Source organism: Cyprinus carpio, chromosome A21 (assembly GCF_018340385.1).
Source record: "Cyprinus carpio isolate SPL01 chromosome A21, ASM1834038v1, whole genome shotgun sequence".
Taxonomy (NCBI): Eukaryota; Metazoa; Chordata; class Actinopteri; order Cypriniformes; family Cyprinidae; genus Cyprinus; species Cyprinus carpio.
Genome location: NC_056592.1, coordinates 14,983,422 through 16,136,854, shown reverse-complemented (window position 1 = coordinate 16,136,854; position 1,153,433 = coordinate 14,983,422). Strand labels below are relative to the sequence as shown.

General features: G+C 36.6%; 46 protein-coding genes, 3 long non-coding RNA genes and 8 other non-coding genes across 69 annotated transcripts in view; 40 read left to right on the top strand and 17 right to left on the bottom strand.

The window, feature by feature from the left end:
• Positions 1-4,280, top strand: part of rbm22 (RNA binding motif protein 22) — a 5,908-nt gene extending 1,628 nt beyond the window's left edge. Inside the window, exons 5-12 of the mRNA XM_042711055.1 lie at positions 103-203; positions 1,167-1,339; positions 1,595-1,795; positions 2,503-2,694; positions 2,779-2,841; positions 3,422-3,552; positions 3,646-3,822; positions 3,870-4,280. Of these exons, the coding sequence (XP_042566989.1) occupies positions 103-203; positions 1,167-1,339; positions 1,595-1,795; positions 2,503-2,694; positions 2,779-2,841; positions 3,422-3,552; positions 3,646-3,794 (1,010 nt within the window). The 3' untranslated portion in view covers positions 3,795-3,822; positions 3,870-4,280. The remainder of the gene's footprint in view (positions 1-102; positions 204-1,166; positions 1,340-1,594; positions 1,796-2,502; positions 2,695-2,778; positions 2,842-3,421; positions 3,553-3,645; positions 3,823-3,869) is intronic.
• Positions 4,281-4,442: 162 nt separating this feature from the next.
• LOC109105768 (myozenin-3) lies at positions 4,443-13,332 on the bottom strand. The gene is given in 6 exon segments (XM_042711503.1): positions 4,443-4,638; positions 5,878-6,106; positions 6,209-6,371; positions 11,465-11,561; positions 12,406-12,586; positions 13,233-13,332. Coding segments are annotated over 6 exon segments (933 nt in total). The 5' UTR covers positions 13,300-13,332.
• A 1,463-nt stretch (positions 13,333-14,795) lies between these two features.
• On the bottom strand, positions 14,796-19,845 carry arl3l1 (ADP ribosylation factor like GTPase 3, like 1). Its single transcript, XM_042711054.1, has 7 exons — positions 19,482-19,845; positions 19,180-19,323; positions 16,622-16,738; positions 16,433-16,477; positions 15,721-15,726; positions 15,410-15,595; positions 14,796-15,247 (listed from the first exon to the last, which is right to left on the bottom strand). Exons 1-7 carry the CDS (start codon positions 19,497-19,499, stop codon positions 15,200-15,202), a joined length of 564 nt encoding a protein of 187 aa, XP_042566988.1. The 5' UTR covers positions 19,500-19,845; the 3' UTR covers positions 14,796-15,199.
• A 10,611-nt stretch (positions 19,846-30,456) lies between these two features.
• On the top strand, positions 30,457-45,903 carry rgs14b (regulator of G protein signaling 14b). Its single transcript, XM_042711053.1, is given in 15 exon segments — positions 30,457-30,594; positions 31,191-31,212; positions 36,344-36,512; positions 37,594-37,682; positions 37,766-37,914; positions 41,369-41,560; positions 41,638-41,755; positions 41,845-41,888; positions 41,970-42,161; positions 42,380-42,456; positions 43,310-43,436; positions 43,992-44,067; positions 44,833-44,885; positions 44,980-45,082; positions 45,166-45,903. Coding segments are annotated over 15 exon segments (1,722 nt in total). The 5' UTR covers positions 30,457-30,549; the 3' UTR covers positions 45,432-45,903.
• A 5,704-nt stretch (positions 45,904-51,607) lies between these two features.
• On the top strand, positions 51,608-60,619 carry LOC109045291. 2 transcript variants are annotated; one of them, XR_006153038.1, is made up of 6 exons: positions 51,608-51,643; positions 51,732-51,800; positions 55,802-55,885; positions 56,003-56,080; positions 60,131-60,187; positions 60,374-60,619. It is a non-coding gene; the product is annotated as an uncharacterized LOC109045291 (long non-coding RNA). The 2 variants fall into 2 exon arrangements; XR_006153037.1 differs by having other exon boundaries at positions 51,624-51,643; positions 51,707-51,800.
• Positions 60,620-62,929: 2,310 nt separating this feature from the next.
• On the top strand, positions 62,930-75,230 carry slc34a1b (solute carrier family 34 member 1b). Its single transcript, XM_042711052.1, has 11 exons — positions 62,930-63,062; positions 63,601-63,752; positions 63,941-64,081; positions 65,238-65,349; positions 65,447-65,642; positions 66,637-66,729; positions 66,804-66,882; positions 67,680-67,844; positions 70,657-70,773; positions 72,900-73,026; positions 74,337-75,230. Exons 2-11 carry the CDS (start codon positions 63,632-63,634, stop codon positions 74,899-74,901), a joined length of 1,716 nt encoding a protein of 571 aa, XP_042566986.1. The 5' UTR covers positions 62,930-63,062; positions 63,601-63,631; the 3' UTR covers positions 74,902-75,230.
• Positions 75,231-122,354: 47,124 nt separating this feature from the next.
• Positions 122,355-124,371, bottom strand: adra2db (adrenergic, alpha-2D-, receptor b). The gene has a single exon (XM_042711051.1). It carries the CDS (start codon positions 124,070-124,072, stop codon positions 122,693-122,695), a length of 1,380 nt encoding a protein of 459 aa, XP_042566985.1. The 5' UTR covers positions 124,073-124,371; the 3' UTR covers positions 122,355-122,692.
• A 9,588-nt stretch (positions 124,372-133,959) lies between these two features.
• On the top strand, positions 133,960-135,728 carry LOC122134690. The gene is made up of 2 exons (XR_006153036.1): positions 133,960-134,127; positions 135,607-135,728. It is a non-coding gene; the product is annotated as an uncharacterized LOC122134690 (long non-coding RNA).
• Positions 135,729-136,229: 501 nt separating this feature from the next.
• On the top strand, positions 136,230-139,958 carry cnot6a (CCR4-NOT transcription complex, subunit 6a). Its single transcript, XM_042711501.1, is given in 12 exon segments — positions 136,230-136,273; positions 136,526-136,550; positions 137,688-137,790; positions 138,078-138,110; positions 138,113-138,145; positions 138,507-138,565; positions 138,567-138,632; positions 138,634-138,666; positions 138,837-138,894; positions 138,897-139,017; positions 139,116-139,269; positions 139,941-139,958. Coding segments are annotated over 12 exon segments (747 nt in total).
• Positions 139,959-161,018: 21,060 nt separating this feature from the next.
• On the top strand, positions 161,019-163,050 carry LOC122134765 (A disintegrin and metalloproteinase with thrombospondin motifs 2-like). The gene is made up of 2 exons (XM_042711500.1): positions 161,019-161,225; positions 162,569-163,050. Exons 1-2 carry the CDS (start codon positions 161,141-161,143, stop codon positions 163,048-163,050), a joined length of 567 nt encoding a protein of 188 aa, XP_042567434.1. The 5' UTR covers positions 161,019-161,140.
• A 37,802-nt stretch (positions 163,051-200,852) lies between these two features.
• adamts2a (ADAM metallopeptidase with thrombospondin type 1 motif, 2a) lies at positions 200,853-230,538 on the top strand (the record flags this gene model as incomplete). Its single annotated transcript, XM_042711499.1, is given in 21 exon segments — positions 200,853-200,993; positions 205,129-205,212; positions 205,874-206,030; positions 206,256-206,406; positions 206,970-207,077; positions 207,187-207,319; positions 208,901-209,014; positions 209,111-209,256; positions 209,348-209,513; positions 209,515-209,545; positions 216,593-216,620; positions 216,622-216,676; positions 217,612-217,735; positions 217,877-217,957; positions 218,285-218,448; positions 219,594-219,753; positions 223,891-224,023; positions 224,371-224,578; positions 226,661-226,790; positions 226,889-226,963; positions 229,500-230,538. Coding segments are annotated over 21 exon segments (3,234 nt in total), but the record flags the coding sequence as incomplete, so codon positions are not given.
• Positions 230,539-253,790: 23,252 nt separating this feature from the next.
• On the top strand, positions 253,791-259,688 carry si:dkeyp-72g9.4. 3 transcript variants are annotated; one of them, XM_019093563.2, is made up of 3 exons: positions 253,791-253,949; positions 254,902-255,028; positions 257,585-259,688. In XM_019093563.2, the coding sequence occupies exon 3, from the start codon at positions 257,587-257,589 to the stop codon at positions 258,400-258,402; it is 816 nt and encodes a 271-aa protein (XP_018949108.1). In that variant the 5' UTR covers positions 253,791-253,949; positions 254,902-255,028; positions 257,585-257,586; the 3' UTR covers positions 258,403-259,688. The 3 variants fall into 3 exon arrangements, with proteins under 3 accessions (XP_018949108.1, XP_018949109.1, XP_018949110.1); XM_019093564.2 differs by having other exon boundaries at positions 253,792-253,949; positions 254,905-255,028; XM_019093565.2 differs by lacking the exon at positions 254,902-255,028 and having other exon boundaries at positions 253,797-253,949.
• Positions 259,689-261,053: 1,365 nt separating this feature from the next.
• Positions 261,054-269,010, top strand: kiaa1191 (KIAA1191 ortholog). Its single transcript, XM_042711498.1, is given in 10 exon segments — positions 261,054-261,262; positions 261,784-261,905; positions 263,315-263,426; positions 263,646-263,839; positions 264,057-264,081; positions 264,084-264,131; positions 265,662-265,759; positions 265,935-266,014; positions 266,109-266,290; positions 268,014-269,010. Coding segments are annotated over 8 exon segments (864 nt in total). The 5' UTR covers positions 261,054-261,262; positions 261,784-261,905; positions 263,315-263,401; the 3' UTR covers positions 268,226-269,010.
• Positions 269,011-275,747: 6,737 nt separating this feature from the next.
• On the top strand, positions 275,748-296,689 carry gfpt2 (glutamine-fructose-6-phosphate transaminase 2). Its single transcript, XM_042711049.1, has 19 exons — positions 275,748-275,903; positions 277,477-277,584; positions 277,866-277,961; positions 278,053-278,178; positions 279,337-279,395; positions 280,333-280,467; positions 283,002-283,063; positions 285,238-285,317; positions 286,770-286,887; positions 287,141-287,304; positions 288,314-288,409; positions 288,867-288,964; positions 289,307-289,427; positions 289,781-289,938; positions 290,950-291,064; positions 291,165-291,292; positions 291,392-291,559; positions 292,072-292,233; positions 295,585-296,689. Exons 1-19 carry the CDS (start codon positions 275,897-275,899, stop codon positions 295,627-295,629), a joined length of 2,046 nt encoding a protein of 681 aa, XP_042566983.1. The 5' UTR covers positions 275,748-275,896; the 3' UTR covers positions 295,630-296,689.
• Positions 296,690-305,201: 8,512 nt separating this feature from the next.
• Positions 305,202-323,044, top strand: mapk9 (mitogen-activated protein kinase 9). 2 transcript variants are annotated; one of them, XM_042711048.1, is made up of 12 exons: positions 305,202-305,468; positions 311,113-311,264; positions 311,690-311,819; positions 312,501-312,559; positions 312,985-313,123; positions 315,332-315,497; positions 315,589-315,660; positions 317,314-317,496; positions 317,774-317,898; positions 318,033-318,096; positions 318,374-318,449; positions 322,646-323,044. In XM_042711048.1, the coding sequence occupies exons 2-12, from the start codon at positions 311,149-311,151 to the stop codon at positions 322,791-322,793; spliced, it is 1,278 nt and encodes a 425-aa protein (XP_042566982.1). In that variant the 5' UTR covers positions 305,202-305,468; positions 311,113-311,148; the 3' UTR covers positions 322,794-323,044. The 2 variants fall into 2 exon arrangements, with proteins under 2 accessions (XP_042566982.1, XP_042566981.1); XM_042711047.1 differs by lacking the exon at positions 322,646-323,044 and having other exon boundaries at positions 305,203-305,469; positions 311,111-311,264; positions 318,374-318,520.
• Positions 323,045-325,663: 2,619 nt separating this feature from the next.
• si:ch211-247j9.1 (rho GTPase-activating protein 24) lies at positions 325,664-337,371 on the bottom strand. The gene is given in 8 exon segments (XM_042711046.1): positions 325,664-326,616; positions 327,190-328,201; positions 328,383-328,504; positions 328,667-328,742; positions 328,877-329,007; positions 330,332-330,557; positions 334,762-334,878; positions 336,712-337,371. Coding segments are annotated over 8 exon segments (1,974 nt in total). The 5' UTR covers positions 336,764-337,371; the 3' UTR covers positions 325,664-326,378.
• Positions 336,788-358,070, top strand: clk4b (CDC-like kinase 4b). The gene is made up of 14 exons (XM_042711497.1): positions 336,788-336,945; positions 350,924-351,106; positions 352,665-352,884; positions 353,337-353,427; positions 353,725-353,791; positions 353,961-353,974; positions 355,747-355,849; positions 355,936-356,102; positions 356,206-356,300; positions 356,628-356,757; positions 356,852-356,934; positions 357,027-357,106; positions 357,238-357,328; positions 357,744-358,070. The coding sequence occupies exons 1-14, from the start codon at positions 336,788-336,790 to the stop codon at positions 357,888-357,890; spliced, it is 1,629 nt and encodes a 542-aa protein (XP_042567431.1). The 3' UTR covers positions 357,891-358,070.
• Positions 358,071-359,892: 1,822 nt separating this feature from the next.
• On the top strand, positions 359,893-446,673 carry LOC109059450 (collagen alpha-1(XXIII) chain). The gene is made up of 31 exons (XM_042711496.1): positions 359,893-359,932; positions 363,067-363,284; positions 363,647-363,716; positions 417,231-417,266; positions 426,274-426,281; positions 426,971-426,997; positions 429,718-429,744; positions 429,880-429,906; positions 432,238-432,327; positions 432,951-433,055; positions 434,280-434,339; positions 435,080-435,196; positions 437,336-437,362; positions 437,518-437,544; positions 438,289-438,342; positions 438,421-438,483; positions 438,625-438,651; positions 438,741-438,806; positions 438,888-438,923; positions 439,013-439,057; positions 439,132-439,221; positions 439,306-439,359; positions 439,450-439,506; positions 439,628-439,654; positions 439,743-439,811; positions 439,889-439,951; positions 440,051-440,077; positions 440,158-440,211; positions 440,651-440,737; positions 445,766-445,804; positions 445,945-446,673. The coding sequence occupies exons 1-31, from the start codon at positions 359,893-359,895 to the stop codon at positions 445,945-445,947; spliced, it is 1,740 nt and encodes a 579-aa protein (XP_042567430.1). The 3' UTR covers positions 445,948-446,673.
• On the top strand, positions 403,006-403,169 carry LOC122134806. Its single transcript, XR_006153103.1, has one exon. It is a non-coding gene; the product is annotated as a U1 spliceosomal RNA (small nuclear RNA).
• An 853-nt stretch (positions 446,674-447,526) lies between the features above and the next one.
• On the top strand, positions 447,527-447,599 carry trnav-cac. Its single transcript has one exon. It is a non-coding gene; the product is annotated as a tRNA-Val (tRNA).
• Positions 447,600-448,158: 559 nt separating this feature from the next.
• On the top strand, positions 448,159-448,231 carry trnav-aac. Its single transcript has one exon. It is a non-coding gene; the product is annotated as a tRNA-Val (tRNA).
• A 312-nt stretch (positions 448,232-448,543) lies between these two features.
• mat2b (methionine adenosyltransferase II, beta) lies at positions 448,544-454,620 on the top strand. Of its 4 annotated transcripts, none has more exons than XM_042711044.1 (7): positions 448,544-448,690; positions 451,431-451,625; positions 451,760-451,874; positions 451,955-452,101; positions 453,362-453,555; positions 453,741-453,854; positions 454,112-454,620. In XM_042711044.1, exons 1-7 carry the CDS (start codon positions 448,661-448,663, stop codon positions 454,286-454,288), a joined length of 972 nt encoding a protein of 323 aa, XP_042566978.1. In that variant the 5' UTR covers positions 448,544-448,660; the 3' UTR covers positions 454,289-454,620. The 4 variants fall into 4 exon arrangements, with proteins under 4 accessions (XP_042566978.1, XP_042566977.1, XP_042566975.1 ...); XM_042711043.1 differs by having other exon boundaries at positions 453,359-453,555; XM_042711041.1 differs by lacking the exon at positions 448,544-448,690 and adding an exon at positions 449,190-449,461 and having other exon boundaries at positions 453,359-453,555.
• An 835-nt stretch (positions 454,621-455,455) lies between these two features.
• zgc:165573 (cysteine-rich and transmembrane domain-containing protein 1) lies at positions 455,456-459,685 on the top strand. Its single transcript, XM_019072211.2, has 3 exons — positions 455,456-455,669; positions 458,297-458,602; positions 459,134-459,685. The coding sequence occupies exons 2-3, from the start codon at positions 458,323-458,325 to the stop codon at positions 459,238-459,240; spliced, it is 387 nt and encodes a 128-aa protein (XP_018927756.1). The 5' UTR covers positions 455,456-455,669; positions 458,297-458,322; the 3' UTR covers positions 459,241-459,685.
• A 1,989-nt stretch (positions 459,686-461,674) lies between these two features.
• On the bottom strand, positions 461,675-720,644 carry tenm2b (teneurin transmembrane protein 2b). Its single transcript, XM_042711040.1, is given in 31 exon segments — positions 461,675-463,253; positions 463,799-463,927; positions 464,039-465,659; positions 465,763-466,059; positions 466,306-466,541; positions 468,071-468,246; positions 469,247-470,121; positions 471,223-471,380; positions 472,191-472,423; positions 472,713-472,732; position 473,010; positions 473,286-473,538; positions 474,575-474,718; positions 475,069-475,336; positions 475,687-475,948; positions 476,042-476,161; positions 476,243-476,453; positions 481,367-481,513; positions 482,232-482,417; positions 485,488-485,688; positions 486,049-486,243; positions 490,567-490,668; positions 493,770-493,965; positions 495,751-495,956; positions 499,829-499,951; positions 514,747-514,985; positions 525,298-525,523; positions 652,573-652,848; positions 654,231-654,275; positions 664,440-664,700; positions 720,324-720,644. Coding segments are annotated over 30 exon segments (8,112 nt in total). The 5' UTR covers positions 664,666-664,700; positions 720,324-720,644; the 3' UTR covers positions 461,675-462,513.
• On the top strand, positions 510,336-512,641 carry LOC122134689. Its single transcript, XR_006153035.1, has 3 exons — positions 510,336-510,467; positions 510,543-510,545; positions 512,279-512,641. It is a non-coding gene; the product is annotated as an uncharacterized LOC122134689 (long non-coding RNA).
• A 61,319-nt stretch (positions 720,645-781,963) lies between the features above and the next one.
• ca4c (carbonic anhydrase IV c) lies at positions 781,964-788,824 on the top strand. Its single transcript, XM_042711494.1, has 8 exons — positions 781,964-782,110; positions 785,364-785,411; positions 785,559-785,723; positions 786,339-786,484; positions 786,598-786,678; positions 787,372-787,438; positions 787,556-787,716; positions 787,919-788,824. The coding sequence occupies exons 1-8, from the start codon at positions 782,056-782,058 to the stop codon at positions 788,111-788,113; spliced, it is 918 nt and encodes a 305-aa protein (XP_042567428.1). The 5' UTR covers positions 781,964-782,055; the 3' UTR covers positions 788,114-788,824.
• A 424-nt stretch (positions 788,825-789,248) lies between these two features.
• asl (argininosuccinate lyase) lies at positions 789,249-796,950 on the bottom strand. Its single transcript, XM_042711039.1, has 17 exons — positions 796,872-796,950; positions 796,716-796,778; positions 796,346-796,540; positions 794,615-794,698; positions 794,418-794,474; positions 794,235-794,332; positions 794,069-794,146; positions 793,843-793,915; positions 793,258-793,315; positions 793,041-793,103; positions 792,546-792,660; positions 791,267-791,351; positions 790,317-790,376; positions 790,148-790,231; positions 789,824-789,904; positions 789,626-789,732; positions 789,249-789,528 (listed from the first exon to the last, which is right to left on the bottom strand). Exons 2-17 carry the CDS (start codon positions 796,728-796,730, stop codon positions 789,378-789,380), a joined length of 1,404 nt encoding a protein of 467 aa, XP_042566973.1. The 5' UTR covers positions 796,731-796,778; positions 796,872-796,950; the 3' UTR covers positions 789,249-789,377.
• An 839-nt stretch (positions 796,951-797,789) lies between these two features.
• Positions 797,790-804,567, top strand: LOC109067773 (calcitonin gene-related peptide-receptor component protein). The gene is made up of 6 exons (XM_042711037.1): positions 797,790-797,975; positions 801,979-802,015; positions 802,197-802,325; positions 802,430-802,503; positions 802,850-802,907; positions 804,180-804,567. Exons 1-6 carry the CDS (start codon positions 797,968-797,970, stop codon positions 804,315-804,317), a joined length of 444 nt encoding a protein of 147 aa, XP_042566971.1. The 5' UTR covers positions 797,790-797,967; the 3' UTR covers positions 804,318-804,567.
• Positions 804,568-807,571: 3,004 nt separating this feature from the next.
• On the top strand, positions 807,572-810,858 carry tpst1l (tyrosylprotein sulfotransferase 1, like). Its single transcript, XM_042711036.1, has 2 exons — positions 807,572-808,408; positions 810,375-810,858. Exons 1-2 carry the CDS (start codon positions 807,572-807,574, stop codon positions 810,570-810,572), a joined length of 1,035 nt encoding a protein of 344 aa, XP_042566970.1. The 3' UTR covers positions 810,573-810,858.
• A 645-nt stretch (positions 810,859-811,503) lies between these two features.
• Positions 811,504-811,575, bottom strand: trnaw-cca. The gene has a single exon. It is a non-coding gene; the product is annotated as a tRNA-Trp (tRNA).
• Positions 811,576-812,133: 558 nt separating this feature from the next.
• trnae-cuc lies at positions 812,134-812,205 on the top strand. Its single transcript has one exon. It is a non-coding gene; the product is annotated as a tRNA-Glu (tRNA).
• Positions 812,206-818,225: 6,020 nt separating this feature from the next.
• Positions 818,226-824,731, top strand: zgc:152891 (uncharacterized protein LOC767741 homolog). Its single transcript, XM_042711493.1, is given in 15 exon segments — positions 818,226-818,401; positions 819,643-819,856; positions 819,967-820,039; positions 820,122-820,214; positions 820,329-820,444; positions 820,645-820,681; positions 820,683-820,791; positions 820,890-821,033; positions 821,163-821,419; positions 822,429-822,462; positions 822,576-822,745; positions 822,830-822,951; positions 823,981-824,081; positions 824,201-824,371; positions 824,478-824,731. Coding segments are annotated over 15 exon segments (1,959 nt in total). The 5' UTR covers positions 818,226-818,263; the 3' UTR covers positions 824,658-824,731.
• Positions 824,732-832,705: 7,974 nt separating this feature from the next.
• trnad-guc lies at positions 832,706-832,777 on the top strand. The gene has a single exon. It is a non-coding gene; the product is annotated as a tRNA-Asp (tRNA).
• An 8,285-nt stretch (positions 832,778-841,062) lies between these two features.
• On the top strand, positions 841,063-841,136 carry trnav-uac. Its single transcript has one exon. It is a non-coding gene; the product is annotated as a tRNA-Val (tRNA).
• Positions 841,137-841,584: 448 nt separating this feature from the next.
• Positions 841,585-841,656, bottom strand: trnaa-cgc. Its single transcript has one exon. It is a non-coding gene; the product is annotated as a tRNA-Ala (tRNA).
• A 34,611-nt stretch (positions 841,657-876,267) lies between these two features.
• On the top strand, positions 876,268-891,247 carry rap1gap2b (RAP1 GTPase activating protein 2b). The gene is given in 23 exon segments (XM_042711035.1): positions 876,268-876,555; positions 878,365-878,449; positions 879,413-879,448; positions 880,440-880,472; positions 880,599-880,811; positions 881,063-881,166; positions 881,264-881,342; positions 881,988-882,041; positions 885,231-885,314; positions 885,537-885,637; positions 886,020-886,149; positions 886,244-886,399; positions 886,494-886,566; positions 887,087-887,172; positions 888,658-888,798; positions 888,888-889,037; positions 889,220-889,239; positions 889,241-889,333; positions 890,389-890,493; positions 890,582-890,699; positions 890,778-890,880; positions 890,953-891,110; positions 891,143-891,247. Coding segments are annotated over 22 exon segments (2,220 nt in total). The 5' UTR covers positions 876,268-876,424; the 3' UTR covers positions 891,078-891,110; positions 891,143-891,247.
• A 3,482-nt stretch (positions 891,248-894,729) lies between these two features.
• Positions 894,730-902,361, top strand: ncbp3 (nuclear cap binding subunit 3). Its single transcript, XM_042711033.1, has 13 exons — positions 894,730-895,014; positions 895,447-895,512; positions 895,597-895,702; positions 896,449-896,574; positions 896,708-896,839; positions 896,949-897,148; positions 897,261-897,345; positions 898,682-898,781; positions 899,385-899,494; positions 899,789-900,101; positions 900,273-900,457; positions 901,083-901,265; positions 901,351-902,361. Exons 1-13 carry the CDS (start codon positions 894,832-894,834, stop codon positions 901,638-901,640), a joined length of 2,079 nt encoding a protein of 692 aa, XP_042566967.1. The 5' UTR covers positions 894,730-894,831; the 3' UTR covers positions 901,641-902,361.
• A 149-nt stretch (positions 902,362-902,510) lies between these two features.
• On the top strand, positions 902,511-909,780 carry pgap2 (post-GPI attachment to proteins 2). Its single transcript, XM_042711034.1, is given in 5 exon segments — positions 902,511-902,915; positions 905,413-905,662; positions 906,846-906,952; positions 908,059-908,167; positions 909,326-909,780. Coding segments are annotated over 5 exon segments (765 nt in total). The 5' UTR covers positions 902,511-902,747; the 3' UTR covers positions 909,457-909,780.
• Positions 909,781-915,599: 5,819 nt separating this feature from the next.
• rhogb (ras homolog family member Gb) lies at positions 915,600-921,078 on the bottom strand. Of its 2 annotated transcripts, XM_019089428.2 has the most exons (2): positions 920,874-921,078; positions 915,600-916,421 (listed from the first exon to the last, which is right to left on the bottom strand). In XM_019089428.2, exon 2 carries the CDS (start codon positions 916,389-916,391, stop codon positions 915,816-915,818), a length of 576 nt encoding a protein of 191 aa, XP_018944973.2. In that variant the 5' UTR covers positions 916,392-916,421; positions 920,874-921,078; the 3' UTR covers positions 915,600-915,815. The 2 variants fall into 2 exon arrangements, with proteins under 2 accessions (XP_018944973.2, XP_042566966.1); XM_042711032.1 differs by lacking the exon at positions 920,874-921,078 and having other exon boundaries at positions 915,600-916,503.
• An 841-nt stretch (positions 921,079-921,919) lies between these two features.
• On the top strand, positions 921,920-947,479 carry stim1b (stromal interaction molecule 1b). Its single transcript, XM_042711492.1, has 14 exons — positions 921,920-922,373; positions 923,527-923,648; positions 931,865-931,995; positions 933,716-933,830; positions 934,076-934,187; positions 934,288-934,400; positions 937,046-937,224; positions 939,819-939,950; positions 942,222-942,389; positions 942,504-942,604; positions 942,954-943,189; positions 943,412-943,498; positions 946,122-946,185; positions 946,876-947,479. Exons 2-14 carry the CDS (start codon positions 923,528-923,530, stop codon positions 947,294-947,296), a joined length of 1,980 nt encoding a protein of 659 aa, XP_042567426.1. The 5' UTR covers positions 921,920-922,373; position 923,527; the 3' UTR covers positions 947,297-947,479.
• Positions 947,480-949,608: 2,129 nt separating this feature from the next.
• Positions 949,609-960,726, bottom strand: slc6a7 (solute carrier family 6 member 7). Its single transcript, XM_042711031.1, has 15 exons — positions 960,616-960,726; positions 959,420-959,645; positions 957,788-957,919; positions 957,414-957,562; positions 957,236-957,279; positions 955,723-955,861; positions 954,818-954,952; positions 954,611-954,714; positions 954,390-954,514; positions 954,100-954,212; positions 952,502-952,639; positions 952,195-952,294; positions 950,866-950,984; positions 950,368-950,541; positions 949,609-949,835 (listed from the first exon to the last, which is right to left on the bottom strand). The coding sequence occupies exons 1-15, from the start codon at positions 960,682-960,684 to the stop codon at positions 949,668-949,670; spliced, it is 1,935 nt and encodes a 644-aa protein (XP_042566965.1). The 5' UTR covers positions 960,685-960,726; the 3' UTR covers positions 949,609-949,667.
• Positions 960,727-979,035: 18,309 nt separating this feature from the next.
• On the top strand, positions 979,036-982,197 carry LOC122134764. The gene is made up of 4 exons (XM_042711491.1): positions 979,036-980,034; positions 980,552-980,707; positions 981,400-981,492; positions 981,910-982,197. Exons 1-4 carry the CDS (start codon positions 979,036-979,038, stop codon positions 982,195-982,197), a joined length of 1,536 nt encoding a protein of 511 aa, XP_042567425.1.
• A 5,737-nt stretch (positions 982,198-987,934) lies between these two features.
• Positions 987,935-996,379, top strand: rrm1 (ribonucleotide reductase M1 polypeptide). Its single transcript, XM_042711490.1, has 19 exons — positions 987,935-988,115; positions 988,761-988,849; positions 990,035-990,212; positions 990,333-990,433; positions 990,546-990,605; positions 990,704-990,743; positions 990,947-991,109; positions 991,277-991,418; positions 991,596-991,679; positions 991,761-991,922; positions 994,077-994,156; positions 994,250-994,451; positions 994,564-994,713; positions 994,798-995,019; positions 995,148-995,178; positions 995,607-995,626; positions 995,716-995,811; positions 995,900-996,088; positions 996,174-996,379. Exons 1-19 carry the CDS (start codon positions 988,097-988,099, stop codon positions 996,363-996,365), a joined length of 2,220 nt encoding a protein of 739 aa, XP_042567424.1. The 5' UTR covers positions 987,935-988,096; the 3' UTR covers positions 996,366-996,379.
• A 5,045-nt stretch (positions 996,380-1,001,424) lies between these two features.
• On the bottom strand, positions 1,001,425-1,014,541 carry trpc2b (transient receptor potential cation channel subfamily C member 2b). The gene is made up of 16 exons (XM_042711489.1): positions 1,014,157-1,014,541; positions 1,013,750-1,014,041; positions 1,012,759-1,013,218; positions 1,010,942-1,011,631; positions 1,010,454-1,010,663; positions 1,010,202-1,010,366; positions 1,009,729-1,009,903; positions 1,009,373-1,009,573; positions 1,009,119-1,009,281; positions 1,008,944-1,009,036; positions 1,008,643-1,008,835; positions 1,008,429-1,008,556; positions 1,008,039-1,008,114; positions 1,007,753-1,007,867; positions 1,006,296-1,007,035; positions 1,001,425-1,001,580 (listed from the first exon to the last, which is right to left on the bottom strand). Exons 3-16 carry the CDS (start codon positions 1,012,774-1,012,776, stop codon positions 1,001,425-1,001,427), a joined length of 3,123 nt encoding a protein of 1,040 aa, XP_042567423.1. The 5' UTR covers positions 1,012,777-1,013,218; positions 1,013,750-1,014,041; positions 1,014,157-1,014,541.
• A 3,942-nt stretch (positions 1,014,542-1,018,483) lies between these two features.
• On the top strand, positions 1,018,484-1,024,561 carry tnfsf10l3 (tumor necrosis factor (ligand) superfamily, member 10 like 3). The gene is made up of 5 exons (XM_042711030.1): positions 1,018,484-1,019,143; positions 1,020,571-1,020,720; positions 1,021,562-1,021,598; positions 1,021,774-1,021,866; positions 1,023,561-1,024,561. The coding sequence occupies exons 1-5, from the start codon at positions 1,018,889-1,018,891 to the stop codon at positions 1,024,016-1,024,018; spliced, it is 993 nt and encodes a 330-aa protein (XP_042566964.1). The 5' UTR covers positions 1,018,484-1,018,888; the 3' UTR covers positions 1,024,019-1,024,561.
• Positions 1,024,562-1,026,598: 2,037 nt separating this feature from the next.
• LOC109059238 (H(+)/Cl(-) exchange transporter 5-like) lies at positions 1,026,599-1,033,229 on the bottom strand. 3 transcript variants are annotated; one of them, XM_042711029.1, is made up of 10 exons: positions 1,033,045-1,033,229; positions 1,032,832-1,032,931; positions 1,031,713-1,032,023; positions 1,031,388-1,031,594; positions 1,030,345-1,030,425; positions 1,029,697-1,030,242; positions 1,028,263-1,028,449; positions 1,027,805-1,028,172; positions 1,027,091-1,027,338; positions 1,026,599-1,026,940 (listed from the first exon to the last, which is right to left on the bottom strand). In XM_042711029.1, exons 1-10 carry the CDS (start codon positions 1,033,147-1,033,149, stop codon positions 1,026,850-1,026,852), a joined length of 2,244 nt encoding a protein of 747 aa, XP_042566963.1. In that variant the 5' UTR covers positions 1,033,150-1,033,229; the 3' UTR covers positions 1,026,599-1,026,849. The 3 variants fall into 3 exon arrangements, with proteins under 3 accessions (XP_042566963.1, XP_042566962.1, XP_042566960.1); XM_042711028.1 differs by having other exon boundaries at positions 1,027,091-1,027,353; positions 1,033,045-1,033,215; XM_042711026.1 differs by having other exon boundaries at positions 1,027,091-1,027,309; positions 1,027,776-1,028,172; positions 1,033,045-1,033,196.
• A 1,545-nt stretch (positions 1,033,230-1,034,774) lies between these two features.
• On the bottom strand, positions 1,034,775-1,035,868 carry LOC122134763 (H(+)/Cl(-) exchange transporter 5-like). The gene is made up of 2 exons (XM_042711488.1): positions 1,035,832-1,035,868; positions 1,034,775-1,034,929 (listed from the first exon to the last, which is right to left on the bottom strand). Exon 2 carries the CDS (start codon positions 1,034,886-1,034,888, stop codon positions 1,034,775-1,034,777), a length of 114 nt encoding a protein of 37 aa, XP_042567422.1. The 5' UTR covers positions 1,034,889-1,034,929; positions 1,035,832-1,035,868.
• A 2,240-nt stretch (positions 1,035,869-1,038,108) lies between these two features.
• Positions 1,038,109-1,039,857, top strand: si:dkey-22f5.9 (liver-expressed antimicrobial peptide 2-like). The gene is made up of 3 exons (XM_019107503.2): positions 1,038,109-1,038,296; positions 1,038,735-1,038,898; positions 1,038,986-1,039,857. The coding sequence occupies exons 1-3, from the start codon at positions 1,038,225-1,038,227 to the stop codon at positions 1,039,023-1,039,025; spliced, it is 276 nt and encodes a 91-aa protein (XP_018963048.2). The 5' UTR covers positions 1,038,109-1,038,224; the 3' UTR covers positions 1,039,026-1,039,857.
• Positions 1,039,858-1,040,533: 676 nt separating this feature from the next.
• phka1b (phosphorylase kinase, alpha 1b (muscle)) lies at positions 1,040,534-1,053,952 on the top strand. The gene is given in 31 exon segments (XM_042711025.1): positions 1,040,534-1,040,729; positions 1,042,019-1,042,177; positions 1,042,438-1,042,485; positions 1,042,597-1,042,765; positions 1,042,883-1,042,965; positions 1,043,047-1,043,127; positions 1,043,238-1,043,336; positions 1,043,450-1,043,596; positions 1,045,105-1,045,158; positions 1,045,255-1,045,377; positions 1,045,458-1,045,553; positions 1,045,708-1,045,815; positions 1,046,707-1,046,785; positions 1,046,915-1,047,022; positions 1,047,808-1,047,917; positions 1,048,013-1,048,157; positions 1,048,247-1,048,325; positions 1,048,407-1,048,477; positions 1,049,395-1,049,556; positions 1,049,642-1,049,718; positions 1,050,285-1,050,430; positions 1,050,554-1,050,707; positions 1,050,794-1,050,873; positions 1,050,940-1,051,018; positions 1,051,096-1,051,225; positions 1,052,001-1,052,102; positions 1,052,188-1,052,303; positions 1,052,388-1,052,432; positions 1,052,522-1,052,706; positions 1,052,879-1,053,083; positions 1,053,762-1,053,952. Coding segments are annotated over 31 exon segments (3,492 nt in total). The 5' UTR covers positions 1,040,534-1,040,651; the 3' UTR covers positions 1,053,936-1,053,952.
• Positions 1,053,953-1,055,609: 1,657 nt separating this feature from the next.
• Positions 1,055,610-1,071,386, bottom strand: LOC109113759 (phosphatidylinositol-binding clathrin assembly protein-like). 3 transcript variants are annotated; one of them, XM_042711024.1, is made up of 19 exons: positions 1,070,584-1,071,380; positions 1,067,481-1,067,623; positions 1,067,163-1,067,238; positions 1,066,942-1,067,044; positions 1,066,703-1,066,796; positions 1,066,143-1,066,254; positions 1,065,851-1,065,957; positions 1,064,807-1,064,848; positions 1,062,202-1,062,287; positions 1,061,164-1,061,191; positions 1,060,839-1,060,981; positions 1,060,545-1,060,642; positions 1,059,089-1,059,205; positions 1,058,958-1,058,988; positions 1,058,707-1,058,839; positions 1,058,446-1,058,488; positions 1,058,350-1,058,387; positions 1,057,268-1,057,384; positions 1,055,610-1,056,301 (listed from the first exon to the last, which is right to left on the bottom strand). In XM_042711024.1, exons 1-19 carry the CDS (start codon positions 1,070,711-1,070,713, stop codon positions 1,056,287-1,056,289), a joined length of 1,656 nt encoding a protein of 551 aa, XP_042566958.1. In that variant the 5' UTR covers positions 1,070,714-1,071,380; the 3' UTR covers positions 1,055,610-1,056,286. The 3 variants fall into 3 exon arrangements, with proteins under 3 accessions (XP_042566958.1, XP_042566956.1, XP_042566957.1); XM_042711022.1 differs by lacking the exons at positions 1,055,610-1,056,301; positions 1,057,268-1,057,384; positions 1,058,350-1,058,387 and having other exon boundaries at positions 1,058,399-1,058,488; positions 1,064,807-1,064,893; positions 1,070,584-1,071,386; XM_042711023.1 differs by lacking the exons at positions 1,055,610-1,056,301; positions 1,057,268-1,057,384; positions 1,058,350-1,058,387; positions 1,064,807-1,064,848 and having other exon boundaries at positions 1,058,444-1,058,488; positions 1,070,584-1,071,381.
• A 189-nt stretch (positions 1,071,387-1,071,575) lies between these two features.
• On the bottom strand, positions 1,071,576-1,074,878 carry rab38c (RAB38c, member of RAS oncogene family). Its single transcript, XM_019074489.2, has 3 exons — positions 1,074,386-1,074,878; positions 1,073,586-1,073,866; positions 1,071,576-1,072,253 (listed from the first exon to the last, which is right to left on the bottom strand). The coding sequence occupies exons 1-3, from the start codon at positions 1,074,576-1,074,578 to the stop codon at positions 1,072,086-1,072,088; spliced, it is 642 nt and encodes a 213-aa protein (XP_018930034.2). The 5' UTR covers positions 1,074,579-1,074,878; the 3' UTR covers positions 1,071,576-1,072,085.
• A 1,119-nt stretch (positions 1,074,879-1,075,997) lies between these two features.
• Positions 1,075,998-1,079,305, top strand: rab39ba (RAB39B, member RAS oncogene family a). The gene is made up of 3 exons (XM_019074488.2): positions 1,075,998-1,076,314; positions 1,077,003-1,077,229; positions 1,078,446-1,079,305. Exons 2-3 carry the CDS (start codon positions 1,077,015-1,077,017, stop codon positions 1,078,870-1,078,872), a joined length of 642 nt encoding a protein of 213 aa, XP_018930033.2. The 5' UTR covers positions 1,075,998-1,076,314; positions 1,077,003-1,077,014; the 3' UTR covers positions 1,078,873-1,079,305.
• Positions 1,079,306-1,081,833: 2,528 nt separating this feature from the next.
• slc7a3a (solute carrier family 7 member 3a) lies at positions 1,081,834-1,096,037 on the bottom strand. The gene is made up of 12 exons (XM_042711020.1): positions 1,095,968-1,096,037; positions 1,088,739-1,089,185; positions 1,088,481-1,088,642; positions 1,087,973-1,088,144; positions 1,087,723-1,087,841; positions 1,087,365-1,087,587; positions 1,087,143-1,087,282; positions 1,086,715-1,086,817; positions 1,085,852-1,086,078; positions 1,084,179-1,084,345; positions 1,082,950-1,083,058; positions 1,081,834-1,082,852 (listed from the first exon to the last, which is right to left on the bottom strand). Exons 2-12 carry the CDS (start codon positions 1,089,103-1,089,105, stop codon positions 1,082,707-1,082,709), a joined length of 1,935 nt encoding a protein of 644 aa, XP_042566954.1. The 5' UTR covers positions 1,089,106-1,089,185; positions 1,095,968-1,096,037; the 3' UTR covers positions 1,081,834-1,082,706.
• Positions 1,096,038-1,099,345: 3,308 nt separating this feature from the next.
• On the bottom strand, positions 1,099,346-1,107,663 carry snx12 (sorting nexin 12). Its single transcript, XM_042711019.1, is given in 7 exon segments — positions 1,099,346-1,100,268; positions 1,103,609-1,103,619; positions 1,105,484-1,105,607; positions 1,105,801-1,105,925; positions 1,106,702-1,106,771; positions 1,106,773-1,106,795; positions 1,107,284-1,107,663. Coding segments are annotated over 5 exon segments (486 nt in total). The 5' UTR covers positions 1,107,449-1,107,663; the 3' UTR covers positions 1,099,346-1,100,268; positions 1,103,609-1,103,619; positions 1,105,484-1,105,504.
• On the top strand, positions 1,107,537-1,130,996 carry afap1l1b (actin filament associated protein 1-like 1b). Its single transcript, XM_042711487.1, has 19 exons — positions 1,107,537-1,107,662; positions 1,109,174-1,109,377; positions 1,118,586-1,118,711; positions 1,119,000-1,119,083; positions 1,119,335-1,119,423; positions 1,119,664-1,119,775; positions 1,119,856-1,119,954; positions 1,120,042-1,120,253; positions 1,120,346-1,120,525; positions 1,126,230-1,126,322; positions 1,126,446-1,126,524; positions 1,127,588-1,127,743; positions 1,127,847-1,128,058; positions 1,128,143-1,128,288; positions 1,128,469-1,128,475; positions 1,129,520-1,129,601; positions 1,129,749-1,129,916; positions 1,130,558-1,130,727; positions 1,130,841-1,130,996. Exons 2-19 carry the CDS (start codon positions 1,109,356-1,109,358, stop codon positions 1,130,979-1,130,981), a joined length of 2,178 nt encoding a protein of 725 aa, XP_042567421.1. The 5' UTR covers positions 1,107,537-1,107,662; positions 1,109,174-1,109,355; the 3' UTR covers positions 1,130,982-1,130,996.
• Positions 1,130,997-1,132,625: 1,629 nt separating this feature from the next.
• On the top strand, positions 1,132,626-1,139,293 carry grpel2 (GrpE-like 2, mitochondrial). Its single transcript, XM_019074487.2, has 4 exons — positions 1,132,626-1,132,749; positions 1,134,529-1,134,688; positions 1,137,808-1,137,889; positions 1,137,979-1,139,293. The coding sequence occupies exons 1-4, from the start codon at positions 1,132,673-1,132,675 to the stop codon at positions 1,138,302-1,138,304; spliced, it is 645 nt and encodes a 214-aa protein (XP_018930032.2). The 5' UTR covers positions 1,132,626-1,132,672; the 3' UTR covers positions 1,138,305-1,139,293.
• Positions 1,139,294-1,139,603: 310 nt separating this feature from the next.
• On the top strand, positions 1,139,604-1,140,565 carry nhp2 (NHP2 ribonucleoprotein homolog (yeast)). The gene is made up of 4 exons (XM_019074502.2): positions 1,139,604-1,139,872; positions 1,140,042-1,140,111; positions 1,140,215-1,140,320; positions 1,140,416-1,140,565. The coding sequence occupies exons 1-4, from the start codon at positions 1,139,722-1,139,724 to the stop codon at positions 1,140,539-1,140,541; spliced, it is 453 nt and encodes a 150-aa protein (XP_018930047.2). The 5' UTR covers positions 1,139,604-1,139,721; the 3' UTR covers positions 1,140,542-1,140,565.
• Positions 1,140,566-1,153,433: the final 12,868 nt, after the last annotated feature.

Here is a 1,153,433-nt window from a genome sequence, read left to right as displayed (position 1 = left end):
ATTCTCATAGGATAATTTGAATAAATATATAATATGTTCCTTAATAAGAATATTTCAGCGTTGTTGTAAAGATTACTAAATAATATGTATTTTTTTGCACAGGTTTGCCCATTCAGGTTCGTGACACTGGGCTGTCTGTTAAAGATGAAGTACCGAGATCAGACGTGAATAAGGAATATTACACTCAGAATATGGAGAGAGAGGTAATTTGTCTGTACATTACACATTTATTCTTGTTTTATGATGTCTTCATTTGCAAAAAGAAACCTTTCAATGATTTCCACATGGTAACATGGCATAGTGAATGTAAATACTAAACTGCTTTGAAGGGGACATCGGATGCCCATTTTCTACAAGTTGGTGTGATTCTTTAGGGTCTTCATGAAAAGTCTATAACATACTTCGATTAATTTCTCAATGGTTGTGTAAAACAATACCCTTTTTACCTTGTCAAAAACAGCTCTGTTCACAGCAACTAGTTTCAGAGCATGTCTCTTTAAATGGTAATGAGCTCAGCTCACCCCGCCCCTCTCTTCCGCGGAAGAAGGGAGATTTCTAAATAATTATATGAAATATAAACTGTGAGATTTGCTTTTTCTGGAGGTGCAGCTGGATTACGAACAGTGGGCACTGATCCATCCTCAAGTTTGAATTTTTAGCAAAAATGCCTTGAATTGTTCAGAAAGCAGTCTGTTGTAAAATGTTTTGCTCATTTAGGTAGATCGGGGGGCGCATTCCCTTCAAAAACAAAGGTAATCCACTGCATCTTTAGCAGCAAAGATGTCGGGAGTAAATGATGACTGCTATGTTCATTGTTACATCCAACAACAGAACATCTCAATTGCTTAAGAGTCATTCTTGTCTACACCTGCTGCAGCGTTGAAACATTGGCGGACTGTTTATAGCTCAGTCAGGGCCGGTCTATGCTAAAAAGGCAATGTCCGTCAAACAGTCGTGGGAGGGGCTTGATCTGAGAAAGTGCTTATGATTTGTAGGGATTTAAAAACAAGTACTGGGTGGATTTTTATCATTATAGGGTGGTTGTGTACACTGCCAACACACATTTAAGTTCAAACATCATGTAAAAGAGAATTTTGCATCCCATGTCCCCTTTAAGTAATACGTAAAAGTATCTGTGGGTCAAATACTTATGTTTTGGCCTGTAGATCGCTAACTCTGATGGCACGAGACCCGTGGGGCTGCTTGGGAAGGCACCGAGCAGCAGCGATATGCTGCTGAAACTGGCTCGTACCACACCGTATTACAAGAGGAACAGACCACACATCTGTTCCTTCTGGGTGAAGGGAGAGTGCAAGAGAGGGGAAGAGTGTCCATACAGGTGAGCAACACCTCAAGAATATTTTATGGGTGTAAAATCATGACTCATGATTCTTAATTTTACACTGTGTTGTGTCAGAAAACACCCTGTGTTTGTTGTCATGATTTTCATTTTGCTGCTTGTCTTGCATCGAGTTGCTTGCTTAATAAACCTTATGCATTTTTAATAAAATATGCTCAAGGTTTGAATTATGTATGAGTGATTATGAATTTTGATTACATTTTTGACATTAAATGTGTTGCTTTAATATCACAGGCATGAGAAGCCCACGGATCCAGATGACCCGTTGGCTGATCAGAACATTAAGGACCGTTTCTATGGCATTAATGATCCTGTGGCTGACAAACTCCTGAATCGGGCAACCACCATGCCCAGACTGGACATACCAGAGGACAAGTCTATCACCACACTCTATATCGGAGGGCTGGGAGAAGATGTTACAGACTCTGAGCTCAGGTAAACGCTCTTCAGAGTTCATAAAGCTAAAACTATTTAAAATATTTTTGTCAAAACAAAGCTAGAAATATTGCCTTGGCAACTGACTGCAATAAGAAAAATTGCTAACTGGAAATAAATATTTGTAAACATTTGTAAACTTTTCATTTTTAAAGGAAAAGGGTATATATATATATTTTTTTTTTATATATATTTTATATTTTTTTTTAAAAGTGTTTTTGGTATGATTTTGGGGGGGATATCAACATGTTATTTACTTGATTATGTCTATATATATATATAGATATATATATATATATATATATGCTAAATATAATAATTATATATTTCATTACTTGATAAAAATATATAATGCTTTATATATTAATTATAAAATATTAGAAAGATATGGCTATAGATATATATGGCATATAGAAATTGCGTGTAGATATGGAAATTACAAATAGTATTGATATACCTGCAATTGGTCACCTTTTTAAGTTTTAAAGTATTTTGCCTTTACTGGTTAAATATTTCAAATACAGTCACTCAATTGATATGAAGTCTAAAGCTATATTGTTATGTTCTAAAAAAAAAAAATAGCAAAATGCCACTTATGTAGGTAAAGACTGCTAAGTGTATTACTTTGTTAAATTATATTGCAAATGTTGTTTTCCCTTTTTGTGTCGTTTCTTGATTAAAGATTACTGTTTACTTTTTCCACAAAGGAATCACTTCTACCAGTTTGGGGAGATTCGTACCATCACCATTGTTCAAAGGCAGCAGTGTGCTTTCATCCAGTTTGCTACACGGCAGGCTGCAGAGACGGCTGCAGAGAAGTCTTTTAATAAACTCATCATTAATGGACGTCGACTTAATGTTAAATGGGGCAGGTTGGTGTCTAATCGTGCAAGAAAAAAACTGAACTTCAAATGGTACCGAAATTGAAAATCAAACAGTAGCATTTGTGTGGTGGCAGTTCTGATGGTTGTTGTGTGTGGTTGAGAGAATGATGGGGTGACGGAGAGTGGAATCAGGCTGGAGCCGGTGCCTGGCCTCCCTGGTGGTATGTGACAGTCTCTCACACATGGGCATGTTTTATATAATAAAGTAATATGAATGTGAATTGTATGGGTTGCTTTTATACTTTGATTGGGTGGTGGTATGTGACAGTCTCTCACACATGGGAGTGTTTTTCATAATACATTAACATAATAAAATGATGAAATGTAATGCCTATGTATTATTTTTTTGTAAATGATTTAATTATTAATTAAGAATTTTGTTTTTTTAGTTTTTTGCTTTTATTTATTTGATTAACATTTTTTTTTCTTTTAGCTTGAACTTTGAGTGTGGCACTAGTTATTTATTGCTATTATTACTATTTATTTATTTTTGGACCTTGATCCTGTCACACTAGTAAAATACATTTACAATGATAAGTTAAGTGATAATTTAAGATAAAAAATGAACTGACAATTATAATTTATTTATATTGTTAATTTAAGTGATAATTTAAGATAAAAAATGAACTGTATGTTGTTTTATTTAATATAAATGTTTGAAATATTTGTACTTATATTATTATTTAATATAAAATGTAAGCTTATATTAGTATTTTTTTTTTTATACTGCTTTTACAATGGATTTGCCCCCACCCCCTCTGTCTGATGAAGATGCCTCCACCAACTACTTCAACCTGGCTCCCACCAACTCCCCTGTTGTCATGAACCTGGGACTTCCTCCTCCACCTGGGGTTGCCATGCCACCACCACCTGGTGAGTTTCACCCCACTCACTTCCTCCTTCCCCTTTTTTGTAAGCTATGATAATGTGCTTCACTATCCCGTTAATCTTATCTGTTCTTTCCAGGTTTTGGTCCTCCTATGTTCCACACCATGGACCCCATGGCCCCGCCGATGCCCCCTCCAATGGCCATGAGGCCCCCCGGACAGGTCCACTACCCATCCCAGGATCCTCAGCGGATGGGCGCCCATGCAAGTCGCCATGGAGGCCCTTAGATAGTTATACAGCTACCTCACTGTTGAGGTACCTTTGAACAACCCAGAGTGAACCTATTTCATTTTTATGTTGAGGTATGAACAAGGAAAATATTGGAAAAATACCAGCATCTTAGAATTTAAACCATGGCAAAAAGGTTTCTTTTTAAGCTTTTGATTTATAATAACCCTTAATGGTTTCTGTTATCTTTTTGTCAGTTTTTATGTTTTGTATGTAATGATGTGAAAGGTATATCATGCCTTTTTTAGGCCCGAATGGCAAAGAATTAGTTGCAGTGACCAACAATTACCAAGTGGGGGCACTGTTGACTATTTCATGCACCAGAAGTCTTTATTTGTTTGACATTTTATTGTCCTGCACCTCTAGAATATTCCAGGATTCATATCGTGTCATATTCGTGTTGTCCTGAATTGTTTTTAAGACTTTTTTTTTTATGTACCGCTGTCTAGTTTGTGGTTACATTAAAGAAGCATCACATTTTGAAATATTGTGTGAACGAGTATGTAAACAAGTTAAAGACATTGTGTGTAAACTTTAAATTGGTATATGATGGTTCATAATGGCTCAGCTCACAATTCACAGTAGCAATTTAGGCATCTCTCAGAAATCCAGTGTTCAGTTGTAGTTTGGTAAAATAGTTGCGTATGCTAGCTTGAGTGTTCTGGATTCTCTGATGAGTAGTGTATGCAGCGTACTTGTTGATTAAGATTGAAATTGGGCCGATGGCACATCCTGTCCCAGGTCAGGTGTGGCTCTGTGTGAGCCTGCAGCATCTCAAAGCCAGGCAGCGGCAGAGTCCTCACAGTGCCTGCTGTCCCACCAAACGGCGTAGGAGCTCTGTGAAGAAAAACAATGATTGTTGTTCATGTCCCTAAAAATAGTCTGACTTTCCCTAACAGTTGAGTGGAACAAGTCTTGTCTTTTTTACTTGACATACTGATACATGAGCCTGGACCAGCGTAAGGTTTCAAGACACCAATTCTGTTTTAAGGCCTGACCTTAAAACCAACAATTTTTTGGCAGGCAGCCTTACCACGCCAGACATGCTAAGAAGTCTTTTATGTGTAATGTTACCAGTAGTGGCTGATGTCCTTCCTTAATCCAACCACCATTTTGAGGGACTTTTGCTACTTAGTTTATCTACTAATTTATTTGAAAGGGAAGTGGAATTGTGACATTTAAGAAACCTTTTTCTTATGTGAGCACCAAAGCTTGAGGACGTGTACTAGTTGTCAATAGAGTGCAACTGTTTCCTGAATAAATAATAATAATAATTATAGATAATCTTGTTTACCAGTGGAGGACGTGTACTAGTTGTCAATAGATTGATAATCTTGTTTACCAGTGAAAAAACTTTGGGGGGAAAATCAAGGAAATTGCACCAAAAGAACCCTTAAGCACTGCAAATGATGTAATAATATGGGATGAAATAAGACTCAAAATGATTAATAGATGCACGCAAAATTATCCATGTACTGCATACATTTTTGAATACAGGCAAATCCTACTAACCACAACAAATGCCTTTCAATTTTGAGTCTGTGGAATTCGGATTAAAACGATCTGTGCAGCGATTTGTACAAATACAGACATGTTTGCGAATACAAAATGTTCTGTTCTGCATTAATATATCATAAATTGCTCCTCAATCATGGAATTCGGGATCAAATCGCTGCACAATCATTTAATCCCAAATTCCATAGACTCAAATTGAAAGGCATTTGTTTGTGGTTAGTAAGATATATTTTATAGGCTATAAAATTTACGCAGTACATGGATAATTTTGCGTATATCTATTATTTTGAGTCTAATTTCATCCCATATAATCAAGTCTCCCTACACTGTCATACTTAAATATTTGCCATTTGCAACCCATTTTACTTCAAAAACCTAAATTATGTCCAAGGATTTTCAATGGAAAGACATGTAGGTAGCTAAACAGCTATTTGTTAACATTAATCAATAACCCGTGTGGCCCATGTAACATCAGTACAAAAGGAATCAACAAATCATTCACAATAAGACCAAAAACATGCCTTTACAAAGTAACAATTAATTTGGTTTCAAGTTTTCAGTATTTGCTTAATGCTAATATGGGTGAGGGTGTATGTTTTTGTTGTGATGTGTATGTTTTGGAGTTTTTGTTTTTGTGTGGTGTGTTTTTGTGGTGTGTCTGGGGGATGGGTGCTGATGCTAGCCAACATCGTCTCATTGTCAATGGGTTTTTCCTCCCAGGGTGATTGGTAAGACTTTGGGATCACAGTGACATTGAACTTTTCTGGAGGAACCTCTTTTAGAGGCCCCCCATAACCTGTGTGAGAGAATTGAGTGACCTTTAGGATTTCCTTTGACTTTGAGAACAACAGAAACCTAAATGAACCAGAATTAAAGATTCACATAGTGCTGTATTTACCAGGTGCAAGCACACTTGGGATTCCTTTCTTAGCAACCGTGTGCTTTAGTGTGGTGACTAGGCTGTTCTTTCCAGGATGTTTGATGTAGATTTCAGAGGTGAAGCAATCACTTCCTTTCTCTCCTTGCATGGCATTCTGGCCTTGAAGTGTTTCCTCTAAGTGCTAGACAGTGTTTTTAAGATGTTAAGTTATTGCTTAATTTATATACTTGAATGTAATTGTGGAATTAAAGTTTTTGTGAACAGTTCTTAAATGAACTTTTTTTTTCTCATAGTGTGAAGAATATTTTAATAATCTAAAGAAACTTTTGTGCAATGGACAAGCAACTATGAATGCTAAAGGTTCTTCATGGAACCATACTAAACCAGAACCAGTACTGCATGGGGTTAATACTTATTTCAGGGTTGTCCAATCCTGCTCCTGGAGGGCCTGCTGGGTTTAGCACCAACCAGCTGCCTGGAGGTTTCTAGTGGTCATGAAGACGTGATGTTGATGGTTTGATTTGTGTTTGTTTAGGTGTGTTTAATTTGGTGGAGGGTGTTTGTTGGGGTGTGTTATTGTAAGGTGTATGATGGGTCAAGTATATTTTATCTATTAGATTCTTTAATTTTGCTTAGGGGTATCCAGTCCTGCTTCTAGAGGGCCTTCTGGCAGAGTTCAGCCTTAATGATAATTAAACACCAAACTCATCAGGGTGACTAGAAACTTCTAGGCAGCTGGATGGAGCTAAACTCCTCAGGAAGTTGGCCCTCCAGAAGGAATGGACACCTGTGGTTTCACATTCAAACAGCTTCCACAACCCATTTTACTTTTGTAAAATAAAAGTATTGCAACTATTAGTAAAACAGGATATTAAATGAGAATAAAATAGGGTGGGACTTGATTTTATCCAACAGGGATTGATTGGATCATGAAAAGTAGGTGTTCCAAAATAGAACCGGACCTGAATGTGAGAACTTTTGAGGAAGCTTTTTGACATGGAGGCAGAAGGGCAAATTCACCCTGAAGATGATTTCAGCACTTCTCAAAGGTAAATGTTTTTATTCAGACATATTATTTGTTATTATTGCCACAATATTAAAATTAACCCACATAGAATTGTCTTGCCCATTGACATTACCCTAAAACAATAGAATAGCTATTACAAGAACCAGAAGCAGTGCTACACGGGTGTCTTTATATAGCCACTGGTGCTCGTTGGATGTGATGGAGGTAAAAATCTAATTATGAAAGTGAAAGTTGTGACATTTGCCAAGTATGGTAACACATACTCGGAATTGGTGCTCTGCGTTTAACCCATCCAAGTGCACACACACACAGCAGAGAGAAGTGAACACACACACGGAGCAGCGGGCAGCTATATCCAGCAACTCCCCCCCAACCCCAACCTACAACTACTGCCAGCACCGAGACTCGAACCTGTGACCTTCAGGTTACAAGTCCAACTCTCTAACCATTAGGCCACAGCTGCCCCCAAAATATTATGTAGACGAAATACTTCCAAGGCACTCATGTGGTAAGATAAAAAGCCTTTAATGAACTGGGCTTAAATCATTACAACTGGTTAAAAGTAGATCTATGCGTTTCGGCAAAACAGCCTTATTCAGGACACATCAATTGCTCAAACAAGTATTCTTGGGCTAGTATTAATAAATCATCAAAGACAGCTCGTTAATATGTGGGTGTGGCTAAGACTAGCCTCTTAGTACAAAGAGAGAGAAAAAATAAATATATAACAGTGTAGATATAAAATTGTACATAAATAGTGCAAATTACAAAAATGGTAAAAAATCAATTTCTTCATTAACTCCTGAAGACTTACTCGCCCGGGGCGTATGAATCCAAAAAGTCTCTCGGTGTAGAAGCTGTTTTTTCCACCTCTTATTGAACATGGGATAGATTCAATTCCAATCACTTTAAAGGGGTCATATGATGCGATTTCACATTTTCCTTTCTCTTTGGAGTGTTTCAAGCTGTTTGTGAATAGATAAGATCCCTAAAGTTGCAAAGACTAAAGTCTCAAACCCAAAGAGATATTCTTTATAAAACTTAAGACACGTCCACGCCCTCCTAAAACGCCTCGTTCAAACATGCCCCCACATGTCTATGTGACGATGTGGGAAGATTTGCATAACGCTGCCCAAATGTTCACGCAAAGAAAGAAGGAGTAACTTTGATTCCCGCTCTTGCAGCCAGCGCCATGTTGTGAAGACACTGGTTCATTGTGAAAGCGAAAATACTTTGGCCTTCCGAAAGAGGACACAACTAGAAATCAGTGATTAAGTTGTATTTACAACACTGTTCCAGAACAGTTCAACCCAAATATTCAGATGTGTGCAGCACATTTAATGGAGGACTGTTTCCTGATCCTGGGAGATTAGACTACAATGCCTACTGTTTTGATTCAAAGTCTGTAAGTACGTTTACATATGTAAAGGATTTGCCACTGATGATTCAAACGTGAGTTTTGAGCAGTGTAGAGTAGCGTTTGTTGTTTGTCATTTTCCAATCGCAAATGCAGAAATGGTTTTATGTTTACATGATGCATGGCATGATGCAACGCAACATGTAAAAAGACAATATAAGTCATTATAATCCGTAATTATGTCCCCACTGGATGCAACAAATGGCTCTTTTGTAATGGGTTTTATTGTTTTTGTCTTGTCGCACAGGTGTTCTGAACAGGACACGCATCACAGTATGGCAAGGGGCCTAACATTTCCATCACACACTTGAGCCATTCGGCCAATCACAAAGCACTGGATAGCTGGCCAATCAGAGCACACCTCGGTTTTCAGAACAATGAGCTTTGTAAAAAAACGACACGTTTCTGAAAGGTGGGGCATAGAGGAGCAACAATAATGTACATTAATAATGTGTTTTTTTAACCTTAAAATGCATAAACACATTTAATTACACCAAATACACATTATAATGTTCTTTTTAGCAACATCATATGACCCCTTTAAGGGAATTCTCAGTGAAATGACCTCATTATAATGCCTCGCCATAGGATACAATATATTTTTCACACGAATAGCATATTTGTGCTTAGCCACTCTTAGACGCAATTTCCTCTTTTTTTGACCCACATAAAAATTTCCACACACACATTTCTAGAGTATAGACTATGTACGAGAAACTGCAATTAATAAAAGACTTAATTGGATGAACTTTCCCAGAAGACACATCAGTAAAAATATTAGTTCTCACCATATTATCACAATGTTTATACCACCTGCATCTAAAATTTTCTACTAAAAAGCCAAGCCACGTTATCTTCTCAGGTGCACGAAGATGTGTACTACCTTATTTCATATAGTTGGTGAATGTCTATAACTGACCATTGGTTTTTCTCAAAAAATTGCCCTAAGGGTGCTGTCACTTTCGATAATGTTCCAATTGGAATTTATTATATGCTTAATTTGTGTTGCTTCACGGCTGTAAGTTGTTGACAAGAACACCCGATTAAAATCAGTAGAGCATTGTTTCACTTTTTTCTTTCTTACACAATAGTTGTTTCCTATCTATTGATTTAACTTTCTGTGGCCCTGGTTAAAACTTTAGAGTCATAACCCCTCTGTCGAAATCTGCTGGCCATGTCCTGTAATTGAATTTCATAATCGTCTTCTTGATCACAAACGTTTCAGTCTTTGAAATTGGCCATGAGGTATTGGCCAGGGTGGATAAAAAAACTGTTAGGTCTAAGAATCGTATTTCGATCAGTTGGTTTCCTAAAGATCGAAGTATGTAGCTTACCATTGGCCTACTTAGTTATTTTTCAGATCAAGAAAATAGATTTTAGCCACTGAATATTCAAGGCTCAATTTCAAATTTCTATTTATGCCATTAATAAACTGGTGAAACCTGTGCAATTTTGATTTTGAACCAGACCAAATTATCCGGACATCATCAATGTATCTACCCAACATAACAATTTTATCTGAAAAGGAATTATGAATCAAATAAATTTATCTTTCTTCCCGCAGTCCTGAAAATATATTGGCATAATTGGGAGCGAGACAAGCACCCAATGCCGTACCTTTCATTAATGGCTTCTACATTTGAAATAAAAGTACATTGTTTTAAAGGGTCCACTCCATCAATTCCAAACTAAAAGTAGTAGGTGGTACACTTTCTGGAGATCTATCACTCAAAAAATTTTCAACAGCTTCAAGTCCCTCCATATGATCAATATTAGTGTCAGGGATTCAACATCCATGGTCACTTACAAAGATTCACCTGCATTTTTTATGTCATTAGCACATGAGTACTATCTTAAATATAAGACAACAGCATACATACATAAGGTTTTATAAAAAAAAGTCCACACACTGTGATAACGGTTCTGTCATTGATCCATTCCCACTAATTATGGGCCTACCTGGCGGAGTCTCTAAATTCTTGTGAATCTTTGGCAACATGTAAAACGATGGATCACAAGGGTCTTTGCAAAGTAAGAAGTCATATTCCTTTTGGGATATCCAATTATATTCCTTTGCTGTAGAAGATCTGTCAGTTGAATCGTCATGGACTCCAGAGGATTAGCAGTTAAGGCTAGATAATATTTAGGATTGGCAAGTTGTCAAAGTCCTTCCTGAATATATTGCTCTCTCCCCCAAACAACAACAGCGCCTTCTTTATCCGCCAGTTTCACAGTGATTTCCTTGTTTTCAGATAACCACTTAAATGCTGTAGATTCATTCTCGGTGAGCTTATGATTTTTTGGTTTTCTCTGATTAGCAAACAGACAGTCAACTTCATATTAACTTTATTGATATACGACGTGTTTTTTTTATTAGTTATAATTGGTAGGAAAGGTGGTGTTGTTTTTTTTAAATCTTTTTAATGTTTTGTCCATAGCATGATGGTTGTTATAATACCATGTTTTAAGGTGTACGTTTCTATAAAAGCAAAACAAATTCACTTTAGTTTGGAATTCATTTGCAGAGTAGGTTGGGGCAAACGTAAGGCCCTTCGAAAGAACAATTATGCATTTAGGTGAAAGAGCAATATTTAATATGTTAATCACGGTCTCAGTCTCCCTCGATTCCTGGTTTGGATGCCTTCTTGAGCTGTTCGATGATCTTTGCATATGTCCGCTCCTTGTCCTCCGCTGCCTCTGAAGCCTCTTCTGTTTACTTGAGAGTCCACCTTGTATCCGGAATCTAAAAAAAACTTGTGTACCAGAGGGTGCCAATGTAGAAAACGAACCTCCATCATCATCACTACTGTGTAAATTGAATGAAACTGACCTCACTCTTTGGGTCTGGTACAATGGACTTCATCTCTCCAATTATAAACTTTACCTTCTTGATAATCTCTCTGTTCATGTTTGAACTTGGACCACTTCTTTTATGAAGTCAGATAACCTATTCAAATCATCTTTCAATTTCATTTCTAAAGGAAGTCTGTGTTCAAGCGAGTATTCTTCAGAGCATTTTAGTTTAATTCTCAATCTCTTTTTGTGTTTCAGATTTTTGCTTTTTAGCTTCCTCAGTGAGGAGAAGGATGAGATCTAGGGAGCATTTATTTAAAATTGCTTTCGACTAGTTTGAAAAGTCCAAATTATCAGCTCCAAAAGATGGAAACTTCTTAATTCAAACCTGGCAGAATCACTTCTTGTCCCCAATAATCTGATCAAGTGATGATGTGGAGTTGCAATTTCAAATCTTTCTCTGATAACTTCTTGAGTTCAAAAAACTATTTCTTGATATCTGAATTCATTACTCTTGTACCTTCATAGTTTAACAGTATGTCTTGTATGATGATGTTCTTGCCCTTCTCATTTGTGTAGGAAAAGGATGTAGTCGGCATTGTGCAAACGTCCCCAAAAGTTATTATTCTTTTTTTTCCTCTTTGTACTAAGTGGCTAGTCTTAGCCACACCCACATAATAACAGCTGTCTTTGTTGATTCATTAATTAACACTAGTTCAAGATTACCTTTTGAGCAATTGATGTGTGTCCTGAAGAAGGCTGTTTTGCCAAAACGTGTAGATCTACTTTTAACCAGTTGTAATGATTTAAGCCCAGTTCATTAAAGGCTTTTTAATCTTACCACGTGAGTGCCTTGGACATATTTTGTCTGCACAATAAAAAAGCTATTTGGCTACTGGTTAACATTGAGGCCAAATTTATAATTATATTGAACCCATAAGTAAATTGGGTCAATTCTTATTTCATGTTGACTTTAACCCGGTGAACACAGTATGATGTCTTACATTGAGTTGTTTCTTTGATATGTTCTCTAAGGTGAACCTCTCCACTCTTTTGAGTCTCTCGTGGAACATTATAGATCCTCTATTGGACATCAAATTGAGCTCCTCCATCATCAGATCCTGAGGAACACTGATCTTCTTCCCCAGGTTCAAACATGCTGATTTACATGTACAGATATGTTGAAATACATTGATATTAATCATAGAACAACTATCCTTTGACATAACATTACAATGTCATAAACTAGTAATAACAGTACTATAAACTAGTAATTACATGCCATTCTTCTGAAAATTGATGAAAAACTATTTTTATAGACATTTGCAGGTTTTCATTAAGTGTATGATCATTCATAATTAATGTCAGCAAAAGCATGTCTAACATTGTCATTTTGGCTCTCCAATCTTGCACAATATGCACGACTGAGATTAAATTATTAAATTTGACACAGGCTTCTGGGTGTAACCTCAGCCTGCTGTTTGTTCAGTAATGTTTGAGAGGGTTCAGATCTTTCCCAATCAGGCGAGGATGAGTCATGGTCTCCTGGAGCAAAGCATTTGGTCTCCATCTGTCATATTACATTACAAATACTCTTACTGTTTTGGAAGCGGAGTCAAAGCAGTTGAGACATGCCAGAGCAGAAAGTGAAAATTTGGCTCTCTGTTTTCCCTTTTCAGACTTTTTTTTCCCCCACATGTCACAGTGCTGTTGCGTTCAAGCTGATTTCAAAGCTGATTTAATTGAATGAGATGGTGTGTTGTTTAAAGAAACTGAGTTTTTTTCCTGCTTCTAATGTGTCTTACCTCCATCTGTGTCCGAGCACAGCTACCGTTGCTCTTTCTTGGGTATGTCAGTGTATGGCACAGGCATGTTGATATTAATAGTGTCCAGCCTTCAATAAAACTGGTCCAATAAGATTAATTTATTTTTATACTTTTTTCCCCACTAAATGAATCTGATTTGACCCTTTCTTTGTGATAGATATATATGTAGTCCTTTGATCTCAAATCAGGCCTGAAAACACTTGTTTAAACTGAGTCGCATAGATCACAGAACAAACAAATCCTTTGATTACAGCAAAACTTACCAATTTAAAATCCCGTGTTTGCCTTTATGCCAGTCTAGATGATGTATCCTGTCCAGAGGTAGAAATGCTTATGTGAGCCCACATCAGACTCACTGTGGACCCTTTTTTTGCCCTGGTTAGATCAATGTCTTATTATAGCAAGTGCGGTGTGTATCTAATGGGCTTGGATTTGCACAGTGGAGCTTCAGCATCCACACTAATGAAAATTTGATCCACTGGCCATAATACTAAGTGTGCAGACTGGTGACCGGGGAGGAAGGCAAGACTCATAGCCAAGTATGTCTGCCTCTGAGGTTCAATACCTTTTGCTGTAGACATGCCAGGGGTCTGAGAAGGGGCTACATTTTTTTTTCTTTTTTTCAGTATTTGGCTAAATAGAGTGCTGCAGGGATAACCTATTTGTGTAGGCCAAACCTGAAAATGAGCATTTCATCACTTCTGGTTTAATTTGCCTTAAAGGTTTTTTTGAATTGGTTTTTGGTTAAATACTTGAAATTAAGTCTGTGGTTAACACAAGCTCAAGATATATTCACCTTTTACCCTTACATCATAAAATACATCAGTAATACACCATTTGTGATTTAAAGCTTTTTTCTTGTCTTGAAAAAGGCGGCTGCTAACAAGTGGCTAAATGGTACTGCAGAGATTGTTTTTGTACGTTAAACGTCATAACGCCATTTCACAACCTCTTTGTGTTTATAATCACGCTATTGCAAAATGTTGTAACTTAAACTTTAATGGAAAATTATTTTTAAAATAAAAACTGAAAGAGTTGTCAGACGCTTAATGGTGGTGATGTTATAGTCATGTGACCTTGGCTTAGTTTGTTTGTAGTCCAAGTTTTACTTTGTGCTATTTTTTTTAGTGATAGATTGTTTTGGTTAGTGTATTTTTAATTTGTTTAGATTATTTTGTTTTTAATTGTATTTTTGTTTCAAATTTAGTTTATTTTATGAAATAATCAATGGAAGACAATGGAAAGACAATGGAAAAATTCTGTCCGTTTTTTTTTTTTTTTTTTTTTTTGTCAAGGGTCAACCAGGTTGATCCTAACTGTTGGCCTACAAAAATACATATGTGAATTATTTGGAACAACAGCATTTCTTATATCGCTTAAATATGTTTTTTTTTTTTTTTTTTTTTATAAAAAAAATGTTGGAAAAAAATTTTTTTTTTTTTTTTTTTGGAAAAATGTTGGAAAACTTGGTAAAAGAAAACTAGCATAACTAGTCTAGGAACTTGTTCGAAACTAGAGAAAATTTAATTTCACATAATCATACACAAGATGTCCACACAGGATATTCATAGAAACTACCAAATACATTCATACTGAGACCAAAAAAAAACACAACAAAAAAAAAGCCTTACACAAAGTGCAAGAGTTTTTCTCTGTTAAAGATATTTCTTAGGTGTGACAACTATCAAAACTGCTTAAGAAGACTATATATTTGTGATAGACGGGTGCATCTTCCTTATTTTAGGCTGCAAATCTTGCTTGTGTGCATTATTTATGCCCTGGTATGTCATATTTCTCAGAAACCTGACAGCGAAATTTACAAACAGGAAGAAATATCATAAATATAATTACAAAAAGAGTTTTCTGAAGTAAATATTTTATATGTGGATTACAGTAACAGAATAATAAGAGAAATTTTACAAAATAACACTTGGAAATGAGCAGATTCATTTTTTCTTATTTACAATATTGTTACTGATCCAGTTCATGCCATCCTGAAAGAAAAAAAAATATTGTAAACCATTTCCATGATGGTGTTATTGAAATAATGAAAGAAAATATTGTTGTATTAAACTGTTCCTATAAGGGTAAAATACACACACACACACACACACACACACACACACACACACACACACACACACACACACACAAACCTGTACACCCTCCCCAGATATGGCAGAACAGGCCTGGATCTGCCACTCTCTGTCCCGGTATGTGTGCAGGTTGAGGCCTTCGGCAATCTCATTGGCCGGAGAGGCTGTGGCCAGGTCCTGTTTATTGGCAAAGATGAGCAATGGCACACCCTTCAGGTTCTCTTCATCGATGAGCTCTGAGAGCTCCTGAGGAAGACGGTCAACACAGAGGAGTCAAAAAGAGTGTAATCAGCACCACACAGAGTTTAGCAATTCATGTACTATTTGGCCTATGGTTGTATAATGTGTATACTAAGGATTGAACCCAAGACTATGCCCTTAAAAATGTTATTGGGTACCAGCAACTGTTTAGTTACCCACATTCTTAAAAATATCACCTTTTGTGTTTAGCAGAAGAAAGAACTTTATAAAGGTTTGACACAACTTGAGATGACAGAATTTAAATTTTTGAAATGAATCCTTTAAAAATAGGAATTCTTCCAACTGTATTTAATATACATTAATAAAGTTATCTTAAAATTCATGCTTGAATCTTCAAACTCTCATTTTGTTGGCCTGATGGAAATGTCTTTCGCACCCTGTCACTTATCATGTATTTATAGACGGAACGTTCTAAATTTTGTTACGGGACAAGTCCTTAAAAATGTAACTCGGGTAAATAACTAGCATTTCAACACTCTTCAAATTAAGGAACTAATTAATGATGCACAATAAAAAGTTTAAAGCTATTAAAATGTATCCTTTAAAACCAGAAAGGTTATTTTGAAAACATTTTCCATTAAAATCATCTAATATCCCTAAAATCACCCATAGATACATAGAATGAGATCTCCTTTGATCTGTGCTGGCTGCAGTTTCATTCTTGAGACAAAAGCTATCCAGCCTGTGCACATTACAAGTGAAAGAAATTAGGGGCAGATTGCCTGACATATTATTATTTTATATAATATGATTTTTTTGAAGAAAAAGAGGTGAAGGTGTGGCTTTTATTGTATTGGTTTTGTTTTGTGTTGTCTGTCCTGCTGTTTCTTCAAATCTCTTTTTGTCTGCACTGTCAATCACATAAATCTAAAAAAGGGAGAGAGAAAATGGACTATTAAAGAGTAAAAAGCTTTTTGACTGATAAACAAAACCAAAATGCAATTACATATGTGACTGTAAATACTCTCACAACATGGTCAATGTCATTGAGAAAGTTAACTGCTGTCATACCAATAAATCTGTGTTCTCCAGGTACTTCTTCCAGAATGGGCGAATCTTCCTCTGTCCTCCAATGTCCCACACATTCAGCTTCATGGCATCACAGGTCACACTTTTAATGTTGAAACCCTGAAAGAACAAAATTAGCACATGATATAGCTGTGATCCAAAAAAAAAAAAAAAAAAAAAGGTAAGCTTATGCAGTTTAATTAGTAAATCTCCATCAAATTGAATTGAATAACCTTAACATATTTTAACTGAACAATCCTTAATTAATTAATCAATTAAAATTACATAAGGATTATTTAATTCAATTTGATGAAATTTTATTATTAATAAAATTGTGTAAATCTTAAATCGCTCTTTATATTGCTTTTGATTTATATTTGTTGAATTGTGTCTTGAAGTTTTGTATTTGTATCTTTTTGTAGCTTTACTTTATCATTGTGGGTTTAATTGTTATAACTGTAACTTTAATTCTCATAATTTTAACTTTCATACTATCATACTCGTGACTTTAAATCTCACAGTTGTGACTCTGTCCAGAATTGTAACTTAAATCTCCCACGTGACTTTAAATGTCATGATTGTGACTATATATCACAGTTGTGAATTTAGAAACTTGCAACTGTGACTTGATCTTGTAACAGTGACTTCATGTCTCACAATTTCAACCTCTCACAGTGTGACTTTAAATCTCACAACTGTAACTATATCTCACACCTATGACTTTAAATCTCACAGTGTGTCTCACAATTGTGAGATTTAACTTGATTGTGACTTGATATCTCATAACAGTGCCTAAATCTCAGTTTCGACTTCATATTATCTATCTTACAATGTGATTTTAATCTCACAACCTGATTTTAATCTCACAATTGTGACAATATATCACCTCTGTAATTCATTTCACAGTTGTGACTTGATATCTCACAACAGTGACTTTAAATCTCACACTTTTGACTTTATATCATGATGTGACTTCTCTCACACTGTGACAAATCTCACAATTGTGACTTTGTATCTCACAAGACTTTAAATCCCAATATTGTGACTCTATATCACAGTTGTAAATTTAATTCTCACAACTGTGACTTTGTCTCACAGTTATGACTTGATATCTCATAACAGTGATTTTAAACCTCACAGTGTGACTTTATGTTTCACATTGACTTAAACCTCCCAGTGTTACTTTATATATCCCAACTGTGACTTCAATCACATAATGCATCTGTATATCTCATAGTTGAAACTATATATATCTCATAGTGCGACGACTTCTTATATTAAGTATTTCTTATTTTAAACTTCATCTCATAGTTACCTCCTTAGTTTTTTTTTTTTTTTTACTATGAAGCAGAAACAGGCTTCCATAATGAAGGCTTGATTATAGATCACAATCCTAACAACACCACAGACAGACGCACAATGTATTTAAACTCTCCTAGTCTAAATTTATCCTGCCCCTGACCAGCCTCCAACTACTGAGACTTTATGGTTAAGTAATCTTTAACCGTGGGATTAAAGACACTGTTGTGGTGCTATTCTTAGAGAGGATCTTCTCTTCCTTCAGGTCCTCAGCTCTTTACAGCTTTAACTGGCTGCAGCATATAATGTCTGTTAACAAAACACATGATAAATAGCAAATACTGTAGTCTCACTTTACATATAGGTCCCAGGATATTTTAAGTAATGAAGTAATGGTTTACCAACATCTTAACTAGTAGCAAGATGTGTGTAGCAGAGTCCAAAAGAATTCATGCTAAATATTATGTTAACAGCCATCAATTGCAGCCACTCTACAAATTTTGAATATACTGTCAATTAATGATACATGAAATTCAGACATTTATAAATTGAAATTAGAGACTTTTTTGTCATATGTGTTGTCTCTATGGCTGACTTCATGCTAATAAGTAGCACTAATACACACAGTGATGGCGTGCTCTATCACTGACCACTCAACAGTGCAACCAGACTGACCACATTTGATCCTATTAACTTTCTTGGAAGATTGAGATGTTATCATGTCTATTTATACCATTTATTTTTTTTGGATGGTAAATCCCATCAAGTGGTTAGCAGTGATTGTAGTCTCATGGTTTGTAGGTGAAACTCAACATTTAGTGTTATTCAAGATGCAACTAAAGAAACACATTGGTTTCATGCCAAAGAATGATTTACTGCAATCATTTCCAATTCTGTATGGTATCTAAACTGAAGTGTAACTGAAACTTAACTGAAGTGTCAAAGGAGAATATTTGAGAATATTTCTACTGAATTTGTTAAACAGTAGAAAAGCGTAAGAAATGTGTTAACATTCCACACAAGCTAATGACTTCACACCTTTCAACAGCCTCAGCAAATTAGACTGAATTATTCATGAGACATGTTTTTGCCATTCATAACACATGATTAAAAAGTAAATGTACATTCTGGAATGGCAAAGGGCTGTGCTGGTTTCATAACCACATGTGTCCTGGTTGTCAAAGTAATACTTTTTTTAACAAGCATATTAAGTAAGTGCAAGAGCAAACTGGCAGCTAGCCCCTAGCAGCTGCTCTTCTCACCTGAGTTGGAGTGATGGTGTTCACATCTTCCGAGGCGAGTTGTTTTAACAAAGTGGTTTTTCCAGCATTATCAAGGCCAAGAAGGACTATCCGCAGCTCTTGCTCTGTAGTGCCTTTTAGCTTCTCAATGACTGAAAACAAACCCTTGAAAACAAACATTTGTGCCTAAAAGGTCTAATTAAAATTTAATTTTAAGTTCCGGGTACATCCACAAAATCTCCAGTCCATCACAATGATGTGTATAACATGAATAAACAATTCTTTGATCCAAATAGGCCCCTCAAGCAGCTTGTAACACGTACCTTTTGGACTTCTCCCATGGTGCTGTGAATTTTGTGGTAGGAAGAGGATGTGGAGAGAGATAAAAAGGCGCAGCTACATTCTATATGGGATATATCCAAGTAGCGTTTGGTTTTCTTACTGTCCACTGTTTCTGTTTGGATCCTCTTCCCTCAAAATACTTGTTCTTCACTTCACAGGGTGCAGTGCCTTTCCTTCTATATGTGCCTGGCCTTCCTCATATGTGACATAGAGGAGGATGTGGAGGTGGGTGAAAGTGGGGGAGGGGTTGGATTAGTAGGCCACAATTAGCAATCTCTCCACCCGCCTCCCCTCCACTCGTCTCCTCCAGCACATCTCCAGCATTAAAGACTTACCTGGATTATCCTTAACAACCACCTGCTTCAGGACAGGCCTCTGAGACTCTCTCTCTCTCTCTCTCTGTGCTCTCTTCTAGTCTTCACCAGGTTGTCTTCCTCCTTTCCTCTAAGCTTGATTGGCCCTCACATCTCACTTGTTGTTTTCTGAAGCAACAAGTTACAAGAACAAACAAACTAAAAAAGATCTCATGCCATTTTCAATACTTCTAGTTATTTAAGTGAATGCAGTTAATGCAGCTTCACAATACCTCTCCTAAGCAGCAGAGGGCAGTAGTGTTTATATTTGAAATTTGGGTTCTTCAGGGTGTCATGTGAGGTAAGGGAACAGTGTTAGGGTGGGGATCAAGGGATTTGGGTTGTCTAATAGATTGCTACAGGGATGACATACTTTTGTAGGTTAAAACACAAAAACACAGAAATGAGTTAGAATTTAAGCACTTCCGGTTTCATTGTCCTGTTCATTGTCCTTTTATTTTTTGGTTAAATGCCTGAAATTCTATATATATATATAGAAACCCGATTCCAAAAAAAGTTGGGACACTGTACAAATTGTGAGTAAAAAAGCAATGTAATAATTTTAAAATCTCATAAACTTATATTTTATTCACAATAGAATATAGATAACATATCAAATGTTGAAAGTGAGACATTTTGAAATGTCATGCTGTAGCGTATCAGGCCTGAACCAGACAAATTAAAGATTTGATCGTGAGCATGGTTGAAACAAGAGAAGCCGAATTCCTTGGAAAGGCAACAGGATGTTGTAAATCAACTCCTAGCACCACAGCTAGATAACCAACCAGCTCTTTCACAGAACAGCTTTCAGCATTAACACCATTAGAACAATTATTGACAATTTCAATTCGAAGAAGAGATTGTCAAATTTGGGGCAAGTAATCAAAGAGATGCACAGCGTTACCATCACATGTAAACCCAAGATAGTTATCATGATCACAAGCTCTTTGGATTGACTTCCCCCACCTCGAAGGAAACCAGACTGAAATTCCTAAGGAGACCTGTTAACCTCTCTGGTCTTCACAGGACATATCCTTACTCCACATAATGGCAAAGAGAATGCCTTCCAATGCATATGTGCACCAAAATGAACTAAAAAAAGACTTCTAAATGGATATCAGTCCATTGCTTAACTCCATATCATACATGTAACCCACACATTTGACTATAATGTTTCTAATCACTTATTGTGTATGTCTTTTTTAAATAACTCTTGAATAGCTTAAGGGATCATATTCATGTTTAGTATGTGTGTGTTCGAATCTTCTTGCTTGAAACGTTTCTGACCATCAGTTATTTGTTAAATGTATCATATTCTTGTTATAGGAATCATGTCCAAATTATACCCTGCAAGAGCGGGAACATTCGGACCACGTGCTTGATAAGATAACATATGATTTATTAATGGGTGGGACAAACATCGCAACACCCCGAGAAAAGACAATATCTAATTGGTCAAGACAACATTTGAGGTGTGGCCAAAAGGCCAGTTTAAATACTCAGGACACCATCAAATTTTGCTTTTAGCCTTTGCTTTTAGCTTTTAGCTTTTAGCTTTTAGCATTTAGCTTTTAGCTTGCGTTTAGCTTTTGCTATCAGTCATGCCGGCTTTTAGCCTGCTTTTAGCTTTTGCTTGTAGTTTAAGCTTTTAGACATGCTTTTTGTCATCACTTTTAGCATTCTTCGAGCGGCATTCCAGCGTGCTTCGGCCTGCACACCTGCTACTTAGCCACGATGAGAAGAAACACCACCTAGTCTCGTCAAACTTTACTTCTGTTCTTTTACTTTAGTTTCTTTTCTTTTCCGTTGAGAGTTCGTGTTCTGAGTTAAGTTTTGTAACGCCGTGTCTCCGAGTCTGACCTCGCGTGCCCGTCTGAAACTTCAACCAGCCCACAACTCTGCATCGTCAGCCTACGCCCAACCACGGGCTCCCAAGATGTCACTTCAACGACTACTGAACTTCCAGCCAATCAGCAACCTCGGGAAACCCCTTTTCAGCGACAACAAAGGGAACCCCGTTACACAGGCAACACAAGTAGTGTACCTCCAGACTCTGATCTGTACTGGTGTTATCTAATATAATTTTAACCTAATTGATGAACTCAATGCAAGGGTTAATTTAAGTGATTAATGGTTGTTCATGTCTATGCAATTTCACGTATTGCTGTAAACTTGGGATTTCACATTTTCATTCTCTTAAACTCATTCTTTCCTAACGTTCTATCTTCCTGCAACTTGTGTGAATGTGTGAGTGTGTGTGCTTATGTGTTAGATTAGTTTATATGTCTTAGATTTATCTAATAAAGCCTTATACATATTGAAAAGAGAAGTATCTTGTGTTTTGTGCTTACAAGTTAATGTCTTAAACTGCCGATCTTGTTACTGTGCTAATTAATAGTGTTTTCACTATACTTTGGATATTAATATCCAGCGCAGATTTGATGTTAAATAGCTCGTTCAGTGAATCGCTGGCCGTTTCAGTGATCAGCCGTGAAACAGTGATTCTGTTCAAATTCCCTTTAAAATCTTAAATGATTCCCTTTGAGCTAAATTGACCTGTTTCCCTTACAATGCCAAATATTGGCTCATTTTGTATTTCATGAGAGCTACACATTCCAAAAAAGTTGGGACAGGTAGCAATAAGAGGCCGGAAAAGTTAAATGTACATATAAGGAACAGCTCGAGGACCAATTTGCAACTTATTAGGTCAATTGGCAACATGATTGAGTATAAAAAGAGCCTCTCAGAGTGGCAGTGTCTCTCAGAAGTCAAGATGGGAAGAGGATCACCAATTCCCCCAATGCTGCGGCAAAAAATAGTTGAGCAATATCAGAAAGGAGTTTCTCAGAGAAAAATTGCAAAGAGTTTGAAGTTATCATCATCTACAGTGCATAATATCATCCAAAGATTCAGAGAATCTGGAACAATCTCTGTGCGTAAGGGTCAAGGCCGGGAAAACCATACTGGATGCCCGTGATCTTCGGGCCCTTAGACGGCACTGCATCACATACAGGAATGCTACTGTAATGGAAGTCACAACATGGGCTCAGGAATACTTCCAGAAAACATTGTCGGTGAACACAATCCACCGTGCCATTCGCCGTTGCCAGCTAAAACTCTATAGGTCAAAAAGAAGCCATATCTAAACATGATCCAGAAGCGCAGGCGTTTTCTCTGAGCCAAGGCTCATTTAAAATGGACTGTGGCAAAGTGGAAAACTGTTCTGTGGTCAGACGAATCAAAATGTGAAGTTCTTTTTGGAAAACTGGGACGCCATGTTATCCGGACTAAAGAGGACAAGGACAACCCAAGTTGTTATCAGCGCTCAGTTCAGAAGCCTGCATCTCTGATGATATGGGGTTGCATGAATGAGTGTGGCATGGGCAGCTTACACATCTGGAAAGGCACCATCAATGCTGAAAGGTATATCCAAGTTCTAGAATAACATATGCTCCCATCCAGATGTCGTCTCTTTCAGGGAAGACCTTGGATTTTCCAACATGATAATGCCAGACCACAAACAGCATCAATTACAACATCATGGCTGCGTAGAAGAAGGATCCGGGTACTGAAATGGCCAGACTGCAGTCCAGAACTTTCACCCATAGAAAACATTTGGTGCATCATAAAGAGGAAGATGCGACAAAGAAGACCTAAGACAGTTGAGCAACTAGAAGCCTGTATTAGACAAGAATTTAAATGCTTATTAGTTAAAAAAAGATCAATTTTTTATATTTTAATTGTATTATTTTTATATTTTAATAACAATAGGCTGTAAGAAAAAAAGGGGATACATAATATGAATACTAAAAATATAAATCTAAAATCTTTAAAATTGTAAACCTTCACCTTCAAAAAGTTTCATTGACGTTTCATGTGACTACAGAATGTTACATGACATTAAAAGCTTGGGTGAATGGCTTGCCATTCTTACCAAAACACTAGTGAAAAAGTTATTTTATATCATTTTTGTGTCTGTAGTTTTCTGGTTAACTGTCAAATAATAATTCTTAATTGAGGTAAACCAACAAACCTCTATAATTATTCCACTATTGTTACAGTGTCAAGAACAGTTATCATCCCTGTATATTTAGTTCTCTTACAGTGCTTGAAATAGAAAATCTTTATTCCAAGATCCCACTTCACATCAAATCTTTAAAGGCTTCATGAACTACATTTTTTATTATTATTATTTTATAATGTTCTCTGAGTTTCACTTATAATGGTTTTGTGATTTTACATTAAAAAAATCATAATTTAGAAGCTTTTATAACCTGTTTTTGAGCCTCTCTGCAGAATGGTCTGTTTTTATAGACAGGCCACATTCATACTTAGCTACACTATTACATCATAAAGTGGCACATTCTAAAAAGTTGTTTCTTGGGTTGGTTTCAATAAAAGCTGTTTTTAAACTAACAAAAAAAAAAAAAAAAATGAGTTTTGAAACTTACAGGATGTTTTTATAGTACATTGACCTGATATTTGTCAAAAGATCAAGGGAAATTTAATTTCTCAGTTCATGACCCCTTTAAAGCTACTTTCACTTACTACATAAGACCTCAGTAGATGCAGGCAGATATTGATTAGGATTTTTTTGATTTGGGGTGTAATATAGGGCTTCAGATCTGTTTCGGTAGCAGTTTGAAGGAACACTTCCCTGTGATTAGAAACGGTCCTTCCATCCCATTGTATTATTCCAAAGAGCCAAAATGTTCCATTCTCCCTTTTAATGAATGCAATAGGGAGCCTCTCCATCCACAGAGCAGTTAGAATCCAGACTCACAATGGAGAAGTTCCCTGGTGCACCCCGAAGACGCTTATCACTGCTCTGCAGACGTACTGCATTCTATTGTTGGCTGTTTGCTCTTGTAGGGATTCCATAATATTCTGAGGGATAACCAGTTGCCCAGCTAGAAATTTTATTGCTCTAAGAATGTTCTGAGAATGCAATGTTCTGGTAATATTTTCAGTGGCAAATTTTATTTTAGTTCCCAGAATATTCTCCTAAAATGTATGATAACATAATCTAAAAACATTCTAAAAAGGTTTATTGAAAACATTGTTCTAACATTATTCCCTAACATTCTAATAAAGATTTTAGACTGAAGTTTCCCATTTGGCATTGGATGTGGATTCAAATGTTGCTCAGATGTCACGTTTTGATTGAAAGTAAAAACCAAACCTTTTTTTGACGATGCTCCAACTTCATTAAATAACTTCAAAAACAGTATTTCCAGCTTCACTTATTATAAACTAGATTGACTTTATTTCTTTAGACTTTAGATGTACAAAAGGTCTTATTGAGATTAACAGAGGTTTAGTTGTTGATGTCTGTTTGAAAGTAATAGTTTGGTTTGATGTCACCATTATGGTGATCAGTGTTTGCTTTAGTTGGGCAGTTTTGACTTTCGACTTTTCAATGTTTTCCTGTGGCTTCTGTAACTATGTTTGTCATGGCAAAAACAGCAACAGAAAGTGTGATCAGATGATGCTTGCTACTTGCTGATGATAGAGATAATCATCATGTAGTGGTCTGATTATCTGATTTCATCCAGTTTGATCTATGCTTTTAATTGCACATTATTTATTGTAGCAACTCTGTTTTTCTACAGGCCGAGCAATGTTTTAGTCAGGTACACATCATCAAGTATGTTTATTACAATCATAAGGCATACATTTTTTGTTGGCAGTATGGTTCTGTTCTGGGCTAAACTCCTCACGCCTGTCCATGCAGCCATGCTTGGGCAGAGCGAGGAGAGAAGCAAGTCAACCACCCTGAGTCACAGAACAGATCCAGTATATGCATGCATAATTACAATTCACAATTTACATGAGTTTTGAAAAATACAAAATACATTATAGAGAATGCTTTCAAAATAGTGAACTGTACATGAACACGATAGAGAGAAAAAAAAAAGAAGAGAGAAAAAAAATCAGATTGTGAGTTGGAGGAGGGAGTTAATCTGTGAGCAGCGATGTGGAAAAGTAAATGTAAAATGTAGTCAGGAAAAGCTGACTACATGCTTCATGCTGCAATGCATTCTGGGTGCATCATAGAAAACCCATCCATGGCTCCCAGAATGCATTGCGGCATGAAGCATGTCACCATTGTTGAGATTCCTTTGTTGATTCTTAATGTTTCTGAGTGTCTAAGCATTCAGTAGTTCAAAAGGATTCACATACAATGTGTTTCTAAAATTCTACAGATTATCTGATTGGATCTCATGCTGGATCTCATGCTGCAGAAACATTACTACAATCACTAATATGAAGGTAATAACATAGATTATACTCTGCATGAAATCAGTTGATCAGATCACTAACAAGCAGCCAAAATCATCTAATCACATTTCTCTTGCTGTTTTTGCCATAGCAAACACAGCCTAGTTATAGCAGCCAAATAAAAACTAACATTGTAAAATTGAGTCAAACTGCCCAAATAATGATCACCATAATGGTGACTTCAACAATGTTCCTAACAACGTTGTCAAACATTTTTAGAATGTTTTTAGAGAATGTTATCTTACCTTTTAGCAGAACAATCTGGGAACAAAAATAAAACTTGTGGCTGAAAACATTCTCAGAGCATAAAAAATTCTAGCTGTGCAATTACTGAAAAACCATTTATCTCCTCCAAAGATGTTAACCAAGCATGGAGCAGCATCTCTTTTGCTGCTTCTACTGCCCATCATCTTTATAGCATGAGTTAACTTTGAAAGTTATTACTCATTATATGATGATAGTTAGTGACATTTCCAACAGTCTAGCATGTAAATTATTGCAACAAAATAAGCAATAATTATAATAATTTCAGTCTGATTCAGTCATGATTACTTTAGCCTACTATAGTCAAATGTGTTGACTTACTGAAATTAATTGATCCTTTAGGAAAATATAAAATCACAAATGAGATCTCATTAATATAATTTCTCTCCAACAGCACAGAGATTAGAGTCAATAAAAAATTAGATGTCTTTTATATTGTTTCTGTGAAGAGGTTTATTTTTTTGAGTGAAGTTTTGTTGTTTTTTTTACTGACTGTATGTATTTTTACACTCTGAGGCTGGAAGGAGGTGCTATGAAGCATGTGTAAATGTTAAAGCAAAAAATAGTTTCAATCATCACTTTTATTCAGCGATGACACATGCGATTTATCTGAAGTGACATTTATAACGATAGAAAATATTTATATTTCAAAAAAATATGAAAACATTAAGCAGCACAAATATTTTTAACTTTGATAATAAGAATAAGTGTTTCTTGAGCAGCAAATCAGCATATTAGAATGATTTCTGAAAGAACATGTGATATTAGAGATATTAGAGACTGGAGCAATGATGCTAAAAATTCAGCTTTACCATCATAGGAATAAATTACATTTTAAAATATATTAAAATGGAAAACAACAGAAAAATAAGAACAAATATAAAAAAACATTTTTGACTGTGAAAATTGGCATAATTTAAAATGATTACTACTTCATTCTGTTTTCTTCAGTTTAAAGTGATGAAATCAGTTATTTAATTCAACTGGCATTCATAGTTTTATGTTTAGTAATTTAACAGTAATTATTCTTTAATCTTCTTAACAGTACTTGAATGGGGGATTTTTTAAAAAAAGGATACACTGTCAATTTATCAACAAGAAAACATCAAGTATTATAGAGATATTATTTTACACATATAATATGTTTAGTTTTTAACAGTATTAACAGGTCTTTCTACTTACAAACAAATAGCAGGCTCTATATTTTATTTTTCGCAAGGGGAATCATAATATTTGGGGATCCATTACCTCAGAAAGTTTGCAAACTCTTGTAACAAGATAACAAACAAAATTTATATTATTCCCATTTTTATAGCTGTACACTGTAAACACTGTAAACAATTTTCCTCATTTGTGCCTTTACTGTTGTTTCTCTGTGCTAATTCTTCATATAAACATAACTGTGATTTCCACTAATTCCCAAGCTCGTAATGTGACTGTATCCTATTTAAGAGTGTCTCTGTTCATGACACACCACTTTTATTTTAAAACAATACACTTTCACTCATTATTCAGTGTTTCTTATGATGAGTTGTGACAACCAAATCTGTTAGTCCAAGTCTCTAAATGTGAACATCACAACAAACTCTTTCTTTCGGTTTTGTTAAGGGTCATTAATTACCACATTTGCTTTCTTCTCAAACATTCAGGAACACAAATGCCTTTGTTGCTGGCTGAGCTCATCTCTCCAGCTGTGAGAGAGATGGAGAGTGTGAGGGTCAACAGGCTTATGGCCACACGGACTGCTGCACTGATGAATTGAGAGTAACAGGTGTCAGCCATAGCTGAACAGAAGGAGCTTTGGTGACGCAAAACAGAACTGGTTCTGGATGGTTTTCTGGTCTGGACCTGCTTTGGGCAGTTTGGATGTTTCTGGTTCTGGATGGTTTTCTGGTCTGGACCTGCTTTGGGCAGTTTGGACGATTGGCAATAAACCTTTGAACGTCTATAAGACTGATCATGCTCTAATTACTGTTAGTATCATTATACAAGAAGAAGGTTTCTATTTAGGAGCTGCTATACTTAAAAAGGCCCATCAGGGACCATAAAAAACATCACAATAATCCACAAGTTACTCCACACGATTCCAGTAGATCAATTAACATTTTGTGAGGCAACAAGCTATGAGTTTATAAGAAAAAAATCCATCATTAAAGCATTTTAACTTTAAGCATTCATCTCTGGCCAAAATCCATAATAACGTTTCCTTCAGTGAAGTCCATCCCCTGTTATCCTCTCATATCAAAATCCACTAACACATTTTTTTTTTAGAACTGTTTTGGACTGTTGCTTGGAAACAGTGCCTAATCTGCATATTTCAACTTTTGAGTCAACTTTTTCACTAGAGAAAGAATATTATGGATAGAGGACTCATATTTTAGCTGAATGCAATGGTTTTAAGATAAAAATCTGTTGATGGATTTACCATGCATTGCCATTGTTTGTAAAAGAGTACATTTTGATATCTATTTTCCACAGGCAAAAAGTCCTGGATTATTGTGCTTCGCATTGCATGAGGTTAAAGATGATGACAAAATTTCAACAAAGCACCCGTGGAAAGTGTGTTTCAGATAGATTGACCAAATGTAGACATGCAAACATTTGAGACAAACACTTTTTTACGATAACTGTGCATTTGATTTGTGTCTGCTGTATTGACGGATAGTCAGTCATGCCCAGGTTTCTCTTGATGATTGTTGGCTGAATGTGCATCAGTGTGTTTTCCTTCTCAGTGACTTTTATACCCAGCAGCGTTGTGTTTTATGGTTGTTTGCACAGTGACACGTTTTTTCTGTGAGCCCAGAAGTTCTAGCGCAGATTTTGTTTTACCTCACTGGTCTCCAGCACACAGCCAGCTTCATCATGGAGATCTCTCTGTCTCACCACCAACAGAAACCATCTGTCCAGTCCAAGGAAAAGGTACCAAATTTCTCTTTCACTACTTACCTGTGTTATACATCTAGTGGGCTGGAAACATCTGGGTCATGATACAATAATATTGTGTTTCTTCATGTTTAGTGTATAGTTATTTATAATTGTGAATACCCACCTGTTTCTTTTTCATCTTAATTGGATTTTTGCTTTTCGCAACAATATTTATAGCTAGTTCTGAGTTTGGATGTGGGCCAAATTGAAATAACTGAGTGTGAAACTGTATGGTGGACTTGGTAATAATATATATATTTTTTTTCATTTTATATTTTGGGCAATATTTTTGATGTCTAATGACATGTAAAATGTCACATTTTTTATATTTAAATTGTGTATATATATCTGTATAGTAATGATTTTTTTTTAAATCGAATATCTGTATATATAATTATATTTGTATATATGCATTTATATGATAATTGTACATCACTTCTCAATGCCAAAAAGTGTCCATGTTTACCTGAATTCAACCCATATGATGATATTTTGTTTTGTGTGAATTTTGATTCAGAGGATCTTGAGTTTCAATGAAATCACTAGAGGGTTCTCAATTCTTCCTCGACGCAACTCTTTTCGAAGGACTCTTGGGAGACACAACACCCTGTCAGACAGTCACCCACGCACCCTTAACAAGGTAAAACCTTTGAGTAATTTCAGAAGAGCCCTCATTTCCTCATCTCTCTACTGTTGCTAAGCACATGGAGTTCCTGCCATGCTAGCCATTAGCAGAAATTCCAGTAATGACTTTCAAATGTTGGGTTGAATCATCTCAAAATGACAGACTTGACTGTGTTCGATAGCAACTTGATTGACATTCACAAACAGAAGTGCAGTGGTATTTTGGTGATGATTGCTTGAGCGATAATGTTTTATCTAATCTAAATATGCTCTTTCAGAATATGATATATAAATAATAATACAACAAATGTTAAATGTCACAAATAGCCAATCATTTCTTTTTAATTTTGTTTTTATGTTATTATTAATTAATTAATTATTTAATTGTGTAAGGATTGAAGAAATGGTTTCATTGTTTAAATTTAAAAAAGTTAGATATGTATGTATGTTTGAAACACTTCCTCTTGCGGCATGTTACCATGGTAAGACTTCCTGTTCAAGCAGGAAGTTATGTTTTGTTCAGAGCACATCTCATACGCACATCAGAAACAGCTCACTCATGCACTCATTATTTATCTAAAGTACGTGTGAATCAAAGGATATGTCTCTGAAAGGGAACAACATTGGGATATCCAATGGACTTAAGGTATGTTCAGAGGGTGTGACACTGTAAAGGTGTGTGTGTGTGTGTTTGTGTGCGCAAATAGAGACCTGCCACAAACTATGAATATGAAAATGCGCCTGGTAACAATGAGTTGAGTATTTTTTAACCATATCAGGCCAGGTTATAAGGCTAAAAGTGGACTTGAACAAATCAATGTAGAGTTGCAGCTACTTTCTTTTCTTCAGGATGAAAAATAATAGTTTTAAAAAGTGTTTTTTTGCACTTCTGTTTGATTCTTTCCTGCAGATCATTGAAGATATAAGCTCTACTACATTGCCCTCTGTGAATGAGGAGATCAGAGTACAATAATATCAGTTAATATGCAATTTGGAGGGGAGGAGGAGGGGTGGGGGGAGAGCAGCCATTTTATCTCTGACTCCAATTGTGTCACATTTTGTTACTTTCGAGCGGAGAGTGTCTCATTCGCCCATAGGCATTGAATCAAACTACATTCATTTCCAAAGAAATGTGCTTCAACTGAGTTTCACAGATGACTGGACGCTTGATCCAACATATATATTTTTGATTAGTCTACATTATTACAACTCTGTTCAATATCATTTCATTTTCTCCCACAGACCCTTGCTGTTTCAGATGGAGGTGAGTAATGCATTAATAATGTTTTTATTTTATTTTTAGAGGAGACGGAGGATGAACGATATATCCCCCTCCATTATGTGTCTTCAGAGGCATCAGGGGAAAACTGTGTTTTCATACTTTATCCATGTTGCTGGTGAACAGCACTAATGCAGTCATACATCTGAGTTTAGCACTTTACCATTGACCTGTTTACATCCGGTTTTGGGGAGCAGGTGTAACCACATCAGTTTCCTCTCTCTGTTCAAGTGTCATAATGAGACCGGGAGAGAAAAAACAGGTAGGCAGGCTGACAGACAGACAGAGGTATAGAAAGTCATGTGACTGTCTGGAAGTGAGGACAATCATCGGTAGAACCAGTATTATCATTAAGCGCCTGATGCTAGTCATCAGTGTGACTCTAAAGCATGCTTGGGAAATTCCTCGACTGCATTTCAGTGCCACAAAAACAAGTGACGAGTGATGTGCCGGAATAACGGAAGAGAGCTGTAAAAAGTGTCATTAACAGTTTTTTTTTCGGCAGCATTGCCATTTACCCCAGCAAGACAGGAAAAAGAAGTGTCAGATTGACGAGCTAATTCTTTAGCATGTCTCACACATTCCTGCAGCCTCAAGAAGACAAAATAGAACTAAATCAGCTCATGCGCCCATTGACAAAAAGATTGATATTCACTGACTGGCATGTTTGTACATTGGGTTTCATTTTCACTGTAGTATGCACAGTGTTTTTGATCTGACATGTTCAAGTGGAAAACGTCAGTTATTACAGACTAAAATAAGATGAACAGCAAATATTAGCATGTTTTTCAACACTGATAAAAGCTTTTGACTCACAGCCTTTTTGTAATAACAAAACCCAGTTTTGCTTTATTTTGATGGTCCCTTTAACACATTCAGTTGACTATAAGTACGTTGCACCTACATGTCTGCTAATTCTCATTAGAGTATTAGTAGACTGGTAGGGTTAGGGTTAGAATAAGTTGACATTTACAAAGTAACTTATAGTCAATAGAATGTCTGTTGGGAGACCACGACAACAGAATGTTAAAAGGGACCATCAAAATAAAGTGTTCCCCAAACCCCTCTTAAAAGTGAACATATCAAAAAAACAATATTTGATGTAATAATTTTTCAGATAAAGTGGGACAGATCTACAGCAAAAATCAGTTTTTTTTTGGTGATTTCAAGTTTATAGCATATATGTAAAATTTAATATTTAAAACCTTATTCTTCTATGAAAAGTAACAAAGTTCAAACAGGTCAAATTTTGTTCATTTTTGTCCATTAGAAAACTCTTTAATATTGGCTGAATCAAGATTTTATGTGTTTGTAAGATCATAGCTGGGTAGTTACTTGTCCCATAGTCAGCTTGATCAAGGCCTACCAGGTTAATCAGCAGCTAGTAGTCCATCTGATCCACCATTCATTGACCTTATCCATCTAATGACAAAAAATGGCTAGTCAAGTCAAGTAAACTTTATTTATATAGCGCTTTTAACAATACAAATTGTGTCAAAGCAACTTTACAGCATCAAACAGGAAAATAGTGTGTCAATGTAAAAGGACAATAGAAAACATTTAATTTTCAGTTAAAGGCAGTTCATCCTTGAATTCATTGATGTCATCATCCTGCTTAGTTCAGTTTAAATAGTGTCTGTGCAATTAAGTCGACGATATCGCTGGAAATTAAGTGTACCCAACTAAGCAAGCCAGAGGTGACAGTGGCAAGGAACCAAACTCCATCGGTGACAGAATGGAGAAAAAAAAACTTCAGGCTCAGTTGGTGGGCCAGTTCTCCTCTGGCCAGACAAATCAGTAGGTTGATCCATGCTGCAGCAAAGTTAGATTGTGCAGAGGGCTCATCTGGTTCTGTGGTCTTGTCCCGATGGCCATCTAGGTGACAAGGTATTCACTGGGGATCTGTCTCTGGGGCTGTAGAGGCCGTCTCTAGGTGCTGATCCACCATCTGGGCTGGATACAGACTGGATCTGGTGGCTACGGTGACCTCAGACCTCAGTTGATTTTGATATTCTAGTTATAATCAAATTGCTAGAGTTTTGAGAGAGCAGCAGACATGGAGGACTATAATATGATAAGAGCTTGCTCAAGTACTGAGGTGCTAAACCATTTAGGGCTTTATTGATAGTTAGCAGGATTTTAAAATCTATACAATGTTTAATAGGTAGCCAGTGCAGAGTTGACAGAACCAGGCTAATATGGTCATACTTCCTGGTTCTAGTAAGAACTCTAGCTGATGCATTTTGGACCAGCTGGAGTTTGTTTATTAAGTGTGCAGCACAACCACCCAAAAAAGCATTACAATAATCTAACCTTGAGGTCATGAACGCATGAATTAACGTTTCTGCATTTGACATTGAAAGTATAGGTTGCAATTTAGATATATTTTTGAGATGTCAAAATGCAGTTTTACAAATGCTAGAAACGTGGCTTTTGAAGGAAAGATTGCTATCAAATAGCACACCTAAGTTATTAACTGATGACAAAGAATTGAGAGAGCAGCCATCAAGTGTAAAACTGTGATCTAGGTAATTACATGTGGAGGTTTTAGAGGTTTTAGGTACGATGATTATCACCTCTGTTTTTTTTTTCAGAATTTAGCAGTAAGAAATTACTCGTCATCCAGTTTTTTAAATCGACTATGCATTTCTTTAGTTTTCCAAATGGGTATGTTTTGCTGGGTCACAAAGAAATATAGAGCTGAGTGTCATCAGCATAACAGTGAAAGCTAACACTGTGTTTCCTGATAATATCTCCCAAGGGTAACATGTAAAGCATGAAAAGTAACGGTCCTAGTACTAAGCCTTGAGGAACTCCATACTGCACTTGTGATCAATATGATACCTCTTCATTCACTGCTACGAATTGATGGCGGTCAGATAAGTACGATTTGAACCATGTTAATGCACTTCCACTAATGGCAACAAAGTCTAGTCTATTCAAAATAATGTTGTGGTCGATAGTGTTACGAATTAATAATAGTCAGAAGAGGATCTATGACTTCTGGAAGAACCTCTTTTAGAAGCTTAGATAGAATAGGATGCATGTTGTTGGTTTAGATGATTTAACAAGTTTATAAAATTCTTCCTTTCCTATTGTAGAGAATGAGTGGAATTTTTCCTCAGGGGATCTATGTCACTATCTAATGCAATACTATAGCTGACGGCTGCATGGTTACAATTTTATCTCCAATAGTATTGATCTTGGAAATAAAGTAGTTCATTACTGCTGTGCTGTTGGGAAATGTCAATGCCTGATGGTGCTTTATTTTTCGTTAATTTAGCCAGTGTATTGAATAAATACCCGGGATTATGTTTGTTTTCTTCTAAAAGAGATGAAAAGTAATCAGATCTAGCAGTTTTTAATGCTTTTATGTAGGATTGGGTACTTTCCTGCCATGCAACATGCAACATGAAATAGCTTCTTTTTCCGGGCTGCTCTCTTTAGCACGCGAGTGTACTCATTATACCATGGTGTCAAACTGTTTTCCTTAGTCTTCCTTAAGCATAAAGGAGCAACTGTATCTGCTAGAAAAGAGAGAGTCCATAGTTTTTGTTACATCATCAAGTTTTTCTGAGCTATTGGATATGCTGAGGAATTGAGATAAAAACCACTCTTTTGTGGTAGAAGTGATGGTTCTACCATAATTGTAACAAGGAGCAGAATTTACAGTTTTAGCTATCTGGAGTTTACACAAGGCTAGATAATGATCTGAGATGTCATCGCTTTGCTGCAGAATTTCAACACCTGTAACATCAATTCCATGTGACAGTATTAAATCTAGAGTATGATTTCGACAATGAGTAGGACCTGACATGTGTTGTCTAGAAATGCTGATCCCAATGCATTTTTATCATTATCAACATGGATTTTAAAATCACCAACAATTAAGACTTTATCTGCAGCCAGCACTAAATCTGATAGAAAATCAGCTATTCTTTAATAAAGTCTGTATGGTGCCCTGGTGGCCTGTATACAGTAGCCAGTACAAACATCACAGGGAATTTATCATTAACACTTGTTTTTTTTGTTTGTTTTTTTTTTTATTTAAAAACAACTACCATAAGAAGAAACACACAGGCCATGTGTGCTATACACTCTCGGAAAAAAAGAGCAAAAAGACCATTTATGGATAAATACCCTTGTAAAAAAGTCCAATATAGCATACATTTAAGCAGAGTGAATATTGCAAATAAAAAATAAAAAATAAAAAATGCTTTAGTGTAAATGTAATGTGATGTTTTTAGACACTTAACTGATTGTTAATTGCAATTAAGTGAAAAAAAGTATTATCATTTAAATTATATTATAGTTTATTATGCTTTTTGAACAACTTAAGTAGGCCTACATCATGATATGTAATTTCATAATTTATTCTGTTGTCTTTGAAATGTGTTTCAAGGGTACTGCCTAACATTTATGGTAAAGTAAAATATACTCTAATGTAATTTCATTTGAAGCTTGTATGCCATGGATTTAGATATATTTGTAATTACACACTTAATAATGTAGTTGCAATTTAGTACATTTAAAATATTAACTTTACATTTAATATTGAACAACACACTACAGTTAAAATTATTATTAAAGTACTTTAAATCTGCTTTAGTATATTAATTAACATCCAAAAAAAAAAAAAAACTTTTTGAAGCATGACAAAAAATATTAAAACATAATGATTTAAATTTACCTTTAAAGTAAAATTTTAATTTGACAAGATTATAAAGTACACTTAAAGGTGTATTTAAGTGGCTTTTTATTCCATTTATATTTAATATTATATTTTCTGCAACTTCACACACACACACACACACACACACACACACACACACACACACACACACACACACACACACACACACACACACACACACACACACATATTATTATTAATTATGTATCCATACTCTTACTGTTGAATGGTGTAGTTCATATTCACACAGATACCATCAGAACAGTTAAAAAAACCTCCCACATTACCTGAAAGTTTCATACTTTATTTAACATGTCAAGGTAAAGTGATATCATACTTAAAACAGACTCTCACAAAATATACAAACGTTTTGAGTTCACCTGCCAGTGCTCTTTAACATCCTCTTTGTCTTATGGGTGATAGAACTGAATGTACTGGAAACAGATGATTGGTCAGTATCACAGTACTCCAGCAGTAACAGCAGTCTGCCCACCGTGCCCAGTGAGGGGAGCAGAGGGGTGGGTCAGGTGGCCAGCTGGGCCGTCAGCTTTGAGAGGCTCCTGGAGGACCCAACAGGCGTACGCTACTTCACAGTGAGTAAAACAGCCACTATTTGAATAGCCACAGCAGTAAGAATGAATATTTATCGACACATCAGTGGAATTTAGGGGTAGATATTGATTTGTTTACTGTGAAGGTTTATTTCACAAATGGCTCTTCTAATAGCACTTGAGTTTACTGGGCTGGAAGGTTGAATAAACTATGTATAACATCTAAGACTGTCAGTTTTAGGCATTAATTTAGTCCTATTTAATATTTAAAAAAAAAAAAAAAAACTGTTTAAATGTGGCCAAAAAGCAACCGAAGCAATTCAATGTTGAAGTAGGATTTTAAACTGCTGCTACAGGCAACTCAGCAAATCTTTCAATTAATCTGATTATTATTATTAATCAAATGACAGCCCCCCCTCCACCCCCCCCCCAAAAAAAAAAAAAACCTGGCTGATTTTAAAGAATATCAAAATTCAAAACATTGCTTGGTGCTTTTCCAAGATTTATTACAAACAGCAAGTGCTGTTACAGGCAATTTAGCAAATCTTGCAATTAATTTAATTAATATTGTTGTTTGGTTCTAGTTTCTAAGTGTACACGTCATATAGTTCTGTACTTAAATCTTAATAAACAGAGCGCTGCTAAGAGCTGCTGCCATGTTGCTCGGCACTCTCATTTGTTTACCAACCACGCAGAGCAAGTAATTTAACCCCAATTCATTGTGAAATGTGTAAAATCTGAAAAAAAGGAGGTGAGGAGGAAAACAGCCCACGGTTTGAGTCACTGTAATTATAGGGAAATGAGGAGGTGTGGAGAATGTTTCAGAGGGAGGGCTGGAAGAGAGTTTGTGGGGGAAAGGAAACATTCAGGCGTTTAGGAGAGAATGCTCTGAGATGGATAAACCTCTGTGAAATCTTCATTTGGTGGCCAACAGAGATGCCAGCCAGAACCAGAAGTTAAATTGCCTTGTTAATAATACAGGTGATGGTTATTATAATGTGAATATGACCACCAACACATGCAGTTCATCTAGACTTGAGGCATATTCTTGGCATTAAAGAAACAGTGTGTGCATATTTTTAGAATTTTGTTTGTATTAATAATTTGTATTTATTAAATATGGGGTTTTTTGTGATATGATGTTGTTGTTGATGGCATGTTGTTATTTTTGGAATGTGAAAAGTTTCGCAAGTTAGCTGGTAAATATCAGTATTTTTTATCTCTCCACTATTTTATCATTGTTTCTTTTTATTAACTAATACAAATAACATAAATATTATGTATGTTTTCTTACCCTAGCTTAAGAAAGAGGCATCCTCAATTTATAACACTTTCCTGTCCAGCGATGCAACATCTCCCATCAACATAGATGACAGGGTGCGAGTCGAGGAGAAAGATGTACAAAATCCTCATCCTGACATCTTTCAAAAAGCCCAACAACAGGTATGTAATTCCATATACTAATGCAGGGTTCCCAACCACTGTTTCCAGATAGAAAGGGAAAAATATTTTCCAAAGATATTTTCATACACACACACTGTTGCTGGCATGAGTGAAAGCTTACTGTTGAAACATGCTCAGAATGACAGAAATTAGGATACATGCTGCTGCAGCTGCAAGGTACAGTAGAGAGAACCCAGCAGAAAATGTAGACAGGTGGTGCTATGGAGGGAGAGGGCTAAAGAAAATTGTCACTGCACACAATACTGTTCTGGATCACATTGGGATGCAAATAAATAATGTAAACAGGAAGGAGAAATTGACTTTGTTGCCGGCTTAAACCAGTCAGCTACACAAAATAGTTTCATGACCTGAACTATTTTGTTGCTTTGCAGTCTGAAATGAAGACGGACACAGTTTTTTGTTTTGTTTTGTTTTTTATCCAGCTGTGTTTACTCAGTGCAACTTATTACATCCAAGTAAAATATATAACACCAACATGTCAGAAAAGAATAAAATAAACAGAATCACTGACTTGTAAACTCAATCAGGTGTAGCTAATCACCTTCTCAATGGCGCACAAAGCAATATGACTTTTAACTTTGATCAGATGTGGTCATTTTGATTAGCTCAACATGAAAAGAGCTATCCAGAGGCCTGTTTCAGAAAAGAGGTAAAGTGAAAACTCTGAGTATGTTAACCCTGAAATGAGGGAAACTCTGGGTTTTCTGTTCCAGAATGGGAAGTATGTTAAACCTGAGAAAGCAGGGTAAGTCAAGCCCGTTTCTGTAAGAGAGCCAGTTACCATGGTAATTTACTCTGTGAACCTAACCTGGTCGGGAGCAGGTTTTCTTCATTAAACCCAGAGTTTCTTTAGGTCTCCTCCCTTTTTTAAAGCGTAAGCTATGTTTAAATACCTCATTCATTCATTCACGCTGCAAAAAATGCATTTCTAAGTTAGTATTTTCGAATCTAAATTAAGAGCATTTTACTTAGAACAAGAGAAAATAATCTAATGCAAATGGAAACAAGATTATTTTTCTTACCCCATTGCCAGATAATTTGCAAAATAAGAAAAATACACTTAAAACACTAAATACCTTACGTCATTTTCTTATGTAGAAAATGCATATTGATTTAAGAGTCTTTAGACATTTTGACTGGAAACAACAGGACACAAATACTAAGTAAGAAAATAATTTTTTAGATTCATTCATTGCACATATCTTCATCATGTAGACACTGTGAAAGTGACAAAAACGGCATGTCCTTTTATACAGAATCCTGTAGATGAGGAGGCTGTATAAATTCATAGAGAGTTACATTTACATCAGGATTATTTAGATTCTTTTGTCATATCCACATGCATATTTATTTGAACGGTACCATTTTTAAACGGTAGCTTTCTATATAACATCAGGGATGCAGACCACATTAGTAAGGCTGTTGTATGCAGAGCGGTAAGGAAAGCGTCTCGCTCTCACACTCTTTATTAATTTTTTTGTGTAGTTTCCTGAGCACAAACCCATGGAAAATGAAGCTCATTACTTTATGGAATGGAAGGATGTCAGTTGGAAGGGTGGTTTGAGATATATGCCGTAACCACCACCACAGCTGTTAAATTTATTTGGTCATCTTTATTTCCTACAAATACAAAAGCAAGAGTTAGCCTATTCTTTTTACTGTTGGATTTTAATATTCTTCTAATACTTGGTAATGGGGCCATCTCCTGTTCATCTGTTCTTCATTATTTTGCAAGCCTTCTTGCTGTTGGCTGAGTAGAAGTCAAATGTTAATTTCATTACTATAATTTAGAAATGCAACGGGTTGGATTAGAGAACATTTAATTATGTGAAAAGAGCATTAGACTATGTGGAAAAAGCACATTGAAATAGACACTGAATGATATTTATTTAATATGTCAAATGCTTGTAAAGTCATGTAGCCTATACACCCATGAAAGTTTTACGCATTAAAACTTGACCTGCTTTAATTATGTTTTTATACTTGATGTTTAGATGCTTTTTTTCTTTTTTTCCTTTCCCTGTGGGATACCGTGAAAATTAATATTAGTTCAATAAGTTCTGCCAGTTTTACCTTTGAAATTATAACAGTGATTAAGAATTAAACTTGCATGTTGAATCGGAAGTAAGCAGATATGTGCTGTTGCCATAGTGAATCATAATTTTACAGCCTACTCATAGTCGATTGAACTAACTCAATTAAGCCATTCTGAACCCGAAAACTCAGAGTTTCCTATCTTAGGGTAAGTCAACTCAGAGTTCAAGTTTCAACTCAGATTTGGTTGAACTTCCTAATTGAAATGGGCCCAATAAGCATTTCATTCCTTAGAAGTGCAACTGATGCAAACAGCTATGCGCTTGTGTACTGTGTTCATCTTCATTTCAGGCTGCAAAGCAACACAATGTGATTATATATATAATCCAAAATCTTCTATAATATCCTGAGCTCTCTCTCTCTCTCTCTCTCTCTCTCTCTCTCTCTCTCTCTCTCTCTCTCTACATATCTATATATACTATATATATATATATATATAATATATATATATATATATATATATATATATATATATATATATATATATATATATATATATATTGAGCTCAGGATATTATAGAAGATTTGGATAATGCTCTATTTTTGTTAAGATATGAAAAGGAAAACGTAGATTCTTTGCAACATAGGTCTATTAAATGTTAATTGTGTATAATTGCCCATTTTATTTTCACAGCTCTCATATTGAATATTGGTATAAAAATGTGCAATATTGGTTTTGAATTGCATTCAAGGTATACATTTTTTTTAAATTGGTTATGTTATAGTTAAGTTGTATCACCAAATCCCTAATTTCCTCATAAGTTATTATTATTTATTTAAATACATTATTATATAATATAAAAAATAAATAAAATGAGGAGCCACTGCTCATAATAGTGCATCCCAATTTCAAATGTTCCATGTACATGACATAATAAAAAAAAAATTAATTCCCAGTATAATCAACAAAGTTGTCTTCACTGAAAGCAGACACCATCTTAGGTATCTTTTTCAATAAATTTCAAATGCTTTCAGCCTTGACAACAAGACAACAAAACAGTAGAGATTTTCGCATGGCTCAAACAAGTGAAACATGTCTGTGAAAAAACCATATGACACTGGATAATATTGTAGTTTACCCTTTTGTGAGGCTTAATAAAGAAGATGTGTGTCATAATGAATATATTTTTCCCTTATATAATAAAAAGTGACAGACATTTTTGTTGTGTCATATGGGGTGAGTCAAACCACTTTAGTTTAAGAACAGACGGCAATCATGATTCAATTATCCAAAGCTACTAAAAGCAATCAAATCAAGATCCTACTGTCCTTTTGACTCCCTCTTGAACAGAAGTGTCCTTACCTATCCTATCCTCTCTTTTCCCTCTCCCCCTTCCAGATCTTCAAACTGATGAAGTTTGACAGCTATTCTCGTTTTGTGCGCTCACAGCTCTATCAGAGCTGCATGCTAGCGAATGTGGAGGGCAGGCCTCTGCCAGGGCTGGACCCTCGTGGCAAACCCCTCACAACAACAAAACCCACGAGCAGCAATTCACCCAAAGAGCAAGTCAAATTCGATAGAACTAAGGAGGTATGAATTTTTCAAAATATGCAAATTAGAAATGTTTTATCCTAATAAGAGATTCATATGAGTTTGTTGTTTTCCAGAGGTTAAAGGTGAAGCCTGGAACAGTAGATGGTGATGATGTGGTAGAGAGGAGGAAGGTCAATTTGCAAGGCATGATGGGAAAGGACAAGCGCAAAGAGAAGAGAGGGTCCTGGGGAGGTGATTTTATGATGTCAATATGGGACAAACTGAACTAAGAAGAGGCCTTTAGATGATCTAATAAATTCTCTGTTCTCTGCCATTTCCAGAATCACCTATCAGCTTCAAGACTGGACTTGTGAAGAGTTCGGAGGTAACTTGCCACAAAGTCTACTAAGACCAGTATTATATCATGCCATATCAGTACCAGATCATATCATATCTGTTGTTGCAGGTTGAGAAATTAGTGGCACGCTCTGCAGACGGAAGGGTAGATAAGTACTGCTGTGTCTTCCTGCCTGATGGTACGGCTTCTCTGACCCCAGCCCGACCTGGTGTCACCATCCGCAACATGCTCACCAGCTTGTGTGAAAAAAGAGGCCTTCCTCTGTCAGACATCATTATCTATCTACATGGCAAAGACAAAGTAAGAAGTGTGATACATTTACATGTGCATTACCGGTCAGAATATGGACACATCTTACTGAATTTTGTTTCTCATGAACCTAAAAACCTTTTTATATAATGTTTTTATGGAAAAATAAAAATTATGCCTATATATGAATTTCTTTACAAATTTAAAACTGAGATTTTATGTTATGCATTTTTTTTTCATTGTGATCTCTCATTGGGTGTTATTTATAGCAACCACTGTCACTGGACCAGGACAGCTCTGTGCTGAAGGACCAGCAGGTGTTTTTGGAACTGAGGGTCACTTTTGCGTGAGTGCTGGAGAAAAAAATAAATAAGTACATTTTTTAATAGAAATATACTTTTGTGTACTAAAACCTGTTAAATGGATAGTCCACCCAAAAATGAAAATTGCCATCATTTACTCACCCTCATGTTGTTCTAAACCTGTATGACGACTTCTGCTGCAGGCAAAAGAATGTATTTTGAAGAATGTTTCAGATTCCTGTTGACTTCCATTGAATATTTTGTCCATACAATTGAAGTCAATGTGAACAGAAACTGTTTAGTTACCAATATTCTTCAAAATGCCTTCTTTTGTGATTCACAGAGCACAAAGTAGAGTAAGTCAGATTTGGAACAAGATGATGACAGAAGATACCTTTTTTTTTTGGCTAGACCCTTTAAATGCAAACAATCTTGGTCCCACTATATATTAAGTGGCCTTAACTACTTTGTACTTACATTTTTAATTAATCATTTGATACAATGCACTTATTGTGTACATACATGTTTTACATTGTATTTATTGCATGTAATTACATCTGTAACTAATTTCTGTAATTGAATTTAAAATTACACTGTTGACCCATCCCTTACACCTTAACCCACCCTTAAACCTACCCATAACACCAAACCTGTCCCTAACCTTACCCATATTTCACCAGCAAAAGTGTTTTGCAATACAATATGAACACAAAAAGTACATTGTACTTATTTTTTGATGTAAGTACATAGTAGTTAAGGCCACTTAATATAATGTGGGACCACAATCTGTTATGTGCACGTGTTTGTGTTGTGGTTCTTGCACAGAGTTGCACACTTAATATAATGTGGGACCACAATCTGTTATGTGCACGTGTTTGTGTTGTGGTTCTTGCACAGAGTGAAGGTAGCCTTCACAGGAAAGACGGTGGCCATTGTGGTGAAGTCTAATAAGACCCTGCAGGATGCCCTGGCGGCAATGCTTCAGAAATACCGCCTCAGGTCACAGGATGCCACTGTCACCATGGTGAGGGGAGGCCTAAATTGACTGGAACTAGCATTTTGTTCTTTGTTGAAAGTTAATAGTCTGACCTTTTTTTTTTTTAAAGACTACAAACTTACAGGGAGACATTCACAGATTTTCCTGTTTCTCTAGCTATTAAACTGCAGCTGCAAAAGTAGGACAGAGCCAGTACTGAACAAATCATTTAATGTTTTTTTTTTTTATACTGCAGATGCAAAAGTAGGAAGGAGCCAGTGATGAATAAATATTTTATTTTTTATTCGTTATAATGATGTTAAGCAACTTCAGTTCAAAACAATTATTTTCATAATATGCATTTTTATAAAGCAATGTTAAAGAGAACAGAGCCTGCACACCCCAGTGAGCAAACGGAAGGCTTTCACTCGAACATGCTATTCAGATGTAACAAATGCTAAGTAACCTAATTATTTCTGATAACTCTAATTTAATTCTGTATAATAAATACTATCATAAATTACATTGATCTGTTTGATTTAGCCAATATGTCAGTCATTTGCTCACGTTATTTATTTTTTTAATTCTGTTCTCTGTTTTCAGAGTGGAACTGGACAGATAATAAGTATGAACACTGTAGTCACCTCTCTGGCCAATAAGAAACTAATTCTAGATAAAGGTATGTAAAAATTATATTTTAAATTCTACATTTTTCAGAAAGATCAATGAAATAGATAGATAGACAGATAGATAGATAGATAGATAGATAGATAGATAGATAGATAGATAGATAGATAGATAGATAGATAGATAGATAGATAGATAGATAGACGGAAGGACCGACAGACAGACCGACAGACAGACAGACAGACAGACAGACAGATAGATAGATAGATAGATAGATAGATAGATAGATAGATAGATAGATAGAGAGAGAGACAGAGGGACAGACAGATAGATAGATAGATAGATAGATAGATAGATAGATAGATAGATAGATAGATAGATAGATAGATAGATAGATAGATAGATAGATAGATAGACGGAAGGACCGACAGACAGACAGACAGATAGATAGATAGATAGATAGATAGATAGATAGATAGATACACTGAGGGACCGACCGACCGACAGACAGACAGATAGACAGATAGATAGATAGATAGATAGATAGATAGATAGATAGATAGATAGAGAGACAGAGGGACAGATAGATAGATAGATAGATAGATAGATAGATAGATAGATAGATAGATAGATAGATAGATAGATAGATAGATAGATAGATAGATAGATAGACCTGATTACATGTTTGGGTTTTAAATGTGATATATAGATGGAATTTATCGATATTTCTACTATGGGAGATTGATTTTTTTTGTTCTTCCCTGGAATCATTCTTGAACAGTTCGGTCTAAGATAAAACTTCTAATCTATCTAGCAGGTGTAGATCAGGCCAGCAGTTCAAAAGGGAACTTCTCGCCACCTTCATTACAAGTGAGTCTATTCTACTTTAGGACAGCAGAACTCAATATCTTGATTTTCTTCAGTCCTTTCTTTGTGGTCTAACATCTTATGCATCGGTCACCAGGATCGGAGAGGTGCTGTGGATGCAAACATGTTCCCTCCAGGGATTTCCAGATCAGCTGCCCGGCAGAAAAACCCTGGATTGAGGAGAACCTATGACATGGAGGGTAAATGATGATTATCTAATTTCTCTTCACTGGTCTTCATAGTAGAACCCAACTTCCTTATCTAAATGTGTTGGGACTTTCAGGTTTGGTGGAGTTGTTAAACCGAGCTCAGTGCTGCAGTGCTGATGATCAACGAGGCCTCCTGAAGAAAGAACATCTAATGCTGCCTCAGTTCCTCCAGTTACCCTTGGAAGAAGTGGAGGAATCTGAGACAAACAGATCACTGGAGGAGCCTTGCTCTAGTATGGAGTCTTTCGAAGTGGATTCTCCTGCAGTACAATCAGACACATTAGGGAAGGAACAATCAAAGAATGAGTGCTCAAACCCAGCTAGAGAAACTGTGGTGTGAGCTAAATGGACTTGTTACATATTTTGCTTTAATGATCTGTCACACTGGAGCATGACGAATAGAGAATAATGTTTAAGGAATGTGAACATGGTGGTCTTTAATGATGGACAATTGTCATTGGGATTTTTTTTTAATTTTTTTTATAAAAGCAATGATATGAAATATTGTTTACAGTAGATGTAATTCTGCACATGTTAATGTCCCGCTGCTTGTATTTATTTCAAAATGATTTACATAACAAAAATACATTCTATCTGTTTTCATAAAGTCATTGCATATTGGCTTAAAGGTTCCACTGCAATCATTGGAAATTGGTTTTGATAAAAATTTATTGTGTATAATTTACTGTATGTTAACATTAGTAAATGCGTTAGTTATCATGAGCAAACAGTTATTAATCTAGATTCATTTTAATTTATAAATGTATAAATTTGCCTTTAATATTAAAAACATTCGTTTATGGAAAAATTTACATTAATATTTCAAGTGTTTAATGACTTTAACAGTTTTCTTAATGTACAGTATTGTTTATGGGTGAAACAGGATATTTTTAAAAACAAAGGACAGGACATTTTTTTTCTTTTTTTTTCTCTGTTGTGATTTTTTTTCCTTGATCGGATCATGAAAAGTAGGGTTTCATTGAGTGATTCCATACAAGAATGAGTGAGATTTGGAGGCTCAAGTTCACCCTTGAGTGTGTCTAATGTACCAATGGTTCTTTTTAAAATTGTAATTAGGGGCCAAGCACCGAAAATGATATAAGTTTCTGTTTGTTTTCTTATTATTCCTCCCAAATGGGAGTCAATAGCAGCTCTATGAACAGTACATAAGAAAATTATGGAAAATGGCACAATCCTTGGGCACCGCAGTGCAAATGGCTGCCCACCGCTCCGGGTGTGTGTTCACGGTGTGTGTGTGTGTGTGTGTGTGTCTGTTCACTACTCACTGCTGTGTGTGTACACTTGGATGGGATAAATGCAGAGCACAAGTATGGTGTCCCATACTCAGCTACACTTCATGTCACTTTCACTTTCATTTTTCACTTTCACAATTATAGTGATGGTAATGAATAGTAATATGGCCAACTTTGGGGTCTCTAGGACATACTCTATAGTGCCACCACCAGTTAAAAAATTTAATTTTCCAATGGTTATAAGTTTTGAAGCCTTTGTTCTAGAAATAGTTTTTTGGTACACCTGATTACTCTCCTCAAGATGATCAAATTCACTATCTTACATAAAGACTCTGCCATTTTAAAATGTACTGTACTGTACTGTTTTTTATTTTATTTTTTTACACTTCTTAAAATTTGGTCGAATTCTCAATAGATGATCATTAGACAGAGCCACAGTGAACTGAATTTTGATATTACTTTTTGTTAAAAAGTTATGATGATTTGTTAATGAATTAGATGCTGTATCTCTGCAAAACTTTGACCTATCGAAACAAAACTCTTCACATTTCATTAGCATCGTGATCTGAGGGTCATACGATCAAAAAATGGCTATTTCTGTTCATAACTTTTAAAATGTTTGTCAGAAAATTATAAGCTTTGGTAGGGTCATTGACGGCATGTCCTGAAGGTACCAGAGATATTTACAGACCGTGCCACCTAGCCTTCAGAAGATATAAGGCTTTTTACAAAAACTTTTGAAAACTTTGTACAAAATGTAATTTGTGACATTACATTTCTTGAATTATGATTCCATTGATCTCTAACATGCCATTTTCAAACATTTTACTGGTCCACTGTTTTTAGGTATACAGTATGAATTTTTTTTCTACTCCTACAAATCTTTCCACTTTTGTCTAAAATCAGTTCCTGTTTGGTGACGTTTCAGACAGTTCTGAGCATAAAATAACAGTCTTGCTTTGCATTTCTATTCTATTGTGCCTTTGAAATGAACACTGCAGTTCTTCAGATTATTTCCTGTGACATGCTTGCTGTGCTTACTGTAATTTCCGTGCTAGCTGTATTTGTCGTATCTGCTGTGCTTTCAGTGCCTGGCCCCGAATTGCTGCTTGCAGCTATATTCTCCTTTTATTACTGTAACTTTTACAACAATAAATTTATCATATTTTTATGCATTGGTGTGCAGAATATAATCTCACTTCCTTAACTATATAATGGCATTAACTGTCCCGAGATATAACAGCAATTTTTGTGACAGCTTTAGCCTCTGTAAATGGTACCGTGGGCAGCGGTCATGCTTTGTTTAGCTCTGGGATGTCCAAACCTGATCCTGGAGGGCTACTGTCCTGGCGAGTTTAGCTTCCACCCTTATTAAACACACATGAACCAGCTAATCAAGGACCTTCATTAGAAACATGTGAATTGGAGCTGGTCGGAGCTAAAATCTGTAGTATGTTGGTCCTCCGTGAGCGATTATTTTGCGTCACTGCGAAAGGATGACACGCAAATCCGTGAAGCGCTCCATCTTTTTTTTTTTTTTTTTTGGAGGAGATGACGACAGCCTTCACGTGGCCCCCTCCGTGAGTAGCAAGAAATGGTGCAAGACCAGCTTGCGAAACTAATGTCGCCAACCAGTCATTATCTAGCTGGCAGACCGAGGTACAAGAGACCGAAGGGACATGGTGCGTCCATGTCAGGACGAGTGACCATCCCGACCATTGAGTACCAAGGTCTGTCGGTGTTCCAACTTAATGTAGAGGGCCTTACCACCGCCAAAATGGAAGTCATCTACCACCTCGCTGACTCCCACAAAGTAGCAGCCGTCCTCCTCCAGGAGACACACCGTGACAGTGATAACATCCTCAAGCTGCCCGGTTTCCAGCTTGCTGGGTCTACCCACAGCAAACAGCACGGACTTGCAACCTTTGTAAGGAACAACCTTAGTTGGACAGCCACTGGCCAATCTCCACCAGGCTCGAGTATCGAATGGCTGTCCACTAAGGTGCAGACCACAACGGTTGTCAATGTCTACAAGCCCCCACCATCAATGCTGACCATGGCATCACTTCCACCGGCACCTGCACCCCGCCATCTATGCAGGGGACTTTAACTGCCAACACATAGATTGGGGTTACAGCCATACTACACCAAATGGAGAGATATTAAGCCAATGGGCCTCCAGTGCCAATGCGTTGCTGCTGTTCGACCCCAAAGAACCTCCAAGCTTCTTTTCAGCACGCTGGAATACCCACACCAACCCGGACCTGGCTTTCGTTGTGTGGCACACGGCTCAAAAGCCAGAGAGACGTGTCCTGGATAGATTCCCCCGCTCACACCACCGACCGTCCATCATAAAGGTCCCATCCCTGGTGCAGCCAGTTGTAGGGAAACCCGTCAGGAGATGGAACTTTCGTAAGGCAAATTGGCAGTCATTCACTGAGGAGACAGAAAAAGGCATCATTCTGTCTCCCAGATCCAGACAACGCTGATGTGGATGCTGGGTATGCAGCTTACTGCAGAGTACTCCTTGGGGCAGCAAGGAAAACCATCCCCCGTGGCTTTAACACAAATTACATCCCGGGCTGGGATGGAGAATGCAGCCACCTCCTGCATGTCCACCAGCAGGCAAGCTCCAGGGAGGAAGTTGAAGAATCTGCAACGGTACTTCTGCAGAAGCTAGATGCCACCCGTAGGTCAAGGTGGATAGAAGTAGTTCAGTCAATTGACTTCACCCACTCCAGCCGTAAGGCGTGGCGGACAATAAACCAGCTGACAGGTAGAACACCATCGACCTCCCGGTGCCCAATAACAGCAAATGCCATCGCATCCCAGCTCCTTAAGAACAGCTGTTTCCCTGATGCTGATAAGAACTTTGCCCGCACAATATCACACCAGGTGACTTCCCTGTATAGAGCAGCTAGTGTGGACGCCAACTTGTCAGGGGAATTTACAACAGCTGAACTCCAGACTGCCTTGAGTAAGACCAAACAAGGGAAAGCACCAGGCCATGATTACATCCACTCTGAGTTTGTGACTCACCAGAGTGTAAGAACATCTGTATGGCTCTGCTCATTCTACTCGACATGCCTTCGGAGGTCCAAGCTCCCGAAGATATGGCGCCGCGCTGCTGTTATAGCCCTTCCAAAACCAAACAAGCCTGCGGAAGACCCCAAATCCTACCGACCCATCTCACTGCTCTGTGTTCCATTTAAAACCCTGGAGAGGCTGATCTATAATCGTATCGAGCCAATAGTGGACCCTCAACTCCCACGGGAACAAGCTGGCTTCCGGCGCGCGGTCGGTCAACGGTTGACCAGGTGACACTGCTCACCCAAGACATTGAGGACAGCTTTCAGGAAAAACAGAAGGCTGGAGTAGTGCTGCTTGATCTTACAGCCGCTTACGATACCGTTTGGCACCGCGGACTCCACCTAAAGCTACTAAAGATCATTCCCGACCGGCACATGGTGAAGTTCATCATTGAGATGGTGACGAACCGCAGCTTCACCTTAAAGACAAGTGACGGTCAATACAGCAGGCTTAGAAGGCTGAGGAATGGTGTTCCGCAGGGATCTGTCCTTGCACCGATGTTATTCAATATCTACATCCATGACTTACCGGAAACAACATCCCGGAAATATGGTTACGCTGACGACCTGGCCATTATGATGAGACAACAAACATGGGAGCAGATACAGGCCAGCCTAAACCAGGACATGGACACCTTGGCAGCCTACCTGCGTGAGTGGCGTTTACAGCTCAGCATCGGCAAGACAGTTGTAGCAGCTTACCACCTGAACAACAGTGAGGCCAGACGGGAACTGGACATATTCGTTAATAACAAGCGTCTTGAGTTCCAGCAAGCCCCACGGTACCTTGGCGTACGCCTGGATAGATCTCTAACATTCAAACAACACCTTGAAGAAGTGACGGCCAAAGTGTCATCAAGGGTGGCAATAATTCGACGTCTCGCTGGTACTAGCTGGGGTGCAACTGCCAAGGTGCTTCGAATATCAACAGTAGCTCTCGTCTTCTCCACAGCTGAATACTGTGCCCCAGCCTGGTGCAGAAGTCCACACGCCAGGAAAGTCGACACTGCCATAAAAACACCGCCCTTCGGACTATAACTGGCTGCCTGAATTCTACCCCTGTCTACCATCTGCCAACACTAGCAGGAATTGCCCCGGCCGGCCTCCGACGAGAGGCTGCTACCCTCGCTCTTGCAAGGAAAGCCCAAAGATGCAACTGGCATATCCTGCACAATACCACCACAACAGCACTGCCTCCTCATAGACTAAAGTCCCGCCACCCGTACAAACAAGGCGGCACAAGACCTGCTCAGGTCCATCCCTGAGGACCTGTCTACAGAGGAATGGCTCGCGGCAGCTTGGAAGCAGGAGTGGGAGTCAGCAGGACCCTCATGAATCCACCGTTACATCTTTGACCCTGGAGGCGGTCTTGAAGGAGAGGATCTGCCACGTCGGCAATGGACTCTGCTAAAACCGCCTGCGAACTGGGGTGGGACGTTACAAAGCATCGATGAGGAAGTGGGGCCTGGAGGACAGAGCAGTGTGTGAGTGTGGGGAGCCAGAGCAGACCGCTGAGCACATAATCACCACCTGTCCACTGTATAAACCACCTTCGGAGGCCGGCCTCTTCGACGTGGGACCTGAGATGAGAACGTGGCTGAGTTCTACTGAGCTGGACATTTGATGACGACACACGAAAGAAGAAGAAGAAGCGTCACAGTAACGTCTACTGATGAACTGTCCACAATAAGATCATGAACCTGAATTAAACATGATTAGTTTTAATTTTTATGGCTTAAAAGATTTATAATGGCTGGGCTTCTGCAAGGACATCTCAATGTTTGTTGGGTTCCACTCACTCATGGGGTCTTCCAAAGACATGCAGCTGCCTTGGGTTGAATTGAAAGAGAATGACAGAAATGGAAGGAGGTGAAACAGAGGCAGGGAGGGAGAAGGAGCTAATGCATGGTGTGTACTCAGCTAGTAAACTTGATGCTGATGGTTCCCTAGGCTTTAATAACACACATACACAAATCAAACACACACACACACGTTTTCCCCTAGTGCACCTTGTCCTCAGGAAAGTCTTCATCAGGGACATTATTTTTATGGTCTCTGAATGGACAGTGAGTAGTAATCAGATGACCAACTCCCAAGCTGAGGCACAGATAGAAAGAAAGAGAAAGGGAGAGAGAGAATGAGAGAAGAGAAGGGATGGGAGGGCAGAGAGAGTGAAATTAGACTGAAGGGGAGGGAGGCGAATCTGTGAGGTGAGGATTCTGCCTTACAACACTGAGCATGTCTTTGTGAGGATACGATTATACTGTTCTAAGGTCTGTTTTGTGTTGTTTCAAGCAGAACAGTGCTGCACAACTGCGTGTCTGTCCTCAGTGAGTGTACACTGAAATAACAACAGGTTTTTTCAAGGTAAGACCACTTTAACAAACTCTAGTTCTTTTATTAAAATTTTTGTTATGGCAATTACAGCATATGCACCAGATTTCTATTTTTATTTTAATATTTATTTATTTAAAAATGTAATTATTATTCTTTTTTAGTCTAGGGTGTTGATGTCATCTTAACCCTCTGTGTGTGTCAGAAGCAGAACAGGGACAGTGTATCTAGCCAGTCACCACAATGTCACCCAAACACACCACAGCTGCACTCCACTTCCCACAGTGCTCATTCAGATTAGCCAAATTAATCATACAGTGTGTATACATTATTAAAGAATTTATGTAAATTTGCTTGTTAAAATGTACTTGGTGTTTTTAATTTTTTCTCAAATATGAAATGCTATATATATATATATATATATATATATATATATATATATATATATATATATATATGTATGTATGTATAATGATGAATTGTTCACAGTAAGATCTATAACATGCATTTATAAAATAGGACAGTTTTCAATTAATGCTGACTTTAAAAATGACTTAACATGTACGAAATCTGTAACTTGTATGTGTATAGTGCTGTCCCACAGTTCTATGAATTATTTAAAAATATTTAAAATATCAAATGGAAATTTACAACTCTAAAGTTATAACACTAACTATAATCTATTTTGCAAATTTCTAGATGAATTTTTCATAGTGCCTCACAAAAAACTGATTTCCTGTGATGTATTGTATTAGATTGAGATGACAATCCTTCTTGCTCTTCCCTTTTTAAAAGATTTTTTTTAATCTGTTCACAACATTTCAGAGTTTGTGCACAACATGTCAAAACTGATCTGAGATGAATCATTAGATTTAGTTGGCTTGGTTTATGGAACATAATTGTCTTGACTCATCTGCCAGTTAATTGTTCATGACAGAGATGTAAAGTACACAATAAAGACTATTTTAAACAACATGAATGATTCGGTGTAATTTAAAGGTGAGGTCAGGCAACTTAAATGAGTCAAGCTAATAATTTTCTATTACTGATTTGAATAAACTCAAACAGCATTGTTGCAACCATTCTATAGAACACTCTGCACAGGCACGAAGTTTACCTTGGTCTGTTTTGAAAGATGAAAAATCACATTTTGAGACAGGGGTCCCTGTAATGTTAACCCACCCTGGAGGGACACAGCCTGTCACATTCATTCCTTCATCTGTCAGGCTCCTGGTACCGGCTTGTTGCCATGGTAATACCGTCTGGTGGTGCAGTCGGAAGAGCTATAGAGTCCTAATTGGCCTCAGTCCTGGGTGAGATTTTGAATAGCTGCTTCCGTGCCACTATCTTGTTTAGAATAACTATTGAATACTGATTAAGGTTTCTGTTTTAAGGACATATAACACAAAATACTGAACTGAGATGCAGGATGAATAAGGAGGCAATTTTCTTTACTCTAGCTCAATATTTGCATCTCATTTTAAAACACTCTTGCCCTCTCTATTTATCGATCTATATCTCTGTTTCGCCCTCGTAGTCTCTCTCCTGCCAGCAAATACACATGCATCCAACAGGTCTGATGGTTTGAGTCACCATCTGCTGTCTTCTAAGAGTTGACATTTGCACTAATCGCATGTTTGAGGTCAGACTCACTTCGCTAGTGGCCTTTTTCCAGTTGATGTTACATTTCAAGTGTCCTGCGGGGTGACAATTAATATGGTTACTCTAAAACTCTTTTTGTCTTATAATGATTATAATTATTATTATCATTATTATTTACAGTATATACATGTATAATATTAATTAATTTATAAAATAATATAAATAATAAAAATAGGTCCTTTAAATGCAAGCTGCTACAATTTGCTAACAATCACATCATTTACTACACAAGTTGATTGGCCTCTGCTGATTCTACAGCCAATGAGAGTAACAACATTTAAATAGTTTGGTTAAGTGTTTGCTGTAAGCTGGTCCTGCAGCATGCTATTTAGAGTTCTTCTGAAACCCTCCACCTTCCCCAGCTCCACCTGTCTGGAGCTGCTATTGGATTTATGTATGCCTATTCATGTGGAAACAGCATATCTTATGGTCACGTCTGTGTATCTATTGGTGGTAGCCAATCCATACTTGCAACAGCATTCATAGCAGATATAGTCTGCCAAGGCCTAATACACTGACATTGTAAGATCTATTAATATGCTAAAACTATTTGAGAATTGTCATTATTGGTTTAAATTAACCCTAACTTAAATTATCATAAAAAGACAAATGCCTGTGTTATGTGCCAACTACCCACAAAAAAGTATTTTTTTATTTTTTTTTTCATGTGCATACTTTAAAAGACTGTGCTGTTTTATAAACTGCTTGTGTTTGACTTTGATTAATCATATTGTATTGTACTTCCACTGGTTTGATTCAAAGCTCTGTCTATTGTTTGGTCAATATATGAGCTACAATGTGTTTGCAGCTGAAGAGGTTTGATAAGTGTTGGTTTGTTATATGAGTTTTGGTAAAGACTAAGCACACAGTAAACAGAGGCTGTCTAGGTTTAGTCTGCCAAAGCCTGAGATTATTAAAGGCATTTATGCAGTCAATGTTCTGATCAGTCAATAACAATGGAGGTTCAAATCATCTCTTATAAACAGAACGAGGCCAGAGAATATTTATTTGAAGCCGAGTTGGCATTCATAAATGCATTTAGCAGACATCAGTATTTCTAGACAAGCAGTTTAAGTTATGATGTGTGCAGAAAGAAAAATACCTAAGCCAGTCACAAGCTTATTTCTGCTTCAAAAGCTTGACAGAGCATTCACTTCACTGTTCTGCTCCAGATTCTGGGTTGTATAGCACAAATAGAGCAATGGTTTCTTAAAATCTTTACTACAATAATATAGTGAGCAATAGAGAATAATCTATAATAAAGCCAAGAAGCATTTGGATGGCAAAGATAAAAAAAAAAATAATGTAGGCACCAGTCATTTTGTTTTTCATAAATATAGCCATTCAAAATAATTTACCTGGCGAACAAAAAAGAGGTGAAAAACTGGGTCAGAAATGAACTTTTCCATTTAAGGGAACATTTGCCTGTGGGAAGTGATTTCCTGGGTAATTTTTTACCTTTGTAAGGGCAATTTTATTTACATAATAGCGATGTAATATTACTGGTAAAATCGTTATTGTCGATTACTGTCCTTGATATTGGAATAATGATCAGTAATATACATTACTATACAAATGTTTTTGGGTGTGGAAAAATGACATAGGCCTATTCTTTTAGGCTACACAGGCAAAACAAACTGAGAACTGTTTATGAATAAGTTTACTGCTTTTTGATGCATTACAAAATCAAGACTTCATGTTGGAAAACTAAACAATTATTTAAAAAAGAGCAAAGAATGTTCCACATTATTGAAGTGGTCAATGAGTTCATGGCAAGCTCACTGAGTTCAGCACTCTCACAAGAATTTGGGGGGAATTTTTACTTATTTTGGTGGCTGTTTTCCTCCAAGCCCTTGTTATTTTCTGACACTGGTGAAAAATCCTTTAGGGAGCAATATATCATAAATGACTTGTGGTAACCACCTAAATGTCCTAATAACTACTCACAACACCTTTGGCAACTGCATAGCTATGTGCCAGCACAACATAGATCAACATGACAACAGTCTTTAGAAAATGTCAAATGTTTTGTTTTGGTATATTAAAATTCAGGCTTCTGTTGACGTGCTTTCGAGGGTGCCTTTCCTGCTTCACTTTACCTCACAAATGTCTTATTCTCAGCTACGCCTACAGTACCTTGCCATGGGATTCCCGCCAGAAGCGATTTGGAATTGGTTTGCTCGGTGACAAATATTCCACAGAGACTTGGTACAAAAAGTTGTGAAAGTGAGCCGGGCTTCTCATAAAGTATGTGGAATAATTTCTGTTGTCATTTTATAGTTGAAATGATTTAAATTCAGAGATGAAGACTGTTCTTTGTGAAGTATTATCACGGCTAATGTTGTTATTCTCTGTCTCTTTCATATTTTCAGATAACCAATAGCGTTGACTACGTTTTCTAGAGACACCGCTGATTTCCCTCCGAAAGTCGAGACATGGAAAGAAGAGAGAATAAAGTGAGTGGATACTGAACCAAATGCTGAGAGTATCACAGAATACAAAGGAAACTGTCTTAATAGAAAACACAGATATTCCAAAATGGCTTTAACCCATTTTATTTTTATTCCCCCAAGGTGTCCAACGTCTCCCCACAAAAACAGACAGTGAAAAATAGATCCAAGTCCACAGAGGAGGTACAGCAAGCCAAAAAGGTAGTGGCTCTACAGAATGCTAATGTCACACACATTTCAATTTAAGTGAACCTCATCTTTAATGTGACTTTTGTGCATGTAGATGACAGCGTGGCATTGGTGCATCAAATGAGATGATGATTAAATGGGCGGGGGACTGTGTGTCAATTTTCAGCTTCTAATTTTAAAATCCTTTATTGACCACACTGTTTTACACACAGTACAGCCCACACTAAAAACTGTGTATTGTACAAGCAGCGCGTCACTCTACTAAAGATTTCAGCAGCTGTCCAGCACCATCTAGTGATGTGGTCGAATAATCTCTGAGTGTGAGTGAGTGAGTGTGTGTGTGTGTGTGTGTGTGTGTATTTACTCAGGGAAAAGGTGTCTCTATCTTTCTTTGAATGCACAGTGAATAAGGAATTTGGAAAAATAAGAGCACTTATCAGCACAAAAGGTTGTGGGTTCGATTCCCAGGGAACACATGTTAGGTAAAAAATGTTAGCCTGAATGCACTGTAAGTCGCTTTAGCGTCTGTTAAAATGCATGTATTCACAAATGTGTTATTATTATATATTACTACTACTACTACTAAAACAATAATTATTTTATATTTTATTTATTTTGTAATAGAAAAAATATCTCTATTCCAATAAATAATAGTAATAATAATAAAGTAACATTTTTAAAATCGTTCCTCTGACTTGTTACTGGGTCAATTGTCAGCAAATCCAAATTTTCTCTTTTATTTAAAAACTTTATTAATGCAAATCATATCTTTATTAGTATCTATGTGTACTAATATGCATCCTCTAAGGGCAGATAAGTTGTAAAGATGTGCTCTACCTTTGAGAATTTTTCCTCAATCGCAAGAAAAAAAAAAATATTTAGGGGTTCAAGCGTGTAGCGCTGAAACCGTATTGTAATTGTTATTGGCCAAACCGTAAGTCATAGAGACTTGAAACTTGGAGGAATGCTATACTCAGACTGTCTACAATGTCACCAAGGCTTACCCCAATCGGCATGATGGTGGAGCTACAGCGATCAAAAGTACCTACAAAATCGTGAGCCGTGGTCACACTAGACCAGGGATCCTCAAATCTGGCCCACAAGATCCACTTTCCTGCAGAGTTTAGATTTAACCCTAATCAAACACACCTGAGCATGCTAATCAATGTCTTCAGGATCATTAAAAAATCACAGGTAGGTGAGTTTGATCAGGGTTGAAGCTAAACTCTGCAGCACATTGGCCCTCCAGGGTAAGATTTGAGGAACCCTTCACTAGACTTTTCGTTCTATTGACTTCCATTCATACGGATGTGAATGCGTCAGACTGGAAACGCAAGCCTGTGCTAAGATATTTTGCATTTCGCTGCATAGCAAAGTTCAAGTTTGCTGAAGAGAATGGGAATGTGTCGTCACAGTGGCAATGCATTCTGGGAATTTAGGTCACGGGAGATACAGCGGAGACTGGAGAATATAGTGAATGTAGATGTTTGATATTATTTAATGTTTATTTTATTCTACTTAAAATCACGTTGGAGTGGTTAAAGGATAGTTCACCAAAAAATGAAAATTTTATGTTTTTCTGCTTACCCCCAGGGCATCCAAGATGTAGGTAAATTGGTTTCTTCAGTAGAACACAAACGAAGATTTTTAACTTCAGGCGCTGTAGTCTCTCAGCCGTACAATGCATGGCAATGGTAACAGAATCTATGAGAGTAAAAAAAAAAACATGCACAGAAAAATCCAAATTAAACCCTGCGGCTCATGACGATACACTGATGTCTAGAGGGTGAATAAGGTTGGCGTTTTGGTGAATGCGTGTTGTATTTTTATCGTTTTTTTTTGTTTTTTGTTTTTTTTATTCTTATTCACGCAATGTCCGAACTGTTAGAACTCTTGTAGTCTCAGCCTCAGACATCACGCCCACAGACCGTTGGCTATACGTCTGATGCATATGGCACACAAAAGTGGAAACACTTCAGGAGTGTCGAAGTTGTCATCGGATTGGTTGAATTCTACAGGAATTCTACAGAGACGTGTGTGGCTCGTTCTTTAATGTTCCACCTGAAAACAAAGATACCATGGCACCAAACACCCCTCACCAAAGAAGAAAGCCATTGTGTTTACTACTGTGACGACGGGCACTTATCAGGATCAACTAAACGCTGGATTCTTAAAAGTATGTGAAATATTTAAAGTTTGCGGCATAGAATCTTTAAAATATGTCCGGAGTTTTACACACCGGTCTGTTATTGTGGCGACATTTCCACGCCTCGAAACATGATGATTAAAGGATTGAACTGTTGTTGGTTGTTTGACTGTAATTATGGCAACATTTCCACACCTCGCTTGGCCAATGAAAGCTGCCATAGATTCCAGACCTTCAGTCTGAAGGTCTGGCTACATGAGCCTAGAACTCTTGTGAACGTGCTTCACAGCAACAAGAAGAAGATAATGCAGGCTGCTGTGAAGCACGTTCACAAGAGTTCTAACAGTTCAGACATTGCGTTAATCAGAGGTAAAAAAAACCCATATAAATACTGTTCAGTTTCTTGCACAGACGGATCGTTTTGTGTCTTTACTCATCAATGTATCGTCACGAGCCGCAGGGTTTAATCTGGATTTTTCTGTGCATTTTTTTTTCTCTCATTGATTCTGTTACAATTGCCAAGCATTGTACAACTGAGAGACTGCAACGCTTGAAGCTAAAAATTCATAATTTGTGTTCTACTGAAGAAACAAAGTCACCTACATCTTGGATGCCCTGGGGGTAAGCAGATAAACATCAAATTTTCATTTTTGGGTGAACTATCACTTTAAGACTCACTTTACATCATTTGCCATAGCCCTTTGCATGGCCGGTGTGAAAAGCATCCTTTTTTTAGCGTTAGAAAGCTGAAAAAGGAGAGTTTTTTTCTGCAGACATTGATAAGGGCTATGCCCTGCCCCTTTTTGCAGCACCGTCCAAAAGGATGTTAAACCTTTAAGCCATGGTCACACTAGACTTTGAACATGCGAAATTCATTCGGGCGGTGCTGCAAAAAGGGGCGGGAGCAGGATATGACATCACGCGCCAAAATATCTTCACTAGTCATATTTTTTTCTATTTAAGTGATTACAATCAGTCACAAGTATAGTTAATCAAGTACACGCACGCACACATACAAATCCCATGTAATAAAAAAAACATAAAATTACACGTTTCACTGTTCAAACATATCATCCGCTCCTGTTTCTTTTGCCACCGCAAACCAAGCCACTTCTCTTTTTATGTGATTTTTGTAATTTTTTAAAATTGTGTTTTTAAACAGGATGATGTGACACTGCTAAAATTAGTGATTCCTCCATTTCTGTACCAAGAGGTCACTTTGTGACGTTTTGATCTTCTACTGGTCTCACGTATTCACGTGATGCGAATTAGCAAGTCAGAGTTCAGCAAACTTCACACTGGCTTGCATTTCCGGTCTGATGCATTCACATGTGTATGAATGGAAGTCAATGGAACGAAAAGTCTAGTAGGACTGCGGCTTTAGTCGCTGGCTCAAGTGCTTAAGTGTCCGGGAAAAAGGGCACGTATGGTCTTCCTAGTTTTGCAACAACTTTTTTCACATTTCCGGGTTTCTCAGCAGTGTAAGTCGTCATAGTTGGGTTAACTTGAAGCAAATAGCAAAAGAAAAACTCTGAAAAACTGATAGTGTTTTCATGACTTTCAATAAAAGAAAAAAATTGAGAGAGACTTATAACGGCAGTCAGAAGAGAGAACAATGTCAAATTTACCATCCCTCCCATATAATAGGTTAATAGGTTAATCATTTAATTTCTATGTGTGTGTGTGTGTGAGGGTATTTTCCATCATGGATGTGTTTTAGTGTCAGCCATACATTTTGGGTAGGCCAAGACCCTAAAGCATAGAACATTTAAATCGCTTGAACCCCGGTAATCATTGCTTGCAGCTATATTTTGCACATTTTTGGAGAGTGCTCTCATTAAACATGTTCAGAGATGTGTGTTCAGAAATCCTCTTACTGTTTTCTAAAGTCTTTCGTTTTTGCCCTCCTGCCACAGGCCTTTCATACACCACAAAAATCTCTTCCGGCTAAACCAGAAACCGAACAACTAGAGGTAAACATGAAATGATGAATTATGGGCTGTTTTAGAGCTTGACTTTGAAAAAAAAAAATAGATCAAAGATTAGACCAAAGACCAGTCAGTGCTGCTTGTGCTGTCAGAGCTGCTTTATTATGTGCTTCATGTTTGTGTTTGATGTCCTCGATTACATTGTGTCTAATGTGTTAATATATTTTACAGGAAACCTCAGAACTGAGTGCCTCATCAGAGGAGTTAAAATGATTGTTGGATTCAAACTTCGGGGCTTTGAGATTTAGACAGATCAACCGGAATTATGGGTAATAACAAGAGGATGATTCAGTGTCTTTACTGAATTCAGTGTTTTACTTTGTTTAGTTCATATAGAAGAAAACCAACAATAATCATGTGTAGCTTCTTGAATTTGTATGAGTCTGTTTTGTTTGTGAAATAAATGGATATCACAGTGAATTGTGTATGTGATTCATATTAATAGGTTCATACAGTACATATGTAGTTGTAGTAAATCATCAGTAAAACTTGAATTAAATATTTTAATAAAAAGTAACATTTATTGTACATTTTAAATGCAATGAAAAAGATAATTTTCGTAATCTTATTTTTTTTTCTTGTATTCAAATGAAAGCATCTAAATTATTCAAATAACTAAATATCCAATACAGTAAATATATATATATATATATATTTGCTTTAAATTTGTGTAATATAATGCAGCTTCAGATAATATATCTTGAATAATATTTATATCTTAAATTAAGCATAAACCTCACTATTGTAACATTTATAGGTAAAACTAGATAAATAAATAAACTTTAAGATATATTCAGTGCAAAAGAAAATCTTAAGTACAGTAGTATCAAAATTGATTTTGTTACTTTAAATTTGTGTAATATAATCTAGCTTCAGATAACATTTTGAATTATGTTTGCATCTTGAATTAAGCACAATCCTCATTCAGTCTTATTTTTTAAGTACATTCAGACACAACAAATTAAGAACATAATTTTTGCAGTGTGAGGGGGAAACATAACATAAATAATGATGCTGGGGATTTAATGACTTAATTAAACCAATTACACTAAAGTCTGGATTTCTGTTCTAAGCTCCAAATATGTTGTCAGCTTTATATTTCCAAATGTATCCACTGCATTCAAAAGGCTACTAGCTCCTATCTGTTGCTAACAACCATGCCAGTGTCCCCTGACTGATAACAGACAGATGCTGGGTGTTCACATCATGAGCTTTCACCCACTCTAAATTATTTCTGCTTATTTGGCACTGAAAATTACTGTGGTCCAGATCATTAGTGCTGTTGCTTCATTGTCACATCACCACAGTCAGCTCACCGCAGGAGTACGGATTGATGGTGGAGGCCGGCTTACCTACAGATCCAGCCCCGGAGTAGAGTGCAAGTACCAGGGTTAGAGAATCAGAGTTTCAGGAAATAATGTGCTCACAGTGACACTTTATTAGAAAATAAATCAATTCTGTCAAGCTCTCATTTCTTTGTTTGCAGGTGTCCATGACTGCCAGCTGGCCAATTAGATCAATGTCTATTTTTACTGAACTCAACACTGATGCTAGTTTGGTTGTTGTGAATGTCTGACTATTTCTTGGGAAAACAAATAATAGACAAAATAAAATTAAAACAACATGAGCATCTTGAGAGATTGAATGAGAATTATAAAGTTAATTATTATGTATAAAACAAGGAAATAATTTCTTGTCAGTTTAGATTTTTAAACAAAGCAAAGAATTTACACATAATTTATATCTTCCTTTGATGCCATTTATGCGAGATAACATTGGGATAATAGGGGTCTTGTGAGGTCATTTCATTTTACAATTGACTACATCCCTATCATTGTGGAGCTCACGAGAGGTTGAAAGAAGGTTATTCATTCATGCATCTTGCAGTTAGCAGTGAATTATAGTGTTACTGATTATCAGATTCTTAAAGGAATAGTTCACCCTGACACTATCCAAGATGTAGATTAATTTGTTTGTTCATTGGAACAGATTTGGAGAAGTTTAGCATTATATCACTTGCTTACCATTGGATACTCTGCACTGAATGGGTGCCGTCAGATTGAGAGTTTAAAGAGCTAATAAAAACATCACAATAATCATGTAATCATTACAATAATACATCTTGTGAAGCAAATAGTTGTGTGTTTGTAATAATCCAGGACATTTACACTTCAAACTATTGCTTCCAGCTATAACTATCCATAATATTTTCTCCAGTGAAAAAGTCATATTATCTGAATCAATAGAGAAATGCACAGATATTTTTTTTTTTTTTTTTTTTTTTGAGGATCTATTTGGTGAGCATGTGATGTAATGTTCAGATGGAAAACAAACTCATCTACATCTTGGATTACCTTAAGGTGGGGGAAAAAAATCACATTTTTCATTTCATTTTGGGTGAACTCTTACTTTACTTCTACACTCTATCTTCTATAAATCTGAAAAATCAGTAATTTATGCATTATGCACAAGTCATGCATTTTGCTATCTGCAATCAGGCAATGTAATTGAAAAGCAGAGCAGGTCTGTAGGTATACAAACTATTCATCAATGTCTTGAAAAAATCTCACCACTTGGTGTCCCACTGTCCATTCTCTGGCCCCTCAGAGCGGCATGAACAACTATTGAGCTATGATGCTCTGTCACAGCTAAAGCATTGTGAATAAAATCAATTAAGGTTGTGGGTAGTTTAAGTAAATAAACAGCTTTAATTTCCTCATGTTTTTCCATTTAAATTTTAACTATGCACTGCATAATGAGTGACTTTGTCCCCCAAACTGAGATGGCAGGTATAAATGATGGTTGATAAATGCATACACAGACAGCCAGACAGATGAGCAGTGCATCATTCTACGACGAGGTACGTACTGATCGTAATGTTTTCTCATAATCTCATGTCTTGTGTTTAATTGCTTCATGATTAAGACTGTGATTGTCAATAAAATCAAAAGGAGGATGGAGAAAGAAAAAAGGAGTGGAATGAATTCACTCAGAAATGTTTTTCATAAAGAGACATTGAATGAAATGGTGGTAAAATGCCTCAGAATTGTAATAAAGCAAAAACTAGACATTGAAAACTAACTTTCTTATAATGATGTTTAACCGTTTTATTATTATGTTGTTTTATTAACTATGCAAACTGAATCAAAAGTGTTTCTCTTTTCTGAGTCCTGGATAAGTCAAAATGGATCTCATAGAGTGGGGTGAAAATAAAGCTAATTAAAACTTTCATTTAATTCACAAATCACGTTGTAATGACTCTGGAGCCAACTGTATGTTTTAAGAACTTAATCAGCTCTGTCAACTTAAAAGGAAACAATTATTGGAAACGATTTCTATTTGAATTTGTTTTATGTGTGTGTGTGTGTGTGTGTGTGTGTGTGTGTGTGCACGTGTAGTATATATGGTCTTTTTAGCCAGGACCATATAATGAGGACAATGGGAAAACAAATCTTCATCAATATTTGCAAGATACCACTTCTTCTTCTATTTCTGTACATGTTCATCTGTTCGCTGGACATCCTAAGCTCAGCCTTTCAGTTAGCTGGAGGTAACCTTTAACACCCTTTTGCTCGACATTTTCCACTGTTCTCTGATTCAGTAACTATTGTAAATATCCTGTTTCCAAAAGAAATGTAAAAAGCTGGTTACTTTGTGACCACTAACTACTAATCTCAATATCACATCCTTAGTGTGGAAATAAAAGCTTTGAGTGGACCGTGTTGTGTCTTTGGATAGGTAAGGTTGCAGGGGACATATTTAAGGACAATGCTGTCCTCTCTAACCCTGTGGCGGGACTGGTGGTGGGAATACTGCTGGTTACTGTCCTGGTCCAAAGTTCCAGCACTTCCATTGTTGTCAGCTTGGTCTCCTCTGGATGTAAGTCAAACACAGCCATTACAAACACAGTATTGCTCTGCCAAACCTAAAAAAAAAAACATTTATATTAGTATATTTTAATTCTTAAACATTTTTACACAGCACTCTGGAATACTCAATTCTGATTGGTCATCACTGCCATCTAGTGACTGATATTTTCTAATATTCAGTTTGTGTGTTTGATTATTCTTACTTCACTTATATGAAGTAGGTGAAAAGCAGTATGTGGAATAAACATGTTCAAGTTCATATTATTCATGAAACAGTAGGCAAAAGTACCCATATGACCTACTATTTCTGCAGAGATTCTGAAATGTGTATCCAATGGACATTTTACTATCCCATGAGGCCATAGGAAAAGAGTTGTGAACGGCAAGAACAAACCACGCCCCTATAATTTATGCCTATTACAAGTTACGCTCTCCTATAAAGAAACAACCAGTGCCATCAGACATTTCATGCATAAAACATAAAATAAATGTACTTGAGTAGATTGCTTCATGATATCCTATCATCCTATTTTTTTTTTGTGGAAAACATAACATGTAGTTTGTACTTTTAGCTTGTTATTAGGTTGTACTTTTAGGATGCAGGTAGACCCTTCTTGAAGTATTCCTGAATTTCTTTCATACTACACACACTCATATAGAACATACTTTTTAAATGGTGACAAAGTTTGTTTTTTATCAAATGTAGTACCTACTCAGAAAGTATGCAGTAGTGTTCTGGCAAGGTTATTTCAAAGTGAGCAAAAATGAACAAACGTTCTTCCAGTAACTTAACATTAGTTCTATAGGAAATGTTATCAAAATGTATTTTTCTAGGTAACAAACTACGCTACTTTAATGTATTTTGTAGCAAACTGCATACAAACGCAAATTGCACCATCTTATTTATGTGTCTCATTTTTGAGAAGTTTTAATATTATTATAGTAATGTTCTCTTTGTTGTTATGGTGTTATTTTATATTGTAATGGGCCATATTTCTGTTTAGCCATCTAATAGTGATTTTCAGAGAAAGAATTTCCAGAGAATGAATTTTGGAGATGATAGGAGCCCTTGTGTTTTTTCATAACTGGCTAAGGAGGATTGTTCTACTTAATGAAACGTGACTCACATCTATCGATTGGGTTTCTACATTCTATCTTTCATGTAGTGTTAGATGTTGGATCCGCCATTCCTATCATCATGGGCTCAAACATTGGCACATCTGTCACTAACACCATCGTGGCTCTGATGCAGGCAGGGGAGAGAGAGGAGTTCAAACGGTAGAGAGAGCATACAGTACCTCATACTGTCAGCATTCAACTATCAATAGAAAGTTTGGAATTCTTCAGTGACACTTTCTGTGTGGGTCTGTTTCAGAGCCTTTGCGGGTGCCACAGTGCACGATTGCTTTAACTGGCTGTCAGTGTTGGTGTTGCTGCCGCTGGAAGCCATCACTGGCGTGATGAGGCTCATGTCGGGGGCGGTGGTTGAAAGTTTCAACATCGTGACCGGAGAGAATGGACCAGAGCTCCTGAAAGTCATCACAGAACCCCTCACCAAACGTATTATACAGGTACAGTATTATTCTGTTTTGAAGTCTAATTGATAAGAATATGTTCCAGGATAATCAAGGACGCCTTTCATTCTTCTGTGGAAAAGAGAAAAAAGACTTTTGGTAAATAGTTCATAGGCTGCCAATATTAAAAAAAAGACAAAAGGTACGATAAAAGTATAATAAATGTGGTCCACATGACTCATGCTCTATATTAAAAGTGTTCTCAAGCTACACAATGCATTTTAAGTGAAAAATGTTTTACATTTTGGTCAGTTTCTCACATAAAGGTGGCTTTAAGTTTAAAGTCCTGTTCATACCAAAAGCTATAATGATGACTATAACTATAAAGTCCACAGTTGAAACAAAGTTGTTCAATTATGTAGGCAAAATCCAGTCATTTCAATAGGAATTTACACAATCTGGATATTTTGTGTGAGGGTGAAAGTTTTTTCCACACAAAGAATTTCCTGTGGATTCAAATTGGTTGGATGGATTTCCCGTGTTGACCAACAGAAAGCTGCTTGGTTTGAAAGTGACTTCTGTGTGAGTTCAATCGTCGCTACACTATTGACAACAGACAATGGTATTTTTTACTTGTGAAATTTGACCAAAATGTGACCACACCTTTAGAATGTAGCACATAAGTCTTTCTTTTATGTTGCTTTTGGACCTTTCTGGGGCTTCATATCCCTTCATAACCATCCACTTTTACTGTATTCAAAAAAGGAGCCTGAACACCCTTCAAAACTTCTCCTTTTGTGGTTCACGACATAACATGATGATGAATAAGCAATATTTTGGATGATTTATTCCTTTAAGTATGCAGCCTGTTGGGTGTCATTATAAATAAAAAGAAAACTGGTCATTAGTTTTCTTGTTAAATGCTTTGGAGTTTGTTAAAACATGTGTAGCCTAATTAAATATCACACTGTTTGCCCTTCAGTACTCTTCTGTCTCTCATTAATATGGGTTTAGAGTTAAAAGGAAATTTTATTTCTTTTTTCCTTTTCAGCTGGATAAGGCAGTAATCGTAGGTATAGCAACAGGGCAAGAGGTGCTACGCAATAAGAGCCTGATAAAAGTCTGGTGCCAGACACGAATCATGGTGAGCGACATCTCTGTTTGCTTACAGATGAAAATCTTTCATCTACTGACATTATCTACATTTATTATCCCCAGATCCAAGAAAATGTTTCTATAATGCCTTCAGAAAACTCAACAGTGCAAACCACATCACTACACATGCATTCTGAAAAATGTAAGTCGAAACTCTATCAGATTTCAAAGGAATAGAGAATGAAATGGACAAAGACACAGCAAAGGCCGTCCTTTGATTGATCAGCCTTTAAATAACAAAATTTTGTTCTCCATTTTATCTGGCTTCAAACTTTTTTAATACAGAGAAATGCTTTTTTAAATTAATGAATATTTTTTTGTGTTATGTATAGTTTTTTTTTTGTAGATTTTTTAGTGTGTTTGGATTTTTTTATTTTAATAATGGATCCTTTTGGTCTTGTAGATATAATTTATTCTGTATTAGTACATCCTGTGATAGAAACAGCCACTGAGTCATATGCTTGTTTAAAAGACTAACTACACATTCGACATCAACAACAGTAACAAACATCTTTCAGGCTGTATTAGGAAGCAAGATGTTTTTAAACTTTGAATGACCTTTTGAGTCATCCTGGCTCATATAATGACTTTGAGGCAATAAGCTGCATATTTTTATTTTTATATTTTTATCATATTTCAAACACAAGAGCCATCAAATTGAGAAAAAAAGTAATAATTCCATATTTGTCAGGGGACAGTCAATGGCTAAAAGCCCTCAATTATAACCATGGGCCTCATTTTTAGAAACCATTTTGTCATGATTCATAAATGATTTGCAAAATTCTGAAAGAATCTAAAATCCGCTTTCTTCTAACACACGATAATCAGCAGGTGATGGGCTAATCGCTGATAGTATGAATATATGCCTGTCAATGCATGAGTGACGGGCAGATTTCCACAGGAGACTGGAGATGTAAATGCATGTGTGTGTTGGAGCAGGCACTCATCTATTTGTGGAGACGGGATTGTCTGATGGCGTGGGGTTGATTCTGCTGGCTTCCTCACTGCTGGTTCTTTGCACCTGTCTCCTGCTGCTGGTTAAGTTTCTCAACTCCCTTCTCCATGGACAAGTGGCCAAAGCCATCCAGAAAATCATCAACGCAGGTGGGAACTATCTATTTACACAGTTTCTGTGATTGTGAGGGTCCATGGCAAATGTAAATGTTTATTTTTTTTTCTTATCCACAGATATATCACATGATTCTGCTTTTATTAATCTTGACGGGCCGATCAGAACATCAACATTTATGAAATTGATTCTGAACAGTTAATTAATCAATGATCTCATTTAATCTTATTTAATATTGATTATAATCCATTGACTTATTTGCCATCTGGAATTTCTTCATTGAACTTAATTGAATGGAATTGCTGCGCAACTCATTTCAACTTAAATGATATTGAACTGACTTTATAAATCAAGTTGTGTAACTTTAAAATTAAAAAATACTATATTATAATATATTATATTATATTATATTATATTATATTATATTATATCAGTCTATAGAGTGCATATATTGCAGTTTTTACAGTGCATATGTTGGCATGACTGATCATATCAGGTTTTTTTTTAGTATATATATATATATATATACAGAAGATTCCCAGACAAATACACACACACACATACACACACACACACACACACACACACACACACACACACACACACACACACACACACACACACACACACACACACACACACACACACACATATATATGTGTGTGTATTTGTCTGGGAATCTTCTGTCATTATTCACTGTCAAAATGCATAAATTTACTTTGTATGTTTGATTTAGTGTTTTACATTAATGACATCTTGTTTTTATGAATGATTGAAAAATTATATATTATATTATATGATGTATTTAAAAAAAAAAACGGCAAAGAGTTGGAGTCTGCATAATCAGCTTGTACATACTAAACTCATCTCTAAATAATGAGTAACACTTTAGTTTAGGGAGCAGTTCTCACTATTACAGTAACTAGTTTCTTATTAGCATGCATAATACTAGCATATTGGCTGTTTATTACTTATAAAGCACATATGTTTTATTCTGCATAACCATATTTAGATCCCTTAATCCTACCCCATACCTAAACTTAACAACCTTACCAACTATTAATAAGCAGCAAAGTAGGAGTTTATTGAGGCAAAAGTTGTACTTAATAGTTAATTAACAGTGAGAATTGGTTCCCAAACTAAAGTGTGACCAAATACAACCCCAATTCCAGAAATATTCCAGTTTTGTAAAATGCAATATAATCATGAATCTGTAATTTGTTAATTCTCTTTAACTTTTTTTTAATTGACAAAAGTACAAAGTAAAGATTTCCACATTTTTCACTGATCGACTTAAATTGGTTTTGAAAATATAAACAAATTTTGATTTCTATGGCTGCAACACACTCCAAAAAAGTTGGGACAGAGGCTAAATAAAAGTGAAAATATTATAGAATATCCAAATCAAACTGTTTTGAAACGGTTCACAATAAGCAGGTGAACTGGTAAGGGGTGACGGGATCATGTTTGGGTCTTTGCGAGCAAAGCTGGATCATGGCTCATCCCTTTGTGCCAAATTTCAAGTGTCAAAAAAAAATACAATAAAATAAAAAAAAGGAACTAGAAATTTTTCTAAGAATAATTTCAATTTTTTAAGTAGATGATATTGTGAAAAAAATTCAGAGAAAATCTCAGTCTCAGTTGAATGTGTGTGAGCCATCATGCTGCGCTGTTAAATATAGCCACATGGGCTCAGGAGTTCTTCAGAAAACAACTGTCACTTAACACAGTCTGCTGTTGCATCAATAAATGCAACTTGAATCTCTTACTCTAGGAGAAAGCTATACATCAATTCTATGCAGTGATGCCGCTGGGTTCTCTGGGCCCAAGCTCATCTCAAATAATCAAAAAGACAGTGGAAATGTGTGCTGTGGTCAGATGAGTCCACATTTCAGCTTGTTTCTGGGAAAAATGGATGTGGAGTTCCAAGTCCCAAATACCAAAGGACCATCCAGACTTTCATCAGGACCGATGAAAAAGCAAATGTCTGTCATGGTATGGGGGCACAACAGAGCAGACAGCATGGGTGCACTGGAATATGTGTGAAGGTATCATTGGCATGGAGCCATATATTGGGATTGTTCAGAGATATATACTGCCATCAAGATAAAGTCTTTTATGGGAAGTCCATGGTTATTAGATCAAGACGATGCCAGGTCTCATTCTGCATATGCTACCAACAGTGGGGTTTCATAGGCACAGAGTGAATGTGCTAGACTGGCCTGCGGTCCAGATCTGTCTCCTATTGAAAATGTTTGACCAGTCATGAAAAGTGGGGTTTGATAGGCACAGAGTGAATGTGCTAGACTGGTGTGGTGTTGTGTTATGCGAGATTGAACAAAAATTTCAATTCCTCAATTCCCAAACAATTAAACATTATAACTAAATCAAAATCAAAATTTGTTTATATTTACAAAATAAAGTTGGCCAGTGAAAACGTTGGATTTTTTTTGTTTTTTATTCAGTTAAATAATGGTTAAAGAGAATGAGCAAATAAAATATTCTTGATGTTAGGGCATATCACAAAACATCCCAACTTTTCTAGATTTGGGGTTGTATGTTATTATTTATAATTAAACACGCACGGTTCATAAAGAGGCATCCTTGCCTATTTTAAGTGTTCTATTGAAACATTAATAGCTGGAACTCCTCTGATAGTCTTTTGAGTTTTTGCAGGAACCTATAAGCTCCAATAAACACTTTATCAGTTTCTAGAGTGCTGCCCTTTTGGAAAGTGTGCTAAGAATTTCATCCAGTTTTACAGTCTGAGTACCCCAAAGGGAGACTCAAGTATCTTGTCATTTTTACAGAATTTTCAATAGATATAAACAAAACACTTTCCTGCAGACTTTCCTTTCCCGTTTGGCTGGTTGACTGGCTACCTGGCTATTCTGGTTGGTGCTGGCATGGCCTTTGTTGTTCAGAGGAGTTCGGTGTTCACTTCTGCCATCACTCCTTTGATAGGTGAGTCCTTCCTCTCTTAGATGAACAGGTTGAACATATGGGCAAGAATGTCAGTAAAGTGTCTGAATTTCTCCTGTATAATTTAGCTGTGCTCCCAGATGACCTGAGAAATTCATTACAGCTAAGAGCACCTCTGAGTATTGTACTAATATTTGCATTTAATCACAACTAAGCCTCAGAGGAGTTAATCTTTAGCCCTCAGAGAGTTGACTGTTGACTTCAACTCATTCGTATTCACTTGTCTGTGAGCTTTGTGCTCTGAGAATCAATGGTCTTTTCTGGCCTGTGAATAATGTGAAGGTTTTACTCAATACGGTAACTCATGCACTTGATTTCCCAGTGAAATGACAGATATAAGTTGTTATGCATCAACAAATAAGAGGTATTTTGTGGGATGTGGATTATGTGAAGGTTTAACCAGTGCCAAGAGTAACTCGATGTACACTTGATGCTCTCAACCCTTTCTAATCCACCTGCCCTTCTGACAGATAGAGGAGTGATGGTCTAACATTGCTCCTGGATTTATTGTAATAGCTACACAGTGATTAGACTTTCTAGTGAGGCATGACAGCTAGATTAAGGATCCACAGCATCCTTATTACACTGCCAGAGAGACCACTAATCCCAAAGAGTTTTAGAGCTGCCACGGAAGATGTAATTTGTGTAGATTATATTTTTTAAACATTATTTTTTCCTCTGAAAGGCAAACACACAGTTAGCCTTTTCAAACAGATGTAGGTCCTGTTGAAAATGGTAAAAAATTCCCTTTTGTTAGTGACAAATGAGAGTGTCCACTTTAAAGAAAGAGAAAAAAATCTGAAAAATCTAGTTTAAAATGCATGTGGCAATTACGTTGAAACATATTTGAAAAACTTCAATATCAAAAAAATTTACTTAAACTTTCAAATATACATATTTATAATATTATACATATAGAAAGTTCAAAAGAACACTTATTTAAAATCTTTTGTAACATTTTATATTTATATTATTATAGATATTTAAAGTTGAAAAGTTATTTTATTCTTTTGTAACATTTTAACATTTTATTCACTTTTGACTATACCTGCTGAATAAAACTATTAATTTATTTTTTTTTAAATGCTAAACTAGTTAAAGTTTGTTACAAATGACTTATATAATAATTATTTTAAAGACACATATACAGACACTTCATTTTAAATGGTATTTTATTATTTTGATTGCATTTAATATATTATACTTTCAAGAAAGCATTTGCATTGGGTTTTTGAAAGCTGTTTTTATGCATGTTTTAGCCTGAGTTGTTTTTTGCATTTACAGTTTTGACCAGCAGGCGTCACAAAAATGTGTGGTGATTTGAGCACTTCAAAACAGTTAATCATTTTGCGGAGCAATTGGTTCAAAGCTTAGAAACGGTTTGTTTCTCCCATCAAGTCTGAGTCAAACAGAGTAATCCAGAAAACAGGCAGAATAACAAGACCAGGAACCAACATACAAGGCTTACAATTGCAGAAATTACACATAGAAGTCTTAACAAAAAATGACAGTGAGAACCGGGCTTATATAGGGTGAGCTAATCATGCTAATGAGACACAGGTGCAAACAATGAATGCTGAGACCGGGGAAAGGATTATGGGGAATGAAGTCCTTGATAGTGGCAAATGTCTGGGATGGAGTGGACAAACAGGGCACTACAGTCGGTGATAGTGACAATTAGGATATTAGTAAATTTTTTGAAATTAAAAAATAAAGAGTTGCATAAAAGTCATTGTATCCATGAATTGCATTTTTATGTATTTTTGAATAAATTAATACATCAAGACCAAAAAATTTGTGTCATGTCATTGACATAAAAATGCCCACTTTGTAGCCACTGTGTGCCCTCTGTGTACCCTTTTACCTAATCCATGTTAGGACACAGCAGATTATTTCCCCAAAATTCATGCAGCATAATATAGACTCTGATACATATGAGTATATAATTTGGTACAGGGTAATTTTGATTATGTGGGTTGAGTTTGCCGTTTTGGTCATGGATGTTTTTATAATTTGCTCTTAATAAGGCTGGATTCACCTTATTAGAAGGTCTCATTAGAAACAGAATCATCTGCTCTGTTGAACTCTCATGTTCATTGTGTTTTCAGGTATTGGTGTGATAAGTATTGAGCGGGCCTACCCTCTGACCTTGGGGTCCAATATCGGAACAACTACTACAGCCATCTTAGCCGCATTAGCTAGCCCAGGAGACAAGCTTGCTGCGGCCTTTCAGGTGATCCCATTTGAAACATGAACTTTCTCACTTAATTAAACAGTGGACTCTAGTCAGAGGACTCTAGGAATGGTGAATTGATCTTAGAATATTGATGCTTCTTGTTAATTTGATGTTTGGATATGGTTGGTGGTCTCTTGGAATTGTGTATTTATATTTGTATATTGATGCTTCTATATATATATATATATATTATATTTTTTTTTTTTTTTTACTTGTGATTTTTTTTATTTAAATCAAATTATTTAAAAAAAGACATTTTAATTATTTAAATTATTTCTACTATTGTAAAAATAACAACAAGTGTGAATCATAATTTACGAATCATAAGAGCTTCTAAGTGAAAAAAAAAATTTATAACTTTGAGGATTTAGTTTTTGAGGATAGGACCAATTTCTCCTGCTCATTTTAACACACAGAAATGTTGAAACATATCGCAAATATAATTTAATGTTATATTAAACTAAATAATGATTTAATGATTATTATAATTAATGCATTTGTGATGTTTATTATATTTATTTAAATTAATATTTACCATGTTTATTAGTTATAAAGTCACCATGAAATCAAAATTGTGTTCATAAAATCCTAATGAATGATAGCTTTCCAATTGAATGTTAAATGGCTAAAATAATTTTTCTAATTTTATTTTCTTGAAATTAAATAAACATCAAAATTAAATAGACAAAATGTATTTAAAAACTGACTGCAAACATAAATCATATAAGTTAGTTCTAATATGCTGACTGCAAACATAAATCATATAAGTTAGTTCTAATATGCTAATTTGGTGTTCAAGAAACAGGGTTAGGAATAAACATCAAAATTAAACAGACAAAATGTATATAAAAAACTGTCACCTTTGAATAATTTAGTTCATCCCGCCATTAAACAAAAGTCTGATAGTTTGCAGTTGAAGCCTATTTAATTTTCATAATGAACGATGGCTTTCAGATTTTATGTTTGTTGAGTGAGTGTAATTTTTTTTTTTATTTTTTTATTATAGTAATAAAATTAAACAGTTAAATTGTGTTTAAAAAATGAGAACTAGCTTACAAATGTATCTCTCTGTTAATAAATTGTTAATTTTATTCATTCTATCCATAAAAAGTTGCAAAAAGATTGAATTTAATAGAGATATTGATATATCGGTATCAAAATATAAGTATAAGTTTTGGTAAGAGAATGAAAATAAGTCTCTCATCCCTCATTCCTAGAAGACTCATAGCACAGACCCATTACACAGTTTGTAAAGTAAATTAATCCATGTTCTGTCCCTCATGATGATGTGCACATCATTTCTCTCAGGTGCCATGTGTCATTTCATCTTCAATGTTCTTGGCATATTACTTTGGTACCCAGTTCCTCTTAGCCGTCTACCCATCCGCATGGCACGATTTTTGGGTGAGCAGACAGCAAAATACCGGTGGTTTGCTGTGCTGTACCTGATTCTTTGCTTCCTCCTTCTGCCATCCATTGTCTTTGCACTCTCAATGGCTGGATGGCAGGTTGTGGTGGGTTTCTGTGTTCCATGTGTTGCTGTCCTCCTCTGCATTGTTGTTGTGAATAGACTGCAATTACAAAAGCCTCACCTCTTGCCTTGGTGGCTGCAAACCTGGGACCACCTGCCTCTCTGGATGCACTCCCTCAAGCCAATGGATAAAATCATCACAAGAGTCACATTGTGCTGCAGGGAAACCCGGAACAATGATCACAGCCGCACGTCTCCTGAGGATCTTCCACAGCTGTCAGAATGTGAAGCTGAGAAAAATCTTGCGCCTTTAGCACAAAATGGTCCAGCTTTGATTTATAGTTTTGAGACTGAGACTGGGGCTGTTTTTGACTCATTGAATGGCAAGAGCAGTAGGCTGTAGACGATATACAGTATGTGACCCTGAACCACAAAACCATTTTTGTAAATGGTAAGTTCACCCAAAACTGTAAATTAGTCTGCGTTCAGAATAAAGTGATTATTACATTTTGAATATGGATATTTTTCTTACAAAAATGCATCAATTCGCTAAAGGAGGCCTTTGTTCACCCCCGGAACCATGTGAGACTTTTTCTTATGGATGGGCGTTTTTTATTTAACTTCTTTTGCACTGAAGCAATGCAACACCCGCTGACTGCAATGATAGAGCTTGAAAGATCAAAGACAAATTTTAATATAACTCTGACTGGATTCATCTAAAACATGAAAGTTATATACACCTAGGATGCCACGGGGGTGAGTAAAATGCAGCCTAATTTTTAGGTGAACATATATATATTGTATGGGTCAAAATTATGACCCATTATATTTCTTTTATGCCAAAAATCATTAGGATGTTAAGTAAGATCTTTTGTAAATTCCCCTGCCGTAAATAAATCGAGACCTAATTTTTGATTAGTAATATGCATTTTATCAGTATTTTGATTTGTTTGCACCCTCATATTCCAGATCTTCAAACAGTTGTATCTCGGCCAAATATTGTCCTATCCTAACAAACCATACATCAAAGGAAAGCTTATTTATTCAGCTTTCAGATGATGTATACATTTCAATTTCGAGAAATTGACCCTTATGACTGGTTTTGTGGGCCAGGGTCACATATGTGGTCCATTAAATGCTTTTTGATCCTTAGAATCTTTTCATATTGTGATTAAACAGGTATCCTCTCTTCACTTTTTGTGAGTATGAGTGCTAAACTACACAGCTGCAGAAATTCAGTAATACAATGGGGTAGAAATTTGGACATCTTCAATTTTTTTTTTCTTTTTTCTTTGGTCAGTGAGAGGAGGGGCTTTAGCTTAAAAAAAATGATCATCAGTGTGGATGTGTCAGACTCTGGTCCATTTTGTGTTTGTTTTGCTCCTCATGTGCCTTCCTGTGTTTCCTTATTTGGTCATGTCCCTTTTCTCGTTTAGTTTGATTTAGTTTGACCTGTGTTTATTAATTATCCATTGTATATAAGTCTGTGCTTTTGCGTTCTATTTCTGGTGGGTCTACTCGTTATATGGATGTGTTTCCGATTGTCTCCAGTGTTTATGTACTTTGTGTCTCATGGATTAAAGACTGTTTGTATATTCCTCCTTTCCTTGTTCCGTGTGTGTGTACAAGATGTATTATATAAGCTGATTCTATTCATTTTATATATTTTTTTTCAGCCTTCTGATGATGTCTAAGGAGTTTAACATCATGGTTTTTGTGATGTTTTTTTTAAGTTCATTTATTTATAAGGATTAAACACCAAATTTAAGAATAAAATAAAATTTGTGCGCCACCCCTAAAAAGATTATATTTAAAAAATGATATTTAAATACCTTTGCATTCTCTCGCAAAACTTTTGCATACTCCCGAGAAGTGCCGTAATGTGAATAATATGAAGTGGGAGGAAAAAACGTGGTAACAGGGTGTAGCCTACATTAAACGTGGGAAGCAACTGAATATTGTATTTTTTTTTAATATGTCAAGCCAAAATGTTGACATGTTGGCAGATAGACATTTGATTTGTTCACTATTAGTTTACAACTACAATTTAAAGCTATTTCCCATGCTAAGTTAATATTATGCTGGCAAATATTTGACATAAAAGGTATCCAATAATTCTCATAACAAAAAATGTATAATGTGTCATAACAAGAAAAGAATGGGACAACAGAGTAGCATATTCTCACAAGTGCCTCATTGGTAAAACATGGCTGAAGTAATGGTCTGTCATAAATTCATGAAGGTTTTGTTTTTCAGTCAAGCTCAGTCCATTTTAAAATGTGATCAGTTTTAATTTCATTTATTTTAGTGGATATTGTTGGCTGTATTGTTAAAGCACACTTTTAAAAATGGGAAGGGTCAGCGTTACATGAAATTAAACTGACCAAGTTTTCTTTGAATTCAACTTGACATACAGGTAGCCTGGAAGTATTTTCCTATTAAGTATATTTAAATAATTTTTATTCTCATTATTTTATTATTTTTTTTTATAGAAAAAGTGATGCCTGTGCACATTAATAATCTGAAGTTGACCTGCCTAATAATTTTTATGTAAAAAAATCTATATGGAACAAGGCCTGCCAGACACTAATTGATTTAATTACTGTCATTAACAGTTCTCATTGATAGTGCTGCTCAAGATTTGAATGGAAGATAGGCCTACTGTACATACTGTACTTACTGAACTTGTGTATCCGACACGTTCCGCAGTGTGACCAATAATTCCAGAAACATCAAGTATGTGGGCTTTGAGGACCACCCACACAAACAAGATGCTGTAAAAATCCTTTTAAACTACTTGGTGGTGGTGCAATTAAATTTTGATTGAGGACCTCTGTATATTTTTCTTAAATGTTAATTAAGAGGTTGCTGAAGGCCAGTGCTTTTACAACATGATTTTGATAAATTTTCGCCCCAGCTTTACTCTCATAAGGCTATTTAACTGAAATACATTTAAACAAATAGGAAATAAACCTAGTCTATACTTCTTTTTAATAAGTAATTACTTTTAAACAGTTAAAAAAATATGTTTATATACTGTAGTATGGATGTCAGTAGTATGAATTTAATTTGGACGTACTATCCGCCATGTTGTCATTATCATGTGACCTACCAGCACCAGTTATGTTGCTTCACTACCATTAACAAATCCTCTCACATGGCCTCATGGGATAGTAAAGTCTACTGTTGTATGAATACTGTACATTTGAACATACTGCTATTTTCACATCTTTTTTTCACCTACTATATAGTAGGGAAATATTTTGGATGCAGCAACTGTATTTATGGTGAGTCATTGAATCATTCACTGAACAGATTTGTCAATAAAAATGATTTGTCAACAATGAAAAAAGTGTTGATGTGTCAGTGATCAATTATTTGAAATTGTTCTTTTGAGTCATCTTTTGTTTTCAGTCAGCTGGCCAAAAAGGGTTTGTAAAATGGTCCGAATCGATTTACATTTGTTCAGAGCACTCAGTCAGTAAAAAAGGCAGTATCAACTTGGTTAGATGGTTATTTTTGTTTTAAATGCTCATCCCCATTGACTTCCATAGTACGAAAAAAAAAAAAAAACACACTGTGCAAGTCAAAAGGGACCAGCAACTGAAGGTGAACTATCTCTTTAAGAATGAGTGTTTTTGTGTCTGTCTGTACTGCTGTTTTCCAATTGGTATCCTAACATGTGCTAGATGGATGTCTTTGACCGTTTCATTGATCCATTGCATTTTTGTGTTTTAAAAGCCTCAAGCCTACCGGTTTTCATTCAAAATATCTTAAATTGTGCACCGAAGACGAACAAAGCTTTTAGGGGTTTGGAACGACATGGGGGTAAGTGATAAATGACAAAATTTTCATTTTGCAGTGGAGTAACCCTTTAATGAACAACATGCTCTAGTTAGTCAACGACCTAGAGTACATTAGATCCTTCCCTTCTGTTAGAAAATCCATTCCTGCATCTTAGTAATATACTGCTGTCCTCATGACAGAGAATTGACTGATGGAGTCACCTACACAGTTAAATGAGCTGCACTCGTAGTCAGCTCCCCCTCACTTTTATGTAAAGTGCAGCGTGTGTTCCAGCCACCTACACTTGAGTATGTTAGCAGCAGGCCCATAGGGAAAGAAATAAACTGCTCCACATCACACAACATTATGGCTTTGATGCATTGAGCTTGGGCAGAAACATTTGCAAGTTAGATCCACTTCATTCAATGCTATGAATCTTATGTTATATATACTGTATATATATATTGCAAGTTAGATATATATATATATATATATATATATATATATATATATATATATATATATATATTACTGTATATGAATCTTATGTTTCATATACTGGATTTTGAAAAGCATTTGTCAAATTGTAAATGCCAGTTTCCTTCAGAGCTACTTATATGCAAAACTGAGTTTCTGCTGTGTTATTTAAAGTGATTTCGTTAGAGGATGTGTTTCCGTTTTTAACTTCATTTTGAACAGGTGGAATGCAAGGCGTGTAATAGACCCAGAAACTGTTTCAGCCTACTCAGTGTAATCTGCTCCCTGTGATACTAAACAAACTAACTTGCTCACACATTTATAATTCACCCACACCTGAAATTGTCGATAAACCCTGAGAAACTGAAATCTATATAGAAAATGTCACATTTCTTTGCTTGTATCCATTTGAATTTCATTAGAAGGCCTGGTTGCTGATTGTTGAGAATATGGAAATGTTTTGCCACACTGGCAGGATTATGAATTGCACTTTAAGCCTCTTTTTCACTGGTTTTAGAAACAGTCTGAATGGCATTCCCTAGACATGTGGTGGTAACATTAATTAGACAGTAATTTGTTTTAAAACCCCCCCGGGGTTCGGATTGTTAAGCAGGGTATATTCATAAGTATGAGAATGTCAGTGTTTAAAGAGTAATTATTTAGTTTTACATCATGCCTTTTACACATCAATTAGCCCTTCTTGTTGAGACGCTGGCAAAAAAATAAAGGGAAATTTGACCTACAAATGACAGTTCTGTCATGATGTACTCAGCTTCAAGACTTCTTGATTTTGGTTCGTAGAAAGGATATGTGTTTTGTTTTTTGTATTTGTTTGGAGTTAAAATTAAAAATTGAAGATGAATATAATTATAATTAAAATTGTATTTGTATGTGTATATGATTGTGATTGTATTATAGCTTTATATGGCAAACTGATAAAACATGACACCTGATGATCCTTGCACTTCTGTTCAGTGGGGCGTTATTACTTTGAGCCTGACTTAAATCTGGCATGTTTTCCTCCTTTCATGAATTCTTTCCCTTAGAGAGAAAAAAAAAAAAAATTAGACACCTACTGCACATAATATTATTAAAGATTAAATGATCACAGTTTGACAAACCTGCTAGGTTAAGAACACATGATGTAATGCTGTACAAACACGTTTCTGCTTGAAGGATAAATAAAGTAAAATAAAAATGAAAAAAAATAAATAAAATCTTGTCATGCACATCTTGCTGCGTTGTAATCAGCATGCACCTGTTCCATTTTATTCGCCTTCCATTTAGCCTAGATTGTGATTTCAGAGGTGTTATGAAAAACCCACAATGTAGCAGCTGAGCGCTTTTCACAGTAAAATGTGCCCATTGTTATGACTCTGAATCAAAAACACAGACTTTGTTTAATGTTATGTGTGCTGCAGTACTAGCAGCCTGATCATGCTTTCTTTTGCTAATTCTATGTAAAGCCTAAACACTCAAATTGTATATAGTCAATTATATAAGCCGATATGGAGTTTACTACAAGGATTAGATTTAATGAACTTCAAGTTAGCTTTCTGTGATCCAGGCAGGCTGAGCCTGAGCTAACAACAGGCAGACTACGTCACTTCGGTTATTTCAGGTATTTGATATGATAAATGATAACAATCATTGTTTTTGGTGTGTTTGTGGGGGGTGCAGGGAGAGCTTTGGTTTTTTGTTATATGTGTGAGAGCTCTGAGAGCGCTGTGAAAGCAAACATCACACACAAAAGAAAAACTATTGATTAAGTTCAAAACACATCTCACAGGATAGAAGAGAGGTTTTATTGAATATGTTCAAAATTTTTTTGTCATGATAGAAAAGTGTTATGATAAAAATAGATTTTTTTAATTAGTGAATGGGTGCTTATAACTGGCATTGCTTTTGACTATTTGCATTATGAATGTTTTTTTCTGTGCCTACAGCAATGCATTCTGGGATTTGTAAGAAGGATATGTCATGCTGCCATAGATTTTGGTCAAAGTAAGGTATCTCAAAGCACTGCCTAACTTTTGGACGTCTTTTCTGTTCCAAATTCTAGTAATCTGCACAGCTAGACTGCATGATTTAAAGGGACGATTCACCTAAAATTAAAATTCTGTCATCATTTTCTCACCCTCATCGTCGTTCAAACCCTTGAGACCTTCGTTCGTCTTTGAAACACAAATGGAGATATTAATGAAACCTGACAGATTTCTGTCTCTCCAATAAAAGTCCATTCCACCAAACTTGGAGCTTCAGAAAGTTCATAAAGAGATGGTAAAAGTAATCTACATGAATCTAGCTGCTTAATCCAAGTCTTCTGAAGAGACAAAATCACTTTATATGATGAACAGATATAATTTAGGCTTTTATTCACATATAAACATTAATAAGTGAACATAACACTTGATTCATATGGATTATTTTTGCAATGCTTATGAACTGTTTGAATCATGAAAATTTTGGTTACCTTTCAATAGAGGGACAGAAATTTCTCTGGTTTCATTTATAATATCTTCATTTGTGTTTCAAAGATTAATGGAAGTTTTATGGGTTTGGAATGACATTATGGTGAGTAAATTTTCATTTTATGTGAATTATCCCTTTAAATGTCTATGCAGCTTACTCAAATTTGGAACAGCGTTAAGGACTGAAATAAAACTATATAAAACTAAAACTATATAAAACTAATCAGTTAAGATAAATATGAATAAAAATAATATATATATATATATATATATATATATATATATATATATATATATATATATATATATATATATATATATATATATATATATTTAAGTTAAACAATAAAATAAAGGACAAAATCGCTTTATCACAATGGCTGTTCACCCTGACAAAAATCTGAATCAGTAAAATACAATAGCTCAGAACCTGGAAGCAGTGAACTATGATCTATGATGTGGTTTATTCACATGCCTTGGAGAATAATCAAGTAGCAATATCAATAGAATATTGGCAGATTACTCACTTAATATAGTTGGGTTAAAAATTACCCAACAGATAACCCAATGGTGGGTTACTATAGGTAGGGTACCTACCTAATGTTGGGTTATTTTAACCCAATTGATTGGGTAATAAGTTAGTAACCCAATGCACTGGGTTATAAAATAACTAATTTGTTGGGTTATTTAGCCAAAATGTTGCTTAAACCATCCAGTTATTATTATTATTAGTAGTAGTAGTAGTAGTAGTAGTAGTAGTATTGCTATGTAAATAAATAATAATATACAGCATACAAATATTTTGAAAACACTTTATTTCTATTACATTTAAAGTTGCAAAAACCTCTATTAAATTAAATAACTGGTTGAAATTGTCTTATTAATCACTTCATTATCACATTAGGTTGCTTGCAATTGTTTTAGTTTACAAGATAAATATAAATTCACAAATAAACAAACAAACAGAACAAAGCTAGTACAGACAATGTAATTACAGCTGAAACAGGCTTTGGATATGTAATGTTCAAAATGTAAAATAATCTAAACCATGTATCAACTGCTTGTAAAAAGATGGTCTTGCTTCAGTGCCATATCTCCCACAACAATGAAGGATGGATTTTATCCCAAAACTGCAGGACATGAGGGTATCGCCCTTGTTGCTCCATCTCCTCCTTCAAATGCAGAATGAAATTTGTTCCAACCTTTAAACAGAAATTTAAAATGGCTTATATGCATACATACATTGGATCAAATATTACCCAAAAATGTATTGTCAATAAGATGCACTTAACCACTTTTTATGGCAATGGAGGAGGATGTCAGGGTTTTAATGCAACTTTAATGCAATCTCCAAGACCATCTTAAATAGAAAGAACAATGGATTAATCACTGAACAAGAATTGGGGGGAGGGGAAAGCCATTGTAGCAGTGTTTCATTTGACTTCTTACTGTTGTGATAATGGATTAATGTCTGTTATATTAGTCGAGTGTTACAAGAGTGTTTATTTGAATCATTATAGACAGGTGTGGGGATTTTTGAACTCTTTCTGCATGTTACATTGTTATGCTAGTGGGTGGTAATGTCAGTGTATCAGTGACATATAGAATGAAATTTAAGTTATGTAAAAACTATATATCACTCTAGTAATTATGCTGGCTGTATCAGCAGGCTGTGGTAATCTGTGGTCTCATACCTGATCTATATTGATCTAGAGTCAATATTTACATTAAAAAGATGGCACAGACGCACTTGTGAAAGTAGCTATTATGTGTCTTTACATACTGTTTAATGCTGCAATGCTATATAGAGAATTTTGAGCAGGCACAAGCAGCCTTAACTCAGCTATTTAAAGACACCTTCACAGTACTCTTGTTTGTGTGATTTTTCTCAAAGTGATAGTTCACCCAAAAATTTAACTTTTGTCATCATTTACTCACCCTCAAGTTGTTCCAAACTAGTATGAGTTTCTTTCTTCTGATGAACACAAAAGAAGATTTTGAAGAATGTGTATTTATTCATACTATGAAAGTAAAATATATTGTGTACAGCAGAGAAACAAACAAACAAAAAAAAAAAATGATGTGGAATAACGAGTAATAAATGATAAAAAAGTTTCTTTTTTTATTATCCATTTCAGATGCAAAATTTATGGGAGGAGAGAATTCAAATAAATCACACAACGTGTTTTACTAACGTTTGAACCCGTCAAATTACTGCCATTTGTGCCATTATTTATTCCCCCCAGAAAACATGTCTTAAATGGATAGTCCACCCCAAAAAATTTAATTCTGTCATTAATTACTCAACCTTGTGTCGTTTCAAACCCGTAAGACCTTCTTTCATTTTCGGAACACAATTTAGGATATTTTTGATGAAATCTGAGGGCTTTCTGTCCCTCCCATAGACAGCAAGGGAACTACCACGGTCAGAGTAAATCCTAGTAAATAAGGCATCATTGATGCTATATCATTGATATCGTGATATGACACTTTTTTATCATGTAAAAATGTATACAGGTGTTATCGTGGACAGTATGATATGGCACACCCCTATGCAGTCGAAAATGTGGAATAAGTTGATTTTTTTTGTTTTTTTTGTTTTTTTTTGTATTTTTGTAGCTTTATGATTTTATGATTGATGTAATGTTGTATAATTTGTTGATTTTTTTGTTATTTTGGTACTTTTGTGTGCCTTGACCATGGTAGTTCCCTTTGCTGTCTATGGGAGGAACTGCACAACATTTTTTGGCCTCCAGTTCTTTTCAATGTAGCCTACTGTGGCTTATTTATATCTTTATTCTTTATTTGCGACTACGCTAATTTGCGCTGCACTTGGTATATTGCATTAGTTGATATGTAAATTAGATGTTGTGTCTGTGTTCTTTAATTTGCGTGTTGTTAGTAAATTACCCACAGAAATTTCCACGCCCATCGGCGCTGTTTTGAAATTGCGCTCTTGTGCTAATTTGCCCTGTTTAGTAAAACTAGCCCTAAGTGTGTGTTGGTGTGCTTGTCAGTCCATAATGTAAAGTTTTCCAATTTGGCATGAAAACACAGAACAGAATTTTCTCACCAGAAAAAATATCTGGAAGATCCTAGGCTCTCTTCTTTGTCTTGCAATATGCAATTATCTGTTGAGACCCATGCCCTTTAGAGCTCAAAGTCTATCCATCCCTGACATGTTGGTATAATCCACCTTAGTCCAGATCAATCTAAAATTAACAAAGAATTGGAACAATTAAATTCAAACATAAGACAACATTTTCTAATTCAGTGTTCAAAATTTAATTAAAATCTCACTTCTTATTATTTTTCAATTGAAACAGATTGAGCAGAGACATACTTTTTTATGGTTTTGTGGGTTTCATATATTATTCTAATTAACTAACTAGTTTTAATACAGTACACCAAAAATCACACTATAAAAAATATTAAACATAAATCATTCCAAATAGCAAACAAATCAAAACAGTACTACATTATAATAAGATTATGACTTCACTTTATTTTTTGTACAAAAAATAAATTAAAACTACTTAAATATTTTAAATGCATTTTTAGTATCCTTAATATTTTAATTTTCAAAAACTGTTACGTACAGTGTATTTACAATACAATTTTTTTTTTTTTTTTTTTTACTTTTCAAATGTGATAATATGTTTGTGTTTTTGGAAATGGATATTTAATTGAAACCGATAATGATAATGTTTTTTGATAACTGATGATAATAATGTTCCACTCTCTTCCATGTTTAGTTCTTCGTGGCTGAAGTAGCGGCACATTTAATAATCAGTGTAGCTTTCAGCGGCCTCTGTTGGTAAAAAATAATCACTTCATGACTGCTCTGGTGATAACCAGCACATTTCCAGAGATAAAACGTTTAATTTCTGTGTGTTTCGTAGTGTTTTAATTTTACACTGTAGTTTCCAGATGAAAGGACATGTAGTTTTGAATAAAAAGGCGACATACCTTCACTCAGAGTGGATCTGACACCGGATGAAAGAGGCTCTGGTGGGTCTTCAAGAATAGCGTAGTGTTTTAATTTTAAGAGGATATGGTGTGTGTTAAAGGTTACTTTTATAGGTTTTAAATTGATTGGCTTCAAAGCGCTTGTGTCAAGTCAAGAGTGCAGATAATGGATTTTTAATGGATTAAAATATCAGTCAACAGGGGAGATGTTAACATACTCGTAGGAAAAACAGCAATATTACTGTGTCAGTGCTTAAAGGCACTTTGTAACAAAAAATAACATAACACACACGTATTAATTTACCACTGTTTCATCTGTCGCAGTTGCAGTGGTCGACCATTGGAATTTAAAATTTTAACCCAACTGGTTGTGTTGTTATAGAAATAACCCAATAAACATAGGAATAACCCCAAAAAACGACCCAACATGTTTAACCCAGATATTGGTTACAGTAAATAACCCAACATTTTTTAGAGTGTAGAGGGAAAATGACTAGTGAAGATGAAAAACAGAGAGGTGCCTGATAAACAAGAATGGAAGCTTATTAGCATGAGTTTCTAATTTGAGATTTGTAGGTCCTTCATCTTATGTCCATACTGTGCATCTTCTCTGTTGGTTATGGTTTATGAGAAACCTAAACTTCCCGTTGTGCTTCCCACTCATTTCTTTTGTTCTGTTGAATATGACAGTTAAATCACAGTGCCGCAAATAGTGGCGGCTAAATAACTGGTTTTACTTTTTGAGAGTGCACCAGGTGATGAGTGAAAAACCGGAACATAGAGTGATGGTTATAAAGTAAACTTTGTGAAAGAACCTTCTGACTGATGGAAAACTTTTTTCTGATAGTCCTATTTAATCAAATGAAAAGTAACATCAAACAGGTTTGAGAGCACTTCCTGGAGTTGACACCCTACAATTTGCATTCCATTTATTAACAGTTCATGCTAATAAATAGATCACGATGTTCATAAACAGCAGATCACATGCATTCCCCAGGGTTTCTCAACTTTATGAACAATTTGTCAAGCGTACAGGAATTTTGGGTGTGTTATTGAGGTTTGGAATGTTTGTAAGGTTTTTTTTAAGTTTATTTATGTTAGTAGCATGTCAGCTGCACTGCAATGTTTCCGCAACAGCAGGCTAACTTTGTGCTTTCATGCTGGAAATGAAAGGACAGTCTATAAAGTAAACAATGATATTCCATTTTTAAGCTACAGTATGTTGCCTTTGGGTTTCACTGCTAAATTTTTTTTTTTATTGTTTTTTTTTTATTATTATTATTTTTTTTAATATTTATTTTTTAGTATTTTTTAACATTGTTTTACTGAAAATTGAGAAAACGTTGCCATATAATATGATTCTGTAACATGGAAAAATTACTTTGATGCCACATGGCAACTACACTGTAAAGAATGCCCTAAAAATTTAATGGTAAAAGACTGTAAAAATGCTACAGTAAAAACCTGTTAAATGGTTAATGGTAAATTGACATTCCCAGAATTCCCTGTGTAACATTTAAAATGTTATGTTTGTTTATTGAAATAACTATGTGTCTTCTATTTTTTTCTTATCAGTTTTGTATATTAGGGTTGTGTGTTACACCTAATGTTGTTAAATGAATGTTTATTGCATTATTTCAGTTTCATGTGTGTTACCATGATGGTGTTTAGTGTTTGTGTGAATGACACTGTGCACCTTCTTTATATGTTATTATTTAAAAACTGCTTGTGATGGGCTTTGGATCATCATGTGACTTTCTCATTGCCACCTGCATTTGGAGGTTATCAGTGTATTACAAAGGTACAAAACAGATTTCAGTACTTCAGTAGCATGGTATATTAACATTATATCAGTTAATAAAATTGGAAGTGTTTATTATTATATAATTGCATTTATGCATTAATAACACTATGATGATTTGTATTAGTTATTTTCAGACAAAATTAACACAAGAATGTTTTGTGGAAATGGAACTGAAATTTTTATTATTATCATTATTATTATTATGTTTTTATAAACAATACTGACAAACTCTTAAAAATGATTCATTAAATTTTAGTTTGTAGAAACTCCATGTGTTTTAATAATACACTTCAAGAAATGAAAGAAATATCAATTTCATCCAACATTTATTGATATATTTATTATTTTTATTAGAGAAATTTTATTTCAAAATTAAATTGAAAAATATTTCAGTTTAGTTGATGTTTAAATTTGTGTTTGTTTATATTTTTGTTATTATTTTATGGATTTATTTATATTGTACAGCACTGTGGTCGACATTGTTGTATTAATATATGCTTTATAAATAAACTGGATTTGGAATTGAAAAAAATATTGCAATGTTACAATGTAATACACACCCTTAAGGGATAAAATGTTTAGTGGGAATGGACTGTTGAAAATGATTATTGATTGCACATGCTGTACAGTGTAAAACAAGCCTAATAGTCTGAGGGATTTAGACTTTTATAACCAAAACTGACATTTACCATGCTTGTGATAATGTAAGCAGTGTTTCCATGTGTAAAAGTCACTCTTGCTGTGCTTTAAGGTCTCATGAGTGGTTGCCAGGGCATTGCTATGCGGTTGCTAAGGCATTCTGGTTGATTTTTTTTTCTATGGTTACTAGGGCTATGCTTACTAGACCAAGTCAAAAGAACAGATCCTCAAATCTCTAGGTTATTCAGGTCTCTATGCAGGTCTCAGATCCATCCTTTAATGATTTTTTCTGACAGTTTCATCGTCCAGGAAATAAGATCAGTCATCTGGAAAAGTGATACACTTCTCCTCAGCAAACTATATGATTTCAGATGTCATTCCATAGCACAAATGAGTTATGAATCAAAGTATAACATTCTTCGTTAATGGTATGAGCAACAGATTTCAGATTTTATTCTGCAAAAGGCTGAGAAATGTTTATAATTATTAGATATATGCACTTCCATAGACTGGAATTACATTAAAGGTTGTGTGTGCTCTTCCTTTTTCATGTTAAGACGTTGATTCCTCCAGTGAAACCAGACGCTCCTATCTCCTCATGCAAACACACCTGGGCCGGCTTTCCCGATAACGATTGATCTTAGTGCTTAAGAGTGTTTTCTACGAGTAATTTTACGATCGTTCTTTTGTTGCATGTGCGTTTCCCAACAATGCACATAAAGCAATTGCACGTAGCTGTGCTTTAAGTGCTACTTAGGAGTCGCTATCCATTTGTCAAGTGCTGAAATGTCACCTTATAGAATGTCTCTTAATTGTAGTACACGATCGTTTATTGACGTTGACCTAATGCTGTGTTCCAGATAGACAACTTGGATATAATAACTATAATACAATACAATATAATATTATATTATAGTGTATAATATTATACTTTACATAATAATATATAATGTACTTTATATACAGTATAGAGAGAGAGAGAGAGAGAGAGAGAGAGAGACGTTATTTCCGGGTCTAATACATAGCTGGTTTTCGTGGACTTCGTGCAAGTCATTGACATATTTTTACCCCCAGTCTTTGAAGCATTTTCTACATTACTTCTTTTATTATTATTTTTTTTCAGTCATTTAATTTAGATGTGTATTTCTAGTTTTTCTGCCCCTTTTAATTATTTCATTTATAAATTAATAAAAAAATAAAGAAAACAAGTCATAAAGTGTACAATAAGGCACAATCAAATCCAAACTTAGGCTTATGAAGCTTTTGGGAAACTCAGCCCTGGTCCTTCACTTGCAAGATGTCCCATTAAATACTAAAATGAAAAGCAAGCATGCATGGCATACAGTACATACAAAATTAAGGATCCTCATGATCTTTTTATCATTTTATAAAGGATTTTTATCAGCTTTTTAGGTTCCCAGGACGTAATTTTTCCATCAGAGAGACCAAAAACTTCTGATGAACTGTAAAATGTTGATTACACTTGACAGACAGAATAACACTTGTGAGACTCTTGTGAGTTTTATACTGGGCTGTGTAATTACTCTTGTAACACTGATAATTAGAAAGTGGGACAGAAAAAAGCAAGACAGCGTGTAAATAAAGCACTCATGTGAGGATGTTTGGTGAGGATGGTCTTGAGTGTCCACTGCTGCTGCTAAGCTGTAATTTTTCTGGAATTCTTTGCTGAAATCATAGTCTGTTGAAGCAGCCTCTCTCCGAAATTCCTCTCAAGTGGGAGCACCTATATTTCATGGTCATTCTTCTTACTAAAGGATGAATGCTTCGTTTTCTCAAAGGATAGTGTTTTTAATCATTTTTTAATTTTTTTGTGAGTTTTGTTGTTTATCTCCTCCTGTTGGATTAAGTGTTGGAGGAATGCATATTACATAAATGAGACTTAATTACATCATATTATGACATCTCAAACACTAAACCGAGAACAGAATGTAGCCTTCTTGAATAGTTGTTCAAAATTCAGAATTTAAGAATAGGCTTTCACTTCAATTTTCTGTTCAGAGTTTGCCTGAATCCAAAGAAATTCACTTATTAGTCCAATACAAATGTTGCAACAAATCACAAATAATTACATCAGTATTAATGTTAATATTAACAGTTTTGACATGGGGTGAATTCAGATTAATTGGGACAATTTTTGCCATTGCGATGAAAAATAAATAAATAAATTAATTAATTAATAATAATAATGTCTCAATTAATCTGAATTAATAATGAATAAACTTTATATTTATTTATATAAAAATGAATAATGACATCAAAATTACATTTATTGTATTATATATTGAGCTATGCACATAATGATTCTGGAAAGTGATGTACAGTATGCATCCACCATTGTCCATAAAGTTAAATCAAAATGAAAAGTTATTTATTAAATATAATGAATTATGTCTATTATATATTGAGCTATGCACATAATGCTTTTTCAAATGATTAATCACGATTAATCACATCCATTAAATAAAAGTTTTGTTTACATAATAGTGTGTGTATACCTGTTACATAATTGTTTATAGTATATGACTAAAATTTCCCCACACACAGCTCTTGTATTTATATTTAAGAAGAATATGTTATGTTTATATATTAAATTTATTTATATATAATATAAAATATCAAGAATTAGCAGGAAATATATAAATGTATATACATGTGGAGCAATATTTTCTAAATATATAATTTACTGTGTGTGTATTTATATATACATTAAATGTATTGCCCTGTACACATACATAATCTGCACATACATATATTATGTAAACAAAACTTTTATTTTGGATGTGATTATTCGTGATTAATCATTTGACAGCCCTAGTCTATATTAAATAAAACATTCTATAATTGCTATTTTAAACATGAATATTAATATATAATCTTCTAATGTTTCTGGACATACTTCATATGTCAAGTTTTGAGTAATTTATGTACCCTTAAAGTGGAGTCAAAATTTGGTTCTACTGGTGGACAAATTTCAAACACATGAAAGAATTTGTATTTATGTGTGGAAATGTATACAGATTTAAATTAATTTAATTTTTATTAAAATTTTACTTTCACTGAAATTATCATTTCAAATCCATAAGATATCTTTTTTTTTTTTTTATCATTGAGAATTTTTTTTTGATGTGTATGTCATAGTGTTATATAAAAATTTTGTTTTTTATCTTTGTGATTTTTTTTTAACTTTGGGACAGCTCTTTGTTTTTTTCTAGCTTTGCCCTTTGGCTCTTCACATTTCTCTAGTGTTTTTAAGAGGTCAGGGCCGATAAATTTTCAAATGTCATGTGTTGAGTTCCACAGTCTGTCAGGCTCACAACATAACATTGCTGGAGCATGGTATGCTGGAAGATATGTCAACACATTTCTCGACTCCCAGATCCCCTTCTGCTCCCAGCAGCCAATAAATGACCCCACAGGAGAAGTAATTCCTCTGATGTGTTGCAAGGGGTTATACACCGTCATGCTATAATCTGGATGTTACACACAGTGTTCTCAGAGTTAATGAACCTCTTAATAAAAGCCTCCAAAGACACATTAAGGTCGTAGTTTGATATATGCCAGAGCTTACAGTTGACAGACGCCTCATATGTAAACACATCATGCATGCTTTTATGCCCTTGCATATTGCTCAATTGGATTTACACAAAAGAGCTGCAAAGCATTTTTTTTTTTTTTTTGGTCTATTTATTTCATTATTTTCCAGTCAGCATGTTAGAGCATACATGTGTCACCATGTGCTTTGTAGAACATCTTGAGGAATAGAACAATGCTTATTGATTTGCTTCCAGCATTGCTCTTTGTTCAATCTCAAGATGTCTTAACAGTCAATATTTAAGCCCCGAAACTATTTGATTGTACAAGAAAAAAGTGTTAAAGCCCTGAAGATTATTAAAATCCTGAACCCTTTAGAACATGTTAAACCCTAAAGAATGAATAGGTAATTTAGAAAGCAACTGGAAAACTCTATCTGATGAACTTTTCATAAAAGATAAGAACAAAGTCAAATTACTTTCCTCTCAGTAAGACTTTCGTTCTCAAAAAGGCTTCCATTCATTACGTAAAATCATGATGTATGTAAAGGAAGCTGCTCTCTGATCTAAACGCAGGCTGGGACACGGAAGGCGGCAGTTTCCATGGTCACCAGCAAAATCATATCCATCAGGAACGCCGCCTAATCCATCCTGTCTGAAAGGAGGACTCTTTTTCTTTGCGCTGGACCACTCTGTTGATTTATATGTCTATTTCATACCCTGACTTGCGTATAAAAAATTAGTGGGCAATATGTATGCAAGTGACTGTGTGAAGCAGGCGTTGAACTTCTGGTAAAGTATTCTTATCATCTCCACAGATCAAGAGGCTGCGTTTTTGGCATTCTAGAGAGCAGAGCGAGTTCCTCTTAGTGAACTATCAGAATACACATCTAAATGGATGGGCTTCTGCCTGCTTTGGCTCTAAGCAGGATCCATCTTACTGTCAGTTGCTAGATGATACGCTCTGTTACTTTTCGAGAGGGATGCGATCCAATCTGCAAGATGTCTTGGAGATGACATTTAGTGCATCTTAATGCAACTACTGTCTTTCTTTTCATGCCATTTGTGGTTTTATTTGAACAAGTTTATCTGTTTGGCGCCAAGTAGACTTTTTTTTTTTTGTTTTTTGTTGTTTTTCTGTTTGGCTTTAAGTTTATTTGTAGTGGCAATAAGGGCAAAATTTCACTTTTGAGTTTCCTTCAAGTCATCAGTAAGGAAATGATGTCACACAACAAGCTGTGGTTCTTCAGATAAAGAACTTTTGGTAATGGATATGAGCAGTTTTATGGTTCTAATGACCATTTAGCATAATATAATAATGTCTGTTAATGTTAATGATGGTTATTATAACAGGATGTATATAGGTCCCTTTTGAATGATAGACAAAATACTGTAGTGTATTTGCTTTCACCAACCTAAGGAGGCAAAATAATGTAGTGATGGGTACTCACATCACCAGTGACGTTATGATTTTTGTCACGTTATGACGTGTTACTTAAGGTGCGGTTATGAGTACATCAAATAAGAAAGACTGGTGGGATATCTAATCTGTAGAACCTCTATCAACACAAGGAAGACACAAATGTAATAAAATACATTTTAAACAAAAGATGGTTACACTTTATAATAATTTTCATTAATAAATCATCTGTTAAACAGGTCATTAGTTAATATATATTCAAATAGCTAGAAATTTGAGATAATGTTCTTGTTAATGTTTACTAATGAACTTAATAAACATTATCCAATGATTAACATATGATTATTTAATGTAAATTGAAATGCATACAAATGTCAGTAAACTTGTCAATTCATATGATCTTCATTTGTTGGTCTTTGTATGTTGTGTAGACCTCTATTTACACATCTTAACAAATAATCTATTCATTATTTGGTAATGTTTTTGCAGTACCCAATCTAAAGTGGAAACTATTCATCATTTGCAAATGTTCATAAATGTTTACTAATCATTAGTACCTTTATGAGCAGTCATCTCAACGGCACAAAGTGTCCAGAAAGTCCTGAATTAACCTATTTACATATCTTTACTAATAATTTATTAATCATTTGTTCATGTTTTTACAGTAGCCAATCTAAAGTTGAAACTATACATCATTTGTAAATGTTTATAAATGTTACTAATCATTTAATATCTATAAGGGCATTGGGCTTTTAGCTAATGTAACAAGGTTTGTGTAAAGGTTGGCTGGCTAAATGCTTGCTAAAGACATAACAGATAGTAATTTTGATGCAAAAAAAGGCTTACTTTAAAAAAAGCCTTTAAAAAAGTGTCAATAAAAGTTTTACCAATGCATTATTCACTTTCCAAACATTTGAACATTAAGTCCAAACAAGATGGAAAAAGATTGAACTGTCATGCATGCATACATTTGTCCATTTGCAGGTGAGTTCGTATAAGATGTTGAACTATACATAGCTGTCACTGAGAATACTTATTTCTCTGAAGAAGTATAAAATGGTTGTGTTCTAGTTTGCATCAGTTTTAAGGTTTGAAATCACACTTATGAATGGATTTGTATGGATCTGTGTGATCTCTCTTTGTTTCCCCCACTGCTGCTGCATCCTGGAGGTCCTAAAGAATTTTTATGGCAGTCACAGGCCAAACTTTAGGAATGTTGTAAATGTTGTAAATGTTGTTGGGTGAAGGGCAGAAACTGCATTTTAACCAATGAGACGTCCTGTCCTTTCCAGGCTTAGTACCAGGGGTGGTCTTTTTGCCCTTTAAGAGGTGTCTGGCTGTTGTCCTAGCATCTTTATCTGATGCCGTTGGACAGTTTGCTTATGTTAGTCCACCAAGATCCAATCGAAATGTAGCAAATCTTTGTCCACTATTGTGGTCAGAGAGGGGCTCCGCCATAAACTGGGCCCTGGAATGAGCTGTCCAATACATTTAAAAAAATATATATTATTTCGTTTTTGAATCAGGCTGAAATAAGGCTGGATTAAAACATAAAAATTAGATCATCATTTACTCACCTTCATGTCTTTCCAAACCTGTATGACTTTTTTTCTTCTGTGGAACATAAAAGATGTTTAAAAAAAATGTCTTGTGTTGTTTTGGATATCATTGACTTTTGTCATTGAATTGAATTATGTTGACAAAAGCATATTCTTTGTGTTCAAAGCAAGAAAAAAAAGTCATTAGTTCAGAACAACATTAGGGTGAGTAAATGATGACAGATTTTTTTTTTTTTTTTTTTTTGAGTGAACTATCTTTTAAATGTACAAAGCAACAATTCTAAACATTGATAACTGCTGTATGTATTACACATTGAAAATATAATTTGAATTTGGTCAAGACTGCAAGATTTGTATTGGCATATTATTTCATAAAGTTCCAATACACACTGTAGATAATCAGTTATACTGTTTTTGTCAGTGCATTTGCACTTTGAATCAATCATTTGTGACTTGAGGGTTTGCGGGATGCTTTAAGATATGTAAATCTACCAACAGCAGCCACAGAGCATTCGCTTGTATTAAAGCAGAGACGGGCATGATGAAACCGGGTCTGTGAACTTGAATTTTTACTGATGGAAAGCTCATATCTTCTTCAGCAATCTTTTAAAAATGAACAGTTTAAATCTCCCACGCTCCACTTTTTTGGTCATTTTTAACTCAGTTTGAATCAAGCGCTAATGCAAAACGGTTCTTTTCAAGGGTGCCAAAAGAACCCGAAAGCATCTCCTTGAGCATCTGTTTGTAAACAGTAATTTAATGTAGACTTAAACAATGTGTCTGGCTGCATGGAGTCAGTTTGTGTAGGATGCTGATTCCCAATGGCTGATAACACGAGGGACTGTAAACCTAGTTATACAGCCTACAATATATATGAATATTTCCTTTGCATGTACACACTGAGGCCATTAATGAGTTGATAGATGTAAAGAAAGGTTGCTGTAGAGTCAGAATACATAGATAAGAGGTCATTCTCAACATAATTCAACAACCTTGACACATAACATATTGTGGAGAAGCAATTATAATGCTATCTATAACTGCAGCATGCAAGAGGCTTCATGGGAATTAGCCTCTTAGTTTCTTAGTTTCTTAGCTTGTCCTGTCAACATGACAACTCTGTGAATAAGGTGATTTGCTTGATGTGATTCCTGCTAGAATGTATCAGTAGGCTAAACGTCACAGAGTCTTTAATGGCAGGTCGCTCAATGACAATAATATTTTAAGATATTACTGACCTTGACACAGTCAGGATCTGCAGATGTTGTTTGTGAAATCATTTCCTGTTTTTATGATTATGATTTTATGTATAATTCTGCATATTAGTTAGACCGCATGAGTTTGACTTGTAGTTTAAAGGTTTTTAAAATATTAATAAGCCTTTTTACGTATTATTATTAAACAAGAAACACACACACACATGCACGCACACACACACACACACACACACACACACACACACACACACACACACACACACACACACACACACACACACACACACAGTTAGCAGTTTTATCCATGTTTGAGTGTTTTGCTATTGAAAATATTTTAAAATTATTTAATTCAATTAAAAACATGTTCATCATAGAATTCAAGTATCAAAGTATTCAAGTCATCGTATTTATGAATTTTATTCATTTTTGTTCATTTACTGAACAGAAAAAAATGTAGTAACTGTTAATTGCAATTAACAAAAATTCTGTTTGACATTCTGATTAAACAAGGGAAATATACTATACAGATCCACAATAGGCCAATAAGGATATTTAAAAACAAACAGAATATCAAATCAGATTTGTATTATAGATACATAAGTTTAAATATGAATTGCAATTTTAATGTATTTAAATAATTTAATAGATACACACTGAAGAATGTGCGTCATATCATTGGACCAAGTATGTTTTTATAAGACTCCAGATGCAGACTGATAAAGACTTATTTATTTTCAAGTGATTCATACAGTAGGAAGGAGGGCACACCTCTAACCACCGACTTGTCAGTCTGTTTGTGTTGATTTTCTGTCTTGTGTTGATTTTTTGTTTTGTACTTGTAGTTTGATAGTTTTTAAGTCACTGTTGTATGTATGTTGATTTTGATTGTGTTGGTTATGTTTTTTTTCATGTGCGTTTATCCTGCAGGCTGATGTCTTGTGATCTGTTGTCTGTTTATGTGGAGGTTTAATGACAGCTTACATCAGTTGATAAAAAATAAATCTGTGTTAAAAGACATCAGTATCTGCCAACAGGATATTGAAAACCAACCCAGCAATGAAGCATTCTCATAGCCGTCTGTTTTTTTTTATTATTGAAATGAGTATGATTTCTCTCAGAGAATTGAAAATGCTCACCAATCATCTGCTCTCAAACAAAGACATTTACTTAGTCAATTTGTATGAAAAAGAAAGAGAGTGTCAGAGAGCTTTCAAGATCACAATTCACTGGCAGTATTATCAGAAATAGATCTTCAAACATACATTGGCAGTTATTAACTTACAACAGTTTATGCCCTCCTAAAATAATAGCTTGCATTAAATGATATTAATCTAAATGCATTTACACTTATTTAAAGATTTCCTTCTTCCTTTTTTCGTCAAGTACCTGTCCTTTAAGGTTTTTGATGATAAATTATGTGATTTTAAGAAATTGCTTGTTTGCAAAATTAACAACAAAACAAAAAAACTCAACAAAAAAGTGTATTTTTTTCATTTTGTAATGTTCTTGTGCATGATTTTCATTGAAAAAAACCCAGAAAACAAATAATTTGATCTATTAATTTATTGATTTTGGTCCATTCAGTCTTGCATTTTGAGATATTGAACCCTCTTCATTTTTTTTTCTTTGAGAATTTGTCACTGATTTAATATCCCTTTATTTTTTTTAAATAAACATTCAGAAACATCAGGTAGTCCTTTATGATTACTGAAATTAATTTTGATCGTCAGAAAATCTACTTTTTTTTTTCTAAAATTACAAATTGCCTCAATTTTTGTAATTCCTATAGGAGAAACATCTGATTGAGCTGATACTTTTATGATACAAATAAGGAACTTGTTATGAAAGGACAACCTGTGATCAATAACATTCTCCTCTGGTAAGTCACTGAGTGAGTTTCTCATTGTGATTCAGTGAACCTCCTCTCACAGTGTCTCCTGTGTGTCTTAATGAAATCCCTGTCCAAGCAATACATTAATTTCTTTCGAGCCTTCCATCTCCTGTTGGTACATACATACGAAATTACATGTGTTCACTCTCCCATCTTTGTACTAATGATACCTATTTGTATGCCCCACTCGTAGGTCTGTAACCGCAGGATTCATTCTCAAATTCCCTGTCCCCTCACTTCAGTTCAGTGTCAAAATGCTTCTAACCCTAAGCACACACACACACACACACACACACACACACACACACACACACACACACACACACACACACACACACACACAAACACACACCTACCTATGTCCCAGAGGGTATTTGTGAGAATGTGTGTTTGTGTGAATGTGCAAGTGATTTCTCTGCCTTAATGGATGCTTAAATGATTCAATTATTCCAGAATTAATTTACTGGTAAAATGCAGAGACATTTAGCCTCAGCCCAGTGTTTGCACTTTTTGCCCTTTTGCTAATGACAGTGTTTGTTCGACCCGTTAATGAATATTTGGAGTTGAAAATTGAAATTCAAGAAATATACTGACAATGCCTGAATAGAATAAATAAAACAGAGAATCAATTGATAAGTAAAATGTTTGATCACATTATTTGCAATTAATTGAATATAATTGCATGTATTTGCTAATAGTCTCTGGTTGCCTTGGGCACCTGCAGATTCTTCAATGGAATTCAACATTGTTTTCAACAGAAGAAAAAAGGTTATACTGGCTTGGAACAACATAAGGATGAGTAAATGTTTTCTTTTGGGTGGGTGTGGGGTGTGGGGGGGGGCTATTCCTATTTCTTTAGCATGTTCATAATAGAAGTGTGACAATTAATACAAAAAGTAAAACATTTTTATTCTTTACTTGGGACATAAGTTGTTGAATTGCATCGCACTGACACAAGCTTGGATATAAACCCTTCAAATTCTATTCAGTTATAAATAGACCTAGATTTTCTTAAAGCTCTGTGGTTTTGTGTGAATTTCAAGCCATAAACTCACAACTCTGAATCAAATCTCACTTCGGAAGCACAGTGAGAACCAAGACAACAGATGCCAAATGCAGCCATTAATATTTCATATGGCTGGTAAAATCACTGTAAAATATTCTCTAGTTGACTTGGGCTTTTCTGAGTCAAGCCCCTTTGTGGGAGATTCAGCAGGTATGAAAAAGCTAAAAGCTGTCAGAGATAAGGGTATGAACTCCACTGAGAATGCTACTAGTGGAAAAAAGTATATTATAAATTCTCGGAAAAGTCAGGAATCACACTTTAAGTCCATGGACACATCGATTTTTATTCATTAAAATTGTACCTGAATTCCTTTGGTACTCTGCTAACATGTCAAATGTTCTTTTAGTGTCTGAAAACAATGACTGTCTGTTTGGAGACATTTTCCTCTCATTGTACTGATATCTCTTAACAATCAATTTTCCCTTTTTGTATTAATAGTTGAATTTAGTACTTTGAAATCGCTTTCAAAGATTTGAAGATATTAACGCTAATTAAAAATGTTGAGATTGTAAAGATGCCTTTAGACTAGATGGAAGGTTGATATTTTGGGTTTACTTCCTGCTATATTTACTATGCTTGACAGTACAGTATATAAGATGCAGTTACTGAAAATGGAAAGAACAACTCAGCTCAGCTTGCTTTTAATCCAGCCAGAAACCAATGTATCAAAACTTGCCACTGAATAACCATCCAGAGGTTTTGAAAGCTGACAGTCATAATAGGAGCTCTTCACACTTCTCTGCTGAAGTTTCTCCACTTCTCCAAGTTTCTGTTATGGCATGCAGCAGTTATGGAAGTGAGATAAAATAGTTAGTCAAGATATTTGCAATTGATAATAGTTAGGTTAATTTAATAGCTTAATAGTAAGTTTAGTAGTTTAATTGTTAGTTTTTGACTGTTTATTCATTTTATAAATTCAGTGCCCTCCATTAATTTTGGCACCCTTGGTAAATATGAGCAAAGGCGGCTGTGAAAATAAATCTGCATCAATTTTTTTCTTTTTTTTAATCTTTCATTCAAAAAATTCTAACCTATCACTGAAGTAAAAGAACTCAAAGTGGAGGCAAACTCACATAATAAAATAAGTATTTTTCTCCAATGCATGTTGACCACAATTACTGGCACCCCGAGAAATTTTTAATGAGTAAAATATTTATTTGTTTGGGTGACTAGGAGCATGAAATTGTTCAGCCATGACTTTCTGTTCCACAGTATTATAAATATGAAGAACACAAAGGCCAAATTCCCTTAATCATCTATCACAAGGAGTAAAAACAAGAATATAGTTCGGATGTGCAGAACAAGACTGTGATGTTGAGCTTCATAAAATAGAAAGTGCCTGTAAGAAAATAGGTAGAGCATTAAAAAATTCCCATTTCCACCATCAGAGCACTAATTAAGTTCCGATCAACTAAAGATGCCACAAATCTTCTTGGAAGAGGATGTGTGTCTATATCATCCTAATGCACGATGAGGAAGAGAGTTTGAGTGGCCAAGACTCTCCAAGGAGACTCTCCAGATTTGATGCAAACAAGGATAAAAAGTACTCAATGCCCACGGTTAAAAATACTGCTGGATGTTTAATATTGTGGGCCTATTTTTCTGCCAGCGGTCCTGGACGTCTTGTTCAGGTACATGGCATCATGGTATCTATTAAATACCAACAGATAAGAAATCTAAACCTGACTGCCTCTGTAAGAACTCTTATAATGGGCCCTGGTTGGATCTTCCATCAGGACAATGACCCAAAACAAACTTCAGAATCAATGTGTCAAATACAGACCCGGTGCTTCTTAAATTAGTGAGGGTGCTCTCTCTCCCTAACATTATCTATCTATCTATCTATCTATCTATCTATCTATCTATCTATCTATCTATCTATCTATCTATCTATCTATATAAAATTAAATAAAATCAAATCTTTTTATTGTAGCACATTGTGTACACAAGTGTAATAATGGTGAAATTCTTGGGTACAAGACTTACTTGCAAGTGCCATGGCAGTACAAGCAACAAGATATGAAAAATTAACAGTATACATACATAACAATGTACACATTTATACAATATAAACATTTTTCACAATATACAATTGTACACAATAAACAATATACACATTTCCATAATATACACATAGTACACAGTATACTCAAGAGACTTATAAATGTATAGCTTTTATACATGACTTACAGTGATGTATACTGTAGTGTTTTATTGTGAAGTTCAGTGCAGCAGTTTGTTAGTGCAGAAGAGAAGATGGAGCTGCGTGTGTTCTATGCTATGCAGTGCAAGACATGCTACCGTGCTGTCAGAGTCAGTGTGGCTGGTGTGTAGATGGAATCCAGTGTGAAGGGTAGGAGTAGGTGGGTGATTGTCATTTTGCTATCAGGAGTTCAGTAGTCTGATGACCTGTGAAATAGAAGCTGTCTCACGTTCTGCTGGTTTGGGGCCTGATGCTGTGGTACCGTCTATCTGATGGTAGCAGTGAGAAGAAATCGTGGCTCGGGTGGCAGGAATCTGGAGGGAGGGAAGCTCACCTCCGACGATGTGCTGGGCTTTCTGAACTATTCTCTGCAGGGCTTTCCGGTTGAAATCGGTGCAGTTGCCATACCAGGTGGTGATGCAGCCAGTCAGGATGCTCTCCACAGTGCAACTGTAGAACTGTCTGAGGATTTTTGAGCTCAGACCAAATTTCTTCAGTCACCTGAGGAAGAAGAGACACTGGTAGGCCTTTCTCACTACTGACTGTGTATGAGTAGTCCAGGTGAGGTCCTCTGTGATGTGAATGATGTTCTTGATGATTCTTGATGTTCAGAGAGAGGTTGTTGTTGTGGCACCAGTTAGTCAGGGTGCACATCTCTTCTCTGTAGGCTGATTCATCATCGTCGGTGATCAGGCCTACCACCTTTGTGTCATCCACGAATTTGATGATGACATTGGAGCTATGGGTGGCTACACAGACATGGATGTACAGGGAGTACAGGAGAGGACTGAGAACGCAGCCCTGTGGGGCTCCAGTGTTGAGGGTAAGCGGGGAGGAGACATTGCTGCCAACTCTGACCACCTGCAAGCTGCAGTGGGTAGAGTGATGCTGGTAATACAGAGCAGATGTGATCTCTGATAAGCTTCTCAAAGCACTTACTGATGATGGGAGTCAGAGCAACAGGGCGCCAGTCATACAAGCAAGAAGCTTTGGGTGTCTTTTGTATTGGTACAATGGTGGATGATTTGAAACATTGGGGGACAACAGATAGGGAAAGAGAGAGGTTAAAAATGTCTGTGAAGACTCCAGCTAGTTGGTGAGTACATGTTTTAAGGACTCAGGCAGGAATGCCATCTGGACCTGCGGCTTTGTAGATATTCATGGGCCGGAGCGATCGGGTAACATCCGCTACAGACATGGAGAGTGGACGAGCCTCAGCAGTCTCGGCCAAAGGAGCGCTCTGTGTGGGAAATCAGGGTATTTGCGATCCTTGTAGTCTGTGATATTGTGGAGTCCTTGCCACATGTTTCTGTAGTTGGAAGTGGTGAACTGTGCTTCAATGTTATCTTTGTATTGGCGTTTTGTGGGCTTGATGGTTTTGCAGAGGGCATAGCTGGCTTGCTTATAATCATCCACATTACCGGAATTAAAGGCAGAGGTTCGAATGCTGAGAGCTGCGTGAAAATTAGCGTTAATCCACAGTTTGTGATTTGGGTAGGTTCTGATTGTTTTGGTCAGTACAACGTCTTCTATGCACTTCCTTATGAAGCACGTGACTGTGTCTGTGTAAACATCGATGTCGTCATCAGATGCAGCCCGGAGCATATTCCAGTTGACGTAATCAAAACAGTCCTTAAACATAGAATCTGACTGGTCCGAACAAAGCTGAATCGTCCTGAAGGTGGGTGTTTCCCATTTCAACTTGTGCCTGTTTTCAGGCAGGAGCAGAACGGAAGAGTGATCTAAATTGTCTAGACGTGGGTGAGGGAGAGATTTGTAAGTTTTCCGGAAGGGGTACAGAATCCAATCTCCATGTGTGTTACATGATATGTGCTGGAAGAATTTTGGTTCAATCCTCCTAAAATTGGCTTTGTTGAAATCCCTGGTTATAATAAACGTAGTGTCAGGGTGCACTGTCTCCTGCTGGAAAGAAATCTGCGCTCTCAGTTCACAGAGTTTATTGTCCATGGACTGGACGTTAGACAGTAGTATACTTGGAAGTGGTGGTCTGTCTGCACGGCGTCTTAATCTGACGAGGACGCCAGCTCTCTTTCCTCTACTCCGGCTCCATTTTCGATGTCGCAGTCAGGCGGCCCAAATATAAAGGGCTCCGCAGTGTTGTTTGTAAACAACGGGTTGGTGTTGAGGAATTTAAAGTCCAGTTTCTGGTGAGTAATTTTAGAACCATTATCCAGGAGTTTGTGTGAACGGGACTAATAGATCGGTAGGAGTGTTGATGCTAATCCACCACGGGACTCAGTTAAGAAGTGTGACAGGAGACATGGCACTGTTCAACCTTATATCTGAAGTATTTAACTGTTCACAGCAGATGGCACAACATTGCTCCAATTGGATTGGATATTGTACAACTTATGGCCACAAAGTGTTAAATGTGGTCTTTCTGAATTAAACAGAATAAAACAAGCATCTGTTTTCATCTGCTAAATGTAAATAGACATATAATTAACAACTTGCTACTGTCATGTTATACATGAATCAACATGAGAGGATTAACAGTAGCGAGCATACACATTTGAATCAGGGTACATCTTAAATATAACAACATTATAAACAATGTAAGGTTCGATTACACAAGATGAAAATTTAAACAAAAACAACAAAATAAACATTGGTGACTGATAATCAGGAATAATTAAAAAAACTTACATTCAATCACACACATTAACACCTGAAGAAATGGCGGAGCAAGTAAGTAAATTTTATTTATATAGCACATTTAAACACAGCATAGCTGACCAAATTGCTGAACAGAGTATTAAAAAAATAAAATAAAAATAAAAATAAAATAAGAATAAAACAACATGCAAGCGACTGGTGAAAGTAAAAGTAAAGCGGAATAGCGAAACTCACGTCAACTGGCAGCACACATTCATATTAAAAGTCCTTTCACTATAAAGATACATAGGGAATTTAGAACAGTTTGGCTGTTGTAAACAATTAGGGAGACAACATCCAGAACAAGAAACATCCAAATTACATACAAAACAAACAAAAAGCTGCCAGTTTGGGTCGGAGTTTGCAACATGGCGGCCATACTCGGCTCCATCTTACAATATTTTTTTCAATATATTTGTGCTGTCCATTATAAGGCGCAAGAGCGTTCCCTTTACAATCACTAAAAGCTGTCACCCATCTTAGTTCATCTCTTATTTACATTGCGTCTACACTTTGTTGTAATGAGATGATTTGTGCTGAACACAACACCTGAACAAAAACTGTGGCAATTTAAGCAGTGAATGGATTCTAACTTAAACGCCTCTGATTGGCTGTTGGGTTCAAGAAATTAACAGATATGTCTGTGATTGGCTGCAATAAATTGACATTAATACATCATTGACTGAGGGTGCTTAGCACCCTCTAGCACCCCGTAGAACCGGGCCTGGTCAAATGTGTCACTGAGAACAAAATGTAGCTTCTGCAATGGCCATCCCAGTTCCCTGTCCTGAAACGTATAGAAAATGAGTGGGGTGACCTGAAGAGAAGAAGCACCAACATGGAGCTGGGAATCTGAAGGATCTGGAGAGAATCTGAATGGTCTCAGATCTCTTGTTAGGTGTTCTCCAAACTCATCAGGCATTATAGGAGAATACTCAGAGCTGTTATCTTGGGAAAAGGATGTTAGAATAATTGAGTGCAAATAATTGTGGCCAACGTTATCTAGAGAAAAAAAATATCATAAAGATATTTTCCCCCACTTTCCATTGTTTTACTTCAATGAAAGGTTAGAATTTTATGAGATCAAAAGACAAAAGATGCAGATTTGTTTTCACAGAACCACAAGAATGCAACTTTAGCACGCATCTGATCGATTGTGATGCTGTGCTCAATGACATGCTTGTGCACGAATCACAGTCATGCACACGCTCAAAAGAATTGTAAGATCTACTGCATAATAATAATAATTTAAAAAAGCGATTAAATAAGTAAATAAGAATTCTAAAATAGATTTGTAGTTATTTATGAAGAGGTCAGGTGCAGAAGCCTCTAAGTGCCATCTAAAAAGTGAAATTTTCTCAGGCTCCTATGTTTATGTTCTGTTATTTTACTTTAATGGGAAAGAAAATAAACTACTCATTGCCATTAAAGTGAAATTACTGAACATACACATAGGCGCCTGATAAAAATGCTGATTTTAGAAGAAAATTTCAAACAGCACTTAGAGGCTTCTGCATCTGAACTCTTCATATGAAGTAGTAATCAATTTACACTATTTGAAAATAATATTTTATTTGAAAATATACACATTCACTCTCATTCGTATGTCTAATAGTCGAAAATGCAAACGTCTCTTGTCACATTCATTTATGATTTACATGAATCATAATTGCATATTTTCAATTCAAAACGGCGAAATTTCATAGAAAGTTGAGTAGTTTGCATTACTGTAGAGATAGTATATTACTGCCGGTAACTGAACATTTATATCGTAAAACAGTTTTCTAATACAGTTCTATTTACATCTTTCCTCAAACTCTTGTTGCATTGTGACAGTGACAGTAAGACCCGCCTTCTTCGATTTAAATTAGCCATCTCGATCATTTTGACATATATGAGCGCTGTTGGACCACTGAGGCAGACCAGCCTAAAATCATCCTAACACCAAAAGCTTTACTCATTCTTATACACAGAGTCTTATACTGTCTATCAGCTATGACTATTTTAATCTTTCAAAGGACAAAATGGGTGTAAAAACAGTAATAAGAATTAGACATAAATGACATAAAATGACATTGTTTAATGGCACAGCCCTTGCTAGGATACTGTATACATACATACATACATACATACATACATTTTAAAACAACATTACTTAACTGTTTCTATATTTTAAAGAAATTATAAATAAATATTGTGTCAAACTACTGAAAAAATAATAAAGAAGTTAAAAAATATAAAAACATTACAGCATTTATATAAGACTCCTTTTTCTCTATCTCTTCATTATGATTTCTGGATGGTTTAATAATATTGACTTTATACCCCTTAAAACATTACGACAAATTATTTGGGAATTGAAAACTTCATTATAGAAGATTATATTAAAGGGGTCATATGATGTTGCTAAAAAGAACATTATTTTGTGCATTTGGTGTAATGAAATGTGTTTATGCGGTTTAAGGTAAAAAAAAAACACATTATTTTCCAGATAATGTACATTATTGTTTCTCCTTTATGCCCCGCCTTCTGAAAGCATTGTTTTTTACAAAGCTCATCGGTCTGAAAAGTGAGGTGTGCTCTGATTGGCCAGCTATCCAGGGCATTGTGATTGGTCAAATGTTTCAAGTGTCTTATGGAAATGTTTCGCCCCTCAACATATACTGTTATGGCATGTCCCGGTTAGAACACCGGTATGACAGGACAAAAACAATAAAACCCATTACAAACGAGGCAGTTGTTGCATCCAGTGGGGACATAATTACTAATTATAATTACTTATACTGTCTTTTTACACATTGAGTTGCATATCACGCCGCGTAAACATAAAACCATGTCTGCATTTGTGATCGGAGAAACGACAAACAACAAGTGCTACTCTACATTGCTCAAAATTCGCGTTTGAATCTGTTACGTCTAGTGACAGGAAAAAGGCAGAGAATCCAATAGCTAGTTAAACAACTGATGTTTATTATACTCAAGTTCTCAAAAGTAGTGAAAGACAGTTCGCTGGACAAAGCACAGGCGAGTGAAGCAGGACTGAAGCAGGCAAGGCAGGCTGAAGAGACCACCACTCAGGACAGCGACGCAGGGATGCAATGGGTGAACCAGCCCGGCGGGATCCAGGAATCCAGAATGAAGAGCCAAGACCAGGACACACACGAACAGACGAAACCACCAGACACACTGCAACAATCTGACAACAAGGCTGGGTGAGACACAGGTTTAAATAGCCCCGGTGATGAGTGCAGCAGGTGACAATGATCAGAGTGATAGGTAATCAGTAACCACGCCTCCAACACAACCACACACACAGAGAAGGTGAGACAGTGAATTCATGAACCGTGACAGAATCATCAGTGGCAAATCCTTTACATATGTAAACCTACTTACATACCGTGAGTCAGAAGCGCCAGACTGTCCTTGCAAAGAGTGACGAATGGCCAGTGGCTTGAGTGAGGAACAGCCAGGGGTTTGAGTAAGGAATGGCCCACGGCTTGAGTGAGCCACAATCAGCGGCTATAACGAGGAACGGCCGACAGATTTGACGAAGGAGCGGCCAGGGGTTGCGGCAACCACATGTGACGACCCTGGGCTGGACTCCGCTTCGTCGACGGTGAGCATGAAATTGATGTATTTCCTCAGCAACCAGCACAGATCAGCTCTAGGCATGATGAAGTGGATATTGTGCTCTTTTGGAAGGCCAGACAAAGTAGTTTTACTTTCACAATGAAACACACAGCTTCTGTCACGACCGGGGCTAGAACTCAGAATGTGTTGCTGGTAACCCAATGTTCTAGCCACTACTCCACAGAGCAGTGTAGACCCAATTTGCAGAGAACCACACAAGGCAGGATTGGAGAAAAACAAACTGTCTTTACTTAGTGTCCTTCTTGAATAAACATAAAAAATTAACATCAGAAGCAGGGCTGAAGAAGGTACAGATCCACAAGGCAAAAGGTCCAAAAAAAACAAAGTAAAGCTTCCAAATAAGCAGGTCAAAGTTCTGAGTAAAAAGTCTCTCAAAGAAATCCAAACATAAGCCAAAGGATCCGTCTGAACAAAAGAACTTCAAGACTGAGCAAGGATACAAATAAATGCAGGTCTTATATGCACACACAAACAAGCCAGGCACAGGTGATATCATTGAGCTAATAATGAACAGGAAATCAGGAGGAAGTTGTGGAAGGTCTTGTGCTCTCTGTTTCCCTCTGCTGGACAGACCGTGGTGTGACAGCTTCTCCATGAAATGGCGCCGGCAGCAACAGTGAGAATAAAAGGTATGCCTTCTTTCTTTGCGTGAACATTTGGTTGGCGTTATGCAAATCTTCCCACATAGTGACATAGATATGTGGGGGCGTGTTAGAACAAGCCGTTTTAGTGGGGCGTGGACAATTCTTAACTTTTATAAAGAATACTGGTACTCAAAAAATCTAAAAAAAAAATAATAATAATTAATATCATGGAAAAGTTCTTTATTTTTTGTAATTTAATTCAAAAAAGCAAACTTTCTTATATTCTAGGTTCATTGCACACAAACTGAAATATTTCAAGAGTTTTATGTTTTAATTCTGATGGTTACAACTTACAGCTTAGGAAAATTAAAAATTTAGTATCTCAAAAAATTTGAATATTCCGTTTTGAGCTTGATTAGTTTGATTAATTTTTAGTATAAATAATGGGTACCTCCTGGGCTAGTTTAGAACATGCAACCACAATTATGGGAAAGACTACTGACTTGACAGTTGTCCAGAAGACGATCATCGACACAAGGAGGTTAAGCCACAGAAGGTCATTGCTGAAAGGTCTGGCTGTCCACAGAGTGCTGTATTGAAATATATTCATGAGAAAGTTGACTGGAAGGAAAAAGTGTGGTAAAAAAGGTGCACAAGCAACAGGGATGACAACAGCCTTGGGAAGATGGTAAGGAAAAGCTGATTCAAGAACTTGGGAGACCTTCACAAGGAGTGGACATAAAAAGCATTCCACCTGGAGTAAGGAGAAAAAGAAATGGACTGTTGCTCAGTGGTCCACAGTCCTCTTTTCAGATGAAAGTAAATTTTGCATTTCATTTGGAAATCAAGGTCTGGAGTCTGGAGGAAGACAGGAGAGGCACAGAATCCAAAGTCCAGTGTGAAGTTTCTGAAGTCAGTGATGATTCGGGGTGCCGTGACGTCTGCTGGTGTTGGTTTATTGTGTTTCATCAAGTCCAAAGTCAATGCAGCCATCTACCATGAGATTTTGGAGCAGTTTATGCTTCCATCTGTTGACAAGCTTTATGGAGATGCTGATTTCATTTTGCAGCAGGACTTTAGCACCTGCCAACATTGCCAAAACCACTTCCAAGTGGTTTGCTGACCATTATATTACTGTGCTTTATTGTGGAGTTGACTACAGTGACCTGAACCTCACAGAGAATCTATAGGGTATTGTGAAGAGGAAGATAAGTAACATCTGACAAACAATACAGAGGAGCTGAAGGCCGCTATCAAAGAAACCTGGGCTTTGAAGCAGTAATTTGTGCAAAAGGAGCCCCAACCAAGTATTGAGTGCATAATTAAAACTACTTTGGAGATCTTGGACATTTCTGTTTTGTAAATCTTTTTTTGATTGATCTTTGAGAAAATATTACAATTTTTTGAGATACTGAATTTTTAATTTTCCTAAGCTGTAAGTCATAACCATCATGATATTCCATGATATTATAATTTTTTAAGATGTACCTGTATCTCTTTGGATTTGAGACTTTAGTCTTTGCAACTTTATATGTCTTCTTTTTGCACCAAGAGCTTGTAACACTCCAAAGAGAAAGGAAAAATTTAAATCGCATCACATGATCCCTTTAAAGTCATGAATTGCATTTCCAGGGCATTTCTAACTAAATGTATAAATCCAAACACAAAATAATGAGCATTACATATCTGACCCATTTACAAATGGCTTATTTACTGGTACTGCTCTGAAGCCTGCATTGATACAACACCTTCGGTTGATGATAGCATGGATGCACTGTTCTCAGTCATGTTGCCCTCATATTAAATAAGCTTGTTGTTTGTATGTATTTTTTTTTCTCATGTTAACACAGTGAGCTCATCTCATTTAGCCATAAATGACTCAGCATCAAAATTAAAATGCACCCACAGAAACTGCTATTTTTTTATTTTATTTATTTATATTTTTGCTGAGGCAAAAGCAGTTTTCCGCAGGCTATGACTCAAGTAATCTTCTCCAACTTTGCAGTGACAGTCTTTATGAGCATTGTTCTTTGGAAATACATTTAATCTAGAGCATTTCTTCCCTACTCAAAATAGCAGTGAGGGGGTGAGAGGCGCAAATGGATTGGATGTGCTCGTGTTTAAATAGTGTGGTTAAGAGAATATCTGAGTTGTTGTGGGGAGTTGGACAAAAATGAAAATGTTTTCTGGAGATTCATCTGATTCAAGGTGTTTTAGTGATTGATGGCCAGAAGGTACATCATTGCTGTCAGTTATGCCTAGATTTTGAAAACATATATGACCGGCCAGGTTCAGGTTTTTTTTTTTTTTTTTTTTTTAAGTGATCCACGTCACTTCCTAAGAATCACAATGACTCAATAACTTGAATGTACAGGTTTAGTTTTTTTTTGATTGAGTTGTTGATGTCTGTTTTTTTGTATTATTTATCTTGTATTGTGATGTCTGACTAAACCAACTTTGAGTGTTAATATTGTCACACCCCTGAACTGTTTACATTCCTCATGTTCTCTGTGTGACCTAGTTTCTGTCTTGTGTTGATTGTGTCATTATGTTCAGGTTTGTCTTGTCATTACACTCATTAACGTTCCCCTTATAAGTTGCATTCTGTTCAGTGTTTGGTTATCCGATCTCGTTGTTGTGTACATGTGTTTCTGCCTTCTCCCTATGGATTACCCCATATGGATTATTAAAGACTTTGTATCATCATCTTCCTCGTTTACGTGCTTCTCTCCCACACCACACTGTGACAGAAGACCGGACCTTGAAAAAGTAAAGCAGCATGTTTCCCCACGTTTCGTTTTTTCCTTTTTGCCAGTTTTTGTTTTATTTTATGGTTGATCCTGTCGTCTTCCTCCTCCTGCTGGAGTAAAGGAGCCTTTCCTTTGAAGATCATACAAAACGTTTTAGGTTACTTATGTAACCATGGTTCCCTGAGTAGGGGACGAGACACTGCGTCCTCTAGGGATTGCTATGGGGAACGTCTCGTCGTGACCTGTGTCTGAAGCATACATTGATTAACACCAACAACACGTTGGCCAGTGACAGTCCATGACGTCACTACCGGTGCGACTATAGTATAAATAGGTGCTGGGAGAACACGTCATCCACTTCTTCGTCTGAAGCTTGTATCTGAAGCATGGCAGGAAGCTAGAGGACACAGTGTCTCGTTCCCTACTCAGGGAACCATGGTTACATAAGTAACCTGAGACATTCCCTTTCAAGGGAACTTCAAACTGTGTCTTCAGGTGGTCGCTATGGGGAACGGTATACCCACGCCACCATGCTGAGGGAACTGCAGGCCAGAACCATGGCGAGCACTAAGTATCAACTTTATCAGCATCAACATTTTCATGGGAGTTTCCCCTGGGACGTTAGACAGCTGTCCGGGACATTATATATTACGGCCAAAGGCCTAGGCTACATACCCAAACTTAGCTGTTAGGGCCAGACTCCTGGGCCTGGGGTAGAGCTGAAGGCTTGGAATCAAGAATAGATTCCTTTAAAGGGATACGACCAAGAGCCTAGCGTCATACTAAGTCTTGGACTGTCACACAGGGGCTACCGCTTGCTCTTGCACAAGCTTGCCGAATTAACTGTCTCAACAGATCCCTAGTAGCAACACTCTGTTTTAATAGGTATCCTGAGGATACATACTGTAGGTGGAGTGGCGCCCAAGATGAACGGGGCTTTTACCAGCTCAAGAAAGGGCACGAAGCAACCGCGTGAAGCCCTCACCATATATGATTTTAGGAAAGAACGCAGAGTACTAGCGTGTGAACTTACCACAGTGTGGATTTTAGAAAGTGCGCAGACTTCACATGCACACTTACCATAACATGGATTGTAGATACTGTTCTAAGGGGCTCTCGTGTCACTCTGAAAGAGCAGGCTCCTGGTGCATCCTTAAACCAATATGTTTGAGAGTCATCAACTCTCGATCTATGGTATATTGCTGGAGTGGCTAGCAGTAAATATCTAAGGGCGAGGGTAGCACTGCCTGAGACAGCATTACACAAGAAGGTTTTCGCAAATGCCACCTATACTTTCCACTCAGCAAGAAGGGATATCCTGGTGACCAGGAAGCCCATCAGGGCGACCTAGCCGGACATCCAGGATATTTTGCAGTGCCGTGCCAGGGGCCCGCTCCCGCAGAAGCCTATGACCTGGCCGCATTATCCAGGAAGCATGAAGCTGGAACCAGGGGTATCATATATATATATATATATATATATATATATATTATATATATATATATATATATATATATATATATATATATATATATAGAATGGATCATACTCACCCACCATGGTTCCCATGCTGGAGCCCCTCCAAAGAAGCCTCCAGTCCAGACCGTCAGTAAGGTGGTTACTATGAAGCCATAGAACCAACCAAACATCATAGGTCCAATATAGGAGACTAATGCAGGAAGTTCCTACCTAACCATGGTCAGGTGGAGATATGGTGGTTAAAGGGGAATTAGGAAGGGGAAGATGAGGCAGATGTTAAACCCCCCAAGGGAAATGAGTAGATATTCAAGTATCACTCTAATCCAGATAAAAGCGCTGACGCCACATCTGGATCACATCTCTTATCTTGCCTACCTCCTTTGACCCGCGATTCCTTCTAGCCCTACCCGCAGGCGGGGAAGGGACATGAGCTGTGACAGTAGCCTTCTGTGTGCATTTGGATTCTCTCTCTGCCTCGTCTCTTCAAACGCATAACAAATATCAAATGTGACAACAGGGTTTTGAGGAAGGTATATTTGTCTATGTCTTAAAATCTTTGTAAGAATTTGAGATCAAACAATGACAATATTTTTTTTTTAATAATGAACCACAATTAATCTCATAATTTTTCTGTAAATTCACTAAATGGCTATGCCACTTTAGCATGCAATATGTCAACATATGTATGTTTAAGTAAAAAGAGGTAAACTGCATTACTCAAAGAGTTCTGCTGGTAAACCCCTGTGTGTAAATGTTCGTCAAAAGCTAAATGGAATTCTCAGACAGATGAATCTACCTTCTGTTTCTGATCCCATCAAAGACCCACAAGCACTTCTGACCCCATTGATTGTGCTGGGTATATGTTTCTAATATTGTTGGCTGCTTCTTTTTGCTGTCATCAGATATTATCGGTGCAACTAAATATCCTGTTACACCTCAGTGTGAACATATTTCAGTCAGCCATTCCCACAGATCACTGCAAGTTCATGTTTTTGCCACTATTTAGATTTGTCATCAAAGATGCCATTTTTTATAATCCTATTGTTGCTTTCCTTGATTACACTCTACCTAAATTACAGAAGTAACTATAAAAATGTTTCTAATTTTAAAAACTGTGTGAAAACGTTTTAGTTGGTTAAGTTGCCTTACCATATACAGTGGAAAAAGTAAATGGTGTAATCTTATTATATGTAATTTTAATGTAAAATATTGTCAAATTTTGAAATTTTTGAAAAAAAACAACCTTTTCATCCATCCATTTTCCAAACCGCTTGTCTTATGTAGGGTTGTGGAGTTACTATTCCAGTGTTTCAGGCTGTATACGCAGGGAAACACCTTGGATGGATGGCCAGTGAATTAAATGTTTTCATTTAAGTTAACTAATCCTATCAGTTTTACAGAGGCACTAAGGGGGTAGAGGTTGCATTTAGAAGCCACTCTTACATCAAAGGCATTTTAATAAGTGTCTTGCATATGCCGCCAAATCATTGTGTTGTCTAAATTTTTTCCCTTCTGTTCATTCAAACACAGGTGTGCAGGTCTTCATCAAAAGCAGTTTGAGGTTTCATCGGAGATGTGTTGTCCTGCAAGACAAATATATTATTTATGTTACTGATGAGACTTTCAGATGCTTAGAGGCAGTGCTGAGTTTTTCCTCTTTCAATGCACATACAGAAGAGAAATTCAGTCTCTCTCCTTTTCTTTGCTTCTGTCTCTTTTCTCACATCTCTGGTTTTGTTTCAAAACATACTATTGCCTATATAGACAGCTGTCTTTTGTGTGAGTATCCTAACTGAAATTAAATCTTATGAGTGAGTGATTTGAAATGCATAGCAACACAAAGCATCAAACAAATAAGTCTTCTTCAAGTATTGACAATGACAGCGGCAGAGGAACAATGTAATAATATAATTATCATAAATATGCTTAGTGCACAGATTAAAATTATTAATAGAATTGTAAAATTATTTACATGTATTGTAAATTGTAATTTATTTAATGTTTACATTTCATCAACATCAGTACTGAATTAATATTAGTTATAAATAACATTTCTTGCACTTTGCCATCTTGAATGTATTTTTACATTATCACAATGCATTCTGGGATTTTGCATTCTCCACAAAGGAAAAATACGATGGCTGGCTTATAATTTTGCCAAAATAATGCTGCACAATTTTTGGAACAGCATTTGCATCTATGACTAAAAATCAATCAATCAATCAATCAATCAATCAATCAATCAATCAATCAATCAATCAATCAATCAAACTGCTTATGCTAGGTTTTGGAACAGAGCATCTCTATTTGTCTGTCTGTCTGTCTGTGTCCTTTTGTTGACTCTCTTTGTGTGCTTTTAAAATCATGTTGCATTTGCCTCTTCTGTTGTGTCCCACTGGGCTGTTCTGATTTTCTCTGTGTGCCAGCTGTGCCCCAAAAATATGATTTAAATGACGACCAGTAGAGATTACTTCCAGACATACTGATATGTTTTCACGGTTGTGTTAGTTTCTACTTTTGGGGTATAAAACAGTGGTACTCAGCTGGATATGTTTTGATTGATTACAGGTATAGTTTTATTTTTTAAATGAAAAAAACACAAAAAATAAAAAAATACAACAACAATGACAAATGCAAACTGACTTCCATACTATTAAAAAAATACTATGGAAGTCAATGGTTGCCAGCAACTATATGGTTGCCAGCATTCTTCAAAATATCTTCTTTGTGTTCAACAGAAGAAAGAAATTCATACAGGTTTGGAACTTAATTTTTGTAAGTTTGCCCCCACTTACAAAGAAATGAAGGGTCTGTCATTTTTTTATGGTAGTTTATTTTAACGTATAGAGAAAGAATACTAACCAAAAAGTCCAGAAAAAAAAAAAAACACATTATATAAAGGTAATGCAAATCAATTTCAGTAACCTTATATAATGTGTTGTTTTTCTGGATTTTTTGGTTAGTATTCTGTCTCTACCTGTTAAAATAAATCTACCATAAAAATTACAGATCCTTCAGTTTCTTTGTAAGTGGGCAAACTTACAAAATATTTTGAGGGGATCAAATAAATATTTTCCCCAATGGTATATATACATATAGTAGAATTTATAATTTTATGTTTAATATATAATTCAGTTATAATTAGAATTTATATGTATAAGTTATACAAGGCATACTTGTTATAACCAAATAGGTCATTTTGACATCTGATTTGATGTTTGGTTGTTTTTAAGAAACACGCCAGTGGTTTTTTTTTATAAGTTCAAACATTTCTTTTTTAATTTATTTTGTCTTTGATTAAGACTTGTAAGCATCATTACATGTTGTCAAGCAGCGCTATTAAAGCAGTCACTTCCTGTGCATACATTATGCCGTCTTGCATAACTCGACAGCCACTGTATTCATTCCTTACATCTGTGTCACAAAGCTTGAGGATATCAGAGAAACTCCAATCTTATCTTGACACATCCTCAGAAATCTTAAAGGACAAGAACAGAGGAATAACTCAAGATGAGAATTTGCGGATGCCTGATTCTTTTAAAGAATGAAACAAGAGGACTGAGAAAAGAAACTTTCTCTTTTAATAAGGTTCCATGTGCTCCTGTGCATAGGTTATCTCCAGCAGATGGTATTTCTTCACCTAACTCATTCCCCAGTGATGGATCTGAGGCTGAGAAGAGCTCCGAGACTTTAGAAGCTTCCCCAGCTACTCAAAATACCTTATTACCAGAGAGCAGAATATGAAATATATGCTGCTGGAAAATATTTGAAACTGAAGCTGATTCTATTTATTATGTTGTTTAGGTTATTTTGTTAATTATTTTAAGTTGTTGTTTTTTTATGTGTTTTGGGTTTTAATGATAATTTTTTTGAGTTTTTGTTTATTTAATGTTTATCATTTTTGTTTTTTATTTTAAAAAAAATCACAAAAATTATCCTTTGATTGGAAATAAAGATGAATTTCTGGAGGGGCCAATTTCATTATGAAATTAAGTTTTTCTCAAAGCTAAGGTGGTCACAATTATTGGCCCCCCTGAAATTCTTATGGGGCAAACCGCAGGGGTCTCTCCCAGTACATTATTCACAATGAATGAGCACTCCAGCATGATTATCAAATGCAAATCATCCAGCTCTGGCTTCCTGTTTCACAGAAGTATAAAGAGGAGGGAAAACAATTGATTCACTTAATCATGCATCCAATGAGAAAATCCTGAGGAATATATTTGCCTGTGCAGCAAAAGATAACTGAGCTTCACAAATTGGTGAAGTGGCTTCAGGTACAGCTAGAGCAGTGAAAATTCCCATTTCCACCATCAGGGCAATAACCTGAATTTCCAACCAACAGAAAATTTACAAAACTGCCTGGAAGAGGACGTGTGTCTATATCGTCCTAATGTGCGGTGAGAAGGAGAGTTTGAGTGGCTAAAGACCTCCAAGGGTCACAGCTGGAAACTTTGCAGAAAAAGTTGAGTCTCTGGTTCAAAAACCTTTTAAAAAAATTCAAACATCACCTCCATTTACTCATGTTGAACTTCATATTACAAGAAAATTCTCCTAGAAGATTCATAAAGAAAAAAGCATATCATGCTATCTGCCATGAATGGTTTCAAATCCGCAATGGTTTATATGATCAGACGAAACTAAAAAAGCTTAGCTTTTTAGCAGCAATGTACTCAACGATGGGTTTTGGTGAACACAGATAACAAAAGTGACCCCCATGCAAATATACTACTGTATTTTTAATGTTATGGGCCTATGATTTCTGCTTCAGGTCCTGGACATTAAGACCTGTTAAACTGGCAAATGGAGGTTTCAAAAGTATGGAATAAAAGTCGGCTATTTAATTGTGGCCAATGTGTATTTAGAGAAAAACATTTATTTCATAATGAAACTGCCCCCCTTTTTAAACTCTTGTGACAGTTATGAAATTATACATTTTGTGTGAATGTTTTTTAATAAAAATGAAATTTGGACTGAATTTGAGATGTTGTCACTGTTTTTTGATCATATTTACCATGGGTTTTTCAATCGCTTCACTGCCATTAGACTGTCCCGAGTATTTTTTAAGATAGTAAGAGCCTTCCTAATACTCCAAGATGATTTGCACATCTTGGCCACTTGAGAGTGAGTGCAAGCAACAGGAAGTGTGCAAGGCTTTCAAAGTTCAGTGCTCATATTTGCATACTTATTGGACACTTTATATTGATTGCAGTTCAAAGCTCAGTACCCCTAATTGCACACTAAGTCCACACCATCTCTCACTCAGAGTGGTAGAAATTGCTTTTAATCTCAAAGAAATAAATTAAATATGTAATGAGTCAATATGTAAGTGTTGTACCGTTTTATTGGTATGGGTATCTAAGATGATTTTAAATTGGGAGTTATTTAAGTTTGTTTTAAAGTTGAATTTTTTTACGTTTTTGTAAAACGTAAATTGTTGTACGTTTTGTCATTACTTGGCGTGGCCGCCATGTTGATGGCCTTCTTTACTGCTACTCGGACTACTGCGCAGTGTTTTAGACATACTCCCCTCTCTCGCCAGTCGTGTGCCTTAATTTGATGAATTAAACATCGGTTTCAACCATGGTAAACCGTTGCTGTATTGTGGGGTGTAATAGCGCAACACATATTCGCCATGGGAAAAAAAAAAGAAAATGGATTAACTTTCCACCGCTTTCCTGCTTGGAGGCGCGACCACGGAGACCAAGTGAGGTATAATATCTGAATATTAATTTAATATAGCTTAAGTAAACACTGAAAATAAGGGAAATTTCCTGGGTTACTCATCCAAAAGACGGGAAAATTTCTACATTCATCTTTCTGTTGCTATCCCTCTGCTGACAGCAAAAATTCGTACTACAAAACTGCTGCATTAACTAAGCGAGATTGTGAAGCTATGTCTAACGTGACTTTGCTTACATTGGTGTGAAATCGTGCTCTCACAACAACCACGCTGTTATCTTAAAAAGGCCAATATCACGCTAAGGTTGCTTTCAAGTAACGTTAAGCAAAACAATGGTTTAAAATATCTGTTTTGCTGGAAGGGCAACTGTGTAGAGCAACAGGACAACAGCAAAGAGACTGACAGGTCCGATGGAAGGGCTAAACGGGATATTTTACAGGAAAAACTACTACACGGGAAGACACGAAGTCTCAAACGGGATATTTTACAGGAAAAAGCTCAAATACATGGAGAACCCCGAAAAAAAATGGGAGGGTTGACAGCTACTAACTAAACTTTTTGAAACACATAAGTTAGTTAAAAGTACATGTCTGGGAATGGTTTGTTAGCACTAACGGTTAGTAAACTAGCAACTAGGCGGAGTGCAGTTTACTTTTGTCCGGATTACTGTATACTGTTTGCCGGCTTTATGATCTGGAGCTCCCCTAACCCATCCATTTGTGAACTGCACATGAGACTCCAATGACTTGGAGCTTCGGAACTGTTCTGAAGTGCAGGCGCTCACAAAACAAACAAGGTAGCCGAAGATATCTGTAATGCGAAAGTGCGGTAGCAACTCGTCGTCGGTGCTCCACTCTTTGTTGGGATTTTCATATTGATCCAAACCGTTAATAGTGCCGATTTTGTCCACATACCGATCCCTGGCATCTACTTAGCGTAACCCTGTAAATCCCACAACCTTTTCGCGATTTTAACATATTTTTTCTTTCTCCCAACTCTGTTTCTTCTCGTTCGACTTGCTGTATGTTTACATTCACGAAGCCATCAACATGGCCTCCACATCCCAGAAATGCAACGCGGTGCCCAAGCCCGGCTGCCTTTATCACTTAATTAAAAGCACCAACAATTCAATTGTGCCATGTATAGGGACTACTGAACAGGAATTAAGAAATGTATTTTAAAGTGTGAAATATTTTTACAACAGTATGTTTTAAATAACTCCCATTGGATCATGGAAAGTTCTACACACTCCACTGAACATTTTGGCCAAAAACAGGGAATACGTCATAGACAAGTAGACAAGTGGTCAAGTGCAAAGATTGCAAGTGTGGGTGTTGTTGGGGGAGGAGAAGTGTTGTTTGTTGTAAGTGGTTAGTATTATTATTTTTTTTTTGTTGTTTTTTTATTAGTATGAATCAGGAATTTCGTTCCAATATCTTTTAATTTATTTATTTATATATTTTTTTGCCTACTATAAAGTAGGGAGCTAGGTATATTTGGACGCAGAGACTGTCTTTATGACCATTCTAAATAAGGTTCCATTTGTTAACATTACTTAACATGAACCAACAATGAAAAAATACTTATGTTAGTTAACACATTAACTAACATTTATTAATTGGACCGTACTACACATAAGGTGTTATGCAACTTTTCTTTATTTATAATTTTTCAAAATCCAGGAAACTTCTTAAGTAAGATTTTAAATAGGTTTTAAATGTGATCTCAGACTTTAGACTCCACCATACATAATGGAATTATTTCTTTAAGCCTAACACTTTGTTGTCATATGACGAAAATGCTAAAGCATCTGTTCTGTCTAATTGTCTAATTAGTTGTTTTGCTCTGAGGTCGCACACATTCCAGTGAGGACTGAGCGCTTCATCTTCATCACTTCCTTCTGTGCTGTGGTACACAATGCTGCCCCTCATCAGATTAGCGTGTGATGGAGCTGCTGCCACCCGCCCCTGACTTCCCCCGATCTGACCCCATTCTATCTCTCACAGGGAAAGCAGGACTCTCATGTGATTTCTTTCTCTCATTTTCCTAACAGTCATCAATGTGTATGCAAAGTGGACGCCTCCCTGCTTTTAGTGACTTTACCATGAGCTCTGTTCATTTTTTCTTTTTTCTTTTTAGCCTGGACAACAACTGACTGCAATTACGGTTCTCTGAAAAATGTATTAAGCTTCTCGCTTGAGTCCTGATGGGGAACGCTGCCAAATGCAGTTTCTAAGCATGGCCCGAAGCAAGATATTATATATGTTTTGATGGTTTAAACATCCAAAAGTGACAAGAACATCTAACACTGCCGTTTAAAAGCCTGTAAACAGTGTGTCCACCACAACATCACACTATGTGTTGTGAAACTGCTGCGTCCTTTATGTTGGGTGGGTCAAGAGCAGAACATAGAATACATGATGGGCAAAAATTTCCTCCGAGGTAATCCGTCCTCGCTTTTTGCTATTCTCTTTTATTCTCTTTGATGTGTGTCTCTGTTCATTGGACACTATGTATCTGTTCTCAGAAGCCGATTTCAGAGATGGAAGTTTTTCAATAGCTTTCAAGTAGGAGAGCGAGATTGCCTTAGATATGACTGTGTACCAGTTTTGTCAGCTCTCTTATTAGGGCTCTTGGTTTCAGAAAAGAACTCAGAATTACTGCCCCCTCCCAGGGGCCCGAAGCAGCGGGGCACCCTCTGTTCTGTTTGTACAGTGCATCCATAAAAACTGGAGCTGAATGTGTAATGTGGCCCCTGAACTTGAACAATTGTTGTTTCATAATCATGCACAGTATGCATCAGATAACTGAAACAAAACACAACAGGATCATTTTGTCACTTTTTGTCACATTTTTCACACATCCTCCAACATGGGGGTCTATTACCGTACACTGTTGCTAACATCAGCCTTAACATGCTCTCATACTGTGATAAGATGACTAAGCAAATGCTTATTTATTTTTGTTGATTATTAATTCTTTTTCTTAATAGTTTTCAATTTTGAAAATATCCCTAAAACACCCTGTCGTTTGTGTCACAGACCCCTGTTGTCCATTGATCCAGCCCTAAACTGAGATGTTGCATGAGTGCATAATAAATAGAATACTGAATTTATTTTATTAACATCATGGGGAGTTATGGTGAGTAACATCACAACACTGTTAAGATCTGGAACAACAAAGATTTGATTATAAGCCAAAAAAGAACAAACAAACAAAATAACACATGAATCATTCTTATTTGGCTCAGACTTGCCAGCTGATAGAATGAGATCTATCATATAATCTATGATTTTAAAGATGATTTGAATAAGTTGCTCTGTGTAACTGTTCAGTTCAGCTGAGATTTAAATGCTATGGACATTTTATTATATTATTATAGTGGCATTAACATATAAATGACATTTAAATGAGGGTAATCAAATTTAGACTTTAAACCTAGTTATTCTTGCCATCTTATGCAGCCTTTGACTGATCTAGTTAATTTAACATTATCATATTGGGAGGAAAGGAAAAATGAATATTGCATGTGTTTAAAGCCTTTGGATGACACAAATTCACTAGCAGGTTTCCTTTGAAGCCCATCAGGACCAAGGACAGCGGCAAGGATTCAGGTCTGCAGTGTTGTCACATGACTGGAAAACATGTGCTTCTAATGAGCCAGAAGTTGCAATTTTCTTTCTGTTAACTGATTATAAAATATTCTGAGATGCTAACAGTTAATGTTTGTTTCATAAACACCGGTCAGATCAAAAACTTTATTACAATTTCTCACGTGAATGTCTTTGTACACTGAAGCAATTTAGTGAAAGTCTCTGTCATATCTAAACTGTTTTGATCCAGTTTTGAAATATTTTGAACATGTACTCATATAAAGAATAGATAATTAAAGTGGACTGCCACATCATGTGTGGTTTTTGAAGGAGCTTTCACATTTGACCAGGTAACCTGCCCATGTTTATCTGAGGAAATAAAGATTCTGCATATTTCAAGTTAAAATCTCTAATAGGAATACACTACAGTCCAAAATATGTGCACAAGCAATAGAAATGCTTAGAGATCCCATAAAACTATTTACAGAGCACACAGACAAACTCATACACAGGTAAACAAGATGTTTACATGCTCACACATGCCAACACATATATTATATATGGGTCAATGATATGACACTAATTTTGTCAGGATCTGTTAAATTATTCAAGTCACATTCATGTGGGGAAAATTGAAAAGAAAAAAAAAATGTCAAAGGTGTAATCAGCTGGAGAATAAAATAAATGAAAAAAAAATCTTAAAATAACTGCTTAAATTCTAGAAAAAAAGATAAGTTGCCACTACAAAGTTGCATTCACTACAAAACAAGAATGGAAGCAGTATTTTTTAAGCAGACCAAATCAAAGTCATTGTGGTGTGACCAACATGCTGAAAGATATTTTGTTTTCATGTGACAAGAAACCGTAAAACTCTTATTACTGTGTGACAAGATGATTTGTTAAGGTCAAATGGGGTCAGCCTAAAACTTGATATTCATAAAAGTGAAGTTTTTTTTCCCTACAATTATTCAACATACAAGAAAATAAATTAGTAGCTTTTATTTAATGTTTACAGCGCTTGGCATTTTTAAGGCAGATGTGTGTATATATTATACACTGAAAAAAAAGGTAAAAATGTGCTTCTCATGGTAACACCTATACTAATAAATAAAAAAAATGTTAATTAAAAAAAAAATATTATATATATATCTGCATCAAATAAATTAGCTTTCCATTGATGTATGGTTTGTTAGGATAGGACAATATTTGGCCGAGATACAACTATTTGAAAATCTAGAATCAGAGGGAGCAATACATTTAAATACTGAGAAAATTGCCTTTAAGTCTGTCCAAATGAAGTCCTTAGCAATGCATATTACTTATCAAAAATTAAGTTTTGATATATTTACGGTAGGGAAATTACAAAATATCTTCATATAACATGATCTTGACTTAATATCCTAATGATTTTTGGCATAAAAAATCAATAATTGTGACCCTTACGATGTATTTTTGGCTATTGCTACAAATATACCTGTGCTACTTATGACTGGTTTTGTGGTCCATAGTCACATATCAGGTTACACCAAGAAAACTAAATTTAAGGGTAAGATCAGGCAGAAATCGCACTTTAATGTAATAATTGCAGGTTACATCCCCCCCCCCCCCCTTTTTTTTTACAGTGTATTATATTATATTTTCAAAAGATTCCCCCTCTTTATCACCTCTTGACACTCTATGACACCCTTTTATTTGTCATTGACCCATATACATATGTGTGTGCATTTACGTGCGTGTAGAATGATGACACATTATCTTTTTGAAAGCTTTCCTAAAGTCTCTATTGAAAATGGTATAAATGATGGGGTTCACAGAGCTGTTGCAGTAACCAATCCAGAAAAAGAGATTGAATAGAGAATCCGGTATTGTGCAACTTTCTCGGCATATGGCATGAAGGCTGTACGTGAAGAAAAAGGGAAACCAGCAGAGCACGAACACCCCCATAACTACTGCCAGCACGAAGGTGAAGCGCTTCTCTCGCATCTGTGCCAGTTTTGACTTGGACAAAGACAGATGACGCGCATTCGGTTCCTGATCGAGCTCCGACGCGCGGCTACATGCCCATGACAGCCGTCCATTTTGCTTTGGACACGCTTGTGCCCCTTCCACTTTCCTGCTCTTGGAGAAGCGCGAGTTTCTTTGTTTGTTGGAGACGCTGCTCTCCTCTAGATCGATGTCGTCGAGTTCGCCTTTGCGCTCTCGGCTGCCTGAGCTGTGACTGCTGGGGCTCTCCATCTCTGACTTGCCTTTACGCACGAAGCAGGTCTCGGATTGCGATGGTTGTCGCTCCATCCCGTTCTTAGCCACGAACACGGTGGACGCGCGCTGTTTAGCCACCCTATAGATCTTGCAGTACACCAAAATCATGATGAGACCAGGCGCAAAAAACGATACCATGCAGGAGGAGAGGATGTACCAGGTCTCGTTGTTCAGCAAACACTCTAGCTCGTCGTGTTTGGTCATGAGAAGCGGTGGGAAGGAAATCACAGCCGAAATGACCCACACCACCGTGATCATGAACTTTATTCTCCGCGGGGTTCTCTTTAGGTTGTAGCTGACCGCTTTGGTGACCGACCAGTAGCGGTCCAAACTTATGGCGCAGAGGTGCACAATGGATGACGTGCAGAAGAGCACGTCCAAAGCCAGGTAGAAGGCACACCAGGTGCTTCCAAAGTACCAGTAGCCCATCACTTCATTGGCTAGGGAGAATGGAATAACCAAAGTGGCCACCAAAATATCAGCAGACGCCAAAGAGACCAGAAAGAGGTTCTGTGGCGCACGCAGCGCGCGGCTGGTGAAAACGGCCACCACCACTAATACGTTCCCCACAATGGTCACCAAGATGATCACGGTAACCACGAGAATGATGAGCACCGCCGCGCACTGTGAATGCGGCGGGGGTCTCGGCGCGCTTGTGCCATTAGTATCCGCGGATGAGTTCAGCGAGGGGAATGGGACAGTAGTTAAATCCATTCTGGGTACCTTTGACGCTGATCCCCCATTTCCAGGTGTATTCTCATCCAAAAAGCGCTTCGACTTCAAACTTGTAGCATCCAGTCTGAAGCAATGCGTGATCCGCCAAACACTCCACGCCAAACGTATCATACCAAAGATGGTGTGCTAACTTTTAAAACTCCCTGATGATCTGAATATCTTTCATCAATTTCAGCTGCCGTTTTGATGGGGCAGTGGTGAGCCACACAGAGCCAAGACATGTTTTGTTTCCTATAGAAGCGCGGCAGGGAATGTCTGGTGTTGAGCTTGAATCTTCGGTGCGCTCCAGATTGTCGCGCTAAACAAATATGGGAGTGTTTGTGCCCGTTTCTCTCCTCCTTTTTTTTCTCTCTCTCTCTTTACCAGACGGGGGTGGACTGCTTGCGCTGTCAAACTACACAAGCTCTCGAAATGTGATTAATTAGCAATAAAGCGTTGTAAAATCGACGGGGGTGGACTGCTTGCGCTGTCAAACTACACAAGCATGAATGTACATGGAATATATTAATCAAAGTTTCAGTTCAATACCCAGTAATCTTTTTAAGAAATTATATAATGCTATTTTTATAATACAGCTAGTTACTAAACACTTTCAACAGTGCATCTTATAAATTGCCAAACAAAAAATTTGTATATAATGTAAATAACGAGATAAACACATTTGTAATAAACACCAACAACTTTTATTTCCTGTTCACAGAAATTATGATTACAGGGGCAGGTTACTGATTAGAAAATACTTATTTTTGCTGGTTCCTTGCACAATTTAAATCTTAATTTTAAAATTTAAATATTACATTTTATTTTATTTTACAATATTTTACATGAAAATTACAAATGTTGTAATGTAACCTACAGTTTACCAATTATCAGGTTTTTATTGTAGAATACATTCATTTAAAGTAATAATTACTAGAATTTTCACAATATGTAATCTTGTGACAGTTCCTTCTGAAGGCAATTAGTCACTAATATAATTTCCAGTGTGAACTGATTAATGCCATATAAAATATGCTACATGCTGGAGCTTTGGGGTAATTTGGATTCTTCATTTTGCTCCACATGCTTAAGGATCAAATATCCTTATTTATTTTTAGAGAAGAGATTGTTAACTTGCTGTGTAATTATTGTTAATTTGATTTTTAATTATTTGGATTTTGTTTTTGGTGAATATATTCATTGACTACTATCTGAAAATTGCAAATTTTGTATATTTTAGTGTGTAATTAGCCAACTAATTGTACCTCTGGACTTTTACTTTTAAAAGTCAAACTAAAATGAAAGTGTTTTTATATATAACATTGGTTTTTTTTAGTTTGTGTAAAAACAGAATTTATGAATTAGTTAAAGCTGCTGAACTATTCGTATAGTTACTCTACAAGAATGACCTGTGATGTTGAAAACAATGCATAATAATGACCCGTTATGTTGAATAATTCTGAAATTCAGTTGGCTTTTGGTATTTGTGTTTTTTTGTATTGTAATAATTGATAAATCACAGTTGATTAAAATAGGAAATACTATTGTGCTATATATAAATATTGAGATTCAAAACAGTAATGTGCATTCATTTTACTATAAAACAACTTTTTTGGTGAAGTATGGTTAAGTGAGTAGAAGAATTGGTGACTGGTAGAAGAGTTGGGTCATAGATATGTATTCATTTTATGTCACATGTTAAATACATTTTTCAATATCCCATTATAAATTGATTTTGATCTTATATTTTTCTTTATTTTGTGTCTAATAAGTGGTGGAGAATATTATTTATTTTTTCTTTTTTTGTTGTATCATAAATTTTTTGTTTAATCCAGTAGAGAGAAAAAAAAAAATGCTATCGAAGTATTGCATTGAGGAGCTTATGACAATAGTGTGTTTTCTACACCTAAGGAGGTGCTATAAGGGCATGCATTCTAAATGTAAATGGTAAATAATGAAAACTGAACGTTTGTTGAAGGAAAGAAACAGTAGGAGGACATTGTTTTTCATTTATGTGCATGTTATTGAAAATGACACCAAATCTATGTTCCAAACATACAGTCCACTGCTTACTGCTTTCTGATGTCGAACTCTTTACATACACAAAAACGACTTTGAAACAACATGAGGGTGAGTAATTAATGACAGAATATTTGGGTTGACGTTCACTTGACGTTCAATTGTTGTAAGCATAAAAATAAACAAATCTGAAAATAATAAGTTGCATTAATATTAAGAATTATGATAATAATATGTTTAATTTTTAATTTTTGTTTTAATTTTATGTTAAAATTTTGTATATTTATTGTTAACATTTCTCACCTTTATAAACCATGTCTCAGTTGGGGGGCCAGTTCTCCTCTGACCAGATGAAATCAGCATTCAATTCCAGGCTGCAGCAAAGTCAGGTTGTGCAGAAGAATCATCTGTTTCCTGTGGTCTTGTCCCGGTGGTCGTCTGAGACAAGGTCTTTACAGGGGATCTGTCTCTGGGGCTCTAGTCCCTGGTCTCCGCTGTCTTTCAGGGCTGTAGAGGTCCTTTCTAGGTGCTAATCCACCATCTGGGCTGGATACATACTGGACCCGGGTGACTGCAGTGACCATCTGACTTGGATACAGATGATGGATCTGGTGGCCACGGTGACCTCGGAATAAGAGAGAAAAAGACTAATATGAGCGTAGATGCCATTCTTCTTACGATGTAGCAAGTACATTGGGTGTTATGGGAAGTGTTCCCGGTTCCGGTTTACCTAATTAATGCAGCCTAAAAATCCTTTAACGGATTTGGATATTAGAAGTGTATTAGTATGTTATGTGTAAGCCAGGTTAAAGAGATGGGTCTTTAATCTAGATTTAAACTGCAAGAGTGTGTCTGCCTCCCGAACAATGTTAGGTCGGGGGCTAGGTTATTCCAGAGTTTGGGCGCTAAATAGGAGAAGGATCTGCCGCCCGCAGTTGACTTTGATATTCTAGGTATTATCAAAATTGCCAGAGTTTTGAGAACGGAGCGGACGTGGGAGGACTATAATGTAACAAGAGCTCGTTCAAATACTGAGGTGCCTAAACCATTCAGGCTTTTCTAAGTAATAAGCAAGTTTTTAAAAATCTATACGATGTTGGATAGGGTAATATGATCATACTTCCTGGTTCTAGTAAGAACTCTAGCTGCTGCATTTTGGACTAACTGGAGTTTGTTTACTCAAGCGTGCAGAACCAACCACGCCCAATAAAGCATTACAATAATCTAACCTTGAGGTCATAAACGCATGGATTAACGTTTCTGCATTTGACATTGAGAGCATAGGCCGTAATTTAGATATAGTTTTGAGATGGAAAAATGCAGTTTTACAGAACATGTCATGTCACAATGTATTCTAAAGAATGTATATAATGCTGCCTTTGAATTTGGCTATAAGATAACTTAACACTGCAAAGCGTGACTCATAAAATAACAGTCAGAAATATATTTAAAAGTTGTTGTTGTTGTTGATCAGGCATTCATGACTCATATAATGTCATCAAGAATATGGGGCTTATACTCGAGAAGGAAAAAAACACCTCAATTTTACTCAGAGGTCCAAACTGAGCAAAAATAGGCATCTTTATGTATACAGTATAGCAGACTGCTTACAGAAAAAGCACGCAAATATCAGTTTTGTTGCTCTATAGCTATGATATTTAAATGCTTAAGCTCATGTATCCAAAGCTCTGAGGTTTTTATTGTGAGGAGCAAAACATATAATGAAGTGATATGATAAATGAGAGATGTACACAAACATTTCTGAAAAGCTTGATGTATTTGATACATTTCAACATGATTTTTATTAAAAAAGATAATAAATTTCATAATATTGCTAATAATATAAAAGTTATTTACTTTATAAAAATCAGTAAAAGCACGTCATAAAAAAGACTATCTTCAACAGCCTGAAGGTGGACATTTTTACAATTATACTAAAAGGCCATTTACTTGCAAAAAAATTGTAAACTATCAGTTAGTTGACTCAATGCATGCAGTAGATTGTGTACAATATGTTGTTCATAATGTGCATTTCAATCATGATACAATAGGCTTTATAGGGTTAAAGGGAACATTCAACAAAAAAAGAAAAAGAAAATTCTGATTTCAGCCCCATGTTGGTCCAAACCTGTCTGACAGTCTGTGTTCTGTGGAACACAAACAAATAAATAAATAACCACTGAGATATTTCTCGAAATATCTTCTTTTATGTTCCACAGAAGAAATAGAGTCATACAGGAACAACATGAGGGTGAGTAAATGATGACAGAACTTCCATATTTGTATGGATTGGCCCTTCAACAACATGTTTTTAACAACAGATTTGCAATATCTCTGATGCCCAAAATGAGGGTGCCTCTGTAGGCAGCTCACTAGAGCATGAGAAAGACACTGTGATGCTTTGAATGCTGCATTAATAATATGAGCAATGAACTCACACAAGGTGTTTGCTAGGTAATCAACTGTTCTCTCTTTATGGCCCATTTAGGGCAAATGCTCTGGCTTCAAAGTGCTGATTGATGTAATTACAAATTCAGTTAAGCCCTCTTAATTGTAATTCAGTGAGAAGGTCAATATTAAGAAATATTACAATATACTTTGTGCTTGAATACTCAGAAATGAACACTGGAGGTTTGCCGTTTAATGAGTGGAGTGTGCTGGGTTCTGTTGTTCTCATTTGGTTGCTTTGTTCACAGGAGTCAGCGCCAGAGCTTATATCTCAGCTCGCAGATGTGTCATTCCTGCTGCTTTCTGTGACAAGCTCAGATATGTGGCAACTGTGCATATTTCTTGCTCTTTGTCAGTATACTGGCTCACATGCATGCAATCATACAGGCAAACATACAGTTTTCAGCAGAATATCGCTATGGGCGGCGGGATATGAAGTTTTATCAACTCAGGGATGCTGAACTCACTTAGTGTGTGTAATGACTTGGTGGGTTTACCAGCACCCCAGCTGTACATTTACATTTATGCATTTAGCAGAGACTTTTATCCAAATCGACTTACAGTACATTCAGGCTATACTTTTTAAAAAAAAAAAATTTACCAGTATGTGTGTTCCCTGGGAAAATGATTTCGAACCCACAGCCTTTTGCGCTGCTAACCCAATGCTCTATCACTGAGCCACAGTGTGTGTGTATTTTACAGGAGTCTGGAGAAAAAAAACAAAACAAGGTTTTGTGCCTTGAACACTGCCTTGAACTGTTTTCTGCTCCAGCCTCCTTTGGTTTTTGCCCTTTAGCTAATGAGGCTCCTTATTTATAGATTCAAAGGGGGAGGGGAAAAATCGAATATATAGCAGTTTTGTCAAACCATGATTTAGTGGTTAATTTGCGTTAATTGTCATCACCTGTAGTGTTGTTGGGATTGATCACTGTCTTCATTTCATTTCTGTCTTCATTTTTTTTCATTGAATAATATATTGAAGAGACTTAAAATGTACTTGAGAAAGACACATTTGGTATAATATTAAGACATATTTTCAGAGAATAATTTTATAATTAAGCTTATTTTTCTTTCAAATATTTTATCTGTACCTGTAGTGTATTATATAAGAAATATAAATATAAGAAATATTCTCTGAAAATATATCATTACATTTTTTTAAGGAAAAACAAATATTTTACTGATAGGACAAAAATACCGAAAAAGTAAATGATTAGGGTGATTATTAAAACTTCTAATTAAGACAAATGCATTTCATGGAAGCACTTGATGGATGATGAATAACATTTAAGTTTGTACTTGATGTTTCTATGAGCTATATCTCTCCTGACCATGTTGAAATGCTACATGAGTGTCTATCAATAGATTTCCACTGAAAGAGGTCGGAAAAGCCACCTTAAAGTTATAGCACAAATGATAAAACAAAGGCCTTTTAAAATTTCAGTTCATGAGAAAAAGTATTTTCTAAAGGTGAGCTGAGCTGGTATGTGAAAGTGTAAGTAATTGCTATTTGAGTTGAAGCAGGACCTGTCCTTTCAGTCTCAATGATTTGAGGGTCTTGGCCATGTGATGGTACAAGATGATGTAAACCCATGGCAATAATCATGCCCCCAGAATGCATTAAATGCTCAGGTAGCCCATGTTTAAATCAACTATGTATCCATGTGGCATCTTGTCTGTGCAAGTCTGTCACTCACTCATTTGCCCGACAAGGTCCAGAAGATGAGTAATGGGGCATGTTGGTTAGGATATTTCAAGGTGTGGAGCTTTAGGGGAACATCATGGGGGTAGCAGGGCCATGTTATCATGGTATATCTGTCCACTCATGATGGGGCAACTGGACACATAGGCAGACGGTGAATAAACTGCAATTCCACATATCATGAGATACCCTACAGATGCTGGAAAAGGCTAAATGCAACTTCTAATATTTTCTGTGCTTCTCTAAGGTAATAGATTTAATGACCCAGGCTGTTTCTCTGCCCAATGTCGCTTGCATTCCAAAATATAGCTTGTAGACGTACTTGGCCATTCACTTTGTTATGCAAAGAGGTAAATGTAATTATAACATTGCTCTTATTGCTAGAGACGTGCTCACTGGTTTATGTATTGTTTTTTTTGTGATTTTGTGAATTGGAGGTGGGGATGTGGGGGTGTGATTGTGAGAATTGATGTTTGAGTTAAATTATTAAGTGAGATGAAGAAAATGTTTTCTTGACGATCAGTGCTGTGACAGCTTCATGTCAAAGGTCAAAGGTCAAAACGAAGCCCTTGTGACAAATTCTCAGCTTGAAAGGATCCCCCAGGGCCCTCTCTGTTCATGATTCAGATCCACAGGCGGTTTCTATGTTTGCATTTGACTTACACATCCAGCTTCTTTGTTTTAAAAGAGAAACTGAGAGAAGGCAAAAAGAAAAACAAACCCTGAGCAAACTTGACCAAACAACATTCTCAGTTGCATTGTTGTAATAAAATTTGTTAAAATCTTCAAATAAAGTAACAAAAATATTGTCCTGACACGCAAAGTTAATAACATTGTTAAATTTGTCCTCACCATAATTATTTAATTATTTTTTTTATATTATGAATTTATTATAAAATTTGTCATAAATAAAAACTTATAATACTTGAGCACCAAAATCAGTATTGACAGCACTGACCAAATACAGTATTTGAAAATGGAAGTACGCCACAAAGCTCAATGTAAGTAGTCCGTTTGTTACCATCACCATCCCTTTACAATTCTTTTTGAAGTTGTCAGGTGTATTTAAACAAGTCCTCTCTATAACTCAATTACACGTCAAAACTGTCATCCATCGATGAATATGAATCAAAAGTGAATACTAAATGTGATATTGCTGTAAGACTAGGTGAATAAAGAGAATGGAACCTATATGCCAAACCATGAGTATCACTGCAAGCACATGATAAGATTTCCTTCTTTTTTCTATTACAACCTTTAGTTTTTCCCTTGACCTTTAGCCCCTGCTCATTAAAGATGAGAAATGATGACATTACCAGACTCCTTTCCTACTGCGCTGAGATAATTATCAAGTGTTTGATTTATATAACCCGAGGCGTTCGATTTCTTGAAAGCGCTAATAATGCTGACACTTGCATGCTATTGAAAGCCATTCAATAGCTTTTGGCAGGGATAGTCATTTAAATGAATCCTACAGTTCAAAGCGTTAACTCCCTGCATTGGAGAGCTTTCTGGCGCACATCTGCACAGTCAGCGGAAGTGGGAGCGAGATGATTGAGAAACACAAGATGATAGAACATTTGACAAGCACAACCCTTGCAATGCTCAGATAAGTGAATGCGGCAAAAGCATCTGTCAGATTTCAATGTGCAAGCTGCTAAATGAGGATGATCCTTAAAATGATGCTTTGGAAATTATGTAGGTGCTAATTGGATGATGTGGATTCAATTAGGCACATGTGGATGATAAAGAAATGTTTATATCTCTGATTTGTTTTGAATTATAGAACTGTAATAGATGTGGCTTAGTAAAATATACAATACAAAGTAAAATACAGAGCTTATATTAGATCAGTTATTGCCTGGAATTGTGGATGATTTACTTATAAATCACATTATTGCCTATTGAAACAGTGTTTCTTGCACTTTTTGTTATATAAAAATCACATTAAAACTGTCTTATGTCATGATCATAGCTTCAAAAGGTAAACAACATGAAAAATTCTGCACACACACTCCACAAGAAATCATATGCAAAAAGTTTACTGAAATAAACAAGGCAAACGTTTCAGTCACATGTTGACCATAATTTTGTCATTTCTTCACACTGATCACTTTTTGAAGTGTACTTGGTTGAGGAGACAACCATGTCAGTGAAGATGAATGTGAGAAGGAAACCCAAGGTTAATATCACTTGAACCAAATTATATTGTGCTTCATTTCCAATCAAGCTATACATTTGTCAAATTATGCAAAGAGCGTGAAAACATTGTTTAATTGTGTGTATTTGTAATGCATTAAATGCTAGCTTTGAAATTACCCTCAGCACGACTAAGGAGCGGAGTTTTATGGGGTTTGAGATGTGGTGGAAATTAGACTTTCAGACAAAAAAATGGCGTAATGTATAAGAATCAGAAAAGACTTTAATCTAAGGATAGAATTTAAGATGTTTGGTTTATAAAAGTATTGAATCAAGGAGGTAATGATTGCATATTCATTTTGTTTTGAATGCTTTGTTGTCTTTAATATCCTGAAAGTGATTTCTGCAAACAAAAGGTCTGATTAAAATCAAGGTATCTTTAAGGCCACAGACTGGCCTCAAACTCTCAGACCTATTGATGTTCTATCATGAAAGGTTTAGCCCTTGTTAAGTGAATCATGATGTGGAAGATGTCAGGGATGAAACTATATTTAGCCCTCAGCGGGTGGGAGTGTGTTTGTGCTTGTGGCAGGATTATCGCTTGACAGTTTCAGTGTTGTCACCAAATCTTTACATCCCACATTTCAAGCACAGTTTATTGAAAAGGCGTGTTCCTTTACATGTCAGTGCCAAAGCTGTTTTTATTTTAATTGTTTGTGGTGTATTGTGTTGTATTTATTATGTATGTTAGTGGTGAATTGGGTTAGATATTATGTAAATTCATTAGCACATATATCATTATATATATATATATATATATATATATTATATATATATGTGTGTGTGGGTGTGTGTAAAAAGATGTGTCTGGCAAACCTGTAGTTATTCTATTATCAATATGTAGTTTTTATGTAAGTTTTTTTTTCTTCTTTTTTTTTTTCTATGTTTGTGGTTTATGAGTTCATTAATTATAGAAAATTTCACTTAAGTTGTTTTTTTCCTTATCATCTGTTGGGTTTATGATTTATGAAATTAAGAAAACAATCCAATCCACATCACAGCTTGAAAAACATAATAAAAACATCAAATAAACTGTAATTTTACTCAATTTCACTATCATACCACATCAAAAGTCTAAGGACAAAAGCAATGCAAATGTACTATATCCATAGAATAGCTACAGTATATAATAGCCTGTTTTATCGTCTACTGTTTCAGCTAGGTTTACTTAAAATAAATAATAAATAACGGGTAGTATACAGTGTATACAGTACGAGGTATTCAGTAAGCCGGGTATTGAATTTTGGTTTATTCTGTTAGTTAGTTTTAAATAGTGAGTTTTTGTGTGAATGTATGTGTGTATGTTGAGATCTATGTTGTCTTGTATTTATTTTTTACGGTAATCTAGTACTCAGTTTTAAACAGAGCCCAGATGTGAGACTTATTGCTTGAATATTCCAAGAGCAAACTGAAAGTACAGTTTTCTTCACACATTATTCTATGTGTTTGATATAATCTATTGGAAGTGAAGCGCCTCATATCAGTTATAAAAAAAATAATGATTCAAGTATATTGTATGTCGTATGATTTTCAAGTTCAAAGAAACACCCGAATCAATAAAAAGGAAAGCCTGTATCTCAACTCCGCAAAAATTGTTTGTTTTACTCTACTCGTCAACATCCGCAAAATTGACCTATTTTTGTGACACAGAAGAACCAATCAGGTCGCTCGTTTCTGGAGCAGCCAATGAGGGGGGCGCTTCTTATCGCGCCTTGAAACTCTCACGGCCGCCATGATGCTTGTTTGCCATCAGAAAGAGCAGCGGATCAGAAACAAAAGAAACGCGCACTCGTCTTTGTGAACTGGTATGAGCTTACAGGTAAACCTTATACGGGTTTGAGGCATTTCCAAATGTATCTAGTGGTATGCGAGCAACGGATTATGTTTTCTGTCATGTGGTTTTGCGGTGCTTTTGGTGTTGGTCTAGTTTTGTTAATGTATAATCGCATGTTAGCCAGTTAGCCCATGAGCTAATTAGCTCAATCTTAACAGAGAGGAAATGATGAATCGATAAGATTGGGATCCTTTCATTTGTATTAGCTGCGTGCGTGGGCGCTTTAAAATCTATGATAGATTGATAAATTTAGCAACCAAGCGATTTTGAACGTTGAGATCTATGTTGTCGGTTATGTAAGCAGCCTGCTGTGTCCGTAGGGAAGCTACATAGGCTACCACCAAAGGCTACATAGGCTACCACCAAAGGCTTCTTCTATATATTTATTAACATCATAAAACTTCATGGATTACTTCTGTTGGTTCCAGGCGATTAACATCGCACAAATAAACTTGCAAAGTAAATCCTTCCAGCAAACGTTTAACGCTCACATTGTAGGGGGTAACTTACGATCAAACTAATTCACTTCAGTAGTTAGACAGCAAATATGTGGCAAGTACATATTACGATCTAAAGCCAATTAATTTCCTAATTACTTGTTGTTAATTGACTCGTTAAGACGTCTTGCAGGTTGCCTTTTTCTCAGTGAATTTGACTCGCACAGCTAACTTAGCACTCCTAGCTCTGTAACGTGGCTCTGGGAGACAAACACGAGGTGGTGGTGTTTTTGTTTGGGTTCCGTTGCACAGCGATGATGAAAGACAAAAAATGAACCGCATCTGACCCGTTGGTTAACTGCTTGATTAGCGATTATCACTGCAGTTATGTACGTTAATGGAAATGTACTGGCAGCGTGTTTATTTGGAGTGCAGTTTGCAAGGACTCCAGCTGCACCTTTGTGTCTTGGGATTAGTAATATGACCCAGCTTTCTGTTTGTGCCGTGACTAACAAATTTAGAAGTGGTTTTAAATGAAATTTTAAAAAGCCATTCGCCTAAAATGCCAGCTAACGTTACTCGAGAACGCTGGAAGCTTGCTACCGCTAGTTGGTAATTTCTTAGAAAACTTCCACAAGTTATCATCTTGTGCCTTTCCTCTTTATCGAGTGCTAATTTGTCATTTACGGTTTTAAACCCTTATGGTTTGTTTTAATTGAAAGCAGCTTTATGTAAATTTGAGAAGCGCGGTGACGTTGAGCTGCGCGCGAGGATCTCTTTGTCATACGCGTAATGGAAAAATCCCCTCAGCTATTGATCCTGGAATTGCTTTTGTGTGTTCTCACTGCTGCTCATTTGCACTCTCTGAGCGTTTTCAATGTTTTTTTTTTTTTCCTAGGTATCTCATCTGTTCTTTGCACCCAATCTGTTTCCTGTAATATAAACCCACGTCACGTGTATAAAGTGCATGTGCTGTACATTTCCTGCAATAGTGTTCTAGTTAAAGTGATTGTTGTTTGTGTTTCAGTATTACAGGGATGCCCAAGGAAAAATATGACCCGCCTGACCCAAGGCGGATGTATACTATAATGTCCAGTGAGGAGGCGGCCAATGGGAAGAAGTCATATTGGGGAGAGCTGGAGATTGTTGGTAATGTTCGGGGTCTCAGAGGGGGTCAACATGTTAGTGAACTCAAAACAGAATGCACTCTGTTTATTAAGTTGGCATGAAATGAAAATTCACTTTTTTTTCAAAATGCATGTTATAGATTTGAACAGTGAATCTGTGCTTTTTTTTTTATTTTATTTTTTTTGACCACAGTTTTTAAGCATAACTGGAGACTTCTTTCTGGTGACGTATACAGGAATTCTCCAATCATTTAGTCTGTTTAAAACCATCCCCACAAGATCACGTTCACCTGCCTCCAATTTTGAGCGTGACGCCCACATCTCAAAATCCAAACAACAGCTGATGAATAGAAACAAGTGTCTTTCATTTTTTTCCATTACACTCGGATATTTGTCACAATATGGAAGAAAGGCTGCGTTGTTGATTGTTTCATCATGACTTTCAGTTATTTTTCACTATGTTGTTTGTAGGATTATTTGTTGATTGTTTCGTTGTTGATTTTTTTGTTATGTCTTAGGCAACATGGTTATCTCTCAGGGAGAAGCTTTAGTTGGCTTGAAACTCAGGTGAGAAGCTAATTTTATGTTTATTTAAGTTTTTTTTTTTTTTGTAAGGCAGATGAATGAGACTATTGTGGTAGCATGTAGAGACTTTAACCCCATGCTTGCTTTGAATGAGTCGTTTAGTTTTTTTTTTTTTAATTAGGTCCTATATTCTTCAGAAGTGATGTTTGCCTCCAGGGGCTGTTCTGATAACACCACCATTCTTATATGTGGGTGACACAGTGGTTTGCTCTGAATCAATTTCATTTGTCATAGGTTGAAATATGTTGCCACTTCTCTGGTAGTGTGATTACTGCTGCTTGAGATGGTTATAAATCATGTTCTGAGAGCAGCTGAAATGCTACTGTGTTCGGTACCTTTGAAAGTGGTTGGGATTTCATCCAGCTGCTGAAATGCACCAGGCTACAATAGGTTTTGTGCAGCGTGGATCATGTTCTGAGAGCAGCTGAAATGCTACTGTGTCCTTCAGTTTTTTTGTAGCATTTGGCTTTTCGTGCAATAGTTGATCTTCTTTAAAAAACAACCCTGTATACTCTTTTTGTGCTTATTGCTGTATGATTATCACTGTTTTTATGGCATGCAAATTTTTGTTTGTGTGTTTGTTTCACAGGGAACTGCTTTTTTGAAATAACAAAATCCAGTTACGAGTCCTGCCTTTTGAGCTTGGACAAACTCTTTCTCAGTTGGCAAACCGCTGGGGTTTGAAAGGTACTACTTCCTTTTATAACCCATTAAACTTTAGTTTTGCAGGCCCAGATGGACTTTGATGGAAGTTTTTTGCTTTTCTGTGCTGGTTTTAGAATTTAGAATGTGGTAGTGAGGCAAAGGTTTGAAACTAGCCGGTGTGTACTAAGCACTTATTAGTAGCAGAAAATAATAATCAAATTCATTTCTCAAAATTATATAAAACACTCAAGGGCCAGAGGAATGTGTGCAGAGCCCTTTCTACAGGTGTGGATTCTGTGTGAGCATAGTAGTCGTTGCGCTACAGTACACAATTGCTGTGAGTGAGTGGTCATTCTTGTAGGAATTGGAATGATATTTATTTATTTTATTATTTTAAAATTTGTTTGTGATCTGCTATTAATTACTTGAGTCTATAAATATTTAAAATAGATTGTTGTTTCAAAGGACTCTGTAAAAATAATTTCTCTATTTTATTCTTGTTTGGCAAAATGTTAACCATTGGAATTAAGATGTGTTACACTATTTTGCATTTATTCTAGATAATATATGATTTTTTTTTTTTTTGGGACTTCTTTCCCCTTTGGGTTCCAATTAAGTGAGGTAGGATCCAGGGATGGAATTTGAGAAAATCAGATGTAAACGTAATTCTACAGTGATGTATGTACTGGTTCTGTAATTATACTTGTTTCTGTGACAGGTCACGTTTCATGTTTTTTGTTGTGTTCTGTAGGGAACCCACGTTGCACAAGAAATCTTGAACCTCTACCAAGAGCCTGATGGGACACGTCGGCTCCTCAACTACCTGCTGGACAATCTCGCAGGCACCAAACGTGGTGAGTCAACCATTGTACAGCAGCCCTTCTTGTGTGGCGAGCAGACTGATGGGACACGTCGGCTCCTCAACTACCTGCTGGACAATTTCATGCAATGAAATGAGTCATGGACTTGTGTGGTTCTGATTGAACATTTTCTTTTGCGGCTGAATTACTGTGGAGATAATTACTATGCTCTTGCATGGCAGTGCGGCGGTCGGACCATATCCATTGAGTCATTGCTCGGTTTTTATTGAAAGGTTCACTCGCTGAGTGTAGTGTTTTTATTTTTTGGGGCCGTAGATTAGTATTAGAGAAACAGCAACCACCTCGCTCGAGGATCCACTGCAGGAGCCTGAAAGAACACGGACACAGTGAGACACTTTCACTTCAGTTCACATGGTCACAAGGCTGCACCATTTCATTTTCACTGTCTTTTACCCAGGTGCAGCAATTTAGAGAATTCTTTCGAATAAAAAAACAAGAGAGGGCAAGGGCATCTCAAGGCATTAACCCAGAGGGCTGTTTTTACTTCATGAGAGGACAAGGGCTGCACTGGTGTCAGTAGTAGCACTGATTTTAGGAGAGGGAATGCTGTGATAAGTTTATAATTTTTCCTTGAGTTATGGGGTATTTATCCAATGTGTCGTAAATGAGTTCATAGAAGTATTTTAAAATAAGAAAGCAAATGAAAATAAGTGAAACAATGTCACTGCTACTAATTTTTGTATAATACCACTTTTTCTCTGTAATGTGCTACAATGTGCTGTTGACAAGTACGCCAACACGCCAGCTCTCGCGGCGACTGTCCCGCCTGGTCCCTCAACTGGGCCGACAGGAAGAAGTCCATCATGCAGGAGATTTCTCACCCTGAATGCGGATATCATCAGCCTACAGGTTTGTCAGCCGTTCACATAACTCAAGATGTAGAACTGTGCTTTCAAGCGTATTGCAAAAAAGTCGCCTACAGGTTTGTTAGCCATTTAGATAGGTTATGATGTATTGTTGTGTTTTGTGGGTTTTCATTTACACCCAGTCATAAATTATACCTCTTTTGTGCACAATAGGAAGTGGAAACGGAGCAGTACTACAACTATTTCCTGGTGGAGCTGAAGGACCTGGTTTATAAGGATTCTTCAGTCCTAAGTCCCGAGCCAGGACCATGTCTGAATCCGACCGCAAACATGTGTGACGGGCTGCGCACTCTTCTATAAAAAAAACAGAAAAGTGCGTCTATAAAACAGAGAAGTGAGTCCACCATAAGCAGACTGAAAGACTTTATATAAAACAGAGAAGTGAGTCCTATTTGCATGTGTCGTTCTGACCTCACTGTTTCTGTCGAGCAGGTTCAGTCTGGTGCAGAAACACACAGTGGAGTTCAACCAGCTGGCTATGGCAAAATTCAGAAGGTTCATGAGGCCATGTGTGAACAGGGTGATGACAAAGGACAACATCGAGTGATGGATACTAGAGCTGCGGAAGAGGATGAGGAGCAGTCTGGTCTGTTTCCTTTTCGCCCTTTTTTTGCCAAACTACAGTTGCACTCTTGGTGGATGTTGCTCGTCCTGGTGTGATTTCACACTAAATCTATATGATTAACTGTGAAAATATAAAATCACCAGTACCTAAAAATATTGATATTTTCATTGTATTGTGATATTTGGGTTAATGTGATCGATCCGCCTGCTTCATAGTGTGAAACACACAAACTGAACTTTCTGTTGTACATGTGTGTGGCTTAAATCTAGTAAGTTCTGAAACACACAAACTGAACTTTCTGTTGTACATGTGTGTGGCTTAAATCTAGTAAGATAAATGATGATGATGATTTTATTTGTTTTTTAAAGTTTAGTTATGTTCATTTTTTAGTTTGGTTTTTTTGGGGTTGGATTAATTGAGTATTGCTTTTCATAAAACGGTTAATACACTTACCTGGCAAGGTTTCGTAAAAAAATCAAAAATGTATGTTTTATGAAATAACACTTCTGTCAATTACTTTAGTTTTTCAGCGACATTTAGCAAAAAGGGTGGAAAGCATGCTTGATGCAGTAAAACTGATGTAATGAGGTTGCAGATGTTTACACCTAAGCTTTGAACAAGACTCGAATCATATTTAAGGACTGGACTGTTTTATAGTTGTACATGCTCTTTTCTCCTATTTCTGCATTTAGATCATCTTTGTCATTTAATGCTTACTTAATTCCTTTGTTTAAAACACAAATTTAAAAACAATGTTAAGTGTAATTTTAGCAAATGTATAATCCATTTTCATACTAAACAATGCCACAAACAATATTAAAAATTAACCAATTATTATGCTTTAACTAAAACCTTAAGAAGGCATATTCGATCGGTAGTTGCATGTAATGTTTATAGCACTTTTCCAATAGATATTGATATATGAGCTTCACATTATTAAATAGGGGAAGTAACACCATCCCCAATGAGGAAACTTGGACATGAGACAAATCCAAAACTGCTGTTTAAAGCAGCTGTCGCAAGACAATAGGTATCTTCAGCTCCAGGTGTTCAGGTTGGTCGCTAGCTGTGTAAAAGTTCCTTCATCATACAAAATGAGTTCAGTCAGTGATAAGGCAGCTCAGCTGAAGACCGTAGTGTGTTGATTCAGCTTGAGTCAGTTTCAATGTTTGATTCAATAACAGTTTAATGAATGTTTGACTTATTTTACATTTTATGAATAGCTAGTTTTACACTGAGCAGAAGACTTCTTAAGTCTCAGAGCAATAATCTAAGGAGTGTCGCCTCCCGTCTTTCTGGCTCCATAGCGGGAAAGCCTCTTGTTGGGGCAATTGGCATAGGAGAGAGATAACAGCTCCTCCTTGTTGGCCAATGCTCATATTGCACTGGGACCCTGAGTACTCGGATGTTAGCTTGTCCAGACCATTATGTTTTTATGGCTCTGAAAGTGAAAGACAATTGTGGAGAACGAGACATCCCGTCCCTCGAGCCAGGTCGGTCGCAAGGACTCATCCTCCATCTCAGGAGAAGAAAACCCCTGCATATCCCTCCTCGTCCCCTGTGGCGCGGACACTCAACTCTCTCTCCCTGACTTCAGGTATGTATGCCCGAAACATAGTGTTTAGAGATTGGTGATTTTCATCTGCAGTTATGTTGATGGATTTTTCCTGCTCGCACAGGTTTCTGTGGTGGGTACTGAGCACATGGTGGTGTGGACCAGCACCCAAAAGGACTTCAAAGAGCTGCGATATATTGACAGATTGACCAACATTAACTGCAACGGGCCAAGAACGGCCTCCAGCACCAGGATAACAACGGTTCAGCGAACGAAGAGTTGCCTATGAGAACGGCCTGCTGCCTTTCACAACTACACTTTGACTTTAAGGGTGGTTTTATCTATAGCAATGCTTGTATCGTCTCTTCTGTTTAGATATTCGATTTTTGCTATTTCAAAAACATGATAAAGGCGGAGTAGGGTGCACTATAACTTTTTACCTAACAATTATTGTGGCCAAAATAATTTACTAACTACTTATTGTTTTCTTTATAAACTTACTGTACGGTAAATAAGAAATACATTTACATTTGTTTGAACTGGCCATGAATCACACTTAAATGGAAATTAAGGGAGGAAAGTGTGGCCATAACAAGTACAACCGCATCAAACTAAAAAAAAAAAAAAAGAAACGGTGACAACGTATCTAACACTGATGACTTATAGAAGGTTCACTGAGGTACAGCCCGCGGTTGATTTTGCCCACTTTTTTTCCTCAATCTTTAAAATTTCTGGGAGAAACTATCCCTTTTAAGGTTCAAGTACCAACACCTGTAATTTCGAGGTGGGAGGAAAAAATGTATTTTTACGATGCATCGTGATCTCCTTCAACGGATTCTGACTCGTTCTGAACATTTCAGACTCGATTCTGAGGATTCTGTATTTCTATCCCGCATATATGGCCCGTGTGGCGTGCTAGAGACGGATGGGCGGGCTTCACTGCAACAGCATTTGCGATGTAAGACACGTTGCACCTTGAGTGACAGTCTGTGCTTACACCCGGCGTGCTGTTTTATTTTTAGGATAGCTCTCATTTTTACCGTTGGGTATAAGAGTAATATTAAGAGGCAAGAAACTCTTGTGCACTGACGACTTTCAAGTGCGCTTTTGTGTTTGTTGTCCTGAAGCTATGAGCTGGCGGTTTTAAAATGCACTTGCATTTGCGAATAACTCTAGTCCGACAATTGATGTACAAACAGTCAGTTATGTTTTTCAGAGCCGGGATAAAACAGATGCTATCGAAAATAGATCTGTGCGTTAGGTGGGAATGCCGCCTGTTAAACGCTGCAATTGTCTATGATCTCATCAGTAATCAACAGGAAAAAAGAAATGATCCGCAAAAACTATTGTCTGTAAAACTTTCGTCACACTTATTGGAACAATATTTTAAAAAATAAAAAAAACCATTTAAAAAAAAAAAAAAAAAAATAAAAAAAAAAAAAAAAAAAAAAAAAATAATAAGTTTTTAAAATGCTCTTGTTTTTACGGGTTGAAAAAAAGAGCATGCGGCTGCTTCTCTAATAAAAAAGGTAATTTGGCACACAACGAAATTGATATTATCACAAATTTATATGAAAAATGTAGCCATGTGCGGTAATATTGAAACTGAGAATGTGACGCATCATGATATTGAGTTGGTAATGATAATTTAATTGAATCGTGAACACCAGTGAAAGGAAGATTCATACCCTGTTTTTAAGATGGAAGTAAAGACATACATAGATTCCAAACTATAAAAAAAAAGCAGCATAAATACAATTTTGTTTATGATGTTAAGTTTTTAAAGATGTATTTGTACAGCAGAAGAAGGAATTGGGGAAAAAATTATGAATTCGGTTCATAAAGTGCTTGAAGATTCCCACCCCTAATAGATGTACAGGATGTATGACAACATTGTGATGCATCGTTAATCGTAATCGAATCGTGGGCCTCTGAATCATAATCGAATCGTGAGATACCCATAGATTCCCACCCCTAATTATAGTGTCAACCTGAGCACTGCTGCTGGATTATTTATGATATTATCTTGTGTAGTATTACCATGCATTTCATTTCTTAACATAATTTTTATTTCTTAGAACACCCCTAATCTCTAGTCATTGTAGTGTTAATTTTGTCCGCTATTTTCAATCTTAGTCTTAGTCCTGTTAAATGTCCTTGTTAGTTTTTATCATATTTAGTCAACTTTATCCCTATTTAGTTTTAGTCGACTAAAAAGTCTTAACATTTTAGTCTAGTTTTAGACAATGAAAACTTGACATTTAGCAATAAGATTATTATTAATTAACCATATAGCAGTATTCATTTTGGGCAGCCAGTTTTTTTTTAGTCTTTGTCAATCAAAATGTCCATTTAGTTATCATAGTTAGTCAACTTGTTCCTATTTTTTGTAAAACTAATGAAAAAATCTTCTAAGAGAAGAGTGAATTCCAAGTAGTTCCAACTATAATTTCCACTTCGCAATTAGGGGGGGGGGCCCCCCATGTCTCTATTGAAATAAAAACACGGGTGAGTACGTGCATTTATTCAACAAAAAATCAAAATATGAACACAATTATCGTGCGAAAGCTCTTGACAAAAACACAGACCGTGAGTGATGGACTTTCATTTAGACGCTAAACTCCAGCTTGATTGTCAGTGTTTTCAGATCATTGGCGGCGCTTCCGCAATGAGAGCCAGCGCATGCGCATGGTTGCCAGATTGCTTAAAATAAGCAAAAAACACCGGGCAGAACTTTTGCTATCTGGCAACCGCACTCATGAAAGTTTGCCTAGTAGATGCATGTAGAGCAGTCTGCAATAACATTTTGGCTCATTTTTTGACGAAAATAAACTGCTATCAACGGCATTCATCTGCCTGTTCGCAGGTAGTTCTCAGAGCCAGCAGGGGGAGGTGGGGAGAGGGTGTTGTTTTGGCTGTTGTGTATAAATCTGAATCCATTAAGAGGAGATGGGGTATGGCAAACTTTTATTCCCACAGATTTTAACTGAAGCAGACGTTAATGTCAATCTTATCTCTACCACCTCCCACCCACTTTTTCTTTCTTTTTTTTTTGTTTTGTTTTGTTTCATATTTCCTTTTCTACCCTCTGTTTCTGGGCACAATTAATGTTCTGTACTTGTTTTCAAAACCCTAAGGGCCCTGAGTGATCATGTAAGTTTTACCTAAATACAGAAAAAAAAGCTTTTTTTATATAAAAGAAAAACTAATAACTGAATGGCAATATCTTTTGAAACTCATGCAGGGAGTCCAGATCAAGCTATCATGAAATGCATAATTTGGATCATGGTACTATGAGGCCAGTTTAGAGCAAGCAGCTGAATTTGATGATTAAAAAAAAAAATTTGAATTTCACCAGCTTAGGTCAGATAGTCCGATCTCCAAGAGCAACCCTTTTAAAAAGGGCTTTTAACATGTAAAGAGAGCTGGCCGAACTCTTACATTTGCACTCAGTGGTGCTGAGGCCTCTCCACGGATGCTCTAGCTGTTCACCAGTGACGGGTTTGCACGGCCTGCCATCACCACCTGGCGGGCCTTGTCCGTCTTGTAATTAAGTCCATTGGATGCCAGTGCAATTGCACCTTTTTTTTTTTTTTATTCATGCTTTTAAGAAAGCAACATTTCAAGAGCCAAAATGGCCGACTTATGGAGTTGTCTAGCTTCATGTGCCATAGAGCCCTCCTTGAACTGAGGTGCCCGCTGATCTGGTGCGTACGGCTGAGAAAAGGTTTAAGCGAAGAGAAATCATCTGGAATGGCCAGCTTTGTGTTAGCGTATGCCAGTAGCTTTGCATCTGAGGAAGTTTGGCAGGAAGTCATGTTAAGATTTGCTAGAACAGGCAAAGACAAGCACATCCCACTCATAGACAGTTCAATTAAACTCTCAATGTGACCAGTAGACGCCTCGCCCAGCAGGGAAAGCTGCTTCAGGACAATACCAGCACTTCGAATCTGACACTGCTATGCCCATATGAGAGTTTAATGTGATGGTATAATGCTTTTTTTTTTTTTTTTTTTTTTTTTGTACGTACACTTACATTTGGATGAAAAATGATTGTATTGTAAATGCAAGCTAAATTCCTATCCGTTTTAGATCCTAATGAACATTCAAAAGACCAGCGTGTGTAAAATAATTCTTTTCAGGTTTCTGCTGTATAAAGTTGCACTTGTCCAGGTTCCCGTTTTTACCCAGTGCACATTTTTCTCTCTCTTTTCATTATTATTTTGGACATAATTCCACTGAGGCAGATATCTGGTGACGTGGTCCCGTTACCCGCTTTGATATTCAAGAACATATGACATTGTGCCTCACTGATTTGTTTCTCTAAGCTCACTGCCAGTGCTATCAGTGAACACCTGAACAGCCTCAATCTCTCTGTACATCTTTACCATCCTTATACGATCTCCTCATTTTTTTTTTTTATTCTCTATCAAATCTTATTCTTCTGATCTTTTTGGGTGTCTTCAAAGTCGAGTAAAGTGAGTAAAGAGTTCTCGTGATTTGGAGAACTCTTATTGGTCTCCTGTAGTTCCTCCCTTTGTTTTTTTTTTTTTTTTTGTTTATTTTTTTTCTCTCTGTTTGAATTCTCTATTCACTGCCACTTCCTCCCTCTCGACTCAGGCAATTCTCTTTAACCGTATATTTTGCTTGTGTATTTCTTTGTTTGGATCTCGTTCTGTATTACACTTCCTGCTAGATCACGGTTATCTCCTCGTGTCGTGCCATCTAATGCGTTCTGCCACAAGGCCAAGTGTAAAGTTCGATTTACTACTGTAAAGCCTGATGAAAACAAGGCCAGAGTACTGTTACTGTAGCGCGGTCTGATTTTTAACTTCGTCTACGGTGGCATCGTCGTTTATTGCCGCGTGCTCGCGAAGCCAATTTGTTTTCCGTTTTCCCCATCCCTCTTGAGTTTGTCATGTTTTAAAAATCGTATGAATTGACAAGCACTTAATGTAGATCACTGGTGCAGCTACTCACTTGCTTTTTTTAAAATGAAAACATACTTTTGCCATGAGGCAGAGTTCAATTTTAATGACTTTTATTAAGCAAGAGTAAATAGATGAACTGGGGAGGACCATCTTATAGTTCCCCTTTTGGTGTCCCTTTTAATTCCTCACATTATCTCAGTCAGTTTTGTTTTTCTTCTGGTTGTTTTTAATTGAAAGCAACTTGTCTGGTTATATTGGATTGCTGATGGTGTTGTAGTAAAAAGATTTTTGTAAAGTGTGAATAAATAATGTATCACGTTTCCTTTCTTTGACATGAATTGTGTTGATGTGTGTATTATATCTAATAGTTTTTGTCATTTTGCTTTTGTTTTGTAATACTCAAAACCAAATTTTTTGTAAAAATGTTGGCACACTGAATTATAGATTTATATTGTTGCTAACCTTCACTTCGAGATACTTTTGAGAAAAAAGAAAAAAACGTCAATGAAATCGTAGAGTCTCACAGAGAAATAAAGCTGTCATTTTGTCACCAAACAATTTCAACTTTGACCCTGAGCTTTATGTGGCGTTTTCACCTTGTTTAAGAGCCAGTTAGTTTAAAGCGTACAAGCATAGCAGACACTTCTTTTCTTTTACTTCTCTCTCCTGTTTTCCCTACTTTTCTTGCTATTGATCTCCAGAAGAAAGTAAGGTTAAGGGTGGATGAGATGAAGAGACATCTTTTATATTAGCAAGTGTTCTTGTTCTCCTTCCTTGTGTTCTGTGCATTTTCAGTGTCACCGACCAATGAAAAAATTATTTCTAATAAATTGTGCATGTTTAGTATTGTTGCCATCACCATATCGTTGTTTAGAGGCATTTATGTTTCCTTTGGGTCAAAAAGACAATGGTTTCAGGTGGTGTCTTGTGCACGACAAGCAAAAACAGCGTAATGCTAATCATGTCAACATGCTCAACTTGGCAATAATGACTCGCAGCCATTCACTCCACCTCCCCCCCCCCCCCTTCAGATCCACTTGAGCAGATGTTTCTGGCTTTACCATAGAATTTATTTTCAATTCCTTTTCCTGTTTCATAGTCGACTTTTCTCTGTCAGTAGGGGTAGTAGTTCAATGGTCAGGATTGTGGTTGAATCAACTGAGAGTCAATAAGTATTTAGGTAATGTAACTATATAATGCACTGGACCAACTCTTGTTTACCATTTATGGAATACCAGCATCACACTTGCACAATGTTAAAAAAATATAGTATATAGTATATATAATATAGTGTATATATATATATATATATTATATATATGGGAAAATAATATGTATGTGTGTGTGTGTATATATATATATATATATATCTTATGTGTGTGTGTGATATATATATATATATATATATATATATATATATATACAAAAACAATCAGATCATGGCAGCTGTTTTTAAATTCAATATTAAGTGTTGGGGATAAAAACCTAATGGTAAACAAGGTGTTTTGGATTTCACTGTTTCTCCAGTTCTCTTGGTTCTCTAAGTAGTGATGTGTTTATAACAGGGTCAGCTTTTTTCCTTTACACCTATGTATTTTTATTTTTTTTTTCCTACTCATGGTTAAATAAATTCTATATCTGTTTCAGTTTTGGTGTTCTGTGTTCATTCTTAGTTTTGTTTCAAATGTTAATGCACTTTATGTAGGCTCATGTAGTTGATTTCTTCAGTGTCCCACAAATGTTATGTTATATTTTTAACGGCCTGTTTTAACTGCGCATCTGCCATTGTTTGAATGAACAGATAGCTACGCCCCCAAACTCATGTCATTGGTTGAGCTTCCAATGCTATGTGTGCCTGGATGCACAAACTGCAATATTTTGGTAGTACGCGGTAATTATTGTTTGTGCAGTTTTAAGGGAAATCAACCTACAAATGTCTCTTACAGTTGTCTCTTCAGGAGAGATGGTGAAATGACATGCTTCAGCTGTTTCTTAACCTATACTTGTTTTTCCCCAGACTGCTAGTTTTGTCTGCCCTGATGTGGTTCACCCAGTAGATGGAGTGCATGTTTCACAGCACTGATCATGGATTTTTTTTTTTCTTTCTTTCTTTCTCAGTTATGAACTCATCTCTTTTTTCCGTCTGTAATCTTGGCAAGAATTCTTTATGAATGTAACAAAGCTCTAGGTATGAAAGCACAACCACATGACAGAGGAAGGACAAAATTACCCTATGAGATTTCAAACTTTTGTGAGATTCCAGTGCGTTTTTGCCAAACACAGATGAATATGTATTACATTGTCTACAAAACCCTCAAATTTGACAGTCTGTATGAATGTGTAAACAGACATTTCCCTGCAGTTCCATTGTGATTTAATGCAATTTCCATGGAGACAAACCCTCCTGCAAAACGATCATCACAGGGAGCATAAACAGTCAGTCTTGGGTAGCAATGCGGCAAACATCTGCAGCACGGAGATGAATAAGTCATGTCAGTCATAATTTGTTTAAACTTTGTCAATAAGACAGAATTATGTTTATCTTATAACTTGGGATATGTGATTCATAATCATAACCATATGGTGGATGTTGTAAATGTTGTATCTTTTCTTGACCTGTCTCTGGAGTGGAAAATATCAAAGCTGTATCTTCTCTTGACCTGTCTCTGGACAGTTGGATGAAAAAGTTACACATGGAATATACATGAGTGTTTATTGATGGTTATGTTTTTGTTTATTGTTTCAAGTAAAGTTGATGGTGGTGTTTCTACTGTGTATTTACTCTGGATGAAAAGAAAAATACAGGTTGGGTTGATCCTTGGATAGATTCATTAGGTTTGAAGTTCATTTCAAGGTTTTGGTCCATAGGGATCTTGGTAAATTTCTCTGTAAGCACTTGGTTATAACGACCCACAGTAGACTGTGCACTAATGTACATTTTCAGACTGCCTTACGGCTGAAGTTGTTTCAACATTTTCAGACATTATATTTTGGTTGGGTTTATTTTTAGGTTCTTAATGCTTAGAATTCGCTTGGCTTTACACTGAGGTTCTTAATGCTGATCCTAAAACCACATTTTAAATTATCTGGGCAAACCTGGGCTTGTCGATCCCCAAAGAGGTCAATAATTTGAAGCTTCATTAGTTTTGAAGTTTCATTTCAAGGTTTGGGCCATAGGGAATCTTTCTAAATTCTCTCTGTAAGTCTGTATCTTGGTTATAACGACCCAAAGCAATGATTGCTGCTAAAAACATTTTCAGACACACTCTCTTGGGACGGCCACTTTTTGAGCTATAATCGCTTTAGAATTCGCTTGGCTTTACACTGAGGTTCTTAATGCTGATCCTAAAACCACATTTTAAATTATCTGGTCCGCTGGCTGGCAGAGGTGATTTTTTTTTTAAAATATACGTGTATGTGTGTGGTTTTGTATCATAAAGAGGAGGTCAATAATTCAAAATTTCATCAGGTTTTGTAATGATGCAGTGAGCTCCATCTGCTTCTTCGGCCCTATGCTATTAGGGGAAAAAAATTACTCATGCTTATATTAGGCTTATCAGTCTGATAGGTTTAGTAGATATGCTATAGAACCATCAATACTCTGATCAGCAGTCCTGTGATGTTTTAACCAATAGAAAAGTTAACTAAAGGCCAATTTCAACTACAGTAAATGCAGCTGATCCACTAAGTTAACGCTTCTTTGAAAACACAAGGTAAAAATCCAAGTCTCAAATTTTAATAAATAGTATGCAAAAAAGAATTTTACTTCTTGAAAGGTGTCACTGAAATACCATTGAAAGACCACTCTAGCCTCTCTAAACAATATAAAAGTGGACGTGGGCCAGTCAGATTAACCAATCAGAAGCGGCTTTTATCCTGTCAATCATTTTGCACGTTTGCAGCAGGCAGTCCATATATGGAATTTGGAAGAGATATATTAACTTGAAGCATTCTGTGATAAATGTTTGCAATTTCCTATCTATCGACGCCGGTATACACAGCCAAACGTTTTAAAAGGAATAGAAAGAGGAAAATGAGACCAAAAAGCGAGAGTATGAGAGTAAACACTGGCAAAGATCGCTGGAGGGAGCTGAGAGTTTTAAAGTGTATAAAAATGGATGCCAAGCTCGCTTTGCTTCTGCTTGACAGGTAAAAATACCAAAGGGCAGACAGGTCATGTCTGGTTCTGGTGGAAGTTTGTTATTTACAGTTCTTTCATAGAGATTATTACGCAAAGATGTTTGTGAGTAAGCAGTAATAGTCAATTTAAGAAAAAAAAATGGATAAATTGAATTCAAGATATATTCTGAGAAAACAAGAGTGTCATTTTTTTTTCTTTGTGCATTTTATTGTGATTTTCTTTACAATAAGACAAAATGATTGAATTCAAGATATATTCTGAGAAAACAAGAGTGTCATTTTTTTTTCTTTTGAAATTCAGGTTTATGCTGGTTAAAAATGATTTTCCGTTGTAGTTTGTATGATTTTTTATATTATTTGGTATACTATTATACACAGAGACTTTTATGTGCTTTTTTTATTAAAATGTTAACAAATTATAACAGATTATGCATGAAGTACACTTAAGGCAGAACTGTACTGGTTAATATTTTGACCGTAGGAACAGTAAATGTTGTAGGCCACTAGGTACAACATCTGGTGTCAAGTTTATGTGCTGCTCAACAAGCATGATGTCCATCCTAATGTGAAGCAATTGGCCTGAAGAAGGGAAAAAAAAAAAATTTTGACCGTAGGACGTTGTGGATTTGGCATTTATAAGGGTTAAGAAATAGATTTATTTTTTATATGGAGATTTTGTGGATTATTTTTTATGACATTTTTATTGTTAGGTTTACAATCTTGTTTTCTCAAAAAGACATTTGATGCCTGCGGTTGGTTAAGTAATTAAAATGGTTGAACACTTGTATAATATTATAAATGTAGTTTGAAGCAGGTTTATAGCCCAAAATAGGTTGGGTTCCATGGAAAATGGAAGCTCATGGTCTTCTGCTTTTCGTCCTCTTGGGCTCATAAATTGTTCAGTGGGTTTCGTAAATTAATAAATCAAGTATCCTGAGGTTCTGAATGTGTTGCCGGTAATACATGTGCATCTTTGCATTTCAGGATTTCATATTTTAACAACAGATTTCAGATGTTGTTTGACGTTCAAAGACATGCTGGTTATCAAACACATGTGGAAACATTTATGCAATGATTTTTGTTGGCTTCCTTGTGCTTTAAATTACTGGCCAAATCAATTCAGTGTTGGCATGGCGAGTTATCAGTTTGGGCCTTTGAGGTCTGGAGTGTATGATAGCCCAGGTTTTCTTTGACCAGTGGCCTTGGCGGGGCAGCTAGGGGTCAATATCATTGGGTTGGGGGGTTGTTAGCTCATTTTCCTTTGACAATAATCCCAGAGATTCTACGCTTGGACCTTGGTTTCCAATGAATCAAAACTGGCTCAACGCATCTGGAAAAGAGGACTTGGATACAACCACTGGGGCAACATGTCCAGTTCTTCTTCTCCTGGGGTAGTGCCAAAGTAAGCTGCCTCTGACGTTATGTTTGTAGTTCAGGACTGGCTCTTAACAAGAGGAATTAATACGACAACTGTAGCCAATTTCCTTGACACGGCTGTAAATGTGGTGGCTCTTCGAATGCCATTGACCCCAGCCCAGTCCCTTCCTTTGAAGTTCACCTCAAATTCCTGAATCTATTTTGCTTGCCCAATCCTCCATTAAGGCTCTGCGGGTTTCTACATGGGTGTTGACACGGGGCATATTTTCATTCGACATTTTATATCCTTCCACTCCAGCTTTACGGTTAGCAGTGGTCGTGGACATATTGCAGCGGACGTCTGGTTGACGCCAGCTTCTTATTGCCAATGAATGTTTGTGGCTGGCACCCCCTTGTGAAGGGTGTCACAAGCCCGTTTCACGCCTGCAACTTTGGACCCAGAAATAATTGCCAGGTGAACACGGTGTGCCGGGTCGCCTTGCTGTTGTATAACGCATAACAATGTTCCTGGGAATTGAGTCCAGGAATGTGATCCCGGTTCGGGGCCATAGTAATGTTGGCGGCGGGGTTTTTCCACGCCGACTTCTAGTTGAGGTTGGAAGATGGCACACTGTAATTATTCACATGTATGACTATATGGCGTAGAACAGTACTACTGTATCTAGTAGTCTACAGGTAGACATCAAGAGCAAGATGATTTTTTAAGATTTAGTTTATCATTAATGTTAGATAATTCTGCATGTGCTAAAAATATTTGTTAAAGCTTCTATGAATATTACTGATTATAAGAGAACGTTAGAAAATTGCTCAGCTTCTAATGAAAGAAGAGAACCACTTATAAATATTCTCAGCTTGGGAACATTATTCCATTTCTGTGAAAATTGAATTGAAGTTGTTGTGGTTTATTTTTACAACTGGAGGCTGCACAATGTTGTGGCATGTTGGAAATCTCATTGGATTTTATAGTGAGTGACGACAGCATTTGAAATGTTGACCATGGCGAATGTGTTGATGTGTCTGGAGCAGTTGAATGAGGTATCACTGGAGGATGGAATAGTGACCCGAAAATTAAAATCTGCTGTTAATTTACCCTCAGGACATCCAAGATGTAGGTGACTTTTTTTCTTCAGTAGAACAATAAAGATTTTACCTGAAACCATAGTGCTTGGTGATTCATAAAATGCAAGTCCATATGGCTGCCGTCACTCAGAGTCAAAAAAAGCATTTACAGACACCACAAAATTAAAACCTGTGGCTCCTGATGATATGTTGAGCTCTTATGAAGCCAAAAGAGTCATTATGCAACAGGAAGTCTTGTGAAAGCATTCAGGACGGTTTACCTGAGGCTATGGATTATAATGTTGTAAATAATGCTCAGTTTGTTGCACAGACCAATCATTTAGTTTCATAAGACCTAAATATATCGTCAGAAGCCACGAGCATTAATTTTGTGGTGCCTGTATATGCGTCTTTGACTCTCAAAGTAGCAGTGGACTTGCATTTTATAAATCACCATGGACAATGAATTCAGTTAAAAATATAAAAATAAATAAATAAATAAAAAGTCATACATTTTGGATGGCCTGAGGGTAAGTTAACAGCAGTTTTTAATTTCTGGGTGAACCTCTATCGCTTTATTGCTCACAGAGATGGATTAAAAGCACCACGATTCTTATTTTGATTACATAGGTTGTTAAACTCCTCACAGAGAAATTCACTGTCTTTTATCCCAGTCGCAGATTACATTGTTATTTTCAGTGTTAGTGCAAATATCAGTGCTCCAAGAGAAGTGCACTTACAGATGGGTCCTGACTGCAGCCATAGTGAGGTTGATTTGACGTAAATGTCTGCAGACAGCTCCCAAATGCATCCTTTACACTTCCCCGAGTTGTGCTCTGCTCACAATGTCACCTGCTTTCTTTTCCTTTTTTGCTAAAAGCAGAAAAGTTCATTTCGCAGAAAACCCCCCAATCGCTCTTTAGCTAACAAACCCGATTGATTACTTGTCACCCCGTGGGTTGCTTCCTTACTTTTGTCACTTCAAATTCTCCCCATCATCCATCTGAGGCACACAAGGACCCGCGCTACGTCAAAGAGTTATTTAAGTGAACCCCCTCAAATTGAGTTGTTGATGAAGCCACGCTCTGAGGTGAGAGATTTAGAGGACTGAAGCTAAACTGCAGCATCTAGAGCCAGGGAGAGGCGTTTGTCTCTGCCACAGTGTTGGCGGGACATCAAGGACACTGATGTTTGTTAGCGGGGGAGCAAGGCTCAGCTGGAGGTGCAGGTACAGGTAGGATAAGGAGATGCAGGGTGACAGCCGTCCCAGGTAGCTGCCAATGCTGAAGCCGTGATGAAATGCTGAGCTCAGCAGTCTGAAGTGAAGTTAACATAACAGGCAGCTTGCAAAAGTGCAGGGAGGAGTGTGAGGTGAGAAGGCACAGCAAACATGACTGAGCAGACGGGAATTTCTTATTGTTTACCAGAATCTGTTCATAAGGGAACGTGCTTTGGTTATGAAAGAGCTTTTTTTTTTTTTTTTTTTAGCTTGAGCTCAAAATTTTAAATATGGAAAAATCAGTGCATTACCTCAATTCATTACACTCTCTTGAGAGGAAAGGCAGAGTTTTTACTATATTTGCATGTGGCGACTTGTTTGTAATATTCTTAATCCAGCTAAATGTTTGTCCAGAGCCTTTGTAGGAGCTTTGATGTCTGTGACACACACCCTTAAGCAATTTTGCATGCTTTTTGTCCATCTGGAGAAATAAAAGGTGGAGAGTTTTGCTTTCCTGCCCATATATTAGGCTTGCAAAGTTTGGCCCTTGATTGTCCACGCCATCAGGGTGCAGTGAAATAGGTCACCATAAAAAGAGCTTCTCTCGGAGGTAATTAAAGTAATAAGGAAGAAAACACATTTTGAGTGGGTGATTTTTTAAGTTCATTGTTTACATGGAGTTTACGGGGAACATGTTGTTGTCAAGCCCAATTTAAGAATAAGCTCTTGGAAAGACAATTTGATGAAACCAAGAACCTGAAAGCTGTGAACTAGAAATTATCATCAAAATAAGGTATTAAAATAAGGAATCAGTTTCTTTATACTTTATGTGCATTTGAAGGGCCTGTCAGCAAGCTGTCCTGTGATTTAATACATCAGTGAAGACTTTTGATTTCTTTTATTGGACAAAAAACGAGACAGTAATTTATGTTGTGGCGCTGAGCATTGTGGAGAGGCTCACTAGATTTACCAACAGGACGAGCAGTCAAAAACAAACTGTTCCTAAAACACCAGGGGATTTCAATTCTTAAGTCATTTTTTGGAAGATTTCCCCTCCATTCCATTCCATTTCTTTCCTGTCCAAAGTTTCAATGCCTTTGATCATGGAATTGAAAGCAGAAGATGTGGTGCACATTGTGGAGAGAGCCAGCAATAGAGGCTGCTTCTGGTTAAACAGAGGGATTAAACCTCTGTTATTCAGTTCATATTCACATTGTGGAGATGTTACAAAGGAAAGGAAAGGCTTTTTACAAGTCTATTGCTTTCGCCACGTTTCAGAAGGATGTAATTCTTGGCGCATTCTGTGAATAGGGTATGAAATAGGGCCTAAAACTCTTAGAAACTTTATATTTTAGATTATTGGATTTATGATGGCAATCTACATGTAATTGTACCTGAAACGTTGTTTGGGTGATGTAACCAAACATTAAATTATCTTGAAATTGAATGTATTGTTTGCCCATCAAAGAAAATAAAAAGTATGAATAATAAAAAAGAAACTTAATATTTTAAATTACTTAAAATATTTGCAAATGGTCAATGAGAACCAAACCTTTATAAAATGCTATTCGTCCACCTAAATATTATATGAACTGTTATTTTTTTTTTTGCAAGAGTTTTGCAATTTATGAGCCCTGTTGTCTTTTTTTTTTTTTTTGCAAGAGTTTTGCTATTTATGAGCCCTGTTGTCAATAAGAAAATACTATTTTTATAATAAAGTATGTTTACTTCCCGCTTCTTTGTAATTATTTGTGAAGCTTACTAACAGCAATTTCTAAGTTTTATTTTTTTTTTTTTTTTTTTTTTTACCATATTCAAAAAAGAGCACTTTACTTTTGATCATCATTGTGCAAAAGCAAATCTGTTGTATTCTAATCGGAATCCTTTTCCTATTTCCTCTGTGCTGTGAGTGCACATTATGACAGTCGATTTAGAGGAGGACGCTTTTCCTGCAGGAGACACCTTGTCTATGAAACACCCTCTAATGAGGAGCGCCTGTGTCGCTGTGTGTAACCACGGTGACAGTCTTCCTGATCCAATTTCGAGGCAGATTCCGCTGGCTGCTGTCACAGGCATGTCTCATACAGCCCACTCATGCTTTAGCCCCACAGTTCTGTATAAGTCAGTGCAGGAGAAGATCCAGAAGACCTTGAGGTCCTCCCGGACCGTAGTGTGCACTGCTGATCTGGCATATGGCTGCTCAGTGGGTTTATTGTGTGCTTCAGCAGGGAGCTCTCCCAATCTTCCTCCATTAAACAGCAGAAAGGAATAACCTTCACCTGAACCCACTCGGGATATCACGATCGAGGTGCAGTCGACTCTTCGTCTCCATTGCTTGAGAGAATAATGTACCTACTAATACGTGAGATGCATTCCTTGAAAATCCCTCGCCATTCATAATAGTCAACTCAGCCGTGTGATCTCACAAAGTGATGACACAGATAAAATTGGTTTATTTGGTTTGCATATAAGATTGTATTGAGACATTTGTTTTCTGCTTGTTAAAACGTGTACTCATTATATATATATATCTATATATATATATATATATATTATATATATTATATATATATATATAGTTTAAACACTTGATGTAAATTGAAAATGTAAAAATGAACGGTCCATATGAGTAGTCTAATAAACACTGTTTTATTTTACACAGAGAGGGTCGCCTGATGTGGGCACGCCATTTTGAGATCACATGATGAGTCGAATATCATTCGGTTTTTTAAATCCTATTATTGGTCACTTTTGCTAACATAAATTAATCATGTTCGTCTGTAAAAAGGTGAGTGGCTTTTCATTCGCTAAGGTTTGTGTTTGTGGGATGCTGCATCCACACCATTAGGTGTCAGTATGTATCCAAGAAAATTATCAACACAACAAATAACAGACTATTGAGAATACTGAAGGCGCCTTAGAGAGTAAGAAAATGTGCATCGAAACGGGCTTATAGCTTTGTATGTGTGTACAAGATTGTGTGTTTATTTCAGAAAACTGAACATCAGCTTTCATAACAGTGCCAGACTGCTCCCTTTACTACTCCTTTCTGTTTTTTCTGGTCTTGTAAATGTCATTCATAAATCAAGCAGCCCAGAGATGCTGCTCTTGACTTCTTGAAGGTCTCCAACCAAAACTTTCCTATAAAGTCTTCTTGTTGGGTTGAGCCATAGTATAAAATCATGACTCCTTCAACAAAGTGAAAGCAAAACAAGTTTGCCGTGGAAAAATACACTGTTGAGGTATAAAACTCTCATGAGAGTTGTAAGAAATGCGTGGTGATGTAATTTTTTCTTCATATGCAAATGTCTATCCACCAAAACAGGGGTTTGTGCTTCAGCTGAAAGGCATGGTGTTGAGGTGTAAAATATGTTAGATGTAATTTTTTCTTCATATGCAATTTTCAGTGGTTTTTCATAATATATTCATTGGACTCCTTAAAAGGAATAATTCACCTAATAGTTGCCTCACCTAAAAAAAAAAAAAAAGCAAACATCACAAATTATTCTTTAAAAAATAAAAATCTAATTATCTGTGAAATCTTTATCTGTTTTTATTTCTGCTGTTTGCCCACATTTTGGCAACACGTGATTTTCAAGCAGTAAACAAGTAGGTAAATACAAATATTACATCAATATTACAATAATAATATTATTAGCAATATACAGTAAACATTATACATTTATATAATAAAAATATGATAACATTCAAATCAAAAATCACTCATGCTGTTTACTGCCTGAGGGATTTTGACGACATATGTTTTATAAATAGTATTAAGTGTAAGCAATTTCGTTAATTTATTTTCTAATAATAATAAATTATGCCAAAATACTTAAGGTTTTCTTTTGAGGCTTTTTTATTCAAACCAGAACAGATGTATCCATTACTTGACTTTATGCCCCCAAAAAGAGCCCTGGTTCATTTGTATTCCATGAATGAGCGCAGCCATGAACATTCTTCATAACACCTTTTTTGTTTTCCACAGAAGAATGGCTGGAGAATGACATGAGGGTGAATAAATGTTGACAGATGTTTATTTTTTTTGACAGAAGGTACATTTTTGGGTGAACTATGAGTACTTGTATTTCTGCGCTTGTATGCCTCTAAGTGTATGTTCATGTGTCTGTTCAGCAGCAGCCGTTTAACCAAGCAGGTCACGTGACGTGAGTTTGTGCAGAAGGAGTTTCAGGAGGAGAGGGGTGAGAGGGAGCAGAGGAACAAATGTGAAACACACGTCCTGGCGGGACACACTGGCTCAGCCGTGGTTCTTTGAGAGCCAGCAGCGATGGCAACATAGATCCAACTCTCTTTTACAGCCTCTTAACAGTAACAAGTCCCTCTAGGGCTTACAACTGCTAGCTGTGGGCCCTATCCACAGTGTTTCATATGAGAGCCAGCAGTGGCTGACTACGACAGCATCTCTGTCAGCTTGCTGAAGTGTCCTCCTCTTCCTGGATCAACATGAGTGAATCATATGGTGGACTTGGCCGGGTGCACCGGAACAGGAGAGAAATTCAAACAGTGTGATCCATGCATTAGAACATGTTTTTGCACATGTGGTGTGTGATAATATCATCTGTCGTAATGTGAATTAAGCGTCTCAGGGACTTTGGATGGTTCATGGCTGAACGTGTTTAGACTTTAGGTTGTATGTGAAGCCAGCTGCAGTATGTATCTGTTTGTTTGTTTTTTTAATGTTTGTGTTTTGTTTAGGTGTGGTTTTATTGTATTTTTTTTTCCATGCTGTATTTATTGAATTTTGTTTGCTCATCTTTTTGTCCACAGTGGTCAGTAAATGGGTAGGAATAGCAATAGTGTATTGTTGCATAGCAATATTGTGTTTGCGAATCAAATTTTCAATTTAAAAATGTATTTTGTGTTGCATTTGTTGTTTGTATGAAATGCATTTAAATTATATATGCATTATATATAATTATATATATATATATATATATATATATACATACATAATTATATGTAATGAAGAGTGTTTGCAAAACATATTTATTTCATTAATTTAATTTAATTTAATTCAATTTGTGCTAGTTATTCCGTGGTATTTCAATTCTAATATGCTTTGAGAAAACATTCCTTTATCAGATTGTATAATTGCTTTGAGAAAATATCAGGATTAATATACATGACCATCTGCTTTCACATTCACTCTTTTGCAACTTCTTTCAGTTCAGTGAACTAAAACTCAAGTAGCCTTTCCTCATCTGACCCCATCATACAAGTTCAAATGACAAAACTCTCAACTATTTCCAGGATATGACCTTCCCCATATAAACTGCACTTTTAACAGCTTTAAACAGTCTTTGGCTATAATAAGGGTTACTATTCAGTTTTTACATCCAGTTATCTTTAAAACATATACTCTCTGTACCTAGTTTACATTTTGGATGCCAACTACAAGATAGGTGGTAAATTGATCGCCTTGCATAAAGCAAGATAGCACGACCCATCTGGCTGAGGAATGGAGCTGGAATGAAGAGGTTCGATTAAACCATCGTCTGCCTTAGCCACAGCGACAACCTCAATCTTTTACTTCAGTCAGCGAAGCATAAGAAATGGATGGTGTCCCAGCTGCCCTAGTGTCGTCCCTCTCAGAAACCATGTCTTCCGCTCTACACTTAAAATCCCACAATCTGAGGTCTCTGCAGTTATGTCATAAAGTTAACCACAGCTGACTTTTGCTAACTGAGCTTATAGTTTCTTAGTGTGCTGTTTTTGTGAAGTTATGTGATTTTTTTTAACTGAGCTTATTTTTTCTTAGTGTGCTTTTTGTTTCTTAGTGTGCTGTTTAACTCTCTATTATTTTTTTTTCAATATAAAATTATATTGTGAATTGATTTTGTTTTTTTTTTTTAGATTTAAGTTTGTATTGTTAGTGCAGGTGGTATAAAGTGAATGAATTCATATTTTCATTTGATAGCTTTTGAAGTTGAGTGTCTGCTTTTGTGTGTTCCACAAAAAGAAACAAAATGGGGATAGATAAATAATTAGTTTTAATATTTAAATAATAATATTTTTGGTAACTAGGGGCATCTCTGTAATAAAAGGAAAATGATAGGAAAAATCAGGTTTTAAATGGTTACCGATATCAGGTTGTTTGCACTCCATAGAGTAAAGCTCTATGGGTTCTTGTATGTTATCATCAGTGCACAATATTCTGTAAAATACACTGAAGTACTTTGTACTTTTAGAGCCTTCACATCACAGAGGTAGTTGGAGAAGTAAAGGTGCTGACAGATAGATGGCACATGATGCATTTCCTCCTGCGCCACAGAGATGCATTAGATATTCTTTTTCCAAGAACCCAGCATCCAATCTCACCAGGTGATTTATTTCAATAATCCACTAATTTCATAACAGAGCAGGATTTCTTTTTCAATGGCTGTGTGGTCCTGTAGAAGAATATAATTTATGATATTAAAAATACTATGACATATGTACTTATTTTAATTACAACAAATAGAAAGGGGAAAATGAGGAATAATTTCTACAAGATGACATCCAAAAAAGAAGCCACAAACAAAGCATGCAAGTGCCAAATGCTAGTACTCACCGTCTCATTCTGAAATTTCTTCTCATTCTGTGAATTTTTATGATATTTTTCTCATTTTGATATTTTTTTTTAGGAAATGAACATCTTAATTATTTATTTTCCTTCTGAAAAGCTAAACAAATCAATGGGAGTTGAAAAAAAAGCTGTAGAAAAAAAACCATTGTTGAATCACTTGCAAAATATGAATATGAATCGAATATTTTATTATATTGATGCTTTCTTAGTGCCTAAATCTCTTAAAATCATGAAACAATATATATTTACCTGTATGCTTAGAACAGTCAGTGTGAAGGATTTGTTTGGGTTGTTTAGATGTAAGCTAAGTTTATGCATATGATTTGTAGTAAAAGGTAATTAATTAATTATTCTTATTATTTAAACGTATTATTTTCTGTAGCATGGCTGGTCATGTGATGCAAAATGGTGGTGCCCATGAGGGGGCGACCCGCTCCGTGTACAATAAAACCAACTATTTTTTTATTTCTTTTCTCAATAAAAAAACTATTTCAAGGCAGATATGATTGCCTTCTACTTTAGGCAACTTTAGGGAAAAATATTTTTTAATACAATACTCAAATAATACACTATTTATTTTTCTTTTTATATAGCCTACCGTAGCTATACACCCCCATATTATTTACCTCGTATCTCTCCTGTCTGCTACGTGGTTATTGGATGCGTCTATTGAACTTTTTAGACAAATAAACTTGATTCTGACTCTGAAGTGCGAGTATAGCGGTTTTCATATAGCAGTGCATCACAAGAACAATGAGACTGGTGTTCCCTGATTATGCTGATGAGAAAAGAAGATCACGCTGGTGGTCTTCTGTTGTCATGAGAGGATCTGCATTCACGCTTAGTGTGGACTATGGAAGAGGAGAGGGAGGGTGAGAATGAGAGCCTAGCTTCCCCAGTGCACTTTGCAGTCAGTCTGGAAGGGGAGGGGGGAAAGAGGGGGCAGGGTTCGCTGCTGGATCGCTTATCTGAGATCTCAAAGTCCGCCTTTCGCCCGTGCGCTCTCCCCTCTCCGCGGACCTGCCATGGATGTTACTCCTGGATGTGCATTCTTCCTTATTTTCCTTCACTTTCAGCACGCGAATACTCTTTACATCACCAACAGTATAGGTACGTGGAGATGTTTTTATTGTCAGTTCTGGTCAGTTTTATTTTATGCAGGGGTTGCATTTATGCAGGGGATGTTAGGATTTTTGGAGTTGTGATTCAGTTTATTTGTTTTATCAACTTATACTTTTAATAGAGATGAATGAGTTTTTAAGAGTAAACGATTTTTACTGTCAACGACGTTTTCATTGAATTTGAGACAGTGTCTGGAAGTTTTCATGGCATCTAAACTGAAAGATCTCTAACTTTTGTTACAATAAAAAGAACGTCATTATACAGTAGCCTATATACATTATTATATTATATTTACGCTGATCGTGTTGATTGTGAAACTAAGAGGAAGCGCAAAAATCCATGCGACATGGCAATAATGTAAAACAGCTGATGGATCTAGTGTCTCCTGCTTGAAATAACTGCAAAATGCCGACATTACTGTCAAGATGAGTACACAGAAGAGTAAATTATACAGAAGCACCATGCACATTATTTTACTGTCAAATTAGATCAGACAAATCATATTATAATGTTTACTTTACTGTAAGCTGTTCTTTCCTGATGATGTGAAGGACATATAGGATGCATAAACAGAGCAGCCAAATGTGTTGCTGCTTCTCTCATCAGTATGATAGGAATGCATGACATATTGTCTGGGAGAATTGGGTGAAATGCTTCTCTCATCTTTATGTTAGGAATGAATGAAATGTTGTTTTGGAGTGTTGGTTGAAATGTCTTAATCTAAAAATAAATTTACATTTTTTTGTACTAAGCCCTTTTTATTTATTTATTTTGCATGTCAAAATGAATGTTCTATATGGCAGGTGTACTCTCAAGGAAATTTATGCATATCTAAAAAACATATACATTTTGGATAATGGCCAATTTAACTTTTATTATTATTATTATTATTTATTTATTTATTTTTTTTGTTGTTGTTGTAGAAACTATTTTCCTCTGTCCGTCCCTATGTTATAGGTGATAGAAGACATCCTGAAATATAGTTAAATATATTAGTTTTACACGCGTCTCATTTCTCTTTGCCTAGAGGACAATTTAAGCAAAAGGTGACACAACTTACCCCCTTCTGTTCAATGCAATGTTTTTATAGATTTTTCTTACTTTTAATAAAAAAAAAGTCTTTCAGTTTTAAAGATGTTATTTTAAATATTGGCTTGTTTGGACAGCTGTACTGTCCGCATAATGTAAGTCTTGCAGCTGATTTAGAGATTGGTGGAGTTTCGACTGTTGCTGGAAGCTTCTGGTGTGCACTGTGAAATCTATTGACTTTGTGTTTGCGTGCATGTGTGTGCACATTTGAATGCGTGTAACTGTGTGTGTGCCCCTGGCAGATTCCCTGCAGCATGTCCTGAGGGAGTACGGGCTAGTGAGGCCGGTGAGCGTGGATGCAGACGGACGCTTCCTCTCCCACGCCGTCTCTGCCAGCCGGTTGAGTGGGCAGGGGTCCCACCGGCGCAGGAGGAGGCAGGCCAACCATCATGGAGAGACCAATGAGGAGACGAACTCAGAACAGGACCACCTGAGGCACAAGGAGACACTCTTTTATAACGTCACTGTTTTCGGACAGGAGTTTCATCTTCGCCTCAGGCTAAATTCCAGGCTTGTGGCCCCTGGAGCCAAAGTGGAGTGGCTTGAGGACGATAACCAAACCCACTCTGAGCCCTTGTTGCCCAGTGACTGTTTATATGTGGGTTATGTTACCAATGTGCAGGATACGTCAGTGGCTCTCAGCAATTGCAATGGCCTGGTAAGTTATTTGCTCTCTTATATAAAGCATCACTGCATGATGTTTATCCAGTGCATTGTGGGTTAATGATATGATGGTAATTTTTTTAAAACATTAAAATACGCTTCACTCTTTTATGTATATATACATATACACAAACGTGTAAAATGTATTTAAAGGTATGAATTGCATTTTTAATTTTTCCAATATATGTCAAGAGTAGGCTCTCGTAGAATATTGCATAATTTGAGTTTTTTATGATTAGTTAGGGTTAGTTCAGCTTATAGAATGTAGTGTGTTGTGTGTGGTGTGAATCATATTATTAATTTGTTTATGAATTTGTTTTTTTTATAAATTAATAATTCATGATATAATAATTAATGAAAATCTTAAATTTAAAAATATTTAAACGCATATCTGAAAATATACATTAGGATTATACTAACATGTATTCAAGAAAAAATGCAACAACATTACATTTTTTAGAGTCTAAAATTTAATTGAAAATGACGGTTTTATCAAAACCAGTATGAATACAATGAGTACTTTTTTTTATCATGGACATCCCTGAATTGCTCTTGTACAAACAGAGTGCTTTGTTTTAAGTAAAGGCTTCAAGGTAATAATGATTCAGATCAGTTGTATGCTGTCTTAACTGCTGTGTTGAAAGGCGATTTAGCAACTTGCTACTGGATGTAAGAACTGCTTTTATGTTGGATGTCCGCCAGAGGTCCTTACTGCCAGGATTCTGTGCAAGCTTGAGTGCTGACTGGCATGGATAAGGCTATTGAAAGAAGGCTGCACATTGCAGGTGTTTGCTGTACATTGTATTTATATACCAAGTAACACAGAGGGACGATGTAAGTTTGCTACCATTCTCCACCGTCAAACAGTTCTCCTCACAAATTGCCCTTGAAAAAGCTATTTGGCCTTGGCAGATGTCCATGAATTAGAGATTAACATAGATATTATTCATGTGTTTATATCTTGGATGAAATTGAAAGAATTTTCATGCCCTTTGGTGGTTTGAATGTGGTAAAGACGGTTTGAAAAGTGATTCTTTATTCAAGCGTAGTTCAGCTTGGGTTCTTAAACATGGCAATGTTACCAGGAAGAAAGGAAGAATTTGTGGGGTCCAATGCTGTTTTGCACCCCATTTCCACGGTATTAAATAATTTTTTTGAAGCTGTAAATAAAGCAAAGATTATTAGAGCATTTTTTTTTTCAAGAAAATACTATTTCAGTTTTTGTACATCAATGTGTTACTTGCTGAAATTTACTAGCAATTTATCAGTGAAAATGGTTTCTAAACCCATTTTTTTTTTAGCGCACTTTCATTTTATAGACAAAAACATTTCAAAATATCTTCTGTGTTCCAGAGAAGAAAGTAATACAGGTTTGGAACCTCATTACCCTATTTTTTGGGTGGAATATCCCATTAAGTATTTTATGGACACAGAAAATTCTGAAATTAACAAAAAGATGGTAGATTGAATGGAAACTGGCTTTCCGAATATAGGGAGCAGCTTATTTCTGTTGCTTTTAGGCCTCGGCCTCAGTGATGGATAGACTAGCCCTCCGCTGTTTGTACTTGTAACTTTGTAGCGTTCTTCATGCGGAGAGTGTTACATTTCTGCACCTGGAGCACGTGGAGTTTAGAGCATGTCTGGGCAGCATCAGAAAACACTCTGTACAAGCCCCTGCTCCTCCGTCACTGCAGGCCGAGAGGCGGGGTAACAGTAGCCCTGCAGTGAACTCACAGACACGTATAGCACCACAGGAGAGCAGGGCCTGGCTTTTAGTCGATGAGAGTGGATTTCTGGATTATTCCATTTGACCCACAGGGTTGTCACTCGCTAGACAGAATCTTAAGGGAAACAGTCACCTTTTTAGACTCCTCATAAAAGAGTAAAAAGAATTTAATGTTGCATTTGGGGAGAACTTCCCTTCCGTTAAGCTTAATGTAGTCTAATTCAGCAGATCCGCTTTTCACTGGTAATTGTTTTACTCATACACTATTTGCGCTTTTAAGGGGAGATTTCACTGAAGTTTTGCCAATTTTGACTATGTTATTTCAGCACAAAATCTTTCTGTTTATGAAGCTAAGCAGTATTTGCCATGTGTGGTTAAAGGGATACTCCACCCCAAAATGATAATTTTGTCATTAATCACTTACCCCCATGTCGTTCCAAACCCGTAAAAGCTCAGTTCGTCTATGGAACACAATTTAAGATATTTTGGATGAAAACCTGGAGGCCTGAGAATGTCCCATAGACTGCCAAATAAATAACAGTGTCAAGGTCCATAAAAGGTATGAAAGTCATCGTCAGAATACTCCATCTGCCATCAGACGTGCAATCTGGGATATATGAAGTGACGGGAACACTTTTTGTAATCAAAGAAAACAAAAATAACGACTTTATTCAATAATTCCTTTGTCAACGGTCTCCTCTGTGTCTCTCCATTTCACCGTATGCTCTTTTGTCTGTGGTTTTCCAAAATATCTTAAATTGTTTTCCGAAGACGAACGTAGCTTTTATGGGTTTGGTACGACAATGGGAAAGTGATTAATGACAAAATTTTCATTTTGGGGTGGAGTATCTCTTTAACACTGCCCTGTTATTGCCAGAGAAAATTAGGCAGCAAGCAGAATTTTATTAAAAGAAGATGTCATTGTGTCCATTTTCCATTGATCATGGCAGCAGTTAAAAAATGGAGAACAGCAATATAAATAATCAAATGGTATAGTCAAGCACATTTTCATCATATAGAAGAGTTGATTCAGGTGTCTGAATCACAGGTTTTAAGGTTGTAAAATTCATTTAATCTTTTTAAGGTTTCAGTTGTGTTATGTGTATTCCGCAACCAAGCTGCAGGATGGGGAATTGCGTTGTGTAAATTGCGTTGGACAGTAAACTGGATCTTAATTGCATAATTGCTTTATTAATCAAGTGTTAAATCTATGCCAAATGCAAATAAGTGCAACTAAATGACGCTATCAGTAGGCATCATTCTTTGTCATTCTTTCATCATATTGAACAGCCAATGCAAAATCGTTGTTATAATATAACACTTAATGACACATTCAAAGCACGTGACCACACAACCTAACTGCTTTTGATGCAGACTGCATATTCAGTTCCATTCATATTTAATGTCTGTATCCTCCAGATGCACACGCACAAACACACATGCCTAATTCTTACATAATAAGAGTTTCTGGAAGAACAGAATTATGTAATTCCAAGAGCTAGATTAGATTTTATGGAGATAATGTAAGTCCAGGGGCTAAAACTAATTTGTATGGATATTTGTGTTATACAAGTCCAAATTCTCCCTTCATTTATAATTGTGGTAGACCTAAGTCAAGAACAAAGGATGACCTTACTTTTGTACTCGGGGCAAAGATTTGACAGTGTTTTTTTTAAGAACCATTTAATTTTATATTGAAATTTAAATCAAAAATACTTCTTACCAGCCATTAAAATGTTTTTCCTAATTTTCTACTTAAAATATTTCATTTTGTCCTCATGAAAACAAAATGATTTTACCATGTGCATGTCATTTTGTCACTTGCAGCATCATTATTAAGGTTGATAGCATAAATGTATCATGAGTTTCTGTATTATTCACCCCTAAACTCGGCCTATTGTCAGGAGGGCTCCATCCTGATCCTGGAAATCTACATTACTGCTGAATTTAGTCTTTACCAATCTAACACCTGCCTACAATTTTTAAGCAAGACCATCGGGTGTGTTTGTTTAGAGTTGAAACTCTGCAGGAAGTGATCACTTCCTGTGACCACACCCCTTTTGCCCCTGAGCAAAACACTTAACCTCTGTCTGCTGGGGGTGCAGGGTCAAAACTTTATGCAGTTGGCATTGTAAGACCATTCCTTCAGACTCTTCATTAGCATTCTTTCTAGAACTAAATATTCTAAACAGCTGTAAGGAGGCTGTTGTATTTTTATTTGCACTAGCATGATTCCACAAACCGTTTGTAACAGTCTAGAATTGGACCAAACATTGGTATTGGCATTGGTGACAGTGATTCATTTTTTTTATTTGCGCTCTATATTAACCCTTTTTTTTACACAAGGCCATCTATGAATGCAAAAAAAGGATTTGGTTCAAATGCCTTATAGGATATTACAGACAGGGAGTAATACATACATACTGTATATGCCGCTGTCAAAAATGTCTTCCAGTCAGATGTTACGCAAAAAAACTTCAGATATGGATGTTGATTGATGGCCTTTTTGCTGTGTTGGTTTATAGTATGTCTTCCAGTCAGTTGTTATTCAGATGGTCCATAAACATAATGACCATTTGGCTTTGTTTTTCATGTGTTACAATTAGAACCAGGGTATCTGAATAGCTGAACGTTGACGTGTGTAACCGCTATGGCAACGAACAGATTTGCAATTTTCTTAAGGGCCGTTCACACAAAGAACTATAACCACATCTATAAAGATAAAGACGCAGAGGAACTATATTTTTGACACTTTCTGAATGCATTTATTTTTTTTTTTTAGCTGACGAACTATAAGAAACAATGACTTTAAAGAGCTTGAATATTTAAAGAGGCTGACAATATAACTGTGCCTCACACAATGTTATCGCCCATTAGTGTGGATACTAATATAGTTATCGTTATGGTTGTCTTTATAGTTACAGAACGTAATGTGGCCTTAAAGTCTGCATGAAATCAAAACTGACCCCATTGACTGTTTGCACTCATTACCAGTCTTATGTTGAACAAATATTCCCTGCAAGTTAATCCAAAAGGAAAAAAAAAATGTCTTCATAATAGTCAAACTCTGAAAATTTGCTTCCCCACTAGAATGCTGTTCCTTCTCTGATGACATCAGTTTGACGGCTTGGGTAGAACACCCTTATCCACTCCCCTCCAACTGTCAGTCTGCTATGAGATAGAGATGTCTAGGAGGTGCGCTAAAATAAAACCCCACCCTAATATTCCATTTCACTCTGAAATACATCACAATACTGAAATAAAGTATGTGGCAACTTCCGTTTTACACAGAATTGACCAGGCTTCCCAAACAAAAGTAGTCAAACCCCGAATTCGAGTTGTCTCTGAAAATTAAAACAAATGTCCCTCCATTAAACGTGGGGAAAAGTGCTGGATTAGAATATTTAGAAGGTTCATAAAGGGTTTTTTGGAGTAATCATTTTTTTTGTTATAAGGTTTTTTAAGTGTTGTGATGAATTTTTATAATGGGCAGATTTAATTTAAGCTTTTATTTACATCTAAACAAACGACACATACATAGAGCACATCACAAGCTCAAATGTGAGTGTGTGATGCACAAAAACCAATAAGGTTTGTTCTAGCGTTTGTTCTAGCGTGTGATGCACACACAGGTTTCATGTTTATTATATGTATGTAATCTGTGTATGTTTTACTTAAAATCTTAAATCTGTTCATCGTATAAAGACATCATGTCTCTTCATAAGACTTGAATTAAACTGCTTGATTTAAATGGATTACTTTAGTAGCAACTTTATGAACTTTTTTTGGATCTTCTATGTTTTGGTTACCTGGACTTTGAATAAATGATGACAGAATTAAAATTTTTGGGTAAACTACCTCTTTAAACCCAGTTTCTGTTTGTAACTATAATCTGAACATGGAGAGGAACATATAAACCACACAGTGCCCTCACGATCACATTCATGTTCTTCCTACTGCAAAGGATGGAGCCCAGGGCTCATTGGTGCATAGGCTGTTGTGGAGCTCAGTGGGGCAGTTGTGCGCTGTGAGGTCTGAACCCCTCCTAAGTGTGAATTGAGTGGGAGGTTCACCGTGAGCTTGAGCCTCAGTTCTCCAGCAGGGGCACAAGCTGTTGCTGCAGCTAAAGCTAGTTTATAGCAGGAAGCCTGAAATTAGCAGGATACTCCTACTCAATGAGGCTAAGTGCAATATACAAGGAGATTATTTGGGCTTGTGGATAACTAAGTTGTGTCTTTAAAGGTGAAGCATGTTATTTTAATATTCTTTCTCCTATCCCAGATTAAGGTGCTATAAGTAAGCCTTTGAAGGGCTGATTTTCCCTAAAAAGTGGAAACACTGTTACTCTGCATTGCTATCAAAACATTGCTTTGTTTGTTTGAGTCTTGTTTGTTTGATCTGCCCAGGCTGACATAGCAACATCAACTCATCCAATGGTGTGTGTTTGGGGGTAGGACTACTTGTCTGGTTGACCAATGACGTATGGGGTGTGTTCTGGGAAACCTGTTGGTAACGATAATTATTTTTGCAGTTCACGCAGTTGCCTCTGAAATCACACAATGGACATTTCAATCTCAGCAGTCATAGTTAGGGGAAGCCTCATGAATTGTTGTTTTACAAATTTATTCCACTCCTGAGATATGAGATGGCTTTTATCATTCTTTTGTAATGATGACATTATTAGTCCAGCTAATGACTCACCATTATACAGAAACATCTGGAAAACTGAATGGAAATGAAAAAGGTATTTTATGTAAACAAACCTCCATTTTCTCATTAGTCATATTGCTGCTTGTTTGGCTTCTTGACTCAAGTCACCCACACATGCATGGATGTTTGTGTTACTCTTTGTTAGAAATAGGTCAAGATGGTCGACAGTTCAACAGCTGACTAATGTGATCAACAAGGTAATCTAGATTTCTTATTATTACAGTGTGTATTTTTTAGTTTTAATATTTTTAGCCATGAGGTATTAATTAGTGTTCTGACTTGCACTGTAAAATCCTGTTGAATTTAAGGTTAAATAAATAAATAAATAAATAAATACATTTTTGTGTTTGCCAGATATTCACTGTAAAAAATACAGGGACAGTGTTTCCGGTATTACAGAATGACATATTGGTGTCTGTGTATCTTACAATTTATAACCATATTTCCTTAAGCTATATAATGTCAATATACCTAGCTACTTTAACTACCCAAATCTGCATTTTACCTTAAAAATGGCCGATAACCACCATAATAATACAGGTGACATAACAGAAAGCCACATGATGAATCAGAGTTCATCATAAATGGCCTGTTCACAAAACATAAAATGTATAGATGGTGAACAGGATTATAGGTACAATACAAAAGAAGACAAAATACTATTAGAATAACACACATGGCACTAAAAGAATACAATAAACATTAATTAAATAACCTGAAACACAAAAATGTTACACAAAACTCCCTGATGATATTATTGGTAACAAAAAAACTAAATAAACTTTATTTATTTTTATTTTTTTAATAATGTATATATTTTTTTTCATTGTCATTTATGTAATTCATAGTTTTTACATTCAAAACCCATAAATTGTATGGTATTTTATACAGTAAAATTACATTAATTCAATGTTAAACCATTTAAAGTTTTCGCCATAAAGTATATGGTAAGGTAAGTCTTTTTTGGTAAAAATGTTTTACAGTTTCGGTTAAACAGTACAGGAAACTCTCCTGGTAAAATTTTATGTTTAAATTAATCACTACTACAGCTGTACAAATTCACTCTTTTGCCATTGTGTTGTACTTCAACTTTCAAACCTTTTCATGTCTTTGCATTCCTTTGTTGAATGCAAAAACATGTAATTAAATTCTTTCTTATTAACCAGTCAAATACAGCACAACAGTCAGATTGTGGAAGTAAAAATCCCACTGACGTTCTCTTCAGAGAAAAAATAAATAAATCAATAAATAATCTTCCAAGACAGATCTACCATGAGATCTGATGTGAAGTGATGATATATTGCTCAGCTTAAATATGTGTATAACAGACACATTTCTGATAAAGAACAGTGCCTTAAATCCTCCAATCAAAAGTTGTTGTAACCATAGAAACCCTGCAAAACTCCCACACCCATTAAGTACACAGAATGAAGAAATCCAATCTCCCTAATTTCTCAAACAACATATAATTGTGTAAATTAGACTTTTTCAATAAACTTTATACTCATAATCCAATTCTGTAACTCAGTATTTTGTCCATTGTATTGTATAATATTTTATATTTAGATCTTAAAAACAGTACATTAAAAAACATACAAAAAATGTAACATTATTATTCTCAGTTCTTCATGAACAGCAGAGTTCATTGTTGCATTCTATTGCACATGGCTTTCTTAACACTGACTTCTTTAACGGGACTCCAGCAGTCATCCTCTGTGCCGATACAATCCTTTCTCTCCACCTTTGATGAAACTAAGTGTACATTACTCTGATTCAGGATCCGACCGATAGCCTTTAATCTTCTGAACACTCTCTTTTGTTGTTAGGTTTGTTCAGTGTGGGGTTCAAGCTTAGAGCCGAGAGTCTCAAGTGACCTCTGAGCTATCTCAAATGAATTGAAAATGTTTCAAATGAGATACTGTGCGCTGTTTTTTTTTTTTTGGGGGGGGGGGGGGGCTTATATGTCAGACTTAAGCAGCAGGCCTTGGTGGCACTTTGCGCCATTTTATGTGTGTGTCATCGTACCATGGCGGAGGATGAAAGGGGAGCACTAGTCAGGTGGGGTTGCTCCAGAAATCTCCTGGCACCTGTCACCTGGGAATCTTTCAGAGTGCTTTGATGATGTCATTAACATTCCACCAGCAACGCTCTCCAAAACATAAAGTGCCAGAGAAAGAAATAAACAGTTTGCAAATTCCAGACCGCACAGCTCAGTGTGCTAAAGTAACAGAGCGATTTAGAGGTACAAATGAAATCACTCTAGAGTTTTGGGCATGGGATTGACTGGGAGTTGCCTTCCAGATGGATGACAGCTCTCAGTTCTGGAATGGCCTCTGCGTTTTCATTGTGAACATCGACTTAAGAGTCTTGTGATGTGGCAGCTGTGAAAGAGAGAGCAGGAGAGTGGTCTGGCCTGCTTCAGAGTAGTCTCCTGATACCTTAAACACACTCCTCTCCTTCCTGTGGATGGAGTAACAGAGACTGGCCTGACACACATGTGTTCCTCCCTATGGCTGTACTTACTTGAACTCACTGTGAGAAGCTCATATCTGAATTCTACAAATTATTGGATGACATCGAGATTTGGGTTTGTTGGTTCATGGAGATAAAGAGGTGTTTCCCTTATTGCTCTGTTTCTTGCTCTCCCTTTGGCCCAGTTGTGCTGAATGTGTGCTACAGTTCTGTTTTAAAGTGATATTTCTTGTCAGAGTTTCCAGTCGAGTGAACTGGCTTAGAACAGCACTGCAAAAATCATTTTCTTCATCAGTATTTTTTCTTTGTTTTAAAGTTACTTTTACTTGAAAATCAAAATTTTTGAGATAATAGCACATCTATTTTCTTATCCCATTTCCAATTTTTTTTTCTTGTTTTAAAGGAATAGTTCACCAAAAATGTACAATTCTTTTGTGCGCAAACAGAATGGACCGTTGTAGTTATGTGTTTTTTTTTAAATAAATAAATAAAATCAATTTCAACTCAATTAAATGAGCCATACCAAAACCTCAATGGACTGAAGAATGTCTCAAGGTTAAGTATGTAACCCTAGTTCCCAGAGGGAACGAGATGCTGCATTGAATGCTTTTGGGAACGCATTCAGTGTGACAATGCTCTGAATCGTGTGTATTAATCAGACCAATGGATGGGCGCGACGTCATAGACAGGGTGACGTGTGACCAGGAAGCTATAAAAAAGCATGTGAGGTGGAGACAGCAGCAACTTCTGGAGAATGAGGGAAGCACTTGCATGGATGCCAGAAGTATGGCAGGAGATGCAGCGTCTCGTTCCCTCTGGGAACTAGGTTTACATACGTAACCATGAGACATTCCCTTTCAGGAACTCAAGCTGAGTCGAACGCTTTAGGAATGAGATGCCCACGCCGCCCGACTTTCAAGTCCCTGTGTAGTGTGTATGAACTTTTGCACAACTATGGCAAGAGGACGGAGGAACCAGGAGCAGTACGAATATCGAGGTCGTAGAACCTGACGAACGTGAGCGGCGTAGACCAACCCTCAGCATTACATATATCCTGCATAGCCACACCCGACAGGAAGGCCTTGGAGTCCGCCACACATCAACGACAGAGTTGAGAGGAGAGGAGGACATAATGCCTAAAGTACGACGGGCCATAGTACTGAGCAGGGCACTTAGGGATGTACCCTGGCCTGAAAGGCTTTGGCCAAGTCAGGCTGCAAATCTCCGACTCTTTTCAGAGAAGTAATGGCTAAGGGAAGGGATGACTAAAGGAATCAGTCTCTCGAGACTGACCTCCGGTTGTAAAAGGAGACCTCCTAAGAGGTAGCAAGCTTCCAAGATCTGCAATGTTTTGTGGCGGATACTGAGACTTGTGCTCGCTGGAGGCCGCTGTGCCCTGAAGCACTAGCAGTGGCAGAGTTAACAGCTCGGCCTCCTGAGGACACTGAAGAGAGCCGGGCACTGTGTAATGAGGTGTACACCGCTCTTCCCCAGCTGAGGCTGCCCTCAGAAGCCCTAGGACAGATACGTCAGGGCTTCTTGGCCGAAGACTTCTTAGCCAGAAGGACGGTCCTCAGATCAGCCTTCGGCTTCAAAGCCTTCGACCATGAGCGTCGCTCCCCTCGGGTTCCCCATTGACGTGGGGGTGTACGAGTACTCACTTTCTGCGCCTCTCTGTATGAGGAGCAGGCACACAGCTGGGGCTACTCCCATCCAGCAGCTCCATTAGCCAGAGAGCGGCGAGGCAGAACCATTGAAACCGCTTGTTTTCGAGCCTCCTGAAACCTGTCAACGACGGAATTGACAGCGTCGCAGAATAGGCCAGAAGGCGCAAGCGGTGAGGAGTCAAGGAGGAAGACCCTGTCCTTCTCTTTAATTTCAGACAGAATCAACCAAAGATGCCTCTCCGCGGCAACTAGGGCTGCCATAGACTGCCCGATTGCTTTGGCGGTCTCCTTTGTGGTGGGAGAGACGCAAATCAGTGGTTCTATGAAGTTCTTGAATATCTTCTGATTTAACTTCCTCGCTCTCATCCCAGCTCTTTCAGCAGGTCTGCCTGGGTAGCTTGCAAAACTGCCATCGTATGAAGGCAAGCACCAGCCTGACTTGCTGCCATGTACCCTTTGCCCACCAGCGCTGATGTAGTGCGAAGCAGCATGGTGGGCAGTGAGAGACGATGCCACACCGGGAGAAAGATAACCTGCGAGTGTCTTTTCAGAGCTGACTTAACGTGCTTCGCTCCCAGACAAACAACAAAGGCTGTGTGTATCCCAGGCAGGAACACAAAACCTAAACTGCTGTTTGCCTTTATCACCCCCTTTATTTGTCTTGTGCTTTGACTTTGGCATTGCTTTTTCGTTAGCAAAAGTGACAGACAACAGTAAATAGGACATAGGGCTGGTCAGGATCATTTTAATAATTCGTTTAATAATTCATAATATTTTGACTGCCCAAAGGGCGGCAGGTCTACATTTCCAAGTGCCAACATTTTCATTGTCCGTTCGGCACAGGTACATTAAAGGGGTCATAGGATGCCCATTTTTCACAAGTTGATATGATTCTTTTGGGTCTTAATGGAAAAGTTCTGTAACATAGTTTGATTAACATTCTCTATCGTTAGTGTAAAAACACCTATTTTACCCTGTCAAAAAAAAAACAGCTCTTTTCAGAGCACGCCGTTGTGTAGCATTTTCCTTTAAATGTTAATGAGCTCTGCTGACCCCGCACCTCTTTCCGAGCTGCTCTCTGAGGGACCGTTTACTTAAGCCGCTTTCATCGTGAAAACTGGCTAATTATCACATTATTAGGAAAGGAGGTTTGCAAAGATTCATTAAAAAAACCTTACACATACTTCTACTGTAGGTGAAGCTGGATCACGAATGATTCGTGCGAACATAGAAGCATTTATGTAGATCGGGGGCACATTCTCTTCAAAAACAAATGTAATCCACTGCGTCTTCAGCGGCTCAGATGTCGGGAGTAAATGACGACTGCTATGTTTATTATTACATCCAACAAACAGAACACCTCAATCGCTTAGGAGTCATTCTTGTCTACATCTGCTCCAGAGGTGAAACAATGGAAGACTGATGACAGCTCACTTAGGGCAGGTCTAAGGTAAGATGCCAGATCAGTCTGTGCTCAAACTATCGTGGGAGGGGCCTGTTTTTGTGACGTCACACAGACTGTCATCTGAGATCAGCTCAATTTGAGAAAGGGGTAAAAGATTTGAGCAGATTAAAAAAAAAAAAACACTGGGTGTATTTTTATCACTTTTAGGGTGGGTGTACACACACCCGCCAACACACATTTCAGTTCAAACAACTTGTAAAAGTGCATGTAAGCATCATATGACCCCTTTAAAGAACCAATTATGAAGAAAAAAAAGTGTGTCGGTATAGGTGCATTGGATTGTATTGGGAATATACTAAAGTAATAAACCTTCTGATCAAGTTCATGAATTTCTTTCACATCACCATTTCAAATCCATGACAATATGTCCAAAAACCCAAAGACTTAAACTACTTCAGTCTGTGTGCAATGAATTTATTTAATACACCGAGTTTCACAATTTGAGTTGAATTACTGAAATAAATTAACTTTTCCATGACATTCTAATTTATTAAGATGCACCTGTATTTTCAGTTAGTATAGACATGTCATTCTATACTTATCATGAAAAAATAAATATTTTAAATACAATTAAGTATATTTATTTTTCACTTGTGTTTAAGAAAGTGAAAGGGAAAAGACAATTAATTCTCATGGCGTCAGTTTAACCACAGGCCCATTGATAGAAAAGGTTTCCAGTGAGAACTGACACTGAAAAGTTTTGAAAATTACAGAACTGTGTGAAAAAGGAAGCTTTTCATTTTTAAATAAGTTATTAGCTATTTGGCTAGATGTACTAATTCTCTTAGGGAAGCAATGCTGGAATGGAAAGTGCAGATTTTTGAGACTCAACGACTTTGGTTTGTCCAGACCTCTGACAGGAAAAAATGTGCGTGTGTGTGAGGTCTGGGTTGATTCATATACAGCATGTGTGTGCAGATGTGTGTAAATACTTTCCAGTACTTAGCATCCACCGTCATTGCTTCATCTCATCAACATTCCTACTAAACTCTTTGCCATAATTGGGGAATTCTGGCTCTTTTTTTTCATCATCTGTCATTCTTTACTAGTTCCAAAACCAAAAATCTGTGAAGTCGTCCAGAGCTTTTCCTCTGTCAGTTGTTTAGAGAGGAGAAGAGACGTCTGTATGAAATACAGGCCAGCCATTGGATGGGCTGTGGAAAAGCAGTAAGTTTGGCTCGGGGAACGTGGTTGTCTTTGCCCGGCTCAGAAGATAAATGATCAGAAGGATCATGTAAGGCTGTGTCTCTTTCTGTGGAATTGCTATTCCACTTAACTGTATATCCGATCACACATACTCAGGTTTCTTCTTTTAATTCACGATTCAATAATCCTTGAGTAACCTGACCTGAATCATTGGACTGGTGTTATTTGCCACATGGGTAACACAGACTAAAATTCACATTCACAACATATGCAAGGTGACAGCATTTATTTATTTTGAATAAAGGAATGGTTCACTTCAAAATAAAAATTCTGTCATTCAAAACCTGCATGACTTTCTTACTTCTAAAAGGAAAGAAAATTAAAAGATGATAGGTTTTTCATTTTTGGGAGAACTGTAGACACTGTTATTCTTTATCAGATAATATTAATGATTTTTTAAGATTTTAATTGATCGTTGTTGTATATACAGGGGTTGGACAAAATAGTGTGAACAACCTTTATTATAGGGGTCAATATAATTTGTGTAGAGAAAAACAAACATTGCGATTATGTTCAATTATTTTGTTGTCTATACTCACTAAGTTTTATATCAGTAGTATAAACTGTGTTCGGCTGTGTTTAGTACAAGCAGCCTGTGAAATGGGTGACTTATCAAACTTTCAAAAAGGGCAAATCAAGGAACAGCCCAATTGTTTAGTGTTTTAAGACAGTCTTTATGACTGTGATTGTGTCCACACAAAGCATGGCAAGACTTCATCAGCAAAGAAGAATGTGGGTAAAAAAAAACTCAAGTGAATGATAGTGACCATCAAACACTAAGAAGGACTGTGTCCACACAACACAGAACTACTACTGCAAAGTGACATCAAATCTCAATATACACCTTGAAGACCGTTTCCACAAAAACTGACCATAAAGAACTTTACAAAACCAACATCCAAAGAGCTGCAATTGCTAAAACTTTAATAATAGGCACCAGTGCTAAAATAAAAGAAGTAGAAAAAATGGTGTCATGATTACAAAACCTGGACAGTTGGAGCACTTCCAACATCTGGCCATCATTTCAATCATCTGAATGTGACCCCTTTCTCAAATCGAACCAATCTCAGATGCCTGTCTTTGTGATGTCACACAAACGGGCCCCTCCCACTATTGTTTGATTGACAGTAGGGTTTCAGCACAGACTGGACTGGCGTCTTAACTTAGACCAGCCCAGAGTGAGTGTCATCAGTCCGCCATTGTTTCACTACCGGAGCAGATTTAGACAAGAATGACTCCTATGTGATTGAGGTATTCTGTTGTTGGATGTAATAATGAACATAGCAGTCGTCATTGACTCCCGACATCTGAAGACGCAGTTGATTACATTTGTTTCTGAAGGGAATGCACCCTCGATCTACCTAAATGTGTCTATCTTCGCGCAAATCATTCGTGATACAACTTCATCTACAGAAGAAGTAATAATGTGCAGAATGTCCTAATAATGTGCTAATTAGCAAGTTTTATCAAAAATTTGTTTTTTACACTGCCATTGAGTAATTTTAACCATACTATTTTACTGACTTTTAATTAAGACCCTAAGAATCATATCAACTCGTGGAAAATGGGCATCTGGTGACCCGTTTAAGATATTAGAACTTAAAAAGACTGCCATATTCAATATAGATAAAGGAGACAGATCACAGGCACGCACAATTGGCTGTGTTGTCCCAACAAAAACACACATGAGGAAGCTCATCATCACTGATCTTGAGTCTTCAGTTGCATAAACACACTCAAAGACCTCATATGTGCCTTGGCTTTGCTTAAAACGAAATTAATGAAAACACTGCAAATGTTCTGTGTGAATGAAAACACGAGTCACTGCTTTGTACAGCAGATCTCCTTACAGTTCTTAGTGAAGCAAATCTTGTTTAAAAACAAGGTTAATATCTAATTTTCTTATAACCAGGTCCTGTTTGGAAACCATCCAAATCCGATCTTGATTGAAACCTAAACCTTAGCTGCTCTTCTTTCTCCCAAGGCTAGTATTGAATAACAGTCATCAGGAACTACGGAAAAACTGCTCTCATCTGGGATCCAGAAGAGCAGAAGCGTACACCGCTGGTCTTCTATGTACTATATTCCATGACTGACAGTCTAGTTCATCACATGCTACTCGTTCAAAGAGTTCTAATATACCTGGAGAGAGCTATCAGTTAGCATTTCCATTCATCTCAATAGCATTTGCTCGGCTAGAGGTACTTGGATGCTGCCATCAGACAAGGACAAACACAATTTATTATTATTGTAATTATTTTTGTGTGATTTGTATTTCACTTTAATGCATCCAGTTTCAGAATACTTGGCCACCTTTAAATGGATGTTAGTTGAATTTTTTTTTTTTGTCTGCATATTGCTGACGTTACACCAGCAGGGGCTAATGGTGTGTACAAGTTCACCTGAGAATTTCATATTTACAAGTTGGTCAGTTGTAATTATGATGTTAGGTACAATGGTACCATTTTTGCTGAGGCAGTTTTTTTTTTTTAAAGGAGTAGTTCAACTATCAGGGGTAGTTAATTATGGCTATTCCCTATAATGAGCTTTTCCATTAACATCTTGTTTATTTTATCATAGTCCACACTCTGACAATATCCCAGTGACGGATTGGACAGGACAGGACAGTATGTTAAGTGTAGCAATCTGTCCGTCGTCATTAGTGTCACTGCACTCAACCACCCACATGCTTCTCTTTCATCCGATGTAACTCTTTTTTACACTATATAAACAGCTTCCTAATAGCCTCCTGTGTTATGTCAGAGTCTGGCCTCTCATGGGCCTCATGCTGGAGAAGCACTGCACTTCCTCCCTGTCTCTTGAGTTCAGCTCTGACTGTAATACTTTGTCTTTCTTTCTCTCAGTCTTTCCCTGTGTGTGAGTTCTCTGTCTTACACACAAACACTTTGTCTCGACTTCATTGCTGTTAGTAAGAATGTTAGTTGAATGTTAGTGACTATTCCAAGAGAATGGCGAATATAATTATTTTTTTTGGCCTTTTAAGAAATTTCTAAATCTGGTGTTTCAGAAGGGAAGAAAAGAATAATTAATATTTTAAACTGGAGTTAGTTTAGAGTTCTGAATCTTGTAGTTTTTAGTGTAGCAAAATTTATATGTGTAAATATCAAGAACCTTTGATTCTGCATTTCATGACCCCTTTACACATTCACTTTTAAATGGTGCAAAAAATTTACTTGCAAACAATATAATATTAATTAAATTAAGGGCGTCGGCACCAATAGACTCGCCATTGCACTATGGGCATCCCGAGTTCAATTTGCAGCTAGAGGACCTTTTCTGATCCCGCTTTCTCACTCAAACATTGCTTGCTGTCTCACCTACTCTGTCCTATAACAACAAAGGCAAAACAAAATAAATAAAATAAATAAAAGGCTAAGTAAGTGTACTTAAAAGAGAGTACACTTTAATGACTATATTTCTTAAAGGGGTCATATGATGCTTTTTTAAAGATCATTATTTTGTGTATTTGGTTTAACAGAATATGTTTACATGCTTTTTTGTTAATAATGCACATTATTTTTCAAATACTGTACACTATTGTAGGTCCTCTATGCCCCGCCTTTCTCAAACGTGTCGTTTTCTACAAAGTCCCTCCTTCTGACAAGCGCAGTCTGCTCTGATTGGCCAACTGACCCAGTGCATTGTGATTGGCCGAACATCGCAAGTACTCATCAGAAATGTAAGTTTTGAGTGACTCTTGAAGGACCAGCACCAAATACTTAAACTAATAACAAAACATACTTACAGTAGCTGATTCAGAAGCACCAGATTGTCATAGCAAAGTCAGAAGAGGTCATCCACGGTGTTCTTTTGTAAGTAATCTTAAAGTTTCCTAAATGCATCTACTTTCGGAAGGCCAAATAAAGTGATTTTGCTTTCGCCTAGAAACACAGCATCTCCCTGATATGGCTGCTTCAACACTAACTGCAGTTACTGAAACCATGCCTTCTTTCTTTGCATGAACATTTGGGTGGCATTATGCAAATATTTCCACATAGTGACGTAGACATGTGGGGGCGTGTTTGAATGAGCTGTTTTAGGAGGGTGTGGCAGAGTCTTAACTTTGATAAAGAATATCACTTTTGATTTGAGACTTTAGTCTTTGCAATTTTACAGATCTTCTTTATGCACCAAGAGCTTGCAACACTCCAAAGAGAAAGAAAAAAATTTAATTGCATCATATGACCCCTTTAACAAACTTAAAAATTAAAAATAGCACTTTTTAATAATGTCAATGTTTTACAATGCTTTACTTTTTTTGGCCATGCTTTAAAGAAGTACACTTAAAACTTAACATAAAGCATGTGTAATGTACTTGATTATAATTTTAACTGTAGTGTGATATTCAATATAACATTTAATGTCATTTTAGGTATACTACATTACAACTTTATCTCTAGCATCGGTAATTACAAATAAGTTTGTGTAATTTAGTTTACCATAAATGTTTGTTAGTATATTTGACAGTACACTATAACCATATTTCAAAGATATCAGAAGTAATTATGAATTTACATGTAATTAATTCTTAATTATCTACAAAAAAAAAAAAAAAAAACTCTTAAGCATTTTGCATTTAATATAAATGTAAAAATAAAAAATCAATTTAATTGCCAGTTGGAATTAGCATGCAATTACTTGTCTAGAATTTCCATAATAAGCCCTCTTTCTTAAAAAGTATGCTAAAATATGCTTCTTTTACACAAGTTGTAGGGCGCAAGACAGCTTGCTAAGTTCGGAGTAGAGCTTTTGTCTTATAATATGTTATGATGTTGAAGCAGTGTTTTTTTTTGTTGTTGTTGTTGTTGTTGTTGTTTTTCCACACTGTGATACTTCAGTTCAAATGGGAACTTCTAAATTGACATTGACTGTATTTTCTCCTAGGTGTGGATTGGGTGTAAATGAAAAATATTTCTCACTCTTTGAAGTGGAGACAGTAATTTGCTAGGCGGCGGGACATTGAAAAAAAATACCTTGCATCTTGGCTATCAATTCCTGTTAAATCTGACAACAAGAAAAGTTATGTTAGAACCAAACTGGCCACCTGGAGCCAAGAAAACTTGAAGCGGTAGTGACAATTGAATAGATACATTGCTCATTGTTTATTATCTGTCAGAATCTAACAAATATCAGCTTTACGAGCAATCACACACATATAGAGTTACCACAGAGGGTTGTGGATTTCTTATTAGACAGGGAGGTTGGCCGGTTTCCACACATTAAAGCGCACACAAACACAGATAATGCATCTGAATGTGCTCATGAACTCTCCCTTGAATATTTTGGCAGATAGTTACACTCCAGATCAGCTGAAGTCTGCCTAACCACAATCTCGCTGATATGGAGGTCTTAGATGAAGTTGGATGGTGCAGCTGGACCGCCTTGTTCTGTTGGAGGTTTTGTGCTGTGTTTCTGTGCTTCAACTGTAACAAAACAGAACATTTTAATATAGACTGCCCATACGAGGCTATTAGAGCCTAACTGTGTGTGCTTGAAAGGGCCAAAAGATAGGCATTAGCCATAGTTTTTCCATGAGGAAAGAGGGGCTTTGATTTTGATGATGGGTTCCATTTCAGATTACGGGATCTGGAGATGTCCCAAAGGACTCCAAATGGAAAGAATTTGAAATGCAGACGTGGTCGATTGTCCAGTAAAACCCCAGTTGTCTAGTTTTTCCAAGTAGTCACTCAGCCTCAGTTCCTTGCATAAATCATGAAAATGTATTTTCGGTAAAATGTCATTGGAAACAATGGTTTGTTCCCAGTCTCTGAACAGGAATCCGAGTTATTCTGCACTTCAGAAGTGCTCTGGTTTTTCTTTAACACTTTAACAGGAATTACCTAATCTGACCGATGTGAATGACTGTATTTTTTTTTAGGTTAGTGTAAATTATACCACAGTCATAGGCTGTTATTCAGCAGCTTATAAAAATGATCTTGTCAGTACTGTTCAGTGTTTGAAAAGATACTGCGCTCTGCCTTTGTAGGGCAGTGTTTCAGTCTTGATAATTTCATTTTATCACAGAAATTACAAACTATTTTATAGCTGCAGTCCATAAATTTTTTGGTTAAAAATTATCCGAAATCAATATTTGAGCAAGTATATAACCAGCCAGTGTTCAAAACTATCGCCTTACTTTAGCCCATTTCTTAACGGTTAGTTTATAATGTTTTCTAATTTGAGTGGTATGGGTAGGTTTTTGCGGGAAATTCGAGCATGGCACTTCGTCATTACATCACGTCTATAAACATAAAGAAGTTGTCCCAGCTACTAGGCTATTGCATGTGAGGATCCTGCAGGTGGTGGATCGTTTATAGCCTTTTCTCACAGCAGCTAGAATAATGAAATGTATCATTTTGATGGCGAATTGTAGAGCTGTGAATCTTTGGGTAGACAGCGAATTCGATACACGACCCATAAGTTTTCGTTTCGATTCAAGAACTATTTTGGCAAATTCAAAACGATTTGATTCAAGACGATTCACAATTAAATTCGATTCGATTTGATTTGATTCGATTCAATTAACAATTTGATTCTGCATTCTTTAAGTTCATTCACAGGATTATTTAAATGTGTAGTCAGAGGGCAAATTACACGGCAACCTTTATGGAGTCAGAGAAAAAAAAAAACACTTTTATCCATTGTTAGATGTTAGTTTAATGATGCTGTGGCATGACACAGCATATTATGTAGAAATTGATGTAAACCAAGATTTTTAAGAATTAGGTATAGGCTAACATTTTGTCACACCAGGGGCATAGCCATCATTTCAGAAGTGACAGAAATGTCAAATAAAATATTTTTAAATTTTTTTCAAAGAAATTTCTTATCTTATCTTTCTTTTCTTATCTCTTACTTTGAATTTGCTATAAGAAATCAAATACACTGCTGGACAATAATCAATCATTTGCAATCTATTATTTTTCCTAATGGCAATTTTATCATTGGTTTACTACAAACAATTATTTGGATTTTCTACACAGAATAAGGTAGAAAATATTCTTTATAGTTTCTGTACTATAATAAATGATATGTCAATTAGCACCGCATCATTCACAGACTTTATTTATTTATTGTGTTTATTGTCTTAACGTTTCATCAGTTCATTCTGCTTTTTATTCAGCTTAGCTGCAGCGATAGATGCCTTTGTCCGCATGGCTCGTCTTAAGTTCTATGAGTGTGAGATGTCTTTTCTTTTTGTTTGTTCACTTTTTTATCTCATTTTCATTAAAAAAAAATGCTATATTTAACTTTTCCTTTCTTAAGTTCTATGAGTGTGAGAAAAGAAAACGCGCCCCATGTCTGTTTGCTATAGCAATGAATGCTACTTTTATGCATTTGATTAACAGATAAAACTCATGCTCTTATTTCAAGGTTGTTGTTAGTGCTGTGGTTATTTTAACAGTTTCCTTCATACACTCGGTTCAACAACATTGTTAAAACACATGTATCATTCAATGGAACTGTGCGTATGCTTCAGACACTTACAATTTTGATTCATTCATGCAATAAATGTGCAGCCTTGACTGCTCAGGTAATGTTGTCAGTATGACTGAGAGCCATTGAAAAACAACAGAAAAGTAAAACTACTGTACTTTAGCAGTACTGACCACAAGTCATTATTTTCCATATAATGTACATTATTGTATCTCATCTATGCCCCCCTTTCTGAAACGCGTCATTTTTTACAAAGCTCATCAGTCTGAAAAGCGAGGTGTGCTCTGATTGGCCAGCTATCCAGTGCGTTGTGATTGGCCTCAGAATCATCAGTGGCAAATCCTTTACATATGTAAACGTACTTACAGACTGTGAGTCAGAACAGCCGGCATTGTAGTCTTCTCTCCCAGGATCAGGAAAAAGTCCTTCATATAATGTGCTGCACACACTCGAATATTTGGGTTGAACTGTTCTGGAACAGTGTTGTAAATGCAACTTAACCACTGATTTCTAGTTGTGTCCTCTTTTGGAAGGCAAAACAAAGTACCTTCACAACGAAACAGCGTTTCCATAACATGGCGCCGGCAGCAACAGCGAGAATAAAAAGTTACATCTTCTTTCTTTTCGTGAACATTTGGGCGGCGTTATGCAAATCTTCCCACATCGTGATGTAGACATGTGGGGACGTGTTTAAACGAGGCATTTTAGGAGGGCGTGGATGAGTCTTAACTTTTATAAAGAATATCTTTGCAACTTTACAGATCTTCTTTATGCACCAAGAGCTTGTAACACTCCAAAGAGAAAGAAAAAGTTGAAATCGCATCATATGACCCCTTTAAATACATGCATGTGTGTGTATATCTCTTTTCAGATCTTCTTTATGCACCAAGAGCACATATATTATATAAACAAAAACTTTTATTTTGAATGCGATTAATCGCATACTTTTTTCCCCTTACCAAAACTTGAAAACCCGAAATATGTAGAAATTACATTTTAAGGAATTAGTTATTTTAAGTTATATTTAAAATATAATTTTTCACATCATATGACCCCTTTAAATACATGCATGTGTGTGCATGTGTGTGTTGTAATATTATTTAACAATAATCATGTTTTCTTCTTTTAAAAGGTTTTAATGGTATTACCTTTGTTATGGGGAACATCCTACACCTATGTCCTCATAAAACTTGAAGACCATGTGTTGGTGTGTGTATCCTTTATCTTAATATCCGGTGCAATTTTGCTTCTTAAGTAAATTGATACTGTTTTAAAGATGTTTTACTGGTAAACAGAGCAAAAATACTTACTTTGCAGAGTGTATAATGTAAGAAGCCTGTTACATCATGCAGAGGTGCATTATCCTATTAATCAATTGCTTTTTCCCAGATGTAGGATGTCTGGTAGACCCAATCAGGTCAATAAGAAACGAAAAGCATATTTGATCTCTGGTGACACTGTCATTTTCGTTTGCAATAGAGATGACATAGAGTGGATTTTGGGAGAGGACAAAAGTAAACGTTAGACTGTTTTGTTTTTACATCAGCACTTTCAGTCCATGTTGTCCACGTGCGACGACAGCCCTTCATGCAGTGGTGTCGATTTATGCAGTGCGCGGGCATTTCCTTCGTAATGAACTCTCGGGGGAAGCAGGAGGGAGTGAGGGAGGTGGCGGGATCGCTCGATGTGTAATATTTCCTGGGAGACCAAGCTAAACGACTAGCTCAGCGGCCTGCGCTCTGCCGGGCTTCAATTTTGTGATGACTGAGGGGGCTCCGGCATGACTTTAACGGCCCTGTTTGAGGTTCACATTTGATATTCCACCACATCAGAGAAGAGGTCTAACCTTGCCATTGATTGGTTGAGGTTCACATTTGATATTCCACCACATCAGAGAAGTGTTATCTTGCCATCGATTGGCCATGGGAAAAGCCAATAAGTCGTAGGGACTGCAACGTGTCCTACAATCGATTAGCCCCGTGTGTCTAAAGCCTTGTAGATTCTCTCTCTATCGCTCTCGTTACGTTCACTGTGCCCCTGGCAGTGGACATGAACCTTCACTCAAAGCCAACAAATCTCAACTAGATACAGCGAGAATGGAACATGAGCTGTCAAGTTTATCTGTCAGTGAGTTTGTTCACTCTGGCAGAGAGATTCATATTGATCTTCGCTCGTGGTTTGGATTTCCCTCTTTGCCCTCATAGACTATTCTCTCACTGTCGTCTTTAAATTGTATAAACAAGACGATCTCATATTTGCTCCCTAGAAATGTTCGGAAACATTAGCGAGAGTTTGTTTATGCTTATGACAGGCAATGTCACAGAGTTTAAGAGATAGTCGGGCCCGAACACATGAGTTAGAAAGAGGATGGATCGATTAAGAGATCAGGTTGCCCGAGGGTTTCTTCCAAAGCTGATGAAAACATGATATAGCAGGCTTACAAAAATAGCCCTTATAGCTGATTCGCTTAATGGACTTGATGTGCAAGCTTTGTGCTGTACCTAACTTTGAAAAACCTAATCTCTACTTATTTTTCTCTCTTTTGAACCTGTGGCTTACAAAAATAGCCCTTATAGCTGATTAGCTGCAAGCAGCAAAATGGGCACAAGCCCCCAGTGAACTTAGGAAAAACACTGTACAATGGCAATAAACCTTTATTACCTTCTGACAGTTAGTTGTTGATTTACAGCAAACGAAAGGGTTACTCTAGAATAGCAATAGTGTGTAAACAATATCGAACACACAGACAGAGAATGATTATATTAAATATTGTAATGATCTGAAGTTTTTTTCATGATTTTATTAATCTATAAATCATGTTGAAAAATATTTTTATAGAACTATATTGCCCATACAGTATGTAGCAATGGATTATATGCATTTTATTTGTGATCCTAACTGATAGAAATTGACAAAGTGGATCAGGGCTTTATTATTTCTTTTCCTATGACTCCATCTAGTGGACAATCTTAGTATTACAGCCTTATTCTGTCAGCTGAAATTCTGAAAACGTTCAAGTTTAGGGTTCCTCAGTGTTTTTGGCATCATGTCAGACAAAGTTTTTCGGGGTAAATCATATGACCGCAATCAGAGGAGTATACAGAAGAAAAAAATAATGTTTGAAGTGTTGCCAGGCAACACAGTATTTAAGATATCAAAGAATCCCTTTGCAGTTGTAAATCTGATGTTGTCTTGGCATTATCCTGATGAAGTTTGAAGCAAATCGGGTTAAAAATAAGAGGCTGATTTTGTCAAAGCAGCATTTTGAAAATGACACACTTCCTGCTGCACGTTTGGTTGGCACTATAACCTTGACGCATAGTAGTCACAGCTTTGTGATTAGCTCCGTCAATGAAACAAACTGCTGAAGTTTGATCAAAATCAGCCAATGTATAATGAAGTTGATAACAAACTTCCTGTTTCTCTTTTTTTTCAACATAAATTCATCAATCATCTCGCCACAAGCCAAACCATTCAAGATACTTGAAATCCCTTTGCCTTAAAAAAATAAAATCATATTGACTGAAGTTTGGTGGGGATCGGGCTGAAAACCCTAAGACGAGAGTACATCAAATGTCCAGAGCATGCATTTTCAAACAGTCATACAATAGCTGTCCCTTCCTGGTTGGGTGGAAGCACTGATTGTCAGCACAAATCTATATATGTTAGAATTTTTGGTGACTTATAGGTGTGAAATGGTGTGGGCTGCAGAGCCACTCTTGAATATGGATCTTATAAAAGTCTGTGCCACGGCCCCCCCTTGACCCCCAAGGGTCTTTTTCTTTGGGGAGAGATGAACCGGCTAAGATAAAATATTTGGCATGAGTGTCAAAATGATGTGTGAAGCTCATAAAATTTTAAAGCATGTTTAATGTAACCTCTTAGCAAAAGCATGCAGTCTTTGCACATACTATCCAGTCCATTTAAACTAGATTTAAAGCAGAGCTTCAATGTCTATCAAAGCTAAAGCCATGTATCATAGTGTTAAAGAAATAGTTAATTCAAAAATTTGGGTGAGTGAATAATGACATCTTTTTTTTTTTCTTTTTTGAACTGTTCCTTACTAAATGGACCTGAGGCAGGATACATGGATAAAGTGAGAAAAGTTCTCCAGGGCTGAGTCATTGCCCAGGCTGTTCATCCCCCTCCACCCCCAGCTCTGTCTCTCTCAGCATCCCGTGTGAGACGTGTGAGGAGAGGAGCTGCAGAGTGACTAGATAAAGTCATAAACTTCTCTAAAAAGGATTCACATGTCACTTTTAGTTTCAGCGGTCGAGTTCAGCCAGGGGATATGGAGAGCCTCGACATGCGTCACAGTCCCTTGCTTTTTCATTTTTCTTCTCAGCCTGGTTGTTTTATAGGGCTGCATGAATTGCTTAACTGCAGTACTGTCAAACCCTATTTGACAGAAATACAAAAATTATTGCTGATCCTTTTAAAAGGACTGTGGCATTAGCATTGTAATCAATACCAGAGTTGGGCAATGCTGCTTTTAAAAGTAAAATCAATTTACTCACTTTACTTTTAAAAGTGATGTTACAATCTTGCTTTTACACATCATTAAAAGTAAGTGTGCTAATTCTAAGTGTGCACTGCAATTCTCACAGTGCGTGAAGTCGGATGCATTTTTATTGGTTATCAGTATCAACAGAAACAAAAGTGCTTCTTTGTATAATTTTTGTTATGGGCTGTTTGGTGGTTATGATTACCATTATAAGTAAAACAAGCCTTAAAGGGATAGTTCACCCAAAAAAAAAAAATGAAAATTTCCCCATGATTTACTCACCCCTCATAAACCATCCTAGATGTATTACTACTGTATGTATGACTTTCTTCTTTTCAGACGAATGCAGGTCTAAAAAAAAAAAAAAAAAAAAAATGTCCTGGCTTTTCCAGTTTTATAATGGCAGTGAATGGAGGTCAAGACACTTTTGAAGCCCAAAAAAGTGCATCCATCCCTCATAAAAAGTACTCTACACAGCTCAGGAGGTTAATAAGGCCTTCTGAAGCGGAGTGATGCATTTGTGTAAGAAAAATTATTCATCATTAAAATTTATAAACTGTAATCTCTAGCTTCTACTAACTGTTGTACACACATTCCACAAGAGATTGGCGTGCCAGTGGATAACGTAAGACATAGACGCAGAACATAGGCAGTTTATAAAAGTTTTTAAATATGGGTATTTTTGAATATATTTAAAAATATAATTTATATCCCTGTGGGGAGGAAAGCTGAATTTTCAGCAGCTATTAGTAAAACTATCCTTATTAATATCAGTGTTGAAAACAGCTGTGCTGCTTTATATTTTTTTGTAACCATGATTTTTTATTTTAGATTAATGGAAAGTTCGAAAGAACAGCATTTATTTGAACTAAAAATCTTCTGTATCATTAACATAGATGTCTCTAAACTTGACTCTAAACTTTTGAACAGTAGCATAATTTGCTTGCAATAATGAAAACCTGTGTTTCCATTTTTTTTTTAAACACAGGACAAATGTATTTAAACAAGAATATATTTCTACCAAATTGCCTTGATATCCATTTTAAGAATTAAAGTGTTACGTTTTAATTATGGTTAAAATTAAGATTCTTTTTGGTTGTGGTTAAAATTTGTGGTTTTAATTGTGGTTAAAATTGAATGTAAAAGTGAATTTTGTATTGTAATTTTTATGGTTGGTATGATTTTTTTGGTGTTTTTTACTTTTATATCTCAGACCATCAAATTAAAGTCATGAATCTGTCCATATCTCTTGTAACGTGTCTGTTTATCAGAAAGCAATATTCAGCTTTTAATGAGTGGAAAGGTTACACATGTGGCAGTAGGCTTGATGTTGTATTGCGTTGTGGAAGTGCAGGTTTGCCCAAGCCGTTACTAAAAATAACAGGACAATATACAGTATCTGTAAGTGAATCTCTATGTTTTTGAGCGAGCAGGTCTTTGGCGACATCAGCTGGAGTGTGTGTGTGTGTTAGAGTAGCTGCAGCTCTCAGTGAATTCCAGCAGAGACATGCTGGACTCAGACAGCCAGTGTCTACGTGGCAAGGCTTGATGAGAGTTGAAGTGTAGTGAAGTGTACAACACTGAGAATTACTGCAAAAGCGCTGGTAGGAGAGAAGGGTGAGAGGTTTTTTCCTCAGAAAATGGCCTGCAACATTAGGTTTCATAATAAGACTTGCTGGAAAAATCCTCTGCTCTGTTTATATAATTTCTTTGTACTGTTTTTTTGGTTTAGATAACTGCGTGAGAGAGTTGTTTTTTGAATTACCATGCACATGTATTGGCCAAAGTTGACCTTGATGAGACTTTGATATAAAGATGAATGACAATGGTGAACAGCTAACATGCTACAAGGTATGCTAACAAGGATGTGTCTGCTAGTGTCAAGCATTATATATGATTTTCGATACTGTTTGCAGCTCTCATTCTGTTTCACTCACACAATCATAAAATGACTTCTTGTTACTGTAACCTGAGAAAGAGGGCTAGCCTTCACAATACTGAATCATCAATATTCTGTGCTTTCTCTTCAAACATGGCTTTTGGTATTTTGTTCACTGACCTATCAGAATAATAAAGGTGAAGCCAGAGTTTCTCTCCTCTGTGGATTGTTTGTCATTTGAGGATGGTTGTTTTTCCAAAGGAGGATATGCTAATTATAAGCCTGTTTAAATCCAAATTGCAAATTTAATTTAGTACCATTCTAATACAAATACGGCACTGACAATTATATTCATTATTTAATTTTCACCAATACAAAGCTGATATTTAAATTTATATATTTGACTAAATAAATGTAAAAATAAAGCATCACAGTTTCAACATTTATTCCATAAATTACAGTAAATAGCATTGAATTTTTCCATCGTAGTTTATATGCATACCTTCTCTTACAGAAGAAAAACAAAATTGCCCACCACAAGCAAGTGTATATGTTTTTATGTTCAACTGGTAAATTTTATTTTATAAACATTATAATAAAATAAATAACATGTAATATTTTATATTGTAATTATGTTATTATAATATCTTTTCCATCCCTCATTATTGTGCGAAAGTGCAGAATATGTGGATGTAAATCTGTGTATTGAAAACAAAATGTTTCAGAACAAATATAATTGGACATGACCTTACATATGCAGTTTGGAAAACCTGAGCCTGATTTTGTTTCCTGGAATGTCACTGCATTTGAGAAGAATGTCGTTTCTGCACTTTTGTCGGTTTCTCTTCACCTCAGTCGCCCCGACATTTCAGCCCACACATATCACACCGCAGCAAACCAGATGTGCCGTAATACCTCCAGCTAGCCATCGGAGATCATATAGGTTTGCACGTGTGGCTATATGTGTTTATGTGTGTGTGTTCATGGCTGTAGAAAATGTGTGACTGCATGTGTTTTTCATTTAACGTTTTCCCATCCCTGAAACAACAACATTCTGGTTGTTCCATTGACTAATCTTACATTAAGGAGGAGCATTAGTTTAGCTTCCTACTGTGCTGCAAATATTTTGTTTTGTGCTGGGTTTTTTGGATTGCTAGTGTGGTGAGTATCTTAAAGAAGGAGGCCTGCAGCATTTTGTCTGGAGAGCTAATGAAGATTGATCTTTCCATGCCCTGGGTTTATGGATATGTGAGGATCTTTCTGTGTATTAGTGTTGTGTTTATTTGTGATGAGTTGGTTAAAAGATATTAACTTACAGATTACAGGGTTCACTTGGCTCTTGTTTTAAGATTGATGGCCAAGGTAAAGATGTGATTAAGAGCTCCTGACAAATGACTTTAAAAAACGAGGTCAAAATTTTTGTTAGCTGACATCTTCTTTGGAGAGACTTCAGGTTTACACTTCTGTCCTGTTTGTTTACATTTGCTTGTATGTTTGCGCTGGTGTCAACCAACAGATGTGAATGGTCTACTAGTTTCACCAGGGCCGTGCACCAGACATTTTGAGGGGGCAGTGGCCCAAACCAAAAATAGGGGGCACAAGGAGGGTGGGTGCTTGTTAATACAATTTATCCAGTTGTTACAAATATACAATTAAAAGAGAAGACAGCACAATCTGTAATAATTGACTTTATGTTTTTGATAATAGTGGGCTCTCCCTCACTCTCTGAACCTGCTTCTGCCTCATCTTCAATGGAAGTAGGGGAGAGTCGGGTAAGTTGAGCCAGTGGGTAAATTGACCCACCCCCTGTATCTTGGCAACTGTACACTTTTACTGTCATGTGATGGTGTATTTTGGAACCACCCATCATTTCTGCCAGACTGCGAAAAACTGTTTTTGGCTTGTCTAAGTAAAATTTTAGCATAACAGATGTAATGGTTGTTACATCAAAGCAAATTTTTCCAGGTCTAAAAATATTTATGATACATACAGGTGATTTAGCAACATATAAATCCATGCAAATCATTTAGTTAAATATTAGCCTGAACTGGTAAGCTACAGTAGCTATTTTTTTTTCCAGAATGGCAGCTATGGTGCAAAGTGAGCCAAATGCTGTGGGGTAAATTGTGTCAGCATTTTAACTTACCCCACCATAAGGCACTGTAGTTAAGATAAATCTCTGAATTATAAAATGGTATTTTAATGTGATATATTACTGGTTTAGTTTATCATTTATAATTTTTTTTTTTTTTTTTTGCTGTTTATTTGATAGGGACGGTGTACAAGTGCACCAAATCCTTCTCTGATAAGTACCAGAAAATCCTTTTTATCACATTATAATCAGATATATTTTTCCACCTGTAGTCACTAATGGCCAACAAACTCTCTGTTTATTCTGTTTTTAGGAAGGCTACAACTTTGGGGTTCAACATATTGGGCCTTTTTTTAACGATTTTAAGCACATGGTCTAAAGTGCACGGCGCAGGTGCACTCAGGGCATGTCCGAATCCACTTTTGCTAGTTTATGGATGGGGAAAACACGTGGCGCGCCTGAGCGCATGGTCTAAAAGGGTTGTCCCTATTCTCTTAATGAGTATTGGGTGTTTTTTGGGCATAACGTGCAAATAAACCAATCAGAGTGTCATCTCCCATTCCCTTTAAGAGAGTGTTGCGCTCGTGCCATGTCGGATTTGCCATTTACACAACGCAAAATAGCAACGTTCCAATTTGATTAGAATTTCTACCAACTAATTACTAATTTAGTGGATCAACCACTGACTAATGGTGGATTGTAATGCATCTACCTGGTAATGGAATGACCTTCGGGAACTGTGGTCTCCACTTTCCAGAGAGCGGCACACAGATTGTGAGTGATGCTGCGGGTAGTGCCAGGAAATACAGGGAGCAGATTAGCGGATCTTTAAGTGGAGCTGTAACAGACAGCTTTGAGCTGGTGTGATGTGGGCAGCTGATGTGGGCAAAGGGGCAGTGGCTCTATCCACCGGGGCCACACACTGTACACGGCCCTGAGTTTCACCCAAGACCATGGTAGTCCTACAGCTAGACCAGCACTAATCCAGCACTTACCTTAACAAACCAGCTGAAACCAGCATGGAAATTGATGGTGGTCTAAAGTCTTTTCAGTAGGGTAGTCATCCAGATTTAAAGTCTACTAATTGGTGAATTAAAGGGGTCATATGATTGTGATTTCAATTTTTCCTCTCTCTTTGGAGTGTTACAAGCTCTTGGTGCATAAAGAAGATCTGGAAATTTGCAAAAGACAAAAGTCTCAGATTCAAAGAGATATTCTTTATAAAAGTTAAGAGTCAACCATGCCCTCCTAAAATGGCTCATTCTAACATGCCCCCACAAGTCATGATGTGGGAAGATTTGCATAACGCCGCCCCAAATGTTCACGCAAAGAAAGAAGGTGTAACTTTTATTCTCACTGTGGCCAGCGCTGCCATGTTGTGGAGACACTGTGTATTTAGTTGTGAAAGCGAAGCTACTTTGTTTGGCCTTTCAAAAGAGGACACAACTAGAAATCAGTGGTTAAGTTGTATTTACAACACTGTTCCAGAACAGTTCAACCCAAATATTCAGATGTGTGGAGTGCATTTTGTGGAGGACGAGGACTGTCTCCTGTGAGAGTAGCCTACAATGCCGGTGTCTGTTTCTATAAAGTGGGGCAGTTCCAACTTTGCAAGGACAGTCTGGCGCTTCTGACACATAGTCTGCACATTTTCATATTTAAAGAATTTGCCACTGATGATTCAAACGCAAGTTTTGAGCAGTGTAGAGTAGCGCTTGTTGGTCTCCAGACATGGTTTTATGTTTACAAAGTGCGATACACAACATAACGCGTAAAAATACAGTATAAGTCATTATAATCACTTCTTATGTCCCCACTGGATGCAACAAATGCCTTGTTTGTAATGGGTTTTATTGTTTTTGTCTTGTCACGCTGGGACACGGCATCACAGTATGGTAAGGCGTAACATTTCTGTCACACGCTTGAGGCATTCAGCCAATCACAATGCACTGAATAACTGGCCAATCAGCATACACCTCACTTTTCAGACGATGAGCTTTATAAAAATCGATGCGTTTCAGAAAGACAGGGCATGGAGGAGAAACAATAATGTACATTATGTGGAAAATAATGTTTTTTTAACCTTAAACCTCATAAACACATTGCATTACACCAAATACATAAAATAATATTCTTTTTAGCAACGTCATATGACCCCTTTAAGTGTTTAACTGTGTGAATTTCACTTTTTGCCATTGAGATGACTAAGGGAAAAATGGCCCAATTATCCCGAATTAACTGTAAATTAGTCACCAGATTGGAAATCAGCTTTCTAATAAAGGGATAGTTCACCTTCAGTTGTTTTTTTTTTTCTTTTTCATACTATGGAAGCCAATAGGGACCAGCAACTGAAGGTGAACTATCCCTTTAAGGTACAGTCACATTTACCATTGTTCAACAAATTTTATATCATACATCATACATTGTCGCATTATTGACAATGGACAATGGAGCTTTGTTGTCTGCTCGCAAATTTTGTTAATGTATCTACACCTTAAAGAAAAGGATGCAAAATGAGATCACATAATTCCATATTTAATTGACCATTGCATTAATACAAAGAAAATAACTTCAAGCATAGCGTTAGTTCTGGCAGGTTACGTCAGTCAAGCTTGCATCAAGCTGATCCACTTCTACCTATAGAGATACAACAGCATCCCGATATAAGGTCCTTCAGTATTATCAGCAGCTTTCACATTAGCTCAATAGCTAATTAAATGATGAATTTGGCAGGCAAACCCCCATCATCTCACTAGGAATTGTGCGATCAGGAATTAAGCAAGTTTCCCCTCATGAACAGTAAAAATGCTTGTGCTAGTCTTATGCGATCATATTGACAATATGCATTATTATCTGTTTTCATTGGCAACATGCTTGTTGCTGCAACATACTATGTGTTAATGTATCAAATATGGTCTCCTTCATTTATAATAGTATAGAGCACAGATTCTGGCAGCTATGCGGTGATAGAGAGGAAATAACGACCACGGTGCGGGCAGAATCATATTTGCTTAGGCGCAGCTCCGGGGAGAAAATTGTAAGCGGGCGTTGTTCGGTAAGGTCGGTTCAACATTGATTCTGTTTGATTATCGGACAGGATTGTTCTATCTAGTTAGGTATCACTTTATAATAAGTTTCAGTTATAATTCATTTATAAAATATTAGTTAATGATGAACTAATCATTTGCCAAACATGACTCTATGTTCATAAATGATTATTAAGTGGTATGCTAACGATTTACAAATGTGTTGTAAGTTATCTTAAAAAAAATTATTATTAAAATAAATCAAACAGATTATTAGTAGATGGTTTATAAGTTATTAGTTGATACATTATTTATCAATTATAAATCAAGAATTTATGTCAAAATTGTTTTGTATCATTATCTCAATAAACAATTGTTAATCATGAACAAATGATGAAACAAACCATTAGTAAATGATCATTATATGATTTATTTATTTACAAAGAAGTTGTAAGCTGGTCTGTGTTCAAAAGCACAAACATGCAGGTATGCTAAAGCACTAAAGCACTATATACTAAGAAGAGTAATTCATTTGTTTTGAAGTGGATAAACATTTATAAATGCCTTAATCAGGTGATTCCAGTGGGTTGTGTTAAATCCTTTCACTTATCAGCACAGACTTGTGTTTTGTGTGGAGTGTGTGGGATCTAGTGATGAAGTGAACCTCTCAACGGTTTTACCTTCCACTGAAGCTCACATCAGGTGCACAGAGTTAAAGACTCCATATGTGTCATAGAAGACAGCTGTCTATACCCTCACCAGTCAGCCCTTACACTGCAGTACACACTACAAAGTGTTCAACACCTGTTATAGATTATGTGTAATACATGAATTAATCATTTACAAAGCTTTCTGCATCCCCTAATCTAAAGTGCAAACTATTCATCACTTGTAAATGTTATTTACATATCATTTGTAGACCTTTCTTACCTGTTACAATTTTTTTGTGTATATGTATACAAGTCATTTATAACACTTTCTGCATCCCCTAATCTATTTATCATTTGCAGATCTTTATAAATTATGTACAAACTGCAATTTGTAAATTTACCATGTATTTGCCATATGCAAAGATTCTGGTATACCTTTCAGTTACAGGATATACAAATCTATACGAATCCCTTATATTATATTTAAATTATAAATATTTTTTATGCAAATATATTTTACTATTATATAGATCTTCGAGCCCCTAACTCATCCCTTATACATGACTTTTTAGCCACTTCACAAAAATAAAAACACAATGTAGATATATTGACAATTACTGTAATCTTAGTTAATATACTGTTGTTTAAAAATTATACCTTTAAGCTCCCTACTCCACCCTATAATCTTAAGCATAATTTCAAATTCAAATAATACAGTTATATCGGCTTTATATCGGCCATCGGCCACCCTGCTTTCCAAGATATCGGCATCGGCATTAGCTGTCAAAAAATCAATATCGGTCTACCACTAGTTATCATCTCTATTGGACTACCGTGTTTGACCCTGGACTTTTTTCTCATTTTTGGATTCTTCGCTGCCTGCCTTTTAACTCTCTTGCCCTGTTTTTTGGACTGTTGTTCACTCTGCTTGCTGCCAGCCCCTATCTCTCGCTTGTCTCATTACTCTGCCTTTGTCTCGTCTCTGATAACCCTGTTGCTGTTTATCGACCATTGCCTGTACGACTGTATTTACTTTTATTAAAAGCTGCAAATGGATCCTCACTCTGTTGACTCTTCATTACAGTCACCAGGTATAGGATTAGTGCAACTGAAGTGATTTAGGGTGTTGCTAAAATTTATGGGGTCTGATATAATTTTTATAATCATTATTCAAATTCATTATTCACGTCATAAGGGGGTGTTTAGAGATTCACAGATAAGAAATAAAAAAATTAATAAATAAGAATGAATGAATGAATAAATAAATAAATAACCATATTTGACATTACTACTGTTTTATTCTGATTGGAAATAAATATGTTTTTGTTTTATGATAGATTTAGTCTTGCGTTTCTCTTCAGAAACATTATAAAGAAAGTAAATCTTTTCCAGATTATGTTTCCCATGTTTATGATATTCTTTTTTTCACAGTATAATTTTCAGTCACTCACAAGGACAATATGTCCTATAAATTATTCACGAATAGTTAACACAGACCCAACTAGTTAGTCAGTCACTCACACCTCTATTACAACTCCTTACCTCTCCTTGTTGTAATAGAGGAAGAAGGATTCAGGATGAGGAAGAAGGATGCATTCATAGCCAACCGAAATTTGTGCTACATTCATAACCATGTCTTTATTTTATCCATGTAATACATGTTTCAGGTTTAACATCAATGTGACAATGTGTTTGTTTTACATTTCAAAATGTGTATCTTACAGTTTCATTTACGTTGACTTAGCACATCTCAATTTTTTCTATGTTTATTTTTTTCATTTTATTTTTTTTTCAATAATTTTTCCAGTCACATATGCCAGCACTGATTTAAAAGCCAAGCTGTGTATTTGTTTTGCATGGAAATTAGTTTTGATTAACTTTACCATCAGGAATTTTAAAAAGAAACAGTGTCTCTAAAGTGCATTTATACAAACATTCAAAGAGGATTTCTCCAGTTGTTAACAGATCTGAATGTCTTTGATTTCATTTTCAAAGCAAAGGTTTTACTTGAAAGCTTCTAAAAGAGTCGGTTTTCAATTTATTATTATCCCATTTCCTGAATACAAATAACACTTGTGAGCCTGATATGTCAAAACTGACAAGCCCAGCACTCATTGATTTGAATAATTATGATAATTGGCAACAGTTATTGACTGCGCGGCCTTCATCAGCATCGTTCCTTGCAGACGGGCATTGGAAACCCCAGCTACAGTTGAAATGGCTGTGACTTCAGGTCAGGGGATAAATTGGAGTTGAAGTGGCTTTTATGGGTGGTAAATTGGGTGCAGGATTGTTGTTTTGTAGTTTTATATATATTTTAAGTGGCAAAGATATAAAATAAATTAGACGTTGGCACAAAGCTGTTACATTTGAAATACGATGACTGTGGAATTAATTTGGTTTCAGCTGACATTGTGATACTCGTTTGACTGTAACAATGAGAGTATGGTAGCATAGTAGTGCTACTTTACTGTCACTTCATGGTTTTACCTTAATCTACACAAGCTACAAACAAAAAAATAGCATATTATATTTTAGTTACATGTAAGGGCCAATATGTTTATATAAATAAAATACATTTAAAAAAATCCAATAATTTATCAATTAAACTTCATTAATCCATATTTTATTTCTGGTACAAACACAATAAACGGTTTTGAATACATTTCAGTTATGGTGACAGTATTAAATGTGAACAGGTAAATGTATATTAAATACAATAAAAACATACCTAAGATACAGTCAAGTAGAAATTTAGCTGTTTGTAGCTACAGTAGGTGCTCCTCACACTCAGTGCTGATTCTCCTTTAAAAATAATTTTCATTCTAAGCTAATACTTAACCTTTTCCATGACTCTGGCCTTTTGTGTTGATGTCCTGGTAATTGTCTCAATCCATGGTACCAGCACTGAAGGTACATTCACATGTCACCTTGACTTGCTAGTCCTTGTTTTTCAAAGACTAATATGACTCCATGCAGAAAACTCCAATATGAGTGACACAGACCAGGTTTGGTTTTCCACTAGTTTATTTCTAGTGAAATGTGCTTCTAAAAACACAGTGTGATGAATGGAAAGCGCAAAACAGATGCCTGTTACACAAAGCCCATGACCCAATTTTATGTAAATTTGTCAGGTTTAAGCTAATAAAGATGATTGTATATTTTGCTCTAAATTTTAGTTTTTATAGAATTTATCTTGTCTTTGATTTATTTATTTTTTTTGTTGTTTTTATTTTGTTTTGTTTTGGTTTTTTTAGAATTATGTTTGGCAGTAAACATTACTGATTTTTATGGTGCATTTGTTTGACTTCCCATTTGGTTTATTTATCAGGGTGTCTGTGCTTGTTTAGAAAGATGTTTATCAAATTCTATTTTATTATCAAACATAAACGAGAAGTTTTTGAGAATATGCACACTGCTTTGCCTCTTCCAAAACTAGGAACATTCGTCAAGATCCATCGATTCGGAACCATATTAATAGACTGTATTTACATATGTTACACTACAAGTGTTATACTTGGGAAATAAAATCTGAAAGAAACTGAAGAAGAGCATTTGTTTGAATTACACTTTACACAAACAGTGTACACTAGACTGCACATGAACAATTCTGTTGGTATATTGATCTGAAAATCCAGAATTGCTGAGCCTGAAAAAAGTAAGTTTCTGGTATTTATTTAATTTGTTTTCACCCAAAAGTTTGGATATTTTTATGGGATAACACAACACAAAAATGTTGGATCACTGTTGAAGTTGGGCTGGTAGTGTAATGGTTAGGAATCAAGGCTGCTTATTTGTTTTTTTTTCTCTTTAGGGATTAAAAAGTTCTTGAATAAAACTAACCAACAGTGAAAACGTTTGATTTGAAGAGAAAAACCTATTTCGAAATTGGAAAAAAAAGTCACAGGTTCAACACTGTGTATGTGATGTCTTTTATAAGGCACTGAACTACGCATCCCAAGATGGACTGTGAATGGCGTAACTGAATCTGATACAACAGTACAATCTAAAACTTTAAGTAATTAAATATAGTATAAAATACCATATATTTGAAGTTTTTTTGCAAAATATTCAAGTATATGCGAGTTGTGTGAGAGTGTTGGGAAAATCAGTTATGTCATTCGATTTAAACGTACACAAGTTGTGTGAGAGTGTGAGGTTTTTTTCTGGGATTCTGGTTTCCATAGTAACAGCGACTTCTCTGATTGGTGAATCGCCATTCAGGATCATCTCATAAATTAAGAAATTAAAATAGAACATTAAATGGCATTTAAAATTTTTAATCATAATCACCTTGTATCATTTATCACCTTGAAAAGAAACATCAAATTCTCTCAAAACACACAGACTGAAGTCAGCAGGCACATAGCACTGACTTGAATGTTTACCAATACCATGGTAAATAAATATGATAGCCTAATTGTGCTTTTTAGTAAGGGAGTCAAAGGCAAGATATCACTGAATTGGTACAGTAATGTTTTTCTGCCTGACATCCATTTTAGTTCTCTCTCACTTCACGCTGTCCCTCGCTTGAGCAGTTTTGGCACAGACAGAGCCTGAGAGACATGCCTCAGTGGCACCCAGTCTGAACATGAAAGCTTTTGGAGTTGTGAGGGTGTTTGTGCTGTGTATTAGGTGACAAGAGAGAGAGAACCTGCTGAATGAAATGAGAAACATACTGCCACTGTTTTTGTTTATCATTGTGCAGCTATTTTCATATTAAGTAATGGGCTGAAAAATGTGTTTCATGATGTTACATTTAAAGGAGAAATATCATACTATTTTTCTTATTTAATATTTTTTCCCCTCTGCAATCAGCTTCTGGTTCTGAAATTTACAGTATGTGTTTATAGTACTCAAAATTTCAAGAAAAAAAAATCATTATGATTTGACCTCTTTAATGACATTTAATCATTTGTGCACATTGTTTGCTGCATGTTTTGCAGGTTCCCCTCTGGGTTTTCAAGCTGGATTGGAGTATTTTATTAAATATTTTTTTTGAATTGTAATAAGCAACTCGCGAACTCGCAGAGAGACATATGAAGATGAGATCTTTAACATCGAGGTTCTGTTGGGTGTGGACTGCTCTGTGGTGATGTTTCATGGCAGAGAGCACATCCAGAAGTACCTCCTGACCCTCATGAACATTGTAAGTTTTCCAAACCCCATTAGAAAGAATTTAAGCTTGAGGTGGTAGCTAATGGTTATGGTACTGAGATGACCTTCATGGCCTATTATCTTATGCACATGTCATAGGCATCATATCATAACACACAAATCATATATTTGTTCCATGCTTTTAAAAAAATACAGGTTCTTTATTGGCGTCTATTTTTTGATGCATAATCTTATTTATATATGGGTTCTCTGCATTGCACAAAAGGTTCTGGAAAAATGGGTTATTATAATGTTCTTCACACATAAAAGTGCCAAAAGAAGGTTTTTGTAGCAATGCAGTAGAAAATGCAATAGGTTCCCCAAAGAACCTTACTGTGAACAGTTCTTAAAAGAACCATTTCCTTCTATTTTAATAATCTGAATAAACAATTCCATTTTAAAGAACCTTTTGTGCAATGGATTACGTGGATATAAAAGGTTTTTCATGGAACAATCAATGTCAATCAAGAATCCTTATTTTTAAGAGTGTATGAAAAAAAAACTTCATGGAAACATGGTTTTAATATTTCATAGCTGCTAAAACCTTTACTTTTAAGATTGTTGGGAAAGTGTCCTCCTACTCTAAGTTACATTGTATAAAAGAAATTAGCCAAATTGCATTTTCTAAATGATGCATTAGCTACAGTAAATGACCAGTAATTTCACCTCAGGAACTCTCTGCCTAATATAAATACAATCAACATTTATCAATGGTTTTTTGTTTTATGTAAATTTTCAGAATCTGGTTTTTTAAATAGTGATTTTATGATTCATTTACTTAATTGTTTTTAAACTCAAACAGAGAAATTAGCATTACTTGTGTATGTTAGGGCTTGACGCTTGGATGTTGATCCAAACCTCCATCCATCTCCTTGACAACTGCTCTGAGTCAAGAAATTACATCCACATCCCTGACAAGGTTTCCTACCTGAAAGATTGATGTACTTGAGTTCCTTAAAAAAGACCAGACTCGCAAGGAACTTGCTTTCAAACATGCACAACAAAACATTTTATGCCTTTCCCTCTGTTTTTTCTTTTTCATTTGACTAATCTTTGCCAGAAATTTGACAAAAAAAACATACCCCAATGTTCAACGATGTCCCATGAGCAATGTCAAATGGTCTGTTTGAAAATACGTAATAATTTTTTTGAATTGATTTGATTGTTGGTAACATAATTATTAATTTTAATTATTAACTAGATGTTTGTTTGTTTTGTTTTTTGGTAACTAACCATATACAGTACATATTATCTATATACAAGATAGCATGAAGCACAAATAAAGCTACCGAAGAAAAACACTTACTCTAATATACATTTTAGTGCCCCTTGTGGCGATGTTCAAAATGTTCATATTGGCATTGCGTTATGAACTGCGGTCTGACATTTTGAAACGTAACAACATACAAAATTGAATTTGTGTAGCTAGAGCAGTTGTCATTCTTATAGTTATATGTGACATTTAAGTCAAGTCAAGTCATCTTTATTTATATAGCGCTTTAAACAAAAAAGATTGCGTCAAAGCAACTGAACAACATTAATTAGGAAAACAGTGTCAAGTGTCAACAGTGTCAAGTGACTGTATAGCAGTTCCAAAGATCGTACAACTTACATTCCTCCATCCTCGTAGTCACAGTTCACTTTTGACTGCACGGCGGTCCTGTTGCTAAGCAGAAGACAAGCTGCAATGGAAGACCTTGCTGCATTATTAATTTAGTCCTAATGATTTTCTGGCACTTTGGCCTCTTACTCGTCAATTAGCTACCTGCCAGCTACAAGCAGAGATCTAGACTAATAAAATACCGACAGGGTCCTGGAGAGGGCCAAAGACAGCCAGTGCTAATGAGAGACTTGCTGCTGAGGTGATTAGTACGGTGTGTATGTTTGTGTGTGTGGGAGAGAAGAGAATAAAAACAAGAGAGTATGTGCTGATAATAGTCATTTATGTGCCAGGTTACAGAGCTGTCATTACTGAGTGCCTGAGTAGATACATGGTTTCAGGTGGGAACAGGGTTACCTGGCACTGTTTCTCAGAGACTAATATTTCAACTGTTTTCGTGCTTAGCAACAATGATAATGAACTGTTTAACAACAGGGACACATCAATTTGTGTCCCTGTTGTTAAAGCATAAAAAAACATTAAAACTAACAGTTTATTTACTGTAAAATAAAATGACATTTTCTTTTTAATTTTAAATTTTTTTGATACTCACAATCAAAAGGTTTTCCAAAAACAGATATTTTCCATATTTCTATATATGTGAATACAATTACGCATAATTAGTCCATCCTGTTAAAGTTATCATATGTGTAAATGAACGCACACACATGCATTTATATCTAAATTCCTGTTAGTCAATGCTGATTTTACAATATTCTCATTACACTGCTTATTAGCATGCACATTAACTTATTTTTGCTGTTATTAGTACTTCACTTTTATGTTTAAGTCTGCTTTGCACTATTAACTAGTTGTAATGTGAAAAGTGCCTATTATATCAATAAACGTTTATCGAATTGATATTGGCTGTTTATTAGTAGGCTACTTATAAAGCACTTATTATATATAGCCTTTTTCTGCATGACCATATTCTAGATCCCTTAATCCTAAACCTAACAACTACCTTATTACCTATTAATAAGCAGCAAAGTTGGAGTTTATTGAAGCAAAAATCATAGTTAATAATTAGTTATTAGTGAGAATTGGTCTGTAAACTAAAGTGTGGTCATTTAGTTTTATTGACAAAACAAGTGGTATTATGAGGAATAGGCATCTAATTGTATCTTTTTGTATTCTGGGGAGGGTTTGAGTGTTTTAGGGGAAACTATAGCTAGAATTTCTTTCTTTTGCTAAGTGTCTGCTCTCCATAATCAGACTCAGATTTTTAAACAGCCTCTAGTCGAGCTGTCATCCATCTGTCACTGTCTTTGTGTATGAGTGTGTGTGTGTTTCTGGTACTGTGTTTCTTTTCTTTCTCAACACTAGGATCTAGTCGAGCTGTCATCCATCTGTCTGTGTTTTTGTGTGTGTGTGTGTGTTTTTTTGTTTTAGTTTTTTTTTTTTTTATGCATGGTAAAATTATCAAATATGTGTGTTTTTTATGAAAGGATGCAGATATGCAAAGATACATTTATAATAAACCCTCCACCTCCCCCAGCTCCACCTGTCTAGTTTTGCTAGAGAATTTATGTATGTTTATTTCCCCTGCAACAGCATATCTAACATGCTCACAGCAGCATGTCTATGTATCTGGTGGCAGTAGCAAGTCCACACTTGAGTGTCAGCATGCATAACAAATCTTATATGTTATATGGTATTGTGTTGTGTGGCCTTAAATTTGAACGTGAAGTGTTGGTGTGAAGTGTAAGTATTCAAAGGCCTAATTAATATTCAGAAATGTCATAATTGAATTTTTTATTACCTGCAAATATTTAGCTACAATTATGTATTTTTTTTATTATTATATATTCAGAAATGTCTTAATTTTTTTTTTTATGCATGTATTTATTTAGATTTAATTATGTTTTTTATTAATATATAAATATCTGAACACATGTCCAGGCACCAGTAAGTAATGACTCAGCCCTTATGAAAATTAACCATGCTTTTATAATAGTAAAAGTGTAGTAACCATTGTTATGTTTATTTTATTTTTTTGGCATAATGATTACAATTTGTATAACCACAGTTTTACTACAAATACAGTACCATGGTTAAACTATGGGTAGCACAGCAAAACCATGGTTAATTTGTGATTACCGTGGTTAAACTATAGTAACCATGGTTTTTTGGTTTTATTTGTACTGTAGTAAAATCATGGTTCATTTTTGTAAGGGAGGGTTCAGGGTTCATCTTTAAATCCTTCTCAAGGTGACTGTAAGGGTAAGTGCTGTGCATTTTTCAGCTCACAGGCAGTAAACTCTGCTTTTTCCTGTTAAACTCCCTAACTTCTCAAAATGCCTCTGGCACTGTGACAGTTTTTCCTGCCTACATAATTTTTGTAGCCATGTTATTGTCCAGGCGAATTACACATCCATTCATCAAGTCCAGGCTCTCTGTAGTAACTGTATGTTTGTGTTACATTTCTACTTGTTTATCCTTTGTTTTCTTATGAATTGTTCCACAGGTGAATGAAATTTATCAGGACAGCTCCCTGGGTGCCCATATTAATGTTGTCCTGGTTAGAATCATGATGCTGTGCTCCTCCAAGGTAAGACGGCATCAGCTAGTTTCCTTCTGAAACTTTGTTGGATGACTGTGGTTGTATCAACAGCACTTCAAAGTATGAAAATATCTGATCTATGAAAAAATATCTAGTGTATGACTTCAGTAGCTGTCCAACAGAGACTGTATTGAAGTATAATTCTGGTATCTTGTGGTTTCACCACTGTAGCCAAAGTAGATTCAAAGTTGGGTTTTTGGATTTATTTTGTAATGGATGCAAATGACTTGAATTTCTAAGAAACTTAAAATTAAAAACTGAGAACACTGTTTAAAAAATAAACAGCATACTAAAATTGAAAAAGCTTGATTATTGACTTTTAGTTACAAAGTGGTGCCAAAGTCCTGTCCAGCATGTTTAGGTTTATTCCTTGGTCCACTTTGCATTTAATTACTGAATGAATAAATAAATTAATAAATAAACTCTGAGATCTCATGTAGAACTCTAACATCAAACTGTAGAAAATTACAGTTTTCTCTTGAAATCATCTGCAAAATGATACCAAAAATTGGTTAGTAATGTATAAATGTTATAGCATTAACAGATTTGGCTTAAGCATTCTAATACTGAAATGTTAAAATTTCTGAAACTAAATTGTTTCAGTGAACAGTGTCCGGTATTAACCTATGATTTGTGTTGGTATTGTCAGTCCATGGGTTTGATTGAGCTGGGCAACGCTTCTCAGAGTCTGGAGAATGTCTGCCGCTGGGCCTACCTACAGCAAAAAGAGGACAAGAATGATTCAGAATACCACGATCATGCCATTTTCCTCACCAGACAAGAGTTTGGGCCTACTGGCATGCAAGGTAATACTTTTGGATTCCATGAACTTACATTTAAACATGACGTGATGCATGTACATTACATCAAGAATGACAGATATGCAGATTAATTAAAATTCACGTAACTGGGAGAATGAACGGTAACCTTACCATACATTTTATTTATTTATTTATTTTTCAGAGAGACTTGACAACTTGAGCCACCATAAACAGACCAGTGATGACAATTTATCTTCCTTCTCTTTGCAGGTTATGCTCCTGTGACAGGAATGTGTCACCCTGTGAGAAGTTGCACTCTGAACCATGAGGATGGCTTCTCGTCTGCTTTTGTTGTGGCCCATGAGACAGGACATGTGTGAGAATCTGCTTTTGTTGTGGCCCATGAGACAGGACATGTGTGAGAAAAACTTGATAAGAAAACTAAATATGAAAAAGTCGAGCCCCAAGGTTAATCATAATTTAAAGTTCAACTACTAATTATTTAAAATTCAAGCCACTAATAAGTTCACTATATTGAAGCTATTGGGTGGACAGTAATATCTTTGAATATCAAGCTATTGGGTGGACAGTAATATCTTTGAATTTTTTAAATCAGAGAAGTCATTGTCATTTATATTTCTAAATATTTCATAAAATGTTGTATATCACTGTACACAAAGATGATGTGTATAGATATTATATAGATATTATATAATATAGTTACATTATACATTATATATTACATCGGATAAAAATATATATAATATATTATTTGTTACATATATCCATTCTCTCGCCCATATTTCCATTCAATACAGAAGATAACTGCATAGAGTTATATATTTATATATATATATATATATATATATATATATATATATATATATATTTTTTTTTTTTTTTTTTTTTTTTTTTTTTTTGTATAATTTTTTTTTTTTTTTTTTTTTTTTTTTGTATAATGTGTAATTATGTTTGTATTGCATCTGATTTTGTATCCAAAATGGGCAGTATAATGGCTCCTCTGGTACAAGCAGCCTTCCATCGCTTTCATTGGTCCCGATGCAGTCAACAGGAGCTCAGGCGATACCTCAAGTGAGTTACTTGGTTTTGGTGGCTTCCTGCTTCGTAACATATGAATATATTCTATTATTCATCCGGTTCCTTGATTACAAATTCTAAGATAGTACTATAACTCATGCAGTACATATGACTGTCTCCGTGACGACCCCTTTGATCATGAGTGGCCCAGTCTGCCCCAGCTGCCTGGTCTGCATTACTCTATGAACGACCAGTGCCGCTTTGACTTCGGCATGGGCTACATGATGTGCACTGCGGTGAGTGAAAGAGAGACTTTGTCACACCAACTAACCTGACATGCCACTAATTTGACATCATATAATATTTAGTTTTATAGTTAGTAAATCTGGCAATGCAGTATACTGGGTTGAGGCTTTGTCACACAGATAATACTAAAAAGTTCATCAGTTTTCATATAAATTTTTTTAAACATTTTTACCATTTCAAACAGAGAAAATACATTTCATCAACTTACAGAGATGCAGATATTAGCTTAGAGGTTTAGAGCCAGTCACTGCGTTGTTCTTCCACTGGAGCTGCTCCCTTTAGTTTTTTTGTTCTATGTGTGACTCAAATGCTCACAGCTCGATTGTGACACTTTGTCATGTCAAAAAGAGAAATAAACTTTTCAGTTTTATATAGACGTCGCCATCTTTTGATGTTACTTTGGTCATTGTTGTTATGGTCACTGTTAGGGAATACAGACTTGACTCCCATTGCACATTCATACATCAAAACGCTATTGTATGTTGTTTTGTGGATGTGTGATTGGAAGATTAAAAGATTCAAGTATGTGTGTTTGTGTGTTTGTAAGTCTGAACAGTGTGAACATAGCTTTAATAAAATTATGAATATTAAAAATTTTGCACTGCATCTGTAGGTGACTAATCACATGTAATCAAATTATTACATTGATAATGTTACTATTTGTAGAGACAATCATATGTTCTTACTTCCTTTGAAACAAATATGCTCTTTGGATTATTCTTAAATCAGTGCTAAATTTCAGTTTCTTTTTTTTAATCTAAAATTGTTATGGTAATTGTAAAATTTGTTATAAAAATCTATAATTTTTAAATTAATAAATATATGTATGTGTGTAATATATATATATACTATATATATATATATATATATATATATATATATTATATATATATATATATATATATATATATATATATATATATAATTTGTATTTTGTATTCATTATTTATTTTTACGGTTTTTTATTTTATGTTAAATGTTATTTTTTTTTTTTTGTTTTTTTTTTAATCATTTTTCTTTTAAATTTAAATCAGTATCTGTCTGATTTACATACAGTTTTTATGTATTAACGATTAACGTTTTAGGTTATTAACGATCCTCGTAGATGCATGCATTTCTCATGTACAGCTGTTTCAGTTCACATTTGTAATTTCAGTATTCTTAAGGATTGTATACTTGCAACTAATTTCTGACACATGAAATAAAAAATTTTGCCCCATTGTTATCAATGGTTTCCTGTTATGATACAGTAAAATAAAGATTTTGTTTAAAATGTGATAAATGAAAAAAAAATAATGCAAAAATATTAAAAAAAATCTGGACTGCTGGACTCCACTTTTTTACATTCAGCATGTTCTATAATAAGAAATTATGGTTGTTTAAGCAGGTGCAAGCAGGTATTCATCTGTACAACAAGAAAGGCAAAAATAAAATCTCTGAAAACAATATAAAAACACTTTAAAAAACAAGACTTCTTCCACTTTCCCATTTCTCTGCCAGCATACGGCCATGTAATCTGGGCTAGTCACATGGTCTGTGTATATGAATGCGAGCATGACTGTTTCTTTTAGTACAGCACCTACGATCCTTGCAAGCAGCTGTGGTGCAGCCACCCCGAGAACCCTTTCTTCTGCAAGACCAAGAAGGGCCCTCCTATCGATGGGACCAAGTGTGCAACAGGAAAGGTTAGACCTTATACTCAGAACCTGAGCATATACCCAAAACCAGAATACCAGATACCATTTTCATATTCTTTTCTCCCTCTCTCTTTATTTCTCCAGCACTGTTTTAAGGGTCACTGTATCAAGCTGACGCCAGACATTCTTAGGCAGGATGGCCACTGGGGTCAGTGGACCAAGTTTGGCTCCTGTTCTCGTACCTGTGGTGGTGGAGTACAGTTCCGAACTCGAGAGTGTAACAACCCAATGTGAGTGCCTTCAAATTTGGCTCCTTTTCTCGTACCTGTGGTGGTGGAGTACAGTTCCGAACTCGAGAGCAAATCTGTTCTATGTTTGTAGTCCCTCCCCCCCCCAAACGGGGGGCGCACTTGTTATGGAAACAACTAGAGTTTTCCAGATCTGTAACATGGAAAAAGAGTGCGACCCAAAGGCCCTAGCTGACTTTAGAGAGGAGCAGTGCAAGATGTGGAACCCTCACTTTGAGCATGAGGGCACCAAACACCATTTGGCTGCCCTACGAGCACCTGAAAGTTGAACGTGAGAGATGACCTGATTTATTTAGTTCCTTATTCATTTCCACATCATTTTCACATTTGTGCAGTCAGTCTCATGGTTTATGCTGGTGAAAAAGACATTGGCACCGGTCACATGGTATTATGATTCCTACTGATTATTTTCAATGCTTGATTATCCATTTTTATTTGCTGTAGCTGTGTTGCTTACATCATGCTACAAATATTTATCTGAAACAATAGCCAAACACACAAGAGTGGCCAGGTGTTAATTTGTACATTAACAGTCAAAGTCTTACAGTACTAAGTGGCATACTTAATGTAGTGTACTGAAAAATAGCTAAATAAACCAGCAGACAATGCATTTACAGAAAAAAATATTATTTTAACAAAATAAATTATTAAACACTGCAGCAAGTCATCTGTACACCTAAAACAACAACTCTTAATCTGTAACTAATTGAGGCATAATGATATTGGGATAGAATAGCAGAGACCCTATAAGCTAATGTAAATAATGTCAAGCTGATTGTCGCACACTAAGTTAACAATACTAAGTTTATTTAAAAGAAGATTATTTTATATATATATATATATATATATATTTAAAAAAAAGTTTTACTACAGAGACGAACCAAAAACTTCCTTCTAATAATTATATCAGTTTTTGTAACCTCATTGACTGTGATCAGAATATAGGATTATTATATCACTTTATAATAATTAACAAGTTTGTGGTCATATCTTTTAAATAAAAAGAGGAAAAACTAAATTGAAAAGTCATACAATCTATGGAAGATGATACATGATGGATTATGTTAAAAATTATTTTAATATTTGCGTTTTATGTATTATTTACCACATATGTCCATTGATCCAAATATTTCACTATTACAATAATATATATATGATTATATATAGATACTAATATAATATATATATATATATATATATATATATAGTATATCAAGCTGATCATTTCATGTACTCTCGGAAGGCCCTAAGCACAGAGCTTAGCTTTCTCTTTGCATGTGTTTTTGGATTGTGCCATTTTCTCTTTCAAAAGGAATACTAATGAATACAATACGTCTAACAGCATTTCTTGAATTTGAGTTAATGTTAAGTCTCAGCATTTACCAGTACATTTGGTGGAAGATCAAAAGTGGTATCTAACATTAATTAATAGCATGAACATTTACTACACAAAAGTTTAATAAATATTGTACAAAATATAATTTAGTGTGCTTGTTAGTTTCAAGGTAGTATTAACTAAAACATTAACAAATTAGACCTTATTCATGACCATATCAGACCGCATTTATACAAATTAGACCAAAGGTGTTACCGAGATATATGTTATATTTGTGAAGCTTGTGGTGTTAAAAAAAAAATCAATAGTAGATAAATAAAAAAATTCATCAAGGCTAATTATGACTTTTTAAATCTCCTTATCTCCATCAATTTTTATTTTATAACTCTCACAATTTTTCGATTCAGTTCAGACTTCTAGCAAATTACCTCAGTTTGTGTTTTTTGTTTTTTGTGTTTCTGATGTGTTGTAACTCTTGTATTCTGAGTTTACATGTTTTTTGCATTTTCAAACCAATTCGGTTTGTTTTGTTTTCAACGGAATACAAATACAAATAAACAATTCTTGTCATGAAACTCTGGAATGGCACAGGCTAATGGTTCGTGACTATAAGTGCTGATATAATCATCATTTATTTCACTATAGTGCAGATGACTTTGGAAGCATTGCTGCTGCTCAAACATTCAAATATTGCTGGTAGCAGATGCATGGTACGTTTTCAAAATAACCCATACCACCTTCCCCAGCTCCACCTGTGTAGAGTTCTTTGGGGTAATTTCAGTGCTACAGTATGTTATACATGGAGGTAATTTCTCATAGACATTATATGTGGCAATTAAAGCACAGTAGTTATCTTACAGGTTACCACAGACGCATGTCTGTGGATTGTACTGGCGCTTGGTAGCAAGGCTCTGTGGTACTGCTCTGGCCACAAGAAGCAGCGCAGCGTAGTCAAATCTACTTTCCGCCAAGACCAAACACATTAACATTGCCATGTATTATTACCATGCTTAAATACTCTCAAAGAGGTTATCATGACATAAGAAAGTTAGTGGTGAAGTTTTTGTATCTCACTCGTTGCTGATCTTGTTTTCTGCTATCGGACTTGGTGAGTTTAGTCTGTCCGTCATTTTGGAATATGATTTTTAAATTTTTTCTAAGAATTGGGAGATAAAAAAATTTGCAATTCCTGAGCAAAATTGGTCAGAAGGGGGGGTCAGTAAATGAGCTGACCATCTATCCAATTCTTACTTCATGACAATATACTCATGATTCGAATATATGTTCTTAAACAATTCTCTGAGAAAAAAAAAGTTGAGTAATTGTGGTAGGAATTTGGTGGGGGAAAATAAAGTTACTTCTTTTTATTTTTTACCTATGGAATGAAAAGAAACAAGCTTTTATAGTTTTATGTGCGCAATCCATCAAAAACCTTAATGCAGGGCCAACAAAGATGGGGATGGAACCTTAAATTCATGAAAAGGATTGAAACCAAAACATTCCTGGAAACGGGTGGATCATGGTATCATTATTTATAATATCTGTCTATTTGGTAACTTTCATCGTTTTATAAGGGGTCATATGGAGTTGCGTGATTTTAAATTTTTCCTTCTCTTTGGGACATCTTTGGTGCATAAAGAAGATCGGCAAGTTGCAATCTAAAGTAAAAGTATCAAGACCCAAAAGATATTCTTATATATAAAGTTTTAATGAGTGTTCAAACCATTCCCTCCTAAAATGCCCTCGTTCCAACAGTAGCGCCCCAAGCATGGTCACATGCACGTCACGATTGTGGATCATATTTGCATTAACGCCGCCCAAATAGTTAATCGAAAATAGAAGATAAGCCTAAACTGTTTATTCTCCGCTGTTGCTGGTCTGGCGCCATGTCATGGAGAGGATATCGCGAGCGTGTTTTTGTTTTTTCAATTGTGAAAGTGAAGTTACTGTTTGGTTTGGGCCTTCCAAAATATGTGTTTACAGTTGTATTTTTCAAACACTGTTCCAGAACAGTTCGCGCCCAAATATTCACTTATTATACAGTGTAACCGCATTTTACATGGAGGACGCAGGACTGTTTCCTGAACCAGTTAGCCTACTGCAATGGTGTGTACTGTGCGTTCTATAAAGTGGGGGCAGCAATTCCAAGCTTTGCAAGGACAGTCTGCTGCGCTTTTTGTACCCACGCGTTCCTGTAATAACGTCTAGTCATATGTTAAAGGATTTGCCACTAGATTGATTCAACAAAGAGTTTTGAGTAGTGTAGAGTTTAGCGCTTGTTGGTTTTGTCGTTTCTACCGATCACAAATGCAGCCATAGTTGTTATGTATTTATTGCAGGCAACGATATTGCAAGGTATTTAACACTGGTAAGAAGGACAGTAAAAGTCATTGTATAAATCAGTAATTATGTCAACCCCTGGATGGCAAACAAATGCCCCTTGGTTTTGTAATTGGTTGTATTGGTGATTGGATTGGATCTCATATCGTGTCGGGATTCTCGACCTCGGAGCACGGCATGTACAGTCTGGGTAAAGGGGCGTAGCCAATTTCCACCACAACCTTGAGGCATCACAGCTCAATCCACAACGCACTTGGATATCCTGGGCCAATCAGCGTATACCTTCGGCTTTTACAGAACGATACGTTTTTTTTAAAAACTCGGAACAGGTGTTTCAGAAAGGCCGGGGCTCACGAGGAGGGAACACAATATGTACAGCAGTGGTTCCCAATCCTGGCCTGAGACTCACCCCCGAGACCTCTCACTGCAATGATCATTTAGATGTTATTCCCCTGTTTCAAACACCACCTAATATTCAACTCATCAGCTCATTAGTGCAAGACTCGCAAGAGCCTCATCAATGTGTGGTTCAGATACGATGAGAACACCAGAAACGTGTAGTCTGTTGGGGGTTTTCCAGGATCACAGGATTGGGAAACCACTGATGTGTCAGCAAAATGTGGAAAAAAAAAAAAATGGTTTTTTTAAACCTCAAACACACACACCCCCACATATAACAACATTACACCAAATACACAAAATAATGCTCTGTTTATCAACCGTCATTATGACCCCCTTTTAGATTCAGCACAAAAAGACGAAATAGGGTTGTTTCAGTCAATCTGTAGAGATGCTACTTCAAACATTCACCAAAATGTTTGTGGCCCAGATCATTTGAAAAGGGCGAGCCAGCCAAGAGAGGGATCAGCAGCAGGTTGGAAGAAAGGCCGACATGGAAATGTGATTAAGCAGCACATGGCATCTCCAGTTCATCTCATTGGGGCCGAATTAATTACTGCTACAGTAGCAAGGAATTGCAGGTAGCGCAGTCTAAATCACTCAAAACATCTCCCCCACTACTGTGCTAGATAGTAAGTAAACAGTCTTCATTTCAAGTGCACATTTCACAGTAAGAAAATGGGGTGCATAGTGGAGACAGTTATGGTACATTTTTGTATCTTTTGTTGAATCGACTTTTATTAAATTTTTTTATGTAGCATACACCTTCTTGTAGCTCTCAAAATTAATTAGCATTACGACGCACAAATCTGATATCAGGTGGCATATCTTATTAACATCTATCCATATGAAATTTTTCTAAGAAGTAGCAATGTGGTCTCATTAGTGGTTTACAGGTATTTTGTATGTAAATTGTGGTTGGTGCTTTAAGATTATTATTTGAGTAAGGAACAGACAGGAAGCTAAAGCTGAGGTGTCCACGGGAAGCCAGAGCTTTTTCCCAATATACGAATCTTTTTTTTTTTCCTCAATCTCATGAAAATATCTGCGTCACACATGAAACCCACATAAACTGACTCAAAAACGATGTTTAGTATTCATGCCAGACCAGTATGTTGGCGCTGTAATTCTGCCACAGAGAGACACTAATAATGGAGCACATATAGAAACGAACAACTTATGAACATTGAACAATACATTTAGTAATCTGTTTGTAATGTAGTAATAATATAACGACAATCGTAACATTGGTTGTTCATGTTTTTGTTTTTGTTACGTGAGGTCATGCGGTGGTCTGACTAGGCGGCGTGACGTGGGCTGATTGACGTCATCATTGTCAGATTAACTATACGGATTTCGCTTGTCCTTCAAGAAAACGCAAGGGGTTGTGTTTTGCAGATTTATCCACTGCTCATGGAACCCGGTTGTCAAAAAAATATCGGGTTCACCTCTCCCCACAAACACTGTATCCGTGTGATAACAAAATGTATGCTATATACAGCTAATAGGTCGTTCTCCGTGTGGACCGTACCTGACGTGGGAGAGAGGAGAGGGGGATGAAAAATATGGGGAATAGTAAGGTCCTCAAGCCAGGGACTCAAAATCAGTGATTCACCAAAGCAAATAATGGACACTTATTGCCTTCATATTTTAGTGGATTACTTTCTTCATTGTATAGGGAAAAGCTCGATAAAGAACAATAATTTTATTTGATAAAATCTTTGTGTTAACTATGTTAACATCTTTACTGTCCTCTTTTGAACAATTTAATGCATCCTGCCAATATAAATTGTAAGTTATATTTATTTATTTTTTCTGAACGGTTAGTATGTGATGCTGAATCGCTAACATAGGAATGATGCTAATACATGTTTTTACAGACTTTGAACCTCATTAAAAATGTGATGACATGCATTTCCGTGTGTAATACGTGTACCCCGATTCCAATACTTTTCTAAATAAATTTCTATAGTTCCCTGTTGGTCACTACAACTGCTCGTATCAGTATATGCATAGACATTATGGCGGTGCTTACTGGGGGAGCTCAGTCTCTCTCTAGAGTTAACCAAAAACAAAACACACAATAGAGTTTGAATCAGTTCGACTTGCGATGGTATTCTTTGCAATATTAGCCGATGTATATCTAGGTAGTAGATACTTTTTGAGCCGAAGATGGCTGCATGCATCCACTCATCTCAGACTTTTTGCTTTGGATGAAAGTAAGTTCACGGCCAATTCACCACATCTTCTTTTGGCATGATTTTGGCGTAACAGCGCCATTCCACTGTGTCCCCCTCTCAGCAGTGGTGTCTCTCCACTGGGAGACTTACATTTCACAAAAGAGCAGTTTTGTATGAGACGGTAAGCCCTATGACCCTGAGAGCTTGCCGTGGGCTTTGGATGAATTGGTTTTTTTCGGCAACAGGGTGTGGATGCTCAACCGCAGTTTTCAGCCCTGGTGCCTTTTCTTCTCGGAGGTGCATGAGGAAGTCGCAAAGTCGTGGAAGGCCCCTTTTTAAGGCACCGAAGCCACCTGTTGACTTCTCTGCCGATTCCTCACTACCCTCTCGATGGCTGTGGGCCAAATTAGGGGGAAACATTGACATTCCCTAGGCGATTGGCGTGCACCTGTGCTCAAAAAAGCTGCCACCTGGAGGAATCATCAGTGCACTCCTGTCCAAGGCCTATAAGCCTGACGTCCAGCCTGGCTGCCAAAGGCTTACAGCGCTGCAGGCCAACAGCCGCCCTATCTGAACCTGCATGCCATGGCAATGTGTTAGCATCATGACCCGGGACTCAGGTCAGCCCCTTTACTGGGCTAGGTGCCCATCTGGATGGTTCGCTAGTTAAACCCCTGCTTCCCTTGAATAAATTCCACCTGTCCATCTTTTGTTGTAGTAATTATCCACCCTACTCTCACGGCAGAACCCTACCTCAGAGACCTCTGTCATTTCCCTATTCGTATCTTCCACACAGCACCTCTTCCCTTTGGGTAGGATGTGGTCCTCCGTAGCGCCTTATCCCTTGGACTTATCCCCCAACGTTTCCATCTAGCCTCGTCTTGAACAAGAACGAAAAAGGCGTAAAGATCTAAAGCAAGTTTTTTCAAAAGTAGAAAATTCCCTTCTGTTAAAGAATTTCTGTGGCTGGAACAGCCAATAGCCTTCTCCAGCAGTGATGTCAAATATGAATTGCTATGAATTGTATGAATTTGTCTGTGGTCTGTTTTTTGCACAGCTGAAGAGAGATGTCAACTATACTGCCAGTCAAAGCACACATTGTTCCTACAAAGACCCTTACAGCGTGTGTGTGCGTGGGGAGTGTGAGGTAAAGGTTATTCAAACACACCCACGTAAACCATCCATCACTGAAGTTCATCCTCCAAAATGCCATAGAATGAATAATATCAGGCCTAATCAGCCTTCTGAGGCCTTTCCACTTCTCACTGCCTGGTAAACTGTTGATTTGCTAGAACAGGACGTTGTCTTCAATGGTCTGTGTTTAGCTAGTTCTGTTATTGGTGGAATACATGACTGCAAATCCTGATTGATAAAATACATGCTTAGATCTCAGTGTTTTGCTAGTGGAATTAAAAGATGAAGTGCATTCCAAAATGTATTGCTTTATAATCTGAAAGGGATATGAATGTCTGGAAAAAGCTGGGTTTGAATGTGCACCAGCACTGGCACTCACCTATGGAAAGATGGGATCTGTGATTGTTTCCATGCAGTTGTGTGCTCAAGAGAGTTTCCTACCTTTTACTGATTTTATAGGCAAACAGTGGTTCTGTTAGAATTAAGATTAAGTTTAGAATAAATTTACCATCCATGCATACATTTTCATGTAAAATTGCTGGTCAATAGCACTGTTGTCTTTGCCTTACATGCATTGCACACAAAAGCAGTTACAGATCCAGTTGGAGAAATGCTGTTTAGTTTTCTTCATCAGTTTTGTTGTCTTGTTTTCCAGTAAAAATGTAAACATACTTCACAACAGATATAAGTATGAATAATAAGTATGGTTTTTAATTTTTTTTTTTTTTTCAACAAATTGCCAAAGGACTAAGAAAAATAAATTTGCTCTGAAGACAAGGCTTAAATATCTTTTTCAATTTTGTAAATATTTTTTAGAATTGTTATTGTATAAAAAATGTATACTCTTTATTTTGAAGATCTTTTACTGGAAAAACTACAAAACTGTACTTTTTTTCTTCTTATGTCTCTATATATTCTTTGTTCTCTTAAACCCTGCTCTCTGCACAGAAAGTGGGCTGTGACAATGTTATAGCCTCGGAGCTAGAGGAAGATAAGTGTGGTGTGTGTGGAGGAGACAACTCTACCTGCAAGATTGTCAAAGGAAATTTTACCCGCAGCACAAGGAAACCAGGTGAGCGTCTTCCCTCACTGCAGACTCCATGAGCAGGTTCACTCAGTTTATCCAACCCAGATTTATTTTAAAATTTCACCACAATCAGGAAATTCTTCATTTCTTAAATCTCATTTTTATTTTTGTGAATTGTATTCCTAGGTTTTCTAAAGATCCTGGAGATTCCTAGAGGAGCACGCCACATACAGATCCGTGAATTCAAAGGAACTCCACATATTCTAGGTAGAAGCTCCTTCTCAGCAAATGCCTCTGTGATTAATAACTCCAACACTGGCCTTCATAATTCAAGTGTCTGGCCTCCCACTGTTTGTTATTGATGAAGAGGTTTGGACTCCTCCTGGCACTGAGAACATTAGGAACTCCAGCTCAGTGGCCGTGAAGCACCTTAGCTGCTTAGAAGTAATGACTTCCAATACTGTGATTTATAGGTACAAGAAATGCATATAAAATCAGCTTGATGAAGACTGATCCTTGTTTTTGTCTCACTCAGTGCATAAATTTGACTGCATGGAGTTAAGACTGTCCTAATGTTAAATTTTCCTCTGCTAGCGGTAAAGAACCAGGCCACAGATCATATCTTCATGAACGGCGAGGATGATTTTCCTGAGTCACGTACAGTAATTGAGAAAGGTGTGGCGTGGGAGTATACTAACAATGATGACATGGAGACGGTCCAGACCACCGGGCCACTGAAATATGGAGTTCTCATTATGGTAAGAATGAGCATTATATCAGCCAAAATTACCAGAAGAAGTGGACAACTGTCAATCCAGAACTAAACCTAAAGAGCTTTCAGGGTTAATAAGGGCAGTACCTCTAGTAATGGATAGGAATAGTTTACCAAAAATTAAAATTTCAGTTGTACTCACCCTGGTGTTGTTCCAATGGCATTGGCCCTTCTTTCTTTTTCAGACTATGAAAGGAGAAATTTTAAAAAAATGACCTGCCCTGCTCACGCAAAAGATGCAAAAGTATCACAGAATGGTCCCATGTAACACGTGTCATACATTTCAAATGTTCTGAGGGTATAGGATAGGGTTAGGTGAAAAACAAAGCAACATTTATTTATTTATTATTTAAAATCCTGACCTTAGCCATTGGTCTTTTGTGCATGGCTGTGTTCATGAGACTCTGTTAAGTGCACCATTGTGAGAAATTAAAATTAATAAAAGCACAACTTTGGGAAAAAATGTGTCATTGTACTTTTTTCAGTAAGTTAAAAACTTTCAGACAGGAATGGTTTGTCAGGTGGCAGTCAGAATGACAGTTGATAGATGTGAACACAACATATACATTCAGCTCAGAGAAGAAAGTACATGGATTGTATTTTATTTTACATTTTTAGTAATCTAGATTTCTCACAACATGTGATTTTCCTGGGTGAGTGGAAATGAACTGTGGCGCTAAAGAAAGCACAGTTGTGTACAGACCAATGGCCTAGGTAAGATTATTTTAAATAATACATTACATTTTAGTTTGTGTTTTTCAAAAAACCCTATTGTATACACCCAGAACACTTACATGACATGTGTCACATGGGACCATTCAGTGAAGCCTTTGTGGCTTTTTTATTTATTTTTTATTTAAGATTTGTTTGATTTTTTTGATTTTGGTCTGTTTTTTTTTGGATTTTGTGGTCAAGCATGAGTAGTAAATTTTCAAAAGAAAAATTAATATTTTTTGGCCCAAAAAGAAATACAGCATTAGAATAATACCAGGGCGAGTAAACAATTACTTAATTTTCATCTTTGGGTAAACTATTAACAGTTACATTAAATCACATGATACCAATAAATCTAGTCAACAGAATGTACTTTAAAAAGTAACATGCTTCACCAATTTCAAACATCATCTCCAGGTCCAGTCTCAGAGCATTTCTAAAGTCACGCTTTCATACAAATACATCCTGCCAGAAGATCCGCTCTCATCAATGGAGAACACCCTGCCTCAGGATGACACAATTTACTTCGAGTGGGCTCTCAGGAAGTGGTCGCACTGCTCAAAGCCATGTGGCGGAGGTACACAGCAATATATAAGAATTGGCTACTTTTCAATTTTCTTTCAATAGAGAATTGGCTACTTTTCAATTTTCTTTCAATAGAGATAGAATTTTAAATTGAATTGGCAATGTCCAATATTATGCATGATTATTAACCTTATTAACTTTAGTTCCAAACATCTATTGTATGTACCTCAAAACATTTATGTACAAAACAGTTCAAATGTTTTTTTTTCAGTTTGTTTGTTTGTTTTTGAGATTTTGAAAGTCTCTTATGTAAAATACCAATTTAAAAGATTTGGTTTTCACTTTTAATAAATAATGTAATTTATTCCTGTAAAGGAAAACATCTTGGTTACATATGGTAACTCTCATTCCCTGATGGAGGGAATGGAAACTTTGTGTCAAAGTCCAACACTAGGTGTCGCACTTGAGAGACCAGATGGTGGAGGGTATTGGTTATTTGTGTTAACTCTCATTCAGTGAAATAAAGGCCAATAAAATTTGGGCTGGCCACACTTCGGATATTCAGGTATAAATATGCCAGCATGGCATTTGCTCACTGATTTTGTTCTGGAGAGTCAAAAAGTGTCTAAACTCACTCAGAACCAGTTCAGAGGGACACGATGTCTCTGTTCGCTCCATAAGGGAACAAGAGTTACCATACATAACTGAGACGTTCCATTTTAGTCTGTCACTTTGACGTAGTGTCGAAGTCCAACACTAGGGGTCTGTATACTAAATGTCACAGCCACTGAACTGTTACGAATCCACAGGGGTGCAGGTTTTGACAAGCCCAGTGTGTCACAACCAAATGCACCTCTCCTCCTCATAACCTTACAATGCCCAAGACTTATGACCTTACTCTCCAACATCTGGGAGAGCTGCCATATAAGGCAAATGTCACCTCCAACTGAAGACTTTTCTATATAAATAAGAATAAAATAGCGTCTGAAAAGTCATGGTTGTTAATATTGGGGAAGCGTTCATTTCACCAAGTGGGGAAAGAGCCCGTCCTATCTATGGATGAACTGGCATTACTACTGAGATAGGGGAGGTAGACGTGCCAGATACTATCCAAAACTCAGCTGTTGTCTATAAAATTGCAGTCCATAGTAGAGTGGGATTACATAGGGATGGAGACAACTGTGGAGCTCCTCCGCTGTCTCCATGAGGGATACCTACAGAACTAGCTGCATCAGCAGACACAATTCAGCTTGTCTGTTTACAAAAGGGTACTTAATGGATGCACAGGGAGTACCTTATTAGGAAAAGGGTAATATGCTAGATTTTTCTTACCTTGAAAGAATACTTCAGGGTTACACAAGTTGGTCCATAAGGGGCAAACCTTTGGCCAGGATCCATCCGGTGTCCCAGCTCAGAGAAAATGCATCCATTAGGACTAGTGGAGGCTGTTTGGAGACAACTTTCAGAGCACTATGGAGGGATCCATTTCAAGCAATGAGGGCAGAAAGTTCTCGCCGAACTCAGGAATGCCAGTGAAAAGGCAAAGGCCAGGGAAATGGAACTCTGGACCTCAAGAGTGACATTACCTTTAGAGAGGCGGAACTACTAATCACTCCACCTTATAGTCACCGTAAAGATGAATCACCTTGAGGATATGGGCGAGTGCCATGACTCCAAAGTGGGCACAACGGATCAGGTGCCCCCCACCATAGAAAATTGCCCTTCCAACTAGTGGGAAGAGGCTGTTTTGGAGGACTTTCTTCTTCCGCTGTCGTCCAGGCAGACAACTAACAAAACTCTTGTCAATGGTCTCAGGTGCAACAGTAATACTAGATTTTCTTTGAAATGTAACCAGGGTTACCACTTGGTCCTCAGGGGTTGGCCTGAAGGAGGGGTTGAATATATTGCATGGTTGACGATTGAGTCCTTAGGGGGGGAAATTGGGATAGGGCAAAGATGAGGGGGTCTCAGAGTGATGCAATGGATGGAATTGTGTGCTGGGTTAATATTTGTTTTATTTGATCAATAACTACATAAATTGAGTGGCCAAGAGGAACATGATGAGGAGACAGGAATGAATAGGCTGTAGGGAGTACATGATGAGAAAGGAGGAAAGGCTGTAGGGAGTCCAGACTTCTTGTCAATGATTTTTGTGAGTGGTGTTTGTTGAAGTATTTTTTGTGTATGTGAGGCAGGGTTCCTGCAGCGTTGTGGAGCAAGGCTCACAATGGAAGAGGACGTTCGAAGCACTCGGTGATAGTGATGCTCTGTTTCAGAGCACTCGGTGATAGGTGCGCAGGATGTGTGTTTTAGAATATGTGAGGGGGTAGAATTTTCTTTTTGAAATTGATTTATTGTTGACTTTCAGCGTGGTGGCAGATTCTGCAGTGTGGATGATAGCATAGGTTTTCAGCCTCCACCTATGTAGGTATGGATTGTTTGTGTTTCTGGTTGTTCAAGTAGAGCTGGTTGGTCAGTTGGTAATTGAAACTTCTTAAGGCTACTTCTCCTCAACCTGAGAATGAGCTGGTGTTGCCACCTTGCTGCCAAAAGATTGCCTTCGGTCGGGCTTAACCACCAGCCCAGGCTGATGCAGGGTCAGTGCAGTTCTCACAGGACGTCCCCAGCAACAAGCAGGCAGAGATTGCCACATCAGGGGCCAAGACAGAATACCTTTGCCAGTTTGCTGACTGTTGAGAAATGGCGGTGGCACCAAAAAGAACAAACTGGGAAATGTGGGAGTAAAGAAAGTGCACTTTCTCAGTGACCCGCATTCCCATCAGGTTGAGCTACATGTGGTGCTTCTGGGACACTGATGTACAGTGATGATGTACACTGATGACATGCCCTCCCCAGAGCCTGCTGCGTGACCTTCATAGCCCGGAGGGCATAGTCAGTCGTAGAGCACAGTTCTGCGGTTGGGTCCACCCTCTGGCAGACCCTGGCCTAAACAACAGCAGGACAGTCATGGGGTGCAGAGTGGATGCAGCTTGTCCAGAAGCAGTATAAGCTCTCACAACAAGGTAAGAGGAAACTTATATGCTCTGGACGGGAGTTTCAGACTGCCCCTCCAGATGGCAGCGTTTTGCGTTCTGCATTTTGCTTGATCGGTCTCTCCACCTGGGGGACCCCCATATATTCCTTTGCTGGACTGCTGTCAAGGGTAATGAGAAAAGAGAAAAAACGGTGCATCGTATTAGAGCACTTGTGGTTGGAGGAACAAGAGGTCTGCAGGAATTCTTCCTCCGGAACTGCTCCCGCAACATCTCCTTGCTCCCCTTCAGTGTACATCATCCAGGCCTTGTACCCAGAAGTAGAAGTGCCAGGACAGGATGCAGATGAGGTGACTCGTGCTGATAGCAGTGTATTTACTAACAAGGGGAATTAACAACATCAAAAGATGCTGTTATTAGGAGGTTTTTTGTTATAGATAGATGTTGGTTGTGGTCAGCAGTACTTATCTGTGTATGGGCAGTAGAGAAACCAGTGCTTTTACCATAGATCCTATGACAAAGAGATTGATAGCTGAATGAAAAAAAAAGATGCTGCATCGGCTCCGAAGAACAGAACGATTGAACAAATGCCACACTGGCCTATTCATACACGGATATGCAGGGCGTGGCCAGCTGTGCAAATTTTGCTTGCCAACATCATTGTCCTTTTTTCAATGATGTCAGAGGTGTCTGGGCTCCGAAGTCTGACCCCTAGTGATCATTGTCCTTAAAGTGACAAATTGAATTTTAACTCAATCTTCAAATCCAAGCTCAAGATTGCTATTTAATATGAAAGACATAGAAATCTTTGTTTACATTAACATTAATGACTTTACTGTCACTTTTTAATCAATTTAATCCGCTCTTGCTAAATAACAGTATTAATTTCTATTTTAAAAAATCTAATATTAGTGACCCCAAACTTTTAGAAGGTAATGTATGTTTATGTGTAATTCATAATAAAAAGTACAAGTATTGTTTTGTTTGTTGGTTGTTGGTTTTTTTTTTTTTGGTTATTTATGTTTATGTTTTGTTTTCCATATTCTGTTGATTTATTTTTTTTTTTGTATTTAATTCTTAATTCAACTCTGAATGGTGCACAACCCTGACAGACAAGAGCTTTGAGTGAAACTTGGATCAGTGGTAGGAGACAACAGCTTGTATTGTGGCATTTTGTCTGTTTGTCTGGCTTATAGGGAAACAGTACACACGTTTTGGATGCCGGAGGAAGTCGGATGGCAAAATGGTACACCGCACACTCTGTGCCAACATACCCAAACCTCGCGCCATCAGTCGAGCCTGCAACCAGAAGGAGTGCTCAGAACCAATGTAAGCAAATGAGGTTCACCATGTGGTAGTTTTCAAACCATATCATACAGTTGAACTGTTGTACCATCTAAATGAGTGATGGATGAAGGTGTAAGGCAGGGATCACCAAACTTGGTCCTGGAGGGCCGGTGTCCTGCACAGTTTAATTCCAACTTGCCTCAATACACCTGCCTGGAAGTTTCAAGTATTCCTAGTAAGACTTTGATTAGCTGCTTCAGGTGTGTTTAATTAGGGTTGGAGCTAAACTCTGCAGGACACTGACCCTCCAGGACTGAGTCTGGTGACCCCTGGTGTAATGGAATCTAAGGGTTAGTGGAAATTCTTTCAAGGTGTGTTGTGTATTTCAGCTGGGTGACAGAAGAATGGGAGGAGTGCAGTAAATCATGTGGTAAGACTGGTTCTCAGACTCGACCAGTGCGCTGTGTGAGACCTGAACTGGAAGGTTCATACAAAGCCATCAACGCTAAGTATTGCAATGATGACCGGCCTGAAGGGCGACGACCCTGTAATCGTCACCTATGCCCTGCACAATGGAGAACTGGACCTTGGTCTCAGGTCAGTATGAGTAAGATTGAGAGTTTGAGAGTTGGATGTTTCATTTTTTGTGCACATTTTTACATTTAGATTACCTTTATCTAACACTCAAAGTTAATCTTTAAAAACACTTGGATTAGCGTGTCCTATTTAATAACACTGTTAGAACACAAAATGGATATCCATTTTTCATACTATACATTAAGATATTATAATAATATGGCTACATTCAAAATGAATTATTAATGTTATTGTTCACTGCTTTATTTTTAATTTATTAAATACTAATAAAAATAATAAGTAATATTTGTGATTATTGGCCATAACATGAAAATTATTATCAAACATATCATTCAGAATATCAGTGATATTCTAAAAGAAAGAATTTTGTATCAGCATCTGTATCAGTTGCTGTATTTTAGCATCAGTGATGCTATAATAAAGGACCATCATTATGTTAAAGCAACAGTTCACCCAAAATGGTATTCTCAAAATATTACTACTTTAATGTAACAACCTTATTCTCAAAACATTATGCCATTATTTAAGTAACGTCACGACTTATTCACAAAGTCTTAAGGCAGTGCAAAGTTACACTACTTGCAGGGCTACATTAATGCACAGGCTTACCAGATCCCCATACTTTTTACTTTTGTGTGTGTTTTTTTTTCCCGGCAAGAAATGCAATTCAGGGCTCTTGCACTGTTTTCTACTGTGTGTTTTTTTTTAGGCTTTACAGGGTGGTTTAATTAAGAACCGTTAACATATAAAGAAGCTTTCTGTTTCACTAAAGGTTCTTTGTGGCGAAAGAAGGTTCTTCAGATTATAAAAAGTTGAGAAAGAAATGGTTCTTTAAAGAACCTTTGACTGAATGCTTCTTTGTGGAAGCAAAAATGGTTCTTCTATGGCATCGCTGTCAAGAACCTTTTGAAGCACCTTTATTTTTAAGAGTGTATGTGCGCTCAGAACACACAAAATGGAGCTCTCTCCCGTGTCTGCTTGAATGCTTTAAACCCTCTTGAATGTTTACATTTCGTGACAAATCCGTCATCTGTCCCAAGCGTCATTCCTGCTGGCATGGGCAGTCCTTATTGTCAAGCCGGTGGTTTCAATAATTAATGTTTATTAGCCTAGTTATTGCATTAGCTGTCAAGAATAACTATCGTGATTAGCAGTATTTCACATCTTCTCTTTCTTTTGGTTAATGTTATTAAATGATTTCACTATCCTTAAGGTAAATTAGTGACTTAAAAAACTGCATGTGTATAGTAAGATTAGTGAAAATGTAAATGAACTTACCAGCCTGTTACAAAGATCCACAAGCAGTTAAACATATTTGTGAAGGTGTAACTCAAAGTGCAGAACGTTTTGTAAAGGTGTACATTTACCTTCAATAATTGACCTTCCTCAGTTCTTCAAATGTTAGTTCATATTGCATTTAACCAACATTGACACATGCAATTTAATGCTACACGTTTTTATATAGATATCTGTGTAAAATATGTCCAGCTATGTGCAGGTTTATTTCATGTAGTGATATTTGTGTATATTTTATATGACATACATGTCTGGTCTTTTGTTAATGACATAGCTGCTAAATAAAAGGCTGACAACTTAAGCTTTAAGTATTATAAAGATTGTGTGAATGTAGGCTGTAGTTCTCGTTGATGAAGGGCCCCTCAAAAGGTAAAGCCCAGGGACCCCTTACAGTCTTAATGCGGCCCTGACTAGTGGCACACTATGAATGTAAAATAAAATATAATTCATTCCTGCAACAAAAAAATAATTTTTGATAATAACTGGGCACAAAATCAGCATATTAGAATGATTTCTGAAGGATCATGTTACACTGAAAATTCAGCCATGCTATAAATTACATTTTTTAAATATATTAAAATAGAAATTAAAATAAAAAACAGCTATTTTAAAATGTAATTTTTATTATTTTTACTATATTTTTTAACAAATAAATGTAGTCTTGGTAAGCATAAGAGACTTCTTTCAAAACACTTTTGACCTGTAGTATAGGTTAATCAGTATTATTGTGTTACTGCATCCCACTCTGCTACTGTGTATGTTTAAATGTTCTGCATGTGTGTGCAGTGCTCAGTGACCTGTGGAAATGGGACTCGGGAGCGGCAGGTCATGTGCAGCACCCATGATAATGCCATCGGCATCTGTATGGACACTAAGCCTGAGAGCATCAAATCATGTCTGCTGGCACCGTGTCCAAGTGAGTGTCCGCTGCGACCTATACAGCTCCTCAGAATTCACTTAAGACTCTTTCAAAACCAAAATAACCCTGTTCCTAAATCCTTTCTTAACTACTAGATGACAGAGGGAACTTCCTCATCCAGTGGCTCTCCAGAGCAGACCCCGAGTTCCCAGCGCCCAAGATCTCCTCAAGTAAACGGCCCATCTCCAATCATCAGCCTGCTGTGTGCTGCATGGCCGCTCTTTCCTGGACCCTGCCTCTCTCTCTTACGCTATGGCTCTGTTACACTCTGTCCTGACCGCTTCTCTGTCCCTCTCAGAGTCTTAACTTTTCCTTCATCCGAGGGAATTCTGTGGGCTATTTCCTTCCTCTGTCCTTGTTCGCTCTGTACTTAGTCTTCTACAGAACCGAGGACTAAACACAGCCTAAAATTGCATTGAAAAAGGAAGGTAGGTGCCTGTGCGGAAGGAGCCTGGTTTTGAGAAGCCGTGATGGTTGTGCTACGTCAGGTATTATGGATATGACTGTTGTAACGACTCCCAGGGCGAACCATTCAACAAACTCTACAAAACAAACTCCTCTGTGTGGAGGAAGTTGGTCCGGTACTGTCGGTAACTGGAGCATTTCAATCAGTTTGTCAATTAAATACATATATAAGATGAACATAAATAATATATCACTAAAATGACAATGTAGGGCATAATCTTAATTTATTTTGACTGTTAAATGTCATGTATTTTTGTATATATTTTCTTGAAAAATGGTTTAAGAACTGAGTATATAGAAGGAGTCTCGAAAAGCAATTTTTACGGAGCATTTCATAATTTAATAAGGCATTTTTTTCCCAATATGACGACAAGACTAGAATGGTAAGATGGTGCATGATTTTTAAAACATTTTTATTTTATAAATCGGTTGCGTGTCGATGTTTGACATCCTAATGAAGGATCAAAAATACCTCATGCTTCTGCGTGTTTGTTTCCAGTCACATCAGACATTTTTGCCTTATTTTAGATTGAAGGGATGATAGTTTACGTTTGCATGTCCACCAGATTTCGAAAAGAGGCAGCTAAAGAAAAGAACAACAACAAATATGAATGTTTACAGCTAAGCAAGTGTAGACGGTTGCTGCTGCTCAGATCTTCTGTTATATCATGGTCTCTCACTGGTGTATGATTGTAAGTCTGTGGAAAGATGAAGCTATAGCGATTATGAGACTATATCTAAAGGCCTTTTTTAAAACTATACAGCAATTATGTGTATATATTAAATAACGTTGAACATACTTAGTAATGGTAATAACATATTCAATGACTGTTATCTCTTACACCCGTAACAAAAGTAATATATTGTATTTATCTATGTATTTTGACCTTACAGGCCATGTTTCCTTGCCTGAAAAGTAATGATTTGAGATACATATACAGTATATATCATGTTTAAGAGAGTATATAAGGTTATAATGATATTTTAAAGAATTATAAAGTATCTGACTTGTGATCTGATGTGTGTGTGTGAGGTCCTGTTGTTTTTTAATGGGAATGTCTGGTCATCTGACTTACTGAAATAAATGTGACAGGGTCCAGGCTGAAAAAGACTTTGATACGAGCTTTACATTGAAAAGCACTAATGGTAGCATTTGTTTAGACTGTTCTTCCAGCCCATTTCTGGAATTACATATTCAAAACGCCTCACATCTGGACTTGTTTGTAATTAAAACTGGTTTAAACTGATATCAGATGGTGTGTTGAAGGCAGCGTTTGGCCTGTAGTCAGATCGTTGCTGAATGCTGGCCCCTGTAGGTCTTGATTGTCACAGCTCTTTCATTCCAGAGCGTTGCATTTCCCTACATTACGTACGGTTACAGTATGTGGTTGTTCAAATGTAATCCAGGATGTGCCATTTCCATTTTTATAATTATATTCCTCAAAGTTGTCTGTTTTTCAGTGGATTTGATGGTGTTGAGATGTTTTACCAAAGTGTTTTTTATAATGTGTGTGTTGTGTGATTTTTAAGCAGTTTACACTGTAGTAAGAAAAGTTGTATGTGTTGTCTTGTACATGCTCTATATTTGACAAGAAGTCTCTGTGTAACTAATGTGGTTTCTTGTCGGCCGTGTTTATGGGAATAAAGGGTCAAGTAATATACTAAATACTTAAATCCTCTGAATTTGTGCTCTATGATTTCATGTCGCCATTTTGCTTAGACTAACTTTATTTCCATTTCACATTTTCATCATGTCCTGGTGTTTACTTCATTTTTTTAGATTTTGTTGTTGTTTTCTTATATATTATATTAATAATAATAATATAATATTATATTATATTATACTTTGTATTTTCATATTTTATTTATCTTCATTAATTTACTTAATTTATATATGATGGTTTACTTTAATATATTATTTCACTTTTTATATTATATTATATATTTCCCATTATCATATTGACATCGCTGTTTGCCAGGGTCACGCTGCTGCATGCTTCTTTCATTTTTATATTTCATATACAGTATATCCTTATTTATTTATTTATTTATTTATTTGAATCTCCTATTATTGTATTGAAGTCTATAACTGTCTGCCAGGGTCATGCATGTTTTTTCATTTTCATATATTACTATTATTATTATTATTATTATTTTCTATTCTTTTTATTTTTCTTATTTCCCATTATTGTACTGACATCGCTAACTCCACATTGAGCATCCTGTTGGTTTCTTTTTCAGGATCCCGCTGTAAAGGAGACAAGTCTGTGTTCTGTCGGATGGAAGTTCTCAGTAAGTACTGCTCCAACCTGGGCTACAGGCAGATGTGCTGCAAGTCCTGCAAAGAGGGCAATTACACCTCTAAATTCAACCTGACTAGACCCTGGATGTACACCACTGTCACCCCTACTATAACTCCTACGGCAATGGCTCCTGTTCGCATGACACAGCTGTACAAGACCTCACAGAAGCCCGGCACAACAATCACACCATCAGTCAGCAGATGGAGAAACATCAGCACTGAGCCCATATCTTGGGGCTACACAACCACTGTGAATCCGATAACTCTAAAACCAGCAACCACAGTCCCTTTCACCACTGGTTCTGTCACTATGCACACTAAGCATCCCAGCATACTCGACTACGAAGAGGAAGCCAGCACCCCCCTCTACGAGGATGAAACCTGGAGCAACGTCTCAACCGAACACTTCTCAGAATCTGAATCGTCAGAGTTCATCTCATCGTCTGCAGAGCCTTGGCCAACAACTCCACAATATACAAGCACACCTGAGAATAAAAACATCGAGACAACTTTTCTGACAATGCTACAACCTAACGTTACTGCAACAACAAGCCCTCCTGCCATAATCAGTCTCCAACAGTCAGAAGACAAGAAGGAGAATAACTCCATCGACGTGTCCTACAGGATTGTCAATCCGAACGAGGTCGCACTTAACCACTTTGTTCCCAGAATGCGAGTGCCGTTCCGTGAGAAGACGCATAATAAAAGAATTCAAGAGCTTCTTGCGGAGAAAAGACGACAGGACTCCCTGCTTCAAAGACTGAAACGAAAACCAGGAGACTGATACATTTCCTTTTCTTTATCCCTGTGGTATGTTGTGAGTATATTTTAAGTGGTTTTACGGCCTCTACACTCTTTCTTGGCATTTGCAATATTTTTACAGGAAATAACCTCAGATCTCAGTCTTTCATGTAGTATCTGTTCAAGGCATCTGATCGGATAGAAAAATTACCCTAGTCATTTTTTTTTTTTTTTTTTAAGTAATTGTAACTGTGATATGGATATTTTGGATTTGTTTAAATTAAAAGGGGTAAAGTAGGGGCGTAAGAAACTCTCTGTTGTGAAGATCTTGCAGTTTGAGCTTTAACCGGGCACATACTGTACGATTTTTCCAGTCCTCTATGATTGTTGTACATGATCCCAGTGAGATTTTGTGTGAGGTCAACAGTCAGACTGTACGATACACATCTTATCCACAATTTTGATCCCAGTGGTGCTTTTTATCATCAGGAGAATGATGTTTCAACATTTGGTGTATCTTGTCTTAAGTCAACTAACCTGTAATTGCATTACAGTACAGTATATATAGAGCTAACTGCCCAAGGACCCCTTACGAAAATGAACTATGATTTTAACACAAATAAAACCAATAAAACATGGTTATGGTTATGCCACAGTAACCACAAATTAACCATGGTTTTGCTACACTAAAAATAGTTTAACTATAGTATTTGTAGTAAAACTGTGGTTATACAAATGGTAATCAATACGCCAAAAAAAAAAGAAAAAGAAAATAAACCTTGGTTAATACACTTTTACTACAATAAAACCATTGTTAATTTTCGGAAGGGACATGGATCTTGTGTAAAGGTGTGGTCACTTGTGAAATTTAGTCTACTTTTGTGGGCAAAAAGATCCATTGTCTATTGACAATTTTTGTGACCAACTTGACCCTGATGCAAAATCTGTATTCAAAAATCCTTTGCCCTCATGCATTTCCCAACTGTGTAGATTCCTGTTGAAATGTCTGGACTTTGCCAATGAAAATCAGCTGAACAACTAAATTTCTCTGAAATTTCACATACAAAAAGGTCTATTATATTGTCAATAGTGTAGCGTTGTGTGAAGCACAGTTCATACAGAAGTCACTTTTAAACCAAGCAGCATTCTGTTGATCAGTGCGGTGAATCTGTGTCCAACTTGGGAAATCTGCATTGGGAAATCTTTTGTCTCTACATGGAATTCCAGAGTGTTGATTCCTATTGAAATGACTGGATTTCACCTGTGTAAGTTTGTAAAACAATGGTATTTGACTGCACCTCATATCTGGATACCACGAACCTTATGTTGAAAAATCATACTCCTTATGTGTTCAGAAATATTTATATTCTGCTAAATGAACAAATGTAAATCAGCTAGTTGCAGCATAATGGAATGTAAACTACTTCTAACTTCAGCAATATGCTGAAAAAACAGCAAGACGCATCGCAGCAGGCAAATGTGTTGCAATGTTTACATGAGGAAAAAACAACACAGATGGATGCCCATTAGGATGACTGCTGTGGGATTGCTGGTCATCTCTTGACATTTTGGAACAAATCATGATTTCTGTAACCACATGGCTATTTCTTGCAAACACTGGCTTCTCTCTTAATAAATGCACAGATCTGAATCCCTTCATAAATGTTGTAAATATGAACTAGAATTTATTTTTTGTATTTATTGAAGTACCTGTACTTTCTCCCATAGCCGTTCTGTTTATTAGACCACTTTGCGATTTTTTTGTGCATGCGGCATGAGTGACAATCCTACACGTATCCAAGAGCCAATACAGGTCCAGCTCAATAAATTAGAATGTTGTGGAAAAGTTAATTTATTTCAGTAATCTAACTCTAATTGCGGAACTTGTGTATTCAATAAATTCAATGTACGTGGACTGAAGTAGTTTAAGTCTATGGTTCTTTTAATTGTGATGATTTTGGCTCATATTTAACAAAAACCCACCAATTCACTATCTCAACAAATTAGAATATGGTGACATGCCAATCAGCTTATCAACTCAAAACACCTGCAAAAAATTGTCTCTCAGTTTGGTTCACTAGGCTACACAATCATGGGGAAGACTAGACTGCTGATCTGACAGTTGTCCAGAAGACAATCATTGACACCCTTTACAAGGAGGGTAAGCCACAAACATTCATTGCCAAAGAAGCTGGCTGTTCACAGAGTGCTGTATCCAAGCATGTTAACAGAAAGTTGAGTGGAAGGAAAAAGTGTGGAAGAAAAGATGCACAACCAACCGGGAGAACCGCAGCCTTATGAGGATTGTCAAGCAAAATCGATTGAAGAATTTGAGTGAACTTCACAAGGAATGGACTGAGGCTGGGGTCAAGGCATCAAGAGCCACCACACACAGACATGTCAAGGAATTCCTGAACCACAGACGTCGGAGGTGTCTTGCCTGGGCTAAGGAGAAGAAGAACTGGACTGTGGCCCAGTGGTCCAAAGTCCTCTTTTCAGATGAGAGCAAGTTTTGTATTTCATTTGGAAACCAAGGTCCTAGAGTCTGGAGGAAGGGTGGAGAAGCTCATAGCCCAAGTTGCTTGAAGTCCAGTGTTAAGTTTCCACAGTCTGTGATGATTTTGGGGTGAAGTGTCATCTGCTGGTGTTGGTCCATTGTGTTTTTTGAAAACCAAAGTCACTGCACCCGGTTTACCAAGAAATTTTGGAGCACTTCATGCTTCCTTCTGCTGACCAGCTTTTTGAAGATGCTGATTTCATTTTCCAGCAGGATTTGGCACCTGCCCAAACTGCCAAAAGCGCCAAAAGTTGGTTAAATGACCATGGTGTTGGTGTGCTTGACTGGCCAGCAAACTCACCAGACCTGAACCCCATAGAGAATCTATGGTGTATTGTCAAGAGTAAAATGAAAAACAACAGATGCTGCTGAAGGCCACTGTCAAATAAACCTGGACTTCCATACCAGCTCAGCAGTGCCACAAACTGATCACCTCCATGCCACACTGAATTGAGGCAGTAATTAAAGCAAAAGGAGCACCTACTAAGTATTGAGTACATGTACAGTAAATGAACATACTTTCCAGAAGGCCAACAATTCACTAAAAATGTTTATATATATATATATATATATATATATATATATATATATATATATATATATATATATATTATATATATATATATATATATATATATATATATATATATATATAGTATTTGTCTTATTATTGGTCTTACGAAGTATTCTAATTTGTTGTGAATTGGTGGGTTTTTGTTAAATGTGAGCCAAAATCATCAAAATGAAAAGAACCAAAGACTTAAACTACTTCAGTCTGTGTGCACTGAATTTATTTAATACACGAGTTTCACAATTTGAGTTGAATTACTGAAATAAATGAACTTTTCCACAACATTCTAATTTATTGAGATGTACTATGATATCTCCTCCACATTGTCCGAGCACTGTATTGAGAAATCGGTGTATATTAAAAATGCAATAGACATCTGTATTCTTCATTTATGACCGTCCACATTCTTGATTCAAGGGTTACAAGTGGACGTTTACATTCTTGATTCATCACATTCTTTACTTAATAAAGCTGCAAATGAACTTACAGTGTTGGTCTCATTCCAGCTGTGTGTTAAGAAGAACAAAAGTTTGGAAAAGCAATTTTAAGTAGAAACCAACTGATGTCCACAAGATGTCAGTGCTTCTCTCTTTATCGTTTCTTCTTCTTCTTCTTCTTATCTCGAGATTTGTCTCGATTATGTTTTCTTTTTGTTCTTCTTTCTTTCTCGATATTTTTTTCTTTTTCTTCTTCTCAACATGACTATCAAACTTCCGTGCTTGCTGGCTATAGTCAATTATACACACTTACTTAGATTTATTCCCAGAGTCCTACACATATAAACATGCTTTTATATATAATATGTTTTTGTATGTACCTGTTTGGAAATTATCTGGCTTCCAAATTCAGCTGTGTCTCAGTGCTGTGGACAATGAGTCACTTGACAATAAATGATATGAAAACGTAACACCATACATTAGATCTTAGAAACCAAGCTGTAATTCAAAACACACACTATTAATGTGGTTTATTTGTGGTTTCTTGTAATCATCATGCATGCAACCAGCATATCAGATTAACAGGCCGTTCCAGGCAAGCTGCTAGTGCTGTTTGTTTGCCATAATAAAGAACTTATTGGCAGCTAAAGAAACATACACTGACAAGTCAAGTGTCAATTGCACAAACTAAGGCCAACAATGACCACCTTATGGTGACATCAAACCAAATTAGTTCACTTCTGTCTAAACAGAGACATCAACATCAACATCTAAAACCTCTGCCTAAATCGTTATTAGAATGTGTAGAGGATAATCGTTCTAATAATAGATTATTAATAAACATTTGTAGAATGTTTTTAGTCCGAACGTTTATTCCTATCTTTTTGAGAAGAACTTCTGGGAACACAAAGAAACTTTATGCCCGCTAAAAACATTGTTAGAACAATGCATAGGTATGTTCTTAGAACAGTTTTTAGAACAAAAACATTCTAGCTGGGATGGGCTTTTGAAGAATAAGACTAAGAAACATCAACAAAATATCAGCCAACTAAGGTTACAATAATGGATAGTGGCAGTTAAACACTGCATTATTGTATCATTTTATAAGCATAAATTTAAGCCAACAATGGGATTCTTTACAAATTAGTACATGTGCCTGAATAAGAAAAAAATACTAATATGACAGCTATTAGCAAACATATATGCCATTTTTAAAAAAATAACATCTATCCCATGGCTCATAACCAGTTTGTAAATAAGATCCAAAACTATTTAAAGTTATGAAACAGCCACTATTTACATGGTTTTGAAATTGTAGCTTGTTAACGCCCATAAGTACATAATTTTGTATGGCTTGGTAAAAAAAAAAAATGATCGAATTATCTGCATATATAACATCAACATTAATGTTCTGACATGCTTCTAATTCCCATACATTATATACAGAACATTTACAACAAACAAATCCAGTCATGTCATTCAATCAATATTTCAAGACCATATTTCTTACCAAAGGTAGCAGCACTGAAACTTTAATGGTCACTCCATTGCATGTCCTGCTCTGTTAAAGTTGACTTTGTCTTAAAAATTCCTGAATAATTCAACAGAAAAAAAAAGGCCTTATCTCCCTTCAACCCAATGCACACTTCTGACACTCATGTGTCATGTTTTTATAACCGCACAATTGTGTATGGTTTTGTTTTATTTAAACATTTATACAATTGTGGTTTTTTATTTTTTTATATTGTGCAAGATTTTTTCTGTGTTTATGTGAAGTAATATGCTGTTGTGTGATTTTACTGTTTGTATATCATGTTAGCTTTGAAATGCTGTGACCAAATCACATGTTTGTATATCATGTTAGCTTTGAAATGCTGTGGTCTGCAACACAAAGAATTAGATATTGGATATTTGCATGTTAAATTTAGACTCTTAAATCAACTGTGCCAACCTCAAAATGTTAACAAAACGTACAAATTGTCAACAAATTGAGCCACATTTTCTTTTATTGCCTGAAGAAGGTAAATCCATTATGAAGGTGACTCCTAACATCTCTGAGTCATCCTGTCATTTCTTCAGTAACAGGAATGGACTTACTTCCTCATGAGTTGGTGTAGATGAGTTTGTCTCTTCAGCAGAACAGATTTGGAAGGAAATTTTAGCATAACATTGCATGCTTACCAACTGATCCTCTGCAGTGAATGGGTGCCATCAGAATGAGTCCAAACAGCTAATAAAAACATCACAATAATCCCAAATAATCCTCCATGGTCTGCAGGCAAGTACATTTTCAGGAAATTTTAATTTTGGGGTAAAGTGGTCTTTAGTGTCACTGATAAAAAATAATCTAAGCTTGATTTAGTTGCATTCTCTTTGTGAGTTTTTTGGTGCCCCCAAAATATTTACATGCATTGAATATATGTGCTAAAAGTTCACTCAAAAGACAGGCTGTCAAAATGATCATTGTGATCTAAAATAGATTGAAAAATTCAATGTACGACGTGAAATGTTTAAAAAGACCTAAAAAGTGCGTTTGAGTTTTACACTCCATCTAGCACGCACGCAAAGAAAGCACGCCTCACGTTTCTACTTATCGATTTCCTTATCACTTATCCGAAAAAATTACTTCAGCTTGTGTCCATATCTCAGGGCGATGGCACAGTCTACACCCGGATAAATTATTATAATTCAGAAGCGCATCTTGCAACTGCCCAAGCACGATGGTAAGTTAGCAACCTCATACAGTATTAACCGTTTAATAATACATTTAAAAGCACAAAGTCCTTAAAACAAATAGTGTCCATGCAACAAGTCAATTTTACCTTTATACCGACCAAAAATCCAAAGTACTTCCAGACATGGCTTTTTAGATTTTTGGGGTGTTAAAGTCACTTTCTCTGCTGCGGTCTGTGCAAAGGACATGGTGCGACTCCTGTGACCTGTCCCTGACCCCTCAAGCAGCGGCCCCCACTTGCGCAAAGCAGACAGCCACGCCTCTGCTACCACCGCGGGCGTGTTTCTCCACATTTGAATATTAATTTTCACATTCAAATTTTTGTTTTTTAAAACTATTCAAATATATATTCGAATATAGAATATTCGTTGACAGCCCTAATCTTCTGGTGTCTTCTCTCTGAGAAGAACACTAGTTAGAGAACAGACTCCACTTCAAGGCATAAGTTCTCTTGGTAGAGGGAGCTATGGCTGGAGGTTCCACAAGTCTGGATGCAGGTGCCATATGTTCATCACTGACTATGCAAGTTCATTGGTTCATCGTGCCGTCATGTCGACTATGTCCAAATCCATACCAAGAAAAGACATTCTCTGCACAGGGGAGAGCTTGCTATTTTCTCAGTTGACCCGAAGCCCCAACTGGCTGGCACCAGGTCCCTGTGATCGCACAACTGTTCACTAGTTGCCAGTTTCAAAACTTTATTTAGTTTCAGGATCGGCCGAAAGCCACCGCTCTTTTTTTGGCCACGATGAAGTAAGTACTGTAGAACCCCTGCCTCATTCTCAAACTTGGAGAGACAGGCTTGATTGCATCCTTCACCAGAGGACAGCAATCTGCTCATGCAGGACATGGAGTGGGTGGTCAGGGACTGCCACCGAACCAAGTTGGGAATCACATTGGGGCAAGATATGCTTGATGGCCTCAGTATGCTACTGTACTGCCGAGAACTGCTGGGAAAAGCCGAACAGGCCAGCCTGAGAGGTTGGAGCGTCAAGAAAGTGAACTTTGATGACATCTCTCATCTTGGCCAGTTTGAGCCAGAGATAATGCACTTAGACCACCAAGGTGGACATTGTCTTCCCAAAAGGACCTGCTCCGATACTTTTGGGGCAGGGGGTGAAGTTAGTCGCCATGCGCAGTTCCTGCATTAATGACAGATCAGTACTACCCTCGTGCATTTGTTTTAACGCCTTGGCCTGGTGGAACTGCAGAATGGCCATGGCATGCCAGTAAAGGTGGCTTGGCCCACAGCACTGTAAGCTTTTTGGCAGCACCCAGAGCTGACGTCAGCTTACAGGCCTTGGAAAGGAGGAATGGATGATTCCTCCAGGTGGTGATGTTTTGTGAGCACACATCGAGAGTAGTGAGAATGGAGGAAGTCAATGAATGAGTTCTGGCTGTAAAAGGGGCCTTCCACGACTTTTGTGACTTCCTCATAAACATCAGGGAAGAATGGAAACAGGACAGGACGTGGTTGTGAGCCATGAGCCGAGAAGCTTCAACAAGCGAGGGGGGCAGCCCCACCGAATCTTCATCCTCAGAGGATGATAGCCCATCCCCCTTTGCCATGCCATTGCCATGGTCATACGCTCGCAATGTGGGTATGAACCATCCATGGAACATGTCTTCAACGTGCTGTATGCCCAGACATGTAAGACATTGTTCATGGCTGTTATCAGGGGACAGGAAACGAACTGAAAACCAAGAGGACACGGATGGAATGGCATCTTTAAAAAGACAGACCATCCGCGATTTGCTCTTTTAGAAAACTGCTCTTTTGTTAATGAAGCACCGAGGGGAATCACCACTGAGTGAAGGGGCGACACCACTGTTGCACCGTTACGCCAAAACCAGAAGAGCAGTCCAGTGTGAAATGGCTGTGAACTGCTTTCTCATGCATACAGTTCCGAAGCAAAAATCTGAATGCAAAAAATCTGAAAGTTGATGCACACACCGCGCTCATCTTATATACCTGTATGTACGGGGGAGTGGCTTGGCATGCAAAATCCACTTGCCAATTTTTATTGGCTTTTTTTCTTAAACTCAGAGATGATTGGGGCTCCCAAGTAAGACCCCTAATGTCGTATGTTTGTTTGTTTGTTTGTTTATTTATATAGCACAGTTTAATACAACTCAAGTTGCCCAAAGTGCTTTACAGTCACAAGCTGCTATCAACATCTGATCCTCCAAGGGAGCTCCATATTAAACGCTGGGACCACCATAAGACAGCTCAGCAGAATCACCTGGAAGCTCCACGGGACATTCGCTGCACAAGGAGTGCAGATCTCCCAGAGCACGAGCCAGCGATACCCCAGCCTGAAGCAGGAAAACTGGGACAGGTAGTGATAGAGGGGTCTCTGCCTTTCCTCAGAAAGGAGAGACGCGATCGTAGCATTGCCATGGTCATACGCTCGCAATGTGGGTATGAACCATCCATGAACATGTCTTCAACGTGCTGTATGCCCAGACATGGAAGACATTGTTCATGGCTGTTGTCAGGGGACAGGAAACGACTGAAACCAAGAGGACACGGATGGAATGGCATCTTTAAAAAGACAGACCATCCGCGATTTGCTCTTTTAGGAAACTGCTCTTTTGTTAATGAAGCACCGAGGGGAATCACCAGTTTACTTTCGGCTAAAGGGACAGTTTGCTAAAAACTTGCACTGTGAACACAAATCTGCTTGACCGCAGTAAAGATAGTTTGGCGGTTTGATATTCAGATTTTCTTTTGGCTATAAATACTCAGTACGCTTTCATAGACATGCAAATAATACAGAATATCATTCTCCATGATTTGTGAATTCAGGTGACGCTGTCCTTCCGGCTGAAATCAGGGTTTTTTCGGAGGGACTCTTAATTTTATAATGCCTATAGCTCCAAAAGTTGGACACTTAGAGAAATGAAACAGATGTCATCTTCACCAGCTTGATCTGTGAATTTTTTCACAGCAAAGCTCTTGTCCGTAAACCCCTTGGTAAGTCCACCAGTAAGGAATGTGAAAGACAGGCCTTCTTCATGTTTAACGTCTATTACCAATCAACACGCAGACTGCTGGAATACAAAAACATTGTTTTAGGTCGAGCTCGATTTGTGAAAACTTTCACAAAAGCATTTTATCGCGTGGCCGTGTTTCTCTTTGCTCTGGCCCCCGTTTTTTGTATAATATTGTCATACGGTTTCTGTTCCAGTGAATAATGGTTTCCAATTTATTAGGTAAATGAGCTTATACACATATACACTCACCTAAAGGATTATTAGGAACACCATACTAATACTGTGTTTGACCCCCTTTCGCCTTCAGAACTGCCTTAATTCTACGTGGCATTGATTCAACAAGGTGCTGAAAGCATTCTTTAGAATGTTGGCCCATATTGATAGGATATCGCATCTTGCAGTTGATGGAGATTTGTGGGATGCACATCCAGGGCACGAAGCTCCCGTTCCACCACATCCCCAAAGATGCGCTATTGGGTTGAGATCTGGGACTGTGGGGGCCATTTTAGTACAGTGAACTCATTGTCATGTTCAAAGAAACCAATTTGAAATGATTCGAGCTTTGTGACATGGTGCATTATCCTGCTGGAAGTAGCCATCAGAGGATGGGTACATGGGTGGTCATAAAGGGATGGACATGGTCAGAAAACCATGCTCAGCGTAGGCCGTGGCATTTCAAAACGATGCCCACCTTGGCACTAAGGGGCCTAAAGTGTGCCAAGAAAACATCCCCCACACCAATTACACCACCACCACCAGCCTGCACAGTGGTAACAAGGCATGATGGATCCATGTTCTCATTCTGTTTACGCCAAATTCTGACTCCACCATCTGAATGTCTCAACAGAAATCGAGACTCATCTCACACCAGGCAACATTTTTCCAGTCTTCAGCTGTCCCATTTTTGGTGAGCTCGTGCAAATTGTAGCCCTCTTTTTCCTATTTGTAGTGGAGATGAGTGGTACCCGGTGGGGGTCTTCTGCTGTTGTGTAGCCCATCCACCTCAAGGTTTGTGCGTGTTGTGGGCTTCACAAATGCTTTGCTGCATACCTCGGTTGTAACAATGGTTATTTCAGTCAAAGTTGCTCTTCTATCAGCTTGAATCAGTCGGCCCGTTCTCCTCTGACCCTCTAGCATCAACAAGGCATTTTCGCCCAAAGGACTGCCACAGATACTGGATGGTTTTCCCTTTTCACTCCATTCTTTGTAAACCCTAGAAATGGTTGTGCGTGAAAATCCCAGTAAACTGAGCAGATTGTGAAATACTCAGACACCGGCCCGTTTGGCACCAACAACCATGCCACGCTCAGATTGCTTAAATCCACCTTTCTTTCCATTTTCTGACATTCAGTTTGGAGTTCAGGAGATTGTCTTGACCAGGACCACACCCCTAAATGCATTGAAGCAACTACCATGTGATGGTTGATTAGATAATTGCATTTACTGAGAAATTGAACAGGTGTTCCTAATAATCCTTTAGGTGAGTGTATATACTGTCGGGGTTTTGGCACTGACACTCTGTTTGTTTTGTGTCTTGTTTCTTGTGTCTATGTCTTGTCAGCACATGGCCTTGTTGATTGTTTTCTCTGCCTGTTTCTCCTTTAGCCCCTACTCATTTTTCCTTTTTTACCACACCCTCTCTTATTACCCCCTGTTGGTCTAATTGTGCTCACCTGTTCCTCATGTGTTTTCCTCCCTATTTATAGTGTCCCTTGCCCTTTTGTTTTTGTGGTCCTTCTCACTCCTTCTGTCACTGTCCTTTGTCGTTGTCTGTGGATGTGGCTGAGTATGTGTCTGTGTTTCCCTGCCGGGATGGTCTTTGTGTGACCTTGTTTTGTCTAGTCCTTTGTAGTTCCATGTTTTTGTTTTGCTCCTTGTTTTAGCCATCTGTTTGTTCTTGCTTTTGCTTGCTTTTTTTTGCTTTTACTTTTAATATTTATCAGTTCTTCTAATCCTGATTTTTGGTTTTGTATTTTGTTTGATATTCTTAAGTTAGTTTGTTGGTAATTATTTCTTACTTTTTTTGTTACTTTACTCTTTATGTCCTTCTTTATCAGTTCTTTGTTTTATTTTTCCTCTTGTCTTGGGTTTAATTTGTGTTTCTGTGGAGCTTTGTCCTTTTTGTGTTAGAGTTCCTGACCGGTTCCTGTGAGTCCTGCCACTGGTTCTACCGCACTTGGTCTGCTTCAGAGTCGGCGGTCAACAAGTTTCTGAGCTCTGCTCTATGCTGCCTTGTGTGGTCTTCTCCATCAGCCTGGTCTTGCCGCCCCCTCTGCTGCTATGATATTCTGCCAGTTGATGTCTGAAGTTGTTCCAGTGGCCTTCCCTAGGCTGTTTTTTTTACTGTGTTCCTGTTGTGGTATCACTTCGCACTCCCACTACCCTTTGAATCCAATCTGTTTTGTCAATAAACCCTTGTTACTATCACTCCAATTGGGGTCCTCCTTCCTAGATCCCTGACAATTACGAACCAGCCAAAGTCAGGGACCCCACAGATGAGCTTCACTACTCCAGTTTTTTTTCTTTTAACTAGGGAATTTTTGCCCTGATTTTCATTAATCATGTTTTGTCAAGTCCGTACCAGATTCTCCTGAACTGCGGCCTGAATCAGCAAGTCTGTTCTAATCATTCCTGAGACAATTACAGTTATATACAAGTTGATATATAAGTCCGTTCCAGATTTTCGAGTTGGTCCAGACTGATGCGGCTGTCCCAATTGCAGTAAAGTCATTCCTGTTGACCCAGATTTTGAGGAGAAGGAGGGGACATGCATGTCAACTTATGGGCCTTCCTTCTGAACACCCAACCCAGGTGTCCAGGAGGATGCAATTCAAGAACCTTCTAGCCCTGTGAGTCCAGAGGTGTCAAGTTACAGTTACGAGAGTATTCTCCCAAGCCTCCCGGTCTATTCTGACTTTGTTACAGAAGTTGTATCAGAGACTGTTCTAGCCTTTCACATCATGTCATCAGAAGTCGATCCTGTCAGCCATGCCCATTGAAGATTCTCCTGTCATGTCCACAGATGTTATCAAGTCTTAGAGCTCACTCCTGGCATCATGTCCAGTCCATGGAGATGGTTTTTGCCTGTTATGTCAGATCGACAGAAGTGGTTCCTGCCAGTCATGTTCATGGAAACTATTTTCATCTCCAAAGTATAGTCAAGTTTTTATTCAGGAATTTTCTGAGTTCTTATCCACTATTTTATTATTGTCTGATCATATTTTACTTGTTGGGGATTTTAATATTCATATTTGCTGCCCTGGGAAGCCCTTGGAAAAGGAGTTTTCTGATCTGATGGACTCATTTAATTTTATACAACATGTATTTGGTCCCACACATGAAAAAGGACATACTTTGGACCTTGTTTTTTCTTTAGATCTGTCTATCTGTGATGTTGTTGTTAATGATGCCTGTATTTCAGATCATTTGTCTGTTACTTTTAATGTAAATGTGCAAATTGAGAAGGTGGAGCATCAACCTTCTTATATACGCTCCCGTACAATCACTCAGTCTACACCTCAGGCGTTTGGTGATATTTTTATTACTCTTTCTGATGTATCATGGCCTGAGTCTGTAGCTATTACGGCAGATCCAGATGAGTTACTTATGGCTTTTAATACTGTGTGTTCTGGAGTTTTAGACTCTGTTGCTTCTTATAAGATCAAGCATAGTAAGGTTAATCATCAGCCGTGGTTAAATGACCCAGAGACAACATACAGAACTACCACATTTTGCTATAAGTTTGATTGCATAATTGCTGTTAATAGTGTTAATCGTCTGTTTGTTTACGTCTTTTATTTGATTTTTCTGAACATTTCTGCCATATGCACATGAACTGACAGTCATCACTGATAAGCTACTACTAAATATTGTAGAAACTTAATTTTTCTGTAAAGTTGCTTTGTAATGATTTGTATCGTAAAAAGCGCTATACAAATAAACTTGAATTGAATTGAATTGAAAATGACCAAACTCGGGATCTTAGACAGCAGTGTAGGCGAGCAGAACGGGCTTGGAAAAAGGATAAACTTATGATCTCGCAACAGATTTTACGTGATTTACGAATGGGATATCAGAAGGCTGTAAAGGATGCTAAAACAGCCTTTTTTTCCAAAATTATATCATATCATTCAAAATCACCTAAAATTTTGTTTCAATCTATTAATAGGTTTTTAAACTCAAATACTGTCTCAATACTACCATCCACTGAGTGTTGTGAGAAGTTTTTACATGTCTTTTTAGACAAAGTTAACACAATTAGATCTGGTTTTCATGACTGGAATGGCTTGACAGGAGACATTATAAAAAATGTCAGCACGTTTGATAAATTTGATTTGGTTTCAGTTAAGGATATTAGTCTTATTATTGGTAAGTTGGAAACGCCCAGCTGCTAGCTGGGATGTTTTGCCTTTTGATTTGTTGGCTGCGACATTCGATTATACTGGGCCTTGTATTACTGCTATTGTTAATTGCAGTCTTTATACAGGCACTTTTCCTTTAAGTTTTAAGCAGGCGGTTATTCAGCCCCTTCTTAAAAAGACTACTCTTGACCCGTTGGATTTTAATAATTATCGGCCAATTTCAAAGCTGCCTTATATCTCAAAAATTTTGGAAAAGGTAGTTTTTTTCAGTTAAGTTCTTTTTTTGGCTAGAAACGAGTTGTTAGATGTCTTTCAGTCTGGTTTTCGGGCAGGACATAGTACTGAATCAGCTTTACTGCGAGTCTCAAATTATTTATTACTTATTGCAGACTCGGGCAATGCTGGGGCTCTAATTATGTTGGATCTTAGTGCAGCTTTTGATCTAATTGATCACGATATTCTTATTAATCGTTTGGAAACACGTTTTGTAGGGTTGAGAGGGACGGTTTTAAAATGGTTTTCATCATATGCAAGGGGAAGTTCAATTTCTGTGAGGGTTGGGGATTTTTCCTCCGGGTCAGTTTTTCTGGATTGTGGAGTACCTCAGGGTTCAGTTCTGGGACCTATTCTCTTTTCTCTGTTTTTGTTGCCTCTAGGCCAAATTTTCAAGAAATATGGTATATTTTATCACCTATATGCCGATGACATTCAGATTTATTTACCCGATTGGAGCTGGAGGATCAAGCCCTAATTTATCCCTGGTTGCTTGTTTAAGGGAAGGTGACCAGTTGGTTACAGCAAAACTGTTTGCAGTTAAATGCCAGCAAGTCTGAAGTCATGGTGTTTGGGATGAAGAAGGATGACAGTGGTTTAGCCGACTTTCTAGGTATATGGGAAACATACGTTCAGCCTAAAATAAGAAATTTAGGTGTAATTTTTGACTCTGCTCTTATGTTTGACCATCAGGTTAAAAATGTTGTAAAAATTGTTTTTATCAGTTAAGGACTATTGCGAAAATGAAATCTTTTTGTCTGTTCCTGATCTGGAAACAGTGATTCACACATTTATCTCTACACGCTTGGATTACTGTAATGCTTTATATGTAGGAATTAGTCAATCTCTTATCTCAAGATTGTAGCTGGTGCAAAACGCGGCAGCGAGGCTCCTGACTGGTATTAAGAAAAGGGAGCATATTACACCTGTTTTGAAAAGGCTTCATTGGCTCCCTGTGAAATATCGGATACAGTATAAGGTTTGTTGCTATATGTTTATAAAGCTGTTCATGAGTTGGCCCCGGAATATATCAAGGATTTGGTGCTTATAAACTCTGGTAGATCTCAAAGGTCCTTTAATTGTTTACTGCTCTTTGTTCCAAGAACTCGTCTTAAAACTAAAGGGGATCGAGCTTTCTCTGTCGTTGGACCTAGACTGTGGAATGCTCTTCCCCCTGATATAAGATCTGCACCGTCAGTTGATGTTTTTCAAAACTCGTGTGAAAACGTATTTTTATTCTGTTTCTTTTAATTCTTGACTTTGTCATTCTATAGTTTGTTTGTTGTTTTTCTTGATGTTTTCTTGCTTTTAGATGTACAGTCCTTTGGTCTACATTGTAGTAGAAAGGGCTATATAAATAAACGAGACTTGAGACTTGAGACTATTTCTGTCAAGTCATGCCTTCAGAGGTTGTCCCTACCCATTTTGTCTTGGCCATACAAAGTGTTCCTGCCTGTCTTGTCATGCCTACAGAGGTCGTTCCTGCCAGTTGGGTCATGGTCATAAAAGGTGTTCCTGCCTGTCAAGTTATGGCCATATAAAATGTTCCTGTCTGTCCTGTTATGTCCTAGGAGGTTGTCCTTGCCAGTTGGTTCATGGCCATAGATTGTTCCTGTCTTGTCAAGTACTCAAGTGTTGTTCCTACCTGTCATATCTGGGCCTTACAAAATGTTCCTGCCTGTCCTGTTACGCCTACAGAGGTTGTTCCTGCCAGTTGGGTCATGGCCATAGAAGGTGTTCCTACCTGTCAAGTTATCGCCATATAAAATGTTCCTGTCTTGTTAATGTCCTCTGAGGTTGTCCTTGCCAGCTGGGTCATGGCCATGAAGATGTGTTCCTGTTTTTCTTGTCAAGCCCTCAGAGATTGTTCCTGCTAGTTAAGTTGTATCCACTGAGATCATTCCAGACCAGCTATCTGCTGCATGTTCCAGCTAGTCATGTTTCACCTGTGGAGGCTGTCCCCAAGTATACTACTCTCCCTGTCATGACCTCTGAAGTCTGCTCAAGCCCAGTGCTAACCGCTTATGATGCTGACTTTCACCCCCCCTCCCACCGCTACCTGCACTTTCTATACTTGCAACTATAATCAGTTTAGTCGGAGTGGACACCAGGAGGCATCCGCTGGGAGGGGGTAGTGTCAGGTGTCAGGGTTTTGCACTGACACTCTGTTTGTTTTGTGTCTTGTATTTTGTGTCTATGTATTGTCAGCACATGGCATTGTTGATTGTTTTCTCGGCCATGTTCTCCTTTAGCCCCTCCTCATTTCCTTTTTTACCACACACTCTTATTACCCTTGTTGGTCTAACTGTGCTCACCTGTTCCTCCTGTGTTTTCCTCCCTATTTATAGTGTCCCTTGCCCTTTTGTGTTTGCTGGTTCGTGGTCATTCTCACCCCTTCTGTCACCGTCTTTGTCTCTGTCTGTGGATGTGGCTGAGTATGTGTCCATGTCTCACTGTCTGGTTGGTCTTGTGCCCTTGTTTTGTCTAGTCCTTCGTAATTCCATGTTCTTGTCTTGCTCCTTGTTTTAGCAATCTGTTTGTTCTTGCTTTTTGCTTTTACTTTTAATATTTATTAGTTCTAATCCTGATTTTTGGTCTTGTATATTGTTTGATATTCTTTAAGTTAGTGTGTTGGTAAGGTTGGTAATTGTAACACAATAAAAACCTTCATAGGCACGGGAAGAAGGAGGCGGGAACTGGCAAACATTTAAATGAAACTGTAATAATAAAACATACATAAAACAGAGCGACAGCCCCTCGTGGATGACTGCTGCACACAACAAAAACCAAACACAAAATAAAACCCAGGCCTGGTCCTCTCTTGTCCTTCTCTGTCATAACTCCTCTTTTATCCTTCCGTATCTCCTCCGTGGGATTCAAGACCGGTGAGTGGCGCAGCTGTCGCTCATCTCCAATCTCTCCACCGGCCTCGACCCGTTCCCATGGCTCTCGGCCCCGCCCCACTCATCACAGTTCCTGAGTTCCTGACCTGTTCCTGTGAGTCCTGCCACTGGTTCTACCTGCCTGGCACTTGGTCTGCTTCAGAGTCGGCGGTCAACAAGTTCCTGAGCTCTGCTCTATGGTGCCTTGTGTGGTCTTCTCCATCAGCCTGGTCTTGCCGCCCCTTCTGCTGCTATAGTATTCTGCCAGTTGATGTCTGAAGCTGTTCCAGTGGCCTTCCCTAGCTGTTTGTTTACTGTGTTCCTGTTGTGGTATCACTTCTGCACTCCACTACCCTCTTGTATCGGTCTGTTTTGTCAAACCCTTGTTACTCGCACTGCAATTGGGTCCTCCTTCCTAGATCCCTGACATGTACACTTTGACAAAGTTTTGGTTGTTGTGCCTTTGCTTAAGTACTTGGCTTCAATATTCTGATTTGCCAAAGTTTCATAGTTTAGCTTTTGTCAGTTAACCCTTTCTTGATCCCTTAACTATTCTGATCTTAAAAATTTGGTCAGTTAACAATTCTCTGATTCATTTACATCACTATTTTGGTTCCTGAAAACATTCACAGTGCAGTTATGGTCAGATAACGGTTTCCCTGAGTCAGTAACACCACTATTCGGATCTGTGAAAACTTTCAGAGGTAAGTACGCGTCAGCTGACCTTTCTCTGGGTCACTAACATCACTATTCTGATCTGTGAAAACTTTCACAGTTCAGTACAGGTCAGCTGACCCTTCACTGGGTCATGTACATCACTATTTTGATCTGTGAAAACTTTCAGAGGAAAGTACGGGTCAGCTGACCTTTCTCTGGGTAATGTACATCACTATCCTGATTTGTGAAAACTTCCACAGTTCCGTACGGTGCAGCTGACCCTTCCCAGGGTCAGTAACATCACTATTCTGATCTGTAAAAACTTTCACAGGTCAGTTTGGGTCAGCTGACCCTTCCCTGGGTCACTAACATCGCTATTCTGATCTGTGAAAACTTTCACAGGTCAGTTTTGGTCAGCTGACCCTTCTCTGGATCACTAAAATCACTAGCTGACCCTTCCCTGGGTCATGTACATCACTATTCAGATATGTGAAAACTTTCACAGTTCAGTACGGGTCAGCTGACCCTTCCCTGGATCACTAACATCACTAACATCACTAGCTGACCCTTCCCTGGGTCACTAACATCACTATTCAGATCTGTGAAAACTTCCACAGGTCAGTTTTGGTCAGCTGACCATTCCCTGGGTCACTAACATCACTATTCTGATCTGTGAAAACTTTCACAGTTAAGTACGTGTCAGCTGAGGTGGTAATTTCCTGTTATGGGGTGTTTCTCTGCAGCAGGGACTGGAGCACTTGTCAGGATAGAAGAAAAATGGATGGGAAAAAATACTGTCAAATTCTTGAGGAAAATCTGCTGCCTTCTGCCAGAAAGTTGTCAACGGGAATAAGGTTTACCTTCCAACATGACAATGACAACAAAACTGATCACACAGTGGTTGGAGGATTGAAATCCCATTGAAAATTTGTTGAATGACTTTAAGACTGCATTTCACAAATGGTCACCATGAAATTTAACTGAACTTGAGCAATTCACCAAAGAAAAGTGGACAAATATTAAAGTAAATGTAATTAAAGAGATGAAAAAACACGCAAAGGGGTGATCCTTTGTGATTGTTGTTTTTTTTTTTTCTTAGATGTTGGTTTTAGATCTTACACTTTGATTTTTATAAGTTGCAGTGAATAAACAAAACAAAAACTGTCCATCTTCATTTCAGGCTGCAAAGCAACAAAATGTGAATATATTAAAGGGGGTGATTCTTATCGATACCCACTGTACATACATACATACATACATACATAAAAAAGGAAGAGGGTGAAGAAAGAAGAAAAAGAAAATGTAGTTAAGCAAATAAAAGAATATTAAATAAGCAAAAATAATAAAGATATAGGGACTGATTTATAAACTATATTTTTGTAGATACATTGCAGGATAAAAAGTAATATTCAAGAAAAGAAAAACGGAATAAGAATATATAAAAATAATAATATAATTTAAATAAACAACAGTATATGCATATACTTGTTTACAGATGTTTAAAAAAAATTCCTTATAAGTATCATTATAAAGACATTGTAAGAACCATGAAATTAAATTATCATTTTTTTTAATTATAAATGCTTAAAATTAATATAATATATATATATATAATATATATATATATATATATATATATTTGTTTCTTTTTTTTATTATGCATGTTTGTTTGTGTGTGTTTGTGTTTGTTTTTTGTTTCCATTTCTGTGAATGGTCCCAAACAATAATAATAATTAAATCTACAGCTATATATGCACGTGTGTGTGTGTGTATATGTGTGTGTGGTGTATCATATATATATATATATATATCTATATATATATATATACAGATGTATAAATCATATCATTATATGCATATAAAGGCATTATAAGAAGCTTAAAATTCAATGTAATTACAAAATTAAATTGTATTACAAGCTTAGAAAGATATTTACAAAACATAATGACAAATTAACACTGGCATAACTTTGACACTTCACAGAAGGATAGCGACTCTTTATGGCTACAATAAATCAGAAAAATGTGCAAAGATCAAAATATAGAAGAAGAAGAAGAAGAAGAAGAAGAAGAAGAAGAAGAAGAAGAAGAAGAAGAAGAAGAAGAAGATCAATTGTGCTCAACATTTTGTCCTATGCGCAAATGCACTGATGTACACTGATGCACACATAAATCATAAGTTATGACTGAATTTTTTTAAATTCCTTTTTAAATGCAATCGTGTGATCGGCGCTATGGGCTTTTTGTATTGAGCTATGCATGTTATAAATATATGATGCTGTTTTGTTTTATTATTGTTTGTTTGTTTATTTTATGATATAATAAATAATAAATATTAGTTGTTAATGTATTATGCATTAATGCATTTTTTTATAGACAGTCCTTAAAATATAAGAAAGGAGATATTTGTTTCGATTTTATTTTGTGTTTGAATGTTTAAACTAAAATTAGTTGTTGACTCAATAAGTTGCGTAAATTTAAAATACAAGTGATTAAATTTTAATCTTTTTTCTACTGCTGTTTAAAAAAGGCTATAATAATTAAATAATTATCGATATTGAATGAGATTATATTGTGATGAAATTTTTACCTATATCGCCCAGCCCTATAGGGTCAGCCATCAAGATATTGAATGAGAACTAGCTCCAATAAAGAACAGTCTCAACACAAAGAGGTCTGAGACTCCATTACTGCTTAAGTGGACCAAAAAAGGATCTGAGTCCCCTTTCAGAAACAAGGACAGTGTGAACATAAAGAAAACAACTGGGTTACTTTTTTTCACATTGCTTGCCCACACCCTCTTGATCCACTTAAAGGGGTCTGGGTCCAGTTCTTTTAAAGAGGACTCAAAGTGTGAAAACACCCTGACAGATAGGGAACTAACTTGTTCTGGCTATTGGCTGCATAGCTTTCTAAAGAATATTTATCCTAAACTTTTGATTTAGTTCTATAGGTTCTTTAGATTTAATCTTATAGATCTATGATCTGTAAGTTTAGAATAGTACTCCAAAAATTACACTAACCTAAAACTGAAACTATGACTAAAAGTTACAGAGAAGTTTAACCTTGGCAGTTGTTGTTAAGACAACATTTGATTTGTAAGTTTGAATAGTTTAACATTGAATATATTGGAATTATTAAATTGGTTAAATTTGTGAGTTTAAGTTTGTTATGTTCTTTAAGTTATGGTAGTACCACAAAAAGCTCTAGTCTAGATAGTCAGCTAAGTGGGTAAGTATTTGAGAGATAGCTAATTATTCATTCAACAGTTTAAAAAAAAATGTTTTTCAAAAATAACTAGCAAAATATCAAAGGAGGCTAACCTATTTTTGGCTTGCCATATGTAGCTCCATCAAAGCCTTTGATGCCAGATCACATGCCGCACGCTTCATTTATTAAAGTAATGGACATGATCCAGCAGTCACGAACAGAAGGATGATAAAAGTATCATTTTGCCTAAGAGCAAAAATCTTTAGTAACAAACACGCTGTTAGTGCTAAGGGTGAATGATAAAAGGTCATCTTCTCAGAGGAACTCAGTGGGTCGCTATCCTGCACGTGATAAACAGGTTACACGTGCAAGACGTGCACAGTTACTCATAAACCAGACATTCCAGTTCACGGTACAACTAAATGCCCTGCTGAGTCGTGTTTATTAAAACATCTAAGCACACAGCTGCTTTTTCAGATTTTATTCTAAAATATCGTCAAAAACAAACAAACAAACAAACAAACCTGCTCATAGATTAAATACTTAGGTTAAAAATAATTAATAGGATTAATGTATTATTTATTTCATGATATCTGGAGAACTACTTTCACATCGCTAGGTGTTTATTTATATATACTGTAAGATTGTTTTATTATTTATTTGATAATATCTGAAGAAGTACTTTTATGTCACTAGAGTTATAAGTTAAAATAAATAAAGCTATGCCAAAACTGTTTTTTTTTTTTCCAGACCAATGCATGACATGCGACAACATAAACATCATACAGACACATTTTACTTCTTTAAATAAAATGCAAATTCAGGCTTATAAAACAGTAATTTAAAAACTATTGGTAAGCTAAGTGTAACATACAACTAATGCATATTATTATTCATCACACATGGGTTATTACAAAGTTTGTTTTAAGAGATTGTTCATAATCGGTTTTAGTTATTAAAATAAATATATACATTTCAAGTAACAAGGGCTTGTATTTGATATGGTATAGGTATGTTATGATGAGAAAACAGATCATTAAAAACATTTAGATAAACACATTATTCATTTAAACACTTTCTTTTATGAAAAAAACCTGTAATTATAATTTGTAAAAATAAATTTTAATTGGAGGGTGAACAAACAATGTGAATCTGTTCTCAATTGGCTCAGAAGCAAAAATAAATGCAAAGGAGGACATTTTCTGAGCCTCTATCAACACCAAAAGAAATAGCAGACGGGTTTCCAACAGGTTTTTCTTCTTCCCATGTTTACTATTAATCAAACATAAACAGTTAGTCCCGCCCCTAAACTCACCTTGGTCGAGACATCCAATGTTGATTCATCTGGCTGGGTTAAAACCGGTTGAATGTTTTAATATCGCTATGGTGATGCATTGATCTTAACCTCCCCACAAAAAATATTCTATATTTACACGCTGTCTCTGCATATTAAAGCAGAAAGTATTTTCACTCAAGTGAAAATGAAAATTGATTAATAGATTCCGGCCTCTTGGAGAAAAATGGGAGAAATTCATACTTTTCGTTATTTCGACAATTCTGTTCTGGAAATGAAAGGAACGTGTGAGTCTCTTCATTGCTGAGAGTGGCTATGAGTATGAAAATGGATCAGCTCGGTGTCACTGCAGTCATTGAGGGCAACACAGTTCATTATAGCATGATTCGACAAATGTGCCATGGTTTTTCTTTCTTTCAGCATTCACTGCCTGTGCTATTACAAGTCTTTATCATCCACACTTATATTTCAATGCAGAAGTATGCCATTTTCTGTGAATATGTGAGAGCTTCCGGTTCATTGCCGCTGTAGGGAAATAACGAGAAGGAAATAACACATGCAGTAAATGGTAAAATTCTTATCTGCACTACAAACCAGTGTGTTCATAATTAAGACTTATACATTAAAGCAATAAGGTAAAAAACACCACATTCGCAATTCAAAACAGGAAAAAATGAGCTGTTTTATACAGCTAAAAAAAAAAGCTGGCGAAGCGGATTGAGGGACTGAAAGCCAGAAACATAAAATTTACAAATGGACACGCCCACTCGAAACGGGGAAAATAAGAGGTGGCCTAAAGGCTCCATATTTCTTTGTTTTCCCTCATCATTCATTTTGTGTACCTCTTTCATTTGACACCCTAACATAGCAAGAAGATCTGTATTCTTGTTAATGGAGTTGATCTTTTTCTAATTCCCCCTTTCTCTCATCTTCCTCTTTTTGCCTTTTATTTTTAATTTAGCTTCTGGATATACTCACCTCACATTAAACAACCTTACAACCGGTCCACAGGGACACAAAGGTGCAGGTTTTAAAATTTAACTGAGCTGAGTGTTCGTTAAAAACAAATGACCCTATAACTCCACAGATCATTATTTCAAGCCATCATTGAGTCAAAGTTATTATAGTTAGCTTACAAAAGTCACTTTTATTATTTTAGTTCATCTTCTACTAAATAATAAGAAATAAAATAAATAAAAAACTATACAGACTTAAAAAAAAGTTTAAATTTAAAAATGAAAACTGAAAATATAAAAATAAACATATGTTCAAAATATTAATAGACACTATTACAAAGATAATAAAATAACACTGCCGTGAGTGCAGTGCATTTGTTCAAGCAGACTGAAATGCTTTTAATATGACCTCTGACCAGAAGTCAGATAAATGGAAAAGGATTATATTGGATTTAACAGGGCTTGTCTGTAAAATGTTCTGATTTCCAAACTGCTCCACCTTCAAAACAACCTCCTCCCTCTCCACACGTCCCTCCCTTTCACTCCCTCTCTCTTTTTCTCACACCCTTCCTGCTCAGACAAACACTTTCAAGAGTGAACATGATGTTTGTGGCTTAAACAGGACAGTCTTGTGAAGTCTATGTTGACGGCATCATCCGATAACAGCAACAGCTCACTCAACGACTGTGGAATATCCATAACAACAGTCTACAATAACAGGTAAAGGACTTTGCGCAACAAATTTTGTCACATTTTAATCTGTGTATCTGGTAGGTTTACAGGCAGATAAATTCACTAGGGAAATACAAGGTCAGTTTGGCTTGAGAAAGACAGTATACAACAGATTTCTCTATGTATTTTTGTTGATTTTTCATTCACACATACAATCTATACGCACTTGTAAACATTTGAGGCACCACATGTGGGGAATCGACCCTGTACGTTGGTGTTGTTTGTTATATTGATGCTCACATGTTTACTGCCCTTTTCCGACGTGTGACTGCAACGTGGACATGATAAAAGGTCATTGAAGGCTCAATATACCTGCAGATGGAGCTATATAAAGCTGTACAAACAACTCTCTTCACTCAAGATAAGAACACCATTGAGTGAACCAAGGTCAAAAAATAGAGCTATATCTCTAAAATCAGTGATAAATTGACTTAATTATTTCCTCATAAAAAAAGAGCAATGCAGGATAACGGAAAAATAATTTATGAATGATAAAACTGCTCTTTTGGTATCAGGAATGAAACTCGGTTTCCCACAGAATGCTAACAAATGTATTTTTTGATCTCAGTATCAATCGGGTCAAGGTTTTTTTTGTTTTGTTTTTTACTTTGGGGCTCTTTTAAATCAGTGCGTCAATCACACTCTCTGTATTATCACAGATGTAGGGGGTGTTTTTATCTTGTGCAACTCTTTTTCCTTGCACTGTCCTACCAACTTCTTCCCCTCTCCTCTTTCGTCCTCCCCACCACGCTCAGTAAAATCCATTTTGCAAATGATTCTTTACAGCCACAGGGACGGGAATGAAGGTGCTATTTTTAGCCCTGACCAAGGGAGGAGAGAGAGTGAGGCTCACGAAAGAGGGCGAGCAAGCAAACAGGCAAGAGAGAAAGAGGGAGGGAGAGAGACGGGGGAGAAAATCATTATTTTTTTGTGTGTGTAGCAGCAGTTGGAGGTTTTGAGCTGAGGCAGGGAGCGGAGGCAGCAGCAGGGAAGAGGAGACGAGACAAGAGGAGTGGAGGAAGAAGAGACCCACAGCAACTCCAGGCAGCCGGAGAGACCCCGCTCAGGTGGGACACAACACGCACCACTGGCCTCAATAGAAACCAGAACGACGATTACATCATACTTGATGGTCTTCATGTATAACACAATTCCAATTTTATTTTCAGAATAGATTATGAATTTATTTTAGGTTATGATTCATTAGGTTTAAGTGCAGAGATTCTTTGAATTTCATCGTCATCAGAAATATCAAGTGCCAGATGTCCATCGTAATGGGTTGTGTAAGACATATCTTAAATTATATTGCTTTTGATCTTGAAGTATATTGTGTTTTCTCCCTTCATGGATTGGCATATGAACATTTGTGGGCTGGGAAAATCCAAACAGGTTTAGGTAGCGTGAATTAGTTGAAAATAGGGAAGGGTGGGAATCGGTGCTGGGTTGTGTACATTGGTCTGCCACAATAAAAGAGGGGAGATTATTTGGGCATGGGGTGTGCTGGGTGTGGGGAGGAGCTGTTTCAGTGTGTGTGTGTGTGTGTGTGTGTTCGGTGCTGGGTTGTGGTGTGCTGGGTGTGGGGAGGAGCTGTTTCCAATTGCTATGAAATCTGAGCACAGCCTGGGATGTGATGGGAAGAGGCGTTGCCATGGAAACTGGGCTTGCACGTATTCCTGTAACCAATCCCTCCCATTATATTCATTGATTTTTGACATTTACTGTACAGAGCATCAATAAGGAATGATCAGGCAGGTAATAACAACATCAAAAACTATGCTGTTTTAATAATGAATGAAGCAATAGTGTAAGTTATTAATGTCAAAGCCAACAAAAGATGCATTAGAGGTCTGAGAGTGACAGTGTTTGTGTGCTAGTGAATTGGACATATTTGTAAGAATCTTAGTTTACGTTAATTTCAACATTTAGGCCTACTAATACATAATTAAAATAAAGATTTGTATTTTTAAATAATAGTTAATGGTCCCAAGTTATTATGAACATAACAGTATCAACTAATGTTTAAAAAGATTAATACTGTTACAAATGTATTGCTCATTGTTAGCTAATCCATTAACTAATGGGTAAAGTGTAACTGAATGATTTTGTATGCTTGTTGCCAATTGCAAATATACAGTATGTTGTTATGGGTTCCTAGAGAAAATTGTATTGTTCAGAGATTGTAATTTCCTAGATCAGGAGAATTAATGGAGTTTTGGTTATGTTTCATAAATTGACTTAAATTGCCTTAAATGCAATTTAAAGAGAAACAGAAACTGTAAGAGGATTGATAATAATATTAATATCATAAACCAGAACATTTGAACATGTGAATATTTGAGTTAACATATCATGAGTGATTCTAGTTATATCATATCAAATGCATAAATAATATCTTATATAAAATTTTAATAATTAAAACAGTTGTATAAAATTAAATGTAAAAATCTTTTTATGTATTTTAATAAATTGCTTCGGTCCTTTTTGTCAGCTGTATGTACTGTATATCAGTAATGGTGGTGTATTTGTTGCATTTTATTTGTGATTTCAGTGGAGTTTTCAGAGAGATGAGAATGGTCTATGACACGATATGTGGAGGCAGTGCTCAATGCGGAGTATTCTGCTTATGACTGGGTCCTCAATTGATTTTTACGAAAGAATAACACTTAATGTGACAAACTTTAATGGTTTTAACAAGTTAATTGCTGATTTTTAGAGAGCTGAGATGAAAACAACTTTTCTGTTTCTAGGGAGAAAAGTCTGATGATAAAGAGACTTTTTGAGGTCACATTTACCATTCAGAGAATTTTAACAGCCGAAATCCAGTCATTTCAATAGGAATCCATGCAATCTGATGGAGTAATTTGAATAGGGTTCAATGTGGTCAGGATTTTTGAGTGATGGTTGATTGGTTTAAAAATGCCTTCTGTGTGAGCTGTGCTTCATACTACGCTACAATTTTGACAATACACAGTGAAAATTTTTGCTAATGTGTAACCTCCATTTTACTCTCCATTTAATCTCATTGCTTATGTTGAAACAGCTTAGATAGAAAGAAATTGCTAACACTTTACAGTAATTTTTAGATAGAAAGTGATAATTTAATACATTATTAAAATCAAAAGAATTAATATTAGGGCCTTATACACCAGAGGAACATTTTCATAGTTCCTGTTATTGGCGGGGTAGTGGGTCCTACCCGCTTTTTGGCAGGTTTGGAACTGAGAACGATTTTAGTTATATAGGAAAGCCTTTTGGGGGGACTAAATTAGCCCCTACTTCATAGTCTGACCCAGTACAACAGGAACTACCAGTGACGTAAATATATGTTGATTGGCCGAATGCTTGTCATACAAAAGACTGGCATTCACCATTTTAAAAAGCTGTGTAAACACACAACGCCAAAGTCCAGGCACTTCTCTGTCCTCCATCGTATGGTTATTTCGTTAGATTTGTATTCAAGATTTTAAAAAGCTGTGTAAACACACAACGCCAAGTTGCTCATTGTATAGCTCATGTTAACTAACGGGACATTATTGTAAAGTGTTATCAAGAAATCTTATTTATAATTTTTCTTTCCTATCATTTAGGTATTTATTAAATGACCACTATTTCCACTTTTACAGTCATGCGTCCCAGGTCCAGATTACTGGCTAAACGCGGCCTTCCCACCATCAGGGAGGGCTATGAGGAGCTGGTGCAGGACCTGAACCAGACCAACAGCCAGCACACCACCACACAGGACTACTTCCTCTCCATCTGCCATCTGGCCCGGCCCACCTTCCCTCTGCATGAGCCCGACTGTGACATCCTTTCCATCAGCCCTTTGGATTCCCCAAAGCCCTGCCTAAGACTGCACCGCCTGCATCAACATCTGCAACCTTCACTGCCCCACACCTCCACAAGCAGCGACCAGACAGTTGAACAAGCCTATAAAGAGAAAGATAACGTCAGATCTGCTCTGTCAGAACCTCTGCAGGCCCACGCCGCCCCAGAGGAGGACAACGGATGCAGAGGTGACACCCCAGGCCCTGCAGATCCGCTGGAGTACCTCTACAGCCACAGAGGTGCTCTAGCGCTCTCCACCAGAAGGGGCAGCATTCCTCCACGCCGGCCACGCAGCGACACCTTCCCATGCGGTTCCTCTGTGCCTGACGCCCAGCGGAAACGCAGCTGCCCAGAGCTTTGCCTGCCCGAGATGGTCCCAGCGGCGACGGTCCTGCAGCGGTCGCCACTCAGCAGGAAGAAGCTTGATGAAGCCAGTTTGGCCTCACGTAGTGGCATTCCCAACAAGCTTGACAGCGCCCCTGCTGGTTGGAGGGGAAAGAGCAGTCGTTGCAGTGACAAACAGACCATAGTGTCCCACTGGATCTCAGAGTGCCGCAGCGCATGGAAGGAAGCCCGCATTCGCGCATGCATGCTGCCCGCCATTGCCGAGAAGTAATGTACGCCTGCAAAAATCTCTTTCCGGTGAGGTTGAATATCACACAGAGTAACGTGGATTATTGTGGAATTATTACTTTGCACTTCAGGTTTATATGCATATACATTTTTGATGTATTTTTAAACTTGTGACCCTATAGATGGTGCCGTGTTGATAGCACACCATAGTGTAGAGTTACAATGAATGTCAATGATGACTGAGTCAGTCCAGTAATGTCCAGTCGTGATCAATAAATGCATTGATTGTTGGATGCCTTTAACATTGTTTGGTGAGATTTAAAAAATAAAAAAAAGCATAATCAAAATTGCAGTTCTAATATATGAAACCCAATGTAGTTTAAAGATTACAGCAATCCATAATATTCGCAGATAAGAATCTCACTGTGTCCACAACTATATTTGGCTGGGCAAATTTAGTTTTAGCAAATTTGCATATTAGGCAGCTACTGTGATGCAGAATGAATATGCCATGCTTCCTTGAAATGTCATCAAACATTTGATGACATTTCCAAGATTTTTTTAGGAAACAGGTTCAGCAAACACTGGGATTATGACTAGGATTAGGACCTATTTCCACCATGGATATGTTCAGAGATGTTATATCCAATTTTTTTTCTATATAACGTCTTGAGTAAGTGCTTTTTTGTTCACTGGTATTTCGCAACAAAATGACTAAGCTGTAATAATTCACTGCCACCTTCTGACAACAAAGACAAAATGAGTCATGTTGAAAATGGCTATCATGTTTGTTTTCAGGCCCTTGTGTTGCAGTTTTAAAAAATGGAGCATGGTGTAGCAGCTTGCAAGCACAAATATCAGCTTTAGAGTGAACTAGATAGTCCAGTTGGAGGATAAATGATTAAATATCCTGGGTAGGAATCACCTTTGTTAAACAACAGAACATACAATGAAAAATCTGACCTACATCATTTCGATATTCAGAACTACGGCAAAAGGCCAATGTAGAACTGCACTGTTATCATGTTAAGACTGTTTGTACACACCCAGAAAATCCTGTTTTCTTTGCTTTGATTTGGTGTTTCAGTATTCTGAGATTGTCTTACTATTAAAAGATTAATTAGTACGGTTGCATGTGAATTTGTAAATTATTTTGTATTCATGCATATGAAATTTCTTTAAATTATTGTTATGGATGTAATGATTTGAGAGAAACTGTATATTACACCATATGAGAAAAGGAAAAATCCGTTGTTTGTAAATTTTCAGCAACCTTGTACTTTTTTTTTTCTTTTCACTTTTTTAAATTAATAAAATGTCTGTGTTTTATGTATGGATTCTGTATGTTGTTTTCCCCCTGTTCCATCAAGTAGATTAAAATTACAGTGAGTCCTCTGAGACAATTAGTAGTCTATTCCATTAGCTGTAATGTTGACCTGTTAACCTGATGACTTTTACAATCTATTATTTATATATATTTAAATCAATTTTATTGATCAACAGAAAAAGCTAATGAACATTACGGTTTAGCATAATGCCCTCTAAAGGTGCAACTACTGCATTTCCACATAAAAATTCTTTACAGTGATAAAATGCTGCAGTTTAGGTATGATTTATTTGAAATTATATTCATATAGTCTACATTCAATATACATATTGTTTAAAAAAATTAAATAAAGGCAACAACACAGAGATCACATACAGTTTCAGTGTTGTTTTAGTTTATTACATAATTTGGAATAATTATTTGCTTTGTAAATTAATTAACTGTTTAACTGTTGTAATGTTATGCGATCTTTTAAAAAAATTACTGTATGTTTGTTATTTTATATATGTGCATTATTTTATCTCACATGGCATAACTAAAGATTATAGCAGGTGTTAACTGTGATTAAAAACTAAAAAATGTAAATGGGGCAGGGGTGGGGTGCTACAAACCATTCAAGTTCATTTGATTAGAGAGAAGAATTATCCCACCCCCTTGTGTTAATCAGCATAAATAGCTCTTTAAATTGGCACATGGCTTCACATCAACCTTCAAGGACCCAGAAGTAAGTACTAGGGCCCCAGTGATAGGTGGGTGCAAGGGGGCCCCTATAACGCCCCCAATGGAGGGTGTTTTGTAGCGTGTGTTGGTGTTTGGTGGAGGGTGTGACACAGTTGATTAACACGAGGGATGGGGTGGTGATTTTTTCTAATCAAATGAGCTTTAAATGGTTCATTCATACCACCCCACCCATAAACCTGTTACACCACATGGAAATGAAAATTGGTGATGTTTCTGTAGTTAAAACTAACATTTATTTTGCTAATTACAGGCGGTCATCCCAGTCCTGCCACAGAAAAACAGAGGGCGATGAGGAGAGTTGACACGGAAAGCGAAAAAAATATATAACGCGAATGTACTAGAAAGACTGCAGAATTGAAAGACTGTGTCTGTGAAAGGAGAGCTACATAAATGCATGTAGAATGAAAATAGGACTTACAGTTTTCTTCATGCAGCTTATAGTGCTGGAGGGATTTTACGAATATTTAGAACGACATAAAAGTGAGACAATAATAACTTTAATAATAATAATTATGCTTGCGTGAACTATCTAGCTTCTGTCTTTATATGTCTTTTACTGCCCCGTGTGGCTAGTTGAAGTACTGCAGCAGCTGCGTAGATAATAACAAACCAGAGTATCGCGAGATTGAGCGAGGACTGTTTGGCTGTATCCCCAGCTGTATTGTGTTGTTGGTTATTGTCAGAGTCCCAAAGGAAGGGGTAGTTATGGCAGATACAAAGGCCAACTCTTCTCAAACATATGTGATGTGTAATTTAGCCATTCGGTTACAAGTGCCCTTAGTACCTCTCCTGGACTGTTAGCTGCTGTAGAGGAGGCGCGGGAACACTTCAGCAGGTAAAAATTGATTCGCGTGCGCGTCCTTTAAACCGGTTTCAGGTCGCCAAAACTGGATTGAACAGCTAGTCCGCTCATTTACTTACCATTTAACAATTATTGTCAAAATATGCGGTGGTGTTCAGTGGAAGATTCATTGTTCCTTAATACTTTCAAACTTTAGCGAAATAATGTTTGAAAACAAAAGCGAGCTGTTGTGCTTAAAGCTAGTGCGTAAGCTTTTGAAGTAAGTTAGCGTTAGCGGGGATCAGTAACTTTCTGGGAAAGTGAGCAGCATTAACGTTACATAACATCAGCAGGGCAGCTCGTGTTATCCCATTCCCAGCATGCACTGACTCTCACGACACTACTGCTCACTCTTGCGTTATCACTTAAATGTTTAAAACCGTTTAGTCTAATTGTAGAGTCAGATTAATTTGTAGTCTGTAACTTATAGCGTTAGGTATCTTCTCAGTCAGCTGGTTTATATTGCAGTCAGTCAAAACTTCCCTGTGTTTTTATGGCTTTTGCTTGTTCTCTAGCTCTTTCTGTCTTTTCCTGGCTGTGCTCGCCCTGGTGTCCCACAATGCTGAGTGAGCAAATCTCAGCTTGTCAGCGAGATCAACCTGTGCTCTAGCAGTGGTGCTTTGGCTGCCCCTAACTGGTAAGAGATGGTCACATTTGATTTTATAAGGCACACGTGTGTAGATAAGAATAGATATGCTTTTGAAATCTAAACGTGTGTACATAAAACCTCTCCCAGTTTGGAGAGATTTCCATTTTACTAGCACTAAAAATGATTGTTTAAAGAATGTATGATCTCAAATATACATACATGTTTACTTTGAAGTACCCCCATAATTTACATTTATTATGTTAGCAGATGGAGGTATGCATTAGAAATTATTTGTGACTACTAACTGCATAGTAAAGATGTAAATGTGGTCCTAAATAGAGTTTTGTTGTATTGGACATGGAAAGAGTGAGCATATGGTTCAATGGTGGACACCACATGGGAATGTTTTATTACAATATTTGTCATTCAATATCAGTATTTATCGTGACGTTTGGTTCATACTATTTATGGGAAAGGAAAGGCATACCACATGTTTGTTAAACCTTGGGAATGAATATAAATGTAACATTCTTTGTTTATAAGTAAACTCCATAGAGTTAGTGTTTCCCTTTTCCCCCCAGGATTCTGTTCTTTATGACAGATTTGTTATCAAAAATGATGCCTAAAAAACTAATTACTAAAATGTTTACAGTTTAATTAATCTTTTAAATTAAAATAATTAATTAGCATCAGAAAAGACATTTTTATTTTTTGCCAAATAAGGAGCTGTAAAAATTGATTTACTGTATTAATTATTTTTTTATTATTATTTATAATAATGTGTTCAGTAATAATAATAATAATAAATAAGGTTTTAATAAGTTGTATAGGTGTAACAATAATAATAATAATAATACTTTATTAGTACAGTCAGTGCAGGTCAGTATAGTATGCTTAATTTTTTTACATAAACTTATGTTATGCTGAATGACAATAGAACTGTATTTCAACAATGTTTGAACTTTTTTTAACATGAAACATTTAAAGTAGACACTTGCATTTATAATGCTTTCTATGTCTATAGATTCAATTTTGTAAATTTATTTTGATGCGGACACCAAAATGGTTCGTCTTGTCTTTGGTCCTCATAAAGATTTCATTATATGCCATCATGCCGTGCAGTAGATGAAACCGCAGCTCTCACTGAACACAAAACATGCATCTGATTGTTTAGATATAGGCTAGATATTGAATGCTAAATGAAGTTTATTATCAATATTGTGTATTATCACATAGACCCAGGTGTGAAACATTTGTCCAGAAATATCAGGGATCTTTGAATTTCAGTCACTCTGTCATTGGTGATGTTTTGTGATCCAGTTAGAGTGCGTACCAGAGGATTGCAGAACTGTCTCTTTAATGATTAATCTGAGGCTGTTGGATGGTTCTTTGGCCTTAAACTCAAATATTGCTCTGTTAATATGTTACTTGTTCCTTTCTCTTAATTTCATCTGTAGATTTGTTTCATCAGTTCCATCTGATTGGGTTCGTCCAGGCTGTCTTCTCTTTTTGGTCCAACAGAAACACTTCATTCAGTAGCCATAATGTCCAGACCTGGAGACCTTCCAGGTAAAGCAGAGGGGCCTGTTTATTTTACACGTTGCAGTGCATAAAATTACTTTCTAAAGGCTTGTCAAGGGTTTTAAGATACTTTCACCTTTGTTTTAAATAGCTTTAAGAGACAATATTTGACAGCAGTTTCTCTTTTTAAATGCATTAAATTGTGGCTGTTTGAAGTAGCTGTTTGTTCATATGTTATTGACACAGTGCTTTTCTCTTTTACTTCAGCCCTGGAAGCAGGTCCAGGTGCTTCAGAGGGACTCCTCGGGGGAATGTCCATCCCTATAGGGATGACCCGTCGAGCTTTCAGCTATGACGAAAATCTTGAGTGCCCTATGTCTCCACCTCCATCTGACATTAATATTAACAACCTGTGGAGGCGACCTGTTATACCTAAGAGGAAGTTTGCACGACTTGCTGAGGTGTGTGTGCATTGATTGTCTCTGACTCAGATTTATTTATTTATTTTAGAAAAAATATAATTTTTAAAACGTATTTTAACCACCTGGGGGTTTTAAATACCTGGGGGATTTAAGAACTGCTGTTGTTGTATGATTTTCTGTTGTTCTTCTGGTATGTCCTGTTTGTGTTTATGTGGTTTAGTGTGTTTTAATTATGTTGTGTCATTTTTTTGTTTAGGAGGGTGAGTCAGAAGGAGGGGTAAAGTGGTGAAAGCCCCAATTACCTCATCTGTCATGAACTCCCTCATCATCAGTAAGAATGTTATGATGACACTGCCTTATGCATCACATTTCAAGTGTTAACTGGTGTAAAACAGTGGCCACATTTACTGTCCAACTACAATATTTTTTTGTGCAATGCATATTTTAGTCAGGAGATTATTGTGCTCCTTTAATATTGCAGGCTCCGTCTCTGATCTGCGGCTACACTCCTTCACAAAAGGCTGTGAATTTAGAGGAGAACCCATGCACCATCGTGTGGCAGAGTCACATGCAAATTGGAAAGAGATCCTCATGACTTTCTAAAATGTCAAATAGTGATCTTTACATCTCCAAAAATTTAATGTGTTTTGGATGAACTAAGGAAAACTTCAAATCTCAAACTCAGATGCCAAAGAAGAGAAAGAGCCATCTCTGGTCAGTCGCACATAAGCTGTGAGAGCATCTGACAGGATTGACCCAAGCAGAGACGCAGGTGCTGAATGATCTTACAAGTTATTTCACAAGCCTTTTAATATAAAGCATGTCTTGTTTGGGAAAAATTGGATTATTGATTTTGTGTGTGTTTTGACTCTTATGGTTCAGCTACTTAGAGCATGCCACCATATCTCTCTACTGTATATCGATGAGCACCAGTCCAATTTCCAATATACCATCTGGCTTATAAAAGTATATTGATATTGACGTAGAAAACTGGGATATTTTGGCCACGACCGTGAGTCAGCAAATCCACTGTTTTGATGTTGTAGGTTAGTCCAGCCATAACTTTTCACCAGTAGGTGTGTGGTTTACATTTTTATTATACATTTTTACAGTTTTTCTCTTTTGCTTTTGAAGAAGTACTAGACCAAATGACTTTTAAGTGGTAAAAAAAAAAAACAATAAAAATTAACACTGGAAATTAAATAAAATTTATATATTTCATCATGATTTGCTCTTATTTTAATTTTGTTTGTTTTACCCTTACCCTAATCCTAGTGTACAAAAAAACTAAACAGTAGGTCTGGGGTTTCATTTTTCCTCATTTTAAAGTCTTGTCCACTTAAGTGCCAACCTTTTAGAAGGGACCATGTACTTAAATATGGGGCACGTTTGAAATTGTGTTTTAATGTCAAGGGTTGTGTAATAGAAGATTTGTTAAAAAAAAAATTGTAATCAGTATGTTTTTTGATAATGCAAAGTATGAAAATATGTATTTGCATCTTAAAGAAATGAGATTTAAACATTTTTATAAACATTTTCCCTTTTAAACAGTTTTATCCACCTTTTACTTCCCTCGAATACCAATTTAAGAACTGCTGTTGCAGGCTAATGATAATTTTGATGTCCTATATGTGTTTAGGAGGATGAGCCAGAAGGAATGGTAAAATTAAACTGCTACCTTTGAATCTCACTAAACCTCCGGGTCCCTGTGGTGATAAGGCAAAGCCTCTTCTGTCATGAATAGTTGGCAGCAGTAAGAATGTTATGATATCACCTGATTCATGCACAGATTTCACATTGTTAATTTGGTGTAAATGTGTATATTTGTGGCCTTAATGGGATCTATTATGTTGCATTACAGAGCAGACCCAGGAGAGCATGCACAAGTTCGAGAAGCAAGCAGGACTGACTGATACAGTCTACACTCCACACAAAGGCCTGAAAAGAGGAGACCCGATTTAACCATTGTTGCTGCAGAGTCGATGCATGTAGGCAGAGATCCTTAGTTCAACAGGCTCAAATGTCAAAGCATAGATTGTGATCTGATAGCCTCAAAACAAATTTTTTTTTTAAAGCATATATGAAGTTTTGGATGTTGTAGCAGCTTCAAATGCAAAGCGCAGGAAGAAATTAGCGGCGGAGAAACAGCCTCATCTGGATCAGTTTCGGACGCCTGCCGGGACCCCTCAGTCACACCCAAAAGCAAAGACGCAGGTAATGAATGAGTCAACAGCTTCACATCCTTTGTTTTGCATTAGTCGTTTTTTGTACTGAAAAATGAGATGGTGATTTTGTGTGTGTTTGACAGGGTATGGTTCAGCACTCAGAGCTCCACCGCTTCTCTCACAGGCTTTGAGATGAGCACCAGTTCCAACTCCAATATAGATCTGGCTTCCAGTGATCGACCTGTAGAACGCTGGGGCACTTTTGGACCACGACCTCAAGTCAGCAAATCCACAACTGACCCAGGTACAGATCCAGCCATAACAGGTAAACCAAATGGTGCACTTTATACATAAACAATCCTTTCTTCATATTCTCCTTAAAATTGAAAATTAACCTAATGAACCCCCATTGTGTTAAATAAACCTTTTCCAACAGTTAATGTAACACTCATATCATATCGTTGTCCTTCTCTGTGCAATACGAGAATCGATACGCTGGTGCCAAATATCGATATTTTGATTCATAAAATAAGGCGCTCTAGAGTTTCCTGCTCCCAGCGTCGCTACTTCATGGGTCCTTGAGGTGGCGCTCAACACATGAATGAGGGAAACGACAACATAAGTTAACTAGCCTAAGAAAAAGAGGGCACACTAAAAAGGCTGTCAAACAGTGCCTGGTTTCTGGACTAAGTTATCTTTCGCTTCTAATCGTACTAATAGTGTCAAAACACACAAGGTTTACATATAAACACAGTCGGTAATGTCTAAAGTGAAAGTAAACAGTTGAGAGAAAAAAGGAAACGTGCCTGTGCACAGTATATGAGATGAGTGCAGCTCTTAAAGTGACAGACTAATTGTAGTAAACATGCTGCTGCTCGTCATTAAAGGAATAGTTCACCCAAAAATTCAAATTTTGTCATTATTTACTCACTGTCATGTTGTCCCTAACCTGTATTAATTTCTTTCTTTTTGCTGAACTCAAAAGAAGATATTTTGGGTAACCAAACAGTTGCTGGTCCCCATTAACTTTCATAGAAGGAAAAAAAAATATGGAAGTTAGGGCTGGGTAAAAAAATATTGATTTTCTCGATTTTAATTGATTCTCATTTTTATGAAACAATATAGATTCATAAATCCCAAGAATCAATTAGTGTAGCCTGTCAGAAAGTGAATGGAACATTGTAGTGTGCCTCCCATCCAATAAATTGCAATAGGCTCTTGTGATTTGTTACTTTTTTATAGAAAAAAAAGTGTCAGATTTCAAATTCTGTCCATTTTATTACAACATTTAAATATTCGATGACGTTTTGGTTGTTTAATTTGGAGTGACAGATCGCTGTAGCGCATTGGCTAGTCTGGCGGCAGCGCGAAACTGATCGACAGCCACCATTTAAATGTTTTTGTTCCAAAAAATGAATACAAGTAGAAATATAATTATGTAATTTAAAGTTAGTATTATAAATTTAATATTACAAAAACGTAGTATATTTACAGTGTTTGTATACAAATCAGCAAATTTCAACCTTCCATATGATTGACTCTCAGGTGTGTTTTACAGCAATAGTTGGTTTTTTTTTTTTTCTTGAGAAATATTGATATATATTCAAAATCTATATTGAATCGGAATCAATTCAAATCAAATCACAAGCATGTGAAGGATAATCAAATCGAATTTGTGTCAAAACCCAACCCTTATAGGGACCCTTAACTGTTTGGTTACCCACATTCTTCAAAAGAACTTATGTTCAACAGAAGAAAGAAGCTTATTCAGGTTTAAAACAACTTGAGAGTGAATAAATGACAGAATTTTCATTTTCAGCAATTTGTACTTAGAAGAGGGATTTAACCTTTTCACAGGCATTTTGTTTTCATAGATATCAACAGATATCGGATTGTCGTAATATATCGATTATCAAAGAACTGCTGTAAAATGTTTTAAACGTCCGCAGAGAGCTTTTTACACATGCATTGCTGAGGTGTTAGAAGTTCATTGGCCTTCCCCTCTAGATGTTAGAAATTCATACCCACCCCCTCCTGTTTGTTCACAGGGGGCTTTGCCCTGCAATCCTATAAAGGAGCTCAGAAACCCACCCCTATGGAAGTGATGAAAGCCCAGGCCACCCGCTTGGCTGAAGACCCCACCAACTTCCAAGCTCCCCCCAAGATGGAGATCCCCACCATGGATGGGAAGAGACAGATGACCCGACCTCACAAACTCAAACACCGGGACATGAACGTCCTGACACCCTCTGGATTCTAAGTGAACTCCTTACATCCACCTCAGCTGTACACACAGTGAACCTGTAGCTGGTCTACCCTCTCTCTTACTCCCTTGTGCTGTCTTGCTGCTGGGTCACTGCAGTAATAATTGCTTTTCCCTATCACAGACTCATCCTTTTGCTAGTGTCTAAGTAAATGTTCATCCTCAAAAGATGCTGTGTGAGTGCGTAGCAGCATTTTTGTTGGTGCTGTTGTCTTTTGTTGGCCTCTTCTTTGTTTTGCCTTTTAATTTTTCCTTTAAAGTGTTACTTTAAGCTAGTATGTGTGAGAACGTGCATTCCTTGATGTTTTTGGATGTACTGTGGTGTAATTATTCATGGCCTGACTGTGAACCAAAGCAGTGTTTTTATGTGTTGGGTTTTTTCGTTCCATCACATAGCAAGTTAGAAAACTGCCTAGAGCTTATTGTCATATATTGAGAAATGATATTGTGATTTCCTGTGTAACATCATCAATACACAGTGGGTTCAGTGATAACTTAATTTTTTAAGTCTTTGCTGTTGTGTATTATGACATTTAAAGCATCGTTGTGATACGGTTATGTCGAGGATGGTGTGACCAATGACGAGGGCACTGAATTGACTGAAGGTTACAAAAAACTTTGGCTGACATTTTATTTAATGTAACAGCTCTGGACAGAGGATGTCTTATATTTTTGTTACAAGTTTAAAATTGTTTCAATTTTTCAAAAGGTCGAATGTATTTACTTTGATCTTGTTTGATCTGTTAATACATGAATGAATAAATAAATGGAAATAAATGCCATTTTTGCTCTTGAATGTCTTTCCTGCAATTCACTCTTCACTGTTTTTGGTAATAGCAATGATAAAGAAAGTTCAAACTAATCTTACAAGGGCACATGCATTGCAAGCTATTAAATGTGCTTAACTGTGTACAGCATTCAATTGTGTTTTGTAATCTAAATTTCTTAATTGGCTTAAAATGCATGAACATTGTATGTGTACACTGCTTTTAATATTAAATTAAATTTATTTACATACACGACATACATGCATAATTGTTCATATATTTTCTGACAATATCTTTTTTTTTTTTTAAGAAAATATTTTATTCAGCACTTTCAGATTATGTCTAAAGAGTTGTGACACTTGAAGACTGTAGAAAGTTTAACTGAAGCTTTTCTATCACAGGAACAGATTACATTATAAAAATCATGTTTTTAATATTTCACAATGTCACTGTTTACTATTTAAATGCAGCCTTGGTGAGCATAAGAGTTTTCAAAAACAAAGAAATCTCCCAAAGCCTCCTTTTGAGTCTTAATTGTATTTATTTTTATTTATTTATTTTCTGTTGGGGTTAGGTTATATTATTTAAACTATATTTGTAGAGGTCTGTACAATGTGCCCTTTTAGATAGGGGTGTGTGTGTGTGTGTGTGTTTTCTTGGGGAGACCCCTACTGGTCAGGTGACATCTTCCCTCCCTCTTGCAATACATTTATCTGCCAATAGGAGGCAGTGGCCTCCTAAAAGTGTTGTCTTTTGGTGTAGAAACTCATGTCAGATATACCATCATAGAAACTTTTACTGGGTAAACTGAAATAGAAATGAAACTGAAATGACGATTATCTTTGCTGTAAAGATGTCTTCCAACATAAGTGATCAAAACTCTTTAATGGCAGTAGATCCTTTACACAATCCTTGTCACATCAAACCAGAAACTAACATCCAACGTTTGTTTCATCCTTCCCAGTGTCTTCCCTGTGTTTCTCTGGTTCATATGCTGCTCCATTGGCAGTCTCCTCACATCTTATGCTGCCATGGTAAACACGCTTTCCTGGAAGTCCAGCCCCCACCACCCTCCACCCAACAACACTTACTCACTCTCAGAGAGACTCTCTCTCTCTCTCTCTCTCTCTCTCTCTCTCTCTCTCTCTCATACACACACACACACACACATATGCTCACCTCCTCCCAGAGCCCTTTTCCAATCCCTCTGTGACGTTGTACTTTTACACACTGACACATCGTAGGTCATTTCCTTCTTTGGCAGTCTCACTGGGATGTCTGGATTTAATATGAAGACTGGCGGTCCACCCAGCTCAGAGTGTGAGGGCCTCTGTTGTTTGTGAGACACTGTGATAGAGCTGAGATCACAGTCTGACCACAACATGTGGACGTGGGCTCAGAGCTCATGGATAACACACTGTTGTATAAAGTTTGATTGCGTTGCTGATGTTACCCAGGCTGTGATTCGAAGACACAATCATGATTAAGATTAAATACACTTAACATGAGATCAGAAGTCTTTGAATTGGTTCGTTATTATTCATGCCAGTGAGATTGTTTTTTTTTTGTTGTTTTTTTTTACAATGTTACTGAACATATATAGCAGAAAATATTGACCAATAATAACATCTTATTTATGAACCTATAGTAATTATGTTTCGTTTCTTCTTATTATTCTTTCTTTCTTTCTTATGAAATGACCAAAAAAAACAAAAAACATTTGTGGCCAAATTTGACTATTCAAATGTATTAAAAATATGTCCTTGCACATGAATCTAAGTTTACTTAATTTGTACATTTACTTTACAAGATGATGTCTGTGTCCAAACTCCAATAAGGAAGTAACATAAAACATGTCATAATGCAGATCTAAATATATATAGAAGACATGTCAGTGGACACAACTAGACAGCACAAAAAAGTAAAAGTAAAATGCATTTCATAGAGGCAATTTCATCTTCCACAATTGCCTCTACAGAACTTAATATATATATATATATATATATATATACATATATATATATATATATATATATATATATATATATATATATATATATATATATATATATATATATATATATATATATATATATATATATATATATATATTATTATTATATTATATATATTATTATTATATTTTTTATAGGAATAATTGAGCTTTATTTATTAAATCAAACACATATTTCACTTACCTTTTTAAAAATGCAGATGGTTTTACTGTGCCCAAAGAGTTAAATACATGTGCTCACTTAGCTGGGAATAATTTGAGATTCAATGCCTCAATGCATTCAGTTCATATTTGAACAATGAAAACAAAAACTGCAGGTTTTGGGTTTGGGTTTCTATAATTATTGTGTTTTATAAGCTGTTTTCCTGCTAACAAGTTTGTCCTTTTGCATGAGGAAGTGACTTTTTATTAGGGGTAACTTATACAGCCTGATTGTCTAGTTACATATTTCCAAATGTTTTCTACAGTTTGCATTAATTCACATGTTTGTGTTGGTGAGCACCCCCTTTGATAATCAACCTGATAGACTTGTGGAAAAATGGGACTAATAGTAATTTCCATTAATGAGCGCTCAGTGTGTGCTATAATTGGAGGTGACTTGCAGCAGAAGGGCGAAATCATAATATGAATTAATGAGAGGATCTTGTGAAGTTAAACCACTTGATGTACATTCCATTGTCACATTGCAGACGCTCTCAGCATTGAGCCTATCAGTCTGATTGGCAATGAACAAGAAAAGTCAAATCATAACCCAGTTATCCAGTACCACAGTTCTTGATTCAATCGCTTGAATCGCAGCGGCCAAATGAAAAAAATTATGCCAATCCAAGTTTGTGAGCAGTGAACTATTAAATCCATGGTCTTGTGTTCAGGAAATACATAGAGAGGGGAAAAACTCCATAGAAATGACATTACAATCTAGCTATAAATGAAACAATATAAGAGTACATTTCTGTGCTTTAATGCACAATTCTGTTTGTGAATTATGATGTATTTTTCTAGGCATAAAGTGCAGAAAAAGTCATAGATTTACAAAATAGTTTAATTTTAGGTGTACTTCTTCTACAGTATGGAGTCCTACATTAAAGTGCTTTATAAACATAAAGTGTGCATTTCATGCAAGTTAAATATTTATTTAACATGTTTAATAATAATTAATCATACAAATGTCTCAGGGACTTCTCCTATTTCTGGAAAGCATTTAGGTTTCAGCTTTATTTAAATAGGAATGAATATATAAATATGCCACCTAATATTTGGTCTGTTTTTATGTTATATGGTAGATAAAATAACTTTATATAACAATTCATAATATTTATGTTGTAGGCTTTCTGACATCATTCATTTACTCTGTTTTTAATTTGTTAAGAATAAACAATGGTTATATTATTAATGAGCACAATCCAAAGTCATTCAACTGATCAATATGTTCTTGTGTTTGTGTTTAACTTTTCTTTAAAAATTTATATTTATGTTATTTTATGATTTATATTATATTATATTATATTATATTATATTTATATTATATTATATTATATTATATTATATTATATTATATTATATTATATTATATTATATTATATTATATTATATCCTTTTAGCTGAACTAGAATGTCTAAATGAACTCAACTGCTGTGCTGCTTTGTACAACATCATTTGCCTCAAAGCTAACTCACCCAGGGTCTGAATGTGCCATGGAAAATGTTTTGACTTTTTTTTTAAATAAAGCTTTTATTCATTTCACATATGAATCCATTTCACATATGAATGTCCAAGAACTACTGATCTGTTAAACATTATATAAAGTTAATGAATGTTCTTATAAACTATTGCCCATTTAATGTGCTCTTTTGTAATTTGTCTTACTGAACTGGCGCCCGTAGGCTATATGAGATAATAAAGAGTCAAATAAGATAAAAAAAAACAATGTAAAAGCAATTTCAACACAGCCACTGGAGCTGCACTTTGGCTCTGTTAAATAATTGTTTGAGGGTGTGACTGTTTGTTGCTCGTACCACCCTTTTAGTGGTCACTGACTGCCAAATGATGATACTGGACAGCTCTGACAGCACATACGTGATTAAAGCATTTACTGTAATTCAAACCACATATTAAAATATTAATAGCTTTTTTATTATCATTATTTATGTGTTATTTTGATAAATTACAGGATTCTGACGCAGCTCAAAACAGTTTGAAACAGTGAACCTTTTTCTTTTTTTTAAATCTATTGTTACTTAAATGCATCTGTTTGTAATTTACAGCTATTTTAAAACAGTCCTTCAATTTATGACTCATTTTACAGTAGAGATCATTGACATCATCTTGAATGATACAGCATATAGTCTAAAGTATGTATATTTCAATAAGCACAAATATGAGTTGGTTTGTCCTTACAGCTTGTACTCTTCCTCTGAATGTTAGAACATGGATGTGAAGATCAGTGAGGTCTGGTTTCAATTCATCTAAAAAAAAAAAGTGTGTGTGTGTTGGGGTGTTCAGATCATTTCTATATGGATTTTGTTTTTGGCACAGGGACATTATTGTTCTGGAATAGGAAAGATCCAAAGTCAGAAGCACATAATTCCCTAGAATGTCATTGTATGATGTAGCATTAAGATTTGTTTTCACTGGAATTAAATTGATAGTCCAAACCCATTATTTCAAAGGGGTATCATACTTTTTCCTGGTAGTCTATCAGTTTACCTGATCTTTTCAGTCTCTGTAACACCTGAATCATATTTGGCTTTAAACCAAAATATTAAACTCTATGATTCATTCAGCTTTAGTATATGTAGATACCGTATCATTTCACCTTAGTTCTTCTCACCTTCTATGGCTTGATTAAATTCTTTTTGAGTCACTGTGGTGGGGAGGATCCACAGTTCTCCACAAAAGCCCCCCACATGGGGATCACACAGGGCCTGTGTCTTATTCTGCTTAACATGACACAGATGTCTAGACACAAGAAACTTCACAGTATTGTAGCTGCAACAGGACCAATGCTTAAACATTGGAAACATTAACACTGAAATGGAGATTCTCTACAGGGTCCTAATAGACTTCACCTAATCAAAAAATCAAATAAAATAAAAAGTTTCAAATGCATTTTGGCACTATATGGAGCCAGCATAACTTTAAGGACAAAATTATTTACATTTGCTCCCATCACAAAATCACGACTTTATTTTCCATTGCAGTTGCTAGTAAAAATAATTTTCTTTGTACAAAAATGTACATGTCCATTGGCATCCATTCCTATTTAACACAATTCAGTTGCCTAATAATGCTCAATTGCAGTAAAGTCTTAATGCTGTGGAAAACGTTGACATTCTCAAGAATTCTGTACTTACAAATTTGTGACAACAGGGTTGTTTTCTACTGCAGCGTGACAATGTCCCTTTGAACAAAGAAAGAGGCACATGATTTAATAAATCTGGTGTAAAAAAAAATTGTTAAAATTTGACTGACCTGCACAAAGACCTGAACACCTTTGGGATGAACTGAAGTGCTGATTTTGAGCTAGACCTCATCACTTACATTGATATTTTTGTGAAAAAAAAAAAAAACTTATTATGAAAATAATATATTTTAAAAGAATAAAAGAATATACTTAAAGGGATAGTTTACCCCAAAATTACACTCCTGTTAGCATTTACTCACCCTTATGTCGTCGCAAACCTCTTTCTTCTGTGGAACACACACACACACACACACACACACACACACACACCCACACACCACACACACAGAAACTTTGTGCATTTTTTAGATTTTCAAAAAAAACACACACAGTGTCCTCACACACACACACACACAAATTTGTGTCACACACACACACACACACACACACACACACACACACACAAACACAAAGATATTTCTCTAAGTATCTTCTTTTATGTCCTTCAGAAGAAAGAATGTCATAGCCTACAGGTTTGAAACAACAGTTTATTTTTAGGTGAACTGAATGTAATATTTTTGGACACTTAATAACTTTAAATTACTTTAAGTTATTAAGTTATTATCTTTTATTATTATAAACTTTTAAGATTTGAAGTAGGTTAATCTTAAAATTAAGTGCACATTCAATAGCTACATGCTCTGAATGGGAGTGAATACCTGGATGTTCACATAGTGTCAGCTCTACACATAAACTCTTAAGGAGGAGCAACTCGCCATTGATGCCAGTGGTTTTGAAATTCAGTGCTCAACAAACACATATATGGGTGTGGTGGCCACATACTTTTTTACTATAGCGTATATGGGCAACTGAGACTAGTTGGCACACTGGAAAGTTCTTCTTATAGGATATGATAAGTTTGTAATATCTATACTCGGCTCTATTCAAAAGCAATAGAAACGTGGTTTGTCCTCATATATACAAGAGTGTGACTGTGTGTTCTCATCTATTTTCATTTATACATATATTATAAACTTACTTAAGGTTGTAACTATAAAAACGGCCATTTTTTAATTGTTGCTTCGCTCCTCCATAATTTGTAACATATATATAATTCACATAATTCCATTTGGATTAACACATATTCTATATGAGGCACAGCACACAGCCTGTGTTGGGCGTATTTACACAGTCAATAGTCTGTTATATCATATATGCAACTAGGTTTATAAACATAAAACATGATCAAATAGTAGTCCTAAGTATCAAGCAAGAATAAAGCTCACAGTCCTTTCAGTCAGCCTGAGGTGGGCGGGGTAGATGTTGTCTTGGTAATCAGAGGTGGAGCAGGTTCTGAGCTATAAGCTCAGGCGTATGTACGTAGTTCTTCCTCGAAGTCTTTGGATCATATTGCGACTCGCTCCGCTCCGCTTTACCAGCAGACCCTCTAAACTACCTTAAGTTTGTAAGAATACACTTGAACTATGTGTGGTAAGTTCAGCTTTTTATTATTATTACTTTACAACAATAGGAATAGTGTAAATGAATTGCTTTTATTAGATACATGTATTCTCATACTGTCATAACAATCTTACTTCAGAGCGTTATCGCCTGTTTTAAACTATCCGTCCCTGTGTGTGTGTGAACGTGAATATATATTGAGATGTCATGCGAGCGTAAATATTTGGTCGGTCTGGTCATCCTTCACTGGAGTTGTGACAGATGCAGTGACAGATCCGGTTTGGAGTGTCTCAAAACCTACTGAGCTCCCTACCTAGACAGCGTTTCTGAACATCATAGGCGCTTACGAACGTTCCCACGCACCTACAGTGTTTAAATATGCTGCCTGATATTTAGGGTTGGGCTTGAGGTGCTTATAATACACACGAATGCTGTCTAGGTAGGAGCACACACTGCGTTTTAAGACGCATCCAAATAAAATCTGGATCCACACCTTTCAGTCGGCGACGTGGCTGATTAAAAGTTTGTTAAGTATACTCTATCACTTTGTCTGGCACTCAGGGAGTTTTAATAAACTCCTTGCCTCAAAGTAATTTAGTAATCTCTGATTGTGATGGGGACACAATTGTGGTGAAGAGTAGAGACTGAGGTTAGCTCAGAAACCACATTGTCTTATAAAAAACTGATTTTTAAGTTGTTTTAAAGAGCACATTACCACAACATTTACTGTTATTGTATTAATATTAATAAGAACTAAGCCTAAATTTACAATAAATGTTTGTTCTTCTGCAAAGTAGTTGTTTCTAAATACAGAATATCTATCTATCTATCTATCTATCTATCTATCTATCTATCTATCTATCTATCTATCTATCTATCTATCTATCTATCTATCTATCTCTGTCTGTCTGCCCTTGTGAAAAAGAAGCACGCTTCAATTTATTGAATGTACACATAAAAAATGTGTTGTTCAGTATTTAAAATTAATGTATTTTAAATGTTCTTCATTTTCAACATCATCATTACATATGTGTAATTACTAATGAAACTTGTATGTTATGTTTTAAACATTTAATATTTTAATACATGACATACAAGTTTCATTAGAAATGACAAATATATATATGTATATTTTAGTTCATCATAAATGCTTGTCAATATTCAGCAGTACACTTTAACTAATTAATTTTGAAATTACATCTATCTATCTATCTATCTATCTATCTATCTATCTATCTATCTATCTATCTATCTATCTATCTATCTATCTATCTATCTATCTATCTATCTATCAATCTGTCTGTCTGTCTGTCTGTCTGTCTATCTATCTATCGTCTGTCTGTCTGTCTGTGTGTTGTACTTGTCTATTTGCCAATAAGCTTCTTTTAGTTAGTTGGTTTGTCTGAATCCTTAATTATGTTAATATTGTATTTAATGTCTTAATATGATCAATATGCTTAAAGTTTTTGTCATTCAGTTTATAAAACCTCTTTTTTGGGATGTGAACTGTCTGGGATGCTTTAAAATGTCATAGCATTTGTCTTCATACATGATTAGTAGGCTATTCTACACTCTCCAAGCCTTGTTACCTTGTACCCGGCAGGAATTTTCGCCTACCTGAATTACAGAGTGCCACGGACGAGGAGGGATATCCTTCAGACCCTAATAAAGGGACTTCAAAGACTGGAATACAGGGGTTATGACTCTGCAGGTAAGACTGCCACTCCCACCTCTGTGAGGGTAATGTCACTGTGTTCCGCAGGTAACAGATATGGCTCAAGACGTGAACAGTGGCCTCGTTTCTTGGATTTTGGCAGCAGAGAGGGCCTGGAGTGTCAGTTCTTCCACTGATGTAGCTGAAGCAGTCAGTCGATACTTGTGTGAAGGGGATTATTGTGCTCTTAATCATGTTTTTTGCATGCTCAGCCTCCTATTTATTAAGAATTTGAGTGATGCTGTTCTTTGATGAAAATTGTGTATGTTTTTGGTCAGGTGTTGCAGTCGATGGCTCAGGGAAAGATAATGCTGTTAATATCAGCCTCTATAAGAAGACAGGGAAGGTGAAAGCTCTTGATGAAGAGATCTACAGTATGTTATCCCACTTTATTATCAGTCTTTTTCTTTAAAGTGTTTTCTTTAATGATTCATTCTCTCAGATTTTCCCTGTTTGTATTATCAGAGAACAACTCCATCGATTTCGAGGCAGAACTGGACACACACTTTGGCATTGCACACACTCGCTGGGCCACGCATGGAGAGCCCAGTCCAGTCAACAGTCACCCTCACCGATCCGACAAGAACAATGGTAAAACATAAAGCGAGATAGGAGACAACACAAATGAACTGACCTTATGATGGCCATCTGCTTTATATCCGGTCATTAGTAAACTAGCTGGGGTTGTCGTCAGTTCATGAGCTCTTTATCTAGAAAAGACAGGACTGGGTAGACGACACAGGCTTTAAAGCCATTAGATTGTGCTTGTAAATGAAAGACTAGCGAAGGCCATAATGCTGTGAATGATGGTTCAGATGTGAAAGTTCACCTCTGAAAATAAACACCTAAAGTAGGGGGTAAAATCAGAGAAGCAGGAGGTTCCTCTCGCTACACAGTTTGGTGTGCTACTTATTCCGGATCAGCTTTCTCCTGCAAACCATAAAGGGCACTAGATAGAAACAATATTACAGACAAAATTCAGTGTTGTTCGAAAGTTTTATTTTTATATGGATATAAACTGATAAAGGGTTACACTATTGTGTCACATTAAACTTATAATCCTGTAGGTATTTAAGATCATGAGAAAAATGTGGGTGTGTCTAACTGTTTTTTTTTTTTACCAGTATTGTGCTTTCATTGAGGACAAATAGTTTTGAACAATAGCATCTATATAAAATTACTACACCACACAAAGATCATGAACAGTTTGTCAAACAGACTATTCAAGTTTGTTTCACTTTGAAACAGATAGCATGTAGGCCTAAATCTGTTAACGGTTTGTAAAAGTGTCAGTGATTGTTGTGTATCAACTATGATATATGTTGGATATGACAGACAGTAAGTTTTGCAGTTGAGAAAGTCATAAAGTGAAATGCGACCCAACCTGCTGTTGTTATATTTTAGTACATATGTATAAGAATGCTTTCTCGTTTTAGACACCTTTCTAATTTTATTTGTGATTATTTAAGTGGAAGGCATTCTTGCAGTTTCATAGGTAGGTTTTTTTTTTTATGTACATTTTTTTTTTACATTACAACCAAACACACCAAAACCAGCTTATCAAGGTCTTCAGGATTATCAGGTTGAACTTGAGACAGGTTAGAGATTCCTTCCATTTCAGGAAGGTATCCCTCTAGAGATGGGATTTGAGATTTTTTACTAATGTGTTTTCACACAAGTTCTCATTCATTTTGAAATTAATGAAGTCATTTTGAATATATTCATCTGTCTCTTTATGTTTCTCTCCAGAATTTGTTGTCATCCACAACGGCATCATCACAAATTACAAGGAGCTGAAGAAGTACCTGGTAAGCGGTATTTTAAAGACCTCTTTACTAGAGCCCTTGCCATGCCATCCATTTTACTTTAGACTGTGAAAAGCGGGTGCTACATACAGTGGGTATAGAAAAGAATTAGTTTTGCTGTGTGCTTTGGGTCATTGTCATGTTGGAAGGTAAACCTTCTTCCCATTGACAACTTTCTGGCAGAGGGCAGCAGATTTTACCATCAAGAATTTAATGGTATTTTGCCCATCCATTTTTCCTTCTATCCTGACAAGTGCTTCAGTCTCTGCTGCAGAGAAACACCCCATAACAGGATATTACCACCTCCATGCTTTACTGAAGGCATGTTGTTATTTGGATGGTGAACTGTATTGGACTTCCGCCAGACAAATTGTTTGGTGTTGAGGCCAAATAATTTAATCTCATCTGTCTCATCTTCCTCAGAATCTTAAAGGTGTGTTTTATTTTAAAGGGGGGTGATTCTTTTCTTTACCCATTGTACCAGAATGGAACCAGAACAAATGCGAGTTTGCTAAAACAATGCCTTTAAGAGCTGTTTGGTTACTGGTTAACATTATCTAGTAGCCTAAACATCTGAATTGACATTAACGGAAAAGGAAAGTCATTTCCATCGTTCAGTCATTGTCAAAGAACAATGTATTAAAATAATAAATAGAGTCAAATTTATATTTATATTAATTAACAAACAGAAACATTAAACCACATTGAATTAGAGTCACTTTCACACCAAGAAGCTTTCTGTTGGTTGTAGATGTAGACTTGGCAAATCTGTGTGACCCACTTGAATAATACTAAATTTATAAGAAACAAGGAATTGTTAAAAGCTATTATGTTTAGTATTCCACTTTCAGTTTCATTTATCTCTGATTTCTTTTCCATGTTTTGTTTTGCCGCTGCTTGTGTCTGTAACCATGGCTTTTCCATCCCAACCCATTGATAGGTTTCCAAAGGCTATGAGTTTGAGTCGGACACAGACACAGAGGTCATCCCTAAATTGATCAAGTATCTCTATGACAACCGCGAGAATGAGTATGTGTCCTTCTCCACCCTAGTGGAGCGCGTCATCAAGCAGCTGGTAAGCATCACGAGTGTGTACATGTGTGTGTGTGTGAGTGAGAGTGAGTGAGTGTGTGTGTGTGTTTGGGATGAGGGGGTGGTCTTACTCACATGCCTCGGATTGTGGAAGTTAAAGGCCAGTTTTTGTTCATTTTCAGGAAAAGTTTTTAGGAAGTGATTTTCTTTTTTGGTTTGTTTTTTGGTTTTTTTACTTGTTTTTTGAAGTCAGTCCCTCAAAGTTCTCACAGATAAACCAAATAAGACTAGTGCTGCCAAACGATTAATCGCATCCAAAATAAAAGTTTTTGTTTACATAATATGTGAGTGTGTGTTTCTGATTTATCCCTGTCTGGTATTGGTCATCAACCCATGAGTCTACGTGTGTTCCTCGTTGTGTTCGGAAATAAATCCTTTTGATGTTAATCCTCCTGGTTTCCGCACTCCTTTGTCTCCGCCACAGTAGGCGGAGTATACATAATAAATATACACAGTACACACACATATATTATGTAAAGAAAAACTTTTCTTTTGGATGCGATTAATCACGATTAATCATTTGACCGCACTAAGTAAGACATAAAAAACTTTACAAAAGCTTATTAGCAAAATCTTTTTCTGCATTTATCCTCTTCTCTAGCTAAGTTAGCTAAGAACCAACTATCTGTATTTTAATGATTTTTTCTTGTAAGCATCTTTGTCTTTGACAAATTGATTTTGGCCTTCCTTATTGTCAGTTATATAACCAATAGCAACATTTATTAGCACTTAATGGTGGGGTGAACGGCTTTTCCTCGTCTACAGGTGACTAATATTACCTAGATTTTCAAATGTAGATAACTGGACCTTGTTTTATGATACATTGTCAGCACCTTTGGACTGCTCTCATGGCTATAATATTCTCTGCTGGGAAGTTCACCTCTATCCAAACATTGTTCAGTGACATTGTACGAGCGAGGGAAGTGCCCTTTGAGATATTCTTGACAGGAATCTAGTCTTTATTATGGGTTTATAAAACACCCCACCTTCCTATCAGCATAGTGGCTCTGTGACATTCACAGTTTTCACCATCTCTATGGAACTCTCTATGTTTTATGGCCTTTTCTGTAAATTGATTACACTAAATTTTGATTGCTCTCTATCTAACCTGCTTTGGCAGCAATCTTACTGATGGAAGGATGATAACTTTTAAGGTGTGCAGTTATATCTTATGGGGTGGCTACAGGTTTCTAAGCAACATCCATTAACTTACATTAACTAACCTGATTTGAAAGGGATGAGAGAGGAAAAACTAGTCTCACTGAAACTAATTGAAAACAGGCTTGGGCACTTGTGCATTTAACTTTGCAAAGACACACACACACTTAAAATAAAGGTTTCCGTTAGAATTAAAAATAAATAAATAATTGAGTCTGGGGCTGAAGGAAACTTAAGTTGCACTTAATTTTTTTTAAATCAGTTTCCCTAGTATTTTATTATCAGCAGTAAATACACTGATCTGAAGTACCTAGTAGTGAATGTCAAGTAACCTTTCATGTCATATTTCACATCAAAATTCACAGTAAATAAGAAATGATATGCTCTATGAAGTACATTAAGCATATTTGTTTGTTATTTTTATGATAGTTAAGTACATGTTCCCCAAAATTATCATTGTTGTAACGCAAAATCATTAGAAATTATTTAAATTAATGTTTAATATATATATATATATATACATCAGGACCAGCCAGAAGGGTACAATCCACTTTCGCCAGATAAACTTTTTAATGTAAAATACTAAAAATAAATATTATAAAATTGATAATAGCAAAAAATGCCTGTGATCACCAAATGAGAATATTAGAATGATTTCCGAAGGATCATGTGACACTGAAGACAGGAGAAATAGCTGCTGAAAATTCAGCTTTTCATCACAAGAATAAATTACATTTTAAAATATATATAAATAGTAAAACATAATAATATTTTACAATAATGGTGTTATTTTTTTATAAATTAAATTCAAATAAATTCAGCCTTGGTGAGCATAAGAGATTTATTTTTCAGAAACTTCAGAATGGTGTGTGTGTGTATGTGTGTGTGTGTGTGCATAGTTAGATAGAGCAGTTATCCTCCATAAAGGCTACATGTTTAAAAGCATGTAGACATAAAATGTCTACACACAGTGAGTCACGTATCAGTGTTTTTGGGTTATATATGTGTGAACTGGTGTCTGTGTGCTTTACTCTGGGCAGCGAGTCAGGAGAGGCTCAGTGAGGAGGTAGGGGCAAATATGATTTCTCTCAGCACAGAGGGCCCCTATTCCCTTAAGTTCAACCCTCACTGTGGGGCTCTGTTCCTCTCAGCTCCCCGGTGCCCCCTCCACCTCTCTGGGCCTCCAGGCCTTATCCCGAGCTGTGCTACAGAGGGGGGCTACCGAAGAAACGCGAGACCCTACCTTTGCCTGTTCAATAGAATAATGATGTTTACATTTAGATCCGTATCATAGCTATTCCTGTGCCTCACTGACGAACATTTGTCTCATTCACTGTTTTTTTCTCTATCTTTCCTCAGGAAGGGGCATTTGCTTTGGTTTTCAAAAGCATTCATTTCCCTGGAGTGGCAGTTGCCACCAGGTCAGTGAGAGCTATGGTTTCTCTGAACTGTAACACACTCAAGTTTCCTTGTTCCCTTCTTACTGTTTCCATCTTCTGAGATGAACCTTTTCCCATTATTTCTCTACATGCCAGTGAACAGGAGGCAGAAGGTTACAATCCCCTGTTGGCAGATAAGATTTATGATGTTTAGTTACAATGTGCACATTTAAAGACAAGGAACTAAGATTCTCAAAAAGCAGTGCCTCTCCAGGAATAAGGGATTTAACAAAGGTGTTTATGAAGGGTTATTTCACCATGCTTGGTTGGTACACTGACCCTGTATATATAATTTTGAATCGACTGAAGCCAAAACCGGAGTTAATTATTCCCATCTGCCTGTCCCTGATTATGAACAAATGTGTTGTTGGTTTAGGTCAATTCTGTCCTGCTGTGAAGGGAACATTTTAGGACAGGCCATGTTGCAAGACATGTTGCAAGAAAAAATGCTCTCATTGTTTTTACACCATTGCTTTAAATAAGCTCAAAGAGTTTTTACTAAGGGCTTTTCAAACGCTTTGATGCCAAGAGAGGGATTTAGTGCGATATTATAAATTCAGTGTTTCCATTTAGATTTTTCTAAAACAAATTACTAAAATAATATTGAAATGATATTCTTTCATGTCTTTCCAAACCTAAATGGCTTTCTTGAAGATATCTTGAAGGATCTTTTTGGTTTTACAAATCCCATTGACTTTTATTGTATGCAATAAAACACAGTAGCATTTCTCAAAGATGCATCTTTTATGTTCCACAGACGGAAGTCATGAGGGTGAATAAATGATAGCAGAATTCTCATTTTAGATAAGCTTTAAATTAACACATTTAGTTTGATAGCCCTAAAAAAAAATTTTTTTCTTATTCATGGACCCATTAGTACCCCCTAGCAACCACCCAGAGCACCCCAGCAACCACCAACAGTAGTAGCACCATGACAAACACTTCCACAATACCCTCGACTTTTAAAAGCAGCACTCACATTCAGTGAATTATTGTTATTATTGTTAACTAAAGCGGAAACTAAAACTAAAAAAAAAATACTAATATTCAAGTAATGTTTTTATTAATTAATATAAAATATATAAATATTAGATGAAAATTATATAAATGCTTCTTTGGTAACTAACTGAAAGTTTAAGCACTAAAATAAAAATGTAAACTGAAATAAAAATACATTAAAGCCAAATAGAAATATAAAAGATAAAAAGGAAAAAAACGTATAAACATAACAATACTGAAATATAAAATAAAAGCTAATTATACAATAGTTCTACATTAGCTAATTCTACAATAAATACTATAATGGTATATACTTAATGCTAAAACAACACTGTAAACTGTAAAAATGTAGTCAGTCTTAAATCTTTTAGTTTTCATATGCTCTTTTGAAGAATCCATCCCAAAGTACAGAATAACATTAGCACATCCATTTTCTATTACTTCCTGTCTCACCTTCATTTGACTATCATTTGAATACACATGACTTCCAAAGCAAAATCATCTCAAAAGTGTGCTGTTGGGTGTTGACTATCAACATTTTATTGCTCGTGGTTCATTAATAAATCTTGGTCCAGCTGGTCCAGGTTTAAAATCCAAAATACACTTCATGGGATGGTGAACATTTAGTTTGCTATGCACACTGAAATGCAACTGCCCAACCAGTTCAAACAAAGTAAGCACTGAGAAAGTGCTCTAGTGTGAACCCATTTGGCACGTCAGCATAAGGGACTGTGGGGCTGCGCCAAGCAAGATAGGTGGTGCATGCAAAGGACAGGTCTGAAATATTTCCTCAAACAGAGGGGAGGGGGGCGGACCTTAACAAGGATATTAAATAGAGAGTGTGAAAAACCTCTCCTTAACACAGGTGTCTTGTTTACAGCAGTGCTACGCTAACACCATTTACTCAGCCAATGGAAGAGCAGAGGCACTGCACATTGAAACTAGGGCAAAGTCCGGCAGGTGTGCTGTTGTTCCATAGAAAAATGAAAAAAAAAAAAAAATGTATGCAACGTCAGGATTTTTTTTGCATAAAAGGAAATTAAATGTCTTTAAAGATTTTATCTGTTGTCTCTGTCCATTTTTACACACACAAAGCATGTTTTGCATAAGAAGTCATTAGAAAATGTATCTCTCTATCTCATCTTTTTTTCAAACAGGAGGGGCAGCCCGCTGCTCATCGGCGTGCGCAGTCAGTATGAGCTTTCCACAGAGCAGATCCCTGTCCAGTACAACTGTGGTAAGTCCGGCTCACTTCATCCCTTCTTCTTATCCACCCGTTCATCTCCCCAAACCAGTTCTGCTTATTAGAAGTGAGTTTGTTATCTTACACTATGCGGCCAAGAAGTATATAAACACCACACCCATACTGTATTTTTTTATTGAACATTTCATTCGCATTTGCATCAATAGTGAGTAGGACCTCCCAAGATTTGGGTTAAGTATGTTTTGTTTTAGTTTTTTTTTTTTTTTTAAAGATTAACAGTTTTATTTAGCAAGGATGCAATAAATTATCAAAAGTGACAGTAAAGAGTTTTATAATGTTACAAAAGGTCCATGTTCTAAATAAATACTGTTCTTTTGGACTTTCTATTCAATCAAATATTCTTGAAAAAAAATTGTCATAGTTTCTACAAAAAAATATTGAGCAGCACAACTGTTTTCAACATCGTTAGTGATAAGAAATGTTTCTTGAGCAGCAAATCTGCATATCCTAATGATTTCTGAAGGATCATGTGACACTGAAGACTGGAAAAATGACTGCTGGAAATTCAGCTTTGCGTCACAGCAATAAATGATATTTTAAAATATAGAAAAATAGAAAATTATATTAAAATATGTTTAAATATATGTTTTTACTGTATTTTGATAAAATAAATGCAGCCTTGGTGAGCATAAGAAACGTATTGCAAAAACATTAAAAAATCTGGCAAACCCCAAACTTTTTAACAGTATTATATTTCGCTGGGGTTTGCTCCCATTTAGACACATTTAGTTCACTGTCCATCCCTAAACTATTGCCACAAAGTCACCCACATGTTTCTGGAATGGAAGTGTATGCTGTAACATTAAGATTAGTCTCAACCAAAACTGAGGAGACTAATCAAACTATTAATTTGAAGGAGGTGTCAGATACTTTTGGCTGCATAGTTTTGCCACAGAAGCAATGAATGTGCTTAGGGCACTGTCGGGCTTAGAAAAAAAGACAAAAAGCAGGATTGCCGTCATGGTGACGTCTGGCACGTTTTGGGCTGAGGTTTTGGAAAGACGTGTGGCATCCAGCCCAAGCCTGACTTATCAGAGATCAGAGACTTGTCATCATACATTTCTTTATGATGACAGTGTCATTGTCTGTTTGTAATATAACAGTAATACTACAATGCTCTATTTATATGAAAATGTCATAAAATAATAAAAGGATGATTATATAATATCCTGTTGTATTTTGAATATTTGGTTTTAAACATTTAAAGATTTTTTTTTTTTTTTTTTAAGTTAATTTTATATTTTTTTTTTTTTTTGTTTTGAATTAATACTTTAACTGTATGCTAACAGAAAAGTCAGGTAATTGTATAATATTAAATCACTTGACTTTGTTTCCCGCTTTAAGCAACAATCCTTTGTTAATATTTCACCGATTTCTTTCTTTCTTTTTTTTTTTAAGTGTGATTTTATTTCCTTTTTCCTCTAGGTGATTCCAGGACAAATGAGCAGGAAAATAACTTACTGAACCGAAGGGGCAGCACCAATGCCTTGCACTCAGTCGATGACAGACTGGCAGTGGAGTTTTACTTAGCCTCTGATGCTAGGTAACACACATATTACATTGTAGAATCTTGAGCATCGCGAAAGTGTAATATTAACATTATTGTTTCTCATTAAGAAACCTAAAGATTGCAGATGTTCAGGTTAAACAGTTCATACCAGTTGCTAACTGAAATGGAGATAAAACTGAATAAATATGTGAGCTCAGCAATGCACCCTGCTGGCCACAGAACCTCATTACACATGTGATTGTGATAGTACAACTAAAATATGTTTACTTTTATTTTTCTCTCTCAGTGCCATCATTGAGCACACCAACAAGGTGATTTATCTGGAGGACGATGATGTCGCCGTGGTGATGGAGGGGAAGTTGTATGTGCACCGTATTAAGCGTAAAGCAGGCGAAGACCCCGTCCGAGTCATTCAGACCCTACAGATGGAGCTCCAGCAGATCATGAAAGGTCCCAGATAACACTAACACCATCGAAACAACATCCAAAGGGATATTTTCGTTTCATTTACTCACCCTCATGTTGTTCCAAACCTGTAGATCTTCTTTGAGTTTATGATCATAAAACTAGTAACTCACTGAAAGTCTGCATTGCTGCATTGCCATTTAACATTAGAAATACCTGTAATGTGGGCAAGCTTTAGTCTTAACTTTTTATAAACCATCATACTCCAGCAGAAAAAGAAGGCTTTCAGCACTTCTGGGCTTTCTTTCTGTGCATTTGCTTAGTTGCACTAACAGAGTGTTTCTGTTCCAGATTCATTTACTCACCCTCATGTTGTTCCAAACCTGTATGAATTTCTTTCTTCCTTTGAACACAAATAAAGATATTTTGAAGAATGTTGGTTAATGGCTACAGTTGCTGGTAGCCATTGACTTGCATAGTATTTTTTTTTTCTCCATACTATGGAGATTAATGGCTATCAGCAACTGTTTGGTTACAAACATACTTAAAAATATATTTTGGAACAGCTTGGGGGTGAGTAAATGAAGACAGATTTTTTGGGGGGTAAACAATCTGTTTAAAAAAACACCTGGCCACTGAGAATTTATTAGCAAATAATAGAAAATTTAAACTGAAGAATTATTTTTTTTTAAAAAACTTCAATATTTCATTTAAAGTATGCACATATCAGTCTTTGCATTTCCTTGGAATCAAACCCATGACTTGGTGTTACAGGCACTTTGCTCTACGTCTCTGAACGGTTTTGACAGGTTGTTTTTGTTCAGATAAAAATTAATTCTGACACTGTGTACTAAGTAATGTACCAAACCCATTTGCTGTTAGTTTGGCAGTGGAACACAAAAGGACAATTTTGGAGTAGTTCCAGGCAAATTGACGTCTCTGCATCAGCTCTTTGGTTTGATACTAATGATTTTTCATGCCAAATGTCACCTTGACTTTCGTACAGTAGTTCAGTAGGTTTTGTTTTTGTGCTCACACTGTTTTATACCTTTAGGTAACTTCAAGGCTTTCATGCAGAAGGAGATCTTTGAGCAGCCTGAATCTGTCGTCAACACCATGAGAGGCAGAATCTGTTTTGACAGCAACACAGGTACAACATGACCCTCCACTTTGCCAGAACATCCATGTGAAATTAAATTAGGCTACATCTTTTGTAGCGCAAACCTGAAAGTGCAGCCTCATTTGATACTGCAAAATTAGAACAATTCTTAAAGGGATAGCTCCTCCAAAAATGAAAATTTGCTGTTAATTTACTAGATGACTTTTTTTTTTTTTTTACTTAAAACATTAAAAAAGATTGTTTGCTGAAATTATGGTCCTTGATTATTCAATAAATAAATAAATAAAAAAGTCCATGGATACTGTAACTTTGAGAGTCAACACAAAACTAATAGAGGCAGCACAAAATTAATACTCATGGCTCCTGACAATATATTGACATCTTATCAAGAGAAACAATCAGTCTATGCAAGAAAGTGAACATTATTTGTAAAAAAGAATCTTATAACTAGATCATTTGAGGCCAATTTCATTAAATGTGTGCACAGTTATTCTTGGTGGCCTGTCTGACCATCTGAAGGAGATCAAGAGATGCAGACGCTTGATCTTGATTGGCTGTGGAACCAGTTACCATGCAGGGGTGGCAGTAAGTTTTTGCATTTTCTGTCTGGAACATAATAGAGAACAATTTATTGCTTTAAAGATGAAAATGATGGAAGAATTAGATGTTTTTTTTTTTTGCATATGTGCTTGCTATGTGTTATCTATTTTCATTACAAAGCTCTTTGGAAAACATTATTCTGGCTTTTTTGGTACTGTAAATTGACTGGTAAACTGTATATTTGATTGTCATCCATGGCAACATACCGATTTCATATTAAAGGACTTCAGCAATTGGAAAACGTTGTTTTGGTTTTTTTGGTGCTGTATATACGTTTTTCCTGACTTGAGCACATGATCACAGCATTATCTCTGATTTTCTGCGCAGACACGTCAGATCCTTGAAGAGTTGACTGAGCTTCCTGTTATGGTTGAGTTGGCCAGTGATTTCCTAGACCGCATCACACCTGTTTTCAGAGATGATGTCTGTTTCTTCATCAGCCAGTCGGGTAAAGTGCAGCTCTCCGTCAGTCTCATGATTTCTATTCAGGAAAGCATTGATAATTGATAATTATAATTTTTGATGTTATGTGGCTGTGTTTTACAAATGTGTGTGTGTGTGGTGTTATATTATCTAGATATATATATGTGGACAAGACCGAAACAAAAAATTCTGTGCTCAAAAGTCAGACTTGAATATGAATGCTAACATTTCTGAGGACTCATAACACTTGATTTTATTGAGTAGAGTAAAATACTGTTACTGATGCAGCAGGTTTTTTGGTTGATGACACTTACACATGCATGTCAATGCTGCTGAAAAAGTTGTTTGCTTTATATACTGATAATGTGTTTTAATCAGGTGAGACGGCAGACACTCTGATGGCATTACGCTACTGTAAGCAGCGCGGGGCACTGACTGTGGGAGTCACCAACACTGTTGGCAGCTCCATCTGCAGGGAGACCGACTGTGGAGTTCACATCAATGCTGGGCCTGAGGTTGGAGTTGCCAGCACTAAGGTACTATAGAGCCCAATGAAAATTAACATTTTGGCCTAATAATAACAAATATCAATAAAGAAGATATATATATATATATATTATATATATATTCTTATATATATATATATATATATAAATATATTATAAAATATTATATATATATATAAAAGATTTAGTGCTGTCAAACTTAAATAAAAGTTTTTGTTTAATATATGTGTGTCTACTGTGTATTTTTATTATGCATAAATAAAGACACACGTATACAGTATATATTTAGAATATATATTTATATTAATGTAATTTATATATTATATATAAATATATTTAATACATAAACATTACATATTTTTCTTAAATATATACATGCATGTGTTTAACTTTTATTTTGGATGCAATTAATGGCGATTAATCGTTTCACAGCACTCATTATATTATATTATATTATATTATATTATATTATATTATATTATATTATATTATATTATATTATATTATATTATATATTTGGTATACTATATTATTGTACAGTTTATAATAACTATTTTCTATATTTATATCTTTTTAATTTCATTTATTCATGTGATGGCAGTGCTGAATTTGCTGATTTAGTGCTCAAGTTATGATTAAGTTATCATTTCTTATTATATTATCAATGTTAAAAACAGTTGTGGTTCATAGTATTTTTTTGGAAACTGATACATTTTTTCAGGATTCATTGATGAATAGAAAGTTCAAAAGAACAGCATTTATTTGAAATTGAAATCCTTTGTACAGTGCAAAAGACTTAACTCTCATGGTTGGTCAATTAAATGCATCCTTTCTGAATAAAACTATTCATTTAAAAATTATATTATATTATATTATATTATATTATATTATATTATATTATATTATATTATATTATATTATATTATATTATATTATATTATATTATATTATATTATATTATCCGTTGTTTGTCTCTCCCCCTGTCCTTTGTATGTGTAAGCTACAGATTTCGTATTAATTGTGTCTTCTGATTATCTGCAGGCCTACACTAGTCAGTTTGTGTCTCTGATCATGTTTGCTCTGATGTTGAGTGAAGACAGGCTTTCAATGCAGCCGAGAAGACTGGAGATCATCAACGGCCTCAAAAAACTGCCAGGTGGGTTTTTTACATAATTGCTGTAATGACCTGTGTATTTTTTGCAGTAGTTCAAATGTGCTTTGAGATAAGATTAACTTTGACATCGCCTTCCATTCAGAGCTGATCAAGGAAGTTCTGGCTCTTGATGACCAAATCAAAAGCATTGCAGATGAGCTCCACCATCAGAGGTCTCTATTAGTCATGGGTCGAGGCTACAACTACTCCACCTGCCTAGAGGGGGCTCTGGTGAGTATGCTGCAGGAAATAGCTGGAGAAGTATAACTGATCATATAATGAGAAGCGTGGTGAAGTCAATCAAATTTTCTTGGTCTTTGTGCCCTGTAGAAAATTAAAGAGATCACGTACATGCACTCAGAGGGCATTATGGCTGGAGAGTTGAAGCACGGCCCATTGGCGTTGATTGACAAGCATATGCCTGTCATCATGGTCATCATGAGAGATGCTTGCTACAAAAAGTGCCACAATGCCTTGCAACAGGTCACAGCCAGACAGGTAACAATCATAATGTGATAAAACCGTCCACCAGTAATATATGCTACTGTTAAAAAGCTTGGGTCCTGAGATTTTTAATATTTTTTTGAAGTCTTTTATGATCATCAAGGCATTTATTTAATCGATAGCTGTTCTCTATTTCAATATATTTTAAAATGTAATTTATTCCTGTGAGGGCAAAACTGAATTTTCAGCATCATTACGCCAGTCTTCAGTATGTCATGATCCTTTACAATTTATTATAATATGCTGCTTTGATGCTCAAGAAACATTTCTTATATTATACATTTTTAAAAATGTGGAAAATTGTGGAAATTGTGATGTATGCTTTCTAATCTTTGATGAATAGAAAGTGAAATTTGAAAAAATTGTAGCATTATGTCTTTCCTGTCACTTTTGATAGATTTAATGCATTTTTGCTGAATAGAAGTATCAATTTCCTGTCTGAAATCTGAAATATGTCCAATCATTCAACACTTTATGGTGACTAATATCTTGTCTATATCTTTTAGGGGCGCCCAATCATTCTATGTTGCCAGGATGACCCAGAGATCAGTAAATTGGCATACAAGACCATTGAACTGCCTCACACAGTGGACTGTCTGCAGGGCATCATCAGTGTCATTCCACTGCAGCTTATATCCTTCCATCTGGCTGTTCTCAGAGGATATGATGTACGTTTACCTTTTCTTTATTATTTTATTAAATGTTTTTTTTTTATGATGATATGATGTAAGTTTATTTTTTTTTTATCCCACTAAAGGCCTGATGTGGCCTACAAACTGATGTGACGTCATTTCGAACAAAATCCAGCCAAGACGAAGTTCGTTTTGGGAGTTTGAAATGGCTTGCCAAACACCTTCGTACTACCATTGGTCCGTGACGATTATGTCATAGTAGGTGTGCGCTGAGGCTCCGCCTTCTTTCAGTGGTGGACTAGCCATCTGGAGCACTGGGAGTTGTCCCGGTGGGCCGCTGTACAATGTGGGTCGGCCCATTGCATAAATATAAAGATGAATTATAATAAATGTACGTAGCGTATAGCCTTCCATCAGCGCAGACGAAAGGCCAGCGCAGCCCACTTGAATCAAAAATTCTAATTATTTTAGCGTGCTTCGCCTCAGTGCAGGAGCTCAAAAGTGCTCGTCAATGTCAACATTTTTTAAATAGCCAATCAAATCGAATTTACTGTTCACAGACGCTGAGCTGCGCGGCATTTGAATGTGAGGTAAGATGTAAGCGACTGAATAGCGAGACAATTCAGCAATATTTATCAACTGTTTATGATCAAAAAAAGTTAAACGACAGACATTAATTTTCAGGGATACAAACTACTACTTGCATTTTCGAATTTCTTTATGCCATTGACATTTTTCGTCACAATATATGATAAGAGTGAATGTTTTCTAAATCTATATCCAGGCAGGCTTTCTTCTGTAATTTAAGGTGTCTAAGAAAATGTTTTTAAAAATCTGTAAAATATCATTCTCAAACTTACTCTAGAACAGGAGTGTAAAACTCAATTCCTGGAGGGAGATTCAACCCTAATTAAACACACCTGATACAACTAATCAAGTACTTCAGGCCTGTATGAGTGTTGGAGCAGGGTTGGAACAAAACTCTGCAGGGCTCCAGGCCTCCAGGATTGAGTTTGACACCCCTGCTCTAGAACATTGTAAATCTGAAGACTTAGCAACAACCGACACGTGCCGTGATTAGGAATTATAGACTAATAAAAAATATAATTTGCTAGCCTTTTTCACATGCTTCACACACTGACGATCAAATGTTTTAAATAATTAAGACTTTTTATTTATTCATTTATTTTTTGAAAGAAGGATGAATTTATTTGATCAAAAATACAGTTTATTAAATATTAATACTATGACATATTACACATAGTGGTTTTCTATTAAACATATTTTAAAATGTAGGCTAATTTATTACTGTGATTAAAGCTGCATTTTCAGCATCATTCTAATATGCTGTTTTACCGCTTAATTATTATCAGTTATTATTTGTGATCAATTATTAATAATGGTCCTTAATATTATCAATACTGAAAACTTATTTTTTTCATATGTTTTTGCTTAATATTTCAGTCATATTTGTCATCATGAAATGACATATGACTGTCATTACCGATCAAAATGCATGTTTATTTAAATGCAATTTGTGGATTTTTTACATGGTCCAACCCGATCTCATGCCAATTTGTACATATTATACTAGGTGGCTAATTCATTTGAATTTGTACAAATGACCACACTTAACCCCGCCCCTAAACCTACCCTCACAGAAATCATGCAAAATCGTGATTTACAGTGCATATACATTTTATGAGCATGTGCGTTCTTTGGCGTCTGACCCATGATCACATGATTGCATATTGTCGTATAATGCCATGCTCTACCAACTGAGCTACAAAACCTGAATTATGACGCAGATAAAACAGTACAAAGCATTAATATGAAAGTGTCATGTTGCCGATAGGGGAGCAATTGTAGTATACGCTCTGATGGTTTCGTATTTCAGGGATTTTGACAACCGACCTATGGATTTGTCAAAATTTAATTAATACATTAACTAACATTAACTAATGGAACTTTACTATAAAATGTTAACTCTTTCCCCACCAGCATTTTTGAAAAAAGTTGCCAGCCATTGCCAGCGATTTTGATGATTTTCACTAAAATTTGATGGCCTACAGTATATTTTGCTGTGTGAATATTTGAATATGCAATACACCAAAATAAAGATCAAAGCCTCTACCTTTAAACAAAAAAACAAAAACAAAACAATTTTATCAAAAACTACATCTGGATAATATTCAGTACGATGATCAAAGCATAAATCCAGTAAATCACTTCCGTCAGCATCTCCAAAGCTTGCACAGCCATATACCACTTCCTGGAGCATCATTTTACGCCATAACATTATGCAGTTTTCATTTAAATGCTGTGTATTGCTGATGATCGCATTATTTATCAGATGCCTCTGTTTACATAAGAGATCGCTAGTTTAGTTTACGTGTGTTTTTTTGTTCGGGAGGTTTTGTACTAAATCAGAAGATGTGTAATAGGGCCCCCGAGTGTATAACAGTGAAAACACAAAAAGAAAAGCGGTAAAAGCTTTTATTTGGTTGTGTTGTGTTTTATTATATATGTCGTGATTGGTTGTGAATGTGTTGGAGGGAGTTTTTTGAAAAATTTTGTATTACATGACTTGCTCACTGATGGATCCTCTGCAGGGAATGGGTCTCGTCAGAATAGTTTAAACAGCTAATAAAAATGTTATGATAATAATTCCTTGAACTATAAATCTTTTTAAATAGTATTTTGTGAATTATTTTGTAATTATTATAATAATCTTGAAATAGAATATTGTATAATTTTTTTGAGCTGTCAGTCGCATCCAAAATAAAACAAATTGTTATTATTTATTATATATAAATACACAAACATACATGTATATATTTTAAAAATATTTACATGGATGTATGTGTATGTATGTATATATATATATATATATATATATATATATATATATATATATATATATATATCAATATTCAAATATAATTGATATTATATATAAATATTTATATTTTTATATAAACAAAATTTATTTATATTTTTATATATATATTCTTCAATATATCCATGCATATGTGTGTATTTATATATACATAATAAATATACACAGCACACACACATATATTATATAAATAACAACTTTTATTTGGATGCGATTAATCGTGATTAATCGTTTGATAGCACAAATTTTTTATAATTATATTTTTTATTTTATACTGTATTTTATTGTAATATATATATATATATATATATATATATATATATATATATATATATATATATATATATATATATAATTATACTAATATACTAAAATACTTTTTTTATTTTAATTATTTTATGAAATACTTTTTTTTTAAAAGATAGCTTTTTGCTGAATCTTTAATATTCATTTTTAATACATATCATCATTTGTTTGCTTCTCATCAGGTGGACTGCCCAAGAAACCTGGCCAAATCTGTGACCGTAGAGTAACTCCTCCCAGGAAATGTGAACTAATCGAAGTAGAAGAGGAGAATACTGACCACCAAAGTGCAATTACCAGTGTGTGTGTTTACGTGTGTTTGCATCTGTGTGAATGTGGGAGTGTGGGTATTTATGAATTCTGAACAAATCCCTAAAGTCCAAGTGCCTCAACATCCAAGTGCAAATGAAGGGAACCCTAAACTGTGCCTTACACCCTTTCCTCTCAGCCCTTAAACAATCCTGAAAGATAACAACTAAGTCAAAAGTTTACCTCTGACAAAACCAAAGTGCAATACATTAATCTGCACAATTGATCTGCGTGTCCAAGAAACTTGCCTACAATCACATGGACCAAAGATCATAGTTATGTTGAGTGGGTAAGGAAGTGATGTGTAGATGTGGAAGTACATGATAGTGTAAGTATGAATTGTTTTTAAAATGAAGTTCTATTACATATTGTTTGGAATGCTAGGAAACACTATTTGTCATTTTTGTTATTACATTGCACACATTTCTATGTACTACAGAAAATTATGCCAAAAATTCAGCTGGAGCAAACAAGTGTTAATCACATGAACTTAGCATTCAGTTATCTTATGGAAAATATAATATAAATAACTGGGTTCCACTGGAAATTTTACTGTACTGTTAGAGTTTACTTTGACTGTGAAGCACTCAATGTTGGAACAATCATTGTGTTATTAGACATGCTTTTAAATTTTTTTTTTTTTTTAATGTATGATTTCAGTGATTGATTTTTGTAATCTATATATTTTGTGCCGAAATGAGATTTCAAACCCTCAGCATAACTTTTTTTTTTTTTTTTTTTTTTTTTTTTTTTCTTACTGGGACAAAATTCTTTGTGACTTTTCCTGGTAGGTTTAAACATAATTTCCCTGGTACGCATTTCCCTGGTATAGTTGTCATATACATCCTTTAAAATCAGTTTTAAAATCATATTTTTAAAGTTATGGGTTGAGGGTTAAAGCATGAAGAGCAGCTATGAATAAAAAAATTGCTTTATAGTTCTTAATAATTGCTAGTAAATAAAATAAAGTACAACCGGCAACAGTGTCAGTAACTTTAATCATTCCGTATGATTTTATTGTCATTTATTTATTTACAATGACAGAAACATTACAGATTGGTTGTCTTTTTTGAACAGGCCACTGACTTTCACACCATTGTTTTTGGCTTACCTTAAGACATATAATTTATTTTCCAGTTGTTTAATTTGGCAAGAAGGACCAAATCAGGAAAAAATCATCAGTCGGTTGGATGAAAGTTATTTTTAAATGTGTTTAATTTTAACAATCAGAATATATATTTTATATAGTGTTCAGTTTGAATAAATGTAAACACACTAAGTATATGAGGTGGGTTAGAAGTGCTGTATCATTTCTATGATAGAATTATGAGTGCTAAAGTCACATTGTGATAATCATTGTACTGAGGTACAGTAGTCTAGCCTAGCATAGTTAATATCTGACACTCAATACACGATGGTGATATAGCTTATTTATCTGAAGTCCAGATACTTTATCTACAATTTCAGACATTGTTATTGGGATACTAAAACAAGTGCCCATTAATACATAAGTTATTAGTATTTTTGCAAGGTCAGTAATGTTTTATATATATAAAACGATGTAATAAATTGAAACAAAAGTAAGAGTCAATGCATTTATAATGTTTCAAATCAAATAAATGCTGTTATTTTGAATGTTTCTATTCAACAAGGAATCATGAAAAAATATCAAAATTATCAATTTCCTTAAAAATATGAAATAGCACAACTGTTTTCAGCATTGATATTAATAATAAATGTATCTTGAGCACCAAATCAACATATTAGAATGATTTCTGAAGGATCATGTGACACTGAAGAATGCAGTAATGGCTGCTGAAAATTCAGCTTTGCCATCACAGAAAAAAAAAATAGAAGACTGTTATTTTACATTCTAACAATATATCACAATATTTCTGTTTGTACCGTAATTTTGATCAGATAAATACAGGACGTATTCTACATGAGGCAAGATTAATTGCAATGTCTTTAGATGTCATGAGAAACATAAAACGTGTCAAACAACTTCACTCTGCCCAGTTGTTGTGGTGGTATCTCTCTTTCCCGAGGAATTAAATCTCCAGTCAGCTCTCAAGTCCAACAAACTGTTGCAACCTTCTGAGACTTACAGTACTGTATTTGTTCATTGACCAGAGTGATACATGGATAGCCTATACATAAGGCACATGCAAATACATGGCCATTTCTCTTCCTGGTTTCAATTATGATTCAAGAGCACCTGGAAGAGCTCAGTATATTTAAATGGATTATAACCAGCGGAGGGAATCTGCATCAATGGGGATGGTGGTTAAGCTTCCCAATCTCCCTTATCACTCTATACAGAGAAGATTATTATATCCAATTCAACAGTGTGGTGTGTTTATTGTCATCACTGGTGATTGAGTGTGAAATTTCGTTTGTTTGGTAGTATAGTAGTATTTTAAAGGAAAATCCATGCTTCTCCGTTGAGGTCAGTACTTGCTTAGGTGAGAGTGTGTTTAACTAATGTTAAATACAAACTGTGATGTTATACATATAAAGGTGATATGAGGTATATATTAGGAAACTGTTTGAGTTATATATTTTGAAACACTTGGCATTTAAATTGAACTATTGTAATAAGCTAAGGTAAGCTAATACGAACTGTTATAAAGCAAATTAGCTAGAATGGCTGCACACTTACGAACTGTAAGTTTAATACTATTCTTAGCTAGATTTTGATGGCTGCAACACACTCCAAAAAAGTTGAGACAGGCAAAAATAAAAGTGAAAATGTTATAGAATATCCTAATTGATATGTTTTAAGCCTAGTCCTAGACTAAAATGTAAATATGAGCCATTTCATCTGAAAGAAACTTGCACTGATTGATCTGAACATGTCAGTGCCTTCGTTTTGTGTTAAGATGCACACCAGTAATGCTTTTTTCTAAGGCATGTTTATAAACTTAAATGACTTAAATGTCCTAATTGAACTATGGCCTAATCCTGGTTTAGGCTAATCCCTGTCTATGAAACCGGGCCTAGATGTTCCTAAATTCGGTTCACTTAAGATGTTTAGTTTAACTACCGCATCGACCTGAAACTTCACATAACACAGCCTAATTGAGTAAAACCAACAAATTTGCAAAAATCAGTTGTAGTTACAAGCTTTTCTTAAGTAGATTCAGTGATTACTTTTAACAGTCCAGTTCACAGTAAGCAGGTGAATTGGTAATGGATGAGGGTATCATATTTGCGTATAAAAGATGCATCATTGCAAGCAAAACTGGATTATGGCTCATCACTTTGTGCCACATTTCATAAGAAGTGTCAAACAAATCAAAAATTCAATTTCTCAATGCAAAATCACCAACTACCATATTTCACCAACTACCATAAATATTGTGAAAAGATTCAGGGAATCCAGAGAAATCTCAGTCTGTGTAGGGCAAGGCAGGAAACCTCAGTTGAATGTGTGTGAGCCGTCATGCTGCGGTGTTAAATATAGCCACATGGGCTCAGGAGTACTTCGGAAAAGCACTGGCACTTAACACAGTCTGCTGCTTCATCAATAAATGCAACTTGAATCTCTGTTACTCTAGGAGAAAGCTATACATCAATTCTATCCAGTGATGCCACTGGGTTCTCTAGGCCCGAGATCATCTCAGTCAAAAAGACAGTGGAAATGTGTGTTGTGGTCAGATGAGTCAGATGAGAAAAATGGATATCGAGTTCTCAGTACCAAAGACCAAAGGACCATCCAGACTTTAATCAGCGACAGATGCAAAACATCTATCATGGTATGGGGGTGCAGCAGAGCAAACAGCTTAGGTGACTGGAATATGTGTGAAGGTATCATTGGCATGGAGGCATATTGGTATTGTTCAGAGATATATACTGCTATCAAGAAGAAGTCTTTTAAGGGAAGTCCATGGTTATTAGATCAAGACAATGCCAGGTCTCATTCTGCATATGCTACAACAGCATGGTTTCTTAGAAACCTGCAGTCCAGATCTGTCTCCTATTAAAAATGTATGACCAGTCATGAAAAGGAGAATCAGACAACAAGGATCACAGACTGCACAGACATCTGAAATCTTGTATCAATCGAGACTGGACAAAAATTGTGCTTGCAAAACTTTAACAATTTGTATACAAATAAACACTGTAATTAAAAGGAAAGTTGATGTGACAGTTTAAAAAAAAAATTTGAGTGTATTGCAGCCATCAAAATAAAAATGTGTTTATATTTACAAAATGAAATTAAGTTGGCCAGTGAGAACATTGGACATTTTTAATTTGTACTTTAGTCAATTAAATAAAGGTTAAAGTGAATGAGCAAATAACATATTCTTGATTTTATGGCATTTCACAAAATGTCCCAACTTTTCTGGATTTGGGGTTGTAATTACCCTCAGAGTTTCAAAATCCTTCATCACTTGAGTTAAGATTCTAATCATTTCATTTTAAATCAGCCACCATAAAATGAGACTTACTTTGAGATCATTCTGAGGTAAAATACAGATGTTAAATCATAACAAGAAATAGTTTAATAGCTATGATACTGTTTTTGAAATCAAATCTTTGCATAGCTATGACAGGAAACACTGCATCTAACAATGCCTTGGAAAAAAAAAACTTTTAATTTGGATATGATTAATCGTTTGACACCATATACAGTATATATACATAAAAATTGTAAAACCTATAGCAAACAAAACACATGTGACTCACTCCTTAAACGCTCACTACTGGCACCTGCTGGCGTTTTAATTGAGTTAAAATGTATAATTTCCACCATAATTTCTTGTTTGTATATTCCAAAAAATATTTAAAACAATCTCATAACATTATTCAATGTAATTGTATTTTTTTTCCAGAGTAAATTAAAAAAATTTAAAAACATGATAAAAAATCATCAAATATTCTTATCAGTTTTCTATCAGCTGTGACATATGAATCTGCATGTTTTTATTTTTATTTTTTAGATTTAATCCAAGGGCATTTTTTACCTTTATAGAGGGCATTTCCCCCCTAATCTCATTAATACTTCATCTTTCATTTCAAATTCTTACATTTAATCTATAAATGTAATTATAATAATGTAATTATTGTTATCTCTACGCTTTTGAATTTTTAAACTTTACACTGCAATTATACAATTGCACTGAATAATGTTATGAGATCGTTTTAAATGTTTTGGAATATACAAACAAGAAATGATGGTGGAAATTATACATTTTAACTAAATTAAAACGCCAGCAGGTGCCAGTAGTGAGCGTTTAATGAGTGAGTGACGTGTTTTGTTTTCTATAGGTCATGGATCTTCAACCCTGCTCCTGGAGCTACTGTCCTGCAGACTTCAGTTCCAACCCTGCTCCAACACACCTGTCTGTAATTATCAAGTATCAAGTATCCCTGAACACCTTGATTAGCTGGTTCAGGTGTGTTTGATTGGGGTTGGAGCTGAAATCTGTAGGACGGTAGCTCTGCAGAAGCAGGGTTGGAGACCACTGCTATAGGTTTTAAAATTTTTGAAACCCTGTATACACAATATTCTGAGGGAAAAAAAAACACACACATCAAAATCCCTCATCAAAAGTAATTTTTTAAACATAAAAAATATCAAAAATATCAAAAATATCTCCTCAAATATCAAAAATATCAAAAAGTATCTCTCCTCCAGGCCAGCACAGCCTGCCCCTTCTAGCCCCTGGTTATCCAATGTTCTTTGTGAGCATAGGACCAAACTCAGGGCAGCAGAGGGAAAATGGCACAAATCAAAAGATCTATCAGACCTGAGTATGTATCAGTCTTTGCTTACATCTTTCTCTGCTGCCATACTGCCAAATCGTCATACTTCCACAACAAGCTCAACAGCGCTTCAGACACACGTAATCTCTTCAAGACAATCAATTCTCTCCTCTGTCCCCCTCCACCACCTCCCACTACTTCTATAACAGCTGATGATTTTGCCACATTCTTCACAGACAAAACTAGAACAATCAGTAGTCAGTTCTCAGCCCCAAACACACAGGACTTCAAATCAACCACAAGCACTGCTAAAACACCCATCTTCTCCTTCTGTCCCCTCACTGAGGCAGTAGTTAAAAATTTCTCCTCTCCAGCCATTCTACAACATGCCCTCTAGACCCAATCCCTCCACACCTTCTCCAAGCAATCTCTCCTACACTCTCACCAGCACTCACACATATCACCAACACATCTCTCCTCACAGGCACTCTCCCCACTTTATTCAAGCAGGCTTGGGTAACCCCACTGCTCAAAAAACCTACATTAAACACTTCCCTTACAGATAGCTACAGACCTGTCTCTCTCCTTCCATTCATAGCAAAAACTCTCAAACGAGTTGCTTTCAACAAGGTATCACAGAACAACAAACTGGACGCTAACCAGTCAGATTTCAGGAGTATATTTATATATATTTGGCCATTCAACTGAGACTATTATGTCAGTTACGGAAGCCTTGCGGAATTCAAAAGCTGATTTCAAATCATCAGTTTTTATTCTGCTGGACCTATCTGCTGCTTTTGACACTGTCTTCAATGGACATCACAGGGATATCACAGGGATTCCACTTCCTGGTTTGACTCCCATCTCACTGGTAGGTCTTTCAGGGTGGCCTGAGGAGGGGCGGTCTCCAAAGCACATCACTGGGGTTCCTCAGGGATCAGTTCTTGGACCCCTCCTCTTCTCCACATACACTACAACACTGGGTCCCATCATACAGGCACATGGCTTCTCCTACCATTTCTATGCTGATGACACACAGCTCTATCACTTATTTCAACCAGATGATCCAACGGTAGCTGCACGGATCTCAGGCTGTCTGGTGGACATCTCGGCATGGATGAAAGAACATCAACTACAGCTCAACCTGGCAAAGACTGAGCTTCTTATCTTCTCTGCCACTCCAACTCTACAGCATGATTTCACCATCCAGCTAGGTTCTTCATACAATTGCATCAACCTCGGTCAGAAATCTTGGTGTAATCTTTGATGACAAGCTGACCTTCAAAGACCACATTGCAAAGACTGTTTGATCTTGCAGGTTTGCATTGCACAACATCAGAAAGATCAGGCCCTTTCTAACGGAGCATGCTGCACAACTTCTTGTCTAGGCCCTTGTCATTTCTAGGCTATAGTACTGCAATGCTCTTTTGCCTGGACTTCCATCAAGCACAATCACACTTCTACAAATGATTCAGAATGCAGCGGCACGACTGGTCTTCAACGAGCCCAAAAGAGGCTCAGGCTCAGCACCCGCCTATTCCACTCACTACTACGAATCTACATCCCCTCCCGGGGCCGGAAGGGACCAGCTGTACGTAAGTTACAACTTAGCCAAGTTTTGACTACTAAATATTTTTCTGTTGCACCATTACACTTAGCTGAAGTGTAACTCTATGTATGAACTAAATATTTACAGAAGCATCTGGTTTGGAGTAATGGTTGGAATAAAATAGCAGACTGAGTGAACTACATCAATATGCTCTTCTTTTACCCGACAACCTGCAATACTTTAGGCTGCTGACATTTAAACTCACGTACATTTTAAGAGAGAAAACAACCGGCCTATGTGAATAAACGTACTTTGTTTATTTTTTAGTGCGCCATCTACAGTGGGCCTCTGTGCGCTTTGATCTGTGTCACTCATGTCAGATGAAATAATAAATAAATGGCATTTCTTATGTTCTTTCTTTCTTTCTTTCTTTCTTTCTTTCTTTCTTTCTTTCTTTCAGTATTTACTGATCCTTATTTATTTCAATTACAGTTTCTGAATGTTATTTACATAAAAATAGCTTACATAGACTAATGTTATTAATGTATCGTTTTTAAGAATGAATGATAAATTAAAATTCATAGCATTTAAATAAGCTCTGCTCACGTATTTGAAGGTTTATATTGGATGAGTTAGGGTTAACGTCATATTATGTGATTATTTGAAGTTTTTTGTTTTTTGATTTGGTCTGCTCACGTATTTGAAGGTTTAAAGCAACCAAATAATGTATAGATTTAGTTACAAACTAGCTAGTGGTTACTAAGCCTCTAGTGTGGATTCTAATTTAAGTAAGAACTTACGAATGGCTGGTGCAACCCTACCCAGAAGCCTGAGATCCGCTAGTGAGTGACGCCTCGTGGTACCATCGAAGAGAGGCTCAAAATCACTTTCCAGAACATTCTCGTTTACCATTCCTGGCTGGTGGAATGATCTTTCCACCCCTATCCGGAATGCTGAATCCTTGTCATTTTTCAAGCGACAGCTGAAAACCCATCTCTTTGACGTTACTTGACTTCATCATAAATTAAAAAAAAAAACTTTCTAGCTTGTACTTATTTGAACAATGCCTAAAACTTGGTTTTACAAGGACTTCCTGTGTCTGTTTGCCTCTTTGAGAAGAATCGCTTTATGTATTCCACAATTGTAAATCGCTTTGGATAAAAGCATCTGCAAAATGACTAAATGAAAATGTAAAAGTATGGTCCTACGGTTCTTTACACACAGTAACAGTTCTATTAAGAACCATATCATTATGCTAAAATGGTCCTTTGTGTTAGAGATTCAGCTAATAACTGTTATAGAGCACTGCCATTTTTCTACAATCCCAGATGAAAAAGAAAGAAAGAAAGAAAGAAAGAAAGAAAACAATTCGGTCTTGCTGTCTGTTTAATTATTTATTAATTTATTTATTATTTTTTTTATTATTTTTATTTATGTAAAGCCTATAAGACCAGGGAGATAGAGGGATAAATAGAAACAACAAGTACTGAACTAAACATGAACATTTGAAATAGAAAAGCTTAAAAAAAAAAAAAAAAAAAAATGCAAAAAAAAAAAAAAAACCCAATAATCTGTTTTATTTACAGTATTACAAAATTTTTTAAAAAGTGTTTTATTTTAAATGCTAGATGCAGTCAAGAACGTCAAGATTGGGACAAAATTCATAAGATTAAGCAATATCTGGGCAAAATCCCTATGTTACGAAATTGTTAAGAAACAAATAAGCCTCACAACGTGTATGGTATTAATGGAATGCACCATGAAAGCTATTACACAGTGTTATCCAAGCAATATTTCATTCTCTTTTTTTTTTTCAAATGGAAAGAGCTCTACTTAGACTTTTGTTGATTTTACAGAGATGTTTTACTCAAATGTTCTCCAACACTCAGTGAAAAAGACCCTGCTCAAAGCTAAATTATTGTCAATGAATAAAGAGAAAAACTCGTTCAAATAATAAAAAAAAGTTTATATTTTAAGGAAAAAAATACACTGCTCTGTTTACCATCAAAACTATCTTATAAACACAAGCTGAAGCCTGACTGTGCATTAGCAGCATGGCCAAGTTAGGAGGATGTTTATGAACAGCGATTTAGCTAATTTGTCGACACAATCTCAATTTGACTGAAGGCGCTTGCCTTCCTGCAACTTTTAATAAGGCTGCATCAAAAGTTACAACTTGACCTGAGGAGTGCGCCATTACGTCATCCCTGCCCAGCGCGCGAGAGCGAGCGTGTGTGAGAGAGAGAGAGAGAGAGAGAGAGACGTCGAAAAATTGCTGTCCCTCCGCCCCTGCAGTCATGCCACACTCTGGATTTCACTGTCAGTCCTCTTAAAAGAGAAAGAAATCGGACTTGACCGTCATTAAGGCCTGCGGTGTTAAATGTGGAAACGATAAACGCCGCCACTTCCGCGGTTCAGAGGATCTGTTTGCTGGCGTGCCTGCGTGTGTATGTATATATGGGAGTGAACTGGACAAGGCGAGGAGAAGAAGAAGAGGAGGTAAGCACGCAGCGTGTTTTTGATGGAGTGATTGTCTTCATGCGTTTGTCTGTTTTTGTTTGCGACTTTGTGTTAGTGACCATGTGTCTTTAGGACCGAGCGATTCGAAAGCGCGTTTTTGTGCGATCGTGCTGTCGTAGAGCTGCAGTTTGCCAGGAGTTTGACATGGAGTTAACGCGCGACACATCTGCAGCATAGTTCTGGCCTTGCGCTGGATCAGGCGGACATAAGTGTGACTCACAGCCACGCAAAAGAGCCTGGGACTATCGTTTATAACAGAAAATACCTTTGTTTTATGCCTTAGCTAGTGTATCTTTCACTTAGATATATCTAGCTGCTATTAGTGGACTAACTAGCCTGCTGTCATGGAGCGAGTGCAACCTGACTTGATAACGTGGTAGTGCACATTGAAACTAACGTTACACTTGACATTCTCTAGATTTTAGTGTTCATAAATTGGCATACAATTCAATATATGTCATCTAAGAAGAAGGCTTGTATCTGAATGAGGTCAGTAGCAGTGTTGTGATGCATCCCAGGATGTGTTGACACACTGCAGGTCAACAGTAACACGATAATTTCACCCCACAATTCATATGGCGTCCATTAAGTGGTCTTTTCACCCTGCAGGAAGTTTGAACTGATCACTACAAGTTTGATGTTTTTATAGGGAAAAGGTAGTTTTGTATGAATTCTACTAGTTTACAAGTGAGTGTCAGCAGTTTTACCCCCCCACTCATTTATAGCGTATGTATTGTAAAATGTTAAATGTTATGTTAAGATCTATATTTAGTGAGAAAGTTAATTGCATGTTGTCATTTAACTGATGCTTTTTATTCATAATGACCGTCATGAGTATAACTACTCATACTCATCTAAATTTTTCATTAAAATCTGTTTCTACTGACAAAACAAGTATTATTATTATTAATATTATTAATCTGTGGTTCTCATCTGTTTTTTATTTTTATCATGTGGTTATGATTTTAAAATTATTATTTTTAAATGTTTTGATTTAAACATTGATTTAATATCACCATAAACTGTGTAGATGTTGCTTGAAGTATTGATTAAATTAAGTTTTGAATTGTTTATTTTGTAAATGCATGTTATTTTATTGTAAATGATTTGTCCATGTTGTCAATTTTAAATGTTTTAATCAAAATGTCATACCCCAATCTACCGTGAAAATGTCAGATGGACTTCTCCAATCATGTACTTTGCAATCTCACATTATTTTTTAAGAAAACCCCCCCACATCTCAAAATCCAATCAACCAAACCATTCCCTGCACTACATTTTATTTTATTTTTCAGTAATCTGTTACACTTAGATGTCACAATAAAGAAGAAAAGATCTGCCGTAACTTCTGTTACATTGCAACTTCAGCATGACTGGCTGAAAAGAAAAATTGCTAAATTTGAAAAAGGTTTCAATATTTAATTGCGCAGAAAAAAATACATGAAAATTGTGGTCAGCAGCACTGAGTATGGGTCAAATTTTCTTGTACCTTTCTTTTACCAATCTGTTAATTGTTGAAGATGAGGGCAAGTCACACAACATGTCATATAAAAAAAGAATATGCATCTTATATTGTATCTAATATTAATGACATATGCATTTGTTATTTTGTAACCTTACAATGAAATCCTATAAGAGAGTCTGGCAGCATTGCCCTACTGTTCATGCATTTAACTGCAACATAGAGAATTAGTTACATTTACTAATATACTGATCAACATTCAACCTATTTTGTCTGGATCACATCTCTCCACACCCATTTTCTGTGAATGTTAGAATTTAGTTCAGTTGTAATGGTCTGGGATGCATTGAAAAATACTCTTTTCTGCTCTATGAGGAAATATGGTCCTGAAACAGCTCTTGGGCAGAGATAGAATTCAGGCTAGTGGTCTTGTCGGCTGCAGTTTGCTAAAATAGGCCAGGCCGTTTTGACAGTGATTTAGCACAGCATGGCCTAGCAGCATGACTGTAATTCAGGCTGGGCACAAGCTGACTCATGTACCACTGAGAGCCGGGGCGGCTGTGAGGTGTTTGCAGAGGGAGAGTGTTATAGCGTCATGTTGCTCAAGCTTTTTCTTGTCATGCAAAATCACAAGAGCTGTCAAATACAGTAGCCGGAGCAGATTTGTTTAAGGATGTGTGTGCAGAAGATTTGTGTGTGGTGCTGCTGACGCAGGAGCCGGCGTTCTGACGTAGAACCCGTTTTGTTTTGTGTTGCTTGAGCGTGGGCAGTTGTTTTGATGTATATACAGGGTGAGATGTGTCTTGTTTTCAATCAGGGGTTTGTTAATTTGTGTTCTGAAAATGAACTAAGGTCTTAAGAATTAATGACAGAATTTAAAATTGTGGGTGAACTATCTCTTTAATAGTAGGGATTCACAATATATTGATAAAATTTTGGTTGGCAGATGATATTTAGTGATTTTTGTTTGTTTAACAATATTTGTTGATATTTATTAGTGGATGCTCCTTTCTTCCTGTTTTTAGTTTTTTTTATTAATTTTTCTATCGTCTAACACTAAATAGCAGTAGATTATGGCAAATATTTAACTTTTAAAGAGCACTATTTATTGAAGAGCGCTTTACCGTCTTAACCTTTTTAACTTTCTCATTACCTATTTATCTTAAAATAAATACTTGTGTGTGTGTGTGCTATTTTGCTAACCTTGAAATATTACATTAACCTCTTAACTGCTGATATCTGTCCGTTTTATTATTTTTACATCCCTCTGGGCCTTTAGTCCAAAATTGTGCTAATAATTATCATATGTTTACTTCAAATATTTTAAGAGAGGAATTTTTTTTCCCTATTTTTACCCAAAATAAATGTGAGCATTATAGAGTGCTGAACTCTCACATTTGTTTCATTTTTACTTGCAGACGGTGCTCTCGCATAGAAATTCCTCAAGTAAGACTCATAAGAGTAATAAATCATCAACAGTAGCACATTTGTAACTGAATAAAATGCGGATGGAGCACTCGACTGATGCTACAATGTGATTTTAAAGAAAAAAAAATCCTGTCATTGTTTGTGTTCCTGCCACCAGTGTTGCATCAGAAAGACTTTTCAGTTTTTTTTGGAAACATTCAGACAGTTTTTTGCTACAGTTTGAAATCAGATGAACTAAACATGCTTGTCTTCCTTCATTAAAATTTACCATAATAAAAATACTTGTCTCTTGTGGATTTTTTGTTTATCAGTATCTGATTGCTGTTAAGTATAATTGTTCCTTTTGTATGCAAGTGGTACAATTTGCTGGCTAAAAAACAAATTAAGAAGAATTTGCATTATTTGTTTTTTTTTCAAGATTTCTTTAGATAACATTGCATTATTGTGAATTCTTTTGGCCATTGTAAATTTGTAGTGAAAAATCTGATATAGTGACAGCCCTAATAGTGTTATAGTTATACATGGAGTTGTGTCTGGTAATGAGGAACATGTAGTTTCTGACTGTAAACATGCATCAAATTGTTATGTTTCAGTCATTAATTCCTGTGTCAGGTGCTGGGTTTTTATGCTAAACACTGTGATGATGCTGCATCTTTGTTCCATTACAATATTGGATTATTGGGGCCGCTTTAAACAGATAATGTTTACTCATGATGAGATTGGATTTGGTTGTGTTTGATTTATGAGATTAAGATTTTTAATTTAAATTCTCATTGTAGTTTTTTCTTTTCTTTACTATATCAGTGCAAGCTTTGTCTATTATTGACGTGAAAGTGGTCTGTCACCTTAGCCTGGTTTTGTTTACTGATGAGTCACCAAGGGATGTTACTTTGCCTTCTTGAATGCTTCATAATGGAAGTCGCAAATCACTTTGACGTTTTGCTATGTACAAAAAGGCACAAAAAAACAGAGGGAGGATCGGTCCATCAGAAAGAATGAATCCCACAGGAGAGCCTGTTTACAAAGTAACATGGCATTCCTGATATTCGATGGCATAAAAAGACAAAGCTCAGTGTTTGCTGTGTTGTAGTTTTTGCTTCTGCTTTTTGAAGAGAAAGAGAGAGGACATGAAAGGAAAACAAGATTCAAAGCCCAAAGTGAGTTTGTAAGATGATGTTTGCATCAGTGCATTGAGGGAACTCCTTGAAATAATGAGGAAATAGTGTAAAAGTAACTAGATTTATACAGTTCCTGAAAATATTGTTATACTGTAAACACCAGGCATGTTGAAGCACTACAATGACTTGAGGCTGTCTTCACTGGATTCGTAAAAGGGAACTTTTCAAATCCATTTGTCAGTAGTGCAATCTTAGCACACGTTGTACATCAGAAATAAATGGGGCATCCATTTATTGTCAGTGATTTGCCGCTGTAGTGGTTGTTAAAGTAATTGGTTCTTTGTGGTATGCATTTGAAATAATTGATTTCATCTTTTCTCTTTATTTTTTTAGTTTTTAATGTTTTTTTTTTTCATTTTGTTTGTAATGTTTTTTTTTAAAAAAATAATATAAAATTTTATTATTCACTATTTATCAGCCAAAATTGTAGTATTTGTGCATCAAATCATTTAGAAAATTAATTTTGTTAAAGGCTGTCAGTGCAGTTTTTCCAGTGTGTTCCCATCTGTGTCTTTTTGTCCAGTTGAGATTGTTGAATGGGTGGCCTCTGAATTGAATGGTCTCACTCTGATTGGCTGTTTAGCTTAGCGAACTAGTCCAAGAGAAGAAATGTGACAAAAGCATCCAAACAATGAAGAGGACAAATGGTAAGCTACTTTGTTTGTGGTTTGTATATCCACAGTCTGGTTTCCCTTTTTGAAATCTTAATATAGACTACTCCCACCTGCTGGTATGAAGAGTAACGTCCTCTCACACAGGCACACAGTGTACATTCTAGGTGGCCGTTGGCAGTTGTCTTTGCAGTTGTTGTTTATTTTTTATTTTAATTTTTTTTTTTTAGTGCTAGTTTTTTATGTTTGCTTGGTGTTTCACTGCCTTAACAGCACACACTTTGCGATATCATTTATTTTGTAAGCACTTCATCTCTTTCCCCATTTACAACAGATCCATAAACTGCACATGAAGTGGTGTGTTGCAGAAGTATTGACAGACTTGAAAGTCTTTTTTATATTTAAAGTATTATTTAAAGTAACCACTGTTTTTTTTTTTTAAAGCAGTTTTATGTTGTTTTTCCTCAGTGATGTACCGAAAACATACCAAACTGTAACTTCAGAATCGAGGTTTGTACCAAACCATCATTTTTGTGTACTGTTACACACCTAGGGGTTAGTTCAAATCCCTTACTGTAATTAACTGTAGCTAATTAGAAAATCGAGAGAAGGATATAAGTTCTGCTCAGTCAGTTCAGGGAAGTGTGAAGCATAGACATCATTCGTTTGTGGTTTTTGAGTTTGTTTAAATGCATTAAGAATAGGCTGTCAGTGGACCATGGCTTTTATCTTTGTGCTCGATCACTGGCTTGACTCTCTAATGGAATCCTATAGGTATCCTGTGTCATTCAGTATGGCTATGCATTATATCTGATTCTCCTTGGATGAGTCATCGGCAATGTCATCCCCCACAAACGGGGGAGTGAGCTCAGTATGCAATCATCACTGCTACATCTCACATCATCTCTTCATCACTCTCATGTACTGTGCTTTTTCTTTTTCAGGTTTGATTCATCTAGAGGCACTCAGTGGGAGGAGCCATGGATGAGGGGGAGGGGCAGTTCTACAGCGTGCAGGTGGGTGACTCCACCTTTACGGTGCTCAGAAGGTACCAGCAGCTCTGCGCCATTGGATCCGGTGCCCAGGGTATTGTCTGGTGAGTGGGCAGCTGGAAATAACAGAGTTTTATCTGCCTCTATGCTAATGATGTCATCATCCCATTAGGCATTGCCTGTTTTGTTTTGTGTTGTGAGGAGCGGATGTGATTTTTTTTTTTGATTTGAATGAATGTCTCATTAGAGATTTGGATCCCTGGTTTACGGCTGCTTGTCTCCAGTTGTCAGGCTAGCTGCGTCGTGTCTAAATTATTTACCCAAGTGTAGGAGATGGACACTAAACACTGTTTGGAGTAATGTTGTCCGATAGCGTAAGGACATACAAAAGGGCATTTAAAAGTGAATTGAGGTATAATAAGACATCATAAATGCATGAATATGGATGTGAATCATACTTGAACCAATGATGGTAACTACAATGATAATTGTGATGATGTCAGTGTGCCCATTTTTCTGCTCCATCAAGCTCCGCTCTGGACACCGTACTTGGCATCCCAGTCGCTGTGAAGAAGCTGAGCCGGCCCTTTCAGAACCAGACCCATGCGAAGAGGGCTTACAGAGAGCTGGTTCTGCTCAAGTGTGTTAATCACAAGAATGTACGTCCCCTTAACAGTGCACTCTTCAATTCAGAATTACACTTTGAGGCTGCATCACACTGACTCAGCTGATTTGGTCAGGGCTATCACACCTACAGTCTGTTTTTGCTGGGATTTCAGAGCTCTGTCACACTCTCCGGTTAAGAATGTCAGAGAGGTGATGGACTGAGCAACTACCTCTGACATTTCTCTCCAATTTCCTGTCACTGACTGAATGGCCCATTTTGGCTGAAAAAACAAGATGAAGTTAAAAATAAGAACAGAAGTACCACATGAACATATGAGCTAAATTCAGATGTCATTCTTGGAATAACATTACCCTTAAATATTAAAAATGATGTTTTGAATCCAAAATAGGTTTTTTGAACATTTCAAGAAATTTGTGAAATTATGTACGTATTGTAATTTTACTATTGTATTGTAAAATCATTATTATTAAATACCTAAATAAATATTCAGCCGACTGTATTATAATACAGTTAGAAAATGTTTAGTATGAATTTACATTTAATATACCGGTAATTACTGTTAATAATAGCTTGTATAGAAAATATAGATTTTAATTTGATTTTAATTTTTTTTTTTTTATTAATAGCTTGTTTAGAAGATTGGACTTTGTTGTCAAGCTGATTGTTATGTGTAGATTAGTCCAGATTTATTTTCTCATCCTTTCCCTTCCAGATCATCCATTTGCTTAATGTCTTCACACCCCAGAAGTCATTGGAAGAGTTTCAGGATTTGTAAGTTTTTAGTTTATAAATTCCTGGCGTTTATGCTGACCTTGTCATTTAGTGTAAGCTGAGTTTGTATGGCCGTAGGGTGTATTGATCCTTTAGGTCCCCGGTGTTGTTATTAAAATTCATAGTTTTGCTGAGACCGCAATGCACTCTCAAGAGGAACTGATGAATTACGCTTTCCTACTGCTGCATGTGATAATTATAGCTTTAGGATTGAAAATTATATGTTATTAAATCAAGATTAATTACAAGTCCTGACAACAGCACTTCTGTTGCTGTGTTTTATAGAAGTGGTGCTGACTCAAAGTATTAAGCTTGGGGTCTGGGGTTGTTATATGCTAGTCAGTACTATGTATGTAAGGATTTGTTATAATTTATTTGGTTTTTACTTGAGGTATTGAGATTGTGATGTGTGTTTTTTCTCTCAGGTACTTGGTAATGGAACTGATGGACGCTAGCCTTTGTCAGGTGATCCACATGGACTTGGACCATGAGAGGATGTCTTACCTTCTCTACCAGATCCTGTGTGGCATCAGACATCTACACTCAGCTGGAATCATTCACAGGGTGAGATGTTCTCTGTGGCAAGTTTATTATCGGTAACTACAACTCAATTACTTCAATTTAGTTAAAAAAAAAAAAAAAACGTCAGTTAAGTAAAAACAAAGCATAAATAGTTAGAATAAATAATAGAAAATAAAAGTAAGTGTTAACTAACCTTTATTTGTTTCAGTGTTTAGTGCTCTGTAAATTATAAAATTTAGAAATAAAATTAAATTAAAAATTCAATTATCCTTTTTATTAGCGTGGCTATGTAAATGTAGTTGAAATATCGATTTGAGTGAAATTATTTCATTTTGTGAGAAGTTAGTCAGGGTTCCCACGGGTCCTTGAAATCCTTGAAAGTTTGTGAATCTGAAAAAAAAAAAAATGTCAAGGCCCTAGAAAGTTTTTGAAAATAAACATACATTGACACAGGTGTATGTTACACACCTTGAAAGTACTTGAATTTATTTTGTGCAAAAATCCATATTATTCCCTCTGGTCCGATAATGTGTTATTTCGCCAACACTTCATGGCCTATGCGTACTAGCTTGCTTGATTTACATTAGTTAGGCACATTTAGGTGTTACGTTAAGTGTTTCCCATGTGAGGTACTTTGTGTTGTACATTGCCATGTTTGCTCTTTTTCCCTGACATGTTCTCTTTTTGGACCTAAAAAAATGCTTTCAGCCAGGATTTTTGAATCACCCAAAATGTCGGGGATTCGGCTTTTACTTTCTACAGTTGCCAATGATTGTGTGCGTTTTTGTATTAGAGTGCTGCAATGGACTGTTTTCTTAATCCCGCTCCCACTGAATTTCTGACCATTATTGCCCGTTGCTGTGAGTTTTATGTCCATTTGGGATATGGTCATTGCACTACTTTGGGCACTAATATAACTCCACCCACCAACCATACAACACCCTCCCGCCCCACCCGCACCCACTGTCCTCTTTTTGGAAAACTAAAATATGATCACCCTACGTGACTTTCATGCACGCACAAAACTACTACGATGGTACCTCAACGTTTTACAGACACACCATGAATTTAATGTTGAATTGCTTTGCTTGTTAAGATAATGTAAACCCATGAGGTAAGAAAAAGCATATTCGTATATTTTAAAACTTCTGGTTACATGGTTACAATAAAATCCATGCAAAAGAGTAATAATCACTTAAGAATACAGTATAGGATGTACCGAATATTCTTCAGTTTTATGCAAAACAGAAATACAACAAATAGAATATCAGATCTCTGTCATGGCCAAAAATAAATGCAAAAAAAAATTTTTTTTTTGCATAGTTGTGTTTGAGACATGAAAACTGTAACAATGTATCTTACAGGATAACACGATGTAACCTTGCTCTCACTTGAAATCTGTCCCCACATCAAGTCCTTGAATTTGAGGGTATTGGACCTGGAAAGTCGTTGAAAGGTCCTTTAATTTGAAGTTAATCAAGGTGTGGGAACCCTGGTTAGTGAAACTGTGTAAAAAAAAAAAAAAGTTTGATTATATAGTTCAGTGGTCATTATGCTAAAATATGTGACTTCAGAAGAATGCTGCCATTTCCATTGATCAGATTCAAACATTCCAGAGAGCCATGTCGCAATTGTACAGTGATTAATGTGTTAACATTCACTCTCCTCTACTCTTACTAAAACTACACCTAAGGAAAAACAATTGAGAAGCTAATGAATGCTAAATTTAACTGAACATAGATGGGAAATTAAAATTGAATTAAAATTTCAAAACTATAATAACCTTACTCTGTGGGTTTGACTGTTGACTGACTCTGTTGTAATATGAAGCTTTGGGTTACTGGAAAAAAAATGTGGATGTTGCTTGAATAATGCTTCTAAATGTAATAAAGTTTAAGTGATATCTGCATTAATAAAATAGTAACATTACAAAACTATTTATTTTTATCTAACGTCTGCATGTGTTATTGTCCTCTTGTAGTTGTTTATAAAATGCTGTTCATATGTAATCAGACCAACCAATTAACATCTCTAGAAAACAATTTGTTTAGTACATGCATTGGAAAATATTGCCAGCTACTGTTATCATTTGTATCCTAAGGTTTGTACCAAATGTTTTCTTTAAATAAGTGAAGACCAAATCCAGCATGACACATCACCGTCTTCTCGAAATCATTTTACCTTACAATATGTCAACGCCTGAGATGTTTTTCAGCATGACAGTTTGAAACTGTCATCTATGCCCCTCAGGATCTGAAGCCCAGTAACATCGTGGTGAAGACTGACTGCACCCTAAAGATCTTAGACTTTGGGCTGGCCAGAACCGCCTGCACTAACTTCATGATGACACCCTACGTAGTAACCAGATACTACAGAGCACCAGAGGTCATCTTGGGCATGAAATATAAGGAGAATGGTGAAACATTTTTTTGTCTGTAGTACTCTTGGAAGTCAGTGGAGAGATCCAAATAAAATTGTAGTATTAATATTTGATTGTGTTTTGCCAGTGGATATCTGGTCAGTGGGCTGCATCATGGGTGAGATGGTCAAAGGAAGTGTCATATTCCAGGGCACTGATCGTATCCTCTTGTACTCTAGCCTTTCCAACATATTCACTTGTGACATTGTGCAAACTATGCATTTATATAAATGTACATTCTCAGTGCAAATTAAAACATTCATGGTATGTATATTTTTGTATGCTTATGTGTGTGTATATATGTGTATTTTTTGTGTGTGTGTATATACAGGTGCATCTCAGTAAATTAGAATGTCCTGGAAAAGTTCAATTATTTCAGTAATTCAACACAAATTGTGAAGCTTGTGCATTAAATAAATTCAGTGCACACAGACTGAAGTAGTTTAAGTCTTTGGTTCTTTTAATTGTGATGATTTTGGCTCACATTTAACAAAACCTCAACAAATTAGAATACTTCATAAGACCAAAAAAAAAAAAAAAAAACATATTTAGTAGAAAGTATGTTCATTTATTGTACATGGCCTAATACTTGGTAGGGGCGCCTTTTGCTTTATTACTGCCTCAATGTACTCATACAGTTTGTGGCTCTGGTAGGTGGTATGGGAGGTTTCTTTGACGGTGGCCTTCAGCTCATCTGCATTTTTGGTCTCTTTGTTTCTCATTTGCTTGACTAACCAACCTTTGATGCTTTTGGCAGTGTGGGCAGGTGTCAAATCCTGCTGGAAAATGAAATTAGCATCTTTAAAAAGCTGGTCAGCAGAAGGAAGCATGAAGTGCTCCAAAATTTCTTGGGAAACGGGTGCAGTGACTTTGGTTTTCAAAAAACACAATGGACCAACATCAGCAGATGACATTGCAACCCAAATCATCACAGACTGTGGAAACTTGACACTGGACTTCAAGCAACGTGGGCTATGAGCTTCTCCACCCTTCCTCCAGACTCTAGGACCTTGGTTTCCAAATGAAATACAAAACTTGCTCTCATCTGAAAAGAGGACTTTGGATCACTGGGCAACAGTTCAGTTCTTCTTATCCTTAGCCCAGGTCTGTGGTTCAGGAGTGGATTAACAAGAGGAATACAACAACTGTAGCCAAATTTCTTGACACGTCTGTGTGTGGTGGCACTTGATGCCTTGACCCCAGCCTCAGTCCATTCCTTGTGAAGTTCACTCAAATTCTTGAATCGATTTTGCTTGACAATCCTCATAAGGCTGCAGTTTTCTCAGTTGGTTGTGTATCTTTTTCTTCCACACTTTTTCCTTCCACTCAACTTTCTGTTAACATGCTTGGATACAGCACTCTGTGAACAGCCAGCTTCTTTGGCAGTGAATGTTTGTGGCTTACCCTCCTTGTGAAGGGTGTCAATGATTGTCTTCTGGACAACTTTGAAGGCTCAGGAAACCTTTGCAGGTGTTTTGAGTTGATTAGCTGATTGGCATGTCACCATATTCTAAATTGTTGAGATAGTGAATTGGTGGGTTTTTGATAAATGTGAGCCAAAATCATCACAATTAAAAGAACCAAAGACTTAAACTACTTCAGTTTGTGTGCATTGAATTTAATACACAAGTTTCACAATTTGAGTTGAATTACTGAAATTGAAACTTTTCCACGACATTCTAATTCATTGCGATGCACCTGTATATCCCAGTGTCTGTCCTAGTGATTAAAAGAAAGCTGTCTTTACATTTTTTTTTTTTTTTTTTGTGAATTTATCCCTTCACCTTTATCTCCTTGACTAAGTTCATCTCAGATATTGACCAGTGGAATAAAGTGATTGAGGTTCTGGGAACCCCTTCTCTGGAGTTTATGAACCGTTTGATGGAGACTGTAAGGAACTATGTGATGAACAAACCCCAGTTTCCTGGAGTCAGCTTTAATGAGCTTTTTCCCGACTGGGCCTTCCCTTCAGAGACGGAGCATGACAAGATCAAAAGTAAGACATTCAAAGGTTTCTTCCACATCTCTTAATGGTGTACTTTAAACAGTTACCTGCATCTGATACAACATTCATTCTTCAGCTCATTCTCATATTCACAATAAAACATAAGTTTGAATGTCCGCTGAGGAAAGCGATATCTTTGTCATTCATACTATCTTTTCATCTGTTTGTTGGCTGTGTCTTACAAGCTGTTGTAGAAAGTAAAAATAACAGTCTCTTTCAATATAAAAGTCTTGCTTTGACATGACATTTTACATCATTCCTAATGTAGCTAGTCAGGCACGAGACCTGCTGTCAAAGATGCTGGTAATCGACCCTGAAAGCCGCATCTCTGTGCAGGAGGCCCTCAATCACCCTTACATCCGTGTGTGGTACGACCCAGCCGAGGCTGATGCGGTCAGTGCACCCTATCCTTTCATGTCTCTTTGTCTTGTTCAGTCTATTTGAAACTGTTTTACAGGGGACGTTTTTAAAATGCCAAGGAGGTTCCCTCGAGACTAGGATGTATAATGATTGTTTTATGTGTTCAGCCTCCTCCGCAGATATCAGACAAGCAGTTGGAGGAGCGGGAACACAGCATTGAGCAGTGGAAAGGTACAAACGCCCTTTGCTGTCATTACCTCCTGCTGAGCTATAAGCTGCTTGTAGAAAATGAATGCCTACAGCAGAAATTATTACTGTGATGAATTTATCCAAGATCATTTGCATTCTCATTTATTCCAAAGTAATGGAATAGTTTTTGAGTCTTGACCCTAAAATTGTGTGATCTAAATGTCTGCCAAAGGGATGAATAGTTTGTTAGTGATTTGTAAAATGATGGAAAGAAACAAAACTCTGTTTATAGTTTCTTGGGGGTTTTCACTCATTACAGAGTTGATTTATAAAGAAGTAATGGACTGGGAGGAGAGGAACAAGAACGGAGTGACGAAAGAGGAGTGTTTAGGTGAGTCATTTGAAAGATTGTGAAAACCGTGTATGTATGTGTCTGTCTCTGTCTAGTTGACAGTGATTAGCGGGAAAACTGGCAGAAATTCGGACTGTAAATTGCTGAAAAAAAAAAAGATCCAGATTAATTGTTTGAAATTTTGCCAGTCTAAACAAACACCTTTACTTTCATTAAAAGTCCAATTCTAAGTCTGATTTATTTATTTAAAAATTAGCTGTTAAAGGTGCATTCAGTAGGTTGGTGCTCATTTAAAAAGTTTTACACCTTAAGACAAAACGTTGTTTGTAAAGAGTAATTTGAATAGTGTAAACTCTTGTGAGATAGAGACTGTGCTAGGGCTGGGTGATATAATGATAACGCTAATTATCACACTATAATTTTACTCGATAAAACGATAACAAGAGTTTGATAAATATGTTTCTGTGCCAAAAGCGGAACGAAACCGTGTTACTCACTTGAACCATGCCACACGGACTATTTATCTGCTCGGCTCAAAGTTACAAGAGCAGATGCATTTACTCGCTGATAATCTCTGTCACACGAGCACTAAATAGCGCTGTGAGATCCAGTGTGAAGCGGTTGAATTCAGTGAAGACCACAGTTGACTCTGTGGTTTAAACTAGTTTAAAGGGGTCATATGATGCAATTTCAATTTTTCCTTTGTCTTTGGAGTGTTACAAGCTCTTGGTGCATAAAGAAGATCTGTAAAGTTGCAAAGAGTAAAATCTCAAATCCAAAGAGATATTCTTTATAAAAGCTAAGAGTCAACCACACCCACGTAAAATGGCTCGTTTAAACACGCCCCCACATCTCTTCGTCACTGTGTGGGAAGATTTGCATAACGCCGCCCAAATGTTCACGCAAAGAAAGAAGGCGTAACTTTTATTCTCTTTGTTGCCGCCGGCGCCATGTTGTGGAGTCGCTGTGTGTTTCGTTGTGATAGCGAAACTACTTTGTTTGGCCTTCCAAAAGAGGACATGACTAGAAATCAGTGGTTAAGTTGTATTTCAGCACTGTTCCAGAACAGTCCAACCCAAATATTCAGATGTGTGCTACGCATTTTATGGAGGATGAGGACTGTTTCCTGAACCAGTAACCTACAATGCATCTGGCACAATGGCTGTTTCTATAAAGCTGGGCAGTTCAAACTTTGCAAGGACAGTCTGGTGCTTCTGACTCGCAGCCTGTAAGTACATTGTTGTTTCTCAGATCACAATGCAGACATGGTCTTATGTTTACGCAGCGTGATACACAAAGCAACGCGTAAAAAGACAGTGTAAGTCATTATAATCAGTTATTATGTCCCCACTGGATGCAACAAATGCCTCGTTTGTAATGTGTTTTGTTTTTGTCTCGTCTAGTGATGTCCGTATCGTGAACGAATCTTTCTATTTAACCGGAACCAGGCGAACCAGTTCACCAAATCAAACTGAATCGTTTGAAACGGTTCACGTCTCCAGTACGCACTAATCCACAAATTACTTAAGTTATTCAGTTTATAAACGTGCCTTACACTCCCTCTGACGCGAAATAAACCAATATCCTGAGTTATTCAGTTATTCCTAACAGTACATTGACTGAACTGCTAAAAGAGAACCGATGATGGGATGTGCACAAGCAGAGCAGGTGGACTGAGTCTTGTGCTGCTGGCCTGGGAGACGGCATAGTATGTTAAGCGGTGTAACATTTCCGTCACACCCTTGAGGCATTCGGCCAATCACAATGCACTGGATAGCTGGCCAATCAGAGCACACCTCGCTTTTTCAGAATGATGAGCTTTGTAAAAATCGACGCGTTTCAGAAAGGCAGGGCATAGAAGAGAAACAATAATGTACATTGTGGAAAATAATGTGTTTTTTTTTTTTTTTAACCTTAAACCGCATAAAAACATTTCATTACACCAAATACACAAAATAATATTCTTTTTAGCAGCATCATATGACCCCTTTAAAGCTGGATGAAACAACGCTGAAAAACAGGATAAACACTGTGCGCACCGATGCAGTCAGAAGGCTTTTCCATCAACAAATCGCCATCATTTACCATGGATTTACTGTAGTAACACTAACTGCACCATGCTATTGTGGCAGAAATGTGGGATATTCATATAAAAATTTATTATATTATTAATGTAGACATAGTAAATGTGTTAAAGGAGTTATTGCACATAATTACAGTATTTTATGTGATTAAGCTATAGCGTTTGTACATTTATACTAAATGTATTTAGACTACTGTTTTTCATACAAATACCTAGAAACCATATAGTTACATTTTTAGCATGACATTGAGGTGCTGTACTGTATGTGTGGTTTTAACTATGGTTATCATGATCTAAATGAATGCTACCATGGAAGACTAATGGTTAATGTTAATACAACTCAAAACAGTCAGAATAATGATGTTTTGACTGTTTTTGATAATGAACATAAATTTACAGCTGCATCCTAATATAAGCTACTGTCAAATGTCCATTTCTAAGAGATAAAAAATATATAATACCATACTGCAGCCTGCACTGCAAACTGTTCTGAAGATATACGTGTCATCAAAGTCGCAACACCTGATTCATGAATTGAAACTCATTACAACATGCAGAAAATAAGAAATTAATTTTTCTATTAAGGAAAAGTGTAAAAAATTCTAAAACACAAATTTTTGTCTTGTTCTGACCATAAAGAGTAGTTTAAAACCCAGAGTTAACGGTTTGGTTTCTACAGCTTTCACTCAGGAGAAGAAATCTGCCTTTAAACTGGAAAGAAATAAAGATTTGAAATGTATCGTGATATTTAAACTTGTAGACTGATATATGAAAATATATTAGTATATGTATTTACCCTCCTATATGTACTCAGAGTTTATATATATGTATATGTATATGTATATATATATATGTATATGTATATATTGCCCTCCTATATGTATACCTATGTAGACTGTACTGGAGTGTAGTGATTGCAAATATATTTCCATGGAATATTTTATATATACCACACACAATATACATTATATATAGCACACACACTCACTAAAATAAGAGTGAAAAATTTAAGGGGGTCTGAATATTTTCCGTACCCACTATATATATATATATATATATATTATATTGCAGTGCTTCCTATTTAGTTTTGGTGGTAATGGTGTTTATTTTCGTGTTGCAAATATTGAAAATTAGACAGTGGAAAGCTTTTTGTTGTGTTTTTATTGTGGTTTGAAAGAGTGGGAGATGGTGGAAAGTGGACAAGGTGGAAGGTGGAAAGGGGCCATTAAACTTTTGTGAAAATGATCAAAAATGCTGGCGGTTAACAGGTGTTGGACCACTCACTAAAACTCACTAGTGTCATGTATTTTTAATAATCTGAGACTCTCTTGTTTATTGTTTTCGATAGGTGGCAGTGCATCTCCTAACATCATTGTGGTATTGGTACATAAACTACACATTTAGGTGGAAGTGCGTGTCGTTAATTCTTTTTGGTGTTGGTAGGTGGAATTGACAAAGAACAGCAATGCTAAAGCTAACTAAAGAACTTCTTGTTGACAAGGATACGTCACCCCCATAAAGTGAAATTAAATAACGATCGCCTTTCACCGCTGGGGGGTCAGCCAGAATATTTTAAACTTATCACTTTCAACCTTTGTTAAATGTTGTTCTAAAATATATTTTAATTCAAATTGTAATTTTGTGCTTCGTTCGTTTTACATTGGTACAACACACAACGTATTCAAGTTATATTGTGGAGGCTCCAAAAAAAGGGGTTGGAGGTGTGTGCTTGTGACTGTCCCATAGACTGCCAAGGTCGCGGGGCAGCATTTCTGTCAAGGTTGGATGAAAACAGGAAGGCTTGAGACTGTCCCATAGACTGCCAAGTAAGTATTTCTGTCAAGGTCCAGAAAAGTATAAAAGGCTTCATCAGAATAGTCTTATGTGGCGTCGGTGATTCTTTTTGTACACGAAGAAAACAAAAATAACGACTTTATTCAACAATTCCTTTCCTCTGCGTCTCTCCAAATCAGTGTAGCGCCATTATGACAAATCTGAGCAGTATGCAGTCGGATATGTTTTTTTAGTGTATTTGTTGTTTTGTTTGGATTTTAACAGTTTGTGGTATTTTAGCGTTTGACACAGGGGTGCGTTTTCATACCTTTTATGGACCTTGATAGTGTTACTTACTTGGAAGTCTATGGGACAGTCTCAAGCCTCGTATTCGGTTTGGTGAACAGCAGCACCACTGCCTCCCAGTCATCCTCTATTAACGACATCTCGTCCATGTCGACGGAGCAGACATTGGCCTCAGACACCGACAGCTCCTGCATCGACACCCTCACAGGACCATTAGAGGAGTGACTTCCACCTCCCCTGTATTCTCGCTTATGTCACATCCCTCTCCCTCACCTGTGTGGGCCATGCCATGGTCTTGACTGAAGAAAACTGGGGGTGCACGTTCATTCGGCTTCAAGTTTACACTCATAATCCTTCACTTTGCTTTTAAGGGGCTGTTTTTCCCTCTGTCCCATCTCTTGTATATCAGACATTTGTGTAATATTAGCTTTTAGACAAGTCTGTTGTGGCTAAAGCTCAGATTACACACCAACAGCGACTTAGTTCTGTCGCTTTTCATCAAAAATCTTCATTATTCATTCTTTTGTTTAACTGCATCTTCACAGTTTTAGATTTTTAAAATAACTCCATTTATAAATGGGCAAATAATAGGTAATATGTTTATGCTTTAATGCATTCACATTTCACTTCATATAAACCAATATTAATTCATCTAGTGGCGTTATTGCTGCAGCATGTGTAATATCTGGATTTATCCCTGTCATTCATGTCTATTTATGTCTGTGCGTTTTTGTTTTTGTTAGTTTTAGTTTTTTTTACATTTAATTTGATCAGATATAAGTTGTTGGGATATTTTTTATTTGGTAAGTTATTTTGGAATGAGTTCCTGTTACAAGTATTGCTGTGTGATATTAACAGAAGAACACTTACTAGACAGACAATGTAACTACAGATCACTGTAATATGCCTAAACACACCTAGAAACAGAATTATAGTGCCTGCCTCTGTACATAGTCACCATACACCCATTTTAAAAGAGAACCTAATGATGCTTTTTTTTCTGTTGGTTAGGGTGTAGTCATGTATATATACGTACATAGATTTTGTGTAAATGTTCAGTTTTTCTTTCTTTGTGCTGTGGAAAGAATTTTACAGCTTCTGAATATGCTTTAGCATATGTACTGTAAAGCAAATTATGTAGATGGCACTTGAAATCGATTTAAAAAGAAAATTGCACATAGAGGTTTAGAAGTGAGAATATTCTGTTAAAAAAAAAAGAACAAAAACTTCTAGCTATCCAATGGAAAACTTTGGAGCAAACATCCTAATCAAAGCCCCTATTTCTCATTCCAAGAGTAATTAATCACCGCTGACAAGTTTGTGATTTATCTCGTAAGATTGTATGTTTAATTGCATGAGCTAATGCAAACCATTGCCTTTTTAATCTCCCCCAACTTGAAAAGCCCATAAGAATGTTGTACAAAGTAAATTTATGGTTTCTTTCTTTTAAATAGACTTGTGAGTGGATTTTTATTTCTTCAGTTTCTTCTTTTTTAAAGAAGTCCTTTCAGTAAAACACTGACAGATTTTGGATTTTTATTTCTTCAGTTTCCTCTTCTTAAAGAAGTCCTTTCAGTAAAACACTGGTATGTTTTATTTATGTATTGTGTTTTTTTTTGTTTTGTATGCGTGAGCTTAGAGACCTGTTTTGGACTGTGTGATCCTTTAATAATGGTATTCAGGATGAAAACCCAACCGTTCCTCAAAACCTCCCTGCTTTCTTTTCCCTCCAGTGTTGTAGAGATGTATGATGAAGTGTCCTGTACTCTACATTCATTTTTATGCATGATAACACAAGCCCTCTTCATCCCAGACTTGAGGTCGTTGCAGAAACCTGTCTTCTAGTTGTAGATGATGATTGGAGAGCCTCTGGAGGATAATATGAGTGCATTGTTGAGTTTGTGCCTCCAAGCTCTTCTGACAGACTGAAAATTTGGGTTGGTTGTCCTTCACTGATGGACAGGTCTTTAGGTTGTGGTTAGGGTCTGGAGTATTTTTTTTGCATTAAGATTATTTTTAATGCTTTGATCTTGTGATTACAGCTTGGTCTGGAGATTACAAAACGATTGATGCTAATGTACCTACTATCAAGTTCTTTTATTAGCAGGCTGGGATGTTTGCTAGCCATGCCAGTTTGTCTGTTTTCTCAAACATCAGATTTCTTGGTCTCCTTGGGCTTGTGAGATTTCTTTTTGGTGCTTCACCTTACTGTTAGCACAGTGATAATGTATTACGACAATGCAATAGTGCATTGTGTTCCATTCTAATTTCGGAGCCTCATGCACCTTAGTTTTGCTGTTGTGGACTCGTTGATTCCTGTTATGAACACTCATGATGGACCTCTGTGGCACTGAGACCTTCAAGACTACGAACAAAGCTGGCTCGCGCTTTCTCAAGGGCTTAATTTCTCTTCTTTTAGGTGTCTGTTTCCCTTGGGGGAGAGGGTGTGTGTTTGTGAAAAACAGTGTTTTTGTCACTGCCAATCTGTCACTAGAGGTGGAATCAGTAATGACTTGAAGAATTATTCACTTTTTAGATATTCATTTACTTCTCAGACTATCTTCATAAAGGCCAATTCACACTGCACTAACAGATGCTGACAGCCAACCTATTACAGTATGTCACTTCTCAGACATTCCACCCTCTGACAAACGCAGATTTAATATGTTCAGTTGGCGAAAACAAGCAATGACCAATGCCAACAGACACCAACAGGGTTAACACACTGATCTGACAAAACCAGAGGAACGTGTCTGGTTGTCATGTCTGTCGGTGCAGTGCGAGTTGGTCTTAAGAAAACACTGTTCTCTTTGTGTTCAGATTTAAGTATACAGTTATATTGTTTATAAGGTATAGATATCTGTCTGATCTTTTATGGTGATTTTTTTTTTGATTTCTTTTGTTTTGTATTGTTGTGCTACATATGGGTGCCCTGTCAGTGGGCTATGATGGGAATTACCCAAATCACAAACCTGTCTGAAACGTATGCAAAACCTTAAATTATCCTCCATCTACAATAACAGAGTGAGACTTCTTTTCTCTGTGAAAAGAAAAAAAGAGCATCTGTTACAACTGGCCAAATAAAAAGCTCAAAGTACTGTCTGTTTTACGCTTTATTTCATATGGTACAAATGCATTCAGTGTATGAACAGTTTGTGTACAAGGTATGACTGTGTCTTGTGTTACCTACACAGGTCCCAATTAAATAAAATGTACAGTGACCCTCAGTCAGGGCAGAGACTTTTTAAGTTTGAGCTCATTTATATTAAGAGCATCCCTAGGGCCTAGTTTTCATTACAGTCTCTTTTCTCAAATATGGCATCCATGCTTACTAGACATGAAATTTTATCCTACTTTGGGTCATTCCATTGTCTTTGATCACTTAAATGGCAGAAAATTGCCTTTAGTATTATTTTGAACATGCTGGTCTGCACAGTCGTTTAGGCAACAGAACTGTACTTGAAAGTGGGGCAATGGTTTCCCTCAGGAATGCATCCTCATTTCTACAGCCCTGAAAAAGACTCCTGTTTTTATTTTTTTTTTTTACAGACATTACTTTAATATAGCTGTTTCTCAACCCTGGTCTTGGAGTACTTGTAGTACTGAACATGTTTTATGTCTTACTAATTCAACTCATCAGCTTGTTGGTTGAAACACCCAGACTTGGAATGGAGGTATCAGATAAGAAAGACATCAAAAATATATGCTATTGGGGGTAATGCCATGACCAGAGTTGAAAAACACTGCTTTTAAACAATGAAATCTTAATATGCTACTGAGGTTGGTCTTGTAGCAAAGCACATGATTGTTTCAAAAACTTTGAACAATGCGACTGGTTTTCCGGGCCTCTGTGTTAAGCTCGCCAAATGTTTCGAAGAACTGCTCCATTTCCTGTTGCAGAGTGGTGTTCCGTCTATCAGCATCAGCACGGGCTCGCTCTACATTTCTCATCTTGATCTCAGCCACACTGACCCAGCGCCGCTGCTGCTCCAGAGTTGAGCGCAGCCCTGCAACTTCCCCCTGAAGTACCTTGTTTCTCTGCTCCAACCTGGAGACAGAGAATGGGATAAACATACTGTGTTAAGGTACGCTTATTTATCAATCCAGTGTTTCTCAACCCTGAACACTGCACCAACATTGTAAATTTTCAAACTCTTGCTAATCAAACACACCTGATTCAACTCATTGGCTTGTTAGAGACTTAGACCTGAAAAGTAAGGTTACAGAATGTGTACTATTGGTGTTAGGAACAGGGTTGGGTAAGACTGTATTAATGCAGGGTTAGCCAATCCTGCTACTGGAGAGCTACCGCTCTGCACCATTCAGATCCAATACTGCTGCAACACGTGTTACTGTAGTTTTTGAGTTCTGATTTATTGGGATCGTTTGTTGTTGAGTGATTTTTCTATTTGGTGTTTTGCTGAATTTATTTCCAAACACACAAGCTAATCAAGGTCTTCAGAATCACTAAGGCTACAGGCAAGACGGGACTAAACGCTGCAGGACATAGGCACTCTAGGACTAATGTTGCCTACATCTGCAGTCCATTTTGTTTTTACAACTTCCTTGTTTTTGTAATCCCTGTTGTCAGGTTCCAAGACTACTGATGAAGTGATCTTACCTGTTGATATTTGCCTCGTACTCTGCCTTTTGTCTGGTCATCTGTTGATGAAGCCCTGCAACAACGCACTGCATTGCGTGGGAAGCTGGAAAGACCAGGGGCTCTTGGGGAGCATTTGGCAAAAAGACTTCGCTGCTGCCAGTGCTTAAAGGCGCATCTGTAGGAGCAGAGGATGAGGCAGGGGAGTTGGGACGAAATTCTTCCATTCTAGAGTCCATCCTGAAAGAGGGGAACTGTCTTGGGGAGACATTGCAAGGGCTTGCAGTTCCACCACTCCCACTGCCCCCATCCAAAGGCACGATCTCACTGGAGGACCAAGAGCTGTTGCTCTCAGCCACACTGGTAGTACCTTTTGCCTCCCTCTCTTCTATATATTGGTCCCCCTGCTCCTCAGTAGCTATGTTGTCATAGACAGATAAGGTACTATCCTGGGCTTCACTGCTGCCTCCACTTTCCTCTAAGGTTTTTTCTGGTCCACAGCTGGGTTCTTCAATGTCAGGCCAGCTCCTTGACTGCATACATATTTGAACTCCAGCTTCCAGTTCTTTGCTCAAAGAAGAGCAGGCAGTAGTGGCAGGTAGTGGGGTTGAGGGTGTATGTACATGTCTTGTATGGAGAGATTCTTGTGGGCTGTTCTGACTGTAGTTGTCATAAATCAGAGCAGAGCTGGTTGGTGTAGAGTTTTCTTGAAGTTGTTGCTCCGTCTCTGATAAATGGGTAATGTTTTTATCACAAGGGCTTTGAAAAGACCCTCTCCTCTCTGTGTTTAGTGGTAAAGAGTGTTTATGTGGACAGGCAACAGTCTGATCTGGAAGGACCATGTGATCTTTGCTCAACAGAGGTTCCCTCAGGTGGGCAGGTGGTTCGTGCACCCATTCCACAAGGTTACTGTGTCTTTGTATGGGGTGGGCGGCTTGTAAAGATGTTTCAGGAGTGTTGCAGTTCTCTCGGGAGAAGAGCAAGCTGTGCTCACGGATCAGTTCAGACATTAGATGTTGCACAACTGCTGCCCCTAGTAAAGGAGAGAGGAATGAGTAAGTGCATGTCCGTCAGATTTAAGGCAAACAGTTTCATATGACCTCAAAACAGGAGTACATACACTAAATTTTAGAGCTATCTAAATCTCAGTTGAAGCCAGGACTTTACCTGGATTAGCCACAAACCCTTTTTATGGAGACCTAAATATTTCTCACCTCCAATGATACTTTCTGGGTCCTCAGCTTTAGGCCTTAGTATATTTGGCCCAAAAACAGTTGCCAAGTTCTGGATACTCATCTTGTTGACATTGGAGTATGACTGCACATCATTTAAGAATCTGGAACCGAGATGTGTCATAGCCTTGTTATCTGATGTGAGCCATGTTATACTTTTAAGACTAGACACATCATTGCACATTAGGCTAACGCTCCAAATGCCAATGTCTAGATATAGAAAACCTAACCCCTAAATCTTTGAATAAAAATGACTTCAGTCTTACTGGCAAATGTATTTCAGGAGGTTGAAGTTTGCAACAGGTAGCTCATAAAGGAGACTCCTCAAATCTTGCAAACCCTGAAGTACAGGATGAGATTATAAGAGAAAAGATTATTATTGGTTCCTAAATGACCAGAATGTAATCATATTAACAAATTTCTTGTTTAATTTTGTAAGCCTAAATGACCAGAATGTAATGGTATTATTATATTTTTTGTTTGTTTTTGTGGGATTATTTTGCCACATACAAGAAACTCTTCATAGCGGGAAAATGGCACCAAAGGTTCAGGCAGCTCCCTGAGGTATAGCTTTAGCAAAGATGCTACTGTGTGGACATCTGTGCTGCTGGGAGAGCAAACATGTATTCACTACGGGAGTAAATTCACACACAAGTATTTGTGGTTAAATTATTTTTTGGATATAATTTTTTTTATTGATTTTTTATTTGTATTTATGTCTTTATATCTGAAAAATGGTATTGTTTTCATTTTGTTTTGATTACATTGGTTTGATTGTTTTTGTTTTTTTAATATTGTAAATATTGTAATTCCCTTACCCTAACCCTAACCCTACCCCTCACACAAAACTTTGTCATTTTACTGATATTACTATACTTGTGGGGACATTTGGTCCTCATAATGTAGGGAATACCAGTACACACACACTAAATCAGTCCCTCCTTCTTGTGTCTAATAATATATATATTATATAGCACCGTTGACCATGTATAAAAGTTTCCTAGTTATTTCCAGCTTACTGCAGTTATATGAAATTCTGATACTTACTTAAAGGGGTCCTATTATGCTCTTTTATAAAGTCTTGATTTTGTTTTGGGGGTGTACTAGAACAGGTTCTCATACTAGGTTGTTCGAAAAACACATTCTTTTTCACATATTTTACATTATTACAACACCACTCTCCCTAGTCTGGCATGAATGGCTCGAATAGTTCCTTTATCAACTGAAGGCCCGCCTTCTGAAATACGATATGTGCTTTGATTGGTTAGCTGGGCCAGTGTGTGTTGAGATTGGCACCACTCGGCGCCTGATCGGGAAATGTCACCATAGCGGTTTGTGAGCTTCAGTGTAAATATTGCGTCTATATCAAATCAATTTGAGCGCATGATTTAACCCCGATGATTGAAACCACTCTTAAGTTTTTCTGCCTTGGGAAAACTAGCGTGTGTCCGACATAGTGATAACACACGTTGCCTTCTCTAGTGCAGCTCAACCAGGTCTCGTCCCATTCGTCAGTATTTGTGATATCACAAATCCAGGAAAAGATGCGTTGTAGTAAAACGATTCGTTCGTTGTAGTTTTTGAAAAGTGAATTCTGTTAAATAAAATATCTCCTTTTGAAGTGGACTTTGTAACTTTGCAGATCTTTTTTATACTCAAACAGCAACATTACAGACTAGTGAAAAAGCATAATAGGACCCCTTTAAATTCAAAATCTGAATTCTGTATTACGTTTGCTACCTCAGTTAAAATTCAGAAACTGAATTGGAGCTACCTCACTTAAAATTGATTTATTGAGTTGTAATTTTGGAATGTTTTGTTTTAAATTTAGTGTGTTGATTTATTTTTTGGTGTTATGCCTGGTGAAGACAAATAATTGCAAATATGTACATTATGCTGATTTCGACTGCTCTGCTGTACATTTATTCTACTTATGTTCATTATCTTAATTGTCTTAAGTTTGTTTAGACTGGTTTCTAAAGATTATTGTAGGTTTTTTGTAGGTGTTTGACTGGTGTGGCTGCCTGAAGAGTCCCACCTCGGTGAGCCCCTGCTCTCGGATGAAATCAACACACTGCTCCACCACCAAAGGAGCCATGTGATCCCCATACCTCCTCTCGTACAGGACTGTCTCCTCCAACCTTTGACCAAATACACCTGTGATACAGGTATAGAGCTGTCAGTGTCAGACCCCGTTTAGCTCCTTAGTTACCTAATTTTGTTAACTGCGATGTGCTGAAATAGTGAGAGCACTTGCTATAAATGCAGTTATCCGCAAAAGCATAAAATGAAGATCCTGTTGAGTCTGCAGAAATAGGACAGTTGCATAAAAGAATAATAATGTTCTGTTAAAAAGCGGCTTTAAGATTAATGCACGCTGCAGCTGCAATGCACCAAAATCTACCTCTGTGTGTGATGGTGTGCGCTCTCCCTGCCTAATATTTAATACTCACGTCTTCTGAAGCTCAGCACCCTTTTTATCTTCCTGTAAGCAGATTGAGAAAGATAGCTTCCAGTCCGCTGGATTGTCTGTTTGTTTTCAGGCATCTTTTCTTGTCTCTTCAATTATGTCTTTATAGGTCTGTCTTCTTTCTTTTTTTTAGGACACACACACATCTGCTATCCTGACCTCACCCTGGGATGTTTTCAGTCTTTGTAGCGATCCTGAAACTGGCACCGAACCAATGTCCTCACGGAACCTAAATCCCTTTAGCTCATGTTTTGCAAACTTGTTTGTGTCTAGAACTGGATGTTCCCTTTTCCTTTGCTCTTCCTTCTCCCTCTCTCTCGTTCTCCTGTCTGCAGGTAAGTTGATGAGGCTTAGTACACCGAAGAAAAGCTCTCTCTCACTCCTGCTGATGTGCAACACTGACCCTCTAGCTCAGATATGCGTGCTTATCGGATATATCAGCATTCCAAATCAGATGACAGTCCTCATTCTGAAAGAGGAGGCATTGTTCAAGTGCACACCTCTTATTTTAAGCACACTTCCATAAAAAAAAGTTCCTTCCATTTCAATTGTAAGAGTCCAAAAGTTGAAGGGCAGGAGCTTAGCAAAGTTAACGAAAAACAAAACGTTTGTTAATAAATGTGGTGCCCTTAGTCCTGGTAAAAAGAGAAAGCAGATTACATTCGTTGCAATTCAAAATGCATCCCAAAGAAGAGTTATGGAAGCACTGTCTCCACACTGTTGTCCATCCAGCACTCGACCTCTTATACCGTTTCGGGGTTCTTCCTGCGGGAGTTCACTGATAAAGTGCTTCTCAGTTAAATGAGAACAAGTCTGGTTCAAAGTAGATGTTCCCTGTGACACCGCCTCTTGAAGTGGATGTCTCAGTCATATGCCATCATTGATGGTGACAACAACAGAGACTTGTCTGTGTTCGCCTCTGAGGGGAGGTTATGTTTGTCTGGACTTAATTGTCCAAAGTCAGCACCTCCTCGGTTTACTGTCAAATTAAGTCTTCCTCCCTAACTGAATTTCTAATACTCTTACACTTTCTGTCTCATTCACTGCTGTTGATTGTACGGTAAATTATATTTCTCCTGTACTCTTTCTTTGTCTGTTTTCTGTCTGCTTTTTTCCAGCCTCTTGCCTGTATTAAGCTAATCCACTGCAGGGTTACTGGAGTGTGGCCAAGGTGGCGGAAACACCTTCTGTTTTCCCTATTTCTGTCCCCTCAACATGAATCATTAACACCACAAAACACAGATTGACTAAAAATAAAATGAGCTAGAACTTTCTGCTGGTTACTTTCTGCTATATCTTCCTTTCTTTCTCTCTGTCCCTGTGTACCTCACATGGCTTGAATCCAAGAATTTTCCATTGGACGCAGCTGAACACACCCCTCAAACCCTTTTTATACATTTGTGCCCAGTAACTTGGCCCCTGATGAGAATCCCAGTCTAAAACAGATCCTTAGACATTTGTCCAGTGTGTGTGCAATGAATGTGGCTGTGTTATCTGTAGGGGCATCTCTCACCTTTTAGGAGCCCTAGAGCTATGTAAAGTTATGTTGGAGAGGTAATGTAGGGAATTCACTGAGAATCTCTGCAGCTCAACTTTCACCTTCAGATCAGATTTGCATGTACAGGGATAGATTTTCATATTGGGACTCAAGACTTTACAGATTGTGTTTGTAAAATAACATCTACTGGGTGTTTGGGTTATGTTAGGTAGAAACATTGTCGTTTAATGCATTATATTGATGAATACGAGGATGAATTGATGAATACTTTAAATTCTGATTCATTTGGGCATATTTCAGTTATAAACATTAATTTGCTTGCATATTTGAGAAATTCTTCATATATTAATGCTATGAATTATACAATGAACCTTCTAATTTGGTACATAAAATATATTAATTTTAAAAACTAGCAACAGAGCACAAACTATGTAATTCAATTACTGTTTAACAGATATAATCAAAGCTTTTTTCATAATCCTATACATCATATTTTTCTAAAATCAAGGATTATATCTCTTAAATTTCTTACAAATGCAATCAACACAATCAAAACTGCTCTGTGTATACCAGCTGAAGTAAAATTTAAATTTACTATTTGTTTGTCAGTTGAATTAAAAGTGTTTTTGAATTATTAAATATGGTAGATCAATCCAACTGTTTGTTCGTTAATGGGATTATGCTGTTAGCAGTGTTTTGTTTTTTGATTGGATTAAAAGAACCAGTTCATAAGAGTCATTTGTTTGTGAATCGGACTGGTTGTGCTGTGTTATTGCATGTAACCAATTTATACTATCACATGTACTCAAACTCAGATAAAATATGACTTCTTTTGCCATGGGGCTCTATATTTAGCAGCAGGAGTGTTGGACCCTTTGACAAATTGTGATCATACGTTTCCACAGTTATTAACATAATAAATCTTGCCATTTTACCGGCTTTTTGTTGCTTTTTTTTTTTCAGAAACGTTATGATTTTTTCTTTTCTTTTGCCATTGGGGCAAATGGGAACACCCAAGTTGTATTTGTTGTAGTTTTCGTTCACAATATAAAAGTTTACCCATCTATGACTTCCACTGAGAACCCTGGAAATGTGAAAGGGGTCCAAAGAGTAAAAAATTGTGATTGTGATTTTTAGAATCAGTATCATGATTGTTTGAATGAAGATTGGGATTGATCAATATTTTTATCCTGCTTTAATGCATGCATTTTTACTTTATGAAAATAGATACATTTGTATGATTGTTGTAGTGTCTTGCACTCACAAAGCTATTTCATTGTATGGGATATGTGATGGTTCTCATGAGAAAAGCAAGGTGTACTGTAACATCATTATTCCCAGGCACACTGCCAAGATGGACACACAGCTGCCACCCACAACACCTCACGCTCTCACTCCAACATATGGTGCAAGTAATAGAGGAGGAAAAGAATGAACCTCTAAAAACAAGTTCATAAGATGGTGCTTGAACTCTAAGGCCCCGTCCACACGGATCTGGCGTTTTGGGAGAATGAAACCGGGTTCCAGAGTGGATAAATTTGAAAACACTACCCTCGCGGTTTCGTGTGGACAGCGAATCCGTATATTTTCTGAAACGATGATGTCATCTGCTCACGTCTTGCCCCTAGTCAGACACCACTATGTCACGTAACAGCAACAAAAACATGAAAAAAAAAACACTGAACGATTATCTTTTTATTAACTAACATTAACACAGATTATTAATGTATTGTTCCATGTTTGTTTGTATACCGCGCACATAGTCCAAGTCTTCTTCTCCATTTTAGTGTATCTCTGTGGCAGAATTACAGCGCCACATGCTGGTCTGGCATGTATACGGTATCGTTTTGTGTCAGTTTTGTGGTTTCGTGTGGACGCAAATATTTCTTGAGATGAGAAAAGAAGATTGGATAGGGAAAGCTCTGTCTTCGTGTGGACGTAGCCTAAATGACACTAGCTGAAAAACACTTGCCAACTTTGTTTGCAATGTTTTTAGCAAAAATCATGAGGAACATTCTCAATGTTTGCTGTTTTGAATGACATCAGCTCAAGCGGTATGTGTTATTTGTCATTTTATGAGATTTGCGACAGGGTAGACAAAGCGCAGTCTGTGAGGAGACCAGTCATTAGACGTGTAATGCATGGCCCATGATTTGGAAATGACTGGAATGTGTGTGTATTGTGTGAATGGGTTGTTATGTCTATGGCTGGAGCCCTAAAGATTGATTGGATCTGCTGTTTTATTCTATTCAGACAGTCAAGTAACACTATCAAGTGTTTTATCATAAGAATGACTTGCACAGGCCTAGATTTTCCAGAGACAACAGAATGTAGACATAAAATTAGTCAGATTTTCAGGTCCTAAATTACAGTGTGTGTATGTGTGTACGTACCTGTAAAAGGAATCCAGATGCCCTTATTTAGGCTCTTCAGCCATTCCTCCCCCTGACCACAGCTGTTTGACAGGAAGAAATATGAGCCAGGACTAACCAGTACATCCCTGTTTCCTCCTAATGGAAAGACAGTGTTAGAATACATGGAAAAAGTTTGTTTAATTACCCCACATCATCCAAATACCCAAAAGTAAATTAATGTAGACCCCAAACAATTTTTGCAGCACATGTTGATCTATAGCCTGATGCACACATCCTAATAATATGTACTAATAAATATGTTATAACAAACACATTATCGACTATTGTAGATCAAATGTAAGCAAAATTAAAAATGACATATCATTTATTATTTATTATTTGGTTGATTGTAATCCAATACAAGGTGGTTTTGAATGTTTCCCTTGGTTTTGTCAGCAACCAGACCTGACATGACAAATCCACACACTCATAAACTGCCGCTTTTTCCATCCTGTCATAGTATGACGTGTCAATATGGTTGCTGGGAAATTGGAGGTTTGAATTTACAAGGTTTGTTTGAAGAAGTGGATTTTATGATAAAGCATTTTTGATGATAAAATTTGTCTTTTTATACCACAATTCTTTGTCTTCAGAGTGCAGTAAGGCTAATGCTAAGTGCTGTGTATTGCTCTTTACTGTGTGAAAAATCTCTGTAGGTCCTTATTGGTCACTGTGTCCTTCAAGTCCATCAGTGAGTTAACTGGAAGACAGCCCAAGAAAAATCAGATAACCATTTCTTATCTTTAAGCACCGCAAGAGTTCAGCGGGGGGAAAGGAGAGCATTGATTTTCATAATTAAATTAAAAACTCTTGTCATTTTTTCTTCTTCATGCATTTCTTAGAGACAATATTAATCACAAGATGGGTCTCGGTCACAATTAAAGTATGCCCCAGATTCCACTCACATTTGCCGGTAGAGTGCAGTAATTAATTCCAAAGGAGACACTATCTGTAACAAGACGAGAGCTGTAAAAATCCAGCTAAGTGGTTTATCAATACTGAGCACTTGCTGAGGCTGGCCTGAGCAATAATGATATTAAAAGGAGAGCATTGAAATGCCATGAAAGGGCATTTCACAGATTCAGAGCAGTGACCGTCACAGTGGGGACCAAGTCCTCTGACAGTCATTGATAAGTAGGACTTGCCAAAAATACTGGAGTAATGAAACTTCATTTGTTTTGTTTTTTTTACTCTTGGTGTGTTTCCTGTATGACTCTCTTCCCCCCATGGAACACAAAAAGAGATGTTTACAGCCTAGTCCTCATGTTTGCATGAATTACAAGGACATTTTTTGAATCCATGGTACAATGTAGAATGTTATAATTTATGACTCATCTAATAGTTTGCATTCTTCTAAGTTCCCTGTTGGAGGTGTTATTTGTAATAAGATTACTTGCAACAGGCAAAAAATATAGTGGCAGAGCTATTCCTCATCCAGACTTCAGGTTTTCACATTCATGTTCATCTATTCATCTATCCTCATTTTTGGATCTCTCTGTAAATAACGCTGATTTAGAGTCACTCTGTTCCACCCAAGTCTTTTCAAACTAATTATTTTGAATGCCCCTCCTGTCCAAAGCCATAACAGCAATGTACCTGTCGCTTCTCGGCTTTAATGTATTCATAAGTGAAATCTCGGTTAACTCAGCATGGGGTCTGTCCTTCATGTTCTGCTTCCCTTCAAGCACTTGAAGTAATCGCTTGACCCAGAAACTCCTGCAAACCATTTCTTTGAGGTTAAGTTGCTAGTTATGAACACTGCTCTATTTGCATAGTTTATCTTATTTTTGATGAACTCTGTATACTCTCTCTCTATTTATATAACGTTTAATATAATCAAATGTATGCACACACACACAAAAGTTTTCATAAGTTCACACTGTCAGAACAATTAACACACCTTTGGGAAGTAGCGAAGCACTCGCTCACCTTTCTGTGCAGCACTGTTGTACTTCCAGGACTTGAAGCAGGTGAGTCCCATCCCTGCAAGTGGAAGTCTCTTGAGATGCCTCAGCCGAGCTCTGATCCTCTAAGGGTGTGCATCACCATCATCAGTGGCACTGGGGCTCCTGCGGCTGCTAATCAGTGGAGGCTGACCAGGCTGGCGGCATCCCTGAGCGCAGGCTCCCCAGCACTGCCATGGCCTGGACAGAAGCCCCATCTGTCTCTCTATCCCTATCTCCCTCCTCATCCATCTCATCAATAAAGCCCCAGCCCTATCCCGTTGGCAGCCACTTTGAGGTGGGGGGAGATGGAAGGGCGGGGCGTGGACCCTCTGCGGCAGACTATTCTGGACACGCATCCATACACACACACACTGGCCTCAGCATCCCTCCACAAACTGTAATTACTTCAGTACAGTATGTCGTCTCAGGCAGCCAGAACCAATTTCCCTAATGCATCCACCATACACCCACCCCCCCGCAGACCGGCCCGACATTTGGTTTAATGGCCGTCGATGTGATCGGCCCTCACCCGCACACAATGACTCAAAGAGGTAATAAAGATGTGAACGAGTGGCCGGCGTGTTAAACTTTTGAACCGTCCTCCATTAGGCTAAGAGGAGCCGTTGTCTCTCTTATCCTCCCTTTCCCATCTGCCTTCTCTCTCCTTCTTGCAAGTCAGATTTATGATTCCCTGACTGGCAGGATCTCAGGCATATATTGATCCTGATGAAAGAGGCTCACTTCATTTGGAAAGAGGAATGGGCCTTTTCAGTAGGCTTTACACATCCCATTAAGTGTAGAAGTAGCTGTACTGATGTGGAATTCTCAGGCACACAGAATACACAATACAGACCCCAGTGATGTACCTTTGGACATTTTCACACAATGATTTCTTAAGAATTATACTATTTGATAAGTTTGGCAAATGTACATGTTTTGCAGATGGTATTTGGTGTGCATTGATTGAAACATGGACCACTGGTAATGTCAGGGCTCTTGGTGTTCTTGGAATCTTTGGTCCACTATACAGTGTTGCAGTGATGATGTATTTTTGAAGGCCAACCCAGAGGTTAGCATCACCCTGCTTGCCTCGACAAAGAGCCAATAGGATTTTTCCATTGGCATTTGGATTATTGCAGAAAATAAGCTCTATGGCCAACAAAAGATTCTTACACGTCTTTCATTAAGATAATATTCACAAACGAAGACACACAATTTAAAGCCTAAGTACAATAACCAGAAGTAAAAAGCTAGGCTATAAACAAACTACACCTGAGTCACATGACTTCAACGTCACCACCATTAAGCTTCCAACAACTCTCTTGATGTATTTAAACAACTATACAATGGAAAATTTAAGTTAAGAATATTTAATGATGTTTAATGTCCCTGACAACCTCTCTCTCATTTACATATACTTGTTCGAAACCACCTTTTTCAAGACACGTAAAAGCTTTAAAAAAATCACAAGTGGGCTATTTCTAATGTATTTTGTATTGTAGAATAAAAAGTGAAAATATCTTATGTTCACCACAGACCTGATTTCAAACATTTAACCAAAATATCTTATGTATATTATATACATGATTTAAATTGTCTTTTGGACATTGGAACTGGAAATGCTAAAATTGAGCTTTTTTTTTGGGTTTTGTTATTCATTCATTTAGTAATATATTCATTAATATATAGCTTTTGGTTGTACAATCCTGAATGAAGATCTACCATCCTGCAAAGTTCAGCTCCAACCCTGATCAAACACTAATGAACCAGCTAATTAAGATCTTCAGGAGCACTTGATAATTACAGACAGGTGTGTTAAATCAGGGTTGGATCTGAACTCTGCAGGCAAGTAGATCTCCAGGAACAAGATTGAGCACCCCTGAGCTAGCTAATGATGGACTGGCAACAACCAGTTTGAGTCAGATCTACAGTGTCAGATTTCTCATTTGCAGATCACATCTTGTTGGAAATGACTTTCTGGCTGTTGCAAACCTACTGGAATGTGTGAAAGAATTTTGGTACAGACCCTTTGAATTCAGCCCTGTGGTTTCTCTGCTTTGACCTCTGCTTCACAGTGGCTGGCCATTTCCAATTATCACTAAGAGCTTTCTTCTCCTCTTGTGTCAATAGCGCAATATACATTTTTGTGCTGAGCAAAGGCTCTTCTGAAAATGAAACTTGTCAGACACACAAGTTACACACTAGCACTCCTTCACATGCATATGCGCGCATTCATTTCATGTCAGATTAATGTTTTATCTTTTTACTGGAATTGAATGCGCGCAAAACTTAAATTGTGAGAGGGCACAGCCCTCGTTTTTTTAATCTACATAGAAGCTTTTGCTTTGCATCAGAGATCTCAGATAAGATACAAACATAAATCTGTCAATCACTTTACCTGACACTGCCAACAAAAAAACAAAACACAACCCGAAACTGTGCTAAATCTGTTCACAGTTGTTATTATAACAACTGATCTATTTAAATTGTGCATGTAATGTACAAAACATGTATTCCTTGTTCCAGTTTATAGTATTGCCTTTCAAAAACTGCCCTCTACAGTCTGAAGAATGAAATGACACCTGACAGGTTAATAAAGACAACTCTCTTACACAATTTTGTTAATGTTTTCATAAGGTAGGGTAAGATGTGGAAGAAGCCTCCTTAAGAACAACATGCATTTGTGTCATTAATGTAAAATACTAAATGAACTACTCCAAATAATTTTTGACAATTCGGTTGAATCGTTAAGTAACCAAAAGATATATTATATGGAAAAAAAAAAAAATAATAATAATAATAATATATACATACAGGTGCTGGTCGTATAATTAGAATATCATCAAAAAGTTGATTTATTTCACTAATTCCATTTAAAACGTGAAACTTGTATGTTATATTCATTCATTACACACAGACTGACATATTTCAAATGTTTATTTCTTTTAATTTTGATGATTATAACTGACAACTAAGGAAAATCCCAAATTCAGTATCTCAGAAAATTAGAATATTACTTAAGACCAATACAAAGAAAGGATTTTTAGAAATCTTGGCCAACTGAAAAGTATGAACATCAAAAGTATGAGCATGTACAGCACTCAATACTTAGTTGGGGCTCCTTTTGCCTGAATTACTGCAGCAATGTGGCGTGGCATGGAGTCGATCAGTCTGAGGCACTGCTCAGGTGTTATGAGAGTAGGGCTGCACGATTAATCGCACGCATTTGTCATGCGTGTCTCATCAGTAAAGCCGGTTCCGTGATTAGTGGTAAATGTCTGTCACCTGTTTTCAAACGGGAGCGGCAGTTAATACACAGAGCCGTAGTTCACTGACAAGCTACTCAATATTCTGTTCATAATTGAGATGAATCGCATTCGATTATGAACACGATATTGCGTAGCTTGTCAGTGAACTACGGCTCTGTGTATGAACTCCCGTTGCATTTGAAAACAGGTGACGGATATTTACCGATAATCACGGAACCAGCTTTACTGATGAGACACGCATGACAAATGCATGCGATTAATCGTGCAGCCCTATATGAGAGCCCAGGTTGCTCTGATAGTGGCCTTCAGCTCTTCTGCATTTTTGGGTCTGGCATATCGCATCTTCCTCTTCCCAATACCCCATAGATTTTCTATGGTCAGGCGAGTTTGCTGGCCAATTAAGAACAGGGATACCATGGTCCTCAAACCAGGTACTGGTAGCTTTGGCACTGTGTGCAGGTGCCAAGTCCTGTTGGAAAATGAAATCTGCATCTCCATAAAGTTGGTCAGCAGCAGGACGCATGAAGTGCTGTAAAACTTCCTGGTATACAGCTGCACTGACCTTGAACCTCAGAAAAAACAGTGGACCTACACCAGCATATGACATGGCACCCCAAACCATCACTGACTGTGGAAACTTTACAAGCAACGTGGATTGTGTGCCTCTCCTCTCTTCCTCCAGACTCTGGGACCCTGATTTCCAAACGAAATGCAAAATTTACTTTCATCAGAGAACATAATTTTGGACCACTCAGCAGCAGTCCAGTCCTTTTTGTCTTTAGCCCAGGCGAGACGCTTCAGATGCTGTCTATTGTTCAAGAGTGCCTTGACACAAGGAATGCGACAGCTGAAACCCATGTCTTGCATACGTCTGTGTGTAGTGGTTCTTGAAGCACTGACTCCAGCTGCAGTCCACTCTTTGTGAATCTCCCCCATATTTTTTAATGGGTTTTGTTTCACAATCCTCTCCAGGGTGCGGTTATCCCTATAGCTTGTACACTTTTTTTCTACCAAATCTTTTTCTTCCCTTCGCCTCTCTATTAATGTGCTTGGACACAGAGCTCTGTGAACAGCCAGCCTCTTTTGCAATGACCTTTTGTGTCTTGCCCTCGTTGTGCAAGGTGTCAATGGTCGTCTTTTGGACAACTGTCAAGTCAGCAGTGTTCCCCATGATTGTGTAGCCTACAGAACTAGACTGAGAGACCATTTAAAGGCCTTTGCAGGTGTTTTGAGTTAATTAACTGATTAGAGTGTGGCACCAGGTGTCTTCAATATTGAACCTTTTCATAATATTCTAATTTTCTGAGATACTGAATTTGGGATTTTCCTTAGTTGTCAGTTATAATCATCAAAAATTAAATAAATAAACATTTGAAATATATCAGTCTGTGTGTAATGAAAGAATGAAATATACAAGTTTCACTTTTTGAATTGAATTAGTGAAATAAATCAACTTTTTGATGATATTCTAATTATATGACCAGCACCTGTGTATATATATGATCTTATTCATGAAATTATTAAATAATAACCATATGAATTAATAGCAAGTATTAAATTAAATATATATTTATCTTTTTTTTTAATTATATATATATTAATTTTTTTTTTTTCTTAAATATTGAATTTTTATTTTGTTTTGTTTTCAATTATTTAATTAAAAACACAAAAAACTTTGATATTAAACTTAATACAATGTCACAGAACTATTTCCTAGTGACAAAATTGAACTGAATAAATCTTGCAAATGTTGATATTCAAATAAAATTTATTAAATTCATTAAATGTGTTGAAATTAGATTTTGTGCCATCTATGATTAAGAGATAAAAAAATAGCTTGCCTCATCTTAAAAGATGGTATACCCTACCATGCAATTATTACAGAGACAATCCGTCTGGAGCACCTTGGGGTTAAAAGTCAGGCGGCTGAGGTTAAAAACTGCATAATGCAGGGAAATACTGCAGTAAAATGTCAACTAAGATATTTGAGGAAGATAAATGTTTATGACTGTGGAAAGTATCCTTTTTATAGTTCTTTTTCATTGTTCAGTCAAGGTGAGTGTGAACAGGGAAGGTGAAAGTTAATGATTAAATTATTCCCTAAGGACATGACAAGGTGATGTCATCTAACAGTACAAAAGAGGGCCCTTTTACTGAAGGAAATGGATTTTAATTTTAGATGAGTCTTCATTAGTTTGTGTCCTAATGAAATGATCACTATGTTAAAACACTGACTTTTACATTATAGAGACTGTTGTTTGGTGCTTCTGGAGATTTTATTACCATCCCTTACAGATTTAGTATTCCATAGGGACTAATCAGAGAAAGAGTTGTTGTGACCAGTTGCTGGGTAATCGCTTAAGTTCATTAATCAAGCACACAGGAAGCGATCTATAGATGGTGACAAAGTAGAAAGACATGCTGCAAGTATTCTCAGCAGAATCAGTGACGAATCACTACAAAAAGTTTTTCAGAAAGATTTTTTCAGTAACACTTCATAATAACTTTGACTAAAAATATGTTCAATAGCATTATATATTGAAAACCTGATCATATAATTAACAAAATGCCATGACAATCTTTAAAGAAATTTCAATGTTTTATTCCTATTGGTCTACATCTTCTCATTTGACCCCCTGCAGTTTCTTCATGGACCCCTAGAGGTCTACAGACCCCGGTTTGAAAGCCCCAAGTTTAAGTTGCTCACTTCATGTCGTTCCAAACCTGTAAGACCCTTGTTCATCTTCGAAACACAAATTAAGATATTTTTGATTAAATCAGTGAGCTTTCTGATCCTGCATAGAAAGCCAAGAAAGGTAGTAAAGACTTTGTTTCAATAGTCCATGTGACATCAGTGGTTCAACCGTAATGTTATAAGCTACAAGAATACTTTCTGAAAACAAAATGACGACTTTAATCAAAAATTTTTCTCTTCCATTTCTTCTCTTTTATTTACTTATGGTTGAACCACTGATTTTAATGATGTCCTTACTACTTTTGTGGAATGTGGTAGTTGCGTTGCTGTCTATGGTCAGAAATCTCTCGGATTTCATCAAAAATACCTTAATTTGTGTTCCGAAGATGAACAAAGGTCTTACAGGTTTGGAACGACATGAGGTTGAGTAATTATGACAAATTTTATTTTTTGGGTGAACTATCCCTTGAGTCATAAGATGTATTTTACAATATTGTATTCATTAGTGTTTTTTTTTTAACTGTCAAGTGAAGAATAACAATATAATTGTAAAAACAACTGATTTTGATTGTGCCCTTATGTTGGTGAATATAGAATAATTATTAAGATGTAGTATATCATAACTATATCATAACGTTCTTAGAATTAAAAAGTTGAATTTGCATTTAACGTTAGGTGGATGTGTCTGCTGCGCACTGCCGAAACGGGTAACTGATCCAACACAAATATAGTCTATTTCTTTATGTACGTAATTATTCAGGAATTATTAAATATGAACATATTAGTATCAGAAATTGATTTGAATATACAATGAATAATATAGCCTCTGTTACTATATTGCTCTATACTGAAATGAAAAGCTTAACTTACCATCTTGAAATAAAGCTTCATGTCCGTACTGTATGTAGTCAGTTATTTCTCTGAAAAAAATTATGATGTGTATATTTTTACTGTCCTGATTGAGCAACATCTACTAGGAATTACCAATATGGTGGCACGGGGGCTTCACTTTCATGACATCATGAGCAATCCAGGGCTGCATTCAGCCCCGACAAAATGGTGCAAAACGTTTTTTAAATGGAAACGGTGGTACATTGAAGACCCTGTTCTGATGATGCAGGAGTTGCAATTATGGCAGCTCAGAAAGCCATTCTTTGTGTTCTTTCGAAGAATTTTCAGAGCCTGATGAAATAGGTATAAATATTTGTTAAATACTGCAAAATACACTCGATGTTACAGTCATTGCCCTTGCAGTCCAGAATAAAAGACAACATACCAATCAAGTAAACGGATTTGTGGAAACTGTGGTTCCTAATTATTGTGAACCAACATTTGCCTCACATTTCAGGATGAAAAGACAAACATTTCAGGAGAAAGATAATCCATTTCGTTCCTCCGAGACTGTGTTATAATCTATATGACCTTATTATTTTTATTGTGAGTATTCGGCTTACTGTATCATTATTGCTGATCACTGTTGTTGTGCTGTGATATTGTAATATTTACCATTATATAATGAGAGGGGTATAGAAAAGTTTATGAAAGTGTCACTCCAGGGCCGTGCACGGGGGTTGGCCCGGTGGCTAGAGCCACTGCCCCTTTGCCCTCGTCGACTGAGGTGCCCCTCTCACCAATCCCCTCAGAAGCGGACAGTAGTGAAAATTTTTACTCTGCTGTGAAAAAAATAAAAAATAAATCCTTCACAAAAAAGACAGAGAGAGAAAGAGCGAAGGGAGGCTGCTAAAGGGATTTCAACATTGCAAACATACAAAGCTCCAGCAAGCCAGCAGATAAATATCAAATATTTAGCAGTTTGTCACACTTTAATTCTTGTAATGAAGTAAATTTCCCATTTTATTAAAACCATATTAATATTAGAGCTATAAATAGTTTAAAAAAATGTTTAATAGTTATAAATGTTTTGTTTATTAGTATATATTGTATATTTGTTCTGTATGATTTTTTATTAAATGTATGATATATATAGGGGAGAGTGGGGTAAGATTAGCCATTTTTTACTATTGTGGTCCTCAAGATAAGGGAAAATTATGCAGAAGAACAATGAAAGTACGTATCATGTCCTATCCAATCCAAATGAAAGTATTCCTATCATTTTTAACGATCAGAATGTATTTATGACAAAATGTTCTAAAAATTATGGCTTCTTATAAAAAAGTGTTCCTATGGCTTAGTTTGCCCCGGGTTTGGGGTAAGCTGACCCGAGCTGAGTCAGTGGGTAAGATGCACCATCTGGGTGTAAAATGACCAGCTGACTGAATCTGATTCAAACTCATGTGAAATAAATAATAATTGAAAAACTAATTTAATAATTTCCTTTTACAGACAGTCATAATTGTTTTCTTAAAGGTTACTTTAACAACATAAAACCAACCAAATGAAGTTTCAATTTCAATTTTTAATTGTTTCTGAAACAATATGTTAAACACCAAAGTTGTAGCCTTCCTAAAAACAGACTAAACAGAGAGTTTGTTGGCCATTAGTGACTACATGTGGAAAGATATCTTTATTTATTTATTTTTTATTTGTTTTCATAGCAATATCTGGTAACACTGCCAGAACTTAAACTGATAGTAATCAAAAGAGCCCACAGACATGTTATTGCTGACAGGATACCACATATGGTAAGGCAAATGCAAAAAAACAAAACAAAAAAAAACAAAACATGATATTATCTGTCAGAAATGTTATCAACATAATCAAAACAGTAGTGCAGAGATCTGTAGAACAAGTATGTTACGTCTATGTTATGTCATATTGTAGTTAAATTATGTAAGTCGTTATAAGTCGTGCCAACAACATTCATAAAGGCACTAGACAAAGTTATCCTCTATATAGCAATGGTTATTAATGAAAACTATAACAGTAATAGGGCCATGTATTGCTGAATGAATAATAAACAACTGATAAAATTATTTACCGCTAATGTAAAGTATTGATGCAATGTGATATAATTTAACAATGCTCATTCCTCCAAAACAGATAAAACATCTTTCACAAACATCTACATATCTGTCTCTTTTAAAATGTTTAGTGTATGTAATGAGTTGGGTTATTATAGCATAATTTCCACCCAGACCACACTAATTTTCAAACCCTGGCTATGGCCATGGTGCCTTCCTTTCCCCCAATATGTTTCTCCTTTTTTACAGTCTGGCAGAAATGATGGATGGTTTCAAAATACTGTACATGGTCACATGACAGTTAAAGTTTACAGTTGCCAAGGGGGGTGGGTCAACTTACCCATCGGCTCAACTTACCCCACTCTCCCCTACTTCCATTGAAAATGAGGCAGAAGCAGGCTCCGATAGTGAGGGAGAGCCCACTCTTATCAAAACATCTAATAAAGTCGATTATTACAGTGTGTGCTGTCTTCTCTTGTAACAACTGGATAATTTGTATTAACAAGCACCCACCCTCCGTGGGCTACTGCCCCTCAAAATTTCTGTGCACAGCCCTGTGTCACTCCATAATACAATAGCAAAATATATAAATATGTATAGTATTTTTATGTTACATTAATCAGTATTTAGCACACCTTCCTAAGGAAAGGATATGGACCAGAAGACATTGCAATTACCAAATGATATTTAGACAGACTTAAAGAAGTTCCAGATCCATACTTGTGCTCTTATTATTGTTTTAGTTATTTTTCCTTTAACGTAATGTAACATGTGCAAACAATATACTTGCTCTTGTGAATTTATTTAGATGTTAATTACATTGTGCAAGCTGTCTCTTTAATACCACATGGTTTATATACATGTTGCTGCTGCTTGGGCTGACATGTTTGACACACTCACCAAACAAGAGAAAACGCATCTCAAACCCCATTACACACCATTTGCAGGAAACTCGTCGTTCAAACCAGAAACCGTAGCAAAACAGTGCACACTGGTTTGCGCTTGAACTTGGCTAACCCACACAAGCCATCTATCCCCACCATCGTACTGGCTAACGCTCATTGGACAATAAACTGTACTACATCTGATTACTACTCACCTCAGAGGACTGTAAGAGACTGTTGTGTTTTTGTGTTCACGGAAACATGGCTTAGCAACAGCGTTCCAGATGGCGCTATTCAGCTTGACCAGCTGACGTGCTATCGAGCGGACAGAGCTATCGAGCGGGCGGTAAAACCCGCAGCGGTGGGCTTTGTGTTTACATCAATGACGTGTGGTGCCACGATGCTGTTGTGGTCTGCGAACACTGCTCACCCCTGGTGGAGTTTATGATTATTAAGTGACAGCCGTTCTACCTACCGAGGGAATATACAGCCATACTGCTTGTTGCTGTATACATTCCTCCGAACAACAACAGCAACAGGAACGATGCACTAAATGAACTGTACATCAGTGAGCAGCAGACAGCCCACCCTGATGCTTTTCTCATTATAGCTGGGGATTTCAACCATGCAAACTTAAGTGTGTTTCCAAAAATACACCAACACATTAACTTTCCAACAAGAGGTAAAAGCATTTTAGACTTTGTTTATACACCACAGAGAGGAGCTTACAAAGCCCTCCCCCTCCCCCACCTCTGTGCCTCAGACCACATCACTGTCATGCTAATGCCTGCATACAGAACGCTCGTAAAAAGTTGCCAAACCAGTTCACAAACAAATTCAAGTGTGGCCGGAAGGGTTGTCAGACGCTCTTCAAGACTGTTTCGACACAACTGACTGGAATATGTATAAGCAGGCTGCCACATACAATAACACCACTGACCTCCAAGAGTACTCAGAGACTGTCACTGCCTACATCACCAAGTGTACTGATGATGTAACAGTCACAAAGACCATCACTGTCCGGGTCAACCAGAAGCTGTGGATGACAGGGGAGGTCTACAGACTCCTGAAGACGCAGAACGTTGCCTTCAGAGCTGGAGATGAGGTGGGCCTGAGGACAGTTAGGGCCAACCTGTCCCGTGGCATCAGACAGGCTAAGAGACAGTACTCCAGGACGATAGCCCATCGATTCAGCGACAGTAGAGACACTCGGAGCCTGTGGCAGGGGATACAGACCATTACAGACTACAAGTCCCCACCACGGACCTGTGACAGCACCATCTCCCTGCTGAATGAGCTGAATGCCTTCTTCGCCCACTTTGAGGAACAAAACAGAACCACTGCACAGAAGACTCCTCCTCCTCCCGGTGACCAGGTGATGATGCTGACCCCAGACAGTGTGAGGAGATCCTTCAGCAGGATCAATGCATGCAAAGCTCCAGGTCCTGACAACATCCCTGGGTGTGTACTGAGAGACTGTGCAGTGGAACTCACTGATGTCTTCACAGACATTTTCAACATCTCACTTACTCAGGCTGTTGTTCCCACATACTTCAAAACTACCCCCATCATTCCAGTCCCGAAGAAGCCGTCTCCATCCTGCTTCACTGACTACCATCCTGTTGCACTTACTCCCATCCTCATGAAGTACTTTGAACAGCTAGTCATGCACCATATCAAGTCTGACCACCCCCCCCCCCCCACTCCCTGGACCCATTCCAGTTTGCATATCGGTCCAACCGCTCGACCGATGATGCCATCGCAACTGCCCTCCACTCAGCACTCACACATACAGACAAAAAGGACTCATATGTCAGAATGCTATTCATAGACTTAATTTCAGCATTCAACACAATCATACCTCAACAGCTCATTTACAAGCTGGGACTCAACACTTCGCTGTGCAACTGGCTGTTGGACTTTCTGACTGGAAGACCTCAGGCAGTACGGGTCAGCAGCAACACATCCAGCACCATCACACTGAACACTGGGGCCCCCCAAGGAGCTGAGCCCCCTCCTCTTCACTCTACTGACCTACGACTGCACACCGTCACACAACTCCAACCTCTTTATTAAGTTTGCGGATGACACGACTGTGGTGGTCTCATTAGCAACAGAGACAAACTACAGGAGTGAGGTGAGCCGCCTGTCTGGGTGGTGCAGTGACAACAATCTCTCTCTGAACATGGAGAAGACAAAGGAGATTGTTGTTGACTTCAGGAGAGTGCACACTCAGCATGCTCCTCTGACCATCAACGGTGCGACTGTGGAGAGAGTGAGCAGCACCAAGTACCTGGGTGTGCACATCACAGAGGACCTCTCCTGGAACAGCAGCGTCTCTACTTCCTCCGCAAACTGAGAAGAGCTAGAGCCCGGCCCCCATCATGTGCACCTTCTACAGAGGCACCATCAAGAGTATACTGACTAGCTGCATCACTGTGTGGTATGGCGCCTGCAACACGTCCTACCGGAAGACTCTTCAACGCATAGTGAGAGCAGCTGAGAAGATCATTGGTGTCTCTCTCCCCTCCCTCCAGGACATTTACGGAACCTGTCTCACTCGCAAAGCCCTCTGCATCGCAGGTGATCCCACACACCCGTCACACAGCTTCTTCAGTCTGCTGCCATCAGGGAGGAGACTGCGGAGTCTCCAGGCCAGGACCAACAGACTGAAGGACAGCTTCATTCATCAGACTGTCAGGAAGCTGAACTCGCTCTATGAGACTGAGGAGTCTCCAGGCCAGGACCAACAGACTGAAGGACAGCTTCATTCATCAGACAACTAATAACCCCTCCACCCCAGGTCCACATCCCCAGTCCTTCCACTCCCCCCCTCCCACTAACATACGATAACGTGCACCAGTCACTTTGTGCAGCACTGGTCTGCTCACTACCTCATTCAGCATTGAACTGACGTCATTCTACTACCTCTTCAGTCAGTTAAATAAAAGAACTGCTGAATAAGCCTTTTTATCTTTTGCACTACAATCTTTTTATCTGGACTGTTTGTTCACCTCTCTGGTTTGCACTCTATCTGCCATGTGCCTTGCACTGCTTAATTTGACTTTATTTTTATTATTTTTTTTAACATGCCCTTATTTGTATAGTGTATTTTATATTTTATCTGTATCTATCTGTATTTTTAGGCTCTACTGTTAGTGTTATCTGTATGCACCATGGGTCTGAGAGTAACGCAATTTCAATTCTCTGTATGTATGTACTGTACATGTGGAAAAATTGACAATAAAGCAGACTAGACTTGACTTGACAAAAGCTTTTTTTTTTTCTTTTTTTTTCGCAAAATTGCATATTCAAGTTCTCATGCAAAAAGCAAAAAAACAAAACAACTATGTATATATATATATATATATATATATATATATATATATATATATATATATATATATATATATATATATATATTAGGAAGGAAATGGAGCATTATATTGATACTATACGATTTTCTATGAAACAAAAAGCAATTAAAACGGTGAAAGTTTGTAAACGCTTTAATATTTTTATATAAATTTTTATTTGTATACAGCCCCTCTAGTGTAAAATTGTTTATTTAATGTATAATGTTTATTGTTTATATCATGTATAGTGTTTGTCATTTACATGTAAATTGAAAAAAAAAAAAAAGAAGAAGAAAGAAATCCTTCCACCGGAAACGTGTGTAAAGCGGAAGTCATAAAGGGTGGTTGAGCTCCGTCTCGAAAGCACAGTGTCTTGTTTTACGACGAGTGAGTGAAAGGTGAGTGTATTTTAAGTTTAAACATGTAACATAAAACGTTCTTTTACAAGTTTATTAATTACATCGAGGCTGCGGGGGCTGTCATAAAGCCTAAGAGCTTTGCGTTCGCTTGTAAGCTAACCGGCTAGCCGCCCTGGAAAAACATTCACGGATAGAGCGAATGTTTAAAGCGGTGATTTTGATAAATAATCAAAATTTTAAGTATTTTGACCACTAAGTACACAATCGTCTGGCATCGTAACTTGATTGTGTTTGTTTATATTTATGTTTTGAAGTTTAGAAGTATTCGAAAAATGTATCTATAAACAAACAACTGTTGTGATGTCACTAATAGAGTTTGATTTTATAGATGTCACGTATTTCTGAATTACATCACCTGCATTTAATGAGGGACATTGCGTTCAATACGCTGGGATAAATGTTAAATTAGAGTAACCAAACTTAATTAGCGATTTTTAATTCCTTGTAAATAAGTTAACGTTATGTGATATTAGTTAACGCGAATTAGCTGCATGGTAAAATGTTCAGCTGAACATTTAACAAGTCAAAACAACTGCAACCAACTCGGCGATATGAAATTCAATAACTAGATCAGTTAGGGCTGGCATCACAGCGGGGTGCAGGGAATGTCCTGAGATACTGTTTCCCTGTCGTCGTTTTTATGTGTTGTAGTTTTTTTGTATTGTGGTGTTTTCTGTTGTGGTGTTGTAAGCGGATGCGGTCGCCAGGTGGCTGGATCGCGGAGTATAGCTGGGAGGAGAGAGTGGAGGTGCACAAGAGACCGAAGCGCAGCTCGCGCAGCGGGGAAAGAGAACGGCAGCCCGGGCGAACTCATCACTATAAGACATACGAGCGGTAAGTAAGGCTTATTCAGTTGTGAAAATATCATTATTGTTGTTGTTGTTGTTGTTGTTATTATTATTATTATTTTCACTTTGAATGGTCTTGGATTGTTAGATTTGTTGTTGGCATTGAGCCCTGTCAGCTTGTACTGCCTGTTTGCAGTGCCTTGAAATGATATATTGTAGCATGTTCTTGGATTTAAAAAAACAAACTGTCAGGGTGACAAGTTCTGTAATCGGGCCTGTCAGAGGGTCCTGACTGGTGCTTGCATTCAGAGAATTCCATCGATGTTAAATCCTTCTGACATTAGATTGCACATTGGAATTTGCTCCAAAATTTATGTAGTGAGATTAAATTTTCAATGTCTGTCCACAGTTGTTTTTGTATAGTATAAAATGTTAACAGCCATTTTCATTAGTTTTCATTTTACCCTCCCATGCATTCTGAAATGCAAACTGAGAGCTTGTAAATTCCTGTTCACTCCAAGAATGTTTTATTAGTGTTCACACCAACAAAAGGTAACTTTAAAAAAAAAAAAAATTTAATGAGCGTGTTTTGCAGTTATGTCGCCTTTTAAAGTTGCTGTGAAATGAAATTCTGTTTTCCAAACCATGTTTTATTTTATTGTGATGAATCATTCAACCATGCATTCTTTTTATTTTTATAATTAATTTATCTCATTATTTTAAATCAATGTCATCACTGAATCTTCAAGTGAAAATGACAAACCCGCTTTTGCAAGCTCTCGTTCATCTATATCCATTTTTGAGTGCAACATCTTAAGATCCAATCAACAACTGATAAGTTTAATAAAAATTTTCTTTCATAAGCTGTTACTCTTGGATGTACATCAAAACATGGGAAAAAAGTATGTTGCTACTTCCCTATCATCACGACTTTAAAAGCTCAAGCTCTTTAAAGTCGGGTGGATTCTAATTGGTGATCATTGTTCATCAGGTGGGAAAAATGACGGAGCAGGCACAAAACAACCTTAAATAAGTCTTCCGTATAAAGATGCCTAATGTTAACATTATAGGCATCGTCTTTATGAATTGGCCTTAAATCTGGATTTGTTTTTCTAAAGTAAAAACTATGCAGAGCGCATCTGATATTCTTTAAAGAAATTATTAAGGACTGTTTAAATTTGATTTTCGTAATATGAATCAGGATGGCTTCCAGTTGGCGGAATACAGAATGTTCTGCTTCTGTACTATAGGCTGACAGCTGTGATTTGGATCGCAAGTTGTTGAAATCAAACACAACACTCAGGCATCTTCCTAACAGATTTACTGCTGCAACTTTGACAGGTTAAAGCATCGCTTTCACTCATAACCGCTTGTTTGTGTGGCTCTTTCTAAGTATAGCTTGCTCGTGGACACGTCCCTTTCGAGAAGACACTTGATGCTTTCAGCACCCAGCAGATCACGATTCAACATTCCGTATCCCCTGCTGAAAGGGTCGATAAATTGCAGCAAAGTGAATGCCTATAAAATTATCGGTCAAAGATCTCATTGTCGTCATATGCACAATGGTCTCTTTTTCCTCAGTGTCTGATGTGTGTTATTGACAGGTGTCACATTAGCTTAAAGAGGCTGGAGTGCCGAGAGCGCAGGGCCAGAGAGGCCAGTCTGGAGCATGGCGGATATAAGGGTCGGGTGGACCCGGTCCGGGCGACTGAGAGGGAGAAAGGCGGGAACCATTGCAGCCAGTCGTCTGCACATAGAGGACGTAGTCAATGCAGCAGCAGAGAGCGCCAACAATCACGCCACCGCAGTCATTGCTCAGACTCGGTAAACGATTTTCAATATGATTATCTTTACTTGAACTGATGTATTTAATGTTTTTAAATCTGAAGTCCAGATTTACCATAGAAACAATCTGCTGTAAACTTAGTAAGGTGGTCTGCAGTAAGGTGGTCAAGGAATCAGTTGGTTACTGATTTTGTTGTTTTTTGGTTGATGGTGTTGTGGATATTTGTTTGTTGTTTGGTGGTTTTGAACAGAATTAGCTGTTCTTAAGTGCATGTGTTGCCATGTCTTTCTTCTGTAACACACACTATGGTGGCCCTGTGCCGTTGTTGGCGATGAATTTGAATTTGCTGCTGCTGTCGTGGCCTGGCGCGGGGGTCCGAATCACTCCCTCCCTTTCATCAACCCCCCTTGCCTAGTTGATTGTGTGTATGATGCGTGATTGTGTGTTTTTTTTTGTTGTGTTGTTGTTGTTGTTGTTGATTCTACTACTGAGGAGTAATCGCAGGAAAAGAACCAAGAGTATTGAGGATGATGAGGAGGGTCACCTGGTCTATCACAATGGAGACATGCTAAGAGCAAGATGTATAGAACACAAACCTTTCTCTATATAACTGTCTGTTCTGTGTCTATTAGTGGGACAATTCAGCCTACACTTGGGGGTTATAAGGGGACCTTTGAAGACTTCTAATATTAACCACTTTGAATTTAACTATCATGTGTGAAACTTTAAATTGGCACAGAAATTTATATTCAATAAATATGATTTAAGTGGAATTAACTTGTCAAGTCCCTGTTAGTACAATAAAATTTGTGCTTTTGTATGTTGTATCCTCCTGTCCCAAAGCTTTACTTATGACTGCCTCTTTATCCTGTTTATAGATGAGATTGTAGGGACTCTGGGCGAAGGAGCCTTTGGAAAAGTGGTGGAGTGCCTCGACCATTCAAAGTAAGCCTGACTTTTGTGGGGTTTTTTTACTTCTTTTTAACAGTAACTTCATTTTAAATGCACCCAAATAATCCGTTAGTAATCAGATCGATGGCTCAATCGGATTGAAAAGGCTTCATGTATATAATTCTGTTTTACCCAACTGAGCTCAATCGGAATATAATTCTAGTCAAATTGAAAGGAGTGTTAAGCCCCTTTCACACTGCATGTTGGACCTGGAAAATTGCCGGAACATTGCCGGGTCGCCCTCTGTGTGAACGCAAACACGTCCCGGGATAGATTCCCGCAAACTGTAACGAAGCAGAGATCAGTTAGCTCCTCACTTTCCGCGCTGAAGCTGAGATCGTTCACCAGCTTAAAGGGTTAGTTCAGCCAAAAATTAAAATTATGTCATTAATGACTCACCCTCATGTCGTTCCAAACCCGTAAGACCTCCGTTCATCTTCGGAACACAGTTTAAGATATTTTAGATTTAGTCCGAGAGCTTTCTGTCCCTCCATTGAGAATGTATGTACGGTATACTGTCCACGTCCAGAAAGGTAATAAAAACATCATCAAAGTAGTCAATTTGACATCAGAGGCTCTGTTAGAATTTATTGAAGCATCGAAAATACATTTTGTTCCAAAAATAACAAAAATGACGACTTTATTCCGCTTTTTCTTCTCTTCCGGGTTTGTTGTGAGACTTTGTGACTGTTGACGTACGACGCTGCTGACGTGTTCTCTGGTGCGCCCAATAACAAAGAAAACACGTCAGCAGCGTCGTATGTCACTACAGTGTTGTGAACGCGCTCACAATAGACCCGGAAGACAAGACAAAGCGGAATAAAGTCGTAATTTTCGTTATTTTTGGACCAAAATGTATTTTTGATGCTTCTATAAATTCCAACGGACCCTCTGATGTCACATGGACTACTTTGATGATGTTTTTATTACCTTTCTGGATGTGGACAGTATACCGTACATACATTCTCAATGGAGGAAAGCTCTCGGACTAAATCTAAAATATCTTATACTGTGTTCCGAAGATGAACGGAGGTCTTACGGGTTTGGAACGACATGAGGGTGAGTCATTAATGACATAATTTTAATTTTTGGCTGAACTAACCCTTTAAGTAAAGGTTAACGTGCCTAGCGTTTTCGACTCGTACATTACACATCACACCCTGATATCACGTGTCTTCACGGGACCTTTACGGGTTGTGTGTGAACGCACGCACATATTCCGGGTAATCACTGGCAGTGTGAAAGGGGCAAAATCTAGTGACCCGGGAACAATTGCCAGGACACATTACCCATGTATTTTCCGGAATCGCTGTGTGAAAGGGGCTTAATAGACCTGAAATAATCTGATTAATAAATTTATACTTGTAATGTTTAAATACGAATGTCTTTTCAAGTGTATTAAAAAATAACTTGCACATATGTGCAGTTCCTTGTTGCCTATGAGCCCTTTTATAATAAGATCTCTTTTCCCGGGCGCTGCAGCATAAATGGCTGCCCACTGCTCTGGGTGTATGTTCACTGCTGTGTGTGTGCACTTTGGATGGGTTAAATGCAGAGCACGAATTCTGAGTATGGGTCACCATACTTGGCTTTATGTCACTTTCACTTTTTACATATGTTTTACTTCTTATGAACTTGCATATTTTTATTTAAATCTTACAAACAGGCCAGTGGAATAGACTGTATATTGATGAAATATTTGCTAAAAAAGCTCTTCTGTCAGTTCAGTTTTCCCTTTACGTATGTCATCAAGCCTTTGTTCATACGGTAAAGTTTTGTTGAAATACATAACTGTAAACGAAAATGTGAATCAGACATGCAAAATTTATGGTTTATAAAAAAAAAACATTCAGAATCTGAAACTCGATTGTATTCATTCGAATTGATGAAAATTAATGCATGCAAACTTTTTTTTTTTTTTTTTTTTTTTTGGTTTTGTGATTCTGGAGTTGGTTTGTATTTATTCGAAATTATTGAGATATGTCGTGAGGCAGCCATGTCAGAAGTTGACGTGCTTGAGCGGATAAACTCGCTTGATGAAGAAAAGAGATTGTGAGTGTTTGAGTGTGTTCCAGTGTAGAAATACTAATAGACATTAAGGTTTTTGGCCAAAATAACTTACCTTTACTTCTTTGCAGTGCTTGTGTCCGGATGCTGGACTGGTTCGATCACCATGGCCACATCTGTATAGTGTTTGAGCTGCTGGGACTGAGCACATATGACTTCCTGAAGGAGAATGGATTCATGCCCTTCTCGCTGAACCAGATCAGATGCATGGCAGACCAGATATTTAGAGCTGTGCACTGTGAGTATAAATGTATAATATTTTTTCTAAACCGCATCAATTCTACAAATCACTGTTAATACGTCATTTCTAAATATATATAAATCACTTTTTTTGCCATCAGTTCTGCATCTAAATAAGTTGACGCACACTGACCTTAAGCCTGAAAACATTCTGTTTGTGGACTCAAACTACAACATTAAATACAACTCCAAGATGGTAAGAGCATAATGAAATGTCATAAACTATAGTTTAAAAGTTTGGGGGCCAGTAAGATTTTCTTTCTATTTGAAGGAAATTAATACTTTAAGCAAGGACACTTTAAATTGGTCAAAAGACATTTATATCTTACAGAATATTTATATTTCAAATAAATGCTGTTCTTTTGAACAACTTATTCATTCTTATTCAAGGAATCCTAAAACAATGTATTATGATGTCAACAGAAATATCAAAAAGCATTTGAACAGTAGTACGTCTATAAGAAAACAAGTGTTGGTTTATAGTGAGGAGAGGATGGTAACAGCAATGGTCAATATATTACAGAAGCGAGATGAGAAGACCTTGAAGAGGTTGGATGTGAAAGTTGTGGACTTTGGCAATGCTACCTATGACCACGAGCATCACACGTCTTTGGTGTCAACCCGCCACTACAGAGCTCCAGAAGTTATATTAGGTGAACTGTTTGCACTATTATTTATGATGTTGCTTAATTCACTAAAATGTGGTCATGATTTTGAACATTGCAAAATGTGGATCTCTGCTGGCAGAACTAGGCTGGAACCAGGCATGTGACGTGTGGAGTTTGGGCTGTATCCTGATTGAGTTCTATCTGGGATTAACGTTATTTCAGGTGCAAAGTCATGTACAGGCTTTATTATTCTACTGAATGCCTTGTGGCTTCATTTTAAATGCAAAATACTTAAAAAACTCCCTCTTTTTTAGACTCACGACAGTAAGGAGCATCTGGCAATGATGGAGAGGGTTCTAGGCCCCATACCTGCACACCTACTCCAGAAAACCAGGTGAAGTATCATAACTTGAGACTAGGAGTTTGTGTCACTTGCTTGTAAATAAAAGTATCTCACATGATCAAAGAAATTAGATGGTTTTTGGATTTTTCATGGTCTGATGTATGACTGTGCTTCGTTGTCAGGAAACGGCGTTATGTGCATCATGACAAATTGGACTGGGATGAGCACAGCTCAGCAGGGAGATACGTGAGGAAACACTGTAAACCTCTAAAGGTAAAGATCATGATATATTGACTATTAAACATTGAACTGCTTATTCCCAAATCTTTATTACATTATGCTGCTAATACTGTCTCTATAAAAAAGTTTTATTCATGTAAACCAGTTTATAATGATAGCTATTGCCTCAGAGTTGTATTAATCACTATAAAATGTTAAAGGTTTTAGAATGAAAGCACAATGTTTTTTTGTTTTTTTTTGTCTGAAATGATGGTTGTTTTCTGGTGATAAATTCCAGTGGTCTTTAATTTTTCCTCCAGTTACTGTTCTGTATGTTTAATACTTAAATTAAAAGTCTTGTGGACTACTAATTTTGGAGATGTACTGATGGTGGTGTGTTAATGAGACATATTTCTGTTTTGGTAGCCTTGATGAAAATAATATAGTTGAATCTTTGCTCCTTACTCAGCAATACATGTCCTCTAAAACCCCGGAGCACGAGCTGCTTTTTGACCTGCTACAGAAGATGATGGAGTATGATTCATCGAAACGAATCACACTGGAGCAGGCCATTGGACATCCCTTTTTCAACCTGTTAAGAAAAGAAAGAAAGTGACTTGGAGGCGACACAAAATGAACATTACTGCTCCCAGGGAGACTGCTGCTGACTGTATCAGTCTGCTTTAAGACTGCCTGCTTCATTACCTCTGTTCGTATTTATTGTCAATTTGATTATATGAGCCAAATGTATATCTGTACTTTTGGCAAATTAAACTTGAATGCTTTGAATGCACAACATTTGTGTCTTTATTTTGTCATTCTTTTTAATTGTGAACTGTAGTTCAGAGTAATTAGTGTATAGCAATGCAGTATTTTTGACTTTTTTTTTTTTTTTTTTTTTTAAATACTGCTTTTATAATGTCTGTCCTGCAGATGGCACCAAAAGGTCTGTTCCTTACAAATGCTCTTCTAGTTCTGCAGTCTTTAGTGCTGATGTATTTTTGGACAGAGCACATGGACATCATGTGGGGAAAATCTTGAGATTTTGCAGGATGTAAAGCTGCAACTAAATTGTGTGGTTTTTATTACAGACAGAAACAAGCAACAGTTCCTGCAATAAAGCATAAAGCAGGACACTTATAATTTGATATTCAGAGGCCCATGTAATGTGCGATGCACAAATCATTCATCTTTATGCAAGAACAATTTTCGACCCCAAAGATAGATTCTCCATTTTTCAACAGCCCAGACACATGCAAAGGCTTCTTTTTTAATTGTTGAATACTTGCATTCAGCAGTTGACAAAGTTCTTGAAGCAAATGCAACAATGCGTTCAGTTTTATCTTCATGAATTTGAGCCAGTACAGCACATAGTCCATAGTTTGATGCATCAGTTGAAACCACAACTGGCAAATTAGGATCAAATAATGCCAAAGCAGAGCTTTTAAGCATCAACTCTTTCACAGTGTTGAAACTTTTCTGAGCCTCTTCTGACCAACTGAAGTGAACTCCTTTCCTAACACAAACACGCTATGGCTCTACCACAGTGGAATAAATTTGGAATAAACTTGCTGTACCATGAGATTAATCCAAGAAAGGAATGAAGCTGATGTGCATCTGTAGGAACTGGTGCATGAAGCATTGCATTAAGATGATCCTTGTGTGGATGAACACCTTGTGCAGATACTGTATGACCCAAAAAAAAAAACATAGACTTGTCTTACTGAATTGACATTTCGAAGTATTAATTTGAAGTCCTGCACTCTGTAAGAGTTGAACAACTTTGTTAATCATGTAATCATGTTCACTTTGTGTCCGACCCCAGACAATGATATCATCGAGATCCTGCAATCCTTGCAGTACAGTTGATAACATTTTCTGGAATGCAGAAGGTGCCGAAGCTAGGCCAAATGGCACACGGCAAAACCTAAATAGGCCTTTGTGTGTTATGAATGCGGTTAAATCACGACTTTCTTCATGTAATAGAAGTTGAAAGTAAGCACTCTCCAAGACAATTGTGGAGAATACAGTTGCTCCACATAGCTTGGACAACATTTCATCAATATGTGGCAGAGGACAACTGTCTGTATTCACAGCTTTGTTTGCTTCTCATAGATCTACACACATGCAAATTTCTGCACTACTTCAATTGGTGAAACCCAAGGTGATGAATCAACTTTCTCAATAACACATAGGTTAAGAAGACGTTGAAGTTCTTCAGAAACAGCATTCCGAAACAGACAATGGTATGAGTTTTTGACTTACAGGTGCAACATTGGAAGAGACCTTAGGCAGAAAACCTTTTGAACATCCCAGTTTATCCACAGGCACTGAAGCAGAGAGGCCCATCACATGTGCTGGAGGTTGAGCAGGTTATAATGGAACAGAAGATCCTCCAAAGTGAAGATGCAGGCCATTAATTAAATCCATTCAGAGCAGAGCAGTGCCGGACTATAATATGTGATTGTGTTTTTGTATGTTATATATCATTCTTGGAAACAGTAACAGGTAAGCATCCAAGCACTGGTATTGGATCACGGGAATAAGTCACCAATTTAACAGAAGGAGGCAGCAAGGAGTCTTTCTTAAAGTATGTTTTGTACACAGATTTTGGCAGAATGGAAAGAGAGGACCCAGAATCCACTATCAACTCCACAGGTACAGAAGCAGAAGCAGTTGTGATTGTAGCAGTACACTTAATCTTATCAGTTAGCACATTTTGCATGTACAAAATTTGAAGTGCAGGCAATTCAATTTAATGTACTGAGCGTGTTTGTTGTGACATACTCTTGAAAAATGTCCAATCTTTTGACAATTATATGCCATTTTCCTGAAACAGCAGGGCATCTAGAATCATTTGCAAGATGTTTTGTTGATCCACAATGATAACATGCACGGACTGGTGAAGTCATCTTAGAAGCTTTAGAGGAAGTCTTAAAGGAAACAGAAGGCTTTGTAGATGCAGAGTATTTAATTTTATACTGACCAACAACTGCCATAGACTTTCCTTGTATTGCTTGCACAGGCACCAACTTCTGATCTGATATAGTTTTAACTTGTGCGCCAGCAGTTTCAATTTAAGTAGCAATTATGATGGCTTTACTAAGCGTCAAATCAGTCTCAAACAACAGTTTTTCTCTAATACGATGACTGGCCACATTTTATACTAATTGATCACGTTACATTTAATTAAGATTTGATTCAAACTCATATGTGGCTGCTAAATCTCGGAGTGAGGTTACATATTGTAAGACTGTTTCACCAGGTACTTGAGCTCGTTTTCTAAAAGCATGCCGTTCTGCAATTACATTCCGTTGAGGAACAAAGTATGCTTGTAAAACCTCAATAGCTTCCTCCATTGTCTCTCCTTGATTTGGCAAAGTATAAAATAATCTCTGACCTTCTGTGCCCAAACAATGAAGAAATAGAGCTCTCTTTCGTGCAACAGGCCTTTCATCTCCAGATGCATTAACAACCAATAAATAATTCCTGAACATCTTTAGCCAAACATCAAAGGGTATCGAAGGCTCTCCAGGACATGGCAGGAATTCAGAAATGAAGCAACTGCAGCCATCTTTCATTCAATATGGGGTTATTTATGGATTTAAGGGACTTGGGAGGTATTTAGTTATTAAGGGTATGCTGCTTTTTTTCATTCTCAACTTTTTGTTCCAAAAACGGAGGTAACTTTCAGGGTATGTTAGTAGTCATAGCAACTCACTCTCTGAACTTAACCTGCTCGGGAGCAGGTTATGTTCCAGGGGTTAGTTCACTTCAGCGAGCTTCAGTGGGCATGACAGATAGCACACAACATTATATAATATTACAAAATGTAATATAGCCTGTTTTATATATATATATATATATATATATATATATATATATATATGTTAATGAGGAAGCGCTAATATAAGTAATAAATAAGGTAATATATTCTAATATGATTATTTCTTTATTGGCATATATAAGAGTTATCTGTATAAATTATTAAAACACTATGACAAGGTAATGTTTAACTTATATATATTTTATTTATTTTATTTATTCCATTTTATATTATCTCACACATGGAGCGGCATTTTCTATAGCTAATGTCTAAATTCTAAATCAAAATACATATCTGATATTACTTTATATTTTTTTAGTATTATGCATACAATATAATTCACATTCTCAAGGATTAAAGATTAAATGGAAAAAAAAATATTGCACAGCCATCAGTTAGGTGGCGATATGCACTAAGCATGTAAACAACTAATGAACAAAAGGAGAAGAAAGGAACCGCTTGGCGCGCTTTTTCTTAGCGTCTGTTTCCATAGTGACTCGTCGATTCGTCGCTCTGTTGAGAATGTCTCGAGTCTTAACCAGAAACATACTCTGAGTTGAATGAACTTACTCCCGGATGCGTTTTTGGAACCACATACCTCGAGTAAGCAAGGTGTGGGGTTAATCAACCGAGAGTTCAGGGTTTAGTTCACGGTAACCCTGCTTTCTGGAATACACCCCAGTATGGTTTGGGTTTAATGATTCGAGAGTTTAGGGTTTTGTAAGATTTATTAGCATCAAAGGACAACAACAAACACAGCCTCCATGCCACATGGTTGCTCACATTCAACTGTAACCCAACGTGCCCTCTTCTGGTGAATCAGTAATACAAGAACACAACAAAGACTATATAATGCCCTCCCTTTCTTAAAGGGACTTGGACATAGCGCAGTGAGATTAAACAAAAGTTATCTTCTGGACCTCTAGTGGTTGAAGCATGAAACTACAAATTACTTAAAATTAAACGATGGCAATTACTTGAGTTTGGCTTAGCTGAATTTTTGCATTACATCACAAATAAACAGAAAAATGAAAGGGAAAGAAAAAGACATATATCCGAAAGACCTATGTTTCAACCAAGGCTTCTCCTTGCCATACATGCCCTATAGCCGGATCTTTCATTTGCTATAGCTAAGTCAAATATTAGTTTATGCATTTTCTTTGTGCTGGAGGGTGAAAAATGAATTATAAAGGAAACTGTAGTCTGACCTTATTTTCTTTATTTACGGACATATAAAGAAGTACAGACGAATGAAGGAAATGCAATTCCCGACAGCTTATAGTGAATCAGGGTCCAAGAAACACAATTTGGTTTTTGATGTGCTTGCTCATGTATGAAATGTAGTTTAGTTTTCAACAACAATGACAAACGTACAGTGTAACATTTTTTTTCTTCCAAAAAGCATTTAACTATTTTGTTCATATGTGTTTGTTTGTTTATATTTGTAATGTGTATCATAGTAAAGTGTATACTGACAGTTCTTAAGCACTTGAGCAGCTAACTGAACTTAAACTTAATTTCAGAGGCGCAACTTTGTTCATTAGTCTGCCCTGACTAATTTAAAGCCACACACACACACACACACACACACACACACACACACACACACACACACACACACACACACACACAGTTCGCACTGTAGTTTACATAGTTTAGTTTACTGCAGTTCAGCAGCGAAAAGGGGCTGGCTGGATTCTCTGAGACACTTCAGAGGGAAACCATTTAACCTGACAGGCGCGCGACCGTCAGCTTGTCTCGCGCAGTACACTTTCAGTATTACACGCTCTCTTCTAGTGTGCGTCACATCGTTGCGTCTCCTTTCAGCCGCAGATGAAATAAAGGTCTGCCAGTTTATTGAAATAGTATTCTAGAAGAGTGTATAATGTTTTTTCAATAATGAGGATAATGTTTTAAACTTGGTGTTAAAAATGGTTTTAAATGTGGTTTCAGAGGATTTGACATCACACATCACAAATATTTCATTGTTTAACAACCCTCGTATGTTTCATGTTGTCGGCGTCTTCGGTGGCAGTTTGTCTGTTTATGAACGTTAAAACATCTCATCTTGAGCGTAAAATTGAGCTTTTGGAGATGGAGCGACTGTCTGTGATTGAACCTGTGCACGCGACACTGGATGCGAACGCGACTTTTCGGGATGCGATAGAGAAACTTGTGCAAGAGGTGAGGCGACTCTGTTTTCAACATGTATTTGCTGCTTTTATAAGCATTAATACAAAAAAGAGACAATTTATCTGGCTTTCAGTTTGTTTTTGTATTGTTTATATGAAATTTATTATGTTATAATATTTTTATTTTATAAAGTTTAAGTGTGATGTTATGGTTTTGAGTTTTTTTTTTTACTGTTCATACTAAATTTATTTTTTTATAATTTTTTTTTTTAATTATGTTTGATTTGTACCGTTTTAGGTTTAGTTATTTATGATTTAATTATTATTTATTTTGACATAACGAAAAATATCCTGGTAATTTTCAGTTATCAGTGTATACATATATATCATATAAATATATATTTGTTTTCTCAGAGACTCAAAGAGGGAGTGTCGAAAATTCGCACAGCTCGAGAAGCAGCGCAAGAGTGCTCCTGTCCTCCAGGTTTGTTCCTCTGCATGAGTCTGGGATGTTTTTACCTTCTTTTCCCTCTTAAAACGATCATCTGAGGCATGTTTACTCGATTTGTTTTTTTTTTTATCTCAAAATCTGAACTATGACGTAAACTGGGTCAATATAAATGATGCAGCAGGTGATTTGCTAGCATGTGATGTTGATAAGAATGCTCAGCTCAATAGGGACTTGTCTTGTGAACTGTTTTCAGATTTACTTTATCCCACTAAAGCATTATGTGTATATATTTTTATATTTGATGTGGATTTAGAAAGATTTTTTTCAATTAAGTGCTTGGAAAGATGGAATTAATCACTGTTGCATCTTATCATTGCAATCTGCAGTGTCTTTCAAACTTAAGTTTAATGCCACAGTTATAACCTAAAGTATGAATTTAGATCCAGATGAAGAAAATCAAGTTGAAACTCTGAAAACTCATAAAAATCGAAACGAAACGACAGCAATTATTGTGGCAAGTTAAATGGATGGACACAGAGATGTTGTAATGATGAAAAAAAAAAGTTTTTTACAGCCTGGATAAGTGTCAGTGTTCGACATGTCAGTGTGACCACATGCAGAGCCACAGCTTATATACTTCATGCTGAATTAAATAACTCACATGTGGAAGTTATAAAGTTGAGAGTGGATCTCCTCTGTCTGCTGTGGCTGGTGGATGCCACAGATTTATTGTGTAAGCTCAGCTACGAGACATTAAAATTCATTGCCAGCTATGGGTGCAAAGTAGAGGACAGACAGAGGATACTTAACCTTGCATGAATTTATTGCTCTGTTCTTATATTTTAGTCTTTGGAAATTTGACTGTTGCATGAGAGAAAAAGACAGGTTTACTCCAGCACTGTTTAAGAGAGCATAGTGGAATTATGCATGGAGAAATTTACTAGCCTGTGAAGATTTCATGGTAGCGGTGCCTACCAAAAGAGGGCCTCCCATGTACCCTCTGATGTTGCTGCTAAAATGTGGGTATAATTTAACTTTTAACCCTGTCCCATAGGACACTACAGTTTCAATTAAACTCAACTCAACTCTAAAGCTCTTTTATCTTTTTTTCTCTGTATTCTTTTTCAAGGACTGGTTTCATATCTATTCGTATATAACCTTAACATGCACATTGTTCTTTTCCATGCTTAAAATTTTGCCATGAGCAAAGAGCATGTAGAGTTTTGCTTCTCATATCGTCATCCTGAGGTATTGTGGCTAGAAATGAAATCCGGTCTTTTTTATCCCTGATATTGAAATATCAAAGAGGATAAAAGAATAGAAGAAATAACACGAAAGACATTGAAATATCAAAGAGGATAAAAGAATAGACGAAAGAACATGAGAGTGATCTTTGTTAGATTAGTGAAAGTTGTTTTTTTAAGTAATTGTTTTATTTAATTTTTTTTTACTGTTTTAAAAATGTATCTTTGGAGGAACCATCAGTCCATGATGAGTTTTGTGTAGATCATATTAACATCAGATTCTTAATACTTGTCTGTGATGTTCTTTTCACTGGCGATTGGTAAGGAAACCATCGTCATCACTAGTATTAAAAACAAGAGATGTTCAGCAATCAAATGACTTACAGCTGACAATTATATAACAAGCAAACAATACCATATACTAACACTGAAGGAGCCTCAACTAGGAACCAGAAAGTAATACAGATCACTTAATCAATGAGCTTTATGATATTTTTTTTTATCATTTATATTTGATAATTCACCGTTTACATCAAAATAGTTTTTTAATGCTCATGGGAACTTTTCATTGGCAATTTCACAAATTATTCCACGACACTTAATTTACAGACTTGCTGCTAGTGTAATATGGACATTTAAACATGTCATTTACTGTGATATAATGTTTTTTTCTGCTCTAAATATACTTTTTTTTTTTTTAGTTGAATTGTATTTGTTATCAATGTACTAAAAGGTAAGAGGCTTTTAAACAATTCTTTATTTTAAAGAATGTAATTGCAGTTTGTTGGAAGTAAGAATTGTTTCTTAGTTCTTTACAGTGAATAGACTTTTTGTCTTCCTTGCTTATGTTGCACTTCCTTTCTCCAGTTGAAGGCTCAGGTGCTTTTGGTGAATCGGACTGTTTTCTTGAGCTGAATGGTAAACCTGAGTCATCGGTCTGTGCAATTTGCTGTTCCTTCCTCTGCTTTTAATGGGCTTCTTTTCAAGGCAGACATCAGAAAACACACTTGAACCACAGACACAAAAGGACTAAGACCTGCGGACCATGTACTAATGAGCTCAACAAAGCAGTTAATTGACTCAGGCCTTCGTCAAAGCTGAAGCCACTCAGAGTTTGGCTTCCTCTGAACCTGAAATGATGACACACTGGTCACTTAATGCTCAAAATGAACGAGGAACTGAAATAATTAGCTGCTCAGACACTTCCTTGTGACATTTGAATTCATTGTAGTTACGACTCTAAGCAGAAATGCATTTAAACAACCTTCATAATTCACAAACTATACCACTGAAAAAATTAATAATGGGGTTTTTAAAGCAGTGGCAGAGAAGAACGATTGAACAGTTCTTTAAAGATTTTTTTTTTATTATTTTTTTCATTATGTGGTAAAAAAATGGTATGGTATGATTTTTTTGGTTATTGGAAGTATAGATTTTTTTAAATGTCTTATTTTTAAGTGTTTCTTTTGGTTGCACATGAATCTCTTTGATCAACATGCTAAAAGCAGCTGACATTCATCTCTTTTGGATTTTCTTGTGAACATTTGACAACTTGTCATAATCATTATTACTTGCTTTTTTTGTTGTATTGTCTTGTCAAGCATGTAAAATATTACCAAATCGTCATTTCAAAGTGCCCTACTCTGCATATTGGAATACAGCAAGAATCCCAGCCACATCACCAGAATACAGATGTTTGCATTCATTGCGAGTCTCTATTGATAGATACCACATTCATAACAGAGTCCAATAATACAGCTGCGTTTGTTTCACAAGTGAGCCTGCAGCTATACTAGCCAGTGCTCAGAAAACCTGTTATTGCCACTATACAGAAAAACGCATTATATAAGAATTATATTAGAGCGTGAATGTGAGAGTGTATGTTAAGGGATAATATAGGTGTTTTATATATGTTTGTCATAACTGTGTGACCCCATACCCGAGCCTCAGGGTAATGTAGATCCCAACCCGTCAAGGATCCGGACACCTTGTCTCCTCTCTCAGGTTGGGAGGTTGTTCTGGAAAAAGTGCAATGTTCTTGGATAAACGTGCTTCTTTAGAATGTAATCTGCCCTTGTTTTATTGGCCTACCCATTGAGAAGGCAGTAAGCTTTAATGCTTCCTCCAAAAGCTGTCTAGGGTTTTAAGGGTTTCGCTGTGGGTGACATGGAGGGGTACGGATTATCTTTTGGCCTCTGTGTTGGTTTTGAACTTTTTCATGTCTGATCTATGTTAAGTTTTCCCCTTTGTGCATAAGTGTAGTCATATGTTATACTTTTATTTTGATTTAAGTAGGCATGAAGCGGGGTAATGTGAAAATCTAGCTCTCTCAGTGCACACTGGGTGCTTATGTGTTTCTCCACACCGTATTAGAAGGCTTTTCACTTTGCTGAGAAAAAGCGGATATCTCAAAACCTGCAGCCGAGGAGATGCACTGGAAAATGAATAAATATTTTTCCCCAGAAATGACTGGCCAACTTTAGCGATTGAATCTCCAGCACACATATTGTGTTGCTTTCGCAAGGTGACTCAAAAAATAATATTGCAGATATTTTTTAAAAGAATAGTTTAATCCAGTAAATATATTGTTTTTGTATTGTATTGTTTCTCAAGTGTGTCTTTTTGTTGTAATTGAATTAATTTGTTGTGTAATAATGTTTGTATTTGAAGTTTTTTGTAAATATATTATTTTGTCTCTCAACATTTTTCAAAATATCTTCTTTAATGTTCCACAGTGAGGGTGATGACATAATTTTCATTTTTGGGTGAACTATCCTTTAAGTGCAGCGTGCGAGCACATGGCACAAACTTTACTTATTACTTTCATTTGACATGAGTCTGTAGTTGCATGGCTTTGTGAAATAGGTGGTCAGAATGTATCTCCATCAGGATCTAGCTAAATAAATACAAAATTAAGGCAATAGCGGTATGGGTTCTGTACTCTCGACTTATTAAAAGCATCTGTCTGTAGTTTGTGGGAGGGCATTCTGGCATTCTCTCAACATCACTGTAAAAACTCCCTCCCTGTTTGGCTGCAACATTTCCCAATTTCATTTGAATGAGGCCATGTACCCGCTGAAAATAGAGAGGAGATATGGAAGCAATTATGGTATGTTAGGTCTGATTATCAGAAAAAATAGGTGATTTGTTGATCATATGGTAGACTCACACTTTTTCTCTCCCTCTCATCTCACACCTCACAAGAATTTATACATTTGGAGAACATTTTTACCTTCTTGCTCAATCCTAGATGATTTTAAAGATCTCAAATTACAGTAAAATAAAACCAGGGTTCTTTTGTAACTATTTGATAACTGCAATGAAAACCCATTCTACATTTTTCATCTTTGTCAAAAGTAATCAACGTTATCTTTTCTCTTTAATTTCAAAAATGATGTCAATTTACATACGATAAGAGCACTGTTGACCAGTCCTGATTTTCATGCATGTGGAGACCTCTTTTTTTAGTGGTCAAAAGTTGTTCTTACTCATCAGATCTTGGCTCAGCTTTTTTGTTTGTTTCGGTCTGCATGCACAGAAAAGTTGGCAGGGCTGTTGCTGTTTTAATTAGTTTCCTAATTTGTTAAATAAGTGTTAAAATGCTCGTTAAGTACTTGTGGCTGTTCACTATCTGAAATACAAGAAAGCCATTAATTGAGTGTTTTCATAACCGCTTACTGGAAGCTGTTATGGTTCATTCATCTTCATGTCATCCCAAATGTGTATCATAAAAATCAGATTCCAGAGTAAATGACTCTTATGAACCCATTCATTTGACAGTGCGTAAAACACAAAACACCAAATTCAGCATGTCCAGCGTAGTTTGATTCTCGAAATAAATGACTCATTCAAGCTGGTTCTATAATTTCAGTTACTGTGAAACACTGCCTCTACAAAAAAACAAACAAACAAACAAAAAACAACAACAAAAAAATTATTTAATATGTAAAAAAAAAAAAAAAAAAAAAAGTAAAAAAAATCGGACAGTGAAATCTAGCTAAATGATTCCGAATCAAATTGAATCAAGAGCTTGTGAATCAGAATCAAATTGGTAAACTTGTATCGCTCAAAATCCTTTTTTCTCTCTCTCGCAGAGACAGAGAGAATCCACCTTTATTTAATCTAATCTCTCCACTGAGCCATTCATTATAATGTCGTTCACATATCCATTTCCTCCCAGTCATTCCTGCTCTTTCAATGGGGTCTCATCGTCGGTCTAGTTGCACATGCCGGACATCATGCTGTCTGTTTGCGTTTTTATGTTTATTTGTGTTGAATGATCCTTGTCATTTGTTTTTGAGTTGTAATGTTTATTGTTAATTTCAAGAATGCCTACAGCAAGCCAGGGAATTTATTTTCTCCCTCTGTTGTATCCCCCATCTGTGTGGCAGCATGCCACGTCTTTTCACATTTTAAACTTCTCCCCTAACTGTACTTTTGGGTTGCATGGTCCATGGCAGAACCTTGGAGCTGTGCAAGGCTTGGAGCCTGGTTTCCTAGACTGAGATTTTGAACAGGGTTGCACTTTTTTCTCTGCCATTTTTCTGCAACATTTTTTACTGTCAAGCTGTGAGGTTTGTTTTGCATCGTTTTCACCTGGGGCTTTTCTGGAAACTGGTCTTGAGTGATTAAAAAAAGAAAAAGGTATCCCTAACCGCTTTCAGATTGGGCTATTTAGGCTACATGTTGCTTAAGTTAATGTCAAACAGTGGAAAGACAGTAACGGTTTCTCATCATTCTCAGTCTGGTAGTAACTCAAACTAGTTTTTTTTTATCAGAATGCGGGAATGTCAGTTTACAGTTATTTACTGTAAATTATTAGATGACCGTTGATTTTACCTTCCAAAATCTGCACATTTAATAACAACAGAAATACCATGGCTGCTTTTGAATAAAATAAGGTTGAGAAACGCTGCTGAAGTGGATCTTCAGTGACATGCACAACTTCTTGACAGTACATGTGGACCTCCAGTGACTCGTCATGCTCACTCAGTTCTGTGGACCGCTGTCCTCATTCATTCTAGGATGTCTGATGAACAAACCTCAAGCGGATTGGCCTTTGAGCAGCTGCATTCAGTTATCTAAAAAGAAATAATTCAAATCCATGTGAAGAATATTTTGCAGACTAAGTCAGAGTTTCATGCAGTTGGATTCGGGATGATTGTAATCTCCTAATTATGTGTGTTGTTGTAGCCTGTTTTGATTGGCTGGGAGATAAGATGCCTTCCTCCTTCAACCAGAGTCTATTGAAGAGCAATTCAACAGATGTCATTTATATATTTTGTTTTTTATCTTTCTTTACCAGAGGAAAAACACACTCCATATTTTATAAGTGTACTGTCCTGACCTGTTGAAATTTAGGATGAATTCTCCCAGGATAGACAGACTCTTGTTGGGAAAGTTTTTCCTGTATTTTCTATTAAGCGTATACAGCTTGTTTATATGTGTGTTTTGGCTCTGGAAGGCTGTGTGTTTGTTTGTGGTTTTTGAGCCTGAGTGAATGTAGGCCTCCAGCGCTTGGTGGGGGGTTGTATACTGAATGTCTGGCAACCCTCTGATGGTCTAAGTCTGACTTAGTCCACTGCTAGCGAGCTTCAGCTGTGCCAAATAAACGTTATCCTGCTTTGGATAACAAGTGTTGATTACACAGTTGTAAAGTACTGTAGATTTGAAATATTCTATTAAATAAATAATGTGTTTAAGTGTTAATAAATGGTACTGAGGCATTTTAAGATAAATGATTAAAATAAATATTTTCAATATTTTTAATGTTTTTGAAAGAATTCTCATGCTTACCACGGCTGCATTTATTTGATCAAAAATTCAGTAAATACAGTAATATTGCGACATATTATTTCAATTTAAAATAATAGTTTTCTATTTGACTATTTTAAAATGTAATTCATTACTGTGATGACAAAGCTGAATTTTCAGCAGCCATTACTCCAGTCTTCAGTGTCACATGATCCTTCAGAAATCATTCTAATAAGCTAATGGTGCTCAAGAAACATTTCTTAACAGTGCTCAAGAAACATTTCTTAAAAGTTGTGCTACTGAAAACGTTTTTGGAAACCATGATACATTTATTTTTTAGCATTCTTTGACGAATAGAAAGTTCAAAAGAGCATAATTTATTTGAAATATAACTTTTTGGAACATTATAATTTTTTTTAAATAATTTGTTTGACACTTTTGATCAATTTAATGCATCCTTGCAGAATAAAATTACTAATGTTTCCAAAAAATGACTGTCCACATTTTTTTTTTTTTGAACGATTGGGTGTTTATATTTCTTTGGATATATTTACAGGGTCAACAGTTTCACTGTATACTTTGACATTACAAGCATTGTACCATCTAGACTTCAACCCCCCCCCCCCACCCACCACCATATTTTATCTTCATTAAATATTTGCATATTTGCATGGAAAGGAGACATTTGAAAAACTGGGTCCTGATTGTGTTTAAAGATTCACATGCAGAATGTCCTTGTTAAAGCTGTATCTTCATTTAAATGCAGGTATAATGCAGTGTTGTGTGCATGTTTGTGTTTTTGTGTCTATATAGACATATTAGTGACTCACTGCATCCCTCTCATCCTTCACTGAGAAAAACTAACTTCCAGATGTCCCCCTGGCATTCATGTCCTGGTGAGAGTGTGTCAGTGTGAGTTAAAGAACAGAGGTGGGTCTGTTTCTCCCACCTACTGTACATAGAAAATGTAAGCACTCGTCATTGTTTTACTCTGTTTGTTTATGTTACTCTATAGTGGAACAACAAGACAGATTACGGAAAAACGAGAAATGAGCCGGAATAAATACCCCCTTATTTTCCAAATTTTTCAAACATGGCTTTCGTCGTAATTTTTTAATGTTTATTGTGGTTTACAGAGAAGATCATTTGATTTGTTGGTTTTTGTTGTGTTAGGATTATTAGTGGTTTGGATGTAATTTGTGTGTCTGGTTTTGTGTCTTTTTATGGAATGGGATGTTTAATTTAGTTATGTGATTGAATTGATTAGTTTTAGCATTGTGATGTGAATGACGTTTACAACACTGTGTTAAACCAGGATAGTGTGTGTTTTATAGAGTGTTTAATTGATTGTCAGCTTGGACATAGTCCACACGAAATCAACTAAAGGTCACGCAACAAACCCAAATATGTGATGTCATCCAAACATGTATCAGTGGGATGCAATTATTTTATGTTTTGAAAACTATATTATTTTATGTTATTCAATTTATTTATTTTTTTTTTTATTTATTTTATAATTATTTTTTATTTTATTTTATTTTATTTTATTAATATTTGATATAACAATTAAATAAATATTACAGCTAGCCTATATAAATTGTCTGCTGCGTTTGTTTGCTCACCAGGTACAGATATCATGGTGCTTGTTGGCAGGGCAGAGAAAAATGGTTATGAATATATCGTTTTGGTTTTTTTTTTTATGTGTGTCCTGGTTTCATTGACCTCTGAGTTATGACATAATTTCTTGCCATTCACTCAATAGCACATCTGCTCCTGTCAGCACACACACAATCACACATTACACACCAGACAATCTAGATAGTGACTCATCTGCAACTCAAAATCACAAATTGTATTTTAGAAGATTTATATGGTTACCAGGGTGTGATTAATGATGAACTTTCTTTCACTTTTGATTATTCTGTCTTCTCTGCTTAGTAATACAGCACATCTGTCCCAATTTGGCTCAGCTTTCTATTAGTGCTCTTATATAATCCTAGACTGGGAGCATTTAATTTAGCCATCTGCAGATGTGATTATAGTTATTCCAGTGAATCTTCATTGAGTTTACTGTGCCTTGTTTTATATCACTACTGCGGACTCTAAAGTTCAGTTATCCGTGTCTGATCTGCATGAGTTATCACAGAACTCTAAAGTTCTTTGAATTAAACAGTTGTAAAATTAGGCAATATCACATGAGAAAGAGTGCTGTTGTACTTAATATCAGCATGACTGTAATTTGGCTGTAAGTGGTGAAATGTTCAGTAAAACCAGGGGTTGTGAAGATGCTTTACAATAAGTTAAAAGTTGAAAAATTATGTTAAAATGTATAGACTTTTTCATTATTATGGTTTCATTCTGCTTTCTAAAGCCTGGTTAAAAATAATGAGATTGATTGTAAATATTGTAATCAGTTTATACTGATACTATAGTTTATGTTTTTCTTTATGCTCATTCATCTAACAGTAATGGTGGGTAGAAAAACGATATATAAATAATATTTTATTGTTTATTTAAATTTTCAAATCTATTGTTTATATTTTTCATATTTTTTAAAGCTAAAGTTCAAAAGATATAGTTCAGCGAAATATTTTGTCCCTCCCACATTAAAACATATGAAATTAAACTGAAATGTTAAATATCCATGCATCCATCCATCCATTTTCCAATCTGCTTTTTCTGTGAAAGGTCACAGGGATTTTGGAGCCTATTTCATTGTGTTGGGCTCATAGATTGTATAAAAACATTGACGTAGTGTCCGTGACGTACCCATAGACTCCTGAAGAGCGGTTTTGAAGCGCAAAGTGTGCAGTGCGGGCCGTCGCCATCTTGGCAGCGCGTCACCGTGCGACTCTCCCAGATAATCGAAAATGGGCAAAAAGGCGGGAGCTGGTTGCTGAAGCCACGCCCACTTAGCGCAACGGCATTGTCAGCAGCAGCAGTCCATCTGTCACTCACGTGGCCACGCCCTTAATTATGCAGAACTTTAAGGCTTAATATAATTTAAACGGATGACTTATAAAAAAACTTCACCCCCCCCCCATCTGTCATGAAGGGCAAAATTAGCTATATAGACCAAAATAATGTTTTTGCACCAGGCTGTAAACATGTTTTTTTTTGCTGTAAAGTTGGGCATTTTAACATGGGGAGTCTATGGGATTGACTCCCTTTTGCAGCCAGCCTCAAGCGGCCAGTCGATGAATTGCAGTTTTAGTCACTTCCTTGTTGGCTTCACGTGAGAGAGCGGGAGGTTGCCGCTCGGTTGGGCTACAGGCAATGTAAAATATGTAAATACGCTGGCTCAGATGTAATAAATTTGAAGTATATGTCATCAGTGTTTGTGATGGATTGGTGCATGAGAACCGAGCAAAGCCCAATAAGCATGGCTCTGCTGTGTGTGTTAATATTGCTTGTTTGTAAGAGGCTGGTAGGATGACCCGCTTCTGTAAAAGGCTTGAAGACTTGTATTTACCATGAATCTAAACAGATACATAGCACCCAGCTTTCCCAGAGCCTCAAAAATCATTCACAGTGCAGGAGCACAGCAGTAGCAAAGCTCTTCTGATGAAATATAGTCCAGACTTTAGACCTGTGTTTCTCATTACCACGCGTCAAGATTTAAGCTCTCTGGAGTGGCGTCTTCCCTCCCTCGCTTCTAATGGAAAGAGTGTAAGATCTGGGCACAGCAGAGATACAGGAGGAAACTCAGGAGACCGACAGAGCTTCTAGCCTGCATATGTTAATGTTGTTATTCTGTTCAGTTAACTAGGACAGACTGGGAGAACAGGTAGTAAAAGTAAACCCAGTAGAACTGAATCCTTCCTATGTGTTTAACGTTGGACCCTTAACATCAGGTGCAGCTGGACATGCTCCATTAACAGCTCTGGCCCACCTTTGAAGATCAGGTCAGGGATTTTGTAACTTGTTGATCATTTGTCAGTTTTTTTTTTTTTATATTATATTTATGATATGAACCTGCACCCACACAAGATGAACTGGCATCACCTTTAAAATCTTGAGTGTTTTAAAGGCTTCTGTCTTTAAGTTGTAATTCAGCTCAGACTGTGAGCTTTTTTTACTTTCTGAGTCTGTTTCACATTTTTTTAATTGTTTGACATATTTATAGACTATAGAGTAAACAAACTTATTTAAAGGTTGAGAATTTTGACTAAGAAACATTTGAAGTTCTAAAAAAACCCAAAGTAGTTTGTGAAATTAGATGTGAACCATGACCTTAGTCAACATGATAAAGTAGCCGCTGATTTTATCTCCACAAAAGTTAGAGTTAAGAGTTCAAGAAGATATGAGGTTAAAATCTAGGACTGAATTTTTTGCACAATAACACCACAATAACAACATGTATTAAGAAAGTAAACAGGGTAAACTTTGACTTTACAACAAAATTAATCGACTTTGATTAATGGAGTCTTGATTTGATTACAGTTTTTTTTTCAGTTTGGTTTGATTCTGATTCATTTGGATGTATTTCATTTATGTCTATTTGCTGTCATATGAAAACTCTCAACTCCATTTCAAATCTGTTCTTTTGAAATTTCTGTTCATCAAATAATCCTGAAAAAAAATGTATATTTTATGTAATTTGAAGAATCTTGGTTACATTTAAAATATGAACCGCTTTCAACATTGATAATCAGAAGAAATGTTTTAGAGCACCAAATCAGCATATTAGATTTATTTTTGAAGGATCATGTGAAACTGAAGACTGGAGTAATGGCTGCAAGAATAAATTACATTTTAAAATATATTAAAAGTCTAAAACGGTTACTTTTGAGCAAAATAATGACACTACTTATTTATATAATACTTAATACTTAAATAATACACTAGTATTTTAGAGGTTTTTGTCAGCAGAATCTGAACTTAGTTCATATTAATTGCAACATTTACTAATACATTATTAAAATCCAAAGTTTTATCTGTTAATATTAATTAATGGACCCGAGCTAACACAAACTAACAATGAACAGTTGTATTTATTGCATTTATTGACCTTAACTAATTAACCTTATTGTATTGTAAGGTGTCTTTCAAAAACCTTTTTAAAACCTACCTCAAACTTTTGGACAGAAGTGTATATAAATTCTAAAATACTTTCTTAAAATCAGATGGAAATGATGGCCCATAAGAATGTTGCTCAGGCTTTTAAACATATTACTTATTATACTGCTTACATTGGTTGGGCTGACTGGTTGACAGGAATGTTTTGTAAAGAACTACAAAGATGTTGACTGGGAACATGTCCTACTTTTGTAAATCACGCTGAGTTGTGTCAGGAAGACATTCCAAGATCACTATAAAAACCACCAAACATTCTCATAGTAATCCTTTTAACACACTGTCTCCTGCAGCTCCTCCCCTTTATATGACATATATGTACATAATCTTAAGTCATCCTGTCACTTTAAAGTTCAAATAATAATTAAATGGCACTAAACTTCTGAATATTCAGAGCTAATTTAAGTGTCCTGTCTGCAACCACGTTCCATATGCCTGTCCCTGTATGCAAATACAAGGTCCACTTCCACCCCAGTTTCCCGCACTCCTCACATCAGGGGTGCTGACACCGGACCACCCTCTGTCAGTGGAGTGGCGTAACCAGACCACTTATCTAAAGGCTGATTTATACTTCTGCGTCTGACATTCCCATTGGAGAAGCATTATAGCCGTAAATGCGGCAAATAAATTTCAAAGAACAGATATTTTATTTAAAACTACAAAAAAGAGACAACAACGGAACAAGAGCAGATGGCATTCTTTCAATTTCCACAAGGACTTGTAACATACCATGGCAGAACAACTGTTTGTCATGGACAACAATGTGATGTAATGCTACGTTTTATAATAAATGATAAGACACTTGTTCTTTGCTTTGTTTTATTTCATATAAGAAGGTGTAACATTAAAATATATTAAAGTGCAAAAAACACACACAAAACTCAAATACATATGGAGGGAGGGGTTCTAGCAGACCAATCACAGCGCTTGCTGTCCGCGTAGATTTGACGCGCTGTGACATTTTTGGAGAGGTGCACATCAGGCTACACCCCAGCCTGCACGTACTACGCACAACCTATGGTGTAGTTTCAATGCAGAAGTATAAATCAGCCTTAAGCCATCACTCACAGGGTGACAATTCTTCTCTTGTACACTCTGTCTTCAAAGTGAAAGTGAAAGTGACGAGACATACAGCCAAGTATTGGGACCCATACTCAGAATTCGTGCTCTGCATTTAACCCATCTAAAGTGCACACACAGCAATGAACACACACACACCGTGAACACACACCCGGAGCAGTGGGCAGCCATTTATGCTGCGGTGCCCAATGAGCAGTTGGGAGTTCGGTGTATTGCTCGAGCACCTCAATCGTGGTATTGCCGACCCGAGACTCGAACCCACAACCTTAGGGTTAGGAGTCAAACTCTCTAACCACTAGGCCACGACTTCAAGCCAACGTGCATTTCTGAAGTCGTCTTTCAGCCGATTATGCTCTTTAACTGGATTTGAATTCTTTACCAGGAAACCTAAAACAGTGGACACAGGCAAAAGTTCTAGCAAACCACTTTCCATTGATGTTAATGATTAAATCTACATTGCAATGACTTACGAAACACACAGTGAGTTCCTTTTAAGGAGTGTAATGAGGCAGAAAAAAAAAAAACTATTGTATTGTCCTTGTCGACACAGTTTTATAGTGGGCCAGCAGTGCAGTTTGATTCATGATCAAATGACTCTTATGAGCCGTCTTCTTCATGAATTATTCTAAAAGACTAGTTAGTTAGTTACTAGGTAGTTACAAAATGACAAACTCAGTCATTGTTTGAAAAGTCTGATGAAGCTTTCACAAATTATTCCACTGAATATCTCAGATCAGTTACTGAATCAACATCTTCAAGTTATCATAGCTTTCAGTTATGTAATATTTTAAAAGTATGTTAAAGGTTAGGACTATTTTTATTTGATAGGAATTATAGGGATGGGTCATCCCATAGATATTTGACTATTCAGTTAGGCAACTTTATTTTTAGTTTGTTTGTTTGTTTGTTTTGCATTAATATCTGTAACAACTTTAATGAAAATGAGTTTAGAAACTCAATTTCTTATTGAGAGTTTTATTGTGCTGACAGGCCAACTGCTGTGATGTCTGCAAGGAGGTGCTGGGGGTCTGCCGAAAATTGTATCGGTGGGACATCATGAGATTGATCTAGATTATTTTATTCTGTTTCAGCCCTAAATAAAATCCTCATTTAGTTCCTAATCGTTGAATTTCTAATCCTAATTTATTATTATTTTTTTTATTATTTTTATATTAATATTTTTATTATTTTTGTTATTATTATTAGAGTTCCTAACATGCATTGCAGCTTGAAATAGTTTTGTGATAAGTTGACTATTATTAATAGATGTTCTTTTATTTGTTTACATTTTTTTATGTTTTTTCTGTAATTTAGTTATGTGTTAATTTTTTCAATTGATTTTACATTTATTGATATTCGTATGTTTGAGATTTTTGTGTTGTGGCATTTGTGCATATTATTACATCTTTGTGGTTTAATATATTTATCTATTAGGGAAATATGACGATTTTATTTTTTACAGTAAATATAAGTCACTTTGGATAAAAGTGTCTGCTAAATGACTGAATGTAAATGTAAATATAATGTTTTATTCATATATGTTGGCTTTAGTACAATAATTATAAAGCAAAATATTTAAATGTGCAAACAACATGTTTTTCCATGTTTTCACATTTACTATTTCTCCTACAGTATAAAGGGGTCTTTATATGTGAAAATGTATAGTTGTCTTTATATTTTTAGGAAGAAGGTTTTAAGCAGCAGGACCATCCTATTTAAGGGTCCTTGGCATAAAAAAAGTTTGAAATACCCTAAGTGATGCTGTCAACACACTAAATCCCTCTTCAGAAAGATACGTCTCTAATTTCATTCCCTTTAAAGCACTGCCGCTACAGCCATCAAAGCAGTAATAAATCCACTGCCTTCAGCAATCAATTTCAAGACAATTACAGTCAGACTTCAAATTGTGATGTTCCTGTTATTATGCGTAATCCTTAGGTCACCATTTTTTGTGTTTGTGGAAGGTATGGTAGTTTTGTGCAATCAACAGTTATTTATTATATTTTCTGGTGAATATCTGTCATATATCCTAAAGCTGCGCAAAGCACGCATCTAATCCAGTCTCGTAGACATGAACCAACACAATTACACAGGATTTCCAATTGCAATTTGTTCAAAAAACGTGAGTTTTGCAGTGAATGTCCGAAGAGAATAAATGGCTTGACCTTTCTTGAAGAAGGAGAGACTGAGGAGGAATGTGGCCCTCCACCTGCATGACGAAAGCCAATCCTACCAACCGCAGTATGTGTGGAATGTGGGCCGTTTGTTGATTTGGACAGCTGCAACTGGGCAGTTCAGGTATGAAGTCCTGGCATGGCCAAAAGATCAATGCCCAGCCCAATGTAATGTTTTCCTTCACTGCAGGAAAGCAACACAGCACCTGCTGCACCATCACTACATTGCTAGGAGCACAACATTAAAGTATCTCTCTCTCACTTTCTCACTCTTCAATCTCCAAGCAAAACAAATGACCTTAACTGCACAAATAAAAATAATTGGAGAGTTTTAATCACTGTAAATGTCCCCAAAATACCTTCAAACATGATGATGCCATTAAGTCATTTTAAGAAGCTATTTGTTTCTCATTTCCTGATAGTAAATGTAATTCATTATTTATTTATTTTTTTCTTCACAAAGTGCACATGTTTTAGATAAGAAACACCTGTTATCTATTAGGCAGCATCCGTGAACCATTTTTGCATATATTTTGGTTGCACTGAATATGAATTTGGTGCTAATTTGGATTGCTGTTTTTAAGAGTGATAATCTGATAATAATTTTATAAAACTGACCAGATCTGTTACCCATCTGTTGTGTTCAGCTCCCCCACTGGTCTAGGAAGATGTAACCTACTGAGAATGTCAGTTTGCGTAATATCCTTATTGCCACTTTTAATACACATCTTGTGTAATTCACTCTTTGAGGCTTTGTGGGACTTTGGTCTTCAAGCTTTTGAGTCTTGTGGATCTTTTTTGTATTAAGCACTGTGCTTCCTGGGATTGTTGCACAGCTGGGACATAGACTGATCCTTTTGTTCTCATCTAGTTGGTAAATTAAAAAGACAGAACAAAGCTTCATAGTGAATAAAATAAAAAAATAGCCATTTTAATATACAAGTAAACAAACAAGGAAACAAAAAAAAATTATAAAATAGCCATTTTAATATACAAGTATGTCATCTTGCATATACTACTGTATATCTATATATATGGTTTATACAAGCTTATATATAAAATATATATCAGAATTCTGCTGCTTGTATCATAACCCGAACTATATATATAAAAAATATATAATCAACAGCAGATCATTGGCTTCCCACAAAATTCAAATCATTCAAAATTCTTCTCCCCACTTACAAAACTCTTCATAACCTCTGTCCACCTTACCTCTCAGATCTCATACAGTCCTACACCCCTTCTCGAACTCTCTATTCCTCTTCATTGAGTCTCCTCCATAAACACTTGGCTTGTTTATCCACCATGTGTCACATGTGCCTTTGGAATTCTCTCCCAACTAACATCCGTAATTTAGACTCACTATCCCAATTCAAAGTTAAACAGAAAAACACACTTATTCAGAAAAGCTTATCCTACATGATTACCATCTGTAATCAAATCTAGCATTTTTTCCTTCTTATTTTATTGTCATGTTTGTAACTGCTGTTTCTCAAAAAATGGCTGCCACAGCCAATACATTGTAGATATCCCATGAATAAGTTAGTTTGAGCTGAATTGTTATTAGTGGCATCATGAGGCACTTAATGGGTCATGGTTTGGCCCCTTTCCTCCCTTAGAACAGGGCACTGAACCCTCCGACCTCAGCCGTCCTGTAGCCTGGCATGCCCAATTGGACCAAAGCATTTAGCAGCACTCTCTCTGAATCATTACCACTGCTGATTACTCCACAAAGACTTTAAGGTCCATGTCCACTGAGTTTACTTGTGTTTATACACAACGCGTGTCGAGTTTCCGTCTTTGGTTGCAAAACATCGGGGAATAAACACAGTTTCATTACTAAGTAAAGCTTTTCAGCAGCTGCATGCTCTTGCTAGTGTTCATTAATTAGCGCTCATTCATCGTGATTACAGAGGGGAATGATGCTGGTGGAGTCGGGCTGGGAAGTAGAGCACAATTATGGGGTGCATTTCCTCCGTGTCTAATGGGACTCTAATAGCTGTGGATTACCGTAGGTTTGGAACTGGTAAAACGGCAGTGGTTTTCTTAACACGGCCCCCAAAGGGATGTCTGCTTGGGCACACATGGCTCGGCTCGGGCTTAAGAGGCAGTCAGAAGGTTGCTTAAGAGTCTGTTGGTTCTGGTTTGTGAGGTAGTCATTAGGTTGGTTGGATGTATTTTGGTTTTGGTTGGTGGTGGCTCATGCATGGCGTTTGCACTGACCTTCGCTGTAATGGATTTTCACTCTGTGTTTAGGAAGCATTAGGAGACAACAGATGCAAAAAATCCTGTCAGAGAGGCTCAGCTGGAGCTTCGGCCTTATGTCGATGTTGATCGTGTGTGTGTGTGTGTGTGTGTGTGTTTGTATGTGTGTGTGCTATCCTGCATGCATCTGTCCCTCATTATAGACATCCACACCCACAGCAGCCACAGCCCAAATGTTTTCTTTGTTAAGAGAACTCAGGCAGAATAAACATTAACACAGTGGCTTTCTGCCCATCAGAGGATAGAGAGAAAGAAAGAAAACAAATAACCATTGCCATATGCTCCCTTCCCGCACATATCCACCATAAACCCTCACTGAGAAGGTAAAACATTTAACTCAACAATGGAAGCCAGCATACCCCTAAGATATTGATGAAGACTGTAATCGGTGCATAGACCTTAAATAAACACATACACACATATGTGTCAAATGAAAAGGCTGGAAAAACTGAAAAAATGCAGAAAATTTATTTCTAAGATATTGATGATAATAGTAAACAGTGTACAGGCCTTTTGTAGTTATTTATGCAATTGATTTATCTAAGTTTTTTATAGGCTCAATGACAAAATATGTTTGTGATTGTTTGTTTGTTTTAGTTTTTTTGTTTTTTTTTGTTTTTGAAAAGTTTTATGTTTTCGTATAATGACTTAAAATATACTGTAATGTAATGTAAATGTCAGCTTATTTTCCTTATAACTTGAATGATTTTGAATGTACACATCTTATTTGTAATTTTCAATTTTCTCTAAAATGTAATTTTTTCATAGCATAGTTACAAAAATGGTGACCTATACATTGACATGGTCAGTTTTGTTTTGTTTTTGTTGGACCACATGATGTTGATTTTATGATTTGAAATCTAAAATTAATAAAAGAGAACCCGTTTTGTTAAAAAGACTTCTTTTTTCTTTTATTTTTTTGGTTATTTTTTTTTTGAAAGAGAACTGTTTTGTTTGAAATTTTTTTTTTTTGTTTTTGTTTCTTAGACTTATTTTTTTCTGTTTTATGTGCATTCAGTATTGCATTTTATATATATTTTTAATTAATTAATAGCGCACAAAAAAATTAAGAATTACACCATTGACCCTATAACCACTGTTAAATGGTTAGATGGGTTGTTTGATTTTTTGTTTGTTTTATGTTTTAGTTTTGTCCTGATTCCTGCATGGATGCTCAGTGGAGCATGTGTTTTTAATTTATTCTCTTACAGGTCAGGGCTGTATCTGTCCTCATGTCTAATTAGGTATGATTTGAGTGTGTTTTGTGTGTGTGGGTGTGTGTGATCGGAGCTCTACTGTGTGAATGGATTAAAGATTATTTTGCACATTGCATCTCAGAATCATTGTAGTGCATCACTCATTCACACACATGAAGACGGAGTTATGAAGAGTGTTGAAGGATGACAAGACAATCTAAAGAGATAGATGTAGACAGACAAGCAGGAATGCCCCTTGCTGTGTCTGTGATGCAGTATTGTCCATACTCTTCAGGTGAAGTCTATAGTGTCCATTCATATATCACTGGATATGGCAGCGTCAGTCCAGATGGATGTGGTTAGACGTCTGTAAAACTTCTGACCTTTCACATTTCTTGACAGGTCACAGAAGGGGGAAAGGGTGAAATGAGGTGTTGTCATCTGAGGAGGAATTTGAAAAATTATGGCACTTTTTGTAATGTGCTTTTAATTTCAGCCATTTTTTTTTTAAGTTACACATGTAGTACTTATTATTGTTAATTAGCTCTGCATTCAAAGCTACACTGAAGAGGTTTTATTTGTGCACAAATTTTGCGAAGCAACATAATTATTTTTAAAGTGTCAGTTACAGGTATGAACCTGGCAGGAGACCAGACTTTTATCTGCTTTTGACGTGGCAAATAGAGATGTCCGACACTGAAAAGTTGGAGGGCAGAAGGTCCCGTGAATGCTAACTCTTATCCTCCACCACTGCCTTTTCCCTGGAAGACATGTGGCACGAATCAGTGCAAGAGGAAACAAAGCGGGATGAAGCATTAGGGGTCCTTGTCTGTAATAATTCAAAACTTATAAAAGATCATGGGTAAAGCATTGATTGCATGGGAAAAGCAGGATGAAGGACTATTAGTATGGCTTGGATCTTATTTGAAGCTCAGCAAATTGTTTTTAGTTTTAGATTATTTTTATATAAGAAAATTGTTTTTGGTTTTATTGTTTTTTATAGTTATTTTTGAATGATTTTTATTGCTTTTTTAACTTTGAAATTAAAAGTCATTTTTACCGCAAAGGTCTGACGTCAAGGTAGGGCCTCAGGTCTGACGTCAAGGTAGGGCCTAAAATTTGTAGTGCATATCATATATATATAGATGGATAGATCGATAGATAGAGTGACACATGATCCTTGAGAAATCAATCTAATATGTCAATTTGGTGCTAAAGAAACATTTCTTATTAGTATTTTTGTTGGAAACAGTTGTGCTGTTGATACATTTTTGGGGATTCATGGGTGAATAAAAAATTTCGAAGAACAGCATTTATTTGAAAAAGAAATATTTTGTGAAATTATTTTTGTGTCTTTATCATGTAGTTTTTGATGTCTTTTTTGAGTAATTTTAGTGTATAAGTATTTTTTTGTTTAAAAGTATTAATTTCTTTAAAAAAAAAAAATCATACTGACCCCAAACTTTTGAACAGCAGTTTATATATTACTCTCTACTGACTGTGGTTGAAACAAAATTGCAGGTTACTTGTGGAGGAACATTGTTTGGTGCCATTTGTTGCCCAGGAATTGCACTTTTAATTGTTTTTATAGGCAGAAAGACAGGATAGCTTCCTTTGTTGTGATAAAAAAGCACCCCTTTTTTATAGTGTGTGTGTCTGGACTGATTACTTTTTTGGGGTAAAATGAATGTTTTTATTTTATGGGAGGTTATTTTGTTCTGGTCATATTTCATTTTCTGTTAGGAAAACATTTTGGCAGGGATGTTACAACATGGCCTTGATCTTGTTCTGATTAATCACACATCCTGTCACACATTGTCAGTGAGTCAGTCAACACTTTTATTTAGGAGATGGCTTATTGGCTCGAGCTGCTAAACATGGGCATACCTAAATAAGAGCAGCGCTCCAGCTGTGAAAGTTCCTCTTGAAATTATGTCACTTCACACTGTGGGAAAGTATCTAATGAGAAGACAACTCTAAGACACACCAGAAGCTTTTACTGTCTCCCACCAACTGACAGCATAGGATAAAATCATTTTTATCAGAAATTAATTGCATTGAACATTGTGTGGCAGCCTAAATATGTATATTTTTCCAATTATCCAAACAGTCTCTTGATACTTTCTCCATAACTCATTTTAGCAGATTGTATATTCATATATATATTTGGAAATTGCTACATGCTTTTCAAGGCTGAACAAAGAATGATTTCTTTGAATTCAACTTTGCTAACACAGGAATAAATTCTGTTTTAAAATACATTCAAGTAGAAAACTATGGAAGCCTGTTTCTGTCACCGGATAAAAAAATAAAAACGGTAATTGGCGACTTTTCTGAAAAGTCACAATTCTGATATTTTTTTATATTTTGCAATTTGTACTTTTTTTCACAGAATTTTGAGAAAAAAAGTCCGAATTGCGAGCTGTGAACTCAGAATTCTGACTTTTTTTTCTCAATTGAGTTTATATCTTACAATTCTGTCTTTTTTTTTTCACAATTGCGAGTTTATATCCCACAATTCTGGCTTCTTTTCTCAGAATTGTGAGATATAAACTCAATTGTGAATTATAAAGTCCAATTATGAGGAAAAAAGCAAACAATTCTGACTTTTTCTTACAATTGCAAGTTTATATCTCACAAATTTAAATTTATTTCTCCCAATTTTAACTTTCTATTTCACAATTCTGGCTTTATAACTCACATCTGCAAGTTTATATCATGCAATTCTAAGAAAAAATATGTAATTGCTAGAAAAAAGTCACAATTGTAATATAAGAGTCATAATTAACTTTTACATTTTTTATTCAGTGTAACAAGCTTCAATAGAAAACAGTAGAAAACAAGAAGGTCGGTTAGAAACATTTATGTGAGAAAATCTCCATAGAGAGCCTGTATTATCACAGCATTCGACACTCCATTACACATAATGACCAGTGTTGACAATCGACATCTAAACAGTGCTTAGGTTATCTAATGGCTCATAAGAGATGACAAATGATACACTAAACAGAGTGGAGAAGTGAGACTACACTGGAAAGGAATCTCACACTAAACAGCCAGATTGATTATGCATGTCCACATCAATCATAGTGTGTTTGATAGCTCTGAAGAAGCTTAGTAGTTTGACCCTAAGGTTTACAAATGCTGCAACACAACATTAATACAGTTTGGTTTAGATTAAAGTGTCTTTGCTTTAGCCAGATTTAGCACTGGATATTAATTGATGACCAAACCAGTGCCAGAACTAGTAACAAAAATGTTAGGGATACACTGATATTAAAATTCTGGCTGATACCATTAAGCTGATAAATATTTTAATGTTATGGCTACTCTAATATTAATAATTTTCAGTAATTTTTATATTAGGGTTAGGGTTATTAAATTATGAATTGTTCAAGTATAATAGTGTGTTGTAATGACAGCAAATGACAGCAAATCTAAATATAGATTAATATGTGTGTGTGTGTGTGTGTGTGTGTGTAGATTAATGGTGTGTGTGGTGTGTGGTGTGTACCAACAGTGTGTAATTTTGTGGTTTACCAACCTAAAACTAAAGCCATAAAATTTTCTCAGAACAGACCTGCAAGACATTTTTTGGGTTGTGACCTACTGGTGGAACACATTAGAGTATGAGGTTGTGCTTTCTGCAGTGAATAACTTTCACAGGAAATGCTAGTGCTTGAGCCATGATCTAGGACTTTATGTTGTATATGAAGACATTAAACCTTGTTCTTGTGAAACTGAGGACGTCCTGTACAGTTTCCCAATGCACAGAAGTGTTCTCTGCCATGATGTAAACGGAGAAAAGAGAGAGTGAGCGACAGATTATATGGTGTAATGTAAATGCAGAGTAAGAGCATGACAGATTAATCCTTTAGATTTATAGGCCTATCCTGTTGTATTTGGTGTAAAAGTCTGTTTTTATGGGAAAGAAGGCAGCACAAACATGATCGAACATCAAGTCTGACAGTCCTTATGGTTTACATGATAAGACACATTACATGAGAAAACAGGTGACCTGGGGAGCTAGTGTCAGCAAGCTGACTGATGTGGAAAGCTTCATTTATACACTGTCATGTCCATTTTTCATATAGCGTGTTTTTCCGACTGGAAGGTTGTGACGTGGCTCCTCTCCAGGACTCCCGGGGACTGAGGGTGAGTTAATCTCATAGGGATTCGATGTAATTTCCTCTGCGGACCCTGTGGTATCAGGCCTGACTGCTTTCTCTGTCAACATTTACTCGGTCCAGTGGGAAATCAAGAAATCCAAAATAAAAAAGACAATCCTTTATTACGTGTCCAACCCAGTAAGCGAGGCTCTTCCTTTTTCCCGGCCTGTCAAGGATGAGAGATGATATCTGGCATGCCTCTTGACCGAATGAGTGATAAGGGTTACCTAGTCTTTTTCCCATTAGATCTAATTCCAGTGAAGACAGGATACACACGGCCATTACTTAAAACAGCTCATGTGTTATTGCTATTAAAAAATACACAAGCTGTTTTTTTTTTAAGAAGAATGGATCCCCTGAGGTGCAGCCGTTGAATGAGGAGGTGATGCTTACAGTTTTAGTCCACAATCATTCACTGAGAGGGGAGGATGTTGTTTTCTTGACTTCTGACTCCTCTTCTCCTTTTGAGACTCGGTGGAGTGCAGTCGAGAGCAAACAGTCCCCGTGGTCTCTTAACTGAACTGGAACTGTGAAACATTGGTCATAGCATGAGCATGAGTGTTTTCGATTGTAGAAAGTATTAGTGGTATCTTTGATGATTTGGGTATGTGAGGAGTCATTTAGCAGGTGCTTCCATCCACTATTTGGACAATCTTTCCTGAGCATCCGGAGTGAGAGAAATTATCTGGAAAAGGAAACATGCTTTATCTGTGAAATAAAAAAAAAGAAGTGGTGACCGTTTCTAATCGACCAAACAACTCACTGAACACTCTTTATTGGCACTGATAATTCCATAAAGAACTTTTAACATCCATGGAACTTTTCTTTTCCACAAAACATTCTTTATATAGTTGGAAAAAGGTTCTTTAGATTATTACACTATTTTTCATACTTAGAAAAAATAAAAATGGTTCTTTTAAGAACTGGTCACTGAAAGGTCCTTTGGGGAGCTGATGAGCGAAGCCAGCAGAGGTTTTTTTGGGGTGGAGGTAGGATAGACAGCAAAGGTCAGCCATAAACAGCCAGAGAGATTCTTGTAGCGCTGAAAAACCAGATAGATTTCCCAATTCGATTCTGTTTCAGAAGCTCACAGTTCGATTCTGTTCCATTTTGATTTGATTTTATTAATTTGTGTAATTGTTGTCTATTTTGCTTTTTTATGAAATATAATTGTATTTTTGTTTTTTTTGTTTTTGTAATTTTTAGTTTTTGTGTTTGTTTTTTATTTATGACTAATAAATAATTTTAAATTTTAAATTAGCTCATGAGTCCATAGTCTTTTGTCAGTGTTACAATGTATGATGCACACCTCACACAAAAGTCACTTTTAAAACAAGCAGATTTCTGTTCGTCATTGTGGCAAATCCGAGTGACCAACTTGAACCCATTTGGAAATCTGCGTAGGAAAATCTTTTGCCCTCACGCAAAATTCCCATTTGCATGGATTCCTTTCAAAAAGCCTGATTTTCACCCACAAACATTTGCTAAACAACGTAAATGTGGCCGCACCTTAAATCTTTTTGATCTAGTCATTAGAAGAACTGACTCATAAAAGTAATTTGGTTCTGGCCACACTGGTTGCTTTGTATGTTTTTGATTCATTCAAAAATAACCGTCTCATAAGAGTTATTTATGCATGAATTGGAATGTGTTTTATGTTTGTTTTTGCTTACAGTAAGAACTATTAGTGTTACCTTTTTTTTGGTCGCTGAAGGCATAACCAAATTAGCCAAATATTTAATAAACAAACATGCAAAGGATTTGTAGAATTATATGACTAACAGGAGTTATTTTTCTAGAGAAATTTGCTGAGCTTTTTGCAATCACACACACCATGTGGGGTCTATTCATGGCTCACTCCTTTGCAGAGATCAAGCCAGCATCCATTAGATGAACCACTACACCACACTGTCTGTTTGATATCAGACTCATTCTATGGTTTCTTTCTTGTATGAACCCTCAGGCTTTTTAGAAACTTTGACCTTTTCAGAAATCAACTTGAAAAATAGCAGTGAAGAATGCATCTATTATTGCCTGCCCAAACTCTTTATAGCTTCCCTCTCTCACTGTAGTAAACCCCAAATGATGAACACTCGAAGATAAATATATGCTGTTAGTCACAAAGACTTATTATTTTCAATGGTTTTTTACCAGTAAGTCGTCTTTTGAGGATTCATCACAGACCACAGGCACCACAAGTGTCATCTCTTCTAATAGTCTGACCATGGGCTTATGTAATAATGATATGCTGTAAAGAAAAACGGGCTCTTCTTTCTGTTATGATAAGCAATCTGGGGAACAGACCGTTTTAGTTGTGATCTCCAATTCAATGGACTTTGAGAAACCAAACAATTCTATTTTTAATCTTGAATTCCCCACTTCAGAATGTGCTGATTTTTCTCCCTGTTTGAGACCCCGCTGGAGCCCATGCAGAGACTGGCTGGCTGGGGAATGTGTGTGAAACTGCACTTTCTGCTAATAGCAAGGCTTCATTGTTGAGCCTGCCGTGTCTCATGTGTGGCCGTCCGTCAGAGTGACGAGTGAAGCCAGCGGGGGGTTTTTTGGGGTGGAGGTAGAAACTAGAGAGCAGAGGTTAGCCATGAATGATCCTGACGAAGACCAGCACAGCTGAACGTTTTGCTACTAAATTCTGGCAGTATAAATCACCTGCACTTTCTGAACTCTTAATGTCATGGAAGATGGCAGGCCTGGGTTTCACCTCTGACATGAAGCTGTTTGGGAAAGAGAAGGAAACTAAGACTTAAGAGTTTTAGTGAATGTTGATATAAGTGACTTAATATTTAGTTTATTATATGTATATATATATATAGAGAGAGAGAGAGAGAGAGAGAGAGAGAGAGAGAGAGAGAGAGAGAGAGAGAGAGAGAGAATAAATATTAAAATTAGGGATGTTAAATATTACATTTTTGCCTTATAATTATTGTTATGGCTAATAATGATAAATGTTTAAAAGTCTCTAATATCTGTAATATTCTATAATCACTCATTTTAATTGGTACAAGTTTTTATGCATCGCAACATTATAATGTACACAATTGATTGAAAGTTTGTTGTTTATTATGTTTTTCATTTTTTAATTTTATTTGTTAATTTTTTTGATTTGGAGGCATTAAATTCATATAAAGTGAAGACAGTAAAGATATTTCTATGAATTAAAAAAAAAAATCAGTAAAAAAGCCCCAACAAAAACAACAACAACAACAAAAAACCCTGTTCTTTACAACTTTCTATTCGTCAAAGTATCCTGGAAAAAAAAATTATCAGTTTCCATAAAAATACTAAGCAGCACAACTGTTTTCAACACTGATAATATTAAAAATGTTTCTTCAGTACCAAATCAGCCTATTAGAATGATTTCTGAAGGATCAAGTGACACTGAAGACTGGACTAATGCCTGCTGAAAATTCAGCGTTGCCAGAATAAATTACATTTTAAAATATATTAAAATGGAAAACAGTTATTTTAAATGGTAATAATATTTCACAATATTACAGTTTTATTAACAGAACAAGACAGACAAAAAAAAGAAAAAGAAAAAAAAGTAGAATAAATTTAAAATATAGAGTAGAGACATGTTTTAAATTTGATTTAAAAAATGTTAATAGAAAGTGCAAGACGGTTGTCCAGAAGCAGTTGGTTCCACAGATGGGGGGCAGTAACAGAAAGGGCTCTGTCACCGGGATCGAGGGACAGCTAAAAGAGCCCTGTCATTCTGATAGATGACCGAGGGTTAAGAAGATCTTTGAGATAAGATTGAGCTTGATTGTTAAGAGCTTTGAAAACAAACAACAAAATCTTAAACTGGATTTTAAAATGGACCGGGAGCCAATGAAGCGAAGCCAAAATTGGGGTTACATGGTCATATTTCTTTGCCCTGGTCAGCAGCCTTGCAGCTGCATTTTGTACCATCTGGAGGCATGCAAATGATGACTGAGGAAGACCCAAATACGGTGAATTACCGTAATCTAGACATGTAGTAATAAAAGCATGAATAACCTTCTCCAAATCTTGAAAAGACAAAAATGGTTTAAGCTTGGACATGATCCGCAGCTGATAACTTGTTCTTAACCATGGAATTGATTTGTTTGGATAAACATAATTCAGATTCCAGGATAATACCAAGACATTTTTAAAAAATTACATTAGATGACACATATGCACATATACAACATCAAACAGATGTGGGCACTGCTTTGATTGATTTGCTATGGCTTGTTAGTGGAGCACCAGTGATCTTTTTGCTCTCCCAAAGGAGCATCTCTGTCATTCAACTTCGCATCTCCGGTCAGGAGGTACAGAGGTCATGATCCTGCCTGGAGTGGATGCTGGGAGAAGGTCTTTGTGTCGACAGAGGTGAGAGTATATCAGAGCTGTTGACTAAAAGACTTATCCAGTGCCTTACAGCTCTGACACATACAAACTCAACCAGGAAGAGCTTGATGTATATTCACAGAAATAAGTTGTAGCTAATTAGAAGAAGACCTAAGATAGTTGTTCAACACATTTTGAGATATTAACAACATAAAAAGGCCTATACACAGATGATTTGTGTCTTTATTATACAATTTTTTTGAATAATTAATACATTATGTTATTCAAAAGAAAACATATTGTATGCACATGTCCTTAGAGCCATCTAAAGAGGGTTGGAAATCATATTTAAAATTGTTTGTAATTCTCAAAGGAATCTGTTCATTGCAGCTACAGTGAGTCCTGCTTTTGACACAATCTGCTCTCAATTACTCTGCCCAGAGTTTAATAGACGCTTCAAAAACTCTCCCCTCTCAGCCTAACATCTACCACAACATCTTTGGTTCAGAAAGAAGGGGCAGTTTTTTGAATGATGTAAAGTTCATTCAATGACTTTTAAGATATTATCATTACATGTAGTTTTGCATTAATTTAATCAGATTTTCTTCTTCTTTTTTTTCAGGCTAATATCTATACTTTATTTATCAAAGCAAAGTTTTAAAGAATGTACATAAATGAGAACTGGATGTAATGTTTTCATATACTTAATTAATTAAATATGTATCATAGTTGAAATTTATATTATATTCAGTTACCTGTATTTTAGAGTGCTTTTTTAAAGCAGTTAAGTAGGACTTAATCTAATTTCACAATTACATCTACTGTGTTTAAAATATTGTGTGGTAAACTAAAATGCATTTTGATTTATGTCATGCATTTGTAGTTTCACAATTTTTTTAAAAAATAAAAATGAAATATAATATTGAATAACACACTACAGTTACAATTTTAATCAAGGAATTTAGTTTTGCTTAAGTATTTTAAGCAATGCATCAAAATAAGTGTATTACTTTAAAGAATTATAAAATATTATGTAATCAATCATTTAAAAAGTACTTTAAAGTAAAACTTTATTTGACATTACAAAATGCACTTTTTACTTAAAGGGATACTCCACCCCAAAATGAAAATTTTGTCATTAATCACTTACCCCCATGTCGTTCCAAACCCGTAAAAGCTTAATTCGTCTTCGGAACACAATTTAAGATATGCGTGTTAAGAAACAGTCTTGAAAGTGTTCTCTCTGTAGGTACACTTAAGTGGCCTTTTATTTCATTAATATTATACAAGTATATATATTTTTTAAATATACACTACAAGTGAGCATTCAGTACAATTAAGCACACTTCATTTTCACAAAGGTAGATGTCAAAGCTGTGCCCCAAAATACCACAAAAAGATTCTGCATCTTTAAATGCATTTCAAAACTTTAACTTACATTTTTAATTCTCTCTTCCTCTCTCTGGGGTCAAGGTATAGTGTGTCTTGTCTCTCCAGGTGTGCACAGATGATGGAAGTTTGGAGACCCCTGAAGTTCAGAAAGTGAAATGTGTAACACATTTTTAAACATTTTCAGGTTTCTAAACCTGACCTGTCCACTGATGCAAATATAATGCAGCTATCATAGCACTGGCCAGACTGCTGTGTGTTACGTGGTCAGCCTGCAGTGCGCCAAATACATGCTGTTGACACACAGTCAGATGGTAGGGCTGCAGGCAGAGTGTTCATGAGGTTGACCTAACTGTAAAGTCATCCTGGATTAAAGCTGGATAAAAGGGTTATAAGATTTATTTGTACAAGTTGGTGCAGATTACTCAGTTACAATGCTGTTAGCAGTGTTATATCAGTGTAGACTGGAATGTATACAGTTCACGGGTGCTGCGACACATCTGCACAGAGATCCCATGGAGTTGTAAGGCTTTACCACTGTGAGTGGAGCACAAAGATAAACAGAGGCTTTTGCACAAATGTTTACTTGCTAAGGGGTAAGTCAAAATATTCCACCCTGAAATCTCTATGATATTCTGTTTCCTACACTGTGAAAAATATCATATTAAATTTATAGGAAAAACTGGCTTATTTGGTTGCTGGTTATTTAATGTATGGATTATGTTGTCTGTATAATGTTCATTTAGTCAGTTTTAACACTGTTAAAAATAATAAGAATAAAGTTTGGCCTATGTTTGGCCTAATCAAAACAAATGAACCAATTTCAGCTTCATTGTTGAGTTATATGATATTCAACTCAATTTTTATGTCAGTTTAATCTAATTCAATTTGAAATGACTTGTACAGCCAATCTGACTCAACTGGAATGTAATATATATACATTTATATTTGATTTTATTTTATTTTATTTTATTTTATTTTATTTTATTTTTTACAAATTTTAGGATGTTTTACTGAAAAAAATATTATGCAATTATAATGCAGCATTAAACCATTTATATATTTTCACTGTATATTGTAAGGTAACTTAGAGTTAATGATTTGAAAGTTTTTACTGTTGCAAACTCTTTTAGTATTTTTATTTTTTTTTTTAAATATGGTTTGGATTTCTCCACCAATCAAAGTCAATGTTTTTTTTTTCTGCCCTTTTGCCAGACAAACATGATTACGTATCATGTAGAAAAGTAGTAGCACATCTCCTCAACAAGCCACATGATTTGCGGAATTATTCATGTCCTAAGGAAGTGTTTTTCTCTTTCTTGTCATTTGTTTCCCAAAAGTTTTATTGAAGTATTGCACCCCCTGACCTTCCTCTTGTTCTGTATGAAAGTATCTCCCAGAATTACGCCTCTAAAGTATCCTCTGAGGTATTTTACCATAATCAGCCACAGATATGAGCAATTTTAGATGGATCATAGCTGCATTCACAGAGCTCCGCTTGCAGTTTGATTGGTTAGATTGTCTCAATCCACACAAATCCCCATGTGAGTTGGTAAACTACTTAACTGACAGCATCATTATCGGTACAGTAAGCACAAAATGATGTTCCTTGTTACACCAGTGGAGATCTGCGGCACCCCTTGCTGAGTTGAACCATGGGCTTCCTCCATGCTGCGTTTCCTCTCAAGTTTTGTGAGTGATACTGGGACCCAGTGGACTGAGGTGATGACTGCTCTGTTAGCCAATGACCAGGTGAAGATAGGCACTTATTAAAAACCTGTGCACTCTCTCACTGAAAGAGTCAACCTTGGCCACCCTTGTGAGAATTGTAGAAATCAGAAGACTTGATGATCAGAGCAAGACTTAGACTATTATGACATACTGTTAATAGGGCTTGTTTTAAAGGAAATTTCCAGGTTACTGCAGAAAGTATTTTGACTTTTGTCTTTAATGGTGTCCATGGGACCAAAACATTCTATCTAGACAACTAGACAACACCTCAGTGAGAAATGCCATTTAATGTAATTTCAAAGATGGTGGCAATTAACAACATTAGTCAGGTTAGTCGCCATAATTAAATGCAGATGAAAATGAGGCTGTGAGGAATAGACTTATTTTGAATTTATTTTTTATGGTAATAGATCACATACTGCTAAAAGATTTTTATTTTTTTTTCATCAGCTGAACAATCGATGTGTTGTAAAAACTAACAAACCATTGAAAGCACTGTTCTTCTATCCCTCACAGCCTCATTTCATTCTTGTCAAAAATTAAATGTGGCACTACCCTGGCTAAGGTCTATAGCATGACATTAAGCTTATAATGTAATATATGAAGATATATATTTCAAAGCTGTTTTTGACAACAACACAAGAATTGTGTGTTTATGCATGTTTATGACTTTTGGTAATTGGCATAAGAACACAAAATGAGTCTTGTTGCCATTTTACGGTGCACATGTGTGTACAAATGCAAGATAGATTTAAGTGAAGTGGTAAATTGTAAATTCAAATCTAATTCCCGCCTCTAACTTCATCTGGAATGAGGTATAAATATTCTTCTACTATGGTAACAGTATACGACAGTGCTGTTCAGCTGCAGAGTTTAGTTCCTTTACACACCTGCCTGTAATTTTCAAGTAATCCTAAAGACTCTGGGTCCAGTTGCATAAACATAGCCCCTGTGTCTTTTTTTTTTTTTTGACCAACTAGCAGTTAGCCAAGTCTTAATCAGGTATTAATTTTCTTATTTTTATTTTTTAAATTTTGACTTTTTTGCATTTATTTAATTTTTAATTATATATTATTTTTTATTTTTAATTTTGTATGGTTCTAAATTTTTTGAAAATTGCTTTGGGGATACTTTACTTTTGCACAGAAGTTGCTTTTCATTGCCCAAAGATGTATCTTATTTAACTGGATTAAAGACAGACCACCTTCAATACACCAGTGGTTTCAAAAGATTTACAGTATACTTCCATTTGAAAGAAATGGAATGTGGATATTTATGTGTATCTGGTCTGCTTTTTTTTTAACCAGCTTACCAGACTCGACTAAAGAAATTTTAGAGCTCAGCCAGGCAGACATAACTTGGAAAATGTAGTAATTTCTTTTAAAATTTAATGGTGGTGCTCGTAAGCTTTTTTTTTTTATGTGATATATGATATGTGATATTTTGTGTTTTATTCCTGTTAAAAAACAATAATCAACTCAGTTAAAAAGTTCTGATCAGTCTTGAAGGAAAAAAAATAAATAAATAGATGACTAACTTTAAAAATTAAGTAATTTATCCAGCCGGCACCTGATTAGTTGATTTGGGTGAGTTTGATTAGTGCTGGAGCTAAACTTGTTCCTCAAGGTCTGGAGTTAAATAGTCCTGGCATATAGTATAATTTGGTATTATTTTTGGTATAATACATATATATTTTTTCTCATTTATAATAAACAAAGACATTAATTTTTTATCCATTCTCCAACACACTTACCTCTGTAAGTTTTGCAGGTATCATCAACATGTGATGAGACCTGCTGTCATTCCACTCACACAGATGTTAGTTTTTTTGTAAGAAGAAGAATGTTTTGTTGGTTGTTATGTTATTATGGAAGTCTATAGGGACAAGCATACAGTCATTCTCTAAACACTTTTTTGTTTGCCTTTACAAGCTGAGTTGAAAATGAGTTTCCATGGTTATCAATAGCATGTCACAGATGCTGTTGAGCTTAACTTGTATTAAAACCATAACATTGCTTTAAACAGTAGTAGAGTGTATTATATTTTAAAATAAACATGTTTACCTTTACCAAACACCCAGCACTCAAATCTGAGTGTGTCTCTGGATTGTATTAAGTTTTAATTATGGTACTAAAGCATAGCTGATTATAATTTGACTTCTGGGAAATCCATTTGGTAGTCTGGTGTTATTCTGTTTACACATTTTCTTTCTTTAGGGACCATTTTGCTTTGCTCACTGATGAGGGCAGAACTTCTGAACTGATTTTTCTACTTGTACTTAAGTGAATGCACATGAAAATCATTGTTTTGTTTTTTTTTTTGTAATTGTTTGTAAGTTAATTTTTATGGTAATAAGGGGCAATGAGTTTTATTAATCATTTACAATGGCTATATGTTTCATTTCAAATTACTTCCTGAATATATCATGTTGAAATAGTAATGCTGGAAGCCATTCATTGTGCCACAATATATGCAAGTTGCCCCTCTGATCAGCCTTACAGACTCAGTATGGTTAAAGTTAGGAGTAGATTTGTGGTCAGGCTTATATGTCAATCTGGCAGGCACAATGTGGGCAACTTCCAACAATGAGCACATTACATTTTCAACACAAACACAGTTTACTTCATGACCGTCACTAATCAAAGTTTGTACACTACTATGAAAAAGAAGAAGTTTGTTTCGCTTTTATTTTGGTTGTTGTTTGTCCTCACCCTGCCTCTGTTGTTTTTGTTCTTAAGTTTTGCCAGAAAGCACTCCTTTATTCTTGTGAAATGTGATGTTTTTCCCAAAAGCTAACTTCAAATGCGTCAAATGTTTTGATAGAATATCTGTAGGATGGATCTGTTGGATCGCAGATGTTGTTCAGTTGTGTCGTATACTAAATCATTAAGCAAACAATTTCTTGTTCTATTCATGCTCACTATCTTAATTCCGGCTATTATCTCAGCACTTAAATCTTTGGATTTCAGGAAGAATGTTTTCTTGGGTGTGAAAACTACACACTTATGTGTCTTATTTTGGAAATTTTTTTTTTGTATCTTTTTGTGAAATATCTTCCCTTCTTGAGAATTTTGCTTGCTGTGTTAATAAAATATGACCCCAAATTATGTAATATATAATTCATATTTTAGTCTTTAACAAGACACAATAAAGGTTTTATGTTTTTACCTGACGTTTTGTGTTTCAAAGTTTTTATTTTTTGAAAGTTTTTATTTTTTGGAATGTTGGATGGTTGGAAATGTTGTGCAATTGTAGGCTTTTTGTTTTTACATCATTTCTAAAATACATTTATGTGTCAAACTTTGCTTGTACATTCATGACCATAAATGAGAGATGAGTAAAGTCAAGAAGAAGAAGAAGAAAACTGTTTAACCAGTGTTTCACCCTTTTTAAATATGGATCAAATAAACCCGAACACAAAACCAACAGTTATCCAAACATGAAAACTGTACTTTGTTTATTTAGTTTATTTATACTTGAAATATAATACACAAGATATATGGACTTGGTGGCATATGGTGCTTTTTAGTTCTTTTTTGGGACTTGACAGCCTCTGGTTACTATGAACTTGACAAGAATGGAATGACATGGGAGTGACTGAATGACAAAAATCACACCCATCACAACACTTTTTTTTCTTAAGAGAAATGAAAACATTTGTTTGCTAGCAGTGCTTACTGAGGATCACAGATTGCTTATCCACTATACTGCTGTGGTCTTTTGAATGGTTCAGATTTTTGTTTTCTTTGCATTGGTCTGTCATACCTACCACAGACACTCATACACCAAACAGGTGGATGATTCATTTCACACACGCACGGCTACCACACTGACCTCTCAGGGTGTATATTTTAGGTTCTGCATTTATGCAATTAAAAATAAACCAGTGGTAAGATTGATAGCCCAAATTGTAGTAATGAGATCCTATTCACATAACTTAAAGGTGTGTAATTTCTGCTTCAGTGTTTGTATTGCATATTTTGTTGGTCCATCTGGAGTCCAGAAAAACTTCCCTTTTGCAGGGGCCTCTTCATAGCAACGCTGTTACTAAAATAATTTGATGTCACAGTCATCGACAGTAAGTTCAAAGCCTGTTATGTTTTAAAAAGCATTTTCTTTCCAATATAAGGCGAGATTCGTCCAGCTGACTCTATTGTGATTCGTCCACATGGGTCTTATGTTTTTTTTGATATTGGTGTATATTTATCTGTCTCTCTAAACCCTTCAGTCAGATGGAGTTGACTTTACAGCCCATCATTTCTCCAGTTTGATGCGATCACATGATAGGTGCAAACCCTATTGTCTCCCACTTCTGGAACCACTTAGGAATGAAATCAATTATGTGCTCATAGACGAAAACATACTTCACAGTTATACGCAGTATTCTCAAGTATGTCTTTGAGGACACAATGGAAAGCATTGTTCAGAAAGATAACCATACCTCTAAAACTTCATTATGTGGCTCCATTCATGCTTTGCTGGACGTCAGAGATCCAAATAAATCAGAAGATGGAGAAAATGCTCAAGCCTTTTATGGGGCGTTCAGTATTTGTTGTTGAATTATAAAGCCTGTCATTTATTAGCGGGGTGTCTGAAGGAGACAGGAAGATCAGATGGCCGTCTTGGAATCTGTGGACAACTCATCCCAGATCTAGTTTGCATATGGTCAGACATATTTTTCCACTTCTGTATTTGTGTTTGTGTGCACAAGAAAGAGAGTGAGAAAGAGAAGAAAAGAGGTACTAGCTATTCCAAAGAAAACATTGTTGTGGTATATAGCAAATTTCCTGTATAGTACCGCTTTGCAGAAAACATCACACTATTTACTGTGTGTCGTCATTTTCTCCACAAGACGTGATGGTCCATTTTGATGTGTCTTGGCAGCTTGTGTGAATCCTGATATACTTCAGTCTTTTTATTTCAAGCCTCTACATAAAAAAGACAAAGGTCTTTTCACAGTTTCGTATGTTATGTCAGTAGATTTGTGGGTTTTCCATCCGTATGACCTCACATGACAAGGGGTCATACCACAAGGAATCAAGTTTTCATTAATTTTCTTTTAGGTAAAAGAGTTCATTGTACAGTGAAAATGGTAACTTTCAGTATTCAAAACCTCCCGAGTAAAAAAAAAGACTTTAAAAAAAGTTTATTTAAACAGAGTCTTCTCATTCTGCTCTTCTGCAACATTCTGACACCTGCCCAGAGTTACATTCATGGCAACAATTTGCCTTAATTACATCATACCCAATTACATTTGTCTGAGGTAGTGTGAGATAGAGATGATCCATAGGAAAAAAAAGTATAGCATAAAAATGTTATATATAGACATTCAAAAAGTTTGGGGTCAGCAAGTTTTTTTTTTTTAATTAATACTCATTAAAGGATCCTTAGAAAAAGTAGCAAGCTTTCCACAAAAATATTAAGCAGCACAAATGTTTCTTGAGCACCAATTCAACATCATGTGACAGTGAATACTGGAGAAATGGCTTTGCCATAACAGGATTAAATTACATCTTAAATATCTTAAAATATATTAAAATAGGAAAGTTATTTTAAATTGTAACAATATTTCACAATTCTACTTTATTATTATTATTATTATTTGCATACATGCAGCCTTGGTGAGGATAAGAGACTTCTTCTTCTTCTTCTTTCTTTCTTTCGTTCTTTCTTTCTTTCTTTCTTTTTTTCTGGCCTGAACTCTTCATTGAAAAATCCTCTTTTTCAGTCCAGATCAAATCTGTAGTTCAATATCAGTTCCAGAATCATTTTTAAGTATACAGTAGATATGAAATGCCAGGAGAGATGCCAGCATCACATGCCTTTATTGACTGAGTAACTCATACATACCGAATTTTTCAGTAATACTATAATGATGCACTTCCAAACTTAACTGTGTTCTGTGGTGCCAAAGGAAACATGCTGCGGTAAATGGCCAAGCACAGGAGAAGAGAATCAGAGCACTTCTATTGAAAGTGGCGGTTTTACTGTTGACTAATAGAAGGTTGCTCTCACTTACTGTTTGAGTTGCTCTCGGATGGCAGAAATCCTTGAACAAAATGTTCTTAAAACAGCCCCTCACAAAGATGAATCACAAACAGTGTCTTATTGAAAACAGAGAAGTATAAATGATGTGAATGGGTTTTAGGTTTAAGAAAAAAAAGAGAAAAAAAAGTATTTTTTTAAGTAAATATATATCAATATTTTTAAATGTATATTTATTGAGAATAAAAATGGCATAAGTTATTAACATTTGTTTTCAGATAATATATTTGTGTTAATATTTATAATATATTTGTTTTAATATATGTCAATATCAATACACAGTTATTTACAATACTGTTAAATACAGTTATGTTGTAATTAGGGATGCAATGATATTATAACTCAGGCCTAAAATGTTGTTGCCGATAACTAAAAAATTACAGATATAAAAATGTTATACTATTTTGTATAAATAAATTAAAAATAAACACTTAAAACTAAAATAAGTTGTTTTAAATGCCACAAGTGAATATAGACAAACAGTTTTGAAGTTTCTAAAATGGATATTCATTTTAAGTTTTTCTAAAGATTATGTTTAGGCTTTTAAAGATTAATTATCTATAGATTAGCTAATCTAACTGTATATATATATATGTGTGTGTGTGTGTGTGTGTGTGTGTGTGTGTGTGTGTGTGTGTGTGTGTGTGTAAGAATGTAGCTTAATGTAAAATATACAGAAAATATTTATACAGGTTTGAAACAACATGAGGGTGAGTAAATGATCAACTTCTGCTGACTTTCTTTTCTCTCATATTTCATATGTTGCTCAACTGTTTATGTTTCTTTTAAAACCTTTTGTCCTCCTGTTGCTTAATATCTTCTTCATTTTAAGTTTTATAATGTTTTCATATACAATCATATACAATGTTTTTGGTTGAATATAAATATCATTATTTCATTGCTTTTTGATATGGAATAATTATTGAGCTTCATATACAAACCCAGCACTTGGGTTCTTTTGACCTTTTTTTTTTTTTTTTTTTTTTTTTTTATAAGATTTTTTTTTGTGTGCACATTAACTTCCCTGCATGCATCAAATGCACAAGAAGCTGTATACTATAACCTTCTTCTGTACTGTATATCTACATGTGTCAACTTTAAATAATCCACAAAAGAAGGGAGTATTTACATGACATGTATCGCATGGAGTCTCGATATTGTCTAGAACTCTAGGGGTGCTAAAGCAGAAGACCACAGAAACAGGATATGCAGCTTTAATTTTCCTCTGTGGGCCAGAGATCTGTCTTCACCAGCTCATTCTGCACCGTCTTCGCTTTTCTAAACAATGGCACCCTCCCTGCTGAGATCCCCTCTGGGTAGCTTTCATATCAGTGTTAGCTGTGTCTGTTCAGCTGGGTGACAGAAATGTCTCAGACTCTGGGGCTGTCCAATGGGAGTGCTGTTTGCAGCCTGTGAAAACACCATGTCGCCACATCTGGAACCATCTGGAACCTCCTAACCTGGAGATCTCCCGCAGTCTGTCTGCATATGCACAGTGTCTGTCTTCTCTAGGGGTCAGGAGGATACACGCAGACCTTACAGTTGTTCCCCAACCTTTTTTGCCTTACAAATCACCACAGTTCTATCAGTTAGCGTAAAAGCGATAGGTCACCCTCAAATAAAACTTCTGTCATCATGGTCCAACGGTCAGAGGAAATAATTCTGAATGAGCTGGACAGCGGTTAAGTGAAACCCATAAGGTGGTTTATTAAAGTGAAAAAAAAAAAAAAAACAATTAAAGAAAAATTAAATGCAGGGTCAAATCCAAAGTTTAAACAAAAACTGTATTGTATGGACAAAAACAGTTAATAACATTTTTCAAAATATCTTCTTTTTTTTAGCTGGTTTTTTTTTGTGTAAGCCACCTGCGTACAGCTCAGATTTGTCAAAATGGCACTACGTTGATTTGGAGAGACACCGAGGAGAGGAATTGTTGAATAAGGTCGTTATTTTTGTTTTCTTCATGTACAAAAAGTATTCTCATAGCTTCATAACATTACGGTTGAATCACTGATGGCAGATGGGCTATTCTTACGATGCTTTTCATACTTTCGTGGACCTTGACACTGTTATTTATTTGGCAGTCTGTGGGACAGTCTCAAGCTTCCCTGTTTTCATCCAAAATATCTTAAATTGTGTTCCGAAGACGGACAAACCTTTTATGGGTTTGGAACGACATGGGGGTAAGTGATTATTGACAAAATTTTCATTTTGGGATGGAGTATCCCTTTAAGGGTGAGTAAATGATGACAATTTAATTTTTGTTGTGAACTATTACCCTTAATCACCAACACCAAACCACACTTACTTTAATAAATATATATTTATTAATGTGAGCATTATTACATAAGTATAGTCATTATTTTTAACCGAATTCATACTGTGAACTGAAAATAAAAAAAGACTCACCAAGCAGACACATGAATTAGGATAAACAAATAAATCATTATTTTCTAAGTTTTGACAGTTTTAGGGCCAATCGAAAAGAAAAAAACCTTACAGTGAATCTATGTATTAATGAAATACAAGTATATCATATTAAGGAGAGCAACTATAATAAAATTCTACTCATAATGAAAAGATGATAAGTAATTGATGGCTAAAGATTTCATCTAACAGTACTGCTAAATTATTAGTTATTAATTATGAGTTATATAAAGATTAATTTACGTGAGCATTAGATGACAAAATTCTAAATGTAGAAATACATTATTTTTATTTTGTTATTATATTTATAATGTATAATTATTCACTTTTTGAACTTAGTATAAATATAATTAGATTAAATAAATGTTATATTTTTTATAATTAAAAAATATATATCTCTTGTATCCGCTTATAACCAATGTTGTTTAATAAAGCAAATACTTACCTGGCAGGGGAGACGCCATGATCAAGAAGGCAGTTCACCCAGGGCAAGGCTCGTCCATTGCACTCTGGCCGTGCTGACCCGTGCGAATTCCCCAAATGTGGGAATCTCGACTGCATAATTTATGGTAGTGGGGGACTGCGTTCGCGCTCTCCCCTGAAAGTGCTGGTTAAAATTTTTTGGGGAAGTCATGGCCTTGTAGTTAGAGAGTTTGACTCCTAACCCTAAGGTTGTGGGTTCGAGTCTTGGGCCGGCAATACCAAGACTGAGGTGCCCTTGAGCAAGGCACCGAACCCCCAACTGCTCCCTGGGCACCACAGCATAAATGGCTGCCCACTGCTTCAAGTGTGTGTTCACGGTGTGTGTGTGTTCACTGCTGTGTGTGTTCACTTTGGATGGTTTAATTGCAGAGCACAAATTCTGAGTATGGGTCACCATACCTGGCTGTATGTCACGTCACTTGTCACTCACTTAAATTCAGATTCTATAGTAACCTGCTATTGTCCCTGGTTGGGACTCACTGGTTTAGGTGAGTGCAGGCCTGTTGTTGTCCTCTCTCTTTCTCTTCATACTTTGAGCCCAGGGTTGCAGGAGAGTCTTTTGGCCGGTGGCCAGCATAATGAACAGAGGGAATGTTTTCGCAACTGGTGTGCTTTTTCCCTTCACTAGAGGCTTTCTTATATACAATAGCATTATTTTCAGAATAACAAGCCGTCTCCAAGGAACTCATGAACCATGTTAGTAGAGACGTTACAAACGCTGTCCCTGCATTTCCTTGGCTCTGTTAGTTCCCGTTTCTTGTGCCATTAAGCATTTTTTTTTTTTTTTTTTTTTTTTTAGAAAAAAATTAAGCCTTTATGGAGTACCGGAAAAGATTGGTAAAATAAAGGCTATGTGATATCATGCTCAGTGTCTTTACTGTGTCATGCTGCAGGGGTTTAAATGGTTAAGACTGTGGGAGATTTACAGGGTAGTCAAAGAAAAAGGGATTCTTATGAAAATGAACAGATAAATCAGGTGGGAGTCTGGGGTACCAGCGTGCAGCTGCCCCTGGTATCAGAAACTAATCATCTTTATGTGCTGACTGCTGTTGGCCTCTCAATGAATTTCATGTTATTCTTAAAGGGACACTAGGACATGATCACATTATATTTAGTTTTTTTCCTGTAGGTTAATTATTTTATTTTTTGTCATTTTTTTTTGGATACCACTTAGTATAAGACATAATGAAATTTTATTATTTTTTTATTTTTGTAGGTCTTCTGTTCAAAATGCCATGATCTACTGTTTGAGCTGAAGTAATGCTACAAAACCCGGCACTAGCAATGCTATGCTAGCCTGTGTTCAATTTCCAGGGAATGAATGAACAGTCAGAATAAAAGGCAAAACAAGTTGCTTTGTATAAAAGCATCTGCCAAATGCATAAATGTTAATGGTGTGTTAACATTTATTGGTTCTCTCATTAATGAACTCATTAGTGACAGGAGAGGCCAGAGGTAAATATTATTACTCCATATATAAACTCAATGGATTTGCCTCCCGTATGTGTGTTTATATAAATTTATGAGAACATTTGGCCAAGCTCGGCTCGTTCATCATAGGTGTGCTTTTCATGATATCAAGCTCAACGAAAGTTTGTGTTCTCCTTCGCCAAAGAGGTGCCATTCGTAATTTAAGGCAATGATCCTCTATCTCACGGAAGAAAAAGGGGAGAAAAAGATTCTTCTTCACTTATATCTCTCTCATTTTATTTGACAGCTTGTTTTGATGCCTTCAGCTGTTAAGCCAAAAACTGCGAGGCAAAAAAGACTTGGAGCTTCATTAGTGAACTTATGAAATATAATTGGATGCATAATGACTTATCAGACTTTCCAGGAAATTTGACCTTTGATTTAAACAATCTCAAAGGATAACAATGCTGTCATGGGTTGTTTTAATAAAGGGATATTAAATATAATTTTATGAAAGATCTAGGTCATGCTTTTTTCAGAAGTCTATTTATTGCGTGCTTTGGTTTGAATCTAAATAACAAAACAGAGTGTAATTGTTTTTATTTTCTATTTTGGTTTGTTTATTTATATTTTGACATCACCTGTTGATCTCAAGCTCGTTTTTCCTTGTATTGTAGTTCTCTCCTGATTCATTATGTTGGAGTTTTTTCGTAATGGAGTTTTTACTTCATCAGAGCTTTATGCTTACAAAAGCATTCAAGAGCATTTACTGTAAACCCAGAGCCATTCATACCTTCCTGCACAACCTTTGCAGGGGCTCTTTGAAGTGGAACACCGGGTGTCAAAATCAAATCCTGTTGCTCATCAGCTCAAATGAGCTGGTTATTCCAATCCAATGCCATAAAGTGCCTAAATTTGAATCTAACCTCGGTCCAAATATTTATTATAGTTATTATAGCCAAACAAAATGTATTCTGTAATACAGATACCATTTTGCTGTTTTGGCAATGTTTTATAAATTGACTCTGTGCTATGAACTGACACATTTCAGTGCATGCTGTACACATTATTATTTGCTTTGACACTCAGGTTACATTATTAGTAGTAAAGAACAGACTTGTAAATATTGAAGCAGAGTTTGTGGTATTACCCTGTCTGCGGATGATTATTTCATATTAAAGGTGTCATATGATGCGATTTAAATTTTTCCTTTCTCTTTGGAGTGTTACAAGCTCTTGGTGCATAAAGAAGATCTGTAAAGTTGCAAAGACTTAAGGCTCAAATCCAAAGAGATATTCTTAATAAAAGTTAAGAGTCAACCATTCCTACCTAACACGGCTCATTTTAACACACCCCCACATGTCTACGTCACTATGTGGGAAGATTTGCATAATGCTGCCCAAATGTTCATGCAAAGAAAGAAGGATAACTTATTCTCACTGTAACAGTCGTGTAAATGCTGTTTTGTTGTGAAAGAGAAGCTACTTTGTTTGGCCTTCCAAAAGAGAACACAACTGCTGTAGAAATCAGTGGTTAAGTTGTATTTACAACACTGTTCCAGAACAGTTCAACCCAAATATTCAGATGTGTGCAGTGCATTTTCTGGGGGACAAGGACTGTTTCCTGTGAAAGTAGCCTACAATGCTGGTGTCTGTTTCTATAAAGTGGGGCAATTCCAACTTTGCAAGGACAGTCTGGCGCATCTGAACCACAGTCTGTAAGTACGTTTTCATATGTAAAGGATTTGCCACTGATTATTCAAATGCGAGTTTTGAGCAGTGTAGAATAACTGTTTTTTGTTTGTCATTTCTCCGATCACAAATGCAGACATGGTTTTGTGTTTATGCAGTGCGCTAAGCAACGCAACCAGTAAAAATGCAGTATAAGTCATTATAATCAATAATTATGTCTCCACTGAATGCAACAAATGCCTCGTTTGTAATGGGTTTTATTGGTTTTGTCTCATCGCGCCGGGACACATGGCATCACAGTGTTAAAGGGATACTCCACCCCAAAGCTGCCTGCGTAAGCTGCCTGTGTACGGCTCATATTCTCCAAAATGCTGCTACGCTGATGTGGAGAGACACAGAGGAGACAAATTGTTGAATAAGTTTGTTATTTTTTGTTTTATTTGCATACAAAAAGTATTCTTGTTGCTTCATAACATTATGGTTGAATCACTGATGGCAGATGGACTATTCTGACGATGCTTTTAATACTTTTCTGGACCTTGACAGTGTATTTTACTTGGCAGTCTATGGGACAGTCACAAGCCTCCAGGTTTTCATCAAAAATATCTTAAATTGTGTTCTGAAGACAAACAAATCTTTTATGGGTTTGGGACGACATGGGGGTAAGTGATTAATGACAAAATTTTCATTTTGGGGTGGAGTATCCCTTTAAGGGGCATAACATTTCTGTCACACGTTTGAGGCATTCGGCCAATCACAACACACTGGATAGCTGGCCAATCAGCATACAGCTCGCTTTTCAGAGAGATGAGCTTTGTAAAAATCGACGCGTTTCAGAAAGGCAGGGCATAGAGGAGAAACAATAATGTACAGAAATGTCATATGACCCCTTTAAACTTCATATTCTGTCTGTGAGTTGCAAAGTAAACATCTTATCACACAGTAAGTCAGGTTGTGTGTTCCAGCCTGTCATCAGAAATTTCTAGCAAAGTTGTCATTACAATTTGATGTTGTAAATGTTTTTGATGATATCATGTTTAGGACGTTTTGTAACTATTATGTTGAGGTTATAGGTTAATGGTTTTGTTAAGTGTAATTCGGTTATTTGAAACAATGAGCAGTAATTTGAAACAATGAGCAGAGAATTAAAGCACGCTGTTTTTCGAAGTCATCCGAGGTACAGAACAGCAAAGTTTTTTTGTAGTTGGACATTCTGCCCTGCAATCTTTCTGGGTTTAACTAAGACAGCTATTGTTGTGAAGGATGAGGTGGCTATTTCAGTTGAACTGCATCCAGTTTGCATGATAAACTGCTTCTTTAAAAATAATTGTGGTTTTTGGAAAGCAAATATGATATAAAGTATTATTTTTGTGTGTTTTACATCAGTTTCTGAAGACTGTAGACGTGTGCTAGCATTCAAATGATAATAAACTATAAATAATAAAAAAAAAAAAATAGAAAACACTCAAAAAGAGTTTAGGTGTCACTTAAGACAACACAACTGTGAGTTGTTCACAGGCAAGTGCAACTGACATTTTCTCCATAACAGAGACCTAGGTGTGAAGCTAATTGTGCTTGATTAGATTTGATCAGAGTTGTTTAAAAGCATCAGTTCATCTGTTCTGCGGTTTGTTTTTTTTATGTTCTTAGAGGAGTTCTGGAAAGACTGCACACTATATCACTGGACTGATTCATTGTTATAGTTCTTTAACCACGTGTAACTGCAGCTGAATAGCTTATATGGATCATATTAAATCAGGACCATGGCTGTTTTGTTATACTGATTTCTCTAGAACGTGCTCCATGTAAAACGTCTGAGCATTTGATATCCATTTATAATGACCATAAATAGTCAGAGACTTGATTTATTGTCTTTTATCTATCGTGAAAGATGCCTGTAGACAGTAGCAGGAAGAGAGGGCCGTGGAGACAGATATCTGCACTTAAATTCTTCCAAGGAGAGAGATACAGCAGATCACTGGGTTACATGGGTTCAACATGGGGTTAAAATGAAGGTCAGTTCAGAAATGCATCTAATGCACCACATCACATTCAGTATTTTTGCTTAGTGCCAAAACCAACATTTTTTTCTGTAACAGATATATTACTGTTTTTTTTTTCCATAATATACTGAGCTTGTTAAGATCATTGCAAGTGTAAACATAATGACATACTGATAAAGACTGTGTGATCAAATCATCTGGTCAAATATGTCAGAAAGATTATTTTTAAAGAACAATATTTTTAAAGGGGAAATGTCACGTTTTAAAGAAAAAGGAATGCATGATGTTTTAATATTAAATAAAATGTAAGTAGATCTGTTTTTTAATTCTATGAAGATTTAATATAGATTGTTTTGGTATTAATTTTGATTTAAGTGGATTTTTTTACAAATAAAACTAAAAAGTAAAATACAATTTTATTAGTCAAATAATGTGACTAAATTCAGTATCCTATGGGGATACAGTTAGTACACAAGTTACGCACTGTAAAAATTGTTTCGAAATTGTAAATAAAACAAAGATTACTGTAGTATGTCTTACAAGTAAATACTATTTCAGTCTTTCTACTTCAAAATTCACTTTCAATTCAATCTGTTACTTGCCATTTCTTTGTAATTATTTGTGAAATTTACAAGCAATTTCTGGGTCCATTTTATTTATTTTAATTTTTTTGCCAATCCAGATTCAGAACCAAACCATGTTTACTATTTCATGTGTTATGACGCTTTTAAAGACATCATAATACTACATAATAGAAATACACCCTAGATCAGGGGTGTCCAAACCTACTCCTGGTGGGCCACTGTCCTGCAGAGTTTAAGCTAAACTCTGCGGGCCATTGGCCCTCCAGGAACAGGTTTGGACACCCCTGCCCTATATTCCATAGGCAGATCTTATGAAATTGATGCATATTAGTCCTGGTAGGTAGGTGCTTTGAACATCTGCCATCACTGTTGTATAAATCTTAAGTCTTCTATTCTTTTCGGATAGGCCTAATGGGTTAATTTAGTCATGGTTTTCATCCTAGTCTTTGATCTTTGTTTAACTTTATTTTTTTTAACAACATGCTTTTTGAATCAGATGCTGTGATCTTTATTTCCAGCAGATCTAGAATAGCATGTTTGGAAAAGTGTATTACCACTACGTGCCATTAGCGTACTCTCACAAATGCTTCATTACATACCACTGTTCCCTCTAAACTGTGCATGTGCGGAAGCACAGAAGAAATAATAAGCCGTGCACAAGTCAGACGCAAAAATTAGTTGGGATAGCCATTTGATTGAATTCTAGTAAATGCAAAATAACTGTAATGCTCGGGCAAACTGCTATAGAGTTAGTTTAACTATAGATGAATGCGGTTTACAGGTTTCACAGAAAGAGAATGATATGTGCCAAATCAGTTGCTGTAGAAATCAAATACTTTAATGGTTCCGGACGAAATAGCTATTTTTGTAGGAATGAGATTGTTTTGTGCCAAATCAGTTGCTGTAGAAATCAAATACTTTAATGGTGCTTGATTAAGTATGGAAATAGCGGATGATGGGCCAAAATTGGGTTACAAATACTTTAATGGTTCCGGACGAAATAGCTAGTGGAAATAGCAGGATGTTTTAGATAACTGCAAAAGAATTCACGTTCAATTTATTTATTTATGAAAATATTTGTTATATTATAAGCCTGATAAATAATTGACCTCAAAAAGGAAATTCATGAGCAATAACTGCTTATTTTTTTCATATTATATTGTTTTGTTATATATGTTTTTGCTCAGGAGGCCGAAATGTCCACCCAATAGAGAAAAGTTTTGCCCAGCAAGAAAACATATTAGATGGAACATTGAGTAGGCCTATATACACTGTTCACAGTATATTCATTTTCTGTTACTTTTCTGTTTGTTAGTTTAACCAAAAAAATAGTTTCATATTAAGGTGTTAAAGAACATCTGTGGTTCAAGGAGAGAATGAAAACATTCTGTTGTAGCAGTTCATCTGTGGTTCAAGGAGAGAATGATTCTGTTGTAGAACATATTTTGTTGAGACTATTGGTTGGTGTTGAAACAGTGGTCTGCAGCAGTCTGGTCTGAATTTGATCTTGGGTGGGTGGGTTGGTGGATAACGAGGGGGCAATTAACGGCTTTTCCTCCATCTTTTCACACCCTTACTGCCAAATGAGCCTGTTCTCTGGTGTTAAGAATTAATGTCTTAACATATAACACCTGTTCAATTTATGCCCAAGGAATTCAGAATAAAAGACCCCATTAATTACATATTCTTAGGCCGCTTCTAATACAACACTGATGGAGGGCCGAAGCCCTTTTCCAAGCACCTGACAATACTTTGCAATCAAAGTGTTAAGGAATTAATTAACGTCAAGTCTTTTTGAAAGCTAGGTGTAAATGTTATCAAGGGCTGGTTCCTTTTTATGTGCATTCATGTTGGTCTCAAAGCATTCATGAAGGAAATGTCTTGCATGAATGTGCCGGATTTCATTAAGTTATTTACTTGCTTCATTTAATGTTACTGGCTGTAGCTGCAGGATATGTGAATGACCCAAATGCTTTGTGTGTGACTCTGATGAGATCCATACTCCAATACTAATACTCAAGATCTGATTCAGGTTCATTGTATTGCACTTAATGAAACAGATTTAACTTTAAATTCTGACTCTTTGCGTTAGGTAGTAATTTTTTGTGACTTTTTCTGTAGTTTTACATTGTTACGCCAGTAGGTGGCGACAAGTGTCTGTCTTTTTGTTATTGATTTATTTGGAAATAAGTAGAGTCAATGATTCTTTCAGAAACACGGATTCATTTCGTTTGAATAATTAGCTTAATGAGTTATTATTTGAATTGTGAACTAAACACCATCTTTATGAACAACAGAAAGTCTTTGGATGTATCAAAAATTCCGGCCACTATACATATAATAGTCTTTGAATCATTCGCTCAACCAATTATTAAAAACCGTGCTGGACAATGCCATCTCCTAGTGCGATGCAGAATTCATTTGACACTATGCTGACAATGAATGAGTATTCACTAGTGGATAGTTGTTAGTGTACATTGTTGTTTGTGTTTATCATTGTTTGTGAATTTATACGTCAAATTTTTTTTTTTTTATTGTTTGGATATAGGCTGAAACTGCAGCAGTCAGGTGATACAGATTGTAGCTCTCAGAGAATTCCCAGTTTATCAGGTGTAATTACGACTTCTAGGAGGATGTGAATGTATTTTGATTTTGGTGCTTTTTTGTTTGTGGTTTGTATTGTGCGCTTGTTGTGTTGTGTTGTAGTGGTGTAATGGTGCGATGATGTGAACGCCTTTTACATTGTGGACTGGAATGTGTGTATTTGATATTGTGCCCGGAAACCTACTTTCGTTGGTGAAGCAAAAACTGACAAAGTGACAATATTTGTGTCTAAAATGTTTCTCAGTATGCTGTTGGTATTTATTTGGAACAGCAGCGTTCTTGCGTGTGTTATTGCTTTTCTTTAAAGTGCAGAAGTGTGCTTGAAGTAGTCTAGAATTTGATGTAGTATGGGTTTTGATAATGCAGCATTTGTTGCTAACATAGGGTCTTGGTGATTGTGTCACATAGACACAAGCTTGTGTATGTGATGGAAGCATGAGGAGGCTTTTTTCGGGAGTGTGCTGGAGGTTAGAGGATGAACCAGCGGATTTGTAGTGCATCTCTGAAGAGCTGTTCATAGTATCAAAATGGCTTAACAGACTGGCTTTTGGATCAGACATCGGGTTTTATATTAAAATCTCTCATCTATTTTTAACTATGACAATTTATTTTGTAGGCCTATACTTTTATGGATGCAGTTCTTTAGATAAGAATGTACTAAAATGACCAAGTCCAAGGGCATTAAATTGGAATGAGTAAGCTATAATTTCCCACCACCATGTTTACAGATCAGGCTTAGTTTTTTTATTTTTTATTTTGGGATGTTTAAATTCTTACTTTGTATGTTTTGCAAACCAGAATGGTTTGGTTAATGCAGTTTGGGTTTTAATGTAAACTTGTTGATAAGCATTATGGTGGTTTCAGTAAGGAGAACAGAAAGTGAACTCTACCTCCAAGCAGCTTTTGGAAGGGTTATTTTAAAAGTTAAAGGTTGATTATGTTTAAAGTGTGTGTGATAGATCTTTTCTGTGTTATATCTCCCACGCCCAGCTCATGCCCTGTGGTGGGGAGCTGATGTTTATGTGAGACATTATAAGGGTGTTGGTATAGATTACCACAGATCATAGAGCAGAGTGTGCAAAATGTCTTCCATATGACACTCACATGTTCAAAACCAGGTATTGTGGCTGTCAGTCATTCAGTCCACATTTTCAAACTTTTTTGTGTGAAATGCTAATTAGCACCAAATATCATCTGTTTGCATGATGTGATGGCAAATATCTTACTCAACATGGTTGCAAACTTTCAGATTTTGTAATATCATCAAGTTTTATTAAATTAATGTCACTGTTTGTGAGTAATAAAAGTTATAAATTTATGTGTGGTGATTTGTATTTTTAATACAGGTAATGTTTTATTGGTTTGGGTTGGAGTAATTTTGTTTTTTTAATGGAAATATGTGTTTGTTTTTGTCTAAGGGAAAAACATCTTTATTACACCCAGTTGTTTGGCAAATTAAGAAATGCCGTACTTCACTTGCCACTAACTTGATCAATTTGATGCATAACATCTCAGTGGAGAAAATGAATCCAGAAGGTTTAAGAAGAGCCCGCTATGAAATATATGAAAAGGCCAGAAGTAACACAGCCGAAAAATGAACACAGGTCACTTTTGGTCCCCTTTTGTTTATAGTTTCCGAAGTACTGTATGTAATGAAATGTGTTAGGCTACCTTTAAGTCAGTGTACATCATTTTCATTTTCCATCATTATCATTTTCCAAAAAGTTATATACCTTCAGTGCTGTTGCTTCCTAGAAAGAAGCATTAGGAGGGCTGCAGCTTTTGATTATAAAATAGCAAATAATCCTGCTATTCAATGTGTTTTAGTGGTGGCATCTTAAATTACGAATTTATATTGTCTAGACCAGGGGTGTCCAAACCTTTTCTTGGAGGGCCACTGACAAAAAAGTCTGTGACTTCTCTTATAAAATGATTTATTTATTTATTTTTGGTGTAAACTCTAAAAACTTTTTTTTTTTTTTTTGTCTGCACCATATCATCTTCCTTTGAAAAAGCGCCGTAAAAGACAGGGTAAGCGGGGCGTCATGGCTGTAAAGCTCAAGCTTCCCTGCTGCTTTGGACAAACATTGAGTTGAACGTTAATCTGGATCTGACTGCGAGGGAAGTTCATTGCAACCGTTCCATTATCTGCGGGTTTACTCCTGGAACGTACCCATTCTAAACCGCGTTCACGGGATCGTGGGGCCTAACAGCCTCTTCAACGCTCGCCTCGCCTCCGCCGTTGTTGCAGCGTTTCTATACATCATCTTCGCCCGCTGCATAGATGTCTGCACCGGTCACCATATCATCTTCCTTTGAAAAAGCGCCGTGATGGAGATTGTTTGAGGGGAGGTCTGTGGTGAATATTTTTTTTGTTTGTAGTGAATTTATTTCATGGAGTTTGTTATGGCGTTGTTTGTGGCGAGGTCTGTGGTAAATAATACTTTTTTCTCTGAGCTTTTACCGCCCAACTGTAAATTTTTTAATGTCCCCTGCTCTGGGAGAAGGGGTGGCAGTTTGGTTTCCATTTTTAAAGACTGTTTTCAATGTCGGACCATACAGAGATCTACATATAACAGCTTTGAATTTTTGCAGGTGCTGGTCAAATTTTGGACTCCGGCACACTCGTTAGTTTGTTGCTGTGGTTTACAGGCCTCCTAAGCCACACAAAGACTTTTTAACAGATTTCTCAGACTAAGCGGGGGGGAATCATCCCCAATTTTGATACATTTTTAATTATTGGGGATTTTAACATTCACATATGCTGGCCCCTATATAAACTCATTGGCAAAAGACTTATCAGCTTAACAGAAGCCTTCAATTTAGTGCAGCATGTTAAAGGACCCACTCAAATTAATGGACACACTCTCGATCTTATATTGTCTCATGGGTTCTCTTTGGGTGATATTGAGATATGTGATCTCAGCTTTTCTGATCACAATCCTATTTTATTCAACACATCACTGTCATTGAATGCTGTAAAACCTCACGAATCAGCTCACCTAACGCGGAGGATCAATGCTGCTACCTCTGCTTCTTTTTCTTCACTCTTTGAGGAGTTTTCTACCTATGGTTGTTTTTCTTTGCTGTTTGATGTGTTTCTTTTTCTTCACTCTTTGAGCTGAGAGAAAATGGAAAAAGTACAAACTACAGATTTCTTATGAAATGTTAAAGGATTCCCTTATTAAGTATCAGAAGGCAGTGAGAGTGGCCAAATCGGACTATTTTTCAACTCTCATAGACAAAAATCATAATAATCCTAGAACTCTTTTTAATACTATTAATGCTGTGTTTATTCCTGTTGTCCTAAGTATCGTACAGAGTCGCTTATGAAATGTTAAAGGATTCCCTTATTAAGTATCAGAAGGGTCTCTGAGATTAGACATACCATCAAACCAGTCGCTGGCGATCCTGCAGGCTATTTAAAATATACAGGTGTCTTTAGTCAGTTTACACCTATTTCACTATTTCTTTTTTAAATGACATTGTTACTCAACTCAAACCTTCTGGTTCACCTTTAGATATAATTCCCTCACAGTTATTTAAACAAGTCAGTGTAATGGGTCCGACACTTTTAAATTTGATCAATAAATGCTTTGAGTTAGGAGTTGTTCCAGACTTTTAAAAACATGCCTCGGTACAACTCAGATTTAAGAGGCCTAATTTAGACTCCTCTGATGTATCAAATTTTAGACCTATTTCCAACCTTCCATTTTTAGCGAAAATTATAGAGAAAGTGGTTTTTCATCAACTACAAAGTTTCTTGGTCATTACAAAATTTTTGATGCATTTCAATCTGGCTTTAGAAGATTTCACTCCACTGAGACAGCTCTTATAAATGTGTTCAACTATATACTTTTAGCTACTGACTCTGGAGATTTTGTAGCTCTGGTACTTTTAGACTTGAGCTCTGCTTTTGATACTGTAGACCACAATGTTCTTCTGGCCCACTTAAAACAGGTAGTGGGCATTTGAGGTTCAGCTTTAAATTGGTTCCAGTCCTATCTTACGAACAGAAGTTTCTCAGTTAATATTGGCAAATTTCACTCTTCCTCTGTACTTTTGACCTGTGGGGTCCCTCAAGGCTCTACTCTAGCGCCAATGTTTTTTTCCTTGTATATGCTTCCCCTCAGTTCTATCTTTGAGAAGTATGGTATAAGCTATCATTGCTATGCAGATGACACACAAATATATATTCCTTTGAAACATAAGAATGGATTAGACCCAGTGGCCAACTGCCTCGTGGATGTTAAAGCATGGATGTCTCTAAATTTTTTAAGTCTGAATGAGAGTAAAACAGAGATTGTGGTGTTTACCTCTTCGGATACACACGGTATACCAAATCTAAATCTTGGTGTTCTGGCACCTTATGTAAAGCCATATGTGAAAAATCTGGGTGTGATGTTGGACAGTGCCTTAAAGCTTGATAGACAAATCAATCAAGTTGTGAAGTCAAGCTTCTATCAGTTGCAAACCCTGGTAAAAATGAAGTCCTTTCTTTCTTTAAGGTAAATCAATCAAGTTGTGAAGTCAAGCTTCTATCAGTTGCAAACCCTGGTAAAAATGAAGTCTTATTTGAGGATCAGTCAATTATCCTTAACTGCCTTCAAATTGTTCAAAAATGCTGCTGCCAGAGTCCTGACGGGAGTTCGAAAGCGGTAAGCATATCACCCCTGTCCTGCAGTCGTTGCATTGTTTACCTGTGCGCTACAGGATTAATTTTAAAGTGCTCTTATTGGTTTTTAAGTCTTTAAATGGTTTAGAACCTTCTTACCTCTCGGACCTGTTGATAGTCCACCAACCTGCAAGAGCTCTCAGGTCTGCCAACTTAAGGCTCTTAGTGGTTCCTAGAACCAGACTCAAGTCTAGGGGTGATCGAGCATTCGACTGTAGCTACTCCGAGACTTTGGAATAGTCTTCCTAAAGAAATCAGAACTGCCCCTACACTATCCATTTTTAAATCCAGGATAAAAACATTTTTATTTGATCTGGCTTATTATTCATGATTTGCATTGCTCTGCCCTGTGTCTTGCAGTTTTATTTTTTATCCTTGTCTTTGTTTTTATTTTTTTTATTTTTTTATTTTGAACAGCACACTGATCAACGGTAGTTGTGTTTAGTTGTGCTTTATAAATAAATTGAAATTGAAATAATATTTAAATTGTAGTTAAATTATTCTAATGTGCACAACTTTCTGTAGTATTTTACTGTAGCTCAAACAGTAGAGCATGGTGCTGCCAAATGCATAATTGTAATTCAACTTTTCTCAAAGTTTCCTTTTCTGGGATCTGGTAAATTCAGCCTTTGTATATTTCTCTTGTTTCTGTTACTTTACTTTGTGAGAAGTCTTTGTGTTTGTTTGGCTGGACCTGTATGATGTAATTCTTGGCTACTATTATGCTGCAGAAGGGGACTGCAAAGATTGTCTTTCCTTGTGTCTGTCACAAAGCATCTTTTCCCAACTCTCTTATCTGGGGCTGGAGACTCCCAAGGAAGTTTCCATCAGAACTATCAGCCCAGCTTGTGGAAAAGGATGTGTTCCTCTCACATTTAGGAAGGGATCAGTGATATCTGCACAGCCTGTTGCTAAAGACAAGAGTTTATATCACATATATATAAAAGTTACCCACGCAGGTTTTGCTCATATTCAAGTTGGTCAAGTGAATTTGCCACACTGACCAACAGAAAGCTGCTTGGTTTGACAGTGACCTCTGTGTGGACGTTGCTTCATACATCAATACACTATTGACAATAAATGGATGGAATTTTTTGCTTCTTTGCATTTTTGAATCTCTTTTGACCACAGCTGTAGTGGTCACTGACCAATCAAAATCAGAAAGTGTTATTAAATATATACAATTCACCATCTGTTACCCTCTGCTCACAGGTCCTCCAGGAAAACGGGGAAGAAAAGGCAACCCTGGTGAGTACCTGTACATGATACACACATTTATACACATCCCATAGTTTAAAAATGACCTGAACCTAACCTAAAATTACAGCAAAACAAATGCAGAGTGATTTTGAGCTGTTCTCCAGGATAAAGACTGTTAGGATCCTCTCATGTGTTCCAGACCTTTCATTTTTCATGTCATGTTTGATTTGTATTTCATTGAGGAACCATTGAACAGATGGAAATGTCTGTTCATATTATGCAGTTGGGAAAAGGCTTTTTCTCTGTGGTAGTCATTGTGACATTTTATTTTTCGTTTATTGTTTGGTTTCGAAGAGGGTTTTTTTTTTTGTGGTAGTCATTGTGACGTTTCTATTGATTGGTGGGGGTTGACGAGGGACTCTTTTTCCTGAGAGTACTTTGAAGTTGACGACCACGATCCAACAGGCAAAAATGATCAGAATTATGATGCAGCTGCATATGTACAGTGCTTAACCTAAACTGAAATCAATGCCTCACAGTCAAAGGGTGCAGTACTTTGTCCGCTAGCATTTGTAGACATATAGTGCAGTGTACATCATCTTATTGTGCATTGATACACATCTTCTTATTGTACATTTTGTAGCTCATTTGAGTATTAGCATGCAAGGCCTTAACCCCTGTGTCAAACTCCCGGGACAGAATTTTATAAATTAGAAAAAGTTTTAGACCTTGAAACAAACCAACAAGGTATGTTTTACCACAAGTGTTTCTCTGTCACTCATAAGCAGGAGATTTTGTCCCATCATTGAAAATAAATTGTGGTCTAGTGACTATGTTTTTCAGAGCAGCTCTCTGTGCAGCTGTCTCAATTTGGGTTTCTGTATTGTGAGAATAAAATAATAAAAATAATAATCTGCCTATGATAATAGAACTATAGAATCAGGTGCAGTCCCACACTTAATATATATATATATATATTATATATATATATATATATATATATATATATATATATATATATATATATATATATATATATATATGGGCTGTCAAAATTAACGCGTTAATAACGCATTAACGCAAATTCATTTTAAAGGCACTAATTTTATCAATGCACGATTAACACAGCCGCATTTTCTGTTTGACCCGTGGCCAAGCCCATAGTTGGAGAAATGGAGATGCACAGTATTGCCAACTTAGCGACTTTTCAGACCCCTTTAGTGGCTTTTTTTTCTTTCTTCAAAAAAAGCACCTAGTGACACATCTTGCTTACCCAGCATGCGCACACACATCTCTCTGCATCTGATCTGTTCAGCTAGCGGCTGAGAGGAGCAGTGCTTTCAGTTAAAGGGGTCATATGATGTTGCTAATAAGAACATTATTTTGTGTATTTGGTATAATGCAATGTGTTTATGCAGTTTAAGGTTCAAAAATCACATTATTTTTTTTTTCATATAATGTGCATTATTGTAGCTCCTTTTATGCCCCTCCTTTCTGAAACGCGTCAATTTTTACAAAGCTCATTCTTCTAAAAAAGTGAGGTATACGCTGATTGGCCAGCTATCCAGTGCGTTGTGATTGGCCGAATGCCTCAAGCATGTGACGGAAATGTTACGCCCCTTACCATAATTTAATGCCGTGTCCCAGCCAGTCCCGGCAACAAGAGATAAAACCAATAAAACCCATTATAAACAAGGCATTTGTTGCGTCCAGTGTTGACATAATTACTGATTATAATGACTTACACTGTCTTTTTACATGTTATCGTGCTACATAAACATAAAACCATGTCTGCATTTGTGATCGGAGAAACAAGAAACAACAAGCTCTACTCTACACTGCTCAAAACTGATGTTTGAATCATCAGTGGCAAATTCTTTAAATATAAAAAATTTACTTACAGGCTGTGAGTCAGAAGTGCCATAATGTCCTTGCAAAGTTGGAATTGCCCCACTTTATAGAAACAGCCTTTGTGCCACTGACACATTGTAGGTTACTGGTTCAGGAAACAGTTCTCGTCCTCCGTAAAATGGGCTGTACACATCTAAATATTTGGGTTGAACTGTTCTGGAACTGTGTTGTAAATAGAAATTAACCACTGATTTCTAGTTGTGTCCTCTTTTGAAAGGCAAAACAAAGTAGTTTCGCTTTCACAATTAAACACAGCATCTCCACGACATGGCGCCGACGGCAACAGTGAGAATAATAGTTACGCCTTCTTTCTTTGTGTGAACATTTGGGCGGCATTATGCAAATATTCCAACATCATGACGTAGACATGTGGGGGCATGTGTGAATGAGCCATTTTAGGAGGTGTGGTTGACTCAACTTTTATAAAGAATATCTCCTTGGATTTGAGACTTTAGTCTTTGCAACTTTACAGATCTTTTTTATGCACCAAGAGCTTGTAACACTCCAAAGAGAAAGGAAAAATTTAAATCGCATCATATGACCCCTTTAAAACAGATATTATGTTGCTTCTCTAATTTTACAAGCAAGTATAGCTGAAATTACAGCAAAGCTATTATCTTTATCTTATGTGTATTTGAATTCATCAGATAACGGCTCGATTATAAATCAGGATTTATGTGCAGATTAACATCTTGGAAGGGGGAGCTGGTTATGTACTTAGTGTTTATAGGTCGTGTTTCAGTCACTAGTTCTTATTCATTCTGTTGTCTGTTCTGACAACAGAAACAGTAAAATATATCAATGAAAACAGTTTTATTGAGAATTTAGCTGCATCAAAATACAGTATGTGGTAAATAGTAAATGTACAGCATGTTCAGAAGAAGACTCTTGTGTAAGTAAATTGCTCAGTGCAAATAAGGAGAAACAATGGGAACCTGGAATTGTACTTTTTTATGTGTCTTATTGACATGAACATGTTCTTTGAAAAACATCTATGACCTTTGAAACATGTCTAGTCTTCATGCTCTATGTTAACTAAGGTTTCACTAATAATAAACATACATTTGCATAAGGTATCCATATTTGTCCATGGCCATGTTGATTGGAGTATTAAAAACTTGCAAAGTGTTTATTTAAGGTATATTTAGAACTCAAGACAATCATGTGATTAATCGCGATTAAATATTTTAATCGATTGAAAGCACTTATTTATATATATATACACACACACACACATACAGTATATACACAGTCATCTGCATTCTCCCCCATATTCTTATGTGTATATATATATATATATATATATAAATATATATATATATATACACTGGGTGAACTTGGGTTAATTAAGCCTTTACATTATTTCTAGTGTGATTAATTCCTGTGTATTTTGATGGTAAAATTCACGTTTAAAGGGATACTCCATCCCAAAATGAAAATGTTGTCATTATTCATTTACCCCCATGTCGTTCCAAACCCATAAAAGCTTCGTTCGTCTTCGGAAAAAAGTTTAAGATATTTTGGATGAAAACAGGGAGGCTTGAGTGTACAAAAAGTATTCTCGATGCTTCATAACGTTACGGTTGAATCACTGATGGCAGATGGACTATTCTGACGATTCTTTTTATACTTTCCTGGACCTTGACACTGTTATTTATTTGGCAGTCTATGGGACAGTCTCAAGCCTACCGGTTTTCTTCCAAAATATCTTAAATTGTGTTCTGAAGACGAACTAAGCTTTTCCGGGTTCGGAACGACATGGGGGTAAGTGATTAATGACAATTTTTTTATTTTGCGGTGGAGTAACCCTTTAAGTGCGTTACTGTGTTTATTTTTAAGAGAGGTCACCTATATTTATAACTTGCAGTATGCAAGTCTGGGTAAGCAAAATCATTTGTTTTGATTGATTTGTAAATGTAATGGTCCCACCCCCTCTGAACATGACTTTGAACATGGCATTGCTGTTGGTGCCACATGGGCTGATCTGAGTAAGAAGATTGGGAAAATGTTGCCTGGTGTGATGAGTCATGATTTCTGCTGTGACATTTGAATGGCAGAGTCAGAATTTGGTGTAAACAACATGAAAGCATGGATCCATCCTGTCTTGTATAAACAGTTCAGGCTAGTGCTTGTGTTGTAATGGTGTGGGGCAGTGGTTCTCAAACCTGTCCTGGAGTACCCACTGCCCTGCACATTTTGTATGTCTCCCTCATCTATCACACCTTATTCAACTCATCAGCTCATTAGTGGAGTCTGTAAGACCTGAAGTAGGTGTTTCAGGAGACATACAAAACATGCAGTGCTGGGGGTACGTCATGGAGAGGTTTGAGAACCCCTGGTGTGGAGGATATGTTCTTGTCAGACTTTGGGCCCCTTAGTACCAAACGGAGCATTATTTAAATGCCACAGCCTACCTGAGTATGCCCTTAACTTTCTGACCATTTTGTATGACCACGGTATATTGTGATGGCTACTTCGAGTAACAAGTCGCAAAGCTCAAATCATCCCAAACTGGTTTCTTGAACATGAGTCACCAAATCTCAATGGAATGGAAGATTTACATCATGGATGTGCAGCTGACAAATCTGCAGCAACTGTGGGATGCTATCATGCCAATATTAGCAAAAATCTCTGAGGAATGTTTCCAGGACCTTGCTAAATCTATGCCACAAAGAATTAAGGAGGTTCTGAAGGCAAAAGGTGATCCAACCTGGTATACCTAGTTGGTGTGTGTATATTGTTATTAGGCTGAAGAAACAAACAAATATGGATCCTTATATAATATAATATTAATTAATATGTCATCTTAACTATTTTTTTATCCTATTTATCAAATCTATTTTAATAATATTATCACACATTATTATAAGTAGTAGTAGTAATATTGTTACATGCTACTTGTTAAGCTAAATAACTAGCTTGCTTAATTTTTGCTGGGCTAGTTATCTACTTGATAGCTATTTCATAAACAAGACTGGTTATATATCTAAGTATAAGAAAAACAGCTTCCTAAAGTTCTTTCCTTCTGGGAGGTCATGAAGTCATGAACATATAATAATGTTTAGTGAATTTATTTGTTTTGAGGAGGTGGTTTTATGATGATGTTTTTTGTTGTTTGAAAATGTATTGTGCAGCTGTGATTACTGACATTTCTGGTCAATTAAACCGCTTTTACAATCTCTCAGATGTGGATATAAAGTGGATTGTTTTGTATCTGGAAACCTTCTGCGTAACGTAATGGCCCATTTCTGATGAATTATTGGGTGGGTGGTGGCAGTAAATAAGGGAGATGTTTTTTGTTTTGTTTTTCTGCTATGGGGCCACTGCTCTGGTGGTCCACTTCATTCGGTGACAGGTTCACTATCCTCATCTTCAGTTTTACTGTCATATTTATGTATATTATCATGCAAGATGAATACTAATGGACCAAATTCATCATATCATGCTCGGCACGCAGAGACTGGAAGTGATCTCAAAGCAGATATGATTTGCTAACTGCATGAGAACAAGAATGGACCCCATGTATGCTATATATATACACAGATTTTCAAACACATTACATTGTCAGACGAGAAGAATGGTGTCTTTGTTCTGTGTGTGATGACTTTGGCTGGTTGATGGGAGGACTGACAACCTCCAAAACACACAGCCTGGTGTCCATAAAAAGCTGCTCTCCTGCTGCAGGGCTTTGGGTGACCTAGACTTGACACAGTGGGAATCTGCTTTCCTCTATTCACCATGACAGAGATGGATCAAATGGCCGTGTGACTGAAAGAACTCTTATCACCACGGCCATTTGTAGGAGTTATCGCTTGTTAACTTGGCTCTCTGATCCTGTGCAGGGAAGATCTGGATCCTCCCAGCGCCGCTTGTGTCTCCAGATCCATTCGGTGTCCCATTCAACTCCTACTATCAAATCCCTCAGGCAGCAAAGCGGAGAGATATGCCAATGACTGTTTTGTGCATTATGTTCAATGTGCTGATCAAGAGCTAGGGAAGCTGTGCGGCACAGGAAATAACAACCCAGATGTCTACTTTTGATGCTTTTGACACTCTATAAAGGGTTACTGCAGGAGCTTGAACTGCTGCATTTTCCATCGAGAGCATGATTCGGCATTGTGTATACCGCATGATTTTGTATAGCTGAAGTGACTTGCCATTAAATCAAAACTGATCATGGTAGATTTCAGAGCACCGCATAAATGAGAATAACTTATTTCACAAGAATGCTCTTTTGGTCTCCAGCATCGTTCCCACATTACTGGAATGTTTTGGATTTCTGTCTTTCCTGAATTCATTAAGGATTTCCCTAGATTCATAGACTGTTGAATCTATTTAGACGGCACCAAATAAGCATCGTTAAACATGTATTTTTGCAGAGTTTGAAACATTTTGGCATTCTAATTGCAAAATATCTATGTTAAAGCAGAGCTATGTGCAAAGCTCAACTAGAACTATTCTTTTTACAACTAAGAAGACTTAAAGGGGTTCCCTGTTTTTTTTTTCTTCTAGGCTTGATTTTGTTTTTGTTGTGTTTATGGGGTGCAGTCTAACATGTATTAATGCTTTGTTAAAAACAAAAAATAATGCATTATTTTTCACTTAATTTACCTTTATTCCACACCGCTCTGTCCCTTCTCTGAGATACGCGCTAATCATTTCCTGCTTTTATGAAGCCCCTCCCTCAGAAATAGGTGATGGGCTCTGATTGGTTAGCTAGCCCAGTGTGTTGTGTTTGGCTAAACTGTCCCGCCCCTCACCTATGCAGCATGTACTCCAGTTGTATTGTAAACAACGGCGTCGTTAATATCGCTTATCAGTTTGAGCCCGATTGAGAAGCAGAGGATATTATGGAAGAGGATCTTGCAGAACCTGTGCAAGCACAGCTTTTAATGGTAGGCCTATGTTTTTTGTAAGTTGCTGTCTCATACTTTTAGATACACTGTTGCTTGTAAATGCAACTGCTTATGTTAGCTTTTAATATACAGTTTTATCCTGATTAAAGCTTTAATACAGTATAGCATACAGTATGCACCCATGTTTAACGCTTCTCATAGCTACAGTATGTGAAACTAAGTGTACAATTGAACAGTTCATTGCTGGAGCTGAACTGAGAGAGAGAGAGAGAGAGAGAGAGAGAGAGAGATGTAGAGCGTGTGCAGAGGGGACACGAGGAACAGTATTAAGAACCACTGCTTTAGAACATTGATTTTGAAACTTGTGAATCCATTAGAATCATTAGAAGACAGAATCGTAATTCATATATGAATAGATTTTTAGGTGCACCTCTAGTTTTCGCTTCCTCTTCTCTAAAGCAGCGCAGCATGACCTTTCCTCCTTTGCTGCCTTTTCCCAAGGGCGGGGTTTATCTGGGTTTGTTACTATATATATAAATTATTATATATTAAAACTATGAAACAAACACTATGAAAACATAATTAGAAATTGCAAATAGCGAAAAACATCTGTTTGATGCTTCTAAGACCCGCAAGTCATTCTCAAAATTTTGACAAAACCTCATCTATGTTAACTAGTTTGACAACTTTACCTTGCTGGCATTTGAATCAGCTGAATTCAAAACAATAATGCTCAGTAGGCATAGTATATAATATTCAATATGATTAAGTCAAAAAAGCAAACAAATCATGGTCCCATTTTATATTAGGTGTCTTTAAATACTATGTACTTAATAAAATAATGAATTGTTAGGTACAAATGTATCTATTGTGTTATATATTTTGCTGACTTGTGTACTTACATTATCCCAAATGTGTCCATAGTGTCACTGTGTCGCCTGCCATTGACGTCATAACCCATTTCCGGTTTTGTATTGTAGAAAACATATGGAAACACCACAGATGCTTTAATATGTTGTGCATTTTAATAGACCGGTGACGACTGCACAGAGTAGCATTATAACAGAACTTTCAAATGTATCTAGTATGATAAAACAGCGCTGATGTTTTCCCCTACATACTCACGACCAAAAGGAGCGGAAGCGGTCGACTGTGGCGTAATAAAAGCTCCGCTGCTTTCGAGCCGTGTGTCACGCTTATTTCACTTTGACGTGTTTCGTACTGGTTCTGCTTCTTTGTTTTTCGTTAATTGTTTATTAGTTGTTCAGTGGACATGATTTCTGCCCGAGTCCTATCAGATTTCGTCGTCTGTTTGTATGGGGACGACAACTCCCATGATTCCACACTCAGCCACAGCATCATCAAACTACGCCTTTATTTCTTTGTTTGTTTTGAATATGCGCCCTCTAGCGACGAAAAATTACAAATTCTCTAATTTTCAAAGCTAAATTTTCATGATCTTTCAGAAATCATTCATATATTGATATGGTGTTCAAGAAACATCTATTATTATTATCAGTGTTAAAAACAGATGTGCTGCATAATGTTTTTGTGCAAAACATGATAAATGGGGATTCTTTGATGAATAGAAAGTTCAAAAGAACATTATTTATTTGAAATAGAAACTTTTCTAATATTATGAATGCCTTTATTGTCACTCACTTTTGATCAGTTTCTGATATAACATTATGACTCACAATAAAGACATTTATAATTCTTATATATATAATATATTATATATATATATATATATATATATATATATATATGTGTGTGTGTGTGCGTGTGTGTGTGTGTGTGTGTTTGCAGCAGGGCGAGTAAAAATCTGAAGTGCTGATCTTTTCAAATACCTAATGTTAAGCCTTGCACTTCTGGTTTTTCTTTCCTATTGGCGCTGCTCAGAGGTGTTCCACCTATCCATTGTCTTTAATCACACACAGACTTTTGCCAAATCTGGAGTTGTTCAAAAGTGGAAAAGAAACAATGGTCCATTTTTATCTTTGCTGCCGTCCTTTGATTGATCAATATTATGAGCCAAAGCCAGGTTTCTTCTTGTGCAGATACTGGAACATTGTGTTCGTATGTACACACTGACCTCATCGATTCTGGCATCTAAACAGACATGCATGAACATGGTTTTAATTCCTTAAGTTGACAGAAATGAGACAGCATATTAATCATTGTATAATTTATTATTATATCATTAATGTTTTGCACATGATTGCTCTTCAGTGCAACAAATATTTGTTACTGTTACATACAACTGTTTGTTTTTCTTTGTGTTTCAGGAATTCCAGTAAGTACTTTGTTATCACTGAGGCTTTAATTCAGAACAAATGTGAGTTGGTCTGGATGTGGGCAGATACAGCATGGCATGCTGTGTTGGCTTTGCAACCTTGATATAGACTGCAAAATGAGGTGAGATAAGATGAAATGGAGAATATATGCTCCAGGAGACAGTTTCTGAATTGATCACACTCCATTTTTCACTGTCTGGCATACATCCTGACCGCCTGTATCATAATAATCAGGCATGCCTTTTAAAAAATCCAACAGCTGATTCAAATCTCTTCGTGCCTTCACAAAGAATGTATAGTAAACATGCTGAAGAGTATGTGTACAGTCCTCCTTATAGCAACAATGCAGCAGCACAAGGGCTTTTATTGCTGTTGTTGCGTCACATTTCTCAGCAGAAAGCCACAATAATAAAGGAGAAGACTGTGTAAACATGCATGGTTGCCCCAAACACGTTCCATTTTTATGAGCTGTTTGTCACATAAGCTGTGTTTATGTATTGCGAATGGACTATTGAAGACAATGGCAACAATGCTGTATGGAACACTTTAATAAAGTTCATTCTTGTGTATATTTGTGGGGATTGGGATGTAAAAAAACTTTTTTATTTATTTATTTTTTTTAATTCAGATATGATGGGTTTTTATGTTTTTAATATACTGTTTCTTTTTCTTCATTAAAACCTAACAGGGCACTCCAGGACGAGATGGCTACCCGGTAATTGTCACTCCAGTTATACACTCACTGATCAACTGATCACATCTGCTTTAACCACAAGCTCACAGAGGACTTGGGGTCTCATGTAGACCTCAGCTTACAGGCAATGTTAAGTGTCATAGTGCGCCACCTGCTGGACATATTAAAAATATTGCTAAAAAACCTGCTGGTGCCATTTGGGTTGGGTTTAAACTACCAGATGAGACCTTGGGTGTGTTTCCTAAAAGTATCTTTAGCCAGCTATGGTTGCAATTTCTGTCGTTACCAAGATAGTTTAATGATTTGCCATCTCCTGAATCCATAGTTCCAACCATAGGCCGGAAATTCGGGGGGGGGGGGGGGGGGGTGGGGGGGGGGGGGGGGGGGGGGGGGGGGGGGGGGGGGTTGTGGGGGTCCTGAGGGTCGCCATCTGAGGGTTGTCCCCCCTAAAAATATGATTAAAAACCATACCGTGTATTGTAAATGACATTTTATACTTTAAATAACTTTGTAAGTAGTACAAAGTGCTCACAGTGCTTTGGTCCAAGTGGAAAGCCCAAAGCCCAAATTGGGCTACTTTAACACTGTTGACGCTGGTTTTTCATGTTTGCGGGTTGAAGCAACCTCAATAACGAATGCAAATTTTACCAGACGAACCTGGCTGAAAAAAATTGTATTTTATCCCTGAAACGTGGATTTTTTTATTAATTTTTTTACCGGGGAACCCCCCCTCAAAAAGCGATTGGGCTAGTTTTGAGCAACAGGGCGGGTTTTGTTGCAAAAACCTGGCAACCCTGCATCACCTACTCACACCTACTCAACTACTTTCAATAGTTGTGGAAATCCAAGGCTATCAAGGCTATTTTATTTACTTTAACATCGAATGAAGTGATTATTTTCTCTTTAATACAGATGATGCCAATGTATTTTTCAATGAGTCCACTATGTTAGCAATAATAATGTTACTTGCTTGATGGATAATAATGTCTAATTTGGCACGGTCTCCCTGCTGCACTAATAGTAGTTACAAATTTCCTTACAAGTACAGTTTTAGCTGTGTTAATTTTGTCCCCTTCAAAAAGTGCTCCTTATAAAAATTGAGACTAGCTAGTTTGTTTCTCCAACACTGAATTGTACTACGGTGGTTAATTTAGCAAGTTACATCTTTGTATGGGAAACACACTCCAGATCTCTTATTCCTTTAAAATCAAGCTTGTCTTTTACTTTGTGCTTAAATTTTGAGTAAATCAAGTGTTAAACTGGTTGTGATGGGGTTAAACAGTTCAAAATACATCAATATAATTTTTTTCATATGGTACTGTATATATAATGGAACTGATAATTGTGCGCATATATAATGTATTACACAGGCATACAATCCATCTGTATGCATAACCTACCTATTAAACATGAACCTCAGAAAGATTAGTTCAATTTATCAGTATTAGATAAGCTAATTTAATCACATCAAATCTTCTTATTTCAATAAATGTTATTTCCATTATTATAAAAAAAAAAGTTATTCTCAAATATTTTAACCTCTACACCTACAAAACTCTTACAGAACAGAAAGTTATTGTTCTTTCCAATAGCTTGGCTTTTAAAAGAGGCATTAGTTGCATGAAGCCTCCCTGACAGGCCATCGCGATCCAGATGCGATCAGTTGCATGCGTTGGCAGCCTCCGCTCCGCATAAAGATCAACTGGGAAATACAGCCCTGTGTGAAGTCTTTCCAAGCATAACAAGAGAGCTGCTCCAAATTGAACTGTGTGCTGGACTGAACCACATGTGGCCCTTACCGGATTTCCAACTGCACTCAGAACTATCACCACAAAAGTCATCCATTTCTTCTTCATTATGCTGAATAGACTGACATGTGCAACATGCTCTCTTGTCACTTGTCCGTTGTGAAAGTACAAGCTCACATTACCAGACCAAGACAGACAGCTCTATTGTCTGCATTTCCTGATTCAGAATAAAGACATGTTGATCAGAATAAAGACATGCAAGTCAGAGAATGATCGGAAATCTCTCTTTATCCCTATATTTGTTTTTAGTTTAATTTTACATCATGTATACAACATTATATTGACACAATGTTTTAATAGATGTTGCATTTAGATCTACATCACTTTCACATTTATCATGACCTTTTGGTTTTTCAGTCAGAAAGCAATCACATTTTGTTAAGTATGTTGTATTAACAGGTCAGAGACTCAAAGTTCAGTGCCATGGACAGCGACTTCCTGTCCTTTAGTCTGAGCTTACTGAAGCCAGTGATGATGGGTCCCACTAATTATTATTACAAAAATATAATATTTTTAGAATCCATCAAAGCTAAACTGTATGGTATTGGTTTTATTGTGAACGATTAATCCATGCATGTCACTTTTTTCACCTCATAATGTTTAATAAAAATTTAATAACGTCACTTCCAGACACATGACAGACTTCTCTCTGGTGTTGTATGCCGTTCATCTCTAGTTATTAAGTCTGCTTAAACGCCGCCCCTTTCTTAAAATCGACTGCAAGCTTGCATTTAGATCTGCCTCCATCCAATCAACATCCGATGTATAGGACCAAGTCCCTGTCCTGCTTTATTTAAATAGCCATTTTACTCAGATGCCTATAGGGAAGAAATTATCAAAATAGAAAATTAAAATCTAATGTAAAAGTCCATGATTGCCCTGAAATAACCATAACAACTCATCTGAGACTTTTTCTGTCTCTTTCTCTCTCAGGGTCCAATGGGTATGGATGGTAAACCTGTAAGTACAACATCATTGAGTTGTAAGTACTGTTCTGTTTATGTTTATGTATGTGTGTTTTTTGTTTGGATGTAAGTAAATGATCATTGGTTTGCAAAAAATGAAATAATAATAATAATAATTTCTCTCTTATAGGGACCTCCAGGTCCAAATGGCAGTCAGGTAGTTTTTTTTTTTTTCATAATTTTAAGCTGAAAGCAGCTGTATTATTGTGTGTTGTGTAATGCTGGAAAGTAGTGTTTAGATCTAATTCCTCAGGTTAGTCCAGGGGCCAGCTGAAGCATAGTTGTGATAAAAAATGAGTTACAATTTACACACTACTAAATATTAAACTTAGCTAAATGTAACCCTACGTAATTACCCTACGTAATGCAGAGGTCTTGTGACTTATTAAGGTTTTGGCTTAAGAACAAATGGTACAATCAAAATTAAATGGAAACTTTTTGTTCCAAACCAGTATTTAATATTTTTTTTGTTCTTTGGAAGTATGTTATAATTTGGGGAAATTGACTTAATATGTATAAAAAAATATATATATATATATCATATGAGATTATTGTAGTAATCATTTGAGAATAAAGTCTTAGCAATATGAGATTAAAGTCATAATTTTTGAAGCTAAAGTCATAATATTTTGAGAATAAAGGCATAACATTATGATATCATGTCGTAGTATGAGGATAAAGTAAAAAAAAAGTCATAGCGATACAAGATTAAAGTCATATTTTGAGAATTGTGTGCATTTCGCTATACTTTTTTAAACTTTGTTTTATATTAATATTGAGATATTATATTATTGGGTGGCTGGCCCACCACAAAAAATGAATGCATTTGAAGACGTGAAATATTATTTCCAAGCATACTGTCCCTGTGAGTATATTCAAATCAGTTGCCAGGAATTTCTCCCAGTGCTCCCAATCCGGGCCATTTGTATGTGCAATGTAGGCTATACTCTCAAAATATTATAACTTTAATCTTGTAATTTAGAATTTATTCTCTAAATATTTTTACTTTATTCTCGTAATTGACATTCTAAAAATATTTTGATTTTATTCTTGTATTGTTTTGACTTCATTCTCATAGTTTTAACTTTATTCTCAAAATATTATGACTTTATTCTCGTAATCTTGTTATTTGTTTTATTTACCTGGCACTAAAAAACTGTTGAAACATGAAGATAAGTATATGATGAGAGAATTAAAATTTTTGGGTGGAGTATCCCTTTAAGTACAGAGTTTACTAACAGTTACTGAGAACCCAATTCTCCGCCTTACTTTCTAAATTATACTTGTATATTTGTTTACATGGGGGAGGCCAGCAGGGCCTCAGTGACACTGTGTGAGAGAAATTAAGTGGTTGATGCCTCTTTTAAAACCCATTCGAAGGGTAAACATGGGAGCAATTAATTGCTCAGAACTGCACACAAGTCTGGTGAGGCACATCAGTGAAACACCAACAGTTTTTGCCAATCACGTCAATTTTGTCAAAGTTTAGATTAAAATGTTTATAATGAGGATGGATTTTTTGTTTGTTTTATTGGTAGAAGTGTTAGGTTGATTTGTTTGAGTGTTTACTTTTGGGGATTTTAGAGAGGGGTGTGTTTTTGACTGGGCATACATGAAGAAGAAGATCCGCATAAACGAAAAGAGAGATGCACATCTCAACCTAATGTAAATGTTCTCCATCTGTGTGTTGGAATGAGTATCATCTTCTGTAGCTTCTCCATCACAATCAAAGCATCAGAGGATAAAATCAAGTGATTTGTCCACTGCCGTCATTGTTGAGTCCAACAATAACACCCTCTAATCTATTAAATCTATTCAATCTCCAATCCATTTAAAAATATAAACAGTGACAAAAACTCTTCCAAGATTTCTGCTGTACCTTTTTGTAACTACCCATAAATCCATGTGTTGATCTCAATTCAACATGAACAGCACTTGGGACAAGACTCTCACGTTTAACATATTTTGAAAAATACCACAACACCACTGCAGTGCTTTCTATGATGAAGCTCACACTTATGAAACAGCACACAAAATTACAGTGTTTGAAGAGTTGCAGTGAAAACTACACCACAGAGTACGATGGAACTGTGATAATCAGAATGTGTCTTGTTGTTTTTGCGGTCTTCAGCGAAGTTTCCTGCACAGACCACTGTGCTGAATAAAACCAGAATAATATAATCCGTTCCCTCAAACCAGCTGTCCACTCGTTCAAAATTGTATGAAGGAATCTTTGCTGTCATCAGGAATGGAATGTCATAACATTGTTTTATTTTTACTTTTCTGTATCGTTCTTTTCATATTTTGTGATGTATTGGTTTTCATTTACTCAATCATTCATTCAAACACTCAGATTCAACCACTAAAACATCTGCCAGTCATTTCTGAGGGTGTAAGAGGTGTGACTTGTGGTTTGCAATGGAAATAGTCTGCGTAGTTAAGAACAATTTTTAATCTGTCACTTTGAATCTTTCTCTTCTTTTGCCAGGGAATGCCGGGACCAAAAGGAGATAAGGTATATTCACCCCACAATATATTCCTGCATGATAAATGTGCAATTTATGGAGCCATCAAGGCATAACAATGATAGTTTTGCTCTAATTGAAGCATGTCGAGCTTGTTACTCCATGAGATTCAAATAAACGCATTCATAAGTAAGAGCTAATTTTTGGTGTCTTCAAAGGGTGATGATTGAGGAGTGTGTGCAATTTTTGGTGTCATAAAAGTATAATATCATACTCAGTCTCTACAGAAGTCTTTTTGCCCTGGTTGCCCTGATCTGAGGATGCCGCTTGAACTCCAAGTCAATTAAAGCCATTTCCTCCCAGATGGCAGGGCTTGCCTGCTAGCAGTTTTACATTAGGGTGTTAACAGAGGTAAAATCTGTTAAACTAATTCAAATTACAACCTCAATGTGGTATCCATCACTGTACCCCTGCGTCCACCAAGCCTGTTTTCTTCTCATCCACGGAGAAAAACTGTGAGCCTTGACAAATCAGGAATTTGCCGGTGAAGATTGCACCACTTTTCTATCTATTTCTACTTGAACTATCATTTAAATCATTTGGCTCTCTATGCTTCTTTTCCACCATACCTCATGACCATTCAGCACAATTAGAAACATGTGCTTTGGCTGCTCTCTTTCTTTATGTTAAGAACATGTGTTGTATGCGCTACACTGTTTTTGCTTTATGCCATCAGTCTAACAGTAGAAAAATGAACCAAATCATTGAGAGTGCTGACATGAGCAGACAGGAAAAGGAAAACAGCCTCTCCCATGGGCTGTGTTCCTCTTTTTGTGTGGATGTAAGAGCAAAATTAGTGCTTTTTCAACTGCAGTTAGCAGGAGGAGTATGACCCCTTGGAATCCATTAAAGCTCTCATGGGACAAGGACCCCTTGACCTGGAAGTCGATTAAAGCCATGTTTCCTTCCAGATGGCAAGACTTGGGTTTGTAGTGCAGGTGGATAGTTGACCTTATGCTTACTCCTGACTTGTGACTTTTGCCCTTTGCTGAGACAGAGAAGAAGCAGATAGGACTCACAAAGTAGTCTTTGTGGCATCTGAGGCAGCTGAGAAGAATGTTCTGCAAAGATGTATGCAGGGTTGTGTGCTTTACAGAACTGAATAGAGAATGCTGTTTAAATTCCAGTTTGGTTCCTGAATTTGAATTTATGTAGCAAACAGGATGCAGAATTGCAATTTAGATTTGAATGTGATATGAGCTAATGAGCTAATAAAATTACATTTAATTGAATTTCAAATTTTGTCAAGAGGAACTTTGCATGTTGACTTGATAAAGCCTTGTTTAAATTTCTGGAGAAAACAATTTCAAAAAGTCTTGAAGTTTGAAAGTTTATAGTCCTTAGAGATAGACAGATCATAGAGGTCACATCATAGATACTAAACACCCAGAATACTCCTAAAAGCCATCTAGCAACCACCCAGAACACAAGAGCAACAAACTAAAAACTGCATGGCAATATCTTGGGAGTCATGAAGACACTGTAGCATTATGGTGGAAAGTTGTACATGGGCAAGCACCCGTTTTCTGCTGACTCGGTAGAAATCTTGTTTAGCCATGCTGTTGTTGTTCACTACAGCATTTCAGTACAGTTCCTGCAGAGTAAGTATTTGTGCACAAACACAAAAAGGCCCTTGACAATCTGTGAGAAAGAAAAATCATGAAAAAGTTTCTCATGGGAAAAAGTAACCTTTCTTTGTGAATCCATTGCAGACCTATCTAACCGCAACTCTAAACATAAACCTCATTGCCATGTGCTCCCATTGAAAGTTAATCATATCCAGAAGGTGTATTTGGGCTTGGTTTCTTAAAACAGAAGAATAGCCAGAATATCTCTCACAGGATTCAATTTCAAGCTAAAGCTCAGTTCTGCACAAGTACAATATAAGATGTCATCACCCTCCAGTATATGTATCGTAACAGTGTCATTCTCCGAATCATCTCCTCTTTCTCAATTATGTCATTTCCTGCCTCCGTTTTTTTCTAAATGACCTCTGACCTCCCAGGGACCACCGGCCTACACTGCCTCTGCAGGCCTGCTCAGTAATCAGATTCTCACGGTTAAGGTTTGTCCTTCCCAGGATCATCCCTCATCCCTTGTTCATGTTCACAAACATTTGTGCCTTTATACCTTACTTTATTTCACTTCTACTTTGTTCCCACAACCCTATACGCTGAGGGAAGATGGTGCAGGCTGAATAGCTGTTTCTCCGGTTGTGATTGCTGGCATCCCTGCTTTCTTTCTTTTTCACTCTGTCCATCATTCTCATTATCTTTCCTCTGCTGTCAGATGGTTTTCCCTCGCTATGAGCATGGCTTTCTCCCGGCTACAGTTGACCACCATACTTTTCACAGGCACCTTCTAAAGGTAGAGCTGGACTTGTGCATGAATGCCTTGTTTCTTTTCTCATTTTATCCATTTCTTCTGTGTCCTTGGCCTCAATTAGCTCATCTGGCAGTTTACAATGTTGTGTTGCATGCCTGTTTTGAATTTCAAAGAGAGGATAATTGTTGTGTTTATTGACAAAGGAGACGAAAACATGTTTGCCAGACCACAGCAAATAATCAAGCCAAAATAACGTTTTGCCTTTTTTAGCTGTTAAAGTGTCTCACATTGTTAATTGAGAATTGTTTTTGGAACAGACATTTCTTCATAGATAGCTGGTCCTTGAAGCTTTGGCCCCATAAGTATTTTAGCATTTGCCACAACCAAACTTACAGTGTCAGTATATCAGTGTTTATATAAGACAAAATGAATATGAAACATGGTATGTATATCAAATACTTGTTCTCTCTTTGTCTGTAGGGTGATCAAGGTCAGGCTGGGCCCCCAGGTCCCCCAGGACCTCCAGGAACACCTGGTCCCAGAGGGCCTCCAGGAAACACAGGCAGAGATGGGCCGCAGGGCCACCCAGGAGAACCAGTGAGACACTCTATTTCTGTCTCACATGGTCTCTTGTGCCTGTGTCTGTACTGAGCTCACTCATTCTACAGCTGTTGTGACTCATATATGTGTCACACTGTGCTGAAGACCCCGTTCAGAAGACCAGGTGCAGCTTCTCACTGAGCTGAACCCTGTGTTGGGTTCAGACATACTGCATTTGCTTCTACATTTGCGTTCTTGGCAGATGCTCTCATATTACAGTGACTTGGTTTTAAAAATCCATAGACTGTTTAAGACAGGTAGCTGTAGAATACATTACAAGTCGTCCCCTTGGAATTATAAGGTTCTATCTGCATTCCGAGTAGTTTTGAGATATGGAGCTTCAAAGTGTAGATAGAACCTTATTGTTTTTTAAATAAAAAGTCCCATAATGTACACAACATTAAAAAAATCTATCACATAATGTAAATACGTTGACACAGAATAAGAATATGTGAATAACTCAATTTTGACAAAAATGTCAGATAGAACCTTATAATTCCAAGGGGACGAAGTGTATTGAGTAGGGTTTTAGTGCATTTTTTTGTGGTTGCTGTTGTGTTCTTGGTGATTTCTAGGGTGAAAAGGCAGTGAAACACCAAGTCAATGGTCAGCTGTCAGCTAATGCTGACCCTATTTTTGCATGTGTTCTGCACTGCTAGCACTAGTAGGACCACCATCAGCAGCTCTTCAGCTGTTTGAGCATGTTGAATTGGTGAGACCGACCACTCTGATTGGCTGTGCAGCTTAGCAAACCTAAAAAAAAAAAAAAAAACCTAAAGTGACGAAAACAAGCAAACAACAAAGACACACACAAGGCCCTTCTAATTTTACATCATCCTATCTGAGCATTCCAGCACTGAAATGTTTTCATAATGACATGGCCATCTAGTTCTTTGCTGTCAGCTTGGTGTCACAGCCCCAAGTTTCTTTAATATTACCCAGTCAAGGCCTCCTTAAAATCTTCAACTTTGAAAAGCTTTAACAATATAGGTTTATAGTTGTTTCATCTTCCATCACCTCAAAATAATAAGAAGCCTCAACATGCTGTTCACAGTAATGCATTATACCAGGTGTCAAACTCAATTCTTGAAGGGCTGGAGCCCTGCAGAGTTTTGTTCCAACCCTGCTCCAACACACATATCATGTAGTTTTCAAATAAGCCTGAAGGACTTGATTAGTTGGATTAGTTGTGTTTAATTAGGGTTGAATCTAAAGTCTGCAGGGCTTCAGCCCTCCAGGAATTGAGTTGGACACCCCTGCATTATACAGTACAACAGTCTGAGGTGGGATACTTAGTGTTTGAACTTGTAGCTCCAGAGTATGTAACTATGATGGTTTATGCATTTGTAGTAAATTCCCAATGTTTTCCTTAGCCAGTTTATCTCAACATATGTTATGCACTTTATTTCCTTTTCAGACTACCATCTGAACCAAACAAAGAATGGTGCAATGATGAAGGGCAAAAAATCTCACCCTGCTGTCTCCCTCATATTGGGAGCAGATGTTCTGGGGTCAAGAAGCTCAAAGGCCATTTCCTGTTATTGTATCCCAAATTGTGTTTATATATGCCTAAATGAAACCACCTCATTAGGCCTGATGCCGTGCCTTTGTCCTTCTCAGAAGTGCTGTGGAACATGACAAACAGACACGGCACTGGGGAATAGCAAGGCAGTAGATGTTTCTGTTGATTGTCTGCAGGAATACACAAAGATGTACAAATTAGTTTGATTTTAGGCAAGTGTTATGCAATATTTCTTCAGTGTCGAATCTGTAGATGGCTTGAATACATCCTTGGAAGCTTACAGGACGTCTGCCAGAACATTCTGAAATAGATGTTTAAAAGGCCATTGTGTGGTTGTTTACTGTCGTTTTGGTGTATTCTAAAGTTACACTCCCATAAGCTGAATGACTTCATCTGTGTTAAGAGAACCTCTGTCACTTTAAGGCGGCCATCTGTATCAAATAATTTAGATACATTTGGATAATTTTGATAGATTTGATTGAAAATAAAAAAAAGATTAGATTTAAGTAGTTATACTATACATCATAGATCTAAAAAGGTATAGCATTTAGTGGACAGTCAACAACATGTTCCTTTAAATATAACTCAAATGTTATGTTTGTTCTAAATAACAGGGTCCTGCTGGAAAAGATGGAAATGAGGTATGAACCCCGACTTTTTATATGAACTCATATTTTGTTATTGATCTACAACTTAATGAACTTAATGTAATTTAAAGTAATACTGCTTAAATTAGATTGACTTATGTAATATCTTAATTACATACTGGTTTATTTAATGTACATTTTCCCTACAGGGACCAAGAGGGCCACCTGGCTTGCAGGTAATACAGTATACGTGTGTGCCTACAAACATATGTGAATCACATACAGTGGTCCCTTAAGTATTTGGACTCTTCAGCCAAAAAGAAAAATGCATGAATGTTGCATTAATATCAAATAATCAAAACAACAAAATATCAAATCAAGTGGAAAATAGTACAATTAAATGCTTAAAGCAAAACACAAAATAGAAGTTACTTTCAAATACTAAAATGATAGATACTGTATGTCATTCAAAAATAAGAAAAATATATTTGGACCCTGTTAATCATTATTGGAAAATTGGTACCAGTTTGATAAAATAAGTTTAAATAAGTAAATAAATAAAAATAAATAAATGATCAAACTGACGTCATCAGAGAAGCAATGCCATTCCAGAGTGGAAACAGATTTTAAAATTTTGATTAAAGATTACCAAGACACAGGGGTGTGTTTAGAGTTTTGGGGGCCATAAGCAAGTGGTGTTTGTGGGGCCCCCTCGGTAGAAATTGCATTCCAGGTCCCCACGCTATTGCACACACTACTGCCAAAACAACAACATTTTTTTTTTCCTGGGGATTTACTTAACAGATTAATTATTAACCTCAAGACTAGCAATGTGCGCTAAAAATGTTCGACATTTTGATGTTTGGATTTAAGCATTCAGAATTGTCCAAATACTGTATATACATGAATATTCACTACTATTTATTTTTCATTGCACAATATTTGCAAACAAAATTAATATCCATTGTTTTCTCATTAAGGGTATGAATGGTGTCAATGGCATACCTGGCCCACATGGCCCTGCAGGGCAAAAGGTTTGATTTTCACTCCCTTTTTCTGTTTTCATACACACAAAGACAACCTTAATTTTAATGCAGTTTTTTGGCATATAGGGGGATAAGGGTGCTCCAGGTACTGAGGGGAAGAGGGGAACTGATGGATCCCCTGGCATGAAGGTAAGCTGTCTGTTGAGAAGCTGGTAATTATAATAAGAGGGAGTTATAGTGTTTAAGAGATGTAGTTGCATTCAGGTCAGTTTAATGAGTAGGTGCACATACTAAAACAATACAATATTCCTGATTCCTTATGGTGAAAAGGGAGATGTTGGAGATCCAGGACCCCAGGTGAATATTTAACAAAGTATTTTCTTCATTACATATTTCTTTTTGAACATCTTAGATGCTTGACAGTCATTTCCATCTGTCTCTCTCAGGGAGAGAAAGGAGCCACTGGTTTCATAGAAAATGATGACCTGGCTGTTAGATTAAAAACTCTACAGGTACATTTCAGTTAGAAAATTAGACCCTTCTGTTATCTCCAATAATTACTCTTTGTATTGATATTTTCTTTGTACCAACAGGGGCCTCCAGGACCTCCAGGAGAGCAAGGGCCAAAAGTGAGTTATACATTTTCATTGAACCGCATTGTCATACACCAGTGACTATTGCTGGGACACTGTAACATTCAAATATGTCTTTGTAACAGGGAGAAATGGGCATGCCTGGAGCACCCGGACCTGAAGGAAAGCAGGTTTGTTCATACACAGTCTGATTATACTTAGTTATACAAATATACTGCAATAAATAGCTTGATGTCTCATCCAGGGCCAGAAGGGAGAGAGAGGTGATGCAGGAGAGCCTGGAGCAGCAGGAGCAAAAGGGGAAAAGGGGGACATTGGGCTAACGGGGCCTTCAGTGAGTATTATCAACAATCAACATGTCATGTTTACGGCAACCTTGTAGGATCATTATATATGTTGATTTGTTGTGGCATTTTAGGGGGAAGCAGGGCACAAGGGAGATAAAGGAGACTCTAGGCTTGAGGACAGTCTGGTGAGTTTAAAAAAAAAAAAACAATTATATGATGATTCTATGTAATCCAGATGTTACTTAATTGGATTAATCTTGATCACTCTCTTGTAGGCCCAGATTATCTCTATGCCTGGCCCACCAGGGCCACCTGGACCCCCTGGGCCTGCCGTACGGAATAGTTTAATACTTCCTAACTTAATTTTTGATAAGATAAAAAAGAAGTTTAGAAGAGTGTTGTCAAGGAAAGCAAAGCATACTAAACTTATTTTTTCCATTTAATTTCTTTCAGGGTTATCATGGAATACCTGGACCCAAGGTGAGACTCCGAAGCACTGTTGAAATGTCTTGTTCATGGGAAATGAAATATTTAACATAAATCTAACATAAGTTTAAATGTAACGCAGGGAGAGCCTGGTGAGTCAGTTAAAGGAGAAAAGGGCGACGCTGGAGAGAAAGGTCCACCTGGGCAGCGGGTAAGTTTTGCTACAAAAACAAATATGCAGAAACCACATCAAGACTGGGTAGATACAATTCTGCTACTTGTGCTTAGGGTCTTCAAGGCTTTCCAGGGTCTAATGGCTTGGTAGGCCTGCCAGGTGCAAAAGGTGAAAAGGTCAGTGTTTTGTACCTAAAAAAGACAAGTTAACAAGGAGATAAAATTACTAAAAATAACCTGTTACTGTTTCTTTTGCCATTGTGTTTTGTTTTCAAGGGGAAACAAGGTGAACCAGGTTTAGATGTAAGTAATCATTATGCTGTTAGTTATGTACTGTAAGTATATGAAGCCATTTCTTACTGAACATGGCTCTCCTGTGATAGGGTTTCCCAGGGCTTCAAGGAGAAAAGGGGGACAGAGGAGACAAAGGGGAGAAGGTTAATGATTTTTTTTTTTTTTCATTTCCAGTGATTACTTTTTGTATGCATTTAATAAGGCTTATTACATGGCTCTGTGGAATAGTTTTGTACACTGCAATGGATTATAAGATAACTAACATACTGGTAAGATTTTAGAACAGTTTTGTCTTAAATCATTATCTTTTATTGCCATAATTATTAATATGGTGAAATGTTGTGTAATAAGTGGTATGACTGCATCATTTCCCTTAAATGTCTGTCTAGTTTGAACTTGCCGCTTGCTCGCAACTGCTGTGTTTGCAGAAGCTTTGAGTTTAAATTATTTTGTGTCTAATTATTTACTTATGTGTCAAGTAGGCGTGTAATAAACAGGACAATGACCAGCTTGATTCAAATTAGTTTCCTTTTTAAGCATACTGAACCTTTCCACTGTGCTCTTCTTTACTTCTACATGCAGGGTGACAGAGGTTCAATAGGAAAAAAAGGTCTGAAAGGACAGAAGGGAGAGCAGGGACCTCCAGGGCTTGATCAGCCTTGTCCTGTGGTATGTCATGAAACCATGTGAATGTTGTTGCAGTGTTCTTTTTTTTTTTTAATCCCTTTAGTGCAAGTGTATGGCAAAGTCAGCTCCATGTGCATGTATTGAAAGAATTTACTACAATTAAAATTTGACATGGATGGGTTTTACTGACAGGACTTCAGTGGGTTTAGAGAACATGGTGGGGAGGCAGGGGCTCCATCAGATGCCCCCTGCCTTTTGGTACAGTATTTTATGTGTGTGCCCACATCATTTTGATGTTTCCATCCTGGTGCTTGGGGTTCCGTTGTCCACAACCATGAGATCTGACTCTCAGGATGGCTTGGCATAGACCAGAGTTTTTATTCCTTATCACAAGTGTTTTTATTATTTTTATAAATGCAAAGTTTTGCCCCATACACAAATGAATTCTAACTTGAGACATGCAAAACTGCATATTTTCAAAATTGACAATGTTAAGGAAGCATCTCGTCAACCAGACACCATTGTAAGAGGATATTCTCATAACATTGACTTTATTTTTTATTCAAACATTACAATTTTATTCTCAAGTGTTTTTAAAATACTTGAGAATAACCAAGAAAGAGGCTACCACAAGTGGTGCTGGAGTTATTTTTCTTTTCCCCACACCTTGTTGGTTTCGTGAAGTTGCAGACCTAAATCCTGAATTATGACATATAAATATATAAATACTAATTATATTAATTGTACTCATCATAGGGCTGTCACTAATGATTATTTTGGTAATCGAGTTATCATTTGATTATTCTGATGATTAACTGAATAATTGGTTAATTTTTGTGGTAATAAAAATAGACCTAAGTGAACAATAGACTTTAAAATGACTTAAAATACATAATAGAAGAAATAATAATTGGATTAAATAAAATATCAAAAGCAAGTAATCACATTGTTTTATTGAACAAAACAGTTGAAATACATAATGTAATAAACAATATAACAATATAATCATAACTTATGTACATTATGTATTTTATCAAATGCCTGCAGAGGGCACCAATGGCCTGACGATTGTTTTTAAACTTTACAGCAATCTAATCCTGGTTTAACATTAACTAAACAATATAATTCAAATGTCCACTTAATCTGTATTATTTGGCCACTTCTTTATGATATAAATGCTACAGGGCACTGCCATTTCTTGAAAGAACATGTGGACATCAAAACATGCAAACTCATATTGAGGGTTTAAACTTTTATTTTGAAGTCGTAATGAACATTTAGCATTTAGCATATATGGAAAGATGATGTATTCTCCTGTGTTGGCGGAAGTTTGTAAATTATTTACCTTATAAATCTGAATGGTGCACATTGTTCCCAGATGAACATTAAACAATTAACTCAGACTCACAGTAGGGCTGTCACAATTCCTCAATTCCATTAGTGACGCGACATACAGCCAAGTATGGTGACCCATACTCAAACTTCGTGCTCTGCATTTAACCCATCCAAAGTGCACACACACAGCAGTGAACACACACACACACCGTGAACACACATCCGGAGCAGTGGAGAGCCATTTATGCTGCAGCGCCCGGGGAGCAGTTGGGGGTTCGGTGCTTTGCTGAAAGGCACCTCAGTCGTGGTATTGCCGGCCCGAGACTCAAATCTACAACCTTAGGGTTAGGATTCAAACTCTCTAACCGTTAGGCCACGACTTCCCACGTCTTTAGAGTATTCGATTTAAAAAAAAAAAAAAAAATGCCTCGATTGTTTTTTCACATGTGGAGTCCGGCAAAATACCGAAAGTGGGGTATTCCACAAACAAGAATCCATGAAATGAATTATTAGACAGTTTTCCAAGGCTGCATGATATATTAAAAATTATAATAAACCATAATGCTATTGTGAATTCACAAACGTGCCGATTCAATTAAATAAATATATGCAGTCCAGGTTTAATATATGTATGGAGCCAAATCAACCTCAAAAATAATACAAAACAAAATTCATAAATACACAGCACAATTTACATTTACAAAAGCCGATTTTGTAAACTCCAAACATAATTCATAAATTCATAAATATAATATATATATATATATATATAAGCATATATATATATATATATATATATATATATATATTCTCTCACACAAATGTGAGCGCATATATTTATTTCACTGAATCACAGCCATTGTGAATTCACAATAGCACTGTTTTATTATGATTTTTAAATGGTTTTAATATTTTGTACGGCCTTAGAAAATATCTTATACTGCTTTTCATGGATTCTCATCCATAGAATGCGCCACTTCCGCAATTATGCTGGTTAAACGACAGGGGCAAAATGCAGTCAAGGATTTTTTATAATCTAGTACTCTAATTTATTCAAGGAATCGTGACAGCCCTAAACAACAATTCAAATTACCTTAATCTCACCCCTTTGTCCTAAATATTAAAGAAAAAAGAATTAAATCAAAATAGATTTTTCTACAGAATTCCTAAGAGGCCGTGGATTTTTTCTTCTTTCTTTCTTGTTTTCTCGTGATCACAACTTAATTTTTTTGTGATCTTGAAATAACAAAATTTTTTATTTTTTTTTTTGTTATCTTGACATAACCAAAGTTGTTCTCCAAGTTACACAAATGCTCCAGAAGGTGGCAGTTTAGAACTGTCTTGGCCCGGATTGTACAGATTTGGGCCAGAGTGAAGACCTTACTTCTTCATGATCGCTATCATTTGTGCAGTATTGTGTTTTAGAGATTTGGGAATGATTGATTAATTTTTTTTATCTTGATCTGTATCTTTTATGTTTTTTTTTTTACTTTCATGACTAATCAGTTTCACTACCGCGTTCAATGTAACATTACTACATAAAACATAAAACTATTGTTGATGACACTGCACACTCACCGGCCACTTTATTAGGTACACCTATTCAATTGCTTTGTAGCACAAATTGCTGATCAGCCAATCACATGGCAGCAATTCAATTCATTTAGGCATCTAGATGTAGTGAAGACAACTTGCTGAAGTTCAAACCGATCATCAGAATGGGGAAGAAAGGGGATTTAAGTGACTTTGAACGTGGAATGGCTGTTGGTGCCAGATGGGCTGGTCTGAGTATTTCAAAAACTGCTGATCTACTGGGATTTTCATGCACAGCCATCTCTTGAGGTTTACAAAGAATGGTCCGAAAAAGAGAAAATATCCAGTGAGCAGCAGTTGTGTGGATGAAAATGCCTTGTTGAGAGTCAGAATTTGGCGTAAAGAACATGAAAGCATGGATCCATCCTGCCTTTTCTCAACAGTTCAGGCTGGTGGTGGTGGTGTAATGGTGTGGGGGATATTTTCTTGGCACACTTTAGGCCCCTTAGTACCAATTAAGCATTGTTTAAATGCCCACAGCCTACCTGAGTATTGTTGCTGACCATGTCCATCCATTTATGACTACAGTGTACCCATCTTCTGATGGCTACTTCCAGCAGGATAATGCACCATGTCACAAAGCTCAAATCATCTCTGCCTGGTTTCTTGAACATGACAATGAGTTTACTTTACTCAAATGGCCTCCCAAGTCACCAGATCTAAATCCAATAGTGCAGCTTTGGGATGTGGTGGAACAGGAGATTCATATTCATGAATGTGCAGCCAACAAATCTGCAGCAACTGCGTGATGCTATCATGTCAATATGGACCAAAATCTCTGTGGAATGTTTCCAACACCTTGTTGAATCTATGCCACGAAGAATTAAGGCAGTTCTGAAGGCAAAAGGGGGTCCAACCCAGTACTAGTAAGGTGTACCTAATAAAGTGGCCAGTGAGTGTATAGTATGCTGTTTGCATCTGTCTTTATTTGTGCATCTTTGAAGTACCTGATTTTTAGTTACAGTAATAAGCGAATATTATGGTGTTTATTAAGAACATGCTTCAACAGCGTACTTTGTTGTGTATTTGTAATGTGCATCTTTGTTTTTATTTTTAATCTATTTTTAATTATTAAATCTATATTGATAAGAACTGTAATTTAAGAATGTGTATAATTTAATTCAGTGAGTAGCCTATATTTATTTATTTATTTACTGTAGATGTTGTTATTAAGTGAAGCAAACTTTTTGCTGAAATATTCACAACATATTAATGTGCACGGTTTATCTGTTGATCAGATGCATGAATTTACGTTCATTACTAAAATAACAGTAGACTCCCAGTGCATTGTTTTAGAATCAACGATCAATGTAAAACGGAAAAAAAAAAAAATGTTGTGATGGTCGTGATAACGAGAAAACAACTTTTATTATGTTGAGATCATGAAAAAGTTAAGTAGTGAGCACAAGAAAACAAGAAAGAAAAAATAATCTCACTAATCACTAACTAGTCGGTTCATGTACAATGGACTAGTTGACCATCCAGAAAACATACAATCCCTAATTCTAACTACAATATAAGTGAACTGAATCTATGCCTTGTCCAATGAGATTATAGGTCACATGAAATAAATAATAATACCCACCTGTCATTGTGATCTTGTTCATCTGAACTGTAGTGACAATGTGAATATGTGCTGCTGTTTACATTCAGACTTACTGCCCAAGGTGTTCCGTAAAGTCCAATGTATACTTCGGTTTTTAAACATACACAATTTGTTTTGCACTAATCAGTTGGGCCACTGTTTCACTGTAGAAAGCAAAACTAAAGAGACGGAACAACAATAAAAAAATACTGGAGACTGCAACAACAACAACAGATACCAGCATTGACAAATGCTTGTGTGAGAGAGTTATGAGATAGCTGCAACTTTATTTTGAGTACTTTGAGTCTTTATAATGAGTACAAAGATGTTTTATATGGGTAATAAATTCTGGAGAAAATAGAGCAGACACTGGACAAACATGAAGCTTTCCACGCGTAAAACAAAAAACAAAAAAACGAAGTATACTTTGGGTTTTAGAGTGCTTCCTTTAGTCTCACAATCATTGGTGGCAGGTTTCATGTGTGATCCCCTCATTCCTTCCCACTTCATCAGAAAGAGCTGTTGGAAATCACTGATTTCCTTCTCTATATTTGCAGGGGCGTGATGGGCTGCCCATACCAGGATGCTGGCATAAGGTATAATTATATATGTGATGTGAAGAAACTATGAGTCCTACTAGTTATCCCACTATAATAGTGAGAACAATGCATTATGACTGCAGTGACTGCTTCATTTTTGTGTCTTCTAACAGTTTTCTCCTATTGCTTTTTTGCAGTAATGACTAACCTGGAGTATGGAGTTTGTACATATTGATATATATTTTGCAAGTAAAATAAGCTTTTTCTCCCAATTTTTTAGTCATTTCTTATTTAATAAATTGGGTTTTTATATGGGAGCCATTTCAAAAATAATATCTGTATCACTGCATTAACAAAAGAGAGGCTCTCCACTGCCACAATAACAAGTGTAGAAAAGTAATGAAGCGAGCATCATAGGTGCTGAGACTTTACTGATATTGAGAAGAGACATGAACTCAATGCTTGTGGATGCACAGAGAATGCTGCTGCTGTCCTTAATGGGAGTACATAACCCTGAACTTTCTAACAGACTGGCCAATGTGTCTGCAAATGATTACTTCTTCACTGGCTGTCTTACTTTCCTGGGCGTCATTTGAAACAACCAACCCCTTCCATTCTTTGCTAAATGTTTGCTTTGAAAGGAAGATGCTTCAGGGCAGGGTGGCAAAGCCAAGCACCCATCTCAGCCCTAAAGGACACTGAATGGGATGTATGGAGGGAGTATGCTTTGCCAGTTCAGCTGGATGTTTCCAGTGAAAGGGCTCACCTGTACTACAGGGTGGAATGCAATGTGGACATTGCACTGGATTTGTACTGGTGTACATATGGACAAATCTGTACTCAGGAAACTCTTTTCTCTTGGTCAGTAGGAAACAACTTACTGTCTTTTGCTCCATTTCTAACTAAAATACACCAGTGTAGATGTGGATAAATATATTATAATGATTGTTATAATGTAAAGTTTTATATTATGTTATTTTGTGTTTATTATTTCCCTCATAATATGTTTATAAGATCCCTCATAAACTAAAACAACTTTGGTCTTTTATTCATTGTTTTTGTGAGGTTGTCTGCATCCTCAATGAGCATGTAAATAAAATTTATATTTTTTACATTTAAAGGCTTGCATGATTTATTGTCTGAATATCGTGCACTGTGTTTTACGTTCAGTTGTTTTCACACTCTTACATTTTGTAAAAGATGGGAATGATTAATTACAGCAGTTTTTTTTTAGAAAGATTTAACATTCCTGTAAATGTACTTTACACAAGTACAACAATGTTGTACAACAATGTTTCTAGCTATACAAATCAGTTTCATGTGTTGTGCTGCCAAATGTGTCAGACTTTGATAAACAAGTTATTTGAAAGTAAATTTGAAATGTTTATACTACCTTAATAACACATTTGTAATAAAACCATATCAAGAACAACTCTTTGAACTCTACCGCCCCCTTGAGTACTGAGGTGTGTTACTGCCACAGTAACGCACATCAAACACTACTGATGGAGTTATAACCAAATATTCTCATTTGCATTCACATGTAAAGTATTTGTATGGCCTTAGTGTGTTAAATTCCCAGTAGAATGGAAGTTTTATTAATGCAGAAAATATTTATCTCATTAAATCAGTGGTTTACTACTAATACTCCATATGTAGCTAAACTACACATCAAAATACAAGTCAATTATTTACTACGTTTCGAATTATTCAAAAATATGCTTTAGTTAATTTTCACTTATAAACATCAGACCATATGCAAAGCTGACTGGACATGTGGTTTCCGTAGTGTAGTGGTTATCACGTTCGCCTCACACGCGAAAGGTCCCCGGTTCGAAACCGGGCGGAAACAATCGCCTCACTCGTGAAATGTCCCGTCCTTAAGTCTTTTACCTAACGTTTTGTTTTACTGCCTACCTTTACTGATATATTTAACAGAAAAGTACCTGTCAAAAGGTTTAAAACATTAACATTTTTATATGTTTGTACTTAAGTCTCTTAAAGGGGCCATCTGATGGCCATCTGATGCCCATTTTCCACAAGTTGATATGATTCTTTAGGGTATTAATGAAAAGTCTATAACATACTTTGGTTAAAATTTCTCAATGGTAGTATAAAAAGAACATTATTTTTTCAGCTCTGCAGATTTCTGATTTCTAAAGAATCATGTGACACCAAAGACTGTATTACTGCTGAAAATTCAGCTTTGAATCACAGGAATAAATTACATTTGAAAGTATATCCAAATAGTTTTTTTTTTTATTATTATTATTGTAATAATATATCACAAAATATTACTTTTTATAAAATTTTTGATCAGATAAATGCAGCCTAGGTTAGAGTTAGTGTATTACAATGTTCAAGTGTTATGTAGGTTTGTTGGACATATTACCCAAAAGACCTTGCACAGAGTTTCCGTAGTGTAGTGGTTATCACGTTCGCCTAACACGCGAAAGGTCCCCGGTTCGAAACCGGGCGGAAACATCCTTTTTTCATTCCTAAGAAAGACCAGGTAAATAGACAGATTAGAAACATTTTAACATACAAATATAATGTCAACCAGTAATAAAAAAATAAAATAAAAAAACAAATAAAAATAAAAATAAAAATAAAAACCTTGCTACCCCTTCCCAATCTATCCCTAAAAAAGCACAAAAAAAGAAAGAAAGGGGGGTTTAAATATTTTTTTAAATATAATATTTTGTTAATGACTTAATTTAACTGGGATACAACCAGATCTTCTCTTAAAATAAATAATTAATAAACAAAAAGAACATAAAAAGTTGGGACTTCTATACAAACACGGACTAGGACTTTTATACTGAAATCACCATTGTAGCTGCAGAACAAGGACTTGAAAAAACATTTTCATGCTAAAGGCTTCACACTACTACACCTGCATATATTCCAAATATGCCTGGTTTTAACTACGGGGATGATCAGGTAAATTTTAAACGGATTTAAATTGCATTTGTGTGATTTAATTTAGTCTTTAATGTATATATGTTCTTCAGAAATTTTAAGCTGCATCTCTGTAAGGAGCTAATAAAACAGTTAATTCTATTCTTTGGTAGATGGTTTATTAAAACGACGTTTATTTTATAGAAATCTGTGTTTTTGGGTGAAAACTAAATATGTACGATTTCAAGCTTTTTGGAAACGTTTCATGGCTATTATTAGCTTTGTATCGGCGGACTTTGGTCTGTTTCGAGGAACTAGTTCTTTTTCTGCCGTTAATCTGTTTTCAAGTTTTACTCCTATAGAGTGTTTCAGTGTTTTGTCATTCGTATTACAAATTCATTTTATATTGACGAAAGTCTTATACCGCAAGACTTTGGTAGATAAAACGGCTACTAACGCGAATCTCAACCGCATAGGACTGCGCAAAAGTGCGCAGCTATGATGCGCTAGAACACTTGTCTTTGTTTTGGTCAAAAGCTGTTGTTTACACTGCAAGGATGGCATAGAGAGTCACTAATCTGCAGAACATAAACAGGTGTCAGCCTTGCGAGCTTATGTTCTATAGATCATACCGGACGCGGGCCTAATTTGACAGCACAAACCAGCCGTTCCAAGAGGGTTTAAGGATTGAGTGGCGCATTAGAAATAGAGGTCTCTCCTCCAGGATATGATAACTGTAGCCACACTGAAATGAGTATCAGAGATAAAGAGCTTAAGATACATTTTAAGCCCGGGCACGTTGAGCTTGTACAGGTAAGACTGTTGGTCCATTTCTAAGGAAGCACGTCCACGGTAGGCTATATAACGTAAGCCAAAAGCAACTTTAATTCAAATAAATGCCTTATAATCCAAGGCGACCCGTTCTGTATACTTTTTTTTGTTTAACTCAAAAATAAATACAAATCGTGTTATTGTTATGGCATAGTTTAGTTTCAGTTACGACGAGCAGATGAACGCAACTGATCATGTTTGAATTGGTTACCAGCACTTTAAACTATAAAGTGGAATATGAGTGCTACCTGAAAAATTAGACAGATAAATTAGTGCTTATTATGATATTTTTTCATTTTCATTTTTGGCATATTAAAACTGCTGAGGTAATGATGTGTACAGTGCCATTTAAACCATCTGGTGATAAATCCCATGCAAGTCAGTTGATTTAGAGTCGCAGTATTACACTCTAAATGTGCAGATAATGGAAACCCAAATTTAATCTGTTTATATTTTAATTCTGTTAGTAAGTTTTATTTTAAGTTTCTTGTTTGTGTTGAGTAATATTATCATCTATGCCAATAACGTGTGTAGTTTGTCTGTTGTCATTATTAACGATAGTAGTATTTTCTACAACCATACAACGAAGTGCTGTAGTTCTGTTGTTTGTCTTGATGTTGTGGGTTTGGCGATTAATAAATAATTGAGAGCTTGAGGGTTGAGGATTAATGAACAACAGCATCGAGAAATTTCGAGTGTCAGCTTGTGAGGCTGTAGATTTCAAACGTTTGCAAACCATGTAATTAAGTAAATGTATGTGTGTATTAAAAGGGTTCTTTACTTTTTTGTTTTTGTTTTAGAGGGTTAGCTGGTCTGAAAGTCTAGGGGCGTTCGCTCACGCATGAGGCTGAAAGCGATGCTAGTTTAAGACCAATGCAATGTAACGTTCCAAGGCAATTTATGTGTTACATTGTTTTAGTAAAATTCGATTTATATTTACAAGGTATTTTTTGTATCACAATAAGATATTAATAATCTAATTGTATTGAGTCAATGTTGTTGTTTTTGATGGTGATATTTATTATTACTATTGCTATGTGTTTAGATTTTTAAGTTAATGGGTTATTTCGTCTTTATAAGTTAAACGTTTTCACTATTGGTTATCTAACATATGTGGTTATCCAACATCTGAGGTAAATTGTATATGCCGTCTAGTATCACGTAACTTCTTTGTGTTTTGCTTATAGTCTTAAAGTTTTTAGGTTAGTACAGTTACTTCTTAAGAACGTTGTAATATCTTACCTATGTTCAACTGTTTTGCTGTTTGCAGAGTGCTCACAAAAAACTCAAATAGCCTACTCATCGACACTGGCTTTTTCCATCAGTTGTCATTAGACCCCGCGAATTGATATCAACTGCCAATGATGTTTTAGGGGCTTGTCCAGATTCTGAGAGGAACGACTGTGATTGGTTCTTAGTTTGTCAATCACATCTCGGACTTGTTATCGTTCTATCCAGGATTTAAAATAAATAAATCAAAACATCTCATGGACTCAGCAATCATGTGCGTTATAAAATACATCCAATTGATTAACTTTTTCAACAATTATTTTTCAATTTAAAATAAAAAGCAGTGATTAACTTTTCTTTAAATCTATCATGTAGTATTAAGAATGCTTGATAAACGGATTGTTTCTTTTTTTATTTATTAACTTATAATATAAGTGATTAAATTTTCAATAGTGTTGTGAAATGTGTTGCATTAATTGATTTGTCCAACAGTTATAAATTAAGACACATGCCACTCACCCAGATTGCTTCATCTGGAAACATCTGTTGTCTACTACAAACATCTAATAAACAAAGTAGTTTAACATACATTCTAAGCCATAAACATCTTAAAGACATTATCTAAATGTTTGTTGAACATCTGACATCTTGCAGTTAAAAATGTGCAAAACAGCTGTGCATGCATACTTTTAGGGTAAATGTACTTGGTTCTGTCCGTTAGGATGAAGTGTACACTCCATACCGGCGTGTGCTTGTGACTGGTGCCACAGGTCTTCTGGGACGTGCTGTTTACAAAGAGTTCAAGAACAATGACTGGGATGCTTTGGGGTGTGGCTACAACCGTGCCCGGCCTTGTTTCCTGAAGTGTAATCTCCTGGATGAAGACGCAGTGCGAGGGGTCATTCAGGGGTTTCAGGTAACTCATTACCCTAACCAGTAAGACCACCCACTACTTATGTCTTACCACCACCTTTTTTTTTTTTTTATTTTTTTATTCATACAGTACGTTTGATGTGTCATAAGTATTTTTCTTTGTTTTGTGAATGTTAGCCTCATGTCATTGTGCACTGTGCTGCTGAGAGGAGGCCAGATGTGGTGGAGCGTCATACTGAAGCAGCCATGAATCTGAATGTGCATGCATGTGCTTCTCTGGCCAAAGAAGCAGGTTAGTAGAGTGATACATCTGTATTATATGCAGTTAAAAATGCACATTTGCTCAGTAAAGTTCATAATCCTTTTCCACAGGTGGCATCTTTCTCATCTATATCAGCACAGATTATGTTTTTGATGGACGTAATCCTCCCTACGGAGAAAACGATGCTCCTAATCCTTTGAATTTGTATGGGAAGTCCAAGCTAGAGGGTGAAAGGGAGATTCTCAGACACTGCCCAGGTATGTTGTTTCTCAACCACATCTTGAAAGGATCTTAAGCATGGCTGGGCATTTTTTAACCATTTATTGAAGGATATATATATTTAAACCTGTAAAGCCTGACCTTAAATAACAGTCTGAAAGAACTGTTCATTGATTCATTAAAAAAAAAAAAGTTTGCATATGTATTTTTTTTTATTTTTTTTATGAGGATTTTTGACCAGGACTCATTTTTTTTTATTTTTTTTATGAGGATTTTTGACCAGGACTCATATGGTATGATATAGCACAATATGGAACCCATACTAGTGGAAATATGGTATGTTATAGAAAATTATGTTGGGTATAGTTGATGAAAAAGGCCTCAATTTTATTCAAAAGCCCAAACTGAACAAAAATGCAGTTGGGTACAGATCTGGACGGGGAGAAAAATCTGAGCTCCAAACTTGATTACCCTAGAGCTCAGTTTTTATTCCCCTGTCCAAACTGAGAGGGGTCTGAGCAGTTTGGGCATTTATTTATATACCCAAAACTAAGGTGGAATGTTGATCCCTTGTAATGGGGTAGAGAGATCTGCATGACAGGCTGATTTCGGGGTGGTGCATATTAGTTGCTGAAAGACTAGATGCCAAAATGAAGGTATATTTAAATTTTTAGATTATGGTCAGGGGTTCTTTAGGTTGCTGAGGGGGATAGATGGTGCAATACTGATGATGACTTGCCGTGTTAAACATCTGCGCATGCTCAATCCCGAAATCATGTTTATAAAACATCATCAATATATGGCCAAAAAGTGAGATGAAATTCTGATATCATGTAATGTAAATTAGCAGGATCTTTATAACAGCGTAACAGACAACTTGGATATCATTGCATCAGTTGTCACTCTATGTCTCCATTTATTTTAATTTAAATTAGCAGGATCTTTAAACGTTAGTTAACAGTTGTCACTCTATGTCTCCCAATAATATGCCATAATAAGATCATTTAAATCGTTAGTTTAATTATGAAAGTTTTTTTCATATTACCTTAGGGTTAGGAGTCAAACTCTCTAACCATTAGGCTACGACTTTCCCAAACAATGTTTATAAATGAACAACTAACTAATACTGAAGTAGAGTTACTGAAGTGGGAAAGTCATTTTCAAAGTTTCAAGTATTATCTTCCATAAAAACAATAGTTAGTGCAGGAGCATAAAAAATAGAAATGTGATATTAGGAAAGCATAAAATGTATATTCCCTTATAAATAATCTCTGTTCTCTATCTATTGCTCCAAGCAGGCGCAGCTGTACTACGAGTGCCCATTCTGTTTGGAGAGGTAGAGAAGGTTGAAGAGAGCGCAGTGACCGTGTTGTGGGACCGTGTTCAGGAGGGAGCTGAGAGCTGCACCATAGACCACTGTCAGCAACGCTTCCCCACTTATACTAATGATGTGGCACGTGTCTGCCGGAACATGGCTGAGAGAGCCCTGCAGGTGAGTCGTTTGGTGTAAACTTTATAGCAGAGGTGTCAAACTCAGTTTCGGTCAAGAGCTGGATTGAAAGAAGTCACTGTGTGGTGCCCCCGTGTAGAGAATGTATGCACAATATATGATACTTGAGCTAGTTAAGTCTAGAATCAACTTGACTTTTCAATACAGCATGTTTCTGTTCCCCCCAGGACTCGTCACTGCGTGGAATCTTCCATTACTCTGCCAAAGAGCAGATGACCAAATATGAGATGGCCTGTGCAATAGCAGATGCTTTCAACCTGCCCAGCAGTCATCTAATACCAGTGAGTGAACAAAAAGCTGAAAAGATGCCCTTAATATATCCTCTGTCCTTCAGTGCAGTCTGTATATACAGTGCATTCCTTACCCTTGCCTGTAACCATATGCATTTTATAGCTATGAATGTGGTCTGTTCATGTAAACATTTTGCCTTCTGGTTGAAGAAATTTTTAACTTCACATCTTTTCTCTTATTTTTGGTTTCGGTATGATCCATTTTGATTACTTTTGGTCATTAACCTGGTATATGTATGTGTGTGTAGATGACAGAGCAGCCTGCTGGAGCAGCGGCCCAAAGGCCGCAAAATGCCCAGTTAGAGTGCTCACGTTTGGAGCTCCTCGGTCTGAGTGTGGAGCCCACCCCTTTCAAGACTGCCATTAGGGACAGCCTCTGGCCCTTCCAGCATGACAAACGTTGGAGGCAGACTGTCTTTCATTAAGGCAACAACTATTTTCCCAAACTCCAGAAGAAAACAGGGCCACACTCTTTAAATGTTTAGCATTTCACTGTTTCACTGAAGCACCGATCCTATTTCACAGTCCTGAATGAAAACAGGTCCACGCTTTTTACAAGTCCAGCAGCTTTGTTTGATGTTCAAGTATACATTTATTATAGCCAACAGGTATTTCACCTTTATGTGTTTTGTGCGAATTGCACTGCGGTTTAATGAGTCTGGCCTTGACTGTACTTTGTGTTTCTTTCCTAACTGTATTACTTTATGTAAATGACAAGTTGAAGACATGAATGTTTGATAAAAGAACAGATGATATACTCCGTTTCTGTTTTCCCCTCTTTCTTCCTAAAAAAAAAAAGGAAAAAAAATTCAGATATTTACTTGAGGACAAAATAATGCAATATGATTGAAGCACCAGTAAGGTTGATAAAATCAAGCCTTTAGCTTTTGTTTATTTACTTTTCTTTTTTAATGTACTTTTTTAAAACTCTTTTTATAGTTATATAATAAACTGGATAGTTTATATAACATAAGTGTCATTTCAGGAAACACTTAGCACATAACTGCAGCTGTCTGTTTTAACATGATATTACTTTATTCTAAAAGCACAGCGTCAAGATATTGTGGCTTAAAAGGTATGCCAGTAAACCTGCCTCATTATTATTGTATAAACATAATTCTGTAAATGTAAATGATGACGATTATTTTGTTTCTCTCAAATTTATCACAAAGGATGAAATGATTAAAGTTCCCTTTGTCCTGTTGTTTTTGTAAGATCCCTTTACCTAACAAAAGCCAATTCCTTAATTGCATCATTTTTGGTATTACTAGCTAATACAAATTCTGTAAGGGTTTATTTTATTTTGGTTTGCTTTATATCACTTAAAAAAAAAAACATAAAATTACAGTAATAGGTATTTTATTACTTTGCCATTGTGTAATCGAGGTATCATTAATAAAGGCCCTCAGATTAATCAGAGCATTTTTAAAAGTCGAATATGATATCTTGTAATATCGTGTAAGATGAAACGTTATTTTAAAACTTGCGTTTTCAAGGCTCGTGACACTTGTGTGGTGGTGACGCGTCCTCGTAGAGGCGGGGTCATTGGGTTGCGCTGCACGCGCTGCTGTAGCGGTCAGCTGATATTACCGGGAGTAACTTTCCAATGAGAGTCCGCGCACCGCTGTCTACGTGACATCACCGCGTTCGTTCTGACCTAATCGAGAAGCGTTATTTTGTTCGTGGTCGCAGCTTCAGCGGTTTACGGCCGACTCCAGCGACGAAATAATAAAACAACAAAACACTAAAATACAATAGAGGAAGTAACAGCAAAGAAACTCGTTTTTTCTTTCTTTTTTTTCAAAGGTAAGGAAAAGAACACTTCTCTGCCCTTTCTATGAAGATATATTAACTAATAAAATAATTATTTCTTTCTATATATTATTTAGTCTTTTTAGATAGCGAATATGTTTGTTGGTCCTGTTAAACATTGACTAGGCTACTGAATGGTAGGGTTTGGTCTTCAGGGTCTCACCGCCGCTCCATTTTCTTATAAACATAGTATGGCGTACAAACAATTAAATGTATTTTTGTCCTTCTTCATGATGATATTATGCTGTTCTATTATTATAAGTAATGGACGATATAACGTATTTCATGATTATTCAAGTTTTGTGTTTGTAGTGTAAACTGCTGTGTTTTCATAATGTGTCGCACATTTATTCGCGTGGGCGCATGAGATCCTGACCTTTGTTCGGCAGCAGGTGAACAAACGTCTTCTTGTTGTGAATGAATCAGATCCAGAGCAGTCGCCTGATTCTCATTATTACTGCAGTTTCTGTAACACTATATACTGCATTCACTGTCATCGAGAGTGAGGCTTGCTAATGTACAGGTTAAAAACAATAGCTGTACTTTAGACTTTTCATCATTCTTCTGTCAGAGTCAGCTCATTTCAGTTGGTGTGTCTTAGTTTAGCTAGTTATCAGAGTGTACTGTGCTCCTTCTGATATTTTGATTAGTCAATTGCCCTTTAATTATCGAAATGAGTAACACATTAACACATGTGTAATGCATGTTAAGTGGATATGTCCCTGTTCAATTATACATTTTATGGGGTTTCAAAACAGAAGTTAAACATACAGTAATGAATTATGATTTTCTGACAATATATTGTCAGGATTCACAGCAGTCGTTTTTAGGGAAACAAGCTCTGTTTAAAGTGGATTTGCTGTGTCTGTATTATTTCATTCAGTATTGTCTCTGTGTTGTTTGAGCAATGCATTGCCAGCTTGTTCCATTAAGATCCATTAAGTTAATAATTTACCATCTTTGAGTCAAGAGAGCTGACTTCAACCTAGAGTTCACTCATTGCTGTTGTAAGTATATTTGTCAGAGCTGATGCCATTTCCATTGAAAGAATATTCCTGTTCAAGAGGCTTTTTGATATTCACTGATCATTAAAGGGGTCATATGATGCGATTTAAATTTGTTCTTTCCCTTTGGAGTGTTACAAGCTCTTGGTACATAAAGAAGATCTGTAAAGTTGCAAAGACTAAAGTCTCAAATCCAAAGAGATATTCTTTATATTATTTTTAAAAGCGCCTACCTAAAACGGCTCATTCTAACACGCCCCCACATATCTGCGTCACGATGTGGGAAGATTTGCATAACGCCACCCAAATGTTCACGCAAAGAAAGAAGGCGTAAATTTTATTCTTACTGTGGCCACCGGTGCCATGTTGTGGAGACGCTGTGTGTTTCCTTGTGAAAGCGAAACAACTATGTTTGGCCTTCCAAAAGAGGATACAACTAGAAATCAGTGGTTAAGTTGTATTTACAACAATATTCCGGAACAGTTCAACACAAATATTCAGATGCGTGCAGCGCATTTTGCAGAGGACGAGGACTGTTTCCTGTGAGAGTATCCTACAATGCCTGTTTCTATAATTAGCCTACAATGCAATGTTTCTATAAAGTGGGGCAATTCTAAGTTTGTAAGGACAGTCTGGCGCTTCTGACTCACAGTCTGTAAGTACGTTTTCATATTTAAAGGATTTGCCACTGATGATTCAATCGTTTTGAGCAGTGTAGAGTAGGGATGTGCGGGTCTAGTCGACTAGTCACTGAAAACAATAGTCGATTACACGACAGAAAAAAAAGCCTTGATAATCATTCAAATTACCATAATTTTATGTTACTATCAAATTCCTATTGTTACATTTAAAACATTTTAAATAACAAGTTAAAATAAAACATTTGAAAAATACATTATTTTTTAAAGTGTTTCAGGACGTAAACTACATCTTTACCTCATGCCTCGCATGAGTTTTCTTCGTGTCAGTTGTGGCGAGCTCAAAAGTGACCAAGCGAAAGACAAGCAAGTTGTGGGATTATTTTGAATTAGAAGGAAATTGAAAAACCTGAAAGTTCTGAAATGCCTGAGCAAAGTCTGTCATCTAAGTATTTCTGTATAATGTCTTACATGACTGCGTTCCCAAACAGCAGCATGCATCCGCCTCCGACAGCAATGACATCATTTATTGTGTTTCGTCTGCTTGCTCTGAGGCGCAAGTAATTTATCATATATGAAAATTATTATATTCAGTTCTCCTAGTTTTCTTACTGATATTTAGTGCCAGTTTAACATGAAGTGATGATTTTGTTCTCTTTGATGCGTTGGATGGAAAGAGTGCTTGTTCGCAAATGTTTTATGTGATATTCCAGTTTTGTTTACAAACATATTACAAACCCAAATTGCCTCAGGTCCTGTCTTTCTTTTTGTTCGTTTTGTTTTTAGATGATATAGCCTACACAACGAAGTATGCTAGATACATGCATAGAACATTAAAAACAAACCATGTAAAAGAGTATGTAATAACTCTTAACTGCTTAGTAATAAATTTTGTAAGTTTAAGATGATGAGAGAACCAAAGGTTAACTTGATGTCACATGTCTTAAACAAGTTGTAAAACTTCATTGCTCTCTCCCAGGTCGCACCCTCATCTGCAGTGTGCAGATGAATTATGAACAGCCTCCCCCCTACACAGGGCCGGGCCCCACCGCTCCAGGATATCCCCCTCCCACTGCTCCTGGGTACCCTCCTCAAGGATATCCTCCTCAGGGATACCCTGCACAGCCGTACCAAGGATATCCAGTCAATACTGACCAGCCCAACCCTGGTTACCCAAACTACCCTCCTGGACCCCCTGGGTCATACCCAGTCCAGCCAGGATACCAGGCGTACCCACAACCACAGTATGGTGGCCCAGTGTACGGGGAACCTCCTAAAAACACTGGTAAGATCCTTGATTTCCTGTCACATAGAACACATTTTCATTTACACAATAATCGGGTTAGTTTCATTCTGAACTTCCTCATTAACGTCCTCATTTGTAACAGTGAGGTCAACAGATTTACAATAAACACAGCTTGCACAGTTAATGGAAATGTTTGTTGCTCATAGTTTCTGCAACAGTCATGTAATCTTTTCAGTTGTACAGTATGTAAATAATTATTTTTCTTGGTGTTCTTTGTTTTGTCGAGTTTAATAGGAGGTTAACATAAGTCCGAAGATTGCTGCTGTTTAAATTACATAATTAAATTGTTTAGCTTCTGTAACCTGTTTGGTTTTTTTAAAATTACGTGTTAATTAGATATTCAGCTAGATTTTAATTAGGTGTAAATTAAATGTATAATGAACATTTGCATACAGTGGAGACCCTCTGGAAAAATATGTAATTTATAATCTAATCTGCAATGACCTTGCAAAGTTCATACTGCTGGCATTCTGAGCAGTGTTTTTCTACACCTCTGTGTTTTTTCTCCAGTGTATGTTGTGGAGCAGGGCAGGCGGGATGATTCTGGGGAGCAGGCATGTCTAACTGCATGTTGGACAGCTCTGTGTTGCTGCTGTCTCTGGGACATGTTGACCTAGAATAATAAGGAAAGCACTGTAAGCCCCCTTTTATTTGTAAAGTTCTTTCACTCCACGTTTCAATCCTTATTTATGTGTGACTACTGAAAAGGTAATTGAGAAACAAATAGAGTAATGTTTTTGTTGTAGCGTTCAATTTCCAGTAGTCCAGCTTATTTTTATTCCTTCAATGATGCAAGATATGCACTGAGAGACTGATTACATGCGTCGATCTTATCTGTAGTGGCTTATTAAACTGAATGTTTTTATTATTTGTCTTTTCAAAATAATACAGATGTCATCTTTGCTAATGTATGCAAACATTTACATTTTGCTTGTTTATAGACCAGATTTGATAATCAAATACGGCCTCGAATGTTTGAGCTGTCTTAATATGAGTCAATCACAGAAAAAGTTTGTTTCTATTAAATAAAATAAAGGAAATAAGGCTTTGATTTACTCAAAATGGCCTTCTGTGTAGTTTCTGCACTGCTAACATACACCAAATGGATGTCCAAAAATAATAATTTTAATATTTTCAAATTAATATTCTGGATGTGTTGTGTTGAGTCAGTGTGGCCTGTTCTAGATGGTCTGGGTGCACAAACAAAACAAATGTTAACGAACAAAACGAATACAGAGCCACAGTGTTTACACTTTTTTTTTTTGAGGAAACCAACTTGCAGTTTCAGCATATTAAACTGTTTGGCCATATTTAAATATTTAAAAAAGTGTTTTGTTTTTACAAACACAAACAAAATGTAACATTTAACAAAAAAACATTTATCTCCTTTGCCCCTGTGAAGCAAAAATACTACTCTGAACATTTTAAACACAATATGAGGGAACAGACCTGAACCTTTGCCACAAAGTATAAAACATTAAATTTATTATTATAGTTTATTATCTGCTTTTTTTTTTCTGTCTGCATTTTCAGCTAGAAAGTTAATGTGAAATTATAACTAAATGAGATAGTATCGACTGCAAATCCTTTTAGGAATTGTTTGCTGAGCTGCAAATGCATTATTAATGAGGTTTTTTTTTTCATCCATCACACATCACTGGCTTCTCATCGTTTTCTATTGAAGCGCTCCGCCCCTCAGATACAGATGGCACGCTTTTGTCTACTAACATTTAAGAGTAACAAAAATCATAAATGAATGGAATCTAGGATAGGTTTTTGTATTTATGTTCATAAATAAAGAGCCTGTAAAGAACCTGTAGACCTCATGGCTTTGCTGGAGCCTTTTTAAACTTGTGTAGGTGTGTGTTGAAATACACAGGTGACCAAATGTCAAGACGCATCAAGTTCCTGGTAAGCAGAATTTACGAATTGACGACATCCCTTATTTGTTTTGAGTTTTTCAACATGTACTTAGCAGAATCTCGAGAGAAAAGTGCAACACTCTTGAGTGATCCCTTCCCCCAGCACCAGTGTGCATCAATTCACTGGAAGTGGTTTTAATGGGTGTAAACTTACATGCACTGCAACAGGCTATTTAAAGTAAAGCTGTGTTCAATATTTTCTCACTGTCAGCAGTGACAGCTACAGCCGGTCTGATCTTTGGCCATTCGGTCTGAAACATCATGGAAATAATAGCAAAACTATTAATAATTACTATATTGTTTCAATTCAATGGTAGTAATTTTTTTAAAAAGTCAGAATTCTGTTGATGTCAGTCCTTGTCATCCACAGAAATCTTTACAAAACGCTTCCTGATGTTCTCAACTGAGTGTCATTCCACCTCACTGGCCACAGACAATCACAGTTTTGACTTAATTTTTAACTATAATTCAGGATAAGGGAATAACAGGACAGGTCATTGTTCTCTGACGGTTCACAGTGTAGCAATGTTACGGAACTGCTGAGCCTGAGTAAATTACTATTTAGACTTAAATGTAGAGCATTATGCTTGTATTTTTAGACTGAAAATAATCTGTTAGACAGAATACAGTTTTCATGAAACTTTTTTAGATTCATTTTTGCTGATTTTAAGTCAAACAGTACAAACAAATCCTGTCCAAATCACACTTTAGAAATAAAAAAGGTTTTCCAAGAGCCATCTACACTTCAATAACCTTTTTCTTTTGGACAGAAAGATTTGTTGGGATTGAGGTTGGTCTACTGTGTACTGCTCTTTATATATTTTCATTAAGTAAATTGTGAAATTAAGAACTGACTTGAAACAATAACTTGAAACAATTCCTCAGCTATAAAGGAAGTAATTCAAATTCAAAAAGTACAAATGCAAATGTTTTATTTTCATAGAATTTCCAAAGAACCTCCTTCCACAGGTGTCTTGAGTGTTACTTTGCTAATTAAAGCTCATATCCACACTGACTTACCACATTCAGAAGAGATTCTACACCAAGAAAAAACGGTCAACGGCTGCTTTAGCTTTCGTAATATTCATTTTATTTTAATTGTGTTTTGAGTCTCACAATGGATTTTCACACAACGCAGTGATGGAGCCACTTCCTCTGAGAAATGTTCTTGATTTGATACACCCAAACTGTGAGGTCAATGAGAATATTTTACATGTGTAATATGTTTCACAGTTTTAAAAGACTTAAAAAAAAATATATATTACGCTTTCATCTGTTTTCACTTGCCAAGTTGAATTTAAATTAATAAAATAATAAAAAATCAGACAATCAATAATCTCTTACATATTATACAAAACGGTTGGCTCATGTACAGTTTTTGATCAATGTATCATCCCCGTGATTGTCATATATTGCGAACAGAAGAGGACAGACGAACACATCCAACGAAGGCCAATCAGAAAGCTCAGCCTCACACGGTGCGATTAAAATCTTAATACCGAACACTGCATTGATGTATAGCGAGAAAATTCATGAGGAACGAGACTGAAGGTGTAGAGACGCTGACGTTGCTTTTGAGTATGTTCCAGTGTAGTTTCACAAACACGTATGGGAGCAGGTGATGCTGTTTTATTGAGTACTGTGGCATGAGAGTGCGGTGAACTGATTGTGGTTTTCTGTGATGGTTTGATATGCAGACATGAAAAACCAAAGCGAGCCATCACACTATCATCACATGAATGTCCGCCACTCACAGCCAGTCCGAAATGACTAAAAAATATTTACCACTTTCTATAAAGTCAAAAGGTCACTACAAAATCATTGTTCACAAGTGCTTTTTTTTCCAATATTGGGTCATAGTGTTCTTGCTGCTGGCTGTTGGTTCTCCATTTTTGGGAAACGTCTCTGCAGCGCTCTTTTGTTTCTCTCCGTAGGAGATGGCATGGCATCAGCAACAGTTCAACTCTGTTACCTCCTGCCCATCTCGTTCTGTTTGAGGAACTGGATGTTAGCGCTGCTGTCCGCCAGTTCAGGGTACTGCTCTACTGGGAGCACGTAGTAGCCCTCGTAGCCCGTGATCTTCCCCATGGCTAACAGTTGTTGCTTCTCATTTTCAGCCCACACGCGTCCCCCTTCCCTGCCTTCGCGCACTTGCTGTTGCTCCCTGGCCCAGGCTCCAGACAGCGCCCTCTGGTGGGCTTGTTCCAGCAGGCGGCTTCGCTCCTTTTCCAGAACCTCCGCTGACAGCCCATACCGGATGCTGTATGTGAGTTTAGCAGAGTGGATTTCTATAGTGACGCCCCGGCGGGAGCGTCCGCTGACCGTCATGTTGATCCCGCTCTCCAGTGTCTTGTGGCCGCTGCTGAGACCCAAGGCCAACAGGTCACTGTCAGCTAGTCCGAGCTTCACAAAGAAGTGGCAGTCTCGTCCATCTATGGTGTAATGCGTGCCGTCCAGGTAGATGGCGTTGCTGAGGATCTGTGATATTTTGCGACTGTCTTCGCTAGCTGAGCTGGACAGATCTGTTAATACGTGACCATCCTTGATAGCGATCATCATGCCTTTGCCTATGATGGGTGTGCTGGTGCCAAACCAGTAACCGGGCTTGTCGCGCTTGGTGCGCCGCTGTTTGTTGAGCCGCCTCCCCTCGAGAACCATGAAGGCCTGGTTGTGTCTATCCACTGAATGCTGAACTCCAGTGAAAAGCTGTAAAATGGGTGAATAGTTATTGACACCTGTTAAAAGTGTTTAAGCAGTAATATGATACATATGGTCACTATCAATTTTAGGTTGTATGATGTGTCTAAGGTACAGTATGCGTGAGAGCATTTTAAACAATTTGACAGAAAAGTCTTTGGTCCTTTTAGACCAGGGACATGCTGACTATGCGGACACTAAAAATTTTACATTTGTTGTTATAGTTTTTTTGTCCATTCTATTGCCTTACAAACTTTTTTGAACGATACTGAACCAAAAGTTTTGAATGGTAGTGAACATATTTCTTCATAAATTTGTTTAAAAAATATTTTGGTGAATAATAACTTTTTTTTCTTTGTAAAGAAAAAAAAAATTTGTTTATTATGAATTTTTTTGTTAATGATAGTATATTTTTTTTTGTATGGAGTATATTAATTGTAATTCTAAACATTATGTGGTATGTGTAAATAATGAATGTAATATAACATTATTTTTTTGGTGAGTGTAATTAATGTAAGTTAAATAAAGAAATAAATAAAAAAAAATGAATTAAGATTGGTGTAGTCAGTTTCCTGACTGGTGAGTGGCTAGTAAGTAGTGTGGACAAAATAAAGCGAGTGTCTAGGAAACCCTGGAATGATGTTGCTGAGCTGAAAGCCAAACATAACCAGCCAACTCTTCACATCTGCAAGACAAAACAGAGAAAAAAATCTTTCACAAGCTGTCACAGGAACCAATATGAGTCATTTATACATAACTTCTATATACAAAGCAGAACATTTTATCACTCTCTCACCTGTCACATAGTTTTTCACATCAATCATATCGCTGAGTGGATTATTGTTCTTAAACATATACAGGTTGAACGGAGCTGGTTCTTTGCCTATCTTTGGCCACAATGTATGGTCAGGTGCAATCCATCTTCCTGCCAGCACGTCGTAGTCTCTCTGGGCGAAGTGCACCAGCTTTGTGAGAGGATCATAAAGCCCTCCGTGGAAGCCCAATATGAGCTGGAAATCTGAGTTGGAATCATGGTAGATCTCTCCGTACGCTGTGTACTGCATCTGCTTGACCATCTGCCCATTGCTGCTGAAGATGGCCAGTGGAGTGCCTATGTTGTCAGAGGCGATATAGTATTCCTCCCCACCACTGACCTCCATAGCAAATAGATGACCCTGCAGGTCATAGTAGAAGGAGGTGATTTCAGCTCTCGAGTGGTTGTAAACATGGGTGACCCGAGTGGGGTAGTTCAAGTCGGCGTAGAAGTACTGCTGATGCTCGCCTTCGTTAGTTCTGCGGGAGACACGGCGGCCCAAGCCATCATAGTGGTAGCGAACACTCCAACCTCCTGCTATGCGGCTGTAGGCTCGCTCGAGAAGACCTTTGGAATTGTATTCAAAGATGTCCGAGCCTCTCTGTGCAAGCACGCCATCCTCATCGAGGTGATACTGCATATCGCCGAGCCGCGTGATTCGGTCTCGAAGATCGTAGCGTAGTGGCAGCAGACGGGCGCTGTTACCAGGGTTAAGCAAATGGAGATTTCCATTTAGGTCGTAGCTGTAGCGCCAAGTGGACCAGTCATCAACCTTGACACCAACAAGCTGGCCGTCACCATCATATTCGTAGCGGTACTGTGTGGTATTAGCATATGGACCGATCTTTAGTTCTCGTTTAATTACACGACCCATACTGTCATACTGCACTGTCATCCAATACATCAACGAGCGGAAGATCTCGTACTGCACTTCCTTGATGCGACCATGTGTGTCAAAATGCTTACTAAGCGTCATCACGGCCGTAGTGATGATTTGGTTGATGTCGTAGTATATGATGCCAAACTTGCCGAAGTGTTCGACCTTACCGGATATCTCATCATAGCGGTACAGGTCCACAGGAAGTGGGGTTTCCCCTATTACTGGCTTTATGCTGGCCACCCTGAAGCTGTTGTCATGATAGGTGTAGTCAAAACGAGCATTGACCATTCCTTCCTCTGAGAAGCGGTACATCTGTTTGTCCACTAGGGGGCCGAGTTTGCGATAGCGGATGGTGCAAGAGAAGCCTCCGCTCTGTAAGTTGACCATTTTAAGCACTCCTGTTGTTTCATCATAGCCAAAGGTGACGGCAGTGGCGTCATACAGCACCTCTGAGAGCTTTCCGAGCTTCCCGTACTTGTAGAGCACACGCCGGCCCGTTCCGAGGTAGAATGTAGCGCGCGGACGCCCATCCTCGCTGAAGTCGTGGATAATGGTGGCATTGCTCTCAGGGGGGTTGTAGGTGTTGCGAATGTAACCAACAGACACGTGGGTGGCCATAGTGTGTCTGGCCATGCTCGGCATAGTGACCGCTGTGAGCCGGCCCGCTGTGTCAAAATCAAAGACGTACTGTTTCTGACTCTGCTGGAGCAGCAACACCATGGACTGAAGAGTGGGAGAGAAGGGAAAAAATGAAAAGGTGAACAAAATGAGTATATTAACACTGTAAGAAAAACAAATCTTTTGGGATTCAAAAGAGTCAACTCACTTTGTCCATGTAGCTGAAGCTCCAAACTTTTCCATCAACAAAGGTTCGGGACAGGATCCGTCCAAATGTGTCAAACTCACTTTTCTCACTCATGCTGCCCCTCTGCAAGCCCACCAACCGGCTGGTGGGTGAATAAGACACATTGACCAGGGCTAAGCTGCTGCTGGGGAGCCAGGTGGCCGGTCGGCCCTGGGCATCATAGATGATGCGCAGAGTGAACTTGCGGTGGTCATCGTAGATCTTCTCTGTTCTGGTGTTGCGGTCATAGTCAATGGACAGAAGGTTTCTGCTGTGGACCTAGAGGAAAACATTTAACATTTTTAGAAGCTCTAAACTATCAATTCAAACATCAAATTTGTTGATATTGTCACAGAATGTAAACTATCAAATCGACCAGCTCTAAACTGCTAAGTGAGTTAAGATATTATAAACATTCTGAATTTCTGTAAAGCTGCTTTGAAACAATGTGTATTGTGAAAAGTGCTATACAAATAAAATTGACTTTACATGATAACTTCAATAAATTTTTTTTAAAAAGCTTACGCGCAACTTCCTGCCAAACACTGTGACCTTGCCCTTGCTCAGCTCTTTTCTCATGCGCCATTCGATAGAGTTAAGGCCACTGTCAGTGGGCAGGGTGATGTTGCGTCTCCCGATGGTCGGGCTCACTGATCCTGCAATGATGTGGGGTTCGGTGTGAAAGCTGATGCCCATTCCGTTAGCATAGGATACTCGCAGTGTGCCGTTGTGGTACAACTGATAGTTATCTCTCACTTGGTCTGTGAAAAGGCAATAAAAAAATATAGGTCGGCAAAGAATAATACAATCAGATTATATTCTTTAAATAGTACATCATAAGCCAACATTATATAACATTTCACATATCATGATGAATGTACAAATATACACTACTGCTTAAAAGTTTAGGTAAGGTTTTTTTTTTAAGAAGTCTCCTACACTCATCAAGACTGCATTTATTTGCTAAAAAATACAGTAAAAAAAAAAAAAAACAGTAATTTAAAAGATTTTTTTTATATCTTGAAGTATTTTAAAATGTAAATTATTTCGGTTGTACAAGGCTGAATTTTTTTGTATCATTACTCCAGTTTTCAGTGTCAAATGTTCCTTCAGAAATCATTCTAATTTACTGATTTGGTGCATAAGAAACATTACATATTATAAATGTTAAAACGTTTTGCTGTTTAATATTTTTGTGAAAACTTTGATACAGTTTTTAGGGTTCTTTGATGATTTTAAATTTAAAAAGTAATAATTAAATAAAAAAATCTTTTGTAACATTATAAATGACTTTACTGTAACTTTAGATTTTTAAAATTAATGCATCCATGCTGAATAAAAGTGTTATAAAAAGTGTTTAAAAAAACCTGACATTTGAATGGTTTTAAATGGTCAAATACGTTTTAAAAGTAAAACAGAAAAAAATAATAATAAAACAAAATCATATATCCTAACATCTACAATCAAGAAAAGTCCAGACAGATAAAAAATGGCAGTGAAATGCTTATGAAAATATATAAATATTGTTTCATGGCATTTATGTACACTAACTATTATCTATCTGTGAAGTATGTTTGTATTAAGGCGAGTTAATATGAAGTGTTCCCTAAAACCAGCCTCATTTAATTTCAGATGAAGCATTAATTCCGATCTGACAGTCTATTGTGCATTAGGGGAAACGCATCACTGTTGGGCGGATGTGTATAATGCAGCTTTTGGTTATAAAGAAGATTTAGCTTTGGCTAAAAGCAGCACAAACATCTTTAGTTCCATTTACAAGCTATAATTGGATCAGATGCTGCTTTCCACAGAAATGTACCTGGGAAACACAATCATGTACAATTTCAAAGTCATAAAAAAAAATCCAAGTGCATTTTGGTATACTGCTAACAAGCAGAAGGGACCCAAAGGGTTGGTTTTCATGTAATTTGTCTTGAGTAAACAGCAAAAGCATACTCTTTACAGGAAGTTACAAGTAAATTGCATGAGAGAATCCATCAACACATAATCCACTGGATATAAAGAGAAGAGTTTAAGCCTTCTGAACGAACCCCTAAAGGCAGCCTATAGTAAATTGTAAAATGATGATTTCTCTGCTCTGCTGGACTCCGCACATTCAAACAATGTCTTTGTTCTGCTGGACTCCGCACTTTGGGTAGTTGTGGGATACATGTGGTTTGTGTGCCTGCTGTGTGTTTTGGTCTTAATAGATGTGGTTTAGAGGGGAAACGGGGGGCATCAGCATGAGATCTAGACTGAGATACGTTCTTTGTGTGTTGTGGGTGTGTACCTTGAACCACAGTGTAGGACGCCTCTACGGACGAGAGATTAGTGATGACTGTGACATCATCATCTCTGTTTGAGCTCTCCATGTCAATATTGATGGTCTCCTCCATCTCACGATGCAGACTGGTCACCACACCAGTGGGATATGTGACGTTGGTTAGACGACCTTCACTGTCATAGCTGAGAAGAAGACGCACAAAAGACAAAACTCACTAATATGAAAATAATAAATAGCCAGCAGTGTCTGCAGAAATATTTATTTTTTTATTAATTTATAATTATTTTGTAATGTTTTAAATTGTTTGATACCAATGTTATTTTAATACTATTTTAGTATAAAAATATTAAGAACTAATAAAAACGACAAAAACAAATAAAAAATTACTAAAGCTTAAACTAAAATATACAATTATTTAAATTAAAATATTTTAAATATTATAAGATTTTTTTTATATTTTTTATTTTTGTTTGTGTTTTATTTTTTTTTTTAAGTGTTTTGTTATTAGATTTTTTTTTTTTTTTATATGATCTTTTATTTCTGTACATCTATTTAAATGTCTAGAGCAGTTCTAGCATACAGACACTAGATGGCTGCAGGACCAAAGCAGCTGCTCTGACACTAGATGAAGATACCATTCAGATGATAACCACAGTGCTTAGAAACTAAGTCAAAATTCATTGTCTATAAAAACATACATGAAACACTGGGTGCAGCAGTCACACAACTTTTGCACTAAAAATTTTAGCAGAAAAACCTGCATTATATTCTCTACCCAGTTTAACAAAATACTAAATGCGATGAAACATCACTAGGTCATTTTAAATTAACTCAATATAAATCATTTCAGTGCAAACAAGCCTACTTTTATGTAAATTGGGCTTAATATGGATTACCTTATTAACACTGCAAAATAAACATTGTATTACTACCCACAAAAAAACAGATGCAAACTGAATTTTATTAAAAAGAGTTTTACTGCATATTGCACCAGTTATTCATCAGATGCTTACCAAACACATGTCTAGAGATGTAGTGTATTTTTTTTGCGCATTGCACATGTTTTTCTTGAGATGTTTTGTAATTATATGTCTTTTCGTCATTTTAAAAAGTTTGGTGTTTTTTTTGTGTTCCCGCCTTTATATCAAAGTTCTATTAACACACTGCACATTTCATACTCACTTGTAAAAGTTTGTCCATCCGGTCTCATCTGACTTGGAGGCTAAAAGTTCTGTGTTAGTGTAATAACTGAGTTGTGCCACTTCCTGGCTGAGGGCGGACACTGAACGTAGGCTGCCGGATGGGTCCATTCCCAGTGTTACCACCTGGTTCTCTGGCAATAGCACAAGCCTGATAGAGCCAGATGCCTCCCTCCTCACCCGAAGTGTATTGTTGGAGGCATCGGTAATTGCTGCCAACTCTCCGTCCAGCCCGTAGGTAAAGTTATACAGGGCCAAGCCTGTAATGAGGCTAACTGTTTGCCTATGAAGCCCATCAGGACCAAACACATATAGCTCCTGTTCCAGAGATGAACCCACTTCATACTGTCCACTTGCTGTGGCGTTAGGGCGGTTGCTGCGGACCGAACGTACACGGATATTGTTCAGGTCAGCGATGTACAGTGTACCATCTGGTGACACAGCCAGTGAAGCGGGACAATTGAGGCTGGCGTCCGCAGCATAGCCTTCATCTCCTGAGAAACAGTTGCAGTTTACGTCATTCTTACAGTCGCATTCAGAGGCAGCACCGGCAAGCAGAGAGATCTCACCGCTGGTGCTAACTTGCCGTATGCGGTTGATGCGCTTCTCGTCGGTTTCAGCAATATAGAGCACACCTGTGTGGGAGATGGTGATGGCTGTGGCGCTCTCCAAGGCAGAATGGATGGCTAGTTTGCTGAGTGAGTAATCAATGCCAGGGACCTGGCAGTGCATGGGCCGTCCTGCAATGATGCTGACTTGGTGGTTCTCAGAGATGCGCAGGATGACGTTATTCTCCAGCACATACAGAGAGTTGTCCATAGGGTTGATGGCCAGGTCTGTAGGCCACTCCAGACGTACCTGAAACATTAAATGTTAAGAAATATTAAACGTGAAGAGTACATTAACATAAAAAAGGACAATAATTGGGCATGTTGAGCAGTTGTGGTCTGAGAGTGTAAATTCAGCTTTCCCCAGTGGAATTTCCCTGCCTCTGCTTTTGATATCTACCTTTCTGTTCGTTTGATCCCCAAAGTGGATCTGTTTTATCCTTGCGTCTGGTCAAACTGAGTGCATTTCCCATTTCTGACAGTAGATTTCCTACTGTCATTTATAATTTTTTTCATTTTTTCGGATTCGTAAGAGTGTGAAGATTTTGAGTTTTTTGAATTTATTGAAGTGTTATGCAAATGATGACAGCTGCTTGATTGATAATCCAGTTCCATTGTTTGTCACTGTCATTGTCAAACGTTAATACCCAAGGAGACACTCTGACAAGCAAATATTGGTGAGTTGTTGATCAAAGGCTCAAGGATGAATGGTGATGAAAAGCTCAAATTCATGCCACTGAAAAAAACAAAAAAAAAAAAAAAAAAAAAACTGTGTTCGACAGCTTATCTTTATGCTTCATGGGGCCTGTAAATTGTTTGATTATTAAGTATGTGTTAGAAAGATTATATTTTTGTTTTTTGTGGATTGTGGGTTTTTTAAATTTTCACCTACATCGTTTTTTTCTAGATTAAAACAATTGCGCAATCTCAAAAATCAACATTAATTTAATATGCCTCAAACTTGGTACACAATTTATAACTCTGGTAAACAAACTACCTCTCTCTGACTCTATAAAATAAACTTGATAATGAACAATGTTAGTTTTAATGGATTGTTTCTATGTAAGGACACAAATTTCATTGCTTCTGAATTACAGATGACCTAAACAAATGACAAATGAAGCCTAGTGATTTTCATAGCCATTGAGATTGGTCAAGGTATGTATGTGATATTCAAGAAGTTAATTTGAACTTGCACACACTGCAGACAAGATTAAAAATTGGAAGATGTATTATTTTGATTTTGCACACACTGCAGACAAATTCAAATAAGACGCAATATACATCTATACACCCCTCTCTTGATAGACTGCAGACAAATTCAAATAAGACGCAATATACATCTATACACAGTACAGGGCATCTGAATTATGCACTTTAGTATGAGGGGCCTGACTGCAGTCAGGTCATTGGTCTTTATCAGTGTGGAGATAATGCCATTCTGATCCACTTTTCGTATCATAGTAGCATCCACAAAGTACATCAGGCCGTTCTTATCCAATGCAACACCTGCATGAAAGAACCGACAGTGAAGTGAAGAAATTCTTTTGTTTTGTATTGTAATTTTATATTTTGTGTGTGTGAAAATGTTGTAAAATAATCCTGGTATTAAAAGGACAGTTGAGACAGAATTATCTATTGTTGTAATTGTCTAATATTTATGGTAATTTTCTTCTTCTATAACTTATCGTCAATGTCAATGCAGACTCTCCTAAAGAATTTCACTGCTCCCCAAGTATCTGATTGATTTTCCTCCCATTCCGATATTCCAGAGAGCAAAGGTGTCTTTAAGGTAAAATAATTAGTAGTCTGTGTGTGTAGGAGCATTGACCTGGAAAAGAGTCAGACGCTGTGCTGCTCGACTGCTACAGTTTGATTCACGCTGTCACGGTGATCATGTCAGTGTGCGTTTTATTCTGAGATAAGAAGGCAGAGTCGGTCTCTGAGTGCAGTCTGCTAACCTTACGATCTCTCTTTACCTTCTGTGTCATTTATTTTCCTCACATCAGTGGCCATGCTGGGCTTTAAGAATGATGTCTGGAGTCTAGAGAATTACTGGTTACTGAGGTTTGTGATAGCATAGAAAATGACAGCACCTGGTAACTGTCTAAGGGATTAAATTTTGATGCTTTCTAAGTTCAAGGAAAATAAAAATGCGTCTGTCATAATTGTAAAGCATCACAGCATTGAAATGCTGCTTTGTCTTGCGTAAAAGCTAACTCTGAAGAAGTTCAGGATGTAGTATATAGTAAGGTATAGTACTGTGTGTCATTTTTGCCCCTCCCAACTCACAGAAAAATTTCCTTTAAAAAACCTCACCTCTTGGGCTCATTAGTGTGGCTTCCACTGCCTTGCCTCCATCACCACAGCGAGCCTCATCGAACGGGACGCACTGCTCTCCTGTCCCTGCCACCACCTGAGCGTTATCCAGCAGCGGTCTCGCCCCATTCAGAGAGCGAACGCGGTAGATCTGCCGGGAGTTGGTGTCTGACAGGAACAAAGAACCCGACACCGGATCCACTGCCAAGTAGTACTTATGGCTTGGACTGTTGCTATGGAAATAGGGCAAATGGGAGAATGTATCTTAATAAAATCCTCTGAAAAACAGCATGGTTACCTTGGTGAACATGATGAAATGTGAATAGTAAGTAATTGGAGCTCAAAAAAGAAAACACTTTGATAGAAAAGGGGAGAAATTGTGATATTTTGAATGAACTGCAGAAAAGAGCAGCACACAAGCACAACAAATCTACACAATGTCAGTTTTCAGACACATTAGCAAGCTGTTTAGACACGCACACACTATAAATATTATTTACATTATGCATTTATTTTAATCACCTGTGTCTCAAATCTTTATTCTTCATGGAGCAGGGGACGAGAAGAGAAAAATAATTGCATCAGTTAGAATAAATTATCCAAACATATTATTGTAAAAGCTATCCAAGTTGTTAAAAACAACATTAAATCAAAACTGAACTTATTTATTTTCATAATTAATGTCCTTGGTGTAGTAGTGCATGATTTATCAATGCATGTCAAGTGTTTATTATCACATTTCATCAAACTGCAATAACTGTTGACTTTGTGGTCAGTGCCACTACTCTGACATATTGAGCTGTGGTGCTCATGGGAAACCCTTGATTTCACAAAACAATATCAAATGACAAGTGTGAATTATTATTTATTTTCTTCTGACAGCTTTTTCTGTCAGTGGATCTTGGAATTTAAGCCTTGTTCGTTTTTGATTTGAATGTGATTTGCTGATTTATTTTTTTTAGAACCAACTCCAGACAATTATTATTTCAGCAGAATATTTTGTTTTACTTAATAATGCACCTCAATAATTACAGAGGTGAAATTCATTACAAATATTGTTTTAATGTTGTCAGCTGTGCATCCTGTCAGCTTTACCTGAGCTCCAGTACAGCTGTGGTATTGAGGGACGGATAGACCCTCCGCACAAAGTTAAGGTCACCCACGTACAGGTTACCCTCTCCGTCACAGGCTACAGCTATCGGCGCCAGCAGCTTGTTGCCCTCAGCCATCCCACTGCAGCTTGGGCACGAGATGCTGCGTCTTCGGCCGTTACCCATAATACTGTTAATGATGGGCGGCTGCTGCTGGGAGAGGAAGATATTCTCACCGCTGCCCTTATGAAGGATGCCTGTGTGAAATAAATCAAACACTGTCACTAAGCGCAACTGATTGAGATTTCAAACATGACATATTTCTAATGGTCTTTAAACGCACAAATGTGATGCTTAAATGAAAGCATCAATTTCTACAGTGTGACATATTTATTGCATTTCATGATCGATAGTGTGAAACCAGCAGTCATTAAAGAACTCATAATCATCAATAACGAGCAAATGAATTTGCTGGTCCTTCAAATGCACAGAATTTTAACCTAATACAGTGATGAAAATTATAGCAATGGAAAATGTGCATAAAAAGAGCAATATTAGGCAGAATATGTGAGTTGTTTTATAGTTCACTGGCATGCTCTCCTGCTCTATGCCCTTATTTGATTTTCCACTAGCCAAGCTCCAATCCCAATAAATTGTTGTTGTTGTTGTTTTTAACACAAATCTCCCTATCTCCTAAAGCAAGGGAATAAGTCTTCGGAAGGAGAAATTTAGTTGCTGCAAAAGCCTGAAGATAAACAGGTGTGAAAAAGCATGCAGTAACTTCTGTTCTATAATGGTGCTTAATACCAACACATTTCAAACAGTGTGAGTGAGTAATGGACATTTTTTCTTGGAGAAGTTTGTTTAACCATCAGCTGCAGGGATGACCTGTCCCTTCTGCATTGTCAAGTGTATTTCACAAAACAAGTGTCTCATAGGAAATACATCTTTGCTCATTTTAATTAGCCTGACCAAGGAGGGATTGATTGATTGATTGATACAAAACAAGTGTCTCATAGGAAATACATCTTTGCTCATTTTAATTACTATAATGATTGACACCTGGATGGATATGTCTTGGATGGATTGCTTGTGTTTTACAGAAACCAATTCAGGTTTGAGTAGCCCAATTCAGGGATGGGTCACTGCACTGCAGAATTTCGCTGCATCCAAAACAATGAATGTGGTTTCCATTGCTGATCACTGATGTCACTTCCGAGTTCTTCTGCCCTTCCCTAATGAGTGTCTTAACTTCTATATGAAGGTGTTTCATTAGGTGTTTCCGTATCATACCGCTGCGGACATTCAGCATGTGGTGTTTGTCTAGTGACCAGCTGCCCAAGTTTGAGGGGTTGAGCTCGTATCCTTGCAGCACAGCTGTCCTCTTCTCCCACAGGGTCTGACTGGGACATGTCTCATACTCGTACCCCACAGACACTATAGAGAAAGATTGACAGATGGAAAGAGGGATAGGAAAGAAACGTGAAGAATGTAGGGGAAAATGACAGAGAGTGAAGACACTTAGAGGAAGAGCAAAGCTGTGCTATCTTAATTAAACACTCCATCACCGAGCGGGGACATAACAATTCATTAGCTCACAGGAGGAACTTGCCGCTGGCACACACCATAATGGATGAGAGACAGACAGTCTCATTAAACTAGAAACTATCTGTGTTTTGGAGCTCAAATTAAGAGAAAACACTGGGGAACAGACAATAGCATAGACAAGAAACAAGATAACAGTTAAAATACACCTGTTTCCTGACATGACTCCATATCCCACTTACCCAAAGCCTCGGTCAGGCCGTGGACCCTCTGCCTGTAGGCGTCAGTCTTGTCCCAGATATAAGTGTAAGCCAGGTTGGGAGATGCATGGAACCATTTCTGAAGGAGATGACCCTCCACGGCCACCATCAGGTGCACTTTGGCCAGGCTGAGAGGAACTAGAGCTGGGGTCAGGATCACCTTGAGCAGTGAGAGGTAGCCTGAGGTCCTGGAGCTCAAATAGCAAAGTTTAAGACTGGTGCCGGGAATCTCCACTTGCTCGTGAAGCACCTGGACAGTAAGAGGAAGTGAAAAGTGGGTTAATGGCTTCTAAAAGTACTAAAAATCTAAAATTCTTGCAGGTGCTGTCAGTCTTTAAAAACAACCTCAGAGCGGAGATAAAAGAGATAAATTGTAAGCAGGGGAGAGAAACCGTGATTGCGAGAAAGGAATGAGGATGTGAATGGGTAGAAAGGGTTTTTGTGGGGAGGTATGAGGTTATAAACAAAAGACCAGCCAAGAGTGAAGAAGGAGAGTAATGGAGAATATAAAATGCAAATAAAAAGCCAACGGAAGAATGTAATGACCTACGTGAACGTGAATGAAATGAGAAGTGATGGTAGTGGTGTTGAATGTGGCACCTGGCTCTCAGGGAGGATGTGTTTCTCTGAAGGGTTGGAGCTGAAGAAGGAGGACAGTGGGGAGGGAAGAACCACAGGATCAGGCCTGACAAAACCGCTCAGGTCACATCTGGCTGTGGTTTTCTCCTGTGTTTGTAGCACCACAGTGTCCATGGCATAGAAGCGATTCCAGGGTAGCCACACTGTTCGTTCCTGACTCAGAAACGGAGCCCGTTCAAACCTCAAAGTCAGAGAGCCTCCACCGTTGGCCACCAGATCAAAACTAGGGAGAACCGGGACAGGAGATATATTTCAGTGCATATTTAACTGCATGTGGATGTATTGAAAGGGGTTTAAATAATGTGAAGTTACTCACGTGCCATCCTGGCGGGTCATGGTGTGACCATAGTGGGGGTACTTTACAAAGGTCACGTTGACGCCCACCAAAGGAGTGCCATCTGAGGTCAAAACCTGACCTCGAATCAGAGAAGCCAGGCTGCACGCACACGAAAATACAATATTAGAGCATGATAAATTTAGTAATTTAGTCCATCACAGTACAGGGCACATGAGGTACCTGGCATTGAATGGGTTGATTCCTGGTATGATGTGGGTGCTGTCTTTACCCACAAGCATCTTGATTCTGTCATAAAAGGAAGGGACTTTTTGGACCTCTGATTGGCTCTGTTGAATAACCTGAAGTGGGTCACGTGATCCACGGCACAGAGGATTGGTTACACAAGAGCTCTGCGTGCAGCAGTCCGGATCCATGCAGTCAACCAGACCATCTGAGTGGAAAAGATGTCACCAGATGTCATAAGCTTTAGGTCTGTAGCATGCATTAGCAATGTGATACATTAATTTTGTATGAAAATAAACCCACACTAGGGTTGTCACGATACCAAAAATTCAGAACTTGATAGAAATGCCAGTGCATTATCTAATATATGCCACTGAACATACTAATATATTTTACATAAAATATATAAAGATTCATATAAACATTTCAAATAAAATATTAGCAATGGAATAAAGCCTTCATATATTTCTGTCAATTTTAGCAGCAATTTTGATAATATTAGTAATATATTTTAGATTTCATATATTTCTGTCAATTTTAGCAGCAATTTTGATGTAAAGGTTTTTAAAATACACTAAAGTTTAGAATTAATCGCAGGATATCCAAAAAAGACATTTAAAATATTCTGTAATTATATGTAGCCTATTCCAAAGTTAATGGTGTTCTGAAGATGGAAGTAATTGCTGTGAAGATGGAAGTAATTGCTGCTGAAAATTCAGCTTAGTGAGCATAAGACACGTCTTTCAAAACAATAAAAAATGTCAACATAATTTTTTTCTTTTCCTGGAATGTTCCTATCTAAAGGAGTCATGAACATCTCCAGCTAGATAAGAAGAACATCAGTGCCTAAAAAAATTCAGCTTTGCCCTCCCACAGATTCGTGAAAAAATGATTTCCTTTTAAAAATAATAAGTGGTTTAAACCGGATCGAGCAACCAGCGAATAAACATGCCGTTGAATATCGCATAATCTATTGTGCACACCTCCCTGAAGAACATCAAAAACACAGTCGCTGCATAACATTCCTTCGGATTCAAAGATTAGGAATGCGTGGTTGAACTTTATTTTTAATGAAGTTTCAGCTCACGTGAGTCAAATATTGAGCGTTTGTTCACTTGTTCACATTTCACTGTGGATTCTTTTGTAAACAAGACACAGGTCGACGCTGGATTTGCAAAGAGACTAGGATTAAAATGCAATGCTGTGCCGTCTATATTGGATCCGACAAGAATGGTACAGCACACATATGTGAGTAAAAAATATTTGTACTATGTCACTTTTTTTTTTTACTATATCAACTTTTTTTTTAGTATTGCTTGCTTCTGGAAGTACCAGCACATTTTCCATCCCTAGCACAAACAGTTTCATGGTTTCAGATTGGCAGATGGTTTAAAGGGACTTCTGAAAACTCTCAGTTCATCTGCCATCTTTTTCACAGAACGTGTACTTTTGATAAACCCTTCTCAGTTCAAACCCTTGTGCTGCTTTGATGTCAAGAGAGGGAGACAAATAATATAATTAAAAAACATAATAACCTCAAATGTAGAACTTCTTTTCATTATGGAAATTAAATTGAACAAATCTATTTATTTATCCCCATTTGGGTAATGAGCTCAACTGATGGATGTGATCACTGAATTGAATGATGCTCTAGTTTCTCTCCCTTTCTCTCTCTCTTGAGTTCACGTTTAGAGAACTTGCATCAAAGTTACAGAGGGCATCGCTCACACCCCTGAGAGCTTTCTTTCCTGTTTCATCTTCCTCTCTCTTCCCGTCTCTTATTTGCTGCATATTGTAGTTCACTGTACATGCACACCCTTTCAACACTTCTCCCTAAATGGGTCTTTCTTGATCCGGAACAAACTCACAACAAGCGCCTGTTGCCAAAGACTTTTGCTCCATGTTGTTTTGCCTGGTGCTCTCTGATCTCTGAGGTTTCTGTGAAGTAACCCCCAAACGAAGAGTAAACAAAAAAGAGAGAGAAGGAAGAAGCAGGATGCTTTGTATGTCTGGAGAATGCTTGTTTGTGTCTGGGTCAGATTGAGCAGTAAGTTCAAATGCCTGATTTAACAAGTCTTTTGTAATCAACCTTAAAATTGAATCCAATTAAATATAATTCCCGATCCCCTTTGCCCTTCTATATATCTTTTCCCTTCCTCGCTCTATTCTAATAATAAATATTCTGAAGAACATTTAGGAAAAGAATCACCCACCTTTAAAATAACACATTTAGTTAAATCACATTTTGTTGCTTTGTGAAGAAGGACAGTTTTTGTTTTATCCAGCTGTATTTACTCAGTGCAACTTATAACATCCAAGGTAAAGATAAAACACCAACATGTCAGAGAAAAAAAAAGAATAAAAAAAACAACAACAACGAATCACTGAGTTGGAAAAAGGATCACACCCTCCTAAAAATGACTTGCAATCAGGTGTAACTAATCACCTTCTCAATGGAACACAAAGCCATTTGACTTTTCGACAGTGACCAGCTGTGGTCATTTTTATTAGCTCAGTATGAGAAGAGTTTTCCTGGAGCATTTCAGTCCTTGGTAGTGGAACTGAAACAAACAATCAACTATGGGTGGCAAGACACTGTCAACAGATCTCCAGGATAAAGTTGTGGACAGGCACAAGTCAGGAGATGGACACAAACAAAATGCAAAGGCTTTATCAATGCCTAGATGTACAGTGTAGTCTATTATTAAGAAGTGGAAGGTATTTGGTACAATATTGTGTGAATGTGACAACAATATCACAAATTCTCCACAAATGTGGCGTGTATGGGAGGGTTGCAAGAAAAAGACACTCCTCAAGAAAGGTCACATGCAGTCACGAATGAGCTTTGCCAAAACACACCTTGAATATTCTGAGGCAGATCAGACTAAAATGTAATTAAAATCCTGTTTCTCTGCAGCAGGGACTGGAGCACTTGTCAGAATAGAAGGAAAAATGGATGTGCAAAATATCATCAAATTCTTGAGGAATATCTGCTGCCCTCTGCAAGGAAGTTGTCAATGGGAAAAAGGTTTATCTTCCAACATGACAATGACTCAAAGCACACAGCAAAACTGAGCACACAGTGAATGTCCTTGCATGGCCTAGTCAGAGCCCAAACTTAAACCCAATTGGAAATCTGTGGAAGACTGCAGTACACAAATTTAACTGAACTTGAGCAGTTCTGCAAAGAAGAGTGGGCAAATATTGCAAGTCTAGCTCTAGATGTGCAAAGTCCCAACAGATTTAAGACTGTAATTAAAGCAAAAGGTGGTTCAACAAAATACTGACTCATGGGGGTAATCCTTTTTTCCAACTCAGTGATTCTGTTTTATATTTTTTATTTTTTTCTGACATGTTGGTGTTATATCTTTCACTTGGATGCTATAGGTTGCACAGAGTAAATACAGCTGGATAAAACAAAAACTGTGTCCTTCATTTCATTCTGCAAAGCAACAAAATGTGATTATTTTAAAGGGAGTGATTCTTTTCTATATCCACTGTAATTGTCAGCAGTTTTGCCTGACATCTGAATATGCCTAGCTTAACTTTTCCCACAATAAGAATAGCAATGTACAGTGAGAGAATTGCAATTTTATATTTCATTACTTTTATAAATAATTGCAATTGCATTTCAAAAATACTTGAAAATTCAAATCTAGTAATCTATTAGCCTGCATTTACTGCATTAGTCTGCATTTGAAATTTGATTCAAAATCTGAACGGATTATAGTCTATAAAGCACTCAAATAGCGCTTTCTTTATAATCACTAAAAAGCTGCCACTCTCTTCAGTTCATCACGATTTCACAATGTTCTGTTACAATCAATGAAGCTCTCTACACTGCTCAGTGAACTTTTATTTACATTTTATCTACACACTTTTGAAAGGATTTGTGAGCACACAGAAAAAAAATCTGATGTTTTGAGTGGTGAGTGAATTCTGACTAACTTGAACAGTACAGCCAACCAGAGGTTTGTGAGTTTTTGTTAGCTTGAAGAGTAAAGATATGATGTTTTGTTTGGTGAGTGTGATTTAATTGTGAATATTTTTAAAAGTTATGAAAACAAGAGGTGTTCGGGAAATTTTACCAGATCTGTTTTGACAATATCCTATTACAGTTTTAACTGATGGAGATCTTGCTTTCATTTGAGGGTGCTTTTCACTGCATGAGAAAATGGAGACATGCGACATGCGAGTGTCAATTAGGTGAGCCTCATGCTGAAGACATGAGAGTTGGCAGCCCTGCATGTAAACATCACAGATTGACCTCTTTGCTATATTCAAATGACACAAATCCAAAGTATTTTCACAATACTTTGTAAAAAACCTGGCTGTGTATTTAAGAGAGTGAGAAAACACAAAAGACAAGATGAAGTGGGGAAAATGAAAACATTTTAAAACGAGAAATAACAAATATTTCTTTCTAAAAGCCTCTCTACGCTCTTAACTGGTCTAGGGGAGATGCTCAGTGCTCAGGGCCAACTTGTTTAAAATCCCTCACTCTGCCAGCCAACAGACACACTACCTTCTCATACGAATGACTGGAGCTGCTCTATTAATCCGTTCAGAGCATCTTCATATCTCTCATATTTCCTAATAAATTGCCACAAAGCAGCAGTGTATATATAGACAAATCTCAATATATTAAAATGCTTAAAAAACTATTTATAGTTTTTTATTGAAGAACGTATAGATTCTTTAACTTCTGAATGATCATGTGACTATTTGATGTATCAATAGTCACATTTTCTGTAAAAAAGAAAGAAAGAAAATACATGATTAGACGTATGTATAATGCATAAAACACAATAGGAGATGGGCTAAATCAACATGTGATGGCAAAGAGATTAGAACACCTCTTTGTAAAAAAATAAATAAATTGGTCACTTTAATGGCATAAAAATGTTGGTCTCAGTCTGAAGCAACACATTAGCAGCTGTTTATCACACCAAATATTTGTTTTCATATGAACAGGCCTTTACAACAGTGAGATAACAACTGTCCTAACCAAAATTTCTGCATCTCATCAGTGTAGCTTTTTTTTCCAAGTCTTGACAGATGTGATGCATATGAGGCCAAAGGGGATAGAAACTATTTCTGCATTCAACATGCGTTTGTAACCTCCTTCATTGTCCTTGTTGTCATTGCAGGAGGTCTCCATGGCAACACTGCAGCCTGGCCCTCTCCAGCCAGTGTGGCATTCACAGTGCCAGCTGTTCTGACCCATGATGCATTGCCCATTCCCATTGCACAGGCCTGGACAGCCATCTGCAATAGAGGAAGGAGAGCTCCATCAGTTGTTTGATTATATTGAATTTGGCCTGAATTTGTTCGGTGCCCATAAGAAACACAAGGAGAAATGTTACTCGCCACTCAAAACTCATTATCATACCTATGTCATGCATGCCACATAACACTAAGAAAACCTGTCAGAAAAATTCTGATGGACATCTATTATCAATGAACCCAAGCAAAACCATTATGTATGACTTGGCTGACTGCTGCATTTTGGCTGGTGAATTCAGCGTTAAGAAGTGTTGTGTGCACAAAATCCATCAGCTATAATTGTCTGAAAACAATGATGTGAAAACAGTGGTGGAGAGGGAGAGCTGGACTCATTAGCATTAAAACAAGCATCCTAACACATGCAACCAAAGCGGCATCCATTAGTAAGCCTCTTCCAGTTGGACTCTAGAGCTCAAAAAGTCATTTAATATTCTTATAGATGCGGATCACACAGTGAAGACCGTGTCCTCTGCTATTATAAAAAATAATGACAACACACACAGAGATGAGTTTTTCTACTCTATGTATGCTGATGCAAACACGAGCAAATCAGTCTAGACCAAACAACAAAACAGCAGCTGAAAAGTCTTTGAAAGACACTGGTGTAAAAGAAGTCACAGAGCCGAGGGAAATGCCTTTGACTAGCTCAAAGCTTCAAAGCAGGATAAGACCATGTGTGTTTGTGTGTGTGTGTGTTTACCGATGGTGCAGTGTTCTCCATTCCAGCCCTGTTCACACTGGCACTTGCCATCCCTGCAGGTCCCATGTTTCACACACTGTGGGTTACACAGTCTCTGGTCACAGCTTGTGCCTGTCCAGCCCTCCTCACAGTGGCAAACGCCCCCGACACACACGCCATGGCTCCCACAATCTGCTGAACACACCTCTGGAGAGAGAGGGAGAGTTCTTCTTAATTCAAAAAAATTCTTCTTAATTCAAATAAGTTTCTTTTTAAAATGTTATTATTGTTTCTTTTAATTCTGTTATTTACTTAATTGCTATTTGCCTTTGTACTGTTTTAATGATCTGCAGCAAAGATTCAAATGCTTTGGCAATGTAAATAGCACTAACTGTTTTACTGTATTTCATTTGCTATGCCAATAGCACATTAAAATATATGTATTATCTACATTACTGTTGAAAAGGTTGGAGTCAGTCAGATCTTTTTTTGAAAGAAATTAACATTTATTCAGCAAGGAAGCATTAAATTACTCAAAATGACAGTAAAGAGTTACATTCTAAAAAAAAAAAAATTTTTATGTCACATAAATGCAGTTACCTATCTGTCAGTCACTACGAGTTATGTCGTGATGACATTAGGAGTCTAACTTGGGAGCCCAATCATTTATGAGTATAAAAGAAAATGCCAATGAGAATTGGTCGTGCACACGGGTATATAAGGCGACAGCGTGCATCGACTCATTAGATTTTTGCTTTGGAGCTGAGTAGTATATTGTATCCACCTTACTACAAAGCCATTTCATCTTTGTGTGTGAGAGGCTGTTCCTGGTTGGTGTTATGCCGCATTACAGCGGTGTCTCTGTCAGCAGCGATTCCCCTGGGCGCTTCAGCTAAAAGAGCAGTTTCCTCTAAAAGAGCAAATCACAGACAATTCGCGTCTTTTTCAAGATTCCGTTTCATCCGTGACCTTCTGGATGTGTCGCTTCCTGTCCTCTGTAGACGGCCACGATCACTGTCTTCAGTGTCTGGGCCTTCAGCATGCTGAAGCGGCGCTCATGGATGAGTCATGAGTCTATTGTGGGTGTATGACCATGGCATCGCTGCGATTGTGTCTCTCTCTCCTCAAGGGGAGTGGAGCAGACCCCCTGTTACTACCCGTCCCGGTTTCTCTGCCACAAGCAGTGGACCGCCGGTTAGTGCTCTGGGAGATCTGAGGTTTACAGTGAGAGCTTCTCCACCTGGCCAAGCCCCACGGATCTCTCACTCCTCCCACAGCGCATGTCCTGTGTGGCTGCTGAGTGATTCTGCTGGGCTATCTCACGGGCTCCCAGCGTGTCATTCGGTCCACCGCAGGAGGATCAGATGTCGATCGCAGCATCAAGGGATGGGCTATCGGCCTCTTAGGATGAAGATTCAGTGGGGCTGCCCCCCTCGGGTGTTGTGTGTCACCCATGCTGAGACACCGTTGAGGCCGGCACGTCGAGCCCCACGCAGGAGAGCGGCGCCCCCCGTGTTGCACCCGGCCACTAAGTCCCATTCCATATGTAGAACCAGTCCATATCAGTATCTCCGCATGTCACCTCCCTACCGGTAGGATGTGGTCTCCGTAGCGACCTTTTCCTGAAGGCTCGCATCCGAATCGTTCTGCCAGGCTGAAGGAACAAATAGGGAAGATTTGAAGCAATCTTTCACTGAAGGTTGAAATCCCTTCAAAAACCCTTGAAAACTTTTTTTTTGGGATTTTTTTTGGGAGTGGACTTCTGTGTGTGCTTTTTTGTGTGCGTTGTTCTGATGGTTGAGTGTCAAGTTCAGTGAATGTGTGATTGGGTTTTTGTTGGGGATTTTTTTTGGTGTAAATCGTATAGGGAATGTCTTGGTTATGTACATAACCCTCGTTCCCTGATGGAGGGAACGGAGACGTTATGTTCCCATGTCACAACCTTGAACCATTAGTTGTTGCCGGGACACGTTTTCGGCTCCTCAGAGTAAAACCTAATGAGTGGATGCATGCTGTCGCCTTATATACCCGTGTGCACGGGGAGTGGCTCAGCATGCAAAATTCACTATCCAATTCTCATTGGCGTTTTCTCTTAAACTCAGAGATGATTGGGCTCCCAAGTTAGACCCAAGTTTGAAATTGTGTAAGTAGGCTAGCACAAATAAATAAATAAATAAATACAACAAAGATACAAAATAAACTATGCTTTAGTTTGTTCAGGTTTGTTGTGTCCAGGTACAAAAATTAAATAATCAAAATCAAAATAGCATTTCATATACTTCACTGTATAAATTAAATATAGATTAATCATTGTTAAAGCTACATAAGTTATTCAATCAAGAGCAGTGAGTGATTTTCTCTCCTTCTCAATTTTTCTTGACATTAACATTAAGGAACCCACAGCAGTTAGTAAATTAGGTGCGGTGCATGGATCAAATTGTTAAGGTGTATTTGTTCGCTCAAGAGCAAGAAGACGCTAAAGAGAACTCAATTGTGAGCTGGTGTGTTGTCAGAAATGCAGCTCTCTGTGCATGCTACGTGCACAGAACACAATGCACAAGTACTGAATTGAGTTGTTTTGTGTCTTCTTGCGCTTTTAAAATCGCTTGAATTTTTAAATTGGCAAGGCTTAAAAACACATGCAAATGCTAAACTTTCACGCTTGCCCCGGGCAGCCCATTAAAATTGACATGGACCCCTATAATTGTCACCACCTTTCTCTCCACTAGCTACAGCCCTGATCATGTAATTGTTGCTGAAATATCATCTTTGCCATCATTGGAATAAATTACATTATAAAATATATTAAAATAGAAAACTGTAATAATTTTTCACAATGTTACTGTATATTATACATCTTAATCACTAATCACCAATAATCAATTTTAAAAAAGCTATTTGCACCATGGATATTTTAATCAATTCACTATAATTATTTTCAATCCAAACTGGTCTCCTTTATGTAAATTATATTTTTAGATGATTATTATTATAATATTTTATTTATGAAGATAATTTTGAATTGCACCTTATTCACCAAAGATGAAACTGCTACTATTTTGGGGGGTGTTTGTGCTTGTACCTGATTTGCATATGAATTGGGTGCTAAAACAGCACACGCAGCGAGTGCAAATAAACAACGCTATCAGCGGGCGCAATTCATGCTTAGAGAATCCCCCGAGAGTGTAGATGGATGAAAATGAAAGATTAGAATATATTGCAGCACAGCATGAGAAGACAGTAAGTGAGAAGGTGAAAATGGCTGATGGGAACACACCCGTGGAGCAGTCGGGGCCCATCCAGTTGGGGTCGCAGCTGCAGAGGCCTGTGTCAGGGCTGTAGGCTCCGTGACCATTGCACTGATCTGGACACTGGGCTCTGGATACATCACATAGAGGCCCGGACCAACCCGGCTTACAGTGGCACTGACCAGACACACAGCTGCCATGTCCCGAACACGTGGGGTCAAGACAATCCACTGGAGAGAGAGAGAAACAGAGGGTTTGAAAAGACTTTTTCATTCTACTTGCTTTTTTCTTTTCTCTTTCCTCCTCATCTTTCAACCTCTCTCTTCTAAACTCACCTCTGGGATCTCTCCACTTTCAAAAACCAGCTGCAGCTCATATGAACATGCGCTCAGAGACTCCATTTCTGGCCAATTTCTTAAAAGCTAGATCAATAGACTGAATTTCACCGCTTTAATAAAGTTTATTATGCTCGTACCAGCATGCTTTTATAGCAGACATTTGAAAACCAAGATTCTCAAAGGAAGAGGTTTTCTGAGAGTGCTGAGTTTTGAAAATGAGATGGTCAGAAGAGCCGTCGATGCGCTTATTACCTTCCTCGCAGGACTCTCCACGGTAACCTGCTTCACAGGTGCAGCTGCCCTGGGTGCAGGTCCCGTGACTGCCACAGCTGGGATCGACACACTGGCCCTGCGGCACGTCACACTCCAGGCCCTTCCAGCCGCTGTAGCACATGCACACACCCTTGCTGTACTGTCCATTCCCGCTGCACAGCACGGGACACGCCGCTGTAACAGAGACGGAACGAAAGGATGCAGGAGGGAAAACAAATGAGGGAGTGAGGGAAGGACAGAAGATGAGGATGTTTTAGAGGAATTAGTGAAAACCAGCTTCATTAATAGAAGTACAGGTATGAAATGTAAGATAAGATAAGAGAAATGTGAGGTATGGTGTTAGTAAAATGAAGAATAGTGTTATTTATGAAATCACCTCAAACAGTGTGTCAAGAAAACATTCTTTTTAGCTGTGTTCAGACAGTGTAGATATATCACTATTATTTTACGTCCTTGTACTCCCGCAATAATTAAATGTGCCCTCCTGAACTCTAATGTCATATATAGTATGTAGCTTTGGGATGTCTGACATGTTTTAGTAAATTGGTTCATTTGGATGAACCAGATAAAAGAAATGATTCACCAATTTCTGTCTCTGCATATAATCAACTCTCTGGTAGAATGTTACATCTTTTATATCGAAATAGAAATATATAAACTTTTCTCTTCAAGTTTAAGCCTATTGATTAAAAACCAACACTGTTTTTACTTCTATGATTAAATTATAAATTATATAATCTGATACATACCATACACTACTGTTCGAATGTTTGGGGTCAGTGAGAGTTTTTAATGTTTTTTAAAAAAAGTTGCTTATGCTCACCAAGGCTGCATTTATTTAATAAAAAATACAGTAAAACAGTAATTATTAATTTAAAATGGTGTAAAAATTTAATTTTTGTTTTTTATTTTTTTTTATTTTTATTTATTTATAATGGCAAAGCAGCCATTACTCCAATCTTCAGTGTCACACGATACTTCAGAAAGAAATATACTAATTTGGTGCTCAAGAAACTAATTGTAAGTTGATAATTTTTGTGGTATTATGGTAAATCAGTTCTTATTAAAATTTTATTTTTAATATGTTGTTTTGCTTAATATTTCTTGTGGAAACCATAAATTTTTTTTTTATGTATTTTTTTTTTTTTTTTTTTTTTTTTTTTATTTGCAATTGATTAATATAATGCATCCTTGCTGAATAAACATTGGGTAAACATATGAATTAAAAAAAAAAAAAAAAATCTTACTGACCCCAGAGTTTTGAATGGTAGTGCACACGAATGTGTGATTTGTTGTAGTAAATCCGCTTATTTGATTGAACCAGATTAAAGAAACTCTTCACCGATTCCAGTCTCTGTTTAGAACAAACTCTTGTGAAATTTTGTAAAATAAAAATCTAAATAAGTAAGTGAAATTTTGTAAGATTAAAGTCTATGTTTGTAAGTTTATTTTGTGAATTTTTGTAAAATTATATTTTATAATTTGATGATATCTCTTATTTGTTTTATTTTGTTATTATATTTTGTTGTTCTATTGGTGTTATAATCGATACATATCATTTATTGATGTTTAAGTAGTTTAAATTAGTTGATCTTTCATTTGTGTTTTAAATTATTTGTAGGCTTTTATCTTGACAAGTTTCACTTTATTAGATAGCTTTTCCAACAATAGCCAGCATAAACTCAAGCTGAGTAGAGACTGTTACAGTTTTTGATGAAAAATTGGCTAGAATGAATGAATGAATGTAGGAAGGGAAGAAGAAAATCATGCCCCGCATTTTTCCCATAGAGTTGTTCACTATTCAGCCTCAAAGGCAGCATAAACACTGCTGAAGCTCTCTGAATATGGTGATAAAGCAGACTATGCCTTGCGTAATTAAGGTAAGAGATTCAGAGGCAATATTAACAGCGCTCTCTGCTACTCAGAGAAGACAGCATTCGACAGTAATAAACTAGCTGTCTATAGCCTCAGGTGAGCTCTCACAGACACACACACATATTTCTCTTTACGATGACTCCACTGAGAGTATTTCATCACTCAAAAAGATTGGTCTGGCACAGTAAAGCCAACAAACCCATCAGACATTTTGGCATAACTGAGACGGGATTTATTAGTGATGTTGTAATTCATTCGTCTAGATCTCAGAGTGATGTGACAGTGTCATAGAGCCGCTACGACAAATGGGCTGAGATTATTTGCTATGATGATTTGATGGAGATTGTTTAGATTGATGGTATGTTCTGACATATGCTTCACACATCTATAACTGCATCACAGTTGCAGCATGTAGCAAGTCAACTATAAAACTTAAAGCAAATTATAAATAAAAACTACTTAAAATAAATCCAGTGTTTATTTGTAAGTCACTGTAAATAAAATTAAAATAATTAATAAATAAGTAAAACTAAAGCATGAAATGACATAATAATGAAGTATGATATCAATTACTGATTTAAAATAGCTTAGAAAGATGACATGTTCATCTATAAAAGATATAAAATATTTTATATTATTATTAATATGCATATACTGTATTTATATAATATTTTGAATAAATATAAATTAATTATAAACTATTAAACAGTAATATTACTGGGTGGATGTGCTTACTTGTCTTAAAAATAATGCTGCAATGAAAAAATCCCAATGGTTCTAAAATAGGATAAATATTATTTCTTATTTATTTGTTTTGCTTTAGAATTTTTTAATAATAGCTTTATTACACCATTTATGAGAAGAATCACAAATATTCCAGCAAATGGCATGTAAATCTTTTTGCATTTAGGCTGTGTGTCCACCAAAGTGTCTTTAGCCAGTTGAAAACATCAGGGTATAAACGTTGCGTACGCACAAAATGGGCATAGAAAATGCATACGCAATTTTCCATGCACATATCGGGATTTATAAAAAATAAACTTGGCGTAAATATATACGCAATGTACAGACATTGTAAACCATGCGTACGCACTCTTTTTCCTGAAGTAAGAAAAGTAATGAAGAAAACAACGATTTTAAAATCTGTTTTCATTGCGATATACACATTTACATTAAATATTCCACTCTCATTAATGGAGATAATCACTGAAATTACACAAGTCATTATGAGGAGTTAAAAAATATACGAATATGGGCATGTTTTATGGATGCGCTTGACCACTTTTCCTGTGGCATGCTTTTTTAATGACAGTGAGGAGGGCCATAGGTACACAATAATTAATATTCAAACTAAACTGCATATCTCATGTTATGAGAAAATATTTTAGCGAGAACAATGATAAATGATGCGCACTTCAATACTGTGGCAGACTGTTAGATTCGGTGGAACGGTCTATATCGTCTGGTTTGAATAGGTCCAGTGATAATATCTTACTGTACAACCACAGCTGCACGGAGGTGTTGATGCTGTGTGAAGGCATCTCAACAACATTATGAAAAATACCACTGTATTTGAAGGATACAACTTGGTAATGGTAAATGGTAATTTGCATGTTTTCTTTTTAAAATAGTCTACTTAGTCAGTGACGCGCTGAGTCAGACAATTCTATTTACACCTCAATAAATGTACCCTAAAAATAGCTAAAAGATGTTCACCTTATCAGCAAAACTGCATAAATTAAATTTGATTTGAATTGTTTAAAACAACTGAAATACTATTTGGCCAGTGGAAAAGAAGAAGATCAACTCAATTCTAAAATATATTTATCTGAGAACTATTTTAAAGAGTTTTGTTTTTATGGATTTTTATATATTTATGCTAAAACAACAAGAATACCGGATTTTTAGCAATAAAAATGGCATTTATCTCATATGTATCTCATATTTCCTTGATGTCTTGTACCTTTAACGGTGTTAAATATGGTGTCACGTGAATGAGAATATGCATGGAAATGATATGCAGAATAGGTTATGCATAGTAAAACTAGGCATTGTAAGCTCCATATATGGTGATTTCAGGGAGGAGACGGGGTGGAGATGCACGTACAATATACAATTATAAAGGGATTTTTGCGCAGGTTCTGGTGTACGCATGGTTTTATAAATCTGAAAACTTTTGTGTGTACGCAAAATCTAGCTTTTGTGCATACATACACTTTTAGGATGAAACTCCTCGTCCATTGTGATTGGATAACTGACTGAAAAGTGACAGTGATGAGTGCTGCATTTTACCCAAAGTTGAACATTCTTCAACTCTTGGTGTCTAGTAAAAACGACCGAGCACTCAGCATGAAAAATACGCTCAGCACACTCGTGCCATTTTAAAATACGCAGCACTCCCATTGAAAACAACTGGAAAAAATACACCAGCCTCGGGAAAAAAAAATGCTTTGATGGACACTCGGCCTTAGAAATGTGATGTGTGTTAGGTTTTAGTATTTAGTATGTTATTTTTTATTATAGAACTTTTTTTTTTTGCTATGAATATGTTTTTGTTTTTGCTGATAAGTGAAACATCATTTTTTAATACAAACATTTCGGCAGTGTGTCAGTAAATGGTACCTTTAGAACAGTCTGTGCCGTGGAACCCTGGGAAGCAATGACACGCTCCTGACATGCACTCTCCGTTGCCATGGCAATTCTGGGGGCACTCTTCCACTGAATCTGAGATGACACATAAGAGACGCGTGCATTTTACAACCCTCAGTTATAAATGGGGGACAGTGGAACTTAATGTTCACAAATTCAGGAGACCTTTAAACGCTGCTGTCTGACAAAAACATTCTAAAGTGCTATGAATTGTCTAGCATTTTGTGAAATAATCTTATACACAGCATGGTGTACTGTGAACTTTCAGCCAGTGTCACTGATTCAGTGTGTGTGTGTTAATTAATGTTTATATTTTATACTGTGACTATTGGGAAATACAACACTATTACTGTGGTAAATGCTAAAATAAATTATGCCTTTCAAATCAATAGTAGCCACCAACAGAATAAGATGCACATTCATACAGTATGTGATCAGATCAAAGAGGCCTCAAGAGCACAATGTGTGTGTGTTTCTCCACAAACTGAATTGTTAATCATACATACTGTTATTAATATAGTGGACCCAGAAAAAATCTGGACACTTGAGCTACACTTAAAAATGTGTGAATGTCGTTGCATTAGATAAATATCAAAGTGGCATCTGCAAACAAATAATGCTAGACCTTTTCTCCAAACTATTTCCACCTTTCTGAATTATTTTTGCAGTGAATTGTAAACAACTGGTGATTTTGAGTGGATGTATGAAATTGGCTCTTCTCAAGTTCAAACAGGTGTTCTATGAGAGCAACTGCAGGTGCATTTCTTAAACGTTTAATGCCTGACAACCAGAAAGTGTGCAAATACATTTAAGTGTTTTTTTTTTATTTTTATTTTGCAAATAATGTTTGTTTTGTTATTTTTTTATTTTTAAACCAAAAACACTTCTTTTGTGGAATGTGTTGAAAAGTGTGCTTGTGCTGTCTTTCTTTATGATGAATGGGAATTGGTTTGTTTTAAGTGGCTTAAGTGCCCAAACACTTTTAGCACTTGATCTCTATGGATTTATTCAGAAAGCATTTTGTAGTCTTAACAGCAAAAAATAAAATAACCAAATAATACAGTTAAAAAAGGTGGGGGTTAAAATGCACCAATCCTGCTTTTATTTGAACAAAAATACAACAAAATATAACACAGTGAAATATTTTTACAATTTATGATAACAGTTTTTTACTTTAATATATGTTATATATAATATATTAAAATATAATACATAATTTATATAAGTAACATATTCCTGTTATGAAAAATGAATTTCTTATTAATTTTTATTATTATTACATAATTTCTTATCATTATTGATGTTGAAAGCAGTTTTTGATTTTTTTTCCATAAAATTACCTTTTTTTTTTGAATTCTTAGATTAATAGAAAGTTAAAAACATCATTTAACTGAATATATATATATATATATATATATATATATATATATATATATATATATATATATATATATATATATATATATATATATGTAGTAATGTAAAAGTTTTGATTGTCACATTTGATCAATTTATTTTTGAAAAAAAAACTAACAAAAAAATCTATTTCTTTTGAAAAAAAAAAAAAAACATTTGATTGTAGTCTATGAAATATACAACAAATATATTTACAAACCTAAATCAAACCACATTTGTATTTGGTTTTAAATCTTTTTTAAATGTGTATGCATCTGTACTCTTACTCTGCTATTTTCCCTCTGTTTGTGGTCATTACATGCTTGTTTTAATTGTATTTTTACCCATCAGTGTGATTAGATAGGGAGAGGGTAATCGGCTTTGTGACTCTTGTCAAATCAAACTGTGCATAGAAAACTTTAACCGCAACTGGTTATAAACAATCACGGCTGCTGGAAGCGTATTCTTCAAGTATCAGTTCAGTCGAGTTATCAGCATCTTCCTCTAATATTTTAAATTTCGGGTTTCTACTTACTAAATGATCTGTATATGCCAGCCTATCAATGTTAATAACACCCGCAAGTGTCACATTCATAATGCGGTAAATTCCACTCCCATTTACTTTAGTATATAGAGAGACACGTGATCTGCACTGCCGTGTCTGTGTTGGGGACACTCTAAAATGCTTGGAAATATGGAAAAACAGATTACCATGGCTGTACTGAAATTGGAGGACCAGTTTCATTATGCACCTTATTGACGATCTGTGGCATTATTATACTGCATCTCGTTAATAAACAAAGCTGCTTGATCCATTTTATACAATCCACCTTCATTTAGCAAGTGCACTCATGCAAAAACATAAACATATTCATTCTTTCTTACAAACAACAAAAGATCATTGGATTACAGTAGTACAATGTTTTCTAAATGTTTAAATTGCAATGTACTGTACAGGGTTTATTATAAAGGGGTAGAATCCACAGCTCAGTACTCACTACTCATTTAGTACTTTTAAATAAGCTACTCTTTTACTCTTACTCAAGTAGTTTTTTGGACAAATACTTTTTACTCTACTTACACAATTTTTTTTTTTCGAATGTAATTGTACTTTTGTATGGTATATATTTATTCAGGAAACTATTTCTATGTTTTTTTGTTATTTTTTTTTATTTGGGAAATAATTTCTGGTTTTTACTCATTCTTTGTCCATTTATTGAAGCGTATGCCAGTTGCTATGTTCTGAATATTGAATGATTTATATATTTATATGTTTATATATATATATATATATATATATATCAACAATATGTTAAATACAGCAAGGCTTCCTATACACTTCATGAGTTATGCATAACTGCCTGGTGTCATGACAGACATGAGGCCAAATTTCCACTTTTCCATCCCTCACTGACAGCTCCTCTCAGCTGTTGTAGAAGAAAGTCTTGAAGTCGGCATTGTGCTTATGCTAAGTCATCACTATAGCAGCCCTTGTAGAGAAACTGCCTAAACAAACATATTTCAGTGTTTACTTTTATTTTGGAAATACAGCTATTCCTTCTGTGACCTAAAGAGAAATGTAAGTGAAATAAATAGAAGTAGTTATTACAGGTTTATCTGTTGAAATGTTAAATTTGGTTAAAGGTAGATCAGGTGTACTGTGCAAGCGGCTTGCAGTGAAACACATCTACTAAATAGCAGGTCTCCAAACCAAGTTTCTATTTACCATCTTCATTTTAAATGTTGACTGTAGCGTGTAAATAAAAGCTGGAGGTGTCTACCTAGAGCCACAGTGCTGAATGAGACAGGTTCTTTCTCTTTGCCGTCATTGTAGAAGGCCAGGTGCCAGGTGCCGGGGTCCAGATACTGTACAAAGATCGCCTCGTTCTGGACAACGGTTTGAATACTGCGCCGTTCGCGAGGAGACTCGATTACGCTCCACTTCTCTTTTCCATCTAACCTTTCCATGTAGTCATACTGAAGAGACAGGACAAAGGTATGGATAGTGAGAGGGTGGGGGGGGTGAGGACAGAGGGAGAAAACAATGTAGTCATTGTGGGGAGTCATATTGAGTTAGAGGTGTGGTGAATATCAAAATAGTCAAATTAAATCAAAATGTAGAAGAGATAACAACTCTGGAATGTGACAAGACAAGTGTAAGAATTCTGCAGAAAAATATGCAGTGATAATTTGGAAATCATTTACAATTCATTAAAAAAAGTTGCAAACAAAAAAGCCTGTCTGCACAGATGGTCTCTTCATGGTAATTAACAAAAACCTGTCTTTTTAAGGAGGAACATGATAGAGAACCAGATTTCCTTGCTCTATAAAGGCTAGCTCACACACTGTCCCAACAAATGGCAACCACCCCTAATTTCCAATGGTTGTTGGGTTTTGTCAGATCAGTATGCTGACCATGTTTGCATTTGCTGGGTCAGTCTGAACATAACAGTGTCAATCACTAGATTTAGATATCATCCCGCTCATGAAAAATGGACCCAAGCGATGTGACGGACCCACAATTCATTTCGGCAACACTTGACGTCACTCCATTCAAAGTAAACAAGGAACTAAAAGTAAACTAAAACATAACACAATGCAATTCCCTAAAATTAACATGAAACATTGAGCCATATTTTCGAAGACAATTCTTGGAGTGTATTTAATCTTCAAACAATAATGAGTTACATTACTAAGAATGGAAATCATTAGGACTTTTATGTTTCTGATTTAGATTCTGATTATAATTTCTTTAAAAGTCCATTAAGGAGTCCATTTGTTTGTTTATTTGTATTTGCAGCGCGTTTCTTTGATTGTGCAGTGAGTGTGTGGTCAAATTGATAAAGATGTTTTCTTAATTTGCTGGTGTTTGTTCTATTTGCATGTTTTTTCATTTGCAGCGTGTTGTGCTCTCTCGGCCACCGTAGATTCTTCCTATATTATACCATTTTCATTTTTAACAAAAATATTAACATGATGACAAGTAACAAGTCATGTTCAACATAAAGATATATTAATTATATTATATTATATTATATCAATTATATTATATTATATCAAGATATATTAAGGTTTGTTCTCATTCATCACGTTTGAGCCTCTGCTGACCATATTTGATGAGCGCTATGTATGTGCCTTGATCAATGTTTAGATACAAATGAAAGTCTAACTTAAATCATCATATTATTAAGCAACTTTGTATCTTCAGAAAACTTGGACTAAATTGCTCAATTTATATAGATTATATTTATGTATTTATGAACTTCTTGAATTGTTTTTGTGGAAAGGGATTTGGATTTAAGGGTAGGGATCTTTATTGTTTTTTTTTAAATACATTCCTGTCTTTTAAAAATGAACAAAAGTCTTATAGTTTTGGAACAACATGAGGGTAAATGAAGGCCTAACTTAAATCATCATATTATTAAGCAACTGTGCATCTTCAGAAAACTTGGACTAAATTGCTCAATTTATATAGATTATATTTATGTACTTATGAACTTTTTGAATTGTAAAAGTTTTAGTGTAAAGGGCTTTCAAAGGAAGGATAGAAATCTTGTTTCAATAAAAATATATTCCTGTCTTTTAAAAATGAACAAAAGTCTTATAGTTTTGGAAAAACATGAGGGTAAATGATGTCAGAATTTTCAGTTTTGTGTAAACCAATTCAAACAAAACAAAAACTGAACATATTTAAAAACTGGATTCTCAGTCCTAACCTGGCTCCTTTAAAAGAAGAAATATGACATGAGGCGATTTGCCCACCTGAGCATGTGAAGGAGGCAGGCCTTTTCGCATGTAGACCCCAAACAGGGCGTCCTTGCCCAGGGAGATGTTGAACTTGAGGAAGTGTGGCTGGCGCAGGTGAAGCAGAGACCTCCAGAAGACGCCTGGAGGAACATCGTGACTGACACGTTGACCCAGCTCCAGCTCCCCACTGTTTATACTGCTGTTCTTCAACACCCACGGCCCTGACATGGACGCCAAGAGAAGAAACAAGATTTGTTTGAGGGAAAAAACACACACAAAGGAAGTATTTCAAAGACATGGAGAACGGGGAATATCCTCTGCTTTGTGTGAAAATATTTGCAGTGTGTATAAAGAAAGATCAACATATATTATTCCAATGAGACACAACTCTGCACTAATGAGTGTGCGGTGTGGGCTGCCAAAGTCATCAACCCTAAATCAAACCCTGTCTTCTCCCTTGAGATCATAATATCTCTGCATGACAGCACTGGCCACACACGCACACATCCACTCCCAATACACCTGCTAAGTCTGTCCTCTAGAGAGAAAACTGTTGCCATGTTGACAGCGCAGATAGATCGCAGCAACACCAATCAGAAAATAATCCAGTAAATGGGCCTTGATAGTATCAGGAGCAACACACACACTCTCTCTTTTATGTCTGAGAGGCCATTGCAACACGAGTGGGCTTGGTGTTAGCTGTCAGTTTAGTCTGCTTTCTCGATGTTTGATGTGCCCTGATAAGCAGAGACAATCTGTTTCCCTGCTTGCTAAAAGCTCTGGCTGCATTTAAACGAGTTATGGAGAGAGAGGAATTGAATTGAGCAAGAGCGAGCAAGCTCTTTCCCTAAATGGATCAAGCCTTCTTTTTGCAGGAGAACATGCGCACGCACACCCAGTGTCAAGTCTGAGTGACAGCTCGGTTAAAGAAGCCCAGTCTAGTAACCAGTGGGAGTCCTCACCAACCTCCCTCATTAACACGGAGCATGGATGGACGGCTCTGCACTGAATGAGAGCACCACACTGAGAGAGCTAGAGAGAGAGATGGAAAAAGTGAGATAGATAAAAAGAGAAAGTGAGAAGCAGAAAAAAGGTGGAGAGAAAGTACCCTGGAGAGGGTGCATTAGAAGAGTCTTGTACTCTGGAGTTGAAGTTCACACTCCTCAAGTTCTCAACCAGCCAGAACTACTGACATCAGAGCCACTGAAAAAGGCAATTTGCCATAACTAATGATATAAGAGAAATTTTGGTATGTGTTTTCTTTCTTTGTTTAGTCTAGATGTGACTAGGTCAATCACCTCAGATCCTGCACTTTATAAACCTAAAATAACTAATGAACTTCTAAAATAACAACAAATCGTAAGCCAGCCCTACAGAAAATGGCTGATTGTATCAGTATCTTAAAAGTTTGAAGGACTGCAAAAGGCTGAATGTACTTATACACTCTTCCTATAATCAACACAACAAACCTCTGGGGACATTCCATAGATTTCTTTTGTTTTCATATGCAACTTAATTTTTTTTTTTTTTTATTATTATTATTTTACATATTTACAACTTCATTTCCTTTATTTTTATGAGGATGTCCCCAAAAGGAGGTTTGTCAGATGTAGCTCATTTTTAGGCACATTTAAGTTGATTCATAGAATATGGTTAAGTAGGTACACACAAGCATTTTTATCCTTATTTCTATACTATGCATCTCTGCTGCTCTCTATGGCTCCATTAAATATAAGCACTCAATTAAGTCTACTTGTTTAATTAAAATATAATTCTAAAATGTTAATTAGTCAGTAAAATATTTCATTTTAAAGAGTCTTAGAAATAGTCACAGTAGAGTTGAATAGAAATCCCCATAGAAATGCCTGAGGAAAAAATACTCTGAATAATTCCAGAATTAAAGTCTCCCTAGATATTATTCTATTGAAATAAATACATATGTAAATAAACAAATAAACTAATTTTATTAATAGTAATTTTAGTAATTAATAGTAGTAATTAATAGTAATTTTATTACTAAGTCCTGACATGAGTCTTGTGACAGGGCCTTATAGATCTACATAATAACATTCAAACAGAGAACAGCTTGAGTCTAGAATCATGCTTTCCCTCCCCCACAGACTGAAAGCTATATATAACGTGTGTGTCTTTGTTGTTTTTTTTTTGTACGACAGCTAGCCCTTCTTCAGAAACTCTCCATCAAAGTGAAGGGGAAAAACATTTCTGAAAAACAATATATATATATAGAGAGATAGAGAGAGAGAGAGAGAGAAAGAGAGAGAGAGAGAGAGAGAGAGAGAGAGAGAGAGAGAGAGAGAGAGAGAGAGAGTTAGGGAGATTGCAAGTGATATGTATAGAGTTTGGATGCAATGTAATTCCTTTGAAATTGAGTTAATTCAGAATAATACAGGAGTCCTTCCATTACCAACCCAGACTCACTGGGAAAAATGTGCCTGTTGTGACATTTCTGCTAAATTATATTACATTGCTTCTTGCACATTTTGCAACATTTTCAGTGAGTGATGCTACAAGTGTGTTCAGTTTTAGCTGAAACAAATGAATGTGAATGTGGCGATGGCGATGTATATAGGCTATTGTGACGGTTAAATGTCTAATCAGTGGCACAAAATGCTCTATCACGTTCGTACCACCTACAAACAAAACAAAAGCAAACATGAGATAAACATGTTTTAGCTTGCTTCTACATATGTGGGATCTCTCTTATTCAGCACTGTGACTCCTGTTTCACAGGTCTCATGCAAGCACTTACTAGGTGAGCTACCAAGCAAGTTTACTACATCAGAAAAGCCATATATATGGAGCTGGTTATATGATGCAAATGCCAAATATATTAGGGAAATGTGTTTCAAGTTCACAACAGAATTCTGCAACTGGAACTGGACACTGCAGTGAATTGTATGTATATGTATGTTTTTGGAGTTTTGGGGGCAAGTCTTTTCTTCTTCTTTTTTTTTCCCAATGAGCCAATGTTCTCCATTACACTGCAAAACAAATAGGATTGTGTGCACACACATTCTCCACGGTTAAACCAAGATTTGCACTTATGCATCCTCTTCCATAAAGACTCACTCTTTTAGACCCATCTAAAGCTATTAGAAGCTGTACTGTGTGTGAAGAATATCAATACCAGCACTCTCTAAAGGTCAGCGGCAGTCGTTATCATCTGAACATGCTGACACTGATAATGATAAATCATTTGAGGTGAACGCACAACAAACAGGGAGATTCTTTGTGTCTGAGCCACTGAGAGTTAGCCAAAGCTTTGAACCATTAACTAAAGTCCATTGAGATCCAAAACATCTCATTTAAATAAACCTTTTTTATCAAGGTTGCTGTGAGAAAAAGGCACACAAGACTGTGATTTTATACTAATGTACTCTCAATATACAGTGCAGGACAATCACTAGTTGTGCTCAGATGATTCTTACAAAGCCTCAGGCTGACAGAGACTAACATGTGTTATAACAAGCCAGCAGTGAATAAATCTAGTCATCATTTTAAATAAATGCATTAGCATTACCATACTCATGTAGTACTGCAGAAGAGGCAGTGAAAAGAGCTGAAGACAACACAAAACTGCATTCACAACACATTAAACTTTCATGATTATGACATATTTCTGGGTAAAATAAAATAATATGCTAGAAAAAATGGGTTAGACTTAGTAAACATGGGCTATGATGTTATTATTAGGTTATTACAAAACTAAATCTTTTTTTCAAATAGTATTTAGCCACAGAAATGTAGGGTGGGACTCAGTGATCAAAAATAGTCTAGAATGTAATTTATTATTTTTTTTACACTGTTATTATGCTGTTATTACATAGTTATTACATTACAAATCAATTTTTTTATTTTCAATTAGTGAAATATTCAGCTAGAAAACACACACACACTAGAATATCGTATTCATGCACTCATGAATTGTGCATAATAAAACGACAGACAGGTGCAAACAGAAGGCAGTTTTGGCTTCATGTTTTTGTGTGGTTTTTGCATTGTATGTCATCAGGTCATTTGGATTTCATGTTGATCATATTTCAGCGTTTTGGCACAAGTTTTTTGCTTTTACCTCTGCCTCCGGAGGGCACTGTTGCCACATCACCAATGCCAGGAATACTCATGCTGAGGCCAGTGTTCACTAGATGCCCTTCAGTGGGCTTCAGTCGCCAATTCAAGCCAAGCAGATTAAGAGCTGTGAGGGAGAGAAAGAGAGAATTTAAAAAATAGAACATGACACTACATTACACCTCCCAACCACTTTATGTATACGCGGATGACATGCCCTGACAGCCGAGAGCCTGCGACACCCATACAACTATAACTCTTGCTGACAGAGGAGACTTTAGCATACAAATACACTCATTATAGCCAATGACACTTTGACTACAGTCTGTGCTTTGTTTGGGCTCTGTGCCCAGACAGGTTTAGTTGGACCAAGTTTAATCCAAACTGCTACAGGAATACTAAACTTGCCGTAGATATGAATATGTCACCAGAAGCTGGTGGCACATAAGCAACACAAAATGTCAAATGCAACACAATACGGTGTCAGGAAGGAAGTGACACTTATCTTCATACTGCATAAGGTGTGAGAAGACAAGAAAATTGTCTTGAAAAAAATAAATAAACTGAAGACAGTTTAAAGTTGGGTGGTTTATGGTTGGTGATAGGTATACTTTCTTGTTTTCTCTGTGTGTTTGTTGTTTTTGTGTTTTTGGTTGGAAGTTTTCTTCTCTCCGCACCCCATATGTACTATAATCAGTGCTTCAGTTCTTCCAAGACTTTGTAGAGACTATTTGCTCAAATGGAGATCACTTGATATGCAATATTCAAATATGTCAAGTTGTATTTAAAAAATATGATAGTGATCAGAAAAAAGTTAGTTTTGTGATGTGCTGGTGGAAATTAAGAACGAGATGCCCCAATGGAAAACAAGTACAGCCACACACACACACACACACACACACACACACTTTTGTAAATTAAGAAATATATGGGGAAAGAGATGACGAGCACAGCCATACGCTCTCTACCTCACCTCCGCCCCCTAGCTCTTCTATCCCTCCCTCAATCTCATCCACGCAAAATCAATGCCAACTCAGTCTTTCCCTACCTCCTGACAGTACATCTGAGGGCGCGTTATCACTCTCGTGTGGAGGGGTTAAAAGAAAAAGCTGACTCCTTCAGGCTGTCAGCTGCTCTGATATCTGCAGCTCATTGTCCCACATGTATTATTCCTCATCTTATCTCTCTATACTCTAATCAGACTTATCTCTTGCTTGTTCATTGTTCTTTTCACCCTTCTTGTGTCCTTCATCCCTCCTGCTTGTTCTTCGTCCATTTCATTACAGTGCTCACTGACAAAGATGGTTTGTTATGACGAGACGTCTTGTCATACTAAGCCGAGCTGTGGAGAAACTCTTAACATAATATATATTTTTTTTCCTCCTATCTATTGTATCCAAAGCTGATATTCCAACATATAAGTGCAAATATTTAATTATATTTCACTATGTTTTACCAGTGACAATTTCTTTTGGAGGGTTTAAGCTGTAAGAAACTAAAGATTCTGTTTCCATCTTAAAGTAAAAAGATAAAATGGTACAAAAATTTCCAAAATTGGAGTATGTTTTACAAAATAATAATTATAATACTGCTGAAGCCTTTATACTTCAAAATTTCACATGCAATCCAATGTGCTACTTGCCGTTTCTGTTTTAGTTTTGAAATATACAGGCAAAAGTTGTTTCAATGGCAATCCTACACCTTTTTTTTTCAGTGTAATCAAAATGAAAATATAAATAATAAAATACAATATATTAAGGTGACTTTTCTCTTAAAATATTGCAGTGTGACTATATCTCAAAATATTACTTTACTGTATATTCTGCAATGTGACTTCATATCTCACAACATGCCTTTTATGACTTTCTGTGAAACAGATGTTTGTTTTCCCCTTCTAATAGAGAGTTATCATGGCTCAGGTACACTGTAAACCCTAATGCTCAAACTAATTAGTTGTATTCAGTTCTGTTAACTTAAATCCTTACAATCAGTAAAATTTAATAGACCTTGATAAGCATTTAGAACTTTCTGGTATTTATGAGTTTGTGAAAATGACACTTTTTAAGTTAGCTGAATAATTTGTTGTATTAATTTACACAAACTGCCTCTTTAAACTTACCTCAACATAAAATAATTCAGCATAACAATTTTGCGTCTGACAACATCCATGTACAAGCAAACTGCCCATGTTAAATTTTTATTCTCAAGATGGGAGATCGGTCTCGTTTCACGTAATGCTGTAAGTATAATAAAAAAAAAAATCCAAGGACCTTGAAATTAACATTTTTATGCATTTCATCTCATTGTTGACAGTTAAATAGGACTTGTTGCTAACTACTGTTTAGGAGATTAGATATAGATTTAGAGTAATTGCCAAATATCAACCTTTAATTCGAAATGACTCATTAAACATTTTTGAATTGGCAGATTTTTATTCCAATTTTCGGCACGAGGAAGAATTTGAATATAAACCCTGAATTACTATTATCTGCCTCACCACACACCGAAGCTTGTTGGCTAGTTAGGTAATTTAATAATAACCTGCTACAGAAGAGCACATCATTTGTACATTTACTTAAAGTGTATTTGGAGCTTCATTTTTTGTGTGTGTGTGTGTATGTTATGTTATGCACAACATGGATTATATTTTTGGTATGCTTTATTTCTGTGACTTACTGCATGATGTCAACTAAAGGTGTACTACTGTAATTAGAGCTCTCCTGGTCTCGCTGCGTGACAACGACTTGGGATTCTTTAGGACCTCCCTGGTTAGTCTTCATACATTGTTTTCACAATGAGGCATATTCCATTGCAAAGAGGGGCTACTCTGTTATTTATTCAAATGTCACTTTCTTATAGTGAGCAAATATGGTCAACATAATGAGATTAAAGCATGGTTTCAATACAAAGAGGAGGATGAATCACAAATTATTTTCACCATAGTGAGAAGGAAACCTGTATTTATGTTCAGGCGAACCTGTTCAAATCTCTGACACAATTACTTTCAAAGGTACTGAACAATATTTTACAATACATTAATGTAAAGGATGCCAGTACCTCATGTATTTGAACATGTTTAGCCATTCAACAGCATGTTTACAAGTTTTTATTTGCTGCAAATGTGTTAACAAGGCAACTATTTGTCAACAGAGGATATTCAAGTAACAGTAACAGCAGTAACCACAGTAACAGTAGAATAAATAAATACAATTAAAATAACTAAAACATTAATTTACATACTGCAGGTTCATTGAGCATCCATCTAGAGAATAACACTCTGACAGCACAGGAAATATGTTGATATTTTTGGTCTTCTGTGGAAGAATGGGCATGGTTATGGGTCAGGTAAGGGCCACACACTGGTCTAATGTCTGGCAGCATTGGCATTACCATTAGAGTCAGTTTGCACTTTTTTTTGCTAATCAAATCTGGAGGAGAACTCATTTTCGGTCTGAGCAAGAAGCATTAATTATTAAGAGGAAATGTGTTAGTTTTTATTTTTTTTGGTTGTTGAATCTGGATTTGTTTTTTATCTATGTTTTTTTTGGTTTTTGAAATTGATGAATAATATTACCTACCTAAAGCACATAGGGGGAAAAGGAAGAAAGAGAAAGGGTTGGGGGAAAGGAGGGTGTTAAGGTAACAGTACTCCCTTGTCTTACCTGAGTAAGTCTGCATCTTCAGACTGGAGTTCTTCTTGGATTTAAAAGCACACTGAGAAAATGAAATCTATAACCGACATGAGCTGCAAAACATATTTCACTGAGCTGTACAGCTGAGTTGGTGCTGACAGCAGCACTGCAAAAGTGGAACTCTTTCTTCAGCATTCCATTTTGAAATGGAACCGTAATGCATTTTTGACCTAAAGCTTATATGCATCACATGTTCGAAATTTTTGTGCGAAATGTGGCACTGCAAAATGGCAGCCAGGACGCTGAGCTTTGATGCAATGTTTGTTCTGGGTTTTGTCATTTTTCTTCTATAGGTTTTACCAGAGACAAACTCCTTAACATTAAGCAACACATCCCAGACAATATTTTTGATTGTTTGGACATTTTGTTGGACATTCTATTCAGAGGTACAGCTGTATTGTTCAAACGCGTGTACAGACACAGAAGAGGGAAATGCGGTGGCGCCCTGGTGAAGCTCCACACGCGCGGCTTTCGGACTATGCTTCCAAGCATTTATCTCGCAAATGTCTGTTTCATTTTTAGAAAGTCTGTTGATCTTGTTCTCCTCACCCGCACCAATAAGGACTTTTCAAACTCTGCTGCATTGTGCTTCACTGAAACCTGGCTGAGTGAAGCCATTCCGGACAACGCTCTCCATCTGCCGGGCTACCAGCTGTTCAGCGGAGCGGATCGCATCACGGAGTTAACGGTGAAAACGAGAGGTGGTGGATTGTGTTCCTACATCAACGAAAGCTGGTGTTCAGATGCAACAATGCTGAAAAAGGTATGCTGTCCTAACCTAGAGGCACTCATCATAAACTGTTAACCTTTCTACTCACCGCAGGAGTTTTCCTCTTTCATTCTTGTGAATGTGTATGTGCCTCCGGATGCGTGCGTTAGTGCCGCGATGCAACAGTTGGCTGAACAAATAACTGCAGTGGAGCAAAGGTACCTAGACTGTATTTTAATCATTCTTGGAGATTTTAACAAATCAAATCTCTCCCATGAACTGCCAAAATACAAGCAGCACATTATGTGTCCCACCAGAGACAGCATTATATTGGATCACTGTTACACAGCAATAAAGGATGCACATCACTCTGTCCCACGGGCAGCTTTTGGGCTTTCCGATCACATTCCGATGTTTGGTTTGTCTTATACCGACCTACAGGCAGAAACTAAAATCAGCTAAACCTGTTTTAAGGACTGTTAAAAGATGGACTAATGAAGCAGAGACTTATTTACAAGCTTGTTTTGACCTCACTGATTGGAATGTTTTTGAAGCTGCAGCCACTGATCTGGGAGAGCTCACAGAGACTGTAACTTCATATATCAATTTCTGTGAAGATATGTGCATTCCTACCAGGACATTCTTATCATTTAATAAAGATAAACCGAGGTTTACTGGGAAACTCAAACAGCTTTGTCACGCCAAAGAGGATGCTTACAGAAGTGGGAATAAAATCTTGTATAACCAGGCCTGGAACAGACTAACAAAGGAGATCAGAGTGGCTAAAAAAAACTACTCAGAAAAGCTGAGAAAATAGCTTTCAGCAAATGATCCAGCATCAGTATGGACTGATCTGAGGAGCATCACCATGTACAAGACACCACCCCCACAGTCTGTGGAGAATCAACAACTGGCTGACAATCTGAATGTGTTTTACTGCCGATTTGAAAAGGATAGTCTACCACCCCCCCATCCACTCTGATCTGCATTTCACACATGCAGACTTAACCTGCGCTTAACCCTGAGAGCTCTAAGGTTGTTTTGGGGGCCTGGAGAAGTTTTGACATGCCCTGACTTTTGAGCACGTGGGCGTGGTCACATTAGATATAATGAAGGGAGACGTGAAAGACGGGACATCACGTTGTTTTCATATAGATTACTTTATCACAGAATATTTGTTTTCGGTAATACTTGCTTAGTTTAAAAGTAGACATGTCAAGCTTTCTATAGATGTATCTCTCATGTCTCTTTTGTTGAGTATTTGCTGGGTTACAGTTCATTTTAATGACACGTTTCTAAATGAAGATCACGTAGAACCAAGGCGGCAGACAACGCACCCTGTTTGTTTTCTTTATTTTATAAATGCACAAAGTTTTGTTGTTATTATGTGTGTATACAAATAAAAGTAGAAAGATTACTGACCCTTTACAGATATGAAAATTCTGTTATTAATTACTCACATCAGTAGTTCTAAATAACGTAGACCTCACGTTCATAGCTTTGGAACACAGATGTAGACATACGAAAATTTGATGCATGATTTATTGCTGATGATTGCTCTTCTCTGTATGATCAAAACTGAAAGTGTAATCCATGTGACATCAGGGGTTCAACCGTAATATTTGCTCTTATCTGTATGATCAAAACTGAAAGTGTATGCCACAAAACGCGTATTCGCGTTGATCAACTCCAGAGGGTTAAGGTCTGTGTAGAGGACGTGAACCGGGTCTTCAGGAAGCAGAAATCTAGAAAAGCTTCAGGGCCAGATGGTGTTTCACCTGCCTGTTTAAAAGTCTGTGCTGACCAACTGGCCCCCATCTTCACACAGATCTTCAACAGATCATTAGAGCTGTGTGAAGTTCACTGCTGCTTCAAAGGCTCCACCATCATTCCGGTCCCCAAAAAGCCCAAAATCACTGGACTTAACGACTACAGACCTGTTGTTCTCACATCTGTGGTCATGAAGTTACTTGAGAGACTGGTCCTGGCCTACCTGAAGGACATAACTGGACCCTTGCTGGATCCTCTCCAGTTTGCCTACAGAGCAAACAGGTCTGTGTATGATGCAGTCAACATGGGATTGCATTACATCCTGCAACACCTCGACAAACCTGGGAATTACGCAAGACTCCTATTTGTGGACTTCAGTTAGGCCTTTAATACAGATAACATAGGACTCCTTTTAGTGGTGTACTGTTACGGCTTTCTTTGGTAACCTCCATCTGTCAGTGGATCACCAGCTTCCTGACAGACATGCAGCCGCTAGTGAGGCTGGGCAAACTCACATCCAGGACTATCCCCATCAGCACTGGCGCCCCCCAGGGATGTGTGCTCTCTCCACGGCTCTTCTCTCTCTACACGAATGACTGCACTTCAAAGGACCCCTCTGTCAAGCTCCTGAAGTTTGCAGACAACACTACAGTGATCGGCCTCATTAAGGACGGAGACGAGTCTGGTGCAGTCTTAATCAACCTGGAGCTAAACACTGTCAAAACTGTGGAGATGATAGTGGACTTCAGGAGAAACTCCCCTGCACTCTCCCCACACAACAACATGAACAGCACTGTGACTGCAGTGGGCACCACCATCTCTCAGGACCTGAAGTGGGACACTCACATAGACTCCATTGCAAAAAAAGCCCAGCAGAGGTTGTACTTACTTCACCAGCTGAGGAAGTTTACATTACAGTACTTGTTACCGAAGTACACATATTTTGACATGCTAACTCAAAATGAACTGCTTTGACAAGATGTATGGTGTTTAAAGCCACTGGTGGTCCATGAGGGGTCTGCTGAGGTGCTCTGCTGAAAGTCTTTGGAGGTTTGAAGGCATGCATGCAAGTCTGTTTGAGTGCATTATAGTAGTATGATTTTGCTCTGTACAGAAGCCACATCAAAAGGTTGTGTTTACACAGACTTTTTGATGCTACACAGAGACTAAAATTATTTAGACAGAATACAAATTAAGGGAGATAGTACATCATGTGTTTGATTGGTAATTATTGGTCAGGTGCTCAACGTATGTGCTTGAATTGTTGTTTTGCATAATGTTGTAGCTGTCCATCACCTGTCTTACTCAAATGTGACGGAAGGATTTTAGATCAGAGCTCCATTCTAGAATAGCTTTCCTCTCATTTAGGACTAAGTTACAATGAAATGTTTAATGAACAGATTTAAATGTACATCTCCAGCACTAACCTTACTAATGTAAGGAATAAATTACTTCTGTCACGAGTGTGTTGGGTAAACAAACACATGGTGATGAAGATGAATTTCCAACAGATTTCCAAAATCCACAAAGCAGAATCCACAGACAGAACCAGTCCAACACAACTCTAAATTAACTTGACACTGAACACTGAACTCAAACTGAACAGAACTTAAATAGTGAAGATAACAAGACACACACACCTGAACATAATGATGAAATCAAATGAATAACCATGGCACTAAAACAGTACATAAACAAAAGTCAATAAACAAAACAAACATAAACAAAGTCAAAGAGGGTGTGACGACAACAACAACTACTACTACTACTACTACTAAGGCAATATGACTGTGCAAAAATCAATATCAATATCAGCAATACTGTTCCACCCTCAAAGCAAACTCTTGTGCATGATGACACAATTTGTTTGCGGGTCCTCGAATGATTATTTTGTATAAAAATATATTTATATTTGTGGTCCACCAATGGTTCATAAAGTCAAAAACACACTTGTCCAATTTGCACAGCCAACAAACCTAGTTCCATTAACTATTGTTTTGCCACCCCTTTGGAACACGGCTCATTGCCAAATGCTTCAGATCAGAAACTACTGATATTTGCCCACCGTTCTATTATTTATTAGGCTTTGTGTTGCATTTATACCCATGCGGGATATGTATGGATGAAACAGGCTGCTCCCTATGGGCACCATTCCAGCAAAAAGCAAATAAATTGCACAATAAGAAGCTGTTTTGAAGTCAAGTTACAAAAGCTGGGAGGACCTGAAGACAGTGAGATGGTCAGTGAGCCCAGTGAGAGGAGAGCTCACCAGAGGGTAAGAACCCCCAGAGCTTCATTGTTCCCTTTCTTTTTCCAGGAGCAGTCGCTACCTGAATGAGCTATGTGAATGAAAACAGTCATGCAAGTGTGTCCCCATGGAGCTCACGTGCACGCACGTGCACACACACACACACACAGTTGTACCTCAATCAACCTGATGCAACTTCACAGCAATCTTCACCTGATGTTACAGAAGAGCTGCACAAAGTCTACACAAGAGCTGCACAATTAATCAAAATACAATCAAAATCACACTGCTGGCTAGTGCAGTTTAATTAAATTAATCTATAGTCTGCATGCAGTGTGTGCTTTAAAGTGAACTATGTCCTGTATGTTGTGCATTCCACACTAAAACCTGCATGGAGCTCATGAGTCTTTAGAGCTACTCTCAGTCTGTGACATCTCCACACAAAAGGTTTGTTCGCAAAAAGAATAAAGGGTCTAAGAGTCTGGGATTCAACCAAAGAAATGTATACAATAATAATAATGACAATTAAAAATATAATTTTAATAATTATTCATATTGCTGTTATTATTATTATTATTATAAAAGTGGTTTGTTAGTCAAAAATCAAATTGAATAAAACATAATATGTAACTCTAATATTCAATAATAACAATAATTAATTAATTATAATTATTAACTAGTGACAGTATGCTATTGTATTGGCCATAACAACTAATATTACAAAAATATAAAATTCATGTGTACTGTGTTCCAAATAAATAGCAGTCTAAGAGTAAATGTAACTAAAAACTGGGTTTGTTTAAATGGTGAAGAAGCAGTTTTCTGAATAGGTGGAGGGGTATATTTGCAGGTGGTATGAAAGCAAATACATTTTTCTTGTAGATTTTGCAACACTGAGCCAATGAATTTTATTACTGCAAAACAATTACAATATGATTTGTGAACAGATTATGTAGTCCTACTCTCCACCTGTCTTCCTAAAAACTTTCTGACTGACCAAGAAAGAGGAATGTGAAACCTAAAACACCCTGGTCTTTCATATCACCTTCAAAAATGTACACACGTAAGGAAAAATTTGATTGGCTACTTTTTGTCTATAGTTTTTATTTAGTTGTTTTCATTGCTGCTGATCTCCTTGGAGTGTGTGTGTGTGGTTTTGATGTGTGTTTTGATTCGTGGTGCATGAGTCCTGCTGCTATGAATATAAATGAAAGGCTACAGTGAACCAGCACACCCCAGGATCAGCTCCATTTGATTACATCAGTCTTGACTGTTGACCAAAAAACTCTCAAAGCACCCTGGGAAAACTTCCAATCCCTAGATACAACTCGTCCCAAAATGCCACACAAACACATATGGGCTCAAAAAATAAAAATAAATAAATAAATAAAAAAATCAAGGTTATTGCTTCAGGCATGCAAGGTCTATGAGTTTAACACACACACAGCTCCCTGAACCTCCTGCGTGGGCATGACGAGATGGATCCAATCTATTCCACTCGGCTTGTCAAATACTCAGAGCACAACAATCACTCCCCATGGTATAAACGCACACACATTCGCAAGCGAATTCTCCTATTCTACCTCTCTTAGTCCTACGCACCAGCGGAAAGCCTGATGCTTTGACTGACAGCATTTTTTATCACAGGTATACAGTGACGATGAGGATCCCACAATCTCTGTCCCACGATCCGAACATATTTGCACACAAAGCTCTAATCAAACTATTTCGCTCTCCTGTCACTCAGTGGCTTTAATATTAAGCAGTTACCAGAAAAACACGGAATAAAGGGGAAAGTAAATATAAAAGTGAAAGTAAAAAATGAAAAGTGTCATTTTAATCAGCTTCGGGCATGTATGCTGGAGTGTGTCAGTTTGAGTCAGGCAGAAGGCACGGGGCTGCGAGTTAGAGATTGGCTGGCGAACATATTATCTCCATGAGACAGAATCTCCAACATCTCGGGGTGTGTAGGTGTGTGACTGATTGTTGTGTTTGTTTGCGTGCCCGTATGGGCGGAAGAGTGTGCCACTAGGCTGCCAGGGTGCGCGTGAGGACAGATATAAAATGGGCAGGTGACAGTAAAAGCCCCTGCTGACAGAGAGCGCTGGTAAGTGGACACATAATGACTCATTCTGACTGACATACAGCATGTTACCGTAGACCTGACGGAGACTTGACCTGTTTTCATAAACAAGTCACTGTCTCACTGGCAGGAGCTGGAATGGTGAGTCATTACACTTCCTGCTCACGTCGCTCTGCAATTGAATAGATGATGAACAGTCAACATGAAATCAATCAGCAAGTACTTTATTAATTCACAGTCCTGATCTTAATCTAAATGATTTATCAGTAGGCACGGGAATCTTTAGGCTCTTTACAATTGATTCTGATTCAGAGAATCACAATTCTGAAACAATTCTCAGTTCATCAATAGTACAGGGGCACAAGTCTTTACTGACTTAAAATGCATGAAAACCACACTAATATATGATTTTGATATACGATCATGGGCAACATTTAACTCTTTAGTCGGGTGGGGGCGGGGGCTTTCATTTTTAACCAGAAATGTGCACACTGCTTTTCTGATAATCATTGAAGTTTTCCCTTTCTTTTTTTTTTCAGTTGCCAAATCCAGTCACTTGAAATGTGTTGATTTTGTACTCGTTGCCACCTAATGTGAGACATGTGAAAAAGAAAAAAATGGCCAAAAATGGCCCTTTTCTCAATAAAGTTTACACATGTTTTTGGTCTGTGAACTGGATTTCGCTCAGGACGCGCACTGTCTGTGGAGGCTTGGCCAGTCATGGTTCCAGAATTAAATCACTGAGGGTGCTGTCACATATATTTTTGTACCATCTATTGCTTTGGTTTCTAATCTTTGCTATTTTGAGAGCGAATCCAGCATAAATATGCAGATGTCATTCTCACAACTTTGCAGTGGGTATGTGTCCAAAAAACAAAAGTTTCTCACAAATTCTGAATGTATTATAGCCTTGAAAGCACACAAAGTGCACTCCCTTTATCACTAAAAAGCTTCACTCATCTTAGTTAATCATGATCTCACAAAGTTCTGTCATGATCAATGAAGCTCACTAAAATGCACAATGAATCTCTTATTTACATCACATCTCCACTTTGTTTCTTATGAGATGATTCACAAGAGTGCTGAACTGCACTGAACAAAAAAATGAATGAATGAATGAATGAATTCTGATCAATGTTTCTGGTTGGCCATTGCATTCAAGAAATTGACAGATAGGTCTGTGATTGGCTACACTGCTCAACACTGCAAAAACACGTTATAAATAGTAGCTTTTTACTGTCCAGAGCACAAACAAAAATATGCACTGGATAGTTTGCCAGATCTTTAACTGAGTGTGCTTTTGCTTTCGTTTGAGGTAATTTAGCATCCCGTAGAACCAGTCTTGGGCTTAGCTCAACACTCCAAATTGCAGTGGGGCTGACATCATGGATTCCATGACTACCAACTACCATCTGCCCCCCAAGAGCACCCCCCCCCCACATACAGAATGTTGGCTGGTCCATTGTAAAATAAAGTGTATTCAGCCTTTTTATCCTTGGCTATTAAACTTATCTCAAGGCTGATATATGCACAAAAGATATTAATAATTAATTTAAATTCATATAAATTATTGTGGATCAATTGGAAATCATTTGTTAAAGAATTGTGATTCTGTATTAGCCAATACTAGTCTCCCCTGCATCATTTCCCATTGAACATTGACTTTCACTCAAAAACACATCATGTTATGGAACAGAAATGTATTGTGAATGTCATTTCATATTGTCCTTAAGTGTTTCTAATCAAGCGGTTGAATCCCTGAGGGATTCAGGTCATCCAGACTCTAACTTAACTCTTCATTACAACTGATATTCATGTGCACAGAACGCAACACACTCAGCTATCCACTGTTCGCGAGGAGGCGGTGGGGGGCAGAATATTTCACTTAGCCTTTAGACATCCATCATTTATCTCTCCTTCTTTCATCTGCTTCTTTCATCATCAATCACCAGTTAGTCCAGATTAGTCACAGTGGCCTTATGGCAGCCAGACGCATCCTCTGAGCCCCGTCCTGAACCCCCACCTCCCCACTACCTCCATCAGGACCGCAACACCTGTCTCCTAGCAACCTGCATCTAGATCTCAGGCAAGGGATGCTGCCTGACACAAGAACGACAAGACACACATTCTCTGGATCAGCCATCCAAGAGCTTGACGATGTAATGATGCCATGGGTGAGCAGAGGACAAAGCACTGGAATGCTGGATTTCAATAAGCGCGCACTTGGAATTCTGGGACTGGAATTTTATTCTTCTATTAATAATGCAAATGTGTTTGGAAGCTAGTTCATATTACTGCCACAGACAAAAATGAAAGTAACATGTGTTTTGAATGTTGTTTGTTTTATTTATGGGGGTTCATTATAAATAAAAGGAAAACATATTTTTTAAATGTAGTTTAAAACACATGCCAGATTCTTACAAATGTAGTTGGTTTTGTATTTTTTTTAATATATTGTTTGGAAAATCTTGTATTTCATTTTTTTTTTTTTATTTTTATTTTAAACATAAAATAGAAAAGTTTATTTTTATTATTTAATATATCATTATAAATATACTCTATGTATATATATGTTGAACTTACTATTTCTGTTTTATAACGCTATGTTTTTGTATTTTTTATCGAAGACATATAGCCTTGGTTAGCATTAAAAAAAAATCATACAGACCCCAAATGGTATCTATCACATAATATAGAAATGCTTCAGAAATTACTGAGAAATAATATTAAAATATAATGCTAAACTTCTATTATAAGGATTTCTTTTGGAATCTGAGAAATAATTAAAAAAAAAGCAGTTCCATTGTGGTATACGGTATGAACCAGAAGAACTGCAGGTTTCAGTCCGAGTGTGTGTTCGAATATATTTTGTTCCGAGTGTGCATGTGGAAACTTTTCAAGAACCTGTGCAATTCAGGCAATGAACAGTATTGCTCAGTGGGTGGTTACAGCTCAGTGGACCAGCCACACATATGCATTAAAAGTCGCATTGTCCCAGCACAAAGTCCCTGAGGTTTTGGAATAGTTTACAGAACACTTTACAGGCCACTGCGCACAAGATACACACACAAATACACTCTCATTTAAAAACACACTCACATCAAAAGTACCTTGAGCATATTTTCAGAGTGTGTTTATGTGTGTACATTTATTAATTTCTGACAGTATTGAGGCAAAAACTGGCTCTGCAATGAGCACAAAAAACTAAAAATAAGACAGAAGCCAAGTACACCAGCAAAATAAACAATGAAAAACAAATGAGATATTGAAATTGTAACTGTGTGGTTATTCGAGCAGAAAAGACAGAACGTTGTTTTCTTCACTGCTTTGTAAAGGTGCAACTCTCTCGCAGACTGGCGCAGACTCAAGGTGCTTGATGACATTTACCATCAACTGTGTTTCTGGAAGGGATCCGACTCTTATCGGACTCTGCATGCAGTCTCTCTCTGCCACCTTTTCTTACCATTCAAGTGAGACTTGAGGACGCATTAGAACAACTTAACTTTTTGCTGATCAGTTACTAAGAACTGAACCTAAATCTTGTTTAGAAAAAGAGAGGAACTTAAGATTTGAAACTAAGCTGTACTCCCTGCAGAGAGGTGCCTTGATAAGACAAAACCCTCCTTCATAAATACATCCGAATCACAGCTTATATCAAACGGCAGATGAATCACATGTTGCCATCTGAAGTAAACGTCCACATGCTGAGGCTCCTTCCTCCCCTCTGCGTGGGTATTTACTTTGCTGCAATTGTACCACAACAATAACACACATCAGTGGTTTATCAAAGACGCTTTGAAGTGCTTCTTCGTGATAAATGTCATTCTTCTGAGTGAGTCATCTCAGGGTCATTCTTTGAGCTTTGAAAGGCCATGGTGTGCTAGAGGACACCGAGCACAGCCCGGCAAACCCTCTGCTAAATACACTAACTATTGCTCATGACATTTAAGGAGTGTCTAATTAAATTAATTGATTTATCATGCCGTGGTTGTTGACTTATTGTTTAGACAGCAATAAATGATCCATCATGGATCCATGAATTCAGTTCAGGACCTAATTATGCATGACTGAATAGTAAAATGTGAATTAAATATCACAGTTTGCATCATGATAAATTGCTTAAAAAGTTACTTTCTTGCTTATAAATAAGGACATCACAGTGCAAATATTATGGACACATATTTATGGTTGTGGTTAATATAAGATTTATCTAATTTGCTATGTGATTTCACTGAAATGGGACAAGTAAATGAAAAGGAGGTGGATGTACAGCTGTGTATGGTACAGAACATACCGCTGAATTTTTCCACCACTGATCACCACTGAATCAATCACTCAGCAAAACAAATTCAGTGCCAGACTGCAATTTATTTTAATATCTACTAATCAAATAATGATGGTGGTGATTTGAAGAACATACCTATGACGTAAGAGAGCAGGATGGCCAGCAGCACAGCGGCTGCGATCGCAGACACAGCAGCGCATTTCCAGCTGCAGTACTTGGAGGGCTTCTTCAGCTTGAAGGAGCTCCTGGAGAATGTGTTTCTGGGTAAGAGCCGGGGTGGTGGGGAGTAGACGGTACCACCGGTCAAGGGATAACCTGGTGAAGAGCTGCTGAACAGAGGAGTGCTCCCAGACGGCGTCTTGAAAAGAAAGTGCCTACAAGAAGAAAGAAAAAGAAAGATAACACAGCACTTGTCAGCACCTTTTAAAATAACAGAAGAAAAATCTTTTTCTTATCTTACTTCTAGACTAAACGTTCTGAACATTGTCAATATGCCAGCGGCTTTACTGGACTTTGATAAATTTCATAAAAATCTATTTAATGGGATTTGATATATTTCTTAAAAATAATGAGTGCGTTTAAGCTTATTTTATGGCTAACTCTGGGGAGTAGGCTATTTGTTTCATTCACATTTTCCAGAAGCTCATGTTATTCGTTTTGTTCTCATGCTGTAGTTTTTCTAACAACCAGTTCAATTTGTACAATAATGGCTTTAAATGAGGCTCATTTAACACTGCACTGATCATTTAAAAAGTATCAGGCATTAGACTGCTACTTTGTGTACTAGCAGTGAAGACTAAATGCATCATAAAGACAACTCCAATCGAATAGTCAACAGAGAGAATTGATTTTTGTTGTTGTTAAATCCCTGTGTTCAGTAGGATACTGAATAACAGTTCTGAGCACCCTGAAACGCATCAAACCTTTATAATTCAAAAGATTATCACCATCAGACATAACATGAAAGGTCATGGTGATGATAAAGTGGTCAGCGAGGCAACAGTTTGCTCTGACGCGAATGGCAATGATATTGCAAATAATGCCAGATCTGGTACTGCATCCCCGGTGCACGGGGTCAAAGGTGGGCTGAAAGTGTGAAAGTGTGTGTGTTTGGGGAAGGGGGCAGACGGGAAGGGGATGAAAGCAGATGACAGTTGACCAGGAAGCTTTGATGAGCACTAGGTTTGGCTCAGGCTGAGGTCCTATGCTAAACCAGCCTTAGATCTTTGTCCATGTGTCTTGTTCGGGACAGGCGGTCCACTCTGACTCCAACAGGCCTCTCTGTTGCCCCCCTGCTAGGCATCCAACTGCTCCCTGCTGCCCACAGCCAGAACAACCCATGAGCACTGGCATGCAGATCTGAAATGAACTTGCTTAACAGTATAGAATAACATCTGACATCATCTACACAAGATCACGTTATTCTACAGTACTGTTCAGAGTTTGGGGTCTGTAAGTTTTTTCAATTTTTTTAAGTCTCCTATGCTCATTAAGAGTGCATTATTTGATGAAACATACAGAAATATTATTTTAATGTAAATATTTTAACGTTTAAGTGTAATTTGTGTGATGCAAAGCTGAATTTTCAGCAGCCATTACTCCAGTCTAAAGTGTCACATGATCCTTCAGAAATCATTCTAATATGCTCATTTGCTGCTCAAGCAACATTTATTATAACTAATCAAATTTGAAAACTCTTGTGCTGCTTAATATTATAGTAGAAACCTGTCAGAAACTGATTCAGATGCGGGTACAACTGAGGCTTTATTGAACAGAATAATCAGAAATGGAGTAGAACACTTCAGCAGTCAGTTTGTGCAAACATAGAATTTCCTACCACCCGGACGGGGAGACAATAGCTGGCAGAAGCCGCGACCGCTGCAGCAGAGACAAAGCTGGCAAGGCAGCTCGCTGATCTGAGCAAGAGGCAGAGTAATCTGCTAGATAGTCCGCAGAGACCCTGGGACAGCAGACGCCAAGAACAGCCCACAGGTACCTTGAGTGCACAGAAGGGCGCAAGAAAACAAACTTGCAGCTATGAGCACTGGAGGCAAGGCAAGGCAAGGCAAGGCAGGGCAGGGCATGGCATGGCAGGGCAGGGCAGGGGAGGGCAAACAATCTATGGCAGCCAGAACAATGGCATAAACCACAACAGTTTGACAAAAGAAAATGAAACACGGGAAGCTATAAAGTGGATGATAACGAGATGAACAAGAACCCAGTGTGAGAGAAGATGAGCTAACGAGCAAGGAAACAAGGGGGGCGGGGACACAACAACATGGACAATTAGCACATGGCGAGCTGTCAAAACAAAGACATCCACACAACACCTCAAACAAACACACCAAAGATACTAGTGATCAGACTCGAGACCCAACAGAAACCATGATTAATTGTTTTCAAGATCCTTTGATGAATAGAAAATTCAAAAGAATTGCATTTATTACATAATGAAGGAATAAAGTGATGGGCTGTCAAGCATAGCCCACTTACCATGAAACAACACACTATGAAAGTGGTCAATATGACGTGCATTTTATTCACAATATATAATAATGACACTAGTTCTTGTGTGTCACATGACCAACTGCCAGTGGTGGAAGTGTGCATGTGATTTGGAAGTGTGAATGAGATTTGACAGCTACCGAGAAGATTTTGATTTAATAATTCTTTAAATTTACTCCGCTGCTTTACTTTGTGCATGTGGCCTCGCACTAAACAGTGCAATCTTGCTGTGCAGTCATGGTCATTTGTGGACAAGCTCTGGCTTAAGGTAACTCATTCAAGCCTTTATGATTCGTCTGAAAGCAGGCACACAATCTTTTTTTTTTTTTTCATTCTAGTTTAATAACACACAAGCACAGAAAATGAAACATTGTCTTTCAATAGCAGGGACTTGCTATGTGTCATCACAATAGTATACAAGAAGAAACCTTAAAAATAAATAATGCAGTTCAAAATCTATATTTAAAGAGCAGATAATATCCAGAAAAATGCTTTGAAGTCCATATATATTTAATCATATGGCTTGACAGACGTGTTAGATAAATCAACTTAAGAGAAGCGTTAAAGCCAGACATCGGGGCCATGTGAATAATCGACCCTCTAGGCCAAATTACATTACACTGAAGAGGAGAGATGTGTGAAAGGGAGATGGGGATGGATAAATGGAGAAAGACTGAAAAGGAAGGAGAACTAAGCAGCCCATAAAAGCGTTAGAGTAGCAACATATTCATACTGTGACCCACAGTCATTAACCCCTGAGCTACATCTACAAGGTAATGGAAACAACACTTAGGTTCGGTTTACACACATACACACAGTGATTAATGAGCACACATACAGAGACAGACAGGACAGACCCTGTGGCTATCAGGCATGTGAGTCAAAGCTGCATCATATCTGACGGACACTAATTGCAAAATACATGCAGTAGCAAGATTAATTGATACTCAGTCTTATTATTTTGTGTTGCTGTGCTTTTCACAAGAAGATTACTGTATATAGCATTAAAGAGACAGACAGACAGACGGACAGAGATGATGGATGGATAGATGTGGTGGATACAATTTGTATCAAAGCTGCTTAATGCTTTTTTCAACTTCTACCATAAAAATCACAATAATTCCTCAAGATGATGCCCTTACATTGGTTTATCATTGTTTATCACAGTTTATGCCAGAATATGAATTTCTAGAGCATTATCACAGTGAATTTAAATTTTGAAAGGTCCCTGCTGTACATATGATGCTTCTAATCACTTTTAAGAAAATTCCCAATGTCAAGTTTTTGGACATTTTTATTTGGTAAAAAAAAAAAAATTGATAACATGTTAGCGAATAAACAGCAGTGAGCCAATAAGCGAATGCTTGCCCTACTGGGACATCTCACCAGCAACCAACCAGCACAAACAGAGCACGGCCGAGAAACACGGCAATAAACAAAAACAAGACAAAGCTGCAAAAAATCTCACTTTCACAGTAAACACTTTTTCTCTACTCCTGTGGGAGAGGAGGAAAGGTCCAGAGCAATTAACATAAGATTTTAACAGAGAACGCAAACACAAACATATCTCAAGGTGAATTAGTATTCCACACAAATAGTAGTCCAGTCCGAACTGTCCAAAACATTCAGCCTAATTGGGATTTCTGATTCGGTGACAAAGCCTCTGGTTTGGTGTTCAACATGTTTTACAGGGCCAAGGTCCTTTGCTGTTTGTATGTAATGACCAAAATATATGGTCACTTCATAGATGCAAGTCTGCTGTTTATTTCCACAAACTCAAAATATGATAAATGTCTACAGGAAGCCCAGCCAACCAAAAGTGGTTTTATGTTGAGGTCCTTTGAAAGAGCTTGCTAGAGACTCTCTCTCTCTCATTCAGCACATCGATCTACTGCCATCCTCAATATAAGATGCAGTTGCAGAATTCAGAAACCTCAAAGTGAGGTTGTTACATTCAGTCCACTTTATTCTTATCCGTCTCTAGCTAGTGAAGTGTCTAGATAAGAGCTATTCCCATCCACTTAAGAAAATAATGTCGAACAACACGTCTCCATTTTGTACCATTTGGGAATTGAAGCATCCACACTTTGGCCATTGAGAGTGGGGGAAAAACAACATTTCAAGTGAGTCTGAAAATGCATTTTGAATACAGAACAATGTCACAAAAGTACATAGTGCTCAGCTCAGAAGAAATTTAAACCCATGTAAATGTAAATCCCATAAAAGACAGAATTAATGCATACAAATAGGTATTAAAGGATTTGTTTTTGTAGTCAGGGCTATACAGCAGGAACTCTGCCTGCTGAAATCCTAGGACTCAACAGTGAGCTTATATTTCAGTTTCAGTTATATTGCAAGTTCCGATTTTCTCTTGCCTCACCACAATTTTCACAGGACCCACCAGAAAAAAAAGTATATTTTTTACCAGCGTTTTTACACATCACAAAGAAAATTAAATATTTAATTGAACGTAATATCAGAAAAATAAAATACTCAATCAAAAAAACAAATATTATACACTGTTGTTCAGATGTTTGAAGTGAGATTTTTAAGGAAATTAATACTTTTATTCAGCAAGGATGCATTAATGTGATCTAAAGTGACAGTAAAACGTATAATATTACACAAGAAATCTATTTCAAATGTAAACCGTTTTTTTTCTTTTAATTTCCATTCACTGAGGAATTCTAAAAAAATGGTTTGCACAAAAAATATTAAGCAGCATGTCTGTTTTCAACTGTGATAATAAGAAATGCTTCTTGAATTGAATGTTGTTTCTTTAGGAATTTCTGGAGTAATGGCTGCTAAAAATTCATGGAAATAAATTTAATTTCATAATACATTAAAATAGAAAACAGGAATTTTAAATGTTAAGATTTTATCAAAATATTGCTGTTTTTATTGTATTTTAGATTAAACAAATGCAGTTTTGGTGAGCATAATATACTTCAGAAACATCAAAAAAAATTCTTACAGGCACCAAACTTTTGAATGGGAGTCTATATATTTTCCGCTACCATTGAACGTATAGTACTTCCAGCTAAACATATTTTACCATGTTTGATCCTTTCCACAGATCCCCCACCACCAAAATATGTGCATAAAAGTCTGTAGATTCCACCCGGGCAATTTATATATCTAGCAACAAAAAAAAAGCAGTTAGTGACGGGTGAGATTCAGAGCAGGAAAGGCAGGTATTTCTTCTCTGTATTTTTCTGCGGAGAAGTCAGAGGCCTGTTAGGGGATGACAAGTCATGTGCAGAACAAGTGAGAGAAATGACACCGGTGTTTCAAACAAGCCCACGGGGAGAGCGATAGAAGCGAAAAAGAAAAGAAAAAGACAGCAGGCAGACACACAAGCTCTTCCCTGACGCCTAATAGAGAATCTTCTCCCATTTCCGTCCAGTAAGATGGAGTACACCGTCATTAGCTCCAGCTCAGGGGGGCACTGCAGGAGTTTTAGCCCAAGTAAACCACCTCTAATTGGGCTCCATCTCTGTGGCAGGCCCAGATTTTTTCTGGATAAATACTGAGCTTCCTGAACGAGAGGCTGTAAACTTGAGACTATGGAGGAGAGTTCCCAGAGCTCAAGTGTTCAGCGCACTCTGATACTGCGCTATTACCACACACTCAGTTGAGATTTTGATGGTGGTGTGACGTCCGGGAGGAAAACAGTTTGAATAAAAAAATGTTTCTTCTCTCTGCTGCTCCTCAGAACTGGGCCATTTCTTATGCACTGACAGGAGATAACGATGGAGATCATATTTCATAAGATAATTAGTCTTGCATAGCTAGACACTGTGAGCCTGCATTTTTTCAAACCTTCGAGCATCTGGAGTTTCCCCTCTGTGCTGCAGAAACTCAGCAGAACCTTGTAAGACTTGTTGAACAAGTCTGTTAATGTGGACCGATATACTTGTAAGATTGACCAGCACAATAAAATGGTTTATTTTCATCTGTTACCAAGAGATTTAAGATTGCACATACAGTAGCAATGCAACTAAAATCCTGCCGACTAACTGAAACTAAAACTTCTAATGCTTCTAATGTAACTATATTTAATTGCAGTAGTTTTTGCGTGACAGTAGTTCAGCTGTTTTCAAAACAGAAAACTTCTTTTCCAGAAACAAGCTACTTCTTCCAACATGTGACAGTATGGCATGACAATCAGTGCTATGACTAATGAAACACTCCTCTATCTATTTGTAGTAGGGTTGGAAATCTGAAATTTTTATTGAATTAGTTCATTATGATGGTTTGTTTTAGCAAATCAGCTCACTGAATTGGCTCATTTTAACTGGATAAAAAGGAAGTTATTCAATAACTTGCTTATTGAATAGCCATCCCTCAATAATATAATCACAAAATTTTAACTGTTTTTTATTAATATATAAATACTGCTGTTTAGTAAATATTACTCAACAAATAGTAAAATAGCAAAAAAGTAATAAATAAATAAATAAATAAATAAATAAATAAATAAAATACTGTTCAGTAAATAAAATTACATATTTTATATTTTTTAATTTTTAGAATTGTTTTTAGTTTCCATTTTATGATTTCTTTTTCAGGTTTTAATTTTCAGTTAATTTTTATTTTATTTAAATAGTTTAGTTTATGTATGTTTGTTTATGTATGATTATTCTTCCTTAAACATTTTTCATGTAAAATGTTTCATGTGATATATTAAAGTTAATAAATAATATATTGTCGCCTTTAATATACTGAGCTTCTTTTTATTAGCAGCTTGTGTTTTATATTTTTTATATTTTTTATATATATTGTTATATGTATATTTTCATTTCCTAACCTTTTTTTTTTCACAAAAGATTAGTTTCTCACACCCTAATAGCCAGAGGGCGAACAGCCATATCAAATAGTGGGTCAAATCACCCAGCCGACTCCACTACAAAAACATGGCAGAGCTGAGAGTAGCTCTAAATTGCCTCTGTAAATACCCAATGTTATTTATCTCATGAAACCGTCATGAGAAGTGCTGGGTTTGCACTTTGCGGCGGACAGGGCTGTCTAACAGACAAAGCAATATGAGGTAGAGGGTGTTTGAGGTCACGTCCATATGCCCTGAAAGAAGTCATTCTAATCTGCCAGTCTAGGGTAGAGCTTTGAAGTGTCAGGGGATTGTGGGTAGTCTGTCCAACGTCTGGAGGCAGCTTGATACGTTTGAAGGATCTTAGAGTGCATTTGCGTGCGTGTGCCTGGAGAATATTGAAGAAGCAAACCTGCGGCCGCTCAAAACTGCGATGAACTGGGATGCAGCTGCATGCACTGGTGGTAAAAACTCTCTCCGAACTCCTGCCTGCTCCACCTGCGGTCCCCTTGGGTCCAGACTCCTAACCACTGAGACACTTCATCTAATGTGACAGCTGCACATTCCTCAATTTCTGTGACTCTCAACCAATCTGTCACCATATGGCCCTATTCCTCTCTCTCTATTACTCTAGCATTCAAAGCAGAACTTTTCGTATCCCGTGCACGCCGTTGCAGCCCTGCTTTGCATGCACGCCATCGCATGACCTATTTTTCAGGCGGCGCTTGCTTCATCTGAAAGTGAGTGTCAATTTTTTTATTTATTTTTTTTTATGGGAGAGAGCGACGAAGAGACAGAGAGAGAGGGGATGGGATCTGTGCAGAGATGGATGGTGACTGGCGTTGATGGACATGGAGTGTGTGTGAATGTGTGTTCATGCATGTTTTGTTTGGATGTTTTTGTGTTTTGTGTTGTCTGGTTTTTGATGGATTGTTATTTGTGAAGGGATGTGGTGATGGGTTGTTTGATAAGGGGAGTGGGTTGTGGTGTGTATCGGAGCACCTGGTGAATAAAACATCTGAACGATAGGGGGTTGGGAACTAAAAAAGAGAAAGAGAGAGAGAGAGAGTGAGAGAGAGAGAGAGAGAGAGAGAGAGAAAGAAAGAGAACAAGAAATAGACAAAAAAGAGTGTGTGTCTCATAAATAGTGTATATGGCAATAGAGGAGAGTATTGTTGAGTCTAGGGGAGAAACCCTCCAGTCCTGCAAGAAGACATACACTATACTACATAATAAACAAACAAAAAAATACAACCCACAGGGACCCGGCAGAAACAATCTAATGTGTGTGTGAGTGTGACAGGCTGTAACTAAATGTTTAGTGAGCGTCTCTGGTTGGGTGGGTGATAAGGGTTTGTTTATTTTGTGTCTCTGCGGTGTAGACTGGGGACTATAATTACATGCAGTGATTTCCAAAATTGAGTATATATATATATATATATATATATATATATATATATATATATATATATATATATATATATATATATATATATATATATATATATTGGTTAAAATCAGGTTAATATATATATATATATATCTATATATATATATATATATATATATATATTATATATATATATATATACACACACACACACACACACACACTACTGAGTATTTATGTATTTATATAATTATTTATATATATAATTAATATATTATTTCATACATATTTTGGCAGTCACTGCATATAACACCATTTAGTAAATAACAGTCTGGAAGTGTTCATTCACTTTTGATTTTTAACTTTGTTCAGTATATATGTATATGCAATTTTATTTAGGGAAATATAATTTAGGACAACTACTGTATAATTAGTCACTAAACAAATATAGATTATACTATTGTATGTAATTTTATTTTTAAAAATAACTGAATGTAATGAAAATTGAATAACTGAATAAATGAAAAAATGCATTTAAATAATTATTAATATAAATAAATATAATGTAAAAACGTATATTATATACCAGGGGTCGGCAACCTACGGCACGCAGAGGGATAATCGCTGGCATGCGAGCATTAGGGAAAACTGCACACTGACGCGACCGCTGCACATACTAGGCACTTCAGATCAAAGCCTCAGTGCTTATCAATGTCAAAATGACTGAGATGGCCAATTAAATCAAAGTAGGCGGGGTCTACTTTTGACAGAAGCCGAGCGCGAATATTAGTCAACTTTTAATGATACGTTTACGATAGAAATGTTCAATGAACGACAGCTATAACCAATGATGCAAACTACTCTAATTTTTTTTCTCAAATATGGCCACTTTGAGAGAGAGAGGGGGAGAGATGTAAATTTTCTGCGCCTGTCTCTCTCTACAAACAATGAAGCTGCGTTTAGTTACTTAAAAACAGCGATTTTACCCCCCTCCTTGCTGAGAAATATAATGTAGCGATTCAGTATCGATTAATAAAATTCATGTGTCAGCGCTGACAAGAAGTTTATGAGCTATTGAATGTTACTTTTTGCACAGGGCGATCTCAGATCTTTGTGCCAGTGGTGTGTGTGTGTGTGTGTGTGTGTGTGTGTGTGTGTGTGTGTGCGCGCTTCAATTAAAGCAGCGCATTGATATAGAATGGTAATTAAACTGAACAGTTTTAATGCATTGGCCTTGTCACACACACACATACAGTGATGTTCAGTAGGGTCACACAGTATACCTGTTATTCAAGAAACTTTAAGTTTAAAAACATTAAAGTTTAATAAACAATTTCTGAAAAAATCTTTAGAAACTATTTGCATGAAAATCAAAGAGGCCTATTGTTTTTTTTTCTTGTTTTTTTTCATCGTATCATTTAAAAATGTGTATGTACTGTACAAAGCATTAATGCATTCTGTATAATAGGGTGCGCTGTTGGCACGCTGTTGGTAAGTGAGCATTTACTATTTTTTATATTCATCCTTTTATATGTACATATTTTTATTTGATAAAAATATAATTAGTCACCAAACAAACAGATTATATTTTATGAAATAATTTATATTGCAACTTATTATGAATGAAAATAATTATTTATAATTATAATTATTTTAATAGTAACTGTTTTATTTTTAATTTTTTATATAATTTTAGACCTATTCTATTACATATTTTTGTAATATATGCAGATGAAAAACTAAAACAAATATGACAATACCATCCCCTTTATTAAGACACAACAGAAGGATCATTAAAAGGTCATCATTGATGATTATAATGACAAGGAGAATGTATGTATATCGACATCACACATAATATGTAGTCAATAAAAATGTACGATAGCTCTATAATTTAAAAAAAAAAAAAAAAAAAAAAAAATCAACCCTAGGGGGTGTCTTTTGGTGGTTTAGTAAAACTTACCGTGTCTCCAGCGGGACACTGCTGTTAAGAGCCCAACTGTCCTGGAGCTGGACAGATTCAGGGGTGGAGGGTCCATCTGGCGGGGCGGCAGTAGGTGCGTGGCTCTGTGGGTTCCGCCGGCTGGCCTGGTTGTTGCGATTGAGGGAATTAGCCGATGACTGGTGGTGGTTGTGCGGGGGAGGCAGAGGAGGTCGTAGGGAGGTCTGACTGTGATGACCGGACGCACCTGAAAGAGAGAGAGAAAAGGCAGATTTATCACAGAACATCTCTTCTTTTATGTTCCCTTATAGGATGCTGTCTGTAAAATGTTTTTTAGACCACAAATTCAGAACATCAGGTTGTTCAGGTTGCTTTGATTCAGTGCAACTGTAATCTGTTTACTGTTCAGTAGTCATGTGTGAAACGCTTGTAACTGAAAGGAGGAGAGGTGAAATGCTAGATATACTGCAACAGAGAGAAGGATCAATTATGGATAATAAGATCTAAGCAGACACAAAAAATAAGATTTTGATAAAATCTATTGTTAGGTGGAGAAATAAAACATGTCTGTTTTTTTTATTAGATTAAAGTCTGAGTATGAAAACAAAAATACATTTGTATCGCCTTCTAGCTTCTGACATGGTTGCTAAAAAAAAAAACATAAATTTGACATTTATAGTTTAGTACAGCTTATGTATATACGTTGAAAAGTCGTCAAACAATTGTATTGTACTACATTAGTTTATTTTTAAAGAAACAGGTGAAAATAATCAATATCGTATTTAAAACTATATTTTATAGAAACCTAAGAATATAAATATAACAATTTAACCATTTTAAAATAAAAAGATTATATTATAATATATTAATTCATAATATGTAATATATTGTAATATATAATATGAATTCCAAATATAATATAATATAATATAATATAATATAATATAATATAATATAATATAATATAATATAATATAATAAACCATCATAATTTGAAAAAATTGCAATAATAAGAGAAATAGCCAAGTCCAGTGTTTTACAATTTAAACATGTAAAAGTGTAGCATGTAGTGTTTTATCGTGCGAACTTCTCAGCATGTTAACAACTGAGATACAAAGGAAGGTAGTATTTTTCACAGCACATAATCAACAAAAATCTTTGCTCTACCTGACAGACTCTGAACAAATACTGTTTTCAAGCGTGTCTAGACGTTTAACAGATGTGTCTACATTCCTAAATGTCTAAAGTAAAAATTCAATTATCCACATGAACTACCACAAAGGCCTGGGTTTATTTCTGTCATATATTCCACCTTTTATTTGTTTTTCTTCTACGTAACGGTTGCAAATAACAGAGTGAATATGATAATACATGTTTCACACCCTCCGCCGCACCTCCCAGCATCGGCACATGAGGTCAAACGGAAGCAAATTCTTCCAGGAGCCTGTGAAAAGAGGGGAAAGCAAGGGATTCAAAAGTGCCTTTGTGTCCCTTAAGAAGAGGTTCCGAGATGAAAGAGGATTTAAGACCAACGGGAGATCGGCTACGGTCTGAGGGCCAGGGCTGTGTAATCTCTCTACATGCAGTGTGTCAGAGCACTCTAAAAACGGAGCGCTACAAAACCCAGCCGGGCACAAAGCCCTGCTCTCTCAGCTTACAGCGCCAGAGGAACTCTGGAGGAACTCTTCGGCTCCAACAATGGTGCTCAAAACACTGGATTATCGCCCAATGACATGCCCATCAAAACCAGCCCAGCCACTTTCCACATACTGGAACAAAGGCAGGGAGGAACTTGTGCTTTTAAGGGTTTAAAGCGCTGCCACGACCGAGGCGTCATTCTTTGTTTTTTTCAAGGGGACCTGGCGTAGTTGGCCGAAATTGATGCGACAGGCGCAGAAGAAGCGGCTTCTGAATGGGCTGCTGTGACAGTGGCCTTCAATGGGCAAATAAAGGATGGCGCTTGTGGGATTCTCTTCTTGCTCGGATGTGAGAACAGCACACCAGGGGTCTCAGTGTGAAGCTCTGGAATCACAGAGGGACAATGGGCCGCTCCTGTGCTTCCATTATACAGGATGTGGTGCTCAAAGCCGGAGAACGGAGCTAAAGTCAGTACAGTAGTGCAGAGATTACAGGCGACTACTGTTATTAATACAGAGTTACATGAAAGAGCCTAAATACAAAATATCTCACTGTAATGTGCACATCTTACCCAAGCAGGAGGTAAAAGACAGGGGGTCGTTTAAGACGCCTGTGGAAAGAGATATTTATTGCCAGGGTGTGTAGCTATGAATTTGCTGTCTGGAACATTCCTCCGGGTGTTTATATATGAATTTGCTGTCTGGAACATTCCTCCCAGTTATGGTTTGACAATTTGTTTGTTTTTAAATTAGTGGAATATGGGAGGAGGAAATAGGCTGGTAACAGAATAATCTGTTTTTTAAAATTAATCATATAAATGACATTTTTCCATTCAATATATAAAATAATTCTGGATTTCATTACAATATTCACAATAATGACTTAAAAACTAAAGAATTTAGTTACATAATTACATAAATTAAAAAAAAAATAGCTATGTTTTAACACCGCTGACAGACTAACAATTTGTATTATTTCATCGTCATATGACATATATGAATGATGCACAAGAAAGGGAAAGAGAACAAATGGATAGAAATAAGACAACTTTTTAAATGTTATTTTAATTAGCATTAAATGATATATCAATGTGCCATCATATGAAAGTTACACCATACTCATGTTTGAGATTCATATAATTTACCATGTTTATGTCTTTTAAATATAAAAATATAGTCAAAAGGTGTGTGTTGTGTTTTTGGTTTCTGTTTTTTTAAATTGCTGTTATACAGTAAAAAAAGTGCACAGAAAAACATGGTTTATATAAAAATAAAATACAAAATAATAAAACAAAATAATATATATTTTAGATTTTTGCCAGTACCAATAGTTCCTACATGTGCCCATTATTTTTTACACTCAATATATCAGTCTACCCTAGAGTGTAAAAAATAAAATAATAAATAAATTGTACAAACCACAACAGAAGGACATTCAGTATCCTAAACTCAAAGAACTAAGACAAAAGCAGCCTTCTCTTGCAACAGAGACAATAACAAAATGTCACCCTGGTGTTGTTCATGATTGAGTTCTGTAAAATGAACTTAAAGAGCTTTATTTTGGCAGAAAAAGAAACTCTTTCATGACACAAGGTCACAGATTCCGCTCTCCTGCAGCTCGTTCCCTCTCAAAATTTCCGCTTACAACACGGGCTTCATAATGCTCGATTTATTGGGACACGAAACAGCTGTGAAGCTATTCTGTCCTCCGTTACTGACATTCATTTATTTCCCACCAGCCTCCATCACTTTCTCTTTTCACGTTTCTTTCTCCCTCAGCTTTCCGTTCTTCACCATTTAGCAGTGTTTATGAATAATTGAGTTTTGATTCAGTGAGCGAGCGGCGGAGGCAGACAAAATAGTCGACAAGCAACACAGGGAAAGCGACACTGTGGGTGCAGAAAAGGCCTTTTTGCCTAAATCCAAACTTCCTGCTCTTCCTGCCAGCCTGTCCTCCTTAAAAATAAAAAGACACATTTACATTCAAAGCATATCAATGAGAAACTGACATAAAGATAGTTGAAAATATCATTTATTTGGCTTGTTCTGTCTAGCTACACAAGCGACAGATGAAGCCGTGAGTATTCGGAAATCAAGCGGAATAATATAGAAGCTGTGTCTCTTGCCCCGCCTCCAAACACACACACACACACACACACACACACACACACACACACACACACACACACACACACACATAACACACATAAAGTAGAAGGTGTGTATATTATATCTAGCTAGATTAATTTGTTTTTGTGTATCTTGTAACAAAAGAAATATCTACATAACAGTTTATTTATTATTCATTTTCAATTTATTTTTTACAATTATTATTAGTATTCATACTTTGATGTTTATTTTGTTATTACCACTTCTATTGATTTATTACATTTAATTCATATTTTATATAATTTTTTGTATTTTATTTATAGTTGACACTGTACAGTAAGTTAAAAAAATACCACCAGCTTTAACTTGAGCTAGATCATTAGTAAAAAGAGTTTAAAAAAAGGAACTGAAAGAGAAAGACAGATGCGAGAGAGAGCGAACGGGCCAGAAGAAATGAGCTGGTGCTGGTGAGACAGGCGGAGGAATGGAGGAAGAGATGTGGGACAACAGCTCTGTGTGGAGGCTTCTTGTTTCCAGCGCATGGCAATGGTGAAATTACTGCAGCCAAGCTTTGCTAGGCTATAGGCCATGCCATGACAGGGATTAAAATAAATTGCCCAACATGAGCGGTGGGAACGGTGGAAAAACAATAGGAGTAAAAGCATAAATGTCAATTTGGAATGATAAAAGACACAATCTAAATGTGGCAGGAGGAGCCTGGAGACAGAGCGGGGGTAATTGAGCTCTGTGCTATAGAGTGGAGTGTTTACGGAAAGAGAGGGAAAGAGAAAGAGAAGGAGAGAGCAATGAGGTGTCATGATTGGTGGCCAACCACCTTCTGTCTTTCATCCATCCTCAGACTAATTCTTCACGTACCAACCGCAGTTTTCTTTCTTTCCCTCGCTCGACAGATCTGGCTAGACAGTATATGACAACCAACAATATTTCAGAGCTTCAGTGAGTGGGAGTATGGGAACCTTGTCAACAACATGTTCACACTGTCATTCGAAGGTATGAACACAGAACATGTGAACACAGAGCTAATATACAAAAATATCCGAAACTAATTAAAAAACATATAAAAATGTGCAACTGCAATGCATTAGGAACTCAGCAGAGTATGAAGCTGAGAAGTCAGAGCTGAGCAAAAAACAATGCCCTACTGGGGTAGGTGGTACAACCGAAATGTTACAGTATGTTATGATATGAGTAATGTATTTTCCTGGAAATTCAACCAAAAACTGATTATACACTACCACTCGTTTGTGTTATGTTACAAAAGTTACAAAAGATTTCTCTTTCAAATAAATTCTGTTCTTTTGAAATTTATTTTTTTGAAAGTATATTATGTTATTTGTGTTTTTTATTAAGTGTTAGTAAAAACGGTTGTTTAATTTTTGTTTGTAATAGGTCATGTTTTCGCAGCATATAATTTCTGAAGGATCATGTGACACTGAAGGGTTTTTTTTTTTTGACAGTAACATCATCTCATTTGAATATTTTTCTTTTTATATTTGGAACTCAATGGACACAAATCGAAAACTAAAATTATTTTGAAAAGACCAAATCAGAATCTTCAATGATTTAACACAACAAAAGTTAAACTATAGCACTGCTAGTTATGGTGATAAATTGTGGGCTTATTAATATAGACAACACACAAACACATCAGTTTGGCAAGCCATAACAGCTATACTGACGTTATGCTTATCATCACTTCTCAAGCTTTCACATGTTAAGTGTAACATCATTCCCACTGATTCATCTACTGCGGCCGGGTTCCCACATTCTCTGACCAATTCATTTCAATGTATTTTTCCCATAATTGTGTGTGATGACTAGATAAGGTTTCTTGTTTTCTTTTTCACAGAACAGACTCACTAAGAGTATTTCAAGAGATAATTTAAAATGGCCATCATTTTAAATGATAAAATATATTTCCCTGAAAAGTGTAACAATTATTATCACTATCCAAACAAGCCTAACCACTGCATCTCAGCCAATAGTGCGAGTTTGGGGCGGGACTATTTTTTTTAAATCATTAGTAAAATATGCAATATGTAATAAATATAAGTAGCACAGGTATATTTGTAGCAATAGCCAACAATGCATTGTATGGCTCAAAATTATCCATTTTTCTTTTATGCCAAAAATCATTAGAATATTAAGTAAAGATCATGTTCCGTGAAGATATTTTGTAAATTTTCTACTGCAAATATATAAAACCGTATTTTTTCATTATTAATATACATTGCTAAGAACTTCGTTTCAACTTTTTTTTTTTGCACCCCCCAGATTCCAGATTCTCAAATAGTATCTCAGCCTCAATTTCAAAGAATTGTCCCTTATGATCGGTTTTGTGGTCCAGGGTCACATATTATAAAAGTGAGTGAAAAATACTCTTTGTTTTGTGTGTGTATTATGATTGCATCCCCTAATTAGGGAGTAATGACATACTACTCTGATTACAAATGCCACCCAACGTAATTCTCAGATAATTGTTTCATTTATTTTGGTGGTAATAATATATTAGTCTTATTATATATCATTTATTCTGACGCTTGACTGACACAAATGAAACCATTTTATTCACCTCACAGCTGACAACATAGAGCTCATAACACAAACCTCCACCGATTTCCTTATTACCGTTTTTTTCCCAAAGTCAAGACACTCCAGAAATAGCGAAAAGAACTACACAGAAACTAGATATGAATAATTTATCTGCGGCATTAGCACGCTAAGAGCGGAGCTCTTTCCAGGAGCAGCGAGTGTCGAGCCGCACAGAGGGCTGAAAACTGGGTGAACAGGATGACTCGACAGGGAGAGGATGACAGAGGAAGGAGGGACGGAGAGTGCCACAGAAACTCTGACGGGAAGAGTGGAGGGCGATTGAGGGAACTGCTGAGGGAGAGAGGGGTTGAAAAAAGAGCGAGTGAACTGACAAGACAGGTCTCCCAGACGCACGTTCAGCTCTGGTTCCCGAGCACACCTCGGCTGCGTGGATGACACCTCTGAGACCGAGAGGCACGAGCACGACCCGTCTCACTGCGGAATAATCACACAAATGCACGAGGAGGAGAAGAACATCAGTGCATACCAATTACTCTCGCTTCAGTGGTGGGAGGAACGGGGCGTAGTGAGCATTGCTGCCACCTCAGACCTGCGATGTATGTTGAACAGCTTGTATGTCTCGTAACTGTGCTTTACAACATATCAGTATAGACCATTATTATTATTATTATTATTAATAATAAGAAGAATTACTATTATATCAGTATTAGTCAGAGAATTTAATGGCTTATTTATTATTTTTCTTTCTTTCTTTTTTCTTCTTTCTAATCAGTCACTTTCAGTGCTTTTTTAGAAGTGATTTTCAGTATAAAAATTACAATCACTATTGCACTTTATGCATCAATATAAAGATTTTAACAGATTCAGTAGCTGATCTTATTTTTAAGTGTTAGACATCATTTTCATTAATATAACAGTCATTATTAGTCATAGACAAAGACATAATTAGTCATTTTTATGCATACATTCAGGCAAATATATAAAATATGTACCAAAACCTAATTTTTGTTTAGTAATATGAATTACTAAGGTGTTAATTTGGACAACTTTAAAGGCGATTTTTTTCAATATTTATTTATTTATTTTTGCACCCTCAGATTCCAGATATTCAAATAGTTGTATCTCCAAATATTGTCATATCCTAACAAACCATACATAAATGTAAATCATATTTATTCAGCTTTCAGATGATGTCTCAATTTCAAAAAAAGGACCCTTATGACTGGTTTTGTGGTCCAGGGTCACATATATGCATGATTAAATTTTTTTTTTTTTTTTTTAAATAATCACACATTAAACTTGCATATATATGTAAAAAAGTTGTTTTAATGTGCAGTCAATATTCTAGTAAATATTAATAATTACATAATCGTTAACAGCTATTGTATTTGCAGAAATTTCTATATTGTTGCCTAACATACAAGAGTAGAGATTGAGTAGAGATTGAGATTGAAGAGGAGAGATTTTTTAGCAGACATCATCTAAAACAATAACATAATAATAATAATAATAATAATAATAATAATAATAATAATAATAATAATAATTAGCAGATATCATATCTGCTAAATTATGAGAATTAAGAATGAATAATCTGCACAGTGATGCTGCTGTTGATACTGATGGCAAACCATGATAATTCACGGATGCTTAGAGCTGACCGTGAAGGAAATTTTCAAAGGAATAACAGTTTTGCATGATCACCACTATATTAAATCTGCAAGTGTTTATTATATTAGTTATGTGGTTTTTTGCATTGTCATGTAGTGGAAATTTGTTTTGATGGTGTTATTTAATGTGAATTGATTATCGTCTGTGGTATATAATCACGTCTTTTTTGAACAAAGAATTCCTCTTCTTCTATAAAATTCTGACCCATTTCACGAAGAAGCAGCACATGCGGTATGATCCGTCATTTCTGCTATGCTGACTGATAAAAACACGACTGGTGCAATTATCAAAGGTTTTTCTCATTCTGCATGTTTTCAAAGAGTGTTGAAAGACTCCTAGTTAATTAACACTCTTAACTTAAAAAAGTGTCATGCTTGATGTTAACATATTTTAACTGGAATCACCACAAGCTTCATAATTTAACTAAACAGACTGTTTGTATGTTAGGTTGTGCAAGCCATGATATATCTTTCCCGCATCAGGTTTCATCATGTATGAACAAGAGAAAGCACAGATTTTTGTTTTCTTTTCAGTCTGGTCCAATAAAATATACTGATGATAAATTATGGTGTAGAAATAAATGTGGTAAATAATTATAATCTCAAGCTCTTTGATTTATTGCCCAGTTGTAAAAATGATTTGAATATAATTATAAAGCATTATTCTAAAAAGTGAAGTGCCAGTGAAGCATCTTCTTAAAGTATTACAACAGATTAGAGTACATTTGATTAGGCACACATAAAGTTTTCAATGTAAAATTCATAATTACTGCTTAAACTGAGCAAAAAGAATCCATAATCAAAACTCACATGCTACAAAACACACACACACACACACACACAAATCCATAATCAAAACACACACACACACACTCACACACATACAAAACACACACACACACACACACACACACAAATTAATGAACTTTTATGTAATGATCTATGTCATTTAAGAATATAAAATATAAAACTCTGCCAACCAGGTTTTACAAAAGACCTACAGAATACTACAATGCTAAATATATTGTTAGTGTCTTTAATTTGTGAATTATAGCGTATTATGTCTAAACAAATTACTCTGAATGCACAGGCAAATAAGAAAAATATAATTACGGTAGAAATGTATTGCGGAAAAACACTTTTCAGCAGATAGATTGAGAAATTAGTCTTGTCAAACGTGGTCTGTTTGCACAAACAAATTAAATAATGAATTTACCAATCCAATTTACACTTAATAAAATAAGCAAAGTGTGATTTTATATTCACATAATAACTTTAATTTAAATGGGTATCAATATATTTTTTATGCATTTTAAGTGGTGCAATGTTAAAGCTTTTGCATTTAATTTAAGAAACAGATTTCACAAAACCAAGGGCATTTTTTGTGCAGTTCCACAAAAAGCTAGTGACAAAAACATTATAATAATAATAATAATAATATAATAATGGATAATAATAATAATAGCATATTAATAAAGCAGGGAGTATTTAGGTAATAAAGATAAAAAGGTTATCGGTGTAACCAGGATCTCTTTCATCTAAGTTTAACAATAGATACATTTTTAATACAGAAGTAGCATTACATTTAGTTATACAAGCATAAGGAGAGAAAGAGAGAGTGTGTGAGAGAGATCACCGAGTGGCGGGCCGAGGGTGTCAGGCTAGATCTCTTTCCCGTGACGGAATGTTAACTTCACACAAACTCACCACCCACCTAAATAATCATGCTTTTTATAATACAGCACCTTCAAACAAAATATCAAAATTATTCAGCTAAAGAAAGGGTTGTGATCCAAAAATGTTTCAGCGGGGGAAAACAATGCAGAATGCAAATGAAAGGGTTGTGAACTTGTGATCCATAATTGTTTCAGAAGAATAAAAAAATTTTAAATGCAAGGTTAAAAAAGATACAACCCAGACAGCGCTTGCAACAAGGATAAACATTGTTTGTGCTGAAAGCAATGTGTTTGTTCATGCAATTAATTATTGGCTGCAGAAAGCATAAACATTTCTTTAAAATGAAAGAAACATTTAAAAGTAATTCACAAAATGTATTTTCTTTATGTTATTTACATAAAATAAAATGCTGCAGTATTTAACTTTTCCTTCCTATCGGCGAATGATGATTCTGAAAGAAAATGCACCCGTTATCTGTTTGCTATACGAATGCAACTTTCATGTATGTGATTGAGAGATCAACCTCGTGCTCTTATTTCAAGGCTGTTGATAATGCTGACATTATTTTAATAGTTTCCTTCGTACATTCAGTTTAATGACATTGTGAAAAGTAATTTATCATTCAGTGGAATTGTGCGTATGCTTTTAGTCACTGACATTGTTTTTGCTCCGTCCATGCAATAAATGCGCAGCCTTCAACTGCTCAAGTAATGTCAACGGTATGACTGAGAGCCACTGAAAAACTACAGAAAACTAAAAATACTTGAATTCAGCAGTACTGGCCATGAGTATTAAGCAGAGATCACACATTGGCTGCTCAAAAAATGTTTCAGTGAGAGAACGAGTGTAATCCTGTGACAAGCGGTAAATAGTGGAACGCGTGAAGGAGAGATGTGAGGGCAGAAACAACGCTGTTCATGTGTTTCATTCATTTTAAAATATTTTAAAAGATTTTAAAGCAGGGGTAGGCAACGTCGGTCCTGGAGTGCCGATGTCCTGCAGAGTTTAGCTCCATCCCTGAAAAAAACCTCACTTGTCTGTAGACTTGGTAATCCTGAAGACCTCCAGGACCGATGTTGCCTACCCCTGTTTTAAATCATTAAATCCCAATAGAAATCTTGATTTATTCAATTCTTAGTGTTTTAAATAGATTACTGGCTGAAATCAATGATTCATAAATCGAAAATCCATGTTTCAAGATCGATGCATGCGCATCGTCAGGGTTTGTAATTAATGCTTTGAGAAAACGAGTCAATCTTTACACCCCCAATGAATACAGAAGTGTATAACATTTAGAGAATACATTTAATACACTTGAATGAACCCAAATGTAAATAAATACTGGATGATATTTTCCAACAACTAAAATAATCAATGCATGTAATTGGTCTAATTCAATTTTTTTTTCTAATAGTGACCAAAAATAACATGATTGTTGCATTGTTGCATGATTATGCAAAAAAAAAAAAAAAACCTGAATAATTGACTCATCAAACCACCGAAGAAATCCGAGGTTAATCTTGCTTAAGAAAAAACTCTGATCTCAGCAAACGCTACAGTTCATTAGTCAACACCAGTTGGGTTCAAACCTGAAACCTCTATGTAAACAGCCCAGATTCTTCAAGACAACCAAAATTGAAGCTATAATGCTTTTTAAATAAATATCCCTAGATAAGTTGTTTACATAATATTGTATTTTGAATGAATAAAATTGAATACTATTTTCATAATATTTCAATGATAAATAATAAATTTCTCAACCTCAAAAATGACTGCTTTTATGTAACCAAAATTAATATCAAGCAATAATATAATTGTTTACTTTTAATGATCCAATACAGTCCCTGTTGATAATTTTCAGCCTTACATTATGCCCGCCTTAATGTTTTGTTTAAATTATCAATTCATCCCATAAAGGAAGTTAAATGCATTATGAACATAATTTTATGTTTTCTTTACAACACAGTCTAATAATCACCCTGATTTAATTTAATCACACCTCATTCCTTAAATCTGGCTTATGGCAACGGGACAGCATTCGTGTACAGGACGGTTGAGTGTTGGTGTAGGGGAGGGGCTGAGAGCGATGACAGTAGGGTGCTGGTTATGATGGAGAATGCGGCAGTGCAGTGAGACACTCTTACCGATGGTGGGGGGCTGTGCACGGAGCAGGTAGGAGTTGGGGAAGAATTCGTCATCGGGAGGGGGGTCCAGTATGGCATGGGATGAGCCGCTGTCCAAAAGGGGCATCTGACACTCCCTGATGGAGGTGGCGGTCTGGTGCAGGGGGGCGGAAGGGGGAGGAGGGGCTGGGGGGAGCAGACTGGATGAAGGCGGCGTGGGAGGGAGGGGGCGACCTGAAGGACACACACACACACACACACACACACACACACACACAGTGGGAAAAGTGTGTTACTTTATGGAGTGAAACCGTTGCTGACTGATGAAATTCCAACCAAATAAAGTGAATCACAACCATTTTATTCAGTTCCCAGTTGCTCATGCATTCCCCTCACAGGATCTGTCAGATGTTTTTCCAATTTACATAAATGATCCTGTTCCAAAATTTCCCTTTTGTAACAGTTGCGTATGAGTGTATCAATTGCTGCAGGATGTTACAGTCACTGATACCCGAGGAGACAATGCATTATGTTAAGAAAAGTATATAACAATTAATGCAATTTCAGAACAATAAAATGCAATTTTTATGATTCATCTTATTTATTTCTATTATTATTATTATTATTATTTAAAAAAGGAGGGGGTGATGGGTATGAGAACTAATGAGCAGGATTGTATGAGCAGCTGTAGCATAAACCCAGAAGCACTTATTTTAACAGACGGCAACAACCTCTGTTTCTGAACTATGTTTGTCACCAAAGACACTTTCTTTCGCATCTGTTTGTGCTCTGGATTTTCAATCTCTGCACAAAGTAAACTCTGACACGAGTCGTACAAAAACGAGACAGGCGCACAAAAGAAAACATAAATGAAAACTCAGAAATGGAGCATTGAAATACAAGGTAGAGATATATGAAAACCAGAAGCTTGTAGAATAAAAACCACATTGAAAAGAGAGAAATGTGTAGCTTTGAAATGCTCTAATAAACCTTCAACTCTAAAAGCTGTGGCCTGAAAGGAGGTCAGCTTTGATCTGGCTTTTAAATTAATGAGTAGGGTATGTATAAATAGATATAATATACTGTCTATATGCAGTAGGTATCCATGATATAGCGAAAAACAATATTCAATATCTTGAAATATACCTTAATATTTATGTATTTGCTCTTTAACAGCTTAAAGGATTTGTTTTTCAATCAAAATAAACATTGTAAGCTAAGTAGCTTTTGCCAAGTAGCTTTTTGTAAAAACATCATCATTTAGGAACATGTTTAGAAAGTAAAATAAATTGAAAAATGGCACATTTTTAGCACTAAATGAATACAAAATCTGTATTTAATTATTTTAATACTTAATAATATTTATTTTATGTTTTCTGTATAAATATTAGGTTTGTATTTTTTACAGTAATAAGCAACAACATTTACATACTGTACAAAAACTTATCTAGACAGACTGTGAAATTAGACTAATGACACCATCTAGCTTAATGACCAAATAAAAAGGACTAAAAACTATAAAATAATCAAGAGATTCAAGATGTTGGTTAATTTGATATTGCCAGTGAAGTCATTGTGAATATATTCTGACTCTTCAATACATACAACATTAAGCGACAGTGTGTTTCTCTTCGTTTTGGCTGATGGTGGTGATGACACAATAAGCAGAGAAAGGGATTCAGATACATGATCAACCCATCAAGCACATGCTGGGTTTGTTATTGGGAGCAAGGCCAGCTGATATATTCTGGACATTTAACCACCCCATGCCACCCGCACTCGTGTGCAGCCAACAGTCAAAAGAACTGCTGTGCGGAGTGGAACTGTGTCATCAGGGCTCTCCATGTCATGTCTACAGTGACTAATTTAATCAATTCTTCTTTCTGTGATACCATCCAGCCCTGCTGTGGATGTAAAACACACACACACACACACACACACACACACACACACACACACACACACACACACACACACACACACACACACACAAACACACACACACACCAGATGTAATGGCTCTGATTCACTAATAATTATGAACAAGTGCTCTTTCTTACAGCTGCATGTATTTGTTTTTATTAACAATTTTTATTTGTTTCCTTTTTTTAATGTTAATAATTGTTAAATACATTGAATACTGATATTCAAAATTTATTCAAAATTCAAGGACAAGCCTAAAATATTTTTTGGAAGTTTTTTGTTTTAATCTTATAAAAACACATTTGCATGTTCATGGTTCTTTGATTTCAATTAATGGTCAAATGACACGTAGGCCAAGAAATGTTGAATCTTTTTAGTGCTTTATTTTGATTTGTTTTTATTTTAAAATTATTTAATTTGACATTGGTAGATTATTATACTACTCATCAACAACAAACCCTAATTGGGAAAAGCCTGGCTTAGTAAAAATAAAATAGTTTTAAAGAAATGATAATAAGCAATTATGTCTAAACACACAGTAATATTTGCTTTTCAGGAATTGCATTCTTGTAATAATTTTTCTTCACAATTTCAGAACAGTTAAATCAACCGGACAATATTGACTTTATGCCCACAAAAAATATCAATGTAATTAAAATAATTTACAAATTCTATTAAATTATATTAAAAGGATACCATGTAATATCATAACAGTTAAATCAACCGGACATTATTGACTTTATGCCCACAAAAGTATAAAATGAATTTTAATGAAGAAATTATATTATATTACATTATCATAGAAGAGGTATATCCAAGCGATTGTGCATATAAATGGCATTAAGTATTTTTAAATGAACAAAGGCAGACCAAAAAACAAAAAAACAAAAAAACAAATGTCAAGTCCTAACTCATTGTCATGAATCACAATATCTGTAAGAAAACGTTTGTGCATGCACAAATGTGTGCACGCACACACAGCTAGTCACACTGCGATTATGATTTCACATCCTTTTTCAGATGAGTGAATGAGAAAGAGAAAATCTGCAGTGGCACTTTATTGTCCAACATCAAAGGTGGAAAGACGGGAGAGGACGCAGTAAGACTGTGGGAAAAAGAGTGACAAATCACCCTGTTATGTGTGAAGTTTATTTTTTAACTCACTAGACCTTTCTCCTTTATCTGCCGTGTACACAGAGCAGACACCTGTGGCAGGCCAGGAGACAACAGCACACACAAACAAGAACTGCAAACCACACGCTCACACACACACAGGCGATCTTGTTGCCTTTCATTGTCCTCTGCGAGTGTGAGTTGGCAGGTCTTCAGGCTGGAGTGCAGCGGTTAGCTGTTTCAGGACTGATCCACTCAAGCAAACAGTGTAACTCCTGCAATATCCCTCTTTCAAGCCCTCTCACTCATTCTCCATTTTTCCTCTCTCTTTCTTCTCATCCCTTTCCTCTGTTACGCTCTCTCTTCTCTTGATCTGCTGCATCTGCGTTCACAATGCATTTGGTCAGTGACATTTGCAAAGATTTATCATATCAGTGTCCAACACAACAAACAAAGGCAAAGGAGGGTGCTGCATCTGCGTTCACAATGGGTTGGTCAGTGACATTTGTTGAGATTTATCATAATAAAAAATTGGGGGAATCATAAGTCATGCATCATCAGAGAGACACATGAGCCCGCCAAACAAAACAAATGTTACTGCCAAGATATTCTCGCAGAACACAATCAAAGCCTTCAAGCTCCCAAAATAACTACAATAATCAACTCAGATATACTCTAACATGATGAAAAACGCTGTGATTTAATTGGTCAGGCTATATGACCTCATTAATGCCATTTTGCTTGTAGATATTAATTGCACCTCACAGAAAGAAACACAAATAACTCTATAATGTAATGGAGTTATGGAATGGAATCTGAGTTATGGAGGAAATAATTGTTTTTTGTAATGGGATCTGAGGTATGGAGGAAAATGTATTTGTCAGATGTTTGTGTTTTTAAAAAAAACAAAAACTGATCTTATTGGAACCTCAGATGTTTGATTGTAGACTTGATGGTGTCTTGATAAAAGTAAACATTTTTTGTTTGTTGTGATGATGTTGGTTGGTTAAGATGTGTTATTAATAGTTTTGGAGGAGTATTCTGTGAAATTACTAGTAGAGAGAATATTTAGCTTGAATATTTTTTGTAGCAGTGATGCTTTAAAGGGAATTTTGGAGACAACTTCTTGGAGTAGATTTTAGCATGCTGTGCTTTAGTGTGCAGTACTCTCAGCATGGCAAGGCCCCTCTCTGAGAAGTTGTGTCTCTGAATTCATCCCTTTTAAAGCACCACCGCTACAGTCATCAAATCACAGATTGTAGGGCTGCAACTAACTATTACTTTGATAATGAATTAAATGAATACAAAAATGGAAATTTTATTTTCTGTATTATATATAAGAATTCAAATACAGAAAATAAATCTTCAGACCGCACCTAAACATGCCATGAGGCTTAGAACACACACAGAGCTAACATACTAACACAGAGCTCCGACGTGTATTGGTTGCTTATAGTTATTTATTTTATTAGCATATATTGGTGTGAAAGTATTCCTTCTTATCAGAATATGTAAAACAATTTCATCTTACAAAAAATATTTCAATAAATTTCAGTTGCAACAATGTTAGAATCATAAGTAATGAAAGGTGATGTTTTTCTGAATTTTGAGATTTTTTTTTGTATATATATATATATATATATATGTGTGTGTGTGTGTGTGTGTGTGTGTGTGTGTGTGTGTGTGTGTGTGTGTGCATATTTTTAATAATTATACTGCATCACATATCTATGCATGTATTAGTAACAGTAAATATTTTTTAAATAGAAGAAGAAGGACAGGGGTTTGGTATTAGTCCTGTGACCGCTCCTTAAAATCAAGTTTAATTTGAAGCTTGGAAAAGTGTAAATAGATCTTAAGATAGATTTTTGTTGACAAACTGTTAAACTGCAAGTTTATGGTTTTATGTGTCAGATCCTTTGTTGCCGATCCCTATGGAAACAGTGGCGAATGGAAAAAGATTATGTACCACCATTACAACACATATTGTTCTGGTGGACCAACTTTATTTAAAAAAAAAAATAGTTCACACAAAAATCTAAATTGTGTACATCCATGATAAACAGGCTAATATGAGCAAAAGACTGAAGCAAAAGTCTTTATTTGCTCTCCATTTAATCTCATTGCTGTCTAGGCAAATCAGATCTAATTTCAATTTTTTTTATATAGGAGAGCAAGTGGAAATGTAGGTGGAAGAAGCAAATAGGAATGATGGTGGAGAGCAAATTTGGCCAGTGATTGAGCACCATTTCCAAACTATAAGCATTAAACTACTGAAGGAGTAAAGCAGAAGAAAACATGCTGTGAGTCCTCTCAAAATCTCTAAGATTGACTGTCTGAATATCAGTAGTAGCAAGCACACACTGGCCAGCTGGAGGGATTTCAGCTGGACTGAATCATTTTTGGGTAACCTCTTTAGAAGTGCAGTAGTTCCCATGGTGACTGGGCACCTGTGGTTTGCAGATAAATCGGAGAGAAATGGAGTGGGCATAAGTACGTTCCCTTGATAACACATGTAAGTGATAAGTTCAAAGCAGTGCGGTGCTTTAGACTCCTGGATCGCTTTGTGAAGTTGTGTGTGGGGGTAATTATGGAGTCGTTAGACTTGAAGAATATCTGGGGAAAAATGGAATGCCAAACACACGCAGGAAAATATCAAGAGCTGTGCAGGTGTATGTGAGGATTTCTCTTTTCTTTTATAAAAAAACAGGTGTGGGAGCTACCTTTTCATCTCACCGTCTGTCTCAGCCCATCTGTGTTTCTCCGTCTTTCTCTCAGTCTGTTTGCTAACAGTGAGTCTCAATTTCAGTTTTGTGGGATGCAGTAGAGCTCATGACTGCCCAGTGTCTGTTTTCTGTGCAGTAAATCTCACTCAGCTTTGAACAACACCATAGAAAGTGCTGTTGAAATGGCTCGTATGTATTGTAACCTTGGCATTGCGAAACTCCTGGAGATTTCAATGACCAATTCACATCCATAAAAGGCCCTTATCAATAACAGTCAAACAGCACTCCCATCAAATCCTTCAAGTCCCTGAATAATCTAATGGCCAAACATCCAAAAAAGACCACACAAGAAGCCTGATTAAAACATCAATAACAAAAATAACTAGTGAAGCACTGAAATTTGGCCACCAAAAATTTTCGCGAGAGTATGTTTCTGACTTTATTGCATTCAGTGTAAACCTGTGTTGTATTTATGTTGTGCCAGGTTTGTCTGAGTGTGAGGTAAAGACTCGTGCAGAAATCAGAACAAATGAGTGCAAAAGTAACTCACAGAAAGTTATTGATGCATACTGTGTTAGAAAAAAAATATTTATAATATATGATTTAAGTAAGCAACATTATATCCTTGAATAACAACACAGTTACAATGTGACACTGATTTTATACAATAGTAGTTCAATAAACAAGAAGTTAAAATTGTGACTTGCATTTTAGACACAATATTGACTGTTTTTGCTCAATTTTGCAAACGAAAATAGTTCCAATCAAAGCCACATCCACAGTTCCAATCAACGTTTTGGAATGAATCAAGTGTGTCAATGATTCAGTAACCCATTCATAAAGACAGTGACTTGCCTTGTTTCTGAATGAATCAGCTGTTTGAATGAATTGGTTGAATGAATGACTAAATGTCTCACTCATTAAAATTTGCCATCAACTACCTGTGGTTTTTTTAAATATTTAATTGATTTTTTTGCATTTTTTTCTTATTTTTATTGTTTTTTAGTATGTTATGATTATGTTATTAATCTTATAAATTTATTTACACATTTGCAATTTTGTTGTGTAAATTCATTCAATGGCACCTCAGCTTCATCAAACTTTGTAATTACATCTAATGCCACTTCAGATGCAGCTTCTGTTTCCTCTGCAGTGGAAAGAATTTGGTTGATACTGATTTCATTTGAATGGTAACAACTCTACAGTTTCTTATTATTGTAACTGAATTAACTGAAACAATGCAAAAATTTAATGTGAAATATGACACATTTAATAAGGTTAGGAGGAAAAATGACCATTTATAAACATAGTGGGAAATTATATCTGTTTTGTTATATACAGCAACTCATTTTCAGTTAATTACATCTTTCCAGTCACGGATCACTTTATTTTGAGAGTTGTTTAAGTGAGAGAACATCTGTAACTTAGTCCAGATTGAGATAATTGTAATGTTTAAGATTTTTATTATTTTTTTTTTTTTTAATTTAAAAAAATATATTTAAAAAATCGGAAATTGGAATTGGCCAAGAAAATTGCAATCGGTGCTTCTGTAACTCTTTCTGTTCTTTGCTTTCATTTCAATGATAAAAGTAAAGTACAAACTGGAAATTATAGGCAGAAGCCGGATTCAATCTCAGGTCGGCTGTATACATTCACATTAACACTGTGCAATATGTCGCTGCTCATGCATGACCCACCAAGCCACATCTCTGATAGTTCTTTGCTTCTTACGAGATCTAATGCACTATGACAGGATGCGATAGTTGGCGATAAACTGGTGTCACTGAGATTTGACCCTTTCTATTTAAAGCCCCTTGGGGAAGTTTGCACCATGGGATGGGCTCGCTATTTTTGGGAAAATAAAAACGAAATATGACATTATGGCTCTGTTCAAAATCCTCCTCTTTTACTATTTCCTCTCTCATTTTTATTTTTATTTTTTTTATGGCTGTTGTTCATCGTTGCTCTCCAGTTTATTTGAGGTGCTCACCTGAAGGCAGGTCAATCAGATTTCAAGCATATCAAACTGGCTGAGATCTGGGCCTTTTCATCTATATGCTGTTTTCGTCTCTCGGCGAGACTAGTCACAAACATGAAAGAACGATGAATCAAATTAAGTTCATTTGTATAGTGCAATACATAGTGCTTCAAAGCAGCTTTACAGAAAACCATTCCTTAATGGACATATTGAGAAAGCCAAAGGAGATTGTGGCAAGGAAAAAAACGTTTAAAACACAGGGTGGGGGTGGAGGGATTGTAGGGCCTCCTCCTCTGGCAAAGTACATATATTACTGTAAATGCATGTGACAAACATTATTAAATTGCATGGTATGTATAATACTTTGATGAATAAATAATTGTATATGTTAGTAAGACAAATGTTTACATTGTAAGGCTGATTTATAGTCTAAGTCAATCCTATAAAACAGAATTATTCAGTGAATCATCCTTCACTGTCTGGCTGGTATAGTCTGTATTTGTCAGTAGATGTTGCTCCCTTTAATAATTTTTAGTCTTTGAAATCCATTCTAAAATGACTGGAGGAGACGGCTGTGTAATAGCTGTATAACTGGAATATTATAAGCAATTTTAAAATTCTATAATAGATTGTCTAAATAAATAGCTAAAGATTACATTAGTAGAAAATGTAATTAAATTAGCAGCATTTTTTAAAGATTAACTTTAAGTGAGCTTTAGATGACTGTAAAGGTTATCTAAATGTAAAAAATAAAATAAAATAAATAAATAATCTCTAAATGCCAGCTAAAAATAACCAAAATGAGTGCTGATATACTGTGCATATCTAAAGTTCAATTAATAAAATGCTTCAAAATGCCCATCACTAGATATTCTGAAACTCAGATATCCCAAGGTAGAAGCAGGATTCTTTCTTGTAGTCCAAGCAAAGCTTTCAAGTATGTTTCTCTGATTATATTTTGCAAGCTACAGTATTAAGATACATGGTAATATCAGTACTTATCATTCAATCTGGAGGGGTTTATCATAAAAGAGAGTCTGCTTGTGAACTGCTGAGTCTGCTCTCATATAACACAAAGCAGCACTTAGGACTTCTCTTCTGTCATCAGCTTTTGGCTCTTCTATGAGGGCATGAATTACTCATTGCACCAACCCACCGACTGCAGCTGCCTGCTACAACAAACAGACGATATTCTTAACTGGTGTTGTGAGCAGAACAAAAGTGGCCTACTTTTTTTTTCACCCTCTCCTCCATTTTTTCCTTCTTTCTCTAAAGCTTCCTCCCCTCTCCTCCATACAACATCCTCCCACCGATGCGCCTTCCCATGTCTCGAATCTTAAGAACTCTGCAGCTATGCCAGGGATCAAAGAGGGTTGAGTTTCATCCAATGAGAATGCACATCTCTGCATGACAACACTTGACATGTTCCAATCAGCTTGCACCATTTTTCCTACTTCTTTCTGTCTGTCTGTCTGAATCACTGGCATAACAAAATGCGATTTATTAGCCGGCGCTCTCACATTGTCTCATATGTTAACAAGGATGTGTTGTTTTTTCCTCTTGAGCAGTTTATTTTCTGAGAATCGCAGACGGTGAGGCACTTCTAATCCATAAATAGGGATTACTAAATTTAACTGAAGCCTTTGAAGTTACTGCACTAGATTTGGTCACAGACACACCATATTGCCCAGAGTTTTGCACAGCAGGTCTCAGCGGTAATGAGTTTATGAATCGGCGGCCTTGCAGGATGAAATTATCAGCAACATCTTTATTAATATTTGTCTCTAAAAACACAGAATATTGTCATTTGGAACATATTATGTTAATATCACAGACAAGCATCAGCGACAGAGACTCACACACTTAATGGACAATTCCTAAACTTCTGCTGCTAAGACTGGAGAAACAAGTGCTGTCTAAGTGATGAATTATTGAAATAAACTGTGCCTAATAATGGAGATAAGGGTTGTTCGAGTGCTGGGAGGCAGATGTCAGTCAGAGCTGACACATGTGACAGCAGTGAGTGTCAGTGTCCAGAGGCGATGAGAAGGGCCCAAGGGGATCGCTGTCTCGGGTCATTAGTGAGGAGAGGGCTAGTGGGCAGGGTGGTCTGCCCTGTATCAGGCTGGACAAAGTGGGTCTGTGACGGATGACACATGGGGTGGACAAACCCTCGAGTCCGGTAAGGAAGAGGAACGCTGCACTGAGGCAAACTCGGCAATGCTTTGCATCATCAGACCCCGAGGAGAAGAGCAGCGGCTGTTGTTCACCACAGCTCCCCCTATAGAGTATCAGTGCTGGGAGTGATGCAACTCCTGTACAGCTAGGGAGCTATTACAACACACACACATGCACATGCACTTAAAAAGAAAAAAGAAAAACAAACTGAAAATAACAAAGCAGAAATGGTTTCAATTCTAAAAGCATGCTTTTCTGAAGCACATTATGCTATTAATCTGCCAGCTTTAGTTCCTGCTGCTAACTCAGACGATTTTTATACAACATCCTATGAATGATCTGAATAAACAGGAGAGTGTGATTTTCAACAAATGTGTTCATATAGTGGATAAAATGGATTAGCTTTTATTCTTGTGTGGGCTTGAATGAATTGAGCACTTCAAAGTATTTTTTTGTGTAATTTTTATTTTTTTTATATTGTTTGTTTGTTCGGAAACATGCAGATCAGAATCAAGGTAAACACTTCTTACAGTCAAATGAAAAGAAAAAAGCTTCAACTGAAAGCAATTAAAAGCGAAAACATCTCTGTTCCTAACATTTCACTAATGCGACTCTTCAGTTACAATCAACACATGAAGTGGCATTAAATTAGTAACATTAATTAACATTAGAATTAAAAAAAAAAAAAAAAAACCTTTCATTCAGTAAATTTCGCAAATAATTACAAAGACCTGGCAAGTAAAAAACTGAACTAAATGTGAAATTAAGAAGAAGAAAAACTGAAATTGTATTTTCCTGTCAAACTTTTTGTAATATTTTGTGTGTGTGTGTGTATATATATATATATATATATATATATATATACATATAGTGTGTGCATATATGTGCATATATATAACAGTGTGTAGGTGTTTTGCATATTCTAATGTCATACATAGTTTAATCCACTAATACATAGCATGAACCTCTGAAGATTTATTTAAAGAAGAAAAAATATGCATCCTCTCTGGGTACCATGTTTCACTATTAAAAGTAACCAGGCAACAACATTTTGCCATACTTTTGGACAAGGTCCATAAAACTGCATTGAAACAAGCCAAACGCACAGATGCTTCATGAGAAAAGAGAAGAAGCCTTTTTGAGAAAATGGCGGATGGCAACATTTACTACGGTAAGACTAACGGTACAGTTTTTAAATACGGGCTTGGCAATGGGTCAGTAGATGGACAAGTACACAACAGAATTAAGTATTTAAACACAGCAAAACACATTCTATTGATGTTTTTGGAAAAGTGAAGTATGATTTATATTGATGTTTGGTTTGAAGTCAGTGTGCATTGAAGTCTAAATGAAAATGGCTTTATAAACATTAATATTGTAATGAGTCATGTTTTACTTTCCAGATGAAAAATCTCGCTCTATAAGACGCTTAATTAAAATGATTGTTGGAATGCTGTACATTAGCATGACAATGATAAGTGCTACAAAACCATCCGTCTTTATTCTGTATATAAAGCTCGATACATTTAACAGAGACTGAAAGAGGAAAAGCACATAGCTGTAATTAACATGAAAAAAAAAAGACTGGGGATTTAACACCAAACACTAATTCCTTATGACCTACTTATTCAAAAAGCATTTCCAGACTGGATAGCAATACTATATCAAAACAGCAAGTTCAGATGCATTGGCTTTCCAATCATATTATCCTTTCATTCAAATTTCTCAACGAGAACCAAAACTAAAACTTATTCAACACAGCTTGAAAGGAGAAACCATGACAGTCAGACTAAACTTAGTCCAGACTAAACTCCTGTCCATTAGTAATGATGGAGTGGGCCTTTGAGACACAGGCCATTAGGCTGGAGGAGTGTGTGTGGAAAATGGGCACCATTTCTCACGCACTTCCTCTTCGGCAGCAGCAGTGATGGTACTCAAAGCATGGGCAGGAGCGAGTGAGTCAGGGATGAATGGAGGAGGATTGAGAGAGATGAGTGTGTCCCTGAAAGACTGAGGCTGCTGGACAACAGTGATGGGAGAGGGAGTGTTCCCTTGTCTCTAAGCCTGGATGTTGAAATGTAGGCCAGGGAAGAGAGGGAGGAAAATGAGGGGCCTCAGAGGTAATGGCTCTATGACTTTCCATAAATCATGAAATATGGCAGCACAGCGTCTAAGGCACAACTGTTTAGTTGGCGATGCTATAATGGTGAGTTTCATCTTGTCAAACAAAAATAAGCTCCAAAAATGTCAATTACTAAGCTGTCTGAAATATCCTGTTAATTACAGTATCACAGATGCAAACTTTGATTGCAATCAGGATGCCACGAGTCAAACTTTACATATGGGTGTGTCTCCTGACATAATCAAAACTCGACGAATATAAATTAGCCGTATCATACATCTCAGACTCATCAGACAACAATAATTACATTTAACAGATGAACAATGTCTGTCTTAATAGAAATGCACTGGCAATTTACTGTGGATTATTCTCGCGACACTTATGCTTAGTCAGGGTGAACGGTAATTTGATTATAATGAGTAATATTTAACTCGAGTCATTTCTTGGTGAGCTAAAAGGGATTTCGTTGTCTAATTCATTGCTGTACATATGCGCGCTCACAAAACAACTACTAAATAATTCACGGAGATGTTTACGCTGTCGTGCAGATTAACACATTTCCGTTATGAGTCCCAGAGACGCTTGCGTGAATAACCCATTTCAAACTGTTCTTCCCATGTTTATGTCTACATAAGTTATCTCAGCATAATTATTACGAAACCAAAAATGATGTTATGGGTTGTGTTGTGTGAACTTGATTGTTTTTAAGGCTCGCGAGCGCATCCTTATCGGCAGACGCGTCTGCATTTATCACTGAACTTACAGTAAATGTCTCTCCTCGGGAAAAGAAGAAAAAGCCGCTGAAAGTCAAACTCTCTGTGTCAGTGAGCAGTAAATGGATCTGATATTGGCAAAATTAGAGTCTTTTGTCATATGAGAATCTCTTACCTTTCCTTTTCTCCATACTGCGAGCACAGCGTGCTCTCTCTCTGTCACTCAGTCATTGTGCAGTAACAAGAGTTCTGCCGGGCAATAGCGCTTTTTCCTCAACGGCGCGAATTTTGAATTCCTGTGCTGTATTCGTGTCGTTGTGTTTGTCAGTCAGGTGGCGGACGGACTGTTAGGTGCTGAAACAGAGATCTGAGGGTTCTGGGGGGGGTTGTGGAACAGAGAGCTGTTCAGTTTGTATGGGGGGGTGAGTGAGCGAGCGTTAGGTTGGTGAGGTGAGCTCATAGTGTGAATAGTCACTGAGCTGATTTGAATCAGGGCTCCTCCTGCGCGCCCCTCACGGCAATTCTCCTCCCAAAAATATATGCACTCGCCTTCTGCGCTTCGGTGTCGAGACATGCGCCTCAGGAAACCAAAACTGATCGCATCGGATACGCGGTGTTGTTTTATCGATATTTCATCACTGACACCGTTTCCAAAAATCGATATCCATTAATCAGGTGCTGAAATATTCATATTTGACATTCCTGATGCTGCCTTCAAGCCAGAAGCTCTAAGCATGTAAATGTCTTGCTGAAAATGTCATTATTGGCCAAGCCTTAGCGGGCAAATTGTAATGCTGAGACGATAATTTACAATCCGGTTTAAGCGATTTAATCTACTGTATAAATACTAATGGGTATTATACAATATATTACCTGTTGCATATTGTAGTTTATTCTACAATATTTAAAACTATCTAAACTTTTATTTCATCCCTCATACAGGGATAGTTTTGGAACAACATAAGGGTGAGTAAAATGAACTAGTTTGGGTGAACAATATGATTGTTCAGCTGAAAATATGTATTTCCAAAAGAAAAAAAAAACACTTTCCTGTAGTAAACAAAATCTCCATAAAGCAATTTTTGAAGTTGTAAGTTGTGAAAATTACATGATCTAGGACATTTACATAGTGCATCCCACTAAAAAAAAAGACTGCAGGTCTATCCCTCGCAGCCTCCTTTTAATCCATGTTAAATTCAATATTGAGTCTAACTTGACACATATGCATGTTTAAAATAGACCCACATTCATTGTATGCTTCGAATGACTCTGTTAATGTTTCTCGTCTCGTCACATTCAGTTATTTATTCAATGAAATTATAGCCTATATTTTAAAATACAATTTCAAAATGGCAAAATTTGACTAAAAAAGGCAAGTGGCATGCATCACTGTTGTTTAACATTTCTGTTGTACATTGGTTGGCAGATATTAAACGTTTAACTACTTGCTTCTTACCTCACACCCTTTCACTGCTAAAACTAAAGTGTATGACTGGAATTTATGTTTGGGTTCTGTGAACAGTACAGCCCACCTTCTTTAATTTGACTGGCCATCTTAATCATTTTAACAATGATGAGCGCTGTTTGACCACTCAGACCAACCTAAAAGTGTGAACCTGTCTTGTCTGCTCATACATATTAGCCGAATCTTTCTCGCACAGTTCAGAAACAAACATTGGTGGCAGTTGGAACAGGACTGGGTGACTCACACATAGGTTGGGTCAGTTGAGATAATAAACTTAAATTGATCAGATCTGATTCTTATTAATGATAATCATGTACAGTAAATGCAGTCTTCCTTATTAATGTCTGTTTTAAACTCACTTGAATGAATCAAGAGTATAAAAACCATAAGCTATGTTTGCTGTCACACTGTGACAGCAGAATCAATTTCACTGGAATGTTCCCAGGCATTTCCAGGATGTCACAGTGCCCTTGCTGTGGGCTTGTAAGCTTTGTGCTCTTAATGGTATGGATTCAGTCATGTCACTGGATATTATGATAATATTAAATGTGAGTTAGACATTATTAAGGAGCACAAAACATTACCCATGCAGCACCCCTAGCACTGCCAGGTGGTGTCACTTTCCTCCAAGACAAATTTGAAGGCACACCCTCCCTTTTAGAGACACCGGCTGCGAACACAAGAAGTGATCTCATTAGAGCTTAATTCAGAGACAAACTGTCTCGCCTAAAACTGACATTCTTTTGGCATGGGGTTTTTTTTTGTGTGTGTGTTGCGGTGCTGCGCCTAGACCGTTTCCAAGAACCTTCGCATTGTGCGGTGAGACACTACAAAGCAGTCGGCTCTTCCCACACGCGGGCATCCGTCCTCATTACCCCACCACGGGCCCTGCTGCCAGCACTCACAAAGAAGCCAACCGCCCAGAGACAACGCAAGTACTGCTGACAAACAAGAGAGAGAGAGAGAGATGGAGGAAGAGAAGAACAATGGAGGAGAGAGAGACTCTAGGAGAGACTGCGCACTGTAGATTTAAAAGAGAAAGAGAGGAGGCCAAGCTCAACTTTGTGTACACAATCGCCACAAACCCACATAAAAAATAGTGGAAGATATGTCGGCACTGCTATGGCATGAAGCTCCTCTAAGGAAGCCATGTCTTGAACGGTTGGTGACATACATTTTGTGTATTGTTTTAGAGGTATGCCCACCATGTCAATCCTAACAAAAGGGAAATTGAGAATGGTGGGTGAATACCTGCTAAAATGGTTGCAATATTGTCCTGTATACAGAACAAGGGCATTGTTCATTGCTACATGAAACTAACACTGTCTTGCTAACAAGGGAAAAGGTATTGATGACACAGACACACACACAGAGAAAGAGAGCTCAGAAATACTTAGTGCCCTTGGTGGTTCTGTTTCACTGAGATAGTGTATGACTCTCCAAACTCCTGAGTCTCCATTAGGGGGGAGAGAGTTTTTTTTTAATGTTATATATGTGCAGAGAAACATCTTTATACACACACACACACACACACACACACAAAAAAACGATACATAAATATCTAACTTAAATTAGCAAATTTGCTTAGAATACTTTTCATACTGTTACTGTTATATCATTACATACAGTTCCTTGCGAAAATATTCATACCCCTTCATTTTTTCACATTTTATGAAGCAGCCTTATGTTAAACTGCTTTAAATTACTTTCCCCCCCCCCCACATCAATCTACACTCCATTCACCATAATGACAAAGCAAAAACAGAATTGTCACAACTTCGTAAATGTATTAAAAATAAAAAACTGAAATAAGTAGCTAAATATTTAGCCGAAGAACCTTAATAGCCTCAAGTCTTTTTGGGTATGATGTGACAAGCTTTGCACATCAGCATTAGGCAATTATCTGTCATTCTTCTCATCTCTTCACTTCTCATGCTCTGTCAGGTTGGATGGGGCAGATGCATATATTTTTAGGTTTCTCCAGAAATATTTGGTTGGGTTCAATCCCAGGCTCTGGCTGGGCCACTCAAGGACATTCACAGAGTTGTCTGTAAGCTACTCTTGCTGTGTGTTTAGGGTCATTGTCCTGCTGGAAGGTAAACCTTCTGCCCAGTTTGAGCTTCTGAATGCTCTGGACTGGGTTTTCATTAAGGCTATCTCTATATTTTGCTGCACTGAGTGTTTATTCTGATGAGTGCCTCAGTCCCTGCCACTGAAAAACAGCCCCACAGCATGAGGCTGCTACCAGCACACTTTATTTTTGGGTTGCTACTCTGCAGGTGATGAGAAAAGCTGGTTTTCTTCAAACATAATGCTTAGAATTGAGGTTCATCAGAATAGAGAATCTTGTTTCTCAGAGTCTGAGGGTCCTTTAGGAGCTTTTTGGTAAATTTCAAGTGTGTTTTCATGTGTGTTAACTGAAGAGAGGATTGAGTCTTGCCACACCGCTTTAAAGCCCAGTTTGGTGGAGCATTGCAGTGATGTTTGTCCTTCTGTAGATTTCTCCTATCTCCACATATGATAATGGAGCTCAACTAGAGTGACCATCAGGTTCTTGGTCATCACACTAACCAAAGCCCTTCTCCATCAGTTGCTCAGTTTGGCCAGAAGGCCAGCTCTAGGAGGAGTCCTTGTTGTTTCAGACTTCTTCCATTAAGGGTAACAAAGACTGCATGATTCTGTGACCCTTCAATGAAGCAGACTTTTTATTTTTATTTTTTTTTAACTCTTCCCCAAAATGTGTGGCTTGACAAAAACCTGTTTCTGAGCTGTACAGGCAGTTATTTTGACCTCAGGGCTTGGTTTTTGCTCTGATATGCATTATCAGCTGTTAGACCTTTTATTAAGGCATATGTGCCTTTCCAAATCATGCCCATTCAATTGAATTTGCCACAGGTTAACTTCACTTGAAGTGTAGTAACATCTACAAGCAATATGAATGCTCCTGAGCTAAATTTCAACTGTCCCAGATAAGGGTATGAATACTTATGCAATGGAATCATTTTTTAATAATAAATTTGCAAAGATGTTAAAAACCTTTTTTTTTTTTTTTGCTTTACCATTAAGGTGTATGGAGTGCAGACTAATGTGGGAAAAAAGGAATTTAAATCAGTTTAACATAAGGCAGCAACATAACAAAACGTGAAAAAAAATGAAGGGGTATGAATACTTTCGCAAGGCACTGTACATACAAACTAAACAAATAAACTGTCAGACCTTGGCCCAAGAGTAAGACAATATTTTAAAAGGATCGACATCAGTTTAAAATTACATCACCGGCTATGAATGACATCACTGACTATCACCCTCATCTTTTATTGATGTCTAAATGCAATTCACATTTCTATTTAATGACAGCTGGAGGTTCCTCCATGCCAAAATGGAGTTCCTGCTGTACCTTTATAATGTAATTTCAAAACGTTTACCTCCATCATGGGTATCAGCACACGACAGATGAAGAGTTACTAAAGTTACAAGCATATTTGTGTCATTCAGCATGGTGAATCAATCTAGTCTCAGTATTGTTTATTGTATTAAGTATTTGTGTTGTTAGATTTAGTCTATTTCGATGTTACTTTGCTTTGAGTTAGTCTGTCAGACTTTGTTGCAACGAGAGGAGAAAAAAGTGAAGGAAAAAATAACTCTAGTTTCAGTTGACCTAAAGTTATCTAAAAGCAAAAATATGTGGAATTATACAGTGGAATATGTAAGTATGTATTTATAATAATAATAATTTTAATAGTAATTAAAATAATGTAATAAAATAAAAATTATAATAATAATAATTATTATTATTAAATATTCACTGACATATATTAATGGATTATTTGAAAACAATATAATAATTATAAGAGAAAAAAAATAAAGTTAATCTCCTGAGATTCTGAATTAATTTGGAGTGCTCACATACAGTATAAGAAAAAAAAAAATTAAAAGTCTACTGAGACCACACAAACAAACAAACAAACAAACAAAAATTTGAACCCCTCACATTTGTTCTATGAAAAGTGTTTGTGCTGCATGCATGAGCAACAGTGTCACTCAACATAAACAAAACCCTCAGCCAGTCAGACATGCACATTGACAGCCTATGTTTCACAATCAAATTTGTTTTTTCAAGCACATCTTTGCATCTATGCAACAGGATTTCTTGTCAAATGTCAGTAACATGTTTTACATGCTGCCCGCCACCGAGGGTGGTAGATGAGCAAAATTACCCCCAATACTATGCAAAAAGTAACAGCATTTGGCTGATGGTGGGTTTTAATTCCATACCCTGCTTCAGTCTGTCCTCGATTTATGAACTGCAGAGCAAGTTTGTCCTCAAGTTGTGCAGGAAAGTAACAGGCAGATCTAATGCGGCGTGGGCAGAATCTTCCTGAGCTCAAACGCATAGAGTGGAACCAGAACATTAAGTAGTCTAATGAGCCACTCAGGTGTTCTGAGCTGACCAGAATGCTAAGGAAGATCAGCCTTCGTTTTACCCACAACACACTCTCTCTAATATCCCGCTGTCTGTCCAAGCCTGAAACGTAGAAACCAGAATGCTGAGGAAATGATATGACAGTTCTTTTCTGTTGTTACTCTTGGTTGTTTATAAATAGTCTCCCACAGACATTCCACGAAATGCCTGACATATATAGCACACAAAATGAAATCACCAGCTTAAATCTGATTGGCTGGCTTTACACAACTTCCTGGAGTCCTGCAAGGTACAGGATTAAAAAGATCACATTTGAGGAGAAATTAATCACAGGATTTCCTAAATTTTACAATGTTAGTGGCATCAAATCTTTGTTTGTTTATTTTTTTAGACAAAGGTGCATACAGTTTATGCTAGTAGAATAGTGCTGCTTGGTGATGTTAATTTAAATTAAAATGAATATGAAATTTTCTTATTATAGGACTTCACCATTATTATGTATGGTTATGTTTTGTTGTTTGAAGAAGCAGAAAAGGTCTGAAGCCAGAAGAGAGTATGACTGACAAAGACAAAAAAATTATGATGTGAACATCTGTATGACATACACAATGTGGTAAGATTTCGTGATGAAGAAAATCCTGAGTAGTGATGTCTCAGTTGCTTCTTTTTTTGTTGGACAGGTAAAGGAATTAATTATTGTGTAGAACACTCTCTAAAACTCACTACTGTCAGAGAATTATTGTGTAGAACACTCTCTAAATATCTATAAATGTCTGTTGTTGGAGGTGAAGTTAGTATTGATGTCTGTAAATGGCAGTGAAGTGAGTAGTGCCATTGTAGCATCGGTACTTAAAGTACATAAAGAATAGTGACGGTAATGCTTGCTAAAGAACTTTTGAAGTTCTTATTATTTTCAGACTGATTACAAAGTTTTTGCAACCTTGTGCTAATTTCTTGTTATTATTTCCCCCCAGTACAACCGTTGGCAGACCAACACTGCTGTGCAATTATTTAAATGGGTTTTCCCATGCAGGCCTATTATTGAGGTACTGTTTCTAAATGGTACAAAAAATACAATAATTGTGCCTTGTCACTTTGCATGTCTTAAGACTGACTTTTCCTAAGATAGGAAATAGGATAGCTCTCACAAAATGAAAATTCTGTCATCATTTATACATCCTCATGTCATTCCAAACCTGTTAAATTAGCTTTCTTCTGCAACACAGTAGAATGAAAAATGCTTTATTATCCACACAATAAACGTCAGTGTTGTGTGTTGTTATTTTGTTATTTTGGATTAAGTTGATGTTTATGTTAAGTTTTATTTTTGTACAGTGTTATTTTGGGCTCAACTGAAGTAACGTAAGTCATTTAGGTTTGGAATGACTTGAGGGTGAATAAATGATGACAGAATATTCATATTTTTTTTAACTGTGCCTAAGCAATTTGTGATGGTCTGTAGTTTTTTAGTGTTAAGGTGTCATTTAGGTTTGGAATGACTTGAGGGTGAATCCATGCTTATATGTTGTCCAAACTACAGAGCATCAGCAACCTGTGTAGTACAAATCTGTGTAGTACACCCAAAGTTAATTGTTCATTTGTACAAAGAAGATACATCTGATGGTCTTATCTGTTGCTTTTTTGGCTTTGATGAGAAGATCATCACACTAATAAAGGTGGAGCCTGGCTGTCCTTCCCTTCTCAGCCCGTCATCTCTCCACACACACTGCGTCTCTCCGCAGGGACGCTGAGGCTTCTCCTCATGCTTCTGATCCTGGCGGTGGGCCTATTCTGTGTCAGCATCCTCTCGTCTCCTCTCGTCTCGGATGAGTCTCAAACACATTCACATTCCAGGAGCAGTCTCTGTCAAAATGGCATCAATGGCTATATTGCACAGAACGGCCTTTTAAAGCACCTCAGCATCTATTACCTCCCATAATCAAAAGAGATGAGAAAGAGGCAGAGGAAAGAGAGAGAGGGAAAGTCAGCGACTGGTTTGTTAAAAGTGTCTTTCCCAAAGGTGCATCAGTCTCTGTTTAAATTCATGTTATCTGCCTCGAGTCTTTTCTTTTACTGTGAACTGCATTCTTTTCATTTCCTTTCTTCCTTCCCAAGATTTGTTTGTTTCTGCTTGGCCCGTTTACGTGAATATCCCCTTTTTGTCCTCCCCTGCCATGTCAAAGCTCCCATGCTGGGAAACACTCCCCTATATATATAAAAAAAGGCTCCAGAAAACCTAATTTTTTCCCTAAATGGAATCTTTCCACACTACTGGGCGTCAGATAAACAGATCCAATTTGGCCTCTTGCTGGTCGTCCCATAATGAAGTCAAAATGCAATTATCAGTAATGTTTTAGAAATGAGCAGATATAGAGGAACAGGGTGCTGCACACATACAAAGCACACACTCATACACACAAGCTCTGGGTTTCAGTACTGAGACGCCTAGAACTGATGATGTAAACAAATAGAGGGGAACACAATAGACCAATAGCTTGTGTTCCAGGGGAGACATTTTCAAGCAACATCATATAGTTTTTCATTCAGAGCAGCAAGATTTGCCGTGTGTTACAGTTCTTTTGTGATGACAGTGAGCAGAAAGCAATTACGCCAGTGTTGTTTGGGTAAACCATGCGCCTGAACCGAATTTGCAAGCTGCCAGGTGCTGTAGACTTTTGCAAGCCTTTGTGCCATCCAAGCTAATAAAATGCTGTTATTATTCTCTATGTGCCCATTTTTATTTATTTATTTTTGCTGAATGCAAATAGATCTCTCATTCTTGTTTTTTTTAAACAATTAAACTGCTTTGTGCACTGGTCCAGAGCAGCAATGAAAGCTCAATAATTTTCCAAATTTGATGCACTTGGGAGAGCTTTAGGTTGCGAGTGCTTATGAATTTTATTATGTGCAACAAAGCGAGCATTGTGCAAAAAACTTTAAAATTAAAGGGGATATTCAACCAAAACTGAAAATCGTCATTATTTACTCATCCTCACCCTCACTATAAGACACTTAAAAAAAAAAAATGGTGTTTTTTTTTTTTCATACATTCAATGCCAGTGGGGTCCAAGGTTGACTTTCATTTTATAGACAGAAACAATTCAAGCATTATTAAAAATATCTTAACATATGCTCACTGAAAAAACATACCTTTTCCTACCAACCTGGGGCCTACATAAAATTTTATGTAGAATTCATCCTAAAAGTGTACGTGCACACGAAACCTAGATTCTGCGTACGCACAAAAGTTTTCAGATTTATATAACCATTCCTATGCCAGAACCTACGCAAATATACTTTTATAAATCCCAGTCAGAGAAAGATTGTGCGCACATGCATCTCCACCCTGACTCCTCCCCGAAATAACATATATGGATCTTACAACACCTAGTTTTACTATGCATAACCTCATCTGCATATCATTTCCATGTATATTCCCATCCACGTGACACCATGTTTTACACCGTCAAAGGTTCAAGACAAGGAAATATGAGATACAGACTATAAATGCCATTAGTGCCATACATACATTTTTATTTCTAAAAATCATCCAATATCCTTGTTATGTTTTAGAATAAATATATCAAGATAAAAGCTAAAATAAAAATGGTTTAAAATAGTTCTCAGATAAATATTTTAGAATAGAGTTGATCTCATTCTTTAACACTGGCCAAATAGTAGTCCATTTCAATTGTTTTAAACAATTAAAATCAAACTAAATTTATGCAATTTTGCTGATAAGGTGAATATCTTTTAGCTATTTTAAATGGAAACAGATAGGCCTATTTATTGCAGTGTAAAATTGTCTGATTTTTAGGCCTATTTATTGCAGTGTAAAATTGTCTGATTTTAAAAAATCATTGTTTTTACTAAATTTTTAGGTAGTGTTTTTTTTTTTTTTTAGTGCTTTTTTTGGAGGTGGTGGAAAATTGTCTGATTTTAAAAAATCATTGTTTTTATGTTCACGCAATGGTTATAAATGAGACCCCCTTTTTGTGCAACACTGTTTTTAGTACCTTACTGCACGTTTTGCCACAGTTTTAAAGAGAAATGTCCACTGAGTGGCTCTGAAACACTGTTTTATTATGTTAAAATAGGTATGTGTTGCTGTGTTTTTATTATATTGCTTCTGGTACGTTTTGTGGCGGTTCAGAATTCAAATATCAGGGGGCTGTCATTAAAAGTTAATTCTCTTTATTTTATCTTTAGTTTTGTGTATTTTTGGTAATATGAACTAAATCATAAACATTCCTAGATAGTGTTAGATAGTGTTAAACTGATATAAAAACGCACTTGCTGAGGCAACTGTGCAATTTCAAATTACTAATATGCAGATTTGAACTGCTTTGTCAAACCGTGGTTACACAGGATTCAAACCAGAGCTCCTCACCTCTCAAGTACGTCTCCGTACTCCGTGAGCTATCGAACAAACCTACTGTCTATGAAAACCCATAGATATGAAGCTGGATATGTGCGATGCTAACATTCAAAAGTATCAGTTTTCAAATCTCCAAGCATATTAATATTGTTTTGAAGTCATACCATGATATTCTTCAAGTAATTGTGCAAAAATTACACTTTATTAATCGAAACTGTAAATTTGCGTGAAAAGGAATAAAAGGTGTCTGCGTTTTACTGCCTCTAGTGTTCATTTATTTTGGAAACTGCAGTGATATGTACTTATATGTACGTATTTCGCGTCTCGCTAAAAAGTGCACCCAGGTACATTTAAGCTATGAGACCAGGTAACTACCTACATTATACATAAATAAATAAATAAAATAAAATACATAAAAACATACCTTCACATACAAACATACCTACTTCATAAATGTACCAATTAACTGCAAGTTCCAGCTGAAATGAACACAAGCGACAGTAAAACACCAACAACTTTTCACACAAATTATTACAGAGGCAGACTATCTTTGTTATGTCAAAAACTTTTACTTCAAAACACTTTCACTATAGTCCATGATTTGTATATTAATACATTTTGATGTTTGTCAGCTCCATATGTATGGCTTTTCTGATGTATTAAACTTGTATAACTCACATTGAACATCAGTGCTCTGGTTAGAGTCCCGTGAACGCAGATCACAATAAAAGCTCAAAGACTTGTAGAAGTAAGCTAAAATGGCATAGCTGCTTCAGCAAAATGTGTTTTATCTCACGTTTGCTTTTGGTTTAGTGTAGGTGGTACGTTATTTTCAAATGCGATAAACTTAAAAAATAAACTGGCTGTTAATATGTATGCACTGTACGGACATTCTAGACCATGCGTACAAACTTCTCACTCCTGGAGTGAGAAAAGTAATGAAGTAAACAATGATTTTCATGTCGATATACCATTTACGTAACTACTCCACTTGATTAATGGAGATAAAACTAAAAATTACATAATTGACAGAGAAATATAACAATGATTTTATTAACAATGGGCGACATAATTTTCCTGTGGTACATTAAAAAATCCACTTGGATTAATGCAGGGGGGGAGAAATACTCCACTTGGATTAATGCTAAGTTGCTATAGGTGCACAATAATTCACCTTTAAACTAAACTACAGATCACATGTTATGAGAAATATTTTAGCAACAACATTGATCAATGATGCGCACTTACTTCGATATTATGGCAGACACTGCTGGATTCAATGGTTGAACGGTCCATTGTCCAGTATAGGACCAATGATAATAGATTACTGTACAACTGCAGCTCAGCTGCACGGAGGTGTTGATGTCATGTGAAGGCATCTCCACAACATAATAAAAAATAAAATTGAAGGATATAACTAGGAGAAAACGATAAGATTTGCACGCTTCCTTTTTAAAATACTTTGTCAGTGACGAGCCGAATCAGACAATTGTATTTACACTGCAGTAAATATGGGCCTATCTGTTTCCACTAAAAATAGCTAAAAGATGTTCATCACAAAACTGCATACATTTAATTTTATTTGAATTGTTTTAAACAATTGAAATACCATTTGGCCAGTGTAAAAGAATGAGATCAACTCTATTCTAAAATATATCTGAGAACAACTTTAAACCATTTTGTTTTTATGGATATTTTCATATATTTATTATAAAACATAACAAGGATACTGGATAATTTTTAGAAATAAAAATGAATGTGTATGGCACAAATGGCATTATAGTCCCCATCTCATATTTCCTTAATGTCTCGGTGTTAAACATGGTGTCACATGGTGGGAATAAGCATGGGAATGATATGCAGATGAGGTTATGCATAGTCAAACTAGGCGTTGTAAGCTCCATATATGGTTATTTTGGGGAGGAGACGAGGTGGAAATGCACGTACGCACAATCTTCCCCTGACTGGGATTTATAAAGGGATTTTTGCGCAGGTTCTGGCGATCTAAAGCAATCTAGCTTTTGTGCCTACGTACACTTTTAGGATGAAATCTACAGAGAGTTTTATAAATGAGACCCCAGAAATTTAATTTCTGCACTACTGCGATGCAAACAACATCCAACATAATAAAATCTTGTCAGATTCATGTTCTTCTGTTTTTATTTAATCTGTTTTGGGTTATAACGGAAATTTGTTTTTAAGGATATTACCAATTTCGTGTAATAAGAAAAATTGTGTTTTGATTAATATTTATCTGCAGGCACGTTTTTCCAATGAGCCTGGGTTAAAATATCTTCTTTTATGTTCTGCAGAAGAAAGTACAGGTACTGTAAGTCATACAGGTTTGGAACAACATGATCCCTTTTAATTTAGACCACTCAAGAGATATCAACCAATATAATTGCTATCTCTAGCTTTCAAACAAATTACAAAAGAATTATTAAAGTAAAGTTTTTTTTTAATCTATGCTCAGGTAATAACCTATATCCTTCAACTACATCTTCAAAACCTTCTGTGCACACTCAGACGTCATTACAGGAGCAGTACTGTTACATTTTGAAACTCTAATTGAAGGTGCTGTACATTCCCACTCCGTTCATCCTCAGGGAGTGTGTCAGAGGACATTGAGTCAAAGAGCCACTTTCTGTTTCTTCTGTTGTATGCCCCTGGAGCCCTCACTCCCAGTCCAGATTTCTGCTCATAAAGTGGATGTCCTCGCTCATTAAATTTCACTTAGCTGTGGAACGCAAGCCTGGATGCTGGCACCAAGTCGTGCCGTCCCCTCATAAAAAGGAGGGGCCGGAGAGGGACCAGCGGGACTGTGCTTCCCTGAGCACTCTGCCAGTCTGCTTCTACATCTCCTGACTTATTAAAGGAGAAAGAGAGAGAGAAATACTGAATGAGACTGAATGCTGGACAAAGAAACAGGCCAACAAAAAAGCCCCAGAGATTGAAGCGTGTACAGGAGAGTAACTGTGCGTGTGTGTGAGCGACCAGCTGAGAATTCAGTAAGGTAGGTGTGTGTAATGCCTGCTAGGCTGCGGAGGAGATTATAGAACAGGTGGTGCTCTCTGTAGAAGAGGAAACAATGGAGACCTGATACTGTAAAGTTAAACACACCATAAAAGACTATTCTCAGAAGGCTAGCCGATGGCAAGAGAGGCAGTGGAAAAAAACATCTTGAACCTCACCTGGATCTGCTCATTGGATACAGGCATCAGTTTGCACTAAGAATTGCAGTTGTCAATACTCATACAAGAAATAAGATGTAGGCCTATTTCCAGCCTATCTTTTCCAGGGCATAATTATTGGAACGTTTTCTGGAGTGCATTTGAATAGAAAAGAGACATTCTGAATAATCCATAGTACTTGAAGTGCACCTAAAAAGGATATGAGACCAAACACCATCTAAAAAAAGTGTACTATCCTGATTCATCTGGACTGACAAGCTGCTTTGGGACAAAATAATTAAACATATGTGCCTTAAAAGTAGGTTTACTCATTTAGTTTCTTTCTTTTTTTGTAGTATTTGCACTTCCATCCATCAGTCTATTCTTAAAATCAGATTCTATGATGTGGAGGACATCCTCGCTAATACAGAGAGTACATGCGCACAGATACAAAGCTGCCATTGGGGCGCAAACATTTCAGAAGGTACACTTTTGTACTTTTTAGGTTAAAATATGCACTTTTAAAGGGATCGTTCACCCAAAAATGAAAATTACCCCATGATTTACTCACCCTCAAGCCAATATGGACCCTTTAGGTACAGCCACAGCAAAAGATTTTGTATCTGTATTTGTATTTCTTTTCATATGTGTGTTTTTTTGAAAGGTTAAGGGCCTACTGGATAATTTTGTACTCAAACTCAGGACCTTCTTGCTGTAAGGCAACAGTTCTACCTAGCAAGCAACCACTGCCACCCCAGTACTTGCACTTACCAATAACACAGTGCACTTTATTGCATTTTTTTTCAGGCATAGTTGTTGATACTAGTCCTCTCTGACACTGTGATCTATTGTTTTTTGATGATGCTAACTCTCTGAACACACACTGATCACTTGTTTGTGCAGCAAGTTATGATAAACGAGTCATAACTTACTTAAGCTTAATTAAAATGCATTACTGACACTGCAGAGAAACAGCAGATGTTAGCATAAGCTGATATGAGTTGAATATTAAATTACAAATTCTTTCATTTTACAATTTAGACTATAATACATTTTTAGGACCACAAAACTCAGTCTACAATCAACAACAATTTCTGCATACAGACTTTGAGAACCTGACCAAAAACATGTCTAGCACTGCCTTGCTAGACTTGACAAAAAGAGATTTTAAAATAATTTCTATTTACGAAAATTAAGAAGCACATATTTCATTTTTTTACTGATTATGAAGACTCTTTTACTTTATTTTTCAACCAAATAAATCCAGACTCTTATGGCTGCTGAAAAACTATTCTTTTCAAAGAATAAATGAAATGTTAAATATATAATGGTATTTTTGATTTAATATGTAAGTTTTTATTTTGTATTATATTTTATTTAAAGATTTTTATAAATTACTAACATGAATTGTCATATTATTATTGTTCATATTATTTATTTAGACTTTATTATGTTTGTTTGTTTTTTTTATTTTTTTTTGATATATATTTTGACATTTCATATTCCTTTTTTATCTATTCTTTTTACTTTTTTTATTTCTTTTTTATCTATTTCAAATTTGTATTGTATTTCTTTCCACAAAACCTAAATGTAATTGAATTTATTAATTGTAATTGTTATGTATTTTTTATTGTAGTTTTATAATTTTAATTTTTTAGTCTTTTTATTGTAAAAGATAAAAAAAATGAGTTATAAAACTATAATCATATCACCTTTTGAGTGTCATTTGTTTTTGTTATTTAATATTTGTTATAATTTAATGTTAACAATAAAATTCTTTATATATTTTATTTAAGCAGGAGGGGAGGCAGCTAATGGTGGTAAAGGTTGGTTACAAACATTTTTTTTTTGAAAAAAAAGGCTTTAGGTCATTAGTCTGATGTAATCTAATGCCTCCTATTGAGACTCTGAACTCAATTAGACCATTAATTGGACAGAGAGTCACCTCACCTTTCCAAGTTATAAAGAAAAATAACTAACAAACAAACAAAAAAAACGCTGATAGCGTTCCTTTGACTTCACCCTAATTAATTATCATGGCACCTGGGGAACGTGAGAACAACATTGCAGACCTGCAGTCATATCTTCCTCCTTGTTAAGGTTACGCTTTATTTAATATGAAGTCATATGTCATGCTTTGATATTTTCTATGAGACAAACTTCGAGTAGCATGCATTTTGAGAAGTGCTGCACAATAAAATTGAAAAATGTTTGCTTATGATCCAAATTACAAGTGCTTGTGAAGATCTACCTGCCTGCAGAGTTTCGTTATATCCCTCTGGCAGAGCAAGTCTTTCCAATTCATTCTTCATGCACAGGGAACTGTGGGATTGGCAACGTGAGAGCATCAAAAAGTTGTGAAATGCTAAAACTTTATGCAAATGAGAGGCAAATAACCCTGAACAACAGCCAATATCTGTGAAAAGCCAAGGTTGTAACACTGCTGTCAACAATGCGTGAGTTTTTCTATATTTATTTTCATATCAGTATATTGGGTTGGTTGGTTGGTGTTTTAACGCAATTCCAGCTTCCTTGGATATTTTCATGGTGAGTAACAAGTTTAAAAACCTATAAATCATATACTCTAAAATGGATTCAGGTTTGACTCTAGGGCTGTGCAAATTTAAGGAAGTCTTTCTAGTAAGTAGTCTTTATATGAGTAAACACTGACCTCTGACTAGAAATTTGCACTTTCATGATGTTTAATGACTTTGATCCATCTGTATATACGCCCTGATATTCAAGATTTGTTGTAACAACAGCAAGATATTCATGTATTAAATATAGAATTTTCCCAAACTTTAATCATGTGTATGAGGACTTCTTTCAACCTTGCTTTGAAAGTTTTCAGACGCACCTCCAAATCAGCGGAGTGAATTTCATCCGCAATGTGGACTCATTCGGCAACACACCTGACTGTAATTTTCAAATGAACTCGAGGACCTCGATAAGCCCCCGACCTTGACATCAGGTGTGTTTGAACGAGTTGCAACTAAACTCTGCAGGAAATTAGATCTCTAAGAGTGAGATTGAGCATTCAAGGTAAATGGAAAATCACAGGCCTGCTTCAGTAATGGATGGTAATGTAGTCACAAGCTACGTAGTGTCACAGTGATCCTAATTCTGTTGGTACACACCCTAAGAACTACAGAAGCCCGGCTCAGATCTGTGAAACAATCAGGAGAAGCGCAGTGAAGAGAATCTGATTAGCCCCACTCGAGAGTCCAGTCCAGCTCCACCATTATCCCATTACTGCAGCGTGTCCTCTCTCTGCTGCAATTAAGACAAACCTTCAGAGACATAAGAGCTCCATCTCTTTACGGCAAATGCCATCCATCAAACATTTAGTTTCATATCAAGGGAGAGAGCGGTTGAGGCTCTTTATCGGTATGTCCGTTTGTTCCAGAGCTGGTATGAAATCACGGCGGTGAAGCTCTAGGCATCTCTGCAGCAAGTCAGCCAGGCTGATGCGTCCTACGGGGCTCTGTGGGGGTCGAGAGGCTGGACTGATGAGATAGGATCTGATGTGTCCTTGCCAGCTGTGGAAGTTTAATTAAAACCTGCAGACACGCCACCGTGGGAAGTGTGAGACGAGAGACAAAGCAAGAGTGTGCGAGATTTGTTGTCCAAAACAAGCAGATCATGATGAGGTAGGCCCTGTGCTTGGCGAGGGACGTCATGGATATTGCAAGAAACGGGGCATGAAGCGATGGTGATTTAAGAGATTTGTTGTCCAAAACAAGCAGATGATGTAACTGAAGGTTGTGAAGGGTCTTGTTAGTGGGTAACAAGCAATGGCACTGATGTCACTCCTCAGAATGAGATAAGAGGCGGAGAGGAGACAGGTAGTGGCTCTCGAATTCAAGCGTGATATCTGGCAGCTGGATCCGACTGCAAGACTCAATGGTTTGCTCCATCTGCATGCACTAAAGCTCAGCAAAACACAAATCTGCTCAGTTCAGAGAGACACTTTTTGAAAAGTGTAGTCAACATTAAGATTTTGTTTTAGTGTTTTGATATTCAGCTCCAATTAGTTTTGTTTCCAGCCAACAGCTTGATATTTTGGGGAAAGAGGATGACATTTGCCTCTCTTTTTAGTCAAAAAATGGAAAATGTCAAGAAGTTACAGAGAAGAATGAGCGGGAAAAGGTTCAGGAGCAGCACAGCCAGACTTGAACCAGGGTTATTATAGTTAACAAAGGGGGCATTAACAACTAAATTTTCAACTAAAAACAGACTTTTTTATTCATTTTAGCCTTTCAATAGCACAACAACAACATTTTCGGGGCCTGAAAAAGCACACTTTTGAAAACGTGTTTCAAAGTGCAAGTATTAACATTTACATTTATTTATTTACATTTATACATTTAGCAGACGCTTTTATCCAAAGCGACTTACAGTGCATATACAATTTTTATTACCTAACATTTTACCTATTTAAAAATAATACCATTATCATCTCTGTGTAAACAACAAAAACTGCATGTATATCACTTGTTCAGTCTGAAAGTATGTGTGCAGGCACGTAAATCTTTCTTTACAAAGTGACATTGCCAACTACTGGCCTGGCATGCACAGTACAGCTTTTTTGGTCATTTTCATGGATCTGTGTGATCACGGATTGTTTTGACAATGCTGTCGTGTAAACTTTTCCAAATAACAAAAGCAAAAGAAAAAAAATCTATTTTTTAAAATATATTTTTGGGTGTTTTAGGCCTTTATTGTTTTGGAGATATTACAGGAAAGCATAGGGTAGAAAGAGAGGGGAGTGGGATCGGCAAAGGACCACGAGTTGGGAATCACCAGTTGCGCTACATATCGCGCACTAACCACAAGGCTATCGGCACCGACAAATTCTTTAAAAAAGTTTAGTACACTGAAGTCACTGTGTAAACGTGCTATGTGCCACTGTGGAAAACTAGAGCAAAAATCATTAAAAAAACCTTGTTACTTGAAATACCCATAGTGTAAAAAATATATATTTAAATGTATTTGAAATACATTTATTTCATGCTAAGTATACTACAAATACATTTTTATATTTGTGTACTTAATTGTCCTGCAATTGTAATTTTAATATAATAAACTGGATTACTTAAAGTCTGCTAAATTGGAACAATTAATTTTATACTTAATGCACTTTAATTGTGCAGTGCTGAAGTCCAATTAAAGAGATACTTATTATTATACTTATTATTATTTAGATCATATAATCCTCATCAAAAGTGACATTAAAACACATTTTAGACTTAAAATTAAGAAAAGTGCATTGTGTACTAGTAATATGCCAAGTAAAGTTAAATTATAATTTTTATATCAGTAAGTCTTGAGTTATGTCAGTAAATATGAACTGTACTTAGTATGAAATAAATGTATTTTAAATATTTTTTTACTATGGTAGAACTAACATTAACTGATTAAAATAATAAAAAAATACTAAAATAAAATACTAAAATAAAATAAAATATTAAATGAAATTAAATTAAATTAAAACTTTTATTTCAGCTAGAATCCAACTTTTCATTTTCCAAAATTTCAGCATTTTCATTCAGTTTAACTTAATTTACTTTGAAATAAAAAGTCAAAAAGTCAAAAGAATGACAAACAAAAGACAAAATAACTTAAACTTTAACTAAAATGAAAATGTGAAAATGCAAACTAATTCGAAATATTTACAAAAAAAAAAAAAAAAAAACTATAACAGGATCTCAATGATACTGAAATAACACTCACTTGAACCCAGATTACCCACATAAGGACCAAAGCTCAATGTATCATGAGCATGCGCGCAAGCTGTTGCACCAAGGCTGACTTCAGTATTGATTTTAAGAAAGAAAACTGCAAATCAGCAATCTCCAAATTCATTGGTTAACTTTAAACCAGGTATTAATCTGGAAATAAATAGTTCCAGTGACTTCCTAACACCTACTTATGAGTAAAGTCCTTCTCTACCTGGAAATAATACTCAGCTGTTGTTGTTGCACACAAAAAGATTGTGACATGAGGGAAACTAGGGAATATGATTAGATATTTCGCACAAAAAAAATAACATATTTACCTGTGTTGTTGTCGCTGTCATTCTCATGCAGTGACACCTTCCTACTTCCTTTCAGGATGGATGAGGGGAGAGAAGAATGGCAGAGAATGTGTTTAGGAGGCAAAGGCAAATGGTGCATTTGGAAAACAGCAGGAAACAAAAAACGCGACATTCAAAAAGAAGAAGGAGCCAGACAAAAGTAGCTTGTGAGACAAACACTGAAGAACTTGTGGAGGTAAAACAATGTGCAAAGAGGAAAGCAGACAAGAAAACAAGCTAGACAAGATGCTGTAGAGCGTGCACTCTTGCTTACTTGTGAAAGGCTAAAGCAAACGTGTAGAAATAAATACCCGCTCTAATGAGAGAGGTGACCTATCGATTGTCTGGAAGGGAGGTGAGAGGGCTGACAGAGAGCTGGGAAGAGGATGATAGAGGCTTCTGTGAGACAGATTGAGGAAAGAGACTGTGGAACCATAACAAAGGCCTGATCCTGTCCAAATGAGAGCAGTCAGAAATAATCCCAAAGAGAGAGCCTCTGATTTATGATCTGACAATATCCGCCTGGAACGCTTCTCTCTCAAACACCGTGCCCCAGTCACCATTTACAGGCAACTTAGACAGAAAAAGACACACTACAGAGAGGAAAAAGACAGCAAGTGCACATTAATTACCTGCAACAGCAGGGTAAATGGTAAGTGGGGAGAAAGATTAAATACTACATTCCAAGTGAACATTTTCGTTAGCACTGACCAGACTCATTTTACAGATATACACCGCGAACTGCTGGCCTTTCCTTTTATTTCACTTGTCTAGACCATGCAACTTCATGTACCTGAGTAAACTGAGGTGAGCATGTTGGTAGCTGAACACTCCAGGTGTGAAAGTCTAATTTTGTGACACTGAGTTTATTTATTAACACGAGTGACACGCGCTTTTGATAACCACATTATGACTATATAGTTGGTACGCAACTGTACAACCCTACACTGCAAAACATTTTCTCCTGTTTCAGCCTAAAAACTAGTTGCTGCCCTAAAATTATAAGTTAAATCAACTTAAAAAAATACAAATCATTTCAATGCATTTTATTGTACTTTTAAGTTGATTTAAGTTTAGTGTAGATCTGTTGATAGGAAAAAATAAATAAATAAATAAATAACAGATGACAAAAGCAAAAACATGACAAAAAGACAAAAAATTCAAATTAAATAAAAACATAAAAAATGCAAAATAAATTGATAATTAAGATGAAAAAGATAAGTAAAAAAGCATTTTATTGTACTTTTAAGTTGATTTAAGTGTAGTGTAGGTCTGTTGATGGGAAAAAATAAAAATAAAAATAAAATAAATAAACAACAGATGACAAAAGCAAAAACATGAAAAAAAGACAAAAAAATAAATAAAAATAAAAAAAGCAAAATACATTTATAATTAAGATGAAAAAGATAAGTAAAAAAGGTAACAATTTACCATAAGGTTCAATTTATTAACATTAAAATATTAAAGAATATACTAAAGAATATCTTAATCTTAGCTAATATTAAAATATTAACTAAAATATTAAATATTAGCTAAAACTAATTTTGTATCTGTTAATATTAATGAACCTGAGCAAACATGAACTAACAATGCCAAGTTATATTTTTATTACCTACTCTATAAAAGAAAGAAAGAAAGAAAGAAAGAATATGCATAAAATATGAAATTAAAATAGTTCATAAATCTGATTAAAGATGAATAAAATATATGATGTTAATAATAATGTTTTAAAAAAAATGTTGAAAGGAGACAGTTAACTTCTAGACTGTCACAACACTTTGCAGCATGTAAAAAGCTTGGCATTTTCATCTTTCTATATGATAATACGGTATTTGCAGAGAGCAAGGATTCACTTTCTAGCTGAACTAGTGGCTGAAGCAGTTCACTTGATTTTTCATTGGGAGACACTGTATTTGACTTCACACAGTCAGTGATGACTAAATCTACAATAGTTAGTGTATCTCATTTCAAAATTATTGTTCTGTATATCAAAGGACAGATTTCCTTTTTTTATCATCTTATAAACCTGGAGCATTTGAAGCTTTTAAAGCTATTGAAGCTTTTACCACATACAACATGACTGCCACTTCAAAAATCATCCCTACATGGCTGAAAAATGAAAAGCCAGTGGGATCGATTCCAAATAACAAGCAGCACAGCTATTTCTGCAACAGTTTACGTGCCAACAACACCGCCATAGCACCGTCAAAGAGTGAAATAATTCATTTGCTGAGGTTTAAGTGGGGCTTTACTATAGGGATCCCTAACTCACTCGTGTTTCTTGTTCCTGGGCAGCTGAGTGGAGAAGTGTGACATGGGTGAAGCTGAATGATCTGACAGCACCGTGTGCTGTCTGCTAAATTTAATCGTCTCTGCATTTGGACTCATCAAATATGAATTTAAAGTTTTTACTTTTCAGAAGAGTGAAAAAAGAGATGGTGCTACATCTTAGACAAACTGACGGCATTTTTACTGCAGTTAATGAATGTAAACAAGAAAACATATACACATAGCAGAGGGAAAAAATCCACTAAAAAACACAAAAAAGAAAATCTGATAAAAATTTTCATCTTAATGCAAGAAAAAAGATTAAAAGGTTTTTAAAAAAAATAAATTAAATTAAGTTTAAAGATTATATTGTTTATTGTTTAGTGTATCATATATCGCTTTTTCTGTTATTTAACAGCATTTTTCCATTTAGAGGTCATATGTGAATAAGTTGTTGAAATGCTGTCAGATCAACAATTTTACTGCAGTGTAACGAAAGTGGTGCTTATGCTTAATATAATGTCTGAATGTACTTATTTTTGGCCTTTATTGAAGGTGAAAAGCTAATATGAAAACAACTATTTAATGCATATACAATGAAGCAAATTATACATACAGCTATATTAAAGTAGGTCAAGTAAAACTAAATTGCCTCTACAGACTTGTGTGTACGAGACAAGACTTGGCTACACACCCAATTTAACTGCAGGCTTTATGACGTGCCTACATTTCTAATGTGGTGAACAGCCTCAGTAATAGTAGTTCACCTTTGTATCTGTGTTAGCATCTTCGATTAAGCCGTATGCTAGCTGACTGCGTAGCACTGCAGCCCAATGCTTCCCCTCATGGGTTTCCGTGAACTACTTGATGCTTAAAGCTCAAGATCAAAGAGAGTGAGATTATTTGATGGTGTTACCACTGCGACAGTGCTGCCCGCTCTAGGTCTATTTGAAGGGAACGGGGTGGCTTACCGAGCAGTGTGGGAATTGTCAGTTGGTCCTTGAGGAGTTTTGAAGAAAAACCAGCATGTCTGAGAATGGCAACTGGGGAGTTTAAGCTCTCAAACTAGAGTAGTGAACATTTTCAAGATGGCCTTTGATGACTGATATTGATTTGTTTAATTACTTTTTAATGATTATCTTTTTTTTATGCCATTGTCGTGAATTTTTTTAGTGTTTTGTTCTACTTGCTATTATGTAATTCCTTTGTGAACTGAATTGCTTTTTACAAATAATCTATTATGTTTGATATTTTTATTGTTTTTAATTATATGTTAATATAATTAAATATTTTATTAAGGGTTGTTATTTTTTTTTTGGTGTCCTTGTTACAGTGTAATTATACATTTAAGTATCAATTAACTATATGGTTAGGGTTAGGATTAGGGTTTGGTTTAGGGTTATTTGCATGTAATTATGCATAATTTATAATAGTAATATGTGTAACGTGTAACAAGGACACCTTAAAATATCCTGTTACCTTAAAAAAGATTTGTGTTTAATGTTAATGTTTTGTTTTTAAATGATGTTTTTTATTTTTGTTTAATGCTTTGTTGATTTTTTTTTTTTTTGAGTTTTTTGTTTTTCCTTTTAAATAAATGCACATTAGAAAAGCCAACTTTTTTTTCAATTCATTTTACTGGCAGATTTTCACAAATCTTGCTTGCAAAGTGAGAATAAAACTATCAATGAATAAGAATGAAGGCCAAATACGATATTTGAAAGCAGTCATTAATGAATACTCCTAAAATACGTAGTGGATCCATGAATTTTGACCATTTTTAGGGTAAAGTTTGCGACCTCAGATTCAAGTTAATCACTGAAGGTCCTAATGTGATGGCGAAGGGTTCTATCTTGTAATATCTGGCACCCATTTACTCGCCCTGACGGGTGCACCTACATTCAAAGCCATATCATTTCTTTCAGTTCACTGACCTGCTCGCGCTCCTATTCTTTCCCCACTTCTATCCCACTGCCTCATCACAGACAGGCATTGTGAGGACGTGCCCGGCAATTAAAGCCAGCCTGGCGCCGGGGCTAATGAGATTCCGGAGCCAACACTCTCTCTCCCTAACACCTCGCCAAGGTTATCGGCTAGCGAGCATGCCCCACACACCGCTCCCAGTGGACCCCGGCAGAGAAGCTCTCTACTGAGGCAGAGCCTTAGAAAAAGCCAAGATAATGTTAACTCCTGAAATTCATTTGCTCTGCGAGGGAAAGTGAGAGAGAGAGACTGGGGGAAAGGAAGAGGAAAAGGAAGGGATCGTGAGAGAGTGAAAGCGAGGGACCGAGCTGCCTCATTAGTGTTTCAGTCACAGCATCACTTTCTGCTCACACCAGGCTTACATACTGAGGAGAAAAGCTGCAGTAGAAAATCACCTCACCTCTGACAAGTGCTGTTCACCAGGCAGACACAGAACAATAACGGTGTCTTACAGCGAGGCCTCCACCTTGCTCTCCCTCTCTCTCTTTTTCTCTCTCTCTCTCACTCTCTCCACCATTCTTCTCTTTCTGCATGCTTTTCTCTCTTTTATCAATAATGGATATTGTTTGAGAAGAGGTATATTTCAAAATCCAAATAACACAATATATGGAAAGATACATTTTTTACAATAAATTATTTAAAAAGTGTCTATAATGTATATGAATGTTCCCTTTCAGTGAGTCATGTTCAATGTTACATCAGTGTAATGAAAATGAGCATTGGCATGCAAGATTGGCAAATAGACATTGCCGTGTGAGATTTCGCGCACTCTGCCCTGCAAAGCAGGTACATAAGGAAGAGCAATCACACATTTAGCTTTTCACTTCAGAGCCGAGCATTTGTGTTTGAGCAAACAATCAGTAGCAGTGAGAAAACGAGTGTTGTTGTCACGGCATGTCAGCGGTGGTCACATGTTCCAGTGCTGCTGCAGCTTTTTGAGAGTGAACTGCTGCATGCTGCAGTTATTAACAACTGTCAGTCATGCTGCAACCTCCCCTGTGTGCTTGAGCATTTCTATAAAAAAGAACATTCCTCTAAAAGAGTAACAAAGGTGTGACGTTGTGTCTTTTTAAAGATGTCATTCCACCCGTGTGTTTCTGGGTGCGGTCGTTTTCTGGCTCCATCTGACAGTCATGATCACTTTAAGCAAGCTGATTCGGCATTCATGGACATCATGGAGTCATGTTCCCATTGCGGGAAGATGGCCATTGCGGTGTTGTGGTCGAGACTCCAGTACCTCAAGCGAGGTGGAGTCCCCTTTGCTATGCCCTGATCTAGTTCCTCCTCCTCGAAGGATGAACAACACTGTGGCCATCGCGTACATCAACCGTCATGGTGGTCTATGTTTCGGTTGCATGTTGCAACTTGCCCGTCTTCTCCTCCTTTAGAGTAAGAAGTATCTGAGGTCGCTTTGTGCTGTTCACATCCTGGGAGAGCTTAATTTTGCAGTCGACAAGCACTCACGGCAGCCCGCACTTCCGGGTGAATGGTGAATCCACCCACAGACGGTCCAGCTGATTTGGAGACATTTTGGGGACACACAGGGTAGACCTGTTTGCCTCCCTGGACAAGTCCCTGTGAAGAGTGGGGCAGGGCACAGAGCCGTGGGAACAGTGTGAGGCCAGTGTATTAAATGATAATGAGCAACACCTTTGCTACTCACCGGTCTTGAGACCCACGGAGGAGCTCCGGAAGTATAAAAGGAGGAGTAACGACAGTGATGGATGAGTGCTCCTGGGTCGAGGAGGGGTGGCTGCCAGACCTCTGGAACCTCTATGTGTGGTCTCTGGACAGGATGCAGAAAGCTTAGGTGGTCTGCCTGAGAAGACCCTCGGAGATGCCCGATCAGAGTGGTGATTTCTTTCCTGCAGGACAGGTTAGAGCAAAGGCTGTCTCCCTCCATCTTGAAAGTGTATGTTGTCGCTATCACCGCACATCACAATGCAGTAGATGGTAGGTCTGTGGGAAGGCATGACCTGATCATCAGGTTCATTAGAGGTGCGAGGAGGCTAAATCCTCCCTGCTTTCACATGGTACCCTCTTGGGATCTCTCTCTCATCCTAACGGCCTTACAGAAGGAGCCCTTCAAACCTTTGCAGTCCATAGAGCTGAAGATTCTTTCTCTAAAAACGTGCTCCTGACAGCAATGGCTTCAGTTAGGTGACCTGCAGGCATTTTTGGTGGACAAATTGTGCCTGGAGTTTGGGCCGGCCTACTTTCACATTATCCTGGGATCCCGGCCTGGATACATGCCCAAGGTTCCTACCATGCCCTTCTGAGATCAAGTGGTGAACCTGCAAGCGCTGCCCCCAGCTCTGCTCTGTCCCGTTTGCGTTTATATGTGGACCATACACAGAGCATTAGGATCTCAGACCAGCTCTTTGTCTGTTATGGAGGACAGCAGAAGGGTTTGCCTACTGGATAGTAGATGCATAGTCTTAGCCTACCAAGATCAAGGTGCATGCAATCTTCTGCTTAACCCTCTGAAGTCGATTAACGCGTATACGCGTTTTGGGGTATTTTCTCCTGATAACCCCGAAAAGAACTTAAATTACACTTTCAGTTTTGATCGTACAGATAAGAGCAATACATCAAATTGAATCTGTAAAGGGTCTACTTTTTTTTTTGTATACAGACCTAATAACAACAAAACTTTGTGCACTTATAAAATAAAGATAACAAACAGGAGTGCTGTCTGCAGCCTTTGTCTGCGCTGATCTTCAGTTACAAATGCGTCATTAAAATGAACTGTAACTCCGTGAACTCAACGAAGAGACATGAGAGAGATATCTATAGAAAGCCTGACATGTCTACTAAACAAGTGCTGCTGAAAACAAATATTCTGTGATAAAGTAATCCATATGAAAACAACGCGATGTCCGTTTTTTTCACGTTCCCTTCATTATCTTCTAATGCGACCACGCCCCCGCGCCGAGAGCGCGCTTTTGAGATTCAAATTTTTCACTGAAGCGCGCGGCTTTTGAATACGCCCACACAACAGAAGACAACGCAGCGAGATTGTTCTTCAAGTTTTTTTTATTTTACTGTTTGCTTTCGCGATGAGAGGAATAAGACATAATTCACCCCAAAAAGATGTGATGTGGGTTGAGGATTTGAGATTTGGATTTCCTCAGAAAAAAGAATGAAGCACTTTATTCAGCAGAGATCATAAACATGAGTAAGTCTCTTATTTATTTATATACTTTTACTAGTTTTCACATAACGTGTAAACATTTTACTAGTTGGACTTTTTCCAAAGACTTTTTCCAAACTATAATTCCTGACTAAATGTATAATCAAGTGAAATATTATGAAGTTTCAATAACAATATACACTACTATACAGCATTCAAAAGCTTGTTGTAAATAATATAAATGTAACAATAAATGTAACCTGTAACAAATGTAACAATCATTGCTGTTCTTTCAATTTATCCCCCCTAAAAAACCTGAAAAAAATATTCTCAGCTCTTTTCAACATTAATAATAATAATAATAATAATAATAATGATAATGATAATAATAACAATAAATGTTTTTTTTGTAGAAAATAAGATTGTTAAAAGGGTTTCTGAAGGATTGTGTGACTGGAGTAATGATGCAAAAAATTCAGTTTGAAAGTCAGCTTTGATTTTTCCTAATAAACTGTTTAACTGCACTCACAAGTGAATATTAAATTATGTTGTGGGATTATTTAAATATATTCTAAATAAACTACAAACATAAAAATTATATACATTTATTTTGTCCTCACATTCTTTCTTGTATCTCATCCCTCTCAGTGACACAGCTGACTGAATGGCTCATTATGCAGCTCATTATGCAGGCCTTTGTCTTCTCAGGTGTGAATTCATGATAGTTGACGCCTACTCGCATATGACTTTACCAAAAAAAAGTGTTTTTAGAAAATTTAAATCAATATATTGTTTTCTGTAAGTGAGTAAACAAGATGATTTTCACATCATTTAGAAAAAAAAAATTCTAGGCTACAAGCTCCAGTTCTCAAAATTCTTGGGAACCAATTTTCTATATGTGTTTTATTGCCTTATTCAAGTGATTTAACATTTTTTAGTTTTTCACTAACCACGCATAACATTTTTTTTTCTCAAAAAACACAATCATGTACATACATGCTGCTCACATATTATTATAGCCTAGTTTGTGCTGATTACAGTGAGATTTAGACTTTAGCCATTTAGATATTTATAAGAAACTGAAAAAAGCACAAATGTCAGGGCATGACAAAACTTCTCCAGGCCCCAAAAATACCCTTAGACTCCAGAGGGTTAAAGTGTTAGTTCCCCTCATGGCGAATTCTGGTTGAAGTTCCTCCAGCACCCCCAGCAGTCTGATGTGGTGGAACATCAGACGCAAGGCCTAGTATACCAATGTATGGGCCTAGTATGCCCCAGGCCAGCCCCTGTGCTAGGCTATGTGTTGTGTTTGCCCCACTGGGTGATCCTACGTGTGTATCCTTCCATGGTATGGCTCACTGTGAGCCTGTGTCTTTCCCTAGCAGAGCTCACTCTGCCGTCCCTGTTCAGTATTGACTTCACCGTAGCTAGGCTGAGTCTTCCACACTGACCTTCCAATGTAACACTGTCCTGTTGGCCAGTCCATACAGTGCCTTGCAAAAGTATTCCTTCCCCCTTCATTTTTTTCATGTTTTGTTATGTTGCTGCCTTTTGTTAACCTGCTTTAAATTACTTTTTTCCCACATCAATCTACACTCCATATACCATAGTGACAAAGCAAAAACAGAATTGTCACAACTTCGTAAATTTATTAATATTAAAAAAACTGAAATAAGTACATTGCATAAGTATTCATACACTTACAGCTAAATATTTTGCTGAAGCACCTTTACAGCCTCGAGTCTTTTTTGTTTGATGCGGCAAGCTTTGCTCATCAGCATTTGCCAATTATCTGCCATCATTTTCCTCATCTCTTCACCTCTCAAGCTCTGTCTGGTTGGATGGGGACACACACACATTTTCAGACTTCTCTAGAAAAATTTGACTGGGTTCAATCCCAGGCTCCGGCTGGGCCACTCAAGGACATTCACAGAGTTGTCTATAAGCCACTCTTTCTGTGTGCTTAGGGTCATTGTCCTGCTGGAAGGTGAACCTTCTGCCCAGTCTGAGCTTCTGAATGCTCTGGACTGGGTTTTCATTAAGGCTCAATATTTTGGTGCACTGAGTGTTTATTTTACTCTGATGAGTCCTTCAGTCCCTACCTCTGAAAAACAGCCTCACAGCATGAGGCTGCTACCAGCAGACATTACTTTTGGGATAGTACTCTGTAGATAATGAGCAGTGCCTGGTTTCCTTCAAACACAATGCTTGGAATTGAGGTTTATCAGAACAGAGAATCTTGCTTCTTACAGTCTGGGGGTCCTTGAGGTGCTTTTTTGCAAATTCTAAGTGTGTTTTCATGTGTCTTCACTGAAGAGAGGATTGAGTTTGGTCACACCACCATAAATCCCAGATCGGTGAAGTGTTGCAGTGATGTTTGTCCTTCTGTAGATTTCTCCTATCTCCACATATGATCATGGAGCTCAACTAGAGTGACCATCAGGTTCTTGGTCACCACTCAAACCAAAGACCTTCTCCATCAATTGCTCAGTTTGGCCAGGAGGCCAGCTTTATAAGGAATCCTGGTTGTTTCAAACTTCTATTAAGGGTAACACAGACTATATGCTTCTGTGAACCTTCAATGAAGCAGAATGCTTTTCTGAACTCTTCTCCAGATGTGTGGCTTGAGTCAAACCTGTTTCTGAGCTCTATAGGCAGTTATTTTGACCTCAGGGCTTGGTTTTTGCTCTGATATGCATTATTAGCTGTTAGACCTATTATTAAGACATGTGTGCCTTTACAAATCATACCCATTCAATTGAATTTGCCACAGGTCAAATTCACTCGAAATGTAGTAACATCTATAAGCAATATGAATGCTCCTGAGCTTAATTTCAACTGTCCCAGATAAGAGTATGAATACTTATGCAATGGAATCATTTAAGTGTTTTATTTGTTAAAAAAATTGCAAAGATGTTAAAAACTTGTTTTTTGCTTTACCATTATGGTGTATGGGGTGTAGATTGATGTTGGAAAAAAGCAATTTAAAGCAGTTTAACATAAAGCAGCAACATAACAAAATGTGAAAAAAATGAAGGGGTATGAATACTTTCTCAAGGCACTGTATGTGTAATTTCCAGATGATACCCACTATGTGCGGGATGTGGTTTCCCAGTGTTATCCAAATGTGTCACTGTACGGAACAGCAGTGATATACAGTACACTCCTCTGTCTAAGCCCTGTCCTGTCTTTCACCCCAGCAGGTGTGAGGGGTTTCACCCAGCTTATACAGGGCACTGGAAGGGGCAGCAATAGTGGCACTTTGGTAGGAGTCCCACTGCGTCAGTTCAGTTCTGACGTAATGTTGAACGTGACTGACTGAAAGGGAATGTCTCGGTTACATATGTAACTCTCATTCCCCGAAGGAGGGAATGGAGATGTTACGTCCCGTCGCCACAATTGCTGTACCACCACTGAGTGGCTGGGACACACCGTCTCTGCTCCTCAGCGAAAAACTGAATGTGCGATTGATTCCTTATATACCCACTTTTCAGGGTGGAGTGCGCTATTCCAATCTTGCACGCCAATTTCTATTGGCTCGTTTTCATTACCTTCAAAGGTGATTGGACCCTCGGGCAAGATCCCAATGTTTCAGTTCTGATGTAACATCTAATTCAAGATTTTTGAATGAATGTTTTTGCTCCAAAAACCATAATTTAGTTAATCAGTTAGGGTTAGGGTTACATACAGTGTGGCATACTAAAATTACTCTAAAAGTATTAAAAACTTGGTGTCCTTGTTACAGTGTAATTATATATTTAAGCACTGAGTTATATTAATTAACTACATGGACTTACTAGGGGTTGCACCAACTAGTCGATTAGTCGACTTTAACACTCTGCCGTGATGCTTGATGTCGACTAGTCGCTGGTCCTATAGAGGGCGCAACAGGATAAGAAATCTTTGAAGTCCACATTTATGCTCCATTTCCAAACAGTTAAAACAAATGCATACTCTGAAATTAAAAGTGAAAGTGAAAGTCGTGCATTTAACCCATCCAAGTGCACACACACAGCAATGAGAAGTGAACACACTGTGAACACACACCCGGAGCATGCCACGCCGCATTGAAGCAGTCATTTCTGCAAAAGGATTCCCGACCAAGTATTGAGTGCCTAACTGAACATAATTATTTGAAGGTTGACTTTTTTGTATTCAAAACACTTTTCTTTTATTGGTCGGATGAAATATGCTAATTTTTTGAGATAGTAATTTTGGGTTTTCATGAGCTGTATGCCAAAATCATCAGTATTAAAACAATAAAAGACCTGAAATATTTCAGTTGGTGTGCAATGAATCTAAAATATATGAAAGTTTAATTTTTATCATTACATTATGGAAAATAATGAACTTTTATCACAATATGCTAATTTTTTGAGAAGGACCTGTATACTTAAATTACCCCTTATGTGGCATTGCTACAAGGCTTATTTGTTCATTAATAATGTCATCAGTGGCTTTTTGACTTTCATCATATAAATGTTGACTTTAAAAAATCTGAAGTCGTTCAACCCTTAGTACTTACTATATGGTTAGGATTAGGATTACTTACATGTAATTATGATCAATATCGTTATTATAATACTTAGTACATGTAACATGTAACAAGGACACCTTAAAATCAAGTGTTACCAAAAATTAAAATACATTATCAAAAATAAAATATATGGAATTACTCCAGGTTCTTAAATAATTTATTTTTATGATTGGTTATTTTTGATTTTCTAATTTATATATTATTTGCTTTTTTTAAAATTTTTTGTTTATTTATTATATTTGAATTTTAAATTTAAAAATTTAAATTTAAAAATTTAAATTTAAACATTTAAAATTTAAATTTAAATTTAAATAATGTTTTAAAATAATTTTTATAATTTATAAATTAGATTTTAATTATTGTTATAGTAATTTTTGTGAGTTTACAATAATTTCGATAATATTTGCACTTTCAAACGTTCATTTGCCACACCTGTCAGACTTTGTTCCATGTCTGGTGTTGTGTTTTCCTCCCTCATGTGCTCCAGTTTAATGTTTATGCCCATATTTGTTTTTTCCTGTTCCTATTCCCATTTAGTTCTATTTATCCCAGGTGTGTCCCATTAGTTTCTGTTTATTTAAAGTGTGTTCTGCCCCTTGTTTCCTGTCTGCTGTCAAATGTCATTTTGTGTCCTCAGTGTTTCCCGTGTTCTTGTATTCCCAGCTTTTGTTTATTAAATACTCTGAAATTTACTTTATTCCTCATCTTCTCCCTCCTTCGTTCCTGTGCTCCCCGTGTGAATCGTGACAACACCACAAGACAAAATGTAAAAAAAATCAAATGAACAAGAGTCAAAAAAAAAAAAAAAAAAAACTTTTATAAATTACCTTTTATAGGATTTATGTATAACTAGGGGAAAATATGAATGTCATGATGTTGAATAAAAAGATCATGGACATGTCGAAATAATCATGAAACTCTGACTCTGAAAATTAAACAGACTTTTGTATCTATACCATACTTTTACGACTACACTCTTAAAAATAAATGTTCCAAAAGAGGGTTTCACAGTGATGCCACAGAAGAACATTTTTTGGTTTCCCAATTATTAAAATAATCTTTTATTCTTTAAAGAACATTTTTCAGCTATAAAGAGTGCTTTGTAGAATTAAAAGATTCTATGGATGTTAAAGGCTATTAATGGAATCACAGAAGGCGATTAAGAACCTTTATTTTTAAGAGTTTGTGTATATATATTTTTTTTTTTATGTATATATTTGTGTTAGAGCGATTTATATTTTTTGCCAATTAATCGGCACCGATAGTTGATTGCTGGAACAATCGGTTATCGGCAAAAATCCATGCCGATAGTTTTCCGCGTTTCGTCCTTTGCTGGAGCGGCTGATAGTTTTCTGGGTTGTGTCCATTGCTGGAGCGGCTGAGAAGGCTCTGTTTTCATTATACAGTGCGAGAATGGCCTCTAGTGGCTGAAATCACTGACAGCACGTGCTGTTTGTTCAGACACGTGATGCTGCATGCTGAACAGAGCGAGAAGCTTGTATATTGAGCATTTTCATCGAAACGTTTGTCTTTCTGTGGCTCTAATAAAGTCTGTATGCTTCTGTGACGAGTGGGGCGGGGCCGAGAGCCGTGGAAACGGAGCGAGGCCGGTGTAGTGATTGGGAAATGAGCGACACCTGCTCCACTCACCGGTCTCGAGTCCCACGGAGGAGATTGGGAGGATACAAAAGAGGAGCGATGACAGTGGAGGACGAGAGAGGACCAGGCCTGGGTTTTATTTTGTGTTTGCTTTTTGGTTTGTGCGCGGCGGTCGACTGTGAGGGGCTGTCGCGCCTTTTTATCTTTATTTGTTTTTTTAGGTTTTTTTGTATTTCTGTGGCTCTAATAAAGTCTGTATGCTTCTATTATGGAGTTTTTATATTGTTACAGCTTCATTTATAGAGATATAATATAGATCGCTCTTTCCGTTTGCTCCGTTTTTTAAACACTGAACTTCAAACTTATCTTTGACTCATTGTTCATTCTTTTAGTCAGCTTGTGTCCATTTGGTGAATAAATAAACAGTTTTAGACCGCTGCTCATCCGGATGTGTGTGATACCGGTGAGTTCTCCTATACTCTATTATTTTGATTAGACAATCATAAAGTGCGAGAGTATACATTGTGCTGGTATAATTGTAGGGCCCTATGTTTTCTGCGATGCAGAAAACGCGGATGGAATCGCGGTATCCATTCATAAAAAGGAAATTCACAGTTTAGCGCGTGACGCTCGCGGTGATTTCAGTGTCTGCTGCCTCACTAAATGAGGACGAAAACACATGAACAACATCTCCAGAACTGCTCTGAGAGTCACTTCATGAGCATTTGACCTTTTGTTGATTTGAGCAGTGTTGCCAACTTCTTTCAATGGAAAGTAGCTAAACCCCACCTGAAAAGTTGCTGAATGTCGCTAGATGACGTCATACACTAATTAGCATATACATGACTTAAGTGCGTCGTATTGTCTTGCCTCCTTGTGCTCACATACTGCATTTTAATGCAGCCAAATTCTCAATAAAACAGTTTTTATTATTATATTTTAATGTTTATGTTGTCAGACAATGGAATGAATATTATAATCACTGAAACGCGGTCCATTAAGACTACATAGCCAGCTCTCAAAGATATTAATCCGCACTAAAATCCTATTCACGACATTGTCTAATGAAATCAAATACACATACAATTAAGACAATGGTTGTGCTGTGATATTGGCTATACTTGTATGTAAAACAGAGTTAGAAGCTACAGAATATTTTTTTTTTTTAACTGAAAGTGCTGCTCCTCTCTGCGCTCGCAGAACAGAGCACATGCAGAGAGAGGTGTGTGCACTGGAAAGAGAGACCTCGCGCTCATGCGGCAGTAGCGGAGTCTCAGAGACTAACGTTTGTCCAAGAAAATAGCTAGATTTGTTGCTAGTCGCTTTTTTGGAAAAAAAAGTCGCTAAGGGGGTCTGAAAAGTCACTAAATCTAGCGACAAAGTCACTAAGTTGGCAACACTGGATTTGAGCAAAACCATCATATAACATGCACAGAAATGTAAAGGTATTCTTTTATTTCGCAACCCGTCAAAATAAAAGTCCGGTTTTGAAGTCTATTTTTCAGTAGAATGTACATAGCCTACTACTACTACTAAAATGAAACAAGCATTATTTTTTAAAGAATAATCACACAACATTTCTTCCATGTTTTAATTTTAATAGTAAATCCCCTTTGTTTGCCAAAAAAGTTTGCTTAATTTTAAGTAATTAAAAGATAAATAAAATGAATGTTTCATGCCTTGATTTGATAACAATAAAAATGTAAATACAGAGAATTTTTGAGGGGGAAAATCATTAGGCTTCTTTAAGAAAAAATAAATAAATTAAGTTGTTTTATGCGTTCAAATAATTAGACATGCTAAAACATGCATAGGGCCCTAATCATGTAATTTTTGTTAAACTTTTATTAAACTGATTTGAAAATGTGTAAGTTTCATGATTTTATTTAATTAGACTTTATGATTAATAAACTTTAATTTAACTATTAAAAAGGAGTGGAGTAAAATTAAAATGGAAAAAACAGAATCCAGAAAAATGAAATAACAGAATCTGGAAATAAATAAAATGGAATTTAGGAAAAAATTAAACAGATTTCATAGGGCCCTATTAGAGTGTGGTAATTTCAACATTTACAATTACTATTACTGTTATTATTATTATTATTATTATTATTATTAGTATTACTACTTTTTTTGTAAATAAAGCACTATTTTATTTTATTTTTGTAATTTTTTTTTTAGTATCCATTTTAAAAACTATCAGTTAATTAATCGGTATCGGCCAGTGTGGTCCAACCTAGCTATCGGTATCGGCAAAATCCAATATTGGTCGACCTCTAATATATATATATATGAAGATTGTTTAGATTGCCTAATCACTGGCGTACCTCCTCCTAAATGGGCTCTTGGTTGTGATGTCATAACCATAATGGTTTCTAAATTAATCTTTATGATTATGTACAGCTTAGTTTTGTGTGTTGTAGGCAGACTAGAGAAGTAGCTTTGTGCCAAACCTAATCAAAGTCTTATATTTCAAAAGAGTAATGTTTGATACTGTTTCAACCTAAATATGCTGACTTAAAATTGAGAGCAGACAGTCACTAACTCGCTTGTTCATTCTAGAGCCAAAGCAGAGGGAAATATACAGTAAAAATGTAGCAGGGGATGAGAAAACAAACACTGCTAGATTCCCTAAAGGATTTGAGGGCTATTCTTCACAGCACAGAGAGCAGCTGGGGGTGGAAAGCCCTAGTCTCACCAGATTTACTGTTGTGAGTCACATCAAAAGCAGAAAAATATCCACTATAAATAACTTCATTGGCTAGTGCTCAAACCCATGTTTTTCAGTTTAGAAGAGGCTCTTCATGTAGGGAGAGTGGGATGCTGTGGGGCCGGCTGTGAAGAGGAGCTGCTCAATGCCAGTTTGTGTCAGTCGGAGCAGACGAAACCCCCTTACGGACAAATTCTAAACAAGGCCTACTGAGAATTTCAGAAAAAGGAAAGCTGCCAGAGGTTCCTTTAGGATTAGACTTGAAATTTCTGGGTCAGATTTGATTACAACATGCTGAGTCAGTGGCCAGATATTTAAACGATTTGGTGACTCTGTTTCAACAAGGGCTATGAATACATTAAAAGTGTACTCTAAAATGACATAGTGACATGGAACATTTAAGGGGGCAATTCACTTAAAATCATCATTAATTTACTATCATGGTGTATAGAACACAATTTTTTACCACAAGCACAAAGTTTTCAAAACACATTTCAGCCTTTAAACCATTCTTAAGAAAAGAGACGTATTATTATGTGTCATGAGTCAAAGCATAATTATTATATTAATTTAATGACATATAAATATATCTTAATGGGGAAGTTGTGGCCTAATGATTAGAGAGTCGTTCTCATAATCCAAAAGGTTGCGAGTTCGAGTCTGCGGCACCGAACCCTCAACTGCTCCCCGGGTGCCGCAGCATAAATGACTGCCCACTGCTCTGGGTGTGTGTTCACAGTGTGTGTGTGTTCACTGCTGTGTGTGTGCACTCTGAATGGGTTAAATGCAGAGCACGAATTCTGAGTATGGGTCACAATACTTGGCTGTATGTCACGTCACTTTCCCTTTCACTAATGGCTTAATTCTTTAGATTTTTAAAGTGCATTAGCATTATGCATTTTAAATGTGTTAGGTTTTCACTAATGGATTAGTTGTTTTTATTTTAAATGCTAATCACCCTCTGCCAGCAGGTGGTGCTTTAGAGCGGCAGGATATAGCATTTTCCACGGTAACGGCTGTACAGCGCAGCAGCTGACTTTGAAATGTGCAGCGTTCATATTTATTCAATGAAATCATAGCATGTTGAAGTTTAAATTTTCACATTAAAGGGGTCATATGATGCAATTTCAAGTTTTCCTTTCTCTTTGGAGTGTTACAAGCTGTTCATGAATAGATAAGATCCCTAAAGTTGCAAAGACTAAAGTCTCAAATCCAAAGATATATATTCTATTTAAAAGTTAAGACTTGTCCAAACCCTCCTAAAACGCCTCGTTTAAACACATCCCCACGTCTACGTCACTGTGTGGGAAGATTTGTATAACACCGCCCAAATGTTCATGCAAAGAAAAAAGGAGTAACTTTTATTCTCGCTGTGGTATTGATGCCGTTGCCATGTCATGGAGACGCTGTGTGTTTCGTTGTGAAAGCGAAAATACTTTGTTTGGTCTTCCAAAAGAGGACACAACAAGAAATCAGTGGTTAAGTTGTATTTACAACACTGTTCCAGAACAGTTCAAACCAAATATTTGTGTGTGTGCAACGCATTTTATGGAGGACTGTTTCCTGAACCTGGGAGAGAAGACTACAGTGCCAGCTGACTCTCAGCTTGTAAGTATGTTTTCATATTTAAATATTTTGCCACTGATGATTCAAACAGAGTTTTGAGCAGTGTAGAGTAGCTCTTGTTGTTTTTCATTTTTCCAATCACAAATGCAGACATGGTTTTATGCTTACATGGCAGGATGCAACGCAACTTGTGAAAAAGACACTACTAAAGTCATTAATATAATCAGTAATTATGTCCCCACTGGAAGCAACAAATGCCTCATTTATAATGGGTTTTATTGTTTTTGTCTTGTCGCACCGGGACACGGCATCACAATATGATAAGGGGCGTAACATTTCCGTCACACAGCATTTGGCCAATCACAACGCACTGGATAGCTGGCCAATCAGGGTATACCTGGCTTTTCAGAATGATGAGCTTTGTAAAAATCAACGCATTTCAGAAAGGCGGGGCATAGAGGATAAACAATAATGTTCAGTATGTTGAAAATAATGTGTTTTTTGAACCTTAAACCACATAAACACATTTCATTACACCAAATACACAAAATAATGTTCTTTTTTTAGCAACGTCATATGACCCCTTTAAGCTATATCCCAAATTTAAGACCACATGAAATCATAATTAAGACTTAATTAAGAATTAAATGTTGCACCATTTAAGACTTTTATGCCTCCCTACTTACACACGACGTAACAGTTATGTAATTTTGTTAGCTGGGCATAAATTTGATATAACTAAATTTAAGACGTTGTTGGGATCAAAGTGCATGATATCAGGAGAGTTCAGCTGGATAGTAAGAAAATCACAGAGTGTCTGAGTTTTCAGTCATTTTTTAAATCTTTGCTTTTGCTTCAATGCAAAGGAAACCAGCACACCATTATTTGTTGTGTAGTGAAGGGTATGTTCAAGTAAGCTAGATCTGTGCTTATGCTATGCAAGTAGGTTATATTATATCATGATGACTGATTTACGCTCAGTCTGTGCAAATTTGGCTTACATTAACTTCCCCAAGAATTTAATGAGTGAACAAAAGTAACCTGCCAAATTAGCTAGTGATTTAGCCCTGATCAGGCTTGCGTTTCCACTGCCAATAGTACCCTTACTTGGTAGGCATGGTGTATGCCGGAAAGTAACGATCGACGATGAACCGCAACAATAAGCACAACTCTGCCTCTTTTTGTTAAATGTCAGTTTTAATGAACAATAGCCATTATAAAAGTATAAGTACAGAGTATAAAAGGGCTTATATAAGAGGAAATAAAGACAAAAGCAAACAGTTCAGTCAAAAGAATGCTACAAAGTTAACGCTGTACTATGGTAAAGTTCAAATGAAAAATATAAAGTTAAACATAACTTTGTGCTCAGCCAAAACGATATGACCAGGAACAAATAATAGATTCTTGAGATAAATATAGCCAACCCAAAATGAATTGTATCTCATGTTTAATCACTACAGAGACATCAGAGCCAGTGGCTAGTCGGAAGGACTAGCCAAGCTAATGCTGCTCTATGCGGATACATGAGCATGAGCGCCTGGTGATCGCCTGGAGCTCCGAAATCTGCGTAGCAAATTTTCAAATAGGCGCTATCTTCATAAATAAACTGCAGATTTGAGTTTTAAACAGTTACATTCTCACCTGAAAACCTCTTAAAACTACATTTCAGAAAATTAATCTGCAATGTCGTTTCCACAAAGTCCAAAAGAACACATATTGAGAAACGGCTATTGTCTGTGTGAAAATATACAATTATAAAATACACGTTATTTTTTTTTTGTGTTTGCACACTATGATGTAAATAAGCCCAACACTCATGGACAGCAGAGCAGAATGAGTGAAGGAGAAGCTTTATCCCCTTGTATCAAGCAAAAGTGACGATTCTAGTCAACCAATCAACGTTCTGTGGTGAGTTTATCTCCACCCTTTTGGTACCCTTTGCTGTGCTAGGTACCCCAATGGAAGGGTACCAAAAAAGTGGTACGATACGGTTCGCTATTTTTGTACCATTCACAACTTCTGACAGTGGAAATGGAAATAATTGCATACCTAACATACAGTGCCCCCTATTGAGATTCAAATGCTCTTTGGATCCACATGACATTAATTGTGTAAGTGGAATTTGGTGTAATTTTTTAAGTTTCATATGGTTTTTGGTTACATTGTTATTGATTTTTGATGTTGTCGTTATTGTCACTATAGCAAGTGGCAGCTGTAACTTAACATGATGTGATTTAATGCTGCTAAAAAGAACATTATTTTGTGTATTTGGTGTAATGAAATGTGTTTATGCAGTTTAAGGTAAAAAAAAACACATTATTTTCCACATACTGTACATTATTGTTTTTCCTATATGCCTCGCCTGCTGAAATGTGTAGATTTTTACAAGGCTCATCGTTTTGAAAAGTGAGGTGTGCTCTGATTGGCCAGCTATCCAGTACGTTGTGATTGGCTGAATGCATCAAGCGTGTGATGGAAATGTTATGCCTCTTAACATATTGTGATGCCCTGTCCGGCCAGAGTGACGAGACATGAACATAAAACTCATTATAAACGTGATATAAACATGATTTCTAGTCTTGTCCCCTTTTGGAAGGCCAAACAAAGTAGTTTCACTTTCTCAATGAAACAGCGTCACACACCGTGGCCTTGAGTGAGCTAAGGCCTCCAGCCTAGAGTGAGCCGCGGCCTAGAGTTAGCGGAGGCTGGCTTGAGTAAACAGAGGCGGGCGGCTAGAGAATTCTATGAAGGAGCATTCGTTGGGCTTGCGGAAACCACATGTGACGACCCTGGGCTGGAATCTGCTTCTTTCATGGTGAAAGCAGATACGGTGATTCTCAGTGCAAAGTTGATGTATTTCCTCAGTGACCACCACAGATCAGCTCAAGGCACAATGAAGCGGATATCGTCCTCTTTTGGAAGGCCAAAAAAAAGTAGTTTCGCTTTCACAGTGAAACACACAGTGTCTATACGACATGGCGGTGGCGGCAACAACAATATTACAATGAGAATAAAAGGTAGGCCTTCTTTCTTTGCATGAACAGCTGGGCGTCGTTATGCAAATCTTCCCACATAGTGACATAGAGATATGGGGGCGTGTTTGAATGAGCCGTCTTGGGGGGTGTGGACAAGTATTAACTTTTATAAAGAATATCTCTTTGGATTTGAGACTTTAGTCTTTGCAACTTTACAGATCTTCTTTATTCACCAAGAGCTTGTAACACTCCAAAGACAAAGGAAAATTTGAAATCGCATCATATGACCCCTTTATGAGTATTAGGGGAGGCGGTGATTACAACACAGACTCGCAGATGTGTGGGAGCCTGTCACTCGGAGTAGTTAGCATGCAAAGTTTAGCATGCAAATTCAGCAGTTCAATGGAGCGACAAACATGCAAATTAGCATCGTCGCCACTCAAAACAAATGTTCTCGCCCTGCTCTCAATGTGACACGTTCCACCATCCAAAACCCCCTGCAAACAATTAGGCCACAAGGCTTTTAAGTTCACTCATCTTTCGTTTTAGTCAAAATTGTGAACAAAACCGCGTTCTTACAGATAAGCCTGATGGAAAGCTTTATTATGCTATTTAACAAAGGAATGAATCGGCCCCTTTTTCTCTCGCGCCGAGCAGCATACAAAGCACTTGACAAAAGAACACTCTGGCCTGACAGGCTCAGCTCACCTTCGCTGTGGCTCATTTGAATATTCCCATCATGCTTCATTTCAGGGTTCAGCCAGGTGGCGAAATGGGGAAAACCAAACACTTCCAAATGAGAGGCTTTCTAATGCACGCTAAGAGACCTCTCTTATTTTCATATTTGAGACTGACCTGTGACTTTGTGTCTGTAATTTGCATGAAACACAATTGTTCATCTAATACAGATGGGGCCTGATTGAATCTTTCCTTTTCATTTAATCAAAAAGAGGACAATTGTTGTATTTTTCTTAGGAGCAGCACGGCCGTACCTCTGGCCCAGAATGAGATGGTAGTGATTGTTTCAAAAGAGTTTTTGTGTTATTTCATTTATTCATCTACTTATATTAATAAATCTTTTATTTACCATTTCAAATCAGTATCTAGGAGTTTTCCCTCCCCTGTGGGACTGGTTTGTAATTGAGATTGCTCCAGAAGACCACAGCCTTCTGATCCTGTCACATTCATTTCCTGCTTCTGCCTCACAGGAGAATTCCAATTACACCTGCCGTCTGTTTGGTAGCCTTAGAGCTCCATGCTGCTCACTGTTTGTGCTGGAAAAGTGTTTGAATCGTGGAAAAAAGGAGGGTTTAATAAAGAGGAGGATGCAAAAAGTGATTGCCAGGAGGGAAGACTGCTGAACTCATCAATGACATGCTAATCAATAGTGAAGTTAGTGGTCAGGCTGCAAATCGATTGAGACTAAATGTTTTTATCTTGTAAGACTGTCTCATTTCATATCTATTACAAAATACAGGAATATTTGCTGAAAAAAAAGTTACAGAACAAATATAACTTCTAATATTAAACTTTTGAGACAAAAGCATTAAAAATGAGGCCTTAGAAGTGAATATACAGCTTTTATTTCCATTATCAACATAATTGCATACCATATCAACTGGCAACTTACAGTCCCCAGCAATCAATTTTTCTATTGAATTTCATACTTGTTTCTGGTGCAAATTCAAATCTGTTTGTCATTTGAGTTCGATCTGTTCAGTTTCTCGGTCTGAAAAAGTGGTTTCCGAACTGCACCCAGGTCCACTTGAATAGGTGGTCTATCAATTCATATAAATTCTTCCTAAATGGCTTTTCATACTTGGGCTTTGACAATTTTGATGTTTTTGAAAGTCGTTATGCTCACTAAATCTTAATTTATTTGATCAAAAATGTAGTAAAAACAATGATATTATGAAATTTGACAATTTAAAATAACTATTTTATTTATTCCAGTCTCCAGTCACATGATAATTCATAAACCCTCCTAATTAGATGATTTGGTGCTCAAAAAACATTATCATCATTGCTGAAAACAGCTGTGTTTTACTTTTTTTCTGGAAACCATGATACGTGTGAATAATTTTTTTGTAACAATTAAGTTTTTACTGTCATTTAATTTCACCTAATTTAATACAGCATATCAATGTCCTTTAAAAAAATAATTCTGATGGTAGTATATAGCCTATAATTGTGATATGAATAATCACATTTAATTAATGTTACTTTCACAGTCCTTGTCAAAGCATAATCATTCCAACAGAGAACAATATATCCCAGTTACTGAGTCTCACTTCCCCCAAGACGAGCTTCAGTTAATGTGCTCAGTAACAGCCTACAGTGGGCACAGTTCACAACCATCAAACTCAATAAAACTCACATCAGTCATCACATATTTTGCCCTACACAACACTACAGTTGCGAAGTGAATTCACTCTGGCTTTTTACAATCTATTTTAATCTTTTGGATCAGTCTGTGGGTTGTGCTTTGGGAATTTGGGGGTACTAACTGGCAGATAAGTACTCTTTGATGGAGCGGCTCCTCCTCCTGTCTTGTTGTCATGCTTGAGTGTGCGTGTAGGACTCTTATGAGTGTGGCAGAGGCAGCAGACTGTGAAACAAGCCTTCTTCACTCAAACTGAGAGCTAATTGGGTGTGGCTGAAACAATATGGCTTCCTACGGCTCAGTAGAGATGAATGGCCCCACTCCAGAAGATGGCAAACTTTGCTCTTCCAGGGCATCCAATCAGCTTAGACAATCAACAAACATTGGGAGGATCCATTGTAAATCTCGCCTTGTCAGGCCACTGAAATGAGAGATTTTAATCAAAACGTCAATAACTGTCAAATAGAAATAGGATTAGGATTTCTGCATTGGAGGCTCACATTGCACATCTTGAGTGAGAGATGTCATCATGACATGCTTTTGCTGTTTGAATTGAGTGATTTTTCAGGTTGAGTGAGGAAAACCTAATGTTATTTGAGATTGGAATAATGCTGGAATTCATCTAACGATGGCATGAATGATTTGTACACATTATCAGCAATTGTTTTCAGCAATGAAAAAGGGTAAACAAAGAGACGGTTGACAGGCTGAGAGAAAATTCTCCCACAAGGATGCACACTATACAGCCGAGATTCAACCAATCTCACATGCATTTGTCCTCTCTTGTCCTCCATGTAATATCCCAGTGACTGTCTTTGAATGAATCACCCATATCACTCAGGAGCACATGCAATAAGCTAGAACACAAATTGAAAGCTAGTTTCTCTAACCATAATATTATTTTCAGTTGAAATTCTCTTTATGCTGTGTATGATTGGGGTTCTGTGATGGACTTTATGTTGTGTGAGTTTATTTGGTTTCTGTGGTGTGGCCATCCAGGGAGTTTCCCTGCTTACACTGGAATGGGTTTGAGTGTATAGATGGATGTATGCAGCATGAGTGGATGGATGAATGGATGAGTTGGAATAAATGGATAGATGAATTGGATGAATGGATGAGTAAACATAAATGGATAGGTGAATGGATATGTGTGTGTGAGGTGAAATTGGTTGTGGATGTGTGTGTGTGGATGGGTGTGTGTGGATGAATTGGATGGTTGATGGATGGTTGGTTTGGTTTGATGATGGATGGATGGATGGATGTGAATGGATGAACACAAATTGATTGTTGAAATAGATATAAATAGATGAACATGAATGAATGGATGAATGGATGGACGGACAAGAGATAGATAGTTAGATGATAGATGCATACATGAACATGGATGGATGAGCGAATGAATATGAGGATGGTTGAATGGATGAATGTTGATTGGTTTATAGACAGGTGGATTTTTTGGATGGGTGACTTTGAATGTGAATATTTTAATAATTTTTTTATGAATTAATTAATATCTCTTTAAATATATTTTATATATTTAAGTAATGAAAAATGTTCATGGTGGACATTTGATGGATGTTATCATTTTTGTTATTGTTTGATATTTTATGTATGTTATCTTATTGTTCCAAACCTGCATGACTTTGAAAAAAAAAAACAAAAAAAAAAACACGCATTTTACGTTCCACAAAAGAACGTAAGTTATACAAGTTTGGAAGAACATGAGGGTACAGTATGTAAATGATGACATCATTTTTTTTTTTTTTGCATAACACAAAAATGAAGAACGTAAGTTTTTAAAGTTTGGTTTGTTTTTTGGGTGTTTAAATGGTGATATTATTTTTTTTTTTCGTTTTTAGTTGAAGTTTACATTTTATAGCGTTTTTTGTTTTGTATAATTTACACAAACCATCACATTACTTTAACCGTCGTCTGTAGAGCTCTGCATGACATGAATTAGTGAATCACAGCAAGGATTAAACTATAATAGGCACACACACACACACACACACACACACACACAATCTCAAAAACGACTTGTTGCAGTTTAATGGCACCACACCGTAAAAGCCAATAAGTACTAACATTTGCAGTCAGCTACAAACCACAGTCTGGGTCTTCAGTCTCCAGCTCAGATCTTATCGGCGTCCTGTGCAGAAGCAAGACCTAACTTATCTAAATTTGCCATGGACTCAGCTAGAGAAATCAATATCACACTATCTTTGTGCACAACATCACACAAACTACGAGCAAATGAAAACACAGTTTATAATCTCTTGAATCTTCACCCTACACCTTTTCTACAAACACTAAATATCAAGCTGAGACAACAAGGAGGATGTACTTGTTTACCTTAGCAGCCTAAAACGATGCACAATGTCCTTTGTGCTATTAGTGTTGCTACAGTATGTTGTTGGGTTTCGATTAGCATTTTGTGTCCAATGCAATACAATATTGTCCCCACTAAATATCATGTGGAAATAAAGTAGTTCACTCAGAGATAAAAAAAAAAAATCTGTCATCAATTACTCACCCTCATGTCACTCAAAGGCTTTAAATTACTTTTTTTTTCAACTTTGAAAAACAAATTAAGATATTTTAATGGAATCTTATGAGATTTACTGCAACTCCATTCCACCAAAACAATATGAATCAAGCGGTTTAATCCGTTTATTTTTATTAATTTTGTTAAGCATACTTTTACAAAGTTTTTATGAGTTTTTTGAAACCTCAAAGTTTTTAGTAAAATTGACTTTCAAACGAAGGACATAAATCTTTCAGGTTTCATAAAAAAAGCATATGTTTTGAAGATGAATGAAAGTCTTAGGGGTTTGGAACAACATGAATAGATGACATATAATGCTAATCAAAAATTAAATTTTGTTAAAGAAAATGAAATTCTACGACTATTTTTTTTTCTTTTTTTTTCTGTGCAACACAGAAGAAGACATTATAAAGAGTCTTTACACAGTTCAACGTCAGTTCATGGTGAACATGTCTGGCAAGCTCCAAACATGTCAAAATAAGACCATGAAAGCAATTTGACTAACCTCAATTACCTACTTTTCTGTCTTTTTTCAAATAAAGCTACCAAATGATTTGGGACATAGAGCAAAAGTCATTTGGAATACATTTAGAGTATTTTAATAGTATTTTTAATAGCGAGGGCTGTGGTCACCATAAACCGTTGTTTTTAATAGCGAGGGAAATTTACCAAACTTGTTTTAAATTTTTTTTTCTTTTACAAAATATAAAAAACAATTGATTAAAAAGTCATATTAAATTGTAAAATGTTTATGGCGATATGTACTCATCTAATTTGATATCACCTTTAATAACAGTGCTGGTCAGGCATTAACTGACCATAATATCAAACATCAGGCCCTCTTCTAACTCCTGCATGGAGAGGCAGTAAACAGGATATGTGCTGCAATTACAAGTGAGCATTTTTAATTGGAATAAGGCCTCTGAGTGAGGGATAAGCATTTGACTCAACCTCATATCATATGCTATATTATGTTTTAGAACTCAAAAGACGTCTCACATGTCTCTGTATATACATTACATCAGTTTTCATACATATGTTCTGATATCAGAGCCACCAGAGGATGCACAAATGGGTGGCTGGATCAATTTGTAGTACATTGCAAGCATTTGGAGAGCCCAGCCTATGTTGGCAGAGACCCATAAAGACATATACAAAGAGGCAGACGGGCTGGAGTACATACAGCTGTATCCCCGTGAGGGCAGTTAGGGAAAAACGGGGCAGACAAAGCAGCTCAGGTAATTAAACTCCATTCATGCTGTTAGTGAGAATCAATACCGCCAGTTAAACTGCACACACTGCGCACAACTAAAGGCTAGAGGAGCTGGAATATTAAAAAGATGCCTTTAAAATCTTTTCTTATTCAAAAGGTCACCATTAAAAGCAGGCAGAGTGATCCCACAGATACCAAATCTCAACCCATGGGGAAATTATCATGTGTGTGTGGCACAATCCACCCTTGCCTGAGTGTCAAATGCAGATTACAGCGATTGTGTCACATGCTTTCCCCAGGGCTAAGCGGTTCTAAACGCACTTCAGAGACGGGGGAGAGAAGAAAGCAGTGGTCAGGACCCCTGCGTGTGCCTGTTCCTGGACCCAGGCAGGGGGCAACATGGGCAGCGTGTTCACTGCTGCGGGGTGCCCACAGACAAAGGGGCAGAACCACATGGCTACTGCTCGCCGCGTACACACGGTCAGTTTCTCGAGACAACTCAGATGTTTAAGTACATACCAGGGTGAATACTTCTGGTTTTTTAAGGAATTGTAGGATGTTTGTGTATTTCACAGCGACATACAGAGAATGATAAAGTGGAGACATATCATGAAGACAACAGGGAAAGGAAGGGTTCAGTCATAATTAAGAGAAACCCCCCACATTTCAGCTAATGAGATCCGGTACCCTGTTGGCATGGAAACATGATAGCATGTGCCCCCATCACCACAAGCCTCTGGCAGGAACTGCCATCTCGTCTAAGCAACAGCCTATGAAATGAAAAGGCAAGGATAACATTTAAATCTGTGATATCATAGACATGTTAAGATGGATGTATTTGTGCATGTGTGTGCGTGTGTTGACAGCGCACCTGTTGGAGGCGTGGAAGCTTGTCAGTAATCATTAAGTTAATGACAGGAACAATTATCCAGCAACATGAATGACAGCCTATGTGTCGCTCATCCATCATCCGTTGTTTTGAGTGACATGTGTTCAGGCTGCTTCTATTAACCCTTACATTACTGCTAAACACCATTAAATCATCACAAGGCAAAAGAGAACTGAACAGCTAAATGACGTCATTTATATAAGAAATGTCTCATAGCTGCGTTTCAATCTACACAGTGTTTACTACACAGTTTGAAATGTGTTCATATGACAAAATGTGTTCACATTGAATACCCTGAAACATGATATAATATCATATAATATAATATAATAATTACTTATTTAGATAATATATATTAAATAATACATTATAAGATATAAATTAAAACTGCATATAACATATTATGTTAAATTATTAATAATATAATTTAATAATACTAATTATATAATATATTAATTAAAATAAATTATAACGTCATAATTGTGTGGTACTTACATAAATAACTGTTCAAAGATTTGACAGTAAAGTGACAGTAAAGACATGTTTAATATTAAAAATGTTTCTATTTTATATAAAGGATGTTGTGTGAACTTTCTATTTATCATTGACTATAATAATAATAAACTGTTTTCAACATTAATAATAATGTTTCTTGAGAACTAAAGCATATATTAGAAAGATTAAAATAAATAAACTATATATATATATATATATATATATATATATATATATATATATATATATATATACATACATACTGTATATATATATATATATATATATATATATATAATATATATATATATATATATATACTGTATTTTGTATATACATATCTTGTAATAAGTAAGTAAACAATTTGTCATATGCAAAACCCCTATATTTAGTGTTTTAGTCAAATTTCATGCAGTTTTGGGTGATGCGCAGGGACTGGTGGGTAAATGTTTTGTGATGCGCAAGGACAGGAAGGTTATTTGCTCCCTGTGATTTGGAATCTCACTTAAGATGGCCAAACACCCTCTTATCAGGGCTGAGTAATTGGAACACACTCATAGACATCACCTTGTGTAATGTTCTATTTTTGATGCCCAGTTAGCGTCATGAGCAGACAGAACGCAGTGGGACACAAAGAGAAATGCTTCTGCAGTCCCACAGACCCACAAGTCTACACTTCTAACTATCAGACACAGGCAGATTTTTCTGCAAAATGACACCCCAGCACTGATGCTCTGAAGTCTGCGTGAAAGCAGACACTCTGGGCTCTTCTCCTACGTGGGAAGAAGAAAAAAATGCATCACAGTTTGACTCTAAACCCCAGACACGGGCTGTCATTCGACATTATGAGAGATATCATAAGATTCACTCCTCCTCTCTGTCTCACTTCTCACTTTCTCTTCATTGATCTGTTTGAAATCCAAACCACATGCACCTTTCATCAACAAACCATGTCACTTCTAGACAAATAGAAATGGGGTGACTAAATGTAAACCTGGCACATACAGGAAATTTCTACCAAATCGTTCTTATCAAGTTTGTTATCAGCAATAAAATCATAACCAAATTATGTAAATATTACATATATAAGTTTGGGGTCAGTAGAATTTTTTTTATATTTTTTGAAAAAAGTGTTTTATTCTCACAAAGACTGCATTCATTTGGTTTAACTTTTTTTGTAGTTTTGCCACAGTCATGTCCTCGTTTAGTCGTGTGTCTAGCTTCTCATTGGTTGGATTGTGTCATGTGACCCGTATTGTTTGATATACATAGCCACTATTGCCAAGTGAATTGGGCTGATTTAACACTGTTGACATGACATGATATTTAGCCAATGGAATGCCAATTTTACCAGGGGAACCCCACCACAGAAACTGTATTTTACCCCCAGAACATGATGTTTCATGAGGGACCCCACTCCAAACGCGATTGGGCTCGTTTTGAGTAGCAATTGGGCGGGGTTTGTTGTGAAAACCTGGCAACCTTGTGTATAGCCCCTCATTTTGCCATTGTCACTTGTCTAGCTTTGTTCGCTGTACCACTGCTGTTTAGTGAGTTCTGTTCATGGTCAAGTCTAGTTCATGTTATGTTATGTTTATTCCCAAGTTGAGTTCGTCATCATTTGTTTGTTTATGGTTTGGATTTCAATAAACTGCACTTGTGTTCTCACTACACTTGCCTCCAGTAGACAATATATTACAGCTGATTTGTTGCGCAGGAAACATTTATTATTATTATTATTATCAATGCTGAAAACAGTTTTGTAGCTTAATATTTTTGTGATTGTCTTTTCATGATACTTTGATCAATAGAAATTTCAAATATAAATCTTTTGTAACATTATAAATTAAATATATCACTGTCATTTTAATTGTAAATAATTTAATGGATTCATTAATAAAACTGAATAAAAGTACTGAAAGTACTCTACTTTTGAACTCTGATTTTATTAAACTAAACAATTGTAACACTTATAACACATACATATCATATTTATTTCTTTAAAAAAAAAAAAAAAATCTTACTGACCCCAAAGTATGAGATGTCTCACACACAAACACACACTTTATATAAACATAATTTGAGTCATATGCACATACCAACTCCAGCCTGATCTAAAAGAAGAGCACAGAGGAGCCTGATGAAGGTCAAATGTCAGTCTCCATCACTGTGACAAAACGAATGAGACAGAGACAGAAGAGATGTAAACAACTTTTCTCCCAAAGGTGGCGATGCCGTTTTGTTCAAGAATCCGAGTGTTTGTGTGTGTGTGTGTGAGAGAGAGAGACAGAGAGAGAGAGAGAGAAAGAGTGCTTGTTTCTGTGTGTGAGTAGGCCAGTGATGGATGAAGAGGACACTCGTCTCTACCCCAACCCTCAACCCCCCAATGAAGTTTACCGCTGCTTATTTGTCATTGCCATCAGTGGGCCAGAGCTCTCACCACAGGATCAAGCCCCACTTTATCTCTGTCTTACAAAACAAGATGGAACCACTAAAACTACACAAAATATCATTCAGCCACTGAATCCTATCTTCTTCGCAGTGATCGTTCAGTGCCAGAGTCAGAGAAAGCTAGATGGAAAATCTGCAAATTAATGTTCTCCTTGATCCGTGTTGTTTGTTGCACTGCCCTGAGTCTTTGTGGTATATAATATCTCACTATCGCTGGCGTCCACCTGCCCTGTGATATTTACTTCAGATATTAAACTACACATGGTAATATTGGTTCATCCATAAACAGCACTTTACATTCATGCCCATATGTTGGTGTCCTCAGGCAAATCAAGAGCAGAATTTCAACAAGTGAATACACAACCATATAAACATTAAGGAAAAGAGCATGCTTGAAAATGATCATTTTCACCTCTGTTCTCACCTGTGTGATTGAGAGTGATTAACATGGAAATAAAAAAGGAAGAGAGAGGACAAAACAAGAAAGAGAAGAGACAAAATGTGATTATAACAGAAAAAGAAAAGAAAAATTAAAAAAAACAGAAGTTAACAGTAGAAAAAAGAAGAAAATAGAAGATAAAAGCTAGAAGACATGAGTCAAGAGTAAACCAAAGAAAGGATGAGATGATATGAGACAACAGAAGAATAGAAGTATTGAAGAGAAGAGCACAGGCAAGATGAAATGACAAGAAATAAATATAAACAAAGATAAGTAGAAAAGAGAGGGAAAAATGGGTGAAGAGAAGACAATAGCAATGAAATGGAAAGAAAAGAAAAAGAAAGACAAAATGACAATAGCAGAAAATAGTGGAGAAAGTGTAGACGAGATGAGATGAGACGAAAAATTTTGAAACACAAAGATAAGAGCAGAAAAAAAGAAGAAAACTGAAAATTAGGGAAAAAAGAGCAGAGAAAGCATGAGATGAGACAAGACAAAACAATGAGAAGTAAAAAGGAGAAGAGATGAGACAACGATACGGCAACAGAGAAATAAGAGGGGACAAGAAAAGAAAAAAGAGACAAAATGAGAAAAAAATTTAAACAGAAAGAGTGCAAAAGAAAAAATGTGAGAAAAACAACAACAAAAAATGACACCAGGCACAACAAATTGTCTTCTCTAGAAAAGAAAAACAGAAAAGAGATAAGAAAAGGGAAGACAAGATGAAGGGAAAAGCGACAAAATGAGAAGAGTAAAAGAAATGAGAAAAATGAGAAGAGACAAAATGAGAAGGAAAACAGTGAAGCAATAAAAAAAGAAGAGGAAATGAGACAACAAGAGACAACAAGAGGTCTCAGCAGGAACTCTCCAAATACAAAAAAAAAAAAAAAGCAAAGACAGTGAGAAAGACAACATGGGTGGCAGAGACCGATCATACAGGGCAGAGTGGACCATGTTTCATATGACACTGCAGCTGTGCCCTTCAGCATGGAAAGATCCCAGGGGAATGGCAGCCGTGTAACGCTCCTCTACATCTCCATCTGAGACTCTACAAGGACGTGAGCGTGCACACACATATACAACATCCATTCATCACAACAGGACAGGTCTAAATCTCTTGTCATTTTCTTTTTTTTCTCTTTAGTTTGTTTTGTCTTATCTTCTCTCCAGTCTGACCCTGCAACAGTGGCCTTAATGTGCGAGTTTATCACACTAAGTGCTGAGAGCACCATGGATTCACACACACTTTATAGCTCAGCCTGCTCTCATACACTTTCCCACAGTTCTGGTGTCATTTCTCCCCTCACTGAATCACTATTGTCACCTCATGACTTCTCATATTTCTTCTCAGTGTCCAACAAGCATTAAACTGATATCAGATAATGAATTAAAACTTTGTTAGTGCTATAAAAAAAAAAAAAAATAAAAAAAAAAAAAAAACACTAAGTCAAGACAACAAATCATCAATAAACTCTAAATTATCTATTAGATTTTCCATTGTTCCAGGTTAATTTGAGGGTTTGCCAAATGACCGATCAAATAAATCAATGCTGCATTGAGCCCTTAATCTGTGTGTTAATTAAGGCCAGCTGTGGGACTGATGAACTTGGCACTCGTTTCCCACTGAGAGCAGCAGAGGTGCAGGCGAGCACATCAATGCACACACATACCCACCGTGGTCTGTTGCTTTAATTAAAAATAATAATAATAAAAAGAATTGCACCAAGACATGAAGGCTGAGGATTTAAACGCAGTGTTTATTCAGAGGGCAATCCACAATCATAATCCAAACAAAGGCATAAGTCATTATACGCACAGTCAAAACAATAACAAGAAAAGACACAAAGAGTATATCCAGAACAAGGGGCAGAAGAAAAACCAAGACACAGGAAATTAGTGATGCTACTGTATGTTTGACACTGAAGCTCCGAAGCTTTTATCACATTTCACATTAAAGCACTGTATCAAAGCTTGATTTGTTTTTGAAGCGATCCTCAGCGCTGTTTCCTTTACGTTATGTTGCTTTATAATGCGTTAGCATTGTTGTTGTTTTTTTTTTCAATATCATAATTTAATATTTAGCTCAAATGAACTTTGCCTATGAAATGACAGGACTGAGGCATAGTTAAAATAGACAGATAGCAGGATTTAATTTGTGAATTTATGTTTCATTTATTTTACTTATTTTACTGCCAGTACACAGACACAAATGAATGACTTTGACCATTATTTGTATACAATAAAATAAAACAAAAAATCAGTTGTAGAGTCAGATGTGAAAACAACAGCTGTAATGGAACACAGCACTTTGGAAGTTGTTCATTTTATGACCACTAGATGGCCACAAAATAAACTCTGTTGAGAAGCTTCCAGTAATGACCCTTTTTCCGAAAAACAAATGTGTTGAACGCTTCACTTCGCCATCACTACAGGGACTAACTGCTCACAAATGCAGAACGTAACACATGCTAGACTTCACAATGAATGACTGAATGAACCAGGCTATATATAGGCTGAGCAGACAGGGTTAACAAGACACAGGTGCAAACAATGAGTGCTGATGTGTCCCGGGCAAAGGATTATGGGAAATGAAGTCCAAGACTGAGTAACAGATGTATGGGATGGTGATCGTGACACCAAGATTAAAGCATTTAGTAATACACATCCACTGCATACAATAAATGCAGTGGCCACTCAAATGTGTTTAAATTAGTCCATAAGGCTATCAATGGATGCACAATGTGTTAGAGGTCATAATCGGTATTGTTCAACTGGTCCATATATAAAAGCCAGTAAATAAGAGCTAAATGCTTATGGAACTACACATATTTTCTAGTTGGCGAACCTATTATTAAACAAAAAATAAAGAAAGCTGGCCAAAGACATGTATAATTTACACAGGCCTACATAAATTATCATAAGATAAAAAATTGTTTTCTGCAGTTGAATCTGTTTTAAAATCATACTTGGTGTCATTTGAAGCACATCAAGGTCTTTTTTTTTGTAATCTTGTAGATTTATATATAATACTTATGTAAAATTGTAGATTTATATCTAATATCAGCCAGTATAGTTATTGGCTGCATGTTAAATAATTAAATACATACTGTGCATACATACTGTACATACATAATCTGTTATCTTTTGCAACCAAAATATCCATATCAGTTTATCCGTACCTGTCAGTAGTAATGCCAGTCACTGCTAATGAGCGAGGTTGAAGCAGTCTTATTTTTTATATCTGTGGTTGACAGCCCACAAAAAGGAGAACTGAAGAAACATCACCTGGCACTCAGAAGCAGGCACTGGTGCAGTAGAAATCTGCTTAAAATGGCAGTTTCAGCACGAGCTGTGTATATACGTGTGTTTCAATCAGCAAGCTGCTCCCAATGTGCCATTTCCATTAAGTTGATATTGATGAAAAATTGCAGTTACACTTAAGACCCTGTAAATTAACAAACAATAATAGATTTTTCTGTGTTGCTCAATTTCCCTCGCCTCTAATAAGATGGCAGCAAGTGGCCCTTGACTGCAAGGTTAATGGATTCCATATTTTTCAATTTAAAAACTGGGTTCTTCTAGCTCAAGAACCAATGCAAAAGTACTGCTAATTAGACAGCGACAGCTCAAATGAGCTTAAGGAGACAAAAAAAGGCAAGCAGCTCCACCTCCACTTCTGGGGCTTTTTTCTCAAAGATTTACTGATCTAGGATTTGTTTTTTTCCCCTCAAACTCTACATATCTTACCCCACCATGTGTTTAAAGTGCAGCTGCTCGTGTTGCTTTGTGAATACACACTGTAAAACAGGAACACTGATGCTATAGCCATGGCCTTCTCTAGCAGGGGTCTGTGAATGAGGCAGGATCAGGTCTTTGAACACCGCAGTGTCTTTCTGTATGAGACAGAGGTGGATGGAGGTGAAGTTGAGGGGTGATTGCCCACCGAGCTTTGAATTGATAGAGACAGGCGGTGAAGGGGAGGGTGGAACTGCCTGCCATTGATCACACATTCTGGACAGGAGGCTTTTCAATCACCCCCTCTTCTCTCTCCGTCTCCTGCATCTGTGGGCTAAGAGGCCTGGGCTGAGGTAAATTGCTTTATGCCAGTCTAATTTTAAGAAGCTCGCAAAAGCAGAGATACTGTATGCTGCTCACACTCACGTTCTCTTCCCAGCTCCCTAAAGTGCACAGCTACGCTCTCATATAGAGATGAAGAAGAAGGATCCCATTCTCTGCAGGAGACAGCATGCTTTTACCACACACATGCACACGCACACATACGCTGACCAAAGCATCTGCTGGACTTGTCTTGGCGGAGACCATTTCATTTCTGTTTGGACCTCTGGGGGATTTATTCAGCCGTCTTCTCAGTGTGTGGCCTCTCCATCATATCACTAAATATGAGTGAATGAGTTTTGCTCTGTAAGTGTTTATAATCAGTGTGCACTGTAGTTCAGATAAAAATGTAACTGTGCTTCATAATCTACTGTAGGTTGCTTGGGATGACTTGTGGCATATAAAAAGCTCATTTTCCCATCTCCCAAGCATTAATCAAAATGAAAGTTTAAAATGGCTCAATGTGACAAATTATTAACTATAATATTTCTTGGCCACTGTTCACAGCATGTGGATGAATACTAATGCTGATAAAACAAAGACAGAATGAAAATAAAACACAGTTGGGAACATCATTGCTTAGTCATGGTAATTAAGCATAAGTAGGCGACAGCCTACTCAAATCATGCACTTCATTGTCTTAAAGCGAAAGCTTTATAACTTTTTAATGAATAACTTTTTTTTTTAACTAGCCTTGTTTTTTTTTTTTTTTTTTTTTTTTTCTCTGTGTGTCTTAGGCATTTCTTACGTCAAATGTCAGAGCTCCTGTTTTTGATTAGCAGTAAGTGGATGGTGATCTTTTCAGCCAAAAAGGCAACCATAGAAGCTCAACAGGTCGTTGTTCACTATTATATAATTTACAGTAGACCTACAGTATCAAATACACTTTCATTGTACAGTGTAGAGTAGATCAAACATTCATATCATAACATATCTTGATGCATTTCATAGAATAATGAAAATAATATGAGGTCAACAGTGTAGCTGATTAAAAGAAATATTTGGTGGGCAAACTATCCTTGTCTTCTTTTCAATAAAAACAGTGAGCAATATATACCAAGTCTCAATAAACCAACAAATAAAAGATTTTTGTGCCATAAAATACTGTTCAGTGTTCTGTAACTTGAAAATGATGAAATGATGACAGAATGATGAAAAATAAAATGATGATTCGTGGACATTGTCTTTACAAAAACAAAACAAAAATCTACAAATACTAAACAACTAAATACATTTTGAAGCTTAAAATTTTCGTCTCCAGTAAATCACGATACAGCCTTTCTAGTTCTAGAAAAGCTTCTAAAAGGAGTTTGTTTGACGATACGCGGGCTACCGCTTGTTATGTGTGTATGTTTGCTTTTAGTCAGTAATTTAGTCGCGAAATATATCCGAATATAGAAATATATGTTCATTATATTTACAGACCAATATATCAGTTAATTTACCCATGGCCATGACAGAGAAAGTTCCCGTTAATGTCACCTGGGCGCGCGCGCTTTGCCCATGACACTTTCGCGCGCACCTCACGAGCCCATCTTTGCCGACTGTTCCCGCGCTGATATCAGTGATGGAGTGAATCGGCTGTTCTTACCTGGATCGTGGTGGAGCGCTTTCGCCCTGTGTATGCCCGGGCGGTGCATCTCTCCCCGGCTTTTCGTAATGCCGGTGTTACCGGCTGTTTGGTCAGTCAGAAATCCTTAACAGGTAAAAACGGTTCCTAAAACTTAGCAGGTTTGATAGTCTGCACACAGCGATGCTTAAAGATATATTAAATCTTCCCACAGCAACAGCGTTCTGTTGACAGTTCTACACGCCGCTCGCACTCATCTCCGTTTCTTATATTTTGCTTCGTTTTGGTGGTAAACGTTCAGAAAGTTACATGAATGAAAAGGCAGAAGAGCGGAGAGAATTCCTGGAACAAAAGAGTGTAGTTGTGGAGAGAGAGAGCGGAGCTGTGCCTGCTCTTTACTCCGCACAAAGCAGATGCTTGCAGCTCAGATTGGAAGGGAGGGGTGGGATGTGGCCGGGAATGTTCATGAAGGAGAGAGTGAGGGATAGCTTGATTCACGTTAGTCAAATATCACGATTATTTTTCATTTAACTCCTTCATTTGCATCCAGTCAGTTACGAATGTATCTTACCATTTTAACACATATGGGCTAATGATGTGACTAGTTCCTTATCTGCAAGTAGCTATTTGAATAAGTTATATAATGCAAAGAAAATGTTCACCTTATGATTGAGCCATAAAAAGTGAGCTTCCTGAACAAATGTAAATAATTTTGCTGGCAAGTTTGACAAATTCATTGAAAAGAGGAGACACACATATCTATCCATCTATCTGCATATATATATATATATATATATATATATATATATATATATATATATATATATATATATTTGTGTCTCCTATTTTCAGTGAATGTGCTGAACTTGCCAGCGAAATTATTTAAATTTGTTGATAGATCTCTAACTGTCAATTTTTATTTTTATCTATCTATCTATCTATCTATCTATCTATCTATCTATCTATCTATCTATCTACATTTATCGTAAAACTGATTTGGAACAATTTTGAATTATACAAAAAATAATAATTGAATTTAAAATATTTTTCTTTGTGCTTGTACATCTAAAATTATAGTGGGTAGGAAAAAAATTTAAATAAATACAAGACGCATACCATGTACTTTCCAGAAAGTATGTATCTTCCAGAAAAATATGTAATACCTTGAAATGTTATATTAATACGTGTACCTTCAGTACAGAAACAACATAGAAAGCTTTATAATTACCTGCTTGCTTATTACTTATAACATAAAAGCAACATCATTTCTTATGTATAAATATAAAAATATATCTGGTAAAAAGCTAAGTGGGGGTCTCTGGAATCAAAAAGTTTGAAAACACCTGACTTAGTCTACAAAAAAAAAAAAAAAAACACTAAGTGCTGTACAGCTTTCAAAGCCCAGTCACTAAATGTGATCCAAAGGATCAAGACTTGTTCAGGTGGTAATCGTAAGGGCATAACTGACCATTAGATGTCCAATGCTCCTATGAAGCTTCAAGCTGTCACATTGTTGCCCTGTGCCTGCTGGGTTTCACATAGCCAAGCTTGGCCTGCTGCTCTCCATCCTCTCCCATATGGGTCTGCTTCCTGTTCCTGCTGGGCAAAAACCTACTACAGAACCTATCCTTTCATGCTGACCTATGAGCAGTTCTGCTCACCTAAATCCCATCCTGACTCTGAGCCACTTCAGTAAAGCTGCTCTCTGACCAGTGCCCATGAACGTCCAGAGGAATAGGGACAGATACCAGTCCTGTGCTTAGAGTCTAAGTTTGGAAAATACCATCTAACAGCTTATAATGCTGGCACTTCACTTCTACCATGGTCTATAACTAGAATGCAGGATCAGTTCATGAATACTTGTGGGATATATGAGAGCTGTCCAATTTCCAAACCAATAGAGAGCACTTAGGGTGGTGGAATTATTCAATGGTCCCAAGTGGTGGTACTTACAGAGGCTGGTGCCTTTGTACAGTATGTATGTGAGTAGATGGTGGACTAATATGGCTTCTCTTAGCTTTTTACCAGATATATTTGGCCACTGTAGGTCACCTACAGAGTTAAAGTGTCAATGATATGATATTTTTGGGTCCACATCTGTCTATTTATTTAAAAAAAGGCTTCATTGCATACATAAAAAAAAGCCAAATTAGTAATGTGGTCCAATAAACGTGTGTGTGTGGTGGGGGGGGGGGGTAGCATAAAATAATAAGAAATGATCATATCAAAATGATCAAATGATTAGGATCAACTCTGCATACCCTCATTAATGTCTAAGTGTTATAAGATATCAGAACATTTGACATGGCAATATTAGTTAGGGATGAAAATGTCAAGTAGTTCAACTCCCCCATTTTTTATTTTTATTTTTTTTCTTGTTGCACCACAAAACTTTTTTTAATCAATTTACACTTTTCTTGAAAATGGTTTATACAGTTATTTTCAAATCCATATGAAACAAAGAATACATTTCTAAAGTCATTTAAACACATTATAATAAGATTTTTCATTGTTATCACTGAGCCTTGACACCTTACCCTACAGTATTACTCTATACGCAATCTTTCCTCCACTGTATATGATGTAAACAGTGCCTGTTTTTGTCTGACAACATCCATACATATACAGTATATATCTAACACTGTTATGTTTTTAATGTTTTGTGTGTGTATGTGTGTGTGTACGTGTGTGTGTGTGTGTGTGTGTGTGTGTGTGTGTGTGTGTGTGTGTGTGTGTGTGTGTGTGTGTGTGTGTGTGTGTGTGTGTGTGTTTCTTCTGTATGCAAGGCTTTGATCAGGGAGACACAATTGGGTCAGCAATTCATCTCTTTTTTTGTGGGATAAATTTCAGGAAAAGGAGGACAAATACAGACGAAGGAGAAACAGCGGAAAATACCACATATATTATGAAATGAACAATGATTTCTCTAATTTTCCTTCCATGTTACAGAAGCAAGAGCAAAATATTAATGGGAAATTTTCAGGATAATGAATATTTGATCAGAGAAAAGCAGAGATGGTATTATTAGTAATATGAATTATAATGATTTTTATTGATGAGGTCAGAAATAAGCACAAGCACATAATGCAAATGTACTTTGCACATATAAAATACTCTCCAAAAGGGAAAAAAAAATCTAGTACCAAGGGAAAAATGATATCTCATGAGACGCAGCAGCTCATTCCCTCGTGCATCTCTGTTCTTACTCTGCAGGCTGTCATGGTTTGGGCTAATCACTGCACAGGTGTCTGCCTGTGGCTGTCACTCATCCAGCTCGCTGCGATATGCAAATGATCTTAAATGCCTTGTTTCTGCTGGATGAATTGTCCAATCCAGTGTCATTTTGCATGGATGGGTTTTTGCCAATAGCATCAGTTATAACCTCCCACTCTTCCCCAAGCTCAGAGCTAATCAGACAGACTCATCAAACACCATTACTTTTTTTAAGATTTCCTCCAGCGCTGTGTCTAATTGCCGAGGTCCCCAATTAAGCACAAAACAGAACGCAGACGTTCACCTTCCCTGCCATGCCGTGAAGCCAACGGCTATCAGTAAAACTGCTTACACAGAAGCTGCTCTTGGCTATGTCACACTAAAATGCCAATAGCCATGCACTTGACAGTCCTTGTGTATTGCAAATTACTTCCAACATTTCAACAGTTAGACTAAACTAGTGCCATAATTACAAACTTCAGTCAAATTGTTCAATTTATGCCTAAATTCAGTGTGTTTATGAAGTGTTTATATTTATTAGTTAATAGTGGTGTTGGTGTGTTTTTATTTATTATTGTTTCAAAAGTGATAGTGATATTTTAGCAAAGTAAGAATATATTACAGGCTTTTACTGACAAACTTACTTGAGAAATGAGCAATATTAATGAATTGCCTTACAAATTTTTTAAACCAGACATCTCTCTCTCTGAAAAGATCATATTGAGGTTTGGAAGGTTTGAAAGATGATAACTAATTATAGCACAAATTTGGGTTTTATAAGGCTGATGGTGAAATGGATGTGGTTCGGAGAGGTGACCCTGATCAAATATTCCCTTTCAGCAGAGGAAGAACAAAGGCTATCAATGGCGGAGGGATTACTTATGCCCTTTTCCCTCGCTTCATGTCCAGTACTCGCATTCTCTTTTACATGAGAAGCAGCTTTTATTGTGTAGATAAAAGCAAGAGCGGTTTGATTAGAATAACCTGCCGTACACCTGCATGCATGTGATGTTCTGCTGAAGAAAGGAATATCTACTTGAGATGGTGTCGCTCTAGAACCAAAGTTTTACACTGGACATCAAGCAGTGACCCAGGTAACCTATTTTCAATGTAGTATGTGTTGCGTTTTTTAATTTAGGTATTTTTGTTCATCGTTTTCTAGGATGAGACCATGTTAAACAACCCGTCCACATTTGGCCATAATGAATAGACATGAATTTGCAATGGAATTCAGTACTGTAGAGTTTTAATTGATTTTTAATAGCAACATATTTAAAGCATTTTTAAGCATTTCTCCCTTTTGAAAGTTAGTCTTATGCATTTTGCATTAAAGTTTCCATGGATGTTAAAGGATCTTCATGGAACCGTAGATGCCAATAAAGAACCTTTATTTTTAATAGTGTAGAGTAGTGATTCTTGGTCTTGGGGGGCATTTGGATAAGGCAAGTATACACCAAAGATGTATGAGCTGAAACTTGCTGCAAAAGAAAACATGTAGGGTAGGGATATCTGCAGGCTGGAGCAATGGGTGTGGCAAAAGTTTGGATGGAATGAAGAAAGATCTTCATGATTGACAGACAAAGCTGTCTGTCAGGGTGTGGGGATAGGGTTGGGTTAGGGGTAGTTTACTGTGGGCACTTGGTGCATTCTGTGACAGAATTAGTGATTATAATGGGATCCACTGTATGTACTGTGACGCAACATGCCGTGCTGTTCATTCTGTATAGTAGTGTTACCTACCAGTTAAAACCAATGCTGTATAATTTCCATAGCAACGTCTCTTTACTTCAGTGTTCACTGCCGAACTTCCCGTGAAAACAATAGCTAGGATTGAGACATGCTGCACAATGTGCTTTTAAAATAAACACCATTAATCATTAACATCTCATAAGCTATCTCGTAAATGCTGTCAAGATGATTTAATATAATATTTTTCTGAGGCTTACAATACCGAACGCTAAAGGAAAGTGTGTCTGTCTGCCTCACGTTTAACCTGACTAAAGAACATCCATGAACATCAGACATTATGGCTCATTCTGTTTATTCCATTTGTGTTTTGGCAAGGAGCAGCTTTGCAACTATCTTTCTCACATCACATTGTCTCATCGGTGAAGCTGTCTCTCCCAAGAGTAATTAATCTTCTAACACTAATTAGATATTTGCTAATTAGCATCTAACGTGAGGGGAGGAAGAGAAACATTTGCATGTGGACACGGATGGCTACAGTCGGCAAATGGCGGGCTCAACCATAGCGAGGCGCCATCAGTGGAGTCGGATACACGGCGCAGCTCACTGAGCAGGATGTGCTGATGTCAGAACGCCTGCTGGGTGATCTACCTGCATATAAGAGAATGTCAACATCCAGGGGCTCAGGCATTATTTTATTCATTTTCAAATGAAGTCACCCCCTACGTTTCAAATGAGCACCGTCTAGATTTTAATGACCATCGTGGTGGAAACCTGGAGCTGAAAGGACATTAATCTGGATATTGCCAATTTAGCAGGAAGCCTGGTGGGAGAAAATCAGCAGGATTTTGGTCCTCCATTTTCGACTACGCGGTCTCCTTCTGTCCATATCCAACTCATTTTATATGCCCTCATCAATTAATGACGGCAGCTTATTATCATTTCATTGTGAGGGTTAAAAGATCTGTAGCAGATGGAGAAATGCTACCTGTGAAAATGATAAAGCTGAGCCATAATCAGACTTGTAGATTATAGTGCAGTATGAATGACTGCATTGATCCCGCTTAACCGAGTGAGAAACAGAAGATTTTTTACAGTAAACTGGCACTATATGTGGATGATATTATATTTAGCCAATAAGAAAAGTTATTGGGAGTCATTCATGCCAAGGGATGTGAATCGTAAATAATTGAACATAATTCTGGTTTCTTAATGATTCAATTAGCATTTTTTTTTTAAATTAGTAAAATATTTTAAAAGAAATAAGTGCAATTTCAAAATTTGTAATTGCAAAATGGTAAGATTATTTCATATGGATTATTTCATATTTCATCATTAATATACAACAGATCCAATGTTTGGTTTGAGTATGAATGTTTTTTTTTATGTTTGACTTTTATTCAGAAGGATATATTAAATTCATAAAAAGTGTCAGTTAAGACTTTTACATTGTTACAAAAACAAATGTATTTCAAATAAATGCTGTCCTTTCAAACTTGAAGAATCCTGAAAAACAGCACAGCTGTTTTCAACATTGATAACACTGAAGACTTGATCATAGGAATAAATTACTTTCAAAATATTTTAAAATATATTACATATTAACATAGAAAACAGCTATTTTAAATTATTAATATTTCACAATATTAGTGTTTTTATTAAATTTTGAACAAATACACAGCCTTGGTGAGAATAAGTCATCTTTAAAAAATACTGAAAAATATTACTGTCCCTAATTTTTTAATGGTAGTGTACATGTAAAACAGCTATAAAGACTTTTTAATGATTTTCTGGTAATGACATAATTCTCAGCATACTGTTTTTTTAGTAAACTAATACTAATTTTAAACTAAAATTATTGGAACATTTACTTTAAAAAGTGTGTCTGGCTTCACAATCACAATCTGCTGTGTCTGGCTTCTCTTCAGTGCTAAATCATCAGACTGAAGCACTATGGTGTTGGCATGATTTTTTGATAAACAGTTATGTCAAGAGTAACTACTTCTCTTTGTCCTTTGCAACAGCATGTCTACAAAAAAAATTATAAAAACACCTTGCTGCACATCATAGAACACATCAGAAAGAATGATACTTATTCCAGATCCCTTAGGTCTTCATATTTATATAACAGTCTCGTCTTTGAAATTGACAGATGTACCATATGTGAGCCCATTAAATGAGGGTGATTCTGACAAGCTATCTGTTACATGACTTTGGGCTGACCGTGGAAAACATGGGCCCACAATTTTGCGTGTGAGATCCTCTCGAGATGCACTGTTAACTATTTTCATGTGTTGCAGGATTTCACAGGGTAATTAAACTCCTAATTAGTGACAACTTCAGGGGGAAAGTGCCACTGTCACAAGGGGGTGGTTAGCTGGATGTGTTTGAGTTGGTAAAATACGTGATTTTACAGGGAAATCAGCTCATAGATGTCTCATTAACTTTGTGTCATTTGCACCCACTTTTCTACGTCATTATGGAAATTCGCAAATACAGAAAATAATACGAAAAAGTTTATTAGCATTTCCGCCACAGGATTGAATATACTAAATCCCTGAGCTTGTATACAAAACCATTTATCTGATGCAATATAAAACAAATCCATTGACCAAATGAGGAATTTTGGTCCCACTTTATATTAAGTGGACTTAACTACTATGTACTTACATAAAAAAATAAGTACAATGTACTTATTGTCATCATATTGTATTGCAAAACACTTTTGTCGCTATTGAAGTGGGATGTGGGTAAGGTTAGGGACAGGTTTGGTGGTATGGGTAGGTTTAAGGGTGGGTTAAGGTGTAAGGGATGGATCAAGAGTGTAATTATAAATGTAATTACAGAAATTAATTACAGATGTAATTACATGCAGGTATTGTTTAAAATATAAGTACAATGTTAAAACGTATGTACACAATAAGTGCATTGTACCAAATGATTAATTTAAATGTAAGTACATAGTAGTTAGGCCACTTAATATAAATTGGGACTGAAATTTTTCAACTGCACACCATTTCAGCAAGGAAAACCAGCCCTGGGCCCGTATTCACAAAACATCTTAAGGCTAAAGTAGCTCATAACTTAGGAGAAAATCTTAAAAATAATGGGTGTGTCAGTCCTAAATTTAGGACTCATAAATTCTTGCTCTAAGAGTGTTTCACAAAGCGTTTTAACACTAAAACTAGCTCCTAAATATGTGAAATGTTAGGAGTAGTGAAGAGGACTCCTAAGTTAGACCAAGCCACAAACTATCCTAAAATGGCTATTGCCAGCAATCTGCCTTGGAACGTAAACATTTTATAAATAGTTGACGATAATGAGCTTTTAAAAAGGTATCACCTTTGGTTTTGGAGGTTATCCCAACTCCAAATTTTCCTTTCCCAGACAGCAACATAGTGTTGGCCCAGATCCGAAACCCATGTTGGCCGGATCTGGGCGGACACCGGTTGCTGTCTGGGTTGATTATATCCTTGTTTTCATTAACCAGTTGGGCAAGAAGTAACAGCTGTGTCCAGTTATGGTTTTCTTTTACATTTGCATGCCTTACTATCAGTCATGATTATTCTACTCTTTTAATTTAAAGGCTGTTTATATGCATATTCTCTAATTATGAGAAGCACACATGTAAGAGGCTGACAATTAGCTGAACATATACTTTTTTAATTAGTGACATGTAGCCTGTGTTTTAAAATCTTTATTTGAATGTGGCAATTAGCAGTTTTATTTTTAAACCTTTAATTGAATATGGCAACATAATATTGCACTCTTCGATATTTCTATGAATAAATCTCTGACCGAGACTATCGGCCAATCGCCGTGGGCACAGTTACTAAGCAAGCTGACATCATCCATAGCAACGAGGTCGACCCGATCTTTCTCTTAGCTTAAGACTTCTTTCTATTCCTTAGTAAAAGTTTGTCTCAGCAGCTTTGTGAATAGGTTTTAAGAGAAAACTCTTAGCTAAAAACTTTTACTGCTATTTAGGAGAACTCTTAGTGGTAAGATAAAATATTTCGTGAATACGGGCCCAGGTGTACAATTTGTGTAAAAGCTCAAGCAAAGTTGACTCACAGTAATGATCTGGTGTATGTGTTTTATTCTTGCACTTTAAGCTTAATATTGCAGATGATTTACATCCAAATTTCCCATCAGGGATCAAAAAAGTCTGTCAGTCTATCTGCCTGTGTGTTTTGTAAAAATAGGGTGACCAAACGTGCCATTTTTCCAGGACACTTCCTGTCCAGGATTTCTATATTGCCTAAAATATACCTTTTATTCATATATTTGATGAATAAAAGGTTAAAAAGAACTGCATTTATTCAAAATAAAAAAAACAATTCTAATAATATATATTCTAATAATATATTTTCTTTACTATCACTTTTTTTTTCAATTTAACACATCCTTGCTGAATAAAAGTATTGATTTTATTTAAAAAAAAGAAAGAAAAAAAAATTACTGACCCCAAATTACTGACCAGTAGTGTATATTGTTATTACAAAATATTTATATTTTAAAAACATAGCTTCTTTTTTTTTTTTTTTTTTTTTTTAATTTTTATTCATCAAAGTATCCTAAAAAAGTATCACATGTTCTGAAAAAAAATAAGCAGCAGAGCAGCAGAAACTGTTTCCAACTTTGATAATGAATCATCATATTAGAATGATTTCTAAAGGATCATGTGATAATGATCCTAAAAATTCATCACAGAAATAAATGATAATTTAAAGTATAATAAATTTAAAAACAATTATTTTAAATTGTAATAATATATCACAATATTACATTTTGTCTGTATTTTTGATCAAATAAATGCAGGCTTGATGAGCAGAAGAAACTTCTTTCAAAAACATTAAAAATAGTAATGTTTCCAAACTTTTGACCTGTACTGTATGTAAACAGGAAACCAAAGCCAAAACCTGGATATTTTAGGCAATACAGAAATCCTGGCCAGGACATTTGGTGTTTTAGTGGATAGTTTGGTTATGGTAGTAAACAAGAAGAGCTCTTGCTGACCAAATAAGATTATTCAGAGGACACATTGTTTTTTTTGTTTTTTTTTGCTTACAGCTCAAACTGTGAACATAAACAGCCATCTTTCTCTTCCCCCTCTTCACAATCACTCTGAAACACATCAAGGTCAAGTGGCTGAAGACACTGTCATTACAGCACTGCTAAAATAGAGATCAAATTCACAAGTGTTATTTAACAGAACAATGAAAGATCAGGAGAGCATTATTGCAAGCTGTATTTATGCATTACAGATACTGACCAGGTGTTATTTAAATGATCGATGTATAACAGAGAAAAGATATAATAATTTCTTTGTTATGATAATATAGATGTTGTTTTCGCTGGGAATAGGCGGTATAAACTGTTTTTAAATTTTTTAATTGTTTAATTTAGTAGTTTAATAATGTTAATAATTTTATTGTTTTATTTATTTTATTATTATTTGTTTTATTAGTTTTTTTGTTTAAAATCAATTTTGTTTGTATATTATTAAGACAATGCTTCCATTCTGTTCATTTTAAGTAGCTAAATGCTGAAAATGTAAAAAATGGTCACAACCATTCACTCATTTTCACAGAAACAGAAAACTCAAAGTGGTCAAAACAAACAAACAACAACAACAACAAAAAAACAACCCTGCTGCATGCACTTAATAAACCTAAAATGACTGTCTGTCTAATAAAAATTAATAAACAATAATAGTTACTATTACATATACCTGTAGTTTGCGTTTTATTTATCTTAAAAGGCCATTATTATGGAGTTATTTCACTTTATTACATAAAAAGCATGTTATTTTTATTAATATTATTGTTTTTTTTTTTTTGGTGTTTTGAGAGAATATCATAATCCTTTCTTTAAAGAGACTAAGAATTTAAAGCAGCAGAAAACATAACTGCAGGTTGCTCTTACAATAAACAGAATAATAGTCTGTTAGTGTGGAAACTAATCCAGTTATTATTACAGTAATTTTTATAGGTACTGTTCTTGGTGTGAACAGGCCCATATTCTAATATATAACATATACTGTACTAATATTTTTTTTTTTTTTTTTGTGGTGAGTTTGATAGAAATGTAAACTTCAGGAATTCTTGAATGAATGATCATGCTCTACAACTGACAGTGAATGGAAGACAAAGTCTGATAATTTGCAGTTTGCAGACCTAATTACTATTAATAACAGCTTTTTAATGTGTGTATTTTTAATTTTTGTAATTTGAATTTTTGTTTGTATTTTTTGGTTTTTGAAAAAAGAAAAATATCTGATATTGTCTATCCCCACCACTTGTATTTTCTTGATAAAATGGAAAAATCTAGTTTGATTCAAGAATTTAGTTTTTTTCTTTTATTATTGTGTAAAAATAGGTATAATATGCAAACATTAAGAGAAATTTAATTGTTGTATGGATAGTTTATGTTTAATTTTCTATAATTGATATTATAAGTTCTTATTCTTGTTTGTTACGGGCTGCTACGATATTCTGCTGTTCAAGTGTGTGCTGTAGGTGTCAATCTTAAAACTAACTCTGCATATCCAAGCGGCCAATTAGTGTGTGAGGCAGGCAGGCGTCCACGTGGAAAACTACGTTTGTGTGTGCGTGAGGGGGAAAGAGAGAAAGTCAATGAATTCAAACGACACTTGCTGAGAGCAAGTAACTTCTTTCAGGGTCCTGGTAGTGGATGGTTGCAAACATCTCAGATAAAGCAGAGAAGTAGCCTTGCAGAAAATCAATAATTCATAGGTGATGATCAGATTTCTTCTCTGCCCGTCGTCAAGGTGAGAGCACGCCGGGCTCCAGGCTGAGCCAGCTTTCTGCAGCGGCCTGGAAAATGACAGCAGACTTGTCAGGAAGAAATGCCTGCTATCAGCGCCTGCCTGCGTAATGATGTGCATGCGCGCTCGTGCAAACGTGCTTGTGCGTCCTCGCGGTATTGCTGACTGACAGGACATCTTTCTCGCTGTGACACTAAGAGCTCGACGGGCTGAAGTTCCAGACATTTTCAGACCAGAACCTTGCCGAGATCTGGCAACAGTTCTGCCGTGCTTCTCGCCAGCACAAATATTTCAGGAGGATTCAAACCACCAGGCCATTACAGAGACCTCTGGCTCTGTCTGTCAAAGCATTTCTATTTGACTTTGCATCTCGGTGATTGATAGAGAGCGGGCGTTCTCGCAACTGGCTCAGTATCAGATCCAGAGATTTGATGCGATGTGACTGGCAGCCATGGAGCTCCTCGGAGACCCCTGAGGAGAACTCGACTCATTCTCGTGTCCACGGTTCCTCAAGCGCGAGCAGTGGACCACAGCCAGATGGCAGAGCGGCAAGGACAACCCACCCAGCGCAGGGCACGACCAATCGGGTGTAACGAGCAGAACTCTGTAACGGTATCCATGGAAACGGCGGTTTTCTTGGCCTATGGCATGCGAGTGACAGGGAGCTCAGGTATAAGATCTTGCAGTGGTCATCAATCACTTCAAAGCAGAGGCTGCTACACCTCCACAGTGCGGTGAACTTTAAACAGAGAACAACAAAGAGATGGGCTTTCAATCAATCATAATGACACGCTTCTCCACGGCTCTGTTCAACCAGCAAACCTATTCGCACTCAACTACACATCACTCTTCATTTAGCACTTAATGTCCAACCCATCTACTAAAGCATTAATGTATCTCACCCTCTCAGATGCAGACAACAATCAAACTTCAGATATGAAGGTGGTGGGAATGTTATGTAGAAAGCAAAACAAGACTAGATTTGCAAGCTCAAAAGGAAATTTCAGTGCTTTGAGCTAAAGAGGTTTTGCAAGTAATTTGTCTGACAACACTGTTCAAACTGCTGCATGATGTGACAATCTCAGTTAATCAGAATATATTTGATGCTAAATATAGGTCAATATTTATATGGGAATGTGCAATGCTCTTCATTCCAGTGAAATGTGCATATACAGCAGGAAATCATTTAAACCAGTCAATGGCCGTTGTCTACATTCCAGTGAAATGTGCAAATACAGCAAGAAATCATTTAAACCAGTCAATGACCATTCAACAACATAAGCTAAATAAAAAAACTGTATTTTTTTTCTCTATTCCTTTGTTTCATATGTCTCTATAAATCTATATATTTGTCTAAAGTCTTTATATTTGAGATCAGTTGTCATATAACTCAGTCTAGCTAATATGCAAACAACTGAAAAGAGACCAACTACAATTAAGTATGCAAACATTGCAAATTACATTAAACTGCAAACATTTTATTGATGTAAGTCAACTGGAGATTTTAAAAATTTAATCTTAAATTCTGCAAAAAGTATAAAGTTTAAATAACTTGTTTAATATTCATGAGAAGTTGTCTGTAAATTTAGGGTCTTTGATCCAATGAGATTTCCTGGTGGGTGGGGCTTCCCAACATGATGTTGCAGAAATAGAAACCAACATGAAAGAGATTATACGTTTTCACTTTATTTTCATGCCTTGTTAGAACATGGTATTAGGCTGAAACTAGAAAGAGAATCTACAAAAAAATGTTTAAATGGCAGAAAATTGTCAAGACAAAGAGAAAGAATTAATAGGAAGAATTTCAATGCATTTTTTAAAGAAATAAAACAAACAAATGGTACTACATATTCTCAGCAATGTTTGGCTTTAGATCAATTATTTGAAGTGCCTCAGTAATATGTTCAAACCTAATAATGGCTCACTGTGTAGTTCTGTCTGAAGCGTACTGTTTTAACATGTCAGTACATGTTCACAAGACTCTAAAGAGCACAATCAAGTCGCAGCTGTTGGGTTTTGCATCTGAATGCAAAACAGCATGAGTGATTAAGAATAAAAACAACCTTTTGCTGAAAAAGCGACTAAAATTAGATTGAGACTGAGAAAAAACAAAACATCAACGGGGTAAAAAAGCCTTTCTAGGACTCGGCGAGACTTTGAGGCAGCTGGCGAGGCTTAATTACGCTTGTTGTAGCAGTTGTTTGCAGTACACCTTTCTGTCTCCCACTGCCTCTTTACCTGTGATCCCTGTGATTTCTGTGAGGATGCGGTTGTGCGTTTTGGCAGATGTATCAAATGGTGTGAGAAAAAACACAGGCAGAAAAGGGTACAGAGAAAAGAGAAGAGAGATGGAAAGAGAGAGAAAAGAGACAAAGATAAGGATACAAGCACACAGCTCATTTGATATGGCTGCACTCCACACTGAAGCAGTGCCAGCACTATCTTCAGTGGTACATATTGGCAATGGGGTGTGAATCGTGAGATGTTCCCTAGGCAAGAGCGCGTTTGTTGAGGCCGCTCTTATGATGCTTTGAATGCTCCTGTGGATCTATGTGTCTCCTCTCTGGACTGACTGAACAGCAGATCTGGGCCACTGCAGGGTCACAGCCTGCTGTGTCCCACACCAAGTGGGTGAGATAGGGTTATGCACCACATCACTTACAGATCAGCAGGCTCACACGGAATCTGTAGAAAACTTCAATTTCTGTCTGTCCTGGCTGCTCTTTTTTGTATGGTTTTGTAGGTGTTTGAATATAGGGTATGGGTATTTTTAAATAATTTTTTTGTGTGTTTTTGGTTAAGTTTTATTTTTTTTTCATTTTATATTTTATGTAAGCCAGAAAAACTCTTTAAAAAACAAAAAACAAACTCACCTTCTGTTTTTGAATGATGAAAGCCATACAGGTATGAAATGACACGAGGATAAAGTGACAGTATAAACTGCTACAAAACATTTCCTTTGCAAATAAAAGCTTTTCTTTTTACATTTCTATTCATCAAAGAATCTTAAAAAAAAAAAAACATCACTTTTCCACAAAAATATAAAAAGCAGCACAAACATTTTAAGGGAAGTTGTGGCCTAATGGTTAGAGAGTTTGATTCCTAACCCTAGGGTTGTGGGTTTGAGTCTCGGGCCGGCAATACCACGACTGAGGTGCCTTGCTCAAGGGCACCTCAGTCACAACCCCCAACTGCTCCCCGGGCGCTGCAGCATAAATAGCTGCCCACTGCTCCGGGTGTGTGTTCACTGTGTGTGTGTGTGTGTTCACTGCTGTGTGTGTGTACTCTGAATGGGTTAAATGCAGAGCACGAATTCTGAGTATGGGTCACCATACTTGGCTGTATGTCCCGTCACTCTCACTTTTTTATCACTTTTTTTAAACGTTGAAAAGCATGTTGATTGATTTCTGAGGATCAAGTGACACTTAAGACTGGAATGATGGCTGAAAATTCAGCTTTAATCACAGGGGGGAAAAAATCAATTTTAAATTATATTAAAATAGAAAACAGTTATTTTAAACTGAAATAATATTTCACAATATTACTATTTTTACTGTATATTTGATCAAATGAATGCAGGCTAAACAAGCATAAGTGATTTCTTTAAAAAAAAAAAATCTTACTGACTCCAAATGGTATTATTATCTGTTTATTACTTATTTTATTGTATTTAATTTTGGGTAAATGTCTTTTTTAAAACATTAAATATATTCCACGGAATTCCACATATTTTTCACAAAATAAATAAATAAATAAAATAAAATAAGCAGAGGAAATGTAAAAAGTCTGCATGCAATGACCATATGGGCTTGTGGATCGGCACCCAAATGCAGATGAGTTAAACAAGCTTGTTTGGAATCCGTCATCTTTCAGGGTTTGTGGATGTGAGGACTTCATGACAGATGTTAAGAGAAGGAAACAGTAAACAGTGTCTAAATGATCCTCATTTGATCTTCTGCTCAAATTGTGGTTGCGGGGAAAGAAGGATGATTATGTAACCACAGCTCTTCTGCCTCATGAGTAATCCTGAGTATATTTTTTCTGTCTTGGCCCTGCTGCCAAGCAAAATGTTGCTGTAATGCTCCATCAAGTCAATCATAGCAGCAAGGGGCAAATTTGTACATTACACTGCACAAATCTTGCTGTCTCCTTACAATGTGATCTAACTGTGCACAATGCGACAAGTTTTCAGCCAAAAAACTATTTGTCTGTGCACACTGAACACACACACAAACACAGTCTAGGCCAATTAGAAGATATTTCAGAAGGTTTTTTTGTTGTGTTTTTTGGAATTTTGGACCGATTTTTTTTAAAATTGGGTTTGGCTGTGGGATGCAATAGAGTGTTTGAAGGTATTTATGTTTGATTATGATATAGTAAGAGGTTTTAACTCATTTTGCTTCATCAACATTATTTCTCAGTCTAAAGCGAATAAAAAACTGCTGTGTAATTTTGCACAATCATAGCTGTTCAGAAAGAATTTTATTTGTAAAGGGAGTGACGAAATAAGATGAGAAACATAACATTCTGAGCTGGGCATTTTTTCCAGCTCATTCAGCGCTTCAGTTACTCCAACAATGAACTGAGGAAATAGTTCGGACTGGCGAAGAACTGAGGAGCATGTGTGAACTGAGCACTCAAATGAAGGGGCGAAATGAACGTTTTTATGGTTTCTCATGGTTTATGTAAAAAGGTTAGTTTTTTAAAACTAGGTATTTAGACCAATGAAATTTCACACTGGGTGGGGCTACCCAGCACAATGCTGCAGAAATAGAAACCGAGCTGTCAACAAAATATCCTGCTGCTTATCACATCATGCTGTTGAAGGAATGTGTCTACTATGGGCTTCATCTCCTCCTGCTTTCGGGGAAACACTTATTGCTCTGCAGATGGCGGGCCTGGAAGAGCAAGAGCGATGCCTGAACTGCCCCTCCAGCTCTTATCAGGCCAATACAATTGGGTGGCCGCTTGTGTAAGGCAGAAATTGGAGCACCAGCGCAGCCCTGGAGTTATCGCTCAGGAGAAGGAAGAGATGATAAGTCTTCACATGTGTGCTGATACAGCAGACAGACACTCTCTTGCGCAGATTACCATAAATGGTGTAGCAATAAGAGCTGTATACTACTTCATTACTACAACTTATTTTGCGTCCAATTACATTTATAAATTTGGCCAGTTAATCTCTCACAAGCTTCTCCATTTCAATAATAATTGCCGTCAAATTGGGCCAGGCTTTATTTGGCCTCACACAATGCCGGAGACTCGCAGGGACCCCGCTGCTGACCCGCTCAGGATGGCCTCTCCATGGGGTAGGAGAGAGCGTGCCTGTTTGTCTGTGTGTGTATATTTTCTCTGGAGAAAGCCTGTTAAGTCTCTCTCTCTCCTGCCCCCTCAGCCACATAAACAGGCCAGCGGACAGAATCATTATGCTGCAATTTTCCAATTTATTCAGTGCCTTCAACTTCTCATTAGTTTCTGCCTCCTCCATAAAGAGGGCACATTATCACAAGCTGTCAGCAAAGAACTCACAGGAGCTTCATCATCTATTTGGACTCTGGGAGAGGAGATGGGTCTGACCACAGGACATTGCTGTGTAGAGACTTCCTTTAACGTACAGAGTCAGCTCATTTTATTCAGATGCTGATTTTCATAAAGCTTATACAGTATGCAATAAAAAAAATTAAAAAAAAGCTTATACAGTATGCAATAAAAAAAATAAAAAAAGTTTGATGTCAAATTAATTAATGCATTAAAAAAAACATAAAAATGATTAAAAAAAAGGAAATTGTTATTTTAAAAGTCACATTCTAAGTAATACTGAGTTATATATAGTCATTGTGAAATATAAAATCACATTTTGACACCCTGACAGGTATAAAGTTGCAATAATGAAATTGTGAGATATAAAGGTTGTTTCACATGGCTTCAGTGCACTTCTGATCACAAGCGGCAGGTATTTGTACTCCTCATTTGTGAATCACTTTGGATAAAAGCATCTTAGTATCTGTATCTGCGATACTTTGACCTCCACACAAACAGCAGTGCAGAGAGCGTCACGGAAGGATGATTTTACGAGGTTGCCAGGAAGCAAAACAGCAGAACGTGTACAGAGTAAACAGAATATTGAAAGCAAACCAAATAGTATTGGAGTTCAGAAGGTTTAAGTTTAAGATGGCTAATTATGTTGCTAGAAAAATAACAAAAAATATATGAATTTTGTAAATCAGAATTACAGAAGTTACCTAAAAAATAATTATTTATAGCATATATTAACAAAGTTTGTTTGATTTTTTTAGTTTAGTATTTGTTGAGTTACCTAAAAAATTTTAGGATTGCTTATTGTGGAAAATAGTAGAGAATAGAAAATAGAAGAAAAATAACAAAATCATTTGCCTTTTGTAAATCAAAAAGATTGATTTTTGTGGCATATTTCACAGCCATTTTAAAATTCAAAACTTGTGAATTCTTCATAGATTTTACAAAAACCATGTCAAGCTTCTGTATTCCATAGTGAAAAGAATGTCTCAAAAATAAAGCCAAAAATATCTAATATCTACACTACAAGTGGAATTAGGCATTATGAAAAGAGAGTCGATTAACGCGTATACGCGTTTTTGGGGTATTTTCTCCTGATAACCCCGAAAAGAACTAAATTACACTTTCAGTTTTGATCGTAACAGATAAGTGCAATACATCAAATCTGTAAAAGGGTCTACTTTTTTTTGTATACAGACATAATAACAACAAAACTTTGTGCACTTATAAAATAAAGATAACAAACAAGGAGTGCTGTCTGCAGCCTTTGTCTGCGCTGATCTTCAGATACAAATGCGTCATTAAAATGAACTGTAACTCAGTGAATTATTATTTTCAGTTTTAGGTTTTTCATTAAAATGAACTGTAACTCAGTGAAGTTTAATATTACTAAACAAATTCTGTGATAAAGTAATCCATATGAAAACAAATGTCCGTTTTTCACATCTCCCTTCATTATCTTCTAATGCGACCACGCCCCCGCGCCGAGCGCGCTTTTGAGATTCAAATGTTTCACTGAAAGCGCGCGGCTTTTTGAATACGACCCCACACAACAGAAGACAACGCAGCGAGGATTGTTCTTCAAGTTTTTTTTATTTGCTTACTGTTTGCTTCGCGATGAGGAATAAACAATTCACCCCAAAAAGATGTGATGTGGTGAGGATTTGAGATTGGATTTCCTCAAGGAAAAAAGAATGAAGCACTTTTTCAGCAGAGTTCATAAACATGAGTAAGTCTCTTTTTATTTATTTATATAGCTTGTACTAGTTTTCACATAACGTGTAAACATTTTACTAGTTAGACTTTTTTCCAAAGACTTTTTCCAAACTATAATTCCTGACTAAAATAATCAAGTGAATATTATGAAGTTTCAATAAAATATACACCACTAACCATTCAAAAAGCTTGATGTAAATAATATAAATGTAACAATAAATGTAACTGTAACAAATGTAACAATCATTGCTGTTCTTTCAATTTATCCCCCCTAAAAAAACCTAAAAAAAATATTATCAGCTCTTTTCAACATTAATAATAATAATAATAATAATAATAATAATGATGATGATGGTAATAATAACAATAAATGTTTTTTTGTAGAAAAATAAGATTGTTAAAAGGATTTCTGAAGGATTGTGTGATGGAGTAATGATGCAAAAAATTCAGTTTGAAAGTCAGCTTTGATTTTTCCTAATAAACTGTTTAACTGCACTCACAAGTGAATATTAAATTATGTTGTGGGATAATTAAATATATTCTAAATAACTACAAAAAATTATATACATTTATTTTGTCCTCACATTCTTTCTTGTAACTCATCCCTCTCAGTGACAGAGCTGACTGAATGGCTCATTATGCAGCTCATTATACAGGTCTTTGTCTTCTCAGGTGTGAATTCATGATAGTTGACGCCTACTCGCATATGACTTTTACCAACAAAAAGTGTCTTAGAAAATTTTAAATCAATATATTGTTTTCTGTAAGTGAGTTAAACAAGATGATTTTCACATCATTTAGAAAAAAAAAATTCTAGGCTACAAGCTCCAGTTCTCAAAATTCCTGGCAACCAATTTTCTGTATGTGTTTTATTGCCTTTTTCAAGTGATTTAACATTTTTAGTTTTTCCACTAACCACGCATAACACATTTTTTTTTCTCAAAAAAACACAATCATGTACATACATGCTGCTCACATATTATTATAGCCTAGTTTGTGCTGATTACAGTGAGATTAAACTTTAGCCATTTAGATTTATAAGAAACTGAAAAAAGCACAAATGTCAGGGCATGACAAAACTTCTCCAGGCCCCAAAAATACCCTTAGACTCCAGAGGGTTAAAACAATATATTGTATAGCATAGTATACAATAATATATTGTACAGTATGAAAGTGGATAATCATTTAAATTTTTAAAGATTAAATTTAAGAGTGTTATTTTATTTAATTAGAATTAAAAAAAAAAAAAAAAACGGAGTTTGACATGACGCATCGCTCCTTTGAGTTGTTGCTGATATAAGACATGTGAAAGGGTCATAACAACAAACAGCAAAACACATGAGGTAGGCATTGTCTCAGTGGTGCTCTGTTTGGTTGATTATCCTGTCAATACGTCTATCATTGGAGACAAAGTGGCATTGATCTTTGAGAGCCCTTCACCAAATGACAGTGGTTGTCAGTCATTCTCATTATCTTCCATCAAATCCATTGTCTTCTATTTATTTTCCACTACAATCATCAATGCACTTTCTTTCTTTCTTTTTCTTTTTACTTTCTAACTGTTTCTTTGATTGAGCAGAACAAATGAAATGTGTGCCAAGGATGTAGGCGTAAAGAGTGAGACTCCATGCTCTCTGTGGCGCTGAGCTCTGGGAATTCAATTAATGGATAAATTTCCCCTCAGAAAACAAGCTCTTTAAGAAGGCAGCATTGTTCTCTGTCTGGTAGCTGACACTGATAAATGACCGGACACACCTGTAGAGCTGTGGGTCGATCAGGTAGATGTCTAAACTGATATTTTTCTACAGAAGGACCTATATAGCAAATCTGATGAATAACTTTGCTGCTTCTTCTACTGGAGTCTGGAGAGCTGGTACACATTATAACAAGAGAGAACAATAAAACTTTATCTTTTATCTTTTTGTTTTGGATGGTATTGTTCATTTGGTGTTATTAAGAAGAATAGCATGAAAGATGTGCATCATAAGTACCACTGCACATAAAGCGAATTTTGCATAGCTACTAACTTTCATTATTAGTTAAATTCCTTTAAGACCTTTAGTCATCAAATTTGCTGTAAACACAACAGATGTCAGAAGATCGCAGGCACAGATACGCATCTTTAATTTAATAGAGATGAGCAGTCACTAAAAACAGGCTCACTCACAAAACATCATTAAATATATTTCAAAATTTTCATCATAACATCATTGCACAATAAGTTAATTTGGATTCAGATGTGGCTAGAAGTGGTGATCTCCAAGCAGGTGAGTGCAATTTAGCAATGGGTCTATCTATTTTCACCAGATTGACCTATTTAGTCCAATTTTGATTAAATTTGGACAGGCTGTGAACATGGTGGACATTTATTGATTCCTCTTACATGATTTTTCATCTGTATTTTGTCATTTTGCCCTCAAATTCACACCATGTTTAATCTTCTGGAGTCTGTGTTTTTTTTTTCTTTTTTTCCTGACACTTACTTCAGGTACTACATTTTTTAGGAACATTTTAATGGCTAAAGTCTGATTACACTGTATTCACAAATGGTGCTTCAACAAATATGCGAGCAACATGTATGTACAATATTTGCATTTTTTAAGAAAATCAAGTACATGCATGTTTAGTAAAAAAAATTTAATATTACCTTAAATGAAAATGCTACAAGCATGACAAGAGGTTCTGACTAAAAGTAATTAGCCTTAGTCTATTTCAAAATGCAATAAACTAGAAGTAAGTAGTATGTGAATCCAAATATGTAAATTTGTAAGACAATATGCAGTTCCTGAATGAATCAGCATTTTGACTTAATTGGTATAATGAATGATTCCATGACTCATAACAGCAGTCACTTGTTGTGCTGCTAAATGCATCAGTGATTTGAACAAATCGGTTGAATTAATGATTCAGTGAGTTGCTTGCCGCCACCTACTGGTGATCGTAGTCCGCATGTAATCAGAAATCTTAGTTAGGGCACATTACATTATTGCAAGTTAATCCACAGAAAAGTGGATTAACGATACATTGATGTGTAAAGATCGATCTGTGCAAGAAACTGAACAGTATTTATATAGTTTTTTACCTCTGATTTTCACGGCAATGTCTGAACTGTCCTGAGTGCATTCTCAACAGCTGGCACCTGACGCGTTATCTTCTTCTTCTAAGGTTTACAGCGGATCACAGACTTATAAGTGCATTACCACCACCTATCTCTCAAATGGACCATTGACACTCTATCTACAATCTCAATTAGGAGTGTCAATGGTCCATTTTTTGGGTGTTTTTTTTGTCAACCATAATGAAGGAAGAAGAAGAAAAAGACACATTAGGCGCCGGCTGTTGAGAATATGCTCAGGACAGTTTGTACACTGCGGTGAAAATCAGTGGTAAAAAACTATATAAATACTGTTCAGTTTCTTGCACAGACTGATTCTTTTGTGTTTTTACGCATCAATGTATCATCACGAGCCACAGGGTTTAATTTGGTTTTGTTTGTTTATGTTTTTTTGACTGACAGACTGCAGCGATTTCAGTTAAAAATCTTTGTTTGTGTTCTACTGGAGAAACAAAGTCACCTACATCTTGGATGCCCTGGTGGTAAGCAGATAAACATCAAATTTTCATTTTTGGGTGAACTATCCCTTTAAGTGTGGAAGTGACGATGGTGAATGTGCAAATATCAAAATAGAATATTTAGATGTTATGTAACCTTGTACAGATTTAAACCCACAAATGAATGTTTTCTCTGGTTTGGAGTCAGATGGATTTAGTTGTGGCCCATGTGCAGCTCCAGAGCCGTCCGAATGCCCCTTTAATGTGCTGCCAGGGCAATTATACTGGGGTAGAATGAACTCTAAATGCGTGTCACACAAGCCCTGCTTTTATCATTTCATATGACCTTCGGGTTTGAATACACTGAATGTCTGTGAGCTCAAGAGCAAGAAAAAGGGAGGAGGGTATCTGAGTGACAGAGAAAATATTTCATAAACAAAACAGTATTAAGAAGATATAATCAAAGAATCACATGGCGCATCAGTCAGTGTGCAGTAAAGAAACTACTTCATTGGCCCTTATGAATCCAATCAGCTCTGGTGGGAATTTTGTAACATATGTCTGCCATCAGTATCTTTCATAAATCTCTCAGGCAAGACTGCCTGCAGCTCCATTTCTTCAAAGCTTTTTTTTATATTTTAACTGTTTCAACATTCTAGTAAGGTCAGATTTGGTCAAAATTGGTTGAGGACTCTAAAATAATCATGGTTGATGAAGTATTGTGTGCTCATATACAGATTGTTTGGTTCTTGCAGCTCTCACTTCATTTCCCATATTTCTCAGCACAAGCATTTTTCATGTCTTCGCACGTCGCAAGTGTCATCATTCCAGACGGCATCTTTCCTTCTAGTAAATGATGACTGTTGGCAGCCGACAAGGGCATTCTGTGAAGTTAACTTAATACGGTTTCAAGGAAATTTCGGTTTTGACGATGCAAGCAGCAGGTGTTTCTTTAAATCTACTTAAGAAGCTACTTCCCTTTTGCGCCTATATAATCTCACTGTAGAAGGGGTGATAATGAGACTATCCCTTTATAATTGACTGCTAACCTCAGACACCATTATTAATGGATATTATTCCTGACCTCATTCACATTGATATTGAGGGCAAATACAAAGTTTGTTTAAATGTGAGAAACAAAGATCAAATTCAAAATGGAAAAGGAGGATTTTATTAATACGAGAATCACGGGAAAGCATGTGTGTTTTGAAAGTCATATTCAAGGGAATATACAGTATATATATATATATATATATATATATATATATATATATATATATATATATATATATATAGTATAGTACATTTCAATTTCACAAACACACACACACACACACACACACACACACACACACACACACAAGATCTAATTGGTATATTCTATTGGTAAAATAGGCCTCAGGGTTTTGAATGTTGTCTAAAACATTGTAAAATGACTTTTTCAAAGACAGTTGCTCATGTTATTGAGAGAAATGGACTGAAGAGACTGGCTTTATGCCATGTGAGGCTAATTGGCCTTGGGTTTGTTTAAGGCATTGTGATTAATGAAGTTTCTAATGAGAGCTTTATGATGAAGGCGGCAATCTGTCAGCCTGTGACTGGAGCTCTCAACAGGGATAGAAATTAATAGTTAAGTGGTGATTTGAAGAAGGGAATTCTCCTGACACAAAAGGTTCTCCTGTATCCATGGTTCCCCGAGAGGGAACGATACACTATGTCTTCTAGCGAACACTATGAGGACTGCCGTCAGCAGGACCGGTGTCTGAAGCAAGTGTGAAATAACTCCAATCCTATTGGCCCACGTAGCCTGTAACGTCACAAACGGGCACCCGGAAGTATAAAAGGACACAGCGTCTTGTTCACTTTTGGGGAACCATGGTTTAGAGCCCTGCTTTCCCGACGGGCCCCGACTTTTTTGCACCCCTTGGCCTGGGCTTCGGGCCAATTTTCACGTCATAGTTCAGACGCGGGTTTTCGCTGAGTTTCGGTTCATTTTTGTACTCCTGTTAAAGACAAGACGACAGAAAGCGCGTCATGTTTGTTTTCTTTATTTTATAAAAGCACAACGTTTTGTTGATATTGTGAGTGCACACAAATAAAAGTAGACCCTATGCAGTTATGAATGATTACTCTTACCTTTATGAGGAAAAATGAAGGCGTATCCACTGAAAAAAAAAAATACAAGTGATCGCAGTGGCGCCTGCCTGTCCTGCAAAGTGTCTCCGCACAAACTATTGGATATAGCGCACATTTATCTAGGTTTAACGTTCAAACATTGTTATATGCTTGAACTGTTTTATATCTATAGATTTTATTTTAGGCAAGTCGTTATGATTTAAGAAGGCTACATTGATTAAACATAGGCTCACTGTCTGCCGCTGGCCGCTTGGTCTTTACTTTAAAAAAAAAAACAATGCTCCAAACGTTTTTCTAAATTAACAATAAAAAAACGAAATTAAAGATAATCACTTTGCTATTACATACAAAACTGAACTATTTTAATAGCTGAAACAGTAGTATAAGCTGTTCAGGGAGAAGGGGATAAAAAAAATGGGCTAAGGCCGGTAATTCTGATAAGCTGTCAGACATGGGCCAGGCTACGGCCTGAGCTTCTCGGGCCAGGGCCGGTCTAGGGCCTAAATTTAAGGCCCATGTAGTGCTCTACTATTGTTATATGCATAACCCGAGATGGTCCCCTTCTAGGGAACTCGCTACATCCTCTAGTGGACACTATGGGGAACGAAATGCCAACTATGCCATGTCACGGCACATGTCTGTCGTGACAATGTGAAGTGACAAACATACACCTAACCTTTTCTCAGAATGGGTCCAAACTAATGACTCCCTGGGCTGCTCACATAGCTTGACAGAAATGGGAAACCCAGTTTCAAATGAAAAAGGGACATCCACACCAAGTTAAGAATACAGCTACCCTCAGATAACTATGTTATGTGAGCAACACCTTAGCCTGATAATATAAGGACCACAGATAGAGGCTACCTACTTAGAAACCCTAGCGGGGGGATAGCACCATCTAAATAGGGGCTCCAGGGGACCACTACTTAAAAGAAAAATTGTAAGGGGAGTAGTCACTGAGCTAGAAAACAGCTATCCTTAGATGACTATACTTTTGTTGTTGTATCTGTGAATTGGTTGGAGAGGAGTGGGTTGTTTATCTTCAGTAAGATAAATATCGTGGAGAGGTCACAGTCTAGGCAAGGGGCTCAATGGCCGCTACTTAGAACCCTGACAAGGGGGCAGTACTGAGCTGAAACACGGCTATCCTCAGATAGCTATCTTTCAAGGCAAGAACTCAGCGCCTACTGTACTTTAGAGGGCTTGTGCCAAGAGGAACCCAACCTAGTCATAAAAGCCAGGCTGGAACACAGCTGCCCTCAGACCGCTATATTCCAGAGCCAAGTAAGGAACAGTCTACTCAGCCCAAATTTAATATGCAGGATTTAGAGGGACCGTCCACTTAAAAATACAGTGAAACCTGGGGAAGAAAGCCCACTCCTAAACCCTTCCAGTTTAACACAGGAAGGGACGTTCCCCAAAGGGGAAAGGAATACAGCTGTCCTCAAACAACTATGTTCCAAAAGCAATGGGCCATCCACTTGGAAAACTCTAACAAAGGGGCAAAAGCCCATACTTAGCATGCGGGATTCAGGGGGACCGCCTGCTTGGAAAATACCCTGAAATAAGGGGAGGTTGCCCAACTTCTCACATGCTGAACAAAATGCTCCTGAAGTTAAAAAAAGTGGGTGATGTATTGTACAGGTGCTCTCTTTTACTTCCGGGTGCCCATCTGTGACGTCACAGGCTATGTGGGCCAACAAGATTGGAGTTGTTTCACACATGCTTCAGACACCGGTCCTGCTGGCAGCAGTCCCCATAGTGTCCACTAGAGGATGCAGCGCAAGTTCCCTAGAAGGGGAACACAATTTTACAGGGGACAGAACACACACAGTTTCTGCCAATCTCATGTTAGTCTTGAGTACTTAGTAGTATTGCATTCTTCATATCTCCGAAGAGTTTAGTCTTATCAGATTTGTAAAAGAAAGATACAGCTTTACGCTTCTCTCTGAAAAACAGTCAAGCTCCTGGAGTCGTGCCATGGGCAGAGCTAAAGAGTTGCGAGCACGTTCGTGTTGTTTACATTATATGCACTTACGTGCCAATTGCCAACAAAACACAGAAATTTGATGCAGTTTAACTCACCGCCTGAGGTTCTGACTCGTGATGATTTATTGCTGGGACCTCTCCATCTTTCAGTATCAAACAATCTGCAAATCCAGTGTCGAACTGGGCCTTTATTATAAAACATTTGTCACTGAAATGATGGGAACAAACAAACACATGTGTGCAACTGTCTTGGAAAAACAAACTGCATCCATTGTTCCCTTAACATCTTTCCCTCACAACCAAAAACACTCTTCTTTGAAGACATCCTTCTCGAGCAAGTCCTATAACATGTTTTTTGAAACTTTGGCCATGTGTAGGATAAGAATACATCTCTTTAACAGTGTTAATAACTTAGAATGTATGAAATAGCATTAGACCCCCCCCCCCCCCCCCTTAAACAAAAGCTTTTTTAAAAAAGCTGCCGCCTTTCTAATTTGTAGTGCTCCAGCTAATAGCTTAAAAGCCTGAAAATTCATTAGAAGAATAAAAGAATAAAGATGTTTTATGGAACCAGTGATTCCCATTACACAAAATCACTTGAATACACATACATACAGTATATACATACATACATACACACACACAGCAAACACATGAAAACTCATGAAAACATTGAACATACTGTATGTAACTTACTTAAACAGTAATCACTGAACAGATCTTCATCCTCGTCATCAAAGTATGCTGTAATGAAAAATGAAAACAAATTAAAAAGAAACTAAATCATAAAAACAACAAACAAAGTGAACACAAACACACATGAGAATAAGACCTTGAAAATCAAAGAACTAACAACATACAGAAATCTCAGTTGTTCTTTTTTTCTAAACAATCTGACGCTGTGAGATAAATGCTCATAAAAACCCTCCTCAAGTCTTGTGTGTTATTTCTGGAGAATGTTAAGGATGTCCATATTGAGGTAACATTTGAAGAGTCAAGCATATTGCTTTGGATTTATTTCAGTTCAGTGTGCTTCTTTGCAAACAAAGCATCTGTTGACTGTGCCAGAAACATAATTTATGCAATATCAACAAAAAGGTAATTTATTTTTAGATTAAAGCATGTAAGCACAGAAATTGTAATTACAGTGTGTCTATGCATGAGGCAACCTGAACATGCAAACAGAACAGATCGACAGAGCATTGCATCACCAGCACATATTATAATACTTAGTCTGTTATTGCATGACCTGCTATTAATTGTTCTTTCTGTAACTGGCTTTTGACAGAGCCAATTAAATTTTTAATTATTTCCACTTCAATAATCAACAAATGTTGACATTAATAATCAACAGAAATTAGTTAATGGTATTTCAGTCTTGATAACTCTCTGAATAACTCTGATAACTCTATAGCATGTTAATATATATGTGACCCTGGACCACAAAACCAGTCCTAAGTGTAATTTTTTTTACAACTACTTGAAAATCTGGAATCTGAGGGTGCAAAAAAAATCTAGATATTGAGAAAATCCCCTTTAAAGTTGTCCAAATGAAGTTATTAGCAATGCATATTACTAATCAAAAACTAAGTTTTGATATATTTACAGTAGGAAATCTACAAAATATCTTCATGGAACATGATCTTTTCTTAATGTTCTAATGATTTTTGGATTAAAAAAATAATAATAATTTTGACCCATACAATATCTTTTTGGCTTTTGACAATATCTTTTACATATATACCCCGGCGACTTAAGACTGCTTTTGTAGTCCAGGGTCACATATGACAATGTTCCTTTTTTTTTTTTTGTTTGAGAACAACAATTTTTTTTTTCAAAGATTGTCATACAGGTTAAGACAACAGTTCAATGTTCCTTTTTTTTTTTTTTTTTTTTTTTGAGAACAACAATTTCTCATATACAGTACAGACCAAAAGTTTGGAAACATTACTATTTTTAATGTTTTTGAAAGAAGTCTTTTCTGCTCATCAAGCCTGCATTTATTTGATCAAAAATACATACAAAAACAGTAATATTGTGGATATATTATTACAACTTAAAAAATAATAGATTTCTATTTGAATATACTTTAAAAAAAATAATTTATTCCTGTGATGCAAAGCTGAATTTTCAGCATCATTACTCCAGCCTTCAGTGTCACATGTAACATCCAGTCTATCACATGATCATTTAGAAATCATTCTAATATTCTGATTTATTATGAGTGTTGGAAACAGTTCTGCTGTCTAATATATTTGATGAATAAAAGGTTTAAAAAGAACTGCATTTATTCAAAAAAAAAAAAAAAATCTTCTAATAATTTATATTCTAATAATATATTTTCTTTACTATCACTTTTTTATCAATTTAACACATCCTTGCTGAATAAAAGTATTGATTTTATTTAAAAAAAAAAGAAAAAAAATTACTGATCCCAAATTACTGACCAGTAGTGTATATTGTTATTACAAAATAAATATATTTAAAAAACATAGCTTCTTTTTTTTTTTTTTTTTTTTATTTTTTTTTTTTTTACTTTTTATTCATCAAAGTATACTAAAAAAGCATCACATGTTCTGAAAAAATATTAAGCAGCAGAACTGTTTGCAACTTTGATAATGAATCATCATATTAGAATGATTTCTAAAGGATCATGTGATAATGATCCTAAAAATTCAGCTTTGCATCACAGAAAATAAATGATAATTTAAAGTATAATAAATTTAAAAACAATTATTTTAAATTGTAATAATATATCACAATATTACATTTCTTTTCTGTATTTTTGATCAAATAAATGCAGGCTTGATGAGCAGAAGAAACTTCTTTCAAAAACATTAAAAATAGTAATGTTTCCAAACTTTTGGTCTGTACTGTATATATGAGAAATATATATATATATATTATACATAAATGAACTCAACAATAACTCAATAACCTTAAAAAAAAAAAAAAAAATTCAGCAATAACATACTTGTCTATATACTTCCAATGTCCATTAATTCCACAAAAGAGTGAGTCACCATCTAGACTCTCCAAAAAGTCATAGAACACTTTCCAGATGGACCAAAATACATAAAGTTTGTTATTCAAAAAATAGGTAATCTTTTCTAATGCAAGGCATGAGGTCACCCCCTTTATCCATTGAGACACGCCAGGACTTTCTTATTTTTTCCAAGAACATGCTATTACACGTTTAGCTTCCAGCAAACAAAGAATTAACAACAATCTTTCATGTTTGATCATTTGAAAGTTAAGTGGAATTATATGTTTTATATACAACCTGGGATCAAGAGGAATTACTTTACCAATAATTTATAATAGTCAATATTTTAACCCAAAAACAATTAACTTTAGTACATTCCCACATACAATGGAATAAAGTTCCCTTCTCTTGTTTACATTTGTAGCGTATATCAGGAATATTCAGGTTAAAGTGATGCAACTTAACTAGAGTGATATATTGTCTACACAACCATTTATACTGAAACAGTCTCAAATGTGTAGTCTTTGTCTAAGTTTGGGCTTTTAAACATGCTATTTGCCACTCTTCCTTAGTTATATCAGCCTGCAGGTCAGAGCGCCATGCTTGAAGTCTGTCATTAAATGATTCTTTAGATTTGGCCACAAACTATTTATATAACACAGATTTCTGACCTCTACCTTTCAAACAGTTAAGTGTAATATTTTCCGAAGTAGAGAGAGGAGGCTCAACCAAACTTTGGCCTTGTCTTGATAGAATGAAGCTACGTAATTGCAAATATTTGAAAAAGTGCTTTTGCAGAATTCCAAACCTTGTCCTAATTTCTTCAAAGGACATAAAGTTTCTTCATTATAGAGATCAGACACCTTACTAATACCTTGAATTGGCCAGATTTTAAAACCTGGATCGTCTCTTCCAGGACAGAAATTTTCATTACCAAAAACTGGTGAAAAGCACGAGAGTTGTGGTAAGTCACCTAGATGAGCAAGAACCTCAAACCAAACTGTTATTGTATTTCTGGTATATGTATTTTTAGTACTTTTAATTAACTTCTTAGCATCAGCTGAATACATATATAAATTCAAAGGAATTGGAATAGAGTGAGCCTCTATAGATACCCAGGTCGAAGGATAAGCTTTCTCAAAATAAAACATTTCTGCTCTAATTTGAGCTGCCCAGTGGTACCATTTTAAGTTTGGTAGGTTTAACCCCCCTCTATCAGAAGGCAAGTACAGCAAGGAGAGCCTGAAGTTTGTAAAAGTTTTTTTCCTTAGGACCAAAAAATAGGAATGTGGAGAGAGGAGGATGGATTGGAAGAGATATAACAATTTGGGTAAGATTGACATTTTTAATATATTAACATGGCCAATTAATGAATTGGGGGGTTTGTCAATCTGTTCAGCAGACCAGTTATAGAATCTGATAATTGTATCATAATTTGCTGATACAATTTCATTTACAGTTGGGGTAATTTTAATCCCAAGGTAAGTAAAACCTTCTTGTGAGATTGTAAAGGGTGACTGAACTGGGGGAGAAGCCTTTCTGCCTTATGGAGGAACAGCAACACAGATTTAGAATTATTAATTTTATATCCTAAGAATTCTCCAAACATTTCAATCAAATTTAGCAATGCTGGGATAGACTGTTTTAGATTGGAAGAGAATATAATTATATCATCTGCGTACAATGAAATTCAGTGTTTTGAGGAGCCAATTGTAATACCTGAAATATGTGTATGATTATGAATTGCCATAGCCAATGGTTTGATCACTAAGGTGAAAAGCAAAGGAGAGAGCAGGCAGCCCTGGCGCGTTCCCCTGTAAAGTCTGAAAGGGGCAGATATTGTTCCATTTGTTAATATCTCAGCTGAAGAGTAAGCATACAGGATACGGACCCATTTCATAAACTTATCCCCAAACCCCATTCTTTCCATAGTTTTGAACAGGAACTGCCACTCAATCCTGTCAAATGCTTTTTCAGCATCTAATGAGAGTAGTGCATTATCGCAAATATTAGATTTCTCATGTAATAAATTTAATACTCTATGAATTTTATGCAAACCTTGCCTCCCCCAAACAAAGCTGTTTTGATCCATGTGAACAAGCTTGGGCAAATGTAATCTCTTTGCTAGTACTTTGCAAAGAATCTTTAAATCATTACTCAGGAAAGAAATTGGTCTATATGAACCACAATCAGTTGGAGTCTTGCCAGGTTTTAAGAGCAGAGTGATCACCGCAGTATTCAGACAGGGAGGCAAAGACCCATTATTCAGGGATTCCTGGTACATATCCAAAAGGGGGGCGAATTAATTTATGATGGAAAATTTTATATATCTCTATTGGTATGCCACCAGGCCCTGGGATCTTCCCTGCTTTCATACTGATAATGGCCTCAAACAGACTTTAGTTCATATTCAAGGGATACCATGAAACCCAAATCTGTGGACTTAAAGTCCAAAGCATTCAGGAAAGCTTTTTGTCTCTTTGCGCCACTCACCGAATATTCAGAGCTATAAAGAGCCTGATAGTCGTTCCTAAATACCTAATTTATCTCAGAATGATCGAATGTTATCTCACCTCCTTTATCTGAATGGAATTTATGGCTCTTTCAGGCCCCGTTTACACTAGTGCGTTTTCGTTTTAAAATGCATAACTTTTGCTACGGCTACGCCTATTGTTTAAACTACTCTGGCATTTTCGACCCTCGAAAACTGAGACTTTTGAAAATGCTGCAGACCCCATTTTAGTTTGAAAACTCCAGGGTTGCGTTTTTGTTTATTTTGTTTGAGTCAGAGACTTTTGAAAACGAAAACGCACTAGTGTAAACGGGGCCTCAGTTTGTAACTGCTGAATACGCCAGGCTAGTAACTTACCCGCCCTCTCCCCACTTTCATAATAAGTCTGTTTTAGTCTCATCAAACTTTTAGTTTTAATGAAAGCTCATTATATATAATTTTCAATTTGTGCAGTCCCAAAAGAGAATCAGGAGTAATTTTTTGGTATATTTCAGATTCAATTTCCTTTATTTTGCTTTCAAGGTCTACCATTTCTACTTGACAGCACTAATATTTATAATTTATGTAACTAATCATTCGCCCTCTTGTAAAAGCTTTAAATGCTTCCCACCTGACTGATTCAGATATTTGATTTGTGTTTATTTCAAAATAGTTATCTATCTGTTTATCAATGAACTCCAAAAATTCGGGATCTTTCAACAAAGTTATATGTAAGCGCCATCTTGGGGATCTGCATAAAAAATTAGGAAAGTTTAATGTAAATGAAACTGCAGCATGATCGGAGATAAATATGCTATCATACCAGCATTTACTAACTTTGGAAATTAGATCAGTAGATAAAAGAAAATAGTCTATACGATAGAATGTTTTATAAGTGCTAAAATAGCATGAATAAGTCAAAGTATCCGAGTTCCTCCATATATCTATTAAATTAAAATTTTGCATTTACTGTTTTAACTCTATTCTGGTCTGTAAATGAGAGAGGTCTGATTTAGTTGATCTATCTAATTCTGGATATACAGCACAATTAAAATCTCCTCCTATAACAAAATATCCTGGCAGTTCAGTCAATACTAAAAATAGATTTCTGTAAAAAATAGGATTATCCATATTGGGCCCATAAACATTCACTAAATTCAGTCTAACAGATAGGATCTCGGCTTGGATTATTATGTACCTCCCCAGTATGTCCTCAATTATTTGTAAAGGTATAGATTTGTGTATAAGTAAAAGAAACCCAACCCGCCCCCCATCCCCCCCAACACACACAGTGTGAATTAAAGGAGGCCGAAAACACTTGTCCTGGCCATCTCTTCCTCACCATAACCAAATCCTCTAGGACTAAGTGCGTTTCTTTTATATATCATCTGAAAGCTGAATAAATAAGTTTTCCATTGATGTGATTTTGTTAGGATAGGACAATATTTACCAGAGATACAACTATTTGAAAATCTGGAATCTGAGGGTGCAAAAAAATCTAAATATTGAGAAAATGGCGTTTAAATTTGTCCAAATGAATTTCTTAGCAATGTATGTTACTAATCAAAAATTAAGTTTTGATATATTTATGGTAGGAAATTTACAAAATATCTTCATGGAACATGATCTTTACTTAATATTCTAATGATTTTTGGCATAAAAGAAAAATCAACAATTTTGACCCATACAATTTATTGTTAGCTATACAAATATAACCGTGTATTATAATTCAGCATCGCGTTAGTTCAGTCAGGCCACGTTAGTCACGCTTGCATCAGCCGACAGTCAGCTGTTCCTGACGTGTACCAATCCAGTCTTGACAGCTATCACATGCGGTCTATTTAAATTCCCATTCTTCAGCGTCTCTTCTGTCACATCACTGCTTGCAATTAACTCCCTCCTCCAACCCAAACTCCACCAACTGAACCTGTAATCCAATCTAACTTTGTTCTTTCTTTACAGTTTCTTCATTGGAAGCAGTCTCTATCACATTTCGTTTACAACTCATGTAATTGTGAATTGTAATTATGTATGCATATAATGGTTCTGTTCTGTACCCCAGGGGGGTTTGTCTTGCTGCTCTCCCGGCTCTGTCCAAGCATGGCTGCATGGACAGGCGTGTGGAGTCTTGCCCAGAACATAACCATACCGCCAACACTAACTGTATGCAATATAATTGTCATAAATATACTTGACGGAAGTGGTCCTGATTGAACTCTATAAAAGCTCACTTTTTTTTATTAAGATAACTTTTTTTTATTTGAAGGGTTATTTTTATTTGTTTTGTTTGTTGTTTTTGTTGTACAATGTTAACTACAGACATTATTTTACTCATTAATTGTTTGTTGTTTTTGTTGTACAATGTTAACTAATGAGAATACCAGTGCTATTTCAAATCTGTCATTTTATCTTGGACAGAATTTTATAAATGAGGGTTCGGGGGCCGTGAGGGGGTGCTAGGGGGTCTGTACAAAATAAAGAAAGTTTATGTAGATAGTATATGTATATAATGATTTTAACTTTAACATCATTCAAATTTGGTATTTGGATTTTGGTGCCATTTCAGTCTACTTTCTGAAGAATTATATTGATTGCATTAAATGCATTTTAACAGAACTGTTTTAACATTACATAAACATGATTATCAAATTACCATTCATTTCCGCATTTATTAAAAAACAGTTAGGACACCTTTTACATGTTTCAGGCACAGGGAATGTACTCAGGCGTTAGTATCATCAGCTTTTGCTGCAGTTGTTGAGACTGTGCAGCAAGCTGGAACTAAGAAACTTCCCTCTACAAAGTGAATGCTTTGAGGTGACATAAGCGAGAACAGATTAAACCACAATAACATGCTCTGTACAATGATTCAGATGCGGACGACACCTCTGAACACTGTCCCTTTATTACCACCGTTGGTTCGTCTTGTGCAAAAGACAAGGGCAGACCCCATTAAGTGGCAAATTGCCGTCTCACAACTTAATCAGGCGGCATCAGCATTCTGTAGGGAACATATGAAAAGTTATTTTGGTCAAATAATTTCTCAATTACCTCTTTGCCGCCACCATCGACACAAGGGCAGACCACACGTTAAATAAATGTTCAGCATCATTTGATGGATTGTTGACAATTTTAATATATGTGCATGATGTGAAAGTGGGACAGATAAGCATCGGAAGGAACAAGCAGCATTAAGAGATTCATTAGAAGTGGTCACACTCATAATAGAATGCCGGACGTTTGTCAACACAGAAACACACATACATGATGACACCGAGATGCTAGCATACAAGACTACATACTTTTAGCCACCAGCAGCATTGGCAAAAAGTAGGCACTCAGCACAAATGTGTAAACAAATGAGGGAATTAAGAAATTAGCTTTTTTTGTGTGTTATACTGTAAATTCACACAGAATGATGTGACGCAGGCAGTGGAATGGAAAAAACTACTTTTAACTTGAGTGTCGTGTTTTTTTTTTTGTTTGTTTTTTTTTTATGCCGTTTCATGCGCGGAGGAGCAAGAGCAACAGTCAAACATGTCCATGTTTACAAAGAAAAAACTATGGAAAAGCAGCATAGTGGAATGCAAAAACCTGCAGATATTTTATATTTGCATGATGCTGACAGGCTGAAAGCTGCTGATATTTTCTTTGTTTTTACAAAACATTCAATGTTAATAATAGTCTACTTTTAATCCATTTGCATTTGAATTGTCTTGACTTTTAAGACATTAAGCTTTTTTTATATTATTTCTGAACATTTTTGATATGTTTAAGAAAAGTTTGTACAACACAGTATGTGCATTCATATTTCATTCATCTTTTCTGCAAAGATATTTGACAAGTGAATTTTACATTTACTGTACACCATGCTGACAACTGCATGTGTGGTGCATGTGAAATAGAACTAGAAAGTTCATAAAGAAAATCTTGGATCATTTTGTAGTTAAGTTTTGAAGTTGTCTAGTTAAAAAAAAAAAAAAAATCAATGAAGAAAAATCAAAATCAAAATCTTGAACTGGTCAAACATTCTGGAAAAAAGAAAGATTTTATTTTTTGGCCATATGAAGGAAAATAAAGGAAAGATATAAGCTAATCAAAACCAGTGGGACAGATGGCGTATCAATTTCAAATGTCAACCCTGCCAGGCCTGGATAGACCGAACTCAGCAATCCTGTCCACCACACACTGAAAGAATTAGGATTGTACAATCATGAGTAAAAGAATGATATGCTTGGTAAATATTTTCTGGTTCATTAATTTTGTATATATTGGATTCATTTAAATTGTGTAATTATCTGGATCATTATCCCCATAACAGCCCATGTGACCTTTACACACAATAACAAACACTTTGTATGTTTGAAAATGGAATATCCATTTTAGAACATCAAGGTCAGAATCTTTGAATAATTACAGCTAAGAAATAAAAACATTCCCAATTATCCCTAAAACATACACTTTCGCACACAAATCAGAAACAGCACAGATACTCATCACTGACCTCCCCACAGAAACATTCCATTTGGTTTCCCCTGTTGTCATGGAAACCAAAGCTCTTCGATAAGTCTTTAAAAGCTCTTGTTGTCAGCATACCTGTAGACATATATGGAGTGGGGTGTTCATTAAAAAGCTAACTGTCTTCAGTTTTAGTACTCACTTCTTTTTATGATTTAAGAAACGACAGGTTGGACATCAACCATTTCTGCTACCAACATGAAAAAGAACAGAAAATTAGAAAATCCTGCAGGTTACCTGGTTTTCATAATTGTATATAATCTTCACGCTCTTTATTCAGACACTTTAATCATATGTGTGCCAGGAATCGACTGGAAATTAGCAGATGTTCCTCTTCGCCTCATGAATTCAACACTAATTTTCGGTTTTAACAGTACGTCTTTATTACAGTGGACAGATCTTTAAAAGGCATTTTAACCATTCAGGATTTGATGTTTAATCTAAAGCAGCATGAGTGATCACCTTTGACCTTTCTCATTATTCAGTTTTCTTTATACGTCATTTTGTTGATTAATGACAATGTAAATTCAATATGAACAGCAGATCTGAACTACAAAAAAAAATAAAGATCAGTAACATTTACCATAAGGTCCCATTAGTTAACATTAGCTAATGTATTAACTAATATTAGGTAACAATGGGCAATACATTTGTTAGAGTGTTTATTACTCTTTGTTAACATTACTGTAGATCATAAAAATACAACTGATCATTATTAGTTCATGTCAGATCGCGTCTATTAAATAATATTTGATTTTAAATATTCATTAGAAAATGTAAAAATTAACATTTACTGAGATTAATAAAAGTTTTAGAAGTATTTTCATTGTTAGTTTATGTTAAGTAATGTAGTTAACAAATGTTAACAAATGGAACTTTACTATAAAATGTTACCAAAATTTCAATAGAACAAGATCTTAGGAATACTTTCAATCAGGTTATACTGATGAATTTCTGTACATTTAAAAGTTTTACATTTTTGTACATTTAAATTTTTTATAATTAATTTATAATGATGCAATTTATGTTAAGATATTAAAGGGAAAGTTCAACCAAAAATGAAAAGAGACAGCAAGGGAACTACCACATTGAAGGCAGAGAAAGGTAGTAAGGAAATCGTTAAAATAGTCCATGTGACATCAGTGGTTCAACCTTCATTTTATGAAGCTATGAGAATACTTTTTGTGCACAACAAAAACAAAAATAATGACTTTATTCAGCAATTTATTTTCTTCCATGTCAGTCTTTGATGCACATTCACAACAGTACCACAACGTAGATTGGTTGAACCACTGATGTCACATGGACTTTTTTAACAATGTCCTTACTACCTTTCTGGGCCTTGTGGTTCCGTTGCTGTCTATGGAGGGTCAGAAAGCTCTCGGATTCCATGAAAAAATATCTTGATTTGTATTCAGAAGATGAATGAGTGTGAGTAAAGAATTTTATTTTTTAACCTAAGGGTACTGGGGGGTGGGGCTGCCTTGGGGGATTTTAAACAAAATCCTAATATTAAAAAACCAAACACTTATAGATGAACATACAAATTAATGGAGACAGAGTTATATGAGGACGAATATATGTTTTTGTTTTTGCTTTTGTGATTTTATTTTTAATATATATATATATATATATATATATATATATATATATATATATATATATATATATATATATATAATTAAAGGAATTTTACTAAGTATTAAAATCTTAAATATGCACCATTTATCAACCGCAATACCATGCTGTGGCCATGGCTATGTAGCCCTAAATATAAATACATATAAACTTTTGTGGTATAGCAAAATTGATACCAAACAGCAAAATTGTCTCGATAGCAAGATTGTTTGTATATAATTAATCAAAAGAAAGAAGGAAGGAGAAAAGGTGACAGGCAGACAAAAATAGATATGCAGACACTGCCAGACTGCAGTGAAATACACGTCAGGTTATACAACTAACATGAAGAGCCACTTATTAAATTATTAAATAATCACCCCGAAAAGTTTCGTGAAAATACGAGGAAAAAAATCCATCTGGGACAAAAATAAAAAATAAAGGAAGCAATGTTAGAAAAAATAATAGCGGTTATCTTTGTCAAGGTCCAGCTGGTGCAATTATTTAATTTTATAAAAGAGAGTTTTTGGTCATTTGACCCATCTCATACTATACATCATATCTCTAAGCAACAGTTATGATTAGAGGATAAAGAAAAGAGGACAGGACATGAAATGGTTAATCTGTACACCGTGATGTTCAATCATAGTTTAATCCACACTTATGGCACTTTTTTCCAAGTCTTCATTTGTCTTTTTTTTTTTTTTTTTTTAATATTGCAATACAGTAAATATCATATTGTGGACTTTATACCAAGGTATTATCGTACCGTGAGATTTATATATCGTTACATCCCTAATCTAAACCGTTTTCTGCAGAGTGAGAACGTAAGACATAAAGCACATTACTTGTATTAGGTTATTCATTCTAGTAAAAGTTGACATTTAAATGTTGATTTGAAGTGTCAGTTATTAGTATTGGAGTCAAATCTGGACACAGAGAAAACATTTTGTTACTCATACTAGCTAAAGTGTGATCAGTCACACAGAAGTCATCAGAAAAAATATTGGCTCAGCGTGACCAGGGCAATCTTTGAAAATATGTAATTGAGTGTTTACATACCATGAACAGAGATATCTGTGGTGGAGTAGTGTATCTTCCTCCTGTTTGAAAAATCTGCATTGCAATCAGTGACTAGCAAATTGAGAATCAAGTAGCTTTATTGGCATGGTAAAAAGGCTTTACAAAGTACTGATAGTGCTTCAAACCAATGGTGTTGAGCATTATGAAATTTAGAAGCTACAATAGGCAGCAAATCAGGCAGTGACTGACAGCGCCCTGATCCAATGGCCAAAAAGCTCTCTGATCTAGAAGTCACACCATTCAACAACATATAAAAATGAAATAATCTTTAGAGTAATTTTATGAACAAATGTGCAAAATTAAAAACGTAGATTTTTTTTTTTAAAGCAGTCTCATCTTAGATTCCAGTGCAGTAAAACAGATGTCGGCAGGGGGTGCTGCAGCACCCTCAGCACCCCTAGTTCACACGCTATGCTTGTTACATTGTGTTTGTACTAGGGCCTTGACTAAGGATTTTCCAGGTCGACTAGTAGTCATTCATTTGAAGCATTAGTCGACTAATTGCAAGTAAAAAGAAAGAAAAAAAACAGTATGGAGACTGCATTAACATTTTAATAAATTGATAAACTAGTTTTCTCTTTGTTCTCAGTTTAAGAAATGATCCAGCGACACTGACTCATCTCTGCAGTAGTGATGCACCTTGTTTCACAGATTACATAATCTGAGAATATTTGTTTTCCATTTTAATTGGTTCATTTGAAAGTAGACATTTCACTCTCTCTATATATATTTTGAATGTCTGAGAGACATAGATATGCACGGAGTTTCGCGCTCAAGTTCACAGACCGAGATGGCAGAAAGCGCATCCTGTTTGCTTTCCTTATTTTACAAAATTGCGTTTTGTTGTTATTGTGAGTGCACACAAATAAACATAGAGTCTTTACAGTTTTGAAAGATGTTTTACTCTTATCTTAATGACCAAAAATTATGGAGTAGCCTATTTTAAGAGTAAGTAAGCGCACCGGTGCCTCCATCTGTCACACAGTGAGCGCACTACTGTTCAGGTTCTACACTCCACATAGACACAATAGAGCACATTTCTCTAGGTTAACATTAGATTGAGCAGCCATGTAAAGTTGCTAATACTTACATATTTCAGATGATAAGCCATATTTGAGGTCGATGAATGATAGGCGAGCATTTGGATGTCCTACCCGATCTACTGTATTACCACAAAGACCAGCAGTTAACGATCTGTCCGTCACAAACTGTGTGACTTTGCCTGTGGATTTATTAATTTATTTGTTTTTGTTTTTTTGCGACTAATAAAATGTTGGTCGACCAAGCCTCTTCTGGTAACTAACGATTAGTTGACTATTAGGGGGCAGCCCTAGTTTGTACATTTAGGTACTGAGTAATATTAATAACCAACATGTACTTAGGTTTGGTTTAGGGTTAGTTACAGTACATGTAATTATGCATAATCTACTATTATTAATATAATAAGTACATGTAACATAAAGTGTTGCCAAATAATGCAATAGAAAGCATTAGAATAGTATAGTACAAACAAATAAGAGTGTGAATGATTATATACTTGTTTTAAAGTAAACAGAAACACTTTTTTGCCTTTGTGACTTAATAATTCATGCATCAGAAGGTTAATCTGCATACTCATATTACGCAATCATCTCGGCCAAACTTTGTTTTCACCTTTCACATTTGATTTTGCTACAAGTTCTCATAACATGCACAATGACTCCCTAGAGCTGAAGTTTGTGTCCTTAGACTAGTTAATGGCCTCAGTGCAAGCTGTGTGACAGTACTCCACGAGAACTTAAAAGAGTGCGAACAGCACCAAGAGCAAACTGTGGCATTTTAATGAGCGCTCCGTCTCTAATCATTTAGCTGTAATCTGCCAGGGACATGAACCCACTGTCTGTAAAAGTAACCAAGGCTCAGCGAACAACAGAAGATGGGTAGATCTGAGCGAGGATACTTGGGAAAGGGAGCCCGGGAATGTTGGCCGGGCGTTTCTTTGACACTGAGAGATGACCCGTGAATGCCAACAAAAGCGAGTTGTAATGAGTGTAAGTGTTGCCTGAAGGTGCCGTCTTTATCATATCATCATGCCACGCTCTTCATGCGCACTGTGGCTGAACACGGTGCCTCAGGACTCACTTCTGCGACTATCCCTTTTAATTAGCTAAAAATCCATTAGTGGTCGGAGTCCTGCTGTGTTTGTGTTTATTTCAATGTACACAAACACACACACAAATGGAGAAACTTATTTTTTCTTAAACGTTGGTGCATTAAAGAAACCCACACAGACTTGACGTGGACTTCAGTCTCAGCAGGTGGAAGAAAGGGTGGAGTTTGGGACAAAGGGATTAAATTTCTGCCTGTGGCTCTGAAAGGGAAGTTCAGAACGGAGAAAAAAGAGAAAAGCAAAGATCAGTGGGCTGCCACAAGGGTGTTTGACAACTGTGGTTCAGTGCAGCGGTGGAAACAATGCGAATGATTCTTCTGTGAACATCACGCTGCTCCCAGCTCACTACGATGAATGTCTCTCACAGTGACAACACGGCCACCGATGCCGCCCACAGGCCAAGCGCATCAAACTAAACTTCTACTTTTTTTAAATGCATGCCATGACTCAGGTGTCCATTACCCAGAGTCAAGAACCTGTGTCACCAAGAACGTGAGATGGCAGGTGGCTACAAAAACTTTATTTTGGTACTTGTGTACTAATTACAAACACAGCTGGACACAAAGCAGATGCCCATGTATGGATGAAGATTATTCATAGAAGTAGCCATCTGAGTGGGTGCAGACCGTAGAGAAAAGATGTAATTAAGGCAGTAAAAGAAGTTCGACTGAGTGGGAAATCGTGTTTATGGTGAGTCATTCTTTGTGGAAGGGAAGATGCAAAAAGTTTGGGGTCAGTAAGCTTTTTTATTGTTTTTGAAAGAAGTGCTCACAGTAAATAGTAATACTAATTTTGGCATTTGGTATTAGGGTATTTCTATTTAAATTAATTTTAATGAATTTTAAAATGAAATTTGTTTGTATGATGGCAAAGCTGAACAGGATCCTTGAGAAATGATTCTAATATGCTGATTTGATGCTCCAGAGAGTCAGAGACATTTCTAAATATTATCAATGTTTATAAATTTTGCTGCTTAATATTTTTTTTTTTTTTTTTTTTTTTGTGGAAACCAGGATTCTTTGATGAAAAGAAAAGTAACAATAACAGCATTTATGTGCTAATTCTGTAACATTACAAATGTCTTAACTGTCACTTTTGATCAGTTTAATGTATCCTTGCTGAATATGCTCACGTATGAATGAAGATTATTTATAGAACCAGCTATCCGAGTGGGTGCAGACCATAGAGAAAAGATTTAATTATGGGAGTAAAAGAAACTGTGTATGTGGTGATTCATTATTTTTTTCTCAGATTACACCGGGCTAATGTTTCAGTACCATACACTGTTGAACATGCACAAATTCATCCAGATTTTTTTAACTCCCCATTTCAATTGCATTAATAACTGTTATGCTCTCAAAATTGTTTTCTGTTCTGGAAACTGTCCAGATTGTTCATATGCTTACACTTGAAAGAAAGGGTGAAAGCGATGGAGGAGTTGATCTTGTCAAATGAAGCACTGCTGCAGAAGTATTGCTTTTTACTGTTTTTAATGTCTGCAGGGCTTGAGTCTTTTGCTTCAGTCTCAAGAGGTTTTCAGTGGCAGTGTCATCAACCACCATTCCAAACAAAAAGCCTCAAAGTCCCTCCCTTCAAAGACACACCAAAGATCCTATGAAAAGTCCTTAGGGGTGTAGCAGTCATTGGCACTTTCCACAAAAAAAAAAATTGTATATAAAATATACAAGACAACCAACTGAACCGAATACAAGCAGGTGCGATCTCATTAATGAATAACCATGGTAACTAACTAGTGACAGAAAAATTAAAACAAAGGAAAACAGGGAACAATGATGAGCAAATTAAAGTCCATGAAAATGAACTGAATGCAATTGTGAAAAAGAGTTTTCAGCACCCATTACTCCAGTCTTCAGTATCACATGATAATTAAAAAATCATTCCAATATGCTGATTTGGTTCTCAAGAACCATTTCTTGTCATTTTCACAGTTTAAAATGGTTGTGCATTGAAAATGCTTTTTGGTGTCATTTTTGATGTAATCTAATAATAATAAAAAATTCCTGCTCCGTAAGAGATCAGGGATAGATTACATTTTAATATATATGAAAATAAAATGCAATTTAACATTTATTTAAAATTATACAAATATTTCACATTTTTTGACAGTATTTTTGATCAAATAAATGCAGCCTTGATGAATGTAAGACTCTTCTTTCAAAAACATAAAAAAACCCAATCTTAGTGTTCCAAGCTGTTGAATATAATATTGTTAATGAATTTGATTGGTTGAACTTGACAAATACACTATTATTGTAATTTTACCAGTTGATTTTATGTAACATCTGATAGTTTAACATTTACTGCATGTATTGATTTAAGTCACATTAGTGGAAAGTGTCAATTTCCTATGTTAAATCCTCTGACTGTGTGAGAGATAATCAATACTCAATGCCCAATACCCAGTTCCCCCTATTGACATCACCATTGTCTTCCTGTCCCTCATACCACCAGTGATTGTGAAGGCTCACAATAGAAGTGTCACAAGAAGAAGGTGAACAAATCAGGAACACTGCTGGCAGTGCGTGATGAGACGCACCTGGTGCTTATTGCATCTCGCCGCAGGTATCATAAATCCCGCATTGTGCCTTTCCTTTTTTGCAAAATGTTTTTATTTTTGTGTGTGTTGTGGTTTTTGTGTCTTTTTTAGCACCATAGCTGGGCTGGCTTTGAACGATGACTGCCTGCATTCAACCCTCTAGATCTACTTCCCCTTTCTACACACTCGCTAACCTCAACAAGGAAATCCTGCTCCTTTTCTGTTAGTATCCCCTGGAGTTTCACATCTCCTCCCTAAACACTTTGCTCCATTCACTTCCTTTCTTTTTTTATTTTCTGTGTGCAATAATGCCTTTCAGTGGTGTGCAACTTCTAATATCAGCATTTTGGAGAACATGCAGTGCTTTTTTCACAAACACTAACAAAAATGTTTGCTTTTTGATCTCGCCCCATCTTCAATATCACTGACTTAATGTGACAATAAAGAAATTCTCTTAAAAAAAAGAACATTTTACAAAAACTAAATAATACTGTGTGCTTTGCCTCTCTTAAGCTGCAAGAGCTGATCACTACTAAACTGAACCCATTGCTAATAGGTTAATTAATCCCATTCTAATCATTAATATTAGATTAATAAACTGTATCCATAACTTAAATTAATGTTAAATGTATATTTGAAAAAACAATAGAGCAAATGTACATGTGAAATTCTGTAATATGCCAACTCCGTATGAATAAACCACTATGAGCACTGCAAAGTTCTACACCTAATGCAATGAACTAAAAAGGAAAAAATGTGAAATGAAAATAGTATCTAATGTATGAAGAATTCGCAACACAGTACTGTATAAATAATAGCTAATACTAGAATACTTATTATATGCTATTATTTCAGTTCATGTTTTCATAAGGATATATATTTTTTTTTTCAAAAAGACTGGGGTCAGTAACTTTTTTTTTTTTTTTGAAAGACTTCTGTGCTCACCAAGGCTGCATTTACAAAAAATTAAAATAATAAAAAAAAAATAAAAAAATACAGTAAAAGCAGTATGTAAAAAATATATAATTTTATATAATTTGGTGCTCATTAAACATTTCTTATTATGATCAATGTTGAAAAAAGTGGTGTTGAAGTTTTGCATAAATTGTGATACATCTTTTTCAGGATTTTCAGATGACTAGAAAGTTCAGAATAACAGCATTTATTTAGTTTTGTTACACTGTATATGTATTTACAGTCATTTTTTTATCAGTATAATGCATACTTTCTGAATAAAATTATTAATTACTTAAAAAAAAATATCTTACTGACCCCAAACTATTGAACAGTAAACAGCAGTATTTATAAATCTTTTTTTATAAATCTTACACACACACACACACACACACACACACACTTTTTTTATAAATCTTAAAAAAAAAACACACACACACACACACACACACACACCTATATATATACATACTGTATATAAACAAAGCAGCACATTATTGTCATTTTGCACATTATTTTTAACTTAATATATTATTTTTATCAACTACAATTGTGTGATTTCAGTCCATGTATAATAGACAAAAAATAATTAATATTACACAACACTGATGTAATTTAATGGCCATTTCCATCAAAAGACAAAAACTACAACTAGGCCCTAAAACAAAATGTGTAAAATGAAGAATGATCTTAAGATAAGCTTTTTAATGAGACTAGTGTCTAGTGACTATGTTTCAATTATCTTTCTGATGAGACTGACAACAAAGTACAACTGTAGCTTCAATATCCATACAGATGTCTCTGAATTCACATGCTTATGTCTGGTGCTTGTTTTCTGAAAGGAAGAAACTACAACTGTGGCACTTCAACAGTCAGCAAAGAGCATCTTCTAAGTATGACATGATAACCAGATAAATCCATAACGCAGTACTTGACATTGGCAAGTTAGACGGGCCGGTTTGTTGCAATTAAATCTCGTTATATCAAAGAGAAACACCACTTGAGATTGCAGGCATTGAGATGATTCTGCTTTGGTTTATAAATCGCTTTGATCTCGCCAGCGCAGTGAATGCAGTCTTCAGAAAATGATACGGCTTTACAAATATTGACGCCTAAGTGTTGGGAATCATATAAATAGTCCTTATTCAATGATTTAGTATGCTCAATTTCACACCAAAAAAGAGTGAAGGCCTTTGGGGGAATGAGAACATTTCATTTAGATGTCTCATTACACCGGCATTCGTTGTTGGAACTAATGTCTTACCAAATTACAGATTTTCCACTTAATTAGATGCACTACCCTTCTGATACATCTCCAATCATCAATGTCTTTTCATTTGCCTCTTCATTTGTTTCATTTCTCTACACCCAAGTGTTTTTCTCTCTCTCTCTCCTACCTGATTCTTCATCAGTCTTGTGCTCGTTTTCAGAGTCGGTGAGAGTGAGAACTGAGTGGTCGGGGCTGGACAGGCAAGAGCTGCGGCGGGACTTCAGGGGTTGTCCGCTCCACATCTGGACAGCACGCTCCGGGGTCATGACCCCCTCAGGGTCCGAGTCGGTGTCGGATCCAGCGTTCAGACCGTATCTGTCCTGCAGCAGGCTTATGTCAGAACAATATACAGTGGATGACGGAGGAGGCTCACACATGCCCAGATCTGCCAATGCGAAGCTCCCTGTAATGAGAATACAAGTATTAATGCCCAAAAACAAAAAAGAATGTGTCCGCTGCAAGGCTTCGCAGAGCTGGATAACTCAGACTAAGAACTGGCTTTGCTAAATTACATAATGACAACACAATCTTCATTCTAGCAAGTCTTCATTTTGGTGTGTAAATTAATTTTAGATTTGTATTGTCCCAGGCATCTGCATTCAGAAAGGCAGTGAAAGAAATGAATGTAAATTATGTTACGGTGGGATAAAAGGCCAATTCACACTGCAGCAACAGACGCAGACAAACGACAACAGACATGGTCGTCTGGTTTTGTCTGATCAATGTGTAACCCCTCTGGTGTCCTTCGCCATTGGTCGGCGCTTGTAAAATAGAAACATAATCTGAATGAAATTTATAGTCTAGGCAAAAACAATAAATCAAACAGCAGATTCAGCTCACACACACAAACAAATTACTACAGTATTTTTTTAATTATTGGTATACTTATTTTTCCATATTTTATATCAAACTATATAATACTATAAAACTATATTATACTATTATACTGTCATTTGCTAATAAACAAAAAGGCAGTAAATGTTAATATAAAAAAATACATACATACAATAATATATTTAATTTTATATATTTTTAAAATATAAACTTTGAATTAAACAATACAAGTAAACTTAACTAACATCAGATTATATTTATTTAATTTGATTTAAGTATTTTAAAGAAATGCATATAAAGACACTGTTTATTTGGTTATTTAATTTTAACTGATTTCATAAGCTAAGCCCTTTTAAGATCACGAGAAACATTTATAGAGTCCAATGTGTTGTTTATGTAGTACATTTTAATTGATTTCATCTTTTTAATTTATTTTTTTAAATTTATGGTCTTTTATGAGTTTAGGTGTGTTGATTTATTTATTTTTATTTTGTATTATTTATTGATTTTATTTGCATTAATGAGGTAAACATTAAAAGGACAAGCTTACACGTGAATGAGGATGATCCATAAATCTGTGCACTGCATAAAACCACAGCAATTAATGACTTCAAAATAATGACTCACTATTACATTAGAGTGATGCAAAGCAGGAAACCACTAATATTTATTAATAATTTCATAAGTAGCTAAAAACATTATGCTGAATGGGCTTTGCATTCAACTACTCAGCAGGCTGAAGAAAAATTTGCAAGAACAACCAATTGAAGAGTTGTATTTTGCACAAATATGGGGAAAAAGCACAGTGTACATCCACATAATATGATTGCACGACACAATAGTTAATGAGGGAGAACAGAATAGAGGGCACACAAGGATTTAAATAGGAGCAGGAGGTGTTAGGGAAAGAGTCTCGTCCTGCACCAAGACACAGACCTACACAGTGCATACCTGACACGTAGTAACGAACGGCAACCGGGGCCAGCTCCACGTAAGCTGCGAGTAAGAACAGAATGTCCTTCCATCATCTAATAACATGCCTCGTAAAAATTGCACTGCGCACAACAAACCTGCTCCATATAACAGAAACTCCCTGGCTGTTTTTATGTGTGGAAAAGTCATGTGGAGCCGCTCTGCCTCTCTGCTGTTGTGTGTCTACTCCAAAGGGGAAAAATCTTCCAAGGTGTAAATTTGAGATAGTGTCTAACTGAACAGCCAGAAGGCATTCTAATTAAATGGTTTTCGTTTGAGATGGTGTATAACTGAACATTTAAAAATGGTCAAAAACCTCCCCCCATTTGCTCAGACACCTTGGACATTTAAGTGAATATCACTTTTCAGCAGGTGCTAAAATCAGAGAGAGTGGCAAGGTCATGTGTTGAGGGAGGGGTTACCATGGTAACATAGCATTTTTTGCGTGCCGTCAGATACAGTGAAGCATTTTGGAAAAATCCATGAAAATCTCCTTTTACTTCAATCATCTCTTTTCAGGCCTCAGACACGCCCTGTTTGACAAAGAGCTCCGCTGTGACAGAGAAGCAAATGTTAACACAGCCCACTGAAAGCGTGTCCCATCAAAACATTCCAGGAAACAAAAAACAAGATACTTGCTGTTTCAAAACCTCAATGATTTATAATGTTCAAATCTTCATGTTCACAGAGCAAAGAGGATGGGTCCTCAAGTCCTTAGTGTATGGTGCAAACTATCAGCAACACATATCAACTGTTCTTGCAGGGTGAACATTTTTTTCTGCTCATATTCAGATGAGACAGATAGATTTGGCAGAACATAATCTACAGCCAAAATAGTTTTCAGTCAAAAAGCTTTTATGTATTGAATGAATGAATGAATGAATGAATGAATGGACAATTTTCAGATTTTTATACAGTTATATTTTGCTAAATAAAATTAACTAAATAAATAAAATAACTAAAAATAACAAACAATTACGCAATATAATTAAGTAGGTAGAGTTGGTGAAAATCTATTTGTGTGTTTAGCCAAAACAGCAGAGGACAAGCCTTAATGAAATGAAACTGGAATGAATCAATGAATCAATCACTCAGTTAATCAATCAATTTTAAATTGTTTATATAAACTTCTAAAAACAACTACTAAAAATTAATATCTATATATAATTAAATTGAATAAAAGTATAAAAGTAAGCAAGACAATTAATCAGTCAGTGAAACAATCAACCTATGTTTATTATTGTTATAATATAAACAATTACTCAAATAAATGAATAGATAGATAGATAGATAGATAGATAGATAGATAGATAGATAGATACATAGAAATGTAGATAGATACTGTAGATAGATAGATAGATAGATAGATAGATAGATAGATAGATAGATAGATAGATAGATAGATAGATAGATAGATAGATAGATGAGCCTCTCATGGATGGGCATTTTTCTCATTTCCTGCTTGAGAAACAAATTCTCTCTCATAAGTCAAACAGTCACGGTGTAATTGATGCCTTCTAAAAAGGGTAGACCTTCACAATGAAGCCTATATTACTTCATAAATGTCAGCCTATTTCAATAAATCCTCCGACCTTTCTGAATTCCATCCCAGATGCTTTGGTCTTCGAACATTATTGTCTATGTTGCACTTCTTTCTTTTTTGTGAAGCTAAGCAGTCGTGCTTTCCATCTCCAGAGATCAATACCATCAGGGTACGGAGGATGCAGTCAGCATGCCCAGAATAATGTCGGCCCGCTTGACTGAACTGCTGGAGAAAATAGCTGCTGTGGAAGAGAGAGCTTCCCTGATTCCTCTAGCCGCAGCGCGGGCCATTTGGTTCATTTTGTTGTGTATTGCTCAGTGCTTGAGCTGACTGTCTAACGGCTGTTTCCTTGTCTTGGTCTCTTATTCATGAGAGCTCCTCTGGCTGGCTCTCCTCTTTAAACGCCTGTTGTGACATCAGAGCATTGCATCCTTTTGTTATGCCACCTTTATTATTTATGCCTCTGCTTTCTTAAGTCTGCCTTTCATTCGCAATGCAATCGTTAAGGCAAGCAGCTGCATCGGGAAAATGTTGTAGATGTATGTTCAACAGCTTGATGAAATATGATAGAACAGGTCAGACAGTAACTTGCAAACATTTTACTGAATATGACAATAGAACTTAAAGTGTTTTTTTTTTCAGATTATTTTCTGATATACTGTAAGAGTTTCTGTTGACATTTTGAATTAGATTTTGTTTTTAGATTTTTTTATCTTTAATTTTCATTAAATTTTTAGAAATTTTGCTGTCTTTTTGTCATTTTTGTTAGTTCTAGGGCTTTTTTTTATTAAAATGTCTATATAGCGTTTATTATTTATTAGCTTTTTGTTTATTAGTTTTAGTTAGTTATTCTATTACTTAAACTATACAATTTTTTGTATATTTTATTTGCGATTTTTATTTACAATATTTCATACTGACAAACAAATTTCATGGTAACAAAAATGTTTTATGGTTTTAGTTATTTTTTAGTTTTAGTTACAAATAATAAGCCTGATTTGAACAACTATATTTATAGCCTTTATTAATGTAACTTAAATATACTACTGTTCACTGTTAATTCATATTATATATAAATATATGCATATGTAAAAATTTACATAATTGTTTCAAGTCTTGTTATCATTGGTTCAAGATATCTAATGCATTAACTAATGTTAACTAATTGAACCTTGTTGTAAAGTGGTAACAAATAAATGCAATATGTTATAATGAGGTTATAATGATGGTTAGGATGCTCCCTTAAAAGGCAGATGCCTATGTATGCAGCAAAGCAGTTCACTACGTTCACTCTATTTTGAGTTTCTTCTATGTAACAGAAGATGGGTGGGGAGAACACAATGCCTTTTCTTTCACATGCATGTAGAAAATCAGGCTTTGAAGGGGCTTATTTTAGACAAGTTATAAGGCACCATTTTTCCCCCCTCATAAAAGAGCCAATTTTCATTTCCAGGCTAATTTGCAAGGCTTATGAACCCCTGGATACTTGCATTAGAGCCCATTAGGGTCTGGAGGGGGCGAGAAATTAGGGTTCACTCCACTGGCTTACCATTTGCCTTGTGCAAATGAGCTGATTTAAAAACTCTCAGAGTCCAGGACTTATATGACTCACTTTCTACATCTTCATTTCCTCATTCAATGTGAAACCACCATGGTTGAGCACTCTAGCCTTACAAAGACATTCCTGAAATTAGCCAGAATAAAGTTTATTTATTTATTTTTAACACAATGTCCAACACTAAATTAAGGACAACACTGACCTTGGTGGTACTATAGACCAAGTATTAAATCTTTGAAAGATGGGCTGAGAAAAGGAAAGATGATTTCTGGAATAATTTGTAGCAGACCTGCCCTTGAGCCCATGCTTCAATAGATAACCTTATCAAAGCCACACACTGAAAGGGGAGAGATAAACAGCAGGACTTTGAAACAAGAAAAAAGAGGTATTTTTGTTTTTCTTATAGAGGACAGTGAGGAGTTCCTCAGGGAGCAGTGCTGGGTCCCCTTCAGATGTTAAAAAAAACTATGACAGACTATTACAAGATAAGCATTCAAGGTTAACATATATATGTCAGGAAGAGATGTTCTACATCCACATAGGGTATTCCTAACATTTCACTTAAAAAGATAACCCTATAGCAGTAAAATTACATAACAGTATAGTACTATATGTACTGTAAGCATTTATTTAGTTCAAACCACATTATTTCCATGTTAAGCTGTGTACAGTTCTTGTGAATTATGTGGTTATTTTAATATTTTTTGAATTTTCTTTGGTTTATTTTTGTGTTCACTAATTCATTTGTGACTAATTGTTTGCCTTTACACAAATTTAGCACCTTCAGTCCACAGCTGCTAACAATATCCCTGTGTTCTCAGATTTAGAGAGCATATGGCTGACAAAATAATGTTTAATATCTTACAAAATGGCATTACTTGAACACTATAATGTACAGTATTCAAATATTAAAGAGCTATAATCTTTACACAGTAAGTTTCAAACATTTCTCGTTTCTTGAGAATGACATGGAACATAACCCAACAGACACGCACGGTAACATGCAAAGAACAAATTATGTTGTTAATTAATTTTTTTGATTTTATTAAATTGTTTTGTTAAAAGTGGAACTGATTGGTAATTAACATTGTACATCTGGCAAATTAAATGTTGACATAATGTTTAAGTGCACCGTTCAGTCCTCCTTTTTATTTTTTCTATAATCTATAATATAACCGAACAAAAATAATGGTACCAATACTCAATATCAAGAGCAAAAATGTGAAAAATATTCTAAAGTGAATTCACTAAACACACACACACACACACACACACACACACACACACACACACACACACACACACACACACACACACACACACACAGAAAATCACTATCTAGAGTAGTCTACAGGGACAGTCCCCCTGGAATAACCTCAGGTTAAGCGGGTTGCTCAAACGCACAAAGACAATAACTCACCAACAACCAACAACACTGACGTTTCCAGACCTTTAACCATTTTTTCCTCCAAGGTACACTCACAATGACTGCCACACATGGTTTGACACAGTTTTCAGCATTGTTTAAATATCAATATAAATTGCTGTTCAAAATTTTACTTGCATGTTCTGAAATATTTCGATTGACACTGGTTACTGTAGGATGATACTTGATTGGATTGTGAAAAGTGGGTGTTAAGCTCTGCTCACATTTGCTGCTGTTTGGCTAAATTTCACTAAATTTTTTGGCTAAGATCACAAAATCCAGTCATTTCAAAAGGAAAAAGGAAAAAATTTCCTCACACTGATTTTGTAATGTGTTCAAGTTGGTCACGTGGATTCGCCACACTGACCAAAAAAATCTGCTCTGTTTGAAAGTGATTTCTGTGTGAGCTATGATTCATATATCACTACACTATTTATAACAGACAATGGACCTTTTTTGCTTGCAAAATTTCTGAGATAGATGACATGAGACAGTCAAGGCCATCACAGAATGGAAAGGAGAAAAATTATGCTTATACAGTAAATGCAATCCATTATATTAATCATTTTTTTAATTATCCATATGCCACAGCACACAAACATTCCCCCTCTTGCTACACAAGTTTGCCATCTCCATGAATAGAAAAACCAGCAGCCATCAAGATAGGTCCGTTTAGGTGTTTAGACACTAGCTAACTCATCTTCACCATTTTAGCTTCTCATTCCCAGTGCATTCTCATTCTTATTCCACTTCAGTCTCCAGTAAGAGCTCTCCCATCAATATTACATCTCAAGCACTGCCCATTACACACCACTCTGTAGCAGAGGCCTAATGTGCCTCTTCAACATGGAAATTATCTCTAATTGCGATGGAGACTCACCTGGACCCCAACAATTCTTCAAATCTCCTGTAACAGGCAGTGGGTGTAGGAAAACGTTACAACGGCATTAAAATATAATCTGCTTTTCATTGTCAGTTAAAGACCATGAGCTTTGCTATACTATCGCAAGGTCCCTCTGTCGGCTTTGATGGCCACCGGATGTATTGTGGATGAAAATCCTATCAAGAGCTTGTTAAACTACCTACTCTTACTCCAAACAAATCGAAACCTGAAAGCGATGCAGTCACATTGGTATTGATCTTGAGCGACAAGTCTATATGATGCAGATCTAAAATTAGCCATCATGTGGGAGAGCAAAATTCAAAAAGGAAAAGTACAGACTACTTATTCCTTTTAGTATATCAACCTTCAAGTAGCTAGTGTGCTTAAGGTCCTTTTTTACACCTGGTATTAAAGTAATTGTTCACTAAAAATGAAAATTGTTACTATTTACTCAATCAAATGTCTTTCCATCTGTTACATGTCTGTTAGTTTCATAGATCATAGTTCAGTTCCTTGACCGGTTATTTGTATTGTATTGTATTGTATCGTATTGTTTTCCTTTACTTTTGCGTTGGTACTTGTGAATTGAAGACTAAAAGTCTCCTTGTGGATTACCCTCATTTGTCATGCACTTAATACTGCATCAGCATGTTACACCATCCCAGTATGCTGTTAGTGTTTTCCAAGAAAAAAGAAAAAAGAAAAGGTGGGGGAGGCGGGGTTAAAGCAGCTTCTTGTGAAGATCCATTGAACTAATCAAGCTAATTTGAAGCTAATCAAGCTCATTTGGAGCTAATCAAGAAAAAAAGTACCATAAAAGTATTACTATTCCAAGTCTTCTGAAGCCATATGATAAGGCTGTGTGAGAAACAGGCCAAAAATAATGCTATTATTCACTAAACATTTTACCTTCACTGCTATCAAAACAAATATGGTGCAGATTTGATGTCATTGTGTTTGATAACGAGACGTTCAAAAACCATAGAGGTTTGATGTTATTGGAGTTTAACTTGAACCATATACATTGGAGAGCTACAGTGGAGGTGAAGATTACCAGTGAAAAATGACTTTAGGGATGCATAAGTCCTCATTGAATTTGCTTCTTGATGCAAGATTTGAAGTGAAAAATGACTTTAGGGATTGCACCATTGCATAATTCATCACATTTTGTGCATAAATATAGTTTTCATATATTGCATAAATAATAATAATAAGAATGAAATACATTACATTATTATATATATATATATATATATATATATATATATATATAAATATATATACACACACACACACACACACACACACACACACACACAAAATGTGTTTTATTTCAGCTACTGTTGTTCCCAAGGCAACATTTCTCATTTTCATTTAGTCTTACTTGATGCACTAAAATAACTAAAACTAAAACAGAATTAAAATATTAATAAAGACAATAGACAATAAATTAATTAAACACAAAATTAACTAAAGCATTAATTGTTTTAAATTACAGTGAAAATAAAAAATATGTAATGTAATATAATCTAATATAATATATATATAATGTATGTATATATAATGACAATAACCTATGTTTTTGTCCAGGGTAATTATTATTTATAGTTGAAAAGCAGAAATAAAAATGTCATTCTGATTCTGCATATCAGTTATCAGAGATAAAAAAAATAAATAACCTGTATCGTATCAGCCGTGAAAAGAAAATATCAGTACACAAGCTGATCTGATGTGTGCGGTCATGAAATCGGAGACGATTCACTTGACGAAATTCAATCAGAAGTGGTCACCAGCCATGTATTTGACACGCGATATGTCAGTACCAAGTATAAACTGTAATCCCTCTTGTCTGATCACTTATGATTGGATCATCTGAGCTGGATGTTAATCCCAGGTGTAAACAGGGTCATACAGATGGATACACATGCTGCATTCTGCCTGATTCACTCTCCTCTATCATGATCATCTCTCCTGCATCCCCTTTCACCCACATTAACCATACTGTAATCTCAATGTTCTGCTATGTTTGGAGCAGCTCTGCTTAGTAAGGGCTTGACAGGAGAATAATAAGCACATGCTACCAGATGTTGTGGTATAAAAAATGCACATAAGGGACCATAAGAGGGTTCTGGGCTGCCTAAGAGGCAGAACACTCCTTTCCACAAATGTCCATAACGAGTGGACCCGTACTTCCGAAGCTCCCATGCCATATGGCCTTTACTGATGCAAAGCTGCCTGCGGAGCCCTGTTCACTCACTACGGCCATGGACCACCAGCTTGGAGCGTCCTGCAACCAAAAACTCCTCCCTCGACCATATGAGCATATCCATGGCAGGTTTGTTCAGATGTAATGTTGGGCAGACTACAGCTGGCAGGTAAAAATAATAAAATAAAACAAAAAGTGTGCACTAGAAACCTCAGGCTACTGAAAGCTAGAGACTGCTAGTCTTGGTTCTGTGTCTATCATTTTTTTCTCTGTGTGCAAGTCTCAGTCTGTCTGATCCACTCTGAAGATGAGACAGCAGTGTGCAGCTCGGTCTCAGTGGTTTGGACTATTTTTACAGCACACAGTGAAGGAGAAAAGTGACGACAAGGTCACCTCTTGCTATAGGTAGATGAAACTTTGCTATAATGAGTTGTGGACACTGCTAGTGGAGCACATCTCATCTCTGACTATTAAAGATTTTCTGTTTTGTTCTGTTTTTGATCTACACCTGAGCCAGCATCTATGGAAAACAGATGCCTGTAAAAACAAACAAACAAACAATGATTGACAGCATCCCTCTCTTAGACATTCCCAAATCAAAAAAAAAAAAAAAAAACTTCAGCCTGTATTGTGGGCTGAGTCTCCACAGAAATAATTCCACCAGCACAGAAATAATGTGCTGGTGGAATTCAGAAAAAATAACCGTATGGTGATTCTGGATGCAATCCGGACTGAGAACTGAGAGTAAGAAACCCAAACATTATCATAATAATAAAGTGTAGTTGATTAATAATATGTACATGAGTTTGTATCATTCTAATATGTCTGTAAGAATCATTCTAATATGCTGATTTGATGCTCAAGAAACACTTCTTACTGTTATCAATGTAAAAATAGTTGTGCTGCTTTATTTGTTACTCTAATAAGTTTATTTATTGTTGTGCTGCTTTATTTTTTTATTATTTTTTTTTATCTTTATTTATTGTTTTTAAACAATTAATGCATTATACTGTACATTAATTGTTTTACAAAGTCAGAGTAATCATTTTAATAAATATATCAATTTAAAATTCTTTGGTACATTCGGTCCATTCATCTTTTTCATCATGAAAATATCGTTCATGGCACAAAAATTAAAAGACTTATACGTTAAAAGTAAATATATGATGTAGTTTTTCAATTAATATAAGCTCATAACAACTGTTTGTATGATGCAAGTAAGCTGTTGCAACTGCCAGCCATTCTAAAATCTAAAAACTCACAGTTTCTCTACTAGATGAAATTTAAAATATGAGAAATAGGACAGTTTGAGCAGATACTGAAAGGGTGCAGGTTCCTTCTTCAGTACTGCAGCTCACCTCTATTATCTGATATTGACAAACCTGGCTAAAGGTGTGATTATAAGGACAGCTTTCAATATGACAGAACGTTTTCAAAGCTTTTCATTTTCACCATCTATTTTCTGTGCAACAACTTAATAAGGTCAGTTGGTCGAACAGTAATTATAACCAGTTAACACTTCATAACAAGATCAATTTGAGCAAAACAATCCTGGTCGCACAACTGGTGGGTTGAATTTTCTTGGTCTCTCAGGATGAGCACTCAATTTGTTTTTGTTTTTTTAATTTACCACAAGTTTCCTCTGTGATCTGACCCTAATAAACAAATAAGGCCACAGCTAAATACCAGACATAGCTTTTGTGTGAAAGAAAAATCTCTGTAAAAATTCTTGGTTGTGATCAAAATTAATACACACATCAATTGAAAGTTATCAATGATATTCATATGGCAATCACTGAAATTGCTATTGATATATCCATCCAAAAAAAGTTGGGAACTATGGCATAATGTATCAAGGTTTATTCTGTAATATAAAATAAATCCTTTCATTTAGCTAGCTCATTTATCTCCAATTAGTGATTTGATTTAGATTTAGGTACCACATGAATCACATTTTTTTCAGAATCACTGCTCTATTCTGGTTTGTGTTTACCAGGTCAGTGGCACTTGCATGACAGGAACAGTAAATTTTAACAAATATTTATACTGAAACATCGTTACAGTATGTGCACACAGATCAAAAGTTTCAATAGCTGTAAATTAAAACTTACCACAGAAAATCATCTTCTCTGTTTTTATTACAGGGGGATTATGTGGGTTAAAATGGATAATACTCATCCATGATGGCATTTGTATTAAAGCCCAAACTAATGAGAAAACTCTGACCTAAAGACTGCTGTTTCCAACATGCACTTAAGAACTGCACATACAATTGTTCAATTCTTCTATTTGCTTTAAACCTCAATATATGATTTTATATTAGATGGGAGCACAGATATATATACACATAAAATTTGCCATGTAGACCAACAGAAAGCTGCTTGGTTTGAAAGTGACTTATGAATGAGCTGTGCTTTACATATCACTACACTATTAACGATAAAAAATGCCTTTTTTTTTGTCTGCGAATTTTGCGGATATTTCATTAATGTGACCGTACCAAATAGCATAGCTACCATATATATCATTATGATTTCTTCTATTTATATAATAATTAAAGTAGCAATCTCACCTTGTCTGACATACTCTTCTGTCTCCTGGTGCACCAGCTCCGCAACACATCCTCCGTAGCGCAGGTGTCCATCCTGCTGATAGGCCTTCAGCGTTTTGCTGGAACTGTATGATTTCTGTGACATTATGTGGCTGTTCTCACTGTACTGAGAGGATGTAGCATAGTGCAGATCCGTTCTGCACTGACCCTGTGTCAGAGAGCGCTGCCGTCTATCCTTCAGATCCATCACTGCAGGAGCTTACGGACAATTATGTCAATTACCTGCAAAGGGATACACGGAAGACATTAGGGCTTTGCAATGTGCACGTAAGACCTAACCAGTCTCACAGGAGGTAGGATACTATGAGAGACGTGTTAGACAGACATGTATGATCAATGATCAATGCACCATGTTTTTAAAGATACGGTGACAAGTTTAAAAATAGTTTAACTTTTGTGTTTGATTCACTTTATTTGTTCTGTGTGAACGCTCCCTTATACAGTATGTGTGTCTGAGGGTTTTTGTTGTTGTTGTTGTTTACATACAAATAGTCGCTATAATTTCAACTAGTTGAAACATTTCCAATGATATATGAGACATCCAATCTGTAAGGTGTTTTTCTATTCCTATTATAATTATGATGATGTTGTTTATTATATTTTGTAATGTATATGTTTTGCTTAGTAAAAATTCTAAGCTTTTAAACATCACCTTTTTTGTGTGTTTGTAGATAACTAGCTAGCAACTCAGTTAACTTGTTCTTCTGGTTAGAATGGAAAATAAGAACACAAAAAAGTCAAGTAAAGTCACATTGATTTATAAAGTGCTTTCACAACACAAATTGTTTCAAAGCAGCTAGACAGAAAATCATGATGTTAATGTTTATAATTTCTATTCTATTACTTATAGTTGTATTTAGCTGAGCTGAGTGATAATATAGTTTACATTTTTGCAACAGTACAAGCAATCAAGATGTTGAGATAAGCTATACAGCATATATCACCCTATGTGAGTATACTGTGTTTGAATGAAGTTGAATATACCTATATATCCAATCCCTTTGCTATATAGTATATATAAGTCAACCGATAGTGGATTTTACCGATACCGATAGCTAGGTTGGACCACACTGGCTGATACAGATTAATCAACCGATAGTTTTTAAAATGGATACTAAATGAAAACGTCTCTAAGAATGTAACCATGGTTCCCTGAGTAGGGAACGAGACACTGCGTCCTCTAGGGGTCACTATGGGGAACACCTTGTCGTGACCCGTGTCTGAAGCATACATTGAAAAAACACCAATGAGTTGGCCGGCGATAGCCCGTGACGTCACTACCGGCGCAACTATGGATAAATAGGCGCCAGGAAAACACGTCATTCACTTCTTCGTCTGAAGTTTGCGTCCGAAGCATGGCAGGGAGCTAGAGGATGCAGTGTCTCGTTCCCTACTCAGGGAACCATGGTTACATTCATAACCTGAGACGTTCCCTTTCAAGGGAACTTAGAACTGCGTCCTCTAGCGGTCGCTATGGAGAACAGTATTCCCACACCGCCATGCTTAGGGAAGTGCAGGCCAGAATCATGGCGAACACTAAGTACCAACATTACCATTTCCATGGGAGTTGCCCCTGGGATGTTAGATGGCTGTCCGTGACATACCCCTTATGGCCAAAGGCCTAGGCTACATATCCAACTTTATTGTTGTTGCCTCGGCCCGGTGTAGAGCTGAAGGCTTGGAATCAAGAAAGATTCCTTTAAAGGGATACGGCAAAGAACAATCCACAGTGTGGATTTCAGAAAATGCGCAAAGACTTCACATGCACACTTACCATAACATGGATTTTAAATACTGTTCTAAGGGGGGGGTGGCTCTCGTGGCACTCTGATAGAGCAGCTCATACATGGAATGGTGCATCTCAAAACAATATGTTTGAGAGTCATCAACTTGATCTGTGGAAATAATGCTGGAGCGCTCTGGGGAAAGAACAGAGAACTCAATCTCACATGAGAGGGGAACTCCGAATTCAGAAAGAGAGTAGCGCACTCATAGTCGACACTTCTTGGAAAAGGGGAGTGCTGCTAAACTACCACGAGAACCGCCCAAATAGCCCCTCATTTTGAGGGAAGTGATGCTTGAAGTGTATAAATAAATACACACTGGCTGAATGGAACCCAAGGAACTGAGGTCTAACTGTCTCAAGAAAGGGAACAAAGCTGAGGGCGTAACCCTTACCGTACAGGATTTCAGAAAGTGCGCAAAGTGTTCACAGGCACAATCACCACCATGTGGTTTTCAGAAAGTACACAGAGCTTAGCATGTGTACCTAAAGGTTCCTAAGCATAGCAGAGGCGCTGAACTGCACGGGAGAGGCAAGCTCAAATTTACAAACCTCTGGCGAGTGGAGCATCACCTGAGGCAGCATATACAGTACAAGAAGACTTCTGTAACTGCCACTTTCACTTCCCGGTTGATGCGACAGCAACAACTAAGCGGCCAGGAAGCCCCTCAGGGTGACCTGGCCGGACATCCATGAAATTCCTTGAAGTGCCGTGCCAGGCCTGATGATCAAGAAGGCTCCCACAGAAACCTGTGATCTCTGCCGCCTGATACCGGAACATGAAGCTGGAATCAGGGCTATAATAAGGCTGGACATAATGCTGACGAGTGTTTAGTAAACACTGCAATTGAGCACTGCAAAGGAATCTCACAGAGGTTATTAGTACACACATAAACACCAGCAATTTAATACATATATAAGTATATATAGAATGAGTTTCATACTCACCCACCCTGGTTCCTGTGCTGCAGCCCTGCTCAAGGGGCGCCTCCTTTTAGTCCGGACCATCAGTAAGGTGGTTGCTATGAACATAGAACCAACCAAAAACATCATAGGTCCAGCATAGGAGACTGTTATGCAAGAAGTTTCCACCTAACCTCTGGAGCTGGTGGTTACAGGGGAATTAGGAAGAGGAGGATAAGAGCAGAAGTAAAAACCCCCAAAGGGAACGAGTAGATACCTAAGTATCACTCTGATTCGGACGAGAACGCTGCCTCGTCTGGATCACATCCCTTAGGTCCTGCCTACCTCCTCATGAACCACGATTCCTCTTACCCCTACCCGCAGGTGGGGGAGGAGTGCGAGTCGCAACAGTAGCCTTCTGTGCCCGTCTTTGATCCTCAGATCGAGACGGGCCAGGACCCCTATGTTGTTCGAGCTCGGACCTGGACCTTCGTGGAATGAAGGATTTGAAGGCAGCTGAGTGCGCCTTCGCCTCCCTGAACTTCTCGACTACCGACTCAACGGAGTTACCGAAAAGTTCGGAAGGCGAAACCGGAGCATCGAGAAGAAAGCCCCTTTCTTTCTTCCCAATGTCTGCCTAGGTTCACCCACAGATGTCTCTCCGTTACCACCATGGCTGTCATAGACCTTCCCATGGCAGAGGCGGCCTGCTTGGTAGCACAGAGAGAGAGAGATCTGTGGTGCGGCGCAGCTCGGCTACCTGATCAGCTGAAAGGCCCTCGCCTTTATCCAGGTCCTTCAGCAGATCAGCCAGGAAGCAGATGGCTGCCCCTCTTTCCTCGAAAAGAGAGACAGACGAGAGTGGAGGTTTTTCATAGAAAAACGCTCGCAATGCACGCAGATTGCCCCCTCAAGGACATCAAGTGCGTGCTCTTCGCCCAAACAAACGACGCAAAGACTGTGTGTGTCATCGAGTGTCAAATAACGCCGACACGGATGCACACACTGTCTAAATGGCTTACTAGTGGATGCCATGATAAACAGAGAAAGTTCGCTCTTACCGTGTTCGTTCAGATGCACGCTTCAAACAAAACAGTCAGTGATGACGAAGAAGAGGATGACGTGTTCTCCTGGCACCTATTTATCCATAGTCGCGCCGGTAGTGACGTCACGGGCTGTCGCCGGCCAATTCGTTGGTGTTTTTTCAATGTATGCTTCAGACACGGGTAACAACGAGGTGTTCCCCATAGCGACCCCTAGAGGACGCAGTGTCTTCTTCCCTTGAAAGGGAACTAAAACAGTGCTTTACTCTTTTTAAAAAAGCAGTAGCAGTACTGAACCATACTTTGTAAATGAATAAAAATTTTAATATTAATTATTATATTGATAATTAAAGTTATTTCATAGTTTACTAATGTTAAAAAAAGAAACTTTAAAATTTAAAAATGTAGCCTATTAGTATTAGTAAATGTTGAAATGAACACACTAGGAACAATACTTCTACAGATTTCATTAATATTACAAATAGACTCTTACTGTTAAGTATTACCATTTAATTTCAACAGTCATGCTTAAAGTTGGCTATCTTTAAATATCTACAGTACACAAGGCCATAGCATTAAAATTACATGCATAGATTATTGATATTGTATGTGTACTCTAACACTTTATTTGATTCTATTTTCGAACACTACATGATTATTTAATAAAAAAATAATTATATATATATATATATATATATATTGATATTGTATGTGTACTCTAACAATATATATATATATATATATATATATATATGTATATATATATTTTTTTTTTTTTTTTTTTTTTGTTTGTGTGTTTGTGTGTGATGCAGCGCTGTGTCTAGTAGAAGTCACACACCAGGCACGTCACGTTCAATTCAAGCAGCGGTCTAAAACTGTTTATTTAATCACCAAACGGAGTTTGCTTCAAGAATGAACAATGTTGCATAAATGAGTTTGAAGTTTGTTGTTTAGAAAAACAGAGCAAAGGGAAAGAGAAAGTGTGATCTGTATTACAGCTCTCTATCTGAATCATACAGACTGTATTAAAACCACAGAAAATGCACAATACATAATTTATAGCCTAGGGTGAAGTCATTATGTACATTAACAATGATTTGGGACAAATATAATGTAATTTAATGGAAAACTATGTAAATGGTGCTCTGTTCTGCGGCAGGATTTTCTGTCGGCTGCATTTAAATGACCGTTTGAAGTTTCCCGCTCTGTGAAGTGTGCAGTGTCATGTGTCAAAACAAACACTACATGCTGTTAGTGATTTCCGGCTCTAGAGGTCACTCTCATACTGCAACCCGGAAAACTATCGGCATGGATTTTTGGCGATAACCGATTGTTCCACCAATCAGCTATCGGTGCTGATTAATCGCCAAAACCGATGAATCGGTCGACCTCTAATAGTATATATTACTTAATGTGAATATACTGTATGTGACCTCTGAATTATCATTCTAATGCATTTTGAGAGCAATTTTCCCCAATACAGTTACATTTGCAAGATAACAATTCTTTAACTCACACATTCTAAATGTTTTTTTTTTTTTTCAGTTAAAATGTTGTAACATGATGATTTCTTGATTTTCTGTTCAAGTTGCACTTTTGTAAAAGCTTGCATAGGGTGATTTATGGGTGTATTTATTTGTTAAAAATTGATAAATTGTATATTTGTATGTGTTTTTGTAAATGTTTGATTATCTGTTGGTTATTTGTTAGGAAGTTTTCTAAGGAGTGTTTTCCTGCCGGCTGTAGATCAAGCCGATAACCACCCGCATAAACTCTGTAAGCAGATCAACGAAGGATGTCATATTGCAGGAGAAATACATATCCTAAACATCACAACAATGTATCAGCCTCCCAAACAGAATGTGTTATCTTCAGCTCAAGACAGACGTATCCTCATGATGTCTTATTATCAGGTAGAGACACAGAGACTCGATCACACCCTCCCACTCTACATCTGTGTCGGTGTGCTGAGTTAGCCAGGCATGGGAGCCACTGGAGGATACAATCAAAACATTGAGTCTTTGGCAGAAAGCCTGTTGTTTAGGACTTTTACATCATTTAGTCATGAAAAATAGCACACTAAATGTTACATATGGGGAAACAGAGGCAATGAAAGAGATACTACACCTCTGTAAATTACTTTCAGGTCTTTTAGGACAAGTTACTCTACTACAGAAACTATACAGCCAAGGCCAATATTTTCACCTCAATCTTTAAAATGTAAGTACTTTTACCGTCAGTTTCACCCAGGAGATTAATAAAGTACCGTCCTACGCTATCCAGTCCACTTACTGTAAATTACTGCTTGGTTTCGCTTACAATAGTTAAAGTGGCAGTTGGCAGAGAACTACTAGAGTTGAATCAGTTACACCATGAGTATGTAAATGAGGAGGTGAACTCATTTAGTCCATTTTTATATAGAGAAAGTCTTGTGTTTGACAAATATAACCACCAAAATAAGGCAATATGGGTTAAGGCTGGTAAAGCATTGCTAGATTTAATTTAAATCTACTTCACAAAGTGAAAGTCTGTTGGCATCTGACCAGAAACATTTTCAGCGAGTGTTCTGACTTTGTCTTATGACATTGTTTTTGAAAGAAGTCTCATGTATTCACCCAATTGACCAATTGATTAAAAAATACAGTAAAAACAATACTATTGTGATTTTTTTTTCTATTTATAATTGCTATTTTGTATTTGAATATATTAAAATGATGGCAAATTATTCTAATATGCTGATTTGGTTTTCAATAAATATTTATTCTTATTAATAATGTTTATATTCATATTTGATTAATATATATTTTGTATATATTGCTATTTTGTATTTGAATATTTATTTTAATATTTTTTTTTTTTTTATTTTATTTTGTGGAAGTATTTGTATAGATATATATAGACTCATTGTGGCACATTTATACTGCTCATTATGTATTAAGATGGTTTTATATCTATATAGTTGAGTTTTAATGGTTTTACATGTTGTCTTAGCCATTTTAAACCTCTTAATCATTCTAATGTGTGGATGTCTTTAAATGTTCATGGGTCTGCCCAATCACAGGACAGGAATCAAGAAGTAGACCAGTATAAAGCAAGCAGCATGGCGAACAATCAGGGTCATTGACCAAAGCACGGAACGCGCTGGATTGAGGAGACGTTTTAAGGAATTACCATTCCAGCATCTCACTTTTATTGGATTGAATTTAACAGCCTAAATTATTCTAGTTTTATTGTGTTGTTTTAAGTTCCTTGTAAATTGTGTGAATGAACTATTTATTTATTCTACTTTTGCCATTGTCTCATCTTTTTAAAACACTTACTTTACCTCATATCCCATTTAATCATTGTAACATCTTGGTCGAGTGTTAAAATATCAAAATTTGTTCTGGCTCCAGACATTAATTTTGCTACCATAACCATTAGTCAGTTAACCTCATGTAAATGACTAGACAATTTGACCCTAAAAAAAAAAAAATAAATAAAATAAAAAAAGCATTTGATGAAGTTGTTCGGTTGAAAACATTACATCAACAGTGCAAATTGGGAACTTCAAAGAGGATCAATTTGAGAGCAAGGCAGCAGGAAATCCAGCACTGCGCTGTCAATATGTTCAATGAGGACAGTGTTTACATATGGGGAGGCGCTCTAGTTATGAGGACAGTGTTTACATACAGGGAGGCACTCTAGTTATGTTTATTGATTGCCAATTGGTATTTGCATTAATAAATGTTTCATTGGCAGATGGCATAAAGAAGCATAAGACCGCACACTCACTTGCAGGTGATTCTTTATTACCAACTTTTCGGCACAACGCCTTTGTCGAGGTATCATTTCGTATAAGGTAAGGAGAATAGACAATCACTGGAATTAAAATCCCAACATCAGAACACATAGTTTGTCCATTTGTATAAACATTGACCAAATACACATCAATTTACAAAAACACATCATCACATCATCTACAGAAAACAACTCAGATCAAAATCCACATTCAAACCATGTGGAATTAAAGTGTTCAATCTATGAATCTAATAGGCTTCCTGTTTCAGCAAAATACGATCCAAGTCACCCCACCGCCTCGGTAAAAATACCTTCTCAATTCCTATATAATGTAAAGAGGTAATTGGATGATTAGATTCAATAAAATGTGCAGCTAGTGGATAATTCATATTTCTACATCTTATTGTACTACGATGTTCTGTGATACCTGCTTTAAGTTCGTGACATGTTTTTCCAACATAAGATTTGCCGCAGGGACATGTAATAAGGTAAATAACTCCTTTTATTTTACAACTTATACAACTTATACTTCCTTTAATTGGGGTTGTTTTAATGTTGTGAGGATGTTTGTATGTTTTAAATGGATATGTGTAGCTAAACTGTAATTACCTTCTGGAATTGATGAAAACTTGGTTTGTGTTGTCACAGGTGGAGGGGACAGATCCGACCTCACCAAGTAATACTCAAATTACGTCCACGTTTGAATACCGTGAGAGAAGGACGGGACATACAGGCTTTTGTTTATTTTTTTTTTGTTGGTATATAAGATGACAAATATACATTACATTTTCATACTTTACAATTTTCAAATAAATATATGTTTGATGTCACCCTTGCCATTGAGCTGGCCTATGATAAAGTGTCTTCAAACAGGAAAAAATGAGAACTAACCAAGCGACGACATTGGCATAATCATGTGCATTGCAGCCATGTTTAGCTGCGCTGTCATAAAAATGGAAAGGCTTAGCTCATGAATATTAATTACACTGTTAAAAAATGTTAGTTTGAAATCGCTGTATATTCAAGGTTAATAATTCCATTACTTTCAGATTAATTTCACAGTGGGAGTTCTCTTGTATCTATCTGCACTCTCAGAAATTTCTTGTAAACAAACAGCGTCATACTATGTTTCTAACGTGCATATGTACTATGAAGGCACCCAGCATACAATGCAGCATAAATAGATCATGCTGTAGAGTTGTTAAATTCTTGTTTGTTGTATTTGTGCTACTGAACTTGTTTTTAGTTCACTTTTAGAAGTTTGTGTTGTTGGTTTATTTTGTAATTTTGGTAAGTGTTGTTTTTATTTGTTGAGCGTAATCATTGTAGTATGTCCAAAGATGTACCTCAGCAGTTGCTTCACTATTGTGAAAGATCCATCCACAAACAGTTATGAATATGAAATTAGTTATTGATAAATTATGTTTAAAAAATGCTGAAATAAAATCTTAATGTTCATCCAAAAAATAGTTTGACTAACTTAGGCTGCATTTACACTGAAGGTCTTGATGCCCAAATTCGATTTTCTGACTATATATTTTTTTGACGACCCGCTTACATCATATTTTAAAAGTGACCCGTATCCGATTTTTGCATTTACACTATACACTGCTGAAACTACCAAACGTAGACGTTCTGACCCAGAAAAGGAAGTAAAACAGCACGGAATACAATGGATGCAGATGCAAATAAAATTATACAGTGTTTTGCTTTCGACAATATTTTGAAAAGTCAACAAAAAAAATCAGCAAAACATTGGTCTCGTACGGCGGAGAAAAAAAAGAGGACTTAAAAGACATGAAACCTCCGCATTGCTCCACTGTATGTATCCTTCGTCCTCCATCGCGCCTATTATAAGTCATGTGATCTCAGTTGGTGGTGTCCACCTGAGTTGACGTCACATTTTTAATGACGTACGACTCGCATTTACTGGGGAATATCCGATTTGTCTGCTTACATGGCACACGCAAATGCACGTATCCGATTCATATCCGATTTATTACCACATATGAATGAGGCCTGAATCCGATCTGAGAAAATCGGAATCCATGCGGTTTTTTCCTGCTTACACGTTCACCGGTCATATCCGATCTGTGCCACATGAGAGGAAAAAAAATCGGAATTGGGTCACTTGAACCATGCAGTGTAAATGGGGCCTTAAAGTCAGGCAATCAGTCTATTTCATTGTTCTAGCTTGTCATCATTTAACAAATGCTTTTATTTGTCACACTGCTGACATGACTAGATCAGAAATTTGCATATGAATATACAAGGTCCAAGATCATAAACAAATACTAATCACTATTATGGTGACTTCAAAACAATTACAGTAGTAAACAACTCATTTCTCTTAATCAACATAAAACTAAATTATAATTAAACAATGAGAAAGTGCTCAATTTTACTGTCCAATTCAAGTGCTCCTGGGATATCAGAAAACAGGGATTTAGCATTAACTAAAACTAAAACCATTACAAATATTATATATATATATATATATATATATATATATATATATATATATATATATATATATATATATATATATATATATATGTATGTGTATATATATATATATATTAACTGAAATAAAGCGATATTAAAAAATGAACAATATTAATATATATACCAATGCATATTTTCTCATTGTATTTTAGTTTAACTTGAAGTACTAAAATAACTAAAACTAAGACTGAAATAAAATAAAATACAAAAACTAATAAAAATGACAAACACAACAATATTACTAAAACTTCAACTAAAACTAAAATGAAAATGGAAAATAAATGTAAAAAAAAATCATCAAAAAAATCTACATTTACAATTCTTTATTAAAAATAAAAATGAATTAAAATTATGAACAAAAACTATAATATACTAATGACACTAAAATAAAACTGGATTAAATATATGGATCAGCAACAAAAAGTCAAGTTTAGTGTGGGTATGCACCAATATTAAAATTTTATAATGATAAACTGTTAATTATTTTCATGTTGTAGCCAATAACCAATACATGTCCAATATTAAAATTCTGAAATATTTTAGGTTTTAAAAGAAATTAAATGCTACAAGTGAGTTTAGCTCACAACATTATGTAAAGTCTTAAAAATGACTATTCATTTAGACATCTGCTAAAGGTTACATTTAACAGAGTTATTTTAACCATTAACCTTAAGGGTGCATTAGATGACAGCAAAAGTAATCTAAATGTAAAAATAGAGACAAATCTACTGGCAGTAGGCAATCTACTAAATCACAGTTTTATACAGCTTAAAATGACACGTATAAACAAGTATAATGGAAGTGTGTAATTTATTTATTATATGTATTCAATAGCCAAAATAGAACTTGATGGCTAGAGGGCAACCATTAGCATTCAGACAAACATGTTCAGAGTGCAACTGTAGCCACTTTAGAATATTTTTAATGGACAGGTCAAGTTCCACACAGACAGCAGTGCAACAGCAATCCACATGAAAACTCTGCTGAATGTCAATAATTGATACAACCTCTCTATCTATTGGAGAATCTCAGTGGCTCCGTAAGGCAGGCCGTATGGGACAACTCTATTAAAGTTAATCCACCAAAATCAGTGTCTTAATCAGTCTAGAAACAAAAGGCCACAGCAAATGTCACACTGAGACTGACTGGTGCTCGCGCCCGGCACAGGGTGACCAACTGTTAACTGTGACTGTTCAATTAGAAATGCTTAGATCAAGACTGCAGGGAGGGGAATGATAATTATAACAGGAAATGAGTGGTGAGAAGCTGCTGGAGAGAGCGGAGAGATTTATAAGGATGTGGGATGGTGGTGGTGTGATGAGGAAGAATGAGAAATGGGTTCATGTCATGTTTTTTGTTCTTTTTATGGCTTAGGGTGCCTGGTTCTCATTCACTTTTATTGTATGAAAAAGAGCAGCATGAACATTCTGCAAACTATCTTCTTTTGTGTTCCACATACAGTATGAATGAAAATCATAGATTGGAATGAAGTGAGGTTGAATTAATCAGAACTATATTCATTTTCATTCAAAATTAAATGACGTTTCATAATCCTCTCTTGTTCATTTACAGTAATTGTTCACTCTCAAATGTAGGAAAAGTACAGTTAAAGAGATGTGGTGCATTACAGAAAAAAAAGGTTTTAAAACAGTTGAAAACACACAATAGTAATGTACATTTATAAGAGCTGATTGAAAAAAAATGGCCACTGTAACATCTATTTTTTATTTTTTTTTAAAGACACAACTGATGAAGCCTAACTGAGTACCAATTAACACAGAACCATTTTAATGCTAAAGTAGAACTATATGTGAGCATCCAGGGTTATAGTATCTGAGGAAATGCTAATTCTGATGTAAATAGTCTTTTCGAGAGAAAATGTCAAAACTGTAGGAACTGATATGATATTAGCCAGAGCTGAGAATGCAATACATCTTATTGCTCACCCTGTGCTGGAATCACACCTCCATGCTCTGAAGAACTTTCCAGCAGAAGAACAGTGTCTATTTTCGACATGGCAAACTTGATGTCAAAATCTCCTCCCACTCTGTGGGCACCGGAGGCGATGTTGAGTTCTTTTGTGTGGTTCTGAAGTCTTTGAAGGTAAAGTACCGCGGTACTGAGCATGCAGCTGGAGTGCAGTACACCCTAAAGCGAGCATAGAACAATTTTGCTTTACCTAAAGCCCTGGGGCGGCTATGCACTCTGTCTCTTGGGCTGGGATAGATCAGCCGAGGGACGCTGGGGTTTTCTCCATTTATTTTTACAAGAATATCTAGTGGATGGTTTGCTTCGTGAAAAAGAAAGAAACAAACAGCTCTAGAAACCCAAAGAGATGGGCAAAAGGCCTTAACTGTGCCATGGAAACAAGCACAGAAAAACAAGTGCAGAACAGCTTAGCTTGAGTTTAATAGCTTATCTAATGACCACCACTTATACTTTGGTTCTCAGCAGTCTCCTTCACACTTTCTTTTCTTTCTCACTCGGTGCTCATTATTTATTACTTAGAAACGCATTCCCAGAGATTTTTCCAAGGAGTTCATACCCATAAGCCCTTGCTCACAGATGTCATAACTATACACTATTCTGATGCCTTGATCTTTACACATTGATGGACGTTTTAAGTAGCTATATATTCTAAGGAAAATTTGAATATCAAATTACAATAGATAATAAAAATATGAATAGCTAATACAATTATACTATAGAATAAATATAATAAAAATATAACTAATTACTGTATATTTGCGAATAAAAATATAATTTGGTATTATTTAATTACAATACAGAATAACTATAAAAATAACATTAATATTTAAGTATATATTAGAAAACAAATATAATTATCTAATATGTAATTATATTCTAGAATAAAAATAATATAAATATGAAACACTAAGATTAAATTGTAATATAGAACAGACACAAATATAAATATCTAATATTTAATTATAATATAGAACAGCTACAATACAAATATAATGCATTAATAATTAAGTATATTTTAGAATAAAATATATATTTTGCTTAAAAAATTATTATATTATATAATAAATACAATAAAATATGAATAATTAATATTAATTTGAAAATAAAAGATAATAATGATATGGCTAATATGAATAATATAATATGAATAGCTAACATTTAATTATAATATAACTATAAGAAAAGTATAATTGATTAATATTTAAGTGTATTTTAGAATACAAATGCAATTCACTAATATTCTATTATATTATAGAATAGATTACTAAAATTCTGAATCACTGATATTAAGTTATAATTTATAATAGACACAATAGCTAATATTTAATATAGAATTTATACTAAAATCGTGATTATCTCAAATTTAATTAGAATATAGAATGCCTATAATAGATTCATATTTAAGTATATTTTAGTATAAAATAGATAATATTTAATTGTATTGTATAATAGCTATAATAGAATTACATTGATAGTTCAAGTGAATGGGTCAACAAAAATAAATAAATAAATAAATAAATAGATAGACAAATAAATAAAAAGAAAGAAAAGTCTGTGGCATAGCTAACAAGCAATCAGACGGGTATTTCTCCAGGTATTACAGAACTCCCGAATGGGATAAATCTGCTTAAAATACAATAACTTTGGCAGAAACATTTCAGTGAATAACAGCTATTTTTCACAAAATCACACCAAAGTGTGCTGAATACCTCCGTTTGTCTCTCTCTGTGTCATTCATCACGACCCTCTATTATCTCATCCAGCGTAACCCAGCATTTAGCTCTCCTGTGAAAAACAAATGACACTTCAGTCCCATTTCAGCAGTGCCAATACACACGTCTGAGCAGCGTGACAAAACCTGATTTTACAAGAATACACTCACACACACTTGTAGGTTATAATAGTTTTAACACTATGTTTCACAATAGTGGAATTAAAGGAAGGGACAAAGATCAGAAAAAATCGAGATGCTCTTTGGAAGTGTTTGCTCACTGGTTGGCTCTCACTCGACCACAGCGTGAGTGGCTGTTACGAGGAGCGACACTAATAAAGACAGAGGCAGTGCTAAGAAGTGGCTCTCTCTCTCACACACACACACACACACACACACACACACACACACACACACACACAGAAACAGACCTGCAGTGCTGTCTAAGGGCAGCTTCACTGGCCACTTCAGCCTCCTTCCCCCCAGGCCTGGATAATAGGGCTGCTCTCAAAACACATTATATTCCATGGCAGGCGGGCAGCACAAGTGGCCAGAGAGGCCTGTAGTCTGTACTCCCAAGTGCCATAAAATTAGAATTCAGACACGACACGGTGCTTCAACACATATTCACTGAGCATCTCTTTCCTTTACACAATCTCTTTATTTGCCCTGTTCACAATATGGAAGTGTATTTTTCACTGCACCTTTTCAAAAATGAGTATTCTCTCCAGGGCTCTGAACTGGTTCAAGGAACGAAAACGAAAAACCGGAAACGAACACAATTTGTTTTTGTTTGTTTGTTTTGTTTTAGATTTTGGTCACATAAGTGTGTGCAGCTCTCCTAAGCTGTGGAAACTTCTCTCCTCTTCTCTACCAAGTAAAAGAGACAATGATTTTATAATTCATATTGTTAGATTTTTTTAATTATTACTTGGGTTTATGTATAAACATACCCAGTCACAAAAAAAATAATAATAATAATTAATTGAAAAACTATCTTATGACTTTATATCACTCACATACTGTCCATTTTTGTTTTGGGCCTTCATAAAAAATTGTTTTTACACAAACACATGGACACACTGTAACCCTAACTCAATTGTGTATTTCATACTGTATGTATCACATCCCACAACCTCATCATCAGCAGAGAAAAATCACTACTTAATCACACCAAAATTATGAACTTTAAGGCATCATATTAATTGGACTGTGATTGTTTTACTGAAAGTTGGTCTTCATCACATCTATTTTTTTGTTCTTATTTTGTGTTTTACTCTTTTATGTATTTATTCATGTTCAATGTCAATTGTCATTCATTAATGTATTCAGCTAATGACTGTTGTTACGAGTTCTGACAATTTTGCATGTCAATAAATACATACTTCACACAACATGCTGCTGCTGGAGTTGATGTTGTTTTACTGTAAAACCTTAACTGAGGCTACACTCTAAGTTGCCTCATTACTGATTTTCTATGACTCAGCCATCCAACTACACAGACTGTCAATACACTCTCAACAGGTAAATAATTTATTTCTTAAAATGTCTATAAATTATAAACAAATGCTAACTGGTTTCCTATGTCTTTTCTCTTTTTAGTTTAAGAGAACATGTAAGTGTGACCAGGTCTATTCAGTTAAGGATACTTTCCTCTTCTTAGTAACAAAGATATTGAATTTTTGGTCCATTTTGTTAGATATTTTTTATTACTAGGGTTTATGCATAAACTTACCCAGCGATCCCTTGACTTTATAATACTTTTTCCTTTTAACATTGTGAAGTGCTCACATACTACTTTTGGCCTTCATAAACAATTGTTTTCACATAAACAAGTGAAAGGAGACACATATCTAAACTAACCTGTGCATTTCATATGCTGTCACATCCTACAACCTCTTAGTTTGTGGAGAGTAAACATCATGTGATTAGGTAAAATGCCATTCAGTCTAATGATTATATTTATGGTATAATGGTTGATTTTGAGGATTTTTAGATGGTTGTTGGTCTTCAATACACTATTTTATGGGTCCAACTTTGTATTAGGTGGCCTTAACTACGGTGTACTTAGATTTAACTTAATAATTTGGTAAAAATGCACTTATTGTGTACATATTGTACTTATATATTTTTTAAAAAAAATACCTATATGTAATTACATCTGTAATTATTCCTGTAATTACATTTATAATTACACTGTTGACCCATCTCTTACACCTTAACCCACCCTTAAACCTACCCATACACACAAAATGTCCCTAACCTTATTGTGATATTCCACCTCAATAGCAGCAGAAGAGTTTTGCAATACAATATGATCACAATAAGTACATTGTACTTATTTTTTGATGCAAGTACATAGTAGTTAAGGCCACCTAATATAAAGTGTGACCATTTTATGTTCTATTTTGTTGTATTTCTTTAAGCATTTATTTATGTTCAATGTCCATTGTCATTCATCAATGTATTCTACTATTAACTGTTGTTAGAACACTGTCATTTTTGCTACAATTATACGACATTAAAAAAAAGTATGCTAATTGACACGTTTTTGTTGTTGTTGTTGATTTTATGCAAAACCCTAATAGACACTTCAAGATATTATAGGACCAAGCAGATAGATGGGTAAAAAACAACATTAATAAAAAATATCTACAAATAATACTAATATTAATGATATTAACATACTAATATTAAAGAAAAACTATCATTAAAAAGGTTATTTATAACAACAACAAGGTCCTATATAGCATTTTCAAAGCATGATTCTATATGGAACCCTACAAAAAAGGTTCTATTTAGCATTAAAAAGGGTTCTGCTATTGTTACAAGCCGACGAACCCTTTTCTGGTACCATTTTTCTTTTTTTTTTAATATTGTGAACTAATTATTAAGATCTTGGTAATGGTTGAAATTATTTGCATTTTGTACTGGTGGATCGTATCCAGGTTGCAAGTACTGCTTCAAATTGCCAAAAGAAGAAACTGGAGCAAGAGGCAAAAAATAGAGAGTAGGCAATTTATTGAAAACGAAATTTAAATTCAAACAGGCTGTTCATCAGCTGATCAAAAGTTTAGACCTTAGGACCATAGCCTTAAAAAACATTAAATCTGTGCAAAAATATGGCTTTCATGTCCTTGTCTTTCAGGCAGTCACACTGTCATAAAGTCCTGATGGCAAAGGCAAAAGGTTTTCTGTCTTTGAATGTGGCAGTATTGTTGAGCAGCACAAGCAAGAGCTCTTGCAACACGCCATCGCTCCCGAGGTTGGATGCAGTAAGACAGTCATTTTACATTTCTTAAAAGATCCTGAGAGTTAAGGGACAAAAAAAGTCAAGTGGTAGATCCAAAAAAAATTCACCTACACTGAGCCAGAGGATCCGACGGGCTGTTTGTAAAGACACAGGCCGATCCTCGACCCAAATTAAGGCCCTTACTGATGCTGACTGCAGCCTAATAACCATAAGATGGCATCTGCGAGAGAAAGGCTTAAAGAACAAAAAACGTCTTCAAAGGCCACGTCTCCTCCCACGCCACAAACTTGCCAATTTGGAATTTGTAAGGGAACACCAAACATGAGACACTGAAAAGTGGAACAAAGTTTTATTCTCTGATGAGAAAAAATTTAACCTGGAAGGTCCTGATGGCTTCCAACGTTACTGGCATAAAAAAAAGATCCCACTGGAGATGTTTTCTATGTGGCACAGTGGAGGAGGCTCCATCATGATCTGGGGTGCTTTTTCCTTCAATGGGAAAATGGAGCTTCAGGTTGTGCAGGGGCGTCAAATGGCAGCTGGCTTTTTTGTTCTTTAAGCCCATCGGATCCTCCGGCTCAGTGCAGGTGAAATTGTTTGTCTCATAACTCTCAGGTCTTACTGCGTCCAACCTCGGCAGCTCAACAATACTGCCACGTTCAAAGACAGAAAGCCTTTTTCCCTTTGCCATCAATGATTATTATTTATATAGTATGTATATTGTTTTCTCTTACATTTAACTGCATTTTTAAACATGAATTACTTTATGCATATTTATCTGTCAATTTAATCTTTAATTTAAGTAATTTACTTCCTCACTTGTTTTGTTTTTACATTAATAATCGATTTCACCAGTTTATTTTAAATGGCACTTCTAGGCCAACATAAAATAAATATAAGATAGGATTTAATTAATAATAAATAAGGTCATTTTAATTCCTTTAACATTTTCAGACATAAATGCCACACTTCAATTTGTGTCACTTCATAATTTTGTAGATTCTACCATGATTCTAAAATGTCAAAACAAGTGATAATAAAGAATAAGTAGGTGTCAAAACACTTGATTAGTTGTGCATGTGTAAGTAAATTCTCTCTAGCTCTTTGTAGCAATTTCCACCCATCCACCACTGAAGGTGTAGCAGATCACAGAGATTTACTTGTGTAGAATTATACCCAATTACTGCCTCTGGAAAAATGCAAAAATGCTTGTAGGTTGTTTGCCATTAAATTAACAGATTTATCTGCGGGAACTGTTTTGGTTAATTACCATTTAACAGATACTTTTCATCCAAGTAACTAAAAGCAACGTCCCACTAGCTGACTCAAACAACTACAGATTTTTGTAGAGATGTCACACCTACCGACTGTTTTCACTGAAATCTCACCCTTTTCATTTGGAGGTCTTTCCAAATCCCCCATGTACTGCAACAGCCCATTTTGGCAGCAAAACAATGTGAAGATAAGATCAGGAGCACCATGCGAACATAAACTATTGTAATAGACTGAATTAGGATATGGATGTGTATTTGTCCCTTTGGGGTTGTTCTAAGTCCATGTGCCGCTTCGGCAAGAAAAAGATGTATATTCAATAAACACAGACTGCTCTGCCTCAGACTGTAAAAAAAAGTCTGTAGTTTTTACAAAATAATTTTGGCAGCTGTGGTTGCCAGAATAATTTAGTAAAAAATACAGAAAAACTGTAAACAAATTTACGGCCCAAAACTGTACATTTTACAGTATAAAACTGTTATTTACAAACAAAAAAAATTTTAATGTAAACCAGTAAATTCAACAACGCACACTGCTATTAAAATCTGTTTTTTTACCTTTAACATACTGACAACCACCATAATAATGCAGGTGGTAAAGAGAGGGGAAAAGCCACATGAAGAATCAAAGCTCATCACAAGTAAGTTTATATTAATATATAGAAGGTGCACAGAGTCATTCATGCAAACACAAAAACACCATCATGGTGACACACGATACTTAAACAATTTCAATAAACTTACATTAAACAACAGAAGATGTAACATGAAGCCCAAATGTACATAACTGATAACAAAAAACTATTAAAAAACATGATTATTTAAACAAAATACTTTCAAATGTGGAGCGTAATACAGGGAATTCTGGGAATATCAGTTTACAGTTTTTGACTGTAAATTATACATTGATTTTTTTTTTTTTTTTTTTACTTCTAAAAACTGTAAAATTAACAACATTTTTACTGTAAAATTACATGAAATGCCTGGTTAGATCTTTTACAGTTTTTCCCCTGTATATAGTACAGGAACTTACTGTTAACCTATTAACACTTTTTTTTCGTAGCGTTTTTACAAAATTGTACAGTTAAAATTACACTTATTTTTTACAGTGCAGCTTTCTTTTTTTTTTAGCCATTTAAGTGTAGGAGAACGGCAGGGGAGAAAAAGATGGTTATGCAATCGGAGTAACTGATATGTGCTGAGGAAAAAGTTTGGATCAGATCTGAGCAGCACAATGCCTTTTCCGTTCTTCAATGTGACAAGAAGCTTATTGGTCACTTCCAAGGCTAAGGGAATCTGTCCCAGCCACTGCCTGTGATAATATCAAGCATTCTAGATGTTGTGATAAAGTCGCAAGGCCATTAACTCAGCAGGGAACTGAGTCACTGAGGCTGTTACGGCTCTCCACTGAGAGACGCTTCCTCTTATTCTCATATGGCATATTTAAATGAAGCTTCCAACTGAAAATTGGCTCGGAGGACACCAGCCTTAGAGTATATTAATTGTAGGACAGTCCCTTTGGAGCAACCTTGGGTTAAGTGACTTGCTTGAACTGTCCAGTTGTTAGTTCACCTGTACTTGAGATTATTCAACCACTTTTTGTTAGCAACTCCCACCATCACTGAAAAAAACTGTGATTCAAGATGCAGCATCAAGCAAATATAGTTAAGTATGTGTATTTTAGATTGCAGAACACAACAGATGTTTGAGTCTTAATTGGTGACTCTTGTTTTACCCCACAAATCAAAAGACAAAGTAAAGATATAATGTATATGAATTAGTAGAAAATAAAATCCTCTATTAGGACCTCAAAGATTTTTTGCATTGTGTAATTTTTTTCAGAACAATTCACGAGTTCGCCTGCCCATTCAGCAGAAGAACTGTCGCTGGAACGGAGCGATGACTCCTGCTTATATGGTCGTAGTGATAATTGACAGGACTGGATGATAAAGCTCCTCCTGAACCTGTGTTGGGAACTTCAATTAAGTTAATTTAGTTCTCATTACTTTAATACAGACAAAATATTACATAGAATTATATATATTTTATTTATATATAATGGAATCATTGTTGTCCTGTCTTTAAAATATAACTGATTTTAACAATTACAAAAAAAAAAAAAAATTGTGACTATATTGCAGTAAAGACAATTATCATAAAAAATATTGAGAAAAAAGAATACCAGAAATTACAGATACGATCATTAAAGGACAAAAAGTTGTATTGATTGATTGATTGATTGCAACGTATTTATTTATTGGCAAAATTTGACCATGATATTTCTTCATATGTGTAACTTATTAGGGTACAATAGACCGTAGTTTTACTCTATGAGATGAACAGCACATAGCAATGTGTTGCTCCCTTCTCTCTTTAAACACGTCTTTTTTTGACCTCTTGTTTTTTTCAGGTTGATCTCTAATTTTTGTTATGGTAGTTTCTACTTTTTCAAGGAGTTTTGTTTATATTTAAACAGTTGTTGCAATTTTGTGGAAGGAAGCTCTTCTTCCTGTTTTGTGTAAGATTCAGAAAGGCTGAGAGGGGAAGATGAGGTCAGGAAATGACAAAAGAGCTAATTACAGAAGTGTACAGCTATTTCAGTCCTGTTCACATTTTCAGGGATGTTAGAACAAAAAAAAGAAAAAGTGAAGCGCTGCACAAGACATCAAAAGGGTCAAAGTCACAAAGATCCTGCGATTCAGGCTGATGAACTTCCTATGAGGTTTTACTTTTGCGGCCCACATTTATGTGACATTTTTACAATGGATTTGTCATCGATGTCACAGTTCATGCGTGATCTCTTTCAGCAGATGGCTGGAGGAGGTGGAAGATATGAGTTTTACTGGCAAATATATACAACCACATGGGAGATTTTTTCAGAGAATCACTCTATATTCTTTTCAGAGAATCACTCTATTGTATTGAAATGGTGTTGTTTCATCATGCAGTAAGCACTAAGAATTCCCAAGATGTCATCTGTCCCAGAGAGTCAATGTGCATTCCTGTACTAAGATGCTGTGGACCAGAGTATGTGAGCGGAGTGGAGCGGCAACAATTTCCCCTCCGCGCTCAGAGCATTTAATAATCACTCCGCTCCAGCTCCAGCTCCGCTCCGGGTTCACAATTTCCCGCTCCCGCTCCACTACGCGCTCACTGATACCAGAAACACCGCTCCACCTTCACTCCGTGGCTAAAGTATTTAAGTATGCTTGAAATGTTATGTTCATAACGTAGCCTATATTAAAATAAAAAATAAAATAACATGAGAGTTTCAAAGTGGCTTAGGCTATTGTGTGCAAACTTTTTTTCCTACCACATGCCAAGCTAATAACATGGTTGTCAGCATTAAAAGGTATAATTGCTGCTTTCTGCTGTGCAAATTTTGTTTGTGATGAAAATAACAGTACATTTTCATCAGTTATTTTATCTACAGATCGATGAATTTCTTAAAGATTTCTGCTCATTCAAAATCAGTATAGATGAAGTAGCACTGTAAGATTACATTTGTTTGAATGCTTTATTGCGAAAGCGATTGTGTTTGAATGTGCTGTATCTGTTTAAATCATGCTTTAACCCGAAAATATTCAGTAAAAGGAACAGACAAACCCCTTCAGAACTAGTCTATAACTTCCGACTTTTAAAAAATCTGCTCCTCACTCCAGTCAAAATCACACCGCTCCACTCCGCGCTCCGCTCCCACTCGGCTCCGCTAACATACTCTGCTGTGGACATATAAGTAGATCAAACACAGCTCAAGACAATGGACACAACATTACTCACTCACTGAACTGGTTACAGGTACTTAAGTGGCCATAAGTGAAGTGTTGCTGCACACAATTTATCAATTAACCAGCTAGTCCAGTACAGGAAGAAGCACTTAACTGGTTTGCACGAGAGAAGTTCAAGTTGTTGATGTGCTCACCAATATTACATTATAACATTGTTATGCAGTAGGGGGCACTATTACACACCTTCTGAACAAAATTTCCAAAACACAATCAAAGAAGAAACCAAAACAACATATGTTTACACGTGTAATCTAACACGATCAGACATAAAACAGCATCAAAACTGTATAACGTTATGGAATAAAATGTCGACCCATGAAGAGGTAATGACTGTTATGCTGTGGGGTGTTGATCGACGCCATCTATGCTTTGATTATCACTCTGAATCCAATTTATAGTCTTTTTTTTCAGTTTTTTGTTCAAAATGTTTATTTATTTATTTTTTATTTATGAAACTTACCCACATTCAAGTGTTTATAGAAATAATGGTGCATGAATCTAGAATATTATTATAGATATTCATATAACCAAATAGATACAAATTAATACCTAAATAGGGACATAGTAGTATAACAAGTATACTTACAAGTATACTTAAGTAAACTTACTAGTATACTTGCAGTATAAAACTACTAGTTTACTGAGACTATACTTCAGAGTGTACTACAAATGCTAGTATTTATTTAGTAAACTATCAGTATACCTATAAGTTCACTTTTAGTATAGTTGCAGTACAAACTAAAAACATATATGTAATCTAGTTTTGTGCTCAAAGTTTACTACTGTTATACTTAAAGTATACTTAAAAGTATAATTTTATATACTTTTATGTGGTAGAATTTGGTCCAATTGAGTATTGAAATAGTACACTTACAAGTATACTACTAGTACACTGATATTTGTATACTTACTCCATAAAGTATACTTAAAATATACTTTACTTAAGTATATGTAATAAAATAAACTTGAAATATACTTCTTTTTGCTAAGGGTCTCCATGTGATACTCCTTGTGACCGCTCGGGTCACTACCACAGATGGACAATTTTCTTCTGCGGAGCATAAAAGAAATTTTAATTTCTTCTGTTAACGGGGTGCAAAGTTGAATGGACCCCAACATTTAAATATTCTTTTATGTTTGACAGAGCAAATATAGTTTTGCAATGACAACAGGACGAGTAAAAGATGACAGAATTTTCTTTTTTGGGTGAATGATCTCTTTATCATGTGACCAAGAAAATTTGAATATTTTTTTCAAAAAGATTTAAAACTAAAATGTTAGAAATAGTTTCCCTGCACAATAAAATATAACTCTGAAATGAAATAATGCCTTTGAGTAGACTCAAATTCACAAATTTATGGTCCAATGTGATGGAATACACTGAAGATCATGCTGTACAAAATGACAACGAAAGTAAACTTTGGTTTCTAAGTGACGTCAAAGGTTAAGAGTCCATTCTAATGGACTCTTCCAGCAATAGAAGGGCAGGGCTGACAGTAATCAGATTTGTCTGTCCTATAAAAGAGCTCTGAGATAAAAGCGTCTGAGGCTTTCCACACTTTTACCGATTACAAAGCAGGAGAGAGAGAGAGAGAGGGAGAGAGAGTGACCTGTCCACTTTATCATTATCACAGTGTCGGTCTCAGTGCAGTGACCAAATGAACATTGAAATAAAGTGAAGATCACTCTTTGTGCTTCTTTGAGAAGCTGGTATTATCAGGCAGGTGCATTTGATGTTGGACACAGCAGGTAGAGTGCTTCCATTAAATAGCGTCTGTCAGCAACCCCAACAAAAGAAGTCAAGCAGAGTCATCTAATGAAAACCCACTGAGCAAAAACTTCATTAAAATGTTAATAACTGTTCTGCTGAAACATTGTTTTCCTACCGACAACAGCTCCAAATTTGCTTGATTGATTGAAAACAAGGTTTCAGACAGTCAACGACCAATTCGCCACTTGAAACTGTATTATGTTAATCACAGCCTTTTCAACATCGTTTAAAATCAATTCCATGTAGCAATTCAATTTACATAGTGCATCGTTTAAAATCAATTCCATGTAGCAATTCAATTTACATAGTGAAATGTGTAAACAAATTAAGGTTAGATATTGTTAATATATTTTTTTTTGTTTTTAAGAGCAAATATAGTTTTGGTATGACATAAGGATGAGTAAAAGAAGACAGAATTAAATTTTTTGAGTGAATGATCACTTTATCATGTGACCAAGAGAATTTGACTTATTTTTTAAAAGATTTAAAACTAAAATGTTAGAAATGGTTTCCCTGCACAATAAAATATAACTCTGAAATTAAATAATGCTTTCAGTTCGAATAGAAATCTTATACAGTATTATGTATGTCTGTGCACAAATGAGCGGTCTGAACATATTTACAATTTTTTTTATATCCTCCACCTACTGAATAAGAACAGTGAGCAACATCCCATCACCCAATATCAGGCCTGACCTGACTCATAGTCTCATGGCAGCAAATCCATACAGCCATATTCCAACATACAGAAACCAGTGTTTTTTAGTATTGTTTATATTTTAATTTCATTTAAAGTAATTTTATGTACTTTTGTGCAACAAAAAAAGTAACATTGTTATTAGATTTTGCCTTGAATATTTAAATATTTCTATATATGCAACAGTTGTAATGTTTGTTTTCACGTTTTAGTTTTTCATCTTATATGTATATATTGTTTTATGTTTTTTTTTTCATTTAAAGAAAATTATTTTTAAAAGCTTATTTAACAATAGCGACACTGAAATTCAAACAAACAAATGAAATTCTTCTCAGAAGAAGAAACTCTGTATTATATAATAATGTATATATAATGTATATATAATGCAGTGGTTTTCAACCTGTGGGCCGCGGCCCCCTAGTGGGTCGCGATGGTATTGAAGGTGGGCCGCCAATTACTATTAAAATAAATAATGAAAGTGAAAGTCGTGACTTTTTCTCAAGTATGGTGACCCATACTCGAAATTGGTGCTCTGCATTTAACCCATCCAAGTGCACACACACAGCAGTTGAGAAGTGAACACACCGTGAACACACACCCGGAGCAGTGGGCAGCTATATCCAGCGCCCGGGGAGCAACTGGGGGTTCAGTGCCTTGCTCAAGGGCACTTCAGCCGTGGGTATTGAGGGTGGAAGAGAGCGCTGTTCATTCACTCCCTCCCACCTACAACTCCTGCCAGCACCGAGACTCGAACCTGCGACCTTCTGGTTACAAGTCCAAATCTCTAACCATTAGGCCACAGCTGCCCCCAAATATTGTTAATATATGTAAAATTGTCTAAGTCATAAAATAATAACATCATTTCATATATATAATTAAATAAGCCCGAGTTATTTTCTGTTCATTGCCAGTTCATTCTAGGGCTGTGCGATAGAAATTGTCATAAAATCACGATTTGAGCGTGCGCGGTTTCTAAATCGCTTTATAGCACGATTTTCCGCGGCCCTGACCTCCCGCAGTATGCCATCCGATCTAATCAGAATGCAACGCGCCTAGCGCGAGAACAGATGTGATGCGCCTTTTTTCCGAGCCCATGTTAACGGATCAGAGTGTTCACTGCACGCGGTAAAAGGCTAGAAATAAAAACGTGCAAAAATAATTAATATCTAGCACATGAGCATAGAGAGAGTTGTGACTGCACAGGACGAAGTTTGAGCGAGGGAAGAGACGTTTTTTAAGTGCGCGCACTTTCTCCGGGCGAGAGCAGCGTGTATCTGAGCAAGCGCGTCTGGTTTTGTGACAGAGCAAAAGAAATGTGCGTGCGTGCGGACAGATTCGCGCTCGCGCATTAATTTAATGTGCTTTCGCGTTACATTAATGCGCTCTCGCTGCTGCTTCTGCACCGCATACACATACTGTATACGCACTATAGACGGAATAGGCCTACGTGTGAACCTGTATAATGTATAACAAATCTATTTCAACACCTGATGCACCGCTGCAATTAATGAGCTCTATGAACAATGTATGACAAAAAAGAAAAAAAAGTCCCTGGACACAGGATTTATTTTTATTAATATATATATATATATATATTTTTTTTTTTGCCATAAGTCTAGAAATTGTGTTACACCTTTACTATAGTGATTATTTTGACTTATGTCTGTTCTAGAGACGTTACAACTTTTTGATAAAGCTCTAATTGGTTTTCTTTTGGAAATATGTTTTCAAATTCATACTGAATGCATTTATGGCTGTAAAGCATATCTGTGTGTGTCAAAATTGTGATTAAAATCGAAATCATAAAATGATCAAAGAAATCAAATTGATCAATCGCAAAGTTCATTCGATAATACAGTTTCTTTTCTAGCTTCAGTTATTAACCCACCAATAGCGGGGGCAGTTAATTTTTTTGCAGTGGGCCGCGCAAACATATGTGTTTGGTTGTGTGGGCCGCGAGTTGAAAAAGGTTGGGAACCACTGATATAATGTATATATAATGTATATATAATTAAATGTTCAAAATAATATTGGTGTGATGTTTGGATATCCACATGCTTTTGTCCATACAATTTATTGTATATTTAAATACATACAATAAGCCTATAAATCAACGGTCAGTAAAGAATGAGAAGACCTCACTCACTTCTATTTGGTAATGTAAACAAGAGCTTCACACAGGTCCAAAAAACCTTTTGAAAGCACAGAAAGAAGTAGAGGATTAGCAGAAAGACCTTTAATATTGACACAACCCAGAGACGAGACATTGACGGATGGAAGCGGGATCAATTATTTAGGTAGCGCTTCATATGAGAACGGCAGAAATCCTAAGCTTCTAAAGGGCAAAACAGAGGCAGTATAAAAGGGTATGATCAGTGATTATAGAGTAATGAGAGATGTGGATTAAAAGCATGTGAGCACAATAAATTGTGCAATAAAAGCTATTCTTGACAATTACCTAACAGTCTCTTGAATTTCAGACTCTGATACCCAGCATTCCATTGATCTTAAAGTAATCATTGGCCATTTTCAACCACTTCATTTCCATGGAAATGTCTACATATTTCTGATAATCAAAAATTCATTAGAGTCAAAGAGAGAAAAAAAAGAAATCCTCTTGAGGAATCCTCTTTCAATTTCCATCCTTTCAACCATCCTCCAAACTCCTTACACTCTTTCCTCATAAATATTTAAGCGTGGAACCGGGACGCTGGTTTTGTGCCACAGGAGGTACAGAAGTGCGGTTCTTCGGCATCGATCAAATAGGTTCAGGCTAAATAATTAAAAGCTCATACTCCCTGGACAAACGAGGGAGGCTGTTGGCTGCTCTCTCTTCTCCACCGTGCTAACAATGGTCAGGGCCCAATTACATGTGCACATGTGCTTTTTGACCTTTTAATGTTTGTAATTGAGCCTCTAATGGTAAAAAATAACCCTGAACAAATCCCCAGACTGAGGCAGCCTAAGGAGACACGAGGCAGATAAGGAAGGCGGGGTTCCGCGGGCCTTGGAAACGAGAGGAGGAGGAGAGGAGGCCAATTCTGCGCTCCGCTGATTCCTGCAGTCGGCGATTTGTTTTGGTAAGCATGGAGCGTGCTAGACACCGTGGCCAACATGCTCTTAGTTTTAATCAGAGAGGAAAAAGACTTGCCTCAGTACACTAATGAAATGGGGAGCAGCTGTGCTCAGGAAAGCGCAGTAACCACACATTTAGTTTGGCAGAATGTCTGCCAAAGGCAACTGTATATTTTCAGGTAGCAGAGGGAACACTTGAGGGCATTACAAGGATGCCTTGGCTAAAATATGAACCTTTTTCCTAGTAGTTATACATCTGAGAGAATGTGAAATATGCTCAAATTATTAATTATAGAAATATACATTAACATGCGAAGTAGTCAAAGGTGATGTTTCTTAAACGTTTTTTTTTATTTGTGAAGAATTGATGTGATGTGTTTCTGTGAAGTCTATGATTTTATACTTCAGTTAAAGAAGTAATGAACTGAGAAATCAATATTCCCTTGATCTTTTGACATATTAAATGTCACTGTACTATAAAAACATCCTGTAAGTTTCAGAACTCAAAATTTTCTTGTTAGTCTAAAAATAGTTTATATTTAAGCCAATCTGCCAAAATGACAGGTTGTGGAATGTGCCACTTCATGACGTAATAGTGTGGCTAAACACCGCCTCCGCACACCTGCTTCTACATCATTTCATTTTATTGCGGATTCGTTTGCAAACAAGGCACAATTCAACACAGGATTTTCAAAATGATTGAAACTAAAAGACGATGTTGTGATGACTATATTGGATCCAACAGTGTAATGTTGCACCACACAAGTGTGAGTAACTGTTTTTATTATGTGGTCACTATTGCTTTGTCTGTTATTACAGATCGTTTGAAAAGTATTGAGTATTTACGCTTTTTTTTTTTTTTTACCTAAATCACAGCAGCCCTCTATGAAGGATGTAGGCTGTCAAACATATACAACTGTTAGCCAATCATAGCAGTGGGCGTTTACTTCCGAGTCTACAATCCGCCACACCTATTCAAACAGAGCGTTCCAATGAGGGGGGTCAAAACAGAACAGAAAATAGCCTATTACTTCTAAATTAAGATGTTTTTTGATGTAAAATTCTTGATAACATTAAAAGTGAACATCACAGAACAATACAAAGTGATGAAAAAGGCAGTTGATGACCCCTTTAAGAACATAACTTCCAATACACAAGTAACATTTAGACACTTATCTGCAGATTTTTATTATTTTGCTCTATAAATCTACTTTGCATCTAAGTATATTGTATATTACATGCATTTCATCACACTTACAGCAACACCTACACACTCACTTGAATGGGAATAATTGAGTCCATTAGTCACTTTATGCATCTTAATCAAACGGATTGCTATCCAGCTGGGTTGAATGTCCCATTCATACAAAGCCACTTGCTTCAATCCCAATATTTTTTGGGGTGTGTGCAAGTTAAGTCACCTTTATTTATATAATGCTTTGTTATTATTCAACATTACTGAATTAACCAACTATAAATACATTAGTTTATACCAACACAATTCATGTGTTATATTATTTATAATTTGTTATTTAGGGTAAATACATTAGTTTATAAATTTTTAAATTTTTGGTAAATTATTGTTTATATTATGCAAACTTAATCACATATGAGATCAACTGAAATTCTGCTGTAAAGCAACTCTAAAAAAGACAGTAGTTTCATGATTTACTTCAAATCTGTTCAGTGCAAATTCAGTTTGATTACTGTGTAAAGTTCATGAAAGGAGTTCAGTTCAGATATAAGCAGCTCTACAGAAGGCTTGAGTCATTTCAGTGGTGATTCAATGCAGTTCAATAACAGTGTCAATATTGCAAAATTCATAAATTATGAAACAAGTCTGATTCAACTATGAAGCAGCTCTGCAGAAAACAGTAGTGTCATCATCTAGCTCAGTTCAGTTCAAGCTTTGTTCTCTCAGTGTCAGTGCAGTCAAATTGATAATATTATTGAATATTAAGTATTTTTTAAACCCCAACTTAGCAAGCAAAAGGCTACAGAGGCAAAGAACCCAAACTCCCATCAGGTGACAGAAATGGAGAAAAAACCTTGGGAGAAACTAGGTTCAGTCATGTGGCCAGTCTCTTCTAGCCTAAATGAATGAGCATGGTGTAATTTATTTATTCAAGTGCAAGTTTGTGGGAGATGGAAGAGTAACACTGGATATGCTGCTAACTCTCAAATTTAAAGCTGCATCAGAATCCTCCAGCTACACTCTGACACCCGCACTGCATCCTGCCAAAATCATAGCACACCGAGCTCCTGAAAATCAATGTGATGTGATCACTCAGATGTGCATCTACAGAGTTGTTCGAATTTGGTCTGCATAGTCACAGGATGTTTGTGTAATACGTGAAGACTCTGCTTCTTAATTTAAACAATGCTTCTGTTCTATTAGGGCGATAAATTCAACATTTTATTAATAATACAAATAAAAGAATTTGTAAACTTGTATGAAGGACTCCAACTGTGCTCCCTTTCATCTCATTAGCATCTAGGAGGAACAAAAAAAAATAATTGTGATCATTCTTATGGCAATGCATTTGGACCAAACACTTGGCAGACCCCAGCTGAACGAACTGTATTCCAACAAGCAGTGGGCAGAGAACGAGAGAATGTCAGTGCTCCCTCTCCAAGCAGCACTTGTCAGGAGACAAGTATGAGCAGATGCAGATATACATGCTGGCTAGGCTTCCCCCGATTGAAGAGGTCAGGCTTGTTCTGCGGTGAAGGGAGAGAGTGAATTAGAGCTGCAGGAAAAGTGCTATCTGCCAGGCCTGATATTGATGGAGTCCCTCAGTAAAAAGCCACTGGCGTGCGTCCAGCTCTCGACGCTATCCTCACGTTCAGTAACAGATGATTGACTGGATGTGGTCCAAACTTGGCTCTTGACACAAAGCCCAGCTAATCCATGGCCCAGGCCATGGCACTTTTCACTCCAATTAGGTCTTTAATCAAATAAGCACTATAGATTGTTCACAAGGATGTCAGAAATATTGTACGCCATTAGGAAAGAAGCATGGGTTAGGGGAGGTTTTATAGAAGAGTGGAACCAGAGTGAATCACACTGTGGGAAGAAACACAGTAGAAAAACTTGCTCTTTCTTCATTCAACTGAACATTTTTTATGAAAAGCAGGGATACACATTTAGGTACACGCAAGATACAAGCACAAGAATAAAAATTGTACAAGGATAAATAATATTTTATTCAAATAGTGCCTTTTTTAAACAGTTAACAAAGTGATTCAGCTATGCGATTCACTGTTTTTATACAACAGTAAACAAGTTAATATTTGTCTACTTTTGCTTTGTCAACTAAAATAACTCAGAATGAACCCAAAGAAAAATAAAGAGTGGCATCTTAGAGCAAACGCTCAATAGTTTTTGTTTGTTTGTTTTTGTTTTGTTTTGCTGTTTTTAATTAATCAACCGATTAACTGATTCACTGAATAAAGACTTGTTTCACTCATGATTGAATTGGTGTTTTGAACAAATCAATTGAGTGAATGATTTAGTGACTCACTCATAAAAATGGTCATTTGTTTTGGTCATGAATAAATTGGTGTTTTGAACAATTCAAATGAGTCAATGATTCAGGCCACTTGTGTTTCTGAATGAATGGCTTAGTGAATGATTAAATGACTTAACCATAAATATGATCATTTGTTTTATTCTTAAATTAAACAATGTTTTTGAATGAATCACTGAGTTAATGATTCATTGACTCAATCAAAAAGACAGTCACTTGTTTTGTTCCTGAATAAAGGAGCATTGAACAAATTGGTTAAATGTTTTCCTTGGTAAATCATTAAGTCACTTGCCACCTACCGCTGTAACTATGTAACCTGCAGAAACAGTCTCTGAAAAATCCCCACCTCTAATGCACAGACTGACAGTCTGACTAAAATAAAACACAGACAATAAATATTCACATATGGAAGGAGAAAATAATGTCAGAGGACGCACCACTATAAACGAATATACAAATGAATAAGTGGATCTTGAAATCAATTCTGTAAGTAAAATCAACCAAGTAAATCAAATAAGTACTAGATCAAGTACTTTGATTCAAGTTGAATTTATGGTCTTCATTGACAAAACTGCTAGTTACACATATTGTTAGCCCATTTCATCTGTCTCTACTTATTACTGTCTATGGCATCCCTCGTTTTTACCCAAAGGACAAAAACAACTCATAGCATAAATACACATAAACAGCCGGCTCATCAAACAGCTCATCAATCTACTGAGTAATCCAAAAAGGAAATCAAAGGAAAGTGTGTCCTTGAGCTACAATTTGTGTTTGGAATATGTGATGAGTTACACGACAGTTTTGATACAGAATTTCAGCATGTTCACCTCACCATTTTTCATGGGGTTATTTGTAGGAATACGTGTTGAAGGCTTTGAGACGTCCTATTACCATAGCAAGAAGTGTTGAACCAACATAGGATCTCTCTGCCACAGCATTCAACCTATTCTCTTGATCCAGTTCAAAAAGATAAAGCTATAAAAGCACCTTAGACAAGTGCAGTGATGTAGATAAAACTGACAGCTAGTTTTGTTATAAAAACAGAAAAGTGACAATGAGTCATGCTGCCTACTTCAGGCAATGACTACATGAATCCTATAAAATATATTTCAAAGAAATGTTTCTAGCTGTTTTTTTTTTAATACAGAAAACAACTTATTTACAATATATATTTATATATAGAGAGAACAGAGAGAGAGAGAGAGAGAGAGTTTCAAAGAAATAATTCTAGCTGTTTCTTTTTTAATACAGCTTGACAACACAATTTGCACTCTCATTTTGACTTAGGCTAATTGAAATGGCACATCTTCATCATTTGCAATTTTCTTGATTCATACTTGTGAAATGAAGGCCTATACTTAACTTAACTAATTAACTTTTTAATTATGTTGTGTTCTAAAAATGTGGAAATGATGAATGGTGTTAATGAAGTTGTCATTCTTCATTTATGACAATTAATTTTTTATTTGTGTTTGTTACTTTTAATTTGTTACATTTAATTTAACTTGTGTAAATATTGGATTGAATGTGACGTTTATCTTGATACATTTAATTGCACTTCTCCAACACAAACGCTATCTTCATTCTCCTTTTTATCTTCTGACAGCTTTAAATCCAAAAGTATGTGTGCAGGCTCATGATGTCTCATTAAAGTGTTCATGTGCAGCGAGCTTCTTCTCAAAGGGCTCTGAACTCTAAAGAAGCCACAGTCATGCACTGAGTGGATGGCACCAGCGGCTTGAGGAAAACAGCAGGCACTTCAAGCTCATTTGGCTTCGGCTCAAATGTAGTTTAAAAATGCTATAAAATCACTGCCCCTAAAACATACAACATTATGTGTAAAATGTTTGGCTTATTTGAACACTATTCTTCCAAAAATTCTTGACACAAACATAATATTTTTACAGTTGTAATTGCATTCTCCCAAATAAGCTCCTTTTATGAATCAGGAATGTATTTATTTAATCAAAAATATGGTAAAATCAGTAATATTCTGAAATATTATTACAATTTAAAAGAACTGTCCTATTATGATATATTTTAAAATATTATTTATTCCTTGACGGCAAAGCTGAATTTTCAGCAGTCATTACTTCAGTCTTCAGTGTCCAGGATGCTTCAGAAATCAATCTAATATGCTGATTTGCTGCTCAAGAAACATTTATTATTATTATTATTATTATTATTATTATTAATGTTAAAAATGGTTTGGCTGTTTAATATTTTTGTGGAAACAGAAACAGAACACGTCTGTAACATTATAAACATTATAACATGATGAATGTCTTTACTGTAACTTTTCATCAATTCAGTGCTTTCTTTTCAACAACAACAACAAAGATTCTGACAGACCCCAAACTTTTGAATGGTAGTGTAGGTTGTTCAAATTGTTTACAAAAAATATTACATGCTCTAGTTGTTTACAAAAAATGTGTGAATTTAAATCTGGCATCAACAAGTGGTTAGTTGATTAAACTAATAAATGCATCTTTCATGTATATTCAGCTTCAGACTTTCTATTTCTCCATATGTAAGAAATGCAAAAATGTATTTTCATTTATGAAAAATCATTTATGGTCCATCTCGGATATGGATCTGGGTCTGCACGCACATCAGTTTTATTTTTCTTCTACCTGATATTTTTACATGTGTAAATATGATGAGAACATGTTAAGGTAGTCAGGAGCACATTACATTCTGATGCCACAGGGGACTCTTTTTATCGCCCGTACAGAGCTGGGACATAATTCATTTCATAAGACTCAATTTACAGAGCAATCAGGGATTAAATGTTCATCCCGGTCTATAAATCAGCATTTTTATCAGGTCTGAGACCCTCTCAGCATGTTAATGGCCAGCGTGAGAGCAGCTGTGTTTGAGAGAGCTGGAAGGAACAAGCTCGTGGCAGTAATTGGAATGGTCACCCCCACAGGCCACAAAAAAAAAGTCTGACTGAAGGAAAGAGTGGATAGTGTAAATATAGTTTTGGGAGGGAAGAGTTGACATTTGCTGTGACAGAAATCAATCAAATGTCCAGCATACACAGATTGGCCTAGACTTAACAAAGAACAACATTTTCAGTTCATAATGTCGTAAATTTGGGTCTGTTCCTCACACCAAGCTACATCATTTAAAATGTCCAGCATACACAGACACTTATAAAGCATATATATATATATATCTATATATCTTAAATATCTAGATGGTGCATAGGCTATGGGTACAGCTGGTTCAAATGCATACAATCGCGATTAAGCTTTTACATTTTAAATGGCTGGTTTGCATTTACATAAGCATTGTGTGTGCGCTGTTCATAGTTCCTCTGTACATATCCAAATACCCACACTGCATGTATATATTTAAGAAAAATATGTTTTATATGTTTGTGCAGCATATTTATGTCTTATAATACTCATAGCAAATATCAGTGTATGTAATGTAAATATTAGCAAAATTCTACTACAACAATAGAAATAACCAACAGCAGCAGTGTGCAGATATATTCCCCCAAGAAAATATACACATTAACACATATATATTATTAAACAAAAACTTTTTTTTGGATGCGATTAATCGTTTGACAGCAGAAATAAATATATTAAATAAATATATCACTTATTCATGATGCTTTTTTTTTTTTGTGGGGGGGTGGTCTTTGTTAAAGCAATTTTCTATTGTGAGAAAAAAATGTACCTCTAAATAATACAAAAATAAAGACACCAAACAGTTTCTGGTCTCCACTGACTAATTTTATAGTATTTTTATTTTTTTTTCATATTATGGAAGTCAATGGGAAACAACAAATGTTTGGTTACCCAAATTCTTCAAAATATCTTCTTTTATGCTCAACAGAAGGCAGACATTTATACCTGAGAGTGAGTAAATGATGACAGAATTTTCATTTCTAGGTGAACTATCCCTTTAACGCACCAGGCTATCCGCACTATGAAATGCCTCCCAAAGTATGACAAATATACATCATATCTTTTTGTCCACAGTATCTTCCTCTGGCTTAGTGTAGGTAGAATCCATCTCAGATTTATCCACTTACATCCAATTACTGTAATACTTACACTGGCCAACTTCATTCATTTAAATGTCATGATTACATTTGTCTAGTGAGGTAAAGGGTGGAATGAAACTACTAAAGAGTGAGAGAGTGAGAAATAGAAGGAACAAAAGAAAGATAGGAGTCTGCACCATTATTTGGAAGATTGCCCTGGAGAGCAGTAAGATACATCCTACTGAAGTGATCAGATTCTACTCAAGTAATGAAGCCATTTTAATGCCTTGGAAATTACAGAAGAGAAAATGGCTATTTAAATGCAGTACTTGACCACGCTGAAAAATGACTTATTCTCTCCATTACCCAGCCTGGCTCCCACATTAAACAAAAGTTACCGACATATGGTTTATAGCAATCCCCTTAGCTACATTCATGGTGAATGACAAATTAAAACTGCCAGTGGATCGAACGACTGAATGACAAAAAAAAAAAAAAAAAAAAAACTGATCCAAATGTGGTTTGAACTTAGTTATGCAACAGTCTCAATTCACTCATTTTCACTTTCTCTATTCATGCTGGGCAAAGTTATAGTCTCATCTTGTGTCTGAAGAAAAAGGACTATAAAAGCCGCTCTTATGAAAATATTAAAATGTAAGTTCTAATACAAGAGATTACAAGACGTCTGGAACTGGAGTGTCTTCCTATGGACCTCTTCATGGTCTATACAAGAAAATATGCCAATTTCCATATTCAGCATCACAGTACAAATGCACACAGCACGCCACAGTGCACACAAAGATCTACTGCAGATTAATTTAAGAAAAAGACATCTGTGTTATGAACCTATTATACTGTGGAGCATTAACCTCATGCTGTTAAATGAAAGATCTTTCACACTCAAACATTTGCAGCAACATTTGCTGGGCATTTAAAACTATGTGAAATGTTATAGAGATTCTAGTTACACAAAAAGAGATATTGAAACCTTTGTTTTAGTGTGTTTTTCATCACCTATCAAAGAGTGATCACTGGAATGGTGAGGCTCATACACACTCATTCAGTGCTTGTAAAGGACAACTGTATTTATTAAAAGGCGTGACACTTAAATTGAGCTATATATAGTAACATCCTACAAGAGCAGATTCAGTGCAGTCTGTATAAACAAATAACAAATGTCAACTAGATTTTTTTTTTTTTGGCAATAACCAAAATACAGCAACTGGATATAGAACCTTAAAAAAATACACACAGCTCATATCACCTTTTCTGTGTGTTACAAGTACCAAACTTAAAGTCATGTGGTGCAGCCAAGTGCAGAAATATACAGGAAAAAATACAGTAACATTAAACAGCAAATTATATCAAAGAAGGGTTGATGAAATGTTTTTGAAAGAGGTCTCATGCTCACCAAAACTGCGTTTAGTTGAATCAAAAATACAGTAAAAACAGTAACTGTGAAATATTATTACAATTTAAAAGTAGCTGTTTTCTATATGAACATATTTTAAAATGTATTTTATTTGTGTGTTGGCTGAATTTTCAGCATCATTACTCCAATCTTCAATGTCACATGATCCTTCAGAAATCATTCTAATATGCTGATTTAAAGAAAGAATTATCAATGTTTCATTAGTTGTGCTGCTTAATATTTTTCAGAATTCTATGATAAATAGATCATTTAAAAGAACATTTACTTAAAAATGGAATTACTTTTTACTTGATGGTCAGATCACATGATATTTCACAAGAATTCAGATCACCTGAATTATTTAGTTTAAGTTTTTCTTGAAAATGCTATAAAAGTTATCTAAAACCAAAATTACTACAAAGAGTACATTTCTAAGAACTTGACGAGTTTTAAACATCCATTTTCATGTCTTCTGTCTCGGCATCAGACTCATACTGGCACTATTTATTGACTGAGGTAATCCAAAAACTCAATTTAAACTTAATTCTACTTGTGTAATTGTTAAGCCTCAAGGGCTCATTAGATGTTTACATCTACATCCGCTATTAAGAACAAACAACTCTTTGCCTCAGTTCAGTAGTGGAGAGTTTCTCGAAGGCCACAGAATGCACATATGAAACTTGCTCTGTGGACGGTAAGTGGCTTGACAGATCACTAAAGGTCCTGCTTGCCATATGGAGCTTTAGCTCGGAGAGTTTCAGAGTTCAATGAGACTTCTGAAGTGGTAGTTCTGAAGCAGTCGGGAAAAAGGAGGGATGATTTGTTTGATCTCTGTCTTGCATGTGCTTCTTCATCCCTTCTGTTTTACAATAATTCTCCATTTCAGTGGCAGCGAGCTGCCAAGTGAGCCAGACCCAGCCCCACCACCAGCTGGTCCTCCGACCTGCAGTTTTATTTGGTGGAAATGGGTTTTCAATTAAAAAGTTTTTTATTTTTTTTTTACCCACTGAAATAGTGGAACTCATTATAACCCTGAAATGTAGTACATCAAGTGAAGTGTGAAAGTTTTCTTGTTTTTTATTTATGTGGTGATTTATTATAAGTAAATTAATAATTCGATAATGTGAAAAAAGCAATGACGCACCATTAGAGGCTGATGAAACGAACCATGCTCTGTTGCTCTCAAGCTCTGAAACAGGAAAAGAGTCAAGGCTAATGCAAACAAATACACAAACAGATGTATATACGCACACACAAACAAACTTGCCCTTATTTTTTATTTACTGCTTGTTGAACACTTGCTTTCTGCTCTTAAATGCCTTGTATTCACTTGCAAACCTAACCATTTAACATTGGATAGTATGGCGGTTGACGGAACACTCACCCGCTTAGGAATCCGTAAAACCGCTGAAACATGCCAGAGCTTTGCCTGAACAGATCTGTCCACAAGTGTGCAGAATAAATACATAAACAAGCAAAACTTTTAAATACAAACACACATAAGCAGCCCTTGCCCACTGCCTCTGAAGCAAAGAAATGACTGTGGAGATGAGGTCCACTAAATGGACAGGGCCATTAGAGCTGGGCAAACAGTTGTTCTCTCAGGCCACTGATGGCTAAACTACTGCAACATGTTGGTGACGTCCATGAGCTGCACACACCGGGGGTAAATAGACAGGGAAAATGTTTAGGGACTCTGGGAGGCAGCTGTGAGCCTAACAATGGCTTTCTTTTGACATGGGAACTGTTAAGGCAGACTGTTGCAGGGCAAACGCATTAAGTGTAGCCTACATCTTCAGCTGTGAAGGAATAGAGAAGAGAAAAGAGAAATGGATAATTAAGAGATGGAAAATAGTTGGTCTGTAATGCCTGGAGAAAGCATGAGCTGTGAAATAATTTATTGTTAACAGCCCTCCAGAAGAGATGGTTGGTAGTTGGTCTGTAATGCCTGGAGAAAGCATGAGCTGTGAAATAGAAATTGAATGAAATGAAAAAAATGAAATGAAATGAAAATAAAATAAATAAAATGAAAATAAATAAAATAAAATAAATAACAAATAAAATAAATAAAATAAAAATAAAATAAATAAAATAATGTCATGCTTGCCAGCTAGAGATGTGAATTAAAAATTATTGGATCCAAGTGAAATATATAACACCAACAAAATTAAAAAGAAGACTTATAAATTAAATGTGAATATAAAATAAAATAAAATAAAAAGGAAATTAAATTAAATACAATTGGGAATCCCAAAACAGTTGAGAACTTTTGAATTGCCATCAGTGAAGAAAAAGGATTTTGCATCAGTGTTATGGTTCCTCTGAAACAAGAAAAGAGTCAAAACTAACACAAACACACACACACAAAAAAAAAACACACAAGAAAAAGGATTTTGAATCAAAGATATACACATACAAAAACAAACTCTTACTTTTTATTTATTTGGAAATTCTGAGTTTCTTAATGATAAATTTAATATATTAATAACAGGGCTCTAGAGTGCAATCATATTTTGAGATTTTTGTGCGAGTTAAAATTTGACGTGGTCACATTTGTGTGAGTGCATGGTCTGCTCTGATTTCATTGATCACAAATAATACTGATGAAAAAGAATGGGTTGAATGTTAATCCCACTTTTGTTACCATATAACTATAAACTATCATAACAGAAAAACTATTCATTAGCATGCATTGATTAATCCCATGTTGTAGAAAAAAAAAAGTGCGATCATATCATGTGCTGCTGAGACCAACTGAGAAAGTTAGTTGTCTCAGTGTGAACAGTGGGAAGAATGAGTCTAGAGTCCTGAATAATATACAAATATTATATAATTATATATAAATATATTTACCAGAATTTCCCAGTTTTGCATCAGTGTTATTTTAGTATTAGCCTACCTTTTTAAAGTATTTTTTAATATTTTGATTTGACTTTCATTTTTATATTTTCCCTTTTTATCTTTGTGAACCCTTTAGAATTTTTTTTATATTTCTACATAAATATGACCCAAAACATCATCAAATTTTCACACAAGTCCTGAAAGTAGACAAAGATAATCTAATCAAACAAAGGAGACAAAAATATATACTATATATATATATATACTATAATGTCCTGACATTTTCCTTTAGAATTTGCTGGCATTATTCAAAATGTATTGTTTCATCAATGAAGGCAAGCCATACTGGACTAGATGCAGCAAAACAGGCCCAAACCATGATAATAACACCTCCATGTTTCACAGATGGGATAAGGTTCTTATGCTGGAATGCAGTGTTTTTCTTTCATAACGCTTCTCATTTAAACCAAAAAGTTCAATTTTGGTCTCATCTGTCCACAAAACCTTTCTCCACTAGCCCTATGGCTTGTCCACATTATCTTTAGAAAACTGCAGATGGGCAGCAATGTTCTTTTTGGAGGACAGTGGCTTTCTCCTTGTAACTCTTCCATGCACATCATGGTTGTTCAGTGTTTTCCTGATGGTGGACTCATGAACTTTAACATTAGCCAATGTGAGAAAAGCCTTTAGTTGCTTAGAAGTAACCTTGGGGTTCTTTGCAACCTTGTGGACTACTACACGTCATGCTTTTGGAGTGATCTTTGTTGGTCAACCACTCCTGGGGAGGGTAACAGTGGTCTTGAATTTCCTCTATTTGTACGCAATTTGTATGACTTTTGTAACATTTTCCAGTCTGATGAGCAACAAGAGCTTTTTTTTCTGAGGTCCTCTGAGATCTCCTTTGTTTGTGCCATGATTCACTTCCACAAACATGACCAGACTTTGATAGATCCCTGTTCTTTAAAGTATTAGTAATATTAATGATATATATTTCTATTTAGCTTTTATTACCCATTTATTTTATTTTTTGTATTTTTTGTTTGTTTGTTTTATTTATTTATTTGTTTTAATAATTTTAGTACTTTAATTTCAGCTTTATTTCAATTTTCAATTTATTTTATTTTATTCATTTTATTTTTGGCTAACAATAACAGCAATACTTTATTGCATGCAAAATGGTGTAGATATGGCATCTACCAAAAGTTAATTTCCTGGAAGACAGAGAAACAGTAATTTTTTTTTATTTTTTATTTTAATTTTTTTATGGCCAATACAATGATACTTCATGAAGCAGGAAGTTAAAATTTCCAGTCATATACCAATGTTGGAGAATGAAGTTAAAGTTTATGAAGCAGGAAGTTAAAATTTTAAACTGTCCATTGTGCCAATGGATGGTATGCACATGAGGTTTGCCTTGATGTTAAGAGTGGCGTGGGAGCTGTACCTCAGATATGGGAAAGATGTAAATTTGGGACACATCATCAGTAGTATGCCTTTGAATCATGGGGTGTTTCGGCCTTTCAATACTAGACACCCTCATCAAAGGTGGCCAGCAACAGGGTGATCAAACCTGAGCTTGTGTCCCATGCCCAATCATGAAAATTGCCTGGTTGTTTAACTGGCGCAGCCCACGGGACTATGCAAGGCAGGAGGCGTCCTCTTCCCTGAGTCAAGCCTAGAGCTGACCGCATACCTTGTTCACCCTCTTCATGGAGGGTTGTGACCTGGGTTCTAAAGTGGGTTATAGAGTGGGGGGGATTAGTGAGTGGGTCATGTTGATGCTCTTTGAGCCCACAAGGGTCCTTCCTTTTAATCCATATCCACTGGCTGCTTCTTTCGGCCGCTTCAGAGACTGATTTAATTGTCTGTCGCAGAGCCTGTCCATGGATGCCAAGGTCTTTTCAGCAGTCTGATGGTAGAAGAAGCCACAAAACCTCTGCATCCCACTTCAACCGGATAGACTTTCGCTTTCCACCCTCGTTGTTGAGCGTCTGCTGCCAGTTCTATATAGCGCAGTTTCTTGCGCTCATAGGCCTCATTCGTTGAATTCTCCCATGGGACTGTAAAGCTCTATGATATAAACAGTCTTCAATGAAGGGGAGCCAGAGAACCAAGTCTGGTCTGAGGGTGGTGACTGCAATCTCAGATGGAAAGATTAGTTGCTGGCCAATATCAACTAGCATCTTCCAGTCCCGGGCCATGGCTAGCTGTCCAGCTTCTGTTTTGGTAGGGGGATGTTTGGGCTTTTTCTGCCCCTCTCTGATGAAGGTTGGGGCCGTGATGGAATCGATCGCTCTCAGGGGCAGGGAGTTAGTGGTATTCCTCTGGCTCTCAAGAGCTGCTGCCAGACTCTTGAGGACCTGGTTGTGTCTCCAGGTGTAACGACCTTGTGTGAGGCAGGTCTTACAACCGGCCAAGATGTGCTTAAGAGTCGCTGGAGTTGGGCAGAGGGCACAAGTAGGGTCCTCGCCATACCACTGGTTGAGGTTTTTTTGGAGATGGGAGCACATCATAGGTGGCTCTGATGATGATGAAGCTGATTGTTGCTTGCCTCCATTTCCCAGAGCTCCCTCCAGCTAAGCTTTCTCCTCTCCAGACCTTCCCACCTCATCCATTGTCCCTGTCTAACAAGAGAGACAGCCTTTGCGCTTCTTTCCGTCTCCTCCTGACGACGAACCCTCCTCGACCACCATTTTTTTCCTCCTTTCTGATGTTGAGGCCTTTACGCCAAGTTGGCTTACTTGCCGTAAGGCCAAAGCCTCCTCTTCCCAACTGGACATGCCCTACAATGTCACTGTGCTTCAGGGCTGAGGTAGCTTGCTGCAACGCGTCAGATGGTGTCCATTTCCGTCCGGTTACCAGGAGTGGAACGGCATTGCTGATGGTCTGGTCTCTGGAGTCCTTCAAAGTCATCTGGAGTCTCACTTTAGAACACTTGTACTCTTCGGTGAGGCTTGTGATAGGCAGTTCAAGGACCACTTTGCCATAGAGGCTGATGTTAGTGAGACAGCGTGGGACGCCGAGCCATTTCTTGATGTATGAAGTCATGGTTCGCTCCATCTTCTCCACCGTTGTTATTGGGAGCTCATAAACAGTGAGTGGCCACATTACCCGAGGGAGAAGTCCAAATTGCAGGCACCAGAGCTTGAGCTTCCCTGGCAGTAGGGTACTGTTGATGTCTTCCAGACTATTGGTAATGTCCTGCCTTACTTGCTGCACTTGGTCTTTGTCTCCGAGGCTTGCGTTGTACCATCTACCGAAGCTTTTGACAGGTTGCTCAGAAACTGTTCGTATTGGGTCATCACCAATACAGAACTTCACATTTTTAAGCTGTCCCTTAACTATTGAGATGCTTCGTGACTTGTTCGGTTTGATTTTCATCCGGACCCACTTGATGTTCTCCTGCAGTTTACCAAGTAGCCGCCTGGTACATGCTGCAGTAGTGGTCAGAGTGGTCATGTCATCCATGTATGCTCGGATAGGTGGAAGGCGGATCCCGTTCTTAGTTCGCTCATCCCCCACCACCCATCTTGAAGCCCTGATGATGACCTCCATGGCCATTGTGAAGGCCAGGGGTGAGATTGTACAGCCTGCCATGATGCCTACTTCTACGCGCTGCCATGATGTTGTAAAGTCGGCTGTTGTAAAGCACAGTTGCAGGTCTTCGAAGTAGGCTTTTACTAAATTAGTGACAGATGCTGGAACGTGGAAGAAGTTGAAGGATTCCCAGAGGAGGTTATGGGGAACTGATCCAAAGGCATTAGCCAGGTCAAGGAAAATGACATGGATGTCTCTTTTTCTGTCTTTCTTCGCCGCTTGGATCTGATGCCAGATCATGCTGGTATGCTCCAAGCAACCAGAGACCCCAGGGAATGCCGGCCTTCTGTACGGATGTATCAATGTACTTGTTCTTCTCCAGGTAGGTGGACAACCTCCGTGCTATCACGCTGAAAAAGATTTTTCCCTCAACGTTAAGAAGGCAGATTGGCCGAAATTGACCAATGTCTGTCGCATCCTTCTCCTTGGAATTAGCACCCCTCCAGCCCTTCGCCACCCCTTAGGTATTATTCCCTTCTGCCACACTATCCTCATGAGCCTCCAAAGATAGCGTAGCACATCTGGTGCGTTCTTGTAGAGCTTATACGGTACTCCATTCGGCCCAAGGGGCTGATGCTGATCTTGCGCGCCGTACTGTACTCTCTACCTCCTTCCATTTTGGAGGGGCCAGTCTCCAGATTGAATTCGGGAGGTTGAATAGGTGGGATGTCATGTGGGGATAACTATTTGTTCGTGCCTTTTTGGGTCATGGTTGCCCTTTTCCCAGATGTTCCTCCAGTTCCTCCTTGGGAATTTTCATGATTCCGCTTTTTTCCTTAGCGAAGAGATCTTTAACGAACTTGAAGGGGGTTTTTGTAGAACCGTGTTCTTGTGTGTTCCTTCTTTTTTGCGAAGTTTCCTCAGGTTTCTCTGCTCTTCGCAAGGTTGCCAACCGACACTTGATGTCCCCCTGGAGTAGCATGAGACCCTCTCTCTCTGCATCAGAGGCCTTCTTCCACTGCTTTCTCAGCTGCCTTCTCTCTCTGACCAGAATTTCGATCTCTTGCTGCCTCCTAGATTTGGTTGGTGCTGATATTGCTTTGTTGCTTCTCCTAGCGTTTACTCCAAAGCGCTCTTCTCCATAGTGGTAGATGATGTCAACCATCCTTTCCAGCTTTTTCTCTGCTGTGCCCACTTGTTGCTCCAGGATTTTTGTCAGGGTCGTTATTGGTTATTTCCCACTCTCTCTTTTCAACAGCTTTGGGCAATGATACTTCATGAAGCAGGAAGTTAAAATTTCCAGTCATATACCAATGTCACTGGCAGCTGTCTATTAATAGTGGGTTACTGAGATAGCACGCAGTCATAACAATAATGAAGCTGAATCAAAGCTCAAATAAAGTTGTCAAGCAGACAAAACATTGGAGGGAGCCAAACATATGAAGAACCCTCATTCACAAGACCAGTAAACCAGGGCCTAACCTTGTTTGGAGGAGAACTGGAGCAAGGTAACTGGGCAGCAGAACAAGACCTCTGCCAGCATCCATGGAGCTCAACCGTCTGGGTGAGGGATTAAATAAGAGGGCATTATACAAAATAGTGGCTCCATTCTGTTCAGGGATCAGGTCTGTAGGCCATGCAGATGTTTGCTGTAATGCTCTAATAGGATTGACTGAATGCAGCACAGGAAATGCTGGGCCTCAGCACCTCTGGCCAGGTCTTTGTGATGGGTCAGAAAATGACAGCTGTAATGGGGTTATGTCTCTCAAGCTGCCATGTAGCTGTTTTCTAGGCAATTATATTTTTAGGGTGTTCAGGAAGAAAAATACTGAAATGTTTACTCTGCATGTTGGCTGTCAGTGTTGTTAGCTGTCACCTCGGTTTAGTTTCTCTAACAATCTCCCAAACTCTAATTTTTATTTATTTATTTATTTTTAACGTTGGTTTATTCACAGGAGGACCAGAAAGAACTTCATGCTATTTTTCTCCTTTCTCCTTTTGGTGGACCTGAGTACTTTTCACATCAAAGTTTGTTCCAATTTGTGGGTGAGTATAAACGGGTTCGCAATTGATGCAAAAGCATTCCAACTTACTTCCAAACACTTGGTTTAAACCGTATTGTTAAAATGATTAGTTAAAAGCATTGATAGTATATTTTGGGATCATTTTTATGAAGACAGATATGTAGGACGGAGACTATTTGTTTAATTTTGTGAATCAGTTCAAACTGTCATTACACAATCAGTTCAAACTGTGTCTGTCACACACACACACACACACACACACACCAAACTGTGTCTGTACACACACACACACACACAAGCAATACCACTGTGGCGGTGCTACAAAAATGAATGTAAATCATGAGCACTCAAAAACTTCAAGAGTTCATTATAAAGCTACTTGCAAAACAAATCCATTAGTGCCACAAAGTCAAGCTGTCAGATTGTATGTTTATTTCCAGCGAGATCATAATATGCTGAGACTGATTTGAAATGCAACAGTTTGACTTTAATGAAAAATACTGCGAATGTCTTGAATATTAAGGTGTTCAATAAGATGACTGCATAATGAACAGAGAATTTACTCACAGAGCTTTCTGCATCTTTCCTAGTCTGTGACAAGACTATGATCCTTCACAATGTTAAACCATGACGCAATGACTGACAAGCTGCCACATTAGACATTCCTATAGCCAATTTCCACCCTCACAAAACACCTTTCATTCAGTAGTCACTCAAAACGAACAGACGAGTCTGTCTGAATCACACAGATGACAAGGGTATTAAGCAAAGTGATTCAATAGTTTACTTTGTTGTCAACAGTATTTTGCCACTATTCATTACTTGGTTACATCAAGATCCAACACCTGGCCCACAGTGCACAATGCACGTCATTCTCCTGACAAATTTAATAATCATAAAGCTGTTAATGGCCTAAAAACAAAGCACAGCGAATCTGCTCTTATCATCATAATAACTAGGACTGTCTATCATATGACACTTTTCTTAATTCAACACTAATGCATTGTAATTAAGTCATATTTCTGTAACAATAAATGCAAACAATTATTTTTTTTCCATTTTTGCCTTTTTACTGCTACATATAACTGCATATAATACTGCATATTGTGCCAAATAAACTCTGTTTAAACTATATTATATTTAAAAGATATAATCATGACATGGTGCCAACACAGACATGAATGTATTTGCTGATTATTGAGACTAAAGTTCAAGTCTAAATATTGGTATTTTTTTATTTTTTTTTGGTGTTTTTGTTTGTTGTTTTAGTTTATTTTCAAATCATATATAGCTTATCAATTAAAAATACCACCATAGCCTTGGCGAGAAGGGCAAGTAAGGTGCAAACAAAAGATATAAAAGCAGTAAATGAGAATGAAAGTCACACAGTCATGTACCAAAAGGAAAAACTATCCACAGAGCCGTAACGCAATGAATCCATTATGAGCAGTCATCTAACTCTCTTTTTCACTGGTGAAATATTACAAATCTCAAAGAATTTTTAGCAATGCTAATCCTTTATTAAATTAGGTTTCAGTGATGTCTTTATGACTAAGAGCAAGAAAAAGAGGAAATCGCTGTTCTTTTCAGTAGTTATTTTCATCTTACAGCCAGCACGAATAATTGATTGCATGCTTTTATTAACTTAGACAATATTCCATTACCTCTAAGGCAGGGCTCCTTGTCGGTTCCTAGGGATAAGTTGATTTAAATGATTGTTATGAAGCCTCCTGAGATGGCAGCACTAATTGTACAAATGATAAAACAAGCCTGCCTTTATCTCACAGATGATGGAGCGTTTAGGATGAGCTAAAATTATGTTTAAAATCTATTACATGAGGGACAGGGATCTGTTTTAAGGTTCTGGCACATTAAGATTCTGCCATTCCTGAGCAACTTGCATGCTGCTCGTAGACAGTCACTCGGCAAAAAAAAAAAGTTCTTTGAATTTTAAGTTAAACAAATGGTTTTATCAAATGAATGACTCTGGAGATTGGACTGTGTTTATTTAATCTAAATTACTCTTAAGAAAACATCAGGAAAGCAGAATGCTGTTTCCATGGCAAACGCCTTCTAAACAAACTCCAATCTGGAAGCGGGCAATGCATCATCAAATTCTCTATTGTTTGAGTATCATGCTGCATTTGATTTTGTCCTTTGTCTGAAGAGTTCTTAGTCTTACTCCTTAGAAACAATGCAAATGAGAAAAGCAATCAGTGCACTGGCTCAGAAATTTAAGCTTACTGGCTACTTAATTTAGTTCAAAGGTTCATTTAGTACAAGGTGTTGAATAATAGTGTGAAATCAAATGAAAATCCAGCCTTGCAGTCTGGCATTCAAGGCTATAAGCCAGTCTTAATTCAAAAACCTGTTCCCAGTTCTAATGAATGCTTAACAAATTAAGCCGAATGGATTTCTTGATTTGCAAGCCAACACAACACAAACCAAACTCTGGAATGAATGAATAGAGGAGACCAGGGCTAGTCATCACAGAGGCTTGTTTGCCTAGAAAACAAATGATTGTCTAGCAGTAGGTTTGTGAGTTGGGTTAAAAAAATCAAAAAATAAAAATGAATAAATTATATAATTATTTTATCATGCGTTAATGCAGTTTTTTATTATTATGAAAGTCCGTTGCTCACAGACAAATCATGGGTCACAGGAGGGGATAAAATTAATCCCGATCAAATTATTTAGGCTAAGCATCTACATTCACAAACCACTGTCCAGTTATTTTTAACAGAAAAAACTGCAACAAGCTCGTAATCATGACTTGGGAAGTTGGAAATATGGAGTTTACGATAGCACGTGAAGACAGCAGAGAAGCGCTCTCTCTTAACATAGTGGAGTGAATTGTTTTGTTAACTGTGGTTTATTATTTTGAGTCGTATGGGACGCGGTAACACGTCCCTTTCACAATATATTGCTTTACAGATCTATCGCTTTTGCCGCTCAGAAATATTCATGCAATCATGCAGCACATATCACTCCGGCGCGGCTAGCGCTCACACTCACTGATCTATATATAACTGAACCATGCTCTTGGTCAAATGCGCTCTGGCATGGTTAAGATTGCCCTAATTATTCTCCCGCATCCCGCACAAGAGTCTCTACCCACCCATCAAGTGTTGTCCCACGCCGTGCTCTGCTGCGATGGGTCCCGCGATCATGGCACCTTATTTTTTTTTAAGTGTTTGCAAACCAAATGTTATTACACTTTTGTTCATATAGCAGTTGGCCTACTTTTAAATGAAAAAAAAAGTGCACAATACACTACTTTTGAATGCATTATTAGTTTTGTGCATAACAATGCGATTAATTACGATTAATCACAGAAAATAATGCAATTAATTGCGATTAAAAAAAAATTATAGTTGCACAGCACTAATATATATATATATATATATATATATATATGTTCCAAGAGTTGTTAACTTCAAATTTTTGATAGGATCTTTTACATTTTCATTATTTTTTTCATAGTTTTTTTACTTTTTAAGTGTCATTCAGAAATGTAATGTATGACCCTCCCGGCTATCTGCAATGGTTTCATCTTCGCTTCCTTCCCCTAAACTGTTAGCATCTTTTGATGCTAACAGTGCTACTGATACTTTCTGCTCCACTCTTACATCTTGTTTAGACACTGTTTGCCCCTTGTCTTCCAGGCCAGCCCGTACCACCCCCTTCAGCCCCTTGGTTATCTGATGTTCTACGCGAACACCGTTCTAAGCTTAGAGCTGCTGAAAGGTTGTGGCGCAAATCCAAAAATACTATTGACCTTAATGTGTATCAGTCACTCCTCTCTTCCTTTTCTGCTAATGTCTCCACTGCTAAAAAGACATACTACCATAACAAAATTAACAATTCGTCTAACTCTCGCATGCTTTTTTAAAACATTTTCCTCACTCCTTTGTCCTCCTCCTCCCTCTCCTGCTTCATCTCTAATAGCTGACGACTTTGCCACGTTTTTCATTATTAAATTTAAAAACATCAGTGCACAATTTTCCACACCACAATCCATCAAGCACATCTCACAAACAAACATACACTCATTCACATCCTTCTCTTCACTCTCTGAGGCAGAAGTCTCCAAACTCATCCTTTATAATCATCCTACTACTTGTCCACTTGATCCTATTCCATCTCATCTCCTTCAAGCCATTTCTCCTGCAGTTGTACCTGCACTCACTCACATCATTAACACATCCCTTCATACAGGTGTTTTTCCCCTCATCATTTAGACAGGCTCGTATAACTCCACTCCTTAAAAAAACCCACCCTCAACCCATCTCTTTTAGAGAACTACAGACCAGTTTCCCTTCTTCCTTTCATTGCAAAAACACTTGAACGAGCTGTATTCAACCAAGTCTCTGCCTTTCTCACACAGAACAACCTCCTTGACAGCAACCAATCTGGCTTCAGAAGTGGACATTCAACTGAGACTGCCTTGCTCTCAGTTGTTGAAGCCCTAAGACTGGCAAGAGCGGAATCCACATCTTCAATACTTATCTTACTTGATCTATCTGCTGCTTTTGACACGGTTAATCACCAGATCCTCCTGTCAACCCTACTGACAAAAGGCATCTCAGGAACCGCACTCCAGTGGTTTGAGTCTTACCTATCAGATAGGTCCTTCAAAGTGTCTTGGAGAGGTGAGGTGTCCAAGTCGCAACATCTAACTACTGGGGTGCCTCAGGGCTCAGTTCTTGGACCACTTCTCTTCTCTGTCTACATGGCATCATTAGGTTCTGTCATTCAGAAACATGGCTTTTCATACCATTGCTATGCTGATGACACTCAACTCTACCTCTCATTCCATCCTGATGATCCATCGGTAGCTGATCGCATCTCAGCTTGTCTAACAGACATTTCTTGCTGGATGAAGGACCATCACCTTAAACTCAACCTTGCCAAGACAGAACTGCTTGTGGTTCCAGCAAACCCATAATTTCATTACAATTTCACCATCAAGTTAGGCACATAAACCATAACTCCTTCAAAAACAGCCAGAAACCTTGGAGTTATGATTGATGATCAGCTAACTTTCTCAGACCACATTTCTAAAACTGTCCGTTCCTGCAGATTTGCTTTATTCAACATTAAGAAGATCAGGCCCTTTCTTTCCGAACATGCTGCACAACTCCTTGTTCAAGCTCTTGTTCTGTCCAGGCTAGACTATTGCAACGCTCTCTTGGCAGGTCTTCCAGCAAAGCACTATCAAGCCTTTACAATTAATCCAGAACGCGGCAGCAAGATTAATTTTTAATGAGCCGAAAAGAATACACATCACACCTCTATTTATAAATTTGCATTGGCTACCAATAGCTGCTCACATAAAATTCAAGGCATTGATGTTTGCATACAAAACCACCACTGGCTCTGCACCCCTTTACCTAAATTCATTAATTCAGTCTTATGTGCCCTCTAGAAGCTTGCGTTCTGCAAGTGCACATCGCTTGATTGTGCCATCCCAAAGAAGCACAAAGTCACTTTTACGGACTTTTAAATTAAATGTTCCCTCCTGGTGGAATGACCTGCCCAACTCAATCCGAGCAGCTGAGTCCTTAGCCATCTTTAAGAATCGGCTTAAAACACATCTCTTCCATCTTTATTTGACCCTCTAACTTTTTCACTCACTATTCTAATTCTATTTATATTAAATAAAAAATGTAACTACCTTTTTAATCTTTTTGTATTCTATCTATTTTCTTTTCATTTATTATACAATTATGAAAAAAGACCTCTAACACTAGCTTGCTCTATTCTTTTTCTATTCTATCTGTTTTCTTTTTATTTATTATATTATTTAAAAGCCCTTGCTACGTATACTGTGTTTAGGCTAGCTGAGACTTGTTATAGCACTTATATATCATTGCTCTTTTGTTGTTTTTGATTGCTTCCATTGTCCTCATTTGTAAGTCGCTTTGGATAAAAGCATCTGCTAAATGACTAAATGTAAATGTAAATGTAATGACACATATTGCCCTATGTCAAGAGTGATATTGCCATATATACTGTAATTTTCACATATATGTAGGCTATATCCTCTGGGTAGATGATCCTATAAATTTCTAATATAAATGGTAAAAATTGTACATATTTTTTGTGTGTGTGTGTGTATGTATGTATGTGTGTTTGAATATATAAAATCTTGAGATACAATAATTTATATAAGGACATTTAATGTATGTACATATATTACAGTTGCTTAGCTGCTTATGGGTTAGCTGAAAACGAGTTCATTATGACAGCTTACCCAATATAGTGTGATAACATGCCCTGTTAAATAGTCAACATGTAGCCTGTTGTATTTCTTCTAAAACTGTCCATGTCCACATGTGCCGAAAATTGAAGAAAGTCAAATTATTGAGATCAGAGTAGAAAAATTTGACAGCCAGCACTGGTCTCCCCTACTATAGTTTTTGTTTTGACTGTAGCTTTCACTTTGGTATTTAAAATAACACAGCAGAGTTACCACAGACAAATAAGTGGGTCAGTCAGCAAAAGTACAAAATACAAAGACACAGGCATGGAGGTCAGTCATCGCAGACCAGCGGCTGGTCATGAGCGTCTCTTTGGGTATTAGAGTGCAGTGCGCCGTGCGTTTTCCACTAGAGTCTGTGTTACTGCTGAGGCATTATGGATATTGCACAAACTCAAGGCTATATCTCTTAATCCTCTAATCTGCAGAGCACAGGGAATAGCTGGCTACATATGTAAGACCCTGGAATGCCGGGGCAATGCTCTTAACATAAAAATGTCATATTCACTTCCCTCGGCAGAGATATGTTTACACAAGTCGCCCACACTCATGCATTGTAATTTGATGTAAGCTGTTCGGTTGATAGGGTGGCGTTCTGAGACATGGCTGGATGAGTTTCCCAGGTGAGTTGGTGGTGACAGGCCGTGCTAAGCTGCTGATGTCGGTGTGCAAAAACCATGAGTCCCTCAGCTATTGAATGTACTGCAGCAAGTAAATAGTTAAAAAGTGGTAACGAAATTACTATAATCCGTAAAGTCACTCCACAGTAGTCAATGCATTTGGAATATGGATTGAATAAACTGACTAAAATATTAATAATATAACATATTTGATGTTGGACATTTAAGCATGATGAGCATGATGTGGATTTTTTTATATGTTATATCAATAATATATCATATTTGATGTTGGATATTTGATGTTGGTGATTATGGTGTGATGAGCATGATGATTTTTTTTTTTTTTTTTGATAATATTGAGAGGATTAATTAGTTGTCAAAGTAGTGATTAACTGCAGCCCTAGTTGTATACTGTACATACAACTAAGTGTTTATCTTTGGTTAAATTTGCTATTTGTTAGGGAACAGTTGTTGTTACAAGACAAACAGTATGAATCATTTGTCCACCTGCTTTGCTGGGTTGTTTTGCAACGCAATCAGATACAGCCTCATTTTAAGCCTTCATTTGCAATAGTTGTTAGGCTTTTCAAAGAAGTGTAATTAAGGTGACAACTCTAAGACAGGAAAATGGAGCCACTTTTTCGCATGCGTATCTGATGGGTGGTTAGCGATTGTTTAAAATGTCGAAAGACTGACGCTAATCTACTTTCTGTTTTGAATATACAGTGGATAAGCACCTTCTATTGCTGTAATCTTCCATGAAGAATGCCTAAAAAGATGTCAAATCTGTTTGTTTTGTTAAAGGCAATCAGAATCTGTGAAAGCACCTTAAACTACAATTTTGTTAGGGGGATTATGAATCTGTGAAAGGAGATTTGAGTGAAGTATGTATGAGAAGTGTTTTTTAGTTAAATAGAGGAGTGAATTTTAATTCATTATTTTAAAAAAAAATGTTATTCCACATTTTGCTCAATGTCATTATATTTGCCCAATTGGTGGTTTGTTTGATGTGTATGAAAATATATTTAGTGTATATTTGCTATGATTTACTTTATATCCAAAGAAAAGGTTAAAATATAAACATTACACATTAAACCCCTCAAAAACAACTGCTGATTGGTTACCATTTTAAAGCAGTACCTCAAATCACTAAATTAAAAAAATATATATTAAAAAACACAAACACACAAAAATGTTAACTACACAGTTATTGTTAACTAAAACTATATTAAAACTTTTTTTAATTGAAATATATCTGAAATAAAATATAATATAAATATTAGAAGAATAACCTAAATTTATTTCAGTTCTAATTTTCATTTAGTCAAAGTTGAAGCTCCAAAACTACTTTCTGGAAATAAAGTAAATAAAAACTAAAACTGAACTAAAACTAACATAAAAAATCAAATAAACCTAACTAGTAATATTTAAAGGGATCCTATTATGCTCTTTTACAAGGTCTTTATTTAGTTTTGGGGGTGTACTAGAACAGGCTCTCATACTAGGTTGTTCGAAAAAACAGCAATTGATCGCAACAGGAAAATTTGATACCGGCGTATACGTGTTGGTGGGGCTTTGATGGAGGCAAAAAGAGGCGCGGATGCAATGTTGACAAGGGTAAACTAGCACGTTTTAGGAGGGATTTATTAAACATGGATGCAGAAGAAGGTTCGGAACTGTCCGAATATGTACAGTCACTGATGACTCTGCGGGACCGTGACAAAAAAAAAATAATAAAAAAGTGGAAGTTAGCATACATTTATCAATTAATTCAGTTGATCACTCAGTTCACTGACCAACTGGTTATCTGACCAAAATATAATGACGAGTGGATAATATTACAGTAGCCTAATTTATTTATTTATTTATTTTTAGCTAAGCCTGGTGTAGTTCTTGTATCTTGTTCTCAATTGAAACATTTTAACCAGGTTTTGGATATTTCCTAGACAACATATGAATTACTTTCGGGTGGTTTGGGGAATTTTGTCAAGGCTTATTGTCTAATGTAACCTATCGCTGGGCTAACTTTGATTAGCAATGTGGATTATTTTAAAGAGACCATTCAAAGGATGGCACACACATCGCTGTATGTTTGTTTAACATTTAAGCTAGCTAGTGCGCTGAAGGTTGGCGACTTTTCACTATAAAACATAAACTTGCTGATTTGTACTAGATAAAACCAACACACCAGTACATATGCATAGATTATTTTACCTAATATGAAGTGTGCACTGCAAAACTACGAGCATTATTTATGATCGTCTCTGTCTAGTCTGTACGCCGTACTGCATTCAACCACAATTGTCTTCTTGATTTCTGTGAAGGAATGTCGGCTGTGATCCGGTGAAACTTTAGTTTTAAAACAAAAGTGCTGTTCCTTCTATTCTGGCAGCCAAAAAACACAACAAGACGACATTTTAAAGTCAAAACCTCAAACTTTTAGCGCGCCTGCTATGAGTTCTTCCTTATGTTTTGCCTCCAGCTAGTCCGGTGACGTCACAGTGACGTAGGCGATTAAGGGGTCCATATATTTTCCATGTATTTTACATTATTACAACACCTCTCTCCCCAGTCTGGCATGATAGTTCCTGCATCAAATGAAGGCCTGCCTTCTGAAATACGAAATGCGCTGTGATTGGTAAGCTGCGCCAGTCTGTGTTGTGATTGGTTAGCTGGGCCAGTGTGTGTTGTGATTGACAGCACTCGGCGCCTGGTCGGGAATTGTCATGCCCTCTTATCATAGATGCCTGCTGTGAGCTTCAGTGTAAATATTGCGTCAAAATCAAAACAATTTGACCGCAATTTAAACCCAGATTATTTTAACCACTCTAAGCTCGTCTGCCTTTGGAAAACTAGGGTGTTTTTTATTTCTGTTAAATATCTCCTTTTGAATTGGACTTTGTAACTTTGCAGATCTTTTTTATGCTCAAACAGCAACATTACATACTAACTAAAGTTGAAAAAGTGAAAAAGCATAATAACACCCCTTCAAGAAACTAATAAAATCACAAATCCTAAATTACTAAATATTTAACAAAAATTTAATTGAAAACTGAAAGTATCAAATTAAAGCCAATTCAAAATATTAATTAAAAAACTAATTAGTATATAACTAATACTAAAATAGCACACACTCACCTATCTTACTAGAATTTAATAGAACAACCTACATTTAATGTATAACATTTTTGCAAAATGTATGTTGCTTGCTGTCAGGACAAGCCTTAATGCATGATGGAAATACATTTATAGATAAGGATATAACCATAAAATGAAAACCTTTTTGGGCCATCACTATGCGGAAAATGTCCCAGCAGAGCATTCTTTAAAATACAGGTTTATAATGTAATGACAATTGGGTGTGTAAATAATTAAAGGATTTTTATGCGAACTATCCCTTTAAGAAACAGCATTTTCTCAAGTGAAGCTCCAACATGATGGATGTGTCAAAGGTGGTGCTAAAAATTAAGCTTTTACTGAGGCAACTGACCACCAGAGATTTAAACACAAAAACAATCGGCCTTAAGCAGCTATTCTTAACAACTAATGCCATCAAAAGCTAAAGAGCTTATTAACTGAGACAAAAAATAAATAATTATCATCACCCAGTCAACTTCAGATTTTCACATTGCATGACTAATACATGCAAAATAGTAGCCTACTTAGTATCATAACGCATAATAGAACACATTTTAACTTTAAACTGTTAAAATGAGAGAGAAATAGAGAAATAACATAATTCATCTCAATGAGAAAAACACTAACATGTGGAAAAAAGTCTCGTTCAGCATTTGCTCTAGATATTCTGCAAATGTGGATTTACGTGGGTTTGTTTCAGTATTTATTCTGGTATTATTTATTGTTATTTAGGCCTTTAAATGCGCTATCATGTCTCGTCAGTTCACTGCAGCATGTTAGTTAGTATGCGAGCTCCGCTACTGCAGATGAGATAACGCGCGCGTGCACACAGCCGTACTGATATAGCAATATGTGAAGGAATTTAAACTGACAGTTAGGAAAAATAAAAAATATAAAGCATATTGACCTGTTCAGACGGATTGATGCCTTATAAGCACATCTTTTCTGTCCTTGAAAAGTTTTAGTCCTCGCTTTCACGTCGGAGTGTTTGCTCTTGAGCTGTTTCTGCGTTCAAGTCAGAGATACTTATTTCATTCTGTCTGTTGTAACGCTACAGAACGAGCCTGCGCTGGCGTCTGTCGAGGACCTAGAAAACTAAAACAAACAACCCATTCCGGAGCAAATGTCCATGGTGTCTCGCACAAAGCGATAGGTTTGGTAGTAGAGCAAGCACATGTGTAGCCTAAGATGTTGTCATTCGTGCAGCTGTAATCATCAGGGGGAGGGTTGAGATGTTTGCCTCTGTAAGACGCTCTGGGTGTTGTTGGTGCTCAGCGAAGGTACCAAGGTGACATATTTTATGTAACATCGTAAACTAACCAATAGGCCTACTGTGAACTATCTTAGATATTTTTAGTACTTAAAGGTACGGAACCAAAAACAAATAAAAATGCTCTAGTACCTCCCTTTTTTTTTTTTGTTTTTTTTTTTTTATATATATATATTTTTTTTTTAAAAAAAAAAAAAAATTGTTACCTATATTATTATTATTATTAAAAAAAAAAAAATTTATTGTTATATTTTTAGATATATATATATAGATATTTTATATATATATATATATGTATATATTTATATTATATATGGATTTGTTTGTTTGATAAAGTTTATTAATATATTGTTTTTGTTTGTTTGTTTTTTTGCATAAAAATAATTTAGCTTGCTGGATAACATTTACCATGCAATGGCGACTCTGGCCACAAGGGGTGCTAACAGAAAAGAGGCATTGGAGGTGCATCCGAAATTGCCCCCATTTCCTCATTAAATATTCCCTACATTACTCAACTAATGTAGTCTACTGAATGAGTGAATTTGGACTGTGTGCACCGGAAATTGTTGCGAATGGCACATCTTCTCACAAGAAAGGAAATTGTTCAGCATGATGTTTATGGTGCATGGGTGTTTTCTAGTGGCTAGCCATTGAGTGTGTGTCTTTATTGAGGTGCATTATGGGATTGAATGTGTGCACTTGATAACATGGTTTCAGACAGCACTCAAATAGTCCACTATATAAGGGAATGGGGGTAACTTTCATGTAGTGCCAACTTCAGCCACTAGGAGATTCAGTAGTAAAGTATATTTGACAGTAATTTACATCAACAAATGAGCAATGATGCAACAACTAGGGCTGCAGACATTGTCTGATTATGATTTAATTAATATGAAAAGTGTTGTAATAGGTGTGAGTGAGGTGCTTAGGTTACTTGGGTCGAAGCCCACACTGGTGTGGTCTGTCTCATGTTTTCTTTATGACTGTGAAAAGAACTAAAAATACTCCGTCAGTTTTGATCGTACAGATAAGAATAAGGTATCGTTTGAAACTGCAAAGGGTCTACTTTTATTTGGGTATAGTCATAATAGCAACAAAATAATGTGCTTTTGTAAAATAAAGAAAATAAACAGGGTGCGTTCTCTGCCATCTCACTCTCTGTCACCTCTATTCACAGACACATAAATAAAATACAATGAATCTCTGTGAATACTTGATTCAAAGACATGAGAAATATATGTATAGAAAGCTTGAAATGTCTACTTTTAAATGAAGTAAGTCACATTCAAAACAAATATTCTCTGTTAAAGTAATCTGTATGAAACCAATGCAATGTCCTGTTTTCCCATCTCAACTTATTATCTCTAATGCAATCACGCCCACGAGTCGATCGCGCTTTTCAAATTCTAAACATCAAAACATCCACGTGAGACGTGCACGCATGTAAACGCCCTCATCGCCTCTCATAAACAAACAAGTTCATAACGGCTACTTTTTGTTACTGGAAGAAGACACTTTGAGAGGAATAACCCAGAATTTACCTCAGAAGAAGAACACAACATGATGCGTCGCGCAGCTAGATCCAGTCGAGGATATCACTATGAAGAGTACCCTAAGATTACTTGCATCTGTTGTTATTGTGACATAACTTGTACACATTTTACTAGTAAGACTTTTCCCAAACTACAATTCCTGACTACATGTATGAAATCAAGTGAAACATTTTGAAATATGTGTCATTTCATTGTCTAAATGTCTTACAACCCCAGGATGTTTGTTTAATGTTTTAACATACAGTATAAAACCACAAAATATAAAAGTAGTGTGTGTTAACACTATGAATGAATGTTTGGCACAAATGTGTGTTACTGTTCAAGTCACAGTGTTCAGATCAGTATGTTCAATCATGTGTCCTTGACCTTCGCTGTGTATATTGTTATTATACTATATTGCAAATAATATACAAATGATAATCAAAAACCCACATTAATTTACTTTCCTCACACTATTTCTTACCTGCCTCATTCATATTCATATTGATGGGAGGCCCTTTGTCTGTCAGGTGTGAATCACTAAATATTCTTGGCCATGAAATCTTTTATTTAACTTTGTATTTAATTTTATTGTTATATAATTTTAATTAATAAGAAGTTTTTTCATGCATTTTAACAAATAACTTTTTACACAAGGAAAACAATAGTAAAAAAATAATAATAATAATAATTAAACTGGGCAATATGTACTGTATATATGGCAACATAATTGCAATATTTATAAGCCCAAAATATTATTGCAAGCTGATTCATAAATAACAATTAAAACTCCCTGCACAAACTGTAGTGTTTCTCATTATCTGGGTGCTGTTAAATTTTTATCCATATGTCTTTTATAAAATCCACTCTTAGCATTCGTGAGACAAGCCCATCCACAGAAATCAACACAGGATAAATGATTTAAAATCTCTTTCTTTTAGTTATGTAACTGTCTGCCCTGTGTCTACATAACTGATGAAAATCAATTGACTGAACCTCTGCCCACGGATGTCAAGCTGGATTTGGAGAGGAAGTAATCACACATTTCTGCCTAGAATAACTGACTGAGCTATGATACAAACATGTTTTTCTCCACAACACTGCTGGAAAATATGGTCTGTGTCCCTCTTGATAATGGCATATTGCATTCATTTAGTCCTGTGACAGAGACACCCTTTCATAAAAATACAGCTAATGGAAATGGAGGCCAGAGATCAGAGAGGCCACACAAATACTCCACTGATCTAACACAGTTATTAATTATGCCAAATAATACGTGCTTCAGAAAAAGAAAAGGATTTTGAAAACAGGACATACAGTGTAAGTAAAGGTTTCTTTTATGCATGTAATAATGATCTTTTATGATAAACCTTTTGAATAACTAATTCAAATCTGTCTGTGGAGACCAAACATTATTATATTTACATTTAAATGTAGTCATTTTGCAACTTTTATTCAAAGCGACTTACAAGTGGGGAATACATAAAGTGATTCTTCTTAAAGAGGCAAACAGACACTAGAAGTGCTCGTAATACTAAGTTTTAGGCATTAATCAAATAAGTACATGCTAGAAAGAGAAGGAATAAATAAAAAGAAAGATTTCCAACGTCAAGTAGCGTTGAAAGAGATGAGTTTTCAGCTGCCATTTGAAAATTGCCAGGGATTCAGCATTCCGGATAGGGGTGGGAAGATCATTTCACCAGCCAGGAATGGTAAACCAGAATGTTCTGGAAACTGATTTTGAGCCTCTCTGTGAAGGTACCACGAGGCGTCGCTCTTTAGTGGATCTCAGACTTCTGGAGGGTATATAGATTTGTAGAAGTGAGTGGAAGTAGGCGGGTTCTGAGCCTGTGGCTGTTCTATATGCAAGCATCAATGTCTTGAACTTGATGCAAGCTGCAACCAGTAGCCAGTGCAAGGAGAGAAAAAGAGGTGTAACATGGGCTCTTTTGGTCTCGTTGAAGACCAGTCGTGCCATTGCATTCTTTGATCCATCCCGATATGTCAGGTCTGTAGCTGTCTATAAGAGAAGTGTTTAATGTAGAGATAACCTCTTATTAAGAGATAAATTGTAATATTTTTGTGTAGGGTAAAATTTGTTATGAGATGGATGTTTGAATTTAGTCTGTTGTTATCGTAGAATAAACCTAGACGCAATTAACAATATGTTAGTTAATAAAAATACAACTATATACAACTAGATCCATTAAATAATATTGACAGATGCAGCTTTTGATTTTAATGATGTTTTAGTAAATGTTGAAATTAACATTAATATACAGTACATTGAACTAAACTATATACTGCTTTTTGGGGATTATGTTTCCATATATAAACAACCTACATGTACAAAGAATTGCTTAAAAAATTCTCATCATGCTATATTATTGTGAAATATTGGATTCAGTAAATTTATCAACTTGTTTTCTTTCAATTTGCACAGGATTGTATTTCTTTTTGGAACTGATTGATCATAGATTCATCTTTGATTTTGAATTTCGCACCTTGGTTTTTTATTGAATATTTAATCTATATCAAAATAATGGTTTTTCTTTCAAAAACTGATGCACATAAGCTTAGATCAATGAGGCCTGTGATCAGTCAGTCCCAAAAAGAAATACAAACATGTGCTAATTGAAAGAAAATAAGACAAGACAAAAAGTTTGAATCCAGGGTTTGGTGAATGCATAATGACAGATTTACAAGCAAAATTTAAAAGGCCAGTCATTTTTGTCCAAGAACACCAAATTAAGTAAAGGATTTTCAGCACAGCACAAGGGTTAAGTAAGTCTAATAAATGCTTTAGAAGTATTTTCCATTGTTAGCTCAGGTTAACTAATGCAGTTAACAAATGGAACCTTATTTTAAAGTGTAACCAGATAATAAAACAATTCACCTTTACAGGTACTTTGTGTTTTGTATTGGTGGGATACAAAGCACTGGAGGCTAAACAGTACAGACCTAATGTCTCTACACTCCAGCTGTTCTGAAGGTGGCCCTATACAAATGTATTTTTGGAGAAATGTCTTGACGATATGTTGGAGATGCTGTGAGCTCAGGAGGTGGTTGACTCCTGTGGTGAAATGCTTGGAGCATTTTGAGTCAGTATGTGGTAAGGAGGTCTGGGTGTGTGTCGCTAATCGCTGTGTTTTTTGCATCCTGTGGAGATATGTTCACGCGGGGCTACGACACAAAGCCACAACACAGTTTCCAAAGCAACAGTACCAACTACATATAGGAGATGCAGAAGGAAAACTCTTTTCCCAGGTGCTATTGATTGGCTGTCATAATAACAGTGCCAATTGTTTATTTTTGGCTTGGTGAGGACATAGAAATCCAAGACCATGGATGTTTTTGGAAGGAAAATTAACCAAATACATGTTTTTCCAAATGTACTTTGGAATTAATGTTAATGAATATTTACAATCAAAACTAAATTGCTACTATAAATGTTTTGGAATTTTTTTTAATTTGGATTGACTTATTATTTTTATTATGGTTGTATGTTTTTTTTTCTATCCCATTAGATTTGGCTTCAGGCCAGCTGGACACATTGAGCAGCGTCACTCATTCCAGCTTCTAATTGAAATTGTGACAATGAGATAATAAATAGGCAGGAACTGTTTCTTTCTTCAGTCAAGGCTATGTCAGGGATGGAACTGATGGAAACTGATATACACCAGTGCAATTATGCTAAGAAACATTAAGAAACATTTCTTCTTATTATCAGTGTACAGTTTGCTATACCTCAATTTATTTTTATTTCATTTATTTCTTATATTTAATGTTCTATTTAAAAAATGTGGTGCTAATCATGGGAATAAACAAGTACTTTAATACCTAGTCACTCACAGAACTGCAATGCAGGTTTGAGCTGGATGAACAGAAAGAGTTAAAAGGCCAGTGGATTGATATTTCCCCTTGAGATGCAACTCACCTCGAAAAGCTGTTTTTGATGTTACGCTCACCTTTATCTCTTTCACGCTTTTCAGTCATTGCCTTTTGTGGCGTACTGAGGCCAAATCTGTTGACTGGACAGGTTTCTCAGAGACAATATTGAAAGTGCTTATTAAAATTTCTTCCCTGTCTGTCTGTGTCTCTGAGATAATGGAGATACTGAAATCCTTCATTCTGTCATACTGCATTTGTGACTGGGTTACCTACTGTTCACTCATACCAGAAGTGTGTTAGCCACAAAGGTTAGGAGGCAAAATTTCCACCGCAGTGTGTAACATCTATTGTTGGTGGTAGTGTTGTTGTTTTGTTTTAATTATCTATAATGGTTTTTATTTTCATATTTTTCCCCCTGAGGTCTACTTAAAACCTGTCACATTTTATTTTTCTTTTGATATTTTTTTTCTTCTCTTTGTTTGTTAAATTTATATTAGTATGTTTATTTTTTTTTGTCTTTGCAATGTTCTATTTTTTAACTATGTGTGTGATCATTTTGACTGACTCTATGAAAAGCTTTAGTGCACACACACCAACCAGTGAACTTGCTGTCAAATCAAATATTGTTTTTAACTGCACCATGTTGCAAAAAGCAGCAGCCTTTACATACGCTATATCATATGGAATTTATTCACAAAACAATACACATAGAAATGCATAAAACAAAAATCATTGTTGTGTAAATGTGGGCAGTTAGCTATTTAGTATAGGATTTATCTCATGTTCTATCATTCATTTTCTAAAACTTCAAGGCTTAAAATAATTACAAAACAATGGCAAGTATATAATAGTTTACATAGTTTTATATACTGTATAGTATTTTTACACATAAAAAACACTTAGTTATTTAATGTAGGATTTACTTCTGTCATTCTGTTGTTTATTTTCTCTAACTTCAAGACTTAAAATAATGACAATGACAAGACGTTGAATTAAACATTTCATTTTGGATTTTTTTTCTTTAATTTTTTTGTTTGTTTTCTTTTTTATCTAGACTTTCTGATATATTGTTTTTTTTCTATATTTTCTATATTTATACTGTTTCAAAATTTTAAACTAGGCTTTGTGAAGCCAATATTCAAGCATCATCAAATGAGTGCTTGTGATTTATTGTGGTTTAAAGATAGAGTGAAGTAGATTTCAGGTGGTGTTAGATGTGTTTCGAGATGTGTAGGTTTTTGAAGCTTTGTCTTTTTTAACTATTGTCATTTGCAGATTGCATTTCATAAATGGAAATGTCAACAGAAGAGAGTACAAACACTTAAAATGGTATTCCTCCTCAGACATGAACTCTTCTTACATAAGAGACTCCATTAGTAAAATTCAGTGTTCTCTCAGCCAGGAGAAGAGCTTTGAAATGAAGCTTTATAGAAAGATCAAAAAGAGAAAGTAAATCAGCTTCATATTTGCGGTAGCAGATAGCGGCACAGTTGTTATGACAACTCATTTTAAAAGCTCCATAATGATAGATTAGAGGAAACGTGACTCGGTTTTGCAGAAGGCTTCTGTGATCGACAAGCAGACACGAGCACATCAAAAGCGGTTCTTGGAACTCATTAGCATTTCACATTAATCTGTTTGTGGAGCCACGTTCACTTATCCATAAAACACCATGTGTGTTCATTATTTGTATTCATACGCAGTTTGAATTATGGCTGTTATATGAGCATTTAAGAGGTAGATACAATCATAAATTAAATACTGATAGTTCATTATGAGGAAATCCATTGAGGCTGAACCGAGACTTGCCGTATTTAGACAAATCTCATCAAACTTCATTTCATATTGGCATACATAATGCCCCATTAACATTTGTACAGTTTAAATGTCATAACATGATATTTATTGAACTAGAGTTGTAAAATAATGTCTCAGGCTATGTATGTAACCATAGTTCCCTGAGAGGGGAACAATACATTGCGTCCTCTAGCGGTCACTATGGGAAACGCTTTCAGTGTGACCGGTGTCTGAAGCACATGCCTAAGCATGACAATAACATTGGCCAGTGACAGCCTATGACGTCACTCCCGGCTTGACCAAAGTTCAAAAGGGCGCTGAGAGAATATCCCTTTATCTGCAATAACAAATCATGCATCCTGAGGCATGACAAGAAAACAGCATGCAGTTTCCTATTCCCCTATCAGGGAACCATGGTCACATGCATAACCTGAGATGTTCCCTTTTGAAGGAATCTCGAACTGTGTCCTATAGAGGTAGGTATGGGGAATGGAATAACCATGCTGCCATGATGAGGGAAGTGCATGCTATCTTTTTTTAAGACAAGCATTAAACACCAACTCCACAGTGAAACTCAGTGTCAGTGACACTATCACCCTTGACCAAAGGACTGAGCTACAAACCCAGGGAGCAGCGTGCTCATGGGCTTCATACACATAATCTGGATATGTATCTCCATCTGAATGCAATGCAAGGGTAAATAAAGAACTGATGTTGAATAAGTACAGCATGTTCTTTACCCAAGAAACACTAAACCTGTAAAGGTTAATGTTTTTTTGTGTGTGTGTTTGAAGACAGAGAAAGTCTTTTCCCGTCTTCTGCTGTCTAGTTGAAACCAATATACTTTTGTATGTTTTAAATACCCTGTGCATAGTGCTTCATCTTTTATATCATGAGATTTTGGCCAAGTGTACAACAACGATTTTCTTGTTGTCCAAACAACAAGAAAATCTGTGCTCCCATATAGTCACAATAAACTTTATAATCTGTAATTTGCTCAAAATGTAATGTGATGTACTTACTGCCTCAGAAACGGCCGTTCTAATGATGGACAAAACACATTTTGCCGTCATTCACTGGTCAAAAACCTTGTTAACTCCATTTGATTTTCATAAAATGTTAAGTGCAAATGTCTGATAAAGCCACAATACCAACTCTGATGAAGCTGTCTTTAATTAAAAAATTAAAATTCCCTCCATTGTATCTTTTTTTGTTGTTTTTGCTATATTTCTATATTTCAGTGCTTAGTGGTGTGCCATGGTATCTTTTATTTATCAAAACTGTGCCATGACAGAAAAAAAGGTTGGGAAACACTGCCCTAGTGTGCGGGGAGCACTGCCAAGCTCAACCATAAGAACAGCCTAATAGGGAGGCAAAAGATGACCTAACAACCTGGTATGCTGCCTACGGAGCTCCAGGAGTGGAGTCCTTGGCTCTTAGATCGAGCCTTTGCACTGGGAGTAAATAAAGAGCCCTGAGAGCAGAGTATTTGATTTTAAATTTGACAAGGGAACTCACATGCTCAGCCTGGGAGCAGCAGGCTCATAGACAACCCTCCCGTAGTGAGGAGAGTGCTGCCAAACTCAACCAGAAAGGCCAGTCTAACAGGGTAGGAGAAAGAAGGCCTCTCACCGTAATACAACTGCATGCAGGGCTCTCATAGCTCAGTGTAAAAGAAGAGTCAGCAAGGCTTGAAAGGAGCAGGCTGAAGAGGCTTGTGGGAGTGATAGGCTCTTGCACTACCCTTATAACTAAGGGGAGCAATGCCAGCTCAACCACGAAAACAGGACGGGACCCAAAACCATTCATGCACATGAAGGCCTATGCACTGAGTACTCAGTAATAGGCCTTCAGAATGAAGGAAGCACCATCACACTCATACCTAAGGGGAACAGAGTACTCAAGCTACTCACAAAGAAAGGAGAGATTCACTGGTTCAACCATATGGTCAGTATAACAGGGAGGTCCATAGTGGGCCTAACAACCTATCATGTCTGCAGAGAGTGTTTCCAAGAGCGGAGTTACTCAACTCAGTGAGAGGAGCACTCAAGCTCAGTACATGTGCAGAATGGTCACAGGGAGCTTAGATCTCAAGGAGCCCCTCAGGGCAAGATATGAATTAGCTCACCTCATGAGCAACTTGGCCAGGGTGGCTTCTCAAAGCCAAAACACCCAGCAAGATCATTAGGGAGCAAGTTATGCAATATTACTCAGAAGTGAAAGGAGTACTGCTGTGCTCAACCTGAAAGCTACCACCTCAAGTATACCCAGAGGGCCTAACAACCTGAGGTTGCAGCACTATTCTGGGACATCCGCAAGAGTGTCAAGGTTCTCCAGTGATGGTATGGACAGGGAGGCCCAGTAAGACAAGCCTAGCAACCTGCTATCAAGGGAACCAGGATTCTGTACCAGAGACATACCCACAAGCAGCCCTCAGGGGAGTAGAATGCTCAACTACACCTACTCGTAGGTGAGGAGCATTAGTTCAACCTAAAGACTCGAGAGGATCAAGGAGGCTACGCTGACCTACAACTTGGGCTAAGCTAATTGGGGAGTTCTTCTAAACCACAAACCTCAAGAGGTCACCAGATCAAAGGGAGAGAGGTCACAGATAGGGACAAGGGACAACATAATGTTACTGCACCACCAGGGTTAGGGAACCAGGTTCTGTGCCAGTGACATTCTCACAGATGGCCCTCAGGAGCACGAGTGGAGTACAGTCAAGCTCCTAGCCCCAGAGAGCAGGATACTCAACTACACCGCTCACGGGTAAGGAGCACCAGCTCAGTTTAGGGCCAAGCATCAAGGAGGCTTGCAAGCCTACACTTGAAAAAGAGGAGGAGCCTAACTGAGGAGGCCTTCTAGGAGGCCATTCAACCCAAGAGGTCCTCAGAGTGAGGGGAGGTCCCAATGCAAGGGGCCTACAACTCCAACTCTCAGACAGAGGAGGCAGGATGCCTTATATGAGGCCACTTTGACTAATGGTACCTTATTTTCTGTGGGTCTTATTTTGAGTCCACACTTTCTTGATGGTAGTGCAGCTTTTAATGTGAGGTTTGGGTGGGGGTCTTCTCTGGAGCTTTTCTGATGGCTAAAATGACGGATTGGACACCCTACGGTGTCATGGACTTAATGGACACTCACATGTGGCGGCCTTTGTAAGTCCGCAAGACTGCAAGTGCGCTTGAAGTGTGCCATTTGGGACAGGGCAGAGGATGATGTATTCTCCTGGTGCCCTTTTATACTAGTGATAGGCTGTCGTCAACCAATGTTATTGTCATGTGCTTCAGACACCACATAGCAATCTCTAGGGGATGCGGTTCGAGTTCCCTCGAAATGGAATTGGAATTCAAATTTGCTTTTAATTATTTAATGCTTTGAACTAGACATTAAAATGTTAAACAATTACTGTAACAATTGTACTGTTTTTCAGTGGAGAATATATATATATATATATATATATATTGTCGCTGCCCGATGAAACTCACGTATGTCCAAAACGGTTACTTTTCAGGAAGTGAAAAAAACACAGTATTTCAAAAGCAGTTGAATGTAGCGTTGTCATACTTGGTACGGCATCTTTACATGTAACCATATTCTTGCCAGTGTAATGATATAATCCACATTTGACCAAAATTGAGTTTAAATGGACATATGTGCATTTTTTACAGTAACATGGTCGATACGCGTTCTTCCGATCATTAATTAGAATGGCCAAGTCGCGTTTCATATTGACAGATGAATACGCTCAGTTTATTAAATAGCCTACGTCTTAGTTTATTAAATATATAATAAACTTAAGAAACAGTTGTCAAAAACAAACGTTTGCTGATACTTTACCTCACAGTGTTATTCGGCTATCCAGTGCTGAGCTTCGATGAAACTTCACGAGACCGGCGAGATGTTTCCACAGGGCGGGAGATACGCGGTGTGATTGACCCTTTGACACCAAATGGATATCGTGAAAATCAGTATGACATGATTTCACAACTTTTCATTGGCCATTTAGATATGTGAAGTATACTGTATACGGAAATGGACCTGGAATTTAAATCCGTCGAAAAATCTCAAAATCGGCAAAATGGACATACGTGGTTTTCATCGGACAGAGACGATATATCGGCAATGTTGAAATATTTGTTTTTCATTTGTAATGTTTTTTATTGTGTAATATATATCTATATATATCTATATATAGATATATATATATATTTTTTATAAAATTTTGAGTTAATTAGTTAACCTTAATTAACTACATTAGTGAATATGAACTAACAATGAAAAATTCTTCTAAAGCATTAATACATTTTAGTTAATGTTAATTTCAAGATGTACTAATACATTTTTAAAATTTGTATATGTTAAAACATTTTTAAAATTTATATATGTTAATATTATTTAATGAACGTGTATTTTTATTAACTATTATTAACTAAGATTTATAAATACTGTAACAAATGTTTTGCTCATTGTTAGTTAATGCTAGTTAATGCATTAACTAATGTTAACTAAGGAATTTTTTTGTAAAGTGTTACCATGAATTTTTTTTTTTTTTTCTGGTGAACTATCACTTTAAAATGCTCTTACTCTGACTACTATAGTAATCAAATTATTTCAGCAAAAAGCTCCATGCCAGGTTGTTTATTCTGAGTGAAGTATGTTTGGCAAACACAGCTGGGGCTGTCACAGTTCACAGGTCTGTGCATTCATTGCTGTTTGTTTTGTCTGTCTCCTTGTCACATGTTGACGGCGCACGTTGCTTGAGCAACGCTGCTCAGCTGACAAGCTAATCAGTTCTGTACACCTGAAGCTCATCAGGACTGCTATATATGTGGAGTGTTTGCTCTTGTCTTTTGTCAGATTGTTGGAGTGCTTACCTGCTTTTGTTTTGTTCGGTTCGGTTCAGTTTACTTTCCGGTTTCCTGTGTCATTGTTTTGTTCCTGTTCGGAGTATCTCTGCCTCTCTCTCTGGATTTTCCCGGACATTTCCTTCAGCAGTCATTGCACAGCACATTGTAGTCTCCTCGCTACCATCAGCGATCCACGATTCTAACCATTCTGTCTTATTGTTCTCTGCCTTTTTGAATAAACTGTTTTGCTTCATTTGCTGCTGGATTCAGTATTTATTCCCTGACATAACTATCTGACCCAATGGATCCAGCAAATGCTTTAGAGTTGAGAGACATTCTGTCTAGCAACATTGCTAGAATGGAAAGGCAAGAGGATCAGATCTTCACCACTGGCCATGCAGTCCAGGCCTTGGTAGCACTGGTTTCAGAGTTAACTACCAAGTTGCAGCAGATGAAGACCGAGGCTGCGGCATCTCCCACTGTGCCAGACCCACTGCCTGTTCCCTCCATTAGAGAACACACCAATCGTCACGTAGAGCCACATCTAACACCACCAGCCACTTATTCCGATGAGCCACATTTGTCAATAATTTTTGGCTAAGTGCTCATTATTTTTTGCTCTCCTGCCGGCAGTGTTTCCTACAGAGCAATCTAAAGTGGCATTGGTGATTACGCTCTTGTCTGGTCGAGCTGGACTCTGAGGAACAGCGATGTGGGGAAAATAAGCATCTGTGTTGCTCATCATTTCAAGCATTTTCTGATAAACTCAAGAAAGTATTAGACTGTGCAGTCGCGAAGCAGCTTGCGTGCTGGTGGATCTGAATCAAGGAAACCGATCTGTCACGGATTATTCTATTGAGTTTCGCATGCTCGCTGCTGAATGCAAATGAAATGAGGAGGCACAGTGGGATATGTTCCTAAATGGGTTGGCTGACCATATTCAAAAGGAGATATTTGTGCTGGATTTACCCACTGACCTTAATGGCTTATTGAACTGGCTGTCAGAGTGGATGCTCATTTGCAACATCGTGATCAACGTGTTCAGCAGAGTTTGGTTCCTTTTTTTTTTTTATTACCCTCCAATGCAACGGTCAGCCTGGCTTTCGATCCAAAACCCATGCACGTGGGCAGAACTCGGCTTTCCCGAGAGGAGAAAGATCGAAGAAGGACTCTGGGATTGTGTTTATACTGAAGAGCTGTGAGCCACATTTCTGCTTAATGCCCAGTAAAAGAAAGAGCCTGCCAGTAGTTTCGAGGTTACTGACGGGTGGTACTGCCTTTGAGAAATCCTCCTTATCCGCCACTCTCCTCCCAGTATGACTGCAATGGGCTACTTCCTATCATAGCTGCCTTGCTCTGCTGGACTCTGCAGCTGAAGGGAATCTTCTGGACATTACTTTTGCCCACTAATTCAAGGTTTGTGTTATTCCACTCATTCAGCCCATTTTATGTTAATTGACTCTTCCCTCACTCCAGTAGTCTGTGTCTTGTTTGGTCTTACAGGATGAACCAATGGGTATGTTTAACTTGAGGGAGTATTCAGTAAGTCCCGAGCTGCTTCTCTTCCTCCACATCGTCCCAATGACTGCGCTATAGACCTATTGCCAGGTACATCTCTGCCTAAAGGCAGGTTATATTCGCATTCTGCTCCAGAAAGGGAGGCCATGGAGAAATATATTTCTGATTCTCTGGCGGCCAAACTCATCCACCTTTCCTCTTCTCTGGCAGGTGTGGTGTTCTTCTTCGTGGAAAAAAAAAAGACGGTTCCTTGCACCTTTGAATCGACTATTGGGGTCTGAACAACATCACGGTTAAGAATACGTATCCTTTGCCGTTGATGTTTTCAGCCTTCGAAAGGTTGCAGGGGGCTTCGTTTTTCACAAGGTTGGACCTTTGCAATACCTATCATTTGGTCCGCTTAAGGGAGGGGGATGAGTGGAAGACTGCTTTCAACACCCCCAGGGGGCATGTTGAATATCAGGTTATGCAGTTTGGGATATCCAACACCACCCAAATTCTTCCAGGCACTCGTCAATGATGTGCTGAGAGATATGATTAACGAGTTCATGTCTACCTGGATGACATTTCTGTGCTTTGCCAATTTTTACCAGCATTTTATACACAATTACAGCCAGCTAGCCGCCCCTCTGACTGCCTTGACCTCCACCAAGATGACATTCAGGTGGTCTGAAGCAGTCAGTGCTACTTTTTCCAACCTCAAGAGCCACTTTGTTTCAGCTCCCATTCTTTCCCAGCGTTCTCCTTCAGATGACAAGATCCATCCGTGCACATTTTCTCATCATTTATCCCCAGCTGAGCGAAATTTTGACATTGGTTATAGAGAGTTGTTGGCTGTCAAGCTTGCACTGGAACAGGCGCCATTGGTTGGAAGGCTCGGGGGTGCCTTTCATTGTCTGGACCAATCACAAGAACCTTGAATATATCAGGTCCGCCAAACATTTAAACTCCAGACAGGCTCAGTATTTTTTTTTTTTTTGGTCATTTTGATTTTTCCATCTTTTACCGTCCGGGTTCTAAAAACATCAAACCTGATGCCTTGCGTTTTTGATCATTCCGACCATCTGTCTTCTCCCGAGTTCATTTTGCCTGAGAAACTTGTTGTTTCTATGGTAACTTGGGAAATGGAGTTGAAGGTCCACTCTGCCCTACAAGGGGTATTGCCTCCGTCCAGTTGTCCACCTAGTCATTTATTTGTGCCTGAGAGTTTACGGTTCGACATTATCCAGTGGGATCATTGCTCCAAGGTGGCTTGTCATCCGGGAGTGAGGTGCACTTTGTTTCTTGTTAAGCAAAGTTTCTGGTGGCAATCTATGACTCGTGACACTCAGGATTTTGTCTTGGTCTACTCCGTTTGCACCACTTATAGTTAAGAGCATGTTTGTTATTTTGAGTTGCTTCAAGAACCTGGTTCCACATTTGTGCTCGATTTTGTTACGTATGTGGAGTGTTTGCTCTTGTCTTTTTTCAGATCGATGGTGTGCTTACCTGCTGTTTTTTTGTTCCATTCAGTTTACTCTCCGGTTCCCTATGTCATTGTTTTGTTCCTGTTCAGAGTATCTCTGCCTCTCTCTCTAGATTTTCCCAGACGTTTCTGTCAGCAGTCATCGCACAGCCCATTCCAGTCTCCTCGCTGCCAAGGCCTGCCTACCATCAGCGCTCCACGATTCTGACCATCCTGTCTTATTGTTCTCTGCCTTTTTAAATAAACTGTTTTGCTGTATTTGCTACTGGATTTAGTATTTATTCCCTGACAGGGGCTTCTTTTTCTCCCTGTCTTACTTGCTCATCCCATCGCAGTGACATCCACACTGTCTTTTGCTCCTTCCTGGCTATGTCTCAGACCTGTGTTTGCTCATCTTACGCTCTGTTTGCTGTGGAGCCCCATGATGAGGCCTCTATATCAGAGGTCAGACTACAGTGTGTGTGTGTGTGTCTCCACACATCCTTCCATCCACCACACTAGCCATTTTGACAAGATATGGCACTTCGATTTGCGAGAAAAATTTATTTATTCCACTCAGCTAACATGTTTTGCACAAAGATGAGATTATTTTGTGACTATTGCCTGCAATAAAGGTTAGCTCAAAAGATGTGCTCTGGGTGGGTTTGTTCAGTGCGTTGTAGCGACACGAATGGATCCCGCAACATCAACACTGTTATTTATAGTGACCTTTGTGTTAAGGTGGTGAATATGACATTTTGAGTCTGGTATCATAATGTTTCCTTGGAGACGGTTGTAAGAAGAGAAGCTCATTAATGTTGCACAGGATTTTTCAGTTTAGAATGTGATACACTTACAGTGATTTTGGGTGTCGCATGAAAGCAGTAAATGAACAGTCTGTGCTGTTAATGCTGACTCTAATGTATTGATTTGGCTTCTCTGTCATCTCAGATGCTTAACAGAACAGTGCAGCATTAATTCAGGTATCTTGCTATGGATATAGTAACAATAAAATAGCATGAAGCAAGAATTAAATGGATTTAATGACAAATTAACATGCCTGAGATCTTTTAAAAATCTTATTTTTAAAACACATGTTAACAAACCCTCAAAAATGTAATGTATGTTGTTGTTTTGTTTCCATTTTTTATTATTTATTTATTTTGTGTGTGTGAGTGTGCATTGTAAAAAGTGGTAAAGAGCTATTTCTACCTGATTTAACCCATAAATATTTTTGTTTGTAAAAATGTATGTATTTAGGCTGATTCAGTAATGTTAAATATTTTTGAGTTGATTTAAACTAGTTAATTTGTTACTATAGGTTACTGTTTTTCCAGTGGAACATCAAGTAAAAACTAAATAAAAAAATATAAAGTTAATCTTTATTTTCAAAGTTTTTAAGATGATTTCTTTTTTATATTACAGAAAAATAATCAATATCATTACAGTACACCACAGTAGTGGACAGGATATTTCAAATATAAATATTATAAATTAAATATTAATATACATATTAATATGAAATATTACAAATAAAAATATTATAAAACAAAACTGCCTCACTGATTTTTTAAGTATAAATGTATATTCTGTTAAAACAGAAATATTACTTATTAATTTATTATGTATTAAAATTTTTTCTGTTATTTTATGTTTTTAAATGTATTTTTTCTTTTTTATAAACCTTTAATTTTATATTATTTTATGTGAATTAGTTTGATTTTCAGGTTAACTAATAAAACATTTAGGTTTTTCACTGTGGATGCATATTACTAAACTTATACCTCCACTGTAAGCAATGCATGTATACTAGCACAGAAGGCATCATGTAAATGTAAAGAGGAAAAAATATTGCATTCATTCTCTGAGGGTGTATATTTGAATGTAATGTCTGGCAACAGATTTCTATTTGGCTGAACTTCAGGCATGATGAGTCAGCCATCAGTGAACTCCTCCTGATCGCCTCTAAATTTCTCATGATTGTGGGGCACCTGTGGGTTGAAGGCAAATCTACAGACCTCCACATACATTATGTACCCTTACTGACATCTGTACATGACAGACAGCTCATAGTTTAGGTGTTTAGTTCACTGAAAGTGAAAGGGTAGTGACTGATTTGTTGTTCCTCTTATAAAGCAGAAGAGAGGAGAGGAGACAGTACCGGTACTATTTATCCAGTAAAATAGTACATATATGTAAAGCCTGCTCTGCACAGTATGCAAATTTTCTATATTATATAACCAGAGCACACTGTCACAAACTTTATACACAATTGCATGACAATTACATGAAAATGTATTGCATGCAATAGTCATGTGTAATGTTATGTGTCAATGTAGCATGCTACTGTTAAAATGTATCTTGACTTAAATTGCATATTTTTTTTAATACATTTCATACCTTTTTAACATTGTACCTTATACAGTTTATACAAATCATAGATTAAAAAATCCATTGAGACTTACCATATACTGTAGACAAGTCTCATCAACTTGATTTAATATTGGCACACATAATGTCCCACGGACATTTGTATACAGTATATCCCACGATTTGTATTAAATTTAAGACTTAAAGACTGTATATATAAAACATAAATCTTAAATTCATAAAAAGTTTTTTTTTTTTTTTTTTTTTTTTTTTTTTTTTAATGCTGCATCAACTATCTCTTTACTGTGCACTGCTCAAGCATTTCATTCTGAACATTTCCCATGATAATGAGTGGCAAAGCCAGATGTTATATTTGATCTTTCTTTCATTAACATGCTCTCCACATTCACTTGAAGAGAATTAGCATCAACGTCTGTATCTAAATAATTGTTAGATTACAGATTACATGTCTGATGGTTTAGTAAACCACCAATCAAGTGGCGCACAGACCTCATCTAACACATTCTTATTTCATCGCTATTTGGAGGGATGAACATGTAACCAATGCTGTGATGTTTGAGAGCATTATAGTGGACAATTTGTGGACACTTTGATTTTTGGGTTTAGTGTGTTATTTGGTTAGATGAGGAGATATATGAATGTATGGTTTTAGTGTTTATGTGCTAATCCCTCTGCTGCAGACATGGAAAGCTGGCCTACATTAAGACTGAATGTGTGTGTGAGTATGTGTGTGTGTGTGTCCAGAGGGTTACATAAACAACACAGCCAGATGGCATGGCCAAGGGAGAACTGAGCTGCTCAAAGGAAATAGAATTTGTGGAAGAAATAAATAACCAGGGAAAAAAATTCAATCAATAAACACGCTGGTCCATTCAGTCATAATTTATGGAGGTAAACAGTAATATCCATAAATACACAGTAGTTTTACGTGATTAAAGCAGATCAGAATGGATTTAGATCCAGAGGAGAACACGTGAGGTGATGAGGTGGAGGGAGCGTGGATCAGTGCTTCAGCCAGAGGGAATGTTCATGACCTCAAACAGCTCGAACATCATGACGTGCCTTTTAGGAAACATCCACGTCTGCTCTGCCTTTCCCATTCTGACCTAGTTCACGAATGCTAAACTTGCATGTGAATGTATGAGCCATGGTGATACACGAGAATCATGCTGGGCCGCATTTATCATACAGACACATCTTGCAGTCTGACATCTCGTCCACGTTATGCTTTCCCATGAGTCTACTACACGGAAACACACATACTGTGAGCAAAGCTGAATGCTTTCTCTGCTGGGGCGACAGGTCTTAAAATAAATAAATAAACTTCCCATCTTTCTTTCTCATTTTTCTGTATTTGTTCCTGATTCTGTCTGTCAGCAAAACATTTATTCAATCTGAAATTATTTCTTGACTCATTCATTTTCATGTACATTTTCAAGCTATTTGTACTTTTATTATCTTTCTTCCTATACATGGAAAAGATAACTAATTTTCACTTAAATGTTTGAGTTTTTGTCGATTGCTTTAAATAACATTGGTTTAGGTGTGGTTCACAAAGAATGCATATATGTGTTCCTCGGGCTGTATTTTATTAGTTTCTTTATCCATGTAAACATGTAGATGGACTGTGACTCCATGTTGCTTTTCAGCGTCTCGCACATGAGAGGCATATTTTTAATACACTTTAACTTTAAAAAAAAGGTTTTGGCATCTTATTTCCATTCTGCTGCACTGTGTCTTGTGTTTTAGTTATGAAAGAGCATGATTCTTAAAGCTGTGAATCACTACTTATAGTTATATAGTGTTGCTTGCAATATAGTTGAGTTGTAAGAATTATGTGTCCTCATCTCGCTCAAAACGGAATCATAGGAAGAGTATGGGAGAAGAAACTTCACTTGTACACTTACTCTTCTTATTTATTTATTATGTTGGTTTTATTGTTGTTTATTTTGTTGGTTGTATTTCTTTTTTTTTTTATTATTTGAATTTATTTATTTGGTTTGAGCGAGGCCATTGCAATACACCATCAAGACTTCAGGCTTCAAAGGCCTTTTTTTTCCATCTTATGGCTACAGTTTGAAGTTCTCTGCAACTTAAAAGTGAATTTGGAAGTAATGCAGCACGGATGGCCCGGTGAGCGCTCGCCATAATCTATCAATCAGACATAACATTTTTCAACGACAAACCTCATTGTCTAACTGCGCCAAAATGCAAAAAAATAAAACATAAAAAATTCAAAGAGCTTCAACCCCGAAGAAATATGAGAGTTCGACTGAAATTCTGTTTAAGTATGTGCCTGCTTGATATGACCTATATGTATTCATGCACTGGCCCAACAGTAAGCCTCTCAAGGATAGAGGTTTGGGATGGCTTAAGGGCTTTGAATTGAAAATAGAAAAGGGAATAAAGACAAAAGTGAGAGATGAAAATCTAGGGAGGATCAGTCCTCTGTAAAACTTTATGTGAACTCCGGGTTGGCACGATTTGACGTTCATTATTGCAGATGTGATAGGCGCAGGTTTTATTATAATCAGATTAAAGCATTGTCATGCTTTAATCCAACCAATGTGGCATGATTTTATCTTTTTTTATTTGGACCATGTATAGTGTTGGGTGAAACATGCAATTACCTTATTTACTTTAGAAAAAGGAACAGAACTTGATTTTATCAATTAATTGATTAGACAAGGAAAAATGCACTCTATGGGCATTTTTAATTACTATGAGTCTTTGTGAAAATTATTGCCTGGGTGGTTTTAGTTAGTACTTTTTAAATGAGGAATGTTGAAGAATAGTAGAAAGCAGATCTGATTTTCAGGACTATGGACAGCTCCACCAAAACCTTAGCATTAAAATAGTACATTTAGGCATTGTTTCACAGACAGGGCTCATTTAAGATTAAGGTTAAGCCAAGCCATAGTTCAGTTAGGACATCTAAGTAGCTTTTATAAAGATACCTAAGAATAAAATATTAATGTTGTGCATCTTGAGACAAATCAATGGCACTGACATATTTTAAGATATTTCAGTGCACATTTCTTTCAGTTAAAACAGCTCAGACATGCATTTTAGTCTGGGACTAGGCTTAAGCCTTGTCTGTGAAACTGGGGGATAATTCTGAATCTTGAAAAGTGAAGGTCATTTAGTTTTGATCTCCCTTTGTCAGTACAAGATCTTTGACCACAACATTGTCTTTTGGTATTTACTTTGATCTTCAACAGGTTTGTTTGTTCACTGAAGCTGGTTCACTGTGTCTGGATGGTGTCCAGTCATCCATGGAAAATCATGCTAGACTCTAGGTATGTGTGTGTGTGTGTGTGTGTGTTTGTTTTTGTTGTTGTCTCTGCATGGTAATGTGTGCTTTTGTGTAGATACATTTGTTTATGTGCATACTTGTTTGGAAGAATTAGACTTTAAAAAAAGGTTCAGTTTCAGTTCAGGAGTTGGAATTTAATTGGCCACAACAACAGGATTTTGAATCATAATAATGCTATAAAAATATAAAATATATTTACTATATATTAAATTAAGTAAATTACAGTATTTTGGAAGATTGAGTGAACGTTGTTCATAAAATGAAAGCTCACTGGTAACATTTTACAATAAAGCTCATTTGTTGACATTATAGTTAACATGAACTACCAATGCAAAATGCTTCTAAAGCATGTATTAATCTTAATTAAATTTAAGTTAATTTCAACATTTACTAATACGTTATTAAATCAAATGTTGTATCTGTTAATAGTATATAATGTACTTGAGCTAGGGGAGACTGGGGATGGTTGTAACATTTTTGACATTTCTGTATCTTGGAGATCTTTGAAGCCAGTGCGTTCAAAATGTGATTTAGTGTCTGCTATTAAATGGCATAGTTGTTATCTTTGCATGACAAACAGAAAAATCATGGTTTAGTTTCAAACACGAGGAGTGAAATGTTACAATTCACCCCATAGTCTGGGTTAGTTGTAACATACGCTGGGGTGAGATGTAACATTATGATATCCACCGGAGTGATTTGTAACATTATGCAATAAGGATTATGACACACACAAAAAGTATTTTGAAAGCTTTTTATTCATCACTGACTTTTCAACATAACTGGTATGTGTTTATGTGTGTAACAAAACTGAATAAAATGAGCAAATGTGCGCCAGCTTTAACAATTGAACACTGTTTGTGTGTGTGTGTGTGTGTGTGTGTGTGTGTGTGTGTGTGTGCGTGTGTGCGTGTGTGCGTGCGTGTGTGTGTGTGTGTGTTTGTTTGTGATTGTGTTAGTGAGTGTGTGTGTTTTTGTTTTTGTGTGTTTTTTTGTGTTTGTGTGTGTGTGTGTGTGTGTGTGTGTGTGTGTGTGTGTGTGTGTGTGTGTGTGTGCTTGAAAAAAAATGCTTGGAGTAAGTTATAACATGTTTCACTAATATTACAACTAACCATGAGTCTTGTAGTATTTCTATTAATTAATGTTGTATTTTTATTAAATAATATTAAAACGATTAATACATATTGTAACAAATGTATTGCACGTTGTTTTTTAATGTTAGTTAATCGCTTAACTAACATTAACTAATGGACCTTATTGTAAAGTGTTACCAGTTAATTTATTAAATGTATTGTGATTATTGATATATAGGTTTTTCTCACTAATTTATATGATTTTTCTTGAATTCATTTAAATATTATCATGTTTCCTTATATTAAAAAAACAGCATCATGTTCAAATAATTTCATATTAAGAAATAGAATAAAATTTTCTTTCTCAATTCAATTCTGAATGGCTCACACCCCTGGCGTACCAGTGTGCAGTGTTTAGAAAACTGCCTCTATACTTGCATAGATTGAGATACACTGATTCATATGACAATTCTGCATGTTCACATCTGTAATCTAACAATATCTCTCTTCTGATGCTGCTTGTGTGAGGGGACTTAAGTAGCTGGATCATTGCTGGAGATAATGAGGGCTGATTTCCATCATTCTAATGCATAAAATCTGACTGCTTGAGTAAATTCTTCTCTGTGATGTATGCATTAAGGATAACTGGCTACCCTCATATCCAGATCTATGAATATGCAATTGAGATGACAAATCACATTGTTTATATTGCAAAATACACATCCAAAGACAAAGAAAAAAAGGAGAGAAGAGAAAATGGTAGAGGACAAACTACTGAAACACTGGAGAATGAAGTGCGGGGGGCAGGGGGCTCGGGGGGTTGTAGAGATTAGATTAAATTATTTAAATTAAAGATTAAAGTTAAATTAAACATGTTATTAATTAAAGTTTAAAGAGAACTTATACATTTAAATAAATTATAATAAACACTATAATACATTCCGTTAAAAAAAATAAGAATTGTCCATTCAGACTTTAGTTGATCAGTGTGTATTATTTTACAGATTCTCAATCAACGCAAAGTAAAAGTAGCTACCACTAAGACTGACATCTATCAGCCCTTAATGCCCATAACACATTCAAACCGCTAAATCATTTATTGTGACCAAGAGGTTTGAACATTTTGCATGCAAGTTTTCACAGACTACTTAACTTCTGTAAGTGTTTTTTCCCTTCTTATTTTTAATCAGCTAAGATTCAAATTTTTGTTTTAATAAGCTTATTAATGTATAGCCTATATTTATATGCTAATAAATTTTATATAATTATAGATATAATGCAGAATATATAGACATAATTATAGATTTAGTTATAATTTGCAGACTAAGTCTATGCTATCTTAACAGACTTAGTTTCAATTTTCCTCTCATTGTGTAAAAATTCCCAAAATGACAAGTAATTTTTATATTTGAATTTTTTCTTTTATTAGGATTACATGAGCATGAGAAAATACCTTATTTAGGCTGACATCAAGCTCTGTGGCTTAGGAAAAGGCTCATGAAGAAAACCCAACCACTTAACAATATTTTAAAATGTCCTGTTTTAGCAATTCCAAAGATCTTTTGCTTTCTTCATCGTAATATTTTCTGGGTTTTTCTTAGTAATATACACTTGACATGATTGTTAACTGTCTAATATTGAAGCTCAAACCTGCCACAGCCACAAGAGGGTGCACATTCCTCCCTTTACCTCTACAGTAATAAGAGTGTTGTAATATATTTAGATTTAGATTCAACTTTATTGTCATTGTAAGGTACAAGGCAACGAAATGCAGTTAGCATCTAACCAGAAGTGCAATAAGCAGTAAGTACAGGATATACAGTGTCTACAATATGTTACAAATGTACAATAATTATACAGATAAGGCAGTACTATGGACATAATTTAAAGATTTTTAAATACTATCAGCATGATACAGATAGGTGTACTATGAACATACTATACAGATGGATTATATAATAAGTGTATGTACACAGAAACTATGAACATATGAACATCATTTACAAATTAATATGTTAGTGATACATTAAGCTGTACAAACACTAGTACAATGGACATTTAAAAAAAGTGCATAGAAAAAATATTCCAGTGTGCAAATGGATCCTTCAGTACTCTGGATGTACAGACAGTAGTGCAAGTAATAACAAGTGTAAGAGTTTGTTTGTTTGTTTGTTAGTTTTTAAACCAGATGTAGTGATGAGGAGGGGTGAGGAGTAATGTTTTTTTGTTTTTTATTTTGATGTTTTTTAGATGTTGGGTTAGTATTTATTTTATGTATGAAATGTTTCTTTTTGATGGATAAGAACAGGAATGCCACATCTGTGCCAAATATCCGAAAGCCAAAGCAACATAAAAGTATTTAAACATATTCATACATTTTACTTTAATGGTTTAAGGAAAGGTCATTTATGGAAAAAGCAACATGAACCGTTCCACTTAATAACCAAGTGAAACTTTCTTTGAGCCAGTGTCCTTAACCGAGAGCTTCTTTAAGCTGTTAGACACTCACATGAGCTATAATGTGCAATGCTTTTCAGATCTGTCTTGAGGTCAACATTTTAATAAGGCTGAGACATTTCACAAATACACTTTTTCTCTGTTTTTTTATTTATTTTTTGGTCTCAGATCTTTTGTATCTTTGACATGTCAAGTAACCCAGCTACCATGGGTTTTGGATCAGATAGAAGCTCTGACATTCTGCTTCGCAGTTTCTGGATATGACTTGGATTTCATCTGTCCCTCAGTGTCTGTAAGCCATACAGGCCCTGAGGCGGCACGGCAAATTTTTATAAGTAATTATCACTTTTCTTTTTTTCTGTGACTCCGTAATGAGAACAGTTGGTCTTAATCGTCCTCATCGCACTCAGAGCATTCTGGGAGTGTAACGGTGTGACTGGGGTTGGATGGGAGCACTTGTGAGAGTTCTCCATGTGTCAGAGTTCATCTGCATGTGGTCCATCTGCTCTGAGAGTTAACACGGCATCAGCTCTGACTCAGGAGTCAAAGAAAAAGATCTCAAAGCTCACAGGGTTCTCCTAATGGTATTTCACTCCCTAAATCATTTAATTGTTGAAAGCCTCATTTAAAGCCTTGTTTAATCTCAGTCAGTTCAGTGTTATTACTTGCATTTTTTTATGCATTTTTTAATGTATGTATTTTCTGTGTTGTTACTTGGTTTTGGGTTATTTAGTTTGTTTAGTTTTTTTTTTCTGTTTTGTTATTTTATAAAATGTCATTTATTCCTATAATGGTAAAGCTGATTATTCAGCATCATTGCTCCAGTCTTCAGTGTCACATGATCCTTCAGAAATCATTCAAAAAAAAAATCTTACTGAGCCCAATGTTTTGAAAAGTAGTGTGTGTATAAATACGTAAAATATTATTTAGTACATTTATAATTATGTAACTAACTTTTTGTTATTTTACAGCTGTTATCTTGCTCCAGATGTTGGTTTTGACAATAGAATTTGTATTCAACTCAGTGAATTCAACAGTGGGATCTGTCAACATCTGCACATTTTAATTTTAACCAGAGCAATGAAGATGAATAATATAAGCCCCCTGAACATCTGTTCTGACGTGTATGCATCGCCATATAAATTTATGTGCCAAGCCAAATGTTCTATTCATGCGTCGATTTGTTAAATTTTTAACTCTTGAGAAGTGGGAAAGAGCGGGGTGCATTCAAAGCATACAATTTCTCAATCCTTCATTGCGAGGAAAAACCAATCAAACCAATATGACGTCAGTCAGATCTCTTTCATCTCCTGAAATCGTTCCTTTTGGCAAAATCCACTTGTGTGGCACGCTTTGAATCCAAAGCGATGTGATTCAGCACTAAGAATGCAATAAATAATCATCTTATCTACAAAAATATGAAATAGGTTTAGCTGATGAAATGTTTGTAACAGATGTAATGGTTTAAACATGTTGCTTCAGGTTAAACATCACTGTATGCTTGTTTCACACATAATTGCTTTTAGGAATTTTTTGAATATTATGATTGGTATTGCTAAATGATGAGGGGCTTGACCAATTTGTACAAAACTTCATCTTCCTTTATTAAACTTTTTTTTTAATTCAACCCAGAGTGCCGGTTTAAGGACAGGTTCTATTAAGTGGACATGTTCTCAGCTCTCAGAAGTGAGAGAATGTGAGTCTATAAGAGAGAGAGTGTCTTTGAAGATCTTCCTTTCCTGAAGGTCATGTTTGATGCTAGTTTTATAACAGACTGAGCAGCAATGCAACGCAACCAAATTTAACCTTGTTCACTTCAGAGAAAAAAAACACAGGGTGAAGTGATCTCCTTTTTACTTTTGGATCCATCCAGACCTACTATTACATGAAGTAACAAAGGAAATCTTCTTCATACATCAGTGGTTCTCAAAGTGTGGGGCTTTTCTTTTTTTCTTCTTCTTTTTTTAAGGTTGCCAGTATCATCATTCTCTCATCCCTTATCTATATTATTTTATGTTTCACAGAAAGAAAAAAAAAAGAAAAAAGAAAAAAAAACCTGCTTTGGAACGTTATTTTATTTCACTGATGTACTATTATATTTTTATTTTTTTTATTTTTTTTCTGTTTTTAATGTTTTAGTAATTTTGTTTTCATCTATTTTGTGAGGTTTTTTTTAAATATTAGTATATAATTATATAGTTTATATAGTTTTATTTCAGTTAAAGTTTTAATTATTGTGGTACATAAAGTTAATCAAAATGAAAATGACAAATGTTGCCATTGGCAACTGGCTTAAATAAGATTTGTGTGTGTGTGTGTGTGTGTGTGTGTGTGTGTGTGTGTGTGTGTGTGTGTGTGTGTGTGTGTGTGTGTGTGTGTTTTATTTAAGTTAACTTTTATTACAAGTAATAAAGTAATAAAAAGTAGTAAAAATAAATAAAAATGTTACTTATATTTTTTATTAATTTTTATACTTTTTATCAATAAATATTATTTATTTTAATACATTTTATTTTTCAATAAAAACATAACATAATAATGCTTCTTTATTTTAAATTGCTTGCATTTTTATTTATTTTAAACTGTCTTTTAAAAAAGCATCTGCTAAATTAATAAATAGGAATATAATTGTTTTATTACTATTATTAATCAACATTAAATTCCAATATTTGGCAACAATGATGATTAGATAAGATTACAGTGTCTCCCATGGTTCCGTATTAGCTTTTTTAACTGTTCAAATATCTCATAATATAAGAAGTGTGTCGTGAAATTGCATTGATGAAGTGACCTTGGGGTTTGTGATATCCACTGCTTCACTTTTACTCACAGAGGAGGCCAAGAATACAACCGCGCACAACAATTAACTGATCTTGTCGCACTACGTGAAGCTATTCAAACAATTCCCCTCAGAGGACAAATAGTAATTAAGAAACTGCTAAACTGTAGCATGTGCCTCCAAGGCTATGTGAAACAATCTGGCAGATCTGTTAATTGATGTTTACTTGTGACAGTGGGCATCTTCCCCAACTCAACACAAGATATAGGTTAGCTGAATTTTAGGAAATAATTCCTCTTGGAATGCGGTTAACCAGAGGATTCATTGACATATTCCTCCTTTGATTAGCACAGCCCACTCTTGTCGATGTCTCTTGTAAAGCAGGGAGTCGTCACCAGTTGTGAGCAGTTTAGTCAGTTCAGTCAGGAGTCTTAATCCTGTAGCTTTTTTTATCAAAAGTCACACAAGCCGCACTGATCTTCACATTGCAAACTGAGCTCAGGACTCCCTCCGTATAGTGGCATCTTCCAATCCAACATCTATTATGTATGACTCATTGAGAGGAGGTCAAACAGCTGCTCCCACAGATTAATGTGCACATAAATATTAATAAAATGTGCTCCTAGGGCTATGCTCCTGTAATCTGCAAAACAATTTGAAATCCTGGGCGGCTCTGTAAGAACAGGGAAATCACGCTTTGAGACTCATCCTTCCAGAAATGTCTGCAATTGCAACAAGAGTAGCTTAATCCAACTCATACATTTATTAAACAAAAAGACCCTTCTGCTTTTAAATGCTTTTAAATGTAAAGTGTGGATCATTCTTCTTTTAATTTCTTTTATATGTAAAGTGTTCAGTATTTTTTATTTAATTGTTTTTTTGAGTTGTTGTTATTGGAAATGGTTTTTGTTTTTTAAATATGAAGCAGCATATAAAGCAGCGCTTTTAATACTACTATTCAAAATAAAGCAGCATATATTTACATTATATTTTATTTTTTAATTTTTTTTTATTTTTTATGGTTTATGTAAAAAGTTTTTGAGATTTTGATGCTTATATTATAAATTATGTTGCATTTTTTATAGTTTGTTTTTTTTTTTTTTTATTTATGTTTTATTATGGTTTATTATTTTTAATAGATTTTCTATATTTTCTGTTTTTATATTTTAAAATGTAATTTATTTTTTGTGATGGCAAAGCTGATTTTTTATTTTTTTTTTTTTGTCTTCAGTCTTCAGTGTGATATGATCCTTCAGAAATCATTCTTATATGCCGGTTTGGTGCTTAAAAACATTTCTTATTATTATCAATGCAGAAAACAGTTGTTCTGCTTAATTTTTTCAAAAACAAAATACTTTTGATGAATAAAGTTCAAAAGAACAGATTTTATTTGACCTAGAAATCTTGTAAATGACTTTTCTGTCAGTTTTTAATAATTTAATGCTTTATTGCTGAATAAAAGTATTAATTTCTTTCACAATTATTAAATCAATCAATCTTACTGACCCCAAACAGGTAGTGTGTATGTATTCATTTGCATTATAAAATCCCTTCGCTCAAACCCCTGAGGGAGCACGACGCATGCAATTTAAATGCACATGACACTTCTGGTTAACATTTATCTTTAGATGTTGAGATTAGGGCATTTGGATTCTTATAAGCTTTAGGAGCAAAGAAGTGTTTCACCTGAAACCTTATTAGGCCTTGGCAATCATTAGTGTCTGGATTCGTTGTATTTTAAAGGGCAAATTCAAAGTTAGCAGTGGGCTTTTGTAGCACGGCCTCCTCCCAACTCATTCGTCATGAACACAGGACCTTTCTCAAAATCAAACTTCACTGTGATATTCCACTGCCTAGTATTTTTCTTGTTAATGGCTTTGCTGCAAAAACAAGACATCAGTGTGCGTTCATCAAATCTCCCGCTAACCCATCATTGCTGCGTTCGTACGATCTATTTGTTATGCCCGCTGGTATTTGTGCCATTCTTAAAGTGCAACAGTTCTCCCATTATGCTAATGCCGGAATGTTCCACGGAACATGGAGCTAAATTGAGAAGCAGAGAATGGCAGATGGGAGAACAGGGCCACTGCTAATGAAATGCGAAACAGTGTTATGCAAAACTGTGCTTATTAAAATATTTCACTAAAAGCCGAGGCCTGAAACACCAGTGTAATTATCAGGTCTGCTCTCCAGCAGAATGGTGGTAAATTGATGTTACGGCATACACTCAACCCTCATTAAATTGGCTACAGCCCACAACAATGAGTTGGAGGAAAACAGCGTTAATTCTCATTGCATTATCCATTCATGAACAATTCACTTGACAGCATCGCAGCTTTGAAGCTGAAGTTAAGTGCACAATTGAAAAAGAGCTGGACTGAACTATTTAAGTGATGGTATCACTGTGAGCTGTGATTGGATAAAAGCATTTTTGGACACCTTTCTATTGCCTACTCACAGATTCTCTAAATTAATATGAAGAAGTTATATGATATGACTTTTAATTATTCTAATGAAACACCCATTTTATAAACAGTCACCTGAGGACAAACGTTTTAATTGAGGTTGAGGTTCACTAATTGTTGATTGTTAGAAAAATCTAATAATTCTAACGGTTGTTTTCAGATAAGATGTTTTCGCCATTTAAATGTAGAAGAGAATTGCTCTTAAAGGGTTAGTTCACCCAAAGATGAAAATTAGCTTGTGTTTTACTCACCCTTGAGGCATCCTAGGTGTATTTGACTTCCTTTTTTTCAAATCCGGTCGGAGTTATATTAAAAATTGTCCTGGTTAATCTAAACTCATTGCAGTCAGTGGGTGTTACAGTTGAACAGTCCGCGAGTCGTCAAATAAAGCGTGCGCATGCATAATAAAACGTGCCGCAGACGTCTCCGGAGGGGGGAATAAAGGCCTCCTGTAGTGAATACATGCATTTTTGTAAGAAAAATATCCATATTTCAAATGTATTAAACACTTTTCTCTCACTTTCGGTATCCGTCATACGTGGAAGGAGTTCTGGCGGATGACGTAAGACGTTGGCGTTGCGTGATTAGTGATGAACTCGGAGAGAGAACAAAACTGTCTGTCTTTCGTTGTATGTGTTATGTGGGATGATTTAAGACGTCGGCATTGCGTGATTGATTTCGATATAAACCAAGAGGAGACTGGTTTTCCTTTGCATAAGTAAGGAAACTTAAAAATAAAAGCAGGACACAATAAATGTTTGCTTTTATATAAGGGTTAAATAAATAGGAATGGTTTTTTGATCAAAAATTAAAAGTTGTTTGTTTCTTCATCTCAAAAGAACTGGAGATATTTAGCATTAGCACTTGCTATCCAATTGATCCTCTACAGCAATTGATGAATCTGCATGTTTATGAGAAATAAATCTATCATTAAGACATTTTTAACTTCAAACCATTGCTTCTGGCTGAAATGCAAGTCCTGTAATATGCATTCTCCAGTGAAAAAGTTGTTTTGTCAGAATCAGGAGAGAAAAATTGACAAGGAAAGCACTGTTTACAAGTGAAAACAGTCAAACAGTTCTAAACAAGTGTGTCAGTGGATTTTGATGTGAGAGGAAAACAGGGGGATGGACTTTTCCACTAGAAGAAGTGTTATTATGGATTAGGAAATTTGTATTTTGGCCAGGAGCAATGGTTTAAAGTTAAAATGCAGTTGATTTGTTTATTAAAAACACACAGCTTTTCACTTCACAAGACATTAAATGATCAAATTGAGTCATGTGGATTACTTGTGGATTGTTGTGATGTTTTTATCAGCTCTTTGGACTCTTATTCTGACTGCACCCATTCACAGCAAGTGATGTAATGCTACATTTCTCTAAATCTGTTCTAATGAAGAAACAAACTCATCATCTATACCTTGGATGGTGAGCAAATTTACAGCCATTTTTTTATTTTTGGGTGAACTATTAAGGTGCAGTCACTATACCAATGTTCAGTGAATTTTTTGGGTTTGTTCAGGGTGAAAAATTTCCTCACATATATTTCCCAACGTGTTGGTCACCCAAATTCACTGTGCTGTCTAACAGAAAGCTGTTTGGTTTTTGGTTTTATGTTTTGTTACTATTTCTACACTATTGATATTTTTTTTTTTTTTAAAAAAAAAAAAAAACACTTTACTCCAATTTTTGCTCTGCCATCAAAAATACTTCCAATACAGAATCAATTGTTAACGGTTCCAATTTTTTCAGTGTTTCATTTGTGAAAACAGACAATTGTTTAATTCCTGAATAATTCAGTGTTTTGAATAAATGTAATCTGTAAAAAAGTAAAAAGTCCTGGTCCTGTTGAACTGTTGTCAGTGCTCTTGAAATGATACTCAGCCAATCAAATTACAGTTGTATAATCAAAATTATTCATTGTGAATTTAAATCTGTAAACTATTAATTTCTTTCTTACAATTTCAATACATTCTTTGTTTATTTGTTGTGTTTTTGGTTCCACTTGTAGACCACCTTCGTATTTAGCCTTGATATGTGGACCCCCTTCTCTTTTAGCCTCAGAGACCTGGCAGGTTTAGTTATTAGCACTACCTGTCGTGTCAGGCAGGTCGTCAGCGGTCCAGACAGTGCCTCAGGGCTCCGTGGCAGCCTTAAGTTACACACGCTGACACACATACTGTCACGCACAAGCTGACAAGACACATACTTACTATTTCTACTTCTTTCTCGGTTCCTTTTCTCATACAAACACACTCGTATTCACACAAACACACACACGTACAGATGTGCTGTTTAAATTATGCTAATATGTGCAAGATCACCATCTGTGTATTTACTTATTAAGCATTATTGATCTGATATAATTTGCAATTCAAAATCTCCCATTTCCAGACCTGACCAATGAAACTGTGCGCAGATGCATTGTTATTAGCTTGATTTCTTCTTGCATAATGGCCAGTTGGATCGTCCTGAGGGTGCATTTGCCCTGGCAGACATTTTATATTGTAATTCACATGCATAATGCTGTCTGTAGGCCAAATTTACAACAATTTGCAACTGATACAAACAAACTTAAAGTTTTTCCTCTAAGATGTCTTTATGACAGCTTCTACAGGTGTGAATATTGATGTGCATGGATATTTTTGGCATGCAACTTGTGCTTCATAACTCACACCTCTAATTTTTCTAAAATAAATGAACCATCAACAGAAATTCAACAAAGATAATTAAATTGCCAGAGGAACTTGGAGGCCGACAAGAAATATGAAATACGATTCGGTTTGTTGTCAGAGGGCAAATTGCTAAATGATGTACCATACAAATGAACCATCCTCCTCATCTGTCAGCTCACTGGAATGATGGCTCTCTCATGGTGTTTGGCTCTGGAGAAAATATATTCCCCCTCCAACCCATTAACGATTCTTTCTCTTCTGCAAACCTCTACTGGTTTTCCATGTCATATGCATCTCTAATATTGCAATATTGATTAACCATGTCAGTGTGTTTGCCCCTAAATCGTGGCTAAGAAATGGATAAAAAGGCAAAAGCTTGGGGTGAACACATTCTGTTTGTGCTTCACTGTCCATGGCTGATTTTTATGAGCATCAGTTGGAGATGCAAATGTAGGGTCACTCATGACTACACAGGATCACAGTAGCGTAGAGAAAACCGTCGTGTCCACTCAAGTTTCTGTCGTCGGCCCAGAGATTCAACTGCTTTAACGCCGTTGGATTAGGAGTTTGGGCAGCTGTGCTTAGGTGATCAAAAGACAGGATTTATCCTTGTGTGGTTTTCTTGGATTCTGCATGGATCAACTAAACCATCTGAGAAGGTTCCTTGAATTTAAATTTCTGCTAAGCAGCAGGCCGGAAACTTAAAACACAATAAGGGGAACTTCAGATTCTTAAGGGCTCACAGATTAGAGCCTCAAAATAAATCATCCTAAATATTCCATCAATAACATATTCAGGGTCATGAAATTGACGCGGCTGGAGTGTTACAAAATCTGTATATGAAATGCAGAAAAGTTGTGTTTAGGCCTAAATTGGAAACTGACACTCTTGGATGCATTTTGCTTAATAATGCTAAATTGAGAATAAATTAATTATACCATTAAGCCCTGGCAACCACCCCATAGAACTGAAGTGGCGAGCACTATTCTATTTTTCTTCAAAAAACAAAAACAAAAATATAGCTTGATACACTGTTGAATTTATTTTTGGTATTTCAGTAAGTTTTATAGTAAGATGTTAGCCTTAATTTTTTTATTTTTAATGCTCAGTATAGCTGCAATTAAACTTCATTGGTGATCGCATTAATCATTGTCATGGGAAATTTAAATATGCAGAAACTCTAATAGAGTGCAACATTCAAGTTCTAAAAGTAAAAATGTTCCCCACAGGGGAATTTAACAATAATCTATAAACCTTTGAAGACAGACCTGCTGTGAGCTGCAAGATTGTTATTCAATGGTATATGCTTTTGCTGAAGCCATTAAGCTCTATTATCTAAACATTATTTATTAAATCATGTTTAACAGTGGAATTGTTGGTGAAAAACTAAATAACATATAAAAAAAAAAAAAACAAGCAGATTGCACCAATAGAACATTTCAGCACCTACTACAAAGAAGCACTACAAATATTCACTTTATTTGAAATGTTTCATGTGATTGTAGTTCTTTCCCTCATTGAATTCATTAAGGGTGCTTTCACACCTGCCTCATTTAGTTCGGTTGAATCGTACCAGAGTTCGTTTCCCCCTTTGGTGCGGTTCGTTTGGGCAGGTGTGAAAGCAGCAATCGCACTCGGGTGCGCACCAAAGGCGGACCAAACAAGCGTACCGAGACCTGCTTGAAGAGGTGGTCTAGGTACGCTTTCAAACGAACTCTGGAGCGGTTCGTTTGTGGTAAGAACGTGATCCGACCTCGAACAGACCCTACTGCAAAAAGTACTGATTATTTTTGGACTAAACCAGCTGCCGTAGTCAGCTGCGCTGTGCATTATGGGATGAGGAAGTGTTTGATGACAGTTTGCACTTTAGCATGGCAGCTCGTGGATTAATGCACGCCTCCGCTTGAAGTTACGAGCGATGCCCGCTCGCCGTTTTGCAGTGCATTAGAACGTTGTTTTCAAGCCGCATCCGCACTTCATTATAGAAATGTATTGTTTGCATATTGTGGTGTATACAAACAATGTAATAGATTATGGCCAGGGACAAAACCAGCCCGCACAGTCGTCTCTCCATAGTTGTGTTGTGTCCGTGTTGTTTGCTGGCTTTTCCTCTTATGTGTGAATTTTCCGCACGTAAATTCTGACCAATCCAAAAGCAGTTTAGGAAATACGTCATGGCCAATGAGTGATGTGGATGTTGTCATGTGACTACATTTTGGTTCGTTTCAACTGATTCGGACCAAAGCAATCAGTGTGGTGTGAAAAGGAACCAAAAAAGCTGAAAAATGCTACAATGTATAATTGTTTGCCCTTGGTTCGGACCAAATGAACCGAACTAGAGATGTGAAAGCACCCTAAGTACACAGACTTGTACCTTTGTCTTTTTGTGCAGTTTTCAAACATTTCTTGCTGTCGTGATTCACCTCATATCTGGTTGGTTTGCTTTTTGGATTATATCACTTTAATGAAGACTTTTCAAAAATTCCCTATGGAAAAAAAATGCTTCTGGAAGAAAAACTGCTGAAAAAGTGTGCAAACACATACTGCACTCTGTTAGAACTGAACATTCATCATGGATGAAATACCTAGGGTAGGATGCAGGAATGAAGAAGATTATTTGTAGTATTATGTTTACAGATGAGACAAGTAAAGCTGAGAGTTTAGGAGTGGGTGATTAATCGAAAAGTAATCAAAACATACCTCTGTGTATATTCAGAGCTAGATGGTATGACTTTTGCGCGAGCGTATTTTGCAATGTTTCACACGTGAGCACCGCATTTAGAAGCTGTGTCAAGTTAAAATCATTTCAACTTTTACACTCAGCACCGCTCATCAATGTCAGTTCCAAAACAGTGGACTAAAAAATTTTCAGATGCAAAGACAGGTTTGTGTGAATGGCCACTAAGAACCTAGAGTAAATATCTTTGCATTTGGAATGACAGGACAAGACAAAGCCCCAAATCATTTCACTCTGCGGCCATCTTTGAAATGCCTCTCCGGCATGCAAGTGCAGCTCCTATCTCTTTGAATGGGGAAACATCAAATTCTCCAAAACTGTTAGCAAAGCTTACGATTAATTTCTTATTTGAAATCACCAATGAAATCTGACAACAACTGTGTGAAAAAACAACATTTATGACATGCATGTGACACAACACTATTTATACACTCATACACTTATTTATCTAACACACATACGTAGTCTACACTTCAAATTTGCACATAATATACCTGTACATACAAAACTGTCTATTGTAATATGCCTGCACATACAATTGTCAATGTGTATATTGTTATTCCTTACTTGTTATATTTTTAATTCTTTTATTATCTGTGTTTTTGTTCTGTCACTGTCATTGTGTTGCACTGCGGAAGCTTCTGTCACGAAAACAAATTCCTCATATGTGTAAACATACCTGGCAATAAAGCTCATTCTGATTTGTAGAGCTGCGGGTTGGGTGACCCCCAACACGTTTGCTAGGTTCTATAGCCTTTGTGTTGAACCGGTATCCTCCCAAAAACATAAATGTTGTTTCTTATGCTCCAATAGTTTTTTAAAAAAGCTTATTTTTCAGGCAAGACCAGCAAATGCACATGCACTGTCCTAACATCCTTTTTGGTGTAGGACGGGGCTCACAACAAGAAGGCTTCTCACTGTTGTCGTAGCACTACCCACTCAGTGAGAATGGATAACACCGGGAAAACATACCCATTCCACTTGGAACAGGAATGTGACAGAAGCCCCATCCTTCCCGAATGAGGTTTTGGAAGCACATACACATACGAACAACCATTTAGGTGCATATGGAAGAATTAGAGGTAATTGTAACCCTCTTGGGAAATGGCAGAAGTCTGCCAGGGAAACACGGACTCTGAAGCTATACCGTAGACTTTACACATACAGGATCCACTTAGGTCTCTACATATAGAACCCAGCCCTCTACCGGTTCTCACGGATTCATCGAGTAAGGGCCTTGTGCCGGACATTCCACCATGTCTGGCTGCCGAGGGGATGGAGGAGCTCGACAGGGTCTACAGCATGGACTTTCTGGAGTGATTTTAGCAAGCCAACACTAAACCGAGGCCCACGGTGCTTCTACCCATTTGAGGTGAGAACACAGGAGGATATCGGTTCAATACAAAGGATATAGAACCTAGCAAAAGTATTGGCGGTCACCCAGCCCACAGCTCTACAAATGTCTGTCAGTGAGGTGTCACGAGCCAGTGCCCAGGAGGATGCAACACTTCTAGTAGAGTGAGCTCGCAACCTGAACAAGCAGGGCACACATTGTGCTTAATAAGCCGGGGTGATGGCATCCACTATCCAGTGGGCCATCCTCTGCTTGGAGATGGGATTCCCCTTCTGCCAGCCTCCGTAACAAACAAAGAGCTGTTCTGAGGTCCTTAACCCTCTGGAGTCTAAGGGTATTTTTGGGGCCTGGAGAAGTTTTGTCATGCCCTGACATTTGTGCTTTTTTCAGTTTCTTATAAATATCTAAATGGCTAAAGTCTAATCTCACTGTAATCAGCACAACTAGGCTATAATAATATGTGAGCAGCATGTATGTACATGATTGTGTTTTTGAGAAAAAAAATGTTATGCGTGGTTAGTGAAAAACCAAAAATGTTAAATCACTTGAATAAGGCAATAAAACACATACAGAAAATTGGTTCCCAGGAATTTTGAGAACTGGAGCTTGTAGCCTAGATTTTTTTTTTTTTCTAAATGATGTGAAAATCATCTTGTTTACTCACTTACAGAAAAACAATATATTGATTTAAATTTTCTAAGACACTTTTTGTTGGTAAAAGTCATATGCGAGTAGGCGTCAACTATCATGAATTCACACCTGAGAAGACAAAGGCCTGCATAATGAGCTGCATAATGAGCCATTCAGTCAGCTGTGTCACTGAGAGGGATGAGTTACAAGAAAGAATGTGAGGACAAAATAAATCTATATAATTTGATGTTTGTAGTTTATTTAGAATATATTTAATTATCCAACAACATATTTAATATTCACTTGTGAGTGCAGTTAAAAACAGTTTATTAGGAAAAATCAAAGCTGACTTTCAAACTGAATTTTTTGCATCATTACTCCAGTCACACAATCCTTCAGAAATCCTTTTTTAACAATCTTATTTTCTACAAAAAAAACATTTATTGTTATTATTCATATTATTATTATTATTATTATTATTATTATTATTATGTTGAAAAGAGCTGAGAATATTTTTTTTTAGGTTTTTTAGGGGGGATAAATGAAAAGAACAGCAATGATTGTTACATTTGTTACAGTTACATTTATTGTTACATTTATATTATTTACCATCAAGCTTTTGAATGGTATAGTAGTGTATATTGTTATTGAAACTTCATAATATTTCACTTGATTATACATTTAGTCAGGAATTATAGTTTGGAAAAAGTCTTTGGAAAAAGTCTAACTAGTAAAATGTTTACACGTTATGTGAAAACTAGTACAAGTATATAAATCAATAAAAAGAGACTTACTCATGTTTATGATCTCTGCTGAATAAAGTGCTTCATTCTTTTTTCTGAGGAAATCCAAATCTCAAATCCTCAACCCACATCACATCTTTTTGGGGTGAATTATGTCTTATTCCTCTCATCGCGAAGCAAACAGTAAAATTAATAAAAACTTGAAGAACAGTCTCGCTGCGTTGTCTTCTGTTGTGTGGGCGTATTCAAAAGCCGCGCGCTTCAGTGAAACATTTGAATCTCAAAAGCGCGCTCGGCGCGGGGGCGTGGTCGCATTATAAGATAATGAAGGGAGACGTGAAAAACGGACATCGCGTGTGTTTTCATATGGATTACTTTATCACAGAATATTTTGTTTTTCAGCAGCACTTGTTTAGTTTTAAAAGTAGACATGTCAGGCTTTCTATAGATATCTCTCTCATGTCTCTTCGTTGAGTATTCACTGAGTTACAGTTCATTTTAATGACGCATTTGTATCTGAAGATCAGCGCAGACAAAGGCTGCAGACAGCACTCCTTGTTTGTTATCTTTATTTTATAAGTGCACAAAGTTTTGTTGTTATTATGTCTGTATACAAAAAAAAGTAGACCCTTTACAGATTCGATTGATGTATTGCACTTATCTGTACGATCAAAACTGAAAGTGTAATTTAAGTTCTTTTCGGGGTTATCAGGAGAAAATACCCCAAAACGCGTATACGCGTTAATCGACTCCAGAGGGTTAAGCTTTGTGTCCGGCCCACGTACAATCTTAAACCACGGACGGGACAAAGCAAAACAAGGGCTGGGTCTGCCTTCAGGGGCAGTGATTGCAGGTTCACTACCTGATCCCTGAAGGGAGTAGTAGGAACCTTTGACACATAGCCAGGCTGGGGCCTCAGGATTACCTGGGAGTCAGTCAGCCCAAACTCTAGGCATGATTGCATGAAAGCACATGAAATGCATGCAGGTTCCCCACCCTCTTGATGGAGGCCAAAGCAATCAGGAGCAAAGTCTTCAATGAAACAAGCTTCAGCTCAACTGATTGCAAAGGCTCAAATCGGACCCACTGTAGTGCTTCGAGCACCAGAGACAGGTCCCAAGAAAGTATAGAGGGGGGTCGAGAAGGGTTTAACCGTCTCGCCTCCCTAAGGAACCTGATTACCAGGTTGTGCTTCCCCACCATTGCGTCGTGGTTAGCAGAAATAGCAGCAACGTAACCTTTAAGGGTGGAGGGAGACAGCCTTTGCTCCAAACCTTGCTGCAAGAAGGAGAGCACGGCGTAAGGCGTAAGCGTGTCTCGTAGACGGTGCTCGCGCCAAAGTGATGGTGGCCACTAGCTCTTGGGGTAGGTCTCCTAGAACCTCTGCATCCCGTCCAGGGACCCCACCCCTAGTCGTAATCCACCGCCTTTCTTGGGAACAATGAAATAGTGGCTGTAAAACCCTGTCTTCATATCGGCTGGTGGGACCAGCACTATCGTGTCCTTTTCCAGCAGGACTGCGACCTCCACACACAAGACATGAGCATTGGCTGCCTTTACTGATCTGAAGTGGACGCCAGGTGAACTGAATCTCATAGCCGAGTCTGATGGTCCGAAGGAGCCAGCAAGACGGGCTGGGCAGCACTAGCCAGGCTTCCAGATACCGCACAAGCGGGACCAGTGGAACCACTGATGTACCCGCAGTGGGGCAGCGAGATGAAATGCAGGGACCCTGCTCAGGCATCTTGTGGACCGACTGAAGCAGGGTCTGAGTGTGCGGTGCAACACTTGCCTGGTTCCAAGGTTGGGCAAAGGGTGCGTGAGTGGGGCCTTTGATTGCACTCTCAAACCGTCCACTGCTGCCCGCTGGTGACAGAGGAGGATGAGTGCTAAACAACATTTAATGTATCTATGTATCTCATGCTAAACAACATTTAATGTATCTGCATTACTGTAAGGGTAGGTGTAGGGTTGGGGTAGGTATAGACTTTAATAAAACACCATCTAATAGGTAGAAAAAATCTATTTATTGGTGGTTTCATGTAAATGTATCGCTTCTAGATTCAACCGCGAATATAACACATAATTACTGTATTTGCATTACTCTAAGGGCAGTTTTAGGGTTATGGTATGTGTAGATGTTAATAAACCATAATTTTATCGACAGCATTTTTCGTTGTCGAATTGTACTACCCACTGTTTTAATGGGAGGTAGGAAAATCTGACAGCGTAGTACAAATCGACAGAACACCGGAACTAAAGAACCTATGCCCTAATCCCTTCAAAGGGTTTACCCTCCGGAGAGAGAGCTTCGAAGGGTTGAAGGATGTAGGGGACCAAACAACTGTTTCTTGAAGTGCCCATCATCACATGCCCACACGGAGGTGCCGGCTGCATCTGAAAACTGAAAAATGCTGCCTTCGGAGGACGCATTCCAAGGTAGGATGGCATCAAGGCACATCCAAATTCAATGTTAGTTTCAGTTCCTGTCTCCTGAGATGCCTTCATCTGGCCGATTTTTGAAGGCAGCATAGATGTATCCTTCGCTGCCTTTGATATCCCACAATCCTGTGCGTTCCATTCTGTGACAGTTAAGCCAAAAAATAAAGATGGCATCTGAAAGTTGCAGTCTGTGGTCAGTTTGTGAGTAAATGTATGTTTTTCATCAACGTTTTCCACTTTTTATGCCATTTCTACCAAGAAATTAATATTGCAGTAGTGAAATATCCACCTGGTTATCACCAAAGCTCTCTATATTTTGCTGTAGATCATTAAACCATTACTCTGCCTCAATGCCTGTCCAAAAAAAAGTTTCAAGTTTTTAAAGTTTGCCTTTGTGCAAAAACGTTGCCTGCAAAGTCATTGCCTGATACGGCAGCGAGGCAGCAAGTCACCTAAGTTTTCGGATGCAGCTGCCATCATCATGCAAAGAGTCTGTGCAAAGGATCATGGGAGCCCAAAGTGTCCATCAGTTGTACCCTTCAAAATCCTTCATAAGGGCCCTTTGAAGTGGCCAGTTTTGAGCACTTTGGTTTGGAACAACCCTCCAATATGGCGGCCATGATTGTTTTCACTCCGAAGAGCCCTTCAGAGGGTGATATATCCCATTTTGAATGCACCGCTAGTTCAATTTCTGAACTGGCTCGACCGGTTAGTTCCTGAGAACCAGCTCAAAAAAGAACTATTCGTTCAAGAACCAAACATCATCATCTGTTCACTTTAGGGATATACTGTAATAAAACTGCACTTGGGTTATCACAATGCTTGCCTTCAGTGGACTCTCATTACACATATACTGTATGTGCCTGAAGTTTGAGAAAAAAGTTTTCAGCTCACAGCTGACATTGAGCTCTGCACTATCAATGAATACCAGCAACATCAAAACCGCCTACATGTGAAGAGCGAAACCCCCAATGAAATAAGGCTTTCAGATCTAGGCTGCTTTATGAAATACAGTAGGGAGCTTGATGTAAGGCAACTGTCTAAATCATATTTCAGCAAGGAGATGAATGAAAGGGTTTTAACCATAGATGGATAAAAAATACCACTGAGTATTAAATAGGATATTTGATATTCCCCACTTTAAGATAATCAGCTCAATTACCTCCCCTCATATCTGCGCTTGTAATCTTGTGCTCCTATACTGAGAGGAGATCTCATTGGAATAGCAAGTCCATTTCTCTGTGAGGTGATGACAAGCGGACAATGGTGTTTAAAATGGCAGTGTGGTAGAAATTAATATTAAGCACTTTCACAGGCCGATTCCCATCTGACCACAACTTGACAGCATTTCATTGTATACGATTTGAGTCAGTGATCAAAGTGACAGTGATGTAAAAACCCCAGTCAAAACAGAACCCCAGTCAAGATCTATAGTGTTCTTATGTATTGTGTTCTAATTAGGTCAAGGCCTGATCCATCAGCAAACATGAATGGAATCAAAATCGAAAAATGGGGGAAAATGGACGGCTGTGTCTATTTACCCTCTGAAATATTACAGGAAACATCAGGCTGTCGATCTAGTTCAAGATCGTATGTGGCAGGGGTAGCAGTGATGAAATTCTACCGAAGAATGAACTGTGACGTGCATTGAAACTAAAGGATGAAGCTCAGTATTAACATGCAAAATCAAAAATGACAGAGTGAGAAAACAGCAGTTAACAATTAGATCATGATGTGGATATGTTTGCACCAGCTCTACAATTCAGCACTCCAATCAAGTTAAGTCACATCACTTTTATTTATAAAGCACTTTAACAAATGTCTTTACGAGCCACATGTGCATGTCTCAAAATCATTGTTAGCCAAATTGTCACAAGTTCTGTCATTACCAACACAGTTTAATGATTCTGTATTTCCCACAACCATAGTTTCCTGAAATTAACATTTGCAAACAGCATCGCAAACTTCAACTTCAGTCAGTTCAGTGTTGATTCATTCGAGTTTAGTGCAATACCAGTGTCAATGTTGCAAGATGTGATTTTGTTCCTGATTTCATTCTAAATTATGTCACACCAGTTCGCTCTTTCGATTTTGCTTGATGTACACTGGGCCTTTTGACCCATGAGATATGTTCACATGAGGCACGTTGCCGATATCTGGACTTCAAAAGTCGACTTGTAGGACCCTGAGGAATGAAGCAATTACAGAGAACACATGGTATGATGTCAAACACATTAGGAAGTCAAACATACTAATCATTGAAGACCTCTCCACAGAGGGTGGAATGCCTTTAGCTATGGATTTTCTTCAGCATTGAAAGGAAAACTCCTCAGTGTCCGTGGCGGTGCGCCAGCGGAACATAGGCACTGAGAGGCCATCCAATTAGCAGGTGTTTGTAAGAAACAGTGACACTTCTCCCTGTCTGAATGGCCTGAGATCTATAGCTACCACTGTCTAGACACCAACAGACAAATTTAGGTGCTCTGGAGAATTTTGTCTTTTTGCAGCATGCCTGTATTTAGAGAAAACATCCAATTTGGAGGATGTCACATGACAAAATGGCATTCAATAAAAGGCAATATGGAATAGTGAGATAAAGGCCGTAACCGTACGGTTTTATTGATTTAACAAGGTTGCATTAGTCTCAGGTGTGTAGAATTAGCAGGAGAGCACATGCACAAGTGCTTATAGTATTAAAGAGAGAACACAATACACATCATAACAAACAAGCAGCATTTTATAATCCCTTTCATGCCTTTGAAGTTGAATTTATAGAATAGCAACATAAAATAGAGCACACAGGAGGACTGGTAAAAAACAAACCACAGGAAACACTGGGTTAATTTAATATTTGTGGAATAGATATGTAAAAATTCTTCAATAGAGTAATCTGAATTATTAATTAACTGCACACCACCAACTGTTAAGAGAGCCAATGACAAATAACAGTGTCGTTGATAAAGAAAAAAATCTTTAAAAATCTTATTTAAGTACCAAGTTCTTAGAAATATAGTTACTTTAAGAATATATTTTTAATAATATGTTTTAAGTTATTTGTAATATGTTTTTTGAAATATAGTTACTATATATATATATATATATATATATATATATATATATATATATATTATATATATATATATAAAAGTTTCGAAGGATAGGAGTATTTTACTTTTTTATTATATATGATATATTACATATATTATATATTATATTAAATTTATTTTTTATTTAATTTGTTCAGTTATTTGATATTTTAGTTGACTTATTGTCCTCGACAAACATTTATGAGGCTCTTTGGGGTCCTGTGATATCATTTCCTGTTTTGTTTTTTCACCCATATGTTTGTTGCACCAAATGACTTTGATTTTGCAGAAGGTTTCCAATTCACTATACAGTGAATCAGTTTGAACTTTTTTTCTAAGAAAAAAAAAATATATATATTTTTATATATATAAAATATATATAAAAAAATATATATTTTTTTGTCAAGATTTTAATTTAATGTCAATTTAATCAGCCTTTTTTTCTTTCTTCCTTCATTATTATATCAGGACAGTTGTATCACTATGTCCAAAAATACAAAAATGTATTTAAATCCAGAAATTAAAAGGCGCATTCAAGTCATGAATTGCATGTTTAATGTATTTTAATTTTATTTTTAAATTGTGTCGTGTCATACATCCAAATGCAAAGAAGCAAATGTGTCAAATTTGAGAGAGGTAAAGCAGGTCCCGCTCATTGATGACCTTGGAAATTGCTCTGGGATGTTCCACTGGCTCCGCGGAATCTCCAGATATACTCGTGTCATGTTAGTGCGTGTCGAGGGCTCTTATGGACCAGTTAATATTTAAAGCGGTGAAGCACACGTGATTCCCAACAAAATTCATCTACAAGCACATAGCATGATATAGCTTCTCAACCTCTTTCAACATCTCGATATCCAATTTGCTGAAAAAACAACAGGATGTTTCAGCAGGAATTGAAATGGAAACAGAAAGCTGAGGAAGAAGTAATGACCTGCCATTGGGAAGGTCGATGCCTGGCTGCACAAAGAGATAGAAGGGGCAAACAGTGGCGAAGGGAAAGTAGGTCGGCAGCGGTGAGGGAATAGTTGCACTTTAACCTTCCTCACTGCAGGAGTGGAGATGAGTGCCCTCAGTAGGGTCACAGGCAAAACACGAGGGGAATGTTAAACACAAGTACCCTGCGGAGCACCGACCACGGCCAACAAGATCACCACACATTCTGCTAATGTGCTGTGACCACTCTCTCGCTGATGAGGTGACTTCTGGGAGATGTGCTTGCCACACGCAAATGTAATCACAGCACAATGGAGTGTTTCAGCCTCAGAATAAAAAGGTAATTGTGACTTTAATTGTTATTTGTGATTTTATTTCCTTATTTATTTTTTTTTTTTTTTCAATACCTCATACTGTTCGAAAGTTTGTATTTGGTTAGATTTATAATTAAGTATAAAAAAAACTAATGTTTTGTAGTTTTGTTAAATGTAATCTGTGATAGCAAAGCTCCAGTTTTCACATGATCCTTTAGTATTTTTTATTTTATGATTTGTTGTTGAAAAGTTTAATTTGTGATAGCAAAGCATCAATCCTTCAAAATGATTTTTGCAACTTAATATTTAAAATAAATAAATAAATTCTTCATCAATGTTGATTATTTTTTTGATGGTTAATATTTTTATTTTTTTATCTTGATTTTTTGCTCAAAAGTATTTGTTTCTTGAAAAAAAAGATTCTTTGATGAATCGAAAGAACAGTATTTTTTTCACTTGCATCCTTGCTGAATAAAAGTATTTGTTATTTCATTGATTCTTACAAAGCTATTTTAGGGCTGAAAAAATGATTGCTCATGATTAATCAGCATCCAAAAATAAAAGTTTTGTTTACATAAATATGTGTGCATACTGTGTATAAAAATTATTATGTATATATAAATACTGTGATGCCACGTCCCAGTTTTAAGAAGAATATGGTTATGTTTATCATATTATGCTACCAACCCTGTATTTATAATATAAAATATAGGTTTAATATTGGGGTAGGTAAATGTATATAAATGTAAATATTTTCCGAATATATAATTTATGTGTGTTTATTTATGGGACATAAATCTATACAGGGTACACAAATCATAGAACATGGCACAATGAGACAAAACCAATAAAACCCATTACAAACGATTAATCATTTGACAGCCCTACTTTATTTACAAATTTTCAAATTGTGACTATATATCCTACAATGTGACTTCACTTACAGTATTTTAAACATTCACAACACTGACCTGTTTCATTTATTACTTTTTTTCGTAAACTGCAGGGATTGTTAATCTATACACAAATTGTTTGCAACACTGGGTTAGAGAGAAAAACTTGAAATCGCATCATATGACCCCTTTAATAACTTGCAAGCCATTTGCATGCTGTATGCTACACACAAACTTTAAGCAAGAACTATGCATCCAATAAAAAGAAGTTTGCTCAAATATTCCAAAAAGTTTCTGTATCTCCACAGTTATAATTCAAATACTTTCATAGAATCCAAGAAATACATAATGTGACCTTCCACAAGACTTATAACAGTGGCATTCTCAAATTATGCACTGCTATTACTTTTCAGTGAGGCATTTTGCACATTGCTCTTTTGAAGGCCGCGTGAAAGCACCTGTTGATGTGATAAAGGAGTGGAGAGCGAAGGTTAAGATGAGCACTTGCTTCTGATTTGATTGAGGGGGGTTCCAGTTCTTCATAGCAGCTCCTCTTCAGCTCAGCCATGTGGGATCATCAAAGACTCTCTTCTTTGATCCGCTCTTCAAAAGCCTTCACTGGCCTCTTGTCAGTGTCTGCTCTGCTGGTAGTTTAGGCTCTGTGCCACTGCTGTTAAAATGGCCCATTTAATTCACCACACTCTCCATACTGGGTTCATATTGTCAGTGCTTGAAAAAGAGAAAATTCGTTAATGTGGATTTTGAATTCATTCAAAAAAATGTGAGGAATTACTTGCACTTGATGATGTCATGCTCCTATTGTTTTTCTCTACATTCATAAAAACAAAGGTTCTTTTTAGTGGCAATGTTGGCTTCATGAAGAAACTTTTACATCAGTGGAAGCTTCCCATTACGCATTTTTTATAGTGGAAAAAGTTTATTTATTAAAATGTTGTTTACACTAAGAAAATAACAGTTCACTGAAAGTTGTTTGGGGTACCAAAAATGGTTCTTCTTTGGCATTGCTGTGATACTCTAAATGTTTGAATTGTTTGATTTGGGTATTAGGTAAATTCTGCAGGAAAGTGGACCTCAAGGGCCAGAGTGGAGAGCCCCTACTCTAAATTATCTAATATACATTTTTTGGTTCCCCAAAGAAGCTTTCAGTGATTAGTTCTGTGGAAAGGTTAGTGCAATGGAAAGGTTCAATGATTGTTCAAAGGTTCTTCATGGAAACTTAAGTGCCAATCAATACCCTTTATTTTTAAGAGTGTATATAAGCTGCAGATATATATGTTGCATGCAAAAAAATAAATAAATAATTTAGAATTAACAGAATACACCATTCATTTTCAATGACCATAAAAAAGGAACATTTGCATGCTGAGTGGTGTGGTTATAATATATACAAGCTGAAGCTAACCAGGCGGACTCTTGTTTTGCAGTCAGACTTGCTTATGTGAAAAATGCAAAGTGATAGTACATTTACATTTATATTTCATGCACTTGACAGACACTTTACACTTAAGGCCCAGGTATATTTCATTTTCTGTGTTCCACTCCATCTCGTGCACAGTTGGGCATGCAGGCCTTTTAAAGCATAATGCATTTGATGCATACAAGCTCATTCTAAAAGATTTCGACTTTCTAGTGAACAAGTTTAAGAATTCAGAACAATTCCATGATAGGTAGCATTTATTTATTAATTTTATCATTATTATGGTAGTGTTGTTTTTTTTTTCCACTTGATTGTTGATGGATGGAAATATATTTTATTTATTTTTATTTAATGTGTGTTATTGTTCTTATTTATTTATTTATTTTGTGTGTTAACATCTGTAAGATGAAGACAGTTTTGAGGTAAATAGGTCTAATTTTGTGCCTCTACAAATAATGATCATTCTGTGAAATTGTATTACGTTGAATATCAAAAGTTTTTGTCTGATTTATAGACACAATAATGTTATTAATGGGGTAAATGGCCCCAACAGAAATTGTATAGACCAACCTGAGTGGCATGTTGTTACAAGTGATACTATTTTAATTTAATACAAATTACAATTTGATATTATAATATCTCACTATTCATTAAAACCTATTTTTGTCACCAGTAATTTGTTTATTTTGAGAATGTCCCCTGGTCAAACCTGTAATCTTGGCATTGTTTGAGCCATGCTCTACATGTCTACATAACTCATCAGATCTATATTAAAAAGGATTTATTCAAACTAAATCTCAATTTCAGATTCAGACTAAGCACATCAGTTGAATTTGGCATCCATACAGATGTTTTGTAATCCTGTGAATGGACAAATGGTCCCATACACACTAAATCACACTGATACAGATCAATTTTTGCACAGCTGGCAGCGTTAGGTAAGTTTATGGACTGTCCAAAACTGCCCTAACACAATCTGGCTTGGGAAGAAGCAGGCGAGTGACATGGAAAGGCTCTTTATGGAGTCAGGGGAGTTGGCTTTCACTGTGCTTGACTGAAGATGTTGAAGTGTGTGATGCTGACAGGGATCCATTAGGGAGCCTGGCCTCTCCTCAGTAATGGAGAGCAAAGGAAAGAACTGAGTTCTTTCTCCATCAACTTTGTCTCTCTTTATTACTCTCTCTTTGTTTCCCATTCTTTTGGTCTAGCTGTAATTCTCTGTCTCATCAGACAGCCTGTGAAGTTGCTACTCAAGGACATTTGACAATTTTTTGTGTGATTGAGGCTAATAAGGCAAATCTCTTTCTCTCCACAATCTAACAGTGTCTTAAGGGAGTTTCTCCTTTTATATAGAATATAACTGGGTTTCCACCACAGAAACTCACTCAGAATGCTTCATCATTTAGGTTAATTCCTTCAGGGAAATGAATAAGGGGACTGGTAAGAACGTGTTTGTCTAGAAAGTCCTATATAAGCACTCTGGCATGTTTTATTTCTCCTGTGCTGTGCTTTGAAACTAAGAAGAACATATCTGAGAAAAAATACCAACTCCAGTATAGGTGTTTGTATATGTTCTATGTACATTTTGAAACATTTTGACAGCATGTAAAATGTAATATACACTCACCGGCCACTTTATTAGGTACCCATTCAACTGTTTGTTATCACAAATATCTAATCAGCCAATCACATGGCAGCAGCTCAATACATTTAGGCATGTAGGCTTGATCAAAACAGTCTGCTGAGGTTGATTTAAGTGACTTTGAATGTGGCATGGTTGTTGGTGCCAGATGGGCATGATCTTAGTATTTCAGAAACCGCTGATCTACTGGGAATTCTTACACACAACCATCTCAAGGGTTTACAGAAAATAGTCCAAAAAAGAGAAAATATCAGTGAGTGGCAGTTCTGTGGGTGAAAATGTCCTGTTGATGCCAGACTTCAGAGGAGAATGACCAGACTGGTTGGAGCTGATAGAAAGGCAACAGTTTCTCAATTAACCACTTGTTACAACTGAGAATTGAAGAGGATCTCTGAATGCACAACACGTTGAACCTTGAAGCAGATGGGCTACAGCAGAAGAATACCACTCCTGTCAGCTAAGAACAGGAAACTAAGACTACAATTTGCACAGGCTCACCAAAATTGGATAATAGAAGATTGGAAAAAGGTTGCCTGGTCTGAAGAGTCTCGATTTCTGCTGTTACATTCAGATGATAGAGTCAGAATTTGGCATAACCAACATGAAAGTATGGATCTTTGCCTTGTATATCAACAGTTGAAGTGACCACAGTGTATCCATCTTGTGATGACTGCTTTCAGGATATTGCGCCATTTCACAAAGCCCAAATCATCTTAAACTGTTTTATGAACATGCCAATGAGTTGTCAACCAGATCTCAATCCAGTAGAGCACCTTTGGTGGAAAGGAAGATGTGTGTGTGTGTGTGTGTTTTTATGTTGTTAGATTAAAAAGGGGTTATATTGTGTGGATCAGTTTGCAAAGGCTTATACTGAATGAATCAGTGAACAAAGCTGAATAAATCTTTTTGGTCAAGTGATGTCAGATGATGATGTATATATTATAAGGAAAAGAATGAATGGTGGGTACTTAATTCTATGCATCAGTTGTTGAAGTGGATGTGAATACAGATCACAAACATTGTAATATCGATATAATAATAAAGTCCCAGTGCATTAATTGAATCATTCATTCAACCAGTTTGTTAAAAAAAACACTGATTCGGTGAATCATTCACCCAACCGTTACATAAAAAAACACCTTATTCCTTTTGGGGTAAAAGAGGATCTTCATGGATGAATCATTGAATTGTTCACTCAACTAATTCATTTGGGAAAGACACTACTGTGTGTTCCTCGGGGACATTGCTTTTCACAGACGGAGCAAAAGTAGAAAAAATTACTGTCAATATTGTGTCTAAAACCCAAGTTAGTTCTTGTTTATTGAACTGTGTCAGCGATATCACACTCACAATTGTGCAGATTCAAGGACAGGTCCGTTTTAATGTGGTTTGTCCACTGAGGTACTTATTCTTAAATGCCAGTTTCTTAGAGAAACGTTTAAAGACTGGCATATTTGGTAAATACCCATTTAATTAAATTCTATGGATTGAGGTCTGAGTTTAGCAGACTGTGTGACATGCATGTCACGGTGTCTCTGCAGCTGGTGATGTGATTATGACTTTGTTGTGATAACAGAGAAAACCATGTTTAGACAGGGATGTGAAACTGCACCTGATAGGTTCGCATGCTATTACAGTCTGACGATCATCAGAAATTATGACATGAGAAGGAAACTGGCCTGATGTGATGGAGAATGAACTAACGTGAGCTTTGAGTAAATCTAACAGGCTAGTTGGTATTCCAGATGTATGCAGAAGGCCAATTATTTTAGTCACGAAATATAGAGTGCTTGCTATTGTACAATATGTGCAATGTTGTTACAATAGATTTTTCCTGTGCATATCCTATAATTCATTGCAAGAGGAGAGCCATTGTCATTTAGACAGCATACGCTGCTTGTGCAAGTCAAGAGGAATAGAAAATTTAGAACAGAGAGGTAGATCTTGTTCCTAGTAGCAGAGGGAATCAGAGAGACCACTTACAAGAAAATGGCCCAATTTTCTTAATGCAATGGTTTTGCACAAAGCAAGTTCATTGCAACACATGCTGCCAATAAATATTCTTGTCAAGTGTGGTATCCTTGTGGATTGACAGCACTGTGTAAAATGATGATTTTCTTAAAATGATGATGATTTTTTGCTGAGGGTTTTTTTTTCTATCAGATTCTCTTTATGTTGCAATTTATTGATGATGCCACTTAAAGGCAATTATACACAAGCAATGATGCAGAGGACCAAACACTGCAGCATTCATAGCACAGACTTTAAAATCCTCAAGCTCCTCCTTAGACATAATGACACACCATTATCTTTTTCAGGTGGGCTATTTGTATGTTATCTGCTGAAGCGTTCCAGTATATGTTAAGTGGGCTTCATAAGGATTTATTGTTGTTGTTTTTATTAATGAAAGAAGATATGTTTTTTCACCTCAACAAGTAGTTCGCTGTTTATTCTATGTATGCAATGGTTTAGAGGATAATCATGGGTAACATGAATCCTCTGAACAGGTTTTGCTTCAAAACACAGACTTTACATACATTAGTGGCCTAATTCGTATTTAGTGTACTTTGAAATCAACAACAAATAATATCCTCTCATTTATAAATTAATAACCAGTGACATAAATCAGTAAACCAAAAATGTATATTCAGATTTATTTCTAATATTTATTCAGTGAACTTTTTGCAGTTAAATCGTCATGCCAGTATGTGGCAACAAGTGAAATGTCTTTTTGTGTATAATGAGTCATTGAATCATTAAATTAGAAAGAGTCCAATAAAATTAATCTTATTTTCTAAAGTGAAAGTGACATACAGCAAAGTATGGTGACCCATACTCAGAATTTGTTCTTTGTGTTTTGTATTTAATATGTGCAAAGTGACAGAAGTTAAGAAGTGAAAACACACACACCAGTGGGCAGCCATTTATGCTGCGGTGCCCAGGGAGCAGTTGGGGGTTCGGTGCCTTGCTCAAGGGCACCTCAGTCGTGGTATTGCCGGCCCGGGACTCAAACCCACAACCTGAGGGTTAAGAGTCAAACGCTCTAACCATTAGGCCACAACTTCCCACTTTTAATCAAAATTTGTGTTTACAAGTCTACCAAAACAAATTGTTAAAAAAATAAGCATAAATCTCACAGCTCTTACCAATTTTGCTGATTGTGACACTTACTGTTTACTTTTTCTTTTTTGTGAGAAGCCCACTGCAAATGTCTTTCTCATGTGTTATTCACTTTTCGAAAGATTTATTGTCTTTCTTCTTTGTTCTAATATAATATGTTTTTTTAAATTTAATGATTGTTTTTTTTTTAAGTTTATTTCAGTAAGATGTCTTGTCTCTCTCCTTTAATCAACTGAAGTTAGTAAAACCCAAATGAGATGTCTTGCTCTCTTGTATGATTGGTAACAAAAATGAAATTATTTCTGTTTATCTGGTGAAAACAATGATAATAATTAAATTTATTTTTCATTATGAAGTTATGTCAAATGATTTTTTTTCTTATATTGATGTTCTGGATAGTCCACCTTTGCCTTGTCTTAATTCAACTCTTTCATTAAGTTCCAATAAGTGCGTCAGTCTTTGAAAGCTTGTTCTCCCCGTATCACTGTGGATGAAAATTATTTGTTCACTGGCACACACACACACACCCACTCAGGCTGTATCTCATGTATTTCATGAAGTTATAGACTGTCAGTTCATTCAGAGATTTGTAAGAATTGGAGGTTATATTAATTTTAGGTGACTTTTGTAATCTTCTTTCACTCAGGTCTGAGCTGTCTGTCAGCCCCCTGCATTCAGACTGGGAATAACTTCTTTGACTTTAATCTGTCCTGGGGAATTGCACATTGCACTGCCTTGATGGAACTGCTATTTTCACATGTTCTCTATCTCCCATACAGATTTGTGTTCTTTGACTTTAATGTGTTGTTGGGAATTGTATTTTCACATGTTCTCTATCTCCCATACAGATTTGTGCACGTACACACACACTCATACACCAACAAGATTGCTACTGAAGTTTGTAAGTCCAGTTCAGATTTTTTTTTTTCTTCTGTCATCATCTTCTTTAGTTTATATTCTGTTGTTGTCTGATTATTTAGTGGGGCAATTTCTGAGTGAGTGTTGCGTAGAGCAATCTCACAGAGAGAGGGGTGAGAAGACGAAAAGCTGACCTTTGATCGGTGGCATCTCGGTTTTCTATGGCATTTAGTTAAATCCACCGCCAGCGGCATAAACACATCTCCACCGCCAGATATATAAACAGGCCAGAGTGATGGATGCTTTGGATGTTTTTTGGTGGTAGGGGTATTGTTATGATGGCAGAAGAGGGTTTGAGACGTGTGAGGTTTTAGGATGAGCAGGATTGAAGTTCTCCACCGCTCATGGTTACTCACCATAGTAAACAGTCCAAACCGGTATCGACTGTATGTTAACTTTGATTTTTGAAGATTGTTGTAATCTTTTTTATGTAGGTCACCTTCATTTTAGGGTATCGACTGTCTGGTCACTCAGAATAGTAAACATCCACAGATCTATCTGTCCTGGGGCATTTCACATTGCATTGCCTTGAAAGAAGCGATGTATTTCACATGTTTCTATATTTTACAGATTTGTGCGCACTAAAACACACAAACACACACAACACACACTAATAAAAATTTTCAGTAATTGAAATTAAGCTGTTTAAAATCAAGTAACTGGAGAGAGAGAAAACTTTTGAAAAACAAACGATAGTTGCATAGGCTGTTTGTGTCAATGTAATTGTATTTCTAGTTATTTCAGCTGTGGGCTCAAGATCAGTTACTCTGGGTTCGTTTCCATGCCAAAGAACTATCTCAGAGTAAGCTGTTTGAGAGAGGTGAATAGCTGTTGTTTGGTGCGGTATCACAGAGAGAGGGGTGAGAAGACGAAAAGCTGACCTTTAGCTTACTTATAAATACTATCTACTACCGCCATAATACCAAAACAACACAGGCCTAGAGTAAATGAATGCCTGACTGACTCTGGTGGCAGTTGTGGCCTAATGCTTAGAGACTTGGACTTGTAACCTGAAGGTTGCGTGTTTGAGTTTGAGGCAGGCAGGACAGTGCAAGTGACCATATCCTTAAAGGTATGGGTCACCAAAATTCTGCCACATTTACTTCACTTTCATTTCAACTTCAAACTGCAAACTTTCTGTCCTAATTTGTGGAACCCAAATGGAGATTCACGAAACTAGTCTCCATAATTTGTTAATGAATGGGAATTTAATCAAATGAATACAATTTCTGGAGCACCTTTCACTTTTCTAAGACTTGGAATATAGCACATGAGTCATCTTGACCACTTTGATGATACTTTCATGGTGCCTTATGTCAGTTCTTATTCATTGTCATAGTATGAGAAACAGACATGTACAGTCTTTATATTGTGTTCCACAGAAGAAAGAAACTCATACAGGCTTGATGATGATGACAGAGTTTTCATTTTTGAATGAACTATTCCCTTAATTCATCTTTGCTTCTGGAGAGAATAATACATTAACTGTGGTGAATTTAGAGGCTAATTAGGTTTACCAGAAAAGGCAATGTTTCACAATATCTCTGATCTTTTCTTCTATGACTAAAACAGCAATTTAGTTCTTGAAGTTAATTATATGTTAGAGTGGTACTTATAAAGGTTATTAGTGTGTGCTTAATGAGTAGAAAAGTTAAACATTCCCAGAGTAACACAGTAAAACGCCACAGTGGATTTCAGTTTTTGAATCTGGTGGTTTAGTTTTAATGAGAATATGTTTAAAAATATTAATAATTTGATATTGTTAAATAGGGTTGCTTATTAGTTATCTTTTTTTTTTTTTTCTTTATAATTTATTTAAAGAAGAAGATTATTAAGGCATTCTTTGCCGAAACACGTATAGGTTTACGGCCTGGTTTTGTATATAACGTTCTTAAACACTTCTTCACTGAATGTGAGACCAAAAAGCCAAAGATAACCTTCAAATATATATTATACAAAACTTCTGAACATACCAGACCTATCTTTGGAACTGTTCAAAAAGTTTTACTAAGTGATTAAAGACATTCTCTATAACAGTTTGTGAACATCTTCCAAATTTTTGACTTCTAGGCCTCATTCGCATCCTGAATCATCATGCAGCACACCCTCCTCCGGTCCTCCCCCACAGGGTGATGAAGCTGAGATGTACCATTCGGTGATGGCACATTTAATCAGCACTCCAAAATGTATGATCGTAAGAGACACAGCTCCACGCCACACGTCTCCGCACACCGATATTACAAGTATGGAATAACCATTCGTGATCACACAATCAATCCACCAGCAGCTTTTAAATTAGCATCTCAAACCCTCAGCACATGTTTTGTCACAGACTGCCAAGCAGTAAAATTGATATTAAGAATATTGACTGTTGTACATGACAGTCTATTAATAATGGCAGGGGTGAATAGGTATGAGGAATATGTAGGCCTATAGCTTCGTCTGATTGGGAGGGTGAAAGGTATGATGGGATAGGTGTTCCTCTGGAGGATGATGGATTGTGGTGTGCTGTTCATGCCCTGATGGCATTGCCTTCAAAAAATTGGTATATATGCAATTTATTGTTGGAGAACAATGACACATTGATCAATTGATTCTGAATTTGATAATAAAAGAGGTAACATTTTAAAGCTCATAAATCATTTAGAAGCACTTTCTATAAAGTAACATTATAAAGAACATATATATGACATAATTTGGGGTTCCTATGATCATGATTCCTGCTTGTCTGTCCAGAACCTCTGTCACAGATGAGGGCATTTACATTGAAGAACATAGCACAGCTGTTCCTGAATGTGTTTGTTACATTGTGTAACATAGCACAGCTGACCAGGAGTGTGTTTCCCCTATTAGAGTATTTAGTATTGGTAACAATGGAACTGGCGACCATAAATGCTTTTAGGAAACGGTTCTTATGGTTTGCGTAATGGTGAACTTGATGGTATGCTTCATGTAATCTTCCCTGTGGAACTTTGTTAATAAATTTTTTTGTTAACATGTGTTTTTGCTTGTGGATTTGTCATATAATAACCTAAACTTTATATAATTTTCCCTGTGGTTTTGCTTTAATACACATGACGAGTGGGTGGGACCCAAAATATAGTGTATAGTCGTGCTTTTCACAGTCACAGCTGTGCACAATAGAGTGCATTAGAGCAACACTATGTAAATTTTGGGGCCCTAGCGGTTAAGAAACAGAACTGCACGCATCCCGCAGAAGAACATTCTATCCGGAGCTACTTCTCCAAGTTTATGTCTATGGTGATTCACGCAGATATTTTGGGGCCCTAGCGGTTAAGAAACAGAACTGCACGCATAATAGTCCAAAAATAATCACTTGGCCATTGATAAATGAACCATAGTGCCATTTAGTCGAATAAGACATCGGGTGGTTTCAGCATGAACCATAGTGATTTAGGATAAGACATCGGGATTAAAAATGAACCATAGTGATTTAGGATAAGACATCGGGAGCTTTTCTTAAAAATGCTCTTCAGAAAAGTAGTTTTGATGACATGGACATTCCATCCATTGTAAAGCCGTCTTTCACACTGACGAGATCACAAAAAGTGAGGACCCCCATCACTCATAAACTGGAAGTGGTGCTTTCACAGTCACAGCTGCGCGAAAAGTGCATCACCTTTTACACTTTTCACAGCGGCACAAGAAAGCTTTTAAAAAAAACCTATCATGCAATTTTTTTTTTTTTTCGTGCTTCATGTGATCGCACCTGGGTGAAATTAGCCCTATCATCGTTTCCTGACTGATTGTTTTTTTTCTGAAATTACATCACGCCGAATATTTTTCCAGTGTGAAATTCCAACGTCCAGTGTGAAAGGCCTTTAGACATGACTATTTAAAGTATAAGCTAAAATAATGCTAACGGCTTCAACAGAAGCATATACCATCAATTAACAAATGTGTAGCTCACATTAGGTCTGCTTTTAATGGTTAAACGTAATTATTAAAAATCATTTTTCTTATAAAGAAAACAAATAGGATTTTTAACCTGACCACTGCATTCTATAAAATACCCAAATGGAACCTGTCCATCTTTACAGTTCAAAGATGTGCTGAAAAGTTGATTGTTTTTAATATACTGAAAGCTGGCAAGAATATTCCCAAGCAGGATTCTCTCCTCACAGGTAACCAAAGCTGACAACCAAAGGAGTCTCTGTAGGATTTGGCTAGGAACATTCTTTCTGCTTCAGCCTTGCCAAAACACCGGTGGTCATTAATAAATTCAGGCATGTAAAAATGGGCTTTCCTCCATGAGGTATCCTTGCCCTCCATAAACTAGAAAGCTCCTCAACCTCAGGTCGGAGATAATGCTGGTTATGATGGAGATTATGGTGGGGGGTGGGGGTGGTGAGGAGGGAAAATAGCAATGAAAACAGCAGCACTAGGCGAATGTTAAGGTTTTAGATGTTGGTGGTGATGATGTGAAATTGGAATAGGCCATGTGATGGATTGTTTATTTTGTTCCAGGGAGCTATTACGAGAGGTGACTGTGTGGGACTGAGAGAGCAGGACTGAATAGCATTCTTGTAATACTCTGCTTTGATATGATGTGTTTTGGAAGAAAACTATTTTTTGTTTTCTAGTATTTTGTTGTTTCTGGTTTTGGAGAGAATCTGAACTTGCGAAAAAGCATTTCACATATGCTTGGTAATCATATTTCCCAGGTGCGTATTGATGCTAATGATCCTAATAACTATTAAGGAGCTGTTGATTGTTAAATTGCAGACGTGTTTCAAAAATGGATGTGGATAATGATCTCAAGATGCTTTTGTTTCAATTAAGATGGATTTGGATCCTTAATGCACACAAGCACCTACCATTTGTCAGGACTTTGTCGGCTGTTCTCGGTCTTCCTCGCGGCTCATTCAAAGTGGATTAAAACATCTGAGGAGGTAATCAGACCTTCTAACACAAAACAGAAAGCCTATATGCCCGACGACTCTCAGCGAAGTGTAACCAATAACTGTTCCATTTGCAAGATGCAGCTGAGCTTGAAATTAATACAAATCTCTTTTATTTCAAAAACGAAGGCTATGAATTGCCAGCAGCACTTCCAGGTGATCGTACTGTATACCAATTAGACGGCTTGCATTGAGTAGCTCGGCTTTGGCTGTGATTGATGTCTGACCTCTTGGGATCCTTGAAAATCATTCGCTCTGCATTCTGGTGCAGACCCCTGTGGGATCCTGATGAATGGCGACCCAAACAAATGAAAATGTTTATCGTCCTTTTATCAAATTAACCACTCTATTGCACAGTTAATTGTTTATTAAAGGACTTAAGATGGAATCACATAATGAACCTGGTACCGGTCTTAAGCTTTTTTCCAATTAGGAAATGCACTGGCTCATGTCATCTGAATGATGTCACTCCTATGAAACTGAAGCTGCAAGAACTTTTATTTATTTAATTTTTGTTCATATTTGAAGGGAAGTTGGACATCAAAAGGCAGTCTTTTCCTTCTTGTATGGTCCCTTCTCTGTTAATCAGAAAAGTCACAGCACCCCCTACTGTTCAACACTTTCCGGACCATCATTAAAGGCTCAAACTTGATGGAAAATCCCAAGACTAGATCAGAATGGTTCATTTTTATATTTAAATTATATTGTAAAATAATATTTAACATTTTTCTCATTCCCTCAAAATTTGGTAACAGTATCCAGAATACAATACATATTTGAATTCTTTAAACACTAATATAATTTATAAAGAAACCCTGCAGGCAGGAATGATACAATGGCTACATCCCAAATCTGAAAAATATGGAGAAAGGAACACATCAAGGCACATCCTATCTACTACTCACTTCTGAAGGCAGCATAGTGTATCCTTTGTTGCCTGTGATATACCACAATCCTGTTTAAGCAGTAGAATAATAAAAGAAAACAGCTGTGCCTGGTGAAGTTGTTTATGAAGTAAATTAATTCATAAATATCCATCTTTATTAGAATTTTATTTCTTCTGAGAAGTAAGTGTTGTAATCATCAAATATTTGTTTGGTTACGTCTAAAGCTCACCTGAATTTGGTTTGGATTTTTACAGTTCATTTGTTTTTTTGTTTGGGTGTGGATTAATTAATAATTACTGATTAGTAATGAACTGACTGGGCAGTGAGGTACTGTAGAAAAGCAGTTTTTATTTTAGTAATACTGATGTATCAGAAATTTGTCATATGTGCTGTAAAATTCCAAAGCTTATAAAAAAGTAACTGATGTGCCATTTGCAGTTAAACGGCAGTTAACCATCTTAGTTCATGCAAAGCAAACATGCATACTATATCAGAAAAAAAACATGCAAAAATTGTCCATTCAAGGTGCGGTCACAAATTTTGGTAATAATTTGGGGGCAAAAAATGGTCCCACAGACTATTATCTGTAGTGTACATTGTATAAAGCACAGCTGACATGGAAGTTAATAAATACCAAGCAGCATTCTGTTGGTGGCAAATCTTTATGAGTAAGACCAAAGTATGCTCTCACACAAAATTCCCAGTTGTGTGGATTCCAATTCAGGGGCCGTTTACACGACAATGTTTTGCCTGTTTGTTTACACAACAACAGCGTTTTGGAGACTGAAAACACGTATTTTTGAAAACAGGTTTCAAAGTGCAAGTTTTTGAAAACCCACCATTATCATTTCTGTGTAAACTCCCAAAACAAGAATCTTTGAAAACGCTGACATCATGCACGTGTGTAGGTATGTTAAGTAGACATGTGCAGTACCTGTCGATTTTAAAGGCAAGCGTGAACAAACATACACAACAATGGCGGAGTACATGGTACTGTTGTTGCTGCTCAAAAGATTGCTAACGCTTCTTCAGCAAAGTGTGGATTTACTTCACCAATATTACAACCAACAGCGGAGACGCATCATATACACACGGCAACAGGTACTGTTTACTAACCAGGTGACAGCACCAACTACTGGCCTGGCATACGCAATACAGTGTTTTGGCCATTTTCGCTGATATGTGTAAACGCTAATCGTTTTACAAACGTTGTTGTGTATAGGTGAAACTTTTTGAAAATTTTTGGGAAAAACTTTTGTGTTTTTTTTTTGTTTTTTGATGTGTAGTTGTAGTGTTGGTTTGGATTTTAAAAAGAAATGAACAATGGTAAATGTGACCGTACTTTTAGGGCTACAACAGCTTGCCACTGAGACAAGTAACCTTAACGGGGTTCATATAAAACCTTGTAGTAACCTTATTTTCTTACTGAGCCTTGTAGGAGTAGATAAGGTATAAAGCTGTACCTTCAAAGAAATAGTTTTGTGTGAATCCACCCAAAAATAAAAATTATGTCATCATTTACTCAACCATAATCTCATTCCAAACTGACTATGACTTTCTAAATAAGACAATCTTTATTCTTCAAAATAAGTTGTTTTGAAGAATGTTGGTAACCAAACAGTTTTAGTCCCCAGTTCCCACTGACTTCCATTTTTTTTCTAGCCTGTACAATAGAGGTCAGTGGCAATGGCATTTTTAATTTCTTCATAAAACACATTCTTACATGTTTCAGAGAAGAAAGGCAGTCATACAGTCATACATATCTTTTTTATATATTTTATTAATCTCTAAGATTACTGCCCCAGTAACAAGCTGCTGTATCCCTATATGTACTAATTTTACACATTTTGTTCTATATGATTACCTCACTTATATGGTGACACCAGCATGTGTGCGTTTAGGTATGTAAAACACAATATAGTGATTCTCTTAAGTGCCTCTTACTGTAGATGTCAATAGACTCTCTTGTAATGATTCTCCATGATGAGTTACGAGTCAATGAGGCATCACAGTCCAGATCTTATTGGACTATTACAAAACTGGGAGCCACTACACTATATTTAATTCCTTTCTCTAATTCTCTACTGTCCCTTTGCTGCCTACTGTTTACCTTCCACTTCATTCACTCGCAATCACACGTCCATGCTATATGATGTCCATAAAATGGAGTGATTCCATTTTGGCTGGCTAAAGCTCAACAGGGCAGACCTTCATGCTGAGTTGACTTTAATGACTTTTTAATAGGTCTCTCCGTTTTAACGATGCAGTACAACAGCTCCAGTCATTTTATTGGAATGATGAATGATTGAGAGGAGGTTAACATTAATTTAATTTACATCACAGTCTTCCCATCTTTAAAGCACAAGACGGCATCGCAAGAGGCAAAGAAAGAGAGAGGGATGGGGTGCGTTCATTATGTAGGAAAAATGCTGGGGTGATTTATCATAGCAGTATTGTTGTTTTCCCTTATCTCTAATTAGATGCTTTTGTCGTGCAAACTGATTTCAGTGTCAAAGCAACAAGACATGGTTAACAAGACAGGCCGTCTTGTTCTACATCATTCATCATTCTCAAAACAGTCACTTGAGTCAAAACGTCCAAACATGTCCTGACACCCCACATGCTTAATTAGAGTCTGAGTCACCTGGAGGGACTGAAATTATTTCCTCCATGGATATATGTAGCTCACTGACAACCAGCATTCATTTCTCCTCATGTGTGTGCTGCAGAGGGTTTAAAGCATGTGTGTGTCCTCGAACACAAACTTTACAGTGTGCTTAAAACTACATGCCCTACAAGAGGAATAATAAACAGGTTTTGTTTTGCGCTCTAGCCCTACGCTCTAGTGGTTTCCACTGTGGGTTTGTGAAATCAAAATGATTTTTGAGGAGGTAAGGTAATTATGCCATAACTAGGTTCAACTTGCCGTAGGTTGTATTGTGAGAGCTAAATGTCCTCATCAATGGCCTCAAATGCCCTAGTTTGCTGCCCTACACCTGTCATTTTAACTCTTACCTGTAAAACTCTCTCTCCCCCTCTCCCCTCCTTTCTTTCCTCTAGTACTCTATAAAATTGGTTCCTGCCACACAAGGCAGTAAGATTTGTATTGTTATTGTAGACATGAAGTCCATTCTCTCAATCTCATCTGTTCTGTTGGTTTTAGAGCTCTGCTCAGGTAAGGTAGAAGATCTATCTATTTATCTATTTATCTATCTATCTATATATATTCTTTTTTTTCTGGTTGGTTGGTGTTTTGTTATTTATTTGTCTGTCTGGCTGTGTATGTGTGTGTCTGTGTGTGTGTGTCAGTTTGAATAAATGACTGCTCTAAGCAAAACAAAATAGGCTAAATTTTGAAATTACAAAATACTAACTTAAATTCTTGTTTGTTTTGCACAAAAATATATAATTACTTAAAATATATTCCATATAATTATTCCATAGTATTATTATTTGAAATATAATAGGTTATACATTAGAGCTCCAAAAAATATAAATATAAAAATGTAATACAAGTTTAAAATCTAGACAGTAAAATTGTATGTGCACCCATATTTGCACATAATATACATTTTATGTCCACGCAGTGAACACGGCGCCAAATTTAAATGTTTGAAATTTTTTGTGTATAGATATTTGTTTTTTTTTTTTTTTTATGAGCTCATGAAGTGGTTTGAATCAGTGAATCGTTCAGCCGTTACTGGGTTTACATAACAGTCTCCATCACACTGAATGAAACGGAACGTTTCTAGCTACTTTATCGTGAGCTGTTAATACTGTATGATAACGTACATTCATAGCCTATTTATAACATAGTTTTGTTGTATAAATTAATAATATATTTTACAACTAATAATAGTAAAAATAAAAAATAAAATGCATATATTTGTTAGTTGTTTATATTTGTTTTTTATGATGTGTATTTTTTTTTTGTTTATTGTATTTTTTAATTTATTTTTTTTTGAACCATTATTTATTTATATTAAGTTATTATATTATTATAGGTAAATGATCCACATAATTTTCAGTATAATGCTTTTATATTTCACTGTTTTATTCATAGCCTGGTAACACTGTTTTGTATGAATTGACTAAATGCTTTTTTTGAGTTTTTATATTGCGAAAAATGTTTTATATGTATGTCGTTAGGTATAGTTGGCAAATAAACGCAAAAACTTAATAATAAAATAAATAATTAAAACTTAGAGTTCTATTTTCTCACCCTTTTATTCGGTTTTAATGATTCTGTAAAGATTTGCTAGAAAGGAAAATAAATCATAATAAAATTAAAAATCTGTAGGCTATCAAAAGATATGATATTATCCTAGGCTATGGTGCAGTAGTATACAATAGTTTGCCTATTATTTTCGATCAAGGTTTCGAGTTCAAATATCGAATCCCCAGGTAAAAGCACAACTGTATGTCAGTAAGGAGTCGGAGCGCATTTTATGTTGTGATTCGTACCTGTAGCTACGTCGCTAAAATAACTTTCATCCCTTCGACATTGTTGATTCTATCAGGCGAACAGACTTCTTTTTTCTTTTTTTTACCATTAGCAAATACACAGTTGTAGCAGCAAAAGTGAAAGAAGACGGTGAAGTTGATCACAGGGAGCTGCTAATTGTTTATTGTATAAGGAGTTAGGTGTTCAGTTTATATTCAATGGTTAGTATTGGTTGGCGGAGTGTTGGTGCGGTGAGCGGGAGAGTTAGCAGTGGAGATGACGTGGATATGACGTAGATAAGAAGTGGAGTGTGTGTGCGCAGGAATGACGCTGCACTAAGTGTATCTTAATACATTAATAGAGCCAAATAATTGCATACTTTTGAATTGTGACATGTAGCTTATCAATTAATGACCCATAAACAACAGAGTCAAGGTTAATTTATTAATTTAGTAAATCGAGAAAAGATTGTATGAACATTGGGCTCCATTGTATAAAGTTACACATCATAACACTATTAATAAAATAACTTATTTTTAAAACAAAGCCTTATAGCCATTTGTAGATCCATACAGATCTTATTGCACATAGCCTAATTATGGTGGCATGAAAGTCCGGTCCACTGACCGAAAGCTGTTTATTTGTGATTGCATAATACCTATGCATAAACACTTCTATGAGCTATCTGGTAGAATTTTAGTCGAATCACAGCCTCTCATTCTCCTGCTCCTTTGTCCTTTGAGTGGAATCCAGTTCTAGTTCATTTCTCTGTGCCTTGCCCTGTATGTTTTGAAACTGCAAAACCAGAGGTGTCAGAATGATTTGAAAAGTGGGGGAAGTTAATGGGAAGGCAATTATGGTCCAAAAAGCAGAGGGAGATGTAATCTGTACTATGCATGTGTTTTGGGTAGGGACCAATTTTGTGCATTTTGTATTTTTAGGTATAATGTTTAGGTAAACTGTACCGTGCAGATCAAATCGATTTTTTTGGGAATGAGAGACTTCAATATGATACTTGCACATGGAAAGTTTGAGTTGCAATGTTTTGCAGCACATTTGCTCTGACAGTCAGTTATTTTCCTCTGTCATTAGTTAATCTAGTTTGTATAGCATTTAATCTTGTGTTTCTTGGTTTAGTGAGTTTATTCTTTAGTTGATGTTGACTTTGTATCGTTTATATTGTCTGACCTTTTTAAAGTTCACCGTCATCTTTCACATGCTTTGTAGTTACAAGACAGATGCAGATGTAATACAGGTATATGCACGTGTCCATAATATCAGCATCAGTGCAACTTTTCTTTTTTGTTTCTGTTGCGATATCTAAAGTCATTCTCGTGCTTAACATCCAGCATCACATTCTACATGCAATAGTTGAATTTTATTTGCATAACAGTTCTCTTGGAAACAAAGAAACAAACAAAAACTAATGCCAAGATTAAAATCCTCTTAAAGAGATAGATTTTGAAGTAAAAAGAGTCAATATTTCTTTGCAAAAGACAACAACAGTAATGACTTTCCTTTATTTGTGGACTTCATCGACTTTTCAATGGGGTTATAAAGAAATACCAAGTCATGGTCCCCTTTCACTTGGTGTCCAAAGAAAGTCATACAGTTCTGGAACAATGTGAGAGTGAGTAAATGATGAATTTTCCTTTTTGTGCAAACTAAGCTGAAGGGGATGAAAGTGCACAGGTGGACGGTGGGTAATGTGAAAACACTTAAGGTGCCCTTGCATTCAAGCACATGTTCTGCACTCAATCAAACCTGGTGATCAGGAGGGGTACTCGGTTAGATGGCTCACCGATTATCAGGAAAAACTTTGTGAATCAAAGCATGGCTTTATATAACAAATTTGTTAGTTAATGACCACCATCATAACTGGTTCTTAAGACCGCTCTGAACCTTGGCTTCAAGTCACAGATCTAAATACATTCCAGTAGTAGTCCGTGGAACCAGTTGCGTCAGGTTGTTCTCTCTGTTCCAGGTGAGTGGTGCTACCAGAGTCAGTTTTCCTGTCATGACACATGTAGAGGTGAGAACATACACACAAGTTTGTACCTGGACTCAGCCTTTAAGGATTTTGCATAGTCATCATCTCCAAAGCAAAGTCCTTGTTCACAGTTTCTCATAGTTGAATGTTTATGCTGAGCGAAATGTGCTTTCCAATTGTGTCATCCAGGACCTTCAGAGTGGAAGAGTCATTTTCCTAATTGTGGAGGTCAGAGACAATCGCCTATCAATATCGTCACACGCAAAGTCAAGCATGATCCAAAACTGACCAGTTTTATCTTTGATGGCCATGAGAAAGTTTTCAATATCAGTGTGGAAAATCATGGACATTCAGGTAGATTGAACTGAAATTTAAAAGCAAAGTTCATCTAAAAATGTACATTCTGTTTTTGTCTATCCACCGAAAGTCCAATCAACCAAAACTTTAAAGCATCAAAAAGTAGAAGAGATCATAAAAGTAATCAATGATCAAACCTCACGTATCAAGCAAGTCCAATGGAGCTTCTGTTTACCATAATTTATGACCTCTATGTATGAGCACTGATCAATATTTATATATAAATAAAAGCCTAAACTACATCTGTTCATCATATACAGTAAATCAAATGTGTCTTTTCAGAAGGCTCAATTACTTTTGCAGTGACTTCATGAACTTTATGAATTGTGAATGTTTTGGTGGAATGGACTTTTCAAAGGACTTTCATTCTTGCAGGATTCATTCAAAATCATTTCAAAGATCAACAAAAGTCTTATGGGTTTGTAATGACATGAGGTTGAGTAATGACAGAATTTTCAATTTTGGATAAACTATCCCTTTACCTTAAGTGTAAAAAAATTCCATTCAGTTTAATTCAGTTGAGTTTACCCGCTGTACTTCGAATTCTGTTACCTTTTAAATCTTGTAATTGTAACACTTCAGTATAATTACAAGCTCCATGTTTCTTCCCAGCTCACTTCACCCTCCCTCCATTTGTGCGTCTCCGTGGAGGGGGTCTGCCAGCTACATACAAGGCCGTCCAGTTCCACCTGCACTGGGGAGAGAACGGCGGCCAGGGCTCAGAGCACTCTGTGGACGGGGAGCGATATCCCATGGAGGTGAGAGTCCATGTCATTATCAAACATTTATGGACAATAAAAAGCTAAAAAAAAACTATTCTTTTCTTCAAGTTACATTATGATGTGTTTTAATGATGCATTTTGTCCCCCAGCTACATATTGTTCACATTAAAGAAAAGTATGGCAGCTTGGGTGTGGTTTTAGATTGGTATATGGTGTTGAGGGAAGATATTGTATTTTTTTAGTTGTTTTTCATGTCTTTTTGTGGGAGTGATGTCTTTGTTTTTTTTTTGATGTTTTTTTGTTGATATTTTGTATTTTTTTTTTTTTTTTTTTTTTTTTTTTTTTGTTTTTTTTTTTTTTTTTTTTTTTTTTTTTTTTTTTTTTTTTAAAACTAACTGTTTTTTATTAATTTTTATTTTAATTAACACAAACTCTTATAGTTGCCACAATTAGCCAAACTATTTTATCTAATTGAGTTAAGGTTTATTTTATCATTCCAAATCCAAATGACTAACATTATTACATTAAAATTATAAAATTTTCTGTGAATTTCAATATTTCCATATAATAAAAGTGAATGAGGACCAGTACTTTCAAGCTCAAAAACAAAAAACAAAAAAAACAAACAAACAAAAAAACATTCACAAATCAAACATCACAAGATTTTGCAGTGGAGATGTAAAGATTTATACTGAATAATTTGCAGATCAACCTCATACAATGTAATATATAGTATATATAGTGCAGGAGTCATGTGGACTACTTTTATGACATCTTATATTACTTTTTCATCATTTTGGTTTTGACAGCCCCAGTCCTTATTCATACTGAAGCCATTTTAGGTAAAATATCCCTTTTATGAACCAAGTTGATAATAACTTGATGTCTATATTAATACCTGACTTCTGCCATCCCCCTTTTAGGTGACTTCTGGGCAAAACAAACAGTTGGACAGAGTCATAGAGGCTTTAGGAAAAGTGCGATATGAAGGTGAGTCATTATCGAAATTATTTTTGGGGAACTGAGTTGCTTATTTTTGATTAGTTTATCTATTCAACATGTTTTGCATTCTGCATTGTGGTTCCACATTACCCAATGTGATCAAAGGGAACAGCAGTGAAATTGAAAATTTTAGACTGACTGACATCATCCCTGAAGCCAGTAAACTGAGCTACTATCGGTACTTGGGTTCATTGACCACACCAGGCTGTGACCAGGCCGTTGTGTGGACGGTTTTCAAAAAGACTCTGCCCATAAGCAAAAATCAGGTACAGTGAGACTTTTTCTTACTTTTATGCATAAACCAGACTGAGATCATGGATAATGTACTATGATTAATAAACCATGAAAATACTTGTGATTTCTATTAGTGAAACCCTTTAGTGTAACTGTAGTGCATATTATTATGAAAAGGCAGGTTTTAATTCATGCACACTGATCCTTTTGACCATCTTTCTTTTCTTGGTTTAGCTGATGTCAGTGGATAAACAGCTGTTATTCGGAACAGAAAAACCAATGACTGGAATATTCCGTCCTGTGCAGAATCTGAATGGAAGAGTTGTGTACACATCAGTGCCAGCTCACAGTCTGTGTGTCCTGCCCAATCTAATCACCCTGTTACTGTGCCTCTTTTGTGTTTTTGGACAACAAAGGCGTTTTCACTGAATGGTAGAGAACACGTCTCTTTTAACACAGGATGTTCTGTATCGAGCTTCCAGAAACAAAGTATAGCTAATCAATCTTCTGAGCACTGAACTGAAGGTACTGGGATGGATCTCTGTGCTAAAGCGGTGAAACCTGACAATGGAGAAGAGATTTCTTGTCAGCTGTCTCACTGGTGCCTCTTTTCATGTCTTGGGATATTTTTCTTCAGTTGTGGCAGCTTTATCTGGCTTTGGTTATTTCAGGATTCCTATCTGTTTTCCATTACTTTTTTGGTTGTTCATGATTACTGTATTTAAAGTATTTTAAAATTGTAGATATATTGCTGGGAATGACTTCTATTTATATGTACCAATAATTATACTTGTATATAAAAAAGTCTTCAAAAATACAAAATAGCTTGAGATTTGAATGTGGCTCATTTGAAGCTTTCTGATCCTCCAAACTACGACGATCTCACTATGTACATTTCATTGACTTTTCCATTACTTATGACATTTTAGTACATTTTCATGATTTACCAGGCCTGCAAATGCCAATTTTTACTGTTGTTTAATGTTTGATGTTCTTATGATTCGCCTGTAATTGAATGTATCATATGGCTATGGTTTGATGATTAAAATTGATACAAACATGTAAAACAAATTGTGCAGGGCATGTGAGGTGTAAGTTGTACATAATGTTTCCAAAGATGTTAATAAAAATTCAAATGAAGTCATTACACAAATTCTTCATTTATTTGCAATTATATTTCATTGTAAATATTGTTTGTCATTTAAAGATTATTTTTCATTTTGAACCAATGGAAGTTTATATGTAACATGCAGGCATAACATGCCAAATTCATCTATAAAAGAGTACCTACTACTGACCCTTGTAGAAATGAGGGTCCCACTTTATATTAAGTGGCCTTAACCACTATGTACTTGCATCAAAAAATAAGTACAATGTACTTATTGTGTTCATACTGTATTGCAAAACACTTTTGCTGCTATTGAGGTGGAATATGGGTAAGGTTAGGGACAGGTTTGATGGTATGGGTAGGTTTAAGGGTGGGTTAAGGTGTAAGGGATGGGTCAACAGTGTAATTATAAATGTAATTACAGAAATTAATTACAGATGTAATTACATGCAGATATTTTTTTAAATATAAGTACAATGTAAAAAACATGTATGTACACAATAAGTACATTGTACCAAATGATTAATTAAAATGTAAGTACATAGTAGTTAAGGCCACTTAATATAAAGTGGGACCAAAATGGTACTATGGTTTCTGTTTCTGTGCCTGTAACCAGGTTCTGAAGTGCTCGATCTGAGCTGTGACGCTACTCCTAGCCGTGCCACCGGGGGCGCTGTACTGTTCGACGCTTCTGTTGTAGTCCCACACTGAAGAAACATCCTTGTCAAACAAAGGGCTGGAGATAAAGAAAAAAACAAATAAATAAAAAAAATCTAAATAAAAACATTTCAGATACTGTTAGATGTCCTTTTAGTTTTAATGTGACTGCTGACCTGACAGTTTGAAGGTCCTCTACAGTGAGTTTGGACAGATGGATGTTCTTAGATTCAGCGATATAAACAGCTTTCCCAGCACAGCTGTGGGCCTCTCTGAAAGGCATCTTTGATATATGTGTTTATATGTCAGATTTCATTCAGCTCTACTGACATGGGGAATCATAAAACTGTAAATTGATGGATTGATGGACTTACTCCCTTTCTGACCAGAAGGTAGGCAAGATCAGTGGCCAGCATATCTGGGCTGAGGGCCCTCTCCATCGCTGGTTGGTTGACCTGAGGAATGGAAAAGTACACGTGCCTAAGATCTACTGCTCAGCAATGAATAAAAAGGGAAATGAAACAACAACAATTCTTTACACTGCTCACATTCTAGACTGAAAATGGATTACGACATACTCAAACACTTCTTCATCTCATTCAGCATTTCACCTACTTACTATTTAACTGAAGTAACAGTTTTGTTTTTATTGCCATCGTTCATGACAAAACAACGTTGTGTTCTAACCCGTCTCTCACCTTTAGAGTTGAAATGACTCCTGTTGCCACCTGCAGCACAGCATGTACTGTATCGTATGTGTCAAACATGGCCTCCTTATCCTCCTGCAGTGACAAAACATATTTAGAAAATGTTTTAAAATAATATAAAATATCATATTTTTTCATATTTTGGCTGTCATGGACATACCTGAAGGTCTTTGTTGTATGTGCTGGGTAAGCCCTTGAGAGTCATCAGAAACCCTGCACACTGTATTACAATGAAATTTAAATTAGATAAAAGTATATAAAATATTTGTATTTTTATATTATAATATTACTATTATTTTAAATATTATTTTCTTATAATTAAGCTAAGTATGCACTGATATGAAAATTCTGGTCAATAAGCCAACAATTAATTTCATGTTATGGCGATATTTTAATATTACACTATATGTCTGTTAAGTATGCTACTTTTATTTAAACATAATATTTAAAATACTGATATGATATGAAAATTCTGGCCAATAAGCCAAAAAATCTTTTTATGTTATGTCCAATAACTAATAAATGGGTGATATTAAAATATTTTACTATTTTGTCTATTAACTGTGTTAATTTATATTAATTTTATTAAATAATTATTTTTGCTATTATAGTATTTTCAATATTGTTATTATATCAAATATTTGCTGATAATTGTTTAAATGTTATTGCTGATAACCGATAAATAGTCTATATTAAAATATTATAAAATTTTGTCTAAATAAATTAAAAATAAAATATTTAAAAAAAATTAGTTTTGAAAATAAATTTAGGTATAATAACATTAAGCATGGACTGAAAAATTAATAATTACTTTGGATTTGCTAAAAGTGATATTTAACAGCATTATTAAATTATTAATGTTTTCAAATATTAACTTTAAGTGAGATTTGGATGACTGAAGGTAATCTAAATTTAAAAAGAGGAGAATAAAACATGCACTATTAAACATCCATTATTCAATAACTGAAAAGGTACCATTATATTGTGCATACCTAAATGAATAGCAACTAAACTGACACCCCTACTTATTATTAAATTTCCCATATACTGATCTTAATCATAAGACTAGTATTGGTGTCTCGGGTTGGCTTCATTAGTGCTGTATCTTACTCTGCCAAACACTCGTCCTGCTTTGCTGCGGATGAGCTCCAGGCTGTCTGCATTCTTCTTCTGAGGCATTAAACTGCTCCCAGTGCTGTTCTCACAAAAATAAACACAAAGCACACATACAAAGCAGAAACGGATCGTATCCCTCAGTACACATCAGCCAGCTTGTGTTCAAAGTATATTTATCCCTAGGCCACTGTGTTGAGTATCATCCACCAACTAAGACAACACACTGAATTCTGCACTCCATGGCAGAGAGTCAACTTTTCTGAACATGATAATGTTGTTAATAAATATGTCTGAACATGATAATGTTGTTAATAAATAGGCAATAATTATTTCTGAGTGAACAATTATATTTAAGTAAGGTCAGTGTACCGGTTGTGCAGCAATCAGTTTGTGGTTAATAAAGATAAATCAGTTAATGTTAACAGGGCCGAACATTTCACAGGCCATAAAGAATTATAGTATGAGAAGAAAATTTATTTGCTCTAACAATGGAGAATGTGTGATGACGTGAGCAGGTACTTGTGTACTCACTGACATTTCTGGCCAACTGTACCATAAAAGTCATTTAAATTTATTAATTTGCAACTCTGCCTAAAGCTCAAGTCAGCAGCTCCTACAGTTTCATGATGGAAATGTGCATATGTGACAGGTGGGGCGAAAATAATGCAGAACATGATAGTAATGTAAGGAAAAATACTGTTAACCCAAGGGTTTCAAATGAATGATTTCTGTCTGCTTTGACATTATGACGTATGAACATGAGTGTGATTTCGAAACACTCTTATGTTCACCAAGGCTTCATTTATGTGATTAAAAATACAGTAAAACAGTAGTATTGTGAAATATTATTAAAACTTAAAATAACTGTTTTCTATGTTAATATATTTAAAAATGTATTTTATTCCTGTGGTGGCAGAGCTGAATTTTTAGCAGCCATTACTCCAGTCTTCAGTGTCTCATGGTCCTACAGAAATCATTCTAATGTGCTGATTTGCTGTTCAAGAAACATTTCTGATCATTATCAATGAAGAAAACAGCTGTGCAGGTTAATATTTTTGTGGAAATCATTAAATTTTTTGAGGATTCTTTGATTAATTTTATTTTAGTGCTTTTTGCATTTATTAACACATAGAGCAGTGACAGGAATGGAATTGGAACATGACCCAGGGCAGACCTACAGCTTTTATATGTCAAGGGCACATGCACAGTAACAGAACATTTTTGTGATTTTTTCAAGATTGACTTCCCATTATAAATCATGTGTTGTCCTCACCTGTATGCATCAGTCAGAGTGATGAAGGAGAACTCCTTTGTACTGTATAAAATCAGATCCTCTGCCATCTTGCTAAGGTGTGTGAGACACATTGATGCCCAGAAGAGAAATTCAGCTGTTCATATGCAATTTTTGTTAGGTACACTATTCAAATTGATATGAAAACTCTGTGATCATTTACTCTCCCTCATGTTGTTCTAAATCTCTATGACTTTCTTTATTTCTGTGGAATATAAATGAAGATATTTTGAAGAATGTTGGTAACCAAACAGTTCTGGTGACCACTGACTTTCATTTAATGGGCCAAAAAAACGCACTGTGACATTTTTCGAATGATCTTCTTTTGTGTTCCAAAGAAGAATGAAAGTCATACAGGTTTGGAACAAATTGAGGGTGAGTAAATGATGACAGAATTGTCATGAATTTTGTATGAATCATCCCTTTAATTACTGGGATACTGATGACGTGTAAAGTTTGCAGCATGATTATACATACCAACGAAATCTCTCTGTCCGGTAGCATCCATGCTGTTAATGCTGATACTATCAAAATTTAGTTCTGGGGAGTGAAAAAAACTAAATCAGGTGAAATAAATAAATTGTGAATAGATGAATTGTTTGGCTTGTATGTTTGAACTGTTATTATACAGGAACATATCATAGGAACACACTTCACAAATCATTTCTTATACAGAAAAACAAATGACATCAACCTTGGCGCAGAAGTTCTCTGTCAATGTCGAAGGGATTCCCAGCAATGGCTCCACTGCAAGGCAATAAATATGTATATTATACATCAATGTATCTCAATAATAAAAGTGTGTGCGCTACTGTTCAAACATTTTTATAGTCAGTAAGACTTTTTCTGTAAACTTAACACTATTATTTAGTCAGGATGCATTAAAAAAGGGAAGTAAAGGCATCTATAATGAGAAATTACCAAAGATTTGTATTTCAAATGCTGTTCTTTTGAACGTTATATTATTAAATAATCAAGAAAAAATATATCACAGCTACAATTGCAGTAGTGTTTTCAACATTGAAAATAATAAGAAATGTTTCTTGAGCACCAAATCAGCACCCTACAATGATTTCTGAAGGATTATATGAAACTATATGAAAATTCAACTTTGCCATCACAGGAATAAATTGCATTTTAAAATATATTCAAATATAAAATAGTTACTTTAAACTGTAATAATATTGAATTTTAATGTTTTCAATTTCTGATTAATAATTCAAAATTAATTCAAATATAAAATAGTTACTTTAAACTGTAATAATATTTCAAAATATTATAATGGCATCACATTAACATGTTTCCTGATGTCCTCCAGCCGTTCAACATCTCTGCTTAGTGCCACTGCATGACTGCGAGAAACCATGAACACTAATTAGTTATGACCAGACGTATGTATCAACAAGTCCATATATACAAGATCACAACACTTAACACTTGTAACACTTTACTGTTGCCTCGCCTCGCGTTAAATATAATTAAGACAGAATTCTACTAAAATGCACCTGAGAATCCAGTGACTCCATCTGATTGGCTGGGCCCTCTGCATGTGAGTGTATCCAGGGCACAGGATTTCAATCTCTCTGAATAGACAAAGGAAATTAATTTGGGATGTGTGTGTTTGGTAATTGTACATTAGTAAGATCATGTGAGCATAGTGAGTGTTCTTACACTGCAGCTCTTTCCACCATAGTGCTGATGAGCTGCAAAGCTAGTTCTTTCAGAGTGTTAATAGTGTCCCGTAGCCAGAGCCGCGTATCTGTTGCAACCTATCCAACAAATGGAAAGAGTTCAGTCAAAAGGCTGTATGCCTGTAAATATCATGTGACAAATTAAATTTAATTCAATTTAAACCTGATCATTTCTGCTCCTGCCTGTGTGAAGCTTTCCAGCTGGATCTCCAATAAATTCCTTTAAAAGAAGACATGAACATTGACTGAATTTTGGTTCCTGTAATATTATTTTCATTATTCAGAATTATGAGGTACACCACATGGTCAACTGATAAAATATCTTCTTATTCAATAAATAATTCAGTGTTTTCTTTTGACCTTCAGTCTGCGTTCATTGGCTGTGTGAATATCCTCGTCTCCTGGTTTGATCTTGAACTCGCCTTTGGACCATTCATCAAAAACTTTAAAGATATTTTAAATACCTCAGTTATTCATAATTTGTGACAATTGATTTTGAATTTGTGTTTGGTCTTTTCGTAATATTTATTATGGATATATTTTTGGATATCACCGTTATTATAGTTAACTAAAACTAAAACCATAAAAATCTTATATAAAATAAACTTAAATTAAATAAAAACACTCTGGTTACTTACATAACCTCAGTTCCCTGAGATAAGGGAAACTCCTGTTTACTCTAAAACTGAAGTCTAATTTGATCACGTAGCTACACGAACCAATGATGCTTCAACCCGCCAAAAGGGGTTGTGCTGACTGCTATATAAGTCAGCTCTGAGTGCCATTTTGTCAGAAAATTTTGACTGAAGCAACAGTCATCAATTCAAGTGCGGCTTTATAGCACGGCAGCCTACACAACACTGTTACCTTAACTCAGGGAACCGAGGTTATGGAAATAACTGGAGCATTCCCTTTCGAATACTTTGTCCCGTTACGTTATGGGGACCCAGTCGCACCGTGCTATAAGCAAGTGCAGAATGAAGATGCTCTGTGAGCCCAGCCCCGGAGTGCCCATACTGAGGGCTCCTGTAACCATGAGCTAATAATGAGACCCAAGACACTTAGACCAGTCTTCTGAGTTGTCTAAGTTGTCTTCTGATGCAAAGAGGTCCACCTTTGCCTTCTTGAAGACAGACCAGATCTTTGAACCATTTGGGGATGTAGTCTCCATCCTCCTTGAGCTACATTGCCCCTGGACAGCGTGTCTGCTCCCTGGTTTAGTCTGCCTGCCACATGAACTGCACTCACAATATTATCTCAGTGATTCTAAAATAACACTACAGTAACTATATAAAGGTTTAAAGTATAAAGGTTTTATATTAATAGTCCAATTACACAAATTAGTGTTTTCTCTAGCAGATGTTTGTTGGTTTCAAATACTGTCTTAAAAGTTTAATTATTAGAATAATTACAAAGAATAACACAATATTGAATAAATTTTGTTAATTTTATACTCCAAACTAAAATTCCAAAATCGTCATATTTTTTAATAGCTGTTGCGTATTTTTTATTAATTTTTTAATTAAAGTTGAAAGTGTCAATTTCAAATATAGATTGTATTTTTTTACTGGGATAAGTTTTTTTGTTGTTTTTTGTTTTTTTTTTTTTTTTTTTTAAATTCATTTTAATGTTTTTTTTGTTTTTGTGTTTTTTTTTTTTTTGGACATTTACATTTCTGCTGACCTTGTTTCCATGGTCAATGTTTGGTGAATCTCTTTTCTTAATAAGTGTGGAAGTGAAATATTCAAAATGTGACAACTAGCCCCAGTCTCATCTAATTGGCCAGTTGTATATGTTGACAGAATGCCATGTTGAATGGCAGTATCTTCACAGTTTGAGTTGTGTTTTGGATAGTCAAGCTTCAGGGTGGTTTTGTATGTGTCATGGCATATTTTTGTCTGTGATGTATTAAGCTTTGGTGTTAAAGGAGGAATGGACTATGGAACAGTATCCTGGTGAATATTTACAAAGCAGCATCATAGTTCAAGGGTAAACAAATGAAATTTAATGAGAAAGATGACACTGTAAAAGAACACACATATAACTTGGACGGGTTTACGAGTCAAGTAATGTGGAAAATAATATAATCACCTTGTCAAGTCCTGTAAGAATCTGTTCCATCTCGTTTTGCGTGACCAGACCTGCTTTCTGTAAAGCTTTGACATATGCTTTACTCCCTTTAATATCAGCTTCCCACATGCGTTGGTCGTACGAGATGGACGCGTTGAACTTTTCCAATATAGGGTCGGCGTTTCCCACAAAGCGACCACCCCATAGTTTATTTCCCTGTTTAACACAAAATAATAAACATAAACATTACGGTGAATCATCGCTCGTTGTTTCTGACAGGTTTGGAAAGCCCTTGACACACACATAGTTTATTTACATGTTTAACACACACAAATAAAAATAACAAAACACACTAAATCAGACTGACTTTATAAAGATGAGCTATCTTTACCTCTGAACTTGCCATTGTAACAGTCTCAAGCAGTGTTTATGCGTGCGATGAGCAAACCGAAAACTAAAGCTCATTAAAACAGAAAAAGGAAATGTCATACAATTAAAGGACAAAATCAGTGCCGTATGTTTTCACCGATTCATGAAAATGAATTACCGTAAGAAGCTGTTCATTCAATAGATTGTGACCGACCTGCATTTCTTCCTCGTTTATTTTGGGAACGCGAAAGCCCCGCCCATAAAATGCTAATTAGGTGCTCGCGAACCAACCAAAATCTAAAGCGCCATTTTTCGGGAGCTGTCATTAATTTTAGAGAACAAATCACATTTACTGTATCGAAGCCTAAAGAACCGCCTCCCTAAAGAGAGAATACACTTTGCAGTTACAGTTTTGAATGCTGGATGGCGCTATGTCCTTAAACCGAGAAGTTACACAAAAATGAATGAATCTAGCTATACTTCATGTACTTAAATATGTTATCTAATTTTTATGTCTTATTTATTTTCGGGTTATATTTTTGTAAAATACCTGTGCAAATACATCAAATCAACAGTGTATTCAGGGGAAAATAGGAGGTTATCACCAATGGTTAACACCACTGAAAGTAATACATGTAACCTGCAGCAGCTCTGATTGGGCAACTTGCAGACAATAATTACAAACTTATGTGATTTTTTTTATTTTTTATTTATTTATTTATTTATTTTTTTGCGTTATTACTATTGAAATGTTTGCAGATTTGTATTTTTGCTCTTGCATCTGTTCATGAATCTATTTCTCTCTTCTATCCATATTTGGGTTTATAACTTTTATAATTGTCGTTTTATTATATATTCTCTTGATTATTTTCAAGCACAATTATAGGTTTTTTCATAATATTAGTTTTATATAACTATAATCTTATATAAATATATCATATTATATTTTATATAAATATAATCTTTTTCAATAACATTTCATCAATATTTGTGATTTTTTCACTTCCATAGTGTTTCTTACAGTTTCATTTCTTTTTTTTTTTTTTGTTTTTAATTTTGGTTTTTTGTATTGTTTCGTTTTGTTGCACGGGGAAACGTTATAGTCAGATCTTTATTAAAATTTCCACTATAGAAAATATTTTTAACCAGCAATAGTTACAGGAATATTTAACCCTACAAACAAATTTGAACAGGACAACTGTGTTGGAAAGTTTAACAGACAGCCTCGTTTTCTCACGGATCGTTGTTAGTTAGAACCAACCAGGCAAAGCGGGATGGAAGTGTAAGCAATTTTATTTTATTTTATTCGCCTAAAATAAAACTTAAACCGTATAATAAATAATATTTTGTTGAAAATACCCAGTATATGGCGTTTTTATTAGAACTGGTTTCCAAGTTTATACTGAAATGACGACGATATGTAGCTCACGTGGTTAAGATAGATGACGGTGGACGCTTCGAATGCATTGGAGCCATCAAACTCAGATAAAATTTATTTTCACTAACAATTGATGAGAGATCATTTGGGTTTAAAGATTAATGACAAAAGTTTGACCACCAGCGATAAGGTTAAACTCTCCTCGTTAAATGGTGTCCACCAAAACAGCCCAGTTGCTTCACAGTTTGAATTTTCTGAACACAATTTATTGACATGTAAATCAATAATTGTTTTTTTTATTATTTTTAATATCGTAACAATAGTGCCTTGAGTTTAGGGCTACAACAGATGATTATTTTGATAATTTATTAATCGACTAATCATCGATTATTTCACTGATTAATCAGTAGATATTTATTGATTATTCAGCCTTTGCAATTACTTAAAATATTTAGTTATATATTTGTCAAATTTATTGTGAAAAGGAAAAACCCCTTGAGATGTAACATCTCGTTTTCGAGGGGACCTCAAAAAAACAAAACAAAAACAAAACATACTTCACATACATACATAGCCTACATACTAACAAAACAAACAAAAGCTCTCCACACATCAAAACCACCCATTTCGTCTCCAATTCAACCATTAGAAATTAAACAAACAATTAGGAGTCATTCATATAGACAAATATATTCATGTCAAACATTAGGGAAACAGTTGCAACTGGTATGCAAATGATTAAGAAGAGAATATTAAACTGGAAGGAGGAAATTGATCTAAAAGACCTAGGTAAAGCATTCCAATCAGAAGGGGCTTTTATTTAAAATGCTCTCCTCCCATTTTCCTTGGATATCTTTGGTACAGAAAAGAATAGATAGTCCGTGTCTCTTAGGCTATAAGATGTTTTGGTATGGAATCAAATATTGTTTCAATAAGATGGATAGTTTGAAAAAAATGCATTTTAAAACAAACTGCAACCAGTGAAACTGCCGTCTAGAATTTAGTGAAAGAAGATTCAATGACTGATACATTTGGCAGTGATGTTTTTAAATGGACACCTCAGAACAAATCGCATATACTATTATAAATCACATTCAAAGGTTTAAGATTGAGATCAGCTGTGTTCTGATAAAACAACATCCGCATAATCAATTATGGGCAATAATAGTTGAGTAATAATTTTTTAATCTAATCTGTTTTGTAAACAATTAATTGAGCGGTATAATTCTTAAACTACAATTTATGTTTTTTACAATAGAATCTATATGAGTTCTAAAGGTAAGTTGGGAGTCGAGCCAAAGGCCTAGATATTTAAACTCCTTTTCTTTAGAGGTGTACCATCACAAATTTTGATGAAGAGAATTATTTTGCTTATGGAGTGCAGATTAGTTGCAAAAAAGCATGCTATAAGACTTGTTTTTATTCAGCAGAAGTAAATTAGAAGAAAACCATGTTTGAATAAGATTAAAATCAAATTGAAGTGAGGTTTGAATCTTAGATATATCATAGCTGGATGTATACACAACTGTGTCATCTGCATATAGATGAATCTGACAGTCTGAGCATAAATGGTGGAAGATCATTAATAAAAATGGAAAATAAAAGAGGCCCTAAGGAAGAACCTGAGGGACACCTGTTTCAATAATTCTAGTCTGGGAGAGAACATCATTAAAAGACAACGCTTTGACATCTGTAATGCAGATATGAATTAAACCAGAGAACAGCTGATTTGGAAAGGACCAAGCATATAGTTTGTCAAGAAGAATATAATGATTGACCATGTCAAATGCCTTAGTGAGGTCAATAAAGTTTGCACCAGTAGACCTGTTATTATTTGTGCTGAAAAAACAGATCATTGGTAAATAATGTAAGGGCTGTTGTTGTCGAGTGATGAGGTCTAAATCTGATTATTGGAGATAAAGAGGGATAAAAGTGATTATTCATACTTAGACAATTGCCTAAAAATCAGCTTTTCAAATATCTTAGCTACATTATTGATTATATATAATTGGCCTATAATTATTGATTGATTTATATATATATATATATATATATATATATATATATATATATATATATATATTCTAACAAATAAATAAAGGTAATCACTTCAGGTTTTGAAAGTCATATTATGTAATTACAATTATGCAATTAATTTATACAAATAAATATATTTGGCACATAAAATGAGATGACAGAGAAAGTCTCTTATTCACCATTTAATTAGCTACATGAAAAAGTAACTGAATGACATCATTCTGCCTAACATTTCCTTTTGTAAGTCATATGGATAAGAAACAAAATAAAGGTAAGTGATGAATTATCTTTTTTATTATTTAATTAACTACATTTTATATATTGTATTGGGTTATGGTGTAATGATAATCAAAACAGAGCTAGATCAAGCTTTGATCTCTGCAAACCAAACTATAACTTTAATAAAATATTATTTTACCACAAATAAAAAGATTTTGTTAGCTAGCTCCACACTGGAGAGCCGCTTTATAACAGAAAATCAAGTTGTAATTCTAACTGAAAGCGACACTGGCTCTGGTTTTTCATGTTTAATACTGTATTTAAGGCTACCTATTGCATTAAGTACTAAGTTATATAAATAAACGTGACGTGGACTTTACTGGAGTACCGAAATGTAGAATTTGTGTAGCATCCACATCGCTGCTGCTTTCACACTGCGGTCAGTTTTTGTTATTGAGAGGAAAGCATGCAGCATATATTTAGTAGGGCTGGGAAAATAAACGATGCATCGCGAATCGAGAAATGATTCGGCATTGATTCTGAGATTTTCAGAATGCATCGCGATTCTTTCTTGAATCGATTCTGAGCATAGTTTTGAACATCAGATGGCACTCCATGCTTTAGAAACAACCGTACTCTGCTTGTTTCCAAATCCTTACACACACTTGAACCTAAAATAATAATTCATAAAATTCGAAAAAGTTGAAGCGGATTACAAAGGTGTTCACAGTGGGCAGTGTTTACATTAATCTTGCGTCATAAAAGCATTCTAAGCTGAGGTGAAATTACATGATTGCCGAATGCACTAGCGCTCTTTAGCCCTCTTCTTCATGAGCATTTGTGTGTGTGGATAAAAACTAGATTAGAGCGCCATCTGCTTTTAAAATCTAAGCTCAGAATCGATTCCAGAGGAATCGCGTTGCATAGTGAAAATCTAAGAATTGATCCACGAATCGATTCTGCATCGATTTATCGTCCCAGCCCTAATATTTACATATTCATCCAAACGCTGCTCAATAGCTTCATGTTCAGGGTTTTCAGGTTTTCGCAACAAAACCCACCCAATTGCTACTCAAAACTAGCCCAATCGTGTTTCGAGGGGGGGTCCCCAGTAAAAATCGTGTTCCGGGGGTAAAATACACTTTTTTTCTCCAGTAAAATTTGCATTTCAGGGGCTAAATATTACGTTATTGGGGTTGCTTCAACCCGCTGACATGAAGAGCAACCCGCGGCAACAGTGTTAAAGTAACCCAATTCTGTGGGAAAACCGTGGACTTGGCAACACTGTTCATGTTTCCTCTGAAAGGCTGTGTCTTCTCTTAAATTGCATCCAGGAGGGCTGAATTACTGTCAAACAGCATTATTGCAGGCTCTTACATTAGGTCATATGAGATCAAACGACTACTCGACAACAAAAAGATTTGTCTACAATTTTTTATTTTCTACGTTCTCAATAATTTTGACTAATTGTTTCAGCCCTTCTTGAATTGGAGCTTCCCTTTGCTCACACACACATACACAAAAATTCCAAATGCACAAAATGCAATTGTGCTTGTTGCAATGCTCCAAAAGGCTATTAAAGCTGCTGTTAAAACACCATTTTAGGCAATTTAACATGATTTAATCCTAATGTAAACCTTTTGTTTTGTAGAAGGGAAGCCAATGCCGCTATGCTAAGCAATTATGAGGTCAGTATGCATTTTAAACCTTTTTAGATTCATTTTGGATCAATTTGTGTGTTATACAATTCTATATGTGTGTTATCAGAAATGCATGTTGTACATCTCAAGTAAAGTGTTGTGTTTTTAGTTTAATTGTTAATTTGTTAATTTTATTTTTGAATGTAGGTATGTAATTTGTTGACATAAGTTCTATGAGTTGAGTGAGGTGATGGAAGAAAAAAGAAAGGAGATGGTTAAGAATAATCTCAGCACCATGTTTTATGAGGTGTGTGTTTTTGATTTTTTTTTGTGTGATTTGGAATATCTATTAAATCATGTTTGTGTTGCATTTTTTTTATGTGATTTGACGCATCTCGTATATAGTGATGATATTTTTTTTTGTTGTGTCTGTGTGTGTTTGTTTTGTTTTTGATCTTCTAGACGCCGTGTGCTCATCAGAATCCAGACACTGTGAAGGAGTTCCTCACTGCTATGCTGCCTCACAAGCTCACTAAGTGAGTTACAGAAAACATTCTTTTTTTTTTTTTTTTATTTTTTTTTTTGAAATGAATTGTTTTTTTTTTTATGAAAAAGGCATGGGTAGGATTATTTATATGTCTGTAACAGTGTGACAAGCACTGACTGTGTCACGCTAAATACAGTGTATTACAACTACTTTGTAAATCTAAGTTTGAGATGTATCATTATGAAAATTTGTCATGTGATGTTTGGGACTACAGTGCACATCTGAGTTGCTGTTTTACAGCTGGCAGTGAGTCTAGTATTACTGCACCTGTCTGTAAACTGTGACAAAAGTTAATATACTGCTGGTTCCCTTTTTTTTTTTTTACCTGTTTAAAGAGCCGAGAAGTTGCAGCTGCTTAACCACAGACCTCAGACTGCTGTTGAGATCCAGCTGGTGAGATGCTGTTCATACCTTTTTTTTTAAAACCCTGTCTTCTTCTTTACATCTTTGCCCATTTCTCAGAGAGTACTAGGAATGTACATTCAAGAGTTTGGGGTCAGTATGTGTTTTTCCCAGCAAAGATGCATTAAATTGATAAAAAGTGACAGTAAAGACATTTACTTTTAATTTACTGTATCTTACAAAGAAATCTGAAAGATTTAACAAAGAATCTTGAAAAAATGTATCACAAAAAACATAAAGCAGCACAAACTGTTTTCAGCATTGATGATATTGTTTCTTGAATAACAAATCAGCATATTAGACTGATTTCTGAAGGATATTCTGAAGACTGGAGTAATGATCCTGAAAATTCAGCTTTGCCATTACAGGAATTAATTACATTTTGAAAAATATTACAATAGAAAATGGTTATTTAAAATTATTATATCACAATATTATTTTTTGAATGCATTTTTGATCAAATAAATGCAGTCTTGGTGGAGCATAAGAGACTAATTTAAAAAACATGAAGAAATTTTGAACAGTAGTGTATAATGTTGTCGAAAATCTTCTCTTTCTCAAAGAAATCTCTTGAGTCAAGAAGTTCCAGATCTCACTTGCACCTTACACTTATATTCTTCAACCATTGATCTCATTATAGGTTTTATCCTCCTTATTTTTTTTTTTTTTTGGAATCTCCTCAATACTCCTGTCAGTAATTTCTTCAATCTGCAAACTTGTTTGTAATGGTGCCATCGTGCCAGTCAGTTTAATTATTATTATTTTTTAAATGTTCTCAGCATAAATATACTTATAATATCGTTATGCAATCTGAGAGCCTGGTAAATGTATGGATATTTAGCAGTAGTCTAGTTCTAGTTTGGCCTACAGCAGCTTTCAATGTTAAATTTGAATGATAATAAAAATCCACCATAATAAGCAAATGGCATATTCAGATTGTTGTTTAGAAATTAGACTTGAAGGAACATTAAGCATAAGCATACAAGAATATGTAACAAACAGTGAAACTTAAGTAGTAAATGTAAAAATATTTTCAGATAAACAATTTATACTTGACAGGGCAATATTTTATATAATATTAAGAATATTATTGCTGTGTTAATACAAGTAAAAATGAAGCATGAGTTTTGTACCCTAAAGCCCCAGGCTTTATCTGCGTACCTGTAATAAGTTAGTGGAAGGGATTGATGGGAGATAGGATAGTTTTTGAATGGCCAGCGCTGGATGATAGGTGTATAACCTATATATGACCTAACCTTACAGATGGTAGAGGAGAGCGAAGAAAGACTGACAGAAGAACAGATTGATAAACTTATACAGAAAGTTAAGGACGTCCTGCCTGGTGACCCTCAGAAAGAAGCCAATGCATCGGCTGATCCTGAGATGGAGACAGACCAGTAACATCACCCCTGCAAACTCAATTATACATGTGTATATATATAGAGAGAGAGAGAGAGAGAGAGAGAGAGAGAGAGAGAGAGAGATGTGTGTGTGTGTGTGTGTTTTCATTTTCAAACACAAAAGAAACTTTCTTCAGATTTGTTGACAGTGCTAGTGCTAATTTTTGCTAATAAAAAGTGATGTCTAAGAAAACATGTATGTATTGTTCCTGATGTATATATTGTACAAGCAAAAGATAAAGAAATACCACATATGATGATGTCTGCTTTTTAAACCTAATTGTAGGAGTTGCTTTGATTTTTTTTGGGGGGTGGGGAGATATCATCTTCTGGAGTCAAGACAGTCTCACTTCCTCTCTGGCATCCTTCCTGTATTTAATTTGGCACATAATTATGCTGTATAATCAGTGATCATTTTAAGGTTTTGTTTGAGAGAGACTGAGCAAGGCAAACCTGGTCGTTTAGTGTTAATTGTGGCCATTTATCATTTACAAACTCTCTCTGACCCAACTGTGAATATAAGTCAGTGCGTGACTGCAAGATTAAACTCTTGTAACAACTAAAAGTTTACCGAGACCTTTATCTATAAAGCAGAAATGTGAATTAATGTCACTTAAAGAAGCTTTTCTCATTCCAGCCATTCAGAAAACTGTGCAACATTGAAATCGCAGGTTATTCTTTATTTTATATTTAAATCTCAAAACATATTGATGATTATATTGATTACAAATGTATTCTCATTGACAGTTCTTCTGAGGACAATAGAGACTGGTTATATATTCAACACGAGTTTGATTTATGACAGCAATCCCATGTCTTAAAGAGAAAACCAATGAAAACCATCTGATTGGCGATAGACGTTTGCTGTAGCCAATGAAATTTGAGAGTTCCTCTTCAGCGCTGTTGTATCTGGTATGAATTTAAGACCTCTGCTCTCTAATTTATAGCTTTTCGCTGGTATCGAAATGGTTTGACATTTCTCACGTTCGCACTGAAGATTCGCGAGAAATGTGCTCGCGGTGTAAGACTCTCGTTCTCAAAGTCAGAGCTTCATAGCTCCGTTTACAAGATCTTCACGCCTGCATTTCATCAGACAGACGTGATTCTGGAGAATGTAGCATTTCGAGGAGTTGTACTTTCTGTACGGTAAGACACGATACGATCGGGTTTCTTACTGAACTGTTCAAACTAATAGAGTTGTTTGGGTTTTTTTACGTGTTGTGAACGTGTATCACTCATAGTTTTAACTTTGATCTCAGGTAGATTCGGTCCTCGATTTCCCTTACAATGATTTTGAATTTGTTTTATTTTCAGTAGGTTAATTCATCGTTGTGATGCACATGAATTGAAAAAAAAAATTCAAAGTTCAGCTTTGTTTTAACTATACACGGTGATGATCGTCGAGCCGACCACATATTATAATGGATCTGATGCAGCTATGTCTACTTGTTGCATTATTTCAGTACGTACACGTTTTCCACAAAATATACGGAAGCGGTCTGATGTCATTAATCATTTTTTTTTCTGTACGGGCGGCAGTAACATACCCCTTTATTATCATTTTGGTAATTTAAACTGCTGTGATACCCAAAAATGCGGTTTAACGTTGAACACACCATGTATGCTGTCTTGGTAGAATACGTTTTCAGACACGTCTCTAGAAGAATGGAGACCAAAGTAGCATGCATGTTTACTTACTTGTTAAAATTCTTCTATTCCTGATTAATATGTAGAGAAGTTACTTATAGATTATTAGCTCTAATTTGATGAGTTTCACTTGGCTCAACCAATGCCGTGAGCCTGGGGTGGGACTATCTTTTTGTTCGACCAATGGGAGATATATGAAGTGTTTAGCAGAAACTTGTTTAGGAACAGTCATAAAGTCTCATTCACTACTAACAGGGGGGATTATTTATACACACATTATTAGAAAAATTTAAATTTCCGCCTAGTTCACAACGTGCATACATACATTAATTTGTTCTTAACCTATAGTTATAATGTTAGTGTAGTTGGAGCGGCACATGCGCACAAGATTAGTAATTTACATAAAAATCACCCAATCATCTCCATATAAGGGCTTTATATTCAAGAATAAATATCTCTATAAAAATTAATCTTTAACACATTTATGTATGTGCAAAAATATTAGGTGTAAATGTTTCACGCATTGCATGTGTCGAAAATAACACCTATGTGCATCTCAAATGCAACCACAGATGCTTGCCACAACAGGATGCTTTGCTGCTGAAAGGTGTTAAAACTTTTGCCAAAGTTCAAAGTTTATGTGTGTGAGAAATGCTGTTGACACCGAGGTAGTGTAACCTGCACACATAGAGGTAGCTGTGTAACCAAAACGTACCTGCTCGTGTGCAAAAGGGAAACTAGATGTTCTGGTAGATTAGTAGGTCAACGGCTAAAAATCAAGGTAAACAACATTTAAACTGACCGAATATTTCTTTTTTTTAATATTAATTTAATCAAAAACAAAGTTTTTCAGTAATTTCTGTCCATGATGTTTGAAAATATATAACATGGTGATCAATATAGCATATCAGTAGTTGAATATTGTCTTGGAAATTGAGTCCAAAAGATTGAGATCCACTATACTAGATTATTCTACTTTGACCTGGATAACTGAGAATCTTCACAATCATAAATTAGATAAGACACCTACATGATACACTCAACATCCTTTCACAGTATTACAATGTTTTTCTTGTTAAATTTTACAGGAAATTTTCCTTTGATGTGTTTTGGCTTGCGATTCGAGCGTTCTCTTGAAATTGGCAAACTCTAATAGTCTAAAACTAATGTTGTACTGTAACGGTATTAAATGTGACATTTAATGTTACATGAGATGCACCCTAGTAGCCAATGTTGAAACAGACCTGGGAAAATCTGTTTTTAATGTGTTTTTCCTTCCCCTTTTTTTCACAGGCACAATGGTGCTGACAGAGAACATAAGGCTTGACTTACCAAGTCTGATTTTATTGAAGCTCCAAGCAAAGGCCTGAAGAGCTGCTGGCTGGAAAACTTTTGCCCTTCCCTTCCCTCCCCCAAAAAATCTTTACCTAAGCTGCCTTTCAGCATTCTTTCACCCTGAAACTTTCTTGAAAGCATTCGCTCTGTCTTTCCAAGAGCCCTGTTGACCTTCCTTCCCCCTTCTTTCTGCGGAGTCTGTTTTGCACATTTTGTGGCCTCATTCTGCTTTTTTTATAACCATTTATGCTTTTTCTTAACTAAATATAAGTCATGAGAAATAATGTGTGTAATGTTATTATGGTCTTTGGGGTTTTTTGTTGTATGTGGGTATTTTATCTTGGCCTCAGCACGACAGAATGTCCAACTGCTCATTCTCGGGCGGCACAGCATGGGTGGGCGGCAAATCTACAAGCTGGCCGAAACCTAAGCGACCCGTTACAACTCCCCAAGGAGTACAATGAGGAAACCCCTCTCATTTTCATTGGCGGAGTCCCTCGTAGCGGCACCACACTGATGCGGGCTATGGTGGACGCCCACCCTCTGGTTCGGTGTGGAGAAGAGACCCGCGTCATCCCCCGACTATTAGCCATGCAGGCCTCATGGAGTCACTCCGCACGTGAACGTGTCCGTCTGGACGAGGCTGGCGTCACTGATGAGGTCCTGGATTCAGCTGTACGTGCCTTCCTGTTGGAGATCATAGTGGGGCATGGCGAGCCCGCTCCGAGGCTCTGCAATAAGGACCCTTTCACTCTGAAGTCCCTTTCCTACCTCTCCAAGCTCTTCCCAAAAGCGAAGTTTGTTCTTATGCTCCGCGATGGCAGGGCCACCGTACATTCTATGATTTCCCGGAAGGTGACTATCACCGGGTTTGACTTGACGAGTTACCGGGATTGTTTGGTGAAGTGGAACCGGGCGGTGGAAGTGATGTATGACCAGTGCCTGGCTGCAGCGGATGGCAACTGTCTGCCCGTGCATTACGAGCAGCTGGTCCTGCACCCTGAGCGGGTGATGCGCAAGCTCCTTCAGTTCCTGGATCTGCCGTGGGACACTGCCGTGCTGCACCACGAAAAGCTTATTGGGAAAGCTGGTGGTGTTTCACTGTCAAAGTGAGTGAGTTTGATGCTTTGAGCTATTTGCTGTCACACTTTTGATAGATCACATTCATGTGATAATTCTTACTTTTTTTTTTTTTTTTTTTTTTGTCTAAATAAATGGAAAATAAAACACTGAAATAAATACTTCTAAATGTTACAAGTGAATTTATAATATTACATTCTAATATTAAAATTGTTTTTAGTTTTTTTAATTTATTTTTTTGTCTGTGATTTATTGTTTTTTTAATTTGTGATTTTGTTGGAAAAAACAGATGTCGTAACCACAACTATAGAATTAATTTCCACAGCTTATTAATTTGTGTTCATACTTTGTAAATGATTACAGAGAACAACTGGACCTCATACACTAAAACCTCATTCAGACTGTCAGCCCAAATCCGTTTTTTGAGCAAATCAGATTGAAATCCGATCATATTTAGATGATCTGAATCACAACTACATGAAATCAGATTTTTGCAAATCCGTTTCGAGCTACATTCATGGTTTGAAATCCTATTGAAATCGCATTCCTGGAAATCCATTTCAGTCTGACTGCTCAGATTGTATTTGCGTAGCTTTTTCACGTTCTCATGCCATGTAAGATCTTCTTTGTAGAAAACATGCTGAACATCCGTGCAGAAACAAGGTTGTGTTGTTCTGAATAGCAAGTGGAAAATGACAATATACTGCTAGTCTACCCACCTCTTAGAGTTTTGCGTCCGGAGGAGATGGCAGAACGCAGTAAAGCTGCACATGCAGCTTCCTACCTTTTGCGATGGCAACATGTTGTCATGTTGTAAGACAACATCTATATTTCAAACTGTTTTGCTCTTGTTGGTTTTAGTGTAGGCATACCAACACAAAGTCGTTGCCATAGAAACCAGTGCAGATATTGAGTTAAATGAGAGGACACATTTAGTGTAGAATTGGAATTGAGAAGTTGTTGTAATAGGTGTGGACAGTCAATTATTCCAATCGGATATGAACAAAAATCGGATTTGGACTGACAGTTTGAACAAGGCTTAAATGACTGAGAATCACACATTCCAGTCTTTCAAGTTGCTCCAAACACAACAAACTGATGCAGAAATGTGTGCTTTGTAGCTTGGAGATGCATGACAAATAAAAACAATATGTGTTCTAAAATTGCCAAAAATATCAAACATACTTGATGCTCTCTGACTGGAGGCAATCATAGTCTGAGGCTAGAAAATCAGCATCTGAGATGTGCATAATCAGTCAAAATCTGCACACTGGCTCTGACTTGGGCAACTAGCTTTGACTCTTACAGACTGTAAATGGGGAGGAGGGGGGTGGTCTAGGCAAAAGATGTTATATTCCAGGCTTAAAACAAGGTAACAAACTAGAACCATGTAGCCACATTTTACCTAAAACCAGGAAACTAATTCTTAATTTATGAGCATGATATCCATTTTTCCCCCTGCATATCATGTGTAGCATTCCGTTAATTTTTAATCCGGTACTGATAAGGCATTTAAAAAAAAGAAAAGAAAAGAAAACAACTTTGTTCCCATCAAGTGCGACCCTATCAAGAATTTCCTTTTACATCTACAGCTTTTCCAGATAATGGATCAAACATGCAGGTTTACATTTCCTTGTCAAGAGCTGAATTAGTGCTCTCTATGTAAATAGTCTCTGTAGTAGGAGCAGTAAAACAAATTAATTAGAAGTAAACAGGGTGTTTGTTTGATCAGCAAGCATTTACAAAGACCTCATGAGCACTAACTGGGTGCCAGTCCTGTAATAATAGAACCATTGGTAGATGTTTAAACATCTCCCTCTGGAAAGTAGATTTTAATTTTCAGTTCATACTGCTATTTGCGATGTGGTCACTTTACAGACTTAATCTCTAGAAGGCAGATCAATTTAATTTCATGATATCTTACGGTACCATATTCATGTTTCTAAATAGATGTATGATTATTCATTGTCTCTGTGATCCCTTTATTTTGTGATGTGTTGGACTGTCGATGGGTCATTTTGTGAAGTATTTGTTTACAGAGGCTCTGTCTAAATGGGTGGGCAAGATCCCTGCTGATGTGCTGAATGATATGGCCAGCCTTGCTCCGATGTTAAGTCGCTTAGGTTATGACCCTCTTGCCAACCCACCAAACTACAGAAAGCCTGATCTCTTATCTCTGAACAACACAAAATAGTGAGGTCAATCCAAAACTGAAAGGTCCTCTCAACCTGTAAATATTTTGAAGCAATAAACAATGTGCATTTTATGAGCACGTAAAGCCTTTACTTGAATTAACAACTTGTAGTATTGACAAAACTGAGCCACTTTAATCAGCAGTTTTGTAGGAAAAGAAACAGCTTATACAGAACCATTGTTGCTTGTGGCAACAGTTTAATACAGTGATATAAGGCATTCTAAAACCTAATTTTAATATTGTATAGTAAAGTCTTTTTTTTTTCATTTAGTTTTGTTTTTGTTTTTTTGTTTTTTGTATGCATTTTTGTTTATAATAATTTCAGTATACTGATTGTATTCTATTGTCTTTTTATTATTTTTGTATGTGTTAATGCATGGGTGCTGTGGCCGATGTGTCATAATGAGTGGTTATTACACAGGAAACTGTTTGTTGAAAGAGATCGTTAACAGTTGCACAGAATTACCACTTATTAGTTTGTTCACCTTGACTTAAAGAGTAAGAATGAAGTTTGGACATGTTTTATAAAAGTTAAAGACGATCTAATTTCATTGTAAGCCTTTTATTGTGAATTTATGAATTGCATAATTGACAAATGTGGTCCAAATATGATGGACTTTGGACATGGGCTTCGCTGTGGATGAACTCTCAGTCCTCAATTTCTTCACAGTGAAAGTCCAGTAACGTTGGACCGGTCTGTTTCACTTGCATGAGATTTCAAAGCTTGTTACATATACTTTTTGTTACAGAAGAACCGTATGTTTATTAAATGTTGGTTATTTCTAAAGAAACCCCGTGTCTGCATATATGTGTGAGATGCTCGGATGGTGTAATCAAAACAAATTTATAGAACAATCATAGAAAAAATAATAATAATTTTGACTGCCTTTTGAATCGAGTTGTCATTGCGTGACAAGTGAAAAAAAGTTACTGACCCCGACGTGATTTGAACACGCAACCTTCTGATCTGGAGTCAGACGCGCTACCGTTGCGCCACGAGGTCTTATGATATCGAAACTGGAATGATTAATTTAATGGGTAAGGCTATGATGATATATCGCGTTAATAGTTCTGGTTTATTTCATTTTTGGCGTACACACTGATACTAGTAAACATTTATCTAGAGTCACCACAAAAAAAAAAATTATGATATTGAGCTCGCCAATGCTAGCTCATCATAACAGGATTAACGTTACGAGGACAAAGCGTGCAATACTGCACTCCACATAGTCCATGCATTTGGATTTTATTAAAATGTGTCTTGGGATTGCAAAACATTTTTTTATTAGTCGAAAAAAATATATTTAACGGTAATAAGGCTTCAATAATGCTCAGTAATTCACAATAATGCTGTTCCCTGGAAATGTACATTAAATATATCAGTAATGACTTTTATGTGATTTGATTTAGGTAAAACCTAATGTTTTAAAAAAGAAAATACCAAACGGTAAAAACACGTCTTATTTTAATAAACCTATTTGATTTCTAGAGTAAAAAGCTGTTTGCCAGGACTAATCGTACAGTAGTTCTACTATTTCTATTGCTGATCGAAAAACACACATCCCTGGTGGTCTAGTGGTTAGGATTCGGCGCTCTCACCGCCGCGGCCCGGGTTCGATTCCCGGTCAGGGAACGTGATATTTTTGTACTCTCCACATCATATTATTACAAAATTACACACACGAGCACGCACACACACATACATACACTGAACAATATTATAAACGCAAAACTTTTGTTTTTGCCCCCATTTTTCATGAGCTGAACTCAAAGATCTAAGACTTTTTCTATGTACAAAAAAGGCCTATTTTCTCTCAAATATTGTTCATAAATCTGTCTAAATCTGTGTTAGTGAGCACTTCTGCTTTGCCAAGATAATCCATCCACCTCACAGGTGTGGCATATCAAGATGTTGATTAGACAGCATGATTATTGCACAGGTGTGCCTTAGGCTGGCCACAATAAAAGGCCACTCTAAAATGTGCACTTTTATCACACAGCACAATGCCACAGATGTTGCAAGTTTTGAGGGAGCGTGCAATTGGCATGATGACTGCAGGAATGTCCACCAGAACTGTTGCCTGTGAATTGAATGTTCGTTTCTGTAACATAAGCTGTCTTCAAAGGCGTTTCAGAGAATTTGGCAGTACATCCAACCGGCCTCACAACCGCAGACCACATGTAACCACACCAGCCCAGGACCTCCACATCCAGCATCTTCACCTCCAAGATTGTCTGAGACCAGCCACCAGGACAGCTGCTGCAACAATCAGTTTGCAAAACCAAAGAATTTCTGCACAAACTGTCAAAAACCGTTTCAGGGAAGCTCATCTGCATGCTCGTCATCTTTATCGGGGGTCTCGACCTGACTGATTTTGAATGCACAGAGATACTGTGACGAGATCCTGAGGCCCATTGTTGTGCCATTCATCCACGACCATCACCTCATGTTGCAGCATGATAATGCACTGCCCCATGTGGCATGGATCTTGTACACAATTCCTGGAAGATGAAAACATCCCAGTTCTTGCATGGCCAGCATACTCACCGAAAATGTGTTTGGGATGCTCTGGATCAGGGAGTGTTAAAGTATCCTGGTAATATCCAGCAACTTTGTACAGCCGACAGCGTGCAGGCCACAATCAACAACCTGATCAGTTCAATGCGAAGGAGACGTGTTGCACTGCGTAAGGCAAAGCGAAGGAGCACCAGATACTGACTGGTTTTCAGACCCCCCCCCAATACAGTAAAACTGCACATTTTAGAGTGGCCTTTTATTGTGGCCAGTCTAAGGCGCTCCTGTGCAATAATCATGCTGTCTAATCAGCATCTTGATATGCCACACCTGTGAGGTGGATGGATTATCTTTGCAAAGAAGAAGTGCTCACTTACACAGATTTAGATAGATTTGTGAACAATATTTGAGAGAAATAGGCCTTTTGTGTACATAGAAAAAGTCTTAGATCTTTGAGTTCATCTCATGAAAAATGGGGGCAAAAACATAAATGTTGCATCTATAATTTTGTTCAGTGAATATTTTTTTTAATATATATAAATATATATATATATATATATATATATATATATATATATATATATATATAATATATATATATATATATATATATATATATATATATGTCATGATCTCTAGCTGGAGTGCCTGTGAGCTTCAGTAGAGGGCACTCCACTCAGGACTCATTCAGAACTCCATTTCCCATCCTGCCTCACTCCTGGGACTGATTGCACACACCTGCACCTAATTACACACACCTGCAGCTAATACACACACACACACCCATATAAGCAGCACACTCACACCATCACACTGCGAAGTCTTGTTTAGCGCCGTCTAACATTTCCGAGCGTTTTCCCTTTGTTTGTTCTTCCGTGTCTGACTTGTGGATTGTGTATTCTGACTCTGATTCTCTGCTGCCTGCCCCGATCTCTGCTTGTTTCTGGTTTCGATTCTGGTTACCCCTGACGACATTCCTGATTTCCACCTGTCTGACCACTCTGTTAATAAATACTGCAATTGGATCCGAACGTCTCTGACTCTCCATTGTAACTATATATATATATATATATATATCTGGTTTCGTTTCTGTTTTTATATTTTTTTAATAATATTTTTTTTATATTTATATTTTTTATTTTCAAATGGTTATATTTTTAATTATTTTAGTACTGTGTTACTCATTGTTATGAATTACAAGATGTTACAGTCCATGACAATATAATATTTTTTTTGCAAAAAGTGTCTTAAATAGCTGAAAATCATGATTTCTTGTTGTCCGAATTAGTCAGTGCATTTTGTTTTATCATAAATAAAAAATAAATAAAAATAAAACAGAGCTTGTGTCGGTGTAACATCTTGTGTCGGTGAAGACAAAATGTCAAAGTGCCATGAAATCAAAAACAGACTACTGTAGAGAACAATAAAAGAAACAGAATTCAGCAGGTATTGCATGTGTAAAAGATAATAGTTTTGCAATAAAGAACTCAAACTGTTTTTTATGTTTTAAAACTATTATCTCCTAAAGTTGATGTGGCATGAACATTATAACATAACACAAACCCATAACACTATCAGTATCTCACCACAACATTAAATTTTTGTACCATGCCCAATTATTTCTCATTTCGGACTGATAAGTAGTCTTATCAGACTACTTGGGATCGCCAAGGGTCTGCCAGTCTCCATCGGTGTCATGGCTGGTGGATCCCTCTTCTCCTCCTCCAGCCTCTGAGTCTCCAACTCCGCCTCGACCCAGCGGCTCCACCTTGGCTCCTAGCTCCCTCATCTCCACCATGGCCCATCAGTCCACCAGCTCCATCGGGCTCCATCGTCCCTCTGGCTCCACCTTGGTCAGTTGTCGAACATCCACCGCCTCAGGACTCTACTTTTCTGGCTCCACCACGTCCTGCCGTCCCTCAGGCTCTGTCAGGCTCCTTCCCTCCGGCTCGACCTCAGTCCTCTGTTGCTCTGGCTCCACCGCAGCCTCCCGGATTCCTGCCTCCACCTTGTTCACCAGAGCTATCTGCACTGCCTTGGCCCTCCAGATCCTCCCCTTTCCCTGGCTCATCGGCTCTCAGTCTCTGCCTCAGACTCCTCTACCACCTGCTCCACCGCTGTCGGTCGGCCCCCTGGAGTTATCAGCCCTTCCTCCACCATGTCTCCTCCCTCCTTGGGGTCGTCAGCCCTTCCTCCTCCTTGCTGTTTCCTGGGTCCCACCTGGCTACTCCTCCTGCTCCATTTCTCTCCTGTCGTCTGCCTGGCTCCTCCCTCCATCATCACCACCCTGGACTCTGTTAGTCGTCCTCCTCCTGGGAGTACGTTCTCTGCCAGAACCTCCACCTGTCTTGTCTGCCTGCCAGCCCTTTGCCTTCCCCTGTCACCCTCCCACATCCACTCCTTTGTCCTCCTAAGTTTCTCTGCCAGAACCTCCACCTGTCTTGTGTGAGTGCGTGTCTTTTTGGTTGGGGTCGATCTGTCACACCCCTGTGGACTGTTGATTGTGGTTTCTCCCTATATGTCCTTATTTGGTTTTTCCTGTTCTCATTATTAATCACCTTCATTGTACTCACCTGTTTGCCCCTCGTTATCTGCCCTATATTAGTTGCTGTCTCTTGTGTTCTAGTTTGTCGGTTATTATGGATGTTACACTGTGCATGTGTGCCTACCCTGTTTGGATTTACCTGTTGTAGATTTAAAGTATTATTGTATTCATCTTTGTCATCCTGTCTGATCTTTAGCACACCATACCGTGACCGTTTGCTGCAACAAACTGATTTGAGGCATGCAGTACTTTGTTTTGCCCTCTGGTTTCTTTTATTTATCCTCCAACTGCCTTTTCAGATTTCTCTTTTTGTCAGCTGGGAGACAGTTTTTATCTGTCCATTTTCCTTTCTCTCTTTCTAATGTTATTTTTTCTTTTGCAGATACTCTGCATACCTCTCTGGGTCTATACTCATTTCCTCTCTGCATTTCTTTGATCTTATTGTTGATTGAATTTGGTCTCATCTGGGGTTACAAAATGTCATGAGTAAATATAATTTACAATAGACTGAATATTTGTAATCTAATATACAGTAAACCTTGCACTTTTCTCCACCTCAACACAAGGTCTTTACCGCAACACCTAAATTTGCTGTGGTAAAGACATGTTGCGGAAATTACATTTTTGCTTATTGGCAGCTAGCAAGGTCTGCTACATTAGTTTTGACTCTTAGCATCTTAATATACATGAATTAAACCGTAATATACATTTTTAAAATGTAGTTCAAAGTACAGAATTACTAAGCTGTATCTTAAGGATACAGAAAAGATTATATTTACCTTACATTTTTGGGATCTTGTGAGTGAGGTGGCCCAATCTGTCAGCAATGTGCTCAGGTGCTAATTTCAGTTTCCATAGAAACTAGACTGGTTTGTTTTTGATTAAATGCCATAAAAGGATTTTATTTATTTTTTTTCGAAAAAAATCATAAAAATGATCAGTAAATAATAATAATAAAATTAAGATGCTGTAAATTAATGTATATTAAACGATTCAATTTGAAATAATGTCGAATTGTAATTCAATTAGCTTTAACTTTACGTATCTCAACATTTTGACCAGAGTTGGAACATGAACAAAAATGGCGTTTGGCCTATAAATGCGTTATAATTTTATATTAAATCATTAATTATATTTTTTTGTCAAGGTGTGTAATTTTTTTTTTTTTTTGTCAAGGTGTGTAATGACACTGTGAATATATTTATAAAACATCATATGAAAAATCTGAACATAAATCTAAAATCTCATTGCTGGGACTAAAAGTGCCCTTAGCTGAAGCAACACCCATATATATGCACACACACACAACGATTTCTATAATTTAATTTAATTTGTCAAAAATAAGTATTGCACGTTGGCTACATAATTAAAATGAAACACCATAGATAATGACAATGTAACTACAGCACGTAGCCTATCACACGCCACTTCAAAATACACTCAAAACAGTAACCATAGACACCAGAGACATTCGGAAGAGAGCGCAACTAGCCCATTCATGCACGACATTGGCTGCGGTGAGATAAAGTGATAAACTGAGTACCAAAACTGTGCACTCGACTCACATCTTCAGTGATAATACTGAGAAGGTAAGTTAATGCACTTGTACTTGCACTTTCTTTGTCTTTTGTGTTGTTTTTTGGACTGAACGTATCGTGATACCGCTTCCAGATATAGTTTGTAAAATAATACAGAAGAGAAGAAGCACTAAACTTTAATCGTCCAATGAGATCTTGTTTTCTGGTGTTTACGTGTAGCTTGTAAGTGCATTAAGTCGGTGATTTCAAATCATGTTTAAAATGTAAACATAGAAAATGTGTGAATTATATTGTTCTGATGTTGCCTTAGTTTTTAGATGGAAAGCAGTTGTGTGTTTTGGCATATGATTTACAATTCAAATGTGGAATGTCGTTTTTTGTCACTTCTGTATGCAAACATTTGCAAATAACGACCATAAGAGTGTAACCATGTTCTAAAGGTCACAATTAGGGATTAAAAAAATAAAGGATTCTTTCCTGGTAAAATAAAGGTTATAATATAATATAATATAATAATAATAATAAAGAAACAATATTTTATTTTATTTATTTATTTAATTAACGTAATGCAGCATATATACTACATTATAAATATTAAATATTATGATACACATTGGGGTTTTTGATGCATGAACCTACATGAACGATTACAGAACTCCTTTGCCTGGTGCTTTGGAAATTTAATGAAGTAGACTATTAATGGTCAAATCTCTTTTAGCAGACCCACTGCTAGTTGGAAATTAACCTTTCTTTACTAAGCAATGGATTCAACATAATATCAGTTGATAATATTTGAATATTCCTTTTACAACCACCAAAAATAATTTTCCTATTGTTTTTCATTCACACCCCCGCTTCTGCTTTCCAATTTTTTTTTTTTTCTTTATTTTTTGATTATTTTTTTGTTTTCCTATTTGTTTTTTTTTTATTATTGATTTGAGAATTCTTTTTGAGTGTTTGTGTTTTTTTTTTAGCTATGAATTCATTTCAGTTGTCTTGTGAGTGTATATTAAGATCTGGCTGTTTCAAGCTCACAATATGATTTTCATTCATAGGCCACTCATTTTAATGCTTGGGAACTCTAGGTTGAGAAATGGACGGCTTTCATGTGACCATTCGGACCTCAGCATCTCCTCTGTCAGGGACGTTTGGCAGGGTTTGGATCTCTTTGATTGGTACTCTGAGTGAGAGCCCTCCAGTCAGAGTGGAACACTGTCTCTTGCCAGGCTCAGTAAGACGATCACCTATTTTGAGAAGACATAATGTGATTCTGAACACAAATGAAATTAAGTAATTTAGCAATTTTTACAGTTCCAATAGTTTACAAATAAATTGCAGTCATAAGAACAGAAGCCCATACTGTTTTAAAAATTTGCTTTTTATTAAGGCACAATATTTATCTTTTACTTCATGAAGGTATTTTTTTTTGAACCACATAAAAAAAACTGTCAAAAGCGAATAAATCATTAATATCAAATATGAAATTAAACATTAAATAATTGTGATTGATTATTTTGATTATGTACACCACTGTTCAATAGTTTTTTTTAAGAAACTAAGATTTCTTTTCTGTAATCTTTTTTATAAAAACAATAATAATGTAACATATTATTTCAATTTAAAATCACATTTTTTATTATTATTATTTTAATATGTTTTAAAATGTAATTTATTCCTGTGATTGCAAAGCTGAATTTCCAGCATCATTACTTTTAGTGTCTTTAGTGTCACATGATCCTTCAGAAATCATTGTAATATGCGGATTTGCTGCTCATGAATTAAGATCAATATTCAAAACAGTTTTGCTGCATAATGTTTTTGTGGAAACCATGATACATTTTGTTTTTCAGTTTTTATTTGGTGAATAGAAAGTTCAAAAGAGCAGTATTTATTTGAAGCAGAAATCATTATAGATGTCTTTACTGTCACTTTTGATCAGTTTATTGCATCCTTTTAAAAAAGCATTTTATTACTGACCCTAAACTTTTGAACAGTATCATACTTTACATAGACAGTGTGTCACAATGTTCAGCAAGCACTTGACTACCTTACACCCTTAAACAAATGCACTTACACACACACACACACACAGAGAGAGAGGAGAGAAACCAACTTATTTTTATTCTCTGCATTTTTTTCTTTAGCTTGCTTTCTAATCTAGTCGTCTAATAAATCTGGTATTGTACAGTATATTACAAATATTGTTGGCTCTTTGATTAACTGATTTTGTTCCTCTTTTGTAAATCAGTTTGGATAAAAGCATCTAATCCATAAATATAAATGTAAATAATCAGAACAACGTATGCACTTTAACAGCTACAGGCCACTACTGTATCTCCTGAGGCACTTAAACCCATTCTAAACCTGCCTAGAATATGATATATCAAATTACTGTTAAATAACTGAGATATAAAAAAGTCATTCTATCTAGCAGGTACACATGCAAATGTGGTGTTTTTCTTTTTGGGACAGGCCTATACAGTTGTCATCAAGTCTAAAGAGGAAGTTGGCATAGTGGTTTTGTTGAAACTCCGTCTTGAGGCTCAGCCTGGTTTTCCGGACCTGGATTGGCACTGTCATGATGTGCAGGTGAGACGGAGTTCTGAGGATCCCGAGGTGGAGGTTTTTCCTTGTCATAAATGGATCCGGACAGCAGATGGTTACATCGAGCTTCGGAATGAGAAAGGTTGAACTGTTTCTGTTTTCACCATTTTTTCACGCTTGTTAATTAGGTAATAATATCCTTTTTATTTCCTGGACTTCATATCAAAATTTTGTGATGTTGCCCTTCTCTAGCATGTCTGAAAAAGGAGGAAACATTAGATATCCTAATCAGTCACAGGGAGAGGGATCTCCAACATAAACAACAGTTTATTGTGATTTTTATCTCTGAAGTTAAATTTAGTTTATGAGTTGTTTTTTTACTTTTTTCTTTTTTTAAGTTTATTTAGTTGTTGTTTCACATTTGTTGAAGGTGGTCCTCACTGTGCAGATATGACCAGTGTTACAGCTCTAGGACCAAACTTGAGTTACATCCGTCAACGGTAGGGATTTAGCTTTCTTAAAGCTTCATTACAAACTAGATTGATATTAATTTATTCTTATATCATATGAACTGAATTTGACAATGAAATGTTTTCCCTCTGCTTGTCTTTTAGCCCAGTTAACAATGTGCACTACATAAAGAGTTTCATTGAAAGAAGAACATCTTGGAGCAGCCTACAGGAACTTGAGACATTCTTCCTTTTCAATGGAAGGGAGAACACAATTGCCAGTATGCTGAACAAATATTTGCAATTTTAAATAAACAAAACAAATGAAATGTAATAAATCATTATTATGCAATATTTTAATAGTGAATAAAATATTATATAAATTGTAAAAAATGTACAGTATATATATATATATATATAAATTATATATAAATTATATATAAATTATGTGGGTTTTTTTTGCTGTGCAATTCTCTCATAGAATATGTTCAGGCTCATTGGAAAGAGGATGCATTCTTATGATCTGTGTATCAGACAGATCCATAACCTGCCACCTAACCTGTCTGTCACTTCAGAGATGGTTAGACCTTTTTTACCAGAGGACTCATCACTGGGACAGGAGATGGAGGTATGTACAAGTGTGCAAATGTGGATTGCAGGCCATTTTGACATTTTTAAAAGAACATAATTGTCATTCTATGTGACTATGTAATGTATATTGCACAGAGAGGACGTGTGTATCTTTTGGATTATGAAGTGCTGGATCAGCTGCCTGCTAATACCGTCAATGACAAACAGTCCTACTTGGCTGCTCCTTTATGCCTGCTGCATTACAACCGACAAGGAGAACTTAAGCCCATTGCCATACAAGTAAAATATTTTAACTGCTTATTTTTGTAATAGTCACCAATCTTTAATTAAATGTATTAAAATCTCTTTTGGCTGAATTTTAATGACCAAATGAATGCTAAAATCAAGAACCAAATCTTAATATTTTAGCTTCAACAGGCTCCTGGTCCACAGAATCCTGTTTTCTTGCCCTCCGATTCTGCACCAGATTGGTTGTTAGCAAAGATGTGGGTCCGTAATTCAGATTTCCAGGTCCATCAACTACTTTCCCATTTTTTGCGCACTCATCTTTTTGGTGAGGTGTGCTGTACCGCCACGCTCAGACAGCTTCCCGAGATTCATCCTCTTCACCAGGTAGATGAATTAAATGAAATATGCTGTGTTTTCCACCAACTGGCAACCCGGGGTACCGAAATACAATTGGGTAAACTGGCAGTGGGCGGGTTTCTCAAACCTAAACAAAGACCAATATTCCGCCCTGAACACACATTTTCAAAGGAGAATAACTGACTGTAGCATTGTTTTTCAGATAAACAAGTATGTTAACTTAGCATGTTTCTTAAATATCTGCAAATATATTATGGTATTTTTATGCTTTAGTAGAGTCAAAAACTTACATACAGCACCTTTAAGGAAAAGATGGAAGCCCAAAAAATCATGCTTTGGTAAATTGTAATTATGAGATACTAAGCCAAAATTATGACATAAAAAAGTCAAAATTATGGGATAAAAAGCCATTATTACTACCTAAAAAGTATGGTCAACTTTTTATATCATAATTTGAAAGCTTTCATTTCCTTCACATAAAAAACAATTAGCAGATAAAAATTCATAAGTCTGACATACAAAGTTGACATTATACAATAAAAAATCATTATGACATTTTATCTTATAAGTTTTGTCAATTTAAGCTTTATCCCATTACAATTTGTCATAATTTTGACTTTTATATTTCATAATTTTTACTTTTGTCATATGTTTGACCTTTCACTTAATAATTTGTTCTTTTTATGTCATAATTTTAGCTTTTATGTTAATTATTATAATTATCACACTGTATGTAATAGTTTTGACTTTTTATCTCATAGTTTTGACTATAAGTTTAATTGGACTATAACTATGACATATGACAACTATGACATTCATTTGTGTAGGAAATGGGCTTCCATAGTAAACCCAAAACAATTAGGAGAGGTAAAAAAAATATATATATATAGAGAGAGAGAGAGAGAGATAGATAGATAGATAGATAGATAGATAGATAGATAGATAGATATCATTTTGATGGTTTAAAGTCGTTTGACATGAGAGTGGATGATTGTATTCTTTAGCTTAACCTTTAAATTGTACTTTTGTTTTAATCATGCTTTGGTATATTGTAATTATTGTTATTCTTTTTTTTATTATGGATATTTTGACTCTTCTGGCCACAAAAGGTGTTTTTGACAAGGTTGGTGTGTTTAATATCATCTGATTACTCTGTGATGGAAGTGAAAGAGAGAATCTAGTTTTTCCTCATGATTTAGTTTAATTTGATTTGGTTTCTGTTTCTGTTTCCTGTAGTCAATAGCCTGTGGTCTGGAAGCAATACCACTGCTGCTTGCTCGAGGAACGCAACGTCTCCGCTACAGCTCATTGTGTGTGCCAGATGATGTAAGAGTGCGAGGACTGGATGCTCTACCTATCTGTTATTATGCACAAGATGCACTTAGGGTCTGGGATGCTCTACATAGGTACTTTCATCAGCATTCAGCATTATCTGAATCAGAGTCCTCTTTAGGTTTGAAGTAAGCACATGATTTGCGTTTGCCATGCAGGTTTGTTGCAGGTTGGATTCGTTTGTATTACTGCAACGATGAGGACGTCCAGCATGACTGTGAACTACAGAACTGGATTTGGGAGATCTTCACGGAGGGATTCCTCGGCCTCAGCCACATAGGTTCAAGAAGAGAACTGTTACACATTTTGTTCTATTGCATAAGAGTCAATCACATGATGCCCATTTTTGTCATATTTATTAATTTATTCAAAAATACATTAAAAATGCACTTCATACAATGACACACCTGTTTTTAAGTTTAGAATTTATAATAATTTTGGATATTTTTGGGGGCCATAAAGTCAGGATTATTAGGCTGATCCTACCCTGATATAATGAAAACAAAAGGCCTTGTTAAAAGACTTTAATATTTGAGAAATAAACAATTGTAAGCAATTTGGAATAATCTTTTATTATTATTTCTTAAGAAACATCTCTTAAAATATCAGATCATTTGACCTTTTTATGACAAGGCAAGGTTAGTTTAGTTTGTAACATGTCATGACCTCCCCAAAAACATAATGATTTTCATGAATTAATCATTTTTGGAGGGAGTAAAGTAAAAATGTCAGCATAATTCTGTCCTGATATCAACTAAGGACTCATAAACATGAACGTAGTTTAGATAGTATTAAGTAGTTTGGCATAATCTTTTATTAGTTTTTCTTAGAAAACATTCCTGAAAAATCTGATAGTTTGACCTTTTTATGGCAAGGCATGGTTAGTTCAGGTTTAAAAATATCTTGTAATGTGACCCAAAAACATAATGATTTTTGTGAATTAATAATTTTGTACCTTGAAAATATATATTTTAAGAACTTTTTTTTTTCAATGGTAATAAATACATGTACATTTAACACAAGGTGTATAGAAAATATTTCATTCACATGTATTTGTTTTACTTAATGGTTACACCACATAACATTTTTTGGAGTCTACATTTAATTAAGTTAAATTTCAAAACCATGTGAAACAAACATATGAATTTGAAGATAATGCTTCTAAGATAATGCTTTCAAAGATTGATTACTGTGGACCTTCCTACATGTCATTGACTGATACAATTTCTGTCTCATCTACTTCATTTATTCTTCACAGAGATGTAAAATGCATAAATTGATCTTTGCTTTCCCTTCATATGTTCTCCAGGAGCTCCACAGTCATTTCAGACCGCAGCCGAATTGTGCAAGTTTGTTACCATGGTGATCTTTTCCTGCTCAGCACTTCATTCGGCTGTGAATTTCTCTCAGGTATGTTCAGGTAGTAATAAACTGACAGAGGTGCTTAGGAACAGCATATTATGTCCACCTACCTAATTGTTATTCACTAAACTCATCTCACCGCTTCTTAAACCAATCTCCACATTTAGCTGGATTATAACCTTTGGATACCGAACAGTCCTGCGGCCATGTCACGTCCACCTTCTCAGACCAAAGGCTCGGTGTCTGAGGAGGATATTTTCTCCTTCCTTCCGGAAGTGAACTCCTCTTGCCACGTCCTTAGTGTCCTGTCTCTACTGTCACAGCCTGCCATTGACTTTGTGAGTGTTAACACAGTCTCTACGGTACTGCTGTGTGAATATTTACACTGAATATTTACTGTAGGATGCAGACGTGATGTTCATATAGCCATTACTTTCTCTTTAGGTGCCTTTGTGCCATTATAATGAGTGGTATTTCAGCAGTGGTGCAACGGTAAATCTTGTGGAGGGTGTCCGGAGAGAGCTGAAAATGATAGCAAAAGACATCGCAGACCGGAACAGCCAGCTGGAGTTGCCCTATCCTTACCTGTCTCCAGACCACATTGAGAATAGTGTGACTATTTGAGTTCACTGTCAGATTGAATCATGAATTGTAACTGTTTTTTGTTTTTTTTTCCCACTGATTATCCTAAAAGAGAGCTCCTTAAAAACCTGACAATAACATAAAATATGCAGTTCTGGGAATTTCTTAAAACATTTTTAGAATAAAATATTTCATTTAGATAAAGTTTATTAATAAATATTTTATATATACCTTTTTTCCATGATTTGACAAAATTACAACGTTATTGGAAAATAAAAATAAATAAAATATAAAAACAATAAAAATTGTCTGTTGACAAGTGAGATTTACCTTGATTTTTCTTTGTTGTCTTCACCCATCACATTTCATATTTAATTTCAAGGAAACTCTTCACTGAAACTAACTTAATACTTTTAAGATTAAAGGTCTGGGGATGGGACAAGTGCAGATAAAAATCTGTGCATAAATTGCATTTGAAAAGTAACAAAGTAAACCATTAATTAAGTTATGCTGAAAAGGTTTTTTAATATGACCGTCAAAAAAAAATGAAGAAATCTGTTAATTTGAATAAAAATGCTGCATAAAACTGGCTGAATTGAAGAAACACTCATATATTAAGTTGTGTGATTCAGTATAATTAGCTACGTTGAACTTGAGGTCCCGGTGCCGTGTCTTCCAGGGCACAGGGGGCGGTAGTGTTCGGGACACCTGTGTGGAAACAGTCAGTACGTAGGTCCGTTTGGTGACTCACTTTTCATTCCTGCATTTCCAGCTGTCATCCACTTGTTGACACCTGTTCGTACATCTAAAAACATTTGAAGGTCAGTTTATGTAAACACATATTAATTGCATAGGTTAATGTAACCAGGCTAAAGTGTTCCTACGAATAATTAATATTTGTAGTAAGGTCTCAACACTCAAGCAAGTTCGCTTTGAAATATTGTTAGGCATGTATTAAATACATTACAATTCCGAGCTATTCTTGTTAGAATCCACAATATAAGTCAGATTGTGCAGGTCATATAAAGTCATATTGTAGCATTTTATCGACAGATTGAAGCGGTTGCAGCTGCAGGGCGCCATCGCTGCTATAAGGTGAGTGTTTTTTTCTTCATTTCTTTTTAACGAAAGGGTAAGCCGTATTTAAATGTAAAGTTAGCACACTTTAAGATGGCAGGAAAGGTTATTCGTGAGTTTCAAGTATTCCTTTGTCCTCTCAAGACCAGTTTAAAAGCAGTGGTGGACAGTACGGAGTAGTTACTTCGTTACTGTAACTACTTAAGTAACGTTACATTTTTCAAGTATCTGTACTGGAGTAGTTTTATTTTGAGTAACTTTTACTTCACTACATTCCAAAGCATAATATCGTACTTTTTTACTACACTACATTTCATAAAACATATCGTTTACTCCTTATAATATATATCACGTGCTCCGACAAGCAGAAGCGGTCTCTGATTCAAGAACGAACTGATTTTTTTCAATGAACCTTTTAAATCGGTTCGCAAATCGCACCAAACGATTCATTCACGAATTAGAATGATCCGATTGCAGCTGTTCCCGATGCGACAACTCACTGATTCAAATGAACCGTTTAGTGCGAGTCTCCAGTGAACTGAATTAAGTAAAAACCGGGAGATCTTATGAGTGCACGCGCGACTGATGCTGCTACAAGTAATTTACTAATGTCGAATTTTAGGATTAATTATTGCAACTGAAAATAATATTTAGGTCAAAACTTTCAGTTGTTTGTGAACTAAATCTGCTGTAAAGGGTGATCTATTTAAGCCCACTGAAGTTTCATCGGTGTCTCTATTTCAGGTTAAAAAAAACAAAAACAAACATTAAAATACCAATTTAAATAAAATAACTCATGCACGTTCATATTCCCTGCTGCCATAACGTTAACAGTTTTATTAAAATGCTAAGCATTTAGCCCTATGTGACGTCTGTTTTTATATTGTTTATCAACAGTATACATTTTCATATTGTTTGGATTGACTAGCTGAGTAGACAGATATGAATGTTTATTCATAACCATACTGAAAATGATTAAATATTGTTAGCTGATGGTAACTGTCTAGCTAACAAGCTTGCTGGTGCTAAGTTAAGGTAATTTTTAGATATAGAGTCCAAATATTTTTATTCAACCACTTAGATAGATTACATCTGGGGGAAGAAGAAAGGATGTGATGTTCAGAATATTGTAAAATATATACATATAGTAATTATTATTTTATTACTCTACGCTAGGGTGACCATCTGGCTATAGCTCTGTTGCAGGACAGTAGATGTGATTTTACGGGACAATGCGGGACATGTGCGAAACAGACACATTTATTACTGTTATGCTATGTAAAAACTGATTTACATTCGATGGCATACCCCTAATCAGGGCCGCTGCTGGCCAAATGGGTGCCCTAAATAGAATTATATTGTTGTGCCCTACTATAGGGGTCAAAATAGAACCTTAATAAAATATAAAAGTAAATAAATAAATGGCATTTAAATTATATTATTTGCAAGTTACAGTTGTAGTTCTAGATAGTTACCTATGATTTTATTAATACAATTTGATTTTATAGTCTCAAGCATTCAGAAATCACACAAAAGAAAATTAGAGCAATTTTACTTAAGTTAAATAATGGTTAATTTTTTTTTTGGTTTTGTTTTCCACTTTTTTTTGTTGAAGAAATTATAGAGGCTGTAGCATTTCTGCCACAAAAAGGTGGCCAAAAATTAAAGATTAAGTGGATATTTGAATTAAATATTTGGTCAATATTAAACAAGGATTTGATCGTCCTGTAAGTGAAACAGCAGCAATTATCTTCGACTCAGCTTTGTGCTTTTTATCAAAGAAAATTCTAAAATTAAACAATACATTCCAGCTGCAAAGTAAGTAATTTGTGTCTTGCCTTTTTGGAAAACAAAGCTAAGTATTATGAATAAATAGTTAGTATTAAAATAAATACAGTTAAATAATATTAGTATACATTACATGGTTATATGAAAACATAAATAATTATATAATACTGGTTATATTAAACACAAATGGTTTCTATTAAATTTAACTCAAACTGAGTAATATTCAAGTACTGAATGAAAATTGAGTGTGTAATGGAATAATTTGTCACACTTAAGATAAAATTATCTATTAAGTGTTTCCAAAACCATAGAAATGGTAAAATATTAGTCCTACGACGTGGAACACAGCATTCATGAAGCAATTTGTAATTTTCAGTTGTATTTTTATTAAATGCTTTAAGCACTTTTTAAGATAAGTAAATATTGATCAAAAATAATTAAAAGTAAATAGAAAATAGAATTCTGACAATATATGACATTACAATCTCACACTGAAAAATAAACAAATCACAATATACAGTATATACATGAGTTAAATATTACCAAGGGGCAAAAGAATATCATTTATTTCTTTTTTTCTGCCATCCATCTTTGTTTTTCCATCTTGTAAAATACAGACTCTTTAAACTTTTTCCAGGTCATTTCTTTCTGCATGCCCTGAGGTTAGTAAATGGAAAAGACTGTAGCAGGGCAATGAACATATTTCCCTGCTACGCCAGGAAAGCCTGTGTGTATGTGAGGACTGTTAAGGCCCCGCTTCAGTTCCATTTTACACAATCTGCACAAGCGACCAACGTGTTCGGTTTCAGGTCTTTTGCGTTTTTGCTGTCCTCTCTCCTCCATCCATTACTTTGTTTCCTCAAGTTCACTCTTAAAGAACTCCGTTTCTATAAAGTCTTGTAATGGCATTCTGGGATGTGTTAGTCCTTAATCACTGTAAGCATTAAAAACCTTTGTGGAACAGAAGTACCTGACAGGGCCTTGCTGATTAAAAAAAGTAAATAGAGGAACCATCTTTGGCTGTCCACAAGCAAGAGAAGTCTTTGTTTGTTTCTTCTTCTCCTGCTCAGGTTGCTGCTGCTGCATAATACAATTCTCTCAGTGGTGTCATGAGTTAGGAGTGTGGTCAGAGCAGGTGGTGCTGGGTTTACATCCACAGGCTTCATTGTTACCAGTGGCACTCTGGTTGTTTTACTTCTTGCTTTAAAGACGTTTCTCTGGAGCTGTTTAATGATGAACTGGTGTTCAGCAGTTTGGCCAGGTGCTTGACATACTGTGAAATTTGCAGTTTTGTGGTCGAATGGAGCATGCTGTTTGGATCAGTAGAGGAATTGTGGACCATTCCTGCATACTCCTGAGAATGTCTTTCTTCCCATGTTGTTTATTAAGCAAGCTGTCAGTGGGCTCGGTGTTTGAGGTCCAGTACAAACACCCTGCCACCAGTCTTCACACGTCCAGTACGGGTCGCAGGCGAGGCCAGCATAGACAGAGGTGGCATATATGTAGTTCCTATACAGAGAGAAAAAAATGTAATCAATTTCTGCATTCTGAAAATCCTGATTGAGGCTCCACATGGGAACCATGAGATGTGGACAGCGAGGGCACAGGCAGTGTACCAGTGGTGTCTGCAACAAGTTGAATATTTAGTTTAATGTGTAAGGAAACACAGCAGTTTCTGCAGGTTTTATGAAGGTAAAGTTAAGACCTTCTTTTAAGACCAAGCAAATTAAATTTGAGGAACAAATGAGAAAAAACAAACATGTTCTGTAAATGTAAACGTATGGAGAGAAACACAATGAGTTGTATTAACTTCAGAGTTTGAAAATACAACTTCTAACAGATATTCATAACTGTATAATTCATTTGATAAAAATGCACTGAAACACTCTGCTCCCAGACACTAGAATATGGAAATACAGTACATTTTCTGTACGTTCAGATCATGCTGCAGAAAATGTGATGTTCTTCCTCTGTATTTCTGTCGTGTTTTCCATTGAAAATGCCTAAAGATTCTTAAATAAAGATACATTTACTGGAGATACAAAATGACATGAAATACAGAGTCTTGTTTGAAGACTGTGTTTACGAGAATACTTGCAGAGACAATTATTTTGAGATAATTTTTTGTGTATGTGTTCATTCAGGCACAAGGATACGCGGGGCAGCAGCTTTTAAATACCCGGTGTTCCATTAGTGGCACCTGCTGTCAGAGAGTGACATTTGCGTCTCATTCACAAAGCTAAAATCAGACCATTCTCTGTATACAGTCCAAATAACATGTATTTAGCATCTTTTTTGGATAGTAATTCAAATGGTTGCCTCTGATTTTAAATAGGCCAGACAAAGCCTTTGTTTATATGAAGAGATTTCTTTTAGTTGTTTAATTTTTTATTTGATTTGGGATTTGTTTTAAAATTTCAAGTTAGTTTTATTATTTAACATTTCAGTTTCACAAAGAAATATGCAGCATTTTGTCTGAGAAATAATAAAAGGACACCTTTTCATTTATAATTTGTCTTAAATCTGATTTTGTAAAAAAATTAATTGTAAGAAAATTATATGGTGTAATCTGTTTTGTGAATCTTATCTCATCGTAAGTTTAGTGAATAGTTACATCCCTATATGCTACTAGTTTTTGCTGATCATGCTGATTTGTCCACAGTAAAGTTCAGCCGATGTCTTTTTTTATTTAGGCTAGTTAAATTCATTTTGGGCTACCAAAATCTGAAGAATGCCTGCCCGAAGGGCTAACTAGGATTTTGAAATTTTGCGAGCCCTGTGATGTTTATCACGAAGTTCCACATATTCACGTATTCATGTATGTAAAAACAATGCATTGATCAGACGTGCGTTAAAAGATAAACTAGATAAAAAAGTTAGTCAAGACAAACTTTAAGTTGGCTTGAGAAAGCCTGACCAGAAAGTTTGAAAAGTTTAAGTTTAAGAAGTTTAAAAAAGCAAGTGATTAGCATATTGTTAGCATTACTAGCAAGTGACTAGCATGTCATTAGCATGATTAGCACGTTACTAATGTTACTATGTTTCTAGCATGATTAGCATGTTACTAATGTTACTATGTTTCTAGCATGATTAGCATGCTACTAGCATGTTGCTAGCATGATTTGCAAGTGACTAGCATGATTAGCACGCTACTAGCATGTTGCTAACATGATTAGCAAGTGACTAGCATGTCCTTAGCATGATTAACAAGTTACTAGCATGTTGCTAGCATGTTCCTAGCATGATTAGCATTTTGCTAGCATGTTTCTAGCATGATTAACATGTCACTAGCATTTTCCTAGCATTTTAACTATGTCGACATGTCACTAGCATTTTCACTAGCATGTTACTAGCATGTTCCTAGCATGATTAGCAAGTGACTAGCATGCTACTAGCATGATTAACAAGTTGCTAGCATGTTCCTAGCATGCTTAGCAAGTGACTAGCATGTCACTAGCATGATTAGCAAGTTACTAGCATGTCTCTAGCATGTTGTTAACGTGATTAGCAAGTGACTAGCATGTTGTTAGCATGTTTATCAAGTGACTAGAATGTTGCTAGCATGACTAGCAAGTGACTAGCATGTTGTTAGCATGGTTAGCAAAGTGACTAGCATATTGTTAGCATTACTAGCAAGTGACTAGCATGTCATTAGCATGATTAGCACGTTACTAATGTTACTATGTTTCTAGCATGATTAGCATGCTACTAGCATGTTGCTAGCATGATTTGCAAGTGACTAGCATGATTTTTATTGCATGATTTGCAAGTGAACATGATTAGCAAGTGTCTAGCATGTCCTTAGCATGATTAAAAAGTTACTAGCATGTTGCTAGCATGTTCCTTGCATGATTAGCATTTTGCCAGCATGTTTCTAGCATGATTAACATGTTACTAGCGTGTTGTTAGCACGATTAGCAAGTGACTAGCATATCGCTAGCATGATTAACAAGTTACTAGCATGTTACTAGCATGTTCCTAGCATGATTAGCATGTGACTAGCATGTTGCTAGCATGATTAACAAGTTGCTAGCAAGTTTCTACCATGATTAGCAAGTTACTAGCATGTCGCTAGCATGATTAGCAAGTTACTAGCATGTCTCTAGCATGTTGTTAACGTGATTAGCAAGTGACTAGCATGTTGTTAGCATGTTTATCAAGTGACTAGAATGTTGCTAGCATGACTAGCAAGTGACTAGCATGTTGTTAGCATGGTTAGCAAAGTGACTAGCATATGGTTATCATGTTTAGCAAGTGACTAGCATGTTGCTAGCATGATTAGCAAGTGACTAGCATGTGATTAGCATGATTAGCAAAGTTACTAGCATGTTGTTAGCAAGAGACTAGCATGTGATTAGCATGATTAGCAAGTGACTAGCATGTTGCTAGCATGACATGTAAAATACGTTGTGGAACTATTGTGCAGTCAATAATATTAGCAAACTTTTATCATAGCAATTTTTTTGTAAACGTTTCTTTGGAGAACATAACCATACATATGAACACAAGATTGAATGCAACATAAAACAACTGATTATTTGTTATTAAAATACTTATATATGCCAAAAAATACTTACATTTATGGGTCTCTCTGCTTGCTCGGGCAACTATATTGCCGTATGCAGGGAAATTTATCATACCCCTTTGTTTGAAGTTAGGACATTTTTGTTTGAAGGGCTATCTGGCCCTTCCCCCTACCCCTCCAGCCAAAAGAGTATTGAGACACCCCTACCCTTTCACGTGAACGCATGAAACAAAGGGGTAAGGGGTAGAATTGGGATTGGGCCTATTAGGTCATACAACACATTATATGTAATATTATATGTAAGCATATTCAGAACAAAACAAAGTGATTATGAAGCACTAGCAAACAATACGTGTCACAATGGTGTAACAAGCACTTAATGTTTGTATACAAATTTGTATATGTGCCATGTTGGTTTTATAAACCTATAAAAAAAAATATTAGCTGTTTTTGTGTGTATCACTGGGTGTTATAATGTTAATTTAGATGTTTTTGTTTCTTTTTTGTTCTTTTGAGAGTTCCAGGTTGGTAAGATTAAATAAAATAGCTTGGATAAAATATTAAACCATAACAAATAACTTAAATTAGAATAAGTCCATGTATTGTATTTCATAAGCAAAAAAATTGCTGTTATTACTGTGTTATTACTATGTTATTACTATGTATTTCAGGCTTAATCAGCTGGCACGCACTATGGAGCTCCTCGTTAGTATAGTGGTAAGTATCCCCGCCTGTCACGCGGGAGACCGGGGTTCGATTCCCCGACGGGGAGACCAAAATATTTTTGTTTAATTTCTGTCTATAAAATAACCAGGAATTTTGAGTGGGCTTGTTCGTTTTTGTCAAATTACACCATATTGAAACCCCAGGAAAAAAGTGACAAAATTACAGTGTAAACAGTAGTTGTTTTATAGTTTTCTAATTGTTGCAGTGCTATGCAGTGAAGAGCTATTATGACAGGCAGGGCTATCATGGTAAGTTTGCCAAGAGTACATGCTGAATCATAATGATACTTTAAATTAATTTACAAATTTTTATACAATTTAAAGATTAAAGTAGTACAAAAATTGACTATGTCATTGAGTGTTCTTGATACCAATCCCTTTTTATTAATTCTTGTTTTGAGAAACAAGTTTGTTCACATTACATTCTAGACTTTGAAGACATTGTTGTGCAGTACTGCATAGAGCATATAAATTGAAACAATAACATTGACAAAGTTATGGTGGCACACAGGTTTTTTTTACACAGGAAGAACACTTGTGGTTGTGAACCAGTCAAACGGAAAGGTTGTCATGTTGAGAGCATTTCAGTAGCAATGTTTTTAAATATATCATTCGTGATTAGATTTGTTAGCCAGGTCTCAGGTTACAGTGTCATCACCAGCAAGTTAACAGAGAACTAGATATTCATGCTCACCTTTTTAGCGCACACAGTGTCCCACTTGATTTAATAGTGATTAGCCTAAACTTGTGAATCATGCATTAAGATGGATTAAGATAAATCTGTGTGTGTTCCAGTAAGGTATAATAGAGAAGTGGTTGTTCCCATTCTGCTGATTTGATGTTTTTGTTTGTGTTTGATGGTTTAGAATATATTATTAATATAGTTGTCAACTAATTTAGTAATCGATTCGTTGCTAAATAATTTTTTATTTGCCGTAAACGGCTCATTTCGTGCATATTTTACATCTGCGGTGACCAAAGTGTGGCAGTAATGAGCCACCGGAGGTTTTACTCAGCCAGTACAGCAGGAAAGCAGCGAATAGCCAATAGCTGGCCTCGTTTTATGTTGCGTCTCTGCAGCATTCAGCGTGATGGGTGAGGCAGGCGGGGCAGTGGAGTAAGCTCGAGAAAGAAAAAGAAAAAAGCGGAAGATTAAAACTAATCGAACGAAGTCATCCAAAGTGTGGGAGCACTTTACTTTGAGCCTACAAAAAAAGAGGAGTAACCTGTAAACTGCGGCTGTTTTCTGCGGCAGGGAACATATCCTCTTAAAAAGAGAGCAAGCATAAGCCCTGAACATTTGGACATGTTGACCTTTTTGCACTGCAATGCAGAGTTTTTCTCAAATAATGAGTGAATAGTGTTCTGCCCTCATTTCCCACAGGTAGTCGAATTCCTGTAAGTTCAGGCATAAGCTGTTTTGTTTAACATTTTATCCCTTTATTACATTGTGAATTTTGCACTGTTAAAAGGACAAATATTTAAATCCGATGAAAATCACAGTGTGCAAAGACTTTTATTTGTGCAGATTCTGCATTACAATGTTGTTTGCAAATGTTTAGTCATTTGCTTTTTAAACAATTAACATTTAAGCTTTGTCGTTTACCAGTTCATAATTCAGTCTTGCAGCCTAATTATACTGAATGAGAGAGGTTAATGTTTAAATGTATTTGAAAATGCACTTTTTTTCTAAGTATTCACTGCTCTTTTTCACACAGCAGGTTTTTTGTGTTGTGTGTCCAATTTTTTTTCTGGACAAAACTACTGATGGTTTTTACTTTAAATTTTACTTTAAAATGTGAGTCCATTCAGGTTTTATGCCATTGGCACTTTGTTTGAAGGATTGTTTACAATTTCACAGCAGAAGCTATAAAGCTGTTTCCCAGGTATAAGCTGTGTGTTTACAGGAAAAAAAAATAATAAAATGCAATTTACTGCAATTTTATTCCCTTTTTATTCTTATTCTTCGTGAAAATATGTTCTGATCGATTCCTTAATAAGCTTTGTTCGGGATGTTAAACTACTTTAGGAGCCCTAAGGACTGCCATTGGTGAAAACATTACTTGAAACCTCCTTGTGAAATTTGCTAGAGTATGTATGGGTCAGTGTTTTGATTGCAGAAGAGTTTGACTAACCAACACATAATAAAACACAACTCCAGGTATGTTTTGATGAGGATTAATGCAAAATGGTTTAAAATCTCTAAAAAAGTCTATGTTGAATGATAAAGACCCTTTGTGTAATAATTTACTTGGGGGGAAAAAAATGGGCAAAACTAAAATATTACATAAACCGATTCATCGATTAATCGTAAAAAGAATACCGATTAATCGATTAGCAAAATAATCGTTAGTTGCAGCCTACATGAAGTGGTTGTTCCCATTCTGCTGTAAGTGAAGGACATTAGATGTCATCCAAGTAACATAAAATATTTTGTCAAAAAAAATAAATAAAAAAATAAATAAAATTATATCATTTTTTAAGAATTAAAAATAATCTGATTTTGGAGTTTGACAATGAACACATTGCAACCAGGCTTGGTACGGCCCACAAAAACAAGCCAAAATGCTTTACATGTCTTGAAATATTAATTTCTGAACATTAAACATCGACTGTCAGTCTTTATTCACCTGTTTCTCGTCATTTCTCATTAAAGTAAATAGTGTAAACTACATCACTAATGTCATAGAATAGCATAGTTTAATAATGGTGGGGCACATTGTAACGCAGTGTTACAATGTACCCCATCTGCGCAACTGGAATTTAAAACTGGTTTGTGTCTTCTGCTAGTTATTGGTTATGTTTTAGAATTGGATATTTAATGATTAAAAGTATTTATAATCTGTTTAATAAAAACTGAGATAAAAAATGTAATTAAGCCAGAAATGTAATTTTAAACAGAGCCGGACAGTAACGGAGTACATTTACTTGAGTACAGTACTTAAGTACAATTTTGAGGGATCTGTACTTTACTCGACTATCATTTTTGGGGAGTACTCATGACTTTACTCAAGTACAATTGAGAGGCAAATATTGTTCTCTTTACTCCGCTACATTTCTATCCATAACCGTAAGTACCCGTTACTTCTTCGGCCCCGTCCACATGGAGACGGAGCTTACCCCAATCTGATCTTTTTTTCCCTCGACTCAAGAAATATGCGCGTCCACACGAAACCGAAAAACGATGTAGTACACATGCCAGACCAGCATGTGGCGCTGTAATTCTGCCACAGAGATGCACTAAAAACGGAGAAGAAGACTTGGACTATGCTCATAAACCTTGCGCGTGGTACACAAATGAACATAGAACAATACATTTATTAATCTTTGTTAATGTTAGTTAATAAAAAGACAATCGTTCAGTGTTTGTTCATGTTTTTGTTGCTATTACGTGACGTAGCAGTGTCTGATTAGGGCGAGACGTGGGCTGATGACTTCATCATTTCAGAAAATATACGGATTCGCCGTCCAGACGAAAACACAAAGGCGGCGTTTTCTTATTTATTCACTCTGGGACCCGGTTTCAAAAAACATCGGTTTCACTGTTCCAAAACGCCGGATTCCGTGTGGACGAAACGCCTATCTGATTAAAAATTTGTGTGACGGAAAAAAAGGAAAATCTCTGAAATTTGTTGTTTCCCTCTCAAACGTGATTGGATTGTGCAGGTGCCACTGATTGGGACACAGCCTATCAGCAATCACATTCAGCTATCCGCCAAAGACTTCATGACATTTGATTGAATTGAAGTACAGTACACACACACACACAGAGTTGTCACACATAGATTGTGTGTGTGAGAATGGTGTTATTCAGCTGAAAGTATTTTCTCCTGCCTTTGTCTGTATGTCTGTGAGAGGAAGGGGCTTAATACTGTCACTCAAATGAGCTGAATTTTATTTTTCCTTCTTTGTACGTTGACCTAAACACAGCTGATTAGCTGATTTTCTTTAATCATTATTATTTTCTCTTCTATGCTGCTTGTATAACACGGTCAGGTTCAGAGGTGTGTCAGAACATTGCTATATTGGCTTCTTTGCTGATTTAGGTTTATTGATTTGATTGATGTAAAAACAGAGAAACTCACATGTACACACAATTCTTAGCTGAATTTTCTTTTCTGATGTTACACATTAATGTACCTATTTTAACGATGTCCTTACTATGTTTCTTGGAACATGGTAGTTCCCTTGCTGTCAATGAAGGTTCAGAAAGCTCTCGGATTTCATAAAAATATCGTAATTTTTGTTCCGAAGATGAAAGAAGGTCTTGTAAGGTTTGTAAAGTAATGATAGAATTTAATTTTTATATATATATATATATATATATATATAGAGAGAGAGAGAGAGAGAGAGAGAGAGAGAGAGAGAGAGATTTAAAACAACAAAAAGTAATACAAATTACAAAAACACAATAAAATGACTAAAACTTTAACTAAAATTGACATTAAAAAGCAGAAAATACACAAATAAATAAAGAAATACTAACAAAAACTTATAGTATCGTAACGTTTGTAAAAATAAACGTTTGAGCTGGTTTGGTGTTTGAGATATTAAACATTCTTTTTTTGACTGTGTGATGTCACTCTCCACCCCTTATTGCGCAGTTCGTTTGTTGTTGTTTTTTTGTGGTTTTTTGTGCTTTTAACAAACTTTGTATCTATTTTCCTTCCGTAGATATAGCCAAAATATTTTCAGAGGCTGTGATGTCACTCTCCACCCCAGTTGAGCCGGTTTGTGCTGTTGAAATGAACGGCAAATCTATTTCTCCTTCTTAGAAATAACAAAACCAATTCTGGGCAGTGACGTCACTCTCCACCCCATGGCATCCAATTCTCTCCAAACCGGTGCCATTCGTTTGTGCTCAATTTGTGCTGGTTTGTGGTGTTAAAAGAAACCATGTAACTACCCTGTAAGCTTCTTTTATATAACAAAAATAAACTTTTTACGAACAGTGACGTCATTCTCCACCCCACGCAATCTAAATCGTTCCAAAACGGTGCCATTCATTTGTGCTCGATTTGTGCCGGTTTGTGCTGTTGAAATGAACGTCAAATATATTTCTCCTTCTTAGAAATAAAAACAATTCTGGGCAGTGACGTCACTCTCCACCCCATGGCGTCAAAATCTCACCAAACCGGTGCAATTTGTTTGTGCTCGATTTGTGCTGGTTTGTGCCATTAAAAGAAACAACCATAACCTCTTCTTAAATATAACAGAAACTTTACTCTCCACCCTGTTTAGCACGGCCACAGAGTTTTTTTGTTTTTTTTTAAGTGTTCGTGCTTCCTTAAAATTTTAAGTTTAGTCAGCTCCAAGTTTTACTAACTTCATATTTCAAAGTAGACAAAGCTTAATTTTCAAGGCAGCGTTAAGTTGAAATGGTGAGAGCAATTTTTTTATTTTTTATATATATAGTATATATATATAGGGTTTTTGTTAAATGTGAGCCAAAATCATCACAATTAAAAGAACCAAAGATTTAAACTACTTCAGTCTGTATGCATTGAGTAAGGAATAATTGACGATGGGCCGTTGAATTATTAGAAAAATAATGCACACCCGAGGTGGTGATGCGGCCACGACACGAAGCGGAGTGGCTGTTACACATCGGGTATGCATTATTTTTCTAATAATTCAACAGCCCAGAGTCAATTATTCTGCTTATACTACGGTTACCACACCTCAAGACATAGATCCGATGATTTATTTAAAGGAATTCGTCCGGTTTTTGTACTTAAATCGCTATTGTTATTAGGACTATTTCTTCCGCATCTCATCCAATGCTCTTTTGCTAGTACCAAAACGTTGTTTTAAAGCTGGTAAAGGAGGCTTGAGAGGTTGATAGCATTCTAATGCAGTTATTAATGAAGTTATTAGAAAGAGAGCGAGAGCTACAGAGACACACAAAGAGAGAGAGAGAGATTGTGTGAATTAGGCTAACATACCTCTATGGGTCTCTAAACACTTCTGCAGCAGCGTCTCTAAACAGCGCTGTTATTACATCGCTAGTGAGAAATGTCATGTGTAGCCTTTAAAGGGTAACTAAACCCCTGGTCAGAGCCTGACTCCACCCACTGGCAATATTTGAAAAATGCTGAAAAGTGGGTAGAGCACAGCGGAGATAGAGGGGACGAACCAAGGGTGGGGTTGAGCGGGTGGGGCGTGAACCTGAGACCCACAGTAACGGATTTATTGACAGCTGCTGTCAGAGTCGCTAAAATGGAGAGTGACTGTAGAGACGCAAGTAGCTTTGCAACAGAGCGTTCATTTGAAGTAGAGTACTTTTCTTCCCCATCTTCACCTGAAGTGAAGGATGTCGAGGTGTCTGTGGACACAGGGCCAGGACCTGAGCCATATCAATTCGAGCCGCTGGCTCAAACTGCGGTCTTAGCTTCCGCATCGCGATCGGCATCCGACGATGCTAGTGAAGCAGCCGCTACAGTGATTTTGACGGAACAAGATGGTTTTATACTGCCAAGGGGCATGGTAGCTCGTAACAAGGGCGTGGTGAGCTGGAAACTGCATACGTCACCTGCAACCGCTTACGTCACGTACCACCCCAAACATCCAGTAGGAAAAATAAACTGCAGTAGCCACCGTTCAACCTAAAGAGGGTAGCACTCAGATGTTTTTACACAATATATTGTAGAATTAAAACACTTTATACTCAAATGTCAAAAAAGTTACTCAAATCAATGAACAGCACTAATAAAGCCCCATTCTTACAGATCATTAACTAAAAAAAGTTGGTTTAGGGTTTAGTTACTCTTTAAGTTGCTACACTGTATAGGCTAACTGATAAAATCATCAGGGCAGCGCTGACAACAACTTTTTGAGCAAACTGCGTGACCGTTATTATAGCTTTACTATTGCGAAGTGATATGGAACTGTAATGGAGTCAATAGAGCGGCCTGGAACTACGTTCGCCGTGCGTTTCCCAGAAAATAATTGCACACCTCAGAACGTTCGTCAGCCAATCAGATTCAAGCATTCAACGGCCCCGTAGTATAAATTTATTTAATACAGAGTTTCACAATTCGAGTTGAATTACTGAAATAAATGAACTTTTCCACGACATTCTAATTTATTGAGGAAAATAGATACAGTGTTTGTTTTAACGGCACAAACGGGCACAAATCGAGCACAAACAAACTGCGCTGGTTTGGAGCGATTTGGGCAAAATGGGGTGGAGAGTGACGTCACGGTCAAAAAAAGAATTTTTAATATCTCAAGCACCAAACCAGCACAGACGTTCGTTTTTGTGGCACAAACGAATGGCATAGTTTTGGTGATTATTTATTTTTATGGGGTGCCAACTTCACGGCTTTTTATGTTCAATAGAAGGAAGAAACTAATAAGGGTTTAATTCTGGTTTAGAGGTAGTTGATGGTGAGTGAATTTTGATTTTTTTTGTGTTTTGTGTGTTTTATTTTTTTAATCTTAATAAAAAAGAGAAAAATAACTCACTGCTCTTGACTGAAGAACTTTAATAAAGTTGCTAAAGTTCAGCAGTAATAAAATAACTTTTTCAAATTTGAAGTACAGGTCTAGGGGCGGGGCCAGTGGGTTAACTGAGTTAAATTTATAAAGTGAGGCATGTGCGTAGGTTAATTTTGTGGTTTTTTTTTTCTTCTTCTTCTTCAAAAACGTATAAATGCATTGAGAAATGATGCTGCGTGGATGAGACAAATGTAAAATGCATGCCTACCTTGTGTCTCATATTTTTCTGATGCTTTATTCTTTGTTAGTTCAATCAGTTCCCTCCAGTGCCCGGTCTGGGCATTTTAGATATTTAATGCATAGGCCTACAGATAAGCTATATTGTATACTAAAAAGCTATTTTGTATCATCCTTTAGTATAATAACCTAAATGACAAATAAGACTTTTACCTACCGAAGAGATGCTCTACGACTTGACATCTATATATAGATGATCATAACGCGCTGATGCATGTTGGTAAACCGCCATGTTTATATACTGCAAAATAGCTGCTGCGTTGATTGAAGAAGGCTGTCTGTACGGTTTTATCGCTGCAGATGTGAATGCAGCAGATTCTGCAGCTCAGTCATTGCCACTATCGCTGATAATGTTTGAGAATTGTGTGGTTATGTTTGTGAGTTGTGTGGTTAAAAAAAATATTTCACGCTTTTAGTGCCTGTACCAGGAAATTAACGTGCGGGCACAATGTAGCATTATTCTTAAGTTATTATTCTTAAGTTTTCTTAAAATACTATACTATATATCAGCCTACTTGTTGTCGTTTATTTAGGTACCGTGGAATGAAACCATCTTTAATATTTAATGTTGTTCGTTTTTATTGTGTTTGTGTTGGGTTTTGTTGGTGTTGCGGTTATCACGTCTGCTTTACACGCAGAAGGTCCTGGGTTCGAGCCCCAGTGGAACCACGATTTTTAACAAGATGTTGTTTTAGGACGCATGTATAGTTTTACTTGCATTTAAATTTAGTCTTTTAGCCGACAATTTTAATTACTTTATCAGTTTAGAGTTTCTTTATCAGTGTATCCTGCATTCAGTGATGGTGTTAGGGCCATTAATGTCTGTTTACCCGCCTTATTCCAGTTATTTCAGCTGTACAAAGTGTCCATTAACTGTAAATAGCTTACTTCCGTATGTAAAAATAAGGTGTATGTGGCGTTTTCTACCAGGGCTCTGTGGGGCCTGAAGTTATTCCATAGGGGCTTTGAAGAAATAAAACATACAAAACTAATATCTACTAACCATTTTGACTAATGGTCAGCATATGTTATTCTTAAATGAAGTTATTATATATTAAAGGGTATGGTTTTATAGTAGTCACCAGCAGAAAAAAAAGTACCTTTGTTACCGAAAAAGTGGAGATGCCGGGGATTGAACCCGGGACCTCATACATGCGAAGCATGCGCTCTACCACTGAGCTACATCCCCACGTGACTTAAAAAGGGAGATTTTTTTTTAATAAAAATAGAAGCACAGAGGTATATTACTTTGCAGTGGTCATAGTCTCTTCTTTTAGCTTTCACTGCAAGTTTGTAGCACTTAAAGAGAGCAAAATAAAGACAATGTTACCGGGAAAACCGTTACATAAAAAACTTTTACCGTAGATGACTTAAAGGTGCTGTATGTAGGATTGACACCGAGTGGTTGAACTAGTTATTGCAGTCCAAATGTAAAATACCCGACAGCTCCTCCTCAGACTCGACGCACACGTAGGTTGGCAGATAGACGACACAAACAGGAACGAGCGCACTCGGGTCATTCTACAGAAACGTCCACTTTTGGTATGGCAAAATGTCTTAAAATGTATTTGTTTTTCTAACATTTAAACTTAGACCACATTATTAACCTTTTGACTTTATGAATACATAAAACTAATTATTTTCTTTTTAGTTTCTTTGTGCAATTATTTCAAGACCACATTTTTGTCACTGGTGTTACCTTCTTTATCAATATTAAAAGATTTAATAAAATATTTTGTTCTCGATTTTTTTTTTTTCAGCACATGTAGTCAGAGTCTCAACTGTAAAATTTCTGTAAAGGCTAGGGATAGAAAAATGGACGTTTCTGTAGAATGACCCACAGTTTGACGATGAACGAAATGAAATGCGGTGTGTTTTCCTCCAACTGGCAACCCGGGGTGCCGAAATACAATTGGGTAAACTGGCAGTGGGCGGGTTTCACAAACCAAAACAAAGACCAACATTCCAGCCGAACACACATTTTCAAAGGAGAATAACTGACTGTAGCATTGTTTTTCAGATAAACAAGTATGTTAACTTAGCATGTTTCTTAAATATCTGTAAACATATGGTATTTTTATGATTTAAGTCAAAATCTTACATACAGCACCTTTAAAGTTTTCTGAAATTAACCCTACTACACTTAAAAGTTACACTTCGAAAGCTGAAAGAAGAAGCATTGCTAATGCTGAACATGGAAATACAAAGGGTTTCTTCTAAACTTGTGAACAGGTCAACTGTCACGCATTTGCTGTGACACACCAGATTCAAGACCAAATTACAATAACACAAAATAAATAACAAAACCTGCTCACGGGATTTCCCCACCAGAACAGGGGGCCCGTTCTTTGAACGTTTTTGATTGTTGACGATTTGGCATGATCTCGGATTATCTGGTTCTTCGAAGCTCATCCTGGACTTGCTGTCATAGCAACAGGTCCGTAAACTTAAACCTAAACCTGCTTGGGAGCAGATTTATTTAATGTAAACAGGATTAGATTGCATCTTTTTAAGCAGAGTTGATATTTAAATATGCAAATAAATATAAAATTAAATATAAATATAAAAATCTATCCCATCCACTGCTACTCTATTACAAGAGTAACCTACTAATCCGGGGACACTCATTTAAAATAATAATCATTTAAAAATTTATTTGAAAATAATATTATAATGTTGTGTAATCTATACTATAGACACCGCCAGTTTTACTCATTGAAAGATTTATTCAAAAAAGAGCTTTAAAAGTATTATGCATAAGCTAACATTTTGTCACACCAGGGGCGTAGCCATCATTTCAGAAGTGACAGAAATGTCAAATACAATATTTTTATGTAGGCTATGTATGTATTATCATAATTATTATTATTTATTTTTTCTTTTTCTTTCTTTTTTTTTTTTTACAAGGAATTATTTTCTTATCTATTAAACTGCTGGACAATAATCAGTCATTTGTAATCTATCATTTTTCCTAATGGCAATTTTATGATTGTTCCTATATACTATGCAAAAATGGCGGTGGAAGAGACTCTTGCCGAACATCTTGCGCTGAATTCGGCCGCAGCCTGAAAGTCTCACCCCCTCCTTCATCAAAGCGTGTCGAGTCACATCTAACCTCGTTGGGAAGTCATATTCGGCTTCAGGTCAGGCGGCGGCCACACTCCATTCGATGGCGGTGCTTCAGGCCTACCAGGCAGAGCTATTGAAAGAGCTCGATGAGGAGGACGGCATCACCCCGGAGGCTGTGAAGGAACTGCGGGGGGCAATGGACTTGGCGCTACGTGCCACCAAGCACACTGCCCAAGCAGTCGGCCGTTCGATGGTGGGGATGGTGACAGTTGAGTGCCACCTTTGGCTCAGCCTCGCCGATATAAAAGAAAAAGATAAATCTATTCTTATGGATGCCCCGATCTCCAAGGACCGACTGTTTGGAGAGGTGGTCACCGTGGTGGTGGAGAAATTCAGGGCAGCAAAGCAGCAATCAGCCGCTTTGCGCAAGCTGATTCCGCGCAGGCCCAGGGAAACGGAGCGCTGTCAGACGCCGGCGGCGTGCTTGTGTTCATCGTTTTTACACCGCCAACGAGGCACCCTGTGGGAAGAGCCATCAACTACGGAACCCCTTCGTAAGGATTGGGGTCCTAGGGCTTATCCACCGGCTCACCAGCGCCAGTGGAAAAGACTGGACCTGAGCTTGACGGCGAAAACCTCTCGTCCTCAGGCTCCTAACAGCAGTTCCTGATACTTAGGATCTACGGCCCACCTTGTGCCCTCCACTAGAGAGCACTGTTGGACCGGTAATGTGCATCCAACCTTATCATTGCAGTCCCCAGGCTCAAACATTGACTGTCTCGCCGCAGAATGCACCTCGAGCAGTACTGGAGCGAGCCACCACTCCGAGTTCTGGCCCCGTTGCGGCTCCAGGGCGTTCGTGTGCTAAATTACCTGGACAATTGGCTGGTATTAGCGCAATCACAGGCTCAAGCACACTCTCACCGAGATCTCGTGCTAAATCATCTAAACAGCCTGGGCTTACGCACGAATCTCCATAAGAGTGTTTTGATCCCTTCCCAATGGATAACCTTTTTGGGGATAGATCTGGATTCTCGCGCGATGAGGGCATGATTGTCTCCCCCGCGCATCCAGTCTTTCAAGCCATGCCTTCACCACTTCAAAGCAGGCCGTTTAGTGATGGTGAGTTTGTGCCTCAGACTTTTGGGTCTAATGGCAGCAGCATCCCCTGTAATCCGTCTAGGCTTACTTTACATGCGTCCATTTCAATGGTGGACAAAAAGCCAAAGGATTTCACCCCGTTGTTATCTGCATCAAATGATTTCGGTGACATGGAGGTGTATTCTGACGATAAAGACCTGGACGTCTGTCAAATTTCTTCAAAAAGGAGTTCGACTGGGGGCCTGTTTTCGATGTGAGACTGTCACGACAGACGCGTCACTGACAGGTTGGGGGGGCTGTTAGGCCAAGGACGCCCAGCCCACGGACCATGGACGGAGGCACAGCGAGGGTGTCACATAAACAGATTGGAGCTGCTAGCAGTCTTTCTAGCTCTCCAACATTTTTCAAGACTGCTAAACAGCCATCATGTGTTCATCAGGACAGACAACACAATGGTTGTGTCGTATTTGAATCACCAAGGAGGATTATGCTCTCACCCCTTATGCAGGCTGGCGAGGAATGTCCTTTTATGGTCTCAGAGCAGGTTTCTGTCGGAGTGAGTTAATATGTCCCGGTCTTTCAGCGGAGGCCACCAAGACTATAATTAATTCTAGAGCAATTTCTACGAGACGTTTATATGCCTTCAAATGGAAACTGTTTACTACCTTTGTATTACAAGGGCTATCAGGGCATCCGTTTGAGCCCTTGAAAACTGTGACTGAAAAAATCCTGACTCTAAAAACAGTCCTACTGTTAGCGTTATCCTCCCTCAAGAGAGTTGGGGATTTACAAACTCTTTCTATCTCACCTTCGTGCATGGACTTTGCACAAGGATTTGTGAAGGTTTTGCTGCAACCAAGGCCTGATTATGTTCCTAAAGTCGCTTCAAATCCTTTTCACTTCCAGCAGGTGGTCTTGGAGGCTTTCTCCCCCATGGAGGCAGGGTTAGAAGGTCTTAGCCTTTGCCTGTGAGGGCGCTGAAGATCTATGTTGATCGTACAGCCCGATGGCGTGAGTCTGACCAGCTATTCATCTGTTTTGGGAGTAAAAATAAAGGTTGTGCTGTCACAAAGCAACGCATGTCCCATTGGCTGGTGGAGGCTATATCCTTAGCTTATGAGGCGCACAGGCTCACTTCGCCTTTAGGAATACGAGCTCATTCCACGAGGGCGGTGGCTTCGTCGCAAGCCTTCCTTAGTGGTTCTTCTATGGATGATATATGTGCTGCGGCGGGATGGTCCTCACCGAGCACTTTCATCAAATTTTACAGCCAGGATGTGAGGACGGCCCCTAGCTCCCGCTTTCATCTGCTTGAGCAGATGCTTTCCTCGGATCCCAGCTATCTCATGTATGTCAGGCTTGATGGTATAGCGTTCCCATACGGTGACGTCACCGCAGCATTGAAGTGACCTATGACAGGGAACATCTCGGTTACGTATGTAACCACGGTTCCCTGAATAGGGAACGAGATGCTGCAGTTCGGTGCCGTTCCGTACTTTTGATAGTGTTTCCTTAATCCATGAAATCTGAGTGAAATAGCGAGCGGCACGCAGGTATACTATGCTTACTCTAGGGCTGGTCCGAATACCATTTCTTGAGCTTCGAAGCTTCGGTAGTAATCAACATTGAATATTCTAAGCTTCGGAGGGAGGGGGCTGAACATATTCTTCTCTCTAATAAAGGCAGGAATCCATCTGTCTGTCTGTTTGCATTTTTATTATGTCAAGAACCGTTCATCCAATCAACTTCATGCGTGGCAGGTGTGTTGCCGCGGACCCAAGGGAGTGCAGTGTTGCATTTTGGTGCAATATGGACATGTGACACGGTCAGAATTAATAAACTTTTGATAAACTACAGAACAGCGTGAACGGGAAGCGGCGCGCCTCACACAGGCAGGGCTTATATGCTCCGAGAATGGACTCTGCACTAGTGATACAAAACCGCAATACTTTTAATATAGACAGATTATTATTAGGTTGGGCTACAGTAATTTTTTTTTTTTTTTTTTGGGCTGGCGTATTCGCAAAGTATTTTCCAAGCAAATTAAGTGCACATTTTTATCGTGTGTAAAATTACTGATTAACATTGAGGATAAAAGCAGCTAGTTTTTTTACACCAACAATATACCATAGGCGTACTACTTACAGAACTGATGTGCTGTTGTGGTAGGCCAGTTTCAAATTGCATATCTGGCACACTGCCTTTGTCTTTTCGTCATTCAATTTAAGTGCTCCCACACAGCTGAGGTCTTCGGCATTTCTGTCTTCTCTTCAAGATGAACTGAATCATGACGTTCACTCATGGGCGATTCATAAGCCGCTTTTCCATTATCGGGCCGAACGGTTCTGTTTGCTTAACCATTCCATTCCATGCTGATCCGGGCCAGTCAGCATGGATACGGTTTCATTTTCCACTGTGGCGCTTATAACGGTATGCAATACAAATGCCTTAGTCGTTGCCTTGGTTGTGTAATATAAACAGCAATAAGGATGATGATCAGATAATTCTCATTTTTTGTGTTATATTGTGGGGATTATGGATGTTTGTCAGATAATTCTCAGGGAACCGTAAAAAAACAGTAGTAGGCGACGATGGGTATAATATCAATAAGTGCAAATGTTTCCTCCACAGACCAAACTCTCTCAGACATTTTTTTTTCCTTTTTATATTGAACGTAGCATAGCTGTTTACTTGGCTGATTGATCAAATAACACGCTTCCTCTTAGCCAGCTATGGAGAAACTGGTAGCCAGACAACAGAGTGGCGACGTCACACACACGCACTCTAACAGCATGGCTGTGTTTTCTAACTGTGCTGAGAATTTCAGGCCGAGAACGGTTTGTAATCGTGCCGCGCCGTACCAGGCTCATGTTAAAAATACAGCTGTAACTATACCTGATAGGTCCTTAGAACCGTCCGCCCTGATAGTAAAAAATTGCTATATTCAAGCACGAATGAAGACCGTTTTGCGGGGGATGCCAGGTGTAAAAAAAAAAAAGATTATTCGAATCTCAAAATTGAAAATCGAATGCCCACCCACCTAACGAATATACGAATAATTGAATATTCTGGGTCCAGCCCTAGCATACGCATGCGTAAGGCGGTGCCAAGCACTGTTTGGCCAGTAGGATTGGCGGGATGGTACAGGGCTTCAAACATTCGTCACACAAACATGTGTTCCCATACGGTGACGTCACACCCCAGCATCTTGTTCCCTTTTCAGGGAACCGTGGTTACATACATAAACTGAGCCGTCATAACTGAGACGTATTGGCTAATATTGCCCACAGTCCATTGCGCTTTGGTGGAAGATTTTGTTCAGAACTACAAACACAAATAAAAATCATTAAAAAACTACAAACATGGCGGATGTCCCCGACCAATGGTAAAATAGAGAGGTTTGGATAAAGGGGTTTGAGTTACTAATAATCAACATTTAACCTGGTAAAAATATTTATTTAATGTTATCTGTGTTATATTTCATTGTAGTGGATGTCAACTGTGACAAGATGACTGACATGCCAGTTTACAGTGACAGGGTGCGTGTAACTGTGCGGTCTGTGAAAGACCCAATTGTATGACTTGATAATATGTCCCAAAGCTTGCCTATTCTCAATTCAGTTCAATTCAATTCAAGTTCTTTTATTCAGCCATGATGTTATTCCAAACACAAAAAAAGAAAAAAAAAATCACTTAAAAGTGTGTACTTTTTCTTCACCACTGTAAATTAAATCTGCAAATTCTTTTGAAGAACCAAATTAGCCAGAGAACAGTTATCACGATTAGAAGATCTGGCATCTTTCAAATCATCTCAGATGTATTAAGCGAGGTACGAAAAACGGGCCCCAGGACAAAGGCCTCCTGTTTTTATCATGATCACTTTGTGTGGTTCTTGAAGCAGGCTCATTCATACACTTGAATTATGCACTAAATATCTTTTTCGTGAAGAAAGAAAATTATATACATCTGGGACAGCATCAGGTGCATACATGATGAAAGAATTTTCATTTTTGGGTGGAGTATCCCTTTAATGAGCCAAATATGATGCAGCAGCCAGAAACATGATATGTGACATATAATTAAAAATTACAATACTGATTTTTTGAAAAAGCCACTTTTTGTGTTGTCTATTCAGTGCTGCACTCTATAACAACAGTGAATCTTTTAATTGTTTATTTTTTGGGCATTTAGAGGTTTTTTATTATTATGAAGTTATATTATAATGTAATTATTTGTGATTAATTAGATTAATAATGAGCAGATCGTGTAATTATTTAGATCAAAAAATAATTCATTGACTATCCTAATTGTTACTAAATATATAATTATAATACCACCTATCCACTCCCTGTAAGAACATCAAGATGATTTGCATTTTATTTAACATATAATGTTCATTTAAACACTTTTGGAGATTTGTAACATTTCATTAAAAATGCAATCATAGCCACCAAAATATTCTTACCATGTCTCACTAATGTGAAGAAGACTGAATAAAATAAAAAGCAAAATATGTACTTTTGAAATAAAATTTTAAGTTAAACGTGTTTTTTCTTTGGAAATGTAATCAGGTGAAGATACTAATAGTCAGTTTAAATTTTACTTGAGTAAAGTGTTATCAAAATCGTGAAAAAAAATAAAAAATAAATTAAATTATGTAATTATGTAATTATATAATTATTTACTCACCTTTTATTTACTAATTTACTCACCCATGTTGTTCCATACTAGTATACTTATTGAAGTCAATGGCTACTAGCAACTGTTTGGTTACCAAATATTCTTCAAAAATATCTTCTTTTGTGTTCAAGCGGAAGAAAAAATTCATACAGGTTTGGAACAATATGAGTGTGAGTAAATGATGATAGAATTGTCATTTTGGGGTGAACTATCCCTTTAACCCAGTTTATTATGTATTGACTACTATAAGTATGCTAGTCATGGGTTTATATCTTATAGTATAATATATATTACTATAGTAATACATGACATGGTAAAAAGGCTTCCAAAGCATAACTGGGGCTCTGATCCAGTGGTGTTGAGCATTGTCAAATATACAGGCAACCATGGGCAGCCAATCAGGTAGTGAATGACAGTTATGTAAGAAGATATGGAACGGCTAATAAACAAAATAAATCACAGAGAAAATATGTTGACTGACATCACTGGCGATTTCAGGATTTTATAAATGGGGTGTCACAGGGGACCAAGAGTAAATTATATACACTGAACAATATTATAAATGCAACACTTTTGTTTTTGCCCCCATTTTTCCTGAGCTGAACGCAAAGATCTAAGACTTTTTCTATCTACACAAAAGGTCTATTTCTCTCAAATATTGTTTACAAATCTGTCTAAATCTGTGTTAATGAGCATTTCTCCTTTGCCGAGATAATCCATCCACCTCACAGGTGTGGCATATCAAGTTGCTGATTAGACAGCATGATTATTGCACAGGTGTGCCTTAGGCTGGCCACAATAAAAGGCCACTCTACAATGTGCAGTTTTATCCGTACAAATTCCGAACGAGGAGCGAACACCTCCTAACCAAATCGGAACAGGTCCTAACCAAGAAGCAACCTCCATGGCTGCATTCCAGTTCGTTTTTTATGCCCTTCACTTGCAAACTTCCCTTTGTCTCATTTACACGGATGTACGTCACTGGCTGCGTTCCACTCCACTTTTAGATATGCACTCGCAAACTTCCCTAAGCACTTCCCCTCGGGGGAATCCCCACTGCCAATTTGAAGTGCGTTCCACTTCATAAAGTGGACAAGGGAAGTTTATATGGACAGATTGGGAGAGCTTTCTTCGCAGTCAGTTCAAGACAGTCATCCAGCCAGCAGACTGGGTGTGGATTGCCAAGTGCCTCTATGAGCCCACAGGTCAGCTGAGGCAGAAGATCCAGGCAAACTGGTTTTATTCACCGATGCAGCCCAAGCCGTCTCCTCCTGAGCCCAGGTGGTACTTCCGACAGAGGATGTTCTTGTGGGCACCAATGAGGATGTGGGGCATTTCTCGTAAATGCCCACAATGTGGCCGGAAGATGCAGCATTTAGGGATCTACCCGAAGGTCAGGGAGGTGATCGATATGGATAGCCACTACTACCTGGTGGGTGGGGACTATCCACGCTGCAGTGCATGCAAGTTGCCAGTATGCCCATGGAGCTAGGCCATCCTTTCACAACTGGATGTGGCACACAGGACCCTGTTTCCAGAGGTGCTGACCACTCAGCTAATCCTGTACAGGAAATGTGTAACCTTCCTCAAGAACCAGCGGCAACAGTTTCTCTTACCTCCAGTCAGCAGTAGAAGAAGTCCTCAGTGAGGAGTGGGCACGACGGACCATCCAGTACCTCTCTGACTGTAACCATCGTTTGAGAAAGGTTGCCCTGGTCCAATCTGCAACGACACCTATCTTTTCTGCACCTGCACCCTTCAAGCCACTTCCACTCGCCCAGTGGTTTGAGACTGTCCACTACAACGGCATCCTGTAATTTGAGACAGCCAACTCCACCACAAGATGAAGGGGTTATTACCTACACCTATGGCCGAAGGTACAATATATAAAGGTTTGTGCATTAGGTTTATTTTCAGCCATCTATGATAAGTAATTGGAATATATATAATTTCATCATAATGATGAAAAAGTGTGCATTTGTATTATATATATTGTAATTCACAATAACAAAAAGAAGAAAATGTATAATTAAGTATTTCAAAATGTCTTTATGTTTCCATATGTTTGTTTTTTAGATCACCAAAAAGCTGGCTGGTGGCATTGGGGACATGGCCGCATGGATGACCAACATTGGTAATTAGCTCGGCCAGGTTCTGAACAGTGTTCTGACAACAGCTGAAGGCACAGGACTGGAGGAGCTGTGCCAGGGCATCGTCGGATGCTACCAGAATGCTGGCAAACCAGAGCCTGAGGTTATCTATGTTGACCGGGATTGCTGCAGTCTGTAATTTTCAAATTACTACTTTGTGAAATGTGCATTGCAGTATATTTTACAAAAGTCAATAGTGGTGTAGTCCTTTTAGCCCTTTTGCCCTGTTTTTGGCTGACCCGACAGCGATCGGACAGCCAAACTCTTCCTAATGATTTGTTACAATTCCTAACACATCCTAAATAAGTCCTAACACTTTCAAACTAATTCTTAACACAAGTCCTAACAACCCCTATCACGTCCGAATGTGGCAAAACCATTGGTCGAACTGGTCGAAACATAGTCACGTGCGAAACCACATGATTACAGTCATAAAAAGAGCGGAAGCGCACACATGACTAGTTTATCAAGGTTAAGGCGATTTGATATTCTTTAAACACATGATTACAGTCATAAAAAGAGCGGAAGCGCACACATGACTAGTTTATCAAGGTTAAGGCGATTTGACATGACTAGTTTATCAAGGTTAAGGCGATTTGATATTCTTTAAGTTCACACTTCAGTTGCATGCAGGTATTTTTTTATTTGAATTATTCTTATTTTTTTGTTTTTGTATTTTTTATTGATGTGATTTGATATTTTTGTGGGTGTTTTTTGATATGTTTGGGGGTGGTTTTTAATATTGATGGAGGTGGCCTTTTAAGTATTATTATAAATAGTAGTATTGTTATAATAGTTCTTTAAATTTGGATTTATGTCTTATAAAAATGATAAAATGTCAGATTTGAGCTGTTGGAATAAAATATTTGTCGAAGTAAGGCATACAAGGAGTGGTTAAGGCATTGGACTTGAAATCCAATGGGGTCTCCCCGCTCAGGTTCAAACCCTGCTCGCAGCGAAATTACGTTTATTTTCTTGTTTCCATCAGACCTACACATCTACAAAGTATTTTTGTGATCCATTTTAAAGACACAAGTAATGCACATCAATATCGAAATGTCTTGTGATTCAATTATTTTCAGAATGGCATTTGTTTTATTTTTGGGGCTAATAAGGGATAGATTTATGTTTACCTAAATTAATTAGAAGCCTGTCATTCTCTGATGACCTCTGAAAGTCTCAACTTTTCGGTGGCTGGGCATTTCAGTGAACTGGAAGAATCAATGGTCTAAATTAATCTTGCTAGAAGGGGGCGCTAATGTAATTTTTATTAGTAATGTAGTTCTTATCAGTAAATCTAGGCACAATTACTGCTTTCACAATGGGCACAGTTTAGAGCCACTTATCACATAACTGCCAGTCTTTTTATGATAATGTTGTATTGTGAGAACAAATGCAAAACCGATTTCTCGAAATTCATGCAGGGTATGATGTATATTATGCTATCCATAAATCCTAATGCATCCTTCTTTATGAGTTCCATTATCCTAATATTAATTTAGGTAAAAATAACAGTTAAGTTTGCTCTAAATCTAACATTAAAAGCCAAGACACTGTGATATGGTTCTACTGTATTATTTTTAAAATCACTTTCACTTATAAGGCCTTATCAGGTAGCAATATCTCATATTTTATATTCCAGCACGCAGAAGGCCCAGAGGGTCTCAGTAGAGATGGAAAGTTTTTTATTTTTTTATTTTTTTTATGTTTTTGTGTTCTGCTCTTTTTCTCTTCCTCCTTGTCTTTTTCTTTTAATATTTGTGTGGTTGTGCGCTGAAGTGAGAGGGAGTGACATAGCAGGTGCAAGAACCCCAAACCGTCACACACATACACATGCACAAAGGGTGAGAAAGAGGGTGGAGAATTAAATCATTTCATAGAGAGAAAGAGATGCACACGAGAGAGTGAGGAAGCAGAAAGAGTGATTGTGAGCTACTGATACACAAGCACAGAGGGACGATACAAGAGAGACAGTGAGGAGGGAGAGGAAGACGAATTGGAGTCAGAGGCGAATAAAGAGGGACCATGCTGAGGAGGAAGAGGAGCGTATCCTTCGGTGGATTTGGATGGTACGTTGCTCATGTGGAACAGCATCAGCTGTCAGCTATGTGGAAATGTCTGCCAGATGCCCTGTGATGTTTATTTATGGTTGTCAGCATGCTTGCATGTGCTGTTTTTAATCTGCATTCATTTGCACTCTCCAATGAAGGCTTTGCATTGATTTATAAGCTGAATGATTTACAGTGAGGTATATCACAATATTGATTTGATATAGTTCTGTGTGACATCTAAGTGAGAAGATATTAGAAATGTCATTACAGTTTATAGTAATAGTAGCATGCAAATGAATCAAAAGGCATCTAGTCATCTGGGTCAGCCCATTGTTCAAGTTCAAGTTTTGTTTTTTTAGTTTGCTCACTCATATGGGCCAGGACTTTGCAGAAGTTGCTACAGTGACCTTATTAGTCTGAATTCCATGTATAAACCAAGACAATTTCTCAGAATACCCCACAGTGAAATATGATGGGGACATTTGTTAGTAGCAAATATATTTTCTGTCTGAAAAATATGAAGACATTGATATTGTCTTACTGTTTAAAATCTCTTTTTGTTTATTTAAAGTCTTTTATCACAGCTTTGTGATAACAAATGCGTGTTCATGTAATAAATCCAATATTAGATGTTTTTCATATGCATTCACAATTTACTCTTATTTCAAGAGACACTTTGAGACCTTATCTTCTTTCACAATTTTTTCGATATCTTGTGAATGTTTATTAATGTGTCTGATTTTTTTTGTTTTTTTGTATGTTGCTCATTTAATGTGTTTTGTTGTCTCTTCTTTGCCAAAACTTTCATTGTTTGGACAAAACAATACAGTACAGATAACAGATAAGTTTATATATGATGCTCTGACTGAGATGCTAAATATTTTCCACAATGTAAAATAATTTAAAAGCGATTGCAGTTGTATTAGAGTGCAAATTTGCATGATTTCTCACCACTGTCCTGCTTGAGAGCATTTCACATTTCCTTTTTCGCTTCCTTCTTGAAACTTTGATGTCACAGGTTGGGTAAGTGTGGGGTTGAAAAGGTCGAGTGTGGATTTGTGATTTTGTTTTGTAGGTGTATGTTTATCATGACATGCTGTTATGCATGATATTTTGATGGTGTGTGTATGTATGGTTTGCATCTTTTTTCGATGCTGTGAATATGTTGTTTGTGGTTATGAGGGGTCAGAGTGAATGTGTGGTTTATTTTTGTTGATGGTGTTTTGGTTTTTTGCTGAGGCTTTTACAGCTTTCAGCACTCTTCTTTTACTTTCTCTTTCTCCTCCTCTACATCATCTCTACCTGACAACACACATCTATTTTTAACCATTTTTAATGCCATTTGGCCATTTTTGTGGTTTGATATGTTCAATAGAGTGAGACAACATTCAGAATTTGCTTGCAAATTGCACAGGAGTGCTTTAGTTCTTAGATTTAGGCTTGGGACTACACTTAGATTTAGGTTAAGGGTTTACGATAGGTTGATATTTAGGTTTTGGCTTAGTGTTTGGCTGAGGATTGGGTTTGTTTAGCCCAATTTATCACTGACTCAATTCGTAAGTTTGGGCTTTGTGTTAGGCTGAAGGTGAGGTTTAACTTTAGGCAGACAGTTAGTTTTATCCTTAAAATTAGGCTGAAGGTTAGATATAGGCTTTTTTTTATTAGACTTGCCTCCGGTTTCACAGACGCCTAGTCCCAGACTAAAATGTAAGTCTGAGCTGTTGCAACTAAAAGAAACTTGCACTGATTGATCTTAAAATATGTCAGTGCCCCTTTTTTTTGTCTGAAGATGCACACCAGTAATGTTTTTTCTAAAGCATGTTTATAAAAATTACTTACATGTCCTAATTGAACTATGGCCTAATCTTGGTTTTGCCTAAGCCCTGTCTGTGAAACCAGGCCTTAAAGTTAGATTTCAGCTTGGTGTTAGGTTGAGAAATGGGTTTTGTCTTAGCATTAGTGTAAGGGTTAGGTTTATTTGTCCTTAGCGTTAGCCTGAGGGTATATTCTTAGATTTAAGCTTAGCATTAGGTTGATGGTTAGGTTTTGGCATAGAATTAGGATGTGGCTTGTGTGTTCATTTTAACATTAGGCTGAGGATTGGCCTTATTGAGCCTTAGTGTTAGGCTGATGGTTAAGTTTGCCTTAGCGATGAGCTGAGAGTTGGGTTGAAGGTAAGATTGTTTTAGCTTTTGCATTAGGCTGAGAGGTCATTTTTTTCCTTAAAATTTAGATGCAGATTATATTTAGGCTTTGCATTGGACTAAAGGTTAGATTTTATCTGAGGTAATTTAGAACATACTAAAATTACCATCATGAGGCTGAGGCTGAGAATGATGTTTTTCTGTGAGTTAGGCTTATTATTAGGTTTTGGCATTAGGCTAAGTGTTAGGTTTGTTTAGCCTTAGCCTAAGGGTTACAGTAGCCTTAGTGTTAGGCTGAAGGTTAGATTTAAGTTTTGTGTTAAGATTTCTTGCTGAGGCAACTAGCTATGTTTCCATCCAAAGTTGTGATTTTAACTCATGCGTTAAATTAGTATATCACATAAAACATTTGCCAATAAAGTGCTGTTTCCATCCAGTGAGTTGAAGAGAACAAAAACAACTTCCTGGCACAAAATATTACTAAGAAAAATGGAAGTTGCTGCAATAGGAGAAGTCACATAGGGTCTTTTTTATGTAATAATTACTTAAGTGCAGATGAATCAAGGAATTTATTCTGTAAATGTTTTTCAGTCATGGTTCATGTGCATATCTTGGTGTTTCAGCATATCCCAAAATTTGCATGAAAAGAGGTGGATGGAAACCAGTGTCCCGCCCCCTATGTATTATTTGTAAAATATATTTCATATGCTATACTAATTCTGTACTTAAAGTTGCAAACAAATGAGAACTGCATATGGGGGCCTGTGTCAGCTTTTTGCTGTGGGAAAATCTATCTCATGTACACACACGCGCACACACATCCACACCCTTCCTCTCTCAAAATTACCCACATACCCACCACACCCAGTCACCATCACACTATGCTTTTTATAGTGACACCTCAACAGTCACCTTGCACAAACAGATTGTCACACACACACACACATACAAATCAATCATATGAGATGCTGACTTCATATTGACTACCCTGTGTGTGAGGTACATTTACACCACATTTAATCTGATTTTTACACTGTTAAGCTCTGAAAGCTCCCTCACTTAGGAGGACAGTGAGATGATGGATTGTCTGCTCTGCTTCACAGCACCAGAAAGACACCATGCTCATGCAACTGTGTGTTTTCCATCTGTGATATACTTTAACTCAGTCCTCACTTGGACATCCATTTATAACAAATCTGAGTCTGATAATCTAAGGCATGTGCAGCAGCTGGAAATGTCTCCTTTTTTCCATATTGCATGTACATTTGAACTACGTAGGTGCTGCCCTGTTGGCAATATGTAGGTTGGCTGGGTTCCACAGTGTCCTGCTAATATTTGGACACTTGACACTTTAGTTTTCCCTTAAAATGTATGAGTTTCTTTGCAAAATATCAAACCAGTCTTCAAACAAAACACTCACTAAATCGTCTCACTGAATAGGATGTTCCATTCCTTGTTGTTGTGTGTTTTAGGGAATCAGTTTAGTATGATTAAAAAAATGGGACACAATAACTGCAGTTACATACAGTAATGGGAGTTGACAGCAGCACCCTCACGGATTGTTGAACATAACCGGTATTGTTGTACCCTCACGGACTGCTGCACATAACCGCTCTGCAAGTGACTAAATCAGTGACTTAAAAATGAAGATTGGGCTTAAACAAGTGGATGGCAAGTGACATAAAGCGATTTTGGGAACAACATTGGAAAAATAATAATATACTTAATATCATTTTATTATTATTATTATTTTTATTGTTTTTTGGTTAAAATATTTAAATTTTTCTTTTTCTTTCTATGAATTATGTAAATACAGTGCTTCATAAAGGTAGCCTACTCAAAATATTGTCATTTCATCTTTTTGTAGCATTTAAAAGCAGAAATGTAAAGTTATAAATCAATAAATTCCTCAACACTTAATTCTTCTGTTAAAACATGAGTATTGTGCTGTAGAATTGTAAGTGTTATGTTGTCATGGCAATGAAATTGTAAAACTGGATATGACTTGGCAAAAAAGATTAGCAAACAATTTTTTTCATGCTTAAATCATGTTGACATGCATATTGTTTATGTCTTGTTGTTTTACTGTTAAAACATTGTGAGTGTTACGATGTAAAACATTGTAAGTATTACAATATTTTGTGAGGTTAAAGTTTACAGATTGGTCATTGTAAGTGCATCACTATAAATGTAGTTTCATCACTTGTGTTAAAAATGATTTTATTTATATAAAACAAATTGAGATAAAGGATGTCTTTGTGAATCAAAAAATTATTTAAAGATGAAAGGTCCTGATATAAAACTATAACTTCTATATGTTGTTATTTGGAAATTTTGTTTGTTAAATCTGCTGATGAAATGTAAATGTGTAGCTGAGTAAAAATAAACCGGCACACCCTTCCACACAGACAGAGTCAACCCTATTATGTTTTGATGTGATATTGTGGGTAGTCAGTGCTGGTGGGTGACCTTTCCTGTATGTCTGTATTAATTGGGCATTAAGCTCATCTAGCTGTGTCGACAACAAAATCATACAGGGATGATACATTGGAGAAATGTCCCTTTTTTAACCCCTTTTGTTCCTTTCGTCCTGCCAGTTCAGCTGACGGGTCGATCCGAGCAAATTACAGCCATCTACGTTTGTTCCTTGATCCTAAATGCTTTCTTGTCTTTTCTCTTCAAATGCAGGGTTGACAAGTCTACCATTAGCGCCCTTCGAGCCCGGTGAGTACTGTCTGCACCGCCGACCCCCTCTCTCCTCTCCATCTCCCACAAAAAAATAAGTCTATTATTAGCTGGTTTCTACTTCTTATTTGTTTGTTTATTGGAGCTAAATGAGAGGCCTGTTGGTCAGAAAAAAAACTGCAGGCAGTGCTGTGTGTATAGGTTTGTGTGACCAAAATGCTTAGTTCCTGTGCGAAAAGCATCGTCTGTATGTGTGGTTTTTAGCATTTTGTCTACCAGTAGACATATAGCAAGCTTTTTGCCGTCTTTTAGGATTTAGATCAACATTTTTTTCTTTTTCCACTAGCTGACCCATTAAAGGGATACTCCACCCCAAAATGAAAATTTTGTCATTAATCACTTACCCCATGTCGTTCCAAACCCATAAAAGCTCCGTTTGTCTTCGGAACACAACTGAAGATATTTTGGATGAAAACTTGGAGGCTTGAGACTGTCCCATAGACTGCCAAATAAATAAAAATAAACAGTGTCAAGGTCCATAAAAGGTATGAAAGTCATCGCCAGAATACTCCATCTGCCATCAGACGTGCAATCTGGGTTATATGAAGCAACGGGAACACTTTTTGTAATCGAAGAAAACAAAAATAACTTTATTCAATCATTTCCTTTGTCAGCGGTCTCCTCTGTGTCTCTCCATATCACTGTATGCTCTTCTGTATCATCCGCGCCACAGAATGAAGTTGTTTTGTTTCTTATTGAGGGTAAATGGACGTATGAATTGAAAATGATTTTTGCGCGGATGACACAGAAGAGCATACACTGCATACATTTTCATTTTGGGGTGGAGTATCCCTTTAATTTCCTTAGATGTCTCTCATTACATTTATAAACCACCATCATAAAGTACTAGTTATGGGTTCTTTACAAGTCTAAAAGATGACAAAAGATGACCAAAGATGAGCAGTGAGTGAATCAGACATTAATTCAAATGTTAATTATTAACCGGCTCGTTAGACTGATTCATGATTTTTTTCGGTTAATTCATCAAAAAGATCCAGTTTAGTAGAGTCATTTGATCTATCTGGACTGTGACTGCCTTGATTTGAAGAAAATATTGTATTATTATTATAGGCTTTTTTTAATTTGTTTATTATAATTCTCCTTAAAATCAGTTCGTATTAGTTGGTTGACTTATGAATTATGAATGAATTCAGAAACCATGACAACAAACTAAGGCAGGAACGTGAAAACACACAGAGTCCATGTGATTGTGACAGTAACTAATGTTTACATTATTATTTATATTATTAATAAACTTTCTAAGTTAATTAAAATGGTAAAAAAAAAAAACATCAATACTTATTGTTTTATTGTAGAACATGCAGTTCTTAATACTTCTGGTATCATAAAATCATTTGTGGTTAATCAATGCTCTAAGTTTCGGTTAATAATGTACTAAAGTTATATGTTATAACTCCAGCATTATCCTCACACACATACACAAACAAACAGGGCTTTAAGGTCTTGAAAGGCTCTGATGAAGTGGTTTGGTAAAGTGCTTGGAGCATCAGAGTGGAAAGGAGGGTCGCTCTGCTTGCATGTGTCACTGCATAACCCTGAATAGGGTCGTGACTGCAGATTATACACATGGAAATGATCCGGTTCTGCCTGATATAGGCCTTTACAGGGTCAATTCATGGTTTGCTTTGAGGTGAATTGATGAAAGGAGAGGGTCATTAGTATTTCCATTGTGTTCATAAGTGTTTGAAGGATGGTGTAGACCACATATCTATTTTTAGAAATCCCACTGGCAAGGTGAATACTAGGGTCCTTTATGTCTGTGGACCATGTATGTGTAGACCATCTGGTATTATATAATTTATTTAAATTAGCAAACCCTAAAGGAGTCCTTTTTAAAATATAATGAAGAATGACAGAAATTGCTGCAACGTCATGATGGCAATTTTAGTATGTTCTGCTACAATCTGTTGCAATAGCCAGAACGGAGGGAAAATGTAAATAAAACAAGGTTTTGGTATGATTCTTTTTTTTTTCCGTGAGTTTATAATTAGTGATTATGATCATCAAAAGAATCAGATCTTTAGTGACAACGAAAATTAGACCATCAACACATTATTGAAGAAAAATCGCAACAAGTCAATATTGCTTAATTTCAAAGAATGTTTATATAGATTTATTCAAATTAGGGATAAACTGATATTCATTTTCTGGCCGATACTGATAAGCCAATACAATATTTTCATGTTATGGCTAATAATCATTAAACAGCCAATATTTAACTTCAATACTATTTTGTCTAAATAAATACAATTAACACTAACTAAACTTCATTATTATATATTATTTGAAATTCAAGAGAATTTAGACATTATAATATTATTATGTACAGTATTAAAAAAAATGGAAATTCATTTTTCTACAGATCAGGGTTGCCAGGTCTGTGTAACAAATCCAGCCAAATTGCTACTCAAAACTAGCCTAATCGCATTCCGGGGGAAATTGGGTATCAAAATCAAGTTCCAGGAGGGGTCAACAGTATAACCGTATAAAAGTAACCCAATTTCATGGGAAAAGCATGGACTTGCCAACATTGCTACAGATTCTCACCTATAAAAAAACACTAATTGAAATTGCTAGTAAATTTTACAAATAATTACAAAGAAATGGCAAGTAACACTTGGTTTAACATGAAGGTTTATCCAAAGCAACTTTCAGATGTAAGCTAAATGTAATATAGCATTGAATTTGACGGTGAATGGCCAGCATGCGTTCCCAGTGAAACTGGTTGACTTTGACTGGTTGAGGTCTTTAAGGAAGCTAATTAAGAGGACTTGTGCATGAGAATCCCACGCAAAGGATCCCACTGAAATTATGATATGTTTTTTTTTTATGTTCTGACCTTTTAAGATATGATGTTTTTTTTTGTAATCAGCCCAGACATTTTTGTTTACAATCTAATGTGATGGATCATGCTAGCAACCAGGTGGAGGGGTAGCAGGTGGGATCTCCACATCTAACCAATCACCCACTGTTCAGTCCTGCTTAGAAGGGCGTGGATGAGTGCGTTTTGCATACACACACGTTTCACACATCAAACCTGGGAGGTTTGTGCTTGCACAACGCAAGTGGCATTAAAGCGTGCTAAGCTAACAAGAAAAAGCATAAAACCTGGGAGGTTTGTGCTTGCACAACGCAAGTGGCATTAAAGCGTGCTAAGCTAACAAGAAAAACAGTATTTGCTGAGGCTTTGTTTAAAGGGTTTTAAACAGAGTGAGATATCAGCTAGTTATTTACAAGCCATTTGCTACATTTTCTTTGATTTGCAGCGACTTAGGTTTGTGACATGTAACATTGTTTTTATTTGTTTTGGTGAGAATTAGGTGTCAGTATCATTAGAGTGTTGCTTTTACAACCTTAAGCATGTTTTAAAGGAATGATCTGTGTATTTTTGAACCACCATGCTGATAGGACTGTCAGTCATGTCTTATTCTAATGGAATGCATTTGAGAATACAATTTTTAATAAAGCTAATTTTTGTATTTGTTTAATATATCTTAATTATTATTGTTGTTGTTATTTTACAATGTTACAATATTACAGTAAATAAAAATCATTAAAAAATACAAAAAGGAAAAGAAAAAATGCCATTTTGGATAAATATAATAATAATAATAATATCTTATTAATTTTATAAATAATCTTATAATTATTATAAATACAAATATGTAAATATACAATGACAATATAATAATATAATGTTATTATCATCATCATCATCATCATTTCTGTTTTATTATTGTTTTTATTATATTTTGGGTTTTTCACCCCAGTGTTGTCCCCAAAATATTTCCTCTTTTTTTCATTCTTTGAATTATGTATATATAATGCATCTCAAAGGTAGACTATTCACAATTCTGTAATACACACGGTGGTTAATTACATTAAGTCTAAAATAAACTGTCTCATCTTTACAATTTTGAAATGCCTATTTTTGAACCTTTCTTGACATGCCTGTCAGTCATGTTATATTAATACAGACACACATACGCATTTTTGACACATGAAGTAAGTCTGAGACCGCTTGACGTGCATGACAGACATGCCAGATCTGCTCTCTGATTGAAGGTTTTGGTGTAGCAATGTGTCCTTATTGTGTCTGTGTGTCTTGATGTTAGTTTTGCTCCTGATTTATTGTGTTTTGTTGTATATTGTATTTTTTGGAGGTTTTGGTGTTCAGCCTTTGGTACCTAGGACTTATTCAGAAGCTCACGGTGGTTTGTGTAATGTATGTTGCATCAGTCCATTTATTGCTTCTTCCCCAAACCTGCTGACATATCTGTGTGTGTGTGTGTGTGTGTGTGTGTGTGTGTGTGTGTGTGTGTGTGTGTGTGTGTGTGGCACATAATCAAAATGAGTGAACAAAGCAGACAGGGCTACTAGGGTGTCTGGGAGGATTTCAGTCCACCCACCACCCCCCGCTCATGATAAAGTGTACTGCTTTGTACTTGCGGAGCATCTAAACCCTACGAGTGCGGTTGTGCAATCAGCATCCAGTGTGTGCTTCTCGTTCTGACTGTTATTTTAACTGTTGATGAGAACTGGAGACTCATTTACTAGAATAGAGACCTGCACGTTACCTTCAAAATGCCTCGGAGAGTCTGGTGAGTTTGGCTTCCCTTTGACTTTAATTTAGAATCTTTATGTTTGTGATGGATTTTGATGTATTTTGAAGTTTCCATATGGTACTTCTTATTAGTTAAGCAGCATAAAGTCTGACTAGATGAACATAATACATAAAAGCAGTGCTTCTCATATTTTTGTTTTGTGCTGTATAGATGAATAGAATCTATGTATAGCACTGTATAGGTGATGATTCTATGGTGCTGCTTTGCTTTGATTGGCCGAGAGGAGGTTATGAAGTATCCAGTGCTAGTCAATGCAAGGATTATAGAAGTATTACATAAGCTGACAGTTTCAGTAAGTAGCTCAGTGCTGCTGTTTCTTTGGGTGTCATTCAGCTCAGTTTGCAGTGCTGGAAGTATAATCCGTTACTCACCTGTAAAGCTTGTCACACGCTCCGGTTCTCCCTGCTTTCTCTGCAAATCCAATCCGGGAACAGCTTCCTCGCCTTATCCATGAGGAGTAGACAATGGAGCATGTAACTGTGGATTTTGACAGTGTAGTTTTTAGTACGATTTAAAAAGTTGCTCAAGATAATCACTTGTTTTGATAGCATGCATTTGGGAATACAATTTTTATTAATGCAGTTTCTTTGTTTGTTATTTTTATATTGTTTACTTTTTATTTATATTATTATTTTTATTTAATAATAATAAAAATAGTGAAATAGAAATATTCTGAGGACAACACTGGAAAATAAAACACAAAATAGTAATAAAAATATATATTTATAATATAAATATATTAATATAAAAATATAATTTTAAAAGTTTTATACTATTTTGTCTTTTTTCCCAGTGTTTTCCCTAAAATATTTCCTTTTTCTCTCTATTACTTAGCTATATATCTATAACATATTTATATCTCTATTAATAACACTAAAGTGTTTAATTTTTTCAGAAAAAGAAACAAATTAAAGGGATAGTTCACCCAAAAATGAAAATTCTGTCATCATTTACTCATCCTGTACAGTATGTTCATCATCTGTAAGAATTCCTTTCTTCTGTTGAACACAAAAGAAGATATTTTGAAGAATGTTGGTAACCAAACAGCTGACGGTAGCCATTGACTTCCATAGTATTTTTTTTTTCCATATACTATGGAAGTCAATGGCTTCCATCAACTCAAACAGGTTTGGAACAAATGGAGGATGAGTAAATAATGACAGAATTTTCATTGTTGGGCGAGCTATTCCTATATATTATACAATGTCACAAGATATATGTTTTCATTTTGATTTCATTTTGAAGTTGATTGTGCATTTTAATTGATTAATTTATTTTACTAAACTATACTTATTAAAGTATAGTTAAATATAGTTAAAGATAAACCAGGAATAGGTAAATATTAGGCTGCAGTAAATGTATTGTTTACATTTAAATCATACAACTGATTATCAGGTGTATTTTTGTACCTTTAAACTGCATTGTATATACAAGCTACAATTTGTTTTTACTCTGTTCTCTACTTTAAGTGTGTTCACTGAGCCGCTGGTATTCAACCTGCGTTCATCCTTATTTTTAGTGCACTGGACCAATGTTCCCTCTAAGCTGCGCGCGCGCGCGGCGGTACAATTTGTTTTTTTTTTCCACCGCAGCCGCGCAGAAGAAAATAATGTGCCGCGCACACGCATAAATGAGTTGGGAAAGCCATTTGCGAAAGCGAATGAATTGCAATGCTCGGAGAAACCGCTACAGAGTTGATATCACGATAGAGTTAGAACCGGTGAATGTGGTTAGTTTCATAGAAAAGGAATGTGCGGCAAATTAATCGCTGTAGAAACCGAATATTTTAATGGTTGCGTACGAAATAGCTCAAATCGTGCGCCGACGCAAACGCAATGACGTGAAATAAAACGTCATCATGAATTAAAGAAGAGCGGCTTGATTAAGTGCTGGAAATAGCGGATGATGGGCACAGAACGGTAACAAAACTCAGAGACATTTACAGTCACACACAGGTGTAGTTTACATAGCTATAGAAGAATTGACGTTCACGTTTTTTTTTTTTTAATATTTAACTTACAGATCTCAGTTTTAAATGCTTAAGTTTCTATTCTATTCTATCAGTTTAAATGCTTCAGTTTCTATTCTATTGTATTCTATTCTATCAGTTTAAATGCTTCAGTTTCTATTCTATTCTATCAGTTTAAATGCTTCAGTTTCTATTCTATTCTATTCTATTCTATTCTATTCTATTCTATCAGTTTAAAGGCTTCAGTTTGTTTTGATATTATATTATGTTAGGCCTATATTATAAACCTAATAAATAATTGACCTTGTTTTTAATGGAGTCTCTGCTCATCAAGGATGTATTTATTTTATCGAAAATACAGAAGAAAAAAACAGTAATATTGTGAAACATTATTGCAATTTCTAATATTGGTTTCCTGTTTTTTAATATACTTTAAAATATTATTTATTCCCGAGGAGCAAAGCTGAATTTTCAGCATCATTACTCCAGCCTTCAGTGTCATATTATCCTTCAGAAATCATTCTAATATGCTGATTTACTATCAGTGTTGAATCTGTTGTAATGCTTAATATTTTTTACTTATTTTTTATTTTTATTTTTGGAACATGTGATAATTTTTTCTTTGATTCTTAGATTAATAAAAAGTTAAAAAGAACAGCATTAATTCAAATTAAAATCTAAGTCTTTACTATCACTTTTTATCCATTTAACACATCCTTGCTGAATAAAAGTATTGATTTCTTTAAAAAAAAAAAAGAAAGAAAAAATTTACTGACCACAGAACTTTGAGTAATAGTATATATTGTAACACAAAATTTCTATTTTGAATAAACACTGTTCTTTTCATTTTTATTTATCAAAGAATCCCCAAAAAAATCACAAGTCCCCAAAAAATATTAAGCAGCACAACAGTTTCCAGCACTGATAATAAATCAGCATATTAGAATGATTTCTGAAGGATCATGTGACACTGAAGACTGGAGTAATGATGCTGAAAATTGCTTTGCTTCATAGGAATAAATTATATTTTAAAGTATATTAAAATAGAAAACTTTTATTTTAAATTGCAATAATATTTCACAGTATTATTTTGTGAAATAATATTCAGTAAGTTTTATTAGGTAATCTAAAATGTACATCATTTAGTCACGGGTCAAATCAAATACAAATAGCACATTAAAGTTAAAAGTTACACACTTTTTTTGTGTGTGCGCTGTACAGGTCTGGTATAAACGATGTTTTTGCACAGGTGGCCGAAATGTCCGCCCAATAGAGAAAAGTTTTGCTCAGCAAGAAAAAAAATTAGAGGGAACATTGCACTGGACACTTTATTTATTGTTCAACGGCTGGTCTTCAGTAGACAGAGCCTCTTCCACATCACTGCTCATTTATCCTCTTCCTCTCTCTGTCTGTCCATCCCTCCATCATCCCCTACAAGAGCTGTGCTCATCTGATTAAAAATAAATGCATAGCTGGAAGATTGAGATCTTCTCGTAGTGGGAAAAAAAACAGTTACACAACTGTACTGCTTATAGCGGAGACAAGAACTTGATTTTGTAGTGATAGAATTGTTAGGATTTGTTTCATATTGCATTTTTAACATTAAAAACTCATCCAGCACTATTATGCGTGTATGTTCGCAAGCATGTATAAACATTGTGTGTGTGATTGTGATCTAGTTAAGTTTTATTCCCTCTTCTCCTCAGTTTCACACGGCCCTATTAAGATTGAATCTCATTTAATAGCTTCGATTTTTGACATTGAACGCAATTGACAGTAACAAATTAAAATCTTATTGTCATGTTACAAAACTGTGTTATAAAAGAAAAGCAATTAGACTAATCACAGACTGAGCCCTGCTCTGCTATAAAGCACACATGGTCAGCAAATGTTTTGTTTTAGATGCTGGTCCATCAGACTTCTTGACTAGCAAAATTCCCAAGTCAACCAGCTTCATCAGCTTGGACCAGTTTAGAAATTCACACTGCTTTACAGCAGGGTCCTTAGCCTTGATAAAGGTATTCATACTTGTATGAGACTTTAGAGTGTTTTGTTTTTAAAGGGGTCATATGACGTTGCTAAAAAGAACATTATTTTGTGTATTTGGTGTAATGCAATGTGTTTATGCGGTTTAAGGTTCAAAAAACACATTATTTTCCACATATTATTGTTTCTTCTCTATGCCCCACCTTTCTGAAATGAGTCGATTTTTACAAAGCTCATCGTTCTGAAAAGCGAGGTGTACGCTGATTGGTCAGCTATCCAGTGTGTTGTAATTGGCTGAATGCCTCAAGCATGTGACGGAAATGTTACACCTCTTACCAGACTGTGATGCCATTTCCCTTGGCTGGGGATTGTGGGCAATGTTCCCTCTAATTTTTTTTCTTGCTGAGCAAAACTTTTCTCTATTGGGCGGACATTTCGGCCACCTGTGCAAAAACATCGTTTATACCAGACCTGTACAGCGCGCACACAAAACAAAAAAAGTGTGTAACTTTTAACTTTAATGTGCTATTTGTATTTGATTTGACCCGTGACTAAATGATGTACATTTTAGATTACCTAATAAAACTTACTGAATATTATTTCACAAAATAATACTGTGAAATATTATTGCAATTTAAAATAAAAGTTTTCTATTTTAATATACTTTAAAATATAATTTATTCCTATGAAGCAAAGCAATTTTCAGCATCATTACTCCAGTCTTCAGTGTCACATGATCCTTCAGAAATCATTCTAATATGCTGATTTATTATCAGTGCTGGAAACTGTTGTGCTGCTTAATATTTTTTGGGGACTTGTGATTTTTTTGGGGATTCTTTGATAAATAAAAAGTTAAAAAGGACAGTGTTTATTCAAAATAGAAATTTTGTGTTACAATATACACTACTAAAAAGTTTGTGGTCAGTAATTTTTTTCTTTTTTTAAAGAAATTAATACTTTTATTCAGTAAGAATGTGTTAAATGGATAAAAAGTGATAATAAAGACATATTTTTAGAAAAGAGTTCTATTTTGAATAAATGCTGTTCTTTTTAACTTTTTATTAATCTAAGAATCAAAGAAAAAAAAAAGTATCACATGTTCCAAAAATAAAAATAAAAAATAAGTAAAAATATTAAGCATTACAACAGATTTCAACACTGATAGTAAATCAGCATATTAGAATGATTTCTGAAGGATAATATGACACTGAAGGCTGGAGTAATGATGCTGAAAATTCAGCTTTGCTCCTCGGGAATAAATTATATTTTAAAGTATATTAAAACAGGAAACCAATATTAGAAATTGCAATAATGTTTCACAATATTACTGTTTTTTTCTTCTGTATTTTCGATAAAATAAATACATCCTTGATGAGCAGAGACTCCATTAAAAACAAGGTCAATTATTTATTAGGTTTATAATATAGGCCTAACATAATATAATATCAAAACAAACTGAAGCCTTTAAACTGATAGAATAGAATAGAATAGAATAGAATAGAATAGAATAGAATAGAAACTGAAGCATTTAAACTGATAGAATAGAATAGAAACTGAAGCATTTAAACTGATAGAATAGAATACAATAGAATAGAAACTGAAGCATTTAAACTGATAGAATAGAATAGAAACTGAAGCATTTAAACTGAGATCTGTAAGTTAAAAATATTATTAAAAAAAAAAAAAACGTGAACGTCAATTCTTCTATAGCTATGTAAACTACACCTGTGTGTGACTGTAAATGTCTCTGAGTTTTTGTTACCGTTCTGTGCCCATCATCCGCTGTTTCCAGCACTTAATCAAGCCGCTCTTCTTTAATTCATGATGACGTTTTATTTCACGTCATTGCGTTTGCGTCGGCGCACGATTTGAGCTATTTCGTACGCAACCATTAAAATATTCGGTTTCTACAGCGATTAATTTGCCGCACATTTCCTTTTCTATGAAACTAACCACATTCACCGGTTCTAACTCTATCGTGATATCAACCCTGTAGCGGTTTATCCGAGCATTGCAATTCATTCGCTTTCGCAAATGGCTTTTCCCAACTCATTTATGCGTGTGCGCGGCACATTATTTCTTCTGCGCGGCTGCGGTGGAAGAAGTGCGCGGCCGCGCGCGCGCGCAGCTTAGAGGGAACATTGATTGTGGGTATTGTTCCTGTGGCACAGTGGTAGAACATTACGTTGGCAATGCAAAAGGTTGTGGGTTCAATTCCCAGGGAACACATGTTAGTTAAAAAAATTTGGCTGAATGCACTGTAAGTCGCTTTGGACAAAAGCATCTGCTAAATGCGTAAATGTAAAACCAATAAAATCCATTATAAACGAGGCATTTGTTGCATCCAGTGGGGGCATAATTACTGATTACAATGACTTATACTGTCTTTTTATGCTATGTGTGTAAATGTAAAAATGATTTGATTTATTGTTAAAACCTCGCGTTTGAATCATCAGTGGCAAATTCTTTAAATATGAAAACGTACTTACAGTCTGTGCGTCGGAAGTACCAGACTGTCCTTGCAAAGTTGGAATTGCCACACTCTATTTAACAGCCTTTGTGCACAGATGCATTGTGGGCTACTCTCCCAGGAAACAGTCCTCTGTAAAATGCGCTGCAAACATCTGAATATTTGGGTTGGGCTGTTCTGGAACAGTGTTGTAAATACAACTTAACCACTGATTTCTAGTTGTGTCCACATTTCGAAGACCAAATAAAGTAGCTTCACTTTCACAACGAAACACACAGTGTCTCCACAACATGATGGCGCCGGCAACAGCGAGAATCAAAGTTACGCCTTCTGTCTTAGCGTGAACATTTGGGCGCCATTAAGCAAATCTTCCTACACAGTGACATAGACATTTGGGGGTGTGTTTAAGTGAGGCATTTTAGGAGGGCGTTGACGAGTCTTAACTTTCATAAAAAATATCTCTTTGGGTATGAGATTTTAGTCTTTGCAACTTTAGGGATCTTATCTATGCAAGTGATGTAATGCTGAATTTATCCAAATCTGTTCCGATGAAGAAACAAACTAATTTACATCTTAGATGGCCTGGTGAGACACATGGGCAAATATTTTACCAGCTGTCAAGTAGGGACTACACTTAACTCAGCAGTGCTCTTTATATCATAGGAGTTAAATGTAAACATGACTGATTGTATGATTTTGGTGGTTTTACATGCAGCACAGTCTGCAGGGAGCCAATATCCAATCACATTATTTGACTGATCAGCTCTAAATAAACATGAATGGATTTTCCCCCCAGCACACTGAATATTTTACACCATTTTTTTTTCTTTTTTTTTTTTTGCTGGTCATGTAAATACCTGTTGGCTACAATAAGGGCATGGTCTATATCATATGGAAGAAAATATTTTAAATAAAATAAAATAAACATATTTTAACCCTCATGTCATGTTCTGGCTATCCCGGAGAGAATTTCCTTTTACTCAAAAATGTTAGTTACTGGACCAAAACCTACTGACTTTGCACAGGTAGGGTGATACTACTAATTTTTTTTTTTTTTTTTTTTTTTTTTTTGAAACTGACCAATTGTAAGCCTCATTGTTGAGTGCATAAGCTCAGATCCATGAGGCCTACAATCAATCAGTTCCAAAAAAGAAATGCAAACCTTGTGCTAATTTAAAGAAAACAAACAAGCTGATTAAAAAAAAATTAAATAAAGATTTGTTGATAATATAGCATAATTCTCCCCAGGCGCCCGATGGGTTAAATGCAGAGCATGAATTCTGAGTATGGGTCACCATACTTGCCTGTATGTCACGTCACTTTCACTTCATTAATGAGATATTTACAAGCAATTTTTAAAAGGGTGGTCATTTTTGACCAGGGACACAAGATTAGGTAAATGATTTTCAGCACAGCACAAGGGTTAAGCATTTTAAGCTCACATTTATCATGCATTATTAAAAGAACCATTATTTAACAATATTAACAAAATGTTTCTATGAGGAGTGTCATTATAGATATTCAATTTGTTTACTGCATTGTTTACTGCATCTTTGAGATTTTGCTGCTGATAGGATTGAATTATGCAAAACATTTACAAATTTAAACAATCAAATATTCAAGTATTGTTAGTGTGTGTGTGTGTGTGTGTGTGTGTGTGTGTGTGTGTGTGTGTGTGTGTGTGTGTGTGTGTGTGTGTGCGCGCGTATTACCACTAGAGGGCCTTGCATTCACATTATACTGTACTAGATCCAGAGCAAGTGCAGTGTAATCAGATAATTTTAAATTAACACATTTAAATATTTTATTAGGATAAATCAAAATACAAAATATTACAAAAATATAATACAAAAATACAAATATTTAGATTTACTACTTCTGTATTTGTACGTGCACAGACAGTTGTTTGCATTGGCCTGAGCTTCTGAAAGCATTTCAGCAGCTGTGTATGATTAGATTCTTACTCTCTGTGTGTCATTGAACCATTAAAGCTGAGTGGCGTGTTAATCAGGACACACATTGTGCACTTCCTGACAGGATGTGCAGTGTAGCGTCCCAGCCTCTCTGACACAGACAGCTGATGTAAATGAACAACATTTCAATTAGTACCTATTGTGTTTGCTGATATACTGTTGGTGGATATTGTCATGCATATTTATTTATTTTTTTACCTCCTGATCTGCTGTCCTCTGTTTTTATGCCCTTTTGTTTTCATCTGTCTCTCAGTTGTGCAGTTGAATTGACCACATCAAGTTCACCTTCTTACCTTCAGGAGAGTTGCAAACTTATTTTTGACAGTCAACAGATGCACTTTATTTTCAAAGTGAGATTTGTACAGAGAGCAGGCCTCCCAGCTCCTGATCAAAGCAGGACAGTGTACATCAGAGCAGTGGGGGATAAAGACTGTGCAACAGAGACGGAAAGAGCAGATAAAAAGACAGAGGTGAAGACCAGAGAAAAGGTCAGGAGGAGAGAACAGATGGAGGTGTGGTGGAACAGCACGTATACCAAATGGGCTGTGCATACCAAAAAGACCACAGTATTAAGTACAGTGTTGTCATACAGTAACCTGCTAGTCAATTGAAGTATTACCCAAATAACATTATTTGCTTCCAAAAAGATTCTTAGAACATTCTCAAATATATATTTTTTTTCTAGTAAAGTTTTCTACATGAAAATAGAATGCTCTTTAGGTTTGCAGAATGTTCCCATAATGGAATGTTCTGTATAAGATAAAATAACCATAAGACTTCTTTTAGGTGGTCTCAAAAACAACTTCCCTGCAACATTTTGGGAACATTATTTTATGGCTGAAAAAAAAAAGAAAAAAAAAGTTATAAATAGAACTCAAAAATAACTAAACCAAATATATATATAATTAAAAATTTATATAATTTAAAATTATTACTTCCCAACTAGAAATAAATCTAGAATTTCCTTCACCATGTTTTTTTTTATTTTTTATAAACATTGATCTCTTCCAAGATATTGCTTCCACTACCCCGCTTCTAGCATGTGTGAAGAGAATCTCATAAGAGCCTGTTCACACCAATGACAATAACTATGCCTATAAAAATACAATTTTAGTAATCATCATAATCTATGAGAATAAGTTCACACTATGGTTATAACAATAAAGACACAGTGGAACGATATCATTCAATTCACTTTCAGAGTATTTTTTTCCAGCTGACAAATGATAAATACATTGACAGCCAATCAGAATCCAAAAAGCTTGAGCTTTTATTAAAGGGCACGCTCACAATGAACACAACATTACCTTGGTGTGGATGCCAGTATAGTTATCACTATCTTTCTTGGTCCATTTATAATGCTCATGAAGGGTCAAAGTGATGCTTTATGCCATATATGATGTGATATATGAAATACAAACCATATCTGGCCTCTGGGAACACAGCTGCCCGTTTGGCACTGAGCTTATAAATTGAATGTGTTTTGGTACACAGTGTCATAATAGAGGGCATGTGCACACAAACACAAACAAAACACTAAAGAGAGACTTCTAGATCAGCCTTATACCTTAGCCTTGGTGCTCGTGCTAGACCAGTATGTTTGAAGGTTTTAACGAAAAGAAGCAGTGAAAAAGAGAGAGACTGTGAATGAACTAGAAAGCCAATTCCAGTCTATGTAGCATCCCTGCTGAGAAGAGAAGGGCAGACAGAAACCTGTAGACTTCAGATATTTACCTACTCAAATCTCTGTTGCTGTCACATTTTAGGATCAAGTGCTCTTGTGTCTGTGTGTTCTTTTTTGTGGGTGTTTTTGTTGGTCGGGAATGAGTGTGTGTGTGGGGAGTTATAGCAGTAGGGGGACGTTTGTGCCAGGAAGTGTATTGGCCTTGAATACTAAGCACGAGTCTCTGGTCGTGTATCTTCCTGCCTGTTAGCTGTCAGTTATCATGGCTCCTCAGACCTTCCTCTAGAAAAAACTGCTCAGACAAGTACATCAAACTGGCATATCTGTTTAAAATTGTGGTTGCACGTTGTGGTTTAACAACAGGCACCTGTTGGTTGTGCTTTTGGAAACAGCAGCTCTAATGATGGAAAGAGGAAGTGAACTATGGAAGTTTTTTGTTGTGATTTTTTGAACTTTAGTTCTAATATTTTTATTTTAATGTTTATTTGATGCTGTTGTGAACATGCATAATTCCTAATCTGTATCGGGTACTTTCTGCAAATTTCCTAAAATATTGTAAGAATAAAAACTCTTTAATTTATGACCAATACAAGTTTACCTACTGTATATTTATGAGCGAATATATGATTATTTTTTTAGAAGTATGTTTTTGCATAATGTGTGTTTCCAAGTGGGTTTAGAATAGACACATCTTTACAAATCCAGCCCGGTTTGAATCAAGTTCAGTGGGCTCACAATGCTTGCTATAAACATTCTCTGTCACCTCAGGGTTTGATCCAGAGTTTATGATTAATTCTGGAGCATGTGCACTTGAAAGCGAGACATCTGCAGGGAACAGCCAATTGCAGAAAATATAAGAGAGTGTCAGTTTGATTCATTTCTCTTTATGGTTGTTATGAAAAATAGCATGAATTTAAATGCATTTGCAAGGCATGAAGAAACACAGCTACTGCCACAAAAGTTTTAGAATGCAGCTGAAACAAAATGTCTGACTATATCAATGAAAATGAATCAACTGAATTTATACAATTAATAATTGATATAGTTTCACAAAGAGCTTAAAAGAAAACATGCAAGCTTAATCGTTTTAAAAGATTTATATTTAATTTAAATGAAAAGTTTAGTAGTTGTTAAAAAGTATTGCTAATGTTGCCATGACAATAAAAGGAATATTTCACTCAAAAATGTGAATTTGCTGAAAATTTACTAACCCTCAGGCTGTCCAAGATGTAGAAGAGTTTGTTTGTTCATTGAAACATAGCATTAATCATTTGCTCACCAATGGACCCTCTGCAGTGAATGGGTGCCGTCAGAATCCTAACAGCTGATAAAAACATCACAATAATCAAGTAATCCACATGACTCCAGTCAAGCAATTAACATCTTGTGAAGTGAAAAGTTGTGTGTTTTTAATAAACAAATCCATTATTAAGATGTTTTTAACTGCAAACTTGAGATCTTTATTCATAATATTGCTTTCTCCAGTGAAAAAGTCGACTCATCTTAATCGGGAGAGAAATATGCTCAGATCAAGCATAATTACAAGTAAAAACAGTACAAAACGGTTCTAAACAAATATGTGAGATAGATAAATAGTGGATTTATATGTGAGAGGACAACGGGATGGACTTTTTCTCTGGAGGAAGTTTTATTATGGATTGTAGACTCTATTTTTGCCAGAAGCAACGGTTTTAAAGTCAAAATGTCATTGATTATATTTTATTAATGTAATAAATGGTGTCTATTTAAATTTGATTTTTGTTTATTATTAATTGCCAGAAAATAACAAATGAGCAAAAACACAAACTGTTTAGATTACTGTAAAAGGGGTGCAAAAAATGCCTCATATAAAACCTCATATAAAACAGTTTGGTCATTTGTTGACAAAGAAAAAAAACATTTTTAAACCTTACGATTGTCACATTTTATGTTTTTCTCCACCCCCACCCAACATCCCTCCTCTCACACATCCCCACAGTGTCTGTCACCCACCTAAACACAGTGTGTAACTGTTGCATGTGAGAGCTGCTCTTTGCCATCAGCACTGGTCTAGTGGCTTACATGAAAAAAACTGAAATCTCCTGTTTTTATCAAATAACACCCTGCCTGATTCAGTATCATATCACCACATCTCACGATTTGACATAAAGGATGTTCAAATCATCAGTGCATGTCAAGAATCATTTGTATTTTATGACTGATTTTGAAATGAGCTGATTTGCACATCATATTGCACACTATATATACACTTGCTGTATTGTCATATTTTTCTGGCAACCATTAGGCTGTGACACACAGCTCTTGATGAGTCCGAATGCCTCATCTCAGAGCGATACACCAGTGTTTGTCCTGCGCACACGGTGATAATTGCCTTCAGGTAGCAAATCCCCTGAAGCATTTTATGCTCTTTATGTTACGGAAGCATTTCGCTCACATGCACCCTCTCTCACTCCGGCTGAAATCATAACATGTAAGAGCGGATTTGAACAGCAGATGAAATTAAATGATGAAAATGGGCTTATAATTGCAACCAGGGTAAACAAAGCCCTTGAAAATCTCCTTATGATTTTCTGTTTGAAGAGTCTAAGACAAGACTGCTTCAACATGCATTTTGATGCATATCAGATATCACTTTTTGTGAGTTATATTGGATATTCTTTGAGTTAGGATTCTTTTCTAGATATATATGAATGTAATATTATGGAATTACAGTTAATAGTTGGTATTTTGTTTTGGTTTTTGTTTTTTTTTTTGGTATTTGGATGTGTTTTCTATATTGTTAAAGATACTTGAGAGTCTTGTCATGAATTTATAATTGGGGAGATTGAGATTCTTGTCAGAGATATTGTATTTGCTGTATTGAATGCAAGAAAAGAGCTGGAATAGCAATAATTCCATACTGTGGGTTTCCGAGACTTAAAACGCAAGATGACAAACAAAGGTGCAAGACAAAAGCATATGTATATGTGGTGAGAAAAAGACAGATATATAGTGGAAATGTCTGAAAAAAATAGCAGAAGAGCAGAGGTTAAGCAATGAAAGCTCCTTAATCGAGAATAAGGTGTCAAAGTGAAATGCCATTTGAGAGGGAGGGTGATAGAGAGAGACCGAGCGAGAGAGAGAGACTGAGAGGTATTCACGGTGAAGGATGCACACACACAGTCTGTGCAGGCGAGGACGGCACCTCATCTTTGGAGATTGTGACGATGCAGATTTAGCAAGAGCTGGTGTCTGTGTGATGTGATGAGAGAGTGAGGACTAGGACTGAGAGTGAACCTGAGGTTTGGCCATGTCTGAGTTCAGGTCCAGAGTGCGCTGTCGGAGAGCAGGTGTCCGTGCTGCTGTCGCTCTCATCGGACTCCTCCACCGTTCACGCAAGCGGTGTGAGAGACGGAGACTGACGGAGACAGACGGCCAGTGGTGGGTGAACGTCATTGTGGGTCATATATGTCTGTATGTGGTGGAGAGAGATATATGTGTGTGTGTGTGAGAGAGAGGTCAGAACATTCATGAATTATTTAAGTTTGTACTCAATGCAACACTGCTGTTCATGGATTAGTTTTTGGATTCTGTCACACAAAGTTTGGCTGGAAATTTAAACTCCAGGGAAATGTTTAATTCTAGGCCTGCATGTTCTGCACACTTTATGAGCAAGTTATGCTTAGTGATTTTTGGTGCTTTCTGACCAAAAAACAAGGGGATATTTGGTAGCTTTATGATTTTATAAATAATATAGTTAATAGTAATACTTTTTGATAAGGATTAGTGTAAACAAATTGTTCAGTGTTGTGTAGCAGCCATGTTTTGTATCAGTACTTTACATGATTCAGTCATTTGGCATCTTAATTTGTAATATTATATTTTAGTAGCATCAGTAGCATCTTGATTTCAGAATCAATAGTTATTTCCTAGCAAACTGATTAATGAGTATTTTTGAGAGGAAATATGTTTCTATGGGTTTAAGTTGGATGGATGGATGGATGGATGGATGGATAATAGAACAATCTAGATAGATAGATAGATAGATAGATAGATCTAGCTGTCAACTTATAGAGCTCAGCCAAACTTGATGTTAGACTGATTAAATTGATGTACAAAAGCATCTTTTGTGAAATTACCCACAATCACTCTTGCGGAGTTTTCAGGAGAGGTGTTTTCATGTTGACTGAAATGACAGACAATGTGACAATAAGCTGTTCACATCGTCCCCGAGGTGTGAAGACAATTCTCCTGGTCAGGATGTGTTGTTTACTTGGTATGGTGCCATTTATTTCAGTATATTTCTGTTTTTTATTTTTTTGTCCAAATATGAGCTAAAGTATCATACGTTTTTGTATGTATATGTACATGCAGAACGGATTCTTTTGGCTAGTTTTGTGAGTGTTGAGTATGTGAGTAAAATACCTTGTCAAGCATAATGAACGATATGTCACTTGCTCCTTAATACGAATATATTGATGGATTTATGGGATCTATTTACAGAGAGCTTATGAAGGATTGGGTGGGTATTTTTAGAGCCTTGTTCATTTCTGTCTCTAACCTCCCCCTTGCTCCCCCTTTCTCTCTTTTTCTCTGTCCGTACCTCGCTTATGAAGAGAGAGGTGGAAAGAGAAGGGAAATTAATTGAGCAGGAGCCTCTAGATCCTCAACCTGTCAGCCTCCTGTCCTGAGAACTCATTTAAAGAACAGATTGCCCATCTTTTGCCCATTTTTTTATTGATGATCTTGAAATCATATGAGGGTCAAATAGGAGAGGTACATTCCTGAGGAGTGAAAAGAGACTGAGGCAATAGAAAGGCTTTCAGCGAGGATCCTCTCTGTGAAGATGACACTGCAGACGACCATACAAAATTCAATTGTCAGCTTTTAGAAGTGCACTTATAGTATCTTTTTTTATTATACTTTATACTTTCACTATTATACTGACATTTAGAGGCAGTTTTTAGCTACTGATGCCACATTGAAGAAATTCAAAGACAGTCAAGTTAACTTGTTCCATCAATCAATCAATAAATGCATTCTTTTTCACATTTAAACATTCATAAAGATGAAAAGAATAATGAGTGCACCTCTTAGATTAGTAGACGTAGATCATAGATCATGATGCATTAGGGAAACTGTGCAAAATGTGACTTTCTGTGTATTTCAGCACCTTTGTAGCTGTATATTTGTTGCTTTAATGTTATTTTAAAAGAGTGGAATGACAGTGATGATGTCACTGTGTTGCAGGAAGCAGGAGTTGCTGACCATCTCCAATGTACCCCTGGCAGATTGCCCTCCCTCTCCCCCAAGAACCGCCCCTCCCACCATGAAGGTAAGCGGCACGTCTGTTTCTCAGGGCCTGTTATGAATCAGCACTGAAAGAAGATTTGCAGAGAGAGCTTACAGCTGCAAAAAAGCAAATTGAGGCATGGTGTCAAGCCTCCATATAACATTTCATAAATAGTTTATTATAAAGCCGCAATTATGGACTAATTTGGTTCACACAGATAAAACCGTCTTTCTTCTCTCTTTTCTGGAGACAAGACCCTAGCACAAGCCTGTAGATGGTGATGTGCCCTGCTTATTCAGTAGACCATGACTTCAGACGTCATCCCCTATGTAGTCTATACCTGTATGCTCCTCAGAGGAGGAAGAAAGGAAAAGCAAACTCTCAGAATGCCCATCACATTTTATAAGAATGGAAAGGTTTTTAAAAAATGCACTAAATGTACAATATTCCCATATATAGTGGGATCAATTTTAGTTAGTCAACTTATTGCAGATGTTCTTATTTTATGTGAACATAAATTACTGCTTGCCACACAAAGACAACTTAACTGTTCCGTGCTGGTTATGTATAACATTAAGGGTCCCAGTACAGAGCCCTGAGGAACGTCAAAATGTCATTTTTTTTTTTTTTTTTTTTTGATTTGTTTTTAATATATTGTATTGTTAGATTAACTTTTGTTGGGGAGGGATGATTTTTTGTTCTGTGAGATGCAGCTACAAAAGCAGTTGTATGAATATAACAGATTGTCGGATTATCTTCTCACATACTGTATACTCAGCAACAAAAATAGCAGATTGTGATATTTAGTGCTCTGAACTGACAGTAAGTGCTGCTTGCTGCAGCAATACACAAGGGATTACAAGATTCCTCAACCACATTCATGTCATTCACACCTAGTAGACTGTAATGCGCGATGGCCTTGTTGTTGACATGCTAAATAGAGTGAAATACTTGGCATGTTATAGGTTAGCCAAAATATTAACCTCTATATTTCTTTTTCAACAGTCTACTCAGTTTTTTGACATGTTGGACAAGATGGAGGTAAGAAAAAAGTGAAAATATATGTAATATTACCTTGTTTATTTTTATTTTTACTTGGATAGTCAGCTAGAGTAACTACTTAGTGCTAAACTGTTTAATTCAGCTTTGGTAAATAGCTGTGGTGTAGTAATTGTGTTTGGTGCCTCACGACTCCTCCACTGTCAGTTGCTAACACTGCAACCTCTGACATTTTGACCCTGACCCTTTAGCAGGTTTCTGAGGTGGAGGAAATGAGGCCACAAAGATTAAAGGTCAGAGGGTTTGAAAACATTTAACTAGATTACACCTCAGCTCAGTGCTTGTCTATGTTTCGAACTTGAAGTATTTTCATTGCATGAGGCTGGCGTTCTTCGTTAATGTACTGTATGTAACATTATATATTGTACAGTGGGTCTAAAAGTCTGAAAATACTCTGCAAGTCCAATTTAAACCTAGATTTTAAAGAAAGTTTTAGAATTTCAAAAACAATAAAACAACAACAAAAACATTTTAGATTCCGTGTTATATAAGTGTCATTGAGGCAAAAAAGGAATATACTAAAACTAAAACATTCTGAAATAAATGTTCAATTTTTAAATAAATTGTTATGCTCATACTATAATGATGAGAATGTATTAAATTAGACAAATGTAAAATAGAAGCATTTTCACATGGGCCCCATTTGAGATGCGTTTTATATAAAGAACAGTATAGAAAAGCAGTTTTAAATCTAAGCATTTTTATTGGACTGCGTTTTATACATACAGTATAATCATACCCTCAAATGCATGTGTTCATTCAGATTGTCCAGACAGCCACATACAAATGTCTGTTGTAAGCATGACTGTCAACCATTGTGTGGACTGCATGTAATTTCTCATATAATGTAGTTGCATGAGCAATATATGCCTCATAACACGCTTCCTGTCACGGCACAAGCATCCTTCTAAAGCATTGTGAAGATGCTTATTTACAGCATTATCTTCTGAAATTGTTATTATTATCCCTGCAGGATGGTTACATTCCATACCCACGGATAGAGGAGGTACAACAATTTAAGTCCACATCTGTTACAATAATATTATATACTTCTAAAAACACTTTATGTGATGCCTTTGAATTGTGTATCAGATGCCACTCTCTTTCTGACTGTTTGATTTCTCTTTCAAAGGTGTTACAGCAGGGTGAGCCATACCCTCAGGTCATCCTGCCTCCGTTCGGGGGTTACTGGATAGAAGATGCTGATGCCTCTGCTGCCATCCCTAGCTGGGAGAATGGCTTCTGTGATGAGGAGGATGGAGAAGGAAGCATTTCAGGACAGTTTGGCTACAGACTGGAGAGTAATTATGCCATTCGCGCGTATCGCAAGCATTTTCTGGGCAGGGTGAGAACTCAATTGCGGGTTCTTTGTTGGGGGGGTTGGAACTCAGTAATTGTGCAATTTCATTCAGTATGAATGTACCATCAGATATGGAAAATATTTGTCCAAGATCATTTTAAACGGATCACTCACAGGTCGGTTTTTATTGTCAGAGTGCTGATAATCAGCCGTCGGTATAATTTAATGCAGTGTTCTTTAGACTGGCGATGGATTTGTTTGCAATTAAACCGCTTTCTCTTATCTGCCGGTCTTAGGAACATCTGAACTTCTACTGCACGGCAAGTAACCATGGCAACCTTGTACTGTCCCTCAGACACGAGGAGGTGAAGGAGCAAGAGTACCTGCAGATCATTCTCAGGTAATAATAGCCCTTTCAATCTCTTGTGTGTAATTACATGATTGGCACATTTTGAAACATTTGATTGCATTTTTCTATCAAATTCTGCCTCGCTTAGGACTCCATCAAGGACAATCTATGACAAGATCTCTTTGGCAGGCTTGACTGAGCTCCCCAGTGTCCCTCAGTTAGCAAAGGTAATGATTGTGCCCTGCGGAGATGGTTCACGGGCTTTAACCACTTAAAAACACTCTGACAGACCCTTAAGTCTTATTGATTAACTCTAAAGAACAAAAACTCATTTCTAAAGTGTAAACACAGTTATTTATTAGTATGTCGTCTGCCATTTAAAAAGGTTAGACTGATGTTTATGTGCACAATTTTTTTTTTCCCATTAAATATATCCAAACATCCAAAGTAGATACTTGTTTATTTATTCTTCTCACCTCATTGTGTTGTGAGTCTGTCTCAAGTAATGTACTGTAGCTTTGCAAAGAGGCTCTTTTCGAAGGACGGAGGAGGTCAAAGTATATTATATTGAAAAAATATATTGAATATGACAGTAAACTAAAGCATGTGCAGGATTTGTGATTGTGGTTTTTCATGTTTATGTGGTGTTTCTTATAGGTACAAGTGAAAAAACAAAACAAACAACAACAAAAAAACATTTTTGAGTGTTTTGTTATGTGAGTGTTTTCGGTATGAAAGCAAGTAACAGCAAGTGAAAAAATATATATAATAAAATGGATCTTATGACATCTTTAAAGAATTAAATAAATGATCTTACTGTTTGTTGACTAAGGGGCTGCTTGTGTTTTTGTGTCATGGTTTTCCCACTATAGATACTATGTGAAGACATTGTAGGTCTGAGATTTAGTCCTGTGCTGTACCCAAAGGTGAGTTCAAGATTTATATTTTTATTATTAATGTTGTAATGTAATTATAAATAATATTATATTATATGCATTACTGTTCACTAATGGAGAATGTCATTTCTTTTCAATGAAATTAATATTTTTATTCAGTTTGGCTCCATTAAATTGGTCAAAAGTGTCAGTAAAGACATTTATGAAGTTACAAAAGATTTCTATGTCAAATAAATGCTGTTCTTTTGAACCTTCTATTCATCAAATTATCCTGAAAAAAAAAAAAATATTATTATTGTTTCCACAGCACAACTGTTTTTAACATTGATAATAATAAGAAATGTTTCTTAGGCACCAAATCAGCATATTAGAATGATTTCTGAAGGATCATGTGCCACTGAATATTGGACATTAATAATTCACAATAATAAATTAAGTTTTCAAATATATTGAACTAGAAAGCAGTTATTTTAAAAATGGCATAATATTTCAGAATATTACTGTTTTACTGTATTTTTGTAATCAGATAAATCCAGCCTTTGGCGATCAAGTCTAATTTTAAAAACATTTAAAACCCCATAGACCCTAAATATTTTAACAGTATTTTATAAAAATTATTGATTTATTTGTAGTTTTATAATTCCTTAGTCATTCCCACAAAGCTTTTGCATATATATATATTTACATATGAATGATTTTTGTTTGTTTGTTTGATTTTATTTAATTTTTTTAGCACAAACACAAAACATTTCATAAAAATGTACTTTGTTAGGTTTTAAAATGTAAAAAAAATAGATAAACTATTCAAAATTAAGGCAAAATATTTTCGGGGCCACTATATGTGTCAGACTCTGGTCTGTATTTTGTGTGGGTTTTTTTTCTTTGCTCCCCTTGTGCCTTCCTTGCCCTTATTTGGTCCTTCCTGTTCCTGTCTGTATGTTCATTTACTCCTGGTGTTCCCCATTTGGTTCATATTGTTATTATGTTTCATTAGTTCCAGGTGTGTATCATCTTGTCTTGTGTATTTTAAGTGTTCCCAGTTCCTAGTTCTGCTGTTAAATGTTATACCTACGCTCCTGTGGTTGTATCCCTTTATTTTGTTTAATTAAAATCCAAGTTTATGTATTCTCCTGGATCTCCTCGTTCCTTCCCCGAGTGACCGTGACAGAACAGCAGATCAAACAAGATGTCTACGGCTGAAGACAGGCTTTGGTGTCTGCGGCAGGATGGTTGGGAACTGGAGAGGTATGTAGAGGAGTTCCTAGAGCTCTCCAACCAAGTGAGCTGGTTCGACTCTGCTCTCAGTGTCTGTTTTCGGCTGGGGCTGGATGTTGACCTAATCGGCTGCGATCTTCCCACGTATAGTTTTCCCCTGATCGAGCTGGTTAGTCATGTCCTTTATTTAAATGGAGTTAATCTGGAGGTAGAAAGAGTTTGGAGTGATCATCCAGTCCCTCCCGAAAACCACAGAGCCTCACCAGCTCACCCCCCACCAGGACTCTCCACATACCCAGCCAAATGTTCTGATCACCTATCTCCTCCCAGCACCATCCCTGTCCTCAGTCCAGAAACGCAGGCCGATCCCCAGTCGAGCTTGCCGGCTGTGGCTCACTCAAGCCTGCTGGCCTCTCCTACGTCAAGCCTGCCGGTTGTGGCTCACACAAGTCTGCCAGCCATTCTGAAGTCAACTTAGCCGGCTTCTATGCTGTCAAACCCGCCGATCATCTCCCTCTCCACAGCCCAAAGGAGGAGATTGTGGAGGAGACTGGACTCCAGCCCCAGAGCTCGCTCCAGTGTCGGCTCCAGCCCCAGAGCTCGCTCCAGTGTCGGCTCCAGCCTCAGAGCTCGCTCCAGTGTCGGCTCCTGTCGGATAGCTCGCTCCAGTGTCGGCTCCAGCCCCAGAGCTCGCTCCAGTGTCGGCTCCAGCCCCAGAGTTCGCTCCAGTGTCGGCTCCAGCCCCAGAGCTCGCTCCAGTGTCGGCTCCAGCCCCAGAGCTCGCTCCAGTGTCGGCTCCAGCCCCAGAGCTCGCTCCAGTGTCGGCTCCAGCCCAAGAGCTCGCTCCAGTGTCGGCTCCAGCCCAAGAGCTCGCTCCAGTGTCGGCTCCAGCCCCAGAGCTCGCTCCAGTGTCGGCTCCAGCCCCAGAGCTCGCTCCAGCCCAAGAGCTCGCTCCAGTGTCAGCTCCTGCCCCCGAGTTCAGCCCAGGGTGGGCTCCTGTTCCCCAGTTAAGCCCAGGGAAGGCCCCAGTTCCCAGTTTTGGCCCTGAGAGGGCCATGGTGCCCGTAAGCACTCCGAAGTGGGGTTTTTTTTTTTAAGGCTCCAGCCCTAGAGGGTGGGGCGGGGGCCTCGGAGGCGGCTCCGTCATGGCTCCCTGTGCTCCCTGCTCCACCATGGCCTCCTGAACCGCCTGCTCCGCATTGGCATTCTGAACTGCTTGATTCGCCATGGGTCCCGGAACGGGTGCTGTCCTGGAGGCCTTCTGTCCTGGAACCCTGCTCCTATAGGCCTTCAGAGCACCAACCCCCCTGGTGGATGTTGTATGGAGCGTGACGCGCCTTCTGGGAGGGGGGTGTTATGTCAGACTCTGGTCTGTGTTTTGTGTGTGTTTTGCTCCCCTTGTGCCTTCCTTGCCCTTATTTGGTCCTTCCTGTCCATATGTTCATTTATTCCAGGTGTTCCCCATTTGGTTCGTATTGTTATATTTCATTAGTTCCAGGTTCCTAGTTCTGTCTGCTGTTAAACGTCATACCTACGTTCCTGTGGCTGTATCCCTTTGTTTTAATTAAAATCCAAGTTTATGTATTCCTTCCCCGAGTGACTGTGACAATGTTTCAATTTAAAATATAAATGGTTTATTTGAACTTTTTTAATTACATGATGTTTATCCATCATATTCGTTTTATGAAGTCTGTGAGAGGATTGGGTATTTCATTAAAACAATATTGCTTCTAGCCAAGATGATATTAATGTGTCAGATAAAAACGAATTACAGATTTAAAAATTATAGTTTGTTTTCAATGCACTAAAACTTTCGCCATCTTGTTTATTAAAGTATTTATTCAGTAGCAATGGTTTAATAGTTAAAAACTGGTTTGCATGGGAGGGGTTATTTCTGAAATTTTAGTGTAACTAAAGAGTCTGTCAAAGCTGTACTGATGAGGAGCATATTATTTGTTTGACATTTATCTTTGTTTGTTTGTTTTTTTGTTTGTTTTTTTGCAGGGCTCTCAATTAATAGTGAATTATGATGAGCATGAGTTAAACAACACATTTAAGTTTGGTGTCATCTACCAAAAGTTTGGGCAGGTGAGGAAATTAGTGTTGAATGTGTGCAGTTCACTGGCTGTTATAAATATCAAAGACTGCCAGACTGGGGTTCTCAAGGATACTTTAACAGAGGCTTTCTTTTCTAGCTGCTTCGATCTGAATCACCAAAGCAATAAATCAATAAGTTGTTACTGTATGTGTAGTTGTCTCTTCATTGTTTGCCATTCACTAATGTTTTCTGATACACTCTGATGCCCACAGACCTCGGAGGTGGAGCTGTTTGGGAACAGTGAAGAAACTCCAGCATTTACAGAGTTCCTCAGAATGCTGGGAGACTGTGTAGAGTTGCAGGACTTTAAAGGGTAAAAAAAAAAAAAATTAAAGTGAGATTTAAAAAAGAAATATTTAAAAAAATATATAAATGTGAATAGTTAGGATGTGTGAATATATAAAAGCAGTGCTGGGTAGACAAATTGTAGTCCTTTACTGATTCCATACTCATTAACATTAACATAATCCATTATATTACACAATGTAGGTAACTTTTTGATTACTTTTAGATTACTTTTGAGATTTTGGAATCTGATTATGTAATCCAGATTACATGTAATCAGTTATCACCCAGCACTGTATAAAAGGGCAGCTTTTGATTTCTCCACACAAAATCCTTAAATTCAAGTCGTGCTGTTTCATCAGTAAACACTTGTACTTTCAGTATATTTTCTCTTTGTGTCTTATATTCAGCTTTCGAGGTGGTTTAGATGTGTCTCACGGTCAGACAGGGTCTCAGTCGGTCTACACTGTGTTCAGAGGACAGGAACTCATGTTTCACATCTCCACCAAACTACCCTATACTGAGGGAGACATACAGCAGGTGCTCACCATGATTGAAATCTATTCCAACATCGGGACAACTGGTATGTAGGTCTATTCCAACATCGGGACAACTGGTATTATGTTTTTTATAGGTCCAAAGGAAGCGTCACATTGGGAATGACATTGTGGCTGCAGTTTTTCAAGAGGATCCCACACCTTTTGTGCCTGACATGATCGCTTCCAACTTCCTCCATGCCTTTATTCTAGTTCAAGTGGAAAACCCTGGAACAGATGACACCACATACAAGGTGGTATATACATATAATGTGGTTACTGAAAGTGTTTGCAGATTATATTTGTGGTCATTCTAACTGTATACTGAATTGTAATTATATGGTGCAGGTGTCTGTCACAGCCCGTGAAGATGTGCCACAGTTCGGCCCTCCTCTTCCCAGTCCACCCATCTTCAAAAAGGTAAATAAGTGCACCACAGCTTCAACACTAAATTATTTTATATTAGTATTTTTGTCTTGTTTTCCATTTAGAATATCTCAACATCCTTAAAAAAAATATTTGTTTACTTTTAAAATTTTCATAAGACACAAATACATTTTTTAAATATTTTACTTTTTTAACATTTTTCTTACAACGTTGGCAATTGTTTTTCTTTTTAAAGCATAAATATAACAGTTTTTAGTTTAGGGTATGTTTAAAACAAGAAAGGAAAACGGGTGTATTCTCAATCTTTTATGAATTTTTGCTTTTCAAGTAAATTGATCTTGTTTTAATAATATTGCAATATTTTTATGGGAAAGCAAAGCAAAAACTGATCAAGAAAACAATATTTTGCAGGGCAGCCAGTTTGCTGTCAGATTATTGTTTTTCCTTAATTTTTTTTTTGATGGTTACATTTGATTTTTTGTGGCGTGGTTTTGTTTTTATGGTTGTTTTTTAATGTTTGTTTTGTTTGTATTTTTTTTTTGTTGTGTCTTTGTGTTCTGTATTAAGAGAGTTTCTGCTGACCAAGCTCATCAATGCAGAGCTGGCATGCTACAGGTCAAGCCGATTTGCCAAGCTTGAGGTGAGGAAACAATAGAGCATCATTTGTTACCGCATTGAAGTCCTGGTGTTAATTGAACAGTTAATGGCTGATAAGATTGTGCTTTGCCACAATCTCTGAATTGTTAATCCTTATGTTGTATTGGGGGTCTCAGGGGCCATTTACACAACAATGTTTAAAGCCAAAAACGGGAAACTTTTTATGCGTTTTGCCTGTTCGTTTACACGACAACAGCATTTTGGGGACTGAAAACGCATATTTTGGAAAACGGGTTTCAAATTGCAAGTTTTTGAAAACGCCACCGTTATCGTTTCCGTATAAATACCCAATACGGGAATCTTTGAAAACGCTGATGTCATGCGTCTGGGTAGTACATGTTAGGTATGTAGACATGCGCAATACCTGTCGATTTTAAAGGCAAGCGCGAACAAACATACACAACAATGGCGGAGTACATGGTGTTGTTGCTGCTCAAGAGTTTGCTTACGCTTCTTCAGCAAAGTGTGGATTTACTTCACCAATATTACAACCAACAGCAGAGATGCATCATATACATCATATAATCATCACTTCCCTACAGGTACTGTTTACTTACAAGGTAACAGCTCCAACTACTGTCCTGGCATACATAATACAGCATTTTTGGCCGTTTTCGCGGATATGTGTAAACGCGAATCGTTTTGAAAACGTTGTCGTGTATATGTGAAGGGAAAACTTTTCCGTTTTTGACTACATCATTGACGTGTAAACGTAGCCTCAGAGACCCTAAGGCCATTTTAAAAATAGCTTCTTGGCTTTTCCTAAACATATGACATTAGATTATAAACCAAACATGATAACTCTTTTCAAACGTCCTTGATTAAAAGTGTTGTGTTACTTATTTTGGGGTAATAGAGACCTTAAATATAAAAGATGAATAAATACAGTGTATTTTCACATATTACCAGAATTAGAAGGGAAAATAAGTTATTAATTTAGTTTGTACACTGTACAAAACATTCAAAAGTTTGGGGTCAGTAAGAATTATTTATAGTTTTTGAAGTCTCTTATGCTCACTAAGGCAGAATTTATTTGCTTAATAATAAAGAAATATTGCAAAATATTACTAGAATTGAAAATTGTTTTCTAGTTTAATATATTTTAAATTGTAATTTATTGCTGTGATGGCAAAGCTGAATTTTCAGCATCATTACTCCAGTCTTCAGTGTCACGTGATCCTTCAGAAATCACTCAAATATGCTGATTTGGTGCTCAAGTAACATTTATTATTATGTTAATATATTTGTGGAAACAGTGATACATTTTTCAGGATTATTTGAATAGAAATGAAAAAAACTGCGTTTTTGTAATATTTTAAATGCAATTTCTGTCACATTTGATCTATTTAAAAGTACACATTTAATTTTTTATTTTTTATTTTTGAATGGTACTGTACATCATTTGGTTCTTTGGGACCGTAAGATCAGTTTCAACAGAACATGTGAATGTTTTGTGTTTGTGAAATAGGAGAGGACACGGACAGAACTGCTAGATAACCTTCATAATGAGTTACACAAGCGCACACAGGCAATGCTGGGTCATCCCCTCAGTGCAGATGAAGAGAGGATGGAGAACGGAGGACATGGAGGAATACTGGAGTCAATTAAGGTATTAAGTCAAAAAGATCAGCCGTCATATTCACATGCAGCTTGTCAAAATGGTGAACTATCCTTTCAATGTCTTTGTGTCTGTCTCAGCGGGCGATGCGCGTGCGCAGTCACTCTATGGAGGCGATGGTGGGCTCGCAGAAACACGGCCGCTGCTCTCCGGCGGGAGGAGGAGGCGTACCCACCAGCCTGAGCGGGGTCGGCCTGACACACAGCAACACTGAGGCTGCCAAGAACTCTGTGAGCATCTTATTATGTTCACAACACAGACACACAAATAAACTGGATTGAAATGGCCGAGTTAGTGTGGTAACAGCCACAGTGTAATAGCTTTGTAGTTCACTTTAATTATTTGAATATAACTTGATTTGTATAATTAACCCTGCACATGACTTAAAAATAACCTTTTCATATATTTTTAGTCTCCAGTGACATCGAGTGCCGTCTCCTCTGAAAAGCCCAGTGAAGAGACGCTCAGGTCTGTTCCCGCGGCTGCACACAAGTATGGACGGACAGCCAGAGCGCCACACACGCAGGTCTGGCAAAAATACACACTTACAGATCTGTAACCACTATATATATACCATTCTGAAATATGATAGCTTTCAGAATTGCCTAGATCCAAATTTCTAGTCAATGTTATGTCCCAGCTAACAGGAACCTTCTGGCAAAGTTATGAACAAACGTTCTTCCAGTGACGTTAATAGAAGTTAGTTCAGTGTAATATTGTCTTTAAAAATGTTCTCAAAAGATTAACACAAATATTAACATTCATTGAATTTTTTGTTTCCGAAATGTTTTAATTGGACATTCATCATTCATGTTTTTTAAATGTTACAAGTTTTTTAGAACAGTCAGAAAACATTTAAAAATAATGTTCCTATAATGTTTGATTAAATGATACAATGTGATGTTCCCATAATGTTTGCATAAAAAAAAAAAAAAAAATTTTTTATTATTTATTTATATGTTTTTATTTTATAAGAGATCGTTGAACGTTAAGTAATGTTGTTTTCATAACTTAATGGGATGGGATTTCCATTAATGTAATCGGAATGTTAGCAAAATAATTCTTAAAACATATATTTGATCAGCTGGGGTGCCATAGGGTTTTCAAATTTTATACTGCTAATATTTTCATATATACAAATTACATACCGAGTAAGAAACATAGTATGTTATTACAAAGATGATATTATAAAAACAACAAAATTAAATAATTGTTTCCAAAACTGATTGATTCCAAAATATATTTTACATTGTCATTATGCTAAAGCAAATTATTAAAACATTAAATTATTAGACATTAAAAATCTTGCAAAGATTGTAAATATAAATTAAGTGTGTGTGTGTGTGTTTATGTTTATATATGTATATATAATAAAATGTTATATACTGCATACATTATATATTAAAGTATATCATTTACTTTTTGTTGCTGTGTTAATGTCAACAAAAATTCCATTTACACATTTTGTTAATATCATTAAAAAGTAATGTTAACTTTGACTTAAACTTTTGAAAACCCCTGCTTTAAAAAGCTGTACAAATTGATAAATCTGTTTTTTTTGTTCTTTGTCTGTCATTTTAGTGTCCTAATTGATCAAAGAAGTCTAGACAGTGGTCATCTCTCACAGGAAGTGAGATCAGAGACGTCGTCCAATCCTAGCTCTCCAGAGATCATAAGCAATGAGAGGTCAATTTTTAGTTTTGCCACTGGTACTTAATAAATGTGTACTATCAATGACTAATAAGAGTTTCTTTTTCTCTCTCTGTTTTTACAGGCCATCTCTCAAGCGGAAGGAGGTCAGTGGAAGACCAGATATCTCTCGATCCTCCTCCAGCACCAGCAGCTTCAGCAGTGCTGCCGGTGACCCAGAGACACTGGAGGAGAAAGAGCCTGTACGTAAATGTGTCTTCATGTTCATTAATGTTGCTATAAGAAGTGTGCATGTTAAGTCTGTTCTCTCATGTCTTCAGAGCAGCCTCCAGATTTCTCCTAGTCTCTCACCAGTCTTTGGCTCTCTGAGCACAGAGGGGCAGGGCGCAGGAACGCCAGTGATTATGTGCCGCAGTCCAACAGGTATTTGAGTTGTGTCCCTCACATTCAGTATTTGAATGAGTCACATGTTATTGAATGTCTCTCTATTAATAGATTTTAGGAATAAGATCTCACCCAGATCCAATCTGAAGTTCCGCTTTGACAGATTGAGCCAGTCTGCTGCAGTAAGACTTTGTCCTTTTATGACTTGTTCTTTCATTCTCTGTCATTCTCTGTAGTGTTTGTTTGGTTTTTTTTAGTCATTTGGTTAAGTGTGTGTGTGTGTGTGTGTGTTTGTGTGTGTGTGTATGTGTGTGTGTTTTAAGGAGGGTAACCACTCAATGGTAACTTTAAACTTTCTTTTCACAGGGACATTAGCAAAGGGAATGTCAAAGATGATCAGAACCATTGTAAGTTATTCATGTAATTCATAAATGTAGTCATAAATCACATAGTCTTGGGGGAGGAGTTAAACCAGCTGCTGCAAATAGTGAAATAGTTTTTTGGGTCATTTTTTGATACCACATACCTCCAAATTTGATGATCCCCATTGTAAGGGACCTCCTTCCTAAATGATAAAGACAGCTTTTAATTTCATGTCAGAAGACATTTATGAGTCATTCTATAATTTTGGATAAATTTACCAGCCATTGATGGTAATTATATTTTTTCTAACAATTTTCTTCAGATATATAATATTTTATCCATTAAGAGAAAGCTTACTATATTGCACAAATATTATGTACACCCTATTTTTCTGTTTTTTGTTTGAAATGTCTCATTTTTTGCAGTGTCTGGTTTTAAAGTGTTCAAAATAACCAATATAGAAATGTATAAGTTAGCATTATCTATAAAATATTAAAGTTACTTCTAAAATCTAAAAACTTCAGAAAAATATTTTTTTTTTAGATTTATTTAATTTAATTATATATATATATATAAGAAAATTAATTTATATATATATATATATATATATATATATATATATATATATATATATATATATATATAATTTATTTAATTTAATTATATATATATATATAATTTTTTTTTTTTTTCATGGACCTGAACTTTATCATTGACCCAGTTTAAAAACCTCTGATTTATAACATTTTAAAAACATTTACAACTAGTCTTTTGTCATTTGACAGGAAAAAAGTATCTGGTTTAATGTGTTTTCCTGCTTTAAAAAATATTTCCACAGTAAAGAATGCTGATTTTTAAACTCCCCTGCAAAAATAGACCAGGAGAGAGGCATATGAGTTGAGATTTGAGGGGGAAAATTCTGTTGGATTCCAATGATATGATTGATAGGATATTATTTTTTAAACCATATAACAAGTCTTTTTCACATTGCGAGAGCAAAATAAAAAGCCAAGAATCCACAACTCACAGCCTAAATTGGTTGTTGAAAAAGAGGTTTTTCTGATGTTGGTGTTGTGGTATAAATGTCAAGTTTTTAATTATTTTAATTATGGAATAAAATAGAGCGTGACGGACATTTACAAGCGTCCATGATGGATAATGATTATTTGCAGCACAATCTTTCAGTAATGGGCCATAAAAATCACTCATAATCATAGATTCATATTAAGTTATGTTCTTGTCAAAAATATTTTTCTTATTTGGTATTCACTAACACCTTGAACTCTCCATTTAATCAGAAAAGCAATGGATCAGCACTGAAGATCAAACACTGTCAGGAAAAAGCAATGGATCAGAAATTAAGATGGTGCTCTGTATGTGAAGAGATGAGGGAGGAGCACATACACTTAGCATCTCCTCTAGTTTCTGCAGGTGGTCAACTGCTACCGACTTGACACATTCATTGATTTTGCACATTTTGAAGTCTTTCACTGTAAAAATAAATATCTTGTGAGTTAATAAAACACAAACTTGGATTAGCAGGTCAATAATAGTAACTATCCTCACTTAATAGTATAAAACAACAAATTTTATTTTAATTAACAAAATTCCCAGCACCTGAAACATTCCACAGTATTTTGAGACTAGCAGCTGCAGTAAACCACCGCATTATTTTGCTAATTTTTTCTGGAAAATCGATTATGATAGCTTTCATTATATTATTTAATTTAATAATTAATTTATATAATAATTTCATGATAGGTCATATAATAATAAAATAGGCTAGCACAACATTAGTTTGCTCTGTAACACTCACACTTGAGCAATCTTGAGCAATCCCTGAAAATCTGCCTTAAAATCAGGCATTGTTTGGAGCTATTTTCAGCCGCTACTGTGTTCCCTGAAGAGTTATTTATAATATACAGTATATTATTAGAATAAAACTTGTACTAAACTTAAAAAAAAAAATAGGTACTTCCATGACTGATGCCTGTGTATATTAGAAAACCACTCATATGTGTATCTTATGTTTTTTATTTTTTTTGTTTATTTTATCGGATTGGAATGAAGAATTATTGTCTTTGTTATGATGAAATGTTTAAATGTGTGAAAATTTTAGAGGGACTTCTCCATTCTGGTCTTTGGTGAAATTATTTTTTGTTTCCTTAGTATAAATTACTTAACAAAAAGAGCTGTGTTAATTTATTTCTCTATGATTGTACTGTTACCAAGTAAAGGTTTCTGTATGGCAATGTTGATTTTGTTAAATAAAATATTGTATTTTGAAGCCTTTGTTCCATTTGTGAGCCATGCTGTAGCTACACAACCCCTGACTGTAGAATTTACTGGGCCTCTAACAACTTTTGCAACAATATTTGCTATGATAAACAGCGATGTGTGACAAAATGTACAGACATAAAATGGCCCAAAAATTATTTGGATGCTTAAACCACACTTATACACATATTAATACTTCCTGCATGAATGTCATTAAGGTAAATAAATAAATGGATACTCTAAACAGCTAATGCAAACAAACTTTAGAACTAACATATGAACTATTTTAATATGGCATTTAAAATTGCATTTTTTTTTCAAACTGTAGATTGTTTTATATTGTATAATTTAAATCCAGACAATTTATGCTTTTTATAATAAAAGCTTTATTGGGTAACACTTTATTTTAAGGTGTCACTGTTACACGTTACATGTACTTACTATTATAATAACAATTAATTATGCTAATTACATGCAAGTAACCCTAAGCCAAACTCTAATCCTAACCTTAACCTTATAGTAAGTATATATAGTTAATTAATATTACTCAGTACTTAAATGCATAGTTACACTGTAACAAGGAGACCATAAAATAAAGTGTAGCCTAACCCTTTGTTAAAATCATTTAGAATAAAATCTCATTTATTTTATTATTTACAATTGTCTCTGAACTTTTCTTCAGACCCCCTAGAACCATCTTGTGGCCCCCAGGCTAAAAATCTCTAAATTACAATAATATGAACCAGTGCCACTGTTTGTCAGAGACAGTGAAGTAAAACTTGTTGTATCACAAAAAGCATGATTTGTATATATTTTATATATATATATATATATATATGTAGATATATATATATATATATATATATATGATTTGTATATAATTTTATATATATATATATATATATAGTATCTTTGAAGCAAACTTCTCAAGGTGAGAAAAACAAACTGGGAACAAAACACATACAAGAGAATAAAATCAAGTAGGCCTATTTTTATGCATTATACTAGATCCTAATGGCCCCTGAAATCATTCACAAGAACTATTTGTGAAGTCCCTAAAGCTTTTCTGGTTGTGCTTTTAATACAAGCAAGGCTACCAGTAAAATGTCTTGTAAACTTAATTTACACTTAATGTAGTTTGTAATTAAGGTTAAATTATTTATGCATTTAGTAGCCTACTATAGCAGACTGTAAAGATAATTACACTGAATCTAATCTGTGTGTGTGTGTGCGTGCGTGCGTGCGTGCGTGCGTGCGTCGCGAGGCTTGAGAGCAGGGTTAGCACAGCTAGCGCGAGGCTCTGTTCACTTCATTGAGAGTTAGCTGTTAGCCGCGATTTCGTGATTGATCATGGCGGCGGTGCGCAGCCTGCGGGTGTCTGTGAAGTCGGAAAGCGCGTCCGATCGGTCAGAGTCAGACTCGGAATCAGAGTCGGATCGGGATGCCCGGGAAGCGGAGCCCATGGAGGTGGAGGAGGGAGAGCCGGAGCTGGAGTCCATCCCTGTTCGCCGAAGTTTAAAGGAGCTTTTGCCGGTGAGTTAGTCCGTAGGCCTCTTTCAAACCACGGCCTCGAGTAGTACAGTAAGCCGGTCGTTGGTGAAGCCAACGTGTTGTTGAGTTCAGAGCTAGGCCACTATTCCTACTTTTAAACAGCTTATGGTAATGGGTTTATGGTGGGTTATGCGACATTTGTATAATGCGTAGTGATGGTCTGTTGTTTAGGAGGATTTTGGGAAATTGATGTAAATTTCTGGCCCAGGTTTCCTAGTTTTATGGTGGTTTTGGATAAATTTTATTTCTAACGTATACTAATTGGTTAAGAACTGAAATTATTCTGGTTTAGTAAGACAGTACAAATATACTGTATATACTGTAGAAAAGGCGATCACCTTGAATCTAAGACTAACAAGTGAAAAGCTTCTGTTTTGTGTGCTGAACACATGGATATCTGTGTGATTTCCACAGGACACCAGCAGACGCTATGAAAATAAGGCTGGTACCTTTATCACTGGAATCGATGTCACGTCTAAGGTAAGTGTCAGCTGGTTGTGTGCAAATATCAGCCGGCCTTCTAATGTGAGTTACCTGTTGTTCACAACATATGTATGTGTTCAGGAGGCCATTGAGAAAAAGGAGAAGCGAGCAAGAAGATTTCATTTTCAGGCAGAGGAAAATCTGGCTCAGAGGAATGTTGTTGTAGACCGGGATTTGTTGAAGAAAGGTATGAATTCTTACACAGCTATAGCTCAAAATTAGAATTTTAAGTCAGCATGAAATTAAAATATTCTGTGTCTGAGAAATGTTTTAATGTTATACATCATATTGTGAGCAATTTATATGTGCATGTTTAATTTAGAAAGAGTGTTTTGACCTTGTAATGTTTAATCAAACTGTCATGACTGAGCTGTATGGGGAATGCACCAGACTTGTCTTTAGTGATGTGTGCACTGGGCAGGACTTTTCCAATCATTAGTCCATTTAAACCAGTACTTGGAAGCTCTCGTTCATCTGCCTCCACTAAAAACCCTCACATCTTAAAATCCAGTTAACAGTGGATGCATGGAACAGTTTTTCATCTTCAATAATCTGTCACACTTGATGTACATTACAACACAGAAGAAAAGATCACTCCTTCTGTTAAATCACGACGTCCAGTCCATTTCAGTTTTTGCGTTGTCAGAAATGACCTTGAAATCTTGCAACTTTTTCTCATTTGTAAGCATTCATGAAAAGCGATGTCACTTTGATGTGTTGTGGAAAGTGTGTATAACATTTATTTTGATGTTAAAAGCAGCTGCACAGACCAGAAATGACTTTTTTATTTAATGCATTATTTTATTAAACATATTATTATTTTTATTATTATTATCCATATAGGTTTGGAACAATGTTAGGTTGAGAATATGATGACCCAGTGTTCATTTTTAGTGAACCATCCCTTAAACATCTCTCCCACTCTCTCTTTAGCGATCCCGAAGGTGCGTTTGGAAGCCCTACACATGAGTGGACTTGACGACATGAGCACTCAGGATGTTTTTGGCTACTTTAAAGAGTATCCGCCTGCCCACATTGAATGGATAGATGACACTTCCTGTAAGTACAGCCTCCCTGATATTACCACACTGTCATAATTATGCACTGAATGCATAGAAATCTGAATTGGAAACATGTAAAGTTTTATTTAAAGCTGGATTGTGGTGCTCATAGTCAAATCGCCCGTTTCCAGGCAATGTGGTGTGGCTAGACGACATCACTTCAACCAGAGCTCTCATTAACTTGAGTCGGATGCCAGACAAAAAAGAGGTCACAAACACAGACAGCTCAAAACCATCTGAACTTTCAGACCAGCCGCAGAAAGGTTTGTCTTCTCATTATAAAAGTCTTGTGATTTCATTGTGAAACCTTGATATAGACACTGTGTTCCAACCATTTTTGTGAAACAAAACTCTTACATTGTTGGTGATCAGCTCGGAGAAGCCGTGGCTCTGATGATGATGATGATGATGATGATGATGATGAGGAGGAGGAGGAGGAGGAAGGCGAGGTAGATGATGATGATGAAGATGAAGTGGTGAAAGCAGATAAGAGCAAGAGCAGTGATGGCAGTGAGGGTAAAGCTAGTGACATTGAGGAAGAGACCGAAAAGAAAACGCAGGAAACTGTAGAGGTAAACTAGTCAGATTATTGATGGTAATTCTCATATGTATGTTTTATTTTAAATGCAATGCAAATTGTATTTCATGTTTGCATCCTATTATTTATTGTTTTTTTTGGTGTAGCTTGTGTTTCTTTTTTTGAATGATCTGCGGCCTACAGTCAAGCCCTTCAAAGGCAACAAGCTGCTCTTGCGCTTTGCCACCCAGGGTGAGAAACATACTTGAGTTCTTGCTGTTTTTGAGTTTTGGTGATAAGGGTGATTAATTTATTTATTTATGATAATTTTGAGAAGGAACAAAACCTTTCGGCATAATGTGTCATTTTTTTTTTCTTTCTGGTTAACCACTGTGCCAACCCCCCCCCCCCCAATGCATTCTCTACTGTTTATACAGTAGAGTGCATAAACATTTTTTTAAATGATACGATAAAAAAAAACAATAGGCCTATTTGATTTCCATGCAAATGGTTTCTGAAGATTTTTTCATAAATTGTTTTTTTAAACTTTAAAAAGAGACACAGATGCAGACAATTTACACACTCTCTCTCTTTCTTTCTCTCTCTCTCTCTCTCTCAAAATGGCCATATTTGAGAGAGAAAAAAATTTGAGTACTTCGCATCACTGGATATAGCTGTCGGTCATTTAACATTTCTATGGTAAATTGATCGTTAAAAGTTGACTAATATTAAATGATTTGCAGCTTCATCTTACCTCACTCTCTTTAACGTTAAACTGACACTTCGCGCTCTGCTTCTGTGAACAGGAAACCCCGCCTACTTTGATTTGATTGGCCATCTCAGTCATTTTGACATTGACAAGCACTGTAAGACCGCAGAGGCTTTGATCTGAAGCGCCTGTGCAGCGGTCACGCATGCATCCGTAGACTAGTGCAAGTTAATTCTCACACTTTATACAGTATTTATAGCTCCTAACAGGCTGTGTGACTGTGAGAAGTTATTACCTCAAAATGTACATCAGTATGCAGTTTTCCCTATTGCTCGCGTGCCAGCGATTATCCCTCTGCGTGCCTAAGGTTGCCGACCCCTGGACTAGCAAATGAAAAATCTGGGCCGAAACCAAAAATTCTAAATGCACTTGTGCTTTGTAATAATTATTTATTATTTTATTAAATAATATAAAGTAATTTTGTAAAACTTTTTAATTTAACTCAATAATTGTAATGATACTGAATTAGAAAAACACAAGCCAATAAAATAACCATGTTTTTATTGGAATTAACATTATAAAATTTGATAGAAAATATATTAATATTTTAATAATTTTAATGATATTCTAATAGGCCGCTTTGTGACATCACAAAACCCAGAAAACAACGCTGTAGTCCAAATGAGCCATTCGTTGTAGTTCTAGAAAAGGTTATTTTTTAAAAAACGAAATATCTCCCTTTGGAGTGGACTTTGAGATTTTAAACTTTGTAGATCTTATTTTATGCCCAAACATTCACACTACACACTGACTAAAATTCAAAAAGTGAAAACGCATAATAGGACCCTTTTAACAGTCTTGGCTGTTATTTTCCATCAGATGACAAAAAGGAGATGGGTGCGGCCAGGAGAAGTCGATACTACATGAAATACGGGAATCCAAACTATGGCGGCATGAGAGGCATCTTAAGTAACTCTTGGTAAGAAAAAAATTGAATTCGTTAGATACAAAAACATTTGGCACCTGCAAACCTTGTTAGAGGTTTTCATAGAATTATACTATCTTTCATCTTTTATAGTCTGGTTGCTTTAAAAAAAAAAAAAAGTATGTTTATTCAGCAAGGAGGCATTAGATCAAAAGTGACAGTAAAGACATTTATAATTTCAAATAAATGCTGTTCTTTTGAACTTTCTATTATCAAAGAATCCTGAAAAAATGAATTTCCACAAAAACAATAAGCAGCACAACTGTTTTCAACATTAATGTTTCTTAATCACTAAATCAGCATATTCGAATTATTTCCACTTCAAATTCAGCTTTGTTGTCACAAGAATAAATTATTTTAAAATATATTCAAACAGAATTTCTTTTTCAATTGTAATAATATTTCACAATATGATAGTTTTATGGTATTTTGATCAAATAAATGCAAATAAGAGACTTCTTTCGAAAACAAAATCTTACCTACCCCAAACTTTTGAATAGTAGTATAAGTTCACTTTTCTGAGCAGTTTTTGCAGTTTACATAAAATAATGGTTGAAGTGGGGTGACTGTATAATCTGGAATTGTCAACTTCTATAGGAAACGGAGATATCACACGCGCAGAATCCAGCGTGACATTCTGAAGACCAAAAAGTCTCTGATTGGAGACAGCTTGGGACACACCCCACCGTACACTCATCGACACTCTGGTAAATCTCCCCTAATGACCCTTTAACATTTTTTATGGACTGCACTGTTTTTAACGTAAAAAGGCAACAACAAAAAAGTATCACCTGAATGTATTTTAGATTTTTTTGTCTAGTATTAACCCTAAATGTCTTGTATAGCTTCTTTGTACTTTTGTTATTTATTCTGTTTTCACCCTGAAGATAGCTTTGCTGCTGACATGACGTTAAAAATACATAAATTTCTCTTAAATCACAAACAGCTTTGTCTTGTTAGTTGTTTTTGGTCTGTGAACTGAGCTCTTTTGCTTCTCTCAGCTGACCTGGTGAATCTGCCGGAAGAGCCTATAGAAGAAGAGGAGGAAGAAGATGAGGAGGTGGATGGAGAGGAAGACATGGATGCTGATGATAGAGTGGTGGAGTACAGAGATCGGGCAGACAGGGAACGGGGGCCACGGTTAGGGGATGGAGGCCTGCGTAGTCGCTTAGGAGGCCCATCACCTGCATCTTCAGATTCAGATGAGATGGACTACGATCTGGAACTGAAAATGATCTCCACGCCCTCTCCCAAAAAGAGCATGAAGATGACCATGTATGCCGACGAGGTAGAAACCAACCTTCGCAGTCTTCGGTGAGTGCAGGTTTCTTTTTGACTCCAAATGATAGAGCGGTTACTACACTTTAGGATTTGCATTTCATTCCCTACTATTTGGATGTAAATGTGACCCTCATGCTGAAAAGATTTCATGGTGATCAAGTTTCTTAACGGGAATTGTGCGTTTTGTCTCTTCTATTGCCTTAGAAACTCCATACGGACTGAAACAAGTAGCAGTGTTAAGAGTCGCATTGGTGGAGGAGGAGGAGGAGGCGGCTCGTCCAAGTCTACATCAGACAAAGTGACGGATGTGAGACAGTTACTGGAGGAGAAGAGGCAGGGACACTCTCAGCAGAGATCATGCCCACCAGTGACTACAAGTGGCAAGACGGGTTAGTTATTGATGGAACAAAAGTCTTGATTTATTTTCAGCGTAAAAGAAATTAGAGTTTGATTGTAAGAGTGCATATTTAATCTCCATCTCTTTGAATAAGCTGCTGGAAGTCTCAAGCATAAACATTTTCAAAATAAAAGTCCCAATGGATTTTGGCCTTGATTGTAATTAAAAGTCTGCATTGTGCATAAAACATTTGACCTTGATATTATTGGTATTTTGGTTACACAAACTGTATCTGCCATTTAATGCACCATCAAATCACAATAATCTTTTTATTACCTTTCTTTAAAAGCATTGTAATTGTTATTTATTGACATGCTATTAAATAAACCATATTCAGTACACATGTATGTATTGAATAAAGCGTTTTAAGTATTTTAAACTGCTTGCAGTTACCCTGTTTTGCATTCGAATGTGTGCCTCGGGGTGTTTCATTAAAATAAATAATTTGTCATTGATTATTCTACTAGAGGTTAACTATCTAAGTTTTATTTGTTTAATAAAAGATCTTAAATTATATTTAAAAAATTTTTGAATTAAAATCTATAGGATTGCTTATTAAGTTTGACCATTTTGTGCTGAGCAAATGTGGGTATTGAAAGGATGTTTTCTCTCCACAGATGTGAGACAGAGATTAGGCAAAAGACCACACTCTCCAGAGAGACGTCGCTCTGTCTCTCCCGTCATCTCTAGAAACGCAGTGTCCCGGAGAGAGCCTTTGACTGACGTGCGCAGCCGACTCGGAGTGGCAAAACTCGAGAGTCGTGGTCTCTACTCAGAGTCCCCGAAAGACAAGAAAACAGGTAAAGTTGGATTCAATGCACTTTTTTGGTTCTTTTCACTTTTTTTTTTTTTTTCCTAATACTAGTAGTAATTGTTTTTATTCAGGAGGCTTGTGGAGCCGTCTCGGCCCGTCTCATAAGGACGACAAAGAAGATGACAAGGCTCCTTCCCGAGCGTCTTCCTCAAGAGAAATAAGGCGACGAGATGATGAGGAATCTGACGGAGTTGATGACGATGAAGAGGGTGACTCTCAGCTGCAGAAGGTGTGGGGAGCAATGATCAAGCAGAAGGAGCAGCAGACCAGCAAGATGAAGAAAAGCCGACTGGACAACTTGCCCTCGCTGCAGATCGAGATCAGTCAAGACAGCAGCAACGGCTCAGACAGTGACTCCTGACTGACTCCTCCTGTAGGAAGTGTGGGAATCGGAGGAATGATGAACGCGGTGGAAGAATGCTGGAGAACATCTGTGATAGACTGGGCCAGAGGACCCTGACATGTGTACTTAAACATTCCTACACTCCCACTAATCTTGCCTGTATACAGACTTTGCAGATATTTTCTTTACTCCTCTCTACAGGAGACAGCTTTAAAGGCGCTATTTGGAACAAGAGAGGGCAGATAGAATGTTTTATTTTGCAATTTCAAAAAAAGGGCAGTGGATGAATCCCTCATTTTTTATTTTTCTTCAAAAGAAAATTATTTGGTTGTATTTAACACAAATTGAGGGCCCATTTTTAAAATACAGCGATGCACCAGGTTGACAAAAACAACCCGTGATTCGATGTACTGTCTGTTAGCAGTACAGTTTTTAAAATCATGTCAGTATGGTTGGTTTTTGTTCGTGTTTTATTAAGTCTGTCTTATCACTGTGCATTTGATGTGGAGAACATAATGGTCTGAGGTTTTTTTGTTTTTCTTGTGCAAGGATTATATATTTACTGTACCTGAATGGATCATTGTGCTTCATTGTACACAGTTCTATGAAAGGGGCACATAATGTAGCCAATGTAAAGATAATTTCCCCCAAAGGCATGGTCTGCATTCCCTAAATATATGTGGTCAGTGAAAAACAAGAAAAAGCACTGTATGTTGAATAAAAATCATTTTTTACATCAGATTGGGTATAGAAGTTGATGTGACTGCATGTCAGTGTTCAAAACAGCATATGAAAATCTGTAATGTACATGGTGAGTTATGTGCAAATATATTACTATTTCTGTTACTGAATTGTTTCAGAAAATATTTAACAATTTATTTTAAAAAAATTGCCTGCTGTGTGAGGACTTTTATTTTGAAATCTATCAACTCCACGGAACCGGAAGTGTTCGCGAAATGTAGTCACACATCCAGAATAGCAGTCGGAGAATCTAGACTTTTAACAACGTTTTGATCGAGTAGAGTTACTAATGACTTAATTATCACATCAGTGCACTTGCAGTGGGCTGCGTGTCTCCGGTCTGGAGCTGTTGACACATCTGGAGCTGGAATTGGTTGAGAGAAGATGCAACAGGTCCCGTACGGATCTGTGGATCGAGACAAGCCTCTCATCCGTTTGCCTTTCACCCGGTTAGCGGTGATCACGGTGTGTCTGCCTCTGCTCGGCCTCATAGCCTGCGTCGTGCTGGCTCTCCTCTACCACTACAATGATGCGACCTACACACACTGCCAGGTGAGAACCAGACCGTTACTGCTAGACTCTCATCCCCTCTGGAAACGGCATTCATTGTGCTTACCCCAAAAACCATGTCTTAAGTGTAAGCGTGTGTGTATGTATGTGTGTGTGTATATATATATATATATATATATATATATATATATATATATATATATATATATATATGTGTGTGTGTGTGTGTGTGTGTGTGTGTGTGTGTGTGTGTGTGTGTGTATATATATATATATATGTATTTTTTTATTTTTTTTTGTGTGTATATTTTTATTTATTTTTGTGTGTGTGTGTTTTTTTATATATATATATATATATATATATATATATATATATATATATATATATGTGTGTGTATATATATATATATATATATATATGTTTTGTGTGTATATATATATATATATATGTATATACACACACATTTATTTTTAAATAGAAATCTTTCATTTCATTCATTACAACAATTATATGTCACAAATTGTGAAGAAATTGTTTGGAATTTAATACATGTGTGATACGCACGTGCAAGATAAGGTTATTTTGTCAACACTACTATTTTGACAGTGGTGGCAATTTATTCAATAGACGGAATCAATCTAAACACACTTCTGTAGTCTCAGTTAATTAATTAATTGAAAAGAATGTTAGATTTGTTTATTTATAATCATTTGTCACATTTTTTTTTTTTTTTAAATCTGTCCATGTTTGACATACAGATTGAGAGATACAGGTGCATCTCAAAAAATTAGAATATCTTGGAAAGGTTCTTTATTTTTTGTAATTTAATTTAAAAAAGCAAACTTTCTTATATTCTAGATTCATTGCACACAAACTGAAATATTTCAAGAGTTTTTTGTTTTAATTCTGATGGTTACAACTTACAGCTTAAAAATTCAGTATTTCAAAAAATTTGAATATTTTCTCAAAGATCAATCAATCAAAAAAAAAAGATTTCCAAAACCGAAATGTTCAAGATCTCCAAAGTAGGTATAATTATGCACTCAATACTTGGTTGGGGCTCCTTTTGCACAAATTACTGCTTCAATGCGACGTGGCATGGAGGCAGTCAGCCTGTGCCACTGCTGAGGCATCATTGAAGCCCAGGTTTCTTTGATAGCGGCCTTCAGCTCCTCTGTATTGTTTGTCAGATGTTACTTATCTTCCTCTTCACAGTACCCCATAGATTCTCTGTGAGGTTCAGGTCAGGTGAGTTGGCTGGCCAATAAAGCACAGTAATATCATGGTCAGCAAACCACTTGGAAGTGGTTTTGGCAATGTGGGCAGGTGCTAAAGTCCTGCTGCAAAATGAAATCAGCATCTCCATAAAGCTTGTCAGCAGATGGAAGCATAAAGTGCTCCAAAATCTCCTGATAGATGGCTGCATTGACTTTGGACTTGATAAAACACAATAAACCAACACCAGCAGACGTCACGGCACCCCGAATCATCTCTGACTTCAGAAACTTCACACTGGACTTTGGATTCTGTGCCTCTCCTGTCTTCCTCCAGACTCCAGACCTTGATTTCCAAATGAAATGCAAAATTTACTTTCATCTGAAAAGAGGACTGTAGACCACTGAGCAACAGTTCTGTTCTTTTTCTCCTTACCCCAGGTGAGATGCTTTTTATGTTTTTTTTTCTGGTTCAGGAGTGACTTGGTTCTAGGAATGTGACAGCTGTAGCCCATTTCCTGAAGACGTCTGAGCGTGGTGACTCTTTTTACCACACTTTTTCCTTCCAGTCAACTTTCTATGAATATATTTCGATACAGCACTCTGTGAACAGCCAGGCCTTTCAGCAATGACCTTCTGTGACTTAACATCCTTGTGTAGGGTGTCGATGATCGTCTTCTGGACAACTGTCAAGTCAGTAGTCTTTCCCATAATTGTGGTTGCATGTTCTAAACTAGCCCAGGAGGTACCCGGTATTTAAACTCAAAATTAATCAAACTAATCAAGTTCAAAATGGAATATTCTAATTTTGAGATACTGAATTTTAAATTTTCCTAAAATTCAGCTGTAAGTCGTAACCATCAGAATTAAAACAAAAAACTCTTGAAATATTTCAGTTTGTGTGCAATGAATCTAGAATATAAGAAAGTTTGCTTTTTTGAATTAAATTACAAAAAATAAAGAACTTTTCCATGATATTCTAATTTATTTAGATGTACCTGTAAATACATTTTGTGGGATGAGATTTCAGGTTTTATTAATCTTATTACATCTTAACAGATTAATCCAAAATAATTATTTGATGCTTACCTATTTTTTTTATTTATTTGTTGTTGTTGTTTTTTTTGTTTTTTGGTCCTACTTCTGAAGAATTAGTGGCTTGTATTTGTAACAGTGTTTCGGACGTCCCTGTTTCAACCAGCACATTCTTGACAGTATATCCAAACTAGATTTTATGTTTTCTGAAGAAAAGCTTCAGCTTTGCACTTGCATGTGCCAAACTTGCAGTGACATGGTAATGAAGATCTTTTAAAAATCCTTTGCAGTTTATTAACAATATTTTTTATGTTTTGGCTGTGATTAGTTTGGAGTGAGAGTGTTATATATGTCTTTTAAGAATCGGCCTGCATTCTGCTCCACGCTTCCTGGTAGCAGCAGCATATTTGAGCTTTTACCGCAGACGCTTTTCCAGGAGGCTGATGGAGCAGCTTTTGAGTGTTCTCACATTCCTCTTAGCTTTAAGTGAAAATGTAGGGCTGCTTCTGCTCACCTACGTCTCCTCCAATGAGACCTACAGTAAGTGCCTTTTTGGACTGAAGCCTTGAGTCGAGTTTGAACACGTTTGCAAATGCAGGGGTGCTGAGGGCTCTTGCTGGATCGTTTAAATGTGCTTTTTATAAAAATTTTATCAATTACTTAAATGTAGCTTGTTTGTAATTGGCTGGAGATGCAAAAAGTACACTTTTAAACACCTCAGTTATTACCTGTGTGGTACCTAATTTTATGATGAAATTCTGTTTTTTTTTTTCATTTTGACATTATTTTCATTTAAAGAAACCCTCTCTCCTCCCAGTTCTCAGTAGTGTATTGTAGTCCAAAACTCTCATTACAAAAAATAAGTAATTATCACTTACATTGTGTACAAGTGTATTTGTAAAGCATAAAGTATGCATTATAGTAGTATTGATTGTACTACGATTATGTACACATACATTTTTTTTTTTCTTTTTGAGTCTCTTATGTTCACCTAGTCTGCATTTATTTGATAAAAAATGCAGTAATATTATGAAATATTATTGGTATTTAAAGTAACTGTTTTCTATTTTAATGTATTTTAATGAAATGTATTGTTGTAATGGCAAAACTGAATTTTCAGCAGTCATTACTCCAGTCTTCAGTGTCACATGATCCTCATTCTAACATGCTGATTTGCTGATCAAGGAACATTTCCCTTTTTTTTTATTAATGTGAAAACCAGTTGTGCTGTTTAATATTTTTGTGGAAACCAAGATAATTTTTTTTTTTAAACATGATAGTTTTTTTATGAATAGAAAGTTCAAAGGAACAGTGATTATTTGAAAAGGAAATCTTTTTAAAATGTCTTTACTGTCACTTTTGATCATTTTAATGTGTTCTTGCTAAATATGTGTTAATTTCTTAAAAAAAAAAAACTTAACAACCCCAAATTTTTAAACAGTGTATAGTGTTTAATAGCACCAGCATTTGATTTGTTCATTTAATTAATAATAATAATAATAATAATAATAATAATAATAAAATAAAAAAAGAATGTTGTGTTTACATAAATTGCATAAATTGTCAAGAAAATGTTGCTATGGAAAAACGGTTTCATTTTTTTAATGCAAAATATATTTTCAGTGTTGTTTTTTTGTTGTTGTTTTTTTTTTTTGTGAATTTTTATTAATTTTGTACATGTCCGTTCGGTTTCTAATGCTATGTATGTGTATATGGTCCACAGGTGTGCATAAGAGCGGCTTCATCTTGTTTATTGGCAGCTCCCTGGTCCACATGTTGTGCACCTGCAAGCTGTGGTCCTTGATTGCGAAGTATTCCCTCAGTGCAGAGGTAACTGAGTTTCACCTCCTCCCTTCTGGCATCCCTATAGAACTCATATTAGTAAAACAAATCGGTTTAGACATTCATTTATCCCCTCAGCTGTAAAGTTTTTAAATTAATGGGAAATACTTTTTAGCATGATTATGCATTTGTTTTCTGTAGTGTGTGTATATGTTGTTTTATGTGATATGCTTGTATGCTGCAACCAAATTGCCTTCGGGAAATTAATAAAGATGAACTGACTTCTCTGTATTGTGGGCATGTACTTTTACTGATATAAACAGATCAGCAGAGGGCAGTATATGCCAATCTCATATGTAATATGTGTTACATCTATAGCTATAAATGTATTTGTGAGCTTCCTTGCTCTGGTTTTAAATTTGAATAAATAAAAATAAAAAATAGTGAATTATATTGTAAGCCCTGTTGGAAACAGGAAAAATGTAATGTGAATTAGGTGTTTATTTATTTCTAATGTTGTATGTATTAATTTATTTGGACTAGTTGTTGATTTACATTATAAAAATGCTCTTATGGAAGACAAATGCTGCATCCAAATATACATACTTCACTTGAATGGCAGTAACAACATTCATACTATAAAGAACATACTTTTTAAAAAAAGTCAAAGTATGTTTCAACTCAAATGTAGTGCGTACTTGGACAGGTTGTCATTTCAGCTTAAGTTTAGCTTTTAACAATCCATACATGCAAAACCTTTTCTGATTGGATGAAACCAGCATGTATGACCATTTTTAGAATCAGCCCGCACATTCACTTTTAGTGAATATTCAGATATATTCTTAACACCCTAGTGATCTTGACACCACGAGCGCAGTTCTAATTAAAGGTGTTGCTTCTGCTGCTGGGTGAGAATCATGGGAGTTGACGTGTCAGTGACCGCAGTGTAGCTTTATATTTCTATTGCTGTGAAAGTGCAGCTGGGTTTGTGTGCTTCGGGGGAAGTGGTTGCTGTGCTCTCACAGAACCTCGTCCCACCTGCTTGCCCCACATCAAGTTGCAGAAGAGAACTGATGACATTGTGTATCTTCTTTCTCCTTTTTCTCTTCTTTCTTCTCTTTTTCTCTACTGCATCAAACCCTCTTTGACATCAGGAGATGATGTCATACCGCCAGAAGTTCCGCCTCTTCCTCTTCAACGGTTTCTTCTGTTTGTTGGCTGGTTACTTCTACAAGCGGCACAATGCTTACTGTGAAGCAGGAAGTGAGTGCGACGTCTTTGTTCTCTGTCATTCACCCCACCCATGTTCCACTCAACACGTGTTCCATACATGGTTTAACGTGAACTCACAAATTCTTACAAATAATAATTGATGACCTGTTTTTGAAGTTCTTGAAGGGATAGTTCACCCAAAGAATTGTGATTAGTTAATAACCTTTATGTTGTTCCAAACCAGTATGTTTTTAAAGAAGTCACATATGTTCACCAAGGCTGCATTTATTATTAGTATGCTCAAAAATACAGTAAAAAAAGTACTATTGTGAAATAGTATTACAATTTAAAATAACTGAATATATTTTATAATGTAAATTATTCCTGTGATGGCAAAGCTGAATTTTCAGCATCATTACTCCAATCTTGTGTCGCATGATCCTCAGGAATCATTCTAATAAGCTGATTTCCTGCCAAAGAAAAATGTATCATTATTACCAATGTTGAAATCTGTTGTGCTGCTTAATATTTAAATTTTTTTCAAGTCTTTCAAGTTTGCTGACAATGCAACTCAGGCTATCCAAGATGTAGATGAGTTTGTTTAATCATCAGAACAGATTCACCACTGGATCCTCAGCAGTGAATGGGTGCCGTCAGAATGAGAGTCCAAACAGCTGATAAAAACATAACAGTAATCCACATTAATACACCTTTGATTCTGAAAATACCAGTCCATAATCTATAATAATACTTCCTCTAGTTGATCAGTGCAAATTTCACTTCTGATTCAGACGAGGCAATTTTTTTTTTTTTTTTGAGAAAACATTGTTATGGATAGAGAACTTGTATTTTAGCTGAAACCAAGTTTAAAATGATGACTTTGTTTATTCCAAACACAATTTTTCACTTCACAAGATGTTAATTGATTGAATGGAGTGGTTTTGAGTACTTGTGGATTATTGTGATGTTTTTATCAGCTGTCTGGACTCTCATTCTGACGGCACCCATTCACTGCAGAGGATTTTTTTTCTCAAAATCTGTTCCGATGAAAAAAATCTACATCTATATCATCTACTTCTTGGATGGCTTGAGTATGAGTACATTTTTATTTTTGGGTGAATTATTCTTTTCATTTAAATGAAGATTTTTTCCATTTTATTGACATTGATTTACCGCACTTCAGTCATTTCTGTTGTCTCTCTACGGCAGTTTACACATTCTTTGCTGTGTGTGAGTATCTGGTGGTGCTGTCCAACATGGCCTTCCACATGACTGCGTACTGGGACTTTGGAGGTAAGGAGGTGATGGTTGCAACACCTCCAGAGGGAAAGCGCTTCTGACACAGGAAGTGAATACTTGCATCATCTCCTTGAAACTTGAGACACTAGGGCTCATGCTGATTTAGGGTCGACACTGATCGAGCAAAGCACGTATGTGTAGAAAGAGACTGTTTACAACTTAACAAATGGTGTTTTAACTCGCTTCAAAAAATGACGTCAGTGGTGTGCTACAATTTGAACAGTTCCATTGTTTATTCAGGTGTAATTGGAACGGCTGATTATGTCCTGGTCATTACTTCAAATTGATTTCTTTTACTTAGCTAAGTGTGAAGTGCCATGTCTGTCTCTTTTTAATGGGGTTGTCAGGGTCATACATTGGTTGCACTCGAATTTTGTCTGGTATTTTTGAATTTATTTGTAATTGTAATATTAGTTGTGATGTTGGGTTTGATGATGTGTTTGTTGGTTTGTGAGTTTGCTGTTTCACAAGTGCCGCATTGAGGCTCTACACACTGACTGCTGGTACTACTGAAAGACATTCAGTTCAGCCACACCACACATTTCTCTCTTCCTTTGTAAACGCTAATGTTTGTTAATCATGTGAAAAGTCATTTTAAACGGCCTTTTGCACAGCGTTTCTTGTGTACCTTTAGTGGCTAGAGAGCGTTGTGTAGTTTGTACATATTTTTGGTGGTCAAATGTAGTGCAGTTATTGATCATGAATGACATGGGGTCTTATTGGGTCTTATTCATTTACATAGTTTGTTTGTGTAGGTTGATTGTGCGCAATATGATGTGTGACCCTTCTCATAGTCACCAGTGGCCGAGTTCAGCGGGATGTTGTGAACATGACTGCATATAATAATGCTTTTTATGATGTACCAAAAATACTGTTTTTAAATCGGTGTCAAATAAATATTTGGATGAAAGGTAAGTGGATCGTTTCTGAGATTAGCACATGCATATTTACTGGATATATTTGTACCTTATCCATTAATGGCTGATGTTAGAGTGTTTGCATTTATTTGTATTGGAATATTTATTTTTAAGGTTTATTTGGTAACACATTATTTTAAGGTCATTATTTTTACAGTTTACTTGTTATTAGTTTTATGTTATTAATATTTTATTAGCAATAAATTATGCATAAATATATGCAAGTAACCCTGCACCAAACCCTAACCATAAGTCAGTAAGTACATCTAGTTTATTAATATTACTCAGTACTTAAATGTATAATTACACTGAAGGATAACAGTTTATTTTAAGGTGTCCTTGTTTAAGTGTAATAATACAAATAAGTACTGAATAATATTTATTAATAACATAATAACATAATACTTACTGTATGAATAGGTTTAGATTTGGTTTAGGGTAAGTTGCTTGTAATTATGCATAGTTTACTGTTATAACTATAGTAAGTATATGTAACGCATAACAAGTAAAATAGTGTTACCTTAATTTTTCATTCTATGCATTATTTATTTTTTTGATGATTAAATTTAGTTGTAGCATTGTAGTTTTTTTATTGAAAAAATGTATACATGTTAATTTCATGTTTTATAGCAATTTTATAATCATTTGTAGCTTTGATCAAATTAATTCCGATCAGCCCACATTATTTAAATTTTTTATTTTAAAGTAATTTTAATACATAGAAGTTGCAGATCGGAGTTGTTGGTTCATTTTGTGTAGAAGATAATGCAGTGTATTGTTTAATTTTGGTGTTTTTGGTTTGTTTTTTGTAGTTGTTGGTTCATTTTTTTTTTTTTATTTTTTTGTTTATTGTATAATTTCATATATGTCAGGAGAAGATGGTCATGATATAGCAGAGTAGCTGTTAGTGAGGCTAAAGGCCTATATATTACTTTTTTTGCTAAGTGAGTGTATGATGATAAATTGTCAAAAGAGTCACTGTTAGCACCTGGAAAACAAACAGAGGTACCAGGAGCTCATTTTATAGTCAAATAAGAGCGGTCAGGCAACCGAGAGTAGGGCGATTTCTGGTCATGCACCAGATAATGAGTGACAACAGAAATGCTGAATATTACACTTGCATTGACGTAGATGCTAGATGAAAGAATAAACCCATAAAACTTAGTTCCATATCTGATATGTCCAGTATGAGGGTAGAAATAGATAGGATGACTAGTAAGAGTTAAAAACTGAACGTCATTCTGATTCCAAATTGGGAGTGTTGTTTATTTACTCACTGATAAAGGAAGCTCGCATGCTGAAGAGCACTAAAGGAAATCCCTTCTCCAGCTTTCCTGATGGTCTAAATTCACTGACCAGCTCTGACCTTTTCAAAAACTTAAATAGAATCTAGCAGACGGATAGTTAAAGGGATAGTTCACACAAAATGAAAATTCTCTCATGATTGATTGAATCACACTCATCTTTTTTCAAACCTGTATGATGTAGTTTTTTGAACTTTAATTGTATGGACAAAAATGGTTATTTTGTGTTCCGGTTCAGGTTTGTAACAACATGAGACTTGAGATCTTGTCAGAATTGTTATTTTTGTAACACACATTTTTCTGTGGTTTGCCAAAAAGGCTTTCACTTTCTTTTTGGTCAGGTTTGGCTCTAGCGTTGATTATAAAGAAAAGAGTGGACGTTTCAGTATAGTTGAAATATGTTCCAATGAACTTTGACTTGTCTGAACAGCTCTGCTGTAATCACTACCTACTGCAAAAGCTTCAGGCATTTGTGTGAGTGTGTGTGTGAGAGAGAGAAAGAGAAGGACCAGATATCAGGTTCATTCTGTTTTGACTCTATATGTTCAGTGTTGTGTCATTATCAAAGTCAGATAGGGAAATGATCTGGCACACTGTATTTAAATACACTATACCTGCTTCCTCTTTTAATCTGTAAATCAATATGACTGGATGTTTTTAAATAAAAGAATTTAATGAAATCATATCTAGTAGTTTTATGGACTTATTATTTGATATTTAAAGACTTATATTAACATTCAAAAGTTTGGGGTCAATAGTATAACATTGCTAGAAATGACTACATTTCAGAACTGTAGTAGGATGTTTATTAGGATACAAATTTGAATCAAAATGCAAAACAAAAATGTAATTGATTTGTATAAATTAAATTTTGATTTGTTTATTATTTCATATTTGTTTTTGTTGGGTGAATGGCAGGATAGATATTTGTTTGTTTGTTTGGTGTGTGTCTGTTTTGTTTAGTGAGGCAAAAATGCATACAAGATGAATGATAAAATGAATAATAAAATAAATAAAATGATTTATTCAAGAAGCTGAGGCAAGGTATGGAGACTGTGGAATCTGGAAGTCCATAGAAGTGTCCTCTGTTTTCAAAATGTCAGCCAGACAAAGTCACGGTCAGAGATGCGGATACATTTGTATTTCTTTAACGGGACAGGACAGTTTATCTGTGAGGGTCCTGTTCCGTGAGACTGACTGACCTGTAGCATCCACACAACTCTCAGCTGAATTATTCAATGCTTGAAAAGTATTCCTTTCACATGACTTTGGGATTTCTCATGCATTTATGGCCAAAAGCACACATACAGACTGAGCAACACATAATGACTTAAAATTCATGATTCATGCACAATGAAGTGTTTTTCTGTTTGCTGTGAATGTATTCTGTCCTTAATGAGCCACAATATGATCTTCTTGACTTTCAGCTAACATTTGATCTAATGCTAACAGGCTAAATATAAAAAAAAAAAAATTATAGCTAAAATGAAAATACCTTGGCTTCAAAATTTTACATACAACAATCTCTCTGCTTGCATATATAATAACCTGTATATAGGAAGGCACTGTAAAGTCATACATTCATCTGAACCAAGCAAATGAAGGTAAAATGATTCTCATTTAGAGCTGTTGATAAATCCCTGAGCCTTGAAATCTACAAGCTGACCTGAATTTTGGCCAATTGAAAGCTTCCTTCCTTTACGTTAATGGCTCATTTTGGATTGTGCTAATTAAATGGACACAAGCTGTACCCAGATCAGTCATCAAGTGAAGAAAGTGCTTTGTTTTCTAAAAAGGTTCTGAAGCCCCACCCTGGAGTTCTGAGGAAGAAAAGAATGAAGAGTTGAATGTGGCGCAGTGCATGCTGGGACTTCTGTTTCCTGAAGGGACTGCCAGACAGTTTCCCCACTACAAGGAAGTAAAGCCGACAAGCTGCCAGGCAATGACACCCTCATCATTCATATAAGATCAGGTATGTCTAAGGCGCCGGTTCACACAGAATGCATTTTAACGCTCCATTGCGCTGCTTTTGAATAGAGTATGGCAGTGGGGCACTGGAAGTAAAAATCCCATTCATTTTCTGCATAAGGGAATTGATTTTGAACAATAACTTCTAAACCTTTAAAGACAAACGTGCTGTGAGCTTTGAGGTTGTTAATCAATGGGGTATGCTTCTGTTAAAACCATCAGCTCATATTATTTTAACTTATTTTTTAAATAATCATGTTCAAAGGTAGAATTCCTAGTGAAAAACTACATTACCCATGATTCTGCAGTGAAATCCACCAATGAGAGAATTACAACAAGCAAATCACACTAAAAGAGCTCTCAGTGACTGCCCACTCCCATAAACCACTGCAAATGAGATGACTCTCAAACTATTTAAATATTTGTGCATATTTTGCAATAAACATAAATTGTTGTTTCTTCATATATACACAATCAACATATTTAAATTTTAATGTATCTGGCTTTTAATTCAATTTTCATTCACAGTGCTTCATGGGATTGTAGTTCTTTACCCCATTAAATCGAATATGTACATATTCTTGCACCTTTTTTGTTTTTCCAATTTTCAAATACTTTTTTTGCTTTACATTCAGCTGTGTCTTGAACGTAAGAACACATTCTGTGTGAACGATCGTTTATAGTCACTAATTACACTAAAGGCCTTTTTTGTTTTTACAATTTTCAAATACTTTAAGGGGGACAAACAACTACTAAAATCAAGTCAGGAATCTTGGTGTGATTCTGGAGACAGACCTTAGTTTCAGTAGTCATGTCAAAGCAGTAACTAAATCAGCATACTATCATCTAAAAAAACATTGCAAGAATTAGATGTTTTGTTTCCAGTCAAGACTTAGAGAAAATCTTGTTCATGCCTTTTATCACCAGCAGGGTGGACTATTGTAATGGTCTCCTCACCGGCCTTCCCAAAAAGACCATTAGACAGCTGCAGCTCATCCAGAACGCTGCTGCCAGGATTCTGACTAGAACCAGAAAATCTGAGCATATCACACCAGTCCTCAGGTCCTTACACTGGCTTCCAGTTACATTTAGGATTGATTTTAAAGTACTTTTACTCGTTTATAAATCACTCAATGACCTAGGACCAAAATATATTGCAGATATGTTCACTGAATATAAACCTAACAGACCACTCAGATCATTAGGATCGAGTCAGTTAGAAATACCAAGGGTTCACACAAAACAAGGGGAGTCCGCCTTTAGTTACTATGCCGCCCGCAGTTGGCAGTTGGAATCAGCTTCCAGAAGAGATCAGATGTGCTAAAACATTAGTCACATTTAAATCTAGACTCAAAAACTCATCTGTTTAGCTGTGCATTTGTTGAATGAGCAATGTGCAATGTCCGAATTGATTGCACTGTATTTTACATATTCACTATATTCTATGTAAAATCATTTTCTATTTTTAACTGTTTTAAATTCATTTTAAATACGTCAATTTTTAAATCATTTCCAATGTTTTAAAATTGCCTGTTTTATGTTTTTAAAATTGCTTGTTTTATTTTTGTTATTATTTTTCTTCATGATTATTTTACCTTCTTTTATGTAAAGCACTTTGAATTACCATTGTGTACGAAATGTGCTATATAAATAAACTTGCCTTGCCTTGCCTTGCATAAAGTGTTGTTTTAGGGGACTCCAATATCAGAAGAAATGATTTGTTGGTAATTATACTAAAGGCCTGTCCTAAATTCTCAAGATAGTTTTTTTTTTTTAAATAAAGACAAAAAGAAAAGGAACTTCATTAACCAATAGTATTAATAAGTCTCCAAACACTAAAAAGGAACTAGAACCCCTTTTCTTTGAAATGTGTTTAAGGGATTACTTCCTCTGTACTGTTCTATGTATTCTTAAGATACCAGAGGATGGTATCAAACTGTTTAGTGGTCTTATGAAATTCCAAAACGCACTCTCTCCCCTTAAAATTCTATGAAGAAAAAAAAAAAAGCAATCAGTAGGGATCTCAGTACAGTGTAAAATCCTAATATTTTACTTAATCTTGTATTTCTCTAATTTCACAGATTAAGGCTGTGTTTCTTGGTCATTGTTCACTGAAATCCTATTTTTTTTCAAACATTCCATAACATTCCCACCATTTATATGCATTCCTTTGTGTAATTCAATTAAAATGCCTCTATCTTCTCTGTATTTTCAGAGGAGTATACAGGGCTTCTTTTGAGCCACAGGTTGAGGACTGAGGAAGGCACGCACTGCGTCTGCAAACACGTCCTTGATGCCGTCCTGGCTGAGTGCCGAACACTCCAGGTACTTGATGGCGTGGATTTGGCGAGCCAGAGCCTGGCCCTGCTGGTGTGTGATGGGTGCCTGGTTCTGCTCCTTTAGCTTCTTCAGCACATCCGCATCGTTGCGAAGATCACTTTTGGTCCCCACCAGCAGGATGGGCACGCTGGGACAGTGGTGCGTCACCTCTGGGTGCCACTTGTGCTTGACGTTCTCATAGGATGGGGGGCTGGAGATGGAGAAGCAGATGATGAAGACATTGGTCTGAGGGTAGGACAGCGTGCGAAGGCGGTCATACTCCTCCTGGCCTGCTGTGTCCCACAGATTGAGGCTGACGGTGCGGCCTTCCACAGTGACTTGGGAGCTGTAGTTATCGAACACGGTGGGAATGTACTCTTTGGGGAACGCGCCGGTTGTGTACGAGATGAGCAGGCAGGTTTTTCCGACTGCTCCGTCCCCCACCACCACACACTTGATGCTCTGCATGATAGAAGGTGACCACTCGACTTCAGCAGTCTGCAGAGAAAGAGACATTGCTCTGTGTTAGAGGACAACTTGGCAAGTGAAAGTGAAAGTGACGTGACATAAAGCCAAGTATGGTGACCCATACTCAGAATATCGTGCTCTGCATTTAACCCATCCGAAGTGCACACACACAACAGTAAACACACACACACCGTGAACACACACCCGGAGCAGAGGGCAGCCATTTATGCTGTGGCGCCCGGGGAACAGAGTTTAGATTAGAGCCCGACCGATATATATCATTTAGCCGATATTATCGGCCGATATGAGCCTGTCACCGATATATCGTATCGGCGAATATGCCGAATAAAATTCTATTGTATTTTGTGGCGCCACTCACATCCAGTGTAGAATAGAATTACCAGAAAATACACAACACAGAGTTTGTGGAAAAATATATATATATATTATTGTTATTTATTCATTTTAGATGTTTACATTTGGAAAAGCTGTGCTTCCTGCATAAACTTGCCCCTGTTGTTAAGGCAGTAGCTTGCTTGCCCTACACAGTAACCTTGTTTATTTTCTTAATTCAAGTTATATTTTGTTTCTATTTGTGTTAAGTTATTTATAATAAGTGAAGTGTATTGTTAAGTGCACTGATGTCAGACTCATTTTGAATAATAGAGTTTATTGTTAAATTGTTAAATACCCTGCCTCCACTACATAGGCCTATGTTTGTCACATCTGATCACCACATTTAATTTATCATTGCAAAAAATGTGTTTATGTATATATATTCTGTTTATATAGGCTATATACTGTATTCTATATACAGTACCAGTCTAGAGTTTGGACACACAAATGGGAAGTGTGTCCAAACTTTTGACTATACTGTACTATAATATAGCCTACACAAAGAATATCGGCATCTGTCTTTTTTACTAGCTAATATCGGTATCGGCATCGACCCCAAAAAGCCCATATTGGTTGGGCTCTAGTTCAGATGAATCAAAGAATAGATAAATACACAATATATCAGTACCATATCATTTATCAAGCTGATATTAGAGGTTTTTTTTTATTTGATTTTATTTTTTATTTTTTTACATTTATCTGTATCCGATATTGGATGTTTAATTTAAGAATTAATATTCAAAAACACAAATAATTAAATAACATATTTTAGTATCATCTTTAGCAAAACTCTCACTTAATATTACTATACAATATTACATAATACTATACAAATGTTTGGCACAAAAATTCGGTCTGAAAAAGGAAGTAAAACAGTATTTGCATGTTTTTAAACAGCCCTTCAGACTTTTGTATTCAATATGGTTTCAAATAACACCAAATACAGAGAAACAAAAGCAGCTTATGGACAGTGTTTATCTAGTATAATTGAGATACTATTATAATATTTAGATTTTTTTTTGTATTTTCCATTTTAATTCTAAAGTTTTGGTAATTTTCTTGAGTCCTTTTATCATATTTATTTATTTATGCATGTATTTATTTATTAACATATATCTGTTTGTTTATTCACATTAAATTCATACTGAACTTTTACACCACACATTAGTCTTGGCGTGATCAGGCCTTAAATTCACTTAAAATTGCATTTAAAACAAAGTGTATTATTTATAATTTATATAGGCAAAATACTATACTATAAATTTTAATATGAACCATAACATGAAAAAATTATCAACATATATAATTGAACTTAATTTAATATCAGTGCACACAGTTCACATACATATTTTAAGTTGAGGATGTACAGTAGGAATGAATCATTGGAAAGATTTACAAACATGCAAAGAGAGGGACAAAAGGAAAAGGTTAACGAGAACCTTTAGTTGTTTGTGTTCATGCAAATGTGTAGCGTGTTGAGGTCATTTGGACTGTTATAAAACAATGTTTTGAATGTACAGTCAGTCTCCCCCAGTTCCTTCTAATTCCCTTTGCAGTTTTATTGATAAGCTTTGTAGCCTATGTATCATAACACAAATGAATTCCTACTTGTAAATTAGGGGATTATTCACCTCCTCAGAAATGCAAAAAAAAAAACAAGAGCTTTTGTCCTCCTCCTTCTTTTCACTTTCCATTGGGGACATATTCAAAGGAAATATGACCAATTTGGGTCATAAAATTACTCAAATGGCTCTCTGTAGGAAATATGACACGCAGGTTGAGATTTTCTAAAACATGTACGCTGGAAAATGTCAAAACAGGTGTGATTATGTTTCAGTTAATGCTGAAGACATTACATGTCAGTCAGGGACAGATCCAATACACATATTTGTAATTATTCAACATTTGTGAAAGTCTGTGCAAAATCAGCATGGCTAATTGCTGTTTTTGTGGAAATTGAGCTGGAAAGTAGATTTACTGACTAGATTTCCCCGTTACATCAGAGGCCAGTATAAAAGTACTGTCAGCAAAGCACTTTCTAAAATCTTTCAACAGCTATTTGGGACTCTTTTCGTGTTACTGTCTGTTAATAATTACAGTTTTTGTTACATGAGGCAGTTTCCTCAATAGTTTGATCATGATATTCAAGTAACCTTGCTTGTAGCAAATGTGAGAACGATCTGTGTTCTCACACATCAACAAGAAACTGAGTTATGACCAGAAAAGCTCAGTTCTCTCTTTCTTTCTCACTTATTCCAAGAGTCTGGCAGATGTTTGACCCCAGGAGAAAGGACTGAGATGGACTCGGCCCAATCTCCAGAGACGCTCAGAGAGAGAAATACTCTGAGCCCTGCCCTCTTCTGCAAGGCGTTAGTGTTCAAGTGTGGTTAGTGAACCAAGAGCTGAAAGAAACAGCACTGACAGCTCCGTCTGGGTGGAGTCTGTCCTGTCACTTACAACACAGCTTTGTCATATCACAATAGCGATGGTTAGCAGCTGAACTGCTCAGTGTTATAAAATAGAGAAAAACAAGTGCTATAGAACTGCATTGATATTTTTTTACTGCAACATTGTAGTTTTACTGTGTTCAACTCATACTTGGGAGTAGTTTTTAATTCATAGTAGATATTCAGGATTGGATGACTAAATATAATATTTTAAGATTCAACCATCTGAAAACCCATAATGGTTGATGAATAATCTGCATATTGTCTATAGTGGTTATGACCCTTGTTTAAATTTCATTTTTGATTTTATCACACGTTATCACTGAGCCAAATGACACAAATCATGCATAAGCCAACAGAGGAACAGACAGTTCTAGTTTTTGGCAGCAAAAGGAGAACTTACACTAGATTGCAAAGTATGCAGAAAGAAATCAAAACTAGAAGTTACATTTATTCATTAACTTACACTCTATACTGAATCTAGAATTTAGAATCTTTCCTCATGAAACTGAAACTAAAGTGTTACTGTCAGATGGATTGTAATTGCACACTAAATCCACTCTACTTAAGCAGGTGAAAATGAGAAGAAAAAACCTGGGAACTGTCGCCACAATTTATGACACATCATCATTCCAGTGACGCACCGCAGAAAAGTGTGCCTCAGTAAGCCATTGTGTCATTCAAAATATTCAACTGTTTTGTAATGGTATTTTCACATTAGGAAGTTAACAATAACGGCACTGAGTGTGGAAGATCCTCTCACAGATGTGCTATTTTCTTGCCTATCTAGAATGACTGTGGTAGGTTAGTAAAATATGCTAAAGCAAATATCACTTCTCATATAGAAGCTGCTATCTGGTTCGGAAATAGATATTCCAACTTCTGCATGGCTCTGTTCTGTTGGATTTTAAATTTTAGGATGATTATGAGTTTCTTTTTCTCTTTCTCATTCCCAATTGAATTTCCAAATTACCTTTTTATCTTTCTCTCCAAATTTGCATAATTTCATTTTCTCATGGGTCTGTTGGTTTGTTTTAACATGCACAACAAAAGTTTCACAGAAAGGTCTTCTCATCAAGAGGTTATGTTTTGTGATAATATATAGGCCTAACGTACATTAAAAGACATATTTGTTTCCATACATATGATTTGTCGCAGTAATTCGTCATTTGTACTCTGCTTTATGTGTTTTCAGAGTTTGTTGTCAGTAGGTCTACTTAAATTCAGAGTCAAAAGTGATGAGGGCACTGGAGGTTGTAACTTGCTATAGTTTGACATCATTATGAAATGAGTTAAAAAGGACAGCAATTTGACATTTATTCGTACACAACGGTACCTGTCAATACTCTAATTACAGTGCTTTACAGTGGTCGTGTGTTATTATATGGGAGTGGCCCCTGTTCCTGCTCTCTGATTTAAAAACACAAGCCACTGCTTATTCATCAAGCCGCTGTCGAAAGCGAGAACATTACAGCAAATTTAGAAAAATCTCACACGTTTCCCAAATTATAAATCTGCCTCTGCGCTATTTCTCTTTGCCAATCCAAGACAGAAATGAATAAACACGGATTATGTTGAATAACAAACTGTAAAATATATATCACAGGACTACATACGACCATTAAACAACATATCTTACCAAACATATCAGATGCTCTTGAGGACCGTAATCCCGCTTCTGTGGAAGTAATTAGTTGAAGTCTGTAGGACGTGAGTGTGTTCACCCCTCGGAGAGGAAGTTAATGGCTTAACTGCATATTTGAGGAAGTTTACCGAAGTAAATGTGGCTATGAATGTTTAAAGAGGGCGTAACAGTCTGTCTGCACTGCGAGCGCGCGCTCCCACTTTAATCAACTAAGTTTGCTCGCGTGCACTGTCTGCTTCGTTCTGGTTTTGTCGCGTCGCGTTCATAGACTGAAAAAAAACAGGTCGTGTTGTTAGCTCGCAGAGTAGAACATATGCATCACAGGGAAATCCCGTATCATCACAACCGCAAACTAATGTTGAAACTACCTGAACTAAAGAAGAGCCGTGAGAATATCGACTTGAATCATTCACAGAGCCGTGGGTTTTGCTCACCCTTGCAAAAGAAATAACATGCTTATCATATTTTCCAACCAATCCACTAATGTAAATCTCATTTACTGGCCCACATCGTTACGAATTCGTTTTAGCTTTCTTCTTTTGTGGCGAACAAAAATATAAGTTTTTAAAAATGTTCAGGTTGCTCTCTTCCATACGTGAATGGGGAGCTGTGATAAGTTCTAATAAATAGGCTAAATGAGTAATAAATAAAAACACATTGACTTTGGGTTGTATGTAGTTTGCTATATGAAAAAAAGAAAGATAGGCATAAGTAGCCTAAATAATGTCAATTTTTATTTGATTGAAACTATTCTTTGATAATTTATATGGAATATCATGTTATGTTAAAGGCTTTAAAACAAACAGACAGGTAGATAGAGAACATCTCAGTACTGTGCTAAATTAATGCATCAACGTTTTAACACATCATAAGGTTATGCTCTGGTAAACAGACGAAAACTAGGAGGGGTTTCTTTATTTTTTGCTGCATGGTTGATCATGCCACTAGATGGCTGTGTCTTTCTGCTTTTTGACAACAAACCTCAACCCCTCAGAATTTATATACGATTTGATTTTTTGTTTTACAATTTGAAAAAGCAAAAAAGCAACACGGATTCTTAACAGCGAGGGGTTTTGGATAACTCAGAAAAGAGGACTGTAAAACCATGCAATGAATCTCGAAATTTAGGCTAATTTATAAATCCGGGACATACTTGAAGGAAAACAACTTTTTCATTTTGGACGTTTTGTTCGAAACGCGTATGAGCACCAGTAATGGACAAATATTTTATATTATTGACATGGGCGGGTTATTACGCAGACTATAAGGGGTGATGTGGAGAATGCATGTCGAACTTTTTTAAAGTATTGTTTAAATTGTTGGACCATTAAAATGACAACATTTTTGCAGCCGAGTTAAAACAACATCCAGCTGCATAAAATAACATCATACAGCTTTCGGTTGCCTAATGGATTTCAGTTAGATCAAATGAAACTTTTACATCTGATTTGTTACGAGCGACTCAATTAGTTTGCAACCTTCGGATTTTGACAGGTAATCTGACATTTTCCAATCAGTAACATTATGTGTGCGAGGCTACATGTGCATATGCTTCATGACGACAACTGTAAAAAAGAGCTCGTGCTACTTTTGCTTATGTCCTTTCGTATGCTATCTGATAAGAGCAAGTGGCATATTTGCCGCTATTTTTATAGTAAGATGAATTTGATTATCCGGCATCTGAGTAAGTTAGCCAAATATGTAAATATATCAAAACGACTGTGAAATGCCACGCGTAACTGAACTAAAGCGTGCAGCTACATCTGGAGGCTTTTTTCATCTACGTATTCTCTTCAACTATAACTCTACCCATATGGCATCATGCGTTAGCACATTTCCCTTTGAACAAACAAGTTTCTAAGGTTTATGATACTTGTAGGCTACTTATTTTTAATTATTATTATTATTAATACATAATCCAGCTGTGCCTAGTATCTTTTTCATTTTCACTAGTGACTTTTCATTAGATATTAGTGCGTATAGTGTAGCCTATCTAGTAAAATTGTTGCTGGTTATTCCAGTTCCAGTTTACTAGTTTAATATTAGTATGTGTTCCGTAGTTATTTGAAACCATTCAAATAGGCACTAGTATCTATTTTAGTTTTACTGTCATTCATTTAATAGATAGTAGTAGTCATTTTTAAGGACTTTTTAGTAGTAGTAGACATTTTTAATCTTAGGCCTACTAGTTGGATTTGTAATTAAACTGTAAAGCAAGCATTCTAACTAAAACAACTGCAGCTAGTGCAATAAGAAAGTTTACCAGTAATACCTGGGACACCCATAAATAGATACTATAAAAGTACTAGGAGAACTGATATTCAGTGGACAAGTCAATTGTCACTACTGGGATAGTGATTAGTAGCAAAATAGTAATTATTAGTGACAAATCACTATTTGAAGAAGTACTGGCATACACACTAGTGAAACTGAAAAAGATGCTATTTGCTTTTGGATTATTTACTAGCAATTAAAAATAAATACCAGTAACCGAAAAATAGGTGTGGCAGTAATAAATGTTAAAAAGATTAGCTGTAACACTCAACAATGTGTTTATGTCATAATAGTATATGTGAGTGAATGTTTCGTTATTTCTTATTGGCAGATTAGTATTTTTCTTTTAAATGCTTTCTTACTTTACGTTTAGCATGGATCTATTGAGATTTGCCAGACATTGTATGTACATTGCATGGCTTGGCTTCTTATGGAGGAGTGCAGCAGATCAGCCCAGCCTGACAGACCACCCGCAGTCTGCCAATGGACTATCTGGTAGGAAATCATCATTCAGTTGAATCACTCAGTGTTATTTCCCATGTTTTATGAATTTACGAGTTTTATGTGTTACATAATTCCAGTGGAAAGGTGTTTGTTTTAGAGAAAATTGTCCCACTCTGAGAAATGGTGCATGATGTACACCATTCTTATATGCGCTGCTAGATAAGATAAAGTGCTCCCTTTGTCTAGTCAGAGCCTCATGTGTGATGTCAAACCAATCTTTCACAATCCATATGGTACTCTTATATGTGCTGACCAAGAATTAAAAGAATTCACCTGACAATATTATATGTCAGGATACTGGAATTAAAGTAATAGTTCACCCAAAAATAAGAAATAGCTGAAAATGTATCCACCCTCAGGCCATCTAAGATGTAGATGAGTTTGTTAATTCAACAGAACAGATTTGGAGAATTTAGCATTACATCAGTTGACTCACCACTGAGTCATTGGTGCCATCAACAACAGATAAAAGCATTGCAATAATCCAAATGTAATCCACATAAGTCCAGTCCATCAATTAAAGCTCATCTGCATCTTGGATGGTCAGAGGGTGAGTTTCAGCAAATTTTCATTTTTGGGAGAAATATTCCTTTAAAGCAGCAGTCCGTAACTTTTTTGTGTTTAAAATGTACAAAATTTATATAATAAGCGAGTACACCATGGATCCTTTTTCCAAACTGTGTTTTTGGCTTGTCCTGAATCACTACGATACACCTATAATAAGTGTTTATATTCAGACTATTTAGACTGGTCTGGGTAGGTACCACTGCGGAGTAGCCCAGTACCTGTGTGAATCGCCATAGACATAAACAGAGAGAAGTAGCTCCGGCTATAATGTTCTTCCGCAAGACCCACACAGTTCTGTTTATTAACCGCTAGATTGGCAAAAGTTATGGACTGCAGCTTTAAGGAAAATGAGAATGAACTATCAGCTACAGGAGGTTTACTTTAGCTAAAGCACAGAGTGACATAAAATGCTTTCCATGAGGCAAGACTGCTAGAGTATGTCACCCTCTGAGGTTTTGTTGTCCATCAAATTGTCCTCTTGTGCTTTGACACTAATGTTCAGTTTCCACTTAAACTGATCCTCATCCTGTCATGCAGCTTCATCAGCAGGCAGGTTGTAGTACATTCAAAACTCTTGAAAAAATAAAATGTAGACCTGGTGAAAAGATTGGAAAAGGAAACACTTTAACAGTGAAATATTTAACAGTGGCATTGGCAATTATTTTATCATGCTATTTTACTCTTCCAAACTTCAACTCCTTTCTACCCTCATTGCTCAGAAAAGATTAAACCCTAAACATCATTTGGTTTTCTGAAAACTGTAATTTTAGCTGCCAGTCTGGTATGCAATGACTTTGGGGTCAGTTTTTTAATGGTCAGTTAGTTGAGTTAAGTGGGTTTTTCATGGTCTTGACTTCCAGAAGGGTTCTGTCTTAGAGACTAATTACTGATGGTTTCTGTTACTATTTCTGTTGTTCAAGTTATTAGTTTATAGTAAGTCATTTGGATAAATATTGTAAACAAGTTGCCTTTAAAGTGGTTTCAGAGGTCATCATCCCATTTTCCCAGGCCCTCTGCCTCACTGGTGTTAATTCAAAATGGGTATCTCTTCCGTCTTAGCTGTGAATCTCTTTGCATGTATCTGGAAAAGGCTCTAAATTGCATGTATTAGGTCCAGGGCTTTGTTGATTTTATCCAACTGTTTTAGAAAAGGACTTAGAATCTCAGCTGCAAGTGGAATGCATTTCCCAGAACATGTCTCCTTTTATAGGAAATGGTGTGAATAATTAGATTTTCAGTGTTATCTCCCTTTGGGGTTGAGAGCTGGAAAGTTGGACTATTGTGGAGATTGTTTTATTGGAATGCAAATTGGCACATTACATTTGATATTCCGGGTTCAATGGAAGCTCAGTCTGAGTGTTTGGGCATAATTGTCACAAGTACAGAAGGAGAAGACTCAGAGGTAATGTCAACAACAAAATTGTTATTCACAGGTATTTCAGAGAAGCAGCATGGTAAACAGGTGAGTATAGAATTCAGTGAAGATAGATAGCACTTAACTTGAGCATAAACAGTTCAGTGTTTGTTGCAGGTACTGGCAGGTGTGCGGTGAAGGCTTAAAGACTAGAACTGAAGACTGACGGAAAACAGGTAAGTATCCAAGCCTGGTAGCCAGGTAAGTCCTCAAACATGGAGAGACGAGACCAGGAACTGCACTTATACAGGGCTTGATAAGATCATCTATGGCGGGTGTGGTGATGGCAGACTGAGTGCAGGTTTTGACTAGAAGGGATACTAGGTAATGTAGCTCCCAGTGGACTGGGCTGGTGACTGAGGATAGTGAATGGACTGGTGACTGGTGATTGTGACAGTACTCCGCTGTGTAGTAGAAGACCACCAGAGCAGTGTAGATAGGACTAAGGATCCCCATGGTGGAGCAGATGACCACCAGGGCAACGTAGATCAGCCTAAAGAACCCCATGGTGGAGCAGATGACCACCACAGCAGCAGAGATGGTGCCGAAGATCTCTGCGGCGAAGCAGGGGCCATGTCAGGACAGGATGTCTGAATCAGGACCGTCTGGAGGGCCAGCTGAGTGACAGGCGTCTAGAGGGCCGGCTGAGAGACGGATGTCTGGAGGGCAGGCTGAGAATCGGACAGGAAATAGGAGAACAGGAGATTCTGTTGGCTGCTGTGGCCGACACAGAAGACAGGCAAACTGGAGCTTCCATTGGCGAACAGGCGAACAGAAGATTCCATCGCCCACCGTGGCCAGGATACAGGAGAACAGGAGATTCTGTCAGCAGCTATGGCCACTCCTGGGTAACCAAGTAACCTGAGTTTGCCTTCTTGTGTCGTTGACTGATAGACCAAAGACTCAGGAAGAACCTCTATGGTCGCTTCAGGACAAACAGACAATTTGGGAGTTAACACCTCTACTTCGCTACAAGTGGTAGGGCACTGTGTGGCCCAAATACACAGTATGGCTACTGCCCTAACAGGTAGAACAATCAGTGACAGAAGGGACTCTGAATCCTCCAGGCTAGGAACAATCTGATTGGGTACTGGCCTACAGGCTATGACCTCAGCAGACTGAGTGGTTTGGCACTCATGATTGCTGGAGATTCTGACTTGGTTGTCCTGTTAATTGAGGTTCCTTGCAGTTGAAAGTTTACTAGGCTATGGGATGGCACTGGGCTATGCTCGGGGACAGTAGTGGGCACTGGGCTGTGCTCAGGGATGAGAGCAGGCACTGGGCTGAGCTCGGGGACCAGAGCAGGCACAGAACAAGGAATAAGGGCTGAGCCATCACTGGACACTGGTCAGGGGAGGGAGCCATCACTGGTCAGGAGCCAGGGCCAACCCCGGGTTGTGCTCTGGAGTGGCTTTACGGTCTGGTAAAAATTCTCTTACATACTCAAGGGGTTGGTTTAGTTGGTGGGTTATTGTAAGGGGATGGAGGGGTTACAGTGCTATTTTAGGGGTTAGGGTGTGATCTTGTGTTGTTTTTTGTAGTGTGTTTGCTTTGTGGCTGACTTCAGGGACTCCCTGGAGCAGACATATGAAAAGCCATGGAAAAGGTAAGGGTATTCTTATTAGACGTGGACAGACCTGGAATGACTGAACTGGGTTTCCTGGCCCTTCAAACAGATAGGAAGATCCCTCAATTTAGAAATCAGATTCACAGGGTCTGCTTCCTTGGTTCCTGCTTCCTTGCTTCCAGGTATATGGGGAGCCACATAACCATAGCACAATATCTACTGTAAATACCGTTCAAGTGTGATGCCAGAATCTCCCACTGGTATCCATGTAGGGAGACTTAGTCCACTCCAAAACAAATCCATCAGGACTCTGTCATCCCACAATGTTAAATGACAATACTGCAGGAATTCCTCCACATATCCTTCTATACGGTGGCCATTTTGGTGAATGGAATACAGAATATCCTCTGTGGTGACTGCTGCTGCTGATATTCTGTCCCAAGTACAGAAGGAGAAGACTCAAAGGTAACATCAACAACAATGTCTTTATTCAAAGGTATTTCAGAGAAGCAGCATGGTAAATAGTTCAGTATACAATTCAATGAAGATAGATAGCACTTAGCTTGAGCATAAACAGGTCTTTGTTTGTTGCAGGTGCTGGCAAATGAAGGCTTAGTGAAGACTAGAACTGAATACTGACTGAAGACCGGTAAGTATCCAAGGAAGTAGCCAAGCAAGACCTCATACATGGAGAGACCCAGACCAGGATGAAGTGGAGAGTAAACCCCTATTCAGACTACACTTTTTTTATCCCAATTTTACCACGATCTTGACGTAGGGTGTCCTGGGGATTCATATACGACAATGGGCGTCGGGACGCACGATTCAATTGTTTCATCTTGTGTAGTGTGTCATAGTGCATGATGCCTCTGTGATGCTTTACGACGTCAACACAGAAAGACTAGCATGTTTAATTATTTTTTTCCGTCATACATGACAAGTTCTATCACATCTGTGACACTGGCCATTAGGAGCACAGAAGCTCTTTTGTACAAGCTTTCAAACATGCCGAAATGAAACGGAGACAATGGTATCGGTCCTGCTAGGTGTAACAGAGGAAAATGTTCGTGGAGCTACAGCAACAATACTCCTGCATTTATGATGAGGGACTACCGGGACACAGTGAAAAAAGGTAAAATAAAAACTATTTTACCTCAGTTCTCTTTGACAGTCCATACCATCCTCTTCATGCCATCCAGATTTATATCCATTGTCAGGTTTCTTTCTTTTTTGGGCTTTTCTGATGACAAGACAGGGCAAAACACGCTGTTTGCTAGCCATTATTTGTTTACTCTCATAGCACCTTCTGTCTTTTCCCACACTCATTTAAGGTTTAGTGTTGTGTTATCATGACAATTGACTTGGTATATAATGTCATTTTACACAGAAAAGGTTAATGAGCCATTTTTTCACAAAAAAAAAAATCTTAACACCTATTGTCTACATCTTGTGGCTATTCTAATGAAACTGAGCATTTTAACATTTATGAATTGGGATCATTCACTACCATTGTCAGCTGAATTTTTGAGTTTTTAAAACAATGCAGGTATGAGTCAAAATTAATTTCTGTGGCAATCAACATTGTCGATTGATTTTAATCAGGAGCTTGATCTTAATTGTATTGATCCTAACCCTAACTTTTATTGAACCCAGATTACTCTTTTAAATAGAAAAGGTTAACCACAATATTTTCAGCATTACCATTGTACAGTTAGTAGTATTTGTTCTAATACTACCTCTAAGCATTCAGACCTCTAGTGTACATTGTGTAAATTACCCATCTGATCTTTGCCTGTGTGACTTCATACAGCTATATTAAAGGGTCTTTTTACAACAGCTCTGTAAATTCTCAAGGCTCCGCAAATTGACGGTCCTCTCAGATCTTTTTAAAGGTCCCTGGCATCCAGTGATGCAGACCAAATATCCCTTCTTTTTTTTCCTCCCCTCTCCTGATCCTAGCCTCTCTGTTTCCCTCATTCTCATACCAATAATGCTCTAGGATAATAATGCACAGGAAAAGAAATGGTGGAAATTGATTGTCTTAAACAAGACATTCATTGCCTCTGTGGGCTTTTATCACATGCTAACAGCAGCTTGCTTCAGTGTGTCCTGGCTGTTTAAGGCACAGTTAACCCAAAAATGAATTTCTGTCATAATTTATTTACCGCATGTCATTCCAAATCCAAATGAATTTCAATATAAATTATAAAAACTCACAAAAACTAAACATTTTGAACAAAAATTTATGTATTTACAACATGTATTCAGTCTTTGTTATCCTTGTGGCTTTATGAATTACTAGAGCTAAAACTGAAAAGATCCAACAAACCTTTGGTAAAAATTCCATAATTTTGACCTTACTGGCTTTCTGTAGCCCAACACACATTGTACACTGATGTTTAATGTCACTGAAAGAGTGGTTGTGTTTGTTTAAAAGTTAGTAGGCTGTTATAGTGTTTGCCTCTTAGACAAAAATAGTTTCTGGATATGCTCGAGTTTGTAAATTTCATGACAACATTTTTTGAAAATATGGTTTAGAAATAAATTTTAGCATAGCCTGGAATTTGTCTTGAATGTATCTTAAATTTAGGTTAGTGAAATACTTTGCAAATGCACCTTTTGTGTTCCGCAGAAGAGTTTGGTGATGACAGAAATGATAACAGAACTTTATGGGGAGTGAACTATCTGAATCTGGCTATACTGTATGTCAGATGATATCTTAAGTGAATCAGGTGGAGGGAATGCATTCAGGGAATTCGATGGATAATATGTGATGAAATTCCTGAGACCCTCTTTTTTGTTTTTCTCATGCATGTCAAATGCCAACTGCCTTCTCAGTTAAAATCAATGACAAGATCTGTCTTCCTTCTTAAATCTATTTATATGCCATTAACTTTTCTTGTACCTGGTTGAGTTGCTAATGTGACTGCTTGATCCGTGTCTGGTTAGCTCAGTTTAGTTAGCAAGCTAAACTGGATGTGGTGTCAACATTTGCAAACGGTTTTCTCAGAGTCATTATGTTTCTTAATAATGCAGAAACCCAGTGAGTGCTAATAATGTGTTTGTGTGATGACAAGTGTTTTTTTGAAGAGTTGTGGTATGTTTGTTTAGTGGTTTTACACAAACACTATCTTTAACCTTCCGTGAAATGGGGACAAAAATAGCTGTGCAGAACTTATGACCTAAGAGTTTCTTTTATCAAAACGGATCAGCCTGAAAGAAGCAGTCCGCTCATGGACAATTCACTGAATTGATGGAATCCCTAAATGATCAATGAACTGACTTTAGCCGGAAAAAAATACTCTTAGTTATTGTCCTCTTGCATTATTGACAAGCTTTTTTCCTGATTGACACTGTAAAGGTGACTTGTCTTGACTAGTAATGTCAGCTGATCCCAATTTTAAAAAAGCTTGAAACGGTTAAATTCTTATGTTAATAATGTACCTGCTCCATAATTAAGTCTTTTAATTCTGCGAGGCAAAGGTTAGCTCCAGGACATCCACTCCTTCACACTGCCATAAAACAGCAATATGTACAATACCTCAGCAGCTGTTTTGTGTTTCTTTAAAACAGCAATATGTAAATGTCACTCTATGGCTCTTACGTGGATATGTTAGCAACCGTATGAGCGTCACCCTCAAATTGAACTCTCCTGTTACAATGGGCTCAAACATGAGACCCTTACAAAGGCACTGCTGTTGGTTCAGTTTTTAGCTGTACATCATCACTAAGTGATAAGTTCCTCATCCTTGCTTAGTTACCAAACTCGAACCAGATAGCACACGTACGTCTGCAAGTTGTCTATTAAAGATCTCTTCATCTGGAAAGCATTTGCTGTGTATAGCATCTGATAGACAGCTATAAGATATCAGTTTTACATACATTCTAATCATAGACATCTTCTTAACATCTATTTAATGTCTGATAGGAAATGTCCTATAGACATATTGCAGATGAGAAAACACTAAAAAATATGTCTTGCAGATGTCAAGTAGACGTCTCCGTGATGTACGTGCACTATCAGGATGTAGACAAGTATGGTTGCCATTTTTTTTGTTGAAATTTTATTTTAGTGGAATGTTTTTTATGAGTTTGTTTTTGATGTATTTGTATTTGATGTATGATTCTTGAGTGGATTATGTGAAAAGTCATTGTCATTGATTGAATAGGCCTTTTGTGCTCTCGAAGAAGGCTTTTAAATTGGCTTTTTTGTGCAGTTATAATAGATACAGTAGTATGATAGACACTCCAGATATTTTTTTTTAAGTAATTGTATGTGCATAACATGCAAGTTTCCCCTGAACGCATTGCAGTGGGATGGTGCATATTAGCTGTGTTGCAAAACACAGTGAACTGTCTGCAGTTAATATCAGTAGCATTTGTTGTTAACTTTTTGTTAAGCTAACAGTGTAATACTTTTAGACTTTTTCAAAATGCCCATGAGAAAAATACTAAGGCTGCCAAGGTTGAAAAAGGAATGTAAACATGAACATACACATATGTTGATTAAAATTATACAGTAATTACGCTGAAAGTTTGAAAAGCTTACACTTGATGATCCCTCTATTAGATTACTGTTTTGTAACATAACAACTTTGTAGTTCAAGTTTACTTGCTTTCTCATATCTCATATATTGTTTTTTTTCTCTCTCTCTTCAGAACTGTGTAGTATCGATGAGCTTCTTTGTCATGATGAAAACGCTCTGCTAAGTTTCGAGGCCATCCGCAGCATTCACAAAGACATGGATGATGATGCAGATGGCAGCGTGGATGTGACGGAGACGGATGGGGTGAGGACTGCAGCCTTTGGGTGTGGTTTTTGTGGTTTGCTGTGTTGAGAGGTTGACGTTGCAGAACAGTGAATGGTGCTCAATGTACAAACAAGTTCTTGCTTGAAAGGACACAGTGGCTTTTGGCTTGCTTACTAGAAAGGAAAGTTTGGCTTTTGGATTTATTACTTGTGATGTATTTCTGTGTACAGCTGTAGTGGCACTGAGTCTGAGTGTGTTGCAAAGCTTTTTCAGAGTTGAGGAACGCAAGTTACACGTGTTCTTATAGGGTCTTTTCATCGTTCATATCTTTGAACTGTGATTTTTCTCATGATAAACTACATTCTTCAGTGAGGTGCAGATATATAAATGTGAAATTTGTCTTAGTTTGTATTATAAAATTATCCTTTTAATCATAATCATGTAGAGTTTGAAACATTTTTTTTTAACAAATTAATACTAAAAATAGTAAATTAATACTACTAAAAAGACCAACTTTTTCATCTTTTTCAACTTCAAATGTTTCTTAAGCCGCAAATCAGCATATTAGAATGATTTCTGATGGATCACGTGATACTGAAGAGTGGAGTAATGGCTGCTGAGAATTCAACTTCTGATATAATAAATGCAGCCTTTTTTTCTATGTCAAGTATCAAGACTTCTTTCTTTTGAATAGTAACGTGTGTGTGTGTGTGTGTGTGTGTGTGTGTAGCATTTGTAACTGCCAGTGATTATATTTTTGGTAATGGTTTTGATCTTTTTTTTATCTATAGTAGTCATAGTAGTTTGTGATATGTGGGTGGATTTTTATGTTCAAAGCAAATGATCTTTGGAAAATGTGACTCGATTGGACTCAGTTTAGATGAGTGATTCCTATGACTAAATTTCAAACACTTTTGTACAATATATTTTTCCTCTAATACTTTTTTACAATAATCATGCTACCTAATTATCAAAGATACAAACTCTTTGTTTTTTTGGAAATTTAAAAGAAATTCAAAATCCATTTCTGGATCTGCTTGTCCCCATCAGTTTGAATGAGCATGACATTTTTGCATGCAAACAAAAGTAATTTGCTATGATTATAGGTTATGAACATAGGCTATAAAAAGCACTCTTTGGATCACCCAAAGCGATTCCTTTTTCATGAGAATGTCACATCTGAGCACTCTGAGTAAACAGTATTACTGCTGACCGACAGCAGCCTGCCCAAGGCCATAGACAGTCCTGTGAGTGTAACCTTTACCACAGTCAGAGCTGATCTGAAGGATTGTGGAGCGACTGGACCCAGTGAAACTGTCAGCGTTTATATAATGTAGGTTGTCTGAGGCTCTACAGTAGAACTACTGGAACTCAACAACCCAAGACAAACATTACAAGTTAATCAGCTGTTTGCTGTGGCTTTACGTCTCTTGCCAAATGTTGAAGTATGCAAATACACAGTGCTATTAAAATTAATTCCTTCTAGAAGCACAAATAATCAAGTCTAGGCTAGCGTGTGACTGGTTTATTAGAAATATCTGAGTGTTAGATTTTCATGGTGTTGGATTTTTCTCCTTGCGTTTAAAAATTGATTTTTGCTATGTTTTGTTTTTTTGTTTTTATTGTTGAATTCAACGTTTTTTTTTTTGCATCTGCATTTTTTTTTACCAGAACAAACCTGGGACTAATTTTTGGGTTGATGAGAACCACCACACCAGAGAATGCTAACTGGACTCGATGTCTTTGTTTCCTTAAACAGTTTCTAAGGGAAGACTTGAAGTACCACGACCCTAAAGGAAAACAGAACAGCTTCCATAGAGCAGATATGCTGATCACAGTAGAGGACATGTGGAATTCCTGGAAGGCCTCTGAAGGTTTGCACACATCTCAACAGGCTTATTATTTCAGTGCAAAGTATTTAACCATTTTAGAGTCATTTCAAAATCATTCCCGATAGTCCACATTATAAACCTGCATCATTTTTAGATGCATGTAGAAGTGAAAGCATTATGTTTGTGGAAGCTTCCATCACTTGGTCAGTATATCTTCCATGGTAATATTCTCAGAGTCCTCTTGCACCATAAACCACTAGCGGCACTAACAATTTTTTTGTCTATAGTGTATAGCTGGACAGTAGATGAAGCTGAAGAGTGGCTCGTCAGTTGTGTGGAGTTACCTCAGTATGTTGATTCCTTCAGGAAGAATGACATCAGTGGAAAAGCTCTTCCCAGGTAAGGAAGCTTACAGTTCGCATCCTTATAGTTAGTTTTTCAGCTGAAATAAATTCTTTGATCAAGGTCAGTGCTTCACTTGTGTTTGGTCCATTCACAGACTTGCAGTGAAAAATGCCACCCTGCTTCTGTCCGTGCTGAAGATACCAGACCGCAGTCATGCACAGAAACTACAGCTGAAGGCTCTGGACACAGTGCTTTTTGGACCTCCAAGTGAGTAGCATATATTTGTGGTTATGTATAATCTCATGACTTGTGAGTTTAAGATATGTAAATAGTGACTCTGATTTAAACTTAAGTAGCAAATGTAGGCAAGAGACATTTGATTGTTTTTGATATATTTGTGTTTGTGTGAATAAGTTTAAGATATGTAAATAGTGGCTATTGTTTGAAATATTTTGTAAAATTGATTCATTTTTGATATTTTCTGTTTTATTGGCAAGAGTTGGTAAGCTTCATTCATTTCTGTGAATCCTTTTGAAACTGTCTATTTGAATCAAACAGTTCTGATTCAGGGAGCGAGATTTTGTAAGATTGATTCATTTATGTGAATAAGTTTAAACTGTCAATTTTAATTAATTAATTAATTTGGATTCATCTTCAAGATTTGGAAGGATCACTTAATTTCTCTGAATGAATTAATTCTGATTCATTGGCAAGAATTTGTATTTAATTCATTTCTGTGAATCATTTTAAACCATTTGAATTAATCCGTTCTGATTCATTGGCAAGAGTTGTTTATTTTTTTAAGTTTGATTTGTTTATTAGAATAGTTTGGGTTGTTTAGTTTGTATTGTAGATTTATTTTCTAATGAAAAAATTCTAATTATGTTTATATATTTTATCATATTTAGTATTTTAGTGTGACTAAAATGCTGTATAGATGAATGGCTTCCAGAAGTATAATTATCCATTTAATAATACCCAGTTATCTGCTTTATCTTTCTGCTGAATTGTTAGAACCATTTTCTTAATTCTCCTTCCTGTTTTAAAGGTTTTAGAAAAAAGCTAGCTTGAAAATGTTCTGTGAGGCATAACAAGTGTTCGTGGATTGATGTTTGCAGAGGGTTCTCTGGATGAAGTCCAGACTCTGTATCCATTGCTCGTTACGTGCTAAAATCAAGTGAAGGTTTAGTCTGTTTTCTTTTCTCATGAGCAAATACCTTCTGCGTCTGAAAATAGCCAGGCTTATTAGAGTACAAGAGCCAGACAGAAGAGCTATGTCCCATTAATGAAGGACATCATTGATTTCTTTTATGTGTGCAGCATTCGCCTGCGCTTTATTACATAAGTAGGCATACACATAGAACTATGAAAAATTATGTTTTTAGGTTAATGCTGACTGATTAAACAATATTTTGGTGGTGCATTCGTGCTAGGGTGTTGTGAGTGGTTACCAATGCATTTCTATGCAGTTATGTAGTTGCTATGCTAGGTGTTAGTTTACTGGCCCAAGTCAAGCTCTCTGTTTGATATAAAATTTGTGGAAATGTTATGAAATTTTGTGATTGGTTAAAAATATTTTCAAATTTTTTGGAACCTTATGTTATTGTAAAGTCATACTAATTGAAGGAATTTGATGTAATCACTTTAAAAACTGTATAACTATACCAATTTTGGCACTGCTACATGTGCCATCACCTGCCATTTTTCCTGGGCAGAATGTGAGCAGCAAAACTGCAGATGGAAATAGCACTCGCTAATCCAGTCATCCAAAATCTCCTATTACGCAGCTGATGGTACCACCTTTGTGGGGAACACCTCTCTGAATCACTTACTGTTGTCATTTCAGGATGCAAAATAGATTAAGACAGATGTGATCGAGAACTACTGATGTGTATTTATACGTCCTGCGTGGTTAGATAGATCCAAACTGGGAGCTTTCATCACTTCTGGGACTTTTTCTAAGTAGATAACTATTTGTTAGTATTTCAGTTCTTCCTAAAAGCAGTCTGTGCATGTGCTTTATATCACAAGTTTGTACAACAGCCACATATGTTAGGCTGGAGTTGTAGAGACAGGAAGACAACCAGCCTGGGAGGAAATTCGCCTGAGCAGACCATTTTTTGTTTTATTACTGGTGGCTTTTAATTATGGGTTCTTTTCACTCTTGGGCTTGTGATTTTGTTCATAGAAAGTCGAGTCTGTACACACTGCACAACCTGGTAAAATCAGTCTATTTTAAAGAGAATATTCTGGTTTTATTTGTCATGTTTAACCGAAATATATGGTCAGATTTGTGATCGACTTGATGAAAGCATCAGTCGGTATGAAAAACAACATTGGAAATGCATGTTAACAGAAGATTGCAGACATAAGCATTGGAAAGACAACACTAATTTGCTTCGGCCATGTTGGGGTCAGCTGGGGTGACCAATGGAATGTATGTTGAAAAAGAGTCATAATTCCCACATGACATCACTGTATTTAGAGTATGTGATACTCTAGTGCATATGACAGCACTGTGCACATTCATCCATGCTCTACTGTCACTGCTGTCACAAATTTCAGCTTTGCCATCAAAGAAATTAATTACATTTTTAAAATTTATTAAATAAGATTTTTTTTTTTTTAATTGTAATAATATTTCACAATATTACAGTTTTTATTCTATTTTTGATCAACTAAATGAAGCCTTGATGAGCATAAGGGACTTGGGGTGCTTTCATTTTATGGAAAAGAGCAACATCAGCATTCTTCTGAACCTCTCCTATTGTGTTTTACAACAATAATAATAAAGTCAAAAGCAAAATAGAAAGTTTGGAACAGTATGATAGTAAGTAAATGATAACAGAATTGTAAGGTGAACTATCAACTTTATTGTTACTCAAGTGTTGTTTTTTTACCCTTTCTGGCAGTGAGCAAACACAGTCACTTGAAGGACTTGATGCTGGTGGTGTCTATCGTGATCGGTGTGGTGGGCTGCTGGTTTGCCTACATCCAGAACAGGAATTCTAGGGACCATGTTGGCAAGATGATGAAGGACCTCGATGGGCTTCAGAGAGCTGAGCAGAGCCTGCTGGACCTGCAGCAGAAGTAAGCACTCAGCTTGTCCCTGATTGTATTATAAATGAACAGGAAACAGGCTTACAGTAGATATCAGCTAAACAGGCCAGAAAGACTTCAAAGTGGAATTGTGAGGCTCATATTTCATGATGCACAGTTGAAAATGATGTTTTCTAAATCTTATTGAGACAGGAATACATTTCTAGATGGAGGAAGGTCTGTTTGTAAAGTTTGAAGAACTCAGCTAAGTAAACAATCTCAACTGTTTGAATAGGTGTGGCGGATTGTAGCCCACTGCTGTGATTGGCTAACAGTTGTGTTTATTTGACAGCCTACATCTTTCATAGATGGCTGCTGTGATTTAGTTTAAAAACGCATAAATACCAAATCAAATCATCTGTAATGTCTTGTGTGGTGCGTCATTATACTGTTGGATCCAATATAGTCACCACAGCATCGTCTTTTAGTTTCAATATTTCTGAAAATTCCTGCGTTAAATTGTGCCTTGTTTGGAAACAAATCCGCCGTAGAATGAAGTGAACAAAGGACCAAGTTCTTACTGACGCTGTCTGGATCTTCATTAAAAATAAAGGTCTTCCACTCTTTCCTAATGTTGAGATCAGAAGGAAGGCAATGCAAAGACTGTTTTTTCACAGTGGCACTGTACAGAGTCTTGCTTTTCGGAGCATCTTTGTTGATTGATTTCTGTGTAGACCTGCGTTTGCCTCTCTCGTTATTTACACTACATGTGCAAATCAGTGGGCGGGGCTAAACAGGCAGCGATATAGAAGCAGGCGTTGATCTTCTGTAGAGGCAGTGCTTAGCCACACCATTACATCATAAAGTGGCACATTCCACAACCTGTCGTTTTGGCAGATTGGCTTCAATATAAACTGTTTTTAGACTAACAAGAAAGTTTTGAGGTCTGAAACTTTTTATAGGATATTTTTATAGTACAATGATTTTATATGTCAAAAGATCAAGGGAATTTTGATTTCTCAGTTCATGACCCCTTAAAAATTTAAAAGAGGGGTTTTTTTATGTATGTGGAATTGTTTTGTCTTAAGTGACTTTAAATAAGTTATTGTTAAAAGACTCTTGCAAGCATCCCTCAAAAGTCCTTAAATGGCAAAAGGACGGGCAGTGCTGTGCCGAATCCAGCTCGGAGTGTTTCAGACAATCACACACTCATGCTGTACTCTCAGTTCAGCTGGCGCCCACTGCGCTGAGGCAGAACAGAGAACGTGTCTCTGTCTTTTTTCAGAGGTCATAGGTCTCGGAGAAACTCATGATTCAAACATCCTTTCTTAATGGTGCATTAATTTAAACCAATGGCCTTATAAGGAGAAGGATGCAGTTTTGTGATCTATATTTGTTTGTTCGAGGAAAAGCTGTAGCAGAGGAATTTTTGTTGAGTGTAATGTAATTAAGTCACAGTGTAAGTATGACTGGTGTTATAGAGCAGCACATGGATCTGAGTGTGTGGCATTTCTGTCATATCCTTCACACAAAATCCCATTTGGAACAAAGATCAGGACACCTTGTTTCCACTTTGATCTGCACCATGTCCGTCCTGTGTGATGCAACTGGAATTTCTGTGGCAAAAGGCTTTCATATTTTACATACTATATTTCATATATCTATCTATCTATCTATCTATCTATCTATCTATCTATCTATCTATCTATCTATCTATCTGTGTCTGTCAGTCTGTCTGTCTATGTGTCTGTCTATTTGTCTGTGTCTGTCTGTCTACATCTATCTGTCTGTCTGTCTGTCTATGTCTGTTAAGTTTTTTTTAACAACTTTTGTAGTTGTCATCTGCTGTTAATTTATACCTCACTTCCTGTTTGAACTGGGACTACGTCAGCAGGAGAGAAGGCTATCCAGTGAACTGATCAGTCCTCTCCCCTTTTATGTTCCCCCACCCTCTTTTTCTTTTCTTCTAATTTCTTTGACTAATAAAGTGACATGATATACAGCCAAGTATGGTGACTCATACTCAGAATTCGTGCTCTGCATTTAACCCATCCAAGTGCACACACACAGCAGTGAACACACACACAGCAGTGAGCACACACACAGCAGTGAACACACACACACCGTGAACACACACCCGGAGCAGTTGGGGGTTCGGTGCCTTGCTCAAGGGCACCTCAGTCGTGGTATTGCCGGCCTGAGACTCGAACCCACAACCTTAGGGTTAGGAGTCAAACTCTCTAACCATTAGGCCACGACTTCCCATCATGCCAAATTAATATCTAAATTTAGCCATCCATGTTCAGGAAACTCTTAACGGTCTACTCATGTATAGCTGAGAGGTGAGATTTCCCTGTGAAGCTGTGAGGAAGTTTCAACACAGACTTACCACACTGAACAAGCCATATCTTGTTCAGCTGTCTTTTCATGAGAAGGAAGAGGTGTGGTAGAGTCTTACAGATCCAGTTGCCATTTCATACTCATTTCTCCAGTGCACCACCTGCTGGTGATTGAGGGAAACTATATTTACTTCTTGGTTATGTACATAACAAATCCATGGTGGTTCAGTTTGTGTTTGATGGTGGTTTGTTTTTGTTTTGGTTGTGTGTTTATGTTTAGGATGATGATTGGGTGGGGGGGGAGTAAGTCGGTGTGGGGCGGGAGATGCGAAGTGAGATTGATGCAGCAAAGCAGGAGGCGCAAAGACTACGAGAACTGCGTGAGGGAACCGAGAATGAGTTGAGCAGACAGAAATATGCAGAGCAGGAGCTGGAACAGGTATCACAAGGCCTTATTAACAGGAGGTTCCTTTTATCAAAATGAAACTTTGCCAGAGGCAACTTTACCACATTTATTTTGGATATGCAAATTAGGCATTGCCTTATTAAATATGCAGTTTTGCACAAAAAATGTTTTGTATAGTCTGTAGACTTTTTTTTTGGTAATTGTTAAAAACCTTGTCAAAATGTTGTTTAAACATTAAGTTAAACCTGTAAAACATCCCCTTAAATGTATTTTCTTTAAACATTTTAAGAGGACGATTTTTTCCTTTTTCTGTCAATCTTTCAAACACTTGTAAATTTAATAGCATGCTTTATGTTGAAACACATATTCCTCTTTTCACTGTTCGCTTATTAGCAACATGCTTGGACATCCTAACAGTTTTTCATAAATTTATGTTATGTCTCATCAAATTAAAAAATTAAAAACTAAAAATTATTAAAAATACAATTACAAAATGAAATACATAGAATTAAAGGGATAGTTCAACCAAAAATGAAAATGACACCATTATTTACTCACCCTCAAGCGATTCTTGGGTGGACTATCCCTTTATTATAAAATAAAATCATAGATAAAAAAATGTAGAACAATCTATTATTTGAGTGCAAAATATTGCAGAAAGTCAAAATTATGAAATAGTGCTGTCAAAATTAGCACTTTAACTCTTAACACTTTAATTTTTAAAAAAAAATATTTAACGCAATTAACAGATGAGAGGAGCTAGGGTTGGCCTCTCACAACTGCTGTTTCTGTCTCTTTTTTTCTTGACAAGAATTGCATTTATTTAGAAGCAGAACTTCTTCACCATCACATAAAATGGTAGACTTTTCAGCCGTGCACTCGGGGTGCTGTATATCATTTCATATTAAAGAGCAAAAGAAACTACGAGCATGCAATGTGGTTGTCATGTTTATGTTCTGTTCTGTTCCATTTTGGTTTAGTTTTCTCTGTATCTCTGTTCCCCTGCATTAGTTCCCTAGTTTGTTCCCTTAGTTGTTAATTGGCTCCACACCTGTTCTGTTTTCATTTTGATTACGTTCCCCATGTATTTAAACCCTGTTCCGCAGTTCAGTGTCTGCTATTGTTTCGGATTATGGATGTTCTTGTTTTCTCTCTGTTAGTTTATTACAAAAATCTTACTTGGACTCTACTCCGTTGTGCGCTCATTATGCTTGACAGCCGTAACAGAGGTAGTTATGTGTCATGAAGTTACCAAAAAGGCAATTAAAGCTGCCTTAAAACTGTGCATGCATATAGGTATTTATTATATAGGAGTCATTTTTTAGGAGTTGAATTTGAGATGATGTGTTTTTAATGAATTTGTTTTTTAAAATTTTGTGTCTCCGTCATCTAACAAACCTGATTCAACTTGTTAGGTCATTAGTAGAGAGGTTAAGACCTGAAGTGGGTCAGAAAAGGTAAAGAAAAAATAAGATGCGTGTCAGATCCACGTCATGTTCAGCAGCAGCAGCTCTTAAAGTAATAGCAGCCTAATAACTCAGCTGCTGTGATGTCTGTTAAACAAAGAACAAAAAAAGAGCTTTAATGATTCATCTTTATTTGATTTAGAATTTAGTGTTTGATAACTTCAAAGTTAAATATGACATTTATTATAAAGAGTTTGTGTATCACTTAAAATAGAAGTTATTTTTTAAAGTCTAATGTTAAAATTGATAGCTCTCAATTATACTGTAATGTTGAATGGTTAGTTAACGGTTAAATATTAGGAAAAATAACTATTTAATAGAGACATCAGTAGTATTGGTATCAGTGATACTCACTTTTAGTCATAAAAAAGATGCCACTAAACAAATATAAAAAAAATACTGTCTTTGTTATTTCTACATTAATTTGAAGATTGCCTGTGAAATTATTGCAATATAAAATTATATTTAAAAACTTTAAAGTTAGGTGGGATTAATCACGATTAATTTCAGAAAAAAGCACCATTGTGAAATTCAACTAAAGTTATCATTTTTGTGTAGTTCCTCCCCTTATTTTTATTTTGTTGGAAAGAGGTTTTTTTTCTTCCTTTTTTTCTATCAATCTTCCAAATCCTAGTAAAATAATAGCATGTTTATGCTGAAACACATGCTTCTTTAGACCAATGACTTACCAGCAACATGTTCAGCATCGTAGATTCATCTTACAGGTGTCCCATCACCATGGGAACTGCTGAAGTGGCACAGAAGAGGTTTTACACAATTCCCCTCCTCAGAACATTGAACTGCAGCCAATATTAATGAGCTTGTGTGTTTGTTTCAGGTGCGAATGGCTCTGAAGAAGGCTGAGAGGGAGCTGGAGTTGAGGAGCGGCTGGTCTCCTCCTGGAGCTCTGCAGAAATGGCTGCAGCTCACACATGAGGTGGAAGTGCAGTACTACAACATTAAGAAACAGCAAGCGGAAAGACAGCTCATAGTGGCTAAAGAAGGGGTGAGATGGTCAAATACTCTGAATAATAACTGAATATTAAACCTAGTTTGCCTGTTCCAAGAGCTGAACATCTAAGTACTGCTGTTAACCATGAAGTTGTGACCACCATAACAGGCAGAAAAAATCAAGAAGAAGAGAGGAACAATCTTTGGGACGTTCCACGTGGCCCACAGCTCTTCACTGGACGATGTTGATCACAAAATCCTCTCAGCCAAGTGAATCGCTCTTACCATTTTTGGATGCTATGTACAAGCTGAAATAAAGATGTTTTAACCTACACAATTAAAAATATAGCTTCCAGAGGGAGGGTTTTTTTGCAGCAGTGCTATTAAAGAACCATTTTTGGTTGCCTAAGAACCTTTCAGTGAGAAGTCCTTAAAAAAGTCATATTTTTCTTAATGTGAAGAACTTTCTATTAATCTGAAGAACCGAAGAACCACTATAAAGAACCTTTTGTAGAATGTAAAGGTTCCATGGATGTTCTTCATGGAATAATAGATAAACATTTTAGAGTGTAGAGCAACGAAACCAAACCTCGCCTCTCTTTCTCTCTAACTTCTGCAGACAGGCTCTGGGAGAAGTGACCGCTGCTCTGAGAGAAAAGCTTCATCGATGGCAGCAAATTGAGATTCTGACGGGGTTTAATATTGTCAATAACCCTGGCATGTCGTCTCTGGCCTCTGCCCTCAACCTGGACCCTGCTTTCCTGGGCATACGCCCCGCTGTACCCCAACACCTACTGCTATCCGATGACCTAGACGACATGGACGAGGACATACTTTCCCCAGGAACCCTACAATGTGAGTTTATCATACACACAAATGTGGTACAATGAGTTAAACATACTTTCATGTTGCTGAATCTGATCATATTCATCTGTGTCACAATATAAAGCTTCTCAGCCGTCTGTAACCACATTCAAATGATCCAGTGACTAGTTTGCTAACCCTAATACATGGCAATTAAGCTTTCCGTTGAGCATTGCTTTTCCGTGGTGTGATATCATTGGCTAATGTCCGCAGATGCCGCCTGGCAGATGGATCGGCAAGTGAGCGACCTTTGGCCCATGGCTTCCGAGAGCCAATCCCTGTGGAAACCAATCCCTTCTGGTTGGCAGCACCCCCTTTATTCTCTCAGCCAATGCTAACACAAAGCAAACCTTGCTGTGCCATTCCTACTGCCCATTTAATACCTTCTTGATGGAAATTGTGTATCCAGCTCTTAAAAAGACACCTTTAAACCTTTTAAAGTGCAGATGTGAAATCAGTGCTGCTCTTTATATTCATCTAAGCGTGGATAAACACCGGAGAATGTAAAATGTTGACCAAAATGTACCAATTAGAAGCCACTGATTCTACGTCTACACTAATAACAGTTTGACATCCCAAAATAGCAAGTTTTAAAGTATGGTCACATTTAACATTGGAATTCTCACAATCAGGAATTTTTAGCATGCAGATTTTGCAATAGTTTCAGGCTGGTCGTGAGTATTTGCCACACTGACCGACAGAAAGCTGCTTTATTTGAAAGTGACTTCTGTGTGAGGTGTGTTTCATACATCTCAACACTATTTACCATAGACCAGGGATAGGCAACGTCGGTCATGGAGTGCCGCTGTCCTGCAGAGTTTAGCTCTAACCCTAATCAAATACAACTGAACAAGCTAATCAAGGTCTTCAGGATTACTAAGGCTACAGACAAGTGAGGTTTTTTTCAGGGTTGGAGCTAAACTCTGGTTTTTTTCGGGGTTGGAGGTACGTTTTGTCTAACTCTGCCATAGACAGGATCTTTTTTGTCTGCAGATTTCCGCCAAAATGTCACTAGTGTGACCACACTTTATATTGAAGTTGTGCTGCAAAACAATGCTCTGTAGCTAGCACATAAGCTAGCTAACGCCAAGTTTTCTTTTTTTATATATCTGTGTTTTTCACACTGAAATAGTTAACCCTGGGTTATTTTTTTGAAAAAAAAAAAAAAAAAATCTTGTTCTGTTGCTGGGTTTGTAGGTTAGTGATTCACAATATTGTCTTTAGCACAGCAACTTGGTGTTAGCATTGAGTTAAAATAAATTTTTACAATTTAGGGGTAAATTTTTTTTAAAACCAAGGTTAAAAGTGGCCTTAATCTAGGGTTAAAAAAGACATTAACCCAGTGTTAAGCACAGTGTGCAAAGCCTGTATTTAAACTTACTACACGGCTCTGTGGAATATTTTGAATGGACGATTGCAAAGTTCTGCACATAAACATTTGTGTGCATTGACTTTGTATATGCTTGTATAACTTGTATAATTTGTAGTCGCAAAACAGACGATAGGTTTCATTCACTAACTGTGCATGCATTCAACTATGTACATGAAATCTGCGTACAAACATTTTAATAAACAAACCATGGTTCATCAGTAACTGAATATTACTCTAAATTGCAAAAAATGTAAGACAAATGAAACCACACATACTTAAAAAATCACATACTCTTGGTGGCCTTATTAATGTTGAAAAAGATTAAATGGTTTAATCCACACTACTGAGCAAAAGTCTTAGACCACTAGTATTTTCACCAACAACAAAAAAATGGATTTAAGCCAGTTATATCTGTCTTTTGCTTAAGTGCAAAATGAGACATAATGCTTTACATTACCAAACATTCCTTTTGCCATTAATTGTAATAATCCAGTGAGATTTTTGTATGCACAAGGCCTCTGACGACAGCGAGTACTCCACACGGAGATCTGGCTTAAAACCTTTTTTTTTTTTGGCGAAAATACTAATGGCCTAACACTTTTACACAGTAGTGTATTTCAACATGTATTACGCAAATTAAAACCTCAGGCATGCAGTTGCTCGTTTAGAATACACTAAATTTCATTACAGTACGCGTGTTGTGAATTAGAGAGAAAATTTTAACAAAAAGTTCTCATGTGCATGTACAGTAAATATGAATAATCCACACAATACTTGGTGAACCAGACTGGTGTCCTACTTAGCTGTGCTGATTTCACATCATTTCACTCAAAGCAATATCTCATGTCCATTTATTCATTTATTTGTTTAGTAGCCATGTAATAAGTGCCTTAATGTACAGTCAGCCAGTCATTATCCATTTTAAATGTTTCATTCAGCTAACCAAGGGCTGCATCACTGCATTATTTTCGCGTAGGCTGAAAGCTGCATATCTGTCATCATGCAGTTTTTGTGGACACTGATCCTCTTCGCTCTGCAGTATTGCAATGCTTTTACACTTTTGTGTGTTCATTTCCTGTGCCATATCATCAGCTCTGTTTTTCCTCATTAACCACAGTTAATGTGCTTTTATCACCGTAACACACTCCTCCTGCAGCTGCAGCTTCCAAAATGTGTTTCAGGCATGTATATGTACTGTGGTAGCTTTTTTTGCAACAAAGGCAGGCATGAAACTACCTACATGTAATAAAAAAAATTACGTAATTTTTTTTTTTTTTTTATTAACTCAAGATTAAATCGTGTTTGTCTACTGACAATATTTCTATTGTTTCGTTTCATTTCTATTGTATAGTTTTAACTAAGCAAAATCAAAATGTATCACAGAACCCTGTTTTGAATGACCTAGAACATTATAATTCATGAGACAGAAACTTGATAAGATTATTTGATTAGACTATCTCTTTCACGTGCATACAGATCTCACAGAGACTGAATGATTTGAATGTCCGCTCACTAATACAGATAAACATCTGTTTGTGTGCCTCTTCTCAGCTCCTAGCCTAATGTCCCTGCGGCCACCACACGGGGACCCCATGCTGAACCTGAGCTCACAGAGGTTGGTAGAAGACAGTGAGAGTGAGGCCGGGCCCTCGCAGCCACTCAATCGGCCGTGTGGAGTTTCTCCCTATGCCTTCCCTCTCTTCCTCTCTGTCTCATCCCTCTATCGTCTCTGCCTCACTCCTGTCTTCCTCCTCCGGCTCTCGTTTTGCTGCGCTGCAGTACCATTCCTCATACTTCACCTCAATGGATGCAGTCTCAGGTCTGGCACCAACAGGGTTCACAGCTTCATGCAGTGATCAGAAGATTCAAAGCATTGGGTACCTCACACTCTGTTTGATGTGCGCACACACACGGCATGTGTGAAGGGTGTGCATTTCACTTGTCATGAACTGTAACTTTATAGTTAATAGTTAATCTCCATTGAACTATTTTTGGTTCTTGAAAATAAAATAAATGTAAACTAAAAGAGAGAGAGATAGATATACAGACAGATAGATGTGAGATACTTTTGAGGGTGAACTTGACTTTATTCTTGAGTTGTTTCAGGAGTGGGTAGTCACCATCATATTCCACTACAAACAGCATTCCCAATGTTTCACTTGGGAAAAACAGTGTTTTATGGAAGTAAATGAGTTGTGGCTGCCCTTTCATGTTGACTTGAAGTTAAAAATTTGAAACTAACAGACTAAGGGAAAGCAAATGTGTAGATTCTGATATCCTCTTCTCTCCTTATCCCATCATCAAGGGATATGAACCGGTCCGAATCGGATTCCTCCCTCTCGGTGTCTCAGTACGGAGACACCCAGCGCTGCATCTCAACTCCACTTTACAGTAAGCTGTCCAGATCCAACGGTGGTTCCTCCACCGACAGCCCACTGCTGCAGAAAAAGACCTTTGGCATGGAGAAGTGTGCCAGTCTCGGAGAGATCCACTCTCAGCCGTCTAGCCTCAACTCAGCTGACTCGATGCGCTCTCTCATCTACACCTCGGAGCAGGACGGCCTGTCATCGCCAACAGGCAAGGGTGGAAACCGAATCTCTCAGATCACAGGCAAGAAGATCCTGGTGGACGAGGACAGCGGCTCCACAGGAGACGACGCTGAAGGCTCCAGCACGGGCCGCAAGAAGACAGCCTTTACCAAGCTCTTCAAGAGGCCGAAGAAATAACAGCAGTATGGGGGAATGCCAAACACAAAAGGAGTAAGACTAGCACAATGGTAGGTTTTAGTAAGAACATGTAATTCATGTGGTATTTTTGATTTGTATTGTAATTGTGTTGACCAACGGGAACAGAAATAGTCATTTGTTGGGAACAGGTATAATATCACTGTACATTTATTTATTAACTTAGTTTTTTTTTGTTGTGGGGTTTTTTTTTTTTTTTTTTTGTTGTTGTGGTGTGGTGGTTTTTTTATTATAGAAGAAAAATGATGAGGATTTTTTCAGATAATAATGATTTCTCCTACTCTACGCAGTTGTTTTACATAGGATTTGCTTGGACTTCTTTCGTTTTCACATGCAGCCCATCATTATGTTGTGCGGCCACGTCCCCCTGAAAGCACACCACCGTATGACCCAGTTCTTGTATGCAGCAACTGTGGGCGTGTGTTGACTGACGGATGTGAGGCTGAATATATCTTGTTACTTGCTTTTGATTTCTCCTGTTATTTTACAATGTTTTAAACTTGTTACTTCCTTTCATTTTAAGCATTGCCAAATGTTATTGCTGTGAACTGCCTGTGTGTGAGTCACAGACAGGATATGTACTGTAGTTCTCGTCTCTGGCTTGTAACTACATGCCTTTTAACTTGATTCTTGCCACTAAAGACCTTTTATACCCGAGTGTAATAACATAAAATATAAAAAGGGAGGATATTTTGCAAATTAAAAGTTGTGCGCTGACATAAACTGGGGAGTTTTCTTTTCTTTAATATAAATTTTGTCACCATTACTGTATTAGCTATTTGTTTTCATATTGCATTTCTATTTCACATCAAATTGATCAAAAGAAATATATATATAATATCAGTTTCCACTAAAATAAAAAGCCACTCAACTGTTTTCAACATTGATAATAGTGGAAAAAAAATGTTTCTTGAGCTTCAAATCAGCATATTAAAATGATTTCAGAAAAAAAAAATGTGCTTTGCTATCACAGGAATAAATAAATTTAATTATTTTAATTTTACTGACCCCAAACTTTTGAATGATAGTGTACTTTACAAATAAATCAGTTATTTTTTTTTTTACCTAAATTAACAGAAACTATATTCCATAAACCACAAGCAGAATTTATGTTTTAATTTGAGATGTTCTTGACCAAAAATAAGTAGTTCTCAGGGCTAAGCATAGGTTAACTTCCTCAGCACTGCATTTCTTTGAAAAACCTTTTTGCATCATGGAGCTGTTGAAAATCTGTACAGGAAGTAGCTATTCCATCACTGTTCACAGAAATCTACTGTGAAACATATTCCATCACTGTTCACAGAAATCCACTGTGAAATATGCACCAACGCAGCGTGTGTATATATATATATATATATATATATATATATATATATATATATATATATATATATATATATATATATACCAAATTCTTGAATTGTCCATGCAGGCTAAGCTGAACACCATAAATACCAGAGCTTTTTCGCCAGTGCAGTCTGAACACATTTCTCTGCTGTATTTAACATCTCCTGAAGGTTTGTTTGCATCAGCCGCTGTGGAGCAGAACATTAAATGGCTAGGCACGCTCAGAGAAACCATCTAAATCAAGATAGCTGGATGAGTTAGTGTCCACAACAAAGCCCCAACAAGGTCAGGTTTACCATTGTTACCATAGTGCTCTGAGTAAACAAACATGTTTCAGCGCCTCCTCTGTCATAAGGAAAATTGCTTTATTCAAAGGGCGCACGTCCTTGGTAGATGACTGAAATAAGTGGAATCTGACCATGGTAAACAAACAGCTTCAGCTGAGAACAACTCGTGAAACCATTTTGATTTTATTTGCTGGATTTGTGGCACAAAATCTATCTATCTAATTTATGATAGATAGCACATTTAAACATTCTAAAGAGACTTTACAATGCCTCTTGTACTACATTTGATTTTATTCATGTTTATTGCTACTATATCAAATAAGTTCTGTTTTGTTAAACAATGTCTCTTAAGGCATTGACCTGATTTGATTTGACCTGGCTCTTCGAATGAAAAACATATCATGTAACTAGGTCTGTTACCTTATAAAATAAGCTTTTGGACTCTTTGATGAAAAGGCTAGATGAACAGCATGAAATGGAATCCTTAGGACATCAAGTATTCAGCCAAAGAATCCAAATGTCTTTTGTGCTTCTCGGTCTCTGGCTTTGGCCTTAGGCTCAGTACTATATCAAATGAGCAATGAGCATAAATAAAAAAAATAACATTTTAATTGTATTAAATGTCCTATAAGACAGTCAATTAATTTCAGTCCAGCTGTTTTCAGTCCAGTACTTATCTTTTTGAGATTCAGTACCACCTCCCAACCTTTGGGGCAGTGTTACGCCTCGCTAATGGCCTCCCAGTTCATGGAGGTGAAGTCCGCTTCAGTCAAGTTAACCGTGAAGGGTCCATCAACTCTCTGGGGCTCCACGTGCTGATCCTGAGTGGTTGTGTTTATGTTGTTAACACGCCAGGAGTTGAGAGGACGGATGGATTTCTGGAAGCGCTGAACACAAGAAACGTATGTCAGAATGAACATGTCACACACATACCTGCTGCTACAATTCTAAAAAAGAAAAAATAACTCAGCCACACTATATATTAATTTTAAAATTGTTACAAAATTACATTTATAACACATTAATAGTTTATTTATATTATTTGAAAACAAACAGCTTCATCATAATTATATATGTATTTATGTTTATATATATATTTGTAAACATAATGTTTGATTATAATGTAACATTCTAATATGCTGATTATATATATATATATATAAGATTATTATTATCAATGTTTGAATCAGTTGTGCTGCTTAACATTTTTGCAGAAACCTTGATACATTTTCTTAGAGTTTTTGATGAATAAAGGTCAACAGAACAGCATTTATTTGAAAAATATTTTTTGTAACATAAATGTCTTTACTGTCACTTTTGATTAATCTCATGCATTCTTTCGGAATAAGAGTATTAATTTCTATTAATCTTACTGACCTCGAATGTATAAAGAAATATGGCAATTTTGAAGGGACTTACATCTCTAAGAGTGCCAGACTCTTTACTGACAGCAACTATGGCCCAGATGAGAATCTGCAGACAGCAGAAGGCGCCCATACATACGCCCAACGCTTTGCCCCAGGTTGGGTACACATAGGCGCCATAGTGCAGAGACGTACGGTACATCTCGATGAAGATGTAGGTCAGGATGAACTGTATAGAGAAAACAATCTCTTACCATTTTGAACAAAGACTGAGGCCTCACTCTGTGAATGGGACTATCACTGTTAGTGTGATTCAGTGTCTCAGCAACTGAATTATTCATTACGCTGGATGCAGGACAGACAAGGTGTTTGATTCCACTCTGCAGCAGAACCAAGTTTCTGACTGTACTGCAGTATGATTCTGCTCAAACCTCCATTTAACTTTTACAATCATAGAACTGTTCATCTTAAACAGGAACCACATAACATGCATCACTACATATTAAAACTTGAGGGTGATTCCAGTAAAGCAAAACAAAAACAGGACACCCACCGTTAGCAGGAAGGGGGTGAAAACCACCCAGCAGGCTTTGAAGTACAATAGCATTTTTGTGCACCAGGGAGGACAGCGACAGATCATGTCCACAATGTCCTGACAGAACTGGTTGACCCCTGCAATTACATTAGCATATGCAAATATAATATAGATCACAGAGTGCAGTCACATCACCTATAAAGAACTGCAGCTAACATGGACATGTGACAGAGAAATTGTTATTATTTAGCAGATGCTAAAGATGTGATATTAATACAAGGAAACACTGTGACTGACATATACAGGTAAAGCAATAAACTACAGTTTGTTTTTTATGTGCCATTTAAGGCAGGTTTATCTGAAATAAATGAAACCTCAATAAGAGACTGGGGCAAAAAAAAAAGGAGTAGTTCATCGGAAAATTGCTGAAAATGTACTCACCCTCAGGCCATCCTAGATATAGATTGAGGGTTTTTTTCTTCTTCATAGGAACAGATTTAGAGAATTTAGCATTACATCACTTGCTGACCAATTAATCCTTTGCAGTGAATGGGTGCCGTCAGAATGAGAGTCCAAACAGCTGATAAAAACATCACAATAATCCACAAGTAATCCACACAACTCCAGTCTATCAATGAATCAACATCTTGTGAAGAGAAAAGCTTTTTGTTTATAACAAACAAATACATAAAGGCGTTTTAAATTTAAACAGTTGCTTGTGGTCCATAACCCATAATAGCACTTCCTCTTCTCACATCAAAATACACTGACATATTTGTTTAGAATTGTTTTGACTTGTAAACAGTGAAATAGGTCTGTGCATATTTCTCTCCTGATTCAGACAAGATGTTTTTTTCACTTACAAGAAGCAGTTTTTTTACTTTATAAGATGTTAATTGATGGACTGGAGTCATGTGGATTACTTGTGGATTATTATGATGTTTTTATCAGCTGTTTGGACTGTCATTCTGACGGCACCCATTCACTGCAGAGGATCCATTGGTGAAAAAGCAATGTAATGCTAAATTTCTCTAAATCTGTTCTGATTAAGAAACAAACTTATCTACATTTTGGGTCACAGAAATGAGTCATTTTTCTGGAAATTTTAATTTTAGGGTGAACTAGTCATTTAATGTTCATGTTGTGAAAATTTGATTTAGCAGAAATGTGTGTAGACTTTATGATAAAATACAAATGTGTGACCCATCTAAAATAAATAAATCCTTATTATTTAATGTAATATCTTATGAAGTGCCTCCGATAAAACTGAATATGTGTGTTGTGTTCTTTATCAGAAACCCTACCAATATCAGCCCATCACCCAGGAGGAAATAAAAGTGAGTGTACCATAAAAGAATGAGATGCCAATACACATGAAGAGAGTAATGATGATGAGACCGAAGCTTGTGCTGAATGAGTCTATGAGCGTGAACCAGTATATCCCACCCTGTGATGGAAAAACACAAAATAAAATCTAAGTCTATGACAACAAAAACATTGATATCAATAAAAGAATCACTAATGGACAATATGAACATTGACAAGATAATGAATTATGATTGTAAACATTATAGATACATTACTAAACTCTGGACATCTATTTATAAAAATGTCAACTACTAAATCCTATTATCAGTCAGTCTGTTGCTCTTACATCAGTGATGAGCAGCAGGCCCATGAGATAGAAGGCGAAACAGAGCAGCGCCAGGAACAGCGTCTTGTGCTTCAGATTGGATCTGAGTTGAGGAAACTCATCCATTACAGCTGTACAGATCCCCTCCATGTTACCAAACTGCAGGATAGAGAGAGAGAGAAAACTTCACAATAGCAAAATTTAAACAAAGGACTAACTTGTCAGGAGTGTACAAATATCTCATAAGTTTCCCTGACATCTGCATCAACAAAATTAAACAGATCCTCGGTTTGCTGTTAGGGCAACACAAGGACTGATGTGTGCCATTATCTGTTTGCTCTCACATTCACATTTATGCATTTGGCAGACATTCTTTCAGCATATTCAAGCTATATTTTACCAGTATTTACATTTATTTTTTTGTTTGAGTTTTTTTATTTTTATTTTTATCATTATATATTCATTCAGTATATTTGCTTTGTGGGTATAGTGTTGTTTTTTTCACATCGCCTTTAACAAACGAATGTTTTGGCAATACATGGGTAGAAACTGAAATCTGAGACACAGAGAGGCAAATAGGGATTTTAGGTGAAGACAGAGGAAGGAAAACCACTGTGTGCTCATACACATTTACTGAAATGAGTCTTGTAGCTCAGTTATGAGCTGTGGAGTTGGACAGGATGTACATGGTTATTTCACACATCTCTTGACAAATCTGCTTCCTGAGCACTGATGTTTCATTCAATCATGTTTCTAATTTGAAAACACTGAAACCAGATCACTTGGATTCATATTATACACAGTTCCCACACTTTTTGATTAATTATGACTTTTCTTATAATCTTTCCAGTCATTCAGTATGAAATGTTGCTTTCATTTTTATAGACATAAATGGGCAGAAGATTTGTGTCAGGTATCAGTCTTTTGAATTTAATTCAAATATTGTGGATTCAAATGATTATTCTTATGCGTGCACACTTTTATTCAGAAAGGATGCATTAAATTGATCAAAAGTGACAGTAAAGACATTTATAATGTTACAAAAGGCTTTGACTGACTGGAGTAATGGCTACAAAAAATCCTAAGAAAAATCCAGGAAAAATTCAGCCTTGCTATGACAGGAATAAATGACATTTTAAAATAAAATTTTAATATAGAAAACAGTAATAATTTTAATATTGTAATATTATTTCACAATATTACTGTTTTGCTGTACTGTTAAATACTGTAAATGCAGCCTTGTTTCCAAAAAAACTGTGTGTGTGTGTGTGTGTGTGTGTGTGTGTGTGTGTGTGTGTGTGTGTGTGTGTGTGTGTGTGTGTGTGTGTGTGTGTATGTGTATGTATGTATAGTATATATATATATATATATATATATATATATATATATAATATATATATATATATATATATATATATATATATATATATATACACACACATATATATACATACACATATATATACATATATATACACACTACCAACTCCATATATATATATACACTACCAACCCCAAACCTTTGAAATTTATTTGTGTATGGTGCAACTCAAGCAATGTGTCTGTCACATGACAAACCGCTAAACTCAAGAAAACCTGAATGCACTGGAGGGTCTTACCAGTGTATCCACTCCCAGCATAAAGAGCATGAGAAAAAACAGGATGGACCAAAACACTGATCCAGGGAGAAGAGCCAGGGCTTCTGGGTAGGCAACAAATGCCAGACCAGGACCTAACAAGTAAAATACAGTCACAAACACTCTTAAAAATTACAAATGATGCACTGGCTTTGAAATTGCAAGGATGTGAAAACATTTTAAGTGACTGTAAATCATAGTGCTAGTGTGTGCTGAGCTATCCGTGATGTCAGAAGAGAGAGAAGTAACATAACAGTCTAAACAGGATGTACCTGAGTCTGCCACCTGACCCACAGGCACACCCTTCCTCCAAGCCATATGACCCAGGATAGAGAAAATGGCAAATCCTGCAAAAAAACTGGTACCGCAGTTCCCAATGGTGATGATTAGAGTATCCCTGCGTGATTAAAAAATTATTTTGAGATTTTAAAGTAATGTTTCAGGGGGAAAAACAACCAAAAACAAAGTGTTTTCTCACAGTAAAAAGCCTCACCTGATGACATTATTGTCAAATTTATTGTATGATGCCATTGACAAGAGACCACCAACCCCAATACCCAAAGAATAAAATATCTGCGATGCAGCATCATTCCAAACCTACAATGACAATGCAATTCAATGCAATACAATACAGAACTGAAGGGAATGGAAAACTGTAGCATTTATTTTTAAAAAATTGGTGTTGTTTAGGAAATTGTACCTGTGCATTAGCCAAATGGGCCCAGTTTGGAGTGAGGTAGAAGGCGACACCGTTTAAGGAGCCCTCAAGGGTGGCCCCTCTGATGATGAGGACCACCAGCACAAAATAGGGGAAGGTGGCAGTCACATACACCACCTGACATCAGAGGAATGATGGGAAATTCATTTCTTTGTGTAGAGCATATTCTCATCTGCTCTGAAATGGCCTCATATGAAGTATTACATCCACGCCAGGGTTATCATAGTTAATTAAAACTAAAACCATAAAAACATTTCCATTACTTGAGGTAAAATACAGGCTAGTGTTTTTATAGTTAATTAAATTTAAATTGTCATATTTTTTGCTTTAGTTGCCAAAGCAGCTTTCTTATGTTGATGGGTCAAACTTTAGTTTTTCCAAGCTTACTATTTTTCATTTCAACATTTAATAGTAAACTATTTTTAGGGTAGTTGTAGTTAGTTTAAGTCTAGGTACGGGTATAGGGTAGAATAAGGGATCTAAAAACTATCGCCATGCAGAATAAGGTAATAGTAATATCATTGCTTTATGCATTTAAATGCTTTATCCAAATGTGACTTACAGTGCATTCAGGTATGCATATTTTAAGCAACTAGTTAATAGTGGGAATTGAACCCACAACCTTTTGCGCTAAACGCAATGCTTACCACTTGATGTACTAAAATAACTCTAATAAATAAATCTAATAAATAATACAATTACTCAAACTTTAAATGTAAAAATAAAACTGAGCAAAAAACTCTAAATATTAATAAAAACTGTAATAGTCTCTCAATAATACTAAAATGGCCTACTGGTCTACACCTATTTTCCTATCGGGAAAAAAGCCAACTGGATGTGCTGTGGATCTCTGTAAGGCTTTCAGGTGTGTCTGGGTGAGGTCTCACCTTGCCAGAGCTGCGAATGCCCTTGAGCATGCAAAGGAAAATGACGACCCAGGCAGCCAGCAAGCACAGAGCTAGAGGCCAACGCACTGGACCGGGATCATGCAGCCCTTTACTGTACACTACACCCAGAACCTTTTCACTGAACACACACAAACACTCTGTGTAAGACTGAAGAATTGTGTCATTGGCTTCATTGCATGTTAACAGTCTCAGAGTGTTTGAGGTGTGGTTTTGTGGTACATTAGCATTAATCCCACCGCAGTATTCTAGAATAGATGTTACAGGTCTGTATGTGCCAGTAGCAGCAGTACTTTGGACTTGAACGCATGTTTTCTGTACTTTATCACACCAGTAACTGTGGTATTTTTAGATACAAGGATGTGAACAAACATGAAACATGAGCAAAACTAATTTGATTACAGCAGTTAATGAAGGTGGGCATGACAGTCAACAAAGAATATTTTACAGCATTAATTAACATTCTGTATATTAATGAAAGATATTTTTTATGTTTTTTTTTTGTATTTTATTAAGGTGGTGATTTTATTTGATTAAGAATATTTTAAAACAGTAAAATTCATATAATATTCATTTTAATAATATATTATTATATCCTGTCTTCAGTGTCACATGATCCATTAAAAATCATTTTAATATGCTGATCTGGTGCTCAATATTTTGATGTTGGTTTTTTTTTGGGTATTTAATTATTATTTTTATTTTTTTAATGGTGTTGTTTTTTTTTTTAAAAAATTTCTTACTGTGTATTTCATGGTGGTTTTTTTTTCTTTCAAAAAAATCTTACTGATATTTAACATTTAAAGTTATAAATTAACATGAGCGCATTATGAATGAATTTGAATTCACACATACAATAGTATCTTAATAAATCAACATTAATACATGCTGTAAATATATATATTTTTTTATAAGTTTTTTAGTTATTAATTATTATTAAATGCTGTAAATATATATTTTTTTTTGTTAATGTTTATTATTTTTTATTCATGATTTTTTATAAATTTTCTAGCATTTTAAGCATTTTTAATATTACCATTTTTTCAAACAATTTATTTAATCATTAATATTTTCATAAACTAAAATTTATGTTTTTTAACTTTTACAGCAATTTTACTTTTAATTGTATTTGTTTTTGTTGGAATTTAATTTTTGAGACTAGTTTTGTTATTTTTTTTTTTTGAATTTTTTTTTTATTTTTTTTTATTTATTTGTGTTTGTAATTTACAGACTAGTTTAGTAAATGTGAACCAAAGAATATCAATAATGTTCGTTGGCTTAGTTCATTTAGCAAATAGATATTTCCCTTAAGTTATTCTGACACTTATTTATGCCCATTAAAATGTATTCTACAAGCTTTTGTTACTTTCACTGTTCGTTTTATTGCTCTTTTGTACTTCATCTTTAATTTAATAGGGAGCCACTCATTATACATTAATTTTGTAACAGCGATGAACCAGTATCAGTGCATCCCTAAATAATTGTGAATTCTTACTTCCAGAAGACTTCAGAGGGACTTTGTGTGACATTAGTTTTGTTCTGTAGAGAAAACAGAGATTTTTTTTTATTCTGAATAAGAAAAACATATTTGATTCATCTGGACGATAATGTAGATGATAATCACAGTTGTTTAAAATTCTATGTTAACCTACTAGCAGACAAGTAAGACTTACTCGACAAAGGGGAATGTTATGAAGAGCATCACATGACCAGGGCAGAGGGCTCTGGAAAGAACTGCCAAGGTAGTAGAATGTCCAAGCGATAATGACATTATAATAGAGACACACAAGAGTGGACACACACAACATCCCTATACCAATCCCTGCAACGAGACCAGGACAACACAATCATTTCAATTTGTTTAGCCCTTTATTTAATTATTAATTATTACAAAACAGAATGACAATTAATTCTTACTTCTTATGCAAAGTGGAGCTACGAGACTTTGAATAATGAATATAACTCAAAACCAAATTTACATAATCACAGCCCAATTTATAGACCATGATTAAGCCACTGAATTGATGAATTATATGTATATTGCTACCTTTGAGGAGGGGACAGCACTTCCAGACGGTGATGGGACCTGCGGCTCCATATTGGCCCAGGCTGAGCTCCATGAGGAAGAGCGGCATTCCCGTGAAGAAGAGCATGATGAAGTACGGGATGAGAAACACACCTGCAACCCAACAGGTCAAGGTTTATGACATTATTGACATTGTTTTTCCAATTGAATTCCTGTTGGTAATACTTATTGTTTGACTTTTAAATTGTAGAAACGTAATTTTCTGTAAAGTTGCTTTGCAATGATTTGTATCGTAAAAAGTGCTATACACATATACTTGAATGGAATTGAACTGAATTAACCACTTATATTCATACCAACAATACATACAATACAATATATACAAGACAGGAAGTGATGAGATGAGGAAGCTGGAACAGGATTTTAAAAAACATGAGTCAGATTTAAAGATCACCTGCTTAAGCATCACAGCTCAACAAGTTGGAGCCTAACCATAACCCTAACCACTAAGCCACAACCCCAAATTATGTAATTTGTGCCAGTGACTCCACACTCCTAAATCACAGGCACTTGTCAATGAGATTTTTCCCTCCTGTATCTTTTGTTGTTATTTTTTGTTTCTTTAGATGGGTCTACTAAAACCATTTTATATTTTTCACATATTATATTAAATATAATATATATTAAAGCTTTTAATAAGATTATTATTATTAGTATATTTTTTGAAAGTTTTTTTGAATTTTATTGTTATTACTGGATTTGACAAATCATTTTATGAGTGTGTGTGAGTGTGTGTATGTATGTGTGTGTGTGTGTGTGTGTGTGTGTGTGTGAGTGTGTGTGTGTGTGTGTGTGTGTGTGTGTGTGTGTGTATGTGTGTGTGTGCAATATGTAAGAGAAATGGGGTAATTTCAGTATCCACTTTCAGACTCCACTAGTTCAGAGTTGAATTTATTCTCTCTCAATTATCATAATTGTCAATTAAAGCCTCTCGTTTTTAAGAATTTACTATTGTAACATGAAACATAAAATCTTCTTTAAGTCCAGCTCAAGGAAATGACAGTACTTTTCTACATCACACTCCAACAATCTGTGAACAGGTCTCTTCATTTGTAGTACTAACCATCTTTACATTGCAAATTTCTTCCCTTTTGAGGCCTTCTTGGTTTAGGCTAATTTGTTTCGGAGGTTTAAAGAGGAATGTGCCCTCCTCCCTACTACAGGGAAATGTTTTTGGTTTTGGTTGGTTGGACAGAAGGATAGATTTCAGCTTAAAGTAACCAAACGTCCCAGTTCACCCATGAAAGACCCATTTACACAGAAAGTTCATTAAATCTCTTAGGATTTTTTTATATGTGGAAAATCATTTTTTTAGTATTAAGGTTGCAGACATATTAGCGAAAGTTTTCTGTCGGTCAACCAGGCCATTTTGCAAGACCAACATGAGTGAAACCTGCTTTGGGAACTTTTCGGGCCTCATGCAAAACTCACCAATTATGTAGATTCCTATTAAAATGACTGAATTTTGCTGAAAAGCAGTAAATGTGACCATACCTTTACAGACTAGCTTGTGTTTACAACTCAAACGATCTACAATGTAAATTCTGTACATCCTAACAGATTTGCGTTCATATTTAGTGCACTGTCACTCACCTCCTCCGTTTCGGTAGCAGAGGTAGGGGAACCTCCAGACATTTCCCAGGCCAACACAGTAGCCAATACAGGACAGCAGAAATTCATATTTGCCACCCCACTGATCTCTGGGAGGCTGAGCAGGAGGAGCTGGTGTAGAGGATGGAGGCTGGTGCTCAGTTTGAGTCTGGGATACGGGGCTGGTGACATCGTGAGAGGACACAACCCCGTTCTGCTGTTCTGGATTCTGTCAAGAAGATCATTCAAAGCTTATGATCTCTGATCAAACACAACCATATAACAGATCAGCAGCACACCTCTTTGTCATCCAGAATATCTAGAACTAAAATTAAAAACCAAAATTGGACACTGCTACCTATCTGGCCTTAAAACCTTCAAACTTCTAGCTTTTAAAACTACTTCAACATGGCTTTCTCACTCCAACATCAAAGTTTGCATAGGCTTTTTAAAATATAGTTTACATTACTTATCTTCTCATCTGTACTACTACTATGCAGTCTAAATTGGGGAACTAATGGTCAGTTTGGTCAGTGTAGTGTGTATCCAAGTGAGCCAAAAGGGAAGTAACTTGATTGCTAAAGGAACATGGGTGACACGCTACTGAACAAGGCACACGATGATGTAATTTGCTGTCGTTTTTGATATTATTTGTATTAATTTTTTTTTATATAATATTCATAATTATTATTAGATTTTTTTATGGTTGCCTATAATTCTGACAAAATGCAGGCCTACATTAAATTATGTAAGGGGGTCCTAAAGGTGTAGTTTATCCAAAAAATGAACACGAGTCACCATTCACTGTTATTGCATGGAAAGAATATGCAATAAAGGCGTATGGTGACTGAAGCTGTAGTTCTCCTTTTGTGTGAAAAAAAAAGTCAAAAACATTTTTGGAACAATGGGGATGAATAAATAATGTTAGATCTGTCATTTTTGGATGAAGTACTCCTTAACTCATATTTAATAATACAAACTAATATTTAATTTATATATATATGGGCTACAACACAAGAGTGTTTAGCCGCGGTGAACGCAGCCATGGACAGGAATGAGGACAGACGGGTTGTGTTACCTCGACAGACCTGCAAGCCAACAAGTGTTCAAACGACTCCAAGTTTCTTTCAAAACTCAAACAACATCAAAACGTGAAATTTTTATCGTTTAAAATAAGTATTAGTGTGTATTTGAAGTACCTCTCTAGTTGGATCTGTGCTCGCGGTCACACCGTTTCCAGGTGCTGTTCTCGTCTCCTCACTCTGCATCTCCCCAGCGCTTTTCTTCTGATGCTCGCTACATTGATCACTTGGTTTTTTCGTAGATACTGGTTGTTTTTTTTGAAAGAAAGTAATGTTTTAGATACCTTACATAAATCACGTTAGAATAAAACAGAGTAACCTTGAATAAAAAGCGCAGGTGGATTCCGATGATCCATGTTGGTTGGGGGAGGAAGAAACAGTCCAGTCGATGAAGGGAGGCGCCGGTGTGTGTGTGCAGGGAGGTGTCTGTTTGTTTTAGTGTTTGTGTTTGTGTGCTTGTTTTGCTTCAGGTAAAATCGTAATGTCCCTACTAAAAACACTACTGGTATTTCCCATTCTCCATCATTTTTATATTTATCAGTACATATATTTAGCTTTCAGTCTGTCACTGTCTTTCTTTGTTGACAAGTATTATGTCAACAAAGACACTGCGTCAAATTATGGTAAGATAATGTGTCTCAGATGTGACATCAAATATGAAAGCTTTATTTTCGTAGGGCAAAAAAATAAAAACCGTCGATTGTCAGCTTTCAAACATCTCACTCTGCGAAGCGAATTGGTCTCGATGCAACAGGAAGCCAGATCACCTCACTACAACAGCAGGAAACGGTAGCGTGAGCTGCCATGACACACACTCGATTTGTGAGTCAACAACAAACGCAAAAATATATTTTTCAAAATATATTGTGAATAAATCTAAATAGTTTTATTCAGTCAGTATAAATACAATATAAATAGCCTACATTATATTATATTTATATATATTATATTTATATTCTATTTTGGTATTTATACAAATACCAAAAGCTCTCGGATTACAAAATGGCATTAATCAACATATTCTCTCAACATAAGTTCTACAAACTTTCAAATACTGAGCTCTGCAAAAACCGTGGCTGAAAAAGAAAATAATGTAAACATTTTGCTTTATAGGGCCCAAGCACCACCAGTAAACTGATGCCTCGTTCTCTGTTTATGACATACTGACAATGTCTTGCAGTCTAGACACAGTGGTTAGGATGGTTATGGGGGATTTGGGTCCCTTAAAGGGGTTATGTGATGCGATTTAAATTTTTCCTTTCTCTTTGGAGTGTTACAAGCTCTTGGTGCATAAAGAAGATCTGTAAAGTTGCAAAGACTACAGCCTTAAATCCAAAGAGATATTCTTTATCAAAGTTAAGACTCTGCCATGCCCCCCTAAAAAGGCTTATTCAAACACGCCCCCACATATCTACGTAACTACGTATGTTGAAATATTTGCGTAATGACACCCAAATGATCACGCAAATAAAAAAGGCGTGGCACAGTTAGTGTTGAAGCAGCCATGTCAGGGAGATGCTGTGTGTTTTTATGCAAAAGCAAAAGCACTTTATTTGACCTTCTGAAAGTAGATGCATTTAGGAATCTTTAAGACTACGTATAACAGAACAGCAATGCATTTTATGGATGACCGTTTCGTGAACCTAGGAGAGGAGGTACCCAGGTCCAGCAGGAATTGTTGTGGGGGAGTGAACAACAAGCACTATGCAATAGTAATTATGCAAGTCACTCCCCATACGATAACCGATAGTAATTACGTAACATAGCAATGGATTGGACAAAAAAAACCTGATATGTTAAAATATATCTTTATTTCATATATCTTGCAGTTTAAATATTATTATTAAACTTATTAATTTGCCTCTGAGTCTGTGATTACAACATGTGTAAGATAACAGCCACCATGCACAGGAGTGATTTTTGTCTACGTGATGTTTTTAATGTAGGGGCAGTTCCGGTTGTGGTGTGTTTTCGTCAAACGGGTTGGGTCAGTTATGGAATTAAAATAAGTGCTACTGTTGGATAATGGGTCGGGTGTTCTGTTAAGTACTGTGGGTGTGGGTTTACCAAACCGGACCCGTGCAGGACTATCAGACATTTTACCTGACAGATCAAGGTTGTAATACTATGGTTGTCCAATAGATGGAGATGCATTGGATAAGAAATCCTAATCCTTTTTCTACAGAAGGACAAATAAATTAATAGAAACAGTTGAATATGTACTGTACTGGTGATTTAGTTTTATATAATTATATTAAACATGCTTATAGATCATTAAAATCATTACAAAATGAATAAAATAAATAAAAACAGACTGAAGCCACCAGGGTAGTGGTGCAGAGGCTTGGGCCGTCATTGCTGCTTGCAGCTATATTTTTTCACGTTATTGAAATGAGAGCTTAACATGGGAGTTTTAGAGGTTTCACTCTTTATAATTCAAGGAGGTATGACCTGTACTTGCATACAAAATAGATAAATGGAGTTATTCCATCTTGTAAAACCATACCAGAAGTTCATATATACATATATTTGGAGAACCCAAAATCGTTCTTCTATGGCATCAATGCAAAAACTCTTTTTTGAAACCTTTATTTTTAAGAGTGTAGGATGTTTTATTTCTGTTGTGTTATATCTTTGAAATTTTTATGTATTATAGTTGTGCAAAGTTGTGCCACTGTCAGTCCCCTGGGGTCTGGCTGCAGTGCAAACATTCACATGCACTCTCAGGACATCTGCACTACTGCAAGTGACATGACGTCACTTGCAATCTTAAACGATTAAAACTAATTGAGTACCTTAATGTACAGAGTCCTGCAAGTCACCTTTAGAAAAAGACAAGACCCGAAAACCGTTGCCACAGAAGAGCAGAATATGAACACAATTTTGTAATGCAACATCAGATAGTCCTGACATTGGCCCAGTGACACTCTGGGGTGGTGGACCGTCAATCTGTATTAAAATTGGTCTGTGGAAACAAGGAGTTTTCTTTTTAGAGTTATCTAAAAACGAAGACCGAACAGGTAGAATATGAGTTTTTGGAAAAATCCTAGTCTGTTTAGTTTGTGTTTGTCAGGTCTACTCGTTCTCTAGGTGTGTTGGCTCAAGCTCCTATTGTGGATTATCTCCTGTGTTTCCTTGATTTAAGACAGTTCTTGTTTACTTGTGCCTCCTGCGTGCTTCCTCAACAGCATGACGTGACAATGTCTTTATTTGTGAATTTTTATGTTTACTTATTCATTTATTAATTATTGACAGAGAAACTGCTGAATGAATGCCAAAGATCACTTTTCTTTTAAACTGAGTTTTTACACGCTATTACCGTAATGTAATATGCGTGCACCGCAAATCAACATGGGGGCTAGCCTGACCGCAGTTTTTAACCTGGGCTCGCCTGCTTGCCTGTACACATTAGTTATGTTTTAATAATGAGAAGTATATTGAGTTGGGTCTTATCATCTTAGCCCGTTATGCCACATTAAGCGTTTTACAGTATGGGAGGAAAACATATAGCTACATATATAGTATCATATGTAGAAATGTTGTTTATTTCACTACAGAATGGGCTCAAATACAAAATATACCATATTTTAAAGCTCAATAGCATTTGAACAGAATTACTTACAGTCACAAACCCAACTATAAAATGTTCATGTAGGTGTCAGGTGTCACAGAGTCAGTCACATGTTTAATTTTTTGATATTTATTAAAATAAACTATAAAGTCATGTGTAAATATTGCTATGCATTTCACTGCCGAATGGGCTCAAACACAAAATATGCCATCATTTAAAGCTCAGTAGCATTTGAAGAGAATGACTTACAGTCACAAACCCAACTATAAAGTGTTCATGTAGGTGTCAGGTGTCACATGCTCTGAACCCACACATTCTCAATCACCTGAAAACTTATCACCTGCACCAGCTCATTAAGGACTCCTATTTAAGCACTTGCCAGTCACTCCTCAGTTATCAGGTGTTGTTGCTCTCTACCGGACTACTTACCCGACTACCTACCTGTGCTACTTACCTGTTTATGTCCAGTCTTCCGTCCTCTTCAGCCTGCATTCAACCCATTCTCGCTACCTGCACATGTGGAAAGAAAGGACTGTTATCACCAGCTAAGTATGCATTACCACTCTTTGAACCTATTTACTTACTTGCTTGCATCACTTGTGTGTCTGCACAATAAATACCTGTTTCGGAAGATAATCTGTCTATGCTTCTCTTCTGTTGTGACATCAGGTATGATGCACTCCTTTTAGAATTTTACAGTCAAATCATATGTAAATACTGACAGCAGTCTAGCCAAAGGCATAGGATGAATGATTGAATGACTGTTTTATTTTTTATTATTTCCCTATTTATTTATTTTATGTTCCGTATCTGTTAGTGACTTTGATGTGGCCCTGAATGGCGCCACACACGGCTGCTTCAGTGCTTGGCTCTCCAATGTTTGTACTGTTTATGTTAGTTTTTCCTGTTTTTTGTTTATCAAACACGATTAGTTTCACCAGGGATGAACTGCTGAACATTCGTCAGAACACATCACAAACTTCTACCGGATTTCAATTATTCGGACGTTTTACTGAACATTGTAGTCGGTGGAGCAGTGGCGCTGATCAAGTGCTTCAGGACGCGCAGATGGGGGTAGAGAGCCGGTGCTAGTAAAGCTCAGAAAGCATGGATTTCGAACGCCATTGCCTAGCGTCCATTTGGCAAATCTCCGCTCTCTACCCAACAAAACGGACGGACTTCTTCTGCTCTCCCAGACAAATAAAGATTCCTCACACTCTGCTGCTCTGTGTTTCATGGAAACCTGGCTGAATGACACCATTCCAGACAGCGCGCTCCATCTGCCCAGCTTTCAGCTGTTTAGAGCAGATCCCGACGCAGAATCAATGGGGAAATCGCTTGGTGGCGGGACATGCTTTTACATCAATGAACGGTGGTGTACAGATGTAACTGTGTTAAAGAAGATGTGTTGTGCTGATCTAGAAACGCTCTACATTAACTGTAAACCGTTCTATTCACTGTGGGAGTTTCACTCGTTCATTCTTGTGAGCGTTTACATTCCTCCACAAGTGCACGTGTGTCCGGCTTTACAGAAACTCGCTGATCAGATCACACAGATCAGATAGAACAACAACACCCGGACTCTGTTTTAATCATTCTTGGGGACTTTAATAAAACCAATCTCTGAACTGCCAAAATACAGACAGTATGTTACATGTCCCACCAGAGACAGTAATATACTAGATCACTGTTGCACATCAATAAAAGATGCATATCACTCTGTTCCACGAGCAGCTTTGGGGCTGTCTGATCACTGCCTGGTTCATCTTATACCAACCTACAGGCAAAAACTTAAATCTGCTAAACCTGTAGTAAATACTGTAAAGACATGTGTAACAATAAAACTTCACAATCACGGGAAGAAGGAGGCGGGAACCGGCAAACACTCAAATAAAAGCTTTTATAACAAAATAAACATAAAACAGCACGACAGCCCCTCACGGACGACTGCCTCGCACAAACAAAAACCAAACCACAAAATAAAACCCAGGCCTGGTCCTCTCTCGTCCTTCACTGTTGTCACTCCTCTTTTGTATCCTTCCGATCTCCTCCGTGGGACTCGAAACTGGTGAGAGGAGCAGGTGTCGCTCATTTCCCAATCACTCCACCGGCCTCGCTCTGTTCCCATGGCTCTCGGCCCCCGCCCCACTCGTCACAACATGGACCAACAAAACAGAGTGGGCTTTAAAAGTCTGTTTCGACCTCACAGATTGGAGTGTTTTTGAAGCTGCTACCACCAATCTGGACGAACTCACAGAGACTGTAACATCATATATTAATTTTTGTGAGGATATATGCATTCCTATCAGGACTTATTTAAGATTCAACAATGATAAGCCATGGTTTACAGCAAAACTCAGACATCTTCATCAGGCCAAAGAGGATACCTACAGAAATGGGGACAGAGTTTTGTACAATCAGGCCAGGAACACACTGAATAAAGAGATTAGGGCGGCTAAAAGGACCTACGCTAAAAAGTTGGAAGATCAGTTCACTTCCAATGACTCAACTTCAGTGTGGAAAGGTTTGAGAGCCATCACTACAACTACAAGACACCATCCCCCTGCACTGAGGCAAATTAACAACTTGCTGACAACCTGAATGAGTTTTGAATTGTAGATTTGTAACCCCCCACACCTGTTCTGACCATCTGTCTACACAACCGTTAACACCTCCTGCAGTCCCCCTCTCCCCACCTCCTGCCCTTCAAATCAGTGAGGACAATGTGCGCCAAGTCTTCAGGAAGAACAAAAGAAGAAAGGCACCAGGCCTAGATGGCTTTACACCAGCCTGTCTGAAAACCTGTGCTGACCAGCTGGCCCCCATCTTTTCACAGATCTTCAACAGATCTCTGGAGTTGTGTGAAGTCCCTTCCAGCTTCAAACACTCCACCATCATCCCCGTTCGAAAGAAACCCAAGATAACAGGACTTAATGACTACAGACCTGTGGCTCTAATGTCTAATGTCTGTTGTCATGAAGTTGTTTGAAAATCTGGTTCTGGCTTATCTGAAGGACATAGCTGGACCCTTACTGGACCCCCTGCAGTTTGCTTACCGAGCAAACAGGTCTATGGATGATGCAGTAAACATGGGACTGCACTTCATCCTGCAACATCTGGACAAATCAGGGACTTATGTGAGGAACCTGTTTGTGGACTTTAGTTCGGCTTTCAACACCATCATCCCAACAGCCCTCCAGACCAAACTGACCCAGCTCTCTGTTCCTAGCTCTATCTGTCAGTGGATCACCATCTTTTGGACAGATAGGCAACAGTTAGTGAGACTGGGGAAATTCATGTCAAACAGCCGCTCCACCAACACTGGTGCCCCTCAGGGCTGGATTCTCTCCCCACTGCTCTTCTCCCTGTACACAAATGATTGCACCTCTACTGACCCCTCTGTTTAACTCCTGAAGTTTGCAGACAACACTACAGTCATCAGTCTCATCCAGCACTGTGACGATTCTGCTTACAGACAAGAGGTTGAGCAGCTGGCTGTCTGGTGCAGTCTTAACAACCTGGAGCTGAACACTCTCAAAACTGTGGAGATGATAGTGGACTTCAGGAGAAAACCCCCTGCACTCCCCCTACTCACCATCATAAATAGAACTGTGGTGGCAGTGGAGTCATTCAGATTCCTGGGAACCATCATCTTTCAGGACCTGAAGTGGGACCTTTCACATTGACTCCATTGTTAAAAAGGCCCAACAAGGGTTGTACTTCCTTCACCAGCTGGGGAAGTTTAACCTGCCACAGGAGCTGCTGAAACAGTTCTACTTAGCCATCATTGAGTCTGTCCTGTGCACTTCAATAACTGTCTGGTTTGGTTCAGCTACAAAATCAGACATCAGAAGACTACAGGTTTGGACTGCTGAAAGGATTAATGGTACTCCCCTGCCCACCCTTCAAGAACTGTATACATCCAGGGTGAGGAAAAGGGCTCAAAAAAACACTCTGGATCACTCACATCCAAGTTATCCCCTTTTTGAACTTTTGCCATCTGGCCGGCGCTTCAGAGCCGCAAATACCAGGACAGCCAGGCACAAGAACAGTTTCTTCAATCTACCTCATGAACAGTTAAATGTTCCCCACTTATGCAATAAAAATGTGCAAATATCCTTATATTTATTTGTTACCACCTCCATCCTAGTACATCCCTGCATCTCACTCTATTCTATTCCATTTTATAATCTATAGCACAACTGTTCAACCTCTTTTATTTATTTTTCAATTTATTTGCAATATTTGTCTAGTTTATATATATATATATATATATATATATATATATATATGATATATTATATATATTATTTATTTTTTTTTTTTTTCCCTTTGTGTTGTTGTTGTTGTCTCTGTGTACTGGAAGCTTATGTCACTACAACAAATTCCTTGTATGCACAAGTATACTTGGCAATAAAGCTCTTTCTGATTCTGATTCTGAATGAGTGACACTAGGGTTCAATCTTGTGAGCCCTAATCACCTCAAGTGTTATGAGGATTCAGAAATGGCCAATGAGAATTGGTGAGTGGGATTTGCATGCCACTCCACATACTATGCGTATAAAAGAGTGGTGTGCACTCACTCATTCAGATTTGTTCTTTGTAGCCGAAAGCATTGCATCTCTCAAGAGAGAAGTGGAGATCCTGCTGTTCTGCCTGCCTCTGAAGAAGGGATAGCAATAGAATTTTCATTTTTTCCTTTTTTTTCAACAAAAGCCAGGCAGCTGACGGCGCTTTCACGGTTGGCAAAAGGACAGTTTCCGAATTCCCTTGACACTGCATATTCATGGCCTCCACTTTGCGTCAAGTGTCTTGCGGACATGAGCACTTCGCCTTCCCATATTTTGCTGCCACAGGCCTGTCCCAAAGCACTTCTGAGCTGTGGTGAAGCATGTCTTCTTCTGCCTCTACCTACCCCCTGCACTGTGGGTCCACCAAGGTAAGAGTGTTATTACACCACACACCACAATTTCTTCAGGATGCTGGGCCTTCTGATGTGGCAGAACCTGCTCCACTTGCCGTGAGCCTCCATCCTTAGATATTCTCTGTATTTCGTTCCATTGGTGCCTTTTTGTGCGGACTGAAGGATGATACTGTACTTTCATGTATCAATCCTTTAGTGGCACAGACACATTTCTACAGTTCAACCTTCGAGGGTTAGGCATATCAGTACAAGGTTTCAGTTTGTCCCTGTGCCCTCGCATCTTCATGAAAGTAGCAGAGGCTTCCCTTGCCCCTTTCAGGGAAGTGGGCATTCGCACACTCGATTAGCTTGATGACTGGCTGATTTTAGCTCAGTCACAGGAGATGTCCGAACACAGGAACCTGGTCCTAAAAGGGTTAATTTACCCAAAAATGAAAATTTGACTGTTTTTTACTTACCCTTGAAGCATCCTAGGTGTATATTACTTTTCTTATTTAAGACGAATCCAGTTGGCGTTATATTAAAATTGTCCTAAAAGCGGCTATTCCAAGCTCTATCATTGCAGTCTGTGGGTTTTGCAGTTGAACAGTCCACAAGTCGTCTAATAAAGCGCACGCATTCATAATAAAACGTGGCACAGATGGCTCTGGGGGGTGAATAAAGGCCCCCTGTAGCGAATCCACATATTTTTGTAAGAAAAATACCCATATTTCAAATGTAATAAACACTTTTCTCTCACTTCTGCTTGACTGTCATCCACTGAAGCAGTTCCGGCGGAGAATTGCAGCAATGTATGCGCGCCGCCGGACGGGCCTCTGAGATATGCTAGTATTGCGAGTTTAATTCTAGGAGCGAGGAAGCAAAGTTTTTCTTACTTTATAGCAAAGGAAAACCAGTCTCCTTTGGGTCTCATAAAATCGAAACCCTCTAGACAGCCGTTTTCCATTTTTCTTTACAATTGCCAAATCTCGGTTTGAACTAAGCTTCTAATTGACAACTAAACACGAAAAAAGAGACAATATTGCAAAATCCGCGGAAAAGCTAATTGGAGAACAGTTTCGATAAAATGGAGAATCGAGTGCGATGCTGGCATGGCTAGGATGGGAGGGGACCAAATAATATAATATTGCACTTTTTTATTGTCATTTGAGAGCGGGATTTGCGTCCAAGCACCTGAACAACATTCCATTAGGCACCATCCAAGCCACACCAGCACCAGAGCAGTTCCCTTATCCCCGATTCATCTGAATTTCCAAGATCGGAGTTGCAATAATTTTTCAGTCCGTTCCACAAAAAACAGAGGCGAAACGCCAAGGAAATAATAACGAACACGAAGGAAACTTGTGAAACTTTTTTTGCTACGCAGGGGGGGAGAACCCAGCATTTCAATCCTGCTGCACAAAAGTCAGATTGTGCAGAAGAATCATCTGTTTTCCTGTGGTCTTGTGCACGGTTGTTTGTGGGTCGTGAGCTGAGCACAAAACAAGGGGGGCCCCCTAGTTTAACGATCTGAAACCAATGTCAAAAGCGCGACAGCGCAATAACTTTGTGGGCGGTCTACGGCGCGAATATGCTTTGTCCCTTATTAACCCGCGGGAATAAATGGCTCTTTTGCGCCCAGGCTTAGCGGTACTGAAATCTGAATAAATGGCGTTGGTATGTACTGAAGTACTTCATTTATTCATAGGTTTTGGGTTTGGGCGTAACTGAATAAAACCATCAAGCGTACATCCACATTCCCTTTAAAAGCCGGTGCGGCAAGGCTCCATTATTGATGCTATAATATGGCGTATTTAACAGGCCGCACGCCATGAGCTGTTCACCACCGAGGAGACTGAATGTCTTGTAAGAGCAGTGGAAAGACAGAGAAGTTGTGTTGTATGGGGGATGGTAGAAACCCACCCAAAATAGCGTCGTTAAACAGGCCGTGGGCGGAAATAGCCACAATTGTTTCATCATCTGGCATCCCTAGGACGGGCGCACGAGTGCCAGTCAAGCGCTACAAATTACATCAGAATATGGGAAAGTCCAAGCTTGCCAACATCAATCGGCCGCCGTGTAACGGGAGTTGGATCTGCGGTCGACTCAGGACCGGACGGGCCAGCATTAGGAAATCGCTAGGGGCTTCCCCCTCATCCGATGAAAAGTGCGTTGAAGATTTGGGGGTTTGAAATCGGCACCCAACTCATAAAACGCAAGCAGCTCCACCCCAAGGTACACAAATTCCACGTACCAGTTTTCTTATGAAAAATCCTTTTCCATTGTATTTTTTTTTATCAATTACTGTTTTTGCTATTGATTTTTCTTTTTGACAAAATACAAAGAAATTTCACAAATAAATACTTTTGATGTTTGGACTCGTTCTCCCCTCTCTGATCCGAGTATGGTTATATTTTTTGCAATTTAGTATAACATTAGAACGAGATACCATTTGTTACCTCACTATAGCAACGTGCAGCAGTTCTCTGTCCAATAAGCTCTCCTCTCCCGTGCTGCTGCTGGGCATTTGGTTAAAGTGGCAGCGCACATGCAGGTTCCCCATCACGTTTCCCTTAAGTCCTCTAATATTTCCTCATCTAATCAACAACACAACTTGATTTATGGAATGTTTTTTAAAACACCACACTCCACAAAGACTGCTGCGAAACCTTTTTTGAGGACTTACTGTAAATTGCCTCCTGCTCATCCAACACCTGAGCGCATGTTTCAGTTGTGCCGAACGTTCGTTCAATGACAACCAGCTTGTTTGTGTGTGTTTTCTAAACCTGCATTCACGAATTGTATGCTGGATCAAATATGGTGTCATCAGCCATGTCTTTAACGGATACCCGTTGTCCCTAAACAGCACGCATCCAACGGGGGATTCCCTCAAAGATGGCAGGAATGGTAGAGTTTGCCAGTATGAATGATCGGGTCTCTGAGCCAGGATGATTCCCAAGACATGGTGATTTTACTATAACATTGCAAATGACTTGTTACGTACTGAAAGGTTCCCTGCAGTTGATGGATACATGCGATTTCTGCTGGGGCACTAGCTGCACATGGGTGCAGCCTATATACACCAAGGTCCCGGGAACCATAACTTCACCAAAATGCCTTCTTTGCTCTTTCCTGGTTGTCCCGGTGGACGGGGAATTTGATGTATCCCCAGCTGGCGGACTAGACCTGATGTAACTGCACTTTACAAAGCCGAACTTATGGCAGATTGTGAAATGCCTCCAATGGATCTAAGGGGTGCTGGAACGACCCAGATGCATAGAAATGCTGGCCGCTGTAACCGTTACTGCCCGGGGAGGCATGGGACATTGTGCATCAGTCCCCCAACTCATCTGCGCAGGAGATGGCAGATTTCTGTAACAGCCTGTCGGGTCAGGCGTCCGCTTTCTTATGCATTCCTCCTCCTGAGGGAGAGTATGTCTGTCTGGGCGGTATACCCTCTTCCCTCCGTCGTCTATCGTTGTCCCAAACATAATCCATCTCACTGTGCAACAGAAAATATGAGCAATCTCACCTTTACTGGTAAGTTGAAGACTAAGGGTTTTAATGTTACTTACATTATGGTAAGGTGAATTTCACGTCTATTCAGTTTTTTTCAGTTTTTGAGTCGTTTTTTTTTCCTGGTTCTTTGACGGACCACCACTTTGTCAGATTTCGCTGAGATCCGAAAGGTCTGCCACTATTGGCAAACAGGTCTGATCCCTTAATTTACTACAATTAGCCTGAATAATTTGTAAGCTAGATTTATGCCTATTTTTTCACATCTTGGCACACCACAATGATTTCCTTCATCTCATGTGTTTAATATTTTTTTTTAGTGTACAATCTATGAGTTGCAAAAATCTGTATTTCAGATACTAAGGGTGTATTCGGCACTCACAACGCCCTTAAAATAGCATATGACAACGCGGCAACGCTATACTTAACTGGTTTTTTTATGTCAGTGGGCGCAAAAAACGCAAAAAACCATGGAACCGCCTCCTTTGTTCGCTGAACAACGTGAATACTCTAGTTTAAGTCTGATGCAAAATAAAAATCACAAGTTGGAATGTCATCTTTCTCTGGGGCTCTAGGCTGTCTTCAGGTAAAGAATTAAACTAAAACAGGTATGCAACAGGATTAAGCAACTCAAATCGAAAAATTATTTTCTTCAAGAAACGCAAAATCTTACAGATTGTGAATTAAAAATTTGTAAAAAATAGATGGCCTGGTCAGGTGCACTAATACACTCATCATACAATAACTATGCAAGAGGCGTAATGGGGACGTATAATTTTGATTCATAGGTGAGCCTACCAGTTCCAAATGCTACAAATAAAAAAGACCCGGCTGGTAGATACGAATCGTCCAGGGTAAACATTCTCTCAATTAACATTCACTCTGAATTTTAGTGAGTGTGTATGGCCCAAATGAAAATAAACCAAAGTTTTTTGAAGATTCTGTTTCTTACAGTATCCACTCAGAATTTAGCAGTATGCAAGGACTCTAATAATTGGAGGAGACTTTGAACTGTACCTTGAATCAAGTATAGATACGTTCCAACTGCAGGCTCATATATCTCTAAAGCCCAAACTAGACATTTAATAAATCATATGAATATTTGATATGAACTTGGTGGAAGTGTGGAGGGAACTAAATCCTGAATAAAAATAGACACACGGTTTTTCCTGTCTACTCAGGTATACAAAAATCCGCTCCAGGTATAGATTACATTTTCTTGTCTCAAGGGCTATCCTACTTTTATCAAGGATCGAACCGAAAACAATGTCAGTATGATAGCATAGCATTTTCCGGCGGATCCGAGTGATCATGCAAAGGAGTCGCTATCTCACTGAATGTTTACAGGGAACACCTTACCCACAAACAGTTCCGTTGCGGTTTCAAGCAAGATGGCTACAGAATTTCAAACTTTGTTAATTTTATAGGAGAGATAAAAGAAATTGCGGTAGAATAATTTCTTTACTTTGATGGTTTGAATACAGATGTAAACTTGTACGGCCGCAATGAGATGGGAAGGATTTAAAGCATATAGTTCGAGGATTTTAAAATTCTTATCTATCGTTTTTGTAATAACGAGTACGAAGAATAAACAACAACAAAAACAATGGAAATCAAGTTGGATAAGCAAATTTAAACAATCTTTTGAATTAGACTTAAATGCTAGTGATGACCCAATACAAAACAAAGGGAATTGTTGCGTTTGAGAACTGAATATAATAAATTGTTTTCTGATGCAGCAGCTTTAAAAACTGATATATTTGGCATCCATTGGATTAGGAGATCAAGAGCATAGATTGCCCTATATGAATGATGATTTGATAGAACTTTTTTTTTTGACAAGGCTGTCCATCAGTGTCCCAAAACTTGATGCAACAAATAGAGCTAGTTTGGTCGATTTTCTGTTATGAAATAAATTATTCTAAATCCTCTAAGCAAATTCTATTTTGAATAGAGGGACGAGAGGCTAAATCCAGTCCATACAGACCCCGTTTGACAAGGCGTTCCAGCAGTGGTCCCCAATGCAAAAAAGAGGATTTTTGTGTATCTTTGGTGTTAAAATTACCCCAGACATTAAAACCATTGTACCAATGAAATTTTGATCAAACCATTTGATTAGTGAAGTAAGGGAGTGTTTAGATAAATAGGCAGTAATGCCCGTGTCAATGATTGGCAGAATAAACATGATCGAAATGAGCATATTACCAAAATTTTTATATCTGTTTCAGGCACTCCCTTTACCTCTCTCAAAACAATTTTTTGATGAATTAAACACTGTCCTTAATAGATTCATTTGGAATACTAAAAAACTAGACTAAGGCTTCGCCTGCTGTACCCTGCCATATGAGAGAGGGGGGTTACAACTCCCTAATTTTAAATTATATTACTGGTCTGCACAGCTGCGTCAGCCATATTCTACTTTGCAACTGAGACATCACCCCCAGCATGGATAAAAATTTAACAATTAGAAACAAAACTTAACTTGAATCTGTAAAAAAAACACAATTTATATTCTGCATGCCCCAAAAAAAAATGGGAAAAATGACAAAAAAAAAAAAAAAAACCCTTTTTAAAAAACACAATTGATATTTGGTATAGGGCTCATCAGTATATGGGAGGTATTCCTCCCATCTCTCCTTTTCGCCCGTTGGGGCAACACAGGTTTTAAGGCAGGAAGAGCTGATGGGGGTTTCAAAATCTGGGCAGATAAAGGTGTACAGAAGCTGGCAGACCTTTATAAGGATGGCAACTTCTTACATTTGAGCAGTTATGCCAAACATATAACATTCCAAAGAAACATTTCTATAAACACTTACAAATTAAACATTTCATTATGTCGAAATATAAACAGATTGAATCTGGACCAACACTGTCAAACCTAGAGAATATTATATTGCACAAATCTTGAAACGAGAGGTCATATTTTCTTTATTTTATCCAGCTTTACTAACACATGATGAGGAATCCACCGCTGATAAGCTGGATGCATGGAGGAGATCTGACATTCAAGAGGAGATACAGGTGGCAGACTGGGAAGCTGCATGTTTAAAAGCCCAAAAACAGTCAATTAGTACCAGGATGAAACTCCTCCAATATAAATGGTTGATGAGAACCTACATAACTATCCGTGAACCGTTGGTCACCTAATATCCCAGATAGCTGTAGTAAATGTTTAGATGGAAAGGGTACTCTTTTTCACTGTGTATGGGATTGTCCAAAATTACATCAGTATTGGAAGTCAGTCATGCAGACTCTGTCAGAGATTGCTGGAGTAAACATACCTGTTGAGGCAAAAATATGTGTGTTGGGTATAATATCAGAGAAACTGTGTTTTTAGCTCCAGACAAATAAAACTGATTGACTTTGGACTCCTGAAGGCCAGACGGTTAATATCTCTGTACTGGAGGAAAATGGATGTACCCTCAAATCATATGTGGGTGAAGGAGATGGCATCATGTATTGTATGGAACGACTCACTTGTATTGTTAGAGGAAGGGAGAAAATTGGAATCCTCACAGATGCCATTTTTCTCTAAGAAGGAATATAATTGTGAGGATACTACCTTTTCTAGTATCTTGGAAAGAAAAGGGAGATTCGAGATCGGTCTATAAATTAACTAGTTCTTTGGGGTGGACTAGCTGGAGTTTGTTTATTAAATGTGGACTAGCTGGAGTTTGTTTATTAAATGACATATCCTAATAACATGAGGAATTAATAATAGTCAGAAGAGGATCTATGACTTATTTAGTAATTGTTATTAGGATTTGTTATTAGGATATGTCCCCTGGAAGCACCTCTTTTATGATGATTTAACAAGTTTTATACAATTCTTCCTCTCCTATAGTAGAGAATGAGTGGAAATTGTTCCCCAGGGGGATCTATAGTGCACTGTCTGGTGTGATACTATAGCTGACGGCTGCATGGTTACAATTTTATCTCTAATAGTATCGATTTTAGAAGTAAAGTAGTTCATAAAGTCATTACTGCTGTGATGTTGGGAAATGTCAACACTTGTTGATGCTTTATTTTTCGTCAATTAAGCCACTGTATTGAATAAATACCTGGGGTTATGTTTGTTTTCTTTTAAAAGAGATGAAAAGTAATCAGATCTAGCAGTTTTGAATGCTTTTCTGTAGGATAGGTTACTTTCCTTCCAAGCAATACGAAATACCTCTAGTTTTGTTTTCCGCCAACTGCGCTCCATTTTCCGGGCTGCTCTCTTTAGGGTGCGAGTGTGCTCATTATACCACGGTGTCAGACTGTTGCATACCTTTTTAACAATGGAGTCAATGTGAAAGGTCCCACTTCAGGTCCTGAGAGATGGTGGTTCCCAGGAATCTGAATGACTCTGCAGCCACAGTGCTGTCTATGATGGTGAGTGAGGGAGTGCAGGGGGGGGTTCTCCTGAAGTCCACTATCATCTCCACTGTTTTGAGAGTGTTCAGCTCCAGGCTGTTAAGACTGCACCAGACAGCCAGCTGCTCAACCTCTTGTCTGTAAGCAGACTCATCACCGTCCTGGATGAGAACTTCAGGAGCTTGACAGAGGGGTCAATGAGAGCTGACCCTTCTCAGCCACTCCAGAAATGGATGCAATCTAGAAAAATGCTACTTACATATGTAAATGTGGCCCACTCCAGTGCGGCACATTTTTGTTCATTATGATTTTTTGGAAGAGGGGTCAATGAGAATAATGGAAACAGCCTTTTGGATTTTGTGATTCCGAGTGAAAGAGAGCTGTACGTGAGCCCAGTTTCGCTTTACATTAGGTTTTGGCTTGTTTCTAGCTATTCTGGGCTTGTCTGCATTTCCTGGCATAATAGGCTCAAGGTTTTATTAATAAACTGTTTGAACCATATGTTTTGGTTTGTAGCCTAAGCAAAAGCCTACTGCCCTTTGTCCAGATTCCCCTTAAGGATCCTTTGATAGCATCCTGACGGTTTTAAATGGGGAGAAAAGTTGCTTTATGGCTATCTGCTTTACTGATAGTTGTTTTTAATGTTGTTAATATTTGATTTATGGCTAGCAATTATAGTATTTATTAGGCCTTACCGAATTGGGCCTCCAATGTCACTAAATTATAGTAGCTACATCCACATTAAGTGTTTTAGATGTCCAAAAACCATGTTTAAACTATAGGCAAAGCTGACTGTAGCCTATTTGAACTTGATTCCACAAGTTTAAAGGAAGTCAACTCTTTCTTTCTATGAGGGATAGCCGCCGCTTAAAGTGCAGTTTACCAGGTTACGTTCATATTCTGGGCTATTGGCGCTTGTCTGTCTACTTTAACTTTACAATATGGTGTGTGTAATCCCGTGTACTGAATTTAGTCATCCAGTGTGTAACAAACATTCGTAGTCATGGGAAGGAGGAGGCGGGAACCGGCGAACATTCAAACAAAACTTTAATAATAAAATATACCTAAAAGAGCGCGACAGCCCCTACTCGTGGACGACTGTCGCACACAAACAGAACCAAAACACAAAATAAAGTCCGAGCCTGGTCCTCTATCGTCCAACACTGTCATCAGTCCCTCCTTCAGTTCTCCTTCGCGGGACTCATTACCGGTGAATGCCGCAGGTGCTCCACCGGCCTCGCTCCGTTCCCACGGCTCTCACACAGTGTTTTACATTAAGCGTTTTAGTATGTCCCAAAACCGTGCCGTAATAAGTATGCACTGACTATTTCTCCAAGTTCAAAACAAAACTCTATGAACCACTCCCTTGTGAACTTATGGAGCTGTATAAACCACTACAAGCTGTAAAGTAAACAGGAAGTGTTTGTCCACTCAGCTGGTTTTGCGAGAGAACGCAAAAGTTTTGCGAGGGAACGCAAATAATTTTGTGAGAGAACGCAAATGTTTTGCGAGGGAACACAAATAATTTTGCGAGGGAACACAAAAGTTTTGCGAGGGAACGCAAATATCTTTGCTAGAGAATGCAAATGTTTTGTGAGGGAACACAAATGTTTTGCAAGGGAACACAAATGTTTTGCGAGGGAACGCAAAGTTTCTTGAGAGAACGCAAAAGTTTTACGAGAGAACGCAAAAAAATACAAAATATATTTTTTCCTCCCAGCCCAAATTTTTTCACTCACTCTGATTTTTTTCCACCACAATGACCCTTTAGGGTCTCCGTAAAGATGATTTGATTTTCATTGTTAAAAAACTTAACTCATGGTACAGAGAGCACTATCGAGCTTATTAGTTACATCCAACAAGAGAGCTTGCAGCTGTTGGTTTGAAGGAGCTTGTTGACCAGTGTCCTTTGGCTGACTACAAAGTTGGATCCCTACGAATGGTGACTTTAAAAAGATTTGTACATGTGACAGGTAAACATTTTTAAAATTGTATGTGGAGGCTTTACTTTTCTAATTAATTGGTTAATCATATAATGTTGCAAAAGTGTGCTCAAATTCATAATACAATAACGAATTACATTTTATTATTACATAGGGCTATCATAAAAAATATGTTAATCGGGGAGAAAAGGAGGCATCTAGGCCTTTTGAGACAAAGTGAATTATTCTTAAAGAAACTTGAATTCAAGATGTCTGCAACTCTGAGAGTCATATTTGGAGTAGACGACGCATCAAAATTAATTCTGCCCAATGGAATACCCAATTCCATAGAGGACCTTAAAGGAGAGATTGAAAGACACTTCGGCCTGTCTGGAAATTTCAGGCTGCAGTATAGAGACATTGATTTCGACAATGAGTTTGTGAACTTAACAGAAACTTCAGAAATCAAAGACAAGAGCACAGTTAAAGTTATTAACTTGCCAGATGAGACAATCACACCCACACTCACTACTGTTCCGCAAGGGGAAGATGATTTTTTGCTGTCCTCAGTATCAGACACAGACATACTTTCCTCCGCTGAATATACATCTTCAGGTACTTCCCTTAGATCACAGCCATGGCCCACAAACTTTGAAATACGTCAGTTCAGTTATGAGGTACAGATTCAGTTAGAAAAGGCAAAACAATCCTTCTGCAGCAGTGGAACTCTTCTTACAACAAGTAACAAACTGAGGTCCGATATACTAGATGGTCTGGCATCAGAAATCATCAAATACAAAGTTTATCCTTCTAGTACAGAGCTTGATAATGTGGCTCAGGCTCTGATAACAAAGTATCCCCTTTTAAAGGAGAAAGGATCTGTCACTGGCTTTTATGGCTGGAAAATTAAATCAAAGTACAAAATGGCAAACTACCGCACCAGTCTAAGGAGCATTGGCTGCCCTGAGTTGAGCATCAACGCTGTAAAAGAAAAGCAAGGTGCCATGAGTCATGGACCTAACCAGGTTAAGAAGCCACGTAAAGCAGAAGTCAATTATTGTCCTGATTACCCTGCAGGCGAAACTAAAGAGAGCCTCGAGGAAGAAAGGAAAGCACTTATATTGGAGGTGAAAAAGAAGAACAACCAACAGCTAATCAAAAGTAAAATGGAAAGAACCTTTGCCTATAGAAGACAGGAAGTCGTTAAAGATATGCCCTTCATAGCAGAGTTCAAAAACAGATGGCCAGCCCTGTTTTCTGAGAGCCAGGTAAAGTATTATTCATCATCTGTATTTAATTTAAATACGTGGAATTAATGTCTAAATACTGTATTTGGGTATAAAACAAATGAGCACATATTTAATTGACAAAGGTTTGGAGGCAATGTGATAAGAATCCATGCATGTGGTTGTTCTACTCTATATTACAATGCACATTACACATACATCCATTTAAATTGGTTACAGATACATTAAACCACCAACTAAAAACATTTAGCCAAAAGCAAACTCATGTTCCCTCTACACCAGGGGTGTCACACTCAAGTTTCAGAGAGGGCCAAAATTAAGAAATGGTACTGAGTGCTAAACAGTCTCATAGTGCTGTCTTATTATTATTATGGACACGCCAGCTCCACTTTTGAGGCAAACTGGATATAATTGTACCACGGCCAGATGTAGCCCACAGAGTTTGAGTTTGACATGCCTGCTCTACACTATATGTGATCATTTTAAATATATTTGTTTTAACTTAAGAGACTCATAGTGAATTTGTGTTTTAATACAGGTAAATGCAGAATTCACCCTCATCACCACAGTCCCCCTGTTCTCAACCTTTATGTCCCGACTGGATCATTACTATAGCCAGCTATTGAGGGTATTCAAAAAGAAGGGGGGAACAGCAAGACGTGATATCGACGTAATCATTGCAGAAATGGACAAGGTATGTGTTTTGGGTGTATTGGGCTCCGACCCCTGGAGTTTTAACATTTACTCTAAACATAATTATGCTTTTTTTGTATTATGGTCTTTAACCTTTCTATGGAAAGATAAATTATTTGCAAATACAAATACTACACTATTTACAAATATGATTTGCTATCCACAAATGCAAAATTCTATGATTTGTACAAATAGATGTATTTCTGTAAATGTTTTTAATTTATAAAAAGGATACTTTATATTTTGTGCACATTCATCATGAAATGTCAGTTGTACATCAGCAACTCTGCTTGTGAAGTGTTGAATCTGCTTTTCTGAATTGCCTGATGCAATTTTTCATTCGTGCATTCAATTACGTTTATTTTAGTTCAAACTGAACAGTACTGCCTCCTTCAAGGTGTCAATGGTATAAGCTTGAGAAACACTTGAGCTATTTATGTAAAATGTGGCTCGCTAAACAGTGAAATTTTCTCAAAATGATGTCCTTAAAAGGAATGAGTGTGTATCAGGCAATTGACAAATGCAGATTCAACACCACAAGCTGAACTGCAGATTTACAGCTGACATTTCATGAAAATTGCACAAATCAATTAATTAAAAGCATGGTAGAATAAGGTCGTAATAGATTTGTCAATATGATAATGGCAGTTTCCTCAAATAAAATGTTCAAAATCAGTTGTTGGTTTCCCACAGAATCCCAGTGTTGAAGTACGACGAACATGCATCCTAAAGGTGTTGTGCGTCTACTTAAATGAAAAGCCTGACAGCCTTATTAAGGAGTACTGGGTAAGTCGCATTCTTTGTCAATCATAAACAAATTGATACAGAAAATATGTATTTTTTATATTTTAATTTCACAAACCTGTGAATTGAAATGTGTTGTAGGCTCAGAACATGCATGTTATGCTATATTGATTTTTGCCAATGTTGGCAATATATCAAATTTTCAAAAAAAAAATAATAATATGATGATTGATCAACCAAAAATATAATGGACAACAATTTCTACATTAATGTATAACATTTTGTAAAGTTAAGCCAAAGAAATAAAAATGTGTCTTATTTAAACACAGGCAAAATAATAAGCAAATATACTTCTTGGGAATGAGTATTGTGTTCTCTAATTGTAAACTTAACATCTTTTGGGTTTGTTTCTAGTGTCATAGATGCATAATTAATAATGGGTCTCTTTCTTTGTCATAGGCTACTGAGGATATTGGTATTGATGCAATGACGGAAATGGAGAGACTGGCTTTGGGTGTCTACATTGTTCGACATGATGGAGCAGATGCTTCAGATCCACCTGAGGATGTTGGTGTCGTCATTGAAGGCTGCACAGTGCTGCGAGATCTGAGAGAGGTTGCAAATGGGTGTGCAGTCCTGTTTGGCTTGATCTACTGTTTAAACTTGCTATCCCAAGGAGCTGCGATACACTTTCGAATTTCTTCAGAAAGTGTTTATGGAATTGGATGGGAACAAGCTCTCCACTAAAGTGCAGGTCCTCAAAAACAAACTGCATGAGTAAAATCACCTGCACCAGACAAGACTGGACCTGGCTTTGGACACTTTAATTGTGTTGACTGTTACTTTATTTTTGGACTGCTGCTAGACAAAATAAAGCTGTGATCAATGTGTTCAGATTTTTTTTTTTTTTTTTTGGAATTCATCCTTTTGATGGGAATTGAAACATGTGAAGTGCTAAAGTCTACTGAGGCCTCAATGTAAAAACAATTATTTGTTTTTTTTTTTTTATTTTGTTCTTGGCAGGAGTTTGGCTCTCAAAATTTCAACTAAAATGGAATGGTTAAATATATTAGGCTACTGCATATACATGATTATTTAGGCTCATTGTGTTTCTGACAGTTTAAAAAAAAGAAGGATAAATTACTGTATATCTCATTGTCCCAATGCCAATGATGTATTTTGTGATAAAATTTGATGAGACACATCAAATGAAATCTGACACATAGTGGACATGCAGTGCAACAATAATTTTTCCATTTATTTGAAAGTCATGTTAGTCCGAGTTGTCAAATTGTTTTTTTTTCCTTGAGAAAAGTTTATAGTTAAAGGAGTTTATTAAGCTTAAAAACAATAAGGATTTGCCTCTATTTTTATTGTGGCAGGCAATACATGTTAAACATTCTTGATGTTGTCAAAGTTCAGATTCACTTTTGGGACTATAAAGCTATAATGGGATTTAACATTATCAGATGGTGAAAGAGATTCACAAACAAGTTTTATATTTTTGAATTATTATTTATATTGGTCTATTTGCATTTTATATGTGGATTTATGTTGGTGTCTTCAATTGTATTTGTACGCTTTGTATTCGTATGTAAGTTTTGCTTACATATTTGTAATAATTTTATCAGTCATGATAATCCCAGATATAGTAATGTACCTTGAAGGTCAAAATTACTTTTTGACTTAATTATATTTAAAAACCAAAGGTGAATAAAGTTAATTAAAGTGACTTGAGTAGTTTTTTTTTTTAAAACCCAGCAAGTATAATCAACACAAATGGATAACATTAGCAAAGCTTATTTCTGTTTAATAAATTGAACTTAATCAGGTAATGTTAGTTCAAGCTATAGTCATTAAATAATCAAGACAATAATTTACATTTATTAAAAATAATTGTGTAATGTACCATTTAATTAACACCGTTATGAACGATTTACTTAAAACATTATGTTACAATTAATTGTATATTACCTTTTCCATTTAAGCAACTAAGTTTTGTGGGACCGGTTGACATAACTTTATTAATTAAATACAACATTTCATTTCTTAGAGTGTGTATGCCATAGTGATAACCTCCACAATCCAATTTGACAACCTGTGCATTGATACAGTGGTCCCTGTCCTTCCACCACCATTAAAATAAAAAAATATCTGTACTCCGTAGATGAACGGTAGACAAAATGTGATCCCCTGACTGGTCTGACTGTAGTGCTGACTGAAAAGCCACCAAATTGATCACTGTTGGGACAATCCTTGAAAATCCTTGACTGGACCCCCTGGCAACTGCCGCTGATGAGGTCGAAAACTTTGAGTGTCCTCAGGAGCACGGGGCCTCTGTAGAAGGCTCACATGGGTAAAAGGTTACAGTGCAAACAGGTCAGTGAGAGCCTCTCTCAAATGCTGAATTCCCAAGCTGGATGGACAAACATTGTGGCCGTTGTCAGGTTGAAGAATATAAGGGCACAGCTTACATATTAATGGGAATCCAGTAGCAATAGAACCGTGAGCCATGATCACCGCAATAACGGAGAAAAACTATGAGGTACAAAAGTAAACACTTAAACAGCTGGCCGTTGGATAGCACAGAGGAGCACAACGTATCAAGAAATCTGCCTAGAAAATAGAAGGTAACAGTCAACCTATCAGCATGGAAAAACACTAGCCACCAGATAGCACCACGAAGCACAAAGTGTTTCACAAAATGCTTATTTAAGTGATAAGGTATAAGACAACATCTGTTAACTGTAATTGAATATCATTTTAATATAATATAATTTTTTTACTTTATTACAATTTTATGTAGATGCAGTGGCATCGCTAGGAATTCTGGGCCCTTGCGCTGATTTAACTATGGGCCCCCAAAATGTTGGGATCACAAAATCCCATTCTGTTTGGGGGAGGGGTGGGGGTGTCACGATCGCAAAATTACATTTAGTGGGGGCCCCTCTCAACCCCTGGGCCCTCTATGGTCCAACATTCCACACTTTGTTTTTTCAGTTATTTAAGAGCATCATCCGGGTATTTAAAGTGCACTTTTTCTTTTTGGAATTTTCAGTGTGAACACACTACTCGCACTATTTATGCTACAAAACGTCATAGAATAATTCATCAGTACGCAATTTGGGACACACGCCATGAGACCATAGGGTGTCCCATTCGTCCTTTTGGCTTTCAGAAAGGTGCTCGCGAGCGCCCCGTTTATGGCCGTTTTGCACGCTTGATGAGTTTTCAGCCGAGCCTGCACTGAGGTGAGCTGCAACAGACTTCTACCCGAAAGTCAAAGAGGCATTTTGTCAAGAAAGTGTGGACTTAGAGGAAGACTGCGAGAGTATAAGGTGCCAATATAGGGTGGACAAGACCAATCAGAGTTGAAAAAGAAAATTTGATTTCTCACAATATGACCCCTTAAAGATTAAAAAAAAAAAAAATTTTAATGGAACAATCCTGTTCTTGTTCCATCCAATAAAACGAAGAAGAAGGATCGAGAGTGCATTGACTGAAATTTTTGCTTCTGTCTGAACATAGTAACAGTTAACTTTAGTAGTAACCCATGGCGCCGTAGGACCCTAACGGCTCTACTGAGCCAAAGACTATAGAATACCCAAGACGTGTCACTCCTATAGTTTTGAATGGGGGGAAATGGAATGCTCAATATGGCCGCTCTGTCAAAGAACCAATCGCAAATCTGTAAAGTCATCGCGTACCTCTAGCAGCTGCATTTAGAAGTCCCGGTTGTTATAAAAACAGTCACCATTCTGGAGACATCGGCTCAGGACTGCGCATGTGCATTGGCTGGTTTAGCCTGAAAAATAAGCTTTTTTCACTATATGAGCAAAAGAAACAACATTTATGAGACAGTTGTTGTCAGATTTCATTGGTGATTTCAAATCTGTTAGCAGGTGCCAAGTCGTGCTGAAAAACGAAATCTTCATCTCCATAAAGCTTTTCAGCAGATGGAAGCATGAAGTGCTCCAAAATCTCCTGATAGCTAGCTGCATTGACCCTGCCCTTGATAAAACACAGTGGACCAACACCAGCAGCTGACATGGCACCCCAGACCATCACTGACTGTGGGTACTTGACACTGGACTTCAGGCATTTTGGCATTTCCTTCTCCCCAGTCTTCCTCCAGAGTCTGGCACCTTGATTTCCGAATGACATGCAAAATTTGCTTTCATCCGTAAAAAGTACTTTGGACCACTGAGCAACAGTCCAGTGCTGCTTCTCTGTAGCCCAGGTCAGGCGCTTCTGCCGCTGTTTCTGGTTCAAAAGCACACGCCTGTGCACGGTGGCTCTGGATGTTTATACTTCAGACTCAGTCCACTGCTTCCACAGGTCCCCCAAGGTCTGGAATCGGTCCTTCTCCACAATCTTCCTCAGGGTCCCGTCACCTCTTCTCGTTGTGCAGCATTTTTTTGCCACACTTTTTCCTTCCCACAGACTTCCCACTGAGGTGCCTTGATACAGCACTCTGGGAACAGCCTATTCGTTCAGAAATTTCTTTCTGTGTCTTACCCTCTCGCTTGAGGGTGTCAATGATGGCCTTCTGGACAGCAGTCAGGTCGGCAGTCTTACCCATGATTGCGGTTTTGAGTAATGAACCAGGCTGGGAGTTTTTAAAAGCCTCAGGAATCTTTTGCAGGTGTTTAGAGTTAATTAGTTGATTCAGATGATTAGGTTAATAGCTCGTTTAGAGAACCTTTTCATGATATGCTAATTTTTTTTTTATAGGAATTTTGGGTTTTCATGAGCTGTATGCCAAAATCATCAGTATTAAAACAATAAAAGACCTGAAATATTTCAGTTGGTGTGCAATGAATCTAAAATATATGAAAGTTTAATTTTATCATTACATTATGGAAAATAATGAACTTTTATCACAATATGCTAATTTTTTGAGAAGGACCTGTATACCAGGGGTAGGCAACGTCGGTCCTGGAGTCCCGATGCCCTGCAGAATTTAGCTCCAACCCTGAAACAAAACCTATATTGTATGTGGAATTTTTAATTTTGTGTGAACTTGATTAGCTTGTTCAGGTGTGTTTGATTAGGGTTAGAGCTAAACTCTGCAGGACAGTGGCACTCCAGGACTGACGTTGCCTATCCCTGGTATATACAAACTATTTCATCTTTCAAGAATCTTAAAGCTTATACAAGAGTAAACTTGTTTCATTTTTTTAATTTATTTTGTTATAGCTTTTGTATTGTATTTTTTATTTATTTATTGTTATATACATGTATAAACAGTGCTTTGCTTGTAAAAAAAAAAAAAAAAAAGGCTGCAGGCTAGACAGAAGTGCGCATTGAGGGCACGCTCGCGAGCACCCTTCTTAAAGCCAAAATGACAAATGGGACACCCTACGAGAAGTTAAACCATCTGCTGTAGTAATTTGCTCAGATTCGTTTTCAGTTCTTACTAGTTTAATAAGAGGAAAATCAGATTCAAGACAAGATATATTAATAGAAATTTTACAAAATCTGTATAGATTTTGCCAATTGAGACTTTTAGCAGTATTTTTATGGGTGCCGTCTCATGTTGGTGTGGAGGGTAACGAGGATGTGGACAAGATAGCCAAACAGGCCCTTAAACATAATGTTATTGATTTAGAAATACCTTTGGGTAAATCTGAAATGAAAGGCTTAATTAAAACAGCTATTAAAAATATGTGGCAGGAGAGGTGGGATAAAGGAAATAAAGGTCGTCATCTGTATAATATACAAAAACAAGTTGGTTTAGTTAGAATCAGTTATGGCAACAGAAAGGAAGATACACTAATTTCTCGTCTGAGAATTGGTCATTCTGCCCTCAACAAATCACTTCAAATGATAGGGAAACATGGTTCTGGTCAGTGCAATAAATGTGGACTTCCAGGAACTGTAGAGCATGTAATAATCAATTGTATGGCATATGAAAGGGAAAAAAATCAATTAAATGATTAAATGATTTAATTTCTGTTGGCATAAATTCTTTAACTTTGCAGAATATACTTAACAGGTCTTTCAAAGGATATGAAGGCCCGTTGGGTTGGCCTGGTTTGTATTTTTTTTTTTTGTATATTTTTTTTGAAAGCAACAAAGTTATATAGGTAGGGTAGGTTGTAATAATAATATTTTTATTTATTTTTTGCTCCATCCCAGTAGGTGGCGGAATATGCACCAAAGCTGGTTTGCCAAGAAGAAGATCGTCAAAGAAGAAGAAGAAGGACACCCTTCGGTCTCGTCGTGGACTTAACGGACACGCGCACGCAGCGGCCATTGTAAGTCCGCAAGACCGCAAATGCACTTAAAGTGTGCCATTTGGGACAGGGCCTTTGATTTCTCACAATATGACCCCTTAAAACCATAGAATGAATAAAAACAGCTAAAAACCAAAAACACACAAAAATAAAAAAAGGAACGATCCTGTTCCTGTTCCGTCCAATAATTAAACCGAAGAAGAAGGAGCGAGAGTGCATTGGCTAAGATGTTTGGGCTTCCGGTTGATGAAGCAAACCGTTCTGGCGGGTTCGGAGTCGCGCGCTCTAGTACAATAACAGCTGAGAGAGCGGACAGCAGAACATCACTTTATCAAAATAACCCCCGATTATTATTATTATTTGCTTAATATCGCATTTTTCCAGTGCTCTCTACCGAGACGTCAATCATGCACGTGATCAAGAGAGGTAAAGTCCTACTCGTCCTCCAATTACTTGGTTTATTTGCAATTTAGTGAGAAAATGTACAATTGCAAATATATGCAAAAAATGTATGCGCATATAAATAAGCTTAAGCATTGTTTATGTAATATTCTCATAATCACAATTATGTCGAATTCGTAAATCAAACACGTATTGACTTTAATCGTGTAGCAGTGACTAAATATAAAGAGAAGAACGCGAATGTGTCCAAATGAAGACTTGATTAAGGTTGCAGATTTGTTGACGTTATGTTAATTATATTGATTTTCCCAACACCATAACTTTACCTTTGAGAATGATATGTGCTCATGTTGGCAGCACTTGATGAGTAGCTATGTTCTTTGTTAACTCAAAGTTGGCGCCAACCGCTTCACAAAGCCAGTGATGAAACATTTGATATGAATGCCGGATACTATGTAAATCGTCATGTAATAAATTGATCTAACTTAAAATTGTTATGCCTTGATCATTATCAGGATATTTTTAATGCACTTTTCATGTTTTATGTTTCTATTACCTGTCCTTGTTTTCGTGATTATGGATGGTGTTCTGTTTGGCTTATTATATTATTAATAACTCTTTTTTTTTTTTTTTTTTTTTTTTTTTTATCTGGCGTTTTTCTTGTCTCAGATGGGCGCCAGGAGCGTGTTATGTTCGACAAAATCACTTCACGCATCCAGAAACTTTGCTATGGACTCAACGCTGAGTTTGTTGATCCTGTAAGTTATGAAATGCATCAAAACATCTTACATTTGTCACACGTTCTCTGGTGAATTATTGCCTTGTTTAGAGATTTCAGTCTTTTTATATACCACGGCCCCCCAAATACAATCATCGTTGTGCAACGTTTTTTTTTTAATTCCTTTATCGGTTTCATCATTTTTTTTATTTTTGTTTTAAGCTTATTTATTTTGCTCATTTAAGTTTAGTCTTTTGGCTATTTTTTTTTTCTCTAAACCCCTGGCCTAGTTGCTATTACAGTTATTCATCAAACAGTAGACCCATGACAAGTCTGTTAGAATAGCCAACACTCTAGTAATATTTAAAGAGGACAAAACACACAGTTTCCGCCAATGTCATGTTAATTGAGTAGTATTGCATCCTTCATATCTCCGAAGAGTCTTTAGTTTTATCAGATTTATAAAAGACAGATGCAGCTGTGGCACTTCTCTGCGAAAACAGTTGCGCTCCTGGAGGCCTGCTGTGGGTGGAGCTAAAGAGTCACAAGCATGCAAAGCGAACAAATAAACACTTGCACCGCTCCATTGCTGCCCCAGAAAAACCAACTGCATCCACTGTTCTCTTAACACTGGGTTCTTTGGGAAGCTGAACAAGGTCATCTTTCCCTCACAACCAAAAACACCTTCTTGCTCACCTCTTTGGTGACATTGTTGGTTTCATGGTCTAAAAACAATGTGGCAAGTCCTGTGCAGCTCTCGCTCTGGTTGATGTGTGCGCTCCCTCTTCCTGGAGAAGTGCCCATACCAGAAATTCCACCCTTTATGATGTCATACAGGGCCATACTCAGGAAGAAAAAGAAAAAAAACCTTTCTGATACTTATACAAACCCTTAAGGAGTGTATTTGGCACAGAAATACTGTCATATGTACTCCTTTTTATTTTTCAACTTTGGCCATGTTTAGCATGAGAATCCAACTCTTTAGCTGTGTAAATAAGTCAGAATGCATGAAAAATAGCATTAGACCTCTCCTTTGAAATAAACAGTCCATAAAGAACTGCCTTTCCGTGTACCCACAAATATAATGTTTAGAAACTTGCACAACATCCTGTACACTCTAGGTCTTCCTTATGACTCTGTATTAAAATCGATTCATTAAAAAAGACATCATCTACGAAGCCAAATGTAAAGCTCTGACCCTAAATCAAGTGGTTTTGCTTTGCAGACTCAGATCACCATGAAGGTGATTCAGGGCCTTTACAGCGGCGTTACCACAGTAGAGCTGGACACCCTGGCTGCTGAGATCGCTGCCACCCTCACCACCAAACACCCTGACTATGCCATCCTGGCGGCCCGCATCGCTGTGTCCAACCTGCACAAAGAAACCAAGAAGGTCTTCAGTGGTGAGTTGCTATGCATCGCTTGTTTCATGTCTGTGACAATTCAATCTAAACTGAATCATAATGCTTTGCTTTTATTTGGTGTTTTTATTTGGTTTTATCAATTGATTGATGTTATGGAAGAGGTTATGGAGGACCTCTACAACTATGTGAATCCCCTGAACGGCCACCACTCGCCTATGATTTCCAAGGAAACCCTTGACATTGTTTTGGCCAACAAAGATGTAAGTATGATGTTTTTGTGTATGATTTTTTTGTTTTGATTTTTTTTGTATGAGATGGTGTTGTTTTTTTTTGTTTGTTTTTGATTAATGTAATATTTCCTTGCGTTCCTAGCGGCTCAACTCTGCCATCATTTTTGACAGAGATTTCTCTTACAACTTCTTTGGCTTCAAGGTAATTCCAAAATAAAAGAATATGCATCATATACACTTGTGCATCAAAATATCAATTGATTTTGTTGTGTTAATCTTAGTTTTTAACATCTGTTTTAGACATTGGAGCGCTCATATCTGCTGAAGATCAATGGAAAGGGTGAGTCATGGAATTATTTTATTTGCATACATATAAACAGTCGAATTGAGACAATAGAACGCTATAAAGAAAAGACTTAAATGGGAAGGGGTAGATGAAAGAATTGTAATGAAGGAATGCAGTTGATTAGAAAAAGAGCAAAAAGATTGACCTGAATGATGGAAATGGAAAATGTTCCGATGACACTTTGACCACTTTTTCAGTTGCTGAGCGGCCACAACACATGCTGATGAGAGTGTCTGTGGGAATCCATAAGGAGGACATTGCGGCAGCTATAGAAACCTACAATCTGCTGTCTGAGAAGTGGTTCACTCACGCTTCTCCTACACTGTTCAATGCCGGGACCAACCGGCCACAGCTCTCCAGGTAAACACCAGGAAGTAGAACATATCATCACTATCAGACACAAAGGGGCAATTTTTTTTAAAACAAATGATTGTTTTTTTTAAGGCCTGATTTTGGTGTTGGCAAAGTCAGTAGAGTTCTATACGTAATGTATAATACAAGCTACTTTCATTTTGTCAAATGTCTAGTTGCTTCCTGCTTGCTATGAAGGATGACAGTATTGAGGGGATCTATGACACCCTGAAGCAGTGCGCCCTCATTTCTAAGTCTGCGGGAGGTATTGGGGTGGCAGTGAGCTGCATTAGAGCCACTGGCAGCTACATTGCAGGGGTGAGTTTTCTCTGTCTTCGGCTGGATTTGGATTTGCTGGTACTATTAACCTGTTAGTGTTTCACTGCCCCACCCATGGTACATTGTGTGTTTTAGGTGATTTTAGGCAAATTTTATATGAGTGCTAAGGGGTTAAATTTAGCAGTTGGGTTGATTCAATATCTTTTGTTATTTTAGACAAATGGCAACTCAAATGGCCTGGTTCCTATGCTCCGTGTCTACAACAACACTGCACGCTATGTAGACCAAGGAGGAAATAAGGTAAGGCATTTTACATGCAAATTTCTGGAGGTGGTTTAAATTTAGCTTGGAAAAATCTTATTTTCTCTCCTCCTCACTCAGAGACCAGGAGCTTTTGCCATGTACCTGGAGCCCTGGCATTTTGACATTTTTGACTTCCTAGAGCTTAAAAAGAATACTGGTAAAGAGGAACAGAGAGCTAGAGATCTGTTTTACGCCCTCTGGATCCCTGATCTCTTCATGAAGCGAGTGGAGACCAATGGGGTGAGCACACTTTAAACTAAAAAATATTTGAGATGTATCTTAATACAACACTTCTAGTGAATATTCAGCTTTGCCATCACAGGAGTAAATAAGATTTTAAAATGGGGGTTGGCAACCCATGGCAGGTGTGCCAACATTGGCCTGCAGAGGGAAAATCGCTTGCACGCTACCAACCAGGAAAACTACATACCGATTTTGTACCATACCTCATAGTCACACAGCCTGTTAGCTATAAATACTATTAAAGTGTGAGAGAATTAACCTGTGCCAGTCCAGAGAGTGTCCGTGGCTAACAGTGATCGTCAATGTCAAAATAATTGAGATGGCCAATCAAATCAAAGTAGGCCGGGGTTACTGTTCACAGAAGCAGAATGCCAATTCCAGTGCGAAGCATTAGGGCTGTCAAATTGGCTTAAAAACTATATTTGAATTTTGTGCTTAAATATTATTAAAATTCAAATTATATTTGAATTTAAAATGCATAATTTCAGTTAGGGTAAAGAAAAGCTTTTGGCTTTTCTCCTGAGGCCACAAGAGGGCGCATCGAGCATAAGATAACATGACTATCCGTGGAGAAAAAAAAAGTGGCAAATGTTTAAAATAATGTTTATAAACCAATTATAATTATTTATACAACTATAAACAAAACAGCATCATGTATGTGTGCATAGTTTAATACAAAGGGCTGAAAGTCAAACACACAGAGTACATTTTCATTAAAAAACGAGTTGCAGTGGGATGGGGAAAAAACCCGAGATATGTTTTTTCAAAGTTGAACTTGCATTCATTTTACATGGCTTTCTAAACATGTGGATCTTTTGCGTGAGACGCAAGTGCAACGCTGATAGATGTCCCTCTAGAAAATGCGCAAAATAAGCGTTCTGTGTGAACGGCTTGGTTTCAATTTTGATGTAAACGAGATCTTCTCTGCATTGATGTTCTCTTTTCCTGCAATATTTGTAGCAATGCAGCATCATGGCTACGTTCTCACTGCAGGGCTTAATGCTCAATTCCGATTTTTTTTTAAAAATTAGATTTTTTTTGCAAGGCCGTTCACATTTTCAATTAAATGCGACCTTTTGTGATCTCCTGTGTGAACGTGAAATGACCCAGAAGTGACCCGCATGCGCAGAAGAGTACTCAACGGCCAACGACGTCACTCGTTGTTTGCGGAAGTAACTAACGTTAAACATGGATGTCAACAACAGTGTAGGCAACAGCGGAGCTCTTTTTGCAATATTAAAGTTATTTTCCCAACGGAGCCAGCACAATTACAATCTTCTCGTTTTAAGAAGAAAATTAAAAAGAAGGAGGAGAGCAAGGTTTTTGGCCATGGCGTTTTGTGGAGCAGTGTTAGCAACGTCGGTACAGAGAAACGTGTGGGTGCGGAGTCGCAGCCAGGAGTGTTGGGATACTGATGTGAGTGGCTTCTATCTTCTCGTTCCCGCCTACTTCAACGCAGAATTATGACGTTTGTAGCGTATCAATGACGTACGGGTCGGATACATGTGGCCTGGCCGTTCAGACGGAGGTCGCATTTCAAAAGATCGGATACGTATCGGATTCAGGACCACATACCCAAGTGGCCTGGGTCACATTTGAAAAGATCGGATCTGTGTCGTTCAGACTGTCATGAAAAGATCAGATACATGTCACAGAGGCAAAAAAATCGGAATTGGGTCGTTTCAGCCTGCAGTGTGAATGTAGCCCTAGTGGCTTCAACTGGATAGGCTAACAAAAACATTAAAATGCTAAGACACTTACATCATCATTGCATGTCGTGCACAACTGATAAGACTGCCTCCTTAATGCACACCTGAAATTTGAATGCAACGTTTTGAAAAGAGAGAGTTGAGATGGAATTTAAAATCAGTCAAGTGTTTTACGATAGAATGGATAATAGGTTGGGTTTAACGTTTACAGAGAGAGGTGAGATGGAAATGTTGTTTTTTGGTTTTAATATTTATTGATGTTAATGTTTTTCCTTTATTTTTGATTTAATGAATGCATATAAATGCAAATATATACATTATAAATTACCCAAACTTTCCAGTGGTTGCATATTTGTTTATGGTTGTGTATTTATTTCCTTAACCAGTTCAGTTCAAATGCTTAATTTTAAGCAAGCTCATGTGTGACTCATATCCCATGTAGGACTGGTCTCTGATGTGCCCTAGTGACTGTCCCGGGCTGGATGAGTGCTGGGGAGAGGAATTTGAGAATCTCTACATAAAGTAGGGAAATATTAGTAATGCTTCTACTATAAAATTGTTAATGCCTATTAATATTATTGTTTAATAATCGCATTTAATGGTCTTTTGTTCCAGATATGAGCAGGAGGGCAGAGCTAAGCGTGTGGTGAAGGCTCAGCAGCTGTGGTATGCCATCATTGAGTCTCAGACAGAGACTGGCACACCCTACATGCTCTACAAGGATGCCTGCAACCGCAAAAGTAACCAGCAGAACCTGGGCACCATTAAATGCAGTAACTTGTGCACAGAAATTGTAGAGTACACCAGTAAGGATGAGGTAAGGAGTGCAGAATAGATACATGAAATATAATAATGTAACTTATTGTTAGTAACATGCCATGTTGACTGCTTGAAAGTGCTTTCATGAAGAACCAAACTCTTTCTTGTAGGTGGCTGTTTGCAACCTGGCATCCATCGCACTTAACATGTACGTCACCCCAGAGCGAACTTTTGACTTCCAGAAGTTGGCCTCTGTTACGAAAGTCATTGTGAAGAACCTGAACAAAATCATCGATATCAACTACTACCCTGTGCGAGAGGTGAAGCGCTGTTTTATTTTCCCCTGCAGCCATCCTACATTATTGTTATTGCTATAGAGACTGATCTTCTCTCTCACACAACAGGCAGAGAATTCCAACAAGCGTCACAGGCCCATCGGTATCGGTGTTCAGGGTCTGGCTGATGCCTTCATCCTCATGCGTTTCCCATTTGAGAGCGCAGAGGCTCAACTCCTCAACACACAGATCTTTGAGACGATCTACTACGCTGCGCTGGAGTCCAGCTGTGAGCTGGCTGCAGAATGTGGGCCGTATGAAACTTATGCTGGGTCTCCTGTGAGCAAGGGCGTAAGTTGGATGTTATAATATAAGCAGAGTTTCGGAGGGTCTTGGAAACCTGTAGAATCCTTGTATAAGGACATTGGATGTCAGTTGAGATGTACAGGGCTCTAATTGTTCCTGGCATGATTTCACAGATCCTGCAGTACGATATGTGGGAGAAGAGTGGTAGAGGACTGTGTGAATGGGTGTGGGTCTAGGAGAAGATCGCAAAGTTAGTAACCACTTGCATGATTCATAATCTCAACCAATCCGTTCCATGTCTGGGAATTTAAAAAAAAATTACATGGAGAAGTGTTTTAATACATAGTTTAATAACAGTAATTAAAAATTAACACAAATATGAGAGTTAAAAAAAGTAGAGTAAGATAAATATAATTATTTTATGGGATTTTTTTTATAGTATGCATAGTACATTTGTCAATTTTTATAAATACTTTTTTATAAGTTGGAATAATATTTATTTTTGCTTCCAAGTTGTATGATTTTTGTAGTGTACATGCATTACATTTTTATAAATGCTGTAATTTAAAATAGTTACATGGGTCATATTATATGAATTATTGTTGATACTAGCAAGGTATGGAGTGGGTGAGTTCTGTCTGGAGAGTTCCAGGTGAGCCTGGCGTTACATTATACGTTTGCAAGAACAGATAAACTGATGATTTTGTATAATATTAACTGGTGGGTTATATTTACCTCTAGATTGTGAACCCACATCTTCTCAAAGACCTCACAGAACGAGGACTTTGGAATGAAGAAATGAAAAACCAGTTAATTGCTCAGAACGGATCCATCCAGGTTAGTTGGCATTTCCAATTCTGATGACAAAATCTGATTTTTTTTGTTTTTGCTTTTGTCCCTTTTTTAAATGTTCTCCTTTTTGCAGGCCATTCCCACAATACCAGATGACCTGAAGGAGTTGTATAAGACTGTGTGGGAGATCTCTCAAAAGACCATCTTAAAGATGGCTGCGGACAGAGGAGCCTTCATTGACCAGAGCCAGTCCCTCAACATTCACATTGCGGAACCCAACTATGGCAAACTGACCAGCATGCACTTCTATGGCTGGAAGCAGGTAAACTAGTTACTCCCTTAGCAAGGATTTGGAAGCCTTTAAGTTAGAATTGATAGATCAGTGGTACATTTGTTGTTCTCCACAGGGTCTTAAAACAGGAATGTACTACCTGAGAACTAAACCAGCCGCCAACCCCATCCAGTTCACTCTCGACAAAGAAAAACTGAAGGAGACGCAGGAAAATACAAGGAAAGGTGAGGGAATAGTGGAGGTAAAGATGGGTGCTATGGTGTGTTCGTTGGAGAATCGTGACGAGTGTCTGATGTGCGGTTCATGAATTGATCTCCTGTTGACAAGTGTGAGGTTATTGAATTTTTATTTTTTGCTTATTTACTTTTTTACATTTTAACACTTTTTATTTTGTACCCTATATTTTCGTTTTTAAACTATTTACCTTATAAGTCATTATTTCTGCCAACATTACTAAGCCAAGGGCCACTGATCTATCTATCTATCTATCTATCTATATATATATATATATATATATAAAATTATTATTGCAATTATTATATTGTTGCTTTTGTTAAAATAATCAAAAGATGGTCACAAGATAAATATTCAGACCCCCCCCCCTATATATATATATATATATATATAACCCACCCCCAATTATAGTCTGTTGTATTCAAACAATTATAAACATTTTTGCATTTAGATACAGAAGAACTTTGCCTGTTGAATATTAAAAGCAAATGAACAAACAAAAAATCAAACTAACATCGTGTGTCCCAACCAGACGTGAAGGGAAGCGATAAGTATCTTTTCCATGTAGTTCCCTATCAAGGCGGTAACTCAACATTACGTCAGCTAAGACGTATATGGGAACTCCTCCCTTCTCCACTTTCGCTGAAATATTACGGGCTAACGGCAGCTGGGGACAGCTGGCCAATTGCCGTGAAGCATGCAAATACTGACACGTCACCGGGCAGTTTAAAATGCATGGGCGCGAAAATTACGTCAGAATCTCTCTTCACGCTAGAAGTTTTTTCTGAGTCATTGTGGAAGGTGCATTAGAGGACTACTCACCCCTGTTTTTCCTCTCCGCATCCGATGGCTGCTACATGCCAGATTTGCGCGGGTCCCATTGACCTGCCTGACCTTCACCAGTTCTGTGTCACCTGCCTGGGCCTCGCCCACGCCGAGGCGGCACTCTCGGACGACATGTGCACCCACTGCACCGAGCTGCCAGTGCGCGCCCTCAGAGCCAGGAGAGAAGTGGCTCGGGCAACAGCAGGGATGAGGCCCACTGCCGCCAGCGAGCCGCTGGTGGGCCCTCCCCCGCCCGAGGTCGAGTTCGACGACGTCAACTTCGCGGAAGTTAGCTTCTGCCCCCCCAACGCTGTCGCGAACTTCGTCACCTTCGAAGAAGCTGGCGAGGAAGACGATCCATGTCGCTCATCGGCGTCGGAAAAGGATTGGGGGTCTCAGTCGGACCGCCCCGACCAAGAGGGCCCTGCAGACCTCCAGGAGGAGCTCGTCAGGGTCTTCTGCAAGGCCGTCACGGAGCTGGACCTCGCTTGGAACGCACCTGATGAGCCTGTGAAAAGTAAGCTGGACTCGTGGTTCTTCCAGTCGAGCCGCCGCCAGGCCGCATCAAGTAGAAGAACTCCGTTCTTTCCAGACGTGCGCAAGCACGTGGTGAAGTCGTGGGCTGCACCCCAATCGGCACGGAACGAATCTGCTATGCAGGGTATGTTTTGTTTGATGGATGGGGGGGGGGGAGCCCACGGGTATGTGCGCATGCCCCCCGTCAAGGGACTGTTGCTGCGCACCTGTGCCCGGTCTCCCTCTGCGTTGGGTTCGGACTGCAGCCTGCCTTCCAAGCCGTGCAGATTCACGGCCCACCAGGGGGACAAAGCCTATGCTGCTGCAGGGGAGGCAGTTTCTGCTCTTCACGCTATGGCTATACTCCAGGTGTTCCAGGCGAAACTGCTTCAATCCCTTGACGGCGGCGCAGTCGGCGCTGACGTCATCAGGGATCTGCGTGCGGCAACTGATCTCGCGCTGATGGCTACTAAGCGCTCTGCTCAAGCCATCGGCCATTCCATGGGGTTCATGGTCGTCCTTAACAGGCACCTGTGGCTAACCCTAGCTGACCTGAAGGATGCTGACCGCAAGACACTTTTAAACGCTCCAGTCACTCCCTCCGGCCTCTTTGGTGACGCCGTGGAGTCGGTCACGGAGTGTTTCTCCCAGACGCAGAAGCGCGCCAAGGCGATGAGCCACATGATGCCCCGTCGCTCACTCCAGTCACCGTCTGCGAGGTCCCGCTCTTCTTCTGCACCTCGCCAGCTCAGGGGGACCGGCTAGACAGCCCGCCGTGGCGCCCCGCCCGAAAACCCCGGACACGTTACTCGTTTCGGACGAAGCAAGCCGTGGTCAGGGCCTGGAAGGAAACGTCAGGGTCAGAGCCCGCGCCGCGAGGAGAGCCAGCGCGCCATCCCCGGCTACCAAGCCGTCTTCCTGACGGGCCGTTAAGGAGGAAGAGAGAGGAAGCCCCGCCCCCAAGCGCCATGTTCAAGAACATTATGTTCCCCATGTTCCTACGGGCGACGATTGCTATGTGGGTTTAAATGCTGTTTGTGTGAATTACACAATAAAAACATGTATCCGTCCACAAAAAGAGCTTTTTCTTCCTCTTGCACCCAACACTGTGTCTGTCTCAGAGCAGCGCAGAGCCACAACCCATGATTATAATGGCCTCTCGAGGGCGCGAGAGTGCCAACACCACACAATGCCCGCCGTGAGCCGCCCTCCCGCCAGTGATTCTACCCTCGCAGGGACGGGGCTCCGGTCAAAACACACCATCAGTGGTTACGGTGGCCGTAGAGCTAACGCGTCCGCTGTGTCACTTCCTGGACGCGTGGAGAGCTATCCCGGGCATTTCAACGTGGATACTGGGAATAATTCAGCACGGATATTCTCTTCAGTTCAAACGAAGACCTCCCCGCTTCAAAGGCGTGGTCCCGTCACTGACTTTGCCCAAAAACCTTCCCGTTCTGAGACAGGAAGTTCTCAGTCTGCTCGAGAAAGGAGCGATAGAGCGCGTCCATCCGAGCGAGCAGGAAAGCGGCTTCTACAGCCACTACTTTGTGGTGCCAAAGAAAGATGGTGGACTCCGTCCGATTCTGGACCTGAGACCCATCAACCGAGCACTTCACAAGCGCGCGTTCAGAATGACAACGCTGAAACAGATCTTGGCACAGATACGGCCTGGGGACTGGTTCGCCTCTATCTAAAAGATCTAAAAGACGCATACTTCCATATTCAAATAGCGACCCGCCACAGGCGCTTCCTGAGGTTTGCTTTAGAAGGCACGGCTTATCAGTATTCAGTGCTCCCGTTCGGCCTCGCCCTCGTCCCCACCCCCCCCCCCCCCCCGCACATTTTCAAAGTGTGTGGACGCAGCACTTTCTCCCCTCAGATCGAGCGGAATGCGCATCTTGAATTATCTGGACGATTGGCTGATTTTAGCCCACTCAAGGGATGTGCTAATCAGTCACGTGGAAACACTGCTTCGCCATTTGGATACGCTGGGACTGCGTGTGAATATGCAGAAGAGCGTGTTTTTACCGAGCCGGACTATAACATATCTGGGAGTATGTTTGGACTCGATGGCAATGCGAGCTCATCTCTCTCAAGAGCGCATAGAGGCAATTTCATCGACTCTGCATCGTTTCAGACCGGGCAGGTCGGTTTCACTGAGGGAATTTCAGAGGCTTCTGGGACTGATGGCGGCGGCTTCTTCAGTGTGCCATCTGGGTCTGCTGCATATGCGGCCGCTACAGTTTTGGCTTAAGACCCGAGTACCGCCGAGGGCGTGGTATTCAGGCCACAAGCGCATTACGGTCACTCACAGTTGCGTCAGCACTCTGAGACCGTGGAGCAGCCCGGATATGTTCAGCCCAGGAGTTCCTTTGGGTATAGTGACGCAGCGCACTGTGGGTCTCGACGAAAGATGCGTCAACTGCAGGCTGGGGAGCAGTATGCCTGGGCGTACCTGCCTCAGGCCTGTGGTCGGAGTCACAGAGAAGGTGGCACATAAACCGTTTGGAATTGGAAGTGGTGTCCTTAGCCCTACAAGCCTTTCGGTCGGAATTGGAGTGGCAACATGTACTGATTCGAACCGACAACACGTCTGTGGTCTTGTACATAAATCGCCAGGGCGGCGTGCGTTCCAGAGCTCTATTTAAACAGGCAGCGAGTCTCCTGTTGTGGGCAGACCGACACTTTCTTTCCATAAGAGCGGCGCACATCCCCGGTATCCTGAACCGTGGAGCGGACATGCTTTCGAGGAACGGGATTCCTCAAGGAGAGTGGAGGCTTCACCCAGGATCAGTTCAAATGATTTGGGATCGATTCGGGAGGGCGGAAGTGGATTTGTTTGCCACAAGCGAGAACACGCACTGTCAGGCATTCCTTCTCGCTATCTCACTCCCGCTGCCGGGAAGATGCTCTGACATTGCGTTGGCCGGAAGCCAGACTTTACGCGTTCCCTCCGGTGAAGATTCTGCCTATGGTGTTGTGCAAAATCAGGAAGGAGAGAGCGTCAGTTATACTCGTGGCCCCGAACTGGCCGAATCAGCCCTGGTTCGCGGACCAGTTAGTGGTGGCTCCCCCATGGCAAATTCCCCTCAGAAAGGACCTGCTGTCTCAGGTGAACGGCACGATATGGCACCCCAGCCCCAGAACCTTCATGTGTGGCCGCTGCGGGGACCTTAAATGAGCGGGACGCTCTGCATTCACGAGTGCTGAGCACACTTACGGAGGCGCGCGCCCCGTCTACCAGGCGGCTCTACGCTCTGAAGTGGGGAGTTTTCACAAAATGGTTGGAGGACATTGGTATTGACCAGGGGACCTGTTCCGTGTTGGATGTTTTGCGCTTTCTACAGCACAGATTGGATTGCGGGAGTTTGCCATCCACGCTGAAGGTGTATGTGGCCACTATTGCTGCTTTTCGTTCCCCGGTTGACGGGCAATCGATCGGTAAGCACGCTCTAGTTATCAGTTTTCTCAGGGGAGCGAGGAGATTGTGTCCTTCACGGCCACCCTCCGTACCTCCTTGGGATCTAGCTCTAGTTTTGAGGGCACTATCTCTACCACCGTTCGAGCCCTTAGCTTCGATTGCGGGTTAAGGAGCTTTCCCTGAAGACGGCCTTGCTTCTTGCTCTCGCCTCGGCGCGAAGCGCATTGGAGACTTACACGCGTTTTCGGTGAACGACGATTGCATCTGTTTCGGACCTGGCGACTGTAATGTCACTCTCCGGCCGAGACCAGGTTACATGCCGAAGTCACTCAATACACCGTTCAGAGCACAGGTTGTTTCCCTACCCGCCTTATCTGCAGAGCCGCCAGCCTCGCGTGACGCTGATGCTCAGAGCACTGTCTGCCCTGTTAGGGCTTTGCGGACATTTGTTGGATCGCTCCTCGACCCGCCTTTCGTCAGTCGGACCAGCTGTTCGTGTGCTTTGGTGGATGTAATAAGGGACGTGCTGTTTCAAAACAGAGACTTTCTCACTGGATTGTGGACGCTATTACGTTGGCTTACGAATGCCAGGGGAAAGATTGTCCCCTCAACATCAAAAGCTCATTCTGTGAGGGCAATTGCTTCCTCATGGGCCTGGGCTAGAGGTATGTCTATCCAGGATTTATGTCTTGCTGCTGGCTGGTCTTCCCAGAACACATTCGCCAGGTTTTACAAGCTGGATGTACCCTCTGTAGCGTCACATGTACTTCGGTGAGTTAAGTTTCATTCATGTTGTGAACTGTTATAACCAGCTATACAGTAGTTACCATAGCTGCTAACTCTGTGTTATGGTTTATAAGATTATGCAGTTGTCACCGCAAACACTGTCGACTCTGTGTTTAACTCTCATGCTTAAGTGCTCATTGTGTTGTGTCTGCCCTAGTCAGTGCAGCCTTCGTGTTCATTGCATGAAGATATGCAAATTTTGTTAGGGTCGGACCAGATGTTTCATTGGTCTAGTTCCGCCTATCAGATGCGAGTACTTTTAGCGACGTGGCTATTGGCTGGAACTGTCTTGCTTATGTGTGGGTGTGATTGTCCCCGTTCAGGGCTTATCTTCACTGCTCTCACGGCGGGATTTAATACGGTTCCCATATACGTCTTAGCTAACGTAATGTTGAGTTACCGCCTTGATAGTGAACGCCTCCGGTTACTATCGTAACCTCGGTTCCCTGAGAGGCGGGAACGAGACATTACGTTAGCCGCCGTGGTTGCTGTTTGATCAGCTGTGCTAGCGTTCAGTCCTGATTCTGACGTAATTTTCGCGCCCATGCATTTTATACTGCCCGGTGACGTGTCAGTATTTACATGCTTCGCGTCAATTGGCCAGCTGTCCCCAGCTGGCGTTAGCCCATAAGATTTCAGCGAAAGTGCAGAAGGGAGGAGTTCCCATATACGTCTTAGCTGACGTAATGTCTCGTTCCCACCTCTCAGGGAACTGAGGTTACGATAGTAACCGGAGGCGTTTTTGTCCTAACCACCCGCGACAGTGACACGTGACTGTAAGCAACACGGAATTCTATTTTAGAAATGTTTTTTTTATTTTCTGCGACGTAGCGGCAGGAACAACATACAAAATATGACAGTGATAATATAATGATTATGTGCTTTATTCAATGTCAGAAGTGTGAGTTTGATTATTATTTTGCATGATCTTTATAGCAATAGTGAAAGCGACAATAGATATTTTACCTCAGATCTTGAAAATAAATTAGGCTAAAGCCAACTTACGTTAAAACTGTAAACTCACTGCGAACCAACATCCATAATAAAGATGGTATCACTCACTCAAAACTGTTCAGTCTATTCACATTTGAATCACCTATTTTCAGTGTCCACTTTTCTTTACTACACACTTGCCACGTTTTTGCTGTCATATCATATCTACACTGGACGCGACAAAGCACTGAAAATCATTTGAGCTTTGTGTCAGCACGTCATAAATAGAACGAGTCAGCAGTTTTCTGTCTGGGATTTGTTGCATTGTGCTGCGCGCGCCGCATCCAGTGTAGACAGCATAATTGATTAATAAATGATATTGTATTTTGTCCAGTGTAGACACAATGTAAATTAATGTTGCTTTCTGATGCTGCATTTGAATTTTCATGCCACATTATTTGAAATTAGTGAGGGCCAAACATTTTTCTCTCTGGCCCGCAGCCGACTATTGAGGAATTGCCCTTACCAAAAAGTAGTATACTTCAAGTTCATTTTATTAAGTATACTCAAGTAAAGTTCAAGTATATTTTTTAAGGTATACTTTAAGCAAGTATACAAATATCAGATATCAGTGTTCTAGTAGTATACTTGTAAGTGTACTGTTTCAATACTTCTTGGGACTAAATTGGTCCACTTTCTAGTAGTATAACAGTAGCGAACTTTGAGTACACAACTAGTTTACCTCTATGTTTGTAATTTGTACTGCAATTATACTAAAAGTGAACTTATAGGTATACTGATAGTTTACTAATTAAATACTTTGTACACTTTTAAGTATAGTCTTAGTAAACTACTAGTTTAGTAGTTTTATACTGCAAGTATACTCTTAAGTTTTAAGTGAACTTTACATCATACTTTAAGTATACTACTATGTCCCTATGTAGGTTTTAATTTGTGTATATTTTGTTGTATGAATATCTGAACATACAAAACATCCAAAGAAAGAACAGGGTTTCTGCTTGTAAACAAAAACATTTTATTCTAGCTTCATGCATTTAAAAAAAAAAAAAAAAAACACTTTAATTTGGGTAAGTTTAATAAAAAAAAATAAAGAAAGAAAGAAATAACATTTTGAACAAAAAGCTGAAAAAAGACTATGAATTGGATTCAGAATGATAATCAAAACGTAAATGGAGCCGATCAGCACCCCAAAGCTTGACTGTAATTATTACCTCTTCATCGGTCGACATTTTATTCCATAATGTTACAGTTTGATGCTGTTTCATGTCAGATGATCATGTCATATGTGTTAATATCTGTTGTTTCTTCTTCACCTGTTTTTTTTTTTTTTTTTTTTAATTCTGTACAGAAGATGTGTACTAGCGCCCTCTACCGTATAACAATGAAAACAAGGATTCTATGAGCACAAGTATACCTCAAATATATTTAGCCTTTTTGTAAGTATAAGTCAAGTATACTAAAATGCCATTTTAAGTATATTTCTGAGGAGTACATAAAGCCCATTTCTGAGAAGTACATAAAAAGTAAACTAAAAGCATACTTTCCTATTTTTAGTTTAAAAGAAGTATACTAATAGCACACTTGTATAAACTTCTTTTTCGTAAGGGTGAGGAAGATGGTGCAGGCTGATAGGTCAACTCACTCTGATATAATCACATCATTATTCACATGGTGCAGCCGACTGGTTTTAATTGCATCAGCAGCCAATGAGCTTGCTCCTCAACATTCAAATACTTGGTCAGTGCTTGCTGTAGCAGTTGCAGCCCCTGTCAGAAACCCTCCACCTTCCCCAGCTCCACCTGTATAGATCTGCTACAGTGTAGTTTCATGTTATATGTGCAGCAGCAGTATGTCTGTGGATTTATTGGCAGTAGCAAGTCTCCATACTTCCTCTGCTGCAGTGGCATAGCAGATCTATTCCACCAAGACCGCCAACACATTAACATTACCATGTATATTAACATATAAGACATTAACATTATTTACAATTTTCTAGCATTTTCATGAAATAAAATATAATAGTGCTACAGATATTGTTTGCTGATGTAACCCCACCAGCATTACCCTGTGTGCAGTAAAGGGTTATATATTACTATGGTTATGGGAATAGGTGTGAGGTTCCAGTAGAGGTGCATGGGGAGGGTCTGAGGCTGCAGGTGATTGGTTAATGAATAGTCAGAGACCTCATGGGAAAAGCAGCTGTGTCACAAACAGCAGGTGCTAAACAAGCTGCAACATGTGCATGTGATCTCTGGGGTGATAAATGTCCTCTCATGCATCTATGTATTGTGTGATTTATATATGTTTATAGAGAGGGTGAGAGATGTGGATGTTTTATATTGGGTGAATTATTGCTTTAATAGAAGTTAATTTCTGTTACAATGACATTTTACATTGCATATTTATTATGAGTACAATATTGTGAAATCGTGCCCTATGGATTTTATTAATGACTTGACTTCTACAATTACTTAATCAACATGATTTACAAAGTGCTTTAATAGTTTAGTTTGAGAGGACAAAATGAATGGTTTTCTTATATTAAGTTATGTTGTGTATAATTTGTTTGCAGTTTGTATTTTGTCACATAAGGCACACTTCAAAACAGACTGCTGTTCCTAAGTTTGAGGTTGGTAGGAAATACAGCAGTAATATTGTCAAATATTATGATTAAAATAACTTTTCTATTTGAATGTATTTTAAAATGTAATGAATCGATGATGCAAGATGAATTTTCAGCATCATTACTGTTTTTTTTTTGTATGTATTTTATTATGTTATGGTTTTATGATGATTGTTGTATTTTGATTTTCTTTAGAAACTATTATTATTATCACTGTTGGAAACAGTTGTACATTTTTGTTGTTATTTTGTTTTTTGATCAAATGAATGCAATGCCTAGCATTACTAAAAGTGTTCATTTCTTTCCAAAAAATCTTGAAGACTTCGTTATGTCTGCAATATATACTGTAGCATAACCAATTGCCATTTATTATACAAAAATATAGAACTAGTGGACATTTCAAAAGACTTTGTAAACTTTCAAATTAATAGAACAGTTAGAAGTTACATTGTTCAAAATGTAACAGTATTCAAATGTCAGTAGATGATGTCAATATGTTCATAGATAAAGTGATAAACTACACCTTGGTTTGATGTTTTATTTCAATTGTAATGAAATTTCAGACATTTTCAGTGTGACCAAAAAGTGTCTAAATACTTTCTGAGGCCACTGTAGCAAAGCATTTTAATATCTTAAAACACACACACACAAAAAAAGTTCTCAGCTAGGTTCATGGTTCTCATAAGCTAGTCATTTCGAACTAATCTTGGAAGAAATTATTCCAATCATTAAGGACTGCTAGTTGAGAGGTGAATTATTTTTGTGACTAGAGGTGTGTTTTTTGAGTAATAGATGGGTGTTTTGGGTGTTGTTTGTTTTAGTTTGAGATTATGATTGGTTTCCAATGAAAGTGAAATTCTTTTTTATATTAAACTCACTAGGCTTGTCTGATTCAGGTCAATCTTGATGCCCTCACCCGCATTTTCACTGATGACTTCAACTACATCTTCATTTACATCTTCTGCCATTCCATTACTTTTCTCAACCTCTATGTTTTCCTCTGTCTCTGCTTCATTTAGATCTGTTCCTCCTGTCGCCTCTGCATGTAATTCCTCCACCATCATCTCATCTTCTCTTTTTCCACTAGCTTCACTTTCAGTATCTGTATTGGACTCTATATCTATGACAGTCTCACTTGTGTTCTCTGTATCTGTATTCTTTTCAGTATTAGGTTTTATGATAATCTCAGTGACGTCATTATTTATTATCTCCACGTATTTCTTATTTTCTCCCTCCTCCGTCTCATTCATGTCTTCCACAGCGTTATCTGTTTCTCCCTCACTGTTTTGCTCTTCGTTTGACTTCCTGTCTGGCTCTGCATCAGTGGCCGGTGACTCCCGCACGTCTGCAGTCCCTTCATCCTTCTCTTCTACAGTCTCCGCTGCTGGTTCTTCGTGGTGTATAGGCTCATGTAATGGAACAGTCTTTCTCTCGTGGCTGTTGAAGCCCCTGAAATTGTTTTTGGCTCCAAGGATGTACTTCCCCAGGAAAGAAGATCCTCCTGACGGGTCTCCTTTGGTGTTGTCCGAGTAGTCAAACACGTTCGTTTGAATCTGTTTCATTTCAGCATGTAGCTGGCCAATCACTTTGCTCAGCTCTGTGATTCTGTTCCCAACATCTGGAGGAAAGAAATTCCAGATCACTTAAGCATTTTCAGTGCATGTGAAAACTAGTATGAATTTATATGTATAAAGGGGGCCAGAGCCTCAAGATGACTTATAAATGATTTAAAATAGGACAAATGACAAAAAACAATTTAATTAACCCCCTTTACTTTTTTTTTTTTTTCTTGGAAGAACCTGAATGGTATCTTGTAAATTGTAAATTGTCAAAACTGAATTTTTTGAGAGCTCTGATACTACTTGACGGCTGCAACGTCATAATGTGGCCATTCCAGGAGTAAAAATGTTTATTAATTCGTATAATTGCCTGGTGTTAATGTCTTAATAAAGCAAAATATAACTGAAAACACATGCAGTATAGTAGCTAGCACAGAACTGAATAATTAATGTGTAATATTTATATAGAGATAAAAATAATCAGTAAGGCATCTGCATAACTACTGTCACTTGTCTCATTGTGGTTTTGTATATTATTCAAATTACACAGATTAATTTTGGTGTTAATAGTGTTGCCATAGAAACTTGGGTTGGTTGCAGGTGGTAATGGGGGAAGAGTAAACATTGTGTGTGGTCTTAGGGGCAAGAAATATTATTGAAAGAAAATGAAACTGATATATTTAAAATGTCTGCTAAAAGCAAATTCTAACAACTTTCAGAATAAATAAATCCAATCAGATTTTATGGAGTCTTTAACAAAACCTTGTGAGTCTTACCTTTGCGTTTTGTCTCTTCAAACTCTCTCCTGGCAGATTCGATGTAGCGCTGAACCAGAGCGCGGATGACCTGCTGTCTATAGGGAACGCGGTTCTCCCCTGGACCCATGTCATCCTTCAGTGTTCCATTTCCAAAAGAGACATAGGAGGCAAAGTTTTTTTTCCAGCATGCTACATTTGGTCATTTATTATAAATTCTTGTCGAAAATAGCAATGAATAGCACACCAGCAAATGTATGTAAAATGTAATATAGAGTAAAGATGAGTTGTAATCCTAAAAGTGTACCATAGATGTAAGTGGAGGGTAGTCTGGAGCAGAATTACAGTTGAAGCAGCAGCAGCAGATCCGTCTGAAAATTCCTCTAAAATATAAAGAAATGAAAAGAAAAAAACACTGGGATCAAAATGACATTTTTCTCCTTTATAATCTGTGCAATTTAAAATTTACATTTAGGTAAATGTTACAAAAAATAATACATTAATAACTTTATATTTGAACATTTAATGTATTTTTATAATGCTAATTAAATGTACAATGTTTAATAAATAATTAAATAATACATTAATATTTCATTTTTTATTTTTTACATTTAATTTCAAACAATCAAATGCCAATTGCTTGTTTTGTTTTGTACTCCTCAGTATTGGACTCCATCAAATAAGAGCTGAAAACAACCTTAAAAGATAGAAAAAGGCCTTTGGAGAGGGGATGATGTTGAAAGGGACAGGCATAGTCAGTCCTTCTCTGAAATAACTCAGGTAGAGCTTTGAACGGGCAAATTTCCACTCTACATCAGCATCATCCTACAGAGATGAACAATGTAAGTGAAACACCAAGCTTACATTGTTAGCGTACATATCTTACACTAAAGTCAGTTCTTCAGGCTTACCTCAATCTTCTGAAAAGAGTTGGTGATCATAGCGATGAGCATGTTTAGCAGTACAATGACAATGATCAGAGTGTAGATGCCATAAAGGATTCTGCCAACAAACTCAGCCAAAACAAACTCAGGCATGTCCATATAGGTCTGGTTGGCCATATCAAACATGGTCCAGAAGAGGAAGCTGAAGGTTTCATTTAGCCTGTGAATGTACACAGATGTGGCATTACTCCATTATGAAGATGATCTCAAACTCAACTCATTGATTAGATTTATGCAGCTTTATCCAATTGGATAAAACACAAAATACCTTCCAAGATTTGGTGAAATCATATATGGGACATAGACATTGTTGACGCCACACAGGAAGGCAGTTCCAATGATCACCAAAATGAACATAAATCTGGAGAGAAAAAGAACCAGTTCCTCAAATGTTCCTTCAAGATACTATTAAACTTTATAGTCAACACGACACAGCTGAATACCTCATCATGTCGTCAATCATCTTTCCGATGGAGATCTGCAGGGTACCAAGAGACTCGTGTGCTGGTACGATGTAAGCCATGCGAGTGAAACTCAGCATGCTGGTCACCGCAAACAGCACCTCAGCGATGAACTGGGGATCCTCCTGATGCCACTCATCACGCACTATACAGCCAGAAATACATTACACTAGCAGGCCAATGAGCTGCCATATTGTAGGCTAAATTGTGATGCTTAGTGAAGTATTTTTTCTCACAAGTCTCAGTGAAGTAGACACACTCTTCCTGTTTGTCAGGTAACTGGCAGAGGAAGTGGACCTTGAGCATGATGACCACTCTCAAGGCGAATGAAGCCAGGTACATGCTAAGAACCATCACATCCAGACAGTTCCACCAGTCTAGGAAATAACTCCTCAAGCCCTCGATCCAAATTTCCTTACACTCGAACCAGAAAAAACCTGTTTGACAGGATTAAGAACCACTAAATTCTTGTTTTATGTCTAACGCTCAAAAATGCAGACCTGAAGTTGAAGATCTCACAGCAAAATGAATGCAGAATTGATTTCCTTCCAATTTCATAACTATTTTTGACATGTGGGTTCTTGAGACCTACCAACCACCCAGATCATGTGGAAGGAGTTGTGCAGGATGGTCTGCTCACGAGAGGCAAAGCTGTCCCGGTACACCTCCATTGCAATAGATTCCCCCAGAAGCGTGATCAGGAACCACATATATGATGCCGAATGGAGAAGGAATTTAATCACTGGGATCTTCAGGGTCTTTCCCAACTGAGAAGAAAAGAGAAGATGGTTCACTTTTTAGTAGAATATTCCTGCCATGGACCATACGTACCGGGTGTTTCCCTGCCTTTATCCTGAGATGCTGGGATGGATTCCAGCATCCCAGCAGTATTTTGAAAAATGGGTGGATGCATGGAAGTCTGTAAAAACAAACCTATAGAACTGACTTGATAAAGTCTTCCCAACCTTTGTCAACTAATTACTTTTAAAAAGTGAATAATACGAACTCTTCATTGTTTATGTCTGATTAAAAAGCTTCTGTAATAAACAGCAATCATTCGGTGACCTTAGACTTTGGTGCGATCCAGTAGATGAGGCAAAGGATGGGCATGGTCAGGAAGATCCCAAAAGACACCAGGAGCTTCCAGGCTGTTCTGCTGCCCCTCCAGCCTGATAGGTTCCCACACCAGATGGAGGAGAGCACCTGCTGGCAGATCGGGTGGGCTATAAACTGAAGTACAAACAATGATTAGCTAAATGAATAAATAGCAATTCCTTTTTTTTATCTATTTTAAGGGGTTAAAGCTTGGGGTTCTACTTGTTTTTGGTTTTGGTTGATGGTTGTTTTTGATTGTGGTTGGTTTGGAATGCCCTCCTCAAATGCCTGCTGGTCCAACTCATCCTCGCTGTCCTCATCCTGATCCACAAGGCTGTTCAGGATGGTGGTGACCTCACTTTGATTCCGGCACATTCCAAGCAGCTCCACGGCAAACTCCTGGCACAGCTGTTCCAGGGCAATATACTGAGGCTGTATGAAGCAAAGGAGAGAGTGGTTGAGAAAAATATGCCACTTTTAAATTATATGACTGTAACAATATACACCATATATATTTCCGCATGACTAAATTTTGAAAATTTAGAAAATTAACAGATTTAATTTGTGTCATAATATATACAGTGTTTTATATTATAGATTCTAAGTTAATTTTGTAAAAATTATCCATGTAGAATTTAGCCACTGCTTTTTACTACTATGAAAAACAACTAGAGGCCTTCTAAAGAACCAAAAGCCCTGTTTTACTCAACCTTAAATTCAGGTTCCTTTTTTGACAGCTTGCGGAGATCCCGGCTGAGTCGAAAGGCACTGAGCATTGCATCATCTGCGGTAATGGACAGGTAAGCACGGCTGGCAATACCTCGGTAGGTGTTGATACGAGACAGCGAGAACTTGAGCAAATCATATTGCCGTCCATTTGTGCACTCCAGACATATGCATGAGATTTTATGTGGCCAAGGAATTTCATGACCTTTCTGATTGAGCATTGTCACAATGTCATACAGGTCCTTCTGATAGGCCAGTGTCAATGGTGTCACTCCATGGGCAAACTGGGAATCATCAATGTAGTGGTCAAAAATGTCCATTGAGTATGAGCGCACATCCATCTGGTTCTTCTCTAGATCTAGCTGGTCCAGAAGGTGTTTGATCACTCGAGGCTGGTTGGTGTCCACGGCCACCAGAAGAGCTTCGTGAATCTGCCAGAAGTCAAACTTGACCCCTTGGAGAATGGTGTCCATGGTGTCCTCATTGCCCAGTCGGATGGACAAGTTCAGCGCTTCTCTCCATAGCCTGTCCTCAGAGTCGTCCTGCTGGCGGGTGATGCCGTCACCCGTCTTCAGCAGCGAATAGACCATGTTCACGTTGCCCTCTCGGATGGCCCCGAGGAGCTCCGGAGGGAAGCGAAACTTCTTGTTCACGATCTCGCGCCATTGTTCTGGCTGTTCAAAGGGGAGATAAAATCATTTTAATACACAGCAACAACAAAATATCTCTAAAACAGGAATATAACACGGAGGTCTAGACATCTGTTGGAATTAAAGCTTATGTATCATCTCAGATTGTTTCTTGTACCATTTCACTGCTGTTTCGATTTCATCTTCATATTTCATCTTCTAAAAACTAAAGCAACTATGCAATGCCGCACATATATGTACAGTCAAAAAATAAATAAATACATTTTAAAAAGTAAAGTGGGGTCCAAGAGTCCATATTGAAAATGTGGGATTCAGACCAACTAGGGGGCCTTGACACACTTCCAAAAAAAAAGGAAAAAAAAAACTTTGATTTTTTTTTTTTTTTTTTTTAAATAATCCAAACCAGCTAAAAATGAAGATTTTTGGCTGACATTGTATTTCTTATTTTAATTAGTTGCTTTAACAACTGCCATTTTAATTTAATTTTAACAGGATGTTCTCAGTATCTTAACATATAGGAAGGAATTTTTGATTTCTATATTGAAAAATTAAAATCTCAAAAAGTCATGTCATTTTTCTAGTTATATAAAACTATTAGAAATTACTATTTCTGAGTATTATTTTCTAAACATGTACATTCACTGTAAACCCTGAAAATTATATATATTTTAAATTTAGTTATTTTAATAATGCCACTAGCTTATGTAATTCAAAAATGATAAATAAGCAGATTTGCCGTTAAAGCATAAGTACAAGAAATATGTTGCGGGCCTTCTAATATGGTCTGATACAATGGGGGGGCTTAGAGTGAATAAGGCTGTGAAACGTTTTAAGATTTCAAAACAAATAAATATATATATACATTTTATAATAATAAATTAATATAAATATTCAGTATTCTCTATTTTAGGTCACTAATAAAATACACTAATGAAATAAGTAACTTTTTACACTAGTTATTATGCTGATATTACAATCTCTGCCAATAGAATGGGAAAAAAAAATGTAGATAGAAAAATACACTTCTGATTTTGTAGTGCCTTAATTAACAGATCCGACACATAACATACACAATTTCCAAAGACTTGATACATGCTTACAAAACAAATTCACAAAATAACTTTTTACAGTGAACAATGTATATTTCTTACCGTGAGGTTTTCCATCATCAGATAAACCAGATATATAAATATTACAGTGAGCTGGTATCAATGGATGTCTCACATGCCCACTGTATATCCAAAAAGCAGACAAAGCAGCTCCAAAAGCAAGTCGGTAATGCTGTTTTATGAGGTTCCAATCCTGATCTGAGGAGAGTGATTAAGACACTAGTTAAGCGAGTCCAATGGTTTGATAACACTGAGGAGTCAAAACACGGGTGAATGATTTCATTCTGAACAAACCAAATAACAGGTGCAATTCCCCAAAGGACAAGACCAATTAAAAATGCAACCGTAACATTTTGTTGCATCCCATTAGAGCTCATTAAGGACTTCTGTATTTCCACTCCTCCATCAGTGCACTTCCTCCTTTCAACACCTCTGTAAACATCAGGGCTCAACAATAAGGATGGCCCCATGATACAGGGTCAGTGTGAGAGGTCATTCCAGACTATAATTGAAAATAAATGACAAAATAACATAAATTATTAAAATAAATGATCAAATATATTTTTTTTTAATTTAAAAAGGCACATTTTTTTCTGACACATATACTACAGTTTAAAAGTTTGTGATCAGTCAGGAAATATTATTAAGATATTAATACTTTTATTCAGAAAGGACACATTAAATTGATCAAAGGTTACAGTAAAGACAGTTATGTTACAAAAGATTTGTATTTAAAAAGTTGATAATATTAAGCAGCTCAACCATTTTTTAAAACTGAAGAAATTGCTGATGAAAATTCAGCTTTGCTATCACAGGAATAAACTATTTCTACAGTAATTGTCCCTAATTTTAAAATAAATTATATTTTTCAATTCACTATTTCATAGTGACCAATGCTATAAATTGTTTCTAAAAACAATAAAAACACAGTCCTTTAGGAGGCATGTACATTCTGCAAAATTCATAACCCAGTAGGATACACAATGTTTATTGACAGCTGTTTTGTCCAAGGCCAGAGAAACCAAGAGAATACCTGATTTCTATTTGCATGTTGCTATTTTGAAAAGGTCTCACTCAGTTCAGTCACACAGTACCAGGCTCTACTGTGTCACCACAGGTGCCGGCGTGCTGCTGGATACAGTCTGGGGGGAATCGGAAGAAGCATAGAGGACATGCAACCATATGCTGCTCATCTGCGCCAGAGCCAAAAGCAGAAGTGTGCTGTGAGCTCATGACCTCTGTTTCCCTGACTCCCATGAGCTCCGCTGAATCAGAATCCAGGCAGGTGGAAGCATGGAGAGGCAGATAATCAGGACTGAAGCATTCTATGTGGACAAAAAGCAAAAGGAATACAAGAAGAGCTTGTGAGCAGTAAATTATGACCAGATATATTAGCATGCAAAAATCCTCTCCAAATGTGCTTGTACACAATCACATTACCTCCACAAAGAGGACATCTTGTCTCAGGAGAGCCCTGTGGAGCCTGGTGGGCACTTCTGTGTGGGTTTGTTGAGCTGGGTTTATGGGGGGATGCTGTAGGTCTGGATTTTTTCCTTGGAGCGCCACTGTTTATAAGGCTCTGCCTGAATGACCACCATTGAATACAGAATATATGGGTCTATAAAAATGATATACAGAGTGAAGAATATATACAAGAGAGCCAGTCCACGGAGTCTGGGACCACTAGTGAAAAATGTATTTTGAAGACATTTTGTTACAAATGACAAAATTAGCACAACAATTTAAGTTCTTAGCATTCTTGTTTTAATATTTGGCATGTCTTTTGCTTGTTTTCCAATTGAAAAACATGTTTTTGTTATTGTTTTTGTTAAAAAACATAAATATAATTTTAAATAATGTTTGTGTTTTTTTTTTAATCCTAACACTGTTTTCTAAAAACATAAATAAATATATTTTTAAATTAATTTTTAAGAAATTAATACTTTTTTTCAACAATGACACATTAAATCAAAAGTGACAGTAACACTGTAACAGAATATATTTCAAATAAATGCTGTTCTTTTGAAAAAGATGTATCAGTTTCCACAAAAATATTAAGTACTACAACTGTTTTCAACATTGTTAAAAACAAGAAATGTTTCTTGAGCAGCAAATCAGCAAATGAGAATGATTTCTGAAGGATCATGTGACACTGAAGACTGGAGTTATGATGCTGAAAATTCGGCTTTAAATGGCAAATTTTGAAATACATTAAACTAGAAAACAGTTATTTTAGATTATAATATTTCACAATATTACTATTTTAATTAAATAATAATATCAAATATATAAGCCCTGAGTAATTTAGTTTTAAAAAGTCAAATGCATTTTTTTTTTTTGTTTGGTCATGATGAAAAAAATATTCTGAAGAAAATAATTCTTATTATAAGTTTTTTTTTTCTCTTTTTATAGTGTGTTTTAGTTCTTCCTTTGCTCCTGAGGTGTCTTCATTTGTTTTCTTGAGGTGCTTTTTGTTTGTAATTCAGCCCATTAAGACAGAAACAACATTTGTATTATGAAAAGCGCACATTTTTACACTCTGTCTGTGTGGTGGCCAAATAACAACTTTCCTGGTGGGGTTTTCACATTATCTTTTTTTTATGCTGAAATGCATGCTGGGTATCAACATAGTACAAAACTCATTCATGATTCCCAGCGTGTATTGCAGTTGATCTGTTAATATGAATTAGTTTGAAGATTGTCCCCATTGTTGAGTGTTAATGTCGTAATCTGTCTGTATATTTTGCCACAGTATCTTCGCATTTGTGATACAGAACATTGGCATCAGTAATTTAAGATCATCTTCGACATTTTTAAATAGTATTTCTCAACTTTATTACACCTTGACACCCATCACAAAAAGTAATCCATCCACCTCACAGGTATGGCATATCAAGATGCTGATTAGACAGCAAGATTATTGCTTAGGCTGGCCATAATAAAATACCACTCTAAAATGTGCAGTTTTACTGTATTGGGGGGTTTGGGGAGGGGGGGGTCCGAAAACCAGTCAGTATCTGGTGTGACCACCATTTGCCTCACGCAGTGCAACACATCTCCTTCACGTAGAGTTGATCAGGTTGTTGATTGTGGCCTGTGGAATGTTGGTCCACTCCTCTTCAATGGCTGTGCGAAGCTGCTGAATATTGGCAGGAACTGGAACACGCTGTCGTATACGCCAATCCAGAGCATCCCAAAAATGCTCAATGGGTGACATGTCCGGTGACTATGCTGGCCATGCAAGAACTGGGATGTTTTCAGCTTCCAGGAATTGTGTACAGATCCTTGCAACATGGGGCCATGCATTATCATGCTGCAACATGAGGTGATGCTCGTGGATGAATGGCACAACAATGGGCCTCACGATCTTGTCACGGTATCTCTGTGTATTCAAAATGCTATCAAAAAAATAAAAATTTGTTGTCCATAACATACGCCTGCCCATACCATAACCCCACTGCCACCATGGGCCATTCGATCCAGAATGCTGACATCAGCAAACCACTCACCCACACAATGCCATACACACTGTCTGCCATCTGCCCTGTACAGTGAAAACCGGGATTCATCCATGAAGAGAACACCTCTCCAAAGCGCCAGACGCCATCGAATGTGAGCATTTTTCCACTCAAGTCGGTTACGACAACGAACTGCAGTCAGGTCGAGACCTTGATAAGGATGGCGAGCATGCAGATAAGCTTCCCTGAGAGGGTTTCTGACAGTTTGTGCAGAAATTCTTTGGTTTTGCAAACTGATTGTTGCAGCAGCTGTCTGGGTGGCTGGTCTCAGACAATCTTGGAGGTGAAGATGCTGGATGTGGAGGTCCTGGGCTGGTGTGGTTAAATGTGGTCTGCGGTTGTGAGGCCGGTTGTACTACCAAATTCTCTGAAATGCCTCTGGAGATGGCTTTTGGTAGAGAAATGAACATTCAATTCACGGGCAGCAGCTCTGGTGGACATTCTTGCAGTCATCATGCCAATTGCACACTCCCTCAAAACTTGTGACATCTGTGGCATTGTGCTGTGTGATAAAACTGCACATTTTAGAGTGGCCTTTTACTGTGGCCAGCCTAAGGCACACCTGTGCAATAATCATGCTGTCTAATCAGCATCTTGATATGTCACACCTGTGAGGTGGATGTATTATCTCAGCAAAGGAGAAGTGCTCATTAACACAGATTTAAACAGATTTGTGAACAATATTTTAGAGTAATAGGCCTTTTGTGTACATAGAAAAAGTTTTAGACCTTTGAGTTCAGCTCATGAAAAATGGGGGCAAAAACAAAAGTGTTGCGTTTATAATTTTGTTCAGTCTATATATATATATATATATATATATATATATATATATATTATTCTGTATCATATTTAGAGATAATACTGTAAGAGTGTATGATTGTTTTTCCACTACAATTATTCATATTTGCTCCAGTCCAGTAAACTCATTCTGATTTTGATGCCAGCTGTTCTGTAAGTTAGTGAACATAATTCCCACAGCTGTCCTGTGGAAAAGCTTAAGATAGCTGCAGACATATCTGCCCTAAAGGGGGGTTATACTGAGCTTGGTGCACATTTAAAAATACTTTAAACATTAGAGCACTAGAGAAAAGAAAAGTCTATTAAAAATGAGAGGGGAAAAAAAATATTTTCTATGAAGAATGTGTTGTGTTTTTTTTTTTTATCTTATTTATAAAATATCTGCACCTTATCTTACATGCATACCCTGAGTGAAACCAAACTGAAAACATGAAAAACCTTGGGCTTTAGTTAACCATTGCAATGATGAAATCAAATGGATATTTTCAACCCTTTCCAAATGAGTCGTTATCGTGACTTTCCTTTGTAAATGTTTTTTTGTTGTGATGTTGTGTTTTTGTTGTGTTTTGGTGTGGGTAATGTGGGTGTGTTGTCCGTTGTGGGTGTGTGTGTTTAGGGTGCGGGTGTTATAAACTTCTGAGACATACCATCATCCTCCATGAACCGGAAATCAAATAAACACGATCTATGCACGAATTTTCCCTTTAGTTCTGTTGTTTGTAGCTCTGATTTAGAAACATCTTCTATAAAGAGTGATGTTAGGACCATAAGTTTACTGTTACTGAGGCAGGAAACAACTGGTAAACAAACCAGAAATTCCAGTCTTTATGCTTTCCTGTTAGAAATGACTACACTGAGGATTTAAACATGATCCATATAAACACATTTTACCCTTATTTCCTAGAAGTTTAAACATGTTCTATGTACCTTTAGTCTTTAAAAGCACATTTGTTAATAAAAAACAGATTTGAGCAGTGTGCACTCTCTTTTGCAATAACAGCTGTCACTTTCATCTGCCACACAGAATACAGCAAAACACACCTCTAAGAATGAAAACACTTGCATGCATGCATAATAAAATAAACAAACAAACATGTAGCCTACACATTTGTAAATCTACTTTTACTTTTCACTATACTGCAGCTCCTATGCTACTGTTTAAGGGATAGTTCACCCAAAAATGTAGTCCCCCTCAAGTTGCAAACCTGTATGAGTTTCTTCTGTTGAGCACAAAGGAAGATATTTTGAAGAATGTTGATAAACAGTTGATAAACTTCCATTATGGAAGTCAACTATTCAACTATTTTGCTACCAACTTTCTTTAAAATATCTTCTTCTGTGTATAATACAAAAAGAAAGAAACTAACACAGGTTTGGAACAAGTGCAGGGTGACTAATGATGAGAATGTTTTTTTTTTTTTTTTTTTTTTTTTTTTTTTTTTTTTTGGTGGACCCCTCAATCCTGATATGTGTTAGGCTCTTTTATGATTGATATATCGCCTAATTGTTTAATTATTTGATTACAGCCCCTACACTGCGCGTAGGTGAAAACTGTATTGCACATGTGATAGGTAATACGGGAGGTATGAGGCGGTGTCAAATGAAAACCGAGACGGTAGGATGGAGAGCTGATGAATGATACTTACCCAGTCTCTCTTCAGACTCCTTCAGTTGTTATTGCGCGCAGCAGCGTGTTTATACAGCGACATCGCTAAACTATTGACGCTTAAAGGACTTACTGGAACCTCGGTTTCCCATTAAGATGATATCCTCGTCATTCAAACCTATTTATCACTTCGTACTTCTCGTGTGTGGTGGTAGGTGAAGAAGTCAAGCTTCTTTGGTTAGTTCCAGAGATGGACACGGACTCTGCAGCCCCTCCTCAGCGCGTGCTGGAGTCATTCGACAGGAATGCCGCCGCATCCGAAGGCAACTCCGAATATTTACAGTCTGTTAGTAGCGAATCGAGCTCATTCATCATGGTTCAGCCCAGAAATCGTCTCGAAGTGCCATCCAGGTTGTGGGTGACAGCGGTAGTGGTCATCGTGGTTGTCCTTCAGGTTGCCTCGACCACAGGACTCTTCATATACTTGAACGTGTCAGTGGCACAGGTAAAATTGCATTGAGCAAAAAGTTGCATTATTAATATTATTGCCATTATTATCAACAGTGATTTATGGAACAGTTTATGCATGTCTTTAAACTTTATATTATTTGTTAAACCTTTTCACATGTAGCTTAATGTTCCTATAACATCCTGCAGAACTGGAGCTCTTAGATTGTATAATCATAATGGAGATCTTATGGAAATGGCATTAAAACTTTTTTCTTACCCTGCAGGCTGACATGCTGTCATCTTGGTATCAGGTTTACAAGTTTTTTATTGTATCAGCTCTGCTTTTTCTTTGACTGTAGGCTAGTCTTGGGATGGTGGACTCCATTTATTTAGCTGCCAGAAGAATTAGGTCATGGGTCTTTGTAATCAGTTCTGATGTGAATAATCAGGTCAATGCATTTTGCACATAGAACTACTAAATTCTTTACGAAAAGCTTGCATTGTTTTTATCTAATCTCTGCTAAGAGCTTTTGTATGGTGTCTTTTGTATACAGACACCTTATTTATGTATTGTATTGTATGGCTGTAGATGTCTTGATATTGAATGTAAATTTAGGATGGGTGAATGTTCTTGATGGTTTTTTTTTTATGTGTTATTGTAGATATTGTTTCAGCAAATCTTTTTTTTAAATTGTATTCATTAAAAGTAACACCAAAAACATAATGTCTGTATCTCTTCAAAAAGTTAAATAATAATAATAAAAAAAGTTTATTAAATTAATGGTCAAAGTTTTTTGTATTCATTAAAAGTATTCATTAAAAGTAACACCAAAAACATAATTAATAAAAAAAGTTTATTAAATTAATGGTCAAGGAGTTTTTCCCAAAAAGTTAAATTAAAAATGGTTTATAAGATTATTGGTGATTTGGTTTTCTGTAGTAGAATAGTTGAATTATTTAATTAAATCAGAGAAAGGCTGTCAGGTTTAATTAGCATATGAATTACTTTGAAATACTCTGCTTTATAAGAGCTGGAGGTCCGTGGAGTTTTGCAGTTTGGGCCGCATGTGATGAGTACAGTAGACAAAATAAGCAAGGGGTCCTAAAAACAATAATACTGTGCCAAAATGTCAACCACAGAAGCATTAGTTCAGATATCTTTACCCACATAGTCTAGTCTGTTTTTCTACTGACCGAGGGATTTGTAGGTCTTTTGTGCTTGGGATGTTTTACAGTCTCACTCCTTCATTTTTGTGTGTTTGTTCAGCATAGTGCCTGATCACATATCTAAAAAAAAAACATTTCACCATTTGAACCGAAACCAGGAATTTATTGTTATAATAGTCGTTCAAAAACTACACATTATACAAATATAAATTATTTTTGAGATATGAAAGTTCTGTCACGTATTCATGAAAAAGAGAGCTTTTTTGGGATGTTTCATCACATTTTTAAGTGGACTGTTGAATGTGTCTTTGACAGGCTCGGACACAAGGTGTGGTGGAGGAGCTGAGGTGTTTTGGTCTTCTGAACGCTCTGGAGAAAGAACAGGATGTGCCTGATGACCTGGTCCAGCTCTTTGGTGAGCCGTGCATTAAACTGGCTGAAGGACTCAAAGCCTACATCTCCAAGGTAAAGACATCCTGTATTTTTAATAAACATACAGGTACATCACACAGGTCTTTACTTTAGTGATGGGAATTAGTGTGTTTATGGCATTTGGACCTGGAGCCATTTGGAGACAAGCATAACCAGTGGGAGACTAGCTGAAAAACCACAAAGCACTGGAAACCTTCAATACACAAAAAACATTCAGCATTAATTTGTTTCTTCCTCTGGAAACTATGTTATTTAAAATCATGTTCAAGATTTTTTGTTTGTTACTATGTTAAATATGTTATTTAAAATCATGTTCAAGATTTCTGGCCCCTTATTAGTAATTTTTAGTCAACTGTGTGTTTTTTTTATGTGTACTTTTTTAAGACTCACATAACCAGACGAGTACTATTCACTTCATCTCTGTAATCTCTCTATTATTGGCCACTTCTCACTGAATAAATTAGCCATGGCTGACTGTGAATAGCACATTTCAACAGTGGCATCAAATGCTGAAAATTTTTGTATTTGCATAATGCTACATCCAGACCACTAGGTGTGTAATTTCAGGACGACTGCCATATTGGCAGACTGATGGATATAATTAAATTTGATTTGGCCTATTGCACTAAGAATGTTTTAATAATTGATTCAAATGTATCAAATGTTATTATGTCTGTTTTGTGTCTTTTGTGGTTTTTGTTGTTTTTTGTTGTTCTCTGTGTTCCAGAAAAGAGTTTGGATTGTCTTTCTTACATGGACTTGAATGTGGAAAATATCTTAGTGATGTTGTTTCAAACATGTAAAAGAGTGTTTATTTTATTGGCTTGATTTTGGTTGGTTTATTTTTGTTTTTGTTCGTCTTTTGCTCTTTTAGGTCACAGAAACCATAATCTCGAAACACACCTTTGAAGGTAACATGAAACCACAGGAATTCAAGTGTTTCTTCCTCTTCAGTTGAAGAAAATCTTTCTGCTGTTACCTGAACTAACCTACAGTCTCTTAAAATCGAGTACATTTATAATATTTTTAAATGACGTTTTTTCTTTGTTGACTTGTTCACTCTTTGTTCTGTACTGTGTTTCACAGAAAGAGTCACTATCCCTCCACGTACAAAATTACTCACCGCTGGCAGCCGACGGCCTTCGGCTCATCTTACCCTCAGAGACAGTGGACTGCAGGGTGAGATTGCCAGCATGTTTGGGTGTGTGTATTACAGAAGCCTTTACTTATGTCAGCAAAAAAAAATCCTTAAGTTTCTACAGCTCTCTCGTCCTTCTGGAAACAATCTTAAACCACTTCATTAGGAATTCAGTAACATAACAAAACATTGCTGACTCGAACTGAAGTGATATCTCACATGAAAACAGCAAAAAAAACAAAAAATAATTAAAAAAAATTAGTTAAATAATTGGTTTGTGGTATGATTTGTGGTAATATAAGTAGTTTTAGTAGATATACCAAAAAGTACCAAAAAGGGCCATGTGAATGATTTTAAAGGGATAAATGAAAATTTTGTCATTAATCACTTATCCTACATTTTTTTTCAAACCCGTAAAAGCTTCATTCGTCTTCAGAACACAATTTAAGATATTTTGGATGAAAACCGGAAGGCCTGTGACTGTCCCATAGACTGCCAAGTAAATAACAGTGTCAAGGTCCATAAAAAGTATGAAAGTCGTCGTCAGAATACTCCATCTGCCATCAGACGTGCAATCTGGGTTATATGAAGTGGCGGGAACACTTTTTGTAAGCAAAGAAATAACGACTTTATTGAACAATTCCTTTGTCAACAGTCTCCTCTGTGTCTCTCCATATCACAGTATATCTTAAATTGTGTTCCGAAGATGAACGAAGCTTTTACGGTTTTGGAACAACATGGGGGTAAGTGATTAATGACAAAATTTTCATTTTGGGGTGGAGTATCCCTTTAATGGACCATGTTTTATCATGGAAAAACAAGTTTGCATAGTTACAGTAAAGTTAAACTAAAATAATAGCATAAAGATTATTGGTAACACTTTAGAATAATGTTAGTTTTGTTAATATTACCAAACTATATGTTAACGTGAACTAACAATACTTAATTTCCACATTTAATAATACATTTTTAAAAGTTGTATCTGTTCTGTTCTGTTGCAGTGAAATATGAACAATGAATAAATGTATTTTTTATTAACTAACATCAGCAAAGATTAATAAATGCTTTAAAAATATATTGCTTGTAACTAGACAATGTTAAAAAATGAGACCTTACACTAAAGTATTACCAGATTATTTTTTTATAGTTTTTAACTCATAGTGAAAAAACTACATTGACATGGAATATACAGTTCATCATTTTAACATCATACAGATATTCTGAACCCCAGAGATGGGAAGTCCTGCAGAGTGTCAGGTCTGTTCCTAGCAATTGGTGCAATTTATGAGTTAAAATCAGAAAATATTTTTTATTATTGTTGCTGTTATTATTCATATTATAGTAATAATTATTTATAACAGAATTTTATTTTGATTTATTTTGAATCGGTTCAATTCTATAATTATTCATTTTATTACTATTAACAGTAAATATTAATTTATAATAATAATAATATTTAATATTCATATATAATTATTAATATTTTAGTCTTATTTTCCTTTTTTTATTTGAAGAGTTCTTTTGCATTACCAACTTAAGATGTACATTTTAAATTTAAAATGTATTACAGTAAATCAGCAGCAAGTCATAGCAAAATGGCAACAATTGTTTTTTTTGATTACTAATTTATATTTAAGTTTTTTTGATTTAAATTAGTATGATGTTGTGGGGTGTTTTAGATTTGTTGATTAATTCTGCTGTACACTGAGGTGATCAAGGTTTGTTGTTATACCAGGTACGACATCCTTAACCCCTCAGACTGACCTTCACCAGTCCTGCCGCCATCCCGTTCGTTCCTGGGGGAACCAGAGTTTCGGCTCCCACCTGCACAACATGACCGTGTCCAACGGACGCCTGCGTATCCCTCGCGCAGGCCGCTACTACCTGTACGGCCAAGTCTACTTCCGTTATCTCACCCTCTCCATTGACAATTACCACTCGGGCTCTGACAGCCACCAGGTGGTGCAGTGCGTCTACAAGAAGACCGCCTACGCCCGTCCTATTCAGCTCCTGAAGGGTGTGGGCACCAAATGTTGGTCTCCAGACAGCGAGAATGCCCTTCACTCCATCTACCAGGGGGGCCTGTTTGAACTTCGTGCAGGTGATGAGATCTTCATCTCTGTGTCTTCTCCCACAGCTGTGTATGCAGAAGACTCCTCCAGCTACTTTGGGGCCTTCCTCTTTGACCTCTGAGGGATCCAGTTGGGGCTAAAGGAAAGGAAAATGTTCTTGTTAGAAGGCCCCACATGAGAAGAACAGATACTCCTCCATCTGATGGGTTCAAAAGACCAAAAAACTCAGAAAACCATCTTGTTGTTGTGGTCTGAGCACCATATGACCTTCATAGGCTAAATTGAAAGATTCAGTAGAGTGATGGACTCCCATCTGAATGGGCAGATCATGAGCATATCTGTGAGGGCTTTGGAAAGTTTCCTAGAAAGACAGAAAACCTGAAAATGGGGACAATGACCTTCACTATTTAACCACATAAAAAGCAAAAATAATACTTTAAAATGAAGATTTTAACCTTCCAACAAATGCACAAAACTTTGTGCAAGCTGCTACTTGTGCACGCAAACCATGCCCAATGAACAGTTTCCAACTTTTTTTTTTTTTTTCATTGTTATACTGTTTAAATTGGTCATTCTTTCCTAAAAAGGCTGTCTGGGACAGTGTGACCAATCATGGCCCAGAAGTCTCCAGTTAATTAAAGGAAGCACTATGCCAAACACACTTCATTATGAGTCAAACCTGTCATTCACTGATGTCTAAAGTAAATGTCTAGAGCCAAAAACAGGGTAAGATAAAGAGTGGGACTCCGCATGACTCAAATTGACCAAAACAATCCAAAGTTAAAGTAACATTTTTTAAAGAAGGGCTTTTTCCTCTTACTAGAGTTTTCCCGAAGCTCCTAATTTAATTATCCAGGACAGACAGACATCTTAAACATAACTTTGAGAAACATGAAGAACAACATTCATCACTAAATATCACAATCCACACTGAAAAAAAAAAAAAAAAGAAACACTGAAGAGCATGTTACATGTTATTATATTTCATGTAGTGCTTATGAATAAATTACAATGATAATGTGCCGTCATATTTAACAGTAATGCATAATGTTGACATAAAAACAAGTTTACACAATTTAAACATTAAGTACAGAGAACCCAATAAATGATTGCGCACAAACAATTTCTTAACAATTAGTACACAATGCTCTAAGACGTTTTTAATAAAGTGACATTTTGATAAAAAATGGAAATGGAACAAGCCAAGCTTATGTGCCACTTGAGGAGTTTCAAACTGCTTACAAAGATCTTAGCATTCATTCTGTGTCCCACTGTGAGTTCATAAACATAGAATGAAGTAGTATACTAGCAGAGAAACGCAAATTATTAAGAGGGTGAGCCAGATACAGTAGACGCAGGTTTAAACATTAAAATGGAAACATCTGGGTTGATATGCATACAATAAAATGACACAATTCAGATGACTACAAATTGCATGCTCAGGTTACATTTGGACATGCATGTGATGGGAATATAAATGGTACAGGCAATGGATACAAGCAGCATTTGTAAATGGAAAAAACTTGTGTACCATTCAGTCAAGCTTTAGAAAATGTTAATTATCTGTAGTAAAGTATAGTGTAATGACATTTTGCATTGATTGCACAAACATATTGGCAAAAAATAATTCCAACCGAACTTGCATAAGGAAATGCTACACAATGTGTGGTTTTTACAGTGGTATTACAACATTTAATAACCACTTAGACTACTGATCAAAGGTTTTGGGTTAGTAAGTTCATTATATTCTTTAAAAAAATTTTTTTTAGAAATCAGTACTTTTATTCAGCAAGGATGCATTACAAAGTAAAGACATTTATAATCGTACAATTTCTATTTATACAGTTTTCGAGTTCAAATAAATGCAGTTCTTTTGAACTTTATATTCAACATTAGAAACCTGAAAAGAGAAATGTTTCTTGAGCACCAAGTCAGCATGATTTCTGAAAGATCATTGACACTGAAGACTGGAGTAATGATGCTGGAAATTCAGCTTTGCCATCACAGGGTTAAATTACATTACAAAATATATTAAAATTGAAAAATTATTATTTCACAATATTAGTGTTTTACTGTGTTTTTAATCAAATAAATGCACCCTTGCTGAGACTTATTTCAAAAACATAAACAATGTTACTGAACCCAACCTTTTGAATTGTAGTGTAAAAATGTTGTAATTTTGAAAAGTGCATGTTATACGAAAACACATACAGAATAAATCATTTTTAATGCGTTATTTCTTGGCAGAAACTACACAGTGCTGCTTATGACTGATTACAAAGTCTGGAAACATGGGACAGATTTGACATTTGTCCCGAGAGCTTTCAGATGCTGGAATAGTTGCAAGTGCTCATTTAAACAGAGTAAAAATCAAAAAAGACTAAAAATGTATACGAACATGTAAACAACAAATAATGGTTTTAACTTGTGTTTAACATCCATTCTGTAGTGGAAGGCAGGAGAACTCTAGGGAAATATGCAATGCACATCGGTTACCGATTGCCTGGGACTTCTTCAAGAAAGTCTCAAATTCTGAAAGATGAGGATGTGGTCTTTTCACCAGAGGTGTTTTGGTTTGAGTAATACAATCCAACAGGTAGGTGAATGTCTGTATTTAGATTTATGCTGTGAATTTTTGTATTTTTGCTACAGTTTTGCTTGTGTGGTATTTATTGTTTTATGTTTTGTTGTATTGTGACTACTTGCAAACACCAACACTTGGTTGCACTCATTTAAGCTAGCTACTGGAGTGCATAAAACGCTGCTGAAGGTCCTCCATCCTGCAGTTGTAGCGCCTGCGCCAATGAGGCTCTACAAATGGATTCACAGTGTGAATGGACGCTAAGCCAGTACTGACAGTTCTGTAGTGCAAATAATTAGGCCAGACTGCTGTTTTCTGCCCAGTGGGTGATTTCAAACTGACTGGTGTTTCATAACAGCCAATTTGGCACTTTAGTTGAAGAGAATAGAGTCAGGGTCTCGGTTGGCCATCTGGGCCATATGTTTCAGAATGTCCTTTTTGGTGATGATGCCTAGTAAACGCCTGTGGAAAAACAGGAACAAGATTATATTGACCTATCCAAATATATTTGTTGTGTAATAATTCTGATATGTGTAAATGATGGACAAAATCAATAATATTAGTTGAGAACTTTAAAAATGACGGGCTAAGCTAAGCAAAACAAGTCTTTACCCGTTGTGAGTGACGAGACACTGGCGCAGGCCCAGCTTGCGAAAGATGTCCACCACGATGTCCATGGCAGTGTGGTCGGTAACAGTAAATGGGCTGAGATCCATGATACCACGAAGTTTCAATGGAGGAGGACTGTTTGGTGGCTGTGGAGGTGTGTATTCAGTGAAGAAGATTCGGGAGGCACTAACCACACCTTCCTGACGCTGACGAGCATTTTCTGCCAGAGGGAAAGAGTGAGAATAATAAACCTTCTCATGACTGACCTACAGTATAATTCACATGATCTCTATAATTAAGTTATTAAAGGGAGAGTTCACTCAAAATTGAAAATTATGTCACTGACTCATATGTCACATACTTTCTACTGTTGAACTTCTGAAGAAAATCTTCTAAAGAATGTTTATTTTACATGATTTATAATTTTTTGTGGTTAAAGTTAAATTTGATGTGGTTTGAATTTTACTGTATGGACAAAAAAAAAAAAAAAAAAAAAACTGTGCTTCACAGAAGACAGAAAGTCTTACAGATTTTAAATGACATGAGGTCAGAATTTTCATATTTGGCTAAGCTACTTCATCAGGCCACCAAGATGCTCATTATCAGCAATCATAGTCCAAGATCTAACAAAGGTGTGCATAGGTGTGCATAGAAAAAAAAAGACCTATATAGTTGTGTTGTATTTAAAATAGAGTTGACCTGGTGTTTTGGCTGCACAAAGCCCACAAGTCTCTGAGACTCATGTGAGACCACCACAGGGAAACCGCTGTATGAGGTTTCAGCAATGAGTGACTCGACGTCCTCCACGCTCATCCCGTCCTGTGTGATCACGGAGAGCGGGGGGTCACTACGTCGGGGTCGCATCACGTCCATGGCCAGCGTCTTGTGGCTGAACTCCTCCTTAGGCTCCAGGAAGGGGTAACCATTGAGACGGATATGAGCCTCATAAATACCTTCTCGACCCAAAGCATCTGCCACCCATTTACTAGTCATGGTGGCAGCCATGAGAGGCACAATGTATTCCAGGCCGCCCGTTAGCTCAAACATAATGACCACCAGAGAGACTGTCATACGAGTTACACCGCCTATGAAAGAAAAACAGGCCTGGATAAAAGTACCTGGACAAGCCAGTAACGGCACATTCTTAACAGAAGACAGTTTGAATAAACTCTTACCCAGACAGGCGGCAGCGCCCACCATAGCATAGAGGCCAGGGGTGATGCAGTCCGCTCCAGGTGAGCACCAGCCTCTGAAGATTACCCAATCATGGTGGTAATATGCCAGCTGCTCCATACCCACACCAAGCAGCCTACCTGCAATCGCTCCCACAGCCATACTGGGGATGAAGAGGCCAGAGGGCACCTGGAGGAACACACAGGACACAACAATACAGAAAACAGCCTATGGAAACACTAAATTCTCTGAAAAAGAAAGTGTGTGCCTACCTGGACAAATTGTGTGTCCTAAGATGCAGGGAGGGAGGGAAGATGTCTTTCTAAGATGGAGAGAGGGATTGAAAATTATGTATGTTAGAGTTTGATTGGAGATGGTGTAATGTATGGATAGATAGATGGAAGAATGGATGGGTGTGTGTATGAATGGTTGAATGAATGAATGTAAGGATGGATGGATTGATGTTGGAAGGAAGAAATAATGGAAAAGACAGAAACGGATGGATGGATGCCAAATGAAGGAAGGATGCATGAAGAAAGGAAGGTAGAATGGAGGAAGTCAATGGATAAAAGAGATTGAGAGAATTAGAGGGATGTATGTATTTATGAATGGAAATAGATGTATGACTGAGATGTATGGAGAAAGGTGGATGAATGGAAGGATGACGAAAGGAATAGAAAGACAAAAGATGGATGGGATGGATTAAGGATTTAGGATAACAAAAAGGATAAAATAAAGGAAGATAGAATGGATTGATGGAAAAAAGGATGAATGATAAACTGAAGGAAGAAAGGAAGGTAGAATGGAAAATGAAGAAGAGAAAATAGAATCGATGATGGAAGAATGGAAAAAAAGACAAAGTAAGAAAGAAATGTATGAATGGTGGACATTCTGACAGTAAATATAAGTTGAGTCGAAATATGGATGGAAGAACTGGAAGAAAGGATTGGTGGAAAAAAGGAATATATGGTAGATGGATCCAGGGAGATGTGGTGGGTGAATGGATAGAATAGTGAATGGTAGATGGTTGTTGTGTGGGTGTAAGTGTGTTGGATGGAGAAAGACAGAATGGTTGGATGGATGGAAGGATGATGGATAAATGGAAGAAAGGAACATAAAATGATTGGATAGATAGAGAAATGGAAGAAAAGATGGATGATGGAAAAAAGGAATATATGATGTATGGTGGAAGGAGGAATGGATGGGATAAAGATAGATAGAATGGACGAAAGGATGGACGGAAGGATTATGGATGGACAGATGGAAAGAAGGAATGGAAGCATGAATAAATGCAGGGAGGGGAAGATGGATGTATGCAATAAAGAAAGAAAGGAGGGATGGATGGATTGATTGGAGGAAGACAGAAAGGATGAGTGGATAGAGGAAAGAAAGAAAGACTTGGATGGATGGATGAAAGAAAGGAAGATACCCTGTACCTTCATGCCGAAGGTCACCACTGTGATCAGCATCTTGAAGACCAGGGCCAGTGAGAGCTGCCACATGGCGGTGTACACATCTGGTCCTGCTGGTCTATCAGGCAGAGCATCACTGCTGATCTTAGTGACGCTCACATTGGCATAATTACACAGCTGTGAGGAATCCAGCAGACCACAATCATTGAACAGCTCAGAGATCAACTCGCTGGTGCTCATGCGCGTGTAGCTGTTGGGGAACGCCAGCAGAGCCGTGACAGCCGTAACAACCAGCACCTCCAAAACAGGGTAGTGACCCAGCCGCGTGGTCTTACGTCGGCGACACCACGCAATATTTGCACGAATGAAGAAAGCTCCCCAGATTCCCCCAAAAATACCCAACAGGACAAAGGGTATGAGCTCCAGCAAGTGCCAAGGGGAGTGGAACTCCACGTAGAAGAGAACCAGCCTGCTGTTACCAAACGGGTTGATGGACCGAAGGGTGAAAGCCGCCACCAACGCAGCAAAGAAAGAGCGCCACAGCGTCTTCAGGGGGAAATAATAACTCACCTGCAGGATAAAGTGAGAGTGATTCTAGTTATTTAAATGGCACTAGATAATGTTGACTGGATGAAATCATAAGTACTGTATTATTGATAACAATATGCTTGCCTCTTCCAGACTGAACAGAACTCCACCAATTGGTGCTCCAAAAGCTACTGACACACCAACAGCTGCTGCGGCAGACAATACCTAATCAACATACAAACGGAAGAAAGACAGAACTGAAACAATAGACCAGGATTTTATCACACAAAAGGCTTGGATCAACAAAGGCCTCAAAAAAATAAAACGTGATCTCATCTTATGTTTGGTCTCGTCTTCATGATGTCAATAAAAAACATTCTCACAATGAGTAGTTTTTAAACATAAAACCACAAAAACAGGCAACCAGAATGTCCTTAGGGGTAAAGCCGCAAAAATGTAACAACAAATGCCTCTGTATTTTTAGAAAGAGAGAGATGGGAGATAGAAATTTGTGACTTGCTCCTTAAAAACACCTCAACCTCCTTAAAATGTGTTGTTGTTGGTAAGAATTTTGAATGTTTTTGAAAGATCTTCACCAAGGCTGGATTTACTTAAAAAATACAGCAAAAACAGTAATATTATTATGATCTGAATAGATTTCAAACTGTAATTTTATTTATTCCTATGACTGCCAGGCTGAATTTTCAGCAGCCTTCAGTGGCTCATGATCCTTTAGAAATCATTCTAAAATGCTGATCTGGTGCTCAAGAAATATTTCTTATCACTGTTCAAATTGGTTGTGCTGTTTAATTTTGTGGAACCGTATAGAATATTCTCAAGATTCTTTGATCAATAGAATGTTCAAAACAACAGCAATTATTTGAAATAATTGCCCTTGGTGAATAAAAGTATAAATTTCTTAAAAAAAATCTTATTTTTTGTAAAAACTCTAATCATTGCACAGAGGAAAAAGTGGAGATTAAATTATATTGGATATGACAGACAAGGGTGTTTAATAAAGGCAAATGTTTCTTTTTCAGAGCCATAGAAGGGGTGAAAAATGTTATTTTCAGGGCAAAACTAAAATATTTATAGTTATTTTGATTTATATTTGTGCACAAAAATGTATTCACATTATAGGTTGAATTTATGGTGGATAGTATTGCATTTTAATTTACTCATCATACCTCTCGTCTCTTTGCCTCATTCCTACGGTACTTGGTGAACAGGTGGCATAGGATGTTGGCACAGCAACAGGCCACATGGACCAGTGGCCCTTCTTTGCCCAGACTGAGTCCAGATGACACAGCCAGCACCAGGGTGATGGTTTTAATCATGAGAGTCCATTTACCCAGGTAGCCTCTGATGATAAACCCACTCAGGATGGTCTTGATCTAGAATGCCAAACAAGAACTAGGACATTATAACAGTCACCTATATAGCAATATAACTACCTGAGTGTTAAAATGTGAGATTAAATATTATACTGGTACTACATTTTTTTTTGCTTACCTCAGGTATTCCAGAGCCACAAGCATACGGGGCAAAGGCCCTGACTAAAGACACAGCCAGGAAGGAGAAAAGCAGTGCCCAGCACACATACATCAGGTAATTCATGATGTAGGCGAAAGGACCGTCATTAGTACCGACAATGAGCTCTGCCCAGCTTTTCCAGTTAGGGCATTTGTCTCTTTCCTGGAAGGTTGTCTCGTTGGAGTTCCAGCAGCAGTGCTCATGATTAAACCAGAAGCCGTTCAGACACACTCCCTCCTTCAGATCTGTCATCCAATGGGCAGAGATGTCGATGCCACCAGCCAGGGCACCTGAAATCAAACAAAACAGGGATGTTTATTTTTGTGGGGAGATTTGTTGATGTTTTTAGAGAGGTAGTTTGAAATAAAAAGAAAATTCTGTCATTAATTACTCACCCTCATATTTTTCCAAACCTGTAAGACCTTCATTCATCTTCGAAACATAAATTAAGATATTTTTGATCAAATCCGAGAGGCTTCTGACCCTGCATAGACAGCATTACAACTGACACGTTCAAGGCCCGAAAGATAGAAAGGACATTGTTAAAATAGTCCATGTGACATCAGTGGTTCTACCTGTTACGAAGCTACAAGAATACTTTTTGTGTGCAAAGAAAACAAAAATAACGGCTTTATTCAACAATTTCTGTCTTCTTCTCTGTCAGTCTGCTGATGCAGGAGCCAGCGTTCTGACGTAGAATCACATTGCTTACAAGCAGAGGAATGCAGACGCATGCATCGTGGTGCTGTCGTGAATGTGTGTCGAAAATTGACACTAAATAAAGTTGTTACTTTTGTTTTTGTTGTGCACAAAAAGTATTCTCATAGCTTCATAAAATTACGTTTGAACCACTGATGTCACATAGACCATTTTAACAATGTCCTTACTACATTTCTGTGCCTTGATTGTGGTAATGCCCTTGCTGTCAATGGAGGGTCAGAAAGCTCTCGGATTTCATCAAAATTAATAAAGATGACAACATGAGGATGAGTAATTAATGACAGAATTTTCATTTTTTGGTGAACTATTCCTTTAACTTGGTGCTCTATAATCACTCTTTATGGTACTTTTGCTTTAATATTATAAAAACAATCCAACCTGACATCAGTCCCACGAGCAGCATGAGAAGCCAGCCAGAGAAGGCGTCACTTATACTCTTCATCAGAGCCAAGGTTGACTCTTTACTTTTGGTAGCAATCTAACATGAAGAGATATGAAAGATCCCAAATAAACACAAGCTGAAGTGAATGCGTGACTCATTTCTTTCTGAGCATAGATGATGTTTAAAACTCAACAAGATTCAAAAGTCACCTCTCTGTGGCGATCCCGGTCCTTAGATTTCTCCCGGACCCAGTCGATGGTGTTGAAGTCTTCATATGTGCCGACCCCAGGCACTGGTTCATCTAGTAAATCCATCAGTTTAGGAACCCCATTAGGCCCATTTCCAACTCCATATGAACCACCTGCACAGATAAGAGAGATATATATTATGCATGCAGGTTAAAAGTACAAAATAAATAACCGGATGTGACAGTTAAAGGCCTCAGGTGGAATACCAAAATGATCACAAGAGCCCTTTATCCACCGACAGGATGTTGGAGGCCAATCTGGTACCGTTTCCACCAAAAAGGCCAGAGGGGCCAGAAGACCTGAATTTGAACTAGTAGTCCTTTAAACTTCACTATTCTTGAACCAGAAAATAAATAAAAAGTCATCAAAATCAACTGCAAATTAACTACTGTTCAAAAAAAAATGAGGTCTGCTTTTTTATGTTTTAAATTGTATCATGCTCACCAAGAAACATTTCCAATTATCATCCATGTTTGAAAACAGTACAGCGGCTTAATATTTTTGTGGAAACTGTGATACGTTTGTTTTCAGAATTCTATGACTACATGTCTTTACTGTCACTTTTGAAAAGTATAATTCCTTAAAAATCTTACAGACTTTTGAACAGTAGTATTTTAATATGCATGTAATATTGCGCAGTGGCTCCAGTCACTTTACTTTAACTGTATATTTTAATAAATAAATATGATTATTTATTTAAATTTATTTTTATTATCAATAAATACATAGCAACATTTAATATTAAATAAGAAGCATTACATATAACATACATCTTGTGGGCTTTTAATGGAAAAGGTTGTCAGGTTTAATGGAATAAAGGTTGTCAATTCACATTTATGGTAGTGCACACATTCCTGTTCCAGTGTTCACAGTTCTTCACATGACTTTCATAGAACGATTATACAAGTACGAAGAACAGGAAATAAATGACACCACAAAAAACAGCAATAAAACCAGCTATGGTTAATAATTATACAATCTTCTAGAAACAACTTAAATTATATATTAGTTACTATATTTTATTTACAAAGTACAGTGCTCATAATTATTCAAAGCATGCAAGGTAAAGGTTGTTTATGAAAAAAAAAATCACAAAATGTTCATATTTAAGAAAAAAATAACCCATATACTGTGTGAAAGTACCTAATCATCACACAGCAAACACAATACAAAGCAACTGATATCAAACGCTGAGGAAGTCCAAGGGAAACAGATGGATGTGAAAACCTGACACGCTTAAATTATGAAACTAGCTACAATAGAAATAACTAGAGGGGACACTTTGATCTCAGTGATAAAAGGATTTCTGTTGGGGGGTGGGGGGCTGCAAATACCAAAGTTGTGACCTCAGTGATTTCTCACCGCTATTTTCTCACAGACACACAAACACCAGAGACCTATACATTACACATTTGCCCCCAAACCGATATCATATGATGAGAGAAAGGAAAAAAACTATGGGAATCTTGTGGATGACAATAAAAATGAGGAAAAGAACACAATTGAATAAGGATAAAACTGGGTGGCAGCTACTCTGGGGAAATAATATGACTTATATTGTCACCTCTTCATGTCATAATTGTCAGGTTTGAATTATATTTTAAGATATTAATGTAATAATTGTCACTGTCTTAGATTGTGTGATTTTTAAGTGATCATCGTCACTGTCACCATTTTCGATCCCCTTTGTCTTATTTAGTTATGGAGAAGTCCAGTGTGGCTCCTGTGATTTCCACCATGTCCTCATCGCTGGTTCCGCTCTGCAGGCTGTTGAAGCTCTCGCCACAATAGCCTGTGTTGTCCATTTTTCCTCCAGAATGTGGAGGACATGGAAATGTCCTTAAACCTGAACACAAGAGACTCCATTTGAGTTAAAGCTTGAAAGGATCCAATCAACTATTAATGTTTACCATGCACTTGTAGATTGAATAGTAACCCAGCTATGACTTACACCATGGCTTTTTAATGGCATATATTATGATTCTGGATTACATATAACATAAAGCAGATGAACTTTAAATTTAACAGTAAGAATTTAATATCTAACAGAAGAAATGATCAGATCATAACTAAGAACTTTCTTTAGAGTTACAACTGTAATATAAACGATTAAAGGTTTATCCTTTTTTATCATTGGTTTTAAAAATTTACAAATACAGCCAGAGGAAAAATTAGGATTAAAAATAATAATAATAAACAAAAACAAAATAAATTAAATTAAAACACTAAAATGTTTACAAAGTATTTAACAAAAACAAAATAAATTAAAATAAAACACTAAAATGTTTATTTAGTATTTATAAAAAAAAAAAAAAAAATTTACATTTGTCTGCACTATATTTAGCTAATAAAAGTAGCAGCTTAGATTAATGTTTGCCAGCTGAGTTACTAAACCAAAGCTAATGACATCAGCAAACTTCAGATGTGGGTCATTTTAGCTTAGCCAATTAGCTTGCAAAAAATATGAAGTATATATTCGATTGCGTCAAATGGCGTAGAAAGAGCGCATATAACACTCTTCCTAACCTGTTTCAAGCTGTCAGCAATTATGTACTATTATGATAAATTCACAAAAATACTCATGGAGCTGGTTAGCAGGATAGCTAAAGGGTTGCATGCTAACTAGCTGTAATTTTCATAAACCGTGGCTTAATGACATCAAAAGGAACTATTACAAAACATATGTATAATGTTGACACGCCGTACATTGACTGTACTTAGATAAAAGTGAAACTACTAAACATTTACCTTGTTTGTGTCACTCAAGCGCCGATGCCAATGTAGTTTGATTTTAGTTAGATATATGTGGAAGTGTTAAGATTTTAAATATTAGACTTCAGCGTTCGATTAAGAAGGTCTCTCACAGTTGGTTGGTTGGTGTGTCATACCAGAGAAAACTAAACAGCTCATTAGCAGCCCATCCTTTTACTCACCATTTTTTTTAAAAAGAAACTACTTGTTTAATAGTTTCAATCTATATTTTGTGCCATAAGCATTAAAAAGGTCCACACAGGCGATCAATGAGTGGCTCAATGTTGCCATCTACAGGTGACAGGTGGAAACAAACTCAATGTTGCCATCTACAGGTGACAGGTGGAAACAAACTCAATGTTGCCATCTACAGGTGACAGGTGGAAACAAACTGAGCCTACAGTGATCACGCAGCGTGATTACATTTGTTACCACAATTACGTGCTGCTGGACTTCACGGACTTTGTGTTGTCCTGAACCTAATGGACTTTGTGTTGTCATGAACCGTGTGGACTTTGTGTTGTCATGAACCGTATGGACTTTGTTTTATCTCTTTGAAAGGCATCAAGACTGTTTCCTATAAAAACATGAAGCCATAAGTGTAGGCTACATCACAAATAATTGATAGTCCACAGATTTTCAAAACAAATATTTAAATGAATTGTGGGAATGGATCACACTGTTCTTTCATTTGGAGCACATACTGAACTTTCACCGTACACCAGTGTGAGGTCGTTCAGCATGATGCGTTACATAGGCCTATGAACAGAGTTCTTAAAATTATTAAATTCATTTAGAGTTAAATTTAAAATGTAGCCTATATGATTGTTTAAAATGTTTATCTGTCCAATTACTGATCACCACTTCTTGTAATTTTCCCACCATTATGTTCATGAATAGTCCTGCGTTGTAACATAAAAAATGCATAAAAACTGCATGTATAATAATTAATTACAAGACCAGGCAAAATAATGTTGCAATCTTATAGTATCTGTTACATTATTGTGCCTGTGCCGTGTTTTATATTCATATATTCATTAATTTTATTCATATTTGAAATGACTGATGCAATGGCGTGCAAGATTCTTGGTATGAACAGGCCATGTTTTATCTGAGTGAACTTAATGACATATTGATTTAGAGAGATGAGAACATACTTTTCTCATTAAAGTTATTTTAAAATTCTGAAAAAGAGATAAGCATCTCTGTATTATCCGTTGGCAAATAATTTCACTTCCTTTTGTTATGTATTTTAAAATGAATGATATTTTATTAGTTATGGACTGTAAAATTGTATTTGTTTTTATTGTAAGTTCCATTACTATGTTTTTTTTTTAAAATTGTAATAAACTTTCATCTTTCATGTCATTTTAAATTAAAATACTGCTAAATGTACAGTTTTTGGAAGTCATTTTACAAAAGAACAAGAAAATTTACATTGTCAGAATTCCCTGTGTGACAGCTTGACAGATGGTTTTTCATTTTTAATCATTATGTTTCTTCTTAGTTATTTTGTTATCAGTTATGTATATTGTCACATTGTATGTTGTTAAATGTATATTCATTTTAATATTTTACTTTATATTTACCTCCGCTTGTGGAAAGCTTTTTGTGATGAGATTTGATTCATCACGTGTTTCGGGGATGGTGTCAGTATATTATGAAGGTACAAAACAGATTTTAGCACATTGGAATATTAACATTATATCAGTTGATGAAGTGTATATATATACATATATTACAGTAAATTTAAGTTAAATCCATAAAACTTGAATCATTTTTTTATCATATTTTTAATGGTATAGTTCTAGCAACCACAGCTGTCATTGTTACAGTAGTTTTAACAGATTTAAGTGGTACAGTACATGTTTTATTATTATTATTATTATTATAATTTTAAATCGGTTTGGTGCATGTAATGTTTTCATTTTTATATTGCAATACCACCCATATTATGTATAAACTGTAATTTGTAAGACAGCTTTTATTTATAATTTTTACAATTAATATTTATTTCTTTTTTAAATTCATTTATTTATACAAAACAGTCTAATCATGATGTAAATGTAGGCTACTGTAAATGTCTAAAACATTCAGGGCAGCACTTCTGAGAGAATTTTTTACTCCTGTCGATCCCAGAGGCTAGGCAACTACACATTAATGTCAGTTTAAGCTTATGTAAACTCTCAAATATTTGCTAAACGCGTGATTTTTATCTTGGCCATGGCCTTGAGCAGAGTAAGAGAGCAGAAGAGACGGATAGACAGAGAGGGTGGGGAGGAAAGATCAATGCCGGGGGGTCATAAATACACATGGTCTTTGCAAAGCTCAAGTAATCTTCTGGACACGCATTGACATACTGGAGTTTTGTGGGAAATAACATTACCAAAATGCATCTGCATCACTTTAACCTGGCTAAATTTGGATTTTGCACATTAATCTTGCTAGTGCTGATGCACCAGGTGAGTTTACGCTTCTTTCCAAAAACTTTTTTCATACCAGGTTAATTGTTTTACAGTAAGCATTCACTTTACAGTAAGGTTTTATTTGTTAACATTAGATGCATTAATTTACCTTAACTAACACTGAACAATACTAGTTGATGCTAATTTCAACAAATTTCTTAAAATCAAAATAGTTAACGCACTGCATGATCAAGGAATTACTGTATTTTTAAGCACTAACATAAAAAAATGTAAAAATACACCACTCACAGTTAATGTTTGCTAATGCATTAATTAATATTAACAAATGCAACCTTATTGTAAAGTGTTACCCTATTAATGAAGTTAATAAAAATAATTATATTTAATAAATTATTATATTTATATTATTATTATGAATATTACATATGTTAGCAGGATGCATATGTTCACTACTGACTGAGTGATGTATGTTAGGTGTCTGCTGTGCCAGTAGTGACTCCTGAGGTGCGATCAGATCTTCAGTCATCACATATACTTCAACGCAAGATAAGAATGTCCCCTCTGTGGCGAATCATGGGGTTCAAACCATATGGAGCCTATTGCTATGACAACATAGAGTGTATTACAGGTTTATGCAGGTAAGTCACTGCTGTCATAATTTCCTTTCATTTAAAGTTCTAAAACTGCCCTGACATCTGAAAACTGATTACATTTTCTACCCCCAGGAAAGGTCATTGTTCGTTTAATGAGCCTGTTCATTCTTAGTGGATTGGAAGCCTGAAAAAAGTCATTCATGAGTCAACCCAATATATATATATTTTATGGCCATAGGCTCTGTTTCAAGCACTTTAATTTCTGGACTGTATATAGCGCTGTACATGTACAGTGCAGAGCATGTGGAGAAGTCTGACTTGAAAAGTTACATTGGTTTCACTGTATATGTTTTATGTTCAAGCCATTTAAAAACGTCATTGTTTATTAACAATGATGTTAAACCTGACTCTTGGGGTTTATGTTTTTCTTTTTCTTGACATTTAAAAATTTAATTATCTGTTAGTGCATTGTAAATATACTTAACAGGCTGTATTTATCTGTATGAACATGATTTTTAATTTGTGTAATGCATTATTAAGAATCACAATGCCATAAAAGTGCATTTGTTACTGTTTAGAATGTGGACTTGCTGGAGGTATTGAGGCTAAAATTTCTATTTAAAGATCTATACATGTATGAAATAATTATAGTCATGTGATATTTGATATAAAGTACTGTATTAGATAAGCTATGAGGACATACAGAAGGCCTCAGCAGTGTTAATTAAAATCTATACTAGGGACAGGGCCTGTAAGAGATGCACAGCCGCACATATCTTTCTCAGGATGTTCTATGTTCTGAGAAACCCAGTTCTAACGGCAAAGGGCCCTGAAGTCCCTCAGTATCTGCATGTTAAGAGTATTTGCACAAGAATGTACTGTAACAGACTGATATCATTGTACTTGAACGACCTCCAAATGAACCCAGATTGCATGTTCCTTTTCTGACACGAGAGCAAAGTTGAAGTTAATCAAATAAATCACTAACAGTTTCATTATTTCAAGTTACGATTCTTATTTGTGTATTTGTGTTACGGTATCCATTTCTGAAATGTTCATAATTAAATATGCATTTTTTTTTAAGCCTTAGCACAGTTTTTTATTATTTAGAGTTTATTAAATATTATATTTATACAATGTTTAATGTACAAATATAAACAAAAATGTCCACATCAAAAAATATGATTTTTACAGTGAATATAATGTATTATCACATACAGTATGCTGATATTTAGTTCACTATATTTAGTCTTTTCAGGCTTTTGCGTGTTACATTGCCATTAGGTGGTAACAAGTGACTGTGTCTGTTTAATCATTAAATTGTTCAAACAAACACCAATTCAAACACTATTGTTGTTTACTGCACTGAGATGACCAATGGTGGATTCCACCAAGACTTCTCTCCTTCAAAAACAAAGTAACTGCATGTCAATAGTGTCTAAAATAGTAATTGTATAAATAGACAAGCATCTTGAATCATTGGGACAAGATATGGATATGGCATCATTTTACTCATTGTGTTGCATTATGTTGTGTTATTTTTAAAAATGTACTCTATTTTACTTCATATGATTTTATTTTAATAATGGATGGAAACTGCACCTGTAAATATAAGATAGGGTGCGCCTCAACACCAGTTACATCGTCTGATGTAATAGAATACTACTGAACAACTTGTTCTTAAGGCTTTGACATTTGCCTGCCTCACATGTACGGTACTTGATACTTGACCACTGGCGGCTAAGCCAAATTCACACTGCTAGTGAGATAGAACTAAGCTGCATACAAAACAACCAAAATGAGAAGCCGCAGTAATTCTGGAGTGAAACTCGACAACTATGCCAGAATGTTGCAACAGACAATCCTCTGTCACCAGGTGAGCCTGAATCATCTCACTTTCACTGATTATAAGGAACAGTCCGTACAAACATTAACATTACAAACATAAACACACATATTCTTGCTGTGTTGACATCTATTGAAATGGCAGTGTAACAGCCTTGTGAAAAAGAAGTAGGCCTACATTTTAGCATACTTTTAAGAATGCAAATAGTACACTTAAAGTGAAAACTGAATGTAATGTTTCAGATATTTAATTACATATTTTTGCAATTAAATGAAAATGTGATATGGTTATTAATATTTAACTCAATTAGTTGAATTTAAGACTGCTTTTGACCACTTAAATACATTTTTATATGTAATTTTATAATTCTGCTATCTTTGAAATGTGATTAAAGTGTACTGCTGAATATACTGAGAAACATTTATGGCAAACTAAAAAATACTTAAATGTATTTTTTATTGAAACTTGTAATGATGAAGCTTGTACATTTAAAATATATTTTAAATGTAATATTGAGTAAAACAGTACAGTGTGCTTTAGTATTTAGAAGTGTACTTTATTACATGCACTTAAAGGGACAGTACACTAATATTTTATCATTTACACACCCTCATGTCATTCCAAAGTTGTTTAAGTTTATTTAATGTGTTGGGTAGTTAAGATTATGTTTTGATTTGTGTTGATAGAAAGTGTGTTGATTTCCATTGTATTTTTGTCCATACAATGGAAGTCAATGGGAGCTGTAACAGTTTAGTAACCAGCATTCTTCAAAATATCTCCTTTTGTGTTCCCCAGAAGAAACACTTACAGGTGTGACAGAGATAATGATGACAGTATTTTCATATTTGTCCTTTTAATGTGTTAAGAAAAATAGTCATGAAAGTGCACTTCTTTATGTACACTTCAAGTAAGTGGCCTTGTATTTCAGTAATATTCAAATATCTGCAAGTACATTTAAAAAAAAATATGTTTAAGATTTGAAGTACACTACAAGTGAACATTCAATACAATTAAATACACTTATTTTTCTCAAGGGAGTTTATAGTTTGACTTTGGTTATTGACCATTTGAGAATATTTTATTGAATTAATTATTTGAGGCATTTTATCATGCATATTTAAGGCAACAAGGTTGTGCTAATGTACAGTTACAAATTAAAAAGACTTTAAAACACAGACATAGATTTTTAAGTGTCATATGCTTTAAATGTCACAGACCAGGCCATTGGTGTCACTTTAAATTGTCACATATACAGTAAATATAGCTGATTTATAATGATGGATAATGATGTATATATGTTTCCTTATGATATTTTGCAGGATCCGGTGACAGGGTTACTCCCAGGAGATGAGACGTTGCTTCACGCCTGGGTTAGAGACAATGTGTACAGCATCCTGTCTGTGTGGGCTCTGAGTCTGGCCTACAGGAAGAATGCAGACAGAGATGAAGACAAAGCCAAAGCCTATGAACTGGATCAGGTCGGTTCATGCATATGTAGTGAGATGAGATACAAACAAAACCTTACAATTTTGTCAAAGGGCATTAGGGACCATGTCCCAGAGGGCATTAGAGACCATGTCATTAGTGTTTGTGTCTGGGAAACCATGTAAAATGCCAGAGAACAAATCATTCGGCTCATGTTTCTTTCATGGTCATAGCAGATGGAGAGTTTAAGGTCATGGTCAAGGCTCACTGCTCTCTATGTCTCTCTTGTTCTGTGTCTCTTCTCATCCTGTAGAGTGTGGTCAAACTAATGCGAGGATTACTGCAGTGCACGATCAGACAGGTAGTGGTAAAGGGTATATGATATGTTTGTGTATGTTGCTGCATGTGAACCAGCCTTGTCAGAGAAACAAAGACTTTCTGTATAATAACTGAGCCTGTGTTTAATTTTCAGCTTGATAAGGTGGAGAAGTTCAAGTACAGCAAAAACACCAACGACTGCCTTCATGCTAAGTACCATACAGGAACTTGTGCCACTGTAGTTGGTGATCAGGAATGGGGACATCTACAGGTGGACGCCACCTCCATCTTCATGCTCTTTCTGGCCCAAATGACAGCATCAGGTTGAACTGAACTTTTAAAGTAAAGTAACACTTGTGTTTGCAACATGCAGCATAATGCATTGTGAAATGGAGTGCATTTTTAATAAAGTGTCTAAACCATTTTCTTGTGTTGAGTAGGGCTGAAAATTGTTTACACACGTGATGAGGTTGATGCTGTCCAAAATCTGATCTTTTACATTGAATCTGCGTACAAAGTGGCGGTAAGCACCATAATCCTGTTTCGGACACAGAAAGATTTCACACGTTTTCCATGAATATTTAAGACTGTAAATGATTCGTAGGATTTTGGAATGTTGGAACGAGGAGACAAGACGAATAAAGGGATCCCTGAGATAAATGCCAGCTCTATTGGCATGGCAAAGGTAAAATATTTAAATTTTAATCAGTTAAGAATTGGTATCACAGGTCAAAGTGTTACATAATGATCTCCATGTGATAAAATAACATAACCTCTTGCTGCATGTTTATTCAGGCAGCTCTGGAGGCCTTAGATGGACTGAATCTTTTCGGTGCCAAGGGCGGCCCAGAGTCTGTCGTACACTCTTTAGCTGATGACATTCAGCACTGCCAAGTAATAAACTAATTTATGATCTCACACATAGGAAGACAGCATCCATATCAAGAGGTCGTCATGCCTCCTGAAAGTAACAAAATGTTTTTCTCTTTTTGAAACCTTTAAAATAGTCTATTCTCAGCTCCATGCTGCCAAGGGCATCAACATCCAAAGAGGTGGATGATTGGGTTCTTTCCATCATCTCTTATCCTGCATTTGCAGTTGAGGACATTGACATTGTTAATATCACCAAAGAAGAAATCATTTCAAAACTTCAGGTGAATACCAGTGTCTTCAGATATGGGTATCAGTAAATCTACTGTGATCAGTCTGATCTGGGATCAGATTTTACTCTGACAAAGTCTTGATGTCGGTGTGTAGTATTTTAACATATTTCTTGTGTTTTGTCTCATGAATGCCATCATGACAGCAATTTCCATGAACTATACATTTGTTATAGAATACATGAAGTGAAGCTGAACTATTGAAACAATTTAAGAAATCTTGTATTTTCATCTAAATAGGTATACTAATTGCATATTTTCATGACTTAATTAAACTTCAGACTCGACATTTGAAGTTTAATTAATACATATACATAGTGATAAAATGTAATTAAAGGGGTGATATAATGTTGCCAAAAAGAACATTGTTTTGTGTATTTTGTGTAATGCAATGTGTTTATGCGCTTTAAGGTTAAAAAAACACATTATTTTCCACACAATGTACATTATTGTAAATATGAAAATGTACTTACAGGCTGTGAGTCAGAAGCGCCAGACTGTCCTTGCAAAGTTGGAATTGCCCCACTTTATAGAAACAGCATTGTAGGCTACTCTCACAGGAAACAGTCCTCGTCCTCCGCAAAATGCGCCGCACACATCTGAATATTTGGGTTGAAATGCTCTGGAACAGTGTTGTAAATAGAAATAAACCACTGATTTCTAGTTGTGTCCTCTTTTGGAAGGCCAAACAAAGTAGTTTCGCTTTCACAATGAAACACACAGTGTCTCCACAACATGGCGGTGGCAGCGGCGGCGGCAACAGCAAGAATAAAAGTTATGCCTTCTTTGAGTGAGTGACGTGACATACAGCCAAGTATGGTGACTCATACTCAGAATTCGTGCTCTGCATTTAACCCATCCAAAGTGCACACACACAACAGTAAACACACACACACCGTGAACACACACCCGGAGCAGTGGGCAGCCATTCATGCTGCAGCGCCCGGGGAGCAGTTGGGGGTTCGGTGCCTTGCTCAAGGGCACCTCATTCGTGGGTATCGCCGGCCCGAGACCCTCATTCGTGGGTATCAGGGTTAGGAGTCAAACTCTCTAACCACTAGGCCACAACTTCCCCACTTCCCCTCACTTCCCCACGACTTTCTTTGCGTGAACATTTGGGCGCTGTTATGCAAATCCTCCCACATAGTGACGTAGACGTGGGGGTGTGTTAGAACAAGCCGTTTTAGGTAGGAGTTTTTTTTATAAAGAATATCTCTTTGGATTTGAGACTTTAGTCTTTGCAACTTTACAGATCCTCTTTATGCACCAAAACCTTGTAACACTCCAAAGAGAAAGGAAAAATTGAAATCACATCATATGACCCCTATAAATATATGTATAAATAATTTATTCAGATTTATTAAGTTTTAAGTATTATTCATCATTATTTTTTTTATTAATGATATGAATTAAATAGAAACATGCAAACTGTGCTTTTATTTTTTTTTAAATCTGACAAACACCTTATTTTACTGTTTATTTACCCCTGTACTTTCTCATAGGGCAGATATGGATGCTGTCGCTTTCTTAGAGATGGACATAAAACTCCCCGAGAGGTAAAACCAAGCTTGAACAATTTATCAGGAAATATGTGTGGTTGTCTTTTATATGGATATTCGGCGCTTATTCTCACTCAATATTTGTTTTTTGAGGTTATTAATAGATTGATTTGCGAGTCATCAGAGCTGAAGCTCTTTGAGAACATAGAGTGTGAATGGCCATTGTTCTGGACATACCTCATCCTGGATGGCATTTTTATCAACAGCCCAGAACAGGTACAGACTATTCACTACTGAAAATAAATAACCAACTATTCCTTAGAAAACAGTGCTGTGCTTGTTCCTCTCTTATTCAGGTTCAGGAGTACAGAGAGGCTTTAGACAGCATTCTCATCAGAGGGAAGAATGGATTACGATTGGTCCCTGAGCTTTATAGTGTTCCTCCAGATAAGGTACAACCTGGACACACTTAGTTATTTTGCTCTTGACACTAAAGCACTGGATTTTGTACTGTTATGATGAAACCAGATTCCTGGTTGAGTGATTCTTTGTGGGTTATTCCAAAGGAAAAATGGACTTTCACCCTGTGTGTGTCATTTCAACTAGGTTGATGAAGAGTATGCTAATCCTCACACCGTAGATAGAGTGCCAGTAGGTAAGTGTCCACTGAAATTGGGCCAGTCTCTGTACATATTGGGTAACCTGCTGGCAGAGGTACAGTAAATTCCACAAAAATCGCTTTATATGGTAATGCTGTAATGTAGTGTTTCTCAATCTGTTTCTGGAGGCCGTGCTGCACATTATATCTGTTTTATGAAATACACCTGTTTCCACTCATTCATCCTGTTCATCTCACTAGTACAGTTTAATGCAATTATTTAAATCAGGGACAAAACCATATATACTGTACAATGAAAAAATGGTAACCTAAAAAATGTGCTTCATGCGGTAACATCTAAATTAGTTGATTTTATTCAAATAAAAAATGTTGCTGAATCAATCTAAGTATATTAGGTTATGCCAACAAAACTAAATTTAAGGGTAAGATCAGGTAGAAATAACTCTCTAACGTAACAATTGCAAATGACACTTTTTGCATTGATTATACATACATAAACATTTTTCACTTTTTTCTAAATTTCTGTTTCAAATAAATGATGTTGTTTTGAACTTTCTATTTTAACGAAGAACCCTAGAAAATCATGGTTTCCACCAAAATATCATGCAGCATAACTATTTGAACAATTTGAAACTAGAAAAGTGTTATTTTAAATTGTAAAAATATTCCACACGATTTTTACTGTAATTTTACCATTTTACTTTTGATTAAATAAATTCAGTTCATTCTTACTCAAAACCCCTAATTTTTTGATGATATAGTAGTTTTTTTTGTGTTATTATGATATTATTGTTGTTGTTTTTTTTTTTTTTTGTAGGTTGTTTTGACTAAAACTGCTTAGTAAATAAATAACTACAAATGAATGTTGAGAAACACTACACTGACATTCATCAACCACTTTGCGGCTAACTGAGAAAAACATATAATGATCATGTAAAGAATATGTTCCTGTATATGTAAAATAATATTCGTTTTTTATTTTATAGGGTTTTTTAGCGGCTGGAGAAATCGATCCTCTCAATAGACGCTTCTTTACTGTTCCCAAGCCTGATGTTGTGGTTCAAGGTAAGACCTATGTTTGACAGTAGTTTAATCTGGGTTAATCAATTTAGAAACCGGTTTGATGTTGCATATTACATAAGTATTCTATCTGACCATATTTACACTGGACATTTTCCATTTTTGTGCTTTCAGTGTCTATCCTGGCAGAAAGCGATGCGATTAAACAGCTCCTACAGAGCCATGGCATTGATTCAGAAACCCTGGAGGACGTTCACCCAATCCAAAATTTTGTTTTTTTTGGTCTTCAGTGTCATTTGTGACATTTTTGGTGAGCTCAGGGTAGAAGTCAAGTCTCCTTAATTAATATAGCACTTTATAGAATGCAGATTGTTTCAAAGCAGCTTCACAGAAATAAACAGAAAAAAATCAATGATGCAAACGTCTTCAGATATGAGACACATTCTGCTCTTAATCAGCTCTAAAAAAGACAGTAGTGTCATTTTTCAGTTCAAGTGAGTTCAGTGTTGATAAAGTTGAGTTCCAGAACTGTATCAATTATTAAACAAGTTCAGTTCAGCCATAAGCAGCTCTACAGAAGGCAACAGAGTCATTATTCAGCTTGAGTCAGTTCTGTTTTGATTTAGTTTGGTTCGATGACAGTTTTGATATTGCAAAATTCATCAGTTTTGAAATGTTGTTTCAGCTACAAAGCAGCTCTACAGAAGACAAGTGTCATCATCAATTCAAGTTTTGTTCATATCCAGTAGCAGCAATGCAGTCAAATTGATAATATTGCTGAATATTAAGTGCCTTTAGAAAAAAAATTCACGCGAATACAAAAATACTCACATTCATCTCTTTCGAAACTTTTGTGGGAGATTAAGTTTTTAACACTTTTTTGAAACCTCCAGTGAAAGTGAATGGTAACACAGAAAGATTTTCAGAAGACTTGGATCATAGGGCACAACTATTATTGCTTTTTCACAGTGAACACAATTTTTTAATTATTTTTCCTTTTAAGTGATGGAGATACAAAATACAGACAGAGACTGAAGGATTTTACTGTATTTTTGTCTTTTTTTCAGGGCGTAACCAAAGGTTGGGATTGACTGGACGGCCGTACCGGCGTATTGGTGTGCTGGGAACATCCAAATTCTACATTATTCGCAACACCATATTTACCTTCACACCTCAAGTATGTCAGTGTATGAATTCAAATTTGCTGTTGGAATCTATTTGAATATTCAGTATCCACTCAGTTGCTGGTTTTGGTCCTAATTGAATGTCCAGTTTGTAGACCATCATGAGTTCTATCTGGCCCTGGACAATCACATGATTGTGGAAATGCTCCGTATCGACCTCTCCTACCTCTGCTCTTGCTGGAGGATGACAGGCTGACCCACAGTAACGTTCCCAATTTCACACAGAATGCTCAGTGAGTGTCCTCAACCCAGAGTGTCAACACCATATGCAGACAGCAGCTTTCTCATTCTGAAAGATTCATTTAGTTTTTGTCCTTTGTAGCCGATGATCACAAGCACATCGATCCTGCTGTTTTGGCAACCTTGAACAAACTACAGGATGGTTACTTTGGAGGAGCAAGGTATCGTATTTTTATGCGGTCAGCACATTCAATATTTGTTACATATTTAAAGCAGCCCAAAATCACATTTTTTACATTTCAGGTTAAGACTGGGAAACTTTATGATTTTCTTGACACCTCCTGTTGTGCCCATCTTACATTTATGGATTGTGGTGAGTGAGCCACCAGTTAGCAGCACGTATTATGAGCTTTTCTCTTGAAAAAACAAAAACCATAAAGGGATAGTTCATCCAAAAATGAGAAAAAGTACTTTCTTCAGTGGAACACAAAAGAGGATGTTTTGAAAAATACAATTAAAGTCAATTGGGTCCATTGTTGCTACTGTTTTTCAAAATATGAAAAAGTATCTTCTTTTGAGTTCCACATACAGAGAATGTAATAAAGATTCACAACAGCATGATGGTGGACAAATGATGACAGAATTTAAATTTTGGGTGAACTGTAAAAAAGAAATGCACTTAATCATATTGAATGTGCACTTGTAGTGTTCATTAAATCCTGAAAACATATATTTTAAAACTGTACTTGTAGAAAATATATGCCTGATAATAAATACTCTTTTAAAAATGTGTCTATTGCTAAATTGTTTATTTTTACACAGTCATTTCCATTAATTGTGATGATGTTGCGTTTTATTTATATTTTGCATGTGCCTTGCCTGTGTTAATGGATCCCACTTCGTCTCATTCATAAAGAACCTCTGAAACAATGATAATATCCACTGGTCTGACATTAATTTTAAAGATTTTTTGTTTGGATGGTTAAGTCAGTTGCCAGGGGTTTGTTGGCTGTTAAATTGTAGTTTTTGCTTTTTCTGCATGACATTTTATGTTAAAATATGTGGTCTGCAGTTGACAGTCACCCTGTTGGACAGTTTGCTTAGCTGCATGGGCGGATGGAGGCTTGAGAGGCAGTTTTGTGATGGAGCAGTAACTGCTGTGACAGTTTTATATATTGACACATGTGGTGAAATACTCAATTACTTCTCAAAAGTGACAAAAAACGTGCTCAATCCTCTGAGGTTTTTATTTAATTGTGTGTGTGTGTGTGTGTGTGTGTGTGTGTGCAGAGGTTGATGACCTGGCTGTGTATCTGGACCAGCTACTGGAAGTTCCTCAGCAGAGTCCTATTAGTGCCATTAAAGGAGGCCTAAACCGCTTCAGGGCAGCAGCCAAAAAGACTCAGGAGATGGTGTCTCTGGTGCACAAAGCCAGAGAGCTCAATATACACAGTGAGTTTTTAGACACTGTTCAGAGATCAGGCGCCTTTGCAAATGCTCAGAAATAATTTATGATTTTATTTTGACCTCCTTGCAGATGTGCAGATGTACCTTCCAACGAAACTTTTCCATTCTCCGGCACCAAACCTTAATTTGCTGGATAAGAAAGAAAAGGTAGATAACATGAAATTACAGGCTTGCACTGTGAACATTTAAGCAATAATTAGAATAATCATCTGGCTGTGTCTGCTTTGAAAATTGTCAGACTCCTTAATTAAAAATCCTATTCATTTCTACACAGAAAAACAGTTTTTACAGTCAATAAGGTGTAAACCTTTCAAGACAGATCTACAATGATAGATATTCATTTTGAAATATATCAACACTTATTTTAAACTGTAATAATATTTCACTGTATTTTTGATCAAATAAATGCATCCTGGGTGAGCATAAGAGACTTAATTCAAAAACATGTACCATTTGATGACATCCTAAAGCTGCCAAGGATTCAGGTTGACAGTTATGTACCTTTGCCTTTTTTCATTTCATCAAACACTGTTTTACTTCAAAACACTGTTTGTAATTGTTGTGATTCAGATCTTTTTATTGAATGTTTCCTGGAGATTCTCTGTATGGAGAAAATCAATGGAAAAATTGCTTTCTGGAACTGAAAAAAAAATGGCTCTATTGCAGGTGTCCACATCTAACAAAGAGCTGTAATGACTTTTTCTTCTGCAAAGGCATCTGAGACACAGGCCCCTCGACCTACGAACCTGCCCAGAGATGTCAATGGTGGGATTGACTACCCAGCCTTAGTGCAGATGCTGAAACAAAGACAAAATTTGCAGGATCAGGCTGATATTCTCTACATCCTGTTCAAAGACAAGTCAGTACTGCCGAAACCATTTAATGAGTCTTGATAGATCTGTGTCTTTGAGAAGAGGTGTACTGTGACTGTGGACGATGAGGATTGTTTTGAAATGGAATGATGTTGGGATTTCTTTTATAAGGGAATGGATTGGGACACCAAGCTGCATGGGAAAGGTTGGACGGTAAGACGACTACTGAGTGATTTGTATGAAAGTGCAGGAAACCTAAAACATTGGGGCCTCATCCGGATGATCTGTGGGATGCTACACAAGAAAGTAGAAGAGCTGGATGCTGTGAGTAGCAGTTTTCCTGTATCTGCATGTAAATTAAACTACATTTTCTCTGAATGTGGTTATTAGATTTTTTTTTCCATTAACAGGCCTGCTCAGATTTGCTCATCCATCAGAAACATCTAACAGTTGGCCTTCCTCCTGAACCAAGAGAGAAAACTATTTCAGCGTGAGTAAACGCACATATGTTCACATATGTTTACCTGTTCATACTGCAATCTTTGCCTTCATATAGCCTGATGCCCCCAGATAAGTTGGCAAGGCTGATCGATGAGGCTAGCGAGAACAACCTCACCATCGCCGTTCTCACTCAGGTTAGAGATGCAGGTCAGATCCACATCTCGACCTTGTACATTTTAATTCCACTGACACTCTTGTATGCTTCTGGCAGGAGATAATGGTGTTTCTGGCTGTGAGTATTCGTACCCAGCCTAAAATCTTCAGTGAAATGTTTCGCCTCCGAATTGGCCTTATCCTTCAAGTCATGGTCACAGAGCTTGCTCAATCCCTCAACTGTTCAGGTATCCCTGCTGCTGTTTCATTAAACTCCTTTTTTAAATGTTTAAAAAAAAATTTAACATGCAGTAAACTATTTGGTTTATTCTGTTTTATTAGGACTGCAAGTTATTACAGTTAACTTCAAAAATACTGTAATTAAAAGAAGCCAGTAATCAGCTCAAAAATGGTCATTGATATGAAAAAAAAAGTCACTTTGTTCAATGATTTACTCATCTGCTGTAACATTATCTTTGAATTATCTTCATTTGAGGTATTTCTCAACAAATATTGATATACACTACCTTTCAGAATTTTGTGGTTTTTTATTTTTTTTATTTTTTTTTGAGGGATTTTTTTAATATGAAATACAATAAAAAATTGTAATATTGTGAAATATTATACATTAATAAAATGTAATTTATTCCTTGGTGATGGCAAAGCTGAATTTTCAACATCCATTACTCCAGTCTTCAGTTTTATAGTTTTTCAGAAATCATTCTAATATACTAATTTAATCGAAAACAGTTGTGCTGCTTAATATTTTTGTGAAAACTATGATCATTTATTTTTTCTATTATAATGTAAATGTCACTTTTGATTAATGATTAATGAATGATTAATGTAGTGCAACCATTATTTTCTGAACTCAAAACTTTGAACGGTATATAAGATTGGAATAACATAATTAAATCAAATCATTTTTTAATCAATTGACCAACCTATATTATTTTAATACTCTGGTTGAAAGCACAAGAGATTCATATCAGACTTTTTTTTTTTTTTTTTTTTTTTTTTTAGGTGAGGAGGCTACAGAGAGTTTGATGAACATGTGCCCATCTGAAATGAAGAACCTGCTGGTTCACATTCTCAGTGGCAAAGAGTTTGGCGTTCAAAAAAGTGGTAAATATATTAATCCATTGCCAGCATCATACTTGCCCATGAAATCTGTGAATTTGTATATTTATGAGTTTTATTTTTGGGCCAGTGCACTCAGTTGGAAATGTGGTCAGCTCTGCTGTCAATATCCATGACATGAGCAAATCCAGCTCCACCAAAACTGAAGTGAAAGTTGCAAGTAAACAGGGTGGTGATATCAAATTGGTGAGAAAATGCTTGGGCTTAGGACAGTTATCATTTCTTGTTCTACCAGAACTTAAGTAAAATTTCCTTTTCTGTGTCCTTTAGGTTGTGTCAGTTCATTCACTGGATATTGGAAATATTGAATCAGGGGTAAGTGGACCAGAAGCAAACAAACCTTAACTTCTTTTCCAACCTTGAGCTTTTTCTTTGTAGGTGTAATTAATCTGATTGTTTTCCAGAGATACAGACTTCCATCCATTGAGTCATTTCAGGGATCATTAGGAGCCACGTTGGTGCGTGACAGCAGACATGGCCAGTGGCTTCGGCGCAGACGTCTTGATGGAGCGCTCAACAGAGTCCCTTTTGGTTTCTATCAGAACGTGTGGAAGATTCTACAAAAGGTGTGTGGGACACTTTACATAGAGTGCCGAAGCTGGGTTATTCATCAAGGTTGTGTTTTAAAATAACTTCCCTTTCTTGTAATTTAGATGCATGTCCTTTTCTTTTGGGGCTTTGTTATTCATTGATGATATGCTCAAGAGAGGTAAACAACCTTAAGAGATCAAATTAAGTGACATTCAGTTTTAAATTGACAGAATGATAATAAACTGGCACCATTTTCAGATGACTCCAGGTGAAACAAAGTTAGCTGTGCATGTGGAAACAGTCCTGAACCGTGTTTTGGTGGAGTCCATCCTGGTGCTGACCATGTTGGCTGAGGTGGATGTCCAGAGTGTGGGTGGTGTCATTCAGGTGGAGAGGATTGTACAAATGGCCAGTGAGATGTTCTACAATGATCAGGTTAGCTTCTTGAGGAGGTTCATGGGTCCTTTATACAAATTATTTTGCAATGCGAAAGTAAGCTACTTTGTGCAAATGTGTGAGACTTCCCATTCATTAGCCATTATAGGTCAATAAATAGAAGAATAACAAGGTGCAGTAAACAGTAAAGATTTTTGTGCTACTAACCAGTGTGTTTATGATTATGATAATAATATAATGTGATGACAATACCAGTGTGTAATATCAAGCAGCATTACGGAATGTCTTTGTGTAGCTAAAATAACTGAAAGTGGTTATCCTTGCACATTCAAGTTGCATGCTCTTATGTTAAAAATAAAACTATATGAAGCACAATCTGCAGCTGGCACATTCCTCCAAATAAATTAAGACAATTATATGGCATTTAATTAATCATGCATATATCAATATTTTCTGATAACAGTAGCCTGTTATTAGCATTGAAGCTACTACTTTATATGCTCCAAAATTTTAATTTAAAATATCTTCCATTCAGAGAAAATTTTTATATTTTTTACTCATTCTGCGCTATGTAGATTTTTGTCCTCTAAAATACTCTTAGTCTAGACTAAGAACATTAATCTCTAGTGTAGGTGTATAGTATTTGGAATAAGAATTTTATTGGTCAAGACATTTCATGGAGTCATTAGCGCTAATGACTGAATTCTGTTTGTGCAGAAAGAACTGGGAGCTGATGAGAGTCTCCTTGAGAAAGATCACATGACTGGCATCTGCAGGCTGATGTACGACAGCGCCCCCAGTGGTCGTTTTGGCAGCATGACCTACCTTTCTAAAGCAGTGGTTAGCTATGTTGAAGACTTTCTTCCCAGTGGAGCTTGTGCCATTCAGTGAAGCTCCAAACTTTCGCTTCTTAAGCTATTGTTATATATGTGTTGCTTTCTATGCTGAGTGTAGGTTGTTAGATTCAGTCATGAAAAAGTAAAGGCAAGTTAAATATGAAGTGTGTTTCTTTTGCTCCATTAGCATCACCATATATGCCTTTGGTCAACCAGAGTCCTTTCTCAAAACTTGCAAACTGCTTAGTATTAGCAAATTAGTCGAAAAGCATATTTCTCCATTGTTGGCTGTTCAAAAGTAGCTGTGTATTTGTCACAACCTCCTGCTGGAGTGCCTTTGAACTCCACCAGAGTGCACTGCACCTCTGAGTTTTGCCAATCTACTCCAGACTACATTTCCCATAATCCTTTGCCGGACTCATCATCGATTGCCTTTACCTGTCATTACCTCATCAGCCTCACTCTATTTAAAGCCTGGTTATACACACACACACACAAGGTTCAGTATTGTTAGCCTGTAGCGTTCCTGTGGTTCCTAGTTCCTTGTGGCCTTGCCTTGCCTTGGACTGTTTCTCTGGTTAACTGATTGTTTGCTGCCTGCCCTGACCTGCACCTGTTTATCAGATTACTTTTTTGTCTCATCCTGGATTTTACCTGTTTGCTGTGGATTGACCCTGCCTGTTTTGATCACTCTTTAAAATAAAGCCAGCAATTGGATCCTCAACTCCGTTGTCATGCCTCCACATTACAGTGTTCTGGTGGTTTTATTTTAGGCTTCAGTTGAAAAGTGCTTGGTTTGTAGTGCTGTATCTGAAATGGCCCCCTATAGAGTGCTGCAGCGATGTATTTTTGTAGGTCAACCCAGTAGTCGGCATCACCCTGGTTCGCTTAACAAAAACCCAATAGGATTTTTAACGTATGTATTATGACAAAAAAAAGCTCTAACTAACAAATGTTAATGATTCTTACACCAGTCTTTTTCATCAGGATAATCTTCATGAATAAGTGCAACTTTTATGAATTGTGAAGCCTAAAAACAATCACCAGGAGCCAGCATAAATATGTGCTGTCTTAAGAACTAGTTTGACCAACTAGTAGCTAGCCGAGAGGTAATTTTATATAAATTAAAAATATAATATAAAAATAAAAGACCTACTTTTTGGATTCAAATGAGACGATTCTCCCTTTTTATAACTGACTAAAAAAAGTTATGACTAATTTTGTAAGCCTAGTCTGAGAGGTTTATGCAACTGGCCACATGTAAAATGTTAAAGCTAGCCTATAAACAAACTACACCACCCGTCACATGACTTAAATGTCACCAACATTAAGCTTTCAAAAAAAAAAAAAACATTTTCCCTGAAAGTCCAAATTAGATAATTTCCAAGAGTGTGATTATAAACCCAGTAAGGCTGTGAAACTTGACTAGTGAGTAGATGAGTTTACCTGTTCGGTGTGATCCCTTGTTAGCGACTGTTTTTTTAAGACAAGTAAAAGCTTTTAAAATCACATTACTAATATATTTTGTCAGAATAAAATGTGGAAATATCTTGAGCTTGTCTTAAACACAGCACAGCTTGCTAAAACACCTCAATGCTGTCACCTTAAATAGTGGACTATATAAGGGTACAGAGGGTGTTTTCAGAGACAGTCGTAGCCTGCGTCTTAATAACTGATGTGAACATTTTGCCATTAATGTAATAAATTGTATAATTTCCATACAGAAACATACTGCTGTATTTTACTTTAATCCAAACAGCCATACCTTACCATACCTGAATGAGGCATTACAAGTCATGTAGAAACAAATCGAACTTTTAAGGTGAAATCCAAAATGTTTGGGGACGAGACAAATGTACGAAAAGTGACCTGTACACATTTCTCCAAGACTCAAGAAATTGAGATGCCAGCCGCTGTGGCACAATCAACATTGACAGTGGTTGATTTGAAACACTATTCAGGCAATGTGCATACAAAACCGTGGCTTGGTTTAGACATTATAAACATTGATTCAAGTGTGCACAATTACAACAATCACTTTTCCAAACGGGAGGGGATGGGGAAGGGGCTTGACATCATGACAAATTTTCATTTCACTGCAATTCACTGTACACTGTCATTCCGTTTGCATCAGCCAGTGACATCATCAAAGAGGGCTGCCTAAAAACACTAAATTTTGACACTTAAAAATTAAAGGTAACATGTAAAATGACGGAGGACTGTTATGTAGCTGGATGAAGGGGGTATGATACAAAGACACAGGCTAAGGGGGGAAATGCCACATGAACATATTCAGTCTCTTTGAGCCAGTTAAACCGTTTCTTATGTCTCCCTTGCCATTTTTGGTTTTGGATTGGTTGATGTTTTTCCTTGGGCGTATGTGTCAGTTCATCATGCTCCTCAGTGCTACATGAAGTGCATCTGGAAAAAAGGGATCATATTATCAGAGGTTACATGTAGAGGTACGTACTGAAGAATAGCCGTTTAAATTGTAAGTTGGTATTGTTTTATCAGAGGTTACAAGTACAGCCCCTAAGGTCGATTCCAAACCCAAAAGACCTTCGGTCATCTTAATGGGCTGGTTAGATATTTTTGATGAAAGCCGAGAGCTTTTCTGACCCCCTGGCCCATAGAGGAGCAATATGCAAATGACACGTTCCCAGGCCCAGAAAGATAGTAATGACATTGTTAAAATAGTCCATGTGACATCAGGGGTTCAACAATTTCTTCTCTTTCGTGTTAGTCTTCACAGCACATTCAGGAGAGTACCACAACACATACAAGTGGGTTGCAAGTAAACATTCATCTCTCTTAGTTCGTCATCTGTATATTCTGGTTCACGTAAGGCTGGGCAAAAAATTCCAAGTCATCCTCTTTGTCGAAATCTTTAGACATGTTTACAAAGACTGTTTTATGTACAGCATGCATTTTCTTCTGCTTGTAATCAAGGCACAGTGCATCCAGGTTCTACGTCTGAACACCCGGCTCCTGCGTCAGCAGCACCATATGCATACATCGTGGTACTTTCCTAAACACGCTGCGAAGACTGACAAGGAAGAGAACAAATTGTTGTATCTAGTCATTATTTTGTTTTCTTTGCACACAAAGTATTCTTGTAGCTTCATAAATTATAGTTGAACCACTGATGTCACATGGATTATTTTAACGATGTCCTTGTTTTTTACTACTTCTAATTTGGACCATTTTTACTGCATTGCTGTCTATGCAGGGTCAGAGAGCTCACCGGCATTTCATCCATGCCTATCTACAATTTGTGTTCTGAAGATGAACGAAGGACGGGTTTGGAATGACATGAGGGTGAGTAATTAATGACAGAATTTTTATTTTTGGGTGAACTATCCCTTGGAGGCTCTTGAGCGGGAGTACCTGAGCTCCAGGGATTGGGGTGAAAGGATTGGTGGTGCGCAGGATGGGCTGGTTATATATCACATGCTGGGGAGCCATTAAGGGTATTGACCCCATCTGGCCCACAGGAGGAGGAATCTGCAGAGCAATGAAATGTTCAGCGTGAGTGTTGTACTTGTCAGTTCAAGACCTCTTGAGAAGTTTTCAAGAGTCGGAAAGTCATAATTACGACATCAGGTGTGTTCGCATAACTATGGTTGGAGCAAAATGGTGATGTGCCTCTTCATAAATTGGACAGGATTTTAAATCTACAAAATGATGGATAAAGAAGGCACATCAGGTGTTTTTGCTTTTTTATGTTTTATTTAAGATTCTGTAAATTAAATTATATATTCTATTGTAATTGTATAATACAATGGTATTTTGTACATACAACTTAGATTTAGTGTAAATGAATATATATATATATATATGAATAGATTATATATATAATACATACATGTTTTCTACACACACACACACACATATATGTGTGGGTTTTAAGAATTTAACAAATTTACCATTAATACAGACATTTTTTTTGAAAATTTTCCATTTATTCGGTGGTGTTTTGTGAATGTCACACCTCCAACTCTTGCTGTCACAAAGGTAAATGTTCATTGGCTGGCGACACGAAAAATTTAATTTTATTTTAAATAAAACTTACATTCATTAACGATGTATTACATCCATCAAAAATGTACGATGGTTTCCATATAATTAAAAGAAATGTTTCCTGAGCACCAAATAAACTTATTAGAATTATTTCTGAGGTATATTGTTGTTCTGAATGTTGTAATTATGTTTGTTGAGTATTAAGCTTTGTTCCTGAGCACCTAATTTACTTTTTATAATTGTTTATGGTAATTTATGTGACACTTTTTTGTATAAATGAATACGGTTTTTTTGTGTTTTTGAATTAATAAATTGTAGAGTTTGTGTGAATAAATTTTATATATTGAACCCTAAACATTATTAAGCCAAGGTTATCAAGCTGACATGAGAAAAACTTAATATTATTAAGATGTCAGAATGATCAATTTGACATGATAAGAAATACCTACCATCCCATACACAGGCACTTGGGGGGTTGTCATTGGAATTAAGTGTAAATGGTTTATTTTGATAGTTCTTTGAATTTAGCAGATTTGTTCATGTTTATGTACAAGCAGGACTTACATAGCCAGTATAAATCATTCCATTCTGTGTCATTAAAAAAAAAAATGCAGAAGAGAGAAAGACAAAGACGTTACTGACAATCACACAAAACCAAGAACTTATTTTGTGTTCTATATAGTGCACAGACCAAGTTGCTCGGCTCTTGAATCGCATACATATTTTACTGACAATCACACAAAAGTGGTTGGTGGGTTTTTTTTTCTAACAAGAGCATGCCTTGAGAAATGAGTCAATTTCCATACCATCTGTGGCATCGGTATGGGAGCAGGGGCCAGGTGCGTGTGGCTCCAGGGTGCCGTGCCATTCATGGCTTTAGACTGCCAGTGGGAACCTCCTGACGATTTCTTCTCAAAGTGAGTCCACTGAACTTCTGGCCTGAAAAGAAAGGTTTCCTTTGTCAGACTGTTATAGCTGTACTTCATATAGCATAGATGATTGTTTATGTTGTCAATAAACCTAAAATATCATAAGCTTTACATGGTAAAAGCCTTACTTTTTGACTGGGGGTCCTCCAAAATGTAAATCTATGACAAATACAACATGTACATTATCATTACATTTATGACAGTCTGTAGTGTTGTGTTGCCATAGAAACAAAATAAATGAGACAGCTGAAAGACTCACTGCCCATGAGATTGGCCAAGGATGAGTCCAGATCATTAGTAAGTAATTTTCCTCCATTGTAGAGCTGTGTGCCTTGACTTTGGACCTGCGAGGAGAGGGTGGGCTTCAAAAGTGCTCCTATGTGAAAACCAATCTAGAAGATAAAAAAAGAGGAAACAAGTCAGTTATTTTTCAATTTTAAAGCTGACAAAATATTAGCTCAATATGCAGAGACTAATATTAAGGGTTGCATATCAATTTCTCATTTCAGTTGAATTCAGATATTGATTTGGTAACTTTTTCAACTAGAACTGGTTCATAAGAGTCATTTGTTCATGAATCGAACTACACTGGTAATGCTGTATGGTTTTGATTCACTTAAAATAGCTGGTTTATAAGAGTCATTTGTCTGTGAACCAGACTACACAGGTTGTGCTATATATTTCTGGTTTTCTAAAAATAAATACAAAGTTCTGTCATGAAACTCTAGATGGCGCAGGCCAGGTTCTAACTCGATCTTATATGATTACATCATCATTCACATGGCACAACTAATGAGTTTATTTTTCCACCAGCAGCCAATGAGCTTGTTACTCAACATTCAAATACTTGGCTAGTGCTTGCTGTAGCAGTTGCAGCACGCTTCAGAAACCCTCCACCTTCCCCAGCTCCACCTGTATAGATCTGCTATGGGGTAATTTCATGTATGTTGTACACAAGGATTATTTCATGTGTTATATGTGCAGCAGCAGTATTTCTCACATGCTCACAGCAGCATGTCTGTGAATGTATTACCAGTAGCAAGTTTCTGTAGCATAGCAGCATAGTAGATCTATTCCACCAAGACCATTATCAATGCCATGTAGATTACCATGCTAAACTCTCTGAGGGTTATCATGACAGAACTGTTCAACAATGTCATTTGTTTGAATCAGACTACACTGGTCACACTGTATTGTTTTGATTCACTAAAAATAGCTTATTCATAAAGGTAATTTGTTTGTGAATCGGTCAACACTGGTCATGCTATATGGTTTTGATTCTCTAAAAAATACCGTCATTCCTTCATGAATCAGGCTACACTGGTCATGTTGTTTTTCATTTACTAAATAATAAACTGGTTCATAAAAATAACTTGTTTCACAAATCATACTACATTAAACATGCATAACAGAAGCACTGGTGTGTTTTTGAGTATGAATTATCTGTTCGTCTGACCAATGGAAGATGGAGGGGAACCTGAAAAAGATTATTTTTTGCAATCGTTCGAAAAATGACACACCACTTCCCTTTTAAAAGCCATAAAATGTATCATAAAGATATGTAAAATACTCACTCGATTGAGTCCCAAACAAGTAGAGAATGTGCCATATAACAAAGAAATGAAAGAGCAAAATTAAAATTGTATTAAAGAAGAGTGTCACAACATTCAGAATATAGAAAATGAAGAGAGACAGTTTTGTGCCAGTTCAATTACCTCCCCAGCTGTTGTTGCTGGCTGGGAGGGTGGTTGTCTGAGCAGGGGTGCTGGAATTGTGTTGGAGATCAAAATGGTCATTGGTGAAGTTGTGCACTCTGTTTGGGATAATCAGGAAATACAATTAAATCTTGTAATGGAAACACAAGCCCTTCTGCAACTTTGGTCTCGCTTGTCTTTGGATAAATGTGATTGCTAAGTGAATAAATGCAAATATAGTAATACAGAGTAATGCTATTTCATATTAAAGTGCCACTATACTAGAAACACTCCAGAAAAGCCATCCTCATGTACCCGTTTGTGATGGTTAGATCAGGTGGACTGGACAGAAGCTCGGTGGCACCACTGCTGGCGCAGCTACTGTTGGCACTGCCCACAGAATGGCCGCTGGGGGATATTGTTGGGGTCTGCATGCCAATGTCTTTGAGCTGAACAGCCTGCAGAACAGAAATAACAGCAGAAATTGATGACATTGATGCCGAATGTTTCTGAGAACATATAATTGTTTGGATAAAAATATGAAAAAGGGAAGGACATTGAAAATATGTTTCATGCTGATACCTCATTGTATCATTAGCAATCTGACTGAAATATGAAACGATAAATTAGATTTTTTTACCTTTGCAGGCTGTAGTCCCTCCACCTCCCTATGAATGCAAAAACAGAATGATTTACTGGAATGTCTGATAGCAGCAGATACATAAACAAACACATCATCTGCACTGTTTAGGCAAGTTTGAGTTGATCTGTAAAAACCTTACTGTGGGAAACAGAATCACCATAACAACGTGATTATGAGCTGAACTGTAATGACCCTTCAAACAGGCACCTAATGTCCTAATTTTGGGCCTAATTTCAGGAGATTTCTTTTTTTTCATCTGCAAAGAAGATTCTCATTTAAAGAATGCCATTTTAGAAGAAAAAAATTAAAAGTAACATGGCATTATATTTTGCTATTATTTCTTTTTTTTTATGTCATGTGACAAGAAAATTATAAAATAGAAAATACCCTTTTAGACCCTCATGTCAAAGTCTGTCAATTTAAGTTTTTAAAAAACTATATGAGAAATTTTGTGATCTTTATGAAAGGCAAGTTTGGTTCAGGTCAAACAGATTAAAATAAAATGAAATGAAATAAAAATAATGATTAAGATGTGTAAACTCAAAGTATTTTTACACATAAGTTATATCAAGAGCAATGGTTCCCAACCACATTCAAAGGGGCCTCAAGATGCCTTACAATGATTTAAATTTTACTTCAATTTACAAAGTGTGATTTCTAGACCTGGAAATGTCACGTAAATGAATAAAATCTTAAAACGCCAATGGCATTTTTTTTTTTTAAAAAGAACACTGATTTTTCTACTTGTGTAGAAATTGTAAGTAAAACATTTTTTAAGTATTGTTATGGAAAAATAGGGAGCACTTTGGAGTCAAAAAGGTTGAGAAAGATTGATTTCAAGTGATTAAATCAAAATGTTGGTTGTATGAATTTTTTTTACATGTATTAAATCAGCATGAATAGAAAGAGTACAATTCCAAGAACTTGGCAGTTGCATGTAAACTAAATTTTGATTATTTTTCATCCTATTCATCATTCCTGGCATTATTATTTGTCACTAACCCTCATAAGGAATCCCAACATAAATTCCTGTACCTGCTGACAGTAGAGGCCTCTTTTATTTTCTTGCCCTCCAGAGAAGCCAGATGTTGTTCCAGAGCTTCTAAGAGACTGCTGGGGGCCTGGGTGAGGTCGAAAAGGGATGAGGCAACACAACAAAATGGTTAAAAGCAGCAGCAGCAAATGATTAAAACACACATACATACACAGACACACAAACACTTGCACCTAACATACTTCTATTTGTGAATCATAAAATAATTAATTAATGCAAAAACTACAAGTATATTTTACTGTTCTGTCTTTTATTCTTTCTAACACACACTCATACCTTCACACACACAAAGGCTGCGTAACTAAGAGAACCTAATAGTGGTTATGAGATTCTGAAAACAAAGGGGAAACACAACAGAAGTAATTCAAGTGGAAAGGACTTAAGCTTAAAAGCTACACATGCAAAACGATATCTGTTTCCCATGCAAGTTCTCCGACAGGCCGTTTAAGACCTGTGAGGTCAACTGAGATTACTCAAGAAGAGTTCAAACCATGAAAAACAGAAAGCAGACTGACCTACAAGGGTTTTTTTTCTAATCATGCACAGGATATAAATGCACATACTGCACAGGTATCAAAGGCCACAGCAGAACCTGCTAATCTTTGGATTCCACTTGGATTTCTTGGAAATAAATCAGGAGTAAAACTGTAGCATTTTCGGCCTGATTGTAATGTCTGCATCGCCATTTTGAGAGATTCCCAAAACACTTGGAAGCCAAAGCAGGTTAACCAAAGAAAGGCAAACATTGAGTGAGCCCACACCGCCAGTATTTTATGCATGTATTGCACTTTCATCCAAAAAAGAGCAACGTCAATTGAAATCAGAATGTCGGCCGAAAGGATTTGGCACGCAGGCACGTGCGTCCGCTCTTAGACAACATTTGCCTTTGGGCCACGAGCTGTGTCCGGTGTGCATGCCAATTCAGAGGAGGAAATTTCATGAATAACAAAAGAGCAGATTTCTCAGACGTGTAATTTGAAGGAAGACACAATAGAGGGAGCATTCCACTGAGAAATCTGAAACATATGCAACGAAACAACACACTATTAAAGGAGAGATAAAAAAGGAAGAAAAGTTAAGACAAGGGTACTACAGGAGCAGGAGTATACAAAAGGCCGTGATGAATATCTAGCTTACAGACAAGAAAAGGCACTTAAATAGGACTTATGAAATAAGCCTAATCAATGGTGCTAAGGATAGAGTACTTGAGAATAGAACGCAGGCCTTCTGAATACTGCTTCAGCTTAAGAAAACAAGGCACTCTTCCAATAAAATGTTTTGTTGACATTAAAGTACCACTCTGTAGTGTGCCAGCCCAACACCTTCAGGAGTCCCTGTCCAATGTAAATGAAAATGTCAAAAATGCCAAACGGTGGCAAACTGAAGGGGGACGTCAATGCCTGGCACCCCGGCAGAATTGTCAATAGACGCCGGAAAAGCAGCACTGCTGACTATAAAACTTCATGAGGTGCCAGGCAGAATTTAGTCCCCAGCTCCAGTTTTAAGGCATTCTTTTAGTTAAGTGCACATTCACTGTTCTCCCCAAGAAGCTATCCAAGCAGAATACCCTACCAGTACAGAGATATATGGCAAAGGTGAGTGCGTACAGGTAAGGAGAGCTCTTTATTTAGCGAAGCTGTGCCCACAACGTCAGACTGGCCACGTACAGCGTGGCGGAGATCGTCACACAAGCACCATTTAGCCATATATCATTCCATGTAAAGCTGCCTTTTCGCTGTCTCCGACTAACAACAGACCAGAAGTCATTCATTTCCAATGGAGTATCACAAATTTTAAATATGTGGACTGGATTTGAGCTTTGGTTGTGTTGAAATAGGTCGGCTTCTGTGACTAGACCACATGCGACGGAAGTTGTGTATTTCAATCTATAAACCATGAGTGTGACGTTTAGCCATATATATATCTAGCCATATATATATATATATATATATATATATATATGTATATATAATCTTTAAACACTTTTGTAGAATTGGTGGCTATAATAATTAAATCTGAAATAATCATTTTAATCATTATTACACTCATAATATATTTTTCCCCAACTGCCATTTGTGAATAAATATTTATTAGTTCTTTATTCTTTCCAACCATGGTGTTGGTGAATAAGCGAAGGGTAAATGCAACTGTGTCGGAGACAGCGAAAACACAGCTTTAGAATTACAAGCAGTCAAATTTCTCATGGGTAGATGCCAGTAAGAAATAGTGTCTCGAGGGGCAAGCACTAAGCTTTAATGAGACTTTAATTGACTTTTCATTGCTAATCAAATGTGGTTATCATCAAGGCAACGGCTATCAGAGATAGCACCTGTAAAAATTCACATAGACTAGCTTTGGTACCCATTTACCTCTGGCGACAACAGAAAATGCAAAACAGCACATCTGATTCCTTGGGAGTGCGCGGGTATGGAGTAAGTTTCTTGAGGCCCCTATCCTAAAAGTCTGATAGATGAGGGGGAAATCAAAAGAAATCAGGGCTGGGGATGATGGTCTATGGGGTGAGACGTGAATGAGAGATCAGGGTGAAGCCACATGAGAGAAACTGAGATGAAATGCACCACTAACCTGTGAGAGATCTGGGATGTCAACCTGATCAATTCCAACTTGCTGTGACACAAAAGAAAAGGAAGGGAGGGAGAACGGAAAACAAAATTGAAACCAAACGGTAAAAAGAGCAAACCGAGGTACGTGGAGAAGGGAGAAAGAAGAATTGAGAAAAAGAGCCATTACTCCATGCAGTGTATGAGAACCAAAAACCAAAGTATGGACGACTGGATGGATGGACACACAGAGACATTGAGGTTGTGGAGGTGGCGGAGATGGTGAGTGAGAAGACACTTGTAGGTCAATGGTGAGATATTTACATGATTAGGTGAGAAACATCCAAAAGAAACACACAACTAATGTTGACTTTGGAAAAAAGACAAGAAAAACAAATGGCATACACACATTGTTATACAAAGAAAGAAATGTGCTCTTAAAGTCAACTTTAGTCAGTTTTTGGATAGCACTTCACCCTTTTCCTGAAGTCATATTATTCAGCCAGAAAGCAAAAAAAGGAGAAAACAAAAGAGAGAAACAAAAAACTCAAGAAGGATGTGCTTAGCATTTTTCCCCAATATATGCCTCCATACACATCAAAATAATGGGCTTTACAGACAAAAGTAAACAGCTAAATTCCAACCATCGCACTGGCACAGTTGTCAAAAATATCATGTCCTTTATCAAGGTGCCCGGTGTTCATTCATCTATACATAATGTTTTTATCATATCTTTTTTTTTGATTAATGTATTTTTTTGTCATTTAGGTAATTATTCATAAATTGTAGATTGTGATTTATTCCAAACTGCAAAACAAAGGTTCAACTCATCGTTTGCACATTAAAGTCGTGTCATAGCTCTGGTCTTGCTGTTATAGAGAGGGACAGATAGATAGAGAGACTTTCTGCTAAGGCATGCAGTGCAGGCACCAGAACAGGCAGCATGGAGGGGGGAGGCCTCTGATACAGGTTCTTGGACCAAAAGGCAAGAGGGACACTTAGCAAAAAAGGGCCTGAATAAGATGAGCCCAACCATCCCATGCATGGATTATATCTAAAGACGTTTTACCTCTGCCACCTTGAGAAACTCTGAGAGCTTGGTCATCCTGATAAGAAACCTCTTGTATATTTCCAGTGCCTCTTTGCATTGATTCTTCTTCATATTAAAATATTTCTCTTTGAAGTGAAGAAAAAAGTCCATTAAGCAAGTTACATTTCTCTTTGAAGTACAAAAGATTTAAACATATAATATATTCGTATATAAAAGTTGCTTTGACCAACAACTTTTGCGCTGCACATTCAATACAAACTACTGAATTACTGAAATTACATGGATCTTTGCTTTCAGGAGAATGCATTACCTAGCAGATTAATGACACCCTCATTGTAAGCAGCAAAGATGCGGATAGAGTCCTTGAAGAGCAGCGTGAAGGCACAATTGATCACCCCATTGGTCAGTTCATTAGAGCTGGCCTACAGGGAAGCACAGAGTCACAAATGTAATAAAAACATTTAAATACTGGCTTGCTGTATCTCTGCATTCCCTCTAGGCATCTATAAATCATCAAGCAATATCAAGCTTCCACTCCTCCTTGTGTTGGTACAAAAGCCGCATATAAAGCGCCATACAGTTGTATCTCAGTATCAGTATGGTTTGTGAAAGTGAAAGGTTCAACTATGTTTTCAAGAAGATTTTTCATAAATGTCACAGAAGACCGAGAGTTTTTGTTTTGTGTGTTTTATATTTTGAATTTTTTTTAAATCCAAAACAACAGTTAAATATGTTATTCCTCTATCTTCTATTATATATATATTTTGTATATAAAACTATAAATATAATTTATATAGGCTATGTATTTTACATGTATTTTATTCACACACAATTTTGGCTTTGGAAACTGAAATATGTTAAATCCTGTACCTCAAAATCCAGAAGGGCGTCCAGCTGATTCTGAATGATAGGTAGAGTCTTCATCAGCTTTTCTATGCTCATAGTGCGCATCACTCCATCCGTCCTGATGATAGGTTGTTTATTGTTAGGTTTTTCTTTGTTGATACTGCGAATGTATACATTCGTAGTGTGCTGTTCTTTCTGCAGTAATGCTGCCATTTGTCTTATTTGGCTCATTAAGGAATATTTCCCCAGAGCAGATGCCTCACCCTCTCTTCATCTTGGTGAAATCAGCTGCGACGAGTCTGTAGGACAGAGCCCTCTCAGTCAGATACCTGCTGTAACGTCTAATGTAGATGGACATATCGTAACCTAGAAGAGATGTTCAATGATACAGTGCTTTAGGCCACTTAAAGCTTCACATACAGCATAAATCTGATGAGTAGGTTCACAAACACAAATATTATGAAGTATTAACCATAAAACATACCTTGTAATGCGCCTTTATCTATGAAATTATTCAAGTTAAAGAGTGTGCTTCTTGATGCAAGGTACTGAATAAACCTCTGGATGATAAAAAGCAAGTGCATGGTTAACAGTAGAGCAAACACAGCAGAATAATAAAAATAAACACCTTCTGAAAACCACAAAAACAAGAAATATTATGTTTCACAGCTAACCAAAAGATTTAATACTTCAAAAATCGGTCAGAATTGTACTGGCAAGTACTTTTACATTGATTTTGTGACACACTACATTTCATTGAGAAACTGACAAGAACAACAAGAGTTCAAGCAGCGCATCTCACCTCATTGCCGTACATCATGAGGTGGTGTGTAGTGATGAGAGCTTTAAAGACCACCACCCAGCTTTGATTTGCTGTCCTCTCAAACAATGTGTCAGCCAAGTGAGGTATATTCACGTTCAGCTCATTGGTGCAGTGCATTAGATCTGTGGACGGTGTGCAAAACAGAGCACAGACAATGACTGTACATTATCCAGGACGATTATATTGTGGTCAAATAAGTCTGTGGATCTACTTATTAGCTGATATACAGTACTGTTTAAAAGTCTGGGCTTTTTTAAAGAAATTAATATGTTTCAACAAGGATGCACTAAAGGGATAGTTCACACAGAAATGAAATTCTGTCATTATTTATTCATCCTCAAGTTGTTCCAAACCTGTATGAGTCTCTTTCTTCTGCTGAACACAAAAGAAGATATTTTGAAGAATGTTACTGTTTGAATTTTTAATCAAATAAATGCAACCTTTGTGGTGTCTTTCAAAAACTTACAAATCCCAAATTTCTGAACAGTAGTGTATTAAAAAAAACTACTCTTATGCATTTGAAACATTATATGGTCAAAAGAGTAAGAACAACCACTTGAACAGGAATGAACAGCTTTAGCTATTTCAGCTACAACCGTTACTAACAGATGCATAAAATCTAGAACATAGTTGTCCAATTTACTTAAACGTTTTAGTACTAACGAGTGTACCAGAGCCCCTTTGGGGGTCAATAAATGAGAAGTCCATAAAGAAATGATTTATGAGTGAGTTTTGTGAATAGCCTGCACAAAGCCCAGACCTGAACACCTTAGGGATGAATCGGAAAGCTGACTACAAGCCAGAGATGCCCTTCTGTGTGAATAGGAGCGGATCCCTGCATCCATGTTCCAACACTTCCCAGGAGAATGGGAGTGGTTAGGAAGGACTAACTGTTAAAGGGTTACTCCATCCCAAAATGAAAATTTTGTCATTAATCCCTTACCCCCTGTCGTTCCAAACCCGTAAAAGCTTCATTCGTCTTCGGAACACAATTTAAGATATTTTGGATGAAAACAGGGAGGCTTGAGAAAGTATGCAAAGCATCGTCAGAATAGTCCATCTGCCATCAGTGATTCAACCCTAACGTTATGAAGCGACGACAATACTTTTTGTACACGAAGAAAACAAAAATAACGACTTTATTCAACAATTCCTCTCCCCTTTGTCTCTCCAAATCAGCGTAGCGCCATTTTGGCAATTCTGAGCTGATTTGGAGAGACACAGAGGAGAGGAATTGTTGAATCAAGTCGTTATTTTTGTTTTCTTTGTGTACAAAAAGTATTGTCGTCGCTTCATAACGTTACGGTTGAATCACTGATCGCAGATGGACTGTTCTGACGATGCTTTTCATACTTTCCTGGACCTTGACAGTGTTATTTATTTGGCAGTCTATGGGACAGTCTCAAGCCTCCCTGTTTTCATCCAAAATATCCTAAATTGTGTTCTGAAGACAAACAAAGCTATTACAGGTTTGGAACGACATGGGGGTAAGTGAATAATGACAAAATTTTCATTTTGGGATGGAGTTTCCCTTTAATGCCAATGGTTTGGAAATCAAATGTCCAATAATCAGGTTCTTTTGTTCAGGTGTCCAGATTCTTTCAGTTATATATTTGGTATTAAATGTATAGTTAATCTAGATGTCATTCCATAGCTTTGTACAAACCAACCAACGAATTTGGCATATATTCATTCTAACAACGTTCTATGCATACTCACAGTATTTATCTGTATACTTCAGTGGTTCATAATTATATAAGGTAAACTGCCAGAAATGTGATGTTTCACTGTAATAGAACAATCCGTACTGATGCTGGTCTGCTATCTAACATGACATTGCTTGAATAGCAGTTACTCAAAAGTTACACTTGATTTCTTTCTAATTAACTGATAATAGAACCTGTGTCAGTGAATGCTAGCGCATATTCAGAGAACACCTGCTACCTTTATTACTTTGAATGAGCCTGGCAGTTTATTAGATCTGCAGGCTGCTTTCTTTATGTCCCCCGCAGGACATCTGCTCTGGACTCATTAACTGACGGCTTAATTGATAACCCGCTTCATTAATCAGCTACGCTTAGTTATTATTAGTGAATTTAATTGATACTCTTTTTCTTTATTCTTATTTATTAATTTTTTATTAGTGTATTTGTATTTGTGAAGTTGGTGATGTTGTTATGGTCTTACAATTTAAAATATTTTCATAGCGATCACCATGCCAAGATATTTTCAGAATCGTTATTGTGACTCAAATCATTAAACAGGATTTTTTTTACATAAATAACTACACTATGCTTCTTGCATTAACCTATATTTAATGAATACACAATAAAGGAAAATTAAATTAACAAATGCAACGCAGCATTTATGTTCAGATAAACCAGATTAAGGATTAGGTGTTGCAATATGGAAAACCTAAGCTACAAACATCACTGCATTATACTGCTGTCACCGTCAATGACTCAGACTAGAGTAGCAAACTGTGTAAGTCAACAATGGAGAAATACAAACAGCAACACCAACATTAAAAATAGGGATTAAGGTACAAATCAAGAGCAATCTGCAGCTTGCATTGTGTACGCAAGATAGTGTTCATCATGCTATGCCCTTGACATTGTATGTTTTCTATAGGATTTAGCCATGTACACGTTGTCTACATAGGAATCTGCAGAATTATTTAATAAACATTTAGTTGTGATATTTCCGATGTGGCATGCATAGAATCAAAATGATTAGAATGTATTTCGATTAAATGAATAAATAGCCTAACGTCTTGTGAAATGGTTAAGAGGTCCCTGTCGTATGCAAATTGGTCAGTGTGTCAATCACGCATTCTAATTTGCATTACGTCCGTACGGGACTGTGAACGTGCCACGGTGACCTTCAGTAAATTGATGAAATGAACTCTATAATGGCTGTCCAGGAATCATCATCTACTGTAATCATCTGAATGTCCTCGATTAGGTTGCAAATAGCAGCAAATGAGCGGCCGGCAGAGAGTGAATCTATATGACAGCCGAAACCCAGTGCAAAACACAACGGGTGACATTTCGCAGCATTTTTTTTCTCTGCTTTAACCTACAATCAAGGTGCTTCTTCTTGGGCGCGCTGGCTTCGTGCGTCGTGGCCTTGCACACGGCTTTGCTGATGGCAGATCCGGTCATGCTGTGCTGAGCCGCGGCGATCCGGTCCGTGATGGACTGTCCCGACATATTACGATTTTCAATAAATCGTCTTTCAAACAGATCTATTCACTGCAGGGGTGTGTGGGAGCCCGCTCCGTGGGCTTAGTCGGTCTTGCGGAGAGCGCTACCCTGATACGAACCGGACACGGGCGAGGATGATCTGACATTCAGATAACGGCAATCACCGCGCGCTGAAACGATGATAATATAATGACAGATCGTTATTTAAATAGGCCTACCAGTTCAGCACGCGCAAAAAGGACACTATGTTACTCGCTAGCCTCCGGTGTTGCCGGTTAACCATGTAAATGCTGTTTGAAGAACGAAGCTAACTACGATATCGGCGAACGAAAATAAAATTCGGAGCGTTCTTAATGTCTAGCCGCGGAAAATCTCGCCCTGCTTCATTACATGCGCGGAGTCGGTGCATCACGGAATTTGATACCAAGCATCATTTTCCAAATTCCTTCGGCGCTCTTACGTGTTATATAAATGCATGCGCTATTGAGAATACGAAATATTAGGTTGTTATTATCCCAGTCGAACAGTTGCAGCAGTGGTCCTAAATGTGAAAAATCGGCATCTCTTCGATGACATCTTTGATGAAGCAACAATTCCAATTTCCTTTAGTTAACGGTCGGACGCTCCGCGCAAAATGGCAGTATGAGAATCAGGTGACTGGAGAGGGGGGCGATTGGCCTGTGTCAGAATATCTGGGGTGGGCACCTTAAGGTGGAATTTCCGCACTGCTTTAAACCCCCTCTGTACATTCATAAGAATGCATCTGACGGCCATTTCAGAGTCTTTAATGGTGCGTCTTCCCTTTTTTTCATTGCACAAGCCTGAATTGCGCAGGACTACAATATCATATTCAAGAGCTTACATGAGGGAAAATACTGTATGCTTTATTTGTTAATGCAAGAGGTTGCAGGATAACATTCTTAGATACTGTAGCTGTGCAAGTATTAAGGTATTTTGTGTGCACATAACAGTTTTTTTATATAACTGAATCAGAGGCCACTTTTAATAAATATTACATGCTTTCAAAGAGGCCGCACACAAAACAGCAAGAAATGCATATTTTTTTAACTGGACTTGTGTTATTAAATAGCTGTTACTTGGCTAAAATAGCAGAGCATTTACCTGTAAACAGAACACTGATGAGTGAAATCCTTGAAACTCGAAGCGTCACCAACACAGTGTAGGCTATCTAATGATGTGAGATTTCACGCTACATATAATCAGCACAATCCTTCTTCACAGTCCCCGCCATTTTGTTGCATTTCTTGTGTCTCGAAGAGGAATCTCATTGTTTTGGGATTACCATCAAATGGCTGAGTACCCTTAAATCTATAACAATGAAAACAGGATGAAAACAGTGACTTTCATCCTCCTGTATTCAAAATTTGGAACATGCTGTGCATCTGGCTCGGACCCGTTCTTTTGTGTTGTTGTTGTACCCGGGAAGGGCCACCACATCTGGGTCTGTGTTGCTGGTGATGTTCTCCTCATGGGCTAAAATGTGATCCACCAGACATTTAGCTGCCGTCTCAATGTTTGTGTTCTCCTTCAGTGGGTGAAAAATGAAACACAAAGAATATGGGAGTCATTCAGATAATAAGATCACAAAGCATAACCCTATATTACAGCCACATACATCACCGTTGAAAAGTTTGGGGTTAGTACCATTGTAAAGTTTGGGGATTTAATTTAGGTTTGGTATTTTGAGCATTAAGGATATGTTTATTTGTTTATATTATGTTTAAAAACTGTAATATTGTAAAATGTTTTTATTTTTTTAATTGATTTTTTTATTTTAATACATTTAAAAATGTATTTTGTTCCTGTGATGGAACATCTGAATCATTACTCTAGTCTTCAGTGTCACGTGATCCTTCAGAAACTGTTCTAATATTCAGTATTCTAATATTAATATTACATTTCATATTACAAATGATTTTGGTGTCTTTTTTGTTTTAATTTTGGTATCAGTTTTGATGATTGATGTTTTTTTGTTAATATTTTTGTGGATTTTATGATATTCTTTGATTAATAAAAATTTCAAAAGAACATCATTTATTTTAAACATATTTTTTAGAATTTTTATGATTTTTTTTTGAATTTTTTTGATTTTATTGTTTCTTTGTTTAAAAAAGTATTAGATATCTTATAAAAAATGTTATTGACCCAAACTTTTGAACACATACACTTGTATATAATTTATAATCATTTTATCACACATAATTCCCAACTGCATGTCAAATATTATTCTAATGCATACATAAGTGGATATGCCACTCATACTATTACATGGAAGGTTTTTTTTTGTTGTTGTTTACGCAGTCTGCATGTAAAAAAGCACTGTCTCTACAGCTCAGATCATGTGACATTTACCCGAGGATGAATGCAACAGTTGTATGGTATAACATTTAATGCAAATCCACCCCAGATTATGCTTAGAAATATATAGAGGCAGCTGTAATCTGCCTGGTGGAATTTTAAACTGTATTAAAAAGTTAAAAAGAAAGTTTATAAAAAGAGCACAGTCATAAAGTGATAAAGGTGATCCAGAGTTAAAATGTTTCAGACAGTTGGGTGTCATGCCATTTATCCGAGGAACCACTTTATACCTTTCACACACAACTGTGTAACTCATTAAAATGGGACTGTAGATGGTAAACAGTGGCCTTCCTGCTAATAAGCACAATGCATTCTTGCTGTATTTGTGTTAAGTGCAAACATGCAAATAGCTACACATACACAGATCCTGATTCTATATCTCTACATCTGTGAAAATAGAGCAGAACCAATGGATGATCATGAACATCCATAAATCTAAGTAGTTCATATAGTATGGTCAGATACGATCCTGCTCAGGGTCACAAAATAAACCCCTCACCTTTGCAGAGGTCTCAAACCAGCCCACAAATCCATTCTCTTTGCAGAATGTATCAAGCTTTGGAATCTGGGAACGCAGACCTTCACGTGACTGGTCAGACTTGTTGGCCAAAAGCACAGTTGGGACAGGTTTGCCGTTGCTGAGAGTGACCTTTAAGTCCAGGTCGTCTTTCCATTTCAGCACTGCATCAAATGTGGAAGCTCTGGTCACATCAAATACTATGAGGGCTCCCACGGCCTCCCGATAGTAAACCCGTGTCATGTTCCCATAGCGCTCCTGTCCTAAGACGATGTTGTGATGGAAGAGTTTGGTGGTTGAAATTGGATGTTAAATATATATCATAATGATTTTTTGATTTTTGTTTTTAATGTTTTTCTTAATAATAAATCATACTATAACACTGTAATTGATCTACACTGTCTCTATGTGTGTGTGTGTGTGTGTGTGTGTGTGTGTGTTTTTAGGGACTTTACCTCAAACACTCATGTGACTTTAGCACGAGTATGAGACCAGCTGAGATTAACACAAGACACATTCCTTCACATTCACACAAGGAAACTCAGCGGGAGGAGATTTTTAGAGAGGCAATAGCTACTTACAATGATATAACATAGCCTGTTATATGGACCACCAACAGTATACAAAAATTGTCTAATATATCGTGTTACTTTAATTGCCTTTGGACTAGCAATAAATAATGTGAATTTCAGCATCTTGTAAAGTAAAATAAAACAAACCCAGCGGGATATGTTTAACATAGCTTCACTTTAAATATTAAAGATTTTAATAGGAGAACGTACCTGCTATGTCCCATAACTGCAGCCGGACCACCGTCTGACTGTCCCAGTGAAGGACTTTAAGAGCAAAATCCACTCCAATGGTCGCGCGATAATGTTGAGAAAATACCTGATGAGCGTATCGTTTGATTATCGACGTTTTTCCAACTCCGAGGTCTCCGATGACTAGAACTTTGAATAAATGTTCTTTCTGCATGATGACTTAAAAAATAGCAAATAAACACCCGGATCATAAACGCACTGACCTATTTTTTGTACAGTTTGTAGCACATGAGTGCTCTTATGTTTCACAGCTTATCCATTGATCATTGTTGTAGGATTACAGTTTGTGAGAGGCACGCGCTCTTAAAATGTTTATATAATGCTCAAAGTTAGGTCAAACCGCTGTTAGGCTATACTTTTTCTCGTCCTTCTTACTATTTACAAGCACATATTGTGTTACAAGCTTTACCTTCCCATTAGCTCCACATGAGAAAGAAAACAAAGTTGACGTAAAAAAAAGGTTGACGTATAATATGGTTCTTCTTATTATATTATTGTTGTGATGAATAATGGAACTCAAGAACGCCACGCCCATTAACACACGTTGCCTCATAGCCACGCCCCATCTGATTGATTAATTTAAAAACATTTGTTACATTTGTTTTAAGATCATGTTTTGTACATTTGTAACATTTGTTAAAAGATACATAGATAACTTTGTGGGAACAGAAGTAATAATATTGCACTTTTATACGATATAAACATTTTATATTTTAAAGATTATTTAATATCACCAAAAGTGGGGTTCGCTGCATCTCCCAATGTACCCATAAAACTGCACAACATGGGAGTGTTTACATTTGTCAGACTGGTCTAACAATAATATTTTGATTATATCTAAGTGTTACTTACACAAATAGAGATTTGTTAAAGTTCCTCCGAGTTTTGTGGCATATAAAAACTATTATAATTTTATTTCAATATAAGCAGCTAAATCTTTGATTAAGTTTAATGTGATTTATGTTGTGATTTGCTTTATTTGTTCCAGTGCGTGTATCTTTAATTTATTGTGCTTGTGTTTAACAATTGTAATACGGACATAAAATGTCTATATAAATGTCTGTATGTCTATATAACATTTTAAACGATGGTTTATGCATTTGTTCGGTAGGCTATTTAGTTTCCACTCTATTAGATGTTTAAAAACAAAAATAATAATTTGAATTTAAATGCTCAAAATTAAGGCGAGTGATGAGAGTTGGCATATGTGACCCTGGAGCACAAAACCATTTATAAATCGCATGGGTATATTTGTAGCAATATCCAACAATAGGCTACACTGTTTGGGATAAAATTATAGATTTTTATTTTATGCCAAAAATCATTAGGATATTAAGTAAAGATCATGTTCCATGAAAATATTTAGTAAATTTCCTACTGTAAATATATAAAAACTTAATTTTTGATTAGTAATATGCATTCCAGATATTCAAATAGGCCTAGCTGTATCTCGTCCAAATACTGTCCTATCCTAACAAAAGGAAAGCTTATTTATTCAGTTTTCAGAAGCTCTGAGCGTCGCTCTATTAGTTATTACGGTAATGGTACTGATGAGGGATGAGTCAGGCTATATGATGCTCATGATGCTGCCATTTTATCAGCACATTTTCACAAACATCACTTTATCGCTAATCATGAGATCGTCAATATGAATTTACAAAGAATTTATGGGCATTCTGAAACTAACAGATCTTAACGCAAACGCCCCAGTCGATTATGTTCATTCGTTTGTTCAGTTAGTGCGGGACTAGTTGCACATTTATCCTCAAAAACATTCGGGTGTGCTCGGATGCCTTGCTTGGGAACGCCACGGTATTATACGCTTTCTGACTGAAAGACAGCGAAGAATATGGGGCTTGCCATCCTCAGACACTGAGAAGCATAACCAAGGTAATAATTACACGAAATATACAATAATATGTGTTCATAGAGCGATTTCTTTAAACAAGTGCGATGCTCGACTCATAGGCCTGCAAGCATCTACTGTATTAGCTAACTTAGCTTTAGAAAGTCGTATATCGAGAGATGCTAAATTGTTTTAAAATTCATTATCGTTTGGATACTTAAGAGGTCGTGTTAAACAGTTTATGAAATCATATAAATTATATTACATTTTAACATAAAAATTTAGGTCTGGTACCATCTCAGAGATTCACATGGGCCTACTCAAAAAAGATTTTAATGACAATTTTTTTTTTATTAACAATTTTCAACATCATTCCAATGTATAAAAGTATAATTTGGACTGCCATACAAATTAAGGGTCTCGCATCATATATGGAATAAGGTAATTATACATTTGAAGGATAGTCGTCCATTTAAAGAACGAGGCTCAGTTTATAATTGTATAATGTTATTTTAAATTTGATTTTTTGTTAATAATAATAATAATAATAATAATAATAATAATAATAATAATAATAATGTATTTGAGTTGAATAATAGCCTACACAAAAATGAAAATTCAAGGATAAGTAAATGTTTGCATAATGTTTTTTTTTTTAACTATTCAACTATTTACTCAGAAAACATTTATTACTGTGTAATCTAATAACAAAACACTGTTGTTCATTGACAGATCAAATAAGATATGGAAGCTATATGGCTGTACCAGTTCCGGCTGATTGTCATTGGCGACTCGACGGTGGGGAAGTCTTGTTTGATCAGACGCTTCACAGAAGGACGTTTTGCACAGGTGTCTGATCCTACTGTTGGCGTGGACTTCTTCTCTCGTCTGGTAGAGATTGAACCAGGCAAACGCATCAAGCTTCAGATCTGGGACACGGCAGGCCAAGAGAGATTCAGGTACATCTGGTGCTATTTGATGACATTTACATGTAGCTATCACAGTTACATGCATTCTCTAACTGTAATTCTAAACCATTCAAAATAGGAGACTTGTGGCTTTTAGTCTATGATTGTTAGCTTTGAGGCTTTCTATATGATAGCATACACCTAAACATTGACAAAATTATTTTTTTGGCAGATAAATGCATTCAAACGTATAGTCTTTCTCTTCCAGGTAAACAAGCCAAAATATTGATGCTTCATCCTGCACTACACAGATTTTTTGACCAATCAAATGCACTTTACTGCTACTTAAGCTAACTAAACACTGTTGGCACACGTTAACACAGTTGCTTAATGAATTCATCATGCTTAAAAAAAACCGTTCAAAATAGGAGACTTGTGGCATGACTTCATCATGCTTAAGAAGGAAGATAAATTCATGATTTTATTTTTTTATTTAAAAACCCCCAAATGTGAGAGGACAGTACATGCAATCTCAGACATTAAACTAAAAATAAAACATTTTAAAACACTGACAGAAGAAATATTACTGTGCACTTATTACACTAAAAATTGGTGTAGAAACAGTTTTCACTCAGAAATTGCTAGTAAATTTTACAAATAATAACAAAGAAATGGTAAAAAGAAATCAGTTTTAAAGTAGAATATCTTAAATAGTATTGTCTTGTAAAATGTACTCCAATAATCTTTGTTTTTCTTCTTTCTTTTTACAATTTACTCTTGGTATTTGAGTATTGTCTTGGTACTAAATCCATATGTACGCGTATGCTTCTTATAACACATTATAGTAACTATATACACAGAGACTTTGACATTTTCCTCTCATGCAATCTTGTTCCATATTTTTATTTTTTTTTACTTTATGGATTTTTTTTTTTTTTAATTTTTAATTTCTTTTCTTTTCTTTAATTAAATTTTAATTTTAATTGAATTTTTTAATTGTACTTTATTAGTTCTTTAGTTGAATTAAAAGATGATATAGAATTGCATATGTTTGATAAACTATTTCGAAGTGCTCACTAGATTCCTGGATTTCAGGCTGTAATCATTTTCTGCTTATAGCTTTCTTATAAGCTGTTAGCATCAATTTCACATCAAGTATTTACATGCTAGTTTAATGTAATTGAATCCAAATTTCATGTATTTAAATTCTAGTTTTTTGTTGTTGGTTTAATGTTATGTCATCCTTTTTAATTTGTATTTTTGCTAGATCTATCACAAGGGCTTATTATCGTAATTCAGTGGGTGGCCTTTTGCTTTTCGACATCACCAACAGCCGCTCCTTCCAGAATGTCCACGAGTGGCTGGAGGAAGCACGCAGTCACGTGCAGCCGCACAGCATTGTCTTCTTACTGGTCGGCCACAAGTGTGACCTGGAGCAGCAGCGGCAGGTGAGCCGGCAGGAGGCAGAGAAACTGGCAGCCGCTTACGGCATGCGCTACGTGGAGACCTCCGCGCGCGACGCCATAAACGTAGAGAGGGCCTTCACGGAGCTGACGCGCGATATCTACGATTTAGTCAAAAGTGGTGAGATCACCATCCAGGAGGGCTGGGAGGGTGTTAAGAGCGGTTTCGTGCCCAACGTGGTGCACTCATCCGAGGAGGTGACCAAGAGCGACCGCCGCTGCCTCTGTTGATCAAGTGACTTCTGTATCATGCTCCTTCACTGCAAAACCAGTGCTTTCGTTCTCCCTTAGCTTGACAACCCACAGATACTCTCGCCCCCTCAATCAATGTTTCCTGCTTTCATAGTTACTTCAGATAAAGTTCCTATTCTCTTCAAATAATGAGCGAGATATCAGCAAATGTGAATTTCCTGGAGCTTTGGCAAGTCTTCTTGGTCAATCTGGCAGGATGGAACCTAGAGAACTGAGTTGTGGGAGTAAAAAAAATGCAGAAACACTGATCCTTTGGAGCAAAGACTGATCCGAAAGTTTACACCAAAAGTTCACCTAGAAATGATGGATCATTTGGGAGCATGTACAGGAGGAACACACCAATCCAAATATCCCATTGGACTAAATAGCTCCTAATGTGTTCACTAAAGATACTCATTAATATCCTATTTTTTTTATTTTTTTCCTTTTTTTTTTGTTTTTCTTTTTTTTTTTTTCATTCATGGTTTTATTAAGTTAGGATGCGTTAAATTGATCAAAGGTGACAGTAAAGACATATTAAAAGTTCAAATATGTGCCGTTCTTTCAACTTTCCATTCATCAAAGAATAGGAAAAAAAATATTATATCAAGCAGCACAACTGTTTTTACCATTGATCATTTTAAGAAATGTTTCTTGGGCACCAAATCAGCTGATTTCTGAAGCACCATGAGACACTGAAGAATGGAGTCATGACTAATTACATTTTGAAATATATTGTAATAGAAAAAAAATCAAACTGTAATTATATTTCATAATATTGCCATTTTTACTGTATTTTTGATCAAATTAATGCAGCCTTGGTGAAAACAATAGACTCAGTTCAAAACAAAAAAAATCTTACCAACCACAATGTTTTGAATGGTAGTCTATATTGATTATTTATATGCTGGGACCTCTGATTTCACAACTTCAACAGTAGGGGGAGAAATTCTGTTCCTTATGGTCAAACCTCATGGACGGATGAGGAGAAAATGACAAATTTCGCCTGCAGGGGTCAGACCAATAATGGGCAATATGAGAAGTCTGTTTTCCCTTCAAGGTTTCACCCTCATGATTGTTAAAAGACCCAATAAACACTAAATAAAATGTGTTTTCAATCGCTACATTCAAATCAATGAGATCATTGTTAAAATGTTCAGTTATGGGGAGCCACATTTGAACTTCTCACACTTTTCCTCATTCAGAATGACTCATGATGTCATTACAGACACTTCCAGAGACTTTGTCGATTTTTAAAGCACTGTTAAATCATGTCCCTGTTTTTTTCTGGTTTGGTTCTTAATAAAGTTCACTCTTTCATAACGTGAGGTAAGTATCTGTTTGTATGTAAGTTTTATTTTGTATTCCTGATTTTTATTATTTAATTTAGTTGTTTGGTATGTGTTTTATGTGTGTATTGGATGTTCTTGTGTGAGAGATGAGACGAACTATCAATAAAATGTGACAAAAGATTTTGTGTATAAAATCATTTCCTACTTATATATTTTGCATTAAAGCCACAACAAACTGCCTCTGTTGTTTTGCGAAACATTTTATTTAAAAAAGAAAAGAAAAACATGAACAGAATTTTTATAATACAGTTCATTTTCTTTGTACATGGCATGAATATTTACAGTTTAAAAAACCCAAAGACAAACAATATATATATATTTATATACTGATAAACACATGTAACACTACAAGTGTATCTCAAAGGCATATGACTTGGTATGTATTGATATACCAGACATCTTTGAGGTACATTTGAAACTTCAGGCACTGATCTACAGGAGACATACGTCTCCAAACTGACTTCGTTTACACGCTAAACTCTACATTTCTGGTACATGTAAACATAACCATTTTTAGCTGATTGTGAAACACTAATATAATAGCAAAGCTATACAAAATATGCTTCGTTAAAACGGGTTTAAAAATAATAGTGGTTTTAAACAATTTCTACTCTATTCTGTCGTGTAGACAAGCCTCTGCTGCTCTTTCGATTATCTGAACAATTAGTTTACACTGAAAAAAAAAAAAACCTGAAGGGCTTAATATTCATACCATAAAATATCAAAAAGGTATGATGGGAGCCCAAGATAATCAACGAGTTTGATTGAGCAACAGTAAACTAAACACTACACTAAAAATTCTCTACAATAAACACAAAAAAATAGATGACATGAGCTCAACAGCCAAGCTGCCAAGAACAAGTTTCAATGGAAACTAAAAAAAAATCTAATCGAATAATAAAAACAATAAAAGTGACACTTTTTCTCAAGTATCTACACCTTCAGATATGAAACAAAGGCCGTTCAAAACCTGTTTCTTTAGGTTTTCAGTCTTCAGGCCAGTTTAGGATTTACCCTTGACCTGTGAGTTGGTTATTACAGTAAGTGTGGCAAGTAAGCATGTTTTCTGATTAAAGATTGTTTTTGATAATGTATTAAATGAAAGATAGTTATGGGGTATTTCCTTCAAACAATAGAAGTAGCTTTAAGAATCATATTACCAGTTGGCACAGATAACTGTAGATACACCACCATTAAAGTTGTGATTTAAGTCTCTTATGCTCATCAAGGCTAAATTTATTTGTTCAAAAAACTATAAATAATAAGAATTATTATAAACTTAAATAAATTATAACTCTAAATAACCATTTTCTATTTAAATATAGTTTAAAATGCAGCATTTTAATATTTTGATACATTGTAAGTTTATTATAATTTTATTATATTCAAATCAATTTTATTATTATTTCATTTTTAACATTAATATTTTAACATTATACATGTCTCTACTGTCACGTTTCAATTCAAGGCATACTTCCAGAATAAGAATATTAAATAATAATAATAATAATAATAATAATAAAAAATTTTAATATTAAAATTTTGTTTTGTAGTGTAGTTGGTTTTGTTTTGGAAGATAGTTTATTTGGTAAGGTTATTTATGTGTTGTGTTGTAGCACTGTTATACAGTATACCAAAGAAAAATCATCAAGTTTAAGGAGTTGGATGGGTAAACTATACATGTCAATATAAAAATAATTTAGTATTTTGTAAAACGGAACAGATTCTGGCGCAACCTTGTATATTCCATTCAAAATCTCTCTCTCTCTCTCTCTCTCGCGCGCGCACACACACACACACACACACACACACAGTAAAATACATCAAAATCATTTGATACCACACTGGCCAATAACATTATCCCAACATACAGCAGACAGCAGTGCTAATAGCATACTGCCATCATGCTTAGGAAATGGAAACCATTTTTCTATCCATACACTCTTTGGACAACTCTCAAACTCATGGGATTTTAGCAAAGCTGAACATGTCTAAAAGCTTTCAGTCAGTCAGTCAGTTTTTTTTTTTCAGTTTCATTTCTTCAATTATTCTGTCTAACAGTAACAAATGAGCACAAATACTGTCCAACGGTTTTGCCATTTTCAAATTCTGAACACTAGGGGACTGAACACTTCACAACCTCGTGCTGGGAAACCATTTTGGACCCAAAGGCTTTAGCTCACAAACAATGTGCTTGGAGCTCGATCCTGAAAATAAAATACCCTGTACACAGTCAGCTCATTGTCTGCCAGACAATACAGCAATTACAGTACTAGCCAGGACTTTGAAACCAGCATTTACAGTACTGGAGGGCCAAGGCTGCACGACAATCTCTAACGGAAAACTCTTAGGGTTCATTTCGAGAGGGTTGCAATTGAGATGCTTGGGGCAGTTTCTACAATAAATGAGCCATGATTTTTACAATAAATCTGCAGACTTCAACAAAAATACGTAGGGCAGCATGCCCATCATTCTCTTCCTATCAAGGAGAAATGCAATCCACTTCACTCTCCTCACCGCCTATGTATATGGGGCTTTTGTTTTGAAGGGCTGGCTCGTATTTTCGGAGGGAGCTGTTTATGCCCTCGGTGCTGTTCCGGATGCCGTATCCAAAGTAGATTGCAAAACCTGGGAACGAACATGAGAAAAGAAGTGGGTGGTTTGGAAGGAAGGAAACAAACTGGATGCTTTTGCAGGCAGGAGTTAAATGAAGAGATGTACTCACCGATAGCCATCCAGACGGTGAAGCGGTTGATGTTGGGGATGTAAAGATGAATCTTTAGATGGGTGTTGATAAATGTACTGATGTGATTAAGACAGGGCAACAGAGGCACCTGCACACAGGAAGATTAAGAAACTGTATGAGCTTTAAAACATGAGCAAATTTGAAAATACTAGTCATCGTAGACTTGCTGATTTTGTAAATGGTTACAGAGGAAAAACTGAGCATCATACACTAAAGCACTTCATAGGTCGCTCTGAACAGAACAAACTCAGGCAGAAATATGCGCCTCGTTGCTAGGAGACATGACAAATGAAAACCATGCATGCTAAAATCAACCCAAAATATCAAACATGTCTGATATCAAGTGGATGGGATCATAGTCTGAAGGCCTTATGAAATCCGTTTTCTTTTTTCCCAAATTCCATTTTTTTTTTTATTTTAGTATTTCTGGATCCCATCAACAAATTAAATTTGCTATTAAAATGCATGTCTAATTAATTAATGAAAATTTTACAATCTATCCTTAATTTATCAAAAGTTTAAGAAAAATCACATATTTAAAGGCCCTATGAAATCTGTTTTTTTTTTCCTCCAAAAATTCAATGTTTTCTGTTTTAATTATTTAATTACATTTTAAAATAAAAAAAATATGTCTAATTAATTGAATTTGTCAAACTTTAATAATTTATCCTTTTTTTATTATTTTGTACAGTAATAGGGCCCTTAGAAATGTTTTATTTTTTTTCCAGACTTTCTCTGCTGTTTGTTTACATTTTTCTAGATTTATGTTTTATAAATACAAATACAAATTTATTGGTTGTGGTAATCAAATAAAGGCATAAATCATTAACAAATTAATTCATCTTTTAAAATGCAATCAAATTAATCTTCATTTTTGGCAAACAGTTAAAGACATAGGTTTACTGTTAAATTAAAAAATGGAAGAAAAATTTGGTGACATTGCGTGTTACATTATAAATTAAATTTTCATAGGGCCACATATCTATTGCTACACAGAAGAAAGGAATTCATTCAAGTTTGAAATGACACAAGGGTGAGTAAATGCTGACAGACCTTTCATTTATGGGTGATCTGTCCCTTTAAGTCTGTGAGTATTTATGTTATAATAACACATTTCCTTTTACATCACTTCAGTGCTTACGTTTAAGCCCGAGGCAAATATTTATAGCATAATAAAAGGTAGAATCAATAATGAGGACATCTGGTACCTTGAAGGTGAGAGCTTCTTTGCTCTCAGGCTGCCTCCAGATCACAATGACACACAGGATGCACAGCAGGACCAGAATGACACACGTCGTCACCCACACGATCTCGAGATTCATGATGGCTTCCAGACGCAGCGCCAAAACCATGCACAGCACAGTGATCAGCACAGCTACGAAGACAAGAGAATATTGGAATTAGTCCATAATCAACAGATTCAGGATCAGCCAAATCCACCCAACTATATTACTGAATCATAATGAAATAAATGCAAATAAGAATGTACATACATACACTACACCACCATTTATGTAGAGTAAAACAGTAATACTTTGAAATATTATTACAAATTAAATAACTGTTTCTATTTGAATACATTTCTAAGGTGAAATCTGAGCAGAAATCATTTCAATTCGTGCTCAATAATATTATCAAAAACAGTTTAATATTTATTGCTTAATATATTTTTGTATACATTTTGTCTGACTGACCAGGGATGTAATGATTCACTCAACTCACGATTCGATTCGATTCACGATTTTGATTTCATGATTCGATTTAAGACAAATTATAAATTAAATGTGTCCTTTTATTATTGCTTGGACAAAATTCTGCACATTTCTTTGTGAAACTGAAATATAACACTATAATAATATACTAATATAGCACTTGCATTTGCTTTTTTGTTTGTTTTGATTGCTTCTATTGTCCTCATTTGTAAGTCGTTTTAAAATAAAAGCATCTGCTAAATGACAAAATTTAAATATTTTAATCATGATCCAAACAAAAATGCTGCATACATGCAACATGAGCAGTTTTTAATCTAAATAAGATTGTATAATTTCGAAATTTGAAGCAACAGTTTTGTGAAACTATACATAAAAAATATCTGCATGAAACAGAAACAGCAGACGAGCTGAATGAGACGCAGATTCACTCTCTGCCAGCAGGTGGTACTTAAAGCGTTTCCTTGGTTTCTGCTGTAAACAAAGCAGCGCTGCACTTATGAATTTTAATGTGCATTAAACAGACGCAAGATGAAAAGAAAAAATACCATTTAAACTTTTCTAAAGACAGTAAGTTCCCTTCAGACATGCATTAATTTAAACTCCTACACCTAAATGAATCACGATTTGTTTAGCATCTCAACCGATTTGAATCGTCACATATTTTAATCGTTTTTCAACCGGCATGCGGTTAATCTTTACATCCCTATTACTGACCTCACACTTTTTTAACAGTATTGTATATTTTTAGCACAAATTCACACCAGGGTTGCACAATACCTCTAACTCTCATTTCAAGTTAGTATTTACAAACATTGAAGGCAACTTTTTTGAGCAATGTTGCTTGAGTACTTTCCGAATGAGAATGGGCAACAGTTTCTATCTGGATACTTTAGATCAGTCGTGGGCCCTGTGTCTCACCTGGCTGCCCAGCAACATTGCTCAAAAAGTTGCCCCGTGTATTATAACCGTCATGATTTAAAAACTCTTAAGTATCTCAAAAACAATATCCAGTTTTATACTGTACATTATAATGTTGTGATGCCTCAATCCACTTGTAGCATATAAAACCAGTCATTTTAAGATTTTTGTTTATATTTTAAATTGGATCAGCCATCCCTTTAATAGCTATTATTCATCAAGCAGTGACAATGAAGCAAATCTTCACTCACAGATAACAGCGGTTGTGACGTAGACAATAGTTCCTGACATTTCAGTCGGCGAGTCCTTGGAAGGAACCAGGAGGAGTTTCAGGGAGAATTTCTCTTTGCGGGGATTGTCATCCAGGTCTATGCCATATTCATCTCCACTATCTCCACATACAGCCACCTTCTCCCCACCGACCAGTTCCACCAGTTTCTCAGTCTGACTGGAAGAGTTCAGGGTGCCTGGCTGATATCTAGAAACAAAACCATCTCACTTAGTCAAACCAAGCACATAAAGGACCCAACAGCAGCCCCACAACATGCATCCTTTTAGGGACAGTAAGATATTTTAATACTTTTATTCAGCAAGAATGCACTCAATTGATCAATTTATTATTTCTATTAAATGCTATTCTTTTCCATTTTTAATCATCAAAGAATACCAGGGGGGAAAAATATCATTGTTACAACATTAATATTAAGCAGCACAACTGTTTTCAAAATTCATAATATTAAGAAACATTTCTGGAGCACTAATAAACTACGTTTTCAAATATATTTAAATACAAAACAGTTATTTTAAATAATAATATATTGAAATACAATTTTTACAATAATACTACTTTAGTGTATTTTTGATCAAATAAATGCAGATTTGGTGAGAGGGACTTCTTAAAGACTCAAAACATTTCACCAATAGTGTACAAAAAAAATTGGCCAAACATAAAGGTCATTTACAAAAAGGAGTCTTTTTAAATGGAAATGGTAGTGTAATACTAAATGATGAATTATGAATGCTAAATTAGAAACAATGTACAATATGGCCTCTCTAAACAATTTAGGCAGTTGATAGTAGCAAACTAGTGTTTGTGTTGTTGGGTTTAACCTACCTGAGGATGAGAACACACACGGCCACCAGAGAGTATGCAAGCAGTGTCCCAATGGACATGAGATCAACCAAAGCAGCCAAATCAAACAGAAACGCCATGAGAGCTAAAAAAGAGAAAACATAAAACAAGTTTGAAAATCCATCCACATCAAAACTTACAAAACATCACCACCTTTAAGAGGTTAAACGCCAGACACAATGTGATAAAAGCTATCGCTGCCGTGTAAATATACGTTTTTATCAGAGCACTCACAAAAACAAACATTATGTTTCCATTTCTGCAGAAATGCACTGGGTAGCTCCGCCCACAGTGAAATCTCATTGGTCCACAATCCACATAACTGTATATAAACCGAATGGCTGCCACATTTCTGATTTCAGTTGGAACAAAAATGTGTGAACACAAACAAACAAAAAAACGTCTCACACCTGCCACTATTCCAGACACAATAGTCGCCAGCAGAGGAGTTTTGGTTTTCTTGTTCATCTTGGAGAGGGAACGGAAGAGCAGCCCGTCCTCTGCCATAGCGTAGATCACTCGAGGCATAGGGAACATAGAACCTAACAAGCTAAGATAGAAATAAAACAAAGATTGAGATAAATGGAAAATGTTGAACGAAAACATTACAGGTAAAACAGTTCTTGAGTTACCTTGTCGAAAGGGCACAGAGTGAACCGACGGCTACGATATAGCGTGCCGGTGCCCATCCTACGTAACTGAAGGCCTCGGGCAGGGGACTCTGGGTGTTGAGTTTGTAGTAGGGCATCATGAGCGTAAGTGCAGCTGACACACCAAAGTAAGCAAAGAAGCAAATGAGCAGAGAGGCCACAATGCCCACAGGGATGGAGCGCTTCGGGTTCTTGGCTTCCTCACCTACAGGAAAAAATAAGGTTAAAGTGAACCACATACATTTATGACTCACCCTGCAGATGGTTTGAGAAGAAACAAAAACATAATGTTGAGCAATCAGTATTCGTGCTCTATAATTATGACATTTAAAAGACGTACTTGTTGTAGCAATGCAATCAAAGCCCACAAAGGCGTAGAAACAGGTGGCTGCGCCGGATAAGATGCCGCCAAAGCCGAACGGTGCGAAACCTCCACTTCCAAATGTGCTTTCTACCCATCTGTGAGAACAAATGGATTTGTCAAGTCTCTTGCATGTATTTTGTGCACGAAATCACATTATCCACTGCACAACTGTAAGAAATCCTCATTTGCACCACTTCAAAAGCAGCTTGTGGCTGAAACAACTTACTCTGGGTCGGTGATATTTGTATCATTGACGAAGTCCTCATATGTGAGGTTCCAGTTGGCTGTGTTGCCTTTGACAAACCCAGAGATGATGACAAAGCCCAGCACTATCAGGTTGATCCCAGTGAAGATCTTGTTTACCAGAGCAGATTCACTTACACCAAAAGCAAGCAGTCCTGAAGGAAACCGTACATCAAAAATCAGAAAACTCTTATTTAATCATTCACTTATTCACTCAAATATATAGAGATTATTTAAACTTTATGCTTAGGGATAAATGTTCATAAGGTCGCTATTATTCTTTTTAATTATAATTTTATACCTAAATGTAACAACTACCGTACTAAGCAGCAAATAAGGAATTCATTAAGGCAGAATCATAGTTAATGGTTTGTTAATAACGAGAATAAACTTTTCTGATTAGTAAATAGACTTTTTTCTTCCTTTTTTTTAAATCTGTAAATCTTTAAATACCATATTTAAATTATGATTTCTAGTTTCAGATATCTCACCACTGAGTAGCAGGATGAGAATGAGGGCAAACAGGTCCGGATATTCTGCAAGAACTTTCCCAGGAACCTTCATGGCCATAGACGCCCTGAAGAAGTTAGAGATCTTCTGCTCGACCAGATTATCGAACGTAGAGCTCCACGCTCGCGCCACACTAGCTGTACCTGAAAACAAGAACCGGCTTTTATATTGCAGTTATAGTAACAACTGATTTCTCCAAATCATCATGATGATCATCAACTGCTACTGGACACACTTACCTATAACATATGAGAGGATGAGGTTCCAACCAGTGATGAAGGCCCAGATTTCTCCCACTGTCACGTAGCTGTATAAGTACGCAGATCCAGTCTTAGGGACTCGTGCGCCGAACTCTGCATAGCACAGTCCGGCCAGCATGGAGGAAAGTGCAGCCACAAGGAAGCATAAGACGATAGCAGGACCTGCCTTCTCTCTTGCAACCTCCCCAGCCAACACATAGACTCCAGCGCCAAGTGTGGAGCCCACGCCGAGCGCCACCAGATCTAGAGTGGACAGACATCGGGCGAACCTTGTTTCGTCCCCAGAGCAGTCCAGCATACGACGGCGCAGCAGCGCATGTCCAAAAGAGGCCATTTTGTCCACCATGATTAATGCAGAATGAGGAGACAGATCTGGTGAGGTTCTTGGATGTGCTTGTTTTTTGGAGCTCTCAGTTACTTGTGTGCCTAGAAGAGCACAAAAAAGAGGAAGGAAGAATTAGACATATTTGGGTGTGACAGTCGGTTGCCAAAGGCAGTACGCCAAGGTTTGAACAAACTGGTTCAGTCAGGACATATCTCATTTTTTTTTTTTTTTCTTCACACCTCAGTGCCAAATTTTCTTTGTGATTCTCAGAGTTCTTTACTGCTGAAGGAGTTACAAAGAATTCCCAGAATAAAGAGTCTTTGGAAAAAGGATTTGTCCCAAATCTTCAGATTTCTGCCCTCTAATTAAATAGTTGGTTAGGGCTGAATATAAAAATGGAATCAATTACGCACTGATCTAGTAAAGTAGTATTCCCAGAGGAAAAGTCTTGACATGAATATGGAACTAAAGTTTTGTCCTGTTCACAACCAAGACCATATCTGATTTGATTAACAAAAGTGAAAAATAATAGCAATCAAAGGCAGTATCAAGCAACAGAGCACAACAGGGAGTAAAGAGGATTTTTCCATAGACATTTGGTTTTTAAACATAACATATAGTACTGTTTAAAAACTTGGGGTCGGTAAGATGTTAATGTTTTTGAAGTCTCTTATGCTCACCAAGGCTGCATTTATTTAATCAAAAAATAAAGTATAAACTTTATATTATAAATTATATTAAAAGTATAAACTTTTTAACTAATTAAATTCAGAAACATTTCTTATTATCAATGTCTGAAAACTGAAAAAATGTTGTGCTGTTTAACATTTTTACATTTACATACATTACATTTCTATCAGGATTCTCTGGCAAATAGATAGTTCAAAAGAGCAGCATTTATTTTAAATAGAAATATTTTGTAATATTATAAATTGTCTTTACTGTTACTTTAATGCGACTTGCTGAATATATAATATATATATATATATATATATATATATATATATATATATATATATATATATATATATATATATATATAATATTATTATATATTATTACTGACCCCAAACTTTTGAATGGTAATGTATAAACTTGTCAAGACAGACCTACAATGAGATCTGAAGTTTTAAAGCAATGATAAAAGCTTCCATAGAAACCATAAAGCAGGGTGAATTATGGTGTGTATAAAATGTTTAGAAAAGAAAAAAAAAAAACCTACCCATAATCCTGAAATCCCTGAAATGGCTTTGGATCTATCAATTAGATAAGTCTATGTTTATACAGAAACAAGAACCATGACAAAAGTGCTCAGCAGTGAACTCCCAACACAAGAAGTAATGTTGTGATTTAGCTTAGAAGTCTTTATTAAAGGGTTAGTCCACCCCAAAATGAAAATTTTGTCATTAATCACTTACCCCCATGCCGTTCCAAACCCATAAAAGCTTTGTTTGTCTTCGGAACACAATTTAAGATATTTTGGATGAAAACTGGGAGGCTTGTGACTGTGACAGATGGACTAATCTGACGATGTCTTTCATACTTTTCTGGATCTTGACACTGTTATTTACTTGGCAGTCAATGGGACAGTCACAAGCCTCCCGGTTTTCATCCAAAATATCTTAAATTGTGTTCTGAAGACGAACAAAGTTTTTATGGGTTTGGAACGACATGGGGGTAAGTGATTAATGACAAAATTTACCCTTTAAGGTTATTTTTGAAATTCCTATGGAGGAAATTAATACAAAAAAATCCAGTCATTTCAATTTGTTATCCAAAGATTAAAAAAGTTGGTCAAATTCACTGACAACATACGGTATTCCTGCAAAATTTTGCAAGAATTTGCTAATGTGACTACGACTTAACTGACTGATTTCATATTCATAATCCTTACCAATTATTAAAATATAATTTTAAATGCTTTAGTCCGAAATCATAAAAGGCTGGGAGGGGTGCTTCAAAATGTTCATTTACGCATTCTCGAGTCGACTTCAGCTCGACCTCAACTACACAAAAACTTAGCTCAACTATAATTGCGTATGACAACATACTGACTGTAGTGCTTTACCAACAAACTCCACATTGTTCTGTGAGACCCTTTCAGTATCTAATTGACCCGCTAGACTCCTTATCAGAGCGCTCTGTTTAAAGAGCTCTTGTTATATCTTATCATGTTGTTTGATGGTGTTTTTTTTTTATGAGGAATTATTACACTGATGTTGACGGTTCTTTACCTAGGTCATCATTCTTACTGGTGATGACGTTTACAGCGATGCCAAACAGAAAGGATTTGAAAACATGCGCAAATGAGGACATGACTGAAACTTGAGTTGCAGCAACAGCTATTAAAACTGCACAAACACTGACACAACTCTTCTAATTCTATCTCCTTACATGTCGCATAAACTGCCGTGACGATTCAAATTCTTGTCCCATGACGGACGTCAGTTATTTATCACTTATGAATAAAACGTGTCACAAAAACAACAAAACTAGAACAATGAAATTGCTAAAAATGGCTTCATGAAAGTTGTGGAAATTCTCGCAAAGAACCCCATGTGCCGGATCAAAGTGAGGTTTGACAAAGAGGAGAGAGGATGGGGGGGGAAACAAAAACATCCCTGTAAATCACCGTACAATGGAGGGGCTGAAATAGACTCTTTTTATCTGTGAGGGGGTTTGTTTCACTTGGCAGAGCAGCTGGCAAGATTCTTAGCGGTCTGAATTGCGGCAAGAGCTCAGAGCTTTAAGCCACTGTTGTGGTCTTACAAAACGCATACAATAGCTGCTTTCTTTCACTACTCTGCGCTTTTTGATATCGTGAAATGAATATGCATATACAACATATTAAATGTGTTCTAGTATATCTAGCGGTTGAGAAAGTCCTCCTTTGTACCAGGATGGAGCCTTGACCTGTTGTGGAGGTTATAGAGTGCACCCATATCAGTTGCCTTGAAAATGTTCCCTACCATGAGTTTCTTTTTGGGCTGTACAGTACACACATCTATGATAGGCTACAGTGAGGGCGGCAGCACTAATCTTTTTCTTGTGGTCTCCACGAGGATGGCGGGGTGACACGTAGGCGAAATTAAATCTTAAAGGCTTTTGATCTGGCTATGAGAAATTCATGAATGTCATGACGTCTGTTATCCCATGGAAACTGGCACACAGACGAAACCTACACATTTTATTGTAACTCCACACTTGACTTGGGTGAATGTAGTATTATATTTAAAATATATATTTTCAAAATCTAGTTTAAAACACACATGCGGCAAGTTCTTGTATTCGTGGTGATTTCACATAGTTTTGTAAAACCTTTATACCATTTTCAAGAAACATTGAAACATAATCTCATGTGGTGTAACCATCAAGTAAAAATCTATATATTTGCATTACCACTGTTGTTTTAGTATTATTAATATTTAATTAGCTTGTATTTTTATACTTTCAATTTTCTTTATTATACTTTTCTTTAACTTATGTAATTTTATTTTTTTTACTTGTGAAATTAAAACCTTTAAATATATATATAAATACATACAAGTATTTTCAATAATTTTTCATTTATAAATATGATTACGTTGCACCTTAAGACAATGATTTGACAGATAAAAGTTTTTCAAATTTTAATAGGACATTGTTAATTTTTTTATTTTTCTACAAAATAGATACAATCATGCCAGATGAGGTTTTCTTCTAAAGAATTTCATTTTTTAAAATGTGTCTTGTTTCTTTTGCCTGACATAAAACAGAAAAACAAACAAACAAACAAAAATGTATATATATATATATATATATATATATATATATATATATATATATATATATATATATATATATATATATATATATATATATATATATATATATATATATATACACACACACATATATATATATATATATATATAGTCTTGTCTTTTTATTATATTTGAATTAAATTAATTGAATTATGTATTTTATATTAATTAATAGTTAGGATTAAAAAAAAAGTGTAATGTAATCGACCCACTTATTAAGTTTGAACACTATGTGCAGGCTTGTAGCAACAATGTTGATCACTAAATGCACAGGCTTAGACATGTAGGAAATTGAAGTACAGACACATGGGCTACAGTACAGCACTCATCATGTCTATTAAAGTTTCGAGTAACCCATACACGAGTGTGAGATGTTAGTGTTTTGAAGTGACTCACTGGGCTTTTCTCAAAATAAATACCTCAATGGATTCTAAGAGGCTTACATAAAGACCCGCCAACTGGTTAACCTTCTTAACAGGAGAGCGAGGACTCCATTGGTTTACATTAGGTGTTGTTTTTGTTTTGGTTAGCTTTTCTGCAGAATGGATTTTGTATTATCGCAACTCAGTAAATGTGTTAGTCAAACATCTAAAATGTCAAAACTAACACCACGAACCCCCTATTCAAAGTTTAATAAGTACAATTCACCTGAAACTATGAAATTGGGTGATTGCATAATGTAATAAACGATTTGAGACATGAAGGATATTAGGTTTGACCCATTGAGAGACATTAAAGGCATGTTCAGTCTTATTACAGTTATTCCTCATGACAGGATTTGCCAGGAACAATCATTCCCAATTCCAATATCTCTGGAACCGAACCATATAGGGACTTGAAGATGAAGATGCCGAAAGGAAAGTTATTGAAGTCCAAATATCTAAAAGGGCATTAAGATATATTAAATACCTCTTGAGTTACAGGCATGCAAACTTTGGAGAAAAAAATTGCAAAAGTCAACAGATTTTACTAAAAGACCTACCGATCTCCCTCTAGTGGATTACTCAGTAAATATTCATCCATGACATTAAATATGTTGTCTTTCATCACTATACATGTCTATGTTTCTTCAGAAAAAATATTAGCAAAAATAAAAATTTGAGCCGGGGATGTCAGGTTGAGTTAACCCAACAAGAAATGGCACAGAGAAGGAGATACTACAAAACTGTTTAGGGATCCACAGGTTCCACTGGCCACAAGTGCCATATTACAAGCAGAAACCAGCATGAGCTTCATTCTTCAAGAACTCAACTGTTCATGGTTATGAAACAGACTTATTCAGGCCTCAGGGTGGCACATACTGCTGTGAATGAACCTGGCAACCTCTCAGATAGCACAGCCCCCTTAACAGGGCTCCACAGATTGTGCAAAATACCAGCCAGAGATCCTTCAAACTGAACAAACTTGAGGGTTTCACTCCAATAAATCCACCAGAATTGGTTTGTATTATGGATGTAATCGTTAACTGATGATTGCAAATTTGTTCAACCAATACAGTTGCAAAACAAGTAAATAGAGCTAAATGAAAAAGTTATTGTGCGGCAAGCCAACAGTACTGTTTGTGTCTACTACTGTTGTTTATTAATATGGTTTTTGTGAGGTATGGCAAATGTGTTTTTTTTGTGTTTTTCTGTTTTACTTTTCTATGTAGATGTTGGAAAATATGGAAATTTGGGATTACTGATGTTGGTTAATTGGTTCTTTAAAGAATAGCACCCAAATGCCATATGCTGTTCACAGGAAAACTATTCTATTCAGTTTATTCACTAACAATCATTATTTGTTATTTTGTTTTTTTGGTTATTTAAAGTATATTACATATGTTGTGCTCTGATTTATTTTATTCAATAATAATGTACTGATATTATATTATAGTTAAATATTTTTTTTAATGTTCATTTTTTTTATTATTGTTATTTTTTTTATACTAATTTGTTTTTTATGTTTTTAATTAGTTCTGCATGTTGTTTATAATAGGTTTTTAATTTTTGTTGTAAAAAAAATTTTGGGTTGTTTGTTTTCTACTAAAATAAATGGTTTGGTCTGATGCAGATTAAACCAGCAAAAAACGATCACCATATGTGCAAATTAAAGGTGGTTGTATCAGAATATGTTCCAAAACTCAGGAAGTTGTATTATGATTGTTTTGTTTTTTTAAGTAGGGGTAAAGTATATGGATGAATAATGTACCTATAAGACGTAATATTAAAACAGCGTCATTTGTAACAGGGATATGTATGAGATCCGGCACCAATCAGTTCTGGGCTGATGCAATGTTACAATAGATGCAACTTCCGGGGCACAATGTCCAATGTGTCCGACGAGCGGGAACTCGCTTCAATGAATGAAACGCGCCTAGACCTAAAACCGCAACGTTTTGTCAAAATCTTAAATATAAGATAGTCTCCAGCAAATGTGTGGAACAAAAACAAAGCAGATGAGAAATGTAAACGGACACTTGAATTCTAGCCTATTTAATCACCGGTGTCCGGTCTCCCTGGCTCGCTAGGACACACATATGATTCATTTCACTGATAAATAATCCTCCAAAATAACAGAATAAAAGAAGCACGAATAGTTGTGATCGACAACATTGAAGGTGTGTTATCTTATAATTAGACAAGTAACAAATTAAGATAAATAATATGCACAGGATAAACGAATATTTGCAACAGCAAAATATTCATATGACATTAATTTCGTAGGATGAAATGACAATTTACTTTGTAATTAATTTATTCACAATTTATTCATGTACATTAGGCTATTGTTTGTTGACAATAGTGCACTTATCTAATGTAACGTTACGTTTTCAAAACAATTTTTTAAATCATTGCACGGCTAATGCATACATTAAAATATTATTTTATGTAATACAGTTAATGTCGTTGATGTAAGTTAATTTGACAAGATGATTACATGCAGGAGTTGGATTGCATCAGATACCCGTATAGTGCAATAATGGAGCCAGGCTTCATCTTGTGGTTAAGAGTGTAATGATGTGATGATATGTTATTATTTTTTTATTTTGGATTTAAGATGGATCGATGTCGAATAAATTTAAAATAGTGAAAAATTACCTCTTGGTTTCTGATGTGAAGGCGCCGATATCTTGAGTCTGTTGTATTTACCTTCTCAGCCTGTGCGCGCGAGTAATCGGCATCAGCTCGTGAGTCTACGATTTGACTATGAAGCGAGGTGACGTAGTATAAACAAACTGTGACACACCCATTTCTCCACCCATCCGTTGGCTTGAACCAATCAGGAAGTATGTGTATCACCCATTTCTCCGCCCATCCTTCATGTTTAAAGGTTCAAATACTGTGACAAGTTTAACGTTATAATGTTAAAATATTATTTGTTTTTTTGTTATTTGTTTTTTTTTTTTTTTTTTTTATGCTTTATTGTTATTTGTTTTTATATTTATTCTTTATTATTTTTAATTTTTTTTTTTAATTGTATTTTTTTCTATTTATTATTTTCCTAAATCATTTTTATTTGTATTATTTCCTGTAATAATTTTATTCAATTTATTTATTTCGTTAGTGAGTTAGTTTACTGCTTACTTGTAGCCTTCTGCTCAAGAACACACACTAAAACTTGTCACCTGAAATGGCCAATTAAATTTATATGCAGCTTTGAAACAACTAAAAAAATCAGCTAAAATTTGAATGTAATCTGATTTTAATGGTGAATGTGATATTTATAGACTGTGTAAACTACCAAAAAGATAATTAAGTACATGACCATAACCTTGTTAACGTTCAAAACTGAAAGCGCATGCATTAGAAACCAACCTAGTATGCACTAGTATATACTGTGTATATATATATATATATATATATATATAAAATATATACTATCAATATATACACACACTAGTGCATACTAGGTTGCTTTCAAGGTTTCTAATGCCATGTCATATAACTGTCTATTTTCAGAATTATATATGTTTACTTATGGAGTATATCAGAAGGTCTGGTCATAAAGAGGCATCAGGTGATCCCATGTGAAGAGTTATTCTTATTCTTATCAGTTAGACTGTGTCAGAAGTCACAGTGTCTTATTTATGTGAGTAAAGGAGTATTGGGCAGAGATCCAGAAGGAGAGAAAAGTGGCTTACTGATCAGTTTCAACATTTTTGCACTGTTGATACTGTCCAATCCCGGCAGGTTTAGTATGGTATCAGCTTCAGCTTTGCTGTGAAATAAAATAAACTTTAACCTGAGATTCATACCCGCCGGCTCTTTCTGAGGTGTAGTGTGAGGGAGGATCTGCTGGTGTTATAAAATAAATCTCCCATCGGCCTTGGTGAAGTTCAGATCACTCTCCCAAGCAGGGGGCCCATTATCTTCAGAAAAATAGACTTAATCTGTAACTTTTCCAAGAAATGAACTTGGACGAGCGTCAACAATCTAAGGAAAGATTTCTATCTACTTTGTATTCAGTGTAACATAATAAACATTGGCAGGTTTTAATACATATTTTCTTAAAAATAAGTTCCAAAAGGTGTTTTTTGCAGCAATGGCATAGAATACTATTAAAAATAAATGTTCTTTATTGGCATTGATGGTTCCACAAAGAAGTTTTAAAACCCATGGAACTTTTCCTTTTAACAAAAGGTTCTTTATATTTGAAAAAAGTTTAGATAAAAGGTTCTTTAGATTATTACAATGTTCTTCTCTTCACACTAAGAAAATAATGGTTCTTTTAGTTTTTAGGTTGTTTAGATTATTACAATGTTCTTCTCTTCACACTAAGAAAATAAGGCAACACCGCAAAAAAACCTTTTTGGAACCTTTAGTTTTAATTTTAGATTTTTCAAATAATGTTTAGGTAAACAGTTGCTAAAAGAACCATTTTTTTCTTAGTGTAAAGAATATTTTATTAATCTAAAGAACCTTCTTCCACTATAACAATCAAATAACATAAAGGTTTTCCATAGTGCCATCAATGGCAATAAAGAAACTTCATTTTTAGGAGTGTACAGTTCGTTTTGTTGGTTCCTGTCCAGACAAAAAGTCTGGTCCATATCCTCAATTCTTGTTTAATCTTTTTCCATCCCGTCAAGTTGACTGAAACATCATAAAACAATGGTAACCAGTGGAAACCAGGTCACAGCCTTGCATTCTGTGATCTCATCCACTGCAGTTTCAGAGTTAACAAAGCACATGTAATCTCACGTCTGTCCATTTGACTGCTCCTTTTAGCATGTTTTCATAGGGAGAGTTAAAGTCTGTGCATCAAAGAAAGCCTTGTGGTCTTTGACATCTGTGGATATGTTGTCAGTTTGTGTAGGCATCAGAAATATCCCATTTTGCTTCCACTTCACGGATTAATGCGTCAGTCATGCATTATGCGCAAACTCATTTACAATGTACTATGCTGCTAATCAGATAAAATATTTTAGGCAATTAATATTTATCCCTATTCTTCTCTGTAATGTTTGTGAGAATGGGTGACAAGGGCAAGCCCTCTTTTTACACCTTGTGAACAAAATGACTTTAACTAAAGCATTTGTGGAAACATTAGCAAAATAATCAAAATGGGTACAGTGCAAATAAAATAATTTTTGAGCGTGTTTGTCCATGTGACTCGCACACCGCCGATTAGACTCGACTATTAGTATATCCAACAGTATCCGGGATCTAAATGAGGAACATATTAATCCTCTTAACAGGCTTCTTCTTGCAGCTGTAAGAAGTAATGGTGTCTGTTTATCCACATTCAAGCAGCGCTTACACAGCTTACATGACAGGCTCATTCAGCTAGACTTTACCTGCCCGCTAACGCTTTCCCTCCCCCATGTTTAATCCAGACTGATCAGAGCAATTCACACAAGGGCTAGTGGCCTGAAAACACAGTTGTATTCAATAAAATAGTCTTAAAATAAACTGCACACACCCAGATTTCTGTCATTTTGTAGTTCATTAGCACAACAATAATAATACAATTTACACTAACAGACAAAAGTTTGGAATACTTAAAACTTTTTAGTGCTTTTGGGGGAAAAAATTCTTCATTGTTTTTTTCAGAAATATTATGATTTGCTACTTTTAACATTTTCAATTTTGAAAACAAGTTTTGCTGCTTAATATTGTTGTGGAAACTGTAATACACTACCATTCAAAAGTTTACAATAAACAATAGGAAAAAAAAGTTATTTAAAATTTTAATAATATTTCACAGTATAACTGTTTTTTTTTTAATGTTATTTATTATTATTTATTTTTTTTCTTTTAAAAACATCTGAATTATTCCAAGTTAAATAAAAAGTGCACGTTAATCATGTATGGATTAACCCCCCTAGTGGCTACAAGGGTTAAATTGCAAGTTTCTGCAGCGCTGCCACCTCGTGGCTACATTTAAGAAAACAGCCTTCTTAATTTGGGATTGCTGAATTTTATGATTCGATTTACTATGTAATATGGTCTTATAGAAAAAAATGAGAGAATACATTGGAGGAGACAGAGAAGGGTTTATTCATGGGTAGAAAGGATGGCTGTTTAAAAATCAATTAGTGCCCTTTTCTTTACACATAGTCCTGAAAATAACCAGAATAGAAAGAGCCAGAAAAGAACATAATTCGTTCTAAGAGATGGCATATAGAAACATAACAGCAAACGTGACACATTCTGTCATAATGGAATTCAGTTTTTCACAGTGATTTAATATGTACATTCCCAAAGCTTTACTTATACACGGACACTAAAAAAACGAAAATACATTTAAACATGGTTGCAAAAGCCTTGTTTTAACATATTTAGTCAAAGTCAAAATGATACGAATGAAATACGGAATGTAAAGGAAGACGTTGTCGAGAGGTCATCCCAGTTTTAGCTTCTGAAGTGCTACATTTGGTGATAAAAAATGTTTTCTGGTTTTGTGTTGTGACTTCAGTAATTCTTGAGATGATATAATTTTCTGTAGAACTGAAGCTTTTTGCTTTAAATCTAATTAATTTAGGTGTTAAACTTTAAATCAAGAATACACAAAGGAGTGTCATGTGGCCTGATCAAATTCTCCTTATAATATACATGTGTATTTTTGGAGAAAACACTGTGGGTTGCCTTAAAGGTTTAAGCCATGAGTTTTAACCAGAATAAACACAGAAAGCACTATTTTTGAAGAAAGCAATATTTGCTTTAAGATCAGCAAAAAAAGAATGTGTCTTTCCACAAAAAGAGTGCATGAGGTATAAACAGCATTAAGATGAGTTCATCCTCAGGGTGAAATAGGTGTCTAGGTAGTCTAGTTCTATTCGAGAATAGAAATATATACAGGATATCATGGACAGCAGCTGTGAAAGGCTTTGACTGATGTGCAGAAAAGAGCAGGTAGAGCAGTTGGGTCCAGGACAGGGAGGGGGGTTTACCAAAACCTTTGGATCACAGGCCGGGAGAAATGAAACAAAACGGTTAGAGATCTTGACAGTACTAATGCACTCAGGGCAAACTAAGCTGCCTCCTTTATTATTAAATTTTAGTTTGAGAAAAAAACAAAAACAAACTTGATTGGATAATGATAATAACAATCTGAATGTTGTCTGAAATTTTTTCAAATGAACTATTCCATTAAAGGGATACTCCACCCCAAAATGAAAATTTAGTCATTAATCACTTAGCCCATGTCGTTCCAAACCCGTAAAAGCTTCATTCATCTTCAGAAACACAATTTAAGATATTTTGGACCGAGAGGCTTGTGACTGTCCCATAGACTGCCAAGTAAATAACACTGTCAAGGTCCAGAAAAGTATGAAAGACATCGTCAGAATAGTCCATCTGCCATCAGTGGTTCAACCGTAACATTATGAAGCAACGAGTATACTTTTTGTACGCGAAGAAAACAAAAATAACGACTTTATTTCAACAATTAGTCTCCTCTGTTTCTCTCCGCATCGCCATTTTGTAGAACATCCGGTGAACGTAAGCAGCTTATGCTCTTCTGTGTCAGCCGCGCTGCACGGATGCAGAGTTTTCGCTCAAATCACAGCGTAAATACACATAGAAAACGCATTGTGTCGCGGCTGACACAGAAGAAGTGTGTTCAGCTCATATTCTCCAAAATGGCTCTACAGTGATGCAGAGAGAAACAGAGGAGACAAATTGTTAAATAAAGTCATTATTTTTGTTTTCTTTGCATACAAAAAGTATTCTCGTGAACCACTGATGGCAGATGGACTATTCTGACGATATCTTTCATACTTTTCTGGACCTTGACAGTGTAATTTACTTGGCAGTTAATGGGACAGTCTCAAGCCTCCCGGTTTTCATCCATGGTACATAATTAATGACAATATATCAAAGTCAGTTCACCAAAAAAAAAAAAAAAAAAAAAAAAAAAAAATGCTGAAGTGTACTTACCCACAGGCCATCCAAAATATAGATGAGTGTTTCTTCATCAGAAAAGATTGAGAAATTTAACATTACATCACTTGCTCACCAATGGATCCTCTGCAGTGAATGGGTGCCATCAGAATGAAAGTCCAAACAGCTGATAAAAACTGTGTGTGTGTTTTATCTGTCATTAAGGCGTCTTAACTTAAAGGGGTCATATGATGTTGCTAAAAAGAACATTATTTTGTGTATTTGGTGTAATGCAATGTGTTTATACAGTTTAAGGTTCAAAAACACATTATTTTCCACATAATGTACATTATTGTTGCTCCTCTATGCCCTGCCTTTCTGAAACACATAGATATTTACAAAGCTCATCGGTCTGAAAAGCCAGGTTTATGCTGATTGGTACACATAATTACTGATTATAATAACTTATAAGGTCTTTTTAAGCGTTGCGTATCAGGCTGTGTAAACATAAAACCATGTCTGGAGAAATGACAAACAACAAGCGCTACTTTACACTGCTCGTGTTTGAATCATCAGTGGCAAATTCTTTAAATATGGAAACGTACTTACAGGTTGTGAGTCAGAAGTGCCAGACTGTCCTTGCAAAGTTGGAACTGCCCCCACTTTATAGAAACAGACACCAGCATTGTAGGCTACTCTCACAGGAAACAGTCCTCGTCTTCCACAAAAAGCGCTGCACACTTCTGAATATTTGGGTTGAACTGTTCTGGAACAGTGACATGGCGGTGGCAGCAACAGCGAGAATAAAAGTTACACCTTTTTTCTTTGCGTGAACATTGACGTGGCATTATCCAAATCTTCCCACATTGTGATCTGGAACAGTGACATGGCGGTGGCAGAGGGGGCGTGGTTAGAATGAGCTTTTTTAAGGGGGGTTTGGTTGACTCTTTAGTCTTTATAAAAGTACAGATCTCTTTGGATTTGAGACTTTGAAGTCCCTTTGCAACTTTACAGTGATGATTCTTTATAAAATTTCCAAGAGTATATATTGTGACACTCCAATATAGATAATATTATATAAAAATTTAAATCGCATCATATGACACCCTTTAAATTTAAAGGCACCCCGCCCCTCTCTAGGCACCAAGAGCTTGTGACACTCCAAAGAGAAAGGAAAAATTTAAATCGCATCATATGACATTATTAGGAAATGCCATTTGCAAAGACTTATTAAAAAAAACTTACTCTCACTTCTTCTGTCGGTGAAGCTGGATCACGAATGATTAGCGTGAAGATAGACACATTAAGGTAGATCAGAAACAAATGTTATGTGTCTTCAGCAGCTCAGATGTCGGGAGTAAATGATGACTGCTATGTTCATTTTTACATCCACCAACAAAACACCTCAATCGCTTAGGTGACATTTTTGTCTACATCTGCTGGACCAGCGGTGAAACAATGGTGGACTGATGACAGCTCACTCAGGGCGGGTCTAAGGTAAGACACTAATCAAGTCTGTGTTGAAACGCTACTGTCAATCAAACTACCGTGGGAGGGGCCTGTCTGTGTGACATCACAAAGACAGGCATCTGAGATCGCCTCGATTTGAGAAAGGGGTAAAATTTTAGTACATTAAACAAAAAAAAAAAAAAACCCTGGGTGGATTTTTATCATTATAGCGTGCTTGTGTACACACATTGCCAACACACATTTCAGTTCAAACAACTTGTAAAGTGTATGTAGCATCCGATGACCCCTTTAAAACCATTCCTTCTGGCCAATACTAGTCCATAATCCATCAAAATCCACTGACATATTTGTTTAAAGATATTTTGGCTTGTAAACAGTGCTCGATATGTGCATTTATATTTAATGATTCAGACAAGACAACTTTTTCTCTGAAGAAAGCAATATTATGCATAGAGGAGTTGTGGATTATTGTTTTGTAGTTGAAAGCTTTTTTGTTTTTTTCTTGTGGGACCCATTCACTGCAGAGGATCCATTGGTGAGCAAACGATTTAATGCTTAATAATTACTCCAAATATTTTCAGATGAAGAAAACTGATCTACATCTTGGATGGCCAGAGGGAGAATACATTTTCAGCAAATTTTCATTTTTGGGTGAACTATCCCTTTAAAAAAAAAAAGAAGACACAACATGAAACATGCAAATCAGGACATGCAACGAGCAGTAATTTTACAAGTACACACTGACTGTAAGGGACATGACAAGCAGATGCAAAATAAAAATTAGCAAAGCAACAGGATTTAAGATGACATTAAAGTGAGTTTTGTAAGTATAGCCACCAGACGGCATTTCCCCCACCATATAATTGATTTGAATTTAAAGCATTCATGCAGACATTGTTTCCCCACGTCAGTTACAACATACTGAGAATAAAAAACAAAACTTACTTCATTCACACCTAAAATGGAAGAGAGAATAAACAGATTAAGGAAAATAGTTCTGATATTATAAAATCTCCAGCCGGTGCTCTATTTAGTTTTACTTTATTTACAGACAAACGTAACAGGCACAAATCGATGAACACAGGATATAACATAAATATAGGGTCATTCTGAGGAAAATGACTGAACTTTGGCAGGACAACCTTTAAACAGTTGGCACATATTTTGTCCTCCTAGGGAGCTGTTTTTGGATCTTTCGCATGGTCGACTCCTAGAGTTTAACTTGGACTCACATACGATTCAGGTCTTGCGCACTTATTTCATACCAAAAATAGGTACATTTGTTTATTAATTACTTTGGAAAACTCCATAGTGGTTGACAAAAGGACATTACAGCACTTTAACCCTAATATCAGTTTTTAGAACACCAGTCTTTTCTAACTACTAAATGCCTATTTTTGGGTAATACATAACAGGCCTGATATACTTTTAGTAGTTTTTGTGTAAATTGTTGTTTGTTTCTTATTGAAATTTGTGTGAATCTTACAACATAATCTCTGTAACCATATCTTTTCAATTTGTTTTGTAATTAATATGTTTTATTATGAGTTTTCCAACGTAATCTCGGAACCATATATTTTCTAATCCGTAATCCCTTTATCAAATGTGTGCGTTAATCAGATTGAAATGCAATGTTCATATCTTTGTAAGTTGATATTTTTTAATTTTAATAAGAATAAGTGAATTAGTATTCATTCATTTTCATAAGCATAAGTGAATTGTATGGAAGCATGTTTCCGCTACTTCCAGTACTTCTTTTCCCCCCCTCACAAATTCTTTTTTCTCAGAAATGTTAGTGAGCATCCTGCAATTGTAAGTTTATCTCTCAAAATTATGATTTTTTTCTTCTTCTTAGAATCGCAAAAAGCAGAAATTATGCGGGGCTAAGGGGGCAAGGAAAAAAAAAATCAGAAAAGGTGGGGGCGGGGTCTGAATTATGTGATTAAAAAGTTGCAATTACCTTTTTTTATTTTGGAGGAAACAAGCTTCAATAGTAAAGGGAGCAACAGGCAACATTATATACAAGTTGAGTTTGTGATTATGAATACTGGCAAGAATTGTACAGTCTTGCCGATGGTAAAATGACTATAAAAACAAGTACATTTTCCTAATATATTCCAAATATATGTCTGAGAAAAAGATTTTTTTTTTTTTTCTTCTTTGTTATTCGTTGTAATGTTTTACATTTATGATTTTTTTTTTTTTTTGTTGTAAATTCGGATATTCATTGCTCCCTAAATGTTTTGTTAAGCATTTGCACTGTTTGGAATGACATGCAATACACCTCAACTCTTGACTTTTAATTGATGTTTTTTTGTTTTTGTAAGGGATGTCATTTTTATGAGAGAACTATAGAGGACAAAGATATGAGGAAAAGCATTTATTTTTTGTGCTGAAGCTTGATGTGTAGTTATATATTACAGACAAACATTTTTGATTTACAGTGCTACAGGTATATTTTTTTGATTGCTTACTGAACTGTGCTTTTTGTTTTTTTTACTTATTTAACACACTAGTAGTAAAGACTGCAAGAACTAAACTGGGTGTGTCTGATTAGGGAGACTTACAAAATGTGCAGGGCAGGGGGTCTTCCAGAACAGGTTTGGGAAGCACTGGTTTAGATAATAAAGAAATACAATGTGTGTGTGTAAAGAGAAACTCTCAGACACATGTACAAAACATGATCTGTTAAATAAAACCAAGTCCTGCGCGGTTCATCAAGTATCTAGATTTTGCTCGGTGTAAAAATAAATGTTAATCTGCACTTTGTATGCAGATGAATTGGAATAGAAGCTGACAACCAAAGAAAGAAGACCCTCCCTTGTCCCAGTTTGGAAAGCCCTACTGCCGTACTTTTCCGGGAATGTAGTTCCGGTCAATACTTTCATCCTGCAGGAACATGTGAAGACACCGTTCGTTCTGGGCCAAAGGATGACCTGCAATTCTGAAAATTCTTCCTGTATGAACATGTGAAGAAATCGTTGGTTTTTGGACAAAGGATGACCTGCAATTCTGTGAAGGTTTACAATATATTTCTGTAATCATTTCAGGCCCTCAAACATTAATCATTTGCTTGATTGTCTTGCACTTCATTTATAATTTCGAAGTGTCCGTCAGGGATCATTTCGATGGCAAACCTGTTGATGAACTGTTCAAGCCCAGCTCGTCTCTCCTCAATGAAGGACTCCTCAAAAATGCCCTCATCTCCACGGAAGGGAAGCTGTCTCTTCAATGCCTTTCCAGGCAATGGAGGCACAACGATCTAGGAAATATTTTCACACAGTTTAAAAACTATTTTAACCCTATAAAGCATACTGCATCACGCTTCTAAATGATCCACATGATAAAAACTTGAAAAACCGGTTGCGCACAATTTACTACATGTCTTCTGTCACCTGACTGATAGATTATACATTTACAGTACGTTTATTAGGATAATTCTAATTTAGAATAATTTAGTATTTGTCTTGTTTCATCAGACTTTTTGATTATACTTTTTCTTTATGTATTTTAGATTTGAATTTGTTAAAAGTTTTTTTTTCATCCCCACATTAGAAACTTCAAAACTGACCATAAAACAAACAATTTTTTTTATCTTAAGACATGTTATTGGGATATATAGATAACATTTATATGCATGTCACGTACAAGTATTGTTAAAATATAAATGATTTAATAAAAAAATCTCATCTGAATTACTATAGAATCTTACAATTATTTTTCCCCCATATAAATACCAATAACTGCACTGTTTTGCTTAGTTTTTTTTTTGTTTTTTTAGTTTTTTTTCTTTTTTTTTAGTATGTGTTTTATATTCATTATTAGCTCTATTTTCTTATTTTTTCTTAGTGTGTGGTTTTTGTTCTCACTATATAATACTATATAGGATATAAACAACAACAGCACTATTTCCTTATCAGGCTTTGAACAGAATTTTTTCCTAGTCTTTTCGTATTTAATTTTTTTTATATATGTATTTTAGCTAAAGGTTGAACAAGCTGTCCTATTGCTAAAAAAATACACATTTGTTTATTAGACTTTTGTATGTTTTTCTAGGTTATTTTTAAGTATTTTGTGGTAGGTGTATCTTCGTCTAACACACGACTCTCATTTTAAAAATGGGAAGGTTTGTCTAGATTTCACCGGAGAAAGCAGAATAAGTCACATGATTATTAAATAATGTCTACATATCTCAGCTGTGTACGCGATGCAGAATGTTCTCGAATTCATCTAACACAAACTGAGATATTATTAAACCTACAAAATGACGCATTTGTAACAGTAATGCGACCAAATCTTTATCTTAATGGCTTAAATACAACTCGCTAGAGGCTGTTGGTGGTTGACAGAGTTACAACAACAGCTAAATTAGCCCAATGTCTCTGCGCTAAACTGCTCAAATCCAATTAGCTCACACAGAAAACCGATATAAGTCCAAAACCTAGCGATGCTCACAATAAAATCGCATTTTTAAAAAAGCTCTACGAAGGACAAGATTCTTTCACGTCGAATAAGGCGTTAGTTAGCATTAGCGCGGTTGATTAAGTTGTTTGTTAGCATTACGAACCGAGCGGCAGCTTCTCTGACACACAATCACATTCATTCACTGAGCCAGTCTACCTTCATCCGGACTTCGTAAGTGGTGAAGCGATTGCGGCCGACTCCTATAGTCTGCGGGTCGTACACGTCGATTTCCAGAAAGTTGCTGGGAGGGCCGTAGGCGTCCGTCAGGTCCTGCGGTTTAGAGTTTAACCGGCGAGTATCGGCCACTGTGGCTTCGGACATCTTTGATGGCTTATTTCAGACTAACTACGTCGAGGTGTAGTCTAGGGCACGTACAGATGATAAGGTTTTGATTAAGACATTAAATCGATGGAGGTTAAAATGGGCTAGGGTATTTCTTCTAATCTAAAAGTTGGATGTGTCCAGTTAAGCAACACCACAGGAAATCCTGCGTTCCTCGCACCCCCGATGCGATGATATGTGCAGTTAGGAAGACGTACGTATTCCTTGAACCACCTAATTTTTTTTTATCCAGCTAGCCAATAGACGTTCTGTTTTATGATGACTGACAGGTGATTGACCTATAAGAATGTAGAAGATTGCGAAGGGGGTGGGCTCTTCAGGGGTCCGTAAAATTTCATAACTGTAGGAGAGACTGGAAAGGTGTGGATTGGTGTAGATTTTAAAATCTAATTTCTGAGATAGTTTTTAAAAAAAAAAAATTAACCATTATTAGTACACTTAATAACTGTGTTCTTTTAAGCACATTTGTTGATTTCAATGTTGTGGCAGACCTAGTTGTGATGAACAGGAAGTGTTTATATAGCTATGCTTTATAACCATGTTTAAAGCACGCAAACGTACCAAAATAATGCATATAAGAAAATAAACAGTATTATTTTGTAGTTTACTATAGTTTGCATTAGCCTACTATTTTGAATTAGTTTCATTTTTACCTTTAGTTTCTGTTTTCATTTTCATTTTAGTTAAAATTGTAGTTATTTTGTATGTTTTGATATTTTTAATAGTTAATTTATTTTTATTTGTTGTATTTTTTATATGTCTATATAGTTTTCATTTCAGTTTTAGCTTTAATTATTTTAGTACAACAAATTAAAAATGTTTCCTTGAAAACTAGCTGAAATAAAATATGTTTAAGTTTTTTTTATTATTTCATGTAAGTAACGAACATGTTTTGTGGTTGTTTTAGTTTTAACTGACTATAAAAATCATGCCATTAACCTGGATTCAGATAGGCCTACATTAACTTTAATGAAGTATGTTAAAATATACATTTCCCCCCATTATTTTGTTATATGGCATATTTTAGGTTATAGTCAATCACACAAACACAAAAGAATTAAAGCCAACAGCATCTTTTTACAAAACCTACTCAGATAATATAGATATCACTAGATATCACATTTTTCTTTCTGAAAGGATTATTCAGATATTAGTTTTACTCGTGTTTATTTGGTGAAAATTACATGATTTGATATTTCATAACTGTATAAAGACCTTGTCATTCCTCTACCTCTGGAGGGTGCTAAACTTTAGCATTAAAAAACAAGTTAACGTTAAATCCAAACCATCTTGAATGATTATTATTGACCCCGACCCATAAATGTGACTGCCTTCTTTGTCTTTTTAATATTTATTATTTATTTATTTTTGAATGACAGGATATATTCAAATGCAAGTGCTGATGCACCAATTATTTACCGCAGTCTTGCATTTTGCAGATGTGTAACTCTCTCCAAATACACTGTTTTGGAATAAATAATTTCAGGCATCAGATTAAAAAGACCAGCCGGATGACGTTGTTTGCCTCTGTGAACTCACAGACATAATAAATACTTTATGTATTTATATATATATGTATTTATGTAAATAAATGTTTGTATTTTTATATTTATACATATGTACTTTCTCTCACACACACGCTCTCTCTTACTTTGTCGATACATAAAAAAAAATCTGTATTTATACTGTCTATGTGTGAACTAGGCGTTTATTGCCCGACGAGCACTAGGACCCGGATGAGTAGAGATTTGGCCTGGTGTGCACGCGCCTCTGTCAAAAGTGTAGTGTTGGCCACACGCGCGCGCTGCACAAGATGCTGGTGTGCATTACAGTGAGGGGCTGCTGAAGTCTGTTACGGAGTACTCAAGAAAATTATTCTCTTCGACATGGAGATCACAGATTCCACTTGTGAGTATGATTTTTTTTTTCCTCACACGAAAATAGCTGTACATTTAGCCTACTGTGTTCGAAATAAGTAATAATGCGTTATTTTAGCTTTTTATAATTATTAAAGTAAGTTATTCGCACATTTTCTGTGTACCTGTGCTGCAAAGTGAATCTGATGTTACACAATTCTTATATTTTTTTTAGATAAAAAGGAAACCTTATCAACACACTTAAACCGTTCTGTTAGTGATGCAATAGATGGTCAATATCTGAATGGATGGAAAGCATCACTATGTCCTTGTCATACTAGGGTAATTTCACAAAAAGGATGGCTTTTTGTTACCCTTATGAACATAAACGTAAATAATTATATCGTTAGTTAATATGCCTTATAAGCATTTACAATTATAACCATTTTTGTAGATATTTTGGTAGATATAATTTACTTCTTCTTATTATTATTATTATTTCCCAAGAATATATGTGCCAATTTCGTTTGCGTCATAATTCCCCCTTATGGAAAAGATGTACGTTTCCTTAAAAAAAAAGCATAATGACATCATAATGACATCATCACCCTTTCAGCCTGTGAACCCTTCAAGAAGGGGACAATCTTGAATATTAAACCCTGTTGTCATGATTTTCTACAGTAAATAAAAATGTTTAAAATGTACTTGCTCTTAAATGCATACTTTAAGTCTATTATGTATAAAAGCTTTAATAAATGTACTTAAAATTCACTTTTAAAAAAACCAAAAGGCTGCTATTTTGTGGAATGAGACTTATATTGATTAAATATCATTCTTATCATTTCTTTTGTGTGCCTCAAAATCATATTTTGTTAAAGGCCCAAATGAATAGTCTAGTGTAAGGAAAGCATATTGTTTAACAAAAGTAATTACAGTAAAATTTTAACTCCTGTTTCATTAATACACCTCCTCATTTTACTGAAAAAAAGCCAGACCTTTCACAACAATGCTGGCAAATTGTGCATTACTGCTGTAAAATATACAAAAATATATCTCATCCTCTCATCCTGTATTCTTCATGTCCCTCAGTTTCCACTGACCCTGCTATCAGCTCCTTCATCCTTCTGTTCTGAGCTGGTTGAAGGCCAGTTCAGCATGATGGCTATTCATGATCTGAAAGAAGACTTCCTTGCCCCTCATGCAGGAAATCCGCTTGAGAATGTGTTCAACTCTTAGTTTGTTTGCATGGATGCTAGGAAATAAAACAGCCCATCAGCTACTTGATGCTGTTTTTAGTTATGGGGGGATTTTGGAAATGCATTAGTGAGTTTATACACGTAGGTGAAACCTACACCTATGAATTTTATGAAAATTGTAGGGTCTGTGTGCTCTTACCCTGCTATGAATCATTAGTGTTTTATGTTTAACAACAGTTCAAAAGTGTGGGGTTGGTAATGAGTACATTTTAAATGTTTGTATTTTTTTTAATTATTTTTTATACATTTTTATTGAGGTATCTTATGCTCACCAAGGCTGCATTTATTTTAATATAATTTATTGTGTAATTTATTCCTATGTTGGCAAAGCTGAATTTTCAGCAGCCATTAGTAGTTCAATTAATGGTTTGTTTTATTTCCAATTGACCCTTCACAAAGACCCGCCTCCCTTAGTTACTGTTGCTATGTTTGACAAGTCATGGTGCTGTCACGTCACACATCATATTCTCACGCAGTGAAAAATACATTGTGAAGCAAAGAGGACACTAATGATGTGACGTCAGTCATATGTTGGCAGGTTTGGTTTTTGGTGTGAGAGAAGGTTTTTTTTTTTATGTTTTATATTCTGTGGTTTTTTTTTTTTAAGAAATTAAAACTTTTTTTTTTTTTTTTTTGTTTATTTTATATTTAGTTATATATGTATTTAGTGAGTTAGTTCTGCATGTGAACCAATCATCTCTTCCTCTTTACTAGTTATAGCACCAAATAAACATGAATGAACATCAGAAGGCATCTTTTTTCAACCACGGAAAGACATCAATACCCACCATTTTTGAAGTTCAAGTCCACTGATGTTAATCTAATCTCCTGTCTGGTTTGTTTGTCGAACAAAATGGCAGATTCAGCGTTATAATTGGTCAGATTGCCTGTCAATCAAACTCCCGGTGAAGGGTCAATTGCTATTTATTTCACTGATTAATTGATTAACAGCAATTCTAGTCATATATATGACAATATGCTTAATGCCTTTGATGCAAGACTTTATGCAAACTGTGAAAGGTGGGAGTGGGAGGTCTGAATCGCACTGATTCCTTCAGTTCCTTATGCACATGGCTTACATTTATAAATACCCATGGCAAAAGAGACAAAGGCTTCTCTCTTCTGCAGCTTTTGAGCCTGATGGGTTCGCACAGGCCTGACACTGTCTCTCACTCCAGCATTCCTTGGCCAAAGCGCAGCCGTCAAGGGTGGCTCTTGTCTGTAGAAAAATCACACAGAGTTATTACGATACAGAGGGGCTGGAAAGGTCCTTGTGTGTGACCCTGTAGGCCCTTCCACACTTGTGTCCTCAAAGGGTGGAAATCAAAGGCAGTCATCGCAGTTGTTTGCTGTGGATGACCAATGTATTAACCCAGTATTTGAAGAATGTATTATGCTGGTGTTGTGGGATGGTGATGTGATGGCTTTTCCTAAATCAACCTTCCTCAATCGCATTAGCCATGCAAAGTAGCAGCCAAGATATGGGAAGGAGTAGTGATTAGAACTGAACGAGTTTCTAGGAAGATTTGCATACATGTTTTAGCTTTTTTAGTCTTTCTAAATGTGTCTCAACTGGTTTTGTCCATACAGTGAAAGTCAGTGGGGTCCAAAACAAAATCAGACTCCATTTACTTTAAAGGGATAGTTCACCCAAAAATTTAAATTCTGTCACTAATTACTCACCCTCTTGTCATTCCAAACACAAATTAATTATTTTTGATGAAATCTGAGAGCTTTCTGACCCTGCATAGACAGCAACGCAACGGCCACATTCAAGGCCCAGAAAGGTAGTGAGGACATTGTTAAAATAGTAAATGTGACATCAGTGGTTCAACCTTAATTTTACCAGAGTATCACAACACATGCGTTGGGTGCTGTTGAGCAGAAGCGGGCATTCTGACGTAGAACCTTGATGTGTTGATCCTTGTTTATGAGCAGAGGAATGCACATGAATGCATCATGGTATTGTCATAAATATGGGTCAAAGACTGACATGGAAGAGAAGAAATTGTTGAATAAAGTCGTTATTTTTGTGCACAAAAATTATTGTCATAGCTTCATAGAATTAAAGGGATACTCCACCCCAAAAGGAAAATTTTGTCATTAATCACTTACCCCCATGTCGTTCTAAACCCGTAAAACCTTTGTTCGTCTTTGGAACACAATTTAAGATATATTGGATGAAAACCGGGAGGCTTGTGACTGTCCCATAGACTGCCAAGTAAATAACAGTGTCAAGGTCCAGAAAAGTATGAAAAGCATCGTCAGAATAGTCCATCTGCCATCAGTGATTCAACCGTAACATTATGAAGCCACGACAATACTTTTTTACACGAAGAAAACAAAAATAATGACTTTATTGAACAATTTGTTTCGTCTGTGTCTCTCTGCATCACCATAGTGCCATTTTGGAAAACACCTGCTGAACGCAAACTGTGTAAGCTCTTCTGTGTCAGCCGCGACACAAGGATACATTTTCTATGTGAATTTATGCTTTGATTTGAGCGAAAACATTGCATCCTCGCGGTATCACTACGGTGATGAGGGGAGAGACAGAGGAGATGACTTGCTGAATAAAGTCATTATTTTTGTTTTCTTCTTGTACAGAAAGTATTTATAATGTTACAGTTGAACCACTTTTCTGGACCTTGACAGTGTAACTTACTTGCCAGTCTATGGGACAGTCTCAAGCCTCCTGGTTTTCTTCCAAAATATCTTCATTTGTGTTTCAAAGACGAAAGAAGCTTTTACAGGTTTGGAACGACATGGGGGTAAGTGATTAATGACAAAATTTTAATTTTTGGGGGGAGTAACCCTATAAGGTTGAACCACTGATGTCACATGGACTATTTTAACGATGTCCTTACTAACTTTCTGGGCTTTGAAGTGGCAGTTGCTTTGCTGTCTATGCAGGGTCAGAAAGCTCCTGGATTTCATGAAAAAATATCGTAATTTTTTTTTAGAAGATTAACGAAGGCAGAATTCTGAAAATGAATGAAGACTATCCCTTTAACTGTATGGACATAAAAAAAACCTTTTTTTCAGAATAACTTCTATTATTTAGTGCTCCTGTAGCTCAAGTGGTAGAGCATTGTGTTAACAAGCGCAAGGTTGGGGGTTTGATTCCCTGGGAACACATGATAGGAAAAAATTGATAGCCTGAATGCACTGTAAGTCGCTTTGGATAAAAGCGTCTGCTAAGTGCATAAATTTAATTTAAATTTTAAATTTAATTTTAAATTTTATGTTCCACATATAAAGAAAGTCATACAGATTTGAACAACAGAACAGAAACAGAAATGATGACAGAATATTCCTTTTTGGGTGAACTGTCTCTTGACTGCTGTTCATTTTCTGATTGGTTGCAGAGTATCATAATGCACCTGCTTAATACTTGGTTGCAAATCCCGAAGAGTCAATCCTCCAAATGTTTTATTTGAGTAAAAGTTTGAGTGTGAATGCCACTGAATAAAAACGTAATCCCTGTGGTATACAGAATCTGTAATGTTGGCATTATCTTCCAACCAGAAAACATTTCTTGGGGTGGAAAGACATTTAGGACTTTAAATGAAGCATCTCAAGTTTCAGTGGTTGCACAGTGCATGAAGTAAACAATCATAAAACGCATTTATAAACGTATATAGACTTGTTGATGTAGGGTTTTTTTGCATGATTATTTTTTTTTCAATGAATTATTTTGTCATCATTAAAGATTTTGTCATTTTCCTTTTAATTATGTGGCCTGTTGTTCCTCTGTAATTGACCCCACCCAGCGAGCTGTCATCCACTAAAATACTGAGCATTATATTATAGCCATCTCGCACTGATATCCATGTGACCTTGACATGTGTTCCTCAAAGCTGATTCTATGTATCGGCCCTACTCGTGTGTCCTGTATAGCTATGGCACGTGACGTCTACCCACCCTGAATCAGACAGCTGATAAGCTTTTTTAAGGATCGTGTGGTCGTGGTATTCTGCATATGAAGCTTGTAGGATCTCAACCCTCATTCCTCACCATCACAGGAGAAACCCAACATGGTCTGTGGATAAGACCACTTAAACAGGGACAGATGGTGTGTGTGGTGGATATGGTGTGTGCTATGATTTTTGTAGTGTTTTGTTGGAAGCGGCCCAGATGGGAGGGTCCAGAGCTGAGAGAGAGCGTGCTAGTTAGCGGGGACTGATGGTATGTCATTTTTGGGGTGTGTGGAGGAGAGGAATAGGAAGCAGAAGGTTAGGGATGATAGAAACTGCTGTTGTCAGCCTAGACAGGAAGCTACAGCTGCAGGACATATCCCCTTACCCACAATGCCCTTGCCTCAAGTCCGCACAGCTGCTTTCCTTAGAATTTGTTTTTGTAAGTGTTAGTGGGTTTGTGATTGTGTTCAGTGATGTATTTGGTTTATTTTGTTTTTTGAATGTTTTTATTGATTTTATGAGTTGCATTGTCCTATTATATTATTTCCTCAAAGGTGATGTCATTGTGTAATTTTGGACCTCACAATGCCACATTGTCTAGCTACTCACTCAATGAAATTTCAGTTGGAATGTTGTTTAAAAGTGTGCCCAGTTTAAACAAAGCAAGTACTTTTTTATATCTTAGTTTTAATGTAAATTGCTGTATTGCAGATTCCCAAGATAAAAAAGCAACCAATACAATATTACAGTTATAATTAAACTAAAACAATAAAAACAGTTTATTTTATTAAAATATTTTAATTGACTTCTTTTAATGAAATAAGATGAAATGTAAATATTCATATGCATGTGTTTGATCTATTTTAATCATTTTACATTTTTCAATGTATAATTTATCATTTGAATAATTATTACATAACAGGTATTATATAAGGTATAATAAAATGTAATTTTTACTAGTTATATTATATTTACATATATTTTTATATATATTATATATAACTAGATACTAAAATTATATATAAGTTAATATCTAATCATTATAAATAATAGATAAATCATTTAAATTTATTCATTTAATAAATTTATTTACTATTTGTAATAATTAAAAAAAAGTAACTGTAGTTTTTTAATATAATTTATTAAATATAAATATCAATAATTATTAATTGTCTTTAAGTTGTTTTGTGATCGAGTTTCCCATTCATTTAGTTAGGTATTTATGTATACTGTTAAGCTTAAAATGCTATGCGTTTTTCATTTGACAAAGTAATAATGTATTCATAATTAACAGTGAATTTATGTAAACAAGACATTTGAATATAAATTTATTTGAATATATTGTTTCCTACTGAATGCATTGTTGTGTAATGGCAGTGCTGGGGTCTATAACCAATTACCGATTAGAAAAGTGTCTATCTGTAAAAACTGGTCAAACCAATTATCTCTAGTTGGGTTAAGTTAATTATCTCTAGTTGGATGACTTAATCTTCTTCATTACATGCGTACATGACTCATAAAAGTGCTGATGAGAGAGGTCTTTATTTTCAGCTGGTCTGTCTTTTGTCACTTTTAACTGAAATACAATGTGTCTTTGGTTTGTGAGAGCCAGCCGACAGCACAGATGCATCAAAAGAGCCACTGAAGCAGTCAGATGGGGTTCACCAACCTCACATTCCCACGTATTACCCACGAAATGCACGGCAGCAAAAACAGGCGAGCCTTCAGAATAGCTGTAACTGAGCTGACTGTGCTTAGTTCCACAAACTTGACCCAGTTTCCAAAGAGAAGCATGGCCAGCAGAAGACACAGAGGCACAGAGAGTGTTGTGTGGGAACTTGAGTTGCTCGGAAAAGGGACGTGTCGCTCCCTCGCCCGTGTCAGCGAGTGCACACCCAGACAATGGCCCTCTGGAGAGCTGCGGCCCTGGAGTTATGATTGCGCCCCTCTCAGTACAATAACACAGAGTCATCCTACTCTCTGTTCTCTGAGTTTCCGCCTCTTACTCTTCTTCCACCCCTCACTTTTTCTTGTTTCCCCTAACGGACACATACACATTCACGTTTCCTGCTCTCTGAGAGAGAGGAGGACTCTTGGGAGGAGTTTACTGGCCATTAAGCGAATTCATTGAAAGACAACCCGAAAGATAACTTCCATTTAGAGTGATGCCTTTTGGAGGTCTTGCACTCTTTAAGATTGGGAAGTGAAATTTAATTTGTTTTGGACTTGAGTAAGAAGGATCACAAATTTATGACTATTTAATATAGAAATTACTTACTCTGGAAGTTTTTTTTCTTAGCTATAGTTTGTGGATAGTAATGTAGTGGAAGGAGAAGTGAGAAAAAGAAAGTGAATGAGAGAGAGAGAGAGAGAGAGAGAGAGAGAGTTGATCCAGTGCAGACATCCTCACAGAAATCACAGGAATGAGGATGAACTAAAAGAACTCAAAAATCCTCCTCAGCATGATTAGACTTAATATTTAAATGATTCAAATTTTTATACACTTAAAGGAATAGTTTACCCAAAAATGAAAATTTGCTGAAAATTGTTACTCCTGCAGGCCATCCAAGATGTAGATGAGTTTAGTTGTGTCCCAAATGATGCAGTATACACTATGTACTTATTCTAAGCTTTCTAGTGTATAAGATATATAAGGTTATTTTATCATTCATCATCGGAGTCTTCCACACGTTTTTTTTAGTTACTTAACTGCATTATCTGGGCATTTGAAGTGCACTTTTTCCTACACTAAAATGGCATAGAATAGTGCAGAAATGTAGTGTTATTTCATCCACTGAAGTGTTTACATTTGTGGCCTCATTCCACTGTTTATCTTGCATCCTCTTACACAGGATAGTTTTTTTGACACAAGTTCTCTTACATTCTTCACTGTTTCATTGATCTTCACTGTAGAATTTATAAGTAATGAGTAATGCTAAAATGTAATATTTAATGTATACTAATTAATTAATTGTAGCATAAATATAAGAAGCTTTTAATTGTGCTATTTTGGTTACTATTTATATTTCCATTTAATAGCATAATGTGGAATCTGTAACATGTAGGTCACACATTTGCATACTAAGAAATATTAAATGAACAGGAAGATTCTCAAAATAGAAGTGCAAGCTCAGAAAAGATCTTTCATTTTGAATTCCCCTTGTTTGCATAGTGGTTTGCAACCTCTGCTTCAAAGCAGTGTTTGTTTTCAGAGCGGTGAGGGTCTAGAAAAGAAACATCATGAACTATGCAACAGGTTTTTTGATCTGGTCCAGCCAGATAGAAAAAACACATTCAGGGCAAAAGCAAAAGAAAGGTCACATATTGAGGTAATTTGTTATGGGAAGGTTATTTATTGCAGTAATTACTTGTGGCCAAGAATAATAATTCCTAGATCAGCAAAGCTAAATGTGTGGCAGGTAACCTTGAAAAGGGGCTTTTCCTTTCCAATCCCTCTCACTTGAGAAGTGCTTACATGTGTTTCAGTATGAAAGAGATGAGTTTGTCAGTTACTCACCCCTGCTTTTTATTCCTTAGCATGAAAGAAGTGTGACTCTGATCTCTTTAATTTGTTAAATGTTGTTGCATTGTTGACTAGTTCTATATGTGAATGCTTATTCAGGACTTTCTAAAAATGTTGTTTTTCTTAAGGGGGTTTCTTGTTTCCTGTGTTTGTTAGGCCATTCATAACAGTGCAGCTATTGTTCACCATGCACAGATTTGGAAGAGCACTACCATAAGAAATCAATTGAGGTCATACCCCTATCTTTGCTTGTTTATTGCATTAAACCTTCAGGATATCATGTTTGGTATTTTGGCAAGGTTTCCTCAACAAACAGCCAAAGAAATCAGATGTCCAACAGCTGAGGCCTGCCTCATGACGGTTTTTAAGAAGCTCAAATGGGCTGAATGGAAAAGCCCAATCACTCCTAGTAACATGATTTGCTTAAGTATTTAGATCATCTGATGTATGTAAGTGCAATGGGGTTCACAAATCTTAAGAGCACCAGTGACTTTCCCATGTCATCTTCTGCAAACATGTTTCTGGTTACTGATCCCGTCCTTGTCTTGAATCTCTGTGTAGGTGTGGAGCACCTGGTGAAGGAGCTGAGTTTGCTTCTCAAGCTGCTGGAGAACGAGAGCGTGAGTTCAGCCACGGCAGAGAAGATGAGTGTGGTCAGAAACTTGGTCAAACAGCTGCAACCATCCGGTGAGATTGAGCAGCAAATACATAACATCTGAGCAGAAAAGCTCAGCCAAGGCCTAACTAAAGAGATTCACACAGTAATAATTATAGCAATGTCAAAGTATTTCAGGCAGCGGAAAAAGGTCTAAAAATGATTCCTAAAAAGTTTATTCTAAAAAATTATAGGAACAAAAAGTGTATGTTATGATTGATGTGCTCTGTTGTATTTCATGTAAGAATTTATGTTTGAAGAGTAAAACACACTTGTAATATTGATTAAATTATTTTTTTATTTATTAATTTATTTTGTAGTGAATGGATCTGACTTTATATACATGAACACGTCTCTCTATGGAAATGGTACTAGCTTTGTTGAATCATTGTTTGAAGAATTTGGTGAGTTTATTGCTGTATTTACTTGGTACTTGATTTTTTGATTTTTTGTTAGATTAATTTGTTGATTTTATTGTTTTGTTTATTTTTTTCTGTATTTATACAACAGTTTGGCGAAAAATCACATAAAACATTGTAATACATCAAAACTTGCAGTTGCTGCTAAAAATAGCAGAAAGAATGGCAGGTTTGTTTTAATCATTTTCCCAGGATGTCATGTGTTGTAATTGTTCATTTTTGATGTTTGTTCTCAGACTGTGACCTGCAGGATCTCAGGGACTCGCCTGAAGAGATGAAAGATGTGGAGCAAGAGGACACTTCCAAGCACCCACCCACAAAATCAGTAAAAGAATATGTATCAGATACAAAAACATATGCTACCGTTCAAAAGTGTGGGACCAGTAGGTCTTTTAAAAATTGTTATAATTTTATTCATTAAGGAATGAATTCACTTTTCAGAGACAGTGTATGCCAAACAAGAATAATTAAAGGCAATTATATAATAATTTAATAGCGTTTTAGACTGAAAGTAATTTTAAGCATGCAAATTTAAATTGAAAAATTATTGCTTTTGTTTTGTCAGAGTCCCACAGACACACCCCCTCCCCTCCCTACCACACCTCCTCCTGATGATTACTATGAAGAAGCTGTCCCGCTCGGACCAGGCACAACACCCCAGTATATAACTACTCGCAGTAAGTGCAAACACATTCAAGCCTAAGATGGCACAATAACAGACATTTATGAAACCTAACACAATGTGCTTATTTACCAGACAACTCAAGCCCTCCAAACTCAATAGAGGATGCTTATTATGAAGATGCTGACAACAATTACCCAACAACTCGTCTGAACGGGGCCAGCAAAAACTCCTGTAAGGAACCTGTGCTGTTTGTTATGCTTGTGCCTATGAAAATGTGCTACTTTTATATGGAGTTTTAATAGCTGTTGATGTCAACAGACAATGATTCAGATGCACCCAGCAGTTCTTATGAATCCTATGATGAAGAGGATGAGGAAGCTAAAAGCAGAGAGAGGACACACCAATGGCCTTCAGAGGAGAGTCCAGTCGGTCAAATGAAAGACTGCCGCAAATGCGCATTCCTGCTTCGCAAGAAACGCTTCGGTCAATGGGCTAAGCAGCTAACAATCATTCGTGAGAACAGACTTCAGGTGAATCGTACTGGAACAGTTAAAAGAAGGGAGACAACATAACAAATCTGATCAATTCAGCAAGCTCTAAACAAAGCATTTATTCTCCACAGTGCTTCAAGAATCCCAAAGATCGCTCTCCACACGTTGACCTCCCCCTAAATCTATGCAATGTCATCTATGTGCCTAAAGATGGACGTCGCAAGAAGCATGAGCTTCGTTTCTCCATGCTGGGAGGAGAGGTGCTAGTGCTGGCTGTACAGAGCAAAGAACAGGCCGAGAGCTGGCTCAAGGTGCTTCATCGCAATATATGTCATAATATAATGGTTATTTATTTCATAGTGAATGTAAATTTTCTACTTATGGTCAGTGTTATTTTAGTATTATTTACATAGACTATTTTAGTATTTGTTAACATTTTAATTAGCTTTTATTTTTATATTTTCAGCTTTCATTTTTATTTTAGCTTACTTTTAGTCATTTTTTTATGTGCTTTTGTAATTTTTTCTTTTCTTTCATATTTTTATTTACCTTTTTTGTATTTATATTTCAGTTTTAGTTTTAGTTATTTCAATACTTCAGTTTCAGTTAGTTGCCTAGGCAACGTTTCTAAATTTAGGTTCCCTTTCAGTCGATCACTTTCAGCATCACGTCGGTGACCAACGAATTGGGAATCTCGCCAGAGAGACCAATCTACTTGAGTGTAAACTAAACAAGCCAATGCACATTGGCATGCGATGATTGCATCCAGCAAGTATAAATAGGCAGCAGATGCACCGCATAATCAGCTTTTCACTTCGGAGCAGAATGATAACATTTTGCTCCTGCCAAGCTTCGTTTGTCTTCAAAGAATGAGTTCAGTGCGCTCCAGGAAGCTCTTCCATGTTGGTGGAACGGTGCTACAGCGGTGGTGGTTTCCCATGTCAAGTGGGTTGCACACATCAGGCTGCACTACTCCCTGTTTGTATTGCAGGTGGCCATTTCCCCTATGCACTTCAGCACGCTAAAAGAGCCTTTTTCCCTAAAAGAGCATTCACGGGTGGGCGTGTCTTTTTAAAGACGATGTTGCGTCTTGGTATAGATGCCGTTTCAGTTGTGCATTTCTTGATACGGTCGACATAATGGACACCGACAAAGTTTGGATGCGGTCGACATAATGGACGCCGACAAAGTTTGGTTACTCAATGCCCCTTTGTCCCAGACCGGCCTTTTCTGCGATGCGGTTGGGAGCTTTGCCCATCAGTTCTTGGCTGCACAGAAGTGGTGATCCAACATATTCAGGACGGTGACAAGTCTGCTTAAAGACTGGAGGTTAAAGAGCTGGCTGTCTGGTGCAATCTTAACAACCTGGAGCTCAACACGCTCAAAACTGTGGAGATGATCTTGGACTTCAGGAGAAACCCCCCTGCAGTCCCCCACTCCCCATCATAGACAGCACTGTGACTGCAGTGGAGTCATTCAGGTTCCTTGGCACCACTATCTCTCAGGACGTGAAGTGGGACATTCACATAGGCTCCATTGTTAAAAAGGCCCAGCAGGTTGTACTTCCTTCGCCAGCTGAGGAAGTTCAACCTGCCACAGGAGCTGCTGAAACAGTTCTACTCTAGAATCATTGAATCCTTCCTCTGCTCTTCTATAACTGTCTGGTTCAGCTCAGCTACCAAATCTGACCTCAGAAGACTACAGAGGATAGTCCGGACTGGTAAGCGAATCATTGGTACAACCCTCCCCACTCTCAAAGAACTGTACTCGGAAAATCCCAAAATCTCGACAAAAGAGCAATTCCTCTATCTCTTGGTCTCAAGAGGGCACGGAGAGTTGTGAACGGTCCAGAGCCGGATCACACTCATCCTTCTCTGTCGCCAGCGGGTAGCAGTGGGTGGTTAGAGAGAGCTGGCAAAGGCCCTACTCACGCACCCTCTGCCCAACCTTGGAACCAGGTAAGTGTTGCACCGCACACTCAGACCCCGTTTTGGGATGTCTGGCTAGCGCTGCCCAGCCCGTCTTGCTGGCACCTTTGGACCATTAGACTCGACTATGCGATTCAGTTCACCTGGCGTCCCCCAAAGTTCAGGGGCATCCACTTAACATCTGTGAAGGCACCTGATTCTCATGTCTTGCATGCGGAGATCGCAGTTCTGCTGGCGAAGGAAGCGATAGAGCCGGTCTCTCCAGCCGATATGAAGAAGGGGTTTTACAGCCCCTACTTCATTGTACCCAAAAAAGGCGATGGGTTACGACCAATCTTAGACCTGCGTGTCTTGAACCGGGCCCTTCACAGGCTACCGTTCAAGATGCTAATGCAGAAACGCATCTTTGGGTGCATCCATCCCCAAGATTGGTTTGCAGCAATCGACCTGAAGGACACACACTTCCATGTCTTAATCCTTCCACGCCACAGACCTTTTCTGCGGTTCCCGTTCAAGGGACGGGCATATCAGTACAAGGTCCTGCCCTTCGGGCTGTCCCTCTTCCCCCCGTGTCTTCACGAAAGTTGCGAAGGGGGCTTGGTGCTCAGGCACCTCAGCCTGTTGGGTCTTCAGGTCAGCTGAGAAAAGAGCAAACTCTTCCTGACACAGAGGATCTCTTTTCTCGGTATGGAGTTGGATTCGGTCAAACAGACAGCACGCCTCACAGAGGAACATGCTCTGTAAGGGAAACAGGTCAATTTAGCTCAAAGGGAATCATTTACGATTTTAAAGGGAATTTGAACAGAATCACTGTTTCACGGCTGATCACTGAAACGGCCAGCGATTCACTGAACGAGCCATTTAACATCAAATCTGCACTGGATATTAATATCCAAAGTATAGTGAAAACACTATTAATTAGCACAGTAACAAGATCGGCAGTTTAAGACATTAACTTGTAAGCACAAAACACAAGATACTTCTCTTTTCAATATGAATAAGGCTTTATTACATAAATCTAAGACATATAAACTAATCTAACACATAAGCATACGCACTCACACATTCACACAAGTTGCGAGAGGATAGAGAGTTAGGGAAGAATGAGTTTAAGAGAATGAAATTGTGGAATCCCAAGTTTACAGCAATACGTGAAATTGCATAGACATGAAAAACCATCAATCACTTTATTAACCCTCGCATTGAGTTCCTCAATGAGGTTAAAATTATATTAGATACACCAGTACAGATGAGAGTCTGGAGGTAAAGTTACTTGCGTTGCCTGTGTAACATTGGTTCCCTTTGTTGTCGTTGAAAAGGGGGATTCCCGAGGTTGCTGATTGGCTGGAAGTTCAGTAGTCGTTGAAGTGACATCTTGGGAAGCCTGTTGTTGGGTGTTGGCTGATGATGCAGAGTTGTGGGCTGGTTGAAGTTGAAAGGGCACTCGAGGTCAGACTCGGAGACACGGCGTTACAAAACTTAACTCAGAACACGAAACTCTCAAACGGAAAATAAAAGAAACTAAAGTAAAAGAACAGAAGTAAAGTTTGATGAGACTAGGTGGTGTTTCTTCTCATCGTGGCTTAGTAGCAGCAGGCATGCAGGCCGAAGCACGTTCGAAGAACGCTAAAAGTGATGACTAAAAGCAGCAGCTGAAAAGCCAAAGCTAAAAGCAAAATTTGATGGTGTCCTGAGTATTTAAACTGGCCTTTCGGCCGCACCTCAAATGCTGTCTTGACTAATTAGATATTGTCTTTGCTCAGGCTGTTGCGATGTTTGTCCTGCCCATTCATAAATCATATGTTATCTTATCAATCACGTATCAGTCCGAATTTTCCCGCTCTTGCAGGGTATAATTTTGGACATGATTCCTATGATAAGAATATGATACAATTGACAAATAACTGATGGTCAGAAACGTTTCAAGCAAGAAGATTCTAACACACACACACTAAACATGAATATGAATACTTAAGCTATTCAATAGTTATGAGGAAGACATACACAATAAGTGATTAGAAACATGATAGTCAAATGTGTGGGTTTCATATATGATATGGAGTTAAGCAATGGACTGATATTCCTAAGTCTTTTTTGAGTTCATTTTGGTGCATCTACATCTGTAAAAGACAGTTTTTGTGCCATTTTCTGACATAAGGACGTTCTGTGGAGACCAGAGGTTAAAAGGTCCCCTTAAAGGAATTTTAGTCTGGTTCTTCTCTTGTAGGTGGGGGAAGTCAATCCATGTGATCATGATTACCATCATGGGTTTACATGTGATGGTCAGGCTGTGCATCTCTTTGACCATCAATCTGGATAACTTGCCCCAAATTGGACAATTTCTTCTCTGAATTGAAATTGTCAGTAATTGTTCTAATGGTGTTAACGTTGAAAGCTGTTCTCTGAAAGAGCTGGTTTGTTATCTTGCTTCAGACTGTGGTGCTAGGAGTTGATTTACAACATCCTGTTGGCTTTCTGTGGAGTTCGGCTCCTCATGTTTCAACCATGCTTCCGATCGAATCTTTAATTTGTCTGGTTCGGGTCTGATACGCTACATCCAGTCGGTGTAGAGCTGCTTGAATTCATTCAAAGGCAGGAGTGCCCCTAGAACAGGTCTCAAGGGATGCTGTGGTACACAGATGCCTCCACCACTGGCTGAGGTGCCACATACAATGGGCAAGCAGTCTCAGGGGTGTGGACAGGCCCCGAATTGCAGTTGTTAGCAGTGTGCCTAGCCTTGAACCTTCTCAAAGGATGCTTACCCTCCTCAACCTGCCTCTATGCCTTCTTGGGACCTGTCTTTGGTGCTTGAAGCACTACAGCGGGTCCCATTTGAGCTTTTGCAGTCAGTCGAGCTAAAGTTTCTTTCAATAAAGACTCTGCTCCTGGTTGCATTGGCCTCAATCAAGAGGGTAGGGGATCTGCACACATTTTCGGTCTACAAATCATAGAGTTTGGGCCAGCAGACTCCCAGGTAACCCTGAGGCCCCGGCCCGGCTATGTGCCCAAGATTCCTACTACCACTTTCAGGGATCAGGTTGTGAACCTGCAAGCACTGCCCCCGGAGGAGGCAGAGCCAGCCCTTGGTTTGCTTTGTCCCTTCCGCAATTTAAGATTGTACATGGACCAGACACAAAGCTTCAGGACCCCAGAACAGCTCTTTGTTTGTTACGGAGGCCGGCAAAAGGGGAATGGCGTCTCCAAGCAGAGGATGGCCCACTGGATAGTGGATGCCATCACCCTGGATTATCAAGCACAGGGTGTGCCCTGCCTACTCAGGTTGCGAGCTCACTCTATTAGAAGTGTTGCATCTGCCTGGGTGCTGGCTCATGGCACCTCGCTGACAGACATTTGTAAAGCTGCGGGCTGGGCAACACCTTCGCTAGGTTCTATAGCCTTTGTGTTGAACCCGTATCCTCCTGTATTCTCACCTCAAATGGGCAGAAGCACCGAGAGACCTCGGTTTAGTGTCGGCTTGCTAAGACCGCTCCAGAGAGTCCGTACTGTAGACCCTATCAAACTCCTCCATCCCTTTGGCAGCCAGACATAGCGGAACATCCGGTGCCAGGCCCTCACTCGATGAAACCTTGAGAACCGATAGAAGGCTTGTTGCGAGCCCCAGCCCACTCCAAAAAAGGGGCCACAGGAGGCTTGCACAGGAAGGGGCAGCATCCGTGGTGCTTTGGCAGGGATTCCCAATTCATCAGTCATCTGTACCACGGCCGGCCAGGTCACCAGCTCGGCTCCTCAGCGAAAACCTGAGTATGCGGTGCATCTGCTGCCTGTTTATACTCGCGCTGTGATCAGCAGCAGCTGGATGCAATCGTCGCATGCCAATGTGCATTGGCTGGTCTAGTTTACACTCAAAGTAGATCGGTCTCTCTGGCGAGATTCCCAATTCGACGGTCACTGACGTGACGTCTCCGTTCCCTCCTTCAGGGAACAAGAGTTACAATACGTAACTGAGACGTTTGACTGTTTTCAGTTTTTATAGTGTCATGGTATTATGGATCAGAATAAATCTGGTTCTGACAGATTTTATTTTATTTTATTAGTTGCATGAATCTCTTCTGTTAAATCTGTGTAGGTCATTCAGGAAGTAAGTAACCTGGCAAACAGCATTAATGGAAAAGAGAGTTCTTCCTCTCCGATGATACTAAGAAAACTAGAGCTGGATAAGGTAAGGCTGAACAGATTACTAGAATCCTGTAGCCCAGAGTACACTACGGCTAAACTCTACTGATTACAATATTGACCAGTGTGGTGATCCCCATAATTGCTGTCTTCTTCCTGGTTATTGCAGATGATGGGACCAGATAAACATACTTCTGATTCTGATAGCGCAGCCAATGGAGACGTTACCCGTGAGATCTGTGAGAACGGTATGGACACAATCGATCAGCTTCTTTGCTTAGTGAATGCTTTTGGGGTCAAAGTAGGTTTTCCAGGTGTGGAACGTTTACTCTTGTTAGTTCTGTGATGTCAGACTGAAACAATGGCATTAGGAAGGATGTAGCTGCTCTGTGCAGTACTTCCTGTGTCTTTGATGTATCCTGAGGTTTGAAGTTTGTCCTTTTTAATGAGTCACATCCATCTTTTCTTGCTTTTTAGGTTTTGTATTGGCATACACATTATATTGGTATGGAATATCAGCCAATGTTAGAAATTGTTTTTAATTAATCATGATTGGCTGATATATTGAAATTAACTGTCCATGTTCATTTCCTCTGTTTTTACATTTGGATTAACTTTTCTGTCATCTAAAACTCACTTAAAGCTACATTTTTAAAGCACTAATAATTGTTACATCACATTACATTTAGTCATTTAGCAGACGCTTTAATCCAAAGCGACTCAAAAATGAGGACAATGGAAACAATCAAAATCAACAAAAGAACAATGATATACAAGTGCTATAACAAGTCTCAGTTAGCTTAATGCAGTACACGTAGCAAGGTTTTTTAAATTCACTTGTAACATCAAATGAATTTTTTTTTTTTTAGAATGTTTTATTGTTTAATAATGATTTATTTGGACAAAATAGTATAGATTTAGCCATTCATCTATTTATTTGTTATTGTCCAAAACATGAAAATAATGATTGGTTTATTGGTATCGTCCAGAGGTCTTTATTTAGTCATTTCATTTTAAAAGGTTGGGCACTTTTAAATTTCAGGATTTCAATAGCGCACATCCCTAGATTTGTTAAGTTCACTTTTCAAGTGTTACAGATGGACCGTGATTTAAAGTATGCATAAAAACACTTGAAAACTCATTGCTGCAAGAGACAGTTATACACTTAAGTATGCTGTTTTTTTCCCCCTCAATGTTGCAAACAAAGGAAGTCAAAGGCATCTTTGTAAATAGAATCCAAATGTTTGTTTTGTGTCTTGTCCTTGCACTTTATGCATCCTCTTATGATGCTTCCTGTGCTTCTTCCTGTAGGGAAGGGCAAAAAAGGGACATTCTCTGAGCTGACTGGATCTATGAGTCGAGCCGCTGGCAGGAAAATCAACCGCATCATCAGTTTCTCCAAGAAGAAGCTGCCCTTGCCGGGCGAAACCAACACGCTTTCCCACCTGGATGACAATCCCCGTTGTGGTGAGGGGACATAAATCCACCTTTCCTTTGTGATTAGCTGTTGATCATTTTCATATTTTGAGACTTTCCTGCAAGTTTCTGATGGTTTCTTGTCTTTTGCTAGGTTACTTGAATGTCCTGGTCAACCAGTGTTGGAAGGAGCGCTGGTGTTGTGTGAGAAATGGGACTCTGTATCTCCATAAGGACAGAGGGGACATTCACACCCATGTTAGTGCATTAGCCCTCCATGGTGTAGAAGTCTTACCTGGACTTGGACCCAAACATCCTTTTGCCTTCCGCATCATGCAAGCGAGCAAAGAAGTGGCCGCCCTGGAGGTAATAAACTATGGATCTCTGTTACATTGTGAGATCTTTCATTAAAATAGCATATCGGTAATTTTGTAATATAATCAACCTCAGGCGAGCTGTTCTGTGGAGATGGGCCGCTGGCTGGGGGTGTTGTTGGCTGAAGCAGGCAGCACTACCACCCCTGAGGCATTGCATTATGACTATGTGGATGTGGACACCATCAGCAGCATCCGGAGCGCAGCACGACACTCTTTTCTGTGAGTAGAGATGGGTGTATTTGGCATGTTTAAAATCGGTATGTGTAAAGAAGTTCACTCAGATTTGTGGTTTTTTGTTGATATTTATTTTTTTATTTTGTTTTTATTTGGATGTGTGGGGATATGTAATCAGATATGTAATATTTTCCTGCGGACTTATGATGAAGTACCTTATGAAAGCATTTTGGTAAGATGTTATGTTAAAAATGTATATCACATATGAATAAAAAATTTATTTATTTCAATTTAATTTAATTTTTTAGTAACAATTATAATATTTTGTAAAATCACACCCCTCAGCAACATTAAAGACTATTCTTTTTCAAATAAATGCTGTTTGAGTTTTTTGTTCATCAAAAAATCCTGAATAAAATATCACTGTTTCCACAAAATTATTAGGCAGCAGCATTGATAATAATAAGAAATGGTTTTATCACCAAATCAGCATATTAGAATGATTTCTGAAGGATCATGTAAAACTAAAGCCTGAGTAATCATGCTGAAAGTTCTGCTTTTCCATCACAGCAATAAAACGCATTTTGAAATATATTCAGATTGAAAAATTAATTGTAATATCATTTCACATTATTGCTATTTTTACTGTATTATTATAAAATAAAATAAAGCATAAGAAACTTAATTTAAAAATATAAAACAATTACTGATCCCAAACATTTGAACAAAAGTGTACATTCATGATCAAAGAGTATAATGAAAACTGATTGTTTTTGCTGTGTCGGAGGTTACTTAGAGAATTTTATGACATTTGAAAAGAATGTTTCAGTGAAGTTGGGTGTTGTTTCTGGAGTTAACTGGAGAATAACTTCAGTTCTCTTAGAGTTTTAGTTCATTTTTCGAATTGGCACGAAAGGCAGCAACAAATATGTCTTGCTGTTTTATTCTCTGGTTTACTTTCTAAAATGATTTTGTAGTACCATTTCTTTCTTTGTTGGGTGGTTAAGTTGTGCAGCTGTCTTTGTTATGTCTAGTCAGCTAGCCTACAAATGTTCTGTCATTGCAAGCATGTTCCTTTATAAAAAAGAACTTTTCAGGAAATCCTTAAATAAGCACATTGTGTAATGCTGACGTAAATACTATCATACTGAAAACCAAGAAGTTTACAAAAAGTGTTTAAATTTTGTTTTGTTTAGAATTGTGTTGTAATTGTTTTTAATTTTTTTAATTTCTACTCTTTTTTTTCCACTATAATGTGTATGTCTTCCACCTGCAGGTACTGAAGCGTTATTCCTCTATGTCCAGTGTGGATACAGACAAGGGTGACACACAGGTCACAGTGAAGCGACACGGTTCATGTAAGTTGGTTTACACTGGAAAAATCACTTTTTTTTTTTTTTTTGGTTGATGCTTTCAGCATCATCTAGACATATATACAAAAACAATCATAGCTTTACTGATTAAACACCATTTATTACCAATTCCGTCTTATTTTTGTGTTGTAGCTGTGAATCACTACGGTAAATATGGAAAGACGAGGGCAGAAGAAGATGCACGACGGTATCTCAATGAGAAAGAGCAGCTTGAGAAAGAAAAAGAAGTGATCAAGAAGAACCTGTTGTCACTGCGCTCAGAAAAGAGGGTGGTGAAGGAAGAGCTGAAGAAGGCGACTGGTGAGAGAATTGACCGCTTTGACTGTTAATCAATAACATGCAAGGTGCTCTGTTAGCATTTTTGCAGTATTTGGCGCCACCTACTGACAATATCCACAGTTATGGGAGATGTTCATTTAACGTTATATGTTTTGTACACTGCCATTCAGAAGTTTGGGATCAGTAAGATTTGGTCTGTTTATTTTTTTTTATTTTTTTTTTACTGTTTTTTGAAGCTGCACTATTTGATCAGGATCAGTAAGATTCGAAAAAAAAACGTGCATATTGTGAACTCTTAATATTGCAATTCCTAAAAGAAATGTTTTCCAACATTGTAAATAAATCAGCATAATACCTGTAGTTCCAGGCAAAAAGGAATCATTTACAATGGTGCCACTGTGCCTCAATTGTGCATTGATACTGAAACGCCCCAGCTCTATATGTCCACCAAAGAAAGTCACAGAAATAAATTATTTTTAAAAGTATATTAAAATAGAAAACCATTATTTTAAATGGTGATAATATTTTACAATATTACTGTTTTTTCTGTATTTTTGGGCAAATAAATGCAGCTGTGATGAACAGAAGAGACTTCTTTAAAACACATTAAAAAATCTTACTGATCCCAAACTTTTGAACAGCAGTATACATGTGTGCATCAGATAAACAGCAGAAAGCCATGGAGCAGCATCTGGCTCAGCTGGAGGAAAGCTGCCGTCAGAAGGAAGCTGAGCGAGTGGACCTGGAGCTGCGACTTATGGAGGTGAAGGAGAAACTGAAGAAGTCTCTGACTGGAGGAATGCTGGGGGCGCCTGTGGACTGGAGGGATGCTGTCGAAGGTAAGCTGCACTATTGAGTTTTATTATTTTTTTACTTTTGATATGCTTTTTTCTTTGTTGAGTTTTATTATTTATTTATTTTTATTTATATGTTTAATTTATATAGAAGGAAGATATTTACAATGGTGCCACTGTGCCGGTCAATTGTGCATCTGAAATAAAGAAACGCCCCCCATCCATATATGCATCCACCAAAGGAAATGTCATGCAGAAAGCCAAGGTATACAGTTGCATAAATATCCAATGAAACACACATGGTGATGCTTGAGATGTATAACTGTCAACAATAATAAATGTTTTTATCTTTCTTATTCTTATCTTTTGTTTTTATTCTGTTCTTTCTGTTTTTTTTTTTTTTTATTTTGTTTTTGTTTTATATGTTTTTTATTTAGTTATGGGAGTCAAAGAAAGTGATTTTGTTGTTGCATGTTTAAGATGGAATGTTAAAGGAATAGTTCACCCAAAAATAAAAATATGCTAAACATTTACTCACCCCCAGACCATCCAAGATGTAGATGAGTTTGTTTCTTCATCGTAACACATTTGAAGAAATTAATTAATTGCATCACTTGCTCACCAATGGCTCCTCTGCAGTGAATGGGTGCCGTCAGCATGAAAGTTTAAACATCTGATAAAAACATCACTTTTGAATTGATTGTGTGCAGTTGACTTTCCAGTCCATCATTAGTTGATAATAATGTGTGTGCATTTTCATCAATTTTATTTTCAGCATTTTTTAAACTATTCCTTTTAAGCAAAGAAGAGATTGCATCTGTGATCATCCTGTCTGTCCACTACACTGCACTTATGCACTGGACTTTTGAACGTGTTTGTTGACCGTTTTTGTGTTATTTAAATTGAATTTTATGTTAAATAATTGAATTGAATGTGGATGGGATAAGGGAATTTTCAGGAAACAAAGTGTTTTATAAACACCTGTTTGTTTAATGTAAATGTTAAAATAGCTGCCTGAATTCTATGAAAATAGTGTTTTGTTATGTTTGTTACTATATTCTGCCACAGGATACTGATGTGGCCTTCCTGCTGATATCTTTGTGCAGTTTTGAGAACAGTGTTAATATCTCTGTTTTTTTATATGTTATGTGAAACTGAACTGCAATGCATTCAGAGGATTTTCCCTTTTGTTAACACTAGGGCACTTAATTTTCCAGATTTATTTATTTCTATTTTGTACATAAAAGCAGTCTAAAGAAATTTCTTTCTATTTTGTACATAAAAGCAGTCTAAAGAAAATAATAGCAGTCAATTTCTTGTATTAAACGTGTGTTCAAAAATGGCTTTTTTGGAGTTCTGTTTATTTAAGCAAATGTCCTTTTTTAGTTTTGATTGTGGATTACACTGTAATAACATGGGCTTTGCTTCTAAAATCTGTGAACTGGGTGTTTATTTGTGTTTATGTAGTTCTTTTTATTTAATTGTGGTTTTCAATGTTATATCAAAATGATATTTAACAGGTTCATGCAGGGGGGAGTTTTCATTAAAAAAACAAAATTAATTCACATTTATTTCTCAGCATTAATAATGTTAAGTATTGATTTTTCTTTCTTTCTTTCTTTCTTTCTTTATACAAATAAAATTAACATTTATATTAGGGGGTCTTTAAGTAGGCTGGGAGTCTAGCTGGGTGGTCCTTGCCTGAGGCACAAAAGCTTTACAGCCCCCTGAAGCAGATTATCGTGTGTTTGCTAAAACGTTCAATCAGTAAAATACAGTACAGAAGAACAAAAACACCCGTCTGAACTGATGGTTTTATAATGAAAAATACATTCGCTGTATATGCAGGATTGGAATTCTTTGCAGAAGCAGGATGGCGAGATTCAGAGTCGTTTTAGTGAATCGACTCAGTGATTCTAAACAGTGACTCGTCGAGTAAGTCACGCGCTCCCGTCCCGACCACCACACAAGCCTACTGAGGAAATGGCCGTGAGGTTTCTGTCCGTAACGAGAAGATTTCACGTCGATTTTTGCAGGTTAACACCAAGTGCAGTCAACAGGTAAACCTTGATTTATAGATTAATATTTAGACAAATGTGCTGATAATGCGAGAAAAAACTGGGTTTTGTTAACATTATCGCCATTTTAACCGTTTAAAGTGTTGTGGGGTTAGCTTCGCTGCTAACTGGCTAACGTTACGTTAGTGAGTTAACGTTAACTGTGTAGCGGGACTCAGACCTCAGTTTAACCAATAAATACAACCCAGACGAGTTTAAATTTGGTAAGAAACGACAAACCCGTCGACCTTGGGTCGTTTGGTACTTTATATTGTGTTTTAAAGTTGTTTAGGAAGATTGCGCCATCAATCACATCTGTCACATTTACTTTCACATCTGTGTCTTGCTTTAACGTTTCGTCCTTTCTTAGTTACGGGCTATTAAATATAACAATACTATTATGACCTGTATTAAAACAGTGTCAGATATCGTAGTAAGTGCATTGGCAAGCCCTCTGATGGAATTTCTTACATTTAGTGGGCTGTTTAATGTTTTCAAAACTTCCCTTTCCTTTGTGTAATCAATCCTACGGCTCATTTAATTTCACAACTATAACGTTACATGTTAAACGGACTGAACGTGTAATTATGATGATGAATTGCTTTTATTCCATTCTTGTGGTTTCTCTTTGTTCGTGGCGTATACCGATGTAAACGCGTCAAATTGACCCTCCTATTGTCCTAAGAAAGTGCAGCCGTCTGTGATCATTTGGGTAAAATGTAACACACTTTGAAAATCATAAAAAATTAAAGATCTCATGTTTAGGGTATAGTGGGTAACCCAAATAGTTTTTAAAAAATTATTTATCAAATTATAGTTTTTATCTATTTAATAATTTTATTTATTTCACATGACAAGATATCATGGCCACAAATTAATGAATCCCATGACTTATTAATCAGATCTTTTTATGTAGAAAATGTTATAAAGAAATGAGCATTGAAGCATTACGTTCAGCATGAAGCTAAATACCACAGTCCTTTAAATAGTTAATAAAAAAAAAATAATAATAATTTTGCTTACCTTCAGGCCATCCAAGATATGAGTTTGTTTCTTCATCAGAACAGATTTGGAGAAATTTAGCATTAATTTAAGCATTTAAATTTATCACATACTACCCAGTGAATCCTCTGCAGTGAATGGGTGCTGTCAGAATGAGAGTCCGAACAGCAAATAAATGCATAACAAGTAATCCACATGACTCCAGCCCATTAGTATGAAGCAAAAAGATGCGTTTAAAAAAACACCAAAAAAACCCCACCATCATTAAGACATTTTAAACTTGAAACCAGTCAAAAAAACAGTCAATTATTCATAATATTGCTTTCTCCAATGTCACCTCATCTGAATCAGGAGTGAAATATGCTCAGAATAAGCACTGTTTACATTCAAAAACAGTTCGAAGAAAAATATTGGTGGATTTTAAAGTGAGAGAACAAAAGGCAATGAACTTTCATTGGAGGAAGCATTTATTATGGATTATAGACTTGTATTTTGGCCAGAAGGTTTAAAGGTAAAACACCTTAATGATGAAAGATTTTATTTATTTTTTACTTTTTACGCTAATTATTGAACTGGAGTATTGAATGTGAATTACTTGTGGATTATTGTAACGTTTTTATCAGCTGTTTGATAATCTCATTCTGATGGCACCCATTCACTACAGTGTAAAAAGGTATTTTTGTCTCATACATACATATATATATACACACGCGCACACACACACAGGCTAATAAAAAATAAAATGTGCATTTTTCAAGTTTTCTTTTTTCTTTTCTCCAGGTCTGTCGTAGGCCTCTTCAGCACTGCAGCGGAACATCGTAGTGCTGGTGACGACTGCCATGGTGATGATGGAGATGATGACCACAGTCACTCTGTGACACATGTCAGGGCCTTGGAGATGAGAGCTAGAAAACTGGAAGAGAAGGTTCACGACCTCACTGTAAGTACAAACTGTGTGAGAGAGCAAATGAATTAAGGGTTTCAGTTAGGGATGCACGATCATGATTTTTCATGGCCGATTCCGATACCGATTTTTTACAAGCAAACTGCCCGATTCTGATACCGATTTCCGATTTTTTATTTTTATTTTTAAGCAACAAACAAGAAAGAAGGTAAGTGTGCATAACTTTTGGCTTTTGGCTATTGAAAACAATAACCGTAACCATCCGAAATTAACGGCAGTAACTGCACAGTAAGTAGCCTACATTCAATACAAACATAGATGGTACAGACATCAGCATTTAGCTTTTGTTTTTGAATTGGGTTGAACCTACATAGAACAGGCCTTAAATTAAAAGATTAACTGTAACCATGTGAAATTAAAGGCAATAACTGCATAGTTCTACAGTCCAAACAACACAATCAACACACATTCAATAAGAGGTTTCTTAATCAGCATTCAGTATTTTAGTTTTTAAATTTGGTTTTAAATTAAAAGAAAAGGTCTTTACCGGTAAGACTAAATAAAAGTATGCTATAAATACATTATTCCAAAACGTTAAAATCAAATAATGTTGGTGCGAATAAAACAAAGATGCAAAGTGTTTCATTCATCCAATAAAAAAAAAAAATAGGGTAATGATTCGCATCTATATTTTTTACTTGAGCCAATGAAAAATAAATAACTATTGGCTCAAGTTAAAAAAAAATATATAGATGTAAATCATTACCCAAATTTTTTTTGATTGGATGAATGAAACACTTTTTTTCAGTGTGCAGTGTCAGGTGATTTTTAAATCAAATTAAGTCGATGTAATTTTAAGGTAAAATAAAAATAATTATCCTATACAGAACTGAAGTTTACTTCTGTCTTTTCAAACGTGTATGCAAGTTCTACTTTACAAAAAAAAAAAAAAAAAAAGCATTTCAGTTTTGTCACAGTTTAGTCTGTTTCGTTTCTCAACCAACACGTGAGAAGTTGAGCTGAACATCGCTTCACTGTCTAGTACGCTTGTGTAGGGCGCGGACAGGTACAGTACGCTCGCGCAGCTTCATTGAGTTCAGTGAGGGGGGTATTGTTTGTGTTTTTGTGCGCCAGCGGCTGTTCGCTTCCTGCTATCTGTGCCTCAGACATGTAGCTCTGCACTTCCAGTGCTGAAAGACTGCCCGTGTCCTGTGCACAGATTTCGAAATACTGCCACACAAATGACATGATAGCGAATGATTACAATGAAGTCTGTGCACGCGGCCGCACTTCCGGAAAAATCGGCCGAAAAAATACCAAAAACCGGCCAATTGCCGATCGCGTATTTTAAGCAAAAATTTATGGCCGGTCAACCGGTGCATCCCTAGTTTCAGTTCCAATGTAATACGACAGATAAGAGTACCAGCAGTTTATGCGAGCTGCTAGTATTCTAAAATCACCGGTACTGCAAACAGCTAAAGAGAAGTGCTGAACTGTCTATATAAATACTGGCATGTGCAGTGTTCGTTTTTTGACTGGTTATAGTCAGGTAACAGGGTGTCCGAAGGGTCTTAAAAAGTATAAAAAGTTGATAAATCAATTATGAGAAAATTAAGCTGTGTGATAGCTTGAGACTTGTTACTTGATCCCGCTCTCGCTTGAAATCTTCTCGCTGAAATTACCGCATGCTCCCATCCACTTCCGGGATTTTTGTGTCTGCTCCCGCTAATATTGTATATAATTTTTCACGCATCAGGGAGCGGCTATCAATATGTGGAGTATTTAAATCACTTTTGAAATGAGCGCTAGCAGTTGCAATTCACTTTCAATTTTGCGATCGCGCAAGCACTGTGTAAGGGAACACATCTTATGATACAAGATATTTTTCAATGAGCTGAGAATCTGTTGAAGAGCAAATCCTCCAACATCTTGTCAGTCATCTCTCCTTACTCTCGACCCATGATCAGTTAATCTCTCCTTATTCTGGTTTTTTGATGAGTGATTTTTTTTTCTGCATATTTTGTGTGATTTTGTTGTGTTGTCAGGGGTTGGTTTTTATTATACTTTTGGTTTGTTGTTTTGGATATTGCATAAATTACATTGAAATGCTTTTACTGAAACATTTTGCATTCTACCTCTGATAAAACTGTGCTAAATGTTTTGTGAAGGAGGGCCACTAGTAGGAAGCCTTTGAGCTGTGTTAATGTTAATGGTCAATGTGCATAACAGTGACTGTAAAATATGTATTTCAGGGATGGAAGTGTTAAAAACAGCTTTGGTTTGCAGACAGTTATAAGAGTTGATGTTACAAATACATCTTTTGAATATACTGTATGAACTCATTGTCCCGTTAGCTCGGAGAGCTTTATTTTCCCTCTTCAGTAATTTTGTCAGTTGTTTATTGTTCTAATTCTTGTTTCTTGTATTGTTTTGGGTTAGACACTCGGTTAATTTTCTTGTGCTTCGTTCCCACCCTTCTGAGTTATTTTGCATTGATAAGGAGTTATCACAAAATAAGACTGTTAAGTTGTGCTATCTTACAAACAGTATATATTAAATGTTAGTTAAAGTGTCGTCAATGTAACAGGTTAAAACTTGGAGTGGCAATGAGGTCTTAAAATGTATGGTAAGAGTCTTAAAAAAGGTCTTAAAAGACATTAAATTTAACTCCATGATTTCTGTATATACCCTGGGTAAACAACGTTGCATCATCGTTCGTTCCTCAAGCCAAGAACACACTCTGGCTTCCAAATATGAACAATTCTGGTGGAAAAGGGGCATTTGTAAGCTATTGTAGCTTTTTAAGAAACTAGACTTATTCATGATTGAAAACGTCATTTAGAGCTTAAATATATGTATATGGTGTTCTGGAGTAAATGCAACATTAATAAAGGATAATTATTAACTGCTATATTGATCTGGTCAGTATTTGGTCATTTTAAGGTTATTAAGTATCAGTGACTTATAGCCTGACAGTGATGTCAATGGATAATGCAACATTTTAAAATTCACATAAGTATTGTACTTAAAAAAAAAAGTATGACTTAATTGTTATAATTAAATCGTATAATATTATAATAGCCAATGTTATATTTGTAATTTGGTTATTTTTTGCTTTTGGCAATTATTACTCAAACTTTTTGTGCTTTTCACAGGAGAGATATAAACGAGCCCTAGCTGACACAGACAATGTCAGAAGAAGAACACAGAAATTTGTAGAGGACGCCAAAATATTTGGTAACTTACTTTAATTTAGCTGCAAATAGTAGCTGTTCACATTGCATTATTATAGCAGCATTACATTAAACATTCTGCTTTTCCTATAGGCATTCAGAGTTTCTGCCGTGACATTGTGGAGGTGGCAGACCTGTTGGAGAAGGTTGAGGAGGGAGATGGAGTACAGCAGCTAACACAATACCTGGCACACATACAGGGACGGCTGCAGGACATCTTCACCAAGCATGGACTGGAGAAGATGAGCCCCGTGGGATCTGCCTACGACCCATATCAGCATGAAATAGTCTGTCATACTCCAGCAGAGGGAGTGGAGCCTGGCTCCATAGCTGTGGTGAAGCAAGACGGTTACATGCTGCATGGACGTACCATTCGCCATGCCCTTGTGGGTATAGCTGTGAAGACGCAGGAGCAGTGACAGGGCCTTGGTTCAGTCCTCTCCTGCTTATGTTCATGTTACACTCTTAGTATGTACAATACCAATGTTCTTACATCTCTAGACAACTACACATTTGGCTTACTCTTTGAAGTGATGGTTATTTATATGTATTTATAAATGTTTTTTTTTTTTTCTAATTTGTAATCTACACAGATTAATCAGGCTTTTTTTGTTAATGTGTTTTTTTTTCTTTCTTTCTTTTTAACCCCTGATTTACAGAATGTCCAATGCCCATTTAATGTTTGGAAAGATTCATTATTGTCTTGTGTGTGTTCAAGACACTACGTTTGTGGTGTAATAAGAATTGTAGTGTTCAAATTGACCTGGAAAATGCACTTTACACCCTTGTCATGGTGGTTTCTGTAAGTGATTAGTAGTTTTGGAGCTTTACAATACACATACACATTACAATACGATTCTATATGCTTAACACTGGTTAATGAATTAATGAATGGCCATGTTTACAGCATTCATTCATCTTGATTAATGTTAATTGAAGAATATACCATTCATTCTACTTAATATTAGTTCATAATGCAACATATTAACATTAAACTAATGTTAACGCATAGAATATTATCGTAACGTTATCAGAAAGTCTGTCTGTTGTAAATGTCAAGTAAGTGTTATAGGCCACCAGTACCCAAAACAAAATGCTGAAAGTTTTCTCTTTTTGATTGGAGAAATGCACATAAGATTTATGTGTATCCAAAGTGGAATTTAACTGAATGTTATTTGGGAGATAAAATGAACATAAAAAGTATTTATATGTATATATTTTCTTTGTAATAGTTTGCCCTGATAGGTTTTGTTTTTGTTTTTTGTAGAAGAAAAACTGTAAGTTATTTTCTTTTAAACTAAAGTTTTTTTTTACAGAAGTATTCGTTGTAAATGTTGCAGACAATTAGTTTTGAACGTATGTGTGCGAGGCAGATGTTTTGACTGAATAAAATCTCATCATTTGATCATTCTGTGCTCTAGGGGTCAGTGTCTATAAATGTAACTATCAGGACGTTCCAGTGTTGCCAAGTCTGCGGTTTTCCCGCGGTATTGGGCTACTTTAAAACTGTTACCGCGGGTTACTTTTCATGTGTGCGGGTTGAAACGACCCCAATAACGTGATATTTAGCCCCTGGAATGCGAATCCATGGCGAAAAACCTGTATTATACCCCTGTAATGCGATTTTACCGGGGAGCCCCCACCGAAACGAGATTGGGCTAGTTTTGAGTAGCGGGTTTTTTTTGCGAAAACCTGGCAACCCTGGTACGTGCCGCCGAATGACTAAAACACCGGAAATACGGTCAGATTTGCCGCACGCGTGTTCTCCAGCAACACAAAATCTCCCTCAAGTTAAACTCTTAAGTTTGTTTCACACATTTTTTTTTTTAGCGAAACATGACGAAGGTAAAGAAGGAGAAAACTGTCGAAGAGGAGACTGGGGGAACCGAGAAATCATATCAAGAATTAATAGCTAATGTAAACCCAATCGCAAACCCGCTTGCATCGCGTAAACTAAGCAAAAAGCTCTACAAGTGCGTCAAAAAAGGTAAAAATGTGTTCAAGAACTTTTTTTTTTTTTTACTATAACTGTAAGCTATAGCACATTTAAATCTGAATAAAGTGTATTAAATGTGGTTGTATATGGTTTTATTGTTAAAGAGAAAGCCACGTGGTTGCAGTCAGTTAATATAAATGTTCCTCATTATTTTCCATAGCGGCTAAAACCAAACAGATCCGACGAGGAGTAAAAGAGGTACAGAAGTTCATCAATAAAGGAGAGAAGGGGTAAGGCGAGGTTTATTTTCCTCGTGTTTCAGTATCATTCAGTCACTGGTCGATCAGTTCACATTAATGTTGTTATTTTAACACTTTTTCTGTCATCGTGTAGTATTGTGGTGTTTGCTGGAGACACTCTTCCCATCGAAGTGTACTGTCACTTACCAATCATGTGTGAAGACAGAAACATGCCCTATGCTTATGTGCCATCTAAAGTTGTAAGTTCATCAGAACTGTTTTTTGTATTCGGATTTATGAATTATGTTTATTTTAGATTTAAAGTTGTAAGTTGTTTGTTTTCCTCTTTCTGCAGGACTTGGGTTCATCAGCTGGATCAAAGCGTCCCACCTGTGTTATCATGATCAAACCACATGATGAATATAAAGAAGCCTACGATGAGTGTCTGGAGGAAGTCACGTCTCTGCCCAAACCAATCTGAGGACACTTGAATGTTTTTATGATTATTAAATTTTATTTTATATTTTTTGAAAGTATGTAATCAGATTAGAATGGCTGTGAGTGACTTTGCATGGTGCTCGTGTTCACCAGTGTATCTGTCATGTCATGTAGAGACTGAACCCAATTCTGGATCGTCGTCTTTGTGGACTTCTTCATTTTGCTGAAAGAAGCACAAATGTATGATAGCAGTTAATATGATGTTGCTCAAACGAAGCGTAAAGTTTGTCACCTGACAGTGGATGGAGCTGTTGTCAGTCTGTTGTGTTTCTCAATGTTTGACACTATTGATCTCTTAAATGTTTGATGTATTGATTGGTTTGCTTTTTGTTTTTCATAACTGCTTTGGGGTAGTGGACCCCAGAGAGCTCCAAGAGATGTCAAAATAAACCTTAACTGTTTTTACCATTTTAGTGGGTAGCTTACAAAAACTTTTATAATTCATAAAATCTGAATGTTTCATTTTAAAATGCAGTGCTATGAACTTTGTAAAATCATCAAAATAAACAAAGTATGTATATTAAGAGATTTTATATTATATTAAAAAGATCATACAAAATAAAGCAAGATATGGAAACATTAAGATGCATTAAAAAAATTATGAACAGGTAGACCAATATGTAACATTGATGCCTTTTCCTCTGTCTTGGATGACGAGTTAATGCATATTTCATATTTTGTTCTGTAAAATATCAGCAAAATGGTGTGGGCAAGATAAGATTTACAGAATGCAATATATTTAATGAGATTTGGCAACAAATCTGGCTGCACTTAATGCGTTATACTTAAGTTCTATAGTAAACATTGTCTCACATTCTCAAAACTATTCTTACTTTTTATTTTTGTGGATTTGTTTTCCTTTTTTGTATTGTTGGGATATTCTGTTATTTTTTTAGCACAGAAAGTAGGCTGTACAATGGACTGAAACAAAGTTTGACAAACTAATGTACATAACAGTGGTTTTGGCAACAGTCCACATGGTGGCAGTATTGTCCTTCCAGAAACTGTCCTTCCATTCGAAGTTACTTCTAGTATCCACCAAGCCTTTTTACACACTCCTCACTAAAGTTCATTGTATGTATGCGGTATATTGTATCAACACATGATAGATATCCCTCATCATTCTCATATGTTTACTTAAAGCTCATTACTGTAATGGTGACTGTGATAGTATATGATCATAAAAAGATTTGTTTGTTTTTGTTTGGTGGTGTGTTAGGTTTTGTGTTTGGTAGTTGGACTCCCCTGCGAGGCTCTTTCGTTTCACCAGGCCCAGATTCCTGGTGCTGGTTCAGTCTATGTTGACATCTTAAATATTTAATACTGAAATGTTCTTACTCCCATGATGTTTGTTGTTTTTTGGCAAATATTACTCCCAAATCATGTATAAAAGCACAAGAGAGGGTTTTCAGTCCTTCAGTTTGTTAAAACCTGAGAACTGGATGGTTGACGCTTGAGACTACTGCCACTGCTTCCATGATAAAGACATATAAAGACACCAAGCGTGGAAGACGTGGATAATACAGCTTCTTTCGCTTCACATTTCATCATTGTTTTGGATTATATATGTTTTGCTTGTCTTTGAGGTACCAGGAGCACAGCTGGTCCACCAGGTCTGAGGAGGTACTTGGAGGAACGTATGTGCTGGAAGAACAGCAATGATAAACAATACAGATTTTTTTTCTTCTTTCAGATGTTTTGGGAAATGCAGATGAATTCTGATTGGATTTTTAAGAAATGTTTGGTGTTTTGGAGCCTTATTGATGAACTCATTATCATAATATGTACAGCTGGACACAGGCATTGGCTATTGAACTGCATATTTGTTCTTAATGGATGAAGATCTTGGTGGGACAGAAACTGCATTAATGCATAAGAAAAAATGTGACAAGGACATGCATATGTCCTTCCTGTGAGCCACATTCCAGGCCATGTGTTTGCCTATTTACTCCCAAACAGCGGGACGTGGTCTGACGTGAGTCACCTGTGTCCAGAGGGATGGTGACACAGCCAGTGCCATGAGTTTACCAAACAAGCTTTAAAGTTCAGCCATGTTTTAGTGTACACACTTCAAAGTGTGGCTAGTGTTTAATATGGGCGCTGGAGGATAAACAACACAAAGGAATGGAAAATTCAAGTAATAAATTATTTTAGTTACAGAGATGTGATGTTGTTTGCCTGCATTGTACTTCCACTAATTAGGGGTTCTTGCTAAGGTAAGCACCGCTTTTGCTATTTGAACAAACCCTTAGGCATAAGTAAATAAGCATAAATCTCATTGTGTTACAGGTGCAAATGATTCCTCAAGTTATGCGCGTTGCTGAGGAGAGATGAGCTGTCACATGTACATTCACAATTTCATGCAATGGATAAAAAAAAAAATTATAACATGAGCCACATCTAAGCAGAATATCATAGAAACTTGGAGCACATTGCTGAAAAACAAGACAAAACAAAACAAATACAGAATATCACTGAAACTTTAGATGTGGAGCACCCTGAAAACAAAACAAAACAAAAAATCACTGAGATTTTAGATTTGGTGCACATAGATCCCCCCCCCCCCCCCCAAAAGATAAAATAATAAAATAAATAAAAACAATATATATATATATATATATATATATAGAATATCATATTAGACTTTAGGTGGGGAATATCATTTAGACTTTAGGTGGGGAGTGCCTTCCTGGAAAGACAACAGAACAAAACAAAACAAACAAGAAAAAAGTTTAAATTGATCTTCATCAGAAGATTCTAGAGGGATTTTAGGCACTTTAAGCACTTCTCCATTTTGACTGTTTGAAAGACCAGCATAAACCACATAGCAGACAACCAAAACACCCTAGCAACCACATAGTAATATCCCAAAACACACTCTGAACAACTTAGCAACCCATTACCACAGCCACAACACAATAACATTGTATTGGTACAATTTGTACAATGGAAATGCAGTTATACATAAAGACCATCACACGATTATGGGTTTATTTCTACTTTTTTGGTTAATTTTACAGTTGTTCTGATGTCTAGCTATTACACAGCACAGAAAAAAAGGCACTGTGATTTAAATCCTCGTTTGAGAAAGACGGAGAAAACCAATGTACAGTTTTCGTCTATCATTTCATGTTTGCCTTTATCTCCCAAATCTCCACACATTTTCTTTTTCTTTTTTTCTTCTATCGTTTCTCTGTTGACATGTTTAACGTACAAAGTTGGCTGTTTGCGATGGAAATGCAGGAGGATGCAGGTCCCGGCTCATCTACTTTTCTCAGTATCTTAGCCTAGAAGTCTTTTCCAGGGCTTGGCACTGCCCTTGCCTGTGTTTAGGGTGTCAACAATGCACCTGCTGCCTGCCGTCCCCTCTAGAACATCAGCACGCGCCACCGTGACACCCCCTCAACCCTTACTCGCTTCACCCCGCTTCACCCTGCCAGCTCTAACCGGTTCATGAAATATATCGTTCTTATAAATCAACACTCACTGCTCACTGCTGTGTGTACAACTGTAGCATTACTGGAACAGTTCTGCGCACATTCTTGTGTGGCCCATCTTTCCTTCCCCTTTCTCTAAAGTCTGGGACAGTTTCTATTCCAGACAGGTGCTGGTGATATAGCAGGTGTAGCAGGAGATTTACTGATTTCATCGTATTCTGTTGAGCAATAATTCTGAGCCTGGGGCGTGAGGCAGGTAAATCCTCCGACCGCCTGCACCCACCGAGGACTGACAGACAAGAGCAAAGCCCTTCAGCACCGCAGAAAGAGAAAGTTGAACAAATTCTAGAGGAGAAACTTCATCCATTTTGCTGTCTTAGGATAGAAATTCAATTTCAAGTTTCAATTAGGTTTATGTTTCCAAATGAAATTTGCACTACCTTTCAAATATTTACACTACCTTTCAAAATTTTGGGATTGTTAAGATTTTTATTTGTGTTATTAAAATTAGTTTCTTGTACTCGTCAAGGCTGCATTTATTTGTTAAAAATAAAGTAAAAACAGCAATATTATGAAATATTTTCTTTTGTAATATATTGTAAAATGTTAATGATGGCTAAGCTTAATTTTCATCAGGAATTCAGAAATCTAATATGCTGATTTCCTGCTGTAAAAGCATTTGTTCTTATTATCAGTGTTGAAAATAGCTGTGCTGCTTAATATTTTTGTGGAAACAATTTCTCTAGTGTGACCTTTGAACAGTGTTGAATGTTATCTTATTATCAGTGTTTTAAATAGTTTTTTTGTTTATTAAAGAACGCTTGTGTATATGTAGTCAGTATAAATTTTAATACACAGCATTAATTATATGAAATATCTATTTTAAAAATACAAAAATATGATTTTATATTATATTATATTATATTATATTATATTATATTATATTATATTATATTATATTATATTATATTATATTATTAACATACATAATGAATTAAATTTATAAAGTACATTTTACATGTATCTATAAATGTATATTTTTCAAATACAGATTTCATATCAATTATATTAATATGTCTGTTCATAATATAAATTATATTAATATGTCTGTAGAATTTTCATATGGAGTTTAAATTTTTATTACCTTTCATTTATGTAACAAAATTATATTAATTAATATAAATAGTACTGTAATAATATATATATATATATATATATATATATATATATATATATATATATATATATATTTACAAACCTTTATATATATGTGTTTTATTATGTTTAGTAGTATTAAAAAATAAATAAAAATAAAAAAGGACAGTGTTACAGTTTTGCAATCATAAAGTGAATTTATTCTATTTATTTCAGTTAAGTCAACATTAAATGTCTTAGGGACTTTTCAAGTAAAAAACTTTTTGTCGTATGGGGTTTGAGGGACAATAAAAAGTCTAACTGCTGAGTCTAAGACATAGTGTTTGCATAGAAAACACTCATTGCTCATTGTAGAGGCCAAAATATTTACATGAAAAAAGAAGAGAGAAAGACATATAATAGAAAGATCAGAGGGCAGTGAATTATAACGCTTGAGCGATTCGAAGCATATCGTTTAGAGCTGGCTTTTAACACCGAGATGTCGCGTCAGGCTTAAGATCACCAACTCTTTAAGATCTGCATGAAAAGCAGCAGCTTGACCTCTATTTGCATAACAGTGACATTTTTGTTTATGTTCCAAAGCTTTTGTTTGTGTGATTGTGTGTGCTTGTTTCGGGTTATTGGGGTGTCAGTGTGCCATCAGGACAGCCTTGGGGCTACCGGGGGCTTGTGAGGGCATGTTCTCCAGTCTTGCAGTTCATAAACTCCTGTCATCCAATTCACACCTGAATGCACATCCACGCCCATTTGGAGATCGGGGTCTAACAAAAGAAAGCCACCACTGACAAATGAGAAACTTCTAGAGACATGCATCTATTTGAAACGTACAGAAGCTCACAATACAGAATGTTCCAAGAGAGATCTAAAACAAATGAATGTCATTCTATTTCAACACCCAGTTCTGTTAGTTTGTCATTAGGGTTTTATAAAACAGGCACTCCTCTAATAAATGGAAATACTTCACACAGACATGCAAAGTGCAGCTCCCCTCTTTGAAATATTAAACGGTATGACTTTCGAAGAATTTTATGGTTTTGGAGGTTAGGCAAATGGCGCATGGCCAGACGTGTTGGTAGAGAAAGTGATGCTCTGATTTATCACATGCTTGTGTCTTTAGCCACAGGCTTTAACAGAAGACCCCTGTCCTCTATTAGGAGGGGAAAACAGCATTAACGAATGTAGATGCATGTCTGAGATCCAGTTTAGCTGTAACTCCAGGTTCTGATACTTGTTCTCGTGTACTTTTATGACTTGATGATCTGAAAATATGGAAATGAGTATCTCCACAAAGACAGACGTTTGCATGTCCACCTGCACAGACTTGTAAAGACCCCAGGAATCATTTGGACTGGTATTTGAAATAATACGTGTCTTATTTATGTTTCTTTAGCCTTCCCCACCTAATATTCCAGTGTCACATTTCACAGACAGTTAATAATCCTTGCGTTTTAACAATGTGATTTTGCATAATTCTTCCTGCCTACATTTTTCTGATTACATATTTGGGTGTGAATATTTATTGATACTGAGACAAATCTGTTGACACTCTGTAAACCTAATATGCTGGCCAGACGATGACAAGCCGGGATTCTCCACGACAGTCGCCAAAAGCGTCTGAAGGTGTGAGAGTGTGTGTTGTTTTCGTACCCGGCCTCTCTCAGGCGTCCTGAAGGAAACCCGTGGGACTGGTGCTGGTCTATAGGGGTAGAGAGCTGTGTTATAGGGGTCCGACAAGCAGTCAACGAAAATGAGGCATGCTGGGGCAGGACATGTGCCACAGTCAGAGGTTTTTAGTTCATATCTAATGTAATCTAGGACTGATGTTCAATTCACTGCCTACACAATGATCTGCTCTGAAAAAAAGTTTCGCTTGTATTTTTCCTTCCTTCAGATTGCTCGGGACTGACCACAGCTTTAGATGATTTATTTTAAGTTCACATGCAATGATGGCTTGTTCCTCATTTTAGAAACCCTTATGATGCTAGATACTTTTTAATTAAATAGTATAAAAAATTACTTCGAAATACTATATAAAAGGCACTGCTTATTTGACTTTTTTTGTTTTCATTTTCTTTATGAAGTTTTTGATGTTTTGTTGTTGTTTTTTTTTTATTATTTGTGTATTTGTTTTTTGTGTTTTTATTGTGTTGGTAAGTTGGTGGTTTAATGGTATAAATGAAAATTTGATAAATAATTATTATTGATGAATAAATAAATACATTTGTTTATTAAATAACATAAAAATGATGAAAATAAAACAATAATTATCTGCAAAAAAATGGATGCTCTTACCTCTTTATTTTTTATATTTATATATTATTTAAATATTTAACTTATTTTCTTTATTAATTTATTTTATTTTTGTGCTTATACATTTTTATTGACATTTGTTCATTTCTCATTTGTTTTTGTATTATTCGATTGTTATAAATTTTTAATGACGTTTTAAATAATTTATTTACTTTTTTTGCTGTGTATACACTCTTTTTTAAAGAAATTTTTTGGTGCGTCTTAATCCCCGAATGTTTTTTTTTCTTTGGCAGGAGTTCAGGAAAGGCAGGGAGACAATATATATCATCATTCGCCCGTTCCTGATTTCATTCCACCACCACTTTTCCCTCCATATTTTCATGCAAATTGCACTGTACTTATTGTGTAAGATCTGGAATACTAGCCATGTCAGACAAAGTTTATATCCGAGAGAACTGCTACTCTTTATGCTAAATCAAGCACACACACACAGCAATTTTTTATTTGTGAGAACTTGCATTATTTTTTTTTGATACGTGAAATCCATCATGGTGAATGTAACAGTTTTGCACAGACATGAGTCGTAACTGAATCCTGAAACGTGCTCATCAATAAACATGACATTTTCCAAGAATTACAAGGGGGATTCTACGATTTTGCTTAGAATAAGAAACAACAGGCAACCATGTAGATGAGACAGAAACCCTTTCAGCGATAGAAACCAGTAAAACTCACTGAATACAGTCCAACCCCACATTCATACACAAATACTCAAAACAATGAACACCACTTAATATGACTTAAACATACTCAATGAGGTGAGGTCAAGAATCTGGAGCATTTATTTATTGAAAATTGATTATTAATTCTTATTATTTTATTTTAATTATATATGCTGTTCAAAAGTTTGGGGTCAGTAAGATCAGTAGGATTTTATTTTATTTTATTTTATTATTTTTTTGAAAGGCATTTATACCTTTATTCAGCAAGGATGCATTAAAAGTGACAATAAAGACGTTCTATAATGTTAAAAAAATCTATTTATTGTAAGATATTAAGCAGCACAAACTTTTTTATATTGATAATAATATAAAAAAAATTTGGAAAAAAATCAGCATATTTGAATGATTTCTGAATGATCGTGTGACGCTGAAGACTGGAGTAATTATGCTTAAATTTCAGCTTTGCATCACAGGAATAAATTACATTTTAAAATATATTCAGATAACATAATAACAATTATACACTGTAAAATAAATACATCCTTGGTGAGTACTGCAGATTTCAAAATCATTTAAAAACTCAAAGCATTACATATTTTTTTTTGTATGTGTGTGTGTTAATAGTGTATTTACAATATATTTAAAAATAATTATTAATATTTATTTGATTCTTGCAGCATTGTTTTTCAACGCTATATTCAAATGCAAATATATCTTTAATGTATGCTCATGAATATGCACAGTGTTCATTTATTTAGTGTGAACCCATTTGTTATGTGAATATAATTCTTTTTTTTTCACTTAGAATAAACACTTTAACCAACTAATTTCTATAATTTCGTATTTGTAAGGCCTGCTCAACAGAATCCAATGATCATAATGTAATTCGTTTTAAAATGAACATCTTCAGTTTATTTTGGATTTTTGTGTAAATTCATTTGATAATGAACTCCGATTGCAATTAATGCAATTTCAAGATTTATGTTATATAGCACACAGCATATAAAAAGCTTGTTGCTTGAATAGATTTTTCTTCATTCGCTCTTACAGCTGCACTGTTCACTCTCACTTTTCACTGTTGGTTTTTCTTACACTGACCCAAACATCTCCTCAGAAACATCTGCTCAGATGGATCCAACAGGTTTTCTCCACACCTGCACTTGATGGGGCTGTAGGGCGTCTTTAATCAAGTTGTCTCCATCTATCGCCCCATCGGGCTTTGTGTTTACAAACAACACTGGCCCATTGATGTGGCATGTGTCAGTAAACAGAAGGCACACTTACAGCATCGTTGGTCAAGAGACAGCTCATTGGATCTCAAAAGAGTAGCCATCTCAACAAGGCCAGACAGCACTGGAGCTATTGTGTGTGTGTGAATGGAGATGAAGGAACGTGTGTATGAAGGGAGGGCGAGGTCTCTAAGGTCTGGAGATGTGTGTGAGTGTGTGTGTGTATTAGCGGCACATGCCAGGTTTATCAGCCAATCTGTGATGACCTGGTGATCATGAGGTCTCTGTTGTCATGCACAGACGCCAAGACTGAGATCTTAATGTTACTTTAAGTGGATTTAAATGAGCGAGGCAGCACCATTTCACTAAGAGAGAGATATTTTGAGTTACCTGCAATCATTAGCTTAATATTTTCCATTTAATACTCCATTAAAACATATCTTTATTATTGACATATTATTGACTTTGTGTGTGTGTGTGTGTGTGTCTGTGTGTGTGTGTGAGTGTATATATATAGTAACCCAGCAAACACAAAGTGTTCCAGTAACATTAGCAAATTGTTATTTTTTTGTTTTTTTTTGTATTTTTTTTGTAGTAGTGATTAGTGGAAACTGTTTTTTTTATACATTGATAATAATATATAATAAATATTTCATGAGCATCAGTGTTTCATGAGCATCAAATCAGCATATTAAAATGATTTCTGAAGGATCATGTGACATTTAAACCTGGAGTAATGAATGTTGACAATTCAGCTTTATCATTACAGAAATAAATTACATTTTAAAATATATTATTATTATTATTATTATTATTATTATACATTATTATTCTCTAATTATACATACATCACTGACATTATTTATTGGGGTATTGAACTTTAAGCAACATAAACACAGCATTTTTTACAGTACCACATACATTATTTTGTATGGTTTAAATTATTCTTTAGTTTTAAGTAATTAATTGACATTATATCCATGTTGATAATGAAAAAAGATGCATTGGGAGATCACATTTATAGACATTCTGAACTCTATTGGGGTTAGACAACACGTCTCAGGACTACTCATTGTCGATAAATACTCTAGATTTAATACTGTCACATCTGATGTGATGGTGTTAGATATGCAGCCAATCGATGATCTCAGATCATTATTTAGTTTTGTGCAAACTTCATATAGCTAAAAACTGTAAAGTCCACTTCTTGTTACAAGTATGGTAGAACCATCACTTCTTGCTTTGTAAGTAATCTTCCTGATGTATCCAATTCCTTAGCATATCCCAAAACTCAGAACAACTTGATGATGTAACAGAAAATAGGGACTCTCTCTTTTCTAGCATTTTAAATACACCTTTACGCTTAAGGAAGGTTAAGGAAAAGAGTCTGACACCGTGGTGTAATGAGCACACTCGCACCCTAAAGAGAGCAGCCCGGAAAATGGAGCGCAGCTGGAGGGAAAACAAAACTAGAAGTATTTCGTATTGCTTGGAGGGGAAAGTAACCTATCTTACAGAAAAGCATTGAAAACTGCTAAATCTGCTACTTTTCATCTCTTTTAGAAGAAAACAAACATAACCCCCAGGTATTTATTCAATACAGTGGCTAAATAACGAAAACTAAAAGCATCAACAAGTGTTGACATTTCCCAACATCACAGCAGTAATGACTTTATGACCTACTTTACTTCTAAAGTCGATACTATTAGAGATAAAATTGTAACCATGCAGCCATCAGCTACAGTATCACATCAGACAGTTCACTATAGATCCCCTGAGGAACAGTTCCACTCATTCTCTACTATAGGAGAGGAAGAATTGTTAAATCATCTAAACCAACAACATGTATGTTAGACCCTATTCCATCTAAGCTCCTTAAAGATCCAGAAGTCATAGATCCTCTTCTGACTATTATTAATTCCTCATTGTTATTAGGGTATGTCCCAAAATCCTTCAAACTGGCTGTTATTAAGCCTCTCATCAAAAACCACAACTTGACCCCAAAGAACGTTAATTATAGACCGATCCGAATTGTTTTCTTTCTTTAGAAAAGGTGTATCCTCACAATTATATTCTTCTTAGAGAAAAATGGCATCTTGAGGCTTCCAGTGTTTAGACCGTATCATAGTACTGAGACTGCTCTCCTTAGAGTTACAAATGAACCTGCTCTTATCATCTGATCTGTGTTGTATCTCTCTATTAGTGCTATTGGATCTTAGTGCTGCGTTCGACACTATCGACCACACATTCTTTTGCATAGACTAGAACACTTTGTTGGCAAATGGAAGTGCATTAGCATGGTTTTAAATCGTACTTATATGACCGCCATCAATCGTAGCAGTGAATTGAAGAGGTATCATCGTTCACAAGTGCAGTATGGAGTACCGAAGGCTCTATCGTTACCTCTTCACGCTTTACATACCCTTGGGAGATATCATCAGGAAACACGGTGTTAGCTTTCACTGTTATGCTGATGATACTCAGCTCTATATTTCTTCGCGGGCCTGGCGAAACATACAAATTTGAAAAACTAACGGAATGCATAGTCGATATAAAAAATTGGAAGATGAGTTATTCCTTACTGCTAAATTCTAAAAAACAGATAAAAAATTGGAAGGGCCTAAAAGCTCTGCATGTAATGACCTAGAACGCTGTCTAAGCCTTGATGGCTGCTCTGTCAATTCTTCGTCATCAGTTAGGAATAGGTGTGCTATTTGATAGCAATCCTAGAAAGCCAGTTTCTAGCATTTGTAAAACTGCATTTTTCCATCCAATAGACTTTACGGCCTATGCTCTCAATGTCAAATGCTGAAAGGAATCCATGCGTTTATGACCTCAAGGTTAGACTATTGTAATGCTCTATTTTGGTTGTTCTGCACCTTTAGTAAACAAACTCCAGTTTGTCCAAAATGCAGCAGCTAGAGTTCTTACTAGAACCAGGAAGTATGATCATATTAGCCCGGTCCTGTCAACACTGCACTGGCTCCCTATCAAACATCGTATAGATTTTAAAATCTTGCTTATTACTTATAAAGCCCTGAATGGTTTAGCACCTCAGTATTTGAACTAGCTCTTGTTACATTATAGTCCTCCACGTCCGCTCCGTTCTCAAAACTCTGGCAATTTGTAATACCTAGAATATCAAAGTCAACTGCGGGCGGCAGATCCTTCTCCTATTTAGCGCCCAAACTTGTTCGGGAGGTAGACACACTCTTGCAGTTTAAATCTAGATTAAAGACCCATCTCTTTAACCTGCTTACACATAACATACTAAACACTTCTAATATCCAAATCCGTTTTTTTAGGCTGCATTAATTAGTTAACCGGAACCGGGAACACTTCCCATAACACCCGATGTACTTGCTACATCGTTTGAAGAATGGCATCTATGCTGATATTAGTCTGTTTCTCTCTTATTCCGAGGTCACCGTAGCCACCAGATCCAAGTCAGAGGGTCACTGCAGTCACCCGGATCCAGTATGTATCCAGCCCAGATTGTGGATCAGCACCTAGAAAGGACCTCTACAGCCCTGAAAGACAGCGGGACTGGACCAAGGACTAGAGCCCAGAGAGACAGATCCCCTTAAAGACCTTGTTTCAGACGAGCCGGGACAAGACCACAGGAAAACTATTCTTCTACTGACTTGCTGCAGCCTGGAATTGAACTGCTGGTTTCGTCTGGTCAGAGGAAGAATGAGCCTGGTTTCTCTTCTCCATTCTTTGATGGAGTGGTTCCTTGCCGCTGTCGCCTCTGGTTGCCTAGTTGGGGACTTCATTACAGCCTCGTTGACTTGTGAAATTATTGCACAGCTTTTGTGAAGGGCATGGACATCTGAATTCAATGATGACTAACTGTCATTTTGCATTATGACAGCTAATTAATGTTGTTCAGTTGCTTTGACGCAATCTTTTTTTGTTTAAAGCGCATATATAAATTTAAGATGACTTGACTTGACTTGATGACATTCACAGCACCTGGCCATAAACACACGGCACACTCTCTGTGTTGTTAGATTCAATCGATTAGATCAAAGTGACACATCTAAATGTAGAGTCAGTTTGTTGTGAGGAGACAGTGAATC

Bases quoted from the DNA above. Each gene is read 5' to 3' on its own strand.
- rhogb (XM_042711032.1), bottom strand. From the start codon at position 916,439: ATGTCTCTTTCTCTGCAGACTGCTGAAGTCGAGTGGTCACCTTCTATC.
- arl3l1 (XM_042711054.1), bottom strand. The intron at 16,739-19,179 runs GTGAGAAGAGCA...TTGTTCTTTCAG, and splicing joins ACACCATCACTCCAACTCAG to GGTTTCAACATTAAAAGTGT. The intron at 15,248-15,409 runs GTTTGTGTGTGT...TTTTTCTTTCAG, and splicing joins TATCTGGGGAGGGTGTACAG to GATGGCATGAACTGGATCAG.
- LOC122134763 (XM_042711488.1), bottom strand. From the start codon at position 1,034,888: ATGGACAACACAGGCTATTGTGGCGAGAGCTTCAACAGCCTGCAGAGC.
- tnfsf10l3 (XM_042711030.1), top strand. From the start codon at position 1,018,889: ATGGACACGGACTCTGCAGCCCCTCCTCAGCGCGTGCTGGAGTCATTC. The intron at 1,020,721-1,021,561 runs GTAAAGACATCC...TTGCTCTTTTAG, and splicing joins TCAAAGCCTACATCTCCAAG to GTCACAGAAACCATAATCTC. The intron at 1,021,599-1,021,773 runs GTAACATGAAAC...TGTGTTTCACAG, and splicing joins CTCGAAACACACCTTTGAAG to AAAGAGTCACTATCCCTCCA.
- si:dkeyp-72g9.4 (XM_019093563.2), top strand. From the start codon at position 257,587: ATGCGTCCCAGGTCCAGATTACTGGCTAAACGCGGCCTTCCCACCATC.
- LOC109113759 (XM_042711024.1), bottom strand. From the start codon at position 1,070,713: ATGTCGGGACAGTCCATCACGGACCGGATCGCCGCGGCTCAGCACAGC. The intron at 1,066,797-1,066,941 runs GTGAGGCATCTG...ACCTATCATCAG, and splicing joins TTCACCAAGATGAAGAGAGG to GACGGATGGAGTGATGCGCA. The intron at 1,060,982-1,061,163 runs GTAAAAAAATCT...TCTGTTCTGCAG, and splicing joins AGGGACTACAGCCTGCAAAG to GCTGTTCAGCTCAAAGACAT.
- stim1b (XM_042711492.1), top strand. From the start codon at position 923,528: ATGGATCTATTGAGATTTGCCAGACATTGTATGTACATTGCATGGCTT. The intron at 933,831-934,075 runs GTTTGCACACAT...TTTTGTCTATAG, and splicing joins TTCCTGGAAGGCCTCTGAAG to TGTATAGCTGGACAGTAGAT. The intron at 942,390-942,503 runs GTGAGATGGTCA...CCACCATAACAG, and splicing joins TCATAGTGGCTAAAGAAGGG to GCAGAAAAAATCAAGAAGAA.
- grpel2 (XM_019074487.2), top strand. From the start codon at position 1,132,673: ATGGCCGTGAGGTTTCTGTCCGTAACGAGAAGATTTCACGTCGATTTT. The intron at 1,132,750-1,134,528 runs GTAAACCTTGAT...TCTTTTCTCCAG, and splicing joins ACACCAAGTGCAGTCAACAG to GTCTGTCGTAGGCCTCTTCA. The intron at 1,134,689-1,137,807 runs GTAAGTACAAAC...TGCTTTTCACAG, and splicing joins AGAAGGTTCACGACCTCACT to GAGAGATATAAACGAGCCCT.
- ca4c (XM_042711494.1), top strand. From the start codon at position 782,056: ATGAAGTCCATTCTCTCAATCTCATCTGTTCTGTTGGTTTTAGAGCTC. The intron at 782,111-785,363 runs GTAAGGTAGAAG...TCTCTGTTCCAG, and splicing joins GGTTTTAGAGCTCTGCTCAG to GTGAGTGGTGCTACCAGAGT. The intron at 786,485-786,597 runs GTGAGAGTCCAT...TTTGTCCCCCAG, and splicing joins GGGAGCGATATCCCATGGAG to CTACATATTGTTCACATTAA.
- mapk9 (XM_042711048.1), top strand. From the start codon at position 311,149: ATGGATGAGGGGGAGGGGCAGTTCTACAGCGTGCAGGTGGGTGACTCC. The intron at 312,560-312,984 runs GTAAGTTTTTAG...TTTTTCTCTCAG, and splicing joins TTGGAAGAGTTTCAGGATTT to GTACTTGGTAATGGAACTGA. The intron at 317,899-318,032 runs GTCAGTGCACCC...TTATGTGTTCAG, and splicing joins ACCCAGCCGAGGCTGATGCG to CCTCCTCCGCAGATATCAGA.
- slc34a1b (XM_042711052.1), top strand. From the start codon at position 63,632: ATGAGGACAATGGGAAAACAAATCTTCATCAATATTTGCAAGATACCA. The intron at 66,730-66,803 runs GTGAGCGACATC...TATTATCCCCAG, and splicing joins GGTGCCAGACACGAATCATG to ATCCAAGAAAATGTTTCTAT. The intron at 73,027-74,336 runs GATCCCATTTGA...ATTTCTCTCAGG, and splicing joins CTTGCTGCGGCCTTTCAGGT to TGCCATGTGTCATTTCATCT.
- clk4b (XM_042711497.1), top strand. From the start codon at position 336,788: ATGCCTCAGCCGAGCTCTGATCCTCTAAGGGTGTGCATCACCATCATC. The intron at 356,103-356,205 runs GTGAGTATAAAT...TTTTGCCATCAG, and splicing joins GATATTTAGAGCTGTGCACT to TTCTGCATCTAAATAAGTTG. The intron at 356,758-356,851 runs GTGAACTGTTTG...CTCTGCTGGCAG, and splicing joins AGCTCCAGAAGTTATATTAG to AACTAGGCTGGAACCAGGCA.
- nhp2 (XM_019074502.2), top strand. From the start codon at position 1,139,722: ATGACGAAGGTAAAGAAGGAGAAAACTGTCGAAGAGGAGACTGGGGGA. The intron at 1,139,873-1,140,041 runs GTAAAAATGTGT...TATTTTCCATAG, and splicing joins CTACAAGTGCGTCAAAAAAG to CGGCTAAAACCAAACAGATC. The intron at 1,140,321-1,140,415 runs GTAAGTTCATCA...CTCTTTCTGCAG, and splicing joins CTTATGTGCCATCTAAAGTT to GACTTGGGTTCATCAGCTGG.
- rab38c (XM_019074489.2), bottom strand. From the start codon at position 1,074,578: ATGCAGAAAGAACATTTATTCAAAGTTCTAGTCATCGGAGACCTCGGA. The intron at 1,073,867-1,074,385 runs GTACGTTCTCCT...ACATCGTCTTAG, and splicing joins GCAGTTATGGGACATAGCAG to GACAGGAGCGCTATGGGAAC. The intron at 1,072,254-1,073,585 runs GTGAGGGGTTTA...CACCCACTGAAG, and splicing joins GGTTTGAGACCTCTGCAAAG to GAGAACACAAACATTGAGAC.
- adra2db (XM_042711051.1), bottom strand. From the start codon at position 124,072: ATGATACGTTTGGCGTGGAGTGTTTGGCGGATCACGCATTGCTTCAGA.
- LOC122134764 (XM_042711491.1), top strand. From the start codon at position 979,036: ATGTCTGCAACTCTGAGAGTCATATTTGGAGTAGACGACGCATCAAAA. The intron at 980,035-980,551 runs GTAAAGTATTAT...GTTTTAATACAG, and splicing joins CCCTGTTTTCTGAGAGCCAG to GTAAATGCAGAATTCACCCT. The intron at 981,493-981,909 runs GTAAGTCGCATT...TCTTTGTCATAG, and splicing joins GCCTTATTAAGGAGTACTGG to GCTACTGAGGATATTGGTAT.
- tpst1l (XM_042711036.1), top strand. From the start codon at position 807,572: ATGAGAAATAATGTGTGTAATGTTATTATGGTCTTTGGGGTTTTTTGT. The intron at 808,409-810,374 runs TGAGTGAGTTTG...ATTTTGTGATGT, and splicing joins GTGGTGTTTCACTGTCAAAG to GTTGGACTGTCGATGGGTCA.
- LOC122134765 (XM_042711500.1), top strand. From the start codon at position 161,141: ATGGATGTTACTCCTGGATGTGCATTCTTCCTTATTTTCCTTCACTTT. The intron at 161,226-162,568 runs GTACGTGGAGAT...TGCCCCTGGCAG, and splicing joins TTACATCACCAACAGTATAG to ATTCCCTGCAGCATGTCCTG.
- zgc:165573 (XM_019072211.2), top strand. From the start codon at position 458,323: ATGAATTATGAACAGCCTCCCCCCTACACAGGGCCGGGCCCCACCGCT. The intron at 458,603-459,133 runs GTAAGATCCTTG...TTTTTTCTCCAG, and splicing joins GGAACCTCCTAAAAACACTG to TGTATGTTGTGGAGCAGGGC.
- afap1l1b (XM_042711487.1), top strand. From the start codon at position 1,109,356: ATGGAGATCACAGATTCCACTT. The intron at 1,119,955-1,120,041 runs GTAAGGAACCTG...TGATGTCAACAG, and splicing joins CGGGGCCAGCAAAAACTCCT to ACAATGATTCAGATGCACCC. The intron at 1,129,917-1,130,557 runs GTGAGAGAATTG...TGTGTGCATCAG, and splicing joins AGAGCTGAAGAAGGCGACTG to ATAAACAGCAGAAAGCCATG.
- si:dkey-22f5.9 (XM_019107503.2), top strand. From the start codon at position 1,038,225: ATGCATCTGCATCACTTTAACCTGGCTAAATTTGGATTTTGCACATTA. The intron at 1,038,297-1,038,734 runs GTGAGTTTACGC...GATGTATGTTAG, and splicing joins TGCTAGTGCTGATGCACCAG to GTGTCTGCTGTGCCAGTAGT. The intron at 1,038,899-1,038,985 runs GTAAGTCACTGC...TTCTACCCCCAG, and splicing joins TGTATTACAGGTTTATGCAG to GAAAGGTCATTGTTCGTTTA.
- LOC109067773 (XM_042711037.1), top strand. The intron at 802,016-802,196 runs GTCAGTATGCAT...TGTTGACATAAG, and splicing joins CTATGCTAAGCAATTATGAG to TTCTATGAGTTGAGTGAGGT. The intron at 802,504-802,849 runs GTGAGTTACAGA...ACCTGTTTAAAG, and splicing joins CTGCCTCACAAGCTCACTAA to AGCCGAGAAGTTGCAGCTGC.
- LOC109059238 (XM_042711028.1), bottom strand. From the start codon at position 1,033,149: ATGGATTTACTAGATGAACCAGTGCCTGGGGTCGGCACATATGAAGAC. The intron at 1,030,426-1,031,387 runs GTATGATGAGTA...TATGTTGATTAG, and splicing joins ATGAGGCAAAGAGACGAGAG to GTATTGTCTGCCGCAGCAGC. The intron at 1,028,450-1,029,696 runs GTACAGGGTATC...GTGTTCCTCCAG, and splicing joins TGGTGACCTTCGGCATGAAG to GTGCCCTCTGGCCTCTTCAT.
- LOC109059450 (XM_042711496.1), top strand. From the start codon at position 359,893: ATGGAAAGAGAGGACCCAGAATCCACTATCAACTCCACAG. The intron at 437,363-437,517 runs GTATGAACCCCG...TTTTCCCTACAG, and splicing joins CTGGAAAAGATGGAAATGAG to GGACCAAGAGGGCCACCTGG. The intron at 439,812-439,888 runs GTAAGTTTTGCT...ACTTGTGCTTAG, and splicing joins AAGGTCCACCTGGGCAGCGG to GGTCTTCAAGGCTTTCCAGG.
- asl (XM_042711039.1), bottom strand. The intron at 794,475-794,614 runs GTCAAAAGAAAA...CTTCTTTTAAAG, and splicing joins CCAATGAACGCAGACTGAAG to GAATTTATTGGAGATCCAGC. The intron at 794,333-794,417 runs GTTTAAATTGAA...TTTGTTGGATAG, and splicing joins GCAGGAGCAGAAATGATCAG to GTTGCAACAGATACGCGGCT.
- trpc2b (XM_042711489.1), bottom strand. The intron at 1,010,664-1,010,941 runs GTTGAGTAAAAC...TGCTTCATACAG, and splicing joins AAAAGGAACCTGAATTTAAG to CCTCAGTATATTGCCCTGGA. The intron at 1,009,574-1,009,728 runs GTAGGTCTCAAG...CCTGTCAAACAG, and splicing joins CCACATGATCTGGGTGGTTG to GTTTTTTCTGGTTCGAGTGT.
- rrm1 (XM_042711490.1), top strand. The intron at 990,744-990,946 runs GTGAGTCATGGA...CCACTTTTTCAG, and splicing joins GCTGAAGATCAATGGAAAGG to TTGCTGAGCGGCCACAACAC. The intron at 995,627-995,715 runs GTGAGCCTGGCG...ATTTACCTCTAG, and splicing joins TTCTGTCTGGAGAGTTCCAG to ATTGTGAACCCACATCTTCT.
- slc7a3a (XM_042711020.1), bottom strand. From the start codon at position 1,089,105: ATGGTGGACAAAATGGCCTCTTTTGGACATGCGCTGCTGCGCCGTCGT. The intron at 1,086,079-1,086,714 runs GTAGGTTAAACC...TTTTGTTTCTAG, and splicing joins GTGTGTGTTCTCATCCTCAG to ATATCAGCCAGGCACCCTGA. The intron at 1,083,059-1,084,178 runs GTACCAGATGTC...TCCTGTGTGCAG, and splicing joins AAGAAGCTCTCACCTTCAAG to GTGCCTCTGTTGCCCTGTCT.
- ncbp3 (XM_042711033.1), top strand. From the start codon at position 894,832: ATGGCGGCGGTGCGCAGCCTGCGGGTGTCTGTGAAGTCGGAAAGCGCG. The intron at 895,703-896,448 runs GTATGAATTCTT...CTCTCTCTTTAG, and splicing joins CCGGGATTTGTTGAAGAAAG to CGATCCCGAAGGTGCGTTTG. The intron at 899,495-899,788 runs GTAAATCTCCCC...TGCTTCTCTCAG, and splicing joins GTACACTCATCGACACTCTG to CTGACCTGGTGAATCTGCCG.
- mat2b (XM_042711041.1), top strand. From the start codon at position 449,399: ATGAGTATCAGAGATAAAGAGCTTAAGATACATTTTAAGCCCGGGCAC. The intron at 451,875-451,954 runs GTTAGTAGAGTG...CCTTTTCCACAG, and splicing joins TTCTCTGGCCAAAGAAGCAG to GTGGCATCTTTCTCATCTAT. The intron at 453,556-453,740 runs GTGAGTCGTTTG...TGTTCCCCCCAG, and splicing joins TGGCTGAGAGAGCCCTGCAG to GACTCGTCACTGCGTGGAAT.
- slc6a7 (XM_042711031.1), bottom strand. From the start codon at position 960,684: ATGCAGAGTGAGGAGACGAGAACAGCACCTGGAAACGGTGTGACCGCG. The intron at 954,515-954,610 runs GTGAGGCTTTTT...TTAATCACGCAG, and splicing joins TTTGACAATAATGTCATCAG to GGATACTCTAATCATCACCA. The intron at 950,985-952,194 runs GTACACTCACTT...ATGTAATTGCAG, and splicing joins TGGCATCTCATTCTTTTATG to GGGTCAACCAGTTCTGTCAG.
- rab39ba (XM_019074488.2), top strand. From the start codon at position 1,077,015: ATGGAAGCTATATGGCTGTACCAGTTCCGGCTGATTGTCATTGGCGAC. The intron at 1,077,230-1,078,445 runs GTACATCTGGTG...TATTTTTGCTAG, and splicing joins GCAGGCCAAGAGAGATTCAG to ATCTATCACAAGGGCTTATT.
- gfpt2 (XM_042711049.1), top strand. The intron at 277,962-278,052 runs GTATGTTATCCC...TTGTATTATCAG, and splicing joins TCTTGATGAAGAGATCTACA to AGAACAACTCCATCGATTTC. The intron at 289,428-289,780 runs GTAAAGTGCAGC...TGTTTTAATCAG, and splicing joins TTTCTTCATCAGCCAGTCGG to GTGAGACGGCAGACACTCTG.